The sequence below is a fragment of the Python bivittatus genome, unplaced genomic scaffold, assembly GCF_059951505.1.
Source record: "Python bivittatus isolate LINGU-HERP-01145 unplaced genomic scaffold, Pbiv_v1 ctg000610_np1212, whole genome shotgun sequence".
In the NCBI taxonomy this organism is placed as follows: domain Eukaryota; kingdom Metazoa; phylum Chordata; class Lepidosauria; order Squamata; family Pythonidae; genus Python; species Python bivittatus.
The window spans coordinates 39,277,680-40,325,314 of record NW_028277088.1 but is presented as its reverse complement, the minus strand read 5'-3'; the positions used below and the strand labels follow the sequence as shown (position 1 = coordinate 40,325,314).

Below are 1,047,635 nucleotides of genomic sequence, written 5' to 3'. Positions count from 1 at the left end.
AGTGCAAGGGATCCAAGAGAGCCACCTCTCAAATTGCTCCATTAGCATCTGTAAAATGTTGCTGCCCCCACAGAAAAGGCTGTGCCTATCCTGAGCATTACAACACCATTGCAAAATACCAGTCATAGTGCTCTCCTTCAACAGCTATGATACAACATTAGGACCTAACACCAAACTAGACTTAGATATATTTTAAAAAAAACAAATGATTCAGGTTGCCCATAAATGGATCCAGCTCTACTTTCCACTTCATCTTTGTTACACAGTCAAAGATCTGCAGAACTACTTATAGTACTAAATTCCCAGCAATGCCATAAATCCTCTTTCTGCAGGCCACCACTTAGAATACCCTTCCCAACCTGATACTCTTCTGAGAATTCTGGGTCCTAAAGGATAGGCATCTGGTAGAAAGCCTAATTATGTCATTTGCACAGATCAGCCAAATTGCATACTTGGCATTATTTTGCAACCCAAATGTAATTTGCATTATTTGTGTGATGATGTCATTGGTGTGTATGATGTCACTTGTCTTTTTGTCCTCCTTGAATACATGTGAAAGAAGTGAGGTTAGAAAAGGTTGCTTTACAAACATACCAGACTCTGAGCTATCTAATCCCTTTTTCAGATTCATAGCCCTGGGTTGACTGAGTAAATAGAATCTGTCACTCAAAGAATTTCAAACCAGAGCCCCTCCTCTCAGCTGGATTCCTGAGGGAGGGTATATAATGGAGAGGGCCAAGCCTCCAATAGTCTCCAATTGTCAGCTAGAAGGGAGGGAATTGGGAGGTTTGGATGAAAAGGGTGGTCAGTGTGACGCTCTAGATATTTATCCAAGTATATCTTCCAGCAGTTGGAATGTCTGGCTTAAATAACAGTAACTTCACCTAAAGAAACTAGGGGAAGTGATTAAGTAACTATGGACCAAGTGGCTAGGAAAGTCATCTCTGAAAAATCACTTAAAGTGTAATCCTAAACCAATTCCATCTTAACACATACAAAGTCAAGCCTATTTTATATAAGTTTACCTGGTAAAGATATTTATAAAAGTTGACCTGTATCCAAGCTGAAATAGTGTTTTATCATCAGCAAGCTTGTTTTTTAATACACAGAAAACATAACTTCAATTGACCTTTTGAGGTTGAATGAAAAATGTTATCCTTATTTGTAAGCATTTCACTTTTCCTGGGTTTATCTAAATTCTCCCTATGTTCTACTAAGGTACATCACTAACAGAAACAGAAACATTCTAAACTGGGAAAAGATTTGAAGGTATCAACAATGGCAAGAGGGACCTTATATAACTGGAAGACCATATTTCTTAAGGAATGCAATCTACCAATTCCCAACATGTACCAATTTCCCATACATGTCACTAGGGCCAAGAGCTCAGACAATCAGATAATCCTATAACAATTAATTGTGGCTGATCTGACATGACGTTTTTATCCTGGTCATTAAATTAACCCATTTTCTGGGTTGACACAATACGTTAGACTAACTAAACAAACTATCTCGCACAACATGGCAAGGAGGGAGGGAGGGAGGGAGGGAGGGAGGGAGGGAGGAAGAAGGAAGGAAGGAAGGAAGGAAGGAAGGAAGGAAGGAAGGAAGGAAGGAAGGAAGGAAGGAAGGAAGGAAGGAAGGAAGGAAGATAAACACTGAATGCATCTGCTAAGTCTCCACCTAATATGACAGGTGTGCTGTGGGAATACAATCAGCATTACAAACCCTTCTCACCCACCAACTATAATTTCTTCTCCTATTTCATCCCACTATGTGGCTGCAGTGACTTGTGTGTGAAAAAAAACATGTCCACAGAAACAGAGTGTCTAGAGAGGCTCGTTTTTGTATGGTCTCTCTAGGACTTTGTCTCAATCATGAACTTTGGAAGGAATAGTATATCCTCAGAGAAGTAGTTTGCATTGCGTGAAGATTAGCTGCTTGAGATATCACTGGAGCATCTGGGGCTGAAATGTCGGGAACTAGTTTCTTTGAAGTTGAGGTTGGGGCAGGGGACTGGTGCTGGGGATGTCTTACATTTTTGCAAGGCTTTAGATACAGTTAAAAATGATTGAATTCGAGGAGAAAATGGGAGATTTCAAATGATAAAATGGCTCCCATAAATTACTGTAAAGCTTAAGGCATCCATTTTGGCTCTTAAATGAAACTCACAAAACTCACTAAGAGTCACAAAAAATGTGGTAATGAATTTTAGCTCCACTGCTTGCCATTGTGGGCAAAAATGGGCATGTTCTGAGAATGGAAGTTCAGCAGTTGTATGTCTCTGAGGTTTTGCTAGCACATGTTGACTGTCTCTACATGTATGTACATCTCCATTTCTATGGTATGGTTTAATTCACAAAATATGGTATGGGTGAATTCACAATATCAGTAGCAAGAATTTGGGGAACTGATAAACTGAATATTTCGGTTCCTCATTGACTGCTGGGATAATAAGTTGATGCTCCATACAGTTTTGATTCTTGAATTAGTATAGAATATGTTGTTCTGTAACAGCTCCAAGCAACCAATTTCTCTTCCTTCTTACTTATGCCTCTTGAGCTGAAATAATCCTATTCCTTAATAACATCAGCAAATCCAGGCAGTTATTAAATTCCTAGAAATCATCCATTCTCCCATTTATTTACTGCTGCAGGTTGGCCAGTATCCTTTGCAAAAATATTACTACTGCACGTTGAAGTATTGTAATTGCCCAAATGATGTAATTGCACAGAAATTCACTGTGTCATGATTAAATATGCAAATTGCAAGTTGGATGCACTCAAAATTGCTCTAGTTGACAAAATGATTGTGTAACTGGGGTGTAGGGAGGAAGAAATATGATGGAAGATTTTTATTTTTTTATATTTAAATTAAATTAGATGCTTTTGTTCCAAGCATTACATTACCTGCAATTTTAATTTTGTAATTAGAAAATAATTAGGCAGGAACAATACTAAAATCCAGTGGGAAAAGAAGGCACTTTTCACAGTATGAAGAAATTTAACCAAAATTAGAAGATTTGGGACAATTCTGTATTTAATGATGTATTGTGGAATTGTCAGTGAACATCTGTAAAGGCTGCCTTGCTGTAGAGGTAACACAAATTATTCTTGACACAGTCATTCGTAAGCACTTTCTCTCTCCTAATACAGGTGTCCCTGATTTTCTAGTGAACTCAGTGAAAGAGCAGGGCCAATGGCCACAACAATGGTGAAGGAAAACCTAGGATCAATCCAATTGAACTTCCTGATAAAATCATTCATATTCACTCTGACATAAATGTATTTATTTCTTTATTTAATCAATTTATATAGCTGCCCACTTAGCACATGAATCAGGAATTAACCTCCTTGGTTATAGCAGTTTTTTATAATATACCTGGTCATCCATTGTTATAGCTAAGTTTCAGTTTAATTCAAATATAAGAGGTGGATAAGAATTTCTGCTAGCATGACGTTTAACATATGCATTCTTGATAATGTTTTCTGAATGATTAGAAGTGCATCTGTATAACCTTCTTGCCCTGACATGAAGATGCCTCACTTACTGTATGCTGAGGACATTCCTGACAATGTCTTCTCTATCTCATTATCAGCTAAGGCAGCCCCAAGATGGCTTTAGGTGTTCTGTTGTGGAAGTGTTGATTTCCCTCTTATCTCAACACATCACCAACCCAATAACCTAAGATTCATGGAGGAAGTGCCTTGAAATGACATAGCCAAGGTTGGTGATCTGCTTGGCTTCAGTTGGCCCAGCATGTTTGGTATGAGACCACCCCATCTGGTTGTTAGGCTCTGCACTTATTCTGCAGTGTCCTTTTGGCTGTGAAGAATTCTGCATTTTCTACATGGGTTCCCCCCGCCCCACTTCAGGGTAGGTCAGCTGATTGACCTAAAAGTGGTCAATGTCTCAACACCACTCCTTCTCTTGCATACCAGTTCCACTTTTGCTGTGCTGTGGAATGGATGGTCTGAGTGGGCTTTCTGTATGCACTGGAGTGAAGGATGGATAGGAGTCCTTCCTCTGCCTTTACTATTGCTCTGGCTGTTGGATAAGGAGACTGGGGCCTACTTACATATACACAGCAAACCCCCTTTCTCAAACTCCGGCTCTTCAACAATTCTTATGCAGCAGCTACATCTTGGCTGCACAAATCCAGACAATCACTAGATGCTAGTTAAGAGATACAAAAATCTCTCTTTTCTTGTTGCACCTAGTGCTCATTAAATCTACTAGTCTACCAGTTGATAATTCTTTTGAAAAGTGTGGACATACCATAGAGCGCCCCACAGCTTGACAAATCTCTCACATAATGTATATCAAACTCTCAGGACCACTTATTCAGTGGCTGCATTGGGAAGCACAAATTTGGGCGACCGCTATATTACAGTCAAGAGAGAAAACATGTTGCTGCCATCTAGTGGTCACTGGATCAATAGGTATTTTTCTTTTAGAAAAGTAAATTAGGGGGGAAAACGTGGATGAAGCTACAAGTACTTGTACTGGCTTGGCACACATTCTGTATGGTGACTGGTGATGGCTTTCCCCCCAGTTGGTGATGTTCAAATTTCAGCCAGGGGAAACCATATCGCAGAGTTCAGCTATGTGGACAGTATGCACAGCATAGTCACAGGTGCATGATTAGGACATACTCTGGAGGCACAAGAGGTAGGGTGACAGGAGTCTTTCTTGGCTCTGGGACAGGAGGAAAACATGGCAAAAGCAGTTGCATGGATGAATCTTAAGATGGCTAGCCTAGGGGTGAGTAGGTTTTGGAGGGTGGTCAGTACTTCACTAGAGGAAGGAACTGTACCATTGACCTTAAAGACTGCAGTTGTGATACCTCTAGTGAAAAAGCCTGGAGAAGAAGTTATCCCACCAAGTGGGATACTTGCAAACTCAATTCCAGTTTGCAAATCTTGGGAAAAGTATGGTGTCAATTATAGGGGTTTGGGGGTGAAAAGGGTTATCTATATCCATTTTAGTCTAAAATGGATGTCTTAGACTTATGTCTTAGACTCAGTTGCTAGATGGTCTTTACTGGGAACTGGACAGGAGATAATGTCCTTGATAGTTTGGCTCAATAACTCAGTGGTTTCTATACCATTCCTCATGGTTTTCTCATGGAATGCCTGGCAGGATTGGATCTGGGAGGAGCTTTCTTGGAGGTTGATTTAGAAACTACTGCTCGGGAACTCATGGTTAATCTTTTGGCTTCTAGCATATGGCTTTTTTCAGGTCATCAATATTTTCTTCCACATTATTTAAAATCTACATGAAACTGCTAGGAAAGATCATCAAGGGATCTGGGATGTATTGTCCCCAGTATGTGGATGACACATAGCTCCTTTCTTTCTTTCTTTCTTTCTTTCTTTCTTTCTTTCTTTCTTTCTTTCTTTCTTTCTTTCTTTCTTTCTTTCTTTCTTTCTTTCTTTCATCTATTATCAGGGAAAACGTTGATGATGTGAATCAGTGTTTGGTGATTGTAAAGGGCTGGACAAGGTTAATAAACGGAACCTTAATTCATTAAGGCAGAGATACTTCTGGCCAGAAAGCAAATGGATTCAGAATAGAATTTCAAGCTATGTTACATATGTTAGTATCCTCCTGAAGAATTAAGATTGTAGTCTAAGTATAATTGTGGATTCAGCTTTGTATTTGGAGACTCCAGTAGCAGCTATGGCCAGAGTGCTTTACCCAGCTTAAACTGTTGCACTAATTGCATCCATTCCTAACAAGATCAGACTTGGCCATAGTGATACATGCCCAACTTATATTTAGATTAGATTATTACCATGCCCTGTACTTGGAGCTACCTTTGAAGAGTCTTTGGAAACTGTCATTGGTCTGGAATGCAGGAATGAGAATGCTGGTGGGTGCTCAATCAGGACTATATTACAGTGGTCCTGCAAGACTGTACAACTTACTAGTTTGTTTCCAAAACACAATTTAGACAGTTAATGATGAATTTTAAAGGCCTTAGGATACATTAGGTATCTCCTCTTCTCATACCAAGAAGCTGCATTTAAAATCTAATGGAAAGATCCTTCTCTGTGTCTCAACTTTTATAGAAGTATAAGGAGGGCAGCAAGGAGAAGAAGGGGAAGAGATCCTTCTCAATGGCCACCTCCAAATTATGGAATTCTTTGCCTTAAAAAGCTAAGCTTATACTCTCTCTGGTGGTTTTCTACTGACTGGTTAACAGCTTCTTCTTCTTTAGGAAGGCATGCACTTCCCAAGCAGTTTAATTTTTACTTGAATATGTTATCTGCTTTATTTGTCTGCTTTTATTAGATTGTTTTAATAGTGCTTTTTGATGCAGGAGGAGCCTTTTTTAAATGAAACTGCCAGAGTGGTGTATGTATTCTAGGATGGTGTGATTGATACATATGTATGTGTGTGTGTGTGTTGTGTGTGTGTGTATATATATATAAAAAAATGTAAGATACTTAACAGATACTTAACTAGTACATCTCCGACTGAGTGGAGATGAACCGTGGCAAAGACCAAAGGACCACTGAGTAGACTGGTCCCACAGAAACTTTCTGGATAAGGAGAGGATGGGAAATTGTCCACTTGTGCGCCAAACAGCAGCTACTTGCAAGGAGACCACAGGACAGCGGTTTCCCACAGGTTTGAGCATCAGGAGATGAAGGGAATCATCATGCTTTCAGTCTCAGCAAAGCCTTTTAAAGGACACTGAGTGTCAGAGTCTGCACACTCAATCCCAAAGTTCAGTAAATCCTCTGGAGACCAAAAGTTCCATCAAATATTTCTTTATTCAGGAGAAGCATACAGCATCATAGTTTGTTGAGTCTAATTCTACAAAGCAAAGCCTTGTCCTTTTAAGCCCAACTTCCCCCCCTTCTAGGTTTCTATTCCCGCTTGCAACTCTTCGCGCCTTGCCCCGGTTCTCACACCTCCTGGCCTTGGATGTCTGTTTCAAGATAGAGATAACGGCACCTGGCCTCCTCTTCCCCCCTTTTATGGCAGATCAAGCAAACGGTTTAGAATAACATTCCCACATTCCCACTATTTCACTATTGATCTATGGTTAGCAATAAAAGTAAAAGAAATAAAATAATTGAAGGTTCTGGTTTGCGTAGATCCTGACACTGAGTTCACTAACCTCACTTTCTAATCACTTTTGGAAATTACCTATTTAACTATATTAAGGATATTAGAGATCTTCAAAACAAGAAGTTTAAAAACCACCTGGTGAGTCTACCTTCATTCTTGACAAAAGAAAAATTAACTATAAGCTTAAGAACTAAGAAATTGAAACAAATGGCAAAAAGCTAAATAAGATTTTAATTTAAGAAATATACAAACGGACTAAGGGGACAGAAAAATTTGGAACGTTGGGACTTTTGCTGAAAGATTTGGGAAAAAATTAAATTAATAAATAATACCTTTGTGGGAATACCGTTTTGTTTAGTCTATCAGACTAATGACAGAAATATGAGCCTTTATGATTAAACACTAGAGGGGACTCCAGGCAGGAAAAGAAAAAAAGTCTGCCTCTCGTTTTTGAATTGGAGAGTAAGCATTGGATTGTACAAAATGACAGATAATGCTGTGAAATTTGAGTCATTTCAAGACAATTTTGAAGGATGAGGACAGAGACTTGTAGCTACAATGGCAGAAATAATATTTACTTATATGAATGTATTATTTACCAAAAAAGAAAGGAAAGTTTCAAAGAAAATGTCTTGAAAGACCTACAGGATGAAGAGGTGAAATAAACTTATGCAGATTTACTAGAAAATAAATTGGGGATTATAAGATAGAGACTTTAGTTAAAGTGGAAATACAAATGACAAGCTAAGATAAGGACCTGGATAACAACTTCTTGATGGATTTACAAAACAGGGTTGCTAAAGCCTTGAAGCAACTTCAGAGATGGGAGAAAGAGAGGAAGGAAGATCAAAACCTACAACAGCATTTGAATGGATCAAAGACTAAGATTGTTAGAAGCAAAAGCAAGGCATTTAAAGCTGATTTGTTTGACCAGGGTGATTTATCGATTTGCAGATAGATAAGGGATGGGCTATGGGAAGAAGAGATATATGTATGCAATCTTATAAGGGGGGAAGAAATATTAAGTTTGCCTGTACCTGTGATGAAGATTGGAAGTCACTTCTTTAACTATCTCTCTCTTCTTTTTTCTTTAATCTCTTTCTCTCTCTTCTTTCTTTCCTTGCACTTTCTATTCTTTTTCTTTTCTCTCTTCCTCTTCCAAATTTGGTTTGTATTACCTTTTATTATTTTTAAAACTTTCAATACAAATTATTTAAAAAAAAAGTGGGGTTCTTAAGCCAGTGGGTTTCCTCCCTACATTTCTCAGTGAAAATATGATTGGTTAAGAAAGCATTATACACAATTGCACACTGACCATGGATTGCAAGGGTCACAATCCAAAATTTCCCTGTAGCTTCTGCCATATAGTAACCAATACTATTGAGCACAGATAGAGGTGAGACATGCTCCTTTTTTTCTCATCAATTACTTGATCTCATTGTGGTCATCAGTATTACATGGATCATTTTAAATATGTTCTATGCTAATAACATGGGGGTTTATTTATATTAGTCTATTCCATCAATTTTTTTTTTGCAAATTAAAAAAAAATCTGGAATCTCACATTTGTTTTCATGAGCAACTTTCCATACTGTATGCCCTCGGGATACAGTCTTCCCAAATACATGTTTCTAAAAAATTAAAGTGCCCTTCATATACTTTGGGGGAAACATCCTATCCTTAATATATGAATTTTTAAAAAATAATTTTAATGAAAAAAATTAAAAATAATAAAAGATAATACAAACTGAGCTCAGAAAGGAAAAGAAAAAGAAAGAAAGAGAATAGAATAGAATAGAATAGAATAGAATAGAATAGAATAGAATAGAATAGAATAGAATAGAATAGAATAGAATAGAAAGTGCAGGGAAAATAAAAAAATTTAAAAAGGAGAAAGAGGAAAAAATAAGAAAAAGAGAAAAGAAATATTTAAAGAAATGACTTCCAAGTTCATCACAAGTACCAACAAACTTAGTAGTTCTTCAGCCCCTATAAGGTTACATGCAAGTGTTTCTTCTTCCCATAATCCATCCCTTATCCATATGCAAATCCATAAATCATTAACATTTCAGACCTTACTTAAGGTAGACAAAACAATTTTGTTCCCAAAAAAGACTGTTTATTTATATAATTAAAATCTTACAGCAAAAGTCCTAATAATCCAAATTCATCTGGTCCCTTAATTTGTTTATAATTTTCTTGGATCAGAGTCTTATTTAGCTTTTTGCCTTTTATTTCCAATTCTTTAAATTCTTAAGCTTATAGTTTTATTTTTCTTTTATTCTGGAATGAAGCTAAGCTTACCAGGTGGCTTTGCAAACTTATCATTTTTGAAGATCTGTATTAGCCTTAAGACAGTTAAATAGGTAATTTTCGAAAGTGATTAGAAAGTGAGGTTAGCAAACCCAGTGTCCTTAAAAAGGCTCTGCCATGGTTGAGAGCCTGATTGCTTCCCTTCATCTCCCAGTGCTCAAATCTGTGGGAAACCACTATCCTGTGGTCTCCTTGTGAGAAGCAGCTATCTGGAGCACAAATGGGTGCTGTCCCATCCTCTCTTTATCCAGAGAGGTTCCATGGGACCAGTCTACTCGCTGGTCCTTTGGTCAGGGCCACATCATCATCTTTACTCATTTGGAGACATTCTAGCTCACCATTCCTCACCCAGAAGTCCACCCCCACCCCGCCCGTATGTATTTTTGAGAGGTGACCAACTGATGGTAAAGTGTTGTTTACCTGTGCTATGACTGGCCCCATTTTTGCCATTCACATTGTTTCATCCTCAGAGAGGTCCATGGCAGATTTCTTTTACATCCTTATTGGGGAATGGGAGGGGATGCCTGTTGGGCATTTGTCAAGTCTCCTGCTATAGCTTTGAGAACCTCCTACTTCTTTCTTGTCACTGCTTCATTGTCTCTCTGGTGGTCTTGTCCTTTGGCCCAGAGAAGAGGAGCAACATAAGTCTTAAGGAAGTGAGACACAACAGCAGCTGCTGCTGGGCCCAAGTGGGGTCCCATATACCTAAAGATGGGCAAAGAAAGCAGCTGTTCTGTAGGGACAACCAGAAGGAAAGCGGCAGTGGGATCAAGAGGAAGGAACAGAAAGCTAGGGCACTGGTGGGAACTGTGTATTAAAGGACTCAGATGAGACAGAAAGCAAGATTTCAAACTATTCAGCGTCAGTTGCTCAAATCTAAAGGAAGACACCAAGTGACAAACCATGTGCACTTGCTTCACTGCATGCAACAAGCACTGAACTTACTAGAAAATATTCACTTTATTTAGTTCTAACTGAAGACCTTTCCTGAAAAAGCATCTCAGGCGAATCTTTAACTTTTGTTAAAATGGCATAGGAGTGCCACTATTTTTCTTTCTTGGTCTGTATTTCTAGCCCTAAATTTAGTGCAAAATCATTAGACTGAGCTGTAAAACTCAGTGAATACTAATGATAGCACAAGCAGATCAGTTCAGGATGGGGAAGAGGAAGGGGACTTAACACAGTTTGAGCGGGAGCTTTGTACAAAAGCGTAGTCAGCACGTTTGTGGATATAGACAGCCCTCCCTAATATGGTGCCCTCCAGACATGCTAGGACTAAAAATCCGCCAGTGCCAAGTCAGTTGTGGGTCATACCTATTTGGAGGGCAGCAGCTTGAGGAAAATGGGTTACGGACTAGATGTATAGGAGCCTGTCCATGACTGCAGGGCATCTTTAAATCCAACCAAATACCTTCAGAGTTACTGCACAACGACTAGAAAGGAAGACTTAAGCTTGGAATGCTAAGGATGAAGCTGATTCAAAAATCTCAAGAAGAAACAAATATTGTCATTTTAATGACAGCCTGGTATACAGCTCACAGCGCATGTAATTTCTTCTTCATTACTTCTGGCTGTTAATTAACATAGTCATTAAAACAGAAATCATACTAAAAACACAGAAAAATAGCATTACAAGTATATGCAGATTGTTCTGCATTGCTTTTAATGGGCTGCAGAGATTTGTGACTGAACATGTGGCTACGACTGGAGTGCTATGATTATAAAATCTACTCCATAATTAATACAGCAATTAATTTACCAGGATTTGTTTTTAGAAAAGGAATAGAGTCCCATCTATTCTAAATTTATTTTTTAAATGTTAGCCTAGCCCCAGCAGAGACACTGAGGCTTTTTTTTTTTCTCCAAAGAACAAAATTTGAACAGTGTCCGTCAAACTTTTCAAAACCATAGAACCAGGGATGGCTTTAGGCAGTGTTGTCCAAACTTGGCCACTTTAAGATGAGTGGACTTCAACTCCCAGAATTCCCCAGCCAGCCATGCTGGCTGGGGAATTCTGGGAGTTGAAGTCCACTCATTTTAAAGTGGCCAAGTTTGGACAACACTGGCTTTAGGCTAAGGCCAAGTAGGCCCTCGCCTAGGGCACCAAAGCTTAGGGACTCTCTCTTCCTTTCAAATCATTCAAAAAAGTCAAATCTTCGGATCATCAGGAGGTGGCACCATGAGTCAGTGTGGCCTGGCGGTACCATATCCTCTTGTGCTGGTACTGCGTAGAACGCTAACCATTTTTTTAAATGGAGGAATACCTGTGACTGTTTCTCTAAAAATAGTAAAAAGAATATTGAAATAAACATGTTTTATTAATATTCTTAATATTTTCTTTATATTTAATGCATGGATTATAAATCTTAATCATCAGTGTCTGGAATGAGACTTATTAAAGAAAGTCTTAGGCTGTTATGCTTGCTCTGTTTCAATATTTTCTTCTGGTGGTGATGAGTGCTGAAAATTCTACTTTCACAAAGATACGTTGAAGAAAAAAGTACTAGGGCCACCGGTGCCTTTTTTACTTAAAATCTCATCCTTTCAGTGAACAGTCATCTAAGGTCTTGTTCCCACCCATTGTTTCAATGTGAAATGGGTCCAAAATCCACAAAAAATCCTTAGATTTTTGGGGCTGTGTAGAACAACTTCATATTGATTGGGGAATACTAGAATTCCATAACAGCTGCTTTATAGGAACCCAAAACAGGTAATTTAAAAAGATTCAGCACCACAGCTTTTCCCAATCTGAATGTATCTATCTATGTTATAGATATGTTGGATCTATATTTCCCAGAATTGCTCTCTGTCAGAAACCCCACCCTTGCTCTATTACAATAGCTGTGGATTAAATGTGATAACATATAGTGTTTAACAGAGTATTAAGCCTTGTTAAGGTTTATTAGAAATGCAAAATACCCAGCTACACCCACCCTATCCCAGCCTTTGCAACTCTGCTCCAGTAACTTGTTGTAAGGTACGCCTCACTCTCAGACAAGAAGTCTTTCCTACAGATCACCCTTCCATAACCTGGTACCCTCTAAATATGTTTGGACTACAATTCCCAACCTCCTCCCCAATCTTAGATCTATATAGATGCTATGCTGAGTATTCAGAAAGGCACAGCTGAGAGAGATGAAGTTCTCCCAATTCCTCCACTCAAGCTTCATTGATACAACCAGATGCTTATCTCTTGAAGTTTAAATTAAATATATTTTAGGTTAACCTTAATTCCAATGCAGCCCCTGAGCTCTTTTTTGCAAGATTTCCTCTTCCTATACATTTTAATGTTTTTAGTTAAGAATAGAAAATCTCCTGCTGTTGCTTGATCTATAATTCTCAGCATCTTTCATCTATTTCACATGCTGGCTGGAGCAGCTGAGAATGATAGTTTAGCAGCATCTAGGGGGCCATGGGCTCCCCAACTTGGTTTTAGATATTCCCATTGCTTTATCCCTGCTGCAGTTTTATCCCATGTGGTTTTATTGGCATTGAATTATTATTTTCATGGTCCTAATGTGCCCCCCCATGGCATTAGGCCTCCTATGGCACTCTTACATTAAAAACAACCAACTAAACCAAGGTAGAGAGGTAGTTATAAAAAGGAAGGGAGTTTTCATTACAATTGAAGAAGCTTAGAATCTTTTCCTGCATATTCTTGAGCCTTGCTTTGTACCATTAGAAGAAAATTGCAAAAGAAACCAAACTATGACTGACATGCTAATTAAAGGCTGCTAGCAGAAAGATTTGAAATACATCCATAGGATGACAAAGGCAAGCGACAGCATTAATTGGAAAATATCTAGACATATCACTTTATCTTCTTTAAGCTCCCAATTCATTTGCAAGTTATTCCTCAAGCCACAACTGAACATACTTCACTCATTGTGGCAAGACCTGTTAACCTTGGGGGTGTCAAAAATTCTTGACAGTAATCTATTATAATAAGTCTAACACCTGATGTGCACCTAAGAAAAATAATTGAGCAATGTGATATGAACTTATATATATCCTCATGCCCTTCTTTATAGGACGTATTAGCTGCTTTCTGATGACTGAGAAATAAATAAAAAGCAACTTCACATAGAACAGTCTTTGATATTCCTTTAATCATTGTTCCTTGCATATGTAGCTAGCAGAATAAAAGAAGAATTTGAGCATGTGTTTACAAAACTCCCAAGAGGTTCTTTGGAATTAATGTATTTCTGTATAATGGCCAAACACATTAATCTGTTGCGTCTTTTAAAACAAACATCCAAAATATTAGCCTTCCAGGTAGTGGTAAAGTGCAGAATGAAATTAAAAGCACTCCTCCCCACTCATTCTGCCGGTAATGTTTATTGTAAGCTGCCTAGAGTTACATATGTAAGATGGCTGGCTGGCTGGCTAAATAAATAAAAATATAAAAATAAAAAAAAAAAAAAATATAAAAATATAAAAATATAAAAATATAAAAATATAAAAATATAAAAATATAAAAATATAAAAATATAAAAATAAATATAAATAAATAAGGGTGGTGTTAGACTGGAGAAGACCGTGGGCAGCCAAGAAAACAAACCAATGGATCATCAAACAAACCAACCCACAGTTTTCACTCAAGGCACAAAACACTAGGCTCAAATTATCCTACTTCGGACCCATTATGCAAAGACCTAACTCCTTAGAGAAGGCTTTAAAGGTGGGAAAGGTGAAAGGAAAGAGAAGAAGAGGATGACCAGCAGCAAAGTGGATCAATTCAGTTCCAGTGATGATCAGTGCACCATTGGAAGACATGAAAGACCAGGTGAGGGACCGATCATCACAGAGAAGATCTATCTATGTGCTTACTAAGCATAACAACAATTTGATGGCACATAATCAATAATCAAACTGTGGAGGAGAGAGCCCCCTTTTTACATTCTGATCTTATAATCCATCAGGGTATTCGATCTGTTCGATCTGTTATTAGGCCAGATCTCTGGGAAGGCCATTGCCAAGACTGTCTTGCATCACTACCACCTTGTGAAAAATTTGCTTCTCATTTTTTCATGCATAATGACCGCAAAATTATATTTTCAAACCTGGGAAGACTAATGAAGTCTAATCTGTATGGAGTAGCATGCATGTTCATGTGTTGCATATTCATTTCAGAAAGGATGGAAAATCTCAACAAATATCACAAATTTGGCTTAATTTCTATTTATTCTAACACATTGATGAATGAATGCATCTACTTGTTACTAGTTGCTGTCATTCATTCCTCATTCTTGTCACTGAGAATTTGGTAGAAGTAGTAGAGGTCTTTGATATGACTGCCTTCAGATGTTCACTATTATCTCCTTAAAATGTTGTGAATGTTGCAGCTTTCCAGTGGGGACATTCTTCCCCAATTCAGTGGTGCCTCAATGTGTTGGATTTAATATTTTCCCTAGTCACACTGGCAAAGAGATTATGGGAATTGAGTCTATTTGTGTGTGGAGGGGGTGTCAAAATTGGGGAAGGGTATTCCATTATATTGTTGTATGGTTATATGAATGAAACAAGTGTGCTTTTTAAAAATACAGATTAATGGACTAAGAGGATAAAGCTGTTTTTCCTCACACACTATAATAAAGAGCTAATCTTGACCATCCGTTTGGTAATGGCTCTGTGAAAAGACATGGCAGTTTACTTCTTAATAGGGATGGGCCACCAGGCTCACGTTATACTAGTTCTCTGACATTTCTAATTCTTATTGTCCTTGAAATTCCTTTTAAAAAATTGAGTTTGGTCAAGTTCCTTACTGGTCTGGCCTAAACATAACTCAGGCCAGGCTTCATGCAGTTAAAAACTAACCTAAAAGCATTTTAAGGTCCCAAACTACAATTCCCAACCAAAAAAGTTTAGGAAGTGTAAAAGTGCTAAGAAATCCTGTCAAATATCTAGGAAAGCCTAAAGTCCTATACAAAAATGTATGTGATGTGGCCCACATGTCAAAAGTTATGAAGAAAAAATTGTATGAGAGAAAAATAGCAGTAAGAAGGCATTTCCTCTGAAGAACAGATGTGAGCACAGTAGGAAGTGTGCATACTTAAGTGCATGTGTGAATAATGATACACGCTTTTTCTAACAAATTAATATGCAAAAGCTAAACAGATATTACTTGAAGATGAAAAAGAAAGCAAAAACAAGGTTAATGCATTTGCCTGTCTCTGTTGTTAGACTTACAAACACACTCTTTAATGTGTAGCTGTGATGGATTACTGGATTTCCAGACCATTTATATTTCTAGCATAGACGTATTGCTTGTCATCTCTTTCTTTTTTATGTTGATAGATTTGTACATAGGATCTCAAACATGCTCTTATACCATCTATATTATTTTATTGACTAATTTGACGAAATTGTATATTTTATATACTCACTTATAATACAAACTATTTTGGGAACTGTGTTATTCCATATTAAATGGTAGTCCTTCGGGCTCGAAGAAGACGCGCTGTTGCGCAGCTCATCTGTGAACATGGAGGTGGCTCTGCGGTCCGAGTCTGGAAGCGCGGAGTCTAGCACAAGGAGGACACTGGAAGTCCATTGCTGTAACTGTGGGTGGTATTCTGTGATGCTGCTCATGGTTTTCTATACTCGCTTATAATAATAATATTTTATACATTACTATTATAAAATATTATTATTAAATAGTATTATTAAATAATAATATTTTGGGAACTGCATTATTCCATATTATGGTCTCTATTATTATACTTTCCTTCCAGTGCTTCTCTGCCTAAAGCAGGAGATCACTGAAAGTAGTAAGTGAATTAAGGGGAAGGATGTAAGTTAATTGAGGATGACTTTACATTCATTGGTGATTCAGAAATCTGCTTCAAACTACTCTCAAACTGTCTTTGACACACCAGTATTTAAAATGAAGGGCTTGCAGAGCTTATATGTGTAAACTGTTAATTGTCATAATGACCCCATAAATATAACTAGAATCCCCATTTTACAGATAGGAGAAATTCGTCTGAAACTGTGTTATTGTTCTTAAGTCATATAATGCATTTTCATGACTGAACAAATTACTTGGAATCCTAGCATCCCTTACTGATGTTCAACAAGGCCTATCCACGTATCTACAAGATGGTTCTTGATTGTCAAGGTAGAAGTTTGTGTATATGAAATAGTTCTGGAAAACAGCACAGAATACCTGAATCACTCATTCCAATCGATGGAGAGCTTGCCTAGCTATAATACAAATTACACAGAGCTAAAGTAGCCAGCAAGAGCCAGTTTGTGTGGTGGTTAAGGCACCGGACTAGAAACTGGGAGACTGTGAGTTCTAGACCCATCTTAGGCATGAAGCCAGCTGGGTGACCTTGGACCAGACATTCTCTCTCAGCCCTAGGAAGCAGGCAACAGCAAACCACTTCCAAAATCTTGCTAAGAAAACTGCAAGGACTTGTCCAGGCAGTGGCCAGGAGTCAAGACTGACTCAAAAAAAAAAAAAAGAAAGAAAAGAGGGGGGAGGCAGTAAAAGAGGGGGGAGATCACACTCAAGTCTTTCACAGGCGTATTTCCAATCCATGAATCCCCAATCTTGTATATGTATCTTTTCTTCTCCTTTTGGTCCAGTCTTCCAATCTGTCCAGATTAGTCTGCAATTTTGTTCTGTTGTCTTGGCCATTTGCCAGACCTCTTAATTTTATGTTATCCACAACTTTGATAAGAAGCCCATTAATCCCATCATCCATGTCATTAATAATAGTGTTGAATAATTTTGGCCCCAAGATTGATCCTTGCAGAATCTCACTAGTTATTGCCCTCCGATTCAGCACAGAGCCATTAATGCTGACTCCCTGAGTGTGGTTAGCCTGTTAACCAGGAATAAATTTACTAGTTGGCAAACTGGTGGGTGTGTTCCCTATTGCATTCTTAAAATAATCCCCCTTCCCTGCAACAATCTGTACAACCTCAGTCTACCTTCGACTTTTCTTCTGAGCAGGCAGGCATGCTTCCAAGCAGCCGTCCTCCATTTTTATTATGTAAGAATATTTTGGAACCTATTTGGTAACCAGAGGCCTTCTTGGGAATAAAGTTGTTATTAAAAGCTAGTGCTGTACAGTATGCTGGCTATTTGCTTATTTTTAATTAAAAGAATCTAAGAGAAATAAAGTCATATGGGCAGATGCACATCAGAAACAGTCTTCATGGGCACATCATTACAGGACCCACAGGCACAATGCTGCCTAAGCTTGAATTATGTTGTCAATCTGGGGGTTTATCTCTGGAAGCGCTCTGAGGTATTTTAATATGAATAAGAACTTTAAACAAAAGCAATGGGTACAAGATTTTATTTATACAAAAATATGGTAAGTGCTTGAAAAAAATCTGATAAAAAGATTAGATACGCAGACATTCCTATTTTCATATATATTGTACTTTAAAAGTGTTTCATGGAAAATTAAAAAATTCCCTTTAAATGTAGTAATACAAAAAAGGTTAAGGGTTGTCAGGAGCTGAGTGTTCTCTCAGGTTTTTGCTAGTGCATGACAGACACATACACCCCAGTTTCAGAGGGAAGACCTAGGCATGTATATGCTGCCAATTTAAATACTGACCTTGCTTGAAGGACCTTGCTCTTCTTGCTTGAATCTCCTAAGCCAGTGTTTCTGGCTGGGGAATTCTGGGAGTTGAAGTCCACGTGTCTTAAAGTTGCCAAGGTTGGGAAACACTGTGCTAAACGGATAGGTCTGGAAGTGTTATACATAAGGCCTTCTATCTATGAAAGCCTGCCATGCTGTTTCTCATGACTGAAGCAGCTGCTTCAGAGAAACCCTCAAAGAGGGTTGGAAGGCAGCTTCCTTTCCCTGCTATGACTCGCCAGCAAATGGTTTTCAAACGGTTTTCAGGATTCTTCTTCTTTCAGGATTTTTTCTGAATCCTGAAGTAGCATATAGCCATGACTATCCACTATAGGTAGTCCTTGACTTACGACCCTTTGTTTAATGACCGTTCGAAGTTACGACAGCACTAAAAGAGGTGACTTATGACTGTCCCATGCACTTACGACCATTGCAGCACTCCCACGGTCACATGATTGCCATTTGTGACTTTCCCATTGACTTCTGACAAGCAAAGTCAATGGGGGAAGCCAGATTCACTTAATGACCACATGATTCACTTAATGACCATAGCAAAAAAGGTGGTAAAATTGGGCGCGACTCCCTTAATGACCACATCTCTGTCTAGCCCTCTTTTAGATCAGTATTTCTCATCACTAAGAAACCTCTTTCACTTTAAGAGGTGTGGACCTCAACTCTTGGATGGGCTGGGGAATTCTGGGAGTTGAAGTCCATACCCCTTAAAGTTGCCTTGGTTGGGAAACACTGCTTTAGATTATTTGATTTCACTTACATTTAAATGCAATGAAATTATTTATCTTCAACATGACTCCCTATATTTGATAGTTTATCCAACCTGTCTTTTCAAACAATACCATTTGGTGACTTTAGAAGAGCGACAACTTCAGGGAGCTGTGCTCAAGGCCTTCAGACTGAACACCTGAACTACTGAGGTAAATGGTAGTGAGATGCATTTAAAGCAGGCTCTGAAATTAGCAATTTAGGTATGCAACACAGATGCACCCTGCTTTCCCGTTTGTAATAAAGCTCATATTTCTTTCCCATGCAGCTCTTTTTTGGGATGCTGCTCTAGGCAACCACCACTAGAGGTCACTAGATCCCACCACTATTCGCCTTCTCTAAACCCGTCTTGCTAGTAACTCCACAGTTTAGTACATTGCCTGTCATTTTAAAATCTGGTTTCATTTTGTTGAGCTTCTGCCCACTTAATGCTTAAATATTTCTAAAACATTTAACATAAAAGGCAGTCACAGAAAAGCTTTTTAAAAATAAATATTTTTCCCCATAAATTTTAAAAAATTCCTATACGAATATACTTTTTCTTTTCTATTGGATACACAAAAGAGGATCTCTCAGAAAAACATCTGTCTCCTGTATGAAAAAGGATTGCACTTTGTAATACATCTTTTAACTCTGAAGGATTGTTTCTGGCGTTGACTAATTTTAATGAAATTAAAAAAGAAAGGAAAGGAAAGAACCCCTCCTGATACAAAATAGCAGCAAGGCAATTGTAGCCAGATTGACAACTTTCAAAAAGGATCAATTACCAGAGATATCCCCCTCCCAGGGTTCTGCTGGACTCCAACTCTCATCGCAGATTTGCCGTCCAACACATCTGGAGGGCACTAGGTTGGAAAATGCATACCTTGCAAGAAAACACGAACAGTTGAAATCCTGTCATTTAAAAGTTCCTGATGAGGCCAGCTCCAAATCTAAATATTTTGGAAGACTGAAAGAATGTAAGCCTTGCCTGTGGGGATCAGTTTAGGAATGTGTAGCATTTCTAAGCGACTGCAGGCAGGGTTGGCTACGATGCATGTTACAAGGACCAAAAGCAAAGCATGCCCAGAGTGTGGAGTAAATCTTTGCCAAAGCATCATAGAAATCCAGACACTCAGGAAGGAATTCATCTGCTATCCCTCCTGGGCACAAAATCAAGTGTGAATTTAAGGGCTTAAGAAACGAGACATGATGTTATTGATCCAAAAAGGATGGAGGAAAAGAGGGAGGAAAGGAATCTACTTTTTCTTTTCCAGAATGCATGGCAAATGCAAAACATCTGTTACAATTATAATTGGTGCTGCCCAGTTCCACAGAGTGGGGGCAGGGAAACCTGTAGTCAGTAGGAAGGCTGATAACACAAAGTGCAAGTCGAAAGAGAGGGAAGGGGAATGAATGATGATTCTTTGTACAGACATGAAAGGGAAAAAAAAAAGGAAAACCTTCCAAATTATATGAGGTTTCAAGAGAAAAACAAAACAAAACCCGACTGGGAATGGTCCATTAACCCATAAATTCTAAACATTCAGGAACCAGCTGAATTACCATTGCATAGTTAGGTGAACTTTTTTTTCCCTAAAAAAAGCTCAAATATGTCCAAACTCTACTAGTTGCTAATTCTTTACCCCTCAACTGAAAGGAATAAAAAAAAAAATTGTGGCAATTGATAGCATTTGTAGTGTAATTTACCTACAGGTTTCTGTGGTTTGGGTGAGGTGAGTAAGGCAATGCTGCTGCCAGTATCTTAGCAGATATCTGCAATTTTCTATCTATTAGAAGTATCCTGGAAGACTCTTTGCAGAGCTTTGCTGTATGTATACCTACTATTGCTTTTCCATAGTTTTATATACAGTTATACATTGATAAAGTGCAACTGTTATTGGCATTGTAATACAATCTGATTTTCTCAGGAAGCACCAACATAGCTTATCCTATGGCACAGTTAAGGAAGCGACTGCTATGCCACGGTGCTGCACACGGCCCATCATGGCTTCCCCCATGAAGTCATTTCTTTTCTCTGGAGCTGCAGGGTGGAGGAAAAAGCAGCTCTTCGGTGTCACAGCAACTAGGTCCAACGGTAAAGACTCCTTCTTACTTCAAGGCTGAGCATGAAGAACCTAACAGTGGACATTGCTCTGGTCTTGTCAGCTGTTACTTGGCACTGTTGCCAGAGCTCTCTTCAGCGATCTTCTCTTCTGAACTGCTTCTTCCCGAGAGTCTGTCTTGGTACTCAAAATCATTGAACCTCTCAGCTACACACTGCGCAGTCAGCCGGGCCTCAGGATCATGATCCCAACACTCAACAATGGTCTCGCACACCTTCTGGATACCCTGAAATGAGCACAGAAAGCAAGTCTTAGAACTCTGGAAGGCACAGAACTCAATAAATGGTTTTAGAAAGTGAGAGGTCTACAAAGAGTATAAATGTATACAAAATCTTCTCGTGTAGTATTCCTGTTACAAATAGTCATGCTTAGGAAAATACAGAATTCTAATTTACACCATGTGTCTGTGTGTTCTTAAATGAAAACAGGAAACACAGCTTGTCACAAGTTATAATCTCTCAAGTTACTACTTATACAAGTCACTTTTGATCTTAGGGAAGATGAACATACACTGAGATATTAGGGAGGGTATTACTTGCAATAAATATTACCAAGCTCTGTTTTGTTATTGAAGTTTCCACAGTAAAATGATAATCATACTTGTGTTTGTTTTTTCTCCGATTGAGGGAGCTGTGCGGTGGTGGTGAGAATAGAGTTTGGGATTTTACAATGTGCTTGCAATATTTACAAGAAGAGATGGCCTTGGGAAAATCACCAGATGCCCGCTGAATTGTCTTGAATGGACCAAGACATTTTTCTGGCTAGGGTAAAACAGCAGCCACCACAATGTGCATAATGCTGAAATAGCCAAGTTATTTTGACACTTAAGCAAAAAATCCACCAAGTATTTTTTTTTCTATATATGGCAATATACATAAAAAATAACAAAATAAATAACTATCACGTTCATTCATGACACCTGCAATTAATACTTCCAGGCAGCTCCCACTGATATCTAACAGTAGGGCATGCCCCGCTAGCCACTAATTTTATCAATAATTGTCCAAGTATGAAAAAAAAATCAAGTGAACTAAAAGGCATGAATTTCAAAATAATGCTATTGAAGAAAGAAGTTCTGTCCTTCATGAAAATAAATGAAAGAGGAGATTTTCCTCTTTTTTTCACCATCTACCTGCCTTGCAGCCCTCTGAAGGCTGTGTTATTTATTAACCCATGGTTATATACTGTGAAATTAAAATTCTGGGTGAATTTTCCTGTTTACCATAGAATGTTGCTCTATATATGGAAACTGGTTTTATCTGATCCCGGAGAGCTCCCTGTGTCTGCTCTTCACTGAGATACAGAAGGGTTCCAGGAGTTTCAGCTGATTCAGGGCTTGATAAAGGAGAAGAGCAAAAGGTTGTTTGCTGGCACAAACTTCTTTTTGTGCTCCAAGCCTCTGCTGTTAATGTTGTAGTATTCAAGCTATTGTGATGTTAATTACAGTTCTCCCATAATGGGAATTCCACTGTGGGTGCTTTGTTCTAGAAACATAATGGCTAAATGCAGCCCTGTCAAGATTAGGTGTTGGGCAGATATTAATGATATGAGCACTTATGAAGTTTCTTGCCTCTAGCTCATGCATATGAATTCATTAAATCATACGTTAAAGTGTTTGGCCTTTTATTTCAATGGAGAATTTTTTTGGTCATAAGAAAGAGGGAAAACTAGTATGTCCTTTTTTTTTTTTAAGCAAAGTGTAATTGTACAATTTACTTCATAGCTGATGTTGACAGTTGTCAACAGTACATTGGTATTGGAATTATACAAATAATATGATTTTTCTGCATTCTGAAATTACCAACATTGAGTTAAATTAAATGTTAAACATTCACTTGAAATCAGTAATGTCAACAAACTTCATTAAGAAGTGAAGGAGAGGAAAAAGAAGGCTATGTAAAATCCATTTCAAATTTAGTACTATGAATAACGGGTGTATCACAAAAATGAAATTGCTTGGGAAAACAGAAGAGCTAAATATAGCAGTAATAACTGCTTTGAGTTTTAAAGTTTTGCAAAAGAACTAAGAATTTTAGCAGCAACTTGAAAATACCAAAGGCAGATTTTCAGTATAATTTGGACTGAAATCTAATACAAAGAGTCACTCCATTGACCTAATGTGGTTTATGGTATTAAGATGCCCTGGTGAAAGAAGAATAAAAATGAAAGTGGTCCATACTAATGAAATTCCAGCAACTTGACAAGGCAGAGCTGAGAGAAATAACGCAGCAGAAAAGGAGACATATGGAACAGAGCTGCAATCCTATCAACACTTCACTGGAGCAGTGCTTCTAATATCACTCTGCCACATTGAGTAGCACTCATATTGCAGGGCCTTTTTACAACTCTGAGAAATCTTGGGGCAAAATGTTTATGTATTTTTTTTAATTTTATTTTTTCCCCATTGCTGTTTGTTCCTTGAATTCAATGGTCCAGTATAAAGGACTTCACAGGGAAACACAAAACATAGAAATAATTATTGGAATTATACTGTAATATTAGTTTTATTGTCTTGAATGAAAATTATCTATTAAATAATTTCAAAAATTGAAATATGCTTTCTGTGGTGACTCCACTATCTGTGACGCCTGGCCAGTTCCCCCATGAACTGTCTGCCTCCAAAAATAATCAAGACTCTGTCTTACCTGATGGTTGAGCCATGAGCTAGGAATCTCTGGCCGTCCTCTGTCCCTCAAAACATTGTCCTTCATGCTTTCTACACACGGATGTTCTCGCACTTTTGAACCAAATGGTGGCTCATAGTCTTTCACCTCTGCTAAGAGAATAAGCAAAAATGAAGACACTTGGTTAGACTCAAAGATCAAAATCAAGAAGTCCATTTTGGTCTCTCCTTGATAAAACAGAATCTGCTCCTAGCATCTGTTCTTTATCATCTGAATTCAGTATTTTTTGTTTTTTTGCATTTTTTGTTTTTGAGCCTCCTTTTTGCCAATACTGCTAGGCTGTCTATCACTGTCATTTATCTGAGAAAAAAAAAAATGTTGAAAATGACAGTGGGAGGTCTGGGATGCATTTCCTGAAATTAAAATAGAAGCCTTGAAAGGTTGTGATGATCTCTCTCCCAAGGATACAAAACTGAGACCTATAGATAGGTAAATAGTCTCAAGAATATGCTTTTGCCCCAAGCCTTCAAGAACCTGTCAGGGTTGTTTCTCTTATTTCTATTTGCTGAGGAATTAGAAGATATTTAGAAACATAATATAAAACTAAATTCTAACAACAAAACAAGCCAAGGCACAACCCTCCCAGGTTCCAAAAGAAATTCAAACCCAACTCAATCCCCATTTACAAATTATTATGATCCCCAAACTGGGAGGTCTTACATGATTTTGGGTATATGCTGAAGCTTTTTTTCCTTTTAAGATTTGGCAAGACAGTTCTGGAACAGACATGAAAACTGAACTAAGGCAGATGGAGCTTGCAGGAAGGCAAGGGTGTATACAAGAATGTGCATTTAAATATGTTCTAAATGCTGTTCTGCATCGTGTTGTGTGCTTCATGTGTAAAAAAGGCACAAGAGTTTTGAGAACACCTACTCAAAGCTTCACTGCAAGCGTTACAATAGATTTCTTTAGAACGCAGAATTTCATTTGCTTGCTGCTTATATTCCTCCCAAGAAAAGAAAAGAAGAAACAGGAGGTGGAATGATGGAGGGAAACCTAAAGGCAATACAAGTGGCAACCCAGATGTTGTTTGTATTGGTAAAGTCTGACAAGTTTTGGGCTGTGTTCATGCAACGTTTTTAGCCAGCTAAATGACAAACTTAGATACCTTCATATCATATGCCAAACTTGACTAGCTTCAACCCTGTTTTGTTTTTGTTTGTATGCATTGTGAAAACCTAGCCAGTTTTGTTAATTTACGTTTGAACTGTTGTCTGGATCCAGAAAATGGTTGAATTCAATAACCAAGTACAACACCCAGCCATTGTGGGCTAAAATGCAACATTCACCTACCTGGGAAAATATAAAAATGCAGCTCAGTATTATCTACAGTGGCTGATGGCACCTACTTAGTATTTCAGATTTTTTTCCCCCTCGCTCATCTAGAAATGCTAGGATTTGAACCAAAGAACTTATGCATGTTAGTACACAAGATTTTATACAGAATCCTGGTGTGGGCATCCACACTATAGGAGGAAAATGATTTGTCTTTCATCCAATGTATATCAGATTGTTATTTATTTCTAACATTAAAAAAGCTTTTATACTTATAGCAACAAAAAGCTCTTTATGAAGTTCTGTTCCAGCATTTTGTGGACCTGTCATGTGATTGTCCCTGCCAAACTATAAAACAGGGGTGTGAACTTAGGGTGAGTGGAGACCCACCCATGAATTTGAGAGGCACACTGCAGTCCATGCTTCAAAATGGATGAGGGTAAACTATTTACAGACAAGCACAATACATACATGGACACACATGCTCCTACTCATTACTTCTGGGATGGGGGAGTTGGACCGGTTCCTGTGCTGGGGGAAGGAAGAATAAGAAAAGGAGAGCTGGATTCTGGGCTGGGCGATGAGGAAAGGGATGGGAAAGCAAACAGGAACTGAAACAGAGAGGAGTATGGTGGCAGAAAAGCGGAAAGAGCGGAATGAAAAAATCACCAAAGGAAAAAGCAGAGACGTGGTGGGAGAAGTGGCCAATGAGGGGAAAGAGAAGGGATATGGAAGAGGCAGAAAGTTGGGCTAACCCTCACAGTCCAGGAAGAAGCAAGCAGTGCAGGAAGAGGATAAAGGAGAAGAAAAGTGGCCAAACAACCACTTTTTAAACTCCTGTTATGAAGAATCCAGTATAAGTCAAATCCCTCCCTTCCTGCCCTGCAGTGTGGGAATTTGCCAGATCAGAAAATAATTCCTAAAATTAAAAATAAAAGCACAGTGGACTTGTCCGGATCCACTCTGCTTAGCTGCGTACCTCTAGCAGTGAGCTACAGATGATCTGCAACTATGCTTTACAAGTATCTATTTTGGAATTTTTTTATTTTCTTGCTTTCCCTTAATTTTATTTGATAAAACCACACCGTAGTTTACTAGTACACACTGAGAAATAGAGAGAAATAACATCTATTTAGACCAGAGGTCTGCTTTGTATCATGTTGTTTTTAGAATTGGTTTCTGTAGGCAGTATAAAAAACGTTGGATTAAACCAATACACTGAACTGAATGGGGCCCAAATCATTGTGGCTTCTCGAATGGCATTTACTGCATTTAAATGTGTATTTCATATTTGCACATTTTCATGAAGAGTCAAGGTCTATTCTAAGGGACACATTCAATCATCCAACATACAATTTGCTTGCTGAGCACTGATAGGCTGAATGAGATAATTCCCCGTAATCTATTTCTGACATAAAAGGATGCAGGACAAAACTGAAACATGGACACAATAACAGACACAAAGTATATTTCCTGGAGCCAGTCTAAGGAAACAAGTGTGACCTGGAGCACAATAAAGGGCATTTTAAAAGGTGCCAAGCTTTCTTCTGTAGAGAAAAAAGGAAGAAGCCAATGACTCAATTTAAAGGGAAATCAGCACACTTGCATACAGGATTACTCTCATTCAAAAGAGCGGGGGCTACGGCTCATACACTTCATTTTAATTTTAATGAAAAGCAGTTCATTAAGAAGGCACACATTTTGGAAACAGAACTGTTTGGGGGAAAATAGCAGCTTTGCCTTCTTTTGTCATGTCTCTATAATTTAAGTGTTGATATTAAAACTGAATCAAAAGTTCCTGTGCCAGTTTTCATGAAGTGGCAGAAGAAAATGCAACTGGCTCAATTTTCTTCCACTGCATTTGATGCTTGCCTGCTATAAGCAATGGGAAATTGGCCATGGATTTTTACCTGAACACCAAAAGCTTTTGAGCACTTGGAAAATGAAGTGCAGACTACTCTTCTTCCAAAGTATTTAAACTTGTCTTCCCGGCAAACCTCAAGTCCCAAACCTTCCAATGGACCCATTTTCTGTACTTTCATCCCTAATCCAAATGCACTGTTTCAGACAAAGCCAGCAAACATTTCAGGTAATCCAGCATTGCTTAAAGAAGCTCAAAGAGCAGAAGCTATTTGGAAAGGTATTTTTCAAATAATTCCCTGGTAACCTGGCTGATTCTGACTAATGACATGTACAGGCAACAAAGATACTGAAAACAAGCGGCTTTGGGAGGGCTGTCAGATCACTTAATGTTTGCTGTGCTTTCCTTTCTCAGAGTATCCATGTCAGTTGCAAAGGAAAATTGTTTGGATGGAAATGATATTTCTCACAAAGCATAACATCTGGTATACAGCTGTTGTGCTGACTGAACTACCAAGCAAGCACCTCAAGCTTTCCTATAAGCAGCGTTGCTGAGTTTCTAAATATGGCTTCTAAATTGCACTCTGGTGAAACATCGAGCAAGCTACAACTTCTTCCCACATACATGTTTCTAAGCATTTTGTCCAACAAGTAAGTGAATGGCCTTTTCCTAAGGTTGTTCCTTCATTTACAACTACACTGTTATTCATATCTTCTGTTTTGAGGCAAGGCTAGCTCAAAAGGTACTGAGACTGTATTTAGAAGATGCTTCATTTCACCTCCACCTCACAAGGTGAGCAAACAACCCTTACACATATCATAGTCTCATTCTTGAAAGACAATGCTTCTTTGTCATAAAATTTGCATTTAAATTAAAGTAAGCAATGTATTTAAACAAATAAATATCACAGAACACCATATGGTCTCCCCTACCCCTGTTTTTACAACTACTTAATAACCTATGCTATGCTGACGATATTACCCTGATAGCTGAAAATGCAACTCCAGTAATAAAAGACAAGGACAAAAAAAATAACAGACAAGTGAAAAAATGGGGCTAAATTAAATGCCAGGAGTACCAAACTAACAACAACAGGTATAACAACCAGCCTTAGAATTGACAGTGAAGATACTGAAGTGGTAGACAGCTTCTGCCTTTAGGATCAACCATTAACAATAAGCAAACAAGCAGACAAGAAATACACTGCAGACTAGCATTTGGTGGAGTAGCTATGAAGGCCTTGGAAAAGATATTCAGATGCTATAATGCGTCTAAACTTAACAAAGATGAGAATAATGCAAGCAATGGTATTATTGTGACAATCTATGGAAGTGCAAGTTGGACCTTGAAAAAGCAGGACAGAAAGAGTACTGACGCTTTTGAATTCTAGTGTTCGAGAAGACTCCTGAGAATACCATGGGTAGCCAGGAAAACAAACAAATGGATCATTGAACAATCAATTCAGAATTCTCACTCAAGGCATAAATGACCAGGCTTCAATTATCCTGCTTTGGAATCATTATGCAGGCCTACTTCTCTAGGGAAGGTGCTAATGCTGGGAAAGGTGGAAGGAAAAAGAAGAGGACACCCTGCAGCGAAGTGGATGGACTCAGTTACAGTGGCAATGGGTGTCCCATTGGAAGACTTGAAGAACCAGGTTAGGGATAAAACGTTGTGGAGAAAATCTATGTGGTCACCAAGAGTCAACTCCAACTTGATGGCACATAATCTATCTATCTATGTATTTACCTCCTACAGTAATGGGATAGAGCTTGCCAAGTGCAAGTTTTGAGTCATAACATTTTAATATGATATGAAAATGTGAAGACCTCAAGGAAGCCAGTGAGATGATTTGGCTAGATGGACTCAAAGGTAGCCATATATGAAAATCAAGAAGTTTCTGTTCTGAACTTAAGGGCACATTACAAACTTTATATACTACACAGAAATTCTCCAGAATTCCACTATTCATCATTTAATTCAACTCATACACACATAAGAATGCAGTTGTGACCTGCATTCTTTTCAAAAATTCATCCCATCTTCTTACATTTATTTGACAAAGCTCTCCTAGTATCACTTCTTATATACGTATCTACCATCATAACCATTTATTCTAGCTGGCAATTTCTTTGCTTCATCAAGATGTAATTCCAAGCTTACTGTATCATTCTTCAAGCTTGCTCCTACTTTGCCTACATATTTAACATTTGCATTATGCACTGTGATGTCCAAGGACCAATTTCTTTAAAGAGATTGACACCGTATCCTTTTTGATCTAAAGTAGCACATTATTTTTCTCATCTGATTACATTAATTTTGTATCAGTTTTATGCATCTCTGTAACTTCCTGAGCACAGCTGCTGTGAGGGTGGTTCTTTCCCTAGGCACTATTCCAGGGTACTCAAACAGAAACAGGAAAAGATCTCAGGAATCAGCAATGATGCAAGAGTATTCCTGAACAAACAGTTCATCCATGCCTTAAAAGGGGAAGCTGTGAAATGCAGTTAAGTTGGACTTTTAAGAACAAGGTCCTTCCCTTGCCCCAATCCTAACAGCTTTTCATTTTCTTTTTCAAAATGATTAAAACAATAAAGGTCTAACAGGGATCTTCATACTTTGTGGTATTTTGACCTGCTAAAATGATAAATGAATTTTTATGACCTCCCCTCATGCATAAAATGAATGATTGGGCAAGAAATAAATACACCACTAGCTTTTCATAACTACATTTAAATTTATGCATCTCAAAATTTGTAATATTGCATTAGCTCCTGTGACTATGGCCAACCAAAGTAGAAGAAAGTTTTGAAAGTGCTCCTTGTGGAGAACAGTCAAAGTTTACTCCAAGCTTTCTTTCCCCCTTTGACTGCTGAGGGCTTGCCTAGGCAAAGCAAGCACCAATTTTGTCAGCAATGTTGGTGCCAGCATCATCAGCTTTAAAACGATTCTGTGACCCTGCTCTACATTGATCAGAGACCTCCAAAGGATTGTGGCCTACAATTTGAGAGCCCCTGACCTAACTACAAATTACAAACTAAACTCTGGTGCTCCAAAGTATTTAATGGTCTGTATGTATTGAAAGTATCTCTCATCTCTCTCAACAAACTGATTTGTTCTGGTCAACTAAATGTGTTTCTGGAATGAGCACTGGGACTGAGGAATCCTCCTTCATCTAGCTATAGATGGCTTCTTCTTGTAGCTTGCCAAGATTCCTACATTCCACTGTGATAGAGAACTGTGGAGTCACAGAAGTCAGGAACTTTCCACCAAAGCCAGCAGTGATAAAACTAGTTTTTTTTAACACAACTGCTGGAAGGGAGGATCTATGTCTCCCATCTCTCAATGAGCCCATTCAAAAGTGCTTATTTCCTGCTGCCTATGACCTGGACTCCTTTTTTTTCCAAATGACTTTACTCAAGATTGTTGCGAACAAGGGGATAAATAGTATGTGCAGATATTTGCTTGCTAATCTCTGTGTCAGCAAGAATGTCTGATCTTGGTTTTGAACATGCCTAAATAAGATAACTTGATGGCACAGTTCTATTATTGAAGCAAAGGTTATCTCACTAGCGCTAAAAGCTGCCTGAAAGGGAGACCTTCTATAAACAACACTGCAAGACTCTCTAAACTTGGTAATAAATGTACCTCATGCAAACATAATAGACAAGAAGTTATAATCACATCTGCTTTAAAAAATTAAATCTATAGGATCTAACGTACCTCCAACACCATTGCAGCGAGATGTCATTTCCCACAGAACCAAAGCCATGGAATACACATCAGTCTGCTTGAAGGATTCAACATTATCCAAGTTCATTCTGGATTCCAGGACTTCAGGAGCCATGTATCTTGCTGTACCAACCTGTCAGCATTTACAAAAGTTAAAATGGTTTAAATGGAATTATCTATTCAGAATGCAGAACCACCACTGAATATTTTACCTCAAAAACAAAATCAGCTATGTAGGTGATGGGAGACTACTAAGCAGATGGAAATAGGTTCGATTTTCATGACTGTGTGGCCCAGAAGAAAGTTTAATCACCACTTAAGCAATGTCTCAAAGTGTAATATTTATGGTTTTCCCCATAAGTGTGAACAATTGCCAGGAAAAGAGCATCACTGAGGACACTAATGCAGTTGGAGCTAAAGCTGCCCTCCACCCTTTACAAATGATGGCCTAGATTTTGTTGAAGAGATACTACAAGGGAAGACATGCAGTTATGCAAGCCTGCCTCTAACCATAGTCAGTCCATCACAAAGCTAGGTATTTCACCACGTATTAATCAAAATCCTCTAGCTCTCCAAATTGCTCCTCATGCCTCAGCTTACCTGCCCACTATTGGCCAGGTCATCAACTGAGAGAGTTGGATCCAGCCGCAGCGACAGCCCAAAGTCACAAAGACAGCAGGCCAGATCATTCTTTACCAGGATATTGGAGCTCTTCAGGTCTCTGTGGACAATAGGTGTCTTGAGTCGGCCACAAGGTGTGTGGTCACTATGAAGGTGGGCAATCCCACGAGCCAAAGAGCCACCCAGTTTCCAGAGATCCTCCCAGCTAATTATGTGTTTTATGAGGTACTCCTGCAAGTTGCCTCTTGAATGGAAAGCAGTGATCAACCAATATTGTTTGCCTAGATCTGTCTTGCGCTCCTCTGCTGTAAGGAACTGTAGGATATTCTCATGTTTTAAATTTATGTCAGAAAAGATGTCTTTCTCAGTCTTCCAGGAGGCATATTCTTCATAGGAGAAGATCTTGACAGCCACTGTTTCAAACTGTTCTGATGTATTTTGTTTCAGTTTAGCCTTATAGACTTCTGCAAATCGCCCTTTGCCTACCAAAGTGTCCAACTCAATGGGCAGCAATTCGGTATTATGGTTAATATTATTAGCACACGTAGAACTGATATCAGAGCGATCATCATCCAACATAATGGCACAAACATCACTACAGTCTTTGTGCTTCCTGGACTTCACATTTTTCTCCCATGCCTTGTTGAGCTTCCTCCTCCTCTGAACACGGTAAAAGTAAAATATAATGATCACAGCAATGGCAATCACCAGCAACGGGACAAGGCATATAACTGCGACCAAAAGTATCACATATTTTACTTCTGTACTTGAGGTGGTATCTGGAAAAAAGGTATAAAACATTAAATGAAACTGCTACAAAATATAGAAAAATGCCATTAAGGTAATTATAGTCGTATAATTATAGAAGAGAGTCGGTTTGTTGTAGAGGTTCAAGGGAGCAAGCTAAAAAACAGGAGATCGTGAGTTCTAGTCCTGCCTTAGGCACAAAGTCAGCTGGATGACCTTGGGCCAGTCTCTGTCTCTCAGCCCTGGGAAGGAAGCAATGGCAAACCATTTCCAAAATCTTGCTAAGAAAACGCAGGGACTTGTCCAGGCAGTTGCCAGGAGTTAACACTGACTCAAAAGTACACACAGTCACACACGATAATTATAGAACTATAGTTCACTTTACAACAGGATAAGGAGCTACAGTACTAAGGAATCCTGTAAGATTACAGGAATGCTAAGAATATAGTGTTTTTCTCTTCAGCATTTTAAATTGGCACAAAAAGGGAATTCTGGCTTATTTGCAAATGCTTGTGTGCATGTGAATACAAATACTGAGCTGGGTCTAGCTCAGTTTTTCATTTCAGCTACAACAATAACTAATCAGCATTTTACTACAATGACTGTTTCAAGTACCCTCACAGATTCAGCTTGACAGTCTTGTGCTGGAGAACAGCTTGCTTAACTGGGGTATTTTTCATGAGACAGGGAAAAAAAGAAGCAGCTTAATCTAGACTAAAAGATGTGTCATTGTTATTTTTGTTGTGAAGTTAGATTAGTAGAACAAGTTGTGTGCCCTGAAACAATTGCTTTTTTTTTTAGTGTGAAACTCTCAATACCATAGATAAAAATCTAGTCCAGTGAGGTACAACATTGGAATTTGTAACCACAATGGAATGAATAACTTGTGTAATCACACTCTGAGGTTGTCTGTACCAATTCTGTTTTTAGCCTAGGTTTTAAAGTTGGGGTGGTGGGGAGGGGAGGTCAATATGATGGAAAATACACAGATGTAAAAATCACTAAATTTCCTTTAAGTTCATATTAAATATATTTCAAGTTATCTATAATACAATCAAGGCATTACAAGAATCACTACAAAACAAAACTTCAAAGAATTAAAATAAAATTAAGGACAAATCACTCTTTTTACATTATTTATCCATCCATCCATCCATCCATCCATCCATCCATCCATCCATCCATCCATCCAATTTGTATGGTCACCCATCTCAAATTCATGACTCTGGAAGGCTAATAATACTTAAAAAACAACATAAAAACCACATAACAAAATGTCTGGGGCTCCAGACTCAACAAAACCAGGTTTTCAAGGCCTTATGAAAAGCTAGTAGGATCAGGCAAGTCTGATCTTCAGGGGAATGATGAAGAGGGTAGGGGTGCCATGACAGAGAGGACTCTCCTCCTGGGTTCCACCAGATGACACTCCCTAGCAGGTGGGACCTGGGGTATGTCCTTCCTGATGTCAGAAGTTCTAGATGTAAAAGAAAATGAATGAGCAATTGTTCTTGCTGTTGAAAGGCAAACTACATTTGCATTCTCCTTTTATTTAATAGTTCAATAACATCCAGTTTTTCTTGTACAGGGAAATCTGTTTTCCCTTTACAAGGGCTGATGGAATAGAGAACCAGCTTAACTCTTTTCTTATTTCTCCATTCCACAGACCTTCTAGAAGTTTCACATGTAAGGGTTTTCCACAAATATCAAAATTGGTTGGGTTATATTGTCGTTCTTGGATAACATGTGGGTGCAGAGCATCTGCAGGATCAGAGGTTTTCATCAAAATCCCGAAAGCAACGCTGTGCCCTTGCAAACAAGTTCTGCCTCTTTCATATGGGTATACAGATTTTGCATTGTGCTGTTGTGATAGAGACACCCACCCACACACACACACATATATGACATTTCTGAATGAAACAACATTAAGGAGCACTCTATGTTCTCTAACTAATCCCACCCCAGAAATATATTTTTCTTGTGCAAACATGGCTGTTTGGCTGCTGAACTTGCTAAAAATAGAGCTTGGCTCTTCTGAATGAAGCATCCTCAAAAAAAAAAAGGGGGGGGGAATTCTGCTCTGCTGAGTGGAATCTTAAATAGGAGCATGCTATACTACAGCTTTTTGTTGCAGACTCCACTTGTCTTCCCTATAGCCAGAATTCTCAGATGAAGACAAGAAGCTACAAGATACTGAACAGCTAAAGCTGAGAGAAGAGAAAACATCAGAAGTCTTGCCAAAGAATTTAACAGGTGATGAAATAAACTAGAGAAAATTCCATTAGGAACAGAGAAACAAGGATGCTGAAGGGTATAAAATAGACTGGAGCTGATCTGTAAAGAGAGAATGTTGAAACATCTATAATCTCTGGGACTGTAGATTCAGTAAGATCTACCAGACCCTACTGGGATATTCTGAGGCATATTTAATGTCACCTGATAAATATGAATGCTAAATATTTAATGAGCTGGTGACAACATCCATGCATTTTGCATGGGTTCTCAACAGAACACTTCAGTGATCTAAATTGGCCTGCAAGAGATTCCAGCATGCCATCTGCTTGACAGCTCTCCATTTGTCAAGCAGCAGATGGGCCTCAATACTTAGTCTGCTGCATGTTTCTCAGGAATTGCTTGCTGCCCAATTCTGATAGACAATTTGAGACACCATTTAGAGTTCAAAACGAAGGAGTCTCCCTGCCAGCAGCAGTGTCTTTTCCCTTCATTGCTGAAAGAGATCCTTAGCATGAAAGAACACATTGAAATTTTTACCGATCTACTGTTTACGCAGTGTGCATTTATAACTTACAAAGTGGACATTTATCTCAACATACTGCCTTAGAAGCATACTTAAAAACTCAATTTTCTCTTTAAGAGGAGATCTTCAAGAAAGTGAGGGCTTGAATGGGAAGCTATTTGGACTTGCAAGCAAGGACAAAGCAAAGTTAAGTGTCTGAAACAATTTAAGGGTAGTTCATGAGTTATAGTACAAAGTCTTTACGGTTAAGTCAGAGGATCTCAAAACATGGGCTGTGACCTCCCAGAGAGATAACAATTTTAAGGAGGTGTCACAATTCAGGCTTGGACTTTTGAGTACTATTAAGCTTATGAATATGTTTTCAGCTGCCTCATTTACTTATGATCCACAAACAATACTGTATTCTTTAAGTCATTATTCATGTTACAGAACACTGTTTTGAAATGAACTTATTTGACAAATTGGTTACATTTATCATTATGTCAAAAATGTCAATAAAGTAGTTGTAATTGGCTTTGATTAAAGAGTAATATACATTCCCCCTCCTGAAGTTAGGCTCACCCCTTCCCTGCTGTCGTTTAGGAAGTCCCTCAAGTCCTGATTGTGTCATCAGACCTGGGGGTCTTTGGGAATCGGAGACATTCGTAGATGGCTCCACTGTAATTGATATTCTGCTCTCTCCGTGGGGTTTGTATATTTTAAAATCTAATTAAAAAATTGATAGTTTTTAATTTTAATAATTACTTTTTATAATGATTGTTTTTACCCATTTGTTATTTAATTATTGTACACCACCCAGAATTGCTTTGTGTGAGATAGGCAGCTATATAAATGTGACATATCCATCCATCCATCCATCCATCCATCCATCCATCCATCCATCCATCCATCCATCCATCCATCCCAGATTGGGGATATTAATGCAAATAAAAGAGATAAAAGTCTTATTTCTACCACTGACCCTGATAGCTCATGTGACAAACTATTATTAGATATTGGCGATCCACTGACACTGACCACTAGATATCTGGGATTGTCTTCTCTGCAGGCACTGCACACTGTAATATATCCATAGACTTCCAAGTGTCTGTAGAAGTGTAGTTATTAGTGAAGTTCATTATTTTTATCCATTTTATGTACTTTTAGGATTTTGACACTGTTTTATTCAATGTTAAAAGTAAATGGTGTATTTACCCTAGCCCCAATGAAATCATTAGATTTATTCTTGGGATGGGGAAGAGGTGAATGCACACATTCATTTGTCAGGTTAGATAATCATGATAACGCAAGATTTGAAAATATCTGGCTGCTGGGTTTTGAGGGTTATTAACAGCTAGTAGTGTTTGTGTTATGCTGCTTTGCTGAATATTTAGTGAGCTCCTCTCTTACTAAGTATTGGACTAGGGCCAGAGAGACTTAAGCTGATCCACTATTTAGAATTGGGGCACTGTGTTACTTTGCTGTCTACTTTGAAGAAGCACTTCATTTGAACCTTCAACAAGAAAAATGCTTCTTTGAAGATCCGTACAGCCTTTACGGACACATTAGAGCTACAAAGCATGTTTTTTCCCTCACAACTACAACATTAAGGTATTGCAGACAAATGCTACATTCACACTTCTTCAAGCTCCAAAGGACTTTTTAAAGACTAAAAAACTGCGCAGCTCTAGTACACATACCTAGGAATGAGACTTTCTTCTAAGTAAATACTGCATACTAAATTTAGGGCAACCAGATCTGGATTGCAAGAATCCAGATGGCCACTAGATGGAAGCAAAGAGATAGATATAACTTTAATCCTTTGCTGTCACATCAGATTTTTGCAGCCCAAGATCACATCAGCAGGCCTGCATCCATGTCTGTATACACACGCACACAAACTTATATCTATGTGTGTACATACCCAACCAGTTACAGAAATGCAGAATAAAAACCCAAATTACTCAAAAGTATCCAAATTAAATAATCATTTGCTTACTTAACAACTACAAATGGCTTCCAGTTTAGCATACTGGGAGAAAAATATCTATGCTAAAACATTACAAGTTTAGCTGGAATAAATATTTAAATATGTACCAAGATGCCAGTTGCATTCACCTGCTTATACTCACTACACTAATGAGTATTTTGCTCACAAGGATATTTAGGAAAGAAAGGCCATATAAAGACTAAAAGCTGGTAAATCAATCATAGAAAGTTTCTACTGTTAGACTCTATAATTATCAGACTCTAACCTTACACAAAGTTAGGGCTTAAGTCCAAATAAATACCATACAACAAACAAGGCACCATATGTGCACTAAACATTTAGTTTAAACATTTACCATATCTTCAACTTTTCTCCATTACTCTCCATTGGTTCTTTAATCAAGTCAACATATATTAGTTTAGTACTACTACTTTATTCAGCACTGACTGATCTCACATTGAGTTTCATGTTTTCCTAATTTTAGTTACAGTTTATGTTCATCCTTCTGAAATTACTGAAATCTCTGGCAGATGGTTAAACAACGGTTTCTATACTTTTACAGACTTCAAACATTTGGATTAATTCAATGGCCAAAAAACATAAGTGAAAATTAATCCTGCATGGTCACCTTTGCAGTTCAAGGTCCTTTCCACCCCTCTCCAATGATGTACAAAACAAATGCAGAGACACAAAAGTACACAGATTACCAGATCCATTGAGGTGACTCATACCTGGCTAGTGTTCAATCTGTACTATACAAATCTTTTAAGATTAGCAGTGCAGCAAATCCCATATCAAAAGAATGAAACACAGAGCAGCTGCATAAGTACAGACCACAAACTCAAATGACCAAAGCTTAACATTTTATTTATTAGTTTGTTTTTGGCATCACTTAAATGAATTACTACTCTGAATTTTCTATATTCCAGCTCCAAGGAAATTACACTGCAGTTCCAATCCTTCCTTAAAAAGCTTTACAGCAGAGGCACACATTTCATTTCATTTAGAACTAGAAATATATTTTTAGCAGAAATTATTTTTTTAAGAGAGTATACACTATAGCCAACTGACTGAGAAGAAATTTGCGTAAGCATAAAAAATGCCTATCCAGCTCTCTGAGGAACCACTACTCATGTTCCTACAAGAATTACTAAGCTAGTGGTGCCTCATTTGAAGGAGGCAAGCCCATAGCAGTGATTTTATAAGACAGCAAACCCTTTCATATTGTATTTCTGCAATTTAAGTAATTATATGATCTAAATCTGATTCAGAGAGAAAGCAGAACAAATGGCTGAATCTTAAGAACGTAAGCTCAAACTTCTAGATCAGATCAAAAGCCCATTAACACAAGCTTCTTCTCACTGTAAGCAACCAGATGGCTACAGGAAACTCACAGGCACTATAATAGCATTATCCTTCTGCTGTTCTCACTAGCTCTGATTCAAAAAATCAGAATGCTTACTACATGAAAGTTCTGCAGTGTTACTAAAGAGACACTAGTTTTCCTATCACATGTATTGGTTTATTTCTGTACATGCCTCATCATATCTGGAGTGCTTACACGTAGAGCATTCTGACATGGAAAGAGAAAAAGGGACCAGTGCTTAAGTCTGATCTTGGAAGTACCATCTATATATCATGACAAGTGGTCAGTGACAGTTCTATCCTCCATGAATTATTTTAATTCATTTTTAAAGATGTCTGAGAGTGTAATGGTATGAAGGAAAGAGCTTGGGAAACAAGAGACGCCACCTAGGGAACGGTCAACAAGAGACAACATAGCTCGTAGCTGGATAGTAGGTGGTGCAAGAGGCTCAGAAGAGGCCCTCCCTAGTTTCTCTGGCTGTAAAAGAGACGGTGGGAGAATTGTACTTTCAGACTTGCAAGATTCTATTAATGTAGCTTTACAATAAAGTAGAATTAGCTCATCTGATAATGTTTCCTGTCTGGTCTACGTAGTAAGGCTGACATCAATCTTGCAAGTCTCAAAGTGGCAGACCTGTCCCTCTTTTTTTTTTTTTTTTCCTTTTATGCCTGGAATTTTTAGTCCCCTCTAATACCCAATTTCTGAAATCATAAAGTCTCGAATTTCTGTATAACTTAAGGCAGACTAAACAATTTAGTTCTCATGGAGGTGCTGTTTGTTTATATAATTATTTCCAAAATCTTATAGCAAAAGTCCTAGTATTCCAAATTCATCTGGTCCCTTAATTCATTTGTAACTTTTTTGAATTAAAACCTTATTTAGATTTTGCTGTTTATTTCAAATTCTTTAAATTCTTAAGCTTATAGTTAATTTTGTTTTATTGAAGGTAAAGGAATGAAGGTAAACTCACTAGGTGGCTTTACAAACTTGTCATTTTGAAGATCTGTATTAGCCTTAAGACAGGAGATTTCCAAAAGTGACTAGAAAGTGAGGTTAGCGAACCCAGTGTCCTTAAAAAGGCTCTGCCACGGGTTGAGAGTGTGATGGTGCCCCTTCATCTCCCAGTGCTCAAGCCCGTGTGAAACTCACGTGAAACCGCTATCCTGCAGTCTCCTCATGCGGAGCAACAGTAAGGAGCATAAGCAGGTGATCTTCCATCCTCTCCTTATCTGGAGAGGTTCCGTGGGACCAGACTACTTGCCAGTCCTTCGGCTGTGGCTGTAGAAGAGAATATATGAAGCTCAGAGTTGAACTGTGGTGTCCTTGGTGCTCTCTGAGCTTGGTTGTTTTATTGTAGACATTACATTACCTGATTATGGTTTCAGTTGATGTCACAACACATCGCAGACCCAGAACTAGCAAAATAATCCATGGTAGCAGTACTACACAACACACCCAACCTAACCAAATACACTAAGTTCAAAATACCCAGAGTTATGGAGCTCATCAACCTCTGTTTCACTACCTATTTTCAGTTTGATGGACAAATATACCATTTTGAAGATCTGTATTAGCCTTAAGACAGGAACACCTATGGGATTGCCATGCTCGGGAATCATAGCAGAGACTGTTATGCAGCGTCTAGAAACCATAGCACTCTGATGCATACAACCAAAAGTATGAATCTGGTATGCAGATGACACCTTCATCATAATAAAAAAGGAACAACTAGAGAAGACACATGAAACCATCAACAACATCTTCAGAGGAATAAAATTTACAAGGGAAGAAGAAAACAACAACACACTACCCTTCCTGGATATCTTCATCAGCAAAGGAAGTGATGGCAAATTAAAAACCCAAGTTTATCGAAAAACAACCCACACTAACCAAGTGCTCCAATACTAACTAACCTCCTACAACCAACCTCCCACAAGAGGAGCTGCATAAGAACATTATTCAGACGAACAGAAATGCACTGCAGCAACCAGAACACCAGAAGAAGGAAACAGATTGCCTATATGACACCTTCCAACAAAATGGATATCCACGCAACTTTATCAAAAAGTGCCTGACCACTCAACCCACTACAGCACAACCAACACAAGCTATGGAAAAGATAACACTGCCATACATCAGAAACATCTCAGAAACAACCAACAGACTATTACAACCATCACCGTAGCACACAAACCAACCAAAGCCCTCCAAAACATCCTAAGTAAACCAAAAGATCCAGCAGCCCAAGAAGAAAAAACAGGAGTCATCTACAACATACAGTGTAGGGACTGTAACAGCCAATATGTAGGACAGACAGGCAGAAGACTAGCAGAGTGCATCCATGAACACCAACCAGCAGTCAGAAGACACAATGAAAACTCCTTAATCTCACAACACATGGACAGACTCAACCATAGTTTCAACTGGGAAACTATGAGCATCCTAGACCAAGCTAAATCCAAAAATTCTTAGGAATTCCTGGAAGCTTGGCACTTAGACACATCAGCCATCAACAGACACACAGATAAAATATATTTACACATCATTCAAAAGAGACAATAAGAAAACTAAGAAAGAAACAAAAAGATCAGAACACATCCTCTCCAGCAACCTACACCCAGATAAACAGGGATTAACACTAGACAAACAATCAAGCAGAAAACAGTACTCTAATCAAGGAACTACCAAGGAGACAAACAATCAAACAGTCAATCAAGCAGAAAACAATAACCTAATCAAGGAACTACCAAGGAGAAAACCACACCCCCACCAATACTGGAAGGGCAAGCTACTGTATATAAACAGGGAGCAAATCCTACACTCACTAGGACCTACTAGTGCTAGTGAGTGTGGTAGTAGTGATGTTATTTAGTTGGGTAATAAAACATCTGCAATCAAACAACCAAGCTTAGAGCACCAAGGACTCCACTGGTCATGGCCATGTCATCATCTTCGCTCATTTGGAGTGCTAACTCACCATTCCTCACCCGGAAGTCTCTCACAAGTTTACTCATTTCTCAGTGTCCTTCCATCTTACTATGTTCCTATTAACCTCTCAAATACCTTCCATTCCGCACTATTCTATTATTCATGAAAACACTGCTAAGCATTCCAGTGTGTACGAATGTATTGCTTTCATCTGAACATTCCATTTTTCTCTTCTTGTTGATATTTATTTGGCCATGTTAAACTAAAATCTAAGGCTCGGCTCTAAAGCTATATAAGCCACTGCACAGGAAATTACTTAAATTCCTTTCTTTTTGCCCTTTGCTTGTGAAATGTTTTTCTTCATGTTTACCTTTCTGTACCCTTTTAAGCTTTTAAGCCTTAAATGAGCTCACATTTGCTGTTTCAAAAGTTCATATTAAATAATAAAGAAAAACATTATGCTATTGTGGGAATGAAGTGCATTCTGCAAAATTATAGCAAATCAATTCACAGACAGTGACTTATTTAACTAATTGGCTCAACAGCTTCAAATGAATAGCACATTTGGCTGATTATATTTAGTAAGTAGGCAATTTGCCCTAGCATTCAGCATCCTATTTAAAAATATTTTTTTAAAAAATTAACGTATCTGTAAAAAAATCAGTATAGAACCAGACTGTAGATGATTAAGACTACACATTCAGAAAATGCACACATTTTGTCCTTCTCGGACTGAGTCAATTCAGATAGTATGTTAGAAATCACATGTGAATTCTGTCCATATTACTCTCCATGCAGAAAACCTAAGGTAACCCAAAACTCCATATATAATATGGTATATATAATATGATAGACTATATAATATGATAGAAACATAAGAAAGTTTTGTGTTCATGCTAAAAATGTTACAGTAATGAAATAACTGAGTACTGCCATTTCTTTAAAACAGACTGAGTGTTGCTCATATTAAAGTTCATATTATTATCATAATGTTCAAAATAAGCAAACAGCAATGAATATTGAAGCAAATTTAAAAAATCTGACTGTACATATACATGTAAGAACCTGAACTGTCAGTTTTGATCAGGAAATAGATTTAGGATTTTCTCTACATAACTAAGTGAAAATATTGAGTATACAGTGAAAGAGATAGATTTCTGCTTGAGAATCATTGTGGAAAGAACAGTATTATAATGCCTATACATGAGTGTGCTGTAAGGGCAACAGAATATTGTAGAGTTTGGGTACACAACACTAAAATATAGTGTTAAGCTAAAAGAATTCAGAAAAGAATAATGAAAATATTTCAGGGACACTATAACACCCATATGAGGAAAGTTCCAATGTATGTATTTAGTTTAGGGTTAGAAAGAAAAGTAAGTGAGAAGGAATGTAAGAGATAAGTAAAAAAAAAAAATGCATGGTTTAGAGAAATGGAGTTGTTTTTGCTCTTCAATTTAGTAGAACTCAGGGATCACCAAGCTAAATGATGGGTAGTTCTAGAAAGATAAAAGAAAAAATTTAGTCAGTGGAATTTATCTAAGATTTATCAATGGCTGTCAGTTTGACCTTAAAAAGCCTGGTTTAGGCTGCAAGTTTGGGGACTGGAGATAAAATGTTAAACATGATTGACCTGTCATCATATTCAAACTAATTTTTATGCTGTTGTTTGGTAAGTAGCTCTCTGGTTTGTTTTGCTTTTACTCTTAAGTAGCCTCACCCCCATCTCCCTCTTTCAACTGGCTTAGGAGCAAAACATACAGAGAGGTGAGGTTTAATCTCAGACAGCACGTTGATTACAGACCATTAAAACCAGCACCACCAATGCCACTGGTGATAACTGGAAGGATGGGTCCACAGTAAAATCTCACAAACAATAAAACTGGAGGAAGCAGTCTTGTAGACCATTTAGTCATATAGCTTGAATGATGAAAGAAGTTCAGAGTTCGAACATTCCCCACAATCTGTTTGAAGGCCTTCTCCATGAAAAAAAAAAAAAAACTTTGAGGTCACTGACTTCATTGCCAAATTGCTCTTATCATTAACTATTTATCCTAATAGTCAACCAAAAACCATCCATCTAAAAGTTAAACCCATTAGATCTAGTGCTGCCTTCTGGATTTGTTCTTTCTGACTCAATAGTCTCACAGATAAAGAATGTCTAACTCATTCAGAAAAGAGTCCTGAGGGACTCAGGGAGATTCTTAAATCATAAAGCAGTACATGAAGCAGTTACTAAGAAGAAAAGCCCCCCATAGCATTAATGATGTAGTTTTTACTAAGTATTAAGAAAAAAACACTTCACTGATACTACTAGGGATTTTTTCGCTGCAATATTACTAACTGATACTACTAGTATTATTCGCTACAGTATTACTAACTGCTACATTTGTCCCCAGTCACAACTGGGGAGGAATTAAGACATACATTTACTTTAGAAAAATAGAAAATAGAGTTGTGCATGTATATAAGGTAACCTGTAGCTGTGGATATTAAGAAGATCTCTACTGATAGCTTTCCCTGACAAAAACCTTTCCTAAAAAATCATCTTTGAAACAAAGATGTACTTCAGTGCAGATACAGTGCATTCGGAAAGTATTCAGACCCCCTTCACTTTTTTCAATTTTGTTATGTTGCAGCCTGATACTGCAATAGTTCAAATTCATTTTTTTTCTCATTAATCTGCACTCAGTACCCCATAATGACAAAGTGAAAACAGAATTTTAGAAATGTCTGTAAATTTATTAAAAAGGAAAAACTGAAATATCACATTGGCATAAGTATTCAGACCCTTTGCAACAACACTTGAAATTTAGCTCAGATGCCTCTTGACCATTGCTGAGTTGTTTCTACACCTTGATTGGAGTCCACCTGTGGTAAATTAAATTGACTGGACATGATTTGGAAAGGCCACACCTCTCTATAGAAGGCCTCACAGCTGACAATGCATACTGTATCAGAGCAAAAGCCATGAGGTCAAAGGAACTGCCTGCAGAGCTCAGAGACAAGATTATTGCAAGGCACAGATCTGGGGAAGGCTACAAAGAAATTTCTGCTGCACTGAAGGTTCCCAAGAGCACAGTGGCCTCCATAATTCTCAAATGGAAGAAGTTTGGCACAACCAGGACTCTTCCAAGAGCTGGTTGCCTGGCCAAACTGAGCAATTGGGGGAGAAGAGCCTTAATAAGAGAGGTGACCAAGAACCCGATGGTCACTCTGACTGAGCTCCAGAGATCCTGTGTGGAGATGGGACAAAGTTCCAGAAGGACAACCATCACTGCAGCCCTCCACCGATCTGAGCTTTATGGCAGAGTGGCTAGACGGAAGCCTCTTCTCAGTGCAAAACACATGAAAGCCCGCTTGGAGTTTGCAAAAATGCACCTGAAGGACTCTCAGACTGTGAGGAACAAGATTCTCTGGTCTGATGAAACCAAGATTGGACTGTTTGGCCGCAATTCTAAATGTTAAGTCTGGAGGAAACCAGGCACTGCTCATCACCTGCCCAATACCATCCCAACAGTGAAGCATGGTGATGGCAGGATTATTCTGTGGGGTTGTTTTTCAGCAGCAGGGACTGGGAGACTGGTCAGAGTTGAGGAAAGCTGAATGGAACAAAGTACAGAGATATCCTCAGTGAAAACCTGTTCCACAGCGCTCAGGACCTCAGACTGGGCTGAAGGTTCACATTCCAACATGACAATGATCCTAAGCACACAGCCAAGACAGCACAGGAATGGCTTAGGGACAACTCTGTGAATGCCCTAGAGTGGCCCAGCCAGAGCCCTGACTTGAACCCTATTGAACATCTCTGGAGAGGCCTGACAATGGCTGTCCACTGACGGTCCCCATCCAACCTGACTGAGCTTGAGAGGATTTGTAAAGAAGAATGGCAGAAAATTCCCCAATCCAGGTGTGCAAGGCTTGTCACGTCATACCAAAAAAGACTCAAGGCTGTAACTGCTGCCAAAGGTGCTTCAACAAAGTACTGAATAAAGGGTCTGAATACTTATGCCAATGTGATATTTCAGTTTTTCCTTTTTAATAAATTTACAGACATTTCTAAAATTCTGTTTTCACTTTGTCATTATGGGGTACTGAGTGTAGATTAATGAGGAAAAAAAATGAATTTGAACTATTGTAGTATCAGGCTGCAACGTAACAAAATTGAAAAAAGTGAAGGGGGTCTGAATACTTTCCGAATCCACTGTACATTTGAAATATATACAATTTTTAAAAGTAATCCAGTGCTTAGAGCTACAGCACTTCTACTATAATAAAACTTAGGTTAACAATCCATCTATGCCATCCATAAAATTCTACAGTGATTATCTTTAATTCATGGTGACTTAATGATAATTTTGGGGAGGGGAGAGATTGAAAACCTTTTTGACTAAAATGACCTACTAATTTAACTAAAAATATACAAAGAACAAGAACATATACTTTTAAAAGTTGTAATGTATGAATGACCCAGTTATGTTTATAAAAATGCCTTTTATTTTGACAGTACACTCTCCCCCTTCAATTTGGATCATTTTTTTTTTAATTTTGGAAATGAATGTTCTCTTATCCCAAATGGAGCCTGTTTTCTTGTGGTACAAAGTTACATAAAGAGTGACTGAAAACAGATTGGCGTGATATTTTGCTTTTAGGCATTTTTCCACCCAGATACCACCACAAAGTTCTAGTTTGTGGATGCCAGCTTCCCCAATTTTTTTGGCAAACAGAATCCATAACCTACTATCATATGCCTTTCATTTTCAAATCCAGCTCCCTGTAAGAATCCATAAAGACACACCCTGCCTTAACAACATTTAATTCAAGTGATTGTGCAAGTGAAAAAAAAGTATCTCTCTGAGTTAAAAAGTGATTCAAAGATTTGGCTTATCAAAATGAATAAGCTCAATTTGATTAGTTACAAACTCAGGCACTATGTTTTCCCACCCACCCAAACATATGCCAGTTGAAAAATAAAAATCCACAGGAGAGCAGGACTTCAGGCTTCATTCTACCAAATCTCAAACATTTTTAAATGAAACCTCCTGTGAGGCTCTCAATAACTAGCATTACTGACCAATCATATTTAAATAGGGAGAAATATGCCTTTAGAGACCAAGTTTAGCAACCTTGGCTTTCAAAAGATTAAGGATGACAGTTCTTTAAACTAACTTGCCTGTAGCTAAAAGCTATTTCATTAGAAGCTAGTGTCTAGCCTCTTTGGAAAATTAGATCCTGCTGTTGCATTCATAATTTTTTTCTTTAAGCCCAAAACAAATATGCCTTTTTGCTATTCCTACATAAATCAGTGTTTTGATATATCTCCAACAGCTGGGCATTTACAACTGATAGTAAATTAAGAGGAAAGAAAGATAAAATAATCCAGTGGACCAGCACCTTGATTTAACATTCATTTGTGTTAATGCAATTCACTTTGCTGCCTTCTGTAGGCTATAGCTGAAACAAATGGACCACTTTTATCTGAATTAAATAGGGCGAGAAAAATCTACATAGACATACAAGAAAATCTGCACTCCACCAGGCAAACAGCAGCAGGCGCCTGCATGGGTAGGGCAAGAGCATGTGAAGGGTACATCTGGATGACAGTCCAACAGACAAAATTATTGCAGGATATTCTCTAGTTGTCTGGAGGAGTAGTGGACCAGCTGGCCATGATGTTCTGCTCAGCGTTAAACACAGACAGGAAACCACATGTCTGATACTGTAAAAATAATTTGTCTTCCTGCCAGAGCTAAGCAGGCAAGCAACCCAAAGGGGATTATTTTCATTTAAAAAGAATACTAATCTGCAACAATAAAAAACAAATGACAATGCATCAATTGTGTATGGAGTGAAAGTGTTACAAAAGGAACCCTTGGATTTTAGCTGAATGCGCTCCAAGTAGCCAGACCCTGTCTGGGCTGGATTCTGAACTTGGAGAAATATTCTTGAATTTTCTCAATAAAAGGCAACAGTGAAGATGCTGGATTTTTGTACTAATGTACAGATGTTGTACATTTTGTACTAATGTACAGATGCTGGATTTTTGTACTAAAAATTTTTCCCCCTTAGTGAAGGAAGAATGAATTCAAATCGGAGGTCAAGCAAAGAAACATCTGCCACTTTGTGAATTTTAATAACTATTCACAAATAAGGCCTTACTCAGCAGAATACCAGAACACAGTTTCTAATGACCAGCATTTGAATCTATGGCGGGCCAATCAGAGCTCAGATTTAAGAGGCCTTTGTAAAATCAAGATTCTAGTTGCTTAGAAGTCTGGTTGTTGCCTTTACCTCCTTGCCTGTTTCCTCTCCTCTGACTGCTTGATTTTGCTGCTGTTAACTTAAGTTCCATCTTAAACAGCATGTAAGTATATTTCTTTACAGAAATATTAGATAGGTGTGAAAGAGATTCTTCAGAGGCATACTTTTATTATTATTATTATTAAAGCTGTACTAAGCTTTTTAAAGAAGTTATACAGATTATCAGTATAGAGTAGCACTATCAGTTCTATGGCATTTTTGCAGAACAAAATACTCTTACTGGAAAGGAAAGCCAAAGCTTTTGATTCCTTCTGTGACTAAGTTTGAAGCACTGAAGCAGGAAATAACTCTAGTGTGCCAATTGTACTTGTCTGCAATAGCTTAAGGAGCAAGAAGTACAATGAAACATTTATAAAAAGTCACCAAAACTCTACAATGATGTGTAGATCTCTTTGGAATGCAGATCCTCTAGTACTACAATATTATTAAAATTACTATTAATTATGAGACACAGAGATATCTCGCAGCAATATGAAATGTTAAGAAATACAATCGTTCATTCATTCTCAGACACAAACACATACATATGTACATGCAAACAAAGTGGGAAAAAATGTATACGTTCAAATTATGGTATGCAAAAAAAATGTGGCTCGCATGTCTCTTCTCTAAGAAAGCAGAAGATTTTAACTCAGAGTCTGTGATGGTAGAGAGCAAGGGGATCACTCCCATGGGCAAAAACTGGCATCACTTTTGGGGAATTATGAAGTACTCTACATATAGTCCTCAACTTACGACAGCAATTGGGACCAGAATTTCCACTGCTAAATGATGCAGTCATAAAGCGTGAACACACTGCTTAGCAACAGCAATTCCTGCAGTCCTGGTTGCAGTTGTTAACCGAATCCCATGGTCATTAGGCGAGGCAACTTCCTGCCAGCTTCTAACAACCAAACTCAGTGGGGAAGCTGGCAGGAAGTTGCAAGTCCCAGGCAGCTTGCAAACAGGCTGGTAGGCAAGTGGCTGCTGCCAGGTGGAGGAGGGCGAAAGGGTGTGTGTGAGAGAGGCACAGCAAGGGTCGGGAAGGGTGTAAGAGGCATGGTGAGGGTCAGAGAGAGTGCACAGGGGTGCAGGAGAGGCACAGCAAGGCTTGAGGAGGGTGCATGGGGGTGTGCGAGTGGCCAATTTGGCATGAGCACAGAGGGACTGGGGGATAGTGCGCAGCTGGGGGAAACTTACCCCAGTGGCTTCCAACCTTCCCTGCTGGCTTCCCTGTTGACTTTCTGGGGAAGACGGAAGGGAAGGTCGCAAATGCCGATCACATGACTGTGGGACACTGCAACCATTGTGAGTGCAAGCCAGTTGCCAACATCACAATCATGTGACCGTGGGGGTGCTGGGATGGCTGGAACTCTGAGGACTGGTTGTAACCACCATTTGTTTAGTGCTGTTGTAACTTTGAATGGTTGCTGAATGAATGGTCATAAGTCAAGGACTAACTGTAATTGAAACTCTTATTTTTATAACTTTCAAGGTTGGCAAGCATTTGGTTCAGGATAGATCAAGAAATGAACAAATATGGGGAACCTAGTTTTAAAGGACAACACTGACATAATGAGCATCCCAGAAGCACAGTGAAGTGAACTTATGGGATTTGGACACCTCTAAATACTGTTGCATATGCCACACAAAACTAAATCTAGATTGCTTCTAATCTGCAACCATTGTCCTCAGTTTTTATAAGCAGATTACTTTTTTTTTCATAAGTGGGTAAGTAAGGTGCAGGAAACAGTAGAAATCATTAATTAGTTATTGACTGCCAATACTGAAATACTGGACACCATTCAATCAACAGATAGATTAAAATGTCAGTTTCAAAAATCAGGAATAAGACTCTGGAACAGTGTTACCTGGTGTCTATTGATTATACAACATTAGGGATTTTACACATCTGAAGCAATGAGTTTACAACCCACATAATATTAAAGATCTGTAATGGTTTCATAATATAAAAAAAGATGCAAGTGAAATACATCTGCTCATTTCTGTGAAGTGACAAATAATCAAGAAACCCAACTGATTTAGTTTAAGAGAAGTCAGATTTGCCTAAGGAAAATGTCTTTTTGCTGTTTGTTTAGTATTTGGGGTACAATGCTTTAACTGTTCATCTTCTAAATGCACAATTTTTAAAATGCTTACATTTTGCATGTTTAAAGATGCTACTTGAATGCTAAATCACCATCTCAGAATATTCAAGACAGAACTTTCTGTTTTCCTCTATATGAAAAACAGGTCTACATCACATAACACATATACTTATCAGTGTTACCATACATCTTGCCAAACAGCCAACAGACTTGATCGTATGTCTTTACTGTCAAGTCATGGCACATCACCCTTTACAAAAAAAGAACCTATGGTCATTCCTCTGTATCTTCCTCTGCCTTTTTCTCATTCAAACTTTTATGATTATCTCCTTTGTGGTCTTCCACAGCTTCAGCCAATTGCTGTCCAGCTCTGTTGTTTCCCCAAATCAGTCTGATCATGCAATGGCCCTCAAATCCATAGTGACTTCTTATTTACCCCTAAATCCAGTACAAACTCTTTATCTTTCATACTATCTCAAGACTTTTATTTACTTATTTATTTGCTTGGTTTATATGTCATTTTTCTCTTTAAAATACTTGCAAACCTACTCAACCCAGAAAATGAAAAAGGATTTGATACAGTATTATCTTTTTTATTGTGAAACAACACTGTGCATGATCTTTGCTTTTTTAGCTTCACGATCCAAAGGTCACATTTTTCACAAGATATCACCCTTTTTCCCATGGGTTGACTAGATTTGGATGTTCTCTACAAATCTTGTAATAATGCTGTATGCACACAATTCTTCCCTTGAGTGGAAGAACAGAAAAAAGGTAAAGACAGACTAGCTTTCCAAAGTGTGGTGGAACTTTAGAATATAATCAATATTTATTTTCAGGACAATTGACATACATTAAGCTTTCCATCAGAATCTATTACCTATTATTAATATATTGTATTATTATATCTATTATCTATTACCCAGTGATAAAAGAGATGAGGAGATGCAACTGCAACTCAAATTCAGAAAGCTTTAGAAAGATGTACCATGTGAAGAAAATAGTTAATATGACCATTTATGATTTTATGGAGAATCATAAAAGAAACTAAGCTGCTTCAGTATAGACTGTTTCAAACAGATGGCCAGAGGGGCAACAATTGAGCTGGAATCATTGCCAACCTATTTGTCCAAACAGGTCTAAGATATCTGTCGGTCATGAACTTGTAATGATTTGCTTGGGTTGACTGAATCAAAAGCAAAAGGTCCCACTACCAGTAGGCAGTCACTCTCTGGACGGAATATCACACTAAAATCTTTACAATGAAAGGCAAAGCTACGTGTAACTAGCATATAATCCAGGGATGATACCCCTCTAGGATCTCAGAAGGTGATTTCAAACAAAGTAACGAGAACACAAACTGCTACGAACACTTTCTTTTCATTCTAATATTTCATCTTCCTGGGTTTTTCCCCTTCCTTCCCCTTCTGCATTTTTGGAATGAATCATTAATTCATTCCAAAATGTGTAGTTAATCTTTGCTAGTGTTGCAAATATCAGTATTCCATGCATGCTTTTATGGAATAACAATAATTGAGATCACAGAGCACTGCCTGTCAGAATCCACTGAATGAGGATGTTTCCTTCAGTTATTATTTTATGAATCATTCCACTAATGCTACTTTGGAGGAAAATATAATAATCAGAAATCTTTTGATCTGTATGTTTACTATGCCAATTGCATGGAATATTTCACAATTTTATTGACTTGTTAAAGCAACCATATCTTTCTTCAGAAACATGTGACTTCCATGAAAGCCTTCTTTAGCAGCTGGACAATCCCAGCTAAAAAATGCACCCATATACAAAATGGATTACAACACACACTTACTTTCTGAAAAAATAATTTCATCATTGCATTCATCATCTTTGCAGGAACACATAAATAGCAGTCCTCCAACTCCTTTCTTTTCTTTCATGATGCATTTTTTTGAATTGAAATCATCCAATTTGTATCCATGGAGCTTTAGCATAGGGTCATGGCATATTGTTTCTAGAGTTATGTTTCCATTATTCTTTCTCCTAAAAACAATGGAAAATAAAAAAGTACAAACATTTCTTTTTAAAGAAAGACAACTGAAAATGGGGGAATATAGCATAAAAAATAATTGTGCCAAAACTAAATTTCATGTAAGTTTCAAGGTATTATCATTATAATATTTCTATAATGTTTACTGCAGTAACTTAAACAGCATTAAATATCTGAAATGGAAAGTACAATGTTATCTTCCATCACAGTAAAAATATATTCACTGAAATACTGTCTGCATGGACTTGTATACTTTTGAACCATCTTGGGAACCACTTTAGAGGAAAGCCTAGATACAAAAAATAGTAATATAAGGACAAGAGAAATGGCCTGTATTTATCCAGCTCATCAAATAATTCAAATAAGCGTAACAAATTATCCATCAAGCCAAATGCAGTTTACCAGCCATCCATGCATAGTTTACTGGATGGTAATCTACTTTTCTTTCAATAGCAGATGGGGGGGGGGTATAGTAAGCCTTTCATGGACCATAAATGAATACAGACAATATCCAGCTTGGTGGGCTATAATTTGTACAATCCTAATCTACACTGATGTAATAACCTCTAGGTGCACATCCTGTATACATCTAAGATTAATCTTGACTTGCTTTACTGTGAAATGAAACAAACCAGGATCATCTTAGTTCATCACATTCTATACCTGAATTAACACAGTGAAAACCAACAACTGAATTGAGGAATGTGGATTTGGAATCATTGGATATGCACATATAAATGCTTGGAGCAACATCTTATGGTCTCTGAAACAGACAAATGTGTATCTACAGAAATTGGTTCATGTCATTCATGATATTGTAGAACAGATATATTTTTTATCATACTGAGGGGCAAGCTAAAGTGCAATCAACCAGTTGTCCAACAAGTTAGGGAGATAGTAAAATGGAAATGGTAGTGATGGCAGACAGGGAGGGGAAGAATATAATACACTACCCATCTTAACCTGCCATCTTCACAGCATGAGTAATCATCCTATAGAACTCATCATCAAAGTTCTTTATAGTGTATAAATTAGAAAAGTAATCAACACTTCTGGAACAAGCCAATATTTTAAAATCAATTTAATATCCTTGGCATGTTTGAAAGCTGGTAACCATAATTTCCAATTAGAAACTAGAAATTGGAACTAAAACCTGAGATTAATTAGAAGTCTCCCAGTTTAATTATTATGTTGTGAGGGATGTAGAAAAAGTCAAAAATACTTGCTCAAACTTCTATTTATTAAGCCATAATATGATAATCTAAACCAGATCAATAAGTTTGAGTCAAATCTTGCCGAGTATCTTTTAAAGTTCCACATGGCTTTCAAGATACAGAATCTACTATAGCTTTGTACACCTCTGTGTTTATAATGAGCTATACTGGAGTGAATCTACATAGGTGTCCCTTAATATGCTTCTAATCAAATCTGCTCTTATGGTGATCATCCTCTGAGGAGATTGTATCCTAACTCATCTGCTTTGCTTCTGTATCCTAAAAGACTGGAACTTGCTATCAGATGTAACTATCTGAATTTCATAAATACACAGGCCCTCTTTCACTAGAATACATTTCTTTCATTTTGCAAGGAAATGACTCTCATGAAAAGTAAGAATATGACTTATACAGACTGAATCCATGCATCATTAAAATTAATTGAAACAAAATTTGGTTTTCATTTGAAAACTGTCATAGCAATCACAACATTTTGCACTTTTTACCAAAAAGTATGGTGGAGATTACAATCAAATTTAAAACAAAACAAAAACAAAAACCCAACCCTGGAAAGAATGCAACAAACGGAGCCCTTATGAATGAAAGTATATTTAACAGATAAACAAGGAATTATGAATCAAATACTAATTCTTGCACAATACCAATTCTTGCACACAGTTAAAATAAACTTACCAAACAGCTGCACAGATTTCATTCTCGCCTTCACAAATAGCAGTGATGTTGCAGTTACTGCAACAATGACCTTCGTTGGTGCAGGTTGTTAATTTAACATCACAAAACTTGCACAATTTCCGCATTTTGAATCCACCACTGAACATGCTATGTTCACGATGCTCAGCTACAGAAAAAGGAAAAACAAAATATGAAAAGAATATTAGTTCTTTCCATAAAAATACATTTTAATTGTCAAATTAGATTTTAATATGTATTATTATGAATATTTTTGTATCATAAACATTTGTGCAACAAATATAGTTTGGTTACACCTGATATCAAGAGGTCAAAATCTTATAATACAACACATTTGCTTTGGCTAGTATAGATTTCCATAGCTACTTTTCTGGAAAAGGACAGGTTCTAATTTTAAGCTTGTATTCACCTATTTCTTAAAAAAAAAAACCAACCTATTCTTCCAATAAAAATTATATATAATACATACATGTACACATATAGATGTTTGGGGAAATAATACGTAATTCAATTTTTTTGGCCAGGCTGTAATATCCATGAAGCAAAGGTAATTACTGTCAGAAACAAAGTCCTACATCCTAAAAATTAAAGAAGAACCAAACTATAAAACCATAATTTGATATCTTTGATACAAATAATCCTCAAAATTATTGCTGCACCAACACGCATTACTAAACAAAGAACACACCAACCACCCTAATTTGGCAGGATACTCTCATTCAGATTTTGCACATACTTTACAACTCTGGACAATACATTACACACATCACACCTATATTTGGTATGTAGGTGGTTCTCAGAAAGGTTCAGCCAGAACAATGGGAGGAAAACAAGCACAACATATTGCAGTGGATATATCTGGGGCAAGAAGCTAGAAGTAATGGATTTTCCAGTCTAAGAAATGAAGATATTTGTCTCACATCTAGCTGCGATTACCAAGTTATAAGAGGAACTCTCTTTTTTTCTCCTTTTCATTTAGAGGAATTATTTTTTCCCCTTTCTTTGACGCTTCAAGTATGAAGTTGCCAGCAGCCAGATTATGCAAACTTGTTAAAACATTGAGTGTTAAGTTGTAAATAATATGACTCTGTTGTAATGCTAATTAATTCATTTGGTTCTTTCAGTCAGCTGTTCATAGACATCCAAATATATGTGTACTTTGTATAAATCATATGGTTTTATATGCAAATATATTATATACGTGTATTCTCAAATTTTCTAAAAACTTCATACAAAATTATAACTATTTGAACAGTGTTCTAAATGGAATGTTACAAATTGGGTAAACAGGTAGTCCTCGTTTAGCAACCACAAATGGGACCAGCCACTCAGTTGTTAAGCAAAGGAGTCGCTAAGCGAAACTGCAACTGTGATTATGATCTTGCTTCGGCTTTCCTTTGGTTTACAGACCTGTGAAGGTCATACAGGTAGTCCTCAAGTTACAACGGCAATTGGGACTGGGAACTCCATCAATAAGCAACATGGTCGAAAACTGTGATGTCATGTAACTGTGTTGCTTAACAACTGTAATTCTAGCAGTCCTGGTTGTCGTTGTTAAACAAAGACCGTGCATGTCATTAAACGAGGACCTCAGTGATTATGACTTCCTACTCCCTCCCGGCTTCCCCACTGTCTTTGCTTGTGGGAAGCTGGCAGGGAATGTTGGAAATCACAATCACATGACTGTAGCCCACTGCGATGTTGTAATTGTGAGCCAGGTGCTGAGCACCCGGATGCAGGAATGCTGCAACAGCTGGAACTCCAAGGACTGGTCTTAAATCCCCCTCATTTAGTGCTGTTGTAACTTTGAATGGTCACTGAACAAATGGTTGTAACCTAAGGACTACTTGCAAATGCAAGGATTGGTCATAAAGTTATTGTTCCATCACCGTTTTAACCGCAAAATGTTGCTAAATGAGGCAGTTGCTAAACAAGGCCTATCTGTATATTATTTTGTACTATATCAGGATCACTGGAATTATACTTTGCAAAACTATGTATTCACAGGTAAGATCACATAACTCAGTACTAGAAAAGGAATCATTATTCATTAGTCTACATATAACATAATCATGGAGAAAATCTATTAAAGAACTTGATGGCACATAATCAATCAATCTATAACATAAAGCAAATTTGTTTATGGAAAATGGCTGCTACCAGAGTCATGTACTTCCCTTTTTTTTATGGAATGACCAGTCAGATGCAAATGTTCACATGTGGGCAATATTATACTCTGCATCTGAAAGCAATAATTCTGTATTCATTCAGAATTGGTGTTACATTTTGGGTACTAAGAGGTTGAGTTATGCTGGTATGCTAGAATGTTTTGTTGCTACAACTTTTGCTCTTTTCACAACAGTATTTTGACTTGATAGATAGCATCATCATTCAGGGCCTAACCCATGTAACTTACAGTCTCAGTATATGGAACAGCTGAAAGGAATAAAAATGAATACTAATAAAATACACCATCTTTTAGCAAATCCCCATGGCTCAGGTTCTTCCTTTCTACCTGCCAACTAAAGTGTGATGGAACTTCAAAATGCAATGAATATTTATTTTCAGGGCAAAAAATACCCATTTAAGCTTTCCATCATACAGTACTAGAAAGCAGATTTGCCATTTTAAAAGGGGAAGGAAGGAAACTGCGAGTTGTATTCAGTAAGATTGTGCCACAGGAGGAAAGCAGTTAATATTTCCATTCCTAATTTACAAAAAGTCATGGAATAAACTAGATTGATTCCACCATTGCTTATTAAACAGCAAAGATAGCCTATTACTATTAATATATTTGCATAATGGAGCAAGAGCATCCTCTGACAGTAACTTTCAGCATAAGGACTTAATCAGCTGAAAGCCTTTATTTTATTCCATAATTATTTCTTTTAAATAATTCAACAACATCCCTATGGTCTCAGGTAGACATCAGACATAAAAAAAAAAAATTCACAGGGACAAAGAAAAAAACAACCATTCTGAGAATGAAGCAACATACAGTCGTGTGAAAAAGAAAGTACACCCTCTTTGAGTTCTATGGTTTTACATATCAGGACATAATAAAAATCATCTGGTCCTCAGCAGTTCTCAAAAGTAGGTAAATACAACCTCAGATGAACAACAACACATGACACATTACACCATGTCATCATTTATTTTACAAAAAGAAAGCCAAAATGGAGAAGCCATATGTGAAAAACTAAGTACACCTTATGATTCAATAGCTTGTAGAACCACCTTTAGCAGCAATAACTTGAAGTAATCGTTTCTGTATGACTTTATCAGTCTCTTACATCATTGTGGAGGAATTTTGGCCCACTTCTTTACAACATTGCTTCAGTTCATTGAGGTTTGCCGGCATTTGTTTATGTACAGCTCTCCTGAGGTCCCACCACAGCATTTCAATCGGGTTGACATCTGGACTTTGACTCAGCCATTGCAACACCTTGATTCTTTTCTTTTTCAGCCATTCTGTTGTAGATTTGCTGGTGTGCTTGGGATCATTGTTCTGTTGCATGACCCAACGTTGGCCAAGCTTTAGCTGTTGGACAGATGGCCTCACATTTGACTCTAAAACACTTTGGTATACAAAGGAGTTCATGGTTGACTCAATGACTGCAAGGTGCCCAGGTCCTGTGGCTGCAAAACAAGCCCAAATCATCCTCCCTCCACCACCGTGCTTGACGGTTAGTATGAAATGTTTGTACTGATATGCTGTGTTTGGTCTTCGCCAAACATGACACTGTGCATTATGGCCAAACATCTCCACTTTGGTCTCGTCTGTCCAAAGGACAGTGTTCCAGAAGTCTTGTGATTTGTTCAGATGCAATTGTGCAAACCTAAGCCATGCTGCCATGTTCTTTTTAGAGAGAAGAGGCTTTCTCTTGACGACCCTTCCAAACAAACCAAACTTGTTCAGTCTTTTTCTAATTGTATTGTCATGAACTTTAACATTTAACATAACTGAGGCCTATAGAGTCTGAGATGTAACTCTTGGATTTGTTGCAATTTCTCTGAGCATTGCACGGTCTGACCTTGGGGTGAATTTGCTGGGACATCCATTCCTGGGAAGATTGGCAACTGTCTTGAATGTTTTCCACTTGTGAACAATCTTCCTCACTGCAGAATGATGGACTTTAAATGGCTTGGAAAGGGCCTTAAAACCCTTCCCAGACTGATGGGCAGCAACAATTGCTTCTCTAAGATCATTGCTCATGTCTTTACTCTTTGGCATTGTGTTAACACACACACCTCAATGCTCAAAACCAGCAAACTCCTAAAACTTCAGCTTTTATAAAGGGAGTCACACTTGCTGATGATCAATTGATCAAGGACGTTTGATTAGCAGCACCTGATTGCTACTTAGCCTCTTCATACCTATGGAAGCAGTAAGGGTGTACTTAGATTTTCACACATGGCTTCTCCATTTTGGCTTTCTTTTTGTAAAATAAATGACGACATGGTGTAATATCTCATGTGTTGTTGTTCATCTGAGGTTGTATTTACCTACTTTTGAGAACTGCTAAGGACCAGATGATTTTTATTATGTCCTGATAGGTAAAACCATAGAACTCAAAGAGGGTGTACTTTCTTTTTCACACAACTGTACATGACAAATCTGTAAGAACATGAATTGCTAAGAACCATCTCTTCTTGCCATCCCTATTCTTACCTTCAAAATTACCATAAGGAACATGAATTTAGGATCTATCATTTACACAAATAATGTCTAGTTAATATTTGCTGGATTATTGTTTTGGTGAAGCATATCCAAAAATCTGATGCTGCAATTTGTAATCCATGCATGTTTTCCTGGAAGCTGGATAACTGAAATTGTAGAACTCTGTATACTAGAACTTGTTGAGTGATCTGTCCTAGATAATGAGGACATTCAAATCTGATATTCCTCCATAAAGCATTCCAATAATGCTATTTTGGAGGGAAATATAATAATCAGAAATCATTTGATCAGTAATTTTACCAGGTAATTTGCATGAATTATTTCACTGTTTTAACATTCTGGTCATATGATGATGATGAATTTTAATTGATGAGAGAGAATATTAACCCTAATATAATGGAGTAGAAAATTGCCCAATTTCTTTTTGAAGAACGCTAGTTAAGGATTTAAAAAATAGGCATACATTTTAATTTTTATTGGAAGAGATGCAGAGGAGGGAGGAATCTTCCTGCAAGCAACTGCTATAATCACAATATCCACAGGGAAATTGAATCACTAATTTGGAAATGATATGGTTTCTCCTTTGTTTACCATATTTTTCTCTGGACATTACATGTGTTCATATCATAGCAGTGGTATTTCTAAGGCTAGTTTTAAACACTCATATTGTCATGGCAACAGACATTTAGTTCTAAATGCAAACAAAGAGAACACTTGGATACCACAAAAGTATTTTTAATGCTGACCTTGCTCTTTTTTCTAATGGTATGTTTGCATTACACATTCATCAACCTCACCCATTTCTTAAAGGAAATGTGTCTACTGATCTTTAAATACCTGTGCAATTAAACAACATGGATAAGCCTTGTTAAGGGTTGCTCCTATTGGAGAAAGGACAATAGTCAGTCTGTGTAGCTTTTCTTCAATGACTGTGGGATTTCCTTGTGTTGATGACTCCTTTATTATATAATACATCACCAAAGGAAAACTAACTTTAATCTAGTCACTTGGCAAACAATGCAAGGGGTTGTTTTTATTATCAGCATTTTATAATGGCATAATTTTGCTCATTTATCAATCTGATGAGATTATTCACAGATACCTAGATAAAGTGGAATGCAAAATAAGCAAGCATTCTTGGCTTTACCCAAATATGTTTATAGCAAGACTTGAAATCAAGGAATCTTCCACTAAAAATTTGATATCTGGTTTTAAAAATAAATTAAAATAACAGACTTTAATAACTATTCTAATAACTACTAGAAGGGCTTGCCGATCACTGAATATTAAATTTGACAATGATAAAAGTGCAGAAAAACAGAAAAAGCTCTTTTTACATTAAAAGTGCATCAGTATTGTCTCATGGTACACAATACTTTCAAGATGAATAACAGTGTAAATTTCTGTGTGTCCTCTTCCAGAGTAATACTGACAACATACCCAAAGAAAAACATGTCTCATTATATTTCATTACCTCATCTCAAGTGGCAGGGGTCAAGCAAGTCAAGCAAGCCTTTTGCATAGAACTTGGGCTAGAATCAGTTCTCACTAACAAAAACATTCAGTCCAGAAATCCAGTTTTCACCTTTAGCCTACCTAATGGTAGCACAGCTGCACCGAATATCAGAAGGCAGAGAGGCACTAATATGCTTACTTGCAAGGGGATATGCCATGGGAATCAAGGTCCACTTGAGAACAGTCTAGCATATCTGAATAACTTTGCATCCAGATCAGACTTGAGGAACACCAGCTAACGCTGTTAACTTAATACAACTGGATGGGCAGATCTTACTAGCTGAACTAAGGCAACTAGACCCTGTAGTATAAAACTTTCAGCCTATGAGTAGCTCATTGCTGGATGTCTATTCCTTGAGAGCTTATATTACTGATTACCCTTGTAACTTGAATATTAATAAATCTCCCTAGTACTGTATATGAACCCTTTGCCTGGACTGTTATCTTCACTTTATGTTTGCTTGAGAATATTGACTCATTTAGATTTGTCTGGTGTTTGACTTCTAGACTGACTGTTCTTTTGTTTCTATCTCTGACCATGAGTAATCTTTCCTTGAATTAGACTTTGCACTGTATAACTATGCTTTTGTAGCTCCTAATGCCAACTTGGGATAAGGCATTATTACAAAGATGTAGCACCAGCAGTTAAGGTGCTAGAACACCACCTAAAGCATCCTCATCTATATACTATTAAAACCCTCACTGTGCTAATCTATTTGTACCCTTTAGTCCAAACAATGCATTATACTGCAACAATTTTTGAATCAAGATACCTAAAATCCACTAATTTAAAGAATGCGTAAAAAATCCAGGACCCATTACTTCTGTGAAATTGAAATTTCCATGATATTCAGACTACTTTTAATTGCAAAGCTGTGGCTGTTGCAGTGTCCCTGCAGTCACGTGATCCTGATTTCTGACTCTCCTTGCCAGCTTCCCTCAAGCAAAGTCAACGGAGAAGCTGGCAGGAAGTTGGAAGTTGCTCCCGCTCCCACTGCTTTTTTGCCTGCCCATGGTCATTCTGTTTAGGTAAGTAAATATTGACTTATTATTGAAGCTTGCCACTACAATTATTTTTCTATTTATGATGTATACTCAGATGATCACAGGACCATGCAGCATTGGTGTAAAAAAAAATGGTAAGCCTAAAATGTAATGTTCATTCTGGTCACATCAGACTTCACTACCTTTCTCTCAGAGGATGACCCAATGGGTCACAGGGTTGTGTAGTGTATATTAGGTTGTGTAGTGTATATTAAAGGGACACAGGAGCACCTCTTTAGTTAAAGTGAACCATTAAGATTTTACTAGGAGTAAGTCTCAGGTGCTTCATACAACAATGGAAGTCCTTCACAGAACTCAAACATTTAGAATCCATTGAGAATTTGGATCCTCTACCTGAAGTTGGGCTTGAAAAAAACAAGTAATGGTGAATTCATGGAGTGTAAGTAGCTAATAAACAAGTACAATTTGTGACACTGCGCATCATTACCAAACTTAGGCCACTTCTGCTAAGGCATATATTTCCTGAATCAACAGGATCAAATAAATGATCCATACCATCTTAATAAATGTTCTCTTGCTCTAGGTCCATGGAATTATGCTCTCTAAATCATGAGTTCATTTCTGGTAACTTCAGTTGGATTTAGAATTTATCTAGAATTGAAACTATATATTTTCTGAACTACTAAATTCTTAAAAGCTATCTATGTTTATATCACTATGTATATTTAACCTCTAAATTATACACACGACCTCCATATTACAGTTATAACATGCTGTTTAAAAATATATGTGAGAGGGAAAACAGAGGCTGAAACATTAAAAAGTTGTATATGTCATTCATACTTTCAAATAAACTACCATGTACACAGAAAGAAGAAAGCACAAGCTTGTATTTATTTATTTAGCATATTTGGACAGAAACAAAGGATAAACTTCATACCCACCTATCTCTGTGACACAGAAATTAATTTTAAAGAACTTTACATATAAACAAATATACTGGAATTTTTTTTGTTGTTGTTCTACTCAAAAACCAAAATCTTACTGAAGTTGGAATATTTGCCTTATATTTGAGTTTCCTGTTTTTTGTTGATTTTTGTGTGAACATCAAATTAAATGTATGCTTATGCTTCATTTCCTATGTGGGTGGTTTTTGTTTTTTAAAAAAGATCTAATGAAAAGTCATAAAAAGCATATGATTTATGCTTCTGATCCTAAAAATAGTTTGACAATTATTGTTGTACCCTCCAGAGAAAACTGTGTTGTACAGAAAAACATCTATTGGAACCCTGTTACAAATCATATTTAACCAGTTCAATATGATCTCTAATCTTGGATTGGTGTGACAAAACTCTACTCTTGAGCCTTTAAAAATGTTTACTAGTGTATTATTTCAAGGTGGATATGAAACAATGATACTAGAAATCAGCTATCCCCAACATCTGCTATAATTATTTTATTCCTTTTTTTAAAGGTTATTTTGTACATTTACCCTATACTATTCTTACAACACAAACTTACTTAAGTCTGCTCCCAGGTCAATGTATATACAATTGCAGCTGTGTTCTATGTATATTCAAATAAACATACTTCCTCAAAGATGTTTCTATATGAAAAGCCTGCATAAGTGAACAGTATAACTACTTCATTTGGACCCTAGATTTAATGGAGAATATATCCTGATGCAATTTCTAACCACATTTGTTAATGAAACAGGAGACTTTTCTCCTTTAGAAGCATTTTGCAAGTAAGCTTGTAAAAATAATATTTGGAGTATAATTTATTATTGTATTTAGAGTAAATATTTGGTATATAAAAATTGAGATATCTTTATTAGTTAAATTGAAACATATATACTATTATCTAATTAGTAAAGTTTAAAAGTACAACTTAATCCTTTGGGATAAACATCTGCCAGAATATTTTTGGATTAAACATTTGATATATGCTATACATTTCCTGGCTAAGAAAACAAATAGATTTTTAAGCTGTTGTGATCAGCTTCCTTAATAGAAACTGCTTGAATTAATGGAAAATAATTTATACAGACAATATGAGAAAAACACAACTAACATAAAAAGCCTGTAATAAGATTTTCTTTAATCACAAGAAAGTATTTCATAAAAATTCCTTTACTTTGGAGGCTTAAATGCCTTGGTGACTTAAAAATGATTATCAAATATGTCAAAATTCATGAGAAGAAAATTTAGGCTGAGAGAGATGAATGGGCAAATAAAGTGCTACCAACAAATCTATTTTAATGCTTACTGGTATCATCAAAAACTTCCATTTCCTGCTGTTTTTAAAGCCAGCCTTCCAACACAATCTGAATCACCAGACTTGATAAAACAAAAGGAAAGTCTCAATGTTGTCTTTAATAATTTACTTATTAAATTTATTAGGCCACCCAACTCCATCACGACTCTGGGCAGTGTACAATATGAGACGGTTGAAAGCAATGCAATACAAAACAAGGAAAAATACTGAACATCTGGAAAAGAAAATAACACAATCCTTAATACACAAATCATCCCACAAGGGTTCTACAACCTCTCTAGCCCAAGGCCTGGGGGAAGTGCCAGGTTTAAGGCTCACTTAAATGAGTTTGGGGGGGCACCAATATCAGGGGGGATATTGTTCCAGAGGGCAAGTGCCAGCCTTGCAAGACAGGAGGCACAGTAAGATGAGCTAATTCTATTTTATTGTAAGGTTACATTAACAGAATCTTGCAAGTCTAAAAGTACATTTCTCCTGCCATCTCCTTTACAGTTCAAGAAACTAGGGAGGGTCCCTTCTGAGCTGCCTGCCTCACCCACATTCTGCGGGTTAAGCTGCCTTTTATCTGACCGTTCTCTTGGCCTCATCTCTTCTCCGTGTCTCCCAAGGTCATTCCCACATACCATTACAGCAGTTGATACAACAGAGAAGGATTGTTTCTTGGATCCCACCAGATGACACTATTTAATCAGTGGGACTCAGAGCATGTGGACTGTGTCCAATCAAATGGGAGAGGCAGAAACTACAAAAGTGCCCCTCGTGGTGATTTTGCTGAGTGGATTTGGTTTGTTGTGTTTTTCTGGATCTGACTTATCCTTTTTTCTATTTTATTGTTTCCTATCTTGGAAATAAGCCACCCAGGGTCTGAGAACTGGGCAGCCTTCAAATCTAAATAAATAAATAAGACAGTTCCTCACATATCCAGGCTCAATGCCAATAGGCATAGTCATGTAAAGTCCTAAAAAGTACTTCATTCTGTTGACTACTTTGGCAAGGAAGTTTTCAAGTTCAGCATTTTTTTCTCTTTTTTCCTTTTATTTGAAATGTTATTACTATTTTTTACATTACGTTACTCATAGTAACTTCTATATTAAATAATCTTATTAAAATTTTCCATACCCATCCTGATAGGTATTCATTTTATCATTTATAAAATAGAAAAAAATCCTGCCAATCCCAATAAAATAATGATTTCCCACTAGTTTTTTACATATGTGAAATTTATCAGAGACCTTTTCCAACAGGGCAAGGAACCAAATCTTATCAAACTATTTGAAAAGTAAAAGATGATCCAGATATTTCCATTAGTGGAAATCCATTATCCATCAATGATTGATTCTGCTGCTAAAAGCAGGTAAACAGTGTTTCTCTTTTTTTCCTTTCATCAAATATATATAATAGGCCTACCTTTGGTGAAAATTCAATCTTTTGCTTGACTGTTACTGCTTTTTTAAAGACCTTCCAAATTTTACAACTTCATTGCATTCCCACCAAAGATGGAAGAAAGTGATTTTGTTCCATTTTTATTCAAGGATATTTGCAAGATTAGACTAGACATGTTTGACATTTGATTAATGTGACATACATCTGGACCCTTTTCAGTTAGGATCCAGACCTGGGTATAGTACAGAGACGGCTCTGGTCTCGCTTGCCGATGACCTATGATAAGCTCAGGATGGGGGAGGTGCATCCATCCTGGCTCTCCCTGATCTCTCAGCGGCCTTCAATACCATTGACTATGGTATCCTTCTGGATCAGCTATGGGGGTTGGAGTGGGGGGCACCATTCTGCAGTGGTTCTCCTCCTTCCTCCAAGGCCAGTTCCAGTTGGTATTGGTGGGAGGGGAGTGGTCTAACCTTAGGCCCCTGCTCTATGGGGTACCTCAGGACTCTGCCCTCTCCCCACTTTTTAATATCTAGCTGCTGAGGGAGGTCAGTTTGGGGTCAGGTATCATCAATATGCCGATGATACCCAGCTATACATCTGTCTCCAGCAATTCAAGTGAAGCTGTCAATGTCCTTTTCAAGTGTCTGGGGGCTGTGAGGGTCTGGATGGGGAAGAGCAAGTTATGGCTCAACCCTCCTAAGACTTAGTGGCTATGGGTTTTGGGTCCCCCAGATCTGCAAACTGCAGAGTTTCCATCTTTGGCTCTGGATTGGGTGCTACTACCCCATTTAGACTTGGTGTGTGATATGGGGTTCTTCTGGACTCACAGCTCCTGCTCAATTAGCAGGTGGCAGCTGCGTCCAGGGAGCCTTTGCACAATTGTGTCTTGTGCACCAGTTGTGCCTATTCCTGGACTGGGAGGCCCTGTTCATGGTTACTTGTGCCTTGGTCACCTCCTGATTGGACTATTGCAAAAAGCTGTACATGGGGCTGCCCCTGAAAACAATCTGGAAGTCTCAACTGGTCCAGAATGCAGTAGCATGGGTAGTTATGGGTACATCTTGTTATGTCCATGTAACACTGCTACTCTGTGAGCTGCATTGGCTCCTGATAGGCTTCAACGTGCAATTCAAGGTGCTGGTGGTTACCTTTAAAGCCCTACATGGCATAGGACCAGGTTACATGAGGGGCTGCCTTCTCCCAAGAACATCTGTCCACCCCACATGCTCCCACAGGGAGGGTACACTCTAGGTTCCTTCTTTCAAGTCTTATCATCTTATGGGACCTAGGAAGCATCCCTTTTCTGTGCTTGTCCCTGCTCTCTGGAACAATCCCCCCTCCCACACACACACAATATACGACAGGCCCCAACTCTCCTTGCCTTTAGGAAAGCCCTTAAGACTGGCTCTTCCCTCGGGCATTAGGGGTTGGTTGAGTGGGAGTCTTTCCCTTCTGAGGTCTGTTTTATCATCATCATCATTTTTGTATCTTTATGAGTCATACTGGTTGTGTTGGGCAGCCTTATAAATCCTGAAATAAATATATCAATAGTTCCCCCCCTTTTCTGTTCTTTTTGTTTTGTTGTTGTTTTGATGTTTTTGTAGCTTTTTCCATGCATTTTTTAAAATATATTTTATAATTTTTCTACTTCTTTCTGTTAAACTTGTTTAGAAATACATAAAGACAAGAAATTCCACTTACCTTTATTTAGTGTACAAAAGGGCCAAGGGATGTCTCCCAATGTATTTAATCTTTTAAAAATTCAGCAACTCAACAGCAGTGGGCTGTTCACAGAAACTTTGCCCCATTTTAAGAGACAGGTCTCCAACCTCTTGGTATCCTTGCCAATAATGGTATTTTATTATCTACTGTAATTGTGTTGTTATGTTTGTAAGTGTTCAGCTACAATACTTAAATTTGGCTTTGTTTTCTATAGATTTATCCTGATACGTATTATTGCTATTTACTGAAGCATAGGCTTTGATGTAAACCAACCTTTCTTCTTTTCCCAAAGAGTAAGCAGAAATAGCCCTGTTGACATTAGAAAATATCAGTTTCAGAAGCAGCACTTTTTTTTCAATAAAGCTAGCCCGGTTTTCTAAAATAATCATCATGATATGCAATTAAGGTGCTTATATCATCTACAGCCCTCCAGCCTGCAATTTTTTTCACTTGCCTTTCAAATACAAAGCAAGTTGCCTGTCTCTGACAGAAGGCTTTTTCCCTCTGAAACCCCAACACATACCATTTGAAGCACTCTGAGCTTCGTGATTAATCATTATTGCTTCTAGTTCCTCCGAAGCAGCATCATAGGAGAATTACTTATGAAACAAAATCTGGCATAATGAACATCCACCCGATTCATAGGGATCTTCTCTTAAATACAATGCCAGAATTTTCATGATCTAACTATTATACTATAAATAAAACAATTGCTTTCTAAAGTTTTATTATGATCTCTACAAGTGAACAAAATAGCCTGTACCCAGTTAAATGGGATTTTTCAAGCTGCCACCAAAAAATAAAACATAATAAAATCCTATTTTGTATTATTTTATTTTTATTTTTCACCTTTAGCAATGTTTATTTTGATATCAATCTATTTTTTCAGTATTCCACAATCTGTGCTCCTGTACTTAAAGTGAATCTTGGATCCTCACTGGAGCAATCTTTTGAAGGTTTTCAACAAATGATCAACAGTACATTAACTGCCCTTAATAACATACATTATATTCTCAATTATGCATATGGTAGATTAAGTTCAAACTATATTTCTACCATGAACTCAGTGACACAACCAGGGAAGATCTGTTTTGGCTAGGGTGTGCTGGTTCACATAACAGGCTAAACCCAAACCAAAACAACCAGATTATGATGTCTGAACCTAGTCATTAAGTGGGTTCTGTCTCTCTCAGTCTTACGTTGATTCTATAGTAAATTATTTTGAATGAAGGTAAAAGATAACAGACTTCTGAAATATATAACGTGAATTCCTGTGTTAAATCTGTGTCAGCTTTGTGAGGTAGTCCAGACAAGAAGCACATCCAGGAGTCCTAGCTCTAACTTTACTGTAATGTTACATTAACAGAATCTTGCAAGTCTGAAAGTACATCTCTCTCCCCTTGCCTTTACAGTCCAAGAAACTAGGGAGGATCCCTTCTGAGATTTTTGCCATGCCTTCTGCGGGCTCAGCTGCCTGTTGTCTGATTGTTGCCTAGTCTGCGGATTTTCCTCCTGTCTCCCAAGGTCATTCCCACATACCATTACAACCTGAAAACATTTTAGCTGTAATTAGGATTGTTATTACTCATTACTGGAATGGGAAATGCAGAAGCCCATCCTGTGTAAAAGCCAGTACAGCCATATTATACCACTACTGTGACCATTCATTAGCTTCCAATGGATACAGTTCAAAGCACTACCTGGCTGGCCTACAGGTATCCTCAGTTAGACCTATCCTGTGTTTTCAACCCAGGTGGGATGTCCACCATTCCCCATATATGTGAGATAAGAGGGATGGGGCGTCTGGAGATTGTTTCTCTCTGCTGGTCTCCACCCTGTGGAAATGCCAGAGGCCTGGCTGGCATTTGTGCTGGAATCCTTGGCAGCTAAAACAGAGTTTTTTTGCAAAGGCCTTTGAGTTATAATTTGCTGCCATGTAGACTAGGGTTGGCACCATAGTTATCATCATTATTATTTTATAAACCTATTAATATTAATATGTTTTCTAATCTTGGACTGGTGTGACAAAATTATGCTTAAATTGGATTTTATTGAATTTTTAGTTTTACTGTAATCTGCTGTGAGTCAGTTTGACTTGGCAGTATATCAATAAAATAAAATATAATAACGACCTATGGTTTCTCAACAGCCCCATCACTATAAGCTACAAATTATGGATTTATAAAGCAAAATGTAAATGAGAAATATGCTGAGGCATAAAGATTACTGTTCTTACTTTGCTCCCGTCTTCTTGTGAATCATTAAAGCAACAAGGAAACAGAAACTTTCTGTGATCTTTTCTTCTACAGAATCCAGTCAGGATTTCTATATTAGCAAGAAACCGGATATTAAAGCTGATTTATGACCATCGCTTCCAAGAACACAATAAACCATACTCTTTGGCTCATATGATACAAAAAACTCTCCCTTTTGTTTGCTTGCACAAAGAAAAGAGTGAAATTGGAACAAATGATGAGTATGGTCATATTACATCTATACCACTAATTTCCAATTTGTTTTCAGGCACAGTTCAAGGTGTTGGCATAAGATGATGAATAATTCCTTGCTTTGGACTACAGAATCTAAATGACTATCTGCTCCTGCTAATTCCTACTGAAGCCCAGGATTTTCCTTGCAGGCCTTGTTCTGTTTGTCCTCCCATACAGAGGAATAATAGGTGGCTGACTAGGAACAGCCATATTAGTTGTAGGTCCCCTAAAACAGGAACTGACTTTTTTGTGCCAGGCAAAGACACTCCTACTTTCCAGTTCTTTTTAGTATTCACATTTATTATGCCGCAGAGGTGCTTTAAATCCTCTTTAGCTGCTGTCTAGAAATGATTTTAATTGCTTGCTTCATTTATTGTTTTACTTTTATGTTATGCTGCTGCTTCAGTTTAACATTCTAAACTGAGGAAAAAATGTTTCAAAAGGCAGCAAGTTTTCAAACTAAAAAGTAAATAAACTATGAAGTAACCTGCTATTTGTTATTTTGTTTACTTAAGCCATGATATATGGCACCAGTGCATTATTAAGTAGGCATTTCTGAGTTTGACAATAATACTTCCAAGTAAAAACATTCTATACCTTCAGAAAAATCAATGCCAATATGAACAATGACAGATGTTGAATAAAGGCTTAAGAGTGACTGGAAGGGATATAGTAGTACAATAGCTGTCACTAACCCAGAAGCCCTTGCAGTGTAAAAATGTTTCCCATACATCCAATCTACACCTTAAAGACAATTTCACAAGGCCTGAAATTCCATTTTAGAGATCACTGGTGATCCATGAGATTCATTTAAGAGATCTGTAAAACTGCTGTGGATATCTGTAATTGCCCCATGCTTGCCCCCTGTGACTGGCAGAACTAAAAAAAAGTTGATTTTAATGACTGCCAAAGCCTCCTCCCCCTGCCCCCTCCAAAATGATATGGGGAGACTTTTAGGATTACTCCATTATATCTGGTAATTTTGCATTTAACAAATGGATGCCTCCAAATATCTAATACCTAATCTATTCCAGCCTACAGTTCAATCCTAAATAGTCAAGGCATAGCACCAACTCTCAAATTATTATTAGGCACATACTTGTTTACTAGTCTCAAGTGTAACTAGAGTTCAAACTGAAACATTTTTCTTATATTTTCTAATTATAAACAGTTAAACCCCACATTACAAGCAAGCCTCCTGAGTGCTGGTAGCATGTGTTTGTGTTCTACAAGAGTCTGCATCTAAGAAATAAAAAAGTATCTCTTTTTCTCTAAAGCAGTGTTTCTTAAAGTGTGGTCTTACGACCCCTGAGGGTCCCCCAAGACCCTCTTAGGGGTCTGAGAAATAAAAATGAGTTGCCAGCCCATGTTGAAAAATAATACAATATTAAATCCCATCAAACAATTGTGAGAAGCGGTAGCTGATGCGTCAATTTTGATTTTTAATATGATAAACATCGATAAATATTACCCATACAAACAAAAGCTCTTTTGGGATCCTCCATAATTTTTAAACGTGGGAAGGGGTCCTGAGAGAAGAAGAATTAAGAAACACTGCTATAAAGTGTCAACTTCTGATATACAGAGTTGTGTTCAGATACGCACACATATATACAGTGGTACCTTGGGACACGAACGCTTCTTTTCACAACCAATTCGGGTCATGAACAGCACCCTTCGCAAAATTTTGCTTCCATTCACATACTCCGCATTGGGTGATGAACAGGATCCGCGGCCATTTTCCCTGCTGACACACGTGGTCGTGGCTTCCTGTAGGGAGGGGGACTCTCCCTCCAAACAATAACCGCCTCCCCACCCACCTTCCTGTCCTCCACGCCAGAAGTCGCCTCAAGCAAGGTTAATGTTCTCTCTCTTCATACTGTACTGTACTGTACTTTGTGTCATATTTTTGTGGTTTAAAAAAAAAAATACATATGGTTCAGAACGGATTAACCGTATTTACATTGAACCTTATGGGAAAATTTGATTCAGGTTGTGACCAATTCGGGTTGCGACCAGAGTCGCGGAACGAATTAAGTTCGTGACCCGAGGTACCACTGTATAGAGAAAGCTCAAAGTGGGAAGCAAACAGGATCATGCCTATAGCTCTGTAGTCATCTCTATCCAGTCTCTTACATTCAGGTAGGAAGTGCAGCTGTGCCGGTGCTTCCTTGAAAATGAGTACAGCTGTCAGCACAACCCAAGACTTTATTTGGGCCCTCCCCTGGAATAATGCATGGACAGCTTTACTTGAATTCAGTTTAGGACCTGGCTCTAGATTGTCTAGATTTATGGAGACTGACAAGAGATAAATGCAGAACTGCATGAATGCTTCTGTTTTCTTCCTTCTCTGAGCTCTGGAGGTGAACATCAAACAGAACTTAAGATATTAAGAAACACTGGCTTGTTGCTTTAGTATTTTATGTTTATATTTTTACACCTTAGTATAATGCAACTCCAAGGGTGATGCATCTTCCCTTTCAACTAAGCTCAAGAAATTCATGCTATATTTACAAAACTTGGAGATCTAAAACAAAAGAACTCCAGCAGAAACTGGAGATCAGCCTTGACTTACTATATTTGTTCTCTGAAAATTTGAGAATGATCAAGCTTAGAAGCATATGAAAGTAGCCGGGATAACTTTTGAATCAGACAGCCACATAACATGGGAAAGCATGCAGACTTCTAAATCTTATGTTGCAAAGGCATGTTTTAAGAGAATCCTTTCCACTGGTAATAAGCAACTATGATCTATAGTTAATTAATAATACAAGCAAATGCAGCTGTTTATAAGCAGCAACAGATTCTCTCACAAGTAGTTGGAGAACTGTCATTTGATTTTAACTTTTTGTTGATCCATCTAACATTGCAACAAGAAGACCACCCTGTGTTAATTAGTTGCTCCCATGACAGGTGGAGGTAAATTACTAGGCTAAGCAACTGTAAAAATATCCTCATAAGTGCAAGCTTCTAGCATTTTTTGTTCCAACATCTATTTAAATAGCTCAGCATTTTTTTAAAAAAAATCGTAATTACAGCATATCATACTTCTATGGTATCCAGTGGGTTTTTTTTTTTTCAGATATCCAACAGCAAGCAAAGTGCTCCATAAAAGCATTTTGTTCCTGCAAATAATGTCAATACACAAACTTTCCAACTAATAATGAAATGTTCATTGTGTTTCTAAATCATCAGCCATTTCGACTTATAGTTAAACTGGTAATTCTGAGTATAGAAGTTTAAAACAAGAACTTTCAGGAAGTGCTGTGTCCTCCTAGAACAACTCTTCCCCATACAGACAAAAATGTTTCTATTTCATTTTTAAGAAAAAAAAAACCCACACCAGTTGTGATCCTAGTTCAATTGTCCTTTAGAAATATTGCATGATTTATTTATTTATTGCAAATTTAGACAATTGTCTACTGCAATTTATTCTACAAAGAAATTCCTACAAGAAATGTCCAAAATAAGAATGCTACAAGTCTTTAAATGTTTGTGATGGTGATATAGTCCCTCATTTTTTATTCACAATACAGCCAATCAGTCATGCCAAAAGTCTAACAAAGGTAGCAGATACAGTCATATTTGGAAATGTGACAAAGATTAAGCAGATCTAAGGTTTATACTTCTAAAATCTGGAAACTATGCCTTTTACAATCTATTGTTCTTACATTATTGTTTGGGTGATAATGATACTATGAACTGATTTTATCATAGCGTTTTAATGTCAGTAATATTTTCATTAATTTTAGTCTCTAGAGATAAGAATGGATTATTTGTTATTTTAAAGAACCTCACAAAGACTTCCTTGATGCATTTCTATGCAAATCAATGTATATTTCTTGAAGATGTCATAAAATGACATATATCCCACATTAAATTAGCAATTTCACCATATAAAGTTTGGTTTTTATATCTTTTAATGTATTTATTGACTGTTTTAGCCCTGTTGTATGCCACCCAGAGTTGCTTGCTTGTGAGATGGGCAGCTGTGTAAATTGTATAAATAAATAAAATTAAATTTTAATTTAAAAAATTAATCTGAAATAACTGTTCTACCATATAGCCCCTTGTTATACACAGCAAGCTCCATTCCATTATAAAACCAGGGTAACAAAACTGTGAATAACAAACCCTTGTGTCTATGGGAATGTGTTACATTCCGGAGCCAGAGATTGTCTTCTTCCTCTCTCAAGCACTTCCTCTTCCTCCCATAACAGTCATCGGTGAAATAACCTGTATTTACTCCTCCTTTTTCTCACATGATCACAGCAGATCTTGCTGGGGCAGCCCATTTGTGAGGCTCTGCATAGCTTCTTTGTGGCATCTGGTGATGGTTCATACTGACTTTGTGCCCTGCACAGCTCTTTCACAATCTCAGCAGAGGAACCTCTTGACTCTGTGCCTGCAGGCTACTCGTAGTGATCTTTCAATCATGCCCTGGATGCTAGTGCTGCCTGTAAACTGAATCAAACTGTGTCTAGTGATACAATCAAGATATCACCGTGACTGGTCTGTGGGTAGCACTAGCAGACAGCAGTACAATCAAAAGGCCACTTCACTTACATCATGAAAGTTAGCCATGCAGAACTGAGAGGTCAGCTTAAACCACATTGCACAAGTCACATGACCCTTCCATTACCAGCTAAAAGAATCAGACTGATGTAGGCCTGTTGCAGCAAAGAAGTCATGTGAAGAGTCATGACCAGGCTGACTTAGCAAGATCCACCACGACCCAGTGAAGGGAAAGAGCAACAAACACAGGGATATTATGCAGACAACCTAACCTTTTAAAAACATACTTTGCACATGCACAAAAGCCTGCCCACCATTCTTTGCATGCCTGAAGTAACAAAAAACAAGGTCAAAATGGCAGATATGCAAACCTTATTCATAGTTCAAGGTTTGGTCCCTAATTATCAATTATGGATATGTAAAACCATGTATAATGAGACCACCGACAACAAGAACTATCTATACCACAATTTTTGGTCACACTTGGCTGATGTTCATTCGTTTTCATTAGTACACTTAATTCTATAGTACTGTGTTGTTTAGACTGCAACACTGAAAAATGATAGCGCAAATGTTTTTCCATACAATGTTTAGATGGGAGCAATTAAGATAATTCTATGATCTAAAGTATTAATACCATACTCCTTTACATATATTTCTAAGGCCAACAGACCCATAATAGTGTAATGGAGTCTGCTCTGCTTCCAGCATTATTAGTAGACTGTCCTCAGCAACAGAGGTGGGAAGACAAGCTATCATGTCAGCATATGTTCTATTTCATAAAGTTATATTGCACTTTGTTTATTGTTCCTGCCTTCACCTACAACAATATTACAGTTCTCTGCTGACCCTAGATTACAGGTGTGTGTGTGTATCTATATCTATATATCTTCTCAGAGGGAAGCGTATAACTCAGAGGAATAACTTTTGCCTTTCAATTTTGTAAGGAGGAAAGTAAGGGCAACCTGGATTCCTATTCCCAAACCCAGAAATATTTACGGTAAGCTCTCAAAAGGTTTTCCTATTGTAACATAATATTATGTCAAGATCACATCATTTCCAGTTGCATGAATGTCTGCCTCCAGTTATTTATTGAATATATATCCTGACATGATTGTGTGAGTCTTGGGTTACATGATATGCAAAAAAACCCCCTAAAACTAAAACTAACCAACAAAAAAGTATATATGTGGACCCAATATAAATATGTGTAAGATATCAGCAACCAGTACAGAACAACAAAATAAACTAATTCATAAAATTTGGCATAACCAAAAAAAAAAAAAACCCAAGAAAGAAAAATTGAAAAGTCAAAGATAGCACAATAGGTAAGCATACTTTCTTGAACAACTGAACAATCTTTTGAAAGCCATCAAGGAGGGAACTAGCTTGATTTCCATGAGGAGATCATTCCAGAGACCCAGTGCTGCCACTAGAAGCAGCACCTTCTAGCTTCTAGCTTCAGCTCCCCTTACCACCTGGAAGTGTGGGACTACAGGAAGTTTTAACAATCTAGTTGTCAGGCCTAGCCCAAGGAACTCCAAGAGACAATGCAAATTCAGTCCAGTTATGTTTATTAGCTACACCCTTTAGCAAGAATTTTCCCAGACTGAAACTCCAGCTCCCAAAGTCAGCCAGCCACAACAGTGTGAATTCCTCAGGGAGGTGCCACAGTCTCATCCTCTTGTTCCTCCCACGCTCTTCTGGGGAGCTAAGAAAATGTTTATCTCCCTGAGCCTGGCCTTCATAATTCCATTGCATCACACTAGTAGGTTGGACTGGTACAGCTGGAGAAGGTGATCCTGCAGGTACCTAGGTGCAAAACCATAAAACGCTTTATAAGTAAATACTGTAGTAGCCACAGAGTGAGGCCTCCAATTCAGGATCAAAATCATGGCATACCAGCCATGAAATAGTTATCCTTTTTCTCTCCTGCAACAGTCCTAACAAAATTAGTCTCAATGCAGCTATTAGCAATAGGATGATTTTTAAAAATTTATTTGTGAGCCAAATAACATCTTCACAGGGAAATAACCATCTCAGTCTTAAAGAGCATCCCCACCCACCAATATTCAGGGTTTTTAAAAATATTATGCATAGTTTTGTCTTTAGATTTCTTCAGAGGAAGAGCAATGAAAAAGATGTGCTGGTCACTTCTAGTAACAATTAGGATTGGTAATGTAGAAAAGTAGAAGCATATTTTTGATGACTTACTTCAACTAGCATTGTGAGTGCTTCCCATTGCACCGTAGAATACTCCTATCTGATTTTTAAAAAATGCATAAAGCTATTTTGAAACAGCAAAAAAATAAAAAACAAAACTATAGATGGTACTATTAGATTTTGTTTCCTGTGGGTACATTTACACACATTTTTTCTCATGTCAAAAAGGAAAGTCCTATTTTTCACTGAAAATACATACAAGATGCTTTATTTTGATGATTTAGCACAGCATCCTGCAACCTGATACCCTTTAGATGTGTAGGACAGTAACACTCAGCATCCATGTTGGTTGGTTATTCTGTGAATTGCAATCCAACACCTGGACTGGTCAGTTTGGGAAAGGTGACTGAACCTTCTGTACTGGTTGCTGATATCTTACACATATTTATATTGGGTCCACATATATACTTCTGTTAGTATTATTATTCTATACATTACTAGCAATATCCTTAGTAGTCTTCCATGATAGTAAAAGAAAAGACTGCTTTTTCAACTTAGATTATCCAAAGATAAAAGGCAAGAGAAAGGTATTGCTGTCAACTGTTTTCCTTAAGAAATAATCCAATTTCACCCATTACTCTGTCATACCTGATCGAAGCAAAATGGGTTTCAATATTTCCAGTCTAATCATAGGCATGTTACTCAAAAAAAATTCCCATAATACTCAACGGGGCTTACTTACTGAATGCTAATAGTTGCCGCCACAGGGATAGAGATGTATTATCAAGAAATGATATAAATTCTTCAAAAAAAAAAAATTACATTCCAAGAAGCAAGAAAAACTGAGAAGTTTATAAACTGATAATGTCAAAAAACACATACAGTAGCTTTTTCCCTAGGATTCAATGTTATATATATATATATAAACTGAAAGGTCAACATAGGTCAAAAGGAAAATCTAACAAATCTTTCTATGAATACATTTTTTTCTCCAAAAATAGTTGTTCAGTTCTTAATATTTAAGTCTAATTAAATATGGCATAATGTTTCATACTGAATAAATGTTCTTATATCCAAGTATAATAAAAGAGCGAATTTATTATTAAAAATATAAGGTTTTATTTGGTATAGACCAAAGTAATTATATTAAATGATTCATAATAATTAGTGCTTCCCAAATAAAATCCTAACATCAGAATTACAAAGAATCTGTGACAAAAACATTTCAAAATTGGTTCTGATTATACAGTAGAAAAGATCAATACATTTTTAGAAATTGTGGGAGTTTTTAATTGTTTCAACTCAAAAGCCAAATCATTGTGTGTTTCATTAATAAACACTGTTTGGACTTCTTTGATGATTATCTAGTGATGACTACCTTGGCTCATTATTTCTATATCCTATAAAGATAAAAGGGGAAAAATTAAAAATTAATAAGAAATTATTAAAAAGTATTAATGTTTGCAAATCACATTGATTTGGTAAATTACATTGATTAAATAGTTAATAGAATGCCTCCCCATCTGTTGAATAATTTCTCTTTCTGTTACCCAATAAAGAATTATCACACAGGGACCCATATTGCAGGTGCTCTCAAGGGTCTCAGACTGTGCTCTCCCGCTCTGAATCAGTGGGAATAAGAGTGAGTCCCAGTGTGCTTACATGTCTCCCTGTTTTTTTCCTCACACAGAACCAAGGAAAAAAATGCTAACTTTCTTCACAAACCAAATTATGTTTGATTTAAACAGACTAGCTTTAGAAACTCCACTGACTAATTTTAGAGTAACTATGGTCATCACCAATGTTTTATCACCTGGGAAAACAAACGCAAAAGTATTTCAATCTTCTTTCAGCTATACATGAGGTACATGTCACTTAGCATGATATTAGACACTGATGTAAAGGTACTGTCATTGATCTGCTATGCAAAATTGCATGTAGCTAGTAGTCCTATTTGGATTACAAAAATTATTTTTAAAAAATTGAAAGAACATACCATATGCTGTTTCTTATACTTAGCCCTATATCCCCTAGTTCTGACCTCATACATACTGCTTGACATGCACTCAAATCAGACTGAGTCTGAACAAATTACAATCTACTCCCCTCCAGGAACTATCTTACATTGCAAGTGACTGAGGGTAGCTACCTTAAAGAAAACTTGATATGTGAGGACTGCTGGGTGGGAGCCATCCCATTATAAATTACTGAAGGCATTTTTGAACAAAACCACTCCAGTGAATATCCAAAATGTATTTAAACAATCTGATTTTTTTTTAACTGGTCCCTGTAAAAAAATAAATCAAAACTATGGACTGAAGAATTTTCATACAGATCTCAAAGTATACAAAGGGAACTTTTATTAATGAATCTGTAGCTTTCATACCTGCTCACTCCTTGAAAAGTAGCAACTTCAAAATTTAAATAAGTTTTTTCCAGTTAATTTACTTTGTTTGGACAAAAACTATTTAAAATTTATTATAAACCACTTTATATATTTAAAGGGAACTGGTATATGTTTTAAATTAATCAATAATCATTACTGAAGTTGCTTGGCTATAACAAATTTATATAAATAAACAAATTATTGCCAAGTAACTCCCCTTCCTATACATTACTGTAGATTCCAAAAAAAAGAACATATTCCCAAAATAACTTGAAGTTTATCAAGTCAGCCTTCATGTTACACATCTGTAGGTACTTTAAGTTACTTCAATTTAAACTTCTGACATAACGAAAACAGGAAGACAGACAAAAAGGAAAGTATACATGCCAAATAATTGTTAACTAACTTTTCACTTGTTTGTCATATTGAAAACTATCAGTTTTCAGTTGAAGAGATCCACTCCAACTATAACTTGGAGAGAAAGACAAGCTTGTTTATTATTTGCTCATGAGGCTTAATCTTAAACTAGCCAGAATACACAGGCCAAAACACAAACAGCTTTGGGTACGAAAAAATAAAATTGCTAGTGGTGCCCTGAATCCTGCTCCAGAGGGTCTTCTGATCTTCAGGAGCAACTAATTAGAAGATATAATCAGACTCACTGGAAAGGGAAGATGAAAGAATTTTGCAGTATTCAAGAAAAAAGCTATTTATTAACCTTTTAATCCCTCTTTAAAACTCATGTACAACACAGCAACTTAATCTATAACTTCTATCAAGACAAGCAATGTATTGATTCTTATAAGCATGTGTTTTTTTCTAAAACATACATATATTTGACACTATCCTATGAAGAGTCTTCAATGAGCCTTACATTTTAAGGTTTAACCACATGATGGTACCACTGATTCTGGTAACACACAGCATATTATCATTACAGGAATAATATACTGAGCTATGCAAGTATTTGAGCAATTTCAATCACACAAGTAATGTATGATTATGATATATCCCAGTGCATTTGCTGCTCTAGTGAGAATAAAATATTTAACTTTCTAAAAATAACTTGCAGACTGTTTCATATTACTACTGGTGTTAATTTGAATATTAAGGTATATCATTTTATACATACATAATCTTCTAGCACTATATGGTGAATGTCATTAACCATCAGCTTTCAAGAAATAGCATCATTACCGTGTGATGTTACAATATGATTTTATTTATAAAAAGAAATACATAGGAAGTTATTTCACTATATAATGACAGTAATGTATAAGCAGAGAAATTCTCCTTGCCCTGAAAAATTTACAGTCTGAATTTCTAGATTAGTAAAAGGAAATGGAAGGAATTACAAATTGATATGCACGATGGTGTGCTCAAGTGGGTATGAAAGGGAGATGGAGAAAGTTGTTTCAGGAAAGTATTTCAGGCATAAGATGAAGCAAACAAGTAGAAACTTTTAAAAGGATCACAAGGCTTCTAGAGAGTTACTATTATTACAGAATACAGCTCCAAAGCAACTTCTCTCTAGCTAGACTTTGGGATGTGCTGGACCACAACTTCCATCATGCTGGCCAATGATGATAGCAGTTGTAGTCCTATTCATCTACAGGATACCAGATTAGGAGATACAGTACTATTTTACAGTCTAAAGTGTGCCTAAACTTTTAGATTCTTACTGTTTGCTATCACCTTCCAATCTACCCCAACTATAATCTTAGTTCTACAAATACGGAAATACACAATCAACAAAAACTATGCACCCACAAACATGATAGAGAAGAGTCAAAACCTGCATTAACTTTAATAGAAAGTAAATACTCTTATTTATTATATCACTAGTTCACAAAACCAGTATCGACAACTATCATATTTTTATATAGCAAAAAAACTTTAAACATCCATCTCTTTGAAATGCTACTGCACTGAAGTATATTAGATGAATGCAAATATCTGCTTCTGGAAAAGACAGAAAGTAAAATGGAGAACACAGAGATGCCTTACACACCAGACCTAACTCTGATCCACTACTTTGAAAAGACTTTGATATGTATTTAGCATCAGCATTTTAGAAATGAACTTGCTAGACCACTGTTTTCAGTAACATAGCTGCCACATGCTTTCTCTGCAATTTACTTTATCCTAGGCAAACATTAACATGCAATTAAAAAAAGGGGGGGGAACTGCTAACAAGAGGCTATGCAACCCTTTACTTTTAATTTGTATAGGAAGAGTTCCTCCTGTACAGATTGCCTTGCCACATTTGCAAAATTAAAGGAAGTTACTTTTGGAAATTCTGCTCTGCTTTCTGGGGATTTCTGACTCAGAAAACATTAGCACATGATACAGTTCCCCTATTTCTACAGCAGTGTACCCCAACTGTCAATTACTGCCAAGCCAGGCACAACTGACCGATATACAAACAGCAACTCATCCAAGGCTAGGTGTGGCAACAGCTGGAAGTGCAAAACAAGGCAGCTGTCTCTGACAGATAACCCAAGGCCAGGATTAAAGCTCCTGAACTACACTTTCCTGAAATTGCAAACCCCAAAGCCATGCCAGCAAGCAGAGCAATCTAGGCACAAAGGGTGGTGCCTTGGATGTTCTTCAGCATTCAGAAAAGAAAGGGAGGGGGCAGTCAAGGTCAGAATAAATTTGGGCAAGGGGAGAGGCAGATTTACCCCCAAATAAAAACTGCTTAAAGCACACTCTCTAAACCTGATATGCTCCAGATGTGCTCTAGTATAACTTTCATGATCTACCCAATGGGTGTGCTGGCTGGGGGTGATGGGATTCCTGATCACACACATCTAGAGGGTGCCAAGTCAGGGGCGGTGGCTTGACGAGTTCTTTCGAAGTGCGGTATATTAAGTTAGGCAGCTATTAAGAGGAAAGTGCGGAGAACAAGGGGAGCAGGGAGGAGAGACCTTCCAGACAGACAGACACACCTCAGGTACGAAATCAAAGTCCACGTTTACCTGTTCCCCGTCCCAGCGGGTGAGCCGTGCTGTGCAGGAGAGTCCACAACAAAACGTGCTTAGGAATCCAGCTCATTGTATCTCCCTCCACCCTGAGGCGGCCTGCAGGCACCGGGTGAGAAATAGCCTGGCGGGGACGACTCTGGGGGCGAAGGGAAGCGGGCGGGACTCGGGGCTAGGGTGAAAGGCGGCGAAGCGGCTCTGAAGGAAACGTGGGATACGGGGGTGTGGGTGGGGAAGAGGCCCCAGCGGAGGCAGCCGGAGGAGCTGCTGCTCGGGTGCTTCTGGCATGCGTGTGCGAGTCGCTCTCTTTCTCTAGCTGCAGGGGAAACAGGAAATCTTAAAAAGTTCGCAAACAGCTGGGCAGGACTTTCTTAACTCTTACAGTAGTTCCTTCTCTGGCCCACCCTCTTCCCCGCTTCTCTCCCCCCGCTGGGTTTCAATATGAAGCCTCTTCAGCCCGCTCTGCGTGTCAATCACCGGCCTTAGGCCGACCCCCCTCGCCTCAAGCCGTTTCTCCACACGCCGCAGAAATATGTATCAAAAGCCCTGCCTGAAGATTAACCCGCGGCTTGGTTCATAGAGGCGTTTTTCCCAGTCATCACGCCCACGCCTTTTTCTCTGCGACTCAGGCGCGCGCAAATCGCTACACGCCCAGGCACAAAACCCTGTTATTAGTTCCCATACCCGTAATACAACTCTGTATTGAGTCATACGTGATACAAAAGGGAGGCGTCGAAGGCATATACTGGACATAGAAGCGATTCAGACGCTCCCACCTTAACGCGTATTTCCGGGGCTCAGTGTTTCCTCGGGTCAGAATGGCTTGCATCAAGGCGTATGTTGACCCCAGATGCTGCTTAGCCTAACCTGCAAGCACTTTTCCACATTATTTTACTTTATGTACTAGCTTCTGTGCCCAGTATTTGTAAATCACATTAAAAGCATAGGAATACAATAAAATAAAAAAGATGTCTATATATTTGTTTAACTTAATTTAATAAAATCAACATGTTGCAAATGTTGACCAAACATTCTTGTCATATGCCACTCTGGTTTACTTTGCCTTTCAGCATAGAGTCTGCATTTGTCACCAGCTGAATGGATAAGGAAAGGGAATGGTGAGGGAATAACCCCTGTATATGTACTATTTTTATATAGAAGGTCAGATAAATGCATGGAGCTTGGCAGCAAGGACGGGCCCAAAAGCATGCTCCCCACAAATGTATTTGTATTTATGAGCCTGCCTCTTGTAAAAGCCTGGTGATAAAAGAAATAGAAGACTGTGGTGATACAGCACATTCATTCCCATGTACGTGCTTTGGAAATGCATCTGCACACTCTAGTAAAGTCTCCTTTGAGTTAAGCTCAGTTTCCTGGTATTTTATGGACACAGCCATTTAGTTTTCTTGGCCACCACAATACAGAAGTGACTCACCATTGCCTTTTTTCAGGGATTTTTTAACTTCCCAATCTAGGCTATACTCCTATTATTTCCTAGTGGTCTCTCATCCAAGTACTAAATAAACATGAACCTGTTGGGTTTTTGGTGTTCTCTGAACTTGCTTCTCTTCCTGAATTTCATTCTTAGGCTAGGTAACATCATCTACTGAAAACATCAAGAACCCAACAATTCAACTCTGAGCTACGTATATTCTCTACTATAGCAAGATCTGAGCCTGCATGGGTTTTTGAGATCAGTCAAGAAAGGCTAGGTTCTGGCACCTAACTGGTGATATGAACTCTAGCACCCAAATATACCAAAGTACTGACCCTTTGCAGGACCAGTAATAATAATAATAGCAGCAGCAGCAGCAGCTCAGGCCAGACACTTGATCCAACTAACAACATACCATCCAATGGCAACCATAACTGAAGTAGGATGAAAAATAATATATAAAAAAGACAAATTGTTAGTGGGAATTCAGTGTACAGTAAGCGCTGATTTGTTGATTCAGTTTCGACTTTGAATAACAGGCTGATCAGATACTCAGCGATATATAATTCAGCTACTCAATGGCTGTTTACCCACTGTTGACTTAACACTGACTCACTTCCAAATTTTGTTATGCCTCCTTATATCTACTTTAACATACACTGAAGTCTATAAAATATACTACACAGGGCATGCTTATCACTAATGAGGCAAATATAGACATGAAACACAATAACACTTGCAAATAGATACTGCACTGATAGCCAGTGTGGTTTATGATGAAGATGTTGGTTTTGGACCAGAGAGGCCCAGGATCAAGTCTACTCTCAACTGCTGAAGCTCACAGGCTGAGTTTGTACCAGTTATTTTTAGGTCTTGCATATAAAGAACATGCAAAAAGCAAAAGCTGCAAAAGCTGTTCCACATTTTGCTCACTGAAACACATGGGTGCAAAAACTGGCCTAATGTGGCCCATGACTTCAATAACTCTGCTCTTTAATGAATGCCAATTGCAGCTACCAGTGGATGGACACTGGATTTGAAGACATACATTCCAATATATGGCTAGCAGAGATGAGGTAAGGTGGATCTGCTGTTACCTATCTTTTGCAAATTTACATTGTATTTGCATACATATGTGCTAATGACAGCCCTGCAAGGTAGGCCAGGTCATGAAACAGGCAACGCACAATTTCAGGAATGCTGTTTATTGTAGTAAGGTAGAAAAACAGAATTTTGAAAGCATATTCAAGTTTCTCTCTGTCCCATTTTATACCCAACAAAAATAAGGCAGGGTTATTTTGATTCATTCTCATGCTTCCTTCTGTCTCAGGACTGTGTAATTTTTTTCACAGTCCCCCTTAAGAGCTCATTCCTTCCTTCCCCGTTAATGGCTCTTTCATATCTTCCCAAAGGTCAACGCCGCATTCCTTTACAGCTAACATGTAGTTGGGAGTGGCAGAATCTCATTAAAACTAACATTTTATTTCCTTTGCAATGTATTTATGAAAAACAGTATATATTATTTCTCTTTGTTTGCAGGATCAGGATATATAAACTCTAGATTGTGATAAGGATGAGGTGACAAAGAACAAGTGTCAGTCAAAATGCAAAATGCTATCATTTTAAAACTGGACATTTTTAAATCATTTTTAATAAATGCAATTGCTGATTAAAGTGACCAATTGAATAAGCTAATTTAAAATGTGTTGAGATGGCTTATCGCAGTTGACTTGTTTGAGTCCAGTGCTGCTTCCTTCTGGAGTAGTAAGGGACCAGGAGAGTCCATACCCAAATATTTTGGGAAATAGAGAGGTTCCTGAATAATTTCGGGAATTTTCATGGATATAATTGGTGCTTCTCATGAAGACCTAGCCTTGTTTTGCTATACTGAGATGGCTTGGGCAACTGATACAATACAATTGCATAAAAGCTCTCTACACTCATATAGAGCTTAGAGGACTCCTCAGTTTAATCAGAAGTGCTGAGCAATGAAATAGTGGAGGAGATGGCTAGAGCACAAAAGATGCAACAATTAACACAAATAGGATTGAGCATAGGTGGGAACACATTATCACACCTACCACATAGCAATCAATAATGGAGGCAATGAGGGTTTTTTTTTTTTTTTTTTGCTCCATTATTGTGTTCCTTTCTACTCAGTGTCAGTGTAATATGTCAAGTGACATACTGGTTGTATCCCAGTTTGGAAAAGTAATACCATGAGTTTGCAATTTACTTTGGGAAAAAAGTTGGTCAAACCCACAATCATCTAGAAGCAAACATTGAAGCATATCTATGGGAAGTAGTTAGCACATCATCTGATTATTTATTGTGAGATCATTTTCAGCCACTGAGGCCTGGGGAAGTAGACAAAGTTATCCCATGTTTTGCCCAACTGCCTGCTCTCTTGATCCTAGCTATTCAAAGCTCGTAAAAGCAAGCAGATTAGGAATGTTGAGGTGAGTTGAGAGACTGTTCCTTCATCACCACATTGAAGATGTTGGTGATCCAACCCCTTCTGAAGAGGACCTTGAGGTATTATCAAACAACATACAGTGGTACCTCGGGTTACGAACGCCTCTGTTAACTAATTTTTCGGGTTATGACCAGCTCCGGCCGCAAAAATTTACCTCGATTTGTGAACTCCACCTCGGGGTACGAGCAGGATACGTGGCCATTTTTCCTCCTGTGACACGGTCCGCGGCCATTTTTCCGCCCCTGACACGTGGTCCATGGCCATTTTTCCGCCCCTGACACATAGTCTACGGCCATTTTCCGCCCCTGACACATGGTCCGCGGCCATTTTTCCGCCCCTGACACGTGGTCCGCGGCCATTTTTCCGCCCCTGACACGTGGTCCGCGGCCATTTTTCCACCCCTGACTCTCCCTCCAAGCAATAGCCGCCTCCCTGTCCTCCACGCCAGAACGGATTAACGGTAATTACATTGAACCTTATGGGAAAATTTCCTTCGGGTTGCGAGCAATTCGGGTTGTGGCCAGAGTCACAGAACGAATTAAATTCGTAACCCGAGGTTCCACTGTACTTCATCACTAATAACTCTTTTGGGGCTAGATTATAAAGACAAGGCACCTAGACAACTGAGGCAATTGCTAAATGAAACTTATTCTGGATGCATGGCAGTCTGGTTTTAGGGTTGATTTCAGCACAGAAGCCGCTTTGGTTGCCCTGGTAGATGACCTTTTTTGAGAGAGGCAGGAAGTGCCACCCTGTTGATCCTTTTCATCTCTCCCTGGCTTTCAGTATGATGGCTCAGAGCTGGGGATTGGAGGCACATTCCTACCTGTAGGGCTGTTCCTAAAAAATACTGCTGGGGGACTTTTGTTCAGCCCCATGACAGTTGTGCTGCAGGGTACCACAGGGGACAGTCTCATCCCCAGTGTTGCTTAATAATGATTTGAAACTGAGTGAGATGTTATTGCAGATGTTAAAATTTATTTTATTTATTTAACAAGAGCAACTCCTGGTGGTTTACAATATAATAGACATAAACATAAAATACTCCCAGAATATACAGTTATAAACTAGAGAACTAATAACTATAGAAACATAGGAAGAAAGGCAACAGTAAAAAGTATAAGAGTAGACATAGGTACCAATCTCAGTCTAATCACACCAATTCTCAAAAGCCATATGAAAAACTTCTGTTTTAAAGCTTTACAAAATGATTCCAGGGTAGGTGCCAACTGAACCTCTGGGGGAAGTCAATCTCATCCTACTCTGTTTTGCTTTTTCATCTGAATCAGGAAAGGTATTAGATTAGTGCTTACAGTGGAGAGGTGATGATGGACAGGATAAGGACAAAACGCTGAGATTAAATCCCAGGAAGATGGGAACTCTGACTGGGCAATTTACAAATCAGAATTAGCCTTCAATCCAGTGCTGGATGGGGTGGCAGCCCCATTACAGGACCAAATACAGCATCTGGGGATCCTCCTGGATGCTAAATGAGGACTGGAGGTACTAGTGACTTAAAGATCAGGATTATTTATATGCAGCTTCAACTGGTAAGGCGATTTCAGTATTTCTGGATGAAGATACCCTAAGTATTACATGTTGTTTAACCTCCTGATTAAATTATTGTAATGCATTCTATGTGGGGCTGTCTTTGAAGACTGTGGTGATAATAGCTGGTTGAACATGCTGCAGCCAGGGAAGTATATAGGCTCAGAAGACAGGCCTCTGCCATATGAGCCCTGAATTGACTGCCAAAAGTGATACCAGGCCCTTGTACTTGTCTATAAAGCCCTGAATGACTGTAGACCTAAGTATTTGAGGGTTTGCCTCACATAGCACTGACCACACCACAGTGTGAGATCTGCTGGGGAGAACCTGATGACACTCCCACCTGTGTAAAAAGTTGTTGTGGCATGTGTCTGTTGGTGGGTCATAGCAGTACTAGACCTTTGGCATGAACTTCCAATGGACCTGAGGCAGGTCTTTCAATCTGGATGTTTGGAAAGCAGGTAAAGACCCACCTATTGACTTTGGCATTTTCAGAAACTTGAGTGGCCCCCTTAAAGTTGATTTTAAATATTTTTAAAATTTTAATAATGTTTTAATATTTTAATGTGTTAATTGTAGATATTTTAATGACTTTTTAATTGTGATTTCATTGATATAGGGTACCCCGAGTGCCATGAGGTGGTAATTTAGGGTATGATGATAGGAAACTAGTGAGATAACACACAGCTATCCTAGGATATTCACTTAAAACAAAACAAAACAAACAAACAAACAATAAAAAAAACCCTTTGTTTCTGTTGTACAACCAAAACACTGGACTGTAGCCATACAATCTCAATATTTTCCAAGCATTCCAGTAGGCCTATTAGGAATGCAAAGAGGTTTTATGCAAGTTTAAGGACTAAACTTTTGGTTTAGAATAAACAGAAGTTTTATTTTGGAACAAACAGAAAAAGGGTGATTAGAATGTTGATTTTGGAAAGCTATAAGCGGACTAAGGGCCAAATGGATTTGAAATAAGATTTTGAAATTAATTACAAGAATCCTTCCTATGGGTTGTTTAAAATTCTATTAAAATATATGAAGATTTTGAAACTAAGTTTAAGAAATCTTCCCGAGGGAGTATATTGTGGATTAAGGGAAAAAAATGATAAGATGGGATTTTGAAGGTTGGACACTAGAAGGAACTAGAAAGAACTAAAGATTATAATTAAACGAGAGGAGACCCACTAATACAGAATGGAGCAAAATATTCTAACTTTGGAAGAATTCAAGGATATTTGGGGACAATGCAGTCAGAAGTTACTTTTAAGATTGTCTGCTATCATAAAAATGAATTTAAAAGAGGTGATAGAAGAGGACAAGATAGACTAAGACTGTTTCAAATGTGGATCTAAAAATGACACATTACAAGAATGATATGGAAAAAGATGTTACACTGGATTTACAAATGAAACTGGCTGATGTCTTAATAATTAAAAGGGACATACAAATAACAAACTAGAAGAGTGACTTGGATAACTTTCTTATCTTAGATTTACAAAAGAGATGTGTTAAACCTACAAAGGAGTTTTTGAGACAAGACAAAGAAAAAATGAAAAGAAATAAACTTTTGGGATACTGTTTAAAGGGATTAAAGATCAAGATACTTAAAAGCAAAGGGAAGAAATATAAAGTTGGTTTATTTGATCAAGGTTAAAACATATGTTGTTGTTTCTGGTAGCTCTTAATGGATTTTTCTTGACTAGGACTGAATGACCAGGTCTTAAAGATTTGTTTATAGATAAGAGATAAGATATGGGAAGAAGAGACCTTTTGTTATATTTTCAGAGAAAGTGATAAGTTACTGTGTGGAAAGGAAAGGAAAGGAATATAAAGTTGGTTATTTGAATAGGGTTAAAATATACTGTATATGTTATTTCTGGTAACTTTTAATGGACTTTTGCTGATTAGGAATGAATGATGAGGCTTTAAAATTTGTTTATAGATAAGAGATGAGATCTGGGAAGAAGAGATCTTATGTTGTAGTATCAGAGAAGGTGATAAGTTACTGAAATTGTTTGTACTTGTTTTGATGAAGGGGGAAGTCATTCCTTTATCTCTTTTCTTTTTTCTTTACTATTTTTTTCTTTTTCAATTTTTTTCTCTGCACTTTTTGTTTTTTCCTTTTATACTTTTTCTTAGTTTGTATTAGTTTTTTATCTTTGTATCTGTAATAATTATTATAAAAAAGGAGAAAGGATGTGCTATTGGATGTATTGCAGCCACTTGTGGTTTTTTGCTTCTGTGCTCTTGTAATTGCACTTCTACCTGCTGTAAATAGCAACGCTGGCTGTGTGCTATTGCACTGTCAACTTCTGCTTAGTTTACTTTTCTCTTCTCCTGCATAAGTGATAGTTCAAGGAAGTGTTTACATCATATCTTCCCAGGCTGATGTTCTCTAGATGTGCTGGACTATAACTTCTGTATTTCTCAGCCAGCATGGTTTTTGGGAGCTGAGAATTGTAACAGCTGTAACCCAACAAAACTGGAAGACACATCCATGGGGAAGGCTGCTTCATGGACTCTATTTTGTTGCTTTGCTTTTATGCTTGGGAAGAAAAGTGCCCTATAAATGTAAGGTATATATGAAACAGTGTGCAGAGAACAAGTAGGATAGGCTGTAAAGGCAAACTAAAGTAGCATCCAAAGGAGGAACATGCTAGATCCAGTTCACAGCAGTATTAGCTCAATTTATACTGAGCTCTCAGATCTTCTAAAAAAACTTCCAGAACACTTTTATCTATACAGTGTAGTTATTAGGTGGTTTAGCTGCTATCCAGCTCTCTCTGCAGATAAACTCTCCACTTCAAACTGGTTTCTGGCAATGATCATCATGACTTTCATTCTGAGGATCAGTATCTGGAGAAGAAACAAAACAAGGTGTCATTTATGCCATTAGTGAGAGAACAAGCAATCAAAAACCTCAAAGTTTTGCAAAATATGACATTTTACAAGGAAGCATTACATAAAGCCTAGCAGCACTGATTTCTGGGGGACTACACCTCTTGCTGCAAACAGTACTACTTTTAGCAAACAAGAACTGGGCGATCAGTCAAATGTTGTTCATACATGATGAATGGGAGCATCTCTCTTTAGTTCTTTTCCAGTTAATGGAAGCTGTAACAGAGATGGATTTAAAAGAGTATGTCCTAAATGTTAGCGTAAGGCTGTCTTTGAACTTTAATTACAAGTCTCCTAGCATATCAGAACTATTGTCTCTTCTTGTTCTGCACTTACTGATAATTGTAGCACAGACCGGTGATCCTATCCTGACTCATGTAGCTGGGATTAATGATGTAATTTCATGGCTGGGGATACAAAGATTTACTTTTAATACAGTGGTTGCTTATTGGAACATTGATTGGAGTGCTATGTTAGATAAAGGGGAGATTTTTGTAGCAAGAGATTGAGCAAAATCCAAAAGTTCGCTTTTAGAAACTTTCAAAGTTATCAGTTTTTTAAAAGGCCTATCTTAAGGCCAATTAAGACACTCTTTTAAATGCCCAATAATATAATGGTTCTATCAATACAGAACAAACATCTGGTGCTCCGGCCCCAGCCCCCACCACCTCAATAAAGGGACTTGTGATTTTGGCATGCATACCCATTGAATTCTGCATAGCAATAATACTCTGGTACATCAGCAAGCTGGATAGATAACACAAACATCTGAGGAAAGTCACAAAGCACTTGAAAAACAGAGTGGCATTTGAATGATAAGATACCACTTGATATTGTATCACTGCTAAAGCTAAGCAAGTGTTTTTGTGTGTGTTCATATTGCAAATTAGAACCCCAGTGCTTCCATTTGTTCTTGTAAGCAGGACTTGACTCAACGTATTTTGCTCTCTGAGGTAGAGCCGAGAATGGCATTTACTGACTTAAAGCAAAGTACATAGCATGGAAAGCTAACTGAGAATCCCGTTGTTTTCTGTCTATCAGTGTTTACCACTGATAATCCCATCAAGGTGGAAGAAATCCTTTTAATACTTTTATGCATATTACCTTTTCCTTCAGTTTGTGTCATGCGCAAGGCCCATTTTTCTTCTAGGCCCAAAATAGAGTTGTGCACTGTGGCAGAACCCAAACATATTTACTCAGAAGTAAGCCCCACTGTATTTAGAGTGGGATTTACCTTGGTTATGCAGCTCTTTGAAGGGGCACTTCCCTTTGATAGTGAACTGTGAAAGGGATGGCTGAAACACTTCAATTCACTGGGTAGTAATGGCATCAAATCAACATTCCTTGTTGAGACAGATCAGCCCCACCTTGACCTTGGGACAACAGTCCTCCTAAAAGCAATTAGCTGCAACTAGACAGCACCTCATCATAGGGATCCCTGCAAGCCTAAGGTTTATAGCAAGGGGACTGCAACTAGAAATCATACCAAGCTTTGAATGTAAACAGCTATATGCAAAAATCTGTGTTTCAGTGTTCCCTGGAACATTTTGTTTTACTCCCCAGGTGCATTGGTGTAGCCATTCCATGTGTGGTTTGTCTCTTTTCCAGAAATGAATATTCTGGAACATAAAAAGTTTTATAATGTACCAGATACTGAAATCATTAACTGCGTTCCAGATTCAGTCAGTTCTCACAGAACACTGGGAAATGTTGGAAAGTTCCAGGACTTGAAAATAACATTTTGAACATTCCGGATTTTAAACTGCCCCAGCCTGTCCTCCTTTTATGGAGTAGGGCAGAAATCAGAGTGACATTCAGTGCAAACAGGAACAATTTAGCAATAATTCACCATCAACAAGTACTCAGGATGTTTCTGTGATTTGTATCATGTATTATACTGTAAAAACACAAATGTGTAATGAATGTGCTTATGAATTAAAAAAAAAGGATGATTATTTTTCAATATTTATTTATTACATTTATATCCCACTTTTTCATGCCAATGTATATGGGCTCATCCTTCAGTTTGGTCTAGTGATTAAGGCACTAGGCTAGAAAGCAGGAGGCTGTGAGTTCTAGTTCTGCACTAGGCATGAAAGCTGGCTGGGTGACTTTGGGCCAGTCACTCTCTCTCAGCCCAACTCACCTCACAGGGTTGTTGTTGTGGGGAAAATAGAAGGAGGAAGGAGTATTAGGTATGTTTGCTGCCTTGAGTTATTTATAAAAATAATAAAAGCGGGATTAAAAAAAAAGAGCAATAATAAGAGCAATTTTATTTTCACATGAATGGCCTTCTGATACAGGCTGTTGTGAGACAAAGGTACTAGTCTAAAAGTGAGCTCAGTATTTGAGTGGCGACTTGAACTAGGGTTTCCTTAGTCCCAATCCAGCAGTCCAACAACTAAATCACAGTGCCTTTCCATTGTATGTGTCAGGAACATTAATCTGCCATAAAGGAACTAGCTTTCCATGAGAAGTAAATTGAACTCAGTACAGTAACTAAAGGTTTATGATGTGACCCCAAAGTATTCATCTGTGGAGGAAGTTGCATCTCTGCAAGTAACTTCCATTTTATTCTTAATTAGTGAGACTTCATCTAGAATATTTTGTCTAGTTCCACATAGTACATTAAAGAGGATATCAGAGGGTAATTAAGTTAATTGGCAGAGTGGAAAAAAGTTGAATAATGAAAGGTTAAAGGAACTGAATATATTTAGTGGAAAAAGTAGAAGTGAAGAAGGGGAACAAGATAGCACTCTTCTGTCACACAGAGGATGACAAATATTTGTCCTCTGGTGCCTCAGTCAATGACTTTGAAACACTAATAATAGAACAGTTAAAATTAAACGCATTGTCCAATGTCAAACAGCAGGAAATGTTTAATTGATGAATTGATGGGGTTTAAATCCTACTTTTCTGCCAACAAAATAATAAAGAAAATACATTTGGGTTTTTAAAAAAGTCACAGATGGCTAAGCATATCTCTCTAAGAAAGGAGTTCTGCTGGCTAGGGGATACTGTACAGTAGTGTCTTTTCTACTGCTTGCTTTACTGAAACTTCTAGAGCAACTAACTCCAGTGAATCTACAAGAACTATAGCACATACAGGCTGACCAAGATAATCAAATAATAATACAAGGTCACAGGCATGCTTTTTCAATCACTGATAATAATCCAATGCACTACATCTCTCTCTGCCAAGATACAGACCCTATTGTATTTACGAATCTAGGTGCTGTGGTAGATAACATATGCAAGTGGGCTAATGTCTGTCATTACAAACAGAAACGCTTGGGGTGCCTATACATCAACTACTAGCTGACTGTCTATTTTGGGAATAGGTACTACAGTGGTAACACAAGAATTTCAGTTGAGTCTCCAACCACATCAGACACAACTTCTTTCTGCATCTGTGTTCCAAGCCAGCAACAGCTTCTCACCCAGTCATGAACCCAAAGTTCTAGTACACCTCTTTTCACAATATATGAGTCCAACATACCTTACTTATTACTGTATTTTGCAGTTATAATATCACTCAAATGGGAATATTTTCTCCAGTGTAAGTTTTTAATTACATTTCTGTTGGCTTTAGTGTAGCATCTCTGACATGTTGCTTTAATTTGTGCTGTGACATAATTAATATTCCAAAACCAGTGCCCAATTCTACAGATGTGGTTTTGTCATTCATTTCTAGGGTGAGACATATTACTGATCTCATTTCTATAGCTGGTGAACCAAGCTATTTTGGGCTATGAATAGGCAGGGTTTAGAACTGGCCACTCAACACTAGACCACATCCTTGTACTATGACATCTAATTGAGAAATTTAGTAGAAGATCTTGAGTTTCTCTCTATGTGGCATTTCCTGACTTCGAGTCAGCATTTGACTCAATCTGAAGACCTCTCCTATGGGAAAAACTAAGGGGATTGAACCATGAGCCTATTGCTCCTAAACCAGAATTTGTATCAAATTCTAGGATCAGAGTAAGATTTGATCCACAAGGTCTAATTTCAGACCCAATCTCTGTACATAGCGGAGTCAGACAGAGAAGCGTTCCCTCTCTGTTCAACTTATACATCATTCATTAGCAAAAAAACTCTCAAATCCAAATTTCCATCTGTCTAGAATAGCAGATATGGATGTTCCACTTCTGCTTTATGCAGATGATGCAGCTATAATCTCAAGGATCCCAATTGGCCTTAGATGCACACTCAAAACCACTACAGTGAAAATCACATTGTCCTAAACTTCCAAAAGAATGGTCTTCGCTGAAACATTCAGGAAGCTTTGTTAAGGGCAGGAAATTGAGCAGTGAGGGTTTTCAAATATTTAAGTGTTGCCTTTCAAGACTCAGGGTCATGAAATGCACTCATCAATGTGGTGGTTCCATGGGCTCAAAAAAAGCTCTTTAGCCATCCTAAGATTCTCCCATACAAAGGGTGGAGGATATATCCCTGCAGCTCTCAAATTATTCACAGCAAAACCCCTGGCTCAGCTGCTGTATGATTCCCAGCTAGGCCCCTACCTAAATTACACACAGATGGAAACTGTACAAACCAAGTTTATAAGAGCAGTGTTCCAAGCCCCAAAATGCATATCTAATGTAATTTTGAGATTAGAAACTGGTCAGATGAGGATTGAGGTTAGAGCATGGTTATTAATCTTTAATTACTGGTTGAAATGCTAATATTTTCCAGCTGGGCTGATTCCATCCCTTCTCTCTCACAAATTTGAGTCCTCTTGGATTTGAGCAATACACAAAAAACTTCTATCATGTGGCCTTTCCCTTGATTCCCTATATTTTCTTGATTTCCCTCAGGCTAGGAGAATTATTAAAGAAAGGCTTTTAGACATAGAATTCCAGAATGAAAGAGGACTCAGCCCAAATTCTATCCAAATTCAGTTCAACCATGTCAGGTGGAAACCAACCAACTATATCAACTCATTCATCTCTGCAGCCCAACAAAGGTTCTTCTTCTTCAGAGCCAGATATAATAGTCTACCCTCAGTGTTTTTATATGGGAGATTTAATAAAACCCCCATGATTAGCCGAACCTGTTCTTGTGGTTATGGCATGGTTGAATCTATTCTCCATGTGCTGCTGCACTACTTTTACAATGATATCTGAAGAAGACTCATCTTCCCTCCCACTACATGCACCAAATTATTCTGAGGAATTTCATGTTAATTTCTTCTTATCAGACAAGGGAAGTTTTATCACTCTTAATGTAGCAAAGTTCTGTATAGCTGCTGTGAATGTGCACCAACTACCACACATGATTAACATCCTTATACCTGATCCACTTATCTTCTGTTATGTAGGAATTAAATACTGGCTTCCATTACTCGAATATCTTATTTAATAATTACTTTGGACTATTATAATTTGTAGTACAGGTAGTCCCCAGTTTAAGAACGAGTTCCATTCCCAAGGTCTGTCCTTAAGTCGAATTTGTATGTAAGCTGGAACAGTATTATTGTATAGTACTGTATAAGTAGTATTGTGTAATGAACTCAACCCATTGTGTATTTAACTTGAATCACTGGGTATTTAACTCAAATTTTGCTACAAAACCCTCCGTTCTTAACTATGGGTCATCTGTAACCTGGGTGTTCTTAACCCGGGGACTATATGTACATTCATACAAACATTTACCTTTTCATCTTTTGATGGTTATGGATATGGAGATGTTTCTTAGCTATATTTAGTTTATATATATTCTGTTTTATCTGGTCCTTGCCCAAAATAAATATTATCTATCTATCTGAGAGCCAGTTTGGTGTAGTGGTTAAGGCATCAGGCTAGAAACCAGGAGACTGTGAGTTCTAGTCCTGCCTTAGGTACAAATCCAGCTGGGTGACCTTGGGCCAGTCACTTTCTCTCAGCCCTAGGAAGCAGGCAATGGCAAACCACTTCTGATATTTTGCTAAGGAAACTTGAGGGTGTAGTCTAGGCAGTCACCAGGAGTCAACCCTGACTTGAAGGCATAAAAAAAAAAATCTAATTTCATTTTATGCTCTAGATTTCCAGGTGAGCTAGCCCTGTTTCATTTTCATTATCAAATTCTTTATATATGACATGCACCACTGCACTTTTTTTTTAAAATAGTGGCTTGGTTGTTTAAATTTAGCAGATGGTTTGCTTTTTCCTAAACAACACAGTCTCTGAATATGTCTCACTGTATTGCATTTTCTGCAGGTTTTGCCTCGAACTCTTCACTGCGGTGGTGCACAGACCTCTACCACAATGATAGCACAGTTTGTATTGACCTATTATTGTCAGTATACATAGTATTACAAGCTTATTTATATTTGCTGTCACTCTTATCTGCAACTCTGTAGTATTTCTACCAGCAGTTTCCATGAAGGTAGCAATCTGAAATGCTATCTTAAGTGTTAAATCTGTCTGTGTTAAAAGCCTTTTTTTTAATGTTTTCTTTCAGAATTCCAGAGATCAGCCAATCTTTCAATGCATCACTTAATACTTTGCCAAATGTGCAATGTTTAGAATATTTTTAAAGTTCATCTGGATATGCTGCAGTAGTCTCTCTCTCTCTCTTGTTTTTGTTTATGAAACCTAAAATGCTCTGTAATCAATAAATACCTTGGTGCAAAATGTTCCTGCATGATTTTTACTAGTTCTACAATGCTAAATTATGAAGGTTTTTGTGGGGCTAAATTTCTTAATCAGCTGTATGTTTGGGCTCCAATAACACTCAGTAAAATTGGCACCTCTTTTTCAGCAACTATCTCAAAAATGAATCAAGTCTCTCTGTATATAATATCCAGTCAAACATATGAATCTTCCAGTAAAATTACTCATGTCTCTCTCCTTCCCTTTATCTTTACTAACTGTTCAGTTGTTCATTTGTTTGGCCGCCGCCTCCTCCTCCTCCTCCTTTCATTTCCACTCTCCAGAGATAAGGCAAGGCTTGAGAGGCTTTTTTTTTTTTAAATAATCCCACCCTTTCTTGCCACTGTTGTCCCTTTTCTACTGCTTGAACAGTACAGTCAGGAGTAAGTTTTTCTGCTGCTTGCTTTACTGAAACTTCTAGAAGAACCAACTCCGGTGAGTCTGAAGAAATACAACATATACAGGGAATCCAAGGTAGTCAACTAAGAATATAAGATCACTGGCTTGTGATAACAATCCAATACAATGTGGACATAACTGAAAAGGACCTGTTTTTATTGACTACCAGTCTTACTGAATCTAGTACTGATCATGTGCTACACAGTTCTGTTGAGTAGGAGAAAATGCTGTAAAGGCTCTTGTCTCTTACTTAATTCAATGGTAGGTCAGTAAGTGCTCCAAAGGTAATCTTAATTATGACCCAGTTCAAACTCATACAAGAATACCATTAACCGCCTGGATAAAAATCAACCCATACACCAAACCTGGCCTGTTTAGATTATTATACATCCAGTATTTCCCATATAAGTCCAGTTTTTACACAGTATACCTCATCCAGCTGGGAATCTGAAAACAACTAAAATGTCCAGGATTGCTCATTTATTTCTACAAAGAATGGAGCAGCCTTTAAGCCCCTTGAGCCTTCTCACCTTCTTTAATCTTTTTCTTTTCTGTTTCCACAGGTCATACTTCTGTTTTTTCCTCCATCTCTCAGTTCTCTCATGTACCCACTCTTTTCTACTTTTCCTTCCCATCTCTTTGGTCTGTCCTTTTACTTCTATGCCCAACCATAATGTTCTTTCCCAACTCTATTCACTTTGCTGTCTGCCCACCTGTTTTCCTGCCACTTTCCTTACCATTATTTCTCATCTACTTCCATTACAAAGATTTCCCATGATTCCGACTCTCTATTTCCTATCATTTAATCCATTATATGCCCACAAGAAGACCCATCCTCTTAATTCACAGCTACTAAATCCCATATCACGAAGACCTATTATAATTAGAGTTTCTTTCAAAAAAGTAGTATTGTTGGCCAAATGAGACCAAAATGGAACATAAAATGTTGGCAAAAGAAATACAGACAGTAAATGGGTTTGTGACTATAGGAATACTCAAAGTATCACAAATAGAATGCTTTTTGAGTTTCCTACAACATTTGAGGAGATGGAGAAAAAAGAAGCACAGACTTACAGGAAAAAAAGTCTCTGCTAAGACTTGGGAAATAGAAAAAAGTGCACTACTTTAAAAAAAAAATTAAAATTATCAAGAAAATAATAGAACCTGTCAAGTGCATAAATTTCTTTCAAATTATTCAGGTTCTGCATTTTCATCTCCTATTACAATCAAGATTTAGCAACTCCATAATGCCATTAAATTCTGTATCTTCTTGTTGATAGCAAATAAATGTTGAGCCTACTATTATTTTTATGAGTACTAACTGTATCATAGTATCTCTAGGAAAGGAATAAAATAATATTTTAAAAGAAATGATAAAGAAACAGAAAATTCCATTTTCATTCAGATATCCTAGAGAGAGAACACCCCAGTTTCCCAGCCCCTGTGTGATTTGGTTTCTCACAGCATATAAGTAAACCTTTGCTAATATATGTATAACCATTAAGCACTATAACCATTTCCTTTAATGGTATGGCCAAATGCTATATGGCTTTTTATGCTTTTTTTGTTTTGCTTCAACAGATTTATACATTATCTCTCTGAATGATTAATGTTGTTCCTTGTAATCCAGCTTGTTAAAATGTCCATATTATTCACTCAAGGATTTTAGCAGGTTTTATCCATTTCATTTCATTATGTGGAAGAAGACACCAAGAAGGGACAGTGGAGAAATAATCAGGATAGAATCAGGACAATGCTTGTTGTTTATATTGTACTGATAAAATACAAAAAAATCCAGTAAATGTTTAACAACATTCAAGTAGGATGAGTAAGACAGTGTGCAAATGACTGTAAATAAGAGATAGGCAGAAAGAGAAAATCAGCAGTCAGAAAATGACTAAAGATACAAACATTTTTGTACATCTCTCATTTCCAGGGTTCCTCCTTGGAAAATAGCATTTACCAGACAGTTATTGGGGGTAGGGCTTGTACTAGCACTTAATGCCAACAGTACAACCCTGCCACAATCTGCTGAAAAGTTACTTCAACATAGCATGGACAGAAGGGCTGAATCTAGTGTGGTCCATTATTTTTCATCAGAGAAGCCTATATAAATTAGCCTAATCTGGAAAAAAGTTTCACCAAAGTTATTGAATTTTTAAGAAAGGGCTGTTTAATGAAGTGTTAGCAGCAATAAAATAAAGGAAACACTTAGGGAAAGATGCATAGAAAAAAAGTTGATAGGATAAGATAGGATGAAGTTGAATAAAATATAAATTATAAAGCTTGGGGGACTCTCTAATAATAATTTTTTTCTTTCCAATCCGTGAGCCAAACTAATCCTATGTGAGATGTACAATTAAACAGCTGCCATAAAAAGATGATTTGATACACAGCAAATAAAGGAGAAAATATTAATCTTTTGTCATTGTATGGTATCAGTGAATCTACCCTCTGTCGATGACAAATTGGGAGAGATTTTGATTTGTAATGAGGCAAAGTGACAGGAATTATAATCCCCTTTCCATTAATCTGATCCAGATTGACCTGGCATTGTGACTGTTTTCTAAAAAAGACACCCAGATATGTTAAATGCAATGCACATTTAATGTTTCATCTAGGTTATCCTGTTCCCCCAGTTTCCAACCAAATCAAGATTTATTGGAGTTTTCCCTTTTGCCTAAGGGTAAGATTTTGTGGCTCAATTCGACTCTGTCTCTTCACTAAGTTTGAATGGAGTTGCATTCACTGTGGCTGAAGTATAACTTTTTTGATCTCCTGGCTTATTTCTCTGGAGGCCACATCCAGGCTGCAAAAGTAGGTAGGTGCAGCCTTTGGTAAATAACCGGGGGGATATTTATTCACAGTGTACAAACAGTTCATGTTTATCTACTTTTAGTGTTATATTTTGATGTGTGGCTGGTTATTACTGTTTCTCTCAGCAGTAGATACAAATGCTTTTTTTGAAAAAACAAAACCCTCAGAATACAATAAATGGAATTATTAAAATAAACAGAACAAGAACATGATTGTTTCCCTATCAGCAAGAACATGAGCTATCCATATAACATTATAATGTACTTTATAACGGCACTTGTTGACTTGCTGCCAAAACATATCACATATCTAAAGCTCTCCACTGTCCCAACTGGTGAAGGAAAACACTTTTTTTCCTGCTTGTTGCTATGTTCATTGGCAGACACACACTTGATCCAGAAAGCCATGCTCACAGCATTCTGGAAACACCTGCCAGCAGACTGTTGTGAAATGTTGTTTAAACAAATGTAACTGCCAACTTTCCAGTACTATCAATTCCACTGAGCCAAAAGCAAGGATTTTTTTAAAGCTAGACATGATGGATAATAGGAATTGGGCCAATGGGGATGAGGCACAGAACAGGTTTCAGAGCTTGCTTAGAATCACCCTCAGAAAGAAGATCATCTCACGGAGAGGTGTCATTGTAATGGATATAACAACGCATTGTGTCTCTGGGAGCTCAAGTAATACTTAAACTTATTTTTTAGTGTGCTCCAAAGCCCTTCCATTTGTGCTGTGGAATTTCGGATTCCCACCAGCTGAAGGAGAAAAACACATAAAAAGGATAGTGTAAGCTTGAAAAACAGAAAAAAACAGGATAATCCTGGTCCCATCTGCATGCATTATGCAATCCTACCAACTATCATTGTCCTGCCCGTTGCAGGTTTTAGTACCTTAAAGTAAAGAAAAAGTTCTTTTAATTTAATAAGGCTGTAAAAGCCCTTTACACAACCCATAGTATCTTGGTATCTCAATTCATCTTTAAAAAAAGAGAATTCAAGAAAAAGTACATTTAGAACTAATTTGAATATGCACCATAATGGGATTGTCTTCATGTGCTTCAAAATGATATTTAGGCAAACAGATGTTTGATATAACAGAATGATAAAGTTCAGCACTTTTGAAGATCCATAAACTATTCTCCAGTCTATACTTGAAAGTTAATATCTACTAAAGGAAATACACATAAAATTGCATTATAATGATGAGGCTGATAATGATGAGGATAAGAAGAGAATACTTGAAAAGATCCAAAGGGAATGGATGCAAGAAAGCATTCTTTGGGTTTTCCAGTCCTGGCAAAACTGGTGGTATTCTGTATACTTTGAAACTGTAGTAATCGTTCCTGGCTTACCTTCATTTTTATTCTAAGCCTATTATATTGCCCATTATTGAGTTCTATTGGTGATTTTGATGAAAAATAAGATGAGCCCTGACTTGATTTGAATTTGAATTGATTTTATTTGGATTGGAGGTTGAGATTCAAAGAGGGCATGATTTGATTTGAGTGTGATTTGAGATTTGATGAGGACTCATTTCAGTTCAAGGTGGTTTGAGACTCAAGATTCAAAAAAATGATTGGGCAGGTCATAATGGAAAGCTTGACCTCCTCTAGGCAGGACTCAAAAGAATGAACACTGGCTTGCTCTTGTGGGGTGGTGTAGATTTGATGACACTGATCACTGGGGTGTCTAGGGTGCTAGAAGGAAAAGAATAACTGGCAAGTTTGGTTCTCATCACTGGCAATTCTCTGTGTTAGCTAATTAGGACAGTGGAAGCTGGACAGCACAGTAAAATACAATGGCACAGAGATAGGCAAAGTGCAGATATAACTGGCATAGAGAAAATGGCATTTGTACCTTTGTCACCACGCAAAGAGCAGTAAAAGTTTACACCAGTACTGTAACTGTTAGCCTGGCACCCATTTACTCACTGTTAAAATAATTAAACTTGCCTCAGTGATTAAGAATTTAAAAGTAAAATCAACCTTTCAAGGATCCAAAGGAAGTTCAGAAAATATCTAATAATTGCCTATTTGTTGCCCTCCCTCAGAAGGGCATTTATGATATTAACTAAGACTGCTCTAACCTGCCTAGAAGTTGGGCATGAATAAGCAGTGGGATGTTTACTCCAAGTAGTCAATCCATATCAGATTGAAATCTGATTGAAATAAATTCTATAGGAAGGACAGAGAAGGGCATACTAGGAGGTCAGTTCACTCTACATTGGGAGAGACACAGTGTCAATTAAATTCAAAATGGATAGAATACTTCATGGAGGCATTTTAGATCTCAAAAATAATTCAGTACTTGTATTATCCTATTGCTTCCTGGCCAAAATTCTTCAGAATATTTTGAGATGAAAAAAGTGAAATTAGGGAGGCATCTAAAGAGGGAACATTTGTAAACTTTTTTGTTTCAATTAAACTCCAACATAGACTGGATAAGCACATATTCTAGTAATGTTATTACAATTTAAGATGAGCAACGCAATTATCAGTACATAAAATACATGAAGTTCAACTATAGAATAAACTATCTAGTTTATTAAAAATAATAAATTGAGGCCCAGTAATCTATTGGAAGACTTTATAAAATAGCACACAAAATCTGAATACTTTGAAAATGATAACAGACTGCCTATCTGACAAAATGTAAGAAACAAACATTGAATGACCACGAAGTAGTAAAAAGGTAAAATTAAATCATTACCTATATCATATACTATAAATAAAAATACAGCCAACTGTTTCAGTGGTCCCAGATCCTGAAGGGCAATATGGTCTAACGATGCATATATATGAATGTCCATTAACATGAGTCCTGATATTTAGGCAAAATTAAGATGATGATAGTAGGCTGATTTCTGGCTGGAATTCGGCTTCTAGGATTTGAAATTAGGTATGATATCAAGGATTCAGGAAAAGATAGATTGTGTGGGTGTGAATATTGTAAGATAAATTGGAAGTGTGTTGAAAATACCTCAAGTTAGGCGGGAAAAACCAGTTTGTGGTGAGGTAGGAAGGGGTTATCTCAAGGATGTACGCATGTGGATGAGGGTAGCTGAACTGTCCTGACCCTTAGCTTATTATAATAGTAAGTTTCCCTCCCGTGGCGAGGTAATTCCATGCCCTAGGGTGGAAACCTTGATAAGGTAAGGAAGTAATGAGGGGTTGTTATGTAACAGGTGGTTACTGCCACTGCACAGTATTGTGACTGACAGAAAGTTTGTAATTTTGTTACTTTTAGCGGTAAATAAAAGACTTTGGCACTCGAGGCGTGCCTTTTTGTGAAGTAACGGGGTTTTTTTTCGCTCCAACCTGTGTGTTTATTGGACTCACACATCGGGAATAATGCCATCTTTTGGCCAACAGGTATTCATTTAGTTCTACACCAAAAATATGCTACCCTAAGTATCTGTAGCCCCACCATAACTTTACATAATGTAAAGTTATGAAAGTTCAACTGATAGCAGTTTCCTTAAAGCAGCCTTCATCCAGCTTCATCCAGAAAATTATTAGTTACTTATTACGTCTAATTTTTTGTTAGACGTAGAAGGAGTCAACAAATTTTAACTTTAACTAGTAAGTACTAAGCGCGGGCAATCAAACTCTGCCTTTGACCCTTAGCAAATCAGATTCCAAGGAAAGAGCTGTGCTGGATATATTCCTGAGGGCTTGAACAATGACTTAGAAATTTAGATTGTGTGTGGCAGACTAAAATATGGGCCTAGTTTGGCTCTATATATAAGTTAAACAGTACTTTTGCCACAAATAATTTTAAAGCTGTAAATGCAAAAGCACAGAATAGCTGCCACACTCTTTTGAGCCAAAATAAAATGTTTGTTAGGTACCTTAGTTATTAGAATCAACGACTGTGGAGCAACCAGAAGGGAAGCAACCCTGAATTAAATCCCGAGTAACTACCAGAACCTACTGTAAGATGTAAATGTTGTTGAAACAATTGGAAACTGTACTACTGAAAGTTAATGTATGTAAAAGTGGAAAGCGCCAGTAAGTCCAGTACCATAACATTTGACTTCAAAGGAGGAAAGATGCCAGAAATGTGGACATTAATAAAAATGGAAAGGGAAAGTCAAGAAGATCAGATCCCTGCAGGACATTTGGGGGAAATTAAAACCAAAGGAATAGGAGTTCACCTAGAATGTAGATACTGCTAATCAGAAACCAAAGAACCAGTTCCAGGTCAGGATGATTAACAAGAAAAGTAAAGTCGTGGAAAGAGACCAAAACGGAATTCAAACTTGCGAAAAAGAAAACCAACAAGACAATACAAAAAAATTTGAGGAACATAACCTTAGCAGTAATAGTATTTAATCACCAAAAGCAGGAAAATGGCTACAGATTGTTAAATGAGGGAGGGAGGAATACTAAATTTGAGTGTGTGTGTGTGTGTGTGTGTCTGAATGACTGTTTTGCATCTGCCTTCAAAACAGAAGATGGAGAACAGATACCTATGCCTGAACTAATATTTTCAAGAAGGCAATCTGAGGAATGGTGCTAACAATATATGAATGCTGAGATTTACAACAAATTAAAAATAAATGTAGTGGTAGATCCAGTGGTATCTATCTGAGAATTTTGAAAGAACTCTGAAATTGCTGAACGTCTTATAAAAATAGGTAGCATGTCCCTAAGATTGGCCTCTTAGGGACATACTACCTATGTGTGGCCCTAAAATCCAAAAAAAAAATAAAATGTTCCCAATAAATTAGTGGAAAGAAACAGAATCATATACAATGATTGGTTACTACAAAGATAAGTATAGTCTCACTTCTTACTGTTGTTTAAGAGGATGGACAAAATAGTATCTGGAATGATGCAGTAGATATTGTTTGCTCCAGACAAAGTCTTCACTAAGACATCTTAACATAATAATCATTAGGAAAAAATCTTATGGATTGGTTCAGGAACTGTAGAGAGTAGAAATAAGTGATTCATTCTTGGAATGTTTGGCTATAAGAAACAGATTTCCAAAGAATTTTTTTTTTTAAGTTTTGCTAAAATCACAAGGAATTTCAATAATCTTATGTGAAAACACCGACATTTCACAAGATCTCCTAAGAAAGTGCCAAATTTTTTTTGTGATCTCATAGATTTTGTGGAGAATATGCAAGTTCTGACAAGGTCAGAGACTTAATAGCTAGAGACGAGATTGGTCCATTATCATAAAAAGATACGTTCTTCTTGCCCAAACATGTGATGCTTTCCCATTATGTCACAAGGACAGGAGAAAAATGTAAGATTTAATCACTGTTTTGCTATAAATATACCTTGTATTCTGCACTTGAACAGTTACTGAATTTCTTCTTAATGGCTCTCCTAATTTACGAGCTGTGTCCTTTAATTGCTGCCCAAGCAGTTTCCAGCCCTACAATTGGTGGAGAAAAGCCTGACTTTGGGCCACCATGCAAGAATACATGATGGTGCTGGGACCCTGAAAATATTGCTGACATCAGATATACCCTGTAGCCTATAATCTATCATAGCAATGTGGGTATTGGTACTGTGGTAAAAATTCTTTTTGCCAAGTTCATCACTGATGTGAAGTTGCTTCAACAATAGATTATGTCTATTGCCTGGAAAATAAAGGTTATGGCATACAAGTGACCTTTCTCTGTACCACCCCATCATGCTGTTGATTCCTTTGCTATTCCAGTTGCATATCTTGATTATGAGAATACTTATGCTGTAGAATGTTCTACCAAGATACCTGGAGTATTCTCCAGGGTACAATTCCACCAAATCCAGTACCTTTCACTTATCATAACTGAAGTATATGATTGCATTGATGGTTGTGACTTTAGGTAAAGTGAACTCGCATAAAATGTATGTTTGGGCATCAGTAATATTGCTGGTAACATCTATAAGCCAGCTGTTACTAAAGACAGAACATTTATCAAGCATAATGTGAACAAGTCTAAAATTCAGAGCTCTTGTTAATGCTAATATGTAGGTTCTTTAAACTGCCTGATACATATTCCTTAGGGTTGATAGGAAGATTCCAAAATCTTGGCAGCAAAATTGAATTTTTATAACACTGGCTGGGTGCCCAAATAAAAATATATGTTTATGTATCTTGACTCAAAAAAGTCCAGTATGATCTCCTTGTTGAGCTGATTTTTTTTTTAATGGAAAGAGTCAAAACACTGTTGTTGCTGTTTTTTCTTCAGTAATAATTTAAGGCCATGGGGATCTTTAAGGGAGAGGTTGAAATAAAGATTCCCATGGTCTCAAGTTATTGCTTAAGAGAAACGTGGGGTAAGCCAGAGTGGTGATAGAGTGTTCAACTAGGACCAGGAGGATATAAATTCCAATGTATTTGTCTTTGTTCATTAGTTAATTTTGGGCATAATTTTAGTATAATCTAGTTTACAGGCTTGGGGAAGAGAAAGAGCTGTGTGTGTGTGTGTGTGTGTGTGTGAGAGAGAGAGAGAGAGAGAGAGAGAGAGAGAGAGAGAGAGATCAAATAAAAATAAATTACTAGGTAAGACCAACCTGTTTGCTTTTAGGGATGGCATTTTATTATTATAAATAATAGTAATATAAAATAAATGGCAGCCCCAAGGCTTTTTCAGAACTATAGAAAGACCTCATCTATTCTGTAAAATTAATGTAAAGTAAGCCAAAGCTATATAAGCCCAAGTATTTCAGGACACTTTACAAGTCAACAATTTTTTCACTTTAATCCTTTCCCTGTATCCAAATTGTTAAATACAGCTCAGCTGAAAATTTGAGCAGTTCTACTTTGATAGCCAAACCACATAAAGAACATTAATCAGTCTTTAAAATAATTTCAGAACCAGTGTGGATACCATAATGACCATAGATGTTGCCTTAACTGATCATATTGACAAGGATTGGAAAAGGAGTACAAAACAGTTGAAGAAATAAGGTATTAATAATATTACTTAATCAGTGTGTCCTGTTTGGAGGATGAAAAAGGTGGAAAAAACCCTTGCAGCTGCAGGACAATACATTTATATGTTTTAAGTGTGTAATCATTGAAAATATGTTTGTTATATTTTGTAACTTCATTTCTTGCCATTAAAGAAATCAAATTTTAGGTATTATTTTTGATATTTAATGAGTATTTGGATAAGATGCATGAATATAAGAGACTTCTGAATGCTATTTTTCTTTCTCCATTTTTAAACATTTTAAATATCTATACCAAAAGGATTGCAAAATTTAGAGCAGGTCCTTTGGTCTTCACTTGGAAGATAACACTTATGTGGACACATCGAGAACATTTGTGGGGCAGGACGAGGACTACTTCTGAAGCAAAGCATGGATAGCAAGGAACACTATGTGCTTAAGGGGAAAAAAACAATTCCCCAAACTCATTTTTCCATAAACATGACTAGGCAACAGAGACATCACTTTGCTTAATGCTGTCTGAATGACTTCATTTGCTAAATATTCCAAAGCTCGCTAGAGATCATGTGATTCATCCTGCTTCCTTCACTGTGGAAACTGATTTGTCTTTTGATTCTGTGACTAAAGAAAGGTCATTTATCAAGCCCCCATAAGGAGCGCATCTATCAAGACATTACGGCCCTGAAGACAGATGATGTTCTTGTTGTTATAAACTTCTCTTCTTTGTTATCTTCTCCTAGTCATTAAAATATTCCTGTATACATGCAATAAATGCTCATTCATGCATTACGCCAGTCTGATTATATTTATTTCTTATAGTTATACAAACATGTCTAGTGCAATCAAAATGAAAAATACCATGTGTATATTCTCTGTATCAGAGATGGACAACTGCTGAAAGTCCTCCTCCTTAGGAATATCTGTTGGGAGCTGTATGCTAATTGGTGGGTAAGGCCAAAACAAGTGGTGGGTGGAGCCAAAGCTAAAATGTGTGTGGCCATTTCATTCTGACCTCTCTTTCTCTCTCTCCTTCTCTTTTCCTGGCACCCTCTTTTCTTCCTCTCTCCACTCTCCTAATACAGCAAACTGCCAGAGATGGGACATATATATGGGGATAAGTTTGACTGATAGATAGATAGATAGATAGATAGATAGATAGATAGATAGATAGATAGATAGATAGATAGATAGATATCACTCTTGCTAGAGGTCTGAGTTAACCATTTGCAGGGTTAGCCCAAGATCTATCTGTGCTTCAAGGTTATCACTTACTCACCTCTGCTCTTTACAATCATTTGATGCTACCATATATTGACCAAGACTACATGTAGTTATCATCATTTTCAGGTAGGAGGAAGCAGAGTAAGACAGATAAAGGCATGACTGACATATTTTACTACGCTATAGACCCGATCAGAAGTAAATGCTGGAACATAGAGCTACACAGCCATAGGCACAAGTAGCTCATAAAGCTTGGAGGGAATAATACAGGATGATCTAGCTAAGCTGCTTATAACAATCACACATTATATTGGATGAAATAAAGAAAAATAAACTACATTTGCTTCCTTGAGAGAAAAAAATGGCATTTTAAAATTCATCTTCAAACTCAACTCACACTGTATTTCACTGGGACATGAAGTATGTGATTCGCCTTCTAATGCAACAGACATTTGCAAAATCGCACACCATTTTAAATATTCCTCCTTTTGGGCTTCCTCTAAAGGGCTTTGCTGGTTACAACTAATGGAGCTTCAAAATAACTTGACCTGGATACATACTGTAATCGGATGTGGCCAAGGCAGCTCCAAATCAAAGAAGTTCTTGGAGGTTCAGTGTACCTTTTCCTGTGGTTTTAAAAGTCATTCCGCTTTATAGGGTTTTCCACTTTCTTCCTACATGCTCTGAGAAAGGCATGTAAAAAAGAGAGGGAAGCAAAAGACAAAAAAAGAGTACCAAATTCTTGGCAAATACGTAGATAACAATTACACTCTTGCTAAGGGGAAACAGGACAGCTCCACATGGTATCTATAACCAAAGTATTGTACCTTCTACCATCTTCTTGATACTCACCTGATTCACTGTATCAGCTGTGTGTTTTTTAGATTATTTTTTCGTTTTAAAAAGGTAAACTAGCATGGTGCAAAGCAAAGCACCAGGATCAAATATTATTTATATTTGTAACAGTTCCTCTGGATCTTTCACAGAGCCCAGAGTTACTATTAGAAAATAAAATGGGTGAGTAGCTGTAGCCCAGGGCTTTATCTGGGAATATGCCCCTCAAAAGAAAAAGTTAAATAGAGAGCATCCTAGGAGATAAATGGGTTTTTACGATTGTCCATGCTGATCATGGCAACCACTTTGCTTTCAATATTCCAAATGTGGCCACCAGTTCAAAAAGTTACCCTTTACCTGCCTGCACATATATGTCTTTACTACACAGTATTTATTGTGGGCAGTAGCTATCTCAATGACCTGTTTAATTACTTAGATTCTTTTGCAGCTTGCATATCTGGTTATCTGGGCAATCATTGTTCCAAATCTGGGATGAGAGACTAATCTAAATGGATACTAGAGAATCTCCAAACTTATTGTGGTTGGACTTTTCACCACGGCAGTGTTTCTCAACCTCGGCAACTTTAAGATGTGTGGGCTTCAACTCCCACGCTGGCTAGGGAATTCTGGGAGTTGAAGTCCACACATCTTAAAGTTGCTGAGGTTGAGAAACACTGACCTAGGCCACCATCCTAGCCACATCTTTCAGCTATAAAATCCATTGAATTCAGTGGGGCCCAATTCTAGTAAAGGAGTACAGAACTTCAGCTGGAAATGATTAATTCCTCTGCATGTAATCAATGATATTAGGAACAAATGTTTAATCCTGTTTCATTGCTGCATGATTAGCTGTGTGCTTTTTGCAGACATTTGCAGATGCCTACAGTGATGGGAAGTAGCTCAGTATAAGGCTGTTCTGCTTATTTTAATGTTTATTGTATACATTTATTGCCACTTCATAAATCCCTTATTTTGCCATATCTGCTCTTTGCTTTCTTTAAGGAAATGGAAATAGGATGTACTGTTGAAAGTAACCATGTTCAGATTATAACACTGAAGTGTTTGGACAGAAGTGAAGGGTATAGTATCAAAAATGGAAATCTTCTACCCCCTTAGCTGGAGTAGAAATGCAAAGTTACTAGCAGCTGTAAGAAAAACATTAGACAAGGTAGATTATTAAAACTTCCACTGGAAAACAATCACTTCCAGCCAACTATATCTATTTTTTAGGTGGACTGCATGAAATTATTAATAAAGAAAAAGTTAAGCCAGGAAACAGGATTTATGTACCATTTTGAGATTGACCAGGAAGTGATGCACTTCACTTTTGCTGTTCTACTTTTATTTGGTCATCCTTGGTCATAACTTAAATGAAGTTTTCTTTCAAGATGAAAGTTCACTTCAGTTGTTTGAAATGATAGCGTCTTAGCCATCCACCAATCTGTGTTGAGGCATCATTTTCCATTCTGGGCCTGCAAATGATCATTTATTCATTTCATTTATTTCTGACATTTATCTATCACTTCAGTTCAGATGGACTCTAGGCAATAATTAACTATTAAATAACTAATTAAACAATTTGAACAGTACTAAAACTGCAGTAATAAAAGCTTTCTGGTGACGATGATGATATTAATAAGTCCCAAAGTTTTTTTTGGAATAGCCAGGTATTTACAAGGCCATGAGACTAGAAACCACTTTCACCTTGGGGGGAAAAGCTGTTCCAGAGGAAGGACCCCCAGAGAGAACACCTGCTACCAAACCCCCTCCCCTCATGTGGGGACCTTCTCTGGCAACTCAGATTAGGCAGGCAGAATATATCTGGGCAAGGCGGCTGCTTAGATACCCAGGCCCAAGGAAATATAAAATATAGGGCTTTATGGGTGAAAACCAGCACCTTGAATTGCACTCAGAAACATACTGGTGCTCAGCAACAGCTACCTGCTCTATTTTCCTGATTCTTCTTTTCATTTCTCTGTGGCCTTGCTGGTACAGAAGTGCTCCATTCAGCCCCATATAGCAACTGGTGAGAATATCAACTTGATCTTGACTTTTCTCCCCTTTTCCATGAAAAGAAAAGTTTACTCATTTATAATGAAGGTTGAAGAGAGTGGGGCTTTTTCTTGATAAGAAGCCTAGGACTCTTGTCTTAACACACCATGCTGTTTGTATGATTGTGTTATTAATTCTATCATATGGAAGCTCCCCAATGCATTGACACAGCTTCCATTTCTCTAAGAATTCACCAGTCTCATTTCCTGTCTTCATACATATCTAACTATGGAACGGACAGTCCCAGCAACCTCTTTTTTCTGCTATGTCCCCATGATGTTGCCTTCATCTGATCTCCAGCCCATATCTGAGGCAGCTTTAAACCACCCTTAGCTGTACAGGTGTTAAAGTCATGTCCCTCTTCCTGACATATTTTTTTGTTTTGGATACAGTCTGAAATGATTCGCCTATCACTCCATGGATAGTGCAATCAGGTGATGCTAGAGAGTGGGATTTGTCTAGTTCCTGTTGGTTCCTTTAGGGTGATGGCAGCCCTTACCATTCTGGCCCCTGGGCACTGTCTTCCTAGGCCATCCTGCTTTCTGCAATTGGAGAGTCCATTTTTTTCAAATCCAACTTTCCTCTGTACCTGCCATGACTCAAAGCCAATTCAGCTCAGAGACCTGGGTTTGATAGAGGAAACAGCCTGATTAACAGTTAATGGGGCAGGAGAAAGGGCTGTCTGGTGCAGCAGGAAGACATTACCACTTAATGCACAACCCCATTATCCCATCAGCTGAGAGACAGGCTATTTTAAAACATGGGTTTATTGCTCTTTCAGAAGAATGCTAAACCCATGTTTCAATTTGGACTGCCTACAGCTGACTGGCATCCTAGAGAAGGGGATGACACCAGGAGGGAAATTCTGACTTCATAGCATAATCCTACCACCCCATGAGTTGTTAGATGAGCTACTTTTAAACACAGAGTGCTAAATCTATATTTAAAAATAACATGATTGGCACCTTGTGGGATATGCAATACAAAGGAATCTCCCACCTGCCACAACATGCAATCTTTCCCCCTCCCATATACAGTAGTTACAATCACGGTTTCCAGATTTTAATTTCTTACATCAGGGCTGAATAGTGAAGGGAAATGTGGTTGAAGTTGTGCAGGGTGACAAGAGGGAGACTTTCACTCTAACATCTAACTGGAGGATCCACGGTGCAGGAAAATCTTCCCACTGCATCCCACAACCCTTTCCCAAGTCTATCAACTGATGCTGTAGATTTTGCGACGCAGCGGAAGTCTCCCTCCTGCCTCAGCATGCAATGTCCCCTCCTGTGTGCCTTGTCAGCTGTTCAGCCCAGATAAAAGGGACTAAAACCTGGCAAAAACTGTTTATTTTTATAATTTTTTCATTTGCATCGCAACTAAAATTGATTTATACAGGAGAAAAGGAACCTTTCTGGATTTCCTGAAAGAATGCAACATAGATATAATTTGTATACAGATCAGTTCATAGAATCACATGCCTACAGTCATACAGATGAAGTGAAATCTGATTTTAAATAACCTCATGTCCAGTATTTCATTTACAAACAGCCTTTGCTTTACTTTATGTAGGCCTTGATAACGCATTCAAAAGTCAACCTGGTTCCATATATCATGTTGATCTGTACTTTTTCACAACAAAAGTACCACAGTGATTCATGGACAAGGCTTTCATCTTATCTACACAGCTTATAATCAAATATCCTTGTCATATTAACCACAAATATTTTGCTAGTTTTGGAACATAACTCTGCATTATGCTAGGTTTGCATAATGATTGTTGTACGTAACCTTGCAGGTCATAGCACCTTTCTATCACTGCACCTGTTCTTTCCTTAAAAACCATAGTTGTAAGTTACAGAAAATAAAAACATAAATACTATGAAATATGAGATAATTTTATATTTCAATGCCTATTGCTAAATACATAATATGAATAAACATATATTAAAACATATGCTTTTCATGAATTATTCAGTGAAGACAAAGTAGAGTTCCTTGATGGATAAGAACATACTCTAAATTCTGTAAGCATGTCCCTCTCAGCTTTTTATCAGCAACTGCACTCCTGGTAAAACTACGCCATGGTCAACACTAGAAGGAGAAGCAGTACAAAGAAGGCAAAAATCAGGGATTGTATCCATTCAGTGGGTAACAGAATATAAAACCATTAAAAGCAGTGGAAAGTTAGCTATGTTTAATTTAAGTTCCTTTCATTGGAGTTGCACCAACACACAAGAAGAAAAAGTTGCTTAACCAAGCAAGAATCAGAAAAAAATTGTTATTTTTTACATCTTCTTTTAAGTAGCTATCACAGTTAGAAGATTGGACTCAGAAAATGATGGCCACTAGGAATTATCCAACATATCTGATCCTTGTTGTTGACAGATGGATAGGACTGCAAATAAGCTTATACATCTGAAAAACATCTGGCTCCATTCCTCGGATGCAGCAGGCAATGCTCTCCATTTTTATTCTTTCCTAATGTTACTTTGGATTGCTCCATCAGTCTATCATCTTACCTCTTCAAGACTATAATCTTCAAACTATGTCCAGATCTACAGCATAGATACGCTGGCATGATTCAGAGATCATTATTGCTACACTAAAATCTTAAAAGTACTTTTTAGATGGGGTAATACTAAATTCTGTCTCAAAATGTCAGAACTCTCCATGATTCTTTATGTCCTCTCACTTGCATATTTGCTGTGTGGAGGTGAAGGAAGAGGAGTACTGTCTTCTTAAAACATTCGGCCTTACTGAGAACAATGGGAGAGGATATATTTAGACAAGCTCTACAGCTGATCCAAATTTATTTATGAATTTATATACCATCTTTTCAAAACAAAAGCTTTCCCAGTTGCATAATATTTTAAAGAACATTAATTATAAATTCTAAACTAAAATCAGCACTATAAAATATTTAAAAGGCATCATATACAGAAAAGGCATCAGGCACAGAAGGTTAAGCAGGAGAACTAAGATTAATAAAATGGTTCCATTTCAGTTTAAACTGAATATAAATATTACAAGGTCCAGGACTAAAATTCATTTGCCTGATGCAGCAAAAGCAGCAAAGCTGGTGCCAACTGTATTTTACTGAAGAACTTGTTCTAAAGTTGAGGGTCATCACCAAGGAGGTCCATTCCCAGGGAGCACATGTGAGCTCAGCATGGGAGGCACCCAGAAGATTATTTTAGATTGGGCAAGAACCTCCGGGTTGGTCCCAGTCTATGAAATGCTTCATATTTCCTTATAATTTGGAAGGCATGGAGACTTCCAAAACAGCTAGTTGCAGAGGGTAGCAGAGAATTTTTTTCTCTCTTTCAAAACTTTGTTGAAGGAGGAAATCAGCAGAATTTAGGAGCTATAGAACTGCAGCCATAAATGATTAAATCAATTTATTAATTCATTGTTGGGCTTTAAAAACCTGCTATTCGTAATAGATTACTTTCTTTAATTACAAAGTATTACAGCAATACTTTGGGAAAATCTCTGGAAATGGAGATTCTGTGTTTTAATCACAAAATATCGTGGTTGGTTGGTTGGTTTGGGTGAAGCAAACTATCATACATGGTAGTGTATATTTTCTAGACTTACTAGTTTCATATTCAAACATTTTTTCTCTATAAATGAAGAGTTTCACAGCAATGAGCTTGTATGCAAGAGCCGCAGAGTCTCCCTCAAAACATTTAATGCCTAAAGCAAAAAAATGAAATGAAATGAAATAAATCAAATGATGACTCTGTTTCTATGATGGCAAAAAGATAATATTAAACTAATAACTGGTGATTTTCTGATACTGCAAAATCTGGCAGAGTACTTATTTAGTCAATGGTATAATTGAGGTTGGATGTCGGTATAGGTAGTCCCCACTTAACAACCACAATAGGGATCAGAAAATTGGTCATTAAGTGGGGCAGTTGTTAAGCGAGTCAAATTGATCGTTAAGTGGGGTGGTTGTTAAGCGAGTCACCATGTGACCAGACCTGATTTTAGAACCATTTTTATGATGGTCGTTAAGTGAATCACATGGTTGTTAAACAAATCATATGGTCATTAAACGAATCCAGCTTCTCCAATGGATTTTTTTTGCCAGAATTTTCTTAATGACTATGTGATTCACTTAATGACTGTCATAAAAAAGATCACAAATTGCAATCACGTGACCACAGGGGGGTGATATAACAGTTTGCAATGCCCATAAGTGCAAGTACAGGTTATAAAGCACTTTTGTAACTTCAAACCATCATTAAACAGTCATTAAGTGAGGACTACTTGTACTGCCTGAATTGTCAGTTTGCCTGGAAATCTGTTGTTTATTGTAGTTAACTGGAATCTAATTTTACCCTCCGTCAGAGAGAAATGTAAATATGTGGACAGTTCGCCCATTTGACAGGAGCGACTAATATTGCTAATAGGCCAAGTTCACATAGTGCACTAAGCTATAATATGATAAATTTGGTTTATGTTTAAGTTGCTTTGTGAATGCAGTTGCTGTGGTTTATAAGCCGTAGTTCATTAACTCTGCTGAGGTGATGCAGTATCAGGGAAGTTTCAAAATGTGAGGAATGGTGAGTGGCCTCCCCTATCTTCTATCTCCAAGTCCCATTGTAAGGTTTATGAATAGCAGCTTGTCCAAGATAACAGCATCATTCTCTACATTTTTGCTTTTCATGATGTCATCACTGCACCTTGAAGAGAGTACTCACTGCTCATTGGTTGAATTCTGTATCTAAATGGTTCACCTGAACAAGGCTAGTATAGGTAGTCCTCATTTAACATTCACTCATTCCATGACCATTTGAAGTTACAACAGCACTGAATGAGGGGTACTTACGACAGGTCCTCATAGTTGTGGCTGTTGCAGCGTCCCTGCTATCACGGGATCATGATTTGGGCCCTCAGCAACCAACTTGCAGTTATGATGTCGCAGTGTCCCACAGTCACATGATCACCATTTGCGAACTTCACCGCCAGCTTCCGACAAGCAAAGTCACTGGGGAAGCCAACAGGAGGTTGCAAATGGCAATCGTGATCATGGGATGCTGCAACTGTGGGGGATTTGCCAAATGACAGCAGCTACAATAGCTGGAACTGCTGTCGTAAGTTGGTGCGGTCACATAATGTCATGCCTTATGACTGCGTTGCTTAGCAATGGAGTTCCCGGTCCCCATTACCACTGGTAAGCGAGGACTACCGGTATAAATTATAGAGCTTTGAGTCTGGATCTGTTTTCCTTTATTACAGCATTGGTTGTATAACATAAAGCAAGCTGTCTCCCTTGCTTAATAAGTTACTGGGGATGGAAAACTGAGGAATGTTGGTACAAAATATATTACAAAATTGTAATAAGACATAATAGTGCTTTATGCCAAAGTTTAGAATTTTATTGGAGATTCTTATAGCTGAATTTCTTTACTTTATAGCATTATGTTATTTAAAAGAAAGAAAAATAAATTAGAATTAAGGCAAGAAGTTTTAAATTATCCTTAGGTTTCTCTTTTTATATTTAATAAGAAAAGTATATCAGAGAAGGATAGGGGAGTGAAGGACTTTGTTGTAGCCTTCCCATAGCTACAGGTCCTGAGTGAATTTTAGATCTCTCTCTAGCTAAAATAAAATTTTCTTCCTCATAGTCCTTGTGAATATCCAATAACAATAAATGCCAAGTCCACCTATTAAATCTGAGAGAGAAAACTGATTTGGCATTCCTTACTGAGATCAGAGTGGATGAGTCTAGGTGGGGGAATTGATGTCTCTCACTGTATCCATCAAATTCAGCACTATAAAATTTGAGTGTTTGAAAAGGATGGCCTAAGAAATCCACCTCCCTTGTTTCTGCCCAGTTGTATTCCAGTTTTTAAGATACTGTGATTTCTGTGAGATCATCAGGACAGATAAGGGATTCTATTAGGGAACAGACGACTTCATTGCCTAACAGTTTTCCTATTTAAATTGACAGGGGAATTTTGGACTTGGAGCTCAGGTTATTTAGAGTGGTGAATCTTAAGATTCATTTTTAAAGCTGCTTTCTTAAGACCTACTTAGAATATAAAAGGTATCATGTCAACGCCAGGAATTGTATATCATTCTCTGGAATTTTTGTTAAAAGGTGCTATTTTGGCTATTTTTATATGGTTTAAAAAGCCTTATCATGGCTTCTGCAGGGGTGGGAGGAGACAATTAGAATGATATAGTATTAAAGGCAGGTAGATCTAGACGGATTCCTGGACCTTCTTGAAGAATTATTATTTTAGCATAGCTAGTATTCCTATTGCTGCCTGTTGTATGGAAAGATGACAAGATTGCTCTGGTTTAAGAGGCACTGAATACAATGATGCAGATGGAATGTTAAAAACTGAGCAATGACAAATTTTAGAGCCTACAGTTGCTGAAGAAGCCATATTGTCATGCCATTTCATGATATTCAGCAGGCCTTTCCCATGTGGTATCAGGCATTCTTCATCTTGATTGTCATTGTGATATTCAGGCATCCTCAGAGATGCATTGCCCTTTGAGAGTAATGTCACTTATATTCACACTGCTTTGAACACTTTCAGTTTGTTGTTGGATGAGTTTCAGTTGCTGTGTTATCTGGACATAGACAAGGTATTTGGAAAAGGGAGTTTGGGAATCTTAAGCATGGCACTTTTTATCTCAAAAGGACTAAGCTTTTGCAGATATTCCAACTGAATACTCACCAAACCTTATGACATTTGCAGATCAGATTCTCATTAAAAGGATGGAAGGCATCTGCAAAGTAACTGCCTTGGTTTTTCCCTCCATCTGGGAGAGGAGAAAGAAGTGATGGCAGCAGAAGCCAGCGCCAAAGATGATTTGTGTTTCCAGGGCTTCTGCATCTTTTCCTAGTAAGGATCAGTCTGGCAGTCCATCAATAGATTTCTTACTCTATATATATCCCAAAGATATTGCACATTCTTAGGTGTGGGGAAAGAAGGTGAATGTGGTTATCCAGAGCAAGTGATGAATAAAGTTGGGAACAAACAGCCTTCCAAAATTCTCTAATAAATTGTAGACAAAGTTATTAAATAGATGTTTTTTCCATTGTTTTCCCCAGAGGAAGAGAGACTCTCTAATGATTTCTAAAGGATATGCTTACAATGATCATAGCCCTGGTATATAACAGCCCAATTGGAGAAAATAAATTAAAGCATGGAAAAGCCAATGGTGAGATGAGTGTACAGTGAAAGGCGGGACATTCATCTATTGAGACATTCATCTATTTAGCCTTTGACCAGCTCATAATGAAGTAAATGCAAGAGCACCACTCTTCACCATAAGAACTTCTCCAAAATTCTTTTCTACTTTGAAAGAATATCATCAAACTGAACAAGATCTGGTAGGAAAAAAGGCAGAAGAATTCCTCTGCCTGATTATAACAGAGTAGAGTGATGCTGTCCTTAAGTCTGCTTGCAGTGTTTACCTATGCAAGGGCCTTTGTTGGTTGCTCAATGAAATCTATCCATCCGAGCCTGTTTTTTCTGGCTCCTCATATCTAAGAGATTGATGTCATGACAAGGCATTGCTATTCCCACAGGACACTCTTATCAGAAGAATTGTGCTAGCCTACTGAATGAGTAGCTAAGCTAAACTGCTGCTTCCAATGTTGGCAAGATATCCTTATTCTTCCTGTTCAGCTGAAAGGGGAAAATTCACTTTGGCACTTCCTTCATCTTAGAATTTTCTTTCTCCTGACATATTTTTCCATTGTCACTTTGAAAGACATAACGTACCCATCACTAATGGCCTTAATACTTCTAATTTTATATTCAGATTGTTGCTGTTATCAAATCCTTTTCTTTTTTCCCTTTCTTTCAGCTTTTTGCCCTACTCATTACTGCATAACTCCCAGGCTCACAAAGGAATTGTCTTACTTTTGATAGTGCCTTAGAATCTCTGGTGGATATGTTCATAATTGCTAAGAAATGTTTCCTAAGCCTCCAGTCTTACACAGTACGGAAAGGCAATCTACCACTAAAGGTTGAATGTTTCTCTTGGTGCAAAAAAGATGTAGGCCCTTGCATTACTTTCAGCAAACAACTGACCACATTGATCACCTAGCCGGTAGGAAATAAAATGCTGTTGGCAGCAGAAAACTAGTGAGATGATGCTTACCTTGTAACAGGAAAGTAGTGACATGCAGTGGTGGGAGAATACTTCCTGGCAGAGGCAGGAATTTGATTGCATCAGCAGGCCAGAGATTTTCAAACCAGAGATCTTCAGCTCCATCTATCTGGTGGCCCCACTCAAAATAGCTAGTTTTCTGCCACTAGGAAATCAGTAATGTTGGCAATGATGAGTTCCACCTCCCTCCTAGTGCCTGGCAACCTATATAGGCCTTAAACCAAATAGACTTGACTCACCAAACCTAGAAATATATTTAGCTGCTTGTTTTAATGACTTGAGCAATATGCTCCATCTAGTCTTTTCTCCCAGGGTTCCTTTTACTTTGCCAACATTTATACCCAGAATAAGCTTACACTCATCAGGAAATAATGCAGCTCTTTCATCATTGCTTCCCAAAAGCTAGGGAAGACATTTGAGTAATAAAAGGACACAAATACAAACATGAACAACAGCACGTACTGGGCATACAGATTCAGTCCTATTGTTTTATAGATGTGTTTTAGTGTTGCAACAATTATCTATTCTCTGCACTGACTTATGCAATAAACCATGGTTAAATAAATAATGGTTTCATGCAATCTGTGTTCTCAGTCATAATAATCATAGCACTAAAGTCCATTTAGGCATTAAAGTTGAACCTTCTATTCAGTGCAAGAATCCAGATTAAAAGGATATCTAGCATGTGGATGTCTAGTCTTTGCTTGAACATATCCAGTGAAGGAATAATCAGTAATTGGTTCTACTGACAACTTGCTGCTATTATTATGATTTTTTTTTTTTTTTTGGTCACATTTGTCATAGCAAATGGTGTAATGTACCTGCTCCCCCACCCTCCCAAAAAACAACTAAGTGTACTTGGATCTGATTATTACCTGGATGGGAGACTACTAGGAAAATGCAGGGCTACAGGTAAGCCTGCAAAGTTTTTAAAAACATTCTAGAAGAAGACAAAAGCAAATCATTTCTGTGATGCTGTCAAAAAAATTACAGACAGAAGTCAAGCTCAACTTGAGGTAGTCCTTACTTTTCTACCTAACTTCCAGATGAAATCTGCCGATTGTAACTAAGATCATTATTCTGTCCGAGGCACTCTGGGATAGTAGAAATCATCCTTCAGATATATCAGCAGTAATATCATATATCCTCTTAATCACCATTTTTCAAGTTTAAACTTAGAGAGTTTCCCCAATTTCTCCTTGAAGGACCTGGTTTCCAGATTCCTGATTATTTTTATTGCCCTTCTTTGTACCTGTTCATTTCCCTGAATCCTTCTTAAAGTGTGCTGCTAAGAAATGGACATAGTATTTGGTAAAGCAGAATACAGTAAAACTATTGCTTCTATGATTGGAAACTGTTCTTCTACTGATAGAGCTAAAATTGTGTTTGTCTTTTTCATAGCCACATCATACTTCAGATTCATATTCAGCCTGTGGTTGTCTACAATTCCAAAATATTTTTCACACATGCTATTGCTAAGACAGGAATTGTCCACCCTATGCCTGTTCATTTGATTTTGTTTTTTTAAAGTAAAGAACTGCATTCTGTCTCTGTTGCTTCCTGTTATCTTCAATCTATCAAGTTCTGTCTGCATTTCAGTCTTCTAGAGAATTAGTTACCTTATCCAATTTTTAGAAGCATTCCTTCCATCTTATTGTCCAAGTCATTAATAAAAAATTACTGAGGCCTGAGGTCAGGGATGATCTCTGTGGTTGTTGTTGTTGTTTAGTCGTTAAGTCGTGTCCAACTCTTCGTGACCCCATGAACCATATTGCGCCAGGCCTTCCTGTCCTTCACTGCCTCCCTGAGTTTGCTCAGTTTCATGCTCATTGCTTCAGTGATGCTATCTAACCATCTTCTTTGATGAGCTTTGATGAGGACCTGTTGATGAGCACTGTTTTGTTATGGCTTTCAAGGTAGTTGTGAGTCCACTTTATAGTCATGACATCCAGTCCCATGATGTCATGAGGTAACAACAAAATGCTTCGCTGAGGTCAACTTCTATCATGTCCACATTGTTCTTATAACCAGAGAAAGATAGTTATAATTGTCCATATCACCCTCGGATGCTATCCCTAAACGTAGACATTCTTCCAGGTTTGTGGGGAGGAGAGTGAAGCAATGATAGGATTACAATTAAGGAGTAAAATTAACAATGTGTATAATAGAAAGATGGGAAACTTGGTGACCTCCAAAGTGTTGGTGATCCTCAAATTATAGTACACCTCCCACCAGCACCATATTGCCTGCAGGTGATGAGAGTTGAAGTCCAAAATATTTGAAAAGGATCACACTTTTTATCTCAGCAGCACACTGAGTCAAGATCACCTTCATATAAATTGGGATGGTGGTGGTGTGTGAGTACATACAAACAGAAACATCCTGCCAAACATGTTATTCTTTAGCAAGGCATAAAAAGGAATCCGACCTAAGGAATTCAGCCTTGTAGTATCCAAACCAACAGCAGCACAAAATGACCCAGATCACAGATGAGTAATGCAAAAATATAAAACTTCACAATTTTTGAGATATGCAATTTTAGCCTGGGCCATCATATTATCTGAATGGGAATGAATTGAACTGTATCACTAAAAAATCTAATATGAAATTGGGCCTTTAAAAGAGATGTAAAAGAGATAGGGAGAAGTAGTAACCATGTTCCCATAGAGTGTAATGATAAATTATGGTTCAGATGTAGATTGAAGATTGACTTCTATTTGCATAGGTTATTGCAAAAAAAAAAAAAAAAAAAGAATAGTAGGATTTGAAGTATCTCTTATTGAAGGGGTTTGCAGTTATTGTAATATGTATCCATTTTCTTTAGTTGTCTCTTACCAGTTTTGTGAATACCTCATAAATCATAGACACTAAATCTAGGAGGTGTTGGGGGATTCATAGCCAAGCAGCTGAAATACATACATTATTGCAAGCAGATGTAATTTCTGCAGAAAAGCAATGTTGAGGTTTGAATTATTGTATGTCAGATCATTGCTAATGACAGTATAGCCTGCAGTATGCAGTAACATTGCAGATAGGAAAGCACTGGAAATGATGAAGGAGAGGCTAGTATTGATCCCCAAATAGGAGTTCTGAATCCACGCTCTATAGAACATCAGCAATTATATTGGTGTAGTGCATTTGCAAACCTGTATTTTAGAACAGATGGAGGGAAATACTGGTCTCTTCCCCTGACAGCCACCTTTGTATGCCTTCAGAAAGAAAGACTTGTTCACCACCACCACCACCACCACCACCACACCATGGGCCTTTCTAATTGCTGAGCTTACATAGTGAAATTATATCAGAGAAGGCTGGAATCTGGAAGACAAAATCAGCTTGTGTGAGAGTTCCACGCTCTTCTATATTAGATTCTCCTCCCTTTCACTGCCAAGTAACAAACTTAAATTTTAACAGAAGGGTCTGCTATCCTTGTGTCTTGTTATTGAAGATATTTACACAACTTCCATAAGGGAGAGATAGTTGGAATTTTGGAAATAAGCTCTACTGTGATACTAATAAAGGCCTCAAATCATGGGCTTATATTATTCTTTCTTACCTCAGGCACCCTGCTCCTGGAGCTACTTCATTTCAGAGATGGATGAGTAAGACTATTCATTCTGGTTATGACAAGAGGCCCATGCAAATACCAAAGACCTCAAAACTGGCATTGATGTCAGATAGTGCCATTCAATAGGACACAGTTTCTTTGGCCAGTCTGAAGTGCCTCATCTGTTTGAGATGTCTTATGAAAATAGATGTGTTAGATCTTCATCTGTGTAATTTAAGGAGACAGAAATATTATTTTCGGCAGTATCAGAAAATTAGCTGTTCTTATTTCAGAACGAATATTTTCCTTCTTCAATGATATATTGTAATAATGTTAAGATCAATAGATATTTCCAGGAATTTGGGAAAAAAGCTAATAATATTATTTGCATTCTAAAATGTGTGCATTAGTTTGTTATAGTCTCTACTGCCAAACATGCAAGCCTGTTTTCCTTAACATCTTTAAATTAATGGCATGATGTTATAAAGAGCTAAACTCTGCTATAATGCTTAATTAAAAATCAAAGGAAGTTTGGTTTTTTATTGTTCTAACCTTCTGTATGTCATCCAGAATCATAGACAAGTGGGAAGCCTGAAAAATAAATTAAATGAATGAATTCAAAATAAAAATGACTAAGTCTGGATACCCCTAGTGCACACCTGTGTATGTTTATGTGAATGCCTTGAACTAATTTGAAAGCTGCAGATTTCATGTTATGGTATCCCCAGAATTGTACAAAGCTATGAATTTATTTATCCCATAGATATGAGCTACACACTCTTTGTATGGTATTGCATTGTATGGTAGTTACATTTCTTTATTTTCTAAAACAAAAGTAGCATTTTAGTATGTAGTTCATATATTCAGAATGATTCTAATGCTTGTTCCACAACTACCCATGCATTTTCTTCACAAAATTGCCTGTTTTGTGAACTATGAAAACGAATCAATCTTTCATTTGGATCTTATTAAAACTTATGCATATTTAAAATAAAGTTTGCTGCAGTAACTGCACAGTTTTTTTCATCTCTTTCTCTGTCACAAACACCAACATAAAAAATAAAACCTGATAACATATAAAGAGTCTTTGAGAATTTTTAGAAATATTTTTAAATAGAAGGAAAGATGTTTAAACCTCAAGCACTGAAATCCTATGTATGTCTATTCAGAAGTAAACCTCATTGAGTTTGTTGGAGTTACTCTCTGGTAAGCTTATATAGGATTGCAGCTGAAGTGGCAAAGTAAAAACAAAATCTGTCCTAAGATCTCTAAATATTTTTCTGATTGCATGGCAAAATATATATGCGCTTAGCAGCAATTTAAATTTGCATTTTCAGATATCCCTGCTGAGACCATCAAAGATGAAACAGTAGGTTTGAGCATAATTCACTACAGAATCTACTCAAGATGCTTTAGCTATGCACACAGTACTTGCAATTATTTTTATGAATAGTCCTTTGCCAATTGCCAATTTAAGCATTTTTATGTAGAAGGGAAAAAATCCCTTAACTACTTTGAACTTTATTCTTAATCAGCACATAAAAATCCATTGTGCCCTCCCCGCTCCCAAATATGTAACTGCCAGTTCTGCACAAAGTAATTCAAACGATCAGAACACTATAGAACTAAAATTCTGGAAAATAATAGCGATTAGCATCCTTTTCATAAGACAATAAGTTGGATCCAGGCTGATGAACTTGCAACTGGTCTGTCAGATCTAGTGTTTGCCTCATCTCCACAGCAGCCCTTCCACCATCAAGAAGAAAAGGGATTCAAGCAACACCCTATTTCCAGCATCTCTGGTAGATTATTTTTGTACTAAATGGGACAACTTCATAAGCCAACAAGTACCATTGTAGTTCTACTCTTACTCTTACCTGTATTTCAGCTTAAAGGATTGGAGACAATGACATTGGAATAAACATAGTATCTGTCTGAAACTCATTAAAGCAACTATATCTGTTTCTAAAATTCTGTGGCTGCAGGAGAAGATTCCTAGCTGTATGATCCTGGAAACAGCTACAGCTACATTGATGAGTCCCAGGGTACTGCATTCATGCTCCTGCATGTCCTGAAGCAACTCTTCCCAGCTGACTCCAAAGCACAGCACAGCCTGTATGTGTGTGTGCGCAAGTGACCTTCTAGCAGCCATCAGAAGCTTTCTTATGAAGATTGCTAAAAATGACAGCATCATGTCTTGCCCTCTGGAGATACTGTAAATCCTAAAATAAGTATATCCCACTTGTTTTGTGGCTGTTACCCTTCCAGAAATACTAAATGTGACCCTTGAACACCAAAAGCATTTCCTTTCTACTTGAAAGGTATATGTAGATTTCATATGACCTGACTCTGGCTACAGCACAAATATTTAGCTATATTTCCTATTAAAGTATGGGAAATATTAAAAAGGGGAACAAGGAACCAAATCAATAAGGCCTGAATGGCACTAGGATTCACCCTTTTGAGGGTTCCCAGTCAGAGGATCTGGCATAAATTCCAAAATACACTGAATACAGTCAACTGCCTTCCACAGCTGTTTCTACAAAGACCTCCATGATTTTGTTTAGAAAAGAGAGATTTCACTGAAAAACAGTCCTATCTGCAGGGTTGTTGATATAGTTCATTCCATCATTGCCAGCAGGAAGCTATGGGCAGTCATGGATTTTAAAGCTCAGTCTTTGGGGTCCTGCAATGAACCATAAATATTCATGACATACAAAAAACAGTAGCCAGATTGAATCAAACAAGCCCAAACATATAAGCAATACTTCAGAACTGAACAACATCACATTGCTTGCAGCAAGTGCAGATATCTGTTTTCTCTGTTTTTCAGATATGTTTTAAACACGAAGTGTTGAAAAGTTATTCGAAAGTAGTAAAAAGGGGATTCCTAGCAAGGCATGCCTCTTTTTATTTTTTGCCCTGGTATATACATCTGGTTTGTATGAAGTAAATGATAAGCTGGTATATCTGACAGTATTCAAAGGTTGCAATCAGTTTGCCCCTCAGAGAGAGTCAGCCTTTTAAAAAGTTTCATTTTAATACGCACCCATTTCTCTTTCATCTCTCCCCCCCGTCCCCCAGTACTTGCTAAAGCAGGTCACTTTGCTTTGTAAATCAAAGGATAGGATACAAAGAAGCTACTCCGTAGAAGCATTCACCACAGAGTAACCATCAGCCGGTATCACTCAACTCAAGAGGCAACCTTTCTTACCAAGGAGGAGAACTCCGAGTCAGATTTCTGCCCTGGTGAAAGTCAGCAGATGTAGAATATTAAACTCCAGATTCTCAGGCAATTAATCCTCTATGAACTTCTCAGCTATTAACAGCAGTGTAATTCTTCTCTTTCTCCTTCTCCTGTTGAAGAGAGGTTGGGTTCACATGCCACATTAAACTAGGCTAAAATGAGGATGGTAGCTTGTTGTATAGCATATTATGGAAACCCAACCATTGCCTTAGCATTCTATGTGAACCTGGGCATCATTTTCAGCTAAAATATGGTTTATTTATATGGGCAAAGCATGTTACATGAGCATGGAAACCATGTTTTGTTATGCAGCATTCTGGATATCATGTGAAGGTTTTTCAAAAGATATGACAGTCAATATGACCCAGCAGGTGGATTGGCTAATACAGCCTAGTGCATGGATAAAGCACAAATTTGTCTGTTCTCTTTGATACCCAGCATCCTAATTCCACCCCCTTTGCTAGCACATGCATGCCCTTTACATGACTTAGACATGTAATCCAAAATCATACCATTGTTTACTGGATATGTTCTGGGGTTTTTACTGACCAGTATGGTCTGCACATCAGTTGTTGTTTTTTTTTATTGGCATTATTATATAGCTAATCCAATCCTCAAAAGATGGCACTGGCAAGAATGGCAGACATTCCATATTTTTGCATTCTGGTTTATAATGTAATAGGTGCCATATATTCTGCATTGGACAGACCCCACTTTGGATACCGAGGTCAGTTCTGGATACCATACTTTGCAAATGATTCAGAAACTGGAAGAGGTACAAAGGAGGGCAAGGAACATGGATGAGGGGGCTGTACCTGTTTAAAGCAAAGGGTCTTTTCCTGGGGTTGTTTGGCAACAGCCATGTGATCCTGGGGAAATGCAGCTGCTATAAGGAGTTGTAGACATGTGTAACATTTGCCCCAAGGTTTAATTCTGAGAAAAGGATATAACACTTTTCAAGTAGTTGAAAGGGAGTGCGTTTGTGTATTTGTGTATATATATAATTCCCAGTGTATATATTCCCAAAGTGCTGGGCATGGAGTGCTAACTTTAAATTACAAGATGACAGAATTTAGTTGAACAGTACCCAGAGATGGTGGGCTCCCTTTCTTCACTGGATGTGTTCAAGAACAGCCTGAGCAGGCATGTGTTAGGAATGCTTTCATTTATTTTCATTCATTCATTCATTCATTCATTCATTCATTCATTCATTCATTCATTCTTTCATTCTTTCATTTCATTTCATTTCATTTCATTTCATTTCATTTCTGGTCCCAGATCAATAAAGCTTTCGTTTGGATTCATACAGGAAGCCAGCAGATGAACTCAGTAAATGGTGCCTAAATGGTGCCTTTCAACTTTTGATTCTCAAAGGACTGGCAAATTTATGTCTGAATATTTTATTTAAACTCTGGACATCAATCTGCTAGAATAGAAAACTATCCTGATAAACAACCAGTAAAATGGTGTAAATTTACACAGAGTCCTTGCTGTGTGTTGTAATGTGAATTTGTTCTAAAAACCAATTCACATTTTATGTGACTGATAACTTTGCCCTTTGTTTAATATAAGACTCCAGGTGAATACAGTATATTTGGAAGAGAAAGCCTTGAGTTGACATTCACAGTGCCATACATAGGCTGGGGAATTATAGCTAAAGCCAGAGTTTTTGGCACGTTGCTTCTGTCTTTTTACAGATAGTCATTCTGTGTTTGTGTTCAGCTGCCAGATCTCAGCTGCTGGTCCCCTGCTTTTTACAGATTATACTTTGTAATGTGTAGGTAAAAAAACATATTTATACATTCACCATTTGTGGTCTGTACAACAGCAGTTTATGTAAGAACTGTGTTATTGTGCTTATCCTTAAAATAACTCCATTATTTTAAGGTGAAAAATTGCCTCTGCTATCACCTTAGCTTGACTTTTTAAAAACTTATGATGATGATGATTGGTTGCACAGTTAGCCAGATGTTTAGACTGGGCTTGGCATTTTTATCCACCTATCAGGTCCTTCCCAAGGACCTGGGATAGGCAGATGTTGTTTGATGGTGTTAAAGGTATCGTCGCAATATAAGCTGTTCCAGGTAAAACTGCCTTTTGCAATTGACTGATGATTTTATCAATGCTGATGGTGTTCAAGTGGTGTTCCAGATGTTTTGGGATTGCACCTAAGGCACCTATCACTATTATTATTGTTAATTGTTGTATGCCGCCCAGAGTCACCTTGTGTGAGATGGGCAGCTATAGAAACATGATTAATAATAATAATAATAATAATAATAATAATAATATAATATATAATGATATATTATTATAATATAATATATAATAATAATAATTATTATTATTATTATTAATGGGTGTAACTGATACACTCCCACATGCTATAGTATCACCAACAGGCAAATGGCTAATGAAAAAATGGAAGTTGACTATATACATCAAAGCACACCAGTTTTATAATCTGGCTAGAACTCAAAAATGGAGCAAAACAAATTGAAATGTGAGCAAATATGGTTGGAAACTAGATTTATATGGCATTTAACTGCCACTGTAATGTTCTTTTCAACACTGATGCTCTACTTCATTTGAACACTTCGTCCTCCTCCAAGTATTCCCTTCTCATGCCTATATATTTTATTTCTGTTTCCCATGTAAAGAACTTTGCATTTGTGTCTGTTAAATTTCAGTTATTTTCAGACTTTTTCTATAACCACATCACTATTGCTTCAAGATAAAATTTGTTTGTTGGAAGCATTATAATCTTTTCCTTGGTTGGGCAAATGATACTTGGCCCCAGTAACACTCTTATTTTTATTTCTTATTTTAATCTGGGCATTCTCTGTAATATTGCCAAGTTCATTCATGTTGGTTTCTCGGAGGGATAGATATGTTTAACATACAATGCAACTTCTTCCTTTCTGTCACTTATACACTTTAAAAGACAAAATGTATCCTCCAGTTGCTTTATACCAATCATTGGAATCATTCAACCAGGTTTCTATGTTAACTATTAAATCATATTTGCCTTTCTGTCCTAGGAGTTCAAACTCATTTTATTTCCTATAGTCTAAACATTATCCTATAGATAACGAAACCCCTGAATGTTATGAGCTCCTTCTGATTTTTCATTAAGCCATTAGCTCCACTGTGGCATATTACTGCTTAACTCTCAAGTACAGCAGGTCTCTCATATTTTTGCTGCAAGTAGGAGGTCCACTTCTAAGCACTTTGTAACACCTTGAATGAGCATACAGTAACTATACATTTGTATCATAGTCCCTTACCTCAAATGGGTTGTGATTTGGGCTGCTGAGATCTGAAAACCGACAGTGTGTTGAAGGTTGGCAAAGCTTCTGAAATTCTGTACAACCCAACTGAGTTTAGAATGGCAACTTTTGAATTGTGGGTGCCAATCCTGACTTTACTATTCACTATTTTACCACATATGAATACCTGTTTGTACTTACTTATAATGAAATGCCATCCTCTGGCTGGAGCAAGTCTGTCTAGAGTAGAGATTTGTGCTTGGCTGATGATTTTTAATTTTGCATTAAAGCTTATCTTTTGTCTAATGTTCCTGGCTCCCCCAGTATTGCTTACAAGCTCCATTCAGGCTGGAAGCATACTATATAGATAAACTGTGCATACATGGCCTATCTTCAGAGCTTTTGCTCTCTGGCTCTTACAATCAAGACATGGCTATTTTTAAACAAGTGCTAGACATGGAATGGCAAAATGTGTTTGTTCTTAACAGTCTTAGGAGTTTGAGTCTGAAGTGCAGTCTGCAGTCATCCAAATATATCACATAACATTTCAGAGCCTTCTCCCAGGCCCACTTTAATGTTCTTCCATGTGTTTTGCTGGAAGGTAGATTTCATAAAATCCCCTATTAGGGAGCACACTTGCCCTTGTGATTCAAATTCTGTCAAAACATGTGGGAATGTCCTGTTACATTCTGAAAATTATAGAGAGCTAAGTAGTAAACCTATATGGCCCTGTTCTCAAACTTTTCCTGGCCACCCAACTAGTTGAATTCCTTCTCACCTTCTCACTTGATGCTAGGAAACCCTGCTATAAGGTAGCAACATTTTGTGCAACAGCCTGTAGAGGCGGCAATAGATAATGAGAAGTCACTAGCAGAAAAGGTAATCTAGTTCTCTCAGTTGCTGTAGCAAACAGTTTAACACTATTTTTATGCTATTATTCTATTATGTTGACATCTATTTGTTACTGTTCATTGACTGGAAATTATAACCCTTGTAGGCTATTTTAAGGTGCTGCCATTTGCCTATAATAAATAATTCATTTGTTCCCAGCAACACTTTGATATTTTTCTACAGAGTACAACATACTATAAGGTTTCCATCTCCAATCCACATGAGATTCAGTTTAAAATTCCCCTGAACAAATTCAACAGACTTTGGCCAATCACATGTTTACCAGTCCTTATGAAGTGGCCAGAAGTTCCTCAATAGATGGGATACCAGAAATTAAATCTCTTTCATCAAGACAATTTGCATAGCCAGTCATTCACTTGCTGTCTTCTCCTTCCCCTTATTCCTCCTCCATGGGCAGGAAGAATAGATGAGAACACCCACCTGACCAGCCAGGGCCTTCAACATCCTTCCTGGATCTTCAAAGACCATGGTGACATAGTTATACCTGTTATTTGCAATATCATTCTCTACTGTATGGAAGGGATAATTTTCAGTGGATTTAATAAGCCTTGAAAGTTGTTCTGTCACATCCCTGATCCCTGCTCCTGGCAGACTGCACACTTCACATCCCCTTTCCCCTTCAAGAATCCACTGTCCTACCTCTTGTTTCTCAGTGTCTTCTTCAAGAGCTTGAAAAGTTCCTGAGTTCTGGTAGTGGAGAATATCTCCTATATCTCTATGTCTAGTTGTCCCTATATACTCTCTCCTCTAGCAAACCCGATCCTTGTTTATTTCTCATTCTTATTGAGAATTGAATCCTCTCTCCTGATGAATCTTTAACTTCTCACACCAGCTGAAGTATGCCCACTGCTGCAAACTTGTACTTATTGCAGATATTAAGTAAAAACACAAACATGCCATAGGCATTGCAGTTGACAGTGGCAAACTTCTATCCATTCACCTTCACTTTCATTTCTCACTTTCACTCCTTATCAGGCTTCCAGGTTAGCCAAGTAACAGTGTTCACTTACAGAGAAGATTTCTTAGGACTGTCACAATAAACTTCCTGCTAATTTCCTCAGCAAATCCCAGCTGAGCTGCCTTATATTATTTGTTTGTTTATTTCTTTTTGCAAATGTACAAGATGGCTAAAGCTTTCAGCTTTTGTTTCTTTTAATAGCAGAAAAACTTTGCTTTCTCAAAGTAGTTCAAGGTCAGAGGCTGCTTTTCTTAGGCAGTGCTTCCCAGAATGACATGCGATATTGCTCCATCGTATGGCCAGACTATTAAATGGGATAAAGGAAAATCAGCCTCTAAAAGAAGTCTTGAATTACTGTGATTTTTACCATGAAAAGAAGGGGGGCGGGGTGCTAGCCCAGGCCATCTCATCCATTTTTCAAAATAAGCTGGATTATTTTGAAGGAAGGAGAACAGTTACCAGAAGTGAAGTACTATTAGTATTCATGCTACCATGGACCTGCATGGAATACAAAATCCAATCCATTCCCAACACAACCATTCTGCCCCCAATCTGTATGAAAGGTGTTTTCTCAACTATGTCCTTCCTTAGATCAATGTTCCCATAACTGGTTTTAGACTTGTTATGTGTCCCAGGCAAGGGCTTTCTCACAAACATGGACAGACTAATTGGGTTTCAAAATATCTGCAATTATACAGTAGTCTTGCATTTTGTGTTTATTTCATGAAGGCTGCAAGTTCAGTTCAGTTGGAAAAATATTTCTTCTGCATATATATTTGTGCCATATAATTGTCTGATCATTGTATTCCAGAGTGAGAGAGAGAGAGAGAGAAAGGGAGAGGGAGAATATAAAAACTGAATAAGCAAGATAGTTATGGAAGTGTGGGTGTGGGTGGAGGGGGAGGCTGATGTTAAATATGGAGTCCACTCCCTCAGTGGAAAATAAATCTTTTGAAATGTGAACACAATAGCAATATTGTTATCATTCACAATACCAGTTGAGGCATCAGTGATACTTACACAATTTTTTTAACAATGTATTCATGAAGTTGGAAAATAGAGGCTTTGTATGGTTGGAAAACATCTTTTAAAAATAATTGAATGAAAGTACTTTTCATTTCCTCTTTCCATGCATTCCTAAAGGGTTAGCAAAATGGTAAAGGGCTACATACTGGATCAAACATCAGCATTTCTCACATATGAAATGCTATAGAAATGAAACTACAGCTTTGCTTTATGAGGAAATTCCTCTGCCCACAGAAGTATAAAGCAATTCTCCAGCCCAAGAAAGATGGAACACATTGTCAAAGAATTGAACAAATTCCTCTGAGATGAGGCTCATGGCCAATTAGAAAAGGCACATTTTGCAATTAAAATGGGGCAGCCCAATTTAGAAATTGAAATAGTTTGGAATTGTATCACAGGAGGCACAGAGCAGCTGTCAAGTAAGAATGGTGTTTCCTTATGAAGGTGTCTCTCAGAATACGAGCTACGCTTCCAGTGTTTCCATACTTTTGCCTAGTTGGAGATTTTAAAATGATCCTTAATTGCCAATATAAATCAGAAAAATTCATAACAGTACAGACAACCCAGGGTTAGTTTCACATGTACAAAGCAGCAATTATTTGCTCAACAGTTTTTCCAGTGCATTTGCATAAGGATTTTTATGAGTTTGTGCTATATAACAATAATGGATTTGTGAAGTGCTAGCTCTTCTCTTTCTGAAAGGGATTTGCCACAGTGCCTTCTGCTGGACCTTAGAGCCTACAATAAGCACCTCCTCCACTCAAATATATCCCTGAGCACTATTTTTCAGGGCTGTTCTGCTTTGGACAGTGGAAATGTTGGGTTTGTTCAACTATGCTGTCTACTTCTGCCACCCCTGCAAACCTGGTGGGAGATCCCCAGGCTGCTGGGGCTCAGAGGAATTGCAAGAGAAGGGATGCAGTCTGGGACTAGATAACTGGTGGTTAAATGCTAATTCCCCCTCATCCCACTTTTCCTGCTAGCCTGGGGATGGGGTGGTAAGAGAAAATGGGGAAGGAGAAGTTGCCTTCTCCATTATGTTTCCAACTTCACTGAACTGATCCATGTGATCAGATACTTGGCAGAAAGAGTCAGCTCAGTCCATCACTATTTTGGGGGGGACCAGCAGGAAAAGTGAGGAAATATATTTTTAGACAGAATTTCCACTCTTCCTGAAAAGAATTAAACCCATGTTTTTAAAGAACACCTAATGGAAGCTTTCCAGTAAAACAGGAGGAATCCATCCACCTTGTAGAGCAGCTCATCTGTGTAGTGGATGGGTGCTGCCCAATACAGCTAGTGAACATTGCCTACTGACTCATGGTGATGAGCTGGTTCTGCCCTTTCCCCATGGATCAGCTATCTTCAGATCACTTTTGACAGATGGCTATACCCCCACCTCTAGCCAACCATCTAAAATTGCCCTCTCCCTTAGGGAGAGTGATTGGTAGCAACTGCTCTCCTTATTCGCAGGCAGAATAGCCCAAATGCCAGGATTATCACCTACTGTATGAGCTGCAAAAATTCAGATGACCAGGAGATGGTAGCAAGGAGAACTCACTCATTCTCCTGGGAGATTAATCCGTCTTCTAATTTTTATTTTTATTTTTTCATATAAGGCTTGCACTTTGTTTCTCTTCAGTTATTCTACTTTCATTTCATTCACTTCTTTCTTTTCATTCCATATCCTTTCCCCCCCCAAAACCACTCTTGTCACTACCAAGTAATTATCTGTTCCACATTTGGAACCTCTCATCACTTTTGTATCCTTCATGAATTCTCTCAATCTTTCATCATAAATAATCAAATCAATCATGCTTTCAGATTTATATTCATTCCTTTGCCATGTGCACACATGAATAGAATAATGATTAAACTATGTTTTTTAAACAAGCAAACTTTCTTCTAGAAGTTACAAAGGAGACTCCTTTACCAGCTCTGGACAACAGTGTTCAGGGATGTGAGGGGACAGCCTGCAACAGCCTCAGTGGCCAATAGGCCATATTGTTGATGAGGCATGGTAACTCATTTGGATAGTGAAACTTGTGTGGGAGAAGAGGGAAGGAACCACTTTAAGACCAGAACAGCTAAAGACAAACATAAATTGCCTCCACTGTGGGCTAGGGATGAGATGAAGCCAGTGCCATGAAGACATGACCTATGCAACCAATGATTGGGGCATCTTCCTGCTGTAGTAGGGGAAAATAACTTTGGTAGAAACAGCTTTGATAAAAGGCCTCTAAAATGGGGATGGTGGGATCATAAGGATCTCTGAGCAGAGTTCTGTATTTGCAGTTCAATGTGTATGATGAAAACCCACTTGCAAACTTATAATTTGTTGCAAAGAATAATGAAGTCTTGAAGAATCTTCCCAAGATTGTAGACAATGAATCCACTTTGGGGGGGGGGGTGAAATATAAAAAGGGAGGGTACTGGTGCATGAAAAGTGATTATAGAAATTGGGATCTGGTTTTGTGAAATTATAGCACTGCAGCAGAGAGAAAGAGAAATAATGGAGCCCTGCCGTGGGACAACTGTGAAAAATCTGGAATCTCTGTTTTGTGCTTGGTCTGCTTGTATGAATGCTGAGCTCAGAGCTGGCAGCTGCCTCATTTCAACCAATTATTCGAAGTAAATTGTGAGCTGTTTCAACATTTTGATCCTGAAAGCATTTTTAAGACTAACAAATGAAAATCCATTCTATCTTGAAATGTGAAGAAGTCGCTTTTAAAAGGAGTGTTTTTTTTTTTTAAAGGAAATAAGCTTGTTGGACAATGCAAATATTTCCAGTTATCCAGTGCTCATAAACAATCGTAAGGACAGAAGTGAGTTATAAGTCTGAGCATCCATATTTAATTTCTTTAAAATTAATATATCAAAATTACCTCCTAGGATTTCAAGTGTGGAAAAAATGGCAGGAGGAATACAGAATAGTTAAATGGACAGGATGCTCCCTACTTCTTTTCAGCCTCCAAATATCTGCCCCAGAGTATTTGGGACTTCCCATCCAGCTGTACCAACTCCCAACCTCTTCTGCTCACAGAAGGCATATTTGGATCCAACCCAAGAGAAAGTCATTTTGCTTTGTCTAATCTTTGAAATGCCTGATGTTGTGATCTCAGGACATGGGAAAGGTGAGTTTATGTTATAGAGGAGGAGAAATTTAGACAACTAATAGCTGGTTTGGGCAACAGCTAACTAGTATCAGAGCAGTTCAAGCTTCAGTTCCAGAGTTTACCCAAACCCTGCTGAATTTTTTCAATTTTGAGTACTGCAGCTCACTTGTAGAAACAACTCACATATTGCTGTTCACCTCCTTATTTCAGTGCCCTTGTGAAACCTTGAACAATTTTTAGAATTGATTTATGGGGCTGCTTGACAACCCATCAGCATTGCTGGGGAAGAAGACACAATACTCCTGCAGCACTGAAAAACTCTAGGGTCTTCTGAGAGGAATGACCAGGTAACAGATTTGATAAGAACTTGTTGGATTTTAAGACTGCTATTTGGTATACTATTCTGCTTTAATCTAACTGCACATTTCAAGCTGAATGCTTCATTTAAGGGCAGAAGAAATTGTCAGCAGCTACTATTCAGCTCAAAAGGAACTGGAGTCAAACACCACTTTATGAAAAAGAATTGTTAGCAACAGAATCATATAAAACACTTTAGTTTCTGACTCTGAAAAATGATGCTGTCATGCACACATAAAATATACTTACAGTAATTTTAAAAGAAATATCTAGTTTTATTCAGATTTGAATTTTTCAAAATGGATGCTCACTGATATCTGAAGGGCCAGCTCTCTAAGATAGAATTTTAAATTTGGTGTCATGAAAGGAACTGAAGTGTGCCTTCAAAGACACACTTGCCACTCACTTTGGCCAATTAAGAAGATAAGATTCCACTGTAATCTCCAAGGCAAAACAATCCCCATCCCCAATTTTGCTCAATTATTTTACCAATGAAATTCAAAACTTGTGATATATTAACTTCACATAATCCCAGGAGAAAGATTATGGGTTGGGCATAATGTTTTAAAGGAAGATATGGAACATCTTTCTATCCCCAGAAGTTCCCAGAAGAGCTTTAGGGAATTACTACATTAAATATGTGTGGGAAATCTTTTTAAATTTTAAAAATATTAACATTAAAATATTACATATGAATATCTTAATATTTGGGGGATGTGACTGAGGAGTACAAATGGTTGGAGTCATTCCACAGATATAAGCAGTGCTGGATTTGGGGAAAGTTTTGAGGAGGATTCAGATATTAGGGTTCTGGGGACATATTTTTCATCTGTTTCCCATCTCACTGGGGCAAGAAACTATGCAATCAATTTTGAGTGATGATGTTGGAGGGGCAACTATGAGGGTCACAGAAAAGGAGTTTGGGGTAAAATGCTTCATTCCAAATGTAGGAGAATTTCTCTGGGGAATTTTTTTAGGGAGAGAAAAATAATAGTTTCTGAGAGTACTTCTTGAGTGTGGCAGGCCTCTGTGAAAATTGCTATAGAAAACCAAGCTTGAATTTCAGACTTTGGGACAGTTCCTCTCTCTCAGTCCAACCTACCTCACAGGATTGTTATTGTGGGGAAAAAATAGGAAGAGGGAGCAATATGTATGCCACCTTGAGCTCCTGAATGGTCAAATATAAATTAAATAAATAAATAATACATTAATTGCATCAGTAGTGGACAATCTTAGAGCATCAGTTCTGGTTTTGGAAAAAGAAAACTATTTTCAGATTCAGTTCATAAATAGATTTTAAATTTAAATCATTCACAAACTGGGCATTTAAATATCTCTTTATTTCACCTCCTCGTTCTGATTTTTCTTTCAAGTAAGCCTGCAATTTGATTCAATATTTAAATAAAGTGTTAATTGTATGGAATGTTGCAAAATTGGAGACTCATTGTTTCTTATGCAAACCCATTCAAAGCAGTAAGAACAAAGCAGATATAGTTATACTGTAGTTCACTGTGGTTCACAGCAGAAATTTTGCATCAGGACATTCTTCCATTCAGAAGACAATGATCTCTTTTTCTTAGAAACAAAAAAATCTATCTTGGCAATCTTATAATTTAAAGATATCGTTGTTCTTCCCACACAGAAACATATCCCCAGAACTCTGAAATGAATATTATTCAGTGAGAAAGAGCATAATTGTATGAGGAATTAGCATATGTAAGGAATGAGTATAATTCCTTCTGTCCACTAGATCTTGGGTGTATGAATTCCTATGAAAAACATATTTATAGTTAATTTCTCCTCTTCTTTGGACAAGTTTTCCTGTTCCTGTAAATACAATTATTCCTCCTGCATTTTGTTGTTTTTAGAAGGTCTTGCATCTCTACATTTTTTTTGTTCAGAATTTTTATTGCAGCCTTATTCCTGCTGTATTCAACAGGCTTTGCTTATTATTTATTTATTATTTTTAAATACATTACTGTATTTATTTTAATGTTTTTATTACTGGCTACTAAAACCTAACAGCAGCTTGCAACATGGACCTAAAAACAGAATGAAACAAAATATAAGAATAATAGGGAAAATTAATTTAGAACCATTTACAGCTAGAAGTCTTTTTTTTTTTTTAATAAGTGTTTTACAATCCCTTTTAAACGACAATAAGGTGTGTTCCTACCATTCAACCAAGAATACATTCCAGAGACCAGGGACAGTTACCAAGAAGGCTCAACCCTGAATGTAGGGCCACAATATCTGGGTTGCAAAAATTTTCTGAGCTGCAATCTAGCGGCCATCTGAATTTTGTCTCTGAGATATTGTAGCCCCACATCTAATGGGCATGGCATCTGTAAGTCAATCTCCCCAGATGAATTTTATGCATGGAGTAAAGTGGGGAGTCATAGCAGAAAGGAAACTGTCAGGTAACCTGGATTAACTCTATGTATGGTTTACCCTCAAGTAGATATGCAAGCATATATACTGTAGAAGGCAGGGAGAATGGCCTTGATAGGAGGAAGAGCTGCTACTAAGGCAATGGTCAGATAAAAGTAAATGTAAACATCTCAGATAAGCCCCTCCCTAGTTCACGTGAAGATAAAGGGAGGGAGGGGGAAACACATTTAGACTTGCAAGATTCTGTTCTATAGCTGTTACAGTAAAAACAGTACTGACTTACAAGGCATTGGTTTCTTAATCTGGTCTACCTTGAAGGGCTGACATATACTTATTTCAATCCCACTGAGTTAAGTGGTAAATGTGCAATACAGGGGTGTCTGCAGGGTATGGTAAAAAAGTCAAGATGGTGGCTGCAATAGTGTAATTAAAGCTCTGCCTGGGTTTTATGTGCATTGCTGTAGAGAATAAGGAGTAGGACCTTGATAAAGACAGGAAATATTTGTTACCAAAGCAACAAGGAGCAAAACATGGCTTAAGCCCCAAACAGAAAGGGATGTGTAAACATCTCAGACAGACACCCCTCTAATTCACATGAGTACAAGAATGGGAGGAAGTAAAGCATAATCAGACTTGCAAGATTCTCTTGCTATAGTCCATCTTAATAAAAGTAGTTTTAGACTTCTGTGGAATTGTTTTTTGGTCTGGTCCACATCGTGGGGCTAACAGTCACACACTCAACCCAACAGTTTCAATCACACTGTCATGACTGGCCTCTTGATTTCCCTGGTGTCATGGATTGTAGCCTTATTTTTATAACTTAATTCTGGGAATCCATTGTTGTGAAAAAAAATGAACATAGGATTGTAATAAGGAGATGGACATGAGGAAATTTGAATTTCATCATACATCACTAGAATTAGGGCTATTTGATTTGGGTTGCAAAATTCTAGATGATCACAAAAACTGAAAACTGTTTGCTGTTGTCAAGCCCCTAGCAGCTGCTCACAGCCAAGAAACCTAGATTGTCACAAGGTTTTATTAACCAGATTTATCTAAAGAGAAAAAAGGGGCGTAGGATACAATGTTCAGTAAGGTAGGGATTCCTTGATCTTCTTGCTAAATACACTGTTTGATGCAGTGAGAAGGCTTACTCTTTTTCTTGATAGAGAAGGAATGTGCAGATGTTCTGAACATGTAAAGTTTTACAAACCACCATCAGAATCTGAGAAGTCTATTACAGATGCTATCTAGAGGTCCTCTGGACTTCACTACTGAGACATAGTAGGCTTGGCTTTGCCACCCCTAATTGCATTATTTAAATCACACTGCAGAAGGCAGGGACCTACTTAAAGAATCTGAACACCGATGTTGAGTATACCATAATTCGTGTCCACAGAAAAACTAACCTATTGAGAAGATGCTCCCTAGTATAAGGCATACAGTACCCAAAGGTTTTTTACAGCTCAGAACTGGAAGCCCTTTTAACATTTGTTCTTATCTATTTTTAATCTATAAAATTCATTTTGTTGTTGAACTTCTATCATGCTTTTCTGTTTATTCCAGTGCTGAAGGCAGCTTATAATTATATACAGAGTTTAAAAACTAAAAATTAATGAAATTAAAATCAAACCAAAATTAAAATCAAATCAGTAAAATGATTAACAATTAAAAGTCTGGAGAAAGCCTGGATGTGTTTTAGCAACTTCCTACGTGGGAGCCAAGCACACCTCCTTAGGGAGTACATTCTATAACCTGAGAGTCACAGAGGACAAGACTATTGACTGACCACCTCACTAATTAGACGTGAGCTTTCCTTTTTTTTTTCTTTTTTTAATTGATGTAGGTTATAACTGTAGACCACAAATATTATAAAGTGAGTAGAAATACCATTTCCCACAACAGTTTCTGGATAAACTATTTTCATATTGCGAGTTTGGTGGAAATTTGAATTTCTGTGTAGTAAGCTTGAAGAAACATTCCTGCTGAAGCAAAGAATGCATGAAAGGAACTGGATTTCTCCTTTTAAAGTGTCAAAATAATTTCCCACCTCAGAATAAGGAACTGGATATACATAAGTCAGGAAAAAAACCATAGCTAAGTGGAATGAACTGAATGCAAATATCAGGCAAAACAAAGGCACCTGAGGGCTTTTTTCCCAGTGAATATGGCAATATTATGCACTGCACAGCATGAGGCCTCTTTAAGTAAGTTCATGCATTAATGAGTCCTACTTTGCAAAAGCTTAATGAATAGTAAGTCTGTATTAATTCTGTATAAAATCTGTGAGTGCAGAATTACTTTTTAAAAAGATTTCTCTGTTATGAGTATCATATAGCTGTATCCCTGCGATTATTCTCTTATTGGTAAGTGGGTGCTTTGGGCTTAATAATACACAATACATCAGTTATTGGCAAACAAGTGTGTTTTCTCTTAAGATACAAATACTCTTGGCTGAATTTTTTGTACCTTCTGTAACCTCACTCACTTTCTCCATCAATCAACTTATCAGACTACTGCTGGGCACCAGGGAACAGATCACTGGTTTCCATCTCGCAACAGCAATCAGAAACCAGTAATTTGGAGCAATGGTGGAAATGAATTTTCCCCACTCTCAGCAACTCTGCTTCAGATATCAGAAAATGCTTAGACAATACACCTACTTTACAGAGGAGGGGGCTCTATGTAAAACTATCCTGTTTGAAGGGCTGTTCAGTTCAGGTTCACTTAAGAGATATTCATACGAAGGGAGAGTGGATACAATGAATTTGCTCATGAACAGTTTGCACATGGATGGCAGTTTTAGTAGGTAACTAGGTTGCTTCTTTATACATGGAGAGATTTTGTTTATACTTGGACATTTTTTCCAAAATTGTATTTATGGATATAACATGCAACTGTTGTGGAAATCTGTGTCTTTTGCCCTATTTTTGTGGCAATCCACCAGTGGCCAACCTACTGAGCGGCATGGGAATTACATTACAGCCTACCTTATGACACCCACTATGACTGGTCTAGAGGGGGACTGCAATCTTATTTTATGTTCATATATATTTTGACTTGGCCTGGGTCTATATAGTTATCTGGCATGATATTTAATAGAAAGGGAAGATGTTCTAGTGCAGGGCCCCCCAAACTCTTCAGCTCTTTGACCCCTTCATGAAATTTCAGATTCATTGACTCCCAAACATTTATTATATGAAAATAATGTAATAAATGCGACTGGTACTATTATGCTATGCAACATAGTACTATTACTCTATTACTGTTACTATTACTAATAATAGTAAATTACATAAATGCGACATAGTATTATTATACTATGAAGAATAACAACATCAACAACATTGACCCCTTGGATAGTGCCACTGACCCTTGGGGTCAATATTGACCACTTTGGAGAACCCTGCTCTAGTGGTTTGTTTATCTACCTTCTACCACAGTAAAAAAAGGCTGAGCAATATAGTGAACCACTGACCATCTTTTTGATCACTGTACAGACAAAATGCTGGACTAGACAGGTCACAATATTAGGTCTTATGTTCTTATTTTGTTATGAGCTTTGGAACATAAGAATTACTATATTTGGGAAAAGGTAAAAGTGAATGTCCATAGAAAATTGGAAATCTACTGAACTGAATCATAAAAGCTAGTAGGATCTATATTATCATTATTCTAGCACAGGAAACAATATTTATTCTGAACGTCAGAGCCATAAAATGCCACTTGCCCAGGAATAATGTGATAAACAACTCTATATTAGAATGTAAGGAGAAAAAAATTGCTTAAAAAAGAGTTGGCAAAAAAGATCGTCCAGTTAAAGGCAGTATTCTTTAGCTATATTTTAAAATGTTTGTGCTTCCAAATAGCCAATGTTTTGAATTTTCATCACAAATTAAAAGACAAATATAAACGTGTAGGATTCTCTTTTGTCTTTCTTTTTAAAAAACATTATTTCTAGGAAAAAAACAACAAACCAAATTTAAGTTGAAGCATTTTAACAATAAGGCCGGCTTGAGTTCCTCAGTCTCTCAGAAGCACTTTACAAACCTTGCTGTTTGAAAGACCTGCTGAAATCCAGGAGCTACATGTGGCAAGGATTTCTACAAATGAGGAAATGGGTAGGCCACAAATTCCACAGAGCCGATTTCAAATACAGAACCAGAAGTAAATCAGTGGAATTCTCAAACACTACTGATGTCATGGGATCATGGAAGTCTGAAGCTGGTTTCAAACTGTGACCCTTGTGTGTCACTACCTAATTATCTTGAAGGTAGCTTCCCCTTCCTTCCTTCCTCCCTCCCTCCCTCCCTCCCTCTCTGGAATGAGGGAAAGTGTAGCTTTGCTGCTACCAACACTGATGAAAATAACAACAGCAACAGCCACTTGCCCAGTGCTGGGCAGAGTGCAAAAAAAAACTCTGCCCAGAGTGCTGCCAGCATGGCTGCCATTTCCAGGTTCTGCAAAGGTAGCAAATTTGCTTTTTTTCCCCTTTAGAAATGGATATAAGAAATACAATATAATAACATCATCCCATACCCTCATCAACCCCAAATTTGAGGGGGGACATTTGATTTTTGCTCTAACTGAAAGCATATCAGATGAGTAGGATTCCAGGTCTCATATTCTAGGAAAGGTCTTTTGCCTTTGATGACTTTACCACAGAAAGTAGAATAGCAGATGTACTTTTCTCCCTAACATTACCCCCAATCTAGCTATTATAACAACAGTTAAACAAGTAGTACCCTAGTTTTGTCCTGCTGGCATACTGAAGATAAAGAGTGTTGGCCAATAAGCTGAATAAAATATAAAACTTTATGTTCTGGGCAGGAAGCCACTAACATTTTTATTTACTGGACAATTCATATAAAATTGCATACAAGAGATGAAGAAAAAATAGGAAAGATTTAGGATCAGGCTATTCAAAAGACTATATTGTCACTAATGAGCCTATCCAGGCTATAAGACAGGGATATCTAACTTTTTTGGGTTAATGGACATGCTTGGAATTTTGGAAGTATGTTCTGGAGGCAAAATGTCAGCTTGGTGGGACATAACTCTAGATTGCTAAAGCTCTAGGTTGGCTGAGGAATTCTGGGAGTTGAAGTCCGCCCATCTGAAAGTTGCTAAGGTTGCGAAACTCTATATCCCATCTCTTATCTATAAACAAATCCATAAAGCACTATTATTTCAGTCCTGATGTCAGCAAAAGTCCATTAAGGATTACCAGAGATAACAACATATCTATTTTAACCTTGACCAAGTAAACCAACTTTATATTCCTTCCTTTTACTTCTAACAAACTTAATCTTTAGTCCCTTCAAATAATGACCTAGAACTTGATTTCTTTTCATTTTTTCTTTGTCCCGTCTCACAAAGTTCTTCAAATCTTTAACAAGTCTCTTTTGTAATCCAATGTAGGAAAATTAGGAAAATGTAGGAAAATTATCCAGGCCACTCTTTTGGTTTGTTGTTTGTATATCCCTTTTAATTATTAAGACATCAGCCGGTTTCTTTTGTATGTCCAGTGTAACATCTTTTTCCATGTCAGTCTCAATCTTGTCTGGTAGATTGTTCCTCTTCCATAACTTCTTTTATATACAGTCTGTCTATAGAGGCAGACACTATTAAAATTAACTTCTGGGTCTATTGTTCAAAAATATCCTTCCATATGTCCAATGTTAAAATATTTTGCTTCATTCTGTAATTGTAAGTGAAGTTTAAGTGTTCTTCTCCTTTAAATATAATCTTTAGTTCCCTCTAGTTCCCTCTAGTGTCCAATTTTTAAAATCTTATTTAAAAAAAAAATCCAAAATAAAAGCATTTTCCCATGGGAAGGATTCCTTATCATTAATTCCAAAATCTTATTTCAAATTTATCTGGATCCTTAGTCCATTTGTAGCTCTCCAGAATCAAAGTTTTAATCACCCTTTTGCTGTTTATTCCAAAATAAAATAAAATAAAGTTCTTAAACTTGTAGTTAAAACTTCTTTCACTCAGGATTAAAGGAAACTTACCCGGTGCTGTCAAGCTTCCTTGCTTTCTTGCTTGCTTGCTTGCTTGCTTGATTTATTTATTTCTCACATTTATATAGCCCCCATCTCACAGTAAAGTGAGACAGCTTACAATAAAAACAATAATAAAATCCAAATGTTAAAAACTACAATTAAACAACATCAGCAAAATAATTATTAATAAGATAGTAGAGAGAATTGATGGTAAAAACAATGCAGCCATCTCATCAACTCACCATTGCCTTGAAATCCCCAGGTCTGCTGACACAGCCATGTTTTAGGGGACCTTCAGAGGGTTGTCAAGGATGGGGCCAATCTCACCTTGGGGGGGGGGGGGATGATGTTCCACAGGGCAGATGCCATGGCAGAAAAGACCCGCCTCCTGGGTCCTGCCAGATGAAAGTCTTTCGCAGACAGGACCCGTAGCATACCTCTTCTGCTGGACCTGATGGGATGGGCAGATGTAATCAGGTGGTGTCAGCCTTTCCAGGTAGACCATATGGGAAACAAGACAAGATGGACTAATTCTACTTCATTGTAAGGCTACATTAACATAATCTTGCAAGTCTGAAAGTACAAATCTCCTGCTGTCTCTTTTTATAGTTTAATAAGTTAGGAAGGATCCTTTCTCAGTTTCTTTCTGTGCCCATTATGTATCTGCAGGCTTCCCCCCTTCTTATCTGATCATTCTCTAGGCAGCATCTTTTCCCTCCATCTCCCAAGGTTATTCATCATTCCCACATACCATTACAGGTGGAAGCGGTCCCTCAAATAACCTGGCCCCATGCCATGAAGGGCTTTAAAGGTCAAAACTTTGGATTGGACCCAGAAGCAAACTAGCAACCAATGCAGCTCATGAAGCAGAGGTGTAATATGTGCCATTCTAGGGGCACACGTAAGTGCCCGTGCCACTGCATTTTTTACCAGCTGAACCTTCTGGATACTCTTCAAGGACAGCCCCATGTACAACGCATTACAGTATTCCATTCAGGAGGTGACAAGGGCATGAGTGACTGTGAGCAGAGCCTTCCGGTCCAGGAAGGGTGCAACTGTCTCACAACACGAAGCTGCATGAAAGCCCTCCTAGCCACAACAGCCACCTGTTCTTCGAGCAGGAGTTGTGAGTCTGGGAGCACCCCTAAGTTGCATACCAGGTCTGTTTGGGGCAATGCAACTCCATCCAGTATGAAAGATGGCATAGTTCCTGAGCCGGAGGGCCCCAAAAACCAAAGCCACTCAGTCTTGCCAGGGTTCAACTAAAGCCTGTTGTCCCCCTCCAGACCCCCACAGCCTCCAGGCACCTGGATAGGACATCAACAGCATCACTTAAATCTTCAGGGGCAGAAAGGTATAATTGGGTATCATCAGCATACTGATGATACCTCACTCATGGCAACAGATGATTTCACCCAATGGCTTCATGTAGATGTTAAATAGGAGATGGGAGAGCAATGAACCATGTGGAACCCCACAGTGTAGGAATCGAGAGTGGGATCTCTCCTCTCCAATCACCACCGACCAGAAACAACCCTGGAGAAAGGAAGAGAAAACATACCACCCACCCCAAATCCCTGCATCTGATCCAGAAGGATACCATGGTTGATGGTATTGAAGGCCGCTGAGAGATCAAGCAGAGCAAGAATGGATGCACAATCTCCATCCTGCTCCTACCAGAGATCATCTGAAAGCACAACCAATGTCCCATATCCAGGCTTGAATCCCAACTGAAAGGGGTCCAGTATTGTTAATCCAAACTTGTTGATCCAAAGATTCCTAATAGCTGAAAAGCAGTTAACAAACAATTTCTGAAAGTGATTAGAAAAGGAAGTATGCAAACTTGGTGTCCTTTCAAAGGCACTGACTGCAGTTTGACCAAGATGGTTATTCCCTCATCTCCCAGCTCTAAACCCACCAGAGACTGTTGTCTTGTGGTCTCCTCACGAGGAGCAGCTGTCTGGAGCACTTGTGGGGGATCTCAAGTTTTCTTATCTGGAGCAGAATTATTGAAGAGCCGGTCTACTCACCAGTTTTTCATTCCATTGCAGTCGTCAGCTCAGCTTTTCGCAAAGCCATCTTCAGTCCGCCATTTCTTCGCTGAAGTTCCAGATCTCATAATACTTCCTAGAACCTCTTCTCAGGTGTTTCTCTGTGTGACCAGATGAGTTCTTTGCACGTCTTCCCCTATTGGATAAGGTCCAGAGAACAATGCTTGTTGTTGCCAAATGCACATTAATAACCTGCAGAATTTGATCACAGTTAACAACAGACTAAGTTACAGTAGAATACCTTACAGCCATTCTAAAATAAGGCAGCAATAGGTTAAGTGTGAGATGCAATTTGGTGTATTGGTTAAGGCACCAGGCTAGAAACCAGGAAACTGTGAGTTCTAGTCCCACCTTAGGCATGAAGCTTGGGCCAGTCACCCTTTCTCAGCCCTAAGGAGAAGGAAATGGCAAGCCACTTCTGAAAATCTTGCCAAGTAAACTGCAGGGACTAGTCCTGACAGTCACCATGAGTCAACACTGACTTGAAGGCATACATACAAAAAAAGGTTCAGTGTAATGTGATTGGCACTTTGTCTTACTGGTATTTATCCATGTTGATGTGTTGTTGCTGCTTTATTTTATTGTTTTTTTTTCAATTTTGGTCAATTTTACAATAAAAGATATTTGATATGATTTGAAATTTTACTGTTGATTCTCACTGTACTTTTCTTAGTTGCCTCAAACACCAATTGTCATTTATAAATTAATGCCAGTTGTTATGTATAAATTAAACAAAAAGAGTGGCAAGAATCGCTTTCTGCCTACCCACAATTACAAACCATAAATTGATCTACTACTAGCCAAGAGACAAAGCTACAACTACCTCTTCCAGAGATGAGAAACCAGATCAGATCAATCCTTTCCCATACAATCCATCACCATGTTAGTCAGATTATATCTTTGGGGAAATGGCTAAAATTCACCTTTGAGTTGTATTATCTGGTTCTAGGACAAGCTGCTTCAAAGCAGCAGGAGCATTTTGGAATGGCTCTTCTTTGGCTGGGTGCCACTTGCAAGTGTTCCAGCTGGCATGCCTGCAGATATGCTACTTGCTGCAGAAAACAGGAGGAGATAGAGACTTTGGCCTCACTCACAGCTTGGATCTGGATTCATGAAACAGGAAGAGTTATTTAAAAAGCTTCCTGTTTGAGATAAGCTTTTGTTGGCTCTGTGTGCTTTTCAGGCCTTGAGTATGTGACTGAGTTTAACCATGGTTTATTGAACAAACCACAGTGGGCAGAGCTCAAACCACACACTAAGCAGTCAACCATGCTATAAAAATTACAGTGGCTGGAATGACAGAATATGCTAAGCCCTGATCAAGCAAACTATATAATAGCTTTGTGCTTCTGTATATGTAAACTCAGTTTGTTTCAAGTCTTAACTCCATAGTAATAAGATCTGCTTCATAGCTGAGTGCAGACAAGGCTTGACAAGCAACAGCTAATCTAGCAGAATCATGGGGGATATTACCTTTGAATCAGTGATCTCTGTACTTCTTTGAGAGATCAAAATACACAAAATAGAAGGTAGCCACTATATCATGCCACCTTCTAGATCGCAGGAGTCTGAGCCTAATGAACAGTATCTTGACTAATGAATTCATAGCTCAAACAAACTTTGAACCACTGGCTTCCTCACTGCATAAAGTGGTAAATAATCATGAATGATGCAATTCAGAGAGATTTTACCAAGAGTACACAGAGCACTGAAATCATTCTGAAATGCTGTACTTTAGAGAACTTTCCCTCTAATATTTATTTGCTCTGCTGTTTACCTTTTTTCCACATGATTTTTATTACTTGTTTCCAGATGTGTACTCAGTCTGCTGTGCCTGTCCAAAAATACAAATTATCAGTGTCTTTGCTACAGAGACCTTTAGCAAAGGCTGGACTTTGCATGAAAAACACATGCCTAAAATGGCGTCTTGGATTCATTGTGCCAATGGAAGCAAAGTAATGGAAACTTACACCCAACCTTAAATATATGATGTGGCTACAACAGAAGCCAATGAAACTTGCTTCCAAGGAATTCATTTATGCATTAGTGGGCTTATTGGATGTTCTCTGCGTACTACCTCATTTGACCTGGTGTTGATACCATAGCAGTCAAATGGATCTTTTCTGGGAGAAATTGATTTTCTTAAATGTAGATAAGGCTTCTTTTTTAGCCTATTTGTGGAGCAATTCTACTGTTGAGTCAACTTCATTACATGAAAAAAGTTATCAATGACATGCTTGTTCTCCTTTATAAATCATTTCAATGGATCTCAGCTTCAGGATACATTACGAAACAGTTAATAATGCAGAATGTATTGAATCAATGTTGACAACACCACCATTTTAAATGCTGTAAGGTTTGTGTTTTAACAAAACAGATGTTTAAAACTGTCTTTACTAAATGGCCCCATTGTAACTGAATGGCTTTCTCATGCATTAGGAATATATCTCCCAAAGAAATGTGCTTGACTGACACTTCACTTCCTTAAAGGAAAGTGTTAAGTGCCTCCCATGTCTTACCCAACATTCTTCCAGAGTCCAGTTTAGCTAAAAGTGAATTATGCTCATTACTTACCTGTCTACTGAACTAAATGACTAAAGTCGAATTGAGTTCTGTATGATAAACTGCATTTAGATCCTATGGTTTTATGCTTAACTCTCCTTGTATATTTACTAATATGTACATTCCACTGCGTAACATAGAATTTGCTTCCAAATAAATGTCTTGTTTTAGAAGGCATTAGAGAAATAGAAAGTTTTACCACAAACTTCATGTAGTTTGAACCCACTAATTAATACTACCCCTCCCCTGGCTTTAAAAAACAAATTATATCTGTGTATTACACTGATAATGTAATGGAAATCAAAACTGAAAAAGAAATAAAAGAAGAGAAGCCTGGGAATATACATCTTCAATAAAATAATTTCAGAACAATGGATAAAATTGCTTAAAATTTCTTTCCCTTGTCTGTGTTCATCAAAGAAAGAAAAAGTCATTCAAATGTTGACAAGGAACTCATATTAGCAATCAATTGTTGTATATCAAGTGCAGACTTTTCAACTAGTGAATAGCAATTATTTTGCCACCTTCTATGCACAAAGAATTCATAGTTCTTCATGACATAATAGATTCCAAATAGTGGAGATTTGGCCAAGAAATATATGCAACCTTGACAGGTATGATCTCTGTAAATTCATATTCAAAGTCTTGTTGACTTTAGCTCCAAATCTAGCAATATTAGGACAAGGCCCAATTATATGGATTAATATTCCATCTCCTGAATGAAATCTCCAACAGCACGGCAATTGTGATCAGCTCTTATTAAACATTTACTGATGTATCCAACATATGTGATACAATATTTTGTAAAATATTGCAAAAACCTCTTTTTAAGATGAAAAAGCACTAGCCTCACATTTTAAAAGCAATCTTCCACTAATTTAAAAGCAATCTTGCATTGATTTCCAAGAATAGGACATTCAAGCCCATTATTCCAAGGTCAATGCCTTCAACTTCTTATAACAATAGGTTACTAGCTTTAGAGTCATATTTAATTTGTCTAAAAATCGAATGGTTGTGTTAAATAAACTACAAAGAAGGTAAATCAAAGGAAAAACTAATAAATAAATACTTATTGCTGTAAGCTTATGAAATATGTCTTTACAGCTTACAGGTCCCACTCAAGGTTCACTCTAGATAGGTTGCCCTGCAAAATGTTAGTATGCTCTGATAGGCTTACTTAAAAGAAGTGAGATTTCAAGCATGGTTTTGAGCATTAACTCAGAGATTAGTCTAATTGTTATTTTAATTTTCTATGTCCATACCTGGATAATATCTTAATTAAAATTAATCAAAATCAGCACAAAAGCATTTGAGTTCTCCAGAACTCTTAATAAGGCAAGTTGTTACCTAAACAAAAAAACTGAACAAAAAAACAAAACAAAACAAAAAGCCAAAAAAAATGAGGTATTGTTCAATCTAAGTCAATGCTTCTCAATGTTTTAGACCTTACCTTCCCTTTTAACTTACAGCACAACGTTGTGTTATTTTTGTCTTGAATTAATTGATATTTTTACAACTATGACCATGTATAAATGCAACCCACTCTGTGTGGTTGTGTGTGCATGTATGTTACATGCTCATAGATGAAAAAAGTCAATTTAAAAAAACTAGCACAAATCACAACAATGGAAACAAAAGAAAAAACAAGAGAAAGGAAGATATGTACATCTTTAAATATATATGCATATATGTATGTGTGTGTGTGGTCCACTGTGTAAATTACTGTTGTGCATAAGAATTCTCTTACATGTATTTCTTTCCATTTCTTTCAAACTGCAATGATAAACAAAATAATAATAATCAAGCTATATTTTTTAGAAGTAGACACCTCCTGAAAAATAGAAAAGATAAATTAAGACACTTGGTTAGTTTTGAAGAGATAAATGCTGCTGTTATGAATATAATGGGGTTTACTTGTATGTAAATGCATATATTATCTAAGGGATGCCCTCCCAAAAAAGAGTACCTACAGTAGTAGCATTCCATGAGATTGTACAATGCTCACCAATACAATGCCCATCTGTCAATCCACGAAACTTTGTCTTGTTGACAACATGGTATAGATAAAGTAACCTAGTTAAAAGAGGTACCTGCTGCATGAAAGGTCAAACAACAACATATGTGGAGCTTTCTGTAGGAGCTTGGAAAAATGTTATTGACATATGTATAAGTGTCACGGCATTATTTCCATCTTAGCTGGACCCCCTTCCTATTAGTTCGGTTCAGACAGAATTTTTGAAAGAAATATATTATTTATTTTTATGTATGTATTTATGTATCAAATTTGTCACCGCCCATCTCATTGAACAACTCTGGGCAGTTCACAAAACAGTTAAAATCAATTAAAATTACAACATTACGATAATAAATAAAAAATAAATAGTTCCAAGAATAATTGGCAGTCACTCAGGGAGTGTCATCAAGGCGCTAGCCTTCCCCAGGATTGGGTAAGGTTGTTATCACCCCACGCAAGCTGTTAGAGTCAGGTCTTTAATTCTTTCCAGAAGGCCGGGAGGGTAGGGGCCTGCTGCACCTCTGGGGGGAGAAGATTAATTTTTGAAATGCCATGTAATTAATTACAACATGATAACCTGTAAAATTTCAAGAGATGGGATCTTGAAATTCATAATGTAACTGCAGTATTAAAGGTCTGGACTGTATATGACTTACCAAGCCGAATAAGGCCCATTGGACAAGTATCTTAGTTACTATTTTTGCCACCCTGATCAATTATCAAAACCACAAGATCCTCTAGCAAAGAAGAACAAAAGTGTTTGCTTTGCATGTTAATATCAACTTATTTTAATCGTGTGTTGTCAAAATATGCACTTTTAAAAAATTTTTAATTTGCCGTCAGAAATTAGTGCAAAACAATATTAGCATATAGAAAAGTACATGTATCAATGAAAATAGTGCACAAAACCATTTTTCAAGAAATAGGCATACCAGTTAAGATACTATATACAGATGTTAATGTATATAGTAAAATGTATATTAAGAAAAATGCATAAAATGCACATTAAAAAAACCTTTACATGGATATGAAACAGAGGATCAATTTTAAAATTGAAAAAATGAGATCCTGAGAGAAATTAACTTTGTAATTAACCAATCTCAATCTTTTATCACCTGGTAAATCTCGACACATCATTGTCAAGCTGTGTTCAGTCTGGTGGGGAAAGCAGTGCTGGACTGTTTTAGAATGAATCTTTCCTTCCCAAAATCATACTTCCAGCAAGGATTTTTGGTCAATATTTAATATACTAGAGAAAAACTGCAAGGGCAAAGTGGAATCTTGTGTGTTCTTTTTTCCCTGACAGTTTTGTACTATGAAAAGTAGTCTTAGAAGGAAGAAGTGGAAAAAATGATAGGGAAGGAGGAGGAATTGCTTCAAGTTTTCCTTTAAAGATCTTCATCCTCTCCATTTTCCTTTCTTTTTCTATCGTAAGGGAAAAGATGCAGGGAATTTCCACCATTTTCCCCACAGAATGACTGAGGTGGAGAATAGATATATGTCTGAAAAGGAAAATCTTAGCAATCTTTCTCCCATCTTCTCCATTCATATCCTAATCATAGCCTGTAAGACTGTGTTTAATTAAAAGCAACCACAACCATGAAGCACATGGGAAAGAGGAGACATGTGACAGTGCTTGTTGTTTAGTTTCTCCCTAGATGCTCTTATCAGCACAGGATGCACTTTCCAAGGAGCAAATCCCCATGCCACATTTATCTCTCTCAGTCAAACATGTTTTTGATCCAGATTACTGGAGAGGAAGGAAATGGGTGACATTTTCTTGGAATCACTTATCATTATGCGTTGCATTAATGTTTTTGTACATCAGGTAAACTCAGAGATTTAACAATGGATTCAGCACTCATCCAATCTATCAGTTTTATCTCTGAAAATGTGGATGTTTTTCTTCTTTTGTAGTTTTTGTGGTAGCATTTAGCATTGGTAATTCATCCTTTCCACGTGTTTTACTAGATTCCTCTCAAATGACCTTAGTTTTGGCCTCTCTCTTGTCTAAGTTGTTAACTTCTTTCTCCTGCGATAAAAAGGTTAACTTCCTGTGCTTTAGATTTAACACAATAGTGGCAATGAGGTCTGTCTTTCTCACCAGCCTTTTTTTGTTTTTGTAAAATACTGCAGGAACTGTTCTGTACATTCCCATGCAAAGATCTCCTGGTTATTTTTGCAAACAGATATTTCACAGTGTGCAGGGATTAAGCATAAGGAGGCAAGGAGGGGCAAATGATGAAACGTGCATTGCAACATTGCAACACAAACTCCATTCCTGATGCCATGACATATGTACTGAGTTTATGTCATGATATCACAATGCATATTTCCACATTTTGGCATCTTCTAGGTTAGCAATATGCCTATGGAGTTATGTGACATTCATTCAGGTTGCATCAAATGATCTGAGTTTAAGTGAATGATATTATGCATCATGAAAATGTCCAGGAGAACAGAAATGCATCTTCTATATTAGCCTTCCCCTATTGTTTGCTTTGCCAGATATGTTGGACTGTAATCCTCATAATTAGGCAGCAAGCATGTCGTGAAATTGCAGCAGAAGGGAGATACTATGAACTGGGGCCTCCCACAGCACCAATTCTGTTGGCATTTTTATACTATAGATTATTAAATAGGCTTATGTGTTCCAGAAATTCAGAAGAGAAACTATAATTAATGACCAATCAAACAATTTATTAAGTAACATTTGAGGTTAACGATATAAAGGCAATCTAATAATAAGCACTTGACAGCGTATGGGGAATGTAGCACAAAGAATATCAAATAAGAAGCAGTAATAATCTGTGAGGAGTTAGTAGCTAGTTCAGTGAGAGAAAGGCAAGGAGGTCAGAGAGTATCACATTCAATTTAGTAGGGGAAATGGATGGAGTTCAGAGAGTAGCACATTTAATTCAATGGGAGAAAGACACAGGGTTTGGAGAAAAACACATTCAGCTGTGTGGGAAGACAAGCCCTACAATTAGCAATTGCTTTCCTGGAGTGTTAAGTTGAGGTATTGTCCAATGGAGGGTGTGCATGGAAGCTTGCAGTCCAGACTGAATTTCTTGCCAGCTGCTGCCAAAGGTGGTTAGGTTTTTCTTAAACTGGCATCAGCTCAAGGAGCAGCTTAAAGGGTTAGCTCTAAATAATTGTAAAGGAATTCACATTGCTTTCCCCTGCAAAAAAAAAAAAAAAAAATCCCTAATTTTGCATGTATATAGATGGGGTTGGAGCTGTCTAGTATAACTCATAAAAAGATTTGAGGTCATAGTGGATAGCTGAATGAAGATGTTAACTCAGGATGCAGCAGGTGTGGAAAAGCTAAATTATGTGCTAGAAATACATAGAAAATAGATTGAAAATAAAACTGCCAATAGTGTAACACCATTATACAAATCTATGGTATATCTGTATCTGGAATACTGTCTACAGTTCTGGTCACCACATTTGAAGGAGGATATAATACACCTGGAAAAATCACAAAAGAGGGCCATCAAAATTATCAGGAAATTCCCTATGCCCAAAAGTTAAAGCATTTGGGGCTCAGCTCTGACCACTCTGCATTACAGGTAGTCCTACGGTTATGGCAGCAATTGAGACCGGGATTAGTACCCTGCCCCTATGCCATGGAGAGCTTTATAGATTATGACCAGCACTTTGAATTGCACCCAGAAGCCTACTGAGAGCCAGTGCAGCTTGCAGATCAGCAGTGTTACACGGGCTTAACAAGAAATGTCAAAAACTGCCTGTGCCGCTACATTCTGGACCAGCTGTAGCTTCCAAGTGCTCTTCAAGGGTAGCCCCACATAGAACACGTTGCAGTAATCCAAATGGGGGTTGACTAAGGCATGAGTCACCATGAGCAAGGCCTCATTGCAGCCCAGCTATCCCCAAAACGATAAGCGCATCCCTACCCCACTTCTAAAGGCTGCCCAGATGCTGAATATGTCAACTGAGATACCTTTTTTCAAGATTATCTTGCTCTGGAATGTTAGATTCTATGTTAGAGAATCAAACATAGTTTTGGGGAATCCATGTTCCTTCCCTCTTCGGCGCTACCATATTTTCAGTTCCTATAATCACCCACTTCGAAAACCTAATTATTTCTCTGAAATTATCAATGAAAGCATCATGCAAGAGGCCCATTTTCTATCTTTACATTCCAGAAATGCATCTTAATTTGAATTAATTGTAAGTCTTTTTCTGAATTTCTGATGGAGATGCAGTTTATAAAGAAACATTTTACTTTTCTTGCTTACTATTCTATTGGTAGTAAAGAGATTTGACTTACACATTGATCTTAAAAGTTAAAAAAAATCTTGCAGCTACAATGCTACAAATGTTGACACAAGAGGACAATTCCTGCAACTAGAAAATATCTCTCTGTAAGATATCAATGCATAATTAGTTGAGATATAGCAAAACAATTCCTGGAACAAGAAACACCAATTTTCTTCTTATTTAATTAGAAGGCTAGTTTCTCATGAGCATGCATGCTGATTTATGAATACCTATTGTTCTTAATTTAAGTACACATTTAATCTTACACAATGAAAGTTGTATACAATGTAACCCTAATGCATTTAGAGTTATCAATGTGACCTTGATACATTTATATTTATAAACTTCTGGGTTAATAGTTGTTTAACTTTCCTTGTTGACACCATAATCAATCCCAATAGTTCTTAAATTAAAATCCTAGTTTTACTGAATACTAACACAAGTAAAAGGGGAAGTTTGATTTTCCCTAGATTGGCAAACTCTAAAGAAATTTGACTTGTATTTTATCCTAATATACTTGTCTTAAGAATTCTTGGGTCACCCGAAGAACAAGATAATAATACATGGAATTATAACGGAAATGCAGTCATGCTTGTATGTTTATTTTGGATTGGGTATCAAATCACTTAGTACCAAATCTGTGATGTTAATGATGAGATATGGTTTATTTTTATTTATTTATTCAATTTGTATGGCCGCACATCTCACATTTGTGACTCTGAGGCTCACATAGTTTAAAACAATAAAAAAACACAACTAATAAACAAAATACAATAAAACAGTAAAAACACAATAACCCTTAAAACTAATCAAAACTAAGATTAAAACCAAGAAATACAGAAAACAGGCAAGTGCAAGTCATGGATCAATCAGTATAACCATTTAGCAGGCTCCAAACTATAACTAGATCTCCAGGCCTGTTGACACAAGGGCCTTTCAAAAGGCAAGCAGGGTTGGAGCCAATCTAACCTCTGGCAGTGGGGGGCGGGGGATGATGGTTTTAGTGGTGAGGATACCACAGCTGTTATAAAAGTGATAGCCAATCCCCTTGCCTTTTCTTTCACCTTCTGGAGAATGAAACTGTCAACAAAAGGAAATTTGGGGACCTAGAAGTTTTGGCCAAGTTGGTTTCCCAACATAATAACAACCTAGAGTTGGAAGGAACATTAGAGTCCATCTAGTCCAACTTCCTGGATCCACCAAACAGATGACTATACAACTTCTATTTGAAGATCTCCAGTGAAAGAGGACTCATCAGTTTATTTGGGAGCCTGTTCCACTGGCTGATATCTCACATGGGTCAGGAAGTTCCTCCTGATGTCAATACCATGATTGATGGTATTGAAGGCCACTGAAGAAGAGCAAGGTGGACTTACTACCTCCATCCCGCTCCCATCAGAGGTCATCCACAAGTGTGATCAATACAGTTTCAGTTCCATACCCAGGGCTGAAACCAGACTGGAAGGAATCCAGATAATCTGCTTCTTCCACAGTCCTCTGAAGCTGCAGCATAACTACCTTCTCAACAACCTTTCCTAGAAAGAGAAGTTTGGAGACAGGACAAAAGTTATCTAACATGGTTGGGGTAACAATAGCTTCTTGAGGAAGGGGCACACCACTGTTTCATTCAGAGCCAGCACAACCCACCCCTCTCTCAAATAAGAATTCACCACCACCAGGACCCAACTGCATGACACCTCCTGGTAAGCCTTAATTAGCCAAGTGGGCTTTGTCCAATATACAGATAGCCAAGATTACAGTTCCTAGAACCCTGTCTACTTCCTCAGGACCAATAGGCTCAAACTCCTTCCAGGTAACCAAGCCAGACTGATCCTCAGTCACCTCTATGGGACCTGCCTCAAGGCTAGAGTACCACTTGGAGTGAATCCAAGTGACTTAATCCAACAGATATTTATTTCTATTATCTAAGAAGTTTCTTGATGCTATTGAGTCTCCATGAGTGTTTCCTGTGTTCAGTTCAAGAACATCCTATCTTCCCTGATGAGGAGCAGACATTCTGTTCCAGGAGGACTATCAGCCTGCACCCATAGCATGTATACTTCTTGTCGTCTTCAAGTAAAAAACAAACATGGCACATATCCTTAAGATCATGACAACACTTCCCTCCATCTCCATGTTCCTCTGATTAACAACAAACAACAACCACAACGAAAAATGTATACCCCTTAACATACCCCTGCCAAATTTTTGTTTGCTTGGCTTCCGTATAGGTCTCCTGAAGGTGTGTCAACTAGATGATCAGCAAACAATGTCCTACTCACAGAGAATAATCAATTAGCAACATTCAGGAGCAGACAGGAATCAGTGAACAACATTCAGGAAACAGCATCAGCAGTCTTTCAGAAGCCTTGGTTTCTTCTTAGTTCTTCTGCTCTCCTATCCATGGTTTCTCTTCCTGCTCTTCCCTCTCCTCAGTTGTGAATTTTACTGAACTTTTCCGCTTTTGGGGGAAAAAAATCAAAAGCAAATTATTCTGCTTCAAATTGAAGGAAAATGCTAGGGAAAAAAATACAGGAGTTTTTGCCCAGCACTATTTAATTTGGCTTCCTACACTGAGCAGGAGGGTAGGCTCAATAACCTCTTCCAATGGTGTGATTTTATGGTCCCATCTTCTTTCAGTCGCCCAGGATAAGTAGTTTCTTGATTACCACCAGAAAGCAAACGCCATTAACCTATATTTACATGTTATTATTAGTTAATAGATTTTTCATGTTACGTGTGTAGAATAGCTAAGAATCTCACTGGTTTATGATTAGTAGGAGTGATGCAGATAAAAGTAATCATTTTATTTAATTATTTGTTAGATTTATATCTTACATTTCTTTCTAGAACTCAAGATAACATGCATTGCACTTCCTCCTCCAATTTTTTCCCCTTAATAACAGTCATTTGTGCTGAGAAAGTGACTGGCATCTAAGTCATCCAAGTGAACTTCCATGGCTAAGTGTGAACTTAAACCTGGATCTCCCCACAGTCAGTCAATCCCCTTAATCATTACACTACCCTAGCTCTTTATGATCCCATCATCTGGCACCAGCCTAATTCTTTCAATCAATTTACAATCTGGCAAGTAATTTAAACAAATTGATCCTTTAAAAAGGGAAACAGTTCTTAATTTCCTGCCACATATACCATACAAAATTCTGTATGTTCTTTTGAGAATAGCAGGCAAATGAGGACCACTGGGGGGAACTAGTTAACAGGATTTACATTGAAATTATCTGGTACGAACTGAATATATTAGAAATAATGAATCCTCATTTACTTTAGATATACTGAGAAACATAGGAAAGCTCTCTGAGAGTACTTTAGATATACTGAGAAACATAGGAAAGCTCTCTGAGAGTAATTAAAAGCACAATAATGACAGATTACTCAGTTCACTAACTCTCCTGATTAAAATCTGTCTTAATAATAAGCCAACCAAATTAAAATGAGGCATGATATATAAACATATACATACTTGTTAAAGTTTTGAGCAGTTCAGTATGTTGCTTGGAAACCACTGGCTAACCAGCTAACAATAAACTAGAAATAAACAGTAATTGCTGTTTATTTATGACACATATTATGGCTTCATAAGTGGAAAAGGGGTGGGTTGAACCTTAAGGTCCTTTGGCCTCATTAAGAAGGGAGAAAATAAGTATCATCAAATTTCTTTTCTTCTGAAACCCTTGGCTACCTCTTAAATGGTGAAGGAGTTACTAGGTTCCATGTTTCCCAGCCTTTCTGCAGGGAGCCCTTGAATTTTTACCTGGCTATAACTCATGAACAGATCTCATACTTGGGAGTGATGTTTCTGCATTAAAAACAAAGGTGGAGAAATTGTGAAGTGAATTTTCCACCCACTCCTCCCAGCAAGGGTAGGACCAGCTACATATCTGGTACCCTACAAAATCTCCCTTCATATACCAACCCTCAAGTACTTACATTTTCCACAAGTTGTGTTCATTCACCAAGCCAACATACATGTTGTGAGCAGGCTCTGGGGATAGATGGCTTAACCCTCACTTAGGCTTTCGGTGAATTAGGGAGATTTTGTGCGATCCCTTCTAACTAAGGCGATCATTTCAGATCATCATAGTGGAAGTATCTCAGTATTCTCTCTTCAGGCTGGCTGATGCTGGGAAGGAGAAACTGCATGGTGCTTTTATTCCACTCTCTGCTTGGATGCTGCCTTTTTCTTTTCATTTCTCTATCCCCTCCTCCTGCATTGTGAAGCCTACTAAGTCAGAACAGTCACATGATGTTAACCACCAATCAGTGACCTCAAACCTATGAGGTAGTACTCATATTGATTCACAGTTGAAATCAGAAACTGATTCCCATCCATGTCCTAACCAGGCCACATCTCCATCACATCAAGTGTGATGCTACTAAGCCAGTTATTGAGCCTGAGTGAAATTAATACCTGGAAGGCACTGAAATCAATAAGAGGGTCTTGTGCATCAATTGTATCCATTCCTGGACCGCATACTATCCCTCATGCCTTGGTACTCCTGTAGGCAGGATTATTGCAATGTCCCCCTAGATGAGATTGCCCTCGAAAACCACTTGTAAAGCTGTAACTGGTCCAGACTGCAGCAGTTTGAGTAATTATGGGCACTCCTCAATTTGCCTGCATTATACCACTGCTCTGAGAGCTGCACTGGTTGCCAGTTGCCTTCTGGATGTGATTCAAGATGCTGATTGTCACCTTTAAAGCTCTACATGGTTTAGGACTTGGGTATCTTTGGGACTGCCTGCTCCCTGTACTAGCTGCCCACTATAGGGAATAAGGAAGGTGACCTTCACAGAGATATGCAGGATCCATTGCCTAGGCAAAAGAGATTGAAACATGTTTTAAGTCCACAGCAAGATAACATTTGGAAGTGACTCAGGCAGATGCTTCCTTAATTCACTGAACTATAAGAAAGAGGAAGTATAGAACAATCAGACTTGCAAGATTTTATTATTATAGCCAATCTCAATAAAAGTAGCTTTAGCCTGCATGTGACTCCTGGTCTGGTCTAGTCTGGTGTACCTCCCTACTCTACCTACCTATCTGACATCATCCAATAAGAGCCTAGGCCTCTACTCTGAGAAACTACTACCATCAGGGGCCTCAGAATTGGGTGTTCTCCTTTACCTCCCTTTCCTATGGAGCAGCATTCCCCCTGTGATTAGCAACTCCAACCCTTTTGGAGCTCAGAAACGCCATCAAGACCTGGCTGATCTAGGAAGCCTTCCAGACTAAAATGGAGACGATTCCCCTGCAGGTTGTGACTGTTTATCTGGAAAAATGTTTTTGTGGCATGGGATTTTTTTTATTATTTGTGTTGGTGGTTTGTTGTATTGTTTTAACCCTGGTTATGGAGATGGAGTGCACACCACTTAGATAGGATTGTAACTGCCTATAAACTGGAGTAACACCTACATACAGTACATACATACATAGGATAGGGGTGGGAAATTGCAGACAGACCCTGCAATGACCAAGGCCCACAGTTAAATATTTGAGGCTGAGAACTGCATTAAGCAGACAATATCACAAAAATGGATGAAGCCCTTTTATAGACTTGAGCAGGACTGAGGTGTTTCACAACCCCCCTCCCCAATCTTTTCTAAGATTTTCTAAGTTTTCCCCTAATGCTTTAAAAATGTGTTGCACCCATTTAAAGACTCAGATCACAGTTTTCAGGTATTTCCCATCTCATAGGAAGGAAAGGAAATTGCACTGCTGATTTCCAGCAATGTTTTGATGTGAAGGGCTGCAAACATTAGTCTTGTGGGCCATATATGGTCCTTGGGCTATATAAACCCATACTATCTGTTCCAAAACCATATGCTTGACCAAATGAGTTTTGTGAACAAGGCCAAAGAGTTCCTAGACCAAATGTTGCACTTTGTACCAGTAGTGCTGTCATCAATATGCAGGAAAATGTGTATAAATGTTTTTACATGACTATGAGTAACCAAATAATTACTTGCAGTTGCTTGTGGGTCACACCCATATTAATCCTTTGCCTTTGGCAGTTCTGAATAATATACTATACTAAGAAATGCAGAATGAATTTTTGATATCAATCTCAGTAGCGAAATGCATGATCCTTAAGAAATAGGAAATTGAATCCTTGCTGATTTATGCAAAGAGACAAAGAGACAAAGAGAAAAACTTACATTTCAATAACAGAAGAATGATAGTTATATAAGGTGATCATAACTGGAAAGAAGCACAATTTTCCATTTTAGACAATAGGAATGAAAAATGGCAAATCTATGCAAATAGCCTGGGAGCATATCAAACTCCATTCAAATGAATACCCCATTCACCCCCAATATCCATTTGCGTGTTGAGGGAAAAGATTCTAAGATACGACTGTCATATTGTAGATAAATGAATGTATACCTCTGATCATTCCAGTACTATCAGAAAATACCATTACAAACCTTGGACCCAAAATGTTGCTCTGAACTTGAAGCACCATTATTTTTAAACACCAAAACAATGCTTTTCTCTGAAAATGTACCAGGCTTTAATACCAGTTGAGGTTTGGTCCTGGGAAACCACTGGATAAAAGGAGTAGATAGCAGCTAATGGGGAATATATTTCAAGATAAAAATACCATTTTTCTGAGCTGACTTCTCCCTGCCCCAATAAAATTCCAGCAATGGGGCAAGGGGGTGGCACACATCATCCAGATGTATCCCTGACATATGAGTTACCAGTGTTTGATGCAAGGAAACAAAATACATTTTATTGTTTATCTTGAATGGGGCACTTTAATTGCTATCTTGAATGCAACTATCTTGAATGAAAGCTAGTAGCCATGCTAAGTATGTGCAGCTGCCTCTAGGACACATAACTTCAAACATTTAGGGTGTGACTGAAGTATCTATGAACATGCTCAGTTATGCTCAAGACACCAGTTGTCATACAGCCCAGACGTTTTTACAGTCTGACTGAAAATTTGGATGGGAAGAGGTCTCTACCAAGAGCAGACAGGCAAACTGGTGTTTTTGAGATGTTTTGAACTATGAATCCTATTAGCTTTGAGTCATCATCCAAGATATGTGGAGATCTGTTTAGTCCTGCATTATAGGAAATTTGCCATTCACTGCCAATTTTGCTAAGTAATTGATTTATCAGAATTCATTTGGATATTTTTTAAAATTTTAACCCTAAATTAAAGGACAGAATTTCTTTAAAAATAAAAAAAAACTTAAGCTGCTGAAGATTACTTGCTTGTTAACAATTCAACCTTCTTTCCACAGTGTTTTACAACTTTTTTTAAGGTAGTTAGGTTTACATTTTGGGGATGGGAAAGGATTAGAGATATCCAACAAATGTCAAAGGATAAATGTATAACATGAGAGATTCTAAGGCTGTCTTATTCTGAAAGAGCCCAGACTTTCTAACCTTGCATCTCTTTTTTTTATCTCAGATGTGTGTGTGTGTGTGTGTGTGTGTGTGTGTGAGAGAGAGAGAGAGAGAGAGAGAGAGAGAGAGATTTCAATATAAAACTCAGTTTATGATCTGGAACCCCTGGAATGCTATCTGGGGTGACAGATGGGTTGTTCTTCCCCAAGAAGGTGTAGAATACTGTACTGTCCATGGCTAATCTAGTTATTTTGGCATAAGCTGAAAAATATCACACATAAAGCTTTTGCTCATATTAAAATACAATAATAAAGCTTGTGAAGTTCCAGATCTTGAATTGTCATGTCATCCTATCTAACAATAGGGATGAGAAGCACTCTTATCTCACTTGTTATTTCCCACAGAGCAGAGCAACTCAAACCCTAGCACTGAAAGAAAACTTTAGCCTAAGCTTTAACCAAGAATATAGCCTAAGTTTTGGCTAAAGGCAAAGTTTGGATTTCAAGATTAATGTTCAGCCAAGTCTTTTAAATATTTGCCAACTATTCCTGCTTCATATTGATTTTGAAGTCCGTAGCTCACTATGATCTTAAAACTTCACCATTTTATCAGTACAGATGGCCATACACAAAGGCCACCAAATAAGATGTTTGGCATGAACCCAACTGGCTTGTTTTTGCCTCAATTAAACTGCTTTAAAAGGCACCCCGAAGAGCTTTTGTATAGCCACGGTAAGAACCAACTATGCTGTAGTGTTTATAAAAATTCTGGGCAAAGCTACTGTCTTTTGGATAGCAGATGAATAATCGATGTGCAAGATGAAAGAGAGAAAATGTATTTTTCTCCCTACAGTGACTGATTAAACTGTCTTGTTGCATTAAAATGATAATCTTTTTCAATAGCATAGTTATCTCAAAGAATTACATTTTGCTCACAAATTAATGTCCTTTCCCCCAGTTTAAAAATTACTATGTGGGAGAGAAGATTATTTTACATTTCCCCCTTTTTTCTTTCCCCCATATTATTACTGAATTTTCCTCATTTGCATATTTTTTACCACTTATTTCTCTATCAGATATATTCTTTAAAGAAAAACCTAGAAATTTCACACAGCCATTAACTCTAAGAACCAAACACATCTATATACCCAGAAACCAATCCTGAAAAGTAAGATGCTGGGATATCACTATTCCTTGGGTTGTAAGAAATATATGTTGTTAGATCATTTCTGTTTTGTTTTGCTTTGTTTTTGTTCTTGTTTTTATGCTGGTCTTTGACCAAAATAAAGATATGATAGATTGTTATATGTTTACCTGTGAGTGAAAAAATGTGCCACAGTTCAGCTGTGCTTCCTTCCTTCCTTCCTTTCCACTTCCTATGTTCATTATCTGAGGATTTGCCCCAGATTCCTTGCCAAGAAGAAGCAGTAGATACAGATATATACAGTCGCTTTAGTGTCAGGCCTACATAGTGTATTCTCTTCCAGCTGAACTCTTTTGGGCCCTAAAAGCATTGTCTTTGACACCATCTTACAATCAGGTTATTAATTTTAATTGGTCTTCTCCACAGTGGCTTGCTGGAATATTTCATTACTTACAATAATAGTATTTTATTATGATGGTATTTTAATGAAAGTTATTGTTGTGCTTTTATATGGCTTGATGTTTTATTTAACTCAAGTCCCCTTGAGTTCTTCTTTGGAAAATAAAGGGAGAATAATTTAAATCTAAATGAATTAACTAATTGAATGAGCTCACACTGATTTCTTTTAAAACTATACCATTCATCTCAGGCCAAAATATAAAAGGAAGTTTGAACAGCCCTCAACCAAATAAAAAGTGGGAAAGAAACAGAAGCTGAGCAGTGTGGGAGGGAGCCTTCTCTTATGTGAAATTGCCTTACTACATACATGCATCTCTACCCCTTTACTAAGTGAAGGGAACTTTCCAATCCCATCCTTAGAAAGAGTGGGATTTACCTGTTTCTAAGGATGCACCTGCTGCTGAAGTTCTAGCTGCATCCATCATCTTCCTTTTCCTGGAGCCTGTAAGACTGACTGTTTTAAAAGAAAAAAAGGAGGAGGGAGAAAGAGCAAGCAGGAGATAGGGTAGGAGAGCACAGGGAACTAAGAACCGTCCACGAGACAGGAATTGGGGCAGCACTTAGTAACTCAGCAAGGTGCCCCAAAACTGGTAGAGCCACAGGTTAACCCAGCCATATGTATCTTAGATGTTCATTGATCATAAACCCACATATTCTTTTTTTTAGATGAAATAATAGGTAGAAATAAATGTGGGAAAGCAAATCCTTACTACAGTATTGTGAATTGTGTATTTACTCACATGATTGGCAGATAAGCTGCCAAGAGGTAAATTAAGTATTCATGACAATTACAGATGAAAAGCCATTCATGAGGTGAATCTTTGGATTAAATTTCCATTTATGGAAATCTTGTTAGTCCTATCTTACTCTTATACCCTACTTTTAATATCTCTGAAAGTCATCAGTCCTTCAATAGGGACCAGCATCTCCGTTTCTAGTCAGGAAATGTTGGCATGTTTTTATTTATTTATTTATTTATTTGTCATATTTATATGGCCACCCATCTCATGAAACATGACTCTGGGAGGCATACAATCAAACCATAAAAAACAATTTTTAAAAAAATGTTCAACAAGTACAAAAATTAATATTATCATTAAAAGGCTGGGAGAGAATGTCAGATATTACAAACAGTGGAGCCACGTCATCAGATCACCATTCTCTTGTGACTCCCAGGCCTGTTGACATGACCAGGTTTTGAGGAACTTCCATAATTCCATGCCCTTTCAGTTTGTTATCTGACAATTGCTTCAATTTGGCTAGGATTATCACAGTTTAGGTGTGCTCATCCCCCCCAAAACCTGCCCAAGAAAATCCCAGTTTTCTGTCATCAGGAATTAAGGAGAAGCAAGAAGTTTGTTCCCAGTATCATCCCCATTGTGCTATTATGCTGTTGCCATGTGAGATAGTTCTTCCTGCTTCTCTCAAACTTGTTCTTTTCTCTTTCTCCAATTCAGATGTGTGAGAGGCACAGGGAAAGTCTGTCACATTATGGGAGGTGCCTAGGTGAAGGGGGATGACAATGGATACACACGCACACATACACACACACACACATACCACGAGTCATGAAGTGGCAAAAGGCTCAGGGCAGCCTGGGTTTGAATGGTTGAAATTAAGCGTTGCCTTCATCCAAGGGGCTTTATTATCAGAACAATGTTTTATTTTCAAGAACTACTTAAGTGCTCCAGATTAGAGTTTTCTTCTACAGGACAGCATTTTTATTTCCATAAGTGGCAGCAGAAATTAAGCTTTTTCCTTATCTAGAACAGTATTTCATTTTTTAAAAGCTGCTGTAAATTTGGAGTTCAGCACTTTTCTTATCAAGAACATTGTTTCATTTTCATGTTGTATCACTGCGTTATGTCTAAACAGAAATCCAAGCAGAACATAGTGCAAAACTATATTCAGTTCAGGGGTATCCACAGGATGTGGTCAAAAAATTATCAAGATAATGGTTGCAATGGTATGGTTGAAACTCTTTTTTTTTTTTTAATGGGCATTGCACCCATGACACACTTAAAAATTAAGCAGAGCTTCAATTGGACCATCACAGCCAACATCTTATATATATTTTTTTTATCACATCCTGTGAACACCCCTGATTCATATTCTTCATATTCTGCAGAGGATAAGCGATGTAAATCCTTCCGTTTTTGGATAGCTGTATACATCTGTTTGTGAAACATGCACCTGACATTTCTCAAAAAAATCAGGAGGAGGCTGGTAGCACTTTTTTTGACCAACACATTTTAGTAAAAGACACAAGCTTTTGTGAGTTGCAGCTCACTTGGTCAGGTACTTAGAGTGATTAAACTGAGGTAAGATTTAAATTGGGGTGAGTGGGGAAGGGAGGCAGAGACAAGTTGGTTATGCAAATACAGGTTACATCTGGGACGGATTATCAATTAACAGTTGTAATGTGTTACAAACTCATTGTTGAATTTTTGACTGACACCTTGTGAGATTTCCTGAAATGTTTTGAAGTATGTGAGTTCAGCAGTCTCTTGCTTAATGGTGATGTTAGTTTCATTTGTCCAAAGTGGAAACTTTGAGATCTTCAGGACAGCATTTTGGAAGGTTGAAATGCTCTGATATTACTTTGTCCTTGTTGTGAGTCCTGATGTCAAACCTGTGGCCATTAATTCTTTTGTGCAAAGTTTGTCCTGTTTACACTATGTAGAATCCAGAGGGGCATTGCTGTCAGATGATGGCATATATCACATTAGAGGAAGAGAATGTGAAGGCGCCTCTAATCTTGTGTGTGTACTTTTTGGGGCCTGTGATGGTGCTGTCAGTGTAGATTGGGAGCAAAGTAGACATCTGTGTTTGTTGCAGGGTCTGGTTCCCATGTTAGCAATAGTCCACTGCATGTTAACAATAGTCAGTTGTGTGTGTGGGGGGTTTATTTCTCAGTAGCCTTCATGAGTCATATGGCATAAAAGATCATGTAGGTAGTGTAAAGCATAAGAGAAATAAGAAAATCAAAAGAGTTTAAAATCTTCCTGAGCACTGATGAGCATCTTCACAATCCAGTGACAAACAAAGCAGTGAGCACGCATCTACTTTTTCTGGATTATATTTTGTACTGCACATTTTTCCTTTCTGTTCATCAATTTATTTTTCATATGTGAGCGTTTCTCCTGAGATTGTTCTTCAAACTTATTTTTTCAGCTATTCTTATCCTTTTACAAAATGCGAATAAATGACAAAGGGACGTATTTTCACTCAATGCTCATGCCATTTTTTTAAAAAAAACCTCAAACAGTTTCAAGGTCAGATTTTTGCCTCTGATGCAGATCTCTTTGGAGTGATTTTTTCCCCCATTCCAAAGTCTTGCACAAACTGTTCCAACCCACCTCATGTCAAATAGAGGAAAACAAACATTCCTTAATAAGCAGTCTAGGTCCTTGCCAAATTTAAGGGGTTTGTTATGGCATGTGTTTCTAGCGTTGCGTTTCCATTCTCTGCTGGGGTAATGCAACCCTGCCATTGACTTGAAAATAATTAGACAGCAGCAGCAAGGGTATTTTTCTTCCTTGCTTTTCAAACGAACAATTCACCTCCCTTCAGGAGCAACAGACCCTCAAACTGAATAATGATGGACTTGAAACAACTGTTGGTAGGGGTTGCTACAGCAAGAATCCAACATAAAAGCACAATCATTCCATGTTGCTGGGTAGAGTAGTTCTTTGTTTTAAAGCCAGTTGTGGGCGATTAAAAGAGAGTAACCTATGTATTTCATTTTGAGCTAGCATTGTTCTTTTACCATGCAACTATACAAGGAAAGGGGATACCCCAGTTCTTCCTTGGCCATGGTAAGCAAGGTGTTAGAGCTCTGTGACCACAGAACTCAGCTATTTCACTTTCTTTAAACAGAAGTCACCCAGTAAGAGAAAATATTAGAGCATCATTGGAAGGCCCAGGAGACATTTCCCATGTGGTGTTGTCTCCCTAAATCAAACTCATCTGATTTACCCTCTTGGGGGTGATATACATTAGTTAGTAGTAGCAGCCTTTGTGCATAAATACATAAATATATAGGGAAGGGTGAGATTACAGTGCAGTGCTGGAGCACGTGCTTTGAATGCCACAGCTCCCAGATTTAATCCAGGCATTTCCAAAAGGATCAGGAAAGACACTGGGAGTCAGAACAGTAAACAATACTGTCTCCATCAGAGGAAACAATCTATGGCATTTCAAATGTTATTTAACTAAAATTCCTGACTTGTTTTGCAACTGCCCAATACTTTCTGGTAATGGTTAGAATTTAACAACATCTGAAGTGGCCTACCCCTGTTCTATATGTTAGGTAGCTTCCACATATAGGTTCTTACTTGTAAAAGCTTACAACATAAATCGCCTTTTTCAGGCTTCATACTCAACATGGCTGTAAAACTTGGCTCTCCATACATTTAGTCACCCACAATTCAGTTTTTTTTTTTAATTGCACACAACAATGAAGCCACATATACAGGTAGTCCTTGCTTACCACTCGTTCAGTGATCATTCAGAGTTACGAAGGTGCTGTGTCCCTGCAGTCACATGATCATGATATGGTTGCTTGGCAACTGGCACACATTTACAATGGTTGCAACATCCCATGGTGATGTGATTGCCATTTGTGACCTTGACAGCCAGCTTCTGACAAGCAAAGTCAATGGGGAAGCTGATAGGAAGTCACAAGTTGTGGTCATGTGACATTGTGCTTAATGACCCACAGTGATTCACTTAACGACTGCAGCTGGAACTGATGAACTAATGTTGTAAGTCAGGCACAGTCATGTGATGTTTCACTTAATGACTGCATCACTTAGTGATGGAGTTGCAGGTCCCAACTGGAGTCAGTAAGTGAGGACTACCTGTACTGAGATTTGTCTACTGCAGTATGCAGAAGTCAAAGATTGCATTTAGGACTATGTTCCAGAGTTTAAATTCTATGTGTTTTCCACCAACCTTTCTGTGTCAATAGATATTCGGCTATTCTCTTTATGGCTTTGAAAGGTACTTGATCTACATTGACTGAATGGTTCTCTCTAGTTTGGAAACTGGTGATCCCTGCCTTGTCAGTTTCATTCTTTATCAGCATTGGGTCTCAGCTAGGTAATATATAAATGGTGTGTGATCTTGCTCCAGCTTCTTCTAATTGCAACAGACTTTTTTGCCTCCTGTGAGTTCAAGAAGAGGAAAGACTTAATATTCTCCCCACAAGCCTCTTTGATTTTTTAAAAAATAGTAATAATTATCCACTTACAGGCAAGTGTTTTTTTTTTAAATGCTGACAAAGATTTTTTTTAAAAAAATACACATGACAAAATGAATTCTTTTTAAATAAAGTGGCTGGGTGGAAAGATTAGACTTCCTCCTTTACATGTGTATTAGTTCTGATCCAGATTGAGCAAACATGTACCTACAAGTTAGAAAATAATATCAGAAACTGGAGAGGACTTCTTGTAATTTGCATATTATCTAGTTTATTTCTAATATTAGTGCTTGTATTTCCTGAATTGATGTGATACTGTGATAATTAGAAATGTGAAAGAAATCTGTCATACATTTCTTTGACTTCAAAATACCATACTCTGCTAAATGGAAGTTTGCCATAGGAATCAGTTCCTGCCTATCACTCTTGGCCAGAAAAGATCAGATAATACAGCTTTTATTTAGGAATTTTGTATAGAAATCAGTGCTAAAAATAATAATAAATGCTTCAGCTTTACATATAGTGTGCGTTAGGGGAAGCTCATAAAAAGAGGAAAAAGCATATATTATGGAAAACTGCATTAGAGAAATTAAAAAATTATGTGGGGAAAAAATCTTACATAGAGGAAAGTTATGTAGGAAAATATACATTAAGAAAAATGAATAGAAAAATGTATATTGGGAACGGTTATTTAAAGCGCAGTATAAAATATAGATATTGCATAAAGACGCTGCAAAATAATGTAAAATATTTTTTTAAAAAAAGATTTGCTAAAAAGTTAGATGGAATAGAGCACTGGGAGTACATGAGGTATTGACATGATCTACTGACATTCTGGTATCTTAACTATTATGCACGCTTTGTAAGTTTATCTTATAAGGACTAGAACACTTGTAAGATTGACTGATGCATTCCAAAGGCATGCAGATAAAAAGTAGATACAAAGAAGTCTATTGCTGTCCAGGGAATAAAATGTACCATAATACAGGTAGAGAATGTGGGTATTATATTTTTCAATGGGGACAAAGGCAGATAATAAATATCTTTGCAACATCCCTTCAGAGGAACTCAAAACCGCTTATCCACCAGACCGATCTTATTAAATAGGTCCATTTTTTAAATTATTCTGTGAATCATATACATGTGGCTTCCATGTCGCATAACATATTGATGATTTGTGACAGTTCTTGGGGGGATGGAGAAGTAACAATGTTAAAGATGAAAAAAAAATCCTATTCACACTTTTCCAATAGCCTTTAATAAAAAATAAGGGGGTTAGGGTAGAAACATGAAGGATGGGAAATAAACAGAAACTATGTAATGTCCTTGTGTGTTCCAGCTAATTTCTATTTCTTGGTCCTATAACCTGTTATAAGTTTTCTGTGTCTTTTTAAAGTCCTTATCCCTCTAGCATACCTACAAAAAGGGGCACCCAAATAATAGCAGACATAAGAATCACATGGGCAGACAATAGTTTAGTAGTTAACAGCTAACTTATTGTCAGACCAAGCTTCGGGATACTGCAATCAAGGTTGAGTTTTGCAGATAAAACTAGGCTGGATTATATGCAAGTTTTGGGGGCGGGGAAGAGGGTATAAATCATGTCCTACTTGGCTCACTTATATAAATTAAGCCCAGGAAGGAAAGGACAGGATAAAGAGATGCAGGCATGTGCAAGCAAAATAGTAATTAGGAAATCAGCCTGAAGAGATCAGTTCAGAAAGATTCACATGCACGGGGAAGAGAAAGAGAAGAGTGATCACATTCAGGGACAACCTGAGGCAATAATGATCAAGAACAAGGGTGTTAGTTAGGTACAACTACTGGCACCAGCAGAGTCAACATGGGGGAGAAGTTGGTCTGGGGCCTTCATAATCAAGGTGGGCCACCAAAGAACCAACAGCAGGCTGTGTTCCTGCACTGAGCATCTTACCACAATTTGAGAATATGCCATGTTAGGAGCTGGCCATTACCTTGATGCTCACAGACAGCCACTTGAAATTGGAGATGCTCTGCAACAGCCAGAATGAAATCCTTTTCCTGCCTCTATATCATGAGTAATGCTCATGTGAGCATATGCCTCTGACCCTTGTTTTGAGATTGGGGAGATGGATCTATGCATCTATGCATGCATCTATCTTCTCAGTAAGCTTTTGACAGCAGCTTGCATGTTCTTGGAGATAATAATGCAGAGGAAGTAGACTCTCTGTTGCAAATCTTAATAGGTTGTGCTATGGCCAGGCTCAGTAAAAATGGCAGCAAAAATATGCAATTTTAAAAAGAAATAATTCCTCTGAATAGAAGGGCCTTTTAATTGGAGAGAGAGGAAGGTTTCCTCTTCCAAACACTCCTATAGAACATTTCATCATATTTCAGTCATTCAGGGCTGTCAATGTGCCATTTTGTTAATGAGATTGCCCTGTCACTGCAAGACCAGCTTGCCACAGTTACCTGGATCTAATCAATTTCCCCAAAGAAGGACATTTTGCTTTAATTGGTCCTGAAGTTTTCAGTCAAGTGAACAAATATTTATAGGTGACTGCCCCAAAGGGGCACCAGATTCAAGTTTAGCCTTTCTTAATCCAGTAGTCTCTGGGTAAACAAACATCCTGGCTGGGGGACTGGAGTTATACACCAGTCCCAATAGAAGAGTATATAAGTAGCTCAGGGTTGAACTGTGGAGTCTTGGTGCTCTCTGAGCTTGGTTGTTTGCTTGCAGATGTTTCATTATCTGACTAGGTAACATCATCAGTGCACTTCTGATGTTGCCTAGTTAGGTAATGAAACATCTGCAACAAACAACCAAGCTCAGAGAGCACCAAGGACTCCACAGTTTACACCATTCCATCTGGAAGGCACCAGGTTGATGAAGGCTGCTTTAGTTCATACTGTTGGGGTCTATCATGCCTACCATAGATTTCCTTTACTGAATACAGTGGAAAAGATCCCAGTGCTTTTTTTTTTTTCACTTCTTTGATATAAATATTAGCATTTGCTGAAACCAGCTTAGAAGGTGTGTTTGATGGTGGCTCTTTTAGTATGGGACCTTACTAAAGAACTAATGGCACATTCCTCTAATAAGTCCACTGAATTTAGTGGTACCTATTCTCTTGTTAGTTGGTTTTAACAGAAGTGAGGCACTTGTGGTCCTCTAAATACCTCCTAGCTACCAACAATCCCAGACAGTGTAGCCAACAATATTGGGGGGTTGCAGGTTCTTCCTCCCAGTGGTATCAAGATTACAGCCTCAGACTCTTTAAGATCTAGCAAATAGCTCTGATAGCAGGTGTCATAATAAAGCTGTTAGGTAGAATATCATAATCCCAGCCTCTACTATCTGCTCTTGCAGACTATAAAAAGTGCATCTGAGGGAAAAAATGTGATATATTAAATGCATTTTATTTGTAGAGAATTACGGATCTTTTTGAAACTCTTCTGCTCTGTCACCTTCACCCAAGAAGAAATGATCATTCTTGACACACTGTGAAGTACAATGAGGAAGCAGGAAAATTGAGTCATCCATAGGAAATATACTGAAGATAACACATCATTTGTCAAAGTTATCAGAGGACATGTAGAAAGCTGATTTTTGTTCAGCCTAAGCAAATAAAACTCAAATAGCATTAAAGATGGAGCCCATTTTTTAATCGTTTCAGGGTATCTTCAGGGACTGAATATATAAACTATAAGACAGAGTAAAAATTTATTCTCAGTCACATTCCCATATTCTTTCTGAATACATTTACCCAATTAGTATCAGTTTTCCTTTGATATCTGGTTTGTTCACAGTTTAAGCCTGATTTCAAGATCCATAATTAATGTTGCCAGAAATCAACAAAGAGTCCAGTGGAGCTTTAGAGACAAACACATGATTGGAACAATATTTACTTAATACATTTTTGTCCCACCAGATACTCATATAGCTACCACCTTAACCCCAACTGATCCTCAAAGCAACCTCATGAAGTACACAGTGCTGGCCTTATCATTTGGTGAAATGAAATAGTTCTGAGTAATGGACTGGGATAGATAATGAAGTGAGGACAGGAGTCATATGTTATCCTCCCAAACTCCTCTTAGTATATCCAAAAACACACAGCCTTCAGAACCCATTTGCTACTACTCCAGCCACCCTAAGAGCAATGTAAGCTGGCCGTGGCTACCTCACAGTGTGTTGTAAGGCAGACCCCATGCCGGAGGGTGATTTTTTGCTGTTGTTGCTAGTCAGGGACGTATGTGCAGATGGAGTGTATGGTTAGAGGCCATCACTAGGTGGCAGCAGTGGGAGAAGTAACAAAGTATTCTTCGAGTTCAAGTGGTGGGTCTTCCCTGTTCCTCGAGTCTTCTAGTATTACCCCTAGAAGTAGATAAAGCTAAAAAACATTTAAATTTGCTTCATAACCAGGTAGATATTTAAGATCTTCCAGCTGTTATTCCAATAGTCTACTAGCAGCACCATGTCAATTCATGTCCCTCCAGGTCTGCGGCCTGAGGCAGAAGTCTCATTTTGCCTGTTGGTAGGGTTAGATATCATAGTCAGACACACATATACTTAAGATCTATATTACATTTATATTTTTCTTCTACTGCCTCCAGGTGTTTAAAAGCTGTAATACATATAGCTTTATAAGTTGCTCTTGTGAGCCTGGTTCAAGTTAAACTATGAGATTGGATCTTCAGTATCTGTTTCTTTTAGGAGAAGTTTCAGAAAATGTTGTCCTTTTTTTTTTTTCTTTTTCAGCCTTGCTTTGAGTCCAAAGACTTTATAAAATGATTACTGACTGATTTAAGCTAAAACTTACACAAGATAGGAAGAAACCCTGTAAGATTTCCAAGGAATTCAATAATGTTTCAGCTTAATCATTTCCAAAAGCTCAGGGAATTAAGCAATTGGAGGTGATTATTTTCACAGACATAAATCACAGCTATGTGCTTTTGGGGAAAGAAACAAAGACTGAAGGATTCCTGACAGCTGTGGAGTGAGTTAAAGTTGTTTGAGTTCCTTGACTCACAATGAGGTGGACCCAGTAAAAGCTTTTTAAATACTTAGCAATTTCACAGCAGGGTATGACTCAAGGACTCATCATTAGGAAATTCACTAGTAATCAACATATTAAAAAAAAAAGTTCTGTAAGGAAAGAAAAAAAGAAGGATGTTGTAACCATAAAGATAATTCTCCCGCTGACTGCCCTCTGTTCCCTTTCACAGCAGCTATTTGAACAAAAAGCACAACCGATTTTTAATGCCAACTACAAGATCAAGGAGTGGCACTGTCAAAGTCTGGCACTTGGCATTTGCATATGTACAAGTTTGTGCTATGAAGAAAAACTCAGCAGAAAAACTATCCAGAAATGACAGCCATTTTCAAGTCTGATCATTTCAAAAGTTTTACTTCAAAACTTTACGAAGGAAGAGTTTTACTTCAAAATTTTACTTTACTTTACAAAGGAGGGTCTCTTGTCTGAAGGATTGTCCCAGAACAAATCTGTTTGAAATATATGGAATTATCCAAAGAAGGAATAGTAGCCCATTACTGTGCAGACTGCAAACTGAAGAAACACGTAGACTGCCTTATTGGAATTTTCCCCACTACAATGGGGTAAATTTGGTATTTCTATTTAAACTACAATATTTATTTCCAAGCATGCAATATTTACTGTATTTATTTATTTATTAACAATATTTATGTACCACAAAACTTCCAGAGACTCTAGCAGTCTGTATGTAAATCTGTGGATCTTCTTTTCGGTGAGGCATTTTCTGATGTACAAATGGCCACCCCATTATCAGCTCCCACAGAGAACATGACAATGGACAGGTCATAGTGGTTTGATGGGCAGTAACATTCATTTGTTAATACTTTGCCTTCTGCCATCTTAGGTCTGCCATGAGGGCCACATTAACCACCTTGTAAACCCTAGGCACATTTATTAAAATCAATCTTTATTACAGCATTTATCTTCATAGCTGTAGAGGAATTTAGCTCTGGTCCTGAAAAGAAGATGGGAGACAGGAAATGATACTCAGCCCTGGGAAAGTAGAAAGCATGACAAACAGACTTGACCTTGTTGTTCTTAAAATGGGACAGTGAAGGTTTGGGACAGTCTTTCAAGATTTTCTTAAAATGGCTGAGTTTCTACCTGTATTATTGGCCAGAGGGAGCACTGGTCATAGTTAGAACAAGGCAAAAATGACCCTTTCAAGTTTTTCCCCAAATTGGCAGGCATCAAAATTGGGTGGATGATTTCTCTGTATTTCTCCAAGAAAAGGAAAACTCCTGAAACAATTATTTCTTGCTATCTAGTCATTTTTTTAACCCACTGCAACTGAGAGACTCTTGGTAGGATACAATCTCAACCATACAATGACCACAGTAGAGGTAATTTCATATAACAGTAATCACTGAAGCTTGGAGAAAATAATCAAACAAGCAGGATTCCCCCTTAGTACTGATTATTACATTATTATTGAAAAACCCCAAGAAAAGGAGCTCCTGCATAATGTTTTCCCTTCAGAAGTGAAAAAAAGCAAGGGAAGCCAAGCAGGGCCCGCAGACTGTTCAGGAGACAATCAAACAATGAAAGATAGGACTTTCTCATCACTTTTGACCACCTTATAACCAAGTGCTACACCCCCCTGAACCAATTCCTAAAAGTAAATTTCCTTTAATCAAACTGCATGAGAACTGTATGGAAAAATGCAAGAGAATTACTTTGCCCAGCATTAAGCACAGCCCTTCAGGTCATCTACCTACCTAATTGGCCAATGAAGTGCTCTGAGTTTTGCAATTGTTCTTTAGGAGCAGGCATCAAAATTTATAGTTTACCCTTGATTCATTTGGGGGCAATTATATTTTCTGTCTTTGATGGTTTTATCAAGCTAGGATTGGGTTTGGCTTATTTGATTCAATCTGGTTATTGTTAACGGATATTTTTCTTTTTTTACCACCCTGGCAGAAAGATCAGGTGGGACTGGGATGAGAAAGTATATGATGATTATTAGGATTAGGATCTACTAAAATTCTACTCTGTACAGTGCCTCCCCACTATTATTTCTCTTGGCTTCTGACTGCACCCACTGTATTATGTTCTTCCTACCTTTTTCTGAACATTGGGGAATTTTAAGAACTACTGAGATCTAGTGTAACTTGCTTTATCTGGTTGTAGCCACCTTTGACACCTTTTATGAATGAGATAGACAGATCTATGTCCTTTATTACAAATAACTCCCAACAAACCTTTCCCTCCCTGATGACATCACCCATTACTCAGAAGGTTAATTGTTTTTATGGTCAGTCGTTTTCAGAAACTGCAGGTACTGCAGTGATAATGATCATTGATGATTGCTAAGGCCCTGAGTCCCAGTCTGTTGCAGGATCAATTTAGAATCCTAGATTGAATCTGTTTGTGTTTTATAAAAGTTTTCCTATTCTTAGGTTGGATTTGATTTTTCATTTGCACTTCCAGCTGAAAGCAGTTTTAAAAATGAGTGCATGAAGAATCCATAACTTAAAAACAGGAAGAGGTAAATGCGAAGCGGGAAGTGAGAAAAGGAATTAAGTATCTCTATATTTTGTTTAAATATGGAGAGATTGGTTATTTCCACAGAGCTCAAATTATAAACCTATCCATATCCATGTCTCTTTTTAATTAAGTTGCAGTTTTTCCTGTTATTAAATGATAACATAATTTCCGGTAGAAATAATTCCGCCTACTGAGCAGAACATGAAGAAGAACCATTGCTTCATTCCTACTTCCAAACTGTAAAAACAAATTTTCTATTATTAATTGCTTACTACTTGAATTCTTCATCAAAGTTACACACACTGTTTCTGATATACAGACACATCCTGAATGATAGTTCTAGAGATGTAGGTGCAGATACACAATGCATTTCCGCTATAGGAGGAGAGCTATGATGGCCAAAGACCAGGAGGAGTCTGGGAGGATATTTCAAATGCATAAGCTTTTGTGAACTGTAGCTTACTTTATCAGATGCATGGAGTGGCCAGACTGATGTAGGGTTTAAGTAGGGATGAGGGAAGGGGGGTGGAAAGGATGGTTATACAGATGCAGGTTACATGTGAGGTAGATTATGAGTAACTTTGAAAAAGGAACTTGAGTGCCAAAATAAGTCACAGCCAGCATCTTTTCAAAATCTCTATTACTCTTTGGTTCCACTTACTTCAGCTAAAATGCTCTACTAAGATTTTGCACAAACCTTGCTGTCATGGAAAAAAAAAATCCTGTCTACTCTGCTCTGTATGACAGTAAACAAATCCAAGATATTATGTTCCAGTATGGCATATTGGTGCAAATCTGTACCACAGAATCCTATGCCAAAACAGATTTGAAATGAGCAGATCTGTATGCCTCAAATTCAAGATACCTCTCAATAATATGTCTGCTGCTACTCTCAGCCTATCTTTACTCCTCTCTTCAGTATTGCCTCTGCCATGCTCAGCCAGTACCCTAATTCTTAGCCTATCACCCTCCTTTAATATCAGCAATCACCAACATGAAACTGGACTCTCCAGCATTATTCCCACCAGATACTCTTTGTTCCTTTGGTTATACTTGAGTGTAAGGCATGTTTGGAGCAGAGTCTTCCCCTGGCATCAACCTCTGCCCACAGAACCACAACCAGGCATAATTCAGTAACTGCCAAGGCCCCAGCACCTCTGCAGGTTTCACCACTGATTCCTGCCCTGGCCAGCACTCCAAGCATTCTAGCTGCTCTTTACATTTTTCACAAAGTCCTGATAAAGCATTGATTTAGATTAATATGGGAAATTAAAATGTTGTGCACCCTTCACTGCTACTAACACAAGCTGTTTCTAGGTAGTCAGCTGGGATCCAGGCACAGGAAGAGATTTCTACGTGTCCTGCACCTGGAGCCTAAGGATGCTGAAGAATTTATTTCAGCCCAATGGACTGATCTAATTCCCACTTCCCAGGTAAGTTGTGGAATGGAACCCAGTTATCTTTCAGACTGTCCATTTCTCCCAAAGTTGTGGTGAAGGTCTTGCCTCACACAGGAGATGCACATTATAATGAGTACTTAGGGGGTGAGGGGATGTATACAGTTGCAGGTAATTCTAAGTGTGAATATATGCAGAAGGTTATGGTTGGGAAATAGATTGTCTCTTTTGCCTTGACTCCCATCCCAAATTTGGAAGTGAGAATATGATTTATTGCTAAACGTATGATTCAATCTGTTTGTTTCTTCTCATATAGTCCATCCTCTAAGGATTTAAAAGGCAAACCAATATTTGTTCTTTTGGTTAAATATAGTTTGGAACCATGCAATGGCTTAGTAATCAGATCTCCTTGTTCCAAGTTACCCCAGCTACCACAATCAGTGAAATGGCAGTCTAAAGCACTGTGTTTGGCATTATCATTGTCATGCAATTCATCTAACCCTCCAGTCCTAGAATTTCTAGAAATTTTTGTGAACAAGCAGAACTGCCAAGAATGTGAGGAACTTGAGGCACTCCAGATATAGCTGCACTGTAGTTTTCAGCAAACGCTGCCATTGTGGCCAGTGGTGAAGAACAGTGGGAATGGGAGTGATTCTTTATCCTTGATTCATTAAGGCAATGCCCAGCACAGAAGGCTGACCTAGGCATGGCACTCATCTGCCCAGGAAAGTTGTAAGAACTGGGAGGTGTCTCTGTTAATTAAAATGGCAGATGGATATAAGACTAGTCACTGTGGGGGTGAAATGTAGAAATACGGGACCTTATTTTTATAAAGTGACCCCTCAGTTATGTTAGTATCAAGTATGTCTGGCAAGGCTTTCTCTTTTGGCCTGAAATAAGGAACTCACTGGATTCCATAGCAATATCTCCTATTTATATCTAAAAGCTCCGTTTTTTCTTTTGTCATTTCCCAGCATGGCTTCAAGTCTGTGGTTTTGGGATGTGAGCCAGAACATCTTCTATTTTAGTTTTACATGCCATGTTCTTGGTTACCTCCCTTCGTTGCCTCATCTGGCCTCTTCTGCAATGTAGCTGCTAAATTTTTACCTACGCTAGACTGTTTGTTTAAAAGAGCTCCTGCCAAGAATGACTTCAGACATAACGATGCCACCACTTTGAATCGGTGGTCTTGAACCGCTAAGCTACATTCACAGTACAAAGAACGCATCCTTTAGAAACATTTATCCACAGTGTTATTTGAAAGCAGCACACGCTTTACCAAAGATCTGACAGCAAGATAAGTTTATGCCATATTAAAATAATCATACACATCAAAGGAAGGAGAGGCAGGGTTGTAAAATGAAACAAGGACACAACAGGAAATTACAAAGCTAAAACTGTCATTGTTCTGCTACCTCAGCAAGTCTCATATATATATATATTGGGCTTGGTTCTGAAGGAGCCTGTTTTGCTGCAAAGAGAAATGGGTGTAGGACTGGGGCATGTCAAAGCAAAGTGAACGGTTCATCCCTTGGCAACGGAACCTCATCTTGGATTGTGGTGGTGCTGCAGAAATGAAGAAGGTTGAGCTTATTAGTTACTTACTCCTCTAAAGGATGGTTATATGAAGATGCATTTTCTTGTAATGGGATTTTATTCAGAGGGTGCCTATGCTCCCCAAAGGAAGCAGAGTAGGCTATCAGAGAGTTCCAAAGCAATTATTAAAGCAATCACTACCCAAACTCACATTTGCTACATGAAAGAGCTAGAGAAAATCACTGAAGAGACTATGAATTAAAGAAAAGAGTATGGTTTGGAATAAAGAAATGAACAAGGAGTGGGAGGAAGAATATTTGTGGCTGGCAAGACATTCCTCAATGTTTTGTTGGCAGCAATATCTTCATTTGCTTTCTGTGGTTAACAGGGGAAAAAATACTGCCCCTAGCTTTTATGTTTAAATTAAACATGTGCATTCTACAAAATAAATTTGTGAAAGCTCTGCATAACTTAAAACAACTCTTTTTCCAAGTCGTTAATATGGCAAATTACCAAAAATGAAAGCATATTCTTGAAAGAGGTATTTGAGAGTCCCACTCTTCTGAGCTCTGATGGGACTTCTTTCCACATTTGGCTTTATCACTCATTTCATACTGCCAACACCTGTAAAAAGCGTTCTTATAACATGCCATTGGTTATAGGAAGCACAGCATTGCAATAATTTCAAAATAATTTGGCTTGGAAAGCTTTTTAAAAAAAAGATTGGCACTACTCCCCTCTTTCTCAACTTCTAAACCATGACAGTCTAAGTGGCCTTCCAGATGAGGTTTTTATTATGCAATCTCTTTGCCTCATTTGTTTAATTTTACAAAGGAATGTTCAAACAATATTGTTCTGGAGTTACAGTATTGTAATCCCAAGAATCCATTGTGGGATGGAGGAGGAAATAGCAGCACAATGTCCTTAAAGGTCCAATTGTGACCCAGACTAAGACGTCAGTGGCAATGGGTACACCATAGGAAGACCTGAAGGACCAAGTTAGGAACAGATTGTCATGGAGAAAATCGATCTTTGTGGTTGCTAAGAATCAATTCTGACTTGATGGCACATAATCACTGTTCCCAAACTTTTGATGCCATTTTGGATTTTGTTTTTGTTTCTTTTTGGATAGCCTCCATTTAAAAGTATTCCTTCTATAGAAGATACAAACTTAAGTAAGTTTTTGGATGGTCCTAAATGTACTCATCAGCTATGATAAAAATAAATGAGGCTATAAAAGTGGAAAAAATGAACATTATGAGCCAGGTACAAATGCCTCAAAGGAGAGAATGCACATCTGCAGAAGTAGCTTTTTGGTATAGTATTTCTATATGCAGTTCTGAAATAATGTGAAAATCTCTGCTCCTTCTACATTTTCTCAACTGTGGAAGACTCTAAATAGTCTGTGGATCAGATGTACTTCAGGCCTTTAAGGCACTCTGTTTCCAGGTGCTCAAGATTCGAAAGTAAATGTGCACACACATTGCATGCACCCACTCAGTATCACTGCATATCATTGCCAATGTAGCCACTTCATATTTTAGAGAATTGAGAAAATACCAGCTACATAGCTCACCTCAGCCATAGCCTCTTCACCTTCCTGCCATTACTCTGTGCATAGGAGAAGTCACACACACACTTATTGCTGGATCAGGGGATTGCAGCACGTCCTCCACAGGATAAAATGTGGTTAAGGGCATGCTCTGATTGATGAGGTAGAAAAGTTCTTAGTCTACAAGTAAGTTTATTTTCATTTCTGATCAGAAGTTAACAGCTTTCCTTTTGCACAAGGGAAGAATATTCTGGAACCTCCAGAAAGTTAATAACAGACTCCTTAAAGCCCTGGTGATTTGCGAGACATTGGTGGATGAGATTAAAAATGTTTATCAAATGAATGACACCAAAGGGAACTCAAGGAAAACTGTTATAAGACACCTTGAAAGCTATCATGAGAAGCAAAGTAATCAACCATCCATGCCCTGTGTAGGAGGAAAAGGTCTCATAGGCAAAAGCAAGAGCTTCTTTGAAAAGGCAAGAAAACAACAACTCCACACAAAAACACAAAGAAGAAAAGGCAATAAAAGAACTAATTAATGCCTAAACCAAACATTAATTAGCAACATATTGCATTGATCACAATAAGTGTTCCTATAGACAGGGATAGAATATTACAAACAAAGTTAGCAAAGCATTAAGACCATTAAATGGGAACTTGGGGGGCAGTGGCTACAGTGAATAGAATAATGGGAACATTAAAGCTGACCAATGGACCTTTAGGGGAAACTTTACAAGGATTTTGTTGTTGTTTTTAGTAATTTAGAGACAAGAACAATACTTGTTTGATGAAAAGACAGCTCTCAAGAAAATCCTGCACTACAGAAGAATGGAAAACACAGCTGACTGTGCACCTCTACAGTGAAAACAGACTTGACATTTGTAAAACACTTTATTAGTGTGAAAATTATAGGTCTCACTTGCCCTGTGGATGTTTTCTTATCCTTTCAACAGGCATCTAATGCAGAAGAAAAAGACATTGGGCATGATGGCAACTTTAGTTAGTAATATGATTACTGCATGCTCTGATTTACAGAGAAGAGTCAAGTCTTCCATTTGACAGAATTTATTATTTGAACTGCCTTCTCCACAAATATTACAGAAATCACTTCATGGTTTAATTCAATAAGAAAAGCCAACTATATGATTTTAAAACCCCAATTTATGGTTTAGCATTACATTTGAACCAATATAATATGTCAACATTGTTCTCCCTGAGAAACAAATAACACAAATAGCATATGATTGAGCTTAATTTCTTAATTTTGAGATGTCTTAGTGGAACTTTATTCTGTTGGTTTCCCATGAGAAATGGTACTCTGTTTTCCCTATTCCAAAGATCGGGAAGGAGAAGGCCCAAATTTGTCTGAGTTGTACGTCTTCCTTCCTTCCTTCCTTCCTTCCTTCCTTCCTTCCTTCCTTCCTTCCTTCCTTCCTTCCTTCCTTCCTTCCTTCCTTCCATCCATCCATCCATCCATCCATCAATGAACTGAATGCTGCTCTTGGGCCACAATGAGATCTTATAGATCCAAGAGATTCACATCTACCAATAAGATTGCTTTTTCATGGTGTGGTTATTATATACAACCAGATTCTTAGAAAAGCCCAATATCTTCTTGGTAGACCTCACAAATTACAGGGCAGTACCAACCCTGTTACTGGCTAGTTAGAATGGAACTATTCAAGCAAGGTGATGGAAGTTTATTCTCAAGGGGCCATTCAAATTTCAACATTCTTAATGTAAAACTATTTCTGGGAAGAATAACACAAGACAAATAACAATTGAATTCCTGAACTTTGTATCTCAGACATAATATTCAAAAAAAGAAAGAAAAGATGTCAATTGAAACATCAACCCAAATGTACAGAGTGGAAATTTGGGTATTAACTACACAAATTTGTATAATATACCCTCAGTGGGAAGAAAATATATAACAGCCGAGTTGCTTCTGAAAATAAACAGGATTGTACATTAACCCAGAATCAAAGATATTACTTTAATTTTTAAAAAGACCCTTTCTACAATATGCTGCACTATTGGACAGGAACAGCACTTTTCATGGAGAAAAGACTTTTTAAAAAGTGTTGAAGTGTACTAGCCTTTTTTGCTTCCCTATTGTATATTTTAAAAGTAGTTCATCAAAGGTACACATTCCACATCACCACCCTGCAAATTAAGCTGACAAGTTAAAACAAGAATTTTAAATTAATATGTAGTGCAAAGTTCTCAGTTCCAGAATTACCTGTCAAGAAGAGATAAAAAAACAAAGGGGAAACTGAAACAATGCTCCTTCCTGAAAAGTTTTTTTCAGTAGTTCTTATAATGGGATGTTTGTTTATTACACCATTATCTTATTTGCATACAAATGCTGGCACTTGAGAGGTAATTTTGGCAAGTCCAAATATGCTTTTTTTTTCTTGGCCATGCAACTTTCCCTACATCTGTAGGTGTTATGGATGTAACTGACCCATTTTTATATTCACTTTTCAGGACAGTCACCGGTGGATTCTGTGAATAATGTGCCCAGCTGAGCTATGTTCTAGCAGACCACCCTGTTTTCCTTGAAAAGTATGTGACAGCATTTGAGAATCCTACCTGGAGACCACAGAACGCAGAGGGAGTGAATTCCTTTGTATAGAATTATGCTGCTAGTGGACTGTCTGCCTTAGAAGTGGGCATCCATAATCTTCCTTAGGTTACAAACTGCCGTGTACAATATTCTTCACCATTAGCCATATTGGTTGGGACTTTAGGGACTTGCAGCTCAGTAGGACCCCAGATTCCCCACTCTTGCACTTGGTCAATAAACGTTAGGACTTGTTTAGTTCCTGCCTTTTGTTCCTGAATGATTAAACAGTACACTGATGTGAATTCCAATGTCATCTCATTAAAATAAGAAAAAGTGGGGATGAGAAATTGTTCCTGAATTTACCAATTCGTTCCTCAAGCTAACTGTGTAGGCAACAAGCTAGTTCAGAAGTTCACCATCCTATCATAAATAGCTACGCTTAGTTTTCATTCAGTTAAAATTAAATTAAAATTAGTTTGGACCTTAGCCTACCCACTTCCTTGTCCTGGTCCTACCCCCTTTTTGGAGACTGGCTTAATATTTCATGCGAAGGTCAAAAGCAGTCTTCAACCCCAAAGGCATGGTACACCTGCTGCTTTAAAGAATCAAACCCCCAGACAGTGCACAAATAGTTTGCCTGTGTAATCCAATGTTACATTGGATAACAATTTTTCCAACCCCCCATTACCAGATTACCCATATTAATTGCTAGGAAAAAAAAAAAAAACTAAGCAGAAGCCGTTTTAAGAAATCCTCTTACTTACGTCTGGTAACAGAAGCAAGAAAGACAATTTGGAGGAGCTATTAATAATGAACATTCAGAGGCCCGTATTTCCTGGCAAATTGATCCATTTGTTCTTCCCGTCAGTGAGATAGAGGGGAGGCTGGTTTAAGCCTAAGTAAAATGGAAATAAATTTAGATTTTAAATACAGTATCAGCAAATATGCAATAACTAATGGACTGTGCTAGCTGCTTTTGCTGCACTTTTACTGGCATATGACGGACATCTGCCAGTAGAATTTTTAAGTTATTATTTTAAAACCCAGCTGTTTTCAGTGATTCATTTCCTCCAATTTCCCAGACAAGTCATAGCGAACCAGAGCATCCCCTTTGCCAGCTCTGGTTGCCAATATCAGTACTTCAAAATTCTTTTTACTCCCAAGCTTTTAAAACTGAATTTGCTGTGTGAATTTATTTTTCCCTCCCCTGGTGATTAAGCTTCAGCCTTCCCCACTAATCATAGAAATGGAACTCCCCATAGACAAATAAGTACACAATGGTTCAGGTCTCAGGCCAACAGCCTCAGGGCTCTTTCACCACATTATCTCTCAAACCATGTGCTTTTCCATGCGTCCTTGCTCTGCCTAATTAAGCACACTGTTGTTAGCAGTGTGCACATTTAAAAACAGAGAGTGCTGTTTTTTAGAGGGTATGAAGCAGATGAACCCGAAGTCCTGACTGTATCAAAAGAGGGTAAAAAGAAGCAGTGCACTTTCAGCAAATTTTTCTCTAATTGCATCCAAAGGATGTGTGTTTGTGGCAAAATAATTTACCCAATGACAGGAGTTTAATATTTTCTGAAGAGTGCTTGGTTCCTCCGTGATGTTAGCATGCAGCCAGTCGGAGGTATCTTTTTCTGCCTTTTCTGCTTTTGTTCCTTTCTTGGGTCTTGTGGGCTTTACTATAACACGACAACATTCAGGTGGGTGGGGTGGAGGTTTGGGCCATTTTTATATGACAAGATTACAGTTTTGAGGAATTCAATGGGGCTTTTCTCCCACAATGAGAAAAACTGACCAAATTTTGTGGAGATTTGGGGTTTTTTTTAAGGGTTAAACGTGTGTCATAAACCTCCACAAGGAACACATTTTCAGGCTTTAAACTACTCCCACCCCCATCCTAATCCATCACAAACATAGTCCAAAAATGTCACCTGTACCCACTCCAGGAAGCTTTAGGATGTAAAAGAAGTCTCTGGGGATCTATTTTCTTAGCAGACAGGATCTTCTATTATTCTTCTGCCTCCCAGCTCATATGGTTCCCAACTAGGCCACAGATGAAGTGTGTTATGCTAGCATAAAAGCTAGCCAACATGTAATGCAACAGCAACACTGAGTTTCCGCCATGAAGAGAAGTTCTGCCTGTTACACTTGCTCCCTAAAAGATGATCTTGGTGAATGCTTTGCAGACTGAAAGACAAATGTACACAGAGGATCAATTCATGGACTCTGAGCTGGGGATGGGGGGAAAGGCTTGGAACTTTTTTTGCCTCTCGTAATAATTTAGTGTCTCTTTAATGAGTGGCATGATGAGCAGGAAGCCAGGAGAGTGAATGTTGATTGGCTGAATTGTTCAGGTAGGCGGGGCTGTCTGAAGGCACTCTTAGTGAGCCCCAGGCCTGGCAAAAGGGTGTGCTAGAGGTGTATGACAATCATGCTGGTTGAGAACAGTGACGGACAAAGGAACTGTGACAATCCAGCACGTTGGGGATGCTTTGCACATGGGATGGACTTGTGGTGTGGCAGGACCCAACTGTTAACTAAAAGGTAATTTAGCCTAAGGCTTATTAACAGATGGCCCATATAAATAGGAAAAAATGAGTAGAATGAAGATGGAGAGCTATAAATATTCATTTTCAGAGCTTTCATTTCCCTTCTCTTGTAATCCATTTAAACTATGCAAAACTGAGCTTAATCTCAAGTGCTTCTCAGAGGGCATGAGGGGGTGAGAAGTGGCCTAGAGCAAAATCTAGTTACCTTTTCCCAGTAGGCAATAAGATCTCATTATTTCACCATTCTGTAATAAAATGCAGAGCTGAACTTTGCTGGCACAAGGGAATGTAATGTAATATCTACATGAGGGCTAGAATGTGTTTCTAGCCAAACTTAACTTCTGCGTCTTCCATCCCATATTTTACCCTTTTTGATAAAACTTTTTTTTGTTGCTTTGGTAAAATGAAAAACAACAACTAATATTTGCAAGGCACTGATTTTGGCAAAGGAAAAGAAATAGCAAAACTATTTTGTGCAATTGTTCTCAAAACAGTGGGATAAGAATAATCTCACACAGGGGCAAAATGTATAGAAGAACATCTGTAAAATCTGTGGATCAGATCAGAGGCTGTCCAGGAACATGTCTGTATGCTACCTCCTTCAGATACGGCAAAACTGAGTGTATGGAGCATCATCAAGCTAGCATTGTCTGTTCCTGAAGCCTTTACATGTTTCAGAGCTTGAAGAAGACTCAGCAAGAATAATATATTTTCAAATTTAATTTAAACCATATAGCCACATGGTCTCATCTATTCTGGTTTAGTTTTTTGTCAAACATTCCCAAGACTTACTCTTTTTAAAGAATGGAAAAGACCTTGAAAGTAATCCCTATAACATGTTGCATTTGTTACTATAATGCCAAGACTTTGGAAAGTTTGCAAGACTGTGTTCCTTTGAACAAACACCATTATTATTTACTTTTAAGTTTAAACCTTTCTTTTTCCTCCAACATGGTGCTGAGGCTGGTTGTATTAGTGGAGATGGCATTGTTAGTTGCTGGTTTTTAGAAGGTTGCAGATGGTTGGAGGGGAAGACCTCTTGCTCAGATGATGGAGGGATCTTCTGGGGTCTTCCCTCTCCTGCTCCTAGACTGGACTGTTAGCGCTTGCCATTGGGCTTGCGTGGTGTATATCCTGGAACCTCTTGTTCTGCACTGCCAGATGGAGGACTGTCTTCCCAGAGCCAACGATGGCAGCAGTGAGATGGTGGGACTGCTGGAAGCGCTGATCAGCTGTTGAGCAGTTTGTGCCCTCAGCAGCAATCAGCAGTGCTGCGCTGGAAGGAAGAAGCCCTGCAGCACCTGTGACGTCATGGGAGGCCCTCTTTTGGCTTGCATGGAGGAGGAGAGCATTGGAGTTTAAATGTGGCCAAGGGAGGTGTGATTGATGGCAATGGCCTAAAAGGGCAGCTATTCCATATATACTGTATACTTATAACATAATTCCCCCTGAGATTAAATTGTCCCTGTCCCTGATGGCCTTTCATAAGGCCTTAAAAACCTGACTTTGTGCTCAAGCCTGGGCCTCTGGGTGTGGGTTAGAGCCCTTCTCCTGGTTGTATGGATGATGATTTGGTTGTGCCTGGCTGCTATGTGTTTTTATTGTTGTTTTATATTATGTATTTTGTGTTTTTATTTGTTTTATTGTAAGCCACCTAGGGTCACATAAAAGTGAGATGGACAGCTATGTAAACTGAGTAAATAAATAAATAGAATAAATATAAGTGAGTCTTAAAAGATCAGCAAACCCCCACTACCATTTTATATACTTAGATCACAAACAACTAGACTGAGTGAATGAGGTCCATTCTCTTTTTGTAAACAGGCTTTTTATCAAACTCATTCAAACTGCTGAGATCAACACTGACCTGGAAAGACTCAATGTGAATTCTAGGACATGCATGTACAACAAAAAGGTACATGCTTTCAGAAATTTGCTATTCCAAATTTAGCACATTTATGTCCTCAAGGATTTGAACTAGACAGTTTTACTTAAACTTTTTCCAATGGGAACAGTGACTCAAGCGAGTTAAAACTTTGGTTAGATGGTACTCTCTATGTTGGTGGCTGGAAACTCCACCCATAATATTTTTGGTGGGCATGGCAATAATGCAAAGCAGATGGAGCATGTTATCTAAAGGGCAGGGACAGGATTTCCTGGTTTTTCTTCCTAGGTTTCATGGATGTTTTGGTTTTTGATTAAGCCTACATAAGGATTTATACATCATTATCTTATGTTTCCCACTGCAATCTGATAAGAAACCCTACCTATAATTTTGGGATGCCCACCTAACCTTCGGGGCTGCAAAAAAAGGGGGAGGGGTAGAGCTGCATGCAAACTTTGGATTCAAGTTGCCCATGCTTCTCTATATTTTGATCCATCATGGCTAGGAAAATTTAAAAAGTGCCCAAATGTAACTAACCAGAAGCCATTTTTGGAAACTACAATATACACCACTACAAAAATATTACAAGTTGGATCCAAAAGTCTTCTTTTCAAAGCAGGTACATGCACCTGAACAATCCAGTTTACCAAAAATAAATCCTTCCACTACAGTACACTAAGTCTGCCTTCCCCAATTTGAAACCTTCTAATAGTGTTGAATCCCCAAGACATCAGGATGGCACTAGACTATGAAAGGTTGATAGATAAGAACTATAAGAACTGAGACAGTGTTCAAATGTTAAACATGAAATGTGCTGCAGAATGTACCTGTTGAAGGACTCCTTATGAATGCTTGTAGAAACTCTTGCTAAGAGTTAATCATGATGAACTTGTTATGGTCTTCCAAAACCTCAAAGCTGTTTTTATCTGATATTTCTTACTCTATGTCTACACTAGAGACTGTTCTAGTATGCATGCATTTACATTTGTATTGTTACAGTAACAGAATGTTTTAATATATCAAGTAGATTCTATCTGGGTTTGAATTTATCACTAAGGTGTTGATACTACATACTTTGATGTGCAGTTATATTATATTACAGGGAGGATTTTATGGTGATAGCTTTGAAAAACATGCATGTAATCAAAGGAAATTTTGATAGTTTATAGGGTCCAGTAATCAATGCTTCATCACAACACCGCATCCAGGGAAAGAGCATATGACAGCCACATGATCCAAAAAAATGTATCCTCTAGGATTTATGGTATTAAAATGAATACCAGATGAATTAACAAAGGACTGCATTTTTAATGAAAACTGTTGTACAAATGTTTGCATTGTGATCCCAGCTATCAAATAAAATCAGCCTAATGAGCTAATTTAATTACTTTCCTGTTCTCATCACTTTCTAAAAGAGCAATAATAGTATACTTTTGCTATATTACATCTAGTAAAGGACATTTGGCATTTAGACGTTGTTTGTAAAATGTGTTGTTCCTGATTTCCTTAGACATCAGTTTTTAATGCTGGATAACAAAGCCCACTGAACCATGTATTTTCTAGTTACCATGTTGACACATCTCAATGCCTGGACTCTGAAAGAAGGAATAGAATCTAAATGAGAAATGATGGGGGTAGACCCATACATTGTATGTGCCTTTTTTTTTTTTTTTTTTTGCTTTTGTATTGTCAAATTCCCTACTGCATCATTAATATTTGAATCAGGAAGAAGGCATGGAATTGTTTAATATCCTGGTTTCTCCTCATCCTAATCGTATCACTCTGTAATGGCCAGGAACAGTTATACTACAAAGATGAACAATTAGTGAGAGGAGCTATCTTGAAATAAGTGGATCGTTTGTAGTGACAGCCCTGAAAATTATGACTGAAGTGCTTGGGAACTATGTTCTCTGGATAAGAAAATGATGTACAAATGCAAGCTGCACCCAAATCCTTCCGAATTTCAACAAATAACTAGTCAAGATACTGCCAGTGTTCTCCATTTCTAGCCCACCTTGCAAGTGTCTCCCTTTTTTAGCATGACAAGAAGAACAATAATAGCAGTGGGTTACTATGGAAGACTTAACAGCATGCAGACTTCATCTTCAAGGCCAACAAATGCCTATTTTCCACTTGATATGGTTAGGTTATTGTCAGGGAATTTTGTTTTATCTGAACATCTATTTTTCAGGCCCTCCTAGGACAATCTGTTCAGAAAAAAAACAGAAGTGTCTAGTATTTTCAATGTTCCAGACGACGCTGGCAGGTGGCCACAAACCTTTCCAAACCCCATCTTTTCTACCTCCACCAGAAGTTGTGGGAAAGGGGGGAAGGAGAATCATGTTTATGATAAATCAGATACAATAATAACAAATATGAAACAAGCCAGAGGGACTTCACATCATTAATGATTACACGCAAGACAAAATGGCTATGTACAATCATTCCCATACATAATCGTTTGCATGAGCATGTGAATTTTGATAGAATTACCTTGACTGATAAATATAACAATCCTTCTATTATAATATCTACAGCAGAGTTGAAAGCTCAAGGGAAAGGGAAACAGTAGTGAAATCCACTACATCCACATGTCAAATTGTGAGATAAAATTTTATAAATAGATTGAACTCATAACTGGCTTTATTTGTTTGTTTGCCCCACCAAACTTCAGGGGTAGAACTAGGTGCCCTTGACCTTAAGGAATTTGTTGATGCTTAGAAAACTTGAGAATTTGTGTTTTAGTCCCCCTTATTTCAGGAGAAATGAGGAAAAAGAACTACAAATTCCCAGGCTTTCCAATTGCAATCTATATTTCAGAAAATCCCCCTTCATTCCTATATGGAACTTAAAGAGAAGTGTGGTCTCAAGCTCAATAAGCAGCTTACTACTTAATTTCTTCTGTTCAGAAAGAGTGTTGTTTTGGTTTGGTTAAAAAGCAGCTGGGAGAGGGGCAATTTAAAGCAGATCAAAAGCTGCCAGGAAAAGAATTAAGCAGCTTCTTCATCTTCTCTCTGAACACATATACACATAAATATACACATGTTCTCTATTGAAACATTTATGGCTGTCTTGCATTAAAGAAACAGAAGAGAGGAGAAAAGAGTTCTAAAGCAGTGTTCCTCAACCTTGGCAACTTTAAGATGTATGGACTTCAACTCCCAGAATTCCCCAGCCACCAGTGCTGGCCGGGGAATTCTGGGAGTTGAAGTCTACACATCTTAAAGTTGCCAAGGTTGAGGAACTCTGTTCTAAAGTAATGATAAGATTCTATAACTTTATAATGCAGAGTCATCATTTTTCAACACTTCAGTTGTCAACAAAGTGGGGGGCATCAAAAATGTATCTTGAGATCAAACAGACCATCCACATCACCATCCACATCACTTTCATAGCCACAAAAGTATGAATATTTTGCCCATTTTCTAGTTGTTTGTCATCCTTTCGTAAATCAAATGTGCCTTGGTAATATGGATGAAGCAAGGCAGGATTTTGTATGAGGGCAAGGCCAGGCCAGGCCAGGCCAGGCCAACCACAAACAAACAAAACCATCCACCTACATTAAAAAAGCATATAGTTGCTTACTAAAGTCCCTGCAATTTTCTTGGCAAGATTTCAGAAGTGCTTTGCCATTGCTTTCTCCTTAGCATTGAGAGAGAGGGACTAGCCCAAAGTCACCCAGCTGGCTCTGTGTCTAAGTCAGGACTAGAAGTCACAGTCTCCCAATCTCTAGCCTGATACCTTAACCACTACACCAAACTGGCTCTCTGATTTTACGTCAGCCCTCAAATACCCTGTTTTGTGTTGGATCACTAACAGGAGTGTACCTAGTAGCATATGTCTAACTTTCAACCAATGGAGCACCACTTCCAATAGCACCCTACAACCCATCGATACTGGGCTATCAGATCTGGGCTGCAGAAGTCCAGAAGGCCACTAGATGGAAGGAAAGCATTAGGGGTTTCAGTAACTTTTTGCTAGATTTTTGTAGCCCAGATCTGGTAGTGCTAATCAAAGGCCAAATGAAATACTAGGTTTGCAGCTTTTATCTATTTTTATCATTATTATTATATATTCTGAATGTTTGTAATCTTGCATCAACTTTTGTAGAGGAATACAATGTAAGCATGGTCCTTTTAATAAAAATATGTCCACATGTTTAATTCAGAATGCACTTTAACATTTTCAGTAGCTTCTTCCGTCTAGAACTCACAGCCCCACATACATTTCCATTTAAATATAGAAAGTTTTAGAAATGAAGATCAATCACGGGGTTATCATTTTAATGCCAAAACAAATTGCAATTTTTTTCTGTTTGCTTCACACTTTGAAATCAAATACAATGTCTAGAGTCCAGCAAAAGCAATAACTCTGAAATGTTCATATCAATTTCTGTTAGCATTTCAACTTCAAAAGATACTAATGTTTTCGGGTTGGGGGAAGACAACTTTAGATGTGTATTTTTTTTTCTTCCTGCACAAACCTCTGAAACTGTAAAGTTCTGAAATCATGCATCATTTGACAAAAGGTATCTTATTTACAGTGAATCACCTATTTGTTTTAGGATCTTTGAATTGGGATTTTCCAAATCATTTAGAAAGGATTCAAATAGTTTGGAATTGTTTTTGAAGGTTTTTTTCCCCCCTAAAATGTCATAACAATCTGAATACAATTACTTCTCTTTTATCTTAAGCTATGTTTTTCTCAAGATGTAAATAACCTTTTGAGCCTATAGTCACTTCTAACATTCTCCTCCCTTTTGCAAACTGTTCTGCAGATGTTTTTCATAGAAAGGCTAAAGTTCTGTTTTATTATTGTTCATACTTCTTAACAATGAGCACAGTTGGCTTTGTTTCAACACCCTCAGCTGTTTTTTGGTGGTTGCAAATGTAATGATGCTTTGAATTTTAAGCACAAGTTTAGTAATTTAAACTCAAATGTTGGATAGGACAGTTCAGTTACTTACCAATAAATAAATAAACTAATTACAAAAGATTTGTAATTAAACTAGTTGTATGTGTGAAGGAGAGTGTAGATCTAGATGTAGGCATGCAGACAGTAAGACCAAACTGATTCTACACATGACAACCTACCCCACACTAGGGGAAGGCATTAGTAAGCTGGGGAAATTCCTAAATTTAACAACTACGTATCGCCATTCCTGTAAGGCAGAATATTTTCCCAGACCTGATATACTCTGACATAATTCCCATGTTTTTCAGCATTAAATTATATTAGCCTACCCCACTTGGTCCAGCAGAAGGGGTGTGTTGCAGACCCCAATCAAGGAATTTCAACTTGTGGAATCTAGGAAGAGGGCCTTTTCTGCAGTGGCCCCCGCTTTGTGGAACAACCTACCTCCCAAGGTGCAGTGTGCCCCGACTCTCATGGCCTTCAGGAAAGGCGTGAAAACTTGGCTATGCCAGAAAGCCTGAGGGCTGGATGGGGGCTCCTACCAGTGGAAGTGGCTTGTGGGATAATTGACCTTGTCCCCCAGTCATCTTGAATGTTTTTTAATATTTATGTATAGGGTTGTTTTATAGTTGGATTTTAATTAATTAATTTTTATAATACCTTTATTATTATATTATATTATATTATATTATATTATATTATATTATATTAAGAATACAATTAAAAAAAGAGAGAGAATATAGTAAAGATAGAAAATAGAACTAAAAGAAAAAAGACAAAAACTAAAATAGTGAAGATAGATAGAACAGAACGGAAAGCGACTTCCGACTATCTCCCATACAGATATATATACAAATTTTAAAAAAAATTAATCTCTTACCACTAGTTAATCCAAATTCACATTATTTCTATCAACACAAACCACTTAATTATTAAAACCCGCAATCAACACTTTCGTTCCCCCCCACACACACACAAGCATGTAATCTAAGAAGGGTTGCCATAAGGAGACGAATTTAAAAAGCAATATTATCTCTTATTAATACTATTAATTTTGCCATTTAAATCAAGTCCATTAGATAATCCATTCTTCTGCTGTAGGTATTTGTGGGACCTTCCATCTTTCTTGGGCTGTTCATCTTCCAGATTCATCTATAACAACATCTTATACATTTTAACAATAACATATTCATCATTTATACAAAAACATTTAAACAGTTGCATATAAGGAGATCACTAAGATATAAAGCCTTCTAACTCTAACTATTCTGGATTTTAATTAATTAATTAATTTTAATTATTTATATGGTACTGTTTTTTTAATGGCTTGAGTTTTTGCTTTTAATCGTGAGCCGCCCAGAATCACCCGTTGGGGGAGATGGGTGGCATACAAATTTAATAAACAAACAAACAAATTAATTAATTAATTAAACAGCTTGAATACATGAGAATCTAGACCAAAGAGATGCACTTCTAGGAAAGGACAGGTGCCTCTTCCAGAACTTTCCAGAAGAACCAGGTGTGTACACCAAGCACTCTAGTTCATTGCTAATCCCACTCCCCTGCCTAGAAAAAAGACTAAATCAAGCCCAGTGTTCAAATTAATGCATTTATTAAAGAATCCAGCAAAGAGGACCAAGGCACAGTGAGTGTGGGACAGCACTGACTTTAAAAAATTATTTAGAGGTCACACATGATCAAAGAGGCAACTGAGACTGAGTTCTATGAACTTAGTAGTTAAATCTACAATACTTTTTTAAAAAGCCTTGTTCACATCAGATTCTTTCTTTCATGAGTGCAAGAATAGCACATGGTACCAGGAGTACCAAGGAAGAAGAGAAGACAATAAAGCAAGAACCAAAACAGAGGAAGCAGAGCATCTAAAGATTCCTGAAGAACTGTTCTTTGGCTTATAGTTTGTCCCCGGCTGAGGTTTTGTTTCACAGAAAACTCTAAACTATCTTGCCTAGGTTTCTATAGCTTGTTGATACCCATAGCATTATGCTCTCTTAGCACAAATGGTTGCATAAGCAAACTCAGAGTTCTGTTTTATGATCAAGGGTCCAGAACTTCACCACCTTTGAAAATTAATGCTCAGGTCTAGGATCTTGAAAAACGTTTTGGTTGGCAGTTCATTGAAACTGCACTTGTGAGCATCTCATGGTATAATATGGCAGATTTTCCCAGTTGGGTGCCCTTCAGGTTGCAGACTTCAATGCAGAAATTTCAACAACAGCCATACTCATTGAGGAATTCTGGAAACTAAAATTAATCCATCTGGAGGGCATCCAGATTTGGAAAGGCTGAAGTAAAGTCTATCCATAACCTAACCGTGAACTAGGTTAATCAGCCGCTGTCTTCGTATGTGCTCTCACTATTGGAACATTGGAGTTCTGGGAGACAGACTCCATGTTTCTTCAGTGATTAGTTATGTGGTTCACTGGATCAGCAACTACATCACATGAATACAAAGCATAGTTCAAAATGGTACATGCATATTTGTAACCTCAACCTATTGCCAGTTTAATACTGATTTCATGCTGGCTGGAGGGAATAACAACAAGGAGGAGATAGATGAAGATGCCACAATACTGGTGGTGGAGGAATTGGCAGCAGGGCTGATGGGCTGGCAGCTAGACATTGCTTCCATGTGGTTCCCTCAAACCTGATAGCACTGGAGACCCAAATATGTGCAGTAGCATAAATACCATCTTCCAAAACTTTCTGTAAGTAGGGGAACCAACCTCATTGGGACAGAGTAGAATATCTAAAAGCAGCCATGCTGATTGGCTGGAAAAGTGAACAGTCTTGTTGCACAGAGCTTCCACTTGGTGGACATATCATTCAAGGAGCAATTAAAGGAGTTTCAATGGTTAGATAAACTCCCCTCTCCTTTCAGTATAGAATTAATTTGACATAGCCACTTGAAACATCTGATCATGCTTATTATTGGTATGAATGTTGCGGTGAGAAAAGGAGTACCCCCCTAAATTCAGATAAGCTCTGCAGTTCCAAAAACAGTGAGAAGTACCTTTTAGAATCTCATTTCATTCCTGTGGCCTATATTTTGCTTGTTAAATCTTTTTTGGAGATCCAATTTTCCCAAATTATCTTCCCACCTCAGTTCACCATCTTCCCAATTCCATTGTACAATTTTATATAATATGGCTTCAGTGAGTGAAAAAAAAATAGCTACAATTTGATTTATATGAAAAGGGAAAAAGACTGAAGAGGGGCAGGGAAATAGAAAAGAAAAGGGCAGGAGGAATAAATAGAAAGTTTACAGAATTCTTCACTGAGTTGTGTGTCATGTGGTACATTCCATCTGATACAGACACATTTCTCTTATTTTACATACAGTTCAAGAACTTTATTCCAACCTGATTTGGTCCAGAACATGGTCCAACTCTCCATATAACGATTTACCTAAAACACCTTTGTATTCTGTTTGTGTAGTTACAGCATGATGTTCTCTGCAAAGGAGTTGTCTCAGTACATTAGATTATCAGGAGGGAAAACTGTTTCCCTTCACTTGGGTGAAGTACAGGGACGAATCCGCAGCCAGTTTCCATGGGGAAGGTTGCATGTCAAGTACCTATGGAAAAACCATTATAATAAAATCATATTTTGCCTAGCTTTTACCTTAGACCATTTGGCAAGTGAGGAACTAGACATCTAAAGGGTGGGGGGGAGGAGCTAAAATCACCCTCTTCTATATATTCAAAAAGTGATAGCTTAAAGGTTTTTGTTGGCATGCTTCTTTCTGCTGTTGCTGGATTGCAGCCTGCCCCTTCCTTCTCCATCCTATCCAGGCCTATTTTGCATCTTCACAATAGTCTAAGCATCAATATGGGGCATGAGGGAGGGGTGAGTGGAAGATAATGGCTGCCACCACCCTGCATCGTGACCTTCTTTTTCAAGAGAATCAAGAAGCTGATTATTATTATTCCAGAAAAATAATATCTGCCGAGAAATTTCAGCTCAGCTCTGTGTACGTCAGAAAGGTCAATCACATGTTCTTGTAGAACAAAGACCTTCCTATGGTCAAGCCCAGAACATCAGGCTCAGGAAATGGAACTTAATGTAACAGCTAATGAGTTCATCCAGGGAACACCAATTAGAAAGACCACAGCCTGTGGCGAAGACTTCTCTAAATGCATGAGTGTGTTCGGAAGGCTGTAGCCTGAGAGCAAAAACTCCTTACATCGAGTGTCCTATCTGCATCTCATCCTGGCTATAATGGTATGGGGTTTCTTTTCTCCTCCTCCTCCTCCTCCTCTCTCCCTCTCTCTCTTTCTCTCTTTTTTAACATCACTTCAAAGAACATTCTTGGCTTTTCATTTATTTTTCATTTCCTCCTGTTTTTTTTCCCCATTGGCATCAATGACTCCTTCTGCTATCAGGTGTTGCCTCCCTTTTGCCTTTTGCCTTGATACCCAAAAGCTTAGTGCCAAAAGGCAGACCTACATCTTTCCAAGCAAAGCAAAGAGGGTGACATTTGACAACTTCACATAGGTAGCCGATCCCTGCTCAATCACTGAGAATGTGAGTCTTCAACTGGGAGCAGCTTTGGGTTCTGGTGGGGTAAAAATACCTAATGAGAAGAACAACTCTAAAATGTTGCTCTGGGGGTGGGGGAGAAGAATTCTTTTCCACAGAGCTTTACATTGCTGAACTCAAAAAGTTCTTTTCATACCCAGGACTTGAAATTTTATCTGTTGCAGCTCTGTGCTGTAGCTTCCCCTGCCCTCCCTGTCTCATTGGATTCACCTAATTAAAAGGAACCATTATCTTATTAAGGCTTATAGAAAGCAACTCCCCAAGGGGAAGGGAGGAACCTGGCTGAATAAGGCTCTGTATGTTTATATCCTACACATATTTACTCAAGGGTAATTCCCAGTGAACTCAAAAGGGTTTATTTTCTAAGAAGGCATGTTTAAGCTTATGCTATTAAAGTCATTTCCCCCTTATACTCCTGGATTCTTCTGAAAGAACAAAAATTAATATTTATCGCATTTCATATAATTAGATGAGTTACTGATTTTGAACTAAGTTCTTTGCTTGAGGTTCAGAGTGGGCACTTTCATTCAGAGCTTCTTCCCAGGAGAGAGGATTAAAAGATCAAAACAGTGCTATGCTATTCTCATAGGCATATTGGAATATAGTTACTGGCAGTGCAGTAGAGTTCCTAGATGACTCAGAACCTAATGCTCCCTTAACCTTCTTTTTTTCTTCCAATTTTATTGTTGTTTTTTAAACAAGATTCAAAACACAGAATACAAACATAGAAAAAATACAATGAATTACTAAAGACACTTAATAAATCACTTTAAAAAACTAGACAGAACCAAGAAATAAAAAAGAAAATCCCCTCCCAAATTTAGCTTCCTAATTAAAATAAAAATAAAAATAAAACCAATACTATAGGTCATTTCTACCAAGACATTTCTTTCTTCCACCTGACTTTTCAGGCCACTCTTTGTATAACCATGACAATTCTGTGTGTTTTGAACATGGAGTTTGCCCAATCTCAGAGAAAGAAGGAGAGGGAAGCTTTTGAAAAGCAAGACTAATTCCCTTAAGAGGAGCATAAAATGTTAACCCGAATCCAGTATAATTTATCCGATAATTTGCAAGGTAGTCCATTTGGGTTGGACCTCAGGGGAAAAACAGAAATAGCTGTTGAATACTGGATCAGATTGCCTGGGGTGGCAGTAGATTTTCATTCACTGGAAAGGATTAAACCAGAGTTTTTCAACCTTGGCAACTTTAAGATGTGCGGTCTTCAACTCCCAGAATTCCCTAGCCAGCATGATTAAACACTGGTTTAAACAGAGGCTGGAGAGCCATCTTTGGGACATGCTGCACTAGTGGATTCCAACACTGGTCAGGGGCTGGACAAGATGATTTCCAAGGTCCCTTTTGCTTCCAGATGGAAAAAAAACAAAATGGCATCACCTTCCCTTACATGTACAAAAGGTGACCAGATGGACAGTCGAAGAGTTCTTCAGCATTGGGACTGCAATAGAATATTCTACTCCTTGCAAGGTAGGGGGAGACTAGTTTAGGGGGAACTACATTGTGTCCTGCTCTTTTCTCCCTCTGGATTGCTATTGCCTTTGTACTTATCTCCTGGCCCTGTCTTGGCTAAGCCCCTGTATCCTGCCTTCTGCCCAATTGTTCACTCCCAGCAACAAAACAGCTGGATTTTTTTTTTTAGATTTTTTATCCTGCCTTTCTTTGTTTTCAAGGTGGCGAACATACCTAATACTCCTTCCTCCTCCTATTTTCCCCACAACAACAACCCTGTGAGGTGAGTTGGGCTGAGAGAGTGTGACTGGCCCAAAGTCACCCAGCTGGCTTTCATGCCTCAGGCAGGACTAGAACTCACAGCCTGGAGCCTTAACCACTAGACCAAATTGGCTCTCTGTAAGCTTCTTATATATCCAGTTGAATGTAAGAGAAAACTCACTTGGCCTCTATGATTCTTCCCTTTCTTTACCCAGGACAACCTCTGAGAAGGGCCACATCTGCATTCCATCTGTATTTGCCTTGCCCTGGGTCAACATTTGTATTTCAGTTATATTTCATCCCATATTGCAAGCCTCACATTGAATAATCTCACACATTCATTATTCTCTGCTTTGCACCTTATTATGAAATCATGCTTTGAGAGGGACAATGAGAGCACCCAAGAGAAATGATACTACACAAGCCATTACAAAATGCAGCGTTGATGTCAGAGTCAAGATAATAACTGGAATAATGGTGGCAGATGTATGCTAGGGAATTCAGAAATTGGAAATACCACAGGCGGCTGCCTCTGCGAATTGATTCCAGGTGGTCAGTTTCATCAGTAATTATGCAGGGACGCATAGGGCAAGGTGGCTAACCAGTCTGCAGGAAAAAAAAAAAGAAAAGGTATTATTGTGCTCCATCCTCATCTTCCTAAGCTTTTCAGACTGGCAACGATCCTCTCACCAGATAAAATAAAAGCAGCAACAGCACTGTGCAGTTTGCATCGGGCAAAACACGGCCTGGTGAATTAGATTAGCTGGGGCGATGTCTTTGTTTTCCTCTGAATGACAATCATGTGCTATGCCCTTAAAATGCAATTGCCAAAAAAAGGCATTTGGGACTCCAGCATTAATGTCATCAGACATTATCTCTTAATTAATATCTGGCAGTACTCCGGTAATGGAACAATGGAAATTTCAATGGAAGAAAAACATTAAATTCATACTGAATATTCTATTTACAGAAAACTGGTATAAGATGTTTCAGTGCTGATATATTTCTCCAGGACTGATTGCTCAAGTGGACAGTTCATTCTCTAAAAATTGTTGGAAATGGTTGGAACATTTTTTCCAATTGTGGTGGCAATGTTGTAAAGCTCAACGTTTTTTGAAAATGATTTATAATAGAAGGAAACAAATTTTAAAAACTGAATTTCCTTTCCAACCTGCTATTTTTTAATTACATTTTATTCAACCTTACATTCCCTCAAAGTGTTCTTAATTAGCTTTGTACATAGTATCTGTTCCAAGGATACTTTGGGCTTCCTATTGAAAAGTACACCTGGTTCCTTCTGCAGAAAAATGGCTAATTAAACTTTGGGAGTATGCCTTGATGTCCAAAATAACTTTGTATTTCAAAAATAAATCTGCCATAGAATTTAATTTAACTTGGAAACAATTTGTGGATTATAATTTCACATACAGGTTTGTACCACATCTGAAATTTGGGTTTCTCTTAACATAGAGTCTTTATTGCTTGGAGAGAAATTAATCTCATTTTATGATTTATACTGTGCTGACTATTGCTGTTAATATTCGCAAATTATTTGGATTTTAACAATGATTTGTAGTTTTAAAAATGATATTGTATATTCAGTCACTTAAAACTAATCAATGAAATTTTGGCATAAGGTTTGGAGTTGCTCTTTATTTAAGTAGCCTGAATTGGAAAAGAACATGGTACTCCCCTGTCATCACTTTCAGCTTTTGCTTTGTGTGAAAGCTTTCCCCATGGGACCCACTGAACTGAACTGGAGGAAAAGTCTCCCAAAGGGCTATTCTGACAGCTAAGGTCAGTGTTGTCCAAACTTGGCCACTTTAAGATGAGTGGACTTCAACTCCCAGAATTCCCCAGCCAGCCATGCTGGCTGGGGAATTCTGGGAGTTGAAGTCCACTCATCTTAAAGTGGCCAAGTTTGGACAACACTGGCTAAGGTTACCATTCACTGTTGTTTTAATGCGCTAAACGTCTGTACAATGTTGCCATCTATGTTAAGCATTATGGCATCTCTTGAATAATGGCCAGTTAAGCAATTGTTGAAAGCAGAGGAGCCCCACCAAGAAAAAAAGTTGGTAATTGTAATGCTAGTTGACAGATAGATGAGTTTTGTTACAGAGTGATAAAAACTGGCAGCACGGAACAAACCTTTTGCCAAATGCTGCTATGGGAAAAGTGGTGATATGTAAAAAAAAATTGATATTTTTCTTGACAAGGCAGGTAAGAGGCTGTGCAACTTGATTGTGGCTGAAATGAGAGCTATATCTTTCGCCATCTCACCACCAAAACAAGCCATTAACTATACAAAAGTTGTAATCAGGGATGTAAACTCCCCATAAATTGAGCTTAATTTTTTTCTTTTTTCTTTAATGACAGAAAGTAAAATGATAGTTCTCAATTTAAAAACTGTAGAACTATAGTTAATTATTATTCTGTCTTTTAAGAAAACAGTGGGGAAGACTGCTTTCTTCAGAAAGCCTGATCAAATAAGCTGATATGTCAAGATTACTCAAAGTCACAGAGCATTCCTCCCTTATCAAGGATTGAACTCTTCTGATAGACTGATACCTAGGGATGGGGGGGGGGCAGATTTTGTTTGGCCCAGTTCTTAAGAACAATTTCCCCAGTTTCTCATGTTTCTTCATAAAAGAGAAAGGCAGATCTTTAAAACAGGAATGAAATGAATAAAACTGACAGACTTATCCACATCTAGCGACATCACAATAGATCAGTGTTTCTCAACCTTGGAAACTTTCAGATAGGTGGACTTCAACTCCCAGAATTCTGCAGCCAGTCATGAAAGTTTCCAAGGTTGAGAAACACTGCAATAAATTATTTACATAAGTCAAACACATTATCTGTGTGGATAAGGGAAATTACAACTCAGAAATGAAGAACAAATAGTTAATATTATTGGTCTTGTAACAATGATTGGTATGAGTATTACTTAAAAGGATCTTTAGATGTGAAGATGAAGCAGGGAGTTGATGAGCTTTTCAACATGTATTAAGAATAAACAGTCTTATAACCTGAAGAACGTAACCTGTATGTGTTCTGCTATCAAGATGTCCAATTATACAGAAAGTCAACATGAACAGGTCCTTCTGTTCTCCGCAATAGTGGGATTACAGATAAACCTGGACTGTATTTAGCTTTTCTATTGAGAAAGACACCATGACAAAGGAAACCATATAATTCTTTCCAAGCCAATTGTGAATCACCATTAAAAAGCTTTTGCCTTCAATAGTCAAAAAAGAAAAAGGAGATATCATGCTTGTTCAATATACTGATTGATGAGCCTGCATTGGGTCTATATGGAGTAATGAGGTGATTCCTTTCATCAAAGCAAACAGGTAACATGTTATCCAGGAGCATCTGCATGGATGGCAGGTATAAAAAAAAAATCAAGATGGCGGCTACAAACATCTGACTGAAGTCCCACCCCTTTTGTACATGCATTCATGTACTTCAATCACAAGCCATCTTGCCTGTTTTGATACCACCCCCACCCTCACCGATGCCTCTAGAGATCATGCTACTTTACTTTGCTCTTAGAGGCAAGGTGACTTCATTGCTTCATGAAGCAGAACGAATGTTTGAGCGAATGTTTTGTGCAGAACTTGCATCAAAGAGAAGCACTCCTTCAGTGATATGCAGAACCCTAGGTTGCATGATTTCTTAAAATGTTGAATAGTTGGCAATAGTCACTCATTTGTTTTCTCAACAATGTTTAGGGAAATTTGCAGCAAAGCTATTGCATGAAGTAGCTTCGGGATGACTTTCCTATTAGTTCAGTTGCTAACAGTCTATCAACACAGCCAATTAACAGAATAGTGACATTGCTGGACAATATCAGGTTTTCTACATATTTGCTTCCTGCCCCAGGCAAACTTTCCCAACATTAGATGCTGCTGAAGCCCTGCAGTAGATCAAGGGTCTCGCAGCAGGTGTTTCACTCATTCTTCCTGTCCAAATTCTCCATAAATGAATCCCAGCCACATATGGGAAGAAAAATAAAGGTGTCATGCCAGCAAGCAGAGAAATGCAGAAGAGAGAAAGGCTGCAATCCTGAAGATACTTAACAAGAATTTGTCCTAGTGAGTTCAGTGCAGCTATTAGTAAACATTTTTACAGATACTGGTTTAATGAGTGTGAGACTGTCAAATTGTGCTACAGAAATAATTCATTATTGCTGTGATAGATGCAAGAGTCAAAACAAATTACATATTCATTTACAACTAGGTGTTTGGGGCACCCTTTGTGAGGATGTTGTCAGGAGCCTAAGTAGATCTCTTCCTCCTATGTGCTTGCACTCCTCATCTCTTGTATCCCACTCTCTCCAGCCATCCTGAGGTGGAAGCTGAGACCAGAAAAATGCCTCTTCTAGATTTATACCCCTGTTAAAAGCCAGCAAAAGCAGAGAGGAGAATCAGTAGGCCAGGGGGTGAAGGAGCGGCCATTGGCCTCTGATAAGTTGGTGGTCTTGGCAAATATCTAGCATTGCTGAGTGTCTTCTGGCTGTTATATATTTGCTTGGCTCTGTGCCCTTCAGTTGGCACAATTTGTTCTCTCTAATGCCGTCTCATATAGCAATCTTAGTAGAACTGTACTGTTCTGACATCATCCTGTTTTCATGATGCTCAAGCTTCCAGGATCTAATTGATGGCTTGTATTGCACTCAATTGATTTTGCCTTTAATAATATTATGCAGCTAGCCAAAGCGACTGGCTATGTCATTCCATCAGCTATTCTGTTCCTTTCAGATGCTCAACAAATGCACAACAGCCTGAGCCAGCATGAACAATTTCCAGGCATTACGGAGGTTGTAGAGCTACAGGTCCTCCATCAAGGTTTCCCAATATGTCACCACATGATTTCCTTTCTTAATGTTTCCATTTCTAATTTATCTTGCATTTCTCCACTACCACCATGTTTTACAGTATCTGATGCAGAGTATTAATTCATGTGCTTATTGTTATAAAAATTGAATTAGGTATATCTGAGCATATGGAAAATGCCTTGCTGTAATATTTTATTAACCAACCCCATAAAAACATGTGATTAAAATAGTCACCATAAGGTTAAGCCTCTGTAGAGTATCTTTCAATTACTTCTTAATAAACATACCTAGAATTCAATTTATAGTAACTCGAGACAGCATTGAAAAACTGAATAGCCGAATGCTGCTGTCTCCAGCATCTGTTGTAGCATTTATATGCTCTCCGTAAACTTGGAAACTGGATGTAAATATCATGGCCAGTAGCCACTGATACTCCATCATTTTCTCTAACTCTTTTTTCAGAGTTATCAAAGTAGCAAATTTCATTCCATGAGGCATTTGCTTATTTTGTGTTCTGCCTAATCAAATTAAGCAAACCAATTGCAGAGATCCAAAAATCACTGTGACAAGTCATATTATTCAGATACCAAAATTGATACCTTGGTTTCACTCACCCACTTCCAATTATAGTTCTCTGAAGTACAGAGCAGAGCTGTCAAAAGGAGGACCACCTTTCTTGGCCCCTTCCTGTGCTGGGCTTCCCAAGGTCATCTGATGGGACTCATTTCTTAACTCTCAGTGTGAAGCCACAATATATCGCGGCAGACTGGTGAGCTCCATACCATTGATCTAACTGCTATCATAACTGTCCCGTAGAGAGGGGGGTCTTAGGTGCCCATTCTTGGAGATGCAACCTGAGCCTTTCACAACATGCAAAGCATGAGCTCTGCCTCTAAGTGATAATGTCTCTCCTGTTACTACTAGATGGATGATTATTGCTTTCCTCAAAAATTAGCAGCAGCAATAATGACTTTTCTTTTGTTGTTGATAGTAACTGTTCTCCAAGGTCAGCTTCAAGAACAAGAATTGGAGAGGTGGGTTCTCTCAGGCCACTTCTGCCAAGATTCCAGGTTTTCCTCTGGGTTCCTAGGCCAAGCAGCAGGCAATTTCAGGGAGAGGGTTAGATGGAGATGTAAACTGTGGCCTGATAATATGGCGAGATGTTTAAACTATTAACCCAAGTAGTGGGCCTAGCCATACTACCAGTTTGTTTCATTATGAGTTCATGCCTGATGACAACATCTTCTACTCACCCCCAGCTGACCACAAATGCAACCTCTGTCTGTATTTTCATGCTCCAAACTGAAAGTAGTATTTCCCAGCTTGTGCTGGTTCAAGACTGCTGTGTTTTATTTATTAATGTTTTTTAAAACCACCCAGTAGCAAAGCTGTTTGTGTGGTTGCAGTAAAACACACTGAAAATTTACAGTTTGAATAAAACCATTGTGGGGGACAATGGGGACGTGGTGGCACAGCAGCTTAATGACGCTGAAAGTTGCCAGCTAGAAATGATCGACACTTCAGCGGTTCGAGCCCAGCTCCACACGGCAGAGTAAGCTCCTGTCTCCTCCCCAGCTTCTGCCAACGCAGCAGCTCTAAAACTTCCGTGAGTAGATAAATGGGTACTCTCACCCCGGTGGGAGGAAAAACGCTGGCAGCACCTTGCACGGGAGACAGGACCAGTTGCCGGTAACGCAGAAGCCACGTACGCCCGAAAAAGGCACGAAGCAACAGAAACCCCATCTCCTGCACTTGCCAGCTGGGCTCTGCTCTAGGAAGGAGGCAATGGCAAACCACTTCCGAAACACCTTCCCTTGAAAACTGCAGGGACTCGTCCAGGCAGTCACTGCAGAATCGGTCACGATTGAGTGCGGATTAAAAAAAAAAAATTGTGGGGGACAAATAATATTCTATCTTTACATAGATGATGCTGAAATGTATATTAGATAGAGCAGGCAAACTGAAGCTGCCTGATGACTCTGGAGGGAAAGGAGACAGGTAACAAAAACCATGTTGTTGTCTTTTACACCACATTAAAGGAGTCAATATATGGGTATAATAAAAGACACTTGTTGGAAAGAGTGAGTATCAATAGAAAGGGCAGGTTTGGAGTCTCCTTGGAAGAGTAGAATGTAGATGTGTTGGATCAGCCCATAGTAAGGTCAACCCATGCTGTAGTTATCAGATCCTACATTTCTGCAGTAAAGGTCATGTTATAATTTACATTGCTTTTGTAAGTCATATGTATCATTTCAGAGGGTGTATAACCTGTAACCTGGTGAGCTTTGGGGCTCTTCTGTGTGCCTTTGGCAAGAAGCCTAGTGATCGCTATAGTTGTGCATGGCAATTAAAGATGCTTTGTTACATCTATCTCCAAACACTTTGGTTCCTGATTTAAGTGGGCACTTTCCCCACTACAGCCTGGCATAGTTGGCAGGATCAGGAGGTCAAGAACTGGGCAGGTTGCTATGTTTGGTGCACCCCTGCCACTTTTTCAGGTTCACAGTCTCTGCCTTTGCCCTTTTCTCCTGTCCAATCCTGGACCCGCTTGGAGATATTTGACTGCAAACTAAAAATACCGCACCAAGCAACTCATTGTAGGCATTCAAGAGCCAGAACAAAATGAATTGAAATAAAATTAAAAGCCATTTTAAAAGCCTGAGAAATTAGAAGGGTCTTCACCTGGAACCAAAATGATATAGTATGGGCAGCAGCTGACCTTCTCTGGGGAGGGAATTTCATAAATTGCGTGCTGCCACAGAAAAAGTTCTTCCCCTAGTAGAGGCCCACCTCACCTTCTTTGGTGAGGAGACCCTCATTAGATGATCATGAGGTAGGTACATATGGGAGAAGACAGTCTTGAAGTAACCTGGTTGCAAGCTGTTTAGGGTTTTAAAGTTCAAAACCAGTACTTTGAAATTGGGTCTGGAAATAGACCAGCAGCCAGTGTAGACGGCAAAGAAGTGGTGTAATAGATTTGTATTGGCCAGTCCCAGTAAGCAGTCTAGGCACTCTATTTTGAACTAAATGAAGTTTATGGACTGTTTTCAAAGGCAACCCCTCATATAATACATTACAGTAATCCAACCTTATTGGATAACAATAAGTTTATTAACAAATTACTAGAGTGTGAATAACTGTTGCAAGGCTGTTGTCTCTGTCCAGGTAAGGTCACAGTCAGTAAATCAGCTGAAGATGATAAAACTCATTCCACGCTGCTGAGGCCACCTGGGCCTGTAGTGACAGTGATGGATCCAAGAGTACCTCTAACTTCAAACACTTGGGCTTCATTTCCTATTCCTCTCCTGTTCTGTTATATATGATTTGTCCTGAATCTTGAGGAAAGGATTTCTCTTCACCAGCTCTCTAAACACTGTTGATAACATCTACAAAACCTTTATTACTCCTATTCTGTGTATGAAAATTTATTTGTTTCTCCTGCTATTCTCTCTCTGTGCAATTTCTGCTTTTTTTTTTCTCACTCATGTCAATAAACACAACCCTGTTGCAAACACATTTTTCTTTTTTCTCACTTTTCACCCAATACATAATTGCTCCTTCTCCAGTTTTGCCTCCAAGGTAGTAGCTCTTTTCTCCCCAGTTCCCTACCCCCAACATGAAATTAATTGCTCTTTTTCCCAGTTTCACACTCTTCAAAATATTGTTGTTAATCACCTACTTCTCCCCCCTCAGAATTAATTGCTCCATTCCCTAGATAGTACTACCACATTAATTGGCTTTTCCAATCCCCCTTTGGAATTCATTGCTGCTTCTCTTTTTTACAGCCCAAATATTCCAATTATGTTGATTTATTAAATACCATTTTAAATGATGTGCTTAAGAATAAAAGGTTTGATATGTAAGGTGAACAGACTCTAGACATACTAAAGCACAAGAGTGTGATACAGTCATAGCCGGCTTTCTTTGTAAAAGCCAGCTTGTATCTGTTCTGAGTCACTTGTGGATAAATGCTTTTCTCTGTGAAAATGTGACATTCCCATTAAAGGGAAAGAGTTTAATGCTTTGTTACAGACAGATGTTAACAGTTTAAAACAATGGATGACAACCCCCATTTGTGGGCAGGTTAGGCATTAGGCTGAAATTGCAACATGGGGACTAGCAATACATGACAAAATGAAACCAATCACCACAAGGAGAACAAAATGCAAACAGACAGGAGACTCTCTTAGGAAACAAACGGACAAAAAAATGAGAATCACGTGTGAGTAGAAGTTAATCTTACACATTTTTAAAACAAAAAACCCCTCAGATGTTAGGGAAGCTTTCAGAACCAGATCTGCAGAGATTGCCACAATTGTTGACTAATGCCGGATGAAACAAAATTCAAAGAGCTAAAATGGTGAATAGCTTTATAATAAAGGGTCTTTGGGGGAAAATAGATAACAAATGGCATATATAATGGATATACAGAAGAGAAATCAGGCTTGCCATAAAAGTTCTCCAACCCTAGTACAGTACGTATTTTTGTGGCCATTTGCAATATGCAAATGATCAAAGAGACTATACTATGCCTTCCAGCATGTTGTATCTAACACAAAATGTCATCCTTTCATTCACTCCACCTTCTGAATCTTAAGCCCTAAAGCCGTATTTCTCAACCTCAGCAACCTTAAAATGTGTGGACTTCAACTCCCAGAATTCCCCAGCCAGCATGGGAGTTCAAGTCCACACATCTTAAGGTTGCTGAGGTTGAGAAACACTGTCCTAAAGGAATATAACTAAGAGAACAAGACTATAGTAACTTGTGTCTGAACTTGGGGTCTTAAACCCAAAACCATGAAATACATCTAAATAATGAGAGAACGAACTGGAGTGAAAACAGAACTTGTTACTGGATGGTATTTTGGATAGTTTATTATGTGGAAATGAAAAGCTACAAAATCAGAGTTAGAGTTGTCTTTCTTTAATAATTCAATAATTTTTTAAAATTTATCTGAAAAGCTAATTGTCATTCTCTCTCTATACTTGAGTGAACATTTGAATTGTTTGTTTACAACAATATTCAGGACCTTTCTATCAATGTTGATTTGTTTACATCTTATAAACCCTTTGATATTTGTTTCAAATAACCCACTAATAATAGAGTTTTTCCAGCTGACATTTCTAAGCATTTTTCTTTTTCTGCCATCATTTATAAGTAATTATTAGAAATGTTGATGACAAAAATTTAAAATTTTCATAAGAGCCCATGGACAGCAATTAAGATTGGATTAAAGCATTATGTGAATACTGTTCATGATCATATCTAGTTTCATTGCACCATTGCAAGTGTTTAAACCTTTTCTTTCAAGCAAGTCACACACATCTACCCTCCATCCCTTTCCCCCCTTTGTGGCTGCTTGTGCACTGGGCATACTGGGGTAGGTAGTACAATGTCTGTACAACTGCAGTGGGGGCTAATGGTGGTGCAGAGATTGTATTTCTCAGCATGCCCCCATGTGTCTGGGTTACTCTGGGTTACTTCCACCAGTGTAAAAGTATTTGTAGAAGTGTTAGCAGCAGTTCTTCTTCAGCCTGAAGATAGGAACCGGGGAAGACGAAGCAGCTGTAGCTGAAAGGCACAGAGATCACAGCACTTCCAAGTCCAGGGCCTGCCTTATTCTTCACTGCTGAAAAAACTGAGATTTCCTAGGGCAGCTTTTCAGATGGGATGAGCCCTTCAAACCATGGCTATCACAGCATAACTTCTTCACACTTTTTCTCCTACCATCCATTGATGTTCCTCAGCTACCTTTTAGAGGATCTTACTGATTTTTGAGGTACAGGGAGAACTGCAAGAGCAATGAGAATCCAGTTCAGGTGTAGTACCTTCTGTGATGGGTGCACACTGTGTGCCCATACTATGATCAGAGTATGTCCAGGGGAGCAATAGTGGGAAAGGTCCCCACTTTCTGCTTCTGAGCACCCCAGAGGCATCTGGTTTGCCACTGTGAGAAACAAAATGCTGAACTAAGATGGGCCTTGATCTGATCCAGCAGGGCTATTACGTTCTCAGTTCTTATCTCCGTTTTTACCCTTTCAGCCTTTCAGCCTTTTAAATCCATTACCACTATAAGATTGAATTCTCCTTACCTCTACCACCGTAGCATCTAACTGTAAAAGATACTCAGAAACATCTAGCTTCTTGGAAGAAAAACATGCAACATGTAAACACCTTCAGCTTACCTTCTTCAGTTTACTAAGCCATACCATTAGTCTTTTGTTTCAAGTAAGGGACTTTCCCAACCCTCCTACCAGATATCAGTTCTTCAGTTAGATGCTGGTGAATTAACCTGCATCATATACTTGTGAAGAATATTTTATAGCTCTGGACTTTTTGTCCAGAGAAAACTTTGTCCATGATGCCTATCTGAATTATGAAATCCAACACATCAGAAGGACACTAGTTTGGAGAAGACTGGTAGACTTTAAACACCAATAAGTCAAGCCAACTTAATCGATTTGCAGGTGTAACTAGATCCATAGCTTTGGCCTGCTGGATTGTTTTCTTTTTTAAAGAAACAGTTATTAGATAATATTCCTATTTACCCCATTAATCCTTAGAAAATATTACTACTTACACCACCATAAATGGCAATTTAAGTGTTTTGACAAGAAATAAGATTCTGTAAAATATTAGAAACTCAGTTTTAAATATTGGTTCCATAGAAAATATAATTGAACTAAGATGATTTCCCTCAAATAGGAAAAAAGTTATAGTGTGCTTCTAGGAATTCTAAGCCTGTATTTTACAAAATCATTGCCAGGAGTTACAAAAATTCAGACCAACATTGTTGTTTTGACAATTGCTCATTTAAATCTAATAGATGAGTAGAATCTAACATTCTCCTAAACTGACTGAAACTGATATGAAAATAGATTTGTACACAAGCTTTAAATGGTGACCATAATCCAAGGCAGAATTAAAATGGATGGGATTAACTGCGTTCAACTATGTTTTTACTATACTGGTAGTCCCCAGTTTAAGAATGAGTTCCGTTCCCAAGGTTTGTCCTTAAGTCGAATTTGTACGTAAGCCGGAACAGTATTATTCTATAATACTGCACAAGTAGTATTGTGTAATTAACTCAAATCATTGTGTATTTAATTCGAATTTTGCTACAGTAGGCTCCATTCTTAACTATGGGTCATCCGTAAACCAGGTGTTCTTAACCCAGGACTACCTGTAGTTACTTTTTGATAGCTGCAATCTAAGGTATAATTCTCGCAATATAATATTATTTAAGAAAATAGAAGCCAATTTAGCTCTGAATTGTCACCATGTAGCCATGGGATACAGTTTCTAACCCAGATTGCATTCTTTCTCCAACAAAGTGAAGGGATCTGGAAGAGAGGATTCTATAGTTCATTCTCTGTTTGTGTTTGCTCTCAGGTTTCCACATTCACTGTTAGCTGTCTCCTTTCTCCTGTATTGCAAATATGCCTCTTGATCATGTTGGTTGGGCCAAAGGAATTTTATCATTATATGAATCTTAGCATCCTTGTTACTTCTTCCCAGCCTTTTTTTTTTCCTTTAGAGTCATAACTTTTTAGATTGCAAGCCTGAAGGAAGGGACTGCCTTATTTTTTATTGATCCATAAGCTGTTCAGCTGCTGCTGAACACAGGATATAAATCCTTTAAGTCCATCAGTAACTCTAAACATATGGTTTAACTGATTTGCTTTAATGCTTTATTTATAATTTAGTGTTTTATTTAGATTTCTGTTTTAGGGTGTGCCTTCACTGCTATTTAATGGAAAAGGCAAGATGTAAACTTAGCAAATATATTTAATTTTTGTTTAATGACTAATATTTTCTTTTTGGACTTCATTGCCTATTTATATGTCTGTACATGTTTATGGATGTAAGCTGCTTTGAGGGTCCTTTTGAGAGCCAGAAAGTGGAATAGAAATCATAATTTTATATAGCAGCACATAAATCAATGAAGAGAATATTGGATTTGGACCAGAAAGACCTTATTTCAAGCTTCTATTACTTTGTAAAGCTCATTGGATGACCTTGAGCCAGTTTATACTTCTCAGCTTAGTCCATCTCACAGCACCATCATTAAGTCAGTAAGAGAGGAAAATGCTGTCCCTGCCCCTGCTCTGAACTTTTTGGAGGAAGGACAGGACCCACATGTAATAAATAAACAAACTTGAATGGATAAATTCACTGAACTGCTGGGTTAATTACTGCTTGAGCAGCTCTGGAAACCGGCCAACAGTTCCTTTGAATTCAATTACTAGTCATTTACCATTGCCATCTATTTATTTCTCATAACTATTTTTGCTTAATGATGTAAGCAGTGACCAGATGGTGCACTGATGTTGCAAATATTTTGCCAGTCAGGCAATATGTTCGGCCATTTCTGAGAATCCTGACTTTGTGGGGTCTGTTTGCAATGGAGATGAGAGGAGACACAGTTATACTGATGACCATGACAAGATGGATGTAGATAATTGTTTCCATGTGATGGAGCATTCATCTTGGATGTTCCATCAGGTGGACATCCCTGTTCTCACCTTACAACCACAAGCACATCTCAAGAATCTGTTGCTTTAACTTCAGCTGGCTAGAGGAAGAGGAGGAAGCAGCAGCAATGGAAGAGTAGGTTGGAAAGGGAAGAAGGAGGGGCTTGAAGCAGCACTTGATTTACTGCTTTGCTCATTGGATAGACTTCAGTGAAGAAACATTCTCCTACATTTCCTACTATTTGTCATTTAGGTTGATGAATGAGGCTCTACTTCTGAAACTTCTTTTAAAGGAGAAGAAAAGTTCATGGTCTGAAGCCTCCCTGGATTCTCATACATCAGTTAAATCCCAAGAGAGACCGCCTGTGGGGACATTATTCATTGAGCTATTTCAAATTGGGGACTATGGGTAACTCTTTTAAAACTGGGTTTTTTAAAAAAAACAAACCCAAATCTCAATTATGAACTAAGCTGAGTAGAGTTGTTGTTTTTTTCCCCCTCATCTCCATCATACAGCCCCGTGTCAGGTTCTTAATATTCAGAGGAGGGTGTTGATGGGAAGAACAGATGAGTTGGTCATTCAGTCCTTCATTATTTACTCACTGGGCTATTTGTAATTGGTAAGTATGGGTAGACAATGAAGCTTCAGTGTGAAGGAAAAACTTGTTACAGAAGAAATCAGCAAGCAGTTGTCTTAACTTCTAGTAATAAAGTAAGTTCAAAAATATCAACAATAGAAGAAGTAGGAAAAAAAACTAAATGTTAGTGAAATCTCAAGGCAAAAATCCAAATGCTTATACTAAGGATGGTCTGACTCTCCCCAAAATGTGGGCAATTAGCCAAGGAATGAAAAGACTGATAAAACAGAACTTTATCTAAGCTCTTTCAAAACTGTAAAAAAAACCCTTCAATTATGAATCAAACTGAGCAGAGTTTTTTTTCTCATTCCTATCAGGTTCTTGATATTCTGTGGAGAGAGTTGGCGGGAAGAACCTATGAGTTGGTGATTCATTATTTCAGCATATGATTCACGTAAAAGGGAAAAAAGATCTTCCAATTAAGTAACTAGAGAAGTATTCTACTTTCAGAAGGAAATAGTAATCAGGGATAGGAAAGGAAAATGCTCTTAAAGCTGAACTGGTTTGTCTTCAACACTCTGCACATTTAATAATATATAATGTACTAGGTTAGCCCTGGATTTATAATATTGACCAAGTGTGCATTAATTGTGCAAGCGAAAGATGCTAGTGCATTTTGTAAGCCAGAAGAGCAGCATTTACCTGAATATTTAACAATAAGATATTTCACATATGAAACAACTGCTGTAACAAAAGGAAAAGATAGCATCAGTTGAAAATAAGATATTAAAGATACACTTGGATTTATGTGGGGCGTATCGGCAATCTTAGAAAGGCAAAATTGAGGTTTCATGTTTTATCCAAGTTTTAACATGCCCTGATGCTATTAAATAAAACTGGCTGCTTGAAGCATATAGTTGATTGGCTCTGTAAATGAGATAAATAATGAAACTGGAATTGATACAGGAAGTGGTATAGTAGTTAAATTATCTAAGGAGAAAAAGGGGAAGAGAATGAAGGAATTGGGCTTTTAATTGAAACATTTGTGTTGGTTTTTTTCCCCCATTCTAACGCTCTAAACACAAACACAGACATGAGATGAATCTTTAATAAATTATCTTGGACTTCTGCTGCGCAACTGAACTACTTCAAGTTCAAATTTGGGGATTGGGCCTACAACTGTACCTCACGTTCCTTTTTATATAATTTTTATTAAGGATTTTTAAAAAGGAAGATAAAAACTAATACAAACTAATATAAAGTAAGAAAAAGAAAAGAAAAAAATCAAAGAGAAAGCTAAAAGTGCAAGAAAGGGGAAAAAAGGTAAAAGAAAAATAGAAAAGAAAGAAAAAAGATCCAAAAAAGTAGCTTCGGGTCTTCTTTAAAGTTATAAGTACAATCATAAATTTGCCTCTTACTGTATGGTTACAACATAATTCTATTCTTTCTATAATCTATCCTGTCTAATCATCAAAACCATAAATCATAAGTTCATTTTTTCTGTTTTACACAAAAAGTCCATAAGGGGTTTCCTGGCAGTAATAAAGATAGATATTGCCTTTTCTCTGATCAAAGAACTCAATTTAGCCATCTCAGCAAGTTCCATCATCTTCACCAACCATTCCTCCATTGTGCAGCAGGATAAAAATTCCACTTACTGAGTTATTATTCTTTCTGGATTACATAGGGATAAAGACAAAACAAGGTTTTAAAGATTTAACTGTCCCCCACATTCCTGTCAATTCTCTTCTTCTAAAAGAGGGTTGGGGATTTGTTTGTTTTGTACTCAGTGTGGCTTTGAATCTCCACTGAGTATCTTTTTGTAGAAGGTATTGTTGCAAAGTAACAAAGGATGCTTTTGCTGTTTTTCCTTTTCTATTAGATATTTCTCCATCCCTTGGCAGCCTCCCTGATGGCCCCCTGCTTCCTGACCTCAAAAAAGCCTATGGGAAGATTTCTCTTGGGATGTAACTGCAAATATGGGAAGCCAGCGGAGTTGCAGATCGCTGGAGAACTGATTATGGTATCAAAAAGGGGCACTCCTATACCCCTTCAGCTATCTCATAATTAAGTGTAAGAACCTCACATTCCAACTAGTGAGCATTTTCATCTATTTTTCTCCTTTGGGGGGAGAAAAATGAATTGAACTGAAAACAATGTATTTTCCCTCAAGCTGAAGAAGAGTGGTTAAAAATGCAGATGAAAATTCTAGTATGGCATCAGTTCTAAGCTTCTGAGATAAGAAGTATTCATCGCCATAGCGTTTTTAGCTTCCAGTGACCATTAAGAAAGAGACTGCCAGACTAGCTATGCCGTCATCTGAACTAGTAAACTAGCTCTTATCTCTTAATCAAGTGTCCTCTCCAGGGCACAGATACAGTATTGAATAAGCAGGCTGACAACCAGGTCAGTGATGCAGAAAGCCCGTAACTCACAGCAGGAAGTAACAGTAGTCAGCCAGACCAAAATTGAAATATGAGTTTCAAGCAGAGACTGTAGCACTAAATGGTCTAAAAACAGAGTTCAGGGTCAGTCATGAGGACAGCAAGTTCAGAAGCTAATGACTGGGTTCACACAAGAAATTAAGCCATAATGTGTTTGTTTAGCTTGGGCTTAGAGTGTGTTGTCAACCCAGCCAATATATTGTCGAAGGCTTTCACGGCCGGCATACGATGGCTGGTGTGGGTCTTCCGGGTTGTGTGGCCGTGTTCTTGAAGTTTTGTTTCCTAACGTTTCGCCAGCACCTGTGACCGGCATTTTCAGAGTGCAGGAGCACAGACAGGACAGACTGGGCACAGAGAGAACTGCTCCTGTCTGTGCTCCTGCACTCTGAAGATGCCGGTCACAGGTGCTGGCGAAACGTTAGGAAACAAAACTTCAAGAACACGGCCACACAGCCCGGAAGACCCACACCACCCAGCCAATATAATTTATGAAATATTTATGATTTAGAATATTGAGCAAATCAAGCCAATTGTAGTTTATTCAGTAAGCCATGGTTAAACAAACCAAATCTTAGCATAATAGATGAACTTAATCAGTGCTTCTAGTAACCAAGAGCCAGAATTAAATGCTTTTAAACCTGAGTTCTCACAGCCTCTTCAAATTCTTATTTGAGAGCAAAAGTTTCTTTATACTTCATAAGGAGCTTTTTCTGTTTTACACAAAAAGTCCATAAGGGGTTTCCAGTCAGTAATAAAGATAGATATTGTCTTTTCTCTGATCAAGAATAAGGAGCCTGGCTTCTTGAGTGCATTACTGCTTCTGAGCTTTTGAGAGATGGTTTGTGTTAGGGTAATGACAGTTAGATAACAGTGAATGTTAAAGATTGCAGGTTTAGGAATTTAGGATTAGGGCTAGGAGAAGGGGCCGTGGAAGTGACAGTAGAGGTTCATTGAATTGGAAAGTCAGGGGAAAGGCTGTGGGAAGAGACTTAGCCCATCTGGTCTGCAGGGTTCTGAGGAACCTAATCACTCTGTGGAGTTGATTTTATGATGTGAGGTTAGAAACGGAGATGGGACCCCTGCTGATGTATGAGCTTTCCCTGAAATTGGAATTGCTGGGAGATTGTCTATATGGAATGGGAACTAGAACTGTTTCCAGGAAGCAGACTGACACAACATTCCCTGGAAGATTGTGTCAAGTGGAAGAAATATTGCCTGGGAGAAAGTTGCAAGGTGGACTTATGAACATTTTCATTGCCTTGTATGAAGTTGCCTTCATACAATGGAAGAGAAGGCCAAGAGCAGTGGCAGCGATTATAATTTGGGGACCTTCCTGGTCTCCCTTTCACTTAGGTTGGAGAAATGTTGTCAGGTGCCAATGGTGGTGGTAATGAGTGCTGGAGTCTGGTTTTAGAGATAGGGCAGGAGACCCTATTGTGGAGAATAAGAGTGATAAAGGCTTAATATTGTAACAGTTACACTATAACCCCAGGAAAGCAGTTCACAGCTTGCTTTGGGTGAGAGATAAATACAGAATTCTGAAAACTGTAAAAATAAATTCCCAGCTTCAGTTGTAGTAAGTTAATTACGGCAGAGTCTCTTTGAGATACTTTCTTCCCACATCTCTCACATTTGGACTATGTTACCTCATCTCAGAGAAACCAAAACTCCCTTGCTTTCTTACAATCTCTCATATCATTGTTATGTAGTACTGTTAAGGAATAGTTTGAGACACAGAAGGTACCTGGCAGGTTTGTGAGAAGCTTTATCAGGTTGCTGGGTTCCTGAATGAAGTGAAAGCGCGTGTGAGATATTTTATGTACAAGAGATTGTTGTGTTGTGAATAATAAACCATATTGTGGGATTACACTGCGTCAATGGAACGGTGGGGTGAGGTGATCTCAGTGGTGATAAATTGAGGGAGATACGGCAGGCATAGAGTATACACTTTCAGGGGAGGAGGGACTGACAAGTTGGTGTCAAGTCCCAATTTCTGACCTGGTGGCCCTGATCCTGGGTCCTGGTAGGTGGATCACTTGTGACCTTGGCCTCAAGCTGCTGATAGTAAACACCATGTCCATCTGCAGTAAGATTTCTCAGGCAGTCTTTGATATCTTCAACCAGGCTATGCTACTTGACTATATGTATGGGTTGGGAATAGGAGGCACTGTTCCACAGTGGTTCCATTCCTTCCTTAGTAAGCAGTTCCATGTGGTGGTTATAGGAGAGGAGAGATCAGCCCAAACTCATGGAGTTTGTTCCTCTCCCCATTATTTAATATCTATATGGGGCTGCCTTTGAGAACCACTTGGAAGCTGCAGTTGATACAAAATGCAGCTGCCTGTTTACTGCCAGGTGATAATTTCAGGAGTTCTTTCATCTTTGCTGAAGGCTAGCATTGATTGCAATCGGCTTCTGAGTACAATTCAAAGTGTTTTCAACCCATAAAGCTCTAAGTGGCTTGCCATCAAGATATCTTCAAGACTGCCTTCTTCAACTAGAACCAACCCATCCAGTGTATAGGTTATCCCTTGTTTTTGAAAGGACCTAGGCCAGGAATATATTGTTTCTCTATCATAGCACCATTATGGAACACCCTCCCTTTGGAAATTTTGGGGATGGCCTTCCAGAAATGGTATAGACAAGTTATTCCAGAGGGTCCTTGATGATTGAATGTCAACTTCTATGCGAATTCTGAAATTGTTGCTCTATAATTTTTAGATACTAGTTATTGGTTTGATTGATTAATTGATGATATTTAATACTGTCTACCATGGAGATTTTAATTGTTGATGTTGTGTTGTCATAAGCTATAATGAGACTAAATGGATTTGGCAGAACACAAATTTACTAATAAATAAGTAATAATTTGAATGGTTCCTTCATTTATTAGATCAAAACAGGTATTGGGTTTCCACCACTGGTTACAAGGGAGTAATTCCTGAAGAAATGCTAATATATGCAGATGCCTGTCTAATTGCTGGTCACCACCTAGGGGGCAAAAACACATGGGTAATTTTAAATTGATCAATCTGGAACCTTCATGGGGGGAAAAATTAATTTTGGAGGATTCCTACCTCTAAGACAGGTCAGGTAATCAGAATGTGTGCTTTTATTTTGGATTTATCAAGGAGCCAAGCATCTCTGGAAGATTTTTTTTCATTATTCATCAATTGACCTCTTTGTTATGCCCCATCTTGAACAATGTACATCCTCTAAACCACTAACTCATTTGTTGCAAACCCTCTCACTGCCCTTGAGTTTGGGCATCTGGCTCCTTCCTTCCTTCCTTCCTTCCTTCCTTCCTTCCTTCCTTCCTTCCTTCCTTCCTTCCTTCCTTCCTTCCTTCCTTCCTTCCTCATTTGCTTACATTCTTGCATGCTTCTGAAGTTTGAGCTGAAATTTAATCAGCACTTGGTCTTTAAGACCATTCCTCATGCTCCTTTCCTAAAATGCACAAGCAGTATTCTGATGCTTAATTCTTATTTTCAGGGCTAGATGTGCATTGTAGGGGGAAGGAGGAAAAGGCCTTGCTTATAATCTAAAGTCAACTCAGGGAAACAGAAGGCTGTAGGATGTAACAACAGAAATTAATCTGAAATTCTTTGAGTTACTTATACTTCAATTTGGGCTTCATTGCAGAAGTGAATTTTGAAGAATGTATTAATAAGAGAGGTAGATTGCAGTAGGGATCTTGGAGGTAATTTAAGTTATAAAGGATATTAATTCTAAATATAAGGGGGGGGGGCAGGCAAGCAAGGGCAAACAATCTAACCAAGTGAAAAGCCTGCAGAAGAGAAATCTGGAAAAGTAAGCTATGAATACTATAGAGAGGCACATGGAGGAAAATCATGGTGTCACTGTGTTTGTTCTTACATGACCGATGTGTGCATGTATGTGTTGCTTGTTTCCCCATTGTCTCTCTGATGCAGAAGATACGGTAGTGAAATAGCAGGTGTAGAGGGGGCAACAGCTAAGATGAGGTGCCAAGGCATGCTAACAGTTGCCTTAAAATGCTAGAGCACCTTGATCTGCCTACACTGCTTTTGGCTTAGTTATTTTCCCCAGACCTCACACTCATTACCCTGCCCTGAGACTGATGACAATTGAATGGTGACATTGCAGCTAAAAGAGCAAAGATGCAGCCTGGAGAATAGACCACTCCTTCAGTGCTGGGGGTTGCCCCTATCTTAAAATATCATGCGCCATTACAAACAGCCTCCCAGCAATACATCCCCACATTTATTTCCCTCCTATCAGTGGTATTTTGAATACCCAGAGGCTAGCAGTCTCATCAGCAAGAAATTGTCGATGATTTATTAAGCTAAGCTGCAGCATAATAATGCTCACTATGGGGCCAATAAGCAGGCATTTGGAAAGAAAGCTGAAAAAGCAGAGACTTTTTTGGGGGTGGTTTCAATGCCAGAGCAGGCACACAAACACCTTGCAATGGACAGAAGTGTGCTTTGATTGCTAAACAGGCAGGGACTCCGCATCAATCTGGATCAGGGTTATTCTATAGGGCTGAAGAAGACTATATTAATACTCAAGTAGTTTGGTGTGAGTGTGAGTGTGTGCTCACATTCATATGTGCAGAGCGTGAAAAGCTTTGTATAGTTAAGAAAAGGGAAGCATGATGGCTGGGTAGTATCAGCTTGTGCCTTTGGACAGCAGAATTAATCACCCTAACTCTGTATTGTTTAAAATGAGCTGCATGCATCATTTCCTGTTAAGAAAGTAAGGGACTGTTCCCAATTCTAGATGCAGCTGCTAGACAAATTCTTATAGAACTGACTCAGTTGGAGGCAATCTTTGTGAATTGGGAAACTAATTGATCAGTCCCAGCTGGACAAAGGTGCTTATCAACATTCCAATTTTCAAGTGCTGTTTGGTCAACTCAGTTCAGCTCAAATTTTATCCTGCCCTTTAACCAGCAAATAAAGCAAAGTAAAAGAAAGAGAGAGAGAAAATAAATAACCATCTGATGCTGTTCTTGTATTTTATTGATGGTCCAATATAATTACTTTAAAAATGTATTAGAATTCATTTCAAAAGGTGTGCTTTAATTGTATTCAAATAATTAATAAAATTCCAATTTTCAAGCATTTTTAAAAAATTAAAACAGATTACTTTAGAAATTGAAGGAAACATGTAAGGCTGAACAGGTGCTGAGGTTTCTCCTAACCAAAATAAAGCACAGTGTCCCATCCAACTTCTAGATGGGCAACTTCTTCCATCTGTCTCTGTTTCACCACCTGCTGTAAAATTACAAGGAATGGTTGCATCTTCTTTATCATAAAAACATGAGAAAGCAAAATGAGAAAAAAAAACTATGGAGCATCATGCTGCATAATCATGAAATATGAATAACTTGTGCTTATTGTTAGCATTGAATGGTTGCTAATTCTTGTCATAAGGACTTTTTATTCTTTCCAAGCTAACAGAACCCTGAAAATAAATTCGGTACAGGGGTCAGGACTATATCTGTACGTCAGAAGGACAACTCTCTACAAATTGCACAGAACAGGACCAAATTTGGTGTGGAGGGAATAGTTGGCCAATGAAAGATTGACTACAAAAAAGGGCTGGCTGAGACTGGAGAGAGGTGGAGAAAAACAGTCCATAAAAACATCTCCCAGTGTTGAACAGCAGCTCAGATCTTGAGGACTCATCCGCTCTAACCCTGCCTCCCTCCTGATCACATGTACCAAAATGGAGCTGGAAAGAATTTTGTAAGCCATGTCCTACATGCTTCCCCTATCTTGTTTATGATCTCCAATACTGACAGTAATTTTTTGATATTACTGATGTGCCCCAAGAGGGTTCCGATACTATCCAGTATTTCAGTCTCAGTATTGTCCCAATATGAAAGGGAGACAATCTGAGGTCAGAAGGCTTCATTGCCTTATTGTTTTATAGCCCCTAGAGCCCCTTGAAATTCTGCTGCCAACAGTCTGTGGAAAGGATGAGAAACAGAAGTATAATTTGCCCAGTTATTTTAGCAAAAAGAAAAACAAAATAGGTATGCAAGCCACTGAAATGTTTTTTAGGCCTGAAGAAGGAAGAGATGCACAACCTCCAACAGGATGCAAGTTCCCCCCAAAAATCCAACCTGCTTCATTGTATGATATCATTAATTACTCTGCCAATTACTCTCAATTGACTCCCCAACATGAAAATAAAACCCATCTGATCTCTGTGTAATAAGTAGGCCAGAATGTAGCTATATTTAGTTAAAGGTAGATAATGTGCTCAGGGTAAAAGCCCACTTGTGTAAGAATGTAGGTACCTGAAAAAAGTTCCATTGGATAATTCCATGGGACAGAATAAGACAGACTACATTAATTTTAAAAGTTTGGTGTGCATTGCAGTGCTGTCCTGTGGTCCCATAGATGGCTTCTTAGAATAGACAAAAAGCAAATCCAAGCAAGTGAACAACTATTGATTGTAATGCTGAATGTTCAACACACAGCTGTCAAAATCCTGAGCTAAAATTGAAATGAAATATTGTTTGTTTTCCCTCAAGCACCATTTTCCCCATAACCCACAAAGGGCACGTCTTTCCGTGAGAAAGCTGCTTTAGTGAAAATATTCCCTATCTACCTGGATTATTAGAGGCACCACTGTGCTGTGACCTTGACTTCAAATGCTAGGAATACCTAAGATTTACTGAATTGTCTTCTTGGACAAGCCCTCCTGAGACTTTTTCAGGAAACCACTTCAGAACAAAGAGTGCTATGGAAAGATTATCTTTAGTTTAATCTTTGTTTTACAGGCATATCTGTGGCCAGAGCACATTCTTTTGCCAGAATCTGAAACCCAGGAAGGCACGTGACCAACAAACAGGAAAGAACACCTTTGAATGTATCCCAAAATAGAAAGAAGAAAAAAAACATTGCCAACTCTGCATCATTTATTTTGTTCCTTCCTAATCAGGAGTGAAAGGAAGCATGCTGTATATCTGATGATCACCTATGCATTATATGCTAAACAATCTGCAGAAAGCATTTTTCCACAGACCTGAACGCTGTTGCACTGGAATATTTAAACAAAAATGTGGGCAGAAATTAATGTTTTGCTTGTTGTACTTCAGCATTTGAAAAGAATGTAGAAAACAAGGTGTAAGGTCATTGGCTGAAATAATAGAGCCAGTGAAAACCTCTAAGGGTTTTATAGTGGGGAAAAATTCAATACTCACTATATTCAAAGGCTCCAGCGGCATCTGTGATTCTGCTAACCTTTGAAGGGATCAGAACTGTGGATTTCCTTTGGATCCCCTGAAGATTTGACCAATGTTTGAGTTACCAGATCTCTGAACTCTAGATCTGTCTTCTGACAGATAGAAATGGATTGTTTTCTTCCTAGTTGTCCTCCATATTCTCTCAATTGGGTAAAAAGAATAGAAAGAACCAATTAAGATAAAAGTAAGAGCTTGCTGATGGCAAATTTTGAAAGAAGAGAGATGAAGCATTGAAGAATTTATGTGAGCCAATTTACCCAGCACTTTTCATCTACACCCATAATTTGAGCCAGCTTTGAAATACACCCACGGGTGGAAATGCCAAAGTATATGACTAAGCAATATACAGATATAGCCAGAAGCAATTTCTATGAGGCTAGTCCTTGAAAAACAATATTACTGTGATCCTATAAATTATTACCAGTCATAATGCTACCCATATAATGTTTTTAGTGGGTCTGTAGACATGTTTGCATCTGAGGTCCCTTTGAATCTTCCAATATGTATGGGGCCTGGGGAAGGAGGGAAATCATGCTCAGTGAACATCAAGTTCCCAATGGTCCAACCCTGAGCAACCCATATGCTCCACTATTGCTACTTCAAATAGTAGAAATGGACTAAAGCAGGAATGGCAGGGGATCTTCCTTAACTCATCTGGGGGACCAAGGACAATACTGAGTGAGTTGATGTTGTAAAGGTGTAAGTGTCAGCCCTTTGAAGTAGGCAAGGTCATGAAGCCGGCATGGCAGTAATTCCAGGAATGCTCTTTATTATTGTAGGGTAGAATAACAGAATCCTGAGAGACCTGTCAGTTTCTCTCTACCCCATCTTATACTAAACAAAATCAAGGTAGAATTATCTTGAGTTTCTTTCTCACACTTTCTTCTTTCTCGGATCTGTGTAATCTTTTCTGAAAAGTCTCCCACTTAGTGGTTTGCTCATTCAAAGGCCAGGTATATATTCTTTCATAGTAGATTTGTAACAACCATGTACGGTGGGCTGAGATTTTCAGTAAGGTGTTGGACTAGGATGAAGGAGCCCAGGTTAAAGTCCACCCTCAGCTACAGAAGCTACCAGGAACTTTGAGCCAGTCACTCTTTCTCTCCCCAATATACCCTGTGGAGGAGGAATGAGGAGGTGGAGGAAAAGGAGGAGCTGCTGCTGCTGCTGCTGCTGCTATTGCTGTAAAATTAGAGAAGGACTTTTATGTATAATACTTTTAGCTGTGGAAGAAAAGGCAGGATATAAAGCAAATAAATAAATTGCATATTTGTGAAAATGGGGATTAATTTACAATTTTTAATATATTTTTTCCAAATGTTCACTTATATTAGGAAAGATATCTAACTGGGTACAAAATGCATACTTTTTGTAACCATTTGTTCTAATATACCTCACTTTGTATGCTCTTCTCTTACTGTTATGTCTACTTGTTTATTTGATCAAAGCAGCACATCACAAAACATAGGGAATTCCAAAACGGATAGAAAATAGTATTCCAGTTTGTGGATTAATTGAAGAAATATGAACTAGATCAGTTCATATTAAAATCCAAAACAATCTAGTTTTTTCCTTCATCCTTACAAATAATATATCAGTAGGCAAGGAAGAGCAAAGGAACTAATGAAAAGATTGATTAGTGACTATATTTTGCCTCATTACTGTTTTTATAAATAATAAAGGGATTACCTACTCATTCAGCAGAGACTTGCACCGTGAGATGGTTGGTTGGCTGGGGTTGAAATTAAATTTCAATTTAAAATTAAATTCATGAAATTAAATTCATGAAAGTGCTACTCACACTAGATAAAAAAATATGCAAATAAATTCAGTGCTCTCCAATTTCCTTTAAACATGTGTAGATTCAGTGAAGGTTACAGTATGTTCCCCAACTAAAAATGGCACTTTCCAAATTCATTTCTTCTGATTAGTGACTGTTGTTACTTAAGTTTGCTATTCTTACCAAGCCGTAGCAAAAATCATCTGGGTAAATTAGTTTTCTTTCAAAACATACGAATGATTAATGATTATGAGAACGAATGTTCACTTCAGAGATATTTGAAAAAGATATGGGACACTTCTCTTATTCTCTGAAGTTGAGTCTGGTGCTGTAGAAATCTGGTGCTGTAGATCAGTGTTCCTCAACCTTGGCAACATTAAGACGGGTGGACTTCAACTCCCAGAATTCCCCAGCCAGCATTGCTGGCTGGGGAATGCTGGGAGTTGAAGTCCATCCATCTTAAAGTTGCCAAGGTTGAGGAACACTGCTTTAGAACTCTTTTCTCCTCTCTTCTGTTTCTTTAATGCAAGACAGCCATAAATGTTTCAATAGAGAACATGTGTATATTTATGTGTATACAGTATGTGTTTGGAGAGAAGATGAGGAAGCTGCTGTAGATGGCAACAGAAAGTTAACGGTTTCTATGACTCTTTACTACACATGGTGGTTGTCTAGATATGGTAGTCCCATATTCCCAGGAGATTCTCTGCTATCTTAATTTTTTTAAATTCCCAGAAAAAAATTCTGTACTCTATGTAGCTAGTGAGAAAAATATAACAATAAAAAGTTTTCTGTGGCGATTTAAGTCTCTTTTTCTCATCATAAATAACTTTAGATTTCCTTCAAACAGCATGACAAAAGCATGAAGGTAGTGAACCGTTATGGAAACCCCATCTGTTCCTCATCAAAGGAAAGGCTGCCTGTTTGTAGGTTTTTTAAAACGAAAATTTCAGTGTTGGTCCTGAAATTTAATGAGAACTGTCTACCTAATTGCCCCAAATGGAACTATGCCCCAATACATTGCTTCACTATTTACCTGTGGTATCACACTCTATGACAAACAAATACCTATTCATAATTGAGGAAGCACATGGCATAGGAACAAACATGCTTCAGCGTGTATGATCTCCAATCTCCATTTAACATGGGGAGGGAGGAAGCAGATGACAGGCCTGTGGAGAGAGAGAGGAGAAAGAAAGATGGGTTACTAGAACGTGGTAAACAACCACTGCTACCTTTAAAATAGTGTAATCAGAATTCAGGTTATGAGGAGCAGCTGAAATAAAAAACAAAGCAACTATTGAACTATTTATTGATAGCGGTCACTGCCAATTATTGTGTTTGCTGAAGTATCACATACTCAGAGAAGTTTGATGGATTCTCTGTTCATTACGTAGCTAATAGGTATTAGCAGATCTATATTAATTAATATTATGTGAATGGAATCTTCTATCTATCCAGTCTAAGCCTGTTTATGTGGCTGATACGTGCATAATAAGATTATCGCTTAGTTTCAAGGGCAAAAAATACATTCACTGACTAAGGAAGTTCAACTTGTTAAAATGTAGTTAACCTACATTTGCCTGTTTGCATAACCAACATCTTTTGAAGATTCAGTCATTGGGGAATACACAACTGTTTAATTTCTGTCTGAATTGCAGCTGTTAGTCATTTGAAAGTACTTTTAGGAAAGAGGGCACTTATAAATGGAAATTGCCACCAATGTTACAGTGTGAAAGTCTCCTACTTAAGCCCCTGCTATCTGTCACTGCTCATTTGTAGGGTACTATATTGCCTGTCCTTAATCTTCCATTACTCTATTCCCATCTCCACCCATAGTTAGCATTCTCTGCCCACTTACATGTTCAGTCCTCATTAAATAGTTTCAGAGTTCTTCCCTGGATTCCTTTCTCTAAGTGGCTAGTTTCTCTATGTGGCCAGTTTACCTAGTCAACTGATAGCATCACTGTGTACATGAGGCTGGGTCACAGAAAGATCCACTCTCTGACCTAATTAACACTGTCCATAAAACATATCTTGTTTTGCTCTATTTCTAAATTTCCTTGATTTCACTACAGGTTCACAGCTGCCCAATCAAGAACATGACCATCGTATGTGGGGTGGGGTAGACTAATATGCCCCTCAGTTTAAGAAAATTCAGCATCGCATCCTGCTCCTTGTGTATAGGAATATCAAGAGGAAAAGCCCTCCCTGGTTCTAATGGATTTCTTATTTAAACATTCCTTATATGGGCTTGGGATGAATTTCTTAAAAAAGAAAAGGGTTATTGCTCCCAACATGAGGTGATCTTGAATTAAACTGGGCCACTGTGCATTTACACTAAAGTCAATGAAAGCCAGAAGAGGACCAACACGATCCACCTTCTGGTTTAGCTCTCAGAGAATGAGTTCACTGTTATTGCATGATATCAGAGTCACAAGAACTCAAGGAAGCAGTTATTGACAGACAATCCTAGCAAAATAATGTCCTTTGGGTCACCAAGAGTTGGAAGAGACTGAACTTCAACAAATATGTCATCAGGGATCCCTCGATCTTATAGGACTCTATGGAAAGAAAGTAGAGCCAGTAGGGCAGAGAAGTCCAAGTCTCGTTTTCAACTTGACTGCGTTAGTCTGACTGTGAAAGGCCTTTACAAGCAATACACTTGGACCTCTGGCAGAGTTATCAGTTCCTCCCGAGCATCCTTCTGGATGGTGAAGAGATGGGAAGGTGGAAGGAAGAGGGACACAGGCACTAAAAGAGATGTACTCACCCCATTTTCCACTGTGATTGGCAAGTGGCCCTGACAGATCAACCCCGAGGGACAGAGTCCCTTGTCTGGAAGAAGACATCAAGACTCAGTTTGATTATTTCTGTGGGCAGATCTATGGCCTGCTGTTACCGTACTTGCGTTCTGATAAAGCAGCTCCTGCTCTAATGAGAAAAAAATGTGCATGCACAGAGATAGATGCACACGCTTTAAAAAATTCTACATTCAGGCAAGTCTCTGCACAGAGTTTATCCATTTCCCTTGTTACTCTAGTTACCAATTCTGAAACAGCTACTTATTTCCAGGAGACCAACAGCTCATCAATTTCCTTCTGCCTCTTTCTTGCATGGAGTTCAGTGCCTGCCTCCTCAGGGGCTTGCTATGTGAACGTTTTTGATCTTTACAGGCCTTGAAAAGCAATGTGATCAAATGGATGATTGAGGGGATTTGACAGGTGCGCATCTGTATATTGTGGCTTCTCTGCCCCCTGACTTCTTTGCTCATCTGTTTCCTTTGTCTCTGAACACGCAGAGAAACAGCCAAAGGAGATTAAAGCTGCATTTTCAAGGTGCTGCCATTTTCTGTGCAGACATTAGCCAGGGGTGAAGGAAGAGGGAAACCGCTAAGGTATAGCTATAAAGCAGAGCACACACTCAGATGCGTTGCTGTTTCTCTGACCTATGTGAAAGATTTTTCCCAGTTGTTTCTTTAACCATAGTGCAACTGCAGGACAGCGAGCACCTACAGCTTCTTTCTTTTGGTTCCTCTTTGGGTTTATCACCGCAACTCCTGTGGAGTTTATGAAATCTCTAGCTAATTAAATAAAGGGGGGTCAACGGGACATTGCTTCTTCAGATTGTGAGCCAATAAAAGAGATCGTAACAAACTATGCAGCCTTCAGAGTTAATGCCCTTAAAGTTGGCCACATATTGGTGGGGATGGTTGTGATCAGAACTGGTTCTATCGTTCAATAGTGAGGCAGAGCATTCTGAATGTCAGGAGTGTGTTACTAAGGTTAATTGCTAATGTGTTATTATATATTTATTAGCAGGAATGGAGAGAGGAGATCCAGTCTGCATCAGGTCCCAAAATAATTTTAGATATTATGTTTCTTCAATTCAAAGAGGGGGCTTAGTTGAAATTTAAAGTGAGGACTTCCAGATCCCCAAACGAATAGCCAATCTATCACATGGCAAATATAGCCTGTCTATGATTAAGAGTACAACTCCACTCAACACCCAGCCCCTTCCTATATAAAGGGCTTCATCCATTCATTTTTAGTTTCTTTTTTCCAGCTGAGAGGTTTTAATTATTAACAAACAAGACACAACAAGGCAATGAGTGCTTCCATAAGGCATGAAGCCAGGCAATAGAGCATGGACCAATAACCTCCTTCCCTCAAGAAGCACACCAGGAGCCCATTTTCTTCTACACCGGGGTGTGCCTTGGAGTTATTAAAGTGATATCTGTACATTAATTAACAGCAAGGAAGCACTAAGCTATTCTGAAGAGGAAAATCTTCAGTGACTCTTTCAGATCCTACTGCTATCACAGCCTGATGAAATGGCATACCAGATTGAGTTTTCAGTAGTAATTTATTCTGTAGGAAATGTTTCTGAGTAAAGAAATGAGGATCAGGGACACATAAACACTGAAGCGCTTTAATATTTTGGTGACTTTCTTCCTACTGGTGATTCATGGCTGAGTCTCATCCTTTGCTATTTGTTGATATGCACCAAGGCAGATCCACAGAAGTGAAGACACCCACATGCTTCCTAAACATGTTTATTTCACACATCGAATACCTGTCAGTAAAATGTATGTGTAATGGTACGTGGGAAAGACTTTGGAAGACTGGGCAAAGAGATGCTGCCAAGGGAACAGTCAGATAAGAGGCAGCATAGCCCGCAGCTAGGTACTGGGCGGGGCAAGAAGCTCAGAAGGGACCCTCCCCAAATTCTCAGGCTGTAAAGGTGAAGGTGGGACAAATGTACTTTCAGACTTGCAAGATTGATGTCTGCCTCACAGGGTAAACCAGGTAGGAATCACAACCAGATGAGCTAATTCTACTTTATTGTAAAACTACACTGACAGAATCTTGCAAGCATGAAAGTACAGTTCTCCCCCCACCCCCCCATCTCCTTTACAGCCCAAGAAACTGGAGGGGGTCTCTTCTGAGCCTCTTGCCCCACCCATTACCTAGCCGCGGGCTATGCTGTGTCCTATCTGACTGTTTCCTTGGCAGCATCTCTTCGCCCTGTCTCCCAAAGTCTTTCCCACATATCATTACAGTATGTCAGTCTTCTCTAACCTGGCATTTTCAAAACATGTTGAATTATGACTCCCAAAATAGTCATGTTGGGTTAAACTTATGGGACTTATAGTTCAACTCTTCTGAGATTATTAGGTTGGGGAAGTTATGTGCTTTATATTGTCTCAATTGCATCCTTTTACATCTCTGCAGCACAGCCTTGTCAAAGAAGCAGGCTCTCTGGCTGACATAAGTATTCATATGGATTTACTTGTTCACGAGTCAATGTTTGTGAATATACTTGCACGTATATCCTAAAAGGGGAGATGTTGAAGATCATTGTGTAACACATTCCCACAAAATGGTATCTGAATATATTCATACTTGCAAACTGACGATCCAGCCCTAAGAATACATTGCTGATAGATATGTAAATCTGTAAGACTTTTAAAGACTTTTTAATCTAGACTTTTCTAAACCTGACTTAGCATGTAATTACTGATTATTCATACTGACATTCAGTAATGAAAAGAATTAGTTGGAGAAGTACATAGGAAGATGATGAATACATTCAAGGGCTGGGACAGCTCTCCATAAGGAAAGGTTACAGTGTTTGGTGGCTTTTGTTTTAGAAATGAATTAGTAAAGAATTACATGGTGAAGGTATATGTATACTGTATATTAGGGTTATCTTATCTGTCCTGCAAGAATCCAGATAGTTGCTAGATGGCAGCAGTAACTTAGCATTTCTGTATCTCTTTTCTGTCGTCTAGGGATCAACTGGAGTTTTCAGGGCAGAGGTGGTTATCCTACAACACATTTTGGATTGGATTGTAGGATAAGGGCAGGTTTATTCTCACTCTCTTGATATTAATGGGTTAACTGAATGGCAGAAGATTCCAAATAGATAAAAAAAGAAATACTTCCTCATGCAGCACATAGTAGATGATGGATTTTATTGCTGAACAACGTAGTGAATAGTTTGAAGAGGAGATTAGGAAAGTTAATGAAGAACTTATGGGCTTCCAGAGGCATCTGGATTAGTCCCTGTTTGAACGGAATACTGTTCTAGATAATATTATTGGTTTCCAGCAGATATTTTTGAGCAGTTGGAAGAAAAGAACTTCACATGTGGAGGCAGAGAATAAAAAAGACAAAATGACACAGGGAGTTTAATTTGGCTCTGTAACTTCCTGAAAATCTGATGTGAAAACTATGAGCATTGTTGGGAGTTTTTAACTATGTTCAACTTGTGTATTTGTACATAAATCATTTTGTAATCAGGTATTACAAAATGCCAGTAAGCTTCCATATCTTCCTTCTGTGGATAGGAAGAACTAAATAAAAATTGTTCCCCTGGATCTTGTTGCCACTTGGAGAAATTGGGTGAATATGTAACAATACAACATTCTGCATACTTTTTGCAGATTGGAATTATTTCCTTTTTTTCTTCATGTTTGCTTTCTCTCATTGGTATTGAATTCTTACTGATTGTGAAGTGTTTAGGAAGTTTTCATTTCTTTGTTTTCTTTCTGTTTTCTCTTTCCTTTACCTCACTTGGCATATGGTTGAGAAAGGGACAATACTTTAGATATGCAAGCCTTTAAGCAGCAGCTCTATGAATTGCTCACTAGCCAGGTTGATTTATGCTTTAGCTTTATGGATGATATCACACAATTAACTCCAGATGGAATAATTGCAAGGAAGGACTGCCAAAGAACATTAGCCAATAAAAGAACTCAGCCATGGCAAATCATTCAGTACTGTGATTATTTTTGTTTTGACTTCACATCCTTGGGTAGAGACAGAAGATCCTATCCTTTAGGGCAAAGGATGGCTTTCTGTCAGCCAACTATTGGTGGAAGAATGACTGTTGGGCCCTTACAGCCCAAACACGAAAACAATCTTCATCCAAAGATAGGCCAGGCTGACTCAGACAAATTTCTACAATGAAGTTACTGGAATGAGCTGACTGTTACAGAGGCATTTTTCAAAGGGTAACAAGCAATGTTCTCTCCTTCTGCTAGTCATCTGATCTAACGTATTCACTATTCAAGAATAAGATCCAGACCTATTTATCTGTCTTGAACACATGTTTTATTCTGGGCTTCTGCCTTCAGAGTATATTTTAATCTGTGTACTCATTGTTTCAGATGCTCTATTCTTAAGGTACACAATATTATGGGCAAAGTGGTCACATAATTTGATGCCAATGAAGTATATCAATATGCATATGGGGAACTCTATTCATTGGGTTGGATGGAGATTAAGTTACTTGCAGTTATGACTGAAGCCATATTGTTTCCAGTAGGAATTAAGTCTAATCCAACCCATTAAATATAGATGTGACATCAATTATTCATAAAGAATACAGCTGATCCTATCCAAATATACTATTTCAGAGTGATCTTTCTTTTGTTACTATGCAAGCCACAGATAAATAGGCATGATAACATGTAGCCTGAGCAATGTAAGTAGTCATGCACCTCTCATTTCCTTCTGGCATCCAGCTTTACCCTAAGCAACAGCTCATCTCCCATCAACCTTATTCAGTTTTCTTCTATTCTTCCTTCTATTTTAAATATATTTATTAGAATGTTACCTGACTGTGACATAGGCCTGCCTCTGGTGCTACCTTCAAGAATTTCACAGAGCACCCAGCTTCACAGTTTCACATTGCTGCTCTAATTTTAGCTAGTTCCCAACAAGGATAAATAGTTGTTGGTGTCTTCTAGCTGCCATTGTCTCCTGACAGATATTCCTGATTCCTCCATCTGTCCCTCGATCTAAGCTCAGAACAGTGCTGTTTGGGCAGGTTCTGAACCTCCCATACCATTCTCATGTTATATTCAATGGCTCTCTTTTTGAGCCAAAGCAGAGTTTAAACTACTGATGTTCATATTTACAGCTCTGGGGTCACAACCCCCTCAGTTCTGGTCTGCTGTTATTTTTCCCAATCATCCCGTTTGCTCCTTCTGTGTTCTTGGCTGCTTCTGTTCTTCTTTCTACTCCTTGTTCTAGGGTTGCAGTCTCCAGGTTTCAGGCCCATTGTCTCCAACATCATCTTCCTTTTTCTCTCTGCCTTTGTGATAGTTCAATGACTTTTAAAAAGGGGTTTAAGACCTTTTCATTTGAGTAGTGGATTCCTGCAGTATCTATTTATCTCACCCTATTCTCATTAATGCTGCAATTCCCAGTTTAATACCTGTTTTACATTAATCATTGTTCTATATATACTCCATCATATAATGGTGTTTTGATTGTTGGTTTTGGGTCCAGTTTAGCTGCAGATAGATACCTTATTGGATTGGTTATTAAGATGTAAATTATTTATAGTGGTTGGAATTTTTATAATTATTGAGACTTTTTGACATAAATAGTATGTCATTATTGTTGGTCACACAGTCAGCCAGATGTTTAGACTGGATTTGGCATTTTTATCTACCTATCAAGTCCTTCCCAAGGACTTGGGATAGGTAGATGTTGTTTGATAGTATTAAAGGTATTGTCACAGGATGTAAGGTGTTCCAAGTAAAGCTGCCTTTTGCAATTAACTGATGGTGATTTTGTCAACACCGATGGTCTTCAAGTGGAACTCCACATGTTTTGGGATTGCGTCCAAAGCACCTGTTAATATTGATACTATCTTTGCTTTCATCATCATCATCATCATCATCATCATCATCAACACCACCTACACATAGCATACCACCAAAGTAATAACTTGTTGTTTGAGCTGTTAAAGACAGATCACTGCCTCCTCCAGCTGATAAGGATAAAAATGTAACAGACATTTTCTAGGAACACAGGTGTTAAGTCACAAGAGATGATAAAACTGTCAGAAACAAGGGGCCATATCATGGTTAGCAACTGAATTGCAGTGTGAAATTCAAATTCCATCATGCAACATTTTATAAATGAAAATAGAGATACTATTGCATACCTATATAGCATAACTGAAACAGTTCTGTCAGGGCAGAACTTTGGGATAAAAGGCCCTATCAACAAACCACGATGGTCAAGGCCTAGCTTACAAATTTTTTAAAAAATAAAGAAATGCACATTATGATCTAACATTCACACTATTAATCCCAAACTTGATATTACTCAACTGCATCACTGCACTGTTACCTGTTTCTGAAATTCTCCTCTCCATAGTTGATAATTTACTCTGCAACTCATATACATTCAGTAACATTTCTGGTCTGAATAGGCAGTTATTGAAAAGATGGAGGGAGGGAAGATATACATTGATATTTCACACACGTGCATGCTTACTACAATTAAGGTACATCTTTCTTCTCCCTTCAGAGGACTTCAGAGACCCGGAGGAAGCATGGCAAAATTACTAATTCATAGTAACACATTTCTTAAAAGCATTCCTTAAATCTCTCTTAACAATGACAAATAGGGACAAAGTAGGGTCAATAATTCAAACATATTCTAGAAAACCCAGAAAGGATAATTTAAGTATTTGTGTACCACAAACTAAACCCTAAGGAAGCAAAATATAGTCTAAATCAAAATGACATATTGTATTGTGGAGAAGGATTTATAGGATCTTAGGAAATTAATTTTCTCCCAGGGATGGAAGAATAGAATTCTGTTAGCCATGTTTGTTATAAGAAATAGCTGTGGCCAGTAGAATTAATGACATGAAGTTAATGGGTAATATCCTTTTTAACTGTTTCTTCACACACACAAACACACAGACACCTGTGATAATATACAAATACAAGCGAATACAAAATATCAAGACTTTACACATTTACAAATTAACAGTCTAAAGTTGGATATAAGCAAAATCAATGTATTATAAAACATCAGCAATTCCAGAGTTCTTTGGAGCAGGTTAGCTTAAAAATCTAATGTATGTCTGTCTGTCTGTCTGTCTGTCTGTCTGTCTGTCTGTCTGTCTGTCTGAATGAATGAATGAATGAATGAATGAATGAATGAATGAATGAATGAATGAATCTATTGTTAGCAAAAGATCTAGGACAGCAGTTCTCAAACTTTCTGCAAGTATGGATTGCTAAATAAACATTCAGACATGTTGGGTCCACCCAGTTAAGCATCCCCTCCCTTTCAACTGTAAAAGCATGGAAATTCACATTTTTTAATCAATAAGATAACATTTTATTTATTATTTAGATTTATAAGCCATCCACTCAACAATGCAATGACTGCATGCGTGTATACCTCCTTATTCCCTCCATTTTTAAAAGTGTTGTTTAAACTAAATTTGGCACCAAAAATTTAATCCAAAATTATTTGTTTACAACTTCAATTACTTTTCTGTACCCCATGCCATAATAAAAACAACTCTTAGCACAAAGTTGTTGGCCAAGAATGTCCTTCAGTAGAAATCTCAGAAGACTAAAGAGCTAGAAATGAGTGGATCTTCAACCCAATAAAATCCTACTTTAGATATTCATGATCATACTTTCTATTCATACTTTTCTTTTAGGGTTGTTTGTGTGAGGTCACAATACCACTTAGCACAGCACATGTGGACCCTCAGTCGAAAAGCACACTTGAGACCTGTTCGCTATTATCAGTTTTCTTAATTTTAGTGTTCATATTGCTACTTGTACTATCTCTAGGCTGCTTCAATGAATAAGTGTCCAGCCACTGATCCATTCTCATGAGCTAGCTGACACATGGGGAGGAAGGTGTAAGGGGAGGGGGGCTGAAGCAATGAGCAGGCTTTGGTCAGTGAACAAAACTTTTGGATCACATGGGACCACGGTGGTCTGTAGTACACCCTTTGAGAATCACTGTAAGTCACTTAACAGCAGGTACTTTGAGAACATGGTTGATTTTTTTCCTGAAGCTCAGATACCAGCCAAGCGTTTTTGTTCATTTGTTTCTTTACTTTGGCAGCATCCCCTGCCATTTTATGTTATATGAAATTGTAATTTATTTTTATTTTACATTGCTGTTAGTTAAAAGCATTATTTTTTTTCTTCGAGTCAAGGGTGAAAATATAGAACATTAATCAATTTCAATCCAAGCTACTAATTTAGAACAAATTCAAAATAATCATGACTATGATGTAATAAATGGAAGGTTTAGAGGGGAATTTCTTACACCAGAGTAACTGGTAGCCAGCATGTAACACATTTTCAGGTATTCACAGGCTGGAATAGTAGTCAAAGGTCTCTAGTAATCAGAATGTTGAATACCTATAATTAAAAGAGAAAAATGTAGTGCAGTGCTATTCATGGAATGTCCAGGCTAGGCTGACCCTAAGAACAATGTACCTAAGCCATAATTTCTGATTGACAAACAACTCCAAATAGTGAAGAATGAATTGAGCACTACACTGCCACCTGGTGCTTACACATGGACTAGCACTCTACTTCTTTTCCCAAAGGATCTATCTTTATCCAGTCAGCAGTGTGGAAATTTAGAAAATGGAAATGGGAAGTTAAATTAAGTGGCAGATATTAAATGCCAGAAATATCAGAAATCTGATACTGTACTTTTCAGATTACTGTACAGAATATTCAAGTATATTTCAATTAGCTAAATTACTGTTGAATAAAACCTATCATATATTTTTTGTGGAAGGAAAATATTGGAACTCTTAGTATCAATTCCATCCCACAACTGATAAGTTGGCATTTGATTCCATTGTAATATTATATTGTAATGATGGAATTGCAGATTTACCTGGGTTAGTGTATCCCCGTGTATCCAAGGTTCAGAACTGATCTGAGCGATTTGTACATTAAATTTGCATAATTCTAGGTTTTGAATTTTCTGAAGAGAAATTTCACTTCCAGCAGCTTCTAAAATTGAATTTCTCATTCTGTTTCTCCCAATGAAATAATACATAGATTTACCACCCATCCTTATCAATAGGGCTATGCAGCATTGTGCTTTATTTCACCCTGATATAATTAAGATATGCTATCCTTGTGTCAAAGTATAATAATCCCATATCCTGAAAAGCATGGGTCATACCTGAGAAAGCAGGAGCAGTGGTGTACAAAGCCCTCACCACCTCTGTAGAAGACATTCACTGAATCATTGCTTTCTAAGGGTAACACATTTCTATTAATCTGCCTTGGCTACTTTCCTTTATTCTAGCATTGGAAGGATATAGGAATCTGGGGGTCCTCACGGACTCATGGCTCCTGTTCAAAGAACAATGGCCAGGGAGGGCATTGCACAGCTTCGTATTGTGTGCCAATGGTGCCCTTTCTGGATTAGGAGCTATTGCACACAGTTACTCATGTTTTAGTCACTGCCCAAGTGGATAAATGCAATGAACTATACATGGGCTGACCTGGAAGAACATCTGGAAACTTCAACTGGTCCAGAGTGCAGTGATGTGGGCAATTTTTGGTGTAACTTGTTTGGCCCATGTTACACCTTTGCTCCATGAGCTGTACTGGTTCCCAGTTTGCTTCCGGGTATAATTCAAACTGCTAGTTATTACCTATAAAACTATCATGGGGCCAGGTTATCTGAGAGACTGCCTTATGCCCATTGCATCTACCCATCCCATTAGGTTGGGCAGGAGGGGCATGCTCCAGGTCCTGTCAATCAAGGATTGTCACCTAGTGGGACCCAGGAAGTGTGCCTTTTCTGTAGCTGCGCCTGCCCTTTGGAACACCACACTGGCCAAGGTTTGGCTGTTCCTGACTGCTCACCTTTTGGAAAGCCTTAAAGACCTGGCTGCTTTCCCAGGGAGAGGGGCCAGGAGAATAATTGAGCCCCCACCGCCGGTAAATGGTGTTTTCAGGGGCTGCTTTGTGTTAGCCTGCTGGGAATGGGTTTGGGTATGTGTGTGTTTTTAAATATTGTACCTGCATTGTATTTTTTAATCCTTGTTAGCCACCCAGAGTCAGATTTGTGAGATGGGTGACTGTATAAATCAATGTAAAAAAATCAAATAAATGAATGAATGAATGAATGAATGAATGAATGAATGAATGAATGGAATATTTTGAAAATCTAAAATTCCATGTTGGTGCACATCCAGCTGTATAAAGCACCTATATGCACAAGTAACCTCAAGTATTATTGTTGTTATTTTATTAAATTTATTATGACTGCCCACTCCAAAGGATGCTGGGTGGCTTACAATGTCCAAATTTACAATTAAAACAGTTAAAAACAAGAAACGAAATGTGACAGCCCGGACTAAAAACAACCATAAAAACATAGCAGGGGTTCCACAGACACATTAACGCCAAGCCTGGGAACTGGGAACAATTACATAGAGGTCACTAGATTTTTAAAATATATTGGCAGCGCCCTATACTTCGTGGCATATTAAAAACAATGATTAAAAATACACACGAATCATGCCCTTTTGTGTGATTTAATTCACTTGTAAAGGAACATATTTTCAAACAGAACAGTCACAAATAATTGAACGCTATCTCCAACAGACATTTAAAATTTCTCTTATCACAAAAGGTTCCCCATTTCAATATTTTCAGAGTTTCTTTGCTCCTTTCATTACGAGGTTGCACTACTGCCAAAGGTATTCTTCCTGTCCTGTTTCTTTCCTTAATGTCACACGTTGATGATTTTTTCCTGTAACATTAACATAAAGGCTTCTAATAGGATCTGAAACCACTCTGCATTTCCTACCCAAGTAATCTTTCTCCCTCTGGACTCTCAGCAAATTGTGTCTTTTTCATCCTATGTGGTATCACAAAGCCTGCCATGTGGATATGCCCCAAAATTCCTTATATTCTAATGTTCAAAAGAAGTGGGCCTTACACGCATTTACAATATGTGCTTGAAGGAAGGCAGAAGAAAGAGAGGAGGAAAAAAGATAACTCTGTAGCAGACCAAGTCCACACTATCATGATTTGCTCCCTGCTATAGATGTCTATCATGGATTTCTTTGCAATAGAACGTAGGCGGGGTTGAATGTGTGATTCTTATGCTGCTCTTTTATAAGAAACAAAAAATAGAAAAGCAAAAATAGAATGGAAAGAGAGGTCATAGCCTAAATCTGGGTATACACAGCACTGCCCATTGACATCTCTTTTGGTGCCAACCAGGTGACTTGATTCTTTTTTTAAAATAAAGAAACAACAAATACATAAAATAATAGGCATGCTGGAAAGACCAGTTTCTAACATCATCTTTATTCCCAAGAATGCCTCTGATCCACTGATCTGCTTCAGGCTAAGCTAAAATTGACAAAGGTAAACCATTCTGGGAAGGAGAAGGAACAATGGAGAGAACTTCACCAGTTTGCCTTCTGGCAAAAAAAAAAAAAAAAAAAAAAATTATTTATTTACTTGGTTTATAGGCTGCCTTTCAGTTCAGTCAAAGTGGCTTACATCTTAAAACAAATGCAGATGGGTGGTTGGCAACTGCTCACGCTCATAATTGCTGCCTGTTTGTAAGCAGGCAAGCTTCTCATAGCAGCCACTTTGTGAGAGTATCCACGACATGCTTTCATAATTCTAGATACAGTATGCCTATAGCCCATAACAATTACTTAGGCCTGGCCTGGCTACATACTTTACCCTGAACGCATAATGGTGAGCAAACAAGTCTATGCAGTTTCAAAATGTAAGTTTTCATAGTGTATTCCTACCCAGGTAAGCAACGATGACCTAGAACAGATGACAGCATATACCCAATCTTGACTGATCTCAAGTATGCTAAGTACGGTCAGACCAGATTAGTATTCAGATGAGAGATTACCAGGAAATCTCAGTCTGGGAAGTCAAAAAAAGATCATGGAAGATCCTAGAAGAAAGCAATGAAAAACACTTTCATAAGTGTTGCCAATAAAGCTACAGGATGTACCCAGATAATCATCAGGGGTCGACCTTGCCTGGAAGAAGTCTTTACCTTTACCAATTATGTGTTAACTTTAATGGGTCTGGAGTGATGACACAAAGCTGTTTCATGAGTGCTGGAGGTAGGTCAGCTAAGCATATGAGAATTCAGTATGATAAGGAATGTATTAAAATGAAGGACTCCCTCTGACTGTTCTTGGATGCAAAAGTAGGAGATGTTTGTATTAACTTGGGCAGCTGAATTCTCACGATTATCTCAATTCTCACCAGGTCTTAAGCTAAATTGAATAAGACAGATGTCCGGTGGATGGCTTGCAGTAAGATAACCCTGTAAAGTAGAAAATGAGAGGACATGGGAGTGCTATAAAGTGTAAAATCAGAGGAGCTGAACTCTTTCCCAATCACATTTTCCTCCTCAAATTACATTCAGTTCACATGGTATTAAGATAAATACAATGTTCCTTTTACCCAATTATTTTACTTTTATTGTTTTGTTTGCTAATTTGTTATTGTTTGCAGGTTAAACTTCAAGTAAAATTGAGCATTACAAAGAGTTAAAAAACGCTACATGAGCTTTGGATGCAACTTTGGCCAGCTATGAGCTGTTAACTGTAGGGAAAGACATTAAAATATCTTCCAAAACTTTATGGTGCAAAGCCAGAAGTGCACTTTTCATGGCTCTGCATGGCATCTCTGTAAAATTACTGATGGAATGTGAACCTCATTGTAGCCAGTACATTCCTTCCCTTTTTCTCAGTTGGATAAGGGAGGAAGGAAAAGCTTTCAAGAGTACATTAATCTGCTTGGCCCGGGCAAGTTTCTTTTGACAAGTGTGGATGTTCTGGCCCTGCACAAGCTAAATGAGAAGTACGCTTCAGTTATTTAATTAAAACTGATTGTGCTGTGCAGAGTTGCATTCCCAGAGCATTCCTCTGGGAATGCCTTGGATTCCGTTGATCACACTGGTGTCACTGTGGAAGTATGTTTGTGTACCAGCACCTGTAATGCTGCCCTGTTGGGGAAAGAAGCGGAACAAGAACCATGAAAGGACTGGAACTTGTCTAGTGCGTGCAGGAGCGTGGATGGGAGAGAGACAGTGAGCATCTTTCATAATCTAAAATCTGGCTGCTTACTGCCAGCAAGACTGAAAGACTGCTTCGTTGTCCAAGGTTGGCATGGAGGTTTGTGGGAATACTCAGCTATATTTGAGAAGTGGCCTGTTTTTCATGCTTACACTGGCTCCAGTTGGAAACCTATTGGTAGCAAATACAAATTATGCAGTAAAAATCTCCCCTGGAAAAGCACTTTTATGGTTCCTCCCAGAAATTATGACTTTTGTCTGACTTCAAGAAGCTTGAAGCAGATGCAAACTGATTGTCCTCAAGCATAGCTGAGAACTTTTGCATCCAACCTACAGAGCCAAGAAAAAGGAGGGATGAGCTTTTGGCAAAGGGGCTGGAGGAGAGGTGTGTTTGCCTTTGGGGGCAACTGATATTGCTTTTAAGACCAGCTCTGAAATAGCAGGGCAGTTTCCTGCTTTCCTACCACATGCTCAGGTTTTTTCTGCATCTTGCAAACACGATAGTGCTCTCCTCCCAAGGAAACACATCTTATCAAAGGCTGCCCCAATAAACTGCACAAGCATCATCTGATAACTCAACCAGTGCTGTGCATTTGCAGGAACTCCAGGAAGCCATCTCTTTGCCTCCCGTAATAAAAATTAGCTTTCTCCACTAATAACAATGTTCCTTCATCTCCCCTAAGCAATGAACGGTTCTAGGAGCAGTGCTAGCTGTGTTTGGGAGGAGAAGGACAACAAGTGATTTACTTGTTGAGACAGTTGTCTACTTCTGTACTATGTGTCATATTTACAAATATATAAGTAACTAGATATAAATATATTTAAACTTTTATGTACATAGCATGGACTACTTGATTTTTAGGCTCACTTTGTAAGATGAATGCATGAGCATTCACTCTCCCTTCTCTGTGTGTACTCAGTACACCTACACACAAATGCATTCATAGATATCAACATGTTCAAATTATACAAAGCTATCCTTTGGGGTGATGATCCCATATAACTGATGAACTAGATTCTGGGCAATGTAGGCAACGTTATGCCACTTTTGTTGCATTCACACAACATGCTAATCCATGATTAGCTGAACCATAGCTCACTGAATTAACTCTGGATGTGTACAAGATACCAAACCATAAACTAACCACACTGGCCGGCTTCACAACATAACATGAACCATAAAGTAGCCAAATACATTTTGATCTATTGTGTGGAGTGAAGCTAGCTGCTTGGCTGGTAAGCATTTAGGAAACCATGTCTTGTTTTTCTAATAACAAATGGTGAGTGCTTGCACACTGCTACTGCTTGTACTCCCCAAACTCTCAGAAGCTGTACAAAAGCCATTTGTGATTGTCTTCTAACTCCAAAGTCCTGAGAACAAGGAGCAAAAATCCACTGTCCCATACCGAGGGACAGAAATTGTAGGAGCAAAATGGATGCACATGGAGGGGTGGGCAACAAGGGCCAGGCCAAGTCCCCGCTGTGGGCTGGATTGCCAAGCCAGCTGGTATCATCAGCTTCCTGCAAACACCAATTTAACAAAGCACAGTTAATGGGATTGAGACACTGTGTTCCCAAACTCTTAATGCAACCTCCAAATTGACTGAAACCCCATGTTTCACTTGCTGAATAGGAAGGTTATTTTGGATCTCTATGATGCACCCCCATTCCATCCCCCAAAAATTGACAAGTTTCTCTCCCACCCCCCATTCCACATAAAAGAGAGGCTTGGGGGTTAGAGAACTAGGCAGCCCGGAACTTTGCAGGTCAGCTGGACCTCTCCTAAAGAAAAGGTGAAACTGAAAAACACGGAATAGCAATCATTAGGGGAGAGTTTGTGGCCCATGAAAAGGACACATGTTTTTCATGCAGAATCAGTCATTGGTATTTGCAGATACAAGAATGGGATCATGTGGATAGAATGGATATAAGAAAATCTTGTGCCTGAAAGATTATTTCCTTTAGACAGTATTGGGGTAGATGGGTAAAGAATCTGACTAGCTAAACAACAACTTCATACTGATCTGGTCTCTTGCATCTGGCATATCAATTCCTTGACAGGATATAAACATTCATATTTGAAAGTTTGCCCAAATCACAGCTACCAATAGGTGCCAGCAGGGTACCATAATGTTAATTTTGAGTTAAATATTTCATATGCAATTTCAAATCTCAATTGGGAAGTAAAATGGGCAGAATTGGAATTTTGAAAGAAAATTATTGGCACAATTTCATACACATGCATAGATTCATATTTCATTATCTGAGCTTGTAGCATTTCTGAATCTGTTGTTTCTTGTTCAGTTCACTATAACATCATTATGCAGTCAAAATTCCTGAAGATGAAGATAGATTCAAAGAGACAAAAATGCATACCATCATAAAGCCATAAATGGAAAAGCTCAGAAGTCGAGAAGAAACAGAATGAAAAGCTTCCACACACATACACTTCCAATGCAAAGATTTATTGAAAAAAAGGACTTATCAGAGCTTTAATTTCTCTGCTCTCAATAAGGCTTGGAATATTCATGTTCCCTTGCGTGATGTTTGCATATGACGGCCTGCCTTCATCTGCCCAGGTGATCAGGCTGAGGAAAGAAAAAAGCCTCTGTGCTAGGATAAAGAGAAAATATGACAGATGTGTTTACATAATGAACAGTGAAGGGAAGCTATATTATACATCTTCCCTTCACTGTTCATCACACAAACACATCTGTCATACTTTCTCTTTTGAACAATTCCACAGCCCTTGATTATGCAAATATGCATTTACATGAGTCATTCGATTAAACTGGACAACATATTCTGGGTGCAATCTGTATTTTGCTAGAATTATGTCACTTTTCCCTCTGTTTACAATAGCTGCATATAGTACATTCTATGCTGGTTCCAGAAAGCATTGAACATCTGATCTGGGCTAGATTAAAGCATCTATCTTTACTGAAGTTTCATATCAATCAACGCCTATTAAGAAAGCAAGATCCCTCGCAGAAATAAGCAGACATCAATGCAAAACCTAATGGAAGAATGTCATGGTATAGAATGTGGATTGACAACTCACCACCCAAGCAGCAAAGACCGTATTTGCTACTCTAAAGTGTGGTTGACTTGACTATGGTATGCCAGCCCTGCACTGTTGCCATCTTAATCTTACATTGCTTTATTGACTGTCCTGGATTAGCAGCTTACAAGTAAAATGATTCTGAGAAACTGCCATATAACATAAAATGCCAGAATAAAATTATCTCATGCTGTGAATCTGATTTGTGATACACTTGCCAAAATAGTAAACTAAGAGTATAAAATGTGCAAAAGGACTGGAGCACCACCGGGCCATTTCCATTTTCCCCCCCACGGTCATTAACTGAAGTTCTGTAACTTTCTTTAATAGTTGCCTGTATAAAAACAGTGTGAAAGTCTTTTTAAAAGTTATAGCTCTCATTCCAATGGTTAGAATCAACTATAATTCAATTAGATTTAACAATAAGGCAAGATTGATATAGCTAGGATTGAAAATATAGCACTAATCATTGAGTCAACTCCTTGAAGCCACAAAGCAACCACAGGTTGAAAGCTTGGCCTGCAGGGGCATCCAGAGGTGAGGGTAGAGGACAAATGGCCAGACATGCATCATGTTGCTGGAAGTCAAACTCAGCCCCTTTGTACTTGCATCCTGATGTCACATGCTAGTATGTAACAAGTGGAGTTTGCATTATGAATTCACCATGCACATTTGGGTGAAATCGGCTTGTTGAAGATGACCTTGCTGAGTGCTTCATAGACCCCTGAAGAACTCCTGGGCAGGCCCAAGCCGTGGCTAATTCATGGAACAAAAGCATGTTTCAAAGTGCCTATCAAATTATTCCCTCGGGGCTATGAAAGAAGTTCAAGGTGGTCCTTGAAATGACACCCCCCCCCTTTTTTTTTTTGCCAGAGTGCTGTTGATGAAATAGTCCAGTGAAGGACCCATTGGCTTGCAAGCATCCTTGAAAACAGAAAGGATTTTCTCCATACCAGCTTTCCCTAAGCTTGTGCCATCCAGTTATATTGGCAGTGTAGTTACAGAATTATAAAGCAGCTGGTCATTCTGGGTGGTAATTCAGGGAGTTGTCATTCCGACAGCATTCTTCCTCCCTTTCTCCCTCCCTCTCTCTCTCAGGAAAAAAAAATGTCCCTGTCTGGGTCATATTATTGATAACTATCTCCATTAATAGACAGATTGCCTGGCCATTCTGACCAATGGTATTTTGAATTTTTCCTAAAAGATAAGCACCCTGAAATCGCCTATACAATAATGACATTCTGTGCCCAAGCCTTTGATATGTTCAGATGTGACAACAGAAGTAGGTAATTTACTTAATTAGTAAGATGTTGTTGTATTTTTAATCTATATTTGGTTGTTTTCACTTTTGTGATCTCAGCTTAGGCCTGTAATAAAATGTTTGTTTGTTTATTTGTGATAACTATCAATTCAGGTAACTATCAGTTGAGGTCACAGAGTTTCCCTTCAAGCATTGGAGATGGGGTTTGTTTTGTAGAAGAAGAAGTATTGCTTTCTTCACCCAATGGCTCCATTATCATAAAATACCTTGTATATTACAGCAATAGCAATATTAAGAAAAATGGAGAGGGAAACTAAATTATCAATTTATCATTCTCTATTTATCTATCATCTACAGTATATTTCATCTATCTTTCTACATTATTTTTAATTTCAACGAATATTTGTTTTTTAAACAACTTCTCAAACTTTCACAAATAATTCAGTGCTAATATTGCTGGGCTTAATGGTCAGCATTCTACCAATTTCAAACTTTGATATAAGCGGCAGAGCTTGGAAACATACTTTAAGCTTGCTTAAGTTGGATTCTCAAATTGCTTCATGTGACCCCCAAGATGGTACAAACATAGAACAAGCAGCCAAAAACTCCATGGATGCTCATTTTCTGCCCATGGCTGCTTCCACAAGCTTCAGATTAAGATAGTTCACCATAAGCATTTTCTTACTAAAAGGTCATGTCTCCTCAAATTACACTCATCTATGGGTGATTGTGGACATGTCCATGATACTTCTTACCAAAAATACAGAAGCCTTCTTTTGTCGTGGCCTTCTTTTGAGATTGTTTTTCAACTTCCCAATTTTACCTACCACCCTGAGATTTGCAGAGATATCTATGGAGAAAAGGGTTCAAAATGTGTCAAAATGGCAAGCATAACTAGGCAACCAAGTCCTGTCCCTTTTTAATGTCCATCAATGGCATTGCACACACATAAGAAGGAACGGGGCTTTGATTACCTGGTCACACCTACCATTTTGATGGTGGATACCACTGGATTTGCACATGGCAAGCTCTCCACGTGTCAGCCCTTTGGGGAATTCTGGCTGGGGAATTCTGGGAGTTGAAGCCCACACATCTTCAAGCTGCCAAGGTTTAGAAACACTGGGCTATAGTAACAGAATCTTAAAAGTCTGACTGTGTTTTCCCTTTCCTCCCTCTTAACACCCCAGGGACTCAGGAAGGAGCTAATCTGAATCTTTCTGAATACTTCTCCCCTGGGCTCAAGACATGCTTCTTCACTTTTGGGGGTGGGGGGGTGGGGAGGTAACAGTTTCTGAATAGTTACTCCAAAGGCATCTCCATGACTCCCCATACCATATAAGACACTTCTTCAAGCAAGCCTGGTGATTTTAATCACAATAAAAGTGATTTTCCTCCTTTTTTTCCCCCCTTAGCTTTCAGTGATCTGGTTATAATTGCTGGATCTGCTTATGGAACTAGCCATGTTTTCACATTTGAAGCTAAGGCTGTCCTGTTCTTTGCTATGAGGCATATGCTATGCACATATGAGATTGTATACCACAAGCATCCTCACTATTGATTCTGCCTCACAGGCTCATCAGACAAACCATAAAACGAATGGAAACATGTTCAGGACAATTGTAGGTGTTTCAAAACCAACTTCCCCAGTCATTCCAACACAGCCTGATAAAATAAAAGCAATGCTTGTATTTCAAAACAAGATTCCAAAGAAGAATATTACCTTTGCCAAAACAAGTTATCTTTAATTTTACCTGGCTTGCTGCACCCTTCCTTAAAACAAATCCCTGAAATGAAGGATAATACCGAGGCATTTCTTTCTGATGCTTCTAGGTTAAATATCTTATTTTCTTTCCTATCAGTGCCCAGAGTAGAAATCTCAGAGCTGCTCCTGTGCTAGTTATCTCTAATATGAACATTTATCTGACCAAAGGGACTGGAAATAGGAATCAATAGGAAAGATCAAGATTGCTGAGAAATGGATTACACCCATAAGAAGACTTCAATTTATATACTGCTGGCCAGAGTTGCAATTACATTAACATCAAAAGATGTCTGTTTACTCTCAGGAAATTGCAGACTTACTTTAAGCTTTGTTTGTAGACAGTTGGGAGGGGATTGGAAAGGACAGAATGGGAAGCTTCAAGTCACTCTGCAGGTGATTATTTGAGCAACATGGAATAGTAACTTTCAGCTAAGTATCCTGAATGCCTCATACTGACAGGAGGCTGTGAAAGTGACAGCACATTACCTATTAATCCCCTGGTATCCTATCTCTGCCCATCTCCAATCTCTTTAGCAATACGGTTGCCAAAGGTTCAACTGGCTTTTATGGCTGAGCATGTAATAGCATTTCAATTTATAGACATTAATGGATATTTCTAATGTTGAGCCAAACTTTCAGAATCAATGTTTTTCCAACATCTTTTCAAGGAGGTGATGAAGGTGGGGGCTAGCTCAGAATCTTTGGAAGGGTTCTTTAAACCTTCGGGAGGAACTGCTCCTTTGACTTTCACGCCGGTCTTTTGCGTGCCTCTCTGTGACGGCCACCCTGACCACGGCTCACCATCCTTCCAGGGATTGGTATGCTTGGGGTGGGGGAGGGATGACTGTTCTTGTCATTGGGCCTCACCAGCAGGTTGCTTCAGTGGTGAATTGGGTGGAAAGAAAAAAGAAAGCAAGAGGAGCCCGTATTGTGAGCTGACTCTGATATCCAGAACATAGAAAGGAATTGTCAGTCAAATCCTAAAAAAGTCTCCTCACTTTTTCAGTCTTGCAACATTCTTAATGGTTCTAAGCCATGGGGGATTCAGAAGGCACCAGCAGCATTTTGAAATTGTTGGAATATACAACCCCTGAAACACCCCATGATCTGTTATACTAGAAATGTATGTAAATAGATTGGGTGGGGATATACCCATGTTTTGTTTTGTTTTTCTCATTTCCAGTACCCACTCCTTTCCTATATATCTGTTGGTATGTTTTTTATAAGCCTTGCCTTTTCACCCAATTTATTAAGCTTCATTTACCATTTGCCAGTAAAATGCTATTTAAAGGCTCTTGCCTGGATGCTATGGCATGGTGGAATCTGCTCTGCAACTGAAATGTAACCAGAATAGGTTATTGGAAATCAGTAAAACTATTTCAACAGTTGTAGCCTTTGTCAATCTGACTTTTGATTTTGAGCCAATTCTAGTTTCTATCTATTCTTCCAAGGCAGCCCTAAGCAGCCAGTGCATGTAAAATCCAGAGATGTGTAACTAGATTTGTTACCCGGCTGGATCTGCAATTTTCAGGAATAAATCTAGTTTTATCTACATTATCCTTAGCTAGACAATGGTATTTCTGGTTATTGCTGTGACCTGGTTGTTCAAGAACGAGACCAGATCCAAAAGTGCCTTGTATTGTGGTTTATATTTTCCATGGGAACGTTATCCAGCCTAACATAGACTGAATCCAAACCCTGACCATAGATTCATTTTCATTCATGAGTCCACATCCAATCCATTATGGCCTCTACTCCTGTATCAACAGCTTCTCTGGAACATGATGGAAAAGTGAGACACAGCTGGCTGCTATTCACACCTTTGTGACAAAACCTAAATGGCCTCTTCCAAGGGTTATATGTAGGTTGTTGTTGTTATTGCCATGTAGATATTAATAGTTTGGGGAATAAAATAGAATCCAAATCCAGATGCACAAAATGTTGAATGCATTTAGCACCATCTTCTGAAACCAGCTATACAGGAAGAACTGAAAGAGCATAAACTGCCTCCTCTCCCAGATCCATCCTACAAGCTGGCACAGGTATTATATTTGAACACAGTTTTACGTGTTATTCATTGGCTGGCAAAGCTAGATTTTTAAAGGCAAAAAGCAAGGGAAATACAGGAATCTCTGCTTAGGTCTGTACAAAATTAATACTGCTCCTATACTATATCAAGGTAATTGCATGCCCATATAAGTTTGAAAGAATGAAGTTTTAAGTTTGTTTTAAGTTTACATTATTATTGTTGGTCACACAGTCAGCCAGTTGTTTAGACTGGATTTGGCATTTTTATCCACTTATTGAGTCCTTCCCAAGACCTGGGATAGGCAGATGTTGTTGTTTGATGGTGTTAAAGTTATTGTCGCAGGATATAAGCTGTTCCAAGTAAAGCTGCCTTTTGCAATTGACTGACAGTGATTTTTGTCAATGCTAATGGTGTTCAGTTGGTGCTCCAAATGTTTTAGGATTGCACCTAAAGTGCTTATTGCTATTGGTGCTATCTTTGCTTTCTTTGGCCACAGTCATTCTATTTCTATTTGCAGATCTTTGTATCTTGTGATTTTCTCCAGTTCTTTCTCTTCTATTCTGCTGTCTCCAGGTGTGGCAATGTCCACCATCCAGACTTTTTTGTCTTTCTTATCAACAGTTGTTAAGTCTGGGGTGTTGTGTGGCAGGTGCTTCTTTGTCTGAATTATAAAGCCCCAGAGCATTTTAGCTTCTTCATTTTCTATTACTTTGTTTTGTGGTCCCACCAGTTTTTGCTTGCAGGCAAATGGTATTTCTTGCAGATATTCCCAGGTACCATTGTTGCTACTTTGTCATGTTGTTGTTTGTAGTCAGTCTGGCAAACTTCTTGCAGTGGCTAACTAGGTGGTCCACTGTTTCTTCAGCTTCTCTGCAGAGGTGGCATTTGCTGTCTGTTGCTCCCTTCTTAATTCTGGCTTTGTATGCATTTGTTCTTAAGGCTTGGCCTTGTGCAGCCAGAACGAGCCCTTCTGTCTCTTTCTTCAACTTTCCTGCTCTTAGCCATTGCCAGGTTTGTTGTGATCTGCTTTGCCTGCTAGTTTTTCTGTGTACTGGCCATGTAATACTTTGCCTTGCCATGTCTCTTTTCTATTCTTCATTTGGTCTTTCTTATAGGCCAGTGTGGTCTCTTCAGTATTCAGTAAGCCTTCATGGTGTACTAGCTTCAGTGCATCTTCTTCACTGTCCTTCAGATAGTCTCCTATCTGAATAACAAATAATATATTATTATTATTTATTATTATTAAATTATTAAATTAAAAATAAATAATAAATAAAATGGTACCATTTTCAGCTTTATGGTGTTGAGTGCTCCACTTAAGTAGAAAATGACTACTGCCAAAAAACAGTATTCTGGGTTCCCTTTGTCAAAACCACTGAAATGTTTTTCAGTCGTACGAAGCGCTTGTTTTCTGGTCTGATGACAGAGATTTAGATATGAATTCCCAAGGACTGAGTAATTTACCTTTTGCATTACTTGCTTTAATTTAACAATGCTCAAGAGACAACATAGGATAAATCCGTAATTCTGCATTACCTGTGAGCAATATTGATGCTCATGTGTGAGCAAGGTGAAGTTTCCCCAAACTATTATTTAGCTAGACAAGTTACTGAGGGCAAAAACAGATGTTCTGAGGAAAAGTATGTAATTGCAATCTTGTACAGTGGTACCTCGGGTCACAAACTTAATTTGTTCCATGATTCTGGTCGCGACCCGAATTGGTCGCGACCTGAATCAAATTTTCCCATAAGGTTCAATGTAATTAGGGTTAATCCGTTCTGACCCCTACGAATTTGATCGCCAACCGATTTTGGTCACGACCTGAATCAAATTTTCCCATAAGGTTCAATGTAAATATGGTTAATCCGTTCTGAACCATATGTTTGTTTTTTTTTAAACCACAAAAATATGACACAAAGTACAGTATGCTACACTATGAAGAGAGAGCACGCTAACCTTGCTTGAGGTGACTTCTGGAGTGGAGGACAGGAAGGCGGGAGGGGAGATGGTTATTGTTTGGAGGGAGAGTCCCCCTCCCTACAGGAAGCCACGACCACATGTGTCAGCAGGGAAAATGGCAGTGGATCCTGTTCGTCACCCGATGCGGAGTTCGCCAACGGAAGCAAAATTTTGTGAACAGTGCTGTTCGTGACCTGAATTGGTTGTGAACAGAAGCGTTCGTGACCCAAGGTACTACTGTATTTCTTTCATGAAGGTATAAGGAAGAGGAAGTGACAGTTCACTCTTTTTGAGGGCTCAATCATTCTTTCCTGCAAATGCAATAGCAACCTTGGTGATTTAATTTATTTTTAAATCTGGGCACGAAAGCTAGGGAGAATAACCTGGGAAGTAGATTATTGTGAGCACAGGCCTGATAAATCATTCCAACTTCTTTCTGAAACTGCCTCAGTCTTTTAATTACCTCAACGAAAATGGCAGTTTTTGCTAATAGCATTGTTGTTGTTGTTTAGTCGTTAAGTCGTGTCCGACTCTTCGTGACCCCATGAACCATATTGCGCCAGGCCTTCCTGTCCTTCACTGCCTCCCTGAGTTTGCTCAGTTTCATGCTCATTGCTTCAGTGATGCTATCTAACCATCTCATCCTCTGCCGTCCTCTTCTCCTTTTGCCTTCAATCTTTCCCAGCATCAGGGTCTTCTCCAAAAAGATCTCTCTTCGCATTAGGTAACCAAAGTATCTGAGCTTGAGCTTCATTATCGATCCTTCCAATGAGCAATCAGGGTTGATTTCCTTTAAGATTGACTGGTTTGACCTCCTAGCAGTCCAGGGGACTCTCAGGAGTCTTCTCCAGCACCACAGTTCAAAGGCATCAATTCTTCGGCGCTCAGCCTTCTTTATGGTCCAGCTCTCACAGCCATACATTACTACTGGAAAAACCATAGCTTTGACTATGCGGATCTTTGTCAGCAAGGTGACGTCTCTGCTTTTTAATATGCTATCTAGGCTTGCCATAGCTTTCCTCCCAAGGAGCAACTTTTAATTTCATGGCTGCAGTCTCCGTCTGCGGTGATCTTGGAGCTGAAATAAATGAAGTCTGTTACTGCTTCCATTTCTACCCCTTCTATTTGCCAGGAATTGATGGGTCCAGATGCCATGATCTTAGTTTTTTTAATGTTGAGTTTCAAGCCAGCTTTCGCACTCTCCTCTTTCACCCTCATCAAGAGGCTCTTTAGTTCTTCTTCACTTTCTGCCATTAGGGTGGTATCGTCTGCATATCTGAGGTTAACTGAGTCTTAATAATCTTGCTGCAATATACTGTGACCTCTTTGACTGCATCTTCTTTACTCAGGTTGGGTTCAATATTTAAATAGGGATTTGTATTTAAAAATAAGCAACAGACTGAATGGATAATGCCAGTAGTGGTTATATGTAATCAAGGGTCTCGTGTATCCAGTTTTGCTTTTGTTTTGTTTTAGACTCCTTGTTGGGCTTTTATAATACTTCTTGGTGTCATTTAGAAGGCTCAGGTTATTTTTATATATACTCCTCAAGTGTGATTTCATTTCCTGCTTGATCAAAGTACAATGAGAAAAAGTGAACCACATATTACTTTTGCTCTATAAAGCAATCCCGTAAGTCACACACCAAAGAGATTTTTTAAAAGAAAAAGGTAAACATAAACCCTGCAGTGTCAGATTTATTTTTGATTTAACAAAAGAACTTTTCTCCCCTTCATCTTCATCATTCAGAATCTTGCAAAGATTTGGTTTTTGTATCCTCTCTTCCCTCATTATTATCTGTCAAAGGATAATTTCCACTCATTAAACCCTCCCTAACTTTGCTACATCAAATAAAATCAAAGTTTAAAAAAAATGCACAGTTGGCTCTGAATACTGTATATTATATTTCAAGGGAAATGGGGTGGGAGTCTTTATTTTGGCACATTTGTTTCTTTTGGCAATGGATATCTCTTGCTCCTGTGCTTTAAAGCCTCATTTTTAATAAAACAAAAGCTTCAAAGCCTTTTGTATTGACAGCTTAAAGTTAAGATGGAAATAGTTTTCTAAATGATAAGGTCATTTCAGATCACTGAAATATATATTCCAGAGCAAATCACTGTGTAGTATCAGGTTAAGTGCCATCTATACATCTCGTGAAGCTGGATTCCCCTCCCCCATTTCTTTTGAAACTAAAGCTATTTGAAAATAAAATGAAATAAAATGCTTTTTCTGAAAAAAGAATTCCAAACTTCTTTGTCTCCTCAGTGATCTGTTGATTCAGGCAATCAGAGAAGGTCTTCAAAGAAAGGCCAATAGAGTGAGATTCTACATGCCACTTTTGGTATGTAGAAGTACTCTGTGTGATTGATTGATTGATTGATTGATTGATTGATTGATTATGTGCCATCAAGTTGGTCTCAGCTTAGCAACCACATAGATTTTCTCCATGACAATCTGTCCCTAACCTGGTATTTCAGGTTTTCCAACAGTGCACTCATTGCCACTGTAACTGAGTCCATCCACTTTGGTGCTGGTCATCCTCTCCTTCTCTTTCCTTCCACCTTTCCCAGCATTAGAGCCTTTTCCAGAGAGTGGGTCTTTGCATAATGTGTCTGGAGTACGATAATTTGAACCTGGTCATTTGTGCCTTGAATGAGAATTCTGGGTTGATTTGTTCAATGATCCATCAGTTTATTTTCTTGGCTGTCCATGGTATTATCAGGAGTCTTCTCCAACACCAAAGTTCAAAAGCAGCATTATTCTTCCTATCCTGTTTTTTCAAAGTCCAACTTTCACTTCCATAGAGTGTCACAGGGAATGCCATTGCCTGTACTTCACGGTTATAGACATATCACAGCATCTGAATATCTTTTCCAAGGCTTTCATGGCTGCTGTACCAGTGCTAGTCTGCAGTGTATTTCTGGACCAGTTCCTTTACTGTTGATGGTTGATCCTAAAAGGCAGAAACTACCTACCACTTCACTATCTTCCTTATAAATTCTAATGGTGGTTGTTGTACCTTTTATCATTAATTTGGTGATCTTTATATTTAATTTTAGATCCATTTTTTCACTTTTTCACTTTTTCACTTTTCACTTGACTTTTTTTACTAGAGCTTGCAGATCCATTGCATTTTTGGCTATCAGTGTAGTGTCATCAGCATAGTGCAGAATATTGATGTTTCTTCAATATCCAGTTTTAAAACCATGCTCATCTTCTTCCAATCCAGCTTCTCTTAATATATATCCTGCATATAGGTTGAATAGATAAGATGAGAGTACATAGCCGTGTCTCACTCCTTTGCTGACCTGGAGCCAACCTGTTTTGCCATGTTCTGTCGCTACTGTGGCTTCCTGACCTGTGTATAGGTGTCTCATGAGGACAATGAGATGTTGCCATTTTTCTAAGCACATACCTCAGCTTGATGTGATCAACACAATTAAAGGCCTTTCTATAATCAATGAAGTACTTACTGACTTCTTGTTGATATTCTTTGGTTTTCTCAATTATCCAGCATGCATCATAAATAATGTCTCATGTTCCTTGGCCTTTTCTAAAGCCATCTTGAACACCTGGCATCTCTTTTTCCATGTAGGATTCTAATCTGCATTGGATGATCCTAAGCTCTATTTTGCTAGCCTGTGGAATTTAAGGATATTGTATGATAGTTTGCACACTTTGTTAAATCTCCTATTTCTGGTATTAGAAAGTAGACTGACCGCTTCCAATCTGTTGGCCACTCTGTTCTCCAGATTTGGACATAATTTTCCCTACCAGATTGAGAAGCCTGAGGGCAAGGGGGAGTAGGGAAGAGGAATAGAGCCTCCAGTTTTCAAGTGCGCTGAGGCAAAGTGGACTTCATAGAGCGTGTTTCATGGAGACCAGATTGGAGCAATTTCAGAGAGTTTAAGGGTTAGGAGCCAAATAAAATAACATTTGTGCTAGTTAGCTTTCTTCCATTGTGTATTTTTGGGTTTAGGCTTGAGGGAAAACTGCTCTCACAGTAAGAAATACTATTTCAGCTCCAGTTAGCTCTCATTCCTTATTTTACAGTTATAGCAGTTTTGCAAATTTGTACAGCATTACTACATTTTTATGTCCATAAAAGTTACAATAACTGACGAATATAATAGCACAATGCCTGGAAACATCTATAGGTACTTCTCAGGAAAAGTAAGTGTTTGCTTCTACCTTGGTGGGGCCCAGGCTTTTCAACAGTGATTAGTTGGATTTAAAATATAAAAAGCTGAGAAACCCTGCAACACACAATATAATCAAAACTTATTTATATTTCTTTTGCAATATTAGGAGTGTCTCTTTAATAGCCTAAATGCTCCAGCTTCATATGTAGACTAAGTTTGCAATTGTGACCAGAATTGACTACATAATCAAAAATGTATATTTACTTGTTTTGTAACATGTATTTAAAAACCCAAATGCCCCAAGTTTGTAGGTATAAGTAGAGCAAGTTTCAATTCTAACCAGAAAAAAAAAATTGATAATGCTATTGTGATGAAATTATCAGTTGTTTTCTTTTTCAAATGTATACCCTGAGTTTCACTCCTAAAACCCTCAAAGTTTTTACATCAATAAAAACAATAAGACAAAGGGCAAAATACTATCAGTAATGTAATAATAGAACATTCAAATAAAATACACTTCCGAAATCTTGCCAAGTAAACTGCAGGGGCTAGTCCAGTCGCTCCTAGTCAACAATGGCTTGAAGACACCAAAAAAAAAAAAAAAAAAGTTCTGTGTCGGATCCCACGCATTGCAGATACCAGATTTCAGCTATGATGCCTCCTAGAAGTGTTAGGGAAGACTCCCGTGCCAAGCCTTGAATGAGGTTGCTAGTCAATTTAAACCATGCAGGGCTCATGCAGGAGGAGCTGTGATTTCAGTAGCTATAAAAGGCAACTGCCTATGCCAAAAAGATGCTTAAAAAGATTTCAAATCAAATAGCTAAGTTCCCCCAATATGCTAAGCCACAACTGAATAAGCCATATTTGCCTTATAGGAGGTATGTGAACTCAGCCCTAAAGTACTCGCTTAATCCCATTGCCCCAAAGAGAGAAGAAGCTGTCTTCTCCTGTTTTGGACCATTTGACCTTCTAGCCCAGTGTTGCCTAACAGCAGCTCACCAGGGTTTCAGGCACGAATGTTTCTAGCCAGGCAATGAAATTCTTTTTTAGATTCTGCAGAAGGAATAGAGAGTGCACCGAGGCTGGCCATGTTCAGAGAGACTGGCTTATGCAAAGCTCTTTTGGGGTAACTGAGGTCAAGCCGACAGGGATTTCGCTTGGGCATATTTTGAACTTCTGAACAATTGGAGCTGGGTAGCAGAAGCACAGTTCAATACGTGTTTACTCTAAAGCTCTTCAGTATGAAATCAAAAGAGAAAGGTCTGGGATTTGTATTGCAGCATTGTGTTCTTCTGTCACAATCTTGTCATTATTTCAGGACAGGGTTTTATTTACCATCATTTCAAAGTGCAGTCAGGGATCGAGTATCGGTTGCTTTTCCTTTCACATCTGCTACTGCTTATCTTTAATGTAAATGGCGCTACTGTTACTCCTATGTTTTCCTTCCATCTCTCTGATGCTGTTGATTCTGGGGATGCTAAAAATTGATGATGAGGATATTATTATTACTACCCTTATTATAATATTAGCAGGACTAACGCAGGACTTGGGAAAGCCCTGAATTTTTCACAATGGTTAATGCTTAGTGCAAGAAACTATCTCAAGGGAAATTCCCAGCCATCCCTATCAATTTCTCTCTTATTCCATCTAAATGTTTTCATCAAATCTGCTGCCAGTAAGAGGCTCTAACAGGGGCATTTTCTCTCTACCCCTGTACAGATCTAATAAGACCCAAGATACACTTCTAGTTATGAACAAACAGCTTTACTTTGCCACTTGCATTCAGGACCAAAGTTAAAAACAACTCAACTTACTACTTGCCTGGAACAATAACCTTGCAATCTACAAACAATCTGCAATCTACAAACAGATTCACACAGGAGCATAAATACACAGGAATAACTTTATATAATGGTAGCTGTTGAGCTCAATGGGCAGGAATCCTGGAGTCCAGAGATTTGCTCAGCATCTCCCTCAGCCAACCCCACGACTTTCCTAAGGAGCATCCAGCACATACTCACAACTCTGCCAACTCTCCCCTTGTCAGTGATGCTCAAACATAGCAGCCTTACAAAAAGTCCTGTGGAGCATTTTCACTCTCCTTCGCTTGGCTCTGCCTGATACCTTCTGTGCCTCCTCTTGCTGGCCCATCTGTGTCCTGTCTGTCCCTTGCCCTCTTCATCTCAGTCCTCCCCTCCCAACCTGTCACTGAGGGATTCCCTTCACAGGGGAACTTGCCAGCCAAGCCCTTCCCTTGAACCCAAGCTGCAGGCAGATACACCAGCATGGCACAGAGCAGGGTGGGCAGAAAAGCCTTGTGTGTCCTCACATTACTTCTTACTCCTGAGTAATCTTTCCACCACTCTCTTCCCTATCTGGAATGCTTGGCATCTTATCTTCCTTTTCTCTTAAGTTGCCTCTGACTCATGAGTAATCTTTCTTCCCTTTAAGCTTTGTCTCTTTTGTCCCCTACTCTCAAGTTACCTTTCTTTCTTGATTAAATCTCTGACCAAAGTGTCAGCAGTGTCAAGTGACAGATGCAACCAAGGTGACTGAAGCCCCACCGCCCACAGCCATGGGATAACACCCCCTGCAGATGCCCCTTGGCTCTGACTCCTTGTTATCTCGTCAGATTCCCAACCATGAAGCCACCACTTCCTTTCCTTTTTCTTGGCCATGGCTTCCAGCCTTGGTCTCTGGATCAAGCCTGTTTGTTTCAAGCAGAATCCCTTCATCTGTTTCTTTTATACTGTCCAAATATTTATCTGTGCTGGAAGTCCCCTGAGCTGACTCTGGAACATTCAATTCCAGGGCCCCTATGTGCAGATTTTCAGGCAATGTAAAGATAGAAACAATATAACTCATCTCAAATAAAAACTTCTTGAATGTTAGACTTAGGTCCTCAAATTATTCTTGGAGATCCATTGAACGTTGTCTTTCATACTTCAGTATCTGTTAATGTATTGAAAAGGGTCTTTCAAAACAGATTCTTCATTTGTGGATAAACTTTTCATTGCAAGGCATATCTTTTCAAAGTACATTTCAACTATCACACTAAAGGCTTGTCCTTGAAATTCTTCCTTGTATACTGAAACACAGCTTTCTTTTTCAGCAGTTCAAAGGCAAGAGAGACATTATTTAAGCTTTTGCTTTTTAGTCTAGCAGCAAGGAAATCTTTCTAGCTTCAAGCAGAGAAACATAGCCAGGATTAATGATAAAGGAAGGGACATCAAAGCCTTTAATTGTATTTCTTCTGGGTTCTCATGGAGCATCCAAAACAAACTATTGTTTGAACACATGAACAACATTGAATACTGGTGCCAAACTCAAACCACACAAATGGCTCACTCTTGATTGTAAAGGTGAACCTGTCTGTTTTCCTGCTGATCACAGCTGTCTGTAGGGATAGAGAGCTATGAATCAAAAAGAAGATATGATCCAGATTAATTAGCCAATAGAGGAGTATTAAATAATTGTAGACAAAAATCATGACATAGGACATTCTTTTTAAACTATACTGCTGCTAAAGATCTCTATAGAACTATACCCCTTAGATTAGGTTTGCATAACATAATAGGCTAAAAGATATATTATGCAAATTTTCTGAATATGCTCTGTTGTGTAGTTCAGCCTAATATATTACTCTCTATGTCCTTTGGTTTGTTTATTGGTTCTCAAAAATAGCATGTTGAACTTAGTGGGCTTTTTTGTGTCTCTTCAATCAGCCAATTTGATGGGAATTTTCACTGTGGAGTCTTGATTTTTGTATGTATTCCTGTTTGTGAAGGTAATTCTTAGATAAATGAATTGCAAATAAAATGACATTAAAAACAAGAACAAAAGGGAGATAGCAAAGAGTTTAATTGTTGAATATTCTTTTCCCCACTTTTATCATAAATATATTAGCAAGCCAGCTAGGGGATTTGACAGCATCAAATTGCTTTTTTAATTAAACTATAGAAGTTTAGCATTAAAAGGGATTAGACAAATTCATGGAAGATGAGTCTATCCATGGTGGATGGCTTTATTTTATTTATTTATTCATTCATATCAGATTATAGTCCACCTTTCCACATTAGGTGATCAAGACAATACAATATGAAAACAACGATTAAAAAAAGACTCAGATTCCAGGATCAAAGAAATTAGGCTTCTGAACACTAACTGCTTATGAGTTATATTGGAAAAGGACTATTACTATCATGTCTTGCTTATAGAGATGGTCTTCTCTGATTTCTGGGTTTTTCCACATTTTACTTTTTAAACAAGTTTTTCTTGACCATTGCTGAAGAAATCTGCAGATTTTGGTAGGTTTTTCTGAAGAAAATCTATACATAATTTTACTGATCTTTAACAAACCCAACAGGTAAAGCGATTCCCAGCATATTATTCCTATCTGCCTGCTCGATGGCTGTTAAACATGAAAAAATCCTAATTCACAGATAGATCAAAATTTAAAAAGAGCACAGGCTTCTCGCCTTGATAGATCAATCACTGAGTTTTACTTTTTCCTTCACTGCATTTTTAAAAAACTCACATGTTTTCCATCTGATTATGAAGATCTCTGCAAATGTTGGTAAATTCTTATTAGAAAATGAACAGAATAAAATCCTCACTTGTTCCTCTTTTGTTAGTGGACTTCCCAAACCAAGTGGGTGGTACCATTAGAATTTGTCTGATTGAGCAAGGATCTTCTTAGCTACATGCTGTTACCTATGGCAAATAAGTGACTTATAAAATACAGCACAGTGAATATTAAGACCATCAGATAAGTGAATCCATTTCCTTGGCATTAACAATAGTTGCTTTCAGATGAGACAGGGGAAAAAAAAATAGGAGGGGGGGACTTCTTTGAGATGGGACTATTGCTTCTCTCTTGACAGTGTTTTGTAGCTTTTGTGGGGGAGAGTGGGACAAATTTCTAACAATCAGAAATACTAGAGACAATGTAGCTGAGCCTTCTTTTTGGCCCTTTGATTTGATCTGAAGAAAATTTGCTGTCCTTGTTTCCACAGCGTCCCAGCACAGAATGCAGAAATGTGGCCCGGAGTTAGTAATGGGTATATTGAAATATAGAGAGTAAAAAACTTTTGTCCATGCTTCTCAAGTATTTCAATCCAAACTGTCTCCGTTCTTCTACCCTTGTCTAACTTTCAGGATAATTTTGTTTCTCTCCACCTTGTTTTTATTTTATTTTTTTAAAAGCAAAACAAAATTCAGTTAAAAATGCCATCCCAGTGCTAGAAAAAACAAATATACAGTTAATCCAGAATCTGAATGTTGTTACTGAGGGATGTGACATTTTACCTATGAAAGGTTTAAAGGTGTATTAGAAACTGACATAAGGGGAAGAAACCAAGAATTGATTCGAAGGGTCAGAGTCACATATGGCCATAATTCAATGTTTCCCTTTTATCGATTATATTACCTGTTTACACTTATTCCCATTTCCACATTTTTTCCTCCAAGCTCCTTGCTTCCAGGCTGGACTCCATCTTCACATCCCCTCTGCAGCTACCTCCTTTTGCAGTTACAGTTCTCAAATCACACTCCTGCTGCCTCTTGGTTTGTCCTCTGCTGTGCTGAATGAGCACTTCAGAAGGCAGCGTGTCTCCTCTTCGGCTGCGGCTGCTTATTTCTTACACTGAGATGAAGCATTAACTGAAGCATCAATTCAGCCCAGCGGGGGAATTAAGGAACACTGCCTGGAGGGAAGGTCAAGGTCACAAAGCATTGGTCCAAAGCAGTCCAGCTTCAGTTTAACCTCTTAATTCAGGAAAGTTAAAAGAATCCACCTAGTAAAGGCTCCTAAGAGAAGCAGAACACCCCTTACACTAGGTACACAGAAACCCTTGTTACAATAATCCTACCCGTTGAGAACATCTGAAGTCACGATTGCTGCCATCTGACTGGCATACAAATCACGTAGAATATGAGCACACAGGCAGTGCATATTCATTCTCCTATATAGTGGTTCTCTTTTTTTCATGGATAAGAATTATTAGTATTGTTCATGGTGTCAAATTCGTAGAATTAAAGTGCAGGAGAAAGCCCATTTCTCTAGGAATGGGACATGTTCAAAGTTGTCCATGAAGAATGCTCTTAATTTATAGCTACCCCCAAGTAAGCAGTGGGCTATTCCTTCTGTATGGCTTCCCCAGCTGTATCTGTCCCGAAGTATGGGACTATGAGTCCCATATTTTCCAGACAGCATGGCCAAATGTCATGTTGGTTTGGAATTAAGAGAGTTACAGTCTGAGGGTGCCTGGATAGGAAAGACCTTAATATATTATCATGTGTTTGCATAGTACTAAGCTCTAAACTGATTATATATTTTATAGATATGTTCTTTATACATTTAAATAACAACTGGAGAAGGACGGATCAAGAGTAAGATCATTTTGTTGCTCTGAACTGATTTAGGCAACCTATGGCTTTAGGGTGACATACGACCTTGGCCTAATTTCATATGTCCTTTGATTTTTAAGGACTTCTAAAAATGATCAGTTGAGACTTCTGGTAAGGCATATCTGCCCCTTTTCTGTAGTCTTCTTTCTGAGAATGAGAGAAGAATGTGTGAGAAAGAGAATGAGAGAGAAAAAAGGGGGGAATAGCATGAGAAAGAGAAAATGGGGAAAATAGCCCTTTCTCTCTTCCTACCTCTCTAACAAGAGAGTCAGAAAGAGAGAAACGGCTCTTCCCTTCATTTTGGCTTCAACCTTATCCTTGTACTGATTGATGTGTTGACCCAAGAGAGTTGGGTTGTGAGTTGCCCATTCTGTACTTCAGGGTTCCTCAACCTTGGCAACTTTAAGATGGGTGGACTTCAACTCCCAGAATTCTGGGAGTTGAAGTCCACCCGTCTTAAAGTTGCCAAGGTTGAGGAACCCTACTATACTTAGATAACTGATAAACTGTGATAGCAATAACCATCTGTTTCAAGGATTTAACCTCTCAGCTACGTTTTCTAAAAAATGACAGTGCCAAACAATTGTATAGTGGTTCTAATCCTTCATTGCTTAAATGATGTGCAGCTCTAGCTTCTTGAAAGAAACATTTAGCATAGCAACTGGATATAAGACATTTATTTAAAAATTTTATTCTTGATTTCAAAGTGGATGCTATTCAGGCAACTGCTTCTGTTTGCAGATCAACCTTTGTAAGCCATTTGGTGGATTTAAATATCACATCCAACTGTAGCAGTAGACAGTAATTTGGCAACATTAGAAAAACTTATAATGGCTTTTATTTTATTTTTTAATGGCTTATTTTATCCAGCTCTACTACATGGTAAAAAAAGGAGAACCGGTTGATCATATTCTCTCTCTCTCTCTCTTTCTTTTTTGTTTTGTTTTGATAAAATGTACCAGAAAATTTTAAAAGTTGTTTTGCATTTAAAAAAAAAACCCTAAGCAAGAGATTTAGATCTGTCTATCTATCTATTTAGCCTACTGATTTAATTGCACCACTGTATTTACCAAAGTGGCTTCACCATTTACCAAAGTTACTTCATGTGAAGTTACAAGTGAAATAAAGGGGTACACAATATTTTTCCAAGCAAATTATGAGAATTATGAGCAATAAGGATGATACAGTAAAGCAGTGTTTCTCAACCTTGACAACTTTAAGATGGGTGGACCAACTCCCAGAATTCCTTCAACTCCTATGCTTCTGGGAGTTGAAGTCCACCCATTTTAAAGTTGCCATGGTTGAGAAACACTGCAATAACGTCATAAGTGTGCGGTTTCTTAATGCACTGTTTCTGCAGCAATGATCAAGGCCTTCCAAAAGGAGGCATTCAGTACAATCAACCCAGTGAGGCATCTCATTTTCAGGGGTGTGAAACCAGGTTTTAAATCTATTGAAATCCTTTGAAGGAACTGCCACTGAGTTCTGAGAAAAGGAATAATGACAATATTCTGCCTTTGCTCATCCAAATAAACCAAATGGATAATCTCAGAACAATGTTCAAAATAAGGCATTGCATGAAAAGGTCCTGTTCCAGGACATCTGTGTCCTCTCACAGTGTGGAAAGCTACTAGACTTGACTGCCATGGGGCAATAGGACTTCTTTCTCCACTGTTGCCATGCTTCGTTTTTGGACATATTAACATAGACAGATTTGTCCCTTGGCTGTTGCATGCATGCCCTGTAGAGATGTGCAAGAAATGTGTCGTGGATTTTAGTGGGAGTACAGTGGTACCATCTCAGAAGGACACACACAATCTTGGTTTGCCCTTGAACATTATGCTAGTAGCTGCACTTCAGAACAGAAATTGGGCCAGGAAACAAATTAGCTGAGTTTGAAGAAAAATGAAATTTAATTGAATTTGTCTTACTCTTACATTTAATAAATACTCCAATTACTTGTTGCTTTTTCCGTTAATTTCATTACTGATCTGTGGCCAGAGCCTCGTCTTCTGAACAATAACCAGAAGTCTGGCTTTCCAACTGTCCTCAGCTATTGGAGCACCACTGATGGCTTGATGCATTTTGGAACGTAGTAGGATAAACCATCACTGCTGTCAATGGGCAGGGGAGACAAGGGCCATTTCCCAGATGTTACTCAGCTGTTTCAGAAAAAGAAACATCTGTAAACTTTGTTTTAATCAGACATGATTTTTAAAATTTATATACAAAGCTGAATACATGCTTGAATCAGGATAATTTCCTGTGTGCCTGATCGCATCCATGTTGTTTTCTTGGCAGCAACATGGAAATGATTTGCTATTGCCTTTTTCTGTTTTTTTCTGGTCTAACCTATAACCCTGGGACTTCCTGATGGTCTCCCACCCAAGTGCTAACCAGGGCCCCAAATACTTAGGTTTCTTGAGGTCGACCAAATTCAGTTACGTGCTGCCATTCATGGCAGCACGTAGCTGAACTTGGTTGACCTCGAGAAACCTGAGTATTTGAGACCCTGGTTAGCACTTGTGAGTGGGTGAAATATGTGTGAAACAAGTTTTCCCAGAATATTTTACAATACATTATAATCACAGAATTAAAAATATATATTTGAATAATTAAAATACACTGTAAAAAACACGTTAAATGAAATCCACAATAAAAACAGCAACATAATAGCGGTAGCAGCAGAGACTGTTTAAAAGCTCTCATGAATATTCATGTTTTAAAATTAACATATAGACATATTAGAAGGTCTTGGAAAATAAAATCTCCTTTCCTAGCATTGGGAAAAAGTAATTCTGGTGCCAGACATAGGTCTCTGGGGAAGGCATTCTCGAGGTAACCAACCAGTTTTTCTAAGATCTGGGACAATTCCATGGGAACTGTTTCCTGAGATTGGAATGGTATGATCACTAAATACAGTCAAGTTGGAGAGGGCTCCACAGAAGTGAACAGAAATGTGAGAACAGTGGCCTGTTGAGATGTACAGTCATAAAACAATCTGGAATTACCTTCAGAATTACCTTCAGAACATATTGTTTGAAAAATCATGCAATATTTATTTGTGAAATATGATAAAAGTGGATTACGGCTGGCTTGACCTGTTCCTCTGCATTGACTGACATGAAATGTTGGTGTAGTTCATTGAGATGAGAGGATGGAACTGTTTTGTAGATTAATAATAATAATAATAATTATTATTATTATTATTAATTAAACTAGTATGCCGCCCAACTCTCAACGACTCAATTGCCAATCAAATCAATAAAGCATAAAAGATAAAGATAAGTTTACTTAAAAAGTTAGTGAAACTTTGGCACAGTGAAGTTGCAGGTACTTCTTCTGAAGCTCTTCTTTTCTTATCCTGTTCCCTGTGATGCAAATGGATAACACATCCAATGTTGCTTTTGTGTCATCTGGCTAATGCTAGGGGAACATTCTGATTGGCTAGCCATACCCAGCATCCAGGTAGAACTTTAATCCTGATTCATCACACAGGTTTTCACTGGTCCATACACAGTAGGACTCTTCAGTAAAGTCATTTGAGCTCACATACTAGTATATTAGAGAATGTCTAATAATGCTTGAGTCTGAAGGATCATTACCTTATGAGAACACAGTAATCTGACATTGCAACTGAAGCATGAATGGTATTAAAATCATAAATATCAATATGTTCTCTATACATTAATATGCTGTCACTTTAACCAAATTGTCTCATTAGGGCTGAATTAAGCACCCCAACTCATTTTCAGACCTGAAGTTGCAATCTGTGTCTAGGAGGGCCATTATAGGCTGAAGGATAGTTCTGTGTTTTGTTCTATCACAAGTGGGATATGAAGAAACAGGAAAAGTTGGAAAACTTTAAAAACCAAATGCTTGTGGTTTACTCATTTGGTATGAGCTGAGTTACTGAACCCAGAGCTCTGATTTTGAATAAATCTAGGCATGTCCACAGATGAATAGTGCCATCTACTGGAAGGAAACCAATAAGTTTCATTTGGAGACAAAAGAGAAAGAAAGCAGTTATCAATCAATCTTCACTGCAACGTTGATCAAAAGCACGGAGAGAACATTTGCAAAGAAAGACTTGTACAGTAGAAGTCAGCTGATAAGCGAGTACATTCAAATTGAATCAACAGCATTGTTATGGCATTAAAGTAGAGTTCTATGCCGTGCATAAATATTATAAGCATTGACAATGCTGCCATTCACTGAAGTAAGAGAAAGGTCAACCTGTTTAGAAAGGCTGGAGAAACAACACGTGGCACACAGTTCTGATTTAATGAAGCGACAGGCACTTACTTTCATAAATCGATGTGAAGTTCATTAGAATTTAGTATAGACCGAGTGCTGATACCCCACCTGGTTTAAATCTGGTGGAGGAATGGTAAATACTAACAATAAATGACAAGGTGTCATTTTCTGTCACTTTCAGCAATCTATTAAATATTGACTAGATGTATGCTCTTACAGGGCACAGTACAGCTAGCAATTACGGTCAGTGCCAGTTTCCACAAGACTGGGATTATGCAGGTTTCGTGTTTTTTTGTTTGTTTTTCTTCTGCCTGTTGAAAGGGTTGTCAGGCCAGGCCATCACACAGAACATTCACTTGATAGAGCAACACTGTCAAGCTGCACATTTCCTCCTCAGGTCTAAAGGTGATCCCTGCAGAAATGCGACTCTTCCCCTTGCCCTCCCCAATAGTCATCTCCTCCTATGGCAGTTTCCACATTCATGATTTGGAGTATTTTATAGAATTGTTGGTGTCATGGTCTGTGAGAATGTCCTTCAGAGACGGGAGGAGGAGGAGCAGCAGCAGACTAGGCAACAGTCAGATAAGAGGCAGCTTAGCCTGCAGAAGCAGTGGGGCCTGGGAAACTTCTCAGAAGGGACCCTCCGTAATTTCTTGGACTGTAAAGGCAAAGGGATAGAGATGTACTTTTAGGCTTGCAAGATTCTGTCAATGTTACCTTACAATAAAGGTAGTGTTAGTACTCATGGTTGATGCTTCTTGTCTGGACCACCTGACAAGGGCTGACAGATGGTGATGCCAACTCTAATTTCATTACTGACACTCTAAGTTACTATTGTGGAAATAGTCTATGCTGCAGACTCAGACTTATTTTGTGCTCATACTGGGGGTTGAAGAGAAAAGGCCAGAAGCACAGGAGGGCCTCAGGTCAACTGGATGGATAGATGGATGGATTTCAGCTGGGATTGAATTTGCATGGAGATAATGACTAGCTGCATCTTCCTACGGGATTCTCCTTGATCCTTCTATTTCAACTTTTGCTCTACTTGGTGCCTTCAGGTGTTTGAGGCTACAGTTCCCAAGGAGCAATCTCTCTATCTCCAGAGAGCACCCGGTTCTACAAGCTTCATGTGATATCCAGTATGTTTTCTTCTACTGCAAGAATTAAAATGGGATTTTATATTTTATATTTTATTGGTGGGATATAATTAATGTGATATAGGGCACTATAGCATAGTTCCACTTCCATGTTCTTTTTTGAAAATAATTTTTATTGAAAATTTTGATTACAATAGTAAAAGCTAATACAAACTAAATTCAGAGAGAAAAGAGATATAGAAAGAAAGAATAAAAGCCTTGAAAATTAAAGTGGAAATAATGATAAATCAATATATGTTACTGTATCCTATTGGTGTTGGGCCAAGGAAGATATAGCACGAGTACCCCCAGACTGTTCCAGTGTAAGGGTAATCTCCAAGTTGGTGGCAATCTCTTCTTCTGAATTAGTAGCCCCATCATGGGGACTTGGTAGTCAACCTGTTGGAGTGCCTGGTCTCTCTGTAATATGACTGCATCCATTCATGATTTGTTGATGGATAGACAGGCAGATCTGATATGTATTAATGTAACTTGGTCTTCTGGATCCAACTGCTGGGCACTGTTCCCAGTGGCAGACTGTGAATGCCTATGTATTAAGTTGGGCCATAGAAACAAGCTAAGAGTCCTGCTGGTATACTGGCCACCATGCTGTCTACTAGGATTCCTCTCTGGGCTTCGGGATCCAGTTGTTAGGCTGGTGGTGGAGTCCCCTGATGTTTGGGGACTTCAGCCTCCATGCGGCAGGCCAGGAGTTCACAGCATCCATGACAACCATGGGATTGTCTCAAGTAATCTCAGGTCTGACACACAGTGTTTAGCCTTGCCTTTGCTTTGGAACAGTTCTCATGTGGTGGAGTTATCATCTCATATAGTTTCTGGCCGGCTCTGGGGGAGTTCCTATAATCTGAATCCACCGAGGGCCTGGTTTGCTGTTGGCGATATGTAGTGACCTGGGCCCTTGACAAAATCATCCCTGAGAAGCCTTTCTCTGTTGCCTATTTTGGATGGCTCCTTGGTCCAGAAGCTGAAGCAGCAGATGCAACACCTAGAGTGTTAGTGGAGAAAAACAAAAAATTAATCTGCTACTTGCCCATGTTCTGGCCTACTCAATGGCAATAAGGAAGCCAAAGTCTTTACTGCTTATCTTACTGTCACCCAAGAGTGTGTTTAGGGTGGCTAATTCCCTTTTGGGGAAGAGCCATCATCAAGAGCTTTCACCAGGCCATTGTGATCAGCATGTTGCTGGTAAAGTCACTCAGTTTTGTTTGTGCTTTACTTCACAGGACCTAGGGTGATGTCTGGGGGACTGACGTGCCATGATGTCTAGGACTCATTTCTCGTCTCTAGGATGTCCTCTGTTACCTGCACGTTGGATCCTTGCCTCTCCTGGCTCTTTCATGCAGCTGGAATGGGGGAGGAGCTTCCTGGATTCAGGAGACAGTCAATGACTCATTGCAGTAGGGGTGTTCCCAGCACTTTAAAGGAGGTTACATGTTCCTCTTCCTAAAGAGGCCCTCCCTGGATCCAGAGGCATTAGACAACTGCCTAACTCCTAGTGTCCAACATTTCCTTTGTAGGTAGGGAACCAACTGTATAAGGAATCAATTATGGAATACCCTGGGGGAAATGAATTATCTGGATCCTCTTCAGTCAGAGTTTAGGCCTGAGCATGAGCAGAATCACTATTGGTCTTGCTAGTTGATAACTGTTGGGGGATATGGATACAGGAGGTACACCCATCTTGGTCCTTCTAGATCTGTCAGGAGCCTTCAGTGCCGTCATGGTGTCAAACTCACTAGATAGACCAGACCAGGAAATCAGCTCCACAGGAAGACTAAAACTGCCTTTATTGAGACTGGCTATAATAACAGAATCTTGCAAGTCTGATTGTGTTATACACACCCTGCTCTGTACTGAACCGTTTACTAAATATTCTATTTATTCTCATGCATGCTTTACTTTAATTAGATGAGCCGATCCTTTATCTAAATCAACAAATGTGAAATACAGATTGTCACGTTCATATATTTCAAAATATGCTTAGGTTAGAGTACATAGCTAAATCTAATTTATACCACCATAATTTAGTACATTTCTCCATACCTTTCTATCAGCACAACATCAGGAGTGTTGGAGAGCAGACTTATTTGTGGTTCAGCTGTGGTGTAGTTGAAACCGCTGCAAAGCTGAGCATGCTTGCTTGTGATTTGGTGACTGTTTCCCCCACTGAAAAAAACCTCCCACCTCACCTCTCTTTCTGTAAAAGGAGTGCTAGCTAGTTAGCATTGCAGTTCTCCTTTTTGGCGGGGGGAGGTGCCTTCAAGTCATTGTTGATTCTTAACAACTGCCCGGACTAGTCCCTGCAGTTTTCTTGGCAAGGTTTTCAAGAATTAGTTTGCCATTGCTTCCTTCTCCCTAGAGCTGAGAGAGAGCGACTGGCCCAAGGTCACCCAGCTGGCTTCATGCCTAAGGCAGGACTAGAACTCAGGTTCTCATGGTTTCTAACCTGATGCCTTAGCCACTACACCAAACTGGCTCCCTAATTCTCCACTAGTAACAAAGAATAAACTGAATATTCTCAGTTTCTTCCTTCTGCACAAAGCCAGCCAGTGAACAAGCTATTGTTTTCTGAACAAATGGGGGTTGGGAGAATGATTCTGAGCCAATCACTGCCTCTCAGCCCAAATTACCTCACAGGGTTGTTATGGGGAAAATTGGAAGAACAAATGGTATTCACCACTCTAAGCTCATGGAGAAAGGAGAGATAAACAAGCATACAACAATTTGGTAGCATAAAGTGATTTTCAGGTCTGAGACTGGGAATATATATCCAACGATTCAGAGGATTCTAGTTATAAGGTTTAAAAAAAAAAAAACAGCAAACCACATCATATAAAAAACATTAAAAAGTCTACTGTACTGGATCAGATAAAAGTCCCACTTCTTCAACATATTTCCTAACAATGTTCAACCTTGTAACTCACAATCAGAGCATGAAGCCAACACTATCCTATGATCGTACACCCACAATTAGCTGGACTGGGTGATTTCTTCCTTTGCTAAGCAAGGGTTCTGCGCTTGCTAAGAATTGGGAGAAGAAAGAATTCATATTTCTGTAGATTGTCATGCACATTTCTTCTTATATATGCATTTTTGTACTTACTGTGTACTGTTAGCAAGCAATATTTTCTTTGGAAATGGAAATATGTGCCTGCTTTACTCGAAGGTATGCATTTTTGTCTTCTTTTTTTTTTAGTTGCACTCTGCCAATTTTGGGAAAGGCAGATTTTTATATTTTGTGAATTCTCCTATGTATGAAGCAGATCCATATAAATATTAGGAACAGATTTCATAGCCATTCAGCGCTAGTATTTAGATACAGGGTTCAGTACCAGCATCACCCGTGAATTTCTCCAGCCTTAGATTTATTGGGACTGAACTCCCAGCAAGGCCTTTAGCACATCCAGAGGCTGTTTAGTTAAAGAAACTTGGATTCTTCTAGAAGAAACTTAAAATGAATTTCTAGTAGCGTTCTGTGTATTTTCCACAGAGTGCATCTCGTTTTGCCACATGCTATCCCTGAGCTTTTATTTTCTTTCTAAATGACAGCAACATAGAACTAAGCTGCCACCAGGACTTAGCTGAACAGATCAAACATATAGATGTAATTTATACAGGAACATTGCTACTAAGCAGCTTTGGGGACATAATGGATAGTTTTATGTGCCATAATTTTTTTTGTGTCTGTTTTTAAGTTAGCTGCAAAGAAAATAGTTCAGCGCATTTCTGAGATATGGATGCCAGTGACATTAGCTGGAGTCATTTGGGTCTTGAAGCTGAACATGGGCAAACTTTCTAAAGTTGTTTAGTTTACGATGCGTATTTTGAGGCATTTCCCCCTTTTCTTCTCTCTCACTTTGAATTTGATACTGGTATGGGTTGTTCATACTGTTAATGACAAATTCAGAATGTATGTTGGCGGCAGCATCTGCGGGATCTTGCTGCTTTCATCCAAGTTGTCCCACAAGCTCCACCCCTTTTGGCAGGCAGCTTCCTGACTCCCATTGAAAAGGGGTGGGGCTTACACTGCAAGGCATCGATGGTGCCTTTGTAAGACTCAGCCCCCAACCCTTTGCCTTCCTGAGACCGCTGTCTGTTGATATTTGTAAAACATTAAATATGAATTTGATAATTGTATTTTTGTTCCTCCTGTTATTATCTTGCTAGTACAGTTAGGCTTTTGATTAGTTTGTTTAATAAAGCCCCAAATAAACAGGAAGGCCTGGAATAGTCCCACTATTATCATTATTGAAGCAGTTGCAACCTAGTGACTGAAAAGAAATTGAAACAAATGGTCTGTGAATACCACCACCCAAAAACCTCTTTAAGTGTCACTTCAATGTGGGCCACTTCAATTTTGATGGGATTAAAGTGCTGGGGGAAAGAGGCTAATCCTTTCACCTGCATGACAACCCCAGTCTAAATCACAAAATGCCATTAGATCTCCTTGGGGAAAAATACATCTTTCAAATCCCTGCCTTAATTTGGAGGTGGGAAAACAGCAGATAACAGGAAAATGGACACCTTTGCGCTATTACAGAATTTGCTCTGGACCTCTGTGATCTCATGCTGTCATGGCAGATGAGCCAATTTATCTTTGGCACTAAATCAGGGAAAGAGAGTGTGTGTGTGTGTGGGGGGGGGCTTTCCCTTTTGCAGTGCTTCTTAACCTGCCTTCTAGCTCCTGGGCTCCAGCTGAGACCACATTCTGTTCAGAGGGCCTGAAAAGGGAAAAATGGCTCAACAGCTTCACAGATTCCCTTCAGCAACCACTCAGATTTTTTCTTACATATGACTAGACACCCCCTCCCTTTTGATCCTTGCAAATGTTCCAATGTGCACAGAAACCTAGACAAAGGGGTGGCCAAGCAGAGAATCAAGAAGAGTGTTTTATTCCTCCTCTCTTTTGCAAGAGATAATAGGTTGTTTGGCTTTTCTTAAATGGTTGCCTCATGAAATTGGTTGCTGTCAACTTATATCATATCTCCTTGAACCAATTCCATCTGTTGCTATGCCTCTCTCTTCTCTTCTACTTCCCCAACATCTGACAAAGGAATGGTGGCTTAGTGGCTTTGCCACATCTACCTCTTTATATCAACTTCTCAGATTTCTTTTTTTTCCCCTTTCCTTTCCTTTCCTTTCCTTTCCTTTCCTTTCCTTTCCTTTCCTTTCCTTTCCTTTCCTTTCCTTTCCTTTCCTTTCCTTCCTCCCTCCCTCCCTCCCTCCTTCTTTCTTTCTTTCTTTCTTTCTTTCTTTCTTTCTTTCTTTCTTTCTTTCTTTCTTTCTTTCTTTCTTTCTTTCTTTCTTTTTTCAGACAGTTGCATATATAACTATGTTCTGGAAATATGAAAAGCTTGTGTGCTAAAAATCTACAGTATTTTGCTACCTTTTATTTGGAATGAGGGTGGGGTTAAGGAAATTTTATTTGCTATAGGATCAATAGTAGCTAGCAATAGAAAACTGATTCAAATATCTTTTTTGCATATTACTATTGGACAGATGGAAGAAGGGCCTTAATTGGCTTATGATCTTTCCTGCTTGTTCTCTGAGTTTTGAAAATTATTGCATAGCCAAACTCAAAACAGTTTTAAGTAATTTGGAAATGGAAATCATGTCATGTGAATAGAAGCATCCATGGAAGTAGGCCAATAAAGTCAAGATGGCACTTGTAACTGAAGCCCCACTCCTTTGTATATGATGATGTGTGTTGTTGTGAAGTTGCTATATATATAAAAGAGGCAGGGCTTTGACTGCATGGTCACAACTTCCATCTTGAATTTTTGATTCCCTCGCCCAGACCTGCCTGGATACCCTTGCATGTGGAAGTACTGGCTGACTCAAATCTCACAAGCCATTACAGTACTGTAGCAAGCCATTGTTTTCTTTAGATTCACCCTGCCCTCCTGCCCACTTTGCAGAATATTGATAATAGTACCGCTCAGTTTCATTAATAAAATAGAATCTGTGGCATGTTAATATTAGGATAAAAAAGGAACCTTGAATTTCAGGAGTTTCATTTTCCAGGAAATCTATTTTCAAATGGGGGTGGGGAGGGGAGAAAAGAGATATGTAAGTGCTTCTACCATGTTTATCCGAGCAAGCTACTAGTGTCCATGGTGTGGAAATTAAAATTATTTATAATTTTTTTTTATTTGTGCATGAAATCATATTGAACTTCTACTGATAACATTACAAAAATAATATTAAAGAATGCAAAAAAAGTCCATAGGAATAAATTATCTGCAAAGAATCTTGTGAATCAGCAGGCATATAATGTATATACTCATGGATAAGACAAGAATTTTAGGTGTCAAAATACACCCAAAAAATTGGATTTGGCTTATCCGCAGATGGGCTTATCCACAAGTATTTATGGTAGGTTTTTCCCTCAGCTTTTTGAATGTTCCCATGTATCCCATATATACTTTCATATAAGCCCATCTGCGGATAAGCAGACCCTCAAATTTATGAAAATCCACATATAAGCCAATTGTGAACATGAAAACATACACACATCATCCATGGAGGGGCTTATCTGCAAGTACATATGGTAGCTTTTTTGTATGAAATATATAAACCATCGGCCATACTGAGACATTAGGAGTAGCTCAATAAGTCTTAGAGGCTTGTTGTGTTAGGGCATAGAGAAGTCATGGATGATTATCGTTCTCTTAAAAGAGCAGAGTTAGATGATGCTGTGACAAGAGGGAAGGAAAGTAATTGTGTATTATGTTCAATTAAAACAAATCAGCCTTGGACTTCATACCTTCTTGTGCGGTAGGTATAAAAACAAAGAGGAGCTTTTTTGTTTTGTTTTAATCTTCTAAACTCACTTTTTATTATCCTGTTATGTTAGTATAATTTCTTTGATTCAGAAGAAAAAAATTATTGTGCACTGGTATCCCCAAAAGTGGAGAGAGGGGCTGATAATAATTGCACCCCCTCCATTGATCTAGATCTGGCTTTCCCCTTCATAGATTCAGTTTTGATTCCCAAGACAGCATTCCTCTCCCAAATTACTGAAAGCAGGAAAACATCATGAAACATAGATAACATTGGAACTGAAAACGGATTCCTGGAAGATTCTGGGATTAAGCATGAAATCCAATTGCCACTTTCATAGGCATAAACTAGAAGTATACTTTGCTGTTCCTGCACAACTCCTATCACAACTGTGACCTTCACCTTGAGTCCAGGTGATCCAACAAATCTTAGCCACAGATACCTTTCACTTTCATCAAGTTTGGGAAGATGAGGGTGATAGAATGAGTTTGGCAGCAGAGTTGCTAAGGGCTTGTAGTGGAATGCAAGAGCGCAGCAGGTTCTTAGAAGGAAGGAGCCCATTCCAGGACAAGAGACAGCACAGTCCGGAGCAGGAGTGTGAGAAGAGGAAGAGATTTAGCATATCCACTCCCTAGAATCTCCCAGGGCATATCCACTAGGTTAGAGTAGTACAGATTTAGTCTGGCAAGATTCTGTCTATATTGTATAAACAATAAAAGAACTGAACTTGGCTGGACTGTTTCCCTGTTATTTTTGGGCTAGGCCTGACAGGCCTATTCTGCTCCTAGGGATCTAAACAGCATAGAAGCCTTCCAGTCCAGCCTAATGCCTTGTAGAATGCAACAGCTTCTCATGTGTCATTGATAACTTTGATCCAAGACTATGCTTGAACTTCTTCAGAACCAGTTTCTACTCCACTCTAACTCTTAGATCCAGTTTTGCTGCGCATGGCTACTCCATCCACATCTTATAACTACTGGGTCTGAAAACTATATTATACCTGTTGCCTCAAATGTATTATTTCCCATTACTATTTTCCAAAAACTAATAAGACACAGTGTTCCCAGCATCTATGAGTCACATTATTGCTGCTAGAATTACTCATATTTATTTATGCCAAAGGAATAGGGCCAAGAGACAATCCAGATATAATGACTGAACAGGGCCTATCATGAGCTCTTGTTACTTGCCAAACAATGAAGTGGTATTCTAAGGCCACAATGAAATGAATCTGAAGATTTCATTTTAAGTTAGCTTTAAAAAAAACTGTTAGACTGCAAGAGATCATGAAGACAAAGCTGGTTGTGTCCAGAATCTAGTTTTCCATGAGACACACAATTCTGTAAAATTAATAGTAAGACATGAGAGCTTCCACCATTTTATTGGCTTGTCTCCAAATCATCTATTTAAGATCAACCTGATCGAGCATGCTGACTAATTCATTTTCATAGCAGTTCTATAATTAACTGAAATACGGTGATCAGATAATTGCCATTAGCAATGATAATTAGCAGTATTAGCAATACTTATTCTGTGTATAGATTGGGGTTAACTGATTCTCTGATAGAGTCATTCTATCCATGTTCTCATCTGGCACCAAGAATTCCAAATCTCCCAGCTTACTTGGAAGCTTCTGTTATGAGTGTGTGACTATACCTACATTGTTTCCTTCTCCCATAAAATCAGTTTCTATGTGTTTGGCTTTTCCATTTGACGTTCTGTATATTCACTGTCAATGTTTGCACTATCATCATTGACATACTATTGTCATCTTCTCAGTTGGCTCCTTTCAACTCCTAACGGCTTTCTGTTGAAAAACTGCTCACCAATCTTCCTTCCTTCCTTCCTTCCTTCCTTCCTTCCTTCCTTCCTTCCTTCCTTCCTTCCTGCCTGCCTGCCTGCCTGCCTGCCTGCCTGCCTGCCTGCCTGCCTCCCTTCCTCTAATCTGCACTATGCTGGAATTGCTGCCTCTGTGTTATACAGAATCACCTAGTCCTGCAGTAACCTTCAGTGTTTAACCAGCCTGAATCAGTCCACTAAGCTACACATTCAGTCCATACAGCACTGCAGCCTGGAACTTCCAAAGGAAAAGTGGTGTAATGTAAGTCAGTCTTGCATAATTCCATGAGGTTGCTTTTGAGAAGGACCATGATAACAGTGTTGTAAGAGATACTTGTGTTGCCTTTGTAATTTTATAAAAATTGTGAGTTTTTTCCCCCTGGAAGACTGTGTTGGTTTTGGAGAGAGGATTTAGATTCTTCTCTTTTGTAATTAAGAAAGTGCCTTTGAGAAAGCAATGTGGTTATTCTGTGATCTCTGACAAAGAAAGGCCAGAAGACAGGGGTCTTATAATTAATACTTGGTATAATGATCTTGTTGACTTTCTTTCACAAAGTTGCTAAAAATGTGTAGGCTCAGACCTTACTTCATTAGCTATCTGTGGATATTTCTTGTGGAATAACCTGTTACTTCTACTGTACCAGGTGGGTTTCCATATATCCTTCATAAAGGAAATGTCCTTAACACAAGCCAACACCCAGGACATTAACATACAATTTGGGCAGAGTTCCTGTGAGGCCCAGCATAGATTCAGTTTTTGTTTAAAGAAATAATTCCAAACAGAGATGCGGTAGCTATTTAGGGCAGTGAGTTCAAATAAAGAGTATCAGGAGAACAGAATGAGTGCTATCTGAAGTTCCCAGAAACAAATTAATTCCCATCATGTGTACAGTTAGAAGAGGAAAGCCTGACACTTCATGGGTGAACACAGCATAAGCTCAAAGTTGAACAGGCAAGCTTGAGCTAAGGAAAAGGAACTCTACTGAAGAGAAAGAGATGCTGGTAGCTCCTTGAGGGACCTGGAGAATTGGCAGACAGACAAAAGGTCAAATTGGTAGGAAAGCTCGTTAGGTTGAAATGTGCACAGCATAGGAAATTCCCAAAGTAAGTGGGAAGTAAGGCATAAGTTCATATTTTCTCTGATGGCCTAAGGGAGCAGATTTCTTCCCTTTGGAGGACTAAATCTTTTTTTTTTTCTTAAATGTAACAAAAATAGATAGATGTCACTTTCAAATTATTCTGTATCCTTGAGTGAGCACAATGACACATCTATGTAATTTTGATTCCAATCCCACTGAAAACATTTGGGCACATTTAATAGAAACTAGGATGACCATTTATCTATAGAGAGGACATTTCTTTGGAAAGAAGCATTTGACCCTGATTGTTCCACTTAAAATTATTACAATTATTATTCTACTAAGAGGTTTTTTTGCTAAAGGACACCGATAGACAAATAATAACCAATTCAAAGGAGATCAAAGGAAGATGGAAGGAATATAATGAAACACTATACAGTAAAGATGTCAACATCCAAGATACCTTAGAAGATATTCCTTACTTACAAGAACCTCTAGCACTAGAAGATGAAATTAGATCAGCACTCTGGTCATTACCAAGTCAGAAGGCTACAGGATCTGATAGAAGACTCACTGAAATATGGCAAGCAAGAGAAGAAGAATCAGTCAAGCTTCCAACCAAGGTATGCCAGCAAAACTGGAGAATGACACAGTGGCCAACCAATTGGAAGACGTCAATCTACATTCTAATACCAAAAAAGGAGACTTGAGTGTGCAAACTACTGTACAATCTGCTTAATTTCACATGCTAGCAAAATAATGCTTAGGATCATTCAGTGCAGATTAGAACCCTTCATGGAAAAAGAGATGCCAGATATTCTGGCTTTAGAAAAGACTGAGGAACACAAGACATTATTGCTGATGCACGCTAGATAATTGAGAAAGAAAAAAAGAATACCAAAAAAAAAAAAATCAGTAAGTGCTTCATCAATTATAGAAAAGCCTTTGATTCTGCTGATCACGTCAAGCTGTGGAAAGTGCTCAGAAAAATAGGAATCCCAGAACATCTCATTGTCCTGATGAGAAACTTATATACAGGTCAGGAAGCCACAGTAGGGACAGAACATGGTGAAATAAGTTGGCTCCAGGTTGGCAAAGGAGTATACTCTCCCTTTATTTATTCAACCTATATGCTGAATATATATTAAGGGAAGCCGGATTGGAAGAAGATGAGTGTGGTTTTAAAACTGGAGGAAGAAACATCAATAACCTACACTATGCTGATGACACTACCCTGATAGCCAAAAATGCAAAGGATCTGCAAGACCTAGTACTAAAAGTCAAAGAGCGGTAAACAGCTTCTCCCTTTTAGGGTCAACCATCAACACTAAAGTAACCAGCAGTCAAGAAATATGCTGCAGACTAACAGTAGAGCAGCCACAAAGGCCTTGGAAAAGATATTCAAATGCCGTGATGTGTCTATACCTACAAAGATGAGAATCGTGCAAGCCATGGTATGCCCTGTGACACTCTATGGAAGCAAAAGGTGGACTTTAAAGAAGCAGGATAGGAAGAGTATTGATGCCTTTATGCTTCGGTGTTGGACCAAAAAATGGCTCTAATGCTGGGGAAAGTGGAAAAGGTGAAGAGACCAGCAGCCAGGTAGATGGACTGAGTTACAGTGGTGATGAGTGCACCATTGGGAAGCTTGAAAGAACAGATTAGGGATAGATTGTCATGGAGAAAATCTATCTATGCAGTTGCTAGGAGTCGAAAATGACTTGATGGCACATAATCCATCAAGGAGATATTTGGGGGGTAGAGTGTGGGTTGTATAGCAAGTGCTTTAACCTAATTGTATTTTTTTTTACTTGCAAGTTTTTGTACGATCGCACTGTTTTGGAGGTGGACAGTAGGAAAGGCCATTCATTCATTCATTCATTCATTCATTCATTCATTCATTCATTCATCCATTCATTCATTCAATTCATTCATTCATTCATTTTATTTAAAGGAAATGAAAAATCCTCTGAAGGGCTGTTGTCAGTCAGCTGTTAACATCTGGACAGCAATGAAATTGTCAGCTGGTCACAGACTTTTTTGCTGTGGCAAGCTTAGGTTTGTCTAATTTATATCAATTACGCATTAATTTTACTATTGGGGCATATATAATGTTACATGCACTTTTTTTTTTCAAATTGTTAACAAACCATTTTCACCTTTTTGGGAATTCTGCTTAGTAATTTCTGTGTATCTTTTGAGCCATTATTATAATGGTACTGATAATTCCTAGAATAAATATTTCAGGCAAGTTCTGTATTTAAATATTTAGATGGTTGTGATCCAAATAGTGAGAATATAATGTTTCAATTAAATTCATTCAATTTTCATAGAATTTTAGAAATCTCACTTTGAACCTTTTGCTACTTTCATATGTTCCTTGTTTTAGTAAAATATTAACTAAAGAAACACAACTCATGCTTTCTTAATTTTTTTTTTTTATTGAAAGCTTCATCAAAGAAAAGAGAGGTTTAAACCTAATATCCACTGATCTACAGAAAGCCCCAGGAGTGGGAAAAATGGCAGCTATAAGGATTATGGTACAAATAAACAAAAAAGGCAGAGGAAAAAAGCAATCTTCTGCAATACGGAACTTTTAATGACATTATGAAACATTACCACAAATATGCCCTTGATTCTTACAAGTTAGAATCACTACCTTACTTCTCCCCCACCCCCCGTTTTTCTAGGGCTACAATTTAAGACCTGGGAAGTTTACAAAAGTCTCCTCCCTCTCCCCCTGCATAGAAAATTTATCTAATTTCAGATACTAGTTTCTTGAGCTGGTTTCATTTTAACCAAATGGAAACCTTTTAAATTCAAAACGAAAAAAAAAATCAAATATTTATCATATGAAGTCTTGGAATAAATCTATTTTTTTCCTGTGAGAATCATATAAATAAAATTAACTATTACTTGGTGGGGAGGGATAGCTGTTCCAATATGATCCTTTAGTTCAATCAAATTCTGTCAACTTTAAATCTAAAATCAGGAACGAGTAAGATTGTGCTCCTTGCTCTAAGACCAATACAGAAATCCCATTTGATGTAGCAAACTATAACCTGATTCAGTTTCTGCTTTGTTTTTGCCAAAGCAGTCAAATGGAAGGCTTCACTTACAATATCAGTCAGTGGTGAATTAGGGATAAGTTAAGGCCAAGTCATTGCACATTTAGGGTAAAATATTTTTATTTTAGCTTAGAAGGGTTTATTGCTTTTGACGATCAGGAAGTGAGATTTGTTTGTCAGGAGTAGAAGATTCTAATGTTGCACAGTTCCACTTGGCTCAATTAATAGGCCTTTTTAGGAAGCAATCACTTGAGTAATTTTGTTTGTCATTTGTTGAAATAGCACATGCATCACGTTGACTTCTCTTTTCAGTTGCAAAAATATCTAGAGTTGGCATCTCTTGACCTTGCTTGTCCTTTAAACACAAGCACTGAAATCCCTATTTCTCCATCAGCGAAGACTTGCTAAACAAGCCTATGCAACTGGGACCTATTTAACTTTTGAGTAGCTACCAACTGTAGTCTCTTAGCTCTATGCTTTTCCATCCCACAAACAGCAAATTTTCGGTCTGAAATATTATTATAGTTTGTTTTCCCCTTTGAAATAACCTGGGCCTTGAAAAAGAATAATTTCAGAAGAGGGATGTGCTAAGAAGTTGGGAGTAACAGTGGATCATTCACAGTTCCTAACAAATAGATATAATGGTGGAAGAACCTCAGATGTAATAACTGTCAAAATAGAAATCCATTTATGTAAATACCGGCACTTTAATCCTCACAGAAGCAAACCTGACATTCACTTTACAGTATTTGTCATATGTTCCATTTATTTATTTATTTATAAACAAAAAAACATGTTAGTAAATGTCAAAATACTGTTTCTTTTCTGTAATCTGAGGTATGAAGACGAATTTGAAGTTGAAATCCACTTTAGGTGATACAACTATATAAGGAGGAAGAATGATTTCCCCAAAAGATTAAAAATACCCTTCCCCCTTCCTTGTATCATTGGCTGATTCCTGAAGCCCACTCCTAAGGAATAGAATGATCCAGGGTGTCCTCAGAGTATAGTGAAAAAAATCAAGATGGAGGCACGATGGTGCAATCAAAGCTTTGCCCATTTTTTGTGTCTGTCACATACGCCCCATGCACACAAAAAGAGGCAGCGCTTTGATCATATGTTGTGGTGTAGCTGTCATCTTGTCTTTTTTGACCACACCCTACAGGCAGCCTTGCAATGATACATGACTGATCCTCCTTCTTGCCAAGTATGCCTAGGGGCTAAACACAGTGGGGTGTTCATAAATGTGTAATAACCAGCTCTGTCAGCTCCATTGCTGCCGCACGCCACACCCCCACGCACACCAATTGTTGCGGCTCAGCTCGGCTCTCAACCAGCTCACAAAAGTCCTGATAATTTAACAACTGGCTCTCACAAGCTGGTGCAACCAGCTTCAGCACACCACTGGGTTACGTGCATGACGATGTTATGCTTTATTTAAAATGAAATAATCTCCTTCTGTAGAGGAGCTTGACAACATAAAAAAAGAAGACGTTCTCAGAAATATGCAGTGGGCTTTCCTTTCCAGTTCCAGCACACTGCTCGAACATCCTTTGCCTATGCAGAAGAAACAAAGATCTTTTATCCCTTTGTACATCAAAATCAATTTCATGTTAAATAAAGCCTTGAAATAAAAAGTTGACTATGTATGACTCAAATACAACTACCTTCAGAGTCCGTATTTGGTTTTATCACCATGAGGTTGATTCATTGGGTGAAGCCCATTAGCCTACCTTTCACATGAAATTTACTGGATAGGTAAAGGTTCAAGTGATGGTATTTAAACCTGTTTCACTCACATTAGTCTCAGCATTAAAATGAAGAGAACAAGGCTGATAAAGCCACCTTCAGGCTTCAAGTTACAAATCAAGGCAACTTTTTATGCATTTCGTATCATTTCTTCAATACACAGACAAGATAATTTAGATCAAAATACTGTGACATATTAAAAATAAATTTTATTACTACACTGCAGGCATTCCCAAATCTGCTGGGTTTGGTAGACAAACTTACAAAGATATATCCTTCCTTATTTTGAATAATGTCAAATGAATTTTAATATTAAACTTTGCTGCAGAATCACTTACTTGCTCAATCAACAGTTTTGTTCCTTAGTTGTGAATGTAATTGTAGCAGAAAATGCTACAACATGGTGGATTGATTCCAAAATACCCAAAAATGCATTTCACAATGAACAACTGCAATGGCACTAGTTTATGGGGCAGTACAACCTTGCAAATCTGCTAACTGGACAAGGTTTTGATAGGACAAGAAAGTTCCTCTACTACAAGAGAAAATGTTTACCAGCTGGAGGGGAAAGTACTCTTTGAAAGCTCTGCTAATGGTTGGCCCCAAACAGAGTGTTCCTGGGTGAAGTGGAAGTGGCTATGGAGTCCCAACTTCAAAAGCCTCTGTACTCCTGAGTACCCTGGGTTGGGTTGCTCAGCTATGAGTTGGGAATTAATGAAATCCTTGGAGAAATCAGCTAGTGAAATCACATGCCCTCAACGCTTACGTATTTGGCACAAGCCGGCAAGGCTTTATATGTGGTGGATCATGTGCCAGGACACTTGTCCATTCCCACTGGGCATTTCTCGCTATGCCTCTTGGAAAAAGTAGAACCATGTAAACAGGAATGCACCAAGAAGATCACTTTCAGAAGAAATTTAAACATCCCTTGATATCATTGAGGACTGCCAAAAATGATGTTTTGAAATATATATATATCTGTATATCTGTGTGTGTGTATCTATCTATCTTGCTTGCTTAACACCTCTGACCCTAGTCAATGGTCATACTCAAATACTTGGATTAAACGTACATCACTTAAAAAGAAAGCTGAGGAAAGGTTTGCAGAATCTTGTTGAGATTGAAGCCTAACCTGGGTTTTCTTCTGACATTCTCCCAATGGTGTATTAGTTCTCCAAAACCCATTTCTCAGCAATCTAGCTCTGGGTTGTCTTACAAGCAATAAATCACAACTGGGTAACTTTCATCATATTATCTCTAAACCAGCTACCCCTTCCCACAACTTGGTGAAGCTGAGGAGGGGTTTAACACAGGAAGGTAAACTGGTTACACAGAAAACCTACCAAATTCTGCTGCACAAGTAGAAGCTTTGTTTGCATTGCTCTTTAGTGTCATGACCCACACTGGGATGAGACTATTAAAACTTTCAAAGGGCAGAGGTGTACAACTGGAAGCATCTCTCCATATGATTTCGGACAAGGAAAAATATGTATCATCTGGGCAGAGAAGCATGGAGCCCAAGGAATTAACTCTTGATTCCAGAAATGATATTCATGGAATAAAACATGGACATGTAGAGGCACAGAATAATTTTCAGTGGTTTTAGCATTGTGGGAAATTATGAAATGCTTTTAGGTAGCATTAAAGGAACTTGTCCTTTTCACTGTTAAGGTGGTATTGGGTTAAAAATAGAAAATACATTCACTATGCAGAGACTGAAGATGACATTCTGAAATAGATATTCTAAAATTAGGGCTGGAAAGCCTGTAATCTCCATATGCTCTTTGACCACTAGACTTTCTCCTCTAACTGCAAACTGCTTTTGAATTCTGGAACATTCCAAATCTTTCTAGATTGTGGCATCACATACAGAGTTGTATAGCTGAGCAGAAAGGGGAATTTTCAATGGTCATGCTAAATGATCAAACTTCTTTTGATTTTTGAAAGGTTAGATCTGTCAACATAAAATTGTAATGACTTAGGAACCAGTCTATTATCCATAGAAATCTCTCCATACATTTTATCCCAAGTTGGGGGCAGATTTATATATGCAAATTTTTCCCAGGAGATGAAAAATAATTTCTCCACCTTTGTCACTGACATCGTTTAGATCATATAATCCCATTGGAACATCAGTGTTATACATCTTGCAAATACTGAATACAAGTTATGCAGCACCTTTAATGCTGTTATAAAGTCTCTTAGCTATAAAATGAACAAAACGGTTAATAAAACTAAATTTGAAATCAAGCATCAGCTTTTGGTTTTCTTGAGGTGTGTTCAAATTTAGATTATAGCAGTTTGGCTCAAACATAGTTAATTGTCTCCAGACTATCAATTATTAACTTGGTGATACATTAAAAGGGGGAATCTATCAAAATGAACAATTTATTGGAAGAGTAGATCACTTTCTCCTCCACTTGTAATGGCCAGATAGACAGTAACATCTGGCTGACTGGCTGATTTCAGAAAGCTAAGGAGGAACAGCCCTGCTTAGTACTTGGATGGGCATCCATCAGGAAATACTATGGTATAGGAAAGACTGGGAAGTAAAACAAAAATAACAATATCCCAGAAGAAGGCAAACGATGTTCCTCATTAAAAAAAAAAAAACGAAACAAAACCCAATAAGGACGTGTTGCCAAGAGTCACACTTGATTCAAAAGAGACTTTACCTTTTTATTTATTTGCAAAATGATAGAACTGCTAGGATGTCAAAGAATTAAAACATATAAAGTTCTCAGACACTTGAGGTGATCATGATGAACTCATTGTTACCAGCAAGGAGGAAGAGGAGGATGCCTGACTTTAATGGAAAATCCCACGCTGAGCATTGAACCTGATTTGGGAAACAGACCCAAAGGAAAATGACCCAAAGTATAAAGAAAACCGCAGAGGGCTGAACCAAAACAAGGAGGTACCTTAGCCATATCCATCCGCCACACGGTAGCTACCTTACAGCCTCGCTGTCGACAGCAGTGAGACTATTCTTTGCACCAAACTAGAATTCATAGAGACAATTAAAAAACAAACCAACCCACAACACATGCTTCTTTCGTATTAAAACAGAATTGTGCCACAGGAGGATAACCTCTATATTTACATACACACACACAAAGAGATAAAGCATAAAAAGGAAGAAAATCAGGCTGGCTTGATCATTTTTCTCATACCCCTTTCAACAGGCACACCTATTCCAAATGAAAACGAGGAGGAAAAATCAAGGGATGCTCTCGGAAAGTAAACAGCATTGGCAAAGCACATGAAAAAAAGGAAGAAGCTAGAGGTCTTTACTGTAATATTAGAATCTTTTTCTCTGTGCTGTGGTCCTTTGAATTATCTATATAGTTTCTGAAAACTACATGCATCTCAAATAACCAGGTCCTTTTCATTATGCCAGCCCGGTGACATCCTGTTTTCCTTTTTTCTTCTTTTTTTGCTTTTTAATGTTTGCATTTAGCAGCCATTTTGGGGGCTTACCCAACCCCCAACCCCACCAAACACGAAATACTACATAAAAAATAAGGAAACGTTTTTAGTATTCTTAAAAAAATACTCAATTTTTTAAAAAAATCATTTAAAGGTAACCATGGATTCTGTGCACAATAATGCTCCTGCCCAAACCTAGTGTTATTTCACTGGGGCTTATGTAGGAGTCATGTTGAGTGTGTCCTTGATAGTAAAACTGGGTGAGCTGAATCTCCTTGATCCCCCCTCCCTCCCCAAAAAACTGTTTTATTATTTTTAAAACATTTTGTTTTCACTTTTCACTATGGTTACCCTGTTTTTAATACACTACAGTCACTGCACTGAACTCTTTATTTTTTTCTTTAATGGAGGACCACCTTAAGTGCTTCGTTTGCCAGATCTTTCTGCCTGGTCTCAAAAAGAAATATTGTACTTCCCTACCTCATTCATAAATAGCAGTTCTAATTTGAGGGCAGAAGCCTTTAGGAACCTCTGCAGGTTCCATGGGCACATGTATATTTACACTTAACTCCTCTTCATTTAAATAGTGCTGTCTGAAAGAGATGACTCCTGGACTGCCACATCTAGCAAAGAACAAGTAAGTTGGAAATGGATGGAATGTTTACTGTAAAATGTTTCCCCCATAGCTGTTGGAAAAACAGTCTTTCTTCAACCACCATGAGGTGGGAGATGGTATTTTCCTGGATCCTCCATATATAGATTCCATATATTCTTTTATCTTTTAAAAATAAGTTCGCACTGATTCAACATAGTCACTCTTGTCTTTTGCCTAATTAAACTAATCGCTGATTGTCAGTAAACATATCAAGACAACAGAAATCCAGTTAGTATAAAGTGATTGTTAACTTCATGCTTGTATGAAAGAATTAACACAAGCCATTTTCAACTTTTATCTTGGTTGGGACAGTTAAAGAAAAACATTAACCATTTTCAGTGGCCTCTTCTAAGTGATTCAAACACACCATCCAGATGATGATGGCTGGTTCACAGCACTGCAAGCTAACACAGGGAGAGAGGAGGCAAAAAACAAAAACAAAACAAAAACAAAATAAAAACAAAACAAAAACAAAAACAAAACAAAACACGGGATGGTATAAAGAAGGAAGACTCTTGTTTCAGTACAAAAGGAAACCAATAATGCAGCAGAAAAGCGCAGCAAAGTTAAAACACACCCGGGTTGAATAGCTGGCGCTTTAAATCTTCTTCATGCTGTGAAATTCTGCTAAGTGCTATTAAGTACCAACTAATCAGAACTTTTGATTAGAAGCCTAAGTACATAGAATGCAAAATACCAGTGGAAGAAAGTTTAAACAATACACAAAGGTAACAACTGGTCCGGCCATATTGGTCAAATAAAGATTTTGTTTAAAAAGAAATAAGAAAAAAAGAAAAGAAAAAAATAACCTTCTATCTTCTGGACTGTGGTAGGGTGTCATTTCATCTTTGGTATAAAACAGGCCATCCATAGGCTGCATTTGATCACAACTAGGAAAGACTACAGAAATTGTCAACAATTTCTTCTAGCTATTGCTTTTTTGCACTTTTTTGACCATAAGCTCCTATCTACTAAGTTTTTTCCCCCCCCAATGCTTTTAAGCTAGGTGTTTGCAATGTGACAAGCAAAGCAGACTAAAAACTCCTTAAAGCTCATAAAAAAGACTGCAGATAAAAAGCACTAATGCTCTGGCCAACAATCACGTTTTGTAAATTAAAAAAAAAACATTCTGCAAGAAACCCCCCCTGCAATTCCTTAAAATGCAAGTTGACCTCCCCCCTTCAATAATTTTATTGTAAAACACTTTAGCCTTCTAGATCTTCTCTGTCAACACTAAGAAAGTTCATAAAAGTCTTCGCATTGTTTTTTTCAATTCTTGAAGTTGTCACAGTTCCTTTATCAACAGTTTTTCTTCAAAAGAAGAAAAAAACATTTTCTGCTAAACTGTACAGTTTTTAATTTTTTGTTGTTGTTTGTTCACCCTAAAAATTCAGTCTGTTGAACTTCAGCACCAGTTGATCCAGGTGTACATTGGAATCCATTCTCTTCTACCAAGACGTTGACAGCTTGCCTTGAGAGCCTTTGACGTCCTTAAAATTAAGGCAATTAAGATTCAAGATAAATCTTACCTAAACATTTCTTTTTAAAAAAAATCACACATATGCACACAAACCCAAAATGAAAGACACACTTGATTTCAACAAGGGGGGAAGAGTAGCTGGATTCTTGAGGAAGACCACTGGTTTTCATCTCAGGTTTCTCCCTCTTGACATCATCACTTCTCTGTTGTTTTGGAAAACAAAAATAAAACAAAACGAACAAAAAGTATATATGTACAGTTCCAAGTAAATTCTGAATTTCAAATGTTCATTCAGATGAAATATCAACCCAGTATTTTGCCATGTTTTTTCCCCTTTAATTAAAAAAATTAGCAAAAATAAAACTATCAGACTACATGACTGAACAATTTGCACAGCACACAGAAACACTCTTGTTGGGTAAGGTAGAAAATGAAAAAAAAAATGTTGACGCCTGTGCAAACTGGAAGCCAACTTCTTGTTCAGTGAAGTTTTTCCATTCAAGGCAAACTTTGCTGACCGACATTTTTCAGTCCTGTTTATTGTCTGCAAAACAGTGAATTAAAACACTCATTAAGTAAAAATAAAAATCTTATTTCTTTTAAATTCTATTGAAGATAAATTTCCTTAGTCTAGAGACAATGAATTATAAATACCTATTTAATTATTTGCAACTTTTTTTGAACTGATCTGAAGGTAGCACTCAATAAAGAACATTTGTGGCTTCCTCATGGCTTTTTTTGGATTCCAAACATTTCTTCAAAATATTCCAGGAATGTGGGTGGCATAATTTGGAGGAGTATTTGGGGGGAAATGAGCATCATTGTTGGCAGCTGCCATTTAAATTCCAAAACATCCTGAGGAATTAAAAATGCCAGGTGGGAATGGCAAGGAGCTGGTAGCATACAGCAAGGAGCATACATACCCATCCCCTGAAATATTGTTCATTCCCTGAAAATACATAACAAACATGTCTAGCTCTTGTACTTCTATGGGTTGAACTTTCACTCTACTGAAATTTTGCTTTAGCAATACAGACAGCTCCAAGTTCTACTCAGGAAATGTTTTAAAGTCTTAAGTTAGTCCAGGGTTCCCAAAGTCTACCTGGATTAGCTTCAAGGGACTGCTGAGCCATGGCATGATCAGAGTAGATGTCCTGATTTTGAATGGCTACATTGCAATTCTCAAACTAAGTTTTGGGGAACATTATTGCATTGTGAGAAAACTGCTAGTAAGAGGCAACTGAATTTTTAAAACATGCCTATGAGTTTCAACTATTAGTATCAATTCAGTCAATTCCTTTTAACCTAGCTAGATGGCAGTACCTAGCCAATGTTGGCTGATCTCTAAAAGCTAAGCAAGGCCAGACCTGATTAGTACATGGATGGGAGAAGACCAGGAAATTGCAGTGCTTTAGGCTAGACTCTGAAATTGGAAAAACATCCCAGAAGGGCATGTGGACATGTTCATGAAGTCACCAGGGGTGGAGCTTGAATCAAGGGAGACTTTACCTTATCCATATCAGTGAGGTAACAGACTTCCCTTCCTCAAAGGAAACTTCCTGTTTTTGCATGAGGACTGCTTTGGTTTTATATTTTTCCAAGAAGAGTGCATTCATAGAGCAGTGGTTCACATAGATATAAAGAGGTGGGTCCTTCAGAAGCTGGCTTCTCTTGGATGTAAAATGAAGCAGACCTCCAATTTTGATTTGGAAGAAAAGTAGGCTGCACATTTGACCCAAACAGTTTTCAAACTTTTGTTGAAAGGATTGAAAGCCTGTTTTTCCCCCCATACAACTACAGCCATTCTGTTATTATAGTTAGCATGTACACTGAAGTAATAAGCATGTATTACTGAAGTAATAAGGGTTCAACACCTCGATCATGTATTTATCACTTAGTCTTAGAAGGCTGCATCAGCTCCCTCAGCACAATCCTCATTGTTACTTTCAAGAAAGTCCCATTTAATTAGATGGGCTTAATTTGTGAACAGGATTATAATTCTTTATATAAATTGAAACAGCAGCCATCCACTTTTTTAATGGTGCTTGATGACAAACTCGGATTGTTTATCTGTATATCTACCCAGGCAGAAACAAAACAAAACAAAAAGTATATTTATGTGTGTAACTTAATTTATGTGTGTAACTTAAAACAGAAAAATAAAACAAGTGATATTTAGCCTATCATTAGCATCAATTCGTCAGTGCCAACAATGTTCATATGGACACTGAAGCTCTTAATGAATCTGGAACTGGGTTTAAGAATAAATCTGATTTTTAGAGGAATTAAAATAATCTTACTTTGACTGTTGGTACGAATATGCAGATGCATGTTCACTGGATGTTTCCACTGCCATCTGTTGCTGCTGACCACTGGCTTCCTGTGATGAAGGTGCTACAGTCTGTGGAGAGGTATCAGCAACCACACCCTGAAGAACATAAAGCGTCTTATAGCTTTGATTACCATCAGCAACTTATAGGATGTGATAGTCAGCACTACTTAACTAACTTCATTATTTAAGGGCAGTTGTAGCATTGTTTTATATGTCAAGCTCAGATATACCAGGAGTCACAGGTTGTTATGTATTGTCTGTTTATTTAATCACATTTATAGACTGCCTTGATTACAGTCACAACTCTAGTATTAGGACATCAGTGATTCAAGTTTTAAAGAAAAGTATACTATGGTGCCAACTTCACACAGCTGCTGGAAAGCTTACATTTATAATGCAGTCCTGAAATCGATATACTCTAGACTGCTATCCTTTAACAGGATGGCCTGATTTGGATCTCATCAAAATGAAGTTATTTTCTTTGTTCTTGCAGTGAAATCAAAACCAAGCCCATCAATGATAAGCAATTACAACTATAAATGAAGATGGAAAAGCAGGAAGGCAAGGGTGCTTTCCAGTTAATTCTGTAGAATTCCAAATCTATGACCATCTATCTACTGGGCATTAAGTTCTATGTTGGTGCTTAGTGCAATGAACTCCTGGCACTTGGACCAAGTCCTTTCCCTTGAAACCAAGTTGATTAAGCTGGTGATGCTTAGACAGACAGGTATATAAATGAAACCTTTTCAACTGTGACAGCTTTGTCCCACCCTTAGTCTGAGAGCTCTCTTGCTATTAAGAATAAAGGTCTTGGGGAAGGAGGACATCAGTTCACTGAGGAACTTGATTCACTGAAGAGCTCCAAGAGATTAAACACTTGAAAAGATGCCCAGCACAATGCTGATGGAAAAACAAATGAATGAAACTGAACACAATAAAGTCCCACATCTGGGAGTATACATAGATTATAAGAATAGTAAACCATTTTTGCTCTTATAGCTTCTGTATATTCTTGTCCAGAAGCTCTTTTCAGAGTTACCTGCATCCTTCTTGAAAGGAGGGAGTTGGAAGATTCCTCTGCTGGGATATATTTGTGAGATTCTTTGTAGATAAAATCACATTTGTCCTGGGTTAAACACCACTTGGATAGAGTCAGGTGAGCTGCCTGAGATGATGTCTTAAAGAGTTATCTGGGATGCTTTTGAGATTATAGAGTCTGAAGAAGTGAATAGGGTTCTTGGTAGCATGAACTCCATCACTATGTGCTGGATGATGCCCCACCCATTTCCTGTGGGCAGCTGGAAGGGGGGTGCATTGGGATTTAGAAGTGACAAATGCCTCTTTAATGAATGGGTGCCACCTTTCTTAACTGGAGGAGACTGCTGGATGAAGTCATCTGCCAACATATACAGACAGATATCATCAATATGCAGGCAACACCCAACTGTATATTTAGACCCCTGGCTGACCAAAGAATTCTACTGTGGTTCTGTCTTGATATCAGGAGACTGTTAGGATTTATAGGGAAAGGAACAAGCTCAGTCCTAGCAAGACTGAGTGGCTGTGGTTTCATCAACATTCAGTTTGCAGGAGACCTACCCACTTTAGTTCTTGACAGAGTTGTACTTCACCAGGCAGAACTGGAATGTAACTTAGGATCCTCCTGGACTCACAAACTCTCCTACTCTTACTCAAAAAGTAGGTGGCAGATGTGGCCAGAAGGGCTTTTGCACAGTCTATCCTATGGACCAGTAGACACTTTCCTGGAGGTGTTATTTGTGGTCATTCTTGCCTTATTATCTCACCGTTGGAATATCACAATGCAGTCTGCATAAGGTTGCCCCTGAAGACCATTTGGAAACTACAGCTGGTCCAGAATGCGGCAGCACAAGTAGTTATGGATAAACTTCCATTCATCTGAGTAACATCTTCAGTTGCCACAGAGGATGACTTTCTTTGGTACCTGGATGGAAGGAGTGTATCCTTCCTGATTCTAGGAGATCTCTATGTAGTGTTTGATATCACTGATCATGGTATCTTTCTGGATTGCCTGGGAGTTGTGGGCATCAATTTAATGGTAGTTTTCTGATTTCCTAAATGAGCAGTTCCTGTCAGTGATCATGGATGAGGAGCAGCTGAGCCTTTGGCTATTTCAGTGTGGCGTACACACGGTTCAGCTCTCTCCTTGTTATTTAACATATATCTGAAATTGCTGGAATAGGTCATCTGTTGGTTTGGAGTGAGGGATTATCAGTAAGATAGTGACAAAATACAATATCACTCCTGGCTGGGCCAAAAATGCAGAGGAAGTTCTTACTGTATCTGGAGGCTATGAAGGACAAGGTAGGACAAAATAAACTCAAACTCTATTCCAGCATGATGAAGGTACTATTCATAGGTAAACAATCTGACTTCTTGATTACTAGGTTAGCTCTGGACAGAGTTGTACTTCTGAAACAGCAAGTCTTGGGGTTTTCCTTGCTTAGCCATGACCAGGGGAAACTTTGCCCAACTTTGGTCAGTGTACCAATTGCTCTTGTTTGAACTGAGAAGCTCTTGTGACAATGCCTCATATCTTTATTACCATGCAATTAGACTTCTGTAATGCACTCTACATGATGCTCCTTTTGAGGATGACTCAGAAATTGCAACTGATCTAGAACATGGTAGCCCACTTACACAGTGGAGTAAATTGCTTCAGTAGTATAACACCTGTAACACCTATGGTTATTGCACTAGTTGCCAGTAGGTTTCTAGGTCCAATTCAAAGTATTGATGTTAACCCAGAAATCCCTACATGGCTCAATTCAGCTGCAGCTTATTTTCAGGATCAAATTTTCTAACTAGAATGTGCCCACTCTATGAGGCCTTCAGAGGGGGAATGTGAGATGAGGGGATGCTCCAAAGCAATCTTTCTCAGTGGGGACTCCAAAATTGTATAACACCTTAACCAAGGTTCATTTGGTCCCCAACTTGCTGGTTTTTCATATGGCTGTTAAGACAGCCCCTTTTTTTGAGAAGCACTTTTGCACTAGAAGTGGTTTAAGGCTGCGTTTGGGTGGATGGCTGGGAGTTGTTCTGATTTTATTTTATTCTGGGCATGGCTTTTATGTAATTTGCCTTGGGATTTTATAGTAGGTTGGAGGGTGGCTGAGATTTTCTATGATTTCTATTCTGCCTGTTCTTGCAAGTCTGAAAGCACTTCCCCTTCCCCTGCCTTTACATTCCAGAGAACTAGGGAAGGTCCCTTCTGATATGCTCTGTCCACCCCTATCTCTCCTTTGGACTCAGATTTCGTTTATCAGACTATTGTCTACCATGTGGTCCTTCTGTTTCCCAAAGTTATTCTCTCAGCCCTTTACAATTACCTTGAGCATGATTGGGTAGCATACATGTATATCAAATAGATAAATAAAGGTTGGCCAGGAGACATAAAGGCTGTGAAGAAGGTTCATGCTAATAACATTTGAAAAAGGACATGGTATACAGATGTTTCTAGGCCAATGCTTGTTGTCTCTGAGCCAAGCTGAGGAGGAATTAGAGTATTTAGTTGCAAATTAGAATATAGATATAGTGGCTACAACAGAAATGTAATGGAATGAAGATATTAATTCCTAGATATAAATACCCTAACCCTGGAGACAGCTTTTAGAGCAATGGCAGGCCAGTCCTCCCTGCCCCCAGGTGAGGTGTACAATCAAACATTTTAGACAACACTGGAAGACCAAATTCCTCCATACAACCACTGTATAATGGTATGTGGGAATGATCTTGGGAGGCAGGGCAACAAGATGGAACCAAGGGAACAGTCCGATAAAAAGCAGTTTGACCCAAGGTAGGAATGTGGGCAGGGCAAGAGGCTCAGAAGAGACCCTCCCTAGTTTTTGGGCTCTAAAGGGGATGGGGAAGAGAAGTAGTTTCAGACTTCCAAGATTATGTTAATGTAATCTTAGAATAAAGTAGAATTAGCTCATCTGGCTGTGTTTCCTGTCTGGTCTCATAAGGCTGACACACTGTGAGTGGTAATAACTGGCCACAAATGTAAATTAAATCAAGGGATATGCTATTGCCCACCTGATCAAAATATTGAGGGTGACCCTGAGATGTAAGATATCAGGGAGGCATGGAAATGACAAGTTCTTTTACTAATGGGGGATTTAATTCCTCTCACATAACCTGGGTATATTCATGCTCAGGCCATGCCAAAGGAAACAAAAGTCTAGATATCCTAAATAATTGTGCTTTAGGATAATGTGTTCGGAAACAATAAGAGTGAGGCAACCTTAGATTTAATCCTAAGTAGTGACCATATTCTGGCACAACCAGATCCAATAGGAACCAATAGGGAAACACTGCCTAAATGCTATTTCATTTAGTATTCATGCAAACTGAAAACTGCCAGCAGGTCCAACACAGTTATATCTGGCAAAAAGGGGAAAACCTCTAAAAAATGGAAACCCTGTCCTAATGAAAATAAAAAAGAGAACAACTGTGGTAACAAGGTATGCAAAAAAAGTGTTTGAGAAGCACATGGGAAAAAAGACCACGAAGGGGAAAATAAGAACTTCTTTAAATGAGTCCAGGGTACCTGAAGGACTGTCTCATCCCCATTATATCAACCTGCCCCACCCCGTCATGCAGAGAGAGCATGCTACGGACCCCGTCTGCAAGAGAATTTCATCTGACAGGGTCCAGGAGGCGAGCCTTCTCTGCAGTAGCCCCTGCCCTTTGGAACACTCTTCCCCCAGAAGTGAGGTTGGCCCCCTCCCTTTTAGACTTCAGAAAAAAACTGGAGACCTGGTTTTGTCATCACGCATGGGGTGGGGATGGGAATAGTCAGTTTTGGGGTTGGCTGGTTCCCTAGTCTTACCTTTGACCAATATTATCTGGTCACAGGCTGAAATAATTTCACTATCTCTTGGATTTTATTGTATTTAATAATTGTATTTTATATTGTATTATTTATGCTTTTACTGATTTTAAATTGTTTTGTTGTGAACCGCCTTGTGGGGGAGTTGGGTGGTGATATAAATTTGATGTATAAATAAATAAATATATTATTTGTTTTCTGCTTTGAATATAAATAAATATATTCAAAGCAGAAAACAATCAGTTGAACTGTTAGATAAGAGCAGTGTGAAGGAGATGCTCAAAGAAGACAAGGAGATTGCAGAGAAACTGAATTAATTCTCTACATCTGTCTTTTCTACCTAAGGTATAAGAGAGATACCTGAGTGTATATTCAATTTCTTAGGGAAGAGGCTGAAACAACCAAAGCAAATTTAAGGAAATAAGAGAAAATATTCTATTTTCCAATAACAAATCATCATTTTCTGAGGGCACCCACTTGAAAATTCTTTAAAACCTCAAATATAAAATTACTGCCCCCCTAGCAAAAATATGTAACTTGTCTCTCAAAACAGGCTCAGTATCAGAAGACTAGGAGGTAGCCAATGTGACATCAGTTTTAAAAAAGGGCCCAGGAGAGATCCTGGAAATTACAGCTTAATGTCTGTTTCAGGCAAATTAGCAGAAACAGTAATCAAATTAAAAATAACTGGGCACACAGAGAAACAATTGTTGGTGAAGAAAAGTAGTATGGATTCCATCAAGGTAAATCTTGCCCCATCCTACTACAAAATTTAGTGATTATGGGATAAGAGGATCTATTATTTTATGGACTGTGAACTGGTAAAAAAAACAGTAAGCAAAGAATCGGAGTAAATGGACATTTATTCATTGGAGAGAAATAAGAAGTGAAGTCCCTCAAGTATCTGTGTTGGGACCAGTGCTTTTTTAGTTAGGAGTAAGAACCAAGCAGTTCAGGTTTGTGGGTGATGCTAAATTATTCAGGGACAAAAATCAAAAGTGATTGTGAATTATCTTTTAAAACTTAGTGAACAGACAACCAAATTGCAAGTGCAATTCAGTTTAAGTAAATGTAAGCTGATAAATGTTTACATAACTTTACACGACATAAATAACGATTGGGTCTGAAGTGTCCATAAGTAACCAGAAAAAAGACCTGAAAGTCATAGTGGGTAGCTTGGTGAAACTTTGATTTAGAGTGGGGCAAAAGAAGCACTTCTTCACACACAGCTATAACTGACCTAGGGAATTCACTAGCTCAGCGTAATTAATTGGGTACTTTGATAGAGAGCAGGTCTTTCAGGAGATATTGGCCTTGAAACCTCAACGTTACCTCCAGATTGGAGTAACTCCAGCAGCAGGGGACCAATAGGGAGGGACAAAGGCATCTTCTGATTGTGAGCATCTGGTTGGCAACGTGAGAAACAAAATGTGGACTGAGATGAGCCTTGGCCTAACCGAGGAAGGATATTTTATGTTTTTCTGAAAAAATACACGAGGATTGTGACGCACAAAATATAATATCCATCTCATGCTTTGAATAGTGATGTAGAAACATTTTGGATCACTTAAAAGTATTTCCATATATAATACAAAAGTAAAATGATACAGCAGTACATAGCAATCCAACATTGTGTACATAGTCGTTAAGAGTTTGACAAAATAACATGTTTATAAGATCAGTTTTCTGATATTTGGAAAATCAGATTAATTCTTCTACTTGAAAGCATCTTATTTAACTATTTGTGCTCCAGTAATAGCTGCCAGGTGAGCACTGTTAAAAAATAACTTTAAAACTGCACTTTATATGCAGAACTAAAAACCTAAATCTCTTTTATTACAGATAATTTTTTTTTCTTTCTGATTATGAGAGCCAATAATTTTACAGAAATACTTACAATCCCAGCTCACCAAGCTTTTAAATCATTGTAGCAAGGTTCAAAAATGGTATTTCAATTAATATCAATAACATGACAAGGCAGAAATCTACTATACTGTGAAAAGGATGATCACTGAGGCACAGACAATAATACAAAGTTTTTTTGTTGAGCCCCAGTACTTAAATTTTGTTTAAAGAATAAAGGCTTTCTTAACTATTAAAGGAGTGGCAAATGAATCTGCTCTACGGAAGGCAGAGTTCAGGACACAATCATCAAGCCCATTCTGTGTCCATTATGTATCTTTGGGTGGAAAGTAATCTATGGTGAAATTGTGAGGAACCAAAACATAAATATACAAATTTAAAAATGAATGTGACTTTTCTTTCTCCTTCAAACATCCCTCTTCTTCCTTTCAAGTGATTGTCTAGAAGGCTTTATCAAGTTGAAGAGCAACAGAACCCAGATGATAGTCCTCTGGGCAGCTTGTGGTCTACAGGGCCAAGGACATACTCCTTCATGGGACTTTAATCAGCAGGCCTCATCCCCAAGGAAGGAGGGAGCAAATCCTTCATTGGGGATGAAAAAGCACTCACTCAGTGGGGCATCCTCCAGGTCTGCATATAGAAGAAGAAGTTTTCTTTAACTAAGATCTAATTTGTGGTAGCTCTTGGCTTCCAGCAATCATTAATGGGTCTTATCCATATGCTAAGGATAGAATCAAACCATTCTTTGAAGCCTTCTCTGCTTAGTGTCTGCAGTTTGACAGGGGGCATTTGTGCCCTTTCCCACCCAATGGGAACAAGCTACCCAATGGGATATTCCATTTTGTCTTGGATGAAAACAAGAACCAAAGTTCTATATATGTCTTCAGGGAGATTAAAAAAAGTAAAAAAGTGATCCCATTGTTTAAAACTCTGAGGGATGTTTATCCCAAGTGATTAAAACAAGGAAGACTTTACCTGCATAAAAATAGACAAGATAGACTTACTTCAAGAGGGACAGCTGTTGGAGGCACAGGAGTGTACTGGGGAATGTAGGTCCCTTGCATAGGTGCAGCAGCCGTCATATACTGGAAGAAGATGAAATGATCATTATTGTAGAACTACAGCATCCTAAAATTGGAAGAGGAGGGTAGGTCACTGAGTACAATCCCCTGGTCAGTGCAGAAATTCAAGTTAAAAATTTTCTGATTGACAGCTATCTAGCCTCTACCTGAACACATCCCTCCAACTCTTGGGTAACTGATTCTGTGTCAAACTGCTCTTGCTGTTATGAAGTTTTTTCTAACATTCAACTGGACTCTTCCTTCCTATAATTTAAATCCATTATTTTGTGTCCTGGACTTTGGAAAAATGGAGAACAAATAATAGAACATCCTTTCAAGTATTCAACTACTTCTTCCTATACTTTGGACACTATTTATCTCCTGATGCAACCTAATATTGTTTTATTGCTTTATTTATTTATTTCAGCTACATCACAAAGGAAGGAAAAGTGGAAGGAAAATCTTGCTGGACTTCAGGACTGAATTTCACACAGTATTATGACTCCAAATCTTTTGAATAATAGTAGGTGAAATGGTAGTTGCTAATAAAATAATTATTTAAAAATATAGCATGTAATACTTGTATCATGATTAAATAAACCCCAACCAATATTGCTAACCCACAATGGCCATTTTATGCAACTGAAATACCATGCAACAGAACTATCTTTTAGGCTTGTCTTATGACAAACATAAACATATACAGTCCCTTCATGGAACAGATAATTACCTAATCCAGTGAGGTTTTTAAAGTTCCATTGATTTCAGCAGGAAAATGACTCATTGGCTGCTTTCTCCCCAACTGAAAATCATTAGCGCTAGAATTGCTTTAAATTGCTTGGATCAAACCCAATGATAATAGCAACGTCTGCCGATATATTAATAGTAGGTGCAGATTTTTAGCATTCCTTTAAACCTAGGGCCAAATCTGGGCTTGCTGCTAAAAAGTTAATTGCTCTTGCACTTTTTTAAAAAACATGAATTGTAGACATAGGGAACAGTTTTCATCAGGACATACAGAAAAATATGTTATTTTCTACAATCCTGAATGTTCACTGTTTGACTTAGAAAGAAGGATCTACTGGAACCAATACATTTCTCTTCTGGGATACCAGCATTGAGTCCTAGTTTGGTGCAGTGGTTAAGGTGTTAGACTGCAAGTTCCTCCCTTAGCATGGAAGCTGGCTGAGTGACTTTGGGACAGTCAATCTCTCTCAGCCCTATGTTACAGGGTTGTTGTGGGAAAAATAGGAGGAGGGGCAGCATGTATATAACCTTGAGTTGTACAAAATTAAGGTGGGATATAAATCTAATGAATAAATATGTGAGTGCAGACTAGAAACTAGGGCTAGGAACACTGGGGAACAGGAAAAAAAATCCAAAACATTAAAGTACTAATAAAGAAATGGATGCCTTGATTTCTATACATTTTCACTTTTGCAAAATGCAAGAAAAAGCTGAAGCATGTCTGGCCCAGGCCCCCAAGAGTTATGTATTCAAAATTTTAAAAATAGTGTGCACAACACAATATGCATATGGTCTAAAGGTCTTTTCCAATTGATGCTTGATCTGAAAAAATACAAGAGATGAACAAATCTCTGACACCATCATAACTTCTCTTTAGTAAATGGTCTGGAGATTAGAGTTAAGTAGTGTATTTTCAGCATATCTTCTCTGGCATAGATTCACTTATTTTAATTGTCATGACATATACTTATTTATTTAAAACGTTTATATGACCTGAACAGAAACTGGAGTATATTTAAAACATTTATATGACCACCCAACAAAATCAAAGTGATTCTGAGTGGCTTACAAAAAAACAAAAACAAAAACAAAAACCAACAAAACTGAAGAAAAAGAATACAAAACATGCAATACATATATCTGTAAACAATAATGAAACAATAAAACAATAAAATGGTGATCCAAACAGCAATAACGCCATCATCTAATCAGGACTCCAATACATCAAGACCCAAATGCCTGGGGAAAGAGCCAGGTCTTGGCAGCCTTTCTAAAGGCCAGAATAACAACTGAATGTCAGGAGAAAGATTGTTTCAAAAGATAGGGGCCACCACGTAGAAGGTGTGCCTCCTGGGTTCCACAAGATAGCATTGTTTTAATGAAGAGACCCAGAATGTGTGGGGCAGGCAGATACCCTAGGCAGAAGACAGTGCCTTGAGTAACCCGGTCCTATGCCATGTAGGGCTTTAAAGGTGATAACCCTGAATTGCACCCAGAAGCCAACTGGGAGCAGTGTAGCTTCCTGAGTAATGGCATCACATGGGCATAGTGAAAAGTGCCCGTAACTACCTGCACCGCTGTATTGTGGACCAATTGTAGATTCTGGATGGTCTTCAAGGGCACCCTCATGTAGAGTATGTTGTAATAATCCAGCTGGGAGGTGTGAATGACAAGCCATCCCAATCCAGGAAGAGGCACAATTGGAACACAGAAGGAACTTGTGCAAAGGTTGCCCTTGCCAGAGCTGCCACCTGCTTCTCAAGCAAGAGCTGTGACTCCAAGAAGACACCCAAATTGTGCAGTTCCACCCCACTCAGCGTCAAGGATGGAAACTTTCCATTTCCAGGGTCCAAGTGGCCCCAAACCCATATCCACTCTGTTTTGGCAAGAATGATCTGGAACCTGTTCTTCCCCATGCAGGCACACACAGCCCCCAGGTGCAAGGATGGCCAGGGATGCTGAAGATACTCTCCCAGAGGCTTCATGTTAAACAGGAAGGGGTAGAGGGTAGAGTTCTGAGGCAACCCAAAAAGCAGGGGTCTGGGACCAACCCCCAACACCAACTGGAACCAGCCATGAAGGAAGGAGGAGAACCACCACAAAGCTCCCACTCCCACTCCCACTCCCCTAAACTGACCCATAAGGATACAATGGTTGATGGTATTGAAAGCAACTAAGAGGTCAAAAAGGGCAGGATGGAAATACTACATCCATTCTGAGCTCACCAAAGGTCACCCACCTGTGTGACCAATGCCATTTCAGTACTATGATCTGGTCATAAATCTGACTGAAAAGGGTCTAGATAAACTGCTTTCTCTAGGATCCCCTGGAGCTGTAGAGCAACAACCTTCCCTAGAAAAAAAAAGTTTGGAGACTGTATTAAAGTTGTCCAGATCAGTAGGATCTAGCAAGGGTTTCTTGAAGAGGAAAAAGACCACTGATTTTTAAGAGCTAGCAGAACAATCTCCTCTCTCAAGCAGCAATCATCACATAGATCCATCCATACATTCCCTCCCTGGAGGCTTTAACCAGCCAGAAGGGCATGGATATAAAACACAAGTGGATGCTCCCCCAGCACTGAGGATCCTGTCTACCTCCTCAGGACTAGCAGACTCAAACTCCTCCGAGATAACATCACACGACTGTGCCTAAATCTTCTCCAGTGACTTGTTCAGCTAGAGTCCAACTCAGAGCAAATCTGAGCAATTTTACCCATCAGGTGTCAAGAATAGTTCTTACAGTGACCCTGAAGATAATCCCTTGACCTAGGAGGAATTGGGTCAACCTGGCTGATAGCCAGAGGTCACAATAAGAGCAGAGAAATAAGCATGTTTCGTCTCCCTTATTGCCCCAAGGTAAGTCCTAATAAAGGCTCTTACCTGTCTCCAGCTGGATTCACTCCTTGTATTCCTCCAGTGTTAATCTAGGCAATGTTTCTGCTATTTCATCCCAGGAGGCCCTCTGAAAACCTGAGGGCATACTGGGATCTGTGCACAGAGTCTGCATAGATGTGATCCAATCTAAAGCTGTCACTGCTTCATTCCAGACAGAGACCAAGGCTTTAGTTGAATAGGGTATATGCATAGGATCACAGCTTCGTCCATTCTATCTGACAGCTATTTAAAAATGAGAATGACTACATATCCAAAAACCCAGAGAGGAAAAAATAGCAGAAAGCATAAAAGAATAAAGGAAACAGATGTCCCAGAGTTTCCCCTCCCACAGCTTACACTGTTCTGTCTTCTATGCATGAATTGTTTTTAATTTCCAGATATCATTCTGAAAAATTCTTGCCCTCAAGACCTGTTGAAATGTCCTTAATTACAAGTGTTTTTTTAAAAAACATTTTTACAGCATTATTCCTTTCCTGTGTTGCTTATGGAAGAATTTTGCTGAAGGCAACAAATTACTCAAATTCTTCAATGTCCTATTGGCATTAAGTTGTCAGATCCCGACACTGCTTTGTTTTGCTACAATCTCACTCAAGCTTTATTCACTGACAAAAATACTCATAGCTGTCAGCATCATACCTCTAATATCTTTTACCAGATGCACTGAAGATCTAAATGTTCTATAAATGTGCCTGATGAATTTGGAAACTATTAATAGAGTCCAAATTTGCTAATTAAAGCCAACAGCACTGGAAATGGTTAATGTTTTAAACATTAACTCTAGTTTAAACATGCCTTAAAATGCTTCTCTTAAATGAATTCAAACTGCTTTCCTTGATGGACCTATAAACTGTGAGAAAAGAGTATGCTGTTTCATAAATATTATTCAATATACATAAACAGTATCCACGTCTTGACCAGGGATGACTGCTGCATTCGTTGAGACAGTCATACTTTGACTTTTATAGTTCTTGAAATCAAAGAACTGCTGCAACAGAAATGTCAAGAGTGAAAGCCATTATCCCAAAGGTTGGAGTGTGAAGTGGGCATGGATTTTTCCCACTTTCATTTATTGAAGCTGGGGACAAGAAGAGGAATGCAGGTGTAATGAACAAAATAATGTTATGAATTGGGCAATCAACTAGATTGTAATGCAACAATGTATTTGTCAATAAAGAAACCCTCAAGTTATCTTCACTCAAAGGTGAGAGAGAATAACAAGAAAAAAAAGTGATCTCCCTTTGCCCTGTTTCACCTTGTTCAGTGCTTCCTGTTTGCTGATCTGTTAGCAATTTTATGGCTGGAACTATTCCATTTTAATAGAATACATTTAGCTTAGGACTCAACAGTTGGGTTCTCAGTGCTCTCTGAGCCTGGTTGTTTTCTTGCAGGCGCTTCATTAACAGGCTAGGTGACATCCTTAGTGTGAGGAAGAGTGGGGTTTGCTGACTGTTTATATATAGTAGCATGCCCTGGAAGTCTTAGTGGGGCGTGGCTTCCTCCTTGATGGTTCTTTGATTAGGGTATTGTTTTTTCCCTTATAGTTTATCTGGTGCTCTTTCCTGCTTATCTGAGTGTTGGCTGCTGGAGGGGATCTGTTCTAGGTTATTTGTTTCCCTCCCAATCTTTTTATTGTGTGTTTTGAATTGTATGTAAATGGGGTTTATCTCTATGTGTCTGTTGATGGCTGATTTGTCTGAATGCCAAGCTTCCAGGAATTCCCTAGCGTTAACCTATTTCAGCTGAAGTCTACATTCTGTGGGTTACATACTGTATTGAGTAGAAATGTTTAGGATTTTACATGCTCAGTTCTGGTTCCAGAATTAGGAGATACAGAGGCAAGATACCCTCAGTATCCTGGAAAGAGAGACTTGCCCTTTCATTCTAAGTCTAATCTACCTGCACCTCACAGTTCCCCTGCCTGACTTTCATCACTGGTGCCAATCACTGTGCATGAGGTAGCAGTGAGGAGAAGCAGCTAGATTAAATTTCTGGAAGGTGGACTTCAGCAGAAGGAATGCAAACGATACTCTTTCTCTTTTTTTGATCCATGTCAGATGTGTTATTTCAACATTGATCATCCCCACAATCATTTTCAACAATACAGAGATGTATTAATATCCACAACTTTTTTTCATTTCACTCATGGCGGGTGAGTTGGGGTAGGTAATATCTAGGCAGAGAATATGCTGTTGGTAAGCAGAATATGTGCAGATTAGAGCTCATTACCACTTCTACAATTTCAGTCAGCAATGCATTGTTAGTCCATCATACAGAAACAAAATAATCAAGACTTCAGTCTTTCAAAACGTTCTAAAGAGCTTAACCTAAAGTGTCTTTGCTTCCAATCTACAAGTTTGGAATTCACAAATTCTCACAATCTAGGAAAACTATGTTCCCACTGGTATAGCTCTTTTGGGGGTGGGAAGGAATTTCTGACAAATCCTGACATGAAAATTGATACTGATTTTGCTATGGTCACTTGTTTCATGGACAAGATGATAAACGTACTTCGTACCACAATGCTAATGATTTTTGAATTTGCAGTATTCATGCTAGATTTTTTTAATGCTCTTAAAATCTCAGTCTAGACATTGCATTACTAATATAACCATGCGAGGATGTCTGAGTTGCTAGAGAAAGTGATACAGACATACATCTGAGAGTCAGATCACACATCTGAGAGTCATTGTAGTGCAGTGTTTTAAAGTGTTTGACTAGGAACAAGAAGACCCAGCTTCTAGTTCACCTTTAGCAGTCACTCTCTCTCAGCCCAATATACCCTCACAGGGTTGTTGTGAGGAAAAGCAGGAGGAAGGATTGCTCTGAATTCTCCTTTAGCATCTGAAAGGCAGGTTATAAATTTAATTAATAAGTAATTTCTGCCAAATATATTTTATGCCAACATTTTCACTGAAGTTTAAGTTTTGCTCTCATCTCTGAATATGACTTTCCTTGAATCCTACAGGTTTTCCATCAAAACTGCTTTAGAAATTTGTTCTTCTCTGGTAGAAGAACACAAACTAAAATAATGTTGGCCATCAAGGCTCATCAAAACTTGTGACCCTCATGAAGCTTTAATTTTAGAAATAATTTAACTATAAAAGGTAAATATGATATTTTGTTACCAAAATACTACATATAATTATTTATTTTCCCTTTGCAACCATATATACCACAAAATACTTGAAAATGAGAATGAGAATCTAAATAAATTGGGAAATATAGTCAATGAAATAATATAACTTAAGCTTCTAAAACATTTTTTAAAAAAGATACTTTTACTTTAAACATTTTTGTATTAAATCATAATCATAGGCTGATCATTATAGGCTACTGTCCATTTAATTATGTGGCCTTTCTTAGAGAAATAGAAAATTTGATTACTTAAAATCTTATATATTTAATTATGAAGAACACAGACTGATGGAAAAGCATCAGAGAAGGAAATTGTATACAGTGTAAACTTATATCTTGAACCTAGATTCTAATACTTACTGTGCTAGCTAGATTGTTTTATTGTTTGATAATATTTAGAGACCCTTCTTTCCTTCCTTCCACCCATCAGCAGTAGCCTTTTGAGCAGTGTGCAGTCATATTACAGTACAAGAAAATTCAAAATAAATTCATTATAGAATTAAAATATCTAAAACTACAGTATGGAAATATAGTATATATTGAATGAGCATAAACAACCAAAGTATTATACAAAGCAATAAGAATCATAAACATATATGGGAACATGAAGTATTAAAATCAGGCACAATTAATCCTACCTAATGAACACCCTACCTAACAAGCAAGAACTCATTCATAATTTTACAATATAATCTGAGAATCAGACCTATTCATCTGGTCCTTTATATCTTGTCTATATTACACTGTCGACTGAAGAATCATTTAACCTGACTGTGCTGGCCGATGTATGCCACCAAAACACAGTAGTGGCTGATATTTTAACTACATTATCTAACTCATAAAGACATACATATCTTGGTATATAACCCATCTATTCACTGCTTTTATGAATTAGGAGAAAAAGCACTAAAAGGTGTCAAATTGAGTTTGACTCCTAGTAAAAACATATTGTAGGGATATGGATATAGCTTTCTTGGCAACAATATAGAAGTGGCCTTCTTCCAAGCAGTTTTTCAACCTTGCTACAGTCAATCTAGAACTCAGGTATTTCCTGATTGTCTCCCGTTCTATTATTAACCTGGTCTGACCCTATTTAGCTTTTTCAAGATCAGAAAAGTAATTGCTAAAATTTTTGTTTTACTCACATTAATATAATAATGCATATCCATTTTTTAAAAATAACATTATTCTAGATTAAGGAAGAAAGAAACTTATGATGCAACAACATAAATAACTTTGGGCAGGTTAAAATAAAATTGAATATTAGAGATCAGTCAGGACACCCTTCCCCCCAATAAATATGTATTCAAGAGTGCTTATCTCCCCCTGCTGGTGTGTGGTAACTTATTAATTGCTGACAGCAAATAATAATAATAATAATAATAATAATAATAATAATAATAATAATTTGATATGAAATGCTGAAAATACTGCATAGCATTTGACACAAGCATTCCTCCACTGTTCTTCTCATTAGATTAGCAAACCCCATAATACTCAGGAATTCTCTCACCAGCAGGCTTTTTCACTCTACCTGATTGATGCTTCAATAGAAGTCAGCTGAATGTGATGGAACCTAGTCATCCCTCTGCTGATTATCCTGCAGTAGCCACTGACATGTCTGCTTTATATTATCATCCACCATTAGGGCGATGGTGAGGAGGAGGTTGAAATTGTTCTAAAGCAGCCTATTTCAGTTCAGTGATTAGGCTTTATCCAAAGTGAATGCACCCCTCCCCCCAGTGGACAGTTTGCAGCAATATCTGTATAACTGTACAAAGACTAACAAAAGTAGGCATCTGTAGAGAATAAGGAAGATGACTTTGATGGAGATATGAAGGAGCAGTTGCTTAGGCAAAAGGGCTGAAACATTTTTTAAGTCCAGAATAGCCAGATAACATTTGGAAGTGGCTCAGGCACAAGCCTCCCTAATTCACTGGGGTATGAGGAGGAGGAGGAGGAGGAGGAGGAGAAGGCACTGCACAATTAGACTTGCAAGATTTTGTTATTATATCCAGTCTCAATAAAAGTAGTTTTAGCCTTCCTGTGGAGTTGATTTCCTAGTCTGGTCTACCTAATGTGGCTGACATCATCATCTTCAGCAAGTAGCACTCTAGATTGCAGGATGATCAGCTGAATCACCCCCCCCCCCCAATTCTTTGAAGGTGCCACTGCAATGTTTTGCTACAAAAGCAACCTATTTACTAGAAAATAGTTTTAGCATAATTTGGTTCATTCAGAGAGTGCCAACAATTTCCAATTTATGCAGTTGATTGCATCAGCACCCTGCACTGTCCTCTGCAATCTGAAGACAAATGTCAGTGCTAGAAATTTTAATGCAAAGAAGCATTTAATGAAATCAGTGCCGGAGAAGGAATTCTATGGGAAAAGAATTAATCAAGTCTTGCCTCCTCACTGAAATTTCAGGGCACTGATTGTAAATAGTTTCAGACAGGATTAAAATAGACATACAACTACCAGAATGCTTCTGGTAAATGCTTAATAGAGAAATAAGGGTCCAATAGCTGTTCTGGTTAAAGTTTCAACCAGTTTACCAATATCTAAAGCAAAACAAGGTGGAACAAAATTTTAGGAGAACATAAAATCTATTATGACATAATGTGTTTTGTCCTTCTAAATATGGATGCTGATCTCACACAAGTCTCCTTAAGGACAACAAGAGAACAACTCTATGTCTGCGGGTTTCCCAGTGTTTAAAGAGAATTTTCTCCTAAGTAAGTTTGCAAGGGATTTGATCCTAAGGGGAGCAAGCAAACTGCCTGTCATGAATATATGATGAATTATAGCTGAAAATGTTTGCTCGCTATATACAAAGGGCTTCAATTCTTCCTTTTCTTTCAGCTGGAAATCCTTTAAGGTAAGAAGCCATGCCAACTGGCATGCTGCCATTTTTTTTAGTGAGCTCTTATTACAGGAGTCTATTTCTAATGGATTGGATATGGTGCTTTTTCCATTTTGCTAATGAGAAAAGCTAAAGGCCATTACTTTTTCTGATTAAGATCCCTGCGGGAAGAAATGTGATGTGTACATTACGAGGGCATACGTAAAGGAAATACACAGCTTGTCCAATCAATCAGATTAGAGGCTGACAAAGGAAAATATCAAACTCTCATCCTGTGAATAATGCTGAAGAAAAATGATGGGAGAGAACAGAAAAGGAAAATGTCTTTGAAAGGTGGGCATCAGTTAAAATCATATTGGTATGATGATCAACAACCAGGGCTACTATTGAGAGAAAAATGTAATTAAGAAAATGGAGATTTTCCAGGGGGAAGTAATGATTGCTATATTTCTAACAATAGTGAAACTTTTGATTCAGGATAAATATTCTGGTGGCTTATGCAAGATAGTCTATATAACAGAAGTTTGATCTGTGATATCATTGCTTCCCAGGGATTTGAAGAAAATGGGAGTTTAGGGCTTTCATGTGTGGAATTTGACTATAAAGTTTAAATTCTTGACTGAATGCTACTGGAGAGGGGTAATTTTCACTCTTCAACACCTTGAAACAAATAAAATATAATGAAAAATGGTTTGCAGTCTCCCTGTGTATCTGAACCTGCATAAAAAGTTCTGGATGAAAAATAAGATTCAATAGCCAACAGATCAATTAATCTTAGAAAACCATGCAGGCTGAAAGGACAGATAATTCAGCAAAACTTGTTCATCTACAACATTTATAACCTTAACCTCAATCACAAAACAAGAGGTTGGCGAAAGTGAAATATGGTTTTCAAATAGTGAAGGTCAGAGATCTACTATCAAAGTCAAAGAGCTCCACTGGCTTATTGGAGGTGGTGAAGTACAGGCTACCTCACTTAAAATGCCTACTTGTGTGTGTTGAAAGCCAGCCTACTAGCAAGGACCTTTCAATGTAAATTGTTGCCTCTTTCCCAGATAGCTTTTCTCAAAAGTGAATAGGAACAATTCTAACCTAAAGCCATCTAATGAAGCCTACAAGATCTGGGCTGCAAAAATTAGGATGACAGCAAAGTAATAAAAGGAACCCTAATATTTACTATCCTTTAGTGACTATACACATTTTTGCGGGTCTGGTACCCTAACAAAGCTGAATTGTGAAAAATTCAGGACAGAGAAAATAATGTTGTTCTTCATAAAATACATGGTAAATTAATGACACTGTGGTGACCTCCTCAATTATTTTAAAGCCATATTAAATACATTCATGTGAGAGAGATCATTTATGCTTACATGTCATGATGGGTAAATCATAACTCCAGACACAAAGGCAGCATGTTTCTGACTCTCAAATGATGAGGAACAACTACAGAAGATGGCGCTTGCATTTCTTTCCTGCTTCTCAGTTTCAGGTAAGTCTCTGGTTTCCCCCTCTACTTCCACAGTGAGAAGTACCTTAAGAACTGAGCTTTTCCAAATATATTTAAACAACGAGGGTGGCATAATACATTGTAATCCACATTATTTTCTATGCTATTATGCTATTCTATTACTTAGCATGATATATGTCTATGTAAGTGTTTTTCTCAGCCTTTGGATATACTTCTTAGCTCCAGTGTATTAAAGATCTGGCACTGGAATTGAATGAAAACCTCAAGTATCTTTATTTTGTATCATTCAACAATGAATTGAGAAATGCTGTTCTCCTGGATAAAAACTATTTTCAAACTAGGATAGCTATGAACTCATCCATCTGTCAATCAGTGCACTTTTTTTTTTCTTTCAAGAAAATAATGATATTTCCCCCCCAAATATTCCTATTACAAAGACCAGCTTTCACTATTCTATGCTTATCATGTCATATATGCCTAAACTACTATGTTGAACTACAAAAATCAATAACGCTAATATTTTAAAGGTATGGCAATAGGGTATTTTCAGAGATGAAAAAGAGACTCTGTAGTTCTCTCAATTATTGGCTGATTTCAGAAGGTGATGGATTTTGCCCCTGGAGGTGCGAGTCAGCCAACCCTTCCATTAGTAACATTCCCATTCCAGCCTTGAAAGGAATTATAATTGTACAAACTGAGACAGCAGCTGCTTATCACTCATTCAGGCCTCAGGACTGAAAGTTTGTGTTAACAGTAAAAGATCATGAGAAAGGAGGCTAGAAAATAAGACTTTTGAGAAACAGGAAAAAAACAATAAAGGTTGATGCTATACTTCATTAACTCTGAAGAAAAATAATCAACTTATTCTGTTCTATATACTAACACTGTTCACCAGTACCCTTCAGGAAAGCCAAGCACAGATCAGGATTGAGGTATGTCCTCCACTCAGTTCTGCCAATAACAACCTCTTCTCCCTCAAAATGTACTTTATCATTCATCTATAGGATACTGAAAATTTATGTCACAGAACAGTACATTTTTTTTATATTATACATTATCTGTAAGAAACATTAGTCAGAAATTCTATTACTCATTTTAGCCTATATATCCTTAGCTATCCATTTTCTAAATGTCTAACTGTAGAAAAGCTGTTTCTTCCATACCTATTTTAAATTTGCCACATGAACAGAATTACCTGCTTAGCCAGAATCAGTTACATGGGGCAAGGACAGAAAAGGGAGGGAATGCATCTAAAACAAAATGGAAGACTAAGAAAAATCAAGCCTCAGCTGGTCTTCCTTGCAACTATTCATTGGGGGGCAGAAGGGAAGAGACATCATAATACTTCAAACTCAATCAAACTTTTGAGATTTGTTGGTAGGGGTGGAAAGATGGGCTTCTGTTTTTTTTCCTGGGCAACTTTTATAAAAGTGGCATAAATCATCAAGGTGGCTTAGGCTAGAAAGCCTAAAAAAGACTAAATGCTATGCTTTTGTAGCAAATAATCCTCACATTTTTGGAAGAGGAATGAGTTATTTTGCCTTCCTTCCCCCATGGTTTTGTTCTTTTCATTTGTTTTAGTAATTAATGTGAAAATTGCACAATGGTATGCAGAATAGAGGATATCTCTTGGGAAGAAATTTGAAATATTTCAGGAAGATAGGTTCACATATCTTAACAGATGATTTAGCAGGCTTCATCTTCTCCAAAGAATCAATTTTCTTGCTAATTTCATCCGATTCTGTCAAGAATGTTAAAAGTTACTGACAATTTCCATTAAAAAAACCCTGAAGATTAAATGTGCTTAACACATCAAAATGGTGAATAAAGAAGTAAGTTTTAGTAGATGGGGCTTTCTGTTTTCTCCTGAAGTGTAACGGTATGTGGGAAAGATCTTGGGACACGGGGCAAAGAGATGCTGCCTAGGGAGTGGTCAGGTAAGAGACAGCAGCTGGATAGTGGGAGGGACAAGACGCTCATAAGGGACCCTTCCTAGTTTCTTGGGCTGTAAAAGAGACAGCGGAGTACTTTCAGACTTGCAAGATTCTGTTAATGTAGATTTATAATATAGTAGAATTAGTTTATCTGGTCATGTTTCCTGTCTGATCTATGTGGTAAAGCTGACATCAAGACAGTTGAGGAGAAGAACATCTGAGGAACAGATATGAATGGCTATTAATTAGCCCCATTTAGATGGTTGTTTTTAAACACTGGCTTGAAGCCCACACAGCATTCATTTCTAAATACACTTTATACTTCCTCATTTAATTCAATAAAAATCTGAACTTACTACACTGAGTCTTCCAGTTGTTTAAGTTGCATTTGGGCTGGTAATAACAAGAGGTTACAAAGATTGAAACTGCCATTTTGACTCTCAATAACAGTTGATCAATAAGGTATATCTGATAATGACAAAGGTTTGGGATAATAAAAAAACAAGCAGTGTAAAGTCTCAAGGGATTATGTTGTATATATTAGAACAGCACCAACAACCTTTTCATAAAAATTGTATGGGACTTGACTCATGTCATAAGCCACGAATGCACAAATCTGACCACAGATAAAGAACAGATCCAACAAATCTATTAGTCCACAGAGGGCTTTTGGTGACATTGTAAACCACCAGCAGCCACAGATGATCCCAACAAAATATTAGATAAATAAAACAAACTTGCTGTACTGCTTGAGATGTTATCAAATCTGGGGAAACAGGGAGAGCTAAAAATAAAATATAACACATTGTAACCTGAAATATTTGTTACTCTTCAGAGGAATAAGTGGTGACTGCATGAATTGGGGGAAAGCAGAGAGAGCATTATCCACCATCAAAGAAGGAGATACATATCTGGTTCATAACTGATTGATGAATCAACCAACCAGGGAAGTTCTGCTTTAAGTTTATCTGAAGAAGGTAGAATCATTTATATAAAGGTCAAGAAATTTCCTCAGAAAAAGTGGATATTTAAATAAACAGAATTTACCGAAGATTACAGATGATCAGACAAATTTTGAATGAGCTTATAACAATAAGGGAAGTGTGTGAAGCTATTAAAAAAATTGAAACAGGAAAGGCACTTGGTCCAGATGGGCTGCTGACTTCTTATTATAAATATTTTGAGGATGAGCTTTTACAACCTTTTCAACAAACAGTGAATATTATTTTACAGAATGGAAAGATTCATGATAGCTAGAAAGAGGCTAATACAACATTAGTACCAAAAGAGGCCCAAGTCTTGGCTTTAACAAGAAATTATTGACCAATATCTTTACTGAATAATGACTATAAGTTGTTTACCATGATTTTGGCTGAAAGGTTGAAAATAATTTTACAGGACTTTATTCATGAAGGTCAATGCGGGTTTTTACCTAAAAGACAATTAGGAGATAATATTAGGAATATTTTGGATATTCTGGAGTATTTGGAACAACACAATGAAAAACAAGCTGCATTAATCTTCTTAGATACAGAGAAGGCCTTTGACAATTTGAATTGGATTTTCTTGTTTAGAGTTCTGGAACATGAATGTTGGAAATAATGTTATTAAATGGGTAAGATCGATTTATACTTCACAGAAAGCACAAATAATTGTTAATGGAGAACTAACAAAACCTTGTGTGATTCAAAAAGGGACAAGACAAGAATGCCTGCTATCTCCACTCTTGTTCATTTTAGTTCCGGAGGTACTGAATAGAGACATAAGACAAGATTAGAGAATCGTGAGAGTTAAGATTAAAAAAGAAACTTATAAGTTAAGGGCATTTGTGGATGGCCTGGTGTTAGTTTTGGAAGACCCGCTTGAGGGAGTTGAAACATTAATGGGAAAATTAAAGAACTTTGTTATGCTAGCAGGTTTTAAGATTAACAGTCAGAAGACAAAGATATTAACAAAAAATATGAAATTAGAAGATCAAATAGAACTGATGGAGAAAACTGGTTTTAAGATTGAGGAAGAAGTTAAATACTTGGGTATTATTATGACAAATGTGAATTGTATGTTATTTCAAAATAACTATATTCGGATACGGAATGAAATTAAGAAGGACATGTTAAGATGAGAGAAATTAAAACTGTCACTATTAGGGAAAATTTCTGTGATAAAAACAAATGTTTTGTCTAGAATGTTTTTGTTTCAGACAATACCTGTTTTGACAACTGATGTACCATTCAAACAATGGCAAAAAGATATATCTAAATTTGTATGGCAAGGGAAAAAAACCTTGAGTTAAATATAAAGTGTTACAAGATGCAAAGGAAAGAGGAGGACTGGGTTTACTGGATTTGAAATTGTATTTTGTATTTTGTTGTTTGGTTTGGATGAAAGAATGGGTGTTGCTGAGAAACAAGAGACTTTTAGAGCTAGAAGACCATGACCTGAGGTTTGAATGACATGGATACTTATGGTAAGATAAAGTTAAAATTAATGTGGATGTTAAAAATTATTTTGTTAGACATGCCATATTGAGAATATGGAATAGATATATAGCCAGGCTGTGCCTGAAAACACCTCTGTGGTTCTCATCACAAGAAGCATTCCATAAAAGAGAAATAGCAGGCAAAGACAATTGGTTAACATACCAAGAATTATTGGGAAATCATCAAAGGGAATATAAAATCAAGAGAGCAACTAATGGTAGGAGGATAGAGTTGTCAATGGTTTTCCCATTTACAGTTATCAGAAAGATTAAAATGAACAAAAAGACTTATGATATGGAGCAAAGTAAGACAGAATTTGAAATACAATTTTGCACTGATGATGAACATGTAATTGCTAAAATATATAAACTTTTGTTGAAATTTGAAACAGAGGAAGAAAAGGTTGAAGAATGTATGATTAAGTGGGACAATATCTACATTTATTAGTGACTGGAAACCTCTTTTGGACTTTTTGTGTAAAAATGAAAAAAATTAACTTGTGATTTATGGTTTTGATGATTTGACACGATAGATTATAGAAAGAGAGTCATGATGTAACTTTAGAGAGAGAGATTAAAATATAACTGTACTTACAACTGCTGTGAAGAATATCAGAAGCCACTAATTTATATCTTTATATTTTTCGTTATATCTTTCTCTTCTTTTTCTACTTCTACTTTTTTTCTTATTGTACTTTTAGCTTTTTCTGTTATTTCTTTCTTTTTCATTTTCCCTGTTCTATTTTTGTTTGCATTAGTTCTTATTATTGCTGTAAAAATTTTCAGTAAAATTATATATAAAAAGATAAAAGAGTAGAATCATTTAAATTTGAGCAAAGCTGAGGCAATCCACTTGGGTGCTGTAGAGGAGAGAAGAAATAGCCCTGAAGGACAGGAGGAAGAACTGCTACCAAGGCAATGGTCAGATAAAAGGGACCTGAGCCTGGATCAAAAAAACAACAACAAAAAAACCTTGAGAAAATGTCTCAGACAAGCCCCTCCCAAGTTCATAAGATAAAGGGAGAAAGGGCGAAGTACATTCAGACTTGCTAGATTCTGTTACTATAGCTATTATAGTAAACATAGCACTGACCTACCAAGTATGGTTTCTTAGTCTGGTCTAACTTGTAGGGCTGACAGGTGCTTTACTTCATGCATCAGAAGCAAAATAATTTCCCCCAAAAGTTTTCTTTACTTTACGGCAAGTAACCTTAAAGGAATGTATGGAAGACATTGAACCTTCAGAGACACAGCCAAAGTAGGGCTGATGTTTGGATCTGGTAAGTAAAAATACAAAACTTTCTGGAGTTCTCCTATGGGATGATTCAATTCATCTTTGCCCAGTTTTGCAGACAGAGCTTTGCACAGCGTGTGATTGTGTATATCCAACATCACAAGTACTGCTGCTTTTTCATTTTTCCATCAGCTTTGTGGAACTATACTTGGACCTTTATTGCTGAATATATTGTGACTGGTAAGCAGATGATCTATGTATGTATTCCTCTTTCTCTTACCTACATGGGTTCACTCAATGAATTACTTTTATGGTATTATATCCATACTATGTGTGTGAATGATAGAAGAGATGGGAACTGAAATGCAGCCATTTACAGTAATGATATGCTGGCTGCAGATTATAGAAGCTGAAATCTGACATATCTGGAGGACAACAGGTTGAGAAAAGCTGTTCTTGAGCTTCTGCCTCCCTGTGAAAGATTTAGTAAGTCTGTGATTAAAAAGCAGATGCACAAGTGTCTCCCTCTTTCATTTTCTGTCATATATTTCTGAAAAATACACGCGTGCACTTCCCACACATTTCCATTCTGAATGAAATCTTTGCAGCAGAAAGTAAGACTATAACTTATTTACCCATCTGCTTTCCTTATCTTGTTGAAACGTTGGAAAGAACCCTTAGAAACACTTCAGTCTGCTAAAGTGCAGTATCTAGCAGAGTAAATATCTATAAGAGAAACTGCAAATCACGTTTTTTACAAATGTAAGGTGCCAAAATCTCTTATAGTTCAATATGAAATCTAGCGGCTACTCATATCAGCCATCAGTACTTATTTGTTTAAAAAGAAGTGCCAACAGCATATGAAAGGTAAAAGATATGCTTGTCTACAAATATCCAATTCTTCAAATTCAGAAGGATGTGAAACCAGCTTGGAGAATGATACTGAATTGTGCTACAGATTATACATAAAATTACATTTAAAATAACATGTAAGAAATAGCACATCTATCTGTCACTGAAAGTGAGAAAAAAAGAGGAGGGAAAGAACCCCTTTCTTTCTTTATTCAGTTTATATGGCCGACCATCTCACAGTGGTGACTCTGGGTGGCTAACAACAGTTAAAACAACAACAACAATAAAATAAAATATATAACTAGCAGTCAAGGTAAAAAAACAAGCAAACCAGTTGAACCATGATTAACATAATCAACTCATGGGCTCTAACTGACAATCCAACCCCCATGCCCGGGCACACAGCCATGCCTTCCAAACCTTGTGAAAGGCTGGCAGGGTTGGGGCCAATCTAATCTCTGGGGAGAATGACATTCCAAAGAACAGGTGTCATGGCAGAAAAGGCTTGCAAAGTTAGATAAAATATTTATTTGGACTAATTTATAATATTGTTAAAAAATAAATAAGTTTTTAAATTCTGGGGAACTTCCAGAAAAATGTAACTGGGTTCAGAAGATTTCAATAACTTTAGGCTAATGGCTAATGTACTCTTGCTGAGATGTTTGAAAGCACATCAAGATTAAGTTAATTGGCCAATTCTATGTATCCCCTTTTTGGTGGTACAGAATGCTCTCTGTTCTTTCTCCCAATTCACACAATCACCACTTATTCCTCTGTAAAATAACAACTATTTGAAGCTACAATTGGACAAAATATTTTTTTATGGGCCTAACAGTTTCCCCTTTGCTTTATTTCCAGGCTTTTTACTATTTTTGATTTCTGATCTTACAGTGAGACTCACAAGTAATATGAGATATTTACTGGTTATGCAATTTGCAAACATCAAGAAGTGGAATATCCATGTTAACATTGTAAATACATTTTTATAGTCTAGAATCAATGGGCTTCTTTATTTACTAAAATGGTGCTATGGTGACATCATTTCAGAACAGGGCCAGTGAGCAGCAGAACTTCCATCTCTTCCAACAGATGGTGGAATTACTGTGGGGAAGATGCGAACAGGCAAAAAAGAAGCAGTTATTTCAAATTCTCACTTGAAATATAAGTGACAGCATACTGTCAATAAAGTTTCCTTCAAGAGTAAATCTCACAAAGGAGAAAATATTATACAGCAACTGAAGTCTTTTGTTTAGATACCAGAGAAGTGATCTTGATAGTTCAAAAATGCCATTACTGAAGTGAAAGAATCTAAGTTACAGAAACCAAGCACAGTGATCAGCTATTTGGTTTTATTTTTCAAAAGAGTGTGCATATTGTATCTAATATACACTATCCATCACAGCTTTTATTAAACCACAAAAGCAGTCACATCAATGGTGGCTTAAGATGCATTATGAGTGACATTCTGATGGTTGAGCAATTTCAGGATCCATTTATTATTAAACATAGGCTAATACCTCTCCCCCCCACACACAATTCCTTTTCTTCTTTTTTTAAAAAATTGATTACAAAAAGAAGAAAAAAACAGAAAAGTGGTTTAACAGAAAAGTGAAAAAAATACAACAAAGAAAAAAGTGTTAGTATATCATTATAACAAACGATTTCAATTCTATATATACTTATCTAATACAAATATTATTCAACTACATGTATATTTCTAATAGATTTATGTGACTATCATTTTTTTTTAACCTACTGTTATACTATTTGTATAAATGAGTCCCATATTTCATTATACTTGTCCATACAAAGTCTACATCTATAGGCAATCCCCTCATAAGTGGCAAGCACAATCAGGTCTTCAATCCATTGAATAAATGGGGCCATACATTTATCTTTCCAATGCTGCAATATCAGTATTTTGGTCATAGTAAGGGCACGGAGAATCCATTTATGTTGTTCAGATGTCCTTCTTTTCTTCTTTAAAGGGAATGAGATACCACTATTGACTTGTCTAGCTAGAAAAAACTTAAACTTTTGATCAATAGAAAAATACTTGTGACAATCTAGTTTTGGGGGGCTAAATATATCCTAAGAAATGCCTATTTGCAAAAAGTTTCAGTAAATCTTTGGATAAATATTGACCTCTAATATCATGTGGAGTTATATTAAGGTACATGACTAAAATTACAAAAAATAGAGAAATCTTGTGGTTGCTATTTTAACATTCTATTCTTTATCTCAAGAAATGGAAAGAACATGTTCCAGTATAAATTCCAGTATAAATTAAGAATGTAAACAATGTATTTGTAGAGAACAATGTTACAAATAAAAAGTTAGAAATAACATCATGCAATCATGACTTTTTAGAAGCTTGTCCTTTGCAGATACTGTAAAGTAAATGAAAATACAGCTCAGTGAAGAGAGCTTTTTTTAAAAAATGTAAAAGATCCTGGGTTGAAGCCTAGTTTCTCTCTCTCTCTCTGAAATCCTGCCATTCAAATTGACGTTACTGAGTTAGATGGACCACAGTTCTGACTCGTTAGAAGAAAACCTACAATATCCTAAAACATCAAAACTGCCCATGGAAAAGGATGATGATAGTGCTGCATTTTGGAGAACTGTCATGTCTGTCTTTGCTTTGTCGTTCCGAAGTGATCTTCAAGATTTTGGACCATCATTATACAATTGCAGAAGTTGAGAATCAGATAGCCTCTATATTTACCTGGATTTTATCATTTTAACCACTGTAGTTGCCTAGCAACCATAATATCCTTACTCCAAACAGTTCACCCATTTTTGCTGCAGCTGGCTAAAAAAGGGTGAAAAGTAAAAACGGTGAAAGCAAACTGCAGTTTCGGAAAAAGTATTCCATGTTCCACCACACAGATTGCACCTTACGATATAATTGGGCTTCTTAGAACAACAAAAAAGTATGAATATACAAAACTTCCCTGTTCTTTAAGATGGTCTGATAATGTGGTACTTTTATTAGCACTGATAACACAATGCTATAAAATAGCCTGTATGAACTCATACAGCGAATTCTCCATTTGCACATTTCATCTTCTTGAAGATTTTTATATGCATCGCAGAGAATTTCATCTGTGCCACAGCTGAAATTCACCATTTAAAGTTAATTGAATTATCAAATTAAATCTGTATTTTAGATAATCAGAGTACTGAATTACATCAGAAGCTTACCCCAATGTTTGTTACTTCAGTCCAAACTATGCTGCTGACTAAAATCTGAGGAGGGCACTTTTGGCTGAAACATATGCTATGCTGATTAACAAAGCAAGTGAAGATATGAAAGCTTTTTAATAAAAACACTTTGCATACTGCAAGCTTTTAAATTAATCTGGGACAGAACAATGCTGCAGATACTAATGACACAGAACAGTTCATTACTTTCTAGCTTGTCTGCAGAAAACAGCTTGTTGAAAGGTAGCCAATGAACCTTTATAGCACCCGCTTGTAGATTTTTAAAGGGCAACATTAGAAGTATGAACACAGTGGAAATATATTGTTCATATGTGGCATACCCCCTAAAATGTAATCCCTGTAAACCAACTACACTCGTAATACTTTCTACTGGAATCATATGGATTGCAAAGATTCCCCTCTGCAAAGGAGAGCAGAATTTTTATGAATTATATCAAAACTGGTTGAAATTAATTAATCCCAGGCCACTGATGCAGACTAGAACCTGCTGAGAAAAGAATCATGGGGAATGGCTCACACAGCTTCTTGCAGACATATTAAGAGAGAATGCCTTTTTATTTTGTAAGTTCCCACTAGATTGAAATCCTGAACATTATGCCTGAAGTCCGTAGCCAGTAATAAAAAAGGACCATAAAACTCCCTTGGAGTTTTGATTATTTTAAGACATTGGGACTTATTTCACAGCTTTTATTGGACAGCAGGTCTCAGTCTAGCCTGCCGATTAAGTTCATTGGCAGGGAAAGAAAGGACCATGAGTTTAAACACATTCTTCAAAGGCTTTTTGGGTTGTGGTGGGAGAAGGGATGGCATACACTGAAATACAATGACAGCAACCTGGAAGTTTCAATATAAAGTATTTGTGCAAGCATTCATTGTTAGAAGGAGATCAGCTTTTTATATTAATTTAAAACAGCTAGCAAAAACAAGGAAAATAAAAGCTACATTTTAGTTAAAATGTGGTATTAGATAGCAACTCACCAACATTTAACAAATCAAAAAAGCTAGCCTTAAAACAATACCACCACCACTAAAGTGGCCACCAAATCTACACAGCAGGGGTCCTCAAACTTTTTAAACAGGGGGCCAGTTCACGGTCCCTCAGAATGTTGGGGGGCGGGACTATAGTTTGAAAAAAACATGAGGAGAGGAGGAGAGCCGCCGGACCCGGCATATCTGTCATGTAGAATAGTCCGGCTCTGCAATCTCCCTCCTCGTGCATCGCCTGCAGCTCCCGACACAGCCCCGACACTTCCGCTTCTGACAGACAGCAGTAGCGGCCAATCAGGCGGGCGGGCCAGATAAATGACCCTGGCGGGCCGTATCTGGCCCGCGGGCCATATTTTGAGAACCCCTGCTATACAGCATCAAACCAAAAGCCTAGTTGGGACTAAACTGACAGAGAAAGTCTAATCTTTCAGGTCAGGAAATTCTATCTATAGTAAAGGTCTTCAATCCACGGTCCCTAAAAATAAATCTGGAAGTTTAATTCAGAAACACTCTCAGACAAAGATTTTCAGTATAACCCAACATAAGTAGACTTTGGCTAACAGACCAGGAAATTCCTGGAAAATGTGAACAATCATAACGTACTCCAGAAAAGGTCACAACTCAGTACAAGAAGAGCTAATGTTAATTCAGTACATGTAAAATGTAATTGAAACATTTTAGTCTACTGGGGAATCTTCTTTCTTTTAATACAGCTTTCTAGGATACCTGGGAGAGAACTATGAAAATTACCAACAACAGTGACTTCTAAAAACTAAAAAGGGAATATAATAAATACTTTTTGCAAAAAAAAAAAAAAAAAAGAGTAATGTTTCATAGTTCAAATGTAATGTAGCAAAAGTGAATTACAATAGTAGAAAAGGCAAGGAAAACAAAGACAGCTGAAATTATGCCACCTGAGGACATGGACAAATTGAATATATTCAGATGAATGAAACAGAGCTTGTTTAAACAAGGTCAACCACTTGAAGTTGATTTGCAATTAATCCTTACTAAGAACAAAGTTCACATAAGTATATGTAGGGAGGAGTAGACTAAGGTTCAACCCAAGTCTGTATGATTGTGGGGGTTTGGACCCCCACATCCTGGAAATGTTTAGTATAACTTCAGTGTGACAGCTTATACCAGGTCACCTTGGATAAAGAAGCTGGAGCTATTTATTTAAAAGGTTAGTCCTGGGGAAATGGGAAAGTGGGGGGACATCACTCTTAACTTGCTGCTTAATTACCTGCCTTAGGTAATTAACTTACCTACAAAGTTAACTTGCTACTGCTTAGAACCATAACTTACTGGTGTCGGAAACCCAACATCAACAACAATCCTTTTTGCTGTTGGAGTGGAACTTTTAAAGAAGTATATATGTCAGTGACCAAAAGAGTTCAGAGTACACATTTTCAGTCCCCCCCACTCATTTTTTTCAGGGTAGATTTTTCAAAAAGAAGAGTAGATATTTTAAATATTCCAGACACTGATGTCATCTGTTTTATTTTTAATGTTCCAAGGAAGCCTTTGGAAAGCTGTACTGATATTGCTCAGCATTTCCTGCTGAATTTCAGTACTGCAAACTTAGAAGCCTCTGAGAGGAGGTGCAATAGGATTTCAGGGTGGCATAAATCTGTGGGCCTTGGATGACCACTCTAGCTATATTAAAAAAAGCTTTCAGTGTCCAGGCTTCAAATGGGATGCATTTGTTACCAAAAGACACATCACATTACACTTAGCGTTTCTTAAGATCGAATCAAGGGCACAAGGACAGGAATTCAAATGGCAAAGTACAACCCCTTATGGCAACTTGAAAATCCAGCCTACCCCAGCACTGGAACTTCAGTCATTGATTTTTTTTTTTTAAATCAAGATATGTATGGAATTTCCAGAGAAACTATGCTACTTCTCTTCAAAATAATAATAATAATAATAATCCTCCTCCTCCTCCTCCTCCTCCTCCTCCTCCTCCTCCTCCTCGGTTACCTGAAAATTTTTGGATATTCTTTGGTTACTCCTAACTAGCTTTAAAATTCTTCCTTCGGGAAAATTTGGTAGCAGGTTGGGCCCATGAGACACTCAGGTTTATCTGAGATACATGACAGCAGTGATACAAGAATTTTTGCACATTGCTAAAGATCTGGCCTTGGGTTCAAATTTTTTTTGTTTTGTTTTTTTGCTGTTTGGTCTTTTTGGTTCTGTTTTCTGGTCAGTTATCTTTTTTTTCTTGATAATATTTTGTTCCCTTTCAATTTTTTAATTATAAGCTTCCCAGAATCACTGTGTAGTCAGGCAGCCTCAAAATGTAAGTATGTAAGTAAGTAAGTAAATAAATAAATAAATAAAGCTACTATGCTGGGTTATCCATGGACCTTATTTTAGGCAGTACTCAGAACTAGCATGAAAAGAATAACAGGAAACCTTTGGTCCATTTGCCAAAGGTGATAATGAAAATGAAAATGCTTTAGCTCTGAAGACAATCTAAGGCTTTTAATCACATTACATGAGCAGTGCCCATGAGGGAAAATGTGTCCATACGTTAAAAACTAAGTTAAAAGTGGTCACAAGACAGAGAGATAATCCAATTAGATGATGATGCCTGTGGAATAGGTTTTTTTTTTTAAAAGCTCCTCCCCATTGATACAATTTGCCCCACAGGAAAATAACTCCATCATAAATTTCCTGTCATCCTTTTCTGGTACAGCCAACAAAAATGTAGTGTTGTTAATCAATACCATTCTATGATTTGGCAATTTCTAAGGAATAGCAAACTCTCTGATTAATCAGCTCTCTGGCTTCCAGCATATGTCAGTATAAATGCTTACTTGTCATTTATTGTCTTGTGAGTCTATAAACTAACTATGTAAAAAGGACAAGAAAAAGAGAAGAAATGGTCACTGGACAGGCCTGTTGCCTACATTTGCTGACAGGAAGCAGCTGAAGAAAATCTAATTCTACCATAGCTACTGACAGCATTTAAACCAATTTAGTACTTCCCTCACATATCATATCAACTTAGTCCTTCTACAGTAGCCACATCACAGATACAAACACTCTGGAGCTAGAATTTAATGCCATCATTGAAGTTCACGCAATAACATGCAGCGTGCAACAAATACTAAATCAACTGCACGCTCTTGGAGTCCAGTATGCTATGACACAAACGACTTCTGAAAAAGAAGCAAATTATATGATTGTATATATTCTGTATGGATGATGAAGCAGAGATTTTATAGATGGCATGGTAGGAGGAAAGCCATGTTAGTCTCTGGTGATAAAAAATCTGGAGTGTGGTAGTATCTTTTTGATGAGTTCGTTAAAAGGCATAAGCTTTCATGAGCTGCAACTCACTTCATCAGATACTGAGTGACTACACTGATGTAAGTTTTAAATTGGGGTGAGGCGAGGGGGAGACAGGTTGGTTACAAAGATGCAAGTTAAATGTGAAACAGATTACAAGCCCTTATCAATTCATAACTGTAATGTGTTAAAAAACCATTGTATTTTTTGAGGCATTCTGAGATTGCCTGAAACCCTCTGACGTACAGAAGTTCAGCAATTCCACTTTTTCCAAAACAGGTATTCTGAGGTCTTTCATAGACTGTCCTTACTTTGTCCTTGTTTTGAGTTCTGATCTCAAACTTGGAATCATAACTTGTAGCAAAAATAAGGATGGTATGAATAAGGACTTTTGTAGCTATGGATTTCAATCATGTCCCAGAAGTGTTATTTCTATGTATAACTATTTTTATAGTCAGAATGAATATAACACTATCTTTGATAATGTAATATTGAAAACTATCCAAGTATTATGAGGATACCTGCAAATTTCACATGGAACACAATGGCAATTTGGGATGATTTTGAGTATGAAAACAGCACAAGTGATCCAAAGAAAAATACTACTATTACTATGTTTGGTAAACCATGGTGTTCCTAATCTGTACATTTCCAATCCTGCATCAAGAACCACTTTTATACAGTCTCTGCATTTTGTTGTTAACTTTTAATTTGAAATAAATTGAAACTGATATAAAAAGAGAAACAAATTACACAGTTTATTAGCTATGGAAATGTTCAAATAATAAAGACAGAAATGGAAATATACTGATGAATAGAAAATGATCTAGAGCAGCCTTTCTCAACCTTTTTTCTATGGAGGGATCCTTGAAATAATTTTCAGGTCTCAGGGATCCCCTGCATCTCACAAAATACAAAAAATTCACAGTACAATTCATTTTGAAACTACACAACCCACATTTTACCATGTTTAAAACAGCACAGTGGCAGGCTTTGTCAAAATTCCCATCACTTTAAGTGCCACCACTGCCTGGCATGCAAACTTAAAAAAAAGATGTTTATTTTTAATCAGAATCATGGAACTCCTAGCAACCTCTTGCAAAAGCCTAGATCTGTGCAGAACCCCAGTTGGGAAAGGCTGCTAGAGTCTAGAAAGTGAGAAAGCACTATTTAAAAAGTGAAGCTGAAGCACATTCTCTAAACTTACTGTTCCTGTTGTGCCCAAGGAAAGATGACTCATCTGTTGTGTCAAGGGGCCCATCATACTTGCTGGCTGCATGGACATTGTGTGATCCATTGTTGGCGTTAACACAGCACCCTATAAATACACACAGATTCCATCACAATGTTCAGTTCAATTACATCTTTAGAATAATTAATGAACATCCCAGGATAACATTTCACACAGAAATTACATTTGATTCATATCAATCAACTTAAAATAAAACTGTACCTATCATTTCAGCTGGCAGATTTTGGGGCATCACCAATTACTCCATAAACCCTATTGACTTTTTGGGCAAGCAACATTATACAAAGTACAGAAAAAGAGTAAGAAAAAATTAGCCAAAGAAATCAGGGCATGAAATTAGGGTGATTAGAACTTTGATTTTGGAAAGTTACAAATGGACTAAGGGTCCAGATGTATTTGAAATAAGATTTTGGAATTAATTATAAGAATCCTTCCCATAGGAAAATACTTTTGTTTTGAATTCTCTTTAAAAAAAACGTGATGGGATGAGACTTGGAAGGTTTATTAAAAAGGTTTATTAGGTAAAACATGAATACCAAACATATGTCAATTTATAACCACAACTGATTTTCATGAGGGTCTTGTTTTCCTCAAATCTTGTAATCTTAGCTTCAATTACTCCTTCATCTCTACCACATTTGTTAGAAATCAGCTATGCACCAAAGGAACATAAAATAGCTATATTCACTACTCTACTATGCCATTCTTCAAGGCTTCTACAAAGCCCCATATCCTGTTAATGGCATTCCAGTATTAGGAAAGGTATGTGTAGGTTCTCAATGAGACCCTGATCAGGTATGCTTGCTCCCTCCCACTTCCTGCCAAAATAAAATGTATTGATGATCCTGCCATCATCAATTACTGACTGAACTGCTTTATAAAATAAAATGTGACTGAACTGCTTTATAAAATAATACAAAGTGTAACTTAGAAAAATTGAAATTAGAACAACCTGTCTCCAGACAAAGCATTCTTCCTATTATGTGCCTGAAGGCTAAGGTAAACTTGTTGACTCTATACACAGAGACTTTCCATAAGCATTTTCTCCTTCCTTCTAAGAGACATCACTCTTAAAAAATGTCATAATATATATCCTTGTTTCTCATCTTTTATGGAAAAAAATGGGAGGGGATGAGTAGCAGAGACACTTATTCACTCTAATTGCCACTCTAATTGCCACTGTTCTGTGCAGCAGTTGTATGTAAAGGTCTGGATAATTCCAGGAAATATGTAATGGTTAGGAATGGCAGAAACAATCCCATGGACAGAGAAATCTCTCACTTTCCTTAGATTCAGGTTGTAAAAAAAGAATTGTTGAAAACCTGGTCTGATCACAGAAATGGCAGACTGATGAGTACAGCAGAGCATAAATTCTGGACACAGTGCATCAAGGACAGGCAATAGCCAAGGGTGCTGTGAATATTATAAACTGAAGCCACTGAAATGGTGGTAAATTTGAAATAACTTCACCATCACTACTGATGCTCCTATATTTTCTTTTGCACATGCTTTTAATTATGCCAGCTGTGAACCCACACCTGGAATTATCCAGACCTTTACATACAAGAATAAACAAGACCTTGGGATATCATCTCCACAGAGGCTATATATATATCCCTACTGTCACAAAGAAGAGCAGGCCCAATGCCCCAAATTAAATGCAGTGCTCCCTCTACAACTTAGCATTAGATCACTGATACTCTCAGGCCTTACTGCTGGGTAACCCCACTTTAAAGGATTATTGTCCCCTATATCACCACAAAACTTTCTAGAAGTGACCACTAGTTCAGTCCAGCAACAGTAGTAGCATCTAAGTCCTGAGAACATACTATTTTATTTAATTCTTTAACTAGAATCTTCCTCAATCACTGCTGCCGTAAAAACATTATGGTATACGAGAACTTTATTGTTCTAAGCTGCTTGGAAGACTGAATGGATTCAGTAGCATTCAAATCTAATAATAAATAAATACATAAATAAAGCAAAGAATTAGCAAGTAGTCCCTTGTAGGATTGCCTTTACTGATTTATGACTTCAGGCTATGTTTCCTATATTTATGGACAATAGGTATAAAATCCAGTTTTTTAAATTAATTTATTGAATTCAATTTCAAGGCCGCCTGACTCCTTGGTGACTCTGGGTTGCTTACTATTAAAAGTAATGAACATATATCAAAAAAGAATACAGCCCAGCCCAGTTAATCCGCAGTGTTGCATCTTTTGTAAAACAGTAAGTCCTTGGTGCCCTTTGTTAAACAAACTGTGAAAAAAATTCCTATCACATTTCAACAACATGAACAATATTGTGACCTCAAATGAGTTTGAATGTTTCCTGTTATCATATAATGTAAACTCAGTATTAAAAAAAAATGGTTTAGTAGCCAAAAAGATTAGAACCAGATGTGTTCTAGAATTGTAATATAGTGTATAATAATCTGTTTTAAGTTACTTGTTATGGCATTTTTCTCATCAAGAAATATGTGGTGATGCTGATGTAGTGTCTGCATTTGCTTGTCTCTCTTTCTTCCTTATCATTTTTCCCTTTTCACTTGTATTACACTGTAAGAACTTGTGCACGAACTGTGTTGCATTAATATCTTTATATTTCAATTTCAAGAAACCTTTAATAATAATTATTGTGAAACTTCAATGATACAAGCAATAAACCATACTCCCAATGGTTACAATACAGCAGTGCACACTTCCCTTCCCATATTGAGACTATGAAAACAAACATTCACGTAGTAATAGAGGTCTCCTATGTGGCCAGGAAGACTTTTTGATTAATCATAGCTTGCTATGTTATTAAATCAGGAAATATGATTTTGGTTATTTGCAATAAGCCAGCATATATGGTTTGAAGTTTGTTTGAAACTGAATACAGCTAATTATTATGGCAGTTCTTTGAACTGAATTTTCCAGAATATGGTGAATAAAAACTGGAAGATTATTTGTTCCTACTTATATTGTACACGTTGCATTGGTTATCAGTATGTTTCTAGGCTGAATTTAAATTTAAACTGCTGAGCATCAACAGTTTAAAGTTGTCTTAATACCCTGAATAATTTACATCCAGCTGCTTGAAGGTTATGCCACCCAAACCATCTTTAAAATTGACATAGGATGATCTACTTGTTGAGACTTAGGAAAAATAATAATAATGATCATGATCATGATTGAACAAGGGATAAGCCTCCATGGTAGTTGTCCCTTGTTTGTGGAACTCTGTTCCAATAATGCCTATCAGGTCTTGTAATTATTGGTCAGTTTATCTTTGTCTATACTTAAACCAGGATTCTGCTGGGTCTGCTTTGTACTTAGTGTTATTCAGTCCTAACTGTTCGTTGTTGATTTCTACTGGTATCACAGAGTTTTTACAATTTGTGTATTTCTCTATGTTGCCTTAAAAGAGACAGTATTAAAAGAGTGGTTTATAAACCTTTTGAATAAATAAATGTAATTTCCTTGAAATAATTATTCAATATACTTTGCAAGGAAATGCTCAGTTTGTGACAAAAGCAAAGAACATACATTTTCATCATCTTGATGCTCAGATGTAGGCTTTAATTAGCATAATGAATAACAAGAAAAACAGGTTAATGTCCATTAATTTGCTACTCTGACAAATAATGAAAAACATTCCCAAGGCAGCAAGATTAACTTCTGCTAAGCAACTCCTTATGCAGCTGAAAATATAACTTTTTAATATATTTCTGGCCATAGACATAAAAGCATACCATTCCACAGATTTGACACAGCAAAACCTTGCTTTTCAGAAGAGCAGATCTTAGCATTAAACTTATTTAATTCAATGTAAAAACAAATGGAGGTCTAAGGACCACGTATTCAGGGTAGCAGGTGGAATATTTACTGGAGATTTACTAACTCAGAAGTATTATGACTTAATAAGAAATACAGTTGGCAGTTTAAAGTTCTTTCTGGAAAAGAGAAGAGGAGCTAGTCATGCTACCCTTTAGTATTAGGATCGTGGATCTGATTAGATCTCTGGAACCCTCTTGAAGTGTACTGTAGTAAGAAAGGTGTTGGACCTGGATTTAACTTCCCATCTGTCTGTGAAACCCATAAGTGTCTCTGGGTCAATCATTGTATCTCAGCTCAGTCAACCTCATAAGGCTGCTATTGTTCAGTGAGTTCCTTATATGTTCTTTCTTGAACTTCCAAAGAAAAAAGCAAGAAAGAAATCTAATCATATCTGAAATAAAATAACTGAGAAGATCCCTTAACATGCCTATAGGATTCTACTATTATAGTGCATTACTGAATACTTTCAAACTGGGATCTCATACTCATCATCATCATGCCAACATTGTTACAAGCAGAACTGATGTGTCAGAAATAACGTAATTTGGGTGGGGAACCACTAATTGGCATTAGATTACCTTGATATATAAACAGTTCCTTGATCTTACTGCTTGGTGTTTATTGAATAATTACTGAAGTATATGCCAGTTAAAATTGAATGTTATGATTATACCTGAGGTTTACAAAATAGAAAATAACGTACAAGATAATGTATATTATGCTGAACCTCAATCTTCTGGTGCATTGTAAATTAAACCCCATGTTCAACTTACCTGATTTTAAATCTTCTTTTGATCTAGCCTACAATGCCATAGTCCGTTCTTACTCGTGCTAATTTTAAAAAAACTGCATTTTTAATAAATTATTTCTAATCAATAGAGGCATATATTTTTTGGTGTAATTAATAAATGGGTTACAAATTTAAGGTTACTTTTTTAAATGCATGAAAAGCTTTGTTTTGGGGACATATGTAGTGACAGAAGCTGCCTAGTGTTTTTACTATTGGCCTTTACTGTGGGACGCCAGGATCAAAACCCCATTCATCCCCACAGTTTGCAGGGATACTTTGACAAGTCAGTCCATCCGTGTGTGATTGTACTGACTTAAAAAGAAAAGCCTTTAATGAAACCCTGACACAACAAGTAAATAGGTCTGTCCACAGTGTTTAAGTGAGGTGCGAAAAAAATCCAGCGGCTTGACTATTAGCACATTTCTTTATATCACCTGGGGAAACCTCATATAATCTCCATGTATATTGAATAAAACTTGCTCTTAACAATACTGACAAAACACACCCCATAGTACTGATAGGTTTGAACACTTTCTTTTTTCTTTTTACACTATTCTAAGATGGGACCAGTGCTTACTTCTTGGGAACGTGAAATACAATTATAAGGTAATTCTCACAGTAAAGATTAGCTTCGTTTTTCTTATTTTTAAATGTCAAAAGTTCTCAAGATTATTCATGTAACACTAAATTATAGTTTAACATTACATATGATTGAGGTTGTTATCTGTCTCTGACAATAATTGAGGTCTTTGCTATTTAATATAAGCATCCCCCAAAAATAGCCTCTAATTCTGGGTTTCATTTGTGTGTCCATGTGTGCGCGGAGTGGGGTGGAATATTGGGTTTAAAATTTCCTGAATACAAATTATAATTCTGAATCCTGAAATATTAAATTTTATTTAATAAAAATGTATTTCTGAAAAGACAATGCAATTGTTTTCATCTTCAAATTGATACTCTATACAAGCAAATCTCCTCTCTTTTCTATTTCTGCCCTGAAAAAAAAAATCTGCTACAAATTGCTGAAAACGTTTTGTTACTTTACTGGCAGCAATTGTGTAATCTGATCCATAATTATGCACATGATAAATCCAGTATGAATATTCACTTTATTACTGGATGAATGCGTTCAATTACATTACTAAACTCCAAAATAACCAGAATGTTTTCAGAGTATGGGAACATAGCCTAATCATGGTTTTAAAGCCATGGTATATAAAGATTTTGAACTTTATCATTTAGGAATATTGCCAGCTATAAAAATCTCATCCCGCCTCTCATCTGTTTAGAAAAGTTATAATTTTTCTAGATATAATATATCTAAGTTTAGTTGACCTGAAGTTTCTTTTACATGTTTTATGTTTTTAGACTGTGACGTCTCAATACTGGATCTCTAGCACACCATCAATTCCATCTATATATAGTTCTTCATAATGGAGAATGGTTTATGGATAAATAAAAATACAAACAGTTATCCAGTCCAATCAGCAGCATGCTATACATATAATTCACTGTTTTTAAAAAGTAGAAGAATGAGCTATCTACTCCCACCTTAGCATCCATGACAACTCATTATTCACACTGTAATAAGGGCACCATCTCTGGAAACCATTGTAGTCATTCCTTAAGAAAAGTGTTTTATTCTCCAAAGATTTTAAAGGGCAGAGGGGTACATACCAAAACAGTACAGTGTACATGAGCCCAAGCCATTTAGGACTTTATAAATTAATGTGAGGATCTTAAAAGTAAGTTCCAAAATGAATACAGCTAGTATAGATTACAGAAAATAGATGTAATAGAACTTCAGTCTTGGATACTGCTCAATAACTGAGCATGGCAGATGAAGCCTTCAAACCCATTCAACGCTGGCTCCATGTGAAACACATTACAACACTTCAAACACAAAGCTACTAAGGCATGGACAATTAGAGACAACTACCCTGATTCATGAAGGGTCATTACTGTTGCAAGCCACCTGGGGAAAACTGGTTTTGAAAGGTGGCATACATTTTTTTAACCTGAAGTACCATAATGGAATGGAATTAAATTGAAAAGCCAACTAGTGCTCAGAATAGACACTTATTCATCACAACATCTGGTCTTTCACCAAAAAAGTTGTATCTAGGAATATTCTCAATCTAGACTGAATTTAGGAGAGCCAGTTGGTGCATGGTTAAGGCATCAGGAGAGAAACCAGGAGACTGTGAATTCTAGTACCACCTTAGGCACAAAGCTAGCTGGGTGACCTTGGGCCAGTCATTCCCACTCAGCCCTTGGACAGAAGCAATGGCAAACCACTTCTGAAAAACCTTGCCAAGAAAACTACTCCAAGCAGTCACCAGGAGCCAACATTGACTCAAAGGCACAAACAAACAAAAGATTGGATTTATTTTCAGAAAGTGCTCAACCCATCCAAACCTTTTGGGGCTCATAAATATCCAGTAATAATGCCTCTGTATTGTCAGGATTCTGTCTCAATTTATTGCCCTTCACCAGCCTATTACTGCCTTCAGTTACAGATTCAGTTCTTGTACTATCTCATCCAATATAAATGAAATGGAAATACTGTTTAAGATACTGTTTATTAAAACAAATTGATCCAAATTTCTGAATGACATTCACCAATAACTTCATATATTAACATGGAGATCTGTATGTAGGCATATGTAGAACTAAGAGAGTCATGTCGGCTCAGACATTGCCTAGATTAACAAGGTCCATGTCAGAAGATGGGGAACCAGGACAAACCATACATGGATGCGACAAGAGGACCTGGAATTGATGGAATGCTACTACAACAGTATACCTAATGAGAGGGGATATATGAAATGTTGAGGGAACTATGGATGGACAGAAGACCTACATCCACACTAACTGAGAAACAGCTAGTTACAGAGCACAGAAGCTGTTATGAGGCATAAGATTATGGATAAACTATGGATAAACCCTTGAGACCGATTACCAAGGCTCAGTGGAGAAGTACCATCGGATAGTATGCTAGAAGATGCCAACAGACCCCTCACAACAATCCCTACTACTACCATAACTCAAACCAATGAAATGGTATATACTACAGCCGCTGTAATCCTGGATTGCTTGGCTACATGATCAAGAAAAACAGTGGTACATAACCCCCCTGGAAAATGAGGTTGGAGGCTAAGATCAAGGCAACTCAGAGAGAAGTTAGTCAGCTGGTGAAACTACAGAAGGGTGTGGAGATTAAGGATAAGACTCGGCTACTGAAGAAATACATGAGCCTGACTCCATCTGAAACCCTAGAGACTGCTAAACAAAGGCTCACAGCACTGGCTGCCAGGCTAAGGAGATACAGTAGAGAAGCAGAGGCCAAGAAGATAAATGCCCTGTTCTCCAAAGAACCATCAAGGTGTACTCCCAACTGCAGTGCAACAACATAGTAACAGCAGAGCCACCAACAGCAGAAACTGTACAGTACTGGAAGAACATATGGGAGAAAGAGAAGACACATAACACCAGTGCAAAGTGGCTGCAGGACCTGAAAGCAGACCACAGCAATCTCCCAGAACAGGAACCAGTCACCATCACAGTAGCAGACATCCAACAGCAGGTCAAGAATGTGAAGAGCTGGACAGCACATGATCTACACCTACTGGCTAAAGAAACTAACAGCACTACATGAATGCCAAGCAGCACAGATGAACCAGCTGCTAACAGCAGGCTCCTGCCAGACTGGCTAACACAAGAAAGGACAGTGCTGATCATGAAAGACCCCCACAAGGGAGCAGCACTGGCCAACTACCAGCCAATAACCTGCCTCCCTACAACATGGAAAGTCCTATCAGGCATCATAGCCACCGAGCTACAGGAGCATATGGGCCAGTACATGAACATAGCTCAGAAGGACATTGGGAACAACACCAGAGGCTCAAAACACCAGTTGCTCATAGATAGAGTAGTCGCACAAGACTCAAGGTCTAGACAGACCAACCTGATCACACCATGGATTGACTACAGGAAAGCCTACGACTCAATGGCACACACATGGATCTGTGAATGCCTGGCACTATAAAAGTCAACAGGACACTAAGGACCTTCCTCCAGAACTCAATGGGACTGTGGAAGACAACACTGGAGGTCAACTTAAGACAGCTCGCTCAAATGGCCATCAAGTGTGGCATATACCAAGGTGATGCACTGTCCCTGCTGTTCTGCATAGACTTGAACCCCCTCAGCTAGATAATCACAAGGATTGGATACAGGTACAAGTTCAAGAGTAGAACTACCATCAGCCACCTCATTTACATGCATGACATCAAGCTGTATGCTAAGAGTGAACGAGACATCAACTTACTGATCCACCCAAACGGATCTCCAGTGAGGACACTGGGATGTCATTCGTACTGGAGAAGTGTGGCTGGATGGTAGTAAAGAGAGGGAAGATAAGACTGATGGGATGGAACTACCAATGGGCCACATAGCAGACACAGAGACCAACTACAAGTACCTTGGTATCCCACAATCACATGGGAACCACAATGAGAAAGCAAGGAAGACAGGAATATCCAAGTACCACCAAATAATAAGACAGATCCTGAAGAGCCAGGTCAATGGGAAGAACAAGACCCATGCCATCAACATGTACACCCTGGCAGTCATCAGATACGCTGCCGGTATAGTGAGCTGGCCAAAGGAGGTCATGGAGGCTGCTGATGTGAAGACCCGGAAGCTCCTCACAATGTACAGAGGTTTCCACCCCAAGTCTAAAACCCAGAGACTGTACACCAGCCATAAAGAGGGGGGGAAGGGTCTGGTGAGTGTCAAAGCCACTGTCCTGGATGAAACCCAGAGCATCCAGGAGTACATCAATAAGATGGCATCCAAAGATGAGCTGCTGAGAGAATGCCGCAGCAGCAGACATGGAAGGAAGTTCAAGCAGAAGACGTGCCATGGCAAGACAAGCCCCTGCATGGGATGTACCATCAACAGATAGCTGAGGTGGCTAACTTTGGGAAAACCTACCAGTGGCTGGAAAGGGCTGGAGTAAAAGACAGCACTGATCATAGCAGCATAAGAACAGGCACTAAGCACCAGATCCATAGAAACAGGAGTCTACCGCACTAGACAGGACCCAAGGTGCAGATTGTGCAGATAGGCCTCAGACACAGTCCAACACACAGTGGCAGGGTGTAAGATGCAGGCAGAAAAAGCATATACTGAATGGCACAACCAAGTAGTTAGCATTGTGTACAGGAACATCTGCACAGTGTCTGGGCTAGACCCTTCCAAGTCCAGATGGGAGACTGCACAGAAGGTTGTGGAAAATAACAGGGCTAAGATCCTGTGGCACTTCCTGATCCAGATGGCAGGTAGGTACTGGCCAATCAACTAGACATTGTGGTCTAGACAAGGAACAGAAGACAGTGGTGGTGATAGATGTAACAGTGCCAAGTGACAACATCAGGAAGAAGGAGTATGAGAAGCTGGAGAAGTACCAGTGCCTGAAGGAAGAATTAGAGAGGATATGGAAAGTAAAGGCCAAAGTGATCCCAGTGGTGGTAGGAGCACTTGGGGCTGTGACTCCTGAGCTGGGAGAGTGGCTCCAACAGATCCCAAGAACAACATCAGAGCTTTCTGTCCAGAAGAGTGCAGTGCTAGGAACAGCTAAGATACTGCACAGAGCTCTCAAATGCCCAGGCCTCTGGTATAGGACTTTAGATTGAGGAAGACACATTCCCCTCTCCCTCCCTCCCTCCCTGTATGTATGCATGTATGTATGTAGGCAAAGCCCTGCCCTTAGCAGGATTATATTCCAGACTTTGTAGATAGCCAGCCTGTTCAGGTTAAGTGGGGAAAAGTATTGATGTCTGGTATCAACAGCAAAAATGATGAAAAGTGCATGACAGTCTCACAATGCTTTCATGCCTGCATCATGATGTAAGAGGCAACTACATAAGTCATGTAGTTTGTATTGAAACTCGCATTTCATCATTTGCCCCCCTCATGCCCCTCCAGCAGACACCTGTGTTGTTAAGTTCTACTCTGACTCCTCGGAGTTAGAAGCTGAAGGGCCTGATCCATCAAGTTGTCAGTTTCAGGAGCCAGCAGGCAACAAGAAAGAGCAGGCATGGGCAGACTCAGGTAACAAGGGGTCAGATCCTGGCAGGGTGCCTTGCCACAATGCATGCCGGCAGTTTCAGAGAACAGAGCAAATCTGCTCACCTCCTTGAGAAGCAAGCACAATAACACCCTTAGCTTAGCCATGCTTGAAGCTGGGGCTACTTAGGATCACCTACCAGGACCTGGTTCTCCATTGAAAACAATTCTCCAGTGTTGGACCTCTGTTCCTATATCACTACCTTGCAACTATATTTACTTTACAACTAAGACCAGCATGTAGAATTCTCTGGCATTTGATTCCTGGTCTGACATGGACTCATCTGCCACCACCTCGTCCCATTCTTCTGAAACTGGGCTCCATTGGCTGCCTGCCTTCTGGCCTAGCCTCTTGCCTCTTATGGCCACAACTCTGGACTGTATTCTGTGCCACTGGTGCAGAACTCACTTTCCCTGTGCCTTTTCCAATGGAGCCCCTGCCCTATGAAACATCCTTCCCCTTGAGATCTGGCAGGCCTGTGAGGGTTGTTTGTTTTTCAAGGACTGGACATACCACAGCGTACCAGTTTGTATACAATGTTTTATTACAGACACACCTTTCCCAACATTAGGCTTTTGCTCTCCATACCTCTAAACTTTGCAAGGTGATGTCACCATGTAAATATGTCTTTAATACTCAGTCCTTTAACACTTAGTCCAAACAAAAGTCTCAAAGTTTGTAAAGTGGCATAAAACCTTTGCCTTCTTTCCTAAGTTCTTACACTAGTGAGATGAGGTGCTGCCTCCGTGTGGTTGCTCCTTTTCTGCTTGCTGTTGAGCTCCTAGCAAAGCTCCAAGCTCCAGGCAGGAATCCCACCAGGATATGCTGCTCACTGTAGCCTGTGGTCCTGGCAGTTGACTCATAGTCCTCTTGCCTGCCTGTAATAGCTGCCAATCTCCAGATGTTGCCTCTGCTTCCATCTGTATGCTGTTTGCTTATCTCCTTTTCTCTTACACACACACATCCTGTGTCTAAGGCAGTGTTGTCCAAACTTGGCCACTTTAAGATGAGTGGACTTCAACTCCCAGAATTCTGGGAGTTGAAGTCCACTCATCTTAAAGTGGCCAAGTTTGGACAACACTGGTCTAAGGTAAGGGTCTGAGTGGGGTGTGGCTGCCTCTGGACGTCAGCACATCCTTGAAAATGCCAGGTGCGGTTCAATTATTACAGGCAGCTGGAATGCCAGCATAGATGCTTGTGAGCGAAGTTGAGGGTGAATGAATGAATGTATGAGGGAAGTGGGGTGGGAAGTGTTTCTTCCTGCTGCTTTTCCCTAGCGCAGACAGCAATCCCAGCTTCATTCCCTCACAAGGCCCCTACTCTTTTTAACCTTCTGGAAAGCAGTGAAGAGCTGGCTTTCCCCCCAAGCATTGGAACAGGGTGAGGTTGGAGTTGGAGGAGAGTATTGATTGTGGAGCCAGGTTTTTCTCTTACTGTTTCTATTGTTTCTTGTTTTTACTTTTTGTCTGATATTGTTTTGTCCTCTGTTTGTAAGCTGCCCAGAGTTCTGGTTTTAAGATGGGTGGCCATATACATATTTTAAATAAATAAAATAAATACATTTTTCCTGGAACATGTGTGCATCTGAGCAGCTGGACATTCTACCTGCCTTTGCATTTGCTTGAAGTGCAAACTAAACATTAAACAATTTGCAACTTGCTCCAGTGTGTTCACTCAACCTAAAATAGAACATGTGTCTTAACTCTAATTGTATTGAAAATACTGGGACTGAAGCAGCTTGTGAATAATGTAACTTCTGTTGATTCCTTTTTAATAGAAATTGAAATGTATAATTGTGATTTATGCATGAAAATATTTCCCATGTTTTGTATGTACCTATTGTGTTTCTAGTCACAAAACTATATTATATCAATTCATTTCTAAGCAGAAGTGTGGCCAGTGAATTTTTGTTTATTTGTACGTTAAATTTCTAGGGTTCGTCACTCATCAACCATTCTGGACAGCCTATAAGGATTAAAAAACAAATAATAAATATTACAAACTATACAGTAAGTATGCATCCACCACTCTACTGTGGGAAGCACCCTTGCTTATCTGTGCTTTATCTTTTCAGTGGTGTCATTTACTAGATTGTATCCACTGGTGCCTTTCAGCTGATGGCACGCCATCTATCCAAAATATCTACAGTATTTTGGTGGATAAAAGGATCTTTCTGAGCAGATTTAGGTGAAATATGAGGAAGGGGCATTGAAAAGTCCAGTTTTGTAAGATGAATTGCTCTTACAATACTTTTACTACTGCTAAAATATTATGCCCCAAGAGCTACTATAGGGATGATGGGTACTGTACGTGCAGTACAGAAATTCATTTAAATTGTTCAGTATAAAACCTAAGCAGACTCATGTTAGGAGATAACTACTGCAATTGCTATTCTCTGCTGATTTTCAAAGGTGGTAAGATACACCTTTTTTTAATCACTGAGAAGTTTATTTCGATCAGAAATGCCTTATGCTGATGAGAGGTGATAGAATTATTTACAGTGAGAATTGTCCTGCTGACTGTGCTCATTAATCAAGATTACCAAAGTAAAAGGGTATTTGTTTATTTAAAAGTCTGTTTAACTGCTGAGTAGTTATCTCCACAGTCGCCCGCTGACTAGTGGTCCCTGGAGAGTTCTGCCTCTCATTTCAAAGGAATGCAAATTTAAGAAAGCAATAGATCCATATGCAAAATAGTTTTATGTTGCTTTACGTTGCAGAGTTAACTGAAGACATCAAATGAAAAGTTTTCCTTGATGAAATGTTATTCTCCCTTCAAAACCAGCTATTCTTCTCCAACTAACAGCTGCTTTGATGTGAAATTTCCTTTGACTCGCTGAAAAAATAAGTAATATTTTCCAGAATTACACATATATTACTTGAGGAGTCTATCAATCAATTAACGTATTCTAGTTTCTACTATAGGTTCTACCTTGCCTAGATCCAAGCTACTAAATTTATCCTTGACTGGCCAAAAAGCTTACAGAATTTTGTCTAGACTATATCTCCAATGAGTATGAATGAACTAATGTCTTTCATTGTCCAATTCACACTCAAGATGACTAAATCCTGACTATAGTCTACAGTCATGATATGAAAAGCTTTCATGTACCACAGCAGATGGAAGGAATTTGGTGCCCTCCTGATATTTTTAACCAAACATCTTGGCTTCTGTATATGTCTGAGCATACATATTTTACAGAGATATATTACATATGTAGTAGGGTGAATTATTTAATCTATTTTCTATTCATGTTATTTTTATATTTTATTTACTCATGTCTTTTCTCTCCAATTGTCTCTTTCATCTGTGATAATTTACGTCTGTATTTAAATAAAAAATTAACTACATATTTCAAAATGTATTCTCTCTAAAAATATACCTATCTAAATGCTCCCCATTTCTCCAAAATAGCTGGAGAATGTTTGCAATATTTAGAAAGTACAACTGTAAAAGCTTTGGGAGGTAGAAATTAAGGTCCATTTCTTTCTGAATTCACAGAATCACTATATATAGATTCTGCACCAATCTGCAGACTACAGGGACAAATTCCCTAAAAGTTTTAGCAACGAACATTATAAAGAAGTGAAATAGGGCAATATAAAGGTTTTTTTCTATTGCAGCAGCATGGGCAACTCAACTCTTACAGAAAAAGCCCAGATTAATTTCATATGTTACTAAGAAGGGTCTGAGAAGAATATGGACAGTCTTCTATTTTCAATAATAGTACTATAAAGAAGAGATATAGATTAGATCTGTCAGGTTTCACCCAGACTGTTACTCAAGCTCAAACATTAGTAGGCAGAGATTTGATGACACAGCTCTTTGATAAGCTAGTTTTATTACAGATACCAGAACAGCCATAATTGGAGCAGAAAACCAGCAACTGTTAAGTATAAGCACTCTGTCTGTCTGTCTGTCTGTCTGTCTGTCTGTCTGTCTGTCTATCTATCTATCTATCTATCTATCTATCTATCTATCTATCTATCTATCATTATGTATCTCCACTGATTCAAATCTTAAATCTCTTTTTCCCACCAGTGCACCCCAGGAGACTGAGAGGGGCAGTTAGCACCTATGCACAGTTATTGTAGTGATTCCGACGAGTCTCAGTGTCTTTGAATCTGATCTGGGTCCTTCTAGCCTTCTCAAGAATAAGGATGTACAACCTGAAGTTCTGGATAGATAACCTGAAGATCCCTGAGGCCACCAAAGTGGTCACCAAACTTTAAAATGTGGTCACCCTTTTTAATGGGACTAGGAAAAGAATTGAATATAATGTTTATTAAATAATTTCAGATGTAGATTGGTCTTGGTCCTAGCTCAACACAGATTAGGATGAATAGGATTCAACAACCACTCTAAACACATTAAAGAACCCCAATGTCATAATTAGAATCTATAATTAAAAGTTTCTCAGGTCTATCTATATACAGTGACCCATGTGGACTGCAAATGCTTAAAAATGCAGGAAATATTGCTTCCTTTATAGATCCTGACACATGAAAAGTGATGAAGTACCCTGCTGTCTTGAGTAGCAATCTCTTTGAACCTTTTTATGACTACAGATACTAAAATTAATTTTCATTGGAAGCAACTTTGCAGGAAAGTAGATTATATGTATTTTTTCTCAGAGTTGTCTGAATATTTTAGCTATATCATTTCTTATATAAAACCAGAAGAAAAACTGTTTCTTGGCTGTAGAATTATTTTTCCCAGTTTTACTTTGTTTCTGAACAAAAGTTGTTTTTAAACAAATAGCAAAAACCAGTGCAATCAGAAAAAAACTGCATCACTTCTTTCTTTGTTCCCAAATAAGGATTCTATTTTGTATATTTAAATTATGAACTATTTTTCTATTTCAAGGATAGTTTGAAAGTATTTTTATCCACTTAGCCACTCAGATACTGCAGATATATTTTCAGAAGTATAATATTAGTATCAGCAAATATTGCTGATGATACAGAAATACATGAAATATGTATTTCAGCTTTGGCTTATTTATTTAAGTTTGCCCTCAAAGCCATCCAAAAGAGGCCAAAAAAAAAAAAAAGGGACCCACTATACAAATGACACCTTTGTCATAATACAAAAAGAACAGCTAGAAAGCACAACTTAATTAATTGCACATTTGATGGAGTCAAATTTATAAAAAAAGAAAGCAACAGACTACTCTTTCTAGACATTCTCAGCAGCAGAAATGGCAACAGCACATAACTTCAGTCAGGAACAATGAAACCTTACAACAAAAATGCCAGAGAATTATTAAGAACATGGCAATCCAGCCAAGCAGCAATCAGTAAATACACAGATTAAAATAACCCTATCTACAGACCTATCAAAAGATATAACCAAAGCCCCAACCTCAGCTCAACATATAGCATTCCCCCATTACCCAGCAATCAACCAACACCTAGATTAACTAGATCCATCTCCTTATCAACCTAGCAACCAAAAACCAACTGCAATAATCACAGGAAGGAACAACACCCTCCCCAAAAGCCATCTCATCCCATAATTATCACCACACAAGAAGCAACTAACACAGAGATAAGACAGAACCACCATCTTATCTAGTGAATAATCTACCAACCACAAGGGTTCAATCTTGTAAAACACCATCCACCCACAGGACCTTCCTATCTAAGTGCACACAAAGCATGCAAACTAGTAAGATATATAATTCTGATAATCAGCAAACTTCACTCCACCAAAGCTTGTGCACTAATGTTTCCTAATAGAACAATGAAATGTTAAAACATCTGTAACAAACAAACAAACAAACCAAACTCAGAGAACTCCAACTATGCAACATATACATTAACTTGAAAAGCATGGATCCAAAGATTGGAAGTTGTTTGCTCTTACCAGAAAAGAGAAATGGAGACACCTGAATTAATTTCAAGGTCACCGTGAATGAGGCAGAAGGCCCCACAATAATACAAAAATACTTTTTGGTATCCATTTTCTCTGCTGTAGAAAAAACACTAAGATTTATTACAAAAGCATACATTTATTCCCTAAGATTCCTTCTGTTACTTAAAACTTATTTTGAAACAAAGGAAACAAACTTCTTAAATTTTCCACAATTAGAGTTGAGACTGAGGTAGCTTTACAAAGTTACAGAACTATTTACAGGCAGTAACATCTGACAGCAGCAGTGTTGAAGGTCAGTTTTATTGCACTCCTTAAGGTTTATTTTTATTATTATTATTTTGCCCTTAAGGAGAGGTTTGATAAGTATCTTTAGGGGCCAATAATAAACTAGCAGAACTACTCTCAAAATGTTACTGTCAGAGCTTTGGGAAGATAAACAGATGATCCTAGTGACATTTGTGCTGTATTAATCCCCCCCCCCTTTTAAAAAGCGAAAAGCAAACAGAAAAAGTCTCATCTGTTCCTTGATAGGTTCAGATTTTAAAAAACCAAAAATTAATAATCTCTTAAAACTGAGATCCTCAGTTTTAGGATCTCTTCTGAGTAGTTGTGTTCAGCAGAAGCAGTTATTGGTTTTACTGTATTGAGAATCAAATGCTACCTGATTTGCTCCACCCCTTTAAACTGCACTCCCAATTTGGCTTGACGTTTGCACAATCTTAATATTATGCTCAAACCCAGTAAGTCAAAGAGACTGACTGGAATCTGGCAGGATGCCTAGTTAGAAAAAAGGACCCTAGTTTGAAGAAAAGTGGGGTGTCTTCAATAGCTCCTTTCATGGCTCCTTAGGTATAGCAATTCTAGTAGCAATGGGGAAGAAGCAACTGGCTTTACTGATCAGTTGGATCATGACAAAGAAGTGGTAAACCAATACTCAACATCTGAACTGGTCTGACTGTCCAGCTTCAGGAGAACTGTGGCTTCAGGAAGCCAAGAGGTACACTGAGCAGACCTAGCCAAAAAGCATTGGCAAAGTAATTACTGATAGGGACCCCATATCTTCCTTCCCACAGAACTGTTGGAAGATTTGTCTAATACTGACCTTCATGTTCAGAACTCTGGCACAAGCTACAAAGGAAAGGTTATTTTCTCCTTCCCCCCTTTGCCTTTATCTCCCTCTCTTCAACATAGAAACATTCTCTCTTTTATTTTCCATTCCCAAGAGAAATGGTGCCTGGGCGAAAAGTGCTCCCCCTTAACACACGGGTCTGTGTATGTGTTGGGTATGAATGCTAACATTCTGTAATTTCTCTCTGTCTCTTGGCCATGGCAGAAAATCTCCAACATTCTGGTTTTCTTTGTCGTGATCAGAAGAGAAAAATTCTGTTCCATCCCTCTCCTTCTATAGCTGAACACTGAACACCCATTTCCCCTACCATTCTCTGCATTCTCTTCTGCTTTGTCTTTTTTCACATTGAATTGAATGTGCTACTCTCTGACTCCTTGTGTGTATCACATCAAATTCAGTGTATTAAGCTCAATAAGAGACAGACAAGGAGTTAAGAGAGTAGCACATCCAATGTATTAAATTCTCCACAGATTGTTAACTACTTTGTATTTGATTTCTTATTTGTATGCTGGCCTCAAATATTCCCCGTAAATTGTTAACTGCTTTTTATTTGGCTGCCAATATACTATTGATCTTATATATAATTTAATAATTAGACTTTCACTTTTGTAATTCTGAAACACAGAAGCCTGCTTAATAACCTATAATGTTAAGGTTCCAACAGAACTGGCACTGTGGGAGATCCCATTCTGTAATAGGAGCATCTCTTCAGTTCTTTAGATCTCATTTAATTGGCATAGTCTTCCCCCCCCCGCCCATTTTCATTTTTTTGTTATGATGGCCCATAACATCATGAGCCAGTCTTCAGAGAGCGCTGGAGGTTTTGCTGATTCATATTCCCAGTGGTAAAATGTATTGCCCCAACCAAATTTAAGGTTATAGCTGCTGCTGGACTTGCTGTTTTTTGTTATCTAAACAATTTCAAGCATCCGCTGATTAACATGCTTTCAAATATGGTAACCATGTCACCATTGCACACTCTTACTCACTATGTTTTACAAAATACATCCCTTTTCTGTGAAAGTTTTTTTAACTTTCTTCTGGTTAACAAAATCATATTTTAAATTCTTAAAATATATCTGAAATATTCCAGCCACATCCGTGGTACAGTTTAGCTTTTACAGACTACACTGTATTGCAGAGAGTATTCAGTAACTGTCAAAAAACCTCTGAATAACTGATCTGTAATAACCAACATACAACTACTTTTGACTGATCTGTTTCAGGCAATCTCGCTTCCCTTTTCTGTTTAGCATGTTCGTTTATCCTAAGACATATACTGTTTTATCTGCAAGTAGCAAAAGAAAGAGAACTAGGCTTCTAACCCAACAGCCCCCAAACAAAATACCTTGGAGACACTTATGATTCATACAGTCATTTCAGATGAAGCAAAATCTCTAGATTTAACTGTACTGAATAGTTCCTTCTGTATGTGAACATATTTTCAAGGCACATTCAGCCACTGAAGCACCCAGACCGAAGTGAATTTCTATTGCACTTTGTTGAGAACAGCTGGTATTAAAGCACCATTAGCAAGAAATAACCCTTTTTGTTCATGTCTAATTGTTCAGTTTTTAAAGATATTCTTCTAGGACTTCACTGCTTTATTAAAGGTACTCTAGAAGATTTTTGAGTAGCTAGATTTTGCTGTTGTCAGAATGCCACAAACCAAATTGTGATTATGCAGCATCTTTGATTTGTTCACTTCACTAAATAGAAACTACTTCAAATATATAACTTCTTTGATTTTGCAAAGAAAATGGAAATTGTTAGCCTGCTGAATATTTCACTCAGCATCATCAGAAAATGTTCACATTAAACTGTTGCCTTCATAGGCATATATTTTGGTTCCGTTTGTAACAGATGTTTTGTATCACATACTTTTATGAGCTAATTTATCTGCAAGGAATTGCCCTCACTGGCTGAGGTGCATCCAGCTGTGAAAATAGCTCAAGTGCCATTTGTAGACATTTTCATTCCATTCTTCTGATCTCATAGGAACTCACTGACCACATCCAAGTTGAAAATAACGAGATAAAGAGAGAGGGACAATTGAGAACATCCACTTCTTAAAAAGAAAAATTCCAGTGTGGGAGTAATGTTTCTTCAAGCAAGAAGCATTTCTGAATGGAATGCAACCAGTACCAAAGAAAGATATTCTAATCTCCTAGAGTTGGTGCTTTTGAGACAAATAAGTACTGAATTGTGCTCCCATGATGATGCTAAGAACATTTGGTTAATTTGATGTCCACACAACCATTCAATCAATCATCACTCCTCACTAAAAAGTAATGACTCCCATTTCAAGATATATAAGCCACGATACAAGTTCAATTCACTCTGTGAGCACTTTGCTACACTTTAATATATTTCTGAGATAGAAATAAAATCCATTTGAATTGTTCTCTAGTGATTCTATAATCCAATCTGTTAATAGCTGTGCAACCACGTTAAAATGTATTAGTACATAAAAACAATATTCTATCTCTATGAAGGAGAGTCATGTTTTGTTTGTTTTTAAATGACCAAATGAAAATCTAATGGTAATGAAGATCAGACTGCTCAGAGATATTTTTAATGTCAATTGGGATTACTCCATCACAGATCTAAATTGTTCTATTTAGCTATTACCTTGTTACCTTGCTTGTAGAAGCAGAATAAAAAGGAATCATGTATTCTGAATTTTGAAAAAAGGTGAATAAATCCTTTCCCTTGTACCTCTATTACCATATGATGTTCTTAATAAAAGGGATACAGTAAATTGCTCAATAACATTCACTGTGCGTAACAGTGGAATCAGCGCGACAATTGTTAGATCTCAGTATACTAACTGAGCACTCTTGAAATATTAAAACAGCAGCCAACTTTTGAATCTATAATAATTACTTGTAAAAAGAGCAAATAGCATGAAGGTGCTATGCTATCAGTACAATCCTAAGCTCACTGTTGCCTATAAATTGTAATAATCAGCATATATGCAATCGTTTATGGCCAGGAATCACAGGTTATGACTCCTTATTTCTTGCCAGGAGCTGCCAAAGCTCTCTAAACACTTTCTTCTAACTGTTGTTGCACTTCCACCCATTTCTGTGCCTTGTATTCTGGTGCCTGAATTAATTTGCAGATCACACTCTACTGCATTTATCATACAATTTACCAAATAGTTTTTCTGAGACTCTGAAGATTCCATTGCAATATTTAGAAGCACTCTAGATAGCTTGTAAATAACTGCCTTCTACATATTCTGTCAAATATTTTCTGCTATGATTAGTAGCAGCTCCCTGTTGTTTTCAGTTGGTATCTTTCCTATCATCTGCTACCCAACTTGAAAATGTCAGGGACCGAGTTGAAGAGCTTCTGCATTCCAAGTTTGTTCCCAGGTCTATAGAATTTTCCATTTGCACAATCAAAACTCTTTGAAAACTGTAAACCCCTAAAATCCATCTTGAAATATTGCTGCTTCATATTAATCAGGAATTAGTATTATAGTAGAAATTTCTAATATGTATTGTAATATGGGGATATACTCCATGTTTGGCAGAATGTGAATGATTTGCTGGTTTCTCATCCTTAAGAAATACTTATACTTGATTTCCACAGAGTTACTGGTTGGGTTTATTAATAAGGAACAACATGACATTTGAAATAAGCTAGGGGCTGGGGAAGATACTTTGCAAAATCACAAGGCAGCATGTGATGATGTCAACAAATATAACTGAATGTTGTGCAAGCAATGCGTTTAGCAAAATCGCAGACTGATATATACAGGAAGATTTAAGCATAGTGACCAGCAAGAACTATTTATCAGTAAATATTACTTTATATTAATCTAGAAAATGATTTCAATATTCATTTACTATATTGGAAATTCATAAATATTAAATGGTTATATACCATTTGCAAAATATGAAAAATTTAACAAAGAAAGGCATAGGGAACACTATGAAATCTCAGTTTGAGACACTGATCCTATAAATGCCTGGTCAATTATAATCTTGATTCTCAGGCCTATCAAAGTGGCAGCTCATGATTTTCTGCCTCAGAAACACTTGGAGATTTAATTATTCCATTCTTTAGCTTTTTTGTTTTAGCAAGCTCATTTTCAAATGGTGAAAAAAGCCAGTTTTTTGTAGAAACAAGTTGACAGGAAAACTCTTTTTTATGACACATTTTCTATTTGCTTTCTTATGTAGGTGAACCTATCATATTTCATTTGGGACAGTAAATACAGCTGTCCACATATCCAAAGTCTTTGATCAAGTGCAAAGAGGCACTTTTAATTTAATTTACAATATTTAACATGAATAACAAATAACAGTGATAATTTTTTGTGAGCAGATATGAAGAAATTAAAAATATTTCAGAAACCTGATCCAAGGAATTATTAACTAAAACAGGAAAACAGCTAATATAAAACTAAAAAGAGCAACATTTTAAAATGAGAAATCTGAATCCTTTAATTTTTATATTTGTAACAAATGAAAATTGGTGTCCAAGGTTGCCTTTTGATGATAGGTATTACCTGTGGGCTGACTTTAGAATCTGAGTTTCTGAAGCTACAGGTTCAAAAATCTGGTAATTATGATTTAGCATATTGTTTTAGTCTGGCTAAGAGACTGTCTTAGTGATTTGTGTACATTCTAGAAAAAAAAGTACCAGCTGTATAAAACAATAGCTAAAAGTATAGTTCTTGTAGCTAAACATTCAGTTACTCTTACAAACAAAATAATGTTTTACTACTGTTCAAATATTAAACACAGACTCTGAAATGCCTTTTGGTGGCAGGGACTATGCCTAATATTTGGGAGGCTGGTCTGAAAATCACAGTGGATGGAATAAGAAGACTGCTCTCCAACCCCTTCACCAGCATCAGGATTTTTTTCAGGGTTGTATGAGAATTTGCTTTCTTTCATTTTTTTAAACTAAAGGAATTAAAGGCTACCTGGGGTTTTTCACCATATTCATGTTTTCCACCTCAAAATGGCAGGAAACAATAAAGTGTTATCAATTTTTGAAAATTAGGGTGAAAGGGCTCTGGAGTTGACAAAACAGGGCACAAAACCTTTGGGATTTCAGGCTGCTCTCCCCTATTCAAAAGAATACAGACCTTATACCATTTGTTGTATAAAACTTTAAATCTTGAAAAGCTGACTGCTTTGTCTTGTGTAATCTTTTGAACATGAAAAGCAACCTTTATAGATTTATGACCCTTAACTTTTTCTTACTGGGAAAAAGAATATTCAACATGAACTGACCTTAATTATTGCAATTTAGTATTTTATTCCAACTATTCAGAATTTAAATAAGATATGAACCGGTAGCATTTGAAAGCATGTTTAATTTTTTCAATTAAAAGTATATGGAAGCTTAAAATATTTTTATATATGGAATGAACCAAAACTGCAGTATCACATTTTACAGTTAACTAAATTTGAATGGAACATTTATGCCACATTCTAACCAAATCATTAGATCGGGAAAGGATAAAAACAGCAGCTCTGATTTCCTTTGGTGAATATTTCATCAGTTCAATGAAGTGTTTCTCCACTGTTTGTATGTCAACTATAAAGGCTCTATTCATTCTTTTTTAAAAAAAACATAAACAAGAGTAGCAGCAGATGTACTTGTCCTGGCAATTGAGAATTCACAGGAGTGTAATTGTCTTGTTCTTCCTAATGTAATAATTCATAAAGTATGCAATATGTACTTTACTCTGTAATTCCCTTGCCATCATCAAAGAAGAACACAATCTCCTCCCAAACAGCATACCTACCAACATCATCTTTCAGTACAAATGGTATTGAATTTAAGGAGGTTCCCTAAGGACGTTTCCAGAATGAAGATATCTTCAACACACCTGACACATAGAATTAATTCAGGATTGTCCTTATCCCCTTCTTAGTGCAAAAAGGAAACAGGATTGCTCCAAGGATTACAAGGGGTCATTGCCAAAAAAAAAAAAAGCCCTCACCTAAGTTTAAACAGAATATATATTCTATTTCATGAAATTCTACAGCCACAGCCTTGCAAAAACCTGCTTTTCAAACTTAGTGAATGTAGTCTTACAGTTGTTAACCACACACTTATGCAGGGAAGTTCTCTTTACCATTTTGGACATGATACAGAAGACCAAGCTATCCCTGAACATATGGACTGTGCTCTTCCATGAGATCCTCTGGATAGTGAGCAATATAACACACAGACACACCCGCATATATGCATGAAACTCCCCAAGATCTTCAGTAGATCTTTATCATTACTTGCTACCTGACTCTTAACCTGAAATTCCAGGAATTAAAGTGAAAGCATTATATCCCAAAATTGTGCTCTAGCACTGAGCTCTTACCCCCTAGCCCAGGGCAGTTGTCACGGGATTCTTAGTCATCCATAAGGGCTCTGAATTCCTACAAACATGACATGTTAACTCTATTGCTTTTGGCAATTCATGCACTTTTAAGAGCAATGCATGAGAGCAACGAGCATAAGAATGATCCACAGAGAAATCCAGCTAATTATTCTACTAATATTTTAGTGTTTTATAGTTGAGATCACTTGAATAAACTGTCAGTTTAACAAATCTGCTTCAGCCAGAGCAATGGAGAGAGTCTGATTAATCCCTAATAAAAGAAGTACGGTATTGTGCATGCTCACTTACTGTTGGTTGCATAACATATGATGGATGGGGCATCCATGAAGTACTCTGAACCTGTGTATCAAAAAGAATGGACTATTAGCAAAACAGCAAGAAAAAGAAAAAAAAATACCCAGAAATAGTCTTGCTTTGAAGAAAAAGTAACTTAGAATGAAAACTTGGTGTTCCACTTTGGAAAATTTCATAATTTTACATGTTTATATCTGAGTTGGGAGTAATATTTTGGAGATTTTCTCAAGAAATTTGGGTCTGAATCTTAGTTGCAGGATATCATCAAGGACTTGGACAGGATTGATACTGCAGCTTGGATGCCACCTGAACATTATACAGCAGCAACACTGAACATCACACTGACCTGAACAAATCATCTTGCAATCAGGAACAAATGCAGGGCTGATGTACATAGTAATCCATCGAGAAATATAATGAAGATTAAATTGTGCACAGGCTAATAACAATCAGTGCCACATATTGTGACTAATATAAAGAAAGTAATATATATGCCTGCAGGACCCAAATAATGTTAATGACAAGTTCATATTGAGAGGATTGGCATATTTATGATCTAGGGATTTCAGACACCCTATATTCATAATTCTATATTTCTTTCTTTATAAAAGATACATATGTCAAGAAGCATACTGGAAGGAACTCTTTGCCAGTGCTCTGAGAAAATTTAGTTGGCTTTAATAAAGCATAATGCTATGAAGGAAGCCAACAGACAATTAATGTTCAGACTATATTTAAAAAGTATTAAATGAGTTTTCATGATCAGTTAACGCAGAGATTGATGATTATCTCATATTTTACAATAAGTAGCAGGCTCATGAGCAAGAAATATACAAATCCTATGTTGACAAGTAAACTTCAAATTAAAAACAATTCAAAACTGGAGAAACATATTTCCTAATAATCCTGAACTTGGAATATTCTGTATCATATTATGTCACAATTTCCCCATCAAGAATAATCTCACTTTAGCAGATTATGAGATCTTGTTTACTAATGCTACTTTGCCTTCAGACAGCAAAGGAGGAAACATCTGGCTTAATCAAGCTCAGAAAGACCAATAAATAGTCAAATCAGGCAGTTATAGGCCTTGACTATCTAATGTAACATAAATATATAATAGGGCATACATCCAAAGCCACTGGTTGTTTTTAATTCTTTCTGTATTTATTGCTCACTTTACAGAGGATCAGCTATAAGACAAATATCTAACAGAACAAGAAAGACCTGAGGAATTATGTCAAGCATGTTCCAACAACTTGTGGGATATATAGCAGAGTATTGTGTGGTAACTTCTATATTATATTGTTCAAGATATTTCCAAATAGCCCCAATTTCATGCTCTTGTACCTCTTGTTTGGAAGTCACTTTTATAATCATCTCAACTTTTGCTGGCTGAGAAAGGCAAACATGACTTGATCACCGTTAATTAGTGTCCCCTCCAGTTGACCAACCGGGAAGCATCACTCCTCTTTAAAACCCCACTGAAAGCTACGAAGATGAAACAAGAATTTGGCATCCAGGAAGTTGGCAGAAGGGATAAAAGGAGGCAGTAGCAGTAGAAAGGGAACCATTCTGCTGAAGCTGAAGAGCAGTCCCTGCTGCTAAGCCTCTGGCTATAAGCTGCACTATGGGGAAAAAAATGTGATGATGGAGGGGAGTTAGGAAGAGACATGTCAGTGACAACGTTACTTCCATATGGAAGGATACAGATGCATTTGCCCAGCACTGCTGCAGTTCCTGCCTGACCTTCCCTACCAGCAACTGGGTCCTCTTCCACCTATTCACTTTGCTTATCTCCTTTTGTCCCCATCCCCTGCCAGTGGATGTGCAATGAGGTAAAGCAACCTACAAATTGAAATGCTGTATAATCAAGACATCAATGCACGTTGAACTAACTTAATAAAAATCAGAGCCATAAAAAAAAAAATCCTTGAAATGTGTCGGCGTCATGTGAAAGGATAGGTCAGAGCTGTTTCTGAAGCAGTGCAAAGTTCCTGAGAGGCGGTGCTTTCACGCTAAGTAAAAGCCAAGCTACACATGGCTGCATTGCAAGATCTTCATTTAAGTGTTCACCTTGCTCACCTTTCCCCTCTCTACATTCTTAATAAATGTTAAAGGTTTCCCTTATATTCGTAAAGGAGAACAGCATCTTAATAATTCAAAGAAAACAGGGAAACTTGGGGTTGTGGGGATCAATACTTTTGTTATAAGGCCTATGATAAAGATATTTGGTTTTCTTTAATTTACATAAAGATTCTTATACCATAATGATCTTAGGAATACATTTTGGAAGAATTTTAGCTGCCATCTTGTCCTTTCTGTTTGTAAGTGCTGATGTACAATGTTTAGAGTCAGGGTTAGCTATTGTTTAGTGCCTACTGCTATGAATTCTCTGTATTTATGTCTAGTAAGATGATTATATTTTCAGACACTGATATGTGGAGATTCTGGAACAAATGGCAAATACTTCTCAGTGGAATTCAAACCCTGCTGAGATACAGAATCTTCTTTAAAACTTTCTTTTCATATTTTAGGCTACTGGCAACTTTTTCTCTCTCTGGATTTTCATGTCTTCAAATACTTACCTTAACCATCATTTAAATATTTGCTGGCTAAATAATTATTTTCATGAAACACTTATAAAACTTTTTAAATCAGATATCACAGATCTAATCATTATCATGTTTCAAGATTCTTTTTCTTATTCTACCACCAGGTTCTATTTGACAAATTAATTTTTTGTGATTCATCATATTCTTTAAAATTTATCCTCAGATACTTAGAAAATAAAAGTTGTTCTCAGCTTAAAAAAAAAGATCAAGGTGATGGCTGGGACTGAACAGTTGTGGCCATCACCTTGACTTTTTAATTGTTTTTCTTTTTATTATTTTGTGGTAAATCTTGTTACATGGTATTGTTTCAATACAGTGATGTTTATATAATATGACTAAATATTTTTAACATTCTATGATTTAGATAGCTTAGAGTATTGAGAAGAGAGAAGAGAAAAAAATATTCTATCAATATCAGTTACAATTTAGGATGTCAATCCTACAAGCATAAAATTATTTGGTTTTTTCATCCAAAGTTGAATATAACATTGAAAAAAGAACCACCATGACAAGTATATGTTGTATAATAGAGATTTCAATCTTAAATTGATTACTTAATATTAAAGTCTCCCTTGTATTGTTACTTGATACACACACACACACACATACATGCATACATGTTAATGAAAGGAAAAAATAGATAAACAGAGCAAATTTAACAAGAATTAAAATACCAAAACAATACAAAAAGAAAATTAAAAGAAAAAAAGGAAAATTAAAAAAGGATTATTCGGTTTGTGTCTCCCCCCTTTTTATACATCTGCTGATTTACAATATTTGTAGACATTTAGGCCTCCTTAGAAACCAGACAATAAGTCGTTATATTTGCCATGCTGCATTATGTGTTGTATGTATGGGAACCATTTTTGCTTAAATTTAGTTAAACTTCTATTGTGTATATATTCTGTTAGTTTTGCCACTGCTGCATATTCTCCAAGTTTAAGTTCCCAATACGATATTGTTGGAATTGCACCTTTCTACCAGTGGTGAGCAAAATTTATTCACGCTGCTGTAAGCCTATATCTCAATAAATTAAATGTTTCTTTTATTTTTTATGGGATTACACCTAGTACGAAAAGTTGTGGTTTCATTTCAAATTTAAATTCCAAGATTTTCTGCATTATACTATGTATGACTTCCCAGTACTTTTGAGTTTTTTTTACAGGTCCACCACATGTGGTAAAATGTTCCTTCTGACCTTTACTTTTTTAAGCCTTGCTGAAGATGTGCTTGATTGATTTCCTTTCCTGCCTTATTTGCCTATTTGATACATATATAATCTATCTTTCTAATGTACTAACATGAACAGCTGAAATTTTGTTAGGCCAAAAATATAAAAATAAAATAAATCAGAATACAGTAAAAGCTTAATTAAGCAAATGCATGGAATGGACCAACTTCTGTGCCAGTTAATGTCATTTGCATAATTATTTGTTACAATATATTTACACAAATAATATAAATTGATGTAAATGTTTAATATGCCATTATGCAAATGAAGCAAATCACAGATAATATATTCTCTGATTTAACCAATATGTGTATAACAGACACTCCTTCTTCCCCTGCCCCCACCAGCTTTCTCTGTTACAATGAGATTACAGTATAATTTAAAATGTCCCCTTCATCTACAAAATATCCCATGTTGGTGTGAAAACATTATGCAAGGACAAATGCAATATGATAATACATTTACAAACTAAACATCACGACAACCAATCATTCAGGAAACAAACTGGTATTTAAAAATCAATTTAAAATGACTATTACAAAAGAATAGTTTGCTTTAGACATGTTATGCTACCATGCTACTTATAGAAGGATCTCTTGCACAGGCAGAAAAATGGAAGAGGTGGAAGAGGTCACTCAGATATTTAAAATAGTAAAAAAGCAGTCTGTGTTATTCCTTAAGATGTTGTATAGCCTAGCTCCGTTTAAATAGATTAATCAGAATTCTAAATGATTAGGATTTAGAATCAAAGAAGAGATGTAGCCTTCTGTATGTAGGTATGTATGATAAATGTATTATCATATTGCATATTGTAGATTTATTTATTTGATTTCTATCCCATGGCAATCTTGTGACTCTTGGCAGTTTTCTCTGCTTGTCTCCGAATTATCTCTGTGTGTATGCTTTATGGGAGAGAGTAATCACAACATACAGAGGACCAAACCAGCCCTAGAAAAGGTTCTCTGCCTGGCTCTAAAGCAGTCCCCAATGTAAAAACCCCAATGCACAGAGATGCCTTGCTTGCTTCAGAAGTTACTGCAGGCAAAGCAACATGGCAGGACATGGACATGGATAGCCAGAGATGGCTTCCACAGCATCTGTGGAAGCCTTACAATGAATGGGGTTGCTGTACTGATTCAAGAGGGGGTGTTTTATATGCACTTCCATTCTATTCTGTTTGGGAGGGGTGCAAGTCTTAATTCCACTACAACTTTAGCTCATAGTGAAAATATGTGCATTGTTTAGTTAAGAAGATCTATCTTAATTACAGCAAATGCTTCACAGCAGCTATTGCTACTGTTGGTTTGATTATAGCCGTGGGATGTCAAACAATACCAGTTTTCAGCTGAAGAGAATATCTGTAGCTCAGGGTTGAACTGTGGAATCCTTGGTGCTCTCTGAGCTTGGTTGTTTGCTTGCAGACGTTTCATTACACAACTATTTAATACCAATTTTGCCAAAGTTATTTTTCTGACTATCACTTCTTGTTTAAAAGACACCGTTTATGTAAACTGAAATGTTATTCTCAATCTAAGGAAGTATCAGTGTACATTTTCTATATGTGGGGTAATTTTTAATCATGTTAAAGGAACTCTTACTCTAGTATGATACTTGGAACAATGTTTTCTGAAAATTAAACTCCAGTATAGATCTCCTGGTTGATACTAACAATAGTTGTTGTTTTTTTACTTTATGTAAACTGCCATAACCAGAATACATCAAGAATTGTGCCACTGAATAGCAAACTTAATGTGCAGGTCTGCACTATACTTCGTATATATTTACTGTCCATTGATATTCAAATCACAGATACTGACTTAAGGGTATATGAGGTGATTCAAACATACCTGATATGTGGAGACAGGGGAAGCAGCAATGAATGGCGTGATAGATGTCTGTGGAATCATGCGGTTTGTAGCAATACTGTACGGTGAGGAATAAAATCTGCAAACAAAACAAAAAAAGGAAGAAAAAGAAAAAGAAAAGGAAGATTTGAGGTAATGGACTGACATGGACTGTTTCATAAGCCACTGCCAACTGAAGACAAATGTATCTATATTCTCTATTTTAATTATTGTTAACCTTGTGGAATATTCATTGAGGAGGATGGTGGGATATAAATCAGATAAATTAATAAAATAAAGCAGCAAATGGGAATACTTGCCCATTTATGCTCCTGCCTTTCCATTAGCAATATGCTTAAAAAACAAACAAACAAACAAAAAACTGGGCTAGTTTTTGGACTATGATCAAGACCTTGGGAGAAGTTTCATTAAAAACTTATTTTACTCAGATTTCCAACTAACTAAGAAGTCAGAGACTAACCAAAATAAGGTTGGAATAAGGTCCTCAGCCTCTTTCTTTCATATTAGCCTTGGTAATGGGCATTTTTCAGATTTGTCACAAAATTTATATTATTGTGTTTGGTCCACAATCCCTCATATTCCAATGTTACACAATCCCATTTTAGAAAGGGGAAGAGATGGTGGCCCCGGTTGAAATAGGAACATAAGACTACACACTGTCTTCATGGATTTATAATCCACATTCAATGGATACCAGCAACCAGAGGTGTCTGCATGGGGGGTGGGGGTTGTGAAAAAAAGATCAAGATGGCAGCACAGCTGTGCAACCAAAGCCCTGTTCCTTTTTTAATACATGTTGCATATGTTACAACAATCAGTCCACTGTTTATATGACAGAAATGATTAAATTATAATATTGTACCCTAGTCTTATTGTATTAGCTTTGCACTGCAAGAAAAAAATAAGCACTAACCCCTACTCTATTAAAGGATTTTGTAGGTTTTGCTTCAGGAAACTGTCATTAAAATATGCATATTAGGGAACAACATCCATTTTAAAGAAAAATAAATACTTTCTACTGGGAAACAATTGTTCATAAACAAAAAAGTGTACATACTCAAAAAGTTATCAAACTTAACGTTAAAACCAATGCACAAAAAACCTGTATTAATTATTGGGCAGATTTTTGTTTTGTTTTCTTTTGCTGAATTCTGAAACTGATGAAGAAATGAGTCAAAGTGAACGTTTTACTGCAGTTGGTAAAATGAAAAAATATGAATGAAAGCTGAGAGATTTTCTTTTCCTTAATTCTAAAGACTTCACTTCAATGAGATCTGGGAACTGGGGGAGAGATTTACTTCTTCTCCACAAAGCTGTAGCAACAATTAAGACCAGATAAAGCCTTAATTTTTAAGCCTGCAGTTACATATTCACCTGGGAATAGGACAGATGAGAGAGTGATATATGTGCAGAAATGAGGGTGAAATGTTGGAACTAGAGAGTCAGTGACAATCTGGCGACAAATTAACTCTGTTTCCAACCAATTGCTTTGGGAACTTAAAAGTAACAAAAAGAGTTCTGTGCCACAACATGAATACCATTATGATTTACTGACATACTGAATAATTACGTAGACTTTTTCTGTAATGATTAACTATAGCTATCATTACTGGAATTCTGACTTCATAACCATTGCACTATTTAGATTAACTACTGAACAATTAATTAAAAAAAAAGAGTCCCATGCAATTCGGCCAAACGCTACTCATGATTAACATAATTGAATCAAATTTCTTAATAAAGAAAAATCATCAGTTATTGGGGAAGTTAGAATAAATAAATAAATAATATATATCAACTAGTTTAAAGATGATTAAAGCCATGGATTAACAAATTTAAAATAACAAAATTAAGCCAAAGTTAAATTTACTTTCAGTCTTCAAAATAACTTCACTGAATACAGTGGAGGCATTCTTAAAGAATTATTGCAGCATAAAAACTATTTTTCAAAGTTAGTCTGTAGTGTTGTGTGAGATAAAATTTTTGCCTTTTATTCAATAACTCAGATCTTCTGAAATGCTTCTGTTTTGCAATAATGCTAGTGAAAGGCCAGTTTTCAAGATGAAAGTGATGAGAAATAAACTAAAAATGAATTAAAGTATAAACATAACTAAATGGAATTAGAGGATACATATAAGAGGAAATATTTATAGAATATACTGTATAGGTAACCTTTAAAAGTTTAATAAGTTCTCAGAAAAAAAGGTTTAGACATACATAAACCTAGTCTATAACTGTAAGATGAAGCATTATTGCTAAAAATGTAATAATTCCATTATTATTAGAATAGCTTGATAATATTACCAATAATTAATGAAGAGTTAATTCCAAGACTAATAAAAACATTGGTAGAATTTCTAAGCAGGTGTCATTATAAACTGTGAATCAGAGAAGAATCTTGAAAAGCCTAAATCCTACAGACCAACATATATCTATTATAAGCATATCAAATCATTATAAAATCATGACAGCTGTATTAATTACCAAAATTAACATTACTGTGTGAAATTCTGTAATGGAAAATTAGGTAATTTCTATGAACTAAAGACAAACAGCCTGGAACATATTAAGCCATAGAAAATACTAAATCTTACAGATCAGCCACAAAGATGAAGTAAAGCTAGATTTCTTTCTTTTTTCATATTTGCAAGTGCTATAAAAGTGCTTGAATAAAATTCAGTACTTAGTTACTATATAAAGAAATTAATTACTATATACAGTTATTTATTACATACACACACACACATATAAAACACATATTTCTCTCTAGTGGTAGTGATAGATGTAGCAGTGCCAAGTGACAGCAACATCAGGAAGAAGGAGCATGAGAAGCTGGAGAAGTACCAGGGTCTGAAGGAGGAAATACAGAGGATGTGGAAAGTCAAGGCCAAAGTGGTCCCAGTGGTGGTAGGAGCACTCGGGGCCATGACTCCTAAGCTGGGAGAATGGCTCCAACAGATCCCAGGAACAACATCAGACCTCTCTGTGCAGAAGAGTGCAGTGCTAGGAACAGCTAAGATACTGCGCAGAACCCTCAAACTCCCAGGCTTCTGGTAGAGGACCCAAGATTGAGGAAGACACGTACCACCCATAGGGGTGAGAGGGGAATTTTTTTTTTATAGTAACTAAAGTCTTTCCCTTCTTATTGTGTCTATTATTATATGGCTATTTGGGAGTGAAATTAAAAAGCTTCATACCCTGTCCTTGTTTGAGGCTTTCCTAATGGGACTCAAAACCAACATTACTCTTTCCAGATGTTTAATGTTATCTTCAAGCAATAAACTAAACTGCTGTTACTATACCCCCTCTTCTTCCTCCTCGCTATTTGAGTGACTAGTGCAACAGTTCCAATCTTTTCCAAGTAATTCTTACTTCCTAGGATAGCATGTTGGAATACTTTCTTGCAAGATCTGTGTGCTTTGATATAGATTTCCTGGAATTTTCAAAATGGTTTCTTTCCTAAAGTTTTATATTTTTTATTTACAGTATAGATTTATTCAACCCCTAAATCACAGATGATTATTACTGGTGTGGTTTTTTTCCCTAGTTAAATTTGCCTACATAATTAAATTCTTCAAAAATAATGGGATTACAATGGAAGGCTTTTGGAGATAATTTTGTTGTCCAGAAATCTTTATTTCCAATCTCATTACATTAATAAATTAGTTTGGGATCCTTTCAGATTGCTATATAAACTGGAATAAATCAAAAATGCCACTAGGTCACAATAGTAATCTAGAAAAGTATAATGATTTGGACTATGTTTATTGATTTGAGGAATCCTGCTTACAGAGTAAATTTAAACTCATCTCTTCTTTCAATGCAAATGAAAGAAGTAAACTGATTAGAATTCCTTTCATTATTACAGATAAACAAGAAGATAATAAAGATGAATTTATTCTAAGGTTGATTCATATTTTGAAAAGTAAAACGGGAAAAATTATCCTTAACCAGAAGCATGCAGAACAAACTTCCTACTAATGAATATTTCAAAATAAATACTATAAATTGATCAACTGAGTAACTGATAATCAAGTTTATTAATAGGAAAATGCAAACAGATCACATTCTATTAAAATAACTAAATCTTTGAAATCTTTAGTAAAGCATGTAATAGTTTTAACCAATGTGGGAACTTGCATTTTAAGAAAACAGGAGTTATCAACAATTCATTTAAAAAAACTTGCCAAAACAACATTGTCCAGGAGAAGGTTCAGCATGGTCAGGAGGGGAAAAGGGACATTCAGGGTTCTCCAGAATGTTCGGTTCCCGAATCAACAAGTTTAGCACATTGCTAGAAAGCATACAATATGCTGTTCTCTAGTATATACCATTTTTCATGTTAGAGTTATAATCAGTTACTTCAAGCGTTGATTTGTTGTATCAGATTGCTAGATCTTTATGCACTGAAGAAAAGGAAATTTTCTATCATTTGTTTCATACACAGTTTAAAAAAAAATGCTAATCTTTTTGAAAACTCAAGTTACTGCTATTCAGCTATCTGGAGCATATAATGTTGGGGAAACATCTGATTATTTTTCCATGTACCAATCCGAGTCAGATTTATTTTTACTGATTGCCTGACTACTGCAAATTTGTAAAATAGTTGTTTTATCAGTAATAACTTGATCTGGTTTTGAGTTGCTGGGGGGAATCTCACCATTCTATATTATCTTAAGTACATGATTTACAAGGGAGAAGGGTGTGGAGATGTCAGCTGGAGGCTTCCCTCAGAGATGAAAAGTGAAAACCCAGAGAGAACAACATGCTTCACCCCAAACCCAGGGCAGACAGGGACAGGGGGGACAGCTGCCTGCAGAGGAATGCCTGGGGCCTTTAGGGAAGCCCTAGACCAGGAAGGGCTGGACAGAAGACCCATAGGGAGCAACAGCTATGCCGAGGGATGGCTGTCAAGGTCTGGAAAAGCACAATGAAAGGCTTTAAGTAACCTCAGTAAGTACTTTAAGCACTCTCCAAAGTAACTCAGTCCATTCTTTTCCTCTCTCTCAGTGAAACACTGCGTCTGAAGGAGGAGGAAAAAGGGGGGAGTTGGTAGCTATGCAACTGGGTGGGCGGTTGCTAGCAAAGAGCTCTAGGAGAGAGGTAGAGAAATTAGAAACTGGAAAGTTTGGAAACTGCTGTAAATAGTTCTGTTTTTTCACTAATTCCTGTAAATATACCTGTACGAAGTAAAAGAAACAAAAAAGTCTCCACAGTTTCTGCAGGACAATTGACCTCCTTAAAGACATATGCACACCCAGATGTAAAAGAAGCTATAGTCACATTGTGACACCATAAATAAGAAATGGATGCAATTTATCTTTCCGTAGTGATCTGCAAGTCTCAAGCAAAAGCTCTTAATTTAAGATACAATAGATTTTGATGTATTTATGTTTGCTAGATGACTAAAACTATTGAAGAGTTGCATATATTTCCCTTGGTGAAGGTGCTGGCCTACAAACTAGGAGACTCTGAGTTCTAGGCCTCCCTTAGGCATAAAAGACGATGGGTGATTTTGGGCCAGTTACGCTCGCTCAACCCAACTCACTTCACAGGGCTGTTGTTGTAGGGAAAATAAGAGGCATGAGTATTAGGTATGTTCACTGTCTTGAGTTGGCCAAAATATATTTTAAAAGGTGAGCTAAAAATCTAATAGTAATAATAATATTCTGATTACTAAGATTGACATAGATTCACTATTTTTAAATATATGAGTCAAATCTAGGTGCCTGTACTAAAAACTAGCTTGACAACTATATATATATATATATATATATATATATATATATATATATATAAATATATAATATAATATAATATAATATAATATAATATAATATAATATAATATAATATAATATAATATAATATAATAATAAAATAATATAATATAATAATAAAATAAACTTATATGTAATGAACCCTTAGTAATGTATTTTTGCTTGTCTTTGTCTTAATTACTTTTAGATAACCAAATAACAACTGTGCCTTTTTGTTTTCCTCTAATGGTTTCCATTATTTTGATGTTGATATTTTACTTTCTAGGCCAGCCCTTTTTATCCTGAAGGAACCCCTGAAATAATTTATAGGTCTCAGAGATCCTCTGCATAACAATAATAAAAAATATGAAAATGTCACAAGACAATTCACTTCTAACTGACACAATCCACGTTTTACAACATTTACAACAGTGGCAAAGTGGCAGGCCAGCAGCTAAGTCACAGCATGTAAAAATTCCCACGACTGCAAGCATTAGCATTGTGTGCTATGCAAAGTTAAAAAAAAAAGTTTATAATAACCTCTCTTGGAACTCCTAGAGATCTCTTTGTGGAACCCAAGGACCCCATGGAACCCCAGTTGAGAAAGGCTGTTCTAGGTTAGGGTTCCTCAACCTTGGCAACTTTAACTCCCAGAATTCCCCAGCCAGCAAGGCTGGCTGGGGAATTCTGGGAGTTGAAGTCCACCCATCTTAAAGTAACCAAGGTTGAGGAACCCTGTTCTAGGCTGTTAAAAACATGCTTCTCAAGTTAAGCGAATGCAAGCCTATACATCAAAGACTGCTAAAGCTAAGGGAGAGAGAGGCGTTCGTAAGTGCAGGCATGTTTTCCACATTATCAGCAAATAAAAGCTTGTTTAAGCCAAGAACCTGACAAGTAGCCATTTTCTTTTCACTTAAATAAATGCAGTTATCTATATAACACCCTGTCCACAAAATATAGCCTCCTAATATCCTCTGTTAGGAACAAAAAGTGCATACAAACATTACTTCTTAATAAAAGAAAGATGTGAATGAGATATAATACTTATTCAGATACTAAAACAACCATGAAAGATAATCATAGGATCATAGAATATTAGGGTTGAAGTAAATTAGTTAGGCATCCTCATATCTTAGATCGTTTTTGTCTTATATGTCTGTAGTGACTGATTGCCCCCTCACTAGCATGGGCCGGCAACCATTTCTGGAGGGCATAAGTGGATGATGTCATCCTTGATTAATCCCCCATTCACCATCAAAGTTATCTCATGGTGGCTTTTGCTGCTCTACTTATTTAGTATATTTTTCTATATTATGTAACCTCAGGCACTTATGTTCATTTTGAATAATGGTTCATTGGTAGCTTTACAGAGGCAAGAACCCTCTCCAGTTGGGTCAGTGCTTACCATAGTCTCTAATACTATGGTGCTTTGACCATGAACGTTGTAATAACAGAATGCTTGTAACACTTGGTTGAAGTGTGTGTGTGTGCATACATGTGTGTATGTATAAGATATATAATTTCTCCCCCAAGCCTCCTACTTGTCCTTATGCTTTTTCTTTTTTAAAAAGAAAAGTCCAGGATTGTACCATTTTACTGTTTTTGCAATCTCCAGAGGCAGAAGGGTTTCACTCCCAGTTTCCCCATAGCCCACGATTTTACCGATTTTCAGATCCATGGTCCTAAATGTGCCTACTTCAGTTATTACAACTGAATCATAATTACTTTTTGTCCATTTTAACCTTTAGTTCTTGCTCTATTCCAGTGCTTTTCAAACCTGGCAACTTTGAGATGTGTGGACATGCTGGCTGGGGAATTCTGGGAGTTGAAGTCCATACATCTTAAAGTTGCAGAGTTTGAAAAACACTACTCTACTCCATAATTCTACAATTGTGCCCTCTTTTTACAACTAATTTCCACCCTTCTGCCCAAGAATCTGAAAGGGGGTTACCTTTCAACACAGGGCCAGGCAGATTCCCCTGTCAATCCCTTCAAGGTTAAAAAAAATCATACCCACACATATTTGCTTCCAATCTATTACAAACATCTAACAATAATGCGCAGTCCTGATAACATGTATGTCAAGTACATATTAAAATTGCTGCATATAATTGATAAACATGTATTGAATCCACAATGTCCTTTGGCCAGCAGGAGTACTAAGAAAAATTCCACTGAGGATACTCTGATTGAAGAATAGTGTTAATAGTTAACTTTTATCCATTCCCTTTTCATCACAATCTTCCATTGTGAGCTGAAGAGTCCTGCAACCCTTTGGAGAAGTTTTCCAAGGCACATAGGAGATTTAAGGGAATGGGAGAAATCCATGAACAGCACTTTTTCCTTGTTCCAAACAGAAATGTTCTGCTGGTTCAGAAATCTATCATATTTCTATCAGGCTCACTGACAAGTCTCAACAGGGCTTCTCAGACACTCAGCTTTTGTCAGCCCTGCAAAGTAGTCCAGACAAGAAGCACACTGAGAAGTACTAGCTCTAACTTTATTGTAAGGTTCATTAATAGAATCTTGCAAGTCTGAAAGTACATCTCTCTACCCTCGCCTTTACAGTCCAAGAAACTAGGGAGGGTCCCTTCTGACATTTGCCATGCCCCCATTTCTTCTGTGGACTCAGCTGCCTCTTATCTGACTGTTGCCTAGTCTGCAGCTCTTCAACCTATCTCCCAAGGTCATTCCCACATACCATTACAGCTTGGCACAGCTTGACAAGGGTCCCTGGCTCAAAGTTGGCTGAAGACTCTCAGTCACAAAGCATGGCATAGGTTGTTACTGTATACTAGGAAGAAGCCATTTAAAACAGTTGTTTGTTATTTGTCAACATGAAGTTAAAGTCTCTTCTTTTATGCATTGTAGCTTAACCCTTCCTACGCTTCAACAAACTTTTTGCCCTGTGCTTTTTGGTCTTGAAGCTGGCCGAACGTTGGTTATTGACATATGAGATGCATCTGCTCTGTCAACCTCTCCACCACTATCCATCCATGGGAGGATATATTCTGAGTTTTATATATTTGGAAGGGGGAGGGAGTATCATACAGTAAATGTGCTTTATTTATTTTTATGCCTTGCTGGCCATTAATTGTAAGAAAAAACATTGTGTTTGTAAGCACCAGTGGTCCATCAAAGTTTTAGGAACACATTGTAGATACTGTTTATCATATCTCTATAGAAGTTATTTTATTTATAATTGCAAGCCCTGGGCAAACTTTTATTCTTTGGCTTACTAGAATTTGCCATATTTCACTTATATATAAACCTTACACAAAGTTACAAATGTCTATAACAGAATCATAGATATAACAGATTTCTGCAGGGCTACTGGTGATAATTTACAGAGAACCAAGTTTCAGAAAAAGCATAATTCTTTGTATTTTGACACAAAGATATTTACTATCATTACTTCACAATGAGCTTATATTTGTCCATTAAAAACAAAACACCTTCTCACATGACATGCCAATGGATAATACAGGCAAATAATAATAATAATAACAACAACAACAATAATAATAATATCATCACGAATGCTATCTCTTGGCCAACATAATACTTAAATATTATCAAGTTATTACTGAAGCAGAGATTTTCAAAAAGTCTAATTGGAACTAGCAAGTCTGTTATATAATAACTGTAGAAAGATTTTTGTAGATGATAGGGCAAATGTAGAATTGGACAGGTTCTGTTGGAAAAGACAGACCTGAGGGCCAATGAGAATATTAAGAAGAGAGAGCCGCTGAATTATATGATCAATACAACTTCCTATTTTTGGAAGATCAGGGTATGGGGGAGAGAGATTTAGAGCTGATGATACTCTTCTTGGAAGTCACTCTACCTTTCTGCCCCTGTGAAAACCAGTAGGAATGCATGATTCAAGTTTCATCTTATAGCAAGGTTAATATGGTTATATTTAATATGAACTGTAATACTGCCATTGAGATTGTCTTTAAAGGTAGGTCGACATTACTGAAAGGAGATTTTCAAATACAGTCCTAAGGGCTTTCACATGGCAGCACTAAAGTGTTTTTATCCAGTGGGGGAGCCAGCTGAAAACTATGGAAGCTTAATGAAAAGCTGACCACACTTCCAAACTCTACTTTGTCTCAACAGTAAAGCAGAGTGGGCTTTCTATCTGCAGTGAGAATTGGGGGATGGAAGAAGCAGGATGGGGAATGCTTTCTTTGGTGCTTAGTACTGATAGCACCAAAGATAGCAAAACACTTGGCTCTTTTGCTGCCAGGTAGTCAATTCTGGGAGTGATCACTCCCTGGGATTAGCGAACTAGCAGAAAAGATCACATTATTCCCTGCAAGGCAGACCCCCACTAAACTCATTTTGCTGCAGACTCTCCATTTTTGCAGCTGAGCAAGAAATTACACGTAGAGGCCGCGTTCACAGCAGGCTGGGGCCAGGTTGAGGATGATGCTGTGTATTGCTATCCTTCAGAAACAGTAGGTGGGCCTTGCACTGAGGTAAACAGAACATGCGGAGGAGCCCTAAGACTGAAAGTCCTCTACCCTGCCCTTCTACAGCTGGGGCCACAAGCGGCTAGGTGGTGGATGTTTTAAAGTCACAACAGAGTATTTTATCCATATGCAGGATCAGCTTTGATGAGGAAGAAAAATTAGTGTTTTTTTCCCCTTTCATCCTGTCACCTGAACTGAGATTTCAAAGACTGAATATCCAGGGTGGATGAAAGAATGGCTTAAAATGAGATACTTCCTTTGCTTTTTGAAAGAGAAGGCAAAAGCAGCTGCTCACGGATGTAACAGTAAGAAAACTAAGTAGGGAGGTAGGTAGATAGGCAGGCAGGCAGCATCATGAAGATGGTAAGCTATTAATTTATCAGGGCAACGTTTTAACTCCCAGAATATGGAATTTTCTGCCCAAGGAGTCATGAAAACTCCTCTGTCTTAGATCAGCTTTGGCATCTAGCCAGCTTTGGCAGATTTGAAAAGCTAAGCAACATTAGTACTCTGATGTGGACTAAGCACAACTGGGAATTCCAGGACTGTAGGCTAGATTAGAAAATTGACTTGCAACCATTTTCTTATCATGCCAAGGACACTGCATGAATGTGTCCCTGTATGTCACCAGGATCTGAGCTCTCCTCAAATGCAATTTTACTTTCACAGAGGCTTCAACATGTCTTGAGGCAATGTGGAAAATACAAAGCACCATTGCTTCCTAAATGCCTGACTAAGCATCTTGTATCTACTAACTATCACAAATTTCCTGGTATCCCCACATATTTCAAAGTATTGTAAAATCCTACTCTGGAAAATTCCTGAACCCCAAAGAGCTGAATCAACAAACTGTAATTGCTTCATGCTTCACACCCATCCTCTGATTCTATTTCTTTTTATTTTCCCTTCTAGTGAGCTTTCTCTGGGGATGCTGATTAGGTACAGTACACATTTTATCAATAGAAGACAGAATTTATCAATGAAAGATTACCCCCATCCCCTGCCTTACTGGCAACATGATCTTTTGCAGCCAATTAATAGCAAAGGCAACACAGAATGATAAATTAACAACAACACTAATTGCCTCCCATCTGGCATTCAGAATGACTACTGTATTCCCTTTGTATACAGGACCTCAGGAGTTTATTGTTTGCTTGAGCAACAGCTAAGAGCAGAGCAGAGAGATCTGTGATTGAGCTTAGCTATCCCTGAGGCAACATGAAACACACATTAAAAATGTATTTTTCCTACTGTATTTTGTTTACCTATTACAAGACAATGGTCAAAAGAGGGAAAAAAGGAGGAGGTAAAGGAAAATTGACTAAATCAAATTTATGCTACCATCATTCATACCCCTCTTCCTTGTGATCCGTCCTTGCTTCCACCATGTTCATATACCTCTTTGTGCCTTGCCTTCTCATCTTTAAACTTCTTGCTTCTCTCTTTCATCAACCACATCTAACAATGCATTTTCCAAATCAAAAGCAGACAAGCCTCAGCAGTTCATGGTCCATATGGCTAAAGAAGTGGCTCTTCTTGCAAAATGATTTCCCATTTTCTAAAGCAGCATGTTTCAGTCTTTTCAGAACCAGGGTTTAACTCTAGACAAATATTCACTTGGCTACCCATATTTTAAACCATTGATACATACTTGTATATATTGCTGTTAGGTTATGGCTAAGACCTTAGGGTCATAGGTATGACTTGCGGCAAATCCTGACTGAAGTCCAACACTATTGGACAGAGCCTGCAGATGTTTTGGAAACCTCCCATAAATCATAAAGTACATGATTATGTTAGAGTTACAGGTGTTGTAGGTTTAGGTGTTGTAAACCAAAATATCTGCAGGGGCCCTGTCTGTTTGTCTACCTACCTACCTATCTTTATGTAGCAGGAATTACCAAGCTTTGGGGCTTGAGCACCACATTCAATTTTGTGGTCAAATACTTTTTTCTAATGATGCATTTAAAAACTGCATGTGGTAAGAAAGAAAGAAAATGGAACAGGCCAAGTGAGAAAGTAGGTGGAACCAGGGTAATAAAAATGAAGTAGAAACTGAATTCAATTAAATTAATACATAAAGTAAATTTTCTGTCTCCAAGCCAGACTGCCATGTGTAGTCCAGTGTGCATTTAAAGTTCCTGAATTAAAGTACTGAATAAGGCTTCAGTATTAATTTCGACTGAGATAGCAGCCATGCATTTATCAATCACCAGATGTTAACCTGTGGTAAACTAAACCATGGTTTACTCATTTAACCCAGTCTTCTGGGTTTGCAGAATGTACTCAGGTGCGTCAGCCCATTATTGGTGGCATAACACAACAGGCTAAAATGAAGTAAGTTTTGGGAACACAGACAAAACATGGGTGCTGGTAGGGGTAGCATTGCACAGAGATGAAAGGGCAAGCACTTACCCTGCCAGTTTCTTTGGTATGAATGGATGTACCATCATTTGGACGTCATCAAATTCTGCTTGTCTTCTTGCACAATCATAATGATGAACTTTAGTAAAGCTTAACAATATATTAAGGTGCATTCCTAGATATTCATGCTTCTAAACACCATAAGACTTTGTTTTGAGGAAATGTGCAGAGGATGTAAAAGGTATTTGCAAACAAACAAGCATGGAAGGAGAATTCCTAGGTCTCCCCTAGCCATATATATACTGTACATGCTAGTTTCATTAAAATTATACCTGGAAACATTGACCATTATGAGAAAAAAAGGAAAAGTGAGGTTTTGCTATGTTAGATAACATGGTACCCACAAGATGAAATCACCTGGAGGTTTATCACCTCTTCCCACCCAGGGGAGCACCAGTCCCATGCCTAAGTCTCATGTCCTGAAACCAGAATCTCTGATGGTCTCTTTTGCCATCAGAATGATTCTACTTTATCAGAAGGGATCACAGGACCATAAACTAGTCACCCTGCAATTACTTTGGAGATTTAGGATGGCATGTGAACTCAGACACCAGAAATCATTCAGGAAACCATGGTGGTTTCAGCATTTTCAAAAAAGTAGTATAGTAAACTAAACTAAACTAAACTAAACTAAACTAAACTAAACTAAACTAAACTAAACTAAACTAAACTAAACTAAACTATAGTACACTAAAAGAATTGCAGCCACAAAGGGGAATATTGAAAAACCTGACTGAATTTGAAAATGGTAAAGTACAAAATTCAGAACATTTTCTGGGCCTTATCTACAAATTGTTGAAGCATGATTTAAAATCCAAACAAGGCAAAAATTGCAAAGGATGCAGAATTTGAATGCAGTGATAAGAGATATAACAATAGACATTTCAATGAAAGAACATTAAATTTACTCCAAATATTATACTTACAGAAAATTGATATAAAAGTTTTATCACTTGTACATTGCTCCAGCTTTGATTGCTAAAATTAACAATACATTTTCTAAAACATTCTGAAAATGCAATGAGCAGGTTGGAAAGTTTTTTTTTTTTGTATTTTCAAATATTGGCAATGCTATAAAGCTCAATAGTTCTAGAGAATGATCTATACTAGAATGAAAATAATCTTAAAAGCTGAAATCCCATTTCAGCCTGCCATATTCTTATTAAACTTTATCAGACCACTTGTTCCTTTAATGTCTATATGCTGACTACTACAAGGATATTATATGCTTTTTACTGGAAACATTGTTTGATTCTCTCAGTGGAATATGTTAAGTTGTGGGAATATGTCTCTATGTCTAGGATAACTTAACTAGCAATACTGGCGCAGAATTCAGTTCAAACTGGAAACCAATCCTAGACTACAATTTAATACAAGGATTGGTACCACATCCAAAATTTTCATTTCGATGTATCAAGTTTATATTTTAGTTTTGCAGATTATCAAGATTTTTATTATTATGGATTGAATTTATTATAGCCTATATTTTATTTAGTGATTTAGACTGTATTGTCCACAGTTCTTGATATTCATTCTTAGTTTAGAGTTTAATAGTAATTTTTGTCTGTAAAAGAGACAGAATTCATTCAGTTATTTACAGCTAACTATATTATACCAGAAAACTATCATCTCCATGACATTTCTAAAGCTTCTGATCATTCATTTGTATTTTTCTTTTTCTTCCCACTTCTTTTTTATAATAATTTTTATTAAAGATTTTTCTCAGATATAAAAGTTAAACATAAAGTAAAATTAAAGAAAAGAAAGAGAAAAAGTGAGAAAAATATAAGAAAAAGCAAATAGAAACAAGAAAAGTATGTAAAGAAGTGACTCCCAATCACATTTACAGCAGTTACAGGCAAATAAATCTTCACACCTCCCTCTTTAAAATTACATCATATTTCCCTTCTTCCCATTATTCAACCCTTTTTAATTAAAAAAATCCATAAATCACCAAATAATTTTTTCCATTTTCAGCAAAAAATCCATAAAAGGTTTCCAATTTTTAATAACAGTACTTGTTATCTTGTCTCTGATCAAAAAGGTCAATTTTGCCATTTCTGCTAATTCCATCATCAGACGGGGCAACTGAGAAACATTCCCCCAGAAAAACCCATCTAGCATACTTAGGAATGGAAGAGCGTGATCTCATTGAGAAGAGAGGTTCCCAGGAGCCCTAATTAATGGGGAGGAATTCCAAGGAATTCCACCCCTTCAGATAAATATGTGTCTACTTAGATTTATAACTAAAGAAGTACAGCCACAATTGCATTGTGCAAACAGCAGTCTATCTAAACATTCTATAGGAAAAAAACTTTCATGGATTATTTTGTACTCATCAGAAGAAAGGGGTTAGAGGAACTTGCTGCTACATAATTTTTGAAGCAAAATTTTTGCTTAATTTTCTGAAACTAGAGTGCAATCTTATACATTCCTACCTATGAATTAGCTGTACTGAATGCTGTCATATTCACTTCTGAATGGGGCAGGAAAAGAAGCTGCTTTTTCAACAAATTGCCTTGCTCACTTTTGAAGGCTTGCAAGGGAAAGGTGGAGGCAACTGATACCTTTGCTTATTTTAGAAATGTTGGGGATTTTATTCTACCCACTTCAACTTTAGCCTTATCACAATTGGAATGTGAATCTCCAGGATTGTGTTCTAAAAAGTCCTCTATCCCTGGTGTACATAATTATGAAGTAAACATTACAACATAATTATTTGAATGTCTTGGTTGATTGGACCTACACAAAGACTACCTCCTTAGTACTTGAAAAACAAAAGATGTACCAAGGGGAGGAGAGGCAAAATAATTTTGTGTAATGTGCTATGTGAGCCATGCTGAAATAACCATGTCCCCATTTCTGATTCTGAAATATTGCCAGGCGTGGCATCTGTCTGAAGTTAAAACAAACAAACAAACAAAAATAAGGCAACCTTTTGGTATTCACATTATTCAGGAAAAATCTGGTGGAGTTATTAACTCAAGAGGAAGACTAGTGTAATGGCTGAGTTGTTGATCTTGGAGCAGGAAGACCCATATTTAAGACCCAACTATGGATTTCAGAAAGTAACATTGGGCCAGTCTGTAAGAGTGGTTGTTGGAGGGATAAAATGAGGAGACCCCCATGTATTCCACAGTGAGATATAAATGCTATTCATACATAATAAATACATAAATAAAAAGTAATTCTTGCCTGAGTCTTGAAGATTCTTTTAAACATGTCCACCTCCTATTGATAGCCTGCCTGCCTGCCTGCCTGCCTGCAAGACTTGACCACTGCCAGTAGTTTACCTTCAGAGAATAGAAAAACTGAAGCAAATCTGCTATTATTCAAATAAAAAGAGAAGTGACACTGGGGCAGTGGGAAATTTGTAATCAACTTGATGTTATAACTAACAGAGTCTAGAAATAAATGAGGGAAAAATTATTCTCCCTGCTTAACAATATACTTTTAAGTTGTTTCAAATAGAATCGCTGTGATGGACTTGCTTTTGAAATTGTGTTAACAACTTAAAACTGTTTTGGAAAAGATCATGGCACTGTTTAAAAATAGTAAAGTGTATGCTACTTACCCATTCTGTATAGCAGCTGTAGGGTCATATGTCAAGGCCATGCCAGCCTGTACAGAGGAAGGAAAGCAGAAGGTTACTCTTCTTGGATTAAAAAAAATCACACCAATCCATGAAAAATGAAAGAGATTAATGAGCCACACATCTTTTGGGGGAATATTAAATAGAGGTTAGTATTTTTATAGCCTCCATTGTTGATATAATTTGGGCTGTGTATAGATACAGATTTTTATTCTCTAAGAAACAGAATGTGATTGTGTGCTCAACTTGTTCCTTAACTATTTAGGTAAGGTGACTGTGCCCAGTACTGAAAATGCTCATTTTGGAAATTGAGAACAGCTCTGCTAAAAAACTACTGTCATTTAATACAAACACCACCATGAAGTGTTAACCACAACTGACATAACAAACCACAAATCAGTGAAACCAGCATTCCCCAACCTGCCATCCAGATAGGTTGGGATTATTACTCCCAGAGTGTTCAGACATCATGGCCAACTCTTCATGTCACTGTAACCAACCCAGGAGCAATTTATCAACAAACAACTGGCAATTTTTGTTTTGAGAGTGCTGTGAAATAAGAACCTTTGACAGCCTTCTTTTTGTGAAAGCCAAGTAAATCATTTGTATCTTTTCCACCTTGATCATTTGGAAGCATCAAAATAAATTCTCTTGTTAAAGGAAGAAGAGCACCAGCACAAGTAGAGTATCAAATGGTCAAAGTGAGCAATGAATGGTGGGATTGTTCGCAAGGACTAGTTAGGGTTCCTCAAATATATTAGATGGAATATGAAATGGAAGACCAATCAGGAATGGTATATTAGTTGGGGGGGGGAAGAACCAGAATCTAAAAAGAAAACAAAAACAAGTGGTGGACTTATACGGAGAAAAGAATCAACCACGGTATAAACATGTCTTTAAAGACATGAAAAGTGATATGGCAAAAAAAAATTAGACTGAAAGAAAAAAAAGCTCCAAAGAAAAGCTTTTTGAAGAAAAAAAGTTGGGAGTCAACAACGCAAAAGAGAATTGCAAGAACCCTTGAATAAAATAAGCTTTACTTGATGAGAAAGTTAATTTGGCACTGTTGGCAGTGAACCTTTCATTTGATAATTTATGACAACTCTGACTGAAAAAAATATTGTTGAATTAAAAGACTTATTTTTTAGAAAAAAAATTAAAACAATAAATTAAATCTTTTGATGGGACATGTTTCAAAATGCAGCTGTATATTTAAGAAATAAGTTGTTTTTAATGAAACATGCCAAGAGACACCCATTTCTGTGTCCATGGGATTCCTGATATATGCTACAGACAACATTTTTGATTAGTGTGTGTAGGTAGGATGTCTCTGAATATGCACACTGATCCAAGTAAAAAAAAAAAAAAACCTGAACAGAAATTTTGTTTCCATTTGACAATTTTAGGAATTAATCCCCTTTAAGGGTCTTTTCCCACTGGTGAATAAAGGTGCTATCCACCCATCTGTGACTCATCAGAAAACTATACCAGCCTGAAATTTTATGTTGTTATTGCTAGTCCATATCCTGCCTTGTATCAGTCATGAGTCAAATGGTGCCATTCTAATCTTATTTGGCTCCTCTCCTTCCCCAGATGGTGGGAAAGAGAGCCATCAAATATGGCGGTGCAGCAAAAATGGGGAGCTTCTGACTATAGGACTATGTCTATCATCTCTAGGCTCTTTCCTGTGTTCCTTCTCCTTCATTCCTTGGGTTCTGCTGTAATCCAAGCTAAGAAAAAAGCAACAGAGTGGAGTTGTAGAGAGATATAGATCACAAGGGGCCCCATACATTTCAGAATTCCTTCCCTTCCCTTCCCTTCTTTCAGCTATTTCAAAAGAAGAATGGTGTGAGATAAGGCTGACTGGGGACCAGAGGGGAAAGGGATGTGCCCACACCTTCTTGTAATTGGCAATAAACACTACTCTGATCTCACCTACAACTGGTTCCCTGATTTTGCCACAGTGTAACAGATTTCATAATCTTACATGTTCCATCAAATGATTTAATTTATTTTTTCATTTTTTTCCAAGAAAATAAGCCTTTTAATTCCACAATATATTTTTCAGTCAAAATTGCCATAAATTATCAAATGAAAGATTCACTGCCAACAGTGCCAGATTAACTTTCTCATCAAGTAAAGCTTGATGGGAAAGTTAATTGATGGCTTAAATGGGAAAACGCTATATCAGTACCCTTAAGATTTGATTAAATCTATTTCATTCATAGATAAGGATAACTTCATGGGGAATTAGTGTCATGGTTAGGTTTAAGTGGGGACACACATGCACCCTGTTTCCTTTTGCCTCTCGTTAGCAACTCTAAGATTAGCTTTGCTGCTGCCACAGGCATTGTGGCAAAATATTTTATGCTAGCCACTGTATGGAAAACAAATATGACTAGGAACACTATTTTAATGCTCAAAAGTAGCAATAATTGATGACAGATCCATGATTTGAGTGTTGGGTGAGGGGTAAGATTATACACTTTGCCTCACACTGTGGTGCACTCACTTTCTACTTCTTGCATTAACTGAAACCTACTTGCTTATCCTCTCACACTGCATCCAAAAAAAAAAAAAAAATAGAGAAGAAAGGAAGTTGGAAGAGGACAGTTACAACAGAGGAGGAGAAACTACAATGTATCTCTTGCCGAGTTTATAAGTAGGTGCTTAATTATATTATTGTTTATTTTATTTGATTTTGGTAACACCTGTTGTTGTTGTTGTTCAGTCGTTAAGTCGTGTCCGACTCTTTGTGACCCCATGAACCATATCGTGCCAGGCCTTCCTATCCTTCACTGCCTCCCTGAGGTAGCTCAGTTTCATGGACATTGCTTCAGTGATGCTATCTAACCATCTCATCCTCTGCTGTCCTCTTCTCCTTTTGCCTTCAATCTTTCCCAGCTTCAGGGTCTTTTCCAAAGAGTCCTCTCTTCGCATTAGGTGACCAAAGTATCTGAGCTTGAGCTTCATTATCAATCCTTCCAATGAGCAGTCAGGGTTGATTTCCTTTAAGATTGACTGGTTTGACCTCCTAGCAGTCCAGGGAACTCTTAAGAGTCTTCTCCAGCACCACAGTTCAAAGGCATCAATTCTTCGGAGCTCAGCCTTCTTTATGGTCCAGCTCTCACAGCCATACATTACTACTGGGAAAACCATAGTTTTGATTATGTGGATCTTTGTCGGCAAGGTGATGTCTCTGCTTTTTAATATGCTGTCCAGGTTTGCCATAGTTTTCCTCCCAAGGAGCAAGCGTCTTTTAATTTCATGGCTGCAGTCTCAGTCTACGGTGATCTTGGAGCCCAAATAAATGAAGTCTGTTACTGCTTCCATTTCTACCCCTTCTATTTGCCAGGAACTGATGGGTCCAGATGCCATGATCTTAGTTTTTTTAATGTTGAGTTTCAAACCAGCTTTTGCACTCTCCTCTTTCACCCTCATCAAGAAGCTCTTTAGTTCTTCTTCACTTTCTGCCATTAGGGTGGTATTGTCTGCATATCTGAGGTTGTTGATGTTTCTCCCTGCAATCTTAATTCCGGCTTGTGATTCTTCCAGCCTGGCATTTCTCATGATGTACTCTGCATATAGGTTAAATAAGCAGGGTGACAGTGTACAGCCTTGTCGTACTCCTTTCCCTGTTTTGAACCAATTGGTTGTTCCGTGACCGGTTCTGTTGCTTCTTGACCCGCATACAGATTTCTCAGGAGACAGGTAAGGTGGTCTGGTACCCCCACCTCTTTAAGAATTTGCCACAGTTTGTTGTGATCCACACAATCGAAGGCTTTTGCATAGTCAATGAAGCAGAAGTAGATGTTTTTCTGGAACTCTTGTGCTTTCTCCATGATCCAGCGAATGTTGGAAATTTGATCTCTAGTTCCTCTGCCTCTTCGAAACCCAGCTTGTACATCCGGTAGTTCTCGGTTCATGTACTGCTGAAGCCTAGCTTGTAGGATTTTGAGCATAACCTTGCTAGCATGTGAAATGAGCGCAATTGTGCGATAGTTTGAGCATTCTTTGGCATTGCCCTTCTTTGGAATTGGAACGTAAACTGACCTTTTCCAATCCCGTGGCCGCTGTTGCGTTTTCCAAACTTGCTGGCATATTGAGTGCAGAACTTTAACAGCATCATCTTTTAGAAAAAAAGATGGTGACACCTGACTCCACGCCAATTCTGGGTAGCTCACAATATGACAAAACAAAATAAAAAAAGGCAAGATATAATAAATGCTGAACAAGATGGGAAATCTGGCCAGACCACACAGAAAAACATACAAAACACAACCAAAAAGGGGCTCCATCCATCGTAGGCCTAGGAGAACAGTCAGATCTTTTAACCCCTTCTAGAATGCCATCAAGATGGGAGTCATACAGATCTTAGGGGGAACCTCATTCCAGAGGGCAAGTGCCATAACACAGAAGGTGCACTTCCTGAGTTCTGATAGATAACGCTGTTTAATTGAAGGGCTCAGGGTGTGCCCACTCTGCTGACTTATACTGGCCAGGCAGAAACCATGGGAGATAGGTGGTCCCTCAAATAACCTGGCCATATGATACAGCTTTATAGGTCATAACCAGCACCTTGAATCACATCTAGAAGCACATCAGCAACCAGTACAGTTTTTGAAACAGGGCTGTTGCACAGGGATATGACAACTAATTCACCACTGTCCAAGCCACTATATTCCAGACCAGCTGAAGCTTCCACATGAGGTAGCCCCATGAACAGCACATTGCAATATAGCTGTGAGGTGACAAGAGCATGAGTGACTGTCTGGAAGGCTGCCTTGTTCAAAAAAGGGGCAAAAGTGGTATAACAGATGGAGCTGTGCAAATCCTAAAAAGTGAAGGTTGGAGACAGGACAGTAGTTGTCTAAAATAGTTGGATCCAGGAATAATTCTTGAGGAAGGGATGCATCACTACCTTCTTCCTGGCCAGGGATACAACCTCCTCCCTCAAGGAGGCCAACACTAGAGCATGGACCCAACTACAGATAATCTCTCTGGCCACCTTAATGATCCAGGAGGTTGTGAGACTAGGCTGAAGCTGTCATAACCTAAAGATGAAGCAGGCACGTAAGCAGAGAGGACAAAAGCCAGGAATCTTGTCCATGAGATCCCTTCAGGGAGATAGATAAGAAGGAAGGAAGTCCTTAAGGAAACAATGGAAAAATGTGACCTGAACCAGACAAAAGAAGTTGGGCCTGAGCACATGGAAACCCCAATCCCATCAATAGCTGCCAGACTTGTGAATCAACAAAGCAAGGACTTTTGGAGATAAAAGGGGTCCCAAAGCCCACCCACTCTGAGTTGTGTGAGTTGTCTGAGTCTTCTGAGTCATCTTTGGATCCAGACTTGGTGGCTTCCGTCCCTCTAGCTAGTGCCTGGCAGCCTAGTTGGAAAGGACGTGGGTACGTGTGGATGAGCGCGCGTGTGTGTATGAGAAAGAGCAAATGTACCTTGCAACCAGTAAAGTTTTCCTGTTACTTTAAATTCACTGGGTCTCCATGTATTACAAAGAACCTCTTGTGCCTCAGTGTTCAGTTGGAAGCGATTTGTGTGTATCCCTAATTATTTCCCGGCTGTTGACCAGGGCTGTGTGTCTTGTCTGCTCTAGCCACACCTATTTGGAAAACCCAGGTAGAAAGCAAGGGGGGCTGACAAGATCCATGTGGCTCAACAGGCTGTGAGTGTGTGAGTGAGTAACCATAAGCCGAACCTGGAAGCAGCGTGTGTAACAAGGTCCTGAGCCCAACAAATAGGTCTCCAAACCATCAGCTCAGAAAACCTGGTCCACTTCCTTGAGAGTCACTGATTCAAACTCATCCCAAATTAAACCACCAGACCATGTTTCCTGCACCTAGGCTGAACCTATCTAGTAGGAGTCCAGCTTGACACAGATCTGAGCATCTATCTGCCAAACAGTCAAAATATTCCTCACAGAGGCTCTGCAGACAGTCCTGTGTCCTGTCCATAACTAGTAGGGAGCAGGTTATCCTGAATAGAGCTCCTGGACAGCTATTGTCATGCACGATAAAGGCAGAGAAATATTGATGTTTTTCTGGCTTTATCACCACAAAGCAATTCTTCTTTTCTCTGTTTGACTGGATTCACTCCAAGTTTTCCTCCAACAGCACTACAAAAGTCCCTTCTAGCGTTTCATCTCCCAGAGCTCCTCAGTAAACAAGTGCCTGATGAGAGAGAGAGTGCATAGAGTCCAAAGCCTCATCCACCCACCCATTCCAGGCAATGACCAAGGCCTCAGATGAACCATCCACCAGATCCTCAAAGAAAACCCCAAGTTCCCTGTGGAGCCCAATAGGGTCCATCAGGTACCTGGGATGGATCGATCAAATAGGCTCTGGCTCCCCATGGGGGAGAGTAGCTCAAGTGAGACAGAAGGCAACCAGAGGGTGATCTGTCTATGGCAATGGACTGATGTTAATGTCTTCCACTACCAGATCACATTGCAACTGCCCTGAGATAAAAATAAATCCAATGTGCAGCCACCAGTATGCATCAGATCATCAAAAACTTAGGACAGGTCCAATTCCTGAGCTGCCCTGGACTCAATGAAATCTCTAAGTACCAAATAGCCTCAGAGATTCTGTTGCCAGCCTGATAATTGAATCTAGTGGCTCAGGTGCCACCAGGAGACACAATACATCAGCAGCAAACTCAACTGTCTCTTACAGCCCAACTTTAACCACACCATCTCATATCTGGTTATCTGCAGAGAAAGCCTCTGAGAGCCTTCAATGATTTGTGGATAAAAACAGCTCCCCACTCCCCTGGGGTCTCAGCTGATGGAAAACCCAAAACATCCACATCATCTGTGCTTCACAATAACCCTATATTTTGTCCTTCATTAAATAACTCCACATCACTTTTAATTTCTTCTTTTCTATCATAATTCAAGCTTTTGACAAAAGTGCTGGGACCAGCAAAACATGTCACCTTAATTGCCATACAAATATCAATCAAGAAGCTGAGGGAGCAGCTTGACACATAGAATAATATAACAAGACTCATTTGATGCCACATGTTTCTACTTTATCAGCGATTCATTGCATAAAAAAAAAAAGTAAAGTAACTCATGTCAACACTGAGTACAAAATAGAATGGAAAAAAATTAAGGAGATAGGTTTTCTCTAAATTTCTTAATCAGTTTCAGGAACATGGACTTCTCCAGCTGGCTTACAAATACACTTTGTATCACACTTTGGATACATTTTAGATTCAAAAATTTTAAAATAAATCTCATTTTTTTTCAATTATAAGTCAGAAATAAGAACTCCATTTTGAAGCTCTTTAAAAAGACCTTGCCTTTAATGTTTAGAGCTTTACAGGTCAGAAATAGCTCTTTGTACTGGGATATGAAATGTACTGGCAACCAGTACAACTGGTATACAATACATGTAATATTATCCTACAGCTTAGCCTCCTAATAGCATGTGAGTTGCCCCACTTTGAACAACCTAAAATTCACTTTAGATTACAGTGGTCCCACACGGACGTAACTAGTGATGCATAACTGGACCATGGTCCTCTTTCCTCTGATAGATTTTCACATGACAATCGAAGCTGATATAGAAACTGGTGACTGAAGTTACATGTGCTTTCGCAGCAAGCAACAAAGCCTGAAGGAGTCCTAAACTATGGACTTGGTTCTCCTTCAGCAGCAGAACAAGCCTATCCAATACAGCTTAATTCCTCTATCCCGGTCAGATTATGCTATTTAATGTTCTTCCGTCTCATCTGGATCTTATTTAATTGGAAGTATTGGGATGATGAATCCAAACTATATTAGTTCCCATTTAAATAAATGAGAGTTAAATTAGTTCCAATCTGAAGGGAAGCAAAACTGCAACTAACAATTATGATATGCAAACATCTCATATTCTATTTTATCAGCACTGCAACATGGAACGGTATTGGTCTTTCTGAATTTACATGTCTGCAATCGCCAGTCCTTATGATAAATAGTTACATGCTTCTAGTCTGACTCTACGTTCATTGGAATTAAACTCATTTGAACTTTGCTGCATTTTTCTTATTGCGACTTCAGTAATATTGAAGACTCATTTTCTTCAAGATGGTCTCAAGTTTCTTCAAACATTATTATAAGTAATTCTGACTCACCTCTCCTTCTCTTGGCCATGGTCTCCCATTCTGGGTATACTTGCTTTGATTCTGTCGTTTCTTTTGTCCTCCATCAGCAAATTTGCACAGCAAAGGTTCTGTTGGGGCTGTGGAGACAGGAAAACCCAGTTTGTGTTAGCAACCCCCCCAAAGAAAAATTCAGCCATCCACCATCTCTTGGATGCAACATCCATCTTTTAATGTTAATCTTTTCACCTGCCCTGTGCATGTATTGAGATTTTTAGAACTAGCTTTACGGATATAGATATCTCTAACTTTTGCAAGTAGAAAGAGATACAAATGAATCTGAAGCATCCTTAAAAAGTATAGGAAATAATAATTTAAAAAGCCAAGCAGACTACAGTATGCAGAATTGGAGAATTTGGAAAAGGCAACATTTCATATATTCCGATGCAGTGTATCCTGCAGTATATACAGTATCTATACCTACACAAATCAGAATCATGCAGGCAATGGTTCTCCCTGTGATGGAATACTTTATGGAACTGAAAATTGGACTTTGAAGAAACAGGATAGAAAGAGTATCGATGCTTTTGAACTTTGATGTTGGAGAAGATTCCTGAGAATACCATGCATAGCCAAACTTCCAAACAAATGGATCATAGAATAAATCAATCCAGAGTTCTCACTTGAGGTACAAATGACCAGGTTCAAACTACCATATTCTAGACACTTTATTTGAAGATCCAGTTCCCTTGATAAGTCCATAATGCTGGGTAAGGTGGAATGGACTCGATTACAGTGGTGATGGGTGCACCTGAAGACCTGAAGTGCCAGGTTGGGGACTGATCATCATGGAGGTCAATAAGAACTCATACTGATTTGATGGATGATAATAATAACAATAATAATAATAATAAGCAAGAAGATTGCACAGACTGACTACAAACAACAGCATGACAAAACAGCAACAATGGTGCATTGGAATATCTGCAAGAAATACCAGTTGCCTGCAGTCAAGAACTGTTTTGTAGGACCACAAAAGAGAAAAGTAATATAAAATGAAGAAGCTAAAATGCTCTGGGACTTTAAAATTCAAACAGACAAGCACCTGCCACATAATACCCCAGACTTAACAATTGTTAAAGACAAAGACAAAAAAGTCTGGATAGTGGACATTGCAATACCTGGAGATAGCAGAACAGAAGGGAAAGAACTGGAGAAAATCACAAAATAGAAAGACCTGCAAATAGAAGTAGAATGGCTATGGCAAAAGAAAGCAAAGATAGTACCAATAGTAATAGGTGCCTTGGGTGCAATCATAAAACATCTGGAGCACCAGCTGAACACCATTAGCATTGACAAAAATCACCATCAGTCAATTGCAAAAGGCAGCTTTACTTGGAACAGCTTATATCCTGCGACGATACCTTTAATACAATCAAATAACATCTGCCTATCCCAGGTCCTTGGGAAGGACTTGATAGGTGGATAAAAATCCTAAATCCAGTCTAAACATCTGGCTGACTGTGCGACCAACCACCACCATCATCATCATAATTCTTTTGTGCCCCTCTAATCAGCATTCCATGCTTTAAAACAAAGACAAACAAAAGACATGTTGTATTGTCGAAGGCTTTCACGGCCAGCATTACAATGGCTGGTGTGGGTCTTCCGGGCTGTGTGGCCGTGTTCTGGGAGTTTTGTTTCCTAACGTTTCGCCAGCACCTGTGACCGGCATCTTCAGAGTGCAGGAGCACAGACAGGAGCAGTTCTCTCTGTGCCCAGGGTGATGTGACCCTTTTGTGGGTATTTATTGAGATCTGGGGGGGGAAGGGGGATTGGGGGTGTGTGGGGGGTGTGGGGGTGGGGTTCAATTAAGCTTAACCGCCTTAATTGGGTCCTACAAGTGAATGGCTACTCCAAGAATGAAATAAAAAGAGCCATCAAACCAAGAAAACAACATGCGACTGAAGAAGAAAAACAGCCACCCACCAACAAAGTATTTCTGCCCTACCTCAAAGGGGTCACAGACCGCATGGGAAAACTGATGGAAAAACACAATTTCCAAACAATCTTCAGACCCACCAGAAAAGTACAAGAAGTGTTAAAATCAGCGAAAGACAAAAGCCTCAGGAGTATACCGCCGCAGGAGTATACCACCTACCGCAGGAGTATACTGCCTACCATGCAGTTGTGGGCAAGTATACATCGGGACCACAAAACGCAGCATCCATACCAGGATAAAAGAACACGAAAGACACTGCAGACTACAGCAACCAGAAAAATCTGCAGTAGCTGAACATGCTCTCAAGCACACTGGACACAAAATCCTATTTGAAAACACAGAGATACTGAACAACACCAACAGCCACTATACCAGGCTATACCGGGAAGCCATTGAGATTCACAAACACCAGCACAGTTTCAATAAAAAAGAGGAGAGTCTAAAAATCAACAAAACCTGGCTACCAATCCTGAAAAATACAGCCTGCAAAAGGTCAACAAACTCAGCTCAACCACCAGGACATGTGAACAGTTCACACAATGAACTTGCTAATCACCCCCAGCAGCCCCTCGTTAACAATTCAATAGAAGAAAAAACCTGCCTAATCCCCAGGAAGATACACACAGATTCTGACACTAAAACAAGCAGCCACTCAGTAACCCAAACCTCACCCCCTGATCCCCCCTTTCCCCCCACCCTCAGATCTCTATAAATACCCACAAAAGGGTCACATCACCCTGGGCACAGAGAGAACTGCTCCTGTCTGTGCTCCTGCACTCTGAAGATGCCGGTCACAGGTGCTGGCGAAACGTTAGGAAACAAAACTTCCAGAACACGGCCACACAGCCCGGAAGACCCACACCAGCCAAAAGACATGTTATCATTCTGATAAAATACTGAATCTTGTATTTTAGACTCACTCAAATAATGGCACCATCAGCTTTATGGGAATAAAATTGTAATTTGCTTACAATTTAAATGTAGAAAAGGTGGCAGCAATTAAGCTTGGCTTACCCAAAAAAGCACATTTGGGTTAAACTTGATTAATACTTGGATAAGAGACCACCAGAAAATCTAGGAAGAGGAAAACTTGGCTGATAAGTTGAGAAACATCTTAGAAGAAGACAATGGCAAACCAAGAAAACTACAGAATGTGTCCATGTAGTAATTAGATCTGTCTGTCTGTCTGTCTGTCTGTGTCTGTCTGTCTTTCTCTCTCTCTCTCTTTCCTTCTCTCTCTCTGCCTTTATTATTTTTACAAATAACTCAAGGCAGTGAACATACTTTATTCTCCTTCCTCCTCCTATTTTCCCCACAACAACCCTGCGAGGTGGGTTGGGCTGAGACAGAGAGACTGGCCCAAAGTCACCCAGCTGGCTTTTGTGCCTAAGGCAAGACTAGAACTCACAGTCTCCTGGCTTCTAGCCTGGTGCCTTAGTCATTGCACCAAACTGGCTCTCTACAGACCCAAATCTTCTTTAGAAAAAAATAATGTACTAGGACTGGGCCTGGGGCCCCAGATGTATGATAGAGCCCGTCTCTTGGCTTTGTTGATGGTCATTTTATGATGCTTGGCTGCTGCGTGCTTTTATTTTTATATTATGTATTTTATCTGTTTTATCTATTTTATTGGAAGCCACCTACAGTCATGTATGTGAGATGGGCAGCTATAAAAATAAATAATAGAATCAGCATCTGTAACAATGTATGACTTAAAAAAGATGGAGTGAGCAGTGGAAGCTTGTGTATTTATGCATAACCATGTAGGCTTATATGCTCACACCTAGCCTGGCCACTATCACATCATCTGCTGTTTAGGTGTTTATTTGGGGGATTCTCTGGACTGCTGATCCAGAGAAAGGGATTGGCCATAAATTCACAATAGACAAAAATCACAACTACTCTATGAAATGGTAAAGAAATCATGTATGATGAATAGCTGAAATGATTTTAAAAGGGGCAAATTCCTGAAGACGAGATCAGCAACCATTAGTTCAAAGAAAGACTGGATGGGAGGAAATATACAAGGAAAGATATAGCTACCTTATTGTTATAGCTCTTGTTACAGTCAGAATTATTTTTTTTTAATCACAATCACTGGGATTATTCTTCTAAGTCATCTGTGACTGACTTAGAAAGAATAAATACTGTTGCTCTTTTGAAGGGAGTAGGAAGAGTGAAGAGCAAGTCTTTAAGGAACATGTTTTTACTCTGTCTCTATTTCCTAGTATCTCCTGCGTACATATCTGAGTAAGTGAAATAAATAAAAGATCAAAGGCATTTTTTCTCAAACAATCAAATTAGCTTGGTTCCCCCCATTACATCCTCATAGCTTAAGACAGCTGGCATATGACCTTCCTTATGCTTCCCAGCTGAGATCCTAGTCTACTGTCATAAAATAGTCATTACAGTTAATGCAAAACTATTCAACAAATGTTCAAAAGGTTGCCGACCCAAAATAAAAACAAATCACAAAATGCCTATTATTTGGAGAGAATCCAAATCTATTATATGCTACAGTTTTTGATTTCTCTAAAGACAAATTAATGTTTCAACAGTTTATCCTCCCTACAAATAATTCATTACTTCTCTATTTTTCCCTCCCAAGGTAAAATTGCCAATAATATATGGGTGTTTGTTAGCTTTCTTTCTGTTTCATCAAAAAAAGTCAGGATGCAAAGATGTCATGGCCATGTGAGATGGGTGGTTCTCCTCCTCCTTGGAACTGGTTGAGAATAAAGAACCCAATGATCCCATTCCTGAGAACCAGATCCTAACTCCTAAGATCTTTGTAGATGCACCTTCTGCAGCTCTAAACACCATCCCTGGAACCATACCCTGAATCTGAGATACAACTGCCAAATCAGGAAGAGCACCACCATCTCCCAGTTGAGTGCCATAAAGCAGAGAGACTAAGAAATACCAAATGACTTGAAAGTGATTCTAGGGAATGGGCTGCTCTCTGTCCTGGATGTTGATAGTTTCTTATACTAATTTGTTATAATGGAACATCGGGAAAATATGGAACAAAGTGTTTTCAGGGCACCACTTCACACTTTTGGGAATGTAGAAAGCATGAGAGAGAAACTCTGAACAATTCTGCCTTGATAAGTTGAAGCAGAGGGGGGCTTTAAGAGGCTTTCAAGATTGATGTCAGCCCTTTGAAGGAGACAAGGTCGGAAAACAAAAATTGCTAGTAGTCTTGGAAAATATTATAATACAGTTAAGGTATTGTGACAAAATCTTGTCTGCTACTTCAATTTATACCTAATCAATTAAGGTAGAGTTGTTTTGAAAATCATCTTCACACTTTCTACTTTCCCAGGACTGAGATGTCTTTTTTGTAATGGCTCCACATTCTCCTGACATTGTATCGTACTTGTGCTGGCTTCTTGATTTTGAACTGATTTTACTCTTGCCTTGCTATGTGAAACTTCAGAAAAAAGAGAAGGGTGAGAGAGGGGTTTAGCTGAACTGCATTAGCAAGGACAATTTTGAGAATGCTGTGGAAATGGTTGGAGCAATCAATATTCCAATATTCAAAAGTCAGCATGACTTGAAAATCCTGTATTTCATCCCCACTTAAGGGATTTTTCATGGGGATTTTGTGGAAGAAACCAGGTAAGCCATGTGGTATGAGTGGGGCAACTCTCTCCCACTAGGTGAGGGAGCTGTTCTGAAGGTTAGTTGCCACATGGAAGTTCAATGGACCCTTGAGACAAGGTGACCCAGTGAGATCCAATGTGATCAAGTTTAGTAGAAGGAGCAAATACAGATATAGTGAGCAGATGATCTAATTCATTATCTATTAGACATGGGATTTATTTGCATCAATTCAGTCTCATGAGAAAGGGGTGTGTGTGTGTGTGTGTGTGTGTGTGTGAGAGAGAGAGAGAGAGAGAGAGAGAGAGAGAGAGAGAGAGAGAGAGAGAAAACATCCCATATGTATTGGGTTCTCCTGAAAATAAAGACTGATACAGAATCTCTTGTAAAATATTTTACCTAATCTGGATGAAATAAGCCCTTTGAAAAATAACCATTATCAGATATATTATACAATGTCCACACATATAACAAAAACAGGTTAAAGCTATAATTTGGTTTAAAAACAACAAATTACAGTTCATTCACTTGAATATTATATTCTTATACAGAACCTAATAATCAACTATTTAATTATAGTCCATACACCTTGGACCATTATCTAGGACTATTTGGTCTACTGTTCTGAAGTAGTTTGGGCTGTTTTCAGGGCACCACTTCACAAGTGCTGCCTAAAGAGGGACAAAGATATAATAGCAAAAGCAGAAAGCATATAAAATACTTTACAAAGATGCTTTAAGTACATGAAACTAATTACAAATTCAATTAGCGGTTACTTGGAATGGAAAAGTCTTTAATAGTTACCTAAGTGTCTGCACAGTAGGAGTTAGGTATATGTTTACAAAAGAGCCTTCCACACTATTGGTTATCAACCAAAGATTTTGTAAATAGAATCTTCCATATTTATTTTAAACAGCTTTGGCTGCTACTTAGAATGATATCAAACAAGAGAAATCAGTCACAAGAGAGGAATGGTGTAACAAGTTTGCCCCTCTCAACAGCTTCTGATGCCATCAATCATGGTATCCTTCTTGAAAGACTATCTAGATGGGACCTGAAGGTTTTGAATGGAGGTTTTCTACTTGGATGGTTCAGAAAAGTATTATTCTTCTATCGAAAAGCAGGTAGATCTAAGTATAAATTGGCATATGAACCCAATGATATACATTATTTGGGAATGTGGACTGAAAAGTCTGAAAACTGTTACATTCAACTAGTCTCCTTTTTTTATCTAATTGGTGTTTGGGCACCAATAAACTAACCTTCAACCCAGATAAATAGAGCTATAACTGGTGGATGGTTTTGCTCCCAGCTAAAACTTCAACGTATATTGGAAGGTTGCACTCCCTTTAAAGAATCAGATTTATAATCTGTGGCATATATCTAGCACTGTCACTGGAAGCATGGGTTGCCTCAGTGAGTCATATTCCTCTTGTCTGCTTAGGTCAGTGTTGTCCAAACTTGGCCACTTTAAGATGAGTGGACTTCAACTCCCAGAATTCCCCAGCCAGCCATGCTGGCTGGGGAATTCTGGGAGTTGAAGTCCACTCATCTTAAAGTGGCCAAGTTTGGACAACACTGGCTTAGGTAGATTATAAATGTACTGTATCTGGAAGCTTCAGCTAGTGCAGAATGTGGCAGTGCAGGCAGTTATGTGTGTCCCTAGAATGGCACACGTTACACCTCTGCTCCTTGAGCTGCGCTGGTTGCCAGTTTGCTTCTGGGTCTAATTCCAGGTGCTGGTTTTGATCCTTAAAGCTCTTCATGGCATGGGGCTGGGTTATTTGAAGGACCACCCTTCCCAATTACATCTGGCAGAAGAGATATGTTGTGGGTCCCATCTGCTAAGGAGCTACATCTGGCAGGACCCAGGAGACGGGCCTTTTCTGCCATGGTGTCTGCCTTATGAAACATCATCTCCCCTGAGATGAGGCTGGCTCCACCCCTGTTGATTTTCCATAAGTCCCTCAAAACGTGGTTACCTAGCCAGGTAATGTTACCTAGCCGGGTAATGAAGCATTTGCAAGAAAAGAACCAAGCTCAGAGAACTCCAAGGACTCCACAGACATGGTTATGTCATCAGGTCTGAGGGTCCCAAGGGAACGGTGAGTTGCTGAGGTGGCTTCATTGTTGTTAATATCTGTTGCCCTCTCCTTGCGTTTTAATCATAATTTTAATATTTGTTATTGTTAACTGTTTTTATATTACCATTTTATAGTTTTTTATTGTACGCTACCCAGAGTCATGTTTTGTGAGATGGGCGGCCATATAAATATGATGAATGAATGAGCATGGGTTGCCTCAGTGAGTCATATTCTTCTTGTCTGCTTAGGTAGATATACTAATTACAGTACATTATAAACACAGATGCCTTTAACAATGGTTCAGAAACACAGTAGTATTATTCTAAGGCCTTGTCATTACTTCCACAGCCTATCTTGTCTATTGGGAGGAAAACCCCCCCCCCATTAAAATAAAATAAATAAATAAATAACACATAAATATAGCTAAAGGTGATTCAGTTGATATATTTAGATGATGATATGCATAAGGAAAGGATAGCTCAACAGCTTCAATTTGCCAAATAAAAGTCTATACACAAATTGGGTGGGACCAATGTATTCTACTCCAACTTAAAAATAACAAAGCCTATTCAAAAAATAAAATAAAATAAAATCTTACACTTTCAGGGAAGAAATGGCGAACTGAAGATGGCTCCACCTTCCATGGCAGAATGAAGAGGTGGCAAGTAGACCAGTCTTTGTAATTCCTCTCCAGACAAGGAGAGGAACTGAGATTGCCCACAGGTGTTCCAGACAGTTGCTCCTTGCAAGGAGTTTGCAAGACAGAGGTCTCTGGCAGGCTTAGAGCTTTGGGAGATGAGGGAATAGCCATCTTGATCAAACCATGGTCGACACCTTTAAGGACACTGGGTTTGCATACTTCCTTTTCTAATTACTTTTGGAAATTGCTTGTTAACTGCTTTTCAGATATTAGGAACCTTTGGATTAACAGGTTTTACACCACCAAGTGAGTTTCCTTCAATCCTTAGTGAAAAAAGTTTTAAATACAAGTTTAAGGACTTAAAAAAATATTTTTTTTTAAATAAATAGCAATAGGGTGCTTAGAATGTTGATTCTGGAAAGTTACAGACTAAAGGTCCAGATGGATTTGAAATACCATTTTGAAATTAATTATAAGAATCCTTCCCATGGGAAAATGCTTTTGTTTTGAATTCTTACCCAAAAAAAAGATAGGATGGGACTCTGAAGATTGGACACTAGAGGGAACTAGAAGGAACTAACGATTACAATTAAAGGAGAAGAACACTTACATTTGACTTACTAATACAAAATGGAGCAAAATACTTTAACATTGGATGATATTTTTGAACAATGGATGGAGAAGTTAATTTTAAGTGTTTCTGCCATTACAGATAGACTGCGTTTAAAAGATGTTATGGAAGAGGAACAGGTGTTACCAGATAAGACCAGCTGATAGGAAAGTGGATTTAAAAATGACAGGCTATAAGAATGATATGGAAAAAGATGCTATACTGGATATACGAATGAAACTGGCTGATGTCTTAATAATTAAAAGGAGTATACAAATAACAAACCAAAAGAGTGACCTGGATAACTGTTCTATATTGGATTTACAAAAGAGACTTGTTAAAGTTTTGAAGAATTTTGTGAGAAGGGATAAAGAAAAAATGAAAAGAAATCAAATTCTAGGATATTATTTGAAAGGATTAAAGATCAAGATTGTTAAAAGTAAAAGGAAGAAATATAAAGCTGGCTTATTTGACCAAGGTTAAAATAGATATGTTGTTATCTCTGGTAACCCTTAATGGACTTTTGCTGATTGGGCTGAACAACGAGGCTTTAATAATTTGTTTATAGATAAGAGATGAGATATGGGAAGAAGACATCATTTGTTGTATTTTAAGAGAAGGTGGTAAATTACTAAAATTGTTTATAGTTGTGATGTCATTTCTTTATATATTTCTTTTCTTTTTCTTTAATATATTCTTATTTTTCTTTTCCTTTCTATTTTTCTTCTTTTCTGCACTTTCTTTTTCTTTTTCTTCTTTTCTTTTTTTTAGTCTGTATTAGTTTTTATCTTTCTGGCAGTAATTTTTAATAAAATTACTATAAAAAACCAAAATTTTACTAAAGATTGAAAAGACTATCATCCTTGGACCATGTACAGAGTCTGCAAAGCTAGAAAGCACCAATAAGTCCACTGAGTCTTCAAATTGTCTTTGAATTCCTTTGAAATAATTAAAGGCCCCTGATTCAATAGCTCAGACCAATTCAAATATAGGAGTTGGCATATTTGTTGAAATGCTTCCAAGCTGAATCACTCTCTCAGAATGTCACAAGGCCCTAGTGTTATATACAATTAATAAAGAAGTTAGAAAGCCTATATTTGACTTTTACAAGAACTGACAAAATTAAAATGCTATTTCTGCCAAATAATGCCAAATGTATGTTTTAATCCTTTTCAATCAAATATTCAGTACAGCAACTCAGCAGGCAATAAACAATTGCTGTTTAAATAGGTTTGGAATGCGAAGAAGCATAGATTCTATGCAAATATCCTATATGATGAAATAGAAGGAGAAGGCATCTTAGTTATTAATTTGAAACTACATTGTGTTGCAACTTCTGTTAAGGGAATACCTAAATAGTTTAATGTATTTGTTTAAATTTGTTATAACTGCCCACTCTAGTAGACTCTGGGCGGCTTACAAAACCCAAAAACAATACAAACAGTTTAAAAACATACAACACAGCCAGCCTGGAGTTAAATAATCACCGTAGTAACAGAGAATTGCAATAGGATCCCACAACACATTAGCCCAAGGGCTAAAATCAAAGCCACGTCTTAAGGGCTGTTCAGAACCCCAGGAGTGCGTCATCCGTATCTCTGGAGCCATGATGTTTCAGAGGGCAGGGACTGTGACAGAGATTTGTTTTAACAGGAATAGCAGTGAGCATCATTTTCTGTACACAGCGAATAAAAGAATCTTCAGAATTTGGACAGGAGCCTTTTCCTAGACCTTGCCCTTTAACTCATTCTGCTCACCTGAAGTAAACTTTAAACTGAATCTCGATCTTTAAACTTGCCTCTTCTTTGATAGCACACAATTGAATGCAAGTTTTTTTCTGCACATTTGTCTGAATCAGATAACAGAGTTGGGAGATCCTAGAAAGGAAGCTAAAGCTCAAAAAGTTGGGGAAACTCTCTTGATGAGAAGGTCAGCACTGAATGCCCTAACAAGAACAATCAGGTTTAAGCAGGAAATACATATTTGATAAGCAACCACAACAATCTTAGAAGATCTATTTTGTGTGTGTGTGTGTTTTGAACCAACTGCAAAATGCTTTGTCCAACTGCAAAATGCAAAGAAATGACAGAATGACAAGACATTTGAAAACAAGTCCCCGGCCAGCTATCAAAACAAGATGACAGGCAGTCAAGTTTTCAAAATGTTTTGAATAACACAATTGTTACAAAGGAACAATTAATACTAAACATGTGAGCTAGTACCATTTTGTGAAACTATTACATAAAACAGATTATTTCTTCTTAAAAGTATTTAAAATAAAAGCTGGAGGAATAACAAGCTTTCTTTCTTTGAACATTAATCAAGATTAGCTTAAATTTAAGCACCTGCAGGCACTATGAAGTTGGGCTCTCCTTTAGTCTGATGTTTTTAAAAAAAGTTAACAAAATATTATAAAGCAACCATAAACAATAAACAATGCTGAGGGCCTGATAAAACTCACATCCATCCACCAACCACCCCATGCCAAGTGCCTGGGGAAAAAGCCAGGTCTTCACCACTTTTTTGAAGGCCAACAGGGTTGGGCCCATCGATATCTCTGGGGTAAGACTGTTCCATAAGGCAGTTATTATGACAGAGAAGGCACACTCCTGAGGCCCCACCAAGGGGACCCAGAACATGATTGTCATGTTGCCAGATTTAGTAGGATGGGCAGAAACCATTGGGGATAGGCAGTCCTGCAAGTAACCTGATCCCATGGCATGTAGGGCTTTAAAGGTAACCAGAACCTTGAATTGCACATGGAAGCCTACTAGAAGGCAATGGAGCTCACACAGCAGTGGTGTTGCATGGGTGTACCTAGATGTGCCCACTACTGCCCATGCCACTGTATTATGGACGAGCTGCAGCTTTTAAACACTCTTCAAGGGCAGACCCATGTAGAGTACATTGCAATAGTCCAATTCAGAAGTGGCTAAGGCATGAGTGACCATGAGCAGTGCCTCCCAGTCTAGAAAAGGGCACAACTGGTAATTTTTGCAAGTACAGCAGAGAAAATGTGAGAATAGTATCTTCTGTTCCAAAACTGTTGTCCATGTAAGATCTGCCAGCTCTGGATTTCCAAAATTCCTATACCTTGGCAATGACAGGTATACATTGCCAGAGCCAGATCATTTGGCACAGGTCAGTTAACAATAATAAATGTGTGTGCTGCTGCCCAATGTAGCCATAAATATAGGCCTGGATCTCTCCATGCGATATGACATCAAATAAAGGAGTTCCATGGAAAAGTGAATATAAGAGCAAGTCAGTAAATTGCATTATTTCTGTGTTCATACCTCTCTAGATAAGCACTTGTAGCCTGCGTACTATACTTAAGATTTCACAGCCAAGTTCTACTCCATGTATAAAAATAGTTGGATAAGGATGAGATCCATGAAACTTCTAGGAATCACATACCGAGGTACTTCACTGTCTCCACTGAAGCTTCTAAAAAACCAATATGTGCTTGCCAAGGTTACTTGACCTCTTCTAGTAAAGTTATGTCATTTTTATTTGAATGAAAAATGATGCCATATTGTTTTACTGTCATTTACTAGCATCATGGAAGAGAAACAAAGTCAGGTTTCATCGAATGTACCAGCAGAATGATTTCATGTACTTTAATTTACAGCAGATCACATACAAGTGGTCTGTGTTGTTTTCTGGTTTACCTCTAATGGAAGGAAAATGAGCCTCTAAATAAGAGGTGACCTACAAGCATTTGTGGCCACCCATTCTACCTCTCAGCAATCTCTTTAATGTTCTCCTGAGGAAGAAGTTCCTGAAAATGCAAGCATTTTATGTTTCAAAAATATCCCACTGTTTTAATCTTAAATCTATTTTCTCATTCTAATAGCTTTTGATATTGATCACTTTAGACATTACTATTATCCTATCAAATATCATGCAGTACTTGAACTGGTAATGCTTGAACTAACACACAAAAATTACTTTTGACTCACATAATATGTGTTATTTAATATATCCATTTAGAAAAGCCTTCCTGTTAACTATAACATTGCCATCACATTATTTTGCCTCTTGTCTAGGATAACAGAAACTGATACTTGCTTAGAAAAAAAATCAGTACATCTGCTTTAACTTTTCAGCAGAAAACAAGCATCTTTGTGCATAAATTTCATCCCCACTGGGTTTTTTTTTAAGTTGCTAGATATAAATATATTTCTTGTTCTTATTAATGGGAAAGTAATTCAATTCCAGACCAGGACAGGAAGTAAGAAGCATTCCTTTTCTTTCTCCTTTTCATCATTCTACTGTCTTCAATGAAAAGGATATAATTATATCAGCTGTTGAACTGGAACAGTTTCTTGCTCTGGCTAGGGTATGTTAGGAACTTAAGGGCTACAGTTACCTAAATACATTCCCAACATATCCCAACATAATCTTGTGGTCCAGTCAGTGGCAGAGTGGCCCCAACAAAAGAAAACTCTTTCACCATCCAGAGGAGATACAGCATCCAGCTGTTTTCTTCTAATGAAAGCTTGGATATTTTGTGTAATATTTCAATGTGTGTTGGTTTCTTTAGCAATGTATTCAAATAAATGTATTAATTTATTTGAAGCAAGGAAATAGAAAACAGTAATATGCTATACGTGTGTATCAGATATTGACCTTCAGGATTAATGGTAGACTGATAGGCTAGATATTTCTGTGATTTTCCCAGCTCTTCTACCATATCATTTGGTGATACTTAATTTTCATTTGTAGATAATTCTACCAAAAAAAAAGGGGGGGGGGTATTATTCAATCACTTCTTGTCTCTGAGACAAGTATCCAAACAGGTTGTGGTAGCATAATTTGTGTAATGTAGTATGCGTAGATGAAAGAAACCAATGACATACGAACCACTTCTGTACTATTTCCAACAAAACTGCATTCATTTGTCCATATGGTCATCTAGAGACAAGCTTGACTTGAGGGGAACTTTACTTAGTCTGTACAGCTGCATCCTTTAAAAACATCAAAACTCTCACCATGGATCAGCATATTCTTTGACAGGCCATCAAATCATTTGCCTTAGTCCAGTAGAAAGTTGAATCTCTCTCTACATATGGACCAAATAATCAGTACAATAAAATAGCTGTCAATTGGCTTATCTGAAATCCAAGCAGTGGAAGAGAGTTAACAATCAGATTATTCAACATATCTTATAAATATATAAGTGCTCTTTTTTTCACGTATTCTTCATTTACAATGCAAGCTCCATTTGTAAATTTCTAATGAAGCAACCAAAAAAATTGCTACGCTGACAAATGAAGTTAGCTCACATTCTTGACACAATTCTATCATAGTTAAAAATGAATAAAAGATGTTCCATGCATTGTTAGTGTACTATCCATGTCAACTACACTTTGAAATTAAAAAACAAAACAAAAAAAACCTGTTACTAAACGCCAGTGTCTTCAACTTGACTCATTAAAAATCCTTCAATTGTATCTATAAATGGACAAACTAATATCCTTTGGATCCCAACTACTTTTTTTTGCAAGATCAGACAGAGAAATATAAAATCTCAAGTAGCCAATTTACTTCTCTCTCAGCACTTTAGCTTCTTCCATTTATTATAAAAGATTATTACATAACATCTTAGCATAAATTTTCTCAGTTTCAGAGATAAGACTAATTATGTGATAATTATTTGGGTAGTACTATCCTATCTTCTGTAATATTAGGAAAAGAATCCTTCCTATTACACAATATTTTAAATGACACTAAAAATGATGTCCACCAGTGCATGTTTTCCAGAGTAGAAATGAAGAAATATTTAAAAGCTCTGGTTTATTTATTTATTTACAGGAGTTATCTGATATGATGATTCTAGGCGGCTCACAACAATCCATAAAAAACATAGTTAAAAACAAAAATATCCTTCCCCCCAGGCACCAGACAGTCATCCTCGCAGCCCAACTCCCATCCCCAACCAGGTCTTCACAGCCCTCTGGAAGGCTAAAAGGGTAGGGATCCTTCAGATCTCAGGTAGGAGGCTGTTCCAAAGGGCTGGGGCGGCCACCGAGAAGGCGCGCCTCTGAGGTCCCATCAGATGACATTTAAGGGAGGTGACTTGGAGCATGCCCATCCTATCTAACCTAGTAGGATGGGCAGATACCCTCAGGGAGAGGTGGTCCCACAAGTAACCTGGCCCAGTACCATGCTTTAAAGGTGATAACCAGCACCTTGAATTGTACCCAGAAAGCAACTGGAAGCCAATGCACCTCATGCAGCAGTGGTGTTACTTGGGTGAACTGCAGGGCACTAAAACTCTGCATGCCACTGCATTCTGGACCAACTGCAGCTTCTGGATGGTCTTCAAGGGCAGCCCCATGTAGAGCATGTTGCAGTAATCCAAACAGGAGGTAACTAAGGCATGGGTGACTGTGCGCAAGGCCTCCTGGTCTAGGAATGGGTGCAATTGGTTCACAAGAAGGATTTGTGCAAAGGCTCCCTGACCACAGCTGCCACCTGCTCTTCCAGCAGGAGCCATGAGTCCAAGAGGATCCCCAAATTGTGCACCAGATCTGTGCGGGAGACTGTCCAGACTCTAAGATGTCAACTCCCCTGACCCCGGAGGGCCAAAAACCCATAAGCACTCCATTTTGCTATGGTTGAGTCGCAGCTGGTTTCTCCCAATCCAGGCCCTTACAATCTCCAGACAGTGTCACTGAGCCAGCACTTGAACAGCATCACCTGTCCTACATGGGGTAGAGATGTATAATTGGGAATCATCAGCATACTGATGATACTGAACCCCATGCTGGCGGATGACCTCTCCCAGAGGCTTCATATAGAAGTTAAATAGGAGGGGAGAAAGACCCAAGCCCTGAGGTACCTCACACAGTAGGAGCCTATGGCTGGACCTCTCCTCCCCCACTAAGACTGATTGGTACCAGCCATGGAGAAAGGAAGAGGACCACTGCAAAACAGTACCCCCCATCCCTGGAGTTGGTCCAGCAAGATATCATGGTCAATGGTATCAAAAGCTGCTGAGAAATCCAGAAGAGCCAGGATGGACACACCACCCCTAACCTGAGCCCTTCAAAGGTTATCCACAAGTGCGACCAATGTTGTCTCGGTACTATAACCTGGCCTGAAAAGGGTCCAGATAATGGTTCTTATTCAGTTTAAGTTGGGCAATCATTAGACTAAATATCATTTAGGATACTTCATTCTGAAAGTGTACCAGAAAAATACTACATCCACATTTTAACTACAAAAACTATTGGACCTTCATTTTTCTTATTTTTATAATAATTTTATTAAAGTTTACAAATAGAAAGATAAAAAACTAATACAAAGTAAGAAGAATATAAAAAGAAAAAAAAGAAAAGATGCAGAGAAAAAGAAAAAAGAAATAATAAAAAAGGGGGAAAAAGAAAAAAGAAAAAGAAAAAAAGACATATAAAGAAGTGATTCACCCCTTCCACCAGATAAGTATAAACAACTTCAGTAACTTAACACCTCTAATATTTCACTAAAAAACCCTCTTCTTCCCATATCTTATCCCTTATCAATAAACAAATTGTAAAAACTGGTCATTCAGTCCTAATCAGCAAAAGTCCATTGAGCTACCAGAAATAACATATACATATATAACTTAATCAAATAAATCTACTTTATATTCCAACATCACTTTCTCTAAAAAATAAAGCAAAAGAAATCTCTCCCCATATCTCATCTGTTATGTATAAACAAATCTTTAAAGCCTCATCATTCAGTCCTAGTTAAAAAAAAAAAAGTTCCATTAAGAGCTACCAGAAACCACAACATATATATTTTAACCCTGATTGAATAAATCTACTTTATATTCCTTCCATTTACTTTTTAAAAGCTTCATCTTTAATCCTTTCAAGTAATTTCCCACAAGTTGATTTCTTGTCATTTTTGTCTCCTCTCAGAAACTCCTTCACTAGTTAACACATGTCTTTTGTAAATCCAAGATAAGACAGATATCCAAATCACTCTTCTGATTTATTATTTGTATGTCCCCTTTAATTGTTAAGACATCAGCTGGTTTCATTTGCAAATCCAATGGCATCTTTTTCCATATCACTCTTGTAGTCTGGCATTTTTAAGTCCGTTTTCAGATCCACATTCAGATCAGCCTCAGTCTCTGTTTTATCCAGTAAAATCTGTTCCTCTTCTGTAGCCTCTGTTAAATCCATTTTTATGGTGGATTTAAAAGAGTAATTTCTGGGTATATTGTTCCCAAATATCCTTGATTTCTTCCAACGTCAAATAATATTGCTCCATTGTATTAATGGGTCTCTTCTCCTTTAATTTTAATCTTCAGTTCTCTCTCTAGTCAACCTTCAAAGTCCTGTCTTATTGTATGTTTATTTTCCAATCAACAAAACTTTCCCATGGGAAGATTTCTTACAGTTAATTTCAAAATCTTCATATTTTTTTAATACAATTTTAAACAAGTCACAGGAAATATTCTTTCAAGTCTATTTGGCTCCTTAACTTTCCAGAATCAATGTTCTAGTCTCCCTTTTGCTGTTTTTCAAAAGTATTTTTTTTTCTTTTTAACCCTTAAACTTACATGAAATTTCTTCATCAAGGAGAGAAGGAAACTCTCCCAGCATAATGAAACTTGCCCTTTTGGAGGTTCTTAACATTCAAAAAGTCAACAAGAAGCAATTTCCTAAGGTGATTGAGAGATGAAGTGGGCAAACCCAGTATCCATTTGAAGGCACCAAACCATGGCTTAGGCAAGATGATTCCCTGCCCCTGGCTTCCAGAGCTCTAAATCCCACTGAAGACCACTATTTTATGATCTCTTCGTGGGGAGCCTCTGTATGGAGCAAACTTGTGGGTGATCCTAGTCTTCTCCTTAATCCGGAGAGGAGTTCTGAGGAGCTGATCCATTCACCAGCTCCTCCTTCCCCTGTGGCCATCGGCTCTGCACTCTGTAGAGCCATCTTCAGTCCGTCACTGCTTCCCCAGAAGTCTTTTTCTGAAATAGTTTTGAAACCAAACACTCAAATATTCCCAATAATATTGCTTGATATTCTAGATGTAATAGATCTCATTTTTCTTTTAATGCCTGTGCTTTCTCTGATATGGCTGGGGTATCTTTTGGATGGTTTGCTGTTTATTGATCACCAATTAATCAGTTATGACAATAGTACGTATATGGCTTTTGAATTATATGTACAGTTATTATTTGAACCATTACACCACTCAGGAAGAGAAATTTTATGATGCTTCTCCCCTAGATAGAAAATAATACAGAAATAGTAATTGGAGCAATATCAAATTAAAAATAACAGGATAACAATTTGAAATGTTTTCCCTGTTCTTTGAAGAGAAATAGAGCTTAAGCTTTGGCAAACAAGTTATACCAGAAATAGCTCTTGTACTCTGAGCGCTAAAAATTATAATAAAAAAATTCCTTATTTGGTGGCTAAATGAAATTGTAGTATGGATAAAAGATGTTAGACTATCTGTGAAGTTGTTTAAGACAGATTGCCACCACTAAATTCTTAATTTTTCTGAGTCTTCAATTTGAATTCCTAATGCTTAGATTCTAAGATTGGTTCAGTATTTTCAGCCTTTGGATTTGGAATTTTGATTCTGAAACTATAACATACATAAAGGTATAATTATCCATTATTAAATATTAGTACTAATATCAATTTTCTGCATGAATGAGATTGCTCTGAGTTTTAGCCTCCAAAATAAGAAAATTTTAGCAAATGAGACTTATACCCTGTTATCTGTGGATCTAAATTATGATTATAGGACCCAGGTAGGAAAACAATCTTCCTAAAAGATGCATTTTTATTGCTAGGTTTAATATTACACCCTCTGTACTTTTATAAGAGAGATTTTTGTATATTTTGTTGTTCTGTTGGCTACAACACCTTGACATTGGAATCTATTCTGCTATCTAGTTTATATAGGATTAGTCTGAAATTATCATTGGGTTTAAGAAAAACTCTGAATAAATTGAACATTGCATTTCTCTAAATAACAAATATCAAAGTATTTGCATAAAATAAAATGCAACGAAGGCAAGACTATAGGCATGTTGATCAAATGTTTTGAGTTTTGGTTCTAATCATACTTATGGTGGTGTGTGACCCTTATAAATATTTTATTTTACTCTGAACATAGTTAAACAAACCTTTCTTACATTATTTTTTGCTGCTCAAGGCTTCTCTGTTTCAGAGTTTAAACCTTGCAAGATTAAATTCAGCAAGGGACTGAGAACATTTTTATTTAACAAGAACTCTTTGTATTCTTAGAAAGTTGTGGCTCTAGTTGAAGGACTCATAGTAATCTATCAACAATGCCAACACTGGGAAATTGCAATTTATTCAGATGTCCTTCCCAGTATATCTTAAGAAATAACTTGGCATGTTAACAGGTTTCTGTTTAAACAAAAACAAATGCGGGAGAACTTCAAGAAATAGCCTCTTAAAAACACAGGGTTTTTTTCCTTCTTCCCTGAATTCCCCTGACAAAAGTAATGAGTAAGGTGACAGGAAACCCGATATTAATTCTGCAAGTTGTAACTAGATGTGCAGAAGGATCTAAGTGTAAGGAATGGAGCAGGAATGCAGAACAAATAGGCAATTACTTGGAATTGAAGGAATCTACATGTGCTGATGAGTTGCCCATTTCTGCTCTCCAGCCCTGGCTCTACAGAGACTATAATCTTGATAGTGATACCTGCATTCAGTTTTAATGCCTGGTCTTGAGTGATGAGAAGCCATAGAAATTAATGTAGGATTTTCTGTTAAATATGCTGCCTAAACTAGATGCTGAGAGTAACATCCAATCCCTGCACATAGGGCTAAAGCTTAACAAGTTGCTCTTTCTTTTATCCTTTTTCCATTTTGAGGATGGAGGTGGTTTCTATTATTTTGTCCCTTCTCAGTTTAGTAAAGGAAAAAATAATCAGCAGTGTCAGACTATTTGAAGTCTGATCTGAACGGGCTGTGGAAATGCACTACATCTCACCTTTCTTCATTTTTTAACGGCATGACAGGGTGGTCCTTGGTCCACACTGTGAGTTGGCTTTGGATAGTAGAGACTGGCATACAAAGAACCTCAGATCTCTTGCAAAAATACTCTAATTTCCTATCCCTCTAACCAGCACACAGTTTATTGCTGTTACTGAAGAAATGCAGGTATTATACAATATATCAAAATGTCAACATCTTAAGATTTAAAAAAAGAGCAAATATAAACTCTGGGACTCCAAACAGGAATCAAAATAGCCAGCCTATAAAAGTTTCTGTATCAAATGATTATTTTAGGAGGGTCAAATCAACCCCAGTTTAGAGATAGTTATTATGATCCTATATTCTCCAGGAAACTCATGGTGTGCGTTTGCTGTTCCTTCCTCATTAGTCCAGAATGTAAGAGATGTAAAGACAGTTTGCAATTCTCTGATTTCATGTAGGTAACCAACAAAGTACTTTAACCTTTTTGATCTGGCGTATCAATGGATCAGAATATTCTGACTTTTGAGAGCATGTTACCACCTCACAAAATGGTTGTCCTGCTAAGGACAACAGACACAAAACACCCAATTCCAAAAGGGAAATTAGTGAGGTTGTTCCCTATTACACCTTCTAACCTCCCAGGATGCTCTGTTATCACTTTAGCTTACCATCGTCTTTTTCCTGGGTGTGAGATAGACAGACAAAGCTATAACCATCCATCATTTGATTTTCTAAGAACGTTTCTTGGGTCTATGAGGGTCCAGAGTGTTGTTGATAATACATTATGCTTGAGGTTGCCACTTTGCTTTGCAGTATATGAGTTTTCTTGTTGTTTTTCTTAACTTTTTTCTTGAAAAATATTTAAAAAGTACCTTTAAGTAAAAGGTGGGGAGCACTGTGGGCACCAAGGGAATGTTGGTGGGCACACTGGTGTGTTACCAAATTGGAAACCTGAGGGCTAGAAAATAAGACTAACCTGCCCCAAATCAGCAATTTTAGCGGATGACATGCAGTTGTATGTAGGCCAGAATGGCTTAGAAATATTTTCCATGAAAAAAGAAAAAAAGAAAAAAAATCTTAATTATTATTTGAACATACCATTTCAATCTATATTTTTAGAATTTTAAAAGAGACATCTAAATCTCTCCTTTTTCAAAACTGGATAGTTAATATTAAGGTGGCAACGAGTAAGTTGAACCCCAAGTCAATTGCCTCCTTTTAGATAAACCTAATTATCCCACTAGCACCACAATTTTAAAAGTGTTTTTAAAAGCAGACGAATACCATGTCTACTAATTATTACCATTTTTAAAGCTCCACCTGCCGCAGGCACACAAAGTTACATCAAAATCACTTTATTCTTATTTGAAATGGTAGTGTGGAAAATGAACTTCTTTTTCTTGTTAAAATCAAAGACGCAAACAATTTCTCCTGAATTCTTGTGGCTACCACAAAATGAATTGCATACCCCTGATAATTAGCCCAGTAGTTCCCAAATAAGAAATGAACATATATGTTAGGGGTGAAATACATAAAATCTGAAGCAGTTGCTTTTTATTGCAAGCAATTAATTGGATTTTACCCACTCAAGGTGCACAAATGTGAATAATGCAATTGTTTATTTGGTTCACTTCCTCTAGTATAGAAAGTCAGATCAATATGAACCTGGCAAGGCTCTGTATGAACACAGCAATTATTGTGGATATTCCAGAAACAGAAACAGTGACAATTTCTTAGACCCGAATTCAAGTAACATTTTTTTCATTAAAGTTCAGTCAGAATCTGCACTTTTCAATAAACAGCAGCAAAAACATATGTTTTAATATTTCAGATTAGGCAAAATGCATAAATCAGCATTAATTCAGTTTCATTGGATGCCTTTTGAGGCTAGTTGAAGGTATTTGTGTTGGTGTTTAAAGCCTTATATCAAGCTTTTTACAGGACTGCCTAATTCCATATATTCTGTCCTGCACACTTATGCCATCAGTGGGGAACCATTTATGGATTTCAACATGGATGCATTTGACATCAAAAGAGCCATTTTGTGTAGTTGGAGCAAGCCCCTTCCATATTATGATTTAGAAAGGGTCCAAAAAGCATTCTTATCTGCACAAGCAAATACGGGTTTTAGTTTTAGGGTTTTATATTATATTTTTATTGCTTTTATTGAATTATTCTAACTTACTAGAACCATTAATGGAGCAAGTAGCATAACTTAGTAGTAGAGTAACATTTTCTAAGTAAATAAATAAAAACTATTAGCTACTTTCCTCTGCACTTCCTTACTATAATCATCTGTCCTCATGTCTAACAGAGAATGCTATCCTGGGTTTGGAAGATTCAAGTCAAGTCAGATTATGTATATGGAGTTGCTACTGTTTGTCCTTGGCTTTAGGCAACAATGCATAGAAAAAGGAGCAGGGCTTTGACTGTACAGCTGTGTCTGCCATTTTTTTATTTCTCTGAGGATGCCCCTGATTGAACTGGTCTTGGCTGGGAATATGAGGGGAGGGCCAGTTTTTCTGAGCACGCAGAGATTTCTCTCTGAATAATAAAAATATATCTTATTTTCCTACATGAAAGCTGCAAACATTGCACTGCTACAAAAGGTCAGAATTTCACTGAGAGTTTTAATTCTACTTTCATCACACTGCTCCCTGGAAAGAAGGCATCATTGAAATTATTTCATTAATATTCTTCTCCCCTCTACTGTATCTCTTGATACACAAAATTCAAGTAGCTAAGAAGCACCTGTCAGTTGTGTTGGCTTTTTTTTTTTTAAATCACAGCAAGATTCAATAAATAAGCTTTAATATTAAATAAATGTAACAAGAAAGAGAAAATGCAAAATCCTAAAACAGGCTGTCAGCATAAGTAAAAATTAGGATAGCATGTTTTAATATCATTATAACAGTAGGTAAATCCTTTGAGCAAAATATTTGCCAATCTTCACTTGTCTGAACAAGAAAATGTATGAGATATTACAATGCATATTAGTTTCTAGTTAGAATCTTTATCACACCAGGGAACCTTTTAATAAGAGACAGCAATGGAAAAATCAATGTTCAGATTCTACAGAAAATACTTTATTAATAAGGCAAGCTTTGCTGATTGATTTGCTGAAAACATAACCTTGCAGATAAATTCTATATAATGCCACCAATTGGAATATTATTGTTAGATTAGATTTTTTTCCCTTTTTCCTAAACAAGACACACAGTCACACAGGTATTGTGTGTGGATGTGGGTGTGGTGCAATACATCTGTAGGCAAGTTCTAGCACAAAACCAAAACCCAAAAGCCTTTAGCAGGCTATTTCACAGAGGTCACTAAGGGCGCTCTAGACCTCAATCCTGTTGATGTTTTCAATACAAGGTATCAGTGATGCTTTGGAAAAGCAAATATAAGTGGACCTTGCCCCCCCCCAACTTATAAAAGAGAAATTGTTATATCTTTATAACGATGTGCAAGAGAGAGAACCATTTTAATAAATAAATAAATAAATCAGTCAGCTTTCTCTCTCTTGTCATATTCCCAAAAGAATTCTAGTTTGCTAAAACTCTGTAAAAAGATCTTGATCCTGTCGCAGAACTACAGTATTTTCATATTACATTCACCAAAAATATAAAAATAAAAATCAGGCACAGCAGGTTACAGAAGATGATTCCTTGATGAATATACAGAAAGCTATAAATAACCATGATTTCAAAATTCTGTTTCAGTTCCAAAGCATCTGAATGCTCCAGAAATGCAGTCTACTTACATCTTCCCAGGCAATGGAGCATGTTTTTTCCTCTTGATATATCTTACAGTCGCTAAGTTGAGATAGCTCAGCAAATCATAATTTCTGTTAAATTTATAGAGTGTCCAGATCCCATCTGGTTTTGTTTTGTATTGTGTTTTTATGGTTTATTATATTGGGAGCCACCCAGAGCTGGTTGGAGTCAGGCAGCACATACATTTACATACATACATACATACATACATACATACAATTAAGAGCTCATGTCATTGTTGAATGTCAAGATGCATACTCATAGTTCTGAACCATTTCCATTTGCTCAGCACTCACTTCCATTATTTCTGTCTGTGCTGGAATGCAGAGGATCCAGAACCACAAGTCTCATCATTCTTGCCATTGACCCTACTGGTGGGAGAGGTAGGAACTGCAATTCAGCAACACCTGGAAGTCCAAAGTGACCCCATCCCAAATTCAGATGAAACAGTGTGCTTTGATAATGCTGTATTCCTATCTATTATGGTGTTACAGTACATTATGATTCCAAAATATGTAATGCCACTTCTTAAAAATGATTTTTAAAAACACATTAATGTTAGTGGGACAACAGACAAACACAGCATTTTAAAATTTTATTTTACTATGAAAATCAATGTAACATTATGATGGTCTTGCAGGACTATATCTTTATTTGTTTTAAATAACTGCAAACATCTACCCAACAAAAACACATACACATAAAAAGGGCCATAACTATATCCATACAAAATTTAGCAAAGATGTACAAGCTGTGATAGATCACTTTTGCTATGTACCATCTCTCATGCTGAAATGTAATCCTTTAACAACGGTGTAACAAGAGTGCAGGGTAAGGCATCTACATTTATGTGGAAAGCATGCCTTTTTATTCCTAGGTAAAAGGAATAAAGATCAGCCTTCCTGCAAACTGAAAAAGCTCAGAGAATGACATGGAAAATGCAAGATGAGAAAGACTGGATGATGGCATCATATACTGTAGATGCCCCATCAAAAGTGAATGTGTGAAACATGGGGATACCAGTTTATTAGGACAACCTTATCTGTACACTACTAAAACTCTCATGTCTGTAACTTTCAACTGGGCGAAACAGTGCATCATAGGGCAACAATTTTTGAACCCATTGAACCAAATGGGCTAACTTACAGAATGCATCCAAAATCCGGGACCCATTAGTCCCGTGGGATTGAAATTTGGAAAATTTGTGGCTGCTTCAGCACTGTGGTGCTGCCATGCCACTGTGGTCACCCCAGGTCACATGATCATCATGGGCTTATCCCCAACTTCTTTCCCACCTTCCTCTGTCCCCTGCGCCCAATTGGCTGGCAGCAAGGCTTGACAGGTGAGCGGCGATTGGCTGATTTGGAAACGAAGCCGAAATTTTAAATCTCTTAATGGCAGTGGGCATTGAGGAAAGGACCAGGGAGTGACTCGGATGCCTGCTGATGAGGCAGGGCTGGCTGGGGGGCACCAGCAGCCGACATGCGAGCCCTCTTCCACCCTCAAGGGAGGGGCCCTTGGGGACATGCCAGAATGAGGAGCAGGGGTAGTTTTCCTCATGATCCGCAGCTCCCTTTGTTCCACCTCCCCCAGAAGGCAGTTCTGCAGGTCAGCCGAAGAGAAGGAGGAGGAGGCTTCATCGGGACTGTCCTGATGGTTGTGAGGGGAGGGCAAATGGTGCAAGCCTATATTATATGTGGAAAGGGAGGGAGGGAGGAAGGAAGGAAAAGGAAAAGGAAGGAAGAAAGAAAGGAAGGAAGGAGAGAAGGAGGAGGGAAAGATAGAAGGGGGAAGGGAAGGGAAAGGAAGGGAGGGGAGGGAAGGAGGGGAGGGAGGAAGAAAGGAAAAGGAAAAGGAAGAAAGGAAGGAAGGAAGGAGAGAGGGAGGAGGGAAGGATAGAAGGGGGAAGGGAAGGGAAGGGAGGTAGGGAAGAAGGAAGGAAGGAAGGAAGGAAGGAAGGAAGGAAGGAAGGAAGGAAGGGAGGGAGGGAGGGAGGGAGGGAGGGAGGGAGGGAGGGAGGGAGGAAGGAAGGAAGGAAGGAAGGAAGGAAGGAAGGAAGGAAGGAAGGAAGGAAGGAAGGAAGGAAGGAAGGAAGGAAGGAAGATAGATTGATTGATTGATTTCTGGTGTTCCTGCCAGCTTCCCACAAGCAAAGTCAATGGGAAAGCCGGCAGCAAAGTGTAAGTTGCTCACACTCCCACTGTTTTTTGCCCTTGGTCATTCTGTTTCTCAGTTTAGGTAAGGAAGTATCTCTGAACAATGACCCAACGGGTCACAGGTTGTCTAGTTCATCTTAAAATTGACTCTAATCAAACTTACAAATGAATGTTTTTTCATTGATTCTGAATGAAAAATGAACATGGCAATTAAAAAACGAGTGTCACTTTCCATGTATGTTCAGAATACATATATCTTTGTGATAGATGAACCACTGGAAATTGCCATTTTTACTGAGCATGGTTTACACAATTACCTTGGAAATTAACTGTAGGATCAAATGTCTAATAAAGAGAAATATTAACACTCTCCTAAAGCGTTTATATCATAAACTCTTGTCCAGAAATACACTGTTGATGAGAATTGAGAGCATAATACAATAAACCAATAATCTTAATATAAATACTGTTATTATTATTTTTAACCATTACCTTGCAAGAATGTGTTTCCTGACCAATATGCCAGAGTGACACTACCAACTTTTTAAAAATCAGTTCTTTTCCCATCCAGAATCCAATGACAAATATTTCTTTGCAATGTTGTATAGATACATTAACAATACCCATAGTTAAAAGTATTTCTGGGTTGGTTCCTCCCAAGCAACCCATAGCTTATAGACTTGCACAAATTCAGATAAAATACCAAGTCATGGATTACTTTATAAATCACAGTCTGGATTTAAAAAGGCATGCAAATATTTCTTTAAGATAACAAATAAAACTGCCATGTGTAATACAGTAGACTACGTTGACTTATGCTAAGCCAGATTCATATTACACATAGTCTACTGGATAAACTATGATTGGCTGGATTTACACTTCACATATACATCATAAACTACTGTTCAGAAACCAAATTCTAGGTTTATACTACTTACTAAGTTAAAAACAAATTGTATTAGAGTTTAGTACATCTTAACATTGTTACTAAATGCATTTGAAACAAGTATTCACGCTGTTCACAATAGTATATTACTTGCCAGACTTTTCAATTCTTTTTTTTAAAATAACCATTGTATAAACTATCATATATTGGCTGTAAGAAATCCGTATCTGGAGATGATAAAAGGAAAGGTATTCAAAATTCCAGATAAATGTCCATGTTTCGTGACTGTAGTAAAACAAAAGAGAACTTTGAAAGCTAGTCAAAAGAAAGTCAGATGAACATGACATTAGAAGAGGGCTGCATGGAGCTGAATGTTTGCTTTAAAAGGCAGCTGTTTATGCAATTCAATTTTGCTTCAAAGGTCCTGAGATGAAAGCTCTTTTCTTCATCTAACATAGTACATTCCATTGTAACATCACAGCCTTGTAAGTCTCTCCAGCTTATCCTCTGTAACTCATCGCTGTAATCAAAATGTTAACATGAATGACCAAAAAACCAGGCAATGTCTCAACATCGACACAAAACTACCTTTGTCAGGACACATGGGATCACATTTCTGTAGCACAAGGTGCAAAAAGATCTTCTTGCTCAGAATGACAGCTACACTGGCAAGAACAGGTGTTTTTAACATTCACCTTACAAATTATTCTATTATACTATAAATTGAATGTAATTTGAAAGTCTGCCTTGCTATTTTCCACACACAACACAAATTTTCATAGCACTGGAGGTACAGAAAAGTGTAAGTTATCTCACCAGTTCAGTCTGTTCAGGTTTCATTCTTATTTTATCTTCCTCTGTGAAAATACTATAGTTAATCACTTAAAACGTTCATATTTTAATCTGTATTTTATCAGATATTTCATTTTTACTTTTTGCCTTATTTCCAATGACTATAAAAATGAAATATTATTCAGGGCCCACAGATGATTAATCAGATTTCAACTTCTATACTCATTAATAACATTGCATATCCATGAATACTTGCTACTATGAGCAACAACAGTGGAGAACTATTGTCATTCTCTTCTGCCTATGGCCTCCTTTAAGTCCCCCCCTTCAAATGGTCTGGTTGGCCCTTGTGGAAAAGAGAAGGCTGGACTTGGTGGCTCATTGGTTTGATTCAGCAGGATGCTTATTATGTTGTTAATGTGAAAAGAAATCAAGTACATTTCATACTAGGAAGGATCACAATTCATCAACAAAGCACTGTTATTGCATTATCTATCTATCTATCTATCTATCTATCTATCTATCTATCTATCTATCTATCTATCTATCTATCTATCTATCATATTTATATAGCTGCCCATCTCACACAAAGTGACTTTCCAATTGCTGGCATTACCTTTGTTTTTAAATCCATCAGATATGAATTGATGTTAAGACTAGCCTTGCTGGATCAGAGTAAGGTGCATTTTAGTCCAGAATTTTGTGTTGTAATTGAAAATACAGCGGCACTGATTTTTCAGAATTTCATGGCCTACTGACCACAAGAGGGAAGGAGGGTAAAAACAGAGAGTTAAGGATTTACTCCATGTCACCTCTGTGTTTCTCTGTTTATTTCTTCTAAATAAATCACCTTTCTGCTATAAAACCAAGTTATTGCTCAAGTATCTGAGATTTATCTCAAGCAGGAGATGGAGTCAAATTTCCCCTACCATTGTTTCCTTGCAAATGGTATCTGGAGGCATGCTGCTCCCAGTTCTGAGGTAACTGGATTACCAAGTGAGTCTTCAAGGCTAATAACCTTTCATAGATCTATCCACCATGAATGTAATTGATTGATTAATTACATTCACTTCGACTTGGACTCTGACTGGACAGAGCAGGCTGAGGTGCTTGGGCATGGTCTAGGGGTGTGACCTGCCACCACTAAAGTTAATTATTTACTCTGTGAAGGCATATCTTCTTATATATGATCTTAGTCTTCTTCCAATATGCTTTACTAAATGACTCCTGGGGGTTTATTCCTCTCTAATTTTTCTGTGTCATATATGATCTTATACAACTTGATCATGTTCTTTCTCTTCTGCCTTGTTTTCTGTTTTGGAGAGTCTCTGCAGTCAAAAACAGAATGATTGGCCTGAGACTTTGTATTAAACTATAATGTGATTTATCTGGTTTTGGACCAGAGTATCAAAGCCTATTTATTTTCATTTATAAACCATGGTTTATAGCTTATTATAATTGTGAATCAAGCCCTTATGGCTTATTCAACAAACCATAGTTAAAATAAACCCTGACTTAGCAATGAAGTGGAAATCAGGTCAATGTTTGGTTAGAAAGAGACAAACTGTATGACCCAATATAATGCACTTTTTATCTACCTATATTTCTGAATATGAATGTATATGATATATGTACAGCTGGTACTTGCTTAATCATCGTTCATTTAATGATGGTTTGAAGTTACGACGGCCTCAGAAAAAGTGCTTTACAACCTGTACTCACACTTATGACCATAGACAACTGTCACACCCCCACAGTCATGCGATCGCGATGTGAAACCTTTTTTATGATGGTTGTTAAGCGAATCACTGCAGTCATTAAGTGAATTACATGGTTGTTAAGCAAATTCTGGCAAAAAAAGTCCACTGGAGAAGCTGGATTTGTTTAACGACCGCATTATATGCTTAACAACTGTCGTAAAAATGGTTGTAAAATTGGGTCCAGTCACATGGCAACTCTCTTAATGATCACCCTGCTTAACGACTAATTTTCCAGTTCTTATTGTGGTTGTTACGTGAGGACTACCTGTATAAGAATAGGTAAAACTGATGAATTCCATTTTTATCTATTATTTCTATATAATTCCACTCCCACATTAATCCATTAAATGGAATTATCCTCCGAAAATAATATTTTATTGTCTATTTAATCATGTGATTTCTCTTAAACTAGCATTTAAATCCATAAATGTTGAATCATTGACAAAACTTGCATCACAACATAGAGCTGAAATATCTAGTGATTATCTGAGTTCTGATTCAGACATTAGTTTGAGATATGTGCATGAGTCACATTTGCACAAAGAGTGACTCCTGTTAGTAACTTCAGTAGAACAGCACTACAAGTACTCCATTGTGTTCCATGTGTCAGATTATACCTAGTATTATGGGGCAAGGAAGCAATGACTGCCACTTCCTACTTCTGGAATTATTCAGATGCATTCACTCTAGTCTTCATCCGCAGACTGATGCTGAGCCAGAAGAAGACAGAAGAGGGCGAGGGCTGTCCCCTGCTGCCCTTTATTCACTTGACTTTGAATTGGATTGCCACTACAGTAATTTCCATTTCCTTCAATAAAACAGCAGAAAGTACTTTTGCCATTACATTCATTATTCTGGACAGAGAAAAATAATGATTGAAGTTAACTTCCTTATCGCTGAAAGAGCAGATAAAATGTCTAATTTGCTATTCATGAGGAAAGGCCCTTAATGTGAAATAGCAGCTAGAAAATAGGAAGTGTGAGAAATGCATTTGGTTCATTTTTAAATAAGAACATATCAAAAAAATCCAGAATTTTTATAAACAGGATGGAAAGAATGAGGTAGGAAATGTAAACACAGAAACAATGAAACTAACCAGTTTGCCTGTCCAAGCTTTGAATATCCAGCAATTAAAAACAAAACAAAACTGGGCATTTATTTGTCATGGCTACTCTAATTTTCAGAGCATTATTTTCTGCCTTTCCTCTAGAATAACTCCCCCTCAATTTATTCTCATCACAACAAATTTGTGGACTCTCAATTTGTTTAGGAAGTAATAGCAGGTTCAAAGTTGGTATATTTCATAGTTGAGTGGGAACTCAAACCTGGGTCTCCAGCACTCTACCTGGGCTTCAGATCAAAGGTCTTACCTCTTTGACATCCAGAGTCATTGAGAGCTGGACAGCATGCAAGTTTGTTTGTCTGACAGTTTCCCCATTTGTTAGTTATATGGCACATAAATACAGCTTTGTACTTGAAAGACAAAGACAAACTAAAATTAATATGATTGTTGCAGATGGATAAGAATTTTATTTGGTTCATTTTTGTAGCAACCGAACTTATACATTCCTTAGTAAATTGAATGGGAGAAAAACCCTTAAGATTAAAAAAAAAAATGAACTGGGAGAAAACCTGTCTGACTAGTCCATTCCTAGAAATCAGGTTCATGAAGCTAAGTTGAAGAACCTATTTAAACTTCCCAGTGGATCAATTCAGACCTACCATTTGTAGCTTGCTAAATATAATTTAGCATCTGGGACTATATCGTCCCTTCTCGCCCCTCTCCTCCTCGGTGCTTATGTCCTTAATTAAACTGCAGTTAACAATTACTTCAAAAATGGAGAACGGTGGTAAACAGGTTTTTTCGACTTCAAGCTGTGCATTAAGGTTAACAAACTTACATTGTATCACAATTCTCTATTTAGGGTATAATGCCTAACTTAATTAAAGTTTAATTAAAGTTTAATTAAAATGGGATATAAGCACCAAGGAAAGAAGGAGAGAGGAAAGGAGTGAACAAGTGGTCCTGTCACTAGTTTCCAGTTCTTAAAATGTAGCAATCTGGGAATAACATGACCAGTGAGCCAGTATCTTCAATTGTATTTGGACATTTCAAGTTATAAATTATCTGAATGCTTGCTCAAAAACTCAGTTGCATTGATTATTATTATTGTTGGTAGCACAGTCAGCCAGAGGTTTAGACTGGATTTGGCATTTTTATCCACCTATTGAGTCCTTCCCAAGACCTGGGATAGGCAGATGTTGTTGTTTGATGGTGTTAAAGTTATTGTCGCAGGATATAAGCTGTTCCAAGTAAAGCTGCCTTTTGCAATTGACTGACAGTGATTTTTGTCAATGCTAATGGTGTTCAGTTGGTGCTCCAAATGTTTTAGGATTGCACCTAAAGTGCTTATTGCTATTGGTGCTATCTTTGCTTTCTTTGGCCACAGTCATTCTATTTCTATTTGCAGGTCTTTGTATCTTGTGATTTTCTCCAGTTCTTTCTCTTCTATTCTGCTGTCTCCAGGTGTTGCAATGTCCACTACCCAGACTTTTTTGTCTTTCTTATCAACAATTGTTAAGTCTGGGGTGTTATGTGGCAGGTGCTTGTCTGTTTGAATTCTAAAGTCCCAGAGCATTTTAGCTTCTTCATTTTATATTACTTTGTCTGTTTTGTGGTCCCACAGAACAGTTCTTGCATGGTATTTCTTGCAGATATTCCAATGCACCATTGTTGCTACTTTGTCATGCCGTTGTTTGTAGTCAGTCTGTGCGATCTTCTTGCAGCAGTTAACTAGGTGGTCCAATGTTTCTTCAGCTTCTTTGCAGAGGCGGCATTTGCTGTCTGTTGCTGTCTTCTCAATTCAGGCTTTGTTACATCTTAATATTTGTATGTATCGTAAGGCTTGGTCTTCAAGTTTCCTGCTCTTAGCCATTGCCAGGTCTTGTTGTTATCTGTTTTGCCTGCTAGTTTTTTTGTGTACTGGCCATGTAATACTTTGCCTTACCATGTCTCTTTTCTATTCTTCATTTGGTCTTTCTTGTAGGGTTTGGTCTCTTCAGTATTCAGTAAGCCTTTGCAATGTACTAGCTTCAGTGCATCTTTTTCATTGTCCTTCAGATATCGTTCCAATGCCCTTTTTTCTTCTTCAACTGTCTTGTGTATTTGCAACATTCTACACCCACCAATGCTCCTTGGTAAGTAGAGTATGTCAACATCACTGTGTGGATGAAGGGCATGATTCATTGTCATTATTCTTCTGGTCTTCCTATCCAGGGCTTCTAGTTCTGCTAGAGCCCACTCCACCATTCCAGCTGTATATCTAATGATTGGAATTGCCCAGGTGTTAATTGCCTTGATGGTATTTCCACCACTGAGTTTGAACTTTAAGATCTTCTACATTCTCATCATGTATTCACTACTAACCTTCTTCTTGGCTTCAGTGTGCTTGATGTTGTCAGCTTGAAGGATGCCCAGGTATTTGTAGTGATCTTCTTCATCCAGACTCTTGATGTTATTCCATAGGGCATCTTGACTCCTTCAGTTTTCACTATTTTTCCTGTTGATGGTAAAGGTGGCACATTTGTCCAATCCAAACTCCATTGCAATATCTTGGCTGCATATTTGGACAGTATAAAACAGCTATTCTCTTTCAGATGGTGTTTTTCCATACAGCTTCAGATTGTCCATGTAAAGAAGATGGAATAGCTGGCAGATGTTTTTGATGTTTGATAGCCATGGCCTGACTTGTTCAGTATTGTTGACAGAGGAATCAATACAATGACAAACAGTAGCGGTGATAGTGAGTCTCCTCCTCTTCCAGTCTATCACCAGGGACCAGCAACTGTGGCTTCAATTGTGCCATTGATTTTTGCATAAAGCTGCTGATGTTTCTACTGACTCCTGTTATTTCTCAGAACTTGATTATCCAATCAAGTGACAGGGAGTTGAATGCCTTCTTGTAATCAATCCAAGCTACATTCAAGTTGGTCTTCCTTCTCCTGCAGTTTTCCAAAACCATCTTATCAATTAGGAGCTGATCTTTTGTCCCTCTGCTGTTTGGGCAGTTTCCTTTCTGCTCAGATGGAAAGAGCTTGTTTTCAACTAGATGCAGTTGGACTGCATTGGCTACCACACCCATTAGCAATTTGAAAGTTGTTGCTAAGCAGGTAATTGGCCTGTAGTTGCCTGGTGCTACACTGTTTTTTGGATCTTTCATTATCAAGTACTTTTTGCAAGATGTTAACCAATCTTCAATTTCACCTCCTTGTAGTATGTTGTTAAACTGCTTGGCAATGAGTGGGTGCAGACCAGTCAGATGTTTTAAGCAAAAACTATGTAGTTCATCTTCACCTGGTGCTGACCAATTCTTGAGCTTCCTTGCGCTTTTCTCCACCATTTCTGCTCTTATCACAAGTTCTTTCATATCAGCTTCTTTTTTATTCTTATCCACCTCCTTTATCCAAGTGGCATTCTTGTATTTCTTTGGGTTGTCCCATAACTGTGCCCAGAACTGCATTGTTTCTTCTTTGTCAGGTGTTGACTGGTTCACTGCAATCTCTCCACTGATGGATTAGTAGAAACATTTCTGATTCGACTGAAATTGGAGATTCTGCCTATAGTGTGCAATTCAAACTTCGTATCTGCCGATCTTTTTGGCTATGGCTGTCATTTGCTGCTTTATTATTTCCAGTGCTTCTTTGATCTTTGTTTCTAGGTGATATTTCTTGATCAGGTATTCTTTGGTCTTCTTGTTCTTCTTTCTGAGGAGAAGGCAGAGGAAAGGGTGCCTAGTTTGGGAATGAAAACGATTCAATAGCTATGCTGGCTTCCTCTACTGCTGACTCCCCCTGGTTTGTCTCTACAGTCTGAGCTACTTCTGGCAGGGCTTCGATTTCTTTGCCCTGGGTAGACCTTTGCAGTTCTTCCAATTCTACTTCGGTGAGTATCTCATTTTGTACTATGAATCTATCTTGATATGCTAGCCTCTGTTCTATTATTTCTGATTCTGGATGTTGTTCTTTCCAGAACTGGTGCATTCTTTTCAGATGTCCTCTTGTCACTGGACTTGATTTCTAATAGCAGATCATTATTTGTTTTCAGTCTTTGTATATTTGTGACAAGTAAACAACTTTTCTTCCAGTAGTCCTGCAGCTGCTGGCCCTGGTTGCTCAGTCAACAGTCCTGAGTCTTGTAGCCCACTTGTTACCACATGTCCAAGGAACTAGAACACCTAGCATGGTCCTTGTTGACCTGAATGACATGCGATATGGTATAGGTTTCTATAACTTACATCTCACCATATTGTTTATGGGAAAGACACTCTTCGTCTGGTTCCTTTGATGAGACCTGCCTAGTATGGTTGAACCTCTGGCATAGCTCTCATCCTTCTCAGAGCACGCAAGCCCCACAGCCATCATCATCATCATCATCATCATCATCATCATCATCTGTTGTTGTTGCTATATACCTTGTATTCTAAATCCCCACAATTTTGAAACTTTGCTTTAAAGAGTATTCATAGTACGATAACATATTCATGAGAAATGTTTAATCTTTCTCCTGGTTTTTTGAAAGATTAATCAACTGTTATAAGTTGTCCATATTACATAGTATTTTCAATTGTAAGATCCATTTAAACTTATTTTTCTTTTCTTTCTGCTACAAAGGATGATTGCTTACAGTGCACCACACATGCTATTTGACAAAATTCAAGGTTGCATTTGAGGCATTAATATGAATATAAAACCTGGAATAAATAATTGCATTTATTTAAGGTCAATGAGCAGTGCACTCAGATGGAAAGCATATATGATTCAATGTGTTAAAGGAAGACACCAAAACCTTGCTATCAGTATTGTTTTTTGCATTCACAGTCTACTATCAAAATAAATATGTAATTATTCTTATTTCCAGTAATCTTGTATTTTATTCTTGCATACAATGAAATACATTTGAATGAAAGCATCTTTTGAATACATTTGTTCATAAGAAATTGCTTGGCTAACTTTATATTTACATTTTGCCTTGAGAGTAACTTTTGTATTCAATCAGACTGCAGGATTATAATGTTGAGAGGAGATTCCATTTTCATTATTTAAATGAATATCTTGGCAGTTTCTTATCCTATGTATTATCTACAGATATACATAAGCAACGAAGTAGCTGGCTCCACAGAAGCAGTTTCCCAAATTTGTTAAGTTGATCAGGAAGGAGAAAAGGTATGTGTTGGCAGGGGGTGGGGGGGTGGGGGGAGTTAGTGGAATGAGATCTGTGTAGTTCTGAGTAATCAGTGTCTTGGTACAATACTTTTCTGAGGCAAAATGCTGTAGATATCTGCGATAACTGTGAACTGAAATAAATTTGAATGTTATTCTTGTTTTTTCCCCCCCATTCCATATAAATCTATTCATTGTTCTTTGCCTGTCCTGCAATTTTTTTATCTGGGCTTTTAATTGATTCCATTTGAAATAAGAATTTTTATTCTCACTATAAGTCCTAGCCAGGAAAGTTTTAAGCTTTTCCACCTTTCAACATATTGTTTTACTTCTTCCTGTAATTTGTTGTAATTGTTTTAAAATATGCCTTTATTGCATCCTGTCAAGTAAAGTCCTAAATATTTCACTGGATCTTTTGTTATCTCACTACCAATTTCTTAAGATGCAGCTATTTTAAGGAGTTGTGGACAGGTGCTAAGTGCCGTCATATGATCTAAACCATCCTTTTGTCTTTGATTCTGAAGCACTCCACAGCCCTATACACTGGGATTTGGTTTCTGTGCATGGGTCTTGATTAATGGTACAACTGGCTTGCCCTAATCTTAGATACTACAGTGCCAGGTGCTGGTAGTGGCATCAACTCTGATATACACCTTCTCCTGAGTGTCAAACCCAATCAAGTTATATGTGCAAATACAAGGGCGTATCTTTGGTACTATAGTCTGAAACTATGTGGAACAATATTCTCAAGGTACTTCTGAATTTGTTACAAGAATACCAAGGCGTACTACATTAAGGATATCAAAAACAAGTCTTGGCAAAGTCTGTTCCTCTTGATTTCCTTTTGAAAAATTCAGCTGCTGATATGATTCAATTTCTCCCTAACCCATACTGAGGCCTGAAATTGGTGCCCTCTCCTAGGAAGTGAGATAATTAATCCTTTACATACCTGTGGGACCATTTCATCCACTAGAATCAAGAGGAAAAACTCTGCAAACTCCTGATTTTAAACAAAATTGGATGCATGCTTTCTGCCTTATCCAATAATTATGCTTCTGCAATATGTAACAGGGTGCAAAACAGATGATGATACACCTAATGGCTCTCCAACCCTGTGAGGATTAGTGCGATGATCCAAAGCACCACAGTGCCAATCATTCAGAGATGCTGGGAAATATACAGATTGGGAATTCAACATGCCAGTACATATACAGTAGCTAGATATACCGTCCTCCACATAGCTAGAGCTGGATACCGAATACAGTTAAATTTTATGATCCTTCCACCTTCGTTTTTCTAGTTTCTGGCTATCTGTCACCTTCTGTGTAAAAAAACACTTGACTGCTTCTTTTGTCTATTCAGTGAATTTAAGATGTACCGGATGGCCCTACATTAGTATGTATCTCTGGCAACAGGTAACTTTGTCCTCTTTTCAGCCATTTTATTTTAGTTGTGACAAGAAATTAACAACCATACACAAATCTCTGTCTGTCTGTCTGTCTGTCTGTCTGTCTGTCTATCCTGCCTGCCTGCCAAGAGAAAAATAAATTAGAGTAGATAATTTGCACTGTTAAGCTTCCTTAAAGGAGGATCAGAAGAATTTACAACTAAAAATAGTAGGATTAACACAAAATGCCTCTATGATCAATAGCTGCATCATCAGGAATAATTGTCTAATAAGCACTAACAGACACCTTTGGATTATGGGCAAAGGTTTCATCACTATCACAAACTGCTTTGTGGAAGGGGAAAAGCTGGTTGCTGTGCAGGAATGGAACTTTTTTTTTTTTAATGGTACCTTTTCATGGAAAAAGGGACATCCAACATAATGGGAAATGTGGGCTATTGGAGACACAGTGGACTTGATCTTTTTGCAATGTTCACAGAAGAAAGGTAAGGAAAGGAAAGGCTTCTGGGATTCCTTCCAAACCTTCATAGCAGCTCCACCCTGGTCATATGTCCAGGAGGATGGGGAGTTAAGAATGGAACAGTTGGCAGCATTCTGAGTAGTTGCCCAGCAGCTGCCTTAAGGATACATTTGGGGATTGTTTTCTGGATTTTTTTCCCTGCACACCCTGGCCAGATCCAACCAATTTTCAAATCTGTTCTTTCTTTTGCCGGCTTCTCTCTGCATACCAAATTTGGTCCTGTTGTATTTTCAGAGAATTAGCTTGCTGATGGAAAGAAAAGCACATGGGCAGAATTTGAGTCCCATTTCCATAATTTCTTTTGAACATTCTTTGGACTGGGAAGAATAAGAATGCAAACGGCAAGTAATCGTATCAGGCCTTTAGCTAGACAGGAGGGAAAAGGGGGAAATAGCCAACCACTTTCTTTTTTCCCCTTAATTTTATAAGTTACTAGACAACCTGTGGCCCATTAGGTCATCATTTCAGAGATATCTCCTTATCTAAACAGAGAAACAGAATGACCAAGGGCAAAAAAGTAGTGGGATTGTGAGTGACTTATGACTTGCTGCTAGCTTCCCCGTTGACTTTGCTAGTGGGAAGCTGTCAGAAATCTCCCTCCCTCCCTCCCACACATAATATAAGCTCCTGCCATTTGTCCTCCCCTCAGGACCCTCAGGAGAGCCCCAGTGAAACTGCCCCCTCCTTTTCCTCCTCCTCTTCCCCCTCCTCCTCCTCAGCTGACCAGCAGAACTGCCTGCCACTTTGCTGGGGGCAGGTGGAACCAAGGGAACCTCGGTCTGTGAGGAAAACTGCACTCCTGCTCCTCATTTCAGCATATCCCCAAGGGCCCCTCCCTTGGGGAAGAGGGCTCACCCATCGACCACCCCCCCAGCCAGCCCTACCTTGCCAGCAGGCATCCAAATCGCTCCTTCGTCCTTCCCTCACTGCCAACTGCCATTAAGAGATTTCAGATTTCTGCCTCTTTTCCAAAGCAGCCAATCGCTGCTTGCCCGTCAGGCCTTGCCACCAGCTGATTGGGTGCAGGACACAGAGGGAGGTAGGAAAGAGGTCAGGAGTATGCCCATGATGATCATGTGACCTGGGCTGACTGCTGCAGTGCAGTGCTGAAGCAGCCACAAATTTCCCAAATTTCAATCCCACAGGAGTAATGGGTTCCAAAATTTGGACATATTCTATAAGTTAGCCCATTTGAGGTACCTTGGTTCAAAAATTGTTGCCCTATGACACATTGTTTCGCCCAGTTGAAGGTTATAGAAATGAGAGTTTTAGTAGTATATAGATTTTAAAAGACAATAAACCATTTCCTTCTACTTCTATCCCCTGCCCCAAAGTTTTGGGTGGCTATAAGCCTGAATCATGCTGTTTCCCATGACACCTGTGAGAAGGCTCCTTCCTATGTAATAAAGAAGCACAACATCTGGAATCTACCAGGATGTGTTTACACATCCCTTTGTTAGCTTTCCCTTGAGCTGCTGGTGTCCTTTCTGTAAGATCTAAAAACTACAAGGATTCACAATATCACAGTTACTACCTATATTTAATTAAGAAGGTCCCTCTGCCTTTTGAGATCCTGGTTTCTGAAAACCTGTGTTTTGCATTTTCAGCAACAAATGATTCCTGGCATAAAATAATGACAGGCAAATATGAGGCACACTGCCACAAACAGCCAGAACGAATGGGCTAAAAGTGAAAAGGAAAGAAATGGCTTAGCAGCTCAGCAAATTATGCATCATATACAGGATGTAATTATAATGTTTTCATTCTACATTTGATTTTGAACTTGGATGTCATTCTAGTGATAGAGACCATTCTTGTGATACAGAAAACAATCTAGGCCTTTTTAAATGTTTCATTATATACCTAAATTACTCAGAGGAAAAAAAATTAAAGAATAAGTTGTGACTGGCTATAAATTCTGGTGCAAACCAAGGAAAGAGAAGGAAATACAAATGGAGTATGCTTATTCAAATCAGCAGCATAGTACTAATGTCAGCTGTGTTTGTCAGTTGCGCAGTACCCTTGACTGAATGCTTATTCTGATGTGCAATCAATATTCATTCATAAGAATAATAAATGCACATGTAGTATGTTCAATTGCTTTTCCAGGACAAGAAAGCATTGCCACAAACATAAATAAGTTGTTTGAAAAAGGGTATCCAAAACAAGCTTTACTCCAAATATATCTGAAATTATGGAGAAGTGGGCTATGGCATATCACTAGATTATATCATTTAAACTTAAGAAAAGGGGAAAACCTATTTCAATGCCCTATTCTTGCTAGACTTTAACTAATTTTGTGGTGGAAAAATTCAGACTTTACATTAATATAATGGTATAGTATTGCTGCTTTAGGTCTGAAAGTAGGAAGTAAGAAGAGAACAGGTCAAGCAAGGAAGCAAAACTTTGGATGATAAATTGCTCAAACTGAGCAATCAAACAGAACTCTGCTGGTCGCTTGAGACATATCATTCTGCAGAGCAGGTCCTTACAATACTGTCTACTGGCATTTGCAACTGTGGCACTACAGCTATTTCTTATACGTGTTGTAACAGCTTTAACCTACAATCTTTCCCCAGACCATCCACATAGGATGTGTTGCCTGGATACCATGGGTTTTCTTGGGATGTGAAATTGGGAAATGCTGAACTGCGAAATAAGGAAAGAAAATGCTTCTACCATTTCATTAATCTATCTCTCACACACAAATATTTTTTTCTGTCTGTCTCTCTCTCTCTATATCAATATATCAATCTCAAGGTAAATATCTACCCATACTTTAGCTGTATTTTAAAAAAAAACAAATAAGGAATGCTTTTATTTGCATATGTCTTCAAATCTGAATGGTTTCATCAAAATCATTGGGTCTCAGAAGATGGGAAGAAACCATTCAGGGACAATTCATTCACATTATCTGTCCTTCAACTGATATAGAGCTCAGTATTAATATTCTTTTGACTGATTCATGGATTGATACATCGGCCCTATTTTGTTCATATATGAGGCTGAAAGAGAGAACACAAAAAATCATATTATAACAAAGGGAACAAAGACTTCAAGGAAAGGACGACATCTGAAAGGAAATGCCTGATGACAGTGAAAAATAGCTAATTTTAGAGACAGATGGATTTCAACATATAGGTAGGACTGTCCATATTGAAAGAGAAGTATCAAGACAGACAACACTGTACAGACAGAAAGCAGGGAACAAGGACAAAAGTCCTATCTTTTCACTTCATCGCCTTGCCTGGCTCCCTGCCCTTCTCTAGAATGTAAACTTATCATGTAAGTGAATGTTAAGAATTTTAATGAAGGGTATACTTTAAATGTATTAAACTGAATTATGCAAGAAAACAGCAGGATAACAACAGATGTAGGGATCTGAGGGTGACAGGCTTAGTTTCACTTGATGAATGTTTGTTTTGTTGTTCTGAAAAATTAAAGAAATTAAATATTTAAAGAGAACAAGCAAAGCTTAAATTGACTTGGATGGATTCCTTTGCTCCCAAAGCACAATAAAGAAATAAAGAAATAATGTCACCTGCATGTAAACTGTGACCAGGGTAGAGATAGTGCAGAGGAGATTTCATATTGAACTACCAATTGTTTTGCTGTAAACATTATGATAGTGTTGCAGAAACCCATTCAAATCTTTGGGGGCAATGCTGTCATTTTAATTCTACCTAGATAATTTGGAGCAAGTACTAATTTTGCCACTAAATCACATTGGAGCAAATCAGAATTGAAATCAAGTACTGATCAAGTACTGAATTATAGTTTACAGTCCTGGTTTGGAAAACTCATTTAATCCCTAGCTGAGTAGTTTCCATGTAATGGTAAATGATTTATTTTTATACTTTTTTTGCAGTCTGTGTTTTCTTAAAGATAAAAAGCAGTGAAAAATTTGTAGCAAACCTTGCTCATTTTTTTTTAAAATATAAACATTTCAGCACTAAAATAAATTCAAGTAGATTGGACTGAAGATATATGAAACAAAAATCAATTGGTTAAAATAAAATTCTTGGATAAAAACCTCTCGAGGAAGCAGCAAAAATATAATGAGGGAACTTGATGAAGCCACAGCAAGGAGTTCCATCTTGCTGCAGTCATACAAAAAGCATGACTTTGTCAAATATGCCTCTGTTACTAAAGTATATGAAGCCTTAGTCCACCCAAGTACTGCACTTCCTATGGTTATTATTTTGCCCCAAGAACTACAAGAAATGTATTTTTATTATTCAAATTTATTGAATAATTGTATTTTATTATTCAAATTTATGTTACACACACACACACAGAGATCTGTGTAGCAAATACAGAGATTTATATAGTTATAATTTATATATATGACATCAACAAATGAAATGTATTTGTTTACAGTAGCAAAGATGTGTTAACTTACTTGAAGCTGAACGCACTTAAGTCTATTGCTTATTTATTTTAAAAGTAAAGCATCATAATTTGGCAGGTTACATTTTTGTCACTGAGACCTTGGGAGTGCTGACATATAGTGCACTCTTTTTAAAGGATGGACAAGACAATGGTTTAAAAGTTGCCATGACTTTTTCTCACACTTTCCTTGATATGTGAATACCTTTGGGTAGAACTGACCAAGAGAAAAAGTGTTTATTTTAAATTTAATAAAAAGCAATTCCTTGAGGCAGCTCAAGAACCATGACATTACTCCCATTTTTTTTCTGCCATTTCTGGATCCAGAATACCTATTTGCCTCAACACTAGCCTTCTCCAAGCATTCAAAGAATAGAAACCTGGAAAGGAGAGATTCCTCCACTTCTAATTTCCATATGTGTTTGGAGTAGGTAAGCAAGGAAACTTTAATGATGTTCAGCTGACTGTGGTTACAGGTATTACACAGGATTTCCTCTAAATCAAGATACCAGTAATCTGGTAGTACCTTTTCCAACTAACAAATTTTAATAAAAAGCATAAATGAGTAACATTGCTAGTCAAAAGGGTGCTACCAGACTCCTGTTTTTTTGCCACTAACATGGCTCTCCTCCTACAATGCATGGGGAATCTTACACAGATGAACATTTTAATAAAACTTTTTATTTTAATTTGTTTTGTTTTCCTTATGGCAGTTGATAAGACCATGTAGAGAGTAACATATTGGATGTTTCTATAACATTACTCAGTAAAGAGACCCAGTGGATTTGGAGATTACCCAAAATTACCACAGTGGATTTGGAGAGTACACAAGAGGTTAAACAGATGGAATAGCTTCTCCTAAATTAATTCTATTAGACAGAGGAGGATACTCTACAGAAGAGAGAAATTTCTCTGAGCAGCTCTAAGATGGTAGGGGGAAAAACGGCACCTGTTACTTGAGGCACAAGTTGGAAACAAAATTCCAAATTGCACTTTATTTTGTATCCTTATATCAAAGGAAGAGAACTATGAACTAAAGATGATTTTTCTCCCTCCATTCAAAATTGGGAGATTAAACAGAAAAAAAAAACAAAACCCCAATCTTAAACAGCCTTCTTTGCCAAATTGTCTACAAATCTAAACCAATGCTTCCATTTTAAAGGTAAACTATTTGGGGGGAAATTCTCTTCTTTCAGGTAAATATATGTTTTTTATGTTCATAGTTAATAAGAGTAATTACACAAATAGAAAAAGTCAAAAATATGGTAGAATAAATAAATACTATACTAGACATGAATAATTATGCAAAGATAGTATCATTAAATACTATAAGTAGAAGAAAAACATGTTCTCAAATAAAATGTGTGTTCCTCTTTAAGTAATCACAGGGAGATAAAAAAGAAAGTAGGAAGAGTTAGAATGAGATAATTTTCTGCAGAAGCTTTAAACTCTAGGCCTTGACAAAGAAAACCAAGTATTAAGGTGCTAAATGGATTCTCTTTTGTTAAAAACAAATGATTTTGTGCAAAGGGTTTCTGATTGTGTTGTGGGTTTTTATTATTATGGTTACTGGCCAATATGACAGAGTTTATAAGCATGTCAGAAGAACAAAATGGCTATTCAGATATGTTTTGTGGGTAAAAAAACTGAAGTGGCTGTTCAAGCATATGCATTCAGAGAAAGCTGGGCCTGGAAAAAAGATGCAGCTGCTTTATTGATTCAAAAAGAGAGACTCTTTATGCTCCCAATTGTTGTGAGGCACCACTTTCAAAATACTAGCACAGCCTTGCTTTCTAGCATTGCTCTTTCTAAGAATATCTAACTCCTATATTTTGATTATCTCCTCCATCAGATATCAATATTATTCATCAAATAGAGTATGCTTTAAAAAGAAAGAAGAAAAGGCACATCTAACAAAAGATAATATAATGGCAGAATTTAAATACTGGCAAAGCCTACGCCATTGAAAACAATTCTGTAGCCTTATGAAAACATAAGAAATGGAATTGACTGATCTTACCTTCAATGCTGGCTAATATTTCAAACATTTTCCCCATAAGATACATAAAGTTAGTAATTAATGGAACTGTTAAGTTTCAGGAAGGAAGAACTTAAACCATTTTGTTCTGTTCTTTGCTAAGTCACCAGATTATGGTATAATGGAATTCAGAGGTGCTGAAACCATGTGTACTGTATGTCCCCACTGATAAATAGCATCTGTGATGAGCAGTTCATTTAAAATGCCCTGCCAGTTATGATATAAAATCTCTAAGATACTGCACCAAAAGTGTCCTTACAGAAAGGTTCTGAGCTGTGGTTTAATTCCTAATACAGCTTTCACAACTTTGGTTATATGCTTATTCCATCTTCATTTATGTAACGTCCCAGATATATATGCTCTTTTCAAACTTAGGAAGCATTTATTTTTTTTAGTTTTAGATCTTCATTCTTATGGATGCTAGGTCTTTATACAGTCTCTGGTAATGCTCATCCTCATAAAGGTCATAAAGCAAGATGTTCATGAATCTTTAACTGTCTTCCAGGTATTGTACAAGCATAGACGTTTCCCTCTGGAACTTGGGAGTACTAAAAATCTCAAAAGATTCTCTGGTAAACAAAAAAGCTGCCAATTGACATAGTAAACTAATTAGGCACAACCTGGACTTAATTGGGTATGCCAAAATCCACTCTCAACATCAACACTGAGAATGCTAAAGAAATTGCAAGCTGCTGAAGAATGTTGTTTTAATAGGAAGGATGTATTTCTCTTTTTATGACTCTGTTCAGCTCTTTAAGATTTATGCAGATGCAAAGTATGCCATTTTTCTTGGGTTCTGATACTATTTATGAGCAATTGTCTATTGGTTCAGTGATCATTTCAATCACTGGCCATCCTCTCTAATTCTTTTACTTTTGGAACAGTGGGACTGATACCGTTCTGGCTGCATGGATTCTATACGAAGCAGTTCTTTTCTTAAGCCTTCTCATTACTGAATGAAAGTTTACGGTTTCTATTTCTATTTCCATCTTAGGCTCTATGGAGAGTTCTTCTGAGTGTAGTAAGTCTCCAAGACGAGAATATATGTAGCTCAGGATTGAATTGTGGAGTCCTTGGTGCTCTCTGAGCTTGATTGTTTGCTTGCAGACATTTCATTACCCTAAATAAATAAATAAATAAACTAGGTAACATCATCAGTGCAACTGATTGTGGGGTTTGCTCCCTGCTTATATATAGTAGCTTGCCCTGCCAGTTTTGGGGGTGGTGGTGGTGGTTTTCTCCTTGGTAGTTCCTTGATTAGGGTATTGTTTTCTGCTTGATTGGTTGCCTGCTTATCTAGGTTTTGGCTGCTGGAGAGGATGTGTTCTGGTGTTTGTTTTCTTCTTAGCTTTTTTATTGTCTCTTTTGAACAGTGTGTAAATATGGTTTATTTCTATGTGTCTATTGATGGCTAATTTGTCTGAATGCCAAACTTCCAGGAATTCCCTAGCATTTTTGGATTTAGCTTGGTCTAGGATGCTCACAGTTTCCCAGTTGAAACTATGGTTGAGTATGTCCATGTCTAGTAAGTCTGTTGCATCAGATGCCTCTTGGCCTGGAAGGCTGTTTATCTGATCATATAATATGCATAATTTACCTCTTTCCCTGGATACCAGCAATCAAGTAACTGAAACAGTATAAAGTCTTGGTGCCAAAACTTGCTAAGAGAAGAGATGAGGCAGGCCTTGGAAACTTTTCTAGACATATTCTGAAACCATCATTACATGAACTCCTGTTTCCATTTTAAAACATGCTGCATGCTATTGACATACAGTATTGTTAGGCCAATGGATCTCTGTAAGAAATGCTCAATTTCCTTTAAAATTTCTCTTAACTTTCAGGTATAACAGGCAGCTAAGCTAAACACTTGACAAGTGTTAGCTAAGTTAAAAAATGAAAACTGAATTTATATTTTTACAGCAGACTCATATTCTTCCAAAATAAATAGCTTTTACAGAAAGTGTAGGTATTTATTATTTAAATTATTTTAATTTCTATAGCTGCCTATCTCAACCAAGTGTCTCTGGGCAGCAAACAATCATAAAAACAATTAAAACAATTACAGTACAATACAAGATAAATATATATGGCAGCCGAGAAAAATTATCCCATAATTATCAGTATAGCCAGAAAACAGGGCCCTTAATGCATTCGGGGGCCCAGGCCCAGGCAGATAACCAGGTCTTTACGGCCTTATGAAAGGCCAACAGGGTTGGGGTCATCCTAATCTCTGAAGGGAGAATGTTCCAGGGGGCTTGGACTACGACAGAGAAGGCATGTCTCCTGGTCCCCGCCAGCCGACAATCTTTGGCTGATGGTACCGAAACACCTTGCCTTGAAAACTGCAAAAAAGGACTCATCCAAAAGCAGTCCCTGCAGAGTCGGTAACGACTGAGTGCAGATTAAAAAAAACAAAACAAAAACCTGCAACATGCCCAACCTGCCAGACTGAATTGGATGGGTAGAAACTATTGGGAGAAGATGGTCCCTTAGGTAACCCAGTCCCAAGCCATGAATGGCTTTAAAGGTGATAACCAGCACCTTGAATTGCACCTGGAAACATCCCGGCAACCAAAGCAGCTCATACAACAGTGTTACATGCGTCACATATCTGACACCATTTACGACCCATGCAGCCGCATTTTGTACCAGTTGAGGCTTCCAACTGCACTTCAAGGGCAACCTCATGTAGCACACATTGCAGTAATTCAGTAAAAGGATTTATACAGCAGTAACTCTAAATGTGCAAGAGTGTGTGTGTGTGTGTGTGTGTGTGTGTGTGCACCTTCAAGTTAGTTTTTGGCTCCTGGTGACTGCCTGGAGTAGTCCCTGCAGTTCTCTTGGCAAGGTTGTTTGGAAGTGGTTTGCCATGGCCTCCTCCTTCCTAGGGCTGAGAGAGAGTGACTGGTCCAAGGTCACCCAGCTGGCTTGGTGCCTAAGGCGAGTTTCTAGCCTGATGCCTTAACCACTACACCAAACTGATTCTTAAATCTGCAAGAGGTGTCACAAATTTAATTAACAGATTTTCTAAGATGATTTTTGAAGGAGAAATAGCAAGTGGAGGTGGTAATATTTTAATACTTATTGTCAGATTGATGGTCAATGATACTGATACTCCTGAATTTCTATGGGCCATCCTCAAAATCCTCAGAACAAACACATGATTGTTTTCAACAACTGTATACTAAGTCAGTGGTCTTTATAATAGTGGATTATTTGAATCAAAGTTTTTTAGTTTGTAATACTCTAACACTCAAATTAATACAATAACAACAACAATAATTTATTACATTTATATGCCACCTGACTCCCAGGACTCTGAGTGGCATATACATTTAATAAATCATCATCATCATCATCATCATCATCATCATCATCATCATCATCATCATCATATTTTGCATAAGTACATGCCTGAGCTTCATTTAGTAGATATTTGGTGTTCTATTAATCCTTCCCAATGGGAATAAACTAATATATTTTCCTTTCTTCCTCACACAGAAATTGATTTCAGCTATATTATTTTTAGAAGTTACTTATTATTTCTTTATACAGCTATAATCTCCTGATCTATATATGTGTGAGCCACCTAGAGTCACTTGTATAAATAAAATAAATATATCTTTGGTCTCTATTTAACAGAAATTTAACAAACTTCATGCTTCCAACACATTTTTGTAATCTTGTACAAGCAACAATATGGAAAAAGGAAGAGAACTCTAGAAGTTTATAGACCTTCAGACACAAGCAAATTAAACAATATATCGCCATCTTTTTGGGATACAAATATGAAAAGGTAAATGGGATTTCAAATCTTTTAATCATCTTAAAAAAAAACAAATTCAATTTGAATTTCAGTTGGACAGAAATAAAAGAGAAACAGGGAAATCTAGTAATAAGTAGAGGTATTGGGGAGAATGGACTATTGGGAAGAAAACATTGGGATCAAGGTGGGAAATGATGACATGTATATCATGTGGGAAGGGAAAGATGCAATTTACTGATTTCTTTTCTTATTGTGGTTTTCTTTTTAACTTCAACATAATAGTCTTATTTGTATAAACTTTTTTCTACTTTTTTACTTTCTTTGTATTCCAGTATTACCTTTTTCTAATATTCTTTGTATTTTCAAACTTTAATAATAAATACACATATATACCAAAAGAAAAAAAAAAGGATTAGACTGTCAGTCCACTAATCAAATTGGTGCTTCTGAGTAACTGTGCCAAAAAAATTTATACAGAACATCTATTATACTTAAAGGCCTGCATTGATAAGTAAAAGAATTTAGTCTACTGTACTTTAACATAAAAAGAAAAAGAAAATATGGCATGATGGAAACCCACCCCTTTCTGTACAAGCATCATGATGCCTACACACAAGTACACAAGGGGGCACAGTTTGCATTGTGTATTTTGACAAAATCATGATTTGCTCCAGATGAGTCTGGGGTGAGGAGGTATGATAGGTCACATCTGAGCCCTACACTCCTGCACTAACAAAACAGTAGGGTTGGCTTCACGTCCCGTGCACATCAACATTGTGAAATGTACACTCTTATACATTCATTGTCATTGCAATCACACTTAAGACAAAGTAATGGCAGCACAAAGAGTACACTCAGAGATCTTATTTGTGCAAAGCTAACTGTGTCATTATTCATAAAATGGAACATTCTTTAAGGTATGCAAGCCACTGCTTCCTTGCATAGCCTTCTAACAACTCAAAATGTGATGACCTTATGGGAGACAGCTGATTGGTCTAGGAAGTGTGTGTTATTTCAAATCAAATCTTTAGCCATTAATCAGTGCAATGCATATTTTGATTACATAACAATATTTTTTCTAACATAATAATGTTAATCACTTGGAAAATTAAACTTTTTAGGGAAAAGAGAGGAAGCACTTTCTTTTTGTTACAGAAATGCCATTAAAATGGCATCTGATATGGAAGCTGCTTTAAAGTTTCAAATGTCTTTTTCTCTTTAATTATCTGCATCCTTTTGAACCTTCAGCAAAGTCTTCTTCTCATCTAGTGAGACTTCTAGAGAAATGTCCAGTATCCTAAAATGGGGGAAATGGCTAAGAAGAAAAATTAATAATAATGAAAAAGAAAATGACTTAATATGACATAGCTGATTTACAGTGTCCAGGGGCATTCACCAAGACCCATTAGGAGTCCTTTGAAAAGAAAATGTAAGTCATGTTTGAACTTCAAAAGATCAGGCAATCTGGGAAATATCATCCAGTTTCTACTTGTAAATATTTTATGACTAAAGCGCTGTGCTTTAAATTTCAAAATGTTTTAAAATGACTTGAAAGCTACAGTAGAATAGGCAGACGGGAGAGAAGAAATTGTGCAAAAAAAAAAAAAAAGGGGAAAGATTATAGCAGAAACTTCAGGTTTAAAATGAAGTAATTGTTTTCAGTATGAAAAGTTCATGAGAATATAGCATTCAGACAATCTCTGACACTTCTCTTCCTGAAGGTGATTATTAGTACAAAAAAATGCAGATGGCTTTTTTTTCAAGCAAACTGCCTTATGTGACCTTCATCATATTTACCTGTGAAGTTATTTTGTCACCCAACTAATTTTAGGTATGTTATCCCAAGGAAAACTGAGACTCTACAATTAATATAACCTTGCCCACTTCCAGGAACATCTCTACCCTAAGCTGCATATGGTAAACAGTATACATTGTGGCTGACAAACATCCCAGATTTTTTCCTCTGAGATATCACTACTCACAAAAAGTATGTTTTCTCCCCCTTTAAATCATCTGTGGGCTTTTAAACTAAACATGCATGCATAAACACCAACTGAAAACCCATATACACACAACTAGAATGAGATAAAATACAAGTTTAACCTTCAAATTTGTTCATGAATTGGAGAAAGAACTGTTCTGTTTCTAACAATAGTAAAATGACGATTAACCAGTTAGAAGACCTATAATCACACTTTTCCATATATTCATTAGTTTTTCAATGGAATTTTTAATTCCAGGTCAGGGAAAAATTCAGGGTTGGAACCAAAGCTCCTAAATATATGAACTGGTTCTACTTTCAAATCTTGACATCTCTGGTTACATGGACTCATAAGGGGTATTAGCCTAAGACTATGGAAACCTCTTTAGATAATCAGACTGGACAATACTGAGCTAGATGTAACAGTCATGTTACTTGCTATAAAGCAGCTTCACATGCATATGTTCCATACACAGCACAATTATTTTCATCTCATTACAACTGGTAGTCATCCACATACATGTAATGTAGATGCATAGATATTTCCTGTATAGTTTGTACTTTACAATGCATAATGCCTACCTTAGGACTGCATGAATCTTTGAATAGATTTGTTACAAAAGAAAATTGGTTGATTCCACTGAATATCTTTTGAAGGAAATTGCTTCAACCTCAATCTTCAAATCAAATTTCCAAAGCAGTCCTAGATGTTGAATGGAACCAGGGGTTCTGAATTGCCTTGGAGAGATTCAAAGGTTATTGGGAGATTCAATGTACTTTTTGGCTTGGCAGAATCTGACAGATTGTAACTTTCCTTCCATGTATGAAGAAAACTGAGGGGCAGATCTGAGTGGTGTGATGGGCTTACTTGTTAAAAACAGTATTTAAAACAAAATTTGTTTAAAACTGGAACAGTACATTTTCTGCATTATCTCAGAACAACTTCTGCATAGGCTCTGCCAAACAATGAGGAGACCACTTTCTCATCCCTGCTATCTCTGCCTTTGAAGTTGTCCATGGGAAATGTTTTGAAAAATTGTAATGAGCCCTTAAAACAAAAAACTGAAGCTGAAAAATTGCAAGGATAATGTCTTCCTTAATGTTTACCAACCCTGCTATTTTCTTCCCATCCGGACAATAACAAAGCAGCTGCAGGTAATCTGATTTCCTATCACAGTCTATGGTCAAATCTTTTATAGCTGAAGAAATCAAACTTCCTCTGAATCTCAACTCAACTTAAATCACAATAATTTTGAATCTGAATTGGATATTGGCTGATTCATACATATCAAAGTATTAAATATGCTGGGAATGTGAAGGATGTACTTTCACAACAGAAAATAAAGTAGATCAGGAGGAGGCAATGTGGTACCTGTGATTCTTACTAGAAATAATTACTGAATCTTTCTGACTGGTGAATAACTCATGATTTAAACCATGGTTGATCACTCATCATTTAAACCACTTTCAAAATATTAGCACAGCCATACTTTTTAGCACTGTACTTTCTAAGAATATAAATTAAACCATTCTAACTTCTACATTCTGATTATCTCCTCAATCAGATGTCAATATTTATTCGTCAAATAAAGTATGCTTTAAAAAGAAAAAAGAAAAGGCACCTCTAATTAAACAGAATTAAATATCCCAAACAGGATGAAATGCATTTTCACAGCCAACAACAAAAAGGCTTATTGAGGACATGACAAAATATAGAAGTTTCATAATAGTTTCTTTTCTTAATGGACGTTTAATGACAGATAAATTTCATGTGGTTTTTAAAAATCACTGCCAATTTTCTATTTAGTATTATTTATGATAGCACTTTATTAACATCTTTAATGATAATTGTACCAAGAGAAAATTCTGCCTCTTCTCTGTTAAGTTTCTATTGTTGAAAATGACAGAAACCCAGCAAGGCAACAACTTTGTAACATCTTTGTCAAAGGAGAAGAAAAATCAAATATACTATTGGGAAATGTATATTTTCATTAAAAGTGCCTGAACAAAAAAATCTAGAATAAGAAAGGTATTTTCCAGTACATGATATTTGCATCATTCTTTTTGATTCAGTTAACACTATGCTAAGAATTCAACTGAAATGTGTAAAACACTTGGGATCAATCTCTGAGAGACTGGAATTTTCTTATACCCAGACCTTTGGTCAGTACTGCAGCTAACATTTTAACACCAAGATCTACTGTCTCATGCCCTCAGAGTTTAGAATTTCCAATTTAAATTCATAAAGAGGCTACAGTAATACCTCTTTATGAAGAGTCCATTTTCATTCTCATGCCAATTATTGAGATACTAGGAGAATAATTTTCAGACAATGATTGTGCTGTTTCAAATGCACAGGCCAACTTGATTCTCTTTACCTTGCCAAGCAGGAAGATCAGTAATGCCCAGAGGTGGATTCAGCATAATGCTTCTATCTTTGCTGAGAGAAATAAATCCATGTTTATTACAGAGACATATAAATTGAGAGTAGAAGCTATGGGTTTATATCTGTAAGAATATCAAGAAACTATTACTTAACCTTTTCTCTCCCCAATCATCTTGGAATAAGGACCCACTGATTGTACCAGTAGAGCGATTTATGCTTTTCTTTGTCCCCAAGATATAACTTTTGGTGTTTGAACTCTTAAAGAATATAAGTTCCAGTACAGTAAAACTGATGCAAAAATGTATTTTGACAACACTCTGTTTAGATAATTACTTCAAATGCTCACTCCATTCAAACCAATGAAATGATGATAATGCCCAATCAATCATGTTTACAGATCTACAATTGACTCTTACAAGCCTGCAGAGAATTCCATTAGTGAATTTTCATATGATTTTGAGAACACAGCATTCCACTGATAAACTTACATGAAAGTGACATATGTAGAAGGCAACTAGAGAAATTAAAACAGTCTTCGATTTTTATGACGTTGATATATGTAAACAATGTAACCTGTAATCACTGAAGCTGAAATCTAGCAGAGTCAATATATCTCTGTTCTAAAGATTCCATATAATTAAAATGAAGAAATTAAATCTCACTTTGATTCATGTATTTTCCTGGTCAGTAAAGCAAGGGCTTCATTTTTAAAAAATCCTTATATGTTTGCAAATACATGTACTAACTGACTGATAATCCAGGTTTAATAAGCATGGCATGAATGAGTACTCTGCTGGTAGATGCAGCCAGTTTGCTTCCCTTTACTAGAAGCAAATAAACAAATGAGAAATAGACTTGTGTTACTTCAGAACTTAGGTTCATTATTAAATGCACCCAAACACGTGACACAGAAGCCAGACTTAGCAGAATTTCAGGTTGGTCTGATGAAGGAAGGTTCAAGGTGGCTTTGAATAGGTTTTAGATATAACACAAACACTCTGAGTTCACTGCTTTATATGAGATAGTAGAAGTAAATAGAACTCACCCACTGTCACACTGCTTTGGTTTATTTATACCACAATCCAATCCACATTCAGTCAGAGAAGCTCAATGGGACTAATTCTCAGATCAATGAATATAGATTATAATTTGAGTCATTAGAGAGAGACAGAAAGACATATCAAATGAGAAAGACTGGTAATTGTATCCTGTCATTTCCATCTCCAAATTGGAGATGTCCAAGATAGCAGATGTCTATTTCTGGTTTATGTTTGTTTCTATGCATTCACTTGTAAAGTCTGTTCTATACTGTTTTCTTCATTAAAAGTGCACCAAAAAAAATAAATAAATCACATTTTAAATTAGACATATTTTCCCACAGAACATGCATTCTTCAATATAATTAACAAATCAACTAATTTTGCAGTATAGATCTCCAATTAAGAAATGTGCACAAAAAGTATATGTTGGGGGAAAATGTATTAAAATGTATCTATTGCCTAAAATAACATATATATTTACTTTGTATTATGGGAAATTGCTTCTAAGAATATGTGTATTAGGCAAAATTCCATACAAGCATGGGCTTATGACAGAAATGCATACAACACAAAATGCAGATAGCTGTTTTAAAATACCTCTCAGATACAGCCATGGAAGAAACCAAATTTAAGATTGGGAGAATGCAACTGAGAGAAACTGAAACTGACAGATTCATCTATCCCTACTCAAATGAGGGTTTAGTTTCCATCCAACAGGATCAGCAGCAGCTATTCTCCATTTTAGATCTGCTACTTCTGAGATAGGAGATTAAGGCACCTAAATCCAGTTTCCTATAGGCTGCAGGAGCCTGAATTTAAGTGTGATTTTCCTAAGCACAACGATTAGCATGGATGTTGAATTTCGAACCACAGCATGAATACTGAAATTTTAGGTATTCTGTGTATGTGTACGTACAGTATGTTTGTGTGTGTTTGTGAATCTGTCTGGATGCATATACATACATATGCAATTTTCATCTGAGCCTACAACCATCTGTTTAGGCTACAGTTTAGGCACCCTAGGATTTCATCTGAATACGAACTCTGAATTAAATCATATAAATTATACGTTGTACACGTTATATAGTATTATACATTCTAAACTTTGGAAACAATTTGCAGTATCTGTTACTACATGAACCGCAATATTTGCCAAATAAAATGCAAACCTTCAGTTAAATGTGCTTAAATTGCTGCATTTATAATCAGTTGGTGGACTTATACTGCATATACTTATTGCAGAATGACATGTGACATTACTTAGAGATGACTGGATGGTCGCCGTAGCTATCCTCAACGTTTCTATCAAATGCATCCACATCAGACAAGTTGCACTGCAACCTAGTATTTATGGAAAGAAATAAACATCCAAAATTCATGGCTTCTGATGGTTTCTTAGAATACATATTGTACAGAAAATTTTATTCCTGTAGTTAATTTTTTATTGGGATAATATGTGAACTAATTTCCATGTGTCTATCTATTTACACATGGAACAGAAAAAAAGCTTTTCCAGTGGAACTGAACTCTATTTTCAATAATCTGCAGTGAACTGAAACTGATCTAATACAGATTCAAACCTTTAGTTTAGATTGTTATTAGCAGGATAACCATTTTATACATACAAATATTCCCCATTTGTTTAGCACATATTTTTGTGTACAATAATAAAGTGAGGATTTCTCATTTATATTGCTCATCATATTGGTGGTGAAAAGCTTAAATTTTATTTCTCATTCAGTGACAATGTAATTGTGCAACAGGGTTGAAAAGGTATATTTTTGGCCTTAGGATGAGCAAGGTAAATGACAGGGACATCAATCCTATGTACATGTGTGGTAAAGATTGATGTCAAAATTTCTGTGACATCCAGTGCCCTACTTACCTCTTGCTGACAGGGCAGAAAAGCTGTGATTCTTAAGCACACAAACAACAAAGAAAAAAATTCATATGGCTCCAATGATTGGATGCCAATTCCAGAGGTAGTTCAAATTCCCATTGGGAAGAATCAAAGGAACCTTTGAATTGGGAATATCAGGCAGGGTGTGTCAAAATCTGCAAGACAGCAAGTGCAGTGTTGTGATCGAAGCCTCTATTTTATATATATTCACGTACAAAGGGCGGGACTTCTGTCACAATGTCGCACCTGCCATATTTCAGATGTTGACACCCCTGCTTTGAATTCTGTGGATCCATCTTTCTTATCTTCCTGCTTTTTAATATTAGACTTTCAAACTTTGGGTTGGAGTGTCCTTTCCAGCTTGGGTAAAAATCCAAAATTCATGTAGTCCTTGAGATACCCTTTTTGGGCTCAAAGGACTGCATATTTCATGCAACAAAACCGGAATTGTTAGTTGAAGTTAACATGCAACTTTTGCGAGGCAATAATATAAGGCTGCTGTTTGTAGCTGTATATTACCTCCATCTTGCAGATAAATACATTAGTGTGATTATACAATACCATTTTTATTCCATTTTCTACTTCAAGAACATACTAAGAAAAACATTTTCAAATGCGAGTAGTCAAATTGTGGCAGATGAAAAAGCAATGTACACAAAATCTAACATACCACAGCATACTAGGAAAGTAACTACACTGATGGCTCGGAAGAACTTGAGTGGGAAATAGGTTCAGTGGCCTTTTTATGCAATGAAGTTCCATAGGCTGAATTAAATCAGTTTACTGTTTCTTTTCCTCTTCTCCCATTTCCTTTTTTGCTTTGGATCTGACTTGCTCCTTAATATATTTATAATGGGTATGGGGTAATTGGGAGTGATGTATGACATAAAACTGCATAGGATCAGTAGAAATGGGAAGAGAATAACAATATATGAAAAACAAGTCAGGTCTGAAATAAAGAGAGGAACACACCTCACCATCTTTGCCTTCCAGCATAAATCTGATAACATGTGTTTGTTCTCCTCTTATGAACTGGCTGTCTACTGACGTAATGGAAAGACTGATCGCTATTATTCCATCTGGTCAAGTTTTAACACTGTGTTTAAAACCTGAGCTGCCATTTTATGCACAGGTAGTCTCCAGTTTAAGACCAAGAGTCGTTCCCAAGATCTATCTTTAAGTTGTATTTGTATATAAACCAGAACAGTATTGTTGTACATTACTGTATAAGTAGTATTGTGCAATGAACTCAAACCACTGTGTATTTAACTCAAATTTTGCTATAATAGGCTCCTTCTTAACAATGGGTCGTCTGTAACCCGGGCGTTCTTAACCCGGGGACTACTTGTATATATTTATGTTCTTTGTCCTTTTTCTCTTTCCTTTATGTTTTTCTTGTGTCTTCCCTCCCCACTTTTTTCTGCATATTAAATCAAATTTTAAAAGACCATGTGTTAGATCAAAACTAAACTAAGTACTTTCACAGAGGTAAGTCTCTGGATCACAATAAACTAGAATCAGCTAATGCTGTTCAAGTGTTTTGACTTAAAAGTGACAAAAAGCAAAAAGAAAACTAATTAAGAGAAAAAAAGAAAAAAGATCTATATATTAGTTATAATTACTTATAAGAAAATAAGTTTTATTTTTTCACTGAATAATCATTACTTATCTTTTTTGTATTTCACTATTAATTACAATTGCATTAAAATATTCAGGTGTTTGGACTTATGAATTATATAAAAAGTTAGTCCAGTTTCTGGTGTTTTAATCTTTAAAATGAAAGGTAATCCCCCCCCCCAGTATTTTGAAAATGCCTTGAAATTCAGCAACCACACAGATATTTGTTCTATATAACCACTAATCTTCACTGATTAACATACACAAACTACATGCATAATATACGTAAGTTCATAAAATTCATATTAGTATTAAATATTTGAATCAGCAATACTTTACCTGGGGAACAGAAAGGAATTGTATGCAAACTGCTAAACTAAACAGATATCTGACAAAATTTCCACTGAGTCACGGATACTTCTTATTAAACAAGCAATGACTGCTAACTATAGTATGGAAATAGAAGTGTATTCTTAAGGGGCTTATAGCTCCAGAATTTCCTCCTTTCATTGACATTTAATTTAATTTAATTTAATTTAATTTAATTTAATTTAATTTAACAGTGGAAGATAATACTTACCTGGCACACCAGGGGGCGTTTTCAGGTATTTTCCATTAAAATGTTGAATTACAACTTCACATTTTTCAGTAGATTCCATTCTGAGGAAGAAAAATAAATAAGTAAAGGCAATCATTATTACTGAATATCTGTCCTCTCACAGTTATCAAGTAGAAGTTACTAGGTGAAGAGAGAACCAGATATTACTCTTGCAGAAATTCATAACAGAACATCTTGGGCTGCTTTAGTATAGCCTTCTCCAACCTGGGAAGTGCCATGCCAAGATGGTAGACAATTTTGGAATCTGTAGCCCCAAAACATGTGTTAAGTTCCAACTTGGGGAACGCTACTTTAGCAGGTATGATTATATGCCCCAGGGTGGATGAATATCTGGCACCAGATATTCATAAAATGAATAATTCAATTAATGTCCTATGTATTAAAGCCTAGCTTTTGCTGATTCTACCTGCAATCTCATACATATTTAGTTAATTCATTTTCTTTCAGGAAGTGGATATAGTGGCCGCCAGATCTTTGAAACTTCAAATCCCACTCAGTTGTCAGGGCTAATGACAAGGGATTGAAGAGTCACAGTGCAGAGCATCTTCTGGGAATCAACAAGTCTACTCTGAGTAGGGAACTACAGCTCAGAATATGTTTCATAGATCTATATTTATACCTATATCTATCTACATAGCATATAGGCAGGGAAAATATTTACATGGAAAGTACCTGTACTGAGTACAGGTAGTCCTTGCTTACTGAGTGCCCTGTTCAGTGACTGTTCAAAATTATGATGGTGCTGTCCCTCGGTCATGTGATCGCCATTATGGAGGGGGGAAGCAAGTCATTTCTGTAGGCAATATCTCCTGTGTCCAACCCGTTTTGCCCCCCTCACAGAGCAGAGAGATTGGAGAGGAAGGGATTACAAGAGAGTAAGCAGGTACACAATGGGGAATACACTGGGCTGTTTGCATATTGTGCTCACAGCTGCCAGTGCAAGCACGTTGCTTTGGATGTGTATTCCTCATTGTGGCAGGATGTGCCTGCTTATTCTCTTATAATCCCTTCCTCTCCAGTGAATGTAAATACAAACATTAATTCCCTTCTTACTAATTATCCCAGTGCTTAGGTGTGCATTCCAAAGGGCGGGGGAGTAGTTAGGAGGCAAACAAAAGCCAATGATGTAAAACTGATTAGTTTTGTCAGTTTCGAGCCAGAAAGCACAGTCATGGTCACATGATTTCCCACTTAGCAACTGCTTTGCTTAGCGACAGAGTTGCCGATCCCAATTGTGGTCGCTAAAGGAAGACTACCTGTATTTCACTTATAAAATTTTGGTATTATGTTCTCAGTTAAAACATAAACATTTTTTCCCCACAGAAAAGTTCCCAATGACAATATAACAATTTGAAAAAGAAAGCTAAATCAGAGTAAGTAAGAGGGAGAAAATATTCTAAACCATGAAAAGAAATAAGTAAATAAGAAACAAAAACAAATGTGTGTAATATGTGATGAATTGTGATGAAATGGAATTATGAAGGCCAGGCTCAGAGAGATAAACATTTTCTTAGCTTCCCAGAAGAGTGTGGGAGGAACAAGAGGATGAGACTGGCACCTCCCTGAGTAATTCACACTGTTGTGGCTGGCTGACTTTGGGATCTGGGGTTTCAGTCTGGGAAGATTCTTGCTAGAGGTTGTAGCTAATAAACATAACTGGACTGAATTTGCACTGTCTCTTGGAGTTCCTTGGGCTAGGCCTAACATGAACACAGGAATTCATTATGAAACAAAAAAGTGCTAAAAATGCTATTGGATCTGTTTTTCTTTAGCATTTGCTTGGCACAGGGGATGTGGCTGGACACTGGAATGGGCAGGGCTGAAATTTTTCAGACTATATAAAAATTATTTGGGAATTAGAGTATTTAAAGGAGTAAAATTATGCCTTTTTGGGTCTTAAATCTCATAGAACATGAGAAAAATGCCGCGATTCAGGGAAGGGTTTAAGGTTTTTGAGGGGAACAAACTGGGGGCTATAGGCAGGGATGCTAACATCAAATCAAATCAAATCAAATCAAATCAAATCTTTATTATGGTCATAGACCAGCATAAAGAGGGTGGAGTAGTCAATTAAAAAGCACAGAAGATACATCAGAGTCTAAAAAAAATGAAAAACTAGAAGATATTAATACAGAAAGTATATGTAAATCTAAATCTAAAATCTAAAATCTAAATCTAAATCTAAAAGAATCTAAATCTAAATCTAAAAGAAGGGGTAGGAGCATTAGATGGGTGTAGGGAAGCATAAAAGGTTAGTACGTAGAAGACTATGTCTATCAAATTACAGAGCACTCTAATGTGGTGAACTAGGTGCTCATTAAGTCTAGTTTATGGCACAGGTCATCATCCAAGGAATTTTGAGCTCAGCTGCACAGAACCTGGCAACCTTGTATATTGTAGCAGGGTTGGTATCTGAAAGCAGCAGGAAGGTGTAGAATTGTCCTTTGTGCCCTGGGTACTTATAATGGTAATGGTGAGATGAGGCTAGTACAAATGTCTCTGTAGTACAGGTGCTGGAGAAGCACATGTTCTGTTGTTTCTGGGTCTTCAGAATCACAGGGGCATTGTCTCTCCAGGTAAGGAATCTTCCTGTATGGGCCTTCAAAGACAGCTAAGCAGAGGGCATGACACTGTGCTAGAGTAAAGGCCCTCCGGTGTTTAGGGACTTTAAATTTAGTTAGGTATGCTATAGAGGAGGCAGAGTACCTGTTGAGTTCACTGGCATTAAAGGTTAGGGTCTTGGCTAGATCCAGTTGGTGCTCTGTGTCTGCTACATGCTGTTTAATGAGTGCTTTGGCCTGATCATATCCCATGCTGAATAGAAGGCCTGGAGAGAAGCCAAGGGATGTGATTTTAGTTGCCACTGCCCATTTCCATGTGGATTGAAAATCATCACTCACAATTAATGGGGCAAGGCCAAGGGGGAAAAAAGGATAGTCTGAGCTAATAGGTGAGTATGATTACCACACTCTAGCGTCCACATTCATGAAGCCTAGTCACTGGGTAGCATTAGAGACACAATTTGGGACTTGAAGGGCTGATCTTAGAAATTTGGATAGTACAAGTTCTAATGGTGCAGAATTGGAGAAGGGGCCCAGCTGGGCACCATAAAGAAGTTGTGCTATTGGCTTGGCTTCAAATAATTTGAGTGCTGTAGGTATATTTATTTACTTATATTTATATAGCCACCCATCTCACACAAGGTGACTCTGAACGGCATACAACAATTAAAAAATAAATACATAAAAACAATTACACGTAAAAAACTGTAAAAAACACACAAAACAGGAGGCGATAAAATTAATAAGGGAGCCATAGTAAAATCTCCCCGGACCCCTTGGAGCCCCAGGCCTGATCACATAGCCAAGTCTTGAGAGACTTATGGAATGTTAAGAGGGATGGAGCTAATCTCACTTCCAGGGGGAGAAGATTCCACAAGGCGGGAGCCACAGCAGAGAAGGCCTGCCTCCTGGGAGCTGCCAAATATAATTCTCTGGCAGATGGGACTCGCAGCATGCCTTCTCTGCCAGATCTGATGGGATGGGCAGATGTAATCGGGGAGAGGCGGTCCCTCAGGTAACCCGGCCCCATGCCATGAAGGGCTTTAAAGGTCAAAACCAGCACTTTGAATTGGACCTGGAAGCAAACTGGCAACCAGTGCAGCTCGTGAAGCAGAGGTGTAACATGTACCACCCTGGGGCACACATAACTGTCTGTGCTGCTGCATTCTGCACCAACTGAAGCTTCCAGATACTCTTCAAGGGCAGCCCCATGTAGAGCCCATTACAGAAACCCAAACAGGAGGTGACCAGGGCATGAGTGACAGTGATTATGTCCCTCTGATCTAGGAATGGGCACAACTGGTGCACAACACGAAGCTGTGCAAAGGCCCTCTTAGCCACGACTGCCACCTTCTCTTCAAGCAGGAGTCGTGAGTCCAGGAGGACCCCCAAATTACGTACAGGGTCTGTCTGGGGCAGTGCAACCCCATTCAGTATCAAAGATGGCATAGCTCTAGCACTAGAAGGGCCCAAAAATATATAGTGGCCACCTCTTGTCTTAAGGCATTTAAGGATAGCAGTTGAGCTCTTCTGTGCATTTTCAACAACGTACTTCCTGTGGGATTTCCTACCGCTGGCAGAATGAAGGATATTTGAAAAAGGAGATCTGCTCAATCTTGTGGCCATCTATGCTCCAGGAGTGGCTCTTGGGCTTTTTGGCAAATGCCATGATTTCATGTTTCTGATAATTGAGTTCTAGATGGTCTTCCTTGCAGTTTTGTGTTAGTGCTCTCAGTACTCTTTTAAGGCCAATAGGTGTTCTTGAAAGTATTGCTGCATTATCTGCATAGAGCAGAATAGAGATGTGTGATCCAGCAAGTTTTGGGGAGTGAAAGTTCGTGTTGTGGAGATGGCCCACTATGGAGCTGATACAGAAATTGAATAAGAGTGGGGCCAATATGCAGCCTTGCTTGACGCCTTTCTCGTTTTTATTGGCACTGGTGAGATGGCCCTGGTTGTTACATCTTACTTTGAGTGAGGTCCCTTCATGTAGCATACATATTAAATGAAGTAGATGTCAGTCAATCAAGAAGGCCTCCAGTTTTTCCCACAATTTAGCTTAGGATATGGAATCAAATGCTGCTTTGAAGTCTATGAAAGTGGCATAATATCCTGTCTCAGGCCAGGCACACACAAATACACAAGAGGTAGTTGCAATTTTTTACTTATAGCAAGCAGCAATGAAAAGTTATGTGCAAACTCACGCACACAAAAGCAACCAAGTTCTCACAAGTCCAGCAAACTTGCCTAAAAAAAAGTTCAAAGTCCAAGGTGCAGGTACAAGGATGATCAGGCAAAGCCAGGGGTCTAACGTGTTAGTGAGGTCATCAGCCGGTCTGGGTTCAGAGTCAAAAAGGCAAGGCACAGAGAGTCTGAGTCAAGGAACAGTTGTTTCCAACACCAGTCTCGAGCTCATAGCTCTTCTTAAATAAGAGCAGCCCTAGTGGGACTCATTTAGGAGGGCGAGGCTGCTTCCTTGCGAGTAACCTCGCTGACTTCCTCTGTTCTGCTCTTCTTTCTGCTGTCTGTGCTCTTGCATTGGGAGGGGGTGCAATTCTGAGTCCTCATCTTTGATGAATAGTGGCAGCTGTCCCTGCTGATCGCTGGCCAGCACCACCCCCTCTGCCTGCTCAGGTGGCTGTTTGCCTGGTGACCCCAGAGCTGACTGCTTGTCCTCCAAGGCCACTTCAGGAACTGGCTGCCCTTCTTCATCTTCTGACTCTGACTCTGAGCCCCCCATGGCACATAAAGGGAGGTTGTGTTGCAGGAGGAGTATTTTTCAATGAGATGATGGAGTACTAGGCACTGATCAATGGTGGACTGGCTCTTCCTAAAAGCCAGTCCTGGAATTTTCACTGTAGGTGTCTTGCATAGAGTTTGTTGATTGGGTTGAGGAGGCTAATTGGTCTAAAATTAGCAGGATCACCCTTTTTCCCTTTTTTATATACAGGGACAATGATCGCAAGCCCCCAATCCTTGGGGACTCAGCCATAGGTGTCAATGAAGGAAAGAGTGAGGCTAGAGTGCACTTCTGGGGGAGGTATGGTGAACTGAAGATGGCTCTGCAAAAGCGGAGCCAATGACCACAGCAAAGACCAAGGAACCAGGGAGCAGACCAGTTCCTTGGAACCTCTCTGGATAATGAGAGGGTGCAAGATTGCCCACATGTGCTCCAGACAGCTGCTTCCCATGAGGAGACACAGGACAGCAGTTTTCTGTGGGTTTGAGCACTGGGAGATGGAATTAGCCATCTTGCTCACAACCACAGTGGAGTCTTTTAAAGGACAGTAAGTTTGCAAACCTCACTTTCTAATAACTTTTGGAAATTGCTCATTAACTACTTCTAAGCTGTTAGAGACCTTCGGAATGACAAGTTTGAAAACGCCAGGTGAGTCTGCTTTCCATCTTGAACAAAAGAAAATTTTAATTATAAGCTTAAGAATTAAAGAATCAGAAATAAACAGCAAAAAGTTAAATAAATTTTTGATCTTAGAAAATTATAAACGGACTAAGGGTCAGATAAAATTGGAATATTGAAACTTTTACAATAAGATTTTGGAATTAATTATAAAGTACAAACAGCTTCTTGTGGGAAATAGATCCTATTCTCGTTTTTACAAGACATAACATAGATAAATAATTTCACAATTTCAAAAACTGATGTAACAAAATGTGAGAATGTCCTTGAAAGATGGTGGGGAACAGATGCTGCCTAGGGAAAGATCAGATAAAATGGGGAGAAGCCTGCAACTGAGTAACGGGCAGAGAAAAAACTGAGAAAGGACTCGCCCTAACTGATAGGCAATAAATAGGGATGGCGGGAGATTTGTACTTTCAGACTTGCAAGATTCTATTAATGTAGCTTAACAATAAAGTAGAAGTAGCTCATCTGATCATTTTTCCTATCTGGTTTGCCTGGGAGGGCTGACAACTGGATATTAGAAAGGACTAAAGATTTTAGATAGAGGAAAGATACACAATCCTGTAAAATGGTGCAAAACATTATGACAATAAAAATAGTGAAGGAGACTTTTGAAGAATAGAATAAAAAAATAGTAGCCACAATATCAACAATGTCAGTAATTATGTCTGCTTCTGTGTACAGCCTATGTCCAAAATATGTTATTGCAGAAATGACAGATGTAGAACAAATTTTATCTGACAAGATAGAAATGGTATCAGAAGTGGATTTACAACTGACAGGCCAAGAGAATGATTTAGAAAAGAATATTTCGCTGGATCTACAAAAGAAACTGGCTGAGGTTTTAAAATTTAAAAGGGAAATACAAATGACAAATCAAGAGAGCGACCTGGATAATTTTTTCCTACTGGATTTACAAAAGAGGCTTATTAAAGCTTTGAAGAACTCTGTGCAATGAGACAGAGAAGACATGAAGAGAAATTAAATTCTATGACATTATTTAAACAAGCTACAGATTAAGACTATTAGAAGTAAAGGGAAGGAATGTAAAGTTGGTTTATTTAATCAAGGTTAAAATAAGATATGTGGTTACTTCTGCCTACCCTTTATGGACTGCTGACACCAGGACTGAAAAGATGGGATACGGGATGAAGAGATAAATGTTTATAACTTTAGAGAGGGTGAAGAGTTACTAAATTTCTTTATACTTGTGATGAGGGCTGCAAGTTACTTCTTTATATATTTCTTTTCTCTTTATTATATTCTTCTTTTTCTTTTTTCTTTTTCTTCCTTCTCTCTATTTTCTTTTCTTCCTTTAAATTTAGTTTGCATTACATTTTACTATTATAATCAAAATACTTAATAAAAAATTTTATTTATTTATTTATTTATTTATTTATTTATTTATTTATTTACACCCACACACACAGTATATATATAAATAAAAGAGTGAGGTCAGAGTGGGGACCCAGAAGTCCAGGTTGTTTATAATGGTCTCTGTCACTGTCACTGGTGCCCACATTGGCAGATTTTTTAATAGTTTGGCAAGGGCATCCACTTTCAACAGAGGTGTCCACATAGAGTTCCTGAAAGTATGCCTCCCAGGTCCCTGTTGGGGGATGTGACAGTCCACCATGGATGGACCAACGCTTTGGGAGCTTGATGTGGTATACCAGAATGAGGCTGTCATTGGAATTGATTGCCTGAATGAGTCATGTTCAATTGTTTTTCATGGCTTCCTTTTTCTTGAAGAACAACTGCCAGCAGTTGTTTGTAGTATCTCTTCTGCTGGAGGAGATCCGGTGCAGCTGTTGGTTTGGTATTAGATACATAAGCCTGGTAAGTGGTAGAAAGAGTTTTTTTTGGCATTAACACAGTCCTTATCAAACCATAGCTTGGAGTGGCACTGTTGTTGCTTCACGGGTGAAATATTATTAAGGGCTAGATGCTGGTGGAGCTCTTGGGTAAGGGTGTCATAGTTCTCCAAGAGTGCATCAGGAGACTCAGCTGATGTCAGGGCAGACTGAAGGCACTGTAGGCAATCTGAGGCCAGTAGCTTAGTTATTATTTATCAAATGATAAATGATAACTAACTTTAATTAAAACTAACTTATCATCTGATAAGTCAAATGATGACTAACTTACTTGGCTCAGTAGTAAGTTTCTGCTGGCATTAGAAAGGGTTGGTAGCAGTCCTCAGTATGTGTCACTTGAGTGAAGACTTTTAGCTGAAACAGGATTGGGAAGTGATTGCTGTCAAATTTAGGCATAACTTCTAGGGTTTTGGTATAAGGGAGGAGATCTTTAGTGAGAATTACATAGTCAATAACACTCATTCTGGAGCCAGACAGGTAGGTCAATTCAGCTGGGTGGTCACTTTCAAGGGTACCATTTAGAATGTGGAGGTTTAGCTTGAAGGCTGTTATAACCAGGCAAAGGCCTGCAAAGTTTGATTTCTGATCTTTTGAGCAACAGGTGAGGAGGAATCCATCAATTTCAGGGTTGGGAGGGGGACATATGTGCTGTGCATTGTGGTCACTGGACCCAATCTAGTGTTGAGATCTCCTCTGAGGACTACAAATGCATTCGGATTCAGCAGTAAAAGTTCAGAAGCATAGGTTTCAGCCCACAAGGCTCTGATCTTGGGTTTCTGCCTCATTGAGGGCATATTAGCATTTATTATCAACAGGACACAGTGGTTGAATTGGATTAACACTGCCATGCCATACGACTTGAATGTGGGAAGGGATATGGCACATAGACTAGTGGAAACTAGGATCCCCAGGCCCCCTTTCTTTCGTCTGTGCTTTACCCCTGGTTCTGCCCCAATTGAAAATGAATGAAATCCATTAAATAGCAGTTCGTCAGCAGTCCATGTTTCCTGAATCATTATGATGTCATGGCAGGAGAGGAAGTCAGTAAAACAAAGATTTCTGGTGGATGCAAACCACCCAGCCACAATACAGGTTAGAAGGGTGACCTTTTGCTAGTCACTTGGATCTCAAGCAGTTGCACTGCAAACCAGGGGCTGGGCGGGTAATTTTTGCAGGGATGTTAGCTTCGCATTAGCTGATGGTTAAGATGGTTATAACTGTGTTTCCCTCTGGGTGGGGGGGGAAGGTTGGGTGCTAACTTTTCAAGATCCTTTTCTGTTTACTGAGAGATACTGAGAGACTGAATGAACATTTGTTGATTAGCTGAAGCTAGTTGAGCATTTATCATTTTCTGAGTCGGATATTACTGTATTAGATAGCAGCTGTTGCTATGTGTTTCATAGATCAAATTCTGAAGGAAAATGTAGCTTTCTGCTAGATTAACCTACACTGTAACTATCATTGCACTATTGCCACAAATACATGAAACTGAGGTTATTTCTGGCAGTTATTTAGTTATCACTGTTTTATACTTCTAAACAGTGATTTAGTCATCACTATTTGCATTTGCATGAATACGTAGCAATATATTTAGAAATAATTCAGCCACTTAGATAAATATCCCACAAAACCTACTGAGGTACAGAGAAATATATTTCATTTTTGTTGATTTGTTTTGATTCAAACTGATAGAAGGGAATAGAAATTATTACAAATAAAAAAAGAGCTAATGGTGATAAAATTCTCACGGATAAATGTTCTATTCTTGCATTACTTTAGTTATAATGTAGCCTAGGATATTTGGGTAAAAATGTTCTATTCCTTTTTTTTAAAACTATGGAAACATCTGGCCAGCTTTACATAACTTATCTGGCTTTCCCAACTTCAATTAAAGGAGATACCAAGAGGCATGTTCTCCAATAGGGCATTTTCAGTTGTGGTGTTCAATTCTCTTTCTAAATTTGAGTTAGCATTTAACCACCATGATTCCCATCTGGAAGCCTATTTAGAAATGTGGACTGCATATGCAGGTGTCCTTGCATTATTGTTGTTGTTGTTATTATTTCTTCTCATCATCATTATTTAAAGAATTAAAGTTAATATTTTTGGAGTATCATATACAGTAGTCCTCACTTAATTACCACAATTGGACCTTAATTTAGATCGCTAAGTGACCTGGTTGTTAAGCAAATTATCACATGACCACTTTGCTTAGTGACTACAATCCCAGCACTCCCAGCTGCCATTGTTAAGCGAGAATCATGGGTCATTAAGTGGATGGAGTCCCAGGTAAGGAATGCAGGGATGCCTCAGGGGAGTGGGGGAGGCCCTGGGAGACTCAGTGCAGGCCACACATGAGTTGGGGGTGCTGCAGTTCAGCGCAAAGCTGCCCCTGGAAGCCTCAGCCACCCCAGCAACGCTTATGACTTCCGGGGTGCTGCAACTCCCCCCACCCGCCTATCTCCCCCCATCTATGCCCTTTTGATCACTCTCCACAGAAGCACTTGTTGGTGGCAGTGCCACAGCTGAGGCTGAAGTAGAGGCCCAAGGTCTTCAGAAATCTCAGCTAGCTGCCACCACCCCCAGGCTTTGACTTCAGTCCCAGCGCTGCTGCCGCCACAGAGAAATACTACCTCACACCCCATACTGCTGGCCTTCGCCACCTCACATTGTTCCCCAAGCCACACCTCTCCTTCCTTCTCTAAATCTGGTGTCCTGTCATCCCATTCCTTCCCGAAGCTACCCATCCCATAACTTCTGCAAGCCACACCTCTTGTTCCTTCCCTAAAGCTGGTGTCCTGCTGTCCCACTCCTTCCTGAAGCCATATATCCATAACTTCTGCAAGCCACACCTCTCATTCCTTCACTAAAGCTTGTGTCCCATCGCCCCATTCCTTCTTGAAGCCACACATTCTGTAAATTCTGCAAGCCACGCTTCTTGTTCCTTTCCTAAAGCTGGCATCTAGTCGTCCCATTCCTGCCTGAAGCCCCGTGTCCCATACGTTCTGCAAGCCATGCTTCTCCTTCCTTCCCTAAAGCTGGTGTCCCATCACCCCATTCCTTCCCAAAGTATCCCATAACTTCTGGAAGCCGGCGTCCCATTCTTGCGATCCTTTGGAAGCCTTCTGGTCTTCCCGGGTCTCGCAAGAATTGGGTGATGGCTTACGGAAGGAACGAGAGGCATGGCTTGCTGAACTTACATGACGTGTGGCTTTGGGAAGGAATGGGATGAGGGGACACCAGTTTTAGGGAAGGAATGAGAGGCTTGGGGAATGGCGCAAGGCGGTGAAGGCCAGTGGTGTGGGGCATGAGGCAGCATTTCTTAGTGGCAGTGGTGGCGCTGGGTCTGAAATCAAGAACTGGGGATGGTGGCAACTGGCTGAGACTGCTGAAGGCCTTGGACCTCTATTTCAGCCCTAGCCCTGGCACTGCCACCAACAACTGCTGTTGTGCAGGGTGGCCAAAAGGGCATAGATTGGTAGGGGAGATAGGCGGGTAGGGGGACTTGCAGCACTCCTGCGATTTTAAGTGCGGGCCGGCTGCCAAGCACCCGAATTTTGATCATGTGACTGCAGGGGTGCTGCATCTTTGGGCATGGGTTGTAAATCCATTTTTTCAGTGCTGTTGTAATTTTGAATGGTCCTTGAACGAATGATCGTTAAACAAGGACCACCTGTAACAGTAACTGTAACCTAGGAGTAGTTGTCTTAGTGCTCAAAAGATATATTCTTTTATGGATTTACATTGTTTCCATTTTTCTCCCCTCTTTGATTTTTAAAAATAAAATAAGCTAAATTATTAAAAGAAACAAGAAGAGAATGAAAATTAATCATTCTGCCTCATTATCTAACTTATCAAACGGGATGACACAGTCACTCAGGGTAACAGACTAGCAACAGTGATGCTAAACCATGTGGAGTGAATGTAAAATAAGGATCTCTTTCAACCCTTTGTTCTCTTCATCATCAACATGCCGTGACTGGAAAAAACCTTTTGGTGACCTGATTGCAGGAATTAATCTGATTTGAATCCAACTGCCCCCTTCCTGTCATTTCTCACTATGCAATTTTATTAACTTTTTTTTTTTTTTTTTGGTGTAGCTGCCACATTACCGCTCTTAGCAGCATTCTGGAGCTTCAAAGAAAGACAGAGGTTCTGTGGAAGCCCAAAACTGGAATGGATTGGATTCAGACTTGCCCACCCTGTCCTGAAGAAATGAAACTCCTTGTGAATTACTTGGTTTGCCTTATTTTTACATAGAGCTTAGATCAAAACAATGGAAATCTTTGTCCAAACTTCACTTAAGCAAGAAATTTGTATGGCAAGTGGATGGAGTGCGGATTATGAGCCAAGTAAAAGGGGAAGTGCCACAAATACATATGAGGCTAACAAAGCAAATAATCAAGGTAAGTTACCTAACTTATCCTAGATTGTCATGGAAGATGTAGCAAGACTTCCCAGCAAAACTGGTATTATGAATATACGGTTGAAAACTCTAGTCTCACAATTTTTTTTCTCCTTGCAACACTGGGATTTTTACAATTCTTATCTTGATGTGCTTCCATCAGAAATGCTACAAAAAATGCAACCTAGTTTCACTCTTTCATCAGATTTCTCATTCCCACTGTATTAATATAAAAATGGAGTTTAAAAGCCCAAATAAATGATTATGCATTCTTGAGAGTGCAAAGATATTCTCTTGAGTCTATGTATGGGATGTTACAGGAGAACTTCCATTCTCCTGGAGAAAGTTTCAGAGAGAAATTGAAATACAATGTGATTAACAAAATCAAAATGAATGTTACTTCAGTTTGGAAAGAGGCACTAAAACAGTCTCTGTGGACTTGTAATCACAGCAGCCTTTTGGAGACCTTAAAAAGTGCCAGTACAATGGACGCATGAGATAGGCCAGCTGAGGCTGAGACTGTTCACTTTGATTTCATTCAGATTTAACTAAATGTACATCAGCAGCTAGTCTTCAGAGACCTTCGTCTCTGAAAGGATAAATGCAATAAAGTCTGTTTTGTAGGTATGGTGTCTCCAACCATGTTACCAGCACTACGCAGAGCAACCATTTCATTTTGGGCACATCTTACCAAACCCAAATAGACCCAACAAAGGAGGCAATGCACATGCTGCCAAGTGAAAAAGTTGCTGTATACCCTGTGCATTTAATGTGGAAAAAAATTAAATCCATAGTGGGGGAAGAAGGCATCACTTGAATATGTGACTTAATAAAATAGGTCCACTTCTCAAGTTTCACAATTAACGGCTCTCAAATGTCAGGGCGAACTAATAGTACTCTGGCACCCACCTCAATTAAGGAAGGCACGAGCATTATCAATTCTATCTGAAAATGAAACATAATTGAAAAAGGAAGAGCAGTCTGTTCCTTTCAATGCATTTCTGAGTATTTATAATAACATCTCTGTTTCATCTCTGCTCCCTGAATCTGAAAGTTCTGGAAATTCAGACATTCCAGATCATTTCACCATGTTTATCAGAGATGCATTATTACTGCAATTGCATTACTGAGTTACACTGAAAAAATGTTGGTTTTTAAATTGTTTTACCACATATACATTCAGACACATAACTTATATGGAAGCTATTTCATCAACACCATCCCCAAGAAAGCAATTCTGAGAAAATGTAAAAAAAAAATAAAAATCAAAGGCCTCTCTACTTTTATGGGCCTGGAGCCTCTGAGACCACAGTTACTTGTTATTCCAGCATGTCAGTTTCCCCCAATGTAATGGTTATATTACAACACAGTTGCTGGAGAATACAGCCAGATGGCTCTAGACTTTCAAAGTCAGTCCTGCTGCTTTGCTGACATTTGCTACTGCTTCAGAAGATAGCCAAAGTTTGGAGATGGATTTGTCACTGCAAATCCTGAAGCTATATTTGGACAGTAAGCTCACTTCCACAGCCAGCTCATTGACAGTGCCTATTGTATGCTTTGTGTACATAGGACTTCATACCAAATCTTTAGTACAAAGGATTCACAGATGCCAAGTTATTCCATGGTTCCTCAGAATTGATTTAAAGTTTTTTAGAGAGTTTGAAGTTTGCTAAATCTTGTGAAATCTTGCATGAGAAAGTAATGGTATATGGGAATGACCTTGGGAGACAGGGGAAAGAGCCACAGCCAGGGGAAATCAGATAAGAGGCAGCTTAGCCTGCTGAAGGAATGTGGGTATGGCAAATATCTTAGAAGGGACCCTCCCTAGTTTCACGTTAATGTAACCCTACAACAAAATAGAATTAGTTCATCTGGGCATGCTTCCTGTCTGGACTACCCTGCAAGGCTGATAGAGAACACTGAAATATGATGACATGTTTTCATTTTCACACAAGATAATGTGGTGAGATTATTAACATTTCATGAGTCCCAGCAGGCTTCTTTGGGGAGGCACCAACTACCAGAGAACATATTTTAGTATCCTCATTTTAGTATCTCCACTGAAAAGACTGTAGGTACGAAGTTTTGGGAAGTCTTTTGGATGAGTTCAGGTGATCTGTTGCCATTTAGCATAGAAAGTAGACTGTTTTGATACTGATTAATATATATAATAGGAAAACATCAGATTTCTTCATTGTATGTAAGTTATTTTTTTCTGCTTACATAATTTTGTATCATGTATTACATAATGCATATTATTAGTATTATAATATATGTTGTTATGATAGGGTGAGATAGCCCGATCAAGTACCATGTGGATCAGTCTTATCCATTCTAAAACAGCTGTCATTAACCACTTTAAGAGTGTTATCTTACTGTATATTCCTATGTAATCAAAAGAAATATTATGTGCAGAGATCTTACAGAAATAAGTCAGTTGTACATGTTTTTAATGTCAACTAATGTAACTACACTGAAAAAGACAAATATGTGTTAGAAAAAATGGTAAGATGATTAAATGACACTTCCAAGCTAAACATTAAGTCTAAAGTGCTAGGTTAGTGCTACAAATATCTAATTATCTTTTAATGCCATACTGAGTATATGGCTCCAATTTTCTCATGACATTTTTTTACAAGTACAGTACAAGTAGCATCCACATAAATGGATGAAATAATGGTTAAACTTGAATTAAAAATCTATGTCTCCATTATTGTTTGTTTGAATTTGAAATAATACTAAAAAGCAAAAAAACTGGGGACCAAGGCCTTCTCCCCAACACAGAAATTTTAGAGAATCACAGAGCTGGAGAAAAAAACAGACTATTAAGTCTAATTCTCTGCTTCATGCAGGAATCCAAATTTTCTCTCTCTCTCTCTCTCTCTGGGTGGCTCCATCTATTTCTATTCCATACTTGCCACTGTATGACTAATGAAATTGATTATGTGCCATCAAGTTGGTGTCAACTCTTAGTGACCACATAAGTAGATTTTCTCCATGATGAAAATGACTAATGAAAAGACAATTGGAATTCTGAACTTGCAATTTCTTCACACCTGCCTAAATAAAAGCCATACAAATTTTTCTGGTGTGTGTGGGTGTGTGTTTTAATTTGGTTCCAATACACCCCTTCTTATTCTTATTTTTATTCCAACTGACCAATGTAGTTGTAAGTACTTTGTAAACAGACCAATTTAAAACCTTTTAAAAAGAAATTATGGCAGTAAGTTGTTTGTGTAACTTAATATATAAAGATTTTAATTCAATGAGCAGATAGGCACTTATTATTTCTTGGGCTAACATTCCAAATTGGTGTGGCATCATGCTTCTCACTCCAGATCTTAATCCACTTTGTTTATGCACAGGAAACTATGATACTTGAAAAAGTGATGCCAACAGGAGAAGCACACATTTCTCAGTCACTAAAACGCAAGCCATAGTTTAATTATACAAACATACTTATCTCCATTAAACAGCAACTTACTGCTGAAAAAGTGACTTGTTCTGAATAATAGCCACAAAGTACCAATATACAGATAGTCCTCAGTTAACAACCATTGGTTCAGCGACCATTCAAAGTTATGATGGTGCTGAATGAGTGGTACTTAGATCTGGTCCTTGAAGTTCTGTCCATCCCAGCACCCGCCCCCCCCAGTCACGTGATCATGATCTGGGCATTTGGCAACCGGCTTGCACTTACTATGGTTGCAGCATCCCACAATCACATGATTGCCATGTGCAACCTTCCCTGCCAACTTCCCACAAGCAAAGTCAGTGGGGAAGCTGGCAGAGAAGATTGTAAGTTGCTCGGGTAAGTCTCCCCCGCCTGGCAGCAGCCACCCCAAGCCTCAGTGTGCTTTTACCATGCTGGACCCTTGCGCACCCTCTCCCACCTGGCAGCAGCCACTTATCTGCCTGCAGGCCTGCTTGCAAGCTGCCTGGGATTTGCAACTTCCTGCTGGCTTCCCTATTGAGTTTGGTGGTTGGAAGCCAGCAGGAAGTTGTGAGGAGGTCCTTGCTTAACAACCCACAAACTTCACTTAATGACAGCAATGGGGACCTCTGGTATTGCTATTGCTAAGCGATGTGGTCATGTGATGTTATGCTTTACGAATGTATGGCTTAGCAACTGAAATTCGGGGCCTAATTACCATTGTTAACCAAGGACAACCTGTATACATTTCTACAAATAGGCCCACGTATAATCTAAACTTTACTTCAACTATTTCACTCATGCAGTCTCAGCCATGACTTTATACACTTGACAGCCCCAATCCAGTCTGCTTGCCTGCCCTCCCTCCAATAACCTATACCCTGCTGGAAGGTGGTAGGAGGCATATAATGATTCAAATTTGATATGATCTAATTTTTTAGGTTTCAAAAGTACAAATCACAGATTTTCTGAATAAAATAAATCTAACAATGGAGGCGAATACTGCAGTTACTGTCGTAACTGCAAACGGTCACTGAAATAATGGTCGTTAAGCAAGAAGTACCTGTACAGGTAGTTCTCGAGCAATTGCCTTGTTTAGCGAATGTTTGCAGTTATGACGGTGATGAAAAAGTAACTTTATGATAGTCCTCACATTTACAACCTTCAGAGGTCTGTAAAGCAAAGAAAAGTTGAAGTAAGATCATAAACACAGTCACGGTTTCACTTAGCAACCATTTCACTTAACAACTGAGTTGCCAGTCCCAATTGTGGTCACCAAACAAGGACTACCTGTAATCCAAGTTGTAGAGGATTTGAAACCCCATAGAAGTAATCTCATATAAATTGTGTCTATTCTTCCAGAGTATATGATAAATAGGGATGAGGCAGAAGTATTATGGATGTCCAATGAAGCTGAAGTACAATAAGACATGTTGAACTGTTTTAATATCTCTGGTTCCATAGGGACAAACATATTTCTCATATGGGATCTTAGAATATCTTCCCTGTAATAATGCCAAAGGCAAAATACTCACCCCCCTCAAAAATATCCCACTTTCCTTAACTTGAAATGTAAGTAAGGATAGCTGGCTACTTCTCATAGAGATTTGGCACCCCGTTCCTGCTTCCCTGTAGCCTGTGCCAAGCTGTTTACTTCCAGTTGGAACTCAGTATCATTTAATCTTTGCAGAAGGATTGTATGAAACCTTCTGATAGCTAACATGTTATTAGTTTTTGTTTTATGACATTATACCAACCTCCTGGAAAGTCATCAGCCATTATTAGTGGAAGTAAACCTGAAGGGAAGAATTGGAGCTTTAGCCAGTAGTTTAACATAAGCTTCCATGCCTTGATCTCTTGTTTAAGAAGGGCATCAGTTACCCCTCTGGGGACAGATAGTATAGAACTTAGAAATTTGGTCTGAGTACCGTTTCAAGAGCATTTTTCCCTACACAGTGACCCACCTGAGCTCCATTCAATGTTTGGGTCAAGGTTTTAGCTTACAGGAGTTTTAAGGCAGTTGGTACTAGTTCACTTCTTTTAGTGAAAAACAATTGCTTGATGACTGTTGCAGATCTTTATGCCAGCTAGAAAACATAATCATGGTCAGTGCTCCAGATTTCCTTGGAATGGAAAACTACGCCCAAATATTCCAAGGTATTTCTATTTTGGCCCTTTTGGCAAAGACTGTGACTTTAGATTTTTGGAAATTAAGTACCAGCCTGTTCTGTTTGCAGTACTGGATTATAAAATTTGTAGCCTTTCTAAGCCATATAGGAGAAGGAGAAATGCATCATTTGCCTATAGCAGTGTGGAATTTTGGGGCCTGCTAATTTGAAGGCATGACAATCTGAATTGTTCACTGATTCAATCACAGGATTTATAAACAAATTAAACAGGACAGGGGACAGAACATATCCCTACAGCACACTCTGTTTGTGTATTGCATCAGAAAGCAGCCCTTGATTGTCACATCTTACTCTTGGCATACAAATTTTGGATCAGATAAAGAAGACATCTATACATAGTGGTATTTCTATGCCTATTCCACAGAATTTTTGTAGCTATAGAGTCAAAAGCAAATTTAAAGCCCAGCAATGCCACATATAAAGGTTATTTTAAATTGTGTACATGCTTCCAAATAAAGTGATACAATTACCAGAATATAGTCTTCAGTTGACTTGTTTATTTCTTAAAAATTATTCTGATTCCACCCAAACCCGAAAGTTTATTAGTGAGATGCTTTGCATATAATTTACTTGCCACACTTAATTGACTGTTAGATCTATAATTATACAGGTCTTCCTTATTGTCTTTCTTGTAAATAGGGACTACTATTGCTACTCCCCAGTCCTCAGCCCTGTTTGATTAATAAATGAAAACAGAGATGCCAACAAAGGTGCCCACCAGTTGAATTAAACGTAATTACCTCAGGCAAGACAAGATCATTACATGGGGTCTTTCCAGTTTTAAGTGACTCATATTAGTTGGACCATTTCTGCTAAGTTAGCTGGAGACCAGATATCCAGGGTGCTAAAATCAAAGTATGCACCATCACTATAGCAACTGGGATTATGAAGGTAGGTAAAGTTCCTGTGCAGTGTACAAGTTATCATCCAATCTTTTTGTTAAATTTGCATATTACTACTTTGACTATGTCTTTGGCTTTAAGACTTCAAACTGCATTACCTTCAATAGTTTATCCTGCGCAATCTGGTTCTTCAGAAAGGCTTCAAGCTTCAGATAATATCAGATCACCAGTGAATATACTTGAAGTACAATCAAATAAATTGGATTCAGCAGTGGTTGCTTCACTAGATTTTATTTATTTATTTGACTTAGAGGCCGCCTGACTGCTTAACTACTTAAAAGGAACAGGGAAAAAATTCAACACATACGCATATGTATTTAAACAACACAACCAACCAGAAGACTATATAACTGGATTTATATATCTGCCCAATTCAACATATAACTATGGATACAAAGAAGGGCTTTAAACAGTGCAGTGCATTTTAAGAGTCTGCCTTAGTTAAATATAGCTTTCCTTCTAAGTTTATTAATTGGATTAAAATGTGATATTCTAACCTTTTAGGGTTATCACAAATATAATTATTTCTTCACCCATCAAGATGTTGTGTGGAACCTATCAAAGACTGAAGAACTTTCAAGGTTGTCCACTTTCTCCTCTTACATTTAAACTGAACCACTGGCATGTTTTATCAGACAATCCTTAGACCTATTGGTTTTCCAGAATTGGATACTCAAACTCCTCATTTTAAATGTATTACTAATGCTAAGTTTCACACTAGTTTTTAATTTAAAATTGAATTGTAGGTTTCACTTCAAATACAGTATCTCAAGGGATCCTAGAATTTCTGGCACCTTTGAAGCTACTAAGGGAAACCCAAACCCTCAAATAATGTTTTTAAAAGGTGGATATCAGATTTCTTGTGCTGGCTTTGCAGGAAATGTGAGGGTCTCTCACTCATATGTTTTGGTGATGTCCAGTCATGGCTGCCTTTTGGTTTTAAGTTATAAATTAATATATTCTTGGGAAAAATATAGTACTGTAGATAAAGATGTAACTGTGATGCTGAATTATACTCCTGGAATATGGTATTTGATATTTTATGAAGAACTTTGACTCTATCAGGCTTGGGATTCATCCAGAGAAATTTATTTTATGTAGATGGAAGGAAATCTACCACTCCGGTTGTTAAAGAATGGATTCAAGACATGTTTTCTTTATCAATTTTTGAAATGTCTTCATTTGCAAAAAATAAGAAGATGGAGCAATACGTTTTTATATGACCTAGATTTAATAATAAATCCAAGGATTGAAGTAATGTTGTAATAATATCCCATAGATTTTTTTTTCTTATTCCTTTAGTTTCTTCCCCAAGTTTATTTTCATCTTTGTAATCATGTAATTTTTTGTGGTACTATCACCAATCTATTATTCTTTTTGTTGTTATACTTTCCTAATAAAATTTTAAGAAATCCTTTAAAAAATCTAATGTTTCTGAACAGGGAAATGGATAGCATAAAAGTAGGCAATGATTGATTTAGCCTCACTTTCAAGTTAACTAGTAAACAGGTATATCCAGTAGCAATAAAATTGGTGAATGCCTGGCTGTCAGCATTTCCTTCATTTTCCCCTGTTTTCCATACTTTATGGCAGTGTTGTCCAAACTTGGCCACTTTAAGATGAGTGGACTTCAACTCCCAGAATTCCCCAGCCAGCCATGAAGTCCACTCATCTTAAAGTGGCCAAGTTTGGACAACACAGCTTTATGGAGTTTACTATAAAATGTCACTGGGAAAGTTAATTCAAGATACATGACATCAGGCAAAGAAATAAAAAATTACATTTTTCTCTACTTCAGTGACTTTGTCTTTTGCAGACAGTCAAATAGTCAACTGTACCATAGAGGTAAATATCCTTCTTTCCTTGCAGACAATTAAACTCAACACACACCTGGCAGCAGGGAATCTGTTGCCATTTGAGTGACATTGGTGGGAGGCAGAACATAACTGGCGTGACACACATCATAAGTGGTGTGATTTTTGAACGTTTGAATGAGGCTTCTGTTCTTTTTGTTACGAGAAACACAAGAAAATTTATGCACTATCCTGCTTGACTGCTAAGCTGTTCCTCTCTGAAGACAAACAGTGTATCCATGGGCATGTGAAATATATTTACATCACCCAGTAGAAAAACACACCTTGCAGAGAAATCTCCAGCATTGCTTGGCTTCAACTATCATGTGAATATAGCCAACTCCCTCTGAAAAGTGTGTATTCCAACTTGTCGTCTCCTCTCTTCCACAGACTCTGCTAAATGGATTCCTGTTGAAAAACTTGGCTTCCAAATGCAAGTTAATGTTCCAGATCCGTCTCTCCCGTTAGCAAATTTTTAATAAGGCAACTTAATGAATTGTATAAGAAGAGGCAAGAGCACTTCATCCTTCATTCTGTTTGCCATTTGAATGCAGACAATGTTATTTTAACATTTTCTTGCAAGCAGTGTTCTTTTGTATCAAGGACAAAAGGTGAAATTGCATTGCCTATTAACTTATGCCACCTTATTAGCACAGGGGAAGCTCATATTATCCACAATGAAGTAAAATATTCTGCTTCATATAAGGATGTATGAAATAGCTGTCAACATTTTTCCTCCACATCAGATGTTTCTTACCATGTGGGGCTTTTTTTTAATCCAGGGTGATTTTTACTTTGTTAACAACAAAAACAGAGTTCACGCAAAACATTTGTGTGAGTGACAGGGCTTTTGTTGTTCCTTTTCAATCCGTTCTGATTTCTTCCTGCATCTTAAGACAGTGGCAAAAATCATGAAATTAAATAAAAAATCATTATCATTTCTTTTTTAATGTGTGTACCTGAATCAAATACTAAGATGTTGAGAAATCTGGCATTATCTCTCCTCTACAATACATGATATATGAGAAGAAAATTCTGAAACATTTCAGGAATGCTATAGTGAAAATTAAGCTGGTTGTGTGGGATAATAAGCTGAGCTTCCACATGGAACAAATTTGGTAGGAAGAACTACCAAATTGGTTGAAGAAAGAGCTGGAGGTATTCATTCATTACAATTTACCTAATCTAATGCTCATCCTTTATCACGAGTCCCAGCAGAGAAACTGGCAATTCAAGTTTCACAGGCCAGATAAATCAAAAATATCATAGGTTGTCTTACCTTCACTACTGATTTTGATTTTAAAATGGATTTCCTATGAACCTTGGTATTGTCTCCAAATGCCAAATTTAAAAAAAAGAGTATCAAGGAAAAGAAAAGAAGCTAATGTGCTATGGTATTACTAGTACCATCTTATACATATTTCATTACTAATGTGCTACATCACTAATAATATAATCCCATCCATATTTATTTTAAATCAAATCCTACTGTATTCTCCAGGGTTTACTTAGAAGGTGTACTGAGAATTTCAGCATACAATAGTTCTCGAACAAAATGCTCCAACTGACCTTGAAATGAATACAGGAAGTCCTCGCTTAACTACCACAATTGGAACCAGAATTTAGGTCGCTAAGCGATGCGATCATTAAGTTAATCGTCATGTGACTGGACCTGATTTTATGACCTTTTCTGCAGCAGTTGTTAAGTAAATCACCATGGTCATTAAGTGAATCATGTCATTAAGCGAATCACATGGTCATTAAGTCAATCACATGGTTCCCCATTGATTTTGCTTGCTGGAAGCCAGCTGGGAAGGTTGCAAATGGCAATTATGTGACACTAGGATGCTGTAACTGTCGTAAGTGCACGCTGGTTGCCAAGCGCCTGGATCATGATCACATGACCACGGGAGGGGGCTGCAATGGTCGTAACTTTGGACACTGATTGTAAGTCCCTTTTTAGTGTTGTCATAACTTCAACTGGTTGCTAAATAAACAGTCATTAAGTGAAGACTATCTGTATCCAAAAGCTGCAACTGCCCCTCAGACTAGTACAAAGCTATGTGTGATCCCCCTAATTATTTTTTTTATATCCTGGAGTCCCCCACTCAAATTACCAAAAATTGGCAGGACACTTCTCTATTGTTTTATTTAATTACTTATTCTTTATATTTTTATACCATTGTAGTCATGCAACTTTTGAGTTAGGGAACACAAGAAAACTATAATATATGCCTTAATGTGCATATAACATAGTTATATCATGGAACACCATCCCTAAATTCAAGAAAAAGCATAACTCTGATCCTATTTACACATTGGAGGACTCCACCTATTTTATATAATTGTTCTTCCCAATACAATCCTTAGCCCTTAAAAGTCATTAAGTATGGCCATCTAGCTTTGAACACATTGCTCACTTTGCCATAAGATGATACACATATACACAGCATCAAAACATCAGCAACTTTTAACCCCTATTAAATTCTGAAGGTGAAAATGTTCTGTCAACCAGTAAAAACTGCAAAGGCTATGTTCATATACTTGGTGGAGCATAATTCCAGAATAAAAGTATATATTCCTCCAGAACTTAAGCAAATGTTTCTGGAAAAGGGATTAGCAAGATAGAATAGTTTTTGTCCCTTTGCAGAAATTATTCATGCCAGCAGCACTCTTATCTTATCCCACCCTCTGCCCTGCACGGGCACTATCATTAATTGCTCCAGGATAAGGATCCCTGAAGACAGATAGAGGAAGGCTAGTGCCAACCCCCATATAAGCTAGTTTTAGCTGCCCTCTTTCTCCCCAATGACACCATCTGACTTACCAGAAAAATCCTAAATATGTCTGTCTTTGTTTTTAAATAATATATTTGCATTTTTATTTATAATTGTTTCTACTGCTCAAAAATATCTGCTTTGGCTAGTCTATTGTCCTGAAAGTCTGGATAAAAATAATTGTAATAATAAATAAATAATAATAATACTGTATCACACGTTCTTGCTTTCATTCCTGGCCATAGAAACTCTATGGATCTCATATATTTTACAGTAAGTCTATATTCACCCTTCCCATCTACTTTTCCCAAAGTTAAATTAAGAAATATCTAGCATAATCATATATAGGCTTTTCAGAAAGAATGACATTTATTCCTCTTCATGTTGAAACTGAACTGCTATTTAATTACTTCTAGTTTACTGTCATTTGGCTAAATAAAATAAACTTTATTCTCAAGCGGTGATTCCTCAAACTTCTGGAAAAGATGCGCTCATAAATTCAGATAAATTTCCTTTAGTTCCTTGGATCATTCTGCATGTTGTATGATTCCAAATCTTTATAACAATAGCAATGATGTCCTTGGCATGCATGCATGCATGCATAAATAAATAAATCTAGAAAGAAAAGAAAATTCCAGCATGCAAATAAGGAAAAACAAGCTTTTCACCTGGCAAAGCCGACTCCTCTACTGACACCATTTGCATCTCTTAATATTCGGGTGGAAATGACGTGTCCAAAGGGTTTCAGCATATTCTCCAACTCCTGCTCATCCATGGAAATGGGCAAGTTTGAGATGTAAAGATTAGTGGGGTCTTGTTCTTGTTGCTAAAATAAAAGAGATAGCCTTATGAGACCTTCTTCAGCTGTTATGTCACAACAGACACAAATATACATTTTTTTTAAAAGAGGGAAGGAGCAAAATATATATTACTTTATAGGTGAATATAAGAAGTCCTAACAACAAATGTCATAGTTCAAAACAGAACTAACCCTTCAAACAAGACTGCAACTGAAGAAACAAATCAAAAGAAGGATCAAGTAGGCAAGAACTACTACAGGTAGTCCTCAGTTAGCGACCACTCATTCAGCAACCATTTGAAGTTGCGATGGTACTGAATGAATGGTATTTACTACCAGTCCCTGAAGTTCTAGCCATTGCACCACCCCTGTGCAATGTGATTGCACTCTGGGCGCTTCGCAACTGGCTCACACTTACAATGGCTGCAGCATCCCAGTCACATGATCACCATTTTGCAACTTTCCCTGCCAGCTTCCCACAAGCAAAGTCAATGGGGAAGCTGGCAAGGAAGGTTACAAGTCAGTCCCACCACTTTTTCTCTCAAGGAGCCCTGCTATAGAATTCGAGATCCCAGTGATCTTGTACTCTAAAGTGCGTTTGCGCCACAGCACCACCTCCCCAGCCCACCCACTCTTGCTGCAGCACCCTCCCTGCCTCACTCTGTAGTACTCACCGGCCCTCTGGCCTGGTTGGCAGGTGTCTGGGACTTGCAACTTCCAGTGGGCTTCCCCACTGGCTTTGCTTGTGGGAAGCTGGCAGGAAGTCGCAAGTTGCAGTCTCATGAGGTTCTTGCCTAATGACCCAGGTTTTTTGCTTAACAACAACAACGGGGACTGTTGGGATTACCATTGCTAAGAGATGCAGTCACATGACATTGTACTTTATGACCACTTCACTTAGTGATGGAAATTCCAGTCCCAATTATTGTTAAGCAAGGACTACCTGTATATGAAACCAGCTGAGAAAAAGTAATACAAGGAATTACAATTCAAAATGTTATCTCTTCTAAAATGTGCCTGTAAAATGGGTCTACCTGTTGGTCTTCTCTGGAACAAGAAAAGATAAAGAGGGTCATAAAGGAAAGAGATTCTCTTAACAAACCTGATTTCTCTTAAAGAAATCTTTCAAATGCTGTCCTTCCTTAGGAAGAGCTTAGAATAATAGTATTGAATCCCCAGTTTCAAAGGAGGCATCAGTTCCTTATTCAGTTCCCTACCCTAATTTCACATCTATTTGGATGCCTAATAGTCCAAGTGCTTGAAAATAAAAAGAGCAATAACCAAAATGCTTAACAGATGTGAAAGCAAATAATGAAGAATTAATGTGAACCATATAAAAATGGAAATGACCAGTCTAGTCATTCTAGATTAATTTTTGCCTTTTGTGGCAGTTTGCTAGGTTTATAGCTGATATTTTCATTTGTGTATATGTGCATTTTAAAAAAAAAGTTATAAACCTTCATTTTACTGTTCCTAATATGCTTTCTGCTAGTACTGTATGTTAGAAATGACATACAGCCAAAAAGTTGGGATAATAGCAAATGTTAATATATATAGAAACAAAATGATGAATTGAATAGTAAAAAGAAATGACAAATATTTAATTAATTAATTAATTTGTTGCCCAACTCCCAACAACTCTCAGTGATTGAGATATGGTGAGCTTTCCCAACTAACCTCTATCTATTCCATGCTGTGGCGACTGCAATAAATCATACAAGAGAGTAAGCAACTGTTTCTTCAGTGTAGTTCTGGTGCAACTGGAAACAAATGCCTCTTCCATCAAGGCAGTTGGTCGGGGATAACTCACTATGTCCTATACAAAAAATTCCCAGCCTTAGTTAAATGTCTTTCCCCCTTGGATTCGAGTTCCAGATCTGAATCTAGATTCAAACTAAATTGTGACACTATTCTTATGCAGTTGTGGTTACAACTGTCATATATAAAAAATCGGAAAATTAGATACTGCATTGCTGTTAGTGAAATTGCAGAATTGTGGAGCCTATTGGAGGAGAGGATTATTAAAAAAAATCAATCTTAGTAAAAAGTTTTAGTTTGATTTATTTTTATTGTTGATCGCATAGTCAGCCAGATGTTTAGACTGGATTTGGCATTTTTATCCACCTATCGAGTCTTTCCCAAGGACCTGGGAAAGGCAGATGATGCTGTCTGATGTGTTAAAGGTGTTAAACGTGATTTTGTCAATGTTGATGGTGTTCAAGTGGTGCTCCAGATGTTTTGGGATTGCACCTAAGGCACCTATCACTATTGGTACTACCTTTGCTTTCTTTTGCCATAGTCATTCTACTTCTATTTACAGATATTTATATTTTGTGATTTTCTCCAGTTCTTCCTTTTCTATTCTGCCGTCTCCAGGTATTGCAATGCCCATTATCCAGACTTTATTATTATTATTATGGTCGCTATTTATTATGGTTGGTCGCACAGTCAGCCAGATGTTTAAACTGGATTTGGCATTTTAATCTGCCTATTGTGTCCTTCCCAAGGATCTGGGATAGGCAGATGTTGTTGTTTGATGGTGTTAAAAGGTATTCTTGCAGGATATAAGGTGTTACAAGTAAAGCTGCCTTTTGTAATTGATTGATAATGATTTCATCCATGCTGATTATTATTGTTGTTGTTGTTATTTTACAACTCCATTATTCCAATTGTATTATTGAATCTAGATGCTGTCATTAGTTTGCAAATTTGATTAGTCAGCCAATCAAAGAACAAGTGCTGATGTGCTCTACACCTTCACTTTATAGAAGGAACAATACAGAATAACTATTTTTAACAGAAACATTATGGAAATGGATGAATTGCCACCGCAATACAGTTACAGAGAAATTCTGTCTTGGAACTGTCAAATACAATGTTGACTGTAAGAACAGTCAAAAGTTAATTTTTCAGTTTTTAATTTGAGCAAATATCAAAAATAATCTTAGATATGCTGCAAACTCCACCTGTTTTAAACATTCATCAATATTTCCAGCAATCTTTGAAGGTTGGCTGAATTTTCTTCTCATGTATTTTGAATTAATAAATATAATCCACTTGTTACTCTTGTGACATTCTCAAGAGACAAAGTAAATCATAGATGATTGTTCAACTTAACTAAAGTAGATTACTGTAATATTTAAGTCAAATATAAAACCTTGTTAATTCTGGAGAAATCCTGACAATGCTTTATGGTTGAATCAGATTATGAATCAATCTATCATAATATAACAAGTGATACTTTAGAACATACAACAATGCAATTAAATAATAGCTGTGGTTTGAATATATCTAACAGCAATAAACCAAATATACAGATTCACAGCTAACACATCAGGTCTTCCCTAAAAAGTAGTTCATGGAGGTTCATGAATTCAAGGTATAGAGTAATACCAGGGCTATCCATGCAGCACCCCACTCAAACTGCATAATTGAATTTGGCTTTCCTAATTTTCAAGCAGAAAGCAAGTGAAAGCTATAGAATAAAATAGAATTAAATACATACAAACAAACAAAACATAAAAGAAAAACAAACAAAACAAGAGCTATAAAATTCTTGATCAACCCCTTATGAGACATCATTTGCCCACTTTGGCCCTTGCTGCTCCCAAACCATTACGGAAGCATCCAATCATGAAAAAAATGGCTATCTTTGTTGTGAAGCAAATTATCAGTAATGAAGAAACACTATGAGAAAATTCCTGATTCTGAAAGAGAGAGTCAAGAAAGGCTTCCTTCTGAGTAGATAAAACAGGCCACACTCTAAGTAGTTTTTTTTTTTAAAAAAACTGTTCATTTTGAATACATTTAAAAGTGAAAATATAAATGCATTTTGCCACAAATGCCTCTGTCCATGGATTTAATCCATAGAGGGAAGAATGTTACCTCAAGCAAAGTTCACCTAGTACTTGATCTTAAATAAAGAGCCAGTAGGCTAGGAAGTATTAAAAGAGGATCTTGACACATAGCTGGACCAAGGAATACGTGGTCTTCAGACAGGGAGGATGTCTAAGCCCCTCAGGTTTCTCATTACAGGCAGATGGATGGATGGGTGCTCAAAAATCCATTTTATTTTACAAATTCACTGGATCACAAGATGTAGATTACACTTACACTTTTAAAATATGCAAGATGGGTGAGGGATCACTTCCAGCTTTGGTTCATATTTTTGTAATCCAGTTTCCTTAGAAGACAATCAAACTCATTGTACAGAAGCCTTACCCTCAATGCAAAGAGCCCAGCATTGCTCTGAGAGCACTAGATGTTTTAAAATTAAACAAAGCTGAAAGAGACCACTCAGCACCTTGTTAAAAATAGGTTCAACCCCCACAGCCTGTCTGTGGCTTTTTTTTTTTAAGGAAAGATCAAGTACTAGGTGAACTTTGCTTGAGGTAACATTCTTCTCTCTATGGATTAAATCCATGGACAAAGGCATTTGTGGCAAAATGCATTTATATTTTCACTTTTAAATGTATTCAAAATGAACAGTTTTTTTTTAAAAAAAAACAACCTATAGTTCAGAAAGCAGGCTGTGTCCTGAGCATGCATGAAATAAATGATCACCTTGTAGCAAATAAAGTATGTGTTTTATATCATATCTGATTTACAATATGGAAACAATGAGAGGGTAAGTATGGCAGGTCAAGATGAATAAACAACTATGAATATATTAACATGTTTCATTGTACTATGGTCATATGTGATCATAATATGAGAAGGCGGGTAATAGAGGCATTAGTTACAAAGAACCAGTGTTATACTACATAAAAATACAAATTGCTGTATATTGGACAGTGTATGTTAAATGTAATAAGTAGTAACTTTAAATAAATAAATAAAAAAAAATCTGTTCTATCCATGACATTTTTTAACATGCCTTGATAAGGGTTTAACCAAAACAAAAAACAAAAACACCCCAAACTGAAAGTTTGGAAAAGAGATCTAGCAAGCATAATATTAATCTAATTCTTAGGTCACCATGAAATGAAAAAAATATAACAAATAATATACAACTTCATCTCCTTCTCATGACCAAATATCAATAGAGATTATGTAAGAAAATCTGCCATCAAGAAAACTTGGCTCTCTAAAAATCATGTTAGGAGATGAAAAGCAGATTCGGTAAAACATATTACTGGGGGGGAGGGGTTGTTCTTGCAGTAGCAATATCACAGAAAAATAAAATATTTCAGTATTACAGTGAATCATTCCAAATATCTTTGTCCTTCCAAACATCTTTGTTCTTATACAATCTAAAACAGCGAGTTCAAGAGGCAATGAATCTTCAGTCTACCGAAGAGAATTCGATAGAGACAAGAACTCTAGTCTATCAAAATACAGTTAAAACATTTATGAAGTTTATAGAACTGTCATGTAATTTAAAGCCATGCTGAATCTTGATTCTTATGATATGATTCTATATTACAGTGTGTCCATTTTGGACAGATTATTTCACTTATTAGCTTCATTCTGGAATACTATTTTTTATGCTTATGTTCTTTTAAAAACAGTAGGAGTTAATTACTCATACTTATTAATTTCAGTGGGTCTGTTCTAATTATATCCTATATCTGATTTTTAAAGAATCATTCACAAGGAGGAAAATTAAGAACCTTAACCTTCCTCCAAAGTAGAATTAGGCTTGTATCTCCAGGAATATTCCCATAATTTTAAGGGACAGAGATGAATATTTCAACCAGAACAAGCAGATATGTAGTAGTAACAAAGTTGCATGAATCAAGAGACTATACATATGATTTAAGGTCTTTATCATGTTACATTATATTACAAGAACTTGGTGTGTTGTAGTCCCTAAACTGGATAACCGATACGAATTTTAAGGGTGACAGGGAGCAGAGCTGTATGTGCTAGAAGCAGTCTTGGATGCCAAAACTGGGAACTCTTGAACCAGCTGAACAACCTCTATTGAAAGACAGGCCCAAGGGATGTCTGTGGCAGTAATCTAGATATTTTTATGCTATGCTTGATTGTTGCCAAACTATATTTCATCAGGAAAGATGGAAAAGAAGTACCCGCCTAAGCTCTTAAAGGCATTCTTCATCAACCTTGCAATCAGGTCACATGAGAACAATGCTGGATCCAGGAGCAACCCTAAGTAGGAAAACTGCTCATTTTCAATGAGTACAATATTATCCAGAACTGGTCAGACCTGACCTTCATTCTGTTCTACCATCAAGCACTAATGCCTCAGCTTTCCCTTTCAGTTGCTTTGCCCCAATTCCCAACTTTTTTTAAATTTCAGTAATTGCTTTGGAACAGGGAAAGAAAAAGCAGACTTGTGTATTATTATCATACTGATGAGCAGGATTTAAAATCTTTGGATGTCTTTTCTCATATGGTTATATTTTTTCTTGGAAATGAATAAAACTTTGGGAATGACTTGGTGAAGAATAGCACGGAATAAAGGAGAAATCCGCTGCCACTATTTTTTAAAGAACAATGATTCAGAAACTGACTAGAACATGGGTAGATATCTGACGACCTCCAGATGTTTTGGATTACAATTCCCCAAATCCCATATCATTAGCTGTTATAATCCAGAACATCTGGCTTTCATAAAGTTGCCTACCCCTGGATTACCGCCATAATAAACTGGTGCCCTTCATTCCCATCTTGGCAGATGGCTCTGAAAACTACTATGGTCAATGTCATGGAAAGCTACCAAGAGATCAGTGAGATCACTGAAAACAGAAACATATATTCAGCTCTACCAGGCAGTTGACTGGGGATCCTTAGCCAGAAAGACTAGAAAGTTTTTATTTCTAAACCAGCCTGGAAACCAGGCTCAAAACAGATATGATCAGAAGCAACCTCTTTTTCTAAGAAAAAAAAAATCAGCTGCTCTACAGATCAAAAATCATGCCAAAATACTGTTGAGACTGGAACCAACAAAAACTCATTGCTCATATGAAACCCAGCCTCCCACTTCTCCCAGCTAATGGAATTATACACCTATCTGAATTCCATGAATCCAAGAAGAAAGCTTCTTCCAAGTCATCAGACACAGAGAGTTAGCAAGTGTCACACAACATGAATGGGAATATGTGAGGACAGGTGTGCACAAATCTCATGCCAGATTGGCTGGCTGGCTGGCTGAAAATATAGGACAGCAGATTAATGGTATGTTAAAAACAATATTTACACTAAGTGGTGCGTGAGAGCATTTTAAGCACTTGGCACCAAGCACCATGCTGTGAGAGCTGAGATTGAGAAACATTTGTGTAGGGGAAGTGGCCAGAAACTCTGTTACTGCTGCCAGTGAGGAAGATCTGAATCAAGACTACGGAACTGTGCCAAGGAACTCTTCTGGGAGCAATCAAAACTGATTCAGGCTGAAAGACTCCACATGGCTGAAGCTGAGAAGCTTTAACATGCAGGAGGAGGAGTACTGAGGCTTTCACATCCGGTGATGCTGCATGCTGGAGGACAGTGTGAGCTGTGAATAAAGTGTTGCTGATTTCATTACAAACAGCCTTTGGAAGCATTTATTTTCAGCAACATAGCAACACTGCTAAAGATCAAAGCAAGACAAGTCAGCTCTTAAAAATATGTTAAGAGCCACATTACTCTCCTAGGCTAAATGTGTATGACATGCTTTGTTAATTGAGACTGAAACCAGGGCAAGCCTTATAAATGGAAAGGAAGATATTGTAAGAACAGGCCCAAGAACAGCTACACACAACAACATTTCAGATTCAAGTGTAAAATTTCTCAAGGAGCTTTTTCCATCCCTTCATACTTTACTGATGCCCCTCATGGCAGGGAGAGGGACTAGTGGCTCTCCAGATGTTACTGAAGTTCAACTTCCACCAATCACTGATCTTACTAACTGGATGTGCTGAAAGAATGGGTCAGAAATATTTGAGGTCCCATTTCCCCATCTCTGTCTTCTGATTTTTGGCCATGTATTATTCCTCCATGCTGCTAATCCTTCTCCTTTGGAGTGTGAAAAAATGAAGCTCAGAACAGAAGATTCTTGACATGCATGTGTGGACTGATGAACAACAACTTTCATTCCAACCAATGGTGATGCTTGATGGGGCTTAAGTGAATTGCAGTACATAAGCACCTGTGGCTTAAGGGACCTAAAATGGCTGCCTCCGGCCATCTTTCAGTGACTGCCAAGGACTGAAGACAGACCGGAGGATCTGCCTCTGCCATCATCTTTCTGGTTTGGTTTGGTAACTGAGAGACGCCAAGAAGCCAGGAAATAAATAAATATACAAGGAAGCAAAGGATAGCCAAGTTATCCATGTGCTAAAAGCTCCTGTGGCAAGACTGTAGAAACAAGCTCACAGAAAGACTCTAAGAGGTTCTCTGAATGAAAATATTTAAACTATTAGCATTAATAATTTAAGTTGATTATATGCTAATGTTTTAGCTTATGTAGTTTACCCACACTGATTCAGTCTCTCAAATTTTCAAATGATGGGTACTGTTAAGTCAATGTATTATGAATGGTGTCCCATATTCCAATGTAGATATTGTTTAAAGTGGAGTTCTAATTGTACTGTTTTCTGTACTTTTTGCAGAACACTCCATCATACGTATTATCTGCCAATAGTGATCAGATTTGCTTCTCATTTTCAGTTGCAAGAAAGCCTGTAGTGGGCTGTGCCTTTCAAACATAGTATTAGAGCTGTGGTTGGTATGCATTATTCTTTACTGAACACAAAATATTGACCTAATTCAATCAGAACTAACATAAAATGATGCAGATTTTGGGGGCTTTTTTTTCAAGCTCTTTGGATTCTAAACCAGCTGGTTAACCCCTATTTCTACGGCAGCTACATTGTGTAGCTTATACAAATGTATCATAGCTTACTCAGAGCACTGGCTCCAATATAAAGCTCCATGTTCACACCAAGATACATATGTATGTACAGAGACTTTTACTTTACCTTCAGTAGTGAAAAAGTGTTCATATATAAAGCTGGAAATTTCTCAAGTAAATAGATATATGCTGGGACATCAAAATAAGTTAATATTGCACTGAAATTTCTATTCTCCCTTCCTGCCCAATTTTCTTCCTCTGCAAAACAGGATATTGTTCTTCTGCTTCATTCACAGGATGTTTTCAGATTGCTTTATGCTATCTTTGGGTGATGATTCTGTTTACCTTACTGCTGGATAGTGGTGGTGACTGTTGCTACCGCAGTTTTCTGTTATGTATCTTGCCATCTCTCTGCAGCCTCCTTGGAGGCATAAGCTGTCCAAAAGAAGAGTTTCTTCATGATTCCTTCCCTTAGGATTTAATTAAAGCAAAGACACCTTGAAGCCTTAAAACTGAAGAGAATATAGTAGAATGGCCACCTGGTAACTAACAGAATTCCTATATCCTCGCTCATGAGAATTTTAGTGGATTTTCTTTTCTTCTCTGGGGAGAAAAATGTGTTTTCCAGCAAACAGGATCAGAAAAAATAGTGAAGAAATGTTTGATACAGAACTAGAATTCGAGAATTATTTCATATTAACGCATGTGTTTTTTAAATACCCCATTCCTACTGCATTCAGTTTACTTTTACGTTTCACCTGACATATGCACGTCTTATTTCCAAAGAACAAAGTGGGTAGAAACACACAGCCAATTTCACTTCTTTTGACAAACATTCCTCAAATGCATCACATACTATTCTTCCACCAGAGAAAGCAAATTTTTATTTATTTTTTAAATAATTTTTAAAGAGATTTATATCTTAGAGCCCAACTCTGGGCAGCTCACAACAATAATAAAACCAGAAACAAGAAAACTCATTGCTCAGTCGGAATTCTGCTAAACACTGTCCCATGATTACTTAATGGTTCCTTGCTTTCTTTGATTACATTCTTTGTAACTGTCTTTTTCTCTATATACACATTGTCTAATACCTTCTCTTAGCCAGTTTTTTTTTTTGCATCAACTCTTATATACATTTCTCTTTGTCCACAACTTCTTTCATTTCATCATTCCACCAAACATTCTTTTTTATATTTTATTACCCATTGGCCTAACTCATTCATTGTTGTGGTATTCTGTAATATACTTCTTTTCACTCTGTTTCAATCAGCTTCTACACCATTTTACCTTATGTCCATGTTTCATTCATTCTGCTAGGAGATTTATAAAGGATTTATACTTTCTCTTCCTGCAGTCAAACTACTACTATTCTGATACCATGCAGGTTCATTATAGCCCTCCAAGAGTTGCCTTACTAATCCCAAAAGGGATGAAACATTGCCTTTTGGCAACAATCTTTTTAATTACTACATATATTCATTGGCACAAGTCATGCTGAGACCAGAATTTAACTGCCCCTTTGTAAGCCAATAGGCCGTTTAATTCTGCCATACACAGGTATCTTAAAGCCTTCACCCCTGTCTGTTGGAAAAATGGCCTTGACCTTAATCAAGATAAAACAGAGGTAATCGCATTTTGAAAAAGTTATGTTCCATACTATCATTTGTGGAAGATAGATAACATTAGCACGAACCAGGTGAAATCCTTTTAAGTATCTTGGGTCTCTTTAAATATTAGCACATTCTGAACAGATAAAGACTGTATCTACCAAAGCCAAAGTCTCCTAAATGCTGTCTTATATCTTGAGAACTGGCACAGCAGTAAGCATGTTTTGGCAGCTGTTATGATATACAGAATAAAGACTCTGAGCTACCTGTATGTAAATTCTGTTCTAGGATGCTCTTTAACACTGTTCAATCAAAATTTCTAAGGGTTTTGTTGAGCGTAATCCTACTGACTTTCTATTTCTTTTTTCGGGCTAGAGGCTGGTCTGATTTCAACTGAGCCCCACGTGCATTTTGATTTCTTTGACCAAACCCTGTGGCCAACCCTGCATGGACAGCTTCATAGTATGAATATATCGTGTAGTTGAGCCCTAGACACTAACCCCAAAGTGTACAGGAGGTACAGCTAGCTGGCACAGCCCTCCAATTTTCATACGACTGAATTTTCAAACAAATTTTTGAAAAGTGCTCTTGATTAATTAGCTTCTCTTTTTAAAAGTCAGTTGCATGTTTTGGGGGAAATAAAAAAAGAAAATGCAAGCAATCTTATATTCCAAAGAAAGAAAGAAACAGAACTGCACACAAAGAAATAGAAAACAGTAATTTAAACAGTTTAGTTATATCTATTTACACCTTGACTGTCCCTTGAGTTTCCTCCTTATGAAACACACCCTAAACAATTTCTGGCTACAGAGCTGAGGATATGAGCAAGAGCCATAAATTTTCACTACTGAGGAAATGTCAGAACTTTCGAGAGAATTTATAGAGCTGTATTATTGTATGACTTTTTGACCAAAAGCAAGTACAAACAATTGTCGTATCCCAGATGATTTCTTGCAAAGACAGATTAATTCCTCCCTTTGCTATGTTTTTCTTACATCGTTATAAGCCATAAATGAACCTGAGATCTTCGTGTCTGGTTGCAGGCTTATGTGAATTTAGAGAGAATTTAAATCAGAAGGTTTACCAACAAACGTGGCTTCTCATTTTTATTTTATCTATTAAGCCTGAAATGGATACCTTACAAACATTTAAAGCTGCATCACAATGCCATAAATTCTGCTATGTTTTAAGAAATAAAACTTGGGGGAAAAATCTGTACTGGGAAAGGTAACTTCAATCAGCTTAAAGCAAACATTGGGGGCCCATTTTGGGAGGGATATTCAGGATTAAATTGGCATCAACAGCATTAATGTATTATGAGAAAATCACTATCACCTTTCTTTAATTAGTGCATTTCAGTTAGAGAATGAATAGAACTTTTTCTGGCCTGCATCTTTTAGCAAGACAAACTAATCTATACTTGCTAAACTAGTATTGGGACTGCAATACAACTATCCTTCAGATTGCATACTTTTCCAAATGAGATATTCTCAGTTCAGCAGTAGTGTAAAAATATAATCTATAAGGAAAAGCTGCATATAAAAATATGCATGTTAGGAAAACTCACACAGAAAAATGAATAACAACTTCCATGCATTTTGCGAATTGCAAATTGATGCAAGTATTGGATAGAATGGAATTTTAATTAAAAACATGCAAAACTAACATGCACTAAATAAATAAAATATGGACTCAGTAAATATAGATTCTTTTCTCAAGGTGACTCCAAATAAGACTAAATGCAAATGTTCATGCTGTTTTTAAAGTCACAGACTGATGTGGAACTTGGACAGAACTGACTTACCACTGAATACTTGCAAAACTGACATGAATCAGACATTAGTCAAAGTATCAGTTTGGTACATGACTTTAAATTGAATGTATCTGGAATGAAAGCATCTTCAGTGCCATCTCCAAAGTCGGCAGCAACGGAGCCAGACATACTTTTCTAGACAATGCTGAATATGCCCATCTGCCACATTTCTGAATGCAAAGGAAAATGGAGAAACTTCCCTACGATAAAGGGAAATTTGTACAGATGAAAACATCAGGAAAAAGGGCCATGATGTGATCCTTCTCTTAATATGCAGTTATTCCTATCAATTGCCTATATTTAAGAACATATTGAATGAGAGGAAGACAATTCTACACAGTGCAGACAGACTATAGCAGAACTCAAAAAACAAAATTGTGTTGGGATGATTAGAGAACCTTCCAGGTATTGAAGTTATGACTGGTCTTTGGAGTCCTGGCCATCCCAGCACCCCCACAGTCATGTGATTGCGATCTGGGCACTTGGCAACTGGCTTGCACTTACGGATGACTGGTTGTAGCACCTCACAATCACACGATCACCATTTGTGACCTTCTCTGCCGGCTTCCCCAGAAAGTCGATAGGGAAGCTTGAAGGAAAAGTCGCATGTTGCTGGGGTAAGTCTTCCCCCACCACACTCCCTCCCCAGCTCCTCTACACTTGTGCTGTGCTGGCAACTTGTACCCCCTGTGCACCCTCCCTAAGCCTTGCTAAGCATCCCCTCATATCCTTACACCCCCCCGTGCACCCTCACACACACTCCCCGAGTCTCTCTCACACCTTCCTGCACCCCCTTGGACTCTCCCCGAGCCTTGCCATGCCTCCCTTGTGCACCCTCCCGAGCCTCATTGTGCTTCCCTCTCACCCTCACACACCCTCATGCACCCTCCCCAAGCCTCGCCGTGCCTCCCTTGCACTCTTGTGCACCTCCTTGCACCCCTGCACCTCCCTCACACACCCTCCCCAAGCCTTGCTGTGACTCCATCGAACCCTTGTGCACCCTCACCAAGCCTCCCTCACACCTTCGTGCCCTCCCCACCTTGCAGCAGCCACTTACCTGCCTGCCAGCTTGCTTGCAAACCACCTGGGACTTGCAACTTCCTGTTAGCTTTCCCATTGACTTGGTTGTGGGAAGCCAATAGAAAGTTGCCTCACCAAGTAATGCGGTTGCACTTTAAGACTGCATCAATCAGTGAGGGAAATTCCAGATCCAATTACTGTTGTAAGTCAAGGGCTACCTGTAGTATTTTTTTTAACAAACCAAAGAATTGTGAAGCCTGAAATGTTTTCCTTTTTCTATTTTTTACCGATTCTGTTACAATAAATTACAGAGTTGCTAGCTGAGAAATTATTAGAAAACTCTTTAATAGCCAGTCCAACCCCAAACACAAGCCTGAGGTCTATCATCCTAAAGCATTTACAGCTTTTCCACTGTAGAAGCCTTTTCTTGATTTTGATGTAAGTACTGTCATTCTCAGTCCTCAGAAAAGGTAATAACATTTAAATCATGGGAAAATGACCCTCAGCAAGCTTAGAGTCCAGCCAGACTTGTTCAGATTTTCCAGAAGTCCTTACTCAGGAATACTTGGGGCATTTCATTCCGTAAAGCAGTGATTTCTCCCTTGGCCATAGTCTAGATGGCTTTTTATCACTGAAAACAAGTCACCTCCCATTAATTAAAAAGTCAACATCTAAAATGAAACCATTGTGAGCGAGCTGCCCTGCATCTCCTGAAAATGAGAATTTTTGCTATTGTGTAGCCCCACAATTTTACCCCATGCCTGCGAGGCAATCCTAGATGGGTGCAGGGAACGTAACAAACCTTCCCACTTCCAAACATTCTTCATATAATTTATGAGCCAAAAAGATTAATGATTTATTACTAGGCTCATTAATCAAAAGAGACAGAGGGGGACGAGGACGACCATGTGTTTTAAAGGACCAATTCCACTGTTCAAGTCAATTAGACCCTGTAAAGCTATTACACCAAGAAGAAGCTGCAATATTATCAAGGCTTCCCCAAATGGATTCTGAGTATAAAATAAGTGCTATTATTCAGGAGATACTGAATTGCTAAACTTCTTAAATTTGCACAATTGAGAACCTGCACTACGTTCAAATGCTGAGGCTTCTCATTAAGGCCCTTTTCCCCAGCTTCTGAATCATTGGCATTCAGAGCCACACTTAGAACAATAAAGCTCTCCCCACGCCTAAGAAAAGCGCGACTTCTGTTCCTCCAGTTTGCTTTTAATGAATTACTGAGGCAGAACTTGTATCGGCCTGCCTGGCAACTTCTGTCTGGAGAAACAAGAGAAGAATCTAAAGAGAACATGCTAATATCCCAAGCAGAATGAATAAAATTTGCCAACCTGCCACAATTAAAAAAAAACAAACCCAATAATTTAGTTAACATTGATCTCTTGGTTAGAGTTTAATTTAATTTTCTCCCTCTGCCAATAATGAGTAGCTCACCTTCAAAGCTACAAAAACACCTGTTCTGCTCAATGAACATGAAATTCAACACCACAAGAGAGAAGCCACTTTTAAGCTGTCATCCTTTAGTTTGAAGGACAAGGTAACGGATGCTTCGGTGCCTGTTACACTGAAGTCTACTTCATCTTTGTGAGTTGCCCTAAGTGAAAACTGCTGTTATTTTCCTGACTGCAGTTTTTATGGCCCTGTGGAAGAGCTTGGATGGTTTAAGACTTCTTTGGTGTGCACTCCTCCTCCAGCACACAGCTATTACAAAAGCTTTTCATTGCAAAATCAAGGCATATTACTTCACATTAGCAAGTTTGGGTCTACTTTGTAAAACATACCATTTGGACAGATATTGTAAAAATCTGGGGAAGAATAGATGCATTATGGTACAGCATGATGTTTCCTAAGGTTCAGTAAAAGTAAAAAGAAAAAAAAAAAGGCCAGTGTGCTACAGAGGTCTCCCAAGCTCAGCTCTGAAGAATGTATACTGTGTATTCCTCAAGTGATGTTTCAGATTTTTTATTTGAACTAAGATGGGGTGAGATAATGGCACACAGTGCACTCTATAGTTAAAATTACTGTCATTATATTTAATGGGGCAGGTAGCACTTCCTACGTTCCTATGCATACATTATGTAACACCTAAAGTATTCCATCCAGATTGGAACACCACGTTTAGGAACAGCAGAACAACATTAACAAACTGGAGCATGTCCAGAGAGCAACCAAGATGATAAGGTGCTTGAAAGGCAAAACTTAAGAGGAACAGTGGGAAGCATTTGGATACATTTAGCTTGGAGAAAATTGTGGAGAAGCATGATAGCTGTCTTCAAGTCTCTGTAAGATGAAGAAGAAGATGAGGAAGAATTCTAAAAAGATTGCCCCACAAAGAATCTTGGATATAGAAGCACAGAAAAATATAGCAACCTCAGTAAGCTAGGCACACTGAAAAGGATGAGCTGTTACAAACGTACCTTCCAAATTGCCAAGTATTTAAACACAGAAATGCCCAAATATCTTAGGGCGATATTTGCTCAAGCAAGATTTGAGCAGTTGGGCACAATGGTTAAATATGGAAGATTTAATGAAGTGCCTTATAAAGAATGCACCTTTATTTGTGGAGTTCCAGAGATAGAAAACATAACACATATATTATGTGATTGTCAATTGTATAAAAAAGAGAGGGATCAGTATCTTGGGCCACACATTAGATGAATGACCTATTGAGATCCTTATATTAAAACAACATATTTCATGTACGTGTATGGTCAGAATTCAAAAATTACATACAATATGGCCCTTTATTTGAACAAAACAGTACAGTTGAGATCTGCATATGTGGATCTGACTGGAGTAAATTGTAGGGGTGATACAGAAATATGATTTGTATCTTTTTTCTTTCTTTTTTAATTTTAATTTGTTACTCTTATCCTATTTTTAATATTCGGTCTTATTAATGTCTTATGTTTTATATTCTGTATCCTGATATGGCCTATTGGCTAATCAATAATAATAAAAAACTGAATAATGAGGAAGAATTGTTCAGAGTTGATCCAGAAGGCAGAACCAGAAACGAAGTATTAATGTTAGAAGGAAGTTGATTCAGTTGGGCATCAGTAAAAGTTTACTAACAGGAAAGGCTGTTCAATAATGGAACAGACAAATTTGTGAGGTGGCGGACTCTCTTTCCTTCACTGGAGCTGCTTAAACAGAAGCTGGATGGACATCCATAGTGGTGGATTCCTGCACCGCAAAGGGAGTTGGACTAGGTGATCTCCAAGGTAATTTGCAACTGTTCTATGATTCTAACAAAACAGGGTGCTGCAGTATCAAATTTAGATCCTTAAGAGACTTAGACAATAGGTTCTAAAAGCAAGAGCTAGAGCTTTGTAACCTAAAGTTCAAAATAAGTATAATTGATAGAAAGGAACAATAAAAATAAAATAATAATTAAAAATAGAAATAATTAAAGATCTTCTGTTCATTTCTTTTTTTAGAATACCACACCAATAAGTAATGAAGTTGGTTGCCCCTGCACCATCAGTTGACAAATCTAATGGTGATGGGTGTGGTGATGGATCAGGACTCCAGTAATGAAATATATGAGCCCATACTGAGGGTTAATGGAAGAGGCACTGTGATAACCCAAATCTAGATCCTTAAAATCTCTCCTTGATTTCCATTTGGGACCTTTCTAGGGATAGATTTTAGATTCCTTCACATTTCAAATTCAGTTCTTTGAATTTCTCATTTTTCCAGTCTTAAATTCATCTCCTCCTATTTCTGGATTAATGTGAAATGTCATCCAATTAATATGCATAGTTATGTGTGTAATTCTCCTAACATACACATTTTGGCTCACGATATTGCCCAAGAGACCAACAATTATTTTTCATGTGACTTTCTTTTTGCCTTCATACATTTTTCACATACTGTATTTATCTCAAAGGAAAACAATCCCAACTTTAAATAATTCACCTGGTTGACCTAAAATTGTCAACTCCATAAGTGTGCGTAGTGACAAACTGGTATATGTGTATTCATCTTTATCTTTGTGTGCAGATGAGTGAGTAAAGAATGAATGGGTTGTATAATTGCTAGGCTATGTGTACTTGTATGTGTATATACTTCCCAGAAGCCATATTCCAAAAAAAGGCAGGGGAGGAAAACAAAAACCTTCCATTACTGATTTTTGTCTGTAAAACATAGCAACCGTTTGTTAACAATAATTGACCTCCATCTGCATTTGCACACACAAGCCACTTTCTCTCACACACATAATCGCGTAAGTACAAAATACTCACACATCTCCTTCCTCCTTTCAGCAGAAATAGCAAAGGGAGAGAGGAAAGGAAGGGAAAAAAGGAGGAAACAGGGTGGAAATGAATTAAGAGGAAGAGTAGCTAGACCGGGAAAGGAAGGGAGAGATATCTGGATGGAAGTGAGCTGAACTGAAACGGCAACTGTACAGGGAAAAAAACAAACATTATGTTCTTACAGCAGCTTACAGCTCCATACTCATCTGTCCCTACAGCTAGAACCCTTTCTATAACTCCAGCTCTTCAACAACACTTAGCCACCTGCTGCATTTTGGCTACACAAATCTTGCCAACCACTAGATGGCAGCCAAGCCTAGTGGTCAACCAACACTGAAATTGACCAGTGCCCCTCCCCCACTTAATGGGGCTAGGCTAGCTGGATGTTAATTGAAAGGACTACTGTGCTTCTCTAGTTTCTATAGTTGGGAATTCCCTTCTCATTGGGCCCCTAATCCTAGGAAAGCCCTGGTTTCTTGCTTCTTCATGTTATGTTCTTAGGATAATTTATAGTGCCCACCCAGATCCCCCCAGCTAAATTCCTTTCTCAAAATTGCAGCACTTCAGCAGCATTTCCCACTGGCTCAGTCTCAGCTGCATAAATCTGGATGATCATTAGATGGCAGATGATAGATTTAAAAAGCCCTTAGACTTTGCTGCCACCATTGGTCATTAGAACTGGGGGGAAGAAATTCAATTGGTTAATGATAAAATTGGAAAGAAAAAAAATGGCAGTGCATGAAATAATCAGAGCATTGCGCATGCCAGCTGAAGAACACTTTTCACCTGCTAGATGATGGACAGGACTGGAATTTCAGCCTAGGGAGCCATCAATCATGACCTTTAGAATGTTCATGTGAAAGTTGTATGGACAGCAGCACACCAACAACCCATTCCAGGTGCAAGTAAGGGTATGCTGTATAGACAGCAAGATTTAAGGTGGCATGAGTTCCTGCCACCTCTGGGGCCGGAGGGGAGTCTGGCAGCTCTGGGATGTGGCCCGTATCTTCTATTCATTTCTCAGCAAATATAAGATGCTCCCGACTGAATTAGGAAGTATTAACTGGGGAGAAAAAGAAGCCTGTGTTCCTACAATATATACAGTGTATTATAATTTTCTGCACAGTCTTCCCTAATATATGTATTTTTCAAAACTGCAAACTGCAAAGCAAAATTCAAGAAAGTGTATACAGTGAAGAGTAACTGAGTTTCAGCTCATGAAAACATTTGATAACCTGAACTAGATACAGCATTAGAAAAGAAAATCTCCTCCATATCTGCATCTCTCTGCCCTAGTTTTGACTTTATGTCTGTACATGAAATGTGCTTGAAATTGATCTATCATGATTTTTGTTTCTGCCAATTTGAATAGCAGAGAACATCTGAAGTGCTCTCACAATTATTGGTTTATTTGTGTTCCTGATTTATAACATATGCAGGAATTATCGCCTTAGGTTAAATACTTTAAAAATTATTACACTGAACATGAAAACAAGCAATTCCGAAAAAAACATATTTAGCCTTTGGTCATCATGCTGCTAATTTAGGATTATTGCTAGCTAATGGCAATTTGATTATGATACTTTTCTCCAGTGGAGTACATTGGACTGATTTCAAAGGAGAGCTGAAAGATGGAGCAAAATATTTCTTCAAATTTATTAAGGGGGTGGGGGTGGGGTATTATTACATAGAGATTTAAATATATTAAAGCCTAACAAATCCTATAAGTTCCCCTCCCCATCCCCTAACAGGACTATTCTCAGCTACAAGAACATCAGTTTAGAGCATCACCTGTCAAGAGCTCCTAATGATTGATTGCCCACATCCTGGGAATTAGCTATTGATTGATTGCTCATCTCCTGCTCAGGTGTTGATTTGAAGTAACTTCAGAAGGAGTCATCTGTGATAGCTAGAACAGAATATTCACCATTAGACATGATGGACAAGTTTGCATCTCTGTAAGAAAAGATTTTATCCTTATCATGTATGTTGTATGGCCAAATAGAACAATGAGGTGTCTTTGAAGGACAAATGACTTGAAGCCTGAAAAGATGGTGCCTTTCTTCTCAGATACACTGGAAGTGTTTCTTAAAATGGGATGCAGCAAGAGGAGGAGGTTCAAGATGATCACATGAAATTAAAAACTAAATCTAAACTGTCCCACTGTCCTGAAAAGATTCTGTTCACAAACATTACCAAATCTTAGAAAACCTGGGAACTCATTGTTCAGTTTAGCCACTTCCCTACAATGTCAACATGCTCTCTGCACACATTAGAACTGAACAAACTTGAGTAGTGGCTCCTTTTAAAGCATACCAAGCCATTCAGGGTATTTGGTGGCTAAGCCTTAAAAAAAGAGATAATACTTTTCTTTAATCTGGTTTAGTATACACACCAGTTTTTATTTTTTTCCTCTTTGTTATTAGGTAGGGGAGTAAGAGATTCAGCACTTCTGGTCAATCTTAGCAGTAAAGATGTGTGTGGGTTTGTATATGTGTATATGTATGCAATCCCCAGCAGCACCTCAAATACCTGCATACCACTCTGTTCTGTTTAATTTCCCAGCAAATCAATTTTTTTAAAAAATGGTAAATATAAGGAGTTTGTACAAACTTTTTAATGCAGCTACACCCATTCCTCATTTAGCAATCAAGTTCCATTCCAACTACCAAGTCGTTACGTGAAATCATCACTAGGCAAACCATGTGACGAGAGAGAGAGAGGAAGAAAGAGAGAAGATCACTGGTTGCTGCTGTTTCATTCAGATAAAGTTCTTTCATACAGCTATGCCAGTGTTACTCTCACTGTGGCGTGTGTTGTCGGGCGAATTAAATTTGGTCATAAATGCGCACATTGGTTGGAAAATTATTTTTTTATTACCATGTATTTGTAAATGGTTGTTAACCAAGGTAGTTGCTAAACGAGGAGTGGGTGTATCTTCTTTACCACAGTTCAGTCTTGCTACTCCCTTTGATACAGCCATTTTTTCCTATCAAATATAACTTTTCCTTAGGTATGCTTAGGTAAGTTGTACCTAGCCCTAAAGTATTTTAGAAGTAACATTCTTAAACATAGTTTTAGTGTTTATACAGCTTTATCAAATAGACACTACTCTGAATGAACTTTTCTCCCTGACAACAATTGATAGCAATTGCCTCTATTGCTACCATCCATGCCATAGCAGAATTTATTTTAAAGATCGGAGCATTTTAAGATAAAACAAATTTTATCTAGTGCTCTACAGGGCACCACACACTGGGAAACCTTGGCATGGCTAAGATAATACAAAAGCTTTTTGTTTATTCTGTAGAGTAATACTTCCTATTATATACCCCTTGTACACATTCCTAATTTTTTTTCTATCTTATGAATTCCCAGATAAAGTTGGATGCAGAGTAGAGAGCCTCCTGAAATAAGGATGATACATTTCTGTTCTGTCCCTTCTTAATTTAATTACAACTTATTTTATATCCCTCCTTAAGGAGCCTTTAACCCCACTGCTCACCAGAGCATTCTTAACAAATTGACACACACAAACAAAGCAGGATGGAAATGTTTTAGGGTTCAAAGCAAGCAAAAAGCTTTTCTATTTTCTTTGTTGTTGTTCAGTCGTTAAGTCGTGTACAACTCTTCATGACCCCATGAACCATATCGCGCCAGGCCTTCCTGTCCTTCACTGCCTCCCTGAGGTAGCTCAGTTTCATACTCATTGCTTCAGTGATGCTATCTAATCATCTCATCCTCTGCTGTCCTCTTCTCCTTTTGCCTTCAATCTTTCCCAGCATCAGGGTCTTTTCCAAAGAGTCCTCTCTTTGCATTAGGTGACCAAAGTATCTGAGCTTGAGCTTCAGTATCAATCCTTCCAATGAGCAATCAGGGTTGATTTCCTTTAAGACTGACTGGTTTGACCTTCTAGCAGTCCAGGGGACTCTTAAGAGTCTTCTCCAGCACCACAGTTCAAAGGCATCAATTCTTCGGAGCTCAGCCTTCTTTATGGTCCAGCTCTCACAGCCATACATTACTACTGGAAAAACCATAGCTTTGACTATGCGGATCTTTGTCGGCAAGGTGATGTCTCTGCTTTTTAATATGCTGTCTAGGTTTGCCATAGTTTTCCTCCCAAGGAGCAAGCGTCTTTTAATTTCATGGCTGCAGTGATCTTGGAGCCCAAATAAATGAAGTCTGTTACTGCTTCCATTTCTACCCCTTCTATTTGCCAGGAATTGATGGGTCCAGATGCCATGATCTTAGTTTTTTTAATGTTGAGTTTCAAGCCAGCTTTCGCACTCTCCTCTTTCACCCTCATCAAGAGGCTCTTTAGTTCTTCTTCACTTTCTGCCATTAGGGTGGTATCGTCTGCATATCTGAGGTTGTTGATGTTTCTCCCTGCAATCTTAATTCCGGCTTGTGATTCTTCCAGCCTGGCATTTCTCATGATGTACTCTGCATATAGGTTAAATAAGCAGGGTGACAGTATACAGCCTTGTCGTACTCCTTTCCCTATTTTGAACCAATTGGTTGTTCCGTGACCGGTTCTAACTGTTGCTTCTTGGCCCGCATACAGATTTCTCAGGAGACAGGTAAGATGGTCTGGTACTCCCATCTCTTTAAGGATTTGCCACAGTTTGTTGTGATCCACACAATTGAAAGCTTTTGCATAGTCAATGAAGCAGAAGTAGATGTTTTTCTGGAACTCTCGTGCTTTCTCCATGATCCAGCGAATGTTGGTAATTTGATCTCTAGTTTCTCTGCCTCTTCGAAACCCAGCTTGTACATCCGGTAGTTCTCGGTTCATGTACTGCTGAAGCCTAGCTTGTCGGATTTTGAGCATAACCTTGCTAGCATGTGAAATGAGCACAATTGTGCAATAGTTTGAACATTCTTTGGCATTGCCCTTCTTTGGAATTGGAACGTAAACTGACCTTTTCCAATCCCGTGGCCACTGTTGCGTTTTCCAAACTTGCTGGCATATTGAATGCAGCACTTTAACAGCATCATGTTTTAGTATTTTAAATAACTCAGCTGGAATACTGTCATCTCCACTAGCTTTGTTGTTAGCAATGCTTCCTAAGGCCCACTTGACTTCACTCTCTAGGATGTCTGGCTCAAGGTCAGTGACCACATCAGCATGGACATCAGGGACATTAAGATCTTTCTTGTAGAGTTCTTCTGTGTATTCTTGCCACCTCTTCTTAATCTCTTCTGCTTCTGTTAGGTCCCTGCCTTTTTTGTCCTTTAACATGCCCATCTTTGCACTAAACGTTCCTTTGATATCTCCAATTTTCTTGAAGAGATCTCTAGTCTTCCCCGTTCTATTGTTTTCCTCGATTTCTTTGCATTGTTCATTTAAGAAGGCCTTCTTATCTCTCCTTGCTGTTCTCTGGAAATCTGCATTCAGTTGCTTATATCTTTCCCTTTCACCCTTGCTTTTCGCATTCCTTCCTTCCACAGCTATTTGTAAAGCTTCATCAGACAGCCATTTTGCTTTCTTGCATTTCTTTTTCTTTGGGATGGTTTTAGTTGCTGCCTCCTGTACAGTGTTACGGACCTCTGTCCATAGTTCTTCAGGCACTCTGTCTACCAAATCTAATCCTCTAAATCTATTCATCACCTTCACTGTGTACTCACAAGGAATATGATCTAAGTCATACCTGAATGGTCTAGTGGTTTTCCCTACATTCTTCAATTTAAGCCAAACTTTTTCAGTAAGAAGCTCATGATCTGAGCCACAGTCAGCTCCTGGTCTTGTTTTTGCTGTCTGTATAGAGCTTCTCCATCTTTGGCTGCAAAGTATATAATTATTCTGGTTTCGGTACTGACCATCTGGTGATGTCCATGTGTAGAGTCATCTCTTGTGTTGTTGGAAAAGAGTGTTTGCTATTACTAGCTTGTTCTCTTGACAGAACTCTATTAGCCTTTGCCCTGCTTCATTTTGTACTCCAAGGCCAAACTTGTCTGTTATTCTGATTACTCCTTGACTTCCTACTTTAGCATTCCAATCCCCTATGATGAAAAGGACATCTTTTTTTGGTGCTAGTTCTAGAAGGTGTTGTAGGTCTTCATAGAACTGGTCAACTTCAGCTTCTTCGGCATCAGTTGTTGGGGCATAGACTTGGATTACTGTGATGTTGAATGGTTTGCCTTGGATTCGCACTGAGATCATTCTGTCGTTTTTGAGGTTGTACCCCATTACTGCCTTTCCCACTATCTTATTGACTATGAGTGCTACTCCATTTCTTCTAAGGGTTTCTTGCCCACAGTAGTAGATATAATGGTCACCTGAATTAAATTCACCCATTCCCGTCCATTTCAATGTGCTGATTCCCAAGATGTTGATGTTCAATCTTGTCATCTCATCTCTGACCACATCCAGCTTGCCTTGGTTCATAGATCTTACATTCCAGGTACCTAGACAATATTGTTCTTTACAGCATCAGACCTTCTTTTTGCTTCCAGATACATCCAAAGCTGAACATCCTTTTGGCTTTGGCCCAGCCGCTTTACTCTTTCTGGAGCTACTTGGAATTGCCCTCCGCTCTTCCCCAGTAGCATATTGGACACCTTCCGACCTGAGGGGCTCATCTTCCGGCGTCATATCTTTTAGCCTTTTGACATTGTCCATGGGGTTTTCTTGGCAAGGATACTGGAGTGGGTTGCCATTTCCTTCTCCAGTGGACCACATTTTGTCAGAACTCTCTGTCATGATCTGTCCATCTTGGGTGGCCCTGCACGGTATAGCTCATGGCTTCACTGAGTTATGCAAGCCCCTTCGCCACGACAAGGCAGTGATCCATGAAGGGGATCTATTTTCTTAGCATGGTATAATTCAGCTCAGACACAGGGAGGCTGGGTCCTGATCTTGCTTCATTGCATGGCTATCCATATAATCTCCAGATATAGTCTTATTGTCCAGCTAGACCAATTCAGCCTAAAGAACTAACAGAGGCCTGGTTGAGTCTGTGTAGCTGCTACCCCAGGATTGCTCACTCGCTCTGAGCAGCCATCTCTTGAAGAGCCATGCAGGCTGCCTTGTATTGCTCACTGAAATGCAATCTTCTGTCAGCGATGGATATGTGATTTGCTTTTGGTCCTTCTTCATCTTGGCAACCCTCTCAGCTCGTATTGTATCACTTTGCCCCTCTTGGCCCTTAGAGTGGCAATCCCTTTGTGCTTGCCTTGCAGTTACGAGCAATGCTTTGTGTGTTCAACTTTCTCTCCCTCCTGCTAAGAAAAAGAGTTGGGAGTTAAACTGACCTCCTCTGCAGTTTTGTTTCCTTTTCCTTGATACAACTAGAACTGGAATTTGTGCTGGAGTCATCATATCAATGTGCTGTGCTTCTCCCTGATGAGGAATGGATAAGGCTAAGAACTCTTTAATGGGCAATATGCTAGGGCAACATTGGAGGAACAAAGAGCTTTAGTAAAAGACATGAGCCCAGCTGCCAAATGGAGCCTCTTCTCTATAACCCATCTAAGGCCCCTTCTTCTGTCACTGATGGAAAGAGTTGTGTTTGTAGGCACATCATTCAATGAACAGGACAGCTGCTCTTTGGGTAGAGGTGTGGGATATTATTTGGATATATACATACAATTCTCAACCAGAGGATAAGCATTTATTTTAAACAAAAGGTCTTAGGAGTCAGACTCAGGCTTAATGTAAACCAGATCAGGCCACTGTGTACTTACTGTCTAAAAAATAATAACCTGAACAGCAGTTACATATTTTACATTTCTTGTAGTTTAACCTTCAAAGAAACCTCAGGGTAGACTGTTCATTTGAACCCTCTTTTTCCCTGCATGGCCTGCTTATCTTTTTCTCTCTCAATGGAGAAAAAAAAATTAAATCAGCATGTAATCCGTTCACTAAAAAAAAAGCTTTAAAAACCTTCATTTGATATTAGAACCAGTACACTAACACTCACCGGATTCTGTGAAACTGATATATCTATAAAATTGGAAATAGAACAATTATATTTCATGAACATGCAGTGCACAGTTCTCTTTCAATTCTGCATATGGAATCCTTGCTCATATTTGGTGAAATAATATAAACATCAATAAGGTTAAAGAAAATGTTTACAGATTGCATTTACATTGCTGTAAAAATGACCTCCTCTCCTTTTTCCCCCCTATTTTGCTTGGCAGCAAATTCAGAAAAGAAATTACCTAAAGTAATTTCACTCATAAGAACTTGCCCAACAGAAAGAATGGATAATGAGGCAGTCTTGATCGCAATACGGTTGTGTATGTAAACACACACACACACACACACATAGTCCAGAATAATTTGGACAATGCTCTTTTTCTTTCATAATTTCAGGAGGACAAAATGGAGAAGGCAAAGTTATAGAAAGTCTTAAAACAGTTAAAGAATTCATTAAAAAATAACAAAACCAAACCCTAAGACAAGATGCTGTTTGTACTGATTTTATGCAATAAATGAGGTGATTCTAACATTAACTTCCTTCCTTGCTTCCTTTCCTTCCTATCCTATAGGTTAAAAGCACTTAGAAAGATATTGCACATCCCATAAAGTGCCACCCCTTTGGATCCAATCAATTGTTTTCTATAGTTCCAATTATTTTAGAAGACCAGAAGAACACAACCTGTTTTGAATGCAAGGGTCTAACTTTTGAATGACATGTTAGGGGATACTCTTGAACAAGTGGAACATGACAAAATGATGGGTAGAATAGGGCCAGGCAAAATGAGCAACCACTACTTCTCTTTGGAGAGATTTCTTGGTTCTAAGAATATAACCAAGTTTCCAGTAAAATTACTTTCAGGTGGGATACAAAAATGAAACGCAAAGGAAAATAAAAAAGACTCCAATTATGCTGATGAAAGAAAATGTATTTCTCATCTCCCCCTGTTCTGACTGCCTTGTAAGGATTCAGTCCTTGCTGCTTCATTTACATAAGGAAAATACTTAGTGGCATGCTCATTATCCAAGCAATGCCTGATACAACCCTTTTGCAACCGTTAAAAGCATTTTGTAACCCCCTTGACTTCCAATACACAGTGACATTAAAATAAACCCCATTTAATATAGTAGACTTACTCCACAGAGATGGCTAGATTCACCTACATCCCAATAAACTATGGCAGGCATGCATTCATTCAATAGATTTATATAGCCACCCATCTCATGAAACGTGACTCTGGGCAGTGTATAAACATATTAACAATTAAAACCATAAACAGATGAATATAAATGAAAAGCATAAAAAATCCAAGAATGCAGGAGAACAACAGTCATTTGACATCAAAGAATCATCTTACAGGCTCACCATGGGATCCCCAAGGTTGATGGTTTTTCCATCAAAACCAAGTTTTAAGGGCCTTCTGGAAGGCAGACAGGGATGGGGCCAACCTCACCTCAGGGAGAATGATGTTCCAGAGAAAGGGGGCCACAACAGAAAAGGCATGCTCTCTGGATCCTCCTAGATGGAACTCCTTGATAGATAGGACCTGCAGCAAACCTCTCCTGCTCAATCTGATGGGATGAGCATATGTAATCGGGAAGAGGCAGTCCCTCAAATAACCTAGTCCCATGCCATATAGGGCTTTAAAGGTCAAAAACAGCACCTTGAATTGTACCTGGAAACAAACCAGCAGCCAGTGCACCTCGCAGAACAGAAATGTAATATGTGCTGTCCTAGGGGCACACATAACTGTCTGCGCAGCTGCACTCTGCACCAGTTGAAGCTTCTGGATGCTCTTCAAGGGCAGCTCCATATACAGTGCATTACAATAATCCAGTCTGGAGGTGACCAGGGCATGAGTGACTATGAGTAGAGCCTTGTGCTCCAGGAAGGGGCACAACTGCTGCACAACACGAAGCTGTGCAAAAGCTTTCCTAGTCACAACTGCCACCTGCTCCTTGAGTCTAGAAGGACCCCCAGATTGCACATGGGGTTTATCTGAGGTGGTGCAACTCCACCTAGAACCAAAGATGGCATAGTCCCAGACCTAGAAGGCCCCCAAATCCAAAGCCACTCAGTCTTACCAGAGTTCAGCCTGTTGTTCCCCATCTAGACCCCTACAGCCTCCATGCACCAGAACAGGATATCAAGAGTATCGCTTAGTTTGCCTGGGGCAGAGATATATAACTGGGTATAATCAGTGTACTGATGATACGTCACCCCATGGCAATGAATGATCTCACCCAGTGGCTTCATGTAGACATTAAATATGAGTGGAGAAAGTACTGAACCCTGTGGAACCCCACATAACAGGGGTTGAGGGTGGGACCTCTGACTTGCAATCAACACCAGTTGGTACTGGCCCTGCAGAAGGAAGTGAACCAGCACAATACCGAGCCGCCCACTCCCAACCCACGGAGCTGATCCAGATGGATACCATGGTAGATGGTATCAAAGGCTGTCTAGAGGTCAAGAAGAGCAAGAACAGATGCACTACCTTTGTCCCACTCCCACCAGAGGTCATCCAAAAGCATGTCCAATGTCGTCTCCATCCCATGCCCAGGTGTATGGAATAACCTACTACGGTTAAGTTGACCAAAACACTAAATCACAATGGCTATGTTCAAACAACATCCTAAGCCAAAACCAACCAGCCAACACCCTTATGACTTAATTGCTTTGTGAACCCAGACTACACAAGAAAACAAGAATGAAAAAAAGGAAGATGTACCATGATCTGGGAATGGAAATTGAATTTAAAGATAAATATAGCAAAATTAAGTCAATGTTCCTTCTAACACTTAGTAAGAGAAATTATGTAATTCCCACCCAGTGTAATGTTAACTCCATGGGGAATATTTTACTCTTTATTGTTTTCTTTTATTTGAGCAAACATCTGTTAAGGTCATCCAGCTGAAGAATTTTTAATATAGCAGTTTCATGCTATGGAGAATGAAGAAAGTTTATTCTGCTCAGATTGCTAGTTCACTCTTGTGTCTACCCCCGAGGTAGGTGCATAATGATTTAATAACAGAAACAGCAGGCCCACAAACCTCTACGCCCCATTAAAAAAAAAAAAAGCAAAAAACAAAACAAAACAAAAAAACTAATATCTTTGAGATCTGGGTGTCAGCCTGTACTGTTACTGGAAGATTTCTGAGTTATGAATAGAGCGGTTTCCCTAGGAGACGGCATCCTTCTTTTATAAAGCCCTGTCTTAAAGTGTCAGAAGTCAAAGAATTAAAAACAAAAGCAGCATAAATTGCTGTCAATCAGGAAGCCCTTTCATCTGCTCTTGACTTCAAAAGGCATTCTGCTTCCCAAATGGAGGGATCAATCACCCCACATTACATCTGCTGTTAGGAACAATACCACCATGCTGTCAGCTCCAGAGACCACTAGTTCAGACACATGTAATTTAACATTTGAGACAAACCAAACAAACACATTGAAGCAGTAAACCAATTGCAGGCACCTACATCATACTGTTCCCTCTTATTGGGCTTATCCAGTCTTAAATTAACTGGAAACCATCCTACTCCAGCTTCCTCTGCCATTATTTCTTTACTTAAACCTGTAGTCTTGTGCCAGTTACTAAAAAGGAAGCCTGGATAAATGCAATGGGACTTCTTCAAAGTAAACATGCTCAAACAGTATTGCCTGCCCAATTTCTAAGGTTTGCTTCCAATAGCTGTTCAACATGACTCCACATTTGGGTTGCAAAAATTCAGATGGCCATTAGACAGATCTAAAGAGATGCAGAAAATTTTAACTCTTTACTGTCACCTGGATTTTGCAGTCTGAATATGATAGTTCTTTCTTCCAGAAAGCTAACAGATCCAGTTAAAAAGCCCATTTAAAATTTCATGTATTAAAAAAACCAATCCTGTCATAATCCAAAAAGCAGTTAAAACATGTTCTGAAGGATGAGCTAGATAGGGCAGCTTAAGGGAGCTCATTTCTCCAAGGGAGTAAGCATCTATGCGTGGTCTACTGCCCTGTTCAGCAACAAAGGAAGCAGCCTTGAAGGTAACTTGTGCTTCAGGTTCACAAGTACTGATATACAAGCAATTAAAATCCTCCAAGTAAAAAGGATGCAAGAAATGATTTCTTCACCAAATATCTCAATTCACAGTTCCCTGATTGTTTTAAATTTAAGTTACATTTAAATTAATTTAAACTGTATGTTATTGTTTTAAGCACTTTGTTATTTCTGTTTTCAGAAAATGTATTGTCATTAAGCTTGCATTTATTACATTTCTTTTCTCAGTCAACTTGATTTTCTTAACATAATAAAGAAAAAGAGTGTAAAAAGCATACAAGACCAAGAGAATGCAGAACTAAAGTTCTCTCCATCCCCATCCCAAAATCTAAAATCTATCAGCAGCAAAGGTGAAACTAAGGAAGACGAAACAACTCCTTCTTCTCAAGAAGCTTCCCTGAACAAATCTATCCAATAGTTTTGATGTGCAACTGCTTCATATTCAGTGGCAAATGGTACTTCAGATCAAATAGGAGTACCAACATGGTATTGTACCTGTCTGAAATTCCTTGAAGCAGCCATGTCTTTTCTGGAGATTGTCCTCTGCAGCTGTAACATGATCCTAGGAAATGACAATCTGGTTTAAGGAATGGCAAACAGGTTTTACATTTACATTCCTGCCTGCTCAGAAACAGCTTTTTGCCTTCAAATCCAAAGCATTGCACAACCCTACTATTTAATATCGTGAGGGCTAAATCTGGGGAAACTGGAAGCAAGGAGTCTCAGACCAGACAGATCATTTTCAAAACACAGTTCAGGTGCCTTCCACCTCCATATCCAAGGCCAAGAAACAAATTTCAAAAGTTCATTACTATACAAGGACAGAGAAACAGCATGTAGGGATTAAATCCTGGGTCTGGTATACATATGGCTTGATTCCTATAGTGGCTGACATTTATTATTAGAGCTTCTTTGTTATCAGAGATAAAAGCAACTTAACTATATGAGCTTCATCCTTGACTCTTCACTGCTAGCTCTTGAGTTCCTAAAGAGAAAGTCATTTTCATGCCCAGGGTGAAACTCTAAAAGAATCACACTAGAAAAATAATGGAAATGGGACAATGCAAAGCTTGTTGGCAGGGCTAGCCTCAAAAGCTAGCATTTCAGTTCAGATTTCATATATGATACAGTACTAGGGCTGCTTTAGTTCTCTTGATTGATGATCTATGCCAGAAATGAATGAAGTGCTGCTTATTCACCTGGATCTCTCATGGCTTTCGGTATTCTAGGCCATTTTGAGGGACTGTTCTTTGTGGTAGTTCCAGTCCTTCTTTTCAGGATATGCCCAGAACATGGTGCTAGGGGAATACTAGATCATTGACTCGTGGTGTCCTTCAGGGTCTATTCTTTTTCCTCTGCTCTTTACTGCTGGAGTTTTGGACTTGAGCATCATCAATATGCTAATGACACCCAGCTCTACCGCCCTTATATTCCAGTTCCAAGGAAGCAATCGATACCCTTGAACTTTCTCTAAACATAGTAATGAACTGGATGGGAGAAAATAAGGTGAATCTAAATATAGAGAAGATAGAGGTTAAAAAAAAAAAAGGACTCTGATATTGAGGTAAAGCTTGCTCTGGATGGAGGCTGTACTCCGCCAGAAAGAGCAGGCTAGCTGTTTGGAAGTGCTCTTAGATCTCCAGTTGTCATTGGATTTCAAAGTGGCGGCTGTAGTGAGGAGCATGCTTACATATTTACCACAGGAACTAGAGACCATTCCTGAGCCAACCAGATTTAGCAACCATTCTCTACACCTTGGTTACAACCTATCTTTGCTATTGCAATGTGCTGTATATGGGACTACCTTTGTAAGAAACTGGATGAGATCATCCATCACCATGGGGTGAGATATCAGTGTGCTGATGATACTCAGTTGTACATCTCTGCCATGGTGAGTTAAGCAATGCCGTGGCTGCCCTTTCTTGGTGCCTGGATACTGTTGAGGTCTGGATGTGGAGCAACCCTGAACCCTGGCAAGACGGAGTGGCTTTGGGTGTGGAGCTCCTTGGTCCTTGGAGAATTACCATCTTTGGTCATAGATGGGATTGCACTGCCCCAGACAGACCTGGTGCGTAATCTGGGGGTTCTCCTGGACTCACGACTCCTGCTCGAGGAGCAGGTGGCAGTTGTGGCCAGGAGGAATTTTGTGCCCATCCATTCCTTGCACCATCATGCCCTTTTCACAGTCACCCATGTCCTAGTCACCCCCCCCCCCAATTTGGACTACTGTAATGTGCTCCACATGGGGCTGCCCTTGAAGAGCATCCAGAAACTTCAGTGCGTTCAAAATGCAGTGGCCTGCATAGTTTTGCGCAAGTCTAGATTTGTGCATGTGTCACTTCTTTTGCGGGAGCTGCATTGGTTGCTGATTTGCTTCTGGGTCCAATTCAAGGTGCTGGTTATCACCTTTAAAACCCTACATGGCTTGGGGCCTGGTTATTTGAAGGATTTCTTCTCCCCAATTACATTTATTCAGCCCACCAGAGCAAGGAGGCAGGATATGTTGCGAGTCCCATCTATAAGCAAAGTACATCCAATGAGACCATGAGAAAGAGCCTTCTCTGTGGTGGCTCCCTCCCTATGGAATATCATTCCCCCTGAGATAAGACTGGTTCCACCTTGATACTTTTCCAGAAGGCCCTGAACATGTGGTTTTGCCAGTGGGCCTGGGCCCCCCAGGTTGATATGGAGCCGATCAAGTGGTTGATTTTTGTTTGTACCCACTGGGGGGGGGGTTGATGGGCTTTTTGTATTGTGGATTTTAATTCTGTAAGCTGCCTGGAGTCACCGTGTGTGAGTTGTGCAGTCATATAAATTTGTTAAATAAATAAATATTTTTTTGAAAAAAGGGGTAGCTAGACTGTAATGTCATGCAAGGTGCAATGATTATGTGATTCCCTTACTGAAAGTTCTTCACTGGTACCAACTGCCTACTAAGCGCAGTTCATTGGTACTAACCTTTAAAGCCTAAACAACTTAGGGACTGATTATCTGCAGGACTGTCTTTCCTATTACAAACCTGCCTGAGCTCAGATCTTATGCCAGGGGTTCACGCATTCAGTAATTGGGAAAAGTTTTTATCTCCTATGTTGCTGCCAGGCTGTGGAATGGATTTCCTAGGGAGATGTGCTTGGCTTCCATAATCCCAATGTTTAGGAGGCTGGTAGTAAGACAACTCTTCCACCAAGCTATTAACTGTTAATTTGACTGGTTAACTTATTTAATTTTAACATCTGACTCCTATCTGACTCCTATCTGTACTTTGATTATATTGCTTGATCTACGTTTTGTATTCTTGTTACTGTTGTAAGCAGTCGTGATGATCAAATATATGGAAAGCAGAATATAAATAGAGAGACAGATTGTCAGAACAGTGACTAATCAAGCCTGTTGCTGATTGTAGAAGGGGACGGGGGAGATGGTGAAGTTAAGTGGAAGTATATTTGATATCTTTGCAACTATGAATGTGGAACATGGAGTTACCTAGCCTTTTAATGTCTTGTGGTTAATTAATTGATTGATTATATGCCATCAAGTAATGTCAACTCTTAGTGACCATACAGGTATATTTTCTCCAGGTCGATCTGTCCCTAACGTGGTCCATCTGGTCTTCCAATGGTACACCCATCACCACTGTGAGTCTATTCATCTTGCTGCTGGTCATCCTCTTCTCCTCTTTCCTCCTACCTTTCCCAGCATTAGAACCTTCTCCAGAGAGCTAGATCTTTGCATAAGGTGTCCAAAATATGATAGTTTCAGCCTCATTTGTGTCTTGAGTGAGAAGTCTGGGTTGATTTGTCAATGATCCATTTGTTTGTTTTCTTGACTATCTGTGGTATTCTCAGAAGTTTTGTCCAACACCACATTTCAAAAGCATCAGTGCTTTCTATCCTGCTTCTTCACAGTCCATACAGTGTCACAGGGAATACCAGGGCTTGCACTATTCTGCTCTTTGTAAGTATAGATACATTACAGCATCCAAATATCTTTTCCAAGAACTTTAAAGAGCTAAGTAGCAAGAACTGGAATGGAACAGGCTACTATTTCAATAAAGCAGCAGGCAACTGTCTGTTAAAGTTGTCATGGATAGGGTGGTTGTTAATAATTGGCCTGTTGGACTCTTTGAGATTGACATAGACAACTGGCTGACATATTTCCCCAAGAACTTGGTTAACCACTAGTTATACCTGATAAATTACCTATAATTTTTAGTAACAGTATATTTTCCTATTAGAGAGCCAAATCCTGACTATCACTATCCTGACTCCACTATCATGAAGCCAGACCCATGTGGCCATATTAGTATCATGCTTACCCTAATTTCCTTTCAGCCTCAGCTGAAGAGTTACATTGACACTGATCTTTTTGTTATGAGAAGACAAAATAATCACTTAATCCAGCAGCATATAATCTAGACTTTGGAGACAGGAGAAAAAACTGAGAATAGTATGGAAGTATGGAAGCAGAGGGAGGGCTGAATATGAATTGTTTCAGTTACTAATTACTGCAAGTTAATTACAGAGAGGGAAGACAAATGCCCTTATTCTGAGAAACAGTTTAAGCATACTTGACAATAAAGAAGATCTTGTGAGGAGCTAGAGATCTTTTGCTGATGTTAAAAGTGAAGATCTGGAGAGGGTTGTGTATAGGAATGTACTGAGAAATAAGAGTGGCAAGATAAGCAAGGGGAAGTCAACAAAAGAGATTTAACAAAGGACCTCAAAAATAAGGATCAAGAGATTCTACTGGATTTGAGAGCAGATAGGGAACCTTGCCATGAGTTTAAGATAAGATATATGATCAGAGTGATGACTGAATTATTTTGCAGCAGCTTGCTAGATAGGCAGAAGGAAACCAAGTTGAGATACCAGAAGACTGGAAAAGATTACAATTAAGATTGGGAAGGCATAGACCTGTCTTTATTACTATTTTTTTTTTATTAAGGAGGGAAGTAGTTATATTTTTGCAGTATAAAAAGGAAATACAGCACAACTGAGCTAGAGATTGAATGTGAACAACCAAGTAGAGGAAAGAGTCAAAGATAAGCCAAAGTTATGTGCTATTCAGTAGACTGAATGGCCTCTGGATAAAGAAGAAACAGAGAAATGCTTGAAAGGAATATATGAGGTTTGATCTGGGATGCGTAAAGTCTTAGTCAATAAGAACAGATCCAGAAATATCAGAGACTGTGTGCAAGAGATAATTTGAGATGCAGAATTGAAGTAAGGAGAGCAGTTCAGATGCATATCAGGACTAACACTAGCAGATCTGCTGGTGCCCATGGTTATTCAAGCTGTTGATTTAGCTTGGTGGAAAGCAAACCTGTGTAGGCCAGAATCAAAAGATGCAAAGCAGACTCTAGGTTTCATGTGTCTCTGGATAATAAAGTCTGCTTCTTTTCTCTACATTTTTTCATAGTAATTTTATGGCCATATCTTTTCATAGCTCTTGAATTATGTTTTTGACCATTGACACAAATGAGAGAATCTATTAAGACTTGAGGTATTATGATAAGTAGTATGAAGGTATTCTCCTAAAACCATATGAACTATGAATCATCCATGTTCTCCCACACAGTTGTTATCAAGAAAATTTATGTCATAAGACAAGGATATAAATATTCTCTATCAACTTCTACTGATATTCCTATTAAAGTAGTTAATAAATTATTTCTTATATATTCTAGAGCTGGCAAAAAAAATCCTCAGCAGAGCCCTAAAAGCACATATCTAAGAAGTAGGACCATGCAACGCCAGGTGCATTACTGAGGAAAACCATGGTGTCTCATTATTGAATTACTATACTACCTCTCAGTAATGATCTAACATGTTTTTACAAATGAACTGTGTAAAAAAAAGTACCTAACATCAGAGTAATAGCACAATTATTGTGTTCTTGGGGTGGCAAGAACAGTACAAAAGAAAAGAAAAGCTTCTATTTTCTATTATAAATGAAATTTTTGTCATTCTTGATATAAGAATGTTAGTCTATAGAGTTTTTGTACTGATGCATGAATGTGTCAAAAGACTTCTATTAAGAACTTTCATCAAAGCCCTTGTAAAAGAGAAGTTGAGATATGAGCAAACCAGCCCAACCACTCCTCCCTCCCCTCCTTCCTGAGTCCTGATGGGGTACAATGATATAACCACCCAAACAAGAGAATATAAAACAATTTTGTTGACACTATGTTGATTTCTTGCTGTTTGCGGATTCCATGAAATGGGATTGGAAGTAGGGAGGATTGAGAAAACTTGAGGTCTGTTTGCATGAGTTAACCATCTTGTTCAATTTCTGCAAGTAGATTTGGAGTAGGCAAGACAGGCCACCAACTTGCATGCATGGCATGTGCACATTCTTTTTTAATTGTGGGCTGATTATTTCTGTAAAATGGCATTCATATAAGCTGTCAGAAATCACCCACCGTGATCTTGCATTCCCTTTTTCTCTAAGTGATTTCATAAATGCTTAAGTGTTACAGAGTTACCCTGCAAAGTCCTATGACATTGGTCCTATGACAAAGTTACTGGATAGGCCTTCACATGTACCATGCAGACATCTGCACTGAGGCCTTGTACGGACAGTCATATATGCATTAGCCTCCACATGTATGAATTTTGTGTTAATAATTGTTTGCAGTTGTATGGAAGCTAGTGCATATATAACTATATGTGTGAAGGCCTTGTTAGTTCTCACAAAAGTGGGGGAGGACGTATCTCAGTTGCTTACAGGATGAATATAATCAGTTTTGTAATGCTTAAATGGCATCACCATCCTTTCACTTCTTCCAAAAACACAGAATATTCTTAGCTGATCGGCTTCCATGGGAAAAAACAATTTCATAGAGGTTTCTGTTTTTCTTTCTCAGCACAGGTGTATCTGTATATTTGGTGGTGGGAATTAACAGAGCATTAGGAGACACTGTATGAATTGTTGTAAGCCTTGTTCTAAATGCCTTTTTTGTGCTTTTGGCTTTAACATACATTAAAATTAACATACCCTGGATGGGTGTATCTAAACCTTCCCAAGTGTTACTATGGCTCTTTGATTTTGCATCACTATTATTGAGTGTTTAAAATCTATTAAAAATGCACAAATGAATTTATGGAAAAACATTGCCCTAAGCATATTTTTATGACCCACATATTTTGAATATTTAAAACCATATTACTAATAATAAAGAACCCATTCTCAGGGGTTTAATTTTGCTTCTATATGTTCATCTGATGGTTTGTGAGTTTTACTACATTCCATTAGGGATATTTAAAAAAAAAGTAAAGAAGAGTTAAATGCACAAAATGGTTTATTTTAAATTAGAAAATGAATCCTCAGTAGAGCTCGTTTACCAATAGTGATTCCCTTATAGGCTTCCATTGTGAAAAAGAATTGCACATATAGTTTATTGCTGATACAGGAAAGCAAGAGAGAAAACACAGCATGATTATTTGCAAAATGCTTTTACAGAATCCCAGGCTTTGAAACCGCACTGGACAATTGCTCCTTCTTTGACGAGTGTCCTTTACATTCATAACACAGGGTATAACTGAAGAGGGAGCAACAGCTATTTGGTTTTTAGATCTAATGTAAGAAATATTTGGGCTTTTGGTGTTTGCAGGAATAGAAAATAACACAGAAAATGAATAGGAATAATCTCCACATTAGTAAGGCAGAATTCCAGTTGCTTTATAATATAAATATTGATATAAACACCTGCATCTGTTAGTATGAAACTTTCTATAGGATTTGTACATAACAACTTCAGAAATACAATATTTTATCATACATTATTCATGGCATACTTGTTTATTTCTGAGAGAAAATATAAGATGCCTGGGGAGGAGTCTTGCCTGGTTATCTGGGATTGGTTTGAAGCTGTTGGGCCTAAGGAAGTGGACAGGGTCCTTAGGACTTTGAGTTCAGCCACCTGCTTTTTAGATCCATGCTCCTCCTGGCTTGGTAAAGTGGTCTGGGGGATGTCACGTGAGTGGGTTCTCACGGCGGCGAACTCTTTCTTCAGTGAGGGGGTTGTTCCTTTACCTCTTAAAGAGGCCTTGGTTCACCCTCTCCTCAAGAAGCCATTGCTGGATGCCACTATACTGGACAATTTTCATCTAATATCTAACTTTCCCTTTCTGGGGAAGGTGGTTGAGAAGGTGGCTGCACAGCAGCTTCAGAGGATCTTGGATGAAGCGGATTATCTGGATCCCTTTCAGTCGGGATTCAGACCTGGGTATGGGACAGAAACAGCACTGGTTGCACTTTTGGATGATCTCTGGTTAGGCTGGGATGGGGGTTGTGCATCCATCCTTGCCCTACCTGACCTCTCTGCAGCTTTCAATACCATCAACCATGGTATCCTTCTGGCTTGGCTCAGGGAACTGGAGTGGGCGGCACTGTGTTGTACCAGTTCACCTCCTTTCTCCAGAGTCAGTTCCAATCGGTGGTGATTGGGGAGGAGAGATCCCCTCTGGCCCCTACTATGTGGGGTGCCGCAGGGTTTGGTGCTCTCTCTCCATTCCTATTCAACATTTACACGAGGCTGCTGGATTTGATGGAATGTGAGAAATAACTTTGGAAGATGGGGGGAAGCGATGCCGCCTAGGGAACAAGCAGATAAAAGAGAAAGGAGTCCACAACAGAGTGACAGGCAGAAAAAGAAACTTAGGAAAGACCCACCCTAACTACTCAGGTGGTAAATAGGGAGGGCAGGAGATTTGTACTTTCAGACTTGCAAGATTCTGTTAATGTAGCCTTATAATAAAGTAAAATTAGCTCATCTAGTCATGTTCTCTGTCTGGTTTACCTGGGAAGGTTGACACTTGGTAAGATCATCACCACCATGAGGTGAGGTATCATCAGTACGCTGATGATACCCAATTATACATCTCTGTCCCTGGCGAATTAAGCAATGCTATGGATGTCTTATCCCAGTATCTGGGGGCTGTGTGGGTCTCGATGGGGAACAAGAGGCTTCAGCTAAACCCTGGCAAGACTAAGTGGCTTTGGGTTTTGGGGCCAAGTTCCAAGACTATGCCATCTTTGGTGCTGGATGGGGTGGTACAGCCCCAGACAGACCTAGTGCACAATCTGGGGGTCCTCCTGGACTCACGACTCCTGCTCAAAGAGCAGGTGGGTGGTTGTGGCTAGGAGGGTCTTTGCACAGCTTTGTGTTGTATGACAGTTGCGCCCGTTCTGCCCTTGTCATCTCCTGACTGGACTAATGTAATGCGCTCTACATGGGGCTGCCCTTGAAGGGTATCCAGAAGCTTCAGATATGGGCAGTTATGTGTGCCTCTAGAACAGCACGTGTTACATCTCTGCTCCATGGGCTGCATTAGTGGCCAATCTGCTTCCAGGTCCAATTCAAGGTGCCGGTTTTGACCATTAAAGCCCTTCATGGCACGGGGCCAGGTTATTTGAGGGACTGCCTCTCCCCAGTTACATTTTCCCATCCCATCAGATTTGGCAAGAGAGGCCTGCTGCAGATCCTGTCTGTCAGGGAACTACACTTGGTGGGCCTGAGGACATGGGGGTTCTCTGCCATGGCACCCATCTTATTCTCCCCTCTGAAGTGAGGTCAGCTCCATCCCTACTTGTTTTCCAGAAGTCCCTCAAGACCTGGCTATGTCATCAGGCCTGGGTGTTTCAGGGACCAGTGAGATTTTGAGGTGGCTCCCTTGCTGATCTAATTTCTTGTGGTGTTTTTTTTGTTTTAACATTACTGTGTTTGACATGTTTATTGTTTTATCTTTTTTGTTGTATGCTGCCCAGAGTCACTTCTTGTGAGATGGGCAGTTATATAAATTTGATGAATGAATGAATAAATAAATTTCACCAATGTCCTTCCTTTTTAATAGAACTGTCTGTGCCTAGAAGCTCATGTGTGCATGTATGTGTGTCTTATAGATATATGTATATGTATAATATAAACCATCCAGAGTATACACTATTTGTATGCGCTTTCAGAAATTTGTATTTGGGTTTTTTTTAGATACAATTTTCAGAAACAAGCTTTTGTTGCTTCCATTTGGTTGAATATCTCAACTCTGATAACAGTGGTGATAGGAGACCAAGACTTCTATTTCCCCCAGCTGTGAAACTTATATAGTGCTCCAAACCAGAAAAACACTGGAGATATTTGGTGAAAAATGAAATGCAATTGGAAAATTTAGGCTTGGCCTACTGTTTTATTATTTTTGCAAGTAAAAAAAAAAGGAAAGGAAAGGGGGGGGATAATCTAAAAGTGAATGTGAATTCTTTAACACAGTAATTACCAGTAAATAAAATACAATACAAATCACATTTTGATAAATGAAACATGAAATGAATCAGTCTTTTAATTAATGAGCACAAATGGAATGTAGATACAAAGAGGGGGAAAAAACACTTGGATACTCTCTTGCAGACTACTTTATGTGTATGACCAATTTCAGTAAAACAAATTTCTATTAACTAAACGTCCTCTCTTGCATCCATTCAGGTAGAAAGTTAAAAGAAGTCTTGATGGTTGTCACAGATATACAGAAAATAAAGACCTTAAACAGTTTATCCGCATACCTAAATATATGATTTATGGACATGGGCATCATGTGTGATTGTGGAACATCAACTTACGTGGTTTTGGCATAGTTCTGGGCCCCCTGTATACATAGAAGCCAATGCTTGTTTATTAATCCTGTGTAATGTGTGAATCTGCCTTTAGAATGCTACAAGAGATACTACTTGAGCATCTTCTGGAAGTATTCTAGAAGCTTTCAGCTAACATTAATGTTGGGTTTACCAGGTAGACTAGGGTTAGAAGGAGTAGGGTTAAAAGGAATAGAATTCTAATATTGGGAATAAAATTGGATTTCATTGAATTTTAAAGACATTTAAAATTTTTAAAAAATGTTTATGTCAGGAAATTATGCATAAAACGTTTTAGGCTAGGAAGATTAAGCATACTGGAATTCATTTCTATATGTATTGTTTCACATGCGTGCATAGCTTCACTAGGCCAACCATTTTTCATTTGAGAAAAACAGGGCACAGGAATTAGTCAAGGATTTAGCGTGAGCTCTATTTTAGTACTAGAGCTGTTCTGCCATGGATCTAGAAAGAAATGGATTTCAGTATTTCACTCTCAGCTGATCCAGGTGAAGTAAACAGATATGAAGTTGCTGGTATATATCTTTTTTTTTTTTTGGAAAAGAAAAAAATCCTATTGCTTTTGAAAATATTCAAGAGGGCTGGGGCTTATTGCTTTTTAAAATCTTTATTTTATTTAAAATCTTTTATTTTGTCTTATGCTGGGCTTATAGCATGGTAACATGGTCACTCTGGGAAGTGCAGCAAAGAAGCAGCAGCCTCTCCAAGAAAATCCTGCACTACAGTAGATGTGTGAGTTGCTTTTGTTGTTAAAATAAAGAAAATAGAAGTTTAGCACTTGAAGTTTTATATATTTTGAAAGCAAGAAAATAGAAAATAAGGTACAGAAACGTTAAAAAATTGGAATACAGGTAATACTTGCTTAATCATAATTGAGACTGGCAACTCCGCTGCTAAGCAATGCAGTCATTAAGCGAGACATCATGCGACCATGACTTGCAATTTTACTGCTGGCTTCTCCATTGATTTGCTTCTTCAAAGCCATCTGTGAAGCATGCAAATGGTGATCACGTGTCCATAGGATGCTGCGATGGTTGTAAACGCCCACTGGTTGTGAAGCACCTGAATCTCAATCATCCGACTATGGGGATGCTCCAGTGGTTCTAAGTGTGAGGACTGGTCATAAAGTTACTTCTCCAGCACTGTTGTAACTTTAAATGGTCACTAAACAGGGCAGTCATTAAGCAAGGACCACCTGTAGTTTAATTTATGGACGGGGGTGTCAAGATACCAGTTGGTAGTGATTTTTTTTTCCTTGAAGACATCATCAATGAAAAATTAAATAGAAAGTTTGGTGTGTGGTCGGATAAATGCAAAGAGAGGTCTCTGCACCTTTGCAACATCTAAGCACAACAAACAGTTCATTGGTACATTGTAGGTTGGAAAAGGATAGCGAGATTGAATGAAATTTTGGAAAACAGTATATAGAAAGAAAGGAGTGTAAGTGTAAGTGGAATTACAATATGTGTTTAGTGAAAATATTTATTTCTATGAACTCTCTGTTGCACCAGGAAGAAACCTTTAAGAAAAGCACTTCTCAGCATAATCCAGAAACTTCATCCCTCCATGCTAGTCACACTTTCAATAAAGTTTAGTCTATTCCTTACAATCAGTTACCTTGTTAAAACAGATTGCTTTACTGTCAGGGATTCTGATGTACACACAGTATTACAAGCCTTCTCCTTTCTTTTAATCAGAGGAGTCATTTCTGTGAGTATAAACTATTCATATAGATAGTATTTCTCCCTTTACTGAAGTAGAGAAACAGGAAAACCCATAAGAAAGATGGCTTCATTTGAGCAAAGGATTGTCCTGGGATCACCATATCACAGCAACTATAAGCTATGCTTTGTTAAGAGTGACAGAGATTGATTTGCTGACATGCAAAATATGTGCATAATTTCCTTAGTGTATGTGAAGCATCTTATCAAGGGGGAACAGTTTCCCTCTATTCCATTTCTTCTGTGCTATGATTTGTATTTTCAAAAGAAATATCCTGACTGTCACATTCTTAAATACTAAAATCCACACTTACTTCCTTATAGGAAAAAATGAGCTAAATTAAATTGTTTAAATAAGATTTTAACGTGTTTGCTTTGGCCATGTAATTAACCATCTTCTAAACTGGGGATTGGGAAGCTCTGGGGAACCCCCCAGACATTCCTGAGCTTCAAATTCTGCAATCTCACACTACTTGATTGAAGGTGCTGGGAGTCAGACTTCAGCAACATCAGGAGTACCCTAGGTCCCCCATAGACTATTTTAACAGTAAATAAAGGTTAGCCTATCTTATTATTATTTTTTACCCTCTTTAAAGGAAAAGGACACCACCCCCACATCCCGATCAAGTAGAAGCGTTTAAGAAATAGTGAATGGTGGCAATGAAAACTCCTGAATGGATATTGGATGCATTTTTAAAATACTGTACTATCCCCTTAATACTGAGTTTTTTCTTTATTTAGCAAAAGTTGTTAGGGTTTGGAAGACATGTGTTCTCAAACTCTCATCATGTTGCACAAAGAAAAATGTAAACTGACAGGAACATAACTCTATGCAAGGTATAGATGTGTGAGCTTAGAATTAGCTCTTTCACAAGCTGCCAGGAACTCTTAATTATATCTGGATGGAAGTAACATTCCTTCTGAACTAACAGCACAGATTTGAGTAGCTTGTAAAGGGGGGGGGGTATAAGAGGGAGAGTGCAAGTGTGTGTTTTTCTCTGCAGAATCAAAAGTAATTGTTGTTGCCATGTGTTATCTCTTTAACTTAAAAATTCATTGAAATCTCCAGTGGGTTCTTGAAGGAAATTTCAAAGAATGATACATTTTAGCCTTCTCAGATCCAAAGACCAGAGTTAAAACCTTTAATATCCATTGATTTAAATAGTTTCCAGCAATCTGATTTACATAGAGGATCAGTTATTTACCATGTTCCTATATTAGGATCATAATGGAGCTAATAGGTATTTTAGGTGCCGGACTAGTATCTCTTCAGTCCTTTGTAGAATACTAATAGAAATAATTAGTATATAAAGAATCAGTCAGCTCCACCATTGTATCTGTTCTGGTGTTGGGTTCCAATATTCTGTAGGTTGCTGGAGCTAAACACTTCATTGATATTAGAAGTTTAAGAGTTCCAGGTGGCATATGGACTCTAGTATATTAGTACTGAAGAACAGAGAGGTGCTTGACTGAGATTTGGGACTGAGCATAAAGGTAAAAAAAAGAAAAAGAAAAGAAAGTTGACACTTTTATTTCTCAGTAGTATTTTGAATGTCAAATTCGTATTTCCTTCTGGAACTGAAAGACTTTTCCTTTGGGCATCAACACTTTGTTTATTCTTGTGGAGTGATTGGGGTTCTTTCATTTTTTGCTTCTTTTTAAGAGTTTGTTTGAGACCAGGAAGGCATGATGCTCTGGAGACAGTGAAAAGACTCTCAATAGCAGCTTTACATTGATTTGATTTTCTGATGAAGAAATCTTTTGATGCATTGCAGTAGAAGGTAAAACTTAAATGTAACTGACAAGACAAATGCCTATTTATGGTAAACTTAGATAATGAATCTACTCAAAATAAAATAATAATGGTTTAATCTAAATGTTTGTAAAATTAATGTCATTTAATCAAGCAAAACGATGCATAAACACAATCAGTGGTAGTACTGGCAGGAAGATATCTAGGTTATTTTATATAATTCTTATGAGAATTTAATAACATTTGCAAATTTCCTCATAAATGAGACAGAATAGATTTTTTTAAAAGTGAATTTTGAAAAAAAGCAAAATGGCAGACTAATGCATTCTTATTGTTAATGGCAGTGTCAGATCTGATTGTAACAATGTGACCTGGGTCGTCCATGTATGTTTCTGGAAAAATTCGATTTTCTCGCCAGACACAACTGGCAGATTCTTCCAGACTGAGCAATATATGACATTACTTCTGTTAGCATGGCCAAAAATCTCATGTAAAGTCAGCAACACAAACCCTTGTAGTTATGGATAAAATTGAAAATAAATGATTTAAATTTTAAAGGAATCTAAGCATTCTCTTCCAGAATCATGCAGCTATGGGTTAGAGATCATCTTATCCCACAATGAGTAATTTACTCAGCTTGAAATAAGTTATTCATTGATGCATTAGTCAGCATACTCTTTTTTTCCCCCTTGTGCACCCCTAGAAACAAGGAAAGGTACTGCTGTGACATCCATCAACTGTGACACATAATCAAGTTTGGAAGGCTTGAGCAGCTGTACTGAAGAGGCCTAATGCCTTGCTTGTTGATGTAATAATTTTGACAGAGGAAGACAGGTTGGGTAAATGTCGCAAAAGCCATTCTGGGGGGAAAATGGAATATAGCTATTTGCAGCTTTATTTTCAAATGATGTCAGTCTAATACAAAGATATATTAGAGAATCTCAAACACCCTAAGGACTTAGGCTGTGTTTGTGCCAAGGACATATGAGGGACAGTTAGTACAGGTAACATGTCTTTGTGGGTGTTGTCTCCTGACACAGCTCTTGTTCCTCTATTTTCCCCACTGGATTTGTAACATTTTCTTCCAGGAAGGCATCCATCCATAAACAGCATAGTAAAGTAAGAAAAATAATTTTAAAAATTTCACTGTAATAAAACTGATATAAGTTGCATGTATGAGTTGTCACTGTAATTTCCAGTGAGACTGTGACTGACTGCACACATGGGATTAAAAGCCATGTGGGTTTCTAACCATGACTTGCTAAATAATGCACAACGACTAGGTTCACACAACACACTAAACCAAAATTAAACAAGCTACATCTTGCACAGCTATAAGGGGTGAAAGCTTATAGCTTTACAGTTTTAAAGTAAAGAAGTTTAAAACTTCTGTGTATATTCCATTACTTGTGAGAAGGTCCCCGCTCTTTGGAGGTGTATGGTCACTGGAAAGCTATGTGTGCGTTAGAACCTGGGTGTGCAAACTGTGACTCAGTACAATATATAGTTCAAAATTTGGAAATTTGTCTGAAAAATCATCACTGAAATAGGGAGAATAAAGCAGTTGATATTTCAAAGACCTTCTGTTTATAAGTACCACCAACACAATAGGTATGATATGAAAGTTCAACAATATATAGGACATAAAAATTTTTCAGTGAATGCTGATATAGTTTATGAACATATATCTTTTTCACATACAAAGAAAACATTCTGTCATTTATGTCTGAAAACCCAAACCTCACTGTTGAAATAAATCAGAAAAGTTTTCATCTCTTCCGTATCTATAAATATTTTTTTTAACTGATCTTGAATCAATGCTATTTTCTGTTTAATATAGTATCTGTTTAATGTTGGGATATACTTAACGGGAAATGCCTTCCATAGTTTCAACTTAGCCACTTCATGGACTTTCCCAAGTCTACATACACAAGGATACTGGGAAGGCTTTTGAAACAGTTGTCCCAAAATTTCAAAAGAATATGACTGTTTCAAATCAATGCATCTCTTGCTACACACCTACTATGATAGATTGATCAATCGATAGACAGATCAATAGACAGATAGATACATAGATAGATAGACAGAACCATATTTGTATCATGCTTACTAACCTCTTGTAGATTAGTAGGAAATAATCCAAGGGTGCAATGTTTGTTACCTGTGTGTCATTTATACATGAGCTGACAATGAAGCATTTAAATATTTAACATTTTTAACATAAAAAACAAACAAACCTAAGGAGAAAAAGAGAAAAGAAAATTGCTTTGGGTTTTCATCATATGGAACTTTCCTTCATGTACATTTTGGTTGGATCTTTTATGCAATTTTGTCAGATATATTGCATATTTTGCCTGTATATCAGGATCAGTAGTTCTGTTTCTATATATTGCAGTATTCTGAGCTGAAACTATTGGAAGAAGTCATTTAGTGATCTGGAACAAGATACTATCATCATATTGATGATGCCCAGCAATATTTATCTATTCCATCTGAATTAAGTGATGTGGTACAGAGCTGGACTAATGTCTGGGGACAGTAAAGAACAGGTTGAGGACTACATTTAGATTAAATCCTTTCAAACAGAAGATGCTGTTGGTGTGCAATTTCTACTGAGTAGAGTTTAAAGGTCCATACTGACCTGTAATGTCCTAAATGATTATGCTGTGTTAAAAAATGCCATACCATTAATTAAGATAACTAGAAAAGCAAAAAAATCCCTGTTCTCATGGGCATTGCTATGTATTGATCCAAAATAATATTTAGAATGGACTTGATTTTACTGTGTTTTTATTTTGTATCCCCCTTTTCATTTGTATGTCTATAAAAGTCTATTGAAAACCAAAATAAATGAAGCCTGGTATTAGCTCTTTCTATTATTCCTTACCTCCCCCACCCCCACCAAGCTGACCTGAAATTATACCCTTTCCTAATGTAATATTCCATCCCCCTGGTAACCACTTTGACTTCTTCTTTCTGCCCACTTTCCAGCTCTGCAGTATTGTTTTTGAAGTGCAGGTATGTTTTCTCTCTGAATAATTTATCTGGACTTTTATTTGGAGCATTCTAAGTGGGACACATGGACCTATTTGCTTTATTCACTGTCCACATTTTTATGAAACTTACTTATAAGTGAATTGTAATGTTTCTATTATCACTTCAGGAGCTGATCTTTTACAACTCTTTTCAAATTCAAGAGCACCATTGGGCTCCACTATGTAGGCTGTTTGTTTTCTTTGTGTTACCTACCATCTGTTTACCTGTATGGCACTTTTCCATAGGAAATTATGCTCAAAGAAGCTTGCTATGCATAAGAAAATATACCAAAATGTAGCAGTTCATAGCAAAATATAAACATACACTTATCAAAAGAATTCAGTGCCAATTATGTTGTCATAAAAATAGCAGCAAGATACAGTTAACGGTAAAGGATCACTATTATTCCTTTTTTTTCTTTTAATATAACTATAGCAATATCATCAGTACAGGGCAAACAATGACATAAAAATTAAGAGAGTGAGCGCTTTGGGTGGGGAACTTTGCCCAGGCTTATTTGTTTACAACGGTAGTCACTCAATATGTAGAAGCAATGAGTTATTCCAGAGGAATTAGAACTTGTGGTCTGAAGCTTCCTCCCTCATGGCATCCTTCATAATGAGTAACGTTTGCTATGGGAAAGAATTAACTGAATGAGGTCTAATTATTGCATTAGAGTTGGTTTCTTACAATATAGGACTAATCAGAACAGAATTAAATACCGTTTCAGTTCTTCATCACAGATTGACTTGGTTCCTCATTACACCTGGGTGAGGTGGTTTTGTTTTTTCTTGCACACATTGAAAGGTAATCTCTGTGGGGTTGCCTTTCAAAAATATTCAACTTTGTCTGCGGCGTGCCAGTCTGGGGGATGGGGGGGGGGATGTTCTAGTGTACTGCTATGGCTGTTTCCAGAAACAATTCAAAATGCTGGAGGTGACTTATAAGAGTTATATCAATTAAGAAGAAAATATATAAAGAACCAACTTTCTTCCTATCTATTTGTCAGCAGAAGCCTGCTCAATATGCATCACTATCAGCAATGACACAGATGATAAGGGAGAGTGGCCCACTTACAATTTTTTCCAGGCCCTTGAGAAAGACAGTCTGAATAGGCTCCTCCAGCTCAGTAAATTTGTGTGCTGCCTAGGTAAGTGACCATAAAGGGAGCCAGTCTGATATAGTGGCACCAGGCTAGCAACTAGGAGACTGGGAGCTCTAGGCCCACCTTAAGCACAAAGCCAGCTGGATGATCTTGGGCCAGTCACTCTCTCTCAGCCCTAGGAAGGAGGCAAGGGCAAAGCAGTTCTGAAATCTTGCCAAGAAAACTGCAAGGACTTGTCTAGGCAGTTGCCAAGAGTCAGCACTGACTCGAAGGCACATAGATAGGCAGACAGACAGACAGACAGACGGACCACAATAAAGCTTTTATTTGTTTACCGTGGTCACTGACAATCAGCTTTATTAATGTTGCATAGTTTATGTCCTTTGGCTTGAGCTGCCTGCTATCCAACTAGATATCCACCCCATGGTATGAAAGCAGAAATAGTATCACTCCTCTGATATGAAACATTTACTACTCAGAGATTTCTGTTGAAGAACATACTTGACCAGGAAGTTTATGCTAAGAGTTGTTATTTTTATGGTCTGAAACTAGATGTTAGTGTGCTGTGTAAACCCAGACAGTAATTAAACCGCAATTTAGTGAAACAAAACAAGGAGTAAGCAAGCAAATCCACTGCTTGTCCTTCATTTCCATGGTCTATGCAGAGCAAGAGGCAGATCTACAAACTGATAGTGGTTGTAAAGAATAGGCCCAAGTCCAGAGGGCTCTTGTAATAATTGCATGTTAATGAGATGTAGAGTCTTGGCAGATGCCAATCAGTTTCATCCAGGTGCATCTGGAGCTATGAGGCCACCAACTTCTCAGTCACCTTGCTGAAGAATGCAATATTTGCCTGGACTATAATTAAAAAGGTCTCCTGGGTCAAGGAAGGGCTTTTTGAATAAAGATTCTATAATTGCCTCCTTTAAACATACAGGTACACATCCTATGCTTGAAAAGGCATAAATCACCTCCCTTAACTGTGGAACCAGTCCAAGCCTGTTTGATTTAATCAGCGAGGTGTCAGGCTCTACCCCACAGACAGGCCTGAACCATTTAGGCAAGCTCACAATAAATCTGAGAATAACATTCATTGAAGAAATTTAGGAAGGTAGAAAACTATAATCATATAATTTCAGCAATTGCTGTGTTTCAAGATCAAGCCCTTATACATACAAATAGTATTCAAAACCTCTTGATATCTGGTTCCTTCCTGCTCTATATAATGGACTACTTGGCCCCCTTTTTTGAGTGGGCTAGCCTGTTTTTATTTGTCCTTTGTTTTTGTTTTGTTTTTGTTTACTGTCAGATTTCCTAACAAGTTATTCTTCATTGATAGTATGAGAAATAACTCTCACATTGGGAATAGCAAAAGTTAAGCAAGCAAGCAATGGTTCTCTTTTCTCCATACACCTTGTTCACATCCTTGAGTTCTACAAGTTGGAAGGAATCTGTATGAATGTGATTACCTTCCTAATATCTGCCCCAATACTGGAGTCTTAACTTGAAATGAATCTGATTGTTTGTAGCAAGACTCTTTTGATTCCAACTCTCCTCCCCCAACATCTTAATGGAAGAAGTACTGGACAGTATGATACAGCATCACTGGCCTGGTCTCTGTGGACACAATGGAAACAGAGAAGTAGGACCTCTTCACTGTCTTCATTGCTGCAGAGTAGGATCTTACATGAGCCTGAAAAGGAACTCCACTCTATGTTCAAACTGGTCATAAGAAGTTTACTATTCGCACTCCAACCCATTACCAGTCTGCTTTATTACTCTCAGCTCACTGATATATGAATGAGACAACTGAGCTCTCCTAGAAAGAAGAGGACGCTTAGGTAATAGGAACAACTGCTTAGGCCATCTCTTTTTTCACAGATTACCCAGGCTTTAACTGTATCAATGACAGATGAAGCAGAAAATTCCCAAAGTGCATTCAGAAAGGCATCTGGCTTTATCAGGCACCTGGGTCAGTCTATTTTAATTGGATCACACATATATGGAGAGATACAGGTACTAGAAAACTACAGTGCATTATTGCCCTTGGACTCAGTGCCTATCAATTAAATATCACTAGCTAAAGCTAGCACTTGGTTGTAACCTTAATTTGAAAAGTTAATTTGATGAGAATAACTCCAGAACATGTGTCCATCATTACCAATACTAACCCAGTGCCAATTTTCCCAGGGAAACTAATCCTTCAGAAGTGATGTGTTCTATAACAGAGGAAAGAACCTGTATTCCCTCCATATACTGCTGAAGTATGACTCCCAGCCAAGATGATAAATAGCGAGGGATGCTGGGAATTGCAGTTCACCAACATTTGGAAGACCAAAGATTCCCTGCCTTTACTCTAGAGTCTAAAACAACTACATCACCAAAATTGGCACTCTGAAGGGCACTTTCTCCAGCGTGGTGCCCTTCAGATATTCTGGACTGCAACTTCTCTTTCTGAATTGGAAAAGACAGCTGCAGACAGGAACTGTATACTAAAAGGGAGCCATGAGACCTCATATCAGTGGGACTACAGATTCTTTTCCCTACTAGTTGTATTCATGTCCTTGGTTGACACAGTTTACTAGGGGCAGCATAACGAATTAATTAGGCCAGAATAAATATCTTTCTCAAAGAAAAACCATGTAGAAAGAAAATTCTCACACAGCGATGTTCTTAGAAAAAGGCCATGATCTCACTTGTCTTAGTACTTGCTTGAGAGGAAACCAAACCAAATCAAACATCTTATGGAGCAAACACAAACCCAGCAGCAGCGATCAATGGCAAAATGCAAATATGTCGCACACAGATGGCTCTGGTTCTGTTTAGCAAAAGAAACAAGCATTCCTCCCTCCATGTACTGCTTAAACACGTGCACAGAAAATAATTGTCCTATAAATTTAAAATTATATTAAGTTCTGCTGACCAGGATTGCTGCACCAGCAACTTCTACTGATAACAATAATTTCCTCAGCTTGGTGTCCTAGACCACTTCAAAGCCCATGGAGACTATTAATGGAATGCCCATGATAGGTCATGAAAAACTGTAAAAAGCTGTTGGCATCCCTGAATTCAAATAAATGCTCACTGATATAATTTCAAGCAAGCAGGATCTTAACCCAGTTTTTATTGTCGTAACCCACTGCACTCCAAACCAATGTGTTCTAACATAGGGATAAACAATCTGGTTCTCTTTAGTTCTTTTGCACTATAACTCCCACAATCCGATGCCTTCATTAACCATGCTAGTTGGGGCTATGGTATTAGAATTCAAGTCCCAAACATTTCATCAGATAGTGTATTCCTGTATGTAATGCTATACTGAAATCTGCCTTGTAATTTCTCAAAATATCCTTTCCCCTCGTGGAAGTAGAAAAATCTTCTGATTTTCTACTTATTCTCAGAAAGCTTGAGAATTTCATCTAAATTTCTTCTGATGGTGTTTTTGAGCTTACTTTATTGTTGGAGATGGAGGATAGTGTCACTGTTGATGTTTATTTGTTGTATCCATATTTCCATAATTCTGTTTCCTCCTGCCTTCACAAGCAAATACATTTCTTGGTCATCTTCTAGTTATTTAAGTGCAAGATCACACTGGAGATCACACCAAGAAAATTGCACCATAATTTTATTTTCTTTGAAAGAAACAAATTATCAAAACAATTTAGCACATGACAAACTGGCAGAAAACATACAAGAGAGATTTTATGCATAGAATTGTCCTGATACCACATCTATCACTTTAGATGCTGTTACTGAAGAAAGGCTTTCTCAGTGTTGAAGCCTTGGCTGTTGAACCCCCCACCTTGAAGCTATCATCTGGCCATCTACCTGATAGTGTATTATTGTCAACTGATGGGAAAAAAATGAGCCAATGTATTTCTGAGTTAGACGAGGGAGCCATTTGTTGCTCTACAATTTCCATTGCAATAAAATGTGATCATGTTTTAAGTATGCTGATGCTAGTTTGAGATGCATGTCAAAAATAAAATAAAAAAACAAATCAAAATCATTGTTAATAAAAGGGATTTTCTTGGAGACTACTTCAGAAAGAAAAAGCATGCTGAATTAGACCACCAGCTTATCTCATTGAGTAGTCTATTCCTATAGTGGCCAAATGGATCGCGAGAGGAAGAACTAGCTTGTTCTATTAGCCTTTGCCCTGCTTCATTCTGTACTCCAAGGCCAAACTTGCCTGTTATTCTGATTATTTCTTGACTTCCTACTTTAGCATTCCAATCCCCTATGATGAAAAGGACATCTTTTTTTGGTGCTAGTTCTAGAAGGTGTTGTAGGCCTTCACAGAACCGGTCAACTTCAGCTTCTTCGGCATCAGTGGTTGGGGCATAGATTTGGATTACTGTGATGTTGAATGGTCTGCCTTGGATTCACACTGAGATCATTAAAATGATGTAATATGTTCACTTATTTATAATTAACTGTTTTATACTGGGAAAGTATAACCCCTGTGATATTTCTAAGACCCTTGTTCATTCATTTGTATTTTACTTTTTATTCTCTCTTTTGGACTTCTTTTTATGCTTATATATCTTCTATAATGTTCAATAAAAATAGAAAGAAAAGAAAAGAAAAAGAATATTCATCATGGGAGTTCCCTGAAACTGTACCGGATGCAGTGGGAGCTGAGAATTATTATTGATATAATTGGGTTCCATTGAAATTACTGTCTTTTACTAAGATATTAGTAAAATGGGCCAAATTCCTATCATACTGAACAATTCCACCCTTAATTTTAGCCATGGCAGCCATAATGCCACTAAATGGTGCTCACTGGCCTTGTGTGTGTGTGTGTGTGTGTGTGCATGTGTGTGTGGTGTGTGTATGTGTACCCACCCAAATTCTTATAATTATTTACTAAATGTCTATGTTCTCATGAGAGATTTTGGTCATTTTAGCATGTTTTAGGCACCTGTGGTGTAAAAACATATGACAGCAACCACCACCTTGTTCTTTATGCTAGATTATTTCATCTTTAATAACACTTTCCAGCATTTAATTCAAAATAGAAGTAAGCCAACTATTTATAATTTCTGAATCATTTAACTTTAGCCCTTTGTAGGCATTTGGTACAGAGGCTGACCTGAGAGCTGTGTTACATATTTTTGTTAGAGCAGTAATCTTCACATCTGGGTTCTTTAAGAATTCACAGACAGTAGTACAGACGTCAGATACAAGCCTAATGCCTCTGTGTCATAACTCATGATGTGCATGGTGTCACTTGTACTCCCTGGATGCTGTGCTATCAGAAGCAGGTAATTTATATATTACCAATCAGGTCTATGTTCCCTTCTTAGGTACTGTACTCTATAATACTCTGTAATACCTCTTATGCTAAGAAGAGAAATGCAAACAGTTCATTCATTTTTCTGCAATCTCCATATAGATCTTTAGTATTTCTTTAATTAGGTGTGATTTCTTTTTTCTGCTATTTTAAGTATTGTATTGCTTTTTAATTGGATGCCGCCCCAAGTTGGTTTTGAGCTGGGGCAGCCTTAAAAATTGAATGACTGATTTTGCTAACCAGTGGTCCAGCTGACTCCCTTGTTATTTACCCTTTCACCACTGCAGTAGCTGTTGAGTCCCAAAGTAGCAGCTAATTGATTCAACTTGTTACTACAATCATTAAATAATGCTTGGTTTAAAAGGGCACTTGCACAATTGTACCTTCAAGCAGGTGGGCCAATCTAACCCTTTCTTGCTGGTATGACCTTCATGAGGCCCATTGTGGTCCCACATTAGCATTGCTACTGAGTCTGAGAGGAATATTACAGCCACAGCTTATCTTATGAATGGTACTGAAGGAACAGCACAGTGCCACTTACTCTTGTATTTCTAGGACAATAAGGAAAACTTCAAGGAGTAGTCCAGGGAGTTGCCAGGAGTCAACATTAACTCAAAGGCGCACATACACAAAAAGGAAATATATACTAATTTTAGTGGGGATAGAGGGATGAGGTTATCAAACAATGGCAGTGGCATAGTTATTACACCTAAACATATGTGCACGTGTAAACAGAATATTACCAGGATAGCCACATATCCATTCAAGGCCATATAATAAGGGAAAAATAGCATTTGTTTTATCATATTATTCATATGTCTTTTTTTCAGAAATAAGCAGCCATCTTCTTATATGACCACAGTGTAATGGAACAAATGATCTCAAGCTTATGACTGATTCCCTAAAACCAAGGTATTATTAGTTATATTATTTTTTTTTAAATACTCTTTTTTATTCATTCTCTTACCTTTAGTATAGTGCTGAAATGTCAACTACAGCTAAACTACCTTGTGAGATGTTAATTAAGTTCTCCAGCAGGCAAATCTATCTGCCAATTTCACAATAAGGAATACAAGTAGCCAGCTTATGCAAAATTATAATTGTTCACATATTAAGAAAGTAGTCTCACTGAAAAAAATTCCTGGAACCTTAGCAACCCAGGCTTTCCATTCAGCTTCACCAACAGAGAACTGTGAGATCCCAGGAGGAGCAATAAAATCTCAATATATTTTTATTTCCAGCCCTAAAACCTCAAAATAAATTCAGATTCAATGATGCTAAGTTTCTTTCCTAAGACTTTTGGCTCTGCTTTTCATATTTCCAACTTACTGTATGTAACTACTGATTGACAATACATAAAACCTGAGTTAAGGGAGTCACTGAGATAGTTTTCTAAAGTATCCAAAAGGTTTAAAACTAGGTCAGTTTGTATAGCTATATGGGTAGGCAGGTGCACTACATACTGGGAATGGTGGGTGGTTAAGGAATCCTTCTACTTATGGGAATTGCCCCAATCTTTGCCCCCATTTTTTTTAAGATGGTGGAGAGAGTGGTTGAATGGTAATATGGGCTCAGTCTTTGGTGACTATTTTTGTATGTTAGAGGTGGCTGGAATTATGAGGAGGTTTGCAGAGAAGGCTGGTGTCAGAGCCTACCTGACCTACATTGGACTGTTTGGTGGATGAGACTCAACCCCTACAATTCACTTACAAACCAGTGTGGCTTGGACCCCAGCTTGGGCTGTTGGCCACGGGGGAGAGAGCTGTGCCAGACACCCATTTTGCCTTGTCTCCCACCGTTATCAAGAGTGGGAGCTGTGTTGGAACTGCCTTGGGTGCGTGTCGGTATCTGATGGCTGGTGCACAGCTGCTTTGTTTTGGAGGCATGACCGGCACTTTCCTTGGAGACAGTAGAGGAGGTGTTGTGTTTGGCAGTGGCTCTGGTTATTTGGTAGCTGGCAATGGAGGCATTTGGCTGGAAAGGAGCTGCTGCAGGCTGGACCAGGCTCTCGCGAGTAGAGGCTGCAGCACTGGGTTACTGGACTGCAGTGACGGCCCGACACTTCAGCGCATGGCACCAAGGACTCACAACAGCGTGGTGCCCTGAGAAGGAGGGGTTTGAGTCAGACTTAATATTTTGGACGGGAGGCCTCTGTGTGTTTTTTGGCTGCTGTTTGGTAGGGGACTAGCGGCAGCAGGAAGCTTTTTGCCTCAATGCTGCTATGGATCCCTCTGGATGTTTGGGGGACATCTTGTCTTTCTTCTCACCTATGCAGGAAAAGGACAGCGTGGTGACATTTTGTGGTTGTCTTTGATGCTGCTGCAAGGCTTATCATCTCTGTGGCTCCCCTGTCATGGTCAGATCACACCCTGATAACCATGGGATTTTTCTGGTGCTACCCTCTACTGCAGGAAGGCAGGACCCATTTGAACACTCCGCCCCAGCGAATGATGGGCCCTGAGGGGTTTCAAAGGGAGCTGGGAGTTATTCTTGAGGGTCTGCTGCACAGTCTGCCTGAGCACCTGATTGTCACCTGAAATACAAGGACTGAGGCCTTGGATTGTATCATGCCCACATGACCGCCCTCCTTTCGTGGATCCCATCTCTGGTTTATGAAAGAGCTGAGGGAAACAGATTAAGAGACACCTAGAGTGCTGCTGACAGAGAATAAAGAATAAATTCAACCAAACATGGATGAGAGCTGCTATTACAGCCTACCCTGTGGCAGTAAGGGTAGTGAAGCGTCAGTACTTCTCTGCCCTTACTGTGTATGCAGATAGCCAACTGGCGGCCCTGTTTAGGGTGACCAGAGCCCTCTTGGGTAGAGGGGATTCTAGTATACATCTTTAGGGCCGCACAGAGGAGTTGGACTGTTGGACAAAATTGCTTGGATTTGTTCCCAGCTGGGCACCAGCCTTGATACAGGTCCTGTGGAGATGCCTGGGGCACAGTCTTGCCATGTTATCCGGGAGGAGTTCAAGCTTGTTGGGGCCAAGGAATTAGTCAGTTTCCTTATCACTGTGAGGATGGCCACCTGCTTATTAGATCCATGCCCTTCCTGGTTGGCAAAAGCTTCCAGGGAGGTGGCATATGGTTGGGATTCAGCAGTGGTAAATTTTTCATTGAGAGAGGGGATGATGCCAGCACCCCTTAATGATGATTGGTTTGCCATCTCCTGAAGAAGATATCGCTGGACCCAACCATTGTGGACAATTTTCATCCAGTATCCAATATTTCCTTTTTAGGGATGAATGTTTAGAAGGTGGTTAAGTAATAGCTTCAGAGGATCCTGGATGAAGCTATTTCAGTTGGGCTTCAGGCCTGGGTATGGGACTAGAAAGCATTGGTTGTGCATTTCTGATGACCTCTGGCGAGAGTGGGATGGGGATAGTGTGTCCATCCTTGCTCTTCTTTACCACTCAGTGGCCTTCGATAACATTGACCATGGTATCCTTCTGGACCGGCTGCAGGAGTTGGGAGCGGGTGATGCTGTATTGAGCTGGTTCTCTTCATTCCCCAGTGGCCAATTTTAGTCAGTGTTGGTTGAGCACGAGAGGTCCCATCCTTAGCCCCTAAATTGTGCGGTGCCGCAGGATTCGGTACTCTTTCCGCTCCTATTTAACATCTACATGAAACCACTAGGTGAGGTGATACCCAGCTATATATCTCCACCCCTGGTGAAGTAAGCGATGCTGCCAACATCCCGCCTTGGTGTCTGGAGGTTGTAGTGGTTTGGATGGGGGGAACAACAGGCTTTGGCTCAACCCTGGCCAGACTTAGTGGCTTTGGGGCCACCTGGATCTAGAAATTTACCATCTTTAGTTCTGGATGGGGTTGCGGTTCCCCAGGCAGACCGGGTGCACAATCTAGGGGCCCTTCTGGATTCACAATTCCTGCTCAAAGAGCAGGTGGCAGTTGTGGCTAGGAGAGTCTTTGCACAGCTTTGAGTTGTGCACCAGTTGTGCCCATTCCTGGATCAGGAGGCTCCACAGTCAGTCATTCATGCCCTGCCACCTCCGATATGGTTTGTTGTAATGCGCTCTACATGGGGCTGCCCTTGAAGAGTATTTGGAAGCTTCATTTGGTGCAAAATGCAGCAACATGGGCAAGTATGTGTGTGCCTAGATCTGCACACATTACACTTCTGCTCTGCGAACTGCACTGTTTACCAGTTTACTTCTGGGTCCAGTTCAAGGTGCTAGTGATAAGTTATAAAGCCTTACATGGCATGGGGCTGATTACTTGAAGGACTACCTCTCCCCACTGACATCTACCTGTCCCATCAGGTCCAACAGAAGAGGCTTGTTGTGGTTTCTGTCCACTAGAGAATGTCATCTGGTGGGATCCAGGAGGATGGCCTTTTCTGCTGCTACACCTGCCCTATGGAACATCATTCCCCCTGAGGTCAGGCTTGATGGCCTTCTGGAAGGACATGGGGATCAGAAAGTGGTATGGAGCCCATGAATTGCTGTGCTCTCCCAGGACTGTACTGTATGTTTTTAATTGTTTTTAATGTTTGTATTGTTTGTGTGGCTGTTTTATTATTATTATTTTTGGTTTGGTACTGTTTATGTTTTAATTATAAACCGCCCAGAGTCATGAATGTGAGATGGGCGGCTATATAAATTGAATAAATAAATAAATAAAACTTAGACAAGTGCCCCAGTGCCCCACAATATTGTGGGGCTTGTAAATGGCTTGTAAAGCTTAACTGAGTAACTTACAGCCAGTGTGGTATAGTAGTTAAGCGTTAGACTAGCACCAGGGAGATTCAAGTTCAATCACAAAAGCCGCTGGGTGACTTTAAGTCAGTCAGTCTCTCTTTCAGGCCAACCTACCTCACAGAGATAAAAATGAGAAGAGGAGGCACAATGTACCTTGAGTTCTCAAAAACAAAGCATCTCATAAACAAACGAACAAACGAAGTCAGTTCCTGTTTCAGATAAGATACTCTAAAGGCAGTCTTGCATGGTTTCTTCTGGAGCTGCACGATGGGTAATTTCCTGCTAGGTATTTCCTCCCTGGTGCCCCTTCCCATCTGCCAGAAGTCCCCCTTCCTTCCTCACCTTTGTTGCTCCTCCTTCAAAGCAGTTTGACCTTGAACTATATTACAGATTTTTTGAGTAGTGGTGCAAACCACAGACAAGAAGTTTTTCTCTTTCCCTTTGTCACAGAACAGGATGTATTATACCCCCCACCCCCCAAAAAATTGCTTTTCAAACAATATTGAGGATATAGCCATTTATTTCCAAGTTTCTTTGGCCACGATTTGTTTCTTTATTCTTATTCTACATATTTATTTTCCCTTGATTTCACTTTATCCATATCCAATTTTCTCTATTTCTTAATTCTTATTCCTATATTTATGCTTTATTTACAACTTATTTCTACATCATGTCTCTATTTCTATAAGTTTGTCTACTTTTCTCCTTCCATTTCTTTTGCAGGGAAGCCTAGATCATATACAGCTGTTGACAACTGCCAGGCTTTATTAGCCCTGGACATTCTCTCTGCTTTTCTAAAGTGCAGAGTAATTGAGGTCCTTTATTTCTTTTCTGGAGTCCTAGCCATCCTTCTGCCATCCTGGGTTTAGCTGTCCTGGTGATTGCTGGTTGGCATTACCTGGGGCTTGTGGTCAGGCCATCACTGCTTCTGGCCTGACCCACCACTGGGACTTTGGGGTTCCTCAGCTTCTTTGGAGAGGGAAGGTTTGCTACTGCAACTAGCTGGCTGCTGATACTGGTGGCAGAGGTAGCTCTGCTCATTGTTTGGCCATTCCTCCTGGCCCTGAGCTCTACCGCTGGTCTCAAACACTGTTTTCAGATTTGCTTTGCTCCTAAGCTGGTGTATCTCCATCTCTACCACTAGCACTGCTTCCTCTTGCCACCGTGTTCCTGATGCCAATCATTCTTTTTGGTCCCTCTACAGATTAACTCACTTTGCTGCTTCCACTGGTTTCCTCCAGATGTTGGTCTTCCCTGGCTTACATTACAGTTATTATTCCTTTCTCCTTTTGACATACCCACAGAAGTCTGGAAACTTTACCCCCCACCTCATTTTAGCTGGAGCATGGGCATGGTCCAGCTAATTTATTTGCACCAAATTCCTAAAGAAAAAGGAAAATGGGCTCAGGCAGACTGTTGTGAGGTTCTCCTTCCATAAGCTTTTGTTTCCTTAAACAGAACAAAGGAAGAATGAGGATGGGGAGCCCTTCCTTTAGCACAAAACATGGTGGGACAGAGCACAGAAGTGGGGGCACATATGCAGCAGCACAAAATTACTGAAGAGGGGACTGGGCCAGGATGGAAGAGTGCAAAGGAGAAGGAGAAATTCTAGATTTGCAATGGAGAGACTGGATGTCATTCTTACTACAACTTTCACTCCATGCTTGTGTGAAATACTAATATGAACTAGTGGAAAGGCACTCACCATGCAGCTAGAGCATGCCATGCATTCACTCTGTGATAGGCACCTGTGAAGCATAGTCCAGCTCAATATTGAAGTTTGTACACTCAACTTCAGTGGATGTCTAGTTGCCTTTAAAGATTGTACAAATTTTAAAATTGGTGAATGCAGGAGGAAGAATGACAGGTTTATCTGGCAAATGAAGCCACTAGCAAAGTGACATTCAAAATATTTACAGATTGTAATTAAGCAGCAAAGTTAGGTAATACGTAGAGAGTAGTGGTGTAGTATAAGAGCAAGCACTGTGTTTTTAAAATACCAACTGTGGAAGGATGGGATTTTTTTTCACTACAACCTGACTTCTACCTTTTGATAATAAAACAATTCCAGGTCCAATGCTTTAGTACAGCCATGCAGTAAAAAGGCTCAGATAATTCCATCATGTTGAGAGTTTCTTTATGGTGAAGCCCGTAGCTGACATAATGATTAACAAAATCCTGACAAATAAGAATTACTATTACCTATGGAATGTGTAATGTAAACCTTTTGAAACACTGACTTTTCCCCTCTCTTAATATTTTATAAATAAGTAGCAGGAAACAGGGTTGACAACTACAGAGGAGAGTCTCTATGAAAACAAACAACACACACACACACACACACACACGGAATTCAGGAGGAATCCATTTTGTCCCATGTTTCCAATACAAAATTGAGATGAATTCTCTTTCAAAGGGAGCTCTGCTATCTTCTTTTATAAATAAATATATGGAGGAAACATCTAAATACATTCCCAAAAGACAACAAAGCCACTTCCCCACCATTTATTATTCCCTTAAGCATATCAAAATGGTTAAGCTGTGGAAGAAAGAAAGGATGATAGGATTCCCTTTGGGCATTTAAATATAATAGATGAAATCCCTATGGTACTTTTTTTATTCTAATGGATGCCTCCAATGGATACCTCATCCACAGGGAATTTCAGCTAAGAAACATTCATTTAAACAGCAACTGTTTGAAAATTGATAGGATTAGGCCTGACACTGGGGAATTTCACTGATCCAGAGACTGAAACTTTTAAGTGGGATTCAAAGGTTGAGGCAAGTTAGTCCCAGAAAGAAACCAACTGAATGGAAACCACATTTTTTAAAAATATAAAATAGCCTCCTTTCCTTGAATGCCTGTTCTCATTGTGTCCATGCATATCCATGCAGACACCCAAACACAAGAGTTTGTTCACGCTTTGCTGAGAAAGAATTTAGAGAAGGGGCTAGTTTAGATTCTCAAAGGAAAACTTTCATAAAGAAAAAGAGGGGATGCAAGTGAGCTAGTATTAGTATCAGATTCCACACTGGCATTAAATATGGAGTTTAATGACCATTCAAGAAGACCCTGGGAAATAGAAGATTGCAAAAGAGAAGACTAGAAATGGAGATATTGGAAACAGCTGAAATGGACTTAGACAGCAACTGGTTGTTGACACTGGGTTGGTAGTTTTAATATGGGCTGGTAAACCTGAGTTGGATTAGCTCATGGGCAAATGGGAAGATTGCCAAAAATAATTGTTTGGGACTACCTGAAGAAATATGCTGAAGAGGAGAAGCTACAGGACCATTTTACTCAATGCAGAAAACTCTCAAGTTACCAAAAAAAGTACAGATCCTGGTTCCAAAATGATTGTACATTTGTGCATTAAAGCATCTCCTGCCTCTGTGTTGAACGATCAAGTTACCTTGGTATATTTAATAAAACCTAATTTTATAAACAATATATTTCCAGAACCATGATTAAGGAGCTTATTCAAATGCATTAAAATGTTTAAATGATGGGGGGGGAGGAGAAAGGCAGAAAGACCCCAAGTAGTAATCACCAAAATTTAATCAAGGATTTAATTTGTATAACAGACCAGCCAAATGGATTTTGCCATTTTCTCTGTGTTGTTTGTACAAGGAAATTAAAAAGCATAAAGAGTCAAAGACTCAGCAGCATAACCCTTGAAGAACAGTGCAACACACTCACTTATTCTCATTAGCTGCATTATATCAAACTTGCTCCTCCGGGCTTGCAGTTTGCAAAGCCAGACCGCAGATGAGTGGAAAAAGAGATGATCACATTTATCTCAGTGTCATAAATTATTGCCAGCACATATTAGATGATTTCTCCATGTACTGCTGTAAGCACTTCCATTGTGAGTTAAGTGTCCCTCCTCCCTTTCTTAATACCACTCACTAATAAATGCCCTCATCTCTGCATGTCATCTTTAGCTAAACTGTGCAGTTGAGAGACTAAGGGGCTCTCTTTTGAAAAAAAGATATGTATGTGTATGCATACATTACATATTTTCATTCATTCTTGTTCTCCCTCTCTCTCTCTGAGAGCCTATGTGGCATAGTTGTTAAGGTGCTGGACTAGGAGCTGAGCAGAGAGACTCAGAGTCCACGTTCTAGTCCTCTCTTGGGCACAGAAGCTGACTGGGGTCTAGACTGGGAAGTTGAAAATCATCCATCTACCAACCTGCACCAGGCCAGCAATAGCTTTCGTCCTGCGGTGGATATAAAATCCGCCCCCCTCTTTCTCTCATTTATTTACTTAAATCCTGTTTACCGTAAAGACATACTTGGGGGGGGGGGTTTCAAATTTACCAAGCAGGCATTGTGGCTGCTTCATATTCCAAGGTTGTCTAATATGAATGATGATGATCAGTGGTGAAGTCTTAACTAAGAACAGAGTAGGCCTTAGTTCAAGTCCTCACTTACTCAGGGAACACTGGGTAACTTTGGGATGATCACTATCTCTTAGCTCAATTTAGCTTGCAGGATATTGCAATGTGGATATCATGAAACAAGACCCCTCCCCAAATACACAATTTTGAGCTCCTGGAGTAGAGAAACTCAACATCTGGAAGACTGAGAACTGTACCTGTCTTTCAGTATGGGGCCCGTGCTGAAAAAAGTGGATGAGGCCTGCAGAAAACTAAACTGATCTAATTTAATGTACAAATACCAAAATACCAAAATGCTATTCGTATAACTATTTCCCTTTTATTTTATTTCCCCCCCTTTTGGTCATATTAAAAAAAAAAAATGGTGACAAGTATGGGAAGGATACCTAGAGTCACAACTATGGTATTTGTGGGTCACACATGGCCCTTGCTCTTCATAATTTGCCCTCCTGTCCTAGAAAAAAAAGGGGGGGATATAAATGCACTAATAAATAAAATTACTTGTTCTTTTCAATCATTGATTACCACATGGGATCTTGAAAAGATGTCTACATGCCAAGATCTTCTTCCTCAAAATCCCTTAATGATCCTTGGGCTTTCTCTTTACTAAACCTTCTTAATGACCAATATTTAGGAATGGCAGTTTCACTTTGCAATCCATTGGACTACCATTAGCAGCTCTAATATCAAACAGGGGCTAGTGGAGAAGCATAACCAAACTGTTTGGCTGGTTTCTTTCCTCTGTGGCCTGGGTATGTCAAAGTCTACTGCCTGCTAGAACAACTTGCCAGGCTTTCCTGATTAGTCTGGCCATTTTTGGCAGAAATAGCTTGAGCAGATGGAGAATTACTTATGTATCATGTAGGTGGGCAGAACCTAAAATGATCATTGAGTTACATGGGGAACTTCATGTTTAGCAATATAGTTCTATGCTATCACTTCATTGTAGCTTTTCTCAGTGTTGTAAGTTTTATATTTGTAAAATAGGTATTCCATAAATTTTGCAAAGTGTAAAAGTAATTGTATTAAAACCAATTGCTGGTGGGAAGCAACAGTGTATGTCTGCATAATGCAGAACTTTGTGGGCAGCTTTTATCAGTGTTGATTCAGATCATGTTGGAAAATTTCCCAGGGCAATGAACTATGTGCATACACATGCACACATAAAGTAGGGATGGGAAAACTGGCTTTCAATAAAGCCTGACATTATAACTGATCCTTTTATGACACAGCTCCACAGATTTTTGTTATCTGTAATTCTGTAATCTGTAATCTGACCATATGTAAAATCAAACATCTGAATTTCTATGCCTATGCAGAGCATCTTCCAGGACCTGCTAAAACTGTAAAAATTCAGTCAGCAATCCTGTCTCACTTCTGAGGTAGGGAAAAAATGTTCTTTCTATATATGAAGATTCTGCCGCTCCATTTCATCAATAAATCCTATCTCACAATTTGTTTAGGAAGCAGGAAAAAATAATTAAATTATGGGAGGGTACTCACAGAGAACTCATTTACAGTGAAGATGAATGAACTGTTGAAAGACCTGAAAGTCCAGGTTAGGGAGAGATCATTATGGAGAAAATCTATCTATGTGGTTGCTAGGAATCAACAATAACTTAATGGAACATAATCAATCAATCACTCACAGAGAAAAAGTAGACAATAGTAGCCTTCCTTCTTTTGTACTCTCCTTCTCCCAATGGTTAAGGTGATCATGTAGTCCTCGCTTAATGACCATAATAGGGATTGGAAAAATGGGGTGGTCATTAAGTGAGTTACCATGTGACCAGACCCAATTTTACAACCATTTTTACAAGGGTCGTTAAGCAAATCGTCGTGATCATTAAACAAATCATGTGATTGTTAAGCAAATCCAGCTTCCCCGGTGGACCTTTTTGCTAGAATTCACTTAACTGCAGTGATTCACTTAATGACTGTTGTAAAAAAGGTTGCAAAACACAATCATGTGACTGTGTGTGTGTGTGTGATGGTTTACAATAGTTGTAAGTGCAACTACACTTTTTCCGAGGCTGTTGTAACTTTGAACCATTGTTAAATGAATAGCTGTTAAGTGAGGACCTGTACATTATTGTGATGCAGGAAAACAAGTTTTGAGTTCATATCTTGATATTATTAGATTGTATTTGATGTCTACAAAACTACTGCCATATAAAAACAAACCAACCAACAAGGTAAGAAAAAAGTTTTTAAATAGCTTTAAACTTTAAAAAACCTTAAATAGAAATAGTGAAAGAAATTATATCATTGTTTGTTTCTTTATATCTTTTGACAAACAGGATGTATGATTTTTTTCATGTCTGCTCCAACTGCTCATAGATACACTGAAAGACAAACCATCTTAGCTGAAGCTTGACACTTCTCTGTCCTTAAGGCCCTCCTTTCTAAATTTGTCCTCATGATTAAAAAAAAAAAAATGACAGAAACACAGAATTTTGCCTTCTATCCTTAGTTTAGTTTGGCAGCATTAATTTCAGAAAGATTATTCTCCTCATGCTGGTGAGGATAAGTTTAGTATCATTTCCAACTGGGATCACATCTATCATTTCAGTTATTCTGACTGATTTGCAGGGATAGTTTCCTTGCAACCATGCAAGACATGGATGGCTGACTCCAGAAAGGATGGGCACATGGTGCTAGGCATAACTAGCCTTTCAAAATTCCCTTCCAAAGTTGTGGGTAGAGATAGTAAGTCAACAATTGCTCCAAATTTCTACAGAAAACAAGATCAAGGTATCCAACAACGTCTTATGTGCAAAATCCTGCTTAATACTGAGAGCAGCCTCCTTAAAATCCCAATAGTAGAGCTTCCCTCCTGATATTTTCTCTTCTGAAAAGCCATTTGAGAGATGATTGTACAATGAAAGACAGGACATTTACGTAGACACCTTGGTCACTTTGTAACTAAAAAAGTGCAAGAACATGTTACCCCATTACAATTTCTCCAAATTTTTCTTCCATATTTTTCACACTCTAAAGCAAATTCTTTTATCATATTAAATGAAAACTGTTAGGAAAGAAAGTTTCCTTTTTATCTAATGTTATGGTTAAATAACACTGGACTCTAGACCTTTCATTTTAAAAGGTAGTAAAAAAATCGCACTTATATTAGCCATTTTCACTTCTCTATTGCTTTGCTCTTAGAATGCATTTACTTGTATTATTATTTTTTAATTGGATATCTACTGGATAGGATGACAAAATATTACTGGAGGTTTTTTTGTAAAAATATAAGAACAGATACCTCACATGATCATGGAAAATCAAATTAATCAAGTCTAGGGCTCTAAAAGCCAAACTTCTGATGGGACACAAATCAGAGAAAACATTTCCTTCTTTTTTACCAGCACCCATGGAGATCACCTCTCCCTTCCTCCTCATTTCTGTGTATATCCCATTAAGATCTTTCCACTCCCTTGTAGATAAGTGCTTGGTAGCCTGGCCTGCTTTTATAATGGATGCACTACTTTTTAACGGTCCATGTTTGGTTCTAAAAATGCATCACTGCCACAACTGAACACCTATAGTTCTAACTTTACCAAATTTAAGAAATAGTTTCTCAAAACATTTTTTAAAAACTTATTTAAAGCTAATATTTCTTTAAAAAAGCTCAATTACTTTTTTGCAACTCTCATCATTTGCATGTTGTTTTAATGAAGCCAGATAAGTTGCAAGGTTATTCTTTTCTTACCATCATCACCACTTCCTCCTCTTCCGCTCTCTCTCTCTCATCTACCACTTATCTCAAAATCATACTAAAAATCTCTGAAGGCCAAGAGGAGAGCAGGAACTTCAGTTGCGAGACAGGTGTGAACAATGGCTCTCTTTGTGCAAATATCTAGACGGTATGATCCAATGTAAAAGCATCTTTATAATGCAAGCCAACACATCATTTCTTTCCTGCTTGCTCCCTAAAGGAACAGCGTTCAACAGAGCTGAACAAATGCTACATATTTACCAATGTAAACATATTAAAAAATTTAATGACTTGTGTCACTTTTAATAAAATTAGTATTAAAAATCTCTATAGTTCAGACTTCTATTTAGATGTCTAAGATATACCCATATTGTTCTTTCAGTTTGCTTCCAAGTTCCAACCATTCATCCTTTACAGTTTAATCAGCTGCTGCTGCTAGGAAAAGAAAAGTATAACCAACAAAATCACAACTATATCTGAGAATATCTCTCCCATTCACTAATCTCCCAGCACTCCTTTTCATATATTTCACTCCACTAAGCTGGACTAATTGTGCTCCACTTGTCTGTCTATAACAGGAGAGAGGGGGGCAAAAAAACCCCTTTCCCCACTCCCACAGATGTCACGGAGATTCGGAAATGAAAGAATGAATGAAAGAAATAAGCTCACCTTTTCTTTCCTCTGACTTCACCAGGGTAGATTAATGGCACTTTAGTACTGTGCCACTAGTAGAAAAGAAAAAAGATGGAGGTTTTCCCCAAACTTCAATGGACAGCATATTGTCATACTTATTTATTTAAAAGACTTATATGGGCACCAATCCTGTAGAAAACAATTCTGGGCAGCTCACAACAATAATAAAACCAAATACAGTGGTACTTCTACTTACGAACTTAATCCGTTCCGTGACTCTGATCGCAAGTCGAGTTGGTCGCAAGTCGAAGTAAACTTTCCCATAAGGTTCAATGTAATTACCGTTAATCCATTCCGGCGTCTGCGGACCACGTGTCAGGGGCAGAAAAATGGCCGCGGACCACGTGTCAGGGGCGGGAAAATGGCCGCAGACCACGTGGAACGGGCGGAAAACGGCCGCGGACCACGTGGCACAGGCAGAAAAACGGCCGCGGACCACGTGGCACGGGCAGAAAAATGGCCGTGGACCACGTGGAACGGGCGGAAAATGGCCGCGGACCATGTGGAATGGGCGGAAAATGGCCGCGGATCCGGTTCGTAAGTCGAGGCGAGTTCGTAAGTAGAGGTAAATCTTTGGGGCCGGAGCTGATCGTATCTCGAAAAATTCGTAAGTAGGGGCGTTAGTAAGTAGAGGTACCACTGTACAAGAAAACCAAGAAAACCAGATGCCTGACCCACAAGCACCAGTTCATCAGACTGTACAATCTTTGGGCTCCAACCTCTCCCAACACATTGGGGAAAAGTCAAATCTTTATGGCTTTACAGAAAGCAGTAATTACCCTGGAAGTATAATTTTCCCAAGGAATATTGAAATTGCAGGGCCATCATATTTTTGTTTTTATTAGAAAGTTGGTCAAAACGACTGTTAAGATATAGCTGCCTTCAAAGGATACTGCAGCTTATGTGATTTTTAAAGCCATTCTAGATAAGACTGTACAAATGTTTCTTAACATGCATGAGAGGATCAATAGAAAAAAAACCTGGTATTGAGTGATTCAATTTTTGGATTCTGTCATCTCTAACATACAAAACCTGAATCCTGCAGTGTGCTCTACATGAGGCTACCCTTGAATAGCATTTGTAAGCTATAACTAGTGCAGAATGTGGTAGCTCAAATAGTTACAGAAACTTCCTGATTAACCTGTATAACAATAATACTTCAAGAGCTGCATTAGTTGCCAGTTAGCTTCTGGGTACAATTCAAAGTTTTGGTTGTTACCTTTAAAGCTCTTCATGGATCAGGGTTTGAATATCTGCAGGACTGCCTATTCCCAATAGTATCTGCCCGCCCAAGAGGGAAGGGACCATTTCAATGTATTGTCGAAGGCTTTCACGGCCGGCATACGATGGCTAGTGTGGGTCTTCCGGGCTGTGTGGCCCTGTTCTGGAAGTTTTGTTTCCTAACGTTTCGCCAGCACCTGTGACCGGCATCTTCCTGCACTCTGAAGATGCCGGTCACAGGTGCTGGCGAAACGTTAGGAAACAAAACTTCCAGAACACAGCCACACAGCCCAGAAGATCCACACCAGCCATCAGACCATTTCAATGTCTGGGGAAATGCTGTTCTACAGAAATAAGACAATGACTGAGAAGACTGGGCTCCCTTCAGCTTTCTTTACTCAGGGAAGGCCATCTCTAAGGGCTTCCATGGCCCTTACAGATGGCATTCCAGCATTTCCCCAGACATCCAGAGGGTCCCTTCCATCCTGGTTTTTAGAAGGCCACTGAAACATATTTATTCTATTAGACCTTGGGGACTGGAATTTGTAATCTTATTCTGCCCAGTATTGGAAGGTATTCTGATTTTTAGTTATAAATGCTCTCAGTACTATATGTAGCATGTATTATTTTATTTGCTTTCTTTTTATTGTATATTTTAACCCAATTTATGGAGCTTGGGATGTATACCACTTAGAATCGTTTGTGACTGGAGTGACCAGTAAAACAATTACAAAAATAAAACCCAGTTTTCCAATTTTCTTGGAAATAGGTCATTTTAGTATGACTGACCTACACAGAGTAAGGAAGACCATCTTGGCAGAAATATGCAAGTACTTAGGCAATGAGAGCTGAAACATTTGTTAAGTCCTGGGAAGCAAAGTACTATTCAGAAATGGCTCAAGTAAAGACATCCCTTATTCACTGGGGCATAAGGGGGAGGGAAGGTATAGCACAGTCGGACTTTCTAGATTCTGTTATTATAGCCAATCTCAATAAAGTATGGTTCTACTCTTTCTGTGGAGTTAATTTTCTGGTCTGGTCTACCAAGAGAGGCTGACAGCACCTACAAGCAAATGTTTAATGCATTCTTTTAAGCCAGTTATTTCCTTTGTCCTGAGAGACTTCTTTGCTGAGAATTAAAGCAGTATATGATGCTCTAACTCTAACAAAGATATCAACATTGCTAGACAGTATCTAAAGATATGTCTTAGGACAAAATAGGCAAATGGCATTGGTAAAATCCCCCACAGATTCTTTCATTTTCTTCCCTGCAACATCCATTGTATTATATAAGGGGCAACCTCTTGCTGAAATGACATAAAATGTCAGATTTTTAAAGGCCAGAAAAATAAATTAATCATCACTGCTGCCAAGTAGTAAACTCCTGCCAAAATGTATACAAACATTTGCCTCACTTTTGTTCCTCCCAGTCCCTAAAACAGCCTAAAAACTGAAGTAAAAAAGATGCAGTTAAATTTTGGGTTGATATTTGCTCATCCCATCCCTTTCATATTCTGTATCTTATCCCAAACAGAGAAGCATTGGCCTTATTAATCAAATGGCACTGAAGGTAACTTGGTTTATGGTTAAAGTCAGGATAGAGGAGGGAAATTTGTACAATATGCAGCTTTAATATGAATCTGTTTAGTTAGCACTTTCTAAATATATGAACAAAAAATAACAATTATCTTTCAGCATTCACACTTCTCTAAATTTTGTGATATCATTCTCCAATTAAAAATGTATAGAATTTGTTGAGGAAATGCCTGCACAAATGCTTATGGTAGTGAAAATAGTGTAGATAAATAACATACAAACAATGCACAATAGAGATTTTCTTGCCAAAAAAAAGAGATATATTTTACATAGCAAAACTGCATACAAAAATGCAGTTACAAGCAATAAAGATAAAACAAACAAAATACTATAAAAATAAGAAAGTAAATTAAACCAGAATCAAAAGGTTTTTTCATTCATCATTATTCTCATTTTGGTACATCCCACACTGCTATATCTTAGGGCAGATAGAGCCCTACATGGAAAAAGATACATCAGATGTTCAAGCTGGCTTTAGGAAAAGCTGAGGAACACAAGATATTATTCCTGATGCACGCTGAGTAATTGAGGAAGCCAAAGAATACCAAAAGGAAATCATTATGTGCTTCATTGATTATGTTGATCACATCAAGCTGTGGAATGTGCTCAGAAAGATGGGAATCCCAGAACATCTCATTGACCACATGAGAAATATATATGTATGTATGTATGTATGTATGTATGTCAGGAAGCCACAGTACAAATAGAACACAGTGAAACAGATTGGCTCCAGGTTGGCAAAGGAGTGAGACAAGGCTATATACTCTTCTCATATTTATATACTGAATATACAGTATATTAAGAGAAGCTGGATTGGAAGAAGATGAGTGTAGTTTTAAAATTGGAGGAAGAAACATGAATAACCTGTGCTATGCTAATGACACTACTCTGATAGCTGAAAATGCAAAGGATCTGCAAGCTCTTGTAATAAAAGTTAAGAAGCAAAGTGAAAAAATTGGACTAAAATCAGCTATAAAGACTAATGACAACAGGTAGAACCACCAGCCTTCGAACTGGCAATGAAGATATTGAAGTGGTGGATAGCTGTACCTTTTAGGATCAACCACCACTTGTAAAGGAACAAGTAGTTAAGAAATGCGACAAAGATTAGCACTTGGTAGAGCAGCCATGAAGGCCTTGTGATTTTGTGATTTGTTAATACCAACAAAGATCAGAATCATGCCATGATATTCCCTGTGACACTCTATAGAAGTAAAAGTGGGACTTTGAAATAGGTTAGGAAAAGTGTTGATTCTTTTGAACCTTGGTGTCAGAGAAAACTCCTGAGAATGCCATGGACAGCCCAAAAAACAAACCAATGGAACATCAAACAAATCAACCCAGAGTTCTCACTCAAGGCACAAATGACCAGGCTCAAATTATCCTAATTAGGACACATTATGTGAAGACCTAGTCTCTGGAAAAGGCTCTTGTCCTGTCCCAGACCAACGCACACGCACACATGAAGAGGTGGCTATAACACTTTACTAGAAATGGCTGGTAATGTAAATATGAGTGCAAACATACATACACACATAGTAAAGCAACAAGTCCCAACACTTAGCAAGCTTGCCTTAGCAAGTACATGCAAAACAGCGGGCAGAGAGAGAGAGAATAGTCAGGCAAAGTCTGAAGGTCAAAACTGGGTAGAAGATTTGTCAGCCAGTCTGGGTCTAGAGTCAAGGTCTTGAGGTTCACAGGTCCAGACTCAAGGTGCATGGAGCAGGAGTTAATAGATGATTGTCATCAACAGAGAAGTTGAACATGCTGATCCATTTTAATAGAAGCAGCCCCAGCATAGCTTCATTTAGCAGGGCAAGACTCCTTCCTTAAGAGTAATCTCGCAAAGCACATATGCTCTACCTCTTTGCAGTTCACTGAGCTCTTGCTTTGGGAGGGTGTGGTAATTCCACTCCTTCATCTTTGGAGAGCAGCTGCAGCTGTGTCTGATTCGTGGCCAACCCAATCTCCTCTGCCTGCTCAGACAGCAGTCTGTCCAGTGCCTCTGGAGCTGATGGCTCATTGTCTGTGGGCTGACTGCTCATCGGGGTCCTCCTCTGACTCTGAGCCCACCATGACAGCTCTAATGCTGGGAAAGATGGAAGGAAAGAGAAGAGGACAACCAGCAGCAAAGCAGATGAACTCAGTTACAGTGACAATGAATTGGAAGACCTGAAGGACCAGGTTAAGGATAAATCGTCATGGAGAAAATCTATCTATGTGGTCCCTAGGGGTTGAAAACGAATTGATGGCACATAATCAATCAATCAATCAATCAATCAATCAATCAATCAATCAATCAATCAATAGAAATGGTATATATACTGGATCAGGAAGCTGTTTAATTTTTACTTCATATGCAGGGAATTATAGCTAAGCTAATAAAACACACATACATATCCTAGCCAAATTGTTAAGGAATCACATGTTGCATTCACAACTTCTTAGCTAATTATTTAAAACCCAGAAACTGTTTTATTTAATAGGCAAACCTCAGCTCTGGAGAACACCTTTGAATGTTATGAAATACAAATCACATAAATACACTGGTGACATAATCCCTCCCCTAAAGAATTTCATGATTGTCACAAATCAAGTATGATATATTTCTGTAGCCGACTGAGTACAAGGAGGATGTAATCAACATCTAGCTATATTTAATCATTTTGGATGTCTCTAGCAAAGCAAAATAGTACACAAAACCTCAATAAAAGTAATTTTGTCATTTTTAAATAAAATTTCTTTTTCTCTCAGGGCAATTAAGTTAGGGGTGCAAACCTGGAGTGTATACTGTTGTTGAAGGTAAAGGCACGATGTATTTTAAAGAAGTTACTGGAAGGAGTTAAAAAGAACCAGTGAATTCTAGTCCAGAAATATACTTAAGCCAAAACTGCAACTGAAATTTCCAGTGAACTAAACAAAACCACAACATATTCTTACCAATTTCTATTCCCATTCATTATAGCTCTTACTATACTCAGCTACAGATATCAGAGTAACAGTGTAAGTTTATATATTATCAAATATAAAATATAACCAGCCAATATTGCATGTGTGTAAGAATATCCAAAGCTGCTTCAGATGGGGCTCCTCAGATAACAGAGATCTTTGGGTAAGAGAGAAATGCTTGAGTTTGTGCCATGAAGGCCATAGACTATATGGAGATCAATAGCCTATGATATCAACAGAATGTCTCCTGAAATCTCACATTATAGCCTCATATAGAAAAAAGTCTCCTGCTCAGTACTTGACTGTTATGGAATCTTTCATGGTTTGGCAGCTATGTATGTTGGGCCTGTACTAGATTAGATTTTTCATTAAAAGGAGCCTGACGTCACATCTTTCAAATTGGTTATTTCCTCATTATAATCCTAATGCTGTATCCTGCAAATGAAGTTACATTTTTGTTTCCTAATACCTCTGAGTATATTTTTATTTGTTTACTTTGTATTCCAGCTAATGCATTATATTTGGGATGAACCATATACCTTTTCCCAATGTTGGGAAAAGTGTGATGGACTGAGATGGTGGAAAAAGGATGGAAGATGCAAATTAAAAACAAACCAATAAAGCTCCTAAGTGCAAATCTAATTCTTCTGAATCAGATTTGAAAATAATAAATAATTTGAAAATAATTTCAAGTCAGCCTTCCCCAAACCGGCACCTTCTGGAGTTGTTTAAACTGAAACTTCTAGAGCACCCCATCAGGATCATACTCTCTGGGAATTCTGCAGTCTCAACACAGAAGGATGGCTTTGGGGAGGCCCTTTCTTTATGGCTGCCATCTTTGCCTTCTACACTGTAATCATCATTGTTATGCTACTTTACAACAACTGTCCCCACCTTCTCTTCCTTGGGTCAGACAGAGCTCCTCTAGTCAGCCAATGGTGGAATACTAGAACAGAACACAGAGTCATTGTCTTGCCACATCCTTGCTCTTCATCTTCCTATGGCAAGAAGAACAAAATAAGTCCTGATGAGTATGTAGCTCCTCTATTCAGCAGAGAAAGAGGAGGCTTTTGAAGGGAGGGGGCAATACCAGGAGACAGGCGTAATGGTCTGTGAGAATGTTCTGAGACATTTGCCATCCCCCCATTCCTTCTGCAGGGTAAGCTGCTTCTTATCTAACTGATGCCTAGTCTGTGGCTCCTCCTTCTCCTCCTCCTGTCTCTCAAGGACACTCTCAAAACCATTGCACAGGTCAAGGCAGGAGCTCACATCAGTAGGAAGCTCTGTGACCAATAGCGGCAACCACTGCTGTGAAACTGTTTTTGCAGCATTTCCTCTAGAGTAGGGGCCAGGCTGAGAGTTAATTCAGCTTGGAGTTACAGTAATTCAGCTTTCGAACACAGTCATAAGCTCCATTATATTATGGGAAAAGACAAGAATGGCAGGAAATCTCCAGGTGGTACCAGGCTCAGATCAGGCGTCCTTTGCACATGGAAGGACCCAACATGAGGTGACAGAAGACCTATGATCAAATCTCATTATAAGCATTCCTAAAGCTATTCCCATATGGATCAGGACTACTATACTGAGAAATGAGGAGCTAATTCTTTTTCCAAAGGTTTGCTGGATCAGAATACTCTCTTTCCATAGCTGTTTGTATCTTAAGAAAAACGCTACAGAAGCACCACTTAAACTATATTCTCTGGCCCCTAAATTTATCTTTATTTGTATGTACTAGCCAACAAGTTTAAAACCTCAGTCAAGTATAGGCATCAGAGTTAAAATAAGGATTGCATCTAATTGAAAAAGTAAGGGGGAATATTCTCAATGGTTCCAGAGAAGATAAGATAAACATCATATAAATGAAAACACATCCAGCCAGTTCCATGTGTTTAGAACAAAAGATGCAATGCTGATTCAGGCACCTACTCTATCAGAAATTGTCAACAGCAATTAAAACACACACACACACACACACTCAACTATATATACAGCTCATATTAAAGACTTTTTTCTGTCTTAAAATCAAAATTTCTAATGAGCAAATAGATAAGGCACTTTCCAGCATGACTTCTAACACCTGTTACTTTGGTGGGCAATCAGGCTAGGGGCCACTCCAGTATAGAGGTGGAGAGATTGGCCCTCTTCCCATTGCTTTTTAACATCTACATGATATAATGCAAATGGCATAGAAAATGTGGAGAAGTAATATTTTTGTTCTTAAAATCATAGAACGTAGAAGTTGAAAGGAACTTGGAAATCGTCCAGTTCAACCTCTTAGCCAGTGCAGGAATCCTCTAGTGCAACATCCCCAAAAGACAGCAATTAGTCTCTGCTTAAACATATCCTGTGAAGAACAGTCCACTGTCTCCTGAAGCAGTCCATTCTAGTGTTGAACAGTTCTTACTATTATGAGATTCTTCCTAACATCCAATCAAAATCTACTTTCTTGTAATTTATATCCGTTATTTCTTGCCTTCTGAAGTAACACAGAACAAGTCTACTTTGTTTTCTACACACAGCCTTTCAGATACTTGACGGCAGCTATCATGCTGTTCTACAATCTTCTCTTCTCCAGATTAAGCATACCAAATGTCCAACTATTTCTTGTGAGTTTTCCCCCCCCCCCCCCAAGGCCCTTTATTATCTTATTGCTTTCCTCTGGACACACTCCAGTTTGTCAATGACTTCCGTAAAATGTGATGACTACAGCTGAACAGATTATACTAGATGTGGTCTGAACCACTCTGAATAGAGGGAGCAATAACTTTTGATCTTGACATTATACTCCTGTTGTTGCAGCAGAGTACTGCATTTGCAAGTGTATCACATTGTTAGCTCATTTTCAGCATGTGGTCCACCATGATACCAGATCCTTTTGCAGTTCTGCTGCCTAGTATGGTCTTCCCCATCCTATACTCATGGACTTTGATTTTTCTTATTCAGATGATGGACTTTTCATTTATCACTATTAACATTCATCTTGTTCTTTTTTGCCCAGGGTTCAAGCTTGTCATGATCTTTCTGAATACCAACAGATTTCATAATGATATTTTCTGATTCCTCATACAAGTAATTTATTTTCTAATTCCTTATCCAAGTAATTTATAAATATGTTTAAAAATGCAGGGCCTGGAATGGGGCCTTGAAGTATATCACTAGACACTTCCTTCCAGCCTGATATGTAGTCAATGGTATACACTTGCCAGGTAAAGTTCTTCAGCCATTCTGTCCATCTAACAGTTGCATAATCCAGTCCACATTTTGCCACCTTCACTATTAGGATTTCATAGAATAATTTGCCAAATGCTTTTCTGAAACTCATATAGCCTATGTTCACTGTACTGCTATGATCAATTGAACTAATACCTCTAGAAAGGCAATCTGAGATGAGACTCATGCACTCCTTCAAGACTCTTGGATGTAATTTCTCTGGTTCTTAAGATTGAAATGTTCATTGTAGCCAGGTGTTCTCTAACTATATTTCTACTTAGTTTGAGTTGCCACTCCCTTCTTTTCTCCACTGTTCTGGTTAGGTCTATTTGAACACAGTTCCTCTTTGTTCTAGAAAATAGGAGTTATGGAACTCTGTCCTTTTCCTTTTACTTGTTACTCCATACTTGAAATTAAGTGTGGCCTATATTCCACTGAGACCTCAACCCTAACTGATTCTTTGTGGCATATATTTTAGAGTGCTTGATTTAGTGTTGTAATTTTAAAAATATATATACTGTGTGGCAACCTACCTAGAATCTTTCAGTTGGGACAGGCTATAAAAACTGAGGAATAAATAAATAAATAAATAAATAAATAAAGTCATCTCAATTGGATGACTAATACTAAAGAGAACAGCAATACTGGAAGAAGCAGGCAGGATACAATTAGAAAATGTGTTCCATAACACAATAAAATTTTTAAAAATATTTAGAAGGCAGAAATAAGAGCAATTTCTGGACTATCTAGGAGGTATTCATTATTAAAGTCTCAAAACCTAGCCAATTATCTAAGAAATTGTTGAAAAGATTTAAATTACTTACTTCCCCCAAATTCCTTCAATACCTCTAGCTGAAAACAACTAATACTTATTTACAAGAATCCCTTATGCATTGAACATATTTCCATTAGCATTTGGGGAAAATAGTGTATGATTTATTCTGGCAAGCTCCTAGTTGTAGTTAACTTGAATTTAGGCAGTGACCTATCTACATGATTTATCTGTTTGTAAGAAACACAATTACCATAAGAACATTTTTAAAGTAATTTCTCTTTCATATGTTGGTATTAGGTTTTATGAAAATGATATCAACACAGAGGCTTGCATCACATACTGCATTTCAGTTGAGCCTTTCATCTTATAAATCACTCCACACTTAGACAGAAAACAATACATATAATTTATGCAATCAAAGATGAGCTGAATAAAATATGGTATAATTTTATCCATTTTTAAACACTTAGTACAGTCTTTGTGTACTGTAACATAGAAAACTGCTTTACTCAAAAGAACAAATGTAATTCTTTTATAGTAGGTGGAATACTAGACTATATTGAATGCATTTGATACTCCAACTAATAAGATGAATGCACCCCTATATAGATTTAGCAACAATGGAAATGTCCATCTAAGACAGAAGGTTACATCTTACAAAATATGGGCATTTAAACTTGGCCCCTAAATTCTTATCTCTCTGTTTCGTTATACACCAAATGTATGCCAATAATTTTGAAGTAAGCTGTGTCATATGAAATTGTGTACTAATTTCAAACTATAGTGGGATGGAAAACATAATCTCTAGTAGATTAATCTCAAGCAATGTATAATATATAAGCACAATGAAATTCAGGCCCTCATCTCAACACTGTGGAGGATATAGGGCTTCTCTTTGTCCAAACTCATGTAATTCAACTTGTTAATATCCAGTGGAATTTTCACCCAAGTTTATGGAGTAATTTCCAGGTGTATCCATTCCCTTTATTAGTTACAGCAATGTATTCTTCTAGAATTACAGCTTGTGAGATATTTTAGGTGCTTTGCTATTTTGTTTAAATTTGAAGCTTATTTGGATGAGTCTCATCGAATAAGTTGAATTTCAAAATATGTAAATCCATTTGTCACAACTGTGATTTTCAAATTACTCAAAAGGAATATAAGAAGTTGCCTATATATGAATTATGACCTCATAAATCAGAATATTTGGTCCATTTAACCCAGGATTACCCTGGGCTGAGTCTTGACAGTGATTCAGACAGGAGTTTTGCAACGTACTTGGAGAGGTCAGGCATTCAAATGGATGATGTTTCTATATCATGGTAAATTACGCAGGCCAAGCTAGATATGCCCAGAGTCACCCTTTGGGGGAGATGGGCGGCATACTAATTTAAATAAATAAATAAATAAATAAATAAATAAATAAATTCATTCATTCATTCATTCATTCATTCATTCATTCATTCATTCATTTTGGTCTGGCTTTGGGTATCTGTGATTACTAAGCACACAGAACAAACAACATCATGTTTAGTATGATCCTTATTCAGTGTACCTTATCCTTTCTGAAATCATTTGGGCTTTCATCATGATTAACGTGTCCCATTTCCTCAACACAAGAAAAGCACAACTAACTTACAGAACAATCATTTATTTCTTTACCTGGAATTAAGTCCCATTCCCGGTCAATGTGGCTGGTTTCTAGGTGTCTATAGAACTGCAGCATCAATTTGAATTCCAGACACTGTGGTTAGTAAATTTTTACTGTATCAATTACTTATTATATGAAGTTTCAAGGTGATGCATCTAAACTTGCATGTAGACACAAAGGAAAGTAATATGCTACCTGCCACAGTACACAACCAAACATATGTCTGGAACCAGCTCCACACAGAAGAACAATTCTTGGTTCATTTAACACTGAAGGAAATCAAGATTCCATTATCTTGCAAAGAACGGTTGACTATGCATTACTTCAAACTTTTTCTCACATGACAAAAAAGAGATGATGATGATGATTGCTATTCAAGTTAGGGTATCTTCTAAATTGGCTCTCAGCTGATAATTCAATAACTAGTGAAAGAGCCCTGCTTTGATGCCAATGGATAAAATCTGCATATGCTGCTAAAACACAATTAATACTTAAGTTAACACACCACCACCATTGAAGTCAGAATTCTTGTCTGTCTTACGTGATTTAGTTTGAAGTGTTACCCCAAAGTAAAAGACAGGTTCCGCTACCCAAGTAGCACAGAACTGGGCTGACTGTTCTTCGTAGATTCCAAAAGGATGCACAATCATTCAGGATTATTATAATTTTGTAATTTAAATTTGTTTCTATTAAACAACTGCAGGAGATGAAAGTCCAAGCCCCCTTACTGGAAAGCAATCTTTCTGAATACAGAAAGTGGTCACTTGTAGATGTTTTGTTCTTATCTTCCTCTGCCAAATCAATCAGTTCATCTTTTTTTAAGAGTAATTATACCCTTGCAACAGAATTGCATCCCATTAGATCTCCTCCATAGGTACATTTTTAAAGGAAATTTGCATGAAAAGACATCTGCTAAGAGAGTAAGGCTGTAAATTACTATTTGAATGCTGACAGAGCTTGGAAAAATAAGCAGCCTTTTTAAGCATTATGCCCAGAGAGGTGTGTTTTTTAATTAGTTGCAAGAGCTGACAAAGCTTGAAATCAAAATATTGTTCAGTTGCTGAACCTGCAAAATCCAGAAGGGCTTTTTAAAAAGACTAGTTGTTTATCAGTTTTGTGTGCAATATTTGGTCTTGCCCTTGGTTTCTACCATGGGAAAGTAAGTCCAGATGACATTCCTGAAAAAGTCTAGAAAAATATTTGTTTGAAAAAGAAGCCTAACTGCACAGAATAAAATATACTACACTACAATTATGCACTTCTTATTATGGGTCCTCGTTTCCCTTTTCCCTTTCTCTTCCTCTGCAGAGTATAGATGATCCTTATTAAATTACTTTGTTCTGCAGTAGCTCATGTGAACATATTCTCTCCTTTGCCATATTAGGAATTTTCGCAAGAGGCAAAGCTGAAATATAGGCAACATCAGCCAAATTAATGTAAATGAGATTAGACCTGTGAAGATCCACCCCCATTTAGTCATGAAATGCACTGGGTAACTTTGGGCCACACTGAAACTACTTGAAAGGGTGGAGGAAAGGCTGTATACAAAAATATACCGTACATACATGAATGCATACATACCTATCAAAAGTAAGCGACATTACGTGAAATGCAGAAAAGGCCAAGAAATAATAAATCAAAGAAATTGAAAGAGCGAGAATAATAATAAAAAATAAATATAGTGGTCTCGTTTACAGCAAAATTGTTCATTATATTTCTCCATACCTTTCTATCTATGCAAACCATCTTTGCTTCCATCATTTCCATACACCAATTCATATATTACTTTTGTTACTGAACTTCACAACCCTTTCTTTTTGAGTTGATCGACACCATCCAAAGATGACTTTTCTAGTCTTCCTCCTCATTTCAATCTATGTTGTTCCCACTCATCCATTAATGTCACCCAGGAGAATATTGTTTCCCCAGATTGCATTCATTTAGAATGCTGCACAATTTTCCCTCAAAGTGATTCTTCCATTATCACCATTCATTGGAGCGTAACAGGCAATTATCACAAACCTATGGATTTCTTCTTTTATACACTCAACAATTTTAACACCACCAATTCATACTTCCTGACATACATTTTAGCCCTTTCATTCACCATTAAAGTTACACCTTCCTTTCCCTGAATGCATTCATCACCTCCATTCCACAAATCAAATTATTCCCTTACCTTCACCTTTCTTTTAATTTCACAGCTAAACATGTCTATTTTCCCTTCCCTTCCCTTCCCTTCCCTTCCCTTCCCTTCCCTTCCCTTCCCTTCCCTTCCCTTCTACATTTAATTCTCTTACATCCCAAATCACACATTTCCATATGCCATGGGTGGCACCAAATAGATCTCTACCACCCATCATGGCTTTGGTCCATTGAGGCTTTCCTATAATCCTCTTTAGTAAGATGTGAAAACTAAGTTACTACACTCCTACCCCATGCCACATGTTGCATTCTCTACAACCAATAAGGGTAATGTTGGTCACGTTTGGCACATTTTGGCCAGTACACCACAAACACAACCATTCAATTGTACCTCAAGCTTACTCATGCTATATATACAAGCTAGGATCTCCAAATTATAGGCTATATTTTAAGCCAACATATTGTTGCCTGCAACTACATGCAGTGTATTAGTATAAGTACTCAAAACTTATTCTGCAAGCCCATATTTATAAAGCAATGGTAATTTGACAATTTCAAAAAATGGAAACTAAATTCTTGTTAACTACCACTCCTCCTTATGCTCACATAAAATGTATTATTGCATCCATACAGTCAGAAATAATTGGTATAACTTTTAAACAGAAAGATATTTTCAATCTTCAGTGTATGCCCAAAAAGACATTAAGTTATATTCTCTCTTCTAGACAAGGTACACATTCTTAATTACGTTGTGACTTCTTGTCTTCACTTTTTGTTTTAGGCAAAAAAAAAAAAAAAGAGGGGGGAGGGAAGAATGTGGTATGCTAGAAGCCAAATGAAACTATGAAAGGAAAGAACTAAATTATCTGTGAAATGTGGTTTGTGACAACTTTGAAATGATGCTCAGCACTGCATATTCACAATTCCTCATTTCCTTTCAAGGAAAATGAAACAAAAATCAGGCAGGCAGATTTTCCAAAGTGGAAGGGAATTCCACTAGGACTGAAGCATTTTCTTCTAATTCAATATTGTATTGATGTTTATCCTGGCAACACATAATGCCTAGATTTTGGATGAAGACTATGAAATGAAATGGGGAACAAGGTATTATAAAAACAAGAGTAATATTAACATCATCATGAATATCCAAAAACAGTACAACATATTTCAGCACACATTTAAAAGTCGTCGTCATCATCTTCATCATTACCCATTTGTATTTATATATAGACCAGCTCTAGGGATGAAGCTAAAAATCTGGAATGACAGACATGAAAAAAAAAATGAAGTTAAAAAAAAAAAAGATTCAGAACTCTTAAAGAATTAGGCACCTACACAATTATGATCTATTTAAGGGCAGAATAAGGAAAGGAAAGTTATCACTGTTTTATAAAATAACTACTAAAGTGCAGTAAAGTCATGCTGAACATGTTTTAAAAATAATTTTATTATGAAATACCCAAGTACTTAATGCATTATTCTTTGAAACATCAGTAAGAACTACATAAACAAGAGCAGGAAGCAGAACTAGATTAAACATTTGTTCCATTATAATATGTATAAGAACTGAAACAATGGGCCATATTCACTTCTAGAGGTGAACTGGAAGTACGTCCATATTTTTCATAGCATGATGAAAAGTATATGTAAAAAGGCATTTTTTAAAAAGTGCACCTAAACACTTATACATCTTCTAAATTATTTTTGCTTAATATACAGACATGAAAGAGAAAAAAGGAGAAAAATATGAAAAACAAAAACAATTATATTAGGCAGAATTCATCCTATTGTTTCAACAAATTATTCAAGCATGACTATCACAAAATCATCTTTATCATTTATTCCTTCCATTGTGTTTATAAAAAGGCAGTTCATAAATAGAAAGTAATTAAGGAATGATAGTCTGCAAAAATGTTTGCAAATAAATAAAAATAATCCTTAAAAAATCCATAACTGAAGTCAAAACTAAAGAGACAATTAAAAAAAGGTGAAAGTGAATAAAGCTTCAGAACCCAATAGTATTTCTACAATATATTACAAGACATTTCAAGAAATTGGGTTAAGGTTTAACTCAAATAACGAATGAGATTCAGAAATGCAATAAACTTACTTCATCATGGAATAATAAAGAAGGAAAAGATTTGACTTGCCCAGAGCCATGCAGACCTATTTCCTTATTGAATATAGATTATAAGATTTTCACAGCATTACTCACAAAAAGAATAAATGGTTTTTCAGCTGAAATAATGCATCCTAATCAGGCTGGATTTGTACTAAAGAGATACACAAGTGACAACCTCAGACAACTTTGAAATCAGCACTGCATATTCATAATTCCACGGTAAATGGAATTATGGAATTTTACCTGACAAGGTAAATTAAACAAACAAACAAACAAAAAGTGGCTATGACCTTTCTTGATGCAGAAAATTTTTTTGACAACCTGGAATGGATTTTCACACTGCAGTTTTGAAAAAAAGATGAGTTGCAGTTGTAATTTTTTTCATCGGGATACAAAGTAGTTATAAAGAACAAAAAACTAGGATAATAGTAAATCAGACTAAAAGGGACAAGACATTGTTGCCCCCTTTCCTCTTCTCTATTTCTGCTGGCATTAAAACCATTAGCAATGCAAAAGTTAAGAAAATAAAATCTCAGGAGTTAAATTAGAACATAAATTGAAATTATTTGCTGACAATGTTGTACTTAGAGTTACTCAACCAAAAGACTCCTTAGTACTGTCAAGGGAACATATACAGTGGCTGATGTGGGTCTTCTGGGCTGTGTGGCCATGTTCTAGAAGTTTTGGTTCCTAATGTTTCGCCAGCATCTGTGACCGGCATCTTCAGAGGACAGGAACACAGACAGGAGCAGTTCTCTCTGTGTCCTCTGAAGATGCCGGTCACAGATGCTGGTGAAATGTTAGGAACCAACACTTCCAGAACACAGCTACACAGCCCAGAAGACCCACATCAACTATCGTATTCCGGGCGTGAAAGCCTTCGACAATACATTGAACATATACAGCTATATGATTGTGTGTCAGGTTATTGGATTATTAAAGAAAAAAGCAAGTTGACATGAAGTTAGCAGAAAAAGAAAGGCAACATCTGCATCTAGTAACAGGGTTCGACATTACTGTAAAAAAGTTAAAATGCTTAGGAATTTATTTGACAAAAATGATAGGGATTTATTGAAAAATATTTATTTACCAAGATAGCAAAATTTAACAGTAGTATATGGGAAAAAACTAAACCTGTCTTAGGTAGACTTACAACCATTAAAATGAATATTTTACCAATATTTTTCTTTTTCAAAAGATTCCAATATATATTGGAAGCAAGGTATTAAATTACTGGCATAAACAAGTAATATGGTCCAATAAAAGACCAAAGCTTAAATTCAAAATCCTACAGGATTCAAAAGAGGAAGGTGGATTGGTAATTTGTATTACCATGCAAGTTAAACAGAAAATGGTATGTGCAGAAATGATGATCCGCAAAAACGTGCATACTAGACATAGTGTTTACAAATATATGCATGTGTTTTAAGAAAAGTGCACATAAAAATGGGTGAGGACTTTTAACCTAAATTTGTAAACTGATGAAACCACAGGTTCAAATAGAACTTGTGAATGATAAAATGAAAAACTGAGCAAACCTAAAATAAATAGGTTCACTAATGGTCAGAAGCAACTTTTGTTTCATGTAGAACATCAAGAAAGGTCCCAAAGACTTATTTGCTACTACTCAAACTTTTGATACAAAATGGCATGCCAGACCAAATCAGCACTTTGAAATCTCAACATACTATTTAATAATAAATGATATTGTGGATTACGTGCCTGCTTTCTTTTTTCATACTTGGTTCAATGGAAGTTTTTGCTATATTTCTGTTAAATTTAGGATGTTCTCAAGAATCTTTGTAATATTTTTCATCCTGCTCCAAAGGCATACATGTGCATATATTCAAACATGGTGGCTTTTTGTATAGAAAAGCTACACTTGAGACTATCATATGGGTTTCTTGTAACTTAAAAATACAGTTTTTGAAAGAAAATGGAGAGCAGTGAACAAGATTCAGTATCTAGCTAAGTATCTAAGTATCTAGCTAAGATTAATTATCTAGCTTAAGTAAAGATTCCTTCAGGCACTGAGAATGTTCCAAGGGGAGCTTTAAAAAGCACATTCAACATCATTCTCCTAATATGCTACTATTTCAACATGTTGAATTATGTTTTCCTTCCTCCTTCGTCTGAAATAACAACAATAACCACTATATAACTATAATTATAGTTAATTAATAATAATAATAAATAGTAATTATTTTGGGTGGGAATCATCATCTTCCAATGACTGCTCCATTGGAAGGGTTGATAATGAAGCTCAAGTTCAGATACTTTGGTTACCTAATGCGAAGAGAGGACTCTTTGGAAAGACCCTGATGCTGGGAAAGATTGAAGGCAAAAGGAGAAGAGGACAGCAGAGGATGAGATGGTTAGATAGCATCACTGAAGCAATGAGAATGAAACTGAGCAAACTCTGGGAGGCAGTGAAAGACAGGAAGGCCTGGCGTGATATGGTTCATGGGGTCACGAAGAGTTGGACACAACTTAACAACTGAACAACAACAACAGCATCTTCCCATCATGTAAACACAATATTCCTTACAGTATTGCTAGTGCTTGAAAATTAACTAGCGACTAGATTTTTTTTCCTTCTTTTTGAGGACCAGTGGTGGTAGTGGTGGTGTTAAAGACTATTAAAAAAAATAATCCCATATCTACAGATGCACTGCTCCTCCACCCTCAAGACAGGCATCATTAAATCCTTAGATGAATATCACTTCCAGCATTTACTTTTTAAAAAAAGGGAGGCATTGCAATGACATTGAAAAGGGTCCTGTGGACAGCCTGAATGTGGCCTTAAGAGAAAAAACAAAAACAAAAATGTGTATGTGTTTATAAAACATGTCCCACAACTACTTGCAAAAACAATCTGATGAATAGCAAATATTTTGAATCTCATTTGTACTTGCCAAGAAAATATAGATATAATTTCTATAGCAATACCAAACTTAATCCATCTTGGTTATAACACCATTTTAAAAACTCACAATAAACAAACACTTACAAACAATCCATAACAAGAAAAATGAAAAGCCCTAGATATGAAGATCCTATTATCATTTTTCCCCATATTTCAAAATACATGGCTTTTCTTTGTACAGAGAAACACACTGATAACTCATACACATGAGTTAAAGTCTTTCATCTTTCTCCCTCTACAAAGACCTCTTGTCACCAGAAAAAAAATTCCCTGCCATCATGGGGCACTGTGGCAAGGAATGAGCAAGACAGAAATGAAATATCTATAAAGTACAACTCACTCAGCAGGTATTAATTTTATACAGCAACCTAACATATCAAGGTCAGTGCCAAAATTTAAAAACTTGGGAAGAAACTGAAGAAAGGAGTATAAATGTCTATGTAGCAGCTTCACTGTGCTCCCAATATGAAGGAGTTGTACATATTATCTTGCTTTGGGAATAACACACAAACTTCAGAAATTTCCAAATTTTAGTGGCACAATTTCATATATGTTGGGCATCCTCACATCTAAATTGCTGTGGCATAAACTGTTACTGTTTTTAAAACTCATGACATCACCTCAAGCTCTTTCCCAGCCCACTGCTGTGGTGGCCTAAAGTTAGCTTTAATTGTTCTGCTTTACAGTGATGTTTTAATAGAAAGTTTACCTGGCACCTGAGAAACCGAGAAAAGGAGACCTAATGAGGGTCTCTCTGAGTCACAAATACTTACTTTTGAGACAAGGGGACTCATGGCACACAAGAAGAAATGACATTGCTTCACTCTTAGCAGACTGCTAAGATGTTTGCTAAACAGCTGAAAATCAACAAGCTTATGACTGCTAGGAAATAAACTGTGAGTACCTCTCCTTCCCGTGATATAACCAGGAGATTTAAAACATTTATAACCATGTTACTTCCCTTACTAATTTCCAACCAATGTCACAGGAAGGTACTAGCAACATTAGCATTGAAGAAACTAATATGGAACCACGTCCTGGAACCTCATAGCACAATAAACAATGCTTGGCATCATATGAGAACTCCATACTTACCCAGTGTTTGCTAATACCATAATAGCCATCTTTGAAAGACTCCTAATTATAGAACAGAACATGGATTAAGAAGCTGTTGGCTGGAACAATGCACAACAATCCTAATAATCATAACATAAGGGACAGTTTTAACTAAGGGGAGAAAAGAAATCTCACAAATGAACAAGAGGAGTTAGAGGAACTTTACTCTTCTCCTTTAAGGTCCAACACAGTAGTCAGTAATCAGCAGCTCTCCCATCCCTGCACTAGAGTGCTTCAACCTAATCAAGTCTGCTTGCTAATAGAACTTAACTCTATCAATAAAGATCATCGGATAGACAGAAGAGGAATAATTAAATCCCTAAGTATACTGTTAAAATGCAGCCAGTGGGCTGTCAATCTGAGAACAACAGTTTGGCTTCCTAGCTGCCCATTTCAGAAAAGAATCCTTCTTATCTTTAGGCAACTTATTTCAACAATGCTCCTGAGTATGAAAGCCTTTTTGCCCATTCTTACTCTTATAAGAGTTTTTAAAGCCACTCAGCCAACTTTCTCAGCCACTCCTCCAAGGCAGAGCAAATAAGGAACAAACAAGGAGAAGCCAGCCTCCCACTTGAAAGTCTCTGACCTTGCAGATAAATCCTTCCCAAGGTCCATATCTCTCCCCCAATCCCTGCATAAGATAAGGGGGAAGGTCAAGAAGACCAGTCCATACAGTAAACATTCCATACATGCAGAGGGAGATATTGCTCATCTTAAGGTGGTATCCCAGACTATAAAGAAGATCTGGCATCTGGTAGAATATTTAGAAGTTCTATGCAGTTTAAACGTCAAAGAGGGCAATAAGGATAAAGAGATGTTATCCTCTCCCCCACTTCTAGAGCTATTGTCAGCAGACACAGATGAAAGCTTGGTTAATTCCCCAGTATCCAACCCTGTAACACTAAAAGGCTTCGGGAAGAGGAAGGAGGCAGGCTTATTTATCAAATTCATATGGCCACCCATGTTACCAAATGTGACTATCGGCAGCATAGAACCAGCAACAATTAAAAACAATACACAACCATTAAGACAATTAAAACAATTAAACATAAATAAAAAGCAAGATAGCAGGAGAATAACAACCACCTAGGCACAATACAACCATCTTGCAAAGTTCCCCATGGGATCCCTGAGGTTGTTAGAAAAAACACATTTTAAGGGCTTTCTGGAAGATTAGCAGGGATGGGGCTAACCTCACTTTGGGGTTATGAATGGATGATTCAACCTTCTGTTTCCCCTCATAGAAGACTAAATTCCCCACAGCACTCTGCAGCACAAAGCCCAGCGAGTCTGAGCATAGCAAAGCATCTGGCCCATTAACTCAAGAGAGGAAAGAAAAGTTCCAGCCAACTGCAGACCAGTTAGTCTACTGAGTGTGATCAGTAAACTATATTTTATGCATTTAAATACCAAATATGCACTGAATCAAAGCTAAGAAACTTAAGAGATGAACAAGCTGGCTTTGAGGAGGGCCAATCAACCCTTGAACATGCAATCGCTTTTCACCATATTATCCAGAAGTATACACGCGCGCGCACACACATAGAACCTACACACACACAAATAAATTTCCCTTTTATGTGGCATTTCTGGATTTCACATACTCCTTTGATTCCATCTCTAGAAGAATTCTATGGGGGGTGGGGTGGGGTGGGGAACTGTACAACACCAACTGAGAAGTGGCTCCTTTTTCTGCTCCAAAACTTGAACTCAACTTCCTACAAGTGAAGTTTTCATCCCTAGGGCTCTTTTCAGAGAGAATAGCTATACAGAGAGAGGTTTGTCAAGAATGCATCCTAGCAACCTCCTTGTTCAATCTATACATCTACTCAATGGCATCAATCCTTAAGAATCCAGATTTCCAAACTGTCAAGCTGCAGCCCTCCTTTTGTATGCAGATGCTACTGCCATTGTATCCCAAACCCCTAATAGGCTCAAAAGAGCCCTTCACTGTTGTCAGGGAAGAGTTTAAGCCAATGAGTCTTAAGTAAGTGGACAGGATTCTTAGGTCTATGAACCTAGCCACCTGTATGTTATATCCAAGTCTTTCCTGGCTAGTCAGTGTCTCCAGGGAGATGACATGTGGCTGGATCCAAGTGGTGGTGAATTCTTGGGTAATGAGATGCCCATTGTACTTGCCCTGAAGTAGGTGGTGGTACATCCCCTCCTTAAGAAGCCATCACTGGACCCAATAGATGGGTATGGATGAGGCAGAATAGGCAATCAATCCTGGCAAGAAGAATGGCAGTGGCTTTTAAGCCACCCCCCCCCCCCGCTTTCTGGAATTTTTCCATCTTTAATGCTGCATGGGGATGTGCTCCTGGACTCTTGTCTCCTGCTCAAAAAAAAGGTTGCAGCTGTGACCAGGGGGCTTTTGCACAGGTTCACTTTGTGCATTGTTTGTGCCCATTCATGGACCAGGAAGCTTTGCTCTCAGTCACTTTCTGTCTGGATTACTGTAACACATTCTACATGGTGCTGGTGTCAAAGAGCACTTAGAAGATGCAGCTGGTCCATAATGCAGTGGTGTAGGCAGTTTTTGATGTTTCTTGTTATGCTCATGTAACACCACTGTTCTACAAGCTGCACTGGCTCCCAGTAGGCTTCCAGGTGTGATTCAAGGTGCTGGTTATCACCTATAAAGCCCTACATGGTACAGGGTCAGGCTACTTGTGACACTATTTTTTTTTGTTTTACCTTTTATCTCTATTTGCCCCACCAGATCTATTAGAGAGAGCATGGTCTAGGTCCCCTTTATCAGACAATGCCATCTTGTTGGACTCTGGAGTCATAAATTTGGTAAATTTATATATAACTACCCATCTTACATACATGACTCTGAGTGGCATATGAAGTTAAAAAACACAAAAGCAATAGAACAAAATAACCCAAAACATAACAATGGACATTATTAAAAAATATTAAAAATCCCATTATCTATGGAAGAAGAGTGTACTTAGTTTCCTTACAGCCACTTTATAGTCTCCATATCCACATTCCCGGATGCTCAAACGAGATGGCAAAGCCATGTCTTCAGGCTCTTCTGGAAGGCCAGCAAGGTTGGGGTCAATCTGACCTCAGGTGGAATGGCATTCCAAAAGGCTCTCCTCCTGGGTCCTGTCAGGTGACATTGCTTTGTGTACAGGGCCTGCAACATGCCCTTCCTGCCAGATCTGATGGGACAGATAGATGTCACTGGGGAAAGACAGTCCCTCAAATAATCCAGCCCCATGCCATGTAGGGCTTTATAGGTCCTTACCAACACCCAGAATTGAATGTGGAAGCAAACTGGTAACCAGCGCAGCTCACGGAGCAGAGATATAAGGGGTGCTGATCTAGATGTGTATATAACTGCCCGCACCACTGCATTTTGTATCAGCTGAAGCTTCCAGACGCTTTTTAAGAACAGCCCATGTAGAACATGTTACTGTAAGCCATGTGGGAGGTGACCAGGATGTGAGTGACTGAGCACAGGGACTCCTGGTCCAGGATTTGGCACAACTGGCACACAACCTGAAGCTGTGCAAAGGCCCTCCTAGTCATGCCTTCTCAGTGGCAGTGCCTGCCTATGGAACAGCATCTTCCAGGAGATTTGGATGGAAGTTAAGCCTCTTCCAGCAGGCTCTGAGTTAGATTTATGCATGGGTTGGCTAAACAGCAATAGTGTAATACATTTTATTTCTTCCCCCAAGCATGGTTGTTTTTTAATGCTTGGCTTTTTATTGTTTTAATTGTCTGTAAACCAACTACAGTTGTGGATGAGTACAGAGCCTTCAGAACCAAATTTTTAAAAAGGACCATGTTTTTAAAAAGGACCATTTTTAAAAATGGGCATTTCTAACAGATTTTTAAAAATGTAAATAACACTTTATAACTTAGGGGCTTTCTATAATTTAAAAGGCCTTTCACATATAAGAGTTGCTAAGTTCTTTTTAAAGTGTACATGTGTGTGTGTGTGAAAAAGAGAGAGAGAGGGAGAGAGAAAGAGATGCCTGTAGCTTTATTTCTAAAACAACTATCAGTCATTTTTGCTATTGCAGCACAAATATTGTTTGTGGATCAGCATTTTTCTCCAGCACAACACAAACTGGGTATTTTGGAGTGAAATCATTTTGGCAACATATACATTTGAGAACAGAATTATGAAATCATTTCCCTCATGGCCTGACAAGAAAATGAGAAGGGAGGGAATGACAAGCAGAATAAATGCAGCTGTCATAGAGCCCACATGCAGTAGAATCATGCCCTAAGCACTGTGAAAAAAATATAAAACCTGAATGTTGTCACAACACTAAATGCTTTTCCTCAACTCTCAACATCAGCACAGTACCATAGATTTGTCATACTTCTTGACAATTGGCCTGCAGACAACATGGCAGCCTTGCACTAATCATTAGAGAGTTTATTTTCAACGTGTCATTTTCTTTACCACCTTATATTCACAAGCAAAGCTTTATTGTAGAGTGCTATGTGGGTAGAAGATTAGGCATGTTTCCCTAAAGTTGATTTTTCCCCCCCTTAAAACAGAAAATTAACTTATATGGGCCCTATCTGTATGACATATTTAATTGGGTCATGGGGGAGGGGGAATTAACATGTTATACAAACAGGAAAATGTTAAATTGCAACACAATTTAACCAATTAACTTTTAAAGGTTACATTAAGTCCCAAAGAGATCTAGTCTTGTTAACCAAATCCTCCCTCCAGCCATGACATGCACAACCTTTCCTTCTTCACGACCTAAACAAAGATAAGACCCTTAGGCCTTCCACAAATTTGTCTACGTGGGAAGGAGGTGCAAAAGAGGCAGAAAGGGGTGGGTGGATATGCCCCCTCGAACTCATGGCACCATGTCCAATCATGCTACCATAGGCTTGGACTTTCTTTTCGCACATGGAAAAAAAAAGCTAAAATAAGGGAAGGGCAGTGACAGCTTCCGAGCCTTCTTTGCAGAAACAGGAGGACTATCAGTTGGGCATCAGATATTGATCAAGACATCCTGAATCACAATAAGTTAGGGCTGTGGTATAAATAACGTGCTATTGGAGCATAAAATTGAGAGAATTGAGAAAGGGAATGTCTTAGCTGTATTATATGAATATGAACATTCAATTAGTAACATTTCAATTTCATTTTATCAACAGTGACCTTCCAGTGGTTACAGGCACCAATCTTTTCTAGTCTTATTATCAAGCAACTTTTTGGATGGAAATGGTGTGAAGCTAAACCCTTCCACATTTAGAACATTTGATTTTCTGATGAGTTACAGGATTTTTCCCCATGACAAGCATTCATTATTTATTATCCACTGATTTACTTTTGGTGATGTTTCTGGCTTCATTAAAGCAGAATGCAAAAAGCAAAGAAGATCTATTAATTTCCATCTCTCTCCTCCTCAATCAGCATATAGAGGATAGCAACGTTTCACTTTGCAGATTGTGTAGCCTTCATAACGGTAAATGTCTCTTCACATTCAAGACAGCTTACTATATTTGCTGTGGCCACTTTTGCTTCTTGAGATAAAATTGGCTTGGTTTGGGTGGGATAAGTCATACAGTATTTAGGATAAGAACTATTTGAATTAGTTAAGGGATTTTGATATGCAAAACTGGCCAATTTTACTCATGGTGATCAGGCGAGAAGTCCCACTTTCTCCACTTACAGGGTCACTATAGGCTAAAGAAATGGCTATGTCATTTGTACAACAACAACACCAGGAGAATCCTAAAATGAGGGAAATTAGTTTTCTCCACCATGTGAAGATAATTCTTAGCTATATATTTGTTGTTCAGTCGTTAAGTCATGTCCGGCTCTTTGTGACCCCATGAATCATATTGTGCCAGGCCTTCCTGTCCTTCACTGCCTCCCTGAGTTTGCTCAGTTTCATGCTCATTGCGTCAGTGATGCTCTCTAACCATCTCATCCTCTGCTGTCCCCTTCTCCTTTTGCCTTCAATCTTTCCCAGCATCAGGGTCTTTTCCAAAGAGTCTTCTCTTTGCATTAGGTGACCAAAGTATCTGAGCTTGAGCTTCAGTATCAATCCTTCCAATGAGCAATCAGGGTTGATTTCCTTTAAGACTGACTGGTTTGACCTCCTAGCAGTCCAAGGGACTCTCAAGAGTCTTCTCCAGCACCACAGTTCAAAGGCATCAATTCTTCGGAGCTCAGCCTCCTTTATGGTCCAGCTCTCACAGCCATAAATTACTACTGGAAAAACCATAGCTTTGACTATGCGGATCTTTGTCAGCAAGGTGACGTCTCTGCTTTTTAATATGCTATCTAGGTTTGCCATAGCTTTCCTCCCAAGGAGCAAGCGTCTTTTAATTTCATGGCTGCAGTCTCTGTCTACGGTGATCTTGGAGCCCAGATAAATGAAGTCTGTTACTGCTTCCATTTCTACCCCTTCTATTTGCCAGGAATTGATGGGTCCAGATGCCATGATCTTAGTTTTTTTAATGTTGAGTTTCAAGCCAGCTTTCGCACTCTCCTCTTTCACCCTCATCAAGAGGCTCTTTAGTTCTTCACTTTCTGCCATTAGGGTGGTATCGTCTGCATATCTGAGGTTGTTGATGATTCTCCCTGCAATCTTAATTCCGGCTTGTGATTCTTCCAGCCTGGCATTTCTCATGATGTACTCTGCATATAGGTTAAATAAGCAGGGTGACAGTATACAGCCTTGTCGTACTCCTTTCCCTATTTTGAACCAATCGGTTGTTCTGTGACCGGTTCTAACTGTTGCTTCTTGGCCCGCATAAAGATTTCTCAGGAGACAGGTAAGATGGTCTGGTACCCCCATCACTTTAAGAATTTGCCAGAGTTTGTTGTGATCCACACAATCAAAGGCTTTTGCATAGTCAATGAAGCAGAAGTAGATGTTTTTCTGGAACTCTCGTGCTTTCTCCATGATCCAGCGAATGTTGGCAATTTGATCTCTAGTTCCTCTGCTCTTTGAAACCCAGCTTGTACATCCGGTAGTTCTCGATTCACATACTGCTGAAGCCTAGCTTGTAGGATTTTGAGCATGACCTTGCTAGCATGTGGAATAAGTGCAATTGTGCGATAGTTTGAGCATTCTTTGGCATTGCCCTTCTTTGGAATTGGAACGTAAACTGACCTTTTCCAATCCCGTGGCCACTGTTGCGTTTTCCAAACTTGCTGGCATATTGAGTGCAGCACTTTAACAGCATCGTCTTTTAGTATTTTAAATAACTCAGCTGGAATACTGTCATCTCCACTAGCTTTGTTGTTAGCAATGCTTCCTAAGGCCCACTTGGCTTCACTCTCTAGGATGTCTGGCTCAAATAATAATAAATTATTATAAATAATCCACTCATCAACAACTGGGATTACATTATGAGTACTGCAATATATTATGGATACAAAGAAAGAGTGATGAAGGTGTATATTCCTCAACAATGAGCACAGTATGCCTGTCAGCAATAATCTTGATCAACTCAGTTCCAAAGAGTAACACATGAACACCTTGTACTGCAGTCTTCACGTGCTCTATTAAATGCCATACTGAGGCTAGGAAATCCAGCTAAGCATGGCTCACGGAGCTATACTTCAAATGATGTTGGTTCAAATGAACCAAAAGGTGTGGTTATCCTTGCTAACTACACAGGATATACAGCAAAAATTCACGGAACAGTTCAGGTTTAGTGATCAAAGAATTACTTTGATTTACTTTTGGATTTGTTTGAAACTGAACGATATATGAGAATTTGTTTCTCAAGATTAGAAGTGATTGTGTTCATGCATCCACTGAAAAGCTGTTGCTTTCATGTCATATATATCAGTTAAGATACTGTAAGATCCTCTAAAATAACTGGAGGGAGGAGGGAGTCACAAAGTCATTTACAACTAATGACTGTAAGTGAAACAAGTAAAATATTGCTGAAGAGAGGGGTGTGTGGGAGAAAAACAAACCAGCTCTACAAGATATCGCTTCCTTTTCTGGTTTGGTTTTTTTTAAACGTATGTTCCGTTTTGTGTGAACTCGGGCCTAGTCCTCCTGAAAACTTGTCCCTAAAAGCACAGCATGTGTGGCTCCTAATGCACAGGAAATGTGATTAGCAGCCTGAGAAAGGCACAGAATTACTCCCATTCTGACTAGATTACTGGATAATTAGATTGGTGGCACTCTTCCCTGACTGGGCTGTCAGATTAAATCCTGCTGCTTTTCTTCAGATAACTGTCATGTTCTACAATAACAAACAGAAACTGACAGAGGGTTTTTCTTTTTAATGTTCAAAGTATGCCACTGCTTTTTCTTCTTTCAGTGAGCCAAAATGTTCACAGCACTTATTGATTCATCCAAAACATTATGTTGTTTGATTAGTGCACCCCTGCCTGACAAACCTGATCAGGAAGGTTTAATGGGAATTGATAAATGGAAGCCACATATTTCTGTGTACTTGGCTGCACTTCTCACTTTGTCAGGAAAGAATCCCACTGCAATTCTAGAACAGGAGGGAAAAAGTTTGGCTTACAAAATGTCTTCTTCCATCTGACAATATATTCATTCTTTCTTACCAGTTCTTTCATATATATTAATCACAGATTCCACATAGTAAATGACTGCGTGCCTTCAGATAGTAACGCTCTTTCTAACCCTCCTTCTTTGTGAAACTTCCTTCTTCTTTCCTTTATTGCCTTCCTTCTCTGGGAAACTTCTTGGAATGATCCTATACCTAGACAGCATTGTGTGGTTATCTGGTTCTTCCAGGAGTGGCAAATAACTTTATAAAGTTGTACAAGAAGAGCCTCACAATACTGAGAGTTCATACTAGGGATTTTTAATATAAAGAAAAAGAAAAAGATCCAGCCAGCTATTTCATGTTCCTATTAAGGTAAGTGGCAATGGGTGTGCTGTGGAAAGACTTGAAAGACCATGTTAGGGACAGATTGTCACATAGAAAATCTATGTGGTTGCTAAGAGTCAACAACTAGTTGATGGCACATAATCAATCAATCAATTAGGGTAAGCATAATCTATCCCATTACCTCCATGATTTTTAAAATAAATTGTTATTGCAAAGGAGGCAGTTTAAAAAATGACTCTTCCACAGAGAAAAAATAGTTTCTCAAAACTTGGAGGCATAAGTTGGCAGAGTTCTAATTAAAATGATCAGTTGGAAATAAAAAAAACTACATTTTAAGAATTTCAATGAACACTGCCCTAAAGCAGACTAGACAGTGCCTAACTAAATGGGCAAATAGTTGAATACGTGCATCATCCTAAGCCATAATGTTGGTTGTTTGATTCTGGCATAGCACAATGTGTGATCCCGTCTTCTGCAGTTTGTAAACCATGGTTTAAAATATGCATAAAACTAGTCATTGTGACTTATTCAAAATATGGTTAAAACAAACCATAGTTCAGTGTGCTTAAATTTAGTAGTTTCCTATGTTCCTATCAGAACATAGGTATATATTCTGGTATAAGGTAGTTTCTTAGGTTCCTACCAGAAGAATTTGATTTACTCAAGGTTAGATCTTATCTGGTACAATGGGATGTACTCCCAATTGTATCTGAGGGCAAATCACATTAAATTCTGCAGGGTGTATTTCTGATTATGGATTCACAGGATTGCACTGACAATTTCATTCATAAAAAACTACTCAATCTTTCAATAATTTTTTTCCAGCTTGATACAAACAGAAGTCAGGGTTGACATGTACGTAAGGCACACACACACAAGGGCTACAATATTAACAGCTTTTTCTTTTTAAAAAATAGTTAAAAGCATGTGGTAAAAGGACATTAAAGGGATTATGTGCTTTAGACCTCAGCTGGGAAATACCAATGAGAATACATGCTATAGCTTGATTCTTTCTAAAATTAGGTATGTGCCTCTGACACAGAGCTCTTTGTAGGAGATAGTATTGAACAAGGCTTCTTTCTAATCCCAGGAAGGTTATTTAAGGTACCAGTGCCAAAATACAGTCATTAGGATTTAAATATAATAGGACCACAGAATGAAACTTTTAATCCAGTTAGCTGTGTATACGTGGCCTTCAACTGAGTAATCAGCACAGGTTATAAATGAATAATATGTATCATTGGTTTTGCACACATTATATAATGATACCCAAAGTGTTCTAGTGGTTACAATGGTTAGAATGTTACATTATGAATTGCTACAGGAATATAGTTAGGAAATAGAAAAAACTATGGAACAAACTTCAGAAGGATTTCAGAATAAGAATATACACACATCGCTTATTTTGAAACATAAACAAGCACTGGAATAAATAAAATAATGCATTTTTGTCAGCTGGTAGATTGCTGTACCAGTACTTAAGTTCATACTTAAAAATGCAATCTGCCCCACAATAGTTGATAGGGCTTCCGTTAGGAATTTGTGGCTCAAACTTGGATCTGCTTTACTGTAGTGCTACACATATATTTATTGAAGAGTGAATATGAATAGGAACGAAGCCAAATTCTCGTGATAAGTGTGTGTGTATAATTACTAAGCATATATGTAAATACGTATACTAACAAATCTAGCCATTAGCATATTACAGAATTTTTAACTAAATTATTCAAACCCTACTCCTTTACTTTATAATACAAAACCATTAGCTACTAGTTACATTTATACCTGCAGAGGCTTAGGAATACTAAGAGGGTGTCCTGCCTGCCTGACCATAACTCTGCCAAAGTCTGGCTGTGCTTTCTTTCTGCTGACTCTTTGCAGATTCCTTCTCCGGCTCCTTCCTGGGCTCTTCTGCCTGGCTGCCGATTGCCTGGTTCCTGGCTCTCCCAGCCACTGCCTTCTCTGCTCCACGTCTTATCTGGTCGCCTCTCACTCTGGCAGCATCTCCTGTATACCTGGAAGAAATACCTCTCTTTTTCTATCTACCTGCTCTGGCTTTTTAATATTTCTTTTGCAGGTGACTCCAAAAAGTTTAAACTTTTTCTCTCCTTTCCTCTGTCACTGCTTAAAGGCTTAGGCTGTGTACCTGGCAGTCAGCCTACCAAAGATAAAAAAAATATTGATTTTGATAGTTGCATGTAATATTCTTCTTTTTCAGAGCAGTTCATTGTTCCACAATATTGTTCTCTGAAACAGGTTAAATGATGGCTACTTAATGGGAGTATAAGATTTCCCATTAGGACAAACGAAAATGTATTAGAATACATGATTGTGTTTATTGCATGGCAATGAAAGCAGCCAATTGAATTACTTTCCCGAGTCCATCACATCCTCAAGTACCCAGTCAGCAGAGCTTTTCAGCGAAATATGAGGTTTGTATTATTTGCCCCAGCAGATATATGCTGGAACTTTCAGAAGTCCCTCATAACAAATCTGCTAGGATCTGATACAGAACTGAGACAGAGTTGATACAGACCCTGTAGAGATATCTGGCGGTCTATCTTACACAATTTTATGGCGAAAGTTTCTTCTTATGCACCCTGAAGATGCTCATAAGACTCACAGATAAATGTGACCAACCATACACACCTTGTCCTTTGCCTATGCTTGCAGGAAATTGGGTCCAAAGACTCATTAATACAACACTGCATGGCAGAATGGTCTTCACAGCATTTGAAGAGCCTATCATATGGCTGCTCTGCTATTGGCTAAGTTACGTAAATCTTTCTATGCAGGTATTTTAAATAGTGCTAATGGTACAACTGCAGATTTCTTGGACAAACGGTAATTATATGGTTCAGTTCAGGCTGGAACATACCAAAGTGTAGGATGGAATTGGCACTGGTCACTTTGACAGATGACCAGGAAAGAGAAAAGTGGGAGTACACCCTTGTAGTTTCTCTTGATTATTTAGCAGTTTTTTATATCATCAGACATAATACTTTCCTGAATTGATTCCATGAGGTTGAAGTGGAAGACATGGCATTTCAATGGTCTTGTTCCTATATACAGGATACATCTCAAAGAATGGCACTGCCTCTTGGTAATTATGCTCCAAGGTGCAGCACAATGTTGCTGCAAACAGTTGACAGAGGATTTGGAAACTGCACTTTCTCTGCTTCATTTGAGCCAGACACAAGCAAGTTAATGTCTGGAAGCAATGGTGGGCTGGATGAGAGCATATTGGATGAAGCTGAATTTTCATTCATTCATTTGTTCGTTCATTCATTCATTTTATATGACTGCCTAGTTGCCAAACAATATAAATTAGTTCCATTGGTTCCATTGCTGTGAGATTATTCTCCAGTCTATGAATTCACCTGTTCTAAAGGGAGTTGCATTCCTCTACAGGAAGAAGTACTTGTAGTTTCACCTTTGTAACTGGAAGCCCAAGTAGCTTGGGCGTCCAAAAGTGCTAATTATCATATTCAACTGTGTAATAGATTCAACCTTTCCTAGTCTTGGCCAAATAGTATATGTTTTGTAACTTTAGATTGGCTACTATAAACCACTGCCCTCTTAAAGTAGCCCAGATAGCATAGCTCATGTAGAATGCGCATTTGAGTTCTTTATACCAGTGGTGTCAAACTCAAATAGAAACGGGGGCCACTAAACCATACATAAGGATCCCTCCAGTCCGCCTACTGACTGTGAAAACCACACAGGCATGCACACACACACAAACATCAACACAACAATCAGATAGGAACTAGATATAACTAAAACATAAAAAAGAAATATTATTACAAATTTGATATTTTCAATATTTGTATTTATATATATTTGTCTGTATATAGTATACACACACACACACACATCCCCACCCCACCCTGAGCTTCTGCCAATTTATTGACCAAACAACCTCCATACCTCCTACTCCCACTTACCACCTCCCTGCAATGTCCCCTCTAATTTCTGACATCCCATGTGTCATAAAAAAGTTTTGTGTGGCTTTTCCCAAATCAAGCACAAATTTGTTCACCACAATAGAAGAATATGAATAAATTGCAAATAAATGTAATAGTGACATGTTAAAATATTTACATATGGCTTAAGTAAAGTACAGAAACTAGAAAGTATAATAGTATGTCACATACATGCTTGAAAGTTGTGCTTTCAGGTCATTTTCGACTCCTGGCAACTGCCCCCTGCACTTTTCTTGGCAGCATTTTTCAAGAGTGACTTGGCAGTTCTTTCTTCTTAGAGGTGAGAAAAATTACTGCCCCAAAATCACCCAGCTGGCTTCCCACCCAGCCAGAACTAGAACTCATCATCTCTTTGTTTGTAACCTGACACCTTAACCTCTGCGCCAAACATACATGCTTACAGATTATAATATAAATTCACTAGTCACTGGTAACTGCAGTCAATATTTTGTAAGCATCTTCCTTCGTTCCTTCCTTCCTCCCTTCCTGAATTTGATTTGTAATGAAAGAAAAATTAAAAAGGAAGAAAAGCATTATATAAAAAGCATTTGAATTTTTTGCCCATTCTTTCTTTCTTCTCTGGATGTATTCTTAATTTATTTAAACATTAATTATTATTAATTTAAACACTGACATTTTTGTAAAGTTAATAATGATCATGGACCTTGTGCAGCCTGAAATTCAACAGATATTGATTCAAGTTTTTTGGAAGGGAGGAGAGAAATTAATTGAATCTGTTTTGGACAGAGGTGCTCCTTCGTGCACCTGAGGCTCTGAGTCTGGAGCAGGTCGGCTACCGATGCAAGGCTGCCTGCCTGTGTCTGGGGAAAAGGCTCAAGCTTGCTGCCTCAGCTTAACTGCAGCAGCCTGGGGCGGTGGAGGCTGCTGTATAGAACAGATTAAGAGAGAACTTCTGTCACATGGTGCTCCTGCTCAGCCTGCACCACAGCAACGCCAGGCAATCAATCAATCAATCAATCAATCAATCAATCAATCAATCAATCAATCTCTTTTTTGTATTTATACAGCTGCCCATCTTACACAAAGTGACAAAGTGCACAATTAAAAAGAATAAATACATAAAAACTATTACAAATAAATACTATAACTATCTTTGCTGCTGCAATTAAGCTCAGGCAGCAAGCTTGTGCAGGATTCCTTGAGAGTTACAAGCTCAGAGTTTTGGTGATTGGTGACTAAATTTATTATTTAGTTTTAAAAAATAATCTTATCTGTGTTTGTTGTATTTTTATTTTTTTAAATACTACCCAATTGCATTTTAATCTGGGACAGGTTGCACTTGGGAGTGTTGTGGGGTGCGTGTTTGACACCTCTGCTTTACACCAGAATTATGCTGAAGGCTCTGAATGGGCTGCCAATTAGCTACCAAGCTATTTTCAAAGAGTTACTGAAATTGTGTTTGTCTAAAGAACTGCCTGATGTTTTCTTAGAAGTTCTTATCAAAATGTACGTTCTGGCCAAGTTAAACCCATGGACTGTAGTGTATACTGTTATCTAACTAGCTCCAGTGAGAATGAAGGTATTCTCATTAGTGGTGCTGACTATGAATTTCTGGTGGAAATCAGGAAGCTTCCAACGTAGAGTTGGACACAAACATTTAAAACTTCCTGGGTTCCCCAGACTGTCTCTTTATCTCCCTGTTTTCTTGCAATCAGCTGCCTTAATTGCTATTGATTCATAATTAATTTTAATGTTTTACTGTTGTTATCACTTGACTTCTTTCACTTTTTTCTGTTTAATTGCAGTTATATTCTTTTGTTTCCTATAAACTGCTTTACTTTTAATAAACTACAGTAATACTATACATACATTTCCTTCTGTCAAATGTTATGAAAATTATTTACAGAAGACAGAATATCTGCATATGTCCCTATCATACATTCTTCTTAACCTAGAGAGTCAATTTGGTGCAGTGGTTAAGGCAGCAGGCGACAAACTGGGAGACTGTGAGTTGTAATCCCACCTGAAGCATACATTTTTCTTAACCGAAGTATCTCTAAAATAATATTTTGACATTTTCCATAACACATTCTAGTTTTCTACATAACTATGCAGAGTAAATAGTTTTTGCATAGTACTTTTGTCATATAGGATGTCTTAATTATATACATACTCCCCAAATAAATGTGTATGAAATTTTTGAATCATCAACAGATGGAAGCACATAGCATTCATTATTGTTGTTTGACCTTCAGCAGATCATTTTATTTTACTCTAAAATAAAATCTGCAGTGAACTTTTTATTCACATACTTGGTTAATATGTTCCAGTTCTGCAAATCACCGTATTTTCAAATCCTGAAAGTTATTCAATAATCATATAAACATCCTTAATCTGCATAAAAATGTAACAGTTTTGAATACTTGAACATTACAATGTATCTTTTCTCTACCTGTCTGTGGAGTATAAAGTTTCAGCATGGAACAGAATTCTTTTCTTGGAATGTATCCAAAGTCAGAGGTCAGAACTTCAGAATAATATTACTATGTGTCTCCTTCTAGATGGAGAATCTATACACAGCTTTAATTGATTCTTAACATCAAATTAGTTTTCAATCAATCGATCAATCAATGGATATTATCAGATATCAATCCATTTAGCTTTTGATAATATGAAATACATTTCCAAACAGATGGAAAAAGTTTATTCTCACAGCTAGAAGAAATTATGCACGTACTAGCTTCTAAACATTTCATGAGATTTTGGCAATATACACCTTTAATTTAAACAGTGAAGATGAATTATGACTTGCTGTTAAACTAATTAACCAATTATAAGGTAGACAATTCATTAACAAAGTAATGTTTTATTAGTACATGGGCTAAGTAGGTACAACTCAAGGCTAGAAAACTAATGCAGTTCCCTAGTGTCAGTTTCAGGAACAAAGTAAAATGTCACCAGGGAACAGTGTGAACCAACTTAAAATCATTTTAACCAAAGCAAGTTAGTTAGCACCACCATGCTGTTACATTATATGGTGCACCAAAACCTCATTAGTATGAATAAAGCAAATCTAGTGTTGTATTAAAACCATTCTTAAGCTAGGAACAGATGCAGAGGTTTTTGTATGTGCAGGAAGGAGTGAGGGGGTATAAATATAAATCGAACTTTGTTGCAGATTTTTCAATATAAAGAGGCAAAACAAACCATGTTTCTTTCCTGTGCATTTTACTCTATAATATTTGCTTTTTTTTTTTGTTCTAACAACTGAAGACAGCAAAAGGGACTAATTAAAAATTACAGTTTATAAATGTTTGCAGAAAACTGCATCCTGCTGTGAGAAATAGCAGGGCCAAGGTAGGTGTGTGTTCATTAGCAGTATGTGGTCCCTGCTCTGCAAAATTACTTACCTAACCAGGAAGACAAAATTGCACTGCATCTGAATTGCCTGTAGCATAAATGGTTACTGCTGTTAATGCTGACAACCATCATGCCAGTTTTCTGTGGCTCCCAACAACAGCAAAAAGGTTCTTTCTGAGTCCCTTTCCATTATGAAAAGAGCAGTGCTCCTCTATTTCCCCATGAACTTCTTCCAGGCATTCCATAGAGATAGCTTTACATAATCCATGTCCTGAGCAGCAAGCTGCATGAGAAGGAAGCGGTAACTGACATATCAGCATTTGCAGTCTATCTCCTGGATGTCCTATGAGAGTGAGGAGGACTGATTGAACGCTTCACCTTTCAGTGAGAATTTTCAAAGACATGCTAGGGCTGGGAGGATTTGTTTTGTTTGAAGTTTAATGCAAACTCACTTAATTTCATTTCCAGAACCCATAGGCATATATTTGCTATTCAATATTTTACTATTCATTTTACTAAAAATGTCCATTTACCAATAAAAAAATGCTTTAAGAAATGTATGCTTGCCTTTTAAGTTCCACCTTTTCTCCTGAAGCTTAAAGTGACATGCATAATGTACCCTCCTTCCATTTTCGCCCACAACAGCCTGTGAAATAGGTTAGGCTGAATACATGATGGCTGGCTAAAAATCAGCCTTTGAGTTTCCATGACTAAGAGTTTATTTTGGCAAAACTACCTAGTTCCAGCCCAACATCTTTGCCACTACCCTACATTTCACTACAGCCCATTTTAATGTGGAAAACTGAATGTGAAAAATGTACATATTAGAAAAAAACACTCAGGTGTGATATGGCTTCCTGTAAAGTCATAAACACAACATCCCACCCTGATCATGTTCAGGAAGCTATTAAAGATCTTGCTATTCTCCCAGACTTCGAAGCACAGTAAAAGTTGAGCCCTGCTGGATGGATATTTGGATTGTACGTTGTTTTGGGGGATGCTTATGATTTCTTTTTGTCTTTTGTAATTTTTTTTACTTTTTAATTGTAAATTGCCCAGAGTCAGTTGATGTTGGGCAACCTCTAAATTGTGTTGAATGAATGAATGAATGACACACAGGTTATTCTAAGTAAAAGAAAGGATAGAAATGTTAGCAATACTAGGATCCAAGCATAATTAATTTGGGATCTATGCAACATTCTTTGAAATCTGGCCCTGTGCTTTTGATTCTCCAAATAGCAGTTCTACTTCAAATGCATAGGCTAAAACTGCATAATACCTGACCACACGGTTTTTCACATCATTCCACAATCAACTAAGGGATATACTTGTTTATCATATCATCTTCTTAAAAGTACAATGAACATTTCCAGTTTAGAAGTTTACGGCCAGCATTCTAAGCTGCCAACTCCAGCCTGATGGTATCCAGATGTGCCATGCTGGCAGAGAGATTACAAGTCCACAGTCATTTGAACTATTCCATATATGCACCAGTACTTTCTAGCATCACTCCCCTGCCTACAATTCCTTGCTCTCCCAAAGAAGCCATTCCTGAAAATTGTGGAGCTCTGTAAAACAGCATCTACTGTGATTCAAAGGACTTGCAGCTGTCCCCCGTAATGCATGAAAGACTTTTTTGGATTTCAGAACTTGTATATTTCATCATAGGGACTTTAGTAGACTATCTTTGGTGGTGGTTGTTGTTTTTAATTTCTTGCTATGTATCAAGTGTTTTAGCAAGAAATACCAAGACAATCTCACTACTTTCTTATAATTGGCAGTCCTTGTGTTATATAACTCCCAACTTCTCTAATTCTGATGTAAACAAGAGGGAGGAAAAAACTTGGTTACCATTTTTGTACATGTGCAAAATGGCAGCTGTCAATTTTGGTCATGTAGGAAGCATGTAATCCAACAGCCATGAAAACTGGGTACCCAAGGATTCCTGGAACTAATCTTTGCATAAGCTGGGGATTGGATGTATGATATTGATATATACCTGGGAGGTTACATGATATGAAGTATTGTATGACATGAAATAAATAAATAAAATATCAACCAACGTAAAACAGGTGATTTGCTTTGATATGTTTATTACCTTCAACAGACAGCAAATATCACTGTAGCACTGGACACACTTTCTTCCCAAGTCACTGATGTTATGATACTTCGCTGTCATAAATAATCTATATGGATTCATCAGCTATCTGCAAAAAAGTCTGGCAGGCAGAGCTGAGGTTGGTAGATTAGTGCCAGGCAGGAGAATTGGATATTCTTAATATTACGTAATGGATAAAATACAATTACAGTTATAGCACTTGCAGCACACAATTTTCAAACATCTCTCCAATGTGCTCTGAGTCACTTTTGTGAACAAAGCAAGCACTGCAGAAATGTGGACAAGTTCTCTGGATCTGCACCCTTAAATATTGGTACAACCTTTTTTCCCCTAGCTACCAATCAGTCTTGTAAGAAGTTTCAGCATGTTGTGCATTTTCAAATTATCTGTTAGCTGTATGTAAGAATAAAGCATAGGATAGTGATAGGGAAGGGGAATTATTTTCACCCATCTGTCTGAATTGCATTTATTTATTAGCTCATTTATATTTCAATTGACATGGGTAGGAAATTCTTTCTTCTGCTGCTTGTAATTTTAATCGTTTCTATCCAAATGGCAGACATTTTCAGGCACTGTATTATCCCCTCCCATGCACTGCATTTTCAGCATTCCAAATGACAGGGCAAGAGGTGGTCATTTCTGTGTTCAATTAAACAGGTGCAAAGGTAGAGCTTAGCTGCTAGCTAAATTAAATAACGCTTTCAGTCCCAATTTCACTTGCCCCTTCCTGCTGTGAAAATATGCTTCAAACATAAAACTATTAAAAACTAATGAACAAGTGGCTTTTCTTTCATTTCCATTTCCTAAAATGTTCTTTCACTTGATTATAAAATGAATAACAAATAGGGACTCCATTATTTCATCTTTTTAAAAAAATAGATGTGTGACCTTATTAAACTATAATTTATAAGTGGGAGCAGGAGTGAGACCTTGAAATTATTTGTGGATTAAATGAGGATTTTAAAGGCTGCAAGAAAACTGAGATTGTAAATTCATTTAATGCAGTATTTACTTTTTAGTTTGCAAACACCAGTGACAGATTCTGATTTATATAGAGCTGGTGGGTTTAAAAAAAAAAAACAACTCTGAGTAGATCTTATGGCATTTTCATATTCTTCTATTTATATCTTTAACTTACCCTTTCATCAGTCATTTGATTTATTGCTTACACTGATAAACATCTTCCCAACAATGTTAGATCTTTAGTAAAATGGTAAAGAACACATAAAAAATTGTATACCACCTTTTTCAAAGAAGATGGCATGGGGAAGGTTAGGCAGAGATAAAGTGACTTTCCCAAGGGCACAGGAAGTGATTCACAGCAGAGATGACATCTGAATGTGGAGAGGTGACTGATCTGGTTCTCACTTGCAAAGTGAGATTCTCAACTGCAAAGAAGCAGGAATGTAAAACAACTTTGCCAACGATTCCTTTGAGAACAGATCTGTGAGATGTGCAAAAATGGACTCTGCAATGGCACTGAATAGAGTCTGCTATTTCCACTTTTCTCTAATCAAAAACTGTCACAATTACTTTTTCATAGCATATTGGCTATGCTCAGAAAGTTGAATGCAGTAAAAATGGATTACTTAAGATGTATGTGTGTTAAAATAAGATGCATGATCAAGAATGAACGTGAAAGAAGAGACCACTACAAAAGAAGTAAGTTAAAATGGTGAATAAGGATATGGATAAAGTTGAATCAAGTTGAATATGGATATAAGGATAAACAAATATTTGAAGGAATGGTCAAGAGGAAGGGGAAAACCAAGCTTGGTTGGATGAAACTGAAAAGACAGCAATATACTAAATTTAGCTATATTTTCTTCCCTTATCTCCTGCTTTTAATTTCATTGACTTACCAATTTTATTCCTACCTATATTCCTTATTCCTGTGATGTGTCTATTTATACTAGCAAATCCCCCCCTCCCCCCAATATTTAGTTTAGAGGCTGGTTTAGTCTCAAAAGCCTAGGCCTGGACTGAAATGGTCTGAAACACAAATTTGGTTTCAGCAGCCAAAGCACCCTCCAAAATGTGATGCAACTAAGAACTGGGAGAGGGTGGAGAGAATCTTTTAAATCTTGTTCAAGTGCTTAGTAAAAATATATGGTATTATGTGCATTTCAGAAAGAAGGTAATAGGAAAAAAGTATACATGCTTAGAAAATTTTTAAAGGGTATATAAGTGACTGCACACTCCTGATGAAATTATTTGCCAATCTCCCTCCCCACTCCCAAAAAAGCTGAAACAGCCTTCCCAACTTACTGACAGAGTGGCAAAATCAAAAGGATTATTTTAACCTAAACTATACTTGAACATAGAATAGAAACTATCTGGATATGCCAACTGTAAAACTGTCAAATTACAGTTCACTGATAAAGGAAGTTTGGGGTACTGGTTAAGGCACCAGGCTAGAAACCAGGAAACCAGGAGTTCTAGTCCCACCTAGGCACAAAGCCAGCTGGGAGACCTTGGGCCAGTCATTCTTTCGCAGCCCTAGGAAGCAGGCAATGGCAAACCACTTCCGAAATCTTGCCAAGAAAGCTGCAGGGACTTGTCACCAGGAGTCAACATTGACTTGAAGGCACCAAAACAACAACAACAAAAAACAACAACAACTAGATAACTCTAAATGAAAACAACTTACAGGAACTGATTTCATCAACCTTCTATGGGAACATTTCTATTTCTCCTTGGCTTGACTAATGACAACAAAAGAAAACAAAAACATTGTTCTTTTTTCTTCCAGTGATCTCCATGTTCTTTTTTTGTGTACTGATCATAACACAGGATGTATGCAATCAACACGGTCTCTCACGGGCACTGTAGCGCTTGTTGCTGTACCCCATGAAAAATGAAAGAAACAAAACAAAACAAAACCAAGATTTGGCCTTTCTAATCAAATGTCTCCATGGACATTCATTTCCTGTGGCTGAGTTTTCCTGAATTTGAGACAGTGGTGTGGCTTTGTGACTTTCTCAGCACCTGGGAAGCACATTTTCAAAAGAAATTTATTTTCTTTATAGATTAAAGAAAGCTTGCTGGATGGCAATCACAGAAAGTTGCAGAAACAGATGGGCCAATGAACTGTCCAGATTTCCAAAAGTTCCCCATAAGGAGACTACTTACAGAAAAAAAAATCCTTTGGGATCAAAGGAAAGTTTGTTTCCATTCTAAAACGTGTTAAATCCACAGAGTAAACAATACATAACTACAAAACACTGTAAGCCTTTTAGATGGTAAATGATGTTGTGCTTGAAATACTCTGAAAATCTCTCATTCAACCAAGACCAAAAATAATGATGGTACAAGGAATAATTAGATCATAATTAATATTGTGATATACAATAATGTCAGGGTTTCCTTCTCTGAAACAAAAATAATTGAAAATATTTTCTAAAATTAAATATTTCCTAATATTTTCCTTCTATTTTTAATAAGTATTTTTCAGTCACAAAAGCCCCTGATGAGTCCTGTGAGTTCTGAGTTATTCAATCTGAAATACAGCAACAGAACAATCCAGATTAGATTAATAGCACAGCTTTTGACAGAGTGAAGTCAAGATCAATTTTCGCCAGACAGAAACCATATACTTCTTTGATAAAAGGTAGTTAAGTCGGACACGACTTAACGACTGAACAACAACAACAACAACAACAACAAAGTTCCTTCTTCAGCTTTAAAAATAATTTTCTGATGTAAAAACTTTAGTAAACAAACAAATGCTTTTAAGATGTGGTAGATTTTGGTCAGAAAAAGTAAAATGCTTGTGGACTTCATATTGTCATCTGTAGTTCAACAGGTTTAATTTTGGCAGATGTCACAAATTAACTTCGTGGATTTCTTTCACCCCTACTCATAATTTCTGTATTTGGCAAGAAAAATCTGGCTTTTATTAAACCAGGATTCCCTGTTATGGAATTCTGACTTAATATAAGGCAAGTTTTAACCATGGAAAAAAGGAGGAGCTTAAAGGAGTGCCTAATCCCAGTGGTCTTGCTCAGATTCATAAACATTCACTTATGAAGTCTCAAATAATTATCCAAACCAGACCTGTATTACTTTATTTCCACTGAGAAGTAATGAATCCCATTTGCTTCTCTTTCATAAAAAGAGAGAGGGACAAAGGAAAACAATGGTAATAAACAAGACCAATATTTTGATTGATTGATTGATTGATTGATTGATTGATTGACTGACTGACTGACTGACTGACTGACTGACTGACTGACTGACTGACTGACTGACTGATTTTGGATGGCAAGTTTTCTTCTGTATGCATTGGTTGGGAATGGGGGACTGAATCCCACTGGCTGCTTACCTAAAATTGTTCTACATATGCATCATTTCTCCCTCATCCAGTTGTTAATACTAGAAATATGCATATATTACAATACTTTAGAAAATTCCCCATTTTATGTTCTCAGATGCTTGGGCCATAAAACATGATTTGATATCCTGGGAAAGGGTATATTTATAGCATAAATAAAAGAGTGAAAACTGCTAATATAATCTGTTGTAATATACAGTATATTTCAGTGTTTGTTACAATCATTTTAGATTCATTACACATGTCAGACATTCTCACTAATGATACCCACATTTATAGAATTTACTTCTTCCCAATGTTTGGATGGTTCATTAGATCTGATCACAGCTATCACTATTTCTTCTATGATTATATTGTGTACTTCTGTGAGATCCTTGTATGAGAGCCTTTAAGTTTTGAAGAGAGCTTTTAAGTCCTAAAGAGCAGTTTATAAATCTATAAACAAACACACTGCATTGATTTTGAGGGGATAAAAGTTGCTAAATGTTCTGCTTCAGATATTTCCAAGAATATCTGTGACAGAAGACATTTGTGATATTTAATATAAATATATCTATATCATCTGTTGTCTTATTTTAATTATTGATTTTTAAGATATTATAAATTCATTATTTTGTGTTTGTTTAGCTGTCTTGAACACAATTTCTTTTGGAAATACAGTACACAGTACAGTATTCTATTATAGAATACTGCTATAAAAACAATCAGATGTGATTCTCAGCTGTTGAAATAAAAATATTTTACCCTTTTTTCTTTTGCTGAAAAGTCTATTGACTGCTGTAGAAAATAAACAAATTAATAATGTTCTTCCAATTTCACTCTGAAATATTCTCACAAGCAATACAAGGCCACAGACTTCAAGTTCTTCCATTCTTAACACGATCTTGCATCTGAAGAAGAAATCCACGGTTTTTCAAAAGACATCCATTATGCATCCTGGCCATTTACATACTGAATTGTTATTGTGTCTGCTCCCCACCCTGCCCAATTTTATAATAAAGAGATTGATAATACTATTGCTCCATTGCTCCATTTTAATTTAGATTTGAAGAAGATATATTTCCCACCTCTTCCACTTAAAATCTGGAATACTATACAGTACTAGTTAGGAGAGACAGGTTTCCAATAGGCAACAGATATTTATGAGCATCAATTTGAATCCATACAAAAGAATAATCATAATTTAGCATAGTCTTAAAACCGTTTCACCTTGGCATTTGATATCTAAAGACAGTAATGTTCAATATATGCCAATGTGTTTTCTGCCTTACTAGTTTATGTTTGATGCATTTTATATTGCATTAAAAATATTTTAATATTCAGTACTGCCTGAAGATACATTGCATGACATAAACATTTTTCAAATAAATAAATAATAGCAAGAATAATTTACCACTTTAATTTATGTATCCCCTGTACCATAATGAAGTGAAAAGCAATGCATATAAACAAATAGGAACTAGGGGTACATATACCAACTCTGCTGAAGCAGTGTCAAGGGATGATTACATTCATTTTTTAATATTGTTTTCTTTTTGACAACATTGTCAAATAATAAAAGAAATTGTGTCCCACAAAACCTTATTCTCATAAATGATATATCTTTATCAGGGGTAGCACAAATATTTAAAGTAATTTCAACTTCCACTGTAATCGCATTTTTGATCGTACTACAAATCATACTTCTGAGGCTCATTTATATCACAGGGATATCAGTAAAAGTACTTAGTCTGTTGAAATTGCTATCCTTTCTATAAGAGAGCTGGAGGTTATTGATATTTATTGTTGAATATGGCTTTCAGCATGAAAGAGATGCCTGTAGCAAACATACTGAATCTCATTATAAGAAACAGAAAGAGAAGCATTCAAACAGAAAGATGCAATAGGAGAAATATAAAGGCACAAGCTATTTTACAAAAATGAGTCAGATCAAGATTTAATCATACTTGGAGTAGGCTCATTTAAATCAAAGGAACTTGTCAGTCATTGGTGATTTTGAGGGTTTAATTCAAGTATAAGGAAGCTTGATTCCAACACAATATATTGTGGGCCCATTTTTTAAAAGCTACTTGCATTAGCTTTATGTCTAAATACCATTGTTATAACTGAGAATAGTGTTTATAAATGATATTTATGAATGGTTGAACTTACTACATTTCATTTCTATCTGCCTGCACTATTTAGAACTACAAGTTTTTTTTTTTTTTAATCTGCGCTCAGTCGTTCCCGACTCTGCAGTGACTGCTTGGACGAGTCCTTTTGCAGTTTTCAAGGCAAGGTGTTTCGGAAGTGGTTTGCCAGAGCCTCCTTCCTAGAGCAGAGCCCAGCTGGCAAGCACAGGAGGCGGGGTTTCCATTGCTTCGCACCCTTTTCGGGCGTGCGTGGTTTTTCGCGCTTACCAGCAACTGCTCCCGACTCTTTTGCAAGGCGCTGCCAGCATTTTTCCTCCCACCGGAGTGAGAGTCCCCATTTATCTACTCACGTGAGTTTTCGAACTGTTGGGTTGACAGGAACTGGGGAGGAAACAGGAGCTCACCCTGTTAACGCGAAGGCTGGACTCGAACCGCTGAAGCGTCGACCATTTCTGGCCGGCAACTTTCAGCGTCCTTAAGCCGCTGCGCCACCATGTCCCCCTAGAACTACAAGTAATACTTGCTTAACGACCCTAATTGGGATTGGAATTTTCATCGCTAAGTGAAGCGATCATTAGGTGAAACATCACGACTGCACTGCTTAGCAACAACAGTTCCGGTAGTCCTGACTGTGGTTGTTAGGTGAGGACCGCACCATCATTAGGCAAGGACCTCATGTTTCCCCTGCTCTGCCATGCTTGCCTCCGCTTCAACTCCTCCCGCCTATCTCCCCATCTCTGCCCTTTTGGCTGCTGCCCTGCACTCCACTGCCACCTATCCCTGCCACCCCCAACTGCCCCCAGCTGACTTTAGCCATCTTATTCCTCCTGCTGCTAAGGGGTGCCCTGCCTTGCAAAGAGCCAGCAGCTGCCCACCTCATTAGCAGTGGGAGAAGAAGACAGTGAAGGTCAAATGGGGGTGGCAGGGGGAGGTGACAGCAGCAGAGTGCAGGGCAGCCCAAAGGGCAGAGATGGGAGGGGGGGAGATAGGTATCACGAAGGTCTCACGAAGGACCAGCAGCTGTCTCAGCTGGGTGTGTCTTGTCAGCAATGGGAGGAAGAAGATGGACATCAGCTGGGAATGGTGGGGTGGTAGGGGTAAGCAGCAGCAGCAGAGGGCAGGGCAGCCAAAAGGGCAGAGATGGGGGAGATAGGTAGGTGAGGGGAGTTGAAGCACGCACTGCAGTTGTAAATGCAGGCAGGCTGCCAAGCATCCAAATTTTGATCATGTGACTCTAGGGGCACTGCAAAGGTGATATCTTTGAGGACTGGTTGTAACTATCATTCATTCAGCGCTGTCATAACTTCGAACAGTAACTGAATTAATGGTCATTAAGCAAGAACTGTGGTGGAATGGAATTATGAAGGCCAGGCTCAGGGAGATAAGCGCTTTCTTAGTTCACCGAAAGAGCGTGGGAACTACAAGAGGATGAGGAATGGTTCCTCAGGAATTCCCTGAGGAATTCATGGTGTTGTGGCTAGCTGGCTTGGGAGCTGAGGTTTCAGTCTGGGAAGATTTTTGCTAGAGGCTGTAGCTAATAAACATAGCTGAACTGATTTTGCATTGTCTCTTGGAGTTCCTTGGGCTAAACCTGACAGAACTACCTGTATATCTGTGGGCTTCATTATACATCTGAATTTCATAGTAATCTATAATAAATATAGTATCATTTAAGGTGCCATAAGCTCTTTTTTTCCCCTTACAAATACGTAGTAAAAAAATAGTTTATCAGTGCAGCATTATAAAGTAATGAACATGATGAGCACTGACAGCCATTATCTCAGCTTTTTCACAGCCATGCCTAATTTAAAGGTGGATTGTGATATGAAAATATGGGTAAAATTTATAGTGATTGATGAAAATGTGTTCAATTTAAATTTAGTTGATGCACACTTGAACCCACATATGAACCAAAATGTATTCATGTGTGTGTATACACATTGGCACGTGTGTACACACATGCACACACACACACTGTGCACCAAGTTGCTGTTCTGTCTTAGGCAGTAATGCACGTGTACTATATAAGCTTTATGAAAGCTATATTTATAGCAAGAACAAAAGATAAACAGTCCCAATCCCACTGAATGGGCCCAGATACTTAAATTTAATCCAGCATATACTTGCAAATACAAGTATGTACAAGTATTGCATTGTCATGTTTCCAAGCTGTACTGCCTTGGATTTGTTCTGATACTTTTGACTGCTTATGTTGAGCTTTCATTCAACTCAGTGACCCAGTTTCCAGTAAACAAGATCAGGAAATGTTCAAAAGGCAGTAACAGGAGAGCTAAGAAAATACAAATTATAAACAATAATATAGAAATTACACTGCACTTGGGAACATCCTGGTAATATATAATATATACTATATTGAAGGGCATTATTTTAATATATGATTTTATATTCTGTATATATATTTCTCACATAATATATATGTTTCACATATATGTAACAGTGCACTCTATCTTATAAGGTTTACAACTTGCTTTGTGCTTTGTAAAGAGAGCACAGAGTTTCTTCCCCCCCACCTTATCTCTTTGTTGAATGCCTGATTGCCTTCTAAGAGAGCACAGCATTCCCCCACCCCATTTCCTTTAGAAGCAATTAGCCAGATGCCTGACTGAACAAGTAAGCTATAAATTAGATTCGTACCGGGCAGGCAGAGACACCAAATTCCAAAGAAGTTACAAAGAAAGCCAGAGAAAGATAAGGAGGTAGGCATTTCTTTGGTAACAGAAGAACAAAGAAGAGATAAGGACCGACATGGGCTATTTCCTTAGTAACCAGAAGAGAAAAGTTAAACTTAGATTCACCTCTTTAGGGCCCATCTTTACTCCTCCCTGGACCATCCCAAAAATCCCTTGTATGGGTATGAGGGGATGTACTATCTGAATACATCTGAATATGCCTATAAAATCTTTGTTGTTTGCTTTGCAAGGTGTGGTTCTGGGCAACACTCCTCCCACGGTGTTAACTGAGCCGTTCAGAAGGTTCCTTGGCCAATAAAACCTCTGTTAGCTAAATAAAAGCCTCGCCTCAAGTTAATTTGGTGCTCTAAACTTGGGTAAATGAATAAACAAAGGCTAGTGCCTAACAATATACAATATATTGGAAAGAACAGGCCTCAGTGCCAGAATCAGTCCGCCTCTTGTCCCTACCAGAGTTTGTGCACTAACAACCAAAGAATGATCAAATGAAGATTTGTGTCATTCATGGCTCTCTAACAACACAGAATAGGAGCGGAACTTTAGGGGAGAAGAATATGAAACACCAGAGACAGAAGAGATACTGTAGATATCTTGAGAAAACATGTCAGTTAGCTTATAAATTAATACAATATGTGAATAAATGAATAATAACAACCTAATGAATAAATATGCTTTTCTGATTTTTTTCAGAATTTTTGTAATCTTTTTGCATTCCATGATATCAAAACACTGCAGATAGCTCATATGAGCATTTGGAACAATGTTGATATACCACTCCTTACCCCAAAACTGTCTATGTTGTTCTCCTATTATCATTGGTGTCTCTTTTCTGCTCCTTCTTAATCAATGTAACATGATATTTTGCATCTGACACAATATTATTGTTGCAGGCTTTGCCCTGTATTATACTAATGCAGACACAAATATTCTGCGTATTGTAAATGATGTTATTATAAAGCTATTAGTTGTTATCCAATGAATCTGCATTAGCAATTGGTTATAACATTTTAAGTCAGTGATTGATTTTGCAGGAGCCTTAAAGCTATCAAATTATCACTTATGCCCTTCACAAATGGAGGTCAAAAGTTTAAGAACAATACTAACTATACTGCCTTGTAAACTTAATCTGGGCAATTGCTTATGCAGACTTTTCTCTATATGTAACATAACTAAAACTACACTTTAATCCAATTTACAAATGATTTTCAATCAATTCCTCTATGTATCTGCTTACACACACACACACACACACACACACGGCTTAAATTTCCATATATAAATTGCTCTGGTATAAGATTGCAGTTATGAACAAAATTATACTGAACAGTTTTCTTTCATAGCATGTACGATAAAATACTGTGACTCCCTCTACCTCTCTGTTTTAAAAAAAGTGGCTGGTTGGCTGGCTGGTAGGCAGGAATTATATATAGGTGAACATAAATCCTATTTAGAGTTAGTGTATTAAACTCCAGTGAGAGTGATGGTGATATACTCAATCCTCTCTTGATACCATACAGTTGCATTTATTTATATATTTATTTATATATATTTCAAATTTGTCACCGCCCATCTCACTACAGAGTGACTCTGGGTGGTTTACAGTAAAAACAGAATGAACATTAATTAAAATAGATAAATATTAATTAATTAAACTATGCTAAAAACAAACTTCCTATATGAATATTCCAAGAGGCTGATGTTAATTAGGTGTTAAGAAACTCAGGGAGCATTGTCAAGGTGCCAGCCATCCCCAGGGTCAGTTGTACCTTTCCTTGCCCCACCCATTAAGGTTTTGCATATATACTTGGAATAAGCCATTCAACTGGCATCGACATAGCTGTTGTGTTATCGCTGCAAATTCAACAAACCTCAAGAGATATTTTTTTAATTAATTTTTTATTTAAATACACGAAATGCACTAAATAACCATATACAATTTACCATTTCCAAAAGCCATTCCTTAATATCTGAGGAAATATCACTTTTCCTGTTTCTCAGTATGATTCTTTTAACCATCCCCCATACTCAGTACAACCATAATTACTGATAAACAGTGAGATTCCAAAGCTTTGGTATCTTTAACATTTAAAAATTTAAAAATGTTCCCATAATTTTACTTATATACACTGACACACTATTCCAAAAAGATATGAAATGATCACATGAACCCTATTTTTTTTTATACCTCCAACATAGAAAATCTGATGTCCATCTTTTCAACTACATTCTTTGGGGAGTCCAATAGCCCTAAATACAATTTTTGATGAAACAACTTTAATCTCAAATCTGTAGGTACCATCTTAATGTTTTTAAGGACATGAATCCATTGATGGGACATTATCAGAGAGTCTACTTCTTTAGTCCGTGTTTTGAATATCTCAGAAATGTCCACTTTAAAAATATTTTTGAGCTTTTTGATAGAGAGGTGCGGCAAGTTTTACTTGTGTCATGGATTCCATTAAATAGATAGTGTCTTTGAGGTTGCCAAAGTGTTCTCGCCCACATCGATCCATTAAAACATGCTTAAGTTGAAAATACCACCGCTGTCGCAAACTGGCAAGACAAATTCAATTCGCAGTTGGGAAAAAATCCTTAAAATAAGAATTACATAACAACTGGTTTAAGGTCATAATACTGGCTTCCACCCAAACTTTCCAATATAACATTTTATCACCAATTGTGAAAGCAGACTTCTTCCAAAGAGTTAAATATTCATGAGTCTGGTTATCAAAACCCAGTTTATACCCCAATATGGTCCAAAGATTTCTCAATGCACATACTCCTGCAAGTAAAACACCTTTTCTACTATATGTTGTACCAAGCACTTCCCATGAACACAAAGGGAATACTTAATAACTTTCCAACATAGCCCATAAAGGATATTCCACTATATTTTCATTCCACATGCTGGTAGCTGATAAAATAACCCAATTAGATTTTTGCAAATCAGATAAATTAAAGCCATCTTCCTCAAATGGTAGTCTCAATTTAGCTAAGGAAACCTTGATGGTCCACTATCCCAATAAATTTCCTAAACAGCCTATCAATCTGAAAGAAACATTTATTTGGTATTAATGTAGGAATACCTCTAAGAATGTAAATCTAATGATGGATAATATTCACTAAGGACATAAATTTTACCCCACAAGCTTAAAGGAATTTTAATCCATCTATTAATATCCAATTCAACCCTTTCCAAAAGTTTCAACATATTTCCACATATTTAGAAATATGTTTCGGTATAGAGTCCCAAATATTTAATATAATCAATAAAAATCACAAACCGTTTATGTATTGATATGTTAGGGCAAGTTTATACCAGTTAATCGTATCACAGGTAGTCCTCAACTTACGACCATTCATTTAATGGCCATTTGAAGTTACAATGGCACTGAAAAAAGGAACTTATGACCAGTCCTCACACTTATGACCGTCACATCATGTGACCAAAATCTGGGTGCTTGGCAATCAGCATTCATTTACGATGGTTGCAGCATCCTGGGGTCATGTGTTTGCCTTTTGCGACCTTTCCAGGGGGCTTCTAGTAAGCAGAGTCAATGGGGGAAGCTGGATTCACTTAATGACCATGTGATTTGTTTAATAACCATGTGATTTGCTTAACGACCACAGCAAAAATGGTCATAAAATTGGGCATGATTCACTGTTGCTTAGCAACAGGAGTTCCGGTCCAGTTGTGGTTGTAAGTCAAGGACTACTTGTGGCAGAATAGTTTCCAAACTATTGTTCTACTTTTATAAAATTAGGTAAAGAGGTAGTCTACTGTTCCAAAATTCTCAAAATATCATCAGTATAGAAAAAGAATTTATTCTTACACCCCATTAATGTAATACCTTCATGTCTAATGATTGCCCTACCCTGGTGGCCAAAGGATCAAGGATTATATTAAATAACAGAGGTGAAATTGTGCAGCCCTGCTGAGTACCACATTGTAACTCAAAAGAGTCTGAAATAATTCAATTGTTATAACTCTGGAGCAGGGTTGCAAGTAACAAATCTCAATCCACAGGACAAAGTCCCGTGGAAAGCTGTATTTAAAGCAAGTGATGCTTTAAGAATTTAATCTGAACCAAATCAAAGGCTTTTGCAGTATCTATAGACACTAGTACACTGGAGTTTATTCTATCCTTGGCTATATCCAATATAAAAATTAATAACAATCAATTGCTGATGCCTGATGATTTTTAATAAACCCTAAATGGGAATGGGAAGGGTGAACTATATATGGTAAGACCTTCTGCAAGTGACTAGCCAATATGTTAAGATTTTTGTATCTACATTAATTAATGAAATAGGTCTATAGCCAGCCAAAAAAAAAAAAAGTAGAATCCTTACCTAGTTTTAAAATGAGCTTTATATATGCCTCATAAAATTATGATGGCAAAAATTATAACTATATTTGTATGCCACTTCCATTGTGGCAAAAATTTGATGACATGTTACAAGTGCGTTCACATTTAATTCAACTAGAAAAGGCAGCTACAGTATGTGGAATTGAACCTCTTCAAACTTAACTGGATGGAAAAAAAATAAAAAACAATTGAACCCCTTCACACTTAACTGTATGAAATAAAAAATGAAATCAAAAGCTAATTTATTTTCTGAAGTTAATAGAAGTTTTGGAAGGAAGGATTCCAGAAAAATCATCCAGAGTGGGTTCATAGCATGTGACAGAAATCTAACTTAATCCATTATCAGTAACAAGAGAGTCAATAGTCTATACAAGAAATCCAGTTGCTACATAGAACATTCTCTAGAAATTCAATCCAGGATCAGATGTGAGAAATACAGGAACAACTATAGCATAAGGTTGTCAACTGTGGCTCACCAAGCTTGACAGATTTTGTTTTAGCACCTGCCTGTTATTGACTATAGGACTTTTTATCCTACAGCTTGAAGCTTTCACAACAGCTCAGCTAGTGTCTTCAGATGTCTTAAGTTTCAAAGGCTATTTCAGAGCCTTTCGGTGAACCACTTCTTCCCAAAGCGCTTTCCTGAAATTAAACACTTTTCTTCTGTCTTTTGGCTTAATGCTCAGCACCACTTGCTCCTATAGGAGAGCACATTCATTCATATAAAATATTTATATTGTTCTTATTTTCCACAGAGTTCAGTAAAACATGGAATTATAAAACAGCAGAAATAAATTTAAAAAATAGCCCAAAGTTTCATAAAGATAACAGGATTATCTATTGATGGCCATTCTAAAAACAAAAGCTAACATCTAAAAAACTGTTCTTTGGAAGTGAGGCAGACTTTCCTTGGAAGAGAGTTCTAGCACCTAGGTGCAGTCATCAAAAGAGTCCTTGGCCTAGTCACAGCTAGACAGATAAGCAGTTGTTGGGATGTACAAGAGGGCCTCTGAGAAGGATCTCAACATCTGGAAAAATGCAGTTCTCTGTTCTAAACTAGTCAGGATTTTAAAGGTAAAAGAAGCAATTTGATTTGTATTCAAAACCAAATTGGAAGCTAATATAGCTATTTCATTAAGAGAACCATGAACTTTCTGTATGCAGCTCTTTTAATAAACAGAAGCATTTGTTGTTTCAAATACAGCTCTATATAGAACACCTTGCAATAAGGTCAAATTGATCTGTGTGGCCATAGGGGGCTGCTAAAAATAATTCCACTCTTGTCCTGTTCTCAAGTTACAGTATTTCAGAGCAAGGAAACTGCCTCCTCCTCAGATGAAGACTATGTTAGGATAAAGGAATATAGAGCTGCTCTTGGAAAAGGCATGAGAGAGCTGTTAATGGGGGGGCTTGGAAAAAAAGATTACACAGAGGGAAGTGTGAGGGAAAAAAATCCCCTCAAAACAGCCCTGCCTTGATTTTGTTTAATATAAGATGGGACAGAGAGAAACTTTGATAGGCTTTCAAAAATCTGTTATTCTACCTTTTAACAATAAAATAGCATTCCTGGAATTCCTACCATGCCTGATTCTTGACCTGACCTACTAACATCAATTGTAATATCTTCTCCAAGTCCCCTCTGAACAGCTCACTCTTTTTTTCCCCCCGCAATGGCTCTTACACTTTCTCCAAGATCTGCTGTTAGTTTCTTTATAGCTGAGAAATTCAGAATACCTTATTATGGTGGCTGAAGTTTGCCATGCTGGAAGCAAAATGCTTGAGCTGGACAGATGATCAAAACACGTTACAAGTGTCCTCGACATCCAAGGCGGAGAAACAAGCAGCAAAAAGACTGATGCTACATAATGGCAGGAGATTGTTATAAGATTTAAACCATGTGGATATTATCTGATGGCCTGGTTCACTTAATTATCCAGTAGCTAATCTTCTTTGTTATTAGGGCTTCTTGGATCTGCCAAAAAGCAAATTACTGTATTTGAGAATTGTTCTTGACTCATCACCCACTAGTTCCCAACTGCTAGGTTGACATTCCAGAGAAATATCTATTGCTGCACCCTGGTGAAACTCTGATATTTAAGATGGCCCATCATCCCTTCAAAGGAATTGCATAAAAACTCTGGTATAAACTAGGTTTTTTAAATTAGTCAGTTAGCTTAACTGTAACCAGTGTGCATGAAAAAGTATACAACTCAGATAGAAATTTCTATTTGCAAAATTAAACTGAATTTGGAAGAGGTGTAGACAACATTGTATAATTTTTCATGCACATCAATTGAAGTTCAAAGTTTTCTATAAAAAAAATGCTGGGACAAAAATAAATAATTCAACAATGTCAGCATGAAGGCAGCAAATAATTCGTTCAGTAAATAGGAGTGATATACAAACCTCAATTTCTAATATATTATCTTCAGTGGAAGATTTTTGCTTGCATTACACTAATAACTAACCAAAAACAAACAATGATTGTGAAAACCAGTTCAAAAGATTTTCTTTTGGCGTAGCACTAGTTAAAAATGCTTAGCTGTGACACATTTGTGGACTTTCAAATACATTTAGCATATAATAACTTAGTTTGCAAACTAGAGATTTCCTAGCCACAACAATGCAGATTCAAGGCAGATTTTTATCACTGAAAAGAAAAGGGAACGGAAGGGAAAACTTTGGCATTTAGTTCATGATTCTGTATTTCCTGCTTTGCTTTCTGAGTTTTGAATACTATAGAATTAAAACTATAATATTATTCAACTAAGCAAGAATGAGAAAACAAAGGCTCCAATTCTATTCCTATCTACTGGAGATTAAGCTTGGATCTTGGGACATTTCATATGGAAGGCAGGATGTATATTTATTGAGAAAATAGTGATTCCTTCCAATTAACTGGATGCGACTCTGGATGGCTTACAATTAAAACATAAACAGTATCAGAAAAAACCAAAAACCAAAACCAAAAAGCAACTATACAAACAATACAAAATGTTAACAACTATTAAAAACCATATAGTACAGTCACCAGGAGACCAGAGTCATTCAAAAGGAGTACAGCCATTTTATGGGCTCCACAGCACTCTTTGATCCCCAGGCCAGATGGCAAAGCCAGGTCTTCAGGCCCTTCTGAAAGGCCATCAAGGTCAGGGCCAGCCTGACCTAGGGGAATGATATTCTATAGGGTGGGTGCCACAGCAGGGGTCCCATCAGGTAACCCTCTCTAGCGGACAGAACCCACAACAAACCTCTTCTGCTGGACCTGATGGGACAGGGAGATGTCACTGGGGAGAGGTGGTCCCTCAAATAACCCAGCCCCATGCCATGTGGGGCTTTATCAACAGCACCTTGAATTGGACCTAGAAGAAAATCGGAAACCCATGCAACTGACAGAGCAGAGATATAACCTGCAGAGATCTAGAGGCGCTCGTAACCGCCCATGCTGCTGCATTCTGTACCAACTGAAATTTCCGAATACTCTTCAAGGGCAGCCCTATGTACAGAGCATTACAGTAATCCATATGGGAGGTGACCCATGAATGTGCTTCATGTTTTAATAACTGTGCATAAACACACTCACACAGGGTTTTTCATGTGACTGCCTGCCAAATACCTAGTTGAAAAAAAATAAGGGGAGGATTTTTCAAAGGATCTATATTTCTTATTACTTTCATATTCTTAAAGTTAATATTTCTAATTAAAAAGCATGTTTGCTATGTCCATTTTCAGGGACATAAGGTCCCTGAGGTCTTAGGTCTTAAGAGGTTTGGGCAATACATGTTGATCATTAAAACTGACTGTGAAATCAACATGGATGTCTCATCGCAATCAGCCAAGATCCAAGAAAAACTATTGTTTTGTAAATGCCACTCCGACAAGAATAAATAACTGACCTTGCCAAAAATATGTGTGGATTTCTTTGACTGCATTTAAAATATAGCTCATTACATGTTACTGTCAAGCATGACTGCCTGCCTTTGGAGAACTTGTAATAGTCAATCTTTGCAATAGGCATTTCATATTCATAATATGCCGTGCATGGCTGTTCTAAAGATCAGCAACCTTTTGGGGCAGAGGGAATGAAGGAACAGAAGGAGCAAGCACTTTTCTTACCATTTAGGGATACTCAGTGCTATAATTATTACTGGTGATAGGGAATGGTGAGTTCATTTAGTTGCCATCTCTAATTTAGTTACCATCTGAATGCAAAGTTAAGTAATTTTACATGTTCAAATTAATACACGAATCAATACTTAGCCTTCAAAATGTATACCTCCCCAAATTTTGCAGAAATGTACATTAGAGAATATCTGTTCAAAAACACATATATTTGTGACAATGATTTTTGAAAATTAAAAACAAATTATTGGTAAATATTGCATATTAAGTAAAATTTCAAATGGAAATGTGTATTTTTAAAATATTTTTATTAATAGATTTTCCATAGATGATAATACATTCAAAGAAAGAAAAAAATAAAAAAAATAAAAAAATATATAGCAAGATTAGTCTGAAGAAGAAAAAAGAAAAGACTAAAAACAGAGAGAAAAGAAGAAGAAAGAAGAAAATGAAAAGGCAGAAAGCTTGAAAAAAAAAATATATATAAATGGTTTCCGATATCCCCCTTGTCAGTTATACATATAGTTCTAATCAAAACACTCTCTCCTATTATAATCATAATTCCCTTCTTTCTATAACCTATTCCTTCTAATCATCAAAACTATAAATCACAAAATCATTTTCTTTCTCATGCAAAACGTCCATAAGGGGTTTCCAGTCATTGATGAATGTCAGTAATGACCTTTCTTTAATCAAAGAAGTCAATCTGTCCATCTCAGCAAGTTCTGTCAATTTCACCAACCATTCCTCCATGGTGGGTAATCTTTCCATCTTTGTACATATAGTAATCTTGCCATAGTGGTCATATATTGAAATAATCTTCCATGGCTCTTTTCTAACTGTTTATCCATCAATCCTAAAAGGAAAAGTTCTGGCTTCAATTGAATATTAATCTTTAAAATCCTCTGTATCAATGTATGTATTTGAGTCCATTTTTTTTAGCTTTTTACATGTCCGTCAAGCATGATAAAATATCCTTTATGTTGTTTGCATTTCCATATACATTTGAAATGCCTTTATACATTCTAGATAATTTCTCTGGCATCATGTACTAATGATACATTATTTTATAAAAATTCTCTTTAAAATCATAACATAGTGTAAATTTCATCTATATATTATAACCAAATTTCATCTATATATCATAACCAAATATATTCTATACAGATCCATCTGAATATTATAGCCAAATTCTTAGCCCACTTTATCATACATTCTTTAACCTGTTCTTCTTCTGTTTCAAATTTCAACAAAAGTTTATACATTTTAGCAATTACATGTTCATCATCAGTGCACAATTATATTTCAAATTCTGTCTTACTTCACTCCATCCATAAGTCATTTTGTCCATTTTGAATCTCTCTGATAACTGTAAATGGGAACACCATTGGCAACTATATTCTTCTGCCATTAATTGCTCTCTTGATTTAATCTTAAATTTCCTTTGATGGTTTTCCAAGAATTCCTAGTACGTTAACTATTTGTCTTTGCTTGCTGTTTCTCTTCTATTGAATGCTTCTTGTGCTGAGATCCATATAGATGTTTTTGGGCACAGCCTGGGTTTATATCTATTCGATATTCTCAATATGGAATATCTAATAAAATGATTTTTAAAATGCACATTAATTTTAATTTTATCATACCATAAGTAAGTATCCATGCCATCCAAACCTCAGGCCATGGGCTTCTAACTCTAAAAGTCTCTTGTTTCTCAGCAACATCCATTCTTTTATCCAGACCAAACAACAAGCTGCAAAATACAATTTCAAATCTGGTAAACCCAATCCTCTTTCCTTTGCATCTTGTAACACTTTATAATTAATTCATGGTTTTTTTCCTTTGCCATACAAATTTAGATATATCTTTTTGCCATTGCTTAAATGGTACATCAGTTATTAAAACAGATATTGTCTGAAACAAAAAACATCATTCTGGACAAAACATTCATTTTTATCACAGAAATTCTCCCTAACTGTGAGTTTTAATTTCTCCCATCTTAACATGTCCTTCTTAATTGGAGTCCGTGTCTTAACATAATTATTTTGAAATAACATACAATTCATATGTCATAGTAATACCCAAATATTTTACTTTTTTCTCAATCTTAAAAACAATTTTGTCCATCAGTTTTATTTGATATTCTAATTTCATATTTTTGTTAACATCTTTGTCTTCTGATTATTAACTTTTAAATCTGCTAATATACCAAAGTCCTTTAATTTTCCCATTAATGCTTCTACTCCCTCTAGTGGATCTTCTAAAATTAACAGAAAGTCATCTGCAAATGCCCTTAAGTTTCTTTTTTACTCTTAACTCCCATGATTCTCTCATCTTGTCTTATGCCTCTATTCAGTACCTCAAGAACTAAAATGAACAAAAGTGGAGACAGTGGGCATCCTTATCTTCTCCTTTTTTGAGTCTCACAAGGTTAATTCTCCATTAACTATTATTTGTCCTTTCTGTGAAATAAATTTGTGAAGTATAAATTGATCTTACCCATGTAATAAAATTATCTACAAAGTTAATATGTTGCAGAATTCTAAACAAAAAAATCCAGTTCAAATTGTCAGAAGCCTTCTCTGTATGTAACAAAATCAACACAGATTGTTTTTCATTGTGTTGCTCCAAATACTCTAGAATATCCAAAACATTTCTAATATAATCTCAAAATTTTCTTTTAGGTAAAAACCCATATTGATCTTCATAAATAAACTCCTGTAAAATTATTTTCAACATCTCAGCCAAAACCATGGTAAACAATTTATAGTCATTATTCAATAAAGATTTTGGTTAAATTTGGTTTAACAAATTTCTTGTTAAAGTCAGGTCCTGGGCTTCTAGGGTATGTTAGCCTCTTTCCAATTGTCAGGAATCTTCCCATACTGTAAAATAATATTCATCGTTTCTTATAAAGGTTGTAAAAGTTCATCCTCAAAACATTTATAATAAGGGGCTGGCAGACCATCTGGAGCAGGTGCCATTCCTGTTTTAGTCTTTTTAACAGCTTTACACTCTTCCCTTATTGTTACAGGTCCATTCAAAATTTGTGTCTGATTCTCTGTGATCTTTGGTAAATTCTGTTTATGTAAGTATTCATCCACTTTTTCAAGAAAATTTCTTGATCTTTATATAAAGTAGAACAATACTGATGAAACACTTTTCACACATCTGAATTATTTGTTATTACAGTATTTCCTTCTTATAACTTTAGTATCACTTTCTTTTTATTTTCATTTTGCAACTTATAAGCTAACCATTTCCCTGGTTTATTTGCAAATTCAAAATTTCTTTGTTTTCATAGTTCATATTTATTTTCATCTCTCTCACTGTTAACATAGGTAGTTGTCTCTATAGAAGTTTAATTTGGTGGGTAATACTTGTCCTCTCTGGGGATTTCTAAAATTCTTCATTTATTTTTATCTCATCTAAAATCATTTGTATTTTCTCTTGCCTTTCTTTCTAAATTCACTATTATGGTGTATAAAATATCCTCTTATAAAAGCTTTACTTGCACTCCAAACCATTCTTATATCTCTGCCTTTATTAAGATTATTCTCAAAAAATTCTTTTAACTTCTTTTTGCAAACTTTCACTGCCGTTTCCTTTTTAAACAACATCTCATGCAATCTCCACCTAAAACAGTCATTTTTCCTTTCAAAATTCAAAGTCACTGGATTGTGGTCTGAGAAAGTCTTTGGTACTGTCTCCACTTTATGAACATTAATAGCCAAAGTCTTAGAGATCCAAATCATATCTATCCTTGAAAAAGATCTAGGTCTTTCAGAAAAATAAGTATATTCTTTTGAGTCACCATTTTTACATCTTCATACATCAACAAGCCCCAAATTGTTCATTAAATCAAAGAAAATCTTTGGTAGTTTGCCTTGTGTATTTTAAATATTTTTCTCAATAATTCTTTTTGTGGGGAAATCACCCCATTACTCCAAAATTGGAGACACCAATTTTCATACGGGAAGTCCAATAATTTATCCATAAGTCCTTTATAAAATGCTGTTTTATCTTCATTTGGGGCATAAATTCCCAATATCAAAGTCTGTATATTAATTTCCATCCCAACATATTTGCCATGATCATCAGTCAATATCCAGTAAGTTTTGGATATACAGTGGGGCAAAAAAGTATTTAGTCAGCCACCAATTGTGCAAGTTCTCCCACTTAAAAAGATGAGAGAGGCCTGCAATTTTCATCATAGGTATACCTCAACTATGAGAGACAAAATGAGAAAAAAAAGCCAGAAAATCACATTGTCTGATTTTTAAAGAATTTATTTGCAAATCATGGTGGAAAATAAGTATTTGGTCACCTACAAACAAGCAAGATGTCTGGCTCTCACAGACCTGTAACTACTTCTTTAAGAGGCTCCTCTGTCCTCCACTCGTTACCTGTAGTAATGGCACCTGTTTGACCTTGTTATCAGTATAAAAGACACCTGTCCACAACCTCAAACAGTCACACACCAAACTCCGTTATGGCCAAGACCAAAGAGCTGTTGAAGGACACCAGAAACAAAATTGTAGACCTGCACCAGGCTGGGAAGACTGAATGTGCAATAGGCAAGCAGCTTGGTGTGAAGAAATCAACTGTGGGAGCAATAATTAGAAAATGGAAGACATACAAGACCACTGATAATCTCCCTTGATCTGGGGCTCCATGCAAGATCTCACCCCATGGGGTCAAAATGATCACAAGAACGGTGAGCAAAAATCCCAGAACCACACGGGGGGACCTAGTAAATGACCTGCAGAGAGCTGGGACCAAAGTAACAAAGGCTACCATCAGTAACACACTATGCTGCCAGGGACTCAAATCCTGCAGTGCCAGATGTGTCCCCCTGCTTAAGCCAGTACATGTCCAGGGCTGTCTAAAGTTTGCTAGAGAGCATTTGGATGATCCAGAAGAGGATTGGGAGAATGTCATATGGTCAGATGAAACCAAAGTAGAACGTTTTGGTCTAAACTCAACTTGTCGTGTTGGGAGGAGAGAGAATGCTGAGTTGCATCCAAAGAACACCATACCTACTGTGAAGCATGGGGGTGGAAACATCATGCTTTGGGGCTGTTTTTCTGCAAAGGGACCAGGACGACTGATCCGTGTAAAGGAAAGAATGAATGGGGCCATGTATCGTGAGATTTTGAGTGAACACCTCCTTCCATCAGCAAGGGCATTGAAGATGAAACGTGGCTGGTCTTTCTGCATGACAATGATCCCAAACACACTGCCCGGGCAACGAAGGAGTGGCTTCGTAAGAAGCATTTCAAGGTCCTGGAGTGGCCTAGCCAGTCTCCAGATCTCAACCCCATGGAAAACCTTTGGAGGGAGTTGAAAGTCCGTGTTGCCCAGCGACAGCCCCAAAACATCACTGCTCTAGAGGAGATCTGCATGGAGGAATGGGCCAAAATACCAGCAACAGTGTGTGAAAACCTTGTGAGGACTTACAGAAAACGTTTGACCTCTGTCATTGCCAACAAAGGATATATAACAAAGTATTGAGATGAACTTTTGATATTGACCAAATACTTATTTTCCACCATGATTTGCAAATAAATTCTTTAAAAATCAGACAATGTGATTTTCTGGATTTTTTCCCCCATTTTGTCTCTCATAGTTGAGGTATACCTATGATGAAAATTACAGGCCTCTCTCATCTTTTTAAGTGGGAGAACTTGCACAATTGGTGGCTGACTAAATACTTTTTTGCCCCACTGTAGTTGAGGATTTATAACAAAATAATTCAATTTTTTTCCATTCCTGCTGAAATAAATTCTTCACCCAAATTTCTGTGACTCAAATGTTTTATATTTTTTCCTAATGTGCATTTCTTGTAAGCAAATCACATCTTGTTTTAACTTTTTCAAATAATTTTTTTTTCTCTTTTGAGGAGCATTTGCTTCATTTATATTCCACTTTACGCATTTATAATCCATAGTTATGCCATGATTTTAGAAAAGTCAATACCTATAGCACCCATTATGGTATTATCTTCAGTATCTTGTATCTGTTATGGCATTTGTTTAGTCACATATGTCACTGTCACTTCCATTTACATTTCCTCCAATTCTTCTTTAAATTTTCCCCAAAAATCTCTTACTTTCTGCACAGTCTGAATCTCTGCTGTTTAAATGTAAAAATTACCCCTTCCAACTTATCCCATCTAAATGGAATCTTCTTCTGTTTGTCAAAAAAAAATAATAATACTCTTTTCTCTTACATAGTATTCTAATTGGAATTTCCTTAAGTGCAATTATATCTGTATTATCAATTCTCAATCTAATATTAAAATGCTGCAGCAAAACTTGATCTCTAGTCTTTTTCCTCACAAAGTATACATGGACATCCCTTGGAACATTTCTTAATTTTGCAGATTGTGTATTGATCCTATAAACTTTACCAATCTCTGTCTCAGTGTCATCTTCATCCCAATCCAAGAAGTCAGACAGAGATTTAATAATCTTTTCTCTGATATCTTCTCCATGGTCTTCTGGAATTGCTGTAAATCTTAAACAAAATTCTTTTCTCTCAGTTCCAATAATACCAAGTTGTCCAAATCTTTCTCCATCTATTTATAGCTTCTGTCTTACTTTCCAAACTTCTACTTTGTCATTAATTTGTTTTACATCTCCAGCCAACTCCCCTACAGATTCTTTAATCTTAACTTCTTCTTTCATATCCTTTTTTATCCCTCGAAATCCTTCTTCCATTTCCTTTTTGAAAACATCCTAATGATTGGCAACCACTGCAGTCATCTACCTGCCAAATTCCTGAAACGTTTTCTGCAATAAATCTGGTGTAATGTCCTTATCTGTAAGTTGTTCTAGTGAACCTCTCCTTCCTCCTCCTGTTTTTGCTGCTTTTCTTGTGGTTATGTGAGGGAAATAAGTTTTCAGATGAATGGGAAGATGTTACATCAAATGGAAACATAAGGAATTTGCAATAGCCTTGGAGTTGGTATATCACATAGTCCATACCAACTTGTTTTAACTTTTATCACAATATTTCCATGGGAGTCCTGGAATCTAGGATGTCTTTTTCCTGGCATTGGGCACCCTGAATTGCGTTCCTCCTTTTGATCTGTTTCTTCTCACTAAAACAATTGCTTTCTTTCAAAATAGCAGATAGTAGAAGGGCAGGAAGTAACCCGAGACCTATTACTTATGTATGCCTGTATCATCATATTCATATATATGTCTGCATCATTTTTCCCTTCCTCTGAAATGTATAAATATTAGTGCATCTCTTTTTGCTTGCAGGGGGGTCTCTCACTATCCTTTTTGGTGGGGTTCCATCCAGTACATACTGTTTATATAATAAACACTGCAGTGAGCCTTGATTGTTTGCTTGAGTCCAGCATTTTGATTCCACAGTTGCCATCATGGGAAAGTGAAAGTATGTCAATTACTAAGGTGAAAGTAAAAGGCAGGCTTCTCCTCCCCTCCACCCCCCGTTTTGCTTTTCTCCGTCTTTAACATTTTAGTCCCAATTAGCACTCCATAGTTACAGTCACAAGTCTGGCTCATATTACTCTTTTCTTCTTATTTTGTAAAATCCACCAATTATCTACTCTCCTTAATAATAAACCATCAGCATTCCCAAGAAGGTCCGGTCTATTTGTCTGATTAATTTTACTATTTTCAATTTACTATTTTCAGTCATATGTCCATAAAGGCTATATAGCAGATTTGGGTACATTGTTATTCCCTCAGCTCCCAAGCTGCTCAACTCACAATTGACAAGAAACTCAATTCCTGTGGTCTCCTCATGAGGAGCAGCTATCCAGAGTGCAAGTGGGTGATCCCCCAATATCTCCTTTGCCGGAGAGAATTTCATCAACCAGAACCTGCTGCCTAGCCGCTGATTTCAGCACAGTGCTGTCCCCACTCATGGAGATGCTTGCAGAGACATCTAACCCACATAGGTCCTCACCAGAAGCCAGAAATGTATATTTTTAAGGAAGAGAGAATATATACAAATTGTAATGCAATTTTTAAAAAAAATCTTAAATGGGACAAACTGAAGTTATAAAATGAGCACTGGAGAAACTATTAATGAAAACAAAAATGAAAAACTGAGAGAATCTAAAATTGACAATTTCAGCTACTTATAATGCTGGTTCCTGGGTATATAAAATCACTAAGCCCCAAACATAAACAAAAACAGCACAAACTCAAATTCAGAATAAAATTTCATTTACCAAAAGAATTTGACAAATTACTCATGAGCAAATGTATTCTTAATAGGCGGTGTCTTTCTCTTTTGGAGTTCCACTATCATGGATACCACTGTCTCTTGGGTAAATCACCACAAAATGGAAGCCTTCTTTTATTCACCTTCAAGAAAAAGGAGGGAGTGTGGTAGTCTTCACCTGTTTTGTGTCTTTGTCTAGTAAGCAAGCTTCTTTAGAGGCTCTCTACATGAATCCATGCATATCATTATTTCTAATTACACAGAGAAATTCCAGACAAAGTCTCTGCTATATATGCTTATCTTCTATAGGTGGAGAGTGATTATTAGGCCGGGATTCCCCTGAATGTGACCAGTAAATTAAGACTTTTCATAATCTTAAAAGAGGGCCACAGAAACTCTCCAAAAACAGCAATGATCAACGTTACAGTCATGGTCAGTGGCTCTCAATACTTGGTCAAATATCTGCAATTATCTCCATCTTAATAAGTATTTTCCTTTACGAGCTACTGATTTTTTTCTTTTTTTAAAGAATACCTAATACGTCATCAACATAATCAAACCTTTATTATGGCCTTTAGGGCTAAAACCTTCAATAGCAATTAGTTTAATGAAAACATTCTCAGATGATGGACTGAGAAAGGAAAGTGCATCAATTTAGAAGATAGCTTAGTTTTTCCCAAGTGATGCTTTAGATAAGAATATACCACTGCATTTCATAGTGAGCAGTTCAAAGACCACTTAGAACAAGTTCAGATAGAGAAAGCGGTGCCCTATTAATGAATGTACTTGTGAAATGATATAAAGGTTCAGATGTTGAGTTCTACTTCAAAAAAGTCAATGTGTTATTTATTCAAAAATGAATGAAATGAATCATGAGGATATCAAAAAGAAGAGAATTATCTATGTTAAGCCTAAAGCTCAGCAAATAACCAAATATACAGAACCCTGATTTTTTTTTCTTACAGCAAAATCTCAAGAATAATTAAGGTATTGATCTTATTTACCCGCTTGATCTTCTTCACACTCAACCTCAATCACTCTTCATATTAGAATAGTTACATTTTTAAATACCCAGCAGACACTCCGGAAGAGATGTCCCTATGATCTTTCTGTTCAGCTTGAATGAATTGTTAAGGATTTCCTTTCCCATTCTTTCCCTTGCTTATGCTTAATTAAGAAATGGACCAAGACAGCTAAGGCTACTAAAGTTAGCCAAGCACTTTTTTAAAAATTAGTCTTATAAAAGAGGCTGTTGGCACACTGTAGATTGATATATTATCGTACAATATAGTTTATTGGAACACTGTAGACTGATACAGATGCCAACTGTTTCAGAGTGTGTACACAGGTATAAAGAAGAGGAATATGTAACATTTACACTTTACTGGAGGATGATGTAGTCTGAACAGTCAGATGAAACCTCTACGTTCAGAGACAGCATATGCCATAGTATCAGACGCAGAGGTCAAACAACAATGAGCAGTAATTGTATTCACACCTTTCAGAATAATCTCATAGGAATCTGTAAGAAAAGCTCAGCTACACAGACCTTTCATTATTTTAGCAGAACTCTTCTTACAGTCAACCAATTAAGTGATTTACAGCTCTGTTCTGGGCATATTTACAGCTAAGTAAGTTCCACTATGTTCACTAGGCTTCACTATGTGCATAAGATTTCATGCTTATTTATTTCCTATTCATCCATCTACTCAGTGGTGTCTTCAGTGAATGAAACACAATAGTTATAAGGTGTACAGAGACAACACCAAAGTGAAGACGATTAATTATGAAGCAGGAATGCACAATTGGGATCTGAAACAAAAGGTAGCACTGTGAAATGTTTTTGTTAAAATTCTACCCAGAATGCCATCATCCAGGATACTTTACTTCAGTGGAAAGCAGGTGGGGTATATTTGAAGTTTTGGGGACAGACTGATATATTTGAAGCATTGAGAGTACATTCCTGGGAATCTGCCATCACAAATTTTATTTTTTCCAACCTAACAGAATGTTGGAAAGAAATTATGTAAAGGGACTTGGGACTCCCATCTGCCTGTCTGTCTATCAACAGGATAACTCTCTGAAAACTAAACAGAATGGAACCAAATTTGATGTCATGGAGGGAAGCCAGCAAGACAAAGAACAAGTTCAAAATGGGCCAGATCCACCTAGGACTGCAAAGAAAAAAATTCCCAGCATATCTCCACAAGAAAGGCAGTTGTGTAGTGGCTTCACAAGTCCTTCTAAGCCCTCCTGGTTAGATTGTATGTACCCTACCCTGTCCTTTTCAGTACAACACATATATACTCCCCCCCACTTATACACAAGCTATACACATATGTACTCCCTCCCCCACTTATACACATGATTAGTCCATAGGAAGAAAGTATATGCACCCACACATACACAAACACATAATTACTTTATTATACAGAAGAAAATCCAGATAGACCTTATTCTATGTTGGTTACAGTATTATGATTGCTTTCATTTTTGTTGTATTGCAGACCACCCTTAATCTTTTGAAGACATATAGGTATCTGTATAAATAAAACAATAAATATATAGCAACTGATAAATCTTAGTGAAACATATCATCTGCCTTAACTGAAAATAATTATATGACATAAAAACTAACTTCTGTAAATTGTTTCCTCTGTGATATGACACTGTAGTTATCAAGAGGTGAACAAGTATGCACCAAATAACCAGGTTTATAGGCATTTATTAGCCTATAAAATTCCCCAAACCTAGCACCTCTTCACTGTTATCAACTATATTCCTTTCTCCTTTAACTGGAACAGAACTTGCTCAATAATCAACTCTTAATTCATTAAGCATATAATTTTCAGTGAGTAAAACAAAAACAAAGAACTCACAAACAAGTGAATTTATTCTTCAGTTTAGAAACTTCCCTACTGCAATGTGCTCTAGATCCCCATCACGCTACTTTTCACTACTATTGGTTTGTGTTTATCTCTAAAATTGCCACATCATTTATCATGCAGTGATATTTAGCTACACGTGTAGGTTTAATTAAAACCACTCAGAATTAACTATATGCATTATTATTTTGCCAAATCTCAGTCCACTATAATGTGGGATGTGAAATCTGATGTTGGTCTGGGTTGTGGTTGAAAAATACAATAAAATAAAAAAGTTTATCAAAAGGATAGAATTAAGTTCTGGGGGACACATTATTCTTGTTGCCAGAGAATCAAATTATCAAGCAAGTTGTAATAAGTGGTGGGAAATATAGATCCTGTAATGTGCAATTCCAGACAGGTAACATGAGCTGGTAAGACAAAAAATTAAATTCTGTGTTACAGAAAGACTCAGAAAACTCTGCCTTTAAAAACTTAACTAATGGAAGAACTTTTTGTAAGAAAAAGCAGGAATTTTAAGAATTAGGGGGATTAATATTCACAGCATATATTAAAAGTCAGTCTTAGCCAAGCTTTTGCACAAAAGAGAGCCAGTTTGGTGTACTGGTTAAGGTGCTGGCCTAGAAACCAGGAGACTGTGAGTTATAGACCTTCCTTAGTCATGAGAACCGGTTGGGTGACTTTGGCCCAGTCACTCTCTCTCAGCCCAACTCACCTCACAGGGTTGTTGTTGTTGTCGGGAAAATAGGAGGAAGAAGGAGTATTAGGTATGTTGGCCACCTTCAGTTTCCATGTATGTAGGAATAAAAGGTGGAATAAACATCTAGTAATAATAGTAGTTTCATAGATAACCACAACTATTTGCTATGCTTAGAACGGGAAATTGCTTAGTGTTCCAGAAACTATTATGTGGCTAACTTGTCTTTTGGAAGTGACTCAGTGATGAGTCTGTGGATTGCTTAGGCAATGGATATGATCATTCATCTCTCTAAATAAAAATAGTTCATAATGGGGCTTACTTAATTAGACAGCTTAGGGCAGTGAAGCAATTGGGACAACTACAAAACCACTGATGGGGAAAAGTCAAACAGAAGTCAGTCGGGACGACTACAAAACCATTGATGGGAAAAGTCAAACCAGAAAAAAAAAGACTACAGTTCATCTTTCAGCCTACTGTATTCTATGCTGATAATACCAGTGAAGAACCAGTATGTTTTGGTTACCACCACATCTTCTTAGTCTTGCCTTATGGGACTATTCCTATTGAATAATCTAAGGCCAATTCCTTCCAGATTGTCAAAAGCTTCCTTCCCACAGGAATAATCTGTTAAGAGTTCTTGAATGGATACTTTTGGTGAAGCTGTACATTTCTTGCTGCCTCAATTAAAAAGAAAAAAAAATGTCCAGACCTATAAGGGTTCTTGTCAGAGCTAATCACTCATATGTACCTGGTGATACTGGCAAAATAAAGGGATTGAGGAAGCATAATCATCTGGATTCTTCCTCATTTTCATTTGAAGTATTTGCAAAAAAATTCTGAATGATTACTTTAAGGAGATAGAACAGCTTTAAAAAAACATGTTTTTTTCAAAGCAGCAAGCATGGTATTTAGAGAATAAGGTCTAACACACAGCACCCTTATCAACTCACTAACTCAAAAACTAGCTAAAATAAGCCCACTATAAGAATATAAAAGGGCACAATCAAGCCAAAATTGGCAGGCAAAATTAAAATATTTGTATAATTTGCCAAAATATTGAATAGGGTTTGGGGAGGATGGAATTAAGGTAAGAATTTTGCCACAATTCTTATAGGTATTCTACCTTAATGCTACCACGCCAGTAAGTGCACTGGCTTATCCAAATACCTTACTACACTCAGCAAACATCTGTCTTGCTGGAATACTGTCTAAGTATTTTGTCTAAGAAAAATGCATGGTAATGCATTTTTGCAGATGTGGTTTTGGACACACACTGTGTTTACGCAGCCACACTAGGGGTTCCGCAAGAGATTATGATTGGAAAAAAAAATAATTTTTTTAACTGTGTGCCAAGTAATGCTAGCAGTGATAGGAATTTTTATATATCACAACTCAGCTTGGTGATTACACTAATGTACCATGAGGTGTAGCTGTAATAATTTTTATACAGGGTTTCCTGAGACCTGAAAATTATTTCAAGGGTTTTCCAGGGTAAAATGGGTTGGAAAAGGCTGCTTTAATATATTATAGCTTTGATCCCTGTCTACTATACACTACAACAAGGGTAGAAAAACTGTGACCCTCTATATGTTGTCAAACTGCCAGCATCTTCAACATTGCTCATAAAAATAGAGAATTTATTTTTAAAAAATAACCAATCAATTGATGTTGCTTTCTTACAGCACAGTTCAATGAATGTACTATCCCACTGTCTGTAGACATTTTCTTTGTTATATTTACATTGTTATATGTTGTATTTTATAGGTTCATTACGCTAATATTTCAAACAAATCACTGTTGATTAATTAAGGATTCATTGTTGGTTAACACTGCAGTCCCAGATAATATTGCTTTGAGCAGATGGAAAATTGTAAAAAAAATTTATTCATCCATTTTATATAACTTGATATTCATATGAAATAAGTTTGAACACCAGCTACTATGATCAACAGTTAGATAATATCTACATAGTAGAAATAGTATTAAGCACTAATGCACTAACTTAAAAAAAAATTGATTTGCAGTTGATTATGTGAACTTCAGAGTTAACTTAATGGAAGTGTTCTTTTGCACTGGATAATACTATTATTTTTGGGAGCTGTAGGAGATATGTCCATTTAACTTTAACCATTAAAATGAAGAAGTCAGTGCAAATGATTCTACATAGAGTATTGGCCATGACTATTTGGTAAGATTTTTGAATGAGTGATGGAGACTAAAAAGGATGTGTGTATTTCCTGCAAACAATGGTTTTATATTCACTGATATTATATGGCACTTACATAACTAATTAAATTATTGGACTCATCCAAATCTTTTTGATGTGACTAAACAAATATATACTAATTCATGATATAATAGCTTCTGATTTGAATCACCACTGATTTGAGAGTAGGCCTTCTGTATACAAGCTTAAACTTGGCACTTTATGCAAAAATTATTATGTAAATTTTATTGCCATGGATACATACTTATCACATAAGGATAAAGTATTAGATTAGGACTTCCCACCTTTCCAAGTCTTTGGACTTTGAAGTCTTTGCATAGGAGGCAAAAGCATCCATTTTAGATTTACTCAAGTTTCATCATAAATAGCTGCTTAACTCCTAGGTCTGCTTCTGAGGAAAACAGAATAGAAAGCAAAACAGCAGCAGAAGTAAAAAGCAGAGGGAGAAACCCTTTTACAGAAGTTGATTATACCTTTTTTTTGGTTTGGGGAGGGGTATATCCCCAACACAAGTAAAATGATCCATTGCAATTTAATAAAGAAAAATGGTTGATAGGACTTTTCATAAAGGGTTGCTTTTTTTTTAAGAGTAAACAGGTCTATTTTTTAAAAAATCAGCGCATATTCTACAGCACAACTGAAAAACAACCAGTCTCCTAACAAACATACAATTCCTTGTCAAATTCCCTAGAAGGTTATTAGTTTCATTACAAAAGTATTCTGAAAAATTTGCATACTGCTTAGGACACCAAAATATATGTGAAGGTCTCACTTAGCTGTGAAAATAATTTCACTGAAGCCCAACAACTTGGTTTCCAATGGATCAATTGCTGTAACTCCAAGTCTATGGAGGAAAAGTGGAAATGATCTTCTGGAAGACCTTGGTTAAGACCATGTGCCGTGCTCTGCAAGTAACTGAATGTGATTTCCTGTATTTGAAATTGAACTCTAGGGGTAAGCTGGTGTACTATACAGTACACTTTGACACCCAGCAGTATCTCTGCCTGAGTTTCTTGATATAATTTCTGGGCCAATGGTTGATGGTCCTGGACTGATGGTGTTAAGAGATTTCAGCCTTATTGCTCTGGCAATGAAAACAGGAGTAGCTCAGGATTTCATGGTCTCATCCCAACCAGGGACTTACCTGAAGTGGTACCTGCCTGAACCCATACATGTAGCCATACATTAGAGCTAGATTTCATTTCAGAGCAGTTTGTTTGTTTATATTTCAAATTTGTCACCTCTCATCTCACTACAGAGCGACTCTGGGCGGTCAGTTGGTTTGTGATCCATTACACTGGTCATTTGTCATAATCAGATAAAGATAAAATATTTCAGTTCAGTCAAGAACTAAACCAGATATATCTCATGATAGAATAAGAGTTTATCAGGTTTTTCTCAATAATAGATCCCCAAAAACCTTTTAATGGACATAGTTCACTATATACTACACCAGTCTACCTTAATCTAGAGAAAACTCATACCTAAAATCTGAAAATATGCTAAGTTTAGATTTTTCTGCATTTTTTTTCCTTTATCACACACATTTTTATGTTGCCTGATTACAGCCTACTTTCTTGAAAAGAAATAAAGAAATATAATATTTTCAAAGTCTTTACATGAGGCCATACAAAGAAGCTTTTTAGACTGCAAAATTCACTTCCTTTCATTATTAACCTCAGTATCAGACAATGTCTGGTTTTAACAGTATGTAATTTCACTTCAGTTTTAAATGTGTTACAGTTTTTGGGTTGGTTTTCTATTTGACTTCAATAGTTTTATTTATTTTCTACCAGACTTCAGTGGTTTTATTTATTTGTGTTAAGTGTTTTAGGGAAAAGGAAAGTATTAAGTTTCATTAAATAAATTAATACATACCTACTCTGTTGGGTGCTGACTTAGATATGTTTCAGATTGACAATTTGATGTGATTAATTAGTCCCACTGATTTCAATGAGTCTACTCTAAGTCTACTCTCTACTCTTTGTGTAAGACTAAATCTCTTGCAGTTTTGTATACTGCATTATTCTATATTATTTAGAAGAGCACTGAGAATTTGCCTTTATTATTTTCTGTCTTGCATAATACAAGGAAACTTTTAAAAAGCATTAAGTGATAATCTCCAACTTGAAATATTAAAAGAAACTATTACTTAAATCAATGGGACAAGTATGTACTTAAACAACTTATTCAGAAAAAGATATACATATAACTCCACTTAATATTTAAACACTGACAGGGGATGAAAGCTCAAAACTACAAGTTTCACTAACAATATACCCATCAACACAGAGACAAACGTAAAGATCAGTTAATAAAGTTCATGTAGTATCAGAGATATTATTTTATAAAAAGCAGTGCAAAATTCTAGCAGCCTCAAATGTGACTATTCCCACCAAATTCATAGCTCTTGCAAACATTTGTGAAGAATATAATATTGATTGGCTGTGAGCAACTATCTAGTCATAACTCTCTAAAAAAGTCTTTGTTTTTATCTGACATATTTCTGTCCTTTCCAGTGACTTCGACATTGCCCATTTAAGCATAGCTTGGAATCTTAAAAAACAACAAATTTCATCAGGAAGAAAATAGGCAATTTTTTACTATAGTAACTTACAAACATCTAAGCAGATATAGAAGTTGATAGCAAAGAGAAAGAGTACTTGAGGTAGACAAAGAACAGTAGACTAACAGAACCTTCTTCAGAGGTCTGAAGATTTACCATAAATTTTCAGCTACTCAAATAGATCCAGTAGAAGACAAGAAGACATCAAACTGGTGCTGAAATCATAATGTCAACTCACATATAACATGAATTGCATACTTGTGCCATTTGCATAATGATATCATGATGCATTCAGTGTCACTTGCTCCTTTGGCCCTCCCTCATGGATGGTACAGTTTAATGATATTGACAGTTGCAATTCAGTAACACCTGAAAGACAAAGATTCCCACCTCTGTCCTATTAGTTTCAGTCAGAATTGACTGAACTGCCAGTATTCATTAATTCAGTCACACCCATCTGTATTCATGTACAACCTTAACTTTAATCCTTTTTCATTCACCATTTTCCAGACCTATTATTGAAATGTAGATACTTGCTGCAGCCTAGCTCACAGTGACCTTTTGAGATTTAATTAATATTGGAAGTATGTAATGTGAGATTCTCAGGTGAAGAAACTATGGGACTTCTAAATTGCATCAATATTTCATGCTTTCTGCATTGAGATTCCAATCTTGGTTGGCATAATCATTCCAGCTAATTCAACCTAACAGCTCATTTCCATAAGCATCCTCAGAAAAGCTTCAATGGTGGGTTTTTATTGTTTCGGTGAAAAATTCTAAGAAACAAAACAATACAAAATAAAATCCTTGCTTAGAAAAACACTGCAAGCAAAGAAAACTTATTAAAAGGTATCAAATTTCAGAGAAAATGGACTCTGATGGGCATCTTGTTGAATGCTTTGATGAGATATCATCTTGGTAGCTTTTCTGCAGCAGTTGCTAGTTCTAGAAAATTATATTTATTTTACAGTAGTGATATTACATCCCCACAGCATACAATATTAGGCTGCAGAAGGTATACAATAATTATTTTAAACAAACAAGCCAACAAATAAATCAGGGTGTTTTAAAATCTGTTACAATGGACCAGTGCAATATGAATAGTCTAATCATGTTATCTCTGATACAGTCAGATTTTAAGATGAATTAAAATTCATTTTAAGACGAATTAAAATTCAGTTCTTCACCAAGGTTATTTCTTGTATGTTTGAACTTTTAAAATCTACTAAACATTTGGTTAGAAATACAATCTGGCTTTTTGGATATTCTGCACAAACAAATAAAGGCACATCTATTCTATTAACAAGGACTTCAAACCCCAAATATAAAAATCTAATTCTTATTTTATGCCACATACATGGTAACATAAATTAAGACATTGTTACTGAAATCCATTACATCTTGGTTTTATATATGCAAAGGGCGCAAACAGGTCAAAATAATCCTTAGTAACATTTTTGACAATTAAATGCATACTATTAAGAAATATTACATAGCATAGTGCACAATATTTAGTGCACAATTTTTCTTTTTTGATTGTGGTCCCATTATCACACAAGGAAATGCCATTTGAACTGGATCATTTAAAAGAAAATAGCAATGATTTCTATAAGTGCTGCATGATAGCAAATTTCTGGGCAAGCAGAAACACCAGGCAATTTAAATCTTCACTGTTATATGCAACCACAAACATTTTCTATGTTACAATGGATGAACTCCAGGCACACAAGTCTGTAATGCATACTATCAAGGATATCATAGTGCTGTCAACAGTTGATGACTTTTGGGTACTCACTTATCCTATGTCCTATATATGTTTTTTTATCTGGGCTACCATATTATAGCTAAAACCACTACTTATTTCAAGCAACAATTTGCCTACAGCACCAATCATCCATGAAGTAGAGAGTCTTCCATACACTCTGAAGTCTTGGGACCAAATAGTTTCATCTCCAACCTAGATGTTTCTTGCAAAATATGCAGTTTTTTCCTTCTTGTCCAATAATTACCTGTCATATTTAGCATGTTAATGGTCACGAGGAAAATCTGGATAGGCACAAAGAGCTTTTGCACTAATGGTACTGCATGGTATATTTCTGTATTTCACTAAGTAAAATTTAGATGCAAAAACGGGAGTAGTGTCCCACATTCAGAAATGCATAAAGACTGGTGATGATCAATTGGTAAATAAATCAGTAGAAGAGAAAAGAAAAATTGTGTCAGTGGATAAGGCAAGATCACTGGACATTTTGATTCTGAAAAGAGTGACAAAACTAATCTGAATTTTCACTACACAGTAATATCACTTTATATCACAATAAAGCAGTATAATCAAGCAAAGTTCACACATTAATCTTACCTTAGCCATCTGAGCTTGCACACCATTTGCTTTAAGAGATGCTACGGCTTTCTGTGCGGCTGCTGGACTATCAAAATCTACAAAACCGTAACCTTTTGAGAGGGGGAAAAAAAGTAGCATTCATTAATATGTATGAAGAACAAACTATTTTACCAAATCTTTTCAATCAACAATGTATTATTTTCAAATTGAATCATGTTCAAACACCAATGGCTACTCCAAGATATTGGGATGAGTTTCAACAGCAACCAGCTGAAATTCTGAGTAAGACCAGAACCTGTTCTATATTAGGTCAGACCAATAAACCACTGAGCCAAACTTTATTGTCTACTCTGGCAGTGATTTTCTGGAGTCTTCAGCAGATAGCTCTCTCTATTCCCTGGCACTTGATCCTTGTAACTGGACATGCCAAAAATGAACTTAGGACCTTTAAAAAGGTAATGGTCACTTCCAGAATACTTATTATCTTTTATGTTTACTTAATGAATATGCCTGTGGGATAACAATGATCGCTCTACAAAACATTGTTATTCTACCAAGCAACTCGTTCCTTTTTTCTCAGCTACAGAAATTGTATTTTTGTTGATCCTGGAACTGGTTTCAAAGGATTTCAACAGAATGATGCAATAGAGAATTATTACACTGAACCTAATTTTGGAATCTTTGTTCCCTTAATATCAGTTCGATGAATATTTTGGAATGCACGCAATGTATCTGTTGGAGAAAGGCCACAGCTTCATCTCTTTCTCCTTGTAATGCTTGTGCAATCTAAAGAGCTGGCATCCACCTGCTCAAAAGCTATAATAGTATTAGTACTACAGTGCTAATAGCTTTAGGCAGACATCTCCATTTACTAGATCAATATGCATTCACACAGAAGGCAATCACAAACATGCTGCTGCATTTAATGCACTTTAATGTTATTAGTATCTCATGCATGTATTAAAAGAGGGAGCAGAGAAACAAATGAATCTAAGTACTCCAATTAATTCCATATATTACATATATCTAAATCCTATTCTAAGAAATTGCCAACGCTATACTTAAGATCATAATTTTCATGTTAAAGATTCCAATCCTGTAAACATTTACTCACATTTAACTCAGTGGGAACTGCTTTAGAATAGAAAATTCTTAGTTGTGCGCTGTAAGACTAAAATTCTAAACACACATATTAAGTGTGTAGCTAAATACATTTATGGAGCTATTTCACCCGTAAGGAAATATGCATAAGAATAAACTATAAATGTAAGTGATAAAAATATAGATAGATAAGCTGCAAGAAAGTAGCAGTAAGAACCAAAGTATCCAAGATTCCAAGTTCCAGAGTGTTTTCCCAGCAGATGTAGACATCAGAGATGTACAGACATGTACAGTGACCAATAAAATCATTATGCCTTCTTCAAATATGTTTTTATTTGTTTATAGTCAATTTAAATTTTTTAATGAATCTGAAAAATCAATCCTACTTTTGGGAAAAAAGATTTGGGGGCAATAGCAGCAGTTCAACTCTAAAGGTTTTTGAAGTGAAACTGTATCTAAATTATTACCATGTCAAACAATGTCTGCTGAGAAACAAACAAGAGTGCAAAACCTTGATTTTCATTAAAACTTCAGTAGCTTTTTATGCCCCCCAAATTCAGCTGTGCTGCCTCATCATGTTGGTGGTGGGTATCCCCGGGAGGGATGAGTGAAAGACATCACAAGTGTATGGCAAGGGTATACATTCCCAGCAAGGTCACCCAAGGCATGAAGGTCATCCCAGCTGCTCAGCTAAATCAAGCAGGGACCTATATTGGGCAGCAGTGATATAGGAAAATGCTGGAGGCAGATGATCACTTTAGTGACAATGGCAAAGGCATCAATTCATACTGTGTGGGAAAAGGCAATGGTAAACCACTCCTGTATTTTTACCAAGAAAACCACATGGACAGAAAATATAACGATTGATGATATAGTGCCAGATGATGGGCTCCTCAGCATGGATGGCACTCAACATGCTACTGAGGAGGAGCTGATGTTGTTATTCAAGAAAAGAAAATCTGAAGCTACAAAACAGAATTACAGTAGGAACATGGAATCTAAGAAGCATGAACACGGGAAAGTTCAACACAGGGAAAGATAAAATGAAATGACTACAAATTGACATCTTAGGCATCAGCAAATTGAGATGGACTTGGATTGGTCACTTTCAGTCAGAAGATCACATTGTTTATTACTCACAATATGAAAAACAAAAAAGGAACAGTGTTGCTTTTATAGTTAGGAAGAGTATAACAAGAACAGTACTTGGCTACAATGCCATCAATGACTGAATATTATTGATTAGACTTCGTGGACAACCCTTTAATATGATGATTATTCAAGTTTATGCACTTATTCAACCACTATGCAGAAGAAGAGGTTTATGAGTTTTATGATCAAGTTCAATTTGAACTTGACAGACCAGGCAAGTAAGATGTACTGCTTGTCACTGGAGACTGGAATTGGAGACTGGAGTTCAGTTATAACATTAAAGACATGGGCAGGTACTGACTGTGGAACACATTACAGAATGCTCATGTGCAAGTTCCAAGTTAAGCTAAAGAAGAAGACGAAGAAAGCCAGTCAGTTTCCACAATATGATCTTGAACATATATCCACAATTTTCAAAGACAACTTTAGGAATTGCTGTGAAGTCCTGAAACTCACTGATAGAGGACCAGAGGAATTATGGAATTGTTAAGGATGAATATGAAAAAATACTGCCAAAAATGAAGAAACAGGAGAAAGCAAACTGGATGTCAGAACAAACTGTGGAAATTGCCAAGAGAAGAGAAGCCAAAACCAAGAAAGACAAAATTTTCAGAAAGTAACTTAACAAAGGGTTTCAGAGAGGTGTTAGAAGAGGCAAGAAGCAGTATTACAACAACATCTGTAAAGACACTGAATGGAAAATCAATGGAAAAACAAGGAAAGTATTTCAAAATATCTCTGAATTTAGAAGAAGGTTCCAACCTTGAGTTGGTACACTAAAGGATATCAATGGACAGAGAGTAACTGATTCAAAAGAGATCAAACTAAGATGGAAGGAATATACTGAAATATTGTACAATATAGATGTCAACATTCAAGATATCTTAGAAGTTATTCTCTACTTACAAGAACCTCTAGTACCAGAAGTTAGATCAGCACTCTGATCATTACCAAGTTGGAAGGCTACAAAAACCAATGGAATACCCACTGAAATATAGCAACCAACAGAAGAAAGATCAGTAAATGTTCTAATCAAGTTATGCCAGAATATCTGGAGATCGAAGCAATGGTCAATAGATTGGAAGAGGTCAATCTACATTCCAATACCAAAAAAAAAAAAAAGGAGACTTAACAGAATGTGCAAGCTATTGGTCAATATCCTTAATTGCACACACTAGCAAAATAATGCTTAGGATCATCCAACACAGATTAGAGCCCTACATGGAAAAGAAATGCCAGCTATTCAATCTGGCTTTAGAAAAGGCCAAGATATAGTGGTGATGAGTGCATCATTAGAAGATCTGAAAGACCATGTGAAGGACAGATCATCATGGACAAAATCTATTTGGCCGCTAAGAGTTGACAACAACTCAATCAATCAGCTTTTTATATTATTAACCATGCTGTACCAGCTCTGCGAGTCGGAAATAGAAGGTACGTTCAATTTCTAGCTTAGTTATGCAAGGGAATGAAAATTCTGCTCAAACCTATGGCAATTCAGATGTGTGATCCCACAATAGTTTAGCTTGCCCCCAGTCAGGTCGAACTGGAATTTGGATGCAGCTATTGGATGCAGCTATGACTCAATCTTATTTCTCTATGTTATCACAGACAGGTGAAGTTATGCAGGCACTGAACATGTGTTTACATTACTGGGATGGATGAATTAATCCTAAGAAAGATGGATTTACAAACACTTTTGCAAATATTTTCTGCACGCAAAATACAGTACGTATGCATAAATTACATGCATAGGACATCCAAAAGGGAATATGTAGTATTTAAATATCAGAAATAATAGTATTCATAAATATAAATATTAATACATTTTGCCTCCCAAAGTATTCAAGGAAAAGGAGGAGGAAATCATAGCAGATACGGAAGTAAAATTATTATCTTAAGGATGAATACCATGACCAAACACATTTTTATATTTACTGATGTATGATTTGCTACTTTTGATTTCAAGAGGAAGTATCTTCCTCCGTTCCAAAATATTCCTTTGCCTGAAAATTTTGAATAAATAACTTTTTTGAGGCAAACTGAAGACACCTTGAAAGTTTAGACTTGAATTAACTATTCTTGTTTCATGTATGCACATCATTCTACATGCATAGGTTTGATATAGTATATGATGGCAATGTGGGGATCTCCTTTATCTATGATTGTCACAGCAATGAAATTGAAAGGGCATGTTGATTCTGAGAGCAATTTTTAATTTCTGTTGCTGCTTTCCTATTCTACTACAAAAGAGGAAGAAGAGATGAGAACAGCAACATGACAGCCTGAAGCTAACCCAATAATATAAACCACAGGTGACTCAGATAAGGCTTTGACCTTCAATTTCACAGCTGCAAAATGAGAATAGTGACCTATCCCACAGAAATTTCACAACAGAATGTAATATAACAGAACCACTAGAGAAAAAATGGTTAGAAAAAAGGAAAATGATATAAAAGGTATTTATGATGAATAACACTGGCTGATCTCTAACTGTGGATCCTTAGATCTAAAGAAACTGAATTGGTTCATTCCCAAGACTTCTCTTATTCTCCAAATCTGCACATTTCATTTTTTGGTCATTTTGGACTATGTTTGGAAGGAACATTTATGAATTATGCTCTTAATAAGACCACTGGCCTGGCCACACAAATAACACAGGGAAATTCAATAAATATTGTATTTTCATGTTTTGATTAACAGCTTTATTTTTTCAACCATATTCTTTTTATTTTACTTTATTTTTCCTTTTTTCTCAGTCTTTTCATACCATGCCACAAAGAAATGAAATTGTTATCCACAAATGTTCCACAGAGAAACAGAATTTTGAATTATTAAGATCACATTTCCCCAAATACTTGTTCTCAAGCAGATTTGTTCCCTTTATTATTTATTCATTATTTGTTTACTGCATTTTTATCTCATTTTTAAGACAATTATTATCTCCCAAAGATGCTTACATCAGTTAAGCATGAGAGACAGGCCTTGCCATCAGGCTACTTAAAACAATACGCCACACAAATGGATGAGGAGTGAAGAAAAAGAATGGGGAGATCAGTCCCTTAAATCCAGAAATATAATAGTAAGCAAAATGAAGGGCTGATTTTTGCTTCTTGGAATTCTTTTAAATAGAAATTTGGGGTTCTCCTTTGGTCAATGGATGAGCCAACATCCATTCAGCTTCCCATCCCAAGGCAGCTTCCAAATGAATTTTCTATTCATTCTTCTCTAGTTAATGCAAGGGGCCAAATTGTTCTCTTGCTACCATGTTGTTTTCCCTAGAAAGCTAGGAGTGCTTTCTCTCATGTGGCCTCCTGGCTGATGGATACTGGCAAAGTGTCTCCTACATTTTCTGCCTTATATGTTTCCACTGAATTCAATGGAAGAAAAAAAAGCGCTTTAGAAATTGTTTTAATAGAGAAGACAATTTGGGGGAAATTCCCCTGGATGGGGTACTGTGGTGTTGAACTGGCCAAAGGGGATAGAGAATGACCTGGCTTTCATGTTACAACCATCTCTACAAGGTCTGGGCTTTTATGACTTCCAACACTTCAGTTTGTTAGGATATTCTCATGGGAAGAAAAGCAAATAGCTTATCTCCAAACAATTGTTTTGACTGCAAAAGTCATGCCACCTGCATTTGTTTTTCTAGTTTGCACATATACTAGATTTCTAGTAAATACTTCTAGTTTGCACGTATACTAGATTTCTAGTAAATACTGCTATTTACTGCCACCTATTGGTGTCTGTATGCTAATTACCTAAGGGGAGGTGCATAGTGTCAATAAATTGTGGGTGATTATATGCCTCACTGCTTAGTAGGATTTTAGTCATCATGTAATCAGTTTTATAGGTTATGTAGTAGTAACTAATAACTAAGTAGTGTACCTCTTCTCTGAGAGTTTTTGTTGGCTAGAGACTTTGTTAAACTTGTGTATTGGATAAGTCTTGGATGCCACATATATGAGAAGAAGTGATTTTTTATATGTTTTGCATGAAACTTGTATTTTATGTAGTTTTTATTTTTCTCAATAAACACAAGTTATGTTTTATAACTTCTGGCTGGATTTCTTTGGAGAACAAGTTAAGGACATTGCATTTTTTAAATCTCTCTAACGCTGATGGTTATATCTGCACTCTGCCTAACACAGTTAAATCCCATAAAAATAAACCATGAGGGAGCTTCTTCTATCATGTATGCGTGTGTGTGTGTGCGTGTTTTAAAAAGAGCATTGCTACTGTCACCAATAAAGGGGAACCTTATTCTTCAGAAGTCACTGGTAAATTTTTCACTGCCCAGAGAGAATTTGGGGAAATGGTTCAAAAATCTGTTCAAAAATTTGGAAGAATTTCTAGAGGCCATATGTGCTCATTTCTAAAATAATCATTGCAATAATGATTTTTTTTAAAAAACTGAGTTATATTGCCAAAACCTAAATATATTTACTTAAAAACAAGTTCCACTGGTTCACGTCCATGTAAATTTACAGAGGATGGAAGTCTTATTATGAATTTTGCCCTATATATATTAGTCAGATTACTATGGCAATGCTGGCACCAAAAGCTGTAGGATGTTACTTTAAAAAAATATCAAAGAAGCTGAAATATCCTATTGCAAAAGAAATAGCATACTCATGCAATATATTGAAAAAAAGAGAAAAAAGATGAATTGAATGGATATATTTATGGTACATTGAGCTGGCTGTTACTGGAAGAGATCCTGCTGTTGGCAGTACTGCCATCTCTCCCTCAAATTAAGATGTAAGACTAGCCAAAAGATATTATGGCATGATTAACATAGCTGGTCTTTATCATAAGTGGGATGTCTGGCTCAGGTGCCAGATCTAAGGTGCCATTAAAGGATGGCATCTTGTCAGTTTTTTAATTACCATGGAGAAGTCAGTTTGGATTTTCCACATCTGATGGAAAATATCTTGCAAGAACTCTGTTCAACATGAATTATAGGGGCTACACAGAAATGTAGATATAGGATCAAGCCATATATTATCTTTTCAAGAAATGAGCCCTTAAGTGCTAAAATGTTAGTGGCAAACTAGCTAGCTAATATGTTTTCTCATGGTGATTCAATTTAGGTACTCTTAATTATATTGCCTTTTTCCATCTCTTGTTTTTTTTAAAAGTGATGTCATAGTAGCATTTCTCAGCTGTGCACCCATTATTACCATGACAAAGAAAATAAAGCTTTGTGCTTATCTGCATGTCAATATTTAGCACTGGCACTCTATGTTTCTAGAAACTATGTGGCTTCCACAGCATTTTATCATTTCAGCAACTGTGCAGACACAATTCCAGAACAAAGTACCAGAGTGGAGCTCTTGTGAAATGAACCATCTGCTAGAAAGTTGTCAGATAGTTTATGTCTTTTAAATCTGCATGAAAAACTATATTTCAAGCAGTGATAAAGCAGTAGGTTGAACAAACTTTAGAGAAGCTTGCAATAAGTCTCTTAAATATATAATTTAATTTAATGTAAATGTATAATTTAAATAACATAGATTATTCTCAATTTAATTATTTAAAACACTATCTAGGACTTCAAGGCAGTTTACAAATATATTTTTAAAATAATCAAATCACCATAGTATCATAGCAGAAGAACTTAAACTCCATGGACACCATTAGTGATTCAAATGGTATAACTTAAACTCCATGGACACTGCATTTATAAATATTCATTCTCTGAAAGCATGAGATATATTTCCATTAACTTCCACTCATACAGAATTCCACTAGTAAATAGCAGCAAACTGCTATTTATTTAAGTACAGTGGGGCAAAAAAGTATTTAGTCAGCCACCAATTGTGCAAGTTCTCCCACTTAAAAAGATGAGAGAGGCCTGTAATTTTCATCATAGGTATACCTCAACTATGAGAGACAAAATGGGGGAAAAAATCCAGAAAATCACATTGTCTGATTTTTAAAGAATTTATTTGCAAATCATGGTGGAAAATAAGTATTTGGTCACCTACAAACAAGCAAGATGTCTGGCTCTCACAGACCTGTAACAAAGAGCTGTTGAAGGACACCAGAAACAAAATTGTAGACCTGCACCAGGCTGGGAAGACTGAATCTGCAATAGGCAAGCAGCTTGGTGTGAAGAAATCAACTGTGGGAGCAATAATTAGAAAATGGAAGACTTACAAGACCACTGATAATCTCCCTCGATCTGGGGCTCCATGCAAGATCTCACCCCGTGATGATCACAAGAACGGTGAGCAAAAATCCCAGAACCACACGGGGGGACCTAGTGAATGACCTGCAGAGAGCTGGGACCAAAGTAACAAAGGCTACCATCAGTAACACACTATGGCGCCAGGGACTCAAATCCTGCAGTGCCAGACATGTCCCCCTGCTTAAGCCAGTACATGTCTGGGCCCGTCTGAAGTTTGCTAGAGAGCATTTGGATGATCCAGAAGAGGACTGGGAGAATGTCATATGGCCAGATGAAACCAAAGTAGAACGTTTTGGTCTAAACTCAACTCGTCGTGTTTGGAGGAGAGAGAATGCTGAGTTGCATCCAAAGAACACCATACCTACCGTGAAGCATGGGGCTGGAAACATCATGCTTTGGGGCTGTTTTTCTGCAAAGGGACCAGGACGACTGATCCGTGTAAAGGAAAGAATGAATGGGGCCATGTATCGTGAGATTTTGAGTGAACACCTCCTTCCATCAGCAAGGGCATTGAAGATGAAACGTGGCTGGGTCTTTCAGCATGACAATGATCCCAAACACACCGCCCAGGCAACGAAGGAGTGGCTTCGTAAGAAGCATTTCAAGGTCCTGGAGTGGCCTAGCCAGTCTCCAGATCTCAACCCCATGGAAAACCTTTGGAGGGAGTTGAAAGTCCGTGTTGCCCAGCGACAGCCCCAAAACATCACTGCTCTAGAGGAGATCTGCATGGAGGAATGGGCCAAAATACCAGCAACAGTGTGTGAAAACCTTGTGAAGACTTACAGAAAACGTTTGACCTCTGTCATTGCCAACAAAGGATATATAACAAAGTATTGAGATGAACTTTTGATATTGACCAAATACTTATTTTCCACCATGATTTGCAAATAAATTCTTTAAAAATCAGACAATGTGATTTTCTGGATTTTTTTTCTCATTTTGTCTCTCATAGTTGAGGTATACCTATGATGAAAATTACAGGCCTCTCTCATCTTTTTAAGTGGGAGAACTTGCACAATTGGTGGCTGACTAAATACTTTTTTGCCCCACTGTATATCATGACTATCTTAAGTCCCATCTGTTTAAATTGGTCTGCTCTAAGGGCAAATACATATCAATAAATATGTCTGCAATTTATTGTCATATTTATTTTAAGAACTGAAACACATACACTGGATCTTCTTATCCTTTTCCTTTTAATGTTAAATTCCCTTCAGAAATTCTCATGATTCGAAAGAGTACCTTTTTGCACAGTTGTCTTTGGAAGCCATCCTATTGGTGATGTCCAGGGAAGCAAGCTCTATTCACTGATTCCCCTTGAATGCCATATGGACTATGTCCAGCAAAGATCCTCATCTTCTCCTAAGGATGTATCTTGTTCTAAAGTGATCTGCTAGGAAGGAGGTCCTGGCTAACAACCATGAGATTCACTTTTCTAAGTCCATATTGTTCAACAACATTACTAACCATCAGGAACTTCGTTCTGAAGGAAATAAAAGGACTACTTTAACTTTGGCTTGATCGCATTCAAAGTTAATCCTGAAGATGAAAGAATAACTATGATTCTACAGTTGTGTATGCATGTGGATGTTTAAAGAAAGAGGGGATGAGACTTACTTAAAGAAGCAGCAAGGAGCTGATATTAGTGTAAGTATACTGTGTACCCAGGCAACTATATTTCCCATAATCTAAATGGCAATGGACCTCCTGGGCTCAATTTCTCAATTCCATAATTAACTTGGCAGTAGGTTCAAATGAATTAAAATTGAACGTCACTGTTTTTGTAACAAATCCCTCATCCTTGTTTTTTCCTGCTTGTCAGGAGAAGACCAACAGAACAGCAATTAGTGGTAAGCAGTGCAGTGAAAAAGAACCAAGTATACACTAATTAGGTCACTCACCAAGCACATTCATTTCACTGGCAGATTTAATCAATGTTTTCCTGAAATGCCTTAAATCTCTTATGCTAATTTAAAGTTTTGTTATTATTGTGCCTTTAAACACAGATGGGGTGCCTGGATATTTTCAAGTGCTTTCTGCCCCTTCCCATCTTTAAAAACACTTCCTAAATATTATGCCTCACACCTATTGCTTATCCATATTACGTTGGACCAATTATAATGAAATTCTAGCAACTTTGTATTTACATTCTAATGTCAAAGAGAATATGGTGGGCAAAACTATGAAGGTTCACATAACTGTATATATTGCTACATAACAATGTGCGAATGTACATTTAATTTCCATTGCCCCCCTCTTTTTTTTCCTGAGGCCAAACAAAATCACAACACAAAGTGAAGTTGCACAATTTATACATTATCCAGCTTACAGAGGATCCTCCCTTGCTACCACTGCATGGAAATTCACCTTTTCACATTTGGGGGAAAAGACAAGAAACCTTTGTTGCCAGCAACAGAAGGCTCTGGGTTTAATACATTTGTTCAATACTTCCTTCCTGCAAACACACATACTCTCATTTCACCAATGAGAATATCTGGCATAGGCACTAATGACTATGCAACCCAGGAAGGGAGAACTGAAGATAGCCAGATTAGTGTTCTAGACTTAAAGAGAGCTGACTTTAATAAGCTAAGGGGAAAGTTTGGAAGGATTCCATGGATGTAAATCCTGAACAGAAAAACAGTTCAGGAGAATGGGGAAATTCTGAAAACTCAGATAATTAAGGCACAAACACAAACAAAACCACAGAAGAAAAAATGAGAGATACCTGATGAGACTGGCTTGGTTGCACCAAGATCTCTCTTATAAACTGATAAACAAAAAAGACAAGTTTAAAGAATGGAAAGAAGGACATATAACAAAGGCAGAATATCAGAAAATACCTCAAATCTGCAAGGATAGGATCAGGAAGGCTAAGCCTCAGCATGAGCTACAGCTGACTATGAATGCTAAAAACAACAAAAAGGTCTTGGGTATGTCCGAAACAAAAGTCAAGGAATGGTTGGCCCACCAGGTGGAAAAGATGCCAAGACAGTGATGGGCAATAGGTGAACTAATTAATTCCTACTTTGAATCTGTCTTTTCACAAAAGGAAAAAGCAGTCCAACTTATCAGAAGTTGCACCTTGGGGAACATGAGAGAAATGGAGACCAAAATAGGTAAGGAATTGGTGAGAGAACACCTAGTTGCTCCAAATGAATTCAAGTCTCCTGGATTGGATGGATTACATCCCAGAGTGCTAAAGAAAGTGGTGCATGTCATCTGACATTCCCACTGATGGAAACCTTTCAGAAATCCTGGAGCACAGGGGAAGTGCCAGAAAACTGGAGAAGAATCAATGTTATTCCAATATTTTATAAAGAGAAAAATGTGGACCCAGGAATCTACAGATTAATCAGCTTGACATCAATATCTGAGAAAATCCTAAAAAAGATAATCAAGCAGTGGACTTGCAAACACTTTAAAACTAACAACGTTATTACCAGATGCCATCATATAAAAATAGGTCATGCCAGACAAATCTTATTGCTTTCTTTGACAATGAGACTAGATAGTAGAACAAAGGAATGCTGTGGATGTAGCGTACTTAGTCTTTAGTAAGGCATTTGATAAAGTAGATCATACCCTCCTTCTTGATAAACTGGAACAATGTGGGATGGATGGTCCTACTATCAGATAGATTTGCTGGCTAAACAACTATAGCCAACATGTGGTCCTGAATCAGTCTAAGTCCACATGGAGGGAGGTATGCTGTGGGGTAGCTCATGGTTCTGTCCTCTTAAATATTTTAAGTACTCTTTAAATATTTTAAGTACTCTTAAATATTTTCATAAACGACTTACTGAAGATGAGGGAATAGAAGGGATGCTCGTAAAATTTGAGGGTGACACACAGTTGGGGGTGGGATTGCTAATATCCCAGAAGACAGGCTCAAAAGGATCATAGTAGACTTGAACAGTGGGCCCTATCCAACAAAATGTTGTTCAATAATGAGAAATGTAAGGTTCTACACTTGTGCAGTAAAACCTAGATGCACAGGTACAAGATAGGTGGTACCTGGCTTAGCAGTAGTACTTGTCAGGAGGCTCTGGGAAAACTATACATAAGCCAGCAGTATGCTGCAGTTGCCAAAAGAGCCAATGCATCTTTCGGCTGCATCAACAGAAGTACAGTGTCAAAATCATGGGAAGCAATAGTACTGCTCCGTGCTGTACTGGTCAGATTGTATCTAGTTCTGGTAGCCATAATACAAAAAGGACACTGAGGAACTGGAAAGAATGCAGAGAACAGTGACAAGGATAATAAGGGGCTTGGAAGCTATATCCTCCAAAGAGCAATTAAAGAAACCTGGTATGTTTAGCCAAAAGAAGAGAAGGCTAAGGGAAGACTGTCACAGCATGACTGATGGTTCTTTTATAGCTGGGTTGTGTGTGTCTTTAATTGCTTCACAGAGACAGAAACAGTAGAGGCTTTTTTGTTTCTTATACTATGTGCAGGTATATTTACAGGAATTAGTGAAAAAAACCAGAACTATTTACAGCAGAGTTTCCAAACTTTCCAGTTTCTAATTTCTCTACCTCTATCCCAGACCTCTTTGCTAGCAACCACCCACTTAGTTGCATAGCTACCAACTCCCCCCTTTTTCCTCCTCCTTCAGTGAGAGAGAGAGAGAAAAAGAATGGACTGAGTTACTTTGAAGAGTGCTTAAAGCCTTTCATCGTGCTTTTCCAGACCTTGACAGCAGTAGACTGCACAGACTGCATAGATGTTGCTCCTTATGGGTCTTCTGTCCAGACTTCCCAGTCTAGGGCTTCCCCAAAGGCTCCAGGTGTCCCTCTGCAGACAGCTATCCCCCTCTGTCCCTGTCTGCCTTGGGTTTTGGGTGAGGCACATCCCCCTGTCTGAGTTTTCACTTCTCTTTTCCCAGGGAAGCCGCCAGCTTACATCATCACCTTCTTCTCCCTCTGGGGCCAGGAACTGGTACCTTTCACTCCAAGGATAAACACATGCCCAGCGATGCCTCTCTCCACCACCAACTTCCTGCACAGTTTCTCCAAAGGCACTCTCTGCCTCAAAGCCTCAGAGCAGCCCAGGGCCAAATGTGGCAGTGTGTTTCTCCATCTTTTCTCTCTTTCCCTCCCCTTTTTGGCTCAAACTGGCAGCATGTCCCCCAGCGACTGAGGAGGTGGGGTCTCTCCCCCCCCAGGGCTATAGTCTTCAACACTTAGGCATAGCCAATGACAATGATGCCTCCCTCTGCCCCACAACAGTCCTGGCTAGCAGATAGGGCAGTATATCTGCCCTCATGAGAGCACTGCTGCATACCTAATCCTCTTCTCATTTTTCGTCTTTTCTTCTACTGACTCATGCCAGTATAACAGCAACTAGCCTGGCCACAAAACCCATATGCCACAGATACATGATAGCAGTCTTCTACATGAATACAGGACAGAGGGTGTGGATTCCTTCTCTGAAGCACCCAAGGGTAAGAGAAGAACCAACAATTAAAAGCTTAACAGAGAGATCCACACTTGGAATAAAAAGAAATTTCCTGACTCTGAGAGCTACTAAGCAGTGGAACAACCTGCTCCATCACTGGAAGTTTTCAAGAAAAGACTGGACAGACATGTGTCTGGGATAGATTGAGAATTTCTGCACTGGGCAGGAGATTGGACTAAATGACCTCTAAAGTCCCACTTTTGGATGACCTCTGGTGGGAGCGGGACGGGGGTAGTGCATCCATCCTTGATCTACCCAACCTCTTGGCTGCTTTCAGTACCATTGATCATGGTATCCTTCTGGACCAGTGGCAGGGGTTGGGATGGGCAGCACTGTATTGTGCTGGTTTTCTTCCTTTCTCTCCTGCCAGTTCCAGTCAGTGTTGATCAGGAGTGAGAGGTTCCAACCTTGGCCCCTATTTTGTGGGGTCCCACAGAGTTCGATACTCTCTCCACTCCTGTTTAACATCTACATGAAGCTATTGGGTGAGATAATTCATATCATCAGTATGTTGATGATACTGAGCTGTACATCTCTCCCCCCCTCCCCCCGTTGAATTAAGTGATGTTGTTGATGTCCTATCTTAGTGTTTGGAGTCTATGGAAGGCTGGATAGGGAACAATAGGCTTCAGTTCAACCCTGGAAAGACTGAATGGCTTTGGGTTTTGAGGCCTTCAGGATCTGGAAGCTTACCATCTTTGGTGCTGGATGCTTGTTTGGGGCAGGAAGACTTGGGCATCCTGAGAATCGATAAATGGAGGGTTTAATGAAGAACCAAGGAGTGCAAGAACTAAAGCTGTAGCTCACTTTGGTGGTTGGAGAGATGTTCTCCCCCCTCTAGGTGGCAGGAGAAAAGAACATCCTCAGCTTATATAATGACAAAACACAACCATAGCATTTTTGGATACCTGCCAGTAGGCAGTGAGCAAAATGCAGAAATCAGATCCCGACTCTGCTCCAACCAAACTTATAAAGCTGTAGCCCAACATTTGTCTATCAATCTAACCACGTTGTCAAGTTTTGTCTTTAATCAGCCTCTTTACAGACACGTACAAATTATACTGATGACAAACATAAAGAGATATATTCTCCCAAATCCCTGACAATAGTCTACATTCTGCAATGAAGACTTCCAAGAATAGTTTCCTCAAGTAAGAATATTTTGAAATATTTTCCCTTTTCAGAGATCCAGTTTGATAATGAAAGAAATGACAAGTCAATCTGCCTACACTATCCCCAACTAAGTAGAATATTTAAAGGTTTTTTGGTCCCTTTGAGTCAAACTTGACTCCTGGTGACTACCTAGACTAGTCCCTGCAGTTATCTTGGCAAGACTTTTGGAAGTGGTTTGCCTTTGACTTATTCCTAGGAATGAGAGAGAGTGACTAGCCCAAAGCCACCCAGCTGGCTTTGTGCTTTAAGGTGAGACTAGAACTCACAGGCTCCTGGTTTCTAGCCTGGTGCCTTAACCACTACACCAAATGGGTTTTCACAAGTAGGGATGCTCATATTGAATCTATAGTTGATTCAGCTATGCCAGTTCATCATAAAATCTAGCATTCACCCTCAAAAACAATTCTGGAAAAATGGGCAGATGAATGCAAATCTGAAGTGTAAATACATTCAGAAAGGTATTCATTACAAATACATAATAATGATTTTTTTTTCCTATTTACGAAACACATCAACTAACCCCAGGAAAACACTGCATGATCTGTTTTGCACAGTATTTCCCTTTTTGAAAGTGTGTTTTCAATTCTTGAATAGCAGTGTCCATCTGAAGAAGCAGGTATTGAGCATAAAAACTGATTATCCAATAATTTACTATGCACATTTGAGATATTGTTTTATCAACAGCAGACAGAGGATCAAATTAAAGTCTGAGAACATTTGGAAAATTAGAGTTAAAAAGCAGAGAGGTTGATTTGCCCTTGAAAACTAAGTTACTAAATATAAATTGTATAACATTCACACAGCCTATACCACCTCTGAATGCAGAAATACAGCCAACTGTCAAATATTTTTAAATTATTAAACGTATGTTTTTAAGTTAGCTAGTAAACCATCAATGTATATTTCCTAATATTAATAAATTAGAGATGAAAATTCACAACTAAAAAGGAAAAACATCTTCATTCTACAAGATACAAAATAATTATAAGCACGTTTTCATTTACAAATGAACAAGGCACTCAGTTTGTTACACAAACAAAATATATTCACATGTTTTTGTTTTCTTTTCTATATTAAAAATGCATAGAAATAGCATCCAAATCATATGCTTTTGAGCAGTCTTCGTTATTTCTGAAGCAAAGGCAGAATACATAGCAGAATCAATCTGACTATACATCCCTAATTTTTGGCTTCCTTAAAGCATCCATTCCATCTATCAGCTTCTAAAGGATCCAGCACTTCTGCTTGAATAAAGCCTAGTTTTAGCCATCTGAGATGTACAGATATTTTGCAAAGATAACTCTGTACTTCTGGGATTAACAGAATTTGTATGCATATTTACTGAAAAGTGGGGCTATAGCCACTTAATTTTGGTCTGTATAAATTTCACATTAAGATTATTCATATCCATTCTTTTTGCTTTATTCTGAGAATTTTTTTAAAAAGATCTGCATAAAACGTCATATTTAGATAGCTATTTTGATTGGTAATGCTTAATTTTTCAAGGACAATATTTATATACTGCATTTACTTGAACAGATGATGAGCCTGAAGATGAAGGAGGTGGGGAAGGAATCACTTCTTGGAAAGGAAAAGAAAGGAAGGAATCAAAACTAAATGTAGATGTTGGGAAGGAAGAGAAGAGACCTACATTAAGCCTTACAAAAGGAATTGGTTGCCTTAAAATTGCAGGTCTGGTCTAGAAGCCACAGATTCCTTTCCCCAGCTTATTAAACTTATTAAAGGCATGAGGGGAGGAAGGAAGTCGTGTCGTGTCAAGCCCAGCCCAAGAACAACAGTGAAACAGTCCAGCTGAGTTGAGTTCCTTTATTATATTACAGACAGAATCTTACCAAAATAAATCTATACTACAGCAACTAGTGGATCTATCCTGGGAGATTCTAGGGAGTGGCTATCCTGAACCTCTTTCGCTTCCCATGCTCCTCCTGCAGACTGTGTTGTCTTTTGTCTCCTTTCCCTTCCTGGAATGCACCCCCTCCTTCCTGATAGCCTTGCTCTCTGTTATTATCCACCACATCACCCTCCTCTTCACAGAGATATTCTATCACAAGAGAAACTGAGAGGGGAGAGGCTGAATATTGGGCAGGGGGGAGAGTTTTAAAGATTTTCATGCTTTTCAGAAGTGATATTTAAGGCCACCTGCGCTTTCTTTTCAGCAATATAATCTTCAGTTCTTCACAGTTCACAGGTGGGAAGAAAATTATCTTCTCATCAGATAAGTTTAGTATATAAAATGTTATTTTATCTAAACATTTAAATTTCTAAAAAGTTCTATCCGCAATATGCATTTGCAATGCTATTTTGCATTTTCTCACTGAGAATTGCATTAGAATTTTTTTTTTTAAAAAAAGTGAAATCTAATAGATAATTAGGTTCCAAATAAAACAAAAATCCAACAGGTAGATGCAGGGCAGTTATGTTAACATAGAATTGAAATGTGCAAACATCTCTACTAAAAAATATGTCCCAGGGATTGAACCTCGGGAAATTATGAATAAGAATAATCTATTAAGACACAGATCCCACTGTATTCAACATTGCTGTGAAGGGTAGTTAAGAATGAAAGTTTAGATTAGTATTCAGGGGATTTTGTTAATATTTTAGGTCTCCCCTTTCTCTGACTTTTCCACTGTTCTATTTTATCATTTAAAAATTACAACAAATACCCTGAAATATGATGTGTCACATATATTTTACATTGTACTTGTAACATGCAATTTACAGGCATACTGAATTAGCTGTGGCTGTTGCTTCTGAATACTGCTCGGAATAGCCTTGAGTGAAGCACTGTATAAATTCATAAGTACGTAAATATTAAAACAAACCCAAAACTATTCACAGGTTTACATGAATTTCTATGGATGAAAGAAAACTGGATATAGAGGCAAAAGAGAAATGGTAGAAAGCTCACTTAAGTTTTAAAGGTATCAGCAGGAGATACACAACCCTTGGAAGCTGGATTTTAATAGCTTGTTTGAGTTCTTACTGGAACTCTTTCTCTACCCACTGGGAATTTTCCACATTTCTCTGACTTATTAGCTGCACTTTCACAAGCTTTTTTTTGGGGGGGGGGCTGCTCCCAGTTTATCATCCCAGAATCCATTAAGAATCAGCTGATGAGATCATAGACATATTTAGGTAACATAATACTGGTGTTCGTCACTGAAGACAAATTCCTTGTATATATTTTATATATTTTATATATTTTAAAATATATTATATTTTGGTCATTAAAGTATTTTGTATTGGTATTGTATTGTATTGTATGTAGTAATTGAGAATACTGAAAAGAACAGTGGCATAGAATTGCATTGTTCTACTACTTTAGGCATTGATGCTGTTTTAGTTGTCAGTGTAATTATATGTCTAATTACCTTGAAGGGTTATTGTTGTTGAACTGGGTCCAGGGAGATCTAAGTTCAAATCATCAGTTATCCATGAAGCTCACTATGTAATTTTGGAGCAATTATTATTTCACTTGTTAGCTACAAATCCTAAAACACATGGCAACTTTGGGACCTGGACTACATGTAGATACAAATCCCAAATAAATGCAGGTGCACAAGAAAGTTCCCAACAGATTAAAAGAATCAGTTGATTAATCAAGATAACAGGATGACAGGATGAATAGTCGATATGAATTGCCAGAGTAACAAAGAAAATTATTTTGAACTTAAGTATTTGGTTTAAGAATAGGAAGAAGCAAATTTATTTCCGATCTGAAAGAAATTACTTTGTGCCATTTGCTGCGTAATAGCTACACAGCAGACAAAAGTAAACAGGAAGAGACTGACCAGAAAGGAAATGTTCAATGTACACAAAGTATTTCTTATGCATTATTGGAAGTAATATTTCAAAAATTGAAAACAGGATGTTTTGGCAATCAACACAGGAAATACGCAACTAAGCAAAATTGATAAGGATGTCTTTACTGTACTTAGATTACTTTGAAATGCAAAAGAAACACTCCAGTAGTAAAATAGTTCTCATTAAAGACAGATACACACAGAGCTATGGAATTTAAGTATAGTAATTAAGGCACTTTATACATCTCACTTGAAATTTGAAGAATAAGGTATACAAATGAATTAGAACTAAATACACTTTCACAAAAATTGAAATTTACTTCCATTTCAAATGATATAATCTTTTTAATTTGTAAAAATATTTCAAATATTCTGTGAATGCTAAACTTCCACTTCATCAGCATTATTTTTTAATGGATTAAACTGGTAGTAGTATCAAAGGACATTAAGCAAGCAATAAATAAAAATAGAAACATTTAAATACCTATAGACATCTAGGAGAAACTTCAGATGTGTGGTATGAAGAAAAGAAAAAATAAATATAATTCCTCTCTCTTTTTTATAAAAAATCCCCTCTCACCTGTATGCGTCTTCCTCAGTCTCAGCTTCTCTACCAGAGGCCTGGGAGTTTGAGGGTTCTGCACAGTATCTTAGCAGTTCCTACCACTGCACTCTTCTGGACAGAGAACTCTGATGTTGTTCCTGGGATCTGTTGGAGCCACTCTCCCAGCTTAGGAGTCACAGCCCCGATTGCTCCTATCACCGCTGGGACCACTTTGGCCTTTACTTTCCCATCCATCCATCCATCCATCCATCCATCCATCCATCCATCCATCCATCATTATTAAAGAAATGTTTAAAAGAATAAAAATACAAATTTTGAAAGAAAAAAGGAAAGTAATAAGTGAAAAAAAGTACAAAGAGGGGAGGGGAGGGGAGGGGAGGGGAGGGGAGGGAAATTATAATGAAGTGGCTTCCAATCTTCTTAATAGCAATTACAAGTACATTTATATTTTACCCTCTCTCTCTAAAGGTTATAGCATAATTTCCTTCTTTCCATATTCTACCTTTTCTAATCATCAAACCCATAAATCACAAGTTCATTTTTTTTCTTGTTTCAGCAAAAAAAAAACCATAAGGGTTTCCAGTCAGTTATTGTCCTTTCTCTAATTAAACAAGTCAATTTTGCCATCTCTGCTAATCCTGTCATCTTCACCAGCCATTCCTCTATTGTGAGTATTTCAGTCTTTCCATTTTTGTTCATATAATAATCTTGCGGCAGTTATCATATACAAAAACAACCTTCCATAACTCTTTTCTAATTGCCTATCCATTAGTCCCAACAAGAAAAGTTCTGGTTGTAATTGAATATTCATCTTTAAAATTTTTTGTATCGCTGTGTGTATTTGAACCCAAAATTTTCTGGCTTTTTTGCAAGTCCACCAGGCATGATAGAATGACCTTTCATGTTTTCCACATTTCCAACATAAATTTGAAGTACTTTTATACATTCTAGATAATTTTTCTGGAGTCATGTACCAATGGTGCATCTTTTTATAAAAGTTCTGTTTTAAATTATAGCATAACATAAATTTCAGTCCTGTCAGCCACATATTTTCCCATTGTTCCATCAGTATGTTATGTCCAAAATTCTTAGCCCATTTTATCTTACAATCTTTTACTTGTTCTTCTTCCATTTCAAATTTCAACAAAAGTTCATACATTATAGCAATTACATGTTCATCATTTGTACATAGTTGAAATTCAGATTCTGTCTTGTGCTGTTCAATTCCAAATATCTTGTTATCTACCTTAAATCTTTCTCTTAACTGTGCATATGAAAACACTGAAAACTACATCCCTCTGCAGTCAATTGATCTCTTGATTGCATCTTATATTCTCCATGCCCTTGTTGTAACAGCTCTCTATAGTTAACCATCTCTCTTTGCCTGCTGTTTCTTTTCTATAAAATGCTTCTTGTGCCAAGACCCATAAAGGTATTTTTGGGCACAATCTAGCTTTATATCTATTCCTTATTCTCAATATGGCACTGATAACATAGTAATTTTTAAAAGCTACATTAACTTTATTGTACCATAGAAAGCCATGCCATCCAAACCTCAGGTCGTGCTCTTCTAGTTCTAAGATTCTCTTCTTTCTCAGCAGCACCCACTCCTTCATCCAAACCAAGCAGCAGGCTGCAGAATACAATTTCAAATCAGGCAGTCTCAATCCTTGTTCCTTTCCATCTTGAAGGATTTTATATTTAACCCTTGGCTTTTTCCCTTGCCATACAAACCTAGATATATCTTTCTGCCATTGCTTAAATGGTACATAAGTTGTCAAAATAGGTATAGTTTGAAACAAAAACATCATTCTAAGCAATATATTCATTTTTATCATAGAAAGTCTCCCCAACAATGACAATTGTAATTTCTCCCATCTTAGCATATGCTTCTTAATTTCATTCCATGTCTTAACATAATTGTTCTGAAATAACACGATTCATATTAGTCATAGTAATACCCAAGTATTTCATTTTTTTCTCAATCTTAAAACAAGTTTTTTTCCATCAATTCATTTTGCTCTTCCATCCTCATGTTTTTGTTAACATCTTCGTTCTCTCATTATTAATTTTAAATCCAGCTAATGCACCAAAATCCTTTAGTTTTTTCATTAATATTTCTATTCCTTCCAAAAGATTTTCCGGAATTATCACCAAATCATTGGCAAATGTCTGTAATTTATATTTCCCTTTTAATCCTCACTCCAGCAATTCTTTCATCTTGTCTTATGTCTCTATTCAATAACAATGGTGACAAGGGGCATTCTTGTATTGCCCCTTTCTATACCTCTCTACGCCTTTTGTGAAGTATAAATCGATTTTACCCATTTAATAAAATTCTCACCGAAGTCATATCTTCCAAAATTTTAAACAAGAAAGTCCAGTTCAAATTGTCAAAGGCCTTTTCTGCATCTAGAAAGATCAATGCAGCTTGTTTTTCATTATGTTGTTCTAAGTATTCCAAAATGTCCTACATATTTCTAATATTCTCTCTCAACTGTCTTTTGGGTAAAAACCCACATTGATCTTCATGAATGAAGTCCTGTAAAACAGTTTCCATCCTCTCAGGTAAAATCACTATAAATAACTTATAGTCTTTATTCAATAATGATATCAGGCGGTAATTTTTTGGTAAAGCCAAATCTTGGCCTTCCTTAGGTATTAATGCTATCTGGTATCTTTCCACTTTGTAAATTAGAATTCATCATTTTTTGCAAAGATTGTAGTAATTTATCCTTGAAGTGCTTATAATAAGAGGCTGGTAAGCCATCTGCTCCAGGTGCTTTCCCTATTTTAGCCATTTTTATAGCTTCACAGATTTCCCTTATTTTTAGAGGTTCATTATTTGTTTCTGTTTTTCCATAACTTTCAGTGAATTTTGTTTCTTTAAATATTCGTCAATTTTTGCCAAGGGAATGTCTGTCTGTCTGTACACACACACACACACACACACACACACACAGAGTTTAGAATATTCTATTCAAATTATTCCATTCACATATAGTAATAAAACTGGTTAAATTGAGGAAGGATTGATTTCATATTGATTTACTCTTTTTAAACAACCACAACAAAAAACAAAGCATCTGGGCACATATCTTTTGTTATTTACTGGATAAAGTTATTCATGTTTCACAAGCTACAATTTGGAAAAAGAAATTACTCTTTTTGGCTTAGATGAACAGCTAGCTTGTAACCATTTGTTCCTTTTTACAAAATTAAATATTACATCACTGTGAAATAAATTAATTGATCAGTGCTGTGAACAAATAAATCACCAAGCCCAATATGCAGCTTTGAATTTGCAGCTCATTTCAAAAAGCAAGCTTTGCTCTTCCTTAATGTATGAGCTAAGTAACCCTTTCTGACAGGTGTAAGAGCCTCTTAGATCACTCGCAAATCTATGGCAGGGAGGTATGACAGAAAACTAGAGGTAGTCATAATATCATATGTTGCATATCAACAATATCACCATATAAGCCCCCCCATACATAAATGCAAGACAATCTGCAGTATATATAGTAAAGTGGAAGTGGGGATACAGAATCACGTAAGAAATTAGAAAATATAGGACTAATTCAAATGAGACTTACAGTATTAATAAATTACTGATTTTAGTAATTTGTGTATGGTGCCCACTATCCTGGAGTACTGGAAGGCCTTTAAGATCTGGCTCTGTCCCAGCCTGGAAGTAGTGTGCTTGTGGAGCCCCTATCATGTTTATCTTCTTTTTATTGATATGGTTGTTTATAGTCTGGGCTGCCTTGTCTTGTTTTATGTGTTTTTAAACTGTTTTTAATTATATATTTGGATACTGTAGGCTGCCTAGAGTCTTCTGGAGTGGGTGGTCATAATAAATTTCATTAATTATAGTAATCTTCATTGTCATCTAGGGATTTATTTAGTTAATTAATTTGTATGCCGCCCATCTCCCCCAGATTCCAGTATAATAACGGCTGCTTTCTGCAACCAGGTATGTTGGGCTACAGTGGTTAGCATGACCAAAGATGATGTGAGTTCTAGCTAACATTCCTGGAGGGCATCACATTCACCTCAGAATGAATCCAGTGATAGGGCTAGCCCTACTCGTTTCTTGGAAATGACAGTACTTTTGTATGTAATACACAGGTAGTCCTCGACTTACAACCACAATTAGGACTGGAATTTCCATCACTAAGCGATCCAATCATTAGGCAAAACATCATGTGACTGCACCACTTAGTGCCGGCAGTTCTAGTAATCCCAGTTGCTGTCATTAAGCCAGGACAGCACTGTTGTAAGGCCGGGATCTCATGCTTCTCCTACTCTGCAGTGCTTGCCCTTGCTTCAACTCCGCCAACATGCCTATATCCCCCCCCCACAACTCGGCCCTTTTGGCTGCCCTGCACTCTGCCACCTATGTATGCTGCCCCCTGCTGACCTTCGCATCTTCTTCCTGCTGCTGGCCTGGGATCCAGGAGCTGGGCAAGGGTGCAGCCCTAGGAAGGACATGGCGAGTGCAGCAGGGATGTGGAGCCTTGCCTGCTGAAAGGAGCTTGCCAGGCCTAGCCAGGGAGGAGGCAGTGAAGCATGGCACTGTCACTGGATGAGGCAGGAGAGCTACCAGCAGCTCTCCAGGCGAAGGTGGAGGCTGTGTGGGAGGTGCTGTTTTGGGGGGTTGCAGAATTGGAGGGAGTGGAGAAACATGGGCTCATGTTGGAAGCACTCCTGGAAAACGGAACCAGCCCCAGAGACCAGCAAGAGGAGGAAGAAGATGCGAAGGTCAGCTGCGGGCAGCCAGGGGTGGCAGGGGTAGGCAGTAGAGTGCAGGGCAGCCAAAAGGGCAGAGATGGGGAGGAAGATAGGCAGGTGGGGGGAGTTGAAGCACCCCTGTGGTTGTAAGTGCAGGCATGCTGCCAAGTGCCCAAATTTTGATCACGTGACAGTGGGGGCACTGCAACAGCCATAACTTCAGGCATGGGTCATAGGTCCATTTTTTAAGCACTGTTGTAACTTCAAACGGTCACTGAACAAATGGTCATAAGTCGAGGACTACCTATATATATCAAGAATAAGCAACACACTGTGTTCCCCACAGACATTTTAGAGTTCAACTCCCAGTTGTCTAAGCTGGCATGGTTAGTGGCAAAGGACTGAGGAAACTATAGTCCAAAGTATCCAGGCAGCAGCAGTGGTGCAGCTAGCTAATTTTAAATCCAAATGTTAGCTACCCCTTCCTCCCGCCCAACAAGTTTGTTGTATTATATTCTATCTTGTGAAACATACCATCATTCTGTGCTTTACAACTTCTAGGTTAACAAAACTATTTGAGAAATCCTTGTTTTAGAAAAGAATGTATATGCATTTTTACCGTTTAACTTTACTTCAATCGTAATACTGAATTCCTATATCTATCTGGGAATAAGTATCATTTTGTTATAGAAAAGGCCTATATTGTTAAAAAACATTGTTAATCACCTCATGCAAAAGAGAGAAGAGAAGAGAAGAGAAGAGAAGAGAAGAGAAGAGAAGAGAAGAGAAGAGAAGAGAAGAGAAGAGAGGAGAGGAGAGGAGAGGAGAGGAGAGGAGAGGAGAGGAGAGGAGAGGAGAGGAGAGGAGAGGAGAGGAGAGGAGAGGAGAGGAGAGGAGAGTTGCACTACTGGATACCAGTTTACTTTTTCCCAATGTATTTTTCTGCCAACCATATTCAGTTTCTCCAACTTGCAGACTGCTAAATTTGTGAACTTGCAAATAACTTATATCACACATTCCTATGTAGATGTGAACGCTGGTTTTTCCACCAGCATCTTCCATTTTTTTTAATCCCAATTTCTGCTGTTGAGTAATCAGGATGAACAACAATCAGTATGTTGCTGAAGTCCAACCACTGTCCTATGAAATCAGCTTGATTGAAAGGAGATTAACTCACTTGTGGAGAACATACCGTATGTGCTATGAAGTAAGTCCTAGGTTCAATTATTACTAACTCTGTGTCAAATTTATAGTTGATTACCAGTTGTTACTACAATGAAAAGCCAGGTCTGTGTGAATATAATACAAGAAAAGCCTACATACAATAAACATGTTTTTAGCATAGTCCACTACCACAGAATTTAAAATTACCAATCAAATCTCTGGCAGTTCCTGCAAACAGACCTTGCAGTTCCTGCAAACATGAGATAGATCATCTGTAGTATGGTTGGAAATGCAAACACTATGTTTGTGTCTATTTTCTATGTATTTTCTTACTATTTCAACCTAGGGTCTTACTGTTGCTATACATTTGCCACTACTTCTTCCTTACTTAATTTATGAATATCTATATCTACTACATATATTCTGATTCCTACATTTATAGCTCTACATTTTCCTATCTTGACTATTTCCTAACTCTGAGTCTTTCTATCTTTCCAGATCTTCAGCTCTTGTAGCCAAACTGGATTAAAGATTTTTTCTGTTCTCTGCATTCTTCTTGGCTCATCTCCTTTTTTGCCACACCCACTCTTACACTGGCTTTCTTGTCCATTTAATCAGATATGCTCTCCAACTGAGGAGAAGTTGGCACTATTGCCAACTTTTTTCCCAGGCAGCACTGAAACTCTGGATCTCATGAGGGAAGGAGAAATGGCCAGTCATTCAGGGCAGTGAATTCATTCTTAGATAGCTTGGTTGAAAACTGAATTAGTTAACCAGAAGATTGAAATCTGATGCTACTTTGAAAACATACTAGATAAACAGTGGGACTCCTTTATAACAACATCATACAAAGAAAAATATTTTATACTCAATCTATCCCATTGTTCCAGTAACAGAAAATCAAGTATATATTGAGTAATCAAGGAGACATTTGTTAAAAATTACATTTTCTCCATTTGCCCTTGACATCTCCTTCCCACAAGCTAGCCTAGAGGATTAGGTTGTCCTCCAGAACAACATGTAATGAGATAGAAGGGGAATGTTAGGAAATGGAAGTAGATCACAAGTTAATTTAATAAATTTATGAAACGTTTAAAGAAATTTCTCACTTCATTTCCCAGCAAAGGGAAAAGCAAAAGGCTTTTCACTTTACATTGCATTGTTCAGGAGCTTTCCAACATTTCAGCTTCTGGAGGGCTGATGTGGCTGTAAGGCTGGGGACAAATTGTGAGACTTTCCTGTCATGAACTTTCTTAAATTGTCTTCAGAACTACATTATTGATCATGCCACATACACACACACACACAGGCCACATCCCCTGCACAGAACCATTGATTTGTAAGGACTGAGATATCAACTTCTAAAAAAAACAGTAATAAATTTGGACTTCGAGTAGAGGAGTTGCATATGACTTTTGTAAATTTTAATAGGAACAAACCAAAAGGATTATACTAACTTAAGAACAGGCTAAATTATATCTTAAAGGGATAACCACACATACAAAGGTAAATTAAACATGGATGACATTAGGTCTGAACTGTAACTGACCTATGAATTTGAACTAGCTTCTTTCTACCATTCATTTCAGTTACTAGCAAAAATCAAGACATAGGCCATGTAAAAGATGGAAGAGTAATTAAGTCTCCTTTCTTATTGCAAGCATCACTTACCTTTTTTTTCTGTGAAGGAACATCTGAGACCTTTCTTTTCTTTTTTCTTTTCTTTTTTATTAATTCAGACATGATTTGTGCTCAAATATTTTTATTTCTCTATCTTCCTTTTATTTATTTTTTAGCTTATCAAAAAGTCCATAAGGTTAAGGTAGGAAACATCAGAAATATAGGCAGTACACTGTGAAGGACCAACTACAGAGTGCCTTACTTGACACAGACTATCTGGATACTTGTCAAGCTTCAGCACAGAATGGAGAAAACTTTGGTTGCACTAGTGGATAGGGTGCCGCAAGTCCTGTCTCCCCTACCATTTAAGATCTATAGGAAGCCAATGGGAGATGTAATGCATCAGTTTGGGGTTTAGTATCATCAGCATCCTGATGATAAGTCAGTTTTACATCTCTATCCTGACATCCTCCTGGACTCATGGCTCCTTCCTGAATAGCAGATAAAGCTGTCATTGGGGGGTGGGGGGCTTTGCCTAGCTTTGGTTGGTGTGCCAGCTGTGGCCTTACCTGGAGCAAAAGGACTTTGCTACATTGACTCATGCCTTCTTCACTAGTTTAGATTATTGCAGCATGGCCTACATGCCTTTAAAGTCCACTTTGAAGCTTTAGTTGGTCCAATATACAGGAGCCCAGATGGTATCTATTGCTTGTCAGTGGAGCACATTATAACAGTGCTATAGGCCCTATATTGGCTTCCAATATGCTTCCAGGTGCAATTTAAAACTGCTAGATTCAACCTATAAAACTTTTACGGTTTAGGACCAAATTACAGTGGTACCTCTACTTATGAACTTAATCCGTTCCGTGACTCTGATCACAAGTCGAGTTGGTCGCAAGTCAAAGTAAATTTTTCCATAAGGTTCAATGTAATTACCGTTAATCCATTCCGGCGTCTGCGGACCACACGTCAGGGGCGGAAAAACGGCCGCTGACCACGTGTCAGGGGCGGGAAAATGGCCGCAGACCACGTGGAATGGGCGGAAAATGGCTGTGGACCACATGGAACGGGCGGAAAATGGCCGCGGACCACGTGGAACGGGCAGAAAATGGCCGCGGATCCGGTTCGTAAGTCGAGGCGAGTTCGTAAGTAGAGGTAAATTTTTGGGGCCGGAGCTGATCGTATCTCGAAATTTTCGTAAGTAGGGGCATTCGTAAGTAGAGGTACCACTGTACCTTCAGAATGTTTGTCTTCTACAATCAGGTTGATAAATTTGATCCTGCTGGTAGAAGCAGCTGGTGGTTCCCACTTTAAGGAGGTGTAAGTCCCAAGGCTCAGGGGTACTGTTTTTCTAGAAATGCACTGACCCTCTGAAATGGCTTTCCATTAGCACTCAGGTTAACTCCGACCTTGGTTGCCTTCTCAAAGCAGCTGAAAACAGAACTCTTCTAGAAGGCAGAAGACAAGTGATGCCTTTTGGGGTGATTTTTGGTTTTTGTATGTTGTTAGGATTTTTATTACTTTTAATCATACTGTGGATGTTTAATAATTAATAAATACATCCCTAGTGTTTGCTTTAATAGTAGCTATAGCAGGTAGAGAACTTCTAGCAATTAGGATAAACATTACATCACAAAAGTCAACCCTCTCCTCCATAACCTTGTCTCAATGAAAATCCCCAGTTAGAAGGGTGCTGTCCCCAAAATATGAAATAAAGGGCCAAATGATTTCAGCCTTACTCTTTTCAGTCATGAGATCATAGCTTTTGCAGCCTATCAGAAGGTCCATTTAGCAGTCACCGCCCTCTTATTCATTGAATATTGTTCCTGTTTTAGGGACTTCATGATAGATGGAATTGAAGCAAAGAGGGAGGTTGGACTCCAAAATGGATGGGGCACGTATTTACTTAAACACCTTTCTTTTCTTTATGATACCCCCCCCCTTTTTTTCTTCTTACTCTTTCAATTTCCCCCGTCTCTTTGTCTCTCCCAAGCAGCAGGCTGTAGTAAAGGGAGTGGTAGCTCTTAGAAAAATTCTGAACTGATCTCCTGAAGAAAGTTTCTGAGATTAGTTCAAGGGTTGCAGGTTGCTCCACATACCATTTTGTTATTTGTTAGACCATTCAAAGGGCTCCAGATCAAAGGCTTGGGAGATCAGGTGAGAAACTAATTATCTCTGGATCTTTCCCCATTTTAATTAGAAATAAATTAGTGCATGTATACTGTTATACCTGCTGTGCAATAATGCCACTATTCTATTGGCACCTCTAACAAGATGGTATTTCATTTCTTGTTTTCTGCATGTAAAGATTTATTGTTGATGCATGTTTAAGTGGTTAGTCAAATGATTTCAAAAGCCTGATGCCCCTTTAAATTATAATAGCCAGTGCCTGTTGATATAGGTTACTAAAGTTTTTTGATATTAGAAAATGCTTGCCTCACATTTGCCTTTTTTCCCACAACTCCATCCTCAAACATTGCTGCCTAATTAATACACCATTCCAGATATAATTATTCAGTGAGCCTGCATGATGACAAGTAATGTCAGTGAGCATGTCAGCTGTGGTGCTGAAAGCTAAGGGAACAGCACTCAAAGCTTGATGAGTAATCAAGCCTTACTTAATTGTAATTAATTTGTCACCACCCAGACAATTTAAAGACAAAATCATAACATACCACAACCAGATAGGAGCCAGATGTTGATCCTTGGGGCACCATTACACAGTTGCACCAGCATTTACTAACTCCATGGAACATTCCATATTTGTACCAATATAACCATAGTGATAAAATCCACTAGTCACTGAAAGATATTTCATGTATCCAAGTGTATTACAGGTGTTGGGTCAAAAAATGCATATACCCTGTTTAATCATTTATATATTGAAATGTAATAATTTGTTAATATTTGATTAACTGTACATTTTTGTTGCTATTCTCCATTTACTCATTGTCAATGTTGAATGAATCTTCAGACGATGATGCTGGGTTTTAGCAGTGTCTCTGAAAAATCAGACTGTATCCCATGAATTAAAAACAAGTATTTATGGGACAAGAAGTAAAATACAGAAACCCAATGCAATAGAACTGTTCCCACCATACCCTGCTCCCCAGTAAAAAGCTAAACCTTTCTGTGGTCACTCAGAAATTAGGCAACATGTAAACAGAACTTTGTTTTCCTTTTTAATTTGTTTTCTTGTTATTTTTATATATTTGTTTTATATTTAGCATTTTTCATTATTTTTTCTACTTGTATATTATAGTAATAACAAAAATCAAATAAACAAAAGCTGCTAATTTGGGTCTGAACTGTGGGTGACCTCCAGCTACTATATTTTCACCATACTAAGGAAACATTAACCCATTTCCTCTCTGAAGTTATCCTTACCATTGCTTTTCCAACACTCAGACCAATGAAATTGTGCTTTAAGTAGCTCTCTGAAATTTCACTATACTTCTGCTGGATTTCATTATCTCACTGAGATTTAAGAACTTCAATGCCTACCATCAAACATCTTGGACAATTTGTTGTTTCTGAGTTGACACTTAGAGAAACTAATCATACAGGCCACTACATAACCAAACATTTAAAACAGAAGTCAAATTCAGTAACATTAACATAATTAACAATTAAAGGTTTGTTGAAAAATATACATTTTTGCCAGTTTCTTAAATACTGTAAGAGTAGAGGCCAAACATGGAGCTGGAATAGCTTCCAGACTTGTAGAGCGATGTCTACACATACTCCTCCTGAAGACCTAGTTGTGGACTGGATGGGGCTATAATTGTACCTCCTTTCTGTGTGGCATCACTACTTGGTTTATCTTCTTCTGGTGCTATCTGCTGCAATAGACCAGAGCTAAGTAGAAGATTTTTCTGCAGTTTTTGGAGATTACTTCATTGACAAAATCCATGTAAGTCACTGCTGTCAGTGCAATCCACACATAAGACTCATATGTAATTCCATGTAGGACATTACAAGGCAGATAACTTCCATGCTAGTTTCTGAATGTTTGGTTCGAAGAGATTGCCATTCAGGCACCTCCTGTTGTATGAAGGTAGAATACCAGCATACATCAAGCTGTGTCTGTAGAGACATGGCTGAGTCACATCGTATACAAGTTGGTGTTTAATACTGACCACCTGCCTCTGAGCTGCACATTGGGTGTGTAAGTCCATAGCCTGTACAAACTACAATGAACTGGTATGATGATTTGCCCTCTAAGTGATAGGAAGGGGGTAGGGCCTCTATTCATATTCATATTGTGGCGCTGGAGGATCAGGGACACCAATTCTACAATGAAAAATGCTACAAGTGCTTCAAATCACAGTGGATGTGTATGAAGGGGATGTATGTGGAGGGATTTAAGATTACTGCCATGACACTTAAATTTTTTGGAGTGTCTTTAGTTTCTCGGAATAGCTGAAGATGTGGTTGTTGTTCAATGGATTTACCATGCTGGGGGATGCTTTGCTCCTTTGCTTCTTCATCCTTTGGGGCAGGCTAACAGCTGGTTCCCATCCAGATTCAGCCGATAAATACCTACCATTCCTCCACTCTTCATCACAGCTATTACAGCTGAACATGGTGGTGGAGCATATATTTGGTCACCCGAAAGCCAGATAACATCCTTTATGTGCCCTCCTCAAGCTGAAATAGGATTTAGCTTCAGTTGGGAACTTCTTGTTGTATTTTTAAAAATAATATCTATGAAAGCCATAGATATATGTTTCTGCACTGTACCCCTTGACTGATCTCCAAGGATACCACTGCATCTTCTATCCAAGTCAATGATAGGAGGAAAAATACATCCTTTTTTCTGACAATCCTTGGCCTCATGGTGCCAAATTCCAGGAAATGGCTACAATTTATTCTAACCCATTTTCCATACTAGTTTTTATAGTCATGTGTTATTTTATAAAATAAATGATGACATGGTGTAATATGTCATGTGTTGTTCATCTGAGGTTGTATTTACCTACTTTTGGGAACTGCTAAGGACCAGATGATTTTTATTATGTTCTGATATGTAAAACCATAGAACTCAAAGAAGGTGTACTTTCTTTTTCACATGACTGTATGTGGCATCAGAGCCACTAGTAAGGAAAGTTGATAGGACTAGTGGTTGATTGCATCAGTCATGTTGTAGAAATACAATCTTAATTATCTGATCCTAAACACTTCTGCATGATTTGACATGCAGCCATTAGAACAAGGAATGCATCAATTCTGCCAATGGCTTCATTAATTTCATAAACATGGCAGTAATTTTTGTCTCACAACTTCTTTGCTATTCACCCTGTTAAATTACTTTTAAAGGTAGGCTGTTAATTAGACTCATAAAATCCATACAACAGAATAGTATACTTTCACACAAATCAGCTGGTTATAGTGGTTCATATTATAAAATAATTATTTATAAAAGTTAAACCAGAGAGATTCATACTGCACTATAATAATTAATGTGTGAATTTTAAGCAGAAGTAGCTAGGAATACTGCAACACAGTGCCTGACAATATATTTTCCCTCACATTAAATAAGCAGATAGCAAAGTGAAAATATTTTACTTTGCTGGCTGCTTATTCAATTCAAATAAGCAATGAAACAGCCAAATTTCTTTCAATGCTTCATTACTGCACATGGACTTAATTTAATATTAGAATGTCACTGGATCTGCATTTTATTTGTTGCAAATGACATCCAAATATTGAAAAGAGGAGAATGCTGGGACAAGAAGGAAACAATGCATTGCATCTTTGGGGAAGACCGGGTTGGGACATTTTTCATTAGAAATTTATTTTCATCCATTTACAAATAAGGGCCAGAATGTATCTTCCATTACAGTAATGCTCAGCATTTTTTTTAAGTGCACAAGGAAGGAAGCCATGTTTGTTCCAGATCAGCAATCATAGGTACATATTTTCTGAAGACATAACATTTGGCCTTGGAAACCAGCTAATCAGCAAGTAACTGACTGCATCTATTAAGCGCAATAACAGCAACAAAAATACAGGGGAAAAAAGTTCATATTTATTTACAGAAAACATAAGGGAAGTTTGTGTACTCAGACAAAGAGCCAGGAAGACCCAGGGCAGTCTTCTGATTTTTAATTTTGTGACAGCAGCCAGTTTCAAGGAACAGATGCAACAATGCATTATTCATCAAGGTAGATGATTTTGGGGGCATCACTGTAATGACAATTTTACATTAGACATAGAAACCAAATCAGGACATTTGGGTTCTCATGATGACTGCTTCCAGGTGAGGGATAGCAATGCTGTATCTTCAGATACCTCCCTTGGTACTCACAATCTCCACCTGCCATCTCTAATTTCTTTAAAGATTCTTTAGAATTAAAAAAAAAACCTAAACTAGGAACAACTACAAAGCAAAACACAAGCCTCTAGCATATTTATTTTCAGGAATGTTTGTGCACCCCTCAAAAGTTCTTTGGCATGGAGACAGCATCTGGGGATGAGAAGAGTTTGCCTTTTGGTAACTGGAAATGTGGGAACTAGTCATATCCATCATGGCAGTCATTCTGTGAACAGGCATGTTTTCTATGGATGCCATTGTGTGAAGGTACCTACCACATGCTCTAAAAATTCCAAGTGTGACCCTGATCCCCCCACCAAAAACCCTATTTCTTTCTTTCTGCCCTAGATTGATTTGGGGGTGGTTCTTAAAAATTATAGTATTTTCCCCAAATTATCAGAATTCTTTCATGCCAAATTATAAATTTGAAAACCCTACTGTGCTCCTAGTAATAATGTGAGAAAGATAATGGGATTTTATATTTAAACAAAAAGAACAAAAAAACCCTGCACTTTCTATCCCTACACTTACCTAGCCTAACTTTATTTGCAAAGGGAATAATGCATCAGTTTATAGCCAACCCATATCAGTTTCACACATGCTGAATAATAAATTCGTTTTAACTTTCTCATCATTAGTTTTTTTTAAAAAGTGTTAATTTTTATTATACTGTATGCATTATTTGTAGCAATTTTTGAGCTGATTACTACATTACAAAATTAGAAAAAGTACGCACTCTGAATGAAAACTGCACTGAAACCTTACATTATTCCACACTGAGAGTCAGGCAGCATACAAGTTTAATAAATTATTATTATTATTATTTTAAAAAATAAGGTCAGTGTATCTAGCAAATATACCCCCGTTCCAGTACTTAGCTCAGGCAACACTGAGCATTACAGTCAGAAAAATTCATGTCCTGAACTACATCCCCTCTCAATTAAGCAATTTTTACTTTCATAAGGCATGAGTAAAATTACCTATAGTCCTCAACTTACAACAGCAGTTGGGACCAGAATTTCCATCACTAAGTGATGTGACCATAAAGCGCAACTACATTTCTTAGCAATGGCAATACCTGCAGTCCCAGTTGCCATTGTTAACCAAATCCCACAGTCATTAGGCGAGGCAACTTCCTGCCAGCTTTCCACAACCAAGTCAGTGGGGAAGCCAGCAGGAAGTTGCAAGTCCAAGGTGGCTTGCAAGCAGGCTGACAGGCAGGTAAGTGGCTGCTGCCACATGGGAGAGGGCACAAGGGGATGCATGAGCGAGGCATGGAAAAGATGCTGGGACGGCTGGAACTTCAAGGTCATAACCATGATTCATTCAGTGCTGTTGTAACTTCAAATGGTTGCTGAATGAATGGTCCTAAGAGGACTACCTGTACTAAGAGCAGGGCAAAAATGTAATTTATATTTGTACCTCTTTCCTGGTAAACAATAAAATATCCTTTGAATTGACTTAACTCTAGTTAATTTCACTGACATGCCCATGTAATTTTCTTGATTTGCAAACATTAAAAAGAAGCCCAGGGTAATGTCTAAGGCACTAAAGGCCTTTCTTGCATTGATGAATGTCAGTGTTCATGAGACCACTGAAACAACAATGGTGTGCATGGAGGGTTGCAATGAGAAAGCCACTACTCTCTAAAAAGAACACTGTTACCTGTCTATAGTTTTGAAAAACCATGTCAATAAGCCAGAAGGCTGTTGGAAGAATGTTCTGTGGGTGGATGAGACCAAAACAGAACTTTTAAGCTTGAATGAAAATCATTATGTTTGGCAAAAGGCAAACACTGCATTCCAGCATAAGAATCTTATCCCATCTTGAAACATGGTAGTGATGGTATCATGGTTTGGGCCTGTTTGCTGCCTCTGGACCAGGAAGGCTTGTTATCATTGATGGAACTATGAATTCTGAACTGTACCAGCAAGTTCTACAGGAAAATGTTCGGGTATCTGTCTGTGAGCTGAAGCTCAAGAGAAAGTGGGTCATGCAGCAAGACAATGACCCAAAACACACAAGTCATATGACCAAAGAATGGTTAAAGCAGAAGAAAGTTAATGTTTTGGAATAGCCAAGTCAAAGTCCTGACCTTAATCCTAGGGAAATGTTGTAGAAGGACCTGAAGCGGGCAATTTATGAGAGGAAGCCCACAACAACCCTGAGTTCAAGTTGTTCTGTAAGGAGTAATGGACCTAAAATTCCTCCCAGCTGATCAACAGTTATCAGAAGTGTTAACTGCAGTTAGTGCTGCCTACCACTTAATGAAAGCAAAGGTTCACATACTTTTGCCATGCACAAATAGGTAACTTTGAATCATTTTCCTCAATAAATGAGCAAGTATAATATTTTTGACTTATTTGTTTAATTGGGTTCCCTTTATCTAGTTTTAGGACTTGTGTGGAGATCAGATCACATTTTAGGTCATATTTATGCAGATGTATTGAAAATTCAAAAGAATTCATAAATTTTCAAGCACCACTGTATAAACTCAACTTTGAGACAAGATATAATATTTTCACATTCTTTTGTACTATATTCCTTTTGAATGGATATTGACACTTAAAAAGAAAGAAGATTATCTATACCCTGTTTATAGGACTAAAGATTTATTCTTCAGCATTGGGAAGATAAATATATGGCCCTACTACTCATTCATCTGGAGAGCTGATATTATTAGCAGCATACAAACAAAATTGCTTATTGATGTAGATTAGCTATGGATGGTTATAATGAAATATAGATACCATTCATTAGCATGCTGATGTAGGACTTTTATATATGTACAGATATCTGTGAATATACTTGCACCAAAATAAGAGAAACGAAGATGGGATTTATATCATTTAAGTGAAAGTGCTATAAGTCACTAGTGGTGAAAGGACCATATTCATAATAAAGTTGGCCCAGCTGTACAGTAAGCTGTCCTCCAAGGGTATCCAGGAAATTTTATTTAGCATTCAGACAGTATTGGAAATAAGTTTTGTCTGAACCGCAATTCCCAGTATCCCTCATATGAATCTTCTGTCCAGTTGCTGGGAATTATAATTCAAAAATATTTAGAGCCCTATGCTAATCCTTCAAATAACGTAGGCTTTGCTTGAAGGATAAAATGAGCACTTTGAATCTACAACATATATTTTGGAATAGGAAGAAACAGAAGAGAAGAATCCAATAACATTGCTTGTTGACTACAAGCATTCCCTTTACAAGCTTACTTCAGTACATTAAGCTTCCCATTTCAATAGATCAATGTATTCTTCTATTTGTCACAGTTTTTTAAATAAAATTCTTGGAAACAACAGCAGATTCCCAAGATAGACAACTGAGAGAAATCGGAACAACTCAGGAAATGGATCTTTGTAACACAGAGACAACAAATCTCCCTAAAGGGAGAACAATACAGGAGAATGTTGTTATACCTGTTTCTGATTTCTATATGGAAGTGCAGGAAGAGGTGCTGAAATACCAAAAATAAGATTTAATGATTTTTATAAAGTCAAGATTTATTCAATTTATATCAATAATCCAAAGATATCTTGAATTGTACTCTGAATACATGAATACTGAAAGTAAAATCCTTTGAATCAAACTTGATTCCTGGTTATTTGCTGGACACACGCATAACATTTTTTTTTTTTTTGGCAAGTATATGGAAATGGTTTGCCACTTCATTATTCCAAGGTGTTTTTCAACTTCCCAGTCTAGCCTATAGCCCTGGGAATTCCTGCTTAGCTTTTTGAGCTCAGCAAAAATGTAAATCTGATTTAAATACGGAACCATGGCCAAATAATATTGAATAGGGTGACTTTATTTCCTGTACTACACATTTTTTAATTACTATTGCCACCCAGAAGACTTTAGCCAAATTATTAATGGGCTAGTTCAAAACAGTATGTGAAATTCATCTCATCTACTAAAGGACTGCAAAGAAATCCCATCACAGATTCCATTGTGAGAGATTTTGGATGTTTTACTTAAATGAAATCCAGGGCAAGTGGACTGAAACACAATGTCCAGCTAGCATTTGTTTTTCCCTTTTAAAAATCTACAGTAGGGCTGAAGAAAATATTCCACAAAGAATCAAAATCTGCCTCTCATCAGCCCTGCAGAACTGTAAACTTGCATACTATTTAAGAAAATGTAAACATTTAAAAATGTAATAGTACCCATCCGGTCCAGCAACTTTTTCTACATATTGTTTTTTTTAATCTATACGAAGAAAAAGGGGAGACCCAAAAAAGTGCTCTTCAGAGTGGTCTGCATAATGAAGCAACCTTTGGATGATCTTCACCATCCTAATCCCTTCTTTTCTTGGCTGTTATCCAAGCTATGGATGGCAAATATAAAGCTGCTTCACAGACAAGCAAAATTGTCAGAATTCCTCTTCTGTGAAATAAGAAGAGGCCTGCTAAGATCTAAATTACATTCCTCGCTGTATTGCTAAGAGAGCATTGGCTTATGTAATTTTTTTTTACAATTTTGTTCAGTTTCATTATCTTACTTTTTTGCTCTAGATCTAGATCTTACTTTTTTAAATAACTAACCATTTCTTTACATTTCCAATACCCATTATTTCCTCACAGTCCAATGTTTGGATCCTAGTTCCTTTAGGCTTGTCGCCTCTTCTCCCATATGGATATGATTCTAGAAGAACTAGCTTGGATTAAAAGAGCAGTAGTAAAGAATGTTATCAGGGAAACATGGATTTTGATATGCAGCAAACATTTCCAAAGATAAGGTAATTAATATGGTTAACTTACTTATCATATTAATGAAGCTGAATGTGCCTGTTGTTGTAACAAAAAGCCAATCTGTCTACAATTTTTGTTTGTTTGTTAGGATAAGAGATTTTATTTTGTTGGTACCAACTTTTTAATTTTTTTTTGCCACAGAACCAGCTTCTGTGCAAGGCATATTTTGTTGAGTTCTGGAGCATCTGCTTTCCATTTGCTTCTTGAAATATCTCTGCAATTGTCTATGGTTGCTTACTATTCTGAAGCTTATTCAGAAAATGGGTCCAATTCCTGTTAGAAAATAGTCTTTGTGGATAAGGCCAACTTTTCCAGTTTGATTTCCAGACACTTTCTCTTCTGCCCCAGTGCCATATTGTAGGAAAGAAACTAAGGGGGTGGTTGGCCTGCCTCCTGTGAGGCTGGAAAAGTTTAATAGCCTAACTGGCTGTTCCATAGTTGGTTCTTGGGAACAATGATTATTTTCATTAAAAATAATTTTAAAATAATGTGAGCAATAGGGTCATAATAGATTGCTATTGTATTGTTTAATGCTTGCCTGAAAAGTTCACGTCAGATGGTTGGAAGAAGCAGATAATATTTGAGTGGAGGTGTCTGCACCCTTTAAACTGATACATCATAGGCAATTTTTTCACTTGCTCCTTCTAAGAAGGCTTTTCTGCTCTTTTTCTCCATCCTCCTCTTTTGCCTTCCATTGATTTTCTCTTCCTTGCTTATTTACAATGTGTTCTTCTATCAGATATAGTTCTATTCAGCTTCTTCCTATCTTTAAAACTCTTTTAGGATCATTTTTAAGTCCTGAGCCTCCTCAAATGTACAACTTGCTTCAAGATTATATACCCACGTAATGCTTTAATCCAAGTGAAACTGGTAACATTTCTCTCTCATAAAAAGCAGATGTAACAGCATTCATATTATGTAAAAGAAATACCTTAAGAATGAATAAAAGTAAGCCAAATCTAAATATTTTAAAATGTTAGAACTTAAATAGAATAAAAATTCAATATATACCTTAAGTTTCAGGAATACTTTAAAAATAGGGTTTTCCCCCCCCTTAAAATGTAGGTTCTAGCATGAACCTAAGTGTTCATAACTTCCACATATCTGGGTACAATTTCAAAACAAAGAATAGAATGTACATTAAATTATCATTAGCATATTTAAATTAGAAGAATTTAAGGGCAGAATATTCAATTAATAAAATAATTCCAACATTCATCAGATACTGTGCAACCACATTCACCTTCAGACTATAGCCTTACTCACAAAGCATATTTAATTGTGTTAACATCACAATGCTATCAGCACTGCAACAGGAGGGCTTATCCAAATAGCCTCAGGTTTGTTTCAGATTACAGTATCATCACCTAGTCATCTGTGTGGTGAGAAACTACAACCCAATCAAGAGGGTTACTTTCCAAACCCTGCGTGTTCAGTCCCCCAAGTAAAAAAGTTGTTGCTATAGATGGCTGATGGGAAAAATCCTCCTGGTAAGGCCTGGCAGCATATAGTACACCTCCAATCCCAAGAGATTCTTACCGATGCCTACCTTACCAATGGAGATTTGATATAATGACCCCATTAGAGTACTTTTCTGAAACAAGGGAACAAGCTATACTAGGGATTCCTGGAGAAAGTGAGTGGAAACTCTGCATTTCAAAATGATGCCTCTGTTAGTGTAATTGGTTTGTCAGAATTAGCAGTAACTAGATTGAACCTCAACTAGGCTGGATGATGTACAAGCTGGCCAGTGAGTATTATTGTTGTGGATTTTGCCATCAATGGTATTGACAAAATAATTGTCAATGGAGATCTAAAAAACCCTGTGAGATACAAAAAGGGACAAGACAGAGATGCCCACTGTCTCCTCTCCTCTTTATTTTGGTTCTTGAAATATTGAATAGATGAGAGAATTGTGGGAGTAAAGATTTTAAAAAAAGCTTGTAAGTTAAGCACACTTGCTGATGACTTGGTGTTGATTCTGCAGGATCCACTAAAGGGAGTAGAGAAAATTAATTAATGGGAAAATTAAAAGAATCTGGTACACTAGCAGGTTTTAAGATTAATAATCAGAAGACAAAGATGTTAACAAAAAAAAATATGAAAATAGAGGATTAAACAGAATTGATGAAGAAAACAGGTTTTAAGACTGAGAAAAAAGTAAAACGTCTGGATAACACCATGACAAATATGAATTGTATGTTATTTCAAAATAATTATGTTAAGACATGGAATGAAGTTAAAAAAGATACGTTACAATGGGAGAAATTACAATTGTCATCGTTGGGGAGAATTTCTGTGATAAAATGAATATTTTGCAAAGATGGAAAGGAATACCCACAATGGAGGAATGGTTGGTGAAGATGATAGCATTGATGAAATGGCTAAATTGACTTCTTTGATCAGAGAAAAGACATCTATCTATGTTTATTGCTGACTGGAAACCCTTTATGAATTTTTTGCATGAAACAAAAAAATAAACTTATGATTTATGGGTTTGATGATTAGACAGAATAGACTATAGAAAAAAGAAAGTTATGTGGTAATCATAGAATAAGTTGTAAATTTATTATTGTAGTTATAACTGCTGTAAAGAAGATCAGAAGCCACTTCTTTATATCTTTTTTCTCTTTTCTCTTTTTCTACTTTTTTTTTTTTTGCCCTTTAGCTTTCTCTTTTATTTCTTCCTTTTTATTTTTTCCTTCTTATTTTATTTTAGTTTGTATTAATATTTACTCTGGTTTTTAAAACTTTCAATAAAATTATATTAAAAGAAGTAATGTTTCTTATGTCTGATCTTCCAGGTTGTATAATCAGGTTTTCTTAATATATATACATACATACATACACACTTGCACATGCACACACACACTCATATAGATACCCACTGTGTGTTCAAACCGAAAATATCTTTCATTTATCTCCAAATCCATTGCCCAATGGTTGGGGAAATAGTCAAACTGTAAATATGGGTTCATCTTCTTCATTAGAACTTTTCAACATTCATTTGAACTTTCCTTTTGTTATAAGACACATTGTTGCTGATATGGTTACATTTTCTCCATTGCTCATATTGAGAACAAAGTCTTCATGGGTTCAATAATTACTAAATGTGGAAAACATCTACAGCATTATCTTACAGTTATGTCTGGTCATTCCTGTCTCAAAAAGTGAAATAGTGCTTTCTATAGCCAGACTCACTTCCTTCTATTTGTATACTAAATTAGTATAAGTTTCTAATGTAACTGTAATTTTATTTCTTTGCAATTGTTTGTCCATTTCATTCTCATCCTATCTTGGTAACAATATTAATTTGGGATTCTAATTTTACGAGAAGTTGCAGATCTTCAAAGATCTGTGGAGTCTATGGACTTGATGCTTTATTATATGATCAAGCTAAGGGCTATCCTTGGTCTTTGAATGATAAGTTGGAATCTGCAACCTCCAAAGGAACAATCCAGGGAAAAAAAGTGATTGGTGGCAGAGTAAAAATGAAATCTAATGTAATTAAAATGTAATTGCATTATTTAAATACAATTAGTCACAATTTCCCATTTATGCAATTCCTGTCACATCAAACATTACATTGGGGGAGGTTTCTGAAAACTGCATATAGCCCTGAGGCTTCAGGTGGTATGCTCCTTTTATATAACATGAGTAGTGGCCCCCCAAAAAACAAACTTGCATTTAGCTTTCAGGCAAGGCACATCCAAAATTTCTTCTGAAACTTCATTCTGAAACAGGCAAAGTTATTATGCTGCCAGTAGATGGATCAATGTGATTATTTTGGACAGGTAGAAAAGGAAAGAATATCAGCAAAAGTGGCCTATCGATCATTCCAGGCAGTTTAACCTGCCTGGAAAATTCCAAAGAAACATATTGCTATTTCAGTGTTTCATTTCAATTAGAGTTTATGTTTCTATTGAATTTTTTAACATAAACTATACTGGGATCCTTTTTTAAAATAATTAAATAAACAAAAGGTGCTATATAGTTGGAAGGTTGGTTGGTTTTTGAGAATTAACGCTCTAAGGTAATTATTCAAACAGTTTTATTTAAACCCAAACAACTGCATAATATAAAATAACAATTCAAAGTAATTGAGCATATATTAAAACATCAAATGAACATAATATTATACAAAATATTACTGGAACTATAAATTAATGAATAAAGGAGAATATTCTATAATTTTAGTGTCACTACAGAAAAGGCCCTATTATTAGTATTTACCAGTTTCATTCTTGCTGGAGGCCAAGAGCATAAAAATCCAGAAGTTAATCCATGGCTTAAGCACCTTGATGCGAATTTGAGTAATTTTTATAATCTGCTCCCAAATTACTTAAGGACTTAAAGGCTAAACCCAGCCCACTGAATTGGGCTAGGAAATAAATACAGTATGACATAGTCAAAATAAAATAAAACTACTTCTAAGAAGTACTGTATATATTTGCAAATAAGATGAGAATTTTAGGTTCCAAAATACACCCCAAAAATTTGGTTTGACTTATCTGTGGTCCAGAGTTCAGATTTTTTTTAAAGCCCGTCATAGTCTTAAAATAGTGTGGTTTTATAAATGATGATGTAACAGTTTGTACTTTCCTGCCTGTCACTGTGGTTCAAGGGTCAGCTTATCTGTGGGTGAAAGTTAAAGGATAATATAAGAAATGTGTTGGACATTTTAGAATATTTGGAGCAACATAATGAAAAAGAAGCCACACTGATTTTCTTAGAAGCAGAGAAGGCCTCTGACAATTTGAATTGGGCCTTCCTGTCTAAAGTTTTGGAAGAAATGGATTTTTAAAAGAATTCTGCCACTGCCCCCAGGCTTCTACTTAAGTCCCAGCACAGCCGCACCACTGCTGAGGAGTGCCGGCTCAAGTTCCACACCACAGCCAGCCATTCCAGCAGCACAGTGCAAAGACCCAGCTGCCCTGCCGCCCTACACACTGTGCCAAGCTGACCTTCACTGGCTTCCTCCTGCTGCTGATAAGGCACACTCAGCCTGCCTTATGCAAGGCAGCTGCTGGTGTGCCAGCTCTTCTTCCCAAGGCCACTTGTGCTGTTCTCCAAATAGTGCGCCCCTTTCCCGCACTGCTTCAGAAAGCCTTTGGAAAGATTCTGAGGTCTTCCAAGGCATCACGAGAATGGGGCGTGCTATTTGGATAGTGGCAGGCACGCCCCATTCTTGCAGTGCCTTGGAAGATCTTGGAATCTTTCCAAAGGCTTTCTGAAGCAGTGCAGGAACGGAGCAAGCTATCTGGAGAACAGCACGAGTGGTCTTGGGAAGAATGGCTGGTCCAGCCAAAGCTGCCGGGCATAAGGCAGGCCGGGCATGCCTCATCAGCAGCGGGAGGAAGCTGGTCAGCTGGGCATGGCAGGGCCTGTGGAGCGCAGAGCAGCCGGACAGCTGGGGCTTTGTGCTGTGGCGCTGGGGTGGTCGGCCATGGCACTGGGCTTGAAGCGGCACTCCTCAGCAGTAGTGACAGCTGCACTGGGACTGAAGTAGAGGCCTGGGGGCTGTGGTGGCCGGCGGAGACTGCTGAAGGCCCCAGGCCTCTAATTAAGCCCCAGCATTGCTGCAACCACCAAGGAATACCATTATGCAGGATACCCAAAAGTGCAGAGATGTGGGGAAGATAGGTGGGTGGAGGGAGTTGAAGTGCCCCTGCAATCGTAAATATGGGCAGGCTGCCAAACACTCGAATTTTAATCATGTGACCATGGGGGCGCTGCAACGGCCCTAACTTTGGATGCCAGTCGTAAGTCCCTTCATTCAGCACCATCATAACTTTGAACAGTAACTGAACAAATGGTTGTAGGTTGAGGCCTACCTGTACCGATATTTTCCTAAATATTCTTTTTGAAGAATAGGTTTTACCTATCAAAGTGAATTGGAAAACTGAGACATTTCCATGCAATGCATATAATCTAACTTAGTGCTACAGTCCTTGCTAGATTTATTATTAGTGCCTATGGCAAAGCTCACAGGGTTGCTGCTTTTTTATGTAACTGAAACCTACTGTGAGCCAGAAAGAAGTAAAACGGCATGAGACCACCACATGCAAACTTGATCCTTCTGCTTCCTTCTGATTTAAGGCAACCAAAAGGTCTGGTTGAATGGCCAATGCTTGAATGGAGAAAGGAGCAGCACCATTTGGCCTTAAAGTATCTGCTCTGAAACCTGTAATGAAAAAGCTCCACTTGCATCATTTCCAACCAGTCTCCACTTTCCAATTCTCAGACAAGGTCCTTGGATATTCCAAAGGTTTTTGGGTGAAATATATTAGTCAAATGCATTCCAACCTGGCTTCAGGCCAGAGTTTTGCTCTGGGACAACTTAAGCCATATATCTCTGTTGATTTAATTGGATCTTTGGCAGTATTCAGTGCCAAAGACCTTGCCATACACCTAGCCTTCAGACCTGCCTGGCAAGAATGGGCTTAAGAGGTACTGTTTTATGATAACTCATAAAATATCTTAACAATTGTTTTATATAAGTATTTTAAGCTCTGCCTTTGCCTTTAGTCTTTTAAATATGTTCAATTTTGCATTCATCTTAAATGCTATAAGCTGCCCAAAGTGATGCATATGCATTAAGAGTATAGACTAGAAAAACCTACACAAACCAAATAAATAACATACCATGAAAAACAGCATGTGCCTAATTTACATATGTGGTTATTCTGAATAGCATAGCAGTTGCTTATCTTGCAACTGTAGATTGAAAACCGAGACCAGAAGGTGAAGCAATATAGATTTCTAGACCAAGAAGCAACAACTGAGAAAACTACTAGTAAGTTTTTCTAGTAAGAATTAAATTGCTATCCAAACTAGATAGTGGACTTCACTTACCGAATTCTGTAAGGGAAAAATTAAGCAACTTTTAAAAATCTGATTGTTGTTTTTGATGTTGTTATTGGATAGAATTCTCTTACTAAGGGAATAAGATAGTATTCCCAGAAAGGATGTTGGGGGAAAGAGAGGAAGGAAGGAAGGAAGGAAGGAAGGAAGGAAGGAAGGAAGGAAGGAAGGAAGGAAGGAAGGAAGGAAGGAAGGAAGGAAGGAAGGAAGGAGGGAGGGAGGGAGGGAGGGAGGGAGGGAGGGAGGGAGGGAGGAGGGGAGGGAGAGAGAGAGAGAGGGAGAGAGAGAGAGAGAGAGAGAGAGAGAGAAAGGAAGGAAGGAAGGAAGGAAGGAAGGAAGGAAGGAAGGAAGGAAGGAAGGAAGGAAGGAAGGAAGGAAGGAAGGAAGGAAGGAAGGAAGGAAGGATAATTTTGGCTTCCAGAACATTCACATACTACTTTTAATCTGATTCAGGTTTCTATTACTCACTGTAACTCTGAACTCTATTCTGTGTGAATGACCTGAAAAAGAGCAAGGAAAAAAAGGCCATTATGCGGTCAACAGGATGTAAGCTAGGACAAAAGGTCTAAGTTTAGGAATGCTTTTGCTAGGGTCTATTTTGATCTGACCTTTGGCTGGATGTTCTTAGGGAAGAACTATCCACAAAAAAGAGGGAAAAAACCTACTGTGATATAAAAAAAAAAAAAAGCCACGATGGTTAATTACAAAACCAAACTGGCAAGAAAGGAGCATTTGGAAAGAATGAAGCTTATGAAAAACAACCGATGCCTCTGGGCTTATTTTTAAAATATGCTTTATTGACATTTTCCCCCCTTTCTGCTGTCACAGAATATGTTCTTTTGATGCTGCCCAACTGAGTGGCCAGATGAGAGAAATTGAGAGACATGTAATGTTCATACACTTATTAAAGCCTATATCAGGACTGAGGAACTCCAAACTTTCCATGTGTTGCTAACTAGAATTCCTAGTGCTCTTCATTATTAGCCATGCTGGATGGTGCTGCTGGGAGTTGTAGTTTGGAAAGAAATGGAGAGTCACATGTTCCTTATCCAGGACGTAAGGAAACCACAGATGAACAGAACAATGACAACCTCCCCCCAGCCCCAGAAGTAGTCTACTATAAACAAAAGTGTATACACAGTCTGCATTCTTATAAACTGCCAAAATCTGTTGCCAGTTCCAAAGGATTTTTGAACTCTTTTCCCATTTAACTGTCTTAAAGCAAAAAAAAAAAAAAATGCTTTTAAGTGCAAATCTGTCATATATTATAGCATGATGAAATGAAATGAAACCCATTTGTATCTGCTGAACACACAGACTTCCCTATCTGTGTTATTAATCAGTTCATACAAATTTAATCTAAATATAACTTCTTCCAAGTCTTGGGTTTTGCTGAAATCCTTTGTCTTGTGTGAATAAAGAAAGTAGATAACTAGGGGAAAGCAAACATCAGCATTATCTTAGAATGACAACTTCCATAATAGCTGCTATGCTAGATGGTATGACTGCAGCATAGAATCAATAAAAAAAAAATACAAGAATGAAAAAAAATAATTTAAGTGTCTCTCACTTTGCTACTGGAAGTAACGTTCAAGAACAATGTATATATTTATGAAAGTACAAGTATCTATCAAAATGTTCAATTTCTTAAGAATACTTAAGCATGTATTAAGTATACAAAATTCTGAAATATAGTCAACATTTGGAGAGAAACATTTTATGGTCTATACCAAAACTCAACAGCCAAACTAAAGAAGAAAAGCAGTTGTGGATATTATTTTTTTTTAAAAAAATACTGATATCCTATATACTGTATAGTGGGTAGGCTATAAGAGTGGGTTAGATTCTATTAAAATAAACTTAGTAAAATGGTGAATCCAAATAAAATAAACAATATGTTAATTTAAAATACATCATTGTATTAAGAATGATAGAAAGTCCCTGAGCGACAAATGGCATGACCAGGCTGTAGATGATGAATGCAAGAGTAAAGAAACCTTTTTGTTACCACTTGGTGACAAAAGTCAGGTAGCACTGATGCCACCTGTCATTCAGGGGAAGAACTGCCTAGTATTACCCTCTGGGGGAGATGGGCAGCATATAAATTTAAAAAATAAATAAATAGTGTTCCAGCTTCCCAGTCAACTTTAAAGTCAAAACCATGAATTGCAGACCATGTTACAGGAACTCTAACAGGAGATTACAAAAACATAAACTACAGTGGCCACATCATGCTTATTCAGTAAAGAATGCAGCTACCAGACCAGGCATTCTGAATGCACTCTGCCTCCAGTGACACTTTGGTTTCAAGTGACAGAGAAGAATCCAGGAATACATGGAAGCAGTGCAACTGCTCCCTCAGGTGGAGTGCAATCCCATCCAAACCTAGAGATTTTCCCAACTCCTGGACTGCAAATTCACAGTGACTCTATTTTGTCAGTTGACTGATCCCTATCTAGTCCATTATAGCATCCAGACACTGATCTAACACCTAACTCTGATAACAGGCAGAAACAGGGCTGGGTGTTATCAACTTATCAGTATATCAGCATATCAGTAACACCCAACCTCAGCAATGATTGGTGGTAAGAAAGGCCACTGAAAAATTCAGGAGGATCAACAGAGTTGTACGTCCTCTATCTTTCCTCTAGAGTAGATCATCTGTTGGAGGGACCAAAGCAATTTTAGTGCCAAAGCCAAGCTGAAGTGCAACTGAAAGAGCTAATAAAAATAAAGTTGAGAGCAAATAGCATTTGCAAATAGCAAATAGCATAAGTCTCAGCTGATCTAGTTTAGATCCCTAATAAATGCTTTGCTTACTTGATTGAAAATCCTTTCTTATCTTGAAAGTTGCCCAGGAAATATTTAGAGATGTTTTTTCTTAACCTCCTTATCTATAGATTCGCATAGACAAAGAGAGATTAAATATTTCCCTGCACTAAATAAGTTTCGTGACAACTCTGATTTACTGACAGCTGCTCCAGAAAATCAAACAGGTCCATTCTTTGTATGTTGACTTAGTGACATCATCTCAGAGAGGAACAGACCATCAGATAGACAGTGACGAGGCAAGATAAGATTCTAGAATGCAGCACTTCATTTACAATGTCTATCTTCTGAAATGCTGACAATAATTTTGTCTTGGGAATGACAACGTGTTTTCCATCTCTTACTATATGAGGCAGATAATAAGATTTGACCCATAAATCAGTGAGAAGGAGCACTTTCAGTGTCTAGTATTTGTGCTTCAAGTTTTCCTTTAAGTCTACAACTGTTTTCCATGTGTTCTATCAGGTTAGCTAAATGTTACACCATTCAACAAATTAATCAAACTTTTGTAAAAAAAAGACATGCTGAAAATGAAAAAGGTGCATGCCAGAACTTCTGGTGAGGTCATGGCGAGCTAGACAGGTGTTTGAGCAGGATGGCATTTACGGTGGAGATCATGGCTGGATGTCGGATCGTGGCCAGCAAAATCTCTCCAGAGCAAGGACAGATCATGAGATTGCCCACACGCATTCCAGACAGCCACTGCTCATGAGTAGACCAAGGTTTTTGCAGTCGGCTTATTAATCGAGAAGTTGGGAGTCGAGGGATTCCATCTAAGCTCACAGTCATAATGCAACCTTTATGGACAAAAAGCTCAACCAAGCCTCATTTCTTAATCATCTTTGGAATTATTTTTTTTACTGCTTTTGAAATAGTAAGACCCTTTGCAAAGGCAAGTTTTTATTGCATTCACTGGTGAGTTTCCTTTTCCTTCATAAAAGAAGCTTTAAATACAAGTTTAAGGACTTAGGAAAATACTATTTTTTGGAATAAACAGCAAAGGGTGTTTAGTGTGTTGATTCTATAAAGTTAAAAACTAAGGGTCCAGATGGATTTGAACTAAGAATAAAAAATTAATTATAAGAATCCTTCCTGTGGGAAATTGTGGTTATTTTGATTTGGGGGGAAAATGATAAGTTGGGACTTTGAATTTTGGACACTAGAGGGACCCAAAAGAAACTAAAACTACAACTAAAAGAGAAAAATACTCAGATTTGTCATGCTAGTACAGAATGGAGCAAAACACTTTAACACTGGATATTTTTATGGAGATCTGTGAACTATGGACTTAGAAATTAATTTTAAGAATGTCTAACATCATAGATGGATGGTATGCAAATGCTGTTACAGAAGAGGAACAAGCTATACTAGATAAGACTGAAATTGATCTGAATATGGATTTAAATATGACAGTTACAAGAATGATATGGAAAAAGATAATATACTGGGTATACAAAGGAAACCAGCTGATGTCTTGATATTTGAAAAGGACATACAAGTATCAGATCAGAAGAGAGATTTGGATACCTTTCTTTTACTGGATTTACAAAAGAGATCTTTTAAAGTTTTGAAGGATTTGCTGAGAGGAGATAAAGAGAAGATGAAAACAAATCAAGTTTGAGGACATTATTTGAAGGTATTAAAAGCCAAGTTCAGGGAAGGAATATAGATTTGGTTTATTTGATCAAGGTTAAAATAGATATGTAGTTATCTCTGGTAGCCCTTAACAGACTTTTGCTGACTAGGAATGAATGACAAGGCTTTAAGGTTTTGTTTATAGTTAAGAGATGAGTTATGGGAAGAAGAGAGCATTTGTTGTATTTAAAGAGATGGTGATAAGTTACCAAAATTGTTTGTACTTGTCGTGATGAAGGGGGAAATTACTTATTTATATTTATATTTTTTTTCTTCTATTTTTTTCTTTTCTGCACTTTCTATTTTTCTTTTTAATTTTTGTATTTTTTTTGTAGTTTGTATTATTTTTTATTTTTTCTAATTGTAATCTTCAATAAAATTATTTTAAAAAGGTGCATGCCAGTATGATACTAATATAGAAGACTAATGATAAATTTTATACATACTTATGGAGAAAAGATGATAATGCAAAATAAGAATTATTCTCAAGTTTTTTATTTAAAATACTTATATAATCCTTACATAGTTCACAATAATACATAATTATTTTTGGAGTGCAGTTTAACTGCCTTCATGGAACTATAATTCCTTCCAAATAAAAGTTGATTAAGATCAGGCAGTAAGAAACCAAGCTGAAGAAAAACATGGATACATTTGATAGCTAGACAGACACCCTAAGCAAATGGCTCAGCTACATCGTACATTAACTTTAGCTTGGTATTTATTGAACTACCGTATCAACTAGGCATTCCCTCTATAGTCTCATTCACAGAACTATATCCATAAACTGAAATTTCTTTTTTTTAGGGATGATCAATGACTAGACCACCTTGGCCAACCATTCCCCATAATAATCAAGAACTGCTTCATCCAGTTTATTTTATATATACAGTTTGAATATTTCTCAATCTTATATTCCCTTGGATGTTACCAATCTTCCCAGAAATAGTTTCCTGAATGATAAGTACATGGAAAACAGACTTCCTCTTCAACTATATTTGGCTTTACCACAACCTCAACAGTTATTAGCACAAACTGAGTACAAATCCTACAAAGTACCCAGTCTTCAAAATAAACTGATGGCACCTGAAACAGGGCTCTTGGTGACAGATCTCTGAAAGTGAACAGTATTATTCAGCCTAATTTACATCTCATTCTTACTAGCAACAATTTAATTAATGTAACTAATCTTGGTTAGCAGTGTCATGACACTCTTTAATTACAGCACATATCAGGTGGAGATGTGAGACAAATTAAGGTTTAAAATGTCTACAATTTGCATGAGTTACACCTTGCAATATTCATCATATCATACAGATCTGGATATCAAACAGCCTGCTGAGAAGATGTTGAGATGAGGAAGGTCCAGTGGTACAGACTAATGCAGTCGGCCATCCCAATAGACTGGTTGTGGAACAAGAATTCCATCCCACAAACTGTGATAGCATCTGAAGTGAATCAACAGATGCTTTCTGTCAGGGAGGGGCAAACTGTGAGCCCCCCAGAGGCTATTTCTATGCAGCCCTCAACATCCCCAGATATTAAGCCACTGAAAAAATAAAGGGAATGAGAAAAAAAAGAGTGCAAGCCTTCATTTTAAAACAACTAGAAAAATAATGAACACCCTAAAGAAACCCATACCCAGCTCTTTAGTGGTAAGACTTCTTCACTCTAGGCCTCAAACTCAATGTGATTAAAAAAAAAAAAAAAGTCTGAGTCCTCTTGATGTCCGAGCTGCCAGGATATCCCATCATCCCAGTTATCTATGCTAAGGATCCTGGCCAATGCCTCCATGTTGGCAATGACAGTTGTGGACAAGGTAAAAATTGCATTTGTAGAGCCATTTGTGAATTCAAGTAAAATTAATTTCAAGCACCATTAGTTGTCAGTTCTACACAAGTGTGAATAAGGAAGTTTGCTAAAGCTTCATAGGAATGGAATGTAAATATTAAAACCAGCCCAGAAGGGAGAAGTCCCCATCTGCATCATTCTACTGAATTGGGTTGGGTAAAGTTTATGGAGGTTTTACTGCTCCCATCAATCAATGGCAGACCAACTTTTGTTCCCAGATCTACCAAGGCTGCTAATTCTGTCCCAGAGATGAGATGCATGCGCAGGCTTGATGGCTAAAGAAACAAATGCCAAACTGTGCATAGAAACAAAAAGCCCTCTAGTTTGTCCAAAGTATTCTTATAAATGACATCAAAATTCAAATCTGTGATATTGTTAAGAGTGTGGTGCCAATATTTTCTTTTTCAGGATAATTATGAAAGACTCTGGAGCACCGGGATGTGATCAGAATAAGCCATCAGGGAGAATTAAAAATGCCTTCCTAAAATGTTACATGGAATGCTGAAATAGGTCTTATTGTGGGCTGTACCATACATAATAAGTAAGGTGAAAAGAGGGATGACATTTGACTCTTGCTTTGATAAATCATCATGATCTAGAGCTATCAGTTCAACTACCTTAGCCTTGAAACTTCTTCATGATACTTCCCTGGTAATTAATTCCACAATCAAAAGCTAAAGAAATAGCCTGGGCACCTTATGAAATACAATGCAAATAGGAACATAACTGGGATCACAATGCAGTTCTAGAGAAAGTTGTAATTAAGAAGTTGATCAGGTTAGTAAGAGTTGGCATGATTAATCTAATGTAAAAAAATATTTAAAAAAGACGACAACTAATAATCTACAATTATATTTTGTGATAATACAAAAGGACAATTATTTTAGTTAGCGGAGAAGGCTACACTATCCGCTGCTCAGCTTTGCAATACATCTGAATCATTCAGGAAGGGATGCAATAACAAAAGAAGGAGAACTTGAACATATAAAGCTATACCTCAACACATGATTAAGGTCAAATCTGATTGGGCCCAGATGTTGAAAGCTTTCTATAAACACTTCCATACCACCATTAGACTTCCTAGTTAGCATAGTTATTACAAAATTAGAAGTATGAGAACAATCTAAACTGTTTTAACAACAGCACTAACATTTACTACTCTCACGGAAGGCCTTTAATAGAATGACTATTGTCTCTCTGTCTCTTGGTTTAATAACATGAAAAAAAGATCAGACAATTTGGGACAGTAAAAGGAGAGGCAAAAATGGAAATAAATCAGTTATTTACATTATTTGCATGTTTCACTAAGCAAATATCAAGGAGAAAATGTACATTCATTGCAGTATATTTAGAGTAAAGACAGAGAGAGGGAGGGAGAAAAAAAATTAATTAAACTGATGCTTGGAGACATACGGTAGCAAGAAAGAATTGCGCTGAGATTAAATTATAAAATTCAAAGTTTAGAAATACTATAAAGGAAATATTCTCACAAAAGAGATTTATTACACCAGGAAATAAGTTCCCTGATGAAATTACTGCAGAACCTTTACTGGAGGCGTTAAAAACTAACCTTGAGACATATTGTGAAAACAGCATACAAATACATGTTAAGATCTAAGGCACAACAGCACTCTGGCAAAGGAGAAAATGCTATAATGTATTATCATAGTAAATTGGTGATTTTTTTTAACTAGTCTAAGGCTTGATTTGACCAGCATTTGCGGAAATATGTTTGTTAAAGCATGTTCTTTCTGCCAGGAATCATGGCAAATAATAAGATGGAAATCAACATCTCTACCACATACCTTTAATATATTTGCTGATGCCTTGATCATGTGATTCTTTGGTTGTTTAATTGAGCTCAGTGATTTGATAATTACTGGAAAATCCATCACAGTTGTGCAGAAAGGAGGAAACCCAAGAGAGTAAAATAAATACCAGTTTGCACAAAGGAATAGATATAGTCCGATGGACAGTCTCCCTAAAGGGTTCCTAACAGGATCCTGCAAAGGTAACTACTGTTCTACCCCTTTTTACATCTGTATTCTATTTATACAATTGCCTTGAAAATATAGAACAGACTATTGTAAGATTTAATCTTCAGTCAGTAGCAGCCAAACAACTGGGGCAGAAGAGAGTAAATATCCACTGCAAACATCAGAATCTAATGAAGTAACAGAGGGTGATTTCAAAAGAGCCAGAAAAAATAGAGCCAGAATCTTGGAAGTGGTTTGATTGTTTGGACTCACCTCATATCCAAGGACTGATTATTAATAGCCCTAAGAATCAAGGACATGGAAATGGTTCATGTTTGTTTCTTAACGATTTAGCTTTCCATGTACATAAACTTTTTCACATGAGACTAATTTAAAGCACATCATTCTTGTGTACATTTTGACTGCATGCTGTACTGCCTTGCATCACACTCTTTGCTGTTTTCAAATACCCCAGATGAACTTATTGTTCTCTACTATCATCATACGTTCTGCTAACCTACTTGACTGAAGTTTTAAAATGCCAAATAAATCATATAAATCATATTTTTTAAAAAATCAGAATCTGTAGTAGAAAGCAACATTGTTTTGTAGAACAAGCAAATTTGCCTTCTATTAACTTCCACAATGTCTTCCTCTACTTTATCTGACTAAATATTCTCAAATCTACCACAGAAGAGATCAGAGCATGCTAAGAATACCACCTATAACAACTTGCAGGTCAAGTATCCTTGTGAACACAAACAAAAATAGTTGATAATCAGTGTTGGGTACTGGGAAATATCTAACTTCAAAATACATAACTTTAAAATGGAAGCAATTTGTTTAATGTCAGTTTTTACCATATGGGCTTTCTAATCTTACTTCTCATAATGTTTGGCTGAGAGCCAGTTGAAGTGGTTTGTTTCAATCACACAGATATCATTTGCAGAGGAAATAAATTGATTTTAAACCCTGAAGTCATTTCCTTTAGTTGTCACCTTATTCAAGAAACATGTCCTTTTTGTCAGCAATACCTCAAACTTAACTTCAGCAACCTAGGCTTTAAAAAGAAAGCCTTTGTGGGAAGCTTTTTCAAAAAGTTTTGCAGAAAAATCCCATTTTTCCTTTGGAGCACTCCAATAAATCCACTGCAGTACTATAAGGGTGTTGGATGTTGCTTTTTCCCTAATGAAATACCTTCCTATGAGCAGAAATGGTAGATAATTTATTTAAACTAGGTCAGTAAGTAACCTTAACCCTTGCTCTTGTTCAACTTCGCTACAATGATTTTTTATCATTCTTGTTACTGGAAGAGCAGTCAGAACATGATCCAGTGTCATCTGAAATTTCTTTTTATCTCAGATGGAAAAATTCAGTGCATCCCATTGCCACTGAGACAGTCCCCAAAACAGTAACCAACAAGGATTTTTTTAAAAAAAACTGCTTTGTACCTAATTCCATTCCCAACAGTTTTGTTGAAGACCAATGCTTCTCTACTGCCATTAGCAGTAGAGAGAGAGGAAAAAAAAACCTTGCACACTCCTTCCCCTTCCCCTTCTTAGCATAAATTCCTCTGTAAACATGGAGATATCTTTTTTCTGACATCTCCAGCACAATTAGAAGATGGGAATGTTGCTCATCACTCCTTCCATATTAGACTAAACACACAAAAATAATGCTGGAATATGGATATTGTAACTAAGCGATCCATGTGGCTTCCCAGATGCTATCTAATAAACGCAAATTCCTTTCTTCTGCTTGGACTGAACAGTCTTCAAACAGAGGACAGTATTTACTGACAATTTTTTTTTCCACAAATGGCAATTGTTAAAATAGGCCACCAGGATCTGCTTCACAGAAAATAATAATGTGTGTTCAAATTGCAAGTAATGTTTCTGCTATCTCTTACTGTGAAGCAGGTATACTTCCACTAAAAGAAAAATACACTATGAAAACGGACATGAGTTCTTACTAAGAATTTCTGGAACACATATGGCAGATAAGAACATAGGCTCCTTGTGCTTTAATTGTTCTTTAATTCCCCATTGTATCTGCTGAAACTGATTCACTTTGACAAAGTAATGATCCGGAGATCCATAAGCAAGGCACAAAATGTTAGGTTATGGCAGCAAATGTTTTTGTGGTCAAAAACAACTGCTCTTGAATCAAACAGGCAACATATTTCAGCATATGCAAATTCAAACCAAATGTTACACCAAGTGTCTTTCCTTTTTACATTCCAGTGTCTTCTCCTTTTTCCCAGGCGCAGCAAAGCTAAAACCAAGATATTAGTAGAAATGTATCTTAGGAGGAATAGATACAGCATTCTTGTTTTTATTTAACCTCTCACTACTTGATTCTTGTGCTGCCATTCGATTGTTCCTGTTTGCAGTTGGAAACATGGATTTCCAACCTATAATTAGAAAATCCCATGTTGATCTGAGTTTTATTACTAGAAAATGACTGATGACAAGCCTCCTAAATGAATTATTTGAAAATCTGGAAGAGAACATTTGTTCATGACAATCTTGTAGGAAAGGGCAAATCAAATAGTATTTCTTCAGTCCCCTTCCCCTTTCTTTGTCCCATACTTTTGGAGGGTGGCCTCTGATGTATTTCTCAATGTGAATTTTGTACCTGATAAGTTAGCCATCTCTGTAGTAGATCACTGCAGAAAAAAAGGGCTACTGAACAAGGTAAGTCTTCAATGTGACAGGGCCAGACTTAGGTGGTCTATTTTTTTATAGTTTTGATTATATTTGTTGGCTTCTGCAGGTTTGTTGATGAAGCAACAGCTTTATTCAAGAGAGAGAAGTCTTGTGTGCTTATTAAGTGTTAACTATATCTTTCTGAAGTTTAATGTATCAATTGCAAATAAGAAGAAAATCTGTCTGCTTTGTTGTGTTTATTTTTGTAATGCATAAAAGACAGCTAAGGAAAGCCTTTTTTCATACAACAAGAAGCATAATCAACAAACTCTCCCTTTCTATAACTACTTCTTTATATAATCCTGCCTTGTGGAAATCACTCATGCAATTTATCATTATTTGTATCAATGTCAGTTGCCCAATCAGTGGCAATCCCATTTTCTAATTTTTGACTGGCTATTTTCTTCCTACAAACACAGCCAGAAGGACAGTGTCACCTAACTTTTAAACAATGTCAAGATTTTGCCGTGCTAGGGTTTGGAGTCAGTGTTATTTTAAATTGCTACTAGTAGTGAAGTTTCTGGACTCTGTTGGAGAAAGTATTTCTTTATTGATTGTTTCAGTTTGCCTTCACTGTTAGAAGATCTTGACTTAGATCTAGCTGACATCCCCAACTACATGTTCGAAGTACATACATACATCAGAGTTTGCCTTCTGCAATAACCAACTTTTTCATGCTGTTTTCCCATTCAGAATTAGGAAGAGATGAAAGAAATCCTAAACTCTCTTTCTATTTATCAGACATTTCCTGTCTAGTCAGCCAGCTCATTTCACAAACACAGCCTTTAGCTACCTGCTTTTATCCAGTGCCCACAACCCACCACTCCTCCCACACACAGAGTTGGGATGGCAGCCACAGCTGTTCTACCTCATATCCCTGATTTCCTTATTCGCTTACTGGCAGTTATGCATGGCATCTAACACTAGCCACGTCATCCTGGAATACAAACTGAGATGAAACTGGCATGGTCTAGATGCCTATTAATGTTTCATTTTTAGTTAATTACCCACCAGGAAAAGAAACATTTTCTTCTATCATCTGATAGAAATAGCTCCACATAATGATAATAAAAAAAAGTCAGGAAACAGTGGGAAAGCAGAGAAATTATTACTTTTTTGCCTATTGGCATAGCACAGAGTGTTAGTACAAACTACTTGCCGAACAGTCTGGATAGCCTTTTGTAAGTAAGACAAACTGTACAACAGATGATCATAATAGCTTTTCAAATTTTATTACCAAAGCCTTCCTTTAGAGAAGACTTCCTAAGACTTGTGTTACATTTCAATTTCCATCATCCTCAGACAATGTTCTAGATGCTGAAATCCAAAACAACTAGACACTATCAAGTGGTAGCAGAGGGTAACTAAGGATTAGCTGTCCTGTTTCTTATGTGTACACTTAAATCTATCCATCTTTATCTCCTAATCTACTGGCTTCTTTGTAGTGACAGAGAAAAAGCAGGTAGTTAAACTTCCTCTGTTACAGCCCTATTCTCTACCCTATCCCAAACCAGAAGTCATGTTCCCACAGGAAATCAAGCAAGCAACTTGATAAAGTTATTATATACTATATTGCAGGCCTTCATAATTTGTGATCCATCAAACCAAAACAACTTGGCAGTGATAGCAATGCATCAGGGAGTGTGATGAAGCATCAAGCAGCTTGGGGGTTATTCCATTCTTGAAATCTATCTGGGAATGTAAAACCAAAAGTAAAGCTTCTGACAGATCACAGTGTGAGTCTGGTAGCTATGTTTGGTTGGTAGAGTCACAATAGTACAGGTAAGCTATATTTTGAATATAATCTTGGTATATACAGTATATATAAGGTTTAAGAGCAATTCCTCTTAATAGCTTCCAATACACTGAAAAACGAATATCAGACTGGGACTGCACTATCTGACCATTTTGAGGTTTTTATATATCTAAAACATCTTAATCCCACAGAGATATCCAATAAGGTGAAAAATATGGTATGGAATCAGATTCCAGAAAGTTATGTTTTAGGGAGAAGTGGGGGGGAAATGTAGAGCCTGGGGAACTAATTATGATGGAGCTGCCTCTCCCAAAAACTTGACCTTAAACCCAGGGAAAAAGCTGTACATAATTTAAGAAAATAGAATTTAAATGAAATCAGGGATCCTATTTGGCATGAACTGCACTGGCACCAATGTAAAGGAATATTTTGCTAATATATTTAAAAGGAGGGAATGAACTAAAAATCTCCATGAAGGGAGATTATATGTATGTATACACGTATGTACATATATCAATTTTCAAAACACATAAATACTTCTGAAATCTTTTTCAAATTTTTAGGGTGCCTTTGGGGGACGTGTAGAAATCTACAGAATATGAAGCCTCTGAGTTAATTAACCTGGCAAAGGGATTTTCAGTTAGTTCCTTTTTGCCAAGTACCCTGCTATTTGCCAAGAATCCTACTAACAAATAGAAGGCCTTCAGGCAATCATGGCAGATGTCAAAAACAAGCATAAAGGAAAACAATGATCCTACTCGTGTATTTGCTTCACTAGTTCTCAGTGTCGCCTGGAAAAAAAAAAGAGTACACTTTAGGACTTCAAATAGCTGTAAAAGGTGAAAGAGTAATGCAAAGATTTAAGTCATACTAGCTGGAAGGTTTCATATATTACAGCTAAGATCAAAAACCCACTGAAGATAATGGGATAAAATAGTCAAAATAGTTCAGAAAATTACTCCATATATGCCAGCAATTCCCTAAAGCTTAAGACAACATGTTCATTAGCAATTGATTTTGGAAGGTATAATCCCAATATCTGGATGATACCAGGTTGCTGTCTATGATCTAAGACCACATGATCTGTGTAATGTGCATTTGGTTTGCTTTGTCAGAACTGTCTGGTATGACAACAATTATTTTGCAGCTTTTCTGTCCTGTAATTACTAATCCCCAAATCAGGATGGACCATTATATGTCAATAAATGAGTTCATAACTATGGAACCTTGGAAAAAATAGAACTAATCCATACATAGTACAGCTACATCGAATTGTGTACATACCGGTACCTACTGGGGAGGCAAGCTGTCCCTAATGGAAGGCGAACCTGGCTCATACACATGACTCTCAAGTTGGCTGCTTGGAATCAGAGAGCTGGGAAGCCATAGACACGGTTGGATCTCCCCCAATCAAAGATTAAATGATAGGACTGAAGCCCGGGAACGTATGCTCCTCCTATGGCAGAAGAAGAAGCAGAAGGGGGAAAAAAACCTTCTTCCTGGAGGATTATTTGACTACTTGCAATGTGCTGCCTCTGAGTCACAACTGGCATTATAGAAACCACCAGCATATATCCTGGACCAGAGACAGGATTTTTCTGCTTGTGATAAAACTCATAGAACGAACAGGTAGCCTTATTTTAAATCCAGAAATATCATTTTGAAGTGTAAGCACATAATCTGATACATCAAAGAAGTATCAAGGGGATATTAGATTTACCTCCACTAAATCTAATATCATACCTTGCCAAGACATATTTTTAAAATCAAGTACCATAAATATCTATTGCCTTGGAAAGCAAGTCAATCCCTTCTCTTCCAGATTACTTTTGGTGCATAATTGCTTAAAGCATAGTAGGTGGGAAAAATACATATTGTGGAGTCCTTGGGGTTCTCTGAGCTTTGTTGTTTTATTGCAGACATTTCATTACCTGGTTAGGTAACATCTTCAGTGCTAGGACTAGCACTGAAGATGTTACCTAGCTGGGTAATGAAACATACACAGGAAAACAACCATGCTCAAAGAACCCCAAGGACTCCACAATATGTATTTTTCCCACCTATGGGACTCCACAATTTGTATTTTTCCCACCTATTTTTCCCTACTATCCTTTAAACAATTATTCAGTATGCACAACTGTGAAACACAATGTAAATCTGAAAAGAATTCACCAGTTCTGGAAAGAACAACATCCAGAATCACAAATAATAAAACAGAGGCTAGCAGATCTCCATCAATTTATGAAACGAAATAAAGTATTCACAGAAGTAGAATTGGAAGAACTGCAAAAATCGAAGCCTTGCCAGAAGTAGCTCAGACAGTAGAGCCTTCTCCTCAGAAAGAACAAAGCCCTCTAACTAAACATCAAAGAGAAACAAAAAATAACTGAGCATCTAGAACAGCACAAAAAGAACAGAGTAAGATTGCTGGATTGAAGCTTATTACAAAGAAAAAGCTAGCAGAACTATTAAACAATACCAATAACGTAATATCAGATATAAGCACCAGCTCACTGCAAGAAAGAAACTGCCTGATGTACAGCATGGCTGCGGTTGTAACTGAATACCTTGGATGCAAAATCAGCAAACAAGAAAAACAGCCAAACAATTTGCCACCAAAATGGAAGGTCAAGTTGGAAAATAAGATCTGCATGCTAAGATCAGATGCAAGGAAGCTAGAACAGATGAAAGAAAAGAAGCTGAAGAACAAGAAGACCAAAGAATACCTGATCAAGAAATATCACCTAGAAACAAGGAAGATCAAAGAAGCATTGGAAATAATAAAGCAGCAAATAACAGCTATAGCCAAAAAGATCAGCAGATATGAAGCTCAAATTGCATACCATAGGCAGAATCTCCAATTTCAGTCGAATCAGAAGTGTTTCTACCAATCTATCAATGGAGAGACTGCAATGAACCAGTCAACACCCGACAAAGAAGAAACAGTGCAGTTCTGGGCGCAGCTATGGGACAACCCAAAGAAATACAGCAAGAATGACACTTGGATAAAGGAGGCAGATAAGAATAAAAAAAAAGCTGATATGAAAGAACTTGTGATAACAGTAGAAATGGTGGAGAAAAGGGCAAGGAAGATCAAGAATTGGTCAGCGCCAGGTGAACATGAACTGCATGGTTTTTGGTTGAAACATCTGACTGGTCTGCACCCACTCATTGCCAAGCAGTTTAACAATATACTGCAAGGAAGTGAAATTGAAGATTGGTTAACATCTGGCAAAACCTACCTGATAATGAAAGATCCAGCAAAAGGGGCAGCATCAGGCAACTTCCGGCCAATTACTTGCTTGCCAACAACTTTCAGATTACTAACTGGTGTGGTAGCTGATGCAGTCGAACAGCATCTAATTGAAAACAAGCTCCTTCCATCTGAGCAGAAAGGAAACCACCCAAACAGCAGAGGGACAAAAGATCAGCTCCTAAGTGACAAGATGATTTTGGAAAACTGTAAGACAAGGAAGACCAACTTGAATGTAGCTTAGATTAATTACAAAAGGCATTTGGATAATCAAGTGCCTAGAAATAACAGAAGTCAGTAGAAACATCAGAAGCTTTATGCAAAGATCAATGGCACAATGGAAGACACAGTTTCTGGTCAATGGTGATAGACTGGGAGAGGCTAACATCAAGAGAGGAATCGCAAAAACTTGTGGGACCACAAAACGGCAAAGAAAATGAAGAAGCTAAAGTACTCTGGGACTTTAGAATTCAAACAGACAAGCACCTGCCACTTGACACAACACTCCAGACTTAACAACTGTTGATAAGAAAAACAAAAAAAGGTCTGGATAGTGGACATTGCAATACCTGGGGCAGCAAAATAAAAGAGAAAGAACTGGAGAAAATCACGAGATACAAAGACCTGCAAATAGAAATAGAACGACTGTGGCCAAAAGCAAAGATAGTACCAATTGTAATAGGTGCCTTGGGTGCAATCCCAAAACATCTGGAGCACCACTTGAACACTATCGGCATTGACAAAATCACCATCAGTCAATTGCAAAAGACAGCTTTACTTGGAACAGCTTACATCCTATGACAATACCATACCTATAACACCATCAAACAACATTTGCCTATCCCAGGTCCTTGGGAAGGACTCGATAGGTAGATAAAAATGCCAAATCCAGTCTAAACAACTGGCTCACTGTGCAACCAACCATAATAATAATATCCTTCTTTAAGAAACTTGGCATTTTCTTTCATTAATTTTCTGGAAACCTGAATTTGTGTGGTTGCTTCAGAACCAGCCAGAAGCAGCAACCAATAGACTAGTTTGCACAACAGAATGGGAAGCCTAAACACATTCGGGTTCTTGGTACTCAGTTCTGATCTTTCTTCAAATCTTCAGAATGTAAGTATTTGGGGTATGCAAGTATATGCATGCATACCTTGGAGTTGATACACTTACTGATGAAGTTAAAAACAGAAATGTATTAAGCAAAAGAGAATAATTAGGTCAGAATCAAACATCTACCAGATGTTTAGATACAGTGGGGCAAAAAAGTATTTAGTCAGCCACCAATTGTGCAAGTTCTCCCACTTAAAAAGATGAGAGAGGCCTGTAATTTTCATCATAGGTATACCTCAACTATGAGAGACAAAATGAGAAAAAAAATCCAGAAAATCACATTGTCTGATTTTTAAAGAATTTATTTGCAAATCATGGTGGAAAATAAGTATTTGGTCAATATCAAAAGTTCATCTCAATACTTTGTTATATATCCTTTGTTGGCAATGACAGAGGTCAAACGTTTTCTGTAAGTCTTCACAAGGTTTTCACACACTGTTGCTGGTATTTTGGCCCATTCTTCCATGCAGATCTCCTCTAGAGCAGTGATGTTTTGGGGCTGTCGCTGGGCAACACGGACTTTCAACTCCCTCCAAAGGTTTTCCATGGGGTTGAGATCTGGAGACTGGCTAGGCCACTCCAGGACCTTGAAATGCTTCTTACGAAGCCACTCCTTCGTTGCCTGGGCGGTGTGTTTGGGATCATTGTCATGCTGAAAGACCCAGCCACGTTTCATCTTCAATGCCCTTGCTGATGGAAGGAGGTGTTCACTCAAAATCTCACGATACATGGCCCCATTCATTCTTTCCTTTACACGGATCAGTCGTCCTGGTCCCTTTGCAGAAAAACAGCCCCAAAGCATGATGTTTCCAGCCCCATGCTTCACGGTAGGTATGGTGTTCTTTGGATGCAACTCAGGATTCTCTCTCCTCCAAACACGACGAGTTGAGTTTAGACCAAAACGTTCTACTTTGGTTTCATCTGGCCATATGACATTCTCCCAATCCTCTTCTGGATCATCCAAATGCTCTCTAGCAAACTTCAGACGGGCCCGGACATGTACTGGCTTAAGCAGGGGGACATGTCTGGCACTGCAGGATTTGAGTCCCTGGCGCCATAGTGTGTTACTGATGGTAGCCTTTGTTACTTTGGTCCCAGCTCTCTGCAGGTCATTCACTAGGTCCCCCCGTGTGGTTCTGGGATTTTTGCTCACCGTTCTTGTGATCATTTTGACCCCACGGGGTGAGATCTTGCATGGAGCCCCAGATCGAGGGAGATTATCAGTGGTCTTGTAAGTCTTCCATTTTCTAATTATTGCTCCCACAGTTGATTTCTTCACACCAAGCTGCTTGCCTATTGCAGATTCAGTCTTCCCAGCCTGGTGCAGGTCTACAATTTTGTTTCTGGTGTCCTTCAACAGCTCTTTGTTACAGGTCTGTGAGAGCCAGACATCTTGCTTGTTTGTAGGTGACCAAATACTTATTTTCCACCATGATTTGCAAATAAATTCTTTAAAAATCAGACAATGTGATTTTCTGGATTTTTCCCCCCATTTTGTCTCTCATAGTTGAGGTATACCTATGATGAAAATTACAGGCCTCTCTCATCTTTTTAAGTGGGAGAACTTGCACAATTGGTGGCTGACTAAATACTTTTTTGCCCCACTTTAGCTAAACTCCTTAAACAACTCATGTACATACAGTTTCAAATTTCAAAGTATTTTAAAAATTATTTCCTTTCTGAGACCTCTTTTTCTCTCCAAAGGCAGCTACCATCACCTGCCCAAAGTGCTGTGATCATGATCATTAAGTAAGTGCATTTTGTTTGATGTTTCCCACTCAAAAAAAAAAAAAAATCAGTTTGGAAAAATGTAAAGAGCTCAACACATATATTTTAAAACCTGCAATATCCAATGAATATCATTTATTAGCTAAAGACAAATCTTCTAAAGCAAAAACAAAGAGCCAGTTTGATCTAGTGGATAAGGTACCAAGGTAGAAACCAGGAAACTCTGAGTTCTAGCCCCACCTTAGGCATGAAACCCTGCTGGGTGACTTTGGCCCAGTCACTCTCTCTCAGCCCAACTCACCTCACAGGATTGTTGTTATGAAGAAAATAGGAGGAGAAAGGAGTATTAGGTATGTTTGCTGCCTTGAGTTATTTATAAAAATAAGAAAGGCAGGATAAAAAAATATTTTTTAAAAAAGGCAGTAGTTCAGCCATAAAATGTCTAGATCAGTGTTTCTCAACCTTGGTAACTTTAAGGTGTGTGAGGTGTGTGAACTTCAACTTCCAGAATTCCCTACCAGCAAGGCTGGCTGGGGAATTCTGAGAGTTGAAGTTCACCCATCTTAAAGTTGCCAAGATCCCCTTGCCTTTCTCTTTCCATGTGAATTATTCTATTTGGGATGTACAAATATTGCCATTCACAAAGTGGCAATCTGAATGTGAGGGAAAGATTGTAATGGGTAGTGGGTAGTATTTAAAACTTTTTATTTTCCCATATCAAATTATTTTTGGCTCATGATGAGAAGTACAGGGCAGTTGGAGTTCCCGATTAAGCCAGGAAATAAAACTGGCATGCATGCCATTATAAAGAGCTTGTAAAGCCAGGCACAGATGGCAGTAAATCATCCTCTAAGAAATGGGCTCATATATCTGGCAGATGAACAGTCCTGTATTCCATTGCTATGAGGTATGGAAACCGTATGGTGAAATCTCCATTACTCATTTTCTCTGCTCTAAACACTTCACTATATTAAAGGCAAGCCTATAAGAAGGATGAGCACAATACAGGCACATACACATCATAACAGAACCCTGGACTAGAATATGCTGTACATTTAAGAGGAACAGTGTCTAACAAGTTCTTCATTTTAGGGGATGAGAAAGACTACTACAAATAAAAACACCTTCCCAACTTGGATATTACATCACACTGAGCATTTTCCCCAAGTTTCCAGCTCTGAACAAATCTTATATCTGTTTTTCATTCTTGCTTTCCACAAATGTGTCTGGGTCTTCGTTCTGCCATGACAGCTCTTGTTTTGCTAATGCAGTTTTATTATAGAATGCTTGATTGCTGCAGTTATATGTCAATTAGTATGCAAGCCACCCCAGGAACAGAATCTCATCTGAGAGGCTTCATCAAGAAACATCCCCTAGTGGACTCCTTTATAACAAATAAAAATCATTCACGATATCTCAATTCACAATTGTTTCCAAAATAAAGATGTATGATTTAAAATAAAGTTAAACTCCCAGGTCCTCCTGCACAGGACTATGACTGACACTGTTGCTATTTTAGATCCCCAAAGAAAAAAAGCTGTCTGTGTTACACACTTAAATATTATTGCCCACAGCATCATTATATAATAGTAACCTGTATTTTTATTTATTTTATGTACTGAAATTCAAGTCTACACTGTCAAAGGAAAATTTTAGAGAACAGTTGCACTGCTTAGCTAAATATTTAGACTGAGTACACAACTAATATATTTTACATCTCTTTCCCACAATCATTTCTCCAACAGGAACAAGTTCAAAGGCAATGTTCCAAGGCACAATTATCTTGGAAATTCATTGGATTTTTTTAGGATTACTTCCAGAGATACACATAGGTGAAGAAATTAATATTTTCATACTCATAGAAAGGCAGCAGGTTCATTATCACTTCATAGGTCTCTAAAGACAAGACCCTTAATATTTCAAGATACTTTCAGTCTTCTATTCTTCTTCCCATAACACATACAGAACTTACTGACCCTTCTTTTCCTTAGGAATTTCTGTAACCTTCCACCAGTGAAAGATTTTCTCCATCTAAAAGATTCCAAGCAAATCTATGATTCAGAAAACTTTCCCAGGCCATCTTGGGTTATTAGTTGGTAATCTGCCTAAAAAAGGCACACTTAGCCTAGCATTTGTAACACCATAAGATTTAAAATTAAGATCTGTATCTTGCATAGAAAATACAACATTTCCAGAAATTTTGAAAAGACAAAGAATTGTGTCTCTTTTGTAGGAATATTTCCACAAACAGGCCAATTCTTTCAAAACTATTTTATTTTTTCTTTTTAAATGGAAATATTTCATAATATTCCATACTTTTTAAGTTTTCATTAAAAACAAAACAAAACAAAACCAAAGCCTATTTTTTCAGTCTTTCTTCTAGTCTTGCTTGACAGCCAATCAAATACAAATGTTCCAATCTTGGGCTTGCCAGTTGCTATTGATACATTTAGCAAGGTACCCCACAACCCAAATTACAACAGAAGAGACAATGATGTAGATGTGACAAGCAAACAGCTGAGAAACTGGGGAGAAGTAATCAGAATTACATTCTTTTGAATTCCAGAAGCAGACTTTCCAGCCTTACGGAAGATTCCCAAGATAGCTTTTTAATTAAAACTATTTAAAAAAACATGGTTACCAAAATAACACAGATGTACTGTGCAATCTCATGAATACATGCTCATACTCATTGTTTCAATTGCCATCTAGGACTGCAGTTGTATGTAAACATTTTTTTTAAAAAAAATGCCTAAACCTCGCTAACATTAGCAACAGTATTAATACTGAAAACTATAGAAACAAAAGCAAACATTATAATCCAGCAAAAGAGTGAACAAACAGCACAGTTTTCAAGTGGTGCTTTAAAACTAATCTACCTAGTGAGAAGGTCTGAACAGAGAATATCTGAAAGCTAAGCAAAGGTTTTGCCCAGACCTAAATGGACCTGGCAAAATGCCTCTGATGAAAATCTGTAGGGTCAAGCAGGCTCATGTGAAAGTAGGTAGTCTTTTAGATACTCTGTTAATTATAGTAGAATGCAGAATGAATATCCCTTGAGTGAGAGTGTAATAACCTTGATAAAACTCTCATTTAGCTCTTAGGTGACTAGGAAATTGGATATTTGCATATGTGCTCTGGCTATTTGCTCTTCGGTGAACAAATCATCAGATAACATTATGCCAACTAAAGGCATAAAAGCAGTACTCTCACATCCTCACTAGAGAATTACATCACAATCATCATGATTACTGAAGTAATTTGGAAGGATTTCCAGTGGGAAAAGAATGAAAGTAGGCAACATAATGAGATCAAATGTGAAGACAAGCCAGAAATGACAACGCTATCAAAAACTCAATTTCTCAAAACTTTTGACTTTGCATATTAACTTTATCAAAACTAGCAAATCAACGTGAAGACCTTTAAGCAACTGAAAATATAAAAAGTTCTGTTGGGCACATATACAATAGGATTCTGCACAACATCAGAGTGGCAGATTGCATATTCAATCCGGGTCTCCCACCATTATTTCTAAAATTTAAATGCCAAGGTCTGTGCAGATTGAATCAGTTACACATTTTCACCAAACATTTCCTCTACATGTATTTATCCCTCAACTAAACACACTGGCAAGGGGATGGAGCTGTAAAGGAAAGATGGAGCAGAGTTTAGCATTCCATCATCTACATATCCTTTCAAAAATTTCGCTCACATTATCATCCTTCATTTTACCTCCACAGATTCATGTAAGTATGGAATTTAATGGACTGGAGTCTACCTATTTATTTTATAAAAATATTTCTAATCTGTCCTATATTAATAAGTCTCAGGGCAGGATACAATCAATAACATAAAACAACCCAAAAACAATAGTAGCTTATGGGCCACACCAGAAAAGCAAAATTCCATAATAAAATATACATGAAATACTGAATTAAGACTTAACTATGGTCATTAAGGTTAAAAAAAAAGGGGGGGGAGTGAAAACCCAGGTTTTTGCCTAGAGGCTGCAATAAAGCCAATATTGGCACCAGATTAGTCTCCAGATCTGGACATTGTATCTGAAAATCTTCATATAATATGCTTCTCTCAATGATAGGATAGAAAGGAGAGTTTCTAAGGGAAATCTTAACATTCATACAGTCAGAGAAAAATATTCCCTCACTACTGTTCAAAGGTTGTAAACATCCTAACACTTTAAAATTAGTCTACAAGTTTAAGGGCATATTGTGTAGTCATTTAAAAAGTGACATTTCTGAATGATATTCCAACAACAATTTAGTTGTCATTAGAACTGGGCTAGTCTTTTCTTTGTTTGATTTAGAACAGACTCATAGTAGGCTTAAGCCTGATTTAGATCAGAACTAGAGTAAGTTCAGATCCATTTTTAGTTGAGGTCCACTGTGCTCCCTGTAGCATCCTGGGAACACCATCACACTCTACAATAACATTCAAATCCAAAACTGACTGAAATATGAAGCAGCTTGAGACGATTTCTCAATCTCAGTCCAGTATTTGTTGGCCTTATAACTACCACTGAAATCAGGAAGCCTGGAAACTTTTTCTCCTGTAATGCCATAGATTGAAGAATATAGTCATCCATTAGCATGGCACTCTAGGCTTCTGTCCTAAAACTATGGCCCTTCTCAAGTTTTTTTTGTTTTCCCCTACTACCATTTTGCTAATCACAGTAAGTCTAGGGTTGTTTGTTAAAAAACAAGTAACACAGCAACAAAAGAGGTCAGGGCAGAATAAATATTTCATTCACAAAATATGTGATGGAAGAGCAGAATATGTATATTTTTTGTCAGATTCTATCACCCTATTTGAAATATGAGCTTTGCCACTAATTAAGTCTATCACTGTTACCTATTTTTTGTCTAAAGAATGATAGATGCAATTTTTCCCAACCTGATGCCCTCAAAATGAGCTGGAGTAGAATTTCCATCTTCCTTTAAAACACATTTTCCAACCTATTTGGAAAAATGTCCCCCAACTTGGTATCTTTCAGATGCTGGATAACAATTCCAATAATATCTAGCCAACATGGTAAATGGTCAAACTATCTGGAGATGATGAGAGTAGAGTGAAGGTCATCAGGAAGACATCAGGTAAGAAATGTCTGTTTCAGAAAGATTAATATTGGACATCAGCTAAACAAAATAAATACCCAGCAGAGATGACCTCATATAAAATGACTGCAAACCTAGTGATTAAACTACTGAAGTATTTTGCATATGGGCATTTTAAAAAATTTGTAGGAAGCTAAATAAGCACAATTGCAATATTATTCTGAAGACAAAATAAATCTGAAAATCTTTGTCTTATAATGATACAGAGTACAAGAGATATAAGGGTTTGTTTTTATTACAGAATGTCACGATTCTGGAGCAGCTCATGGGCCCAAGTTTAAAGTTTTCTTCTCTAAAGAATGGAGCAAAAGACATCCAGGCATAAAACATGGAACAAGGCTTTGCTCTCGAAGAGTTTTATATTTATATGTAGGAAATCAATTTGTATCACCAGTCATATCGTTCAAATCAGATGACACTGTGTGGTTAGAAGGTAATTTACTTGGCTGCTGAAGCAATTTGATAGTTGTTCTGATTTGTGATTTTCATTTTGTTTGTTAATGAAAAAAATTAATGAGCAATGTTACTGGAAGTACAACTCCAAGCACCAGCATTATTAAACATGCTTTCAATATACTGTACATTATGTTGATTGCACTGCCAGAGCCTGAACCTTTGCTACACAAACCAGTCAATCAAACTGATGTGGAATTTTCAAGGAGGACTTTTGCACTTACCTTTGCACTGATTTGTGTTTTTGTCTAGGATTGCTTTTGTAGATACAATTTTTCCATACCTAAAAAACAAAAGGGGAAAAAAATTATATATTTTTTTCTTTATGTTATTGTAGTTTCAATCTTATTCAGTTATCTAACACAATTAAGACACAGAAGTAGATTTTACTGCTGACAAAAAGTGCGACATTAAAAGCACAGAATGCAAACTCTATGGTTATGCCCAGCTTGCTACATTTCTGTATTTCTGGTCTGACTTTCCAACACTACCTTTCTTGGGTGGCTAATTCTGTCAGTTACTTATTTGATTGTCAACAAAGAAATCAAACTGGCTGAAAGCTTTTGGAGTTTGAACTAATATGTTCAGATTATGTTGAGAGTCAGGTAAAAGTGAGATGGGCAGCTATATAAATTGAATGAAAGAATGAATGAATTATACAAGATTAATCAGGGACTCTTGTTTGTTTAAATCAAAGAATTCTGTTCTCTTAAAAGCTGGCCCTGAAGAAGAAGAGCATAAAGAAACCATTTGGTAGACAGCCAGAAAGGAGGCATGCATTTAAGTAATTATTTAGTAATAAGGGGGAAAAATGAGCAAGAGAGAATGACAACGTTATAGAGACTGAACAAATAATCTCTTAGAATTTTTGTTTTTTTATTTAGAAGAGACTTGGAAGAAGACTTGGAGCGAATCTGATCTAACATGGATAAAAGCCCATATTAGGGATTACCTCATGGTGATAAGGGTGACAAAATATCAATATTACTCCACCTTTATTGTATCTGCTGATAGCTGCCCAGCAGCCCTTTTCAGGGTGACCCAGCCCCTGCTAGGTAGGGACGGCCCACAGGACCATCTGCAGGGCCATATGAGGAATATTTGGGCTATTTGGCTGATAAAATTGCTCAAATACACACCAAGCTGAACTCTAATTGGAAAGTTCCAGCCAAAGTGCTGGAGGGTGGCAAAATCTGGGTGATTTTAAGGAACTGGATATTTTCTCTGCAACGTTAGTCTGACCACCTGTTTGTTGGATCCAGGCCTGTAGTTGGGCCCAGGAGGTGGTGTTGGCCTCTTTGAGAGAGAGGGGAGTGCCTTCTGCCTTGAAGGAGGTACTGGCAAACTCTATCCTCAAAAGACTATCCTTGGATACAACTATTTCGACAACTGCCCTGACTCCAACCTTCCTTTTTCAGGGAAGTTTGCTGAGAAGCTAGTCAGATTGCAGCTGCAGAAAAAAGTGGATTATCTAGACCTGTTTCAGCCAGGTTTCAGGCTGGGATTCAATACAGAACAGCCTTGGTCACGCTTGTTGATAATCTATAGCAGAGCCAGGGTAGGGGTGGTGCATCTATCCTTGTACTCCTTGATCTCTCATCAGCTTTCAATACTGTATCCTTCTGGACTGGCTTTGGGGGTTGAGAATTGGAGACACCATACTGTGGTGGGTCTCTTCCTTCAAGGATCATTCTAGTCAGTGTTGGTGGTGGGAGTAGAGGTTGCTCCCTAGACCTCTCCCTTGTAGGGTGCCACTAGATTTGACACTCTCTCTCTTGTTCAATATCTACATGAAACTGCTGGATGAAGCTAAATACATGTTTCAACCTCAGGCTGGCCAAGTGACACTGTTGAAGCCCTGGTCCAGTGCCTGCAGGCTGTGAATGGGGAGAAACCGACTACAACTTAATCTATTAAGACCAAATGGCTGTGGCTACTGGGACTGCCTAGGTCTGGATGTCTTCCATCTTTACTCCTGGAATACACTTCCCCATTGTTAGCCTTGTGAGATAGTCCAGTCAAGAAGTACAAGCAAGAGTATTAACTGTCTTTATTGTAAATTACATTAACAGAATCATGCAAGTCTGACAGTACCCCTCCTGTCCCTCACTTTTACTGACCCAAAAACTGGGGGGGGGGGCTTCTAAAATGCTTTTGTGATCCCTCCTCCTTTGAACTCAAATTTTGTTTATCAAACCAATGTCTAGGCTGTGACGCTTTCTCCCAAGGTCATTCCCACATATATTATACCCATTCAGAAATGGTATGCAATCTGGGGACCCTCTTGGACTCAGGCCTCCTGCTTAAAAAACAGGTAACAGCTGTGACCAGGAGGGCCTTTGCACAGTTCTGTCAGGTGCACCAGTTGCATTCTTTCCTTGATTGGACAGCCCTCCAGACACTCATACCCTCTTCATTTCACAGCTCCAATATTCCAATGTGCTGTAGACAGGGCTGCCCTTGAAGCTGCACTGGTCACCAATAATTAAATGTATTACCTTATATACTTGCATATAAGCCCATCCATGGATAAACCGACCCTTCAATGTATAAGCAAAATACTACGAAAAATGCAGCACCTGCAGATAAGCCAACCCTTGAAAATTTTGTATGTTTTAATTTTCACAAATGGCTTACCCATGGGCAATCCATGGATTATCCATTTTTCATGGTATTTTGGTTAAAAATTCGAAGGTCAGCTTATCCACAGATGGGCTTATATGTGAATATATCTGGGACATATAGGTACTTCAAAAAAGTAATACCATATATCAGTGCTTCCCAAACCTGGGTAAATTACTCAAATTGGGTGAAAGTGGTTTTTCTTTGGGTAACGACACACAAACCCATTCACAACAGGGACATTTAAACTGACTAAAAGATTGTCACATGTACTAAATATATTTGAAAATCTCCTATTAAGATGTAAATCAATGAAATTACCAATGGTAATTTGTTGAAATGACATAAAGATCATTCAAAAGTATTGTTTTAATAATACAGGTAGTCCTCAAGTTACATCGGTGCTAAAGGAAGGGACTTATGACTGGTCCTTGAAGTTCCAGCCATTGCAGCATCCCTGCAGTCACGTGAACAAAATTCGGGCACTTGGCAACCATCTTACACTTACGACCAGTTGCAGAGTCCCGTGGTCACATGATCACCATTTGAAACTTTCCCTGCTGCTTCCCACAAGCAAAGTCAATGGGGAAACCAGCAGGGGAGGTCACCAAGTCACTCAAGAAAGTCTCCCCCACCCACTCTGGCCTTTCTTCACTCAAATGCATGCACTGCGCCCTCCTTCCCCCCTTCACTTGCACATACTGCACCCTCCTTCTCCCCTTCGCTCGCTCACACCCACACCATCCTCCCCCCTTCACTTGCTCACATGCACACACCCACCAGTACCCTCCTTCCCGCCTGAGTTTTGGGTAATGAAGGAAAAGGTTTGGGAAGTACTGTCATATATACTCGCAAATAAGTCCATTTGTAGATAAGACAAACCCAATTTTGGGGGTGTATTTTGGCGCCTAAAATTCTCGGCTTACCCATGAGTATATCTGGTAGTCATATATACTGTAATCTAATTAAGGACTCTCAGCAATTCATAGATATAGACATACACAATTAAAACTTCAATGGTAAAAAATTTTAAAAAGTAGAAAAACAACAATAAAATAACAATAAACTGCATCAGTCCCAAATTTTCTATGAAAGGACTCTGTTTTAAGCTCTTTGCCAAAGAGAGGAAGCAGCCAATTTAATTTAAATTGGGAAGCTGGTCCAAAGCCCTGGCGCTACCACTGAGAACCAAAAGTGCCTCTTGGACTCAGTACCTTTCACCTCCCAAAAGTTGGGAACTACAGACTGCTTCTCCCAGAAACACTATGTAAGTCAGGCCAACTCTACCTGGGGGAACGTTGTCTTGAAGATAACCTAGTGCCAAGCCATAGATGGCTTTATAAGTGAAAAACAGCACTTTAAACTGCACCCAGAAGCTTATTAGTGAGCCACTGCATTCTGGATCATTTGCACTTTCTAAATGGTTTTTAAAAGCAGCCCTGAGTATATTAGACTAATCCAGATAGGTAGTGATAAAAGCATAAGCCATGCAGCAAGGTCTTCCCTCCTTAGGTACAAACTCCAATTGGTGCACCAGCTGAAGCTGGGCAAGGACCCCAGACCATGGCCTCCACTTGCTGTTCAAGCAGGAGCCATGTGTACAAAAGGACCCTCAAGCCAATGATCTGCTTCTTCAGTGGTAGGAACCTCCCATCAAGAAAACATTGGACCACACTGAGAGCCCCAATGGAGAAACAGTAGCTCTGGTCTTGCTCAGGCTCTACTTTACTCATTTTTGTCCCATTCAGACCCATTCAACCTCCAGGCATCAAGACTTCAACAGAATCTTCAGCATGATCCAATGTAGAGATTTATGCTGGGTATCACCAGATGGTCAATACCGAAACCAGATTGATTATGTACTTTGCAGCCAAAGATGGAGAAGCTATATACAGTTAGCAAAAACAAGACCAGAGCTGACTGTGGCTCAGATCATGAGTTTTTATTGCAAAATTTAGGCTTAAATTGAAGAACGCAGGGAAAACCACTAGACCACTCAGGTATAACTTAAATCATATTCCTTGTGAGTACACAGTGAAGGTGATGAATAGATTTAGGGGATTAGATTTGGTAGACAGAGTGCCTGAAGAACTATGGATGAAGGTTCGTAACATTGTATTGTCGAAGGCTTTCATGGCCGGAATACGATGGCTGGTGTGGGTCTTCCGGGCTATGTGCCCGTGTTCTGGAAGTTCTGGAAACACAGAGATACTGGACAACACCAACAGCCACTATACCAGGCTATACTGGGAAGCCATTGAGATTCACAAACACCAGCACAGTTTCAATAAAAAAGAGGAAAGTCTAAAAATCAACAAAACCTGGGTACCAATCCTGAAAAATACAGCCTGCAAAAGGTCAACGAATTCAGCTCAACCACCAGGATGCGTGAACAATTCACACAATGAACATGCTAATCACCCTCAACAGCCACTCCTTAACAACTTAATAGAAAAAACCCTGCCTAACCCCCAGGAAGATACACACATATTCTGACACCAAAACAAGCAGCCAATTGTTAACCCCCACCCCCACCCCACACACACACCCTTCAGTCACCCTCGCTGATCTCTATAAATACCCACAACAGGGTCATAACATCCTGGGCACAGAGAGAACTGCTCCTGTCTGTGCTCCTGCCCTCTGAAGATGCCGGTCACAGATGCTGGCGAAACATTAGGAAACAAAACTTCCAGAACACGGCCACGCAGCCCGGAAGACCCACACCAGTCATCGTTCATAACATTGTACAGGAGGCAGCAACTAAAACCATCCCAAAGAAAAAGAAATGCAAGAAAGCAAAATGGCTGTCTGATGAGGCTTTACAAATAGCTGTGGAAAGAAGGAATGCGAAAAGCAAGGGTGAAAGGGAAAGATATAACCAACTGAATGCAGATTTCCAGAGAATAGCAATAAGAGATAAGAAGGCCTTCTTAAATGAACGGTGCAAAGAAATCGAGGAAAACAATAGAACGGGGAAGACTAGAGATCTCTTCAAGAAAATTGGAGATATCAAGGAAACGTTTAGTGCAAAGATGGGCATGATAAAGGACAAAAAGGCAAGGACCTAACAGAAGCAGAAGAGATTAAGAAGAGGTGGCAAGAATACACAGAAGAACTATACAAGAAAGATCTTAATGTCCCTGATGTCCATGCTGGTGTGGTCACTGACCTTGAGCCGGACATCCTAGAGAGTGAAGTCAAGTGGGCCTTAGGAAGCATTACTAACAACAAAGCTAGTGGAGATGACAGTATTCCAGCTGAGCTATTTAAAATACTAAAAGATGATGCTGTTAAAGTGCCGCACTCAATATGCCAAGAAGTTTGAAAAACGCAACAGCAGCCACAGGATTGGAAAAGGTCAGTTTACGTTCCAATTCCAAAGAAGGGCAATGCCAAAGAATGCTCAAACTACCGCACAATTGCGCTCATTTCATGTACTAGCAAGGTTATACTCAAAATCCTACAAGCTAGGCTTCAGCAGTACGTGAACCGAGAACTACCGGATGTACAAGCTGGGTTTCGAAGAGGCAGAGGAACTAGAGATCAAATTGCCGACATTCGCTGGATCATGGAGAAAGCACAAGAGTTCCAGAAAAACATCTACTTCTGCTTCATTGACTATGCAAAAACCTTCGATTGTGTGGATCACAACAAACTGTGGCAAATCCTTAAAGAGATGGGGGTACCAGACCACCTTACCTGTCTCCTGAGAAATCTGTATGCAGGCCAAGAAGCAACAGTTAGAACCAGTCACAGAACAACTGATTGGTTCAAAATAGGGAAAGGAGTACGACAAGGCTGTATACTGTCACCCTGCTTATTCAACTTACAAGCAGAGTACATCATGAGAAATGCCAGGCTGGAAGAATCACAAGCCGGAATTAAGATTGCAGGGAGAAACATCAACAACCTCAGATATGCAGACGATACCACCCTAATGGCAGAAAGTGAAGAAGAACTAAAGAACCTCTTGATGAGGGTGAAAGAGAAGAGTGCTAAAGCTGGCTTGAATCTCAACATTAAACAAACTAAGATCATGGCATCTGGACCCATCAATTCTTGGCAAATAGAAGGGGTAGAAATGGAAGCAGTAACAGACTTCATTTATCTGGGCTCCAAGATCACTGCAGACAGAGACTGCAGCCATGAAATTAAAAGACGCTTGCTCCTTGGGAGGAAAGCTATGGCAAACCTAGACAGCATATTAAAAAGCAGAAACATTACCTTGCCAACAAAGATCTGCATAATTAAAGCTATGGTTTTTCCAGTAGCAATGTATGGCTGTGAGAGCAGGACCATAAAGAAGGCTGAGCGCCAAAGAATTGATGCCTTTGAATTGTGGTGCTGGAGAAGACTCTTAGGAGTCCCTTGGACTGCCAGAAGGTCAAGCCAGTCAATCCTAAAGGAAATCAACTCTGACTGCTCATTGTAAGGATTGATACTGAAGCTAAAACTCAGATACTTTGGCCACCTAATGCGAAGAGAGGACTCTTTGGAAAAGACCCTGATGCTGGGAAAGATTGAAGGCAAAAGGAGAAGGGGACGGCCGAGGATGAGATGGTTAGATAGCATCACTGAAGCAATGAACATGAAACTGAGCAAACTCCGGGAGGCCGTGAAGGACAGGATGGCCTGGCGTGATATGGTTCATGGGGTCATGAAGAGTCAGACACAACTTAACGACTGAACGACAACAACAACAAAATCATCAGCATACTAATGATATCAATCTCCAAACCGTTGATTAATCTCCCCAGATACCTTCATGTAGATAATAAAAAGTAGAAGGATAAGGACCAATCCCTGTGGTATTCCACAAGGATATGATCATAGGGCCAAACTCTACTCACCCCATTGACAAAGGACAGAACCACTGCAACTCACTTCCTCTATCCCCAATCCTCACAGATGATCCAGCAGGATACCATTCAAGTCCCAACAAAGGTCATGCACTAGTGAGACCAATACTATCTCCATATGTTTCCTCTAGGGTGCTTCACAGGTGGTCCCTCTTCTCCAGCTGTCTCAACAATCTTTCCTAAAAGGGAAAGTTTGAGACCAGGAGGTAGTTATCTAGCACTTCTGGATCCAAGGAGGCTTTTTAAGAACAGGGTACACCTCAGCCTCATTCAAGACTGCTGGTAACACTCTCCCTATAATAAGGCATCAACCATCCCATTTATTTGTTAGATTTATATCCTGTGTTTTAAGAAGAGTTCAAGGCTGCATAAATAGCATTCCCTTCTATTTTTCTCCATAACAAATGTCCTGTGAAAGAGAATGACTGGCCCAAAGTCACCCAATGTACAATTACCTCATACAGCCCATTACCATATCACACAATGCTTGGGTCAAAATGGTTCGATGAACCCCATTTCAGTAACAGTGGGGCAAAAAAGTATTTAGTCAGCCACCAATTGTGCAAGTTCTCCCACTTAAAAAGATGAGAGAGGCCTGTAATTTTCAACATAGGTATACCTCAACTATGAGAGACAAAATGGGGGAAAAAATCCAGAAAATCACATTGTCTGATTTTTAAAGAATTTATTTGCAAATCATGGTGGAAAATAAGTATTTGGTCACCTACAAACAAGCAAGATGTCTGGCTCTCACAGACCTGTAACTACTTCTTTAAGAGGTCCCTCTGTCCTCCACTCGTTACCTGTAGTAATGGCACCTGTTTGACCTTGTTATCAGTATAAAAAACACCTGTCCACAACCTCAAACAGTCACACTCCAAACTCCACTATGGCCAAGACCAAAGAGCTCTTGAAGGACACCAGAAACAAAATTGTAGACCTGCACCAGGCTGGGAAGACTGAATCTGCAATAGGCAAGCAGCTTGGTGTGAAGAAATCAACTGTGGGAGCAATAATTAGAAAATGGAAGACATATAAGACCACTGATAATCTCCCTCGATCTGGGGCTCCATGCAAGATCTCACCCCGTGGGGTCAAAATGATCACAAGAACGGTGAGCAAAAATTCCAGAACTACATGGGGGGACCTAGTGAATGACCTGCAGAGAGCTGGGACCAAAGTAACAAAGGCTACCATCAGTAACACACTACGCCGCCAGGGACTCAAATCCTGCAGTGCCAGATGTGTCCCCCTGCTTAAGCCAGTACATGTCCGGGCCTGTCTGAAGTTTGCTAGAGAGCATTTGGATGATCCAGAAGAGGATTGGGAGAATGTCATATGGTCAGATGAAACCAAAGTAGAATGTTTTGATCTAAACTCAACTCGTCGTGTTTGGAGGAGAGAGAATGTTGAGTTGCATCCAAAAAACACCATACCTACTTGAAGCATAGGGGTGGAAACATCATGCTTTCGGGCTGTTTTTCTGCAAAGGGACCAGGACGACTGATCCGTGTAAAGGAAAGAATGAATGGGGCCATGTATTGAGATTTTGAGTGAACACCTCCTTCCATCAGCAAGGGCATTGAAGATGAAACGTGGCTGGGTCTTTCAGCATGACAATGATCCCAAACACACCGCCCGGGCAACGAAGGAGTGGCTTCGTAAGAAGCATTCCAAGGTCCTGGAGTGGCCTAGCCAGTCTCCAGATCTCAACCCCATGGAAAACCTTTGGAGGGAGTTGAAAGTCCGTGTTGCCCAGTGACAGCCCCAAAACATCACTGCTCTAGAAGAGATCTGCATGGAGGAATGGGCCAAAATACCAGCAACAGTGTGTGAAAACCTTGTGAAGACTTACAGAAAACGTTTGACCTCTGTCATTGCCAACAAAGGATATATAACAAAGTACTGAGATGAACTTTTGATATTGACCAAATACTTATTTTCCACCATGATTTGCAAATAAATTCTTTAAAAATCAGACAATGTGATTTTCTGGATTTTTCCCCCCATTTTGTCTCTCATAGTTGAGGTATACCTATGATGAAAATTACAGGCATCTCTCATCTTTTTAAGTGGGAGAACTTGCACAATTGGTGGCTGACTAAATACTTTTTTGCCCCACTGTAAATTAAAACCTATTTCTAATAACAGTACTTAAATCAGTCCTGAAGAGCTTTTTTTAAATGAACATATAAGGATTAATAGTCATAATGAAGTAGGTTTTAAGCAGAGATTGCAATGCCATAAGAGAAGCAACCAGATTCAATTTAGAGTATCATGCAATAAATGAGCTTCTCAAAAGCTTCTTGTAAATAGAAGAGAAGTTTAGATTATTCAGCATATTTCTTCTGAACCTTACAGACGGCATTTGTTAATTCCAAGTAGCACCTCCCCTGGGAGCTACTAACAAATCCAAATTCCTCATTTTGAAGTCCCATGGGGAGGAACCATCTCAATTGCCAAAATGGCCTTGTCTAGTTAGCAGAGCAGCTAAGTTGGAGTGGAGTTCCCTAACAGCCGAAATGCCTTCTCTAAATTCTATAGGGGAAAGACACTCCAGGTTTATCAGTCCTCTAACAAGGCAAAGTCTGAAATGAGGGTTTTTTTATTCCTAATTTTTAGCTTTTTAGAGAAATAACAAGACAGTAAAACAATACTAATCTTTTGCTTCCTGTTATTTTCTAGTTGATGTAAGCCACTACCACTGCTGAAATTAGTGGGAATGAGAGCAATGGTGCTGCTCCTGAATGATAAAGCAGAATTGTCTAAACTTCTGGGTTATCAGTGCTTGTGAATGAATCCCATACCTTTTAGTGTGTTTTAGAATTGTTCCCTTTTACCTCTGCTCCCTCAGATAAGACACCTTCACAAAAAGCACTATGTTATGTTGCCTTTAACTTCAAACTGTAAAGAGCAGCAAACCAATAATACCAAGCATTCCATCTAAATAATATAGTAATGAGAAATATAAAACAAAGCAGTATGTTTCAAAGCAGTCCTGAAATAAAGAAAAACTCTTAATAAATTTATTTCTCTGTAAATTCTGATGGTAGTCAAAACAAATTATAAACACATATTTTGTAATTATAAACTAAACCACAGAAAAAATAACAAATTCCAACCATTAATGCAGAGGTTCTTAACTGTGCATAGGGATCCCCCAAAGTGTCATGAGCAAGTGGGGAGGGGATCCCCATTTTTTAAACAAAAATCTGATTAGCTGTGTACACATTAAGTGGGAGATCTATCAAAACTTGTTCTGTTCTTCACTTTGCCTGTGCCAGCCCCAATAAAAAGCTTGAGAACCCTTGTGATACGTGGATTAAAATGTAATTATTTGAAGTCAATATTGTATTTACATTTTCCCCAACCATAACCCCAATGAAACCATTTGTTTTATTCATGATGGGATCAGGCAAATTCATTTAACATTTAGAGGGTTGTGATTCCACAAAGTTAGAGAAGCCCTGCTTTAATGTGTGTGACAACCAGCAAGCTTTCTAGCTATCAGAATGAATGTTCTCTCTATACCTGAACTTTAGCAAGTACAGAATTGATTCTTGTAGTGCTTTTCACTCATAAGTGTCACTAACACTGTAACTTATCTAATTGTCCTCTTCAGTCATCTTCCCCATCGATATTAAATTATCCCCATATCATTTTTATTTAAAGTTCTTTCACTTCCTCCCTCCCTCCCCCATTTTCTTTCAGAACTGAGGACTCATTTAACTCTTCTCATATGACAAATGAAGAGGCAAATATGGTTTTTATTTTTTTTTTAAGTCAGCATGTACCTTTATATGCCTTGCTCTGTCACTCAACTCTAGATAGGTGTACTTGGTGTGTGAGTTTTAACACAGTGATCTGTCCACTGGGTCTTATACAAATTCTAATTAATTATCTTAATACAGTATATATTTCTGGAGTATATCTACTATCTCAGCTTCACATTATAACACAGAAATTCCATAAAAATTCTGGCCAGTAGATACATCTGAAATTTTGAGATCATACTGTGGACACTATGGTTTCTGTGGGAGGAAGACCCTGGCTATTCATAAAATGGCTGTCATACACAGTCAGTTACAGTATACAAAGGTCAAATGGGGTACAGAGGCTGAGTGGTCTGAAGGAGAAGTCTACTGATGCCCATGGGCATGATATAATTTCTTAAAAAAATAAATCTACATTGTTCTAATCATGGTCTCAAAATCACCTCTGAACATGACTTTTTGAATGCAGTATCTCCATGGTAATGAATTGAAATTCTTTCAAATAAAAGTTATAAATAATTGCAGTACCCACAGCATTAAATCACATCTGTTCTTAAAGTTGAGTTTTGCTATACAAATGGAAATTCATAATTTCATAACTTTCTTTAGATTATGATTTTCTGGAATACTGAGGGCTCCCTTGTTATCATATGCAATATAATTTTAATTCTATCCATACAAAGATAGCAAAAGCCTATTACACTATGAGATTTTACATACAAATTAGGTGTTTGGGTATAAAGCTCTGAAGAACTGGTCTAATCCTTTGTTTTCTAATAGTGACATTAAGTGTTTTTTAAAAAAATAGTTCTCTTTAATTCTTATATATTTAAAAATACCACATCTATTCGGTTTAAATTTTGAATTAGACTTCAAATGAGTTGTGACAATGTTCTTGTAGCAAGACAAAGTAGGTAGAGTGTACTTAACATGAGACTGTCAGACTGTCATAATTTCACCTGAAGCCAACTCTTCCAAAGACAAAGATGGGCCAAGCAATCCCACTGCATATTCTGCTTGAATTAAGCTAGGCTTAATACAGGACCTGGGACATAAGAAATCCCTACTAGCCCAAGATCTCTATCAAAGCTTATTGGAAAGCTGAATATCAGAAGAGTGCTTGATTGCAAGGGAGAATACTTCAGGAATGAAGGACTATTCAAGAGTAGCTCAACATTCTGGATGCACATACAACAAATTCAGACTTAATGAGCATGAGCCTGAGCTGAGTATGGTGGGTGGGCTACAGCATCTAATATAAACTAGCTAATCACTGGAAACAATATCTACTTTCTGTGATCTTGCAGGATCTGTTATTCCTGTATTGCTAATAACATTCTCTGGTGAATTGGTTCTCCATAGCCTAAATGGTAATCTTTGCTCTCATCTTCACCTTTCTGAAACTCAACTAGGATTTGAATGGTTTTGGCTTTTGAGTTCTGGTCCATTTTTTTTTATTCTATTGTCCTATGTACAGGTAGTCCTTGCTTAATGACCACATGGAATTTAAGTTGCTAAGCTAAGAGAATCATCATGTAACCAGAACCGATTTTACGACATTTTTTGTGGTGCTCATTAAACAAATCATGTGGTTCCCCATCGATTTTGCTTCCCGGAAGCCAGCGGGAAGGTTGCAAATGGCATTCCTGTGACCTCAGGGCCACTGCAACACTGATCATAAGTCACCTTTTTGTGCCATCACAACTTTGAATGGTCGCTAAATGAACGGTCGTTAAGCGAGGACTACCTGTACTGTATCTCTTTTGTTAATTTTCTATGTATGTCTGACCATGAGTAACCCAGAGTCCACTGAAGTTGGGCAGCCAATAAATTTAAATAAATAAATAATAACATTTTCTGAATTAGACCTCCAACTATATACATAAACTTCTATCTATTTATCCATCCATAAATCCATCCATCCCTGTCTTTATCATGTATTCATTGTTGTGATAAGGAAGGTACCCTCAGGGTCGAACCAGCCCGTGCCCCGAGGTCCTTCAGTTCTGAGGTAACCCACACCCAGGAATAAACAGCAACTGGAAAATTAGGTCCCTTTTCTGCTACTGCTGAATTGTTATAAACCAGTTTCTCCATTCCACACCAGCCCTCTGGGGAACTAGAAGAGGATTATAGAGGAAAATCTCACCCCACTCCAGGTCTGGCTAAACACAGAAAAGGAAACCAAACAAAAAACTTTTTGAGTCAGTTATCTCAGCCAAGCTGTGGTTGGTGCTAGGAAGCCCCCAGTCAACTCCAGGATTTAAATAAAAATAAACTTTACTAAAGGTGCCAGAAGAAGATAAGGTTCTACAACACAACACACAGTTAAAAAAGATAACATACAAAAAAAAAAAAGAACACCTTAACACAATGCTAACTATAGCTAAATAACTTTCAACTTCCCTGAAGTAACCCCTTCATCCAGGACTCCAGCCAATTCCCTCACAAAAGACATTCAAAACTCTTCCCACCCAAAATCTGACAGAACCCCCTTTTTTTCTTCTATTTGCTCTCAGGAGTCAGGTGACTCCCTCTAAGCACATAAGACTGGCTTGTTACTTAAAGGACCAGCTGCTCCCCACTGCAACTGTATTGATATACCATCCCTTCAAGAGCTCAGAGCTGTATGCCCTCACAAGTGAGTTAAAATATAAAATATCTAATTTTTTAAAAAATGAGCAAAATCACGAGAAGTTGCCAAATCCTCATTAGGACATACTATGCTAACTGTGCCAGAAAAGCTAATTGATCATTGGGTAGTGGGGCTGACTGTTTCAACTAAACTTACTAGGGAACTTCAGTAATCATGCAAATTAACTGTCTTAGTACATCAATACAGGTAGGCCTCGATTAGTGCAGTTAATAAATCCCATGAAATAATCACATTATTTGAATTCACATTATTCAAAGTGATATTTCTATGGAAAATAGGGTAATTGGTTTTAGCTTGTTGGAAATAGGCAATGAATTTTTTTAAACACAATTTTTTACATGTTTATTAATGAAATATAACAGTAAAAGATTAAAAGAATACACTTATAACTTAAATGTATTTTTAACAGTCACAGAATTAAATTTGTACTGTTTTCTTCTGATGGAATCTTTCTTTTCTACTAATCTTTGCACACACAAAGAATAGTAGTGTCTAAAACCACAATCACAATTGCAGATCTGCTAGTTTCAATTGCACTCACGCTAGTTTCACATTAACTGAATTTTGGGTCACCTTAAACCCAACCTGATATCAATTTACAATTTGCACTAAATCAAATTTCACATTATTCAAATACCCACTAATTGCAACCTACCAGTATCATCCAAGTTTCTTCCTTCCCTTGAAAGAGGCTTATATAGTCCTGTCACATTCTCATGGTTTTAAAAATGCTTTAGAATTTCTGTTGGTGGTATATAGATACTAATTAAGATTGTTTTCTGTATACATTTCTCTTGCACCCTGAAGTTTCACTGGCAGAAATATATATTTCCTCACTTGAAAAAAAGGCCAAAGGAGAGGAATTACTCACCCTCTGGGATTAAGTGGAAACATGGGAACTTGGGGAGGCTTTAAATGCTAGAGAGAGAATTCCACAAGGAAAAAAAAAAACAGGCACACTCCTTGGCTAAGTCATAACTAATGTGAATGCAAGTAGCACATCCCAACTAAGGACAACTTCAAACTTTTCTTCTTTGGGTGGAAAAATCAAGAGCTTAGGCCCACCTACATCAAGCTGAATGAGAATATTAAAAAATAAAAAGGCTTCCAGTTGTCATAACAATATGCAGAAGTTGGGGATTCAGATCTCTCCGGAGCTAAACTGGTAATATCCTTGCCTTTTGACTCCATTCTTGTTTAATTGATAAACAGAGTACTCTGTTTGTCTAAAGTACTGGCTAGTGGTGTCTCCTACATGAATTATAATGAGTCCAGAATTATGAAAACAGGAAGAACAGATTTTTGAAATGGCAGCAGACCAGCTGACAGTATCTACTGTCTTTACTCCAGATGCAAAGGAAAAAGAAATTAAAACCAAAATTCTTACTGCCTTAAAAGATTTCACCCATGATACCCAAACTTTTAGAATGATTATTTATGCAGATAACCCTAGTGAATCAGAAATTCAAACCAATTTTAATAAAAAAAGATCAGTATCTGAATCAAGAATTTGTTGTTTAAAATAAAAACTGGTGGTTGATTAATATGAAATGAGAAATACACTGTTTGAAAACTCTGACAAACAATTTGCAATTGATGTAGTAAAAGTTTTTAAAGAAAACAAAGATCATCAGGATGAAGTAACCACTTACTGGGACTTTGTCACAAAAACAATTTATACTTCTAAGCATTCTGAAGTAAGACCTATCAATGGAAGCTTTGTAATAAATCTTTATCAGATTTTACAATTACAGCTGGAATGTAAGTTGAAATTTAAGCTGCTTATCATGTGAGTTAATGTTTCATTCACTTCAAAAATCTTGTGCCATTGTTATAATATTTCTGAGATGTGCATTAGTTACAGCAAGTAAGAAATTTGAATGGAAAGCAAAAAAGGTGGAGTGAAACCTTGATTTAATGGATCCCCATTTAGCAGGCTTTGGATACAATAGACCAAATGTCCCTCTAGATATCACCCCAAAACAATGTATAACCAGCCACATCCAAAGAAGTCTGGTAAAGAGAGCCAAATTACTTTTTTCCTTAATTTTATATTATTTGTGTAATGAGATCATAAGGCAAATTATGCATATTGCCAGATATTTGGGAGTAATGGATATTTCCACTCTCAAATGGTCCATTAAAACAATATTTTACTGTAATAATTTTTCCAGATCTTCCTCCAGAGACAGTTCAGTAGCAGAACACATTCAATAAAGTTTGTCTCTAATCTAAACTCTTGTTTAGGGATCAAATCTTATTTCCTTCTTCCAGCAATTTTATGTTTATCCTTTGATAATTTTTAATATGTTTCTTCCTAAAATTACACATAATCAAGGTGCCTATTTAACTGCATGTTCATATTCAAGGAATAGTAAATGCCAGTAAAAGGCATATGTAAAAGGAAAAACTCTCCAGTCAAGAGTTATCCCATTGAGTTACAAGAAATATATTGTGTCCTTTACCCCAATATTATAGGAAATCAATAATGATTTTAAACATTTTCCCATGTAAGTGAAAACTGATAAAGTTCTTGCTGACTGTAGACACCATTGCTCAGTTACTTTGTTCAATGTTGATGAAAACACATCTGATAATATTAGGTTACTAAGTGAATGTACTGGATGTACTGTACATTCAGAAAAAGTGGAATCAGCAGTGGTGGTCTTGTTAGATGCAAAAAGGCCTTTGATATGGTACAGTGGAAATATCTGAAATAAATTTTGTTATAAATATGGATTCCCTCCTACCTTTTTTTACTAATTGGATCAGTAAGTGGTATTCTTCTCCCTCCGCTAGGGTTATCACAAATAGAATTAACTACTTACGTCTCAAGATGTCTCATAAACTTTCTTGCAAGGTTGATGTTGTGGGAAAAAATAGGAAGAGGAAGCATATGTATCCCTCCCTGAGCTCCTGAATAAAAGGTAAGTTATAAATCAAATAAATAAATAAATAGACAGCTGGAAGATATTTTGGGTATAAAAGTGGCTGGAATGAAACCAATCTTCTTATATGATGATACTAAACCCCACCCCCCGCACCCCCAAGGCATTTGGGCTTTCTGGCTAGGTTAGCTCTGCTTGTTAATGTTATATTAAATGTTATTATTTATGAGTTGGATTGTATTTATGGCTTTGGAAGTTTTTGTTAAACTGTAGTTGTTTTTAACACCTGTACCCCACTTACAGTCACTTTTAGAAGATGGGTGGCCTTATAAATTGTTTAAATAAATAAATTAATCGATTATGGTCTATTGATAATTATATATTTACTATACCAAAACTTCCTAAGAGGCCAGAGGGAAGGACCATTCTGTTGTCCATAGTCAAGCTATATTAGAGAAGTGAGAGTACAACTGAAAAGGCATGCTTCCAAGGTACCTGCAGATGGCAGTCCCTGAGAGAAGGGACTCAGAGCAAGTGTACTCAATCAATCTTATCAGCAGACAGATGTTACTGTCTGTTGGAAAGGCAACCCTGAAGAATGTCTGGACTCTGAACCATGAAGGCTCTTAATTGTACCCAGAAAGCAACTGGTAACCAGTGCAGCTCTCAAAATATAGGTGTTACATGGATGTACTTAGGCATCTCCATAACTACTAGAGTTGCTGCATTTTGGACCAGCTATAGCTTCTGAACAGTGTTCAACATTAGTACACGGTAATACTTCAACAGAGAGATGAATAAGGCATGAGTAACCATAAATAAAGCTTCCCACTTTAGGAAGCATTATAACTGGTGTGCAAGATGGAGCTATATAAGAGCCTCTTGGTCACTGATGAGTCCAGAAGGACCTCCAAGCAGGGGAGCACAAACCTGTCCAGAACTAATGACAGTACCTCTCTGGAGTTTGATGGCTTATTGAAGGCTGATGAGAGATTAAGCAACACATAAACAATATATAAAATCAATTCATATGATATGGTTCTGTCCCAATATTATCCAATTTTGGTTTAATAGCCATAAATTTATTAATGTGGCGTTATGAAGATCAATATAGTTTAAAAGTTGTGAATATATTTCTGAATTATGTACATACATTTGGAACTTATCACTTTATGAATAACAATGGATTGATGAAGCATAGGGCACAGCAAACCACTAAAAGTATATAGTCCTACTGGCTTTTCTTAAACCCCAAAGTCTGATTTGCAACCTATTTTTATAGTGATGTGGATTAAATCTGAGTTGCATTATCTAAAGAATCATAAAAACCCAATCTATACTTGCCATCATATTTCACATTAAAACATACATATGGAATATAGCTTACTAAAGCAGCACTTGTCTGCCAACACATTTTAATTCATGTCTTGTACCAAAATGCCATAGGGAATGTTGGCTATATTTTCAATTTAAGAGTAATTATATTTTAAAGACTAGATAGATAGATAGACAGACAGACAGACAGACTTACTTTATAAATAGGGTCCTAAATTCACTCAGCAAGCTGTTTGGTTGGATGGGAAACTCAATTTCCATGTTCCTATTCTCGTACTTTAATCTCTATACAATCCTGACTCCCCTGGGTTATTTTAAGTAACTTTTCCAAGATTTAATGACTGGCAATTTATATGTAGTTTCTTATGTTTCTTATATGATTTTGACGTTCCTGAGAATGAAATCTACAAATCAGTAAAGCAGAACTGTTTATGGATTTTTTTTCTCACTGAGATATGAAAGTTCATTCACTTGTTTGTCTAGCTACTGGCATTTGATCTCTTTACTCAAAAATATTAACTAGAGTTTAATCCTGCACTCTTATCTCATCAGTTTCAATTAACTGGTATGAAGAATTCTGCAGCATTTCAAAATGGAACTAGTCAAAACAATGCCAGGATTTCTTCCAGAATAGATCTACCAGTTTTCAATTCTCTGAAACAGCAGTCACTTTCTGAAGGAAAAGAGGAGGGGGTGCATTGTCAATCTTCTTTAATCCCGTAGCTTATTATTCCAAACATCTGCAGTCTTTTTCAGTGTTTGTGTGTCTTCTGTTACGTTAGTGTGCATTTCAGTACTATTTAATCAAAACCCCATTATGAGATATATTAATATATGCAAAAGGTAGTCCTTTATTTGTAGGAGTTACCACTCTGGTGCTCTCCAGATGTGCTTTACAAACTTCCCAATCAGTATACCCTATGCTAGTAGGGAAAATGGGAAGCTGCAGTCCCAAAACCATTTATGTCATTTATTTTTATTTTAAACTTTGCATCTGACCCTGTAAAACTAGGCTTCTTTGGGGTTGGAGAACAACACATGCAGGGAATCCTGCCTTCTCTTAATAACTATCAGGCTGAATTACCATAAAACACATATAAAATCCATTTGAACTGAATAAAAAGATACAAACAAATGATACATAAGACTAAACTTAAAAAGAATTGACTGAAACAAGATGCTAACATAAGTATCACAGGAAAAAAATCATAAAGATAAACATACCTTAAAACCTAATATACTGAATAATTCTAGGAGAACTAATAAACCCCAGAGAATAAACATATAGTTGCTCACATTAAAATCATAATAAAATATGTATAAAGTAACCTCTCTTTAGCAGAGAAGGTCCACTCCCACATAACCACCTCTCGTATCTCAACATCTGAGGACATTTAGAACAGGGAACTGCATCTGATGCTCTACTTCCAAGCCCAAACAAGTATGTTGGTTACAGGTTGTGAATTGGGCAATCCACTAATTGGCAACTTAATGGCAATTTAAAAAGTAAAGCCCATTAAAAACTGTGGGGCCTTACTTCTAAGCAGACCTGTACTAGATTGTGCTACCAGGCCATTCATTCTGTACTTTTTCTACCTTTTTTATTAGTATCTACCTTTTCCATTAGTTTCTCTGAAACAGAAAAAAATTGAAAACCAGCTATCGCTAGGGACCATCAGGAAACATATCACTGCAACTTAAGCATTTTGTAGAGTTCACTCAGAGTGCACAAGAAGCACACGTGACCCCACAGAACTTATTTTCATTATTTACAAATTATTACTGTGGAGGCATCATGGCTCTCTGTAGTAATAATTATTGTGCAGCTTCTAATTCCAGTGCTTTTCCAGATGAGGTGACTTCTTTAAAAAATATTTATAGGAACTGTATCACAGGAGGGATTCAGTTCATTAAATGTTTTCATTAACTCTCTTTCTTTTCAAGGCAAATATGTGAACCTTATCCATTTCCATTCATTCCAAGGAAGGAACTTGAAAAGGAATCAAACACATTTTTCTCTGATATAGTTTTTTTTTTCCCAGAGAAAACAAATCAGTTCCAACATAATTCTAATTTTAAAGTAGAAACATTCTGCAATTTGTGACCACTGTTTTAAAAAGAAATGGCTTGGCTTTACATTTCTGATTGACTGACATGATTCACATGTTACTTAACTATTTTAAGTAACTATGAGGTTAATTTTGGTTGTGATTTTATTATATGTGAATGTATTTTTAGACTACACTCTTTCTGAAGGGACATAAAAACATAATTATCTTCTCAAACTGAAGTCCTTCTTTTCCATAAGCTGCAAAATAAAATATAAATTACAGTGTTCCCATAACACTGGGATTTTTGACCCTTTGGATGCATTCATACATAACTCTATGCTAAAATAGCTAGGTTCTCGCATTATTCTAGGCCATGGTATGTTGACCAATCCATAATACCTTTATTCAGGCATAATGCTAAATCATAAATCATGGTTTGCATATAATAATGGAAGGATTCACAAAGTGTAAGACAAACTTTTTTAAAAACTTAAAATAGCTCCTTATTCCACATGGGAAACTACACCTGAAACTTGAACGAGTCTGTAATATTGAGCAGGGGAAATGGTAGATGGATTCTGTTTTTCCAAATTCTAATGTGACAAACTGGCTTGACACTGACTAGCATGCAGACTGCATGTTATCTATCAGATTGGAAGTTATCAATCAGATTTTCAAAAATGACACACTTCCTGCCTTAAATAATAAATCAAATTACATTTAAAAATCCTGAGATTTGTGAAAGAAAAACTTAGAAATAGAGATACAAATGCAATTTTAATGAAAATTTTATATGAACAGTGGTCAAATAGGAAGAGACAATTAGGAATACTGGATAGCAATAGGTCCTCTCATTCCCAAAATCACAGAAAACCTGTGATTGGAAGGAGGGCATTTAGGTTCATCATACAGATTTTAAAAAGGCTGAATTCGTATGCAATGTAGGAACCCAAACAAAAGCATCCCTGGCAAAGAGTTGTCCAACTCCTGCCTGAGTATATACTGTGACTGTGAGGGAGTTCACTTTCCTCGATAAATGGTTCTATTCCTGAACTGATTTTCCTATTAGAAAGAGCAGCAGAAGGCACCATTACACCAGATGAGAGCAAGAATATCTGGAGACAGATATTTCACTTCCCAAGCATACACCTGAACTAAGTAAAGGTAAAATCTCCAAGTCCAACTCAACTCTAGCTGACCTTATGGACATACCTATATAGTTTTCTTGCTGCCTTCTTGGAAGTAGTATGCAATGCTTTCTTCCAGGAAGTTCTTTCAACACTTCACTCTACCCACAGACCTTAGGTTTTCTAGACATTTTCTACTCCAATACTAACCAGGTCTGACCCTGCTCAGCTTTTTGAAATCAGCCAAGATTGTCTAGGCAGTAGACATATATAAATCAGTACACAGTTATGGCTGAAATACATTTTTCCAATATGTTTGCTGTATCTTGGAATTCAAGAGCTACATCTTATCTTAGAATAGATTGCCTAATCTGAGACTCCAGGGCCACACCAGGGAATTCAAGAGCTGTATCAATCTTAGAATAGAGTGCCTAATCTGAGACTCCAGGGCCACACACAAACCATGGGAGAGTTCCCAGACACTCCAAATTGTGCTTCCAAATTAAAATGTTTAAAGTGCGTAGTTACACGTAAAGCTGTAAACTAATATGTGGAGAAATGGACATGAAAGTGCAGATTCTTTGTGGCAGCCTTTTTAAATATAGTACAAAATGGGAAAGAATGACTAGAAGAAATGGCAATCACTGTAATCTACCTCTTCCCCACCTCTGTCACTTACTTGTCAGTAGGCATGCATTAGGTTTAAACAGGGCATGAGATTTTAGAAGGTGAGCTTTGAAAGGAGTGGCTGGAACTTCTATCTTATGTATTGGTTTAGCTAAATTGATTTCAAACAGCAACTTTCACCATTTTAACTGAATCCCATGCCAGTTAGCTTTGCTTGATTCTCCAGAAGCACGCTTCCCAATCTATTATTATAAGAGTCAATTATTGGATGTTTCTACCATATAGCTCCTTGTGCTCACAAAGCAATTGTTCCACAGAGGCCTCTGATGGTATGAGGGAAGAGAACAAAAACAAAATGATAGTTTACAGGAATTTGATCACTAAAAGTTTTTCCCTGAAATATCTTCAGCAGCATTATTCAGATTCATGTGCAGATCAGGATTTAGCTCATGAGTAGTTTGGGATTTAACTAGCCAACAAAATCCATTCTTTGTCAAATCTTGTGATGCAGTTCTTGGCCAGAATATACACTTGAAGAAAAATTTCTTTTGCATCTGTACATGTGTGTGGTGGGGGAGAGGGAGCGCTGGTTGTCCATATGATGAAAATTTGGGCCAAAATCCATCTCCACATCGGGCTGTCGGATGAACTTTGATGGTTCATTCTGGCTCCACAGACATATTGGTTACAGAGAAGTTTTATTAGACAGGCTCATATTCAGCTCCCTTGGAAACATGTGTCATCCTTGACACAGGAAGGATACAGAGGGAGAGAGCGTGGTAGCTGATTTGGTGGGCTTGAATATACCTAAAAATGTTTATTTATTAATCAAATTCATACACCACCCATCTCACTATATAAGTGACTCTAGGCGGCTTACAAGTAAAAGAAGTATAAAAATCTTTACAAATATATACAAAGCTAAAAAGCTAAATAAGGCATAGGGAGCTTCCTCAAGGTACCAACCACCCCCAGTGCTGTGAATATCCAGTGGGTCTCCATGCAAGTTGCCAGAGTCAGGTCTTAATGCCCTTTTGGAAGGCCCATAGAGAGGGGGCTAATCTCACCTCAGGGGGCAAGATGTTCTTAATCACATACATATGCATAGGTACACGTGTACCCAAAGCAATTCAGACCTATATCATATCCAAAATAATGCATAGAAAGAAACCCACACAATAGCCATCTGCATTCAAATGAGTTTTCAGCTGTATGTACATAAAACAACTTTTTCAAAGAGCCTTGAAAACTCCTACCCACTCAGTGCCAGAGCCAAGGATAAAATTTCAGTCCTGCATGCTATAATTTCCTGTCTTTGGCTAGTTTGCACCAGTCCCTAATGTTATATTAATGTCATTTTTGTGGGTGTGATTGAATTATCTACTGCATTAGAAGATCTAAGGGGCTTGGAGAGTGCAGACAGAGGTTACTCATTGTTAAGCATCAGTTGCATGCTCCTGATAGCAGTGCTAGAACAGAGGTACATTATGAGACAAAGAGCCTTTTGCTGTTGCCATCGGGCTTGAATAGGCAAATTCTGGGTACATAAAAGCTTCCATTAGTCAGCCTGGGGCCTCTTCAACCAAAGCCCATGGTGTACAATATTATTCAAAGCAAAGCCTCAGCATTCAAAGTATAATCTACTGGCAGCATGGGTGTCTGATGTCTGTATGTGTCTCTGTATGCACATGTGTGCAGACAATCATATTAAAAAAGATTTGTTATCCTGTAGAAATTAAAGGTCGCAAGAGCTTGAAACATATAGTAACTGGCCAATCAAAATAAGTGGACTAGAATCAGTCTATTAGTTAAAGCTATGATTTGAAGAAATATTTTAGGGAGGGGAGATAGAAGCAATAAAAAAAACTTACTGCTAATTGCTCATTACTAGTAGTATCATTCATTTGCTTTATCTGGCTGAGAACTTACTGAGAAAAGTACCTAACTTTTCTGTAGCATCTCAAGATTTAAAATATGGTTTGAAAATGGCCAGAGTTGTGTTTGGAACATATAAGCTATGATGGTGTACACACTTGCAGGATTTCATTCAGGGGTCCAATCATGTCCTGAACCATATTTTTAAAACAGGCTCCTCTACCATCTGACTTTGCTGCAAGAAATATTTGTAACTTGGTGGCTTTAGAGCAGAATTTATTGAAATCTGCTGCAATAGTAGCATTTTCTGGACTGCTTGTGCCATATTTCAAGTTGATAGCCTAAGACTTTTTGTGCAATGTCAAGCTAAATATTAAATATTTTGTCTTGAATTTAGGAAGCAAAAATGTTGCTTGGTAGCTGGCTTTTACTTGCATAAGTTTTCAATCCTGAACTTCAAAACTTTATTTGAGAGTAAAAAGTGAAAGATTTATACAATCTGAAGAGAAAGCACAAAATTTAGGACACATTTTTCAGGGTATGTTTTTGAATACTGTTTTCTAACACACACAGTATAATATATAAAGCATTTTAGTACCTTGTTTTACGAATATACACATATTTGCATATACTTTCCCTATCGAGCACATTAGAGAGATTAAAGATCTGAGACACAATAATTAGAGGAGTGTGAAATTGAACAGATAACTGAGTTGTGCTGTATGCGTTGATTCCAAAGTTAGATAATTAGCATTAAATTGCAACTACATAATCTTTTGCCCATTCTTAGTTAGGCTGAACATTTTTGTAACTATTATCCCTCATTAACTAATGAGACCAATATGGAAATTGATGTTGTGAAAAGATGTTATTTATCTCCTTGGTCAAAATATGCAACTGTCATTCAGGGGACTTGCAACTCCATATTCATATAGAACATTATTGAATGTAAGCCTATTCACTTTCTCATACATTTTATTTAAAACAACAAATACACAATATTTGTGTACACATTTTCTTTTTCAGTGATCTGCAGAAGAGCAAAAATCTGCCACATGCCCCCTGCCCACCATAAAGCCACACTGCACTTCCAAAATTTTGTTCATTGCTGCCTCTTGTTCTCTTGCAATCAGAATTCTGCCAAATATCTTCCCAGGCAAGCATAGCAAATGAATCCCCCTAGCTTTTACTCTTGTTCCCTTTCCTTTTGTATAAGGGAACAATAACAGCGCTCTTCCAAATATCAAGTATGATGCAGTCTTCAAATCCACATTAAACACAGCTTTTCTATAAGCAAACTTTACACACAGAATTCATTTTATTTTCACTTGTCAACATAGCACTATCTCTAAAATATTCCTTCCAGCATTTCTTCACTTCAGGGTTTCCTGTAATACTTGTTAGTTAAGATAGAGAAGGCATTGATTAGGTTACCAATGACACACAAACATTCCTGCTAATGGTACTGGCCAATTTAGGTACATTTCGGCCAGTATAGCACAAATGCAACAGAAGCCCAATTTTATATCAAGCATGCTCCCACTATTATATGCAAGATGGGATCCTTCTTCTACAGAATAGCCTGCAGCCAAAATATATAAAATTTTATTACAAGCTAAAAGGAGGGAAGTTCAAAATAAAGATTGTATGAAAAAATGGGGGGAAAATTTTGGCTATAATATTGAATATGAATTATGGGAAAAAATGTGGACCAAGAGGTTAAAATTTATGTTAAATTATAATTTGAAAGAAAATTTAACCCCTGATAAATTAAATAAAATGTATAACACAATATCGAATGTATGTTGGAAGTGCAAAAAGGAAATTGGTACTTTATACCATATGTGGTGGACGTGTCCAAAAGTAAAAAAATATTGGGAGTCGATACATAAAAGTATTTGCAAAATATTGTCAATGGAAATTATTAAGAAACCTGAACTGTACCTACTTGGATTTATGGACAAAGAAATTGAGAAAAAACATGGAAATCTTCTACTACACCTGATCATCACGGCTACAGTTGTCTATGCAACTAAATGGAAAGTGGAAAATGTACCAACCCTAGAGGAATGGTTACTCAAATCTTTGGAAATTGCTCAAATGGCTAAATTGACTGACCAGCTAAACGATAAAGATGTCAATGACTTTATAACAAATTGGAAACCCTTTTTTGGCTATATGGAAATGATATACTCCACACAGATGAACATTTAGAGTAATAAGTAAGAACTGTGAATAAAATAGAAACAGAGACAAGATGAAGGAACCAAGAAAAGAAGAAGACATGTAAATAGTTAAAACTCACTGTTTAGTTAGAAGGAAACCCTGTTTTTAAAAAATTTTGCATTTTTTTTTCTTTCTTCTCTCTGTCTCTTTTTTTGTGGTTGTGTGTTGATCTTTAGGGGGTTTTTTTCTTTTTTTTCCTTTCCCTAATTGTATTTGCTCTTCTCATTTTATGTTTGTTAGGTATTTGTTTGTGTTAAATTTTATAAGCCAATAAAGATTTATAAAAAAAAGAGAGAGAGAATAGCCTGCAAACCAACACACTATTGCCCATATCCTGACAACTAGGAGGTATATGCAATGTACCGACACAGTCAAGATTCAGAAAAATTATTAGACAACATTATTATTATAATTATTATTTCAGATGAAGGATTAAGAAGGCTTTTTTTCCTTTGGTGCCAAATGTACCTGTAATAAAGATGACAGGAGACAAAATACTTTCAAAGGTGCTATAATATACATATTAAGCTTATTATTATTATTATGCACACAGCTACTGTTTCATCTTATTGGAGAAATCATACAACTGAATTAAATAAAATTTATTTCATAGCTGTGACATTACACCCTGCTCTTTTCTTCTATCAATGGAAATTACAACCATATCTTAAAAGTGATTCTCCATACAAATCCTATAGTCAGAAGCAAATACAATTATTCTTTCTCTCTTGTTCTTCTTTCCTTTAATTGCTTCAGTAGCTCTGTTTTAAAACAACGACGACTATCTTTTGGTGCAAATCAAAAAACGGAAGTTTTTAAAAATTATTTTGTGTGCTTCTAAATATACTAAAATTAGACTGAATTTCTCCAAAACAATGCATGGTATTAGCAGTGAAATGCATTGATTTTTTAATTTAAATGAGTACCCTATTTTACAATTAATTCATTCGATTTTTGGGTATACACCCAGGGCGAAATCTCACGGGTGATGTTCAGACAAAAATGACTTACCCATGAAGGGAGAGAGGGCAATCAAAGCTGAAGGAAAAGAAAAGTAGTTTAGGAGTTCCATTCTCTGTTTACTGTTTAGAAGCATATGTGGCAACCCTTCAGTGGCCCAAGGAGCACAATCCTACTTGGGCAATTATTAGAAAAGGTTTTTTTTTACATACTGGGAAGTCTCTAAAACCTAACTTCCTGTTTCCTAGATCTTCACAGACATCTTTTGACTGCTCCCAACTCAGTATCCTGAACAGCATCTTCATCAGTATCCACAGTTGAGATACAATGAGCTTGATAAAAGAGATCCAAAGAATGGAGGAATTTGGAAGTAGCCTGACTGTCTGGAACTAGTCCAGTGAAAGGTGTAGCTTTTTCTATCAGCCATTCTACCTGTCATATGATACTTATCCCTCCCAAGCCCAGTGCCTTCCAGATATATTGAACTATTGATTGATTGACTGATTTGATATTAGTCCACTGTAATTAGTTGACTCTGAGTGGATTACAATCAATAATTTGCATAAAAAACCATGGTACAATCAAATGGTCAAAAATTAAAATCACAAAATAACATTAAAATATACATTCTAGCAAGAACTTGCATACAATAAGAAATAAATACAGTCACTTTCAAACTTGGAAGTACTCTTAAAACAGTTCTGTTTTTAATAATTTTCTAAAACCTAGTAAGATAGGGCCTGTTCTAACTGCATGGGCATGGGAGTGTTCCAAATGACCTCTTAACAATTAATTCATAATTAACTATAAACAATAGATGTAATCCTCCATCCCACTTAGCTCCCCAAAATGGAAATTACTAGCAGGCTGTCCTGGGTACTTCATAACACGTAGATCAAGCCCAGGTGGAAGAACCTCAGCATCAAGCCATGTACTATATGGGTTTAAAGGTTAAAACTAGCACTCTGAATTGCACACAAATGCTAACAGGCAGTTATAATTCTCATTATTTCCAGTAAGTATTCCACTGGCCATACTGGTAGGAATTATAATCACCAGGCTCAGGGAAAAAGGTGTCATGGAGGATTAGAAAGGATGAGTAAGTCATTTCTCTCCATCTGAAATACAACAATCAATACAATTAATCCTTGGTAGGACTCAGTCTGAATGGCTGTGGGTATCTGAACCACACAGATCTGGGAATATTTCATCTTTGACCCTGGATGGGGTTGCACTTCCCTTTTTGTTGTTGGTATGCAAACTGGGGGTCTTCCTGGACTCACAGGTTCTGCTTGAAGAGCATGTGTCAACTGTGGCTAGGAAAGCCTTGGTGTAACTCCATCTGGTACACCAGCTGTGCCCTGTCCTAGAGTCCCTTCAGACAGTCACTCAAGCCCCAGTCAGCTTGCAGCTTGACTACCGCAATACTATCTACATGGGGCTGTCCTTGAAGACCTCCCAGAAGCTTCAACTGGTCCAGAATGTGGTGACATGAGCAGTAATGGCCATGAATTGGTATGCCCATGTAACACCTCTGCTTTGCAAGCTGCACTGCTTGCTGGTTTGTTTATGGGTGCAATTCAAGGTGCTGGTTATCACCTATAAGGCCCTATATGCATTGGACCTGGTTACTTGACGGACTGCTTCTCTCCCATAACATCTGCCTGGCCAATTCGATCCTGCAGGGTCAGCACCCTTGGGATTCCTTTGATTAAACAATGTCATCTCTGAGGTCCCTGGAAGCATGCCTTCTCTGTAGCAGTGGTTGCCCCCTGAAATGAGGTTCCCCTGACAGCTGGATGGCCCCCACTCTGCTGCTGTTTAGAAGAGCCATAAAGATCTGGCTCTTCACCCAGGCCTTCAGCACAGGAGAGTGAGAACCCACGCTTCATCATGCTTGCCATCTTTTATCTTTATTTTTATGTTTTATTGATTTTATTGTAATCTCTTTGATTGCTGTGAGCAGTCCAAGTTGCTGAGATGGGCAGCACTGGGAACCACTGGGACCATCAGGTTGAGAAGATTTTGGAAAATTAGTTAACTAAGATCTTATGGGACTTTAAAATCCAAACAGACAGGCATCTTGTTCATAACATGCCTGATACAACAGTCATTGAAAAGAAGAAAGTCTGGTTCCTTGATGTTGCTATACCGGGTGATGCTAGATTGAGGAAAAGAATTGGAAAAAATTATGAAATATCAGGACTTGCAGATGGAAGTTGAACACTTATGGAAAAAGAAATCTGCTGTTACACTAATCATGATTGGAGCCCTTGGAGCAATATCTAAAATATTCCCTAGATATTTGGAAATTTTGAATTTATCAGACCTGAACACCCCAATTTTACAAAAAACACCCTGCTAGGAACTGCCTATATTCTCAGACACTAACTTAATAATTCTTAGGTCCTTGGTTAGGATTTGAATTATTAGGCTTCCACCAGTCTTAGTCTGTGAATTTAATTGAAGATTATCCATAACTAACAATTGTAATGGTTCTGGGTATACTAGTAATATGCATGGAAGAGCTTCAAATGGCCACTCCAGTTTTCCAAACAGGTAGACCTCACTTACTGACTGCCTTATGCAGTGACAGTTCGAAGTTATGACAGTGCTGAAAAAAATAACTTTGAGACCAAGGTGAATATTTACAACCTTCACAGCATCTCTCTCTCAGTCATGCATTTGCCATTACAGTCAGTTAGTATGTGTTGGCCTGTGCCTAACCCAGGTTTTTTTTATCACTCTGAACAGAGTGGAGAGATTGCTTAAACAATCAATCTTTTCTTGAGCTGCTTTTCTCCACAGCGCTTCCCCAAAAGGTGCTAACCACAAGTTGACAAACTCAATTCTGTGACCTTAATTAGCTGGCTTGCAGCTGCTGCTGTAACTGACAAGACTTTAATCACTTTCACACCTCCACCTTTTGTTTGCCTCCTAAGTGGCTCAGAGCTTGGAGCTGCCAGCACATTAGGCAAACAGCCAACACTAGTGCATGCCTTTCAATGTGTATTCCCCACTGTGTGCCGCTTACTCTCTTGTAATCCCTTCCTCTGCAATGAATGTAAATAGAAACATTATCTTCTTGCTAATTATCCCAGCACATTCCAAAGGCCAGGGGAGTGGGGAAAAAGGAAAGCTGAAGTAAAATCATAAGCACAGTTGCGGTCATGTGATTTTCCACTTAGTGACTGAATCACTTAGCAACCAAGTTGCTAGTCCCAATTGTGGTTGCTAAATTAGGACTACCTGTAGTTATTTACAATAGCAGATATTGAGAACTTTGGATTTTCCAATCATTTGAAAATGTACTTATTTAAGGCAGATGTTACATATGATAATACAGGAATCCCTATACTGTTATGCTTCTGTCATTTCAAAATATGAGTTTGTAAGAGTTATTGATTAGGACAGGGGTTACCATATTTGCTATAGCTTATGATTGAATTGGTTAAAAGCTTGAAGGAATTCTAATCCAAAAATAAAAATAGCAAAGTAACAGCTTTGGCCTGAATACAAACTGTAAATCACTGTCACTCTACAGATGAATCAGTTTTTTTTAAGAGGAAAGTTTTCAGGATGCTAAATTCATCTACAAATTTTACAGAACACTTCCTCTGCTGCTATTAAAATGAATTGTGGATTAGCTGCTCTAGTAGGGGAAAAAACTCTCCATACCAACAAATACTTTTTATGACTGCCTGTGTTTCCAAATAAAAATTAAAAAGAAAAGTTCCTCATTCAAATAATTCCAGGAAGTTACCAAATACTTGGACTAAAAAAATTACATGGTTCATGATATAGAACTGTTGTCACTGTTTGTCCAGAGCAATTAGCAAGTAGAGCACAATGGCATTTTTGTCTGAATATTGATAATACATTCACTGTACCAGAATTATGTCCCCTTCTTCCATTTTTCCTAGCAAAAAATGAGGCCATATGGACATATTCTCAGCATTAGCAGAAAAAAATGCCCAGGATGTTTGGTTTATTTGACATTTCATTATAAATATTATTCCTAACTTCACATTATGGCATTAAGATAACATTTCTGAATAATTACTCCACAACTTTTCTGCAAAGAGGGGATATTTAAAAAAAAACAAAAAAACTTTCTATTCCATGTCTGCCATGAACATCAAAGAGAAATGTCACATTCTTCTAATGTCGGCATCTAGTAAATATTTATTAGAATAAGGACCATATGTTAAGAGAAGAAGGGTTCTTTCTAAATATACGATACAGTTGGAATTCTATTACAGCATTCTCTCTACTTCCCATGTGTTTGAAACCAAATATCAGTTTTGACATCCTATTCTAAAACCTGAAGAAATATATATTTGGTGGTCCTAGCTACATACAAACATATTTCAATTATACCTAGAAATGTCAAAGCAGACTGACTGTTGCTCTATGATAGGAGCAGGCAGGATAATACAAGCTTATGTTGTGTTCCTTATGCAATGGCATCTGGGATAAATATGAGATAAAGTATGGTAGAATTTTCTAAAGCCTTCATATTTATCTATATGTATTTAGATTAGTGCAATAGACAGTAAGTGAGATTCCAATTTGACTTCTAATGGGTCACAAAAGAGCACTGAAAAAAGTAGTATCCTTATATCCAGGTTATAAGAATGATGTTTCTAAATTTCTTTCTCATAAATTATCCAGGAAAAATAAAATCAAAACATTCCTGTAGTCCTCTATTACACAGTGGGTACTCTAACATTTAGAACAATTAGAACAATTGTCCTAAGCATGGTCTAAGTCTGCAATCCCAAAATGGTGTGCAGTTCTCAGACTTGTTTTTGCAGCCCCTAGGGTTCCCTCTGACTGCGATTGCTAAAATTGGCAGTGTGGATCTCCAGGATTCTGAAAGAGAAAACAAAAAAGCTAAACTATACCTCCTACCCCCCCAATAAATAAATAAATAAAATCAACGTAATTATTTTTAAGAAAATGCTGCTGTGCTCTACCCTGTCAAAAAACAAAAAGGAAAATCAAGCAGCATGACTTCATCCACTTTGCATCACTGCGCTGCCCACTAGAGCCCCTAGTTCCCTCCTAAAAATGTTAAACGTAGCCCCAAATACCAAACTATTGCTTACTTGCATTCACAGGTTTGTTTCAGCATGGGTTCTTGAAATAGCCAGGGTTTAATTTACATATTGCAGCAAACCATAAACTCCATCACTAAGTTCACACATAATTTTTACTTACAACTGCACAAGTTATATTTTACCTTAGCACAAGGAGCAAACCCAACCGCTGAGTGCTGAAGGAGGAATTGCTTACGAGGAGCAGCTGCCATTTTAACTGTGAGGTGCGATTAAGGCTGGATGGGTAAAAACGAGGAAGTCCATCCACTTCCATCCGGTTCTAAAATTCTTGCCTGGTTTTCATTTTGAAGAGAAAATGAGTGTGCTGCATTCTAGTGCTTTTTGGCTTTTTTCTGGAAAAGTCCTCTCTCATGGAAATTGCAGATAGCATTTAAATAACAAAACACTCAAAAAGAGATTTTGTATTGTTGTTGTTGTTGTTATTTCTTCTCCTTGTCCTTCTCCTATAACAAGAAACTCAGAAGAGAAATCTCTATCAAGATATCTTGACCAGTTAGGTTTGAACATGTGAACATACACGTGTGTATGTGGGATTTGTCATTTCCTCCCAAATACAGCTTTCTAAAAAGTTGGCAACCAATGGTGATGACTTCTTGTACTGCAGAAAGGGAAGGATTACTAAGCTCAAGAATATCCTGTAATGCCTTAAGCATTATACTGCCCTTGACATTTGGAATCTTTCCTTTAGGCTTGTTGTTAGAATAAGAACAACTTGCAAAGATTCATATTTCATCCTGAAGGGAGGAAAGACCAGCGCATTTCATGATTAAGCAATGGAAGCTCCAGACGGAGGTATACGCAGCTGTTATTGGTTCCCTGGCCTGGGTAGGCCATGGGTGCTTTCTGATTCTCAAACATTTACATTAATAATAAGCAAATAGCTCAGGGCTTAATGGACGTATCCAGCAGGGCTGTTACGGTTGACTGGCCAGATGCTGAAAACTTGCTTGAGGAGAGCCAAAATGAAGAGGATAATGAAAGAACAGAAATGCAAGTGTATCCAAGAGGTCATGAGATGCTCATTAAACCTGATGCCTTCCCCATTCCTTGATGTGTCTTTCCCCTGCCCCATCATAAACACAGTTATTAAAAATTAACAAGCAGCACATTAAGCGCGCGCACACACACACACCTGTTCATGAATAAGTAAGGTGGTCTCCCATTTAATCCGAATAGACAAATCTATTTGAATAAGTTTTTCCCCCCCTTACTATAGTATCTAGAGTAAAAGCTAACTAGCTAAATTGGGCAGATGTGAAGGGTCCCTGGGGGAGACCTTTCTGATCACCTCAATTCTGTTAAATAGATCCGCTTGTCAAGTACTCTTACCAAGTAGAAAAAACGTTTCAAAGGCTAAAAGTAAATTGTTAGGTACTGCATTCCATATGCATTTTCACTGCCCATACCAATCCCTGTAGACTTGAGAAATCTAGCAGCTGGAATGATTCAGTCTCAGTTTTCATAAAATTACCATATCATCATTTACAGTTAAATGACATGTTTGCTTTGATAGATTTTATTCTGGAAAAAGACCATGTGGCTAATCTAAACTGTTAATAAACTAGCCACACTCAAGACACATAGACAGACATCAAGCGAGCACAAAAATGTTCTCGCATCCAATTTGTCAGTTTCATTCTGCAAAATGACTGAGGAATCCTTATGAAAATGTCACTAGTTCTTAGGATCAAATTATGTGCCCTAATTCTTTATGCAAATTATGTCAGCAACAAGATAACTATACATACCAGTTCATCACTATAAATTTTATTTATTTTTTATGTATGTATGTATGTTTGTGTGTATATGTGTGTGTGTGTCTGTGTGTATAGAGGAATTTTTTAAAAATTCCCCTCTCATCCCTATGGGTGGTATGTGTCTTCCTCAATCTCGGGTCCTCTACCATAGGCCTGGGAGTTTGAGGGTTCTGTGCAGTATCTTAGCTGTTCCTCGCACTGCACTCTTCTGGACAGAGCGCTTTGATGATGTTCCTGGGATCTGCTGGAGCCACACTCTCAGCTGAGGAGTCACAGCCCCAAGTGCTCCTACCACTATTGGGACCACTTTGGCCTTTATTTTCCACATCCTCTCCAGTTCTTCCTTCAGGCCCTGGTACTTCTCCAGCTTCTCATACTCCTTCTTCCTGATGTTGCTGTCACTTGGCACCACTACATCTATCACCACTGCTGTCTTGTGATCCTTGTCTACTACCACGATGTCTGGTTGATTGGCCAGTACCTGCCTGTCCGTCTGGATCTGGAAGTCCCACAGGATCTTAGCCCTGTTATTCTCCACAACCTTCTATGAAATCTCCCAACTGGACTTGGGAGGGTCTAGCCCAGACACTATGAAGATGTTCCTGTACACAATGCCTGCTACTTGGTTGTGCTGTTCAGTATATGCTGTTTCTGCCTGTATCTTACATCCTGCCACTATGTGTTGGATGGTCTCTGAAGCCTCTTTGTACAACCTGTACTTTGGGTGATGTCTAGTGTGGCAGACCCCTGCTTCTATGGATCTGGTGCTTAGTGCCTGTTCTTGTGCTACTATGATCAGTGCCTCAGTGCTGTCTTTTAATCCAGCCCTTTCCAGCCACTGATAGGATTTCGCAATGTTAGCCACCCCAACTGTCTGTCAATGGTACACCCCATGCAGGGGCTTGTCTTGGCATGGTCCACTTGAACTTCCTCCCATGTGTGCTGCTGCCCCAGGCATTCTCTCAGCAGCTCATCTTTTGGTGCCATCTTACTGATGTACTCCTGGATGCTCTGGGTTTCATCGAGGACAGTGGCTTTGACACTCATCAGACCCCGCCCACCCTCTTTGCAGCTGGTGTACAATCTCTGGGTGTTGGACTTGGGATGGAAACCTCTGTACATTGTGAGGAGCTTCCGGGTCTTCACATCAGCAGCCTCCATATCCTCCTTTGGCCAGCTCACTATACCAGCAGGGTATCTGATGACTGGCAGGGCGTACATGTAGATGGCATGGATCTTCAGGACCTGTCTTATCCTTTGGTGGTACTTGGATGTTGCTGTCTTCCTTGCCTCCTCCTCATGGTTCCCATGTGTGTGTGTGTGTGTGTGTGTGCGTGTGTGTATCCAAAATCTTTTGAGATTGCAAGACCTTGTGAGGTATCAGTTTTTGAAACAAAATATTATGAGACCTGAAGAATTATAATATTTCAGCATTTTGGCACAAAATTCTAAAATTAAGAATGCCAAAATCTTGTGAGATTTGAAATTTGTGAGATTTTAGATGAGATCTCTGACTGACAAATATTGTTTTAGATCAATGCACTTAGCCCTGCTCCCTGGTGATGGATGGATGGATGGATGGATGGATGGATGGATGGATGGATGGAAGGAAGGAAGGAAGGAAGGAAGGAAGGAAGGAAGGAAGGAAGGAAGGAAGGAAGGAGACACACAAGACTACTATTTCTTTTCCAAGCCTAGAACTCAGTTTGGTTTTTGAATTATGAGCTGAAGACTGCACCCCAAGAATATGAGACAAGAACAAAAAAAAAAAGCAAATTTGATTTAATATTACAGTATAATTAAAATTAAGTTAAAATAATTAAATGTCACTTATGTATTTAATAAATTGCTCTTTCCATCACAACATAGAAGTAACTGAGAACTTCTGAAAGGATTCTGAGGGCCATTTGTCACCCTGAAGCTTCATTTCTGTATACTCCTTCCTGAATGATAAGGAAAATGATATGGTTGAGAAACATTTTCTTGAACCCATCAACTTCCTTGGTAACTTACATGGAAAGTCAGGTTCAGTAACCAGGTGCTGAAATGCACAGATACTGATATCAAGGATGCATAACACAGGCATCAGGAGGAGATAATAAATTCACCCTGGAATATTAACCTTTGTCTAGGGGTCATAAATCTCTGTAAATTCACTTTTTTCATAGCTGAAAGTCTCCTGGGTCTAGGAGAGAAGCGAAGAGGTATCATTTCCAAACATGAAAATTGAGATAGGTGAAATTGATGGAACTAAATCTTTCTACAAGATGCTTCACAAATTCAAGTCAACAGAGTTACCGCTGTAGGTTTCCCTACTGAAGAGTTTCTTTTAAAAACACCACACTGAAAACAGTTTCTTTACATTTTCTTCTAAATTCCTATTTTCTACAGGTCTTCAGAGAAAAAAATGTGTATCTTATTAACATATCTGCTCATGTAAGTACATATGAATTAGAAAGAAGAACAAAAAGAGAAAGAAAATGGAAGAAAAAGACAAAACATCTCTCTCATGTTCCAATGGAGGAAAAAAATCCTTCCTAAACAGAGACAGTTGCAGGTGTTCAAATCTCTCTTATATTAGTTTTGCTTTTTCCTTCTCTATACAGTGCAAAGTTTCACATCCCAGATGGGACTTCCTGTAATGCCTAAGGCACACACTGACCTAGGGTTTTATGCTCAGTTATGAAAGAGAATTGGAAAGGGAGGGGAGGGAGAGGGGTTAGCTGATTGCCTTTTAAAGTTCATTTTGAAAACTTCTTTTCCAGCTAATTTAATTTGAATTGCTTTGTATTATTTTGTCACAAAACAGAACAAGCAGAACAAACATTAAATATTATTGCAATTTGTGTATCACTTCTCTTTCTCTCTGTTCCGCTGTTTCAAAATGTTAAAGCTAAGCTAATTTATCTGTTTCTTGAAACTGTTTTGATCGCTGAAATGAATAGAATGGTAAATGCTTTACAGCTTGCCCAGACAGAACTTGGATACTGGTTATTCTAAAAATTAGGCCTGAAGCAATAACTATTCACTTTGATAATGTAACTTGGACCATTAGAGGCAACGTGATTTGCTTCACTGAAGCAAAGTAGCTACCCTATTCACCTCAATGAATCGATTTGTGTCACTTGAAATGCTTTGGACCAATGCTGCAGGAGAAGGCTCCTCTCAGCAAGTGGTGGCTGAAATGTTTCCAGGCTAGACAGACTTTGGGATTGCCCTGTTTGCAGAAGCCACCCAGACCTTCAGTGTACACCAAGGGGGCTCCACCTTGGCACCTTTAATGCAGGCTGCAGGGAAGCCCAGAGCATTTACTAAAGCCACCCAGCCTGCAGGATCTTCAGTAGATGGCTTTGGTGCAGACAATCCCATGGCACTCACCAAAGCCACCCAGTATGAAATCTTTTTGGTCTCCATTGAAAGTTTTCCATGCTGGAAAGCACTGCAGGACTGTCTGCACCATGCATCAAAGCCAACCAGCTACCTCAACAGGTATACAACAAGCAGGGTGGCTTACTACCACATCAGATCCCAATTAAGTGATGTCCTAGTTGATGCCCAAAGCACAGCCTAACAATGGTGCCCCTTGGCCTTTCCATTGCTTAACTGACACATTAAACATTAAAATAAGCCCTAAACATGTGCTTATTTTGCTTAATAGTTAATCCAGGGGTGAAATGTGATCAGCAGGCAACACCACTCATTCTCTTCTTCCCAGTACTGGCTGGCCAAATCTCTTGGACAGCAAGTCCCAAGGGAGACTCCACCATCTTACAATGTCTCAGCTGCCTCAGATGCCTATCTTGGAGCTCCTGCAGCATGCACTGAAAGTCTCCCAGGCTGATCAGCTTCAGAGAGCACTGTGGATAGTTTGCAGCATGAGCTATATGCCTTCAGCTCGTGCTACAATCTATCCTACAACATGTATGTAGCAGATGCATAGGTGGGGTAGCTCATCTCCTCCAGGACACGTTTGGCAAGATGTTTTAGCTAACTAGTGTCAGGGGAGGGAAGCGAGTGAGATGCATTTGTTGGGAACTGCCTGAGACATAAAAACTTTGGGAGCACTTTGGGAGAGTTGACAGCTTCTGATGCATGCTACAGGACTCCCCACAGGCTACACTGGATCTATCCTGCCTGGGAAATCCCTTGGTTAGTCATGAAAAAAACTCCTCTCAACCTCCTTCTGCAACACTTATTGAAGAAGATAACTTATACCCGGGGGGCGCGGTGGCACAGCGGCTTAATGACGCTGAAAGTTGCCAGCCAGAAATGGTCGACGCTTCAGCGGTTCGAGTCCAGCCTTCGCGTTAAACAGGGTGAGCTCCTGTTTCCTCCCCAGTTCCTGTCAACCCAACAGGTTGAAAACTCACGTAAGTAGATAAATGGGTACTCTCACTCCGGTGGGAGGAAAAATGCTGGCGGCGCCTTGCAAAAAGGAGTTGGGAGCAGTTGCCGGTAAGTACGAAAAACCGTGCGCATCCGAAAAGGGCGCGAAGCAACGGAAACCCCGCCTCCTGCGCTCGCCAGCTGGGCTCTGCTCTAGGAAGGTGGCTCTGGCAAACCACTTCCGAAAAACAATTGCCTTGAAAACTGCAAGGACTCGTCCAAGCAGTCACTGCAGGGTCAGCAATGACTGAGCGCAGACAAAAAAAAAAACAACTTATACCCAGTTGAAACTGCTTTATGAAACAATGGAGGTTCTTATGTTTCTAATGCTAAAGCAAAATGACATGTTTGATTTGCTTCTGTGTGTTTTAGAGCCTCCTCTGCTTCTTCTCCTGAAGAGCTCACACTACAAAAGAATGGTGAAAGGAATCTTCTTCAGTGAGCCCTGCAGAAAAAGCTACAGGAAACTCCTGTATGCCAGATCAAATAGTTTTTCTATTTAGTTCAGGGATGGAAAACCTATTTCAGATCAACAGCCACACTTGGCTTTTGACTGGTAGGCTGTGGGAGACATACTGTGGGAGCAAAGATGGGGGAGATAGGGCAAAAACGAAACTGGATTGCATTTAACTTAAATAATAATTTAAATATAGTTAAAAGTTCCAATGTATTTAATTATTTTCTCTTTCCAAAAGTTATCATTTAGAAGTAATTTACGGAGGGTCTTTGAAACGCCACAGTTTATGTTCTGCAACTTACAAGATGCCTATCAGGCAATCAAAAGCAGGACATGAAGGCAACAGTCAACTCATATCAGCCAGTATGGTCCACTTCAGTGGGTCTGAGGATCATGCTTGGTCTTTGAGAAAGTCGCCAGAGGTACCAGGACAAAACTGAAGTTTGATTTAAAATTTACATCAAATTAAAATAAATATAGGTAATATATTTAATTTTCAGTCACATAGAAATTATTTCCCCCTTTTGCCACATTAAACATTACAGTTTGGTAACTATATGTGGAACTCTGTGAAGGCTACTGCCCCAAGGACTTCATGGACCACATGAAATCCTAGGGCTTTAGACCATGAACCTCTGGTTTAGCCCATTATTGGGTTCTCTGATTAGAAGTTGTCCTCCAAGATCTTATGTTTAAAGTTTTCCTACTACCTATTACCCAATCCCATTAATTGGAGATGTCAGAGATTGAACCTGGATCTTCTAATATAGAGAGCATACTACTAAACTATGGACTCTCTAAGTTGACACAGCATTACTGTGACTGTTGATATGCAGACATAAACTCTTAATCCACTGCATGGTGTTTTTTGTTAATAGTCATTCAAGGAGCAAATTCCAGTCTGTGAGCAGCATAACTGGAAAGGTCTCACTACCCTTGGATCCCTTATCTGAAGCCCATATCACAATGCTTTTTCTGTAGCAGTTTACAGAACTCTCATACATGATTTAAAGTATCTTTGCTTGGCTCCATTTTTCCCACACAAGCAACTATACAAAGAGTAGTTGCAAAATCTGATGCATGCAAACACATGTCATCTGCAATATGAAGTGTTTATATTTTTAAAACTGGTCAGCAAATTTAAATGAATATAAGCCGTACATTTAAATAAATGTGTTAAGGTCTTTATGCCCAAAAAAGTGCAATACATAAGACAATTCTCTGCATTTAAAATACAAAAAAAAAAAAAAATTGCTTCTGTATTTAAAGGAGCATGGCTTCATTCCTGCATGGAATACACTTAATCAATCCTGGTGGTCAGATTGGTTAGCAATATTTTATTACTTTACAGCAGTGTTTCTCAACCTTGGCAACTTGAAGATGCCTGGACTTCAACTCCCAGAATTCTCCAGCCAGGATGCTGGCTGGGGAATTCTAAGAGTTGAAGTCCACATCTTCAAACTGCCAAGATTAAGAAACACTGCTCTCGAGTCTGTAAGTGTAACTCATATCCCATGTGGAAATAAACATACAAATCTTTTCTTCCAACTAGCACAACACACGGATCTGTTTTTCTTCTACATGCTGCAAAGCCTACGATGCCGAGAACAGAACTGCACACCATTCATCACACAGGAAACAAGGTCTGTATGGCATTCTAAGCTCCAAAAACCTGTACACTTGTTAGATGCTAATATGCATTTCTGGATTAATATGAGTAACTGCAAGAGTGTTAATTGGTTGTTTATTATATATAGTAGGAAAGATACAGTAACGTTTAAGTAACAATGCAATTACTTTTATTAACTCAAAAAGCTTCTTACATAAAAAATAATATTTTTATAAAAATACCTACATTAATATTAAGTTGTTCCATTAAAACTATAAAGATTCAAAAGAGTATTTTTAAACAAATAGGACACATTAAATATTATTTTGTCATTGTAAAACTTGTTAAATGAATAACTGTTAGAAATGTATATTCTTTATCATGTTTATTTGTTAACCATATGGATGGTTTAAAAGAGAGCCTGTTTGGTGTAGTGGTTAAGGCATCAGACTAGAAACTGGGAGACCATGAGCTCTAGTCTGGCATTAGGCCCAAAGTTAGCTAGGTGACCTTGGGCCAGTCATACTCTTTCAACCCTAGGAAGGAGGTAATGGCAAACCACTTCCAAAAAACCTTGCCAAGAAAACTGCAGGGATTAGTCCAGGCAGTCACCAGAAGTCAAAAACTGACTCAACGGCACACACACACACAAAAAAGATTATTTTAATATTTATTTACTTATACATAGACTTATCCCCATCCATCTCCCTGCAATGGGGGACTCTGGGTGGTTTACATCAAATTAAAACAAATAAATACATAATTAAAATTTATAAAAAGACAAACACATCTACACAAATGGAAAGAGAAAAAATCCAAGAGGCCGATGGAAGCCACACTAGGCCTCTAGGGGGCTAGCCAACCCCATTTCTGACAACCTCCCTCCCCGCCCCACGCCACATGGCAGAGCCAGGTCTTCAAATCCCTCCGAAAGGCCGGGAGTGAGGGGGCCTGTCTCACCTCCGGGGGCAAGATGTTCCAAAGGGCGGGGGTTACAGCAGAGAAGGCCCGCCTTCTGGACCCCGCTAGTAGGAGTTCTTTTGCTGAGGGGGTCCGGAGCATGCCCTCTCTGTGAGATCAGGTGGGACGGGTTGAAATTGTGGGGGCGAGGCGGTCCCTCAGGTAGCCTGGCCCCATGCCATGTAGGGCTTTAAAGGTATATGTAAAATATGTATATGTAAAATATGTAAAAACTACAAGAACCCCCCCCAAAAAAGATTTGATGTTTACCATTTTCATAAGTCACAGGGTTTAGTTTTTAAGTTTTCTGTCTTTTATTATTATTGTACCTTTGCAATAGTAGCTTTATATATTTTTTCTATGATCCAAGAACCCCAGGGTTTTGTTTTTTTGCCTAGTATATTCAAAGGCAATGATATGAGCCATCCCAGCAGAGCACTTCTATTTAAACACTTGAATCTCAATTTTTTACCAAGCCAGGCACACAGAGAGGCTTACTACTTAATTAAATACACAGTCTATTACAATCCAGTGATTAAGAATAATAATTAGATAAACATATAAAACTGGCAGCCAATCCAGAAAAAAACAGATCAACATCCTAATGTCTCCAAAAACTGAACAAACAGTAAAGTTTTTAATTAGCATCTAAAAATTAATAAGAAAGGTTTCCCAACTCATAGAAAGAAATGGAAAAGCCTCTGCACATGCAAGCATACTTGTCTGCATTTCAAGGAGCCAACTATACCAAATATGTAAGTGAATTGCCCTACTTCGCCCTTTGTAATGAGTGACAATAGATGTTTTCAACTAGACCTCTGGAGTGTGGATAATACATGGAATGTCATCAATCCCAAAATTTATTCTTCATTTATACTGCAGCACAATCATATGCTTATTGCTGAACACACAACAAAAGGAAGTTGACACTGCACACTTATAGCATAGGTACGTTATAAGGATTGTTTTATATCTTCTCTGTCATAGCCAGTTGTTTCAAATGCTGCTCTGCAAAAATGCTGACCTGAAACACGATGGTGAGACGTATGGAAAACACACTCCTTAACGTGCTTTCTGCTGAAGATCTGTCTCAACAGCAGCATTGGCAGGCCACATATTCCGTACTGTTGGCCTTAAATACAAAAAGCATTTTCCCCTAAACATTAATAAAGAGGTTATCCAGCTTCCAAATGAATTCCTTCATTAGATTCATGAAGTAATTAATTTTCTACATTTTCAATGAAGTCATAGAAATGGAGTAACATGCATCCCATCGTCTGTTACTGGTCATTTTAAGGGAACCAAACTTGAGTAATTGCTCTGTTATTAAATGAAACAGTGAATTATAAGATATGTATTACATAAAAAAACCAAAAGAATTGAGAAAAATATTCTTGTTTGAAGAACTATAAATGCAGAACACTACAGACCCAAGATCCAGTGTTCCTAGTCAATGAATTCTGAATATTTTTCAAATATTCTGCATTAGTTTGACATCTTCGGTTTAAAAAAAAGAGGGACTCTCTCCCTTAATTCCTTTATAGATCCCAATCAGGTTTGCAAATTTGGAGGAAAAAATATTTGAACAAATTATTAGAAATTAAGACCTGGAATACTGCCATCAGATTATTTGTTTATTTCAAGAACAATATTTACTACTATTACTACTACTACTACTACTACTACTACTACTACTAATAATAATAATAATAATAATAATAATAAATTAAACTTGTATGCTGCCTAATTCTCAACAACTCTGGGTTGCTCACAACAATCAACAATTACAAGTTTGAAATTGTGGTTGCCATATTTTATTTTTAATGTAAAATATTGGCCATGCTTACATATAAAGCTAAAACAGATTTTTTAAAATAATCATAGTTTCTTGAACATGTCACAACAACCTGGTCTGAACATAATGCTAAATCATAAGGAGAATTTACCTATTATGCTAACCAAAAATACAAACCACACTGTGATTTTTCATTATGTGTGAACGCAGTCTTTCATAGCAATGTACACACAATGTATCTGTAAGCCTACAAATGTTTATTTGGATGTAATCCTATTGAACTTCAGAAATTTTTTGAGTAGGCATGTGTAAGATTGCACTAAAACCTCAGGAGAACAGCCTAGTTATGAAGTTGTATTGTATCATTTCACAGCATTTACATCTAATTTTTATGTTTATACTTATAATCATAATGGTCAATTAATAACAATGTATGTTGTCCCATAGATACAACTAGATAACAGCATTATCATTAATTTATTTTTGAATCAGATGTTACAACTGATTTTTAAAATTAGTCTCAGCATGTAAAGACAGAATTGCATCAAACATAAGTTGGCTGAAATGCATTACAGTATAAACTTTTTACTTCCTACAAGTTATATCAAAGAAGGCAGCTCTCCCTAAATTTGGTGATATAAGAAAAAAAAATAACCAAATATAAGCAAGAATGGTTCCCCTACGTACAATACATCATACAGCATTTCAAATATAATCATTTACAGCTTGGCTTCTAAGTGGGCTCAAATGTTTATAAACATTGTAAATTTGTTCAGTTCACTCGTTAAGTCGTGTCCGACCCTTCGTGACCCCATCAACCATATTGCGCCAAAGGGGAAGTTTTAGTTTTTTCTTTTTTTTATCTTTTTTTCCCCTTATTTTTTTGGATTTTAATTGTTGTCAAACTTGCTTTGTTTATCTGTTTTCTTTTATTAATATGTACAAAAACATTAATTAACAACACAATGGAGATCTTAATATTAAGTAATCAGCTTAAAACTGAAACCTTTATTGCCCAATAAATACTTTGACACAACCTATAGTGGTTTTTTAAATGTTATATTCAACTCTAAATGAAAAACTCAAATAATCTTACGCTCAGTAACACTGATATCCTACATTGTAATTAATATTGATATAATACCATTTTTTCTTAGACCTCAATAGTCTAAGTTATCTAAACATTAGAGTGTTAATAATATTCAACCAGTACTGTACAAATATTGCTATATTGAAACAATATAGTATATTAAGATTTACAACAACATAACAAAATAATGCTAATACTAATAATAAACAACTTCTCAAACTGATGACAAGTCTGAGGCAGGCCCTTATGACAAGCAGTGTTTTGAAGGTATCCTAACCATTTGTTACTTAGACCCTTCAAGGTAAAGTCTAGTTAATTTGACTTGAGGTTGAAAAATATATTGGCGATATAATGGAGTTGAAAGTCCCTGTTAAAATCTTGGAAGCTCATTTTGGACCATCTGGAAGTTTTGGATCAACTTCAAAGTCAGACACACATGGCTTAGTTTACTATTTGGCCTGTCTTCACTAATCCTACTTAAGATGAACCACAGTTTAGGGCTCAAGTAACATTCTAAACTGTGGTTAATTTAAAATGGTATTGAAAGCTTGTGATCTCCTTGTGGCTCTGGAAGACTAGTAAAAGAACACAAATATCCCTAAGGTGTCCCATAGCTTATTCTCATATGAAATATTATGATTTAGGATCATGTCTGAATTGGACTATAAAATGCATTACAGTAATCTAATCTTGATCTGACTGAGACCCAGAGAGCTGCTCCATGAATCAGAGATGATAACATTAGTCAGTGGAGTCTGACTAAAGTAGGGTTACTTTCTGTGATTTTGAAGTTGTGTGTTTGGTTGATGCAACCTAAAGCTGAATTTACCTTTTTTGAAGGAACATCCAACTTCCAGCTCATATTTACTTTTCAATTAACCAATATTACAAAATATCCAAAATAGCTATCTCATGCAGATGTTGTCATCTGCAAATATGAAAAACATTCCTTCCATCTCTTCATCCAAGTCATTAATGAAAATACTGAAGAATATGATTTTCAAAAATATGATTTTCAATTACTTGCCACCTCTTAACTAGCTTACTAATCAGCATCTCATGGAATATAATGCCAAGATATATCAAGTTCTTTGATATATCATGCCAGATGCCAATATAATGCCAGATATGTCAAGTTCTTTGAGGCAGACCAACTCAGGAAACAAGAACCACTTGGAATTTTGGAAAGACCTTTATTGCTAGCAGGCTACTGCAACAGAATCAGAAGCACCTGCCTATGGCCCCAACCAGCCTGCCTATACCACTTCCCACCTCCCCACGGCACCCAGCCCCCCCCCCCATGGTCCTTGCCTGGGACTCCTGCCTCTCCTCGCTTAATGACCCGCACAAGTAAACAAGATATGCTCAAGCTTATATTAAAGAAAGGCAAATATGATTTAATAGGTATAATGGAGACCTATAATGAGGTATAATGGAGACTTATAATGGAGACTTATAATGCGGTCATAAAGCACATCATGTAACTGCATTGCTTAGCTATGGCAATCCTGGCAGTCCTGGGGTTATGATGGCAACTAGGACTGCCAATCTTAAAAGTCTAAGATTTTCAAAATCTGTGGTAATACAACTGTAGCTATTCTTTTCAGTATTATTGTCTGCATCTGTATTAGCAGGTAGGGATAATTGTCACTGGAGTTGATAAGTCTTGAAAATAGTTCTGTCATGTTTCTGATCTTCTGCCCTTTTGGGAATTCACCATCCTATCCCTCATTTGGTAGTATCTCTTTTTCTTCCCCTGCAAGCTAAGTGCAAGGGCATGAAAACAATTTCTTTACTAGCATTTATTCCAAAGAATTCAAATGGCTAGCATCAAATAAAAAAATAATTAAATGGACAATAATAACAGTATTAAAACCCATACTAATAATAAAGCTTTTAAAAATACTTCATCCAAAACCCCATTCTTAATCCCAAAATGCTCCTTTAAAAAGTCATGCTTAACTTCTCTGCAAAAGGACAGAGGCACTGAGGCTCTCTGGGTGGCACATTCCACAGGACAGCTACAGAAAAGGCTTGCACCTGGACCCAATCTCCCCTTAACCTGTCTAAGGGCGAAGTTGGAGCATCCCCTCAAAGGTTGACTGAATGGGACATGTGGATTCTCTCTATAATAGGACCTAAATTATGTAAAGTTTTATAGATAATAGATAGCACTTATACTCAGGAACAAGCCAGTAACAAATACAGCAAGCAGAGTCTTGGTATTACATTAACAAAGCATCTCTCACTAACCAACATATGGGCCACCACATTTTACACCAGCTGTAGCTTCCAAATAGACTTCAAAGGTAGCCTTAAGTACAGGCAGTCCTCGTTTAGCAACCACAATTGGGACCAGCAACTTGGTTAAGTGAAGCGGTTGCTAAGTGAAACCATTACTGTGTTTATGATCTTACTTCAGCTTTCCTTTGTTTTACAGATCTGAGAAGGTTGTAAATGTGAGGATTGGTCATAAAGTTACTTTTTCATCATCATCTTAATTGCAAACAGTCACTGTATGAAGCAGTCGCTAAACAAGGACTACCTATATAGTGAATTGCAGTAAAAGTATGAGTAACAAGGGTATGAGTAACTAATAGAAGAGAATATGAGTATGAATAACTATTTCTAAGGCCTTCTGCTCCAGAAAGCCAACCAAAGGCCTCACATCCATGGACTCTATTTTAGCAGTTCTAGCAGGAGGTGTGATATTAGAACCTCCGAGTTATGAATTTGTTCCTTCCAAGGGAGAGCAACCCTGTCCAGAGCAAGAACACAGGCCACAGAAAACCTGTACATTTCTGGACAAACAGCTGCTTAGTGTTGCTGGAATTTGATTTTATCCTGTTTCTTCCCATCCTTATAGTCTCCTGATCAGAGCGTCCATAGCATTTCCTGTTCAGGACAGGGTAGAAATGTATAGTTAGGAATTATCTGCATATTGATGATGTTTCCCTGCAAATGGCAGATGACCTCTCCTGGGAGTTTAATATAGATGGTAAATAGTAAGGGAGAGAACACCAAAACCTGGAGCATCCCATATTGATGTGATCACAAATTCAAGCACTCTTAATATCAACTGGAACTGGCCACTTAGAAAGGAGAGAAACCACTCTAAAAAAGTGTTACCAGTTCCATATCCATACTGAGCCCATATAGGAAGTCTAGAAAGATCCCCTGGTAGATGGTACCAAACATCCCTAAGAAGGACCAGAAGTGCTGTACTTTTCCCACAAAAGGTTATCCATAAGAGCAACCAATGTGGTCTTCATTCAATATCTGAATCTAATAGAGGTGAATATCTGAATCTAAACACTGACTGTAAGGGAGCCATATAATCTGCCTCCCTCTAGGACCCTCTGCAACTGCTACCAAGCCATCTTCTCTAAAACCTTCCCTCTAAAGGGAAGTTGACTAGTATAGCTGGACTTAGATGACCTCTTCAAGTGGAGGTGTATCACTGCCTTTTTCAAAGTGGCAAGAACTACCTCTTCCTCAAAGAAGCCCGAACATAATAATGCTAATACAAATTGGCAAATAAATAATAAATAATACAATTTATCCCACAATCACTGCAATTAAAAAAAAAAAGGGAGACGAAGGCCAAATTGGATTTAAGTCATGCATAGAGAGAAACAATCTGGAGGAAGAAACATCAATAACCTGCACTATGCTGATGACACTACCCTGATAGCCAAAAATGCAAAGGATCTGCAAGTTCTAATAAAAGTAAAGGAGCAAAGTAAAAAAAATGGGACTAAAATTAAATATAAAGAAAAAGCAGGATAGCACAAGTATGCTATTACACCTTGATATTGGAGAAGACTCCTGAGAATACCATGACCAGCCAAGAAAACAAACAAATGGATCTCCGAACAAATCAACCCAGAATTCTTATTCAAAGCACAAATGACCAGGCTCAAATTATCCTACTTCAGACATATTATGCAAAGACCCACTCTCTGGAAAAGGCTCTAATGCTGGGAAAGGCAGAAGGGAAGAGGAGAGGATGACCAGCAGCAAGCTAAATGGACTCAGTTATAGTGGCAATGAGTGCACCATTGGGAGACCTGTCCCAGTTAGGGACAGTCATGGAGAAAATCTATGTATGTGGGTATTAAGAGTTGACAATGACTTGATGGCACATAAACAAACAAATAATATACAATATATCTCAAATTTATGAAACCACTGTTTTATAAAGTTAAGCTTGCTTAAGCTCTGTAATCAGTTGCATTAAAACAAGTGTTACTTAATAGCAAAACAAACTAACAGTTTAGGTCCATAATACCTCTGGCCTATGGAGAAGCTTCTTTCATCAAAATAAATATTTTCTTTAGAAAAACTCCCTTAGGTTCCAGCCTGTTATTTTAATGATCTTATCAATCAAGGTAGGCCTTCTTTTTTTTCTTTTAAGTTTTAATATTTTAAAGAAAATAAAAAGTAATAGAGAGATGTTAAATGGCAAACAGGTATGTTAACCTTAACACACCTATTTACTATTTAAGAATATCTCAGGTGCCACCTCTCACAGTACCTATCACCTGCAACTGAGAAAACTAAAGACAGTAAATAGGCAGGGAGAAGGGAATTGTGTTTATAGCATATTTCTCAAGTGTCTACTCAGACATATTATATATGATTCATAAAAACACAAATGCACTTAGGACATAGAGGAAATATAAAATATACTGAGAATGCACACACACATACACATGACAATTTCCTCAACCTAAAAGCTCTATGTACTTCAGCTGAAACCTCTTTAGAAGCAATTTTTCAAATCCAAAAGTATATAGCAAAACAATAGCATCACACACTTCCAGAAACGTTTTTGTTATTTACTAGGTGACTATTGAGGGCTCACTTGTTTTCTTACAGTTTTATTTGTTCCATTTGGCAGATTATTTGACAAGGTTATTTTAAGCTGATAAAAGGTTTGATGGTGTCGATCCATTGTCAAAAATGTCTGGCATTTTGTGTAATGGACTTGGCAGTGTGAGTGCCACTAATATTACACCTGACTATTTTCTATTCCAAGTGCAGCAAAAATCAAATAAATAAACAAGTAAATGAAACATTGAGATGTAAAAGTATGAAGAGACTTAGATAACAAGGACACTTATTGAACATGGAGCTGGAATTTCTTCTATTCTCTAGAATCACAGATCAATGAAAGCCAATCAGAATTCTGCTACTGATGCTTCCAATTAATGGCCTGCATACTAGAAAAAGCTTAGAAACAGAATTATTGTTTGCTATTCCTTTTTTAAATTTATCCTTTCTCCAATGCTACCCACCATGTTCTATGCTCATTTTCAGAGGATTCATACCACAGTCTTTCTTCATATTTGTTAAGTTTAAAAACATGTAGTAATTCTTCCCATAAACAAATTGTAAACAATTCTAAGAAATCTTCAAAACTCAATGTCAAGAACGTAGCCATATCCTAAGAAAGAGGTCTCATTCTGACACATATTTCACTTTCTTTTTCCCTTTTTCAAGTGCCATCTTCAAAGGTGGCCAGCTTGATTATTATGTTTATTATTTTGACTAATGGCCATATCATCAACAGGTTGGCAGGGTTATAGGAAAAGGGATCCAGAAGTTCCCACATCTTGGGTATTGAGTCCAGCAGTTTTGGGCTCTACACTTTAACAGGGATTCAGAGAACGTCAACAAGGTTGATTAGTACTAGAAGAAAATGAATACCTATGAAGAAAGATTGAAAAAGTTGGGCTGGAAGAGAAGACTGAGAGGGGATATGACAACATTCTTCAGATACCAGAAAAAGTATCACATGGAAAAAAATTGAGACTTGTTTTCCATCATTCCAGAAAACAGGGTGCAGAATGATGGATTTAAATTACAACAAGACACATTCCAATTAAATATTAGAACTGCTACCCAGATGCATGGTGGGCTTCACTTCATTAGATAACATTCAAGGAAAGGTTAGACAACCATCAGTGAGGGATGCCTTAATTTGATTTAAGCACTGAGCAGGAATTGATTTGATGACCTGAGTGGTGCTTCCAACTCTATGATTTTAAATGGGTGTCTCACTCATTTGTTTTCTTTCTGACACCCTTCTCTTGCCCAAGTAGCAGGCTTCAGGGAAGGAAAGAGATAGCTGAAATGGACTCTTGAAATCAGAGGGCTTTTGAAATGAAGCTGAGGATCCATGAAATTAGATTGAGAGCCGTAGGCTGCCAACCCTGTTCTAGATCTGTATCACACTAAGGAGAAAAAAAAGTGGATACAAGGAAGCAACTCTGTGGCTGGAAGCAGGGGAAAAACTATAAGAAAAATGTTTTGTTTTCACACATTCTTTTTAAAGATACTGCTTTAATAACACTGGGCAATTCTTTTTAGAAATATTTTCCAATAGCTATTTAGGTTAATTTACATGAGCTTAAATAAGATGCTAAGGAAGCTTAACCCTGATCACAGAAAATCAGGAAACAGGTATTTTAAAGTTGCAACAAGAAGTCACTAGTGACCAGGAAGTTCATGGGTACTTCACGAGCCACAAGTTACCCAACAAAAAATGCCGTAAGAAACCATATCTTGCTACATACTAATGTTCTAATTATAGGCAAACTCATGTAATCTTAGAATTGCAAATGTGAAAGTTTCTGCTAGTAAAAGTAACTGCATTTTTACATTTGTTGCAGATTAGACCACATAGTCTCCAGTCAAATTCTCTGTGATTATCACAAGTAATCACAAGAAAAGGCTCTGAAAGCATCCTCTTGAGTTGTATCATAAATCTGCAAGACTAAGCAGAACAACATCAAGTTTAAATTCATTCAGAGCCTTGCCCAAGTTAGTGCTGTCTAGGAGTTGGGAAGTTGTGCTCCCAACATATCTGGAGGGCATAGGTTGGCGGGGGGGGGGGGGATGTTATAGCATATTCCTCCACAGATCAGTTTCTCATACCTACTTCCAAAAATGTCTGTGAACACATTCTACTGTATGTCAAGAAGCAAGGCAAGGCTGAAATGCTCCCCAATCACTATTCACCTACCCAATTGCTCCAATCAGATGGTAACCAAATTTTTCCTCCAGAATTTTTTTTAATTTGAGAACAACAAAATGACAGCTGCTGGCATATTGAATTGTTGACACGATTTTGCCCCAGAATGGGAAACAAAAGGGGGGTGAGGGAGAGGGATGGTTCACCCTTGTACTTCCACACACCCTGGGCTAAACTTTTAAACTGATGTAAGTTTAGTCCAGAATTAATGCCAAACAGAGGACACATATGCAGATATGTAAGGATGGCATATGAGCCTGTGGTAAGGAGCCTGAGGGCCAGGCTTATTTTTGCATCATTAAAACAAACAAGACAAGCTACATATTGTAAAATAAGAGAATCACATTCAGGTGTGTACAGTACATAGATGAAGAAACAGAAAAGTGGGCCTGATCAAAGCCAGTGTGCTCAATGCATGCTAAGTACAACCATGCAGTCACGCACACATAATTACTTCTTCACACAATGTATTTTTACCAACAATTCCATATCTACCTTTCGATATAGGATTGTTCTAAATGCAGATGACAAAGGAAAGAGGAAGGCCATGGGTTCCATACTTGAGGTGATCTTGCTGAGGGATCTGGCTGATCCAGATGCCACCCAAAGAATCGCCTCCCAATAAACAGGCATTCATCAGTATCCTTGCAGCCAGACTGCCTCTACAAAAGAATATGGGCCAGTATTCTCCAAGGGCAGGATGAAAATAAACCTTGATGAAAGTTTATACAATTCTGTGCCAACACACTGCTATCAACATAGATTCCAAGAAAGAGCTCAAAATATTTTCTGGTTAGCATATATGCAAATTGCCCTAGTATATGTATTAATACAAATATATATTTTACAAACATGGCTATTGGCATGCTTGAAAGAGTAAATAAAGTTTTTCCTGACCCTCTGCATGATGACACAGCCAGTACTACAGTGATGTGACATAGATTTTAAAACATAGCATATTTTCTAGTATAGCATACTGTACATTTCTGATATTTAATCTAAGCCTGGTTAAAATGGATTAAAATCACAGAAGAAAAATGTTTCTGCATGCATTTACAAACCTCTAAACAGGGCTGGGATTGCTGTTCTTATCTTCTATGTCCCATTTTGCCACTTAACTCTACCACTTTCCATATACTGGACAGGAAAAGTCTACAACAGGGAGACGTAGTGCAAACTCTCCTCTTCAGACCACCCTGCTCCAATATGGAGAAAGCAAGGGAGTGCAAGGAAATGAACAGGGCTACTGGTTATGCTTCCCTAAAAACTGCCAATTGCAATCAAGTAACAGTATTAAAAAGGAACAGAAAACAGAATAAAAGAATGATGCCATCTTCCTCCATAACACAGATTATTATATCCCCATAAATATGTTATTTTTTTAGATTTTTTTTTATCCTGCCTTTCTTACTTTTATAAATAACTCAAGGCGACGAACATACCTTCCTCCTCCTATTTTCCCCACAACAACAACCCTGTGAGGTGAGTTGGGCTGAGAGAGAGTGAGTGGTCCAAAGTCACCCAGACGGCTTTCATGCCTAGGGTGGAACTAGAACTCTCAGTCTCCTGCTTTCTAGCCTACCACTAGACCAAAATGGCTCTCTATTTGTGGGCTTGAACTGAAGGCCAAGGAAGCCTAAAGGAAGAAAACAAAACAAAAATTAGATTCTAAAATCAAGAATTTCAGGGAACAGATCCTAGGCAACAGAAGGGATGTATAAAGGTAGTTCTAATCAAAAGGGAATTATGGAAACACATCTCAGAGCCTGAGGCAAGGAACAACTGTAGACTGTTGACAGAAAAAGTGGGTGTGAGGAGACAAAAAAGTGCTGGGTTATAACTGCAACGTGGTGACAATGGTCCTCCACAGAATTGGTAGCATTTTTATTATAAATAGAACTAAAACAAAAGAATAAAAGATTTTGTAAAGTATATGCCTTCTTTTTTATAGCAATTGCTTCTAGATACCGTATATAATTTACCTATCTGAGAGGCTATTTAATACCAAACCTGCAAAGACACCAATAAACGGAGATTAACAACTTCCCAAATCCAAGGACCCACAGTAAGGATTGGCTGGGCATATAAATGCTTGATATATGTCCAGTGCATGTTTAGAGTCATGTATCTCTCCTTTATGTATTACAGATTTCCCATAGCAAATACTATTCCCCATCATCTGATAAAGTGGGATTTAACACTTAATGCTATCCTCGTTTGGGAAATTCTGATGTGACTGAGAAGAAAGAGTGGGAGAGGAATGCCAAACCCAAATGAAACCCATCTGTCCTGGGCAGTTTGACTGAAACTGCATTTCTCATAAATCCCCTAAAAATTACCAACCCTTGATGACAGGAATACTGTTATTAGAACATTGAGGGCCAAGAGGCATGTGCAAAAAAAAAATAATAATATATTCTACCTCCTCAATTTATTCCAAATAAGAAGATTCAAGGCAGCACTTGTCCAGAAATTTGATTTTGATACAGTATGCTAACTTGGAAGGGTTAAGACTTTCAAGGGAGAGAGGTGTCAGATCGCTCCCAAAAAGTTACTCCTGCAATAGTCATGCTGGGATACTTGTTTGTTGTCTTTCTATCTGTTCTCACGATGATAAAAAGACAACAAAGATACCTCACCCAGCATCAAGTGGACATTTTCCAGATCCCCAAAGAATCTGCAGATCCAGTATGCTTTTTACCCAGCACAGGTTATCAGGAAGTTTCTACCACCCTCAAGACCAAGATGCAAGTTACTTTTTATCAGTCATTAGCCACTGACAGTCATGCCACGCACTTAACTACTTCATCTGCATATAAATAAAACTGCCCACGCAAGGCTCAAAGTTGTTGCGGACCATCTGTCCTTGCACAGGCAATTTCCAGGGGGAAGGCAGAGCAAGTAATTTTACTTACGGCTGGCACAGCTTGATCAGGTCCTGGTCAGTGGTGCCGGGAGGAAGGCCTCGGATGTACAGGTTGGTTTTACTCAACTGTTCGCCGCTGCTGTTGTTGCTATTGTTGTTGCTACTGTTAGTGCTGGGGCTGGGAGGAGCCATGGGGTGGGGAGCTGGTACATAGGAATGCTGAAAACAAGAGAGAGGAATATTGGAAAAAAATACAACCAGTAGCACTACAGTAACCCTGGGTTGTGCTTAGGCCAGGGATGCACTGATTTTTTCAGGCTGAGAGCCACACATGGCCTTTGATTGGCATGTTGGGGATGCACTCCTAAAAAACTGGCAAGTCAAGATAGCAATGATATTGAATGCAATTTAAAACTAATAAAATATGCATTGCATTAAACACAGTTGATGGGATTGTTGCTTATTAACTTATTCCTGCCCCCCCCCCCGCATGTACACACATATATAACAAAATTATGATTTGTTGGTAATTACAGGAGGGGTTCTGGAGTTTACGCCCAAGGCCTTCAAAGGGCAAACACAGTGCAGGGGACCCAGATAGTGTACATCTGTCCTAAGTAATGATATGGCGGTTGTGAAATTACTCAACTTTATCACAGGCAGTCAGATGAAAGCTGTTTTCCTCCTGAGGCATACTGTACATGATTTCAATTGTGTCATTCTTTCAAGTAAATTTTCAGCAATACTTTTTTAAAAAGCAATGATAAGGGATATATATCATTAAATTAATTTTAAGTCATCTTGGGTGCTGGCAATATACAACTGAGAGACAAGTTATCCCAATCAGTCCATTAATAGTATACCACATTTTCACTCAGACTATCAAATAATATGTTGAAGAGATCTCGTGAGATTGTAAAAGAAGTATGAATGTGAGAAGCTAGGCAAAGCAGAGCTTGTAAAGAAAGGAAGCCGAGTTGAATGACCAAACACATACTAGTATCTCTGGTTAAAAAAACCTCCCGTGTATCTTTCAGTCCCAATTCATTAAAGGACAGGAGGAAGAGGACTATCAAGGCAGTGATCAAGAGCAGGGTTTGAGTCCATCCCAAGGATCTAATTTGAGAAAATGTCTCAGATAAGCCCTTCCCTAGTTCACATGAAGATAAAATGAGTGAGAGGTGAAGCACATTCAGACTTGCAAGATTCTGTTATTATAGCTGTTCCAATAAAAGTACTTTTAGACCTATATGGCATTGGTTTCTTAGTCTGGTGTGCCTTACAAGGCTGACAGAAAAACTTCTTCCTGCATGTTTCTATCTATACCATATAAACTTCTTTAGAGGGCCTGCTCCCATGCTGAAGTACAATGGATAGGTACCAGGAATGAGCCTTTTTAGTAATAGCTCCTTGATTTTAGAATGACCCTCCCAGGGAGGTGTGCCTGATTTCTCCTTATTAGTTTCTTTTGGCTCCAGGCTTTTTCATTATCCCAGGCTTTTAAAGAAAAGGTTAATTTATAATCTGAATATTATTTTTAGCTTCCTTTCTGCTGCTTTTATTCTCTTTTATTGTTTATCTTCTTGTTTATTTTATCTTGCAGACTTCCGGTAACATTTTACTATATGTATTCAATCAATTTCTTTTAACCTTCTGTAGAGTGTTCTGAATGCTACTATGCACTGCTTTGAGATTTTAGTGGGAATTAAATACTTGAAATAAAAATGGCAATTGGAGAGAATGATATTAACATCCAAGACCCTGAAAAACCACTGCCAGTCAGTTTATGATTGGCAGACTATATGTTCTCTAACTCTCAGCATGAAACACTCTGTTATCCAGCCGGAAGACTGAAAAATAGAAGAAAATCCGTATCACAGGCTACTCATCTTCAGAGCTCACCAATGAATGGAGTGGGAGGAAAATCAAATCTATGTTCTAGATTAGGAGTTCCTAAATGTTTTGCCATCACACCTTCCTTTAGTGTAATCTTGATGTACATACCTCTCCTAAAAATCCAAACACCAAAATGAACACAAATGAACAATGAAAACAATACACTGAAACTTTGGGAAAGGTGGATTTACTGTAACAATATAAGTAAAAGATTCTTCATACCTCCCCTGGACTCTGTCTGGTCTCCCCAAAGGAAATACACCTCACAGTTTGGGAAACCTTGTTCTATTATTATTATTATTATTATTATTATTATTATTATTATTATTATTATTATTATTATTATTATTATTATTATTATTATTATTATTATTATTATTATTTATTGGCCTCCCAACTCCAGTGGACTGTATAAACTATGATCAAACCTTTTAAATAACATGAAGTATGCATCCATCCAGAAAACCCCCAATACACATAAGCATATTTAAAAAAAAAAAAACCAAGCAAACCACTAGCCACTACAAATACCATGTAGCTGCACTAGCCACTACAAATACCATGTGGCTGCAATTCCACCTTCCACACTGCTTCTGAGCAAGGTAGAACAGGATGTGGAGTGCTATGAGAATGTGGTGGGAAAAATGAAGGATTATCATATTTTTCCCCAAACCACCCATTTTTCTCATCTCCTTCTCTGTTCAGATTATGGACTTGGTAGACCAGCATTGCTAATTGTAACATGGTATTGCAGTTGTTGATGTCCAACATTACATAGTAGAAAAGTACAACAGCTGATACTGTTCCATTAGTGCAAGCACTAGCAGATCTAACACAACTCCTATAGACAATGCTTAGGTTAATGTAATGGTAATGAGTTGTGGGAGAGCTTAATGAAACAGCTCTTGCCCAATGATTTCTGGAACAAGTTGTAAACCACTCTACAAATCTGATATTTTCCAAAAAACAGAAATGTTACCCTTGAAATATGATAGCATGGGATACATTCCAAAGAGATTAATATTTAAAATGTTATAGATGTAACTTGAGATAACAGTGTTGTTAGTGACCTTTCTGTAAGATCATCATCATGATGGCAATACATGGCAATATTGATGGCAATCAATACATGGCAATATTGCCACTGATAACAGTTGCATTTTTCAGGTTTGGTGATTTTTATTTTTTTTTTTTGGTATAAGATGTTATGGATAGTCCCTGAAGCAATAACAGTTATGCTTTAATAGTTATTAAAACAATGTGTGAAAAATGAACAGTGACAAAAATGGGTCCTTGACATGTAATTGACAGATGAACATTTTAAAATAGTATGTTTGAAAAGCTTTAGCAATTGCATTGTACCCAACACTAAATATTAGCTTAATTATGATAGCAGTATAAGTGTTATTATGTATGTAGACAATAATTTTCTGAAACTTATTAGGAGGTCACAATATATTGCTATTTTTACAGCATATATACACTACATTCCCGGAGAAGGTCTCTAATAACTTTGAATAATACTGATTTGTCTATGTTTTCACTATGGGGCAAACAGCGGCTCTCAGCACAATGGTTCCAACCTGATTCTCTCCATTGCTCCGTAGCTTCTCTTAATTTTTTTTTAAAATGCAGATCTTTATCAGGGATTTCTTGCATTACACCTAGTTTGATCTTGATCCCACCCAAAAGGAAATATAAAACCATTTTTTCTACCTGCAGATTATTTCATTCAAATTTGCAAGTCATGGAAATTATAATATATATTTTATAGCCCAACAGCCTCCTCACCCTGTGAACAGGCTGTAGAAAACTGTTACCCACCCCCCAAAAATACAGAAGTTCACATATTATTTGTAAATTGTTGAAAAGCTCCTTTATATATCTGATGTTCTCAAGCCATTTAAAACAAGCAGTAAAAGAAGACACTGGATGATCCATATTATCCTAGCGGCAACCCCTGGCACAGGACCTTAATATAGCTCTGTAGTGAAATGGGTGGTGACAAATTTGAAATATAAATATAAATATAGTCAATTTCTGTTAGTTTTCTATTTCTACAAACCATAGAATTATTGCTTAAGGTCATTTGTTCCACTATAATGTACCTTATACACAAGAGATGTGTGGTCTAACATATTTCTTCTCAAGGCAGTACTAGAAGGATATGACATCACCAGTACATATGACTTCCAAAAGAACTGCTGTTGTTACAGTTCTTAGTGTCTGACCCACTTAATTGTAGGGTCCACTCATTCTGTACTGTGCCCACTAGTTCTTGCAAAGCTAATCAATGCATGATTAAAAAAGAGACTTTGTTTTTCAGATGGCTTATTGTCAAGCCTGATACTGATTAGAGTGGGAATGACTGGCCCAAGGTCACTCAGCTAGCTTCCATATCTAAGGAAGTATTAAAACTGGGGTCTCCCCACTCCTAATCCAGCACCGTAATCACTATACCACACTGGCTCTTAACTTCCAAACAGGTAATTTTTTTTCAGAAAATCAAGACAGATTACATGTTCAACTCTTAGTCTTCACTATTCAGAAAGAATAAATAAAATGAAATGTTTTTCAAATTATTCTGAGTGACTCTTTAATTCAGTTCATTTAATGAATAGGAGTTGCCTTCATCTTTGGGTTAAAGAATGAAATGTCATACACATACACACAAAATGTTTGATGCTTAAAGATGAGGAAGAAGTAGAGTTAGATATTTATCCGGCTACAGATGATACTGTGCTTTTCCATACTGTTTACAAAATAAATCAGCAAATAATTAGAACTAACGATACATTTTTATTTTTCTTATCTGCTATGAATGTTTATCAGTGCTGAAAAGAAGTCAATTCTGATACAACAAAATAAACTATTGTGCTGTAATGGGAAGCAAAAGATGCACTGTTTCCCCTCTGTATTTCATTACAGTTGTTACATAACATTCTGATTCAAAGCATTTATCTTTTATGCTTATTATATTTTTTCCCATTTATAATAATATCTGAATGAAAATCTTGGTCCCAACATATGAAAATGTATTGTAAATATATTCTAAACAATGCTAAAGTGGCTTTGAGTACCAAGGTTCAGAGTCTATACCTTAGGAGAACAATTTCATGTTCATCATTATCTGTCAGATACTCATGTCCACAAAATTTTCTTATACAGTATACTGATTCTTATATAATAGGTAAAATACTGAGCAAGGAAAGCAGGATCTGTCCAGTTGGCATCCAGACAACCCCCAAATTACACAACATTATTATTATTGTAAATGGCGGAAACCCACTGCCAAACTCATGAGATTTTGGGTAAGGACACTGAAATCTCTCAAAATCTTATGACATTTGTTGATCTCAACATTTGTAGTGTTGGCGGGGGGGGGGGTTGTTTTTGTTTTCAGATTTGGGATTTTTTAAAAAATTACATTTTGGTATCCATGCCATTGTACAACAGCACAAAATGGTATCCAGCACTTGAAAATGCTGCCTGTATGTGTTCTCAAGACACAAAATTTACTAGTGTTCTAACTTCAGCTAAAAATTGTTAAAAAGCAAATGTATCAGTAAAGAAGAATGAATTATCCTTATACACAAAGTGCTATTTATGTGTCAGAAATGAAGTTCTGAAAGGATGTCCTTTGCATTCAATTGGATACATTCCAAATACCAGCCATTTGGTTTTTACAGCTATCTTTCAAAAAGAGAGGCTTGCCAGCAGATAGGATTTCACAGTATGTAGGGAAGTGTCCTTCGGACCAGAACCTCTGAAATTTGCCCAGTGACATATACACTGATAAGAACTACTCTGATTTGCTACTAAGAAACATACACTGATGAAATGAATCATTGCAGACTTTATTTGCCAGGATTGCTGTCCTTCACTGTTCAGCACCAGAAGTATGTGTCCAGCTGGATACTATCTAATTATTTATATTGTATAAATAATTAGTTTTAGTGAACTTCTCTAATGATAGAGGAAACTATGTTATAAAGGCTGACATTAAATGAGATGATTTACTTGAGAATAAACAGCCCCCTATTTTCTAATACACATAGCAGAGTTCAGTGACCAGCAGAGTTAATATCAACAAGATTTGAACCTTGAACTTCTGCTATCTCTTGAACTACAGAATGACAAGCAAGAAAAAGCAAGAAAAAATATATTATCTCACTGACAAGAATTTTCTTTTTTGTGCAGCAACAAGAGTTTTAATGGGGTCACTTAAACCCTTAGTGCAGTCTTTCCAAAGCTCATCATACTGGAACTCCAATTGCCAGATCTCCAGTCGAATGCCCAACAGGCATTGTGTTGGTTATACTGGTTAGGAATTGTGGTTACAAAACATCTGAAGGGAATCAGTTTATGGTGCCCTCCCAATGTTTCCCACAGAAGACTTTCTTTCTTAAGGGGGAAAAAAATATATTTGGGCTTTGTCAACATAGATGTCTCTCTCATTCTTCATCTAATCATCAGTTCAAGCTGTCACATAATCAGATTGTGATTTTTAAAAATGATTTATGTATTTTTTGGCATCCTTCTTCCTAATGCATACAATTTTGTATTAGCAGAAGAGTTAAATAGCTTAGTTAAACCCGATTAGTACTCAAACAAGAGTCTACCAGGAAATTTCCAAGGGAGAAGAGAAGAGAAGAGAAGAGAAGAGAAGAGAAGAGAAGAGAAGAGAAGAGAAGAGAAGAGAAGAGAAGAGAAGAGAAGAGAAGAGACCAAAACAAGTCAATGGCAAAACCTTTTCACACCCATTCCAAGAAAAATGACATGGATGTGTCCATGTGATCACCAAAAGGGAGGCTTTATCTTTAAAATGTAATGTAAACTGTTCAGAGTAACATGGGTTCTGAAGTAGAATTCTTACATTGTATTTCTTGAAAAATCATCATGAATTAAAACAATGAACTTTCATTAGGGAGTTAAGCTATGGTATATTTCAATAAGCATGGAACTATTTTTTTTATTCTGAGATTATTCCAATGCTATATAAAAATTAAGTAGCGTCACTTCATCTAAACAGTCTTTAAAATACAAAAATTCTAGGACAAAGTTCTAGGAAACTTTGTATTAACATTCCCAGCATTATGCTTAAAAAGTTTTCAGTTGTGTTTATAAAATGAGAAATGGTACCTGCCAAGGAGAATCTAAAGCATTCTGATCCATCTGTTCCCCCATATGAAGCCTCAGGGCATCTACAAAGAGATCTGACATATACTGAGTTCCAACCCTTTAACAACTTTTTTAAGCCTATCTGAATGAGAAATAAAGCAAATGTCATTTCCAATTTGCATTGGTATCTCAATTTCAAAGACACTAAACATGGAGCTATAAAGCCAACACAATGAGTTTTAGCTGCCTGATAGTTTCGTGTTTTTCACAGAGGGCAATCCAAGGTCTGGCTCTGATCTGCACAATTTATATTTGTAGTTCATGAGGAATAATCATATAGCAATTGTAATAGGTGAGCCAGGAAATCATGGTTATTGTCAGAAGCAACTTCCATCATGCTACAGCCTTGGAAACATTCTTTGAAAATCATGAAATTTGTTGTAGCCAATATTCATGAACCTTTGGCTAACACTCATGTAATCAGACACTATGGTGACCATTATGACTTTGCAAGAAATAGGAACATCTGAGACAGCTCTAATGCCCCATGAAATTAAACACATTTTACCTTCTTAGATAAGAGCTTTTGTATTGACGCTGCAAAAATAGATGCAAGATTCCTAATGGACCATTGTACACACACTGATATATGGACAAAGATGCCAAAAGGAGCATTTGCAAACACAACCCATTCCTAAAGAGTCCTAACCAAATTTTATATCTCACCATACTGTACAAATCAGCAAGACAAAAGGCATAGGAGCAAAAGCAGTTACATTATTTCTTCCATATCCCAATCACAATGACACAAAAAACCAACACAGAAAAGCTAACAAGATGTGATATTAATTACATGATGAGAGAAATTTCATCATATTGCAACAGACAGAAATTCTTATGACACAGAAATTATATTTATTTTTTTTTCAGCAGATGATTGGATGTCAGCAACATCCAGACTGATGTCTCTGCTGAAGCAGTACCTACATGGGAAAGAAGGAATGTAGCTCAGGAAGTTGGTATAAGTTTTAAATAGTGACTTATATTCCATGTTGATTTTTAATATATATATTTTCTTTGGAATATTATTTTATCCTGGAAACGTTCAACTGAGATTTCCCAAGATTTCTCAAGTTAAAACAGGCTGTACAATATTAATAAACTGCTGAAACAAAGAGAAAGAATCCCCTTTATAGAATTTCAAAAATCTAAACTTCAAAAAGTTAATTCCATTATTAGTTAGAAAACGTGTTTTTATTGCTGTTCTTCAACAAAAGATTACATTATTCAGCAGAACATGAAAAGCCAGAATATAATTTAAACCATAACATGCATTTAAGGTTTATATCATTAGTGCTTGAAGAACGCATTAGGACAACAATTCCAAAAATTCCAGCCAAGCTAAAGATATCAACTTTAATCGGAGTGTCAACTGAACTAATATTATAAATTCCAAGGGTCAACCTAAGTACCACATTGTGGAGGCTGTGTTAATTCATAAATTTCAGTACTAAACCCAAACTAGAGGCTATCATATAGAACTAGAAAGTTTTGTCAAGAAAGCCATTATTTGGTTTGTATTGCCTTAGATAAAAAGCCACCAGAAAACACATAAAATACTACTCAAAGAGGCTATTAGTAAATGATGTGCATTTTTCAAAGGGGAATGAAATTTGGTGACATTTTCAGGGTGGGAATATGGATCCTTATACATAAATTTGCTATGAAGTGGCAGATTTGTATACTGAGAAATAGAACTTTCACAATGACTTCTGTAACAGCCTTATGCCCCTTGCTGAGAACCCACATTTTAACCTGAAATTCAAGAAGGCCATTCTGGAGTACTGCCTTCTATTTTTTCATGTAATAAAATCTGGTGAGTTAAACCAGGCTGCACAGCAATGGAGACAAAGGGAGGGAAGGGGAAATAGCATCTTTAATTCATGGAAAGTGCTGTGGTCTTGTATGTTGGGGCTTTATGTGATTCTGATGTAGAACTCTCCCACTGGGGGAGATGGGCGACATACAAATTTAATAAATAAATAAATAAATAAATAAATAAATAAATAAATAAATAAATAAACTCTACTATTTAAACCAGAGATGTTCACAGCGTATGGTCAAAAAAGTCATACACATAAAAACCAGGCAGACACTGCCATGGCTGCCATCTTGACTTTTTGACCATGCCCTCGAGATATCCCTGATTTCTACAAAGATTATTTCTTCCTCAACAGTTTCCAATTCAGTAATACAAAGTCAAATTTGAATATTTTTTTAAAAACTTCTCATTAATTAGCTTGGAGTCATAGTATACTTTGCCCTGCGTATTCTTAATAGTAGATATGATGTCACCAAGTATCTTTTTTTCTTTTTCGTTCTCTATTCTAAAGCAAGACAAATAAAGAAATATGTTCAATAGAAGCATGTCAAAAGTACCACCAACATAAATTTTAAAACATCTTGAGAATGCACTAGAAAAATAATAGTGCCTTTAATACTATTAGTCCCCTCCCTCTCCATAAACTTTTGGACCAGATCAATTACATTGCCATGACAAGGAACTCCACAGACTGCATGGCCACCCTCTCCTCCCCAGGAAGTTAATGTTCTCAATGAGTCAATAAGCTTTCATCTCTGCTTATTTGATTAATGTAGGTATACTGAAAAGTCTTCTGACCATCATCTGGCTACTAAGAACAGGTATCAATAGATGAGCATTAGCACTGAAGAAAATACCCTGCAAAATTATGCTTGATATAGCCCTCATGATCTTTAAGTAAGTATCAAGTAATCAATACTTCCTTAGAGTTCAATAATACTTCATAGGCCAGAAACAAAAACAAAACCCTTTCAACTGTTTTCCACTTAAGCTATTTTCTTCATCTCTTACAACATTAAGAAGTTACAGTACTTCTATCTTCAGTTACCAATCTGACTTGAATTTTAGTTAGAATTCTAACTTTAATGAAAGGCAAACTGCCAGTTCAGTTTAGATGGGATGTAAGTCACAACATATATGCATAGTGATATAGCATTTTTTTAAAAGGATATCAAATATTTATCATTGATCAAGGAAAACTTCCAGTTGTTTTTTTAACACAATGTTTTCCATCTTCACAGATCCAAAACTGCAAGTACACTTGCCAAATTCATTGTTTCTAGTGAATTTCAATAAATTAAAAAAAGCCTCAGATTCCATCATCCTGTCATCTAATGCTGTAACATGACCTCATACAAGTTGAAACCTATATAATAAAACAACTGAACAAAACATGAAAATATAGGTTGACTTTTTCCCCACAATACAGTTATAGAATATGGATATTAATGGAGTTAGTCAACTAACCCTGGCAGGGTAAACCTTAAATCACAGAGGTTAAACTCACTCCATCCAGTCAAGACATGTTATAGAAACACATAAACTCAGTCAATTGAGCTGTTCTACATACCTACTCCACCAAGACAAAGATCTGAGAGGGACCAGCTAACAAAGTCCCAGTTACCATTCTGAATGCATCTCCCCAATACCCACAAGCTACAAGATCAATCAAGACAACCTCTTTCCTGTCAGGATGTTCTCAGACATCTCTCTTTCAAGCACTTACATCCAACAATGAAAGCAAAGGAGAAAAAGCAGCACCTCTTATGGCTAAACAAGTGAAACCATTTCACAACTTTTCATATCTTCCCAAAGCTAAATGAACAACACTCAAAGAGAAAGATAGTCATGACTCTCAGGAATCAAAACTTCCCCAGGAATACCTCTGAGAATCAAGCCAGTAGCCACCAACCTCTCCGAGGAAGATCACCCATGATGACCGCATCTAGGCACTAGGCCCCCAAATAGGTGAAACAGGGGAGGCAACCAGTTCACTTGGCCTCCATTTTCAATAGGGTAATATCAAAAACATTCTCATAAGAATCCCAATCTTCTCTGCCAAGCACCCATCCAGCCAGAACGAAACTCAGCCATAACATAGTCCCAAGCAACTCTTTCCTGCCCCTTAGGCAGGATCAAAGTGCCACAGATACCCCAAATATCTAAAACCAGTGCCAGCTGTACAGAATCCCCAGCCATGTCTGAAACAAACAGCAGGCTACTGAGGGATATCACCCCACCATCCTGCCTCCATTCTTCACAAAACCATGTTAGATCAAACTGCTGCTACTCACAAATGGAGTCCATGCAGGATTCCCTCCTAGTTCCAACACAGAAAAGTGTGGGGACAATCAGTGACAGTGCAGACTGCTTGTCTTGTCAAACTTATTAAAAGTGAGTAAGTGCATGAAGCAAACCAAAAATCCATGAAGAAAAATACTATAATGATCAGGGTGACAGAAAAATTGAAGTCTTCCACTGCATCTTTCAACAGCGTGCAAACAAGATGAAAGATATTAAGTAGCAATTTAAGGAGTCACATGCAACAATTTTCCAAAAGTCATACCACATTATGATCAGCTGACCACTATGACAAGATCCCACTCCAACAGCAAAAACTTAATGCATGGTATCCTCTCCCTCAGCTACCCAAGTCACTGATATCCCCTATTCTCTAACTCGCGTGGGCCCACTACTTTGTCTATATTACTCATCCGATGCTGTCCCAACATCCAATTATGGTCACACTCCCTTGGATCCCAGGTTTTAGTTTGCCTTTTGCAACTACCCATCCAGACATAGGTACCCACTGGAATGGGCAAATGGCAAAACATGTATGTTAGGCACAAACACTTCCCCTTATGTACTTGCATGTGAGTCACAATATAAGGACAATCACAATATAAGTGAGTCACAATATATTGACAATCTCAATATAAGGACAGTCACAATATATTGTGAGTCACAGTAGAAGGACAAAAGGGTGGAACTTGTGTTACGTTTCATTTTGGTGGCATCATGGTTAGGAGCAGATGCCAATGCACCCAGGCAATCCTTGCCCCAAAAGTTAATTAATTAAAGTCTGAACTACCTCGACCTGAACAAGTTTCCCTTTGGGTAGGTCACAATCATGATTATAACCACATTTAAAAATGTTAAGTAAAAATACTTTTATACCATATGTAACATATGTAGCATAACATAAACAAGAAAGCAGGAAAAACAGAAATAAAATTAAATTAAAAGTTTCACTGCAAAATGAAAATTATTTACTTATTAATATATTTTTTAAAATTAAAAACATCTGTCTTACTGCTGAAAAGATGACAGTTGTTGATCATCATAAAATAGGTACAATTATATGTTCCCCTGAATTGAGAAAATTTTAAATTTATTATTAATAGAGAGCCTTGTAGCATATAAGAGATCCAGAGCTTAATTAAATTATAAGTTTTCATGAAATACAGCATATCTTATTCTATAAAGGACAGTTGATAGCCTTCAACTGACAAAATAAGTTTTTTGTTGTTGTTGCTTCACAAGAATTAGCATGGCCGCCCCTCTGGAATTGGTAACAAATTTATGATAAAAAAGTGAAATTGTTAAATTTTGGCTTACATATGAACATCAATGCTAAATATAAATCTTAAGGCATTAGAAAGCAAGGGGGATAATGGTATTTTAATATGCATCAGCAGAACAATTGCACTGGCTAACTAAAGTGGACTTCACTGTGCCAGTTCATAGTTTCCCCAAATGGGAGAGGGGCAGGGGCTGTGGTGAGAGAGAAGATTTATTGCCTTCAGATCCATACCTTCTCCCAGCACATTCCCTGCTTAAATCTTGCCATGTTTCCATTTAGGCCTTTCTGAAATCAAACCTTCATGACACTGGGAGGAGCCAGCCTCATAGAATAGTGGGGAAACAGGAGTGGAAATTTACTGACAGATTTCAGTCTCTGATGTCAGAACTCTTGTTTTAACTCTAGAGGAAGGAAATTTGGCCATTCCTATAATTTTCATTTCCAGTTCTAAGGCTGGTTGTTGTACCTGTTGTCATTAGTATGATCTTTATATTTAATTTTAATCCCTTTTTTTTACTTTGCTCCTTAACTTTTATTACTAGAGCTTGCAGATGCTTTGCATTTTCAGCTAACAGGGTAGTATCATCAGCATAGCATACGTTATTCATGTTTCTTCTTCCAATTTTAAAATCATGCTCATCATCTTGCAATCCAGCTTCCCTTAATATACAGTCAGGTCCAGAAATATTGGGACATCGACACAATTCTAACATCTTTGGCTCTATACACCACCACAATGGATTTGGAATGAAACAAACACAATGTGCTTTAACTGCAGACTGTCAGCTTTAATTTGAGGGTATGTACATCCAACTCAGGTGAACGGTGTAGGAATTACAACAGTTTGCATATGTGCCTCCCACTTGTTAAGGGACCAAAAGTAATGGGACAGAATAATAATCATACATCAAACTTTCCCTTTTTAATACCTGGTTGCAAATCCGTTGCAGTCAATCACAGCCTGAAGCCTGGAACGCATAGACATCACCAGACGCTGGATTTCATCCCTGGTGATGCTCTGCCAGGCCTCTACTGCAACTGTCTTCAGTTCCTGCTTGTTCTTGGGGCATTTTCCCTTCAGTTTTGTCTTCAGCAAGTGAAATGCATGCTTAATGGGATTCAGGTCAGGTGATTGACTTGGCCATTGCATAACATTCCACTTCTGTCCCTTCAAAAACTCTTTGGTTGCTTTTGCAGTATGCTTTTGGTCATTGTCCATCTGTACTGTGAAGCACCGTCCAATGAGTTCTGCAGCATTTGGCTGAATGTGAGCAGATAATATTGCCCGAAACACTGCAGAATTCATCCTGCTGCTTTGGTCAGCAGTCACATCATCAATAAATACAAGAGAACCAGTTCCATTGGCAGCCATACATGCCCACGCCATGACACTACCACCACCATGCTTCACTGATGAGGTGGTATGCTTAGGATCATGAGCAATTCCTTTCCTTCTCCATACTCTTCTCTTCCCATCACTCTGGTACAAGTTGATCTTGGTCTCATCTGTCCATAGGATGTTGTTCCAGAACTGTGAAGGCTTTTTTAGATGTCGTTTGGCAAACTCTAATCTGGCCTTCCTGTTTTTGAGGCTCACCAATGGTTTACATCTTGTGGTGAACCCTCTGTATTCACTCTGGTGAAGTCTTCTTTTGATTGTTGACTTTGACACACATACACCTACTTCCTGGAGAGTGTTCTTGATCTGGCCAACTGTTGTGAAGGGTGTTTTCTTCACCAGGGAAAGGATTCTTCGGTCATCCTCCCCAGTTGTTTTCCGTTGTCTCCCGGGTCTTTTGGTGTTGCTGAGCTCACCGGTGCGTTCCTTCTTTTTGAAAATGTTCCAAACAGTTGTTTTGGCCATGCCTACTGTTCTTGCTATCTCTCTGATGGGTTTGTTTTGTTTCTTCAGCCTAATGATGGCTTGCTTCACTGATAGTGACAGCTCTTTGGATCTCATCTTGAGAGTTGACAGCAACAGATTCCAAATGCAAATAGCACACTTGAACTGAACTCTGGGCCTTTTATCTGCACATTGTACTTGGGATACTGAGGGAATATCACACACCTGGCCATGGAACAGCTGAGAAGCCAATAGTCCCATTACTTTTGGTCCCTTAACAAGTGGGAGGCACATATGCAAACTGTTGTAATTCCTACACCGTTCACCTGAGTTGGATGTACATACCCTCAAATTAAAGCTGACAGTCTGCAGTTAAAGCACATTGTGTTTGTTTCATTCCAAATCCATTGTGGTGGTGTATAGAGCCAAAGATGTTAGAATTGTGTCGATGTCCCAATATTTCTGGACCTGACTGTATATTCAGCATATACTTTGAATAAAAAAGGGGAGAGTATACAACTTTGTTGCACTCCTTTGTCAACCTGGACTGAGTCTGCTTTGCCATGTTCTGTCCCAACTGTGGCTTCCTGACCTGTATGATGTATAAGTTCCTCATGAGGACAATGAGATGTTCTGGGATTCCCATTTTTCTGAGAACATCCCACAGCTCGAGGTGACTGACACATTCCATAACTTATTATTCCATAATAAATAAGCACATAGTGACTTATTTTTGGTATTCTTTGGTTTTCTCAAATATCCAGCGGGCATCTGCAATAATCTCTCGTGCTCCTCAGCCTTTCTGAACATCTTGCATCTCTTGAACATCTAGCATCTCTTTTTCCATGTAGGGCTCTAATCTGTGTTGGATGGCATTATTTTGCTAGCATGTGAAATTAAGGAGATTGTATGATAGTTTGCACACTCTGTTAAGTCTCCTTTTTTTGGCATTGGAATGTAGATTGACTTCTTCTAATTGGCTGGCCACTGTGGCACTCTCCAGATTTGCTAGCATAGCTTGGTTAGAACCTTGACTGATTCTTCTTTCATTGCTTGCCATATTTCAGTGGATATTCCATCAATTCCTGTAGCCTTCCAACGTAATAATGACTGGATTGCTGACCTAATTTCATCTTCTAGTACTAGAGGTTCTAAGTAAGAGAATAACTTCTAAGGTATCTTAGATGTTGAAATCTCTACTGTACAGTGTTTCATATACTCCTTCCATCTTAGTCTGATCTCCTTTAAGTCAGTCAATGTCCATTGGCATTGGATTGTACCTGTTAGAAAATTATAATCTCCAAATCAATTCAAATGACAGTACTGATCAGATAATGCAAAAATTAAAACTTTTATCTTCCTTCGATTATTTTTCATTACTCTGTTGGTTTCTTGGTTTCTTTAAAATGAACCTACATTATAACCTCATTCTGCTTAAGATAAAACCACTCCCTCCCATTTCCGATAATGTTCTTCACTGTTTGGTCTATCAGTATGTGTTTTTTGTACTAATAATTTGCATTTATGCTTAAAAATCTTCTTAGCATTTGACTTCAGAACTGTCCTCAGTGCAGTGATTCATGGCAGAAATTAACAGCTACCATTTTAGCTGCTATAGGCAACATTTTAAAAAGATGCAAATATACACTGTGGGATTTTCATCACTATTTATTTTCAACATACAAAATCACTGTATTTATAACTGGAAGAAACAGCACCCCAAATGTGTTTATCACCCTAAATGGGAAGGAGGGTCAGCAAGTTCTAGCTGTAATATACCCAAATCTGTGTGTACATTAAAAACCTTTAAAACCACCAGAAATTTGGCTCTATCAATGTTCCAGCAAGAATGGAGAAACATATGTGCCCCTCTAAAGGCTTAGTGCCTCTGTAGAACAAGGTGGAACACAATGAAAAGTTCCTCTTTTTAAAAATTATATTATAAAATTTAAAAAACTCAAAATATGTCATTTCTATAGCTCTTAATTCCATTAACGTAAGTTCAGCTCTGCCTTCCATCCTAGGTTTAAGGAAAACTTTAAAGACCTACTTGTTCAATCTTGCATAGGAGAAAGATACTTTTTGACTGGAAGGAGGAGTTGCAGGCTCATGATATTTGATTTGTTGGTTCTTTTCTTTTTTTTAACTGTTGTATTTATATGTATTTGGGGGGTTGGGGAAATTTTATCTGTTTATATTGTTAGCTGCCTAGAGCCTATGGGAGTGGGCAGCATATAAGCATCCCAAATAAATTAACAAATGTTCAAACATCCTTGAGTGAGATTGGTGGTGACTAAATTTGAAATATAAACACAAACAAACAAATACTTGTCCTGTGGAGAGCTCCATGAACCAGTGAAGAACTGGGCCTCCTTGATTTCAGTCTAACCCATTAACCACTATATTATGCTATATTATCAACTTACTTCATATTTAATCTCCTTCCTGATCCTCATATTTTAATACCCCATAGATTCTTACTTATACCATACAGCTGTGCAAGTCAGTCAATACAGTATAAGTTTCTAAAGAGGGCACAGCTTTTTTTATTATTATGTTGCTAACAATAATTTTAAAATCATAAAGTTCTGTTTTAGAAACACATTTTGAGCCTTTCTAAAATATATTTATGGTTCTGGAAGGTGAGGGCTAAATTTCCGAATCATATCTGAGTCAGCAAAAAATTAGCTTGAAATGAAGATACGTAAACAAGTTTGATCTCTATCAGTAAAACTGCAATCACCCTGAATTTACTTCGGTCCTATATGTTGAATCTGCAAGACACTGAAAGGGCTATTTTTAAGCTGTACTTATTGGTTGAACAAAGAATGCAACTATTTCTCCTCAGTTAAGACCGTTGCTTGCACCGTTGATTTTTAAAAACAATTCTCTGCCATCTAAGACAGAGGTCAGTCACTGCAAAAATCCATACAATTTGCCAGCATTAAACAATGTTTTATTTTCAATTAGGACCATGTAATCTGCCTAGGCACTAATGAAAATGCTCACATAATTTATTTTTCCTTATTTCCAAATGCAGAGGGCTCCATTTATGCAAGCAAGAGGTCTCTATTGTAACAGCGTTCCAGTAGATTAGGTTAGTCCAAACTAACTTGGCACCCTTTCAGATGTATTGATACTACAACTCCCAGAATATGCAGCCAACATATGGAGGGCACCAGATTGGGATGGCCGGGTTCGTAAATACTTGCAGTGAAAGTAAAATGCTACGGTGTACTTATAAGTCTGGGTTTTAAGTATGAATACGCTTAAACCCATAGGAATAGATGAACATACCTCAACTAAATCTGGTGACAAATGTAGGGGTAACAAATCACTTTCAGCTATTTCAAGCCACTGAATATTTTGCCTCAGATTTGGATGCTGGGAAAAATGGTCCACATTTTTAAGTGGATTCTCTTAATTCATATTTCTCACAAAATTGAGGCACTTCTAGGAAACAAACAGAATAGAATAGAAATGTGTTTGTTATGGAATTCCATACAAAAGGCATATATTAAGGACAAAGTGCACAGAAATACACTTGTGTCTTCTTCCTCAATTCTTCACAGTGTGATAAAGATATCTGACAAAATGTATCACAGTATCAGGCATTTTTTTCAAGAGCCTTAAATTAAAAAGTAACGCAGCAGGTAATATATAATTTTGCATTACAAGGTTCTTGTTTTTTCAAGAGTCATGTTTTGCCATAATAATGGATCTTTGTAGAAAAGTCTTTTTGCAAAATGGGGAAGGAAACTGCCATATAAAGGGAACACAGCATCTGTTATGGACAATGCTATAATTATCTCATGCGTCTGAACAGCACTGGATATGGACATTTTGACAGCTGCCTTGCCAACACTATTGTATTCACACTTCTTCCATGGTATCAGAAGGCAATTATAAGGGAGCTCTGTCACATTTACTTTCCAAGTGATTTTATCTTCAAAAGGTACACAGCTCTTGCTCATCTAGCATGAGAACGCAACATTTGGATTTTAATATGGAGGGTACTTACCAATACTTTGCTTTCTTCCCTATCACATACTGACTCTGCCTGATAATCCAATGTAGTTTCTTCTGTTACACTATTTTTATCTACTTCCCTAAAGCTTACTGAGTAAGGCTTTGTTTTCATTCTTACTTTGTCAAAATAACAAAAGCATCATCTTACCTGCAACCTGGCAGAAAAAGTAGAAGCAAGCGAGTGGATTTGCAGCAAAGATACAGAATTGATGCTATTGCTGTAATTTGCCTCTGGAGATTCCACAGTACTCTTGAAGGCAAAGCGCTTCACGCTAAGGAAGCAGTATTGGGCCTGTTTCACAAGGGCTCTCTTAAATCCTCAATTTGTTTCCAGATCATCAAGCTAAGATCAGCAAATATCCACATATAACCACTCACTTCTAAAACTAAACTGGTTTCTCAAGTCACCAGGTTTGTCAAATTAATCTATTCTTCCTCCTCCTTTCCACCTCCCCACTTTCTTCTTGTAGAGAGCTTCATAAAAAACTTGCATTCTTAATTATGGGAAACTGAATAATGGTCTAATGTTTTCTGAAAAAGCGGCAATCCTTCAAATTCAGAATTTTCAAACTTGACACAAAATAAAATAAACTGCTACATGGGAAGCCTCACATGTATCTGAACAAGGTTATGCTCTGCTCCTAAATATTTAGCCAGGTGGAACAAACTTTCTGGCAACAACAAGGATAGAGTAGTCAACAGTATGCTCTGTGGTACCTAAAGGGTAGATTTATTTATTCATTTATTTAATGTATCTCCACCCATCTCCCCCTAATGGGGGACTCTGGGCGGCTCACAAAATCCATTAAAACAATAAAAATATAAAACATAAAAATTATGCAAAACATTACCAAACAAGAAAAAGTCCAAGAGGCTGATGATTACCACAGCTGCAGACGACAGTCCTCTAAGGGGCTAGCCATCCCCATACTTGGTGACTTCCATCCCCACCCCAGGCCAAGTGGCAGAGATCCATTATAGATCCTATAGAATAGGGTTTCTTTTTAAAAATTTGTTTATTAATCATTTGTTATAGAAAGAAGGGGGGGAAAGGTGAACAAACAAAAGGGAAAAAATAGAAAAAAATAGTTGATACAGAAATGTAATATCAGTAAGTGGAGAAAGGAATTACTCAGATGGTACAGTTAGTGTTCAGTATATTGTTGATGAGAAATTAACCATAAAAAAGCAAAGTACATTAAATTATTTTAACAACGTTAGAAAGGATTTGAATCTCTGAGTTAAATGTCAAGTCTCCACTGTATTCTTTAACAATACAAAAGAAAGAGATAGAGAGAGAGAGAGAGAACAAACTACTAAAACATTATAGATAAATATTAGTTCCTAATTTCCCTTTATGGTACTCCGACTAACATACAATGTTTATAGACATTTAAATTTTTTATGTGTTTCTGATTTCAATTCTTTAGGTCAGTTCTTTTTCCTCTTAAAGACCATACTCTAAATACTTATATTTCTCTTGCCGCATAATATATAGTATGTAAGGAAGCCATTCTTGTTAAATTTGCTTAAACTTCATAATTATATGCTGTTAATTTTGCCATTACTGCATATTGTTAAAATTTAAGTTCCCAGTCTGATATCTTCAGTAGTGCATCTCTTTTCCAATGTTGTGCTAAATTTATCTTTGCAGCCGTAAACATGTACATTAATAAATTGTGATATTATTATTAATATATTTTGGAATTATGCCTAGTAAGAATTGTGATTTCATTTCAAATTTGATTTCTAAATTCTCTGAGTAGTGCTGTGTATTTCTTTCCAGTACTTTTGAGGGTTTTTTACATGTCCACCATAGAACAAGGTTTCAAAGTTTTTCAGACTGTGAACCTATCAGTTAAAAAAAAAAACCCAACAACATGGAATCTCAGTTCAAGAGGAAAAGCTCTGGTAACAGAAAACTGCCCATTAAGTTCTTGCAGGTGGAGTTTCATTAGAGAAGAAAGAAAAAAATTCACTCAAATGCAGCCAGTTTTTCCTCTTAGCATTCTATGGAACACTGTTTGTAAAACTCTCCTCCAGAATAACATGCAGGGTCACATGCAATCTTTGAGCTAATTTCACCTGGCCCTCATCCTAATTTCGCAAACATTATGGAATAGATTAGTAAGAACCTGTTCTTTAGAAGAGAGAAAGGTGGGTATCAGAAAAGAAAAAAAAGGAAAAAAAGGCAGGGGAGGCACCAGAGGAAAAATGTATGTCCCATCTGGGCAGGTATGAGGAGTTTGGGGAAAGGGTTGGGAAGAGAAGCTTCATTTGCTTGAGAAGAAATCCACTCACATGTTATCAGATATAAACAATGAATGCCACATATAAGTTGATATTCAGATTCCCCCCCATCATAATCTACAGCTTCTACAAATGATTAAAGAATGAAAGATGAAAGAAAAATCATGTTCACATCAAGTGAACCTATGATTATTGAGGAACCATCACTTTCCACTTTATTCCACTTGTAAGCCTTCCTTGTGCTCTGAACTTCCATTTCTCAACTTTGCTTTTTTTCATTAGAGCCGAATTGGTTGCAGTGAGATGCAAATGCAATAAAATAAATAAATACATCTATTTCTTTCACACATTAATATCTTGCTAAGGAGCTCAAAGAGACATATATTCAACTGATTTTTCATTCAAATTCTGTTCATGCTCAGAGGTTTTCATTTACAGTACTGTGCAAAAGTTTTAGGCAGGTGTGAAAAAATGCTGTAAAGTAAGAAAGCTTTCAAAAATATATAATTGTTTATGTTTATCAATTTACAAAATGCAAAGTGAGCAAACAGAAGAAAAACCCAAATCAAATCAATATTTGGTGTGACCAACCTTTGCCTTCAAAACAGCTTCAATTCTTCTAGGTACACTTGCACACAGTTTTTGAAGGGACTCGGCAGATAGGTTGTTCCAAGCATCTTGGAGAACTAACCACAGATCTCCTGTGGATGTAGGCTGCCTCAAATCCTTCTGTCTCTTCATGCAATCCCAGACAGACTCGACGATGTTGAGATCAGGGCTCTGTGGGGGCCAAACCATTACTTCCAGGACTTCTTGTTCTTCTTTATGCTGAAGATAGTTCTTAATGACATTGGCTGTATGTCTGGGGTCATTGTCCTGCTGCAGAATAAATTTGGGGCCAATCATACGCCTCCCTAATGGTATGGCATGATGGATAAGTATCTGCCTATATTTCTCAGCATTGAGGACACCATTGATTCTGACCAAATCTCCAACTCCATTTGCAGAAATGTAGCCCCAAACTTGCAAGGAACCTCCACCATGCTTCACTGTTGCCTGCAGACACTCATTATTGGACCACTCTCTAGCCCTTGGGCAAACAAACTGCCTCCAAACAGCCAAATATTTCAAATTTGGACTCATCAGTCCAGAGCACCTGCTGCCATATTTCTGCACCCCAGCCCCCATGTTTTCGTGCAAAGTTGAGTCACTTAGTCTTGTTTCCACATCAGAGGTATGGCTTTTTGGCTGCAATTCTTCCATGAAGACCACTTCTGGCCAGACTTCTCCAGACAGTAGATGGATGTACCTGGGTCCCACTGGTTTCCATCAGTTCTGTGCTGATGGCACTGCTGGACATCTTCCAATGTTGAAGGGAAGTAAGCATGATGTGTCTTCCATCTGCTGCATTAAGTTTCCTTGGTCGACAACTGCATCTATGGTCCTCAACATTGCCCATTTCTTTGTGCTTCTTCAAAAGAGTTTGAACAGCACATCTTGAAACCGCAGTCTGCTTTGAAAGTTTTGCCTGGGAGACACTTTGCTGATGCAGTAGAACTACCTTGTGTCTTGTTACTGTGCTCAGTCTTGCCATGGTGTATGACCTGTGACATGAAACTATCTTCCCCAACCTCACCTTAGTAGCAGAGTCTGGCTGTTCCTCACCCAGTGTTAAGCCTCCTACGCAGCTGTTTCTGTTTCAGTTAATGACTGTGTTTCAACCTACATATGAAATTGATGATCATTAGCACCTGCTTGGCATAATTGGTTAATCATACACCTGACACTAATCCTACAAGATCCCTGACTTTGTGCAAGTGTACAAAGTGTGCAAGTGTAAGAATTGATGCTGGTTTGAAGCCAAAGGGTAGTCACACCAAATATTGATTTGATTTAGATTTCTCTTCTGTTTATCAATTTAAAAATGCAAAGTGAGCAAACATAAAAAATTACAATATATATTTTTGAAAACATTCTTACTTTACCACATTTTTTCACACCTGACTAAAACTTTTGCACAGTACTCTACGTTTTTCTCCTAACAACAATACATCAAGACAACTGGTAATTAATAAAAATAACCTGTCATTCACAATTCTGGTCATGATTTCTATGGCACAAAACACTAGATTTTTCAAATAAATACTGTTCAGGGAAAAGGAGATTACTGCTGAAGAAAATAACTTTCCCTTCCCTTCTCTACATCTCCTTCCTTTTTCATTGCCAAGAGTTTGTGTATGATTGCAAAAGAAGGGGGGCTACATGTCACCAATAGCGTCAAGGCAATAAAAATGTATGACTACTTCCTCAGAGATTCTGAGAACATTAGACACTAGAGGAAATTCAGCTGTCTAGGTATCTCAAAGAGAGTTTCCCACATGAAAATTCAGGTTACAAAATGTCACAGACACTGACAGATGGGTTTCCCTAGCTTCAAACAACCTAATGGAGCTTTTCACCAATTTGCATACTAGCTGTCACTGAATGAAATTGGTATATGTCAAGGACATTAAGTAGGGCAAGGCAAAAGTGTAATAGCCTTGGATGCTATTTTATTCCTTACCTCTTGCTGTATATGTTGGGGTTGCAGAGGGAGCAGGAGGAGAGAAAGAAAAAGAAAAACAGGGATACAATATTTGACTTGATGATTACTCTGAGATCATTAATCTATCCTCTCTAGAAAACAACAAGGTATTAAGGTCAGCTCCATTATTGCCTGAACTGAATATTGTCACTTCCATTAAGTTTATTCTCTTCCTAATCAACCCATTGTTTCACAGGATGCCAGAGATGGGAAGGCAGGTGTTGCCTTAAAAAGACTAACCTGACATATAAAACGTTCAAAAATGGACTCCATACATCAGACCCATTTGCTCGGTTACCACTTCATGTGTTGGAAATACACATGAGACAATTTTAAGTGCAAACAACTGGCAATATTTTACAGAATTGTAAGGAAGATTACAGATAACAACCTGCCACTAGTCACTATGATATTTGCACATACATTAATGTGACTTCCTCACCCTTCTTGCCACTGCCCAGAAAAAGGCAATGGGAAAAGCAAAGAGCTAGGCTACTGTTGATCACAACCTCCTATTCTCTACAATTCAGGACAAATTCTCTCATAAGTTCCTGTAATTTCTGCAACCAGACAGTACTAAATTGTACAGTATCCTTTCCTGGAATAAAAAGTGACCTTTGAATTTGAATTTCTAGTAGGCAAGATTTCTTCTAGGAAAGGGTTTGTAATGTTATTCCTTCTTAAACAGAGTTCACAGGAATATACTAAAGAGAATAAAATATTCTGATGGTACCTGACCTTTCTCTTGCAGTATTTTGAAACAAAGCCCCTGTGACTAAATAGTGCCAAGCTGTGAGATTTCTTGAACATCTGTTGAACAGTCTTAACTCCTATTCACTTCAGAGGGGAACCTGACTGTTCAACACATGGTTGGCTCTCTCTCTTTAATATTAAAATCACATAGATGGCTCCTGCTCTCCCTCTCTTTTCCAGAAGCACAGAACAATACCTGCTGACTTCTACAGAATTCCGTACATATTACTGATCACTTAAAACCTCCACTTTAAATCATATAAAATAATTTTAATTGAAATGAAACTTCTAACAAGTTTACTTGGTTTTATTATCTTAATACTTCACTTCCTACACATTTTTACCATTGACTTTATCTAAAACATTCACTAATTGTGTGCTTTTTAAAACAAAACAAAACAAAAATACAATTTACCAGAAATCAGACTGAAAATTAGCAATGCACATAATCTGGTAGGAAGGCCGCAGATCTGACAGTCTATTTCAGTGAATGATGTAGTTTAGCATCTGACCCAACAAACTGGAAAAAGTATGCATTTTTGTTTGTTTTGTTTTGCTAAGAGCAAATTATGGAGCAAAATGGGTTCAAAAATGCAGTCTATATATAATCTTATAGTCTTAAAGTACCAGACAACACAGCATGCTATGAAGTGTGTTTCAAGGAATTGTATTTATATTGTGGAAATTATTTTCTCACCTTCAGATCTTACCACAAACAGGACTAAAATACTAGTGTTAACTTTTTTATAATTAAACATAAATATAAAACAACCCACTGATTTTACTGAACTCACTTCCCTGTAATAAAGGTAACTGAAGAATAAGTTAACTCTGTGTATGTGTGTGTTTGGGTGTATACACACACATAAACATATATAAATTATTATTATTATTATTATTATTATTATTATTATTAAATGTATTTATTTTCCCACCCCTCAAATCCTGCTATGCTGCCTCATCATTGTGAGGAGGGATAAATGAGGAATGCTGGGAGGAGGTATTCAGACAAGGCAGCCATCAACAGGTACATAGAGATAAACAACAACTACACACTATTCAAAAGAAACAATAAAAAGGAAAACAAAAGACCAGAACATCTCCTCACCAGCAATCATCACCCAGATAAGCAGAGATAAGCACCAAGATTATCACCAGACATACAATCAGCAGTAAACAATACCCTAATCGAAGAACTACCAGAGGAAAAAAATAAAACAAAACAAAACCCACAGCCCCACAAACACTGGCAGGACATGCCACTGTATGTAAACAGAGGGCAAACCCCATTCCATTCTAGCACTGAAGATGTTACCTAGCCGGGTAAACGAAATGTTTGCAAGAAAACAGCCAAGCTCAGAGAAATTCAAGGACTCCATAGTTCAACCCTGAGTTACACATATTCTCTTCTATTGATACTTTAGAAGATATTTCCTACTTAAAAGAAACTCTAGTGCTAGAAGATAAAGTTAGATCAGCACTCCAATCACTATCACACTACGTTTACTTTCATACTTAGACATAGACATACATACAGCCCCCACCCCCACCCCAATTTCAACTATTCTTTAATGCAACAAATGTACTCTAAATTTCATGTACTTGCTGAAAAGCCAAAGTTCCCAAGAAGCTCAACATATCTTCAGAAGCCATCAAGATATTTTGGACAATAATTCCCAATAATCCCTTGCCAATGTTCATGTTTGCTGCAGATGATGGAAAATGGAGTCCAAAACTTTTGAATGGCGTGAGGTTGCATACCTTTTATAAATATACTGTAAGTGCCACCAACCATTTTTTTTAGATTTTTTATCCCGTCTTTATTATTTTTATAAATAACTCAAGGCAACAAACATACCTAATATTCCTTCTTCCTCCACCTATCTTCCCCACAACAACAAACCTGTGAGGTGTGTTAGATTGAGAGAGTGACTGACCCAAAATCACCCAGCCAGCTTTCACGCCTAAGGTGGGACTAGAACTCAGAGTCTCCTGCTTTCTAGCCTGGTGTCTTAATCATTAGACCAAACTGGCTCTCATTTAATATTTCATATTAGAGAAATGTTTACTTCATGAAAAAATTAACATTTTTTTTCCTTATGGAAATAGCAGTTATAGATAAATAAGGCTGGCCTTAGGACCACAGAGAATTGTTGAGAATAAATATCTTTCAAATAAACATCTTTCTCGCCAATAAACATTTTTCTCTGCCAGCCACAATGACAAAAAAAGGTTTCATTTCAAAGGAAGTGACAATTAACATAATAAAAATGTGTAAATTAATATCACATCTAGTTTGACCCTGAGCAAGATTGCAAGTTTAGTAAATATCAATTTAAGAGGAACTGCTTCCTGGGGGCTGCAACCCTCTGCTCATTTAACTGGAACAAATCTTAGAACACCTCCTCACTATTATTCTTTCTACTCCTCAATCCCTGTAGACAATGTTGAATCAAACCTGCAATTGACTTCATCTCCACTGGTCTCAAAATGCTGAGAATTCCAATCAGGTCTCTCCTCAGTGGACCAATAAGGAATCCCAAAAACTGACATTCAGTCAACAAGTGACCACCCCCCCAAGCTATCATTGATTTGTAAAAAATACCCTCCTTCCACCACACACAGAAAGGGCAGAAGATATATTTTGCTCTTCCTCTTCCATCCATATTTTTGCTTATGACACTGAACAATTGCTATAGAAAATGAGGGCCTAAAGATGGTCATCATAAACCCTGGAATTGGGAAACAAGGCAAGGCAAAAGTACCTATCAGTAACGAAGCTACCAAGAGGCTCTCCAGAGCTTCAGAATTTCAAATGGAAAGAGGAGATTTGTTGTCATTTGAGATACACCACAGGTGGGCTGAAAAGTAGAGTGGCTTAGCCACCAAAGAAAGACAATGAAATGAGATTTCAGAGATCCAGGGTTGGCACCAGAACAAAGTAACAACCCCATGGGAAGGTACCTCCTTAACAGACACAAACAGGATCACTCTGAATAACTGGCATTCATGTAACCTGAGTTGAGTCAATGAAGCTTAATCACCTGCAAGTGAAAGGCAGATGATTAAGAGGAATTATGAAATATCACAAAATGGTCAACTCTGAATCCCTACATACTGTTCCCACTTCCACTGAGGTAAAGAGAGTGAATAAGGAAAAGGTCAAGATATGGAGTAAGATGATAAGGAATCCAGGAGCTAACCTAGTGTTTTTTCTCCATTAATTAACTCCAAACATTTATTTATTTATAAATTCACAGGTGGTTTGCAATAATTTAGAAACATATATGCACAGCAATAAAAGTTGTAAAAACAATAGATCAGCCTAACTAATTAATATATGGCACCTTTCTACCATCAGGGCCTGAATACCTTGAAAAAGCAGTGCCTTTTTCAAAGCAAAGAGGTTGGGGCACTCCTTATCTCAGGAGGAAAAGTATTGCAAAGGAAACCATCAAGAAGGTTGGCCTTCTGTCCCTTCATTGGCCTTCTGTCCCTTCACTTCACCCAGAGTGGGATCTTCAGCACAACCTCTCCCAGAGACTGACCAGGGCAGGCTGCAAGTTGGTGAAACAAATAGTCTTTTAGGTACTCAGATGCCAAGCCATGCAGGGCTGCAAAAGTAATGAACAGTGCGTTGATTGGTTGACTGATAGATTGAGTGATGTTTTTATAGGATTTCAATCACAATTATTCCTTGGCAGTGTGCAAAACAAAGTAATACAGCGAGTTTAGCACAGTGGTAAAATGGATAATTCAGCTACCTCCACTTAGCAGACAGGCTGCTGCATTTTGAACGCGTCATCTTCAAAGGCAGCTGAATGTAGAGTGCATTATAATGGCCCATTTGCAAGGGGACAAGGACATAGTCATTGTTGCCAGAGCCTCCTAGTCCAAAAGGCTTGCAATTGGCCTTTTGTAACTAACTTGTTCCCAGGACATTTTGCAGTCCAACAATCTTACCATATATGAATAGAAAATAAAAGAACAGCATAAATTATACATAGTGAATTAAAAGGCAGATTGACACAATTTCAAATATTGATACATGAATCAATAATCCAGTTTTATATTGCCATGGTTACAACACAGAAATTTAATTTGAAAGGAGCAGCACAGTATTCCCTCTATAACTTACCACCACAGAACTGGAAAAAAAAATAAACCTGCCAGGATCAAATAATGTAGAATATAAGACTAGCTTCCTTAATTAAGAATGAAAGAGCAGCTATTTCAGAACAGCACTCAGCTAACTCCACTGATTTGGATGTCGTTCATCAACTCCAGAAACTTGAATTACAACTAGCCCCTTAGTATGTTTCACTGCCAAAATGTTTTCAGGCCCTTTTAGGTCAGCTGCATTAGACCTGTTTCTAAGACTTTCAAGCAAAAGCCTTGCTATGTGCACACTGATATCGAAGCAAGTACCACCACATTCAAAATTGCTGATAACTGCTACCGCTAATCCTGGCAAGGTAGGAACCAGTGCTGTTCAGATCAAACACAACCGCCATGTATACATGAAGCAGACGTATTCCAATCTGAAGGCTAAGAAAAGAACAGCCAAAAGGGGAGAAGAAAAAGACCTAAGGGCTTGATTTTTTTTGTTCTGCATCAGACAGATCTTCTACATAGATATGACTTCCTTCTTGCCTGAAATAAAGCAACTTGAGCCCTTGAAGTTTCTGCTTCTTATCTGGTTCTGAATGCAGGCTGAAATTTTGGAAGAACACAGATTTAGAGCTATTCTTATCCTTATGTCTAACAATGGACTTCCTAAATGTGCAGTTTTGACAATATTCAACCAAGGCATAACCTTAATCTGCATTGTTAAGCTTTTCTTCGAAGGTCCGGCATGGGTTATTTTATTTGTCCAAAAAAGAGCAATAACCTGACAGTTACATATGTAAAGTTAACGGAGCTCCTCTGCCATATGTTCAAATTCAAGTTAGTTACACCGCTAATCAAAATAATAAGCCAAGCACTGTATTATACTAAAATTGATATATATGTGTAATAAAAAGCTTTCTGTCATAATATGAAACATTTATTCCAAATCTATGGGAGCTTTAATTCCACTGAAACATTTTTAATTTGGTCTTCTGAGCCTAAGTCCACACACCAGGTTGTCTATTTCCTTTCTTTCTATTGATGTTGCAGAATTCAGCCCTTTCTAATTTTCTATGAACTGAAATACAGAAATCCAAGCAAGGGTTAGAAATAATATTTTAACATTTCTAAATACTTCCTAGGATTTGCAAACTGAAGGAACACTACAAAGATATTGCAAGAATGTCTAATTTTCCTAGGGTTTTTTTCCTTTACTTTTTCTTCACATTTAACCGAAAACAAGGCAAAATTGCACTTTTACTATGGACGGATAAGGACAGAGCATTGTTTGTTCTTTTTACTCCTTTTATTGGTATTTTTGCATTGAAACCTATGTAAAATAACAAGTACAAGGAAGGTCAAGTGGAGGCTTACAGAGGTCTATCAGAGCAGTTACCAATTGTTGTTTTGATTTTTTATACAACTTAGAGCTTCTGGAGTGAGGCGGTTTATATTTTTTAAACAAATAAATAATCAATCAAACAATCCTTAAATAGGCAAGGGCAGGAGGCTTCAAGCAATATGTCCCATGTACTGATTTAAGGGAAGAGTTATTAATCTCTGTACTTGCCACTGCCAATTGTTAACTGTAGGAAGAGCAGGGCCAAGCAGAAACAGACCTTTAGGCATCTATAAGAAAGCTCTAAAAATCTGTTTATTAATGCAAGCCTTATCATGAATGGGTTCAGTTGTTTTGCTCTGGTGTCTGATTTCATTGCTCTGTAATTGACTATGACTAGAGCTTAAATGCTGGTGGTGATTTTATTAATGCTTTATTACTGCTATTTTTATTGTATGCAGTTTTATTTTTGTAAGGCACCTCAATAAACATTGTAAACTATCTCAGGCAGCCATGTAATCAATGACAGATCATGGCTGACCTCTGCTTGTCCCTGTCCTGGACTAATGTGTAGATCAGAACTGAGCAAACCATTTGGAAAGATTCTCCAGAAAGGGCTGAAAGCATCTCTTTCAAAAGAATTTCAAAAGCTTTTACATACTGTTCCAGCAAGCTTGTACATGCACAAAATAAACTTCCACTCTTCCATTCCCAGGGATACTTAGACTATGCCATGATGCCCTCAAAACTGTCACACTCAGTTTCTAAGAAGAGACAGTTGCTTGAGGCTTGGAGCAAACACTCCCTGAAGCCTCTCCAAATGGTTTGCACAGCTTTATTATACAATCTCCAAATTACAAACTTCCCAACTATCCAGATGCAGTTCTTAGCCTAATAGGCTTAAGAAAGCTAGTGGGTGGGGAAGCAAATAAGTAAGTGGTGCTCCTGGAACAATTTACCCTCTAATATCCAGATGACCACCTCACTTGTAATGTTCTCGGCAGCTCTGAAAATTTGGATTTTCCAACAAGAATTTGGACCTTGACCTGCTGGTGTGGGAGTCAAGTCATTTTTTTGAACTGTTAAATCATGCTTTTTATTAAATTATATGATTTTATTTTAATATTTTAAGATATACTCTTTGTGAGCTTAATGTCTGTTGAAGTAGGTAGGATATAAATGATGCACAAAACTTAATAAAGACATTTGTATGCATATGTATATACATATCAAACTGCTTTTAAAAATATATTTTTTAATTAAAATGCACTCAGAAATCACATATTATATATTATTTAAATACTAATTTTCATGTAGATTTTTTAAAATAATTGATGGGATGGATATGTAAATTAGTGTGTGCCAAATGACATAGTGAACTGGAAATAGATATTTTTCTATTTAAACACACTGAAGTTGTGAGATCCAACTGAAATATCAAAGATACATTGAAATTATGGTATCTGGATTAGATCAGGAAGACGTGTGCTAAGAGCTCCTATAATAAGCAGAATTTATTTCACAACTTGCTGGAACGTGCTGGGAAGCCCCACACATGCTTCAAAACAATCTAGCAAGTTGATTAAAGAAACCAAGAAACAACCTTACATTTCAGGACCATAACATCACAGAGAAGGTGCTATGAAGTACACAGCTGAAAAAAGTATGCCTTTGCAACTGCAATTTCTACAATGGCTTTGAGATGTATCACTTGGCTAAGATCTCCTTGTCTGCATCCTGCATTTTTGGTTTAAGGAGTGCTTGCAATGAGATCTAGATCATCAACAATTTGGGGGGGGGGGGGGTCTGCATCCTTCCCAGGACCATCCATTGTGCAAAAGGTTGTTTTTTGTTTAAGTGTCTATCAAATGAGTAATGCAGCAGCAGGACAAGATATTGCAATGAAATATACGAAAATATAGCATAAAGCATAGTGTCACATCATTCAGCATCTTACAAAAAGAATTTGTAGCAGGCTATAAAAAGAAGGATACTGTCGCTGGCAGCCCTCCATGAGTCTTTACAATTAACAAGCTGGCTCATTGTCAGGGTTGTTATCTAAATTACAACCCAGGCTTCCCTGCTAACATATTTTCCGACTTTTAAAAACAGTATATTGTACAGTGCTTAGTAAAAGAAGCCTTTCTTTAATGCACATTAATTCCTTGTTTTCCTGGTTTGAGTCTTTTTTTTTCCCCCTTTTTCTTTCTTTAAGTTCTTCTGTAACTATAGCCTGAAGTGGCCAAGAAAAGGGACTGACTAGACTGAACTGCGCGGGAGGAAAAAAGGAGCGGATATTTCTTGTTATTGTTTGTCTTCTTTTGAAGCGGTGGCAATTCAGAGGGAATTTGACTCAAAGGTTTTATTTGTGACGCGTTTATACCAAAACGCCCACAGCGTTTGGGGGCTTGAGAAAGATCACATCCGGGAGCACTTTTGAACTCTGAGAACTTAGAGCCACCCACTGGGTCTTTTTATTAACTTGTATTGATAAGGCTGATAGGAAACACTTGTCGGGTTGGCCCTTATTCAAAGTGCAATTCCCATTTGGAAACAAAATGCTTCCCATTTTGCCAAAAAAAAAAAAAAAGACAACTAAGCAATTTTCATGTGTAACTTGGAAATGGTACCAGTTAATTTTTTAGAAGTACACCCTGAAGGCAACTAACAAAATCATATAAAAGACTGTTATGTCAAAAGAATCAGTTCATTTCATTTGAAACTTTGGAGGGTAAGTTGAAACATAGGAAGCTGCCTTCAACTGACCCAGGCTATTTGTACTGATTAGATTCACAGGCAAGAATTCCTCAGAAGTTCTTGTAGGAGGATTTTCTAGCTCTGGCCATAGATTCCAGGACTGAACCCAGAACCTTTGGCAAGCTGTGCTGGTGCCCCTGCATAAAATCACACACAGAAAGAGTGGAAATAAGTACTTGAAATAACTACTTCTGCAGATGAAGCAGATGAGTCATTTATTCAATCTGGGAATTTATTAAATTATTTTCATTCAATGCCTTAAACGCATGTGGGAAAGATGCTCTACAACTAAAGTAACTAACTGTAACTGACGCACAAATATCTAAATAGGCCTGCATGGTCTATAGCCTTCCAAACTTTCAGGGGACCCTCCCAAACCTACTATTCAATAGTAATTTTCCTTCTTTTAACTGTTATTATTAGATGGGGAGGAGTTATTAAAGTAATCATAGTAGCCAAATTTAAACTGTTACATTTCAATTAAATCAACTTCAATTATTGTCTTGGGGCCAAAATTTATTTATTTCACCAGGATCTGTCCACATTTTGGAATGCAGCTGCTAGCCCTCTAATCAAAGACCTAGTACAGCCCAAGATCCCCCCACCAAAATTAGGCCTTCTGATCTAACATAACCCAACTTTAAAATAAACCAAACCACATGTACTTCAAATATTATACAATTTTTATCCTTCAAATAATCTGGGCTGTCCTTTTTGTTCGCAAGACACCATTGCAGGAGAAAAAGAGAAAACAATTTTTACCAGTTCACCCTTAATCCTTCAGCTCATTGAGGCACTTCCCACATTATATTAGAGGGTAATCTAACTTTTCAGGTATCACAGCGGCCACAGAAAAGAAAAACTGCAAAACTTTTTCACCCCTTTTGCGCAATGGAAGCATTCTGTGAATAAGAACTTTTAAACCTACGCCATCAGGAAGAAATCCACCAATTTGCATAGAGATAATGAAGAGGTAAACAACTGCAGTTGGTTCAGAAGGCACTAGTTCACGTATCTGCAAATCAGAACGGCAGCAAACACTGGTTGCCGGTGCTTGTAGCCAATAGCTACAATTCAAAGTGCTGGTTTTAACCTATAAAGTTTGGATCCTAGGTATTTGCAAGACCACCATCTGACTGCCTGATGGGTACCCCCTTTTCGCAGTCCATGATGTGAAGGGGACAGCAGCTCACAGACAAAGCTTCTCAGTAATGGTTCCCTATACTCTGGAATAGCCTCCTGCTTGAGTTACAATTAGCACCTATATTACTGGAATTCCAGAAATAAGTAAATATGGAATTGTCCTGGAGGGTAATCAGGTATGGGGAAGTGCTCATCATCTCTATTTACTGGCAAGTTTCATGTTCATGTATTATTCTTGTTTTAATATTTTATTTTTTGCTGCATGGCATGTGTTTTATCTGCTTTTATATAAATAAACTGCCAAGAATCCATGTAGATTATGGCAGTACATAAATACAATAAACAAAGAAACAACCATTCCATAAAGAATATTATGAAAATTGAGAGCCAGGATCATGACATTACTGGATTGCTGGACATGGGGCTGAAAGATCTGGGGTTCAAAGCTACAGCCATTAAACTACATCTGCATTCCACTGACTAGTCTATCTTACAAAATTGTGATAATAAAACAGGATCAAAAGCACACAGATTCTCCTCTGATGAAAGGAAACAAATGAACTCGTATATATACACAGACTTTCTATAAACCCTCCTTTTCTGTTCCCCCACCACACCCTTTTTGTATTTCTTTAAGTTAAAGAAAAAAAATGAAAAATCTGCATTTCTCATTTCTTACCATGACCCACTGTTGTAAAAACTACACCCTTAGGCCACATTTCTAAAACCTCTACAAGTGATCAGCTCAACCCTGGAAAAATTAACTATCCTTTCCGCAACAGCATTCTGCCTGTGGAGACAGAATGAAAGAGAGAAGAACAGAGAGACCCCAAAGAATGTCCAAAAGACAAAGAAAAAACAGTATCTAGAAAAAGATGCTCTCAAAAGAAAAAGAGGCTTCCATATACATGTTCCTCTGACCCAACCACCATTTGACAGTTTTTCACTCCGTCCTTTACTGCTCTGCACATGTCAAGATGGTAGGTGAGGTATGCTAGCAATTCTTAAATGAGAAACCAAGAGTGCCGGGGGGGAAAAAAAAGATAAGTTATTTGACTTCATGTGAGAATACCTGACTGTGCAAAAATTTAAAGCCTTGATGCCTTTCTGAATTAATTATATTAAATTATAAATGCCTATGCAACTATCAGTGCTACATTTATGAGGATTGCCTATATGTTACTGTGAACCTCCAGTTGTTAAAATGGTGGAACTCTGGTACCAGTGAAATAAATAATCAAAGCAAAGTTTAAGAGGCTCAAGTGCTAAGATCATGACCAATAATATCAAGGATCAGAAATCTAATCCATGGACTAGCAGCCCAGCCACAATGTGTTGGAAAGTATGTTCAATACATTGCATCATCTCCTTGGCCATCAGTTTCTTAAGTACAGTTTCATCCATGAAAACATATTCTAGGCACACAGACACAAAGCCTCTCACGCACATCCATTTCCTCCAACTACTTTTTTCTTGCTTTGTCCCATTTGTCAGAAAATACTGCTCAAAATTCTTCCTCACCTGTGAATCCCAAGCCTTTATCCAGCAAAACTGACTGTATATTCATTAATGTGTTTTGTATCCCACCTTTCCACTCAGTTTGAGCACTCAGTGCAATTAACAAATAAAATTCAAAATGTTATATATACACACACACGTACATACACATTATATTTCATTCATTTATTTGCATTCTCTGGGCAATACCCACAGTTGAAAAATTCCTTCCACCAACAGGAATCTTTCCAGTTTAAGTTGATGGTTCTAAATCAAAGGATCAAGATCAAAGTCTAATAGCTCCTTTGACAAAAATCGGGGATTTTAGTTTGGCTGCAGTGCTAAATAAAACTGGGAGCAGGTTTCTGGTTTGGTTGCTGTTCCAGGCTGTAGGGGGCAAGTAGCAGTGATTGAGTAAAATTTGATAGTCACAGAAGCTTTGGGTTATCCACTGTCATGGAGAAACAGAGAAAAATGAATACGAATATTTTCCCACCCTGTTTTTCATATTTGCTTTCCACATTTTATGTAATATAACATACATAGCAAATACCTCTTACTAATGTGCCTTAATAACAAATAAAATCCCTAAAATTAATCTTGTTGGAGTGTCTGTGAAAGTATATTCTTCAAGGAAAATCCTCTTTCTTGCATATCATTTTTTTCAGAGAATGGAGCCAAACTAATCCTGTGGCTTCCATTACATTATTTTGCTCCTCAGAAATTGTAATACTTGAAAAAAGATTAAGTGCTCTCATATGAAAGCCAGACTATTATTTAATTTATTTTAAATATCATCTTCCTCCACAGTGTCCTTCTGCAGCAAAATTGCTTTAGCATATGCTTTCACAAAAAAGACAAAGCCCTTGCAAGAGAAAGTCTACATGTAGCATTAACCTTTTCATTTATTTTATTTATATTTATATTAATCATTTGAATAATTCTTTTCATTTTTTTTACATTAATTATTTTACATAAATATAAATAAATAAAAAATAACATAATCCTGCTGTTTGGTTCAGAGCCCCAGAGACAGAGAAAGAGAGAATACACACACCCATATTCCAAATTTGTAAAACTCCTGAGCAAATAAAAATGTCATTTATAAAAAGCTACTAGACATGCTTTCCTAGGGAGAAAATTTCAGTGGTGAATGCTTTGAACAAAAAAATCATCTTTTAGTGACTATGAAAGAATCCAGAGAAGGGCTTCCAAGGAAGACTATAATCCTCAAGGACTGTTGTTCAGGAGGATGTAACTCTTACAATATGTAGGTTTCAAACTACAGTATATGGATCTTCAAAGGTAAATACAGCCCTTTGAATTGTGTTCAGAAACTCAAGCTGGCAGCAAGTGTAGGTTCAGAACACATGAGATCCAATCCATATGTCTCACATGGATTACTACTGTAGAAGCTGTATTTTAAATCAACCCTCTTCGGTTGCTGAAATGGGACGGTGGATTGAGACATGCTGGTTTTGTTCTTAGTAAACTCAGTGAAACAATAATCTAAATAAGTATATAATTTTGCAGAAATAATATTCCAATATGTATTAGATTCCCATGATAATCTAATACTGATGAAATCAAATTAAAAGGACTGGTATAAATAATATATTCCAAATTAACCCAAATATCTGGTGAAAGACCCTCTGGACTGTTATACAGTATGTGAATGCATATATACATTGATCAGAAACAATTTCTTCTCTTTGGAGAGTAAGTTATGTGAATATAAGTACAGTTGATTACATCTGGAACAATAAAAACATTTGATTGAAATATAGCTAATTTTTATTCATTTTCCTAACCATTTTATTTTAGTTAATGATTAAGCATTATCTCTTTGCAAATATAATTTAATTAGGCATTTTTAAAAAGCCCAAAGTAACAAACAATGCTTCTTAAAAATATTTCCACTAGTTCCATGGAAGTAATACTTATTAATCATAAATCTAGATTTATTTTTGTGTGAGCATGTGGGCATGCCTGCATGTATATATTTTACAAGTGTATTTATCAAAGATCTAGCAATGAAAAAATAAAAACAAATTTAAATCAATACTAACAAAGAAAATGTAAAATGATTCGTAGATTATATAGCAATACCTAATTGAATAGCAATGTCCTCCCTACAGCAATTGCTACTGAACAGAATGTAGCAACTTCTGAAATTAGTTCAGATGAGAGATTTACTAGCAGATAACATGTATTTTCCTCATTTGGCCAACACAACAGTTAACTACCAGAAGCATCATTACAGTAGAGCAGCAACATTGATACATATGACAATGCAGCAAAACATGAGAAAATGACTTGACTGATCCCTCTTGACAAGGGCAGAGGTGGTGGTCTTATAGGGGCATGTTGCTACTATATCTGTCCTTCAGAACCAGAGATGGCATAGCAGCAAGAATGTTCCTCTATGCAAAACAGAATATTAAAAAAATATAGGGTGGCTAGGAGAGACAGTGTTTTGCATAAATTGCCCCTACTGTAGCATGGGGAAATACTTTGATTTTTCTGTAAATAAGAGTCAAGTGCACACTGTTTTATCTCCAATGACTTTCTCATACCTCGATTAGAGCAAGTATTGAGCATAACGAAATCTGGGCCTATGTTTCCTATTCCCCAGTGAAAATTAGAGGGATAAGACAACTTTCCATACAGTTTAATCTGAACTAGTGTCTTAGTCAACAAATTCTCACACATGCCTCTACAGAGGAAAGACTGGCTTCCAGGTGCAAGAGAGCATTTGACACACAACAGGGGACATGAAGCACCGCTCTTATAAATTTAGTCTGAGATGCCTCTAAAGCTCTTAAGTCCTTATACATGTAAAGCTGTGCACCATAAAGCAAAAGGCTCAATTCCTTCGTCTTAAAAGAGTTTTACTGCTTCTGGGACAAAGTTTATTGCCTCTGCAGTTACCAAATCGGTCTAGTGCCCTTGACATTGTTTAATTCTTCCACTTTAATGAAGATTCAAAGATTACGTTAAAGTATTTGTTAATTTGGGGTATAGAAAATGTGGATCTTGGGATAAAAAAGTTTTAATCCTCTTCACTGTGTGATTTAGGTGTACATTCAAGAGTTGAATAAGCTGTAGAAGCTGGAACAATAACAACTATATAATAAATAAATATCTTCATAAATGGGATAGAAAAACTTGAGAAGTTAAAGTTTTGCACTGCAGAGTAAAGCAAAACTGGCAAATGATTACCCAAGCAAGATGGGTGCTTTAGCGTTTAAAATCTGGTTTTGAAATCGTGTGTGTGTGTGTGTGTGTGTGTGTGTGTGTGTGAGAGAGAGAGAGAGAGAGAGAGAGAGAGAGAGAGATTGAATTAGGGTTGCCATCTTTTTTCTCCTCGTCTTTAATATACAACAAGGAGGTACAATATGGTTCCCAATGTTCTGAGAACTTTTATACTAATGGGAAAGAATGTTGTTTAGACTGGAAATTTTTGGGGTTATTATTTATATTTACACATTTCTTCATAAATACAATCAATAAAAAGTTGATTTTTTTTTTTTAATCAACTGTTATAAAAAGTAAAATTGATACTGTTGGCAATCCTCGAATCAGGGATAAGCTACTTTGTGAAAAAAACAAAAACACCATTTCAAAATAGAAGAATTTGTAAATACTCTAAGCAGTAAATACCCTAAGCGGTCAGAAAAAGTCGCTACAACTTCCTGCAATTCCTTGCTTACATAAACAGGATAATCTCTGAATGCTAATTATGGCCATATGACTTTATTCTGAAATATTAAATTGGAAGCAAACACTGAAGTTTCTATGGAATATCAGAATATATTTGGCTATCCCTTTCCCCATATTTAAATTAATATTAACCTTTCATTAAAATTATGAGCTCTGCCTTAACTGAATCATCCTTCACTCCATTATACTTCCCCTCCCTCTTTGTTCTAATACTCTTAGTGTCTAAATAAATTTTGCATTCGATTTTATATCATTATGGTTTGTCCCAATAAACCTAATGCAACTCCTGTTTAACATCTACATGAAACTGCTGGGGGAGATTATCTGTCGCCATGGGGTGAGATATGCTGATGATACTCATTGTATCTTTCTGCCCCTGGCAAATTAAGTAATGCTGTGGATGTCCTGACCCAGTGCCTGGAGGCTGTGGGGTTCTGGATGGGGAACAACAGGCTTCAACTGACCTTTGGCAAAACTGAGTAGTTTTGGGTTTTAGGGCCTTCTGGATCTGGGACTTTACTATCTTTGGTACTGGATGGGGTGGCACTGCCCCAGGCAGACCTGATCTGCAATCTGGGGGTTCTTCAGGACTCATGACTCCTACTCGAGGAAGAGGTGGAAGTCAAGGCCAGGAGGGTGTTTGCTCAACTTCATGTTGTGTGCCAGTTGTGCCCATTCCTGGATCGTGAGGTTCTGCTTACAGTTACTCATGCCCTGGTAACCTCCCAAATGGACTACTGTAACACACATTACATGGGGCTGCCCTTGAAGAGTATCCACAAGCTTCAGCTGGTGCAAAATGCAGCAGCACAGTCAATTATGTGTGCCCCTAGAGGGACGCATATTACACCTATGCTCTGTGAGCTGCACTGGTTACCAATTTGCTTCTGGATCCAATTCGAAGTGCTGGTTTTAACATTTAATGCCTTCATGGCATAGGGCCAGGTAACGTGAGGGACCGCCTCTTTCCAATTACATCTACCCATCCAGCAGGTCCAGCAGGAGGGGCATGCTGCAGGTCCTTCTCGAGGAAGAATTCCATGCTGCAAAAGAATTCCATCTGATGGGACCTAGAAAGCGAGCCTTTTCTGCCGCAGCAATTGTCCTCTGAACCATCATCCCAAGGTGAGGTTAGCCCCAACCTTATGGCCTTCCAGAAAACCCTCCAAACATGTTCTTTCAACAAGCTTGGGGATGCCCTGGTAATAGGGAGCCCACAGGCTACATTTCATGTAATATCTTTCCCCTTGCGGTCTTGTTTTATCTATTGTTTTAATTGTCTTAATTGTTTGTAACTGGTTTTGTAGAATGTTTTTAACTGTTGGTTTTACTGTACGCCACCCAGAATTACTTCATGAGACATGGGCAGTCATATAAATTTGACAAATAAATAAATAAAACAAATTAAAAGCAATATCAATAAAATATTATTAAATAATTCATAATCCAAGATTGGTGATAGAGGTGCATTTTTACCATTTTTCTAATTAATACCAGAACAGTGGAATGCACTTGGGAAGTGCATCCCATAGCCTGAATATCACACAAAAGAAGACAGTCTCATTAGTACCAAATAGCCAGGTTTCTGGCAGTGAAGATATCTTCTGCTGATCTAAATAACTGGGCAGGTTCATAGTGGGTGTGACAATCTCTCACATAGTTAGGACATAAATTGCTTAGGGCTTTAACAATCAATGCCAGATCGATAAACTGAGCATTACATAATCCCAGTACCTTGCACCTGTTAGCAGACTGCCAGCCACATTTTGCACTAGCTGCAATTTCCAGACATTTTTCAAGGGTGGCTCCACATAAATTGCATTGCAGGTCAAGATGGATTGCAGGCATGGATAACCATTGTCAAATCCAACCAGCTCAGGAAAGATTGCAGATGCACACTAGCCATCACTGAGCAAATGTGTTCCTTATCAAAGCTACCACCTGCAGGTCCAGGTGGATGAAACAGCACTCCCAAATTGTGAACCTCCTCTTTCTAGGATAGTGCAGCTGTATTCCTAATAGGATATGCATGAGTTCCCAAGTCCAGTTGTCTCCTTATCAAACACATCCTGTCTTGTTGGGTTTAATTTTACCTTGTTCTACCTCTTCCAACCCATTCTCGTGATTAGGTACCATTCAAGAGTCCTGATTGCCATACTGACTCTCTATATATTATATCTTAATATATGAACCATTCTGAGGTATTAGATATTGGATAATGGATTGGTCTATACATATAAAGAGGAAAAAGAAGTTTGAATATAGTAGCCTTCTTAGGTACCACTTTAGATGGCAGGCAGGAATCCGATCTTTTGAATGAACAAACTCCTGAAAAAAAGAATCAGTGGAACAGCAAATGAGCAAAGCTAAAACTTTCTTCTTGTTGTTTCTACTTTTACTAGCAGGAAACTATTTATGGGAGGCAGTAAGAACTGAAATCTACAGGTCAAACTAAACAATATGTAAAACTGGTATTATCCTGCCTGCTTTTCAGTGTTACTTTACTTAATTCTATGTGCATGCTGGTCCCTATATGAATGAGTGCTTAGAACATAGGGAAATTCATCCTTTTCCCTGCTGTTTTTTAAAAAAGAAATTATTATGCTCACTCCCTGCACCCTCCTATGTACTACTGTTAGGGGGGGGGGAGTTCTCTACTGGTGTGTAATTTTTAAACAACAACCAGGGATTGGAAAAGGAACAGCATTTTTTCTTATGTGAGATGACCCCAACCCAAATTTGATCAAAACACACTTTACTTAATTACAGTAAGGCATGTTGACTCTTACATATCTATTCATCCCTGCATAAAGCCTAAAAATGTACGTATTTGCAAGCTTCCTCTTTTTATTCATGCATTATTTTTACTTTTTAGGTGAAATGTTACAGTGTCCTCTTTTAACTCAAGATTCACACCATTTTATGTATGTGTAAGTTTGGCTAAAGGTGTTCCAATGTGTGATTCTGACAAAACTGAGACATGAACGTAATATTCACTTCTACAGTTTAAAAAACTAAAATACTACAGTTCCAATATCTTTAAAATACTTCATTAGGTTGGATCCCATATTTTAGAATCCTATTTTTAGTTCAATTTGTTTGCACCTTTGTATAAAATAATACTTATAGCTGTCATTATTTCAAAATTGCATTTATTTATTTATTTATTTATTTATTTATTTATTTATTTATTTATTGTTATATGCACCTGCGGGAAAAACAGTAGGAAGGGTAAAAAATTATTTATTTATTACAATAATACCCACAGCAATCCCACAGGTCTCTCAGCAATTTTATAGAAATACAACATCAAAACGTCCACAGTCCAATAATATCCCAAAGCATAAAGTACATACTCTAAACAATTCAGAAAAACAAGAATCCAGTCCCAAATGCTCCAACTACTTCCAAAAAGCAGCTGAAGTTGAGGCTAGTTTAACTACCAGCAGGAAGCCATTCCAGAGGTCCAGTACTGCTTAAAAAAAGTCTTCGGTGTTTCAGTCACTCACACCTCTCAAAAGTAGGGAACCGCCAAGTGCTTTTCCCAGCCAGATAGCATAGGTCAGGCCAATTTTAGTGGAGAAAGGCAACTTGGTACCATAAAGAGCTTTATAACTCACCACTATAAAATTGCATCTGCAAGCCAATGCAGGGCCCACAGCACGGATTTAATGCATTCCCACTATGGATACCAGATAATACATGGGTTGCTGCATTTTGGAGTGACTAAAGCTTTTGAGTGGGCTTTAAAGGCAACCCCATGTAAAGCATATTCAGTAACCAAGTGGGGATGATATATGAGTCACTGTAACAAGGTCCTCTCATCCTAGGTAGGGCCACAACTGGCCATGAAGCTGGGACAGGGCCCCTGGCCATGGCTTCTACCAGCTGTTCAAGCAGAAGTCATGAGTCTTGGAAAACTCCAAGGTTGCAGACCTGCTCCTTCAGGGGTAGTGCTTTCCCATCAAGAGATACCACTGGAGCCACCCAAACACTCCAATGGATAATCAGCAACTCTGTCTTGCTAGGATTCAATTTTAGCTTGCTATCTTTCACCCAGACTCTCACTACTTTCAGATACCAGGAGCAGACTCAACAGTCTAACCTGTACAGCCCAGGGTAGAGATTTAAAGCTGAATACCATCAGCATAACAATGGCACTGCACCTTAAACTGACAAATCCTGTCTTCTCCTCAACAGGAGAGCAGCCTTCTCTTCTCCCACCACCATCAACTGGAATTGGCCTCTGTGGAAGAAGCCGAACCACTGCAAAACAGAGCCCCCAACCTCTAAACCTAGTCAAGAAGAATAGCATGGTGGATGGTAGTGACAGCTGTTGAGAGTTCTAAAAGGACCAGGGCAGGAACAATATCCTCATCCAAATCATGACAAATATCATCCAGTAGCATGACCAAGCTATTTCCATCCCATGTCCAGGCCTGCATTCTGACTGACAAGGGTTTAAATAATCGATCTCCTCAATATTTGATACCTTACCACCATCTCAACAACCTTTGCTAAAGAAAGGAACATTGGAGACTAGGCAATAGTTATCAAACACCTCTGAATCCATGGACGGCTTCATAAAAAGAGGTGTACCTGCAAGGTGGCATTACCAATTTCCCAGATCCAGGGACTAATGTTGGGTCTGACATTATCTGGGGCAAGACTATGGTTGTCATGAACCATGGGCTCTCCCAGCCCCAGCCCTCACCTCATGGGGACTGATGTGCTCCAACACCAGCAGCCCAGCAACTAGGTCCGAGAGCCCAAAGAGGAATCCAAATGGGCAGCAGAGTGGCTGGTACCCAACCGATACTGTAGCTTGTCCCTATGGTCCAGACAAATACAGTCACACCCTGCCATCTTGGAAACAATGTCCCTGATCACAGACAAAATCTTGTGAAAAATCAAAGCTGTACCATCTCCCCAGCCCTGGTGTTGAGGCTGGTGCACAACATGAAATCTGACTTTATAAGTATATGAAAATGCATCATGGTTGACAAAAAGAACTGCTTATATGAACACATAATAAAACCACTCTATTTAATGTGGGAGCTGAATAAGGTACACTTAGTGCTAACTGCTTTCTCCTGAAAGTTGCCTTGGGGTGTGTGTGTGTGTGTCTGTGTGTGTGTATGTATGTGAGTGTATCTGTATGCCTGCATACATATATGTGTATATTGCTGCCTAATTAGGAAAATCCATCATCATCTCTAAGGATTACCAAATTAACTAATCATACAGCAATCTTACCACAGGCTTAATTGTCCCACCTCCCCTATTCATTTCATGAAACCTGAGAAAATTCACCACCCCTTAAACAAGAATGACTTTAACCACCTTTCTTAATACAGGCACATCATAATCAAACTGCTTGCTTGACTAAGGATAAGCCTATGAGGCTTAATAAAGTGCTCCATGGCTGCATCCCTGTCACACAGCTCTGCTTCCAGCTTTGCAGAAAGAAGCACGATGGCGGTCTGCCTGGCAGACCAACCTAAGATAACAAGGAACGGTAGCTTAACAGGGAAACTTCATTTGCTCCGAAGTGGGCAATTTGAGCTCCCCAGAAGAAAGACTCCCCTTTTCCCACCAAAAAGCCCCATGGACATCTAACAACGCTTGGGACTATCGACCTCACTCAAAAAGACCTGCTAGGCAATGAGATGTACTGTTTCACCACTCCAGCAGACTTGACTATGACCAGCTTATTGCAAATTTTCATTCTGACCACAGCTTCAAGATAGAATCTTGCCACCTATATTAATACAGCCAGTCACTGTAGTATTAGTATCTCAGTTTGCAGTGGGCTGGAACTTTTCTGTAATAAAGAAACAGAAGCATTAGCTGCATGGTGAATAAATCCAGCCGGAAGGGGAATGCATCAAAAGCTTTCCTTTCCTTCCTCATAATGGCACCAGTAACACTTTGGTGAATCTTTCTGCTGTGAAAAGTCTTTGCTTTAGGGAAATTATCTTTTTATCAATTATTATTTATGAATAATAGCCCATCAGCATACCATATTACTGATCACTGTGTTGCCATTCTCTTTTCAGTTTCCCATGCTATCGCCTTCCCTATCAGCTCACCTTGAGGTTTGCTGGATTTAATTTGTAACTTGCATCGATTTTTAACATCTGCTCGTGCAGAGAAAGGACTCCTCTTTGGTAGCTTAATTCACCAGTCTCAAAGGAATAAAGCTGCATGAAGAGAAGCAATCATCCACCACATGGCATTAAATGGGGAGATGTGCGAGAATTTTGTGGACAGAAGAAACAAAATTAAAGTCCAGAAAGTACAGTAATACTATGAAATATTACAGAGCCAAGGCTGCATATAAGCCTTTGCTTCTATTTCCAGATTCCAGTGTCAGCGCAACCCTTTTTGGGGCAATTGGATGAAGGCTTCAAAGCAATAGGAAATAAAATTAACCTATGACCCTCTCTCCCTCTCCTCCTTCTGATCCATACATGTTCAGCTGGAAGATCTAAAGGACAGTTGTACTTGAGTTCACTCCAGCATAAGTACAGTTTTCCATACAGCCTAGAACCTCAAAAAAGCAAGGCTCTGGATTGTACTCATTCAATCAAACACAAGTGCAACATTTAGACATTTTGGCAGAACACATGAAGTTCAGAGTTAAGAACTGAATTCACAGGCCTATCCTCTACTTTAGGAAAGAGGCAATGGCAAACCATTTTCTACAAGCATTGCCAGGAGTTAAGACATACTTGAAGGCTATATACATTTGTAGCTTAACACTAGGCAAGGGAACACCAATCCTTTCCATGTATTGTATCTTTCATACACAGCATCAAAGGTTATGCAGATAGTCCTCGCTTACCAACCACTTGTTCAGCAACTGTTCAAAGTTACAACAGTGCTAAAACTTCCTTGAAGTTGTGGCTGTTGCAGTGTCCCCATGGTCATGTGACTGCAATTTGGGCACTTGGTAACTGACACACGTTCATAATGATCATAGCGTCACACAGTCAGCTTCTGACAAGCCAAGTCAACAGGGAAACTGCCAGGAAGTCACAAGTCATGGTCACATGACATCGCACTTAACAAACTGCAGTGATTTGCTTAACGACCGCAGCCAGAACTGACACTGTAATTCAGCATGGTCACTAGATGTTTCCCTTAATGACCATGCTGCTTAGTCACTGCCGTTCCCAATTGCAATTGGTAAGTGAGCACTACCTGTATGCATCATTCTAAGCCAATGGGATGCTTAAACATGATTTATCAAGTAAATCACCACTGACGTGTTCTATATGACACATTAGTAAAAAATAGCTAAGCCTACTACTCTCAATCCAGATAGTTTCATTTCCCCTAATTCTGTAATACCTTATAATGTGAATACATATTGTGCTAAGACATAATGTTTGTTTGCTCATTTTTGCCTGTCATGTTAACCAAAGCTTTGTGATTTGTGGCTATGTTTTAGGGCTTAATATCTTTGTTAAAGCCAGCAGAAATATGGTTAGTGCTGAGGATCTCTGAGAAAGGACCACTGACCTTATTACAGTTAAACTTCATTTAATTATATTTACATTTACATTGAATTAAAGGGAACTATAGTTAACAGCATTACTGTCTTGTCAAATATTTTAAAAAAATACTGTTTGTGTAACATTACATTTAGAGTGATAACACTCTCTGAAGGTATTCTAGGAGGCAGAGAGAGCCCTGAATCTTGAATGCACATCTTGAATGCAACACAGTCAGTGCATGCTAACTATGGATTTTAGAAGTTGACATCCAGTTTGCTTAAAGGACACAACATATAGAAAAGTTGCCCTATGGGGCAAACTAGAACTTGAAAATGTACATACAAAAAAAAAAAAAAAGACACTCTGCAAAACAAAACACTACTACTGTACTTCATAGATGTATTTATTTTATTACAACAATTTGTAAAGCTGTCATCTCTCAAAAATTATTATGAGTGGGGTTTTTGTTATAATATACAGATAGAACAATGGGAAAATATGTGGTTTGAAAGGACTAAAATTTACACTATGTTATAATCTTAAAGAGAATTTTTATATAATGATATACTGTTGGTATGTGACACCCGAAAAATTATCTAGAATGTATAAAGGTATTTCAAATCTATGTTGCAAATGTAAACAAGAATGGTCATTTTATCATGCTTAGTGGATGTGTAAAAAAGCTAGAAAATTTTGGGTTCAAATACATACAGTGATTCAGAGGATTTTAAAGATTAACATTCAACTGAAACCAGAACTTTTCCTCTTGGAATTGATGGATAAACAGTTGAAAAAAAGTTATGGAACATTGTTTTTATATATGATAACTGCAGTGAGATTATTGTATGCACAAAGATGGAAAAATTTGGCAATACCTACGACAGAGGAATGGTTGGTGAGGATGACAGAACTCACTGAAATGGCCAAATTGATTTGTTTGATTAGAGAGAAGGCAATATCTACATTTATTAGTGATTGGAAACCCCTTATGGAATTTTTGCATAACAAAGAAAAAACATGAACTTACGATTTATAGCTTTGATGATTAGATAAGATAAAATATAGAAAGAAGAGAGTCACAATGTATCTTTAGAGAGAGAGAGGTCAATTTAAAATTGTACTTACAAGAGCTGTAAAGAAGATTGGAAGCCACTTCTTTATATATACAGTATATATTCTTCTTTTCTATTTTTCTGCTACTCTTTTTCTTTTTGTACCTTTAGTTTTTTTTTCTCTTTTCTTTTTTCTTTTTTCCTTTTTCCTTTTTTGTTCTATTTTAGTTTGTATTAGCTATTCTTGTGTTTAAAATTTTCTACACACACACACACACACACACACACACACACTGAGTGGGGTACAAGAGTTAAAACCACAACGATAGTTCACAAAACCAAACACCCAAGGCAAAAAACACAGTCCAACCCATAAGAATAACATAGCCCCATTAAACTGCAGAGATTACCTAACCATATAACACTAATACTTCACCCCCACCAACACTGGCAGGGCATGCCACAGTATATAAACAGAGAGCAAACCCCACTCCATTTTACCACTGAAGATGTTACCTAGCCAGGTAATGAAACATTTGCAAGAAAAGAACCAAGCTCAGAGAATCCCAAGGACTCCACAAATACATTTCTCTTAGGACTCCTGTGAACACCAGGATAAGCATAAATATATTACAAACTATATCTTTCCAAGAAATAATGAACATCTTGGAGTAACTTTATTTGTATTTCAAAAACCCTAAAGGCATTTTTTTAAAAATTAATTTATTACAAAAAAAAGAGCACACTCTACTGCAAATACATGTAGTATGAACATGAACTGTGCTAAGAAGTACTGTTACGTCAAAATATCCCACTCTACACTTGAGGATTTCTATGTATACTACTTAACATTAGAAGAATCCATTTTTTCCTAGCTAGCAAGTATTTTTCAAATTACAAGAGTTCCCCTTGTACCACAGTAATTCCTTGACCCACTCCCTATATGCATCATCTTCAGTAGCAAGAAGTTTGATTTGAATTTCCTTGTACCCAAATAATATAGTATGGTGGGAAATGGGAAAAATTCCACATCTTATATGAAACCCCACATCTTATATGAACATTCAGCTGCATGCTCTAGCCTGGACAGGGCTGAACTGAAAAATAGCTGCCTGGATTAATTTCCTCTGGATGACATTCTGCTAAGACTAAAGCTCTGTTTGAGTACTTTTGAATAATGTAAGACAAAGCTATGGGAGAAACTTGTCTCCGATCTGTCCTTGCCAATCCATGTAGCTGACAAGGACTGGGCAGCAAATGATGCAAATAGGATACCGTGCAATAATCACAAGGTTACTCAGGGCATTTAGAGTTTCTTGGCTAGAGGGGTCAACCAGAAGTACAGAAAGATGCTACTTAAAGCCTGTAATATAGATAGATATAGATGATATAGACATAGACACAGATATCCATTTCACGCAAACAAAGTATCACCAAAATAACCCACAGCTATTTCTTAACTCTAAGCCACAGATCACTCTGAACAAAAATCAACACATTCAAATTTAAAAGGAAAGGTTATAATATATCATATAGAATCACTCTGTGTGAGATGGATGACTATATAAATACAATAAATAAAATAAATAAATAAATATAGACCTCTCAATTCAAGCAATAGACCTAAGCAAGCCAGGATCAGGGAACTATGGTTCTCCAGATATTGTTGAACCATAGCTCCTAGCATCCCTTACTATTTGCCATGGTGGCTGAGGTTGCCAATTAAACCTGTTAGTTGCCGCCTCAGTCATAAAAACATAATTTCTAGAGGATTTGTCCATGATAGCATAAAAATAATACAGGAATGAATGAATAATTGATTGCATTTCAGCCCAGAATACAACTATAAATACCACTGGTACTGAAGAAAGATTAATGCATAAAACTATAGTAATAAAATAATAACAAACTGTATATTTAGAAATTTAAAAATTCAACTGAAAATTCACATGACTAATTCAAATCAGTCTTGCAGGGCTTACAAGAGTGTAACGAGTCCTTGTGGCTGTAAAGCAAAATTTTGAAACTAAATGCGTAACTTTAGAGTGTCTGTTAATAGACATGAAATAAACACTTTGTGTGGGTGGCCTGAGAATTTTTAAAAATAAATGCTACATTAGCCTTTGACAACAGTCAGAATAAAATCCAGATTGTAAAAGAGTATGTATCATTGTTTCAGTCTTGATTTGCACAGACAAAGCAAAGTATGCAAGTTTTGCCTATGTAAGATTATAGTGATCTTATTAACTGATTAATTGATAAGATAGTTAAGCAATAAATCATTTTTTCTGGTAAATAGTAGAGATCAGTGGACCAGAGTAGGCTGTTCTATTTTAAATTCTTATTCTGTTTTTACAATTTTTCCATATCAAGTCCCATTAAAGGAAAACTCAAAGCAGGGACGTATTACTTTCAGGGACAGATTCCCAATCTGGCAATTTTTTATTGCAAATTTAAATTAAAAATCCAAAGAAATGCCAGATCAGACTTAGGAGTAGAGTGAGCCAAGCTTTTTAAAATTAAGAGAGAGAGAAGAATAATTCTCAGCCATCTCATTAAATTTAGAAAATATATTGAACTTCCATTTGCTACCACCACAGAATTTTTCCTAGAAAATCAAATACTTGGTGGACTTCGTAAGTCTTGCTACAGATCTATCATATGTCTACTTCAAGCAAAATTTCAGATTTACTTCCTAAAGATTCCCAAGCAGGATTCTTATTGATTCTTAGTTGACAATTTTAGTCTTAAAATGCTCACGGATCTCTTGACAGGCACCCTGCAATTTTTGTTACCATTCGGACAACTAAAATCCATTAAACATATTAGGACTTTTGGAAAAATAAGACTGGATTGTTAGGGGATAAAAATGGCTTAACTGCACCAATGTGCGCCTTTTCTTGAATTGTACTGTTCTCTTTACCACAAGCGTGCAGGGAAAACCAAAGTTGACTCTTTAGTTAATCAGGCTTCTGAGCGTTTTCAGTCAAGACAGGTCTGACAAGGTTAAAAAGGCTACCTGTTAAGTCTATCTAGATGTACAGAAGATAAACCATTTCAGCTGCACATTCTTGACAAATAAATACTAAATGGCAGTATTTCAATGCATCTGTTTTTACATACCTCAGTCTCCACACCCACATTTAGTTTACTTCCTGCTACCCCGATCTAGTTACATGTAGGACTTTGCAATGAACAAGACTGAAATGTGAGCATTTTGAAAGCTTCCTTGCAGCCAAAAAAACAACAGCCACCATCACCCTGAACGGTTTCGGGGTCTATGCTACTTGCCTGACTGAATTCTGTCAAAGCAAGCAATTGTTCATTCTGGTGTCCGAGGAAGAGACTGCACTGGTCCTGTTTCAGTTACCAATAAGCCACCAATCCCTTTAACTCTGATTCATCCTGCATTTATGCCAAGAGCATAAACATCATATACCACATTACTTATGAATTCTCATAGCACAATCACATTTATGCACATGCTTCAAGTATTTAAAATATTTTTTTAAAGCTGCAATTTTAAAGATACATATCTGGAAGTAAGTTTCTTTTCAGAGTCAGATCTAGTTCGTAGTAAACATGCATAAGATTCTATCTTAAATTGGCTAAACTGCCGGTTCTATTCTCATTGAAAATGAATTCAAATGACTCAGCAATTCTCCTGTGGTTGCTTTTCTCCTCCCTACACAGTAGCTCTTCTATAGGAAAAACTGTTCACAAGCAGAGGCTTATCGAAGTGAACTTCTGCTTATTTACCATGCTATTGTTTGTCCTTCTTCCTCTACATTTCTTGTATATGTTTTGTTTTTCTGGCTACTACTGTAATCTGTTCATTCTACTGTACATTAGAAGGGAAATAGGATATTCTGTTAGTTAGTACGCTGCACATAAGTGTAGAACAATTGGACAGATGCAGCATGGCTGTAATGGTATGTGGGAATGACCTTGTGAGTCAGGGAGAAGAGACACAGCCAAGGGAACTGTCAGATAAAAGGCAGCTTAGCCTGCAGCAGGAATGTGGGTGGGGGAAAAAGCTCAGAAGGGACCCTCCCTAGTTTCTTTGGCTGCAAAGGGGAAGAGGAAGGAGGAAAATGTACTTTCATACTTGCAAGATTCTGTTAATGTAAACTTACAATAAAGTAGAATTAGCTCATCGGGCCATTCTTCCTGTCTGATCTACCTCACAGGGTGACAATGGCAATGCAGTAAAAGAAGCCAAAACTCAGATATCAGATGCTATATACTTGATCTTTTTGGATTTTCTCCTCTTGAATCTTGTAATATAATGGATCATGATCCTCACATGATATGGAATTCTACAGGCTTTTGATTATGATTTGGGGAGGGGGGTTTCTAATTATGTGCCTTCTCTTCTACTGAAGTAAATTCTTCAGTTCATCTAATCAGTTCATCTCACTGCTGTACAGCCATTTTTGCCAATCGGATTAATTTTTCAGTTGGATCAGAAATACAACATCTGTAATTCCCAGCCAGTGTGGCCAGAAACCACATCGGCTAATGTTCTAGGAGCTGTATTCCCATAAGGTTAGAAGAGTATCAGGTTGAAGAAGGCAATAATGCAACTTTCTTGTCTCCATCTTCTTTTGATGTTTCTAAAAGTGTACCCTAGGTCTTTTTTCTTCTCCTTTTTAAAACTTTGTTCTATTATTACTTTTTGTGGTCTCTAATAGAATCTGTTTATTGGTTACATACCGCTTTATTATTCCTTGCTTGATATCTCTCCTTTCTCAAGTAGGATTGGATTCTTCCTCTTCTATTTCCTTACAGGTGACTTCTAAACAAAATGAAATCCAGTAAAATGAACTTTCTTTTTCCATCATTACACAGTCCTTTTCCTTCCTTCTCTTCTTTTTCTAATAGGTAATTCTACTTGCATCTCCCTCCTCGAAACTCATAACTTCAGAGCTATATTTGATCCTTGCCTTCATTTTTTTTCCACATACCCACTAAATGATTAAAAATGTGCATTTTTCCTCATGGAAATATTTATAAGGATATTTTTTCTCTCTTTTTGATGATTATACTACAACTATTGTTCACTCTTCCATTATCTTTTGTGAACAACAACTACAACATTTAAAAGTTAATGTGAATTTCAAGATGAATGTCAAGAATTCATTTGATGAACTAGACATGGGAGAAACCAGGTTTCCTTTGCCATACAATGGCACCTGTAAACCACATGCTATATCATTGCATGGCTATATATGCAGTAACATTCTTAAAGACGTATTTAATTAAATGGCAGCTGGCAGCTGGCTGCTGCCCCTGTTGAAGGAAGATGTGAAGGTTGTATTGAGAACAAACAAAAGATCTATTTACTTTTAAATATCTATTCTTCTTCTGTTTTGGTGTCTCTTTGTATTCTTACACTTTGGTCCCCCACGTGAAAGGCAGGATGCCTCCATGTACAGAAACTGACTGGATTAGCAAATCAGTCTTATTTCAATATTATCTACTGGGCAGCATAGCCCAGGACAGAGAGATTAAGAGATTCTGAACAGACTACACTGTATACATGAGTCTGTAATGGGGGGAAATATGGAACAGGTGTGGGAGATATATTAGAATCTAGAGTTTCCCAGGGCAGAAATACTGAAAATGTCAATAAACAATTGCCATCTAGTATGAAACATGGGAAGTATAAAGCAGGGTTTCTGTTAAGGGAAGGAAGAGGGGGAAAAAACCTAAAGTTGAATCCCAGGGTATAAAATGGGGCCAGAACTGTAAATGTCAGAAGGCCATCAATGTTTCAAGTGGATTCAATGCTGGTGTTAAATAAGGATTTATTATTAGCTCTGCCATGTCAAATTTCTGGGAAGCTTTACCTGACTTCATGCAAGTTGATAGCAGTGTGACAACTACCATCTAAATCTGCCATCACAGCAGCTACCCAAATTCTGCCATTTCATGCCCCCTGCAAAATGGTAGGGCTGGAGCTGTTGTTCTGATATGATAGTATTCAGAAGCACAGTTATATCCTCCATTAATTCAAGGACTCTTGCCCTTGCTGGATCTAGCACTGGAAGACCATCCAAAGGCAGAATATCCTTCTGCTTCTGAACCTTATGATCATTTAATGGTAAAACAAAGCAAAACAAAGTTATTAAAAATCTTGTTATTAAATCAGTGTAATTTAGTGCTCTAAAAGGATGCCATGAAGCTCAGTGGGTACCACTGGGTAAGCAATCTGAGGCCTCAAAGAGTCCTCAAATGCCTATTCAGTGAGCTACCAGAGAACTTATGGTTTTGAAAACTGGTGGCTTACCTTCCTACCATTTTGAGGTAGGAAACGTCTAAAATTATAATGTATGTCCCTTATTATCATTTACAAAGCCAAGAACATCCCAAAACTCTCCCCTTAAAACTCAGAAATGAGCCCAGAAAATTTTAGCTTTGACTACTCTCTGTCAACCCTGATCATCCCAAAAATGTCCATGGTTTTTAACTATCACACTGTTGACAATGAAACATCAACTATCCAGCAGATTATTGACTAACAAACATTTCTCCAACTCTCCATTGAGAAATTATCACCACTCCCTCCAGATTTGTTATAAAGATAAAACAGAACTAAGAAGTTGATAGACTGAAACTACCGCAAGAAAGAATCAGATTAAAAAAAACTATGTTAAATAATGAAATTTATTCTAGGATTAGAAGGAATTACAGCTAGCAGTATAAACATTGTACCTAATAGATGCAGTAAGATTAAACCTATGTTCTTTTGTACCAGCACATTCCTGAATTAGACCAGTAGTCAATTAAAGCAAAACAATGGTTTTCAGAAACTACATATGGTTCATGGCTTGGAATTACCCATATTCCATCAACCTAAATGGCCAATATCAGATATGTCTGCTTCCTTAGGAACAAGTATATATTCCATTTCATACATAATTCCCTCTCCAAATGAAAAAAACTATTGGAAAGAATTGACAAGGATAAACTGAGACTTCTCTCAAAGGTCCTAAAGATGTTGTCTTCCTTGTTGGAAACTGGGAAGGATTTGAAAGTTTAATTTTTTTCCTACTGCTCTAATTATTTCAATTTCTCTAATCTTCATACAAGTTTCTTTACCACATCATTCACTATACACTGCATATGTACAGTTTGGCAGGGGGAGGGGCTCAAACATATCCAGCTGTACTCAGAGGAAGGCAAAAATACTTTCAGAAATCACCATAATTCTTTGGTAGAGACTTATACTCTTCTTGTACACAGAGGAATCCTCACATTCAGAACAATAGGTCCAGGCATTGACAGAGAGAACTAAGAAAACAAAACTGGTTTTCTAGTAGAGAGGTAAAATGGAAATTTGTTCCTGGATTATATCTAATGAAGAACAAGGAATATGCTTCTGAACATGCGAGTCTACATTCTCTAAACCACCCAAGGGTGCAATTCCAGGGCTAAAGTATGAAACCTATTTGTCAAACGTTAAAAAGATATAGTGCTGCTATATGATGGAAGATTACTCTGCCCTGGAATTTTCAAACCAATGAACTATTGTTTGTAGGCAGTAAATCCAATGCATTCCCAACAAACAAATATATAACATGCAATCTCATCCATTTATTTATGTTTTCCCTTGGTGCATTCAAATATTTAATTTCAGATATTCATAAATGTTGCTGACCAGAGAATGAGGCTTGGGGATTGTTCTTGAAGATACACACACACACACACACACACACACAGTAATATGTACATAACAGGCAAGTAATCTTTCATGGAAATAACAGCCTTTTTTTTTCTTGGAAAAACAACCAAAAACCAGTCCTTTATGTAAAGGAAAGCCACGTCTGGCCCATGACATTTTGTATCTGTCTAGTCATATGTATTTTCTCTCTTTCCAGCATTAAACTGTAATTAAAAAAAAAAATCTACAGAGATGTTGCAGTTGCATGCATTTAAAGATGCATTTAAACATATTTTCTTCTCAAAAACACATTTCTAAGCATTTTTTTTTTTTCTAAGTAAAAGTTATGATGGAACATTCAAGGCTGTAGAAGTTAGTGGACAGCTAAATTTCCATTCACAATTACTGAATTGCTGAAGCATTCCTATTCTGCATTTTATAACAAATATACTCTGATAACAAAGCTTTTTTACTTGGCAGCATGTTTACTGCATACCAACATTTAAAACATGGTTTAAAAATACGGACATTTTCTTCCTCAAAAACTAATGTTTCAGAATGTAAGGATGCTTTTTCAAACTATTTTTATATTACATAAAATGTTATCTCTCTCTTCTTCACCATTATAGTTCTAAATTCATCAAGGCAACACTAGAGTCTGTGACCCTGGAAGAATTTTTGATTAAAAGCATTCACAAACATGTACAGGTGTATACACACACACAAGTGAAAGAGATCACCTGATCAATATATTACTCTGTATGAGAACCAAAGCACAGTATATTGTTACCTTTGCTACATTAAAAAAAAAGGGGTAATTTTTTTGTGTTTATTCTTATAGAATAGTGGGGTCTTTATCTGATGAAAGAATGAGCTCCCTTGGAACCTAGACTAAACATGAAGTATTTTCTTCAAAGTGTTTTACAAGACCATATTCATAATGTTCTTTCTGAATTGGCCACACATGTCTGAGCTTGTTAAGTACAAGAAAAACAAAAGGCAGTTGGCAAAGTTTGGGTCTCTTTTGTTCCAACTATGAACTAAAGTCTTGGGTTCCAGATAGAAATGCTACTCGCACTTTCAAAGACAATGAGGTTTTGCTGCTATAGTGAGCCAGAGCTTAAATACTTTATCCTCTGCTATTAAGAAAGGATATTTTGTTATACTGTACGCAGGGAACAGTCACAAAGGACTGCTTTACATTATATGCTTTCAGATGCACACAGACACATACGCAGACATACACGCAAACATACATACATACACAAAGAAGGAACAGAGAGCCAGTAAACAAGATGGTTATTATTGTCCTGATCTTTGATGTGAAGCCATTCACTTGCATAACAATGGCAACAAAAACTCAAAAACTCCACAGCAGTCATACTGTTCAAGAATTTTTATGCCCCTCTTTTAAAATGTCAGATGTTCCTGACAGCTAGTTTCTAAACTTCCAAGGTAAGAAATGTTTCAGTCTCTATCCCTGTGGTCCCTGTCTGCAGTCCAACTTATGACTTCAAACAGCCTTCAGTAAAAAACAGTCTTCTCGTCATTCCAGTCTGGGCTGAATTTTAATCAAGGTCCTTTAAATGCCATTGAACAAATCCATATACTATGGATTACTTCTTGTATGCCACTGGCCAAATGCTATTTGCTATGTCATTTGTTATGTTTAGAAAACCAAAACAATTTTGCCGTAATAGTATAAGTTATGACCATCCAGGCACCCAAATGCCGCCATTTCAGATGAGTTACGCTTCTATCTGGATGATTTGCACTCTTGCCTGCCTAGTGCTTTTAATTATCTTTTTAGCAAGCTCTATTTGAAATGCTCCATCCGTAAGTCAGCTGAGGGGAACAGCTAGAGTTCCTTTCGGGGAGAAAAAAAAGTAACCCTTTGCACATTATAAATCCATATTTACATGCCTCTAAAACATCAAAGCCTAGTCTCAAATTTTAATTGTTAAAACCACAATAGCATGGCTATTTAGGATAACTCTGGAGAGGGGGAGAGAGAACAAAGAGGCAGAACAGAAAACATGATTCTTGTCACTGAAGTTCTACCATGCCCCACTACCCTGACTCTTAGTAAGGGTATTCTTTGGTTTTTTTCCAGTTACAGAACTATTAATAGGTTGCAAGTAGATCTACAACCTCAGCATAAACTCATTAGACACCAGACTGGGGAAAATACGGCCATCACCTGATTGCTCTGTTATACGAGAAAATATCAGGGAAAGGGAAGCCAACATACTGCTGACTGTTACAATTCTCCTTCTCTCCCTAGATAAGTCAATTAATCAAACTTTCCCTACTACCTGTCAGAAAGCCAGCCTGGCCTCCTTTTATTGGAATCAGGAATAGAAGAAAAAGAAAGGGGGAAAAAAACTCCCCTGTCTTTCAGCATTTCCCAACCCAAGATCTGCAGGATATGCTTGATTATAACTCCTTTTACTTCCAGCCAAGAGTAATGGGATCTGTAGTGTGACACATGCCAGACTGGGGAAGACTGCTATTATTTTCATTATGATTTGCCTCCCTTTATGTAAAGAACACTTTTCTGGAGCTCCAAAAAGGGAACATTAAACAGCATTAAATGCTGGGATTAAAAACAAATCTTTCTACCTGTTTCCTGTTCTTTCCCACTCTCCATATTCACACACACAGGTGGTTAATTTCAAACATGGAGGAATTTCATAGCTTAAAAAGGAAGATAAAAAGTCAGGGGCGCACATTTTCATTCAGACATAGCAGTAACCTACAACTACTACAACATAGAATGCCTTCTTTCTTGGCTATAGTGCATGAGAAATACTAGTGTGAACAACGTGTGGCTTCTTATGTTAACTGTACCATGGGGTCTAAAGTACTGGCTTCACAACTATTGGATCTCAATCAGAAAATGGAAGATGTTATGCAAAAATCCTGCTCTGCTGTCTCACAAGCTTCACTATTAAGCAAACCAAATAGTGCAATTTACCATTATAAAAGTGACAATTAGAGATGGGATTGGCTTTTTCACACTCAGGATATGGTACAGAGAAGAATCACACAGGCTCATATTCTCAGGATGTAATCCTTTGCATAAGTCCACACACTAAAGAAGTGGGAATTCTAAAAAGAGAGAAGTAAGATCCAATTGAAAATCTTCACACAACAAATGAGGCCATTTTGACACATTTATTGACATTTTACCCTCTCATTCATCATCTTTAGCTATGGCCTTTGGCTTTTCTACTGTCTAAAACCAGAGCAACAGTAATTTCTTGCTAATCTTGGTTTCAAATTCCATTTTGTGCTATCCAAAAAATTACAACCATCTGGGTTTGGATAACAGAATAAGCCTTAAACAATGATTACAAAGCAACAAGAAATTGTGATGGCGGTGGTAAGAAAGTGATGTGAACTTACACCTTTGTTACCATATACCTTTTCTTTCACTTAGTGTCTCCGTTATCCCAATCCTTCAGGGTCTACTTGTTTACTTACAGAGAAACTCCAGTGCTTACACAGAGCATTCCCATTCACAACAGCAGAGGGGATGACACATCCCATGGCATACACACCCAGCTGTTCTTTTCTGTTACATGAATGGGAAATCAAAATGATGGAAGCACTCTGGACAGGGATAAAGATACCATCAGCTATTTGAGAATGGCTTTATTGTAGACTTGAAACATTAGCTACCAAAACATTGCATTTCAGTCTCTGAATATTAAATAATTTTGACATAATTTACCCTGGCTTTGATTCAAAACCAAAATGAATGTCCTTTGCAAGCAAACCGGACAGCTGGATTATTCCCAGGCATGCTGAAATAAAGCAAAATATAATCAAATCTAAACATGTACTTGTCTTGGTTTTGACTGACAACTAGTTCTTTATTTAGTGCAACTTTCCACATATTAAAATGGGTTTCACTATTCCTAGCTGTCCCAACAAATACTTTGCATCAGCACACATTTCTCTAAATAGTGTATTTGGAAGGCATTCTGAAATCATTTCTTCTTTCCTTGCTCTTTCTCTTCCAACTTCTCCTCTTCGCAATCTGTCATATGTGGGTCAATTAGAATAGTTGGTAACTAAAGCAAAGAGACACTTACTTTAAATAATGAAAAATGACCTTCCAACTACACATAACACAAGTTTCTTTCTTTCAGATGGTGCTGTCACTGCTAGGAACTACCATTCATCAACAACAGAAGACCAACAGAAGACCGTAAAACTGTGCTTCTGACTTCCTGATTAAAGACAGTATGTATTTAAAGATTTGTGCACTTCACCTTTCAAAACAAAACAAAAAATTCTCTTGGCAACAATAAATATTTTAACACCTTAGGATCTTACTTCTATAATGAACCTCAACAAAAATGAATGAGAAGATCTAAAAAAGAAATAACCAGGATGCTTAAACAATAATATAAAACCATCAAAAGAACCACTAAACAGCAGGTGTTAAACAGGAACATTTAGACTATCTAAAAAAGAAAACCACGTATAATGAAAGATTTAAAATTAAATTAAAAGTTAAAAGACCTGAAGGAACAAAAAGATTTGTGCCTGGCACTGACAAGATAATAGCATGGGGTCCAGGCCTGCCTTTCTAGAAAACATCTTCCAAAGCAAAGGAGGCCATCACTGAGAAAGCTGCTCCCAAGGAGCCACCTGATGTGTTTCTGCAGGGAGGTTGGGACTTCTTGGGATCTTTTTTCTTTTGTATAAGGATCTGCATGAGCTCATAAGCAGCTCTCCAGGCTACCAGTAATACCATACTGTTGGCCAAGTTTGGCAACTGAGCCCAATCAATCAATCAATCAATCAATCAATCAATCAATCAATCAATTTATATGGTTGCCCATCTCAAATACATGACTCTGGGCATCTAACAAGGATTAAAAACAAGATAAAAATATTGTAACAGACCAATAAATAACATATATGGCAGCTGAAATTAAAAAAAACAGTAACACAATTAACACAACCATGATACAGCTCAGCTGTGACTGCAAACAAACAAATGAACAAAAAGCCATCTTTCTTTCTGAAGGCACAAGCTCTGCAAATCATTATGGTAGGTTGTTTTTCCATTAGAGGGAACTCTTGCCTTACCCTTCCTCTTGGTTCTTGACCTTCAGGCAATCTAGTAGGCCCATTAAGGGGCATGTGGGCTTGGCTTGATTTCCCTTTTCTCTTCTGTATATTACCAGTAGATGCACCAAATGTCAGACTGCTTCCATTTTCTTTTTTATGTGTGGAGTGGAAAGTAATCTTAGTTACTCTGGCGGCATGGCTACAGTGACAATGTGGAAGTGGCCTTGCAATGCATTCCAGTTCTCTCAGCCTAAAAAAGTATGCATCTTGTTTAAAACTTGCTGACTTCCCTCCCCTGACTTCAATTGCTGTTGTAGCTGACAACAATGGCTAGAGAAATTGGAAAATTTAGCTAGTTTGAAGATTCATGACATATCATGCCACCTTCATAGCTCTCAATGGGATTTTTAATACAGGAGGAATGACAGCTTGGTAGCCAAGCAACTTGACCCTATTAGAAATGCTCCAATGTCCTTCTGTAAATGACAACATAAACACAAACCCTGTACTGAAAAGGTGGGGTGAATGGTAATTTTTTTTTTAGTCCTTTTTTGTGTGGAGTGGAAAGCAGGTTTTTTTCCCCTTCTTCAGGACCAGAAGTAGCTTGAGCAGGATGTCAACTGAATTACCTTTTTGCAGGTTCCTATTGATCATCTAGAGGGAGACTGCTGATTGGTTCATAGTATTCTTAATATATTCACAGTGGCTACTGCAACACCCTTGGAAAATTCTCTGACCTCTAATCCTAATATCATGAAAACTCAGGTTAATTGGATGGAGCCAATCCAAACCAGTTCAGCAGGAGAGGTGAAAGAAATAAATTTCTTCTCTGGCTCCAATTAATATGCAAGTTTGAGAAGAATTTGGGAGCCATAAACAAGGATGCGTACAGCCACCGATTTCAATTCTGCTTGATTTATCATTTTCCCAACCATATTCTTATTTTGGTTTTGCATCTGTATCAGTTTGTAAATATGTTTACTAAACTATGTTACTAAAACAGTAACACAGAAAATAAAAGCAGCAGTAATGAAGTTAAAAATATTACCATAGTATACAAGTTAATGGATAAATAAAGACAGCTAGGAGAATAACAATGTCTTCCAAAAGGGCAAAAACAAAACAGCACTTGGGAAGGAATTCTGAAGTTTGGGGGGGGGGGTACTCCAGGTACCAACTCACCTCAAAATGGGACATTATTCAGAACAGATTCTCACTCTGAGTAAATTCAGTAAATTCTGGTAGATGTTGAACAACAAGATGGATAAAATGGATCTCTGTCCACCGAGAAGCATACCACGGCTAATAGCATCAAAAGTTAATGAGGTCTACAAAAACCAATGGGGTTACACTCGTCCTGTGCTCCTCCATTCAGATATCATCCAATGTGGCAACCAAGTGTCAGCCTTCCCAGGTAGACCAGACAGGAAACACAACCAGATGAGCTAATTCTACATTATTATAAGACTACATTAACAGAATCTTGCAAGTCTGAAAGTACAATTCTCCCACTGTCTCCTTTACCCTTGAGAAATTAGGATCTCTTCTGAGCCTCTTGCTCTGCCCACTATGCAGCTGTGGGCTATGCTCCCTCTTATCAGACTGTTCCCTAGGTAGCATCTCTTCACCCAGTCTCCCAAGGTCATTCTTACATACCATTACACCAAGGCAACTACAGAGCAAAAACTAAACCTAAATCCTGACTGAAAGGGATTTAGGAAATCAGTTTCCTAAAGAAACTAAAGAATGTCTGGATCTGATTAGCCACTACTTGTTTAAGCACCTTGCAGAAAAGAAATGTAGGTTACTATATTACGATTATTTTGATATTCTGAAGCCAATTATTCATTTTTTTACAGGAGTGGTTTTACTACAGCCTCCTTTATAAAGCTGGAACTACTTCTTTTAACCTTTTGGACCCAGCTGAGCACCCCTTTTCTACTAGATGTCATAAGTCATGAAGAGAAAGAGGTAAATGGAACATATACTGTAGTTGGCCAGTTCTACTAGATGCATGACCTACCTCATGAGGCCTTAAAAACTTATGTTAAAAAACCTGACCAGACAGGGGCCTGGACACTTCTACAGTCTGAACTGTCCAAACTATAGATATTCCCATTAATTAAATTTAAATATACTGTAATGAATATGATTAATCCCATGAGTTTAATAGTTTTTCCCTTTGGTTACATTAAAAATTACAAGTTGGTAACAACTTTTTAAAATTTCCAGAGGAAGTATTCAAGGTTTGGTTAGACATTCCATCACAGGATACTTTTATGTGAAAACATTTTTTTCTTTCAGTTCTAAAGAGGGAAAAATAGGGTTGTCCTACACAGGAAAGTTCTTGTGGGTGGGACAGCCTCGCAAATTTCAAAGTCCTGCTAACATTTTTATCAAAATGTAGTACAGGAAATGGCAAAATATCAAAGTAACCCTTCAGTTCTTTAACTGTACATTTGAACACATGCACACACATTTTTAAACTGAAAAGAGTATGTTAATTAAGATGAATTAATCAAAAGCCCACCACGGCAGATTAAAAATTTGCTGATCAATCACTTGGCTGGACAGCTATGCATATTTTCATAAGTTTCCTAGTTTATAATTATCTTTCTACCTGTAAATGCTCATTAGACTGCAAGCCACAGATTTGTTTCAATTCTTGGGTGAAAGCCTAATTGAATGATACTGTAACCACTCCATTTATGTAATTATTATTTATGTTTGTTATTGTAACTATGCTGTCAATATGGAGCAGCAGTATTCATAGACATTTTGAACTTAAAGAGAAAAGCACCATCCTAGTCCAATATTTCCCCCTTCCGATACCATACAGGGATGAGCTAATTGTACTAACTCCTGTGTTGAAGAACACAGGCCAATATTATGAGTTCAGATTGATTAAGAATGACAAAACATCTTCTGCATATACATCTAAAATAAAAGGAAGAGAAAATAATATGTCAGATGTTAAATTAAAGTGACCAAATGCTACTAGGTAACCAAGAAAAGGTGGAATTACTCAGTCTTCTCAGAGAAAAAGGTATGTGTTCCACCAAGCAAATATGAGGAAGAAATTGAGGGAAGGACTGAAGCTTGACATTAACAGAAATAGGGGATTCCTATTTACTGTGAATAAATTCCCAGGATAGGGAAAGAACTAACAGATGGTCTCACTGAACCTTTATGTATTATCTTTGAGAAATCTTGAAAAACTATAAAGTGTCAGATGACTGGAAGAAAGCAAATGTTGCTCATATCTTCAAAAAAGGGCAACACGAAAAAGATCCAGTAAACTACACATTAGTCAATCAATCATTGATAATCATGAATTTTCTAGAGCAAATCATAAAGTGGCCTACTTGTAAGCAACCTGAAAATAATGTGGTCATTATCAGAAGTCAGCATGAATTTGTCAAGAACTCTTTCTAGACTAATGTTGTTTCATTTTTTGACTGAATATCTTCCTTGGTAGATTGTATGAATCTACAGTATAACATGATTTCAGGAAAGTAGTTAATAACATATTCCATGATATTCTAATTAACAAGCTAGTTAAGTATAGATTAGATGGCATAATAAATGGATATCAAGTTGGACCAAACTCAAGAGTGTGTACCAATGATTACCCTCCAGACTGTACCAAGGTCTAAAGTGAGATGTCCTAAGAACCAGTTCTGAGCTTTTCAAATAATTACTTGGATGAGAAGCTGGAGGGAATTTTTCTGAAATTTGCAGATAATGTAAAATTAAGTAGGATTATCTTGTCCCTTAGAACACACAAACACAAATTCATAGGTTAGAGAAATAAGCTAAGAATAATAGACTGAAATTTTAAAATTATGCACTTTGGAACCAGAAATCAAATGTACAGGTATAGAATGCGGGATATCTGTCCTAGTTGTCTGCAATAATGGTTGTCTGCAAACCAAATAGGAGCTAGTAATGTGATGTGGTTGCAAAAGCTGCAGATACAATTTTAGGTTGCATCAACAAAAGCATAGTTTTAGTATCACAGAAAATCCACTGTATCCTGGACTGCCATATTCCACCTTCTGCATTGTGTATACATTCAGATTTTAAGGCAAATTTCAATAGATTCAGAAAAAGCCAATGAGTAGGATCAAGAAACTAGAAATGGAAGGAATTGAGATTGCTTACCTTTGTGAAGAAGAAAAAAAAGGAGGAGTTATAAGAGCATACTTCAAATATCAGAAAGAATATCGTTCAGAAGAAAGTCAATGTTAGAGTTGCTTTTACTTAGACCCCTGCACTGAACAGGCCAATTTTCAGTCTCAAAAGTCCCTTCTATGATATTGCAATTTAGCGCCACTTGAAAGGCTAGAACGTACAAAATGCCAGGTGGAGCTTCCACATACATATAGTGGTATACAAACAGAACTCCTTCATGTGAAACACCCTAATTGAATGGTGTGTACAACATGCCAAATGTCTTGTACATGAGCATTCTTATGTATATACATGGATCACGTTCAGTAATTCACAGAATGTGTATAATTCTTTGAGGACATGAAGGAGATCAAGTGAACCATTTCTGTGCTCCTTTAATCCAGGGGTATGTTGTACCTGGCAACATAAAGCCACAGCAAGACAAATTATGAATGAAGATAGATAAAACTTCCTAACATAAAAGAAGTTCAGAAATAGGGCCAATTACCCAAAGAGCTTCACTGGTCACATTCAAGCAGAAGTGGATCATGGGCTGCTTTAATTTCCCTGCTAGACTACATAGCCAATTCCATTGCTAAAGTGTATGTCATAATTGCCAAAAGACCTTAGTTAAGTGCAGAACAGGAAAATAAAGAGAAACCACTTTTAAGAAGTAGCAATCTCCATCTTGTAATCCTTGCAGAAGAGTACTAAAAGATCACACGGCCTAAGCAGAGCAAAGAGATGAAAAATAGAACAGAACAAATCGCAGTTTTCACCTGAATTTTTGAGGAAGTGCCTGTATACATAGAAACTTAATTTATTATTCTAATGAGTTTCACAGCATGAGAGTCTCACTGGGAGATATGGCTATATGCATTTAATAAGACTGCAGAGATTAGGATGATTCCTGATGGGCATATTGAATCATTTCCAAATCATCTTTTTATAGCAAGCAACATATAAATTATGTAAAAAGGAATTTAGATAGATAGATACCATCTAGTCTACCAGGCCAGTAAGTCTTCCTTGCTATATTATCTGTAAGCCTGAAAAGAAACCAGTTCTAGTATCAGAAACAGTCTCATATTAATATATAATAATCTGATTGACCATGTGAAATGAACGATAACTCAATCTGAATGATAACTCAATGTAGGAGTGTAACTTCTCCTGCTGGGTCAGTTCACAGCCATGTATTTTCTTCCAAACGAAGTTAGCCAAATGCCAACCCAACAGATCTGAAGGTAACAACTTATAATTTTTGTCCCTTTGTCTCTGACTTGACTTCTTATACGCAGAAATACATACCTCTGAACTTCTGAATCTGTCTTTTGCAACATTCCCCACAGGCACATTTAAGTCATGTTAATGTAGTTATTTGATATCTAACATGCATTTGACAAAAATAAAGTAAAATAGCAGAGGAATTGTATTCACAAGCAATGTCTTCTAGGATTGCATCTCATCAACTTGTACCTAGCACAGCACAAGCTCTGCTGGTGCAGAAAATTACACCAGTACAGCAATATTTTTGTCTTGACATAAAGATCCCACCCTCAAAGATTTTAGGGGACTAGACACTGGGTATCAGAACCTGAAAACCCAAATGAAACTGGGAGGGCAGCAGCAGTGCAGCATTTGACTGTAATCCAAGCTCATCGCAGGAGTCAGTTCTACTTTCAACAAAGTATATAGATAATGTGATACTCGCAATGGATTCAATGGATTTGCTTATTTTACTCAGGTAAAGAAAAACTTGGCTAAAAACTCAGCCAATTAAGCTGGCTGAAACTGTATTAGTAGTTTATGCCACTGGATAAAAGAAACAATTAGGTAACAGAAAAGGCCAAGGAGTTCCTTCTCCTGCATCACTTCTTGGCTATGGAACAGCCCCTCAGAAGTTACGCTGGCCCTCATCCCCTCGGCCTTTAGAAGAGTAGTAAGATGCAGCTTATTCATCAGGGTTTCAATTTTATTTATTTTTTTTGGCATTTCTATTCTGTATCTTATATTGTTAGCAACTTCAAATAAGTGAGTAGAAAGAAAGGTATTAAATCAATAAATTAACAGTTTCCTTCAAAGAATAATAAAGTATTACAAAGCAGTACTAAAAGCAGATACACAATTGCATTCAAAGCCCTATTTGCAGGAAGCAAAATTACCCACATATTCTTCATAGAAAGAATGAACATCCCCAATAGCTCAGAAAGAGCTTGAAAAATAAATATTTTAGAAAAGTTATCAGTCTTACTCCAGAATATCAAAACTCTTACCCACGTCAGTTTTGACATTTAAGTCAAATGCTCTTGTAAGCTGCATCTTCCAGTCCAGAGAAGATAATTAAATCCATCCAAATTGCAGCTTGAACTTAATCCATATTCAGATCTGAACACCACATCTCTAATTATGAGTAACCTTGATTTGATTTTTATCTCAGTAAGTAGACAAGCTAGGTGCAAAACTGTTTTCTCGCCATGACAGGAGACTGGATAATATGTATCTCTCAGTTATCTTTTAAGAGTGTTCTTTTTCCCCTTCACTACACTTTATTAGCTTTGCAAGACATGCTAGAAGTAAAGATCCTGTTAAAACACTGGACACTCACCATTCTTTCCTCATAGCAAATGTCTGTGTCATTCTGGTGTCAAAGATGTTTTGTCAGTTTACCAATAAAAAAGACTATTATTCATAAGTGCTAGCTAAGCGGAAACTGTCAGGCACTTATGAATACTTATCAGACAGTGTGAAAGTTTTAGATCGTACTACATTGTCTTATTCTCAGTGGTAAGGAAATATATGGGTTATGTTAGAGAATGAAAGGGTGCTGCTATAACTCAGAAAACCGAAAGTTTTTTTAAAAAGTCCATTGACAATCAAGTTTATTAGGATATCTGACACCAAACAATGATTAATTGGTAATCACACTTTTTCCCATTGATAACTTGGTGACGATCAAAAGAAATGAAGTACATACAGGTAGTCCTCACTTAACAACTGATAGTTTAACGATGGTATGAAATTACAATGGCCTTGGAAGTGCTTTATGACCTGTACTCACACTTACAACCATTGCAAATCATTGGACAATCCCCGTGGTCATGTGATCACAAATTGTGATCTTTTTCAGGATGGTCATTAACCAAATCACCATGGTTATTAAGCAAATCATGTGGTCATTAAGTGAATCACGTGATTGTTAAGCAAACCATGTGGACATTAAGCAAATTCTGGCAAAAAACATCCATTGGGGCAGCTGTATTCACTTAACTACCATGTGATTCACTGAACAACCGCAGTGATTCACTTAACAACTGCATGATTCGTTTAACGACCATTGTAAAAATTGTTGTAAAATTGGATCAGGTCACATGGTGACTTGCTTAACTACCATCCTGCTTAACGACCAATTTTTCAGTCCCTGTTGTGGTCGTTAAGTGAGCACTACCTGTAATTTATGTGTCTTCAAGTCACATAAATCAGTGCCCTTTAGGTTTCAGGAATCTGAGTATTTGTGATGGAAAGCTTTTTACTACTGGAGATTAAAAAGTGATGTAGTCAGATGTGGGTTACATTTCTCATAATGCATAATTTTGCCCTCAAACTATAAAAATGTTTCAAAGCATTCATGCTAAAGATAAACATTTTCCCTGATGAACAATGTCCAATGGCTTGACATTAGATTGAAATTAAGGATATGCTGTGTCCAGAGTCAATCATACTAACCTTTATGTTGAAAAAAGACACTTTACCCACCATCCCTTAAGTGAAAACACTTGTTTATGACTTAACTAACCCTGAAAACTGCAGATGCCTTCTCTCTCTGCTTTCTCCTTCATCCACTCATATTATTTGGCACTCTTCTTCCAAAATTATTCACCTCTTTCATTGTTCTATTTGACACTATCCTTAAAAACTTATCTAGCTTCTTCTTTGTTTCTATATTTCACACCATATTCTTGTTCTTATCTTTGAAGCCCTCCATAATATCACCCTTCCCTCTCTCCTGGTACTTCTCTAATCATTTCCCTTCCCCCTAACCATCCAAAGCTTTCTTGCTTCCTAAAACAATTCCTCAGCTCCATAGGAAATGCCTCCTAAAATCAAATAACCTATTTTCCATTCTTTCAAGCCACTACACTACACTTGATCTATGGCATTCTGGCTGATTTTAATAAAGATATTAAACTACTGTGTTTCTTCCCTTTAATAACAGAAAAGGAACTATCTGTTGTTGTTGTTGTTTTGTCATGTGCCTTGTAATAATAGTAACAACAGCACCATTAAATCAATGAGGTGTAGGAGTCTACCAAACTCCCAGTTTACATAAAGGATGTACCAACTGTAAATATTTAATATTTCTTGCATCAAACTGAAATGAATAATATAGAATTATAGGACAGTTGCAGTGAATTTTACCAATTCAACAACTCAACTGGCTTGATTTTTTTTTTATTTAGAGAAACATTAATTTAAGAGTATTTATATATTTAAATCTTTAAAGAAAATATGCAGTCAATGAAGAAAGAATGAATATTTCTCATCCTGAACTACATAATTATTTTACAAGAAACAAAACAAATCAAATACATATTTTCTTCTTGAATCCAAAGATTTGTCATATGTTATATTTTCCCACATTCACTTTAAGATAATTTTTTGTTATGAGCATCTAATTATTCAATCTATCTGGATGGGAAACACTTGACTGTCAAAATGTTTCTACTGCAACTTCAAGCTTCCATTATTGTTGGGCATCTTAGCTGCAGCTGTGGGTCTAGTTACTGAATAACTGGATTAAGCTCATTTTGGTATAGTACTGGAAATTAAGAAATCCTATGACTTCAAACAATATTACCACAACCATTTATTAAATCAGAAATAAAAGACTAGATAATCTTGTGCATCTTAAAAGCTTAACTGACATCACATGAACTATTTTCTTAAACTGTCGGTTTAGATGGACTAACTCACAGAAAACAACAAAATAGCTAGAGTTTTTTTCATTGTTCCCATCTTAAATTTATTCCCTTTTTGCAAGAATGGGTAACTTTTCATTAACTGAAGGCTATCTTTTTTTTTTAGGGGGGAGGGAGGGATTTCAGGAGCCATGACATATAGTAATATCATGAGGGATGGAAGAGTCAGAATTTTCAGCCTCCTTATGAATATTTTTAAAAACTGGGTGCACGTATCAGCAAAACAGGTATGTTAAAAACAAACACCCACAAGGTAATAACAATGGGTACATTAAGCCTATCAGAAGTTTAGTATACCTATTTGATTACTATTTTTAATGTAAAAAATTATGCTGTTATAAAAAATACACAAAAAAGGAGTTAACGACTGCATGTGGTCTATGGGTTTTCCATGCTTGTCTTATGGTCTCAAAAAATGCCTTATTGTGTTTTTGAAAGAAAATTCAGATGCATTTTTCAGTGCATTTTCCTTAAAATGCATTTTATGTATCACTTCACTTGCATCATATCCTCCTTTAAGAAGTAATTTTCCTAACCATAATACCCTTTTATATTTTCTCCCCAAATACACGTTTTTCCTTAGCAAAGTTATTAGTGAACATTGCAACATTCAGCAAAGTGCAAATTTATGGCTGCATTTTGGTTTTGATTTTCATACAAATTTGGGAAGAGCAAATTTGGTAGATCGCATCCAGAGATGAACCAAATGAATTTCTCATTTATCCCTAGGCTGTTCTTACGATAAAGCAGTTGTTATTTTTCTCCTCACTCTGTTTTAATGAACGGATACAGGAAATTATGAGGTTTTTTTAAAAAACAAGGCAGTTAAGTGGTTTTAACCAAAATGGAAGGTTACAGGCATATATAGGACAATTATTTACCACCTCATTGCTTTAGCTGCACCCTCCTGCTCCTTCTTACTTGGCTTCCATTTAGCTTCACCTTTGCATGATTTACCTCATGTTCACTCTCAGATGTCCTGATGTTCTTGTTATGTTCCGTGCTTTGATTTTCCTTTATTCTCTGGAGTTTCTCATATACCCGGGCATTTTGTTTTCTATGCTGCTGGCAATTCTCCATAGGCAATTGCTCTTAGCACTCTAATTAGTTCTGATATTTTTATTAAAAATACTTTAAGTAAAAGTTAAAACAAATGATTTTTATGTTTATCCACAAAAAGCACCATTTCACAAAGTTTACACTGCAATTGTGTGTGGGAGTATGTATGTGTATGCATAGGACACACTGCTTGGGAAATCAAGCTCCAATGACATATACACAGGGACACACATCAAGCTTTCAAAAAAAAAAAAGACTTGGTAAGAGAATAAAACTTATTTGAATAAGTACTCCCTAATAAATGTCTTATAACCATTTTTTCCCTGCCATGACAAAGTCAAATTTATATTCAGAAATTAGTAATTACCTGTTACTGTACAGCTCTAGAAAAGACAATGATGGGTTCATTTGTTATCTCTCAGACTTCTGCAATTTGCCCTTTGTGGGGCTGCCTTTAAAGATGACCAGAAAGCTGCAGCTGGCATTGAATGCAGCTCCTTGCCTGCAAATCACTGCTACCTGGTTCAATAGAGTAACGCCTATTTTGTGAGAACCACACTGGTTACCAGTAGACTTCTCGACCATTTTACCATGTTGTTTTTACCTATTAAGCCCTATGTGGCTTGGACCCTTGATATTTTCAGGATTACCTTATCTAAGTAGAATCTGCCTGCCCTATACCATCTGGCTGGGAGCGGATGATATAAGTACCTACTCTTAGAGAGATCAGGGGAAGAAGAGGCATGAAATGGCATTCTCAGTGGCAGTCCTTGCAATTTGGGACACCTGAGGTCAGGCTAGCTTCTATTTATTAGGAAACAAATGAAAGCCATCCTCTTCTGCAGGACTTTTGGGAGTATTTAAAATGCCATCCAATTATACGTGTGTTTGCACACATTTCCCATATTTTCCCCAAGATGATGTTATGGTTCTTTTAGAATAAATATTTTACATTATTCTGTGTGTTCCAAAAACAATACTGGCTTTTCTGAGGAATAAGTAGGCTTGGATTTAGCATCCTTTATGTGTAATCTCACTGCAACCTTTCTCTTTCAAAAGCCCACCATGGATGGGTTGCAAGTCCTTTGACAAAGTGTATCATATAATGCAGGGTAAGTAGGTGAAACTAGGAATTGGCAACTTCCCAATCAATAAGGATTTTTTTTTCCACTTACGCTAGGAAAATTTCATAGAATCAGGATTGGGAGAGACTTCCAATGTCAACCTTGCTGATATAGGAAATCTACTGCATAAACCTGGCCCTTGCATTATATAGGTTGAGATGGTGCATCAGGAAGGATAAAAAATTGCACTTCAACCCCAGTCAACATTATGAAGGCTGCCACTACTGTGCCACTACTGGAAATAACAACCCTTTTGCTAGCACCAAATGCCTTGTTCCCAGAAAAAGCAACCAGAGCAAATTTTGCCCATATTTTCTCCAGGAGGTACTAACAGAAATATTAAGATCCTCAGCAACAAAGGCTATCAGCCTAATTATCCCAGTTTGCCTACTGTGATTGAAAGCAACTGTTCAGGTTCCCATTATTTGATGTCAAGAAATGCCAGAGATTTAACCTGGAACATTTGGCATGTACAACATATACTCTGTAACCGACAATGATCTCTTTTCTTTGGTTTCAAATCCTGGTATGTAATATTCTGGTGAAACATGTTCTCATTGGATTTGCACAGAATTAGCGATTATATGAAAAACATTAAATATAGGTTAGTCCTTCAATTAGTTTGAATGTAGTCAGGAAGAGAAAAATGTGGATTTTTCTTTTTGAAAAAAAGAAGGCGGCAGAAAGCTTTCAACTTCTAGAATAAAGAAATCACATTTGCTACTAAAGGCCAAAAGGAAACTTGAGTAGTTCACTTGCTAAACGTGTGTGTCATGGCCCACAGTAAAACATACTGATGAGCTGCATACATTAAAATTATATTTTGCTATTGATAGCCAATACAAAGTGCTTTTTCCTGCTAGATGGTCCATGAAGGAAGAATGTAGTATTTTTGCAACATTCCTTTAAAGCATGATAATTAGGGGGTGAGCCAAGAGAAATGAAGAGAATTACTCTAGTATAGATATCTCCTTTTGGGAAATATCTTCAACCCCAATTAGTTTAATTGACAAGGAAGCCTAGAGCAGAAAAAGGAAATGATAGTAATAGACAATTTTTATTTGGCTACAATGGATTTCCAGGTCTGCACTTTTGTCTCTGTGTTTAATATTTATAGTGCATCCCCACAACTGTATATGTTAATGTCACTTTATATATTCACTTAAACCTAAGTAGCAGTTGTTGTTTTGTATTATTATTATTAATAATGATTACAGCAAAAATACAAGGATTATATATATTATAAAATGGCTATATGTGTTATTTTCTTCATGAAAGACAACAATCTATTCCTATCACTATTTTATACTTGGGGAAAAGTATAAATAATGCATCTGTATTTGCTTTCTAGAAATGAAAAAAGAAAGAAGGATGACAAATTTATCTGCCTTTCGTGATGAAAACAGTGAGAATCCTATTTCTCTGCCCCAAGCAATAAATTGATCTCACTTTTCAGACCAATAGACATTTTGAAGTTGTATCTGGTAGGTGGTGGTGGGAATAATTATGACCCTGGGAATTTCACAGAATCTGGGTAATTTCTTATTTCCTGCAATTTATCAAGCTTCCTTCTTCCCAAGAGAAGTTGGCTATCACATATTTATACCCATCACCATGCACAAGCATAACCTCCTCTTCCCTCCGCCCCTGCAAAAGATTAAAAGATCCTTGCGGGAAGATGTCTAAAATCTCTATCACCAGCAAAACAGTACAAGCATGATGGGGTAGAAACTAATGTTGCAGTTCTTAGAAAAGTGAGTTGTAAATAAAATGATTTTATATGAAATTTTGGTTAAAGGGGAAGCTGCATTAACCACTATAAGTTTAGCATTTTAAACTACTGTCAAATTAAGGATATTTTCCCTTTTTATTGTACTTTCTACATATAACTCAAAGGTCTCTAGGGCTCCAAGAAATACACAGAGCCCTCAACCATGATTCATTAAAGAGAGAACTATTAGTACCCATTGTGTAACTTTATGTGATGTCTCCAGAGCTCTCATTCATTGATTCATCCATTCATTCCATTTATTCACACATACACACATACACACAAGCCTTTTCATCAATGAATAAGAGGTTAAAGCAATGTTTAAGATAAAATAAAGATATTTGTAGCTTCTAGTAGCTTCTAATTTCTTAACTGTATTTACCATATTTTTCTCCCATTGAACTTAAGAGAATGTAAGAAAATCTTCCATTCAGATACAGGACCAGACCAAGTTTTCTTTAGTCACAATAGCTCTCAAGTGCTTGAGTGCATACTAAGGCCTCATCAATGCAAAAACATGATAGAATGTAGAATTAAAATTGTTAAAATCATCTAATTACAGACTGATGATGCACCATAAATGAACTTTCTGGCTACTTTATTTACACTACCCTCTTAAAAGATATTTGTATAGTTGTGGAAATCCAGAAGTCTGCAGATGAAGGTAAAGACTCAGAATTCAAAATTTTCCTGCAAAATTACAGTAGGGAAAAGAGGGGCAGGAGGAGCCAGAACAGCTTGAGAAAATTTTTAATGCTTTCCTTGGAAGGAGGGGCTGGTTGGATTGCTGAACTTTAGCATCCTGAAAGGACGAAGAATATGCTGTACAAGGTTTTGTTTTGCTTTAGCATGTCATATCTGGCCTTAAAAAATCATTAATGAAATATCAAGTGCAAGACATAGCTATAGAAATCAGCTGCTCACAACAATAAAGTAGCAAAGGATATCATATCTGAAAGGCTTAACACAGCATACTATAACAAGGTGGCAAATACTGCACTGAAAGTCAAAGTTGGTGACATGAGGTTCAATTCCATGGCATTAGCAGTTATGAAATACGATATAGATCTTGCACTGCGCTGTAACTGTGTAATTCAGTGCAATTCAGATTGTTAAGAGAGAGATAAAAATAGAAAGCAGCAAGAATTAATGCCATATTTCTAGGATAGCGGTAATGTGGGAGATGGTCCTTTCTTTCGTTTCATGTATAGTGTCCTCAGTTTTCCTTCTGAAAAGCAAAAAGAATTTCAAATATCCTGGTATTGCTGGTACTCTCTGAACTGAACTCTACTTAATTCATTACAAAATTTCCCAACAAAGAATTTCACATGGGTGATAGAACAGGGGAAGGTCTTTTATGTTTAAGCTGAAATTGGCTAAAAATAATGGGGGATGGGAAAATAGTAAAATAAAACTTTTTAACACCTTGCATAAGATTAGATAGATAGGTAGACAGACAGACAGACAGACAGATAAAATGTTCCTGAAGAGTAATATTTTCAAAACATGAATAAAAATGCAAAGTGAAGGAGGATTCCCAGGGGAGGAGAAATTTTTAAATTTCAGCAGCATCTCAGGAAAAAGCATGCAAGGGAGAGTAGGTAGAAAACATGCAATGGCTTGCTTTTCCTGGAGAATAAATGGAAAGCTAAAGAAAGTTACTAGAAGATTATGTAGGACAGCCCCTCTTCTTTCCTTCTGAAATGGTGGGATTCAGAAGAAGGAGGGATTGATCTGAATGTTCTTGTGCCATCTAGCTTTTTAGCTCTGTACCCATTTGCCATATCAACTATGGAAAGCAAAAGATATTACTGACAGCACTATCCATAACATAAATAAAAGTCCCACTGAATATGTTGGGGCTTGGACACATGTGTTTTACTGTTTTCCACAACCAGACAGCCTCCAGATACTACCACTTTCCAAAATGTACTTCTTGACTATGCTGGCTAGCAATCCCAGAAGCTATAGTTCAACATATCTGGAATTCAAAACTAGGAAAGCTATATAGCATTGCTCTTTATAATGTGTCAGCTACTTTAGTATAATTAACTGAATATATGCCATCATGTTGGTGTCAACTCTCAGCCATCATATAGAAAGGTTTTCTGTTCCCAATCTACTCCAGCCCTTCACATCTTCCAACAGTGCACCCATCACCACTGTAATTGAGTCCATCCACCTTAACATAAGTTGTCCTCTTCTTCTCTTTCCTTCCACCTTTCCCAGCATTATAGGCTTCTCCAGAGAGCTAGTCTTTGCATAAGACATCTAACTAGAATAATTTGAGCCTGACCATTTGTGCCTTGAGTGAGAACTCTGGGTTGATTTGTTCACTAATACATTTGTTCATTTTCTTGGCTATCAGTTGGCATTCTTGGGAGTTTTCTTCAACACCAAAATTTGAAAGCACCAATACTCTTTCTATAATGTTTCTTCAAGTCCAACTTTCACTTTTATAGATTGTCACAAGGAAAACCATTGCTTGCACAATCCTGATCTTTGTACAGATACATCACAGCATCTGAATATCTTTTCCAAGGCCAACCCTGCCAAGTGTTAGTCGTGGCATATTTCTTAACTGCTGAGTCCTTTACTGTTGATAGTTGATAAAAGACATAAGCTATCAACCACTTCAATTGTCAGTTCTAAGGCTGGCTGCTGTATCTATTGCCATTAGTTTGTACTTTACATTTAAACTTAGTCCCATTTTTTCACTGCGCTCATTGATTTTCATTACTAGAGCTTGCAGAATATAAGCATTTTCAGCTAGCAGAATAGTGGCATCAACACAGCACAGGTTATTGAGGTTTCTTCCTCCAACTTTAAAACCACACTCATCTTCTTCCAATTCAGTTTCCCTTAATCTATATTCCACATAGAGGTTGAATAAATAATAGGAGGGCTCTAATCTGTGTTGGATGATCCTAAGCATTATTTTGCTAGCATGTGAAATTAAGTATATTGTACCATAGTTTGCACACTCTGTTAAGTCTTTCTTTGGTATTGGTATATAGATTGACCTCTTCCAATCTGATGACCACTATAGTTCTCCAGATTTACTGGCATTGCTTGAGAAGAACCATTACTGATTCTTCTTCTTCTTCTGTTGCTTGCCTTAATTCTGTGGGTATTCCATCAATTGGTCTAGCCTTCTGACTTGGTAATGATTTTAGTACAGTACATCTGTCTAAATATGTGGACTTCAATGTACTTTGAGATACCCTAGCAAAGCTTCCAAAATTTTTCTTTCAACTTTTTCACGCTGACCACACATACTGTCACAGCTATTTTTTTTAAAAAAATCATTGACAGAAATTCTCCTGCCCAAATTAATCATTTTAATTACGCTGTCAACAGCTGTATTAGGTCTTCACATCAAATCTGTTTCTTTAATGAGATTCTGTAGGCATATATTTTTATGCATACCCTTTCATATAAAAGCAATACTTATTGTTGCCTTAGGGAAGGAAATAAAGAACAGTGTAGGACATTTTAAATGGACTTTCATAGAATAGTTTTTATTCCTACTCTGTATATTTACCCACTTTGTAATTCATCACACATTCACATTTGTATGCCCTTTTCCTTAATGTATGCAGTTTTGTGCATATTACTGAGCACATACCACAACACATTTTTAAAAATGTGAATTCTGGGTACATACATGTTCCATTTATACTTAGGTTTGAGAAGTGGATTGAGATGTTCAGTAGAATAAATTGTACTCTTCCCTAACAGATTAAAAATACAAAGTAGATGACAGAAATAAACTAGTAGAAATCGTATTGTAGATATTTTTATATCTGGCATCAGAGATCTCATAAAAGTATAGAAAAGTGTGACTGAAGGATACATGTGTACTTGTGGGCATGTTTGTGTGTGAAAGAGAGAATGAGAATGAGAATGAGAATGAGAATGAGAATGAGAGAGAGAATGAGAATGAGAATGAGAATGAGAATGAGAATGAGAATGAGAGAGAGAGAGACCTGAATGACAGAAATAGACACAATGAACATTGTAAACCTACAGAAGCCATTTTCACCTGCTTTCTTCTTGCTTTAAAAACATCTGACTTCCTGTTTCTGTTTGTTTCAGCTAGGGATTTCCAAACTGATAGAATTTCAAACCAACAAAAGCAAACAATAATCATATCATTATTTCCTTCCACTATGATATTTCTCATACTTTAAGAAAAAACTACAAAAAGTGGCCACAAAACAAAACTCACAAATCAGAAGGATGCAAATTGCCACCTATCTTCTCTCAAGCTCTTTTCAAATAATAAATGGAGCCAAGACAAATGATAAAAGGTTCAGATCCCATTCTGAATTCTGCTAGAACCTAACCATTCAGTCTCTAGAAGAAACATCACCTGCAGTTAAGTCAACAGTGCATTATTGAAAAAAATAGATTAGACTCAATAAATAAGGCCCTTCCATATTCTTGGCAGGATGTTTTTTAAGGAATTATTTATGGGTTACAATTGTCTTAATTCTACAAAACCAAAACTTTTCACTCACTAATATATTCCTTTCATTCCCTTCTTGCTCCCTATATTATTGTGTGTGTGTGTGTGTGAGAGAGACAGACAGACAGACAGATGTTGATATTCTCTGTCAGACCAAACTACTTCACAGGATTGTTGTGAGAATAAAATGAAAGATCCCATGAATAAAATTTTATGCTCCAAAAAATTGGTTGGTTATAATGGCAATAAATAAATAAAATTTATCCTATAAATGTATACTACAGACAAATATCACTAATTACTTATACAGCTTCAAAAACTGAATCCATAAGAACTGAACAGATCTAATGATCGTCATATCAAGTAAACAGTATTAGATCTTTTCCCCCCTGCATTGCTTTCTCAAGGCTGAACTGAATATAAACTTTTAAATATACCACCATCACATTTATTTTAACCCCTTGTAGTTATGTAGAAGACAATGTAAGGTTTAAGGGATCTCAGAATTAGAGGCTACAGCAGATGACTGAACATAGTATTCTATACTGTTATTCCTTATGATTTTGAGAACTAAGCTGTGAACATTTTATACTGTAGGGAACACTGCAAAACTGAGATAATGCTAGGCACTATTCCCCTTATTCAACACACAATCCCACTGTTAATCACCCTATCAAGGGAGGGGGTTGTCCATGAAAACTGCTGAGCTCAAAGAGTCCCTGTTGTCTTCATTAGTAGCTTTTGGGTGCTCAGCACCTTTTTAAATCAGACCGTGTCTCAAGGTTCCTATACTACAGCAACACGATAGCGAATTGGATGGTTAAGCCTGCATGAAATTTTTCTTTTAAGACAGAGCACATTTTCTTTTTTAGTATACAGAGACCATAAAAAAAGAAAGCATAACCTTCACAAAAGAGGCTGTAGCTCAGTGGCAAAAGTACATGCTGTGAATGCAGAAAGTCCCAGAATCACAAGTAAAACTGGAAAACCTCCTTGAAATCCTGGAAACGTACTGTTAATCACTGCTCACAATACTGTCAATATAAGACAACTCCCTGTATTAACCAAGTATCAACAATCAAGGGACTTGTTAGGTTACTAAGTACAATATATTCTTTTACTTTCTTTCAATTTGGTATATGCATAACCTGGTGCCCATGAGGTATTTTAACTAGAATTTATCTAATATCCAAATACTGGTAGTGCTGGTTGGCCATTTTTAGAATTATATCAAGCTGCCTACCCACGCTTCAGAGGACTGCAAGTTAAGGCGCTCAAGAGTGGTTCTCTTGGCCCCTGCATGATCTCACACAATTCAGCATACCACTAGAATGTGGTACACAAGAAAACCTGTGTACAACTCTTCTGTTCAGGGAGGACACTGCCCAATCAGGATTTTTCACAGGAAGAAAGTCCATCTATGCCATTATATACATGTAAAAGCCCTTCTGGCAGTTGCTGGATGCCAACTATCAATGCTTGTGCAGTGATACTTAGTTGCTGGACTGTATGAAAGAAGTTCACATATTCTTTGAATATATGGAGAAAAATCACATCATCTCTTTCAGTTCTAACCAATTTATACAGCGAACACTATCTTCACTCACCATCTGTCACAGAATTATAGAGTGGAAGGGACTACAGTGGTACCTCGGTTCACGAATTTAATTCGTTCCACGACTCTGGTCGCGACCCAAATTGGTCGCAACCCGAATCAAATTTTCCCATAAGGTTCAATGTAAATACGGTTAATCCGTTCTGACCACTCCGAATTTGGTCACGACCCGATTTTGGTCACGTCCCGAATCAAATTTCCCCACAGGGTTCAATGTAATTACGGTTAATCCGTTCTGAACCATATATATATATTTTTTTAAACCGCAAAAATATTAAAAAAAATACAGTATGAAGAGAGAGAACGCTAACCTTGCTCGACGCGACTTCTGGCGTGGAGGACAGGAAGGCGGGTGGGGAGGCGGTTATTGCTTGGAGGGAGAGTCCCCCTCCCTGCAGGAAGCCAGGACCACATGTCACGGGAGGGAAAATGGCCACAGATCCTGTTCGTCACCCAATCCAGCGTTCGCGAACGGAGGCAAAATTTTGCAAACAGAGCTGTTTGTGACCTGAATTGATCATGAACAGAAGCGTTCGTGACCCGAGGTACCACTGTATTTAGGCCATCAAGTCAAACCCCCAGCTTAATGTAGGAATCCAAATTAAACATCCCTGATCAATGACTCTCTAGCCTTTGCTTGAAACCATCCAAGAAAACTCATCACTTCCCTGAGTAACTGATTTCTCTATCAAACTCTTCTTACTGTTAGGAAGGGGTCTGCCTGTCTGTCTGTCTATCTATCAAACACTTCATTGAAAATATGCCTTTCTGTAAGTTAACCCATTATTGCATATATGACAGAAAACAGGACTTGGTTTTCTTTTGTGTGACATCTTTTCATGTATTTGAAAAGTGCTATTATATCCTCCTTCGATCCTTTCTTCTCCAGGCTAAATATAACCCACTCCTTCAATCTTTCTTTATAAGACTGTTTCCAGCCCCCTGATCATCCTTATTGCCCTTCTTGTAACCCATTCCAGTCTTTCTAAATACTTCTTAAAGTGTGAGGCTCAGAAGTGCTTACAGTACTTATGACAGGGTCTGACTGAAACAGAATAAAGTGGAATTATTTCATGTGAGTTCTAAGCTAATTCTATTGATGCAGCCTAAAACTGCATTTTCCTATTTTTCAACCACAGTAAGTACCATTACCTAGCTGGGTAAACTCTATTCTCTACCTGTGATTTGATTATGGTCTCCTAAGTGGAGAACTTTCCATTTCTCTCTGTTAAATTTCATTCTGTTACTTTCATCTCATTTCTCTAACCTATGAAAATCATTCTAAATTTTATTTCTGTCTTCTAGACTGTCCCTGGAACTCATACTTATCTGTTGGAGAAGACTAAATCAAAATCAGAATTGAAAAGCTCTGCCATTTCATGTTACCTGTTAGGATTTTGTCATCTTCACTTAACCAGCTGGTGTACTGATTCTTTTCTTGAACACATTTAAAGCAGCCCCTTTTATTATTCTAACATCCTTCACTAATCTCAGTTCATTCTAAATTTCCTCTTTCTTGACACAATCTCTACAGGGTTAGTATTAAGGTAACCTTGGAGACCTGGCTGACTTTCCATCTTGGGAAAGCCCTATTTTGTTTCTAGTTCATCTATAGGGCTGCACTGTTTCTCTGGCTATCCTCCATTTTCTCCCCAGTGGAATTGTTTTGAATTGTCTTCTTAGTATCTTCTTTTCTAACAAATCCCACCCATGTTGAATGCCTTTTCTCATTAACCTCTCCTGCTGTGAAATCCTACTTACTTACATTTAAACTATTCCAAGTTTTGGAAAAACAAAATCCAGAAGACCCAGGATGAAGAAACACTGTAGATAAGTGTTAGCCCCTCAACATGGCATATCCCATCAGGCCACCCCAATCTTCCAGTGTTTTCTCTTCCCAACCAACATCCCTCATCCCACAGCTGCCACTGTTAACATCCTTGGCTTTTTCCTGATTGTCTCCTTGCAGTCAAGTTCTGCCCAGAACAATCTAGTTTCAGTCTATATGCAGAACAAAATGATCCTATATTATTCCATATACAGACCAAAACATTTACATATGCAATTCAGTTCAGGCAAAGACCATATGAAAACAGCTGCTCTGGGCATGGTTAGCTCATGAACAGAATGTTTTGCACACCTAATCATTGCTCTGAATTTATTTTAAAAAATGGTAGTGTTATCCTATCTAGGATGTACAAATCTGCATGACTGCTAAATGGCAGCAAAGATATGCATGCAATTCTAACTCACTGCTGTTCTCTAGAGGTGGTATAAATACATATTTGACAGCTCTTGTTCTTTTTTGTCCACCAAAAGTTTTTGCCTGTCAGTGAGCAAGCCAATTACATCCACTTATTTCAGCTGTTTCACTTTTTTCCATCTAAATGGGATAGGGTTAGGGTTACTGATCAATGGTTACCTCTGCAAATGTATGTGCTCACACTGTAATCACAAGGATATTGCACAACCAATTATGTCTGCGGTGGGCAAAAAATTTTCAGACATGAGATTTTAACACTAGTGGTGGGCAAAAAATGAACAAGAGCCATTTGATTATTCTCAGTTTATTTTTCTTTAATATGAATTCCAGTATTACATGACCACTTACTCCCAATGTTCCTGCTATTTCCCCTACAGATCAGTAACAAATCAAACACAGATGTTCCTCTTGTGCCTTCCTCCACTTGAGATGCTACTGAATTATAACTCCAAGCATCCTTCACCACTGGCCATACTGGCTGTGGCTGCTGGGAACTGTACATCAGCAATATTTGGAGGGCCACAGATTCCCTCTTCCTGCTGTTCAAACACTCATAACTCTGAAAATACAGTAATTGCTAGAACAATGACGTATAGTTTTGTTTTTTTAAAGAAAATCTTCCCAAAGAAATTTATTTACCAAAACACGTGTTAAATATGGCTGGGTTACTATATAGCCCTTTAATGAAAGTCCAAAACAGATTCAAATATACATAGGTCAAGTTATTACCCTAATTTGGTTGCTTCTTCCTGATAGTGTTTGTGCTTTGTATAATACTGCATATTTTCTCATCACTGCAGATCAGTAATATAAAAAGATGTTCAGTTGTGCAACAGTATCTCATGTTACATGTACTAATAAGATATGGTAATATGTCTTAAAATACACTGAATCATAAAAAGTATTATGGCAACAATATGGAGAAGGAAATATGGGTAACAGAGATAACTAGATGGATTATTTGTAGGGATTATGAAAAATACATTTTTTATTCTTATTGGCTTTGCTAAGGTCTGTATCACATTTAGCAATGTAAAAACCATTCTATATGGAAGGAAGGTATATGTGTGTTGAAAGAAAAATGGCTGTGTCAAAACACTATTTCACACGTGTTTTCAAAATTTACTATTTTTTAATTTGAAAGTTATAGTAAAAAAATACAGTGCTAATGTCTCAAAGAAAAAACAGCATGATGGAACCATTACTAATTCAATTCATAGGAAGGGAACTTTGAAAAATGAAAATATAGTGAAACTAATCATCAGTTACGGTAGTCCCACATACCTGTTGGACTCAGCTAGCCTAAGCCATACTATTCTACAGTTTTGGGAAGGTGTGGGGAGGGTCATTCATTGATGGGAGGGTATCAAACTTCATACAAGTAGAAACGCCCATTCACATACTTGTTTTCCAAAATTCTACTGGGTTACTGGCATCTTATAGTAAATAAGAGCAACTTCTTATATTACATTAACATTTATAACGATCTATTTAAAAATGTATTGTATGACAGTTTGGTGTAGTGGGGAATGTACCAGGCTGCGGTGGGAGACTATGAGTTCTAGTGCCGCTTTAGGCACAAAGCCAAGTGGGTGACCTTGGGCCAGTCACTCCCTCTCAACCCTAGGTAGGTGGCAATGGTCAATCACTTCTGAAATCTTGCCAAGAAAACTGCAGGGACTCATCCAGGCAGTCGCCAGGAGTCAACCCTAACTTGAAGGCACACACAAACATATACAAAAAGATTTTAAGAAATATTAGCTCTCTTATTTTTTTAATTGCTCGCTTGCTTCTTGCTTACTAGATTTTACATGCCACTTCAGTCAGAAATGACTCAAGGGGCATATACTCCCCATTTCATTTTTTTGGGTTAAGAGACAACCAGGGCGAAAATAATGCAACCAAGCAGGTGGCAATACAAATTATAATCCACAGCCATAAAACTCATGATTTTTTTACCAATTTAAAGACAAGAGAAGGGAAGGATATGAGCAAATTTGAATAACAGTAGGTTAAAAAAAAAAACCCAATTCCATTTTTTTATTCCATACTGAAATATTGTTTGTTCCTTAATATTGACTTAAAAGAAAAAATGACTTCAAGTTAAGCTCAACTCCTAATGACTTGCACAAACTCACCCATAAAATGGAAATCCCTTTAGGGGGAGATGGCCGGATATAAACCTAAGAAATAAATAAATGATCTCCTGCTGCCTTTTAAAAAAAAATATTCCTGGCAGGTATGTTATTCACAGCAAAAAAAACCTCCACTAGAAGATTAACAAAGCATAGTTTCAGTCATCCTTTCTAAATTTATAATTATTTGAAATCTTAACTAGGAACCAATAACTGTGCACGTATAAGGTCATTTCAGAATGTCTTTCTTCATTCCCTCCTCTCACCAACAGCTGAAGTTCAGTGGGTCTTCCCTAATGTGTAAGACAACTATCATGAGAAAAAAAAGTAACTTCACCTTCTATGTACAGGTAGTCCTTGCTTAACAACCATTCATTTAGCGACTATTCAAAGTTACGACAATGCTGAAAAAATGACTAACAACCAGTCCTCACACTTATAACCATCACAGCATCCCCATAGTCACATGATTGCGATTGAGGCACTTGGCAACTGTCATACATTTACAACAGTCACAGTGTCCCATGGTCATGTGATTGCCATTTGTGACCTGCCCAAACAACTTCCAATAAGCAAAGTCAATGGGGGAAGCCAGCAGGACATCCCAAGTCATGTAATGTCTCATTTAACAACCACAACCAGGGCTATCATGTGGTGTTTCACTTAATGACTGCTTTGCTTATCAACAGAGTTGCCAGTCCCAGTTAGGGTCTTTAAGCGAGGACTATCTGTATTCAGAAATGCTTTAAGGACTTACCCTGGCCTCTGTGGATCCTGATTCACATGGAACACCTGAATTCCTGAATAACAAGATGGCTGCCACAGTAGGTGTGGAAGTCACAAAACAAAAAGCCCTTTATTTGTACACCTTACAGTAGATCAGCATATTTACAAATAAAGTACTGAGCTACAAAAACACAATATGTTGTTCTCCTACAGAGTTTATGCACAATCCAAGAGCGTTCTTGGAAACAAAGACAATTCTGGAACCAGGTATTTTGCAATGCCACTTAGCAGCCTCCTTTTAAGTTTTAAAAAACTGAAATCATCCTTAACAGATGCAAGATGATGATGAGTGCCAAGCCATATATAGGGTTGTAGTAGTTATGTGTAATTTTAAGGACAGGCAAAAGTTTAGGAAGGCATTTGCTGATCACATATATGAAATAAGAAAGGTAAAGCTACCAAATACCAAAAAAACATATATAATGGTTTTAAAGCAAGTGCACAATTTAGTGCGCGTATAAGAAAAGGGAAAAAGAAGGAGAAAGAAAGTAGATGATATAGATGACAGAATAAACAAGAGGGCCTTGGATTTAATGAAAACAGGTTCTGTGTTAGAGATCAATGAATAAAACCCTACATAAATGTGTTACTGAACAGAATCATATTGAGAAACTGGGAATTTATCACCCCATCTTATAGTCCTCATGTATGAAGCTTCTAGTGATAATAATACTATTAAGCTAAATATTTTTTAAAAATATTATGTACCAGTAATAACTTCCCCACTTAGTAGCTGGATTATTCTCCTACTTTGAAACTCAAATGAAATATACTACAAACTGTGCATGGAACTTTTCTACTACCAATCAAGCAGCAATTGGCAACCTATTTTTCTCCCCCAAATTTTGGCTTAAGCAGACATACTGCAGTACAATGATCACTTTCCTCAAGTTATGTGTCCCAGAAAACTGCACATGGGAGCACTATAGTATCAATTTAAAATAAGCCAGCAGCTGAACAACACTCCAGTCGAGAGAAGCAACGGAAAAGCAATTATATGGGATTCTCAGGACACTTGGTAACATTTATGTGGATCCATAGTCTTTCTGCTATTAATAGAATTGCCAACGGCACAGAAATTAGAACTTGGGTTTTAATTTCTGCAAACATCCCACAGGTGAATCTTTTATAATGAACAGGTTGTTTTTAGCATTTATTTTTATTTTTCCATTTATACCTTGGCATTCTACACATACAACCCTCAAGATGGGTAATAGTCTGAAAGACAATACAAACTATTACAAACCAGTAAAAATTAAAAGCATTATTAATCTAACTCAAAAGGCCTAACAAGAGAGGGACATTATGATTCCTTCTGCAAAAACATGAAGTCACTAAGTACAAATCCAGGCATTCAGGGAAAGGCCTTCTCCCACAAGACTGAAAGACAACCCTCTGAATATGTAGGCACTTTCACTTTCTGCCAACTTTCATGCCCAAACACTTCACACCAACCACAGGGACAACACTAGGCCAGTGACAAGTTTATTCTGAAGCCCCTCCAGATGATATTTTCAACAGGCAGCAGAAGTAATGAAGAAATGGAAATCACTACAATTCCTCCACAGCAATGGGGCTTGAGCAAGGCCAGCATTTACTATGACTGTCCTTCCCTTCTCTCATTTTGTTGAAATGAACAACACTGGCAGTGTAAAATAGTGGGCACTATTATAATTCTCCCACTGCGCATCTAAAGTACCAGTAAGCTTTAGTCTGGAGTAACCCATGAACAAACCCTTGAGGTTTTTCTTGCTGTTATATCCAGTTCAGCAAAGTAAAGGGATGGGAAGATAAATGGAGATGATGTACTATTGTAACTTTGGGGGAGATCAGGCTCTTAGCAAATGCCTGAAAGTGAGGTTCCCTGAAGCTAGGCTCAGATAGTATGTCCAAAACAATATGCAACTTCAATGTATTTTTTAATGTTAATTCCATATATCTAGTAAAATATATTTACTGGATTCTGCAGTTACCACTTTTAATTAATTCCTTTCATAAAAGTCTTTTCCTCACTTTTTGCAATATTCCATTGATCTCTGACAATTCTATCCCTTGTTCACATTGTTCTCCATTTCATATCTTTGTTCATGCTTATCTGTTACAGGTAATCCTTGGGTTACAAACAGCAATTGGGACTGGAATTTCTGTTGCTAAGCAATGCGGTTGTAAAATCTGATGTCACGTGACTGCACTGCTTAGTGACAGCAATTCCGGCAGTCCCGGTTGCCAATGTTAAGAGAGGACTGCATGGGTCATTTAAGTGAGGACCTCACGTGATTATGACTTCAGACTTCTTGCCGGCTTCCCTGCTGACTTTGCTTGTGGGAAGCCGGCAGGGAACATCAGAAATTGTGACCATAGATCATGATCACATGACCGCAGGGACGCTGCAACGTCCAGAACTCTGAGGGCCAGTCATGAGCACCATTAGTGCAGTACCACAAATAACTTTGAATGATCACTGAATGAATGGTCGTAACCTGAGGACCACCTGAACAGCAAAGGTGCAACACAAAATGATTCAGTACATAAGAGGGTTCAAAACAGTCTTAAAGTGAATGAAAAGCAAAATATATGTCACACATTTCCAACAAGATACTGTCTATGAAAGCAGAAAATGATCCCGTGTACATAGATGTTGTAAAATTACATTGCCAAATTTTCTTTGCACTGCTATTCTGGAAGGATCATTTTCTTTGAAGACTGGATTGGCAAAAGTGAGACATTCAAAGATTAAGTAGGAAGAAGAGGAATTCAGAATCCCTCGTGTACACTTGGAATACCAAGTACAGTCCTTCAATTCCCAGCTATTAAAACACATGCCAACATTGTTAAGAAGAATGGTTTTGTTCTATTTTCTAGTTCTAACTTTTCATATGACTAAATTATCAGAATTGTAATATTACATATTACAAGTAATATTACATATTATATATGCCACTTCTGGAAATATAAAGATCAACATTACTGAACACAAAAGCAAGGTTGAAAAAGGCTATTAAATCTATGCATCATTAAACAGTCCATTCTGCACAAAATGGTTTTAATAAATGAAGCATTTTTATATTAAAAAGTATATTTACAAATACTGGTGATGAGACGTATTACACTTTAGTAATATGCAGCTCTACTCTTGGTGCCTTTAACAATGCTCAGTTCACCATAGTAGAGTTAATTTCAAGCTAGCCTTGAAATAGCAGGTAGATAATGCAGACTCAGTATCTACACACCACACAAAATGTTTTATCCATCCATCCTGGAGCAATGTGGTGTCCAAGATAAAGCTATACATTCAAAGAAGCATAGTCCCAGTATTACAAATGAAAGAAAACTATCCTATCATCATAGGATTATGACTGAAAATAATAGCCAGAGAATCACAATGCCTAAGGAAAGCAGCTAGGAAGAAACACATTTTAATGCCTATTAGAAAAACTATGTTTTATACACTTTGTATCTACTCTGTATATGCTCTTCTTTAAACTCAATATAGACATGCAGTTCAGAAAGAACAGATAAAGGTACAGAGATCTTGGTCTGGTCAGTGTCCGATTGGGAAGCTACCAGACAATCTTGTTTCTATCACCATACCTACAAGGTAGAGTTACAGGAGGCAAGAAAAGAACTGCATTTCTTTTGATGATTTAGAAGTTTCATAAGCCAACATCAGCATTCTAGACAGTTTTGGTTAAATGTTCACAGAACAATTGCTTTGGTCAGATTTTGATTTCTCTAATAGGGGTATTCTCATCCTTGGAAAGCCCCAAGTAACTTTAATTTTTATTTTTCTTGTTCATTAATGAAGATCTTCAAGGAGTTTGATAAAAAAAAACCTATGTACCGTATTATAAATTCCATCCCCTCTACAGTGTTCCTGAAAATAACTCCCATGAAAAAGGTGACCTATTTATAAATGAAAGCAGAGGTTTGTTACAAACTTTGAGAAGGACTGAAGGTCTTAAACAACGGTCATTAGAGATCATTGTTAAGCCATAGCAATTAGTCAAAAAACTGAACATTCATGTCAATGATTAATACAGATCTTCTTTTTTCTTCTTTTCACAACTGCAACCAGTATCACAAATTATCCCAAGATTTAATAAAAAAGGGTGATGGTGTCATAAAGAAGGGTTGGCATCATGGGAAATAAATCTAGTGTCAAAACAGGACTGGTGCACAGACCTATGTGCATAGATACATGCTGAATTCACACATCATCCTTACAGACTAAGACATAGTTTTGTCAAAGGCTTTCACGGCTGGAATACGATGGCTGGTGTGGGTCTTCCGGGCTCTGTGGCCATGTTCTGGAAGTTTTGTTTCCTAACGTTTCCCCAGCTGGGCACAGAGAGAACTCCTCCTGTCTATGCTCCTGCCCTCTGAAGATGCCAGTCACAGATGCTGGCGAAATGTTAGGAAACAAAACTTCCAGAACACGGCCACACAGCCCGGAAGACCCACACCAGCCATAAGACATAGTTTGTTTGACCTTTATCTAAGCCACAAGCCATTGTTTACAAATCTTAATGGATGATTTATATATCATGCAAAATCTTTTGAGTTTAGTCAAAGTATGGTTTAGCGCAATCTGTGTATGCAAACTTTTCAAACTCAATATTTGCGTATTTGACAATGTTACTTTGCTATATAATGCTGAAATCAACAGAAAATTATCCCTTAGAGTTTAGCTCGGTCACATATCCTGATTAACTCATCTGACTTTGTGGCCAAAATCTGTGATCTCAATCTGAGCAGAGATCTCTTCCTTGTTGGAGGTGGCCTAAGTTCACCAATAATTTCCATTAACATAATAATTACAAGAAAATAGTTTTTCATAAGACAATACAGGATTTTTTGGGGAGGGGGTATAGTGGTACTGACTAGATAACTTAAACCTTTTAAAGATAAAGAAAAAGAAGTTTATATCAATATTAACTATGATTTCTAAAATGTCAATGTTGATAAACAAAAGGTTTAAATTTTACATCCAAAGCTAAATGTGGCATTAATAAACAACTGCAAATTACATCAAAATATTTGTTATGCAATAATGGTTTCTGTCTTAAGCTTAATACTTAATACTAAAGTCTCCACTGTATTGTTTGTGCATATAAAAGAGAGTAGAAAAACATAGGCAGAACAAAATCAACAACAGCAAAAAGAAAAAAATGTTTAAAAATTAAAGCTATTTGGTTTCTAACTTCTCCCTTTTTGTACCTCTACCAATTTGCAGTGTTTATAAGCATTTAGGCCCCCTTAGAAGCCATACTATAAGCATTTATCTTTGCCACGCAGCATAATATATTGTATATATGGGACCATTCTTGCTTGAATTTTGTTAAACTTCTGTTGTAAATATATGCTGTTAATTTTGCCATTGCTGCATATTCTACGAGTTTAAGTTCCCAATCAGATATTGTCAGAATTGTATCTTTCTTCCAAAGTTGGGCAAAATTTATCCTCACTGCCTTGAATAAATTATATCTCAATAAATTATTATATTTCTTGTTGATATATTCTGGGATTATATGTAATAAAAAAAGCTATGATTTCATTTCAAATTTGTTTTCCAAATTTTTTTTGCATTGTACTATGTATACCTTCCTAGTACCTTTGAGGTTTTTTAGCATGTCTTCCACATGTGGTAAAATTATATTTCTGTTTCATGGCATTTCCAACATTTATTAATGTATAATTTGTCTATTTTGGAGATTACTGATGGAGTTGTGTGCCATCTATAAAACAGTTTGTACAATTTTTTTTTGTACAAACTACAACTTCAGATTGTAGTTTAGAGTAAATTTTATGGATTTGGTCCATATTTCTTTGCCATGTTGTGACTGTTTGTTTAAAATTTTGCATCCATTTTATCATACAGTTTTTTATTTGTTTTGTCTCTGTGTCTTATCTAAGTAGTTTATATATGCACCCAAGACAATACAGGATTTGTAGCTTAGAACTTCAAACATACTGAGCCATTTTCTCCCCTTGCAGACTCTTACATCACACAAAATGGAACAAGTTCTCTTTTTTGCACAAGGGACAGAAAGATAAACAACTACAGTACCAGTAGCATAATTTGAACATTTACTTGTTTTAACAATGTCAGTAACTGGGAAGCACAGTGTGTTTTCCAGTGGATTATTGCTAAAATAGAAAGCACTGGCTAGCAGAATAATTTATACCATTAAAGCATAACTGATGAATGTTAGGAAATAGGTATGCTTGCCACTAAACAATACTTTTATTATTATTTTAAATGATTCCAGTCCATGCATGAAAGGTTCCAAATGATAGTTACAGTAAAGCCCTCAATTTGATTTCAAGATCTTTATCATGTAATTTCATATGAAGAAAAATTATACAGAAAATCCATCTGACAGCTTGTTTCATAAAAACAATTTGGAAAAAACAATAACAATCACTTCATTAAGTTATTATTATACATACAATCTCTAACGTCTTCACAAGAAGCAGAACAAAATCTATTTTTAAGGGGCTGAACTGAAGATTTGTAAATCGTTGTAAGATTTAAAATACAATCCTCCATTAGATTGCTGTTACAGTAGATGAGTTACCTATTATATAAAAATAGAAAGTTCAATATATATTCCCTGCAATCTCTCCTTGGATTTTCCAGATTTTCTAATTTAAAATGGTGATAAACATGAAGTTTTTGCTTTTTGCTATTATGCTACATTATAAAATGTGCAGATAGATAATGTATTGATCAGTACAGTTTGTTCAGTTTATACCAAGGAAATCTTAACAAAGATTCTTAAAATAGAAGAAAAACCAAAGATTCTAAATTAACACCAGAATAATTTCCTGCAAACTAAGATGAGGATTAACTGATCTGGGTTTTGATCTAGGCTTTCATCTGCCATTCTACAAGCAAATTCTTCACAAACCTGCTAACTCCTTCTGCAGAACCCAGGAGAGAATGTTCTTTTTGCTATTCAACAGAAATGCACTTTCAGTAGATGAAAGGTCACAGGAAATTAAAAAAAAATAAATCCAGTTAAAGACATAAACCATTCTGGAACATCATAGCTTGAATTAAATGTTCCCTGACCAATCAAGCAAACAACTGAAGCTCAACATGACAATTCTACCTGATGTTCTGTATCATAAATTCTTGTGTGCAGCTTCTACACCTGTAATTTCCAGACCTACTCTGGGAAAATTACAGAAAGTCCATCTTGTATTGATCAAATTAAACAATTTGCTTAGTCAAAAGTAGGATGAAGTTATTTCCTTTATTTTAAATTAGGAGAACACAATTTGGGGGAAGAGAGTTTGGGGAGTTATGTTAGAAGCTACACTCCAAAAAGTAGGTGGAGCCAGAAATAGGCGGTGTCAGGCAAAAGCAAAGCTTTTACTTCAGTAAAATTACATTCAGTTAATTAAATACAGTTAATACAATTACAGGAAATCTTGCAGAAGTCTACAGGACAAATTCCAGAGAAGAGCTGCAATTTTATGACTTGGCATTTTGCCATTAATGCCATTCTCATTCAATTGAACCAGTTCACTATGAAAATAGAGCAGGAATTAAAGTATATAAAGGGCATGTTTAAGTGAATTGTTATGTGAATACAGCCTAAATATTGGATGGCTACCCAGGCATACAACATTAACTATGAGTCATAATACTATCCTGTTTCACTTTCCAATCTAGAACGTCATACCTCATTTTCACACGTCTCCATAAAAACAGCAAAGTAACCCAGTGATTATGTGTTTTTTCCACAGTGAGTTCACTATTAATTTCATAAGTAAATAGAATAAAAACATTGTTGCTTGAATCTGCTAAAATTGTTTCCTAACTCTCCCACAGAGAACAACAGAACCAAACACAAGAGCCAAACTATTTTGGAGCAGGTACATGATACCTATTAATGGCTTAACACAAGACCATCAATTGGGCATCTGTCAAGAGGAAGGAGGCCATTTCAAATCTCAGTCTTCTGAATTTCATGCTGTTGCCTATTCAGCTACCTTTTTAAATGAGTAAGCCATGATGACTGGAGCAGCAGCTATCTTCATATACCTTGCAGCAGTTACTTCCAGTGGTTCTCCACTAATTGAATTGTTAGATAGATTAGGGTCAGAAGACAAAGAGGAAAGCAAACACAGCAGTGGCGATGAGAAGAAGGTGGGACTACCTATGAACTGGGACACTAAGGACTCCATAAATCTGGAACTTAATTATAGGTTGTTTTTCTTCATATCTTTTACATATCACTGACCTATTAAGAGACTGGACAAGCTGAACTGGAAAAGCAAATTCTGCCAGCAATTTTGGGAGCAATTAAAGTATTGGTAGTATTATGGGAAAAGAAACATAAAAACATGCAAATCTTACACATACAAATCATAAAACAACTTCTGTGTAGCTATATTAATAATTTAAGGAAATAACCTCATGAAAAGCTAAAACAAATATGTATTTCATTATGAAAAAGCTAGTTTATCCAAAGACTAGAGTTTCACAGAGTGCATTTTTGGAATAAAATGTGAGAAAAGGGGGCAACAGAAATTTGCTTGTAAAAAACCAAACCAAACCACAACTGAAGAATTTATTTCATTTGATTTTTCCCCTTGTAGTGTTTGTTCATCACAAGAATGAAGAATGGTAATGGACTCATATTGTTTTAGGTTTAGTTCTTATGAAGTGTTTGCAAAGATCCAGAATAAAGTGGTTCTGTTGTATCTTAAGGTTTGACCTGCTGCAGGAATCTGCTGATGGAATGACTGGTTTTAAGTAGTGTGCTGAGAATTTTAATAAAATCTTTAAAGCAGATCTAAAGTTTGGTCAGAACAGTTGAAATGATGAGTCATTTTTATTTGAATTCCTCATTTTGTCCTTAATTTTAATTAATATGATGATTTTAAAATATGCTTGATTTCAGGAAAACAAATGTTTACCTGTTATAAACTTTGAATGAGGCACAGAAAAGACTATACTTCACAGTACAAGTATTTGCACATCCATTTAAGAAACAGAATTCAGCAACTGCTATAGTGTTCTTTTCCAAGGTTTCGCTTATTCCATTTTTTAAAAATTTATTCACCCCATGAGAAAATGAGAGTAGAAAAGGATGAGTATGAAAGGTACTATCAGCTGCTTGATGTAGGTTATACAAGCAAACACACAGACAATATATTGAAGAGATAATCTATGCTGTCCTATATAGGTCCATGCTGAGTTCTGTGGGATTTACTTCTAGTGAAGTGAGTGAACATCACAGCCTTTGTGCAACATAATATTTGGCAAAGAATTAAAAGGCCATCAGTGTCATCCCTGGGAGAACATTCACTTGACTATATTTCAAGCTCTTGGCTTCCCGATTCAACTCCATTCATCATGAATAATTAGAATACACCAGTTTTTGAAAACTTACCAACGGTTGGTAAGTTGGACTGGGATACATTTTAAAGTAAAAAAAAACTAGAAAGGAAAAATGATTCTAGTATGTGAGCTTGAGAAAACTAAGACAATAATTTACTCTGAATCTGCATGCAAACTTATTCTTTGCTATCTACATAAGTTACAGAAAAGAAATGCCAGCTCAGAAGCATCTACTCATGCAAGTATCTTTTCCTTTTATGTTACTTTTTTTTCTGTCCATCACTGAACGATTAGGTCAGTGAATGATTAGGCTCACACAGCCAGCTAAGCAACTGCCCAACAACCAAAACAACAACAACCGTTTCACAAGAACATTGTGTTCAATCTACTCTTCTGGAGTTTTACTGGACATGAATGATACCAGATATGTCTCCAGAGATTATCTTTTAAAAAAGAGTAATTCTATATAATGGAGAACATCTGGCCTTCTTATAGATGAGCATGTGTAAGCCTTCAATCTTGGTCGCAAACTGAAATCTAGGAATGCTACCAATTTTCATAAATAGCAGTTTAAGGAATGAAAGCAAACTAAATCATTTCACTTCAGTGATACAGCAAAGAAGTAACCATACACACCAAACAATCATGGAAAAGGGCGATGTTTGAGAATAAGGAATCTCTTCTACATGGCAGAATGATGCCAAACAATAAATATCCAAGGCCCTCAGGTGCCTTCCAGTCTATTGATCTCTTTAGAGACGTACTTTGTTTTGTCTCTGGGCTAATCATGAGGAAGGCTTCTGAACAGCTATCTGCTGAAACACTTAGCACTAGCAAAGCATAGCCACAGGAAAAGGCAGGCAGGATGCCAGGACATATTATATTTAACACGGTGGGCTTCCTGATTATCAAAATGGAACAAGTTCCAAGGAATAGGGAATCAGCTATTTCAAAGAATAGATCTTGCCTCCCTACATAAAGTAGAAATCTCTTTATAAAAAGAATAGCACAAAGACCATATAAAATGAACAATAGAGGAAAATTTCTGGGATAGTTTCAGTCAGCATAATGCACACAGAAATAGGGCTCATACATCACATTAATTGATGTTTTAATTTGATTATGTTCAGTAAGCAACAGTGGCTGGGTTCACACTAAGCTAAAACTAAGCAAATCACTGTACAGCGTAAGAACAATGAGTGAAACCAGTCCTACCACAAAAAAAAATTATGGCACAGTTCCAGCCTCACAAGATTTGCCTTCAAAGAAGAGATCACATTAGTAGAGTGTCTTACATGAACTGATAATTATTTACTGTGCAGTTGTTCTTCCTTTATTTACTTATTTTTGCTACATTTGATTAAATTATAAACACCACTATATGAGGAAGGGGAAGTTTAATTCTTAATCCCCACACTCTCAGTCTTGTAATAGTCTATGTGTAATTTTTTGCAGGGATAACTAATATTCTAAATTTACTCAAGACAGTATTTACCTGTTCGGAGTTCTGAATGGGATCCAGTTATACTTACATATTATACTGTTAGGTTTGTTGAATGCATTCAGGCCACAACTACGAGATTCAACTTCCATCTCCAAGATGTTTATTTTTATTTCTTCAACTATTTATAAATTGTTTCACACCAGACTGATATTAGGAAACAAAAACTAATTCTACCAAATACAATGGAAATGGTAACATGTACGCTAATAATAAAACAGCATTTTAAAAGCCATTAAAATAGAACAGGCCCAACTGCCAGAGTAACAAAATGCCCAGGCAGAGAAATATTTTGACCTGGTGCCAAAAAAAATGGACAAACCCAATCCTAACTCAGTAGAAAGGATGTTCTACAAATAAGATACTGTCTTTCAAATACTTCAAATACTTTCAAATACCTTCTGGTGTGAGAGCTGGGTTTGGTGTTTTTTTTTGGGTTTTTTTTTTTTTTTGGTGCCTTCAAGTCAGCGTTGACTCCTGGTGACTGCCTGGACAAGTTCCTGCAATTTTCTTGGCAAGATTTTCAGAAGTGGTTTGCCACTGTGTACCCTTTTAATATTCTTTGGAGAGCTACTCAATTCACCTGTTTTAAGAATGGAGAACAGTCTGTTACTAATTACACACATATTTTAAATCTCACTTCCGGTTTCAGTTAGTGCTTTTAGTCTCTCACCTCTCAATTTATGGATATAAATTGTCAATTTTTAAAAAATTCTATTCAGAATTATATAGCAAACCAGAGAATACATTGAATGAAGATATAGAGGCCTTTTTATTATATTAATTTATAAGCCTACCACATTTAGATGATACACAAAAACAACTTTTATTTGCTCCACTATCTGAGGTAGAGATCAAACAAATAATTTTAAAAATGGCAAGTGGTAAAACACCAGTATTGGATGGATTCCCTATAGAGTGGTATAACACATATATCAATTTTTTGGTGCCAAAACTTCGTCATTTATATGATGAGATATTTGATAAGGGAATTTTATCAGTGGCATTTAATCAGGCTTATATTACAATTATACCAAAAGCAGGTAAAGATCACACTCAGTGTGCTCATCCATTCTCACTGATTAATATTGATACAAAGATCTTAACAGCAGTGTTAGCAAATAGATTATAGCAAGTGATATCGTTGGTTATTAAGAACGGGTTTATAAAAACTAGGCAAGCAGCAGACAACATTAGATTAGCTGAAGATGTTTAGTAGACTTGAATAAAAACAAAGATCAATCTGTAATTTTATCATTAGATGTGAAAAATCTTTTGACAAAATATATCAATAGTATATGTTTGCTATACTAAACAGGTTCGGATTTCCTTTGGAATTTATGAAATGGATTAAGATATTATATGCATCGCCCACATCTAAAGTAATGGCATGTTCTTTGCTACTTTCCCACTATTTAGAGAAGAACTAGACAAGGACGTCCACTTTCACCCTTGCTTTTTAATATCTGCATGGAACCCTTGGCTTGTGCTATTAGACAACACAGGGTGATCTATGGAGTAGTACATAACTCAGTTGAATACAAATTCATTTTATTTGCATATGACATTCTTATGTTTATTTCTAAACCTTACACTACTATTCCAGTGTTCTTGCAAATGATAGATGCGTTTACTAAAATATCAGGATACTCTATTAACTGGTCCAAATCAGAATTGATGCCAATAGGTAAAAATTAGGTTACCCATCCATTTAAGGAATATCAATTCCATATTTGTACCAAATTCATTAAGATTCTAGCTATGTGCATACCAAAAGATATATCTCAGCTAGTAGCATGTAATGTAAATAAAATATAGAGAGAGGTTTCTTCAGATATCAATAGATGGCAGTCATTAAACCTCACTCTTTGGGGAAAGGTGAACACTTTCAAAATGAATATTATTCCCAGATTAATTTATATTCTGACAGTAATCCCAGTTTATATATCTGGAAAATATTTTCAGAAAATAAATTGTTTAGAACATTTCTATGGGGTTCTTTGACTCCAAGAATATCTTTACATAAAATGCAATTACCAATTAATAAGGGAGGATTCGGTTTCCCAAATCCAGAGGTATATCATCATGCTTACCTACTGTCAAGTATTAAATATTGGAAGCCAACAATTGGTGCTAATTTTCCAATTTGGGCAACTTTGGAATACACATATATAGCACCTTTGGTTGGATGGACAGTATTAGGATAAAACACACTAGAACTCTTGTATCTCTGTGCCAGTTAAAAAGTTATGGGATGTAATGTCTAATAAAAAAAGATTTGACCCCTTTTCCCATGCTAAATTGACTTTATGGGGAAACCTAACTTTAAAAATTGGGGAAAAGATGGTGATTTGGAAAAACTGGATGGAAGTGGAGATGTTGACTTTGGACCAACTGATAGACCATGAAGATGAATTTATAACATACACTGTGTTAAGAGATAAATATCATCTATCAGATGTAACTCAACAGCAATATTTACAGCTACAGGATTTGTTAACAACATTGTTTGGACCAGCATCATTTGCAGCTTCTGAGACTCCTGAGATACTAGAACTACTTGTTAAATCCTTTAAAAAATTTTTTTAAAAACCTACTATTAATTTCAATAGAAGAGAATATATGTAGCTCAGGGTTGAACTATGGAGTCCTTGGTGCTGAGCTCGGTTGTTTGATTGCAGACGTTTCATACCCGACTAGGTAACATCATCAAAGCTTATGAGTGTGGGGTTTGCTCCCTGTTTTTATACAGTAGCTTACCCTACCAATGTTGGTGCGGGCAATATGTGGTCTAATATATAAACAGGGAGCAAAGATATATATCTCCTTGGTCCAATATATGGTCTAATATATAAACAGGGAGAAAACCCCACACTCACAAGCACTGATGTTACCTAGCTGGGTAATGAAATATCTGCAATCAAACAACCAAGCTCAGAGAGCACCAAGGACGCCACACTATTAGTTTGTATAGATATTTGTTATCAATAAATCAGTTTGATATGCAGACGCTATGAAATGAGTGGAATAAAGGATTAGAGGTTTCTATATTGTCTAGACAATGAGAGAGTGTCTTAACTTCTATAGCAAGTGTCAACTGACCTTAAACTATGCCTTATACAACAAAGAATAATATTTAGAATTTATTGGACTCCACTACATTTGTATAGAAAAGGACTGTCTAAGACAGCATTTTGTTGGAGATTAATAAAGATAATGCTACTTTAAAACACATGGTTTTACAATGTCCTATACTTACTAAGTTTCGGGAAAAAGTAACGGACTATAGAAATATGACTGTGCAACAAAAACTAAAATTTTCAGAGGATAATATTCTCTTGAATTACATATCTATTACATGGAATTTGACAACTGGACAATGTAAATGGATTCTCCCTGCCCTTACTATGGCCAAAAGACTGATACTGCAGCATTGGAAAGATAAATGTATGCCCGCATGCACTCAATGAATTGAAGATCTGATTACACTTGCCACCTATCAGCAGACTGCCTATAGACCTAGACTTTGTATGGACAAGTATAATGAAATATGGAACTCATTTATACAAAATACAGTAGGTTAAAAAAGAATGATAGTTATTTAAATGTATTAGAAATAAATATATATGTATTTGAACAATGTTTGCATTAGATAAATATATATAGAATTGTAACTATTAACTGTTATAACAATTTAGTTTCTTTTTTTCTTTTTCTGTTGTATTTTTTCATTTTTTAAAACACTTTTTATGTGTTTTTTTTCTTTGACAATGTATGTATTTGCATCATAATTATTTTTGTATTTTGTTCCTTTTCTTTTTTCTCTCTCTGTTAATATTTTAAAAGCAATAAATAAATAAATAAATACTTCAAATCTCTGTATCAGAAAGGAATATCCTGTGGCCCTCAAGAGCTTAAGGTACCACCAGAAGGCTAATAGTGTAGAAGACTTGAAGTTAGTTCAACAGTACCTGTCCTAGACTGTCATGAATTCTTCAACCCTGATCCATACAGTATTTTGTTTGTGTCAATAAAGCCTTTCCATGAACAGTCTGAGTATGAAGACCAAGTGGGAGTTGGTGAAAGGAAGTTACATGCAACAGAGAGAAAGAAATGGGTAGGAAAAGCAAAACATTCATCATCAGAAGGGGGCAAACAGAGGGAAATCTCCTTCAGGGCACACAGCCTATTTTGGGCTGAAGACTACAGCTGACCTTTGAACTGTGTGTTGGGATCTTAGTCCAAAAAGTGAGCAACACCGGGAAAATCAGTGGGTGGGGCCAGACAAAAACTGAACATTTTAGCATTATATTTAATTAATTCAAGATACTTGATATCTTCAATTTGTTGATTAATCCCTTAATACTTGATTATTTCCCAAACTGAACACATTAAAAACTACAGTTCAATACAGTAGTTTTTACAATAGTCCTCGCTTAGCGACTGCCTTGGACAAGTGACTGTTCAGAGTTATGACAGTGATGAAAAAGTGACTTTGCAACCAATGCCCACATTTACGACCTTCTCAGTTACTCTCTCTCAGTCATATGGTCACCATTACAGTCAACTAGTACATGTTGTCCTGTGTAAAATCTTAAGCACTGTCATGTTCATGTGATTTTGACTTAATGATCGCTTCACTTAACAACTGAGTTGCTGGTCCCAATTGCAGTCACTAAACAAGGACTACCTGTAGCAAATTTGAAAAGACCTTGAGGCTACACCACAGGCCTTTCTGAAGAGCATGTGTAGTCTTGAAACTATAGGCTGTAAAGCCTGATCTAATGACAGGATACCTAGGCAGAGAGAGGCTGTCTCTGCTGATATTCATTAACCAAACTGGTGGCTGCAGATTTCTAGTTTCACATTTACATACTTCAGCAATATACGCTAAAATTTGATAAAAAAAAAAAGTGCATTTATTTATTTCTCTAGTTATACTCCATCTTCCTGTTTATTTAAGCATCTGACAAAAAAAAATACAAAGTATAAAACAGTAAAAGAAATGCAATTAAGATAAAATAAAAGTGATTAACAATTAAAAGCTTAATGAAAAAGATGTGTTCTTCCATTTCCTAAATGCTGGGAGATTAGGAGCCAAATGCACCTCCCTAGGGATCGTATTCCATAGCCTGCATAAGAGCTACACAAGAGAAGATCATTTCCTGTGTATCAGACAGTTGACTTTCTGGAAGTGGAAGCATCTGCATAATTTTATTATTTTTCTTTCCCTTTTTACTTTATTCAAGTTCATCCAATTTTTTTGCCCATGAGATCAAAAGGATTCAAATTTAATCCGACTCTGGCCATGATTTCAATGATTTTTTTTAACAAAAGGCTTATTTGCAAATTGCAACTGACTCCTGGCAATTACTGCATATTTAATTCCAAATAAATCATACTGAAGTAACAGATTTATTTCCAAATAAATGTGCTCAGAAGGAACTGTGCTGGAATCTGGCATGTGCCATAAAACCTAGACTTCTGAGGTGAAACTAGATTAGATGTGGGGATACAATGCATTTTAAACTCCAACCTTGGGATTCTTCTCTTTGTATACTTAAAAAATGAAAACAAAACAAATGAGCCCACATCTCCCTCATGTTTAGCTTCTACATGAAAATTTTTCCCCTTCAGAATGACATTAGATAAGCACCAGTTTTAGGATAGACATTTTGAGGAAGGAAACTGGCATGTAGAAAAATGGTTTTAAAAACTCAATCTTTGCTTCACAGTCCAAAGACCCCTCCTTGACATAAACCATAACAATACAATCAATACACATAAAATATATGTGGGAAAAATGCAAATAGAAGGAGATATGATTTGTATATTATATAAGATTAGAATTAGCAGTTACTATAATGTGGATAGTCTGAGCACTGATATTTCTATTCTATCCAACCTAACAGACAGGGGAAGGAAATTATGTAAATATATTTGGGACGGTCAGTCTGCCACAAAATAACTCTCTGAAAACAGAACAGGACAGGATCAAATTTGACCCAGAAGGAGAAGTTGGCAAAAGAAAAGTCACATTTGAAAATGGGCTGCATCCAGTTGGGGGATGCACAGAAATTCAATCAATCAATCTATCAATTATCAATCAATCAATCTCCAATGCATTCCCAGAGGAGAGGCAATTGGGCAGCCACTCAGAATGCTGTCAGCTGCTCCATTTTAAGACACCTCCCTCCAGGTCATGTGACCTAGCATACACAGCCTATGCTGCATTTCCGAGTGCACTCATACACACAATACACAGACGCAACCTGAACAAACCACAAAAACACATAAACACCCCACATACAGAGCCAACAATATGCTTACACTAATTGGAACCCCACAGAGACATAGTCATGCATGCACAATTTGACACGTATGTCCACTGATTATTCCGCATGGGGAAAGTACACGTGTGCATATACAGACATACACAGAGAGATGCAATACATCATTTCATCACACTGAAAAAAATACAGATGTCTCCTACATCTAATGCTAGTAAGGAGGTTGGAATTAATTCCAGAAACTATGCTCTGCATGATTTCACTACCTAGCTTTAACTGCCAAAAGTATTCTTACTACTGTATTTTACAATAATATACAAATGACTTTAGCATTTTAATAAAGCAGTGATTTCTATAGTTTCTAGTTCATTGCTTGAAAAGTATGAGTAGAATTATGCCATCAAGGCTGATATCCTTTCTGACATCTTAATCTGTGTGGTAAATGCTGCTTCTTTTATATATATATATATATATATATATATATATATATATATATATATATATATTTGTAATTATCTTTTTCTGTGATACTGGTAAACGCATATAATTTTGTGAGGCATATTTGGACTATGCTGATTGTTTAAACTGATCATCACTGTACTCATTTTGCTATTCAATTATTCCTATGAATGGCAAGGAAATATGTACAATATATGCAGAGCTATTTAAATATTGATTTATAATAGTGAATTCCATGAATTATTATAAGATTTACTCAAAGAATATTACTGCCAAATTTATTTCAGGAAGGCATTCCAAAATCTACAATTGGTGACTGGAAATTCTTAAATGTACCTTTAGAGTTTTAGCTTGCACACAACCACACATTATTAGTAACTAGAAGACAGAAAAATGTACTAGATTCTTTTAACTTTAAGAGCACCAAGTACTAGCACTACCTCCACTATATCCTCATCCCTACATGCAGTCATGTGAGTAGAGAGAAACTTGCTATAAGAATGGATAAACTTTAGCTACAGGCAGCCCTCACTTAATAATCCTAATTTGGGCCAGCAATTCCACCACTAAGGAAAGCGGTCGCTAAGTGGGAAATCATGCTACCACGACTGTGGCTGGAAAGAGACAAGACTACTCAGTTTCACACCTTTGGCTTCTGTTTGCCTCCTAACCAGTCCCCTGCCCTTTGGAATGCTTGAGTGCTTACTTACTGCCTTGTACACATTGAAAGCAAAGTGATCACGCCAGCAGCCCAAGGCTAGGAGCCGCAGAAGCGCTACACCAACAGCTTACTCTCTTGAAATCCCTTTCTCTCAAATCTCTCTCCTATGCAAAGGGAGGGGGAGAAAAAAAGCAAGTGATTTCAGTAGGCAATCTCTCCTTTGCCTGACCCTTTCCTGCTGCTGGCATGATCCCACTGCCTTCTATGTGTAGAAGAGCAAGCCGCTTACTCTCTTGCAATCCCTTCCTCTCCAATCTCTCTGCTCAGCAAGGGGGGAGAAAAAAAAACAAAAGTCAGGCACAGGACAATGCATACTGACTGTAATGGTGATCACATGACTGAGGGACGCTGCGAAGGTAAATGATCGTAAATGGGCTGTAAAGTTATCTTTTCAGCACCATTGTAAATTTGAACAATTGCTGAACAAGTGGTTGGTAAGCGAGGACTACCTGTAGATGGTTTTGCTCATAGAATCTTAGGATTGATAAAGGTCTTGGGTTCCAAGACTTAATGGCTGCTCTGTTCTAACCTAGGAGGCTTCAGATCAGCAAATACTAAGAAAAACTCAAGGATGAGTCCACCCATTGCATGAGAGAAGTAACAATAAGTAGATTTAAGAGACAAACAGCACAGGCAAAACTAGCAGCCAGTCCAAAGCTCAACAGGAAAATCAGTACGAAGACCAAGTAGTAGTCTTCAGCCATGAACAATGTATATACCTCAACAGAACTAGGGATTCAGGAATTATCCCCAAGATTAAGAGCTGGACAACTAGGATACAACAGCAGATCAACAAGGCTGAAATGGACATAATTCTACTGCTGACCTGCTCTCAAGTGAGAGCTTTTATATTTCCACAAGCAAGGTTTACCAGCCAGAACTACCTGGCAGCAAGGATTTGCTCCTGAGTAGACTAGTTACACTCACGGAAGCTTACTTAGCCCAGTTTCTACCTCTGGTGGAAATCTGGATCCTGTCACATGAAGTTTCTATTTCTGACAAAGAAATGGACATTTTCTTCCAAACGCTATTGAATTTAAAAAATCAAGACATCCTATTCCCTAATGCTATAGGGATTTTTTTTCAAAGTTGGTAACAGCTTATTCTCATAACTATACTTAGCTCTAAAGTCAAAATTAAGCTATTTTTATTTCATGGTATGTATGGAAGGAAAGACTCAAAGCTGCTGACTTTTCATTCCTTACAAATTTCATTCGTTCCTTATGGATTGTTCCCTTGGGAGTTTAAGAGAACAAAGAGCCACCCCTGTACTGCAGGGAAATAAAAGAGGAATGCTGAAGACACAGGGTTTAGGTGGTGGTGTTGGTGGAAGAGAGAAAGGAGAGTGTGTTGGAGAGGTACAGCAGCCAATCATGTGTGGAAGAGGTGAGACCAAAACATTTGGTGGGGTGAGCAACAGCCTTGGAAGTTACTGTAACTGTGAAAGGAGTAGCAGAGCCTTCCAAAGACACAGACTAGCTACAGCGAGCCAGCCGGAAACAAATAATTATTTTCTCCCTCCTACAAAATCATAAGGACTGAGAGCCAGAGGAGCAACTCAGTAAAAAGGAACAATTACAAGGCTAGGAAAAGACTGTGGCAATACTGCCTTTATTGCTAGAAAAAGTGGGCAGTAAAATAAAACAGAGAAAAAGGGAAACCTGTAAGTTTGTTAGGTATTGCCACTTTCCACTTATTACTATACCATTGTTACTTACAAATATAATTAGGCATAGATAAGTAGATTAGTTGTATACATTAGGTTTAACACAGTAGATGTATGTTTTGTATAATAAACATTGTGTAAAAATCAAAGGAAAGCATTCAACCTCCTGGTCTGTGGTTTGTACCATAATGTAACTAAACCCTCTCACAGTATGCCATTATAAAGAAATAGACAAACTTTCAAACTGTAAGATATAAGTAAATCCCCACCATACATATGAAACTCCTACTGTTCTAATCTGCAACCTTACACTACATAGTATATCTTTCTTTTATATACCCCCTTGCCAACAATCCTTTTCTGCCACTTCATTTTCTACAGACTTTGGAACAGAGAGGTGCATATCATCATCTATTTTATATTTAAAACAACACTCTATCAATAAATGTAAGGGTAAAAGCCCTCATAGAACTCCAACCAACATAAATAATTGTCAATTTCACAAGCCTTGGATCTAATACATACAGATCTATGTTGTGAATTTAACGCAAATTGTTATCCCAATATCATTCTTCAAAGAATAGACCCATAAATGGTAAAAATAAAACTGTACTACTTAATATACCATGTGGTAACAGAAGAACAAATATTTGCTGTATCAACTCGAATGTTCAGTAATACCAGGTCAGAAAAACAGCACTAATAAAGTCAGTATCTACGCAAGAGAGGAAGTCATTGATATGAGGAAAGTTACAGGGTATTAAAGGAAGAGCCAGTGTGAAATTTAATTGTCTCTTTCATTTCAGAAGCCAGATTCATTTTTCACAGGATCATTATTATTCTCTTCCTGGAATGGAAGTAATTTCATTCCAGGAAATAATATTGAGTATTGGACACTGGGCCTGAACTAGGGAGAAACAGATTTTAAAAAATAGAGACTAAGAAAACTTAATTGGGTTTAGGAATCAAATGAAGTATATCCAAATTTTATTTCTCCATTATTCCAGTTTGAAACTATCCTCCCAGAATCCAAATTACTCAAGTAAGCTCAAATTATACAGTAAATGAACAGGCCTTCTATGGACGGAGACTGAATAAATGAAAGCTAACAGGAGTCTGCCAGGGGAATTCAACAGGAGAAAGAGTGGAGATTGATGAGAGAATTTGTGTGCTATGAGAAATTGTATGTTGAGCTGTGAGGAGTAAAAAGGACACTTGCTGCATAGCCACTGACTGCAAAGTTTGTGTTCTGAGAGCTGCTGATTACCCAATATGTTACTGGGTAAATAGGTGAGTAAGCAGAGACTGTAAGAACCATATAAGACACGCAGATCCTTGGGTGCAATTTCACTCAGCTAGCAAACAAAGTTCTAACACAATTTTACTGAGGGAGTTTAGTGGGTGAAATCATTTTTTTCCAAGTCAAGTGTTTATACTTGATGAAACTGAGATCCTGAGAAGAAGAAGAAATAAAAGCCTTTATAGTGATGGTCCCTAAGAAGCAAAGGTGAAGACTGAAGGCAGGAGTCTGCAACTGTAACCTGCAAAGAATGTAATATGTTTGTCTTCCTGCATAAAAACAACCTGCTATATTTTGCATTAAATACAAGCTCACAGTATTGTTCGAAGAAAAACTTAAAGAACTGAAACAGCAAATGGCCCAACTTCACACGCTGAGAAATAGCAACAGTTTATTAGTTAAACAAAAGGAAGTTATCAAACAGAAATTGACATAATGAGAAAAAATAGAAAGGACAGCAGCAGGGGACTGCCCCCCCCAATAGTCAAAATCTGAAAATATATATGAAAAAGAAAGAGGCAAGTCACAAAGGAGGAGTACTGTACAAACAAATAGCCCAGAACTGTATAGCTGGTGAAAGCTCAACATGAGCTGAAATGAATGACATAGAGAACAACAGAAAGCATTTATTTAGTTAGGTTTACAATAAAAGGAAAAGTATCAGTATACCAGCTGCTCAGTGAAGATACCAGTTGTGATCATTTCAAGAAGTCATTATGGATTTTACAAACTGAAATCTCGCAAACTAACCTATCTCATTTTTGTTCAGATATTTACTCTCTTACTACAAGAAGGGTTCTGAGAAAGTGAAACAGGTTCAGGGAAGGGCAAAGAGAATGAACGGCAAACTAGAAAATAAGTCCAATGAAGAGAGATTGAAGGAATTGGCTAAGTTAGCCTTGAAAAAAACAATGGATAATTGGCTTCCTTTTCCCCAAGTGGTGAGAGATTTACTACACTACATATTTCTTTTAAATCTTTTGATATTTAATTTTATACAGTCTAGCTCTGAAGTACACAGGAAAGAACTGAGATCCAAACAGCCTTTTTTTTTTTTTTTTTTTTGGCAGGTACTAAATTTTTAGTTTTTTTAAATGTTCTAGCCCTTCTGATTTCAAAGATAATAAAATCAAAAGCTCAGAATGGTCCAACTGTTTTTTTCCAAAAGAAATATCTGCTTCATAATGATCAGTCTAGAAATTATTTACACCTGCAACAGAGCACAAGTATGAAGAAGCCTGAGGAGCAAATCTAGCCTGTATTTATGTGCAATTAACAATCCTCTACATTGCCTTACCATGAAAAGAAGCCTAACTGGTGTAATGATATCAAATGCAGAACAATACTACTGGATAAATTATCTGAGGTCCCCTCCCATTTAGGGAAAGACTTATACCTTACTTTTGTTAACCACATGGCTCACAGATATTCAGGTTTGGTGTAGGAACTAGCCCACGATACATTTCCTACATGTTGAACGCCAGTGTTCCCATTATTCAGGTTCAGTGCAGCAACTTAGTCTCCATTTCTCAGTTCCTGAACACAGACACACCATTGTTGCATTAGAATTTTGATCAGAATGATCAGATATAGCGCTGATCCAGATCTATCATGCAACTGTTACTTGCAGCAAGATACAAATAAGGTTTTGACAGCATTCCTAGAGTGATGACTGAAGCTTTACCTGCGCACATCAAGCAATAATATATCCCTGCCTAAACGACTGTCTTTTGGGAGAACACCAAAACATGGATTTGGGTTTGTCTATCAATACAAGAAATGAAGGCTTATGAGAAATACAGGTCATATATGCCTGAAAGGAACCACCTTACGCTTTGAAATAGCTTTGTGCTGTGCTGATAAAGTACATTATTTTACTATAGTAAGAAGGCATCTAGTCTATCTGGAGGATATTTTATCTTGCACTGCAAGATACATGTTCAAGACAATTTCTTTCCCACTAGACAAATGAAAACAAGGAATCTTATTTGTGGATACATCAAAAGGCATAGATAAATTTCTGAATCAAAAGCTGAGAATCAAATCTTAGGGATCTTCCTGGTTATGTTTTTTTATTTTTTTAATCTTTCTAATGCATTGATATTTCTGATTTTTTGTTTATCAAAACTAGAGGTGAGCAAATCTGTCAATTTTGGTTTTTCTCAGATTGTCACTATCACAAAACTGTCAATGTTAGTTTCTATTAACTTCTCATTTTTATGACTCTATCCATCTGAATTCTCCCAGTTTCACATTTTTCCTTGGATAAATTTGATTTCACATTCCCATAAAAGAGATTTTAAAAAATGTTTTTATTTAAATGTACATGTGTTCTCATGCAAATTTCACTAAACATATGCATGTCTGCTTGTCACTGCTTATGAACATAATTTTTATAAACAATTTCCATCATAAAACATTTAATACATTTTGTACCTTTTAATGATTATAAGCAGGTTTGTGTTCTATAGTACACATTTTTAATTGTGAAATTAATTGAAAGAAAAATTGAGTTTTAATCATTTAAATTTGCATTCAAAGGCAAACTAAAAGAAATCTCCCCAAATCCTATTCAAAAGCCCCATCAAATCCACTGGGCTTATTTCCAAGCAGGCATGCATAACGTTACACCCAATAATTTGTATGCAAAATGTCTATTAATCTGAAAAAATATGCAATTGGATAATGCAAATTATTACTTGCAATATCATGGCTGAGTAGGAAATGAAACTGATTGTCCAGCATCATACATTCCTGTAGCTCAATATTCCATTTCTGATGTGGTTTTTTGTTTGTTGTTTTTTGTCTTTTAGGATGCATAATTTACACAACATAAACACGTCCAAATTAATAAACTTAGCTGGTTAGACTTATTGTGAAATAATATCCTATTGATTGAGGGCCTCTGTATTCACAGGCTGGGATCAATATATCAGGATAGGTGTTTTGTGACATGTATGTAACACTGGCAGTATGAGGATAATGTAGACAGGGAGAGAAAACTCTCTGAAACTTGCATTGGGAGGGAACATTAAGGTTTTCATTGACTATGATCATTTGTCAGGAAACATCCCTGAGAAAAAAATAGGGAACTGATCTAAGGCGGTTGCAGGAAGGCTATTCCAGATGGCTGTAACTGTAGGGTTTCACAATGACAGTGGCAGATTTGCATGAGAGAAAACTCTTAGCCTTGCTTATAATGCAAGGCTTTTGTGGATCACCTTCTCCTTAACGCAACTGACAATATAACTCATATATATTATATTTTTAATCATCTTTCCTTATTTAAGAGCTGTTTGTTTTTTTTGTCCCCAAGTTGGCTAAGTACTCCTTCATTCTTTATTACAATGTGCTTGAAGTGATTACACTGTCCTTCAGGAAAATATGCCCCCAGAAGCAACAATTATGTTCCAATTAATGGCATGAAAGAAAGGGAGAATAGGGAAGACTGTTCATCACTGGCTGAGCTTAACTATACTTCACTGTTCTTCCTACAAGGGAAAATGACAGGAATAGTTTTCACTGCAAAAAGCTATTGCATTGCTTTTGACGTGTACAGGAGCAAACAGCTAACTCTCTTGCAATCTCTTCCTCTCCTGTGCATGGGAAGGGGGGAAAAAAGCAAGCAATTTCTGTAGGCAATCTCTCCTTGCCTCCTTCCCACTGCCAGCATGTTTGCTTTGCTTTTGCTTTTGATTTATAGAAGAACAAACAGCTTAGTCTCTTGCAATCCCTTCCTCTCCAATCTCTTGCTCAGCAAAGGGGGAAAAAAAGAAAAAGACAAAGGTCAGGCACAGGACAATGCACACTGACTGTAATGGTGACTACGTGACTGAGGGACTCTGCGAAGGTCATAAATGGTTGAAAATTGGCCATAAAGTTTTTTTTTTCCAGCACCATTGCACTTCAAATGGTTTCCGAACGAGCAGTTGGTAAGCGAGGACTACTTGTACTCTAATCCTTCAAACATACTGAGACTAAACAGACCAGATCTGATCTTTAGCTGGTTTTATGCAATGATAATAATCAAAAGGAAAAGAACACCATGTGATTGTTATGCCTAGTATTTTTTTTTTTTGAACTCTCAGAATTCAGGCAAAATATATTTTACAAAATACAAAAACAAACTTAACATGTACAAATGCACACATTCAATACTGACAAGGTGCACGTCAAGGTACTAGTCTAGGAGCAGTAAATGAAGTCTCAAGTTCTCTGTGTTTACACTGTTATTTATTCTTAGCACTTTTGCAAGAAACAATGTGGATGTATAAGTAGGGAGGCTTAAAACAACAAAAATATTATGTAAACATCCAAAAAACAAAAAACAAAATTACCTGTTGGAAATCATCTATAATACAGGAGGAGAATAGCCTAGCTTCTGACAGGCATTTTGCCATGCAACATTTAACGTTTCAGATCAAAAACTCTGGACTCTACAACCTAGTGCATCTTAACAGTAGTTCAACATTTATTAGGTTAGCCAATTTTTTTCTCCATTTGAGGTTCATATACCTGCCAGAGTAATCTGTTGGAGGCAGCTCTGCATGCCCAAAATGAGTAGGACTCAAGCAAGATATGAGCAGGCTTAATTGTCTGCTTGCAACATGCTAATGTCTAGAGTTGCAGGTTACCAGCTTTTACCCTAAAACCTAGAGGGGAGCTTGGAAATAATCCCCAGCTTCCTGTTTACTGCTGGATTTGCCATGTAGAAGACAAGTTGCATCCCTGACTAGTGGCTGTCCAGCTTCTGTTTAAGTATCTTCAATAAAGAAGAGATTGCTATGTCCAAGGTAGTTTGTTTCACTTTAGAGGAGCTCTTACCACCAGACCTCCTGCCTAATATTTATTTAAAAATCTGCTTCCTAATAATTTCTGCTGATTGGTTCCAGTTTTGTGCACTGGAGCAATAGAGAACAAGTCCGACCCATTTTCTTAATCACAGTTTTTCAGGTATTTGATTATTCTTATCTTGGGTCCCCTTAATCTTCTCTTTCCCAACCAAAGACTGTTGTTCCAATCTTGCTGTTCCAAGGGTTCATCACAAGATTGGGTTTTCACCATGCTGATCACCCTCTTCTGGAGACACTCCTAAATCACACCACACAAAATTGGAGATGGTATTCCAATACAGAACAGATTATTCTAATAATCTGGACACTATATTACTTATAGATACCTCATTCTGGAAGAAACAATTCAGTTTATGACTAACTAAATCCTTTTTCAGGTCATAACAGCTAAATTATTTTCTCCCATTATATAGTGCCTTTGTTTAACTTTTTAACTTATATGCACAGTATTATACTCCTTTCTGTTCAATTTCATTTTAACCAGTATTTCAACCTATAAAGATTATTTTAAACCAAGTTGCTAATTTTTATTATGCTGGCTATTATTCCTGTCTTTGTTTTATCTGAAAATAGTTTGTCCTACGATCCTCTTTTTAAAAGTTTGTTCTATTAGATAAATTGTAACAACATTTAAATTAAAACATTATAACTCAAATAATGTATTTGTATTCCATTATCAGCTACAACAATTATCAATATAAAAGTGAGATATAATTGTAATAAAATAATAATCTTTTTAAATTATATTTTTATTAAATATTTTTGAAAAAGAAAAAAAAGAGGTAAAAAGAGAAAAATAAAAGTGCATAAACAGGAATCTACAAACATCACAGATCAGAATTTTCAATATTTCATTAGATTAATTTTACATAATTGAAGATACTATATTGTTTCAAAAACCACAAATCATTGATAAAATCCAAGTAACATATACATATCAAGAAGAATAATCAGAACAATATAAATAATAGTAAAAACTCTAATAATAAGAGTTACACTAATTTCTATGCAAGCAATCAAAGATCACTATTTAAAAAATCATTGAAAGTTAGGGAATTAATAATTTATGTTAAATGCAAATTATAATCCAAAAATAGTTTCCAAATTGAATTAAATTCTGTGTGAAGTTTATTTTTGAAATATGAAGTTATTTTGCACATTGAGGTATACTCCCATAACTTAATTAGCCATTCTTCTGCAGAAGTAACTATGTGCATTTTCCAATAAGAAATGTAAAGTATCATTGCAAAATTGTCATGTACAAAGCTAGTTAGGTATAATTTGTGGGGAAAAAACTTTAGTAATATTTAGTTAAAAATAATTAAATAAATAATAATTAAATCTTGCAATTGACATGGGTTGTTATCCCTCTACTAGCTGGAAAATACAGTTTGGAACCTGAAATTGCCAGACCACCTCGATCTATAAAAAAATCTTCTAGTATCTTAAATTTAATCCTCAGTCTTTTATTAGATCATATAAAATTGTTACTTTTCTTTCCCAGTCAATTAATACATTATTTTCAATTTTTATGGGAATCATTTGGAATAGAATATTAAGTCTTGGTAGAATGTTTGTTTTAATGGCTGCAGTTCTCCTTAACCAATACAATTTTAGCTTTTTCCATCTTAAAATATCTGTCATTATATTTTTCAAGATCTATGAATATTTTTAAATAGATCTTTGTTCATTTTTATCAGCAAATTCCCAGCTATTCCCTTTTTAGAAATAATATTAAACCTTGTTATGCGGTGCAAATATTGTTTTTTTTCTTCAGTTAAGTTCCATATTCACTTTTGAATTTTATCCTTTTAATCCAGAATCCTGGCACCAAACCATCCCATTATCAACTCAGCATATAGTTTCAATTTATGTACTTAAATTGCTACTTTAATTCCTGAAACATTCTTTTTGTTTGTTTCTTTATGTATCTTCTTTGCTAATGGTTCTTATGTCAATAAGAATAAGGAAGGAGAAAGTAGATAACCTTGTCTTGTCAAATTCATTATAATAATAGTTTTGTGATTTAAAAAACATCTTGGCTTCTTGTTCTTTATAAATAAGCTATATCCATATGAAGAGTTTTGAGCCATAATTCATTTTCTTCCAAGTTGTAAGCATGAAATACCATTCCCAAATTATTAAAAGCTTTTTTCACATCAAGAAAGATCATAGGAACCTTTTTCTGATTTGTATTTTCAATAATATTCAAGATACATCTAATGTTATCTGTCATAACTTTCTTTGGAACAAATTCAGTCTTATTAGGATGTATTAAAAGACAATTATCTTTGCAAGTATTGCTTTAAAAAGCTTACAGTCTATATTCACTAAAGAAATAGATCTGTACAACTTTGGATGGTCTCAGAGATCACAAAGATAAAAATCTTCTCATGACAAAAGATGTTATTGATGTTCTTGATTCAAAAGTTGTTAAATCTCCTTTATTACCTGAATTAACAATTTAACCAGTATTTCTTGAAAAGTCTTGTAGTATATTTTAGAAATGCCAACAGAACCTGGAAATTTAGCTTTTTTAGTTTCATCTACTATTATGACTTTATTAAGAGCTCAAAAATACTCATTAAGAGCATTTTTCAAGAAATTGCTCCATAATCTTCTCATTGTAGAAGAGTTCCATCTCAGATAGAAATAGTAGTTTTTCTTTCTTCCTTTTGTAGTTGGTAAGTCAACAATGCCTTTTTCCAAGTATTTCTGTTTTAAAAAATTCAGCTTCTTAAACGTTTCATTTACTTCCACTGAATTTAGTTGATTATGATTAATTTCTAATCTACTGTTGTAATTCCAAAACTGGATTATAGTTTTGTCTTTATTATAATTGCTTCAATGTGTCTTTCTATAGCTTTCTTTCTCCATTACGCTAGATAAATAAATAATCCTCTCATAATGTTTTTATAGAGTCCCAAACGGTAGATAAAGACAATTAGAAGTTAAATTGACTTGGAAGAAGCTCTTTAATTCCTGTTGGTGTTGATGTCTTCTTGTGGTAGTAAAAGTTTGTTAAATCTTTACCTCTTCAGTCTGGAAGTTCCTCTGTTTATTTTTACAATTATTGAGTAATGATCTACCTAAGTAGGGGTGCAACTTCAGTATCTGTGAGATTAATTAACAATTAATTAGAAATTCAGCACATATTTATTTATTTAACAAAATAATCTATTTGTTATATTCCCAAGTAAGTTTTATGGAGTAAATAATAGTAAGCATATCCTTTCTGTGTAGGATATTTGTATCTCCAAGCATCAAAAAGAGATAGTAACTAATTTTGTATATGGTAACTGCAGCAAAATTATTGTATGCTGAGCAAGAGAAGAACAATGAAATTCCCATAGTGGAGGAATGGGCTGTAGAAATGTCAGAACCAGCTGACCTGTTTGGTCATAGAAAAAAAAACAACAAAAACTTTTCTGAAAGGCTGGAAACCTTATATGGACTTTTTGCTGAAAGAAGAAAAAAAAATGATAGGATGATTTATGGATTTGAGGACTAAAAAAGATGTGGATTAAGTGATCTTCCTCTGTAATTTCCAAAAATGATTGAAAAAAATATTTCACAGAACTTTATTTTTTTGTAATTTGTGGCATAAAATGAAGCAACTGTTATTTTACCAAATTCACTCTGAAATAATAATACTATATAGGTCCCTTCTTCATCTTGAATTCATTTTTCCAAATTTCATAGTAAATTTTTCACATTTATAGATATTCCATTTCCCCCCCTACTTGAAATATTTGCATTCCACCAGGTTTATTTTATCTTTTTTGAAGACATATAATTGTGCATTTTTTTCTGTTTCAATTGTTTTTCCTTTTAAATGGACTATTTAATATTAGTTTAAATATAATTTGATCCATGATGTCAGTTATCAAGTTAATTGATGAAGAAATAGCAACTACTTGATCTGATTTTGATTTTCTTTCTGTTCTTAGTCTTTATTCCCCTGTTCTCTCATTGCTAATGATTCAGAAAGTCTATTGGCATCACCAATGAAACATATAAAAACTCCATTCCTCTAGACCAAATCACGTAGCCCAGCTGTACCCCACCTCCCCCCCCACCGGGAAGGACAGTTGTCAGAAATCTTAGGTTTGTCCTCTTTCTAAGTATATCTAGATGCATAGTTGATAGAAACACAATTATTGTATCTCCAAATTTTAAAAAAGTATCATTTCTTTTTAATTCTAGAATTTCTTTTGTATTGAGATATTTGAATTTAGTAAGTGTACCATATTGTTAAGGTCTAACAATATACCTCTTCTCTGTCCCCACTCTGGAGTGATTACTGAGGACCAGGATATTCCATGGATAAATCACACAGTGGACAATATGCTTCAGGGTACAAGCTTACTGTGGTACTTGGTGGGCTTTTGTTTTTACTGCTTCATTATATGGAACAGTTAATCCTCATCCAAAGAAAAAGTCATGAGATAAAGTTCATTAAAAAGAAGAAATCTACTTTGTTTTAGTGAGCACTTAACAAGAATCTTAAGTATTCCAAGAAAATAAGAAAATTAGTCACAATATAGCAATTAGCAAGCTTTGATACCACATACCAGTTTATACATTCTAAACCCAGTTTTCATATAATACATTATAATCTCACATCGATATGCATAGTCTTATCCACATAGCTCGGAAGGAAGTGAAGATGTTACGATCTTTCTGTGTCACCCCTTACTTCTTTTGGAGCTGGTAATTTTAATGAGTGAAGTCATGGCATTTATGTGCTTAAGGTAATCTACTGTAAGAATATTGCCTATTATGACTGCATACAGAGATAACGGTGAAAAACATCTTTAGGGCATTAGTGTTTACTTAGGGATATGCCCAAAGTGTTTTTTTACCTTTTTATTTCTTGAGTCAGGTTGATGCCTCTAAGACTTCTGCCTAAATTTGCTATCTATGTTTTGTGCCTAAATTAGGGCTTTGTCCATTAACAGTTTATTTATCAATAAAATGCCCAGGAATTGGGAGTAATTAGCAGACAGCCTAAATCCACATTTCCTTTACTGGAAAGCTAGCATGCAGGGCTGGCTGGCTGGCTGATGGAACACTAAAATGTCTAATTAAGCATCTTTTTTTAACTTGATCTACTGATAACATGGCCATTTCCTTTTTCCTGCTGTCCATGAATTTATTCTGTAAAATAATAGATCTACTACTACATTGTTCTTATTGCTCCAAAGAAGAATTTTCTGATATTTTCAGTATCCTTACAAGTTTCATATCCTTTTGGCTTTAACTTTCCTGATGCCACCATTACAGGTTCAAGTTAATCAAGTGTATTCCTCCTTAGCTATATGCCTATCTTCTTATCTCCTCTATATGTTCTTTTAAGTCTCAGCTCACCTTTGAGCGTTTTTCTTTTTCACTAAACTGTTATGTCAATATATTCTTCTCTTTCTCAAGCCAATGAAAGCATGACTATTGGTACATACAACTGGAAAACTATAGATCTGTGCTTCAGTAAAATGTTCTGTAGGAAGTCTTTTCAATTCCAGGATACCAGAATAAACAGCCATGTCTTCAGAGCCTTGTAAAAGGCCAACAGGGTCAGAACCAATCTCATCTCCAGGGGAATGATGTTCTACAGGATGGGCCAAAAAGGCAGAAAAAGCTTTTTCCTGGGTCCTGCCAGATGGCATTCTACAATGGACAGGACCAGGGATAAACATGACTGGGGAGAGATGGTTCTGCAAATAGCCAGCCATCACTAGCTACTGATATTTTCTAGTCCAATCACACTAAACTCTTTCATTCTGCCTTTTTTTCAAGGAAGTGTCTACTCATTTAATATATACAAAATAAAATAGTAGAATGAAACAGGGAAAGTCCTGTGGTATGAGTTAGTAGATCTGGCAGAAGTGCCAATTTTAAGCAAATACAAATAAAAACTGAGCCATATGGACTATCAGGATGTCACTGTAGGCAAAATACAGATTTGGCACAAAAATGGGATGTATCATAACATTTTCAATTATGCAGTATGGAAATCTTTGTGAGTTCTTAAAAACAAAAATATACTATTTTTCCCCCTAACATGGGCCAATTATGTTATAATACTTACATTTAAATGAGGCCAAAAACTATCTTCTGTGATAATAAATCAATATCTTTCTAAATGACCATGCTTCCAAAGATAACAAAACTTGTATCAATGCTTTGAATAACAACATGATTGAAAGTCGCTTCAAGACCTCTGCATTAAAAAAAAAAGCATATTCATGATTGAAAATCATGTCAAAACCTCTGTATTAAAGAAAATGTGTATTCATTCTCCAAGATTCATTTTTGTTCTTTATTAACTGGCAGAGGAAGTTGCGTTTCAAAATGTATAGTGAGACTTATGATCATATAGCACAGAATTAATTCCTTTCACTCCTTTATTCCCCAAACAGCATGGAAGAAATCTAAAAACTACAGTGGAGTTTAGTTTGAAGTGGGTCATAACAGATTAGACAGAAAAAGATATTTATGCCATCACAAGACACCCGCTGCAACCCCATGGCTTTCTTTTGGGGATTTAGAACACTATTTTGATATCAGTGGGAGATGTCCCTCCAATCCGAACTGCATGTACTTAGAATGATTCCAGGATTATAGCAGGAATGAAGAGGTAAGGTTGCCTTTTCTCATGCTCAGATTAGGCAATGTATCCAAACCATGTCAACTATTTATTAAAGAAAAATCTTATTCTTTCACTTTTAATACAGAAAGGAAGAGTCCAAATTTATAAGAACATTTGGGGGGAGGAAGAAAACTTAACATTCATATTGATGAAACAATACCCTATGTTTGGCTCCGTATCTGAGAAGGAGTTTGAAATCCTATTATAGTATTTCATATCAAACTTTTAATAGGTGGAAATCAGTTCACAGACAGAAGTCAAGTAAACTAAAATCTTCCTTCTACAAGAAACAGAGACAAAAGGAGGAGGCAGAGAAAGGCTATAACTGATGGTTACGTGCATAGTAAAGGTCTTACAGACCAGACTGAAAAAAAAATTCTGGAAACCCATTTCCTCTCACCACACACTATGAATAGGCAATTTGGTATCACTGATACATTTGGACTGTAATCTTCATCATTTCCAATCCTCCATAAACACTAATAAAGACCAATGGGACCATCATCTAAAACTTCAACAGCAGGGTTTTTCAAACTCTATTCCATGGAATCCTAGGGTTCCACAAGAACTTGATGGGATTCTGTGAGAGACTAAGAGAAAAACAAAACACAACAAAAGGTTCATTTGATATCAACCAATTTTCTATAACTATAGCTCTGCCTCTTGATCAGGGATCTGGGATTTTTTTTTTTTTAACATATTCTATAGCCTGAAAAAGCTTGAGGGCAACATGTCACTTACTCTATAAATACTGGATTGAGTGACACCACTGGTCTGATTTAACAAAAAAAATCAAAAGCATGTTGGATATGGACGGTGCAGAACAATACATCTGACAGGTGACAGTTTACCAAAGACTTTAACTGCTGTTCAAAATGAGAAGGAAAGTATGAAAAAAGACATATGGCAAAGAAAAGATACACATATATGGCAGAGTAATGTGGCTATTCCAATACATAAGTAAGAGTTCTAATAAATAGATAGGGAATTACTGTTGGTCACACAGTCAGCCAGATGTTTAGACTGGATTTGGCATTTTTATCCACCTATTGAGTCCTTCCCAAGAACCTGGGATAGGGAGATCTTGTTGTTTGATGGTGTTAAAGGTATCATCACAGGATGTAAGCTGTTCCAAGTAAAGCTGCCTCTTGCAATTGACTGATGGTGATTTTGTCAGTGCCGATGGTCTTCAAGTGGACCTCCAGAGGTTTTGGGATTGCACCCAAGGCACCTATTACTATTGGTACTATCTTAGCTTTCTTTGGCCACAGTCGTTCTATTTCTGTTTGCAGGTCTTTGTATCTTGTGATTTTCTCCAGTTCTTTCTCCTCTCTTCTAGTCTCCAGGTGCGGCAGTGTCCACTATCCAGGCTTCTTTGTCTTTCTTATCAGCAGTTGTTAAGTCTGGGGTGTTGTGTGGCAGGTGCTTGTCTGTTTGAATTCTGAAGTCCCAGAGCACTTTAGCTTCTTCATTTTCTATTACTTTTGTCTCTTTTGTGGTCCCACCAGTTCTTGCTTGCAGGCAAATGGTATTTCTTCCAAATATTCCAATGCACCACTGATGCTACTTTGTCATGCTGTTGTTTGTAGTCAGTCTGTGCAATCTTCTTGCAACAGCTAACTAGGTGGTCCACTGTTTCTTCATCTTCTTTGCAGGGGTGGCATTTGCTGTCCGTTGCTGCCTTCTCAATTCTGGCTTTATATGCATTTGTTCTTAAGGCTTGGTCTTGTGCAGGCAGAATTAGACCCTGTGTCTCTTTCTTCAACTTTCCTGCTCTTAGCCATTGCCAGGTCTTCTTGTTATCTGCTTTGCCTGCTATTTTTTGGGGTACTGGCTATGTAATACTTTGCCTTGCCGTGTCTCTTTTCTGGTCTTCATCTGGTGTTCTTGTAGGCCAGTTTGGTCTCTTCAGTATTCGGGTAAGCTTCATGGTGTACTAGCTTCAGTGCATCTTTTTCACTGTCCTTCAAATATTCTTCCAATGCCCTTTTTTCTTCTTCAGCTGTCTAATGTACTTGCAACATTTCATGCTCACCTATGCTCCTTGGTAAGTAGAGTCTGTCAACATCGCTACATGGATGAAGGTCATCATTCATTGTCATTATTTTTCTGATCTTCCTATCCAGGGCTTCTATTTCTGCTTGAGCCCAGTCCACTATTCCAGATATGTATCTAATGACTAGAATTGCCCAGGTGTAAATTGCCTTGATGGTATTTCCTCCACTGAATTTGGACTTTAAGATCTTCTTCAGTCTCATGTTGGATTGACTACTAACCTTCTTCTTGACTTCAGTGTGCTTGATGTTGTCAGCTTGAAGGATGCCCAGGTATTTGTTGTGATCTTCTTCATCCAGACTCTTGATGTTATTTCTTTTTTATTTTATTTTATTCAATAAACACATACACATACATACAAACATAACTTGTTTCTAACTTCTATTACTTTTACATATAAGTTTAGTAATTACAATTATAAAATGAAACATTAGACGTGCACCCCATCCCCAGGACCAATATTTTACTTAATCATTCCTCTTTCCAAAAATATAATAATCCTTGTGTAGGTGTACGTCCTCTCCCTTTTAATAAGACAAATTCTATAAATGTATTCTATATCTCTGCAAAGTCATTTCGACTTTGCAACCCCCTTCTAACTTTAATATTACACGTTAACTTATCATTGATTGCAACATCCCACACTTCTTTATACCATTCCTCTATTTGATAATCGCCTTGTGTTTCCATTTTCCAGCTATCATTAGTCTTGCCGCCGTCATTATATTTGTAATTAAATCTTTAGTAGCTTGAGTGCATCTAACCTTATCATATATTGATAGCAGTGCTATATCCAGACTTACTTCCAAATTTATCCCAATTATCTCATTTATCTCTCTAAATACCTGTTGCCAGAACTTCTGTACCCGTTTACAACTCCACCACATATGGAGATAAGTACCCGACTCCTGACATCCCCTCCAACATGTTGCTGAATATTTCCTATCTATTTGGTTTAATCTTACAGGTGTCAGATACCATATCCAAACCAATTTAAAGTAATTTTCCTTTATCCTTACTGACATAGTTTTTAAAATACGCATCTCACATATTTTACCCCAACTCTCATCACTTATTTGTTGTGTTAAATCATAATCCCATACTGATTTGAGATAATCTCGTTGATCTTCAATTTCTAATATCTTATAGATTTCACTTGTTTCATCTTTAATAACTATATTGTCTTCTTCATCCTCTCTCTCTAAAATCATTGTCTCGAATCTTGTGTAACCTCTACAGTCTTTATTTTCATTTATCCACTCCCTAGTCCACTTTTCTAATTGTATACAGTTAAACCACGATATCTTTCTTCTCCGTCACACCTCTCTTATTCTATCTTTACTATTCATTTCTTTCACCCAATCCTTTATTCAAAATATTTTCTTCTCCCTTAATTCCTTTTCCAATTCCTTCTTTAAATTTGTAGGGAATTTTTCCATCATCACCACTGGGGTCAATGGGGAGACAGCTGGCATTAATTTCTCTTTATATTTTGCCCAAATCCTTAAAATAGTTTTTAAAAAGTGGTTCTCAACCCTGTCCAGCTGTTTGTTAGTTTATTAAAAAAAAAAAATTCCAATTCCCATTCCACTTCTTGTGTTCCCATCTCTAACCAGTTCAACTCTCCTTGTCCTACCAAGCCATATATAATATTTCTTATTTGATTAGCTATATAGTAAAGTCTTAAATTCAGAAGCCCCAGTCCTCCAGCTTTTTGAGACTTATACCATCTATTTTTATTCACCCTTGCTTTCTTGTGCCCATTACAAAAATTATTAAACATGGTTTGCCAACTCTTCATCTCTATATCTGATACCTTAATTGGTAACATCCTAAATAAAAAAAATTATTCTAGGTAAAATCTTCATTTTAATAATTGCTGTTCTGCCAAAACATGATAATTTAATTTTCCTATAATTCTCCAATTTCTTTTTAATCTCTTGCTTTAATTTATAAAAATTTTCCATTTCTAAATTATCTAGCTGTCTTGTTATATTTATTCCTAAATATTTTATCAAATTCTTTAACTTAATATTTATGTTGTTATTACTCATACACCATTGCTCTCTTCTCTTACTGTAATTAAATAACATTTCTGATTTGGGCCAATTTATTTGCAGCCCCATCATTTTCCCAAATTCTCTCAAATGTCCTTCTATTCCCTCTAATGACTCCAAGGGGTTTTCAATAGTTAATAAAGTATCATCTGCAAACAAGCTTACTTTAATTTTCCTTTTGTTCCCAATCCCTTTAATAATTTCATCCTCTCTAATGACATTGGCTAAAATTTCTATAACTAAAGTAAAGAGAATCGAGGAGAAGGGGCAACCTTGCCTTGTACCTCGGGCTAGTAAAATTTTATCTGTTCTTCCATCGTTCACCACAACCGTTGCAGTATTTCATCAGTATAATTGATTTATCAATCATTGAAATCTTTCCCCAAATCCACAGGTTTCTTCTATTATTTTTAGAGCTGGCCATTCCACACAATCAAAGGCCTTAAATATGTCCGAAGCTATTAGACCTGCTTTCTGTTTTTATTTATTGTATTTATTATGTTCAACACTTGTCCAGTTAAATTTGACATCTGCCTTCCTGCTATAAAACCACATTGATCCTTATTAATATACCTAAATAGAAAAGTATTCATTCGTTTTGCCATTATTGCCATCAATATTTTAGCATCCTGATTTATTAACAAAATAAGATATTTTGTTAATTTGTTTAACAGAATCTGTTAAATCTTTATCCGTCTTTGGAATTAGTACAATTAACGATTGTTCCTGATAATGGGATCTTGTCTCCTATTAATCTATTATATAGTACCTTTAGTTTGGGTATCAAGAAATGTTTAAATATTTTGTAATATTCCGGTCCCAATCCATCTACTCCTGGGGATTTCCCCCCTTCTAATTTGTCAATAGCTTCTTCAATTTCTTTATCCAATACTGGTTGTTCCATCACCCCCCATCATCCTCCTGTAATTTTATTGTCCAGTATTTCCTTATATATTCTCTAATTTTCTTCATGGGTTTACTCCTTGAGGAATATAATTCCTGATAAAGTCTTGGAAGACTCTTATTTTATCCTTCATCCAATTATAGCTTTTCCCCATTTTATCTTTAATCATTCCAATTAGGTTCCTCGCCTTTTTTGATTTTGTGTACCTGGCCAGCATTTTTACTATATTTATTACTATACTCAATTATTACTATACTCAAAAAATTCCCTTATCAAATTTCTCTGCACCTTCTCCATATCTTTATTCTCCAACTCCTTCCTCTTTGCTTGTAATCATACAAATATCCATTTATCTCTTTTATATATTTCCACTCTCTTTAATTTCCTCCTTCAATCTTTTCTCATCCTCTTCCTGTTGCCTTTTCAATATACATGATTCTCTAATACAAATTCCTCTCATTACTGCTTTCATTGTATCCCATAATACCACTTTGTACATTGTCCTGTATCATTAATTTCCCATATTCCTTGCCATTCTTTTCCCATTTTATCCACAATATGCTTACAATTTAGAATCCTCGTATCTAACCTCCACCTCTTAGCTTTTTTATAGTCTTCCTTGATTTTAATATCCATATTGACCAACACGTGGTCGGTAACCTTCATAACCTCTATTTCAGTATTTATTACTTTAGGAATTAAATTTTTCGATATAAAGATATAATCTATTCTTGAGTAGGTCTTAGATACCAACAAATAAAAAGTAAATTTATTTTCTTCTGCTCATACTATTCTTCAAACATCCTTCAACTCATTTCTATTCATAATCCAGGTTAAATCGGTACTTTTATTATGGCACTCATCTACAAATGGATTAGATTTATCTTTCTGTTTATCCATCACCATATTAAAATCTCCTGCTATTACAATATAACCTTTCTGGAAATCCTCCATATCTTTAAATACCTTCTCGTAAACTGCCTCTGTTTCACATTCGGGGCATAAATATTTACCAGAGTATATTCCTCTCCCCCCAATTCCCCCTGTATCATTATATATCTGCCCATAGAGTCCTTTTTTATCTTTAGTACATTGAAACTGCATTTCTTTGATATTATAATTGCCACTCCTCTTCCTTTGGAGGTCCCATATGCCTTTTCATAAATAGCTGACCATCTTAAGTTCAGTTACACCCTCACCAGATGAGTCTCTTGTAAAAATACTATATCTTCTCTATTTCTGTGCAGTAATGCTTCCACCCTCTTCCTTTTGATATTTGATCCTAGCCCTTTAACATTTAAAGTTGTGAACCTTAACCGGTTATCCATAATGTTTGTGAATTTTTTCTTAACTGGTCCTTTAAGGTGAAACTCTTAACTAACATCTTATTTCCCAATCTCTCCTCCTCCCCCCACTCCCCCATACCCACACAAAGAAACTTCCACCCTCTTTCAGAGGTTAATAACATCTCCCATAGTTCTTATGAACTCTTTAAGGGGGAAGGAGGAGGTTACCCGGAGTAACAGCAACATTACCAGTTCTTCTTCTCCTGGTCCATCTTTTTTTTTTCCTTTCCTTATACTACAGTGGTACCTCGGTTCATGAACTTAATTCATTCCGCAACTCTGGTCGCGACCCGAATTGGTTGCGACCCGAATCAAATTTTCCCATAAGGTTCAATGTAATTACGGTTAATCCGTTCTGAACCATATGTATTTTTTTAAAAAAACCACAAAAATATGAAGCAAAATACAGTACGAAGAGAGAGAACGCTAACCTTGCTCGACGCGACTTCTGGCGTGGAGGCAAGAAGGCGGGTGGGGAGGCGGTTATTGCTTGGAGGGAGAGTCCCCCTCCCTACAGGAAGCCAGGACCACGTGTCACGGGAGGGAAAATGGCCGCGGATCCTGTTCGTCACCCGATCTGGCGTTCGCGAACGGAAGCAAAATTTTGCGAACGGTGCTGTTCATGACCCGAATTGGTCGTGAACAGAAGTGTTCGTGACCCGAGGTACCACTGTATTATCCTCCTACTGCTTTCAATTCGTCCTCTCGCTCTTTTACTTTATCTTCATCTTCTCTCCGCTTCTTTAACTCCAATTGGTGTAACAACTCCATGCCTTGTTCCAATGATGTTCTTTTTAAAAATTTCCCTGCTCATCGAAACTTCAGGAATACAGGGTATCCCCAGTTATATACAATTCCCTTATTTCTCAGAACAATAATACAAGGTTTCACACTCCTCCTGCAATTTATTGTTTCTGGGCACAGATCATTAAAAACCTGAACTGGAGACATCTTATATAATAACCCTCCATTAATGTGTCTAATAGCTCTCATTAAGAGATTTTTCTTGTAATAACTCTGGAAGCTTATGTTAATATCTCTGGGGGTCAGTCTTCCTCTCTTAAAAGTACCTCTATGAATACATTCCACATCTGCATCTTCCTAGGTAACATCTTTTGCCAGAGTCTTCAGCCATTCCATTACTTTGCCTCTCAGATTCCTGGGAATTTCCCCAGATTCTTCTGGGAGCCCACAAATACGTATGTTAGATTTATGTTCATGATCTTGAATGTCCATCATCTTTAGCTCCCATTATTCAAACTTTGTATTATATTCCAACATCTTCTTCTGATTATATATTGCTTTTTTCTCCAAGTCTCGTGGTAACAACTTTGATTTCTTGTTTAATTCCCAAAAGTTTTTTATTTACTCCTCTTAGTATCTCATCCACCATCTGAGCTCTAAGAGAGTCATTATTTTTCTGCATCATTTCTGCAAATCTTGTCAACATCTCCTCCAGATCAATAACTTTCTTTTCTCCTTTCTCTCCCTTCTCTTTCTGCCTAAGCACAGAAAGCTTCCTGTGAACGTTGATTAGCTCCTCCATTAATCTTTACTTCTACCTCCAGATTCCGCCCTGCTTTGGGCTTTCCTAAATCTTTATTATCTGACATAATTATTTAATTTACTTCAACTTCAACTCTTTCCAATCACTCAAAACTCTTGTCGGAGGGTTTATTTTTATTTTTAACCCTATTCCACACTGGCAAAGTCTGCTGGGTTAAGTTTTTTCCTCTAGGCATTAGCTCTCTGCCCAGCATCAAAATCAAAAGTAAATCTATCCAGCTTGTTTTCAATAACAAAGTCAAAGTCAAAATAATTTATAGAGCTCCAGTCTAAAGATTCTCAGTTTCCAACTCACCTGTCAACATTTATATATACATTGTTTGTACGTAGGAGTTCACCTTTTAAGTTCTCTCCAACTGGGAGTTCCCCGTTCCACATTTCTACTCCATGTCACTGACACTCTGCCCCCCTCTTGATGTTATTTCCATAGGGCATCTTGATTCCTTCAGTTTTCATTACTGTTCCCCTGTTCATGGTAAGGGTGGCACATTTGTCCAGTTCAAACTCTACTGAAATATCTTGGCTGTATATTCAAACAGTGTTGAGCAGCGATTCTATTTCAGATGGTGTTTTTCCATATAGCTTCAGATCGTCCATGTAAAAGAGGTGGGATAATCTGGCAGATATTTTTGATGTTTGATAATCATGGCCTGATTTGTTCAATATTGTTGACAGAGGAATCAATACAATGACAAACAGTAGTGTTTATAGTAAGTCTCCTTGAAACATTCCTCTCTTGATATTAACCTGTTCCAGTCTATCATCATTGACCAGAAACTGTGCCTTCCATTGTGCCACTGATCTTTACATAAAGCTTCTGGTGTTTCTACTGACTCCTGTTATTTCTAGGTACTTGATTATCCAAATGAGGCAAGGAGTCAAATCCCTTCTTGTAATCAATCCAAACTACATTCAAGTTAGTCTTCCTTCTCCTGCAGTTTTCCAAAATCATCTTGTCAATTAGAAGCTGATCTTTTGTTCCTCTGCTGTTTGGGCCGTTTCCTTTCTGCTCAGATGGAAAGAGCTTGTTTTCAACTAAATGTTGTTGGACTGCATCAGCTACCACTCCAGTTAGTAATCTGAAAGTTGTTGTTAAGCAGGTAATTGGCCTGTAGTTGCCTAGTGCTGCCCCTTTTGTTGGATCTTTCATTATCAGGTAGGTTTTACCAGATGTTAACCAATCTTCAATTTTACCTTCTTGCAGTATGTTGTTAAACTGCTTGGCAAGGACTGGGTACAAACCAGTCAGATGTTTCAACCAAAAACCATGCAGTTCATCTTTACCTGGTGCTGACCAATACTTGATCTTCCTTGCCCTTTTCTCCACCATTTTTCTGCCATTACAAGTTTTTTCATTTCAGCTTCTTTTTTATTTTTATCCACTTCCTTATCCAAACTGCATTCTTGTTGTATTTCTTTGGGTTGTCCCATAGCTGCTCCCAGAACTGCATTGTTTCTTCTTTGTCAGGTGCTGACTAGTTAATTCCAATCTCTCCATTGATGGATTGGCAGAAATGTTTCCAATTTGACTGAAATTAGAGATTCTGCCTATGGTATGCAATTTGAGCTTCATATCTGCTGATCTTTTTGGCTATAGCTGTTATTTGCTGCTTTATTATTTCCAGTGCTTCCTTGATCTTCCTTGTTTCTAGGTTATATTTCTCGATCAGGTATTCTTTGGTCTTCTTGTTCTTCAGCTTTTTTTTTCAACTGTTCTAGCTTGCTTGCATCTGATCTTAGCATGCTGATCTTATTTTCCAACCTGATCTTCCATTTTGGTGGCAAATTGTTTAGCTTTTTTTCTTGTTTGTTGATTTTGCATCCAAGGTATTCAGTTATAACTGCAGCCATGCTGTACATCAGGTGGTTTGTTTCTTGCAGTGAGCTGGTGCTTATATTTGATATTACAGTATTGGCATCGTTTAATAGTTGTGCTAGCTTTTTCTTTGTAACAAGCTTCAATCCAGCAATCTTACTCTGTTCTTTTTATGCTGTTCTAGATGCTGAGTTATTCTTTGTTTCAAATCCTCTTGTTTTTTAGTTAGAGGGCTTTGTTCTTTCTGAGGAGAAGGCAGAAGAGAGAATGCCTGGTTTGGGAATGAAAATGATTCAATAGCTATGCTGGCTTCCTCTACTGCCGACTCCCCTGGCTTGCCTCTACAGTCTGAGCTACTTCTGCCAAGGCTTCAATTTCCTTGCCCTGAGTAGACCTTTGCAGTTCTTCTAATTCTACTTCTGTGAATAGTTTATTTATTTAGTTTATTATAAATCAACATTGATCTGCTAGCCTCTGTTCTGTTATTTCTGATTCTGGATGTTGTTCTTTCCAGAACTGGTACATTCTTTTCAGATATCCTCTTCTCGCTGGACTTGATTTGTAATAGCAGATCATTATTTCTTTGTTTTCAGGCTTCGTATATTTGCGACAAGTAAACAACTTTTCTTCTAGTAGTCCTTCAGCTGCTGGCTGGCCCTGGTTGTTCAGCCAACAGTCCTGAATCCTGTAGCAGCAGCAGCAGCAGCAGCAGCAGCAGCAGCAGTATTATTATTATTATTATTATTATTATTATTATTATTATTCCCAACTCCCAGCAATGCTGGGCAGTTTACACATTGTTTAAGCATTAAAAACCACAAGAAACAATGAGGATAAAGATGGCAGGATGACAAACCAGGGAGAAACCAGGTTAAAAGGAGACTTCAGGAATCCTCATGAAGGGCCTGGGCAAAGAGCCAGGTCTTCAAGGCATTCAGTAGTCAAGCCATGAGGTGACCAAGGCATGAGTAACTGTCTGAAGGGCCTCCCTTCACTGGTTTCAGATTTTTTTCTGTTCTACTATAAGGAGATTTTTTCTGCTCTAGTATAGCATATTTTTTTGTGTTCTAGTATAAGCAGCAGAACAGCAATATGACTGTTGATGTATAAGTTACAGAGAGGAAAAAATCCCGCTGCTTTTAATGCTGGCACTGCCTACCTCCTATCATTTTGGCTCACCCAACCATTTACTGTCCTGCATTTTCTTCAGCAACGACAACAGGCGCCAGCCAGTGTTGTGATAGGAAAAGAAAATCTTATCATTATTAATTTACGCCATAGACTGCATAGTTTTAAAAATCTCTAGTTTGGTGCTTTTCCTTAAGCTAAATATTCCCAACTGTTTTATTCTTTTTTCACACAGACAAGGAGCACCTACCCCTAAACATTTTGGATGTCTTCTTCAGCCATGGCTGCATAGCAGGATGTATCAATAGAACATTGATAGTAATTTCTACATTTGATAATTCAGAAAATATTCTATTGAAGAAAATTCTTAAGAGATGATCATCACAAGACAAGAGGTTAGTTGATGTAAAGAGAACAAAATATGGATTGAAAAGTGTCCTGGCTTATTGTTGCATGGTAATAGGATAGTCACAGATGTCATAGGTTTCATTCAGCATGCCTGAATGAAACATTCACCTCATGACTAATCTGTTTCTTCTCCACCATTTATATAGAAGTCCAGATATACAATACACCCACCCACACATGCAAGCAAACAAATAGGTATAAAGCATTCCATTTAACCCTCCCAGAAGCTGAAAAGTACATTACAAAAAAATGGGAGCCTGAGCTAGCTTTGCAAATTATGTTGGCGCATCTACATTAAACAAAATACCTGAAATAGACAATTTTGTGCCCTAACTAAAAAACAGATTAACAGGTGGGCAGATGGGTCCCTAGCCATAGAAAATCCCCCTCACTGAAGTGCAGATACAAAATTGCCAAAGGAGCATCATAATAGTAGCTTATTATTTTTCAACCCACAAGAGGTAAGCTGCAGTTTCCCAAGGTACAATTTTTAAAGAACATTTCTGGTATTTTTTAATTACTTTCTACACAATTAAAGGAAAGACAACCGCTTTGGGAAAAAATCTAAATATTTCCCATCATATTTGTTTCTTTGGTAGCCATCATTTCCCCCTTACAAACACTACACTACAGCCAAGAACATTGCAAAGGCTACAATACAGTGGCCAAGCTACTAACACAATCCATGCTTCTTAACACCAAGATCCATTTTACAACTTAAAACACGCTTATGGAGAAAAAAGTCCCATACTGGACATTAAAAAAAACTCACTGTAATTAAGACTGCAATCTTGAGCCAGAATCCCATGCAATACTACACAGAATAAAGCCCAAACTAGTAGTGATCTAGGATAACTGAAATCAGATGCTTGACATAATTTATTTTGATTAGAGGGAGAAAGTGAAGAAAGAAGCTGTGCTCTTCAACATGCTCACAGACCAATATGTAATTTAGACCTGGAATTGTATTCCCTCCCATTGTTTTAAGAAGAGGCCAGGTAGATAAGGGCCTCTTTAACAGGCCAGGTAGATAAGGGGAGGGAGACCTCAATTCTCCCCCATAGTTCAGCCCTGCTGACAAGAGTGTAGGGTGGCACCAAGGTTCTTGGAGGCTCTGACATTACAGCTTTCTGAGCAAGATGGAACGGACTGCTCGGCCCTTTGACAAATTATTCTCTGGATTTCCTAGGCTTTTGTAAAATATGAATATCATTTAGCATTTTAGAATATAAAGACATGTATTTGCAAAATAATCATTGATGCTTCCGAACTATTGCTAGGCCAAGAATTGTTTTATAGGTTTTCAATTCATATTCAGTGCTTTCGTGGGATAAAGATAAACATATATCTCCCTTAAAGCATAGAATGTGAACACACACACAGACACACACATGCACACATGCACGGAGACATGCATTGACACATATGCATACATACACATACACAGCATTCCTAACCTCTTATTCCCACAAAAAAATGTAAAATGAATGTACTTTTAAAATGTTAGAAATATGTTTGTTGATACTTACTTAATTTGTAAGTTTGCTTTCCTCTTTAGCAGCTGAAAGCTAAACATTCTAACAAACTGTAGACAACCTCAACTGGAAAAAAACATGCTTCTATTTTTTCCACTTGAGTGAAGTTGCAATATGTGTCTTTTATAATAATGCAGCTATTACACTATTAAAGTACAGCTGACACTTCCAATATTCTATGCAGTTAACTCAACAGTCTTACAAACGGCCTTTTTTTCTCCATTGTAACCATATCTCTCTGTATTGCTTATCCACCTTCTTAATGGTCTATTTTCAATTTTTAAAATGTCAGTTGGAGGTTATTATTTAAAAATATCAAACCAACTTTCAGAAATAGGCATATTACTGTTTCTTTTCTCCCTGCCTTTCTTCCTTTGTATTGATCTATTTAGCATTATGATAGATGCCAGTGAGCGGTATACTTGAGTATCTTCTTTTTCTTGCAGTAACAACAGTAAGGCTTAGACCAGGCTTGCACAATTTATAGAGGGAAATGGGCCACACTGATAAATTAAAAATAATCAAGGGCTACAAAGGAATACCTGGTGTTGTTTGGCAGCTAGTGTAGTGGTGGCAGCGTTGGTAAGGGCTGGGGGTATTCAGCAATGTAACTTGTGTGGCAGTGGCTTTTTCCTGGTGGCAATGCCATTTGAAGGCAGTGAATTTATTGAAGTTTTTTTTAAATATTGGCAGGCTGTACAAAGCTGCTTGAGCACATAGATTTTTTTTAATGTAATAAATCATAAATTTCAGATGTTCAATCAGAGAAGTTGGCTCTACCCCTAACATTACAGGAAACCTATGAGACTACTGATAGGATGAAATCTGGAAAAGGTTCCTAGGCCAGGTGAAATAACCATAGCATGATTTTAAAGAATCAAAAACAAAACTGAACCTATACATCTGGAGGTATTTCAGTCATTTATATAAATAAAGCCCCACTAACGTCATACTATGAAATTTGTATCATTGTAATTTTGGAGGATAATAAGAATCCTGCTCAGTGTATAAGTTACTGCCTGATATCTTTGTTAAAAAGTTGATACTAGATGTGATGGACTGGAATGGAGGAAGGGGGGTGAAAACGGTGCTCTCGTCTCCAAAGCAACGCTCTGGAGATAAGCGGAGAAAGCTGGCGCATCCCTAAACATTCCAGAAGATAGTAGAGAGTTGTGCCTGGGAACTACTGGTCAGTCTGAAAAGATTCTGTAAATAAGCGCTAGCTAATAAACCTTGCTGATTGAACCTACACGGTCTCCAGGAGTTCCTTGGGCTAGGCCTGACATCAATTTTCAGACTCATTTTTTTTACCTTCGAGTAGAAGGAGTAATATCATGGCTACAGATCCACAGGGAGCTAATCTGACACCGCAAATGTTAGCAGCCGCGCTTCTACAGCATCAGCAACAAGTGGATGCACAGATTAATAACCTGCAAACAGCAATGGGACAATTAATGCAGCAGATCGGCCCGGGAGCCCAACAGCCACCACCAGCACCACCACTAGTCTTGTTGCATTCGCCTGGTAGCATGCCAGGGAAGTACGGAGGTGAGGTGGAACAGATGAGAACATTCCTAGCACAGTGTGAATTGTTCATGGACGGCAGACCGGGAGAATTTCCTACAGATCAAACAAGAGTGGCTTTTGTGATGAGTTTGTTGAAAGGCTCAGCTGCCAAATGGGCTACACCCCTCATAGAGACAAGGGATCCATTACTCAACAACTATCAGAACTTCGTTACAGCCTTCAGGGGGCACTTTGGAGACCCAGTGAGACGATTGACTGCCTGTCGGGACATTCGTAACCTCAAGGAGAGCGGCAGATTGGTAAGACTGTTTATTGCAGACTTCAAGTTACTAGCGGGAGACCAATTTAGAGAGGGGTTGGATCCTGAGCTCTATTCGGAAGTAGTAAAGCAAGGCATTCCAAATACTTGGATGACCTATATCAGCTTTGTATAATGGTTGAAGCCAGGCTTATGGAGTTGAAGCAATATGATCCGTCTACTTCTCTAAGCGCTTCTCAGCCCCTATTGGCCACAATTCCCTCCCCCCGTGCAGTAACAACAGAATTTACAGCGGGGAAGCCGATGCAGTTGGGAGCTGCTCGGAGAACTGTGTCTGGAGGAGAGGCAGAGGAGAAGGGATCTTAACTTGTACTTTTATTGTGGAGCCCCAGGGCATATGGTGAGAGTTTGCCCAGCAAGAGGGATGTTACCGGGAAACAAACGCACGCAGCAAATGCCTCTCAAGAAAGCAGTCTCTACCCCAGCACAGCAGCAGGGAAACGGGCAAGGCCCCCCTCCTCAGAGCTCGCGGGGGGGGGCTTTCAAGCAATTAAGGAGAGCTCACAATGGAGACAGCAACCAGGCTTTTATAATAGTTCCTCTCACAGTAATGTTGCCTTCAGGTACCAAGATTACATTAGAGGCTCTCATAGATTCAGGCGCCACCACGAGCTTCATAGATGTTCAGGCTGTAGAGAAATGGCAATTACCTACAGTGGATTTGGACAAACCCATGCACATAGAAACTACTGATTCTCAACCATTGAAGGCGGGTCCGGTGTGGCAAGTCACACTTCCCCTACAATTAGCCATTAACGATCACATGGAGTTGTTACCTCTATATGTGACAGCATCGTTACAGGTGCCTGTGATATTGGGTACTTCGTGGCTTAAGTTACATAACCCTGACATAGATTGGTCAGCGGGGACCCTCTCATTTTCGGCCCCAGATTGTCAACACCACAAAGTACAGGGAGCTCTGCTCAACAATTCCATAGCAGGCTCCCAGGATGTAAGAAGGGGTTTGCCTGCCAAGTATGCAGACTTTGCAGATGTGTTTGGGGAGGAAGAGGCTACGGCATTACCCCCCCATAGAGACTGTGACTGCACAATTGATTTGAAGCCAGGTGCTAAAATCCCAGCTAGACAGCAATACCCCATGTCTGCAAAAGAGTTGGCTATTCTCAAGGATTATATAGAAGTAAATTTGAAGAAAGGATTTATCAGGCCATCAAAGTCTCCAGCCTCAGCCCCCACATTTTTTGTACCAAAGAAGCCAGACCCACAGACGTTTGGAACTAACACTGGCGCGACTGTTCCACTGCGCAGAGTTCATGATTACAAGGAGTTGAATAAAGTAACTGTTAGGGATCATTATCCACTCCCATTGATTTCAGATCTTTTAGACCGGCTACAGAAGGCACACATTTTTACAAAGCTAGATCTGAGAAATGCCTACAACCTTATTTGTGTGAAGAAAGGCCACGAATTTCTTACAGCTTTTGATTCCAGATATGGCAAATATGAGTACACGGTCATGCCGTTCGGGCTTTCCAATTGTGGAGCAGTGTTTTCTAGATTTATGAATCAGATTTTCTCTGACATAATTGATTCTTATCTGGTGATTTATTTGGATGACATCCTAATATACTCTGACGATGTCCAATCACACACAATGCATGTGTTAGAGGCTGAGAGAAAATAAGCTTTTTGCCAAACCTGAGAAGTGTGCGTTTGATTTGCCACAATTGGACTATTTAGGTTTTAGAATTTCTACAGAGGGAATACAGATGGATCCAGCTAAAGTGCAAGCAGTGTTATCTTGGCACCCACCCCGTAATGTAAAAGATGTACAACGTTTTCTGGGATTTGCTAATTTTTAGAGAAAGTTTATTCCCAACTTTGCGGAGCGTGTGAAGCCCCTCACGCAGTTATTGAAGAAAGGAAAAAAGTTTCTTTGGGCGGAGAAAGAGCAGGCAGCCTTCCAACACTTGAAACAGCTTTTTGCATCTCAGCCACTGTTAATTCATCCCGACCCTTCAAAGCAGTTTGTTTTATGTACTGATGCATCTGATGTGGCAATCGGAGCGGTTTTGTTGCAAGCAGAAGACGCAGGTGAGGGAAGGTGGCTGCCGTGCGCCTTTTTCTCTCGCACGCTCTCCCCAGCAGAGAGAAATTATGACATTTTTAACAAAGAGTTACTTGCAGTTAAGGCAGCTTTCCAGGAATGGAGGCAATGGCTAGAGGGGGCTAAGTTTCCAGTGCAAGTGTGCACAGACCATAAAAACTTGGAAGCAATGCAAAACTCACGCTCACTCACTCCATGGCAAGTGAGATGGAGTCAGTTCTTTTCACATTTTAATTTTTACATCATGTACGTTCCGGGGGCACGAAATTTGATGCCTGATGCACTTTCTCGGAAACCAGAGTATGCTACTGAACAATCACAGCCACAGCAAGCAACGATCCTGCAGCCTGGCAACTTTAAAGAATGGGACGGCACGAGGGAGAAGTTGGGAGCCAGTCGGCAGGCAGAAGATTTACTGGTAAGAATAAAGGAACACCTGGCACAGGACGCCTTTGCGAGGGGGCGGATGGATGACCTCCAGGGCACCCAGCAGGGCGAGGATTCCCCTTTTTCCATGGAAGGAGGATACCTCTATCACAAGGGAAAGTTATATGTTCCTCTGTCCTTGCGAGAAGAGGTTTTACAACTTTGCCATGATAATCTAACAGCAGGACATGGAGGGGTGTTTAAGACCCTGCACAGAACCTTAAGAGACTATTGGTGGCCTAAGATGGCGGCAAACATCAGAGATTACATGGCATCTTGTCATGTGTGCAAACGAGCTAAGACTTTTCATGGGAAAACCACGGGGCTGTTACAGCCTTTAGAGACCCCTCCCAAACCTTGGCATACAGTTTCGATGGACTTTATTACTGATTTGCCTCCAGTGAAGGGCTATTCTTCAGTACTGGTGGTTGTGGACTTATTTACTAAGATGGCTCATTTTATACCATGCAAGGGTCTACCTTCGGCTCAAGCCACAGCACAATTGTTTTTGGATCATGTGTTCCGGCTTAGAGGAATGGTGACTACATCAATAACGGACAGAGGCAGTCAATTCTCTTCCAAGTTCTGGAAAGCTCTTTTTGGACTGTTGAAAGTGCGCAGCCAGATGTCTTCAGCGCACCATCCGGCTACCAATGGAGAGGCAAAGAGGACCCATCAGATGTTGCAACAGTATTTAAGGTGTTATACTACATACAGCCAGGATAATTGGCTTGAGTTAATACCCTTGGTGGAATTCTCTTACAACAGTTCAGTGCACTCTTCAATTGGGATGTCCCCGTTTCAAGCACTCTATGGATGGGCACCCCAGGTTTTACCACAGACTGTCTCAGATGCGGGAGTGCCAGGGGCAGCGCATTTTTTGAAAGAACAGCAAGCAGCTCAGCAGCTACTGAGAGAGCAATTAGCAAAGGCTAAGCAAGCTATAAGAGAAATGCTGATGCCCACAGACAAGCAGGTCCATTGATTTCAGTGGGAGACAGAGTCTGGTTGTCTACTAAGTTTCTAGCTTCCAACAGACCATCCAGAAAATTGAGTGAACGCTTTGTCGGGCCATATAGTTTTGCAGAAGGTGAATAACTTAGCCTTCCAACTGCAGTTGCCCTCATCCAGGAAGGTTCATCCAGTTTTCCACCACTCATTGTTAGTAAAAGAGGCTCCTCCAAGTCCCTTGAGAACGTGCACACCCTCACCCCCTCCAGTTGTGATCGAAGAAGAGGAGGAATACGAGGTAGAGGCAATTTTGGACTCTCGTAGGAGAGGGAAAGGGATTCAGTATTTAATACATTGGAAGGGTTATCCCGAAGCAGACTGTTCGTGGGAGCATGCAAAGAACGTTCACGCCCCGGAGCTAGTCATTGACTTCCATAGGTGTTTTCCGAGCAAGCGAAACCTCGAGAGCTGTCTGGAACTTCAGCAGTTAATTTACAAGAAGGAGGAGGGGGCAGCAAACTGGAGGTTTGGTATGGAATGTGGGGGAGGAGCAGACTCGAGCTGGCAGCCCGCAGCCTTCCACTTCAGGCTGGCAAATGGTAGGAGGGAGGGGGGCCAATACTATTAATGTTGTAGATGTTTTTCAGGAACCAGCGGAAGAATGTATAGAGGTGGTGGTGAGGGCTGACAGACCATCCTTCTCAGACATGTCATCTCTCCCGCCCTTGCCAAGTTCCCCTGAGAACTCTGAGGGGGAGGATGAAGATGGAGGGAGGGGTGATGTGATGGACTAGAATGGAGGAAGGGGGGTGAAAACGGTGCTCTCGTCTCCAGAGCAACGCTCTGGAGATAAGCGGAGAAAGCTGGCGCATCCCTAAACATTCCAGAAGATAGTAGAGAGTTGTGCCTGGGAACTACTGGTCAGTCTGAAAAGATTCTGTAAATAAGCGCTGGCTAATAAACCTTGCTGATTGAACCTACACGGTCTCCAGGAGTTCCTTGGAACCTACACTAAGGTTATAATAGCTGCATTGATAAGAAGATTACAGAAGTAAGATTACCAGCAATAATTCATCCTACATAATCAGGTTTCATGAGACTACATCAAGCTTCAGGTTACACAGGACTTCTCATTTGATATAATAGTCTTGTACACTGAAACATATGAATTTGCAGTGCTGATATGGCTCAAATCAAGCTTTTGGTTTAAGTGCTACAGAAATTTAGATTTCCTATATAGCTTATGTCCTGGGTTATATTACCTTGATCAATCCATTCATATACAGGTAGTCCTCACTTAACATCCATTCGTTCAGCAACTGTTCAAAGTTACGACCACTGAAAAAAATGGACTTACCACTGGTCCTCAAATTTCTGACTGTCACAGTGCCCCTGCAGTCACATGAACAAAATTTGAGCCCATCCACATTTACAACCACCATTCCCCTGCCACCACTGCCCCCAGCTGACCTTTGTCATCATCTGTGCTTGGCTCCCCTCCACTGGGCTCATCATCCTAGCCACATGTGGTGGAGGTGCCATGGAAACATCCCACAGTCTGGCGGGTGAGAGCTACAAGTGCAGGGCAGGTACCACAGGCAGGTGCTAGGGAACATAAGTGGGTAGTGTGTGCTGCACTGCATGCCACTACTGGCCAGGGCCTTCTTTTGCGCTGGTATGGCTGGGGCTTTCTTTTACACCAGCCTTCTTTCGCATGCAAGCCAGGTCCTTCTTTGATAAAATAAGGCCCTTGCTGCACCTATGCAGCCCCAGCTCCACTAGTGTGAAAGGCATTGTGAAAGAAGGCCCCAGCCCATAGTGGTGTGAAGTGTGGTGGGTAGGGCCAGGTGGCAGAGGCGGTGGGTGGGTAAGCACGCAGCCAAAAAGGCAGAGATGGGGGGGGAGATAGGTGGGTGGAGGGAGTTAGGGAGGCAATCCCTTACTTTCTTCCAAGAATGGCTCGGATCCGGTGGGTCCTCGCCACATGGGATTCACTCAGTGACAGCAACTGGCACTGCCGGAACTGCCATTGCTATGTGCGGTGGTCACATGACATTTCGCTTAACTACATCGCTTAGCAATGAAGTTGTTGGTCCCAATTACGGTCGTTATGTGAGGACTATCTGTAATTACTAATGGGATTATTTCACCACCAATTAAAATCAACATGAAACTCATCAAAGAGATCCCTTCTGTCCTCTAATTTTTAATTTGGTGTTGAAACCCCTAATATGCCCAATAAGACAAACTCATAAAATTAAAGGCATTTATTTATCTGAATATAAAATGTTGTTTCTAAGTTCATAGAAGTGGTACATTTATATGGTATATATTCTGGACATACAATAAATTGGAGTTTATGTCAACTGGCAAGGATGATGTAAGATTGTAGGTTTTCTGTATTGTCCAGAAGCTATTAAATACCTGGAAACATCTATCCCAAGAAAATATCCAATTTAGTTGAACAGAACATTTCAAGAGGTATTACCCAAATGATACAAGATATTTAGAAGTAGGTGAAAATAAGCTTGTGAGAGAAGAATTAATGTTGTGAAAATGAATTTTGCACACCAAGACTGATACATTTTGAGAGAAATGCCTATACTGATCCCACTTAAATATTTTAAACAGATTTTTAAATTAATGTTACTTTTAATGGAAAAAACAAATACCCAATATCTCTTTGTTAAGGTTACATCTTTCTTATATTGATAGTGGTTTTAATTTCACTGATTTTAAACAAAACCACTGGGCTCATTTGTTAACCTAAGCATGTACTGGAACAGAAACAATATTGACTAGTTAGCATTGTTGGCTCAGCTTGACAGTTATTATTCATTACCTTTGCAATCCAGGCAAATTCTTGGGTCTAATTACAGTAGGAATTTGGTCACTTTCCCAGTACTGAACGTAGTTAGACATATCTGGGCCTTACTGGGCAGAACGTTTAAACTTTCTTCTCATGTGAAATTGACATTTTGGAACAATTCTCATTTTGAAAAGGCTGGTGGTACATTTCATTTTTTTAAAAAAACAGCTTTAATGGGATTACTCTTAATTTTTAGGTAATGGTATTTTTAAAACCTTTGAGATGTTTTAAGAAGAATATAATTTATCTAGAAAGACAATAATGTTAAGACACTTCTTATGTATATTGTTTGAGCATTTTATCCTTGCAACTTCTGAAACTCCAAAGGCATTGGGTATACTGGGGAAGGCCTTTACTAAGAGTAAATCAACATTTTATTATTACAATTTAAAAATAAATTAAAACACAATTTGGACAATATATAAGGAATTGGGAATGAAAAACTTAATATTCTATATTGCCCAACCAATCTCTTCAGGCTTTCAGGAATGTTAGATATATTTCTTACGAGGTAAACACTTGTTCAATTTTAAAAAAAACCTCTTTAGGGTCTTTTGGACCCCTCAAATAATGTTTTAAAAATATTGGTTTTTATCCATTATAAGCTGGAGATCTAATAAACTTGAAAGAACTTTGATAATATGTTATGGGCATGTCCACTTGCTATTTCTTATTCAATGGTGTCAATGGGGAGTAAGGGGGACAGAATGATGGAATAGCATTCTGCCATTGCAACGCACACCATGTACATGTAGCAAAGGGGCAGAGCTTGCAGGACAGCACTGCAATGCTGCTTTTATTATTTTGATCTTCTTGGTTAGATATTATTACAAATTGCTGGAAAGCAGTTAAAGTTAAAGATGCTTAATGTTTTGTTAGATCATATCACCCAAATCTGCAGTCCTTCCATCTATTAAAAATTGGCTAGTCTGGACCACATGAGTACATATGGTCTAAGATTAATTTATACTTTAAAAATTGAATCATAATGTTGAATTTGAAGAAATTGAATCATAATGTTGAAACTGAAAAAAGTTATATAATTTTAACAGCCCAGTATTTTTTCTCCTTTAAATGGATTTTATAGCTATAAATGTAGAATTAAATATAATTTAGGTGTGTGAGGTTTTGAAGCTTTATTGTTTTACTGATTGGGTTGGCTGGTTTTGTGGGTTTTTAAACTTTTTTCCCCATAATCTAGAGGGGTTTTTTTGTTGTTCTTCTTCTTTTCCTTTTTCTTCCCTAGATGGATTAGTATAGGGGCTCATTTTGTTTTATTTTTTTCTAACTATGCAGACTTTTTATATAATGCATTAGGCTTCTTTTCCAAAAGACACAATCTTTTATATAATGGTAATATAGTAATATTAATTAAATATAATTCAAGCTAACAGCTAAGGTTTTTAAAGTAATGTTAATTGTAGTGTTTTTAAAGTTTAATAAAATTGCATTTAACTTAGAAAAAGTATCACAAAGGTTCTCCAAATTTCCAACAATCAATCCACCTGAATCCACCTGAGATAGATTGATGAAAGCATGTTTTTTCGAAATGTAGAAACCAAGTTTTTCCTACTACTGTGTGACAGCTCTAAGATATTTAAAGAGAAGAAAAAGTTATAAGGAAAATGCAATAACACAGGTGGAAAAATTCTTGTAAATCACCAGTTACAAAAAAAGCAACTCAGCACATGGAAATTGGTAAGCACAGACTGTTTTTCTGAACTATCTTATCCCGGAGGTCATTCAACTGGATCCTTTCATCTACCTTCCATCCAATCGAGGTATATACATCTTACAAATTAACCCAGCAATAAGAGTCTCCTACAGTCTCTCTCTTCTTGACTACATTCAATGAAGTCTCCACACAAAAATATTTTCCTAATTACAGAGGGCGGGGCTGCCGCTAAGTGCTTGTGAGGGCACTCATCCATTTGTGCTTGCACTAACTGGCCACAGCTGAAACAAAGCAGGACAAAGCCACTAGTTAAATAGCAAAGATAAATCTCCTACATTTGCTAAGCAAGAAAGTGAGAAGGAAATCAAATCTCCAAAAGGAATACTCCCCAACATCTAACACATGAAAACCAGCTTGCATCACATGAAAGCAAACAAAAGTCGTAGTGGCACCCTGAAGTCATTCAGTGGTCCATACTTGGAAGCTTTTAAAGGTTGCTTTGAAATAATGAAGACAGTGATCAGTGGGTTTTCATTTTTTGCCTTTCCCCATCAATTAGTGATCATGTGGTAGTGTCATGTGGTAGTGCCAAAACATCCATTTTCAATCCAAAATAAAATCAACTTTCAAGTTAAAACAGTACTTCTGAATACAATACATGTAGCAAATTAATTCACTTTACTCACAACTTTAAGCAACTAAGAATCCCAATGATGTCCCAGTACGAAGTAGATACTTTGGGGAGTAGAAAGTTGCATGAAAATTTACCCTGGCTGGAGCCGAGCAATTCCAGCCTTCACATCATTCTGGAACTGGGCCACAGACATTTTAGTTGCCAAGATTTGGGGGAATCAGGCAACGCTACTCATTTTGGCCACAGCAGGTACATCCTTCTCCAAATTGTGTTTCTTATTAACCTCTGAATACTGTGCAATAAATGTGTTCCAATTTGCCATTCCACTGCAATTTATTCATCTTATTTATTTAAAAAAATATATCACTTATTCCTGTCTTGCTCCTTACAGAATCTAAATTTCAATTTAAAATGTAATATAATTATTTTTAAAAAACAGTAAAAACTTGCCCCAAAGAAACATTAAACCATCTAGGGCTCAGAGGCCTAAATTAATGGAGGTTTTTTAACCTCTTCCTAAAACGTCCTTGCAGGCTGGGGAATCCTGGGAGTTGAAGTCCACACATCTTCAAGTTGCCAAGGTTAAGAAAAACTGATCTAAAGAGTGTCAGGCACATTGTTTGGAAATAGGCAATCCTGCAGTTAATTTGGGTCTAAACTCTTTGAGGCTTATATGCGAAGGTCATCACCTTAAATTGCTGTCTCAGGAATTGCTATCATAGACATTCCACCTTTAGGTTAAAATGTTCGTCTTCTATTAGTAAAGAACACATTAGTTGCAACAAATACCTGCCACATAGAATGCTTCTGTTCATAATTCCAACCACTCTAGTCTGTTTTCTCCCAAACCTACACAGTTCTATAGTTCTAAAATGTTTTCTCTAAGGAAAACTGAATATATTTTTTAAAAAATGCACTATTTCAAATGTATATTCCACATTTCTGCCCATAGGGCAGCTAATATAAAAAAAATTTAAACCCTAAAACAATATTTTAAAATCTAGTTACAATTATTGCTAGTACAACTTCTTTAAAGTGTGGCTAAAGAGGAATGAACAACTTATCCAAGGGAGGGACTTCCTTATCTTCCTCTTCAAAGATACTGAGTACTTTCAAAGGGCCTCTCCTGCCAATCTTAATGATCATAAAGATTGATACCAGGGTGAAATGGTCACTTAAATAGGCAGGCCCTAGACGTTCTCAGGTTTTAAGCAAACAGCTAGAAACCTATGCAGGTCTCTTAGCATGGGTATTTTGTTGCTACTATGCCTAAATATCCCATTTTACAAAACTGAATATTTTTAAATGTCTTTGGTTACTACAGTCTGCTGATGCTCTCCACTTTTGCACAGGTCATCCTGTTTTGGCTAAGGTAGATCTTCCACTCAAACCCTGAGTATTGTAGACAAAGAGAATGTTCTGAACAGTAACTGTTGTAGGATCATGACAACTGGTACAGAACTAAGACAACTAAATGCAGCTAGCACATCCCCAGTCAGTTTGCAACTGAAATGGAAATTTAGGGCTAAGACTCCAAATTTACTACAGTGGGGCAGGGATACTTAATTTTGAAAGGAAACCAAAGGCTAAAGTTGGCCTTTGAATGGAAGATCAAGGGTCATATTTCAAAAAGTGAGCAGCACCCAAAACAAAAATGGATTTAATTTAAAAATGTAAATTAAATTAGTTAAATGCATTTAATATGACTATTCCCTTTGTATTTAATAATTTTCTCACTTGGAGTGCAGAATTTGGCAGCAACTTTTGGTGGGGCTCTGGAAGCCAAACTGAAGGCTTTTCATAGACCATAAACTGACACCCCTATATTAAAAATAAATTCTGATAATCAGATTATGACTATTAGTCAGCTCAAGGACTCCTCTGAGTAAAAAAATGGGATATGAATTCACTAATACACTAAATTTCACTAAATTAATACACTTAATTTCTAGTCTGCTGTCTGTGCGTATAACTGGGTATCTCTTAGTTAAGACAGGTGATAAAAATATACCAGTTTGCATTATTGTCTATTCCATTCCATGAATTTATTTTCATTCAATGTCTACTGACTCCACTGTCATCAAATGCACATATCAAATTTTATTCACAACCAGTATTGTTTATTCTTTTATTTATCTCCAATTCTTTCTGCCCGCCTGGTATATTTTGGGCAGAGTAGGTGCACTTCAGGTTCCTTCAATTAAATGTTGCTATCTTGTTGGACCAAGGAAGTGTGCCTTCACTGTCATGTCCTCTGGAGCAGCATCCCCTCAAATATATGGATGGCGCCCACTCTCCTGGGACCTCCAGAAAGTCCTCAAGACCCGGCTCTGTTCCCAGGCCTGTGGTTGATGTTTTTGTGGGGCCCCTGACATGTTTTATTGTTATCATTGTAGTTGTTTTTATTCCCAGTTTTTTAAAATATTTTTAACTGTTTTAATTGCTAATTTAGATTTTATAAGCAGCCCAGGGTCTACTGGAGTGGGCAGCCATAGCAGGTAATGATGATAATCATCATTATCATCAACATCTTGAGGAGGACTCTATAGGTGGATAAAAATGCCAAATCCACTCTAAACATCTGGCTGAATGTGCGACCAACCATCATCATCATCATCATCATCATCAATATACAGCCAAGATATTGAAATGGAATTTGAACTGGACAAATGTGCCACCCTTACCATCAACAGGGCAAAAATGGTGAAAACTGAAGGAATCAAAATGCCCTATGGAAATAACATCAAGAGTCTGGATGAAGAAGATTACTACAAATATTTGGGCATCCTTCAAGCTGACAACGTCAAGCACACTGAAGTCAAGAAGAAGGTTAGTAGTGAATACATCATGAGAGTAAAGAAGATCTTAAAGTCCAAACTCAGTGGAGGAAATACCATCAAGGCAATTTACACCTGGGCATTAGATACGCATCTGGAATAGTGGACTGGGCTCAAGCAGAACTGGAAGCCCTGGATAGGAAGATCAGAAAAATAATGATAATGAATGATGACCTTCATCCACACAGCGATGTTGACAGACTCTACTTACCAAGGAGCATAGGTGAGCATTAAATGTTGCAAGTACATCAGAGAGCTGAAGGAGAAAAAAGGACATTGGAAGAATATTTGAAGGACAGTGAAAAAGATGCACTGAAGCTAGTACACCATGAAGCTTACCGAATACTGAAGAGACCAAACTGGTCTCAATACTCAAGAAGACCAGATGAAGAATAGAAAAGAGACATGACAAGGCAAAGTATTACATAGCCAGTACACACACACACAAACACACACACAGAGACCAAACTAGCAAGCAAAGCAGATAACAAGAAGACCTGGCAATGGCTAAGAGCAGGAAAGTTGAAGAAAGAGACATAGGGCCTAATTCTGCCTGCACAAGACCAAGCCTTAAGAACAAATGCATATAAAGCCAGAAATGAGAAGACAGCAACAGACAGCAAATGCCACCCCTGCAAAGAAGATGAAGAAACAGTGGACTACCTAGTTAGCTGCTGCAAGAAGATTGTACAGACTGACTACAAACAACGGCATGACAAAGTAGCATCAGTGGTGCATTGAAATATCTGGAAGAAATACCATTTGCCTGCAAGCAAGAACTGGTGGGACAACAAAACAGACAAAGTAATAGAAAATGAAGAAGCTAAAGTGCTCTGGGACTTCAGAATTCAAACAGACAAGCACCTGCCACACAACACCCCAGACTTAACAACTGTTGATAAGAAAGACAAAGAAGTCTGGATAGTGGACATTGCAGCACCTGGAGACAATAGAAGAGAAGAAAAAGAACTGGAGAAAATCACAAGATACAAAGACCTGCAAACAGAAATAGAACGACTGTGGCCAAAGAAAGCAAAGATAGTACCAATAGTAATAGGCACCTTAGGTGCAATTTGAAAACAACTGGAGCACCACTTGAACAACATCAGTATTGACAAAATCACCATCAGTCAATTGCAAGAGGCAGCTTTACTTGGAACAGCTTACATCCTGTAATGATACCTTTAACACCATCAAACAACAAGATCTGCTTATCCCAGGTCCTTGGGAAGGACTCAATAGGTGGAGAAAAATGCCAAATCCAGTCTAAACATCTGGCTGACTCTGCAACCATAATAATAATAATAATCAGCACACTGGGTACCATACCAAAAAGCCTTGGACAGCACTTAGAAAATCTGCCCATTGACAAAATTTCCATCTGTCAATTGTAAATGGCCACACTGCTTGGATCTGCACATATACTACACTGATACATTATGACATCCTAGTTTTTGGATAGAACTCAATGCGAATGAAGGCCAACTGGCAGCTGTGATTTCACGTTGTTGTATATATAATAATAAGGTTAATTTTATATCCCCCCCTTTTCTCCACTTACATGAGGATCACACTCCAGTTTTCTCCCCATAGTGGCAATCCTGTGAGGTAGGTTGAGCTGAGAGAATAAGCATAAAATGGATGAGACAAATATTATGAAGAAAAGGAGAAGGAAATCCTAAGAAGATGCACTGCATGAGAACTCCAAAAGCAGCTGGCTTTTACCATTACTTATTATTCTAACATAGTTTATTTAAAACCTCTCAGTAAACAATTATTTTTCAATCCTATGTTATCCCCCCAAGTAACAAGGTATCACTGACACTGGCAATTATCTGCGAGCAAACTCTTTTGCTAATAAAAAATGATCCCTACGTAAAATGTTTTTAAGTTTATGAAGTCAGAGAGTGTTTTCCTTTAGCTAGGAGCTGCAATGCAGTCACAGTTGGATGACGGAACAGAGGTACAAAAGCTAAGAACAGCTCAGTTGTGAGCTCTAGGAGAGGTACAATTTTATCATGGCAGTCTCCGCCTGTACCATGCATGTTTTTCCTTTAACATTATGACACAGTTCATGCATCCTAATAAAACATGGTTTGCTTTACCACAACTTGTTGAATAAACCACAACTGGCTGGGCTTGTGCACCATACTACACCCAAGCCAAATAAACAACATGGTGGCAAAACTGATTTTCCATTACACCTGAACCAAATGTTTGCAAGGTTCATATTTCAATGCAAATGGTGCAATCTTGGACAGTTCTAACAGTTTTTTCAAGTGAGCAGCAGTTCCTAATAGAGAAAAAATATCTTTGGGTTATGAATTTTGTATCTTTTCAACATCTCCTCATAATATCCTCCAAGAGGAAGACATTGCTCTGCATGTTAGGATGAACATAACTGGGCTACAAAACTGCAGATGACCAGTGGGTGGCAGCAAAATGCTAAACTGGAATTTAGTATCTTTGCTATCATCTAGGGGCCACCTGGAGTTTTGCAACCCTGATATAGTATCTCTATGCCTGTACCATGTATCTACTTTTCTTACAACCCAGATATGTATGTATTTACTCACAAATATGTCCCACTGGCTGGGTTCATATCATGCTAACCCACAGTTCACTTTTAGCAATATTTGAACAGACCATGTTGAATACACCATGTGATATTATACTCTAAATCACAGTTAAGAAAACATAGTAGCCAGGTCAGCTCAGAGATTGCAGTAAGCCAAACCAAACCAATGATAGTGTGAACTAAACCACTGGATTCCATAAGACTTATTCCCCAGTAGCTGTGTATGGAACTGTAACCTTGGAGTAAACAGCAAATGTGTAAAAGAAGGATGCTCCAGCTCTAAGATGAGCACTCATTTCACTAGGGACTGCTTTCCTAAAATGACTACACACAATTAGAAAGGATATACCATAGCTGCTCTATCCATTTTCTGGCAAAACAGAGCAAGTACCAGGTGTTTTGTTTTGTTCTGATGTTCTGTGTCTCAAACTCAAGGAAGGCAAAAGCATTAATATACAGGGGATTGGAGCTTATCTTATACTCTTCCCAACTCTGGTCTAGAGCTAGGTGAATGTATATTTAATTTTTCTTAATTTCTCATTTTCCTAAATCTCAAATTCATGTTCTCCTCAAGTTTGTTTCATGTATTTTCATGAATAAAGGATTCCAACTGTACAGGCTGTAGGCCACATAGTCTGCCAGCATCCCATCCTACGTCTACCCTTCTCTCTCTTTTTCAATTATATACCAGCAAAATCATTTGACTTATGGAAGTTTACATTCATAAAAACATTAAAAGCAGAAACAATTAAAATGTGAACATAATCCAAAAGCAAGAATTAAAATCATGTAAGAACAATAACCATAACACACTTCTGATAGTACCAACTCAGTACTGGGCAGTTTGAAAGGGCTCTGCAGAACAATTCTGTCTTGGCTGTTTTCCAAAAAGATGTGAGAGTTGCCACTAATTTACCTTAGTCTAATCTAATCTGCTATGGCCCTTGGAGCCTTCCAGATTGCTCGGAGCAAAAAATGTAAGCCCTTTTTTTTTTTTTTTAACTGGAGGATTGGGAGGTTCAGGAGATAAAAATGTTGCTTTAATCCAAATTTCCCTGCCCCCCAAATATCAAGTCCTGGCTCTACTCACTTTTGGAGTACAACCCTTGATATATTACATAAAGCCTGGTAAAGCCCTTGTAAAGATGAAAACTGTCTACCCCTATTCCAAATACATTTAATTTTGTAAGTATGTTTCCTAATATTCTTCAGAAGTTAATTTTCCTAATTCAATGCATTGTCAATGCATTCAATCCTAGCAAAAAAATATTTTTATATAATGCTGTCACCCAATTTCATAAAAACAAACATTTTAATGTATAATTATGACCCAGTTTGTATATAGATTTGGCAAGTATGAACTGTATAGTTTGCATTAAAATGTTAAGTGGATGATTTTTTTCCCCACTATCTGGAGAAGTGGAAGTGGGTACCCTCTGGGTCATTTCCCTTAAATAAGGTAAGTTAAAGACAGGGTAGGCCACACAACATCCACAACTACTTTTTTGTAGCATCCAGTTGCAGTTCACACCAGTTGCCAAATTTCAAACTCAGTTAACAACAGTGCAGTTCCACACGATTTAGAAGTTAAAAGCACACAAAAATAGTGGAAGCCTTAAAGTACAGATTTAATGCATTCTTTTAAAAAAACAAAACAAAACAAAAAAACACCTGCCCCCTTAAATTGCCCAGAAAACTCTTGCTGTGCCCACAAGCATGCTATAACATCACTCATTCTTCATCATTTTGCCACACAAGTGCTGGCCTTGTTCCACCAAAAAAACAAAAAAAAAGATTAAGTGCCACCTTAACATCTTGTTTATTCTGACACAAGAGATTAACAAAATGGGAACAAATTGTTGCATGAGAGGGGCTCCATGTACATACAACTTTCTGAACCTTTGCACACCTCTTTTATTAGTTTCAACTGCTAGTTGAGCTGTTTCAGAAACCAGCCTATAATGTGGGTTACTTTGTTCAATCAGGTGAATTATTTCTAATTAGGAGATTAAAAATTTGCACTCTAGGGGAAAGTATATATTTAACATATATGCAGTTTGCTCCTAAGTCAAAACTAACACATCGAATACCACATAGCCCTGTAAATTCCAAAACTTTTCATTGGCTTAAGCCCAGCTTTTGCTAGTAAAATGGAAAGCATTTTATATTATTCTAAAACTTTATCAGGAAAATGGTATTACTTTAACAAAAATGAAACAGAAAAAGATATGTCAAGTGTGAAAAAAGACCTCAACTAAAAGCTAATGACCAAACTTGGATTTGATTCAGAGATATTTAGGTTCAAAACCTGTTTAAATTATATACAATGGTGCTTAAAAGTTTGTGAACCCTTTTGAATTTTCAATACTTCTTGCATAAATATGACCTAAAACATGATATGTCCTACATACATTCCTAAAACTAGATAAAGAGAACCCAATTAAACAAATTAGTCAAAAATATTATACTTGGTTTTGATTTATTTAAATATTTATTTTTTTAGTTAAACATTTATTTATTGAGGAAAATGATCCAAAGCTACATATTTGTGTGTGGCAAAAAGTATGTGAACCTTTGGTTTCAGTAACAGGTGTGCCTCCCTTGGGCAGTAACTGCAACTATTGAAAATTCACGAAGTTTTAAGCATCACTGTAGGTAACTGTCCTTTCCTTTATAGTATTGTACCTCACAAACTGTACAGCTAAAATGATACCCAGTAAATGAATACAAACTTTTCACAAACTTTCATCCTGATAAAATTCTTACGTTCTCTTGGATTCAGGTGCACTGGATATAAACAAAAATTACTTATTAGAGCAAAAATTAAGGCGAAGAGATTAAATTTTCTATAAATCAGCTTATCCATATGGATTCTTACACACTCTATATCCCATTGTACAAGCTACATAACTGCACATATCAATTTAAGTTAACACTGAGTATTTAGATGCCCAGAATTCCCTTCATGTCCCAAGACTTAAGGACTTGCAGATGACCACAGGAATCCTGATCACACTGAAAACTACTGTTTGTGTTGCAGTCTGATGAAATGTATTTTTGCCTGTGGTAGTTAAGCAATGATTCATATACATGACTAGCAATGCAAGTGAGAAAGCCCATAATCACCTTAGTATTTCTGAAGAATATGAAGTTGCAAAATCCTACAGATTACATGAGATGGATACCTTACGTTCTGAAGTTTATGAAATGGTTGAGGCATCTCTTCTTTCTTTTTTTAACTAGTCCAACAAACTTACAGCAAGTCTCCTGAATGACAGAATCTTCCCAAGCACTTTTTTAAAACCATTTCATGAACACTCAGCCGTTTCAGGAAGCACTGAGATATCACTCAACAAAAGATCCTGGTAATGTAATATGTGTATTGAGCTTTTTAAAAATTAAAACAAAAAACAAAAACAGCCCTCCTGAATATCCCTGCTAAGTTTTAGCAGTAAATATCACTCCTATTTACTCCTGGATATTATCTGAGAGCTATTTCTGATTAACATCTGCTCCCAGTAGCCTCTCCCTGATGTCTTCATCCAGAATGGCCAATCACAATTAAATATAATTCCAAAACACCTACCTGTTTTAGTCAAAAGAAAAGTAATTATTACATTTAATATACACCAGACTTCTTGAAATTGATACTTCACTTGTGCTGCAATATCAGCACCCAGAATTTTTAGCCAACGTGGCCTTTGTGGGCTGGAAATAATGGGAGTTGTAGCCTAAATATTTTTGGAGGCCACCTAACTAGGAAAGACTATATTATATACATTTTAGACAACGGCTATGTCTCATAATTTAAACACAAAAGCTTTAAATAGCAAAGAACTTCCCAGATGAGCAAGAATCTGAATACCTTTTTTTTTTTTTACTACCCCACTCTCTACTCTTTTCAATTACAACTTAAGAAAACACAAACAGGTTTATAAAAAATGCATGCTAATCTATCCCCACATGTGGAATTCCCCAAGACATCCTCACTAACATTCCTATTTGTAGTTTAATGTGTGCATTAGTCTTCATTAAATATGAAATCATCCTCCTGAACCGTTGACATATATTAGAAGAACTCCAGCTCTTTCCTTCCTTTATATCATTTTTAATATTTCATCATTTGTTCAGAGATGAAATAAGAAACCAAAACACAGCAAACACATCTTTCATGATAAATCAAAAGATGTATTTCAGCCTTTCCCATCCAGAGTTACAACGCCCATCAGCCCCAGTCAGTATGTTCAATGGTCAGAATTTATAGGCCTAAAATTACTGGAGGACACAAAGTTGTAGAAAGTGAAAACTGAAAAAAGGCCACTCTATTATAAAATAAGAAGTTAATTCATATCTGCTTCCTCTAATACTTACTCTCTCTGAATAAGTTTTCTTTAAAAACAAAAAAGGTCATTTCCAAAAATCTTAAAATCATCCACATGCATTTTCTGAAATCAAAAGCAGTACAGACATTATTGAAATACAGACTGTAGCATTAAATTTCAATTTTTACCCCAATTAAAAGGAAAAAGAAATAAAATGTCAATTTTCTAATGCATACTTAAGAGTAAGCCCCACAGGATTGAGTAGACCTTACTTCTGCATAGAAATAGATCTGACTGCCGTATTTAAAGATTCTTCCTGTCCTGTAAAGCAAGTTCAAGGACAACAGCTTTTAAAAGTCACAAACAAATAAATAAAGTGAAATCACAAATCAATATAAGGCGCATTTGTGAAAATAACTTGGTTCCTTAATGTGCAAAGATTCCAGGACTAATTTTCAGTCTTTAGCAACCAGACAGCAAATTTGCAGACAACATTTAAACTGGGTATGTTTACATGGAGAAAGAAAATTAGAACATATTTAAGCATCAGAGATGAAGATTCTCAGTTCAATAGCACAGCTTGTGGCAAGTTAGCCTCACAGAGGCTGCAGTCCTGAACACACTTATCAGATGCCACTGAATTCAGTGGGATTTATTTTGGAGTAAATATGCTTAAAATTATTCTTCATGTGATTTAAAACACCATCAGCAACACAAGCCGTGCAGCTTCAACCTTCTAGTTGTCAGGACAAAAAGCATAGTAAAATCAATTCAAAGAGAAACTAGCTCATTTGGCACTGAGCCTTGAAGTAAAAGCTGACCCATGGAGGGACGGGAAAAAAACAGTAAATTTTGTAAAATCTGTAAATTTACTATATGACTTCCATATCCAGTATAAAAAGAATAAAGTTTTCAAGGCCAAAGATGCTGCAGTGCTGGAGCATCTGTCATGTGTCGACTGCACACCAGAGGGGACTCCCAAGTTCAGTTTGAAACATTTTTTTGTAAAACAAGGAAGTAGAGACCCTGTCCTGCATCCCTTTTCCAGAGATGCTCTGAAGACTCTAGTTTCTAGTGCCAGACTCCCTATGTAGGGGAAGGGAAAGGGAGAAAAAGGTCAAATGAAAGTTATAATGGGGAAAAAAGATATAAAACAGAAACTGTACCAGGAGAAAGATGAAAATGGGGAGGGGGGAGGTGTAAAGAGCCCAGAAGTATGAGTTGGGACTCCAACTGGCATCTTGTCAGGCCTGTCTTAACCCTGACAACCAAGCAGGATACTCAAAGGTTCATACCGCACACGCCTATCTTAAGTTCCCCAAAGAGAGAGGATTCAATTATTTTAGGACTCAGGAGCAAAGAAAATCTATCAAATGAACAGCAAAATTTGCGTCTTGTTAGAAAATCCTTGGCATCATCACTAGAAAATGCTCCTCATTCTTTCTGTTGAGAACATGCTGAACCATGAAATCTTTTGTTCTAACTAGTTGTTTTAGATTTACAGTCTGCCCTGACCTTAAGGTTTAAGACAACTAATCATATTTTTAATCATAAAAGCAGAGAATGCAATAGCACTACAATGAAAAGTTTCAAGTGGGTTATAATTTCTCATGTCATGATGCTTAGGAAACATGAGAATGGAAATTTCAGCTAAAGCATAATGTGGAAAAAATTATGATCAACCTGTCCCACCAAAACAAAAAACAAAAAAACCCTCCCCAGTAAAAATTTTACATATATTCACCTTCTGATGTTTATCATTCCTATGCTAAAATAAGTTTAATACCAATATGTAGGCGCTTAGGGATATTGCAATACATGAAATTATTCTGGCAAAGCCGACCATTTTTTCCAGTTCAAACACTGCTGAAGTATATGTTGGTTCTCCATTTGAATTCTAGTAAGATTACTTTATTTCAATTAATTAGAAATGTTATATGTCTTTAGTTCATCTAATAGCTATAGAAAATGCCCCTGAAAAGCATCCATGGAAAAATGTTCATAACACACACTCACATGATATATTCACTTGTACATGCAGCTTAGAATCACAATGGTTTATTTTAAAGATGCCAGTTTAGAAAAGTATGAGCTATGAACAAAGCAATGTTTGATTCTGTTCCAATGGAAAGAGAAATTCAACAACTGGCTTGTTATATAAATTTTAATCATACTGAAATGAAGTCATTTCCCTATGTAGCAACATAAGAATCAATGCTCGCCATAAAGAAACACAGATAAAATCTCATGGAAGAATCATTCCGCCCTACTAAAAATATGAATAATTCTGCTCATTTTACAAGTGTAAAAGACACATTCTCATGATAAATGGATAAGATGGCAGTTCAGCAGCTGCAACATTTAAATAAGTTGGTGGTAAATTTAAAGTTATTTTAAATTAAATCCAAATTTTGCATTTCAGGAAACCTGTGAAACTACAGCACGCATGATCCAACTGTCTTCTAATCATTCTTACATAACAAAATCATCCACAAACACTTTTCTCACATGGAGCTCAGATGGATTAGAACACTCTGAATGAAGGTATACTTACCCTGAATCCAAGAGAAGACACTTTGTAATAGCTTACTCAGTTCAGTACAACAACTGAAAGTCTACATACTACGTAGGTTAGTAAAATAACCACTGCCCATAACCATGTATTGTGACCTGTCAAAAACTCTGTTTTTTGCAAATCTAAGCAGCAAAATTGAAAGTTTATTTGAATGCCTGCTAGTCACATAGCTTATGAGCAGAGCTCACATTGACGAAGCACAAGTTGTACGGGTTTGCAATAATATACTCACAGCAGTAATATACCTGCTTGCTGTTGACAGATTTTTGACCTTACAGTACTTCTTTGTTGTTGTTGTTACTCACCAAAGAACATTCATTTATTCATTCATTTTCAGATTTAGCAAGAGCTCTAACAAAAAATAAATAAATAAACAGAATAGAGACATGTTTAATAGAATTTCCTTACAAAGAAAAACTTGTAATGATCTTCTAACTTGCTTTGGACCAACATTCTGCTCTTTATTTGTAATCCTCTAGTGCAGAGTCTTTCTGTGTCAAAAACTATGTGAAGCTAGAATGCTCAGTTGAATTTCTAGCAAGTTAATTAGCTGAGGCACTAATTAGGCACATTTGGACATCACAGTAGCTAAAATTCTAAAGATTATGATCAAACAATTATATGTGCTATGTAGCTTCCCCTTGCTTGGTCCCTCCTGCCAGAAAAAAAGTGAACCAGAGGACCTGTTAGTCATATTTCTTTTAACATAAATCCAAGCCAATATTCTTGAGACAGAGTAAAGCCAGGGTTTTTCCTTAGCATTCTGACATTTTAATAGAGCAAAAAGTATGCTCAGACACAATGTTTAGCAAGTCATGAAAGGCTTCTTAGTTCTTTCACACCCACATTTGCACTAGGCAAAGCCAATATATACCAATATCTTTATTCAATCACAATAAACCAAAATTCTAAAAAAAAAAAAACACCACCCAACTTATTATAGTGTCTATGGTTTCTTGATTAAGTCAAAATTGGCCAGGCTCAGATTTCATATTAAATCATTAATTATGACTTACAAACTAAATGACTAAGTTTTCATAATACACTAAACCATGAACAAACAAGCCACACTATGGCCTAATGAACCCACACCCTATTCAGAAATTCATAGCAATTAAAATGGCACAATTAGGAGCATCTAGGTTAAAATGAATAGGAAAAAAAAGGAAAATCACCACTGAGGTTGGTGTCTATTACTAACACCCAATCAAGAAAAAGTGTATGATGCTTTCCAAAATCAAATTGCATAATTTTCAAGGAAGCATGAAATTGTAGTGATTGAGTGTTTTAATTACCCCAACATCTGTTGGGAAATAAACTCTATGAAGCATGGTCTCTCCAGGAAATTCCTGGCTTGCTTTCCTAAGTACTTTCTCCATCAAAGGGTAGAGGAAAGTACAATGAGATCGGCTATCCTTGGTTTGAATCTGGCCAATATGAAAGAAACATGGAAGAAAGTAATTTTGCAATGCTACAGTCCTAGAGAGATATAGATATATTCAAAGCGTAGCCAAATGTGCACCTTGGACTTCAAGATTTAGTAAGCTCACAGCAATTGTAAGTAGAATTCCATGTCAGTAAAAGCTAAAGAGAAAAGAAGTTCATGTCCTATGAACGGCTCTGTACTTTCTCAAAACCTCCTTTTCTGCCTTTCAAGTAGGGACTGTCCCCTTCCAGTCCTCTAGCACTTCATCTCTTCTCCAAGTTTTCAAAAAACGAAAACAAAGAGCTTTAGCCTTCCAGAAACCAACTCCATAATTCCAAGCTATCCATCTATTCACTGTCTTGTTTTCTTCTCACTTTTTTACTTCTCCTATATATATATATTTGTTTTGGGTAAATGTCTTCAGGCTGACTTTTGTCCCTTCCGTTCTTTTCCTCTTGAAAACTATACAATGAGTACTGGCAATCAGGATGGATTTATCAAGCCCTACTAGACTACCCTTATTTTTCCCCCCATCAAATAGTTTCCTTAGTAAATTGTGAGAATACAATGGACATAATACATCATGATTTCAGCAAAGCATATGACAAAGTATCCCATGACATTCTGATCAGCAACCTACTTTAGTGTGATTTGGACAGCAAAACTATTGAAGAATCCCCATTAGTCTGAGAACTCAAGAATGCTGATCAATGGTTACTCATTAAATAGGGCATGCAGCGGTTCTTATTCAGCCTTCTTTTAACAAGTTAAATAGCAACTTAGAAGAAATGTATACAAACATGTAAATAACAAAAATACAGGTAGTCCTCGGTTAACGACCACTTGTTCAGTGACTGTTCGAAGTTACGACAGTGCTGAACAAATGGTGGCTACAACCAGTCCTCTAAATTCTGGCTATCACAGCACCCTCATGGTCATCTGATCGCATTCACATGATCGCAATTTGAGACCTTCCCTGCTGGCTTCCCACAAGCAAAGTCAATGGGTAAGCTGGCAGGGAAGGTCACAAGTTGCTTGGGTAACTCTCCTCCAGCCCCTCTGTGCTCGCACTATGCCTCACTGGACACCCTCACACACCCTCCCAAAGCATCACTACACTTGGGCCATGCCTCCTCAGCTGCCCACGCACCCTCATGCACCCTCCCCTACCTGGCAGCAGCTGCCCCAAGCCTTGCTGTGCTTGCGCTGCACCTCCCCTGCCACCCGCACACTCTTGCACACCCTCCCTGAGCCTTGCTGCACTCATGCCACCCTCCCCAGACACTCACACACCCTCTCCCACCCAGCAGCAGCCATCCCAAGGCCTGCCGTGCTCACGCCGCACCTCCCCTGACACCCACACTCTCCCTTGCTTCCTCTCCCACCCAGCAGCAGCCACTTACCTGCCAGATGGCCTGCTTGAAAGCAACCTGGGACTTGCAACTTCCTGCTGGCTTCCCCACTGACTCTGGTTGTTGGAAGCTGGCAGGAAGTTGCAAGCAGGTGCTTGCTTAATGACCCACAATCCTCAGTTAACGAAAGCAACAGGGACTGCAGGGATTGCCGTTGCTAAGCGATGTGTCATGGACATCGCGCTTTGCGACTGCATCGCTTGTGACAGAAATTCCAGTCACAACTGCCTTTGTAACTCAAGGACTACTATTATACATATATTAGCTAAGTTTAACATGTGGAAGATACATTAGCTTCCAGGGCACAAATGCTGAAACCTAGCATTAAGCATGAGATGGACAAACCATGATTTCAATTGGGGATGAAGCTGGTGAAGTAAGAGCTTCTGATTCCTTGATATTGATATATATACTGAACAAGTTTCCTTTCTGTTGCTAGATGCATTATTTCTTCCTATATACAGCTTCTTACTTCTCTTCGCTATCTAAATTTCTTGTCCATGCTGAGGAAGCTGACAAAGAGTTTTATAGCCACACCTAGTATGAAGCATTCAGTGTTTCAGTTTCGCCATGGGAAGATTAAGAGAAAGAGGTGCCAAGTTTAAATTTAAGACAGATAAAAAGGACTTCATGCTTTCAGAAGGTAATCAACTGTTTGAAGTGGTTTTAATCTTAGTATATGATATAGTATCTTTGCTAGCTTTGCTGTGCTGTGGGCCTGGGAAACTTCAGCCATGTTTGAGCCAACTAAGGGAGGGAAAAAGACAAACAATTACCTTGATAAATTATAGTCAGTGTTCCCGTATTGGGTGACAATAATTCTATTGGTGCCTGATAATTTCCCTACCTCATTTGGATTTTTTACATAATTTTAAAAGAATAGTAAACTTCAATCCTTAAAGCAAAACTCCAACCTTGGTCATAATTATATTTCCAAGAATGCCTAGAGGTCACACACCAACCACAGAGGTCCTTAACAAGTAAAACAGTAGGTGGGTACAGCTTTGTTTAGAAGTGTTTCCATCTGTCCAGAACAAGAAAGAAAGATAAATCAGACAGGTGGAACCACCCTCAAAAATGAGATAGGGAGAAAATTCACCAGTTTTTCTGGCAAATAGAATTTTTGTTACTAGCTATCCTCACCATGACAGCCATTTTGTGGGATTCCTCATAACATTCTCTTAATCCTGTTAGTGTAGCCACTTACCCAGAAAGGTTAAAGAAATGGTCTGAAAATAAAATAATGAACTTTAACCAAGCTGAATGCAATATTCTTTGCATAAGGGAAAAAAAACAAAGGATCAGATACGGCTAGCTTGTATAATAGTATGTGTGGAAATTATAGATGATCAGAGACTAAATACGAATAAGCATAATTTAAATTCTCCATCTCAACCCAATTTAAATCCTACATCAGTCTAGCCACTCTATGCATCTGATGAAGTAAGCTGCAGCTCACGAAAGCTTATGCCTTTTAATAAAATTTGCTAGTCGGAAAAGGTGCTCCCAGAGTTCTGATTTTTTGCCAATATATTCTGCAAATTCATTGAGTTCTTCTCAACCTTCTTCCACGATAGTGGGTATATCAGTGTGAAAGCACAAAATTAATGTCCTTTTTCTTACCACTCTCTAAGCACATGAAAATGCATATGTAATAATACAGACACATACATGCATACATACGTACATACATTAGGGCTGTACAAAATTTCTTTAATGTAATGTTCTGATCCTGAAACAGGACATTCTGAATACAGGCTAGTTATAGAACATCCCAGAATTGTTCATACTGGGGTTGGAACAGCTCTATCAAGGTTTGTATACTTCTGATATCCATGCACACACCCACACATATGCACACACACAAACAAATGCACACTAGGTATTATGACAACACAAGATGACAACTTATCTTCTGTGTCTGTTATCCTTTTGCTACTAAACGTGTAGATCACAAAAATTCTCCTTCACACATGCATTTGTTATTACTGTACTTCAGCATGCACAGTTATGGCTTATGAAAACTCTTACAAAACCAAGGTGCAACACTTGGGACAAATTTTGAAAAAAATGTTTGCTATATTTCACACCCATAAAAAACCTACATCCAGAGCCAAGTTTTCATCAAAAAAAAAGCATAAGTAAAATCCATTCAAAAGATGGGTTATCCGTTTGCAAAGACTTGGGGATAAGACAAATAATTATAATAATTGTATAATAATTATGACAAATAATTCTTGGCTCTGCCAGAAGGCCTGGGGGCCAGAGGGGGCCCGCACCTGTGGAGATGGCTGGTGGGGTGTGGGGTTGTCCCCCCCCCCAGCATCTTACAGGTTTTTTGGGGCCAAATTATAGGAGGTTTTTAGGCCATTTTTAATATATGTTTTTTAACTATTTATAGATTATGTCCATGTCTGGAGAGTCCTGTGTTTTTTCTTCTTTTTTATTATTGTGAGCCGCCCAGAGTCACCCATTGGGGGAGATGGGCGGCATACAAATTTGAAAATAAATAAATAAATAAATAAATAATGAATGAATGAATGAATGAATGAATGAATGAATGAATAGTGAGCCAACGCAGATGTGGGTGTGACATATCAGGAAGCATCTGCTGCAAGGGCTTTTGTTTTCCTGCAAATCTGCTTCTTCATTGCTTCCTTTTCATCATCCTGTTGTGGCACATACTCTCCATGCAGAAGATTCCAGGTTCAATTCCCAACATATTATATACTAAGTGTAGAAAATTATAAAAAGACCCTCCCCTGACAAGGGCCATGCAGAGAGAGAGAAAAAAGCCCTCACTGTACTTGTCTGAATGGAATCCCATCTTAGATAAACAGCTATGGGCCATTGTCTTCCACTGAAAGAAGGAATCAGAAATGAGCAGCTAGACAGTGGTTATGGCCCTGACCACAAGTAAAATAAAACAGTGCTCAATAATGTTTATGATTTTAGTCACCTGTTTTTACTGTATGCTTGCCTGCTCCCTTGATGAATTTACCTGCTCCTTGAACAGGAGTGCATCTCAACTTCACCTCCTCTCCAAAAAGTTTAGTATCATAACAGTAAAACCAAAATACTTCCCTCTAGTGCAAAGTTAATAGCACCCAGTGTTAGTTACAGCAATACCCAAAATGGCCTCATCTGACTTTTTATTTTTCCTGTGAGCTACTCTTCCTATTTCAAAGAAATTACATTTTACCATGCCTTCTCAGTTGATTACAAAATGTAGGAGAAAAGAAAAATAAGGCTGAACCTTTTTGAACATTAAAATATACTGCTGCCAACTTTTAAGGGTATGCCATGTGTACAGTACTGCACATCATAAATATTAATACTCAATATTTGCTGTAGCAAGATCTTTATCCCTAAAACCTCGAGGCCTGATCTGGTAAACTTGTACATATGTATCTTTTATGCAGCACTGTTTGTATGTTTAATAAGACACATCCTTATGGCAGGCAGATAAGGAAGGAGTCATTTAAAAACCCAAAATTTCATCTCCTCATGAACTGAAGATGGTATCGAAATAACAAACTGAAAGAAGCAGCATCATTATAGTCACATTTATTTAAATGTGTTGTGACCTTAATAACAACATAAAGTTTTAAAAAGTGAATGTGCACAAATTAGATAACAAGTTTGTACTGCTCAGTTTTTAAATGAAAAGCATCTCAGGTTTTCCTATTCCATATCAAAACAACTGGCACTGTGCCCAGGATAGATATTAATCCAAATACTTGACTACAATCAAAGGTCAATCCATTGTTATCCTTGTATTTTAATAAAAGACCCCATTCTGGGAGCCTCATAAGATATGGATGGGTCAGGGAGAGGGAGAATATTACAATTTATCAGCCCTAACAAGGACTTAAATAAATACAACTTCATTCCTATAAATGTATTTCTTTTCCTCTATTTGCACATATTTGTCCCCACTTCTGCACTCTAAGCTCTAGCAAGACTTTGGAGACCTGGCAGCAATCCAAGCTGCAGATGGTTTGAAATGCAGCCTGAAATCAGTGTGCGGTTGATGAAATAGTCCTTACACCTGACCCTTACTTCACACCAGGCACAAAACACAAGCTGAACATAACTAGTCAGAAAAGCCTTCTCAAGCATCTTGCTATCTGGAACTCTTCCTCAAGGCATTCTGCAAGGCCAGATGGCTGAAAGCAGCAAAAATATAGTAAACTGAGAAAGGAGCATTTGACTAGGAGGACTAGCTGAAAAGCAGACAAACAGAATTGGGGGGGCGGGGGGGCGGTTAAGACTAATACACACAGGAAGAGTTCATGTATTTCACACAAGGACAACTGTATTACATGCATTGGACAATGGATTTAACTAAAAATGTGTGAAAAAGCAAAAACCTTAAAACACAAATCTGCAAAAAGTGGTGTTTTAATAGCATTACTGGGTAAATCCTATTCTGATTTTTCTCATACAAAATCATATCTATGTGGAGATAACCAAACAGGATTAAAACACTTATTCTAAAATAAGAATACTTTGGGATAAACAAATGGAAATAATAGTAAAAAAATCAATATTGAAATGCAGTTGTACAAATGCAGATAGTAATATTGTATTTCTCTGTAACAACTCATTTTTTTTATCTCAAACACATTTTGTCAACTTTTCTGCTTAATGTGCATAATGTATGATGCTTATCATGCTGAATAGACTAAATAGTATCTTAATCTTTCCAAAATACTAAACATCTGATTTAGTATTTTCATTGTATGCACCATCTTTGCAAAGTTTCACTTGGCCAATCAGAAAAGAACAAGTCACCATGTGACTTATGACAACATTCAAATTATGCCAGTCCAAAAAACTCAAGCCAACTAGCTACACATATAATGGAAGAAATATGTTAATCTGCAATATTCTTCCCTAAACACCACTGTGCATCAAACTTCCCGTGTATTCATAAATAATTATAAACTAAAGCATCACCTCTGATTTGGTTCATTGGTAAAAACATTGTTTTCCAGTTGAGAAACTAATTTAGTTTCAATAATGGCCTCTGATGTAATCATTTCCTATATATGAAAAGGTAAGTTCTTTTATTAGCTGGTAGAGAAGTTCCAAAAATAATCCCTTTTGTGATTAGCAGTAATAATTTTATTTACTTATTTATTTATTTAGTGCTAGAGTTTAGCAACACAAGTACGAAATATGTTGATTTTTTTGAATTAACAATCCACAAATCAGTTTTAAATTTTATACTTCTAGCACAAATTCAAAGCATGTAGTAACCAATCCTCCTTTTGCATGGGGACCATTCAGTCCTTTTAAAATATAATTTTGCAATCTAAGGTCATATAATGTATTATTATACAATGGCTACAAAATGCATTTGACTGAAATTCAGTTCACGTTTGGGATAACTAGTCTCAATACTAAGGATTTGGCCATAGAGTTAATAAAACTTCAATCTCAATTTACCATATTCTGACTGTTTCACATCACACTGACATTTTCATTAGCATTTCAAAGGTAAAGAGGTAACAGAAACTTTAAAAATGTAATTTCTGTATCTGTTTAGAGTGCATTTATCCAAAACTAATATTTATATTTTAATTTCTAAAACAAAATTCAGTCACATTCATTTCATTTCTATATGAGATCTTGGTTGTACTACAGGCAACCCATCATATAATAGTGAGTAAAATGTAATTATATTACATAATATAGTTTTTCTGCCTACAGTTAAAAGCCAGAAGTTTATTTTGTAATAAATCCTAAAGCAAAACCCCATAATGGCATACTTTAAAAACAAAAGAGAAAAGATCCATGAAAGTTGCTTGGAAGAAAAGAAAAATTTAAAGGAAAGTGTACATTGAATAAAAACAATGAAACAAATTATACTATGATTCATCTGTTGCACTTTAACATTTGTAATAAATCTATGTAATTTCTATTAACTCCCTTGCCACTGAAGTATGTTATTGATTTTCAAACAGGAGTTCATATTGGTGCACACTCTGATTCTATTTGTTGTGTCCCCATGATATTATTTGTGAAGCTTCTTATAAAAATATGGAATTATGTAATGCATTAGTACATATTTGGGGCACAAATTAGTGCCTTTACAGTTATTTGATGACCAGAACATTAGCCCGATAAAAGAAATTGTAAAAGTTAACCAGATCCAGAAACTATTAACTTTAAAAAACCAAGTGCTGCTTTTCTATACCACTTTAAATTGGCTTAACAGTGGATGTAGATATATACATGTATGTGTTAAGTTTATTTCATATTCATGATGTTGTCTTGTGTATGAGCATGTAAGAGAGAAAAATAATTAAATATGAAGGAAGAACTTGATGACTTGGTTATAGATTTTTGGATTATAGTTCTAATATTAAACCATATTAAACAATTCTAACAATGTATATATACATTTACAGTTAAATACATCTAAATCAACTGCAGTAAAAATAAAACTCATCTATAAAGGTAATATTTAATATACATTATTATCTCGGCTTTGGAAAGGCCCTGCTTGTGTTAATGGACATTTACAAAAAGAAAAAAGTCGAAACCCTTAGCCATCTCTCCTCCTCATGCAATTTTGCATATTTTAAAAGAATTCTACCATTGTATGCATTACCCTTATGCAAAAGGCTATTTCCATTTCAAGTTCATTCACAATAATAGGTTTTCTCAAAAGCGTGTTTTCAAAGTCAAAATCAGAAGCTCCAAGGAAGGAAGACTAGCATTGTTTAAACTACATGAGTCACAGGGATGCAACGTCCAACGTGCCTCATCCCAAACTTGAAGCTATTGTTCCTTAAAGGAAAAAAAAAATCTTCCTAAATTGCTTCATGATCTTGGTGTGCCAGTTTTTAGGAATTCTGTGTGTCTCATCTTCATTCCTTCAAACAGTTAAAGCTATAGATAATACAGCTGTCTGGTGCTGCCACTGAAAGAGAAGCAGCAGCAATATATATATTGAACGGCCACAGAGGTAAAATGTGATTTGAATCGACCTTGAGAAGAAAAAACACCCCCCCAATTGTGAAAACAACTGTTCAAAATGCCTAAAAGGTTTAATATCACATCAAGATACCTTGCACACCACTGTGTATAAAACAGATTATGGTACCCAGGTTAGAAATGAAGAGAAAGGAAGAAATCACTATTGAGAGAGAAGCTGGGGTCCTCTTGAGTGTCAAACATATACATTATTGGTGCTTTTCACAACCAGTTCATTTGAATTAAGAGAAGGTAAGCAAAGAAAAAGTCATTTCTGAAGTGAAAAAGTGAACTTAGCTGCCACACCCAGATCTAAAAGTATCGTTCGTTCAATCCGACCCCCCTGCCCACCATGCATCTCACTTCATGGCTTTCAGATGGGTCACCAAAAACGAAGAGAGCTTGTTTTCTTTTTGAAAAAAGACCCACAACATTTCAGCCCACTTTTCTGAGATCCAACTTTGAATATTTGTTTTAAAAGCTGTAATAACAAATGATTTGTGGGTGGAATAGGATGATGGAGCTTTATTTTGAAAAGTTCATCAGGAAATCCGGGTTATCCAAACTGCGCAACATCCATTAGAAAAATATTTTCAGCGCACATTTTAACTGATTTATTATGCATTATACTCAGTGTTTCTGGCAGATTAAGGCCCAATTTCCCATTTCAAGACAGCAATACACACCGTAAGACAAAAAAGAAACCATGTGGGTTGCAATTTGTTTCCCTACACCAACGAAAAGTACTAGGCTTTTCCAGACCTTTCAAATATAACAGTGTACAATCACCCCAAGATCAATATTTAATGGAACATTAACAAGCACCTTGGCATGTGTCCCCCATCACACCTCCCAAGGATTAGATTAGGTCACCTCTTTGCCCTCCCCTGACCCTGCTGGCTTCCACATATGTGTCAGATTAAATCAGGGAGGATCCACCATGCTTTCTCTAACATGAGAACCGGTTACGTTTCCTCCCCCCACCCCATCAACTCCAAAGCTCCCTAGCCAGCCAAGTTGCCTGACTGACCCGGTGCTGATGGATGGTTGCTCCCGTGGCACAGCCAGGGTGCCACCTGGGCACTGCCATTTCCAATTTTATTCAAGGAAGGGGCGCATGGATGTGCACCTCAGGCACATGGAAGTTCCTCCCCTTTGAGCAAAGAGCTTGGCCAAAGAACCCATTCCTTCTGCTTTTTAAGGCACGCTCTCCTGGAAATCCATTCCAACCTTCTTTCTCCCTTCTTTCCTTCTGGGCTGACTTGTATGGCTGTTAGTTATACTCCTTCGTGATACAGAATTCAAACAAGAGAGAGAGACACACACACAGAGAGAGCACCAGCATGCCTGCAATTTCCACCAGTCAACTATATCCATCGTTCCCCCCAAGTGCCGAATGGTCTGGGATCGGCACTGCTGGACAACCCCAGGAAGCTCGCCACATACCTTGGTTTGGAGATAATGGGGATAGTAGTATGTGTACTGAGGGAACATTGGCTGCTGTTCCAAGCGTTTGCCCATGTAGCTGGAATCTTTATCTCGGATGCAGGGAACTCGTTGACAGGGAGTCGTGCCCCAGGCCTTTCTTCGGCTGAAGCCACTATTCCTGACAGTCCTAATCAAGGTGGCTTCTTTCTTTTTTCCTCCCTCGGGCTTCTTTGCCTCCTAAACGCTCGCTAGTTCCAGCCGCGACAACCGCCGCAAAAATTAAAAATAAGATTTAAAAAAAAAAATCAAAACACCGAAAGGGGGGGAAACAGGTCTCGCTCTGCTTTGCTTTTCTCCGCCCTCCCCCCGCCGGAGGGGACCCCCCTCCTCTTAAGTAATGTCAATTGCCAGGGTCTGGAGAGGGGGGGTGTGAGCCGGGAGGGGGGGCAGTCCTTTCGGAGAAAGCGGCAAGACGGGGGAAGTCCGGATCTCCTCAGATCGGCTTCCTCGCGGTTTCTCACGATCCCTCCACCCCCTTACTAAAAAGAGAAAAGGAGGGGGTGGGAAGGGAGAGCTCTAAAAAAACGGAAAAGAAAAGAAAAGGGGGGAGGAAGGACGGCGGGGAGGGCGGGGAGCGCGTCCTGGCTCGCCCCAGCCTAGCTGCCGCGGTCGCCCTCACGGAGGGGCCCGAGGTGTTGGGGCTTTTCTTCTCTTTCATTCAAACCCCCTCCTTCCAGCCGGTGGGTGGAACTACAACAGCCAGCCTCTCCCTCGAGAAGCAGACGCAGTCCAGAAGCCTGCAGTATTTCCTACCCAAAGAACCAGGCGCGCTCCAGCCCCTGCTGCAAGGAAAACCCCGCTTCCCTCTGCTGGCTATCACAGAAAGCCGAACGGTTTTGCCGCCGCCAAAGCCGCCGCGATGGAGGGGGAGCTGGGCGCTCGCATGGCTCAGCCTTCCCCCTTCTTCGCCGAGTCTTCCCAAAGTTAGCCTCTCCAGCAGCAGCGCGGGCGTTTCAGAAAGTCGAGCCAGGAAAAAGCCGAGCTGCCTCTTTAAAAACACTTCCCACTCCGACCCGACGCTGGCCCGACTCACAGCGTTTATTGGAAAGAAGCCGCGCGAGTTCCTCTACTGGGGATGATCCTTCCCAATTAGCGGCTGGACCTTGGAAACTGTTGAAAGAGACCGTAGGGAAGGACCCGGTCGGCCTCTTTGGTGTTTGGGGTGGTGTGTGTGTTTTAATTCAAAAGCGAAGGAAAACAACAACTATTTCTAGCCCTTCCAAAGGGACCTCTTTGCAAAAAGGAATTGAATTCATGCAAGAAACATCTTGAGCGGAGATGCTACAACGCTATTTTAAAAAAATGGCCCCGGAGGAAAAAAATATTGAAAATATGAATATATTTCTTTTTAAGATGGTTCTCATAATGGTCATTAAAAATCATTAGATCTCCTGTTTAGGGAAGAGTTTATATTTAATGAAAGTACATTTATTTAGATGAGAGCTGTACATCCCTTACTTAGGATGTGGTTGGATCCTCCTTTGCCGCCCCTGTTGGGCCTGTCATTCTCACAGCTCTCCACCAGCAGGCCTCCAGCACCAGACTGGAGTAGGTTGGTCTAGGCAACTCAGCAATTTGGGGGGCTGCATGGTCCTGGGAAAAGGCACTGTAAGGAGTTGCAGGCAGTCCTACCTTCATGCGCCCTGCACTGTGAAGCACCTTTTTGTATTCACATCCAAAGTGTAGCACCACCCTACTTCACACAATACAAAGATCAGTGAGAAAGATCTAACAACTGCACATGCATCACAGTGTAAGCTTGGTTAGTTTTGCCTCTGGTTAGTTTTTCTATGTGTCTATGTAAAGTCCAAACCCAGAAAATTGGTTTATTTGGTAATTATGTTAAGGATATTGTGCGAGCCCAGCTACTCACAAACTAGTTCACTACACTTCAGGGTAGCATGCTTTGGAAATCCAGCCAAAGACTGTCCCAAAGTCACTTTGTGAGATCTTTGGTTGGGTGAAGACTTGAACATGGATCTCTCCCAGTTCCAGTGTATCATCTTAACCATCACATCACACTGATTCTGTGTTACAATGTTAAGCATATTTTCTCTAACAAGTTATAAACACATCATGCTGGCTTAATAAAAAATATTCCTGATGAAAAGAATTGTAACCTTAAAATGAGTTGGGGTTTGCAGGAGACTTGAAGTCTGTTGTGCAGGAGAACTACAGCTTAAAATGAGGTGCCAGGCAAAATGATAGAGCCATTTTCACTATCGCACATGGGGAAAGCTTTTTATAGTAATCTGCATTATTCTACTTCAACATGTGGTAAGTTCATCCAGCTGCTTTGTTTAGGGGTGTTCTGTGCTCCTTTAAGCAAATGCATTTAGATGTTTAGACTGTAGTCTTCCAACAATTACTAGGGTTAGTTAAATTACTAATGTTTAAATTATTACTTGGGGTAATTAAATTCAGGTATTTACTTCAGTGAAGAAGCACATTAAGGACTATGCCCCTTCAGAGGTACCCACTGAATTGGGAAGTTTTGTCACATTGACAAAATATTTATTGTGATGTCCACCTTACATTCATACACAGAACATGTACCATAATACTGTGGTACATATTTCATTACATAATCGCCTTCACTTGTCCTGCCTGCAGACACTTATGTGAGCCTAGCTTAAACAGAAAGTTGCTGATCCTTCATCTTTCATAATATGATAGATCCTCCACTTTTTGGACCTGGACTGAAATATCAGATGCATTCTCAACCATATTTCTGGTAAATACCATGGAAAATCAGTAGGCCCTTACTCTGAGTAATAACAAGAAAGATGTAGTGCTTGTATTTCAGTGCCTTCCTCATACACCTATATTATCAGAGATAGTTTTCAACAGAGCTCTGTTAAACTACAACAGAGCTCTGTTAAACTATATTGTTAAACTACAATTCCCAGAATTCCCTACCATTGTAACCATTGCCTTTTCTTGAGAGGAGAGTTTATGTCTGGCCTTGTCAACTACAGGTGGGAGATAAAGAGTTGTGCGCATTACTTTTCCAGTACATAAGAGGACAATCACATTAAACATCTAATAAAATAAACTATTACAGAAAAATCCTAAAATACCAACAAGCACAAGAAAATAACACATGTAGTTTATATATTATGGGTGACTACAGTCTTCTAATATACCTCAGAAAAAAGCCATTGTAGAAAACTAGTGTGCATACAGATCCATTTATATTCCATTGAACTTTGCTGACAATGAATTGTAGATAAAAAATAAAGCAATACTACACTGTTTTTTTAAGTATTCATTCAAATCCATATAATATCCCACTGGGATTGTTCTAAACTGCTATATGCTCAAGCAACTTGTTTCAAAGTGAAACATTAACTTTTTTTAAAAGGTGATACTTCTAAAGGCTGGATTGGGTTAAAATTACACCTGCCAGCTGTGTTTTGGTTTGTGGGCACATGGTCTGCGTGTAATATTGATAAGCAAACCTCATACTCTTGTAGGATTAACTGAAGCAAGGAATCTTTCTATCTTCATTGTATAACAGAAACAGAGAATCCAATTGCCCATGCAATCAGCATGTACAGCTTGCTGCAAGTACAAATGGTAGTCACTGAGTCTTTTAAAATATTATTAATGCCAAAAAAGCATAGTGTCCCTTATTTCATTAAGATTTTGGTACTCTGACAGGAAATCTGTAAATCCTAAGTATGCCTACTGAAAAAAGAAGTCCCACTGAATCAAGCTGAACTTCTGAACAAAGCAGTAGCTGGAAATCAAGCAATTGATGAGAACTCGATGTGTGAACTGCCCTTTGAAACAAGCTAGATACTTCAGTTACTGCAAAATGTGTCATCAGTACAGCCTCTAGAATCGCATCACTTCGATTCTAAATGAGTTTTATTGTACTTTCATTTTTTTAAAATTAGGGTTACACACTGTACTAAATCATAGTTTGTTTCAAACATCCAGTTGGTTGAATTCACCCAACACAACTTAATGCCCTTAAAATCCTGAAAACCACACATGATTGGTCTGATGTTTTTCCCATTGTGGGGAATTAAGGGGCAAAATCATTTGATTTTCTAAGAATGCTTCTGCAGCCTATGTGGGTCTAGAGGCCTTGTTGGAAAAATAGATGATGATTGGTGCTTGGTAGCAGGCTTATCTCCTGTTATTTTTCATTATAAGATTATTTAAAAGAAAATATCAGGTGAGGGAGGGGAGAGGTGTGGGTGGTACATTGATACTCATAGGCACGTGACAGATCCAGGCTTCACATCATCCTGTGAAATGGCATTCAAACAACTTCAGAATGGGCAGCTGTACTGAACATAAGGGGTCGTTAGATACAGAAAGGAATTCTAAATAATAGGTTCTGTTTTAGATCGCTGAGATTTTGTCCTTTCCAGGGGATTTCCTTTTGCATAGGATTCTTTGCTCTTCGTTACTTTCCTGTTGGACTGGAATCTGACTTTCCTGTGATGTTTAGAATCTAAGATTACAGTGGTACAGAAAGTAAGTCATTTGTCTCCTCTATATGTTATGTTGTGAATGTTTTAACAAAGGGATCTTGAATTGTATCAGTTTGCCATGGCCTTATTCAGTTAATAGCCACATTCTCTCTTCAGTTCCTGTGACTTCAGGGGCTTCTACCTTATTAGCAGAACCTGAAAGCAGAGAACCCAATTAAAGGCTGTTCTCATTATGTGTGAGAGAACTTGCAGCTGTTTATTTCAGTTTTTCTATCTAGGCAGTAAAGTCTGTGGCACAACACATCTAAGGCAGTTGTCTCCATAGAGACGTTTACCCCCAGGGAAAGCACCTCTACTGACTCTTTAGAAAGGATCTTGTTTCCTACATAAATGTGGTTATGCTAAGGGAAAACTAATATATACAGAGCAAGTGGGACCACCTGTAGTAAAATATTTCTGTGTGGAGTACTGGTCTTAGAATTTCCAGTTATGCTCTTTTCCAGAATACTCCGTACCAGCCACCTGCTTTTTCTGTCTTCCATCTCCAACTATCAACCTCCATTCTTAGCTGATAAATATGCTCAGTCCAGGTAGGGCAGGTTGCTCTGAAGTAGATGATCCCTAAAGTTCTTTGTCTTTCTGTAAGCCATATTGTTTTCCTGAGCATAATGATCCTCTTGTCTGAGGATGATAAAACTAAAAATGAGTACTAGAAAATATTCAATACCCAGAACAATTTTGAGTATTCATCACAATATCTCTTTTGTATAATACAGATTTTGCCAGTGAGCTGTTTGATGAAAATTATGAGAGTTGTGGTCCAAAACATTGACAGAACATGAGATTAGGGAAGACTGGAGCAGGGGTATGGTGGGAGGTGAGATATCAAAAAAATCAAAATGTCCACTTTGATGGCATGAGCACCATCTTGGGTTTTGGGTGTTTTGTTTTGTTTTTAAGCTCCCTTGTGGATACCTCTGGCTGGAATAAGCCAACAACACCCATTTTTGTGAGCTATTATTTTGTGTAGAGCAGTGTTTCTCAACCTTGGCAACTTTAAGACGTGTGGACTTCAACTCCCAGAATTCTCCAGCTAGCATAGCTGGCTGGGGAATTCTGGGAGTTGAAGTCCATATGTCTTAAAGTTGCCAAGGTTGAGAAACACTGGTGGAGAGAGTAGAATGGCTGAATTCAGATGTTGAGATTCCTACTTTAAAACCACAGGCTCTTGGGAGAACGCTGCTATACATGAAAGTACTGTCCCTTTCGACAGGCACTGCTCCTGAAAACCAGTACAAAATAAACCACATCATCTGTATCACAGAAAACAAGTTACCTGATTAGTATGGTAACTAATGAGTGTAGCTGATAGTATGAGTGACTATCTGGTATGAGTGGATACTTTCAGGGCAAAGCTGCAATTCAGTTGGTACTAACAAACAACAGATGAAGTAGGTAAAGTCCCCAGTTCTGCTCTTTTCAGGGACATTTCAGAATGACACCCCTGGTATTGTACTTAGATCATGTCCATTTGGACAGAAATAAAGCAAAAAGCTTCACGCTGTCATTTAACTGAAATGCAGCAGATTTCTACACAGCTGCCTCTGAGCACACAAGCAGTTTACAACAAAGGTCCAGGAAACAAAAAGTAAAACAAAGCTGGTACAACCCAGGAGAAACACCGCCAGCCCAGTGACAATAGTGCATATCTAAACAAAGTAAATTAAGGATGTAATCTATAATCATGCTACCCTAGGAACTGGATTAAAAGAAAGGATATCAAAATGCTAAATCTCTTCTTCCTACTCACCAGAGGTTTATGATATTGTGTAAAATAGAATAAAATTGGTTCTGTAACCAAGAAAAGAGTTCTCAGATGCTACGCATTCTAAATTTCTCCTAAAATAATTTCATAAAATCTGGCCCAACTTGAATTGACAAATGCAATCAAAGTAATCTGAAGAAAATACAGAGATGGAAATGGGGGAAATAACTGAGGGGGTTGGGGTATGCAAAGAAACAGAGGCAAAAAGAAAATTCAGGTCATAGGAGTCACCAAAAGGTTAGCAGTGCTCAAAAAATGTAAAATTGTTATACCCAAAGAACATCTGTAACTTAGAAGCCTGCTACTTAAACAGGAATCCCTTCATTTTCTGACTTGTGTGTCCAAATAACAGAATCAAACTGGGAGCTCAAATAGAAGTTTGCCTGCCAAGTGTTAAGCATAAATACTTGGAGAAAGTAAAGCCAAGCTGTTCAGTCCCAGGAAACAACAGCTGGCTAACTGGAGAACTTTCTTTTCCATGTTTGGTATTTATGATCATCACAACAACAGAATCATTGGAGTAGTTTAGGAAGCAAAACTTAGCAAGTGGTTGGAATTCCAGTGTACCTGAAAAAAAGCTAGGGCACAGTGCCACCTACATAAGGAAAACTGATTGTATAACTTGACAGCAGTTTTCAAGTCAACCTTTCATTACGGCAGGTGTGCAAACCATGAATCCAAGGGCAGCATCTATAGCTCTCAGAAGTCTACCCAAAGTAGATGGTGTCGGAACAAAAAATTGTCCCATTTTGGGGGGAGAGATGGAGGGAAGATTAGGAGCAAAATAAGTACCTGAAGCCTTTCAGAGACTTCAGGCAACCGTTTCACCCTTCAATGGTAATTCCCACCAAAATGGGCTCCGTCACCACTTACTTTTAGAATATGGCCTTTGACATGCCATATAAAGCTTGCTGCTTTCCTTCAGATTGAAGGAAGTTCTGAAATCTGTATTAGGGTGCAATATAGAGCAAGGTAATCACACGAAAAGATCTAGTTGAGATCTAGTTGACAGCATGGCTGTCGCGAAAAGAGATGCAGTTCTTCTCTTTCCCCAAATATTGGATGCACATATAAGAGAAAGGGCTAGTAAACAGCTTAAAGGCATTTAAATGTTCAGTGCGGTACAATTTGGCTATAAAGTAAAAATCAATCAGCTTGAAGCACAAGAAACTTTAAAACACAGTTACGTGGCTGGTTTTTAAGGCCAATATTGCAAAACTGCAAAAGAATTTTTCTCAATTTATTCTGAATGTTTAAAAAAAATTACGAGGAAACAGATAGCAAAGGAGTTACCAGCATCACTTTGCATGTTTTTGAACTATTAAACCTTGGAGCTTCCATGTTTTGAAAGGGCTATAATATTCCAGAAGCATCAAAATAATGGCCCAAACTGTCTAAGCTAAAGCAAAACCTGCCTTGTATTCACCATCAAAAACATACTAGATACCCAATAAAGAGATATAATTGATAAAAGCTATAATATTCAACAATGATACTGAACTTATATTTTCAACACATATTTTGCATTTATTTTTCTCTACTTAGGGAAAATATTCTATAGCGATATGCAACAACTTGTTTACAACAATGACATGATGAATGCTAATCTTATTGCTGCTCATCAATGTATTCAACGTAAAGACTCAAACTTAGACATCCTAATACTGTATCTCATGGGATTCTAATGGCTCATTATCAGACTGATTTTTTTTCTAATTAATCTGACTGAAATCTTGGCAGCAAGATTCAATAGTCACAAACTTTTCAGTACTTTCCTACCAATTAACAAAATCCTATTAATAAAACTAGGTTAAGTCTCCTATGAAGAGAAGGATTGAGATGAGGATGTGCTTTGGTGTATATTAAAAAGTAGCACTTTGCTTTATCTTCATGATATACTGATACACTGCAGGAAAGGATATCTGGTGGTCAATATTCCAAAGAGAGATAGAATTGTTCCAGTAGTAATGTATGGCTGTGAGAGCTGGACCATAAAGAAGGCTGAGCGCCGAAGAATTGATGCCTTTGAACTGTGGTGCTGGAGAAGACTCTTAAGAGTCCCCTGGACTGCTAGGAGGTCAAACCAGTCAATCTTAAAGGAAATCAACCCTGATTGCTCATTGGAAGGATCGATAATGAAGCTCAAGCTCAGATACTTTGGTCACCTAATGCGAAGAGAGATCTCTTTGGAGAAGACCCTGATGCTGGGAAAGATTGAAGGCAAAAGGAGAAGAGGACGGCAGAGGATGAGATGGTTAGATAGCATCACTGAAGCAATGAGCATGAAACTGAGCAAACTCAGGGAGGCAGTGAAGGACCGGAAGGCCTGGCGCAATATGGTTCATGGGGTCACGAAGAGTCGGACACGACTTAACGACTAAACAACAACAACATACAGAATATTTTTTCTGTGGTTCTTTCTGGGAATGGATTTTGACTTTTCACTCTCAGTGGATCTCTAGTGGATGAATGTTAGGAGAAATAAAGTCCACGGATGTTTTTCCATTTCCAGAAAAAAAATCCAATTAACTTGTAGAAATATATGAAATGGTCAGTTCCATTTGATTTTTTTTTTTTTTCTATTCATAGCAAAAATGTCTCCCATTTTCATAACAGTGAGGCGCTCTTCTAGAAGTGTTTGCCCTTTGCAGCACTTTCTGGGAGCAACCATATAACTAGCAAATTTATGTTCAGGTATTTTATTTACTCTCCAGACATAAATCTGTCAGAGAGTAAATCTGCTTATATTGGGTTTACACCAAATTGCACATCCCTAATCCTGAGGAAGTGGAGCCTTTTTCATCCACCAGCTACATCTTAGGAAGACTGAATCTTGTCACAAAGCCTTCTGATCCTCCTTTGCAGGATTCATACCATAGTCTAAACAATACTATGGTTTCTGTGGTTTTGGATTAGCATCCAGTCTCCATGTTTGCATCTGATTGGAGAATCCATTTCATGTGTCAATTCCTCCTTTTGATTGCACCAGAAACAAAAATGTGGGGATTGTGCTGAACATTGACAATTTTCCTGCTCCTTATATTATGTAATAATATCTCCAGTGGTCAGCAATTTCTCTGCCTTCCCCCCCTTCAATTACATTCTCAAGGAAAGATGTAACAAGAGAATTCTTCCCACTGGGCTCTCCTAGATTGAGAAGAGTGGGCAGTCAGGGGCTTCAGAGCAATGGAGAGATTTGAAAAGAAAATAACACAACCAGCATAGCCCTCTCCATGTCCAACAAAAAAAAGTCAGCTCAAGAAACATTATCAAAAGACATTCAAAAGGATTTCTCAAGCAGCCTGAGAATAAGATGAAAAAACAAGCCTCTTTTGCAGGGTGGAAAAATTTAAAAATTATAGGGCAAATTTCAGTACAGATTTATTTAGAAAGAGATCAGAGGTATATTGTTCTATCGTCTTTTATTGTCAGTGTGTGATTGCTGCTCAGATCTTGACTCCTGAAGAACAGAATGATTTGGGGGGGGGGGCAGGAGGAAGCAATGTACGTCCAGAGTGGAGATCTAGCTTTAAAAGATGATGAAACACTGCTTTAACTGGAACTCACTGAGCTTGACTGACGTAATCTAATCTACATTCCATCCTGAACTCTCAACCATAAACCACAGCAGTTGTTCCTTGATTGTAGTGGCATACAAATATGATAAATAAATTAATTAGGGAATAGAAAATGAATTTACAGCCATCAAGTCCCCCTCTCCCCAATATAATTTGATGTTGAGCTGGAATACTCCTCTACAGTATCACTGAACTGTTTTTAGCTCTGATTCTGCAAATTGCATCCTTGTTATTAAAAAAAAGAAAGAAAGCTGTTACTGACATACACAGAGTAGTTAAAAAGCTTCTGTATGAAGTTTTGATTTGTACTATGTCTGTTACTTTCCTTTTCATTGGCTGTTTTCATGTAAGTATTTAACTTACTATTAACTACCCGGTATCAGCCCACCTTATTAAACTTCATGCTTCCAACTTTGGCCAATTAAATGCTTTTGTGAAGCTCCCATAAGCAACAGTACTATCCCTTCCTGTAGTATGTACCCAGCATTAGAGGTTCTGTGCTCCTTATCTTGAAAGAAGCATATACAATTATTAAGGCTTCTAGCAACTGATGGAACTATCTTCCCTGGAACTAACAGACAGTAGAACTAACTGACTTTCCAGAATTTCAGCAACTATGTCTTACTAGTGGGGGGGGGGGGGGGAGATGAACAATCTAATGGAATCTATCTTCAACTTATCTGTGCTGTCATCAGTAATGAATGAACCTCTTGACCAATTAAACTATATGAAATGGATCACTGTTTTCTCAGTAAGGGCAGAGGGAAACTGGAAACACATACCTGGCCCTCTGTAGGGGGAAGCAGCAGGACCCCCTCCCAATATCACAACTGCTGCAAATCTTCAAACATTTTGGGGAACTTGACTATGATCTCACTTAGCACTGGCAGATGGTAGTATAAGGATACCTCTGACAGTATTTTAAATGCTCCTTTTATATGGATTGGGGAAAAAATGTTTCCAATATTTAGGTGGGCCTGCCAAGACAGATAAGTCTGTAATCAAGATACCTGCAGATATTTAGGATGTAGGTAGTTTCTAATGAGATGTGAATAGCCTGCTGGTTTACTTACAATCATCTAAGCCATTGAAGAACAGAAGCAATTAATTGTCACTGGAAAAGTGGCAATGAACATGTATTGGCTTAACATTCTATGTATCCATTTAACCTAATGCTTCAATATCTATTTAGTAAGACAGTGTTCTGCTCCCGGTGCAGAGTAATTAGAGACAAAGAGGTTGGAAAACAAAGCTGTATGAAGCTGCCTGGCTAGAGAGAAAAGAGTTTAAGGAAAGAAGAAAAGAAAAAGTCTTGGTTTTCATTGAGAGCTTTAGTCCAAATTTTTTGAGGAAGAAAGTATTAGGGTAGTGAAGCATAACTTAACAAATGCTTCATTTCGTTCCCTCCATGCTTTAACACCTTTTTGATAGGATTGCGCAGTTCTGAAGCTGCAAAGTTTTCATCCACATTTTTGTATTTATTTCCTTTCTGCATTTTATTATAGAGACTGTAGGAAAGAAAACATAAATGTGCACCTCTTGGTTTGTAGCAGCCTTTTTGAACCTGATGCCTTTGTAGCTGGATGTTATGGAATTGAACCACAGCATAACTACAGAGTTGGGTATAGCTACTATACAGATGCTCTTATATTAAATGTCCCCTAGGATGCCCAAGTCAATTTGTCCTGTTCTCATTATCAAGCTAGAAAAAACATAATAGAAGAGTAGATTTCCTGTGTTTCTAAAATGTACTTAAAGGTAGAGCTAATTCATGAATGTGGATAATTTCAGGTAAATGCATATATTAAGAAGGGTTGGGTGGGGGACCCATAAACATGTTTTTAATGCACTGGCTTAAGATGCCAAGTGATAAGGGAAAATAGGAATTTATAGATCAGTGTCATCTGAAGGGCCAAAAATTCCCTATCCCTAAATTAAAGCAAAATGAATAAACAGAAAAGATTGGCTGGGTTCATCAGTCATGTAAAGCATAATATAATGTGTTTGTCTTTGGCTTAGTGTGATGCATGAACCCTACCACTATGTTTTGCAAACCATGGTTCCTAGTTGGGAATACAGACACTGTAATTTGTTTTGAAGGTCAAAACAACCATGGATCAGCACAATATATTAAGCCAGCTTGGGGGGGGGGAGGTGGAGGGAGGGAAAAGTATTTAAAAATATGCCCCATTATAGGATTTATACCATCCTGCTCTTCTAAGGATGTCTTCAAAATAACAGCATATTGATACGTGTGTGGGGCAGGTCACTGCACACAGCTTTAACTGTTGCATTGTAAGAGCTACCCATGAAGCAGAAGTTGTAAGAATCTGATTTCTAAAACAGGCACTATTTTTCAATAAGAACAGTTCATGTTTATAACTAACTGTTTTCAAAGGCAATGCATCCACTGGACTTCCATCTACCAAATACAAAATTTACACACAAGGTTAAAAAAGGGCTACTGATGACTTAAAAGAGCTGACAACGTTCAGGTTGGCCTTAAATGGAGAGCAGTGAAACATCTCTGAGCATGCCATTGTTCCTCAATGAGCACAACATTTTAAGAATGAATACAGGCTTGCCCGTATGACTTGTCACTCCAACTATAGGGTCACCCAAGAAAGTTGCCACAGGTCCCGAAGGCTGTGTAACAGTCAGCCTGACTGGAATCCTAATCTGTGCTGTGTAGCAACCTTTGCTATGCAGTCTGCATGTTTATATGCATGTTGATCTCTTGACATTTAGTAAAAAGAAATTCTATTTGCAATATAGAAGTCACAGCTTGAGGCAGGCTTAATGCAGTCTATTCACTCATTGCTGCCAAGAGAGAGAGAGTCACATAAAGAGAGTGTGTTACTGTCAGGACTGACTTTGTACATCAGGTTACCCAGTCCTCTGCAAGAAGTAAGGTCATAACTTTAAATAAGGCTCTGAGTATGACAAATAAATTATAGCGGCTGTGGAGCAATGCCAATGCAAGATTGCAAAACATGCGGCTCACAAACATGAACATTCTTTCTTTTCCATCTACACTATTTCATTTTCAATCTTACCCTGCCACTAAGGATCGATGTATTCTGCACTTACAGAATTTCCAATATCTCTACAAGTAAGTGACAAACAGCAAACAGTTTGTTCTGCTATTAAGATGTAACCATTTTTAAAAGAATTGAAATTCAGGAGAGGAAACAGAGTAGCAAGGATAGCTGCAGCTTGAAATGTATTATCCCACGATCATATGGAATCGTTCTAGACAAAATCAGAGGATCAGTCCACTAGTTCATTCCTGCTCCCTCTGAACTAGCATTGCGTTCAGTGTTTCAGGCAAAGACCTTTTCTAGTCCTGTACTGCTACTAGAGATGTTTTGGTTGGAGTTGAACATTGGATCTTCTGAAACAAGATGTCTTTTCTTCTACTGAGCTACCATAGAAACCACAAGAGCACTCCAGGAACAGTCCTATAGATTAATCAACAGAAGACCTAAGGGACCAAGCATCCAGATATCTAGGTAACTACAGACATCCTAAGATAAATCTCAAAAAAATGCATTGATTAAAGGTACAATGAGTAGTAAGATACCTATTTTTTTTCTTCAGAAATATTTTTGCGAAATATCCACAGAGAAACCGGGTAGGCAGTAATTCTATTTGTTCATTTTTGAATTTAGCAGTAACAATACTACTCTTGTTACTGCATGAAGATAGGGCTTTGTCATTCAAGATAATCAAACGATACATCCTTTCCTTAATGGGATCGTATGCCATTCATTTGGGGGGGGGGATGATACCAGATACATAAATAAATAATACTAAACAGACTAGTTTTCTTCCTGTTGCATTCTCCAAAATATCTTACATGTTCTAGCATTTCCCGTATGTGATAGGATTAAAACTCCCACCATTCCCAACCAGCAGAGCTAATGGAATCCTGACAGTTATAGTCTCACCTCTTGTGGAAGAGACTAAGCTGGAGAAGGCGTCTGAAAGTTAAACAAGCAGTTCAGCAAAATAATCTGGTACAATCCATTTATTCAACAAAATCCTGTGGAATCTCAAACTGTAGGTAAGAGCCTGCTTTATTATATAGTCCATTTTTTTTTTATCTGCTTTGTTTGTCAATTAACATAAAAGTAGAAGGCTGGATCTGGCTTCACCTAATTTTTCCATAAAATTGCTATCTCATGAACTTTCCCTCAGTCAAAATCTTTATTACGGCCTTTAGGCCAAAGACCACTACAATAAAAATGCATAAACCCACAATTAATAAAACTAAAAAGTAGAATAAAATACAATAAAATTGTATTAAATAAATTAGTAAAGTAACAATAATATAGATAACAGTGGCAGTCACCAAAATTCATAGGTAGGACAGATGGCACAAATGGTGACACAACATTGGGCAACCTGGAAAAATATGTCAGGGTCCTGGTTGGATAGAAGAAGTGACAGATAAGCACTGTGCTCTTTACCAGGGTTGTTCTTTAAAACGGGATAGATATATGTCTTCTGATATTCCCTGTAAAGAGAGCAACAAAGGAGCATGCAGCTTAGGGATTCCACAGAGCCATCTCTATGAACTTTCCCTAAAATAACTGGCCCACAATTGTTCTCACACCCAATGGTAGTCCTGAGATAATGGTTTCAGCTATGTGTTGGTTTTTTCTGTGCAAAGAAAACTGCTATAAAATTAAGCATAACCCCAAATTTCTTACCAAAGGATTTTCACTAAACGTTTGCAGAAGACTGTTGTAATTGTAATATTTAATAAAAGTACTATTTTAAAAAACCCCAAACATTTGCATAAGCAGGGGGAACTTAGAAGCAAACCTATTTTCTTTGCCTTTTGTTACATTCCATGTTTTCAAGCTCAGTGGAGTTGACAATGGTAATCCCACTAGAAGACTGATGGTCCCCTTTTTTTCTCTAGAGTCCTAAAGTATGACTATGAGAACCATAGTTTTGATATGAATCCAATTCAAGTGAAGGGAACACTTCTTAATTTCACTCTAGGTTTATTGCCTTCTGAGAAACAAAACTTGTGAAGTTAATTGCTGTCTATGTCCTCTCAGAAAACACTAGAATGTTCCTGCAACTTCATAACCTATAAATGAGGAAGAAAATGTGGGGGAGGGAGGAGTGGAGAGAAACTGATGGAATGTGAGGGTGGCCTTGGAAGATGGGGGAAAGAGATGTGGCCTAGGGAGTGATCAGATAAAAGAGAAAGGAGTCCGCAACAGGGTAACGGTCAAAGAAAGAAACGTAGGAAAGACCTGCCCTAACTACTCAGGCGGTAAATAGGGAGGGCAGGAGATTTGTGCTTTCAGACTTGCAAGATTCTGTTAATGTATCCTTACAATAAAGTAGAATTAGTTCATCTAGTCATGTTTCCTGTCTGGTTTACCTGGGAGGGCTGATAGACACTCACGCATTTTGGCCGATCCCTACCACAATAATTATTTATTGTAAGAACCAAGCATTGCAGTTATTTTGTGCTTTCTATAATCATTCAAGAGTTACATTTAAATATAATTTCAAATTTATTTTTGAACCACTCTACATTTTCTCAGCAGCCTTAAAGTTTGGCTGGCTGCAACTCAGCATGTTAACTCTCTCACTGAATTAGTTTCATTGGCAATTAACAATAGAATGATATTAGGAAATCGCTTTCAGGAGCAGTGAAAAGGCAGAAATAAGATGAAAAAGCAGTGACTTCTTTCCCTTGGGGCAGCAATATTAATCGAATGCCTGGGCATGAAGTTGCCTCAGTAGCAATCAGTTTTGTGAAGAAGGAACAGTTTTGACAGCCCCAACAAGTTACTAATTTTGGCAAGAAAGCTGTATTAAGGGAGAAATTATAATTATATCATAATACTACAGCATATTACCCACAAAATTCAGAAGGCCTTCCAAAAGCAAGATATTTGTTCAGAAGATTACTGCATGCAAAGAGCAGTCTTGTGACTTTTTTTATTAAAAAAAAACCTTGATCCACAGGAGAATAATGAATACCTTGGTTGGTGCAAAGTTGCTCATCGCTATTCTAGAATCACAAAATCAAAGGGTTTGAGTGGACCTAGTCTATCCCTTGCCCAAGGCAGGAATCCTCATACTTCTAGCTATAGCTCAATTAAAATAACATAAATCACATTTTCATCAAAATCTCATCATTTATATGTTATATTAAATGATTCCTGTAAGTGATTCCTGTACTGATGATTTCAGTCTCATTAGAGGTTCAGATATTCCAAGAAACCTTCTCCTTATCCACCTTCATCGCACTATGCTTCATTTTATATATTTTGATCATGCTTGCCTTTATTTATTTATTTGTTTGTTTGTTTGTTTGTTTGGGGAAACAAAAAAAGCTGTAAATATTATAAGCTTTCCTCGGTGGGAAATTGCTGTTAACACTTGATCATTTAGTTGCCTTTTTCTGCACCTATTAAAGCTGACATATTTTTCTGAGAAACAGTGACCAAAACAGCACACACTATCTAAATATGGTCACACAAGAGATATGCATAAAGACATCATTATTATAGTACCATTATTTTCAATTGCTTTCCTAATGAAAAAACAACAGCTACACAAAGGGTTGTTGTTTTCATAAAGCTGATAACCATATCCCTGAAACCCCGCTTTTGGCCATTCATTGCCAAGGAGACCTCATCAGTGTATATATAAAGTTAGATGCTTCCCATTCTAATATATATGATTCTTACACCAGCTTGAATTTAACTTTTTTATATTTTACATTTGTCCTTTTAATAGTCTACTTCCTCAATTTGAAGAAAGGTTATTTGGAAGTTCTTTGCTATCCCTCTTTGTCCTAACCACTTTAACTAATCTGCTACTGTTGGCAAACTGCCCATTCATTGCTCACTCCTAACTCCTGATCTTTTATGAGCAAGTTAATTGAAACTCAGGCTATAACTGAACAATTAACCGTATGCAGCCATTAATCAACACATTTGGCATCAGCTTGGCATTTTCTTTGCTTGTATCTATTTCCAAGTTACTATGATAACTAATGGATTGCACTCACTCTTTGTACTATCTGCCTATATCTCAGCAAGACACTTAGCAATAAGTTCCCTGATTTAATAGCATCAAGGATCATGCAGATTCATATCCATATAAGCAAGGATCTTCCCCATTGCCTCCAGGATCAAGGGCCAGACCCATAGAAGTACCCTAACAGTGAATTAACTGTCTTTCCAAGCTTTTCTGATTCATACAGATAAATCTTTTATCATTAAAATCTTGATCTCAGACAATCTGAAACAAACCATGATCTCATTCATGGGACACAGAATGCCAAGGAGTTTATTTTCCAAGATAGGGTTAGCAAAAATAGAAAAGGTGAGGGCTGCCAAAGGCTTTGATTTGTTTAGCCCTTTCAAAGATTATAGAAAGCTCAATTACTGGTATGTACCACATTAATTGACCTAGGAATAAGGTTCACAGTTTCCCATTTCCTTCAAAGCATAGCTCTGAAGATCTTTTTATCCTGTATGAATCTTATATGCATCCCTGGAACGAGACCTTCTCTGAAGTGGCATGAAAGTTTTAAAGTGCCAATCTCCTCCCATGTAGAACCTTCCTTATCATTTTTAAGGCATCTTCTGTCTTTCCTTCCCACAAAGTAAGGGGAGGATCTTCATCACTGTCAGTTCTTAATGCAATTACTGTGATGCTGTTTGCTTGCCTGTCTGGATTGGTGTGCTGTTTCAGCTGATTTTGTACTGTGTATGGGTTTTGGAGGGAGGGGGAAGGGTTTTGGATTCACTTAATGGAATGGCAAGATTAATTTGATAAATAGAAATTATTCAGTGTGTTGCAGAAATTAAAGGATCAGACTAGGGCAGGGAAACACAGCTTCTAATCTTTACTTACCCACAATACTTACTGGGTAAATTTAGGCTTGCTTGCTTTTCCTCCATTCTATTTCACAAGTTTATTTTTAGGATGAAATGGGAGCAGGCTAAGAGAAACTGTAGAAAAGGTGGAATATAAATGTAACTAGACAACCCTGTGACCCATTGGGTCATCCTTTGAGAGGAAAGTAGTGCAGTCTGATATGACCAGAATGAACATTAAATTTTAGGCTGACCAATTTTTTCCCCCCCAATGCTGGATAGTCCCATGATCATCTAAGAACAGTATATATCATAACTAGAAAAATTGTAGTGGCAAACAAACTTCAATAATAAGTCAATATTTACTTACCTAAACAGATAAACAGAATGACCATGGGCGGGCAAAAAAGCAGTGGGAACGGGAGCAAATTCCAGCTTCCTGCTGGCTTCCCCATTGACTTTGCTTGTGGGAAGCTGGCAGGGAGCATCAGAAATCATAATCACATGACCACAGGGACGCTGCAACTGCCACAACTTTGCAAATAAAACTGGCCTGAACATCGTGAAAATTTCAATTCCACAAGAGTAACAGGTCTTAGATTTTTTATGCATTCTTTAAGTTAGCGGATTTTAGATACCTTGATTCAAAAATTGTTGCAGTAAAATGTACCATTTGAGCTAACTTGAAAGTACAAACAGAAAAACAAACACAATGAGAGTTTTAGTAGTATATAGATTAAGGAACCTATTCTATACAGCAGCGTATCTCAAGCTTATTCATTTTAAGATGTGTGAACTTCAACTCCCAGAATTCTGGGAGTTGAAGTTCACACATCTTAAAATGGCCAAGACTGACAACCACTGCTATACAGAATCAGACTTTTAACCCACCTACCTCAATATTAACTACAGAGTGGTTTCCAAATTTTCAAACTAGAGCCTTTTCTCAAGATTCTAGGGACTGAATACACAATCATCAATATCAAAAGCATGCAAAATGTGATGTTCTTAAAAGGCTACCCTTTAGGAGCACATTGGTTATAATTATATTATTATTGTAACCACTTACTATCATTATTACTATTGTTATTCCATTATCTTGCATATTGAAATACAGTGACATACAATGGACAGAGTCACGTTACAGAAGTGGACATGGCCACAATTATCTGTTTTGGGAAAGGGCAGGATTTACAAGTTTTTGTTATTATTTCAACTCTATACCATGGCTTGAATAATATTTTTACTTTGTTTCCCCCCTGAAACTGGTAGCTGTTGTACCACTGATTTTTGTTGCTCAGAATAATGTCTTAACATGATAGAATTCCAAAATTACAAAAAAGCAGTTTGGAGGCTACTTGTGTCACATAATGTATTCAAAAATGTTACAGGAAAGTCTTTTTCAGAATAATTTCATAGCAATCATATTGTGGCAGAGGAAGCCCCACATACACAATTTAATTTTGATGAGAATATTAGTAAATCAAATACAGAAAATCATCAAGAAAAAGCATTTCACCATACTGACCAATATAATACAGAAAAGACTTCTGGATAAAAACTGACAAGTTAATTTGATAGAAGGCATCTTAAATTCTTTATCTCTGATACTAGGTGACAGAATTATCAATGGAACTCAGAGCTAGGAAGGACCATAAAATGTGAAAAGATAAGAGTCATAATCTCTGTCAAATATGAGATAAGAACTATTAAGTAACTATTAAATTAGGAAGGATATACAGAAGAACTGATGCTGAAGCCACTCCAGCTATCCAAAGTAGTTGAAACAGTTCTAATTCAGACATGTTATAGAAATGTGTTAGCGAATTCTATGACATCCTAAACTAAATTTCTAATATTTTGATACTATTTCGTGCCTGTTAATCTATACTAGAACTGTGTTTTCTTAAAAAGAAATACATTTCTTTGCTTCAGAGAACTATCTGAAAATAAGTATTTTGTGTCTAAGACTCTAGGAAGGAATATGTCCCAGGGAAGTTTGATACTGTACTTCAAAGAGTCTTAAGTGTGTTTGGAGATGCTGAGTAAGCCAAAACAATGATACAGAAAGTGGGTTTTTGAATATAGAGCAACTCCCATTATAAAACTTTTATAAGTTTTATAAACTAATAAAAACTAAGGGACAGTCAATGATAGATATCTAGGTGAGGCTGTCACTCATTTTATATCTGATCTACGTGAACAGACTTTATAATGTATATTCCATTCTAAGACATTATTAATCTCACAGTACTTAGTCCTTATCTCTTAAAAGAGATCTTAGGGCCTTCTGACTGAGTCCTGGATATGGTAACCTTCATGCCTTACACTTTAGAACAACCAAATAGAAGGGAATATTGTCCTGCCACAATGGGAAATGCACAGTCAGAATGCTGATGGTTGCTATAAAATTAAACTTCTTGGCCAAGTATTTTTATTATAGTTTAAAACATTATTTTAAATTATGGTTAGTCTGCTAATATTCGCTCAAATATTTTGCAGAAAAGCATTATCTTTTTTTATTAGAGTTAATAACTGGTGTAGTAAATAGCTTATTCCATAGTTCCTTTCATAGGATGGGAAGAGTATTAAATAATTGCCTTACAGTTCCTTACACAAAGAAAAGGATATGATGCATGAGGCCGCCAACTCAGCTGCTGATAAGGCTTTCAGCCCTTGCTTTCACTTTAAGATTCAATTAAACTGGAAGGAATATCGCTTTAAATGTAGTATATTGCCTCCCAAATTCCAAACCTCCAAGCATAATATCATATAAAAACATGGGGGAAGAGGGCTGAATCTATTTATAACCATATCTAGGGCCCTTAGAAGAGTGCTAATTATTCTTTGGTGATCTTCAGAGATTGATATATTCTTTTTTTTTCTTTAGCTGCATTAATGAATAATCAAAGGAAGAAGAAATTAATGACTTATCTTCAATAAATGTTACAGCCATTTAAAAAAATAATTCTATTACTCCATTAATAATGTTTACACACTATTTGAAATATTTTTTTCTTCAGAGTAATTATCCTTCAGAATATATAATGGCTTTTCTGAAAAAGAAAAAAAAGGGGCTGATCCCATTTTATAGATAAGGAAACTGAAAATGAATCCAGTAATCTAGCTGACATAAATTATTTTCCGATGTTCTTATTTATGCATAACTGCTTTTTTAATATATTGTTTTCATTTTCTCAGGCCATAACTGTGTATTACAAAAGTACATAATGTAACAATCTTGATGCATTCTTTTGCTTTGCAAACAAGTACTTAAATAAATCTGTTTGGATCAGAAAAGCAGTAACAGCTAGAGTGCAAGAGTTTGCCCACCATACCATATTCTAAATCCATCTTTACTACAGTATTACAAATATAGTTGGAGTCTTAGGGAAGGAATCAATGGTGTTGGTGGGGGGAGGTCAAAAATTCAAGATGGTGGTTGTGACCACATGATTGGCCCTCTTTTTCATGCATGTGATGTCAACACACATACGAAAGGGAAAGGGCTTCAATTGTGTTATGACCATCATCTTGACTTTTTTGACACCCACCCCACCCAGCCACTTATGAACACTGCAGGTGCAACTTGATGGAATTATACCAGGTTAGACTATCTGATTTTCTATCCCAGGATATTGTACTTGACAGGTTCCAAATCTTTTGGAGCATATGTACATTGTTGAGGGCATATTATTTCACAGTATGGATACAATGATGAGTTATTCCTCACACCCAGAAGGTTCCCAGAATATTCATTTCTCACCTCAGCTTACCTTTGTCTTTTTCATGAGCAGATGGGCACACTTTCAAACAAAGCACTGAGCAGGAGTTATCATTTTATTTTATTAATTGTATCTTATTTTATTTTATTATTTTATTTTATTTTATTTTATTTGAATACTTAAAGACCTTACGTGACTTTCAGAGATATTGTTGGAAATACAGATAATGCTTGAGGCTTGTATTTGTTGTAAATCTTGCTAGTCTTACCCCACCCCTGCCCCTTTGTTAAATTTAAAGAATTTAAACCAAATTAGATTGCGCAAGCAACCTGATTGGCATTTAGGTGGGTGTCAGATGTACACTGGTACTTAGAGTAAAATGTGATCTTAACTAGATTAAGGAATGGAGATACAGAGGACAAAGCTTTCTATAGCTAGGAAGGCCACAGGGGAAAAAAAGAAGCAGAAGCTAGTTGGGGACTAAGGCTTTCTACTATAAAAAGTAGTCTAAGGATTATAAATTGTTTATATAACCTTGTTCTTATATAACCTTGTACTTGTAAATAAACTAAGATTGCTATTTAACAGGAAATCTTGCACCACTTTTAAAAGAAGAAATAGTGACCACAGACCGCACGTTGGGAATCCAGGACCTATACTGAGTGTCAGTGGCTCTCTAGTACAGGTAGTCCTCATTTAGCGACTGCCTCATTTAACAACCATTTGCAGTTACAACAGTGATAAAAAAGTAACTTTGTGACGAGTCCTCACATTTATGATCTTTGCAGGTCTGTAAAGCAAAGGAAAGCTGAAGTAAGATCATAAGTACAATTGCAGTTTCACTTAGCAACTGCTTCGCTTTAACAACTGAGTTGCTGGTCCCAATTGTGGTCACTAAACAAGAACTACCTGTATCTCAAGCCATCTTCTCCCCATCATCTACTACCAGTGGTGAAATTTCTTTTAGGACAGGAAAAGCAAAAGTAGCAGCATTTACCACGGCTAGCTGCAATATCTGCCAATAACAGCACATATGTCATCACTGATGTATAGCAGCATCCTTCTCCCCATCAGTCCTCTACCAACACTATTTTTTAAATATGTTTTCTGGATACTAATAGCAATACAAATGATGACAGAAACAAACAGTTAAAATGTAACAAAAACAAACAGGAAATACAGAAAAGAAATAAACAACATGTACTTCATAGAATACATACCTAATTTGGTATTTATTCAACAAACTGAACCTTAAATGCAAGAAAAGTACTGGTCTGTTTTTCCAGTGATGACACAAAACAAGCTCATGGGTGGGAAGTGACTCTTGCCAAGCCAGCACTGACAACAGTGGGTTACACTGAGAGCTGGAGTTTTCCACAGGAAGAATGTCAGTTATGGCCACTATTAATAGCCACATAGCACCATAACTGACAAATGTAAAGCAAGGTGTCTGTTAAAGCAGCATAAAAGCAGGAAAAAGAAATGTCAGAGTTAAACTGCTGTAGGTATAAGAGGGAACTACACCACCATGTTAATAGAGGGCAATCAACTGCTTAACATGGCTTCATTCCAATCTGTAATAAAGATTCTTACCAGGTCATGTCTGGGTGGCTTCTGTTGTGTTCAAAAGTCTGAAAGCTTGACTGCTGTCCCATCATATCTCCCACACTACCTTGGTATTTTTTCTTATGAGGATGGGTGATGGCCTTCTGCCTCCAAGGCATGTGTTTGAGGACTGAGTCATAATTCTCAGGAAATTAAAAAAGTGAGGAAAATATTTTACAATTGTCTCCAGATCCCACAAGTCTCTCATTTCCTTGCATCTGCCTATTACTTACATTAATATGAGCCATCCTATTATGTAGCTCTCAATTTCAGTTGTTTAAAGTTCTGTCCTTTGCATCCTAGTTTAAAGGGTCATGTAACGATGATGGGAAAAATCTGGGCTGCACCCATGGGGGGGGTATTGCTGGTCATGATACAGAGTTCAATAGATAAGTGGTTGACCTGGTACAAGTAATGGGACCCTTGAAAATCAAGAGTTCATCAAAGATGGTAAGAAGGCACCTATCTTCTTTCTGGGATTTATAATTTAATTCATGAGACACTTAAATCAAGATATCTGGACTGCAACCAAATTAGGTGAGTTAAAGTTAATGTAATCCCAAATAATTTCAAGTCCTAACATTTGGTGATGATCAAACTACTGGTTTTGGGAAGGAAACTATTATTTTTACTATTAAAAATATATATTTAAAACATACTTTCTGGTGAATATGGGAGTATTTATCTGACAACAGTTTGATTTGCATTTTGGCTAGAATCAATGTGTGCACATCCTAATAACAAATCTAAAGTTGCATATGGTCTATTCAACTTTCATTAATAAGCTCAGTTTGTAATGTTTTTTTTTTTTAACTGTATTTTAAAAATCTGTACACTGCCTAACAGAACAGTTTTTCCCCTCACATGGAGCTTTTCTATGCAACTTTCCATAATACATATAATTCTTATGAAAGGCCTTATTTTAATATACATGTCTCTTTATGTACATTTGTGTAGGCAAGCTTTGTAAACTGAAATTTCCCTGGCATAACCCCATTTTTAAATAACAAACTGCTCCCTTTTTTGCAATTTTCAGAAATGTACATTTTCTTTCAAACATGTCTCGCAAATAAATGGTTTCTTTTCTCCTGCAGATTTCTGATCAGAGAAAGACAGACGCTGGTAAACTCCATTCAACACAGCTCTTCATGCCGCAGCAAAATTATATTGGCAAATTACACAAATCCACAGCCCCCCCAATTCATGGCCAATTTCTTTTACATCCCTAGTTGAATCTTTGTAACCCATATTCTCGGTGGAAGACATTAATTTGCTCTTTGTCAAGCCTGCCAGCCCTGTGCTACTAAATTTTGAAAGAACCTATTTGTGCATATTGAAGCACAGTCCAAAGGGCTCTTACTCTTGGGGCGACATGCTCAGAATACATACAAACTTTGTGTTTGTCGTTGGTCATGCTGAGCAGGCTGGCCTCTCCTTTCTAATCTCATCAATGTCAGAGTGATGGTGAAACCAACAGCTGTGTCAGAGCAATTGGAAAAATAGATTCAGAACAAAGGGGAAGACCCATCACAACAGGGCTTCTCCCTCTAGAACATAAGCTCAGCTTCAGCAGAATACATAAATATTTCATTCACTATTTTGTACTCTATCGCTCCTGTGCTTTCTTCTCTCTGCCCTCCCCCTAGCCATCAGCCACACTGCTAAATGGGTTCCCCTGTTTAACAGGCCCTAAGAGATTAGCTGCTTAATAAAAAATGCACCTCCTCAAAATCCACACCTCACAATATTCAGACTGCCCTGATTCTAATACATTTATTTTCAAATTGTGAACATACATTTTCCAGTACAAAATACATTGTGACATTCCAGGTTTCCTTCCTTGCTCGTTCTTGTGCATATCCCACAGTGATAAAGAAATGCAGTGCAACTGTTGTGGCTAAAAGCGGCATATGAAACAAAAAGTCCACACCCTCCTGGGGGTGGGCTTGCATTTCCATCTATATGCTGAAAGGTAGAGATTATTCTGAGACATCGGTTTTCTTCAAAGTGGAATTTCTGTCAGAGAAAAATAGCAGTTGCAGCACTCCAAAGCAAATGCAACCTCAGACTCCCTCTAGCATCACCGGTAATTGCCAAATGTGCTGTGGGCACATTTTGGATTGTATCCAGGATCTCACTGATGATGAGTGACATACTTGTTTCAGTATGGACTAGGCTTTGCCAAAATGAGCTATTAAAAATAATGAAAGCTAACACTGTTGATTCAGAATCCAAGGAGCAGTCGCATGCCCGATGATATTCTCCCCCATTGTCCTGATCACCGCCTACAGTCCCAACTGTGAACCCCTAACTTTTCCATCAGATCACAGGGCACAACTTTTTCTGAGATGAGGGCTGCATTTCCATTGTAAACGGCACATTGGAACCAAACTCTAAACAGTAGTGGGTAAGGCCAGAAAAGAAGCTAAATGTAGTTTACTGTCATTGACCTATTCATTTAATTAACATAAAATATAATTAATATCATTATTCTCAAGTCATGTATTTAATACTTTCCCCCTGTTGCATGTTAAAAAATATGATTCATTAATGTATTTTTTTTAGTGTACTGTCCAAATATACTGCTTAACTGACTCCCTGAGTAGCAAAAGGTTGTTTTTTGAAGAAGAAAAAAAATTGGGCACCATAACAGAAACAGAGATCGTTTCTGAGATTCTAAGTAATCACAATTGTTTAGATTAATTTTAGAGGACTTGGACAAGATTCTATGCAATAATTCAAACTACAAGTGCTAGATCCTTGCCAAACACAGTTTATCTTGCATGAAGAGACTATGAGAATTTTAGGAGTCAATAATTTTTTTTAATCTGATGGTGAATTTCAAGGAGGCTGTTGTAAAACCAATACATAAAAAGGATTCTTTGAATGAATCTTACTATAAATGAGAGATCAATTACTAATGATTTGGGAGCCAAGTGATAGGTCTGTGATAGATTCTACTGGAAAAATCAATGCCTTATGACTCCATTTCCATATGGCTTCAGACTGATTCTGACATGGAAATTACCTTGATTACAGTGATAAATAACTTTCACCTGGAGACAGAGGGAAGAAAGTATCAGGGTGAAACCTCCCATGTTTCTCAAAGGCCTTGAATATTACTCCATCTAGCTTCTAGACTACCTAGCAGGATTGGAAATGAGTGGCATGGTTTTACAACAGTACTTCTCATATCTACATAAGCGATTACACAGTGGCACTGTGCATATCTATCCAATGGAGCTTCTGTCTTGTTCACTACTTATTGATGGATGACCTTTCCTCTGGGGAGTCAAGATGGTATCCCAACTATTTCTTTCTCCAAAGTTATCTCCGATGGAGCAACTCTTTGCCTCTTTTCATTGTTTTTGTTGCCCTCATTTTAAAACATTATAATTCTAGACTTTATGGCTTTTAGATGATATAATGGTATGACTTTAATCTTACTTTGTACCCCATTTGAGGAGCTTTATTGTTATAATAAAAAGTAGGCAATACCATTAGTAAATAAATAATTAAATAAATTGTGTGAGGTGGATGGGCCTAATAGATAACAATTGGACTAAAGTCACCCTGTGAGCTTTTCATGGCTAGGGTCGATCTGACCCAGGTTCTTCTCAGCTTCATTCAATATTCTAAGTATCATATCGCACTAGCTTTCCCACCAATATCTCCCTAAATCCACTGGAAGAAGGTTATCTAAGAAGCCCTTCTACTCAAAAGAGTTACTTTAGGTATATCCAAGGATATAGTCTAGGGGCACCTGAACTTATGACCTTACTGAATCTAAAGGATCAGTATCTAAAAAAACAAATTCTATCAAAAAATAAAAATTATTTTTTTTATAAAATAATCTACGGGAATCTACGTAGATGTCATAATGATGGGAAAAGCGGATGCAGTGAATAGTACATGGGAGTAATTCGTTCAATCTCACAATTTAATGCTAAGTTACCTAATTAACATTTCCAAAACCAATATAAGAATATAAATGGAGTTATATTTCAATAGTAATAGTTCCCTGAATGTTTCAGTTCAATTCATCAATAAACAATATGTGCAAAATGCATGAATTATATCAAGCACATGAAAATAGCATACAAAAATGCATTATATTTAAAACCAACATTCACAGATTGCTTCTATCCATGTAATGAAAGATCAGTGATGCATTTAGTGAAAACTAGCAATAACATTTCAGACAGAAGTACAAAATGCAGTTTTAAGTATATTGCTTTTTATCTAACATATAGACTGTGAGAACATTCCTATGTTTTCTTTCTTTGTTTTTTGTTTTTATGCAGTGGATAGAGAGAATAAAATTAATATTGGTACAGTTAAAAACACTGTAGGTTAGCCTTGTTGCAACATCCTTCATGTTATTTCTAAATACTTCTCTAAAACTATTAGATCTGGGCACCAGTGCTACAAGATTTATGTTGGATAAGGGCCACCAAATATTCTATCTCTTCATAATGATTAAGGTAGTTCAACAATAAAAAGTAATGGAATGAAATTTTCAGGAATCTGTCAAAGGTGGAAGAGAAAATATGATTCAGAATGTGGGAAAGACCATTATTTTCACTTGTTGGAAAACAAATGTGATTTTTCCTAATTTACAGTTGGCAAGTGGACACTGGAATATGTTCATCAATTGGCGTGGAATCTATGCATATTTTATAAGACTTCATCCTTCCAAAAGGAAAAAAGGAAGAGAAAAAAGATATTCCTATTTGCCCTCTAGGATGCAGACAATATACTGTATTATGGGACAAATGACGATGGAGAACATTTTCAACTGGACCCTCTCTGAAGTAGGAATTACTAGATCAAGGATCCTCTAAGTGTTTTTTCTTTTCTTTAAAATAAAATTAGCAAGCTGTAAGTGTACTTTTCAAAAAAAGAAAAATATAACTCAAATTGGCAGTCTCTCCATTGGTGAAATGTATCTATAGAGTAATTTCTTTCACAGTATTCTCATGGTCTAATTTACTATCTTGGGTTTTCCCCTTCCAACAGGAATCTGGCATGTGTAACTATTGCCTGATTTATTTCTCACTCTTCTGGACATCTCAAGAATTCTTTCAAAACCTGAGCACCTTTGATACCTTCCACACAGAAAGTTAAAAATAAACATAATTTGTCTAGTTTTATCACTCAAGGGCCACATTAAAGTGGTAGGCAAGCGTATGATGTGCAAGTGGCTAGGATCATGATGGCAAAGTGAGTAAACCATACCATAAAGTGAGTGAGATCTGGGTTTTTTTTTTAAATTATTATTTTTCCCTATGAATAGGAATAAAATCAAACCCAATCCACCAAAAAGCACAATAGTGAATAAAAATCCCAAGACAAATCATTGTAGGTTGCAGAATGACTTTTTGACACCAGGTTTCAAGGGCAAACTACACGGTCAGACTCTGGCAACCTGATGAAGGGTACATTTTGGCAATGCATTGCCCATTCCTGACCTTATCAGTTTAACTTGATATATATTTACTATGGAGAAAATCCAGCAGAGGCAAGTATTTCAGCGTGTGCAAAGTATTTACATTAAACACAAGGCTTGCCAAGAATTCTCATCATATTTTGCAAAAAAAATAAAATAAATCAGTGTGAATATTGTTCAATCCCACTGCTGGGATACAAATCTCTTAAGACACATCATCAAACATCTTTCTCTCTCTGCATTTTTTGCAGACTTTGAGATTTTGTATACATGGCCATTATGGAAAATGCATTTTATGCACACTTTTATATATAAAATATTGTGCTGATTTATCCTCAACTATGAATTTTTCGCATATTTAGCCAATCAAGTTACAAAATTTTGAAAAAAAAGATCAGCATATGCATATGTTCCTGTATTTGTATGTAATTGGCAATTGGACAAATCACAAAAGAAGAACAGTAGGGGATGAAAAGCAAAGTGTCCCCCCCATGCTCCTATGGGTGCCCAAAAATACACAAGTTCAACATACCACTTCATTCAGTCATATCACTACTGGGGACCCCAACATACAGCATAGACTAAGAACTTACCAAAAAACTTGGACATCTCATAGATGGGAGTGAATACTCTATCAATTCACTACTACAGTGCCTCCAGAAAAATCAAAGACCTAAGAACGGAAGAGGATGAAAGTATGGTTTCATTTGATTCCATAGCACTCTTCTCATGCATAGATCCAGAAGTAGCAGAAGTATCCATGGCAGCATTACTACAAAATCACCCAACCTAACAGAATACACCAAGACTGAAACGCCCAGACACATGGAACTCATTGACCTTTACCTCACCAGCTACTTTCAATTAAATGGACAAAAATTAGAGGAACAACCATGGGATCACCACTCTCAAGATTTATAACTGAGACTGTGATACAACATCTAGAAGCAATAGCACTCCCACACAACCAAAAATATGTATCCACTAGATGACATCTTCATCATAATAAAAAAAGGAACAATTAGAAAAGACACATGAGACAATCAATAACATATTTGAAGGAATAAAATGTATAAGAGAAGAAGAAAACAACACACTACCTTCCCTGGCTATCCTCATCAGCAAAGGAATCAATGACAAATTAGAGACCCAAGTTTATCAAAAAACAGCTCACATTACCAAATGCTTCATTACCCAAGCAAGATCCCAACCACCCACAAGAGGAGCTGTGTAAGAACATTATTCAAACACAAACATGCTGCAGTAACTGGAATGCCAAGAAGAGGAAACAGGCCACCTATACAACATCTTTCAACACAACAAATACCCACACAATGTCATCTAATTACACTACCCACCACAACACAACCATTATAACCTAATATAAAAAGGATAAAGCTCTCATACAAAACATCTCTGAGACAACCAGCAGACTATTACAGCCACTCAACATCAGTGTAGCACATAAACCAACAAAAACCCTCTCAAACTTCTTAAGCAAACCAAAAGACCCAGTAACCAAAGAAGGAAAAACCAGGAGATATCTACAACATACAGTGTAGGGACTGTAACAGCCACTATGTAGAACAGACAGGTAGACAATTGGCAGACCACATTCACGAACACCAACTGGCAGCCAGAAGACAAAACAGAAACTCCTTAATCTTGCAACACATGGACAGACTCAACCACAGCTTCAATTGGTAAACTGTTAACATTTTAGATCAAGACAAATACAAAAATGCTTGGGAATTCCTGGAAGCTTAATATTCAGACAAATCAGCCATCAATAGCCACATAGAGATAAACTCCATTTACCTACCATTCAAAAGACACAATTAAAAGCCTAGGAGGGAAACAGCCTAGAACACATCCCTTCCAGCAACCAACACTCAGATAAGTAGGAAAGAGCACCAGATAAACCATTAGGGAAGAAACAATATCCTAATCAAGGAACCCTCAAGGAGGAAGCCACACTCCCACCAAGACTGGAAAGGCAAGCTATTATATATAAACAGCTAGCAAATCTCACTGTGTCTCATACTGATGATGTTACCTAGCTTGGTAATGAAATGCCTGCAAGGAAACAACGACACTTAGAGAGCCCCCAAAACCCAACTGTTCAACCCTGTGCTACATATATTCTCTTCCATTGGAAATGGCAGTTAATATAGTTTCTACAAATACAGCCAGATCAGATTTTTCATAGATCCCTACAGAAATGGAACAACATTGGTAAAGTCTTAAATAATATTAATGCTATAACGTGTCCAATAATGTATCTGTGTAGTCTTATCTTGAAAAGAAATTTATTAAATAAAAGTTTAATCCAATAATACTGCCTTCATTAACCTTACTTATAGTCCAAAACTATAGAGTGACCCGCAACAGAACTTTTGAAAATGATAAAAAATGTATCAGAATGATTCTACCAAATATATTTCAATAGGGGTCTATAGATGTAATAGTCTTCTAGGTTGGGAAGCAAATGTTACCATAATACTATTTACATTTCTGTCCAATTACAGTTTTTGTTCTTATCTTCTGAACTTGTAAATTTCTCATCTTTTAGAGGCTTTCTGTTTTCAGAAAACAAGAGCAGTACTTTTGCCTTCAGCACTACAACTATATTGCATAATTTGGGTCACATCTCACAATTGAAAGAAAATGAGTTGAATCATATGAAAACACTTTTTCTGTGATCTGATGTTTGTTTTGCTTCATTGTTTATTTATTTATGGTGTGTTTTCCCGTGCATACATGTTTAGCAGAACAGTTATCAATTAATTTTTATTATTTGAGCCAGAGAACTAACAAGTTTCCTGAGAAACATATAACTAGTCTTCATCTAGCCATCATGGGGTATACAGAGATCAAGAATTTGGCACCCTTTCCCAAGAATATTAAAGCAATCAATTTTCTTCTGGCATATGTATCAACTGAGCAATATTTTTGTAGAGTCAACAATCTCACCAATTTTAAATTATTTCAGCTCAACTCAGTTCTACATTTACTTTAGTTAAAGTCTTGCCAAGATTATAAAAGGATCTTAACTGTACATAACCATGACCACCAACTTACAGAAAGTGTTTTCAAAAGACTTTCATGCTTTCAAATAAATGCAGCCAAACTAACATCGATTAATGTAAAATTTCTAAAAGAATAACAGGCAGAAGTACTATGTTTAAAAAAATGAGCATAAATTCTCAGCAGTAGCTCCTGGAAGGGAAGACAGGAATCATAGACAATTACACACAACATAAATTAATGACCCATCAAGGATTTTGGGAAACAAAGCACTCATTTTTGACATTAAATTGTTTAATAGGTGATCTGTTGCTACATGAAACAATCACTTTTGCTACCAAGTCATCATTATATGCAATGTTATCATTACAGTGTTGAAGAAAAGTGATTTTAAAGTAGGATTAGGTAAATTATGGTCCCCAGGGTCCCCCAAGATTTTCTGGGGTGAGCTGACTTCAGAAACCTCTGAGATCACTGAAATGTCAGTGCAAATTACTTAACCTTTGTGGCATAGTATTCTACTGGTATTTGGCAAAAAATATTCAATCTCACCATTCTTAAAAACAAAACAAAAACTGGCTCCAATCACTTGTTTGATGTCATGATATCCCCCAAAGTTCTCAGTCACCAAAAAGGGTGTTTAAAAAATTGTTGTCTAGTGCCATTAAAAAGTATTTATGGTCATCTTATCTATCTATCTATCTATCTATCTATCTATCTATCTATCTATCTATCTATCTATCTATCTATCAAATTTGTCACCACCCATTTCACTGAAATGACTGGGTGGTTTACAACAAAGATAAAATTCATTAAAATACGATATAAAACAATCCTAATAATAAATAGATAGCTTCCAAGAAAGATGGAGAGTTGGCAGATAATCCAAGGGAGCATTGTCAGGGTGCTAACCAACCCCAAGGACAGTTAGAGTCCATATCGCCCCATGCACACTGGCAGAGCCAGGTCTTTAAACCTTTTCAGAAAGCCAGGAAGGTAGGGGCCTATTGCACCTCTGGAAGGAGAATTCCAGAGGGTGGGGGCAATGGCAGAGAAGGTTCTCCTCCTGGGCCCCGCAAGCTGACATTCTCTCACTGACAGGGTCTGCAACATGCCCTGCCTGATCAGGTGGGATGGGTTGATGTAACGGGGATGAGATGATCCCTCAGGTAACCTGGACCCATGCCATGTATGGCTTTAAAGGTGATAACCAACACCTTGAATTGGACCCAGAAGCAAACTGGCACCCAATGCAGCTCCCGCAGCAAAGGTGTTACATGTGCCATCCTAAGGGCACCTAATATCATCCGCACGACTGCATTTTGAACTAGCTATAGCTTCCAGATACTCCTCAAGGGTAGCCCCATGTAAACTACATTGCAATAGTCTAACTGAGAGATGACCAGGGCCTCCTGGTCCAAGAAGGGATGTAACTGGTGCACCACACGAAGGTGGGCAAAGGCCTTCCTGGCCACAACTGCCACCTGCTCCTTGAGCAGGAGTTGTGAGTCCAAGAGTACTCCCAGATTACACACTGGGTCTGTCTGGGGCAGTGCAACCCTGTCCAAAACCAAAGATGGTAAATTCTCGAATATAGAGGGGTCTCCAATCCACAGCCACTCTGTCTTACCAGGGTGCAGCTGAAGCTTCTTGTTCCCCAACCAGACCCCCACAGCCTCCAGGCACCATGAAAGGGTGGTCACGGCATCACTCAAGTCACCCGGAATGGAGATGTATAACTGGGTATCATCGGCATATTGATGATACCTCATCACATGGTGGTGGATGATCTCACCCAGTGGTTTCATGTAGATGTTAAAAATGAGTGGAGAGAGTACCAAACCCTGCAGCACCCCACAATGGAGGGGCTGTGGGCTGGATCCCTCACTCACAATCAACACCCATTGGGATCAACACTGGAGGAAGAAAAAGAACCAGCGCACAACTGCGCTGCCCACTCCCAACTCCCTAGGTCAACCCAAAAGGATACCATGGTCAATGGTACCAAAAGCCACTGAGAGGTCAAGAAGAGCAAGAGTGGATCCACTACCCCCATCCCACTCCTGCCAGAGATCATCCATGAGTACAACCAGTGCGTTTCCATCCCAAATCCAGGCATGAAACCTGACTGGAAGGAGTCCAGATAATTCGTTTCCTCTAGGATCCTCTGGAGCTGCAATGATACCACCTTCTCAACCATCTTCCCTGAAAAGGGGAGGTGGGACACTGGATGAAAATTGTCCAGTATAGTGGGATCCAGTAATGGCTTCTTGAGGAAGCAATGCACCAGTGCCTTTTTAAAGGCAGCTGGAAACACTCCCTCCCTCAAGGATGAATTCACCATTGCCTGGATCCACCCACATGTCACCTCCTGAGCAGCCTTAACCAGCCAGGAGGGACATGGATCTAGTTGGCAAGTACTGGCACTGACTGTTCGGAGGACCCTGTCCATTTCTTCGGGTTCAATAGGATCAAACTGTTCCCAGATAACAGGGTAAGTTCGTACCATGGGCATCACTATAGACCATGCTGCATGCTTGGTATCCAACTGGGACTGGATGAGAGCGATTTTATCCTCCAGATGCCCAGAAAACTCCTCTGTGTGGCCCTGTAAGTGGGCCACTGGGCCCCCCTTTTCCAAAAGGAATCAGGTGATCTTAAACAGGGCCACTGGGCAGCATTCTGCAGATGCAACAAGAGCGGAGAAATGTTGGCATTTCGCTGCTCTTACCGCCACAAGGTAGGTCTTCCTCACAGCTCTAGCTTGTGTTCAGTCGTGTTTGGTCCTCGTTTTCCTCTAGTGGTGCTCTGGATGTCTCTTAACCCTTTTCAAGACCCTCAACTCCTCCATGAACCATGGGGAGTGTCAGGCTCGATGGACTAGGAGAGGTCGCATGGGCACAATCTTGTCCAAGGCCTCAGCCACTTTCCTATTCCAGGCAGCGGCCAAGGCCTCCACTGGACCGTGCAGCCCATCTTATACCTATCTCTTTTTCATGAACATGTGTATCTTCAGTTGTGAAGCAAACAAGATATTTCTTCTCCCCCATTACTGCCCAGTCTCTAGATTCCTGATATTAGGGCAAAGAGAAAGAAAACAAAACCATGGTTCACCAACTTTCCAAGAAAAGTAGCAATAGCTAGTCAAAGTAGAGTTCTTCCAGATGAAAGGTCTTTAGGCAAGCTTAAGCAGCCTATGTGCAGTTGAATACAATTTGTTCAACACTATCTAACTCAGCCACCCACCCATCTGCTACCCTTTGTAGTCTGTTGGCTATAACAGAATAGGGCACCACCCTCCAATTCCTGAATTAGCTAGCTTCTCCACTAGAAAAGCCTGTCAAGAGTCACACCCTTAATACTTAGAAAGACCTGGGTTTTACTTCTGTGGAGCTTGATGCCTCTCATCACCATGTGACACTTTACAACTTACAAATATATTATCATAGTCTACTTCATCAAACACATGGTGTTCTGAAAAGAAGAATTCAGTGTATACCCAGCTGTTCTTGGGAGGCAGGGAAGTAATAAGGAAGGAGAAATAATAAATGGAGAGTTGAGAAACAGAGAACAAATCATAAACCCAGTAGCCATTAGGTGCTATGATGACAAAGATTGCTTCAGTAGGTAGATCAAGACACACTTGTTCTATAACAGTGAAATTAATGATTAAGGTCTGAAGAAGAGTTGAGTTTTACTGAAACACCACATGTTTCAACTCCGGGCATATGAAAAGGATAAGCACATATGACTCTTTGAAATAGATCCATCTGTTGCATATATGATTGTAGTAAATTTGTCAGGCATCAATGCTGCTGACAAATGCACCATCCTTCTTCAAAGACATAACCATGATACAAGCAAGTGACCAAATGTGGCAGAAAATGCAGTGAAGCAGACACTGGACTAGAGTAGTATCTATCCATATAATAAAAAAGGAAAGCTAAACATAGGAAGAAAGTCAGTAGAAGATGCTCTGAGTTAGCACGGATTTGGGAATTCTTGAAGCCACAGTCCCAACATATCTGGAAAATGACAGGCTGGGAGAGGCTGCGCTAAGAAAACAGTCTTGAGCCAGTGATAAACAACCATGGGCCTTCAGGATCCTGCTTTTGGCTCTCAAAGAGAGTTGCACTAAAAACTTGGATTGTCCCTCCCCCCACCCCCAATTTTGGTGGGTTTTATAGAGGCTTGAAGCATCCTTATAACTCTGTAAAAATTCTTCCCATCAAAATTTGAAGGCTCTTTCATGGGCTGCAGGGGAGTACTTACAATGCAAAATAGTGCTTTAACCCTTGCAAAGCCATAAGGGACTAATATCATCCCTTAAAACCCCCAAACCCAAACTTTGGCCCTACACATTCTAGTGATGTCACAAATCTCGTGGCTCCAGGTAGGAGGAAAGAGGAAATGAGACTCCAGGTCAAAAAAAGTTGCCTACCCTATACTAAATTTCTCAGTATATTAACTAATTCACTGTTTTTCAAACACATAATTTTTGCAGGTGCCTACCCTCAATTCCTAACAATGAACTCTTGAACAGATAAACACATAGAATTCTTGCACATGGCTGAATTCTGCAAACTGTAAAATTCTGAGCCAAGAAACAGGGTGCACAGTGTCTCTTCAAACTGACCACGCAAATATACCCCTTGTACATAGCTGAATTCTACATCAATATATTTTGAAAGAGTTAAACCAGCCCTACCCTCCCACCTCCCTCAATACCTCAGGCTTGAATTATTTTGTTAAAGTTGGCAGAAAAGGTGGCTTGTGGTCACATTTCAATATGCCATTTGCAGAAATCTGTCATTCAGTGACAGTTGATGAAAGTGGCCTTTTTACCACTACCAATTATCATTCTTCTACCTCCAGGGAAAGATATTTGCTGGAAATCTGAAAACCTTCACATGTTCTATATTACTATGCTCTTGTGCATGATTATGGAATGTTTTAGATTCAGCATCACTGTAAAGATCTCACTGCAGCCTTTGAATCCCAACAAGATTATAATGTACTATATTGCTGCACTGCAACAAATTACTTAACCTGAATTCTTTTAATTTTTCATTTTGTGCTGTTCAAAATTCAACTCTTCTTTGGGTATGTGTTGGTACAGACAATTAACTTTATTAGTTTTCTATAGACCATGCTGTTCCTCTTATATTTCAGTTAGACTATTTTTCAATAAGTGAACAAAAATAATGTGTGTGCGTGTGTGTGTCAGACTAAAAAAAAGCAGAGGCTTTCTAGGGCAGCTTTTGCCTTCAGTCACCTCTAATATCTTGAGAGCCACTGCTGTATGTCCTAGACAGCCTAAATGCTCTAAATTTGAGAACCAATTTTGAAAAGTTGTTGAAAACCTATTACTAACATATTTTGTTTGACCTGGCAATATTTCTATCACCATTTCAACACTAAAGCAAAAGTATATTGCTGTATAAAACTAACTGGATTCCTTCCAAGCTTTACCCTACATTAGTCTCAGTTGACTTGGACAGTATTATTTTGGAACGCTACATGAAGAACTGTATTTTAGTAAATTGTTTATATCAAGTTAGAACTGATTCACATACCTTGTCTGGGAGAGTCAGAAATAGTACCATGAGTTGACAAAAAAGATCTAATTTCAAGAAGAGGCAAGTTTTCATCTACTTCCACAGAAGGCATTGGAAACATCTGGCTCATGGAAAGATTCCTTCTTCTCTACTAAATATACCACCCTGTCTTGCTGTGCCTAGGCATTGATCCCACTCTACTATCAAAGAAAAAGGGGGAGCTCTTATCTTCAAGCAGCACTGTTTGAAGGCAATAACTTTAAATACCTTAAATTAATCTCTGCTGTGGTCAGTGGTAGGTATTCTAAAGCTTCATTGCTACATAAATGAGCAAATATGAGTGAATGTGCATGTGTGTGTCAAAGCCATATAACCAAAAAGGGGTAATTCTCACGAAGTTTTCAAGCATACTTCCTAGAATCATTAGGCCCCTGATTTGAAACTGAATCTGCATTCCTGATGCAGGATTACTTCCCTACACAACTCAGAAGGATGAAAATTACATAATAAAATTATGTTTTTATAATACTGTATCTCAAAATAGTAGAGAACCTGTTTTCAGAATTCCTCAGGTGTTACAGCTGATAATGACACTAGCATTGAGTCAGGTACTAGTAACATGGAAAGTTTTGCAAAAAAATTTAGTTTGAGTCTTTGGCATCGCCTGTTAAAACGATCAGATAACAAACAATGGGGGAAACTAGGGCTACCAGATGAGAGCTGCAAAAATCCAGAAAACTGCAGGATGGCAACAAAAGAGTTAGATTCTCATTTTTAGAAGTCCAGATATGATAAACCTCTCCCTGATAACATCTGCCCATCCCACCAGATCAGATAGGGCAGGCACGCTTCATGTCCCTTCCCTTAAATGCTGCCTTCTTATGGGACCTAGGAAGTGCATCTTTTCTGCTATAGCCCCTCCCTGTGGAACACCCTTCTCCCTGAGATCCAGCAGGCCCCTACACCTTTAACCTTCTAAAAAGTACTTAAGACCTGGCTTTTCTCCAAGCACTGGAATAAGATGAGATTGGCATGGGATGAATGCATTATGGGCTGCATCGGAAAGTTTAGCTATGGAACCTGGTCTTTTGGTTTTGGGGTTTACTGCTTTTATGTCATTGTTTGTATATGTTGTTTTTATCCTTGGGTTGTGAGCCAGGGTTGATTTAAAGTGGGCAACCATATAAATGTTTTTAAATAAATAAATAAACCTTAAAAAAAAATTCTATGGCAACAGCCTGCAGTGCTCTTGCTAGTCAGAAATATTGAGTTAGTGAACCAGTAGTCTAACCAAGTACAGGTGGCCCTCAGTTAATGACCACTGGTTCAGCAACTGTTCAAACTTGCAATGGCACTGAACAAATGGTACTTACGACCAGTCTGTGACTTTGGTCACAGTCACCAGTCTGTGACTTTCAATCGTCACAGCATCCCACAATCATGTGATCTCAATTTATGACCTTCACTGCTGGCTTCCCACAAGCAAAATCAATGGGGAAGCCAGCAGGAAGTCAGAAGTCACAATCATGTGAGGTCCTTGCTTAACATCCCATGGTGATTCGCTTAACAATGGTAACCAGGGACTTTTGGAACTGCTGTCACTAAACAGCATGGTCACATGATGTCACGCTTTATGACCGCATCACTTAGCGATGGAAATTCTGGTCCCAATTACCATCGTTAAGCAAGGACTACCTGTAAAGGCAGCTTATTACCTTCTGTGTGAGGAGGCTATCTGTGCAGTCTATAAATATTTTACTGGTCTTTAATAAGACCCTGTAATTAGCTAAAATCAGGACATAGTTATAGTTGTCCCATTTAGTGTTTTTGTTTTGTTTTGTTTTGTTTTTTGTGCCTTCAAGTCAGTGTCGACTCCTGGCAACTGCCTGGATGAGTCCCTGCAGTTTTCTTGGCAAGATTTCAGAAGTGCTTTGCCTTTGCCTCCTTCCTTGGGCTGAGAGAGAGAGTGACTGGCCCAAGGTCACCCAGCTGGCCTTGTGCCCAAGGCAGGACTAGAACTCATAGTCTTCTAGTTTCTACCCTGATGTACTTACCACTACACCAAACTGGCTCTCTTCATTTAGTGTGTACATGTACATTTTCTATGTAAACCCAGGAAAACAAAGGCTGAAATGAAAGATTGGTTTTTTTGTTTGAGGTTCTTAGCTGTTCTTCATGGTAAGGAATGTCATCTTTTCTTCTTCAGTAAGACAACAATAATATTTGCTGATTCAAAATCAGTTTTGCAAAGCTGGGGCTACTCACACTTTTAAGTTATTATGTGGAGATCAGCCAACATTTGCTGAATATAAGTTGTTTAACAAAATGTAGTAGGAAAGAGAAAGATGTGTAAATCTCAGTGTAAATCAAAAAAACTATACTGGACTCCCATTTTTGTTGTAGGCTGCTTTCATACATACAAGTTGTATAAGGAGTGGGAACACTTGACAATTGATTACTTATTTACTATATGAATAACAAACATGAACAACTACATTTATAATGCTAATTTGGGTCATTGTTCCCTAATCATTTAGCAAAGCTTGAATTTTCTTACCACTATCTATGTTAACACAAAAATGCTACACAGAAAAGCAACAAGTAATTCCATTAGGCTTCAATCAGGCAAAACGTTTCTTTATGGGTGGATAGGTGGGGTTTGATAATAAATGTCTGGGAACTTCTGTGGAAATCATGGATGAAAATAAGTTTATCATAACCTTGGCCTGTAAAATCATAAGGAATTTTGGGTCTACTACATCAGTGGTAAAGATCTTTTTCTGTCATTTGCACATCATGTTTCTGTTTATGCCTCTGATCTCAGGGACTGATCAGTTTTCTTCTCTTTCCCCCTACCTTCTGTCCTTTTTTCTCTCTTTATTTCTCCAGTAAACTCTAGAACAAGAGGAGGAGAAGGCATGGAAGGATGTCTGCTGCAATTGTAAAGGATTGGTATCAACTGTATATGGACTGAGTTTAGATGCCTTAGATCTACAGGTCCAGGACCTACAGCTGATGGCTCTAAGCCAGTGGCATTTCTAATTCCAAATGCATAAGGGGTGGGGATTATAAGCCTTTCTAACTTATGTGGGAGAGAGAACAGGGCTAGATTCACTGTTAATTACGTATTTTCCATATACATCCCCACCCATGTTTTGGGAGGAACTTCCAATATACTATAGGAACCTTGCTTTAAGTATGTAGTATGATCCTTGTATAATTTAGGTCACAGGGAGCTTAAACCACAATCACACTTTCTGTTGTAAAGCTGAGTATCATCAGAGTACTAATGACACCTGATTCTATGCTGGTAGATGATCTCACCTAATGGCTTCATGTAGATGTTAAAATATGAGGGGTGAAAGCATCAAGTCCTGTGATACCCCAGAGTAGAGGGTCTTAGGGCTTGGACTGTCCAACCCTCACCCCACCCCCAGCTTCATTTGGACTGCCAACTCAAGAAGGAGAATCACTACAGAGCAGAAACTCCACTGTATTCTTCTGGACCAATCCTCATAAGCTGGTCCAGAAGAGTGCAATGATCAATGGTGTTGAGAGATCAAACAGGGCCAGGAGGATTGTATTTGTCTATTCCATTCCCACTACAGATCACCAACAAGAGTTGTTCATGTGCATCTGATCCCATCTCCAGACCTGAATCCAGACTGAAAAGAACCCCTTCTCCTCAGATCATGTCATATCTGTTCCATAACTGTACCCCAATTTTTATTCTTGTGATCAGTTCACACCAGTCATAATCTAACTTGTTTAAAGTGGAAACTAAAGTAATATATGAGTTCAATGTTTTAAATAGTTAATTCAACCTTTGCAGATATTTAAAATAATACATGATATTAAAAGAAGTTTAAAAGGAAGAGGTTCTTTGCCAGGTGCTGAAAAAAAAAATCTTACTATGGGGCCCTATTAAGGGAGAGCATTCTGCAATTGGGGCATGGGGAATAGAAGCACAAAAAACTTATTTCATGTTGCTATCTTCTGTACTTTAGATACATCTGTAGAGGGGGTTCTTTTGATAGTCTTAAGCTGCCACAGAATTGCTTTACATAATGTGATCCTAAACATGGAGGATTCATAAACCAGCAGTTTGGAACCCAAAATAATTAGTGCAATCAAAATATCAACCATATTTTTATGTGATGCCCATAAAAAACAGGCAGAGCTTCTATCACACCATCATGGCCATTATCTTGACTTTTTTTTACCACTCCTACAGACTGCATAGTCCCAATTACAAATTCTCACTACTAATTTGAATAAAGTTTCCAAATTATTTTCAAAGGTTCTCCACATATAGAATTCACTGAAGTTATGCAGATGGGAGATTATCAAAGCATCAATTACTGAAACCAAACTAAAGGAGATAAATGGCCCTCTGTGCTACAGAGGCTACTGATGCCTCTAACTGATAGTAATGAATTTAAGAACAGACCCCGGGATATGAACCTGGCCCTTTACATTCAGGGCTGACAATCCAAAATCCCCAAGCCTCCCTTTTTTGCAGCCTTCTTTTTGCTCTTAGTACTACCGAATTATAATAGTGCAATTGCTGAAAATGAGTGACGCTGTTCTCTGCCTGGAAAAGCAGAAAATACATGGAAACTGAAAAGTAGACCATAAAACAATCTTATTACATTAAAAAACCAAAGAAAGAACCTATAATTAACATAAAATCTGCAAAAAGGGGAGGGAGGGAGGGAGGGAGAAAGAGAAGAAAAGAAAAGAAAAGAAAAGAAAAGAAAAGAAAAGAAAAGAAAAGAAATCAGGAAACTATGGCCTTTCCCTTAAGCATGATGGTGACTCCATCCATTTTATCTCGTCCATTTTGGCCCGTATCCACCACCACCACACTGCAAAATAAGTGTTGCTGCCACACTGCAAAGATTGCCACCGCTGCTTTGGGGTACAACATTCCTTCTACAGGTGAAGAACAAACGTTCCATGCTGAACTCTGAAGCATACAGAGTGGTGCCATTTGATAAGTTTTGGATCTAGCTTTCTGTGACTTGGCTCTGAGGTACAGATACCAACAGTGAAATGACACTGAACCAATATTGTCGTCCCTACCTCTAAAAGGACACCCAGACAGGGCAAATTACTGAACAGTAATTCAAAGGACAGGCTCTTTCCTATTTTTTGTTGCCAAATTATGGGATCTTAACAAAGGATAGAGAGATCTGTCCTCGCTGAATGCATGAGATAAAACAAGATTAAACTTTGAATTGATATGGCTCAGAAAATCGGAATAGAATCTTTATCCAATGCAACCAACAGTTGACTCAATATTATGGTAAATATTTCACATATTTTTCATATATGTGAAAAATCCATTTATATTTTGTTATCTCTCCCTCTCTACTTGAAGCAGAAAATGTCTTCTCTGAATGCCAAGGTTGCTATCCGCTCAAGAAAACAGCCCCCTGAAGAGTGTGAAATGATACTAGGGAACACATTTTCTTGAGCAGTCTGCATATTTCTCATGCATCCAGTGTGACATAATTCCCTTATTAACACAGTTCTCTGGCATCTTATTGTCTTACTGCAACTCCTGTCTCTGCGTGAATTTTTACTAAACAAGTGAGACACTCCGATGAGGAAGGGTAAATAATGTTCCTGCTTATAATAATAACCCGGTCCCAAGAAACCAAACACTATGGTTTGCAAGAGAAAAACAATGGCCAAACAATCCCCTACTGCTCAGAAGCTAACATTTGTTCACTAAGGCCTAACATATTTTCCTATAAACTACACTGAAATTACTGAAATTACCCAGGATCTAATATAACCCTGCCTAAGCAGAGCTAATAAACTTTTAATATTTCAGCCCACCAGCTCTATTGCTTGAAAAAGCAATATTCAAATTTCTATCTGTAAACCATCCACTGGCAAGAAATTTCTGGAGGGGAGATTTAAAAAGAAAAATTAAGGGTGGTGGAAATCCACCAGGGATATTAATGGTATTATATTTTAAATAGTTCAAAAGATGTTGATATCTGTTTGTACAGTATATAATGAACATTCAGACAAGAACTTCAAAGATTTTTTGTGACTTTATTTATTATAAGAGTTGGGTCCTAGCAAAAGGAAGATGGCTTACATAATCAAATTGCTTTTGGAAGACACATTCCTTTGATAGACAAATGTAAGTGACATGCTGCTATGGGCATGACGCAGCTAAATACAAGGGTTTACCATTTTCTTCTCATATTCATTTAAGAAGGGTGGTCTGAATCAAAGCAAAGTGATCCAAAATGATTTGGGACTGAATTCCAATCAAAGTTTAGAGGAGGAAAGGAATTTTCCGATGTTCATACAGCTTTATTATCTTTTCCTTTACTATTATCTTTTCCTTTTTCCTTTGAAAAGAAGCATCTTCACATATGCTCAAAGCATCTCATGTCAGACTTTAAGCAGGAAACAGTTAATCCAAGAAACAAGTCTCAAAGAGCTCAATTAAAGATATTTATTAGAGGAAAAAGATAAGATTACAATATAAGAATTCCAGCCCATGGTTTACTGTCAGATAAGTCACGTAAATATAATCAATTACTGTAGGAGACCCTTGACCATTTTCTTCTGCACTTACAATGGAGATGGTGAAAAGTGGGAGGCCTACCATTGTTGCGAAGGCCTCCGCATCTGCTTATTGTTTGGATAACTGTTCCACCCTTAATTGGTCTGAGAACTAACTCTCAAATATGAATGAATCATCTGATGGTTTAATGATACGGGTCAGGCAATCATTCTAAGAAATAATGAAGGTGGAGGGGAAGAAGGTGTTTTTTAAACAAACAATAGGTAATAGAGCCTACCAACAACTAAAAAAGTAAGGTGACTTCTTCCCCTACCCCCATAATTCTTTCATTCTGTCAGCCCTTCAAAGTATTCCAGATTAGGAAAGAAGAATCCACAGGAAGTCCAGAATTATACATTACTGAGATAGGCTATAATAACAGAATCTTGAAAGTCTGTCTTCCCTTTCAGTCACTCTCTGTTATATGCCAGGGAGGTGGAGGTGGAGTGGCAGTAGTCTGAGTCTCTTCACAATACTCTTCCACCTCTCTGGACTTAACACGTTTCCTTTACATCTGGTGTTTCCCTAATAGCCTCTGGATGCCTTCTCCAAGGTAATCTCCCTGGATCTCTCTAAACTCCTCAGAAAGTCACAGAAAAATTCTGCCTCTTTCACAGAGACTAACAATGCCTGTGAGGAATTCATCCTGGCGTTAGTTTCAATACTCCAGTATTTCCAATTTGAACTTAACATTAAAGCTACACTTTCATAGTATTTGCATTTTTTGAGGGCCACTTCATAGATAATCCTAGAAAGCATTCTGGCAGACTTTTAACTGAGGCTCAGTGGCAAGAAATATGGTAGTAGAATTATTTTCAATCTTGTTTTGGGGAGCTTTAAGGAAAGAAATGGGAGCAGAAGGTAACATATTCTATGTTTTAAATAAGAAAAGGAATAGGAAGACAGAGATATATTGATGGGAATGTACATGCATAAAATTGTTTTGTCAGTGTAATATTTAAAATCCACTGCTTTAATTCACATTGTTACAAAAATTCCTAAATGATGCTATTAAATCAATCCAAGCCTGATCAAAAGAATCAATAAATACTATGTCTGGTTGAATGGTTCATTATTTTTCAGAAGTCAGGCAACAGTTCAGAATGATGATGTGTCCAATCAATCCACTATATTGTCAGACCTTCAATATTACAAGATTAGTAATGGGGAGATATTAAATTGTCATTGCCGTAATAAGGAAGAAATGTTTGGAATCTTTACATTCCAAGCGATGACAAACAGTTAGGCATTTCATGTTTTATTCTTAATTGCTGATTTCATTATATATTTTGATTAACATTGTTTTAACAATATTAACATTGTCTTTCTTGGAAAAACTATAAATCTATCCTTTCAATAAAACCTAATTTCCTGCAAAAGGAACCACTGGAATGAAAGAGCAAAGCATTGCTCTTTAGTGTTTAAAGTTTGTATCAATATCCATGCAAGACAAAAGTAATTTATTCTGTGAAAAAGGCCCCCCTTGCTATATTTAATCAAGTTAAAGAACATGGGAAACTGCCCTGGGCTCCTCCCTCCCCCAACTGCTTTTTGCAACCGAACTATTGAAAAACGATTTCCTTCCCATAAAACACCTTAAATCCAAAGACTAATTAAGCTATTCAAACACAACTAAGCTGAGAAACAGACTTCTCTTTGTTCACTAAGTTCTTCATTTGCCATTTTCTGAGGGGTCGAGACTACCAAAATTACATTTACCTTCCCTTGATACAGTTCTTTTGTATTAAAATATTATTTTATTAAACTCCTGTAGATTGGAGTTGATTGTACTTGGGAAAAGGACAAACAATAAAAAGGAATCTAAGGGTTTTGAAAAACCAGTAGTATATAAAAACAGCCATAGCAATTAAACAATCAACTGAATTCATATAATTTAGATAACACAAAAAATAAACTACTGATAACTAAGTTTGTACTTCCACAATGTATACATTAACTGAAACACACAAAAATATTTAATGTGTTTTGAAACTAAAAAAAAAAAAAGGTACAGAATATGTATATTAGGGAAATTGACACAACAATGCAATCAGTCAGTGCCCCCCAAGTACACATAAAAATGGATACAGAAACATATTATTAGAAACATGTACAATATGTCTACAGATTTTTCTGCAGGGTAATAAAATACATAATTTATTCAGAAAAACATCAAAATGATGCTGGAAAAACAAAACCTGGTAGAAATTGAACTGGACAGATTCTCCCACCCTTACTGTAAACTTCACTGAAGTTCAGATAGGAGAGAGAATACCACTGCATGTGAATTCAAGCATTCAAAGGCTCATGGAAATTTGGAGTAAAGAAAATATTAAGCCCCTCTTCCACTCATTCCCCATTTATCTCTAATATCAGTTGTCTCTTTCAAAATACAGTAACAGTCTATTTGGGGAGGTGGGATCTGCTTTCCCTTTTTTACTTTAGCATAACAGCTAGAATTTGTATGTCCAAAATATGGGGGGCTCAGAACACCTACAGGTGGTACTCACTTAATGACTACTCATTAACCAGCGATGGTTCAAACTTATGACAGTGCTGAATGAGTGGTAGTTATGACTAGTCCTTGTACTTACATCAGTCACAGCACCCTCATGGTTATGTGTTGCAATCCAGACACTTGGCTACCAGCCCGGATTTCTGACCACTGCAGCATCCCACGGTCATGTGATTTCAATTTCCGACCTTCCCTGCCAGCTTCCCACAAGCAAAGTCAATGGGGAAGCCAGCAGAAGTTGAAAGTTGGAGTCACATGATTCACTTAACGATGGTAACTGGAAGTGCTGGAATTTCTGTCACTAAGCAGCATGGTCACATGATGTCATGCTTTATGACCATGTTGCTTGGTGATGGAAATTCCAGTCCCAGTTACTGTTGTTAAGTGAGGACTACCTGTACTTGCTCCCAGCAACCTCTGGGTCAATCCCTAGTACAACTTAACATAATTCTACACCTGTTAAGGCCCAGTTTAGATGTCTGGAGGCTGTTCCTCACTCCATCTAAGACTGTAACCTAGTACAGATGATAGGAGTACCCAATCTGAATAACTCCAGTGACCACTAGACAGCAGCAAAGAACTACTACAGAAAATAATAACACATTGTTATCATCTAATGGTTGTTCATGTTTTTGTATCCCCAATCTGGTAGCCTTACCAGACACGGTTCAAAGATCAGCCACATTTTCTCTCTTTGCTCATTTTTCTAGCTTCTAATCTGCTTGCCTATTGGAGAGTTCTTAAGCAATTCAAAAGCTTCCAAATACTTTCTAAGATTTCAGTTGGCTTTATGGAGTTATTGCCTTTATGGATTTCATGGGCAACAAAGCTGCTGTTGCTTTTTATAGAAACTGGGGAAAATACTGATTTTAGTCATTCAACAGTATTTTTTTTTAATCAGGAGAAGCAGAGCATTATATTATATTTGCTGAGATTCATTATTTGAGGGTATGTTTGATTGACTTTCATTACCTAAAAATACAGCTTCAATTACCTCCAGTTTTGTTGACATAAAGAGTATCTAGTTGATTTCTCTTCTATTCCTACCAGCCAAAGGATCTGAGTATCTTACAAAAGATAGAAGCAGCTTTGACTTTAATACCTGGAATTTATAGATTTGGAAGTTGGAGGAATCTCAAGTGTTTGCACGTTTCTTCTTTCCAGCAAGTTTTGGGTTAATATGTAATAAAACCTGAAATTTAGACAGAAAAGCCACTGCTTATAACTAGACTGTTCCTTCTTTGAACCAGTGTGTCCACTCTGCACTTTCCAGTGCTTTAAATAGCCATTCTCTAGCATTGGAAACTATTGATTTTTTTTTCCAGTAATAGGTAAGGATAATCTTTCCTGCTGATAAAAAGCAACCCAACAAGCTTTTGAATACTATATTTTGTATATTCATTCTAAGGTTTAATATTAGAATTGCATCAAATTCTGATCTGGCTCTTGTAATTTGGTTAATTATTTGTGATTCTTCAGTCCAATTATTTTGAATTTTGGAGTTTAATCCATAATATATGAAAGAGATCTGTACTGATCACACAATAGATGTTCTATATCTATTAAGATATATGCTTTCAAAAATATATATTGTAATTGCTTATGTTTATCAATTTACAAAATGCAAAGTGGGCAAACAGAAGAAAAATCTAAATCAAATCAATATTTGGTGTGACTACCCTTTGGCTTCAAACCAGCACCAATTCTTACACTTGCACACTTTGTACACTTGCACAAAGTCAGGGATCTTGTAGGATTAGAGTCAGGTGTATGATTAACCAATTATACCAAGCAGGTGCTAATAATCATCAATTTCATATGTAGGTTGAAACACAGTCATTAGCTGTGTAGGAGGCTTAAAACTGGGTGAGGAACAGTCAGACTCTGCTACTAAGGTGAGGTTGTGGAAGACAGTTTCATGTCACAGGTCATACACCATGGCAAGACTGAGCACAGCAACAAGACACAAGGTAGTTCTACTGCATCAGCAAGGTCTCTCCCAGGCAAAACTTTCAAAGCAGGCTGGGGTTTCAAGATGTGCTGTTCAAGCTTTTTTGAAGAAGCACAAAGAAATGGGCAACGTTGAGGACCGTAGACACAGTGGTCAGCCAAGGAAACTTAATGCAGCAGATGGAAGACACATCACACTTACTTTCCTTCAACATTGGAAGATGTCCAGCAGTGCCATCAGCACAGAACTGGTGGAAACCAGTGGGACCCAGGTACACCCATCTACTGTCTGGAGAAGTCTGGCCAGAAGTGGTCTTCATGGAAGAATTGCGGCCAAAAAGCCATACCTCTGATGTGGAAACAAGGCTAAGTGACTCAACTATGCATGAAAATATGGGGGCTGGGGTGCAGAAATATGGCAGCAGGTGCTCTGGACTGATGAGTCCAAATTTGAAATATTTGGCTGCTTGGAGGCAGTTTGTTTGCCCAAGGGCTAGAGAGTCGTCCAATAATGAGTGTCTGCAGGCAACAGTGAAGCATGGTGGAGGTTCCTTGCAAGTTTGGGGCTACATTTCTGCAAATGGAGTTGGAGATTTGGTCAGAATCAATGGTGTCCTCAATGCTGAGAAATACAGGCAGATACTTATCCATCATGCCATACCATCAGGGAGGCGTGTGATTAGCCCCAAATTTATTCTGCAGCAGGACAACGACCCCAAACATACAGCCAATGTCATTAAGAACTATCTTCAGTGTAAAGAAGAACAAGGAGTCCTGGAAGTGATGGTTTGGCCCTGATCTCAACATCATCAAGTCTGTCTGGGATTACATGAAGAGACAGAAGGATTTGAGGCAGCCTACATCTACAGGAGATCTGTGGTTAGTTCTCCAAGATGTTTGGAATGACCTACCTGCCAAGTTCTTTCAAAAACTGTGTGCAAGTGTATCTAGAAGAATTGATGCTGTTTTGAAGGCAAAGGGTGGTCACACCAACTTTTGATTTGGGTTTTTCTTCTGTTTGCTCACTTTGCATTTTGTAAATTGGTAAACATAAACAATTACAATATATATTTTTGAAAGCATTCTTACTTTACAGCACCTTTTCACACCTGCCTAAAACTTTTGCATAGTACTGTATGCTAATAGAATATTTATTGTGTGTGTGTGTATGACAGCCAGTGTGGTGTAGTGGTTGAGGTGTTGAACTAGGAGCAGGGAGACCCAGTGTGTCTGCCTTAGGCATGCACACCAGCTGGGTGACCTTAGGTTAGTCACTCTCTAGCAGCCCTAGACTGCGAAGTCAAAAAACATCTATTTACCAACCCACACTGGACCATTATGGTAGATTACGATCCATAACCTTCAGTGAAAAGATCTTCACCCTGCAGTGTGTTGATTTGGGCTATATACATAGGCACACACACACATACATCATGCCTTGTCTGAAGTACAATTCCCTAACAGCTCCATAAAATTATATAATTGTCTTTTAAAGTACTATAGCTTGCTAAATATTAATTTATTTTCAGATTCTGCTGCCAAATTGTCTCAGAGGGAGAGAGCTAAGTTCCATGAGCAGTTCAAAAGTGAGTGGAGGGCTGCAGTTTTTAAACACAACTGTTCCTGATGTCAAAAAACGGATCTCTACTGATTATATAGTTCTCACTGCTAAACTTGTCTAGCCATGTTATACCTACTGAATTGATTAGACTAAGCTTAAGGAACCAGGAATTATATTCTGTCACTAATTAAGTTTTAAATGAGTACGCTTGAAATAGTTCTGATCTAGGAATATTTTTTATCACCTTTCTTTTCATCCAAAAGGAACATCCAGGATATTGCTATCATTTCTTGTTCTCATACTTCTCTACTTTATAAGTTATAGGTTAAAGACAAGGATGAGAAAAATATTGGACCCAGAGACTAGATCCCAACTCCCTGACCCAAATCACTCCATGTGAAATCTGCTCTAGGGTGGGGTCACACTCACAGGCATTTCAGTTGGAGAGCTTATAAATGCAGCGCTGTCCTTCTCAGAGGGGAGGGGATAGTTTGACTAAGGCAAAACCATCTTTGCATGTGCTTCAGGTGAATTACCTATAAATGAAGCCCTTGCAGTCTCCGCTGCTCAGTAAATCCTCTATCAGAGAACTTGCACTTACTGTACATGGGACCAAAATGGATGCTTGGTGGGAGGGCAGGGGGCAGGGAGAGCACTTGGAGAGACCAAAGAGTCATGCTGAAAGCCCTTCCATATTTGTGGGCCTGGTATTCTGGATTAACCCTCTATGTCAGAGAGTTCTCATTTCTGCCTTAAAAAAAAGCAAACCAAACCATATAAAAAGCCTTGAATATGTGTTATTTAATGTAAGGAAGTTTCAACAGCATAATTCACATCAGAGTTAAAAATTCTAGGCAATTAAAGAAGCCAACCTGAGTTGTTGATCTTTTTCTGTTATAATTCTTATAATTTAAGATGCACAGATACTTTTATAAAGAATACTAAACTCAAGTTCAATTTTATTTAGTGGTGATGTTCTTTAAAGAATAGTTACAATTGTTTTCATCTCTCTCTCTTTCCTTTTCTCTTTCTCTTTCTCTCTCTTCCTCTCTCCCACACAGACACACCCTCCTCCCTCCCATGGCAAACATCTGGAGATGAATACATAAAATGGGTCATTTAGTCCATATAGTCCTTTTATAATTGCAGATAGGTATGTTTTACTACAGCCAAAGGCCAGCAGTATAATTATTCCATAAAGATGATTGTGGGAGTCGTGGGTTTTCACAGAAGGGAGTAAGGAAGCAAGTGACTTAGCATGCATTGTGATACAATTGTGCAAAAGCAAAATGATGCAATGCTGCAGTGATAGTCAGGACCTGAAGAGGTGACAAAATTCATTGGCCAAGTACTCATGTCAGTCACAAAGTCCAGCACACCACCAACATGCCCCATCAACTTTGTCTACCTAATGAAGAAAAGTTCCATCATTTGCATCTCTGAAAAGTCAAAAATCCACAGAACCTCCAAATCATCTTCAAAATCTCTCAAGCTTATTCAAAAACACCTGGATTTAAAGGTTTGATGTGAACGAGTGATTCAACTGCCTTCTCCAGGTCTTTGCTAGGTCTTTGCATAATGTGACCACTGTATGATAGTTTGAGTCTAGTCATTTGTGCCTCGAGTAAGAACTTTGACTTGATTTGTTCGATTATCCTTTGTTTGCTTTCTTGGCTGTCCATGGTATTCTCAGAAGTTTTCTCCAACACCAATTTTCAAAAATGTCAATACTCTATCCTGCTTCTTCAGAATCCAACTTTCACCTCCACAGAGTGTCACAGGGAATATTGCTGCATGATTCTGATCTTTGTAGGTATAGATACACCACAGCATCTGAATATCTTTTCCAAGGCCTTCATGGCTACTTTACCAAGTGATGGTTTGCAACGTATTTCTTGACTGCTTGTTTCTTTACTATTGATGATTGATCCTAAAAGACAGAAACTATCTACAACTTCAGTAATTTCATTGTCAATTCTAAGGCTCATGGTTATATCTGTTGTCATTAGTTTGGTCTGCTTTATATTTAATTTTAGTCCCATTTTTTCACTGTGCTCCTTGACATTTAATACTAGAGCTTGCAGATCCTTTGCATATTCAGCTATCAGAGTAGTAGCATCAGCATAGAGCAGATTATTCATATTTCTTCCTTCGGTTTTAAAACCATACCTACAGTATATTCTTCCAATCCAGCTTCCCTTAATATATATTCTGCATATAGGTTGAATAAATAAGGGGAGAGTATACAGCCTTGTTTTATTCCTTTGCCAACTTGGAGACAGTCTGCTCTGTCTGTACTGTGGCTTCCTGACCTGTATATAGGTTTTGCATGAGGACAATGAGATGTTCTGAGATTCTCATTTTTCTAAGTACATTCTACAGCTTGACATGATCAACACAATCAAAGGCCTTTCTACAATCAGTGAAACACATACTGACTTCTTTTTGGTATTCCTGGCTTTCTCATTTATCCAGTGTGCCTCAGCAATAATTTCTTGTGTTCCTCAACTTTTTCTAAAGCCAGCCTGAACACCTGGCATCTCTTTTTCCATGTAGGGCTCTAATCTGCGTTGGATGATCCTCAGCATTATTCTGCTAGCCTGTGGAATTTAAGGATATTATATGATGGTGTAGAAAGTAAGGAAAATGACCTTGATGGAGATATGCAAAAGCTATTGCCAAGGCAAAAGGGGCTGAAACATTTTTTTAAATCCAGAACGTCCAGATAACATCCATAAATGGTTCAGACAGACACCTCCCTAATTCAACAGACTATAAGGAGGAGGAAGAACAACACAATCAGACTTGTAAGATTCTCTTATTATAGAATCTCAGTGAAAGTAGCTTTAGCCTTCCTGTGGAGTTTCTTCCTAGCAGGACTGATAGTGTGTGCATTTTGCTAGGTATTTTGGTATTGGAACGTTGTCGCAATCTGTTGGCCATTGTATCGTTCTCCAGAACTGCTGGCATATCTTGGTTAGAACCTTTACCGATTCTTCTTCTGTTGCTTGCCATATTTCGGTGGATATATTCATACCCCTACTTTTTCAGTTCTACAAATTAATGGCAAGTTAAAACATTTCACATAAAACATGCATATTTCATTTTGTATTTCAGTTCTATTTCATACTTTAAGAAACTGACTGAATATCAAATTTGGATAGTAATATGATAGGGTGGGTGGGGGTGGGGTTTAGTATCTTAGTTGATGCTCTTTCTCTCTATCACTAAATTATGACCAGTTTTAAAATATGAGGATATAAAAAATGGATAGTAGCTTTCTTCCAAGATGGTCAGGAATCAGAAAAACAAGTGAGAGAATTTCAGGACTACTTCTATAATTAGGCAAAGCCCACACCTATTTCCTTTCCATCCATCTATACTGCATTTTCTCAGGTATACTATTGTCATACAAACTCTACTTTTGAAATATAACTTTGAGATAGATAGATAGATAGATAGATAGATAGATAGATAGATAGATAGATAGATAGATATAGATATAGATATAGATATAGATATAGATATAGATATAGATATAGATATAGTTAGATATAACAAAATGTAACAATGACAATTCTAGCTTTTCTATATGCATCTTTTTTTTTTAACATTATGCTTTATACTGCTTCTACTAATAAAATCCACATGCAGTTGTCACTTGGCACTGAGATCAGACTCCTACAAACCTTACCCTAGGCCAATGTGAACTTTCACTACTTGAAAAAAAACAAGATCTCTTAGGATTGCAAGGATTGTTTAATATTTCTTAAGTGAAAGTTTCTCATAGAAACCCCTTTAAAAATCAATTCTGCCTCAGTCCAATTAAGGCATTAAAACAGCTGAATCAGAGGAGGAGCTCTGTCACTTGCTGCTTTTTTATAGTTGAAAGTAAACAATGCACTCACCTGCCTTACCATTAATGTGGGATGAGTACCTTAACATTACAAACTTAATCTACACCGTAAGAAGTTCCCAGTGTTAGAGAGGAACCATGCCACTGGATGCCATGGGAATGACTTTTTTCAATGCAAAATTAGCATTGGCCCTAGTAGTTGGACAAAGGGGCAGGAGGAGAAAAGGCATTCTTAGACATTTATCTTGGTTTATGCCAAATACACCACTTGATGGACCTTTATTTAGACCTAGCAAACCAATTAAGTGGGAAGTTGCTTCTCTTTTGGCTTCAAGCAACAAAAGTATTTGCTGTACAAAACCCTTATGAATTTAGCGGATGATTGGCTATGTGTTTTCGGCACTAGAGGAGTTCACAGAGCAGGGAATAAGCCATGAGGGCCACATAAAATAATTCTATGTGAAGCAATGAATTGCACTGCCTTATGGAAGACTGCATTGAATTATTTTGTTTCCCACTGCTCAGAAGTGAGTAATTACACCTGTCCCACTTGGCTAGACAAAAGACACTAAATAGCTATATGGAAAGAGATTTTTTGGGGAAAAAAAGTGACTTCCAAAGGCAGCTAGAAAAACAAGCCTTTTCCTCCAATCTACCTAACTATAAAAAAGAGAAATTATACTACTCATTGACCCTTCCCCCACCCAAACCCCACTTGGGTTGGGGGAGGGAATCCTTTGTTAATTTAAAAAAAATAGATATAAATGCTCCTCAAACAATAAATGATACCAACTTTTATTTTTCAATTTTTGTATGGTGTATAGCCATTGGTACAAATCCAGAACTTAACAATATGACTATTAGAATTTATTTATTTATTTATTATTACATTTGTATGCCGCCCATCTCCCTCCAATGCAAACTTAATTGCCACTCTGCTCACTGCTCCCCTTTGTGGCTTCCTTTTTTTTGTACCATAAGTGGCTTCAATTCCAGCTGAATACCAAAAGAAAAAGGTTAGTATTTTAAGTTATAATATGTATTTTAATTTCTCTGCTGTATTAACAGAGTGTAAGCAGCATATACGTTTGGCATATACATAAATAAATAACCACTAAAGTCAATCACAGAAAATATAGCGTTTGCTTCTTAACGTTAGACACCTCAAAGACTACTCTACCTCTTGCTGTTGTTGTTGTTGTTGTGCCTTTGAGTCAGTTTTTGACTGCTTGGACTAGGCCCTGCAGTTTTCTTTGCCAAGGCTTTTCAGAAGTGGCTTGCCATTACCCCCTTCTTAGGGCTGAGAAAGAGTGACTGGCCCAAGGTCACCTAGCTGGCTTCAGACCTAAGGTGGGACTAAAACTCATGGTCTCCCGGTTTCTAGCCTGATGCCTTATGCACAACACCAAACTGGCTTTCTCTATTGTTGTAGGGTATAATAAAGAAATATTGAAAGCATTCCCTCGTCCCTATTTTATATCATACAGAAACAAGGCAGAGTTATTTTCAGTCTCTTTTTCAAGCTCCCCCCTTTTTCTGGACTGAAATGACCTTTATTGTCTCTTTTATCTGCTTAGAGTTCTTGCATTCCTTCACCAAGAGTATGTATGTCTTCCTCTACATACCTCCCCCATCAGAACCAGTCTATCCTCTCATGAGTGAAGACGTTCCAGTAACATTGCCATGAGAAATGGCTACAGACTCACTTTCCCCACCATCAACTGGCAATTCCCGAAGGTCAGATGGAGCTGGAAAGTCCCCTTCCCTGCATGGTAACTGGTATTAGAGAGTCTTTCAAGCAAGAAGCACAGACTCTTCTTCACTGCGGTGTTCATTGCCTATTAATAGTGGTGGCAGGTCAAGGGGGTGTGGCTTGTACAGAATTTCAGACAGAACCAGTGTCAGGCATGGACATTTGTTGCACTCTTCCATGACCTCTCAGATTCAGAGTAGTCCTTTTAGTGGATAGGTTTTTTCAAATGTCTCCTCCTGCAACTAGAATTCAGAATACAATCCACTTCATACTCTTCTTCCCCATCTACCAGAATAGGGAGGATCATTTTTAAAATGCAAGGGGCATAGGAGCTCCTCACAGACAAGCAGCAACCAATGAAAGGCTAGATGAATAGAAGTGGGCAATTGCAAACAAAAGGCAGTGAGGTTAATTTGCTGGGTAACAGGAAAGGGCCAATAAAAGTTCCATCCAGTTTTTTAGAAGAGCAGGCAGAAGACAAAAACTTTGTGGAAAGCCACACCAGTTCCCCACCACAATCTTGTCATCCTCTTGCCTGTGTGCATCTACAGTATGCCTATATGTAGCCTTTATCAAATCTAGTTGTTCCTTTATGAGGAGCTGAGCAGCCTGTCTCTCCTGCAAAAAGTCTAAGGCACAAGGAACAGTGGAAGCCAGAGTTCTAGAAGGCAAGATGAGGGGTGGTAGCTATAGGCCGCCTGAAAGAGAGACTATGCCTATAGAGGAATGTGTGAAATTGCTACCAGCAGCTTCTGTAAGAGGCAACAGCCCAACCCAGTTGTCCTACTGATAAGAGATATAGTACCTCAAGTACTGTTCTAATAATAGCGTTACCTTCTCTAATTGTCCACTAAAGGCCAGACAATGCAAAGATGACAAATGAATCTGAATATCTAATAGCTGGAAGAGGGCCTTCCAAACTTTGGAAGTAAACTGAGATCTAAAATTATATGCTTGGCTAAGCTCCTGTACCTAAAAACTTGATCTAGAAAAAGTTACATAGAAGAACCTTGCAAGGAATAAAATGAGCCATCTTGGTAAACAAATCCACTATCACAAAAATGGTCAAATAACCCTATGCAGAGAAAAGATCACTAATAAAATCCAATGAAACAGATTCCAAGGTCCCAATTTTTGTTGTTGCACTCTAACCCAATCTATAGAACTACTGCTTGTGTCCCTGCTCCAACCTTTCTGGAGGGTCTAATCTCTGGGGAAGGGCAAAGTTGCTTGGCTTCAGGATTTTGGATGAGTATTGCAGATCATATTCAGTTTTATGTGATACATGTAGTCCTCAACTTACAACCACAATCAGGACTGGAACTTCCATTCCTAAGTGATGCAATCATTAAGTGAGTCATGCCCAATTTTACCACTGTTTTTGTTATGGTTGTGAAGCGACTCACATGGTTGTTAAGTGAATTCAGCTTCCCCCATTGACTTTGCTTGTTGGAAGCCACCTGGGAAGGTTGCAAATGGTGGTCATGTGACCCCGGGGTGCTGCAACCATTGTAAATATATGCCAGTTGCCAAGCGCCCAAATTTTGATCACATGGCCATGGGGATGCTGCAATGGTCATAAGTGTTAGGACTGGTCATAAGTCACTCTTTTCAGTGCCATTGTAACTTTGGATGGTCATTAAATGAATGATTGTAATTCAAGGACTACCTGTAGTGCATCTAGTAGTTTGTCTGTGAGCCAGGAATACAAGTGGTATAAAAACTGAAATAGAAGAAAAATTGTGCCCACCTGATCTGATGAAGCATGAGGGACTGTGTGTTCTGTGGGTGTCCCAAATTCTTGTGATCTGTGCATACTTGTACTGGATGGATTGTTTCCACCAAGGAATGTCTCCATTGCTGGAATGCTGCTTTTATCACAAGCAACTTTTTATTAAAATGTCATAGTTCCTTTCAACTGGGAGAAGCAATCTGGAATAAAATGTACAGGAAGATCTTTTCCTTCCTCTTTTGATTCTTGAAAGAAAACAGCTCCTAATTCTGTATTTAAAGCATCAGTTTGCACAATAAAGGGATAAAAAGGGTCTGGATGTCTGAGCAGGGGCTGGGAAGAGAAGTAGATTTTCAAGTCCTCAAATGCTGGTTATTCTTGAGTAGACCATTTGAACTTATGTCCTTTCTTTTGAAGTTGAGCAAGTTTTATTGTGCACTCTGTGAAATCAGGAATGAACTTTTTATAAACATTTGTAAAAACTAGAAAACACTGGACATACTTCACATTTCTAAGTGCCTGCCATGAAAGTATGGGTTATACTTGTACAGGATCTATTGGCATTTCTTCTGTAGATATCCAGTATCTGAAAAAGTTCAACTGGGGAAGATCAAGCACACATTTTTCCACTTTAGCAAAAACTTTGGCATTTGCAGAGTTACTCTAAGATATTCTTAATGTCAGTCTCATGTAAATCAGTATGTCATCCAAATACACCACTATATACTTCTCCAAAATATCAGAAAATATTTAATTAATGAATCTGGAGAAGACTATGGGGCAATTAACCAATCCATAGGGCATTACTGTGTATTCAAATTTACTGTACCTGGCATGAAAGGTACTTATTCATGGCCCTCTTTCATTCTGATCAAATTGTAAGTGCCACTCAAGTCCAGTTTTGTGAAAATGCATAACTTCTGAAGGTGGTCCAACAGATCTGAAATGGCAGAGGCAGAGGGTGATGATTCCTAATGGCCACAGAGTTCAAGAGTCTATAGTCATGAACAGCCTTCAAGTAATTGTCTTTCTTGGATACAAAAACAAAAACAAAAACGGGTGCAGCTTTTGGAGAGGTAGAAGAACAAATGAATCCTTTCTTCAAATTATAATCCAGAAACTCCTTTAAAGTAGCAATGAAACTCTTGAGTAGCCATGGGATATTATTTCCTAGCTGGAATCTGGTGTCCTGTAATTTCAGATTTAAAAAAAATAAGAAAAGGGCACTATTCCATTTGTACTTCTTAATCCAGTTTTTCAAAACATATTCCATTATGTAGTCACCTTATCAGCACTGGGATTTTTTTTCTCCAAGACTTTGGAGAGACTTATCTTCTTTCTTCTACATTCCAGAGTGAAATGTTCTTATGTAGTCAACATGTAACCCAGATATAAAGAAAACATTGGTGAAATCTTTATCTAATTGAATTGAATTGGGAACCTTCCCTACTCCTCAAAGAAGATGAAGACAAAGATAAATTCACTTGGATCTGTAATTCATCCTTTCTTCAGTAAGTGGGGTAAAAGTAAACTTTAATGCCATAGTTCCATAGCCTCTGATTCAGGAGGATGCCTATCCACCTCAATTCTATTGCCTTCCACTGATAAACTTCCATGCTGCCACCTCTCTGCTTGAGCTTAACAAAGTTGTGCACCCTCTTTTATGCCAAATCAATTGTTCATTGGGCAGCCTTGTCACTGAACTATGCAGGACTTCATAAGTCAGTGGTCTCTTGAACTGTTCTCTGAACATATAGGGAAAGTGGTTTTTTGCTGTTTGGTTTTAAGGTAAGGTATATTCCCAGTGGCCAGTAGCAGTAAAGAACCTGGTTGCCATTTTGCAACCTAGCAAAAGATTCTGTACAATCTTCAGAGAGTGTGGAAGTTATGATGCACTTGGTCTGAAACCTATTGAGGCATGGATACAATTCTGTTTCTGTCCAGAAGACCTTCGGCTGGTGTACTTGCTATAGCCAGTGAAAGGATCTCAGTATCAAAGCTAATGCTAATAGCACACCCTTCCGTGTCCCACCTCAAACAATGCACTACAAAAATTAAATGCAACCTCCCTATCTATTAACTGTATTTTGTCTGTACTGAACTTTAGTTTATTCACTTCCACTTAGCTTATTTTCTATTCTATGTACTCATTAAATATTTCCATCACCATTCTTGAATCAGATGAAAAAAAAGAACTAGCCATCAGTGCACATTGCCCAATGAAAGTAATCTCGTATTATGTTTCCTAGTGTTTCCTATCACATCTCAATGGCATGTGAGCATAATAGCTGCTATTTATTTTACTGTGAGCATAAGGATCATGCAACAGCTGCCTGTAGTTGCAGTAGCATGAATATTCATTCAAGCCACATTTCACAGATGATGACGCATCTGCTTTTTCTATATTGAGGTCATCTGTATAGAAAGCCATAAAATTATGATTTATTTCTTAAGAGAGTTGTTGGGTAAACGTCCATCAAAACTCATACTTTCCAGTGTATTTTATTTAAAGAAAACAATAAAAATAATCTTGCATGAAGCAAAATTGGATAAATTGTCTCCTCTAAACAGTTATATTGCTCATGGCCTTGTCCCTACAACCCCTAGGGAAAAAAAAATATCTCAGTTTCAAAAGGTTAATAGTACAAATAAATATCCTCAGCCACCTCAAAAACCAGAATGTAAAAGATATTTACTGGTGGGCACATTTGTGTACACATGCAAGTGATGTTTTAAAGCAATGTTTCTAAACCTTGGCAACATTAAAATGTGTAGACTTCAACTCCCCCAGCATGGCTGGCTGGGGAATTCTAGGAGTTGAAGTCCACCCATCTTAAAGTTGCCAAGGTTTAGAAACACTGTTTTAAAGAGTCTGGCCAAGTTTTAATAGGTTGTCACAGACAAGCAGTTATGAAAGACCTACCAAGCTGATAAACTGATCTGATCTGAATTAACGGCATGAGATTGCTGATTTGCAAAGCTGGCTGAAAGACGCAGCAGCCAAAGCCGTCACAGATGCCCTGGGATGGTTGCTTCAGATGCAGAGAAGGGTGGAAGGGAAAGGAAAGTAATTGAGATATGCTTTGTTGGAGCTTCACCCTTTTCCCCCAGGAGTACAATGTCATAGAGGTGGCTTCTGTTTGTCCTTGCTTGCTTTAAGCTTTGGTTCCCCTAAGTGTTTTTCCACAGATAACACTTTTTGTTTGTCACGATGATGTCACAGCTAGCATAGCAGGGGGGTTGCATTGTCATACTCCCCAGCATTTTTTTTTTTTTACTCTCAACATAATCACTCTTGATCTTAGAATCTTAAAGTCACTGCTTGCACAATAGAAGCCATATACATGATCAGAAACTTCTTCAGGCAAGGATTATTCCCCCCCCCCAAAAAAAACCAATTAAAGGACAGGTTAAAAAAAGCAGGTCTAAGCTAAGGCGGGCAACTTGCAGTCTTAAGGCTAGATGCAGCCCACAGCCTAATTTTCATTTACTTATTTAAAATACTGGTGTATCCGTTAAAACTTAGAGTGACTAAACCCTTTGATAAACCATCCATTCATATCTCTGGTAAGAGCAGAAAGCTGCTTTATGAGGAGGGACAGAAAAAGAAAAAGTGTGTGCCAAGCAGAGAGCCCTGCTTCCTTTGACATGTGATGCAGCCTCTAGCAAATGTCTCCTATGGGAACGTGGCCTTTGACAGTTTCCCAGTGTTCTAAGAACTGGATAGCCACTGGAGCCAGAGATGAAAATATTGGGCTTAATGGACAAATAATCTCATCTGGCTTCATTGAAGCTTCCTATGTTTCTGTTTAAGACTGTGAGACATATCTAGATGGAAGGAAACAAGACAGATCAGGAAAGCCCAAGTCATACTTATACTCTCTAGTTTAATTGTTTGGGGTATGTACAGGGGAGGGCAGGGTGTGAGGGTGGAAATAAGGAAGGAAGCTTATTCCATTTTCATAAAAGGAAATCCTGAATTAGCTTGCCCTGCTGAGAGTCAATTTGTGGGATAGCTGAGACTATTTCTATGCGACTTTTTCTGGCCAGATTCATCTTCCTGCACAGACATACACATAAAGTAACTAGATAACTAGCAATTTCATCAGATTTCTTACTGTGATGTTACATGAGAATGTAGAGATTTGATGACTTCTGGGGAAGGCATGGCGAACTAAGCACATCTCCAAAACAGCGGAAACAACCGTGGCAAAGTCCAAAGAACCAGCAAGGTGATTGGTTCTTTGGAATCTCTCCAGACAAGAAGAGGACAGGAGATTACCCACATGTGCTCCAGACAGCTGCTCCTCACAAGGAGACCAAAGCCGGTGGTTTCCCATGGGTTTGAGCACCAGGAGACAAATGAATCAGCCCTCAGGCTCACAACCACGGCAGAGCCTTTTAAAGGACGTTGGATTTGCTAACCTCACTTTCTGATCACTTTCAGAAATTGCCTATTTAACTACCTTAAGGCTATTACAGACCTTCAGAACAAGAAGTTTGAAAAGTCACCCGATGAATTTATCTTCATTCTTGAACAAAAGAAAAATTAAGCATAAGTTTAAGAAATTTAAACAATTGGAAATAAATAGCAAAAAGCTAAATAAGGCTTTGATCTAAAAAAATTATAAACAAATTAAGGCTCCAGATAAATTTGGAATATTGAGACTTTTACTATAAGATCTTGAAAATAATTATATAAATAAACAGCTTTTTGTGGGAACCAAATTGTTTCGTCTATCTTAAGTCATAATAGAGATTTGAGACCTTATTATTTCAGAAATTGGACACTAGAGGGGACTAAAGACTCCAGGCAAAAAAGGAAAAAGGAAAAAAAAGTGTAAACTTGCATTTGGTTTTTGGTTAGTATGGATATTTACAAAATGACACAAAATGTTATAACATTTTTAATACTCCAGGAGTTTTTCGAAGGATGAGGCTAGAAATTAGTAGCTAAAATATCAACATCAGTAATGATACCTCCTTCTATGGACAGACTATGTCCAAAAGATGTTATTGAAGGAATGACAGATGTGAAACAAATTTTGCTTGATGCAAAAATATTAGAACCAGAAATACTGGATAATTTAAAAAAATGTGTAGATTATAAGACAGAAAAGGCAGTTAAAGTGGAAACACAAATGACAAGTCAAGAGAATGACCCAGAGAAGGACTTTCTATTGGATTTGCAAAAAAAGTTGGTTAAAGCTTTGAAAATCAAAGTGGAAATACAAATGATAAACTAAGAGAATGGCCTGGATAATGACTTTTTACTGGATTTACGGAAGAGGTTTGCTAAAGCTTCAAAGAAGTCTTTGGGATGGGAAAAAGAAAAATTGAAGAGAGACCAGATCCTATGATAACATCTGAATAATTAAAGATCAAGATTGTTAGAAGTAAAAGGAAGGAATATAAAGTTGGTTTGTTTGACCAAGGTTAAAATAAGATATGTTTCTATAAAGCTCTGGTAACCCTTTATGGACTTTTTGCTGACACCAAGACTGAAATGTTGGTGATTTGTGGATTTGCATATAGATAAAGGATGGGTTATGGGAAGAAGAGAGATTTGTTTGTAACCTTATAGGGGGTAAAGAGTTATTAAGTTTGTTTATATTTGTGATGAAGATCAAAAGTCACTTCTTTATATATTTCTTTCCTTTTTCTTTTCTTATTTCTTTTTCTTTTGCATTTTTATTCTTTCTATTTCTCCTTCTCTCTCTGAGTTTAGTTTGTATTTGCTTTTACCATTGTATTAAAATCTTCAATAAAAATTATTTAAAAAAAGAATGTAGAGATTTGATAAGATCTGATGACCTCATGCATGTTCAGTATTTTAGCATTATTTTTATTACTATTTAATTTGGATGGGCAAGGCACCATATTGGATAGCAGTGGACATACATACAGCTGATACATACAGCTTGATACATACAGCTGCCATTTGTCAATGTCTTCTGTCAGATGAAATACCACAGCCATTCCTTGATATGTGATTACATTTTCATAATTGCAATAGGTATTTTAGGTAGAGTCAGTTATAATTTAAACACTTGTAATAAATACTTGCTTATAAGGCATGTTTATCTATGTATCATCTATCTATCCAGCCATCCATCCACACATTCACTTACAGTCAATGCAATGTAGTGGTTCAGGAGTTCAACATGAATTGGGAAGGCTGTGGAACTCACTAAGCAGCTTTGAGCCAATCACTCTGCTTCAGTCCAATATAGTTCACAGTTTTATTTTGGGAGAAAAACTGGAAACACTCTTATTTTAAGCTGCCTTAAGCTATAAAAGGAAAAATGGGATATAAAGACAATTAATACATTTAACTTAGTTATTTTACACTATCTGCCCTTGATCTTCTTCAGCATCCTTAGAACCCTGGACAATGCTATAGTGGAAAACACCTTTCAGCAAGAACAACTAATATTAAAAGAATGCAATGAACAACAGCTTCTATTGTGATGAACTCCCAGGTACTGTATTTAAAAGTGATTTCAGATTTGCACAGTAACAATATTTTTACACTGATTTTTCTGATAGAATATATTGTATTAAGCAAACTTCAAAATAAAACTTTTCATGTAAGAGAGTGGTAGATCTAAAACAGCTGAGATCATCTTAAATTGTCAAAACAATATTTCATTCTGTTTGCAACAACATTTTTTTTTCTTACAGAAATTCAGCTGAGAATAAGAGAAGAAACGAATTGCCATAATAAGGTGTTTTTTTTAAGGTCATCACAGCTACTTTGCTTTTTAAAAACTGCCATGATAAGAGATTAATTCTGATTTGCAGAATTTCATAACTTATACAAAAAGTTTGTACCCTGTTGACATCTTCATGTTGAGTATATAAATACATACATGTTAATTCAATATTAATTTGCATGTATGAAACAATCTTTGAAGATCAGAATTAGTGGACCTTTTATATTATCTGACAACAAATACAAGTACCAAATAGAAGAGAATATATGTAGTTCAGGGCTGTAGAGTCCTTGGGGTTCTCTGAGCCTGGTTGTTTTCTTGCAGACATTTCATTACCCGACTAGGTAACATCTAGTCAAATGGTCAGATGAAGATGTCAAATGGTCAGATGAAGATGTTACCTAGTCAGGTAATGCAACATCTGCAAGAAAACAACCAAGCTCAGAGAACCCCAAGGACTCTAAATACAAGTATACTATAGTTTGAAGGGTACAGTTCATAAATGTATTTGTAAGTTATCATCACATGTCAGATAATCAATTAATATATGCAGTTATATTAATCACAGATCAGAGAGGGAGCCTTTATGGTACACTTGAAAGCAACCGCATTATGAGTTCCTGGGCTAATGTTAGATAATGAGGAAGAGTAAGAAAAGTCACAATAGTATCATACAAGATTCTATGCTGAATTTTCCTAAATAAGAAGTTAGTGGGAAAGAAAGTGAAATTCTGTTTCTGAATGTATTCCAATGTCTTGCGTAAGGTTGGCGTCTATTCTGAGATTCCTTCCTCGGCTAAAACATCTGGGGTTTCCTTAAGTCATGCACTCAAGGTTTGAAATGCGCTCCCCAACCACTTTCACAGCAAAGAGTCACATTGGTCAAAGAGGGAGGGGGGAGCATGATGTATTCAGCTCTATTACCTTGTTTTGGTACCTATAGGTGCAGCAGCTACAGTGGAGCTGCAAGAGTTGAGAGAGCCCTTGGCTGTCCCAGCCTCTCCCCAGAGCCCTGGTCACTCCCCCTATTTAAAAGGAAAAGAAAGAAAGTGATTTCTTTGTTCCCTTCCCATGCACCGCTTCATACCGGAATGAATAGGCCTCCTTTTTTAAAGGAGTCTCCCCACCAGTTTCCCCTGCTCCTTCTTATTGGGTGGGCAAATTACAGCAGCTGTTACAATATCTTTTGGTTCTTTCAGTAGCCGGAGGTCTACCAAGACCAACAAACAAACAATAGGTGTGCCATAGAGCAGCTTGGTAGAGAAGCAGGCAATTAACTTCCCCATCAGATGCGTGTTGAGGAAATTGAGTAAAGCTGATGACAGAAGATAATTATAATGGCTCTTCAGGAGAACCTATTAACTAAACTTCTACCAGCTTTCAGGCTGAATGAGCATTCATTTAACAATGGCAAGTTAAAAGTTAAAGGCTAGAATAGACAACAGCTAACACATCATCATACTATTAATTCATAGTAAATGTCTCATTTTGACTGATTGCCTATGGTGTAAGGCAGCCTTTTCTGTTGAGGTCATAACTCCCAGCATCGCTCAACATCATCCGTGCTGAGAATCTTGTTGATCCTCATTATAAGCTTCTCCCAATTACACAGTTGCAGAGAATAAACATTTGAAAAAAACACCGATTTTGCAAATAAAGCAGAATGATCTTTCTTCCAGGACTGTGCATGATTCGACAATTATTCCAAAAAAGTGTTTTGGACCTCATGCAAGCTAAATACCACTCTGCTATACATTAAAACAACCCCTCATGTTTTTCAGTCTTCTGTTTGAGCCTGAAAAAGATGCAGCTATTTTAAGAGTCATGAACTTTAATGAGCTGATTCCTATAAAAAGGCTGTGCGGTTGTTGTTTTTTTCCAAACTCATGTGGAAGCCTGAAAAGAAGAGAGCCTGTTTTAATGAATAGCAGAGAGGTGTTCTGCTCTCATGAGGGCCAAAGCATTTCTACTAATGCACAGCCCTGTTTTCTTCTCTTCACTGAACAAGAGAATGCAAGTTTTTAGAAGTTACTCACTGCTGTATGTCCAGCACAGTAGGTGTAGCTAGCATGGGACTGGTACTGTAAGCCAGTCCTTGGGAAAGTGTATGCATTCCAAAGTGGTTGGCTGCTGTTCCACTGTGAACTAAATCCAGGACTCATGGTCACTCGATATTTATTGTTTTGATACGTCCTCACCATGGAGTTGGGCTGTAAGGCAAAAAAGAAAAGCTTACAATCCACATAACAGCAAAACAACACTGTACTGCAGATGAGATATAAGTCACCCAAGGAAAGGAAATATAATAAATAAATTATAATAACTTAAAATTGTTTTATATTTTATTTTAGCTAATTTACAGTTTGATACATTTATATAGCTTTCTTTTTCTTTTCTTTTCTTTTCTTTTCCTTTCCTTTCCTTTCCTTTCTTCTTTGTGACTTTTTCTGTGACAGGCAGATATGAAGCTGACGAATAAGTCAATACAGATAAGACTCCACAAGTTACTTCTTAAGATCTAACACAGGGAGATGGGCAAGTTTTTCATATTTAAAAAAAAAAATCTGTAGCCTTGAAGGGCAATGAGGCAGCAACCTGGGAGAAGTAGGCAGTGCTGAAATGTTCCATCTTTCTCTTTAAGACTTATACATTTAAAAAGCAAGTGTGCAAAAATTCCTACACTGAAAAAATGCCCTTTTACTGCAGGGTGACCTTGAATGGCTCTGGGGGATATAAATTGGCAATTCTGAGAGTAGCAATCTTCACAATTCATGTTAACAAGAATTTACCTATAATCCTGCATCTGAGCAGAGCACAGAGATGGCCCTTATCTATGTTTGCAAGTAAGGTACAAAATCCAGCAGCTGTTGACACGCACAATATCCCTGATACATCTACTCTGGTTACCACCATGCAGAGCTATGGAGCAAACATAAACAATCTCTCACATTGACACCCTGCCTTCTCATCAAGCATTCATGGCAGCTTGAACACAATAAAAAAATTCCTGTTGGTTCTAATTAAATTCCTTACATTTAAGTGTGCCAGGATAGCAAATCCTAGACACATTTAAGGTTAATGGCTGTCATGACTTCCTATGCCTGTTTGCTTCCCACAGATGAGGAAGCCTCCCCCTTCCTGTCTGCAAAGTAGTTCTAAATATTTCAAACAAAATCGCTTTCCTTTGCCTCATGTCAATGGTTCCTGGGGTGTGATTTCTAAAGATTTAACTTACAATTCTCCAAACACAAAGCATACAAATGAATACTAAAGCCTACACCAAAATCTCATTAGTCACTGTATATGACAAATGGATTCTTTGTTAGTTTTGAAGATGGGTTTTGGAAGAATACACTGGCCTTATATTTAAAGGAGCCTTTAAAAACTAAACCTTTTTTAGGACTGAACCTTGGTAAATCAAAGGAAAAATTGGGGCTATGAACTTTACAGAAAGTACATCCTTCTCTCAAAGGAATGCAAAAGAAATTCTTTTTTCTTTAGTCTATTACTTATCTTTGACTTCACTTCTTGAAAATAGGGCATATGTTTCTCAACAGATGTTCATTGCCACTGAAAACAAAATCCTGGCTAGAATGGATTTTGGAACCTAGAATCTAAAGTCTATTATGATCAGCTGTCTGCTAGGTGTACAAATAACTGCACTAAATCTCAGACTTTAAATGATGACTCTCTGAGATTTAGTGCAGTTAGTTGTACTAAAGTCCCTAAGCTGGTCTTTACAGCTGGGATCTTGTAAGGAAGGAGGTAGATGATACTATTTTCTTGACTACAACTGTAGAAGCTCCATACTAATTGTGAACTCTAGGGTACAACATGGCACAAAATCTTCAAGCACAGAGCATGCAACCCTAAAGTAAGATAGATCATGGTCTTAGGTAATGAAGTTCTGGGACTCTCTGTAGGGGGTGGTGGTTTATTTTTAAATTGTGTATGCTGCCCTTCAAAAGCAGGCTTCCTCAGAGTGGTTTGTAACACTGAAATCATCAAATAAAAATTTAAACAATAAAAATACAGAATAAAACATCACAATTCCTAAATGTTGGAGATCTGTATTCAACAGGAGCCATTATGAGATGCTATGTTCCTAAATATAAGCTTTACCTTTCATTTTTTTTCCTCAAGAAAAGATTCTTTTCTGCAAAATTCTTGCATTTATTGCTTACAAGGTGGCCAAGAGCTACTGAGTGATAGTACTCAGTGACTCCCTGGTTCCCATGCCGAAGGGAAACCTTTTTCAGCTTGGCAAGTGGAGTCAGTTAGGGAGACTGGAGAGTGATGGAGAGGCATGAGACAGAAAACAATTAAACCACTAGCATTTATTTTATATTTATTTATTTATTTATTAAATTTATATGCTGCCCATCTCCCCCAGAGGGTGACTCTGGGTAGCTCACAATTAAATTTCTCACCACTCTGCAACAATAAAGAAAGCCTAAAACCACCCCAAAAGAAATCTTAAAGAAATCTTAAAGCACACTGAGAATGAGACAGAAAAACAAAAGCCTATGGCAAAAGAAGATCTTATTAAAACTCACTTTTAGTTCAGTGAAAAAGTCTCTCCTTCAGTGCTTAAAAAACAGATATGTTTGAAGAGCATGTTTAAGCTTCAAAGCTGAGCAAGATTTACAAGGTTGGAAAAGTCTGACTAGTCAGGCAATTCAAGCAGGGTTTTTTTAGGATCAACAACTGCCCATCACTTCCTTGCTTGCTTTATCTTTAAATAACATGCATCATTTCACCAAGTTGTTCAATCCAGCGTATGCTCTATCTGCAGAGTCATTTAGGAACATCTAAGGCGATCTTGCAATTTAAATTCACATTGAAGCACCACTGACCATAAAAAGGACACATAGAATTAACTCATCACCATTTCTCTCTCTGTTCTCATCCAGTCTTCCCTTGCAATAGTTACTGAAACCCTTAATTGAGTAACTGATTTTTTCTGCAGAAAACCTCAAGCTGTTCAATGTTGATTCATCACCTTTTTACAGCTGACATTTTAATGAGAGAGGTCAAAACTCCATTCTTAGTTGCACTCTTGCATAAGACTTCAAACGGTATTTGGGGTGTGCAAATGACTTTCAAAGTTTAGCCCATGCTGCTAAGCTTTTCAAATGAACTTCTCAGAATCATGAATGGGCTGGGGAAATACCATCAATCTGAGACGCTCCAATCCCTGGATTATTATTATGAAAAGCATTCTGCCTTTGGCTACTTTTTCTTTAGTTGTGTTTAAAAAGGTAGAATTGTGCCTGGAGATTCTTATCAGGTATATTTTGCTTCAGCCAACAGTATATTCTCTTTTGAGTCCTAGCAGATTATAGGAAGTGACTAAACCCACTACAGGAATGGATGCCCTTATGGTAGGTGCCTCTGGCTGAGAACCAGGATCTGCCAACTTGAAACATGCCACAGCAGAGATTACAGGCATAAGCCACAACTGACTGAAATGTTAAAAAGTTATCCCCAGAAATAATGTAGGTTACCTTGAACCACAAGAAGGGGGTAGTAATGCAGAGAGCACATTTGTAATACAGACTAGCATACTGAACTGGAAAAGTGAAAATAGAGCTTTGCTTACGATTAAAGAGATACTCAGGAAAACATAATGACAATAATAATGATGATGATGACAACAACAATGATGATAAACTGTTTTGAGCTATGAAGACAGTTCATATTTTCCTGTATACATTTCATTCTCTGATACAGAAATTGTGGCCTTCCTTTAAGAGATTCATCTAGAAGATCCCATAAAAGAATGATGTTGGGCTATTCTCATTTTCCAGAAGATACTCTGCAGTCTTTAGCTTATTCTGTGACTTAACATACAATATGACATATAACATAGAGAGTCCTAGATTGCTTGTTCTTGTTTCAGTAATGCAAATGGGCCACTCCAGTAAGCTGTAAGAAATGAATCATTGGATGGCAGTCTCATGGCTGCTTGTACTGTCCATTTCCAGGTCCCCCCATATCAAGGCTTTATTGTGGTCCCAAGAGTTACTCCTTCATCTGAAAGAGATTTGGTGTTAGACTTTGCTTTAATAATTCAGCAATACTCTGTACTGCTGAGCGTCAGTGCCAAATTGCTTAGAAACAATCCCTTGTTATCTGACAGTGTTAAGGTTAGGAAAAAGAAACCCACCAATGAAAAATTGCCAAGGCAGTATGTGTTTAAGGCTTACACTTCAAAAATGAGTTAGAAACGTTCTATTTAGCTTTTACACTGCACTTTCTTTTCTTCTTTTCAAACATCCTACCTGATGAAAATATAGCAGAGAGTGTTTGTATTGTTTATTTCTTTAACCTGTATGACCGCATAATTTGCAATGACTCTGGGCAGCATATAAAGTGAAAGCAATCATAAAAAACAATACATATCAAAACAAAATAAATTGGCAACCAACGATGCTAATTAATATATCATGCTTCCTAGAGATTGGCTCACTCAAAACTGGGGCCTTATGCCAGAGAAAACAGCAGGGCTTACAAAAGGCAATAGGGTTGGGGCCGTTTGAATCTCCAGGGGTGGAGGGGACAAGACACACAAACCATGACTCTCCACAGGGGGCAAGGATGGCCAATGACAAGATGTGGGTGATCACACAAATGCTGTGACTTACAGAAATCTGCCAGACACTGTAAAGCAAGTACATAATCATGGCATTTGCATGATGACATCGTCACAGTTATGAATACTGCTGAAACCTGCAGACATGATTCAGAACAGTTTATCTTCAGTTATACAAGAAAACAGATTCCTGTGGTAGCAAAAGCATATGAAATAATATACTGACTTTCTTTAGAATATGTTCCTCATGTATTTGACTTATTAGTCTTTCATTTCTGTCGGGCCAAGCCCACTTGCATACCCCAGAAGGTGGAATGCAGATCTCAGCTCCAAAAAGATGGGCCACCCTGAAATAAATAGGTGAATTCATCAACGGGACCTAATATAATTTACTGTTCTCACTATATCCAGAGAAACCATTCCATGAAGTGAAATGGCTTTATCAGTAATGGAAGTGACAAGCAGGCAGAGCCTCCATATAACCTGGATAAGAGGTGAAAAGTAAAAGCATCACAAAATAGTCATTCCTCCAGGGGACAAAAATTGCAGAACTTGGGAATAAGTCCCTTCAAAGAAATTGGGACTCAACCTGTACATAAAAGCTGAATATGATTTTAAAAATGAATATATGGGAAATTGGATTAAAGTCACATTCACAAAGAGTTGTACCAACTTTTCTTTTCTTTTCTTTTTTCTTTACTTTTCTTTTCGCAACCTTATTAGGCATACACTGAATTGTAGATATTTGGCAAGTTCTTATCAGGTTAACATATTTTTAAAAGGCTAATTCGTATTGCTGTTTTGAAATCTGATTTTTTCTCTTGACTGTTGAATTGTCTGCTGCAACACAGGAACTTTTCCAAAAGCAAAATGAATACTTTTCCAAAAGCAAAATGAGGTAGACATGTCAAATACCATGTCTACCTCATTCCTACTGCCCTCTAGCAGATTGAAATATTTATCTGTTAAGGCATCCCTAAATAACCAAGGAGTGCCAGACTGGTGTAGTGGTTAAGGTACCAGGCTAGAAATTGGGAGACCATGAGTTCTAGTCCTGCCTTAGGCCCAAAGTCATCTCGGTGACTTTGGGCCAGTCACCCTCCCTCAGCCCTAGGAAGAAGGCAATGGCAAACCACTTACGAAAAACCTTGCCAAGAAAACTGCAGGGACTTGTCCAGGCAGTCACCAGGTATCAACACTGACTCAAAGACATCAGAAATTAATAAATAAATAACCAAGAAAGGCTTCTTTCCTCCAGGAGAAGGGAAACAATTCTTGTAGAGGAGTACAGAGATAGCCTTCAAGAAAGTACATGGCAGCCATTAAGTTGCCATCAGCTTAGCCGGGAACAACAAGAGTGGATGGGGGAAAAACTCAAGATTACCCCACCTTGACTCTTTTTGGTGTAAGGGGGGGGGGAGAGAAAAACTCTATCAGACTTTCAAGCTTCTGTTCTTATATTCTATAACAATAAAGTAGAGTCTAGTAGTTTTGTGGTGTCTGTTTCCTGCCCTGATCTACCTTGAACTGCTGACAAATTCCAGCAGTCCAGCAAAATCTAGAGGGCCGCACAGTCTCCAGGCTGCATCTGGGCAGACAAAATTTATGATCCAAAGGACTTTATACAGGCAATCTACGTGCCCATTCATCATTTCTTTTAAAAATGCTTTGCATAAGGTCCCCAAGCAGAGTCTTAACATTCTTTGGGGTTTAAGATACATGGAAGGCAGTCAACTGCTGGTAATCTGCATCTTGTATTTTCCCCTCCATTTCCACTCAGATCTTCTCCAAGATATGAAGGGGTGGGGGTGGAAGGCCCCATCTCCCCATGGAGGCAGATTTAAGGAAGACCAAAAGCTATGCCCATTATACAGGGCAGATAGCAGAAGAGCATGGAGTGAAATATTTTGAGCTCTTGCCAAGTCTACCTTGGGAAGGAATGTAAAAAAAAAAAAAATTCAATTACTGGCAGCACAACCAAGCCTTTGGCAGAAAAAGCTGTGACACAAGCAATTAGGGAATCCAATATAATAGACAATCCTAATAGATGAGATAAGCTACCTAAAAATATTTCCTTGAATGCTCACTTGAGTGGTTTCCAGAGTATTCCTTCTAAGCTTCTTTTATCTTGAGAGATTCGAAGAAACATGCAGGCAGCAAGCATGCCCAGTATCAGGGGTATTAAACTTCCATTGAAAATGCCTTCAAACTGCCATCATGTATAGGACAACAAAAAGGTAACACTTGTTTAAGTTTAATAGACTGAATCATAGGTTTTCTATGGTTCCTTCATGATACAAATTCTCAGATCATTTACAATAAAAAATAATATTGAGACCATATCCTGCCTTTTCTCCAAGAGTTCAAGGAAGCATGTATTGTTGTCTTTCCACTCCCAAACAATTTTACTGCCCAATAACTTTTGAGATAGTAGGTCCAGCAAAGCAGACACTTTAGGCAATGGACCAGAAAGAGCCGTGGACTGAAGCCAAATCCATGTACCCTGCTCTCATGCCCTGTCACTGAGAAAAGCTGCTTAGGAGCTCACAGTGGACTTGCTGCTTTGCTCTGGGAACTCTCTTGGTGAGGCAGTGGGTCAGGTAGTCTCTTGATACATCATTCTGGATCCTTAGACCACTAGCTGCCCATCCTGAGAAGCCTCTAAAGCAAGGCTCAAGAGTACACCAAGCCTATCATATCTTACGGAAAACGTCCTTGCAGCAAATGCCAGCCCCAATTTTATAATGTACACACCATGCCAATATGTCTCACTTCAAGCAGTCCTTATTATAAAGGAATGTGGGTAATGAGACTGTGGGTGCAGCCATCTTTAGGCTGTCCCTCCAAGGACTTAATCGGAGCAAGAAGGCTGAACAGTGACTATGACAGTAATGTGAAGGGACCAGTGGGATGATTAGCAGCTGACATCTGGCTTCAGGAACTGGTAGCATGTCATATGAAATAAGTTGGGCTGGTAGTGTCTGGCCCAGAGTCAGCCAGTGAACATCATGGTTAAGCAGCAATTTCTGTAAGCCACCCAGAGTCACCGTGAGTGAGTTGGGTAGCCATATAAATTGCTGTAACAAATTAATAAATAAATTTGAATGTATCCCATTTCTAGCCTAACATTTAACCACTAAATCATACTGGCACTCAATATAATCATTTGCAGCCAAAAAAAAGTTAAAAACGAGTTGTGAATATACCTTGACTAAGTATTTATAATACTTTCTTCAATCTCAGAAAAACAGCCTAACCTGAAAGGTCATTTTCAACCTGGAGGACAAGCCTTGATAATTGCTACTGATTATAATGGCTATATATTAATTCCTGTATTCAGTAGCAAATGGTGCTCCAATACCAATTGCTGAGGAAGACAAGTGGGAAGGGTCTTTTCATCCTCATGACCTGTTTATGGGCATCCTACTGAAAACTGGCCTTGGGGTGTGATTCAATTGGGCTTTAAGTTCAAATGTAATGAAAATTCATGGAAATGTGAGGTATCTATTAACACATACTTAAAATCCTTCTGCTTGCAAGGAATATTAGTAATAACTTTATAAAACAGATTTTGCAAATAATTGTAAGTTTTCTACAAATCTGTTCAGCAAAATGTAATGTACTGCACCCTCCACTTTGGTTATATTTGAGACATATTTAGAGTCATAATTAGGAAAATCAGCTGATGCACCTCCAGCTAATGCAGGTGAAGAGATGCAACAGTTCAGAGTAGGTTTAACCAGGAGACCTATACTAGGAGATACTTTTTCTGGACTTTAAAACTGTTTATAGAAAGAATGTTGTTTTAAAGCTGTAACCCTTCCTAAATAAAATGTGTGCAACCCCCATTCATGCATTACTAGACTAGTGTACTGCACTCCACCAAGGGCCTTAAAGACTATCCAGATCCTTCATGTGTTGAAGAATGTGGCTGTGTGTGGAGAATATAAGATGAAGTCAAGCGAACAACTGGCTGCAGAGGGATTTAGTTTTCAATGTTTTTTGTATGCACAGTTAAGAGAAAGATTTAAGGTAGATAATAGGGTGTTTGGAATTGAGCAGCAGAAGACAGCATTTGAAGTTAAACTATGTACAATGATGGATATGTAATTGCTAAAATGTATAAACCTTTATTGAAATTTAAAATGGAAGAAGAACAAGTGAAAGTCTGTATGATAAAATGGGCTAAAAACTTTGGACACAATATACTTTGTCCCTTTGGAACATCTTGCCCCCAGAGGTGAGACAGGCCCTCTCACTCCAGGCCTTTCGGAGGGATTTGAAGACTTGGCTCTGCCAGCTGGCCTGGGGCAGGGAGGGAGGATGTCAGAAATGGGGTTGGCTAGCCGCTTAGCGGCCTGGTGTGGCCTCTATCGGCCTCTTGGATCTTTTAATCTCTTTTTTATCTCTGTAAGTGTGGTTCTTTTATAACTTTTAATCATGTATTTATGATTTTAATTTGATGTAAGCCGCCCAGAGTCCCCCATTGTAGGGAGATGGGCGGGGACAAGTCCAATAAATAAATAAATAAAATAAATACTGATGGAACAGTGGGAAAATATGTGGTTAAAAGGATTAAAATTTACATTATCTTATAACTTAAAAAGAGAATTTTTATAAAATGATGTACCATTGGTATATGATTCTAGAAAAATTGTCTAGAATATATAAAGGTACTTCAAATTTATGTTGGAAATGTGGACAGCATGAAGGATCATTTTATCATGCCTGGTGGACTTGTAAAAAAGCCAGAAATGTTTTGGTTCAAATACATATAATGATACAAAGAATTTTAAAGATCAATATTCAACAGAAATCAGAACTTTTCTTGCTTGGATTAATGGACAGTCAATTAGAAAAAGGACAGGGAAGATTATTTTTATGTATAATTACCGCTGCGAGAGTATTATATGCACAAAAATGGAAAGACTCTGAAATACCCACATCGGAGGATTGATTGATGAAGATAACAGAACTAGCAGAGATGGCAAAATTAACTTGTTTGATCAGAGAAAGATCAATAACTATATTTATTAGTGACTGGAAACCCCTTACGGACTTTTTGCTGAAAAAAGAGAAAAATGGGTTTGAAGATTAGAAAGGGTAGTGTGAGACTAGGCTGAAGCTGCCATAACCTAAAGATGAAGCAGGCATGTAACAGAGAGGACAAAGGCCAGGACTCTTGTCTATGAGATCCCTTCAGGAAGGTAGATAAGAAGGAAGCAAGTCGTTAAGGAAACAAAGGAAAAATGTGACCTGAACCAGACAAAAGAAGTTGGGCCTGAGCACATGGAAACTCCCACCCCAATCCCATCAACAGCTGCCAGACTTGTGCATCAACAAAGCAAGGACTTTTGGGGATAAAAGGGGTCCCAAAGCCCGCCCACTGGGAGTCGTCTGAGTCATTTTTGGATCCAGACGTGGAGGCTTCCGTCCCTCTAGCTAGTGCCTGGCAGCCTAGTTGGGAAGGACGTAAGTGTGGATGAGTGTGTGTGTGTGTGCGTGTGTAAGAAACAGCAAATGTACCTTGCAACCAGTAAAGTTTTGCTGTTACGTTAAATTCACTGGGTATTACAGTGATAATCCAGTGGGTATTACACTGGGTATTAAAAGAACCTCTTGTGCCTCAGTGTTTGGTTAGAAGTGATTTGTGTGTGTCCCTAATTATTTCCCGGCTGTTGACCAGGGCTGTGTGTCTTGTCTGCTCAAGCTGCACCTATCTGGAAAACCCAGGTAGAAAGCAAGGGGGGCTGACAAGATCTGCATGCCTCAACAGGCTGTGAGTGTGTGATCATAAGCTGAACCTGGGAGCAGCGTGTGTAACAGTAGCTCCTGGAAAAAAGGAAATTATGACGTAACCTTAAAGAGAGAGGGTAATATATAAATGTATCTATAATTGCTATCAAGAAGATTGGAAGCTGCTTCTTTAGAATCTTTCTTTTTCCTTCCTTCCTTCCTTCCTTCCTTCCTTCCTTCCTTCCTTCCTTCCTTCCTTCCTTCCTTCCTTCCTTCCTTCCTTCCTTCCTTTTTCTATATTTCTTTTTCACTTTCTTATTACTTTTCTTTATTCTTTAATTTAAAATTTGTACTGTTTTTAATTCTGTTGGAAAACTTCTTCAATAAAAGTTGTTAAAAAAATGTGGTGGTATGTTTGTTGGGCCAGATAATGATAACATTCTTATGGATTACAAAAAACACAGTGTACATGAAATAGTAAAATAAATTGTAGAATTATTGCTTGCTGCTTTTCTTCCCGGACAAATATTTTTCAAGTTTACAATATTTTCAATAAGTGAGGAAACAACAAATCTAATAAGATTTGTAGACAATAGCAAAAATAAAATACGGCAAACATAGATCCTTGAAGCCTTACTTCGCTGAATGATCCCTGTCTCCTCTTAATTCATTTTATCCCCCTACTGTTTTGCCATTAATGGCTTCTTAGAGTTGCATAATAAAATGACAGTCTTCCTAGTACATCCTTGAAAAACTCATCCATGCCAGTCTCCCCGAGCCCCCTGTGTTTAGACTGCAATTGGAAATGTTGGGTTCTATAGAACAATTTAACCAAGTAAATGGGCTGCAACTTGGAGACGCAGTAGGAGAAACGTATCAAAGCATTCCACTACCCCCAGGCCCCAGATACTGGGATCGATGCATATGTAAAAGAACAGCTGTCACTTATTTTTGCAGGACAAATAAGATACTATCCAAGAGATGCATTTATAATGGCAGCAAAGCCTACCTGCTAATTGCTGACACTGGGAACCTACTGGTCCATATAATAAAGCTCATAAATTTACAAACATGGGCATTCTATACTACTGAATATTCAATACATCTTACTTCTGCTTCAAACCTTTTTAAAATATAATACACTTGTTTGCCTAGCTGTCTATCCAATCAGCCAACGTCTTGCTCTTTTCAAACATTCTGGTCTCAGCTAGAGATGGCATTTTCAGCCTACGTGGACCAGTTAACAACAAGGGCAAAAAGACCAGCAGACAGTGAGGCAACCTTCCGTATCTTGCATTCAGCTTTTTTCCACATCAAGAAATGTCAGACTGTGGTTTGGAATTCTGTGACTTACTCTCGTGAACTTCTGTCTCTATTTCTGCATCCCTTCCTCCTCATCTCTTTGGACAAATCGTAAGTCAAAATGGCTTTGAAGCATCATGAACAGGAGGAGGAAGAAGGAGAAATACTTTGGCGTACAACTTGAGAACATTCCAGGTATTCTGTCCAAACCAGACCACTGAATTCCTGTTGTATAAGGATTGCCTAGACAAAATCAGAGTATTCACAAATATTTTGTGACCGGACGCTGGGGAAAAAAGCGCATAGTGAAAAATGCCTTAGGTTTCAGATTAAAATTAAGTAACAGTGTGTGTGTGGGCGGGGGGGGGAATCTTCACATATTTTGGATAATTAACTGCATAAGCTCCAGCAAATGGTCAGGCTTCCTGAACACTGGAATCCAAAACATTCAGAGATACCAATTTCTCTAGAGTGTTGGCTCTAGCAGAGGTGGGAGCATCATCTGGATTCTCTTTGAAGTAGCAGTATCTCTTTGAATATCACTGGTTCCTCTTGCCTTTTTAACAGTTGACAAGTATCATCTGTCTCTGGCCCTGATCCAAGATGGGCGAGGGGAAACAGTTGGCACTTATCTTTCAAGGGTGAATGAGCCTTCTTGCTCAGGAGTGCTTCACCTTTCATTCACATATTTAGCAATGTATTTAACATAGAGTTAAATGCAAATCTCTTTGGAAATATACAGCTGACCAATTCAAGATGTCTATGTTTATAACATATGAAGACTATACAATATAGTATAAACTATAAACAAAAAAGTATACACTGTATAAGATATACATGTTCTATGTATATATAACATACTTATGTGGCATGATATTAATTTATTGTATCAAATAATATATTGCCAATCTTTTGCTATTAAAATAATATTCTTCCTTGAGAACATCTATCAGTGTTTCTTCTTTCCAAGGCTACAAAAATACTGTTTATCCAAATCATATAAATTCTTGTTAACAATGATTGAAATGCCTGCATCCTCATCATTAACCTTGGTGGCATATAAAGGGATTTAAGGGGATGCTAGAAATGAGTGAATTTTAATTTTTTTAAATGCTAAGCTCTTCTTAAATTTATTTTCTATGTTAAAATATTGAAAACAATTGGCCGTAGACTTTAGACATTTTAAGTTTTCCATGTTCTGGAGAGGAGAAAAATAATGCCAGATATTCATTAAAAGACTCTACAATTGGATGAAAAAGCATGAGAATATCATTCCTGTTTATCCAGTTTCATGCATGAAAATACTGTTTAAAATCTCAGCCTTACACTGTTGCCTGAACACAAAAGAACCATTAAATTAAATTTAATATGAGGTTATAGCCTTGACATTATATTTCCGTAAGGCATTCTACCTGCTAATAACCCATACTATCTAGACCCTTTCAGAATCTAATGGCTGGGTACAAATATTGTGCTAAACTGTCATTCGTTTAACCGGAATGTACTGAATAAGGTATAATTAACTAGGTTAAATAAACTACAGTTAACTGAATAAATACATCTTCTCGCAAACCAGGAATGAGTAATGGAAGAATAAGGGTACTGCAGGTTTCTCTATAAAATGTGTAGGAGACAAGAATTTATTTATTTATTTATTTATTAAAGTTACATGCTGCCCAGCTCCTAACGACTCTAGGTGGTTACAAATAAAAGTGTTAAAAACAAGAAAAAAATAGACAAAAACAAAGAGTAAAGATGGTAAGGGTAACAAAAACTGGACAGGAATGAAAAGAAACCAAACCACACAATTCATATATTCATTGGTTTCAACTTGTCTGGCATCATAAGGGCACAAACGTTCCAGAAGGGGGATCTTCCTACACCTTCCTTTTATACAGACAAGCAAACGGCGTCCAGAAGGCAGACCAAAGCCTTCTCTGGTTAGGGGCTTCTAGCGGAACAAGATATACAACCAGTGTTACTATGTACCCTAGGCTTTCAAAGTTGGAGCGGTACAGGGACTCACCTAGACCTCTTTGGTATTCTATGCCCATTATACATTGTTTAAGGAATGTACTGGTCTGTTTGTAACCCAAAGAGAGTAAATGCATGGGGGAAGAGCAAAAGTGATGATAGTTTTAGCCAGCAGGGTTCACTTCCAGGGAGACGTATATTTATTCTCCAATGTAAGACGAGCAAGGCCCATTTAGGAAAAGGATAAGGTTATGGTTAGAATATGAAAAACCTTACTCTGGGCTTCATTTTTTCCACACCTGACTCCAGTTATATATTAGTGTTAGAGACATAAGGATACCAGGAAATTTAGACAGGGCAATCTCCAGAAGTGAAATTGGAAAAGGGCTGAGTTGGGCTCCTTACAGAAGTTGCAACAATGATTTTGTTTTAGATATTTAATGGCTGCAGGTACATAGAGGCCTCCTTTTAAGTAAAATGGATTTTCAAATGGAGGACATACTCCTCTGGGCATTTTGGGCAACATAGCTGTCATGGGCCTTCTTAGGGCAAAGGAATGGAAGGTCAACACAGATATTTAAAGTAGGGGACTTGCTCAATTGTATTTCAATTTATATGCCAGGAATATGTCTTGTCTTGCTTACAAAGGACATGGTTTTAGATTTATGACAGTTTTATTTCCAGATGACCCTGCTTACTATATTGAGTAAGGAACCCCAATGCTCTACTAATCCCTATAGGGGATCTAGAGAGAATTGTGAATTGTCTGCATAGAATAGTATAGAGTTGTGTTTCTTTGTCAGTTTGGACAGTGTGGATAGATGAAAGTCAAGGATGTCCCAGTGGCCCACCATGATATTAATGAAGAAACTGAGCAGGAGTAAGGCAAGTATGCAACCTTGTTTAACTCCCTTTAAAGTTTGAACAATGCTTAGATGACCTTTGGGCCTCCATCTGACTTTCAGAAATATATTCTCTCTCTTCTTTTTAATATTAATTTTATTAGAAATTACAAATACAACGATAAAAACTAATACAAACTAAAACAATACTGGTTAAGAATGCCCAGTTTAAGGATGACCCATAGTTAAGAATGGAGCCTACTGTAGAAAAATTTGAGTTATGTAAATACACAATGGTTCGAGTTCATTACATAATAAACTTATACAGTATTATTATTATTCTAGCTTACATACAAATTTGACTTAAGGACAGACCTTGGGAATGGAACTCATTCTTAAACTGGGAACTACCCGTAAAAGAATAAAAAGAAAAAACAGAAGGTGCAGAAAAGAAAAAAAATAGAAAATAGAAAAGAAAGAAAAAATAAGAATATAGTAAAGAAAAAAAGAAATACATAAAGAAATGACTTCCCTCTTCATCACAACAAATATAAACAATTTTAGTATTTTATCACCTTCTCTTAAGATACAACAAATAATCTCTTCTTCCCATATCACATCTTTTATCTATAAACAAATCCTTAAAGCCTCGTCATTTCAGTTCTCATGTCAGCAAAAGTCCATTAAGGGTTACCAGAGATAACAATGTATCTATTTTAACCTCAAATAAACCAACTTTATATTCCTTCCTTTTACTTCTAACAATCTTGACCTTTAGTCCCTTCAGATAATGTCCTAGAACTTGATTTCTTTTCATGTTTTCTTTGTCTCTTCTCACAAAATTTTTCAAAGCTTTAACAAGCTCTTTGTAAATCCAATATAGAAAAATTATCCAGGTTACTCTCTCGGTTTGTTATTTGTATATCCCTTTTAATTATTAAGACATAAGCCAGTTTCTTTTGTATGTCCAGTGTAGCAACTTTTTCCATGTCCACTTTCAAATCAGTCTCAGTCTTTTCAGGTAAAACTTGTTCCTCTTCCATAACATCTTTTAAACACAGCCTATCTATTAATATTAACTTCTGGGTCCATAGTTCAAAAATATCCTTCAATATGTCCAATGTTAAAATATGTTGCTTATTCTGTAATTCTAAGTCAAATTTAATTGTTCTTCTCCTTTAATTGTAATCTTTAGTTCCTTCTAGTTCCCTCTAGTGTCCAATTTTTATAGTCTTATCTTCTAATTTTTTTTTAAGAATTCAGAACAAAAACATTGTCCAGAGAGGAATTACAAAGAGCCAGTTCTTCCTTCCACAATGGTCGTCAGCTCCACTTTTCACGGAGCCATCTTTAGTCCACCATTTCTTCCCCACTTTCAGGGATATACAGTATTCTCATGGGATGTGAATAAAAGATTGTGAGCACTGATTGATCAAAGAAGTTTCCAGTTTCTTTCACAGTTTGGCTTGAGAGACAGAATCAAACACAGACTTGAGATTTATGAAGGTGGCCTTCAGGAAGAGAGTGGAAGATGATGGGATATTTCTCAATTAATTGCTAAAGTATAAGCACTTATCAATGATGAAGCAACTCTCCTGAAATTCAGCCTATTCCTTCACTCAAGAGGATTGTTTTTGCTCAAGCCAGTGCCTTCATTTTCAATACAGGTGTTGGGCATAAACCTTACTGACTGTGGGGAACAGGGTAATGGGGTTGTAGTTTGCTGGATCATTCCTTCTATCATTTTTAAAGATGGGAACAATACCTGCCAGGCCCCAATCGCTAGGAATGTGACCATCCTTATCAATAAACATAAATAATGAATGCAGAAAGGGAGGCTGCCCTTTTAACTTAAAGAAAAAAAACTCTTCCCTCTCTTTGCCCCCCCCCCTCAGCTTTTCCCACTTCTGTGATAGGCCTCACCCATTTTGCAACAAAAGTGTTGAGTTTTGCCCTTGGCATTGAAAAATTGCCAGTTTTACCATGCAAAACACATACAAATCCAAACCAAACATATACATTATTTTTAGGCATGATGGTTAAGCCCAGCCTGTCCCTGATACTATGTCTAGTACAGAATATAAATTAATAATAATAATAATAATAATAATTATTATTATTATTATTATTACTATTATTCCTCCTCCTCCTCCTCCTCCTCCTCTGGCATAAAAGTTGGACTAAAACTACTATATAAATTATGACAACAGCTATGAGTAAATAACAATATTTCTAATCAACTGCAGAAGATGTCCCTATGGAAACCAGAAATGAAATTAGCTATTGTAATTGGTTCCATTGACTCTGTATTGTTACATCTCCTAAGGACAGACTGAGAAAAGCAGTGGCAAGAACTCAAATCATAACCCATCAGACATGTTAGAATTAACATATGATTCTGAGACAATAATGAACTTTACTTACAAGGCTTTTGTGAATGGGAATAACAATCTTTTTTAAAAATGTTATAATGTAAACATTCATTGGAGAGTCATCTGTTCTAACCATGACCCATGCTGTGGATCTGTCACTCAAAACATGCTATTTTTGAAAGTGATAAGTTGGAGGACACTCTGTATTTAAATTGAGAACCTAAATCAAAATCTTGGTTTAGAAATCCCAACCTCAGGGTTTACTACTGAATATCACTGGAAAGCAATTGCTGTAGACCTTTTCTCCTTTTCTTTATCTTAATGACATTTTTTATGAATAGCATCATTGTCCGAGGAGATGAAACATACATGAGTTTAGAAAATCAATGCAAGAATTTTTGTGATGAGTGCCTTTCAAATTTGATTTTAAAAAATAAAAGTTCTTACCAGAATTTGAGAATTGCAAATAAAAGCCTGCCAAATTTCATATGAAGGGTTTTGTGCAACAGTCGCCTTTCCAGTTTGAATATTTTTTTTTTCAAAAAAGCCAATGTGTTTATCAAAAGAGTTGTTATGAAAATGATATGTCAAGAAGTAAATGTAAACAAAAAGAATCTGTAACACTTCAGAAAGATTAGAGTGAATGCCTTCAGTCTTGGTGAAACTGAATTTGGGGGTGAATTTTCACATTTTGGGCTTCTCCCCTTGTATGAAAATGGAATACTTCAGAGAGGGGTCCTTTAAAGAAACCTTTAAAAAAATCAGAAATATGAGTGCAGAAGCTAGGAAAACATGATGAACAGGTTAAGGTTGTATGAGATATGTTCAGTGGCTTCAAAGTAGGGGTATCTTTGGGAAGGTTATAAAAGGCAAGATGGCAGCCACAACCATGTGACACACATAAAAAAGGATAGGAGCTTTGATTGCATAGATGTGGCCGCCATCTTGACTTTTTTGCTCCCTACCCCTGGGGGCGGCCCTGCCTCAAAGTCACAGAAATTGCAGTAGGGCAAAGCTTCATCATAAATGAGGAGCAAACAGTGGCAGAGCTAAAAGTATTAACCTGGATTAATGTACAAGCTAGGATGTCCTCTCCCCTGCCCCCAAATTTCCAAGCACACCACTGCCCCCATTTTTTGTACTTGGGGCGGAGAACAAGCACAGGTCTGAACACTGAAATAACCCTGAACTATATTACTTTGTTATCCTTTTATGAAAACTTGATACTGTACATTACCATGTTCAGTAGTTAAGAGCTGTTGATCATGAAATACACATCCCCCTTTCCTCATCTTGGATTTTATTTAAACAAAAAAGATTGAGGAAAATGTACTAGTTTTTGCATTTCTGTCTCTCTATATCCCTTCTAATTTCTGAACCATTAGGAAACTTTCAAGAAGATTAATTCACAAATATATTTAGCTATCTTCTGATGAGCCTCGCTTTGATCCAGTTTGCTCCCAAATCTGTCTGAATTGTCCAGTTTGCAACTTGACTGAATCCAGTAAACACCTATACAGTGGTGCCTCAGGTCACGAGCGGTTCTGTTCACGACCAATTCGGGTCACGAACAGCTCCGGTCGCAAAATTTTGCCTCCGTTCGCAAACGCCGGATCGGGTCATGAACAGGATCCGTGGCCATTTTCCCTCCCGTGACATGGTCCACGGCCATTTTCCGCCCCGACACGTGGTCCGTGGACATTTTTCCGCCCCTGACACGTGGTCTGCGGCCATTTTTCCGCCCCTGACACCTGGTCCCCAGCCATTTTCTGCCCGACACGTGATCCGCAGCCATTTTTCCGCCCCTGACACATGGTCCGTGGCCATTTTTCCGCCCCTGACACATGGTCCCTGGCCATTTTCCACCCCTGACACGTGGTCGTAGGAAGGAGGACTCTCCCTCCAAGCAATAGCCGCCTCCCTGTCCTCCACGCCAGAACGGATCAACGGTAATTACATTGAACCTTATGGGAAAATTTGCTTCGGGTCGCAACCAATTCGGGTCGCGACCAGAGTCGCGGAACGAATTAAGTTCGTGAACCGAGGTTCCACTGTATTTTTAAGCAAAAGGCCACAACTGAAAGGAGAAGAGACATTTTCCATTTCTAGCACCTTTTTGAGGGTCTATCTCCCTCCCTTTTTTCATATCCAATTTCTTCACAAATATCCTTTTTTCTTCCCCCATGCTAGGGAATTGGCTTCTCCTTTTCCTCGTGTATGAAAATGGAATACTTCACAGAGGTTCCCTTAGAAATAAACCTAAAAAAGATCAAAAATAAAGATGCAGAATCTGGGATCCTATTCTAGAACAAAACTAAATGCAGAGAACACTGGTGTTGGGCAAGGGGGTAGATGGGTTCCTAAAGCATCAAGGGGCAATTCTGGATTCAGCTTTGTACCTGGGAGCTGAGATGCTGCTACATGCAGGATTGCCTTTGCTAAGCTTAAACCAGCCATCCGCCTTTTTCCTCTCCTGCCAGTAATTTGTTCCTAACTCTTGCTTGGGACAAGAGAAGGGACTTCTCAGTGACTACACCTAAACTTAAACTAAATTCCCTACTTAGGAGACCAGGTAGATGTTCTGCCATTAATTCAAGACTTTGCTTTTTAGAAAGATTGTCTCCCCACAGAGACCATAAATTTTAAAAGATACTATCTCTTATTTCTGTTTTATAACTTGATTAGACATTGTCGTAAATGTTTTGTAGATGTCTTTAACATTCCTTTTGTTGTCCATTAAACTTCTTAAATTTTATACCGAGCTTAATTATTGTAAGCTGCCCTGAAGGATGTAGAGAGGAAGAGAAAAAATTTTATTTAATAAAATAAAAATAAATAAAAATAAACTTATTCCCACAAATCATAATGTAAGCAAACCAGTACATCTAAAGCAAACTGAACTATAAGACTGAAATCATCTATTTGCATAACAAATAACCAATTATCCCAGTTAAGGAGGAAAAGGCCTATTTGACAAGGTAGTACTGCAGTTACAAAGCTGGAGAGAACAGACAAAGAGTAACCAAGATTTTGTTGCTTTGTGTTCAGATTGCATATGAATTGGAGTTGTCCTCATTCATATTCTTCAACACTCATATTGCTTGATTCCTGCTGCCTTATTGGATTAGCATGAGTACCAACATGCTTTTGGCTGTTGACTAGCCATGGAAGTGGGCAATTAAATATGGTTGATTGGTTCTGCAATTTGGAAACTATCAGAGTGAAGTATAAGTCAATTACCTATAATTAGCCAAGGGCTTAAATCTCATGTGTCACCCTTTGTCAAGGATTGTTGCTACTCCACATACTTTTTAATTTAGCTAGCAAGGGGATCAGACTTCATTTCCTGTTATACAAAGGATTGGCTTAAAGCGTTTTTGGCTTACTATGACAGAAGTGAAAGACTTCTGCTAACAAGTCTTACTGTGTCTATGGACACAACTAAGCAAATGATGGTGTGGCAAAGCAACATTATTTTTCTACTTTTGGGGAAATGCTATCTGATGAAGATACCTGTATGCTTTTCAAAGATTCGATATTTTCAATATTAATATGTCCAGTTTAAGCATTGTTACAATTATATAGTGTTTTGTCTTATGATGCATATTTTTCACTATAAAAATTTGTATAAAATTTATAATTTCTGTAATTTTAATAAAAATTAATCAGCAACCCCAGATCTTCAGAAAGCAAGTATAAAAGGCAAGAAGAACTGTCACTGGAACTTATCAAAGGACCACTGTTATTAGCAGTTTTTCAAAACATATCAGGTGTACAGTAACAGATTTTTCCTTGAAACACCTTAGCAAAACAAACATTTATAAGACCACTGTAAATATAAGCAATCTTCAAGGGGAAAAAAACAAGACAAAGCTGTAGACCGGGTCTAGTTTTGTACAAATTGGATTCAACTAACTAGATGGTCCTATGGTCAAAAGGGAAAGGCTTTTTTTCTTGATAATTTCTCTGCTTGCAAAAGAATTCCTAAAAATCTATTTGGGATTATGTGTGACTCTCCCAAACAGCATGTGAATGCTGCTGAAAATTCAAGAGAAAGAAGATGAAAATGATTGTCCTGTCCCTTCTCTCCAGGGAGAAAGCTTGACTAGATCTCAATTTCCCCTACCAGTGAGAAGAGCCCCTCTGTTTGCAGAGTCAACCTTGAGTCCTAGCTAACAAATGTCAAGCCATCAGTAAGATGATCACTGATATCCATATTCAAGGTGTACTTCCACTGAAGATCTGAGTTTTTCACAGAGCCTTTAGCTGCTTATACATTCAAAAATGCAAGTTTTATCACATTGTTCCAAAGCTGAACAGAAGTTAGATTCTGAAGGTAATGGAGTCTTCACATATAGGCCTTTTTGATGGAAGTTAACTCTTATCTGCAGTTAACATACAATAATTTCTGAACTTTAAATAAACTATTTCTTCTTCTCTCTCTCTCTCTCTCTTTTTGCTTTGCCCTAGGGATTTTATTACAAATTAATTAACTTTTCTAATAAAATGTTGGTAATAAGATACCTGAACCTAGCTACAATTTGCATCTGAAGTATATATGCAACTGTCTCCAGGAAAATATTTTAGCTGTAGACTAACCATTCTTTATTTACATCCCCAGTGTTTTCTGTCCTAATCAGATTCCATTGCTTTTGTTTGTGAACAAACGTTATTTTTTAAGAAAAAAGATTATAAGTACTAAGAGTGGGAACACACTTGCATTTATAAATTCTGTTCATAAAGACTTTATGGAACCCAGAAAAAATATAGAATCTTTAATTTACAGACCATGAAGTTTTCTATGTTACACTATTTTTAAAAAGTACATTGCTGTACTGAAAGATATGGCTAGGTACACGATACATCCTCACTCCCTTATGAGTACTGCGGCACTTAGAGTTTCCAAAAACTTCCCCTTTTCCCAACCTACAGACCTCCAAGTATATTCTGACTATAATGGAAAATTATCCATGCTAGTTGGGAATTTTTTCTTGATTTTGGATCATTGCCTAATTGCTGACAAATTTCAAGGCCATGTTTCTTATGAGACAGCTGAAAGATACCATAAAGTCTGCATGATTATTGCATTATACAGTCGGGAGGAAGCTTGTAATAAAACTTTCATTTTCTGGATATTCTCTCTTCTGAGATGCTCAGCACAGAAAGCTGTCATCAGGATGTACCGAAAATGAAAGGTGCATACTCTGGATATAAACAAATTTCTTCTCCCAAAGCAATGATGCATTGTGACATCAAATTATTTGAAGAAACACTTACTTATGTGAGACTGCATAACTTTGATCCTAGAGAAAGTTCATCAGCTGTTACCAGATTTATACAGTTTTAAGTTCTATTAATGATATGGTGTAATGTTTTAGGTACCAGACTAGAAACTAGGAGACCATGAATTCTAGTCCTGCCAGCTGGGTGACTTTGTTTGGGCCACTCATTCTTTCTCAGTACTAGGAAAACGGCTTCCAAAAAAATGACTTCACCAGGCAATTGTCTGACTTGAAGGCATAAAATATAATATATAATGACATGTAAGAATCTGAATAATTTAGAACCCCGATACTTGAGGGAGGGTCTCCCCTATATATACCTGCCCAAACATTAAGAACAGTGAGGACGGGTATCCTCAGCATCCCATGACTATAAGGACATGGAAGAGGACCCTGTCCATCATGGTACCCAGATTCTAGAATGTCCTTTCCACTATTGCTTGCTATTCAATGCCAGGTGAAGATATGGCTTCTTTATTTCAAGCATGCAGGTCTTTAACAGCCACAGCCTACCTCTGCCCTATTATCCCTTGTAAAAATTTGTTTCTCTCTACCCTTTTATTTTGGTCACTGTGGTTTCAATCTTTTAAAGCATTATTTATTGTACTTCAAGTTATTGTTTTATCCTAAATATTTTATGGATTGTAACCCATGCTGAGATCCTTGCAATAGTAGGTGGGGTATAAATACTTTAATAAATAAAAATATGTCACATTTCAGAGTTGTATGAAATGTCTGGAGTTCCCTCACTAATTCTTAGACTGGAATCAAAGGAGATTGATGGTGTTTTAGTCATTTAAAATGTATTTACCCATGTGGACGCACTGAACATAACCATAAACCCTCTAAGAGATTCCCACTCCTGATCAGACTTTGAGGAAATCCACAATGTAACTGGATTTCCTCCAGAAAATAAAGTCAGCTGATTCCTTCCTTTCCAGATTCAATTCCCAAATATACTGACTTCCTGCAAAACATACAGACCATCCTGATACTCCACTGAGGATGATGGAGGTGGGAAGCACATCATCTGTGCTTTCTTGGGCCATCCTAGCTTTCACTGGAACACATCAGCTGCATCTGGGCAGTTCTTAAAATACATTTCTTCAACTTAGCAAAATTTAAGACTAAGAAGAACAGAAATGAAAGACAACCTAAGAGCCGCTTGACCAACTTCCAGACTTAGTGTAGCTCATATTATTTAACTCAACCTGACACTGATAGAGCAGTCAAAGGCTTGTGTGACAAAATGTGTGCTCTGTCATTATTTTTAGAATAGGAATAATGTTATGTGCTAGAATGGTACTCCTTTACTTGAGGGCATACTAGGGAACATACTCCCTCGCAAAATGGGACAATATAAAAATTAATTTATATTTAAATGACATTAAAATTGAAATATGTGATTATGCACTATAATTTAATAATGTCTTCCTGTATCACATTATATACTATGGATCAGCAGTAATCTTTCTAGAATTTAGGGGGCTAAGTTACTGGAGTTGGGGTTAGTGGGGTTGGAGCCTGCCATAAGAGATTATGGGAAGTGAGGGTTTTATAAAGTGTTACTATTGTTTACAAGGCTTAACTCCAATTAAAAATACGTGGATAGGGAAAGCAAAGCCAGTTACTCTGTACAAAAAAACATGTCTGGTAACACATATTTTTCCCTTATCCCTATGACCTTGTTCCATCTCATCCACAGGCCATAAACGAAACAGCTTAAGTCCTCCTTAGCTGTAATATTAAAGTAGTATTTCCACACTTATTCTGACACCATCCCAAGGGTAGCCTCTAGGTGTGTAAAACCGATTAGACTTTGTCACCTATTACCTTGAAAGGAAGTCTGCAAAAAGTAAGAAAAGAAACAGTAGAGGAAGGATAGTGATCAGCAATAGGGACAGCAAATTTCATGCAATTCTCATTTTCTGCTGACTCAAGGACAGATGGAGCATTTCAACTCATCAGTGGGGAAGATGGCTTTCCTGATAAATTCCTGTACTTCAAAATTCAACAGCACACCACAGCCTTGCCCTTATCCATCATGCCTTCAGTGTTGGGACCTTGTAAGCACACCATCACAACTGCCCTTCCATGCATCCCTGTTCTGGAAGTCACTTTAAACATTTCAGAGATGCGTTTCATCTAAAAAAACAATCAAGTTAACTAGGCATCTCACTCACAGAATCATGAAGAACGGTGAAGAATCACCTTGTTTAGGGTCCAGAAAGTTTAAAAAAAAAAAAAAAGAATGTGTGCATGTGAAAGGGAATTTGTGTGTGTATGTGGGTGAACGGGGGGGTGGGGTGGAATTGGTAATGACAATTCACCAACATGACTTTTCACAGCTAGGCAGTTGTAAGTCACTGTTTGGAGCTGTCTACAATTTACAGAAATTTGATAAAACAAGAGGTCTCAAAGTACCATATTGTCTATTGGTTGTCCTTTCCAGCTGGACTAAGAGGAGAGACAGCTAGGATCTCAGATCATATATATTCTTGATAATGAGGGTAACAACTGAAACATAAAAAAAAAAAAAACTAGGTACTTTGGGGAACTACTCAATGATTCAATAATGTTCTGAACATGGCTAAATTAGTGACACTATTCCAACTGAAAATGATAAAAATATGGTTAAATTTCTCTAGTGGATATAAGCCCTTTACAGTTGCTCAGACTTTAAGTGTCTGGCTAGCAATTCTGTGATTCAGTGGTACATTTTAAAGTTTAACCTGAAATATATAATTGAGGTTTTTTTTTTTCACTATCTCAGTGTTTCTTTGAGCATCTGTTTAGCAATTCCATATTTCTATGGTGCATATTAAATTAATATAAGGCCATACCAATTTTAGTTTGAAATATACAATTCAATTTTTTCCACTCTGAGATTATAGTACTTAATATATTTCTTCTTTAATGTCCATTTGACTGCTTTTCAATATTAACAATAAACTTTCCAACAACTCAGCCAGCTCTCACATCCAATATGCTTGGAATTAACAATAAATTTCCAACTTAGAATTAATTGCCCATACCAACTACTTCAGGAATGATGCTCTTCAATTCAGACAGAATGTTCTAATAGAAAAAGAAAGAAAAGATCAAAATCAAGTGGTTTTTTAAAAATAATTTTTAAAAAATCAAACAAAAAAATTCATTTTCTTTAATCCACTTAGTGTAGAAAGTTAAAATGTTTCCTGTAGTCCCATGTCTTTGGAACATCCTTAAGAATATTTATGAAGATCAGATGTCTTAAATAAGAAGATTTCATCTCTAAGGTGGGACTAGAACTCTTAGTCTCCTGCTTTCTAGCCTGTAGCCTTAAGCTAGACCAAACTGGCTCTCTGTGTTCTGGCAATTTTTTTCCAATGCTTCATCCATTAGAGATCTCCCAGAAACCACTTGCTTTGACAGGGAGAGGGGAATACCACTTCTTGAAGCTTTTTCAGATACAGAGCACAAAATAAAGTAATTGAAGTGTATCATTATGCATTCCTATTGCCAGAAAGCAAATAGGTTTCATGGTTCTAGCAGTTAATTGGCTAACTCATCAATTCTGGTTATCTTGCCCCATCAGTTAAGAAATTTCATTCGGCCCCTAGAGAAAAGGGCCTTTCTCCACAATTTGCAGAATAGAAGGCAAGAGCACTTTGTATTATTGACTCTGCTGTTCAAAAGTGTAAGTGGTATTTATTAATTATGCATTCTCCCAGGAGTGAATCGAGACAACCTAAGGGTGGCCCTGTGTTACAGCACTGAAGACAATTTTGAATGAAGGACTGTCATGGCCAAGTCTAGTTTAGCTGTGCTAAACACCGAAGCTGGCCCTGAGTTCAAGAGTTGATTCCTCCAGAAATTTCCACATAGGTTCTCTCTCAATTCCTACAGGATTATTTTTATCAAGCCTGCTGCCAAATTATCCATCAGCCTGACAGCTCTAAGGTGTGCTTGCCCAACTTGGGGCATTCAATAAGAAACCTATCCTTTCTCTATTTGTGAACTCTTCAGAGCCTTTACTTATATGACTAGTAAACAGCATACATGAATAGCATAACACTAAATTTTTGAACTCAGTGGGTGAATCTCCCAGTGTCCTACAGAAAGGCATGCCCTGAGCTAACAGGACTTCTTTTCTCACACACAACAGACTGAGCAGTCTCCTAAAAGCTGCACTACACACTACAAAAGCACAGGACACATATAAACAATCTAGCAAATGTGCTCACTCTAACTACCATCTCTGTCCAGCACCTCCTTTCTCTTTCTTGGTGACCACTGAACCCCTTCTCAGATTATATCACCTCCAATCTGGCCCATGCGGATCCAGTCTGCTTCTAGTCCTCTCAGGATCCCCCCCCCCAATACCAGGTGATTAGCAGTCATTACTTGGCTGGTAAAATTTGACAGCCTCTCTTTAATCATGTTGGAGGAGCTGCAAGTGATCTCTTACATCCTCTGCATAATCCACCTCCCTTTATTAGCAGCAGGGAGTAAGATTCTCAGCTCACAAAAATGCTACAGGTAGAAAAGACTCATGCTTTCTCTCCTAACCACTGTTGATTTCTATAGTCCTTCCTTCCTCCCCCCCTCCACATTTCTTCCTCTTTCTACTGCCTTGCCACCCCCAAACTTGGGGTCTTTTACACGCATCTAAGCTTTTCTGTCTCTTCCCAAACTAACCTGGAAGACAAAGTCTAGCAGGAGCTCTGCTGTTTCTCTCAATCTCTAGCACCTATTTTACCTTGCCATTTCAGAGGATCATATTTCCTTTGCATCCTGCAAATTTAGCTTAGGGTTTTTTTCCTGGTTTGCACCAACTTTACCGCAGCCATCTGGGCTGAAATAGTTTAAAGATGAACAAAGGTAAGGGAAAAAAGCAGCCTTGAAAATGCCTACCTGGACAGCAGATACACAGGTACCCATGCTAGCAAGTCACAATCTTTCCCATTATGATGACAGATGTTTGTTTCAATTATAATTATTTCTAACTATAGAAATAGCTCTAATGTAGAAAAATTCTATCTGGAAGTTTTCACATGCACAGTTTGTGCAAATCTGTCTTCTTTATCAATTATATGTAAATATCCAGCTTAAGGATTCCTGCTTTTGTCTTTCACTAAACCAACCCACCATGGATCCAGACTTTGTATTAAGGCCTTAACTGCCTATGCTCTGATTGCACAATCCACGTATAGATTATTGCCACGTTTTAAATTCCTCTGTAAATTATGTATTTATGAAATAGTTGAAATCTGATTTGCATCAATATAGTTTCCATTCAAGGATTATGTGCCTTTCTCTACACATTTTTTTTTAAAAATGGAATGCCTCAATTGCAATGTATCAATTATCCCAAAAATGCATCTTTTTTGTTGTTCTTGATGTTCCCAGATGCATGCTTTTTTGCATGTAGCTACTGAGCTGAAAAACATTTTGAGATAAAGACCACAGAACTCCATGAATTAGATATGTGCCCAGACTACAATCCCCTCCATTTCAGAAACTCATTATTTTGTTAGAAGAAAAATTAATGAAGAATTTCTTTTATGTCCCTGCTGTAGACTGTGGTATGTAATGAAGACAGATTATGGTTTCTATAGAAAGTAGTTACTAAAAGATCAACACAATGTTGGGCAAAAGAGATGATGTTGCTGATGATGTTGCTAAACTGCAACTTCAGGCATTACTCATTACTAGTTATGCAGGATGGAGCTGCTACTTTAGCAACATCTGGAGAGCTAATCCCACCCTCTAGCTAATGGTATCCTTCTATAATTTATTAATTATCTCATAGCTCCTCTGTGTGGCAATTGGATGAATTCACACAGTATAATAAGTGTTTGGTCTGGTTTTAGTTTAGGGCAATGTGTGACTCCAATACTATGGCTTGTAAACCATAGTTTATTGAGCTTTTTTTTTTTTACCAGGCCACCATGACTTGTTTGACAAACCATGTCAAAAAGCAAAACAAAATAAAACTTAGCATCTCCTTCTTGCTCCCAGTGCTGGGCTAAAATCTATTATTTGAGGTAGTCTGAAGAACACAATGTTAATGTGCTGGGGAAGACACAAACACCAGTACCAGATTTATACCAGCAAGGAAAACCAATTAACCAAATGTCATAGCTATTCCCACTGTTTCCAGGAAACTAGTTCTTTGGGTACGGCAGATCCATCTACATAGGAGTGGTCAATTTTTCACACTAAAGGCCACTATTTATTTATTTATGGCTACAAGAACCTGATAGGGGTACAGTCTTTTCACTACGTTATAGAGTCAACATTTTGGCCTGGTTTTTCTGTTTACTTTTTTTTAAAGAAAATGAGTAGATTAGAGGCATACAAAGAAAAAAAACCACCTATTTAGGTTGATGGGACTGATTTCTTTAAAAAAAATAGACCATTGAATTGGCGCATTTCTCTTCCCAAAACATTTTGTGCAATCCATGGGGGATTTAGGAGTTAAAAAAAATACCCAATCCTTGATGTAACACAAGACCAATATCTCATTTTTCCCCATTTTCTTATTTAGGTTAAAATTGTGGAAAATGTTAGAACTATACTCGTTTAGGACTGATGAAACAGCAATTCACTTCATATATCATTATCTGTCATGGCTTGCTTAATTATGGTTTATTGAAAGAACCTCCACTGGCTAGGTTCACAGAACATATTATTGAATGAATCCTGGTTTGCAAACCATAGTGGCTGAGTTCATACAACACCCTGTCAACTCAACCCAGCCATATTATTGCTTAATGTGTCAGTAGTAGGTCAGATGTTGGAAGACCTTTCCAACTTAGCTCCGTCTAATGAGTGCCAATTCCTAGGATTCTCAGTATTTAATCTAACTAATCAGGGAAGTATTCCAGCACAAAGGCAGATGTTTTGGGCCTTCTGGGTTCAAACAATTGTATGTTTGTATGTATGTATGTATTGTCAACATTTATATGCTTCCTATTCAAGCAACTCTATGTGGTTTACAATAATTGTAAGAACTGCTAGAGAAAAGTTGGATTCATATAATACATTTAGCTATGAAGTAGTTTCCTTGACTGTGGTTTAGTGTGTTGTGTGAACTCAATCACTATGGTTTGCAAATATGTTATGAAGTTCCAACCAAGTATAGTTTACTTAGTAAACCATAGTTATGAAACATGGCATAGCATGTTGTATTGATACAGCCAATGAGTAACATATTTCAATGGGTCCAGACAACTCTAGGAACTATCAATTGATAGGTTGCAAAGTTCTATTAATTATAGATACTATTTGTTGTTGCAATATCTGCTACCCAGTTCAGATTTTTTTAAAGCAGAAAAATATACATTAGGCTGCACTTCGCAACTCAATACTGTTTCCCCAATAAAAAAAAGTCTTATTCAAGGCATCACTGGGTTGATGCAGTTGCTTGTTTCCAAATTATACTTTCTGTACCTGTCTCTCACCCTCAGTGATGAGACTTCGTAAATATGGTTGTTTCATTTATGTGCACAGAAAGCCTCCTTTCAGGGAATTTAATGGGCCATGCATGAAGGAAAGGAAAAGGAAAACATCAAACGTGTAAGCGACCCTCAGTCCTGAAACAAATGATGAAGCATTTCAACTGAGGCATCTCAGTGGGTTTGGGTTTTTGTTTGTTTATTGTTGTTGTTTTCTTTTGTTTTGTGTGGTTGAATTGTGACTTTACTACAAATGAAGCTCGTACCAAAAAGACAAAAGGAAAAGTGAGACCCTGTAGCTGATTAAACCAGAGGTTTAATAAATGATATAATCAAAGTCTATGCCTACCTTACTTTGGTTTGAATGTGCTCAAGTTTTTTAATCATCTTTTCAGAAAACACAGTATATTATAATAGTCCACTTATGCCCTGGCATTAAAGACAAGAACAAACATCAGGTAAACTTCACAGAGCTGTGCCATTCTGGCAACTATTCCTAAAAGTTGCCAGATTTGTATGCAAAGAAATAAGTGAAGACCATAGTTTAGGACATTCTTACTCAAAGAACAAGAACAGAATTACTCAGATTACAAAACTAAAATGTGCTGAGAAAGCTGGCATGATACTACTGTCACAGACATAAAATCAAGCTGAAATTATGCCATTCTCTTTTCATTCCAATCCTTTTGGTCCCCATTCTCTGGTGCCCTCTGGCTATTTTGCACACCCACTTCCTTTGGCTAGAGATGATGGGAATTAAAGTTGTGGATGTTTAAAGGACACTTGGTTGTCTTCCCCTGCTCTAAGCTGTCCTTATTGAGTCCAGATGTTGGCGTCAAGACTATTCCTAATAGAGTTCATAATCCTGGAATTAATTATCCTTAAACATTAAGAATGAATTATTGCATATTGCCAAAAATGTATGTTTTAGAACAGCTCTGTCCTCTTATTAACAGCAAGAGAGAAGAATCTGGATTATATTATTTAGCCTCATTTGTTTAAGATATTAAACAAATGTGGAGGGCTTCCTTCAGTGAAAGGGCAACAGAAACATACCACTAATTCCCAGTTCCTGTCCACCTTATAATATCCACATGTTAAGTCTGCAGCAAGGGACACTGTACGCCAGGGGTAGGCCATCTGGTGGCTCCCAAATGTTGGGACTACAACTATCAAAACATCTGGACGGTACCAGGCATTCTTCTTCTGTATAAATAAAGGCTTTGGTGACAGGTTTCATGTATTACACTAAGCAACAATGTAGTGGTTCAGCTATGTTATGTAAATCCAGTTTGGTTTTATGTACAAAGCATGATTAAACAAAATATAACTTAGAATGATTTATGAACCTCTTCTGGGCAATGCATGGGTGTCAGGAGGGCCATGTGACATTAGCCATAGTGTCACTGATGGGGTTCTTTTACTAATTCAAAGTGCTGAGTCCCATTTATTGATGTAACATGTAAAGGATCTTTTGAACCATCAGTGTAGGCATTGCAAAACCTTTAACTACTACTAGAAAGAAACCAGTAATGGTATATGGCAGATTCCAAGACTTCTTTGTTTTATCATGGTTGCATTTGAAGAAATTGAGAAATGCAATGGGAAGCTATTCTATGAAACAAAGAGTTTCCCACTGCAGAAGGAGGTCTGGGTTACAGCACTCCAGTTCCAGTTGAAACCTCTACAGTCCTCGAAAGTAATAGATTAAAAGAATCATACAAGCCTAAACTCATATATTAGACACTGTACTAGGAGCTTGGAGAGTCATTGCCATCACCACCTATCCCTGGGTACTTGCAGAATTGAATTCATGCATGTTCATTTTGCTGATGGTTTCAGACGTAGGGTCTGCACAGACCATCCACAGACAACTGGGGATAGTGTTTGAAACAGCCACATGAGCTTTCCAAAGGAGATGACTGTTTTAATGCTTCGAGGACAGCTGCTTTACTTATGCTAACACACATTGTATTGTGTGTTAGCATAGCACACTGGATGGGAGAGAAGAGGCTTTGGCTCAACCCTGGCAAGATTTAAGGTCCCCTGGTTCCATGGATTTTCCATCTTTAAGTCTGCATGAGGATCCCCTTCCCCAGTTAGAGCTGGTGTGCAATTGGGGGGGGTCCTCCTGGACTCTCAGCTCCTGCTTGAAGAGCAAGTAGCAGTTTTGACCAGGGGGGCTGTTGCACAGGTTCACCTTGTGCACCAATTGCATCTGTTCCTGGACCAGGAGGTCTTGCTCATGGTGATTCCTGCCTTAGTCAACTCCTGTTTGGATTACTGTAATGTACATGGGGCTGCCCTTGAAGAGCACTTGGCAGCTGCAGCTGGTCCAGAATGCAGTGGCACAGGGAGTTTTAGGCATTTCTTGTTACACCCATGTAACACTGCTGCTCCACAAGCTGCACTGGCTCCCAGGATGCAATTCAAGGTGCTGGGCAAGGAGCACCTTTCTCCTATTGTTTCTGCCTGCCCCACCAGGTCTAGTAGAGAGAGTGTGCTCCAGGTCCTTTCTGTTAAACAATGTCATCTTGTTGGATCCTGGAGTCATGCCTTCTCAGTGGTAGCACCTGTCCTGTGGAACAGCATCCCCCCAAGATTTGGATGGCTCCAACCTTGTAAGCCTTTCACAAGCCACTGAAGACCTGCCTGTTTTCCCAGGCATTTGGGTCAGGGGATAGATGAACTCTGCTATTGGTGAGTGGGTTTAAACAGAGTGCCTGGTGGGGTTATGTCTGGTTTGTTGTTTGTTTCAATCTTGTAAGCTGCCCAGAGTCACTTGTGTAAGATGGGCAGCTACGTAAATCATACAAATAAATATGAACATGCATGTATATGTACATGCTTATATATTTACACCTCTTTCAAATGCTGGTACAGATCAACTAATCAAACAGCTAGGCTCATTGGCAATGAACTGGAGAACTTTCTGCCATTACTGTAATGGTGAATCCATGATAGGACTTGAACTCAATTCCATAGGCTCTTACAAAGTTGAGCCTCCTTTCCCAAATCTGACTATTCATTGCTTGAATTCATAGATATTTTCCGGACCAATGAAGGAAAATACTTTTTACCCAAGTCATAGTCAAAACACAGAATTCACTTTCATCAGATGTTTCAGTGGCTGTCAGATTAGATTATTTTCAAAGAGGATGAGACAAATTCATGGAAGATAAGAGTTTTAATGGCTACTAGTCTTGGAGGTTCTGATTTCCTTCAGAATATCTTCTAAATCACTGTGTCGTTAGGTACCAGCTGCTAGGGAACAATACTGGAGAAGAATCATCATGCTCCCATCTATGCTTGTGAGCTTCCAGAATGCACCTGGTTGGCCACTGTACAACATAAAATACAAAGCTAAACAAGTCTTTGGCAGGATCCAATAGAGCTCTTTTTGTATTAGTATCTTAATCTCTTAGGATTATATGCAAATCAGGACCATGGCTTATTCAAGAAACACTGGCTTAGTGTGATGCATGAAGCCACTATTTGAAACACTGGCTTAGCATGGTGCATGAAGCCACTACTTGAGTAGTTGCAATGCAATTAAAACAATGAAGCTCACACTGGTCACGTCCTATGCATTATTCTACAGTATAGCTCCTTCTCTTTGGATGAGGAAATCCTTGCTTTTTTATTTAGTGGTATGGACAATTAAAAAGCTCTGGCCTTTTTCCCAGACCATGGTAACTCCAGCAATACAAAGTTTAGCTTCTGCTGAAGTTCCTGAATACATAAGTTGGGGTGCACAGTGGTTGCATTTTGAGAATGTAAATAGTAGCAGTTCTTTTATGCAAATCTGCCTATTTGCATGTTGTCATAATCCAAAGTCCAAAGTGCTATATTCTTAAACATGTCTTTGCAATTTGGAGCGATATTAGCATAAATTATCACAGTGTGTTGTTACAATCTTTGCATGCTACAGAGTCCATTAGTTGTGACTAATTATCATTTAAGACCATTTTTCTGTCATTAGAAGGAGAAAAAAGAAACCTTCTCCCATCTGGCCTCATTGTTGTGATTTGTCTTGAGTTAAGGTAATACGCAGAAGAGGAAAAAATGATTCACTTCATAAACCATGCCAGAACTAAATTAAATGTAAAACACATTATTTTTTTTACATCAATTAGCATAAAACTCATTCAATGGGTGGTGGGAGAGAGGCCCTTTGAACTGAAAATATCAAACCAATCACAGGTACTTGTCTGTCAACAACTAATGTGCAGGGTGTACAATTTAAAGAAATGAATTCTTAAAACTCTTTTTCAGTGATATTGCCACATCACATTTTAGAAGATGAGTTGCTCTCAGCAGTTGTTCATGCCCAAACGGAGAAGGGACATGTTGAGTAGCCCTATTTGCAACATTGTGTGAGGCACCTAGCACTGCTCAATGCGTGAAGCCTTCCATGCAATCCTGAGCACTTAGTTCCACTTAAACTATGCTACTTATAGTTAAACAACTCAAGGTTCCTTCCTTACAGATACCTGCTTGTATGTCTGAATGTCTGATGTAGATCAATTCAGGCACTGATCTCCAGTACAATACCACCAAGTTGCCTGGTCTACCCACTTTTTAATTGAGCTATATGTACTGGAGATCAGTAACAGTTATTAATGTCTTACAGGTCCAAGGGGAGTTTTATAACAGAGTGGTCACACAGCATCTTCTTCAAGAGCTGTAGTATCAGCCCCCTTTTTACTTAGACATTTGCAAATTCCTGGGTCCAATATCCATTACAGAGTAATAGGTTGAAGTCACAAGAAACTGGAAAACCTCTCCAAGTTCATATCCTTAGACCCAACAACAATTAAACTGATCCCAAAACCAGACCAGCTGGCATTACAGATATCTGCTCTGGAATAGTCTCAATATTATCTATCAGACCAAAATGCTATGAACCACTGAAGAATCCAGCTGATACATGAGCAAGGTTCTGGCTCACATGGAAGTTAGCATGAGTACAGCCATATAATGAAGGCTTCTCTTAAGGAGATGTTCATGGTTTGTGTATGAATATCCTCAGGAGGCTGACATCATTTGAGCAATTTCAGCAGTAAGCAGGGGTGTCTGCAGGAACAGCAAAGGGGAACAAGTGACATGTGTCATGACATCATCACACAAATGACAGAGTTTATATGGTTACATCAGACATGATGCAGTTATATAACTATATCATTAGTGTGATGATATCATTACTCATGTATCATCATTTTGATGTCATTATGGGTTATTATGGATACTACTGGCAATAGGTAAAGTTTATCCAGGATACTTATGTGGGAAGCACTCCAAATTTAAGAAAGCCTAAAGAAATCTCAGAACTTTCAGGAACACACTGAATACAAAGTTGTCAAGCCCAGCCAATTATGACAGATGTAGACAATGATACATATTTGTTTTCTTTTTTATCCCAAATGTTAACACATTTTCATGCCCTAGTGACCTCCAGATTGGACTACTGGAATGTGCTCTACATGGGGCTGCCCTTGAAGAACATTTACAAGCTTCAGCTGGTGCAGAATGCAGTGGTGTGGACAGTTAGCAGTGTCTGTTTTTCAGCACATGTGACACCATTGCTCTACGAGCTACATTGGCTACCAATATGCTTCCAGGTGCAATTTGAGGTGCTGGTTTCACCTCAAAAGCCCTTCACAGTTTGGAGCCAGGTTACTTACAGGACCTTCTGTCTCCAGGTGTTTCTACCTATCCTATCTGGTCTGGCAGGAGGGGCATGTTCCAGGTCCTGTCTGCTGAGGAGTGTCAGCTGGCGGGGCCCAGGAAGACAGCCTTTTCTATCATGGCACACACCCTCTGGAATATCATCCCTCCAGAGATTAGATTGGCCCCATCCCTGTTGGCCTTTCATACAGCCTTGAAGACTTGGCTCTGTGCTTGAGCCTACGGTCCTGGGTATCTGACAGAGCCCATTTCTTGGTTGCTTTGAATGTCTAATTATTGCTTCTATAATTTTTCCCAGCTACCATGTGTTTTATGTTGTTTGGCTAACAATATTAAAATAATAAAAACATATACAGAGTCATTTATTTGAGAGGCGCAGCCATATAAATCTAAATAAATAAATAAATAAATAAAATAAATTAATATACAATAACTTGAAAAACAGAGTCAACTTGACATTCATCTATTTTGTATAAAACTCAGGACAAAGATCAGCAATGTGGAACCCCTAGATATTGGAGCAATCATAATACTACCAAATGGCACCCACTTACATGTCCTTTAAAAATGGCTAAATTTTCACAAAATAGCCAATTCTCACAAAATCCTATATTCTTGTGTGAGGTCCCATAAAATGTTGGGCTTCATTTGTTTGCTTGAGTGTTACATATCTCTGCAACTCACCCAGTTGACTTACTTTCCTGATCTAAAAAGAAAAAAAACTGCCCCCATGGTGTTTTCCCTGCAAACTACTGGAGAGATTATTGTATGGAGCACACACACATATACCCCTTGGATATTTCATAACAAGACTGCCATGAGGATTTCACCATTTCTTAGGGGGGAAAATGGAAAGCATTTTCTATGAAACTGAATGAGAATCTTGGATCCAACAATCTATTACACCACATGATGGTAAGACTTGTTGCAGCTAGCAACTAGGAAGCTCTAAAAATAAGTGAGAGGCTGTACTGGATGAATGGCTTCCTGTTAATGTTGCCTTTATCAGGAACAAAATGGGTCCTGCTCATAAAATTCTGCTCTCCTGTAGCAGCACAATGTACAGGATGAAACTCTTTTCATTCTTTTTTCCTGCTGTTTGATTACAGAGACTCTGGGTAGCACTTCCAAGGAGTCATGAAGATGGAATGATATTTTCAGTGTTACAAATACAGGTAGTGCATAAGAAGCTGTTCCTGAAATTACAAGTTCTACCAAATCCCTGATTCCCTCCAATTTTAACTCAAATCAAGCCTTTTGTACTTTAGTAGGACTAAATAAGGCCACCTCAGGAGAAGAAGTAGCACATTTTTTTCCCCAAAAACAAATTCCAATCTGCTCCTAAACAAACCAACATATTTATGTTTAGATAACTTATTAAAAACCTAGATATAAATCTTCCAGAACGAAAATTAACCCAGGAAAGTAGGCAAAAGAACAAATTAAAAAGTAAGATTTTCACCAGTCAGCTCACCCCTCCTCTTCCCTGTCCATAAGAAAGGTATTTTCTAGGAAATAAGCTCCAACGTATCCTTGTTTTAAAAGGTATGCTTCTTTAATGTATGCCAATTTTTAATTCAACTTTGCTTCCCCCACATCTCAGAGGAATCTGTGATATAGAACTTTTACACCCCTAACAGTGGTAGCAAATGAAAGGTAGGTGGAAGGAGCAACGTTATCGATACCAGTTAACAGGGAATTCAAATCGAGAGATGGGGTCTGCCTAGCTATGTGCAGCCTCTGAAAACCAAGCCAGCTTGACAGGCTTTTGATTATTCAGCAGTAGTAAATTCTAATAAGAAAACAGTCGTTATCAGAAAGGTTCCATACGTTCACATGAGAGGGAGTTTTCTCACCTATGGGGGCAACTTCAAGGGTATGGCTTCTCCTATCTTTGCTGAAAGTTTCCAATTCCATGAAAGTGGATGTGAAGGATCACTTCACTGCCTCTTCTCTTCATTGCGCTAATAGCTGCTGTGAAAGACACTCTTTGAAGAATGCAATTACTATCACTTATTTATACATGCCTTTTCTTGCTGTTGTCCAGTGTCAGATGCAACTCTTAAAAAAAAAAATGGGTTGTCAGTTTAGAATGCTGAAAGTTTCTTCAAAACAACAAGCATCTTCAAACTGTTTTCTTCTTCATGTTGGAGAGCAAACAGCTCCACAGAAATAGATACAATTATTTAACAGGTGGTCACTTAGCATAGCACCCCAAAAAGAGGTGCATCACTAAAAATTTAGGACAAAGAAGGATATGGATTGAAACAAGATGTGTATATCCAACCGTGTATGTATACATAGATCCATTTTTAGAAATTATTAACAATTTTTCAAATAGCGCTACACACTATCTCAGCATACCAGGGAAAATGGATTAGGAACAATACTATTCAGGTGCTAGTACATTTTAAGACACTTGTCAAATTTTATAATTTTTCCATCAGACTTGAATTGGATGATGCTTTCAAAGCCCTTCTTTTACCAGCTTTTCAAACAGAGGATTGCTACCACTTACGTGGGGAATGGGAATGGTCTTATGATTATTATGAAAATACAAACACTAACTTCCCCAAAGGTTATATATCATTTGCCATATTACATGATACATGGTGCCATTGCATGGCTATGTTCTATCAGTTTTCTCTAATTCAAACAACTATAAACTGAAATCACTTTAGAAAAAGAACATACAGCACATCAAAGTAGTTCTACTTTGTGACAATGCCCCCGTATGGAACAAATGACCTTACTCCTAGATATGTATGTAAAAATAATGATAAACTGTTTTAATGGCTTCATCCTAATATACAATTATGATCTGTATCCAGCCATATCATGTCACGTAATGGACAACCTTAAGCTGAGCATGAGCCTAAAGCCTAGTCAATCTGAGCCAAGTTAACTGTTTGGGAAATTCTGCTAAGGTCTTGGCAGTCAGCCTGACAGCTTGATTGCCCTTTGTCAACGTGAAGTTGCAATTCCTTCTTCATACCCACTGTAGTTTAATTCTGGCAGTTCTCTCTCCCACTCTTCCCATGGTTTAATGGCCTTTTTGCCTGGTGTTTCTCAGCCTTGAAGCTGGGTGACCTCAATACTTGCTAGACCCTTCCCACACAATAATTATGTAGGAATAAGTTATAATGCTAGATAAGCACTGTTGCAATTATTTCACTGGGATCCATTTTTGTGAGTGCATTTGAGATAGTCCAATCATCTGGAAAAGCCATTACTGTATAAGTCTTCATTTTCATCATCCTAGTCTATTTCCTTTTAACAAAAATGTATGTTTCTTTCTCCTTTTGATTCTCCTTCGGTACCCACCTCTAACCTTTCATTTAACTATGCACACAATCTTTTAAATTTTGTCTCCCACTGAGAACCCATTACGGATCCGTGTCAGTACTTCTTCCATAATGCCTACTCTCCTATTGTTGCACAGGTCTTCTCAGGTCAGAAATCAAGACTGTGATAGGGAAATCAAGATGCCGTACTCTTTTATACATATTTCAAGTTTGGCAATGCAATCCACATTTTCCTGGGACAGAATAGGGCTTATTTACAAGGAAATATGCATGCTCCATGGCAGTTTTTATTAGCAAAACGCAAAGTGATCTGCAAAGCTAGGTAAGCATCATTTTCTTTCACTGAACATTACAAAATGTTCTAACAGCAGAAAAAAAAAATTCTACAACCTCAGCCCACCTGCATCATCAAAAAAGAAGAAACACATTCTTCCAAGAAGAAGACAAAGGTTATTTTAATTTGCTAATGCATATGCATAGATTGAAGAAAGTATATAAAAATAAATGAAGGATAATGCGTCTGACCAAAGCAGGTTGACCTGGTGCTAAACATTAAAAGGCAATTTCAAGATATTCCCTTGGTATGGATCTTTACCTTTTAAACCCAAGTTGTTCAAAGGCTTTTCACAAATTGGATGTGTGTTTATGTATCTGTGTGGGTGTATGGAATGTTGTCTTCTAAAATTGTACAGATAGCTGTTTACAAAGGTAACTCTTTTAAAAATGTCCTAAGTGCCTTTAACAAGGAATAATCCCACTGAGTATATAGTGCATAGACAGGCACTATAATTCATCAACCAGCATTTAAAAAGCATTGGCACTTAGCTGTCAGCGCACACGTTCCTGAATTTCCCCCAACTATTTATTGAGTGGAGCTCCTTAGTAAAACCGAGGCACCTTTAAGAGGACTGCTTTAAAAAGCAGAATAATTATGCAGAGCAGCAAAAAGCAAGAGGACAACATAATTCATTGGGACTTTTAAAGTCTATATTAAAGTGGCCACATTGGGCACTCCAAATAAGCTGAACCATAACCCTCAGAAACTCCAGTCAGCTTGCTTGCTTGCTTGTTCATTTATTTATTTATTAAGCCAATTTATATAGCCACCTATCTCACCACAGGCAACTCCGGGCAGCATACAACAAAGCTAAAAACAGTCAATAAATACATTAAAAATATAAAAAACAAAATAAGACAAAGAATAAAAGGATGATAAAAGTAAGGGAGCCACCTCACTAATATCCAGTGAAGAGGAGGGATACTGAGATTTGCAACCAGAGAACATCTGGAAGACTATAGGTTGTTGTTCTCCAACCTGGCCCTAGATCTTTTAGATATCAGAATACATTTCTGATATTTAGAAGGGCATTTCTCCCATCACTGCTGTTATGGAGAAGATAAACTCATTCTTTCAGTGAGATCAATTCTAGTGACGGGACTAATTCTGGAAAGCAAGGGGCTTTGGAACTGTCAGGATTTTATGCGGACAAACACATTTTTATGATTTTATCCTTCAAGGTGAAAGATATAAAAATGGCACTAGGCCAGAGTGACAGAAATGTAAGGATGAAGAGCCCATGGCTTTAAACATGCTTAAGTTTAGACAGCCTTTACTTAACACACACAGTGTATTGCACTTATCTGAATGAAAACATTAAAGCACTTTTCTCTGAGCCTTCCAATATCACAGGCTATCAAGGAACATTTAATGAAGGAGGTAAATACTAGCCATTAAAAGTAATTTATCACAGCTCATGAACAGCCAGTTAACAGGCATCATATTACATAATATCTATTTTCCAGTGCAAATGTCATTAGAAGTGGAGTTCAAATGACACAATAAATATGTATTTCCTGCAGCAGACTGATTAATAAAATACATTCTAGCCAAACCGAATTCTATGGGAATCCAAAAGAACATTATTTCCCAGTTCAATTTTCTATTAAACAATAAAAGATAAATTCCTTTTCATTAAAAAAAAATAGAACATCATTTCATTTTTTAAAAGAAAAATGTGAACCCTTCAAATCTGTAACCATTGTTATATACTATTTTCCTAAATATATATAACTCTTTTGGGGTAGCGACAATTCTTGCAGAGACCTTCCACATGTTGAATCCAATATGGAAACCAAGACTTTTTTCCTGCAGAAATTCACACTAGTTGTGTAAAAAGCTCCAGGAGGCCAATGTCATTTTAACATCACTGGCTAGAAATGGGGTGTGTTGCTCTGCATATTATACCACCTGGACAGAGTTATTATGCACAGATTAAAATGCACTCTCAGCAACACTTCCACATCAATTGAGATCCTTTAAGTAACAGAAGATTTTTTTTTTAGTCTGACAGTGACAAAAGGAAGGAAGGAAGGAAGGAAGGAAGGAAGGAAGGAAGGAAGGAAGGAAGGAAGGAAGGAAGGAAGGAAGGAAGGAAGGAAGGAAGGAAGGAAGGAAGGAGGGAGGGAGGGAGGGAGGGACTTCCAAAGTCTGGATTTCACCAGAATGGGCAGGGTTGAAATTTTGGATTCATTTTTTGTTTTGGAAGGATTTGTGGCAAGAAGGTTTCAGTGTAAAACAATGTGTTAAGCCTATCAAAGGTATACTTTGCCTATCTTTGCTAACATTTTAACTTTAAACTGGAGGAAATGTGCTATCAAAAATTAGTATTTTGACCCTGAGTTTTGGTGGGTTGCTCACTGCTCTTGTAAACAGTTCCCTTTTGCTTTAAAAGCTCAGGTTGTATCACTTTTCTTGAAGTTCCAGAGGTTCTATTCTAGGACCAGGTTGTTCAGGAAGAGTATCTTTGTCCAAGATATCTCCTCCAATAATTGAAAAGCTAACTAGAAAACTGTTTTCCAATTAATAATTAAGATGCAGAGGAGATTAAGTTAGTCAAAGCTTTTCTTTGATATAGTAAGCTAAGATATTAGATAGCCTTAATTATCAAGAACAATTTAAGAAAGATGATAATCAACAGAATAAAATCAAAGTCTATTTAGTCTATGTCTATCTTGCATTTCTACACAATAAACTTAAAATTAACTTTAAATGGCAGAGGCGGACCTTTTCTCAGAATTAGTCAACACTAATTCCGAACTGACCAAATTCTTTGATACTTAAACCAGTTTCCACATTCCCAGAATAATTTCAAATCCTACAACTACCGTTCCAGTCCAAACTTTTAACACCAGTGTTAAATCTGTAATAGTGTAGAACATCTGATGGATACCTGATGAATGATTCTTAAACCAAACATAATACAGTCTCAAACACTGACTAATGCCTGATCTCTTCTTCAGTTAGGCTGTTATCCAATGGTCTCTCCTTTGAGTGAATTTCACCTGAACAAAAGAGTCAGGGTGAGAAATGAGGCCTTACCATGATATTGATTAAAGGTGCCCAAACTCAGGAACCTCAAGAATTTACCTTGGAAACTTAGTTGTAAGATTCAAACCTCTTATAAAAGTGCTACTAATTTTTTTTAAGGTGACAGAGGAGAAAAATTATGAAATTTGTGAGGATTGATATCATCACAATATATAAATGTAATTGTTAATTTTAATAAAAAGGAAATAACATCTAGCTTGGTTTTTGTCCTAGCCCCACCTACTTCTTTGCGCTAACCCCCAAAATTTTGGGAAGTTTTATACCATTCTCAACCAAGGATGACACTTAAACTGAAAAAAGATGGGGATTAGATTATAGAATCCCTCCTCAGACTCCACTGGCCCTTTAATTACTGAGTTTCAGATGTCATGTTAAAACATTCTATGTTCAAAGGATACTGGGGATAATCAATAATAATTTGTCACCTTGATTATTTTATTTTACTGTTGCTTTGCCTGTTAATTTGATATTTTGCTATAGGGTTGACATAAAAACTTAAGTTTTCACTTCTTTTTATATTGCCATAAAAGTCAGTTTGTGGACCCTGCTGTATGGAAATGTGTGATATAAAAAACTTCTAAATAAATAAATAATACATAAATAAATGAAGATAAGAATAATAAGAATATGAAGTCAAACAGAAGGATCTCTTGATGCCGCTTGATTTTAAACTATTTTCCACCTTTGTCCTGGAAAAAAGGAGGGGGGAAACAGTTAATTCAATAACTTATAACAATGTTTGGCAAGTATGGTGCACAATATACATCCTTGGCTGCAATTCTGTACTTGCTGCATTAAGGAATTCCTATTAAACTCAATGGATAGATTCAAATAATATGAACCAGAGTTGATGAACAGCTTGCAAGAATGAAGTGACTTCCTCTGATTTTTATTTTGAGAACAAACTGGCAGCTAACTACTGTTAAGCTTTATCAATCCAAGTTTTACCAGCCCATCCTGTAAGACTCAGTATTATCACCTGAATTTCAGCTTCTTGAATTCAACATACTTTCCTTTTCTTCATTCACAGGAAAAAGTGTCCTAGAAACAACTGCAGGCTTTGCCATTTAATACCAGAACATGCTTCTCCAAACTGCTTAATTTAAAGCTGGAATTAGCTTCTTTATACTTACAGCATTTTTATGAAGGCAACGTAATCCCATAGAACACTTACAGTAAGCATGTTAAAGCCTGATGTTTTACAGTGTAACTTTTTACAGCCTAGGCAAATAGTGCCCTGATCCTTTTGCCATTGTCTTGCAGTTTTAAAATATATGCCATAGAGCATTTGGAAACACTGATACTTTCTGTAGCATTCTGTAATGTAATATTAGCTAGATTTTAGAAAACAGCTATTTACTGCACAGGCAATTTGATCTGCAATGTGCTTCCCACTTTATTAATACCAACACTGGGATTTCTCCAGGTGGTATCGGGGAGAGCAATCCTATATAAACCCTGGATGTCCATTCTGCCAGTTTATCCTTGCAAGTTACAAGTTCTGCTACTTAGAACCATTTTTGCTGCCTGACCTCACAGCAGCAAATACCCACTCAGGTCAAGCTGGATAAGACCTAAGGAGATCCAATTATTTTAGCAGCCAAGCTAAAAAATTTCTTCCTTTTCCCTTTCCATATAATACAAATAAAATAACTTAAATAACTAATAATCTACTGCCTTTTCATGATACCTCCAATCAAATACTTGAAGTGGCATATTTTCTCTGCCTTGTGGTAAAATTGTGCCTGCTGAAAGTGCCATTATGTCCAGTAAGTATGATTTTTCTAGTAAGCAGGATTGTGGCATATATTACAACTTGAAGGTATGAAGTGGATGTAATTTAGTTCCTCCCACAGATATGCCCATATTTTATTGTTTGATGTTCCTATGGGATACTGCATGAGTGAGGTTTGGATTGTAGAGCCAGCATAATGGTGCAGAACAGCAAATTCTGGCATCATAGTCATGCTTTTGTCAAGGGATACAGGTTTGATGTAGGGCTGATTGTCATGTACACAGTGTAACAAAGTCTTCAAGAAGAGACCATCATAGCGCTTGGAATTGGTGTTCTTTCTTTGTCTTGTCAACAGACTGTCCCAATTTTTGGCAATCTGTATTCTAGGCTACCGGAAACTCAGGGTGGCTTATATGGACTTTCATTTTATCCTGAGAACACCATGAAGTAGATTGGCCTAAGAGAGCCTGGCTAGTCCAAAATCATCCAATGGATGACGATGGACCTGAACCTGGATTAGAACTCCATCCTAATCCAACATTTTAATCACTATGATACTTTGTACATTTTGTATGGAACTTGCATTAGCAGGTTTTTACCTCTGTATCATATCCATAACAGTAGTGATAGTAGCAGTAGTAATTGTAATAGTAGTATTAAAAAGTAGTAATAGTAGTGATAACAACTCTAACTCAACTCTTGATGACCACATGGACATACCCAGGTGTTTTTCTTGGCAGCATAGATTTTCTCCATGATGTTCTGTCCCTAACTTGGTCTTCAGGTCTTCCAATGGTCCACTCTAAGTCAATCTACCTTGCTACTGGTCCTCCTCTTCTTCTTCTCTTTCCTTCCACCTTTCCCAGCATTAGAGCTTTCTCCCAAGAGTTAGGTCTTCAGATAATGTGTCTGAAGGAGGACAATTTGAGCCTCATCACTTGGGCTTCAAGTGAGAACTCTGGGTTTATTTATTCTATGATCCATTTTTTGTTTTCTTGACTGTCCATGGTATTCTCAGGGGTCTTCTACAACACCAAAGTTCAAAAGTGTCAATACTCCTTCTATCCTACTTCTTCAAAGTCCAACTTTCACTTCCATAGAATGTTACAGGGAAAACCATTGCCTGCAGAATTTTGATCTTTGTAGGTACAGACACATCATGGCATCTGATTGTCTTCTCCAAGGCCTTCATAGCTGCTCTACCAAATGCTAGGCTGTGGTAACAAGCACTGCTTGTTTCTTTACCATTGATAGTTGATCCAAAAAATCAGAAGCTATCTATTACTCTGACACCTTCATTGTCAGTTCTAAGGTTAGCTGTTGTACCTGCTGTCATTACTTTGGTCTTCTTTATATTTATATTTAATTTTAGTCTCATTTTTCACTGTGTTCCTCAATTTTTATCACTAGAACTTGCAGATCCTTTGCATTTTTGGCTATTAGAGCAGTGTCATCAGCATAGTGCAGGTTATTAATTCTTCTTCCTCAGGTTTTAAAACCACACTCATCTTCTTCCAGTCCAGCTTCCCTTAATATATATATATATATAGGCTGAATAAATAAAGAGAAAATATACAGATTTGTTTCACTCCTTTGCTGACCTGGAGCCAGTCTGTTTCACCATGTTCTGGCCAAATTCTAAATCAAAAAGTTCCAGTTTATCTTCTTAGTGACTCTGTAGTAGCTTCATAATCAAGGGCAAAACAGAACGATGTCATTGCTAATTAGCCACTATTTGTCCAAAATATTTTGAAATAAGATCATGGTTTCTTCACTAACTAGAGCTCCAGCACTTTTCTTTAGAAATTAGTCTCTGGTGGATGCATTCTGTATAAAGTGATGATCTCTGACTCTGACATTCTGCTTTTTAATCCTATATACAAGGAACTGTACTTAAAAGTACTCATTTCCAGGCATGCTGCAAATGTAATCAGAGACAGTCCTAACTGACACATAATTATAAAGAGTTCAGGTCAGCTCATTTGTGGCTATATCTCTATATTTGATAAAGAACTTGTTGGTGTGGAACAGGGATCATGAACCCATACTCCCCCAAATGTTCCTGAAATATGATTTTCACCCACAATGTCTGGGAGGCAGCAAGTTTCCCATCCCTGTGCCCCATCTATAAAGTTATATTAAATAGAGATAGGCTTTATCAAATTTATCTGGGTGGGGATCAGCTTGTAAAACAAATAAATAATATTGTAGATTGATCTTTGTTTAGAGAATGGGCTTGCAGTAGCTGGAAGATTATCTTGAATTATAAGGAAATGTTGTAGGAAATGCACTGATATATTTAGTGCTGTCCAAGATTGAAATCAGACACTGACAAGTTACTAGGCTGAGTTCTGGTTCATTTTAACAGAGGACTTTTTTCTAGCTATCTTTAGGAAGGGAAGCTAGTGGATGGTAAACTTGAAAACTGAATGATGCATCATGAGATATGAACCTACAAAATGTTTACTTACAAGAGAAAGTCTTTGTATTCCAGGCTCTATTTATCAATATTTGAGTTAAACATCTGTGTGTGCCCGTTTAATGTCTCAAACCAGATGGGGATCTTCAGAAGCACATCTGTATTCATTAACACAAAAAAGGAGAGTCAGATCCAGACACATGCAAACAGGTAAATGGAGGAATACATCTGGCTGGCCTGTAAACACATCAATCTTGGTTGTGTTTTGTGGTCAAATACCCAGCTTTGGCAAAGTCAGTTTTTATAAAGTGTGCAGCAACACAGAACATAATTAGACCCTTAATGATCGTATCTTCTTCAATGCATAAAAATATTAATATATCCAACAAAGCCTTAAAATCTTGTAACTTGTATTTATAGAATAATTAGAGCACTTCCACATGGTCAACAACCACAGTTCTTACCTTCAGAACCTTGAAATCATGCTGCCCTGCAATTGTCCTTGTTTTCTGGACATTGAGAATGTTCTCAACTCCATTCCTCTCTCTCAGCAGGCCAGTGGTGTCCAGCTAATGTCCTAATCCCTCCCATCTTCTTCATCAATTTACTAATGTAGCAAGGAACATTTATAGAGAGGGGAAATGCCAGAAGCCAGGAACCATTTAAATGTCCTAAGATATCGTATATCTCTCCATTGCACGGTGATCCCTAATACTTCCTCTCAACTATCTTGTATATTTACATTTGAAAAGCAATACTTACAGTGGGGCAAAAAAGTATTTAGTCAGCCACCAATTGTGCAAGTTCTCCCACTTAAAAAGATGAGAGAGGCCTGCAATTTTCATCATAGGTATACCTCAACTATGAGAGACAAAATGAGAAAAAAAAGCCAGAAAATCACATTGTCTGATTTTTAAAGAATTTATTTGCAAATCATGGTGGAAAATAAGTATTTGGTCACCTACAAACAAGCAAGATGTCTGGCTCTCACAGACCTGTAACTACTTCTTTAAGAGGCTCCTCTGTCCTCCACTCGTTACCTGTAGTAATGGCACCTGTTTGACCTTGTTATCAGTATAAAAGACACCTGTCCACAACCTCAAACAGTCACACACCAAACTCTGTTATGGCCAAGACCAAAGAGCTGTTGAAGGACACCAGAAACAAAATTGTAGACCTGCACCAGGCTGGGAAGACTGAATGTGCAATAGGCAAGCAGCTTGGTGTGAAGAAATCAACTGTGGGAGCAATAATTAGAAAATGGAAGACATACAAGACCACTGATAATCTCCCTCGATCTGGGGCTCCATGCAAGATCTCACCCTGTGGGGTCAAAATGATCACAAGAATGGTGAGCAAAAATCCCAGAACCACATGGGGGGACCTAGTGAATGACCTGCAGAGAGCTGGGACCAAAGTAACAAAGGCTACCATCAGTAACACACTACGCCGCCAGGGACTCAAATCCTGCAGTGCCAGACGTGTCCCCCTGCTTAAGCCAGTACATGTCCGGGCCCGTCTGAAGTTTGCTAGAGAGCATTTGGATGATCCAGAAGAGGATTGGGAGAATGTCATATGGTCAGATGAAACCAAAGTAGAATGTTTTGGTCTAAACTCAACTCATTGTGTTTGGAGGAGAGAGAATGCTGAGTTGCATCCAAAGAACACCATACCTACTGTGAAGCATGGGGGTGGAAACATCATGCTTTGGGGCTGTTTTTCTGCAAAGGGACCAGGACGACTGATCTGTGTAAAGGTAAGAATGAATGGGGCCATGTATCGTGAGATTTTGAATGAACACCTCCTTCCATCAGCAAGGGCTTTGAAGATGAAACGTGGCTGGGTCTTTCAGCATGACAATGATCCCAACACACTGCCCGGGCAACAAAGGAGTGGCTTCGTAAGAAGCATTTCAAGGTCCTAGAGTGGCCTAGCCCATCTCCAGATCTCAACCCCATGGAAAACCTTTGGAGGGAGTTGAAAGTCCGTGTTGCCCAGTGACAGCCCCAAAACATCACTGCTCTAGAGGAGATCTGCCAAAATAACAGCAACAGTGTGTGAAAACCTTGTGAAGACTTACAGAAAACATTTGACCTCTGTCATTGCCAACAAAGGATATATAACAAAGTATTGAGATGAACTTTTGATATTGACCAAATACTTATTTTCCACCATGATTTGCAAATAAATTCTTTAAAAATCAGACAATGTGATTTTCTGGTTTTTTTCCCCCATTTTGTCTCTCATAGTTGAGGTATACCTATGATGAAAATTACAGGCCTCTCTCATCTTTTTAAGTGGGAGAATTTGCACAATTGGTGGCTGACTAAATACTTTTTTGCCCCACTGTATAGCAGCCTTTTCCTTCATCTGGGCCTCTTCAGATCTTTCTTCCTCTGTTATGTCCTGCTCATCTATCTCCACATATAACAACAGTAATTATTATTAAGACCTAAAATAATGAACTCATACTTTGCCCTAATTTCATTTAATTTCTGTTACTTCAGTTCACAAGGCTATCCAATTAATTTTGCATAATGTGTCTCAAATGTGTGATAGGCCTAGATATTATTAGTATTGCCAATATATTTAATCAAATGTACCCCTACTTTTAACTTCTGTTGATGAAACAGTTGAATGAACTCAGTTCTAAACCAGATCCTTAAGAAAATTCAAGTAGTTCAAATATTAGGATTAAGCTGCAAATCACAAGCAGGTTGTTTTATTACTTTATACATGGGCTCATGATCCAAGTTGGAAGAAAAGTACTGTATACAGTACCGTTAAATTCTGTTTGGCACAGTCCTGAAATTTGGTACTTGCTGTCCATGATAGATGATTAATTTTCAATTGGTATTTGAGGATCTTAAATAAAGATTGGGCATGCTTGTTATAGCTTATTCATAAATAATTTGAATTTCAGTGATTTGCTGTGAATAGGTGAATTTTACAAAAGAAGCACACACAAATTCCCCTTTTCTGTTTGCAAACTCTTGACTGTCATAGTGTAGATAATGTGGTAAGTGAGTGGGATAGCTAGGAGGAAGGTGACAAGAGATGGTGGGCTGGGGGCAGTTCAACTGCACTGGAGTTTTAGTGGGGAAAAAATCATACATTAATCATAAGCAAATGCAGACATAAAGAACATTTGCCACAGACTTAAATGCCTTGTTAACCTACCATATTATCTCCCTCTCAGGAAGAGAATACTGATCAACCAGAGTATTACTGACTATTCAGCAATTGGCAGAGCTCTTGCCACAAAACAGGATCCACATGAAAGCAGCAAAAGGCAACAGAAAAGCAAACAAAGGGCAGATTGCCTGAAGCAGAGCCTCTTTGTTTCCTGTTGCATGCACATTTCCTGAAGCAATATAGCAGTTAGGAGTCTAACGTTATTAAGTTTGGACCAAAACAATTTTATTATTTTCAAATAATTTTATTAAGAATTATAAATGAAAAGAATAAAAGGCTACCAAAAATACAAAATCCAAGGCTATGGATAAAAGGCTACCAAAAATACAAACAGAAAAATACAAAAGAAAAGAAAAGAGGGTGAAAAAGAAAAATAGAAAAAGGAAAAGAAAAAGAAAAAGAAAAAGAAAAAAGAAAAGAAGTAGCTTCCCCCTTCATCCCAGTAGGTAAAGGCAATCTTAACAGCTTATCACTATCTTTAAATACACACAATCTCTCTTCACTCCATATCTCATCTATTGAATTAACAAAAAAAAAAATACAATGCTTCATCAGTCGTTCTTTGTCAGCAAAACTCCAGTAAGAGCAACCAGATGTAACTATTTTTCTCCTTTAGCCCTGGTCAAATAAGCCAACCTTGTATTCCTTCCCTGAATTTTTAAAAATATTTTTAACCCCTTCAAAAAGAGTCCCAGAGCTGGTTTTCTGTTCATTTGTGTTTCAAGCCAAAAATCTTTCACAACTTTAGCAGATTTCTTTTGTATATCCAGTAAGTAAAGTTTGTCCTTTTGTTTGTCACTTAAGTCCTTTAAAACCTTAACAGAGCTCTTTTGTATATCCAGTAAAAAAAATTATCCAAGTCAGTTTCCTGGTTCAATATCTCCTTTTGGGAATATCATGAAAAAACTCAAAACAACTGCCATTTTTCCCATGAAAAAAATTCTTCTAGTTAATTCAAAGCTCTTTGTGGGCATTTAAAATTATAATTCCAAATCCATCTGAGCCCTTAATCTGTTGCTAAACTTTCTACAGTCCATATTCTGAGCACCCTTTTGCTGTTTAATCCAAAAACTAATATTTTTCAAAAGGTTTTGAAAATTGTATTTAAGAATTCTTTCTCTAAGAAGAAGGTGACTCACCTAGTGAATACAATATAATTTGCCATTCTGAAGGGTCTTAATCCTTTTAAGGCAGTGGGAAAAAAACAAACAAATCCAAAGTACTGTAGTTAAGAGGCGAGTCTCAGTCGAGCTTATTGTCCTTTAAAAGGCTGCGTTAACGACTGTGAACAAAGATGGTTCCTCCCTCAACTCCCAGCCGTGTGACCCATAGGCAAACTACAAAACAATGAATCCTGTGGTTTACTCATGATGAGTGGCTGTGCAGAGTCACGTGGCCTATCTCAAAGATTTCTCCTTAACCCTGAGAGCATTTCAGCAGCTAGGATCTTGCATCCCACAACAATCTCCGTCATAATGCTGTCCCCACTGCAAAAAGGGACATTTAGTTCACCAAGGCTCTCAACTGGAAGACCAGACCAAAACAATTTTAGGGAGGCCTGCATCACAATGAGATTGGGCATCGCTATGGATGATCTTGCTTTATAAACAGCTAAAATGTACAAAACATTATCAGAAGAGTGTGGAAATGTTATTAGTGTTGTTAATATACAGGGATCTTTAAAAATTTGCCAGGTTCAAGGTGGGCCTAAAAAGAAAAGTATGAAACCAATCAATAAAGCAATCAATAAACAAAAGCAATAGAACGCCAATAATTATTTAAAAGGCCAAGTTAGAGATGTATCTTTTCTACAATGCAAGAGAGTGAGGACCTGTTGTAATTCCTAAGGCACTGCATTCTAGTGTCAGAGTGAAATGGGAATTCTGAGCATTTCCTGCAGATATTTGTAACTGAACAAGTTCACAGTGGGATAAATGCTGCCTTAGATGGGCAGACTTCAAACCATGCAGGGCTTTAAAGGTTAGAACTCACACATGGATTTGTACTTAGGGTAAATCTTTCAATATCAGTAATTAGAACATGTACCAATTAGTAATTTAGGTGCAACTTTTTTGATGGTAGCTCTATGCAAAACACCCAATCCAGTCAGGGTGTCCTTCTGGTATTGGAGACTGCAACTCTCCAAATGTCCATCTACAGAAATCTAGGTCCAATACCAAAAATCTTTAGTTATCAAATGTCAGTATGACCTGTTTGTTGAGAGCTTCCACAAAGGTCACAAATTCAATCCTAACTTAAAGGACTCCAATATAAGAAACATTCAAAAGCAATTTGAATTTTGAGGAAAAATAAGCCAGATGCAGTAGCAAATGTAAAACCAGGGGAGTGGTGCAGTGCAGGATTCCTCAACCTCAGCAACTTTAAGATGGATGGACTTCGACTGCCAGAATTGGCTGGCTGGGGAATTCTGGGAGTTGAAGTGCACCCATCTTAAAGTTGCTGAGGTTGAGGAACCCTGGCGTAGTGAATATAGAGGACGGACTTGAAGGACAAACAGAAGATCTGCTACCAAGGAAACAACGATCAGATAAACGAGGCTTGAGCCCAGGCCAAGAAAGTGGCTTATGAAAACGCCTCAGACTTCATTCACATGAAGATAAAAGAGGGAAGAAGGGAAGCGCATTCAGCCTTGCAAGGTTCTGTTACTATAGCAGTGCTAATAAAAATAGCCTTAGGTCTGCATGGTATTTGTTTCTTAGTCTGATCTACCTTTTAAGGCTCCCTAGAATATTCATTTGGGAGATAAGCATCTGGTGCCACCTGGCTTTAAGAAGATACTAGAAAGCACAGATGGGAAACATGAGATTATTTTCTCTTATTTTTCAAATGCAGAAAATGGCCATCCATGGCCTCCAAATGTTTGGGACTTCAGCTCCTATCATCCTTCCCAGTTAGCCAGATTGGGTAGAAGGAATGGCCATTTCCCATTGCCTCTTCAGACCCTTCCAAAGACAGCACTGTCTTTTGAAGCATTTTATTGTACACAATTTCATCTTCCAGCCTGAGCAGTCATGTACAACAGTACCCTAAATCAATGTGGGATAAGGAGTCTTTCTAGTCTTAAAAGACTCAGGAGAAATTAAAAGCGAAAAAGTCAAGGAAAGTACACCCCTTCTTAGCAGTCATAGTAATTGTTGCTGCTGTTGTTTTCCTTTTAGATTGGAGCCTTATAGGAAAAAATGCAGCCTAAAATTGTGCTTATATCTGCTAAGAACCTGTGGCACAACATAAATATTGCATCAGTTCTTTGAGGTTTACAGCATGTTAGCGGTTTTGCTTCACAAGGAAAACACCTCACGTATCCTTCCGTGTACTGCAGTCAATTCTCAGAAAAGTGGATTGCTTCTTTGCTGCCGCATAATAAAGACCATTGACAACTCCACCTTATGCATCCTTAGATTTGGCTAAGTCCAGTGAAATCAAATGAGCTGAAATCCTGCATCACGGGTACAACTCCATTAAAGAGAAAAGTGTAAATGCTAAAGCTATAGGACCAGGTGCTGCAAGGAAATAGTCCTATTCTTTCATTCATGCGCTCCTCTATTTCAATTTCAGTTCACCTCCTGTATGATTTTCCTTCTCTCACCAACAGTCAATTAGGAATTCATAGCCACAGACACCTCCCCCTGCCCCAGTTTTCATTGGGTTGGATGTATTTTTGAAAGGAGAATTCTATCACAAATTTTGAAGTTTTGACCCTGATATTATTTTCTCTTGCTTATGACTGACAGGTACTATATCAATCACCAGAACTCACCACTGAATATTGGAAACAGAGGGAATAATATCATAGGAATGAAGATATGATATCTGTTTGTTTTTTTGAAAAATACTATGAAACCTTTGCACATCACAGATCAATGTCAGAAAAGTAGCTCTGTCAACCTGAATTTAAAGATCTTTGACAACTAGGAATCTGCTTTATCAAAGGGAATTAAAATATTAATGCTCAGTTAAGAAGACTGAATCCAACACATCCTAGTAGGAAGTCATCCATAATACCTAAGCAATTTTTCTCTGAAGCCTTTAGCCACTGTTACTCATTTACCTCCACCACCAGCTCAGATCTATTCTCAGATTTAAAATGAGGGGACAACAAATGAGGAAGGGATCAGCAACATTTCTGGAGAATGAGCACACTTGAAATTTTAAATGATGTGATCATTCTTCTAAAATAGCTACTGAAAGGATTGTTTTATTCCAAAATGGCTGTTGGTACCAAAGACCTATTAAAGTGTTGGACTAGTGAAGGTGTTGGACTGGCACCAGAGAAATCAAGGTTCAAGTCTACTCTTGGCTGTAGAAGCTCACTGAGTGATTTTATATCAATCACACACACACACTCTCAGTGCAGCCTGCCTCACAGTGTTGTTGTGAGGAAAATTGGGGCACCTCTCCTCTCAAAGTCTGAAGTGTTGATAGGTAGGTAAGTAGATCACAAGGCCAGCTAAGAAGCTTCAGCTTGTGTGGGTATTCCAAATGGAACTGTTGAAGAAATCTCCAGAAAATAAGACCTGTAGAGAAGAGTGTTGCAGGGTTTCTTGATGGTCTAAGATGGTGAGGGGAAGAGGGTTATACATTCTAAAACTGACACAGAACACAAGAATCTGCTGTCAATGGTGGTACTATTGTCTGAGCAAGTGCAGAGTATATAAAACTGTCTACGGTTCAGACTCTACCAGGGCTTGAAAATTTATTACAAAACCAGCTTGAGTATGAATATACTGTATCAGGCAGAATTAAGTGTTTAATTATTTAATTATTAGAGACACACACCCCCCAGCTCCTGAAGAGGGAAGGAAGCAAATTATTTTTTGATAAGCCAGGATCAAAGCATCTATGACATTTGCTTGCAACAGCCCCCCCACACACACATTCCACAAGTACAGTATTTCACAGTTGTTTCAGAGTGGGAAAGTTTAACAAGACAATCTTGTGTAAAACGTCTTGAAATTCCACAATACAAACAAACTCTGAAAGTTAGTTCTCACACAGTCAAAAGTAAACAGTCTGATGCTACATCAGGCTGCTACCAAAACAAGGAACAGATGGAAACTATATCTCCCACGCAAAAGAGAATCACTATATGTAGCACAAGTAAGGAAAAAGGACACAAGAAATTTAAACACTGATTATTATAAACAGAACCCAAAGCTCCTGGAAATCTTTGTCATGGCTTCTTAGATTCCTTACAGTAAATTACTTATCAGAAGTTCATGTATATTTGTATGCACATTTAATCTGCTTCAACCCATCCTGCCAAGAATATGACACAAATATCTTATGTGTTGCTTCTCTGCATCTCACAAAAAGAGCTCCCATGGATCCTCACTGCATGGGTCCAACATCCAAAGATGCGGATGACTCACACTGAGTGATCTGGCAAAGAAACTGGGGACCACACCAATGTAGTCATAGGAGTGTATGCTGTGTTGGTAGTTGCTAGATTTGGTGTTGTACCAGTTGGTTCACTGTTTGGCTAGTTTGGGCAGCCACCTATGGCTGACGTTGGGCTATCTGATTCCAATGTTGGAACAAGGCATTAGTGACCTGTTCAGAGGTCAGTCACTGTGCTCTGCATCTAAAAAAATGGAGTAAATTTTGCCTCCTGAATAGTGGGAGTAAAGGAGTTGCATTGCCGACAGGCTTCTCTTGACCAGCTAGGCAAACACCTGGCACAAATAGACTTCCAAGAACACAAACTCTAATAAGGACATTTATTGTAGAAAACCTATGAAGAAAACTTATGAAGCTATTATGAAAGAGTTCCAGTGATTGCTGTTCTTCAGACGCAAGCCCTATTTATAGTGAAATCAAAGTTCAAATCCTTCTGCCTCCTTGCCCCACCTGCATGATGTAAGAAGTTTGAAACCACTCTCTTTGGGGAAAGGGATCATTCCCACTCTTCCCTTGTCTAGTTTCATAGAGTTTGTCTGTGACCCAGCTTTCACACTGGGTAAAAGGCATAAAATGAAGGGTTGGAACCTTTGGAGGAAGAGACTGGATAGGAGGTCAGAAAAGGATTTGGAGCTCTACCTTGGTATAGTAGTTAATTTCTTAGACAAGGAGACCCAGGTTCAAGTCACTGTCAGCCATGGAAATTCACTGACTTTGGGTCAGTCACTGTCTCTCACCCTAATTTACCTCACAGGTTATTATTATGCGGGAAAATTGCTGGGGGAGTGCTATGTACACCATCTTGAGAGGCATAAGAAAAAAAAAAATCCAGTTGGTTCATAAATTTAAATGAAACAATATAAATAAGTATTTGTTGGGCCAGTCGGCAAAACAGTTAATGTTTGATGGCCAATTCTGCATGATTGATGTTTGATAGGCACATTTCTGCATGTTTTTCCACAATGCCCTATCACAATTTCTCCAAACAACTGCCAAATACTGTCTGAAAAAAGCAAATTCAGGCATTTCCACATTTTTTTCCTGGCAGAGTTTTTACACACTTCACAGTCTGGCACAGACATTTACCAGCCTCCACAATACAATCACTTTACATCTCTCTTGCTTGTAGAAACAATTCTTAAAATCATGAGAATGAGATGGGAGAGAGCTGACAATCCAGAAGAAGATTTCGATATACTGTATGTGTCACTTCACCTTTCCCAGCACAGCTACCGATTTGTGAAGCAAGCTGCAAAGCCAACTCAATAGCTTATCCTCTGGTGAGAACTGGAATTTCCCCCTTTATGCCTTTTCTATTTTAATGTGCTGTTAACAGATGGGGTCTGTGAAATAATGGACACTTTACTGTTTGCACAGCAGTCAAATTGCTTCAGAAGCTGCCTGAGCTCTCTTGAAAAACTGTATTTCCACTGGCAGCAGCGCCTAAGCCACAATCCTGCTGATCCATATGGATTTGCTGTTAAGCACAGATCCAGCTTTAAGTAGTCCCAAACAGGAAACACCCAGATTGCCTGTCATTTCAGAAGGAAGAAGGAAATCAGCAGGTGGAATCGAGTTCTTTAGCTGAAGAAAATTCAGGGGGAAAAAATCCTAGTCTAGTACTGGCTTCAGAGGAACAGAATGACCTTGCACTTGGACAATTCTTTATGCACAGTCAGTAACAAGGAGTTGGCACTCACCTCTTTTTAGAGCTGGGGAGAGCCAAAGGTTTAGTCAGGTCTCCTACAGTAAGCTGTATTTATTCATTCTATAATGTATACCTTGCCTTTCCACCAAAGAATGGAAATTAATAATATTGCTGCGCAGCACTTTGAAGCAAAAAAAAAAGTGCTTCCAAGTGCTCTGGGGCATGCACTCAGCACCTGTCTGTGACTCCTTAAATCAGCTGCATCTTTTTCTGTGATTACATGGCTGCTTTCCTCAGCTGCAGCAGGATCCTGGGGCGACTTTGACTTAGACAATTGCAAACAGGTGCTCCTGAAGCACCCTTTTATCTTAAAATCCAAAGTGTTGCACAACCCTGGTTAATAATGAGACTAAGTAAAATGCAAACAAATTAAAAGAATTCACTTAAAACCATGATTGAAATAGACATTAATAAAACAGGCCACACTCTCCCACCTTGGAAACCCAACTAGGCTATAGGTAAACCCCAGAAAATATTTTGTCTGCCAGTGGCAGGGTGACAAAGATGGAGTTAGCATGACCTCATCTGGTAGGAAATTCCAAAGATTGTGTGAGAAGGCAGGGAGAAGTGAGGGCCTCAAACGAACCATGTTTGCTAAGGGAGAGCGCTGTGCACCATGGGGCAGCCTTGGGGGGACGGCAGGAGGGAGGATGGGCAGAAGGCACACTCGCACCAGAGTGAAGAGAAACGGCAGGGGGCGGCTGTCGGGTCAAGTGGGGATTGGAATGTGTATTGCGCTGATTGGATTCGGAAAGTGGAATGTCTGCGGTTTTGCGGTTAATTAGCAGCGCTTCGGGGCGGTAAAAAGGTGAGATTGTGAGCCAAGCCCTCGTAGGAGGGGGAGGACAGATAGGGGGTATAAAAACCTGTCAGACCTTGCTTCGGGGTTCCTCCATTGCTGCGGGAGGGACCCACCTTTGCAAACGTGCCCAATAAAAACTTCTGTCTACTGGATAACCGAACCCGTGTCTGTCGTTTTCTGACAAAATTGGCGAGCCAGCCAGGAGTCCTCGACGTGGACCGGACTGTGGGGAACCGGTGAGTAATCGGCCGTAACACCCCGTTGAGGTGTCTCCCGTTTTCCCGGAGTCGGGTCCAGGACGGGACTCCAATCGCCAGTCAGACAGAAGTAAAGAGGAAGTCGGCCGACGAGGGGACCTCTGGGAGGTCTGGTGAGTACAACCTACCCATAATCTCGGGGAGATTAGCGTGGTTACGAGGCGTTGGACGCCGCAAGGGGACAGAAGAGTCCGGGACCTTCTGTAAGGTGGGAAACGTAGTCAGGAAGGATGGGTAAGGCGCAGAGTAAGAGTGTAAGGCCAGGGGCCAGTGGGAAAAACGCAGTAGGGGGAATCCCCACGGATTCTCCATTAGGACAATTGTTGCAACAATGGGAGACACCCTGGTTGTGTCCATTCACCAGGGGTCTGGAAAAACCGACCATGATAACTTTGTGCACTAAAGAATGGCGAAAATATCCACTAGTGGACCCCGAATTCCCCTACCATTGGGATACTCTTGGAATCCCCAGTAATTACTGGGTGACCCAACTAAAAAAACTACATTGTGGAGCATAAAATGTTAACACAGGAACCCTATGTGGAAGTCTGGTTCCATGTTCATTGGGAGGGGCCTCGACCCAAGTTAGCCAAAATTTTTGTCCAAAAAGAACAGGAGGATGAGGAGGACCTCTGGCTGACTAGACCTCAATGGGGGCTGCCACCTCCTCCTCCTCCTCCTCTTCCTATCGCTCCCCCTCCGGCGCCCCCACCCTATCCCGGGCTGCGGAAAGAGCTGGACCAGCTGAACCAAGACATTCAGAACTTGCCCTTTATTCTAAGGTCTGCCAGTGCCTTCCCCGTCCGGGAAGTCCCGAACGGAACGAACGCACAGGGGGTGACCGTCACCAGTTACGTAACGGTTCCCAGTTGAGGGAATTAAAAAAAAAGACCCTCCCTCGTATGCAAGAGAACGCCCATACCGCCGCCGAACAATTGGAACTTTTTCTCGGCCCGGTGGAATACTCCTGGGGGGAACTGAATTACATTTTAGCCCACCTCTATATGCCAGAAGAGAGGGGCCAGATTTGGCGAGCTGCGCTCGGGGCTTGGGAGCGAAGGAATGCAAATGTCCCAAATGCCCTGGCCGCAGATACTAAATTCCCTCTGGCAGACCCAAATTGGGATCCCAATAATGCTGAACATCGGGAGAACATGAGAGGAGTTTCCCCCTGTACGACTAGGGGGGTCATGGTTCCCCAACCGGGACCCACGGGGAACCCTTGGTAAACATCACGGTGGGTCCCACTGGCGAGGAACAGCAGTTCCTCGTGGACACTAGAGCCTCTCGAACATCGCTGTGCCAACCGATCCCAGGGATTGCGAAAATCCCGGGGCACGTCGGTATCGGTGATGGGGGTGGGAGGCTCTCCGGTCAAGGCAGACGTACTGGAGGGAGTGAGACTGGAGTGGAATGGGAAGGAGGTAACTGCAGATGTGTTACTGATCCCACAGGCGAGAGTGAACTTGCTGGGAAGGGATCTAATGGGTAGTCTAGTAGTGGAGCTGTGGAATGTGGAACAGGCAGAAAGGATGTGTTTGTTGCGAGAGGCGGACGTGGAGGTTGTGAACCCTGAGGTATGGGCAGGGGAGGGGGGGGCGGGTCGGTTTCGCATCGCCCCAATTAGCATCCCCTTGAAACCAGGGGTGACGGGTTTGCGGCAAGCCCAATACCCGCTGTCCCGGGATGGGAGGCGTGGGCTGAAGCAACAACTGAGATGGACGGTGCTGCCCCAGAGGTACACCGAGAGCCCCCTCTTGTTTGGACAGGCATTGGAAGAGAAACTCCAGGGGTTCCGGGCCCCTGGGGGTTCTCGGGTGCTGCAGTATGTGGATGATTTGTTGGTGTCTGGAGAGAAGGAAGTAAAGGTGAGAGAAGATTCAGTGGCTTTATTGAACTGGTTGGCTGAAGAAGGATTGAAGGTGTCAAAAGGGAAGGTCCAATTTGTGGAAAGGGAGGTCAAGTATTTAGGACATGTACTCCGGAAGGGCGAGAAGTTGATTGATCCTTCTCGGATACAGGGGATAATGCAGTTGAAGCCCCCTCATACTAAAACGGAGGTGCGGCGGTTTCTGGGTCTAGTAGGATATTGCAGGCTATGGATAGATGAGTACATGAGCAAGGCTCAGTTTCTGTATGAGAAGTTGAAAGGATCATCTGACAGGGTAGAATGGACAGACAGGGACACAGAGAAGTGGGGGGAATTACGAAGGAGCCTGGTGACGGCCCCGGCTCTGGCTCTACCGAACTTGGCCCCCCCTTTCACCTATACGTTACAGCCCATGGGGGAACTGCCATTGGAGTGCTGACTCAGAGACGGGCTGGGAAATATCAACCAGTGGCCTTCCTGAGCAAAGCCCTAGAACCAGTGGTGAGGGGATGGCCGACTTGTGTGCAGGCAGTGGCTGCCGCTGCTGTGCTAGTGACAGAAGGGAAAAAACTCACTTTTGGGAGCCCCGTGATTGTCCATTCAACCCATCAGATCTTAAGTGTGCTTAGTCAGCAGGCGGCTGCTTGGATGACAGAAGGAAGGATGTTGAAATATGAGACAGTTCTCCGGATAAGTCCTGATGTGGTGGTAGGAACAGACAGGAATTTGAACCCAGCGGAGTTTCTTGCGAGAGAGTGGAAAGAATGGGAGCCGGCAGAGCACGAGTGCTCCACCCTGTTGCAGCTGCAAACAAAGACCCGGGAGGACCTGCAGGAGGTCCCGCTGGAGGAGGGTGAGGTCTGGTTCGTGGATGGGTCTAGTCGAGTAGAGCAGGGACAAAGGAAGTCAGGGTATGCGATAGTGGCGGCGGAGGGAGAGACAATAGAGAAGGGGGCACTACCAGGGGATTGGTCGGCTCAGCTGTGTGAAGTGCACGCTTTGAAACGGGCACTAGAGTTGGGAAAGGGAGTGTCCCTCACCGTCTACACAGACTCGCGATATGCCTGGGGAGTAGTGCACACTTTCGGGAAAATTTGGCTGGAACGGGGTTTACTCACAGCTGCTGGAAAGGGAAGGTTGCAGGGAGGAAGCAGGTCATTGGGTTACAATTGAGGGGACCCCAGTAGTGAGCCGTGCTGACATGAGGGGGATGGTGGAGAAACTGCACGAAGGGTCTCACGGGGGGTGCAGGCTTTGATAGACACTGTAAAGCCGTGGTACTGGAGCCTGGGGGTTCGATGGGAACTCCACACCCCTTGGCATCCTGACTCCAGTGGGAAAGTGGGAAGGGCCAACGGGGTGTTGAAGCAACATCTCACCAAACTGGGATTGGAAACAGGGCTACCTTGGACAAAGACACTTCCGGTTGCCCTGCTTCGAATGCGGACAGCCCCTCGCAAGGATGTGGGGTCTCCCCATTCGAGCTGATGATGGGAAGACCTTTCCTGGCTCCAATGGGAGAGCCTATCCCCGAGCTAAAGGATGCCTTCCTGAGAAAGTATCTCTTGGTACTGTCACAATCTCTCTTGTCTCTAAGAAAACAGGGACTCCTCGCTCAACGGCCCCCTTGCTGAAAGACCAACACCCCCACAAGCCAGAGGATTGGGTCCTGATAAAGACGTGGAAGGATGAGAAGCTGAAGCCGTCTTGGGAGGGACCATACCAAGTTCTCCTGACAACTGAATCAGCGGTTCGGACCTGACAGGGGCCCGACCATGGACTGCCCAACCGGGAGACGGACTCAAAGTAAAACTTAAAAGGAACTGAACTAAGGCAGGGGAGGAGATGACCAACATAAAGGCGTAGAATTGGCACAGACAGCTTTGATCACTGGGGATGATCCCCGTGGGGGGGATGTTCTATCATTTTGGGTCTTCTCCCATACCAAGACCCTGGACTAATCAAAGGCAAATGGCTCTAAATCTCTTGGGGATAACCAATGCAACTCAATGTGTATATTTCAACAATACCCAGAACCGTACCCCCATTGCCCTCAAAAGGTCCTGCTTTCACTTGTGGAGGGGTCTATAATATCCCTTACGCCTCAACCCCTCTATACCTACCTAAAGGTTTCTTTTTGTTATGTGGACATGAAGCTTACACCTATGTTCCAGCCTATAGTTCAGGGGCCCTTGTGCCATAGGGCGCCTGACCTCTCTATATGCCCTGCCTCCAATACAAGCACACCCATCAAAAGAAAAAAGAAAAAGGGAGCTGCCATCTGATTGTGAGAGTGATGTGACACTCTTGTCTGAAACAGAAGCCATGGCTCTGGCCCTCTCCTTAGTAGGGGTTCCTGCACTAAGTGGAAGGGCTTACCTGGACCTAAGGAAGGTGGCCTGCCTCCTGGCTAAAAGTGTCAACCTTACATCCTCTCTCATTGCAGCCCTCACTGAAGAAGTCACTGAGATCAGGAGGGCGGTCATTCAAAATCGGATAGCTATAGACTATCTCCTATTAAGGGCAGGACAAGGCTGTGAATCTTTTCAAGGTCTTTGTTGCTTTAACCTAACCAACAATAAGAATTATGTTGAAGCAAAACTAGCCAAGTTGAAGACCTTAGCCTCTCGCATATCCGAGGATCCAGAGGGATGGAATTGGTCGTGGCTCACTAGTTGGTTACCTAACTTTGCTTGGTTAAAACAACTTTTTGTACTAGCCATTGGTTTCATTGCCTTACTGGTCCTAGTATGTTGCTTAATGCAATGTCTCCCTGCTTGTGGGAATTACCTGTCCCAGTGTGTGAAGCCCCGGGTCCGGGACGAGGGAGCAATCCTGTTAGCCAGGTTTGAGGCCCAACAGAGGCGTGAAAAGAAAAAGGGGGGATTGTGAGAAGGCAGGGAGAAGTGAGGGCCTCAAACGAACCATGTTTGCTAAGGGAGAGCGCTGTGCACCATGGGGCAGCCTTGGGGGGACGGCAGGAGGGAGGATGGGCAGAAGGCACACTCGCACCAGAGTGAAGAGAAACGGCAGGGGGCGGCTGTCGGGTCAAGTGGGGATTGGAATGTGTATTGCGCTGATTGGATTCGGAAAGTGGAATGTCTGCGGTTTTGCGGTTAATTAGCAGCGCTTCGGGGCGGTAAAAAAGGTGAGATTGTGAGCCAAGCCCTCGTAGGAGGGGGAGGACAGATAGGGGGTATAAAAACCTGTCAGACCTTGCTTCGGGGTTCCTCCATTGCTGCGGGAGGGACCCACCTTTGCAAACGTGCCCAATAAAAACTTCTGTCTACTGGATAACCGAACCCGTGTCTGTCGTTTTCTGACAATTGGAAGCAACCACCAAGAAGGCTGTCTCAGTGTTTGCATCAGGCTGATAAGGGAAAATACATTCTTTAAATACTTTCACTTCTATGCACCCAACAAAGCACAGTAAACTAGACTGCAGAAAGCAACACTGATCATGTTCAAAGAAAGACATTGTTCTCCCAAACATCCCAGAATAAAACAAAATTAAAAATACTTTGGGACTCAGGTGTTTTTGCAAATTTTGGATAGCTGGCACTTTGCTTTTTAAGCATGAGAGTTCCTCGTGTCTTTATATTTGTGGATGCATGGATGCTAAAATAATCTGAAGCAGTTTTAAAGTCTGAGATAGGTTTTTGCATTCACCACATTGGTGGTCTCCAGCTCCTACTTCACTGCTGCATGCACAAGAGCAAGGAATCTGTGTTGCAGTGATTTGTCTGCACTTATAAAAGCTGTCATTCTCACATCTTTATGAACATCATGATAACTTGTAAGCCAAAAGCAACATTCTCCTTAACTCCTGTCTACCATGCAGAATGAATGATGCAACACTCGAGAGAACTCTGCAAACAGCCAAACAACTGGCTTGAGCAATTGGCTGAGTAGCCCCTTCAAAATTAGTGGTAAATCATCATTGACCAAGTATGATGTTCCTCCTCCTTTATATGCTCAGCAATAAAATATGCTTAACACACCCATTTACTTAAAACATAACAAAACTCCCAGTCAATTCCAAATAACTGAAAAGGAGGGTGGGCCTGAAAATCCAAACCACATCAAAACCAAGATAGATAGTTAGATAGAGATTCCAGCTGTAAAATACCACTACACCCTTTGTACCCCAGAATACTCCAAACTACACTATTTATCTACCTTACACTCTTGTCTACTCTGGCCATGGTTCTCCAAGATCTCCAGCAGAGTTCTTATTCATCATGGTCCTTTTATTTTAACTGGATAGGCCACCGAGAGAGCAAGCAAAAAGTTGACCGCTTAGATGCTGTCCTGATTCTACGTCTGTTAACTAGAAGAGATATTATGTCCATCTGAAACATTGTATGTGGGAGTTTTCATGTCAGTCACAAAACACTCACTCCCCTATTGTAAACTATATTGCAATTGCTTATACAGGCTTATATTGACTGGCAGATCCTGAATACACTTTGTGTCATCTTTGCAGCTTTGCATTATCTTGCATTCCAAAATGGAAAGATTAACAAATGGAGTTGCCGGCCTCTCTTCACCAAGCAAGCTCTCTTTGCTTGTCTTAGCAATTGAAAGCCTCTCCTCCCTTCCCCACTGTACTGTCTCAGCCCATGAGGGAGATGTCTAATGTGCCATGCTGTTGATGTGCTGACGCAGTGCACTAGACCACAGTGCTGGAGAAAGAGGAGGAGAAAGCATGCTTAGATGGACTGGTGCCCAGGGGAAATCAATGAGACCACATGATCACCTTACCTATTCTTCTGAAATGTTAGTCAAGGAGCACTTAGAAATCTCTCCAAAATGAGAAGAAAAAGAATTGTCACAGAAAGATGTATGCAAATTAAATTTCTATGTACAGAGGCAAAAGTAGAAATAACTATTAGAAGAAACAAAACACATCTCATCAGAATGGAGGAAACTCAGTTGGGGTGACCCATGGGTCTGATTTATATGCAGTCCACTTGCAGATAAACATTTGGTGATAAATTTCAACTTTCTCTTGTTTCCCTTACAGTACTTTATTTTTAAACTAGAATTGGACTGGATGGTTGCACATTAAGGATGCCTTCAGCTAGAGGCCTTTCCTTCAAAATGGAGGACAAAGAGCCACCCTAAAGCAAAAGAGATCCCTCAGATGCAAATACTGCAGAATTCTGCAGGTGGCGTGCATGCATGAGGAAAAGAAACTTATTAGAAGCATCCCAAAGTAGACACATATTTGAAAATATGTAATGAAACAGAGAAAAAAAAATCCATGGTATCCTAGGTAAGATTGCACATATTAGGAAGGATGGAGAACATAAAAGAGACAGAGTAGGATTACTGTATAGTTTTAGACAAATTAATCGCATCATTTATACAGGATTTTATTCTCCTCTCTTATTTCGATAGGAACTCTGGGGAATTTGGACTCTAGTCTCAACAGAATTAAGACTGCTGGAGTTGGAGAGAAGGAGTGAAATTAACCCTATGCCCAGCTGGTATGATACCAAAGATGTGCTTCCCAAACTGCCAGTGTAGGTTTTCCTCTGAATCTATATAACAGCCTGGGCAGGGATGGGCCATCTGGGCCACCAGGGCAACACACAATCCCTGAATCTTTTTCTGTACCTCTCAGAACCATTGCTGGTTGGACCACAAACGTTCAGTTTCCCACCAGTCTGAAGAATGAAAATTCAAACTGTAGGGTATGCCTAATGTAAAAATAATAATAAAGGAAATCTCTCAGAAAAACAAAACATTTCAGCCCAACCCATGTATGTGGCACCACCACTCTCTCTGCATCATCACCCTGCAGCCACTGCAGCCTTCAGCTTTACACAAACTGGAGCCTTGCCCACCTAAGGCTGTCCATCTCTGAGCAAGGAGGTAATTTTCATGAGAAAAATTATGGGCAAAAAAAAAAAAAAAAAGGTGAACACTGTAAATTGCCACTGAGGTTTAGAATCCCTTTGCGCAACATAAATATTAATACTGGGTCTAGTTTGGTCATTCACTGAAGAAGGATGTATAGGTTAGGAAGCTTAACTCTTGACTCAAATAGGGGATTAAACCAACATCTTGAAAATTATACTTAAGGGTTTTTTAGGACTGCTGCAAGGGCATCTGGGGGGCAAAAAAATCAAGACAGTAACCATGTGACAACAGCCCCCAGCAGATGCCCCTGGATAGCTGAGGCACTGCTGTTCCATCATCAGCTGAAAATCAAATTAGATCTTATAAACAACTTCATATACTAGCATACTGTCCAGCAAGATACTTGTATGTAGTAAACCCTCAACAGACTGCTTTAAATCTGAAAGTCCATTAAATCTGGGTTGCTTTTTCCAACCATAAAAAACTCACTGATCCATGCTAAAACTAACTTTACGCATACAATATACAGGTAGTCCTCGTTTAGCCACCACAACTGAGACCGGTAATTCGGTCATTAAGCAAAGTGGTTGCTAACTGAAACCGTGACTGTGCTTATGATCTTACTTCAGCTTTCCTTTGCTTTACAGCCCTGCAAAGGTTGTAAATGTGAGGATTGGTCATAAAGTTATTTTTGCATCGCCTTCATAACTGCAAAACATCACTAAACAAGGAAGTTGCTAAGTGAGGTCCACCTGTACGCAGTATATGAGAAAAAAGACTTTTCAGTTGCTGAATCATATACAGTAAACACATGTGCAGTAGAAATAATGTTAATGCTTGCACAGAAGTGAGCCTTCTTGAACCACTTTGGAAAGAACAGACTTGGTTCATTAATTGCAAGTGTTGTCTGTACAAGCAATTTGTCCATTCCATCTAAAGTGTGCTCTACTGAGATCTTTAAATCACTATACTATCAACTGCCAGTAAAGTTCCATTTAGTTTATATCATCATAATGGGGGCAACTGGTATTCATTTAGTGTCCAAGTTCTAAATGATAATGGGTAAATTTAAGGCCGCTGCCCTCCTTTTTCATGTTTCATTATCTTTAAGTAGGAATGCCCTTCAAATAAAGAAGTATTCACTATAAAACAGAACATGTTGCCATCTTATCAATAGTGCAATTGTTCTTATAATAAGGCAGTCTATGCTTTACTGCTTAACAGCACACCTAAAACCTACACAACGCATGCACACATTAATTCAAGCCAGGATCTCCATTAGCAACTGGAGAAGCACAAGAGTGACTTAGTGCTCTAAATCCATGCTTAATGCGGAGAACAGACTGAACTTTGCATCTCAAATCTGCCAAGTAAATTTGCACTCCATTTTCCCCCGGAAGCCACTGATGAAAGCACACAGCTTCAGAATCACGCAGTCAAATAGTGCAATTACCAGTTTTATTTAACTTAATTTGAAGAATTTTTGTGCATGCTAATGAATGCACATTCAGCCAACTTTGAACAGAGTTGTGCTTACTTCCAAATAAATCATCTTTCATATGAAAGATCAAGATGAATGTCTTGAGAAAGGAGTGTGGTGAATCCAATTTGCAAGAATGTGAAGATGTCCTAAATACAAAGGCTGTTACAGAGAGGCTCAAGCCAGTTACATGCATCTGGAAGCAGATTTACACAGCAAGATTTTCTTACTTCTCTTCAGAAGATTCATCCATGATGGACAAGAAGCAGCAACAGATGCTCCATGCAGAATTGATACTATGAATGCAGCTTTCTCATTTCATGTCCAGTTTGTCTTTGCTGTCATCCTACTAATGTCCACATCCTTTATATTATGTGCTTCTTTCGGTGAGGGGGGGATGTGTCCATTAAAATAATAGAATTGTACTAAATGGCAACCAGATACAGCTTTCACTACAAATGACTTGTTTTTCTAAGTCACAGAATTTTGCAATACTCTCTCTGTGCTGTTTGCTTATATTTTCCAGAGGAATCTTCAGAGGTAACAGGAAAATGCCCCCTCTCCTGATTGTTGTCCAAGGGCCTTTCCTCTTAGTAATACAAAGAGTCACCCAGCCAAAGCTGTGATGATATATTATGTAATATTTTGGCTTAATAATATGCTGCCCTGAGTCTCCTGACTTTTGTGGCTAGCTAAACAAATGTATTGTCCTTATGGGCAGATGGATGAACATCCTGAGAGCACTGATTGCTGATGAATAGCCAGTGACATGTATTTTCTGCCCCCTCTTCTAAGATACAGACACTTCCCACTTGTCAATGTCATCTGAGAACCAAAATTTACCAATGACAATCAAGACTGGTCCCATGAACACAAGTCCCTGAAATAGAGGGATGGGGACAGCTACAACGTTTTCACACACCATCGCACTGTGGTGGTTTCTGCAAGGGAAACCAATAAAGCAACAATTTAATTCCAGGTTAACTTTGAATTTTATACGAACATGAATCAGGTTTTGGAGTAGAACACTAGAGAATATGAAGACCAGTTGAGGGGTAGGTAGTCTACACCTAGAATAGATTGAATTAGGGCATGTAGGTTGCAGGCTCAGCTATAAAAGTGCTGAACCAGGAGTTAGCAACTATGAACATTAGTCCTGAAATAGAAAGGAGACAAGGGTCTTGGCTAGAGATCTCAACAGAATTCTTATTTTGCTGGTAGATAATGGGGGTGTGGGAAAGGACCTGTTCCACTCTCTCACTGAGGGTTGATCTTTTATTTTCCATATCTACAGTGGCAAAGAGTAGATGAAAGAAGGGAAAAGACAAATGAAAGCCTGCATACACAGCAAAATGGTTTATTTAATTAAACTGATCTATTGTAAAAGTCAACATAATTATTGGAGAGGAATTAATTAGATTTGCCTATGTTCCTAATTCTATAACCTCACTTTGTATCTCAACCATGAAAGAATAAGAAAATGAGGTCAGCTTCTTGCAATCTGTTGCATATCCCAAAGAGATGGTCACAATACATGTTACAAATATATCTGGACAGACCCAAACAAAATAAAGCATAACTAAAATCTAGATGCAAAAGGGACATGTATTTGTAATTACTATGTTTGTTTATATTACTTAAATTTCTTTTTATAGTCCCCAAGTGATAAAACTACCACATTTCTCACTATTCATTTTCATAAAGAACTTTGTTACTACATGATGCCAAGGTTAGATTTACAGTTTTCATGCCTTTGCTACAGATCCTACTGAAGAAGTCCAAGACAAGTATATGAAATGGAGTAGCTGCAGTGTTTAAACTAATGTAGCTAGGTTTGTAAGGTTTGTAAGATTTACAACGCAGCCTCTTTTGTGCATGAGACAAAGTGGTGGTAGTGATAGATGCTATTGTGATGGTGCTATGCAATTGTTATTGCAAATTGCAATTGCTTAATACAACATAACAAACAGTACAGGGGAACATCCACTGTATATTGAAAGTGTACAGTTGTGAAAATGACATACATCTCATATGTAGGAGAAATGGGAGGTATTTAAAAAGACAGATGTTTTCAATGACAATAACATTCCAGTTGCTATTGTCAGGCTTTTTGTCCAGTTTTCTGATGCAAATGTTCAAGGCACATTCACTCTTTTGAATACGTTGTAGGTATTAGAAATTATTTCTTGAACATCAGTCCCTTGGAGAAAAGCATGGATCTACTCTCCTCCCTTCTACCCCCTCCCCTTAAACAGTTGCCTAATCCCTCATCAATTTCATAAGGCAATTTGATCTGCAAAGTTAATTTTAATCCCTTCTAAAGAGTTTAGCAATGTAGTAGAAAATGCCCTGGTTTGATTTTCCTTGCTTAAATTAGTAAAAGTGTGCACTGTCCCAGAAATGGAATTTCTAGTACTACAGTTTTGAAATACTCATACTATACTGGGCAATGCATAGAAACTGTGATTGTCCAAAAGATGGTCACAAAACCAGTTGTGAGGAAAATGGATTGGAGGGCAAATATTCTTCAGGAGGACAGCTTGGATCATGTATCTTGAAGCTGAGATATAATATCATGTCAATTGTCCCCAGAAAAAGATTGTATTTATACTCAAAACATGCCCCCATACATATTGATAATTCAGTTATATGTTTTAATAGTTATTCCTCAACTAATGAATTTGAAGAGTAGCAAGTCTATTCTTCTTGACCAGCATAACGTTGGAGTTGGTTAGTCAAGTCAGAAATGCAGAGAAAAATATAGACACTTGTATCAGAACCCCTCCATGTCTTCAGTTGGGACCACGAGAGGCACCAGCTCAGAGAAGACTGGCTTCCAAGGATTAGTTGTAGTTTTCTAGGATTTAAGATCAGAAAATTCCTCACTCCTACTTGGAAATGCTGGAGACTGAAGTGGGTACCTTTTGCTTACAAAGCATATATCCTATCCTCTGCATTAGTTGAAACTATAAGGAACATTTAATCTTGAGAAGGGGGTCTGGTGAATGGGTCAGATCCCTCAAACCCATCCAATACATTTCATTTTGCCAAATGCATTTTACCAGCCTTCTTTGAACTAGCATTTTCAAGATATGTTGGTTTCCAACACATCTGTTTGCCACATTGGGGAAGGTGAATCTGAAGCACCAAGGCTGAGGTCACTTGTTGGATTATGTCATAATGGGGGAGAGGGGGATGGTTTTTAGCTTAGCATGTTGTATGGATTTAGCCTTTTTTTTTTTTTTTTTTTGGTGCCTTCAAGTCAGTTTTTTACTCTTGGCAACTGCCTGGACAAGTCCCTGCAGTTTTCTTGACAAGGTTTTTCAGAAGTGGTTTGCCATTGTCCCCTTCCTAAGGTTGAGAGAGAGTGACTGGCCCAAAGTCACCCAGCTGGTTTTGTGCCTCAGGCAGGGCTAGAACTCACAGTCTCCTGGTTTCTAGCCTGATATCCTAATCATTACACCAAACTGGCCATTCTAGTTTACTCAGTAAACCATAGCTAAATAAATCATCACACAATATAATACGCACACCTAGTCTAACATAATGGATCAGGAAGAGAATAGAGATGTTAAGAGAACTATTCATACTGTCATATGCATCCAAATGTCACACATACAGATATTTTCTTAGGTACTCAGATAAAGATGTAAATAAAGTGCAGCTTAAACTTTTACCCCCCAAAATTAAAAGGCTCTTGTACTATAATATATGATTTGCCCCTAACCTGAAGGCTCATCAAAGACCTGAACTCACATCCTCTTTTTCTGAAACTGAGTTGAACCAAACTATACATGAATAACTAATTGCTGCTTTTTATGACCTATTCAATTCATCTGAGTTTTGTCGTACATTTGCGCTGACCTTTAATTAGCTCAGCTTACTATATTATGTAAATAATACCTGTAAGAAAGAAGCAGTTTGTTCAAATTTTATCTTGCTACTTCTGTTGCTAACATCATCCTAAACATCAGTGGAAATTTAAAATACAAGGGAAACAAAATCCAATGCAATTCAATAAAAAACAAACATCTTCATTTAAAGTGCAAGTTCAACACCTAAAAAACCTATTAAAATATGTAGAAATAGGGTTGCACCTGCTGCTGCTTATTCCAGTTGGTGAAGTGTTGTATGACCAATTATCAAAATAAAGTTGGAATGTATCTGAGAACCAAAGCATAAGTTTAAGACAGAGTACTGACAGAAATAGGGAAATCTAAGTGCTGCTTCATAGCACAAAATGTCAAAGACAAAGTAGAAATTAACCACTTCCATATTTTCTACTTTGAAAATGGACAAATGTCACATATCTTGTCCGGCAGCTGTTCTTCACTGAGCAGCTTTTTTCCCGTGCAAAAATTATCCCAGAAGTAATTCCCTCTGTCTTTTCTTTGGTATGACTTGTTAACTCACAAAGACTGGCTTAGCTGAATGATCTGGTGCAGACAACAGAATACATGGTGAAAAAGGACTTCACTAAGCCTTAGACTCACGTGCTGCTTCCATGTTCCTTTTCCAATGAAACTGAAGAAAATGTTTGCTTCAGTTTTTCTATAGCCATAGTACAGTTCAGTACCAGAATCGTAGTTACTCTTACCTAACTGGTGTAGCATGTCAGCTTTATCACCGCTTGTGGTTAAACTTAACCACTGCTAATCTGGTTTTTGCAATAAGATAAGCACAATGAAAAGTATTGGTGCATTCTTTTTATCTCTTTCTTGCAGTTGTGCAAGAGGAGGAAGAAAAAGAAGCAAGAAGGCATGAAAGCCATGTTTTATTGTGTGTCTAAACTGGTTCTTGTAGCTTCTCAGCTTCTTTGACATAATCCACTTTATGCATATCTTTTGTCCATGCATCTAGTTGCCCTTCTCACTGCCTGAGATTGGAGAGGTTTTTCTGAATGTCAATTCAAACACATTAGCACAACAGCATCCTGTCAAGCTCCGCAAGGCTGGAAAACTCAGGAAACAGGAACCACTTGGATTTCTAGGAGAGCTTTATTGCTAGTAGGGCAATGGAGCAGAATCATGAAAGCCTGCCAAAGCAGTTCTCCGGTCAATGTATACCTAGTGTGAGTAAGGCAGAGTTATTCTGAGTCTCTTCCTGACCTTTCCCCTCTTCCCCTAGGCTGAGATGTCCATTTTGCCATGGCCCTATTTCCTCCTCGGCTTTCCCGGGGTCTGTTAGACATTCCATCACACATCTATAACAAGCCACAAGGACCTCAAAAGGACATGTGTGGTATGACATCTTAGCTCAAAGAATGCAACTTAATACAAATATTTGATGCAAGTATGGAAGTCACATCATGTCAAGCTCAGCCCAAGAACAACGGTGAAACAGTCCAGTAGAGTTCAGTTCTGTTATCTCCTTACACCTTATAGACAGAATCTTGCCAGACTAAATCTATACTACTGCAACAGGTGGATCTACCCTGGGAGATTCTAGGGAGTGGCTATCCTGAACCTCTATCGCTTCCCACGCTCCCCCTGCGGACTGTGTTGCCTTTTGTCTCCTTTCCCTTCCTGGAATGCCTTGCTCTCTGTTGTTATCCACCATATCATTTGCACATTCTGTAATTTGCCCCCATTACACTCCCCCCCAAGGATACACATGAATTAGTGGTTGGTTAGCATGTTGTATGGAATGAACCATTGTGGTTTATAAATCATAGCTTATGGCAAAGCATAATGTATGAACACAGCAATTATGGTTTGTTCAACAAATCATAATTAAAATAAATAATGGCTGTGACTCTAACCATTCTCCTTTTTGGTTTTCCCATCCTTTAATATTCACATTAGGTCTCAGATACAATGAAAGTGTGATCCTTTGATCCCACTAGAGACTAATACACTAGCAGAGGCTGCCACAAACTAGAAACGTAGGCAACCTCTCCCCACCCCCACCCCACCCCATGCAGATTGGGAAGAGAATGCAATGGGGTGGTATTTTACAGGATAATAATATGAGGCAATGATTAAAAATATTAATTGCTGTCTCAAATCAGTTCTGCCTTTTAGAGAAAGAAGAAAGGCATGGCCAGGCATCAATGGCTGAGAACGCATTCCCCCTCCTGTCCCCACCACTTTGTCAAACTCATTATCAGTATATTAAAGGCTCACAACACAGCTTCTTGCTACAGCAGCATCTCCAGTTCCTGTGGGAAGCAGGGTCTGGCAAGAATGTTTCCAGCTCCCCTGGAGGTGCCAGGCTCTGAACCTGGGAGACCTTCTGCTCACCAGCCCCCAGCCCGATCCCTGGAGGAGGGCTTCTTCTCCTGCTTGCAGTGGATGCCAAGCTAACAGCAGAAGGACCCCCAAGAGAGGGTCTGAGACTCTTCTCCAACCTGCCGGCTTCCACACATTTAAACCAATGAGCCTCTCAGGAGTAATATAGGGCTCATTTATTTGGGGAATATTTAAAGCTTTGTATGAATAAATGAAAATATTACAGACAAGCCAAGGTATAACTGCACAGAAAGAAGGCTGACAAATTTTGCCAGCTCTTTTGCATCAAAGTATATTATATTAAACAGAACCCCAAGGCAAACTCCCTAAGTAGTTTGTCACCATGCGACTATACTCGTGCGGAAGAAATATAGTTCAATCTACCCCAGTCACTGCAATGCCATTTTAAAATGTAAAATCCATTATTCATTATTTAAAAAGGCAGGCATAGATGCACAGGGAGAAATAACAATCCGTCGCCTAGCTACATGTGAATAAGGCGTTCTCTTCATGGGCTACTTTTATGACTAGGGAAAATATAACATCAGAATTTTACACACCCAACTTGTAAAAAAATCTTCATCTTGCTTAAAGCAAACAAGCCAGAAAAAAATATTCTCGATGTATAAGAAGATTGCATTTTAAAATCCACATGGTAAAACACAGCAGAAATGCTGACATAACTGGAGCCCTGGGGAGTTATAGGGCACAGTGTGACTTATTATAATATATATGTATACACACCCACGCACACACGCACACACACTACTGCAATTTAACATATCCTGCATTGTCTCCTGAATCACTGGCACCATGTAAGTCAATTAGAATTTAAAATGAAACAACCAAGAGCAGATCTTTTGATACCATAAATCAGTGTAACTCTGTTGCACCCAACTACTGTGTACTGAACTCAGTCAGGTCAGTTTAACTAAAGCAAGCTGACAACAGATGTAGGCTTATCAGTTGTCTTCAGCTAAAGAAAAGAGGGCATGATTAGGAGCAAGGTCTAAGATGGCCAATTGCTTGTTTGAGGCTCCAGGCAGTAAGTCAACTCTTGACCTAGGCAGTGAGCCAAACCTGTTTCTCTATGAGATAAATGCCAATTGGAAGCATAGCTGTTATTCACACTTCCCACTAAGCCATAATGAAGCTTGTTTGGTATTGGTGTGAATCCAGCCACTCTAATTTGTAAACCACCGTTTATGGCTTTGCATACAAAAATAGAGTATATATTTAGAAAAGTTACCCAAAAGAAAGCAATTTGTAAAAGAAGCACATATTCCAGAAAGTTATGGGTACAAAAGGCATCCATTAGGGAAGGATATGTATGAAAACAAATACTGTACAGGTTTTCTTGCTTCTTAAAAAAAGGCTGAAAATTTGATGGAATTGACTAATATATATGGCTCTTGACAGGTTTAGACCAGTGTTTTTCAAACGTGACAACTTTAAGATGTGTGGACCAACTCCCAGAATTCTCCAGCCAGTATATATACATATATACATAGTAGAAACAGTAAGAAAAAGATGAATTAGGAGACATAGGAGACATAGTGAGAGAAGACAAAGATCAGTTTCATTTGGAAGAAGATTGGAGGGGGAAATAAAAATGAGGCATAATTTGATTACTTTCTCATCCAATGACAGTCTATACTGTTTAATTTTTAGATTTTTAATACAAACAGATTAACAGATATGGATTCATCTGCCAGATCTCATGGATGGATGGATGGATGGATGGATGGATGGAAGGAAGGAAGGAAGGAAGGAAGGAAGGAAGGAAGGAAGGAAGGAAGGAAGGAAGGAAGGAAGGAAGGGTCTATGTAGTATTAAAAAGTGGAAAGTGGAAGTCTAGGATTTTAGTCTCTCAATGGCATACCTCAAATACAGTGAAGAAAGCATGGCAACTTACTTATGAATAGACTAACTGTAACATACTGTAAAGTGTTTATGCTGTAGTCATTCTGTAGTCATTATACTGTAGCCATTCGTTCAGTTACATATTCTTATTTGGCGGATAAGATAGATGTACATATAGAGAAGAAAGCCATCCTAAACGGTGGGAACTAAAAGGCTGTGAACTGCAAGAGATTTATTATTGCGAGAAATGAACTAACTATCTGTATTACTTCACCAGACAATCAAGCATCATGGTTTATTTAAAATATTGTTAAATTTTTATCTCACCGTTATCTATATCTATATCTCAAGGCCACAAAATACCTAATACTTCTGCTTCCTATTTTCCCCACAACAACCGCCCTATGAGGTGGATTGAGCTAAGAAAGAGAGACTGGCCCAAAGTCACCCAACTGGCTTTCATGCCTAAGGCAGGACTAGAACTCCTAGTCTCCTGGTTTCGAGGCCAGCACCTTCACCACTACACCAAACTTGCTGTTCATTTGCGTGGTCTACATTCTTTGGAAGCATGGGAATAACTTGAACGATCTCCACCCGAAAACAACTGAAAGTTGCATGCAAAAGTCTGGCCATATTGGCAGTGTATTATGGGAGCTGTAGTTCAATACATCTGGAGAATGCTCAATTTCAACCTGAAGAGTTGGCATTTTTCTTTAGCCAGTTCATAGTCACTCCATGAGGAAAAGGCAAAGGAGAAAAAAAAAATCAGTTACTGTAGGAATGGTCTTAATGACATAGCAAGTTAGAGGTGCCTTTTGCCAAAGATAATCTAGACTATGTGTAAATAACTTTGAACTGTATCTTACAATTGGAAGTGTTTTTCTTCCAAATGTTGCTAAATGTGTAGGAGTGATAATGCTTGGCAACTGAAAACACTTGCCATTTTTACTTCTGTTTCTATTCTCCAAAAGTATTTGAGTGATGCAGACTGGGTTCACATATTAGATTAAACATAACATGGTTTGTCTGCTTTTGGTTTAGCACAATATGGGAAGTCCACCATCATGGTTTATAGCTTGGCATCTTGAGTAAGGCAGCCATAGGCTAGATGAGTGGGAAGGACCAAAATGGAGGCAGATAGTTCTGCTGTTTTGTAAGAATATTTGCATTTACAAGACCATCCATAGAATACCTGGTGCAATCTGAACCACAAAGGATCATAATTGGAGAAGATATGCTCTGCAGAAAGTAGCAAGTGCCTAAAGAGGATTTGTGAAATCAAGCCTATCTAACCATTCTACAGTTCAAAGACACAAATGTCAAATGTCAGTACAGTAGTAATATATTCCAAGAAGAAATACTAAATAGATTTCTATCAATCCATCAACACAAATCCATTTAAGGATTCATCAAAGAAACGTCAATGCCCATCTCTTCAAATAACTCAACATCCTGCCTTAGGTTGACTGCCTCTTTTTCAGAACAAAGGGCACTGCTAGCTACTAAACAAGAAAGAACAAGAGGAAAAGAAAATGACCAAATGGAAAAAGAAAGGGGAAAAAAGGGAAAAAAGGAAAGAGATCCAAAATGAAGGACCCCACACAGAAGACGATACTGGAGTCCTAGTAACCATAAATGAAATATCAGTCATCATAGAATGCAGTGTATCTACTATCTTCTGAGTATTTTTATTCTTCAAATTAAGGAATCGCTGCTCATGAGGCTCTTGGCAGCCTTTTCCTCCCACACAGACCCTCAGAGTCCCAGAGACTGAAGATGGAGACCTTGTGTGTTTGAGTGACAATTTCAACAGGCAAACAGCTTTCAGCACACACAATCTTCCCATCAGCCCTGCCCTGTTGCACTTCTTGAAAATAAGGGAAGGCATTTCCACTCAGCAAACATGTTCATTTGATAAGATTATACTGTTTATCCAGTCAACTACATTATTCCTGAACATGCCTTTTGTTCCAAAATTTCAGTCTACTGCAAAAGTATAATAAAATATGGACTGTGATAATATTCCTTGGTGAATAATGGCACACTGCTCATTTTCAACCATAAATGATTAAACAGGCTACTACTTCACACTTAACATTATATTTGATGGAAGAAGTTGTTCAAGCAAACCCACACACATACCAGGACATGATCCCAGATTCAGCAATTATTCTTGAGCATTTATGATCAAGGGTGACATACAGATTCAGTGGGAAGGTAGCGTTTCAGCACAAGTCAAAAATCAGATGCTGCTATTGCTGAGCAGCCTCCCAACAACCGGCTTGTTTGCAAGTGGTATACAGTAGTGTGATTTCCTTAGCAGCAGTTGCAGTGAACAACAGTTCCTGGGATCAGTGTTTATCAGATTTTATTCTGGGACCAGTCTTGTAAATTTTACCAAGATGGGACAGGCAACAGTTTTCTTTAAAAAAAATCCACCATTTAAAGAAGATTTCAAGAGAGGAACCAAAAGGAAAAAGAAAACAGGAAGGTATACAAAATTCTACTACTCCCAAAAATATAACATGTCTAAATAGATTAAACCAAAAGAAAAAAGAATAAGGCACAACATCATATCCTACTTCTAGATAGCTGCCAATTTAATTCTTAATACAGGAGATCACATTTCTGCTTTAATGTTATTATGTTTGAATCTATTATTCCAATATAACATAAAAGGATTCTGACATGCAGCTATCCCTGATGTACTATATAATATAGCAGAACAGTGCAAAGAAAGAAGTGAATTCTAGACCCAGCCACATATGTTGATATACCGCCTATAGAGAAGTACAATCTATAGTGAAATGCTATACAAAAACACCTTTTTAGAGCATAAAACAAATGCATTCATCAGAAGTAATAGCTGGTATTTCAGACAAATGTGAAGTTGCTGGATCATTTACAAAAATACAGACCTTACAACTGCTTCCATACCAAGGCATTACCTTGCCAAAATCTATTCTCCCCATCTTGACGGGGCCTGCTTAAATCTAAGGGAAGTTCATGGGAAATGATGTTCCCCCAGAGGTAGCTCCCTCCTTGCTTTTTGTAAAGTAGTTAAAACCTTTTGTTTCACTGAACCTATTCTCCTATGAGACTTAAGTGCTCCTCTTAATATGTATAACATAAATAAAATATTTCATTTTATTTTAGTTCCTTGTTTTCTTGCTTTTGAATATGCCCAGAGTTTCATGACTAGTGATAGTCATGGACAGTGACAAATATCCAACATTATGCTAGAAGAAGCGTAGGAGATGGAATTATGCTATTAGGAATGTGTAAACAATAGCAGAAATAGCACAAACCCACATCCAGACTAATGAAATTATTGCTGAATTGTGCAAAGCACTGCATTTAACACTTGTGTAAGAACCAGCAGGATTTTAGTAGTAATAAAAACCACTAATGGAAAGATAACATGTGTACTATAGGGAAAGACAAAAACAGATTCTTGCAACAGACACAAGTACTTATTTAAATGTGTACTGGGAACTTGTTTAGCTTTTATTATATTCATAATCTGGACACTGGCAAATATTCAGTTTTTAATCTTAGACAAATTGTACTGTAAAGAGCTCAGCAGGTTCCTGGCCTATTAAGGTGGACACATTACATAAACACAGAAGCATTCATTTCAAGAAGTGTTACTTGGGATAAAGAAATGGTTCCAGAACTGAGAGCATTGTAGCAATGGCAGAGAGTAATGTAATCATTAGAATAATTAGGAATTTGTGTCCAAAAACTACTGCATTATCATTAGAGGCTTAAAAGAGAACTGGTAGAAATGTTAGACTTCTAGGAGACTCCATTTGTGATTTCCTGCTCTTGGACAGTAGCATGGAATGAGAACAACAGGATACCAAAAATTTGCATGAACAATTTTCTTGGGGAATTTGTGTTGAAAACAGTAAGATAATGAAAATTACAAGTAGAAACAGGTGCTGAGGATTCAGAAACAATGAATTCTGAGGACACTTCCACACAAGAACACTGCATCAGTTTCAGGCCAGCACCAGCTCCCTGTGATCTAATAATATTGGCTATATTCCAGAGGTTAGCTGGCTTATTTCTGGCTCACCTACCATGTATCTGAAACTGCTATACAGCAATCGTTTTATTGTTGTAGTTTAAAATAGGTATGAATCTATGGAGCGTATAGTCAGTCCATGGTAGGACCTCTTGCCTCACCACATCTCCAGGATCTTAGACCTTGGATTTTTCAAGGAGAAAAGTTACTTGATGCCTATTATATCCCCTCCTAGGTACTGTTGGAAATTGTTTTCTGTACAACCAGACTAATGCGAAAAACATGATGTAAGGACACAGAAGGGGGAAAGGGCCAAACAATTTTTTTTTAATTTCCTTTTTGTGTGAACTGAAAATGAAGAAACCAGATTATTTTCAAATTTGGTTTGAGGGACTGGAGAGTGGAAGTAGTGGCAATAGCCTTAATATTGCACTAAAAATGGAGAATAATCTGCATTATACTGACCACAGGTCTCAGTATATGTACTCATAGCCTATGTACATTAAGATACATATTTGCACATCCAAGCAGATATCCCCTTCTGGAAAGGTAGTGTCTTTGTAGCACTTTCAGTATTATTTGATCTTATTTATCCAGAGACCCAGGAAGCATCGAAATAAACACAGTTTTACAACCTTTACTATTTACTTTTAAAAGCTTGAAACAGCCTCTCTCACACACACACTCTCATATTCAACCTTGCCCAACTCAAAGTCTAACTGCAGGCCTGCTTTGAAATCCAGGAGAATCTGTGCACAGTATCTTGTTCCCACCCACTTTTTCAACTTCTGAGAAGGACTGGCCAGTCCCTGGTTGGAACTCTTCTCATGATTCCTGAAATATTTCCACTTAATATGCTACTTCTTCTGGTTCACACAGGAATTATCCTTTCTTTTGAGAAAGAGTTATTGTTTCTTCTTTTGAGAACCATCTCTTGTTGAGTCTTTTTAAAAATCCCCAGTTTGGTATTTTCCACATGTTGCATAAGCTGAGATCTTAAAAAAAAAAAACTTGTTTCTATGGCCTGATTTGAGTGTATTTCACATACTTTCTACCTTTCATATCAATTCATTCCTTCACACAAATACATGGCACAAGTATAAACAGGAATCAAAAAGCTGTAGATCAATATGTATGATAATTACATGGTAACACTAGTAATGATATGGTAACAAGAGAAGATCTGGAAAAGGTACAAAAGTTCCATTTAAATTTTCAGGAGACTGGGTTTTATGGTAAAGTAGAATTCTAATGAAGCATGAAAACATCTGGAGCAAACAACAATGACAACATGAAAGTAGATACACATGCAAATCACAAAATTAGTTTATTTTTTTCTTTAGGTACCACAGTATCATTATTTTGTCTTCCCATTAACTAGTTCCTTCTGCCAGTTCCTGTCCAGCCATAAATATAATAGAACATCTTTTCTAGATGTTCCCATCAAAATACAAGGCAACTGGGAAGAAGATCTTTGCCACTGTTTGTGGATGTTAAAGTTCTCAAGTCTTCTCACACGCCCTTTTACCCAACACTTTACAGAAAAATATCCTTTGGAGAGGGATGAATGAGGCAAGTAAGAAACAGCCAGTTTCCCAGGCATCACAAACTGAGCAATTAGTAACTCTGTTGTAAATTAAAGTAACTTCTAATTATCAGAGTTTAGATGAAAACAATATACCTGTGCCAACCTTTGCAAAGAGCTAGTTTAGGACAACTCTTTGTATTATTTTTTGCACGCTTTTTTATAGAGGGTAAAGCATTAGGGCTTTTACTCACAAACAGCCAGTAGATTAACAAAAAGATTCTAGCCTTTTTACAGTTCTTTCCTGATCAGTTGCCTGAACATTTCCAAATTGCCAGAGTCTGCTAATTGCTACACAAAAGTTATCACATTAATGCAACATGGATGCCAAGAACAGTTTAAATGAAGTTAAATGGATAAAACAGATCTAGTACTTCCCATTGTTCATCTTAGAGACATTCAGAGGGTTGTATAATTAAGCATTGTAACATCTCCCAATCATTTGATTCACTGCTGCATGGCCCAAGTTTAACAGACCTCTGCAAAATGTGGAAAAGAATGGATTGAAGACTGTTACAAGACAAGCAAAGAAGAAGTAATATGATGGTGTTATCATTTTTCATGTCAGGTAGATCTTTTGGATAAATGCTACCTCTCTGTAAAAATGAAGCAGGGAAACTGCTTTTATAAACTAGTACAGGTAGTCCCCGGGTTAAGAATGCCTGGGTTAAGAATGACCCATAGTTAGGAACGGAGCCTACGGTAGCAAAATTTGAGTTAAATACACAATGATTCAAGTTAATTACATAATACTACTTACACAGTATTATACAATAATACTGTTCCAGCTTACAAATTCGACTTAAGGACAGACCTTGGGAACAGAACTCGTTCTTAAACTGGGGACTACCTGTAATTCAGTTTACATTACCAGATACTTAGCTGCCTACATTTGTATAGAATTAAAAGCAGGAGGGACAAGATAACAGGTTTCTGGCTGAGGTGTAACAATTTGCTATTGGTTATACCCAGTAAACCTAAAGAACTGCAAAAAAGCTCTCAGGCTAAGCCCTTAAACTATTATCATCTTCTAAATCAGCGTTGTCCCAACTTGGCCACTTTAAGATGAGTGGACTTCAACTCCCAGAATTCCCCAGCCAGTTGGCTGGGGAATTCTGGGAGTTGAAGTCCACTCATCTTAAAGTGGCCAAGTTGGGACAACACTGTTCTAAATAGATGATTATGGCATTTTTCAGTTTAGAGCAGCAAAGATTAACATTTCTCTTTCCAAGGGAATCTGTATTCCTAGGGAGTGGATGACCCAAGCAGACCTCAGTCTTGTGGGATTTGTTTGTTTGTTTGTTTGAACTAGGAATTTGACATCCATCAACAAAAATCGTGTTTAAAGCAGGAGGTTCAGGATCAGAACCACACATGAGCTTTACACTAGAATAATCTGCACACACTGTAAACCTATAGATCAGGTTTAGTTGGACAATCAGAGGCAAATAATATCGCTACTTTAAGATTAACAAGAAAGTGCAAATCAGTACAGGGCCAATAGTACCAAATGAAGATACCTTCTTATATTTAAGTTATCAAAGATCAAAATTCCACACTAGTCGACTTTGCACCATACATTTGGTTGAAAGAGGAAGAATATGGTGGCACAAGTTGATGGCATTTCACAACTGTTCTCACTTCACTGTGTAACACTCACACTCAGGTCCCTCTCTCTCTCTTGTTTTTATCAGAGGTAGATGAGTCAGAGCTTTAGCACAGTAAAGAGTGAGGGTCAACAAAACCATCCAAGGTGGATGTCTATCCACTCAGATGAATGATACTTTTTTTTTCTGAAAGCAGGAAAACAGGTTAGTCTGTTCGTCTATGTGTATATGTACACACGCACACGCTTCAGTATAACTTCATCTCCACATGACAGCGCTCCCCTGAAGCTAACTGGCAAGATTCTTGGAGGTAGAGGAGAAAAAGGGCGCCCAGAGCAAGTTGCACATTCTTTTAAGTAGGGATGGGCAACCCGCTGTCCCTTCTTTGCATCCCTTGGACCCTTTCTGAGTGTGATTGCTGAAGTGTGATGCCATTTTGAGATAGAAATCACATGAAAACTATAGCATAAGCATTAAAATAGGCATATCATGATCAAAGCGCAGGCACTGGGGGCTCAAAAAAGTCAAGATGGCAGGCAACCCTCATTAAAAAAAATGAGTCAGAGCCTTGACAAAGCTACCCTCTTGGTGTTTTGACCCCCTAATGCCCTTTCAACAGAGAAATCCGCTAAAATTTCCCCCATCCCACATGTATGAGGTATCCCCACCCTTCAAGCCAACCAACCAATGTGGAATGTTGGCCACTTAAAGGTTTCCCACTACTGTCCTAAAGAACTAATTTTGTAATATAGGAATGCTTCAGCTATGAAGAAGATGCAACCATACATGGATAGAAATCTGCCATGTTTCCCACTGAGACAATTTCAGCATATTTAAAACTGGACCATAAACTGCAATTGTTTCAAAATAGAGCTATACTGTTATTAGTGGTAACTATACTATGTTGCTTCCCACCACATTTCCTGTCCTAATTTTCACTGATAATTATAGGCTACCGTGTCAGTGGATTGGGACTAAGTTGCTCATATGATCCATAGGCCTTTTTTTCTCTTGAACAAACATTATTTTTATTTATTTATATTTCAAATTTGGACACTGCCCATCTCACAAGGAAGTGACTCTTCTTTGTAGGTCCTGCTTCATGTACCTGCAGGGAGGGAAGGGAAGTGGCAGTGATTGTATCAGACACTGTCACTAAGCATCATATTTCTGGCACCAGGTGAAGACTTTATTCATTCACTGTTTTCTTTCTTTGTTTGACAAACTTGTGTCTTACTCTAAATAAATCATGCATTCTCTCTATTTTGTTATTTTGTACGTGCTTCTTTAAAAAAAAAATCTGAGCTGTTAATGTATTTATTCTTCTCCAATAGAGTTAAAATCTTGTACAGTATCAATTATTACTTAATTCACCCAACCCATAAAAAAAAAAAATCCGCTCTCACCCCTAGGGGTGGTATGTGTCTTCCTCAATCTCAGGTCCTCTACCCTGGTAGTTTAAGGGTTCCTATCACTGTACTTTCTGGACAGAGAGCTCTGATGTTGTTCCTGGGATCTGTTGGAGCCACTCTTCCAGCTTGGAGTCACAGCCCCAAGTGCTCCTACCACCACTGGGACCACTTTGGCCTTTATTTTCCACATCCTCTCTAGTTCCTCCTTTAGGCCTTGGTACTTCTCCAGCTTCTCAAACTCCTTCCTCCTGATGCTGCTGTCACTTGGCACTTATACATCTATTACCACCACTGTCTTCTGGTCCTATTCTACTACCGCAATGTCTGGTTGATTGGCCAATACCTGCCTATCTGTCTGGATTTGGAAGTCCCATAGGATCTTAGCCCTGTTATTCTCCACTACCTTCTGTGGAAACTCCCATCTGGACTTGGGAGGGTCTAGCCCATACACTGTGCAGATGTTCCTGTACACAGTGCCAGCTACTTGGTTGTGCTGTTCAGTGTATGCTGTTCCTGCCTGCATCTTACACCCTGCCACTATGTGCTGGACTGTCTCTGAGGCCTCTCTGTACAATCTGCACCTTGGGTCCTGTCTAGTGTGGTATACCCCTGCTTCTATGGATCTGGTGCTTAGTGCCTGTTCTTCTGCTGCTATGATCAGTGCCTCAGTGCTGTCTCCAGCCCCTTCCAGCCACTGGCAGGATTTCCCAAAGTCAGCCACCTCAGCTATCTGCTGATGGTACATCCCATGCAGGGTCTTGTCTTGCCATGGCACATCTTCTGCTTGAACTTCGTCCCATGTCTGCTGTTGCCTTAGGCATTCTCTCAGCAGCTCATCTTTGGGTGCCATCTTACTCAAGAACTCCTAGATGATCTGGGTTTTGTCCAGGACACTGGCTTTGAGTGTCAAAGCCAAAGCCATATACATACATATATATACACACACACAAATACCTCCCCCCCCAAATTTCTGATTTTCTTCTTTGATCTCTGAAGCCACTTAGAGAATATCTGTTGAATTGTGGCTGTCTAGGTAAACAGGAAAATAATTATTTTACCTAAAATAATAGGTAAAACAATGGTACCATCTAATAATAAGGGTGTTGGCGATTTTGAATTACATGTTCTCAGTCTTAATATTACATGCCATTTTCTATGTTTAACTTACAACATCTCCATAACATATTAAATGAAAAGTCCTTAAAGCATGAGATATCTTCAATTCATTAAAGAGGTGTGGGGAATCCCCTTTTCTTTTTCTTTTAAAATGCTGGTTAAGCATTTTATCATGTTGTTACTGAAAGATAAAATTGCTTTGGGGACATGGCAATTAGCCATCTCTGACTAAGAGTTATTTTTACACATTGCATGGCAATATGTTTCGCCTAGAAATACTCACTAAGTAATAGCTTCTCCCATATGTAGACAACCAATTCTGAAATATTACAAAATGTTAATATTTTATAGTTGTATTTTTGGAATTAGAACAGCACATTTAGTAGAGAGTTTTTGAGAGGTGAATAGGAATAATTACTTTTACTATTATTTCCCTCATCTTGAAGAGAATGATGCAAAAGGTACCAAACAAAGGACGGAGAACACTTAGGCTAACAAATCTGTATCCAAGTCTCCAAGGGCCTTGGAACACAATCTTGGGGTTTTAGTTCCTGAAAATCTCTCCTGAAAGTTATTACTTATTACTGTAACAGTTACATTCTGATATAAATACCAGAACTATGGTATTCCCTGTGGCACTCTATGGAAGCGAAAGCTGGACTTTAAAGAAGCAGGATAGGAAGAGTAATGCTACTTCTGAACTTGGTGTTGGAGAAGACTGCTGACAGTGCCATGGACAGTCAAGAAAACAAACCAATGGATCACTGAACAAATCAACCCAGAGTTCTCACTTGAGGCACAAATGACCAGGCTCAAATTATCCTACTTCAGACACATTATGCAAAAACCCAGCTCTCTGGAGAAGGCTCTAATGCTGGGAAAGGTGGAAGAAAAGAGAAGAGGATGACCAGCAGAAAGGTGGAGGGATTCAGTTACAGTGGCAATGAGTGCACCGTTGGGAGACTTGAAAGAACAGATTAGGTGATAGATCATCGTGGAGAAAATCTATCTATGGTATGTGGCTGCTAGGAATCAAAAACGACTTGATGGCACATAATCAATCAATCAGCCTTGTCTAGGCTTGGAAGCTAAGCAAGGACTGGCTTGGTTAGTACTTGAATGGGACACTACCAGAGAATCCCAGGACTGTAAGATAAACTGGGACGTAGAAAACCATCCTATAAGAAAGCAGTGAAAAACTCCCATACTGTTGCCAAGAAAACTACATGCTTAGGACCATGTAATCTACATTAAAAGTTCACCATATCATATAAGAAAGATCACATAAAATATAAATTAGGTATGGAATCAAGAGAAGGGCTATATTTCATTCTTAGTCTCTTCCTTCAGCCATTCATTCTTCACCTAAAATACATAATTAAAACAATTTCTATGCTTCACTTGCATCATTATACATGTGCAATAAAAAATGGCAACCTTGTGATAAGCACCTGATATTACATTCATTGTATCATCTTATGCATGTTTGAGTTCGACACCAAGAAGATGTAGCACTCATGTAAACCTTGATGCATAATTTAAATCCATTGATACCATCTCTTAATGGCCTATTTCCATCCTTCCTCCAGGTCAAGGGGAAAAAAAAAATGAACAACTGTGATGCCACTGAGATCTAAGTGCCTTTATAGTCTGACATGTTTTACTCCCTAGTAACTGGTTTTCTAAATACTTATTTGTTTTAAAAGGACTGCATTCTTCGGGGCTCTATTTATAACAATTTGTGCTATAGAACAAAAAAAGGATTTTTTTTCTTTGATCAAACATCCTGCTTATCAGACAATAGAGAAATCTGGGATTATTACTAATCTCATCTGAATGCGTTTGCAAGTCATTTTCAAATCTTTGCACAAAAATCTCCGAGACAGCAATACACAAAGGAGCACTGTACAGTCAGGTTGGTATGTTGTCTCACATCCCCCTTCTGTTCTACATCTATCTGTCCTACAAGCATAAGCTTGCTTAGACCTTATATCACATAGCCAGCAGTGTCTGTAAGATAAGTTCAAAAAAGTCAAGATGGCAGTCATAACACCCAAAAAAAAAAGAGTTGGAGCTTTGATTGCATCATTGCAGCTGCCTTCTTGACATTTTTGACAATACTTCCTTGTACACAGCAATTGGCTACAGACAATCACGTGTTCTTCTGCAGCCTTTCAAGCCCTAGTTCAATATCTCCTCCCCTTTGTTAAACACTGTAGTTAATTATCATCTCTTTTTTACCAGAATTTGTCTTTTCAGAATTACCCTAACTTTTGCAATGCCCAGGTCAACATCTTGGGAAACTTTTTGGATCAATCCAAACCATATTTTGACCTCATGTAATTTGTGATTCAAGATGCTATTTAACCTTGCTTTTTAAACAAACCCTTAACATGTTAAGTGTCACCTAATTCATACAACAGATTAAGCAAGAATATGATTTCTTAGCATCTGGTGTAGTGTCTTCTACAAAACCATTATGGTTTTTGGCTTAGCATGTATGATATACCAATAGTGATTCCATCATTGTTTGTCGCACAGTCAGCCAGATGTTTAGACTGGATTTGGCATTTTTATCCACCTATCGAGTCCTTCCCAAGGACTTGGGATAGGCAGATGTTCTTGTTTGATGGTGTTAAAGGTATCATCTCAGGATGTAACCTGTTCCAAGTAAAGCTGCTTTTAGCAAATGATGGTGATTTTGTCAATGCTCATGGACTTCAAGTGGTACTCCAGATGTACCACTTGAACCCAAGGTACCTATTACTATTGGTACTATATTTGCTTTCTTTTGCCATAGTCGTTCTACTTATAGACCTTATATTTGCAGGTCTTTGCATTTTGTGATTTTCTCCAGTTCTTTCTCTTCTATTCGACTGTCTCCAGGTATTGCAATGTCCACTATCCAGACTGTTTTTTCTTTCTTATCAACAGTTGTTAAGTCTGGGGTGTTGTGTGGCAGGTGCTTGTCTGTTTGAATTCTGAAGTCCCAGAGCACTTTAGCTTCTTCATTTTCTATTACTTTTGTCTCTTTTGTGGTCCCACCAGTTCTTGCTTACAGGCAAATGGTATTTCTTGCAGATATTCCAATGCACCATTGTTGCTACTTTGTCATGCCATTGTTTGTAATCAGTCTCTGCAACCTTCTTGCAGCAGCTAATTAGGTGGCCCACTATTTCTTCAGCTTCTTTGCAGAACCGGCATTTGCTATCTGTTGCTGTCTTCTCAATTCTGGCTTTGGATGCATTTGTTCTTTAAGGCTTAGTCTTGTGCAGCCAAAATTAGCCTCTCTGTCTCTTTCTTTAGCTTTCCTGCTCTTAGCCGTTGCCAAGTCTTGTTATCCGCTTTGCCTGCTAGTTTTTTTGTGTCCTGGCTATGTAATACTTTCCTTGCTATGTCTCTTTTCTCTTCTTCATTTGGTCTTTCTTGTAGGCCAGTTTGGTCTCTTCAGTATTCGGTAAGCCTTCATGGTGTACTAGCTTCAATGCATCTTTTTCACTGTCCTTCAGATATTCTTCCAATGCCCTTTTTCCTTCTTCAACTGTCTGATGTACTTGCAACATTTCATGTTCACCTATGCTCCTTGGTAAGTAGAGTCTGTCAACATCGCTGTATGGATGAAGGGCATGATTCATTGTCATTATTTTTTGGGTCTTCCTATCTAGGGCTTCTAGTTCTGCTTGAGCCCAGTCCACTATTCCAGATGTGTATCTAATGAACTGGAATTGCCCAGGTGTTAATTGCCTTGAAGGTATTTCCTCCACTGAGTTTGGACTTTAAGATTTTCTTCACTCTTCTGATGTATTCACTACTAACCTTCTTCTTGACTTCAATGTGCTTGATGTTGTCAGCTTGAAGGATGCCCAGGTATTTGTAGTGATCTTCTTCATCCAGACTCTTGATGTTATTTCCATAGGGCATCTTGATTCCTTCAGTTTTCACTATTTTTCTCCTGTTCATGGTAAGGGTGGCACATTTGTCCAGTCCAAACTCCATTGCAATATCTTGGCTGCATATTTGGACAGTGTTGAGCAGCGATTCCATTTCAGCTGGTGTTTTTCCATACAGCTTCAGATCGCCCATGTAAATCAGGTGGGATAGTCTGGCAGATGTTTTTGATGTCTGATAGCCATGGCCTGACTTGTTCAGTATGTTGACAGAGGAATTAATGCAATGACAAACAGTGATGGTTATAGTGCATCTCCTTGAAAGATTCCTCTCTTGATATTAACCTTTCCCAGTCTATCATCATTGACCAGCAACTGTGTCTTCCATTGTGCCACTGATCTTTGCATAAAGCTTCTGATGTTCTACTAACTCCTGTTATTTCTAGGCACTTGATTATCCAATCATGTGGCAGGGAGTCAAATCCCTTCTTGTAATCAATCTAAGCTGCATTCAAGTTGGTCTTCCTTCTTTTGCAGTTTTCCAAAATCATCTTGTCGATTAGGAGCTGATCTTTTGTTTCTCTACTGTTTGGGTGGTTTCCTTTCTGCTCAGATGGAAAGAGCTTGTTTTCAACCAGATGCAGTTGGACTGCATCAGCTACCATACCAGTTAGCAATCTGAAAGTTGTTGGCAAGCAGGTAATTGGCCTGTAGTTGCTTAGCACTGCCCCTTTTGTTGGATCTTTCATTATCAGGTAAGTTTTGCCAGATGTTAACCAATCTTCAATTTCACCTCCTTGCAGTACATTGTTAAACTGCTTGGCAACAAGTGGGTGCAGACCAATCAGATGTTTCAACCAAAACACATCATCTTCACCTGGTGCTGACCAATTCTTGATCTTTCTTGCCCTTTTCTCCACCATTTCTGCTGTTATTACATTTTTTTTTCACATCAGCTTCTTTTTTATTCTTATCCACCTCCTTTATCCAGGTGGCATTCTTGCTGTATTTCTTTGGGTTGTCCCATAGCTGCGCCCAGAACTGCACTGTTTCTTCTTTATCAGGTGTTGACTGGTTCATTGCAGTCTCTCCATTGATGGATTGGCAGAAATGTTTCTGATTCAACTGAAATTGGAGATTCTGCCTATAGTGTGCAATTCAAGCTTTGTATCTGCTGACCTTTTTGGCTATGGCTACAATTTGCTGCTTTATTATTTCCAGTGCTTCTTTTATCTTCCTTGTTTCTAGGTGATATTTCTTGAACAGGTATCCTTTGGTCTTCTTGTTCTTCAACTTCTTTTCTTTCATCTGTTCTAGCTTGCTTGCATCTGATCTTAGCATGCTGATCTTATTTTCCAACCTGATCTTCCATTTTGGTGGTGCACTGTTTGGCTTTTTTTCTTTTTCTGTTGATTTTGCATCCACGGTATTCAGTTATAACTGCAGCCATGCTGTACATTAGTTGGTTTGTTTCTTGTAGTGAGCTGGTACTTATATTTGCTATTACAATATTGGCATCTTCTAATACTTGTGCTAGCTGTTTATTTGTAACAAGCTTCACTCCAGGCAACCTGATTCTGTTCTTTTTGTGCTGTTCTAGATGCTCAGTTATTCTTTGTTTTAACTCCTCTTGTTTTTTAGTTAGAGAGCTTTGTTCTTTCTGAGGAGAAGGAAGAGGAAAGGGTGCCTAGTTTGGGAATGAAAACGATTCAATAGCTATGCTGGCTTCCTCTACTGCCGACTCTCCCGGTTTGTCTCTACAGTCTGAGCTACTTCTGGCAGGGCTTCGATTTCTTTGCCCTGGGTACACCTTTGCAGTTCTTCTACTTCTGTGAATAGTTTATTTTGTATTATAAATCAATGTTGATCTGCTAGCCCCTGCTCTGTTGTTTCTGATCCTGGATGTTCTTTCCAGAACTGGTGCATTCTTTTCAGATATCCTGTTCTTGTTGGACTTGATTTGCAATAGCAGATCATTATTTCTTTGTTTTCAATCTTCATATATTTGCGACAGGTAAATAACTTTTCTTCCAGTAGTCCTGCAGCTGCTGGCCCTGGTTGCTCAGCCAAGAGTCCTGAGTCCTGTAGCCCACTTGTCAGCAGATGTCCAGGAACTAGAACACCTAGTGTGGTCCTTCTTGACCCAGGCAACAACTGATCCAGTATGGGTTTCTGTAAATTACATCTCACCATATTGTTTATGGGAGAGACACTCTTTGTCTGGCTCCTCGATGAGACTTGTCCATTATGGTTGAACCTCTGGCATAGCTTTCATCTTCCTCGGAGCACGCAAGCCCCACAACCATGTTAAGGTAGTGCCTCACTGGGGGTGATTTTTAAAAAATTATTATTATTATTATTATTAATAATAATAATTAAATGTATATGCTGCCTAATTCCCAGTGACTCTGGGAGGTTTCAAAATTGTTAAAAACATTTAAAAACAAGGAACAATACAGAAACAGAAAAATAACAAAAAAGAACAGAGATGGCAGAAAACCATCAGGGAACCATTACTAGACGAACCCTGGCTTAGTGCAAAGACAGGCAATCTTGTGCCCGCACAGATCAAAGTGCCCATATCGTTCTCTTAGTATTTATCAAGCTCCCTGCCCGATCTGATTTTTTTAAATATTATTTTAATAAATCATTAAATAGAAATCTGGAGTGCTGCAGAACAGCAGCAACAAGCATCATATTTACAGCAGTATCTTTGATCCCCATAAAGGTCTCATTGAGACAGTAAATGGTTATTTTGTTATTGGCATCCCACCATGGCAGCCCTTTTGTAAAAAGGGCCGACCATCATCACAAATATTATAAGATTGTCTACTCCCAGCTTAGTGCAATCTTGGAGTGCAAACCAAAGCTTTAAGAATGTTCGAGCCATGAATTATGTGATTTTACAAATAGCAGGGATTAACTTTGCCTGGCTGATGCTTAATATTCCATAAAATCCTATGATTCCAAAAAGAAATCTTCCTTGCATTAGTCAGGCAGGTATTTCTTCATTCTGCCCAATTTCACAAGATTTGCTTAGAAAAAAGGCCTGTATCACCACTGCTTTTTGGATTGTGATTCATTTTGCTGTAATTTGGATGGCATTCATCTTTTCTCTCCTCCCCTTCCTTTGCTGTATGGCAGGCTGTAAGGAGATAAGAGATTGGTGAACTAGATAAGAGGACATCATGTTCAAGTCCACCCTCAGCCATGGGCCAAACACTATCTTTCAACACAACCTACCTCAAGGGTTGTGGTTGCAAGGGAAAATGGGAGAAAGAATGCCTATGTATGTAACCTTCAGCACTTACAATAAAACTAGAATATGCGACTTCTGTCAGCTTGCACACAATGATTTTGTGTGGGAAAAGTGGGTGGAATCAGTTTCTAGTTTTCTTTTCCTTTTCTCCTTCCTTCTTCCGTTCCCTGTCTGTTTGTCCTTCCTTCCTTCCTTCCTGCCTGCCTGCCTGCCTGCCTTCCTTCCTGCCTGCCTGCCTGCCTTCTTCCCTTCCCTGTCTGTTTGTCCTTCCTTCCTTCCTTCCTTCCTGCCTGCCTGCCTGCCTTCTTCCCTTCCCTGCCTGCCTGCCTTCCTTCCTTCCTGCCTGCCTTCCTTCTTCCCTTCCCTGTCTGTTTGTCCTTCCTTCCTTCCTGCCTGCCTGCCTGCCTTCTTCCCTTCCCTGCCTGCCTGCCTTCCTGCCTGCCTGCCTTCCTGCCTGCCTTCTTCCCTTCCCCGTCTGTTTGTCCTTCCTTCCTTCCTTCCTGCCTGCCTGCCTGCCTTCTTCCCTTCCCTGTCTGTTTGTCCTTCCTTCCTTCCTTCCTTCCTGCCTGCCTGCCTGCCTTCCTTCCTTCCTTCCTTCCTTCCTTCCTTCCTTCCTGCCTGCCTTCCTTCTTCCCTTCCCTGTCTGTTTGTCCTTCCTTCCTTCCTTCCTTCCTGCCTGCCTGCCTGCCTGCCTTCTTCCCTTCCCTGTCTGTTTGTCCTTCCTTCCTTCCTTCCTTCCTTCCTTCCTTCCTTCCTGCCTGCCTGCCTGCCTGCCTGCCTGCCTGCCTGCCTTCTTCCCTTCCCTGCCTGCCTTCCTTCTTCCCTTCCCTGTCTGTTTGTCCTTCCTTCCTTCCTTCCTTCCTTCCTTCCTTCCTTCCTTCCTGCCTGCCTGCCTGCCTGCCTGCCTGCCTTCCTGCCTGCCTTCTTCCCTTCCCTGTCTGTTTGTCCTTCCTTCCTTCCTGCCTGCCTGCCTGCCTTCCTTCTTCCCTTCCCTGTCTGTTTGTCCTTCCTTCCTTCCTTCCTGCCTGCCTGCCTTCTTCCCTTCCCTGTCTGTTTGTCCTTCCTTCCTTCCTTCCTTCCTTCCTTCCTTCCTTCCTTCCTTCCTTCCTTCCTTCCTGCCTGCCTGCCTGCCTGCCTGCCTGCCTGCCTGCCTTCTTCCCTTCCCTGCCTGCCTGCCTTCTTCCCTTCCCTGTCTGTTTGTCCTTCCTTCCTTCCTTCCTTCCTTCCTTCCTTCCTTCCTTCCTTCCTTCCTTCCTGCCTGCCTGCCTGCCTGCCTTCCTTCTTCCCTTCCCTGCCTGCCTTCCTTCCTTCCTTCCTGCCTGCCTTCTTCCCTTCCCTGTCTGTTTGTCCTTCCTTCCTTCCTTCCTGCCTGCCTGCCTGCCTTCTTCCCTTCCCTTCCCTGTCTGTTTGTCCTTCCTTCCTTCCTTCCTTCCTTCCTTCCTTCCTTCCTTCCTTCCTTCCTTCCTGCCTGCCTGCCTGCCTGCCTGCCTGCCTGCCTGCCTGCCTTCTTCCCTTACCTGTCTGTTTGGTTTGTCCTTCCTTCCTTCCTTCCTTCCTGCCTGCCTTCCTTCCTTCTTCCCTTCCCTGTCTGTTTGTCCTTCCTTCCTTCCTTCCTTCCTTCCTTCCTTCCTTCCTTCCTTCCTTCCTTCCTACCTTCCTTCCTACCTTCCTTCCAACCTTCCTTCCCTCCCTCCCTCCCTCCCTCCCGCCTGCCTTCTTCCCTTCCCTGTCTGTTTGTCCTTCCTTCCTTCCTGCCTGCCTGCCTGCCTTCTTCCCTTCCCTGTCTGTTTGTCCGTCCGTCCTTCCTTCCTTCCTTCCTGCCTGCCTGCCTTCTTCCCTTCCCTGTCTGTTTGTCCTTCCTTCCTTCCTGCCTGCCTGCCTGCCTGCCTGCCTTCTTCCCTTCCCTTCCCTGTCTGTTTGTCCTTCCTTCCTTCCTTCCTTCCTTCCTTCCTTCCTTCCTTCCTTCCTTCCTGCCTGCCTGCCTGCCTGCCGGCCTGCCTGCCTTCTTCCCTTCCCTTCCTTCCCTTCCCTTCCCTTCCCTTCCCTTCCTTCCTTCCTTCCTTCCTTCCTTCCTTCCTTCCTTCCCTTCCCTGTCCTTCCTTCCTTCCTTCCTTCCTTCCTTCCTTCCTTCCTTCCTTCCTTCCCTGTCTGTTTGTCCTTCCTTCCTTCCTGCCTGCCTGCCTGCCTGCCTTCTTCCCTTCCCTGTCTGTTTGTCCTTCCTTCCTTCCTGCCTGCCTGCCTGCCTTCCTTCTTCCCTTCCCTGTCTGTTTGTCCTTCCTTCCTTCCTTCCTTCCTTCCTTCCTTCCTTCCTTCCTGCCTGCCTGCCTGCCTGCCTGCCTGCCTGCCTTCCGTACTTTGATAGTAGCAAAATCTCCCCCAGTAAGTTGCAACAAGAGATTCCTTTATCAATAGAGACACTGAGACTCTTCTTTCAGGTAATAGTTCCCCTATTAATAAAAAGAAAAGCTACTTGCTCTTCTATAAGGCAGAAGAGCAAACTCTCTGCAAACAGAACCTAATGGGACTAAATTTGCCGATGAGGGGGATAAGCCAGCAAAACAAAGACTGGTTTGAAAATGGGCCACAACTGGCCAGGGACTGGCTGTACAGGCAAAGGCAGAACAAGTTTTGAAAGACTTCAAGCTTAGGCAAGACTTCACTGGTTTTGCCTAAGCAAGATCTTTGTCCTCATTTAACTGCTTGAAAATAAGGGGAGTTATTTTGACTATTATTAATAATGATTAATAACGAAAAGTTATTGTGAGCAAACCTTTGCAGGGAAGGGATTTAAGGAGCAAAATTAGCCTGGTTTAGGGCATATTTGGGAATTTTTAAAGGGGTGCAAAGATATCTTTTACTCCTGCAAGGCATAAGGCACCTATTGTATCCCTTAAGCCTTCTCAGATCTCCAAAAGTTAAGAAGGGGGGGGGGTCGCCCACTCTGAGGGCCAGTCTACATTTGCTCAGAAGTAGTTCTTATCACCTATAGTGCGACCCTCAACAGAGGATCAACTCTCAAAACAGCCTATCCTATTACAAGATTTTCTGACATTTTACTTATGAGGCCTACCAAGCCACTGTCTGCTCCTTACTCCCCATTCCTCCTTCAAAATCTCCTTCCTTGCTACGTTGATTTTCCTTCCGAATTTATGCCCACTGTTACATTTCCTTTCCCTGGAGGTTTATACATTTAGCTTGTAACCAGCCTTTTGATTTTCTTCTTTTGATGAAAGCTTATTTTCTGGAACAGCTCTGCTCTCCTCACTTCCTCCCTCCTGAGTACCTTAACAAGGGCACTCCATTATCTAAGCTAGTATTCTTCTGCTCCTTCGATTCTGGTAGTTTGGAGGCGAGCTTTAATGGATAGAGAACAGGCTGTAGCAGAGCAGATGTGGGGCTGCAGAAGGGAGAAGTCTCTATGGCACTAGAGCTGGATTCCCCATAGCTATTTGTGATTCACTCCCTGGAAAAGTAACTTGCAGGTGTGGATAAAGACATGTTTCCTCAACAGGCAGGAACACTATGGCTGTGCAGAGCTTCAAAAGGATGCTTTGCTTCAACAAAAGTTTAATGTGAAGCTCCCATTCAACTGGTTCTAGCAAAGAGAAGAAGCCCCAGTCTAAGGAGCAGCTGCTCTGCTTGGCAAAAGTGGGTTCTGAGTTGCCTGGTTGGGGGAGGGCATTGAGGTAGAGCACATCTGGACTGAACAACACCTGGGTTCCCACCTCTATAGTAGAATTCAATATGGTCATCAAAACATGTCCAGAATCAGAGCAGAGCAGGAGTACAGCCTACTGGACTCCATTTTCAGAATTACAGCATTAAGGTCTCCCAGCAGCAATCCTGCAAATTGTAAAGGTAAATAGTGCCTCCTGCCAACAAGCTAAACAGCCAGGAACAGAACTAAGACTACCACGTGAAATTCGTATGTGCCACTGATTTTGTGAAGAAAGAAGTTGACTAGTTTACTGGAAGCATTTAAAATAACCAGTTAGGTTACTGGTGGTGGTGTTAAAATGCAATGTGGGTTTAAAACACACAACTTCTATGTCTCCATTCACATATCAGAAAGAGATTAATTAGGAAGAGAGGCCAGTTTTACAGATTTTTCAGCAATCTGGCTCACTGCTTGCGAGCTGAACAATTATAGCCTTATACATACACAGTTCAGAAATATCTGAAAGCTGAAATATCTTGATTCAAAA

The 1,047,635-nt window shown here is 37.8% G+C and overlaps 3 protein-coding genes and 1 long non-coding RNA gene across 28 annotated transcripts; 1 reads left to right on the top strand and 3 right to left on the bottom strand.

The window, feature by feature from the left end:
- Window positions 1-19,776: 19,776 nt before the first annotated feature.
- Window positions 19,777-80,817, bottom strand: TGFBR2 (transforming growth factor beta receptor 2). 2 transcript variants are annotated; one of them, XM_007422833.4, is made up of 7 exons: window positions 80,305-80,817; window positions 53,167-53,332; window positions 51,062-51,252; window positions 31,037-31,836; window positions 30,428-30,569; window positions 23,530-23,660; window positions 19,777-21,110 (listed from the first exon to the last, which is right to left on the bottom strand). In XM_007422833.4, exons 1-7 carry the CDS (start codon window positions 80,378-80,380, stop codon window positions 20,931-20,933), a joined length of 1,686 nt encoding a protein of 561 aa, XP_007422895.1. In that variant the 5' UTR covers window positions 80,381-80,817; the 3' UTR covers window positions 19,777-20,930. The 2 variants fall into 2 exon arrangements, with proteins under 2 accessions (XP_007422895.1, XP_007422896.1); XM_007422834.4 differs by having other exon boundaries at window positions 23,530-23,657; window positions 80,305-80,816.
- LOC103057326 (uncharacterized) lies at window positions 78,903-221,475 on the top strand. Of its 21 annotated transcripts, none has more exons than XM_088150841.1 (6): window positions 78,903-80,279; window positions 82,756-82,818; window positions 94,871-94,949; window positions 176,443-176,558; window positions 213,603-213,793; window positions 220,940-221,475. In XM_088150841.1, exons 2-5 carry the CDS (start codon window positions 82,801-82,803, stop codon window positions 213,789-213,791), a joined length of 402 nt encoding a protein of 133 aa, XP_088006967.1. In that variant the 5' UTR covers window positions 78,903-80,279; window positions 82,756-82,800; the 3' UTR covers window positions 213,792-213,793; window positions 220,940-221,475. The 21 variants fall into 21 exon arrangements, 6 of the variants coding, with proteins under 6 accessions (XP_088006967.1, XP_088006970.1, XP_088006966.1 ...); XM_088150844.1 differs by lacking the exon at window positions 220,940-221,475 and adding an exon at window positions 81,378-81,425 and having other exon boundaries at window positions 213,603-214,515; XR_015797921.1 differs by lacking the exon at window positions 220,940-221,475 and adding an exon at window positions 182,104-182,181 and having other exon boundaries at window positions 78,911-80,279; window positions 213,603-214,515.
- LOC148214603 (uncharacterized) lies at window positions 88,503-128,017 on the bottom strand. Its single transcript, XR_015797934.1, has 3 exons — window positions 127,936-128,017; window positions 124,433-124,575; window positions 88,503-88,628 (listed from the first exon to the last, which is right to left on the bottom strand). It is a non-coding gene; the product is annotated as an uncharacterized LOC148214603 (long non-coding RNA).
- Window positions 221,476-277,259: 55,784 nt separating the features above from the next.
- Window positions 277,260-887,064, bottom strand: RBMS3 (RNA binding motif single stranded interacting protein 3). Of its 4 annotated transcripts, XM_088150839.1 has the most exons (15): window positions 885,970-887,064; window positions 773,895-773,976; window positions 722,164-722,333; window positions 668,255-668,313; window positions 598,692-598,783; window positions 457,411-457,568; window positions 433,289-433,368; window positions 376,196-376,302; window positions 368,039-368,085; window positions 351,787-351,883; window positions 346,088-346,138; window positions 321,638-321,748; window positions 295,256-295,336; window positions 287,487-287,614; window positions 277,260-285,730 (listed from the first exon to the last, which is right to left on the bottom strand). In XM_088150839.1, exons 3-15 carry the CDS (start codon window positions 722,304-722,306, stop codon window positions 285,724-285,726), a joined length of 1,161 nt encoding a protein of 386 aa, XP_088006965.1. In that variant the 5' UTR covers window positions 722,307-722,333; window positions 773,895-773,976; window positions 885,970-887,064; the 3' UTR covers window positions 277,260-285,723. The 4 variants fall into 4 exon arrangements, with proteins under 4 accessions (XP_088006965.1, XP_088006962.1, XP_088006964.1 ...); XM_088150836.1 differs by lacking the exon at window positions 773,895-773,976 and having other exon boundaries at window positions 885,970-887,062; XM_088150838.1 differs by lacking the exons at window positions 773,895-773,976; window positions 885,970-887,064 and adding an exon at window positions 885,554-885,756.
- Between the last annotated feature and the right edge of the window lie 160,571 nt (window positions 887,065-1,047,635).

Coding starts and splice junctions, on each gene's coding strand:
- TGFBR2 (XM_007422833.4), bottom strand. CDS start 80,380: ATGAGCTGGATTCCTAAGCACGTTTTGTTGTGGACTCTCCTGCACAGC. Junction 31,837..51,061: donor TGAAATTATTTTTTCAGAAA/GTAAGTGTGTGT, acceptor CCTTTTTTCCAG/ATACCACCTCAAGTACAGAA. Junction 21,111..23,529: donor GCTCATGGCTCAACCATCAG/GTAAGACAGAGT, acceptor TGCTCATTTCAG/GGTATCCAGAAGGTGTGCGA.
- LOC103057326 (XM_088150841.1), top strand. Junction 94,950..176,442: donor GTTTGTATTGACCTATTATT/GTCAGTATACAT, acceptor AGCTGTTTCTAG/GTAGTCAGCTGGGATCCAGG. Junction 176,559..213,602: donor ATCTAATTCCCACTTCCCAG/GTAAGTTGTGGA, acceptor CTTTTCTATTAG/ATATTTCTCCATCCCTTGGC.
- RBMS3 (XM_088150836.1), bottom strand. CDS start 886,044: ATGGGCAAACGCTTGGAACAGCAGCCAATGTTCCCTCAGTACACATAC. Junction 376,303..433,288: donor AACGCCCCCTGGTGTGCCAG/GTAAGTATTATC, acceptor CTGTCTCCACAG/CCCCAACAGAACCTTTGCTG. Junction 287,615..295,255: donor CAACAGCTGTCCCTCTTGAA/GTAAGTCTATCT, acceptor TATGTTCTTCAG/GGTGTGGTTGCTGATACCTC.